Raw genomic sequence first — 1,153,433 nt, forward strand, 5'->3', positions numbered from 1 at the left:
AGAAGGCTGGCAGTAGGCTGATTGGAGATATCTTGCTCTTTTAATATCTTAAAACGTTCCTTGACTTCAGATTGGGCGTTCCTGATTTTTGAGTTAAGGTGATTTATTTTTTAGCTTTGATAATCGCCTGTTTATATGACTCTTGGGCACACCTTTAAATGCTGCCAATGCTCCTTGTGAGCGGTTAGACTTCCAAAGATAAAACAATTTAAGGGAACCATGATTTGCTTTTTGACCCTTCCTGGTTTTTCTAAACTTAAGAGGTGCAGGAGAATTGGTGATATTGATCAAATTAGAACCAAGAGAATGAGACATCACTGCTGCAGAGTCGGCAGGGGAGAAATTGATGGAAGGACATAGCAGAGGTTCGATTCTATCCCGCATAAGCAGCTTTAAGTTCCTTGCCAAAGAGCCCAGTAATCTACAGCCGTTCATCGTCTTTGGAAAGTCAGCCTGGATGGTAAAATGTAGAAAAACATGGTCTGACCATGGACAGGGATAAAACTGACAGTCCTTGCTTGAAACATTAATGGTGGAGACCCAGTCTAGGGTATGACAAAGGCAGTGAGTAGGTAAACCAATCTTTTTCTCAAATCCAAGATCTGTTAGGGCCTGCTCCAGATCAGAGGCCAGGGTGTCCTCCTTATGGCCTAGCCCGTAATTAAAGTATCTTACGAGTAAAGAACTAGGGGCAGGCCTTAAATTGGATAACGAGTCGTTGGAAAGAGCCAAAATAAAATCCTCTGTTAAGGAAGGAGGTCTGTATATTAATAGAAGTTTCAAAGACGATTCGGCATCGAGACCGATTTTTACATGCAAAGACTCAATGGCATTCATAATTTGTCCACTTGTTTCCCAAATAGTCTATGCAGATTTAGATATCAATGCCACCCCAAACCCTCTGCATTCAACTCATAGCATAACCATCTGGCATAGCAAGATTGAGGGACGGGCCAGCTGCCTTAGACCCCATGTTTCCGTTAAAGCACACACATCAATGTTGTTATCTTCAATATAGGTACTGACCTCAAAAACATGTTTAACTAAAGATCTTGTATTGAGTAGCATGCAAGATAAATTGTGAACAGGAGTAATCCGGCAATTAACTGGCATTTTCTCAGCCACCCCCTCCCCAAAAGCTTGCGTATCGCGGTCCGATTCAACAATAGGATTCATACAGACCATAGAAGGCCCCTCTCCAGAAAGATCAAGGTCAGGCAAAAAGTTTAGAGACAGGGCGGCAGGTGTGTTATCAGCTTCATCCATACTATAAGTAGTGATCTTAGACAGGTTGGGAACAAGCAAGGCCTGTCCTATTATTGGGGTAGTATCACTAACAGACAGTTAGGTTAAGGGTGTCTGTGCAACCAACTGGTGGAGATTGACTTAACCGAGACTGGTCAACTTGTATAGGGGAATTAAAAATATTTTGTGCCACTGTAATTGCAGCCATGACCTCAGCTATCCCCATTGCGGGATGTCCAAGCACAGACAGGGGCTTCCTCCCTTCCGGCCCGCCACGGACCAGCTTCGCTTCCTCGCGCCAGCGCTGTAGTGCCTGGTATGCGATTGCTGGGAAATGTGTTTCTTTCAGGCAAAACAGAAGCACACTGAACACAAGGCTGTCACAGACTCCCTTCTGTAGGATACTATAAGTGCATGCTAAATGTGCAGTAGATTCAAACCACTGTGTTTCTAAGTACAAGTATGAAATTCAAATCACGGCAAGATGGGGTACATAACCTGACCTTGTTGCTACGTTTCAGATTGGGCCTCTGTTCCTTGTAAGGCCCAATCAGAAAAACCGGCAGGCGAATGCCGGCCCACCTCCCCAGGCCCCACTCCTAAGGCTCCTGTCTGTGCCCGTGTGGGGCTAGCTGGGCCCTTCTACTATCACCACCATTATGCACTTGGAGACTGGGTACCTCATGCTGATGTCCTTAGGCTATGTGACCCCCCTCCCCCATCATCATCAATAACTTAAGTGGGGACTGATTATACTCACCTGGATCACCCTCTGGGTTGAAAGCCTGTGCCTCTCCTGACAACCTCCTTTAACTATCTCAGACGGCACCTTTCTTCCTTAGTCTCCAAGCACCAGGCTAGAACACCGACTTCCTTCCTGGACTTCCACTGGCTACACCTCATACTCTTGTGCTGCTATACCGGTTAACCAAAACATTCAAATGTAGCCATGCGCACATCCCTGCATTAATGTTGCTGCTGTTCTAAACATGAATTTAGCTGTATCTAAATAAATCGAATATTTCTGCTGCCTTAAAATCGATTTATTTTATCTGTGCTCACATCACTGCATTAATGTTGCTGCTGCTTTAAAAATGAATTTAGCTTTGCTCACATCCTGCTTTTCATGTAAACGTACTGACTGGTTACCATACCCCAACCCCTGCCACCCCTGCCCTCGGTCTGGTCTCTTATCTGTCCCCTCACCCTCTCATATCCATCGTTTCTTCACTATCCTTTTTGTGTCTCCCTGTGCACTGTTCCCGCTTTCTACACATCTCAGCTACTCTACCACACTCTGTGCCCCTCACTATGGCACTTTCCATCTCCCCCATCTATGCTAACTGCTTCTCCATCTCTAATCCTTCACATCTCACCAAGACCGCCAGGAAGAAACTGAAGAAGCAAATACTGGCCTCCAACCCAGGCCTTCCCATAGCTGATGCCTACGTCAGTGCTTCCGACAGAGACTCTCACTGACATCCTCTGTCGTTCTTTCTCGCAACCTGTGGACTCTCCATATGGTTGCTCTGCTCTCTCCTAACTCTTCACACATAAATGGTGGCACCCGTTGGGAGGCCCTTCTTGCCTCCTTTTCCACCACCAGTGCCATCATAAATGTCTATCGAATGGTACCATCCTGGTACAAGGGCCTCAACCTAACCTCTTACTTTTTGATAAGCTCCTTCCTCGCCTTAACTTCCCAATGTCCTCCTCACTGGCTCCCCTTGCCTGCGCCTTCTTCATGGACACCCTTGTCATCCCTGCCTCCTCTGCCTGTTCCTACCTCTTTCTCTCAGGCACTCCTACCGCTTAGAGGGGGGACCTTTGTCCCCAGTGCCCACTCCCGTAAGTCTTTCAAAAGTGGAAACCTGCTCCATGCTGCCACACTAAACTCTTGCTCTGCCAAGCGCTCCTCTGAAATCTGCCACCACCTTGAACGCCTGGACCTCGATGTTCTTGCTCTTACTGAGACATGGTTTAAGGATAGTTCGGTCACAAGTTTTGACACTTCTCCCTGAAGGCTACAAGATCCTCTCTGTGCCCATGCCCAACAGACCAGGTGGGGGAGTAGCCTTGATCTTCCCTGAGTGGATCCCGGTTTCCATTACTCCAACTCAAGTCTACTCTTTTGAATGCCTGGTATGTAGGCTCGCTCTCTCCCCGTCGCGTCCCTTACTCTGGCCACCTTATATCGGCCGATGGGCCAGTCCTGCCTCTTCCTCTCAGAATTGGCTGACCTGACCTCTTCTCTCCTCTTCCCAACTCCTCCTGCTGGGGGAATCTTAACATCCATCTTAACTCTCTGGAATCCTCAGGCCCTTTCCGCAACCTGTGGGACTCCCTTTCTCTTTCCATTCTACCCTCTATTCCAACACACATTGCTGGTCACACCTTGGATGCTCTCATCTCCACAGACATCCCACTTTAATCCTCTCACTACTTCTCTCATGGAATTATCATTCTCTCTTCTCACTTGAAGCTTTCTTCTCCTTTAACAATGGCACACCATACGTCACCTCCTGCCTTGAAGGTCATCCTACCCATGAAGAGGATCAACGGCTGCGTTTGCCTCCACCTACTCTCCTCCTACTCTTGCAACTGACTCCCACTCTGACACAGCCCTTGCTAACTTCCACCGTTCCATCTCCAACACTCTTGACATTCTTGCCCCCATCAGGAGGGTCTGTCTGAAGCCTGCCAAAAAGTGCAACTCCTGGTACAACTCTGATCGGCTGCCCTTAAACGCAAGTGCAGAGCAGCGGAATGGAAATGTGGATCCTCGGTGCTTCTTCAAAGGCAATATAAACTCTGCATCCGCTCCAAGAAAAGAGTTTACATTCAAGCCTGCATCTCTGTGGTATCAAACAACACAGCCAAACTTTTTAAAGTCTGCAAGGAGCTGGCCAACCCATCTGCAGCCACATCCTCCGCTGTACCTACACCCAGGCACTTTGCTCGGCCCTGCCCACACTTTTCACCACCAAAACACAGGACATCCTCTCCTCTCTCTCCCGCTCCCCCTCCTGTACTAACTTCTCTTGGGCCCCTTTGAGCCTCTCGCACTCCTCCCCCTCTTCTCTCTCCCATGTCACACCTGATGAGGTCTCTAGATTAGTTCTGTCTATGACAGCCTCCTCCAAACAGGTGGACTCCTGCCCCTCAAAAACCATCAAGAACAAATTGGCACTCTCGCTCCAGCCTTGGCCGATCTCTGCAAACTCTTTTGCCACTGGAGTTTTCCCCTCAAGCACTCTCTTGTGCACCCACTGCTAAAAACAAACTCAGCCATCCCATTTATTCCAGAAAACTATCACACTATAGCCCGTTCTCCATCACCCCTTTCATGGGAAAACTCCTGGAGAAGTTGGCCATCACTCAACTTACCCTCCACACTGAATCTGCTGGTTGTCTCCATGACCAACAGTCTGGCTTTAGAGCATCCAGAGGCACAGAAACTGCTCTTCTGGACACCTGTGAAGACCTGCTCATCAAATTTGGACTCTAAGTCTCCCTCTGTCCTCATTCTCCTTGACCTCTCTTCTGCTTTCGACACGATTAACCACAACATCCTGATCACCCGTCTCCGGGATACCCTGGGCATCACAGATCAGGCCCTGGCATGGCTGGCCTCCTTTCTCTCGGACCGGCCCTCCCAGGTGGATCTTGGGCCCTTTCCCTCCTCTATCACTCTCTCTACTTGTGGTGTTCCCCAGGGATCTAACCTGTACCCCTTGTTCTTCAATACCTACATGGCTCCCTTGGCCTACAGGATCTCTACCATTACCTCTAACTTTCAGTATTACGCGGATGACACGCAGCTCTCCTTCAGGCTACCCCTCAGTCTCCTCCTCGCTCATCCCAGTCTATCTGCAATTCAGTCCTGGTGTGCTGCTAACCATCTTTGCCTGAATGCCAGTAAGACAGATATCGTCCTCATTGGGACCCCTGCTCCCGCTTTCCCACTTTCACACTGGCTGGCCTCCCTTGGCCCTGCACCCTCACCTAGCAAAAGGCAAAAACCATTGGGGTCATCTTCGACTCCACACTCTCCTTCTCTTCTCACATCTCAGACATCTCCAAAAAGTCCCACTACTAATTCCACCTCTTCAGAGGTATTCTACCTTTTCTCACTTTTCCTCAGAGGCTTACCACTTCAAGAGCCCTGGTTCTCTCGAGGTTGGACTATTGCATCAGCATCTTTCTCAATCTTCCTACTTGTACTCTCCGTTCTCTACAACTCATCCAGAACAGAACCTCAACCCAAGGGACTGCATCTCTCTGGTGCTGAAATCCCTCCACTGGGTTCCTGTGGCTGCAAGGATCAAATTCAAGACCCCTCTGCATAATCCACAAGGCTTTCTGGGGATGGGGCCTGCACGGTCTACAATGCGCTCTTCCTAAATACTCCCCCTCTGGAGTCCTCCGCTCGTCCCCCAACTCTTTGCGGGTGAGCCACTTTCACAAACAGATTTTTATCCTCGGCCTGCTGCCTCCCCCTGGAACAGCTTTCCCTGCCGCTCTACGTTTTGAGCCAGAGCACCTTAAGTTCCGGAAGCTCCTCAAACCTTCCTCTTCTCTTCCTCCTTATCTCCCCTCCCCCCGCCAGTCTTTGCACTTGCCTCCGGGCCACTGCACTATTTTTAGCACTCTGCACTTAACCCAGGGCCTAATAGACATGATGCGCTTGCCCCCTCACCCCTCTTCCTCGCACTTTTATCTGTATGCATGCATAAATGTTCTAGGACTAGAAATGTTTGTCTTGTCAACCCCCCACACCTCCTTCGTTTTCTTTTGTTACACCAAAAATTGACTATTTTTAGACCGGTTGCTTGTGGACCACTGCACGGCTTTTGATGCAATACCTGTGTTCCATTGAATGTATGGTTGGCTACCTCTATATCTAGACAATTTTGTCCTTGTATGTTTCGGATCCGTTGGTGAATGTACTAAAAATGTGCATGATTACCAGGGGTGTCAGGCAGGGGTGCGTTCTAGTCCCTGTCCCGGTTTTGCCTGCATATCAACAAGATGGCATCCACCCTAGGAGTAGGTACACCATGGATGCGCCGAGACTCAGCAGAGAGCAAATTGGTATTTTACTTTTTTTTCGCAGACAATGTGGTATTGATCAAAAAGGGTTGCAATATGGCCTCGACGCATTTGATAGAAACTGTAGTAAGATGGGTTTAGAGAACAATATAACCAAGACCAAGTAGCTCCTTTGGTCAGAGAAGACTATATTGGATAGAGGCTCCCTTCTGGAGAGAGTGGATTACTACGATTACCTTGAGGTAGGGTCTTTGGGATAAACAAATAGAGAAGAGTGAGCTCTCCTTTGCATGATAGTGGGGGTTTAAGAACTTTATACCAGTGCTACAGATGTAGAGCCATTGGGCCACCCCAGAAAGTTTCCCCAAGTTAGAGCTCAGTCTGCCTCATTATTTAGGGCTATAGGAATATCTAAAGTGGAAAAGATCTCGGCTCTTGAAATCTTTGCTTGCACTTCCCACATGTACACATAGGGTACCACTTCTGTGGAGTTAAGTGTTCATGGTCTTCTATACGAGGCAAAACTTGAACCTCTGCTTAAATGGCACAATATAGTGACGAACAAGTGGCTAGCGTTTTATCGGATTGCTATAAATGATTCACTTGATCAAAATGGCGTAACCCTGTTTGTTACCTTAGTTTTCACTTGGTGTACAGGCTAGCTGGTGATTTAGACCCCTCTTCCCCATTCTTTGGGATTATTCTCAAAAATTAGAGATCCATTTCATACAAATTAGTTAGTTATAAAACAGGCTTTCGAAGTAGGGTATTGACTCTCGTAAATTGGATACAGTTAGTTCCTCAGGCTTGATTTCAAGATACTTGTACAGGTCAAGTGACAAGTGTACTTCCTGGCAACGTATTTGTATTTGATCCTTGTTGTTTCTATTATGCAACACTAAGAAGATTGCTCCTCCCTCAATTAAAATCTTGGCAGTACAACAAGCCCTTTCCTCCTGTTCCCAATGCCAGGATGATTCATCCTTATGTAGGATTGCTCACTTTTAGTATGTGGTGGTCTGAAACAAATTAACTATTGGTCCCAGAAACCGAGGCTCCATCATGAATTGGCTGGAAAATCAACTACTTCTACCCGTAATCTGTAATAAGATAAAACATGAAATTGAATTCAAATCCATACATTTACCACATGTTTACATTACACTGCATGATTTCTTCAATCACAATAATAGGTGGTGTTACCCCATTTAAGGATATTGGAAGGGTGAGAGGCTGTGTAATACATTCCAGAAATTGAACATGCGACGGTGGGCTGTACACAAATCTCTGGAGCGTTCTTTTCCACAGCTATCGAACCAGATAGTCTGCTATAATGAGCAGGTGGCAAAGAGTTGATTTTAAAGCATTTTATTTTAATCACTTATATCTTAAAAGATATTTAATGTTTACAGGTATAACAAACTGAGATGCTTTTTTCTACTGTAATAAAGTCTTTTGTGGGGCACCATCTTCCACCATCTCCAAAAGGCAGGCTATGCTTTCCTGTATATAAACTGTACACAAACAAGGCACTATACATTTTTGGGTATTAAAGTATAAAGTTAATTTGCATAATTTCTCAAGAAATCCATTTTTATAAATACAAACACTTTGTTCATCATAGCACCCGGAAAAGCACAGCGAACAATTGTCTATTTTAAAGAAAAATCTTGTGATTGCATACTGTATAACGATATATACTGGTGGTGTATGTAATTCACAAACATGCAACTCGTGTACTATCTCTCCATATTGTTTTGACACCAAAAGCTTGAAAAGTGAGTACATGTTGCATTGCTAAAAAGTACTATATTGTGTCTATATAAATATATATTCTTTTATCATACATAAACTAAAAAAAGTAACACTTTACAAAGGGAACATATCAAACAATGTGCAAGCCTGTTGCCGACATATAGAATTGCAATAGGAGGAGTCACGAGATTAAGTGCAGGTGAGTAACATTTCAATGTTGTCCTCAGTCCATATGAAAACCTTGCTTGCAAAGTGTCCTCTTGTAAATTTACAAATATAACACAATCCAACAGCTGGCAGTTTGACTAAAGAGCTTGTGTCAGATCCATTCTTAAAATAAAAAAGCAGATCCACCAAATAAGTCATTCAAATGGTCCAAAGAGGATGATTCACGTCAAGAGGTTCATCCAGCACAGTCTTCGTTCGACAAATGTACACATCAAAATAGTCCTTTCGACTTCTTCAGATTCACCTGTTTCCATGAAGGCAACGTGCTGTATTCCTCTCTGGTCATTTCTAGACCGATCTGTAGAAAATCATACAACACAACATAATGAACATTTAAGAAAACAAATGGGGGGACTTTAACATGTACCCTTTCACAACACCACTAACAAATGTTATGGCTTGTGATTAAGCAATTGATAAATTAGTTCTCTTAAATCCACCAACAAAACACACCAACTGAAACAGTAAGTTCCCATAGTGCATTTGTGATCCAATAATATATGTACCATCAGAAAGTTGCTTTATGAACATTTATTTGTACTTTGGAGCAGAAATGGAATTTGTGAAGCCCCACTTGGCGCAAGATCCGTTTGCATTACACCTTGAAAGTCTTGTGCTTTTCTGCACACTTCAAGTCATGCAAATAAGGAGCAAGGCAGCAAACCTACCTAACAATTCCACTGACAAAAGATCCTTCAGAACAGATCACATGTTTCACTAATGGGACCTTCAATGAGCTGCTTAGGAAATGTGTCTAGCTCACTCACCTCTCTTCCACAAGACAGCAGACCTAACTCTTGTAACTTATCAGGATAATGGACTCCTCCCCTTACAGTGTTACCCAACCCCAGCTTCTCACATTCCCCAGTAGAGTGATTTACCACATCTCCTCGTCTCCATTAACATCTAATGTTACGCTACCTTAATTTGTTGAATAGCTCAGCCAGACGGGTGGCTAGGACAGTGCTATGAAAACTGTTGCATGTATAAGAGAGGATTTTCAAAATTGGACTAGGCTAGATAATCATTTCCACTGGAACCCAGACTGTAACAAAGTATGGCTTCATCCCAAGTATCAGAGAAATAAAGCCTCTCATCTGCCTTCATGGTTAATATTTCCTCATGAACATAGACTTTAATAACCCTTAGCATCAATATCTTTTCTCGCAAGTATTGGGAATGTGGCGAAATTGGACCCTGCACAGTGGTTGAATGGCTTCTCTCTTGCTTCTTTTCATACATAATAAAAGCTGTGCTATAAACCAAGCGGGATATGGCACATTTATCTTTAACTTTCCTATTGACCCACTACAGGTCTTCCTCAGCTTGTGGACCCACTACAGGTCGTTTCCTCAGCTTGTGGACACACGCGTTAAAGTATTGCTCAGAGTTCTTAGCAGAATCAACCATGATCCTCAAATGTATATAGTTACAAAATCATCTACAACTATTTTTGTATAGAGTCGAAACGAATGAGAAAATAGGGGTGTTAGAAACCTTTACATTTCAATTCCATGACATATGTCATTATCTGCAGTCGGAGATGAAAAGTCCAGGGAACAGCATGAAAATGTAGTTCATCGCAACAGATGGAGGACTAGAGTCACACCATGGAGTGAGTTTGGTCAGAAGAGAAAAGGTCTGCTGTAAGCAGGTAGTTTTGGTGTCAGTTATGAGCTTCTGCAAACCCCAGAACATCTAGGAAAGCTGGCAGGTTTTGATTAAGCCTTCAGTGCACTTGGACACAAGGTTACATTTCTGGTCGATTTTAAAAGATTTGAAGATTATTCAACATGATTTCAAGTAAATCCAAGCATTTTCACAGGCTCCGGGCGTCTCCCAGGGTGCTAATGGACATACTAGTGCAGCCTTTGGAAGCATGTGATCATATTAGCTGATTTGTAGCATTATCAGGTCGAGGCCAGGGGATCACACACTGCGTGCTGTCTCCAAGTCTCATCTACTACAATCTTTGCTACCTGATAGAGCCAAGCGAAAAAGGCTTCCCTCGCCTTTATGTGGCAATTGGGACTATTGAAAACTGGATGCCTCTCCACGTAAAATGTACCACTCTGGACAATGCAAGATGTGTTAGTCTGGCTCAGAACAGTCATCCAACTACTCTAGTCATTTAATTCCTTTGGCATATATGTTACTGGTAGTCAAAAGGGTAATTCTTAGGGCTGCATCACCAGATTTGTACGTCTGCAAGCAGCTCACATAATACACACTCATTTGGTCATGTTCCTTACATTTCTTTTGGGCTGTTCTATTGAAATGATACATATGTTGGACATGCAATATTTGGTTAATAAACCTTTGTGTGTATGTCTCAAGTCCGAGTTAGTAGTTTGGGGCACCTTAACCCCCCCAGTCTTTTTTTATGGCCAGTGGGACTTCTGTATGGTTCGTCAACTGACCCTTCGACCCCCATACCCTTTTGGCGACTAGCTAGGTGGCCCTAGGCCAGCGCCTTTGCGCAAGGGTTAGCCTTTGTCTCACCCCTGTTGCACGCTTGGTTCCCTGTTAGTCAACAAGGAGGAAGACGGTCCGATGACCTGCTGAAGATTTGTCGTCTAGGTTTCAGCCCTTTTTGCTATTTATAAACCTTACTTGCCCATACTGTATAGGTGGTGGTGTAGGCATATCGCATCTTTTTGCCTCTGGATGGCCAGTCCGAGCCCTGTGAAGTCTCTTGCAGTCCTCCCAAATCTACTGGGTCCAGCCCTCCACACGAGAACCATTTCAGGAGAGTTTTACCACAGCCACCTGCCGGTTACCACCAGAATCCTCTGATCGGCTGTGCGGATTGCTGCAGAAGTCCAGAAGGTGGTTGAAGTGTCAACTACCTGCCAAATCCGCAGGTAAGGACATCTGAGGGTGCCACCAGCCATTGTCTACATACCGGGACTGCTTACAGCTTCCTTCTTTTGATCACCCAGCTGCTGGGAGCAGTTTCCTCAGGGTTCTGTCTTTTTCCTGAAATCTCCCATACATAGTTTTTTACTCTTGGCTTGAAGGTATAGATCCTGGAACGTTTACTCACGAGGTTGTTTCGTGCTGCTGGAGCAGTTTTACCAGAAACTGCCGATGTGAGAACCTACCGGTGGGTCCTGGAGTGGCAAAATATTCTAGCTACTCGCTCTCCAGTGTTCCCCTGGCTTATGATAGAGATTCCTGAGAGCTAAGTCTTTAAAGCAATTCCCATAGTGTTCTACTGGAGGTCCTCCAGTTCCTCTGGAGCCTGGGTCGGTCTTCCGACATCTAGAGCACCTCTTTGACGTCTCCTGTGCCCTTTTCCCTGGGGTTGCCCATCACAGAATCCGCACCTTTGGGGTAAAAACAGGTTTAACTTCACTAAAGCAGATTACTCCTCAACTCTCACATTCATTCCAATGGAACTGTGAATTTACCCAGCACTATACTAATACGGACTCTGGACCAGGTTTGCTGTTTTTGGTACTTACCAGCCATTTTTTTTAATTGATTTTTTAAGTCGTCATGTGCATTTCCTACATGGGACTTTAAGTGTAAAACTGACGCTCTAGTAGCTGTAGACCTATTTTCCCCTTAAGACGTATGACTGAGGTAACTGTTGCTAAAATGTTTTACTATTTCTTGGAAGCCTTTGGATTGGTTTTACAACTTTTTAATTCTCCTACCTACAAGATATTATATGTGTCCGTGCACGAACAACTGTATAATGCCCTAGGGAGTTCACATGAATATGGATTATTGTTTTAGACCTTAGAGATTTATTAATATGTGTACCCGTTATTTGTGTTTCCCTTCTTTTACCATACCTAACCCATATGTGTTAGGAGCTGACCACTTGGTCTACAATCATGAACATATACCAGAGTTGGGATGTGTCTATAGGACACCGTACTGTATCGTGCAGGCCCACAGGGGGCTTACCAGCTTGTTAGGTTTGATGGTTCCTTGGTTCACCTCCCCCATACCCCCCTTGTTATTTTATGTTGGGTGCTTACCCTTGATAAACGATCCACATATGGACATTGGGGTTAAGAGAGTCCTTGTACATGTTTTTATAATGTGCTATCTTTTTAATACTGTGCAAAACCCAAAGTACTTATTTGCCTTGATAGTATTAAATGTGTTACTTAAATAAAGTATACATTTTTCAGTAGATCGATGTAGTGTATTTTCTAGAGTTGTGTTGACTAATTGCTCCTCTGTGTCAACGTACCCCCCCCCCCTACCTGAGAGTTGAGCTTTGTCGCAAGGACTACGTTATCTACTCTAAGAGAGGTTTGTCTTCCCTTTCTTGTTAGGTGTATTAGCCTTCCCCCTAGCGTTAGTGGTTGTTGAATCAACAGAGGGTCGTACAAAAAATGATTTAACTGTATGAAACAGGATTCATTTAGCTTTTTGGCACAAGCAAAACATTGCTGTTTATAATGCAATTCTCACAGAGGGGGTATTGCAATGCAATTGTCACCTGACAATTTCCATTTTGTAGATGTTCATGAAAAATAAAGACTATATACTTGTGTGCTGATTTCTATCCTGTCTGCTTCAAATACATATGCACTTTTCAGACATACCCTGCCTACTGCCTTAAACCCAGCACTTGCCACTCGCTGGCTGCACCATCACTGTTTGTTGCCTTTATTATTAATTTTTATCATGTTTTTATTATCGGTTTTTCTTTTGCTCCGCACTTTCCACTTCTCCCCCCTTCCATGCACTTTTCCCCTTTCGCTCTCCCATGCACTTGCGTGTTCTCAAAGTCACTGGGCCAGGTAAGATCGTTGTTTTTGTTCTCCCTTGTTCCCCACCTTTGCCTTGTCGCGCTCTGGAACACTTGTGTATGAGCGCGATACAAATAAATTATCAACATCAATACAATACATATCGGACATTGAAATGGCACAAAAAGAAGAATGATATTAGGCTGGTAGCCTCAGTTATTGGCTGCACCTTCCAATACAGAGTTGAAACCGGCCGCTGTTAAAACCCAGTTCTCATTGAACAGATGACGTTACAGATTGAACAGGGCTTTTGTAAAAGCATGTGTCCACATCAAGCCAGATAAGCAACATTTCATATGCAAAGTTATAGATCAACAGTTTAGTACACAGTGTATTAGATCATAAAGTGTAGTTTGTGTGTTCTTCTAGAGCATGAAGTGTAAATCAATGTTCAAGGTCTCTCACCAGGTGACACATCCACTATGGCCTTTGATGATAAGAGTTGAAAGTGCAAAGTGCATGTAGCTGGGTTCGGCACACCCCACTGATGGCAAAGTCAATAACCAGGAGTGCCAGACATTAACATCTTTGATGCTTAAAAAGCAAGGAGGTATGCATGTGATTTATAAAATGCACTGGTCGAAGTGAGCAGGAGCGGTGCTCCTCTACTTTTTTAAATTAAGTTTTACTGTTCCTATACTTCTCCAGCATGGGGTCTGGCATGGATTCACATGCTCATGAATATTCCCCGTCGTCAGGCTGGGAAACCTCGGTAAAGAAAAAACCAGTATCAGTTTCGTTTCTGATCTGTCTTTCGTAGTAATAACCAATCACTGATCTCTGCGTCATACTGACCACAGCCAATGACTGCCCTCTACCTAAGCCCCGCCTCTGGCAGCCATCTTCAGATTTTTACCGCACGTTCATGTGTTGGGATCCTCGTGCTATTGCTCTCGAGCGTTAGTGCTATTTTTTCACGTTTTTTTTTTCTCAAAAACTTCATTTTTTCGGTCAAAAGAGCCTCAAGCTCCACCGACTTTCTATCCGATCAACGGGGACCCGTGTCGGATTCGTCTGCGCCCCTCAAGGGTGAAGATTCGCCGAGCTACGCTTTTGGAGGACTCCAGAAGTTTCTCAGGCCCAGTCATGGCCCAGGAGAAGGGAAGCTCGACGCCCGGAAAGCTGTTCAGGGTCTGCCCTGGATGCCAGCTTCAGAACGTCTTCAAGGAGGACGAACACTCCTTTTGTCTCTACTGCCTACATGAGGACAAGACGCACGTGGAGAAGGACTGTGCGTTTTGCGGCAACATGTCGGAGCGGACCATGAAGGACCGCCATCAACGTCTCGCCAACTGGCTAGAAGGGAAGAGCCCGTCCGGCGAGAAGAAGAAGAAGAAAACCGAGCGGTCTTCTAAGACCTTTGAGGACGCCCCGGCGACGGGGGTCCAACATAAGGCCAAGTACCGCGAGTCCGCTGGCACCGGGAGCGCCGAACGGTCGGGCTCTACGGGCGCCAGGCAGGGCGCACCCTCCCCGGCACCATCAACCACGAGCCAACGGTCTGGGTCGGGTAAGAGGAAGGCCGAGCACCCGGCGAAGCTCCTGGAGAGGCCCCGGTCGAGCTCGAAGGCGGAGGGGGAGCGAGGCGGTGTCCCCCCCCCTCAAGGATAAGGCGGTGAGCGCACCCAAGGTGGTGAAGGCCTTAATCCATCCGGCCAAGCCCTCTATCGAAACTGTCGCGGCGGCCCTGGCTCAGCCTGTGCAGGCTACACCAGTGGTGGCGACCTCGGGGCTCAGAGTCTCCCTGCCACCTCGGAGGGAGTCCTCTTTTGTGCCCATCGATAGGACCCCCGTGAAATCCCCCGAGGGGAAGAGAAAGGGGGGGCAGGGCGTCGTCGTAGATTCGGCTTCAACCTCGGAGGAGGAATTGGTTGAGGTCTTAAGCCACGGCCTCGGCGTGGAAGAAGACCGGCCCGTCGGGATGGATCCCGACGCAGGTGACTACGACATCGTCGAGGGTACCGACGGGGCCCCTGATCGCCCGTCTGATTCCCCTCTGCCAGCACCGCAAGACAACTCGGCGGCCATTTTGTTGGCTATACAGTCCTTATGTTCAGAGATAAGGACGAGACTACCGTTGCCGACGGAGGAACCTCTCCCGTCGGGGGACCCAGAACCGGGACCTTCTGGTGCCCCCCCCTACTAAGGAAAGAAGGATCCACCCTCCACCTCCTTTTCAGCCGTCGCGCCCCGTCCAGCCCTCCTCCCCGTCCACCCGAGGGGATGATATGGGGACTGACACGGCAGCGACGGGTACGGACGACGAGGTATACGACGAGGATTTACCGTCGTCGCCTCCCACCAGGGCTTCTCCGCCCGACGAGATTGGATCGTTCCACTCCATGATCACCAGGGCATCCGAGCTTTTCCAACTCTGCCCTGAGGAGAAGAAGAAGGAAGGTTTCCTTTATCAGCGGCGCGAGGCCAAGAGGAAGACGGTCCTCTCAGTGCCTCTATTGGACGACATTTGGGATGAGGGCCTCACCCTCCTCAAGAACCCTTCCACGACGCCAGCTAGAAGAGACCGGTACGAGAAGAAGTACCGGGTCCCGGACACGGCCCCCCTGTGCCTCCGGGCGCAGCCTACCCCGGACTCCGTCGTCTCCGCGGCGGCCAGGAAGAAAGCGGGGGGGGGGTGCGGCCTCCACATCGACTTCCCCACCGGACGGTGAGGGAAAGAAATTGGACGCTATTGGACGCAGAGTCATCTCGTCGGCAGCGACGACGATTAAAGCGGCCAACGCCTTGGCTATCGTGGCCCGCTACGATAGGGAGCTCTGGTACAAACTGGCTCCCCTGCTGGACTTCCTGCCGGACGACAAGAGGACAGAGGCCCTGGAGATCCTGCAGGAAGGTGAGGTGGCTTCGGACCACGCCATTACCGTTGCGACGGACATCGCCGACACTGGGTTCCGCCAGTTGGGCAACGGCGTTTGCCTTAGGCGGCGTGGATGGCTCAAGGCTACGGACTTCCGTCAAGACGTTCAGACCAGAGTCCTGGACATGCCCTTCGATGGGAATAACCTGTTTGGGAAAACAGTGGACGATTCCCTTCAGACCATTAAAGCGGACACTGAGACGGACCGGGCCCTGGGAGTTCTGCAACAACGACGGACGCCCTTTCGGAGCAGCGGAGGCGGTTTCTCAACCTACCGTCAAGCGGCCCGCTCGTCGTCTCAGGAGGCCTACAGAGGACGAGGCAAGTCTGGCGGACCCCGCCGTCGTCGCCAAGGAGGTCAAGGCGGCAAAGCCTCGTCGAAGCAGGATTGAACCGGCCGTGGGGTCGGGCCCCCACCGAAGCACTCCGGTGGGAGGCCGGCTGGCGAGCTTTGTCAGCGTGTGGGAGTCCATCTCCACCGACCGTTGGGTGCTGGACGCCTTGGCCCGGGGCCACGCGCTCGAGTTCCAGAGAAGGTGCCCGCGTGTCCCCCCCGTGGCCAGGAAAGAACTTCACGTCCCTCAACTTCTCCTGGAGGTAAAAGCGATGCTCAGGAAGGGCGCCATCGAACTCGTCCCAAAGAGGCTTCGGGGCTCCGGAGTTTACTCGAGATACTTCCTCATGAAGAAGAAGACGGGGGGATGGCGCCCCATCCTGGACCTGCGACGTCTGAACAAGTTCATCAAGGCGCAGAAGTTCCGGATGGTCACCCTCCAACACGTCCTGGGTCAGCTGGAGGAAGGAGACTTCCTGTCGTCGTTGGATTTGGAGGATGCCTACTTCCATATTCCCATCCTAAAGGGGCACCGAAAATTCCTCAGGTTTGTGGTCCAAGGGCGTCATTACCAGTTCAAAGCCCTCCCCTTCAGACTACAGTCGGCACCCAGGGTATTCACCAAGTGCCTCGCACCGGTGGCGGCGCAGCTGCGCCGCCAGGGGGTCCACGTCTACCCCTACCTGGACGACTGGCTCATCCGAGCCAAGACGAGGGAGCTCGCCGTGGTTCACACGGCAAGGACCGTCCAACTTCTCACGGACCTGGGATTCTCCGTGAACTACGCCAAATCCCACCTGGTACCCGCGCAAGACGCTCTGTTTCTGGGAGCGAGGCTCAACACAGTGTCTCTTCTGGCCTCCCCGTCGGAGGAGAGGACCAGGACCATCCTGGGCAAGGTGCAGCGGATGTTGGTGGCCGACGCGGCCAAGGTGAGGTCCATCAAGTCCCTCCTCGGAATGATGTCTTCCTGCATCTACCTCATTCCCATGTGCAGGCTCCGGATGCGCCCGTTGCAGGAGTTCCTGGACGCGCGCTGGATCCAAACGACGGGCAGCTTCGAGGAAAGGATCACACTCGACGAGAGCTTCCGACGAGCGATCCGGTGGTGGGGCACCCGCGCGCATCTGACGGCGGGCTTGGACTTCCAGACCCCAGCCCACCAGGAGACAGTGACCACGGATGCCTCCCTGGAAGGGTGGGGAGCGCACACCGAAAATCTGCACGCAAGAGGCCTTTGGCTCCCGACGGAGAAATCCCTACATATCAACGTCCTGGAGCTCCGTGCAGTGTTTTGGGCCCTCAGGTCCTTCCTTCCGTCCCTCAAGGGCAAGGTGGTGAGGATCTTCACCGACAACACCACCACCATGTTTTACATCAGGAAACAGGGCGGAACCAGGTCCCCAGCACTGTCCAAGGAGGCACAGGACCTGTGGCATTGGGCCATCGCCCAAAGGATATTTCTGGTGCCGTTTCATCTGGCAGGGATAAAAAACACCATCGCCGACTCACTCAGCAGGGAGCTGCGCTCGTGCCACGAGTGGGAGCTACGGCAGGATCTAGTGGATCGCCTCTTCCGACGGTGGGGCACACCCCAGATCGACCTGTTCGCGACGGCGACGAACTCCAAGTGCCGGAGGTTCGCCAGCAGGTTTCCCCAGGCGAGGAGCATGGGCGATGCTTTCTCGTTCCCCTGGGAGGGCCTGTTCCTCTACGCGTTCCCTCCTTTGCCACTGCTAATCCGGCTCGTCAACCAGCTCAAGAGGTCACGGTGCAGGATGATCCTCGTCGCACCTGCGTGGCAGAGGCAGATATGGTTCCCGGACCTTCTGGACTTGTCAGCGTCCCCGCCAATCAAGCTGCCGGTGGACGCGGATCTGCTCTCCAGAGAAGGAGGCGCCATCCTCCACCACGACCCGAAATCGCTGAACTTGCAGGCCTGGCTCCTGCAGCGCTACAGTTTGGAGGATACGACATACCGGCCGACTGCAGAGAGGTTCTTGCAAAGGCCAGGGCGTCCTCGACTCTTAAATGCTACGGACACAAATGGAAGAGGTTCTCTGTCTGGTGCCACGCACAGAAGATTAACCCTCTACGGATTACGGCCCCCCAAGTACTGCCGTACCTGCTGACGCTGGCCAAAGCTGGACTGGCACACGCGTCCATCAAGATTCATCTTGCTGCGATCTCCCGATACACCAGAACCACGGGGCGGACGTCCTTGTGGTCTCATCGTCTGGTGAAAGAGTTCATGAAGGGACTGTTCAGATCGTTCCCGCCGGTGAAGGCTCCGGCCCCGGCGTGGGAGCTCAACGTGGTGCTGACCAAGCTCATGGGACCTCCGTTCGAGCCTCTGCACTCAGCTCCGTTGAAATTTCTGTCGTGGAAAACAGCGTTTCTTGTGGCCATCACCTCCGCACGACGAGTGGGAGAGATCCAGGCCCTTTCCTGCAAGGCCCCGTACTTGACTTTTCACGACACGAGGGTAGTGCTCAGGACGCACCCCTCCTTCATGCCCAAGGTACCGTCGGACTTCCATCTCAACGAACCCTTGGTGTTGCCTGTGTTCTTCCCGTCGCCTTCGTCGCCGGCTGAGAGGACTTTGCACTTGCTGGATGTGGCGAGAGCGTTGAAGTTCTACGTGGACCGCACGAAGTGTTTTCGGAAGACGTCACAACTCTTTGTGAACTTTGGACCTGTCAATCAGGGGAAGGCTCTCTCGAAGGCTTCCATTTCCAGATGGCTCTCCGGCTGTATCATGTACTGTCACCGGTTGGCAAACCGACCGCTGCCTGGCTGTCCGAGAGCCCATTCCACCAGAGCGATCGCAGCTACCACGGCGTTCCTATCTGGTGTGCCCCTGCTGGACATATGCAGGGCTGCTACGTGGAGGTCGACGCACACCTTCACGAAATTCTACTGCGTCGACCGGGATTCCAGGGAGGAGTCCAGGGTCGGCCAAGCAGTGCTGCGCAACCTGTTCGCCTGAGGTGAGCCTGGTGAGGAGGTAAGATGCTTAATGTTGAGTTTGATGTGATGCTTAATGTTGAGCCGTTGCCACCTCCCGTGGTTGTGCATGTGTGTACTGCTATGTATTCTTTATTCATGAGCATGTGAATCCATGCCAGACCCCGTGCTGGAGAAGGAACAAGTTACTTACCTGTAACTGTTGTTCTCCAGCATGGGTCTGGCATGGATTCACATGCGAACCCTCCCGCCTACCCCTCTGCGGCTCTTCACTTGGTCATACTGCCACTTCACGTGCTTCCAAACCTGAAGATGGCTGCCAGAGGCGGGGCTTAGGTAGAGGGCAGTCATTGGCTGTGGTCAGTATGACGCAGAGACCAGTGATTGGTTATTACTACGAAAGACAGATCAGAAACGAAACTGATACTGGTTTTTTCTTTACCGAGGTTTCCCAGCCTGACGACGGGGAATATTCATGAGCATGTGAATCCATGCCAGACCCATGCTGGAGAACAACAGTTACAGGTAAGTAACTTGTTCCTTTTATTTTAAAAAGAAATCGTTCCGGAATGGTTTCGTTTAAAAATAAAAGTGTAGGAAGAAGTTAAAACTTGCACTTTCATTGCACTACACTGAACATTCCCTTAAACAGAATGTGCACGTGTTTGGGGGTTTGTATTGTGTACGGGAGCGGCGTGGTGATGGGGTTTGTGGGGAGTGGGTGCAGACCAGCTGGGAACATAGTTCCACTAGTTCGTTTCTTACACTTCGACCACTGATAAAATGACCAACCTAGCTTGAAAGCAACGGAGCGATATAACAGAGGACACAGGCAGGGTATACAGGCCGTTTGAGGCGAGCAGCAGAAGCAGCTAGGATGGGTAGGCGGAGTGGGCAGGGTGGGGGGAGAAGAGGTAGAGGAGTAGGCTTGAAAGTAATCTGACCATCAAACCACACACACGTTTAATAGATCTGCCAACAGAAAATCACTTTGCAAAACACTGCAGTCATGTCTCTAAAATACATACTAAACAACCTAACTTTATGTAATCACCTCAAAGTCTTGATCTGAAAGGTAAATTTCAAGCTTCAGGGGGTCAACTCCCTCAGGAAGAGGCCTCGTGAGCAGCTCAGACAGTGGGTACAAGGTTTTACAGAGCTTTGCGAGTTCATCTTCCACAAGGATGATCTGATTACTTATTTCTGCATCCTGAGAAAGAAAGAAAATATCTCGTTAGAAACTCAAATTAAACGTATTGAAAGCAGGCATTGTGCCAAGTCATATCAGATAGAGGCATTCCATTTGCAATATGTAAAGGCAGAGTCACACATTTCCTTTCAAAATAGGTGGATTTATTCAATGAGTCTCCATAAAGGCCAATCGCCCTGAATTCCTCCCAGGAGCTTGCTGAATCATTGCATTTTACTTGCTTTGAAAATTAGTCAAAAAGTGTGCATATTTACCCAATCATGGGGCAATTTAGCACTGTGAAGATATGTACAAGATATGACATGTTACACAGTAAAATGAACCATAGCAAAATAAGTCACAATAAAAGGGACAGGGAAAAGCAAAAGAATAACAAATGAAATAGCTAAGAAGTGAGTCTTATTCCCAGAAGAAAGAGGCTACCAGATGTCCAATGAATTCAATGGAGGAACCAGATAAGGCACAAAAAAAAAAAAAAAACAGGCACAGCTGAACACCACTGATCAGCTCGGGCAGCAATGAAAGTGGTGCCAAGCAAGCGCTCAATCCTCCAGGAAACATGAGAACAAAGACACCCCAACAAGCCAGAAGTAGGGTGGCAACTATGTTGAAACAAATCACTGGGGTGTACACTGCAGTGAAGGGTTTTACCAATATGAAAAGGGCATACGGCACGAGTGTGCATTTATTTCACTGGGGTCGTGGGGGCTCTCAAGACAGACAACGAATGCCAATTTCTAGTATGTGGCTGTATTGTCGCACAACTATAAAACGTGAACAGTATGCTTTTTTAAGGCAATCTAGGATTGCAGATGAAAAATTGTTTATTGAAAACACTGTTCTGCCTATATTTTTAACCCAACTTGTCCTGCCCCTCAAAGTTACACATTTCAGGCCCCTAGTTTCACATTTCAATCTATTCGTTTTTGCAAAAGATGCCGCTGTATATTATAAAAAACGGTAATAGCCAGCCCTCCTGCTTCATACATAGTCTGGCACACATGTCAAGTTTGAATTTTATAACATTAAGCATAGATCTGGCACAATTTGAGGCGGAATTTGTGAGACGTCCAAACCTGAACCAAGAAAATCTGTCGAGAATGCAGAACATTTGAAAGTTAATATGAAGAGCAAAATTGAGAAAACAACGTGTAACCAGTTAGGAAAGAAAGAGGCAGGGCAGTCTGGATGCAACAGTTTTAGATGGTAGGTCGCATCACTGGTTACAAATGCAAGCAATGAAGTAGAGTAAGCAGGAACATGCAAGTTCTGGCCCTCCCTTCAAGATCAGGGAGAGCCGGGGGCGCTGTTGCGCGTAAGCCACAATGCCGGCTTACGTGCGAGCTCCGGTGCGAGAGGAGAATCACCGCATATAATCCGCTTGTAACGAGGCACCCCCAGCATGAGAACTGCATTAATATTCATCTGAGGGCTTAGAGAGTAATCAGTGCGAGTCAAAAGCAGTGTGGAGGAGCCGGGATCCATGAAATCAGGAGCCGATATGCGGTGAGGGGCGTGGATGCAGACCAGTCGGTCGGGAGCCGGCACACCGACAGGAGTATGCCAGGATTCTGCAATAAAAGTGATTTGCGCCCGGTGCGGCACCCAAAGCAGCACAGCACTTGTTCGCCGATCCTGAGGTGGAGTCTGGCTGGACCGCATGGCTCCACCTGTGGTCCGCCCCAGACGCACAGCCTTCAATGAGCTCCTTGGCAGATCCAGCGGCTCCGGAGAGCGAGAGAAGGCAGCGGCCCGGCTGTGACCGGGGTCTTGGTGCTGTACCGGAGCACTCCCACTAGCGGGAATAGACTGTAGTAGTCACGCTTTGGACTGGATTGTGCCTTAAACTGCATGCTGAAGCCTGGAGGAATTAATTGCATGGCTGGATCATGGTGCACGGTGTTGCTGACCAACTGCGCGCCCATTCGAATACAGTCTGCTACATACTGTCGGAGGCTGGCATTGACATTGCGTGCAGATAAACGCTGTGGATGGGCCATCGGGCCATTGATCCGTTCTCCAGGCCTTCCGACGCTCCCTCTGCAAGTATTGAGGTGCATGCGCAATTTAAAAATGCTCGGCCCGATGCCCCGGAACCGACAAACCCACGGGCATGAATTCACCTTCCTGGGAGTCGCTGCCACGACACAAACCCTGGTTAGGAACGGTGAATAGCAGGACAGTCGTGCTGGTGTTTTGTTGCTCAGCAGCCCCGCCAGCAGTCAGGATACCGGTAAGAGAAGTCCTCCTGCAACCTCAGAAACTGCACGTCGAAGCAGCCGTTTATTGTGCTCAACTCATTGCACGTTGAACCTTAAGCACTGTAATTGCGCTACGCTGTGCTTACAATTCTTAGACAGCATTGTGTTGACAACTGTTGTGGCCGTCAGCACCAGCTATCCTCTCATAGTGCAGACAACTCAGGAGGTAGTGAAGAAGTGGTACACCTAGCGCAGGGACAAGATACTAGCACCCTGAGCACTTGCCTGCGCAACACATCATGCCTAACGGGGCTGGCCCCAAGTAAAGCGGCACCATGGACAGATTCAAGAAGCCTGCATCAAGGGTAGCGGAGACAGTGGGAGAAAGTGCCAGTGTTCAAATGCAGGCGGAGGGAGCTCAGGCAGCACCACCCATCTACCTCCAAGGGGTGCTGCAGCAAGGGTTTGCCTTCGATGAATTAGATAATGTCACAACCATACGTGCCCAGATGGAAAAGGCGACACACTGGGTTACAGGTGCAGAAATGCGCATCAGTGCTGTGGAAGATGCCATCACAGAGATACAAAATAATGTCACTTCTCTCGCCATGGACTTGGGGAACATCAAAACCAAGTGTGAAGATTCGGAGGCAGGCACGAGACGTTATAATGTTCGAATTATAGGCATCTAAATGGCGCCATGGAGACAGCTGTGGAGGAATTACTGAAAGAACTATTGGGGGATCTCGGGTGGTCCCCACCATTCGTAGTAGAGCAGGCACATAGAGCATTAATAGCTAAACCAACACCTGGGGGGGTACTAAAGGCCTTGAGAGAGTAGCAGCAGTTGAGGATGAGATCCAGCGTGATTCGTATCTTTCGGGACTACACCTTGGCGGTACAGCAGAAGAGGCGTACGTTCACTGGTGTTAAGAAGCTCCTAGAGGAGCACGGAATACCCTACCCTTTACCCTGCCTGGCTACGTTTGCAGTTCAAGAATAAAACATACTTCTTTACATTCCCGGTGGAGGCCACGACGTTCGTGGAAGTGAACATTCCGCTCTCGTTTGGGAAAGGGCCATGGAGAGCCTGAAATGGCGTTGCAGTGGAATCTCTCACTCATGATAATGTAACAGGGATGGGTTGATTGTAATGTTTATTAGCTTTAACATGTGTGCTATGGGGAAAATACTATTGAATTAAGGATCTCCACTCGTCGAAGGGGCGGCTGCCCCCCAATGCGAGTGCATATACCAGTCGAGGTGGTGGGGTGAGATATGGGATTGCACAGTGACAGTTTGGGGCACTATGTGGGTGGGGGTGGGAGCGTTTGTGGTTAAGTTGAGGTGTAAAAGTTATAAAAATGCACAGGGACGATACAGCACACTATGGGCTGAGCACGACGAGAAACGGAGCAGATATATTTATTGTAAAGTCACAAAAAGACCATGAGGCAAAGTGACACTACTTAGCTGAAATATGCGAGTGTTGGGCACTCCTAGGAAGGCACGCAAGGTCGCTTGATACGCCAATAGGTTGAGGGCGAAGCTTTTGTTCTTGCAGGAGACCCACCTGATAGATAACCAAGAACGCATGGTGGCCCATGGGGGGGGGGGGGCAACCAACGCTATTATACGGACCATGGAGGTTCCCCTGATTAATGTATACGGGCCCAATGTGGACGATTCTGCTTTTTATGATAGTTTATTCCAGGAATGTGCAAGGTATCCCACTGCATCAATTGTTTGTGAGGGAGACTTTAATACTATATTAGACACAGAGTTGGACCGCACCTCGACGATGCCTAGGCCACTGACAAGTGCTGCACAAACAATACTTGCATATATAGAGGATCTGGGGATGAAGGACGTGTGGCGAGCACTTAACAGCACTCAGCGTGCATATACGTATTAATCGGTGCATGGCATGCACTCGCGCCTTGATCTATGGTTAGTCTCTCACAAATTGCTGAATTGGGTGGCTAGCTGTCGGATACTGCCCCAAACTTTATCGGACCACTCCCTAGTGTTGATCTCGTTAGATATCCTTGGAGATATAACACCTAGGTCACAATGGCGCTTTAAGCCCACCTCACTCAGAAGACTCAGTCTTTTGGATAAATATAATGCAGCATATCGACAGCTATTTTGATACAAATGATGTGTCGGTAAGCACACACGCTATCCTGTGGCAGGCGTTTAAAGCCTATATTAGAGGTATAGGCCATGTTCACGGAGTTCGGGGTTCTGCGGGATATTAGAATGTAGATAGCGAGGCATGAAAAGACACTGGCGCAGCTGCAGATGAGGCATTGCACCAACCCATCCCTCAGATAAGTTGCGAGATTAAGGTGACCCTTAATGAATACCGAGATGCAGCCAACAGGGAGTCACGGTTTTGCAGCTGCATGTCCGTACGGGGAACAGGACCGCCCAGGGAAATTATTGGTGTAGATAGTCCGCAATGATAAGAGTAGCTCCACCATTCCATGCGTAGCTCACCTGGACGGTTTAATAGTCAATACGGTAGATGAGGTGAACACGGGATTGTATTATTTTATGACTTATAGAAATCTGTACTCCCCTAAAAGTGTGGCCACAGACTTGGAGAATGATGAATACCTTGTGGGAATTCCCACAACGCTTCTAACTGCATAGGCACGTACTACGCTGGAAGCCCCAATAAACTTGGATGAAATAAAGGCTGCCATATGCAATCTACCGAGTGGAAAGACCCCCGGGTTGGATGGACTTGGAGCTGAATTCTACAGGGACTACGTGAATGTGCTCTCTCCTCGGTTGCTGTCGGTATGGGCGAAGGCTTTGGAGATTGGGGCTCTCCCAGAGATTACGCGGGAGGCCATAATTATTTTACTACTTAAACCAGGTAAGCCACCGGATGACTGCTGATCATATTGTCCGTTAACTCCAATGAATGCAGATGCAAAGGTGTTTGCCAAAATGTTTGCATCTAGACTGAACCCGCTAATGCCACAAATGGTACACGAGGATCAAGCAGGGTTTGTACTGGGGTAGGTCGATGGCGTCCAATATACGCCAGATGTATAATGTAATCGCGCACATACCGCAGAGAATTCATGGGGTGGCAATATGGTTAGATATGCGGAAAGCATTTGACACAGTATATTGGCCCTTCTTGTTTAGGGTATTGGACAATTACAGGTTTGGGCCAGACTTCCTGAAATGAGTGAACATTTTGTATACAAAGACATATGCTAGTGTGTATGTGAATGGGGTGCTTTCTCCGAGGTTTTCACTGTCCATCGTCATCCCTGCTGTTTGCCCTAATAATAGTACCCTTGGTGGACCTCATGCGTGCCTGCTATAAAGGCACTGGGATTACCATTTCTGGACGGGTGGAGCTCTTCACGCTATATGCTGATATACTGATGTATATCGGGGACCCAGAGAAGCACTTGCAGATGATATTCTCTGTTGTCCACGAGTTTGGGAAATATTCCGGACTATGCTTGAATAACAATAAGTGAGGTTTTTCCATTAACAGACGTCACACAGGAACCCAGCAATACGTACGGACTATGTTGGTCCCCCTTGAATATAAGCTACCTTGGCATTGAAACTGCGCGCACACCTGCTCTTATTAAATCACTTAACTATGAACCTTTCGTAGAGAAAATTAGAACCAAACTGGAACGCTGGAAACAACTTCCCATTTCATTGATGGGTCGGGTGGCACTAATAAAAATGACTATCGCCTAGGGTTTTTTATTTATTCTGTAATATCCCGCTATGGCCAGGCAGATCTTTTTTTGATAATATTGCTCAGGTGTGCTCTTCATTTGTTTGGAAGGGGCAAGTCCGTGTAAAATGGCAGTGGCTCACATTGCCATGTGATTGGGGGGGGGGGGGAAAGAGCAGCACCTGACTGAGCTCTACTACTTGGTCGCTACAGCACATTACGCGGCATACTGGGTGGATGGTATTCTGCAACTGTCGCATGCATGGCTGGAAAGACAAGGGGCGGCACCACTCTTATTAATACATACAATTATGGGGCACACACAACGTCATACCCATCAGCTGGAGCCTGTCAGGGCTATGCTGACAGCTTGGGCTAGGTTAGTCAAGCACCCTAAGAACACAGTACTGTATATCGGGCTATGCCACTTTGGGAGACAATCTATTGGCGTTGCATTGGCGTCAGGCTGGTATATTGCATCTTGGAGATTTATCCTGTCAAGGAGTTTGTTTCCTGGGATTTGGTGAAGGTACATGTTGGGGATACACTGCTCCGTAGACTCCAATACTTTCGACTTTGTTCAGCCATAGCATTGGTGTGGCATGGGTTCCCACGAGAACCCGAAACGCACCCGTGCCTTAGCTACTTGCTTCTGCCCAAAAAAGGGAAGAAAACCGTGTCGGCAATATATAAAATGGCACAGATATCTTGGGGCATGTAGACAGTGAATATAAGAGGGAAGTGGGAAACGGACCTAGACGTCACCTTTACAGACACTCATTGGTCTCAAATAAGTAGGTTAACAAAGCGGGTGTCATTGAACAGCAGACACAGATTGATTCATTTTAAGGTTAAACAGAACACACTTTACTCCGGCTCACCTTAGTAAAATGTTTCTTTCCCTGGAAGGAGGGTGCCCCAGATGCAGTGCATCGATGCTGATATTGTACATAGGTTGTGGCCGTGCCAAGCCTTGTCAGGGTACTGGGAGGCAGTTTGCCAAGCAATAGAAGGAATTGTGGGCCAGCACCTACCCTCAGTAGGTCTGCTAGGTTATGTCAAAAGCTTGAACCCCCTGAAGCGTAAATTTGTTAATCTGGGTCTTATATTAGCAGAAAGAGCTATCCTGATACGCTGGCAATGGAGGGAGGCCCCCACGTACGTTAACTGGCTAAATTATATGGTTTGGGCTAATGATAAGGAAGAAACCTTTGCTAATCTCCAAGCCCCGACTTGTCAGCCACGGGACATTTGGGGTGACTGCCGGCAATATTTGGAGCGCCGAAATGTGAGCAGTGTTGGGAACGGATTACAATGAAAATGTGTTCAATGTAATACTAGGTCTTCGATGACGGCCCATCATAGATAGCCTATGGTTTTGTTCTTTGTTTTTCTTCTGTTGTAATTCGGAACCCTGTGCACGGAAAAATAAAGCTTTAAAAAAAAGTTCTGAGAGAACTACAGTAGCTGTGTCCTCTGATTGCGAGGGAGCTGCGGGTCCTTTAGGCAGTCATCAGAACACATAATTAAATAAAGACACTTAAGAAAATCGACACAGTAATGCTAAAGTACATGGGATATTTTTTACACCCGTTAGCAAAGCGAGTAAGTTAGAATGGACAGTGACTTTTTGCTGGTCCTCATTTGTAAAAGGTTGTACAATGGTCCTGGTTTATGTATATTCTACAAAAGGATGTTGTGCTGTTTGGAAGGGGCTAGCCAAACTATCAAGGTAATGCAGACTGAGGCAGACTTAAGCAGATACAGGAGTGGTGTAATAGTACACTTAACCATACAAAGTAAGCATTAGGCCTTAGCTCTAAGCAGGTAAAGTAGAAGCAAACCAGTCATCACTAGAATACAGACAGATATATGTACACAGTTGGTGATAGCAATGTGAGAACACGCACACTTTACAATTGAAAGCAGCGAAAACAGTTAAAATCAAGGAAACAAGTATTAAAATGAGAAGCAAAGCATTTAAATTAATAACCATATATCATGCCATATAATTATAAGGCACCTATAGCTTCACCAGTCGTTCCCTGCCTGGTAAAGTAGGCTTAGGGTCTCAGTGTGAAGGTTCCAGGTAATTTCCTCAGTAAGGAGCAGGAAGGCTTTAAGTCCTCCAGAACAAGCTTTAGCAAAGTCAGTAGGTTGGATACAATTATAGAATAAAATACCTTTGTCATTTAGACGGTAAGTAAAAGGTTTGAGGCGTAATTTCCCAGTCCCACCACACACTGGGGACTAACCTGGGGGGAATCCTTTGCCAGACTTCCACCGTTCATGATCAGGTGAATGGCAGTTAGGGAGTTTCTATGCTCTGTGAAGGCATCATGAAGCAAAACACAGACAACAGATTCACTTTCTTAACAAAAAGAACTTTATTGTATATGTCAGGATGCAGTAGATCAAGGCCTACCTTGTCCAATGCTAAGGTGGGATTTCCCTACCTAAAGAAACCAAGGCTCATTTGTGTCAGTAAGTTCAACTTAAAAGTCGGTGTGTCCAAAACCTATCCTAGCCCTCACAACTAAAGACCTACAATGTGTAGGGATGGCAGCACCAAAAGAAAGTTTTCAAAAGAAAGTACTGAGCTTCTTCTAGCTCAGGCTGGGTTCAGCTTCCCTAGTTCACAATAGTTCTACAAAGAAACCGGACTCTGGGTTTCCTTCCCCAAGTGTAACAATTCCAAAAATATCCCAGGGGACCCTTTTCCAAAGTTCACCACAGTTCCAGGGGTCCTTTCCTCAAGATTAACACAGTTCCAAATGGTTCAAGTCTCTTGGGTTTCACCAATAATGCACAGCACCAACGTATACTTCTTATAACTCCCACCAACACAAATGTTCTTTCACTTCAGCATACACAGCCTTTGCATTTGGGCTTTTTTTGGCTACTTCCCAGGTTGGGCTACTCGGTCCAAGCACAGTTGTCAGACCACACAGTCCACCCATTGCAGGTCATGCAACCGATAACTTTGTGATGCTCTTTAGACCTTATTGATTGACACTGGCTTTCCACCTAGCACCAGTGTTGGCACTCAATATCTGCTGCAGTTTCTTTTTCTCTCTAACAGGTCTAGGGCTTAATCACCATTTGTATACTGGCAGTCTTTTGGCTTTGCCACAACTTGCATTCAGCTTACCCCTCCGAGTTCAACAACTTGTCATTTCCATTGCCCTTTCATTCCATTCATAAATGTTCATAACATCTCTCACTTTGGTTCCTTAATACTTGTAACAAATGTCATTCTGTTCACCATAGGACATATTCGTTTTCCACTTGTGCTACAATTTCATATGCTTTCCATGTCTTCTCTTTAGTTCGGTATTCGATATTTGCCATTAGGTTTCCCACATTACTTGGCACCTACTCGATTATTCATCATTCCTTCATTGCATTTCCCAAAACACTTTGAAGAGATTCGGAATTGTGAATCCATTACATTCAGGTTCAAAACCACCATTATATGTTTTTCACTTGTGTGTAAACATCAAACGTCTTACATTCACCCCACAGCATCCCGGTAAGAGTATTCTCTCTCTCGTACTCACTGCAGCTGCTCTGCTTCACCGGGCAGTCAGGAGTGCTCTGTAATGCCCAGCTCGGAACACGCAACACTGGCAAGTGTTGGCGTTTTGGTCCTATTGCGGCACCTCCTTCCTTTCCTAGGAACACACAACGTCCTCTTTGCTGGTCCTGCTCCAGCCTGCCCTTCTCCACACATCTGCCACCTTCTCTCTCGGCAGGTCCTCCCTGCTTTGTGGGGTGGGCCTGCTTTTAAGCACCTGTAGACTCTCAATAGGTTGCAGGTGCAGGTAGTTTTCCTTACCCTCATTACACCAATTAACAGGACAGGCCAGATCCTTTATAGGCATCTTCCTCGTCTTTGTACTAAAGTAGTGAAACTGAAAAGAAGTGTGCATTACTGCTAGTCACTTCTTCCTTGTCCCAGTCTTAAAGGGAAACACTTTACAGTCATGATACATGTGTGGAAGAGATGTGGACTGACAAAACCCTATGAAGGAAGGGAGAGGGGAGGATTCATTTTCATAGGGAAAAAGGGGGACACAGTCTCCTCACTCCCCTAGGTCCCTCCACCCAGGTGATCCTCCCTCGCATATCCATTCCCACGGTCGGGAGCCAAAAGCGTGGCCCCTTCCCTGGCCACCTGAGCAGAGGATGCCTGGGGAAAAAAAGTGAGAACACCCTCAGGTTCCTCACAGCTCCCATGGAATCCCTATGCTGCAAGGGGCTATGGAAACATGCAGCCAAACTCACACCCCTTACTCTGGCCACGTTTGCCATTGGAGGTCCAGGTATCCCACATGCAGTGGCTAAAGTAGTCTTTGGGTTAGGTTCTGTTCAGGCTGGACATTGGTTCTGCACTAGGGTGGGGTGGTACAGAAAATCTAACAGGATGGCCCAGACACTTCAGAACAGCAGCCACTGCACATCTCACGATGACATCTGTCTCCCCAGAAGATGTCAGATGAGCAGCAGCAAAGTTTACCCAGATCAGTAAAAATGTGTTGTGGCAAGGAAAACTCCGCTCCAGGAAGGCACAGCTTTGTTCTGTAGAGAAATAGTAGCAAGAGGTGGTCTTGGGCCCACAAGTCATTAACCTGCAGAGTCATGTGATCCAGCTTAGGATGACCACTGGTGCAGCTGAGAGGCTTTTGCAGAGGCTGGACAGTCCACATGGTCTTGGAACACTTCAGACCGCCTGCCCTGAGCAGCAGTCTTCCAAGTCCTCAGGCTGGGCTCCTCTTCATTGGAGTATTTGCTCCGGTGGTTGATCTCTTGAGACTCCAGGACTACTATTACTATCCCAAATTCGGGCATGGTGCTGCCCAGCCCATCAATGGTAAGAATCTGCTCCCTTCAAATTGGTAAGGGCTCCAATCAGAGACAGCCATAAACTCATACCTGGCCTGCAACAGCTATCACAGAGTCTCAAAACCCATTTCTGGCCTATCTCACATACCCACACTTTGCCCAGGGATCAAAGCTGGATCCAGTGAAAGTGCATGCTTCCTACTGCGTTCCCTACCAGAGCAAGGGTAGAAAGCGGTCAAACAACATGATGGCCAAGGGCAGGGCTTGAATCACATGGCACAGTGATTCTGAGTATAGGGTACTCAAAATGGCATTCAGTATAAAAAAAAAAAACGTGCAGGCGAGCGCACTGGAAGAAATAAAAAATAACTTAGTTCACTGTCAACTACCTGTCCTAGAATATCTAAGATAACCATCATGTTACTAGAAAAAAAAATGAAAAAAGGGATACAAATAATAATAATTATTATTATTATTGAAGTACCCCTGCAGCACTTCAATGCCCCCCTGCCCTGGTAACCTTAGGTGCCGAATGTGCAGGGTGACAAGGTCGGCCTAGTACTGGTAATCTTAAGAATGCCCCAAAATAAGAGCCAAGCAAGGGCAGGGAAGTGAACCAAAAAGGCTTTATTGGCTGTTAAGATGGATTTCCAAAATCAGCCTCTGTGGGGGCGTAGGGGGAAGGCGGGAGATTTTGGGAGGCCACCCTATTATGATGAATAGAGCAGATGCGGAGAGGTTAGCCAAATCCGATCAAGGTAATATAGAAGGCTGGCAAGGCTTAGTCTCGGCAACGGTGTGAAAATGGAATAGGGCTACGAGTCAACACAGAGCAACACATCTACTGGGCTAGTTTCTTGATCAACCACAATTAAAAAAAAATTGCTACTCAATTTTAGGACAGACCGTTAACTCACATTTTCTGTAATCTCAGCAATGTCTTCTCTGTGCTCCCAGCTCGGAAACATGTTTGTAAACGTCAGTGGTTCTAGACCTGCATGTATAAGGTACGATTTGGGAGGCTTCTTCTTATTTTTACCTATGGAAAAGTATAAATCATATTTCACAATTATGGAAATACAGTCACAAAGTAAGTGCTTTTTCATGTGCAGCGCTCCAAGAATACTCTAATCAAGAAAGAATGGTTGTTTCCTACAAACCAAATTGCTTACTGTCAGACGCCCAAATAAATATTGAATGGCTAATTTCTCCCCACCCATTACAACCTGCCTCCTTTTTCTTCCCCACCTAATACAGCCTGCCGTAGAAGGCTACTTAACCTCCAAAAAGTCAGGTCAGGCATCAAAGCAAAAAGAAAGGGAGTCCCACAGAAGTCTATGGGAAGAATGCAGCAAAAAGAAAACCTTCCCTAACAAAGTACAAGAGATCAGTGCTAGAAGTCATACACAATCAATATTTTGATGAGCACCATAACGTAGGTGCCAGCCACAAAATACACAACTCGAATATTGACAAAATACCCCTTCTGTGAAGTAAAGCATCCGACAGAGTTCCTTTCTAACCCAGTGGATACTTAGTTGGCAACCTGTGCAATACTCACTGTGCAGTAACATTTTTATTGAATGACTAGGCCAACGTATAAACTCATGTACTGTATGAAGAGGCTTTACACTATTATATATAAAAAAAAAAAAACTTGGCATAACAACTTACTATAAAAAAAGCCACAGTTTAAATAATAGTACATCATAAAGAAGCATATTATACCACCATTTCGGTTATGTACTTTTCAGATGGCACAGTAATTTGAAATATTCATGTTGAAGATTGTTGCCATAGTGATTGCACTACCCTATAGTTTCAATAAACCAACTATATCTTGTCTGGGTGCCAGGAGAACATGTTTTATTTTGCTAAAATAGCATTACTTATATCCTGAAAACATCATCAGGGGTGCCAAATCAAAGATGAACACTTAGGTGCGAGTGTAATTTGCAGTAAATGCACTGGTTGAGATTAATCAGATTAAGAATGTAGATCCATATACATTTTTCACGTTTGATTATTGTTGTAGGAAATATTATAGAAAGCCATTCGAAAGAAAAATGTCTTGCACACTTGAGAAGAGACATTTAAAAGATGATTTATTAGGCAATATGACCCGAGGAGGGGGAATTACTGATCTGGTAATGCCCATGGGGCCAAAGTTAGAAGCCAGAGCAAAGCGAGGGCCTTAGCTGAGCCACGGAGGCGTTGCCCGACCCATAATGCCCCCCTCCTCGGGTCATATTGCCATTAGTACCCCAGCACATCATACCGGGGTACTAATTGCGATTTTTCTGGAGTCGAGAAATGGCGCTGCAAAAGAATGGCTGCCGAGGATCGGGAGACGGGACTACATGTAGTCCCTTCTTCCTCTCCATGGCGGCCATTGAACCTTCTTTAAACAAAAAAATAAACGAAATGGCCGCCACGGAACAGAGAAGGGACTAAATGTAGTCCCTTCTCCCTTTCCATGGTCATCTAGTGGCGAAGGAACCTGGAGATGCGGCAGTGTTTTAGAGCCTTGTCATTCTGATAAGGCCCGGGCGAGGACCAATGAGCTTGCTTTTTACAAGCTCATTGTCCCTAGCCGGGTTAGAATACTGGATTTGGCACCTGGATCAAGATTCCAATACACTTAATGGATTGAAAAGGCTACTTCATTTGATCTGGCCAGAGTCCACAAACAGAGACCAAATAAGGCCACTTCCTATTCTTGTCTGGAAAGCAGCCAACAAAGTGAGCTTAGAAGACAGAGTTTAAACTACAAGGTTAGCCACTTTTTTCCCCCCACTGACACGGTAAAATTACCATCTCGCAGGACAGATGTGAAGGTGCAAAGAAAGGCACCCCAAAAGTGTAAATAACTTACAACTGCCACCGGCCTGTCTAGGTTAAATTAAGGGGCAAATGTACTTAAATAAAGATAAAGGGGAACAAAGGATCAACTGCAGCACTGTCCTAAAGGCTGTTAGTGCAGCAAATTAGATTTACATGGGGCACAGTGTACCCTTGCACTGTTACCTCCGTTAACTCTCCAGTGACCACAATGAGAAATGAGTAAAAGAGTAAAAAAGTGAATGGGAAAATTGCAAAAAGATTAATTCTGAATGAAAGGAGTGGTGTCAGATAAAATGGTTAAAAAAATACAAAAAAAGGTAGCAGGCGCCCCTCTCTCGAAAGAACACGGCATGATAACCTGTTCAGTGGTTTTTAACCACAGAGTTCGCAGCCATCTGCATTTTGCTCACTGTACCTTTCACAGATGGGAAATACCCATTTGCATATCAGTCTTTGTCACGCCCACATGGGCAGTCCAGCACCGAAATGCTATGGTAATTCCCTTCTGAACAATAGTACCAACAACAACCTCATACAAGTGTTTCAGCCATGTTGGGCCTCATCAGTGAGGTGGAGCTGTGCCTCTCTGAGCACAGTGAGCAGGGAGTCCACTTTGGTTGCCTCTAGGTAATTTAGGGTGACCAACCCAAAGTTCCTTCCAAAAATACAGTTGAAATTGTAGCTGCTAATGCTTTTGTTCTCTGTGTTGGGAGTGCTCACTAAATACTTCCAGTTAACATTTGCAAAAGAAATTAACAATATTAGTTTTTTTGTACAGAGACATCTTAATGTTACATTTATTTCAATGCATGGTAAGACGGAGGCCAATAGGATTCATTAGTGGATTTTTGTCACATGAATTTTGCATTACCTTTGCAGTATTGAAGTACAGTTTCCATGGCACATTTCCGGTCGGTGTCCCATCGAATCCGGGCAGATCCAGCTATAATATTTTCTGTAGCCCACCAGCCTTGCCAAAGATAGACTTCATGATGATTATCAACAAGGAAAAGGGCTAAGACAAAAAAACAAACCCATCATCAGGACATTCCACAGGTTTCTTCAGAAGGAGCTCCATACAAAGCTACTCATCTCCATACAGATTATTTATACAAGTAGAATGTACATTAATGCATACATATATTCCTTAAAGAGAGAAACACACCATTATTTAACAGACTTATGTGGCAACTATTGCATGTATTCCAACAATAAAAATATGCCTCAAACATATTAAAGAGCACCAATGCCACTAAAGTATTGGATGGAGTCTCATTGGACAGACCATTTGGGATAACTGTGTGTCAAGGGAAGCTGTTAGTTACATGATATGACCCCGGACATTCAAGGGAAACTAAAAATTTGGATTCGATGTACAAAGGGCGAGAGTTGCTGCAGAAGGTCAGGAAGCAGAACCTCATGGCCAAAGACCCCAACATCTTTGATTCCCTATTGCTACAAGATTGGGGATGTTTGAGACTATATCTCCCATAATCAAATAATGCAGTGTTTCCTCAGATTTACATCCTGGAGAGGATTCAGATTTTTCAAAACTGGATTGGGAGTAGGAAAGGGCACAAGGGGTGCAGTTCAGATGGATTTTCAGAATGAGACTTCTGGGCAGATTCTGAGAGGCCAGCCTATTCTGGTAAACATGTAAATACTGGCACGCCTAGCCAAACTATCTGTATAGTGTAACTGAGCAGGGGGGGCGGGGCTTAGACCTAGGCGAGTGTGAGTGGTGAAGGGTTCACTGAAGGACAAACCACACTCACACAAAAGTTAGGTAGAATGTATAAACATACAAGTATTTATTTAGGGCTTAGATAAACTCTTACCAATTAAAGCCCATAAGTAAGTATAAACTAAATCTTCACTACTTTATACACATTCAAGTTGGGGTGCTCTGGCTAAAGAACACACAATTTACTTTAGATTCAGTAGAATAATCAGAGAAACTGTAGAGTAGCAAAGAATGTGAAAAGAGAAGTTAAGAACCAAATTGGAGATCTAATACTTGGAAAACAACGGAAATACAAAAAAAAACAACATATACAGTCTTCTAATATAAGGCACTACACACATTAAGAGCCTTTCTGTTAAGTAAAATTTCATTTTTCCGCAATATTCTCCTCACTTGCGAGTCCCCCAGCACTTTTTTGCTGGACTCTTGGATTTTTGATCAGTTCTCCCGAGTGAGTGGGAACCTTCCCGCCCACTCCCACAGTCTTTAACTCCATCTCTGGGAGCCTTTTTACACCCTTGTGGTTGTATCATTTTGTAGAAATGCATTCCTCCGCCTTTTAAAGGATCTGCAATATATTGCAGCACACAGCACTTTCTGTGCATTGTTGCTGGGAGCTCTTTGAGCTGCCCTTTTTAATTTTCCTTGTGATAACTACTGTATCCAAGGATAGGAAGATACATTTAATCCACCTTCTGTGGAGTGCTGAGGGGGACACAATGTATTCCTTTTTCCATGTTTCCTGTAACTTTCTAGTTACAGTGACAACTGAATCCCGAGTGGCTGGTGGCAGTGGATCTTTTCGACCGATTCTTTAGCGAAATGCACATGCAGGAGCAGTAAGGGGCACATGGGTCACCATTGTACTAAAATTGTGCCAGTCTTCTTTTTTCACCAACTCTTGATGACTTGTCCTTTCTTGAGCCTTCTTCTGTCGTCCTGGGTGGGAAGGTCCTGCTCACTCTGGTCTTTGCCAGGCTCCCATTGGGAAGGCCACCAGAGGGCTGTATCGTGTCTGGGAGGACAGGAAGGTGGGAGTACACCGATATGCTTCAGGGATTTATCCTCCAGTATGTCTGCTTTCATCCAGTTTGGAATGGGAGGCTAAAGGGACAGCCACCACCCAACATTTGAATGTGGCATGACTGCTGATTTGCTGGGTTCCAGCATAAAGGTGAGGGTTCTGGAGCAGAACGAGTGTGTCAACCCATGGAATGAAGAATCTAAGGAGGGAGGACATGTGCAGCCACCTCCAGCAACCGCCAGCGACTGCTGAGTGACTGCTGCTCCTCCAACCTCCTATTCTGATGCACATGGAAGATCCAGACCGGACGACTTCCCTCCCCTGGACTGCTAGGCCCAACCAGTCTTGAGATGATCAGCATGTTCAGCCATCCCTCAAAGAGCTGTGACTGTCCTGGGCTGCAATTCCCCTATACCCTGGTACCTGGACCAATTTGCTGTGCATCATCTACTGAAGTGCAGTTTCAGCTGGAACTTCGGGCACATCCTGCTGGACCCACAGTGCCTCTTTCCCGCTCTGCGACATCTCCTCATCCAAGTTGGGGACCCGGAAATGGAGTGAAGTCTGCCGTGTGACAACCATTGCTGAACCAAAGCTTGTGCCAAGTCCCAATGAGCCAGTATCGTGAAGTTCGTCTGCTGGGCCTCCCATCCAAAGAACCTGAACGTGTGCTCCCGACAAAAGTTGCTTGTTCAGCATCCAGGCAAAGAATCTGAACAGGAGCTGCTGTCACCTCACCTGGGGATCGGCCGGTGGCAGTCTTCTTTCTTCAAGAAAAGGTACTGTCACACTCATCAGTACTTTCCTAAGTGTTTGCTTTGTGGTCTCCTGCTGAGCTTTCTGAGACACACTGGGGTTGACAACCAAACTGTTCTCCCATGCCCAAGGACACTGGTCGTTTGATCTACAATCTTGAAGGTGGTCTGCCTGACCTCCCTCAAGCACCTTTTAACTAAACATTTTACCTACCTGCAACATAGAAGAAATCTGCTATTTTGACAACTTCGACAGCATCTGCCTTTCTTTTTTCTTCTGCCCATGGGCCCTGGTTACCCAGTGTCCCAATTGACTGAGAATCTCATTCCAAGATAAGGCAAGACTTTCTAAAGTGTAGGTTGCCTAAAAGCACTTACCAGTATTTGTTTTGCCTACTTTAAATGCTGATTATAATAAATGATTTGCGAAACGTGAATGCTACTCCAACTACTTAGCTGTATATAATCGAAGAGTTTACTATTGAACCAAGTAATGCTTAACAAAAGACTTCCTGTATATAAATGTGAATACGTTTACCTGCAATTCTAATACCGAGTCAGCTGCCTTACTGTTTATAATGAGGAACAATATTTTTATAAAACCACTGTGTAGAAGTGTATTCTTGGCTAAGGGTGTGCCCGGAGAGGTCTTTGTACTTACCTACAGCTCTTCTCCCTCCTAGACTAAGCCTGGCTGCTCGTCCATTGCTACCAAACTTTTTGGGTAGTTCAAGCCAAACCTAAGAGTCGGAGCCCTGTACTCCTAAGAGTGAGTCTTCTATAGTCCTACCACAGGTGGACTTTAGTAAAACTCCCGAACACCTTCCCTACCAAGAACAAAGGGTCCTAGTGACCTTAGTCTCACTGGTCCCAAGGCAGTTCTTTTCAGAAGGCTAGGATTCTTTAAGATGGAGTCTAAACAAGAGTTGGCAAAACAGGCCATTTATAAGTGTTTTAAAGTATTAGAACAATTGAATGAAATTTCTTAGCAGACACTCTCCCAATCCAACCACCTTAGGGGAAGCCCAGTGGAGGACCCTTGACCAGAACTCTATCACGTTCAGACAACAGAGATGTAGGGTAAGGGCGTTGCGCCCGTTAAACCCTACGGAGGTGGCAGAGATAGGAACCGGTATGTTTACTCACCCCCTGTACTCAGATGCGCTCTGCGACTACTTTGCCAGCTCCTACAATCACTGGACCCCCATGCTCTGTGTCTTGGTTCTGTAGAAGGAGGTCCAGGGGTCTAAGGTACAGAGGTCACTTCTGGCGTCAGTCTTTTGGGTCTAGCTAGTCGGGGGTTCTTCTCTCTGGAGAGAGTTTTCCTGGGACTGGACATCTGAATGACCCGGCCACCGTAAAGAATGGTCCACCACATTGATGACCTCAGAGGAACCCCATGACATGATGCAGGCATAGATACGTTTTTTGATTTTGAAAACTTCTATAGCACATACCCCACGGGGACACGGAAGAAGCCTGCATCTTGACGCAGATGATAATATAATAAAACCAAGATCATACAAAAACTGAGGAACTTACCAAAGAGGTGATTTTACAGGAGCAGGTCTTCAGTTGTTTCTTCAATATACTTCGGGATTGAATTGGTCATAAATCCAGCGAGTTTCAGGTTCAAGGGCCTATAGAGGAGAAACGCCTGTCACCCCATATAGAGGTTCCAGAGGAAGGAAGCACCAACAAACCTTGTCCCCCAGATCGGTGGTAATCTTAGATGACAAATAATTTGGAGTCAAATCATGGACACAATTAAAAACCATACACAAGATCTTGAACACAATCCTGTGTTGTACTGGAAGCCAATGAAGGCTCCTTCGAAAAGGATAAATAGCCGTTTTCCAGCATAATTTGAAGATCAGTCGGACTGCCAAATTTTGGGCTAACTGCAGTCTCTGAAGCTGATATTTAGGAATGCCTGTCAAAAGGGCATTACAGTAATCTATCCTGGCATTAATTAATGTTCTGACCACTATCTGTCGATCTTTCTCCAAGATAAGAGGCAGCAATGGTTTTAGTAGTTTGAGCTGAAAATAAACGGACTTCACAATCTGATTAACATGAAGATTGCAGCTCAGACTAGACTGCCAAATGCACCCTAGGTTTTTGACTGAGTATGTAGTTGAAGCCCCAAATAACGTTGGGCAGGTTTTATTTTTTTAAATTTTTTTTATTTTTAACATTTAGCACTTTAATCTTTGAGCCAAAAACAATGATCTCGGTTTTTAGCTGATTTAGTTGGAGTTTGTTCTCCAACATCCAATTTTGGATTTTATCAGCACAAGACATAATTTGTTCCACTGCCTCCAGTGGATGTTTTAGCCTAGCAGATCTGAGTATAATCAGCGTAAGAATGACAACTAAGATCAAATTGATAGAAGATATCAAGCAATAGGCGAATGTACACATTAAAGAACAGTGGCAACAGAAAAGAGCCCTGAGGAACTCCACAAGTAACGGTAAAGGGCCAGACAGATATGAACCAAGTTTAACCTGTTGGACACAATCGGTTAAGAAGGAAACCAATTTAATGCCTCATCTGATGTGTGTGTCACTGATGACAATCTAGATCTCCGGACATTAAAATCAACTATCGAATGCCGTCGATAGGTCCAGCATGACGAGCATGCTGATATCCCCATCATCGGCAGCCTCGAGTAGATCATCCCAGATGGCAGTTAATGCTGTCTCGGTGCCATGACCTGGCCTGAATCCAGACTGATAAGGATCAAGAATGTTATTCGAGAAACATCTGAAGTTGTACAATCACGACTATTTCAAACATTTTGGCAGGCCACAAAAGACCAGCAATAGGAAGATAGTTGGACAGTATTGTGTAATCCAAAGTGGACTTTCTTAGCAAATGGGTAAGATAGGATTTCTTTAATTCTGTTGGTACACAGCTTTGGATATTAGTGAAGCATTAATCAAAGCCTGAACATTCTCACTAAGAGTCAATGCATGTTGCTTTGCAAGATAGGCAGGGACCGGATCATATGCATAGTTGGTAGGTTTCAGATTGCTTATCAACTTAGTCACATTGTCCAAGCCAACTGGTGAAAAGGCACATTTAGATAGAGACTTCTGACTTCCATGGGATGCAGCCTTAAAGGTTATATTAGAATGTGAACTTACACATCGAGCATCAATATTCATCCTAATTGACTCAATTTCTTCAGAAAAGAAATCATTGACCACATTTTTAGATTTTTGAAGACTAGTTTTGCTACACAAAAGGTTGATAAAGATTTTAATTGCACTGAACCGAGCTTTAGGTCCGTTATCAGCCAAATGTATCTGTCTTTGAAGGCATACAGATTTGGCTTTGAGAATCTCTGCCTTATATGTGGTCACTTATATTTCTGGTCTTAAACCACCAGTTTTCATTTTTCCGATAAAATCCCTTGAGGATCTTCAGTTAATCGTTGTACCGTTGATTTTTCCTCAAAAGCATTTAACAATCTTACAAGGAGCAATAGCATTATAGTTGGTTTGCAGTTTATATCAATTTGGTACAAATGAGTGAACAGGTAATATCGGTTTGGAGGCCTGTAATACCAGCCAACAATACCTATGGCCAATTGAAGAAAACTATGCAAGATGACCCTCGTGGCAGAATCAAAGCAGCTGGTCCTACATGGCCCTCTTCGTGCTGGAGAGCTGCAACGGCAGGGGAGACCACTTGTTACACAAGTCACCGGTCTGTGGAGTCCCAACTCGGGGTGGCGATTGATGCAGCATGGTTGCCCGCTCCATAACCCCCCCCACCCACCCTCGAGGAAGCAGGACATCCCAAAGAATAGCACAGAGGAAGCCCTTTTGGAGATCAGCAAAGGAGCAGGGGATTGCTGGGATGGTTGAAGGCGACGCTAGGCGGCTGCAAGGAGTTCTAGGTCTGTTCTAGATGCTGTTCTTGGTAGGGGACTTGGCTCAAACAACAATCTCATGAACGGCTACAAAAGCCCATCTTTTATCCAGGATTCGAGCTGCAGTCAACCGCCCAAAAGCACCAATGATAAGGATCGGCACCACCTAAACTGGCAGAGGCTCTCCTATCATGGCCATCACGCCAGTCCAGCAACAGACACTTTGGCATGGATGTGGACTGGGGCCAGATAGTCCCTGCCCCCACATCAAAAGAGCTTACAATATATGGCAAATCTGGCCCTTCGAGGGCAGGAAGAAGGCCAAAATAAAAGCTAGCCGAAAGACAGGTGAAAACCTCATACTCTAAAGGACATTAAATCGGTAAAATGCGAAAGGGCACAACAGAATTAAAAGCACAATAGAACAAAATTGGTTGTCACCAGCACGTCTTGGAAACATCATGCAAGTTCCAAAAAGTTATGAAAAACAGAAGTTCTAGGGACAGAAAGATTACCTAACGCACCTCAAAGTGAGGTGTGCAGTGTAAAAAAACAAATAATTCTAGAATGGAAAACAGAGTTCTCAAGCACAAATAGCCATAGGGACTTATCAGCCACCCCCCGACCCCACCAAACATTTATCAAGACAAATGGAGTAAATAGGCTTCACTTGACTTTGAAAGATGAAGCGGGTACAAAACAGCAGATAGTTGGATGAACCGTGTAAGGAACATCCCCTTTCCATGCTGCAGCAGGGCCTCCCTTTGCAAAATACACATTTTTCTTTACAAGCAGACTGGGACACAGATTTGAAAATCCCCAGTGAAAGGTTAAGAAGCTGGGTACGGCCCTTCGAAATTACCCAAGCTTAAATTTATTTACCTGTAGAAAAAGCAGGAAACTGCAGAAATGGGGATCTCGCTATCACCAACCACCAGTCCAACTTACCTGGCTAGCCTTCATCCTCACCCTCCATCCCTCCAGACCATATAGTGCTTAATTTACATTGCTCATATCCGATAAGACCACAGCCAGAAACCAATGAGGGAGCAGGAGGAACATGATCTGGGAGGTATATAAAAGTCACTTTACCCTCAGCCTGGGTGAAGGGAGGTTGTAGTGCACACATGCTTTATAGGGCACAGCCGGTGGAAGGAGAGATTAGAAAGAGTGTGGGAGAAAGGCTGCTGTGTTAGGAGTAAGAGAGCAGAGGAATAAGGGAGACTTGTCAGCAAGAGGTTGGAGTTTAGGAGAGAGGTAGTTTAAGGAGAAAAGGAGAGAGGATAAAATCAGGAGGGATTGAGAAGGAAAGAAGGGAAGTTGACACTTGAAGAGGTTGGAGAAGGAGGACAGGGTAATAGGTACCAATCATAGCATAATCACTTGCCATGGGGAGGGGACAAGGGGAAGGGCACAGAGAGACCAAGCATTGGCCAAGAAAAGAAAATGTGGTCAGAAGTCCCAAGCAGAGAGCAAGCACTGTGCAAGCCCAGAAGGCCAGTGGCAGGAAGGGGTGCTAAGAGTGCCAGGGTGAGACCAGTAGGGAGGAGGTGGGGTGCAGCCAAGGTACCAATGCCAGAAAAGGGAAGAGTCTGGTTGACCTGGGCCCAAACGACACACCTGAAGGCTCTCTAGAAGCCAAAGACTCCAGTGACACTAGCAGCAAGGACCTATGCCAGCAGGGCTCGGGCGCATCGGGAAGGCAATTAAGAAGCCTAACCAGGAAAGTTTACTGAATATGCAACGCAAGCCTAGACTCAGAATGGACTTGGTGTTTGTGTGTCAGCACTTTACATCATCCTTTTTGAGGAGCTATGATGTCAATAGTCTCAAAATTAACACAAAAAAGAAAGGAAAGAACTAGACTGTCAATGGCCAGCAGTCCCAAGGATTTCCCAGTAGTGCCAATATATGCAATCAGCAGACAGGGCTGTCAGGGTTGGATGAATACCAAAAGACATCAAATAACTGTACAAAACCTTTTCCCTTTGGTACACAGGTTTGAGATGTTCAATCTGACCACACACAGGTACTCAGTGGGACTTGGCCCTATCAGAAGCTCAGACTTTTTCACCCTACTTTACACTTGTTTTTTTATACCGAAATTTCACTTTTGTAAGTAGAAATACATATTGCAGTATCATTCCTTTTACTTTGCGGTTTCCAATAAATGATCTGCTGCTGAACCGTGGTAGAAGCCTCGAGTCTTCTGTTGTTCCTGTCAATTGAGTCACAGGTAGATTTTAATAGACCCTAAACACTGAAATGTGGCCTCAATAAACATGTGCGGGTAACTAAAGTCACAACATCCATTATTCAACTTCGAAAATGAGTTCAAAGGTTCATGGGGGGAGTGTGGGTGGGGGGTGGTTGGAGATTTATACTAATCAGTTGTGTAGTAGAAGTGATTTAACATGGCCCTTTACTTTAAAGTCCCACATAGTCAAACAAGTATGCTCATCCAGTTAATTTAGCTTCTGGCCAGAGTGTTGAAATTAAAGATGTGGCTCCTCACTCATGGTGCTGATGCACACAGACTCGCTAGTGCAGAAGGTACAAAAAATTGTTTACGAGACACTGGATGCCAATACAGGTAAAATTTGTGAGAATATAGAAAATGCTTCATTTATTTTTAGGAACATTTTCTTATAATGGAGATATTGGGCCTGTGGTTGTTACATCCATCTCTATATTGATGTACAATTCTAAAGTGTGTAACTAAGCAACTAGCATTATTTAACTTAATGAATATATCCACTTGTCAATGTACATTTGTCACAAAATGTTGTATACATGTTTTGAAGTTGGTTAAAGAAAACAGGCTAGCACCAATCTTCCTAGTTTCTTAACAACCAATAACCATTAAGTAATGTCCACCCTACACTGTAATACTTGGCAGTTGTGCTAGGTTTACCATTAGTTGGTTGTCCATTTGTCAGCAGAAAAAGTGTGCACACAAACTTTATGCAACTCATAGCAATCGTGGTAGTTGTGGCTGGGGCCTATCGCCGTATCCTCTTCTGAGATGTGTGAAATCCTAAGCTCACAGGCTCGAATGATAGCAGTACTGACTCAGCATTTCATACTTCAAGGTAAAAAAGGTATCATTAACTGACCAGAGAACAGATCAGGAGCACTTTTCAGGACGGGGAACTCTTATTACATTCCAAGCCAGTTTTACCTTGAAGTCCGAGGTGGCAGGGTTTCAAAATTTGGCAATCTAAGAATCTACTTAAATTGGACCTTGAGAACCTTCAATATACTCTGCCATCTGATATTAGCATGGACAATTTAAAACTTCAATGCGAGTCCTATCCAGGTACTAAATATAATAATTTGGGGATGCCACTGAAATAATGACAGTTTCCACTCTGCTGAAGAGAAAAAGCAGGAGGGAAATTTGCTTATGAAACTGCTCCCGATTTACCACCAGACTATCATGCCATCTACAACCTTTTGTTTCAAAGGAATATGGGGAAGTCAGTCACAGTGTAGATGGCATCTGGGAGAAAGGGGGCAGCTTTTTCTTTTAGATCATACATTCTGGGTTCAGGACTCTGCACACATTGTGGATTCTCCCTACCTAGTTACTTATTTTTTATGGCCATGGACTGAAGCATGGATTACTGTGTTTATTTGAGTCCTTTTCAGCACGAACCTGGATTAATCCGGTAAAGCAGTATTCCAAAGATTAACTACCAGTGCAACTGCACTGTCATTTGAAATGCAGTGAACTACCTTTAACTGTAACAGTGCAAATTGACCAGGACATTGGCATCTGTTTCTGTAAGCCCCAAAGAAAGTTCTGTCACATCTTATAAGAAATCATCAGCACAGTTAATGCTTTCATCGCCTGCAGGCACAACTACGCCTCGTCCTGAGGCTTTGCACATTCACTCCACTACTCCCAGCCACATTCGACTACTCGAATAAACAAGAACTACATTTACAGATCTCTGCATCGTACACTGATCTATGTTCTCCACCTACACATTAAAAATCAATATGATTCCCACAATACCCTGCCCCTCCTTTACCAACCTTTTCCCACCTAACCAGTCATATTTTGGCTGCTAGATTCTGAAACTCCTACAAACCAGCGGGGTCATTGATACCAATCTTCCTTACACAGAGCCGCCAAGACCTGGATTCCCCTCAGCGATTCATACAAGCTCCTACTGTCCTGCATCCAGCACCATAGAGCACATTGGGGGCGCATGCGGAACATTCACAAATACATCACAGAAAAATCCTATACTGGACGTGGCATCCTTTCAGAATGCTAGAATAGAATATGCAGCATTTCTGAAACTGACCTGTGGCACACAGCAAGTTTCATTGAGAATAAAAGACCCCTAACTTGCTGAAAACAGATGAAGATGTGGTGCTTTAACAAAACAACACTTTCTTTTCTACCTAAAGTATATAATGTACACCATGAAATAAAACTAAAGAAAAGAGAAAATGAGGAAATGAAGAGGCAAAATAACTTACAGAAAATAAAGAGGTTAAAAAGGAAGAAAGGCAAATCTAACAAAACTAATATGCAATTTAAAAAAATGGAAATACATTTCTGGTCGGGAGCAATATGGTTTCGAGCACATGGTCTGAGAGGGTGCGCAACTAAGTTGCGATTTCCCTCAAGTTTTAAAAGTGTTTCTTCACACAACAAAACAGGTAAATGCTAAAGAAGGGGCTCTGGGTGAGGCTAGGGGGTTGCAACAGAGATTCCCCAGACACTACCAAATAAGGAAAAAAGATTTGGAAATACATACATTTGGACACAGTCAATTTTAGGAAAAGAAATATAATACAAAATGTAACTGTTGCTGATGGTACTCTTGTTCAGAGGAGATCTGCCTAGATCTGTCTTAGAGAAGCTCAGCTTCACCTCACTGATGAGGCACGACTAGGCCGAAACATGTGTCTGTGGTTGCTGTTGGTACTCTTGCTCGAGGAGAATTGCCTAGCATTTCGGTGCTGGAATGCTGTTAGGGAGAATTTTCATTTTAGTGTTTAATTCCTCCCACCTTAGAGAACCCCAGCCCTTTTGCTGTACTTAAGACTTTTTAATTTAAACCATGGAGTGAGCAAGACCTTTTTCCCACTCATGTGTTTTGACCTGATTTCAATTGTTTCTCCACGGTTTTTGGAGTCTGACAAACTCCATAGGCATCTACTTTTTGTATAACGACACCAAGCACCTTCAGTGAATTGTCACAGATAAATCCCTTTTAAGGTTTAAATACCTTTTCTTGTGTAAACTACAGTTCCCAAGATTAGTAAAGTGAAATTAACGTTACTTACCTTTTCTTGTTGTACGTCCAGCACACACCATTTTATGTGGAGTGCTGGGGGGGTTACCTACTAGCCCCATATCCTACATTCTCTCATGTAACATTTGTATGTTACCCTCACTACTTTAAATGGCTGGTGGCAGTGATTTATTTTTCCTACATTGTGCTTTTCTACCGCAGGCTGAATCATCAGCTGCAGTACAGCAGCCATGGGTGACCATTTGGAAGAAATGGCCCAGTGGTCTTATTTTGCCATTTTTTGTTTGTGATGTCTTTCTTGGGTTTTACTGTGTGTGTTGAGCCTGGTTTGAGCCCTTTGTTCGTTTTGCCTAAGGCAGATTTGAGCTCTGAAGCCCGCCTTTGGCTCCAGTGTGTCTGAAAAGGCAGGATGTGAGGGAGGTTCCTGAAACTCCCCTGTCCTTTGTCTCTAGGAGCGCCTGAGTGCAACCATTCCTGATTGGCTGGTCTTTCAGGACAGCCACCCTGCTGTGTGATTGACATCCTAGGCTGAGCATGAATGGGAAAAACCTGCTTAAAAGGCGAGGGTTTTAGGACTAGAGGCAGAGTCGACCACTGGGAGAAACACCAGACGATGAAACCGTGAACGAAACTTGCTGCATCCTCCTGGACCTTTGAATTGCCTGGTGAAGCCCTGCTGCTGTGCTGAAACTCCTTTTTCAATTTGACAGAGAAGCTCTGGAAGGGGCGACTTCTTCCCTTGGGTTAGTCGGACCAACTAACCCGATACAAACTCCACTGGACCATCTTCCCTGATTGGCTGTACTTCTTCGCTGCTGCAAGAACCGAGTGCCAGGGGTCCGGAAATCCGTGGTTGAGTGCAACGTCTGAAATCCAGCCAGACGCTCCAGGAGTCCAAGGACCCCCCAGAAGCAGGATGACCAGAGCTTAAGTCCTCGCCAGAGTGCAGGACCCAAGGAGTGAAGGAAGCCCAACCGGTATCCGTGATCTGCGTAGGTGCCGTTTACAGAGCTCTGAAACCGTGAAGTGCTGCTGAACCGAAAAGAGCCCATAGCAGCCGACGACCTACAACTACTGCTGCAGGAGCCCTCCAGACGTCTTCACTCTTCTCCCCACAACTGAGGCTCAGGAACACAGGGTCTGCACCGCTGTAACAGGACAGAATCCCGGTGGACCACTCTGCTTCAAACCAGAGGTACTGTTTAGACTTGTGGTACTTACCTGTCTTTTTGGCTGTGCTTTTCTCAGTTGGGAATTGTATTGGCTTACCTTTAGAGTTGATCCCAACTCTATGTCCACAGACTGACAGCTTGTGACCCTACAAGTGATTTTATTTTAACAAACTAACTTTGTGCAAGACCTCGATCTCGGCTCCATAGACCGTTTTAAATGGACTTTTGGCAGTCCTGGCACCCGCAGACTCTTCTAGCCCATTGCCTTTGATATTGCTGTCCCTCATAGGTGGTACCTTATTTTAGACTGCTATGGCTGGGAAAGGCTTGTCTAGATTTCTTTGGATGATTTAAGTGTCCTCACATATACTGGAGAACCTGTTTAACCCTTTCTCTTCCTTAAACCTTTCTTTTCTGCAACCTCACAATCTGAAAAGTATAACTAGTGTGATATATAAATGCCATTATTGTCCTTGTGATTGAAGTCAGCTCAGGGTGTAGGAATAGTGTAAGAAGCATATCCAAAGATTATCCACTAACTTGTTTGATTCTGAAAAGTATTTTTGAAGTATATTTACACTGTTACATGAATTGCCTTTTTAACTAATGCTTATTTAAAATTTGATGTTAAATAATTATTTTAACTGAAACCTTGAGTGTAAGTGTTAATTGGCTACTTGTATTTACGGATTTCATTGCTACAGCTCACATTTACCCCTCTTGAGAAGGCTTGGCTGCTTAGTCACACTACCAAATTGTGTAGTACAGACATATACCAAAAGGTGGGATACATAATACCAAGCAGATAAGTGTTGTGCAGTCTCTCACAGTGTGACTACCTCAATCCTTAATCAACAACTGCCCTTGTGGGCGGGACTAAAGACTGATATGCAAATTAATATTTCTCCTCTTTGAAGGGTGCAGTGAGCTAAAACGTGGCTGTATACTCTTCTTAGTGGAAGAAATTCCATAGAACAGTTTATTTGACTCCGGTTTATTTCTCAGTAGAGGGACTCCCACACTCCTTTTCATTATTCTTACTTTTTCCTTTTAAGATATGGTCTTTTACGGTTTACATTTGTCAATCCAAAACTATTTTCACTGTTACATTGTTAGTACAGATTGTTATTCCTTTGATGCTATAATATCAAAACAAAGTTGCAATCGGATACAATTGCCCTTCATGTCAGAGTACGCCTGCGCCTGCATTTTATTTTAATCAAGAGGCTGCCAAATCTAGTCTTTGCCTTGTCCGGAGAACTGGAAAGGGGTGAAAAGCCTGCTGAAAAGATTATCATTTTACACAGGCCCACCGAGCGAGCCAGCCACAAATGATCTATATACCTGGCTGGGGAGCTGTGTAAAGATCTTCTTGGAGGAATGGCATAGAATTTACGACTGTAGGGTATCTTGAAGGGTACATGTATTCTGTAGCTGCAAAATCCCCCGATGAGCTACTGAGGATGAACAGGCGAGGAGTGAAGTTAAATTTACCAGGATCTGGAGAAAAAATAAAACAAAACAGTAAGTATCAAGATTTTTCACATAACATGCAATACTCTAAACATGCATGCCTCAGCCTTACTTATGAAAAGAGTTTGGTGTACCAAATCCCAAGAGTTAATGCTTCAAAAGAACATCAATTGGAAATAGTGCAAAGATAAGCATCAAAATTAAGTTGTTGTTCCTCCAAGAATGCTTCCATCTACATCCGATTAGGATAGTGGTATCCTCCATTGGCAAGTGTAAATTAGACAAGCCAGATGTTTTTTGTCACTCATGTGAAAAAGCACTGGGGAAGTTCATCCAGCAGTCAAACAGAGGCCACATTTTATTTGCTAATAATTGTGTGAATTAACAAAAAGTTCAAAAGATCACTTGTTAGCAGCCCATAACCTGCTGCAACGAAAATCATTGTAAGCAAATGTTCAAATATGGTACCAAGCATATTTAACAACTCGGACAATACACTTCGAAGCCGATTCCTCCCAATTGACATACTCGGTTTGTGATCAAGTTCCTCCAGCTTATGATTTCTGGCTGATTTTACCAGCTCAGGAACAAAATACCAATGCCATTAAGTTGGTAAATTCTCTCTAAAAAGGATTTTTAACTTCACACAAGTAATGAAAGCATTGTCTAAAGGGTAAGACGGATTCAGGCGAAACCTTTACAGAGTAAGAAGACTCTCAACAGTCAGAATTAGTATCAATAGAGTTTTCTCCCTAGCAGAACTAGAGAAAAAGATTAGTAGGTGGGATCATAGAGCAAACACCAATACAAGATGGCAGTGTGCATGTGTAATGAGCTAATACGCTGACGATTTTGCAATCATGCTAGAATTTAAGTGGGCAACAAGAACAGCTGAGGTCAGTAGCCCTCTTCGTGATCTTGCAGCCTCCCTGTGGGTTGTAGTGTTGACCACATCAGTTCGGTACACCACCCACCACCCGCTCCTACCCAGGTTCTCCCCTAAACAGATCCCATTTGCCCTGTACCACATACTCAAACATGTCATAGCTATAGCTGTGGACACCACCTTGCTCCATACCGGTCCAACCTAAACTCTAGGTGGCACACAGCTGCACCTGCAGTTGACAGTAAAGCACCGATTTAGGCCGCTAGGTGCCAGAAGTCTCACAGGGTGGAGGACAGTTTGTTTTCACACATGCAGAGAACCCTCCTACTCCTTCCCCTGGTCTCTGGTCAGACTGCTAGAAAGCAGCCAATGAGATACTGTCAAATAGAAGTTCAGTACCAGAGGCAAGGTCGCTGGTGGTGGGCAGACAACTGCTAATAATTAGAAAACGGCGCCCAACGGGATTTCCTCTTGATACAGGGAAACATGTGGGCCATGCCTCTAAATTAGTGGGTCCGTTGTCAATCATCTGTTCACAACACAGACATGAAATAATCTGTGTGTATGGTACATATTAGGAGTCTAGCAGGCTCGATTCTGGACTGACTGGGGAAGAGGACTCTTGACCCTGTAGCCATATGCCCACCACTGATACAGCATACATCGCACTCCACCAGATACTGGAAATAGCAAAGGCTGACCAGCTGTCCATAACATTGTGTATAATGTAATGCCTACATTTACCCAACAACACCAAAGACCAGTAATAGATATATGGCCGACTCAAAGATCACTTAACCAAAACCGTAGAGCAATTAAAGAAGGCCTAATTGAATAATGAAACCAATTTGAACTCATAGTACAGCACATGGAGCTAATGGAAGTTGAGTGAAAACCATGTCACATTCAATGTGGTCACTGCTCTGCCCTGGTGGGATTTCCAGTTTGTTGAAAACCATTTCCAAAACATAACACGGATACCTGGTGAAGGTACCTTTGCAGTGATGGTTCGTGGCATGAAGTTACCAATCTAAGGTGATACCCATTTGTGTATATGTCACAAACCTGTGTCCGTCTAGCAGATTTTGATATAAAGTTCCATCCAGGCACTAATATGACATGCATTACTTACAATCATGGGAAATGCTATTATGGTATCTGCTTAGATTCACATTCTGTGCATATGGCCCGACATTCAGTGGTAACCGCAGAGTATTGCATCTTGTCTTTCGGGGACCGAAAGGAGATGTCTGCATAGGCATGTCTAACACTATCCCTATCGTGACGTGTAGTGTACCCAAAATCCCTCACGCGCCGAGGTCCCTCTGATTGTATTTTTTCTGCCATGAGGGAGCCCAAGGCTATTGTGAGTGAGTACATGAAGAGACAAAGTAGTAAGACGTCTACATTCCTTCCATCCCGAGCGGGGAGGTAGCATGTGAATCTAAGCAGATACAATCATCAGAAATGCTATTACAGTAAGTAATGCATGTCTTCTGATGCTTGTTAATCTGCTTAGAATCACATGCTGTGCCTAGACTAGCGAGAAGTTCCCGGAGTTGGAGGTGGGCTGTGAGAAGGAACAGTAGAGAAAAGATGTCTTAGTACTGCTTGTCCCACCTGAGAATCAGACCTAGAATGAGTGTCTAGGCAATAGTGTTTTGTAACGGTGTGTACAGAACTCCAGGTTGCCGCTTTGCAAATGGACTCTAGGGGAACGTTTGCAATGAATGCTATGGAAGCCCCAGTGCCTCGAGTAGAACGAGCTTTAGGCTTGAAGGGAAGTTCTCTCTTAGCAAGAGAGAAACAGTGTGATGCATTGGACAATCCACCTTGAGATAGCCGATTTAGAGACAGGATCCCCTTCTCTACTAGCTGCCACTCAAATGAAAAATTGGTTTGTTTTTCTCAGTGGTTTCTAGTGTGTGTAGGCTTCTTTCGGCCATGCTAGTGGGGTTTTGGAAAAAGGTAGGTAGTTCAATCGATTGGTTCACATGGAACTTCGAGATGAATTTAGGCGCAAATCTGGGATGTTTGCGCAGAACTACCTTATCCCTGTGGACTGTAAAAGGGATCTAGAACAGAAAGGGCCTGTAGTTCGCTAACCCTTCTGATAGAAGTGATAGCCACTAGAAAGGCTGTCTTATAAGTAAGGACTTTTAGACTTGCTTTATGCATTGGCTCAAAGGGAGCTCCAATGAGCCAGGTTAAAACCACATTTAGATCCCATCCAGGAGCTGGGTGAAAAATGGGAGGCTAAATCTCTTAACCCCTTCCATAAAGGCCTTAATCACTGGTATCTTCCACCACGACACCTTTTGTTGTGATGTGGTGTAGGCTGACAGAGCAGCCAGATGAACCTTTAGGGAATTGAAGACCAACCCTGTGTCCAACAAATGGATTAGGTACAGCACAATGTGTGTGGGTGAGCAATCGATGGGATTGACGCCCTTGGTATTACACAAGATGACAAAACGTTTCCATTTGCTGGCATAGCAATAACGGGTGTTAGGTTTTCGAGCTTCCCTAAGTATGTCCATGCATCTCTGAGGGAGCTGTAGGTGTACAAACTATGACCTCAGGAGCCAGGCTGCCAAGTTCAGAGTTTGTGGGCATGGGTGTAGGGTCTCCCACCTGTCCTGAGACAACATGTGGTGCGGGCAGGGTAGTTTTACTGGTGGGGAGAGGGACATTTCCATTAGATGAGCGAACCATGGTTGGCGGGCCCACATGGGGGCCACCAGTATCATGGTAACTGGTTCTTGGTGCATCTTGTTGAGAAGGGGAGTTGGGAGGTGCGGGCGGGGGGGACGTAGACCAATTTCCCTGACCGTGTTATCCAGAGACTGTTCCCCTTGGAGCGGTTCTGGGGGTACCTGGAGGCGTAGTCTTGCCATTGGGCCTTCTCCCGAGTCGCGAATAGGTCGATCTCTGGGAAGCCCTATTCTACGAAGACGTTGGACACGATGTCTTCGTGCACCCGCCATTCGTATTCTATGGGCAGAGGGAAACCTCTTCTGAGCACGTCTGCCAGAAGATTGAGTTCCCCTGGAACATGTTGGGACAACAGAAACATCTTGTGTTTGAGAGCCCACATCCAAATGTTTTGGGACAGCTTCGATAACCCTGGAGAGTGAGTGCCCCCCTGTTTGATCAGGTATTACATGGCTGTAGTGCTGTCTGTTAGAATCAGCATTGTCTTCCCTTGTAGCTGCATCTGAAAGGCCTTTAATGCCTTGAACACCACTAATAGATCCAGTAAATTTATATGGTTCAACGCTACTTGTGGGGACCACACTCCATGCGCTGTCTGCTGAAGCAGGCGAGTCCCCCACCCCGTGAGAGATGAGTCTGTCATGAGAGTGGCTTCCACTGCAGGGGTGGTGAAGGTTTTCCCCTTCAAGAGGTTTTCCCTTGACCAACACTGCAGAGAGAGAACGAGGGCTGGCGAGACTACCAGATCTTCCCATTGTCCGCTGGCCTGACACCACTGGCTGTTCAGCCACTTTTGCTTGGGACGCATGCGCAGCCACGTGGGGAACCAAATATATGCATGACCCCATAATTCCTAGCAAACACATGGCTGTGCGCACCGTCACCTCCCGACTGGCTACATATTGAGTGATCTGAAAAAGCATGTTCTGAAACCTCTCGTTGGAGGGGAAGACAAGGCTGTCTTTCGTCCGGATTAGAGCACCCATAAATGGTTTTATTTGACTGGGGACTAGACTGGATTTGTTCTTGTTGATGGAGAATCCCAGACTGAACAGAAGGCCTAAGGTCTTCTGGGTGTTCAAAAAGCATGTGTTGTAAGAGTCCCCTGTTATGAGCCAGTCGCCGAGGTAAGGGTAAACCGGGACGGACAGTTTGTGCAGCCGCTACTGCTAGGACCTGTGTAAACACCCTTAGCACTGAGGCAATGCCGAAGGGGAGCACTTTGAATTGGTAATGCCTGTCCTCCATCATGAACCTTAGATATTACCTGTGCACTGGCAACATTGAAATATGAAAGTATGCATCTTTTTTGTCCAATGTTGCCATATAGTCCCCCTGTTTCAAAAGTGGGATCACCTCCTGTAGCGTTACCATGCAAAATTTATCAGGTTTTATGAACTTGTTCGCTGGGCGCAGGTCTAGAACAGGGCGCATGATGAGGTCCTTTTTGGGTACAAGGAAGTACACTGAATAAATACCCTTGTTTACCTGAAGAATAGGGACGGCTTCTATGGCGTCCTTTCCCAAGAGCACTTCCACCTCTTCATTAAGGATCTGCAGATGGTCCGGTGAGAGGCGCCGTGAGCGCGGTGGTCTGAACTGTGGAGGTCGGGCGAATTCCACTGAGTAACCATGGGCAACCGTCTTTATGACCCACTGGTCTGAAGTTATCCCCTCCCATGCCGTGAGGAAAGATGTTAAGCGCCCCCCCCCGACCGGGGTGACATGGGAGGGGACCTGGATCCGATGGTCATTTCTGACCAGAGGCTGCAGCTCCTCTAGGATTGGGGCCTCTACCTCTGCCTTTGCCGCGTCGCTGACCCCTTGGTGGTTAGTATGCGGGGCTTCCTGATGTCTGTCCAGCATTAAAGTGTCCCATGCTATAGTTGTTCTGCCCTCGAAAGGACCGACGAGAATTACCTCCACTTGGGGGGGAAGGGGAAGGTTTTTGAGTAATTTGTTGTAGGTACTTAAAGAGTCTCAAGCGCTTTCTTGGCCGTTCCTGGGCCTCATCGACCGCCTTTCCGAAGAGGTTTGTTTCTTCAATGGGTTTGTTGATGAGAGCGGCTTGTGTCTCAGGCTTGAAACCAGAGTTATGAAGCTAAGCGTGCTGCTTAATTAAAGTGCGCTGGGCCAGAGACCTGGCTGCTGTCTCAATGTCCAGAGTGTTCTTTATTACATTCTGGTTTACCTGCCTGCCTTCGGCCACGATGGTGATAAGCCTGGACCTGACGTGTTCTGGGACTTCCTGTACTAGGTTCCATTGAGCGTCTGCATAACTCGCCAGCAGCGTAGTGTTATTCGCTATGCGTGTGGTAGGTGCAGCAGCCGAGGTAACCGCTTACCTAAGTCATACAACCTCTTGGATTCTTTATCCGGAGGCACCTCCCCCGTAGCATGGGGTACTCCTGCCCGTTTCCAGGTGGTAGTCACTACCAAGGAGTCGGGTGAGGCGTGCCCTTTAATGTACCAAGGGTCCAAAGGAGCTGGCCGAAATAGCTTTTCCACTCTTGGGTTCACTGCCTGGGTCTGAGCTGGCAACACTAGGGAGGGGGCCAATCTTCTTTTGACAGAATTAAGGAGGGGAATGGCCTGGCTTGAGGGGTGTTTCTCCTTGAGAATGTCCTCCACAAAGTCCTGCTCAGGTACCGCTTGAATAGTGATTTGGAAGTGATCTGCTGCCTTACTTAAAATGGCATTGAAGGCCATTTGGTCGTCTACAGGCGAGGCCTGGCGAGTCAGGGTGGACAGAGGAGAATCCAGGCACAGAACATAAGCGTCCTGATCTTGTTGGGGGGAGCGTCCATGGGTCCGTCTCTACTTGCTGGGTTTCTTTCCAATTGTCCGTGGCATTCGCCTGGTCCTCATTGTAGTCCTGCAGTAAGGAAGGGTCTTCTTCACTGTAAATGTCCTGATAAGTGTCCATCTGGACGATGTCTTAATGATGGACAGGGACCGAGGGCTGATCTTCTTGGAAACGTGAAGCAGATTTAAAATTAGGTTCTCCACAAGATCTTTTCGGGGAAGGATGTTCAGGAAAATTGATAATTTTTTCAAGACGATCCATGCGCACTTCAAATTTCTCCCTTGTCCACTTAGAGGAACCAGAAGGGCCTAAGGGTGGAAAAGCGTTGTCTTCCGCCCCTTGGCATCGAAATTTGTCACTCAGGGTGTTGGAAAGAGGCTCCCGACTGTCCTCGTAGATTTTGCTAGAATCGGGGCATCATGGCGTATCTATAGATTTGCCCGCGGCCTGCCCCATGTTTTTCGACGGAGTAGGTATCAGCCCAACCACCGAAGTCATTTTTGCGATGCTGTTTTCAACCGCTGCAAAATCGGCATGCGTTAGTGGGTCCGAAGGTCTATCGGTAGATTTACCACCTACTGCGGCATTGGAGGGCCTAACGGTAGGTTCCTTGCCTTGAGGCCTACTTGTAGATTTTGGGCCTAACAGGCCTTTAGAGACAGTCGGAGCAACAAAAGTCTGCGCTTCGACGTGTAAACCTGATTTATGGGTAGCGCCCTGTCGCAAAATGCTGCTGCGGATACGCGGAAGGCTGCTGATCTGAACAATCAGAGGCATCTGCCGAAATTTTCATCGGCCCTGCTGGCGCTTTCACCTTTTTCGACGTACCCGTCGAAATAGGCGGAGGGGTTGTGTGTTTAGTGTGATGTGTTTTTTGTACGCCCACGTCGCCGGGTGTTGTCCCTGAAGTGAGACTAGCATCAGGCCTTGAAGGGTCGGGATGGGCGTGGCGAACCTAAAACAGTCCACCTCGAGGTCTATAACATCCGCAATGGATGTTTGGTCATCGGAGGTGGCCCCGTCACCAGGCGGGTATGGCGGTGGGGGAAGAGGGTTCTGCCCGAGACATACCGTACACGGCTCACCGCTTTACACGGTGCTCCTTAAGGATTTTAGGCCGCAGGAGTTTACAAGCCGCACACCGCTTCTCGTTGTGATATAAGGGGAGACAGGAATTACATGTTCTGTGCTAGTCTTTCCACGGGTATCTGACCCTACATTTAGGGCAGAACCTAAATGGAGTCCTTTCCATAGCAAAAGGTGTTAAGCAAATATGACCAGACCTAGAGGGCAAAGAGGGAGAAAGAGGAAAGACAATGAAGATATGGCCACCCCGACCCCACTCTCCCTACTGTGAAGGCCGGCCAGAGGGCCCGGCCACGTGGATGCTTTAGCCGTCGGATCTTAAGCGCCGAAATCCACTCCCGTAGACAAATCCCCCGCAGCCTTCGCAGTTCTTCTTGCTGTCGAAGTTACTTAAAGGGGGAAATAACCGAAAAGTCGGTTCAAGATAAACAATGTCTCTTATGTTAGAGCTCCGCTATAGGGCGACCAGTTATCTGGGTGGAAAAAAACAATCTGACGGACCTCGGCGCGTGAGGGATTTTGGGTACACTACATGTCACGATAGGGTTAGTGTTACAGTCTCGCCTATGCCAACGTCCCCTTTCGGTCCCTGAAAGACAAGATGCAACTCTGCGGTTGCCACTGGATGTCGGACCATATGCACAGCATGTGATTCTAAGCAGATTAACAAGCATCAGAAATGTTATTTTGCCCAGCTTAGTTTACATGACTTTGCCCTGACAAGTACTCAAACTCCTCATCAGGAATGGGCATCCTGAATGTGCCAAAAAGACCCCAAGGATCACAGCATTAGGGTACCCCCAAGGCACCCTGCCACTTGTTTACAAAACATCCATGCACAGATAGCAGTGTTGTCTTTTCTGACTGGTGTCTGCCTTTATTGGATTCTAGATTTCCTGAATTATAGTAGGTTAGAGCCAGCTGGTACCTTGTGTTGCGAAGCACATTTCCTAAAAAGAATTAGAATGCTGCTGAACATAACCCTCTCCCACCCTAGAAACTTAAGAAATCTATGCATCTGCTTGATTATAGTCCAATTAATGTTTATTTTACTAATACAGTGTGCGTGAAAATTTTGTTGGCCATCAGCCTATTAAACAATTTACCTGTTCAAATAAAGTATATTAAGCACACACAAGTCACATGACTTGCGCCGATTATGCGTTATAAATGTTCTCAAACGTTTTTCTTTGCAGTTTTGGATTAGACAAAGTGGGTGTACTAGGCTAACTATAAAGAGCAGCCCTCCATAGAAATGGCATACCGACCAGTTTTGCTCTCTTAAAAGAAGAAAACATTCCCAGTGGGAAAGAAAATATAGTAATAGATAAGCAGGTGTCTACTCCTTGTTACTGCCTGCAATGCTGATGTGTTCAAAGTAGAGGCAACCGCAGCACGTGCCACAAAGAGGAGTTCAACCATTATGCAATGTGATAAAATAAAAGTCTTTCAATTTATGGTAATTACTGGGCACAAAGGAAATCTGGAATACACATTTGTTACGTCCCTAAAATACTGTAGTTAACAATGAGAAATACACTTAAATCCTCTTACTCCCAAGTATGGAGAAAGATATGTTCACCGCAACATGTTACCCGAGGTCCTGAAACAAGTTCATGTTATTTTTGTCAGGGAGATATATAGACGAATAGCTAGGTCCCTACCTAGCACCAACACCATCACTACTCTAGAAATGTAAACCAGAATGCACCTTGCTGGCTCTGACTGAGCAGTGTTAATGATCTTCTGCGAAGGATAAAGGGAAACACGTGCTAGAGCAATTTCATTTGAAGGCCAGGAAGATCTGTAAGACTTGTCTGTGGGTGACAACCTTATGGCGGCAGCGGCAGCAGCAGCAGGTCTTTGCTCAGGCACTTGTATACGTCAACATGCTTATGTCTCAAAAGGAATACATAGAAAAAAATAAGAAAGCACACTCACTAAGGATGGATAAACCACCCCTAAAGGCACCTATGGTGCAAGTGGTTCCAACAGTAACAAAGAAGAGGCCATTGACTGTCACTGAGGTCATGGGGCGGGCGTCTAATTGGATGAGGATGATCCACAGAATTATACAGTCTAATCGCCAGAATACAACTGCCAGCCTCTGTACCTCCCACAGAAAATCTGTGTACTTAGGAAGCGCGTCTCTTAAGAGCAGCGGCCAGTTCAAAGCTCAACTTTCAGCTACACATGAGACTTAATCAAGTTCATGTTGTGGGGACTGGACCAAATCATTATGCTGATGGAACCTATTGAAAGACAGCTAAAAGGACTATGTAAGCTCCTGCAACTTGCACTGATGCCAACATGAGAATTAAAAAAAAGTGTAAGCCCTATCCCACTGATCCCCCTCATGCTTCTTGTTGGGCATTACCTCACAAGCCATGCACAACACAATCAACTCCAGAGAACTACAGGATGCACCCATTGACAATGAAAGTAAAAGTTAGAATGTATGTGGAAGACTATGATGGCTACCGCCAATTAAAATATTTGCATCACTAACGCTTAAGCAATGATTTGCAGACAAGCCTCCTCCCAATCGGATGCCATGCAATAGTCACTCAGAGATGCCGGATGGTACAGGGGCCAAAGTTGCAACTTGAAGAGAGCCAGCTCACCTTCAGCACAGTTATTAGGAGCAGTCTAGATGCAGGGGAAATGGGGGAACACCAGGCTGCACATGTTGTAGTCTGCATGTGGTATTCATGGTTTGGTTTTACAGGTATTGGGCTAGAGACGCATGCAATGTTAATTAACAAGATGGGGAGCACGTATAAGGCAATGGGGTGGGCGTGATTGTGGAAAAGTTACAAGTCCAGGCAATGCCGATAGGCTTGGGAATACACACGGGACGGGGTCACACGTTCAGAATCATGGTTACCAAGTCCAGAAATCTCTGGTTCACCAGCTCACGGTGTTAGTTTCACCCAGGGATGCACGGAACAACCACAACTAAGATGGCAGTAAGCCATTCCTACCAGGGCCAATACAGGACAAGGCTGCACACGAGATGCTCTGACCAAAAAGGGAACATCCAAGCAATGAATTTCTCGCCAATGGCCCTTCCCATGTCTCCCCAGTAAGGGGAGAAAATCAGAAACTCGCCCACAATAGGCCATAATCACAGATTAGTGGGTACTGGATACTGTATAAAAGGGCAACTGCATGAAGTGCTACACATCGATGTACAATACACCACCAAAAAGAGATAGCACCCGAGCACTACAAGCTGCTAGAGGCAAAGGTGGGGACACTGCTAGAAAAATGGGGCAAATAGACAGTCGCTCAAAATGAAAGGAACACCTAAAACTGCTTAATGTATTACCAGGTTCCTGAGACAGAGTTGGTACAACCAGTCCTTGATCTTTGACAGACGTTCAGCATGGCAATGTAACCAAAGGGAAAATCATTGCATGTCAAGGGATATTACAGACCAACTCTGGACATGATAGATGCATACTTTACATTCCAAAACCACTGCAAGTATCTCAGATTCAGGATAGGGACTAAGCACCACATGCACAAGATCTGGCTTTTCAGAGAACATTGACAACCTTGTGTTCAAGAAGGTACAAGCTGTGGTAGATGCACTTTTGTGGCAAAGGCATACATGCATACCCCTAGTTAGACAACCAGTTCATTACAGGGAACAGCAGTAGGCAGCGCAACCAGCAGACACTCCATAAAATGACATTTCCCCAATGGGACTTTTTTTGAAAACATTTCCCAATGTTCGTTCCTTCTCATGTGAACATATTTATGGGAGCAGAAAACACTATGGCTTATACATCACAGGTAAGGGATCTGGCATTCAGGTGATTGTTTCCCTTTATCAGCACTCAGTAACATTTTTATGGTTCGGAAAGTAATGAAGCTGCTGGGCAGGATGGTAAATACCACATACAAAACTGCACATACACGGTCACTGCAGGAATGACTAAGCGCTCAATGGTCAAAGGCAACAGAGGGCTGGGAAGATCTAGAGGTGGTATCAGGAGACGTCGTGCCAGCTCTGCCTTTGTGGAACCCAACAAACAATGACAGGAAGACCTCGCAAGCCTCCCCAGTGCAGATGCACATCATGAGGGGACCTCCTCCATGTGTGGATGTGGAGCCATGCCACAAGATGTTTTGCTTGTTCTTTGGCCATATTGTAGCTTGGCCGCATTCCTGCCCCCTCAGGTCAGGAAATGCCATACAATATCGGTATACACGCATTTCGTCGACCTATTTTTGGTCGTGGTACTTTTCATCGCCGACCCTTTCATCGGCAACATTTTTATTTTACATTTTTTTTTTAGGGGGGGGGGTGTTTGTGCAGGTTGGGGTATGATTATTTAAGTAAGGGTGGGGTTTGGGGGGCAGAGCCCCCCCATAAATAAAAAAAAAAATGTTGGCGAAAGGGTCTGCGATGAAAAGTACAACGACCAAAAATAGGTCGGCGAAATCACGTAGAACCACAATATCGGGCATTGCCCAGGGCAGATGCTGCTTTTGTGAGTGTGAGCCCAAAGGAGCAGTCTGGAACTGTCTGGTCCAAGTCCACATCCCGCCAGTCTGCTGCTGGGTGGATGCGAAACCATTGATTAAACAACTACTGGCTGTTTGAATGTGGCAGATCCTTTCCATTGGTGGGCTTGGACTTGCTTCCAGCTCCGAATCTAGATAAGAGGATGACTCCTGCAGACATTTATCAGATCTACGTTGGAGCCAAGAATCCTATGACAAAGCCACCCGCTGACAACGACTCCTGCAGTGGACCCACATCCTCTCCAGTCACCAGCCCAGTGAAACCCCGCTCCTTTGCAAGCTCTCAGAAGACCTTCACCGGTGCTTCAGTCTTTGCATTAGTGGGGCCAACTAGTCTAAACACCTACTTGAGGTTGCATGCACCAAGAGCCTTCGGAAGTGTCCCTGGGCTGCCCAGCTCCCTTGTGGGCTACCTCGACTGGGAACGTCGCAGATCCTTGATCAACCAGGACCTTTGGTGGTCACAAACTTGTGCCATAGGTCCCCTTCTCCTGCAATGTTGGCTTCCTAGCCTCAAGAAAACCTGTCCTGGAGCGGTTTCCGTGACCACGACTGGAAGATTGCCTGTCTTAGACTGTAAAGGAGGACCATCGCTGGAACTCACCTTACTCCATCCCGTGATGTGTCTTGAAGAGGTCTGCACAGCGAAAGTCTGCATTGTTTATTATCTGGGGTTCCATCTTGAAGTTGGACCCAAATGGAAAAAGCATGCAAAAATGCAACCCCTGGGCACCCCTCACCCAAACAAAAGACAGAAGACTGTCTCCAGAGACCTCCATACGATCCATTGTGTGACCGTGCCTGGAATATCACCAGTCGCCACCTCCTAGTGGTGACCGTCGCTGGAACTCTTATTCTTTCATCCTGTGAAGTGGCTGGAGGGGGTCTGTATTGCAACAGTCTGCATTTGTTTTGGGCTTGCATCTTTAAGTTGAATCAGACCAGAAGATGCACTTGAACCTGCAACCATGGGGCACCACTCAACCGAGCAAAGGAAGGAAGATCATGTCCCCAGGGATTCCCAGATGACCTGTAGTATGACTTGGCAAAAATCTGAGTCAATGGGAAAGTAAACATAATTGTTCCTGTCCTCCCAACACACTGTCTGCCATAGCGGAACATTGGATGCAAAGCCCCTTGTCCTCCAACTCCTTCTGTACTTGCCTTTGGTCATCGAACCTGGGTCAAGTATCCTACACTGGGCTAGCTATGGGACTGGGATAGCGAGGAGTACTTTCCTGTCTTTGGACAGACATTTAACTTTGAAATAGTTTGGAGCGGTTTTAAATCACAACCACAAGCCCATTGCATCCTTTTGAGAACACCTTCCCTGTAGAGACCTGTATTGGAACCTGTGACCTTTGGGCACTAGTCCCCATACATCTTAGGGCTGGACTGCTTTAGTAAAAGGGAATTGGCATTGTATTGGTTCCATTTATTTTATCTGCATCTGAATACTTAACCGACTCACCTGGTTAATTATGGATTGATTCATTGTAAATGAACCTACTGGTGAATGTAAATATTTGTGATATATGGTTTTGTGTTATATTACCTGCTAGTTTCATTTCTTAGTGTGTTCTTAAAGGCGTAATAAATAACATACTGTCTAAGATGAATTATTGTGCGTTATTCTGTGTGAACTCATTGGGTCCTAGACAACTCATACGCTGCCAAGATTAAGCCTCAACTGCTCGCCCACAATACCTTGATTGGGTTTTGACTAAACTCTTAAAGGCTCCCTGCTGATCATCACTAGGGGGGTTAATCTTCCCCTTCCTGGGTTGATTTTATAAATCCACCCAACAGTCGCCACTGGTACAGGGCAACTCGTCCCGATCGACTGCACAAAAGCGCCAATGAGCCAGGCTTGATGCTGTTGAGCCCTCAAGCCAAGCAACACAGGTTCCTAGTGGTCCTGTCCCCCTAGGCCACCTTAAAAGGCCCTAGTGTAATAGAAGTCCCCACTCTTTGCCTTTTCATTTCAGGGCACTTTTGACATTTGCTGTTCAAATGAACTGCTTGCGCCCCGCACCAAACGTGCCCCTTTTCACCTCAAAGTCTGCATTCTCTGTGCCGCCTGTGCAGGGGTGAGTCTTTAGTGTCTTAATTAGTTTGTGCATTGTTGATTTTGTTATTCATATCTTCGTAAAAGCTTGGTTGGAAATACTTTTATGTGGCTAATACTGTTCTATTTTTTCATGGTGTGTCTGTACTAGCAATGACCCCTCCTAGAGAGTATAGCATGCCCAAGTTATCAAGACAAATACCAGTCAAGCATTTATGATTGGGATCATTGCTGTTTTAGTAGCAGTGGGGTCGAGTATGCACTTTGGCAACTATTCAGCCTTGTACTCCAGCAAAGCAGTGATCACTTGGTCAGACTGCAGTGAAAATCTGGTCAGAAGGAACATTTGACAGGGTATCCGGAAGAGGGGTGTACAATACAAGATCAGTAACATTCAACATGTTATGAGGTTACCAATATTGCTTCAGTTAACTTGAAATGGAGTAAAAAATAAACTGCAAAGTATGTGTAAGCCCTTCCACACATATATAAAGGTCATATTGCCTTCCTTAAAGTTAAGTATTTTGGGAGAAACCATCCGAGGACCCTTCTCAACCTGGGGAAGCAGGTTTGCTAAAACAGAAGTCAGAACTAGCCCTGTTCCAGGTATGTGAAGTGGGAGTTGGATCCCCAGACCACAAATTCCCCCCCCCCCCCCCCCTTAAATGTTAGCAATGATACCACTTGTCTCAATTCCTTCCCATAGAGTCGCTGGCCACTATTCTGTGTTTCAGATCCAAACCTCCTGAATCCCATCGGAAGTAGCCAAGAAAACCCAGATTGAAACCAAACCACCAGAAAACCCGAAAGGTAAAATTCATGCGTACCGTGTACTGGCACCACAACACCATCCAACACTGCAGAAAGGCACAAAAACAGCAATAAAAACATACAGAGACCCTGCACACAACACTGCAGGAAAAGCATCAGAGGCTGTTGCTGAAACAGTGCTAGGGGTAGGGCTTGTAAGTGTTCTGGTTGGGAGGGGGATAGGGGCGCGATGGTACTGGACGGTGCAGAGTCAGGTGAGTGCTTCAGGCAATGGGAAGGGGAGAAAAGCATCAAAGCACATGCCTCACAGTATAAAGCAGGCAGCAGGAGAGGCAGAGTGTGGGTTGTGCAGGTGAGGTCCTAGAAGTAGCTGAAATGGGTTCAGAGATCAGGCAGAGGATAGACCGAGTAGTGGAGTGTGGGAGAGTTAGTAGCAGAGATTAGCAAAGTTGAGTTATTTGAGAGAGAGTGGTACCTGTTGTGTGTAATGTAATGTAGGAAGTGGGGATGGGGGGTGTATAGCCGGTCTCAGATAGAGATAGTGTGGGAAATAGGAGTGGTGTAGTAGTTTGTGTCAGAGGGAGTGTGTGTTGGGAGACTGAGGCTAGAAGAGAGGGGTGGGAGAAGAAGGGTGAAAAAGACAAGTGGGGAGGGGTAAGAGTAGTGAAATGGTGAGCAGGGCACAATATCCCCGAGTTTGGTGGAGAGTAGAACAGTAGTAGAGGGAGTGATGTAAAATCAAAGAGTAGGGCAGGACTAAATGTGTGGCAGCCATCAGACGGAAGTGTAGAGAGTAGTAGCAGTAAGAGTGTTGGTAGTAGTGTGAGGAGAATAGTAGAATTAGTGAAGCAGAGGGAGAGCAGTAGAGGGAGAGTGGAAGGTAGTAACATCAGAGTGCAGAGGTAGGTGGTAGGAGAGAGATTCAGAGGAGGAGGTCAGGGGGAGGAGAGAATGTGGGTGGAGGTAGAAGGTGGAGAAGAGTTGGGGAGGAGTAAAGTAGTAGAGTTGGGGAGGAGTAAAGTAGTAAGGAGATTAAGGGATGCAAGATCGAATGGCACAAACACACACCACTTTTTTTTTTTTAATGAACCATCACTAGTACAGGGCCAATTAGGAAGTCCCAGAGAGTGAGCCCACTTCTTAGGGTACCATCACTAGTATAAGGTGAAGCATAGACAGAAGGCGTTCCCAGTAAGTAGCCTTAACCGGGGTTACGGACCGCTAGCTATTTATTTTTATTTATTTTAATTCTTGATAACACGCCAGCTCAGCCGGAGACCTCAGGGCTAGAGAGGGAATCACACGTGAGGTGAGAGGGACAGCCCCATCACCCCCTCCCAAACCCCTCTTCCAACCAGTGCCTCTAAACAATTGCCGGTTTAACAACATTGCTACAAAGAACTTCATCTATACCTTACATTTTATTTGAATTAATCTCTTGAAACTTACTTGAGACTGCGTGAATTATTCCAGCCATCTGTGACTGTGTATGGAATATTTGATTACAGTGGTTTATCCATCATCAAACCAATGGGTTATAAACACTGTAGTTCATCGGTTTGGATTTGAATGTGTTAATCAAAGCCAGCTTGATCATGCCAATTACTACCTTGTATTTTTAGCAATTTCCAACGGATACACTGGTGCTCTATAAAAGAGGATCATCTGGCCAAAGCCATTGTTTTAAGGAATGTTAAACGTTTTTGTACTCTAGGACAAAGATTAGGTTAACTGGGTTGACAGTTGGTTACAATGAAAAATCATCTGATGGTATGCAGCAAACTACCTTGAAGCATACAATCGTAGGCTTTTCTGTCTCGCCGTCCCAATGCATCCCAGAATCCCAAAGGCTCTGATCCTTCATCACATTCATGTATTGTGACTTTGATGCTGCTATGCAATCCTGCTTCCAAAGGACATCTGCAAGGAAAGTAAACAATGTGAGATGACCTTTCCTTGAAAACATGAGTTTAATAGCATTGTCACACAATTTTACTTTGGGTGCAATATCTTCATGTGAAATGCAGCCGTAGCGTCACCTCTGCAGTAATGTTCTCACATTTATGGGCTTTTGCTAAAAGTACTAATGTAGTCTTAATCCATACACACCTTTGTTATTCTATGTTGCAAAAGTACATCTTTCACTACTGACCTCATTAATGAAAGGTTACATTCTGCTTCAAGGGCATGTTGGGAAATATTTTCTTTTTGCTGATTTTCCTCAGAAATCAATGGAATCTCCCAACTTGTTGCTTTTGTTTTTAACCTAACCCGACCTTTGGATTCAAGTAAATACTTTCTGCTTTACTTAAGTGCCCCAGAAAACGAGTAGCTAAGCAAGTTATCAGTCCCCATGGCTATTGTTAAAATGGATTTTCAAAATCAACTCAACTCTGGTGGGAAGATTTTAGGAGGCCACCCTAGTTATGGTGAACAAGGAGACTCCGTTTAGCCAAAACCCAATTAAGTTAGTGTAGAGAGCAGTCCAGACCTGGTCTCGGGAGAGCGAGAATGTGTCTAGGGCCTCATTGGGTGCAGACAGAATAACTCACAATAATTTAGCTTAGACAGTCCATGTATAAAAAATGACTATTAGGCTTTCAAGAAAACACTAAGACATGGAAATAGCAAGTAGTATCAAATCTATGCATACACCAGTTGGTTCACTTATAATGCATCAATCAATCAATACTTAACCAGGTAAGTAATCGGATGCAGATAAAATGTATAGCACCAATACAATCGCAATCCCCTTTAATTTAAGAAGTCCAGCCCTAAGATGTACGGGGCCTAATGCCCAAAAGTCACAAGTTCCAGTACAGGTTTCTCCAGGGAAGTTATTTTCAAAAGGATGCAATGGGCTTGTGGTGGCGATTTAAAACAGTTCCAAACTATTTCAAAGTTAAATAAATGTTTTTTTCCCCAAAGACAAACAAGTACTCCACTATTCCAGTCCCAAGGATAGACCAGGGTAGGATACTGAACCCAGGTTTGCCGAACAAAACCAGGGAGATGGGGTACAAGAAGCTTTGCACCCAATGTTAGCTTATGGAGGATAAGAAATGGTTACTCACTGTATTGACTAACGTACTCCTAGTCCATAGTCCCCTTTCCTTCATACTTTATGGGCGCCCCTCGCTAGGGACGGGAGACGGAACCCCGTTCACCAGAAAAAAAATTTCTTCCCCTTTAAATTCAGAGGTGTGCGGGGCGCGGCCCTGGGAGCATGCTCTACCCTGACTCTGCCCCCAGTGCCACTCAGTCCCCTTTGACGCATCAACAATATTACCATTGCCTAATGACACCAGTTTTATTAGGGGGGTGGATGGTGGGACGTATGGGGGAAAGGGACTATGGACTAGGAGTACTTCAGTCAATATGGTGAGTAACGTATAATTACTCCTACGTCCCATCCCCTTTCCTCCATACTGTATGGGCAAATACAACAGAATGTAGCCCCAGGGTGGAGAAGAGACACTAAGAAAACAAGTTCCTTAATACTTTCTGCCCAAATGCCGCGTCGGACCTCGTCCTGGCATCCAATCATTAGTGCTTGCAGAAGACAGAAGGCGTAGCTCATGTAGCTGCCTTGCTGATGGCCTGCCACAGAACTTGCATCTGGAAAGCAACTGCTGTGTCCTTGGCTTCGATAGGGTGGGCATGCACATTTGCCGGGAGTGGTTTGTGCTGCCCCTCACCCCCCCCCCATATAAATGTGGTGTAAGGCCTTGGAAGCCCGATAGCCTGGCCTTGACTCACCAAAGGGGACAAAGGGAGCCTCTGATTTGCGGAATCTCTTGGTCCTGTCTAGGTAGAATTTTAGCACGTGCCTATCATCTAGACGGTGCAGAACCCTCTGAGCTTCGTCCTTGGGGTCCGCAAAAAAAGTAGGTCACACAACTTCCTCATTCGGGTGAAATGTGGAGACTATCTGAAGTAAGAATTCGGGGTGAGTTCCAAGCACCACCTTGTACTTGAAAAGTAGTGTAAGGCTCTGAAGCCACCAGTCCCTGGATTTCACTCACCCTGCGTGCAGACGCAAGTCTCACCAAGAGGGCTGTCTTAGTGGTGACTAGCCTGATGACCGCAGACGTCATTGGCTCAAATGGTTTATGCGTCGAGGCGCCCAAGACTATGTTGCTGCACCAGGTTTGGCTCCTTGATAGGCGGGTAGAGCCTGGTGAGGCCCGCTAGATGTCTTAACCACCGGGTTGGAGGATGAGAAGACCACCTCCTCCAAGTTTTGGTAGGCTCTGATGGCTGCCAGATAGGTGCGGCATGTGTCTACTTGCCCCCTGGAGTGTGAGGGGTGTGCCGAGAAGGATAGCACGTTGTCCAGCGTACAGGTCACAGGATCAACCTCCTTGGATTCCGCCCAGTGACAAAACCTATTCCACTTGCTTTTGTACTGGCTACTCGTAGCATCGCTCCTAGCTCCCTGTATGATGTCTAGATTAGCCTGTGACAGATGCAGATGCGTTAGTGTGACCTGCTCAGGAACCACGCTGAGATGGCTAACTTATGGTGGGCGAGGCAGATGCCTCTGCTCCCCTGCTGAGAAAATAGGTGAGCTGGACCCAGCGGAAGGTGGATCGGGGGCTGATCCTAAAGGCTGAGCAGCTCCGAGAACCATGGCCTTGACGGCCAGCAAGGAGCTATCCGAATGATACGGAGGTGCTCCCTTATCTTGCAGATTACCCTGTGTGCCAGGGGAGTGGGAGGAAAGGCATATGTGTTCATGTTGTTCCACTGTATCTGCATCGCCCTGAGAGCCCCACACCTGTCCCTGCCATGGCGCAAACTGGGGGCATCTCCTTTTGGACCAGGTGGCAAAGAGATCCACCTGAGGATGACCCTATTTTTCAAAGATCCCCTGAAGGACCTGTTTGTTCAAATGCCATTCGTAGTTTCTCCACACCAAGCCTGCTGAGCCTGTCCACCTCCAGGGTGGACTCCCCCTGGAGGTGGATCACTGCCAAGTGCATGATGTTTATCAGAGCCGACTCCCAAATGTTGACTGCTAGAGTGCAGAGGAGAGGAGACCTGGTGCCACCCTGCTTTTTGATGTAATACATGCTGGTGGAGCTGTCCGTCTGAATGATGATCACCTTGCCACTCATCAGGAGGAAGGCTTTGAGAGCAAGTCAGATGGTCATCAACTCGAGCCAGTTGATGTGGGCCTCCTGCTCCTGCCGGAACCAAACCCCATGGACAGTGTGGTTGTCCAAGGTAGCTCCCTAGCCCTCTAGGGATGAGTCTGTGGTAATGGTAACCCGCAGTGCCGGTTGCTGGAACGGCCTGCCTACCTGCAAGTTGTAGTCTATGCTCCACCAGACTAGCTCCTGGTGGAGATGAAGTGGGATGCTGACCAGTTCCGCCTGGGAACCCTTCTCCTGGCTCCAGGAGGCTGCGAAGTGCAGCTGCAAGCACCTCATTTTGAGCCTCGTGTATGGCACTGCCAGGAGACATGCCACCATGATGCCCAGGAGGTTTTGGTACCACCATGCCAAGGTCACTGCTCTGCTGAGAAAATGTCCCGTGGCCCTTTTGATGGCTATGATCTTGTCCTCCGAGGGAAAGACTCTCTCGGAGCTCGTATCCCAGATGAGGGCTAGGAACGATGATTCTGCGTAGGGGCCTGCTGTGACTTCTTGAGATCCATGGAAAATCCCAACTCGTGTAGAGTACTCATGAGGGCGGAGAAGGTGTGGTGAACTGCCTCTGGAGACCCTGCCCTGATGAGCCAGTCGTCTAGGTATGGATAGACGTGGTGACCTTGGGCTCTGAGAAGGGCTGCCACCATGTTCAGCAGTCTTGTAAAGACCATGGGGGCTGAAATGAGGCGAAACGGTAGAACCCTGTAGGACCACCGACTGAATCGCCTCCACCTCAGGCTGAGGAAGGCCCAAGTATTCGCTCATGGAAGGCCTTGGCCGACGACAGTTTGTCCAGCGGTCAGATGCAGCTGGAGGAGTGCTGCGCGCCCGTGGCTGTGATGTACGGACAGGGTCCGGTGGCTGCTGTTGTGGCTGTGGGACTGCCAAGACCGTGGGAGCTGGCAAGGGCAGCTGGGGCTGCACCATGGGTGGAGTCGCTGGACCCACGGGCAGAGTGGGCGGAGGCAGGACTGGAGGGAGCATGTCCCTGATTACATCCTTGAGGATGATGGGTATGCCATAGGCCGCGTGCCCGGTGAAGACCAGTCCCACCTGGAAACTCGTTCCCCTACCTGTTCCTCAAAGGGGGATGGTGTTGGGCGAGCCGCCATTTTATCTGGGCCGGCAGCCATCTTTTCGGACTGCATGCACGTGTCTGTGCCATGGTGCTTTCTGCGCTGGGCCCGGCCTGGAGGTTGCCGGTGGAGGTTGAGGCCTACCCTGCACCTCAGGACGGGGCCTGGTAGGCAGATTTCCCTTGGCTGTGTCGCCGGTAGTGCTGTGTACAGTCGCCTCCTCAGACATCTGTCCGTTACTAGGGCATAGCCCCTCGGGAATAGACCCGGTAACAGACCATTGAGGTACCCCAGTGACATCACCGGTAGGATCTAGTGACCCTCGGCCTGGTGGCTAGTTACTGTAGCAGCCTAGGTACCCACCCTCGTACAAGAACCTGAAAGGCCCCTCCTGCTCATTCGCTTCCTGGGGAAGGATTTGCCATTGCGGGGTGCGGATAAAAAAAGTGCCCCTACCTTGGGCCTGGACTTGTGCTTGACAAATTCTTTTAAGTCCTCCGGAGGCGAGCTTCCGAAGTGCTCCCTCCACCAAGCTAGCCTGCATTTCAGAGCATGCAGTGTCAGCATGTTGCACACAGTGCAGCCCTCCCAGCCATGGTCGGGGCCAAGGCAGCCGAGGCAGAAAGCGTGAGAGTCGGACATAGGGAAGAGCCCCTCACAGGCTGCAAAACCTGCTGAAGCCCGCCGACATCGACATGTGCCAGGGCAGAGGTATCTGATTAAAGACAAGAAAGACAAACACTTCTCTGGGTAAGAGCACATGGAATCACTAGGCCAGATGCCTTAACCGGGAGATTGGAAAAGAGGACTGAGGAGTAGAACCAGGGGGCGGAGTCAGGGCAGCACATGTTCCCAGGCCCGTGCCCCTGCGCACCTCTACATTTAAAGGGGAAGAAGATTTTTTCTGGTGAAAAAGGTTCCATCTCCCGTCCTTAGCGAGGGGCGTCCATACAGTATGGAGGGAAGGGGATGGGATGTAGGAGTAAAGCTATGCTTACTTATACACCTCCCAGCCACCCCCCCCCCCACCCCCGCCTCAGATTTTCCCAGGTCATACTGTTGGTCATCTGGGAATTGCTGGGGATACAATCTTTCGTCATTTGTTCGTGGCGCGCCCCAGGTTTGCAGGTTCAAGTGCATCGTCCGGTGAGGTTCAATGTCAATATGCAAGTCCAAAACGAAAAATGCACACTGTCACAATGTAGACCCCGTTCAGGACAATTCACAAGATGGAGGAAAACTAGTTCCAGCGACGGGCATCACTTGCAGGTGGCGACAGGCTATATTACATTGACAGTCGTAGAAGCAGCTCCAGAAAAACCTCCTTTGATGCAAGGAAGCTGAAATGTTGGGAGAATTAAACTTATGGGACATGCTGGTGGCCATCAAAGTACTGAGGAATGTAGATTGCTGCAGCGAGATAGCCAACAAGGGAGCTGGTAGGGCAGTCCAGGGACACTTCCAAAGGCTCAGGGGGCATGCAACCCTGAGCAAGGGTCAAGACTAGCTGGTCTCAGTAGTCTAATGGTCGAAGCACAGACAAGGGTCTTCTGAGATCAGACAGAACAGCATGGCTTTATTGGGCCAATCACTGGAGAGGATGCTGGTCAGCTGCAGAAGTAGTCTTCGGGCGTCAGCGGGCTGCTCTTCTTTGTTAGGATCTTGGCTCGTACATAGATCTGAAGAATGGCTGCAGGATTCATACTCTTATCCAAAGCTGGAAGCAGGTACGAACCCACCAAGAATCGGCACCATTCAAACAGCCAGTAGTTGTCCAATCAGAGACAGCGACCGGTTTTACATCTGCCCAGCAGCAGACTTTCTGGCACCAGTGGATGTGGACTGGGAACAGAAAGTCCCAGCCCCTTCCCCTTGGCTTGCACACACAGAGGCTCACTAGCACACAAACTCATCAGCTATCCTGGGCAAGTGCATGACTGTATATGGGAATTCCAGAAATAGGGGAGGAGGAAAGCCAACCCACTACATGGCTAATGAACAAGCAAGAAAACCTTGTGGCACATCATATCTGAGTGCTAGCCACCTTTAGTAGCCATTTCTGGTAAACCCAAAAGTGCACGAGTTAAAATACAAAACCTGTAAAAATAACACTGCTGCCACAAGCTTGTCTTCGTAACCAAAAATGACAAAACGTTATGGGGCTAGCAAGTAACATGAACAAAAAAAGCTGCTCATTTGATTGGTCCATAGATTGTCTTCAAATTGAAAGGGCTGCTTCTATGAAATATCTAGGATATATCCTATGCGATATTACAGCACTCTCCATCAGCTTAATCGCCAAGTCAAACCGCTAATTTCACAAATGAAAATTATATAGAAAATTTTGTACATTTTCCATGATGCCAGTGTTTGATTTTTATATCCTAAAAGTAGAAGCTGTTATCCTTTATGGATTAGATATGTGTTGCCAGTATTGAAACCATTCTGGACCAACTCCAAGGGCGAATCTAGAAGGACACGTTAACACACTGCTCAATGCCGTTCTACGCCATGAATTGGGGATTTCCTCGCTTTCAGCTAGATATAACTGGAGACTGTTGAATAATGTTACCAAAATATTATATCCCTCTGCAAATTCCTCGTATGAAGACCTTTCTACAATGCTTCAGGGTTGCTACATAGCTTGCATCTCGGCATATGGCGAGAAAATGAAAGCTTTGTTAAAATCTATTGATGCCTCCTCTGATGACCTTTGGATTGGACCAGCCTATGTCAAAAAGAAACTTTATGAAAGCGACTGGTGTAGCACTGCAGAAACCGTAAGTGCTTACACCAGCTATAAAGAATATGCTTTATTTATTACTAAAAGAATTCCTAGGCAGTCCTACCTAATACACTTTCCATGCGAGAAGGCTCGATATACATATTTAAGATTTAAATTAAATCAATTTTCCACCTATGAAATAATTAAACATTTTAACACTGTTAAGGGAGCTAAGGTTGTGTGTACTTGTTTTTGTGGCAGTACCACTCTAATAGAAACTTTGAAGCACTTGGTCATTGTTTTTTAAGTACTTATCTACAAGTGTGATTTTTGGTGAAACATGGTGTGGTAAGAATGAACTCTATAGAGAATGGCTTTGATTGTGATGCATGTGGGGAACTAATATTGCCTTAGTCCTGTCTCTTACACTACTAGTAAACATCATTAACCAGGAACTCTTAGCTAAAACTACAATGTACGAGTACTGCTAAATCTAGAAGCTTTGCTCACTATGGTGCCCCTCACTTGGGCATTCTGAGCAAGAACTGCTTGTCCGAAGGCCGCATCAGATCTAGAGCCGGCATCCAAACAGTAATGCTTACAGAAAGCAGAGGGAGAGGCCCAAGTGGCCGCCCTGCTTATGACTTGCCAAGGGACATGGCGGTGGAATGCGATGGCCGTTGCCTTGGCCCTGACTGCGTGGCTATGCATGTCGACCGGAAGTTCCTTGTGCTGGCCCTCGTACGCTTCTTTGATGGCCGAGACCATCCAGTGGGATATGGAAGCCTTAGAGGCCCGATAGCCTGGTCTTGAGCCTCTGAAAGTGACGGGGCGTCCGACTTGCAGAAGCCCTTGGTCCTGTCCAAGTAAAATTTTAGGGCACACCTGACATCCAGGCAGTGCAGCACTCTGTGCTTCATCCTTGGGATCGGGAAAAAACGTAGGAAGGGCTATTTCCTCATTCCAGTTGAACACAGACGGAACCTTGGGCAGAAAAGCCGGGTGCGTCAGCATGACTACCTTGTTCTTATGAAAAGTGGTATATGGTTCAGAGGCGACCAGCGCCTGGATCTCGCTGACTCTGCAAGCTGAGGTAAGACCGACTAGTAAGGCCGTCTTGACGGTGACCAGCCTGATGTCCACGGATGCTATTGGCTCGAATGGTTTGTGCGCTAGGGCGCCCAAGACTATGTTAAGGTCCCACACAGGGTGCGGCCTCTTGATGGGCGGTGTCATGATGCCTACCTCCAAGGAGCCAGACCAGGCCCAGCTACCCCAGAGGCAGACATGTCCCCGAGGGAAGTCTCAGCAGCCCCAAGTAGGGGCCCTTTGGATTCAGTCCTGGCGCCTTTGGCGCCAGGTTCATATCGGCCAGGCTCATAAAAGATGACTTTGTGTTTAAAGGTGCTTGGTGTAAACTTACCTGATGCAGACCATGCTGCAACATCCGGGCCATCTAGAGGCCTGAATGGGACTACTTTCTCTTTGGGGACTACTTAACCACACGGGTGTGGCCAGAGGAAGAATACATACCTGAGAGGAAGGATACATACCTGGAACTACTTTGAAGGCTATTTAAGCCACGCCCAAGCAGCAACTCACGCTTCGCGTTGTTCTGCATCTAGCAGCTGGACGCTCACCGTGTCTGCTCTTGCATCCTGACTTCTGCCACGCCCGCCAGCATCCTGGAACACCTGCAAAGGGAGAAGAGAAGAGAATAGGAGAAAGAAGAGTCCTTACCTGCTAAATCCGCATTCGAGACATTTTGCCTACGATCCTGAAAAGGAAGACATTTATTTTAAAAGCACATTGCATCGATCGCTGCAGCGCCGCATTCCACTCACCTTTACTAGGCGCCTCCATGTTCACCAGCGACCATCTGGATCCGCAACCACATTTCAGCGCCTAGGGAGAAAAAGACAAGAACAAAGGTGAGCTAGGGAAGAGAATAAGAAAACCTTAATTTGCCATCATAAGACTGGGTCATTCCCACTTCATTTCGGGTTGGTGCCGCATCCTGGCATTTCCAGACCCCGGCCCCTAAGGGGAAAAAGAGACATCAGCGTTAGTGAGCAAATGCTAAGACATTACCTGAACGCTCATTAAAGACTTACCGGATATCTACTGGAACTGCACCTTTCACTTCGGGTCGGTGCCATATCTCCGGCATTTCCGAACACCGGCCCCTATGGGGAAAAAAGACACAAGCATTAGTGCATTAATGCAAGGACACTAAAGGAACCTCTCATCAAACAACTCACCTGAGTTTCCTTCGTCGGTTCCATTGCTCATCTCGGAATCTTTGTTCTGCACCTGAAATAGAGAACGGACAATTATTATTTCGGGCTCATACTTATAAACAGAATTCTCACAGTACTTTACCGGGAAGGTCAAGCAAACTTGAACTCTCTACAATCCATGATCCAGTGAAGTAACTGGATTACAACGCGCCCCTGCATCAGAAGCAGGATGGAGAGCTCGTCCTTTCAGACCCTAAGGTGAGACTTCACGGGGAATCGCAGAAGGGTGTCGTGGAGGGTGAGAAGGGAGTGGGAGGCTTTCACATTATCCCGCAGATTGTTAATACTCCCTTTTCACACACAGAAGGATATTTCTGCGAGTCAGACAAGCCAGATTTGAAGGTCCGGTCCTGTCCATCTTCCGAGTCCTGCGCTTCACCATAGAAGAGGCAACAGCACTCCAAACCAGGCCTACGCCTCCGTGGGAGTCAGGTGAGCCTAACAGGCGGGTAGAGCCTAGCGAGACCAGTCAGATTTTTCTAGACTATAGGGTTGGAGGAGGAGAAAATGCCCTCCTCCGAGTTCCTGCAAGCCTCAATGGCTGCAAGGTATGTGCGGCAGGTGTCCACCTGCACGCCTGAATGCGCGAGGTGCGCCGAAAAGGAGAACACATCGTCCAAAGTGCACGCCAAAGGGTTGATACCCTTGGGGTCTGCCCAGTGGCAGAATCTGGTCCATTTGCTTTTGTACTGGGTCCCCGGTGGCTTTGCTCCTGGCGCCCTGTATGATCTCCTGATCGGCCCGTGACAGGCTAAGGTGCCGAAGCGTTACCTGTTCAGGTACCACGCTGTGAGGGCTAGTTTCCCTGGCCAGGGTGGATGAATCTGCCCCCCCTTCTATGCCAGATGATGTGCTGGGCCTGTCAGAAGGTGAATCGGGGGCACCTCTGAGAGGCTGAGTAGCTCCGAAAACCATGGCCTGGCCGGCAACCATGGAGCCATCAGAATGATGAGGAGTCGGTGAGAGTCCTTGATTTTGCAAATTACCCTGTGGATCAGGGGAGTGGGCAGAAAGGCGTAGGCTTTCATGCCGATCCACTGGAGGTGAAATGCGTTGCCCAGAGAGCCGGGGTCCTGACCTTGCCAGGATGCAAACTGGGACACTTCTTGTTGTGCCAGGTGGCAAAGAGATCCACGTGGGGGTGAACCCACCTGTTGAAGATCTCCTGAATAACGAGGTTGTTTAGCTGCCACTCGTAATTGTCCGCTCCCAGCCTGAGTCTGTCCGCTTCCAGGTTGGATTCCCCCGGGAGATGGACTGCCGTGAGGTAAATGTCGTTTTCCAGGGCCCACTCCCACATGCTGATCGCCAGTCTGCACAGAGGAGGGGATCTGGTGCCTCCCTGTTTGTTGACATAGTACATGCTGGTCGAGTTGTCTGTCTGGATGAGGACAACCTTGCCCCTGAAGTGGTAGGAATGCTCTGAGCGCGAGCCAGATGGCGTTCAGCTCCAACCAATTGATGTGGTATTCCTGCCGTGGATCGAGAGATCGTCAAGTGTGGCTCCCCAGCCCCCGAGCGAGGAGTCTGTGGTGATGGTGGCCTGCGGAGAGGGCGGCCGAAAGGGCTTGCCTTTCCTTAGGTTGAAGTCCCTGGACCACCATGGTAGGTCCGGGTGGAGAGATGGAGGAACGTTGATCATCTCGGACTGCGAGACCCGCTCCGGATTCCATCAGGCAGTGAAGTGCAGCTGAATCCTCCTCAACCTTAGTCTCGTGTGCGGCACGGCTAATAGGACTGCTGCAAGTAGACCCTGGAGATGTTGGTACCACCATGCCGTGATCACTTCACTGCTGAGGAAGTGGGCAGTGGCCCTCTTGATGGCCGGGATTTTGTCCTCCGACGGGGAGCCCTTCTCGCAGCATGTGTCCCAGATGAGGCCCAGGAATGTCAGAGTCTGCGTAGGCTGCAGCTGTGACTTCTTGAGATTGAGCGAGAAGCCCAGATCATGCAGTGTGTTCATAAGGGCATGGGAAGAGTGGTGAACCGCTTCCGGAGATGTAGCCCTGACGAGCCAGTCATTGAGGTATGGGTAGATGTGGAAGCCCTGCGCTCTGTGGAGGGCCGCACGACATTCATGAGTCCGGTAAAGACCCTGGGGGCAGAGTGAAGGCCAAAAGGAAGGACCTTGTATTGAAAATGGTAGCCCATGATCCTGAACCGTAGGAAAGAACTATGGGGCTGCCAAATCGGGACGTGTATGTACGCGGCCTTCAGGTCCAGGGAGCACATCCAGGCTCCCTTGTCCAATGTCTCCACTATAAAAGCTGGCGTAACCATCTTGAATTTTTGCAGGGGTAGGGAGAGGTTGAGGGTGGAAAGGTCCAGCACAACTCTCAGGCCCGCCTGGTGGTTCTTCTGAATGGCAAAAATCCTGGAGTAAAAGCCAAAGCCTCACTGGGAGGCTGAAACTTCCTCCACTGTCTGGCTCTATACGAGCGACTGGATCTCCACCAAAAAAGTTGCTGTCCCAACCTGTGGGAGTGGAGGAGAGGAGAGGAGGAAGGAGAGGCTGGGATAGGAAGGGGGTACCCAGTGGATACTAAGCAGAGGATCCAGTGGTCCGCAAAATTCTGATGCCAGAAATGTACATGGAGAGCAAGCCTGCCCCCACCGGAGACACGTGGACCCGAAGGGGCGTGTCATGCTTTCTTTCCCTCAGAGGCTGACGCTGAGGAGGACTGGAAAAAGCCCTTATCCCCCACCGCCTTTTTGTTGTTTGTGCCGGCTCTGAGACAGCGAGTAGTCCACCTGCCTAGATCTGCATTCCTGAAAGCCGCAGAACCCTCCATATGTATGACCCCTTTCTGAGCGCTGCTGAGATTGGGTGTACGATTTGGGCGTGGTCTTTGTAAGAATGGATAAAACTTTGCATTTGTGAGCCGTTTTTCTTTTTGTCCAGCTCCTCGTTCATAGAGAAGTGGAAGAGGTACCCTGCCCCCGCCCCCTCGAACGGTAGATCTAGAATGTGCTACTTGACATCCGGGTTGAACTTCGTTGCCCGGAGCCAGGCTGTCCTTCTCATGTTCGTGGCAATACAGATGGCACGGCCTGAGGTATCGATATGAGCCACTGGATTCCATGAGGTCATGCGCCACCAGCTTGGCTTCAGCTAGCCCCGCCTTAAAGCATGACTGGCTCTGGGTGGGGATTTCCAGGAGGAAGTCTGCAATTTCCCACCATAACCTTTGGTTGGTGGCTGTCAGCATGGTATCAGCGTTGGCTTGACGTAGATGTAAGGAGGCATTGGAATAGAGTTTCTTGCCATATGCCTCCAAGATCTTCTCCTTGCCGAGGGCGACTGGGGCTTGGAGTACAGTGATGCCGCAGCGATCACCAACGAGTGTGGTTGAATGTGGTTGAGGATGGGCCGACAGCAAGAGTGTATCCCCTTCGACATGCCTGTACTTGGTGTCCAGGCATCGATTGACTGGCTGGGCCAATTGGGGTTTGAGCCAGCCCTTCTTGGCCAAGGAGACTACATCGGTCTGCATAGGAATTCCCGATTTGGCAGAGGAGCGACGCGTGAGGACTTCAGCCAGAACCCCCTCTGCCGGCTGCTCGACCTCTGATTGGGGGAGGCCCAGGTACTCTGCCAGCCCAGCAAGACGTTCTTGGAAGGCCCTGGCTGAGTATGGCGTGTCCGGATCCTCCTCCTCATCCATATCCTGCGGATCTGGAGGATCCTGTGGAGGAGGAGGAGTAGATGGCGCCAGAGGCTGGGTTAATGGGACCGCAGCAAGAGGCTGAGGAAGCGGCAGAGGTTGCAGAGTTGGCTGTGGAGCCGGAGGAGGCTGTGGTGCCGCTAGCATGGCGGGAATGACTTCCCTGATGGCGTCCTTGATGATGACCCCAATCTGAGGTGACTTCATGAGGCCGAGGAACTTCTCGAAGAGCACCTGCTCACAGGTGGCAGGTGCCGACGGGGTAGCGGGGAGCTGCTGGAGTCACTGTCTACCCTGTCCATATGGACGCAAAGAAAAGCTGCCCTGTGCAAATGAGGGGTAGACTGTAGGCCACGTACCTGGTTGGGGCCAGTCCCATCTTGACACTCGTTCATCACCGAATTCCTGGAAAGGCGTCGGATGGGTGCCCCTTTCTGGTGCAGTGGCCATTTTGTCGAGCTGCCTGCCATATGCCTGCAACTTCTTGCTCGGCCCGGCCTCCTCCAAGACTTGTGTGTGGATGACGAGACCTGCCCTGCTCCTTCAGCCTAGGCCCGGTAGGTGTGACACCTTCGTCCCGGGGGTCTGTGGAGCTGCATTTAGGCGCCCCATTGGACGTATTGCTGGTATTAGGGCGTAGCCCCTCGGCCATGGTGACGGTAAAAGGGCGGAGCGCCTCAGGTGTAGACCTGGTAAAAGAACCTTCCAGTCCCTCATCACTGCGCCCGGGAGGATGCAAGGATCCCTCGACCCGAGGGCCGGTAGCTGTAGCAGCCTCGGTGCACGTGCTGGTCGAAGGACCTGGCCGGTCCCCGAGTCCCTGCAAAGGAGTCTCCCACTTGCGGGGTGCGATGGAAAATATCGGCCCTACCTTGGGCCTGCTTCGATGCTTCATGAAGTTCTTGAGATCCTCTGGAGGTGAACTCTGGAAGAGCTCCCTCTACCTGACTAGTCTGTTCTTCAGAGCCTTCGAGGACAGCGAGTCACATGCTGAACATGATTGCCAACCATGGTCTGGGCCAAGGCAACGTAGACAGAAGGCGTGGGGGTCTGAAGTTGGGAAGAGCCTGTTGCAGGATGGACACCTGCTGAACTCTGTAGAATTCAACATGCGCCGGGGAGGAGCGTGACGCCCGAGGACCGAGTACCTGAATGATAGATAAGACAAAAGACAAGAGCAGAAGTATCCAGGCGTGGAATTAAATGGCCGAAGCCAGACCCAGGAGCGCTGGTGATTTCGGCTCGTTCCCCTCGACGCAGAAAAGGGGACTGAGGTGTGGTGCCGGAGGGCAGAGTCAGAGCAGCGCATGCTCCCTGGGCCGCACCCCCTCATGAAAAAGGTTCCATTTCCCGTCCCTTTGAAGGGACGGCCATACAGTATGGAGGAAAGGGGACGGGGCGTAAGAGTAAGATGCAGACATCTGCAGAGCAGACCACCTCAGAATACCTCAGGGAGCAATAAATAAGAGTTGCAATGGGAGTCACCACAAATCAGGCAGTGCCAAGCGATCTTCAATGGGCAGGCAAAGGAGCAAGCACAGCCCACTCTGTTGATGCAAGAAGTACGCAAATGTAGGAGCAGGTGTCCTGTTACACAAGTTGAGGATCCTCTAATTTCCAAGGATGCACTGCTGCAGCACAGGAGAGAGCTGGTCAGTCCACCAATGGGCTCAGGGATATTTCTGAAGCCTCAGAAGGCGCCTATCCTACAGCAAGGTCAAGATTTGTTGTTCCCACTAGTCCAGGGGTCAAAGTACCAACAAGGAACTTCATGAGATCGGGCAGAAGAGCAAGGTTTCACTAGGACTTCACTGGAGTTGGTGCTATTCAGCTGCAGGGGTCGTCAACTGGCTGCTCTTCTTCAGAGAGAATTTGGCTTCAATGATGATCTTCCTTTTATCCAAGACTTGGCTGGGAGCACACTCAAACCCACCAATGGTAAGGATCTGCACCAGTTAAACTGGCAGTTCTATGCAGTCATGGATAGCCACTGCCCACCTGTCCAGCAACAGTCAGTCACCAGGATGTGTACTGGGAACCAGGTAGTCCTATTTATTAATTTATTTTTTCATTTGTACAGCACACACAGACCCAGAGGCATCTAGGCGCGGAAGAGGATGCAAATATCCTTAGTCAGGATACTAGTCATAGTAGATATACCGGATGCATATAAATGAACGTGTGTTACTGGAATCGCATCAACTGGTAGCAAACATCAATAACTAATCCTGGGGTCACATATCAGCGTGCATAAGGAATGGAAGCGGGTTCGATAAGCAGCTAGGTTTTTAAAGCTTTATGGAAGGCCCAATAGGATTCCTCCGCTCTTCGCCATATGGAAGAGTGCACCACTGCTTGGTAGCGATGACTGGGAAGCTGGCGCCTCTTGCTTTGGATCGTTTGAACATGGGTTGGGCTAGTCTATGGGGTTCTGGTGGGCCTGGATGAATTGGTCTCAGCAATTCTTTCAGCCAGGTAAGGCGGGGCAGTTTTAGAGATACACCTGTGTATAAAAGTGAGCTTTTTGGGCAGCCGAGATAGGTTCCAACCTGGGAATATTCAAGGCAGCTCATACGGCATTGTTTTGGATAGTCTGGAGTTGTTTTAAGTTGTGTGCGGAAGTGCCGGCAAAGTGAAAATTACTATAGTTCAGCCTCGCCCCAACCACTGTTCGGGCGATGGTAAGGCAACTTTCTGTTAAGAGGAAGGATCTGTCTACGTTTAGCAATTTTGTTGAGTAGGACGCCAAGGAGGCTATGGCATTTACTTGGCGGTTTAAAGACAGAGTTGCGTCCAGATAAACCCCTAGAGTCTTGACTGTTGGTGAGACTGAGATCAAGGAGCCAACTAGATTGAAGGTTGCAAAGTCACTGTCATGTTTTTGTTTGTCCTATCCCCCACATCCTGGCTCTCACACAAACCATCCCTTAGCCCTGCGAAAGCAGCAGCAGCTTCTCCGGGAAAGGGTATTCCATTATATGACCAGAGAAGGAAGTAAGAAGACCAAAGAACAATATGGCTAAAGGACAAGAGAAAAACTTGTGGTGTGGCCAAGTAAGGGCGATTACCACCTTCAGTAGCCATTTCGGTAAAAATAGAAGTGCACAAGTAAAACGTTGCAAAAACGGTAGAACAATTACTGCTGCCCCCAGCTCGTCCTAGGCACATTGTAAAAGTAACCAAAAAACCATTACAGAAAAAGTTATAAGAATGCAAAGGTAGCCTAACTGCACTTCACTTTAGGTGATGTATGCAATTGTAAAAATACAAGAAATTCACAAAGAAAAACCTAGTCTCAGTACTGATAGCCTTTTGGACAGATAAGTTTCCCCATAAGAATGAGGGCGAGGGGAAAGGGACAGGAGCGGAGCCTAAAACAATCAAAAAGAAAAGGGTCTCCCCATGGAGTCTATGGGATGAGAACAGAACAGCAAAAAGAAAATCGCTTTCAACAGTGGGGATACTTTCTCTGTTTTTGTTTCTTGCGTGATGTGTCCAGGAAGGGCTGGTGCCAGCGAATATTTTTCTACCATACCCTTTGACATTCTTGTGTGCACTTTTTCATTTTACAACAAAATGCCTTTTAGAGTACCATGTTTCAAAATGGCTGTGCCACGAGATTTTGCCATGTCCTTTGGCCATCTTGTCTTTTGACCTTCCGGGCACTCAGGGCCACATTTGCCATATATGGTAAGTACTTGCCTGGTCAAAAGCCTCAGCTTTCCCTAGAAAAGCGGCTTTATGCGTTGTGGCTGGATGTGGGGGCTGGGATTGCCCGGTCCCAGTACTCAACCTGGCCAATGTGTCAGTTGCTGGTCAGATGTAGGTGCTACGATGGATTTCTAAATTCAGCCCTGGTTGGCAGATTTTAGGAAGCCATCCTAGTTATTGTGAACAGGGAGACTCAGTTTAGCCAAAAACCAACCAAGGTAGCAATGGAGAGCAGTCGAGGATTAGTTTCAGGAGAGTGTCACGGTGGTCAAGGGCCAAATGCGTCCTCGCAGAAGAACACATAATGCAGCTTAGATGGTCAGTTATACAATACAGTTATTTATAAGCCTAAGAAATGAAACTAGCAGGTTGTAATATCACACAACACCATATAAAACAAACATGTACATCCATCAGTAGGTTCATATCATAGGTAGGTTCACTTCCAATACCTGGTAACTCTCTCCCACTGCGTTGCCATTTTTTGCTCAGATTTCCAGCGCTACGAAGATGACAACTCATTTTCCGGCTGCCCTCGGCCACCTCCTCTCCCTCCCTCATCTCTGACTGCCTAACTGCCATTCAAGATTGGTGTGCCGCCAATGATCTTTGACCGAATGCCAGCAAGACTGAGATCCTCCTCATCGGCACACCATCTCCATCCTTTTCCCTCACTCTCTGGCTGACCTCCCTTGGCCCTCTTCCCACCCCTACCTGCGAGGTTAAGCACATCAGGGTCATCTTTGACTCCACACTTTCCTTCTCCGCCCATATCTCCGAGGTCTCTAAAAAGTCAAACTTCCTACTGCACCTCATCAGAGGTACTCTGCCTTTCCTCTCCTTCCCTCAGAAGATCACTGTTTCCCAAGCTCTGGTTCTCTCTAGTTTGGACTATTCTAACAGCCTCTTTCTAAATCTACCTGCCGACCTCTGCAACCTATCCAGAACAGGACAGCAAGACTTGTCCTTGGCCTCAAGCCCTGGGATCGTATCACTCCAACTCTGAAATCTCTCCATTGGCTCCCAGTGGATGCAAGGATTACATTCAAAACCCTCTGCATTGTCCACAAGGCTTTCTGGGGTCTGGGTCCAAAATACCTTCAGCTATCCCTCCGCAAATACCTCCCCTCCCGAGATCTTTGCTCCTCTAACTCCCTGTGGGTCAATCGTTTTTCAAAGAAACAAGCTGGGGGTAGATCTCCATCTTCGGCTGGGGCCTCCCTCTGGAACAGCCTCCCTGCCACTCTAAAACTTGGAGAACCATCTCCGGTTCCGGAAGCACCTCAAGACCTTCCTCTATGCTTCAACTTTCGCTCCCCCTCTCCCCTGCTGATCTGCTCTCTTGGCACTGTGCACCTGGCCACCCTCTGTCCCCAGGTACCTGCTCACCCTGCCCCTCTCCTGCACTGCCTCGTGGCCACCCCTTGCACTGGCGAGTGCATCTGTACCCATAGAGCCCCCCCAGCCCCATTTTCTTCTTTTTCTGCACTTAGACTTACTCAGTCTGCTGCCTTAAGCACAGCACTTGCCAATTGCTGGCTGCACTACCACTGTTTATTGCCTCCATTTTCTTTTTATTTTATTTATTATTATGTATATGCTCTCCTCTGCTCCGCACTTTCCACCTTCCATGCACTTTTCCACCTTTTCCCTTTCCAATGCACTTGCACGTTCTCAATGTCACTGGGCCTAGTAAGATCGTTTTTGTGTTGTGTTGTTCTCCCCTGTCCCCCTCCCTTGCCTAGTCGTGCTATGAAACACCTGTGTACGAGCACGATACAAATAAAATATCATACACCTCTAAATAACTAACCAGTACTCAGATGTAGGTTAAACGATCAGAACCAGTCACAATAACAATTCCCTCACTTAAGAAATCCAGCTGTAAAACGTACGGGGCCTAGTGCCCAAAAGTGACAGTTTCCAATACAAAGTTTCTCTGAGTAAGATATTCTGGAAACAGATGCAATGGACTTGCAGTGGTGATTCCAAACAGTTGCAAAGTATTCAAAGGCTCAGCAACAAATTGTCAGAAGACCGTTAAGTTCTCCTCTCTCCCCAAACCCAAGGCTAACCCAGGGCAGGATACTTGACCCAGGTTCGAGGACCAAAGGTTAAGTAAGAGGGAGATGAGAAACAAAGCGCTTAGCATCAAATGTTACCCTACGGAGGACAGGGATGGACAGAGGTACCCTTTAATTACCCACCCTGACTCCGATTTTCCCAGCGGTCACAATGGATTGTCTGGGGGTCACTGGGAGCACATTCTTCCATCCTTTGTTTGCGTGAGAGGTGGCCAGGGGTTGCAGGTTCAAGTGCTTTTCCGGTTGGGTGCAACTGCAAGCCAAGTCGAAGAAATGCAGACTTCTGCAATGCAGACCTCTTCAGGACACTTAACTGGACGGAGGAAGGTGAGTTCCAGCATTGATCACAGTTTGCAGGCAGCAACAGGCGTCCTTCCAGTCGCAGTCAAAGAAGCAGCTCCAGGACAGGTTGCCTTGATGTGAAGCAGATTATTCGGCAGGATGCAATTTATGGCACAAGCCGATGACCACCAAAGTTCAGGCTTCAACAAAGAACGGCAACGATTCTGACGAGGTAGCCCAGAAAGAAGCTGGTCAGTTCACTGGGCAGTCCAGTGACACTTTTGAACAATCTTGGGGCATGCACCCTCAATAAGACATCAAGACTAGTTGAAGTTCAAGGGACAAAGCATTCATGAGGGTCTTCTGAGATCAGGCAAATCACTGGAGAGGATGGCTGGTCCACTGCAGAAGACATCCTCGGGTGGTCAACAGGTGCTCTTCTTCAAAGGATTCTTGGCTCCAACATAGATCTGAAGAATTGCTGCAGGAGTCCCCTTATCCAAAAATAAAAACAATAAAACTGTATCCAAAACTGTAGCTGAGAGCAAGTCCAAGCCCACCAATGAAAAGGATCAACAGCCAGTAGTTGTCGAATAAGGGACAAACACTAGTTTCACATCGGCCCCAGTAGCAAACTTTCTGGCACCAGGGATGTGGACTGGGACAAGACGGTCCGAGCTCCCCTCCAAGGCCACACAAAGACTGAGAAAGCATCAGCTTTCCTGGGGAGGTGCATGGCCTTATATGGGATTTCCTGACTTGAGAAGGCAAGAAGAAGGCCAAACTACAATTTGGTCAAAGAACAAGCAAAAATCGTGCAGCACTGGCATTTTAGGGCACTAGCCACGTTAAGTAGCCATATGCGGTAATTGCGAATTTCCATATAAAGTAAATCAAGGACTGCTGCCACTAGCTGTCCTTTGTGCACATATAAAACCAAACTAAAATCCCAAGTGTGTTAAGTTTGGGAGTCACACAAGTATCCCTATTGCATTGCACTGTAAGGTGATGTGTGCAATGTAAAAATGCAAGAGTTCAAAAAGGAAACAAAGTTTCTCAGTACAAACCATCTGAAGGGCTAGTCACTTTCACCATAACAAATGAGCAAAAGGGAAGTAAAGCTGAAGGTCAGGATCGAAATCAAAGCAAAAAGAAAGGGGTTCCTTGGACAATCATCGAGGGAAAATTGCAAATAAGAATATCTTTTATAACAGTGGGGGTCCTAGGATGACTAGGATCTGCAAGGCCCTGCCAATTTGAATGGTGAAGATCCTTACCACTGGTATGCTCCAGGGACAATCCAGCCAGAAATCAGGATAAAATGAGGACTCCTGCAGCAATTATTCAAATAGTGGCGTCAAGACTCATTTGAAGAGCAACATCTCACTGAAGAGCTGGAACTCATTGTTGCAGCCCTCCTGTATCATCTTCAACAGTCCGGGCAAACCCCTGCTCCTTTGCTGATCTCTCGCGAAGGTCTTCATCAGCGCTTCAGCCATTAAACTGGCAAAAGCAACCAGTTGCAACCCCTCCATGAGGATCCAGCCATAAAACGCCTTGAGAAGAATCCTGGAACCATGCCCTGAGGAGATCAGCCTCCTTGTGAGCTACCTCACTGCATCTCTTGTCATCCAGAGTTCAGACTTGGGTTGAAAAAGGTTCCCAGAGAAGGTAGGCTGAGTGAGTGTGGAAAAAGGGTCCCCACTTTCTTGATCAAAAATCCAAGAGTCCAGCAGAAAGTGCTCATGGGCTCACAAGTGGGAAGACTATTGCACAAAAATCAAATTCTATTTAACACCAGCGAATACAGGAGCCTCTGAAGTGGTCCCAGAGCAAATCGGAGTACAGGGCGAGAGTTAACATATCCGTTTCCACACCCCCCTAACACCATTGGGTTTAATTGGCATAAAGTCCTTGCCCTACACCTCTCCCTAGTTGTGGTCAAGGATACTCCCTTGTGTTTCTCCCAAGGTGGTGGAATTGGGAGAGGGCCTCCAAAGAACTTTATTAACACTGTTCTTTACTTTTAAAAAAACTGGCAGTTGGATTTGCCAATGCTTCTTAAACCCAATTTAACTGCTTGGCCCCTGCAAACTGGCACTAGCCTCAATCTCCTTGAGCAAGCGAAGTGTAGAGCCTTATAAATATAAGGCTGTGTATTACATTTTAACTGCTTTATTTTGACCTATTACTTCTCAAATTGGTATATTACTTGCCTTATCTTTTCTTCATTCACTTTGCCACAAGTGTTCCATTGCTGATCTTACTGTGTTTAAAAGTAAACTGTTAGTGCTCTGTAGCCAGAGCACCCAAACAGTGAATGTTTGTATTGTTAGAGTAAATTTCCCCTTTTGTATGAAATTCTCTCCACCCTTTCTCTCATGCCAAACTGGCACCTTCCGAAAATCTGCAGCGCTAACTCAAACTGGATACTTCTGTCTGATCAATGATTTCCCTCCAATACCCACTCATGCACAACATACCTTTCTTGAGAACTCTCCTTTTCACAGCTGGGGACATTGCAAACCAACTTAAAAATAAAATCCTTCTTTACCACAATCAACCACCAGATTGTCCGCGTCATGACCGTATGCCTTGTCCCAGACAATCTGGCTACTGCCCATGGCCACAGGCTATACCTCAGTCACCAAAGGTATATGACTATTTTTTGTACCTACATTATTACACTTGTCAAAAAATAAAACACGGGCACATTTGCAAAACCATGCTTTAATGTCCTTGCCAATGCTCCTCACAAGTTTGCTTGAAATCCGCCATGTTTTATTTTTTTTAAAGTGTCAAAATGGATGTACATGCAATAGCCTTATAACTTAGTCCCCCACTTGACAAAATCCATTCAGTCTTTACACAAACATTGAAGGTTGGGTCTATAATCTTTCTCAGAACATTTGTCCACAATTGTCAAATAGCAACAAAGTTATAAGCCATCTAAAAATGTTGAGAACCCCCCTCAAATTTCACCCCTCTTGAGGAAATCCCACCAAACTTTAGAAAAACATTTATATCTAGATCCAAAATCGTTTTGCTAAATGTTGTGCAGATTCGTCAAATGACAACACATTTATATGCCTTTACAATATTTTGGGACCCCCCCCCTCTAATTTTGCCCCCTTTTGACAGAATCCCACAAAACATTGCAAAACCATCCAGGATTAGTCCTAGAATAAAATTGCAAAATTACATGCAGTTTCACTGAGTGGCGCAAAAGTTATAAGCCATCCAAAAACTGCTTTTGCCCAACCCTCGAATGCAGAAATAGGTACAGATGTGCTAGGACATCTGAAGTGTCCGCGGACACCACAGGAGTGCCCCAGGACATCTGGAATGTTTGTGGACTTTTGGGGGGTGTAACAGCCCATTTATTGGCTTATGGCCATATCCAATCCAATCCTCACCCCCCCCCCCACATCCCCAGAGATTGTTTGTGGAGTTTGACAAGTGAAATGTTGCCCCAAAAAGTCAGCGTATCCAAGATGGCGGGCGTTTCAGGAAAACCGACTCATTTCACATTTTCTCACCAGCCAACCAGCAGCCGCGTCCCGATGTCCGCGGACCACTCACAAGTCAGCAGATTTTCTGCCCAATCAGAGGACATTCTGCGGCCTGAACGGGGAAGTGAGTCAGCCTTACGTTTTGGTTGTTTCCGCGGTTTGGGCTGTAGATGTGAGCAAAGTTTTTTCCCATAATGTCTATGGGAAAAAAAAAAGAATTGGGACCCTCCCTATAACTTTGCCCCCCCTTGACCAAACCTCACCAAACTTTGCAAAACAATTCAGAGTGGGCCATATACTTTTTTTCCAATGTTTGGTGAGGATTCGTCCGGGGGGGGCTAAGTTATAAGCCACCCAAAAAGTGCTCTTCCTATGGGTTTAGCAACTTAACCATAACTACATGGCCGCCACATACTGAAGTCTACTCGTATGCATCATTAACCAGTCACATTTCCCCCATAAATCATCTACACTGTTACACACAAACACACACAGTACTTACTGCTCCTTTATCTGGTTAGCTGCAGTTCTCCCAACTTCCTTTGTATGTGCCTGTGCTTTGCATCCATGCCAAAGATACATAATTGCTTTATTTACACTGAGAAGAATCAAAGACGTCCTTGATCGAAGACTGCTACAATGACTAGCTACTTCCAGCAGATTCCCTTCAACAGGAACTTCCCCACGTACACAGTACAATCTCCATTCACCTGCAAAGGGCAGAAGACCGTCAGTTTAGAGGATACTTTCACAAAGCACACCTTCAACTAGACACTTTGTGCAATGTATACATGTGGTATGACTAGACCATTCATTCTGAGCAATGACTTACTTTGATTATTCTCTTCTTCCTCTTCTCTTCTCCCTGTATGTACAATCATTCCTCCCTTGAAACACTGCAGAAAACATGGCGGTTCCTTTCCTTGAAGCACTTGAACCTAGCATTACAAAACAATATTTATTGCATTTGAATGGCTTCTAGACAGAGCATCTTCCAAAAATGATTTTTCACAGACATTATTTCTAAACATTTAATTACTAAATAACTTTTCTAATCACTAGCAGCATTTTTGCAGCTAATCGCGGTGTGTGCTGTTTGACGCATGCTATTTTACTGCACCACTGCTCACTGAGCGTAGGGGGATTTAGGCGCACCTACTGACATTTAACAGCTGTGCCTAAATCGATGTCCTGCCAAATGGGTGCGTAAGCCCTGAGAAAAAAAGAAATTTGTAACTGCACTAAGTGTTATCTGTTAAGATGGATTTTCGTGCGAGTGAGAGAGGCCCATAGCCTCAAAGTTCACACAGAACACCACGATAATTAATCTTAAAGCAGATTAACAAACATCAGAAATAAAAATACAATTACTTATTCAGCCTTAAGAATACACTAAGAAATTAAACCAGCAGGTAGTATCACACAAAACCATACATCATAAATATATATCTTGACCAGTAGATTCCCTTACAATGCAATCAATACTTAACCAGGTAAGTAAATCAGATGTAGATGCAATGAATAGAACCGGTACCATCCAAATTAAGTCCGGCCCTAAGACATGGGGTCTAGTGGCCAAAAGTCACAAGTACCAATTGAGGTTTCTCCAGAGAGGGTATTCTCACAAAGGAGACAATGGGCTTGTGGTGGTGCATTATTACAGTTAAAAACTATTTAAAAGTCGAATAAGTACTTGTCCAAAGACAGCTAAGTACTCTCTTCTAGGCCAAAGGCTAGCCCAAGGGTAGGATACTTGCCCCAGGTTTGATGACCAAAGGTAAGTAAAGAGGGAGTTAGTAGACCAAGTGCTTTGCACCCATTGTTACCCTATGGAGGACAGGAACAGTTCTGTTTACTTACACCCGTGACTCCAGTTTTCCCAGGTCACACGATGGGTCATCAGAGTCGCTGGGGACACAATCTCTCATCCTTTGTGCGGGTGAGGCGTGCCCAGGGGGTTGCAGGTTTGAGTGCTTCTTTCGGTCTGGTCCAACTTCAAGAAGCAACACCAGTTGATTAAGAATGTAGACTTTCGCAGTACAGACCCCTAAGTTAATCCATCCTGTTAAAATGAGTTCCAGCGACGTTCACCACTTGCAAATTGATGGCGACAGGTGACCTTCCAGGAGCAGTCACGGAAGCAGCTCAAGCTCAGCCTCATCTGATGCTAGGGCACTGACATTTTGGAAGAAGGAGACTTTTGGCACAAGCTAGGGACCACCAAAGTTCCAGGCTTGAACGCCAAAAGGCAGCGTCTGTAGTGAGGTAGCCCTCAAGAGAGCTTGTCACTCCACCAGGCAGTCCCGGGGCAATTCTGAAGGCTCCGAGGCATGCAACCTCGAGTAGGTGTCGAGACTAGTTGCTGCCGGTTTAGATGCATTTCTAAAATAAACACTTGCATGGCACATTTTAGGAAGCCACCCTAGTTATGGTGAACAGGGAACAGGGAGACTGAGTTTAGCCAAAACCCAATCATGGCAGGGGAGAGCAGTTAAGGCTTCATCTCAGGAAGGTGTGAGTGGGGTCACGTGACCAAATGAGTTCTCACTGATTGTCTATGCTGAATTAATGATAAATCAGTTATAAAAAAATACAAGCATTTGTTTAGTCCTTTAAAAGCACATTAAAACAAAGCTAGCAGGTAGTAATGTCACACAAAACTACTATACAACAAATATATGCACTCACCAGTAGGTTCACATACAATATATAACTAGACTATCCGGGTGAAACCGGCAAGTACTCAAATGTAGGTAAAATGATTACAACCAGTCACATAAAATTCACTTTACTTCAAAAGTCCAGCGCTTAGGAGGTATGGGGCCTAGTGTCCAAAAGTTAGTTTCCAATACAAGGTTTCTCCATGGAAGGTATTCTCCAAAGGGATGCAATGTGCTTGTGTTGGAAATTCTAAACAGCTCAAAACTATTTCAAAGTTCAACAACATTGTCAGAAGACGAAAAAGTTACTTAAAAAACTGGTAACGTTCTTTCGATGGGATGTTCCTCCGACGTATTCCACATCTATGACATGCAATGTCCACAGCTGTGCACTTCGGAAACTTTTTGGCACAGGGCGTCCTGCGTCTAGTGGAAGTCCCTCGAGAGCCTCTGTCGAGGGTCGACGTCCCCGGATGTTATATAAGGAAGCATGGCACCCGTTGTCTCAGTTTAGTTTTTTCCCCCAGAACGTGTGACACCAGTCTTCTGCCAGTATAACTGCCTACAACCTTGCGGAAATGGAAGCTGTAATCACAGAGGAAATTCTCCAGAGGCGCATGCTGGGAGGGCGATGCAGAATACCTCGGTGGAACATCCCATCGAAAGAAAGTTACGAGTTTGGTAAATAACTTGTCCTTTGAAGGGATTGTGTCCTCCGACGTATTCCACATCTATGACAGACTCCCAAAGCAGTACCGTACTATGGAGGAGGGAAAGAATTTAGAATGTGAAATTTAGAGTACTCAATCAAATGGCTGAATAGAGGACCGACTTACCAAAGGTCAAATCCTGCCCATGGATGGAATCCAGGGAATAGTGTTTAATAAATTTATGGACAGAGGCTCATGTGGCTGCTTCACAAATATTCCGAATAGGAACACCCCTTTGTAGGGCAGTGGAGGCAGCCACACCCCTAGTACAGTGACCCTGTAAGCCTACCAGAGGGTCCTTCCCGCGCCAAACGGTAGCACTCAGTGATAGTGAAAACAATCCATCTGGACACGGTCTGTTTGGGAACCGCCTGACCCAAGCGGTGTCCAGCATAACCTACAAAGAGCTGATCGTCCACTCTGACCCGGGACATCCGTGAAAGATAAAAGCTCAAAGCTCTCCTAGGATCCAACCTATGGAGCCTCTCCTCTTCCTTACCAGGATGTGCGAAGGAGGATAAAAAGCCGGAAGAGTCGCCTTCTGGCGCAAATGAAATTGAGACACAACCTTCGGAAGAAAATAAGTTTGCAGCCACAGGACAACCCTGTCCTTATGGAAAACAGTAAAGGGTGGCTTGGCAGAGAGTGCCTGCAATTCACTCACTCTGCGTGCGGAAGTAATCACAACTAAAAACAGTTTTAAAAGACAACAGTCTAAGCAGACAAGAGTGTACAGGCTCCAACGGAGCTCCCATCAGAAACTTTAAAACCAAATTCAAATCCCAACCCGGCACCTGGAAAGGGGACGGTAGAAACACAATAGACAGTCCCTTCAGAAACTGTGAAATCAAAGGACTCTTAAAATAAGAACACTTTTCAGACAAGCACTTAAATACAGACAGCGCTGCCAGGTAACCTTTAATGGTACCCACTTGCAGGCCCTTGCGGGCTAAAGAAAGCAGAAAAGACAACACCATAGGAATGGAACATTGGAAAGGATCCACATTCTGACCCCTGCACCAGTCGCAGAACTTCCGCCAACGGTACAGGGATTTTGTTGCGAGCTGCCTGGCCGAAAGCAACACCTCCATCATTTCATCCGGGAGGTCCCAATCCTTGTATCTCAACCTTTCAGATACCAAGCATGAAGGTTGAGAGACCCGACCTCTGCATGGAGAACCTGACTCCACCTCCCGTGAGAGAAGATCGTCTCGGTAGGGAAGATGGCGTGGAGGGCAGATGGACATGTCGAGAAGGTCTGGGTACCACGTTCTCCTGGCCCAGTCCGGAGCATTGAGGATCATTTGGGAACCGAACCTCCGCAACACAACACCTGAGGAATGACGGGGACTCGAGGAAACGCATACAGCAGTAGGAAAGACCACTCCCCTACGAACACGTCCCCTAAGGCTCCTCTTGGGGGAAATTCCCACGAGCAGAATCTCTTGCACTTTCGTTTGACACTGGTGGCGAAGAGATCCACTTGTGGGGTTCCCCAAAGGGCGAAGATCTCCAAAGGGACTTCCTGAGCCAACTCCCACTCTTGAGACCGTGCTCTGCCTGCTCAGAGCGTCCGCTGCTGCGTTTTCGTCTCCGGCCAGATGAACTGCCGAGATCGAGATTTCCTGTTGGATGGCCCAGAACCAGAGCTGCAACGCCTCCCTGCACAACAGGAGTGACCCTGCCCCCTCCCCTCCCCTTTTTGTTGAGGTAATGCATGGCCACTGTGTTGTCCATCATAATCAGGACAGTCTTCCCCCGCACAGACGGCAGAAAAGCCTTCAGGGCCAAGCTGATGGCTCTCAGCTCTAACTGATTGATGTGGAGTCTGGAGTCCGACTGAGATGAACGGCCACTGGCTGTCAACTCGTTGGCATGAGCGCCCCATCCTGTGAGGGAGGCATCCGTCACGATCGTCGCCTCCGGCCATGGTTGCCAAAACGGTGCCCCCTTCATCAGATTTCCTTCGACGCCCCACCATAGAAGATCCTGGGTGACCGAGAGCGGAATCTGAACGGGATCCGACATCTTGCCAGAGAACTCTCACCACTGCATCTTGAGAGCCCACTGCAGGGATCTCATCCGGAGTCTGGCCTCTAGCACCAGAAAATGCAGGATGCCATGAGGCCGAACAACCTTAAGAAAGCCAGGAGACTCTTGGCACGTTGAAACTTGTCCACCATCTGCAGAATGTGATGAGCCCTCAGCTGGGGAGGCGAACACTGCCTCTGGGACCTGTCGAGCACTGCTCCAATGTATTGGAGCTGCTGGGAAGGTGACAAATGTGACTTCTTTAAATTTAGGGAGAAACCCAGCTTGTGAAGGGAATGGCAGGTAATGGATAGATGATCCAGGGCTTGCTCTGGAGAATGCACCCTGATCAGCCAATAGTGCAGGTATGGGTAGACGTGAATCCCCCCCCTCTCCTGAGGTACGCTGCCACAACCACCATCAGCTTGGTGAAGACCCTTGGGCGGAGGTCAATCCGAAAGGCAGGACCCGAAACTGAAAGTGCGAGTCGCCCGCCGCGAACCTCAGGGACTTCGTATCATTGGGATGAATCGGCACATGAAAGTAAGCATCCTTGAGGTATTGAGACACCAACCAATCCTGAAGTTGAAGGGCCTGGAGGACTTGAGAAAGTGACCATCTTGAACTTGTCCTTCCTGAGAATCTTGTTCAACCAACGCAAGTCCATGATGGGTCTCAATTCCCCAGTCTTTCTTTGGGATCAAAAAATAAGGGGAATACCATCCCTTGTTCCTCTCCCCTACAGGCACCAGTTCTAGGGCACCTTTCTCCAGCAGGGCTTGAATTTCCTGCGCAAGGAGCGGATCCAGACTCTGCAAAGAGAGGTTCCCCGGTGGATTGTCGCGAGGCCTGTGCCGAAAGGGAAGACATGTACGTGCACAAAATATAAAGCAAAAACAATAAAAATGTAACTGCTGCCACCAACTTGTCTTTCATCACATGAAACTAAACCAAAATCCCAAGTGTAAAAGGTTAGGGGGACACAAAAGTATCCCCATTGCACTGCAATGTTCTGTGTGAATTGTATAAATACAAGAATCCAAAAGAGAAACAAAGTTTCTCAGTACTGGCAGTCTTAAGGACCAGTTCGTTTCCCCATAAATTAGCAAAAGGCAAGGAAAGCGAAGTTGAAGCCTTTTCTTGTCAGGATCAAAAACAAAGCACAAAGAATGGGGTTGCATAGAAAACTATGGATGGAAAATTGCCAAAAGAAAATCTTTATTAAGAGTCTCACTAATCGATGGGCTGAAGGACCGACGAGGATCTTCTGAGATCTTGCAAAGAAGGAGGGCTTCACCGGGCCAGTCACTGGAGAGGATGCTGGTCCACTGCAGAAGTCGTCCTCGGGTCAACGTTCTGCTCTTCTTCAAAGGATTCTTTGCTACAAAATAGATCTGAAGAATGGCTGCAGAAGTCCTCCTTTCAACCAAATTTGGAGCTGGAAGCAAGGCCATGCCCACCAATGCAAAGGATCTGCCACATCGAAATAGGTTGTAGTTGCAAATCAGAGGCAGCTACTGGTTTCACATCGGCCCAGCAGCAGACTCTCTGGCACCAAGGGATGTGGACTGGAACTAGACGTCACAGACCTCTCCCATAGGCTCACGCTCACAAAGACTCATTTGCCGACAAAAGCAGCAGCTTTCCCGGGCAAGTGCACAACTTTAAATGGGATTTCCTAACCTGAGAGGGCAGAGAGAAGGCCAAACTACAATATGGTGAAAGAACAAGTGAAAAACCTTCTGCTAGCCACCTTTAATAGCCATCCGTGAGAAAACGTGAAAGTGTAAATGAAACTAAGAATTCTACTGCCGCAACCTGCTCGTCTTGGTCACATAAAAAGTGACCAAAAACCCAAAAGATTAAAAGTTATGGGGATACCAAGTATCACCGTTGCACTGCACTGTAAGGTGCTACACAATTGGCAAAACACAAGAATTGCAAAGAGAAACTGTTTCCCATTACTGACATTCTGAGGGACTAGTCGGTTTTCCCCATAACAATGAGCAAAAGGAAAGTGAAGCAGAAGGCTTTACTTAACTTCAAAAGTTAGGACAGGTTAAAAAAAAGAATGGTGTCCCATTGAAATCAATGGAGGGAAAGGTGCAAGAGAGAATCTTTTCCAACGATTATTAAAGTTGTGCCTCATTAAACTATAAGCTCTCCTTGATAATGTGGCCAAGTACCGGGCCTTGGCGACTTGAGACCTGGGTTTGGCTACCACTTGACACTATGAGAAGTGCCCAGTCTTTTGAGTGAAGGAGCAGGGAAAAAAAAGGATACCTATATGCTTTCGGCCCATTGCTCTGCATCAAGAGACGTTTCAGTAATAGTGCTAGGGCAGGTCATAAAATTTATGAATGCAAGGTTACCTTTTATTTCTACTCCCATGTGCGCCAGGATACTCGACCCATGTTCGATGACCAAAAGTTGAGAGGAATGGAAAAAAAGGACTTATTCCCAATGTTATCCTATGGAGGGCAGGGGGGATGCGGGGAATCCAAACATCTGCTCCAGGACAGGCAATGGTGGCAAGATGAAATAAAGGGTGAAGGCTACTAGTCGCACAAGCTAGTGACCACCCAAGGGCTGACTCGAATGTGGAACAGCAATGAGTCTGGCGAGGTGGCCCACGAGAGAGCTTGTCAGTCCAGCGGGCAGTCCAGCAACAATTCTGAAGGGCTGTATCATCAAGAAGGCGTCAAGACTAGTTGGTCCCACTAGTCAAATAACTGAAGCAGCACTCGGGGGGGTCTTCAGAGATCAAGCAGAGGAGCAGGGCTTCACCGGGCTGGCTATAGCAAGGGATGCTGGGCTACTTCGGTAGTCTACAGATCTTTAGCAGGCTGCTCTTCTTCGAGGAATTCTTGGCTCCAATGATGATCTCAAGAAATATCTGCAGAGGTGCCCTTCTTATCCAAAATCTGAGCTGGAAGCAAGTCCAAGCCCACCTATGTGGGGAAAGTTGCAAAAGAGAAATCTTTCCTAAGAGTCAATTTTAGAGACTTCACGATCTTCATTCACAATCACTTGATGAAGCCATTCCTGTTCTGTTCATATGTAATCTCAGTATATACAATAGTTCACCGCCCATTATGTGGTGAACATAATGCATGTGCAGACACTAGTGTCAAACTTTCAACTACAAAAATGCATCCTGAGTAGCCAAAGTGGTGTATCGAGAAAAGTCTTGGATTTGAGGAGGGATACTCAAACATTATGGCTTGTGCTTTGAGTTCTGTAAAAACAGGGTTAATGATCTATTACAAAGTAGGTTATGCGAGTCAGCTGGATAGGAGAAAAAATTACAGGTTACTCACCGCAGTGACTAGCGTACTCCTAGTCCAAAGTCCCCTTTCCTCCATACCATATGGGCGTCGCTCGCTAGGGACGGAAAACTGAACCTTCACCAGAAAAAATTGTCTTCCCTTTAAATGTAGAGGCATGCGGGGGGCGCGGCCCTGGGAGCAGGCGCTCCCCTGACTCCACCCACCGGCACCACTCCTCTGTTCCCTTTGACACCTCGACAATATTATGATTGCCTAATGACACAGATGTTAAGGGGGGAGGACGGTGGGATATATGCAGGAAAGGGGACTATGGACTAGGAGTACCTTAGTACAAAGGTGAGTAACATTACTCCTATGTCCCGTCCCCTTTCCTCCATACTGAATGGGCGATTACAACTGAATGCAGCCCTGGTGAGGAGAGTTGCCCCTCTAAGAAAACCAGTTGTTAGGCAAGATTGTGTGCAGTATCCTTGACCTCCTGGCAATAGGAACCCAACCTTTGGTATAAGTGTGTACTATACAAGTTGGTAGTGTGGCTGAGCAGTCAGGCTTATCTCAAGAGGGGTCAATGTGAGCTGTAGGGTTGTAACACAGAGTGTCACAGTGACAGTTATTCAAATAAACACTTACACTCAAGGTTTCTTGATTAAAACAATTATTAATTTAACAGTCCGTTCAATAAACCTTCAGAAGGAAGCAAAACATGTTAATTATAATACACTTCAAAACACACTATTTCTCTAAATCAGATGATACACATTGGGGATGGCACACAGACAATTCCTACGCCCTCAGGTAACAAATAGCTAGGACACTGTGGACATTGATTTATCACTGGTACCCGAGTTTGGGGAGGAAAAAAACAAAGGTTAACAAAAGTACTTTTTTAAACCATCCAAGTTAAGAAGAGTCTCTCAGGGAGCCAGGAAAGTCAATGTTAGTTGAACAAAGTATAGGGGAGCTGAAGATGTTCTTTGCAGGTAAGTAAAAGTCTTGCACAATGTTTTTAGAAAAGTTTGTAGAAATAAGATTCACTTGAAGGGCCACAAACTGGGAGGACTGGAAGGGGCAAAGCTGCAAGCAACTCTGCACTGGCAACCAAAACAAGTCTCAACTGAGAACAAGTAAGGCTACACAACAAGAGATAGGTCCTCTTAGGTTTATAGTACCTTTGGTTGGAAGAAATGGTTCCAGCTGGCTTCTGTTCCTGTGTGGCTCTGCAGATCCTGTTGTTCCTGTACCTCAGTCGTGGGGACAAGAGGGAGGACTTCTGGGGACGCCTGCAACACAACGGGAAGGTTGGCGGCAGCAAAGGTCAAACTTCAATTCAGCGGCACTTCACGGTTTCAGCTCCTCGTAGCTACAGCAAATAGCAACACTGCGGTTCTCGGATACCACTTAATTTGACAAAATTGGCACCCATGGGTGCCTTACTGCAGCTGCAAACGCAGCCCGCATTAAAAACAAACAATGGTCGGAAAAAGTAAACCACTGCCAGCAGTCATTAAGTGTAGAAAGGGTAACAAATATTTGACATGTGAAACTAGAGGAAAGGAATACTAAGTAACCCCTCCAGTACCCTCTGGTAAGATAGTGTATTTTGGGTCTAGAACGTTACAAAATGTAAGTAAATTCAATTTTACTTCACTCCTCTTGTAAACAGTAGTTTCAACAAGAGAAGGTATTTAAACCTTTGGGAAATCTAAGACTTCCCTGTGCTACTGCACTGAAGGTGCTGTGTGTCCCAATGTAAAGAAGATGCCTATGGAGTTTGTCAGACTCCAAATTCAAAAGAAACACAGAGTCCAAATCACAGAAAATACATTAGAGAGTGGGAAAAAAGGTCTTACTCCCTCCAGGTTAGAAAATAAAAGTCCTAAAGTCCAGCAAAAGAGCTGGGGATCTCGAAGGTAGAAGGCAATTCGCACATTTCTGAGAATTCTCCCTAACAAGTTCTTCAAAACTGTCTGGCCAAATGCTGTGTCTGACTTGGCGCTGGCATCCAAGCAGTAGTGTTTGCAAAAGGCCGATGGGGAAGCCCAAGTAGCCGCTTTGCTGATAGTCTGCCATGTGACCCGTCTGTCCAAAGCCACAGCTGTGGCCTTGGCTCTGATGGAGTGGGCATGCATGTTTGCTGGCAAAGCCATTTGCTGCCCCTCATACACCTCCTTGATGGCCATCACCATCCACCTCGCTATGGAGGCTTTAGAGGCTTGACAGCCTGGTTTTGACCCTCCAAAAGTGATGAGCAAGGCATTCGATTCATGGAAGCTCTTCGTCCTGTCCAGGTAAAATCTTACAGCACGCCTGACATCCAGACAGTTCAATACCTTTTGAGCCTCATCCTTTGGATCTGCAAAGAATGTGGGGAGTACTATCTCCTCGTTAAGGTGAAAGGAGGAAGCGACCTTACGGAGAAAGGAAGGATGTGTCCTAAGCACCACCATGTCTCAGTGAAATGTGGTATAGGGCCCTGAAGCCACCAGAGCCTGAACTTTGCTGATCCGGAGTGATCCGGAGTGCTGAGGTAAGGCCAACCAGTAAGGCCATATTAATGGTAACCAGCCGGTTTCTGATGACGCCATGAGTTCCAAGGGTGTGTGCGTCAGGGCACCCAGTACCACGTTAAGGTCCCAGACCAGATGTGGAAATTTGACAGGTGGGTTAGGCCAGCCAAGTGCCTCTTAACCACCGGATTGGAGGATTAGAAGATGTCACCAGAGTTCTTATAGGCTGCCAGATACGTGAGGCATGAGTTTACCTGCACACCTGAGTGAGCCAGATGCGCAGAGAAAGATAACACATTGTCCAGTGAGCATGTCAGCGGATCAATCTCGTTTGTCTTGTCCAAGTGGCTCGCAAATGAGGACGTGAAGGTAAGTATCCTTCGAGATCCAGGGAGCACAACCAGTCTCCAGCACACAGCGTCTCCGCAGAAAGAGTTCTTTTTCTGAATGGCGAATATTCAGGAATAGAAGCCCATGCCTCGTTGCAAAGCTAGAACCTCCTCCACTGCCTGACTTGTGAAGAGCGAGTGGATTTCCACCAAAAGAGCTGCCGTCCAATCTGTGGGAGTGGAGGGGAGGAAAGAGGAAGTGGAGGAATTGGCAGGCGGAAGCCCGTGGAAACTAGAGAGGATCCATGGGTTCGCAAACCTTGCCCGCCAGGAATGGAAGTTAATGGCAAGCCTGGTCCCCACCGGAGACTTGTCGATATGGATGACGGTCACAACTTTTTACCCTCTGAGGCTGGTACCTGGGAGGGGGAACTGGAAAAAAAACCTTCTGGGAGGATTAGCACTGCTTGCGCCTATGCTGGCTAGAAGACAGGTCAGGCTGCCTAGCGCACCGCTCAAGAAAATCCCTAAAGCCATTTAAAGAAAGGGCTCTGTCAGAGCGTTGGTGACTCTGGCTATAATATCCTTGGGCGCCAACTTTGTCAGGATTGATAAGGACTTACCTGTCTAAGAGCTTTTCTTGTTTTTGTCAAGTTCCTCGTATGTGGTCAAGTGGAACAAGTCCCTCACCCCTCAAATGGCAAGTCTAGAATGCGCTCTTGCACATCACGGGTTAAACTTGGTCGCCTTCAGCCAAGCTGTCCTCATATCTGTGGCGATAAAAATCGCTCTACCTGCATTGTCGATGTGAGCGACTGGATTCCACGATATCTTGGGCCACGATCTTGGCCTCTGCCAATCCGGCCCTGAAGCGATCCTGACTATGCATGTGGAGCTCTGGGAGGAGGCTGCAATCTCCCGCCACAGCTTTTGATTCACTGCTGCCAGCATAGCGTCAGCATTGGCCTGGCACAGATGGAGGGTAGCATTAGAGTTAATCTTTTTGCTGTAGGATTCCAACAGCTTTTAATCCTTCCCTAGGAGTGCTGAGGTGGGTGCAGATGACTGTGGCTTGGAATAAAGGGAGGCCGCAGCTTTAACTGAAGAATGCGGTTGAGGGTGGACCAACTGAATTAGGGCGCCCGCCTCAGTCTGCTTATACTTGGCATGGAGGAGTTTATTGGTAGGTTGCGTTGAGTGCGGCTTCACCCATCCCATTTTGGCCAGGGCTTCTACGTCCTTTTACAAAAGGGATGCCACTCGTGGCAGGGCGAATGGTCAGCACCTCGGCCAGATCCCACGATTAAGGTTGCTCAACTTCTGGCTGCGGAATACTGAGGTATTCAGCTACACCTGCCAGCCTCTCATGGAAGGCCTTGGCTGAGGAGAGAGCATCCTGGTGGTACTCCTTGGTCGTGTCATTCGCTTATGTCCTGCAGGTTGGGCGCTGTCAGAGCCGTGCTGGGTGCGGGCAGCTGTGGCGTGCTGACTGGCAGTGCCAGGGGCTGCTGCAGATGCTGCACCAGAGGTGGAGCCACCGTGACTGGTGTGAGCACTGAACCCATCCTCACATGCAGTTGAAGGGCCTGGCGGAGTAGGAGCTGGGCCCTGTGGCTGCTGGGGTCTTGGCGGTCCTTGCTGCACCACGCTGGGAGCTGCGTACCTCCCCTGTGATTATGTGGTTGGGTATGATGCAGACTTGGTCACTGGAGTGGTCCAGTCCCATATAGACGTGCGTTCCCATGCCTGCTCGCCAGAAGGAGTGAGCCGCCATCTTGTCTGTCCTGGTGGCCATTTTGTCGCGCCACGCACTTGCTGCGTGGTGCCTGAAGAGCCAGGGCCAGTCTCCACCTGCATGCTTAAAAGCAAAGGCTCTGAATTTCCCTGCACCTCACGGAGTGACCTGGGAGGCAGAGTGGCCTCAGACATGACGCTGGTAGTGCTGCGTATAGGTGCCCCCGGTAGTAGAGAAAACCCCCTGTTTACAAGAGCCTTGCAGCCACTTAGTGTGGAACCGGGAGGGTCTTCATAACCCTCATACTGTTGGTTGGTAGCTCTGAGAGCCTCGCCCTCTTTGCTGGTCTTAGGATCTGGAAGGCCCCTCCCACTTGGGCACTTCCCTGGGAAGGAGTTACCCTTGCGGGGTGCGGAGGGGAACAGGGCACCTACCTTGGGCCTGGTCTTCCTCCTCACCAAAGTCTTGATGTCTTCTGGAGGTGATATCTGAAACAGCTCCCTCCACCTGGCCAAATGATTCTTGAGAGTTTGTGGGGTCAATGCGTTGCATGCAGAGCAGCTGTCCCAGCCGTGGTTGAGGTCAAGGCACTGGAGGAAAAGCACGTGCGTATACGATGTGGGGAAGGAAACCTTGCAGGCAGGACACCTGCTGAAACCCACCGACGTCATGTGCTGGGAAGGAGCGTGGCACCAGAGGACAGTCTTCTCTGACAATTACTAGGAGAGAAAACAAATTGAAAGAAAAAACAGAAAGCCTTTTCGGGGAAGAGTGCGTGGAATTACAAGGCCGGAGGCCTAACCCAGGAGCGCTGGTGAAGTGGTCCGTTCCTGTCGACACTGAAAAGAGGACTGAGGAGTGGTGCCGGTGGGCAGAGTCAGGGGAGCGCATGCTCCCAGGTGCACGCCCCCACGCGAATCAAAATTTAAAGCGGAAAGCAATTTTCTCTGTTGAAAAAGGTTCCCGTCCCTAGCGAGGGACGCCCATACAGTATGGAGGAAAGGGGAAGGGACGTAGGAGCACTACAAAATATCACAACATCCTTATGTTGATCTAGGTATGCATACATTAAGTTTGTAAGCTGCTGTCAAACAGTTCTGAAAAGCATGTACCCAACAAAACTAGGAATGGAACAGCTCATTTTAACATTGAAGCTTCATCAGTTTCCACAAATTCAGTACAAGTGCATGCCCTGTTCAATAAAGTGTGCTTTCCTCTAATTTTCATTTCTTTCTATTAACGGAACAGTGAAAGGCGTCATTTTAAACTAGAAGCAATACAAAAAGCACTGTGTACAAGTGCATGATGTGTGCCTACTAGAAAGTTATAATTGTACATTTTTTTTTTTAAATCATCTTCAGCTAAATGTTCCTTAAATATGGAGTAGATGTTTTAAATAAAAAGCCCTAGAGCCATTAAACACATTGTTACCTGAGCTCCTCTCTCTTCATCCAGCTCCACGGTCATTAAAGCAGACGTTCCTTTCTCACTCACAGTCGAGTGCCTCCCTTGCCAGAAGAAGTATGCACATTTTTCTTTCCCAGCCACTCTTGCGGTCTCTGTCTTTTGCCTATGTCCAACTGCAAAGCAAAAGGTAGAATCAATGAAAAATCTACACGTAATAAATGGAACTTCATGCATGCTGGGCTAATAAGAGTTTCGGTGTGAATGGTGACAAAGGGGAATGGAAATGTAAGGATTTGAAGAGACCGGAGTAACGGGGGCAAATGGGGAGTCATTGAGCTGAGCAGTTTAGCAACATAGGGGAAGAGGAGGAGCAGACCTACAGATGGCATCAGTTACTTAACTAACTCCTGTTCAAAAGCATTGGCATCTTTCATACATTCACATGCTATTTGAATATTCCCAATCGGCAGAATGGGAATCCTCGATAACAGCAGTTTATTGTAGTCAATAAAAACTACAGTCACTTTAGTGCTCTATTAGAATCATTTTGGGCCATATTGCCCCACAGCCAATAGAAAGGGCTCCCCTAGCTCCACCCCTAGAGGCCCTCTTCAGATTTGGCATAGTGCACGCAAAGTCGCAATAGGAGCCAAGAAGAGCCAAGCGGGGTAGGCAGGAAGTTCGCATGTGAATCTATGAAAGAACCAAGGCTGGAGAACATGAATTCCAGGTAAGCAACTTATTCCTTCTCCAGAGTTGGATCTTCCATAAATTCACATGCTGTATGAAGTGATTACAAAGCTGTTAAGGATTTCAACCAGGCGGCGCACACCTTAGTCTCAGCCCAGTTTGCAGCGCGCAATGGAAATGCTTATGTGTGATAGATTAGCTTCTATATTGATATGATACATCACTCATATCACAACCCCTTTTCAAATACCCCAGGTCACAATGGACCATGAACCAGGCCGGTTGATAAAATATAATATTTATTGGAAAATTAAAAGAAATCATACAATTTTTAATATGTGGGGCAACAATCACCAATGGGGTGATGAGAACAATATGAATGTAAGCAATGCACTTAGTTTAACCTTCTATTGACACAACTACAAAACACCAGGTAATAGAGATACTTTAGAATTTTTGGAAAGATAGCACTCAAGTTAGGATTTCCCCCCTGCAATATTCCTCAACCCACAAATAATCAATTCTAAATAGATATAAGGAAGCAGCAGTTAATCAGGAATGAGGAATAAGGAACAAAAGTAAAATCCAACCGTCCCTCCCCAAACAAGGGAGAAGAACAAGTTACTTCTTACCTTGTAACGTTCTTTCGATGGGATGTTCCTCCGACGTATTCCTTATCTATGATATTTGCATCTCCAGCTTGCTGGCCTCGGAAAACATTTTCCCAGTAGAGGGTGCTGTGCGTCGACGTCCGTCGAATAGGTGCTCCTCGACGGCCACCGTATCGACGCCGACGTCATCATGCCTATAAATGGCCACGCGCAGCGTCCGTTGCTCAGTTCCGTTTTGTAGAGTAAAGTAGTTATTGTATGAATGGTTTCTACCCTTGAAGGAGCGTACGCTGCAACCACAAGGGAAATGTTACTGTGGGGATGGATGGGAGGGGCGATAAGGAATACGTCGGAAGAACATCCCATCGAAAGAACGTTACAAGGTAAGAAGTAACTTCTTCGAAGGGATTGTGTCCTCCGACGTATTCCTCATCTATGATAGACTCCCATAGCAGTGGTATGTGATTGGAGGCGGGAGTAAGAGATGCCATATCTAGTCTCTTGACTAGAGGAGGAATCCAGGCTATAAAATTTGGTAAAGGTATGTGCGGACGACCATGTGGCAGCGCACATATGTCTCTAATTGGTACCCCTCTTTGAAGAGCTGAGGATGCTGCGATACCCCTGGTCGAATGAGCCATTAGATTTTGAGGGGGCTCTTTCCCTGCCAGTTTGTAGCATTCCAGAATGGCTAAAATAATCCATCTGGAGATGGTTGGTTTGGTTATTGGTAATCCCAACTTATGTCCTGCGTAACCTACAAAGAGTTGGTCTGCTTGTCTAATTTTAGCAAGTCTACTGATATAAAAACTCAAGGCTCGCTTAGGGTCCAGCCTGTGTAGTCTCTCTTCCTCTTTCCCCGGATGGGGAGGAGGATAGAATGAAGGTAGAGTAATCTTCTGAGTAATGTGAAATTCCGAAACAACCTTTGGGAGGAAGTTAGGCTTCACCTGTAGCACTACTTTGTCCTTGTGAAAAGTTGTATGAGGAGGTTTACAAGACAGGGCTTGTATCTCGCTAACCCTTCTAGCAGATGTTAATGCTACCAATAAAACAGTTTTGAGGGTGAGAAACTTCAATGAACAAGAGTGGAGTGGTTCAAAAGGAGCACCTTTTAGGAAGTTTAAAACTAGTTTTAAGTCCCATAAGGGAACTTGGAATGGTCTTGGAGGGTAAACATTAGTTAGACCTTTCAGGTATTGTATTACCAATGGAATTTTGAAATACGATGGCTCCTCTGCAGGGCGCTTAAAGATCGATAGCGCTGAGAGATAGCCCTTAATAGTGCCAATTTGAAGGCCTGAATTTGCCAAATAAAGTAAGAAGGATAACACCGCAGGTGTACCACATGAAAAGGGTTTGATATTCTTTTCTCTGCACCAGCTGCAAAATTTATTCCAACGGCAGCGGTATAGTGTCTTAATTGCTGGTCTTCTGGCCGAAAGCAACACCTCCATGACGTCATCTGGAAGGTCCCAATCCTTGTACCTCAACCTTTCAGATACCAAGCGTGAAGGTTGAGGGTCTTGATGGCTGGATGGAGAACCTGACCTCCCTTCTGCGAGAGAAGATCCTCTCTGTACGGTAGACGAATTGGAGGACAGATGGACATGTCCAGAAGGTCCGGGTACCACGTTCTCCTTGCCCAATCCGGGGCAATTAGGATCATGGTCTTCCGAAACCTTCTCAACCTCCTGATCATTTGAGGAATGACAGGGACCGGAGGAAACGCGTACAGAATTGGGAACTCCCAGTCCACTACGAACGCGTCTCCTAGAGCTCCTCTCGGGGGAAATTCCCTTGAGCAAAATCTGTCACACTTCCTGTTGATACTGGTGGCGAACAGATCCACTTGAGGGGTTCCCCAAAGGGCGAAGATCTCTTGAAGGACTTCCTGAGCTATCTCCCATTCGTGGGAGACTGTTCTGCCGGCTCAGAGCGTCCGCTAGCAAGTTCTTCTCTCCGGCTAGGTGAATTGCCGATAGAGAGATTCCTTCCTGAATTGCCCAAAACCAGAGCTGCATCGCCTCTCTGCACAGTGGCAGTGACCCTACGCCTCCTCTTTTGTTGAGGTAGTGCATGGCCACTGTATTGTCCGTCATCAGGACGTTCCTCCCCCGTACAGACGGCAGAAAAGCCTTCAGTGCCAGTCTGATGGCTCTCAGCTCCAACAGGTTGATGTGTAGTCTGGACTCCGATGGAGACCAACGACCGCTGATGGTCAAGTCGTTGGCATGGGCTCCCCACCCCGTGAGTGAGGCGTCTGTGACTACTGTTATCTCCGGCCTTGGTTGCCAAAACAGTTCTCCTCTGTTCTCTGGAGAGGCCCACCATAGAAGGTCGTGGGCTACCTTGTCCGGAATCCGGAGGAGATCTGTCATCCTCCCTGAGAATTGTGACCACTGAGTCCTCAGTGCCCACTGAAGGGATCTCATTCTCAGGCGAGCCTCTGGCACAAGGAATATGCAGGATGCCATGAGGCCTAGCAACCTCAAAAAGTCATAGGCTGGGAGACGTTGGGCATTTTGAAACTTGGTGACCATCTGCAGAATATCTTGAGCCCTCACCTCTGGTGGCGAGGCCTTTCCCATGGACGTGTCCAGGACTGCTCCAATGAACTGGAGTCTCTGTGATGGTATCATCTGTGACTTCCTTAAATTGAGGGAGAAGCCCAGCCTGTGAAGGGAGTTGCAGACATAATCTAGTTGGATCCGAGCTTGTTCAGAAGAAACTGCTCTGATCAACCAATCGTCCAGGTAGGGGTAGACGTGAATCCCTTCCCTCCTTAGACTTGCAGCCACAACCGACATTAGCTTGGTGAAGACCCTCGGGGCGGAGGTCAGCACAAATGGCAGAACTCGAAATTGATAATGAGAGTTGCCAATTGCGAACCTCAGGTACTTCCTGTGCTTGGGATGGATAGGCACATGGAAATATGCATCCTGAAGGTCCAGAGATACCAATCAGTCCTGAAGCTGGAGGGCCTGAAGGACCTGAGAGAGAGTTACCATCTTGAACTTGTCCTTCCTGAGGAACTTGATCAATTCTCGTAAGTCCAGGATGGGTCTCAGTCCTCCGTCTTTCTTTGGTATGAGAAAGTAGGGGGGAGTACCAGCTTTTGTTCCTGTCCGCTACAGGTACCAGTTCTATGGCACCTTTCTCTAGCAGGTCTACAACTTCCTGCAAGAGGAGCGGATCCGGCACTTTCAGAGAGCTGTTCCCCGGTGGATGGCTCTGAGGGATGCGTAGAAAAGGCAGGCAGTAACCTTGGGCAACTGTCTCCAATGCCCAAGCATCTGACGTAATAGCCTGCCATTCCGTCAGATGGTGAGTTAACTTAACCTGCCCCCTACAGGTGTCTTGTGATGGGAGACCTCAGAGTGGTTTGGGAGAAGCTGATGCAGTTGCCGAAGGTAAAGCGGCTCCTGCGGCTTTCTTTCCTTTACCCCGTCCACCACGGGTACATTTTCCTTGGCCTCTTTGAGTCAGCCGTCCTCTGCCTCTTCCATATGAGGAATAATAGCGAACGGACCTTCCTCTCCAAGAGGATCCTAAGGGACGAAAATTAGTTTGTCGGATTGCAGTTCCTAGTGACTTAGCTGCTGCTTTAGATGTTTGTAGTTTTTCCAAACTGTCATCCGCCTTTTTACCAAATAGGGAAGAACCGTCAAAGGGCATATTTAAAAGTCTGGCCTGTACGTCAGAAGCAAAGCCGGACTTTCTCAACCATGCATGCCTGCGGATTGTGGTACTTGCCGCCATGGCCCTGCTGATACTGTCAGCAGAATCAATGCCAGTTTGAAGGGACTCACACATTGCATCTTTACCATCTCTGATGATATTTAAAAATGTGTCCCTTTCTTCTCCTTCCGGTATGCAGTCAGCCGCCGATGAAGCACACTCCCAAAGGGTGTGGCTGAACCTAGCGAGCGTACAAGTTGCATTAATAGATTTTAAAGCCATGCTACAGGCTGAGAAGCCTTTCTTAGCCATGGCATCATATTTTTTATCATCCCTATCCTGAGGAGCAGTGGGGTAAGCAGAAGTACTGCCTGATGAAGTTGCAGCCTGGACCACAAGCCTCTCTGGAGTAGGGTGCTTAGATAGGTATTCAGGGTCAGCAGCAGATACCCTCTATTTCGCTGACAACTTCTTGTTAACCGCAGGGACAACTTCAGGAGTTTCCCAGTTAGTTAAAATCTTTCTTTGTAAAGCAGAATGAAAGGGAACCACAGGATCCTCCTGTGGACCTTTATCCAGAATATCTGTGAGGTCATCCTGTTGAAAAACAGGTGAAGGCGCAGACCAACCCATGAACTCCATAATTCTTGACATTAGGGTTCTATAAGGGGTATCAGCATGTTCCCCTGGGTCTGGTTTGACAAATTCCACTTCTGGGGAAGTGTCTAGGCCACTTGCTTCCTGTAATGCATCCTGAAGGTCTTTCAACCTTCTTTCCTCAGAGGCAAAAGTCTCTGGTTCAGGTAATGTGGTCCTCTGCAGCCCAAAAGGCCTTTCTTGATCAGAATCTTCCCTTTCTTCAAAAATTGAAGTTAAGGGGGGATGCTCTGGTCTGTGAAATGGTATAAAACCCATCTCTAAGGCAGAGGGAGCCATCATCAGTGGCCTTGAAAAGGTCGATGTCGTCGACGCCGATGTAAAAATCCTCGAAGGTGCCGACAAAGGCGTCGAGAAAACTGGAAGAGGCCTCGAAGAACTCGAGAGGATTGGAATCCTGCTCGAGGATGTCGACGACGTCGTGTCGGAGGCTCTCGGTGTAACCGTTGGCTGTGGAGTAGCCGTGGGTCTTTCTTTTATGGGCGTCGATGTCGGCGTCAACTCGATCGACGGATGCGTCGAAGAACCCTTCGATAACGGCGTCGATGGCGCCGATCTATGCTTCGAAGGGGCTTTCGACGCTGGCGTCGAAGATGCTTTACTTCCCGATGGCTCATGGCGCTTTCGGGTCGACTCGCCGGGTGCTTCTACTCACGGCGTTTCGATTTTTTGGGCTTTTCACCCGGGGTATCACCCTCAGCTGACTTCGAGGGGGACGAGGCCGCTTTCTCGAAGACGCTTAGCATCTTTTTTCTGAATTCCTCCCACTCAGCTTGAGAGCTGTGTTTAGTGGGGCAATTTACTCTTTCAGGGGAACTAGAAGACGCCGATAAAGGGGATCTTTTTCGTCTTTTTTTCGAGTGTCTAGACCTCGACGAGTGGTGGGAGCCACTTCGAGACCTAGACCGAGAATGCTTTCAACGGTGAGGAGACGAATGTCTCGACTCTACCGCGGAAACTTTCGAGGAAGTTAAAATTGACTTACCTCTCTCGAGCTTCCCCTTACGCTCCTTCAAGGCTTTCTCCGTCATGGATAGGCATTCCTCAGACACCACAAACAGATCCTGTGAGGATCCGTCAACGACATTTTCTTCCCACAGTCTCGGCATTTTTTGAAACCGGACCGAGGAGTCGTCGGAGGAAGCCATCGAGTACGAGTCGGTTTTCTCGAGGAAATATGAATATATAACGACTGATGAACTGAGCAACGGTATTCCGAGGCACACGAAGCGCGGAAAAACGGAACTGTACAACGGACGCTGCGTGTGGCCATTTATAGGCATGATGACGTCGGCGTCGATACGGTGGCCGTCGAGGAGCACCTACTCGACGGACGTCGACGCACAGCGCCCTCTACTGGGAAAAAATTTCCCGAGGCCATCAAGCTGGAGATACAAATATCATAGATAAGGAATACGTCGGAGGACACAATCCCTTCGAAAAACGGATTTTAACCCTTGCAAGGTTAAAATGACACTCGGAAATGGCTGAATAAAACAATGAATGTGTGCAAAAATCCCTAAATAAGTAAAATTCTCTATGGGAGCAAAACTGGAAAGTTACAAGCAATCATAAGCAATAGATTGAGCAAAAGCATATAATTCAAAAATGAATGGAAAGTTTAAAACAATTGATAGAAAAATAACACGTGTAAAACTTTGCAAAAATGCTCATTCTTTGTCAAGACTGGAGGCTCCCATTATGCTTCTCTTTCTTTTATTCGACAATAAAGAAAAAGCTCAGCAGCAAGATATTTGTGCACCAAAAGTTAATGTGCCATGAGTAATGTGCAGAAAACAGGCGCACCAAATATGTATAAGCATAGCAATATAACAGTAATATAACGGTAACATCATAACATAAAAGGTAAGAGTCTCTGAAGAAACTACATTTCCCAGGGAGCTTAGCTCCAGTTCATTTAGAGGCCATCAACACGTGACCTAGACCACAAATAGTAGTTCAGATCCCCTGCATAAACAGTCCTAAACATGAGGACGCTTCCTCTTCCTTTGCTGCTCACAGCAAGAGATAAGTACTTCATGTTTAGCACTGCTTACGTCATGATTTTAGAATTTAAAAGATAACGTTGCAAAATGTCAAAATATATGTTTACTGCATGGTTATAGACTTATACGAATTTTACTTTCAATATTTATTTTTAAAAAAATATATATATAATAATTTGTACTTTTATGTTGAGCTCCGACATCAGTCCTCTGGCCTCGTAGACCGCTTAATGTGAAGCTCAGCTTCACACGGTCACAGCTGATCAGCCGTTATTTAATCCGCTCGTCGAGCGGATCCCTCGACGTGCTCGCGCCGGCTTCCCCGCAGCTTCGTTGCGCTCCTGAGGCACTGGGAGTCTGGCGCGGCCTAGTCGGAGCACGCTGCAATGCCTGCAGACCGCCAGGGGAGCTCCTGCCCTACTGGTCCTTTCCTCTACATTCCGGCGCTCGAGCGTGCATGCCTGTTATAATATAACGGTTCTTGCAGCTCGAGCACCGGAATCTTTCCTCGGACAAGAACGAGCGTTTCTTCTCGTGGGTTTTTTCACCGCGAATATATCAAAGAAATCTCCTATTCAGCATATTAAGAACAATTACAAAGCTGAACTGATAAGATTACTGGGCAGTGAGAGAAGGCGTTCAGAAGCCCAGAAAAGAAAAAGAAAAAAAAAGTGAGTAAGGTGCATTTATTTTGTAATGGCAGAACAGTACTCGCCTCAATCAGATCAGGCTTGGTCTGAGGCTGAGGGAGAGCACTGTTACATAGATGAAGTGGCAATGGCTAATAGTTTACAGAAGGTTCTGGGATCCTCTGTGGAGACCAGTGTTAAGAAAGCTGTAACAGATATGCTCATTCCCATACAAAATCGTCACTATCCCAGACACTATGGAGGAGCATTTCAGAGGCACCTCCACTCCTGGGAGGAAGAGAACACAGAAAAGGAAGCACCTTACCGAAGGGGGATGTACACCGGCTCGCACGAGTAAAAGCTCTAGGAGGAAATCAGGGGAAATAGACCCTCAAGCCCGGAGGGATATGGACAGAGCTCGGAAGAAAATGATCATAATAAGAACGTCTACGACGCTGATCTTTCTCACTCCTCTTCAGATGAGGAATTTCATTTTGAGGATTCAAAACCCTCTGCGTCAGGGATTGCGGCAGACCCCATCCCTAAAGACACAACCGGGACCAAACATTCTACTGAAGGTACATTTACCCCAGAAGACTTAATACACCCCAGGTCCACCAACTGGGAACCATCTTCCAAGACATCGAGTTACATCCACCTTAGGCTGTGCATGCCACTCGGTAAAGAAGTTTGGGCCAAACTACGTGCTGAATGTCCACGACCAGACATTGCGGATAAAGTAGCTCTGACTCCAGAGCTTGATTCTAAAATGATTACCTTTCTGGGTAAAAACATTAAAGACCCCAGGAAGGGTATTGATCGCGCCTGGAAGGCCTGCCAGGATAAAGTACTGGACATGGCAGGTCCACTAGCAAAAATCTCCGATCTTGCGAATGCAGCCATCACCTTATCGGACCCCATCGACCCAGTGATACTGTCCGGTTGGGTCCAGAGGGCTATTTGCCTCTTGGGCAACGCCAGTTGCGCCATCTCAACCGAGCGACGGAAAGGCATCCTATACAAAATAGATGCCAAATTAACCGAACTGGCAGACACAGAATCCGACCCAATTGCACAAGGCCAGCTTTTCGGAGACCCTTTTATGAAGGAGATGACAAAATTCGTCGGGACATTCACAGCGTTGGACAAAGCACAGGCTTCAATAAAAAGAGTATTTGCAACCAAGGTTTTCTCCAGGGCCGGACGCGGAAGAGGTTGCTCTTCCGGGCGTTACTTCTTCGACAAGAGACCTCAACAATCCAGAGGTCCGCATAATTCCTGGCAAGAACGCCCCGACACTTTCTTCCCCTCGAGAGGTCGTGGAAGAGGGCGTCCCTGGAGGAGAGCGGCTAGATACCCAGCCCAGCAACAACCCACAGGTCAGTGTATTGATAACTGCGCCAGCGCCACTAACACCTATAGGAGGGAGGTTAACGATGTTTGCAAATGCTTGGGATACCTTATCGGGAGATGCCTGGGTAAGGGACACAGCTCGGGGTCTACACCTAGAGTTTTTCATGCAGTCCATTCAGACATGTCACCCCACTCCCATATTAATGTCTCTATCAGACCAAACTGCCTTAGACAGCGAAATACTCAGTCTCCATCAGAAGCAAGCGATTCGCCCCTGCTCAAGTCAGGGAGGCTTCTTCAGTCCCATATTTCTGATACGCAGGAAGCAAAAAGTGCGCCCAGTCAAACCTCAGAGCGCTCAACGAATTCATCTTTTACCGCCATTTCAAAATGGAAGGTATACACATGCTCAGAGATCTTCTGAGACCGAACGACAGGCTTAAGCGCCTAGACTTAAAAGACGCTTACCTCGCAGTGCCGATTCATCAAGCACACATCAGTTATCTCAGATTCTCCTAGAGAAATCGAGATTGGGAATTCACAAGTCTCCCCTTCGGACTCTCTTCGGCGCCTTGGGTCTTCACCAAACTCTTAAGACCTGTAGTAGCTCAATTAAGAGAGCAAGTTGTCGGTCTCATAATTTATCTAGACAACATTATTTTCATGGCCCACTCACAGGAGTTAGTTCAGAAACAAACCGAACTGGCAATAAACTTGCTACACAGCCTCTGTTTTCTTATAAACTGGGAGAAGTCAGTTCTAATTCCATCCAAAAATATGGAATTTGTGGGATTCATAGTGGATACACAGAATTCGCAGCTTCGACTCCCATCAGCCAAGATTCACTCTACCAAAAGAGAGATACGCAGACTCTTACAGAAGAACATGTTCTCTCTTCGAGAACTAGCAAGTGTGATAGGGCTACTTTCATCTTCCATTCAAGCAATATTTCCCAGCCCTCTTCACTATCGAGAGCTACAAAGACTAAAAGGCCAACACTTAAGGAGAAGCCTTTCTTATTCTCAACTCCTGACACGGTCTCCTCAAGCGAGGACAGAGCTCAACTGGTGGCTCACTCACATGGAAGACTGGAACAGCAGAGCCATCTTCGGCTCCGCTCCAGATATTATCGAGTCGGATTCCAGTCGCTCCGGTAGGGCAGCGAGATGCGGTCCCATAGCCACGGGAGGGACTTGGTCGGTCCCCTCAGGAGTTGGACCTTCATATCAATTGTCTAGAGCTTCTTGCAGGTTCCTTTGCAGTGCGCTCTTTTGCCAAAGACAAAGCGAGTTGCTGTATTTTACCAAAGATGGACAACATCTCAGCGGTAAGATACATCAACCATCTGGGTGGCACCAAGTCGAGACCCCTAGCAGAATTAGCCAAGGACTTCTGGGATTTCTGTCTGGATCACCAGATTTCAGTTACAGCGGAGTACCTTCCCGGCCTCTCAAATGCAGTAGCGGACTGGTACTCCCGCCACTCGACGGATTACAGCGATTGGAGAATCAACAGAGGATTTCCTCCGCCTTCAGGAGATCTGGGGTCCAATGTCCATAGACCTCTTTGCTTCCAGACTCAACTCCCAACTACCAACTTTCTACAGCTGGAGGCCGGACCCAGCAGCAGCTGCAACAGACGCATTCCTACAGTCATGGTCCCAGGGAATACTGTATGCCTTTCCTCCTTTCACTATGATAGTGGGGACCCTGGCGAAGGCCCGTCAGGAGCATGCGAATCTGATCCTTATAGCGCCGGTCTGGACATCTCAGACCTGGTATCCAGTTCTTGTGGAACTTTCTTCGGATTCTCCAATCCTACTACCGCAGTTTCCGGATCTCCTATTAGATCCATCAGATCAGCGTCATCCTCTCCTCACCAGATCTCTGACCTTAGCGGCCTGGAAGATTTCAGTTCAAGATGGAGTCCCAGGCATGTCTCACAAAGCGATCAACCTTATCGAAGAGAGCTGGGATCCTAGTACCCGGAAGAGATATTCCAACTCTTGGAGCATCTGGAGCTCCTGGTGTCGTGAGAAAAGATTACATCCAATTTCAGCACCTGTAGAAGAGATTTTGAATTTTCTAGCATCCCTAGCGGAAAAAGGGTTCACCTACAGGTCTGTGAACGCCTACCGTTCAGCAATTTCCACAGGTCATGACCTTATCCAAGGAGTACCAGCAGGAGAACACCACCTCGTCTGCAGGTTGCTCAAGGGTGTAAGGCTTACCGTCCCACCGCCAGCTCGCTATGACAAGCTTTGGGACGTTAATAAAGTACTGAACCTTTTTCTGTCATGGCCTAGTAACGAAGAACTATCACATACAGCCCTATCTGGCAAACTCACTACTCTACTCTGCTTGGTATCCTGCAGGAGAGTCTCGGACATCAGAGCTCTACATCTAGCAGGCAGAGCCTTTTCTCCTGATGGCATTGTATTCCATATTCATAGAAGAACAAAGTGCAATTCCAGGGTGATTTCCTATCCTGCCTTTAGAGATCAACCTAAGCTCTGTTTGGTTAAATGCTTAAAAGTCTACGAAGAAAAGGCGCTCCACTCAGAACCTCCCCTAACGGGCAGCTACTGATCGCTCTGCGTAAACCGCACAAAGCAGTATCAGCACCGACCTTAGCACGCTGGGTCCGGTGGACGCTAGCTCAAGCAGGGATAGACACCAAGCACTTCGGAGCCCACTCAGAGGAGCCATGGCCTCCAAAGCCTTCCAGGCAGGAGTTCGCCTAGAAGTTATCATGAGGATGGCAGACTGGGCAAGTGAATCAGTATTCAAACAATTCTACCTAAAACTGGTATATCAGCCGGCATCTATTGTGGTAAGTAAGCTTTAAACAAGCATAATGGGAGCCTCCTGTCTTGACATAGAATAAAGATTTTCCATAATAACTTACTAGAAAGTCTTAATTCTATTAAAGACTCGGAGGCGAGCAACACCCACCCGGCGAGAAAATAACAGCACGTTACCTGATGTTAATTAAATATGTAATGAAAAGATGAATGTTCTGAAATTTACATGTACCCTATCGGAATAACTCCACGATTTTCTCCCACCATGATAAGGGATCTAGGGTTGTCATATACAAGAGACTAATTTTTCCTTTTCTTTGCAGCGCCTACAGACAAGTCCGCCTAATCACGGCCCGACACAAGTTCTTCTTCTTCAAGTTAGCTACAGTCATCTACTATGGACAGCCAAGTTCGCAGCCCAGAAAGAGGAAGCGTCATCATGTTTAGGACTGTTTATGCAGGGGATCTGAACTACTATTGGTGGACTAGGTCACGTGTTGATGGCCTCTAAATGAACTGGAGCTAAGCTCCCTGGGAAATGTAGTTTCTTCAGATACTCTTACCTTTTATGTTATGATGTTACTGTTATATTACTGTTATATTGCTATGCTTATATATATTTGGTGCACCCGTTTTCTACACATTACTCATGGCACGTTCACTTTTGGTGCACAAATATCTTGATGCTGAGCTTTTTCTTTATTGTCAGATTTAAAAAAAAGAAGCATAATGCTCACCTCCGAGTCTTTAATAGAGTTAAGACTTTCTAGTAAGTTATTATGGAAAATATTTATTGTCACCTGAAATTAACCAAATGGTTTTTAATAAAATCTGGATGCGGTTTTTGGGTTAGGGTGTAACTATGGATCATAGGTACAATATGAAAGTGAAATGAGGTCTCTAGCTGTTAAATTGAGTGAGTTATGCACGTAGAATGTTTTTGGAAAAATAAAGGCGCAAAAAAGGAACAGAAATCAATTTTGACAAGGACAGGTTTACTTTATGCTAGGGCATTCAGGCTAGGTGACCAGATTGAGACACAGTAAGCTCCAGGGTTGATCTGCCGAATCAATGCTAGCACCTGCGCGACCGCCCTGGCTAACCCGGTCAGATTACCCGAGGGAGGACTAAGGGTTTAGGATTTCACAAGACAAAATTATTAAAGAAATTGGCACTAGCACAAGGATTTTGGACAGTCAGCGGATCTGGATGCCACACGGGTCTGGTCCAACACAGGGCAGCCTGACAAACTCAGCGGGGCTTAGTCAGCTGTGCAGGGACTGGATACCAAAGGATAGTTCTTCTGGACTGGCAATTCTGGTTACTGGATACTATAGGGCATCGGGATAGCAGCAGCATGCAGTGAGTGGGAGCAAGCCAGGTAAATTCAGGATACTTCACCAAATCACCACAGCGCTTCCCTTGGTTATGGGGATCATTTTAGAATTGAGGCATAGCTGAAGCAGGATCAGCAATTGCTTGGCCTTGTGGTTGGGATCTGGAGTTTAAATGGATAGATGCAAGATGAAGACAGGAACAGGACGCCGTCGTAGGAATTAGGAATCAGTGTGTGTGCGTTAGTCAGGGACCCTTATTTATAATGCCAGATGACATCATTACAGTATAAGACAGGGTCAGGATTCACTACCCACGCCCCTACAATAGGATTGGGCAAGGGCATAATCTCTGCCTTGCTCAAAATTGGTTGGATATCAGAAAAGTGATGTCATGCTTATGAGGCGATTTTTACTGTATCTAGAAACTCACACATTTCCTTTACTGGAAATCCGACTTTGCCAAAACAGATATTTATGCAGTTGCCACCTCTTAGTAAATCAGACACATAGGTTACATATTTTCTGCAGCACAAATTAGTCCAAAACTCCAGTCTGTGCGACCTTGCTTCGCCTTTGTGGCACATTTTGGTAATTTTACACATTAAAGATTTTGCCCACAATTCCCCAATTTTATACACAGATGCAAATTGTCCCCAGGGATGTATGTACAAAATTTGATATTATTAACATGGATGCTATGCTGGTAATACAACATACATCACCATTTCTGTCCAGAGTGTGTCACGACGTTCTACCAAGTTTTCAAACGCAGCCCACAATTCCACTTTTGCGCTGTAAAAATGTCACCTTTTTACCAATTTTGACAGCTGAGATATAAGTCTTTTTAAAGTTCTTTCTACAATAGTCTTAAGACAAATGGGAGTCATTGTCTGCCATTTATTTCTTCCCAGCTAACACCAAATGGCAGTTTCTTTGAAGCAGGATGAAGACCTCTCTCTTGATTGAAAGTTTTATTGCCCTGCACACTTGACAGGGGAAGAGTCCCAGGACTGCTATTGACCTAGCCTTGAGCAAGGACTAATGTCTGATGAGCATGTGAAACCCCTTTGTCCTGGTCCATTCAAAGTCTTTCAAGCTGGCCATTAGTGCTTTCCCTTGCCAGGAGTTTATAGTGTGCCTCTCTTCCTGAAGGAAGTTACAGGGCTGTAACTTGAAGAGCAGTTTTTTTTTAATAGCTTGCCAATTTAGCCTATGAGTTTTAGCCTTCATTCTCTCATTTTAAATATTGACTTAAACAAAACCTGTGGAATCAAAACAGCTCGTAGGTGTACTTTTACCAGCAACTAATCCTTTACATTGCTAAGTAAGCAGGCCTTCACCCAACAATTTACTTTTAAATAGGCCAAGTTTTCTTCAATCAGCAAAAGCACCTTTTACCACATTTGTTAACTAATAACATTTCTTTCTTTTTAAATTCGACTTGGCAGTTTCTGCCTTTGCAAACACTGCCTTTGCAACCAAAGTCATTTTCCTGGAAGCATGAGTTATATCAGCACAATGATAAAAGACACTAACCAGGCGCAGATAGTTAGAAGTTCTTTGAAGACTGCTGATGTTTGATACATTGTAGAAAAATATGCGCGCTTTTCCGTGCAAGTGAAAAGTCCTGGTTGATTTTTCAAAGTTGCTTTTTGACTGGAGCTGCCATTCAAATGATGCCCAGTTCCTCTGAGACATAATGAATGATCCTGGACATGGCAGGGCTTTTTCAATCACAGTAGTTTTAATGAGAAATGGATTAATTTAGCGCCAAGCAGCACTTTTAAGATTGAAAATGGGAATTTTGAGATTTCCAGCAAGGCAATGCTGCCTCTCACTTAATTTGTAGAAAAATATTGCAGAGCACACTGGCACACTCCTGTGGTGTGTACTCTGTTCCTCCCCGCCTGAAATGTGCGTGGCAGGGTGATGCGCCATTATTTTGGTGGTTGTAAAAATGCACAATTTTTAATTAAAAAAAAAAAGAGAAAAAAAAGGACATTTTGAGATCCTGGCGCCCACAGGATTTAGCGCAGCCATTTTGCTGTTTCTTGCACCAATGCAGCAAGTGCTGCACATCTGAGTGGGTCAATATATCCCACAAAGCAGTACCACATAACCAAACAGTCAGAATCAAGCTCCTTGAAGAAGCACTTAACATAGGAGGACTCCCCTCACGCAAACAGGTTAAGCAGAACCGCCTGGCCAACCTTGGACTCCTCTGTGGAATCCCTGTAGACACAGTAACACCCTGCAAAGGTGTGTTCAGATCTTTTGCAGATGTCCAGCAAGGGAAGTCTGCAGAGGAAAGCTGCTGTGGTGGCATAATACTAGTAATGGAGAATGAGCCCTGCCATGGAGCGGACACCTAGCTTGACGATAGAAGGAAATGGAGGAGGAAATCCACCTGACAATCGAAGCTTTGGAAAGTGAGTTTCCCATTCCAGAGGGACAAAAAGTTGCACACAGCTGAGAGGTCTGCCGGAACAACATTGTGCGGGAGATGTTTTATTTCAAAGCTCGCATCATATCCAGTGAATTCAGGGAGCATTCTGCAGGAAAAGGCAGAAAACTGAAGAAAACCGGTAACACCACTGGCTCATTGAGGTGAAACACTGAAGGAACTTTTGGCACAAAGGAAGGTTGCGCAGCACCACCTTGACTTGGGGAAACCCAAGCAGGGAGACATGCAGGAAAGCCTGAATCTCGACCACACGTCTGGCTAATGTGATGGTGCGCTAGCATAGCAGACTTCCAGGATAGGAGAAACTTTATGCAAAGGTTCAAAAGGTCATCTCATGAGCCACACAATGACATTTAACTCCTAGGCCGGGGCTGGTCATCAGACTGGAGGGGAAGGAATGGAACAGTCCTAAAGGAACTCCTTGCCCAAACAAGCCCACACAGAAGGCCCGTAAGAGGAGCATGAGGGTATAGCATGAGATGGAGGAATGTGCCAGGCCCAACTTAGCCAAAGAGAGCAAATATGGTAAGACGTCCTTGGGCAGCATTTTGAAAGGGTCAATGCCTTGTACCAGCTGGAAAATCGCTTCCATTTACACAAGCCAGCGCAGAAGTAGTCATGGTAGTCTCTTGATGTTTGAGAGAAACGTGACTTTCCAGATCGAAAAGACTGGCAGTGTTGTTGCTTTGTGCCTAGGGAATAGAACGTCTGTGTGTCTGCCTTAATGGCTTGCAAAGTGTCGTCCACCTTCTTGCCAAATGAATCTATGCCATTAAAGGGCACGTCCACTACCTTGGTTTAAACTTCCAGCCATATGTTTACGCTAACCATGCCTGTGTAAAACATCCCAGTGCCCAGCTGTCTGAAGCTGGTGTTTGCAATGTCGACAGACTGACAATTGCATGGTCTGAAGTATCTGCGCCCTTTGCAAAGTAAGGAGACAGCCTCCTCTTTTATTCTATGATAGGAATTCGTGAAAAGGACCCAATTTGAGCCAATCTTCTCTGCATATCTTCATAGGATGGCCATGACATTGGCCACCTTGATAGTGGTAGAAGCTGTCATTATATGCTTGCCAAAGGCATATAGATGTTTACCCTCTTTGTTGATGGGGTTAGGGAAGGACAGAGCATGGCCAGGAGGGATGGACAAGCATTTGCAGGCAGCTGCTGACACCAAAGAATCCGGACTGAGATGTGACCTGAGGCACTTGGGCGCAGAGTCCGGAACCCTGATTTGTTTTGTTGTCAAACCTCTCCTCCGGTGCCAAGGAAGGGTTGGTCATGGTCAAGAGATTGCCCCCCACCATATGTTTTCCTGGGGTGCTCTCCGCTGGTAGAGGGAACCCTCCTGCTGCTCCTATGGAACCAAGCCAAACATCTTTGCATCCCTTGACATTAGGGCATGAAAGGATCCAATTTCGTACAGAGGAGAATTTCGGAGCTGAACATCCTCTGGCTGAACCAAGCGTTAATGAAACGCTGGATATTATTCAGCAGTGCCTCCATGTGCTGCTCCCAGACCATGACATTGCTTCTTTATTAAAGAGCTATTTGCCATTCATTCCATGAGTTTCTTCATGTCCACGTGAACTATGTTATCCAGAAAAACAGTTTGCTTGGGTGATCGGAGGTTGAGACCTTTTGACAAACTGTGTCCTTCAAATTCATTATAAATGGAGGCAGCATGTCCCGATGAGAACGTTCCCTTCTCGCCATGACAGAATTCAGCACAATTAACAAAAATGCCTGATGGCAGCTATGTATTCTAAAATGTTGGTCTATTGAATTTGTATTGATGGTTTTAAATTTGTTAATCAAACAGGAAAACTCTTCCTTCCTCATTGATTAGGAGGAAGAGGTGATTATTGCACTTCATATATTTACCCTTTCGCATTCCCTTTTCCTCCAATCTGGGGGATACACCCATTGCACATTGCACTTTATATTTATTGTATATTTAGGAAACTGTGTCTGTTGATTAACAGTTTTTTATTTAATGCGGCCATATGAAAAGAAGCCATGAATAGAATAAATCTTTTTTTTTGCATTATTGTACCTTCATTCCTATTGTTTCATTGTTGTTCACCACACATGGCACCAGGTCGTCAAACTAATCCATGCTAGTGGTGTGCGTGGAAGCATCTCCCTGGGACACCATCTTTAGATTCAGTGTCTGTAAAATTAAGCATAGGGGCAGGCAGTAGCTGGTACCTTGGAGGATGAGGAGGTGCATTGCGTGATACAGGTACCAATTGAACTTTTTCGGGAGGCTACGAGTCTCTTTAGGAAGATTGAACAAGTGTAGCTTGAGCCAACAGGGCGTTTGTGAGGGTTTCAAAGTTCAGTAGAACAAATAGAAAAGTCTAAAATTGATTAAAACGGGGGGACTAGGCCTCTATTCCCTCCTGGGCTTGCACTCCAGGCTGGGGCCAGCAAGTCTAAAAGGTAGAGATTTTATAAGCTACTAGAACACCGGGAAGGGAGTCCCTTGTCTGCCTTATAGGAGTAAATGGGATGGGGATCTGGGAATCTCAACAGATGACTATGCGTGGCTGTGCATCTGGGTCCGGTTATAGAAGTCTTCTTGATATGCCACAGAAAGGGAAGGCACATACTAAGTCTGTTATAGGTGGTACCTCACCCCACAAAGGCATCACTGCATGAATGCTGCCTATTCTCCCAACTGTTGGCGGGGGTGCAATGCGGAGGATCCCTCATTCTCATGCTATTCGAGTGTCGGAAAACTGATTCTTTTTAGAGGGAAGTCTTTGCTAGGATCAAGGAGATTACAGTGGTCCAGTTACTGATGCAACCGCGTGGTGGTGTTGCTTGGGGACACACAGGCAATGGCGTTGTTCCAATGTCTTGGCATATGGCATCCCTAGTATGGCATCTGCTAGAAGCATTGGAAGAGTCTGGCGGGTCAGTTGCTTCAAATGTGGTGGCTGAAGTGTTGTGACATATTGGTGTCAGAAAAGATCAGTGCCTTGTGTGAAGGGAGGTGAACAAAATATGTAGCCACAAGGAAACCGTTCATGGACTATGGGGAGAACTATCTGGCTGCTGTTGTAAAACCCCCGCTTCTTAGTGATTTTTCACCAGTGTAATGGTTTAAAAGTGTTGTTACAAGGGGAGAGGTGGGCGGTTGTATGGGAGGGTGGCGTAACCTGGGAGGTTCAAACCTTGGGATTTGGGATGTACATTTAGTTCAGGGTGAAGGCGACAACCTGGATGTGTGCCTTGGATCTAACGCTATGTTCGGCTTATACCTGTGTCTCTGCTCACAGTTGGCTTAATACAAAAAATTGGTTGGGGAAAACAAAAGTCTAGCAGAACCTAGCTCAATAAAACCACCATAGTGGCGTCCAGGGGACACAGCCAGAACACCACCATTCAAGGGTAGGCAGGACAGGGCAGGGAACAGATGGGGCTAGGAGTTAGACCCAGCAGGTAGGCTTACACACCCCCCTGTACTCAGATTTTCCCCAGAGACCACAATAATAGTTCCTGAATTCACTGGGCCTCCTGGATTCATGCCTTGGTTCCATTGGAAGAGGTCCAGTGGCCACAGGTTCAGAGGTCACTTCAACTATCATGTTTTTTGGTCCTGCTAGTTCCTGGTTCTAGGCTCCGTTGGACCAGCTCTGGACATTGAACAGCTGGACACTCCACCACTCCATCCACAACCTCAGACGACTCCGAGGATGCAGGTTGTGAAAAGCAATGGGCACTTAAATTAAATGGCAGAAGGTGACCCTTGTGGCAGAAACAAAGAAGCTGCTCCTGCAAGGACCCTCTTCGTGGTGGAGGGCTTCAACTCAGAGACATGCTTTTAATTCCACAAGCTCAGAGCCTGTAGAATCCCCAGACTCAACTCGAGGCAGGAAGGGTTGCAGCAAAGTAGCCCAGAATGACATCTGGCTAACTCACAGGATAGGCGGACACTTAAGAGCACTTCCAGTGGCTAGATCATTGGACAGTGGTCGGGATTGGTTGTTCCCACTGGCTCAGGGGACGTTGCACTGATGAAGTATTTCAGGAGATCTGCAGAAAGGCAGTGCTTTGCCGGACAAATGAAGAAAGGGCTGCTGGTAACCTTCCAAAGAGTTCTGAGTCTTCAGCAGGGTGCTGCTCTTTATAGAGGTTGTGGCTCCAAAGATCTGCTGAATGGCAGGAAGAGTCCCCATCTTATCCAAAATCCAGGCTGGAGTTGCTACCAACGGCAAAGATCTGTACCAATTCTGGACAGCTTCTGGCCACTGCATCTGCCCAGCAACTGACACATTCTGGCATAAATGTGGATTTGGTCCAGAGACTCCCAGCCTCACACAGACAATGTCACTTTGCCCATAAAAGCTGGAGCTTTGCCCAGGAAAGGGGTACCATATATGGAAAATCCAGCCACTCCAGGGAAGAAAGCACTACAGAAGTATTCGCTGCCACAAGCCCATACGGGACACAGCATGCAAGTAACCACAAACTTACCTTAGACAAAAAGTGTTTACTACACTGTGTGTTTCACCTTCTGTGCAGACTATTTTGCTATGGAGAACAGAGTTCTCCTGCACCGATAGGCATAGGGACTGATCAGTTCCCCAAAACAGATGCAAAGTGGACCAAAAAGGCTTCCTATACCTCCAAAGTCAAGAAGGGTTCAAAACAATAGAAAAGGTAAATTGTCCCATTGATAATTATGGATGGAAAGATGCCAAAAAAATATTTCCTAAAAGCAACCAAAAGTCAGCTTTGTGCCTAGTGCCAGTAATGCTACTATAAAAAAAAATCTGAATGTTCTTATATGGGAATGACATATGTCATTCATAACGCACCTGTACACAGGTGTTTCTAGGCGCAACAAGACAAGGAGGGGGAAACGGAGGGAGGATGAAGCAACGATCTTACTTGGCCTTGTGTCATTCAGATCGCGCAAGCATAGGGAAGCGGAGAAGTGCAAAGGGGTGATGGAGAAGTGCATGTAATCAAAGGTTCAGCCAAAGGGTGCTCATAAGTGCCAACAGAGGGGACTGTAGGGTTACAGATACAGACCACAAGTGCTGGGGGGCAATGCAAGGTGCAACTAGACAGGCAGGGACCTGGGCCCAAGTTCAGAGGGTGTCCAGGTGATCAGTGCATGGCACAGATGGGTCATCCGCAGGGAAGAGGTAGAGAGAACGTGGAAGCGAAGAGGAAGGTCTTGAGTTGCTTCCAGAACTGAAGGTGGTTCTGCTCAAGTTTGAGAGACGCAGGGAGGCTGTTCCACAGGGAGGCCCCAGCCGAAAAAAGATATGCCCTCAACTCTCTGCTTGGAAAAGCGGCTGACCCTCAGAGAGTTGGAGGTGGATGAGCAGAGAGCTTGAGATGGGAGATACTTAGGAAGAGAGAGTTGGAGCTAGTGCGGACCAAGGCCCCAGAAAGCCTTGTGGAGAATGCGCAGGGTCTTGAACTTGATCCTTGCCACCATTGGGAGCCAATGAAAAGATTTCAGAGATGGAGAAATGCAATCCCTGGACTTGAGGCCAAGGACAAGTGTTGCAGTCCTTTTCTGGATAAGTTGTAGAGGACTGAGAGTAGAGGCAGGAAGATTTAGAAAGAGGCTGTTGCAGTAGTCCTGCCTTGAGAGGACCAGAGCTCTAGACACAGAGCGCTTCGGGAAAAGTGAGGAAAGGAAGAATACCTTTGAGGAGGTGCAGTTGATAGATTGACTTCTTAGAAAATGCTAGTTAGTATAGGTTTGTGGAGCCAGAATGGAAATGTATGGGGCACAGCCTGCATGAAAATGTTTTTTATACTGGCATATATTGCCGGGACCTGCATGACAATAAATTGGGAAATGTGCCTGTGCACATTTTTTACTTGCATCACTTGTACTTTCAGTCATGAGTTAGCATACATCCTACAACACAGATTGCAAACTGTCTGACCTTTTACCCACATTTTCACAAGGTGTGTTGTGCAATGCACCATTTTAAACCATTATGCAAAAAAAATTCTCTGGGGAGGGGTTAGAATCCCCCCAAAACCTGGTTTTATTAGTTCGGACTCCCTCGCTATGCTCGGTCGCAATCACATACTTGTGGCAAATATTGAAACGCTCCAATGAAACAACTCACCAGGGGCCAGGCACTAACCCCTTCTTTCTACGCCAGGTGAAACATTTAAGCTTTGATTAAAAATCATTTACTTCTTTCATTTGGAGTAGTGCATGCCCCTGCAGCGGCATAATCATCATTGCACACACGTGATGGTCCGGGCCGGCTCGGTGCTTTGTTAAGGAGCTTTGGGGGGCCCTGAGCATGGCTCGCAGGCGGCCCCTCAAATTGTGTGCTAAGCAACTGGGTGTTATAAACTTTTTTTTATAACGTACTTGATACCAGAGGTTGGTTTCTAAGTGCAGGATTGGGATTCGAACCTGTGTTGCGCTGCATTGTCTTGCTTCCAAGACAAACGCATTGCCCCTGAGCTATCACCCCTCACCATAAGTCTAAGTTATTACACAAGTCAGGTAATGAGAAAAAGGCTCAGGGGCCTCTCGTCTAACTTGCATCGTGTCCCTTCTAGTAGTATCAGCCGTAGCTTAGGTGGCCGAGTTGTAAATGGAAATTGGCCCTACTGACACAATGCAAGCTTTTGATACAAAATGCCTGAATCACAGTTTTTCATATCTCAGTGAATTGTTCTATTTGAAACAGCATTCATATTTACGTACATGTTATAAATAGAACATGATACTTGCACGATTTAGCATAGTATGTGATTAGCATTATGTAAACCTTTAAAAAAGTACATCACTGAACATGGCAAAGAACACAGAATTATCAAACAAATTAAGAGTCACTAACCTGTGGTGCTAACCATGTACTTCCACTTGACGACATACGTATCACCCTCATGAAACTGCCCGATGCTTTGCTTGGGTAACCGACTGTAGTCAAACTCCAGTATGTGCCACACATCTACAGACTCGGTTATGATTTCCAACTGCCTTCGATCATCCCCTTCCACAAACCCGTAGCCCCGGCCAACGTTTAATCCATCCAGTACCGTTCCCACTGCAGTTTGGGGAACTGGGACCATAAGCATGATGTTGTATGGCTTAAAGTCTGCTTTCTGACCTTCCTGCAATGACAGAAATGTACATTATTTTCATAATCGACACCAGTATTAGACCCTTCATGATTGAGTAGATGCTTGCTGCGCAGTCTAGTTTTTGCATTGTAATTCACATAGTATGTGATCTCTGGCAGCAGTACCACATTAGCGGCGTATTCATTCCATCCAAATGTAATCAGACCGAGAACCATATCTTTCCTTCCGAGATACCCAAAGAGACCCATTGCTAATCAAGAGGTAACTACAATTGTCTTTCTTTGTTATGCTTGTCTTGTTGCAGGCACACATGCAAGCACATAGAGCTATGTCAGAAAAAGACAGTATACTTCTACTTGGTTCCTTCTCTTCTATTGAATCAGTTGGAAAGCGTATTAGTTATAAAAATACCTTGGAGATTGGCACTTATATAGTGAGGTACAAAAAAGAAAAGCATATGCGTAGCTTCGGACTACAGCTAATGACCTATTGATTGGACAAGCAATGCCCATCTAATAATGAACAATCTCCTGCAAGGTTCATTGGAAAACGAGACAACAATCCAACTCCTCAGTCACTCGACTACAGTTCAGAGGGGACAGAAGAGGATATGCAGTGGACTCGCGCATAGGACACCAGACTCAGTGACCACAGCCCAAACGAAGAACATCTATGTTCCCTACTTACAATTCATGAAAATGTGGAAAGGCACAGCCGATATTCAAACAGGGCTGGGGGAGCACCTTGCAAAGACCCATTTTCCTGTGCTACCTCCCAAATTGCCTTGAGGTTTGAGAAAAATGGGATTCCTTGAGGAGAAACGCTTACAGGAAACAGCCTACGACCTGTATCATGTGATTAGGTCATCGCTGACACCTGTAATGATATCAAAGACCTATCTGCAATGCATTTTACAGATCTTTAATTGTTTAATTGTATACATATATATCACATATATATCACTAACTGGAAAAGCCAAAGTCAAGCCTGACAGAAAACAATGGGGAATACCAAAGAAAAATAACAGGCAAAGGATCATCTGCATACTAGCATTGTATTGCCTAGTGACCGAGGTTAAGGGCATTCCAAATATGCGTACAGTGAGTGTGGAATGATTAGATATGCACATGACTAGATTCACGATTAACCACAGGCCAGAATATATATATATTACTAGTAGAAGGAAAACAATCCAATGAGTAAGTGAAAACATGTACACAGGGCCGATGCCAAGTTAATGGTCTCTCGGGCACTGGTCTGAAATTATATTTCACACAGGTGTTTTACAGGGACTTGAATAAAAGACTGAAAAGGATGAGCTTTGAGAAATGTGCAAAATGCCAAATGAAAGGGGGAGCCTCAAAGCATGAGTGACAACTTGTTCTGGGCCCTTGCTTAACAAAGGGGGAAAAAAAAAACCCTTTAACTAAAGTTAGTCTTAAGAATGCCAAGCAAATTTTGGTTCCTGATCTAGAAAGAGAAAGTGTTGAAGAGCTCACAGAGAGGGTGGAGCTCGACACGAGAGTCACCTGAAGACCAGAGTCAAGCCTTAATCACAGAAAGGAAGCCAGCGAATAATGTTCCAGGCCCTTCCATACATATTCAAATAGCCAAGTCTATAAGAGTCCAAAAAGCACAGTTTTGCATCTTTTGGAAATATTTCAGCAGACCTTTTGGAAGATTTGCTATGAAGCCTGTTACAATACAGCAACACAAAAGGTGATGACTGGAAGGTTTAGAATGTATCTTAACCTCTGACATTGCTATGGGCAACCCCCTCCAGACCATCGTTCGCCGCCTGCCAAGCCATTACAAAAGGGGAAAGACCATAAACAAATTAGGCTTGGTCCCATCCCAAAAGGGGCAGTCTAGTCCAAACTAGTAGGTTACATCCCTTCAGCACGAGACCACAAGCATCTCCAAAAAATGTTCGGCCTTGCTGGGCCTCATCAGTGAGGAGTAGCCTGAGACTCTAGGCCCAGCATACTCAGGACCCAAGGGACCCATATCTGGGCATACCTGTCCCACTCGGTGTGACGGTTTTGCCTTTTACAATACTCAGACAGGAGTTCATTAGAGCCCCTATTACAACACCACTGCACTCTTTCGCAGAGTATGTGCCATGTGAAAACAGATTTTGCCATTATCATCATATGTTAGAAAAACTCACCGTCGGATTACTTATTTGTAAGAAACTTAAATGGATTTGTGATATTTTCGGACAGGTAGCATTTCTTTTCCTCTTTGGAACTATACTGGAATCGATTGCTTGCTACTGACCACCAGTGCACAACTGTTCAGATTGTACCTATGGTAATGAAGATTAACATAATAGTCCTTGTTTCTTCTTTGGACTACTTCAGATAGGTAACTATATCAACAACCAAAATAAAAGAATAAAGGCCAGTACACTGACAAAATATACTTATTCTGTCAATAATTACAGATCCATATAACATAGGCTCAAAATTATTTAATGCTTGAAGGAAGTGTTTGGTGGAGTCGGTGCAGAACATGTAATTCATGCACAGGTACCTGCATGCAACAGGAGAAAGGACTGCAAGATCGAAGTCCTTGAAGACAGACTTCCAAGCTTAGCAGGTACTGGGCACAACAGTTGTCCATGCATTTTGCCCCAAAGATTCACTCACGTTTATATGCATCTTAAATAGCCAACTCAATAGTGGCCACACAATCAACCTGGATTCAAGAGTGGAAATCTAAAAAAAGAAAATTACAAAAAAATGCAACCCTCATGCTTTGGTCCTGTCCGTAGTCCTGCTGTAGGAAGATCCCATCTCAGTGCACACCCTTTGATCTGAAGGGTGTGTTATGAAATGCGCCAGTTACTCGTGTGGCATGCACGTTTGACATGTGGGATTAAAATCCTTGCACAAATCCAGGTACGCTGCAAGTTGGTGTTCTGGACCACCACCAACGGTGCATCAGATTACCCCACTTTCGATTGCACTTTGAATGACAACCATCATGTACAATGACATGCTACTGTAAATAATGAAAATGACGCAGTTTTAAAGACTAGTTAGAGCAACAGGATTACTATAACAGCACTTTATCAATAATCAGATTTCAAACTTTAGTACAAGTACAGTCGAACACATTAAGGAAAACAACCTTTCGAACATACCACAGGTAATGCGCCGGTAAAACACTAGCAGAAAAAAATGATTCATCGGCACAATCTTCTAAAACTAGAAACCTATTGAGAACAATAGGCAGTACCCAACAAAAAGTCATCGGTTCATCAAACTAGAGAAATACTTGGAAACAATGAACACGTGCTTCAACTTTCTGATTCAGTGGACTTGGGAGTAACACTCAGGTTAGGAATGGTTCTCAAACTAGAACACCAACAACAGATCATCCGCACCGGTGTCTTGAGCGCAGATCTTTAGAAACCATGAAGACACCAGGCAAGCATTTTTCTGATTATCATCTTCTGCTTTTGAACAAGCAGAGAAGTCTTTCACCACCTTCCCTCCACTTATAACAAATCAACTGACTTCCTGTCAACCTTTAATGACACACACACACACATTCCCCCAAAATAATCCATTCCCTCAAAAGACTGATATTTTTATGGTTGGTGTGCTGCAATGTCCATTATTTCACGCTGATGGCATAGATTGAGGTACCTATTGTGTCACACTGATAGGATGTGAACATGTTACCCAACAGCGGTTAGGGCCTTTTGTGATTGCCAGCATCGACCCTTTTTGGCTGTAAAAGGAAATGCAAGAAGGGGGGGGGGGAATTAACATGATCAGGCAATGCAGCTTTCCGACTGGTGTGATTACAAACATCTACAGCGCCACATTGAAATCACGTATCCAAAAAATTATAATCATTTTAATTACATAATGTATTTCTGCAAACTATCTCCTTGAATAGGTTTCACTTTCAGAATAATGTTCCTTCAATATTAAACTGTTTCATGAGTGGCAATTTAAAAATGGGAAAAAAAACGCTCAATTCACCAAACATTTGATGACAGCGTTACAATGCGGACGGGGCACTGACTCACACATTTACAGTGTGGCAGAATTATACCCTGGGACCATCCCCATCATCTCTAATGGTCTGGCAGTTTAAGCTCCAGAATAAATGTGTTCAATAAAATTCTGGCCAGTTGTATACTGCAAAGTAAAGTTGTTTACTCCCAGCAACCAAATAAGCAGAAGGGACTTTACAGTAGAGGTAGAAGCCTCTTAAGTAGCCAAGGCTTCTCTTCCAAAGAACTACGGATTCATCATTAGTACCTTCTGCGTCATGATTTCCTCAACCACATTCTTTTCCACTGGTTTCTTCATTTCAGTCCAATCAAGAAATTTTTCTTTAAACAGTAAAGTTTCATTATGTTCTGTGATTCGACCAAAAATGGCCCAATCAGGACGTCCCTGTCCTTTTCTGCAAAATAAAGAGACAAGGGTATATTAGAATTAAGAGATCGGTTACCATCCTGCCCACAAAAATAGCTTTACATCATACAGTCAGGTAAACAATTACTCAAAGTATCAGGGTTCCTGCCAATCAACACCAACTTGCAGAGATGGAGGACAACTACACATATCCTGAAAGGAGATCTGACCGCACTGAGAAAGGAGGGAAACTACTCATGAGTAGTTGACCGAATACTCAAGAGTCCCAGGACAACAGGCGTGCAAAGGAAATACAAAAAGAGAACTTCCTTTTTCACTTAAAGTTCACAATAATGTATTTTTCAGGTAAAACGCATTCGAGCAAGGGTTTAAAGCAAAGGTAATTAGGATATGAAGGAGAGTTTTTGCAGTGTTTAGTCTTATGAATTGTGCTGCACGCAGCAAAATGCATGGCCGCAATTCAGTGCAATCAAGGGAGTCGGGGAGGGTGTGTGGTGTAGTGGCTAATTTCCAGCCCCACTTCCTTGAACTGCAAAAAGTTGGAGCTGGTCAGAAAGCAGTAAATCCACAGTACAAAGAGCTAAATTAAAGAAACACTGGAAGTAGATGAGCCCTTTGCTTCAATTTGTGAACCCCAAATCCAGGCCCCCGTGCAAACTGAGCAAAAGCAACCCTTTGGGATTAACTCAGCTGCCACAAAACCTTTCTACAATCAGAAAAAAGTCAAAACGTACCACCTTCAAGCTAAATATTTTGCTGGGAGGTCAAACGACATCACTGGGGTTCCATGTTTAGCAGGCGAGGGTGGCACTATGCTACAGGACTCTGTGGAACTAATGTGCTGATAAGGTAAGTGAGGGGTCTTTCCTTCACCAAGAACACTCAAGACTTTTCTACTGTATACAATACTAATGATGGCAACAAGAGGCAGTAACCCGGATAGAAGAGCCATGATGGCGCTATTCAGTGTACATAATTCTAGATAGCATGGTTTCATTAGGACACAGGTAGCAGGTGAGAGAGGAAGGGCGCTGTGAGAGAGAAAGGGCACATTGAGCGAATGGAAGCAGAGAGAGATAGGGGAACAACACACACATGTTCAGTAATGTTCTATCTGTTAATGATTCTTATTAAGATGGACCTCTAGAATCTGGCCTGGTTGACAGATTTTAGGAGGCCGCCCTACTTATGAAGAAGCTCAGAGGTTAGCCAAAACTCAAGGTAGTGTGGGAAACAGTCAAGGCTTTGTCTCAGGCGAGTGGGGTCAAGAGGCCTCAATGAGTCCACACAGTATGGCACATAATAATACAATTTAGGAAGTCAGTTAAGAAAAAAAGTTAATTTAGGCCTCATGAAAATGTATCTAAAATGTAGTATTATCACACAACACTCTAGAATACAAATATATACAGTCATCAGTAGGTAAACTTAATAAACATCAGATAACAATCAAGCAAAACAGGTAAATAAGTTAGATGCAGTAAATGATTGCAACCAAATCACAAGAGCAATACCCTAACTTGAGAAGTCCAAACCCCGAGTTTAATTGAACCTTGTGCCCAAAAGTCAGAGCGTTCAGCTGTGTGTTTCTCACCAGTAGGAGTTTTCTTTAGAAATTATCCAATGGGCTTTCGGTGGCAACAGTTTCAAACTATTACCAGCTTATTCAAGAATTTAACAAAGAAAAACTGGGTTCCATTTTCTTCCAGACCCAAGGCTAACACAGGGGCAGGGCACCTCGACAATGAAAGGTGAGTAGAATGGTGACTTGCTCCCAATGATATCCTATGGAGGGCATGGGGACAGGCACACTAAAGCTGCTTCACCCCCAAAACACAGGACATTCTGTCCTACCTCTCCTCTGCACCCACTCATTCACCATCACCTCCTGGGCCCCCATCGGCCACCCCATCATGCCCCCTCTTCTCTACTCCCTCTCCCCGGTCTCACCCGAGGACGTTTCTAGACAAGTCTGGTCTATGAAAGCCTCTTCCAAACAGGTGGACCATTGCCCCAAAACCATCAAGGACAACATTGACTCTCTAGCTCCAGCCTTGGCAGACCTCTGCAACCTCTCCTTCGCCACTTGAGCTTTCCCTACTTCTCTCAAGCATTCTCTTGTGCTCCCTCTGCTCAAAAAACCCTCTGCCGACCATTCTATTCCAGCAAACTATTGCTCTATCTCCATCCCTCCTTTCCTGGACAAACTCCTGGAGAAGTTGGCTATCTCTCAGCTTACCCTCCACACAAAACCTGTTGGTTGTTTTCATGATCATCAGTCTGGCTTTAGAGCACCATAGGCATGGAAACTGCTCTTCTGAACACCCGTGAAAACCTGCTCGCAAACCTGGACTCCAACTCTCCCTTTGTCCTCATTCTCCTTGACCTGTCCCCTGCTTTTGATACAGTAAACCACAACATCCTAAACATCCTTAACTCCCGTTGCATCACAGATCAGGACCTGGCGTGGCTTGTGTCCTTTCTATCTGACCGTCCTCCCCAGATGGAACTTGTGTCTTTTCTCTCCGCTATCACTATCTCAACTTGTGGTGTCCCCCGAGGATCCAATCTATCCCCCTGGTTTTTCAATGTCTGCATGGCCCCTTTGACGCTGTTGATCTCTGCCTTCACCTCCAACTTTCAGTGTTATGCGGATGAGACCGCTCTCTTTCAGGCTACCCTCAGCCTCCTCTTCCTGCTCGCTCATTCCAGACTGTCCGCAATTCAGTCCTGGTGTGCTACTAATGATCTCTGCCTTAATGCCAACAGTCCTCAATGGGACACCCGCTCCCACTTTCACTCTGGTTGGCCTCCCTTGGTCCTGCACCCCTACCCACATGTGAGGCAAAAAATCTAGGGATCATCTGTGACTCTCTCTCCTTCTCTTCTCACATCACTGACATGTCCAAAAAATCTCACTACCAGCGGCACCTCCTCGGAGGTATTCTACCTTTTCTCACCTTCCCCCAGAGGTTCACTGTCTCCAAAGCCCTAGTCCTCTCCAGACTTGGCTACTGCTAAAGTCTCTTTCTCAATCTTCCTACTTCTTCTTGCTGACCTCTTCAACTTATCCAGAGCAGAACCGCAAAACGTATCCTTGGCTTCCAGCCCAGGGACCGTATCTCTCTGGCACTGAAATCACTCCACTGGCTCCCTGTGGCTGCAAGGACCAAGTTCAAGTCCCTCTGCACAGACCACAAGGCATTCTGGGGCCAGGGCCCTTACTATCTATAATGCTCTCTTCCCAAATACTCTAGTCTAGAGCCCTCAGCTCTGCCTCCTCCAACTCTCGGCAGTTGAGCCATTTTTTCAAAATAGAGATTTGGCAGTAGAGCCTTATCTGGAGGTGCCTCCCTCTGGAACAGCCTCCTTGCCTCTCTCCATCATGAACCCGACCTCAAGTTCCAGAAATTACTCAAGGCCTTCCTCTTCCTCCTGCTCTCCCCTGCTAACCTCCTCTCTCATTTCCCTCCTTTCTCTTCCCCAATCTGCTCAGCTTGCTGACTGGTTGCCTGGTGCACCTCCAGAGCCCTACAGGTCACAGGCATGTCACGACCCACGCCCAAAACCCCCTCTGGCAAACCCATTGGCCAGGTGGAGTCAGGACTCGGGCCTCTGGAGCCTGGCATCCTCTTAAAAAGCCCTCATGGGGCCAGTCCTGGCGCCATTGGCGCCAGGCTCATACACCATGAAAAACAATGTGCTTGGGAACTACTTTATTGTATTGTCAGCCAACATGGAGGCAACCACATAGCTTGGTTCCCAAGAACCAAGCTATGCAGTCTAGTGTTTTGGGTGTGGTAGCCTAGGGACTACTTTACCTGGACTATTTTGTTGGGGCTATTTAAACCACACCCGAGCAAGACAACACGCTTCGCGTTACTTTGCAGCTTGCAACCTGACGCTCACCGTGTCCAGCTATTCCCTCGAACCTCGGAGAAGAAGAACCGGCAAGGAGACAAAAGTATCATCATTAGCAGCAGCATCTTACCTGCAGTCTTCATCTTTAAACACTCCCAGCTACTGAGAACAGCTTCCTCGAATATGCACGCCTCCCGGACAGAACGACCTGAAAGAGGAAGATCGAGGCAACATTAAAGAAAGCAGTAGAGGCATTTACAAATTACGAACTGCTCAAAAGGCTTACCTAGCTGGTCGCCTCTCGGCTGGCACCACTCCGGACATTCCACTCGCGCTGAAGAACACCGCGACCTACAAGGAAGGAAAACACAGGTTAGCAAAGGCAAGACTTCGCAGCGCTGCGCATAGCGCTTACTTACCGCATCATAGCGCTCTTAATGCGCCATCATTTACCAGCTGGGCTCAACCAAGCCAGTTCGCCGCACTGAAGCTCCACATATCTAAGGTAGAAAAGAAAAACATTTTAAACAAAGAAAGGCATGCAGGATAGCAACAAAACTAAACAGCAATAAGACCTACCTGAACAATATCAAATGGGCCGGCGTCAGTGAACTAACTGGACCGCACTCGCCCATGAAAGACAACTCGCCCCTGCAAAGAAGGCAGGACGGAGAGCACGCCTAATTCTACCACAAGGTGAGGAGAGGGCGCCAGAGGGACTGAAATCATACGGGGGTGGAGGGAGGATACTTACCCCAGTCGGTCAGTCTTGAACACAGTCCTCCTGTATTGAACCTTCCCCGCAGACCTCATCAGGGCAAAGCTGAGAAGCATACCAGCGAGTAACCCGGCTGGGTGGCGTCCCTGTGGATACCAGGTGAGCGTAACAAGGCACCTCCCCAGTCCTGCACTTTGCTTAGTACTACTGCATCATGCTCCATGAGAGGAGCAACCACTCTGCACTTGTCCCCCTCCCAGTCCCTTGTACTTCCCGTCTCTGCGCACTTGCACGACCTTGACTGTACTAGGCCTAACAAGTCTGTCCTGTCCTCCCTCCGTCTCCCCTCCTTAGCCAGGCCTAGCACTGTAGTTTATTGTACTGTATGTTCCTTTTCCCTCTCCTCCCACCCCCCTTCTCTCCTCACTCCTTGTCACACACACTAGTAGATATGCCTATGGCATAGTATGCTCGTTATTGTTTGATCATTCAGAATCTTCAAGACCTAAGAATGACTGTAATCCCTCATTCCCTTCCCGACTTGAAGTGCTTTGAAGCACTTCACTTGTGTATAAGCGCTTTACCAATGAACAATTACAATTACTTACACCCCCTTACTATGATTTCCCCAGATGTGTTTGTGGACCGTCTGTGGGTCGCTGGGGGCTCAATCTTCTGATGCGATTTCCAGTGAGGGGTGCCCAGGAGTTGCTGGTTCAAGCATTCTTTCGGTCGGCTGGTAATGCAAGATGCAAACCCTGTCAGTTTAGGAATGCAGACTCCAAAGATGTAGGCCTCCTTAGAACACTTCTCTGGATGAAGGAAGGAGAGTTCCAGCGACCATAACCATTTGCAGGCGACAAGTGGCCCTTCCAGTCGCGGTCACAGCAGCTGCTCCAGTACACGTTCCTGTGAAGGTGGGAAGCTGACATTCGGGGTGTTGGGGGGGGGGGGGGGAAGGGGGATTGCGATCGGGGGTCAGTGACCTCTGGCACAAGCTGGTGACCACCAAAGTTAAGGACTTCAATTCAGAACAGCAATGCTTATGGAGAAAGCTGGTCAGTACACCAGGCTGTGCATGGACACTTCCAAAGGCTCTGAAGGGCTGGATTTTCAAGGTGTTGAGACTAGTTAGTCCCTCTAGTTCAAGGCACAAACCATCGCCCAGGGTCTTCGGAGATCAAGCAGAGGAGCAGGGCTCGGGTCGGACACTGGAGGGGATGCTAGACCACTTCAGGTGGTCTTCAGGTCATCAACGGTCTGTTGTTCTTCGAGGGATTCTTGGCACCAACAAAGCTACAGAAGTCCTCTTATTCAAAGTCTGAACTGAAGCAAGTCTATAACCATTAATGGCGAGGATCTGCACCATTCAAACAGCCAGTAGATATCCAATCATGGCAACTACCGTTTTCACATTCGCCACAGTTACAGACAATGATGTGAACTGGGACTAGATAGTTCCAGCCTCCATTCCCAGGCCAGCCAACCCCACCCACCCCCATCCCCACCCACACTTATAAGGACTTTCCTGACCTCAGAAGGCAGGAAGGCGGCCATACTGCAATATGGCCAGATAAGTGAAAATCTTGTGGCACTACCATTTAAGGACACTAGCCATCCGTGCTAAACGCTAATGTGCACACCAAAGATAAGTAGTAAAAATGTAACTGCTGTCACCAACTTGTCTTTAGGCACATAAAAGTAAGCAGAGAAACCATGTTTAAAAAGGATAGGGTGATACACAAGTATCCCCATTCCACTGCATTGCAGGTCTGAAGGACTCATCAGTTTCCCCATAAAAAGTGAGCAAAAGGCAAGTGAAGCTGAAGGCTTTACTTCCCTTAAAAAGATTCAGGACTAGGGAGCACTGTTGCACAGCATTCAGATTGGCAGCGGTAGATTGAAGGTCTGCCAAACATCAGATCTCCATAATCGAACGCTTTCTGACTGGGCGGGCTCGCAAGTCTGCCGTTGAGGCATTGACTAGTTGCTCGCTGATATTGGAGCAGGGATTGCAATGCCTGGCGCTCTGGGCCTGCATGTGTCATCGGTGCGTGCCATCTGGGCCAAGCTGTGAGGAGTGGCAGTGCGTATGAGTACTCTTCTCTCCTAAGCCTGGAGGTTGGTGTGGATCCCGTGGGGCAGCACATCAACCCAAGGTGCATCGGTGCCTCAGCAGCAGCAGTGATCTCTCCGAGAAGAATTCCCCTACCCTCTGCAAGGGGAGAGGGCTGGTGGTGGTCGTGGCCTTCTATGTGGCTGCTCCAGACCGAGGGTCCTCCTTGGTCTTGGTGGATGCCGTGGTCTGACATACAGCCTGTATTTTCTCCCTCGACATGCAGGCACTGTAGCACGTGCACTGGTGCATCTGTGAGGGCATGGTAGTCGGGGGCACACATCTGCCGGCATGTAGTTTGGACACTCTCTCGCTGTCTGGCGCCTGGAGTGGTGGGCAAAGTGGGCCGCTACGGGGACAATGTCTGTGGTATACAATATCAAGGGGAAGCTTGATCACTTTGGAAGTGCGCCCCTTTTTTCAACCCGGAGTACATTCAGCTCTTATATGTAATCCAAAGCTACCCCTTTATCAGCTGGTTCTGGTTGTCTAACAGTCTCTTGAGAGTTTGTCGTTCTCTTGGGGAAAAAACTCAATTTTCAAGAAAGTAAGGGGAGCAGAAAGACAGCTGCAAGACAGGGGGACATATCTAGAAATATAATTTGACCCAACTGAAAATTAAGATCACTCACTAAAGAAACACTTGAGGCAGACATGAGAGGGTTCATAACGGAAAAGATGAGATTTCTAGAAGTAACACACCCAATAATGCCAGTATTTCACCTACTACCAAAGAGTCACAAGGGGCGCACCAATCCTCCAGGACGCCCAATAATTTCAGCAATGGGAAGTCTACTTGAACCCATGGCTCAAAACCTGGATAGGGCAACTCAGTCATTCATTCAAGCCAGTGCAACCTTTATTAAGGACACAACATATCTTTTGACAAAACTGAACACCACGAGTTTGTACCTGGATGAGACATTTTATTTACCATGGATGTGACCTCACTGTACACAAACATAACACATGAGGTGGGGCTGGAGACCATGAAATGGCCATTACTGGTGAATACAACATGCAGTGCAGACAAGAATTTTCTTACTCTTCTGAAGTTGGTATTAATGAACAACTTTTTAGGTTAAATTATACATTTTACTTACAACTTTCAGGCCCTAGCTACGCTAATAACTTCATGTTCTATCTTGAATCTGAACATGTAATAAACTCATAAAGATGGGATGAAACAGCTATCCCTCTACCTGAGATACATCAATGCATTTGGCATATGGAGGGGTCCAGTACATGAGTTACAAAACTTTTTCGAGATGATGAATCAGATGCATCCTAGTATAAAATTCAAAAACAGACAATAGTGAAACGAAAATACACTTCTTGGATATAGAGAAATACTAGGAAGTTAATAAGTTAAACAGAAGAATTTTCACTTAGCCTACAGACCGGAATAGTTTGCTACTGGCTACAAGTTTCCACCCAAAACGTACATTAGATAGCACACGTTTGAGTCAGTTTCTGTGGTACAGATGGAATATCTCAAGTTCTGAGGAGTATGAAAGACAATCATTAATTTTGAGAGAGGAGGTTCTAGCGAGGCAATATGATGAAAATATGATTCAGAAAGTAGTCGAAAAGGTATCCCATACAAAACGAGAATCTGCTTACACCAAAGCCAGCGAAGGTTTGTCGTCCGCTGGTCTACGTGACCACCTATTCTATAGGTCAAAAAATAAACGGGTGATCAAAACACACTGGTCAAAAAAGCAGATGACTCAACATTGAAGAAACTATTCCAAAATCCACCAGTTTTTTCATACAAGGACAGTCAGGCCATCAAAAACACCCGAGTGAAATCTGAACTTACATCATCAAAAAATACCAGGAGAGGCTTTGTGGGCACACAACCTTGCAGTAACTGTTAGCACTGCAGTCATGTCATAAAGGGCAATGAGATCACACTTCCACACACTGGAAAAAAAGATTGAACTAAGACACTCTTGGACCAAACACAAATCTAACATACAAACTAGAAACCTATACTCACCAGTATCTATGCACTTCCTAGATACAAAACAATGTAGCACAAATGAAATGTGCCATTTTGGAGCAGGTGCAAAAGCTGATGAGTGGAGGAGATGTGACTTGATTGTTAATGCAGAAGGAAGTAGAGTGGCTTGACCGTCCGGACTGTTTAGTGCCAAGGGGGATGAACAATGACTGATTTAACATGCTTCATCTAATGAGGATGGTCAGAATGAGAGCAGGTGAGATCTGTGAGGAGCAACTGAATCTGTGAAAGATCACTTGGGAGACTAGGTGTTATGGGGTGGCTAGGATGTGAGCAGGCCTGCCCTATGAGGAATGGTGAGAAGCTGAACAGGTGTGTCCAGGTACAGGAGTGTACTGTTAGGGAGAATTCTAATTTCTGTGCTAATTCCCTTCAATCTAAGAGACCCCCAGCTCTTTTGCTGGACTTAGAAGTTTTTAATTTTAACCCTGGAGTAAGTGAGACCTTTTTCTCACTCTCTCGTGTTTTGACCTGATTTGGATTGTGTGTTTTCACTGTTTTTGGAGTCTGACAAACTCCACAGTCATCTGCTTTTTGTATGATGACATACAGCACCTTCAGTGCAGTGTCACAGAAAAATTCTTTGATTTCTCATAAGGTATAAATACATTTTCTTGTGTGAACTACAGTTCCCAAGAATTGTAAAGTGAAATGGACTTTACTTACCTTTTCTCTTTTTAGGTCCAGCACACATCATTTTATGTGGAGTGCTGGGGGGTTACCTAGTAGCCACTTGCCGTACATTTTATTTATTTGCATTTATAAAGCGTGCACACACCCAGGGGCATCGAGGCGCTGTTACAAGAAGAAGGCTTAGTTACAGTACAAAGGTGGGCGGCTGGCTTACATTAGCCCACATGTTAACATGGCAAAGTTACATTACTTAGATCAGTGGCTAGGTTACCTTAGCCCTTACTCGAGTTTAGATAAACAGGATAGGTTACAGGTGTGATAGTGCAGCACAGGGTTACATGTTGAGCTGCATATCAGGACTCCATATCAATCGGATACAGTTGTTCGACTTGGGGTACCCTGAGTTCAAGGTCAAATGGGATACAGTTGTTTACATTAGGGATGTAGCGGTGGCAGTGTGATGACCTTTGAAGCAGTGTGTGTGAAGTTTTAATCAAACAGTTTGGTTTTGATTGCATTGCGTAAGGCGAGATGAGAGGGTTCAGCTCTGAGGGCACGAGGCAGGGAGTTCCAGTGCCTGGAGGCAATGAAGGGGAAGCTCGCACCCCCACCACTGGCATGTTTAACATTCTCACGTAACATTTTGATGTTACCCACACTACTTTAAATGGCTGGTGGCAGTGGTTTAATTTTTCCTACCATTGTGCTTTTCTACCGCAGGCTGACCCCTCAGCTGCAGTACAGCACCCATGGGTGACCATTTTGTCAAAATGGCCCAGTCCTTTTTCGCCATTTTCTGTTTGCGAGGTCTTTCTTGGGTTTTACTCTGTGTTGAGACAGGTTGCCTCTGGCTCCAGTGTGTCTAGAAGGACAGGATGTGAGGGCGGGTCCCGAAACTCCCTTGTCCTTTGTCTCTGGGAGTGTCAGAATGCACCCAGTCCCGTTTGGCTGGCTGGCTGGCTGTCCTTCAAGGACAGCCACTCTGAGTGACAGGTAGGCTGTGCATGAATGGAAGCAACATGCTTAAAAGGCGTGGGTTTTGGGACTAGAAGCAGAGTCGACCACTGGGAGAAACACCCAACGAAGAATCCGTGAACAAAGCTTGCTGCATCCTCCTGGACCTTTGAATTGCCCCGCGAAGCCCTACTGCTGTGAACTCTTTCACCTCGACAGCTTGTGACCCAACAAGTGATTTTTCTACAAACGCTCCAACTGTGCAAGACTTTGATTTAAGAAGTGCCTCAGCCCTTTAGACTGTGCTCCAATTGACTGACTGTCCTGGCCCCATGAAGACTCCTCTAGTCTATTGACTTTGATACGGTTTGTCCCTCATAGGTGGTAGCTTGTTGTAGACTTACTGCTGGGAAAGACGTATCTAGATTTCATTGGAAGATTTAGTTGTCCTCACATATACTGAGAAACTGTTTTAACTTTTTCCCTTCCCTAACCTTTCCTTTCTGCAACCTCAGAATCTGCAAACTAGTGTGATAAATAAATCCATTACTGTCCTTGTGATTGAAGTCAGCTCAGAGTGCAGAAATTGTGCAAGAAGCATATCGAAAGATTATCCACCAACTTGTTTTGATTCTGAAAAGTAATTTTAAAGTATATTTACATTGTTACATGAATTGCCTTGTTAAAAGGTATGTTAAATAAATAACTATTTATAACTGAAACCTTGAGTGTTACTTGGCTACTTGTATTTACGGATTTCAATTTGTACAGCTCTACAGCTCACATTTACCACTCTTGAGATAGGCCTGGCTGCTCAGTCACACTACCAACTTGTGTAGTACAGACCTATACCAAAATGTTACCTAATACCAAGCAGATAAGTGTTGTGTAGTCTCACACAGTGTGACTGCATCATTTCTTTCCCAAAATGTACCATCAGCCCAAAATGTACTATCAGGCAGCTGCTAAACATGAGATGTAAGACATTAGATTGTGACCAGGCTGTATCTAACAACTGGATGTCTGGGTTTAATATTTGAAGATATGGAGAATCGTGGTAGGATGGTTGAAGCATTTTATTAATGGAGGCGACAGAGCGGTATTGTAGCAAAATGCACTTAGAAAGGTAAGAGCATGTCTTTGAGATTTTAAAGTGAATAGGAGAAATCAAGGAACTATCGGACTATCTATGCACGGATGATAGCTATTATCTGTATGCATCGAGTGAGTTACTGGGATTTACGTGAGGGATATTGCAGAGAGATCGGGACAGTCACATTTCCTAATGGGAGACTCATTCCCTGTGTGATTAACAGAGAAGCTATGTGGAAAGTGAAGTGCTTGATATTAGGCTGACTGAAAATCAAATTAAAAAGGAGGTCCACACTCCCAATTTCGGAACAGGGGTAAAAGGGGAGATGGTAGGCAAATCAACAGGCATAGCAAGTGGGATGCTCTGAATGTAAGGTGGGATTAGATACATTGAGAACTGTGGGAATTGATCACCATTGATTCGTATTTCGTTTCTGCAACATGCAAAAATGTGTAATCGTAAGCTAATGTGAGATGTGAGCATGACTTTATTTAACCCCTACAAATAAGGGATTCCCACTCCTGACTGGGGTCGGGATCAGAGTATAATTAAAGGACCGAAGAGAGGCTTGAACATTACTAAGATAAAGGAAACTAGTCTTAATACGGTGAGCAGTGAACAGTGCCAACATCTGAGCATGAGGGGGAGTGGCTTTGTGGCACCCGACCGGCTAGCCGAATCTGTGCCACCTAGGGTGCCTCCTGCCTGACTGGGTCCCACACAAAGGTTTTAAGGCCCTTAAACTCTTGCACACATGCTTTTAATTATACTAATTATTTCTGAGGCGCAAGATCGATCTGGTGTAAAGGGGCCCGTTTTGGGTGCCTTAATTCAATACGGGTTGTTAACAATATCCATTTATTGACAATATGCCTGTGAAGGCAAACAGAGAAGCTGGGGCAGGAGAATGCAGTTAAGCAAGATTAGGGTTATAGCCCATCACAGTGATTAGGAATTTACAAGATGGCTGCCATATTCGTGGTTCAGCAGCACCTACTGAACAAGGACACGTGGTGCAGTGATGTGAAGGAATGTTTTAAAGAAGGGATACACAACACCAGATAGGGTTATTCAGCTGAGCATGCGCTCGACAACAGAGGGAACGCTGCTGCTGCAAGTAGGAGAATGAGGGCTATGCTCTAGGATGGCGATATGGAGGGAATAATAATTAAGGCCTATGGCTTGTTTGAACAGGAGGAACTTTATCGAGTGTAGAGAACAGCATCACTAACAGACCCGGGTTAGCCCGTTGGGGATCAGAGAGGCAATGCAGATGAGACTAGCTCATTTAGCCTATGGCAACAAGTGCAATGATCTATACCTTTTACAGATGAATGGCCACATATATTCAGTTTTAAATTTTGATTATATGTACAAGAATAAGCGTGACTAATACGCATCATGAAGGTTAGTGCAGATTATGGGACACTATTTGATGCATGATTACATTTTATAGAAAGGATGGTTAGAGATACTAAAGAGTAACCATATATATATTGTATAGGTTATATGAGGAAATACAAGATTCAAAGAACATTGAACAGGCCCTGAAGATGGATTTATAATCCTAAACAAATAGGCAATATTTTTCGAGGAGTCTAATGTAACATCCTAAGATTCACCTCAGTTGACGAAAATGTTAATTGTTTGATGATCTTTGAAAAAAAAGCTATGCATTAAGCGCGATTGGGTAACACTTGAGGATACGGAGTTCAAGAAATAGTTCAAACTTTATTCAATTTTTGAATTCTAAAACTGGCACAGCTGCACTTTGTATGCAGTTGTAAATTGGTGGTTAGCAGTTGATTTGCTAATATAGTTTTGCAAATATAAATATTGGTACATAAAAGAAATGTTATGAGTCTTTAGTATATATTAATTATTTATCCGTTTTGTGAATTGTTTACTGAAAGGAACCAATCAGGGGAGTTTACCCCTTAGGAGTGCATTTGGGTCATCTACTGGAAACAGTGGGTTTAACTTTTGTGTACCTTCTATTGCCATGCCTTCTCAATGCTCATAGAGAAGTCCCTCATGCAGATGTGGGCTTTAGTCCATTTGGACTCCTCTATGGACATCAGGTCAAGGAGGGTCTAGAGGCTTCTCCACCTTCCAAGCCAGCGAAGATCACAGACTATGTGCTAGGACTTAGAAAAAGGATGGTACGTATGTCTGAAGCTACAGAGAACTTGAAAGCTGGACAAGCCCAAGTGAAACATTGGTATGACCAGAAGGATAACACTGTGGAGTTTACACCAGACCTGCAAGTTCTGGTGATGGTCCCAGTAAGGCCTAAACCCAAGATAAATGGACTGGACCCTTCAAGGTTGTAGGCAAACACGGAGAGTTAAGTTATTTGGTTGACTTGGGCAACCCCAAGGAGGCCCCCAGGGTCTTTCACACCAACCGACGGAAGACTTATGTCCCCAGAGAAAATATGGGTGCTTTGCTTCTAGCATCTGACCAAGAAAAGGAGTGAGCCTCTCCTTGATTTTTTACAAGGACACCCTACAGATGGCTCAGTAGAAGAGTTAAGGCTCTCTACTAATCAGACACTGAAACAGCAAGTGGCGGGCAAAGCTCTGTTAACTCAGTTTGCCCCCGTTTTGCTACTACACCAGGCCTTACTCCTTGGAGCCAGCACGACATCTGACACTGGTGACAATGTCCCTGTGAAAAGAAGGGGTTGCTGTCATGATGCCTACCTCCAAGGAGCCAGGTCCGACCCAGCAACCCCAGAGGCAGGCATCATTCCCCCCAGGGAAGTGTCAGCGGGCCCAAGCTGGGGCCCTTTGGACACAGTCCTGGCGCCTTAGGCGCCAGGCTCATGTTGGACCCCTGTCCTGGCGCCTTAGGTGCCAGGCTCATAAAGCTAGTCAAGTGTTCAAGTGTTTTAATGTGCACTTACGTGGTGCAGACGATGCTGCTACATCCAGGCCCTCTTGAGGCCTGAATGTAACTACTTTACCTGTGGGACTACTTTCCCCTGGGTGTGGTCGGGGAAGGATACATACCTGATCGGTGGAAGGATACATACCTGGAACTTCTTCCAAAGCTATTTAAACCACGCCCGATCAGCAACTCACGCTTCGCGTTGTTCTGCTCCTCGTAGCTGGACGCTCACCGTGTCAGCTCCTGCATCTGGACTTCAGCCACGCCTGTCAGCATCCTGGGTCACCTGCTAAGAGAGAATTGGAGAGAAGGAAGACCTTACCTGCTAAAGCTGCATCACAGAGACATCACACCGACAATCCTGAAGGGAAGACATCATTTTAAAAGCATTTCGCTTCGAACGCTGCAGCGCTGCATTTCACTCACCTTTCCTGGGCACTTCCATCTTCAGCAGCGATCATCCGGATCCGCAGCCACTTCCCAGAGCCTAGAGAGAAAAAGACAAGAACACAAGGTGAGAGAAGGAAGGGAATAGGAAAAGCTCAGTTTCCTTCTAAGACTTACCTGTTGGGTCATTCCCATTTCATTTCGGGTCCTGCCGCTTCCTGGCATTCCGGACCCCGGCCCCTAAGGGGAAAAAGACATAAGCGTTAGCGCTTGCTGCAATAAGACAATGAACATTATTATTAAGCTTGAACTTTTGAACTTGCTACAGAACTCTTACAGTGCCTTACCTGAATAGTGAAGCTTATTTGAACTCCCATCAAACCTCAATCCAGTGAAGTAACTGGGTTTCAACGCGCCCCTGCATCAGAAGCAGGATGGAGAACTCATCCTTCCAGACCCTAAGGTGAGACTTCACGGGAAATCGAGGAAGGATATCGTGGAGGGTTGGAAGGGAGTGGGAGGCTTGAGCATTATTCCGTCAGTGGGTAATGCTCCCTTTTCACGCACAGGGGAATATTCCTGCGAGCCAGAGAGTCCATCTTCAGTCCTGCGCTTCACCATTGAAGAAGCATCAGCACTCGAAGCCAGACCTGCGCCTCCGTGGGAATCAGGTGAGCGTGACAGTTGCAGGATGTTGGATACGGTGAGAAATCACATCAAATCCTAGGTCAACAAGATGCTGGACCTTGGAGTAATTGAACACTCCAGTAGTCCTTGGTCTAGTGAAATGGTGCTAGTACCAAAAGCAGGCACTAAGGAGCTTAGATTCTATGTGGACTAGAGGGCATTCAATGCCGTCACCAAGACTGATGCACATCCATTCCCCAGAAGAGATGAGCTGGTGGATAAGCAGAGTTCAGCAAAATTCCTCAACACATTTGATCTACCTTTAGGCTCAATAGCCCCAACAGACCATGCAAAGAAGCCAACAGCATTTTCTACTCCAGAAGGCCTCTACCAATTCAAGGTAATGCCTTTTAGACTGAAGAATGCAACTGCCACTTTTCAAAGGTTTGTGAATCATGTCCTGAGTGGGCTAGAGAACTTCTGCATGGCATACCTGGATGACATTGCAGTGTTCAGCCCTACCTGGGAAGGACATCTTTCCCACCTTGGAAAAGTGTGCAGGCTCTTCAACAAGCCAATCTGACCATCAAAGCAAGCTAGTGCCAAGTTGGTCAGAGCACTGTGGTTTACCTTGGGCGTGAGGGTGTGAGATAAAGCCCTTAACCAGCAAAGTACAAGCAGTACAGGACTGGGAGGCCCCCACTATTCAAAGTCAGGTGAGAGCAGTCTTGGGCCTCACTAGCTACTACAGGAATGTTACAGCTGACCATGGAACTATAGCAGCACCATTGAATAGCATCTCTTCTCCAAAGTACCCTAAGAAGGTGAAATGGAATGTGAAGTGCCAGAAAGCTTTTCCGAGGCTGAAAGATGCCCTGTGCCAAGCTCCAGTGCTGAGAGCTCCAGATTTGAACAACCCTTCCTTGTGCAGACAGATGCAGCCGATACAGGTATGGGGCAGTTAAATTGATGGCAAAGGCAGGGAGCAGACCCATCTGCTTCATCAGCAAGACATTAAGAGCTAGGGAAAAAAGATGGGCAACAATTGAACGCAGGTGAAGTGTTTTGCCATTTTTGTGGTCATTGAAGTTTAGGCCATAATTGTATGGCACTACTTTCAGAATTCAAACTGACCACCAACCTCAGATGGCTGGTGCAGATGAAGGGAGAAAATCCTAAACTGCTTAGGTTGTCAACAAGCCTGCAAGGGTTTGACTTCAACATAGAACATGGGCAGGGACCGAAGAGAAGAATGCTGATGGACTCTCCATGAAGTATTAACGACTGGAACAGGAGATCCATCCAGGAGTAGATTAAATCCTCCTGTCCCTTCATCTGGGGGTTTACAGTGGAGAGGTTGAGTGTTAAGAGTAGATTTACCTTTTTGAGTGAAATTCTCTCCACCTGTGTGTTCGCCAGCATTTTTTGCTCAACTCTTGGTTTATCTAATTCTCCCGAGTGAGTGGGAACCTTTCCACACTCACTCATTTTGAACCCTTTTTTATCTTTTTTTGATTCTTTTTCATCAAGTTATGCTCACCCCCATGTTTTCTGGCATCTACAATTTATTATTGCACTACACCACACTTTGTGCAGTGTTGCGGTGAGCCCCTTGAGTTTCCCTTTTTATTTTTCCTGTGATAATACATGCTTCCAGGGCAGGTGGAAACCCTTTTGTATCTCAAGTATTTTAGCTTTTTTTTATTTTTTCCTTTTGTATATGGTTACAAAAACCCTTACAAAAAAAGTAGAAAAGGATAGAAAGCAGTTAAATAAAATAATTCACCAATTTCTTTTTAGATATCTATAAACATTCATAGATACAAATTATCAAAGAATCAAAAACAGCAGCAAAAAGGGGGAAACAGGATGGAAGGTAGAAAGGGGATGGAAGATCTAAGAACGGAAGCCGAATTTAAAGCAGAGCGTATTCAAACTTGGAATGTCACTTCTTCTCAAGACCTGAACCACACTTATTGTCGGCGCAGTCTCATATCCCGAAATCAGTCTGTTTCAAAACATTTCTGATAGTATTCTCTCGAGACTCTCCACAAATATATCGAACCGAGCTTCCCCTGTGTGCCAAGCCCCTCACAATCCATCAGAAGTTGTCTTTGTTTTGCTTGATTCTTGCAAATTTCACACCATTTTTGAGTGACCTCTCCTTGCCCCCATCTGGCTAGAACCTCTCCGGTGTGTACCAGATTCAATCGGATTCTGAGGAAGTTTTTCCTTCCAATCTGGAAATTTCACCAGTTGTTTCGGGAGGTACCCCAGTTTCTCATCTACCACCAGGAATGTGTTTGAAAGGGCCAAGCTCCACATATCTTCAATTGTTGTGATCCAATCCATTTGTTCAATTGCTTTTTTTTGTTTTTGCAGGGTTACCAATTAGTGTTTCCAAGTCTGTATCTGCCTTCCTCAGGATGTCCCTGACCCTTGACTCCAAATTAGATAGTAGCTGTGATTTGGAGTGCTCAAGGTGGGCCTTAAGATCAGCATACATTGTATGCGATTGTGCAGTCATGATTAGCCGAAAGAGAAACAACAATCTCCAGCCTGCCAAAGAACCCAGGGACTTCATCCCCAACTCGAACCTTAGGCAGGGGATTGGGAGACACATTGGGAGCCCAAGGACTCTTTTCCAGATTAATCCTTCTAGTTTTTTCCAGTTCGTTTTCCAAAGTAGAGGTTTGGTCTCAGACCTATAGAATTACTGGGACTACCTTGGCCACATAATATTTAGTAAAAGGGAGGATTGAAAATTAGCAGTATTTGAAATTTATTTTTTAATTTGAGGTATCAACTGCTTGATTTTTCCATTTATGTCCAGTTCCACCCTGCTTATTGATGGTAACGCATAGATCATATAGCCTAGGTATACTACTACTTCCACCTTTGGAATATTCTGGCCTTCCAAAGTCCATTGGGCATAGAGGACCTTCTTTCTTGTCTGTCTGAAAATGAATATTTTTGATTTTTCCGGATTGATGGAAAGACCATTCTCTCTGGCGTATTCTCCTAGCTTGGTCAAAAGACTACGTAGCTCTACTGCTGTTTTGTCCAGCAGGACGATATCATCAGCATAGGCCAGCTAGCATATTTTTCTCCCATTTATTTCCGGATTGGCCAGTGTTGTCGATTCAAAAAGGAGTTGCCCATGTCTGCCAAGTACAGATTGAAAAAGAGAAGAGCCCACAAACAGCCATGTCGTACTCCTCTTTCCACCCCAATTGGGTCTGACAAGTGCCCCTGTTCATCGAGTCTCACTCTTAGTGTGGTATTTCTGTCCAATTCCACTAATATTGGCAAGATGTATTCAGGAATTCCCCAGCTTTGTAATGTAAGCCAAAGACGATCCCCGTTTACCTGGTCAAATGCTTTTGAGAGATCCACCAAGGCTCTATACAGTTGTAGATCTCCCTTTCTCCTGGCTTTCTCACCGATGATATTCAAGACTAATCCATTCAAAGCTGTTGATAGTCCTCTTCTGAAGCCTGTCTGGAATTTAGACAGACTATGCGCCCTCTCCACCTAACTTTCCAGATCTTTTAGCAATCATTTCATGAACAATTAACTCTCTATATCGAGGTTGGCGATCGGGCGATAGTTCGCCGACTTGAAGAACGGGATGACTATTGCAGTTTTCCATGATGGAGGGAATGTTTATGTTAGGGAGAATTCTCATGAATGTGCTAATTGCAGGAAGTGAGGGAGGTGCCTGAAACTCCCTGTGCTTAGTCTCCTAGGAAACCCAAATGCACTCTGCCGTGATTGGCTGGCTGACTGTCCGGCAAGTGACAGCTAGGCTGGAATGAGAGGGAGTAAACTGTTTAAAAGGCGAAGTCTCTTGGCTTGGAAGGCAGAGTCGACCACTGGAACGAAAGAACCGAAGACGAGCTGGAAGAGGACGGCTGCTGCAACTCCCGGAACGTTGGTTTGCCCAGTGAAGCCCTGCTGAAGGTCCAAATTGCCAAGTTCATCTTGACAGAGAAGCCCCTTCAAAGACGACTTCTTCCTTTGAGTTGGTGGGACCAATCAACTCATAAGCCACCTGGATACCATTCTCGGAGATGGTTAGGTTTAACCAGGGGGAAGGACACCAGCTTGTGTGCTTGACGGCAGCTACTCAAACCGAAGATCTTCCAGCTTGTTTGGCCAGTCCCCGTGCAGTGCAGGAGCCTCCCCCCCCCCCCCCCCCCGACGTCCTCCCTCTTGTCCCCATGACTGAGGCTCAAGAACAGTGAGATCTGCAGGACTTGCCAAGAACCAACGTCGTCAGCTTCATCTTTTCTTCATATTAAAGGTACTGTGCCAACTCGATTGAGAGAACTTACCTCACGCGGTGAAAGTTTGTGAAACTTTCCCAACCTGCAAGCCTAATCAGCTTGTGACCCCAACATATGATTCTTTTTCGTACAAACTACTCCTGATAACTTTGGCAAAGACTTTACCGTTTACTACAAGAACTGCTCTTTCCTATCCAAGACACAAGCCCATTGATTTTGGCCTAGGCCTATTGAACTGAATTAAGTCCTCTAGTGAACTAAACTATTTGCACTGCCTAAGAAAGTATTTGTGATCTATTTTATTAACTTGTGCCTTTGTATTCCTATTTAAAGTGACTGAAATGCCATTTTGCTCCTATTTCAGGGGAGCCTAATTCACTCAGAAACATATTGGTTTGGTACTGAAGTGTGTTTGTGTATGATTAAGTTGCCTCCTTCTAGTGAATATTTTCTAAATGACTGTGTAATAAATTAATAAGTGTTTAATCAAGAAACCTTGAGAGGGTCTACTTGAACCACTGTGATTGTAAGACGTCTGTGTAACATCTTGTACTGCTCATATTCTCTCTTGAGATAAGCCTGGCTGCTCAGCTCGCTACCAGAAAATGTGTAGTACAGACTTATACCAAAGGTTGGTTTTGCTTACACCTGTAGTACAATTCTGCCTAACAGTTTGCCTCTTGAGGATCTCTTTAAAGAGCCAGTATAGCAGTCTTGACCATAGGGTTATGTTGTTCTTTAGGACTTGATATGTTCGCCCACTTGGGCCAGCAGCTCTAGAGGATGAAGATTTAACTATTGCGTCTGCAATATCCGGCTCTTCGAAGTGCAGCGGCCATGGGCCATCTAGACCAACTCTTTGGTGATTACTACAGGGATTTTCAAAATGCTGTGTGAGATATTCAATCCATTTAGTTTCCGACACCAGATTACATTGGGTACTGCTAGTTTGTGTTTCCAGCTGGTTGATAACCGACCAAAAGTTATTAAAGTTGTTTGTATTCACTATGCTCAGCATCATCTCTCCATCTTGTTGGGGACGTAGCATTTTGCGACCCAATGACCAGTGTTTATATTCACGGGTTAATTTCTTAGTTTTGTCTTAGCCTCTTTTTTTACACCCAGGTTTCATCAAAGGAGTGGCAGTGTGACTGGAATTTCTTTGCTGTTGCCTGGCTTGGCGATGTAATGGACCAAATAAATTTTACGAAACTTTCTGGATGGCAATTTTCCATTTGGATGTCTTCTGGGATTCTCGATAGGTTATTGTTTAAAACCTGACTGTCTGACTTCTACTTAAACAGCCTCATTTTCCCCTTCTTTAGTGTCATCTCTTGTGGCGGTCTATCCATCCGTGTGAAGGGCATATCAGAGAAAACCAACTCTAGGCGTGCATGGTCACTTCCGCCGTCGGGCTTAATATTCCACGATTAACAGCTGGAGAATAGGGTTGGTGACAAGAAGATGTAGTCTATTGTGGAGAATGACTTCCCACGCTGCCAAGTCGGAGCTGCTGGGATATCCCCCTGTTAGGCAAGATTGTATGCAGTACCCATAGGGTGCACAACAACCCTGACCAACTGGCAGTAGTAACCCAACCTTTGGTATAGGTCTGTACTACACAGGTTGGTAGTGTGGATGAGTAGCCAGGCTTATCTCAAGAGGGGTCAATTTGAGCTGTAGCGGAGTTACACAGAGGTTCACAGTGACAAGTATCCAAGCAAACAATTACACACAGGGTTTCTTGATAAAACAATTGTTAATGTATTTACCAGTCAGTTAATGTAAGCCTTCTTCAGAAGGGAGCACTGTTAAAACACCACACAAATATACTTCAAAATTACACAATCTCTTAGTTCAGAATCAGTAAGTACCCATTTGGGATGGCATACAGCATGGACCTACACCCTCAGGTGACTTCAATTGCTATTACTGTTGGCATTCAGAATTAGTTCAGAGAAAGTCAAAAGGGAGATATTATTAGAGCAAACAAGATAACACAAATATTTCTCAAGTAGGCACATACTTTCAGATCCCCCAATAAGAGTCATTCAGTTAACACAGGCTAAGCCAAAGTCAATAGGCAAGAGTCTAGACAGGCTGAAACACTTATTTGAAGTTAAGTAGAAAAGTCTTTGCACAATGGTTCAGAAGTCTTTGAAGAAAAAGATGAGTCAATGTAGGGCCACAAGCTGTTAGACTTATGAGTGGTAGAATAGGCAAGCAACTCCACAGCAAGAGGTAAGTTCTCTTAGACTTTGTACAGTACCTTTAAAGTGAAGAAAAGGTCCAGCAGACGACGCATGTTCAGCTCTGCAGATCTCACTGTTCCTAGGCCTCGGTCATGGGGACAAGAGGGAGGACGTCGGGGGACTCCTGAAATGCACTGGGACGGGTAAAACTCGCAACCGACAAACTTCACTTTCAGTGGCTGTTCAGTGTTTCAGCTCCTCGGGTCTACCACAAATAGCAACACTGCGGTTCCTGGCTGTCGAGATGGACTTTCCTTGCTTCTGGGGTCCCGCAATCTCAGTCCTGCTTCCTGGGAGTCCGGAGGATCTTCCTGGAGCTCTTGGCCAACTTAAAAGTAACACACACAAACTGGTGTTCCTCTCCCAGGCTCTACGGTTTCCAGTAGAAAATCTGTGGAAATTCAACCAGCTCAGAGATGGATGTCCAGGTGGCTTACTTTGGAGTTGATTGGTCCCACCAACTCAAGGGGAGAAGTCGTCCTTGCAGGGGCTTCTCTGTCGATGCAAACTTGGCGTTTCGGCACTGCAGCATGGCTTCCCTGGGCAAACCAATGGTCCAGGAGTTGCAGGAGCGTCCTCTTCAAGTTCTTATTTGGTTCCTTTGTCCAGTGGTCGACTCTGCCTTCCAAGCCAAAAGCCTCGCCTTTTATTCAGTTCTCTCCTGGGCCTCAGTCATAGGAACAAGAGAGGACGTCTGGAGGACTCCTGTGGCAGCAATTCGGAGGTCGGCTCTTTTCAGGTCAGCGACACTTTGCGGTTTCAGCGAGTGGTAAACACCACCACTGCAGATCTTGGGTACCGTTTGGTCTTCCTTCACTCCTGCACTCTGGTGAGAGGACTCGAGCTCTGGTCGTCCTGCTTCTGGAGGGTCCTGGGCAGACTCCTGGAGCTTCTGGCAAGATCCCCGACGTTGCACTCGACTACAGATTTCTTGACACCTGGCACTCGGTTCCTGCAGCAATAAAGAAGTACAGCCAGTCAGGGAAGATGGTCCGGTGGAGTTAGTCTCAGGGTTAGTTGGGCCCACTAACCCAAGGGAAGAAGTCATCCCTTCCGGAGCTTCACCTGTCGATCAGAAAAAGGAGTTTCAGCACAGCAGCAGGGCTTCACTGGGCATTTCAACCGTCCAGGAGGATGCAGCAAGCTTTATTCACGGTTTCTTTGTTGGGTTGTTCTTCCCAGTGGTCGACTGTCTTCAGTCCCAAACCCCTCGCCTTTTAAGGAGGTTTCTCACATTCATGCACAGCCTAGCTGTCACTCCAACAGCAGGGTGGCTGTCCTTGAAGGACAACCAGCCAGCCAATCAGAACTGGATGCATTCAAGCATTCCTAAAGACTAAGGAAAGGGGAGTTTCGGGAACCTCTCACTTACTTCCCGGCCCTTCCAGACACACTGGAGCCAGAATCAAAACAAACAAAGGGCTCAAACCTGGTTTGGTGTGCAGAGTAAAACCCAAGGAAGACCTCACAAACAGAAAATGGCGAAAAAAGAAGACCTGGGCCATTTTGACTAAATGGTCACCCATAGGTGCTAGACCGCAGCTTAGGATTCAGCCAGCAGTAGAAAAGCACAATGGTAGGAACATTAAACCACTGCCACCTGCCATTTAAAGTAGTGAGGGTTACAACATTTTTTTACATGAGTAGGGAGGATAAGGGGCTACTAAGTAACCCCTCAGCACTCCACAAGATGGTGTGTGCTGGACCTACACAGAGAAAAGGTAAGAAAAGTCAATTTCACTTTACTATTCTTGGGAACAGCAGTTCACACAAGAAAAGGGATTTAAACCTTAGGAGAAATCTGAAGGATTTCTCTGTGACACTACCATACAGAAAGTAGATGCCTATGGAGTTTGTCAGACTCTAAAAACAAAAGGAAACATAATCCAAATCAGGTCAAAACAAATGAGAGTGAGAAAAATGGCTCACTCACTCCAGGGTAAAAATGTAAAAGTCCTAAAGTCGAGAAAAGGGCTGGGGGTCTCCAAGGTTGAAGGAAATTAGCACAGAAAACACACAGCACTTTGTCAGCTACGAAACAATATGCATTTCAAATAAAAAATAAAAACATGCAAGTCATGTTTAGTACGTCAGACACATATTTGCGTATAGATTCCATACCTTGGTATAAGAGGATTGCACTCTCCCGGATCTAAGGGATTAATGTCACAGTTCTCATAGTCAAAGGTCCCATTCCACAAATGTTTTGCCAGCTGGAACGCTACTTTCCTCTGTGCTAACGTCACCTCTTTCCCATGCCAGACGTACACTTCACTGCCAAAGTCGAACACCAACACCTAGAGACACAGAAAAGGAACAACGCATTTCAATATATAGTAATCACCAGTGTTTTCAAAGCTATGGTCAAGTACAAAGAGGTTTTAGTAAAAGAAGAAAAAGACAAACATATTTGTAATGGAGGGCCAGAAAAGAAAAATGCCAGAACACAATGCATGAATAGAATACCTACTACATCAAAACTCAGAATATAAATCAATTAATCTTTCTAAGAGGAAACTTGATGTTTAACTTCATCAGATTAGCTTGAAATGTTTCTAAAAAAGAAGAGCAGATAAGCAAACACCTATTGAGCTGCACAGGGTTAGGAACTCAAAATGACTAAGCAACTAGAGATGTGGAAACCATGGAATGTGTTCAATGGTTGAACATTCCTGGCATAGTGACATTTTCACAGCCCTTCTGCCATCCACAACCCCACGATACAAACACCTCAGTACATCCATTACTCACCAAACCAAAAGTGAAGCATGTGGGAGCTGGTAAATTCAAAATATTTTTGTTTTTACTTTGAATCAACAGTACTACCTGTATCCTGAGTTATATGAAATCTTGGAAAATCATTATGCCAAACGTCTGTCTTTTTAAACAATTTCTCATTTTATAACAATAGTTGACCATTTAAACAATTGTCCTGCATTCACTGCCTAGCCGACTGACAATTATTGAAATATTATTAGGGTATTTATTGTGCTTGAACCTAGCTTCGGGAAGCCACAGTGTGCTTTTTAAGTCCTATATGTAAGCACACAGTGATGGAAGACAACCAAAATGGATCAATACAAGGGAGCTAACGGGGGAGGGCGGACAATTTTCCAGGCAGGGATCTACAAGCACATATGGGAAGAAACTTGGAAGCATATCGCCCAGTCTTGGGTAGGTGGGGAATGGACCTAGCAATTAAAATGTATTCCGAAGCTGAAGATTGTAAGGTACAACATGCCATTTTTCAATGTTATTCACATGACACTTGCGGGAAAACACCTTACATATAAAGTGCTTTGCAATGCAATTACTAAACAAACCAAATGAGTACTGTGTTATTGATCTAAGAATGAGACCGTCTGGTTAACTTTGTTCTGATTGAAACTTTTATCTTGCTGATTGTTAGGACAGTATTTCTGAAGTCTAACTAAGGGCTTAGTAAAACCATACAACTGAGACAGCACAAAACTCCACTTTTGGTATAAGGCTGTACCTCCTGAGAATTTGGTAGCGTAGACAGAGCAGCCAGGCTTATTTTAGGAGGGAGAGAGGGCTGTAGGAAGAGACAAAGAACCTGTAGCATATAAATGGTTCAACAGAAACACTTACACCCAGAAGTATTATCGAAAATAAAGATTTATTACACATTCTTTTTTCTTTTATTGGACATTTGTATAGCGCCTATACACAAGTGCTTCCAGGCCAAGGTAAATCTTCGGGGGGCAAGTACTTTGTCACAGAATCATAAACACAATGTAAAAACTCAACACAATGCTTAAAAGGACACATACCAAAGTATAAACCTTATTCAGGATACAAACTATTTCTAGGCAAGTCGGACCTAATCATACACATTTAGAATAGAACACCTTTTCAGGGGGAGTAAAAACGATTACACTTACGTCCCGTCCCCTTTCCTCCATACGGTATGGGCGATTAGAACCGAGTGTAGCCCCAGGGTGGAGAGGAGACCCTCCTTAAGAAAAAAGGTGTCTTAGAACCACCTGTCCAAAAGCCGCGTCTGACCTAGAGGCAGCGTCCAAGCAGTAGTGCTTACAAAAAGCCGAAGGGGTGGCCCAGGTAGCCATCCTGCCGATGACCTGCCACAGCACATTCCTCTGCAACGCGATGACGTGGCCTTGGCCATGACTGCATGGTCATGTTAGTTAACTGGCACTGGTTTGTGCTGCGCCTCATAGGCTTCCTTGATGGTCGCTACCATCCACCTTGCTATGGAAGCCTTGGAGGCCTGATAACCTGGCCTCGTTCCCCCAAAGGTTCGTCCTTGGGGTCTCTGAAGAAAGTGGGTAAGACCATTTCCTCGTTGAGATGGAAGGAGGAAGTAACCTTGAGTAGGAACTCGGGGTGCGTTCGCAGGACGACCTTGTCCTTGTGAAAGGTAGTGTAGGGCTCTGAAGCCACCAGAGCCGAGGTGATGCCCACTGGAAGGACTGTCTTCATGGTAAACAGTCTGATGTCCGTGGGCACCATTGGCTCAAACGGTTTTTGCACCAAGGCGCCCAACACAACATTAAGGTCCCACATGGGGTGTGGTTTCTTTAAAGGCAGGTACAGCCTGTGGAGGCCCGCCAGATGTTTCTTAACTACCGGGTTAGAGTAGGAAAAGAGGCCCTCCTCCGAGTGCCTGTAAGCCCCTATGGCTGCCAGATAGGTGTAGCATGTATCCACCTGTACAGCAGAGTGGGCGAGGTGAACCGAAAAAGAGCCCGTCATCCAAAGAGCACTTAAGGGGGTCGGGGGGCGTTAATGTCTCTGGAGTCGGGTCAATGACAGAATCTAGACCATTTACTCTTATACTGGCTCCTAGTAGCCTTTATTCTAGCGCCCTGGATGATCTCTAAGTTAGCCTGCTAGAGGCTCAAGTGTTTCAGTGTGACCTGCTCAGGAACCACGCTCTGAGCACTAGTTTGTGAGGAGCAGGGTGGAGAACCCTGCCCCCCTGCTGGGCTAGGAGAGGAGCTGGGTCCAGTGGTAGGTGAATAGTTGGTCTGTCCGAGAGGTTGAGTAGCTCAGAGAAGCACGGTCTCGCCGGCCACCAAGGAGCTATCAAGATGATACTGAGGTGCCGAGATTCCTTTATCTTGCAGATCACCCTGTGGACCAGGGGTGTGGGTGAGAAGGCATATGCCGTGATATCGAACCATTGTATCTGGAATGCATCGCCCAGAGAGCCGGAGCCATGCCCCTGCCAGGAGGCGAATTGCTGGCATTTCCTGTTCTCCCGAGAGGCAAACAGATCCACCTGGGGGAGCCCCCACCTGAAAAAGATGTCCTCCAGTACCAGGTCGTTCAATTGCCACTTGTAATTGTCTGTCCCCAGTCTGCTGAGCCTGTCCACTTCCAGGTTGGATTCCCCCAGGAAGTGGACAGCCATGAGGTAGATGATGTTCTCCAGAGCCTATTCCCACATGCTGACTGCTAAGTTGCACAGCGGAGGGGATCTGGTACCCCCCTGATTGTTGACATAGTACATGCTGGTGGAGTTGTCTGTCTGGATAAGGACTGTCTTGCCCTCAATGAGAGCGAGAAAGGCCTTGAGAGCCAGCCAAATGGCCTTCAATTCTAGCCAGTTTATGTGGGACTCCTGCTCCTGTCGAGTCCAGACACCGTGGACACTGAGATTGTCCAGAGTGGCTCCCCAGCCCTCTAAGGAAGAGTCTGTAGTAACTGTGACCTGAGGGGCCGGATGCCAGAAGGGCTTGCCCAGCCGCAGGTTGACCACCATTGAATGTCTGAGTGGAGAGAGGGAGAAATGTTGACTCTACTTGGGCGCTCCTCTCCTGATTCCATGAGGCTGCAAAGTGCAGCTGTAATCTCCTCATCCTGTGTCTCGTGTGGGGTACGGCCAACCGCTGCCATGCGACCAAATAGGTGTTGGTACCACTAGGCTGAGGTGACTGGTCTGGATAGGAGGTGATTAGTGGCTCTCTTGATGGCCGTATGGATAGACGTGATGGCCCTGATCCCTCAGGAAGTCTGCCACGGCATTCATTAACCTCGTAAATACCCTCAGTAAATACCCTCAGCGAGGCCAAAGGGTAGCACCTTGTATTGGAAATGACAGTCCATGATCCTGAAGCACAGTAAGGAACGATGGGGCTGCCAAATCGGAACGTGTAGATAGGCGTCCTTCAGATGCAGGGAGCACATCCAGTCTCCCCTGCAGTAAGAGCTGGCGTAACCATCTTGAATTTTTGCAGAGGGCGGGAGAGATTGAGGGTGGAAAGGTCCAACACAACTCTCCGGCCAGCCTGGTTCTTAGGTATGGCGAAAATACTGGAATAGAAGCCCAAGCCTCGCTGGGAGGCAGGGACTTCTTCCACTGCCGGGCTCTCGAACAGCGACCAGATCTCGGCCAGCAGAGTTGTTATCCTAATCTGTGGGAGAGGAGAAGAGGAAGGTACCGGTAGGCGGTACCCCATGGAGGCTACAGAGAGGATCCAGGGGTCCCAAAAATTCTGGCGCCAAAACTGCATGTGAAAGGCAAGCCCCCCCACCCCCCCACCAGAGACACGTGGACCCGAAGGGGTGTGTCATGCCTTCTTTCCCGCTGAGGCTGCTGCGGAGGAGGGGTATTGGAAAAATCCCTTGCCCCACCTTTTGTTACCACCTCTGGGGTTGACTCAGAGCGGTCGGGTTGCCTGGACCTTCGTTCCTGGAAACCCCGGAACCCACCAAATGCGCGCCCCTTGTGACTGGGTGTAGGCCTTTGGCGTGGTCTTTGTAAGAATAAAGACTTTGCGGTTTGCAAGCTGTTCTTTTATAATTCTTCATCCGTGATGAAGTGGAAGAGGTCACTGCCTTCCAATGGAAGATCTAATATGCGTTCCTGGACATCGGGATTAAACTTAGTAGCCCGGAGCCAGGCCATCCTTCTCATGTCCGTGGCAATGCAAATGGCCCGGCAAGAGGTATCAATGTGGGCCACGGTGTACTCCATGATGTCCTGAGCTACCAGCTTGGCTTCTCCTAAACCTGCCTTAAAGCGCGCTTGGCTTTGTGCCGGAGGAAGTTCCGGGAGGAAGTCTGCGATTTCCTGCCAGAGCCTTTGGTTAACGGCCGCCAGAATGGCATCCGCATTGGCTTGACACAAGTGCAAGGAGGCGTTGGAGTACAGCTTTTTTCCCCTACGCCTCCAAGACTTTCTCCTTGCCTAGCAGCGTAGAGGACGACGTGGTCGAGGACGACTGAGGCTTAGAATAGAGTGACGCCGCAGCGATCACGGAAGAGTGCGGTTGAGGATGCTTCAAAAGCAAGAGTGTATCCCCTCCATTTGCCTATACTTGGCGTCTGCGCACCGGTTAGTAGGCTGGGCCGAGTGTGGCTTGAGCCACCCCTTCTTGGCCAGGGCAACTACGTTTTTCTGCATCGGGATCCCAATCTTGGTAGGGGGATCTTAGGGTGAGTACTTCTGCCAAGCCCCCCTCCTCGGGCTGCTCTACCTCGGGCTGAGGCAGGCCCAAATATTCTGCAAAAACCTGCAAGGCGTTCGGGGAAGGCCCTGGCTGAAGATGGCGTGTCGGGGACCTCCTTCTCGTTCGTGTTAGTCAGTGTGCTTGGAGGGTCTGGAGCTGGTGGAGGAGTGCTGGGCACCATGGGCTGCGGTGTGGAGACCGGAGCCGTAGGCACCAGCTGCACTGTGGGAGGCAGGGAAGCTGGAATCTGAGGAGCCGGCTGGGGCAGCGGAGGCTGCGCGGGGGGCCTGTGGCGCCCGAGCCATGGGAGGAATGACTATGGGTTCTGGTGGGGTGACCTGGGGGAGCATGTCCCTGATGGCATCCTGGAGGATGGCCCCCATCTGTGGGTTTCACATCAGCCATAGAAACCTTTCGAAGAACCTGAGGCTGTAGAGGTGGCAGGTGATATTGACAGAGTGGCTAACGGCTGCTGGGGCAGGGGCACACTCGGCCAGGGGTGCAGGGGGAATCTGCCCTGCGCTGCTGATGGATAAACTGTAGGCCACATACCTGGTTGACACCAGTCCCACCTTGTGACTCGTTCCTCCACCCGCTCTGCCAGAGGGGGTATCGGGCGAGCAGACATTTTGCCTGGCGCGGCTGCCATTTTGTTGAGCTGCATGCCACGTGCTGAAGTTGTGGTGCCTGGATTGCTGGAACCTGCCCCGTCCAAGGCGTATCCCGCACATCAGGTCATGACCTGGAAGCCGTATTGCCCTCGGCAGGGCTGCCAGTAGTGCTGTGTGAAGGCGCCCCCTCGGACATGCCAGTATTAGGGCATAGCCTCTCGGGTGTAAGCCCGGTAAAAGAACCTTGTGGTCCGTCAGCACTGACACCAGAAGGATCCGGAGAGCCCTTGGCCGCGAGGCCGGTAACTGGACTAGCCTCAGTACGTGTGCTGGTGCTAGAACCCGAAGGGTTCCTCCCGGTCGGGTACTTCTTTGGGAAAGAGTCGCCTTTACAGGGTGCGATGGTAAATAGAGGCCTTACCTTCGGCCTCAAGTGATGTTTGACTAAGTCCTTTAGTTCTCCGGAGGGGACTTCTGGAAGAGCGCCCTCCACCTAGCTAGCCTGTTCAGTGCACGTGTAATCAGAGCGTTGCACGCGGAGCAGCCTTCCCACCTGTGGTTGGGGCCAAGGCACCGGAGGCACCAGAGGCAAAGAGCATGGGGGTCGGATGTAGGGAGGAGCCCCTCACAGGATGGACACCTGCTGAAGTCCGCTGAAGTTGAAATGCGCCCGGGAGGAGCATGGAAGAGGACGAAGTACCTAATGGAAAAGAAAAAGAAAGATATAAGAATATCCGGGGAAGAGTGCATGGTATTACATGGCCTAAGCCAAACCCAGAAGTACTTGTGAATTTGGGCAGTTCCCGTCGACATGGAAAAGGGGACAGAGGAGTGGCGCCGGTGGGAGGAGGCAGGCAAGCGCATGCTCCCAGGGCTGTGCTTCTAAATTTAAAGGGGAACATTTTTCTGGTGAAAAAAGGTTCCGTCTACAGTCCCTCACGAGGGACGCCCATACAGTATGGAGGAAAGGAGACGGGACGTAAAAGTATTCTTTACAGTAAGTCAAGGGTAGTAGACCCTGTCAGTCATGCAGTTGAAGAATCACTTAGTAAACCAAACTTGTTACCAGGATACTTTTCTGAATGGTGGAACACAGGTTCATGGAACAGGGTAAATTTTGAACTACATTTAGGATACCACTCAGCTATACTAGGTAAGACCTAATGTTGTAATAACCTATTACAGTTGCCTTTCAGATCAGTGGAACACAGATTGAGGTAAGCAATAACTCTCCAACTTATTTAAGGATGGTACAAAGCAGCCCAAGGTTAGTAAAACCCACACTACACATTAAGAATTGCACACAGCTATTCAAGGTAGGTAAAAGCCAAGGTAGACTTATTTTAGACAGGCTAAACAGCAGGTCAGGGGAAGCAAGGCCCAGTTGGTGAACCTATATCTTTATAATCTAAAAGAAATAGTAAAGTGAAGCCAACAGCATTACTTTTGGGAAGAGGGGGACCCAATTCACAGGTGAGCAAGATAACCTTATATATACAGTTTTCAGAATCGCAAAGCACATTAAAAAACATAGTAAGAACTTTTGTAATTGTTCCCTTTTTCAGAGGTCCAGTTACCAAACCAACTCTTTAACAAGTAAACCCTTACTACATTTCTTAGGCAAAAGGCCCACACCTTGTAAGTATTTCCCTATTCTTGAAGCATGAGTGTTCTCAGTGGCAGGGAGGGGGGTCACTAGTACTCTAGTGTCTAGCAGAAAGGTCAAAATAGGAACAGCTGTAGGAAAGGTCAGAGATCCTATGGAAGTCTCTTTAAAACAAGTAAGTAGTTCAACTTTAGAGTTAGTTTGGGTTCAGGGGCTTTGAAAAAAAGATACCATAGGAGGATTCCAGCAGTGGGCCTGGGTGAACTGAACAAGAGGACTCCCAATCATATGAAACACACAAAAGCTACAAAGGAATCACAAAAAGGATTAAGGTAAGTAATACCCCAGCCAACACAGTACCTCACTAGAGAAGAATAGTTTGCAGCAGGACGGTTAGGGAGATTTATCATTCTTGTGCTTCATCCCCTCTTCTAGTGAGACAGACCCCTAGCACTTTTTGCTGGACTTCTGGACCTTTTTCCTTCAATCCTGAATGAGTGGAGCCTTTTTCCACTCAGTCATTCTTGTGGGCTCTGTCTTTTTGAACTCTATTCTTTGTAATCGTCCTGTACTATGGAGTCTGTCTGCTCCATAGCTCTTAAAGGCATCTGTGTTTTACTACTGCAGCACACAGCTCCTTATGGACAGCGTTGCTGGGGACCCTCATGGTCCTCCTTTAAGATTCTTTTCTATATCCTTAAGTAACTACAGTGGATAGAGAGATACTTAGTGTCTCACAAAACTCTATAGTCCGAGATTGGCACACACCACCTTCAGTGGAGTGCCAAGGGGTTACTGGGTATCGCCCTTCTCTCTGTTTCTGTGACTTTTTAGCCTACTTCTGGCTGGTGGTATTGGACGTGTTCTACTAACTATTGTGTATTTTGTATACTGCAGTCTATGTCCATAGCCCCGGTAGTGCACAATAGGGGCACCCAAGTACCAACTTGGGGCCTCCCTTCTTTTTTCGCCATTACTAGCGTGGTTGTACTTTGTTAGCCCGTCTACCATTCTGGGAGGGCGGAGGTCTGTGTGTGCGTTTTGCATTTGGCAGGAACCAGTAGGTATCCCTGCCTAGGCTCCAGAGTGTCTGGGCAGGCAGGAAGTGTGGGGTGGGGGAGGTGGGGAGTCTTCCACCCCCCCTGTCCTTTGTCTGCCAGAGTGCCTGCATAGGTCCAGCTCCCACAGGGGGTCTGGTTGTCCTGATTGGACAAACAAACGCCCCTTTCTGTAAAATGCTGAGAGATTGCAGAGGAGTGAGCTGGAACTGTAAAAAAGGTGAGGTTTCTGGAGTGTAAAGCAAGTCGACTACAGGAAACAGAAGTAACCGAAGAAGATGACCACAGATGCCTGCAGACCCTTTGGAAGACCGTGAAGCAACAACTGCTGTCCTGACCTTGTTTTCTATGTGGCAGAGGTGCTCCGAAGAGGACGACTCCTCTTTTGGCTGGTGGGGACAACCAGTCCCAAGACGAACTTTGAAACGAGCCATCTTCCGAAGGTCATAGGAGCTTCCAGAGCGGCAGAACCCCAATACCAGGAGACCTGTTGCCCATTTCAAGCGCATCATCGTGGAAAGGCCCAATCCGTCCAAAACTTTGTTGAAACCATAAGGACATACCAGAGATCCAGTACTCTGGTGAGGGGACTTCAAAGACTCGATTTGTGCCTGGAGGTCTAGCAGGATGCCCCCAAAGTTTTAGCAAGATTCTAAATTCGGTAGACTGTGCACCACCAGGTGGCTCGAGGACCCAGGGTATTGGGGTATTGCAGCCCCACAAGGTCGCAGCGAGACGTGGGATGGCTCGAAATGCAGGTCCTTTTGAGTCTCGTGGATCTGGGTTGGGGACGTCCTTTTTGGGATACCCAGGTTGCTTGGAATGAAGGGTAACAGCAGGCTATGATTACACAGCAGGCTTTCCGGTTGCTGGAAATCGCCTCAGTCAGCTTTTGTTCATCTTCCTCTTCGGTTTTGGATCCAGTGGTTGACTAACTTCAGCTTCCAGGATCTGACCTTTATACAGGAAACCTGCCAACCAGAGAGGCATGCAACATTCAAACCTGAGGGGGTGGCAGTCCTTTCAGGACAGTCAACCTCCCAGTTGGAACTGGATCCCAGCAGGCAGGCTGGAAGACCAAGTACTCCCTCGCTTCCTGCTGTCCCAGATACTCTGGAGCCTGGGTGGGATTGCCCAAGATCTCCTGCCAAAGGCAAAACCTGCACAACTAAATGTCTCATCCTGAAGAGAAGGGGAAGGACCAAGAAAGGAAAAGAAACTCAAAAGTGGCACAAAAAAAAGAAAACCGGAGCAATTTTGGTAAAAATGTGCACCGATGGAGGCCTATACCACAGCTGTGGAACAATCTAGCAGAAAAGATGCACTGAAATGGTAAAAAGGTTCACCGCTACCAGCCATTTATGGTAAGCTTCTCCCTGTAACAGAAATGTTAGTGGGAATGAGAAAGGGGATACACCATCTCCCCAGCACACCACATACAGTGGGATGTGCTGGTCTCACCAAAATAAAGTTTAAATATCCTTTCGATCCTTGGGAACTGTAGTTCTCACAAGGTTAGCCAGAGAAAATTAAAAGGGGACCCCAAATGACAACCCAGCAACAATAAAAGGTATATGCCAGAAAGTTGTCAAAAGGGATAAAATCCAAGAGACAATATGGAGAGACTTAAAAATGACACCCATAAAAAGAGGAAAAAGCTGTTAGTATGGAAAAAGGTTCTCACTCACCAAGGTATAAGGAAACATAACGCACCGGTCCAGCAAAAAGTTCTGGGGGTCTCACAAGTGAGGGAGATTTAGCACTGAAAATCTTACCCAATCTTACACTGAGCAAAAACAGACAATTCTGGTGAAAGTTTGTATATGCAAGAGGGCCCAAAGTTTTTATCAAGTTAAAAAAACAACGTGCTCGCACATTAAAACAAATTCCAATAAAAGTATAGAAATAGAGCAGTTGTGATAGTATGCTATATTACATAAAGTTCTCTTTAGTTCATAGCAGTACTCAATTTGAATTCTAAGTAATAGCGTGCATTCTATCCAGTGCCATACCACCACTCATGCTCAGCTGCAGAAAACATATGGCAGTATTAGAGGCTGGGCGCGTTGTCTACCCGTCTCACGTGTGTCCACATTGAGCAGAGAGCATTTCCCCAGAGTGGCCCACTCCTCTAGATGGTACTATGCCAAGTGGCTAGCATACATCGCTGCCTCTGCAGGACTGTACACAAACTGGTTAAGCGACACTTTGGTGAATCATCCAAGCCTTTCTTTCTATCATTGGCGTTAACAAAGAAGAACGGCCCAGCCACTCTACAGCTGCCAACAGGCAAATGTTATCCTGTGAGATTTATTTACTGAGAATGTACCCGATTTTATTCTATAGTGTAGCCCTTTGGGAAAGGTTTTTCTTTCTGCAAATTTACCTCAATATAGTTTCCTAAGGGGCCCATTCTTTTTATTGCTCTGTTTTTATCCTGTCCTGACTTTCTGAAGGGAAGTGAAGCCTTCAGCTTCACTTTCCCTGCCTTTTGCTAGTTCTTATGGGGAAATTGATCAGTCCTTCAAGACCATCAGTACTGGGGAAACAGTTACAGTGCAGTGCAATGGGGATACATTTGTATCTTCCTAGCTTTTTATACATGGGATATTTGTTTAGGTTTATATGTGCCGAAAGACAAGCTGGTGACAGCAGTTACATTTTGACTGTTTTTGCATTATTAATGGTGTGCACATTCGCATTTACCGTGTTTGGCTACTAAACTTGGCAAGTGCCCTGAAATGTCTGTGCCACAAGATCTTTGCTTGTTCTTTGGCCATATTGTAGTTGGGCCTTCTTTCTGCTTTCTCAGGTAAGGAAAGCCATTACATGGTCATAACCTTGCCCTGGAAAGCTGTGTGGTGCTGAAAGGGGACAAACGTCCAGTTCCAGTCCACATCCATGGTGCCATAAAGTCTGGATGTGGGACACATATGAAACCAGTAGTTCGTGATTGGACAACTACTGACTGTTTGAATGGTGCAGATCCTTACAATTGTTGGGCTTAGACTCGCTTCCAGCTCGAATTTTGGATAAGAGGACCTCTGTAGCCCTTTCTTCAGATTATTGGAGCCAAGAATCTCTCCAAGAAGAGCAACCTGCTGAGGATCTGAAGACTCCCCAAATGATCCAGCATCCCTTCCAGTAGCCATCCCGGTGAAGCCTTGCTCCTCTACCTGATCTCTAAAGACCCCAAGCAGTACTACAGTTCCTGAACTAGTGCAACCAACTAGTCGCAATGCCCTCTCTAGGATCCTGCCCGTAAGCCTTTTGAAGCGTCTCTCGACTCCACGTTAGACTGACCAGCTCTCTCGTGGGCTACGTTGGCAGAAGTGTTGACGTTCCGCGTTAGAGTGCGGAATTCCGGTGGTCGCCAGCTTGGGCCACTAGTATCCTTCTCCCGGATTTCTGCTTTCAACCTTCACGGGAACGTGTCCTGGAGCAGCTGCTGGGACCACGACTGGAAGGACGCCTATGTCAGGTGAGTATCACTGAAACTCACCTTCCTCCAACCTGTGATGTATCCTGAAGGGGTCTGCATCAGTGGATTCTTGAAAAGAGTGGTAGTTTCCTTTTCCATTCAGCCGGAAGAATCCTCGAACCTGCAACTCCTGGGCACTTGACACTGGATCAAACAGCGTAAGCTCCCAGCGTCCCAAGAAGTCATCTGGGAAAAATCAGTGTCAGGGGGGTAATTGAACGCATTAAAATTGCCCCCTTCCCCCCAGAATCCTTGTCCACCATAGTAAAACATTGGGAACACGTCCCTTTGTTTCCTTATTCCATTCCACCCTCCTTTTGGTCGTTGAACCTGGCTGAAGTATCCAGCTCCTGGGTTAGCCTTAGCTCTGGAATAAAGGAAAACACATACTTATCTTTTGTACAATTGTTGTAGAACTTAAATCATCACCAACACAAGACTGTTGAAACCAAATGATATGTTGAATGGCTGCAGCAGTCATCCTTTTATCCCAGATATGGACTGGAAGTGCCCCCAGGTGTAACAATGGTAAAGATCTGCACCATTCAAACTAGCAGTGGCAATCCAATTATGGATAGCCATTGGACAGACAATCTGCCCAGAAACATCAGGGGCACAGATGTGTACTGTGACAGGCAGTCCCAGCTGCCACAAATGGCCACACACAGACCACCACTAAGCTTTTCCCCCGGAAAGGGCATTCCATATGACAATGCATTACTTACCGTAAAAGCATTTCTGATGGTTGTATCTGCTTAGATTCACATGCTGTGCATAGGTCCGACATCCAGTGGTCACTGCGGAGTATTGCATTTTGTTTTTCGTAGTCGAAAAAGGGGACGTCGACAAGGCGTGTCTGTAACACTATCCCTATAGTGACGTGCGTTGTGCCCATAATCCCTCACGCGTCGAGGTCCCTCTGTTTGTATTTTTTCTGCCCTGAGGGAGCCTTCAAGGTGTGAGTGAGTACAGAAAAGAGAGAGATATAGAAAATGGATGTCTATGTTCCTTCCATCCGAGCGGGGAGGAAGGGTGGGCGCATGTGAATCTAAGCAGATACAACCATCAGAAATGCTTTTACGGTAAGTAATGCATTGTCTTCTGATGTTGGTTAATCTGCTTAGAATCACATGCTGTGCATAGACTAGCGAGCAGTACCCGGAGTTGGCGGTGGGTTATGAGAAGGAACAGTAGAGAAAAGATGTCTTAATACTGCCTGTCCCACCTGGGAGTCAGATCTAGAGTGTGCATCTAGACAGTAGTGTTTTGTAAAGGTGTGCACAGAACTCCAGGTAGCTGCTTTGCAGATGGACTCAAGGGGAACATTTGCAATGAACGCTATGGAAGCCCCAGTGCCTCGAGTGGAATGTGCTCTTGGCTTGAAGGGTAGTTCTCTCTTAGCAAGAGTGTAACAGAGAGTGATGCATTGAACAATCCATCTAGATATAGTGGACTTTGAAACTGCATCTCCTTCTCTTCCTGCTGCCACAGAGACAAAGAACTGATTAGTCTTTCTCAGTGGTCTGGTTCTTTGCATGTAGAACATGACAGCTCTGCGTAAATCTAGTGTATGCAGACTTTTTTCTCCCAAGCTGGAAGGGTTTTGAAAGAACGTTGGTAGTTCTATTGACTGGTTTACATGAAATTACGAGATGAATTTTGGTGCAAACCTTGGGTGTGTGCGTAGAACCACCTTATCCTTGTGAACTGTTACGAAGGGGTCTAGTACAGAAAGAGCCTGTAGTTCACTTACTCTCCTAATGGAGGTGATAGCTATTAGGAAAGCAGTCTTAAGAGTGAGGTCTTTAAGAGTTGCCGTGTGCATGGGTTCGAAAGGAGGGCCCATGAGTCTAGAAAGTACCACATTTAAGTCCCATCCGGGAGCTGGGTTAGCTATCGGAGGGTGTATTCTCTTTACCCACTACATGAAGGCCTTGATAACTGGTATTTTCCACCACGACACTTTAAGTTGGGAAGTGGTGTATGCAGAAAGTGCCGTAAGGTGGACTTTAATGGAATTGAACACTAGACCTGAATCCAGTAAATGGGTCAAGTACAGAACAATGTTAGTGGGAGAGCAGACAACCGGGTTGATGCTCTTACCTCTACACCGGATGACAAATCTTTTCCACTTGCTAAAATAGCAGTGGCGAGTATTAGGTTTTCTGGCTTCCCTGAGGATGTCCATACATCTCTGCGGAAGTTGTAAATGTCCAAATTCTATGATTTCAGGAGCCAGGCTGCTAAGTTCATGGTCTGAGGGCATGGATGCAGTGTCCTGCCCTTGTCCTGTGACAGCATGTTGTACGGGCAGGGAAGTTTCACTGGGGGAGATAGGGACATCTCCATCAAGTGAGCGAACCATGGCTGCCGGGCCCACATTGGGGCCACTAGTATCATGGTAACCTGCACCTGGTGCATCTTGTGCACCACTTTGTTGAGAAGGGGAGTCGGGGGAAAGGCGTAAACAAATTTCCCTGACCATTGAATCAACAGACCGTTCTCCTTGGACTGGTTCTGGGGGTACCTGGAGGTGTAACTTTGGCATTGTGAGTTCTCCAGAGATGCGAACAGGTCTCTTTCCGGGAATCCCCATTGCGTGAAGACGTCTAAGACGATGTCTTCGTGCAATTGCCATTCGTACTCTTCGGGCAGGGGGAAGTCTCTGCTGAGTTTGTCTGCTAGCAGATTGAGTTCCCCTGGTACATGTTGTGATAGTAGGAACATGTTGTGTTTGTGAGCCCACTTCCATATATTCTGGGACAGCTTGGACAGTCCTGGAGAGTGAGTGCCCCCTTGTTTGTTGAGGTAGTACATGGCTGTGGTGCTGTCTGTGAGGACCATCACTGTCTTTCCTTGTAGGTGTTCCTGAAAGGCTTTCAGTGCTTTGAACACAGCTAATAGTTCCAGCAGGTTTATATGCTTGGATGCTAAGCTCGGAGTCCACGCTCCGTGAGCAGTCTGATGGGCTAGGTGAGCCCCCCATCCTGTAAGGGATGCGTCTGTGGTTAGAGTGGCTTCCACTGCGGGTGTGGCAAAAGTTTTCCCTAATAACAGGTTTTCTTTTGTCCACCACCGTAGCGAGAGAACCAAGGCCTGCGAGACCACCACTAGATCGTCCCATTGTCCGCTGGCCTGACACCACTGGCTGTTGAGCCACTCTTGCAATGGGCGCATGCGCAGGCGCGCGTGAGGTACCAAATAAATACATGACGCCATCATCCCTAGCAAGCGCATCGCTTTGCGTACCATCACCTCTCGACCTGCCACATAATGGGGGATCTGAAACAGCATGTTTTGGACCCTCTCGTTGGAGGGGAAGACGAGGCCATCCTTTGTTCGAATTAGAGCCCCTAGGAATTGTTTGATTTGGGTGGGGTCTAAGCTGGACTTCTTTTCGTTGATGGACAAGCCCAGTTGGAACAAAAGGTCTACAGTCTTTTGGGTATTGGAGAAGCATGTTTCGTAAGAATCCCCTGTTATGAGCCAGTCGTCGAGGTAAGGGTATACCGGGATGGATAACCTGCGCAGGTGGGCCGCTGCCACTGCCAGTACTTTCGTGAATACCCTTGGTGCAGATGCTATCCCGAAGGGTAGTACTCTGAACTGGTAGTGTTTGTTCTCTATCTTGAACATGAGGTATTTTCTGTGCGCTGGCAACATTAAAATATGATAGTATGCATCTTTCATGTCTAGTGTTGTCATATAATCCCCTTGTGATAACAGTGGGATTACTTCCTGCAAGGTCACCATACGAAACTTTTGGGGTTTGACAAACTTGTTCGCTGGGCGCAGATCTAATTCAGGGCGCATGGTTAAGTCCTTTTTGGGTACAAGGAAGTACACTGAATAAATACCTTCTGTTACCTGAGATAGGGGGACAGCCTCTATAGCTTCTTTTTTCAGTAGCTCTTCTACTTCTTGAAGAATGGTGAGGTGTTCCGGTGTCATGCGTCGGTTCCGTGGGGGTTTGTACTTCGGGGAACCGTTGAATTCGATGCAGTATCCGTGGGCTATGGTGGATAATACCCAGCGGTCTGACGATATTCCCTCCCATGCTGAAAGGAACGATGTTAGCCGGCCCCCGACCGGTGATGCATGGGAGGGGACCCGAATCTTCGGGTCATTTGTTGGTATTGGGCGTGGAACCTTTGGGGCTGGAGCCGCGACCTATTCCTCTGCCACGGCGTTGGCCTCTTTGACTGAACTGGGTGTTGTTACCCTGGTTAGAGGGCCAGTTGGTAGCAGAGTAAAATTGCTGTTGGTTTTGCTGCTGGCGTTGGCCACGAAAGGAGCGTCTATTGCCATAGCCACGTCTGTTAGGGGGCCTAGAAATTTGGTCAAGAGTCTTGATGGTATCAAACTCCTCCTTCGCATGTTCTAGGGCCTCATCAACTGCTTTCCCAAACAGATGTGTTTGTTCTATGGGCTTATTTATCAGGGAAGCCTGGGTTTCCGGCTTAAATCCCGAATTGCGCAGCCAGACATGGCGTTTGAGAAGTATTCCCTGAACCAGGGAACGGCCAGCCGTCTCTGCGGCATCTAAGGAGTTCTTTACGATGCCCTGGTTTACAAGAGTTCCCTCTGAGATTGCAGCTAACAGGTGTGAACGCAGGGGTTCTGGTGCGTCCTCTGCTTCGCTGCGCAGCTTGCTCCACTGTGCATCTGCGTAGCTAGCTAGTAGGGAATTGTTATTTGCAATCCTAGTTGAAAAGGCGGCGGACGTCGTGATTCTCTTCCCAAGTGCATAGAGCTTCTTGCCCTCTTTGTCAGGTGGTGCCTCACTAGTGGATAGTGGTACCCCTGCTCTTTTCCTTGTATTAGTAACTACGAGGGAGTCTGGAATAGAATGGCCTCTGATGTACAAAGGATCAGAGGACGAAGGGCTGAAGAGCTTTTCTATCCGAGGGTTGACCCCTCTGACTAAGGCAGGATTGGAAAGGGAAGGAGTTCTTCTTCTCTTTATAGAAGCCAGGAGCGGAATAGACTGACTAACAGGGGCTTTTTCTTTAATAACTTTCTCTACAAAGTCTATGTCAGGAAGAGTCTCCCCTGTGTCTATTTCAAAATGCGCTGCTGCCTTGCGCAATAGTGCATTAAGTGAAGGTTGGTCATCTATGGGAGAGGTGTTTCCAATAGGTGAATCCTTGGGAGGAGAAGGGTGAAAGACATCAGGGTCTGAGTGCACTGATGGGGATTGCCAAGGCTGCACTGATGGGGATAGCCAGGGCTGCGAGGTACTGTATCTTCTTCGAAAGCTCCTGCACTAGTGTAAGGATCTTCTTCAAACCCCTCTTCCTCATGTTCTTCCTCTCCACCCAAACACTCCTCATCTTCCTGGAGGTATTGCTCCTCTTCAGTGAGGTCATATACGTCTGTAGAAGGCGGAAACAGCCTAGGAGTCTTGACCCTAGGGTCATCCTGGGGCCATTCTCTTGGTCTTTTGGGTGTGGGTGGGTTTTGGTTTCCCAAAAACCTTTCCATTTTCTCCATACAAGAATGGAGTCTTTCAAGGGTCTCATGGGGGACCCCTGAATAGTCTAGAGGGGGGAAATCAGTGTTTTCACCTTCAAAACGCTTAGAACGCTCCCACAACGTCGAAGAAAGTTTTCCGTCGCCCTCTGAAAAGCCCTCTGGTAGTTCAGAAGTGTCCTTAGATGAAGGGGGCAGTTCCTGGCTACTCTTGTGCTTTTTCGGCGTTTCCATAGCTTTATGTGCGGTATTCGACGTTTGTTTCGTCGTCCGCTTACGTTTGTCTTCGGAAACAATTCTCGCCAGGCTCTGGACAACGAGTTTGTCAGTAGAGGACTCTGGTGTCGACGTTAGCGCCAATGTTTGATGAAAGCCCAATCGCTGGTCGCAGCTGCATTTGCGGGTGGGGCTTGAGACCCTTACGGTCTGAGGTAGACGCCGGAGTGCCCTGCGTCCCCTTCGGCGCTGATGGATCCTTAGTCTTCGACGAAGAAGAACCGTGGGTTGTGTGCTTAGGCCTATGGGGTCTGTGTGCGTCCTTGTCGCCGGGGTGTTCATTCCCATAAGCAGGGCGTGAGCCGAGCCCGTCGGGGACGGACATCGAGGAGCGCGACCGCTCCTTCTGGGGGTTAATGACTTCCGTAACGGACGTCGAGTTATCACCCTCCTCGTCACTTTCTGTAACAGCGGCGGCGGGTGAGGAAACTGACTTCGACATAGCGTTGTCCGCCCACCTCTTAACTTTGCGTTCTTTAAGAGTTCTTGGTTTCAAGAGCTTACAGGCCGCGCAGCTGTCCTCCTTATGATCGAGGGGCAAGCAATGATTACAGAGCTTGTGTTTGTCCTTCCAAGTGTATTTGCCCCTACACCGTGGGCAAAACTTAAAAGGTGTCCTCTCCATAGCTGAGGCAATAATAACTGGTGATAACAACCCCAAGGGAAAGATAGGGGAGAAAGAAAGACATTCTCAAAGAGAAGATAAAAGTTCGAACCCCCACTCTCCCTACTGTATGTTGGCCGGCGAGGCCAGGCCACGTGTTCGGCAGCGCCGAAGGATCTCCTCCGTCTCTTCCCCTCCGTCGAAAACTTGCTCGGCGGAGAAACAGCTTCACAGCTAACGTCGAGGGGAGGGATCTTTAACAATATAATAAGTATAATTAAGGACCGAGGTCCGTAGTAAGTATTTGCAATGTCTCTCTAGGAGCTCCGCGTAAGGCGACCAGAAGCTGGGCGGAAAAAAACAATCTGAGGGACCTCGACGCGTGAGGGATTATGGGTACAACGCACGTCACTATAGGGATAGTGTTACAGACACGCCTTGTCGACGTCCCCTTTTTCGACTACGAAAAACAAAATGCAATACTCCGCAGTGACCACTGGATGTCGGACCTATGCACAGCATGTGATTCTAAGCAGATTAACAAACATCAGAAATGGCAATTCTGGACATGAGAGAGCAGGAAAAAGGCCCAAGGGCAATATGGCCAAAGGACAGGCAAAACTCTCGAGGCACAGCCATTTAAGAGTATAGGTTACTCTTTAAGGCATTATGCAGTAAAATGTAAAAGTGCAAAAGTAAAAAGACAAACACGGTAGAAAAATATCTGCTACCACCAGTCCATCAAAGTTACAAAAGAAAATGTTAAAAGGATACAAATATCCTATCTGTGCTCCAGATAAGAGTTGCAAGTGGGAGCATTTTACTGCCCATTTATAATGATTTTTTAGGGAGTAAAAATGTAAGTCCAATTCCCAATGAAAGTATTTTATAAGTGGGTAAAAATGTTGCAACTGTAATGTTAATTTCTTTGCACCTAGTTATTAATGCACATTAAAAGATGCAGGCTTACTTCTTCCAATACTGCAGTTAAAATAGTAGTGGCTTCTTTTGGTACTACGTCCGCTACTGGTCCCACCATATCCATGGAGCTGTGAGGGTGAATTTTTCGTTGGGAGTAATTTTACTCCCTACGTTTATATGTTGGGAGTATTTGCCAATGTATAGGGAGTAAAAGTGGCCGATATACCCCTTAACTGTAGGACTGATCCCAACCACACTTCACTTTAGGGTGATGTGTGCAGCTTTAAAAACATAAGAAAAACAAGAAACTTCCTAAGTGACACAGTCTCCTAGTACTGATAAGACTTATGGACTGATCAGTTTCCCCATAGAAATTGGAACAAAGCAAGAGAACTAAAGCCTCTTTATTTACATTTAACAAATGCGGCCAGCAGCCAAAACAAAGCAAAAAGAGTGTCCCATAGTCTATGGAGCAAAGCAGCAAAAAGAAAATCTTTCCGACTCCCTGGGCGCCATAATTAGGACTGAGCGGTTGGGTGTGCAGTGGCAAATGCAGCCATTGGCTGTGGTCTCGAATGGAAATAAAGACTTCTGTTGCACTCACAGTCAGGTGCTTACTTGAACGCTTGGTACACTGCCGACTAGAAAGCATCTCATTCCTTAGGATCAGAGGCAGAGCGGGGAAAAGTGGCTTTTCCACCATCATTCAATTCTAGAGGGTAATCTTCAGAACTTGTCCCCAGGCCTTAGAACAGTTGCATCACTTCCTAAATGACAAGTGGGCATGGCAATAAGTAGACATGCTTCTGGACCTAGAGTGCGTCTTATCCCCATACGTTTGTCACTCCTTGGATCTGTACAGGTGCTCCAGGACTAAGGCCTCGGCATGGGTCACTGAAGGAATTGTGTTATTATAACATTGTGGAATTGTGTTAAAGGTTTGTGTTATTGAAGTAATACATCACTGCTCTCCGAACATCTGGAGTATGGTGAGACCTCTCAGCTGAATCGTTTGGATTCTGAAAGTTCTATGGCTTGATTAACATGGTACTTTTAAATGAACTTTGTTGAGAAGTGTGGATGTGTGCGTAAAAACACTTTGTCTTTATGAATGGTGACAAAAGGATATTGAACTGAAAGAGCTTGCAGTTCACTTACCCTTCTCATAGCATTAAGAGCCATCAGAAAAACCGCCCAAGTGAGGCACTTAAGGCTTGCTTTATGCATAGGGTAAAAATGAGGGCCCATACGTTTGAAATTTTACTTTGAGAGGTGGTGTAAGCAGAAAGGGCAATAAAATGAACTTTTAATGAATTAAAAATCAACCCAGATTCCAAAAGCTAAGTTAAATAGAGCCCGGCATGAGACGGAGTGCAATCAATTGGGTTGATGTCACAAGAAGTACATCAAATGACAAAGCGTTTACATTTTTTTGAAAGAACAATGTCTTTGGTTTACTTGCCACTTTAGGAATGCCCATACACCTTTGTGGCAGATTAAGATGTCCAAACTATGACCTCAGGAGCCAGACTGCCACTTTAGTGTTTGCGGACATGCGCCTTGAAACAGTAGTTGCACAGTAGTTTGACCGGAGGACAAAGTGACATTTTCCTGGGTTGTGAGAAGCATGGTTGGCAATCCCACATTGGGGCAGTTAGGATCACAGTAACCTGTTCCTGGTTCATCTTGTGAACTATCCTGTTGAGGAGAGGTGTGTGTTTGTGGGGGAGGGGGCAAAGAAATCTCCCTGACCACTCGATACAGAGAACGTTCCCCTTGGACTTTGTCACTGGGTAGCTAGAGGCGTAGTCTGGGCATTGTGCATTCTCCCGAGTTGTGAAAAGGTCTATTTCTAGATGCCCCCAGTCTGAAAAGGCGCAGTATAAAATGTCTGTTAGTGCCATTGCGTGTTCTATGGGCAGTTGAACGTCTTTGCTGAGCAATCATGTCGGCTAGAAGATTGTGTTCCCCTGGAACGTGGTGTGAAAGGAGGAACATTCTGTACTCGAGTGCCCACTTCCATGTTTTCGGCTAGTTTGGACAGCCCTGGAGACTGTGTGCCCCCCCACCACCCGTTTGTTTATATAAAACATGGCTGTGGTGTAGTCTGTCAAGAATAGGACTGTTTTCTATTCTAGCTGTTGCTGAAATGGTTTTAGGGCTTTGAACACTCCTAGTAAGTCCAACAAGTTGATGTGCTTGTTTGCTACTGATTGAGACCATGTGCCATATGCTGTTGAAGGTGTGATCCCCATTCTTATAGGGATGAGTCTGGTGAGAGAGGCCTCCACTGTGGGGGTGAGAGGGGTGAATGATTTCCCTTCCAAAAGGTTTTCACCTGTCCACCATCTCAGTGATAGTACGAGGGCTTTCAAGACCAACACTAGATCGTCCCACTGTCCACTTGCCTGAGACCATTGACTCGAGAACCACTCTTGCATAGGACACATGCGCAGACGAGCATGAGGCACCAGATAAATGCAGGAAGCCATCATTTGTAGAAGGCACGCAGATCTTTGCACACTTATCTGGTGACTGGCTATATACTGAGGAACTTGAAACAGCATGTTTTGCAGGCAGTCTTCCGTCCAAATTAGAGCCCCAAGAAATTGCTTTACTTGGACTACCTGCGAAGGTGTGCCGCTACTACTGCTAGAAAGTTTTGGTGAACACTCTTGACGCTGAGGCTATGCCGAAGGGGAAAACCTTGAACTGATAATGAGTTTCTCCCACTTTGAATCTGGCAACATTGAAATATGAAAGTATGCATCCTTCATAGCCAATGATGTCATGTAATCCCCTTGCTTCAGAAGGGGAATAGTCTCCTGAAAAGTCGTCATCCTGAAATTTTGAGGCTTCACATACTTGGGGACAAGAAGTATATGATCTGATGTAAGGAACTTCCTTCCTGTTACAGGAAGGACAAAATGTAAACAGTGTTCTTTCCATGTTTATCAGAAAAAGAAAGGGAAGCCAGACAAAGTAAAGTATGATAAAAAGGCATTTTCTAATAGAAGTAGAATGTGAAGAACCCCCCACCCCTCACCCTACTGCGAAGACCAAAGCCTGAAGGAAACCACAGCCTGTTGTCGAGAGTTCAGTCACTGAAGTCTTCAGTCTGTAGTCTGGAAATCTTCATCAAAATCAAACGTTGAAGACGCAATAATTATCGAAATATAAAAAGTAATAGCAATATAACCAAGTAACAAGCAAGCTACAAGCACTGCATTTATGTGATCGACTAGTATGGTGGAAAAAAATAATAAAATTGTAGGGTCTGCGACGTGTGAAGAATCATGGGTATAGTGCACGTCACAATAGGGATTAGTGAGACAGCGAAGCCCAGTCGACATCCCTTTTCAAAGTTTGAAAACAAGATGCAATACTCTGCGACTTCCACTAGATGTCGGACTATATGCACAGCATGCGATTCTAAGAAGAACCATACGCCTCAGAAATATATATATTTATTCACTGAACAACTGTATTAAAGGGCTGTTATGGTTAAGTTGCACTAATAACCTATGATATTCAGTGAAAAAAATGTGTTAAAAGGGACATTATGGTTACAAGTAAAACCAAAACCCCCCCAGAAATTTGCCAGTTATGGTAAGCTAAGAAACCATAACTCACGCCACCATTGTGCACTGCTAAGACTAAAACCCAGGACATCAAAAATGACATCACAAATGTCATTTATCACGTACTAAATTAATTTTGAAAAGTCCCTACAAGGGGTTGTATTTATAATGTTGGTAACAAGATGTTAGGGGTGATCAGGAGACCCATCATGAACTACTTAAACTGCACTCTATTCATCTCTACAATCACACCTACATACCCATGCATTATACATGCATTTACATTCCACAACTTCACACCCAAACTTTCATTTTTCCCAACAGACATCCAAATGCCTACTAAAAAGCAACTCTGCAGAAAAGAAAGAATAAATACAACAGATAAGAATAGAAGCTAGCCATATAGGCACCCACCTCTAAATTGTTTAACAGAAAACATTCAAAACAAAAGAGCTAATAACCTCACTCAACAGAACTAAAACAGCCACGAATAACAAAGGTTGGCCCCTCTTGCAAAAACAAAGTAAAAAAAGATGTACAAAGAAAAGCAGACCTAACGAACAATCTACCAGTGTTAACATAGCCACTTTCCACCATAGAGTTCCTTACAATAATATAACAAAAGCTGAAAAAAGTCAAACACTACGCTTAAAAACTACCGCAGGAGACTAATCCTCGATGCTCTAATTGATAGCACATTTCTACTAAAGAGAAAATTCTTTATATTGATTTTAAACAGAATGAAACCCCTAACTAAATTAATAAATTCTAAGCATGCAAGTCAATATAGATACCTTTTCAAAGTTCTGTGAAGGTGAATGGATTCACACAAGCAGCTGAGAACCATATTTCAATGAAGAGGCTTATAAACTAGAACAAAAATCAATTGCCATACACAGTGATGGCCAAGGGTATAGAAACTTTTAGAGAAAAAGGCCCCAACAAACTTTCAACCAAATTTTCCTTTTGCCCAAACCGTCCAGTGTACAAATTGACATGCAGCTCAATGAATGTGTAATATACGCCAACAATCCTTTAAATCTTTATGACAATTCCCCAATCACTATGTGAAACTAGCAGACAAAAGTAAAATGAAAACTTTACCAAACATGGACTCTATCCAGTGTGCAGCCACACTGGACTTCGAGGACATTCATTAGCCTGCATTTTATGAACTGCTTGCAAAATCACCTTCCAACACATCACAATGTTAGCAACACACCATTCCGCTATACAGAATCTTTTGCATAGACTATACTATGCAAGAGGTCCTGCTTTAGAACTGCAAGATTTAAATAATATTCTCATACATGGAACAGTCAGAACTCCTTCAAGAATTAAGAGCACATCCAAAGTAAACACTTTGGAACTGAAGTGGACTTAGAAAATTCTGTAACTTCACAAAACATTACTGTTAGGCAAGACTGTGTGCAGTACCCTTTAGGTGCACTACCACAACCTTGACCTCCTGGCAATAGGAACCCAACCTTTGGTTTAAGTCTGTACTACACAGGTTGGTAGTGTGGCTGAGGAGCCAGGCTTATCTCAACAGGGGTCAATCTGAGCAGTAGGGGTTTTACACAGAGTTTCACAATTACAATTATTCTAACAAACTCTTGCACTCAAGGTTTCTTGATTAAACAATTATTCATTTAACAGTCAGTTATATTAGCCTTCTTCAGAAAGGAGCAAAACATGTAACAATTAAAATACACTTCAGATCACACTGTTCGTTTCTCTAAATATGATGATACCCATTGGGGATGGCACACAGACATGTCCTACACCCTCAGGTGACTTAAATATCAAGGACACCTTGGGCATTGAGTTACCACTGGTACATTTACAGCAATCAGAGTTTGGGGCAAAAGGTTAGATTGGGGAATAAAACAAAGGTTAACAAATAATTCAAAAGAACACTTGAACGGCCACAAGCTGGGAGGCTTGTGAGGGACAAAGCTGTAAGTTTCCTCTTCAACTTTACAGAACCTTTGGTTAGAAGAAATGGTTCCAGCTGGCTTCTGTTCCTGTGTAGCTCTGCACATCCTGTTCCTGGGCCTCAGTCGTGGGGACAATAGGGAGGGCGTCTGGGGCCTCGTACACCACAACTCAAAGGTCAACGGCAGCAATGGGCAAACTTCAATTCAGCAGCACTTTGCCGTTTCAGCTCCTCTTGTCTATAGCAAATAGCACCACCACGGTCTCACGGATACCACTTTGGACTTTCCTTGCATCTGGGGTCCAGCACTCTTGAGGTGGCTTAGGCTTGGTCAGTCCTACTTCAAGGGAGTCCGGGGGATCTTCTTTCAGCACGCGACCGTTTTACAAGTGATGCACTCAGTTTGGTGTTCCTCTCCCTGGCACTTCGATTCCAACAGCAGCAGCAGTACAGCCAGCTCAGAGAGGATGTCCAAATGAGTTCACTTTGGAGAGGATTGGTCCCACCAACTCAAGGGGAGAAGTCGCCCTTGCAGGGCTTCTCTAGTCGAAACGAATTCAGAGCATCAGCACAGCAGCAGGGCTTCACCAGGCAAACCAACGTTCCAGGAGTTGCAGCAGGTGTCTCTTCCTCTTCAGATTCCTTCATTCCAGTGGTCGACTCTGCCTTCCAAGCCAAAAGCCTTGCCGTTTATGCAGGTTTTGCCCACTCATTCCAGTCTAGCTGTCAGTCACAGCAGGCAGGGTGGCTGTCCTCCAGGCAGAGTCAGCCGGCCAATCACCTCAGAGCGCATTCCTGTCTCCAAGAAGACTAAGCACAGGGAGTTTCGCGCACCACCCTCACTTCCTGCCCCTGCCAGACACACTGGCCTCAGGGGTGAGCTTCAGCAGTGAAACTCGCCGAAGACAAAACACACAAAGGGACCAAACCTTGTTTGGCACGCAGTGTAAATCTCAAGAAGGACCTTTCCAACAAGAAATGGTGAAAAAACAAGACTGGGGCCATTTTGACAAAATGGGCACCCATGGGTGCTTTACCAAGGCTGTAATTGCAACCTATGGTAAAAACACACATTGGTAGTAAAACGTAAACCACTGTCCCCAGCCATTCAATGTAAAAAAGGGTATCAAAAATGTTACATGAGAAACTAGACAAAGGGAATACTAAGTAACCCCTCCAGCACCCTATTGTAAGGTAATGTGTGCTGGGTCTAGAAAGTTACAAAATGTAAGTAAAGTCAATTTCACTTCACTGCTCTTGGTAACTGTAGTTAAACCAAGAGAAGGTATTTTAAACCTTGGGGAAATGTAAGAGACTCCCTGTGCCACTGCACTGAAGGTGCTGTGTGCCACAATGTAAAGATGATGCCTATGGAGTTTATCAGACTGCAAAGTCAAAAGAAACACAAATCACAGAAAAATACATGATTGAGTGGCAAAAAGGTCTCTCTCTCTCCAGGTAAGAAATTAAAAGTCCTTAAGTCCAGCAAAAAGAGATGGGGTCTCTAAGGTAGAGGGTATTAGCACATTTTTGAGAATTCTCCCCAACAATTACCACAAACCTCACAAACGCCAACATCCTAACAACATCCTAACAAACATAGAAAAAAGAAATAGCTAAATTTCAAAACACATCTGCTGAAATACCAGTCCAAGTATGTGTCTGTTGTTGCAGAACTTTTTATAAAAAGAGCACACAAATAGTAGATATGGTCTACAAAATAGAGGACAATGATGAATCCCAATGGTTCTAATTAGCTTTGTATCTAAAAGCAGAAAATAAATACAAAGCAAGTGATCCCTCAATACTTTGTACGTACTGCAACACAATGCTTGACAATAACCAAATGCCTTCAACATGCAATCACTAATAATTTAGAAATATTCCCACTTCCAAAGACTCTCCAACAAGTTAACTTGTATGAGAGCATTATAATCCAAACAGTACACCCATTGCAAGCTATAATAAGCCTTCAACATAAAACCACCAAATTACCTCCATCTGAGTTACTAAAGGGCATCCGTGGCAAAGTATTATATTTGCCATTAGATCTTAAAGAAAATGTAGGAGTACAACGACCAATAGATCAGTCTTTGATTGTACTAGTTAATGGTGTACCAACAAAAGTCAAATAAATGTGCCAACAACTAGCCGACTTAAAGTTAGACAAGCCCTACAATATCTGAAAGAAAACCATGACTACTACAAAGATAAACAGGAAAAGTTAAGAGGAACCACCCAAATAATTCAAGATTATTGGTAACTGGCCAATTTGAATGTGTAGATTATGTTACTGCGGCCAACATTTAAACCAGTATACAATTCACCCACTAGACTCCTAAAACACCACTGAAGATGCATTAGAAACATATCAAATGAGTCAAGCCAAAGTATCTCCACGAGCAAATGGGGAAAAAGTGTAGAAGCACATTCTTTTCCTCTACTCTTTCCTACAGGAAAAGGAGGCAGATCTGATGAAAGGTCCACACAAATTAGTGCATCAGAATATTGCTCTTTACAAATGTATTCTAAAGACCCCAGCCATGCTGCACTTCATCTGCAATAAAACTACTCCTGTGATCAGAGAAGCGGAACACTTCTTTTGGAGAAAATAATATAATTCCAGAGGAGCAACACACATCCACATGCTTTTGTGGATAAAATATGCTCCCAAATTTGGCCACAACAGTAATGCCACTGTGTTAGTTTATAGAAAAATACATTACCTGTGACATCCCTTCAGACATTACAGATCGTGACCTATGTACACAAATCTAACGCTTCCAAAAACGTACGTGTGGCAAAGGTAAATACTATACCAAATGTCGCTTTGGCTCCCCTAGACTAGTTTACAAAAAAAGGACAAGTGAATAGCTTGATGTCTTTTGTTAGACACAGTGCAAAAGGCAAACCCCCTAAAACACATACAACGTTAAAAGGGACAAAGCATCCAAGTACATCAATGATTACAATGCAATCATTTCCCGCTTGTGGAAACAGACATACAATACATTGCAGACATTCCACTGCAGTTGCAAGATATGTCACAGCCTATCTCACCAAAGCTGAGATTACAGAGCTAAAAGACCTCCGGGATGACATATTATCTGACAAAACACTGTCACAAAATGTGTGCAGCTTCGGTATACAAATGCTCTCCCATAGAGAATGTGGGTCCGATGAAGCTGCAGACCGTTTAACAGGTACAGCCTTATATGGCAAATCTGAACACATTGTCTGGCTAAACCTTGGTCCAGCTTCATCCCGACAATATACTAAAATCCTACTAAGAGATAGAAAAAATAGCCACAAATGATCCCAACAGCCAGGGCATTTTAAAAGATATTTTACTAAACAATTTAATTGACACATACTACTCAAACAGAAGTACTGCTTTGGAAAACACGTGCTTGTACAACAAAGCCCACAACTACGCCTACAAAAGCAATATCACAACAGATGAGACAACTGTCAGATATACAGTCTCAACTTGTGAGGGAAGCCTAGTGAAACTTACCAAACCTAAGTAATTAATCATATAAAGTTTTCATTTAAATCTCTGCAACACAGAACTGCATTACATGGCCCTACTGCAACTTTTTAAACATTGGAGAAAAGAAGAATATATTATTAGGTGACTGACTCATTTGAAGCTGCATTCAAAGCAAATTAACAGTATAACAAATGTAAATTTCAAACAATACAAAGAAACGGACAATGAACGCCAAGAGGAAGAAATTGAAGCTCAACTAGATACACTCGAGGGCAGTCAACCTTCCCGCAGAAGGAGCCAAGAACCACTTGTAGAGCCACTTATTCTAAATGAAGCAGAAATAGCCATGACCGAGGTAGAAAATACCATGTATCAATATATATAATCTGAACAAGACTTTCAGTGGTCAAATCACAGCTAAATAATGAACTCACCATTTATCTAGAAGTCACTTAAGAAATTGAACACAGTTATAAAAGTTAAACTAAAACTTGTAACTGTAAAAATGATAAACCTTTGCTCCTGTATAAAAGTGGTGAAGCTGGTTCTGGTAAAACATTCTTAATTAAAATAATCAGCACATTTCTATAAAACTTTTGTTTTAGCCCCCAAAGGTTTAGATGCCTACAACATATAAGGTTCAACTTTACACAGACTAGTGCTCCTTCCAGTAGAACACCAAAACAAATTAGAATACTACAAATTATCAGCATAATCTGCTACTGAACTGCACAGAATTCAGAAACAAATGCAAGTGCTCCTGTAGATGACCCAAGCATGGTTTCCAACCTCATGTTGGCTTTAATTCACCTCAGAATTCAAGAAGTCCTAAAAACCGACTACGAAGAACTGTTTGGTGGAAAACACATTTTCGGAGACCTCCTACAGTGAACACCAGTAAAAAGTCAACCTATTTTCAAAACATTAGGACACAAACAATGCCGTAACACACTCGGCAACATTGGAAATTTAAATCTCTGGCACTATTTTCACTACAGAGAACCAACTCAAAACATGCGTCAGTCTGTAGACCTCACCTATCCTAAACTGTTTAAAAAGTATTAGAACTGGTCTGCTTACTAAAGATGGCAAAGCCATCCTATATAGTAGACTAATCCATGACCTATATGGCTGAAACACATCTGCTCCCTATGTCATGGAACAATTAACTGAAAATATGAAATGTATGTCCATAATGGCAACCCCTGCAAGCTGTAGTCAATTCAGCGAGACAATGTTAAAAAAAAGAAATGCAACCCCTACTGCATATCAGCTCCAGAGACAAAGTATAAGTGCACAGCATGACATTCCCTATGGGTCAACAAGCAACAGCACAACTAAATAGCTTTGAAGAATGTATCTCCAACACAGCTGGATTGGAGAAAATCTTTACTCTGTGTTTAAACTGCAGAGTAATTCTAAAACGTAACCTTGACGTAGAACAAGGTTTACTCCATGGAGCAATTGGTACAGCTGTTGGCTTCCAAACATATCCACATGACAACAACATTCAGTTTGTCACCATCCACTTTGACAAACTTGCGCAAGTTAAAAATAAATTGGCCGCACAATAGCATGTTTCCGTCTTTTGAAAGACATGTACGTACACAGAGAACAATTCTCTGCCTTTTGCATTTGCTGTCACTATTCACAAATCGCAAGGTCTAACCTTCGATCACACGTTGATTGACATCAGCAGTCTTTAAAGAAGGTATAAGTTACGTAGCACTTTCACGTCTCTGTACACTCAATGGTCTATTCCTACATAACTTTGATGCAAATAAAGTTAAAGCCGACATTCCTTGCATCCTAGAATACAACAGGCTAAATGCACTGTAAACCCCCGCCCAATATAGATATGTACCCTGTAACTCAAAAAAGAAAACCTTTAAAAAGAAAACTACTACAAAAACAATCTATAACAGATCTCCCAACAATACAGCTAAAGGAATAATGACCAACTGCTTCTCCATCAAATAATACAACCACAAAACGGTCTACTACAAACTTAACTGCACATCCATCAGAAGAAAAGAGACATCTCTTCTCCACAGAAATCTGATGCAGCGACAACTCTGGCCGATATAAATTCAGCAAAACAACAGGAGTAAATTGCCATGCAAATGTAACAATCTTCTCTTACATTTGCCACCACTTGTTCACAACATTTACTTAACAGCTCAGGCCAATTGTCAGCTCAGTCCAATTGTGTTTACAAATGCTTGTCCTTCATAGAAATACCACAAATGATCCTGACCGCACACAGTGTCTCAGTTATAAGGCAAGAATTGGACTACTGTGCAGGAATGGTATAATTTACCATAAACACACAAGAAGAACCTCAAGAATTCCTAATGTACTGGAAACCAAAAACATGCCTATTAATGTAATCTTCCAGATTTCATACACGTGAAAACATACATGCAATCTCTGCAACCATGTTTCACAAGAGCACATCCGTAACAAACATTTGAATATGTATCCATACCAAATTGTGAATCCGTTCCATTTCACCAGCTTCAGCAGAATGCAAATCATGGCACCTTATGCCCTTTTGCAATTCAGACAATCGTTCCAGCATACACGTTTATTCACATAGCCAAAATGTCATACTAATGCTTCTAAGGTACAATGCAGATGGTACCAAAAAACTGTAAACTCACTAGCTTTACACACAGCCAAGTATCTCTTGGCAAAAAAAAACATTCACAACAATAGGCATAATATACCACACTGGGGCCACAACCCCTTCAGGGCACTATACTGCATATGTAAAACAAATAAAAATTGGTTGGTTTGAATGTAACACATCCATTACTCCAAAAGATAGGTTACCAACAAACCTAACAAATGCCTATTTAATATTCCTTCAACCCAAATGTACACACTAAACTGTAGCACAATCAACAATTAGAATATGCCAACAGTTCTCGAACTACATCCATAATACTATAATAGTACTTTTAAAAGTCAATCTAGTTACTATACGCAAACAGGTATCTAACTACTTCAAATATATACTTAATTACAATACACTTCAAATACACCATCACAATTCTTGTTACTACAAAACATCTTCTAAAGGCTAATGTAGTTAGAATACAGCAACAGGTATTCAACTACTTTAAACATTCCCCTAATGACAACATATTTCTAACAAACATACTATCACGCTTACACGCACATAATTGTAATCGTTTTCTTTTTAATCCTGTATGGAATTTTTTTCCAATGACCCAATGATTATTTACTGTCAATACAACAACAGTATCATACACTGTTGTACCAATGTACTATTTATGAGGGTCAAAAAAGTACATCTGTATGTAAAATTGTGTGCAATTAAAGCTCTTAAACTATCCTGCTAAACAAATACTGTTTTTTTCCACAGAAAATGAACCAGAGATTCCAGCTCCATTACTGTATGCAACTAAGTAACAATACCAAGTATAAACAAATACATATTTCATAAGCACTATCCTCAATTGTACTACAATCATGAATACCATATACAGTTCAATTATATAATTCCACCATATTACTTACAATTACTATACACATAACTACTGTGGTGGGTCGCAAATGGGCAGATTCTTGGGGCCATGGCCTATCGGCATGCCCATAAGAATCTGCCCACAACCACCACAATATAATTAAACCATATAACAAGTACGTACACTACACCTTCAAATAACAAAAATTGCCCTGAACTCCCTGCAATCGAAATGTCCGGGGAGACACAAAGGGACCGCAGACTTGGCGGTATCTGCAAACCCATTTTTCACCTATAAAAACATTTTCATATCATCTTTTATATAGTTTTTTTAAAAAAAAATGTTTTATTAATTTTATTCAAACCAAACAATACAAATCAAACACGCAGTGCAATATACAACAGTTCAATTGTTCACTACTTAATCTTGGTCACTGCTCCCTCCCATCCCAACCCCCTTCATGAGCCTATTTTTTCCTTTCACTCTGTATCCGCTACACGTGGCGGGGTCTCGCTTCCCACTGATTCTGTCGGATCTTGTGCTCCAAACAATTAAGCTATTAATAATTTCCATGCCATCAGGGTTCCCACCTCTTCCTCCCCCCCCCTATATTGCTCACCTCTTGCCATACCATTGTTTCAGCCTCTGCCCACTTCTGCAACTCCTTCCACCACACCTCCACCCTTGGCTTATGACACGTCTTCCATCCCATGGCAATCCTTCGTTTTGCAAGCACATATGCCAAATCTTTCAGTTTCCCCAACATGCTTAAGTTTCTGCGATCTAGGGAACCCTCCCAGCAAGCAGGCCCAGGCCGTGTCTATGATGATCATTACCCCCTTCTCCACCAGTTTTTGTGCCACCCCAGAAACGCTCAATTACTGGGCATGACCAAAACATGTGTCATGTCAGCGTTTTCCTCATCACATTTGGGACATGCCTGTCGCCCCGCATGTTCAAACCTGGATATCCTCAGAGGCGTCATGTATGCTCTGTGCGTTACGTGCAATTGTATTTGTTTTAGTCTCGCATTCCTTGACAACTTCTTGTGGTATCCCAGGGCACGTTCCCACATCCCATCCTCTATCGAGGCTCCTACTTCCACTTCCCAGTCTAGTCTCAATTGTGTCAGTTCCTTCCCGACCTTAGTCATCACCATCTCATATAGTCTAGAAATCTCATGCACCCCCTCCGATATGTCATATATTGCCCCCATGATAGCATCTGGTTCTTCTTCCAATACTGTTTCTGGCCACGTTTTCCGAATTCTCTGTACCATTCTATAATACGTAATATATTGGCGCTGCTTCTTCTCCAAGCATTCCGAAATCCTTAATAGTCCCATCTTGCCAAATGTCCCCCAACGTTACCAACCCCACCGATTCCCATTGGGTCCTGATAATCACCCTTATCTGCATATCTTCCCCTGCCAATGCGACTAGCGGTATATGCGGAGAGCATGGGAATGAGTCCTCCATCAGCCGGCATGCCCATCGCCACATTTTCCAACCAAGCATCATCATCATCCCGGGGCGCCCTCTCATTACTGACTCAGGCAGCCAAATCATCTCGCTTAGGTAAAATGGGGTGCAATCCTGCCCAAACAGCCTTAATTCAGGGGTTGCTTCATCCGAGAGCCATTTGGCCACATATTGCAGCTGGATCGCTACATAATAAACCTCAAAATTAGGCAGCCTAATCCCCCCCCTTTTTTATAAAAGTTCTGCAGCTTCCATAACGCCACTCTATTTCGGGTGCCATGCCACAGGAAGTCCCTACACACACTGTTCAATTTAGTAAAAAACTTCTTGGGTATCATGTATGGAATATTACTAAAGTAATGCAGGAGCCTAGGCAGGACCACCATCTTCAGCATTGCACCTCGCCTCATCATTGCTAGGGGCAACTTCACCCAGAAATGCATACATTTCTCGATTTTTACCATAGCTACCTCGGTGTTGTGCCTATGTTCCTCTTCTGGCGTGCGGTACATGTCTATCCCGAGGTATGGGAAAGAACTAACCGCCCATGGTATTTGTAAAACCGGTAACCTTCTCACAGGGGTTCCTTTATAGTTGACCAGCGGAAAAATGCTTGATTTTTGCAGATTCACTGCTATCCCGGACAACCCCGCATACCTCTCCATCACTTCCAGAATGTACTGGAGATTTTCTTCCGGGTACTTCAAGTATAGTAACAAATCATCCGCATATAAGGATATCAGGTGTCGCTTCCCCCCTATCTCAATACCTATCATATCATATTGTTGCATGAGGTATATCGCCAGGGGCTCCAGGGCTAGAATGTAAAGCATCGGGGACCAAGGGCACCCCTGCCTGGTACCTCTACTAAGTAGCCACTTCTCGGATATCACTGATCCTGTTCGGACTCTGGCTAGCGGCTCACTATATAGCATCTTTGCCCACCTAATATAACCAGGCCCCATTCCGTACCCCTCCAGGGCCGCCAGCAGCCATGGCCACTTGACCGAATCAAAAGCTTTTACAGCATCTAGAGACACAATCACCATTTCGCCTCCATTCTTATTACTCCCATCGACCACCCGTTGGAGTCGCCTGTGATTGTGAGTTATATTCCTATTCGGGAAATAGCCCGTCTGATCAGGATGTATTAATTTGCTAATTACTCTTCGCAATCCGTTTTCCAGGACAGACGTCAATATCTTGCTGTCCTGGTTCAGCATCGACAAAGGTCTGTAAGAGCCACAGCTATGCCCCGGTTTATTAGGTTTGGGAAGCGGTATTATGATCGCCTCCCTAAGCGACTCAGGCAACTGTCCCACCTGAAACGCTTCATTAAGCATTTCTAGCATTGGGGGGAGCACTTCCTCCCTATACACCTTATTAAATTCACTAGGGAACCCATCCGCCCCCGGGGTCTTGCTGGTGGGCAACTGCCTCACCATTTCTTCTAACTCCTCCAGAGTGATTGGTGCATCCAACTCTTCTCGTTCCTCCCCACTTATTTTAGGTAGTCCTATATCCTCTAGTGTTTGTTATTTCTTCATGACTGCTTCCCTCCCCATCCCCATACAGCACCTTATAGTAGTCTGCAAACTCCTTATTAACTCCTTCTTGAGTGTCCACTACCCCACCATCCTCCCTCATTATCGTACTGATCAGGGGTCTGGGAGTTTCGCTCTTGTACAGCCATGCCAAGAGCCGTCCTGTTTTGTCCCGTCCCGCATGCTGTCTCTGTGTACTTTTTATAGTTAAGGTTGCAGAGCCTTTCCCAATGTTCCGCACATTCCTGTTGTAGCTTAAGTACCAGCTCCATATCAACGCTGCCACCCTGTAATACTCTTTCTAGTTTCCCTTCTGTTCTTTGTAGGTCAGCCAGGATCCCGCCCTGCAGGCCTTTCGATTTTGCTATGGCAACCCCCTGCATCACTACCTTAAAGGCTTCCCACAATGTGCCTGCCAAGTCAACGCTACCTGTATTCACCTCGAAATAATTAGTAATCTCTTCCCTTATGTCTTCTCTAAACACTGGGTCTTTAAGTGCCTCTGCACGAAGGCGCCAGGTCGGGATCCGTGCTCTCGGGGGCAGTATTGCCACCCGAGAACCAGCGGCGAGTGATCCTAAAGGACCCTCGCTTTATATTCTATCTGTGTAACTTCTGTAAGTACATCCGACGTGGCAAAGACACCAGTCTTGTATGTAGTTGCTGAGGGGCGGAGTAATGCGAATATGGTCTTTCTTTGGGGTATTTTGTTCTCCACACATCTACCAGGCCAAAATCGTCTAGGGGTGTCTGCAATGCTTTAGCTGCTGGGGCAGGCCTATCTATCTTGCCATCAGATCTATCCACCTTGGGGTTCAATACACAGTTGAAATCCCCTCCCCAGATCACCGCACTACCCACACACATACTAAGGTTGGTGCACAACGTTCTGAAATATGCTGCCGCGTTTTAGTTGGGGGGCATAGGTATTTACAATGTTTATCTCCTTATTCTCCACAAGCCCCTTTAATATGTCCATCCTCCCATCCATCTTAACCACTTCCTGTAATAGTCGAAACGGGACGTGCGGCGCCACCCATATAAGTACTCCTCTAGCATAAGCAGAGTATGGCGAGCCCACCACAACTCCTTTCCATTTTTTGACAACCAATTCCATCTTTTCCCGTGTCAGATGCGTCTCCTGCAGTAGTGCAATATCTATTTTTTACCTTCGCAGATACAGCATGACCTTATTCCTTTTCAAATAGCTATTAAGTCCCCTGACATCCCACGTAATTATTTTAAGATCACCCATGGCTCATTAAAGATCTTCTCCTCTACATCCAGCTGGTCCCTTCCACCCGCGTAATACAGATTCAACCATCCACTATTCTATATTGACTCATGTTCAAATTCAAACTTAAATTCCCCATGACTATATACCTACCAAACTCCCCATTCCACTCCCCCCCCACCTCCCATCCCACCTACCATCCCATCCCATCCCCAACATAGCGCCCCCTCCCCCGTCCCCCCAACTGTTGCCCAGCTCCATCCCTGGATCTCAGGCTCCCCCGCATCTAGCTCTTTCTGGCAATCGCCTATACTCTAAGCTCCGCGGGGTGAGGTCACCGTATTGGCTAACCTACTACTACTACCACCACTATTGTTCGGGGGGTTGGGTGCTTACGTCCCACTGCTCCTGTTTATGTTAGTTCACACGCACATTGCTACTCAGCATTTATGCAACCTGCCATATTCCACTCCCTTAAATGCAACACAATCAAAGGCATCACCGCCAAATGTCAGCTTTACTCGGTCGCACCCATTTTTCCCCTTTAGTCTATCATAGTCTCTGCTGGGACACCCGCACCACTTCTTACCAATATACTTGCTATAGCTCAGTCACTTATGTTAGTTTTGAGTCTGCTCTGTGTCTCGTTCCAGGCAACCCTGAAGGTCTAGCCAGGTCGTTGCTTCTTCCGGGGTGTCAAAAAAGTACATCCTGCCATTGTGCATCACTTTCAACTTTGCCGGGTATAGGAGCATATATTTAATTCCGGCCGCACGTAACCTCCTCTTGATTGCCACATAGCTATACCGTTGTCTCTGGACCAACATTGTATAGTCAGGATACGCCGTGATGGTGCTCGAAGCCCTTTCAATCGTTCCCCCTTTGCGAAAGTATTCCAGAATCTTCTCGCAATCTTTGTGGTTCAATATTTTGGTGATTATCGCCCGGGGAGGAGCCCCAGGCTTCGGCCTCCTCATGAGGGCTCTGTGCACACGCTCCACCGCAAATCCTTGTGAATATTTTTCAGCTCCTATTTCTTGTAAGATTAGGTTCTCAATGTAGTCTGTAGGATCTTGGCCTTCCTCCCCCTCTGGCAGACCAACCACGCGGATGTTATTCCTTCTTGCCCTCCCTTCCGCCTCCTCTGTGCGGTTCTCCAGGTTAGCCACCTGTTGCTTCAGTACGTGGACCTCATGTGCGTTGTTGGTGCTAGTGTCCGTGTTGACTTTCACTGCAGTGCGCAGATCTGCCATCGCTGTACCGCACAAGTCTCTCAGCTCCGAAATAGCCACTAGTATCTGGTGATTTTCAATCACCACAGTGCTTTCCGCCAATGCTGTCGCGCCCTTGGGAGAGTGCTGCGTTTTCACAAATGCTTTCATTGTGGACTGTTTGTTCTTACTCTTGCTGACTGCTCCTCTTCCTGTCATCATGCAGCCTAAGTTATGTATTTGGGGCTACTTAGTATCCAGTATATCAATCCTGTCCTTCTGTTACTATGCGGCACCAGCATATCGCTCCATGACCAAGGCAATCATCTCAGAAGAGTCCCTGTATAGGCTTATGTTTATTGGGCTTTTTCATCAAGTGCGTTGTGTCCTCCCACGTTTCAGATGGCCTTGCTGCCTCTTGGGAACTGCTCTTCAGCAATAGCGTGATCCCCCAGTATTCGAGCTCTGTACACTCCTCTAGTCACCGCCTGTATCCGCACCTATCACTCTTATGGCCTCCCCAGCTTAGGCCCACTCCATATATTGTGCCTTGCCCTTGCAACGTTCACTTTCTCCCACTCCTCAGGGTCGTCTGCTTATCTCCTGCTTCCCAGAGTGCCCACTGCTCCCAATATCACACCACTGTTGCCTTTAGGTACACAGGATCACTTCCATCTGCAGCAGCTCATTTGTATGTTAATGCATTCTCCGGTAGCCGTTGCCACAAAGTATCAGTTTCCCAATGAGCAGCTGCGTGTACTGTCAAAGTGCGGCTGTACCAGCTGATCTGTCTGCTGGAGTCTCTGATGTATTTTACAGCTCGATTCCGCTCGCATTCATCCACTTAGCAGCCGTACGGAACTCCTCTTCACTATTGTTTCAATGCGCTACTGTAGCGCACTCGCCACCTCCGCTAGAATGTATCTGTAAATTCAGGCACGCGACTCCTGCTCGCCGCACGGGGGAAGCGTTCGGGCAGCCGCTTTTGTTTTTCTCTGTCTCGTGGCGCCCAGCCACATCAGCTTGCACAGTATGCTCCCTGGGGTGGAGCGGCTACTATAACTACTCAATCCTGCTCGCCGCGCCCCTCCGCTCACTGCAAGCCTATACTGCAGCAGGAGAATTCCTCACCGGGCACCCCGTCTGAAGCCCGCTCCTCGCGCACTGCGCTCCGCTCCGCGATTACAGCGAACAGAGCATCAGTATCTTGGTTGTCTGCCATTTTGTGGGGCTCCCAGCTCACTCACGTCCCGCACACAAAAGTCCATATCTTCGGCATGCTCATGCCGACAAGCTCATAGTTAGGTGATGTCGTAGGGCACACGTTCCGAGGTATTTGCTGATATTTCCAGGGACTATAGAGGCAATTAAGGTGCATTATCACGGATCGCCGTCGGATCGCCGGAGCTGCAGTACCACAGCCCGTCCTACTCCATGGCTAGTTAGCCACGCCCCCCAGTTCCATATCATCTTTATTCCACTCCTCCACCCTTTCCAAGCATTCTTTCAGCCATCACAACCTCAAATGTGTTTTCCAAGCTGTTCGTTCCCGGCGGTGTCCGCGAAGCGGGCAGTTCTCAAGCCCACTTTTTCACCTGGAATAACAGCTCCATATCATCTTTATTCCCTCCCCCAAACCTTTCCAGACCCTCCACAAACCACCAAATAAGCCCAAATGTGTTTACTAGACTTCTCCCCACCGCGCTATCCGCGGATATCCAATATGGCGACCGTTTCCAAAAATATGACACCTCACGCTTTTCACCATTCAATCAACGGGTGTCCGATGTCTGCGGACATCGCACCGCCCTTTGATTGGCCTGCAGGGCTGTCCACTGAGTGAATATAGAACCGGACCCAGATAGCACATGTTTATTTTGACCTACTTTTTGGCTGCTTTAAAAAGAAATACTGGACGGATTTACACCAAATTTACATAAGCATGCTTTCGGGACCAAGCCGCCATGCCTACTGCAAATTTGGTGAAAATACGTCAAGCGGTTTGGGATGTAGGCATGAGCAACATTATTTTCCATTGCGTTTATGACTATTTCCCCAGATTCTGGGGCCTTCCTATATCTTTGCCCCCCCCGTCCCCCCCCTTTGACAAAACCGCACCGAACTTCACAGAATAATTCCAAGGCAGCCATATACCTTTTTTGCAAAGTTTTGTGAGGATCCGTCTAAAGGGGGGCAAAGTTATAAGCAGCCCAAAAAGAGCTATTTCTATTAGTTGAGCAACTTAACCATAACTAAACGGCTGCTACCGCAGGCCGTGTAAAATATGTATATATGTGTAGGAAAGTCCATTTGAGCCAAGTCAAGTTTGCCTCTAGTTCTGAGCCACAACAAAGCATTGACAGTATGCAAATTGCATTGTCACTAGGTAGTAAAAAAAATAAAAACACTGCCACCAGCCCATCAAGTGAGTTAGTGTAACACAATGTTACATGAGGAATGGGTTAAGGGCATTACTAGGTAACACCCCATACCCCCCCCCCAGCACTCAATGTGTGCTGGACCCATAAAGTAAAGGTAAGTAAGACATGGGTCATCTTACTATTCTTGGGAATAGTAGCTCATCCAAGAAAATGTAGTTAACATTAAGAGAAGTCCAAGGGACTCCTTAGTGGCACTGCACAAAAGGTGCTGTGTGTTCCAATGCAAAAGCAGATGCCTATGGAGTTTACCAGACTCCATAAAACAGTAAGGAACATGGTAAATCATAGTCAGGAAAACACAGGAGTGAGTGAAAAAAAAAGGTGCCACTCACTCAGGAGTAACATTTAAAAAGCCCTGAGTCCAGCAAAAGAGCTTTGGGGTCTCTAAGTTTAAAGGGAATTGGCACAGAAATGAAAATTCTCCCTAACACCTCATCAGTGCCTCAACCCTTGGATTAGTGGAACGAACAAGTCTCAACGCCTACTGGAGGTTGCATGCCCCAAGAGCCTTTGAAAGCATTCTTGGACTGCCTGGTGGGCTGACCAGCTTCCTTGTGGGCTACCTCACCAGAGATGTTGCTATTCTGCATTGAATCCCGGGGTCACCAGCTTGTGATGCTAGTCGTCGTCTCTCAACTGCTCAGTTTCCAAGCATGAAGGGTACCCGTCATGGAGCTGCATCGGATAGTGACTCGAAGGACGTCGGGCATTGTCTGCAAATGGTAACCATTACTGGAACTTGTCTTCCTCCATCCAGTGAAGTGTCCTGAAGAGGTCTGCATTGTGAAAGTCTGCATTCTTCATTATCTGGACTTGCATCTTGAAGTTGCACCCAACCAGGAAGAACATCTCGAACCGGCAACCCCTGGACACGTCTCACCGAACAAAGGACGGAAGATTGTGCACCCAGTGGCCCCCCCCAGACGTTCCATTGCATGACCTGGGATAGCGTTAGTAGATTTCACCCCACGTGTCCCCAGAGTAGATAGCTTGTGATTAGAGTTCTTGGACTAACACGCTGAATGCTACATGGACTTGAGGGCAGCTAATCACACTATCGGCTGAAAGTTAAGGCTGGGGAACTATGGGCACCAACCAAGATTTACCCAGGGATCAGATCTGGCTAGAGGAGTGTCCAGTATATCCAAAGTCTATGGGCCTCATTACGAGTCCGGAGGTAAAACCGTCTGGTTACCGCCAGACTCCATTCCGCCTCCGTGATTTCCGTAATTACCGGGGCATTACAACCCCGGTGTCCTGGGAATATCGGAGGCGGAATGGTGTAAATCCCCATTGAGTCCTATCATACTCAATGGGAATGGGGATCATGGAAACCCCGGAACTATCTCGTGATGGTGCCGGTGTTTCCTCATCTGCCTGCAGGCGGGCGGTGGTAAGCCCGCCAGGTCAGACTTGGCGGGAACGCCACCTCCCGCCTGCAGGACTCGAGATGGGGCGGTCCGGAATTAACAGTGCGGCGGGTTTACCGGCACTGTTATTTCCGGACCACCTGACCTGTAATAAGGCCCTATGTGCTTGAAAATGATCTTTATAAGCCTTGCTTGTTGCTACCACATTGCCTGCTGCAGTCCCCTCAGACACCTCTTGTTAAACCCCTCCAAAACTGAAATCATATGTGGCAACTCCGAACTTCTTCCACACCCACTACCCTGGCCATCTGCCATGAGCAACTCACTGACTCCCTCTAACTCAGTAAAAAATCTTGGATGCACCCTTGACTCTGACCTAACACTCTTGCGCCAAGTCAACAACATCTCAAAGTCCTGCCCCTACCACCTTAAAACTCTTAGGCACATCTTTCCATATCTCTCCTTTCCCAACAGACTCTCTGCGGTCCAATCAATTGTTATATCAAGACTGGACTACGCCAACCCCCTCTACCTCAGAGTCCACGCTTACCAACTGAATAAACCTCAAAGAGCACAAAATGCTGCAGCCAAACTGCTACTAGCACTCGGCCCGAGAGACCACATCTCCCCAGCCCTTAAAACTCTGCACTGGCTTCCAGTGGCCCGAAGGGTGACTTTCAAAACCTTATGCATTTCTCATCGAGCATTGCATAAAACCAGACCTCCATATCTTCAAGACAAGCTAAAACCCTATCACCCTCCACGTACTCCAAGATCAAGATCAGCCGGCCTCTTAGTCATACCTAAAACAAAGTCAGGTTAGGCGGATCATCATTCTCAGCCTTGGCCCCCACGCTATGGAACGCACTCCCACCCCACATCCACCTAACTGAAGATCGAATGTCTTTCCGAAAACTACTGAAAACTTGGCTCTTCCCCTAAAACCAACCTGTACGCAAACTAACCCAAACTGAATAACACCATCTCAATGACACCAACCCAACAAACTTCTAGATCATGAATAACAATAAGACAAATAGCAATACATCAAGATCCATGCGAGAAATCAACAACTAATAACCACTAATGTAAACTAAAAAGACAAACAGAATAGAACGAGTAAAGTAGATCAAAGCAATGAAGTGGATAAAAAGAATAAATCGTACGAAAACAGTAATGAGGTTTAAATTAATGAAATAGATGTAATGAATGCAATGGACAAAATTAACAAAATGAGCGAAATGAATAAAGAGAAGAGGATGGAAAAATGAATACAAGTGACTGAAGAGTACACAGACAGATGACACCGACTGTATGAGTGCATGGCATAAATGGAAAGTACAGAACAGACGATTCATGTGAGACGGGTGTAGTGCATGAAAAAGATAGAGAGCACAGAACTGATCCAGTGCGTATGACAATTGACATGGTCTGAATCGATAATGCATGATGAACCTAGTGAATGGAGCGGATGAAATCGTTAGAATGGATGAAGCGCGTAGAGAAGACGAGTGCGTAGAATGCAGGAGTACATAGAGCAGATGGACGTGCAGAGCTGACGAGTGTGCAGAGCTGACGAGTGTGTAGAACGCATGAATGCAAAGAGCAGATGAATGTGCTGTGCGGAGGAGTGCATAGAGCGGAGGAGTGCATAGAGCGGAGGAGTGCATAGAGCGGAGGAGTGCATAGAGCGGAGGAGTGCATAGAGCGGAGGAGTGCATAGAGCGGAGGAGTGCATAGAGCGGAGGAGTGCATAGAGCGGAGGAGTGCATAGAGCGGAGGAGTGTGCTTGATTGAACAACTGTAGAGCAGATGAGGGCATATAGCAGATGTGTGGAAAGAACGAGCGTACAGAGCGGATGAGTGCAGGGAACAGATGAGCGCGTGGAGCGGATGGGTGCGCAGAGCAGAAGAGCGTGCAGAGCGGAAGAGTGCGTAAGGACGGAGGAGTGTATAGAGTGGATGAATGCATAGAACAGACTAGTGGGTAGAGCGGACGAGCGCATAGAGCAGACGAGTACATAGGGTGGACGAGTGCGTAGGGCGGACGAGTGCGTTGGGCGGACGGAATGGGTGAAGTATGGATAGACGGGGTGACGTATGTGGATGGAACGGATGAGTTATGTGGAAGACACTGATGTGATATGTGAAAGGTATGGGGATATTTGTGGATGGTATGGGTGAAATACGTTGATGGAGTGCATAAAACAACTTAGAAACTCACCGAACGGATCGGAGTACATGGAACAGATTCAAGTGCGTGGAGCAGGCTGGGGTGCATGGTGCGAGCTGGGGTGCATGGTGCGAGCTGGGGTGCATGGAGCGGACTGGAGTGCATAGAATTACGCGACTTTCATGGAATGGTTTGGAATGCATGGAACGTTTGAAAGAGCATGTAACCCATCATATCACATCACCACGCTTACTGTCTTCTTTACACCAACATTCAACTAGAACACAGAGATACCTTGACACCATTCGGTATAGCTGTTCTCATACCAACATCTGCCTCATACTCCCCATCACTCTAACTAAACACTGCTGGTTACACATACCCCCAGCCAGGCGTTCTCCTCAGGCCTAACGCAGCCACAAGCGGTCTGGATAAATCCTGCCAGAATTAACACATACTCTTGATCTCTCAACCACCACACCTACCGCTAAGAAGCAGCTATTACACAAATGCCACACCAGCTGCACACATATCCAGTGCTCACACGCACCTTTGACTCTCTACTGACTTGAACTTCGGTTCCCAAGGGCGTTCAACCTACCAGCGCCTTCAGACCATACCAATGGTACATAAGGCGCTATATAAATGCAAAGTAACATAACATATAGGTGTTTGCAAGAGGGGAATGACTAGGTACTAAAGAGTGGTAAAGTGGCTATAGACAGGGGGGCAGCAGACTGCTCAGTACATTCCTGTGCAGATCCAGAACAAAGGACCACGTGGGACTAAGGCAGCAGAAATCCACATGTGGTATTGTGTATGTGGTATGATAATACCACATTGTACATGTGGTATTATCAGTTTGCTGAAGGAAATCGAGTGAGGAGCCACAGATGGCAACAAAACCATGTGCACCAAACAAAAGGAATACAAATACACTAGAGAAAATGGGCCATTCATAACAGTCAAAGAAATTGTAAAATAGCAGCATCCCAGTTTGCATTCGACAGAACACCACATTGATCTGTTGGTAAACAAATTGGAACAGGAGAGGGGCAGGTTACACAAATGACACCTCCGAGCCATGTAGTTCCAGCCAGAAAAGGTTTGCTACAGATCTGGGTCAGGCACATGATGGTGTTATTAACACAAATTGGTAATGGACTGAGGAGGGCATGAGAGAATATGTATAGAAAATAAAAAGTAAAAGTGCAAATGTAAACGTCCCTGGCAATGGAAGCTCATGGCAAAGCTCTGCAGCAGGAAAACAGTTTCCATATCAGAAAACTCATAGTTCCACTGTAGTTGGTCTCCACAATCTCATCATAAATGAAGATCATATAGCCCTACAAAAGCCACTACACACTTAAATCCAAACAAACTATAAACATAAAACCAACATTTTAATTCTGCATCACAGCACACCAATGTATATATTTATACATTAGACAGTAAAATCTAATACAAACGTGTTACCTCTCTTGACTGAAGCAGCGTACATCGTGGAACTTTGCCCCAATATTCATCATCAGGTACAAGTTTATCATCCAACAAACGGTAAATGCAGTTTGTTTCTATAATTGCGTTTTCATATTTCTCATCTTCATCGGGATCTCCGGCACCTATAGAATACACTTGTTATGATGGAGCGCCTGGTAATGAGCAAGCTTAAAAATGAAACCAAATGCAACCCCATTTAGGCTTTAGTGCTCAGTTCTTGAAAAATATAAGCTGCAAAGACATAATTGATAAGGCCATCATTTTTTCTAAACCCACTGGTATGGGCTATGTAACCATCTAACCTAAAGTAAAAACAGCGATTGCAACCCAACCAGAAGCAAAACCACATCTCTTATGTGGTAGAGGCTATGGCACAGCAGTTAGGCTTAACTTCAGGAGGGCTGGTAGTGAAGTACAATTAATCCATATAGTTAATTAAGGAAAACAAACATACTAGTATACTAAGAAATATAGCTCAAATAACGGGTTAAGTTAGACACAACTGTACAAATAAACAGTATTTATAAAAAACAGTACATATTTAAAACAGCCCACAGGTAAAATCAACATGCAAGTCTATCTGATGAAAGGCTATTGTAAATGAAGCAGTGGGAAGAAAAGGGGAACCATAGAAAATAAAGTGATAAAATCATGAACCAGACCCCAGATGCCAACAGTGAATACAGTCACAGTATTCCGAACATCTAAGGCGGAAGTCTGCTTTGCATCAAACTCCTGGTTTGGCCAATAGAATTGTGATATCTGGGAGATCTAGAACAACCCACAGTAAACACTGTTGAGTCATAAGATGCTGAAAGTGCACAAATCCCAGACCTCTCCATAGGTGCTCTGCGACCCTGTGTGACGAATCCAGAGAGGTCGTCACTTCTCCCCCTTGGGGGAAGCCATTCCAATGAGGCCAGGGAGGTGAGGCTGGTTCCCGATAGTTAAGAATCTCTTAAACCATCTTCTTCCATGCAGTACCTGGTCGGGTAGTGAACCTGGTCTGTCCACAGAATAGAGAAAGAAATACAGGTCTGAGACCCGAACCCATAAAATTGAAAAACCAGTCAGGGTTTGCAAAACAAAATGGCCCGGAGAAGGGAGACATTCCCCGTGGCATTGTGGACTGCCTTACATATTATAAGCAAGGCCTGGGCAAGGGAGACCTTCCCGTTTGCAGTGTGAAATACAGAGTAAGCCTGACAAAAAGGCCAGGGGAAGGGAGGCCTTCCCGCTGGCATTGTGCAAGTACTGTTAGCAAGACACCTGGAGAAGGGAGGCAAAACTCAATGATGGAGTAGATAGTGCAAGGGAAAATCCAGCTTCATCATAATCAAAACAAAGCTGGGACATCATACAAGCATTCAAATCTCGTTGCTCTCAATATGTTAATAGAAAACAATTAAGTGCTAAAAAAGGGTCATCAATGGCATAATCTCAGTTTACAAAACACATGGGGAATGGGGATAGGTTAATAGGTTAGTGGGTTTGGCTACATATAGGTTCTATAAGGGTTAAACATTTAATTGTTTGTTTGTTTATTTATTTATATTGCGCACCAGACCCTTCGGTTACCGGGCGCAGCAACAAGTATATGCGAAGCTTACAATGTTACAATGTTATATAAATGAATTTACAATATTACGCCATATTACACAAATTACTAGAGTGTACAGATAAAGAGTTGCCGTATTTACATGAATGTACAGTTAACAATATACATGATTAGCAGTAATAAACATAAAGGTTGATGTCGCGTCGGGGTGCATTAGGTAGGACTACGCTTGTGAGTGTTCGGGTGTTAAGTCATTGTTGGCGATAATGTGTTTGATAAGGTTCCTTCTGAAATGGGGGAAGGGTTGGTCAGCTCTAAGGTTAGGTGGCAGGGCGTTCCACAGGTTAGCAGCTTTCACAGGGAAGCAAACGCCACCAATTTTGGCAAGTCTGAATCTAGGTACTGCCAAACAATTGGAGTTGGCGAGTCTCATGGGTCTATTGGAAGTTTTTCTTTTTATTTTGTCCATCAAGTAGCTAGGAGCAGCATTATTTAAGGCCTTATGGGTTAATGAGATCATTTTTAGCTGGATTTTATTCTCAGTGGAAAGCCATTTATGTTGCCGCCTGGTCGAGGAGATATGCTCCCTCTTTCTTATTCCTAATGCGGCTCTGAGAGCATTATTTTGTAGAGTTTGAAGTCTTAGGGTAGTGGCTTTATTGGCGCTACTGTATAGGGCATTACAGTAATCAAGTCGGGAAAGAATTAAGGCTCTAGCCAGGATTAGGCAGCTGGTATTGGACAGGAAGGGCTTGCCTGCTCTGATCAATTTACAGGTGTAAGCAGTGGTGGAGGCTAAGGAGTTTACCTGTTTAGTGAAGGACAGGGTAGAGTCGAGATAAAAACCAAGTGTTTTTACTTCCCTCGAGACTTTAATGACATTTCCGTCTATGCTGAAGGCTGAGTAATCTGGGCCCAATTTGTTAATATTGGCTTGTGTGCCCAGAATGATCAACTCTGTCTTATCATCATTCAGGCAAAGACCGTGAGTGGCCATCCATGCCTGAATGATGAGATACACTCTATTCACCAACTCCCCATCCTCACTGTGATCCCCAGAAAGTGGGAAGAGAATCTGTGTATCATCTGCATAGTTAGTGTAGGTGATACCGAGATTGTCCAAATCATCGAACAGAGGTTTGGTGAATATATTGTAAAGGGTCGGAGAGACGCAGGATCCCTGAGGGACACCACAAGTAATGGGTATAGGGTCAGCTGCTGCCGAAGGGGAAAAGACTCTCATAGTTCTCTCACTCAGAAAGGATTCTATCCAACTGATAGCTTGGGTGGAGAAGTGAGCGGCAACGTCCAGGTGTTTGCAGAGGACTTTGTGGTCCACAAGATCAAACGCAGCTGAGAGATCTAGTAGGAGGAGGAGGGCTGTCTTACCCTGATCTCTCAGTTCGTCTATTTGGGCCTTTAAGTCAATCAGGGCTGTTTCCGTTCCGTGTAGTGGGCGGAAGCCAGATTGTCTAGATCCTAGTAGTTTGTGCAGTTCAAGGTAGTTTTGAATCTGTATATAGGCCACTTTGTCCAGGATCTTTAGCAGAAACGGAACTGTGGTGATTGGACGGTAATTGGTGGGGATGAGAGGATCTAAAGTTTGCTTTTTAAGCAACGGGAGCACCCAAGATTGTTTTAGGTTAGCTGGGATGATACCTGTGGAAAAGGATGCATTGACAAGTTTGGAGATAAATGGTGATAGGTCTCTGGCAGCGTCTTTTATTAGCTGTGCTGGGCAGATGTCACCTTTGCAGTTGGATGGTTTGAGGGTGAGGATGATTTTTTCAATCTCGAGTGTGGAAGTTTTGGTGAAGGAGAATTTGGTATGTTGAGGCATGTGGATCGCCTTAGGTGGTGACACATTGGTGTAAATTTACATTGGTGTAAATTGGTTTACAAGTATTGGATAGCTCCACCTGGAGCCACCCCTATATTGATAAATGTAAAAACACATCTCTACAAGTGATTAGTTGGCATACTGCTTAATGGGTGGCATGATATTAGGGATTGTGATTGGTTGGTTCTCTGCTAACCAACCTTGGACACTTGACAGGTCATGAAGATATGAGCCAGATGTAGAGTAGGGGGAGAGAGGGCCATGGGCTGACTTTTCTCCAATTAAAAGTTAGCATCCCTCATTCTCAGGCCACAAAACCGCGCATTCTCTTTGTACTTGGCCTTGTGTGGCACCTCGCGTCTGTGTGTGCGTTTAGAGAGTACTGCAGGTTTCACATCTATGTTGGTTTCTAAAGAATATTCAGTGTTCTCCAATGATGGGTCACGTGTTACAAGACTGTGTATACAATTTAATAACCTCCTATTTATTGAGGTTCTAGTTAATATTAATGTGTGTGTTTCTGTTGTCACCAGGGACCCTATTCTTCATCGAGTCTTTTGGCTTACTGTTTAACTGAAACTGGCTTAACAAAGACTGGTTGTGCTCTTACAAACTGTAACCACAAAAGTTTTGATTGAATCTGATCCACTGGCATTGCTCTGGGCAATCTTCCACACCGTTTTTTAGCTCATCTGCGCCATTGCAAAAGAGGTCCAGCCATATGCAAATCAGTTAGGTACTGCCACCAATGGTAGCAGCCCAGCCCGAACTACTAGGCCAGGTCCCCTCTGGACGGAAACACAAGCAACCCCAGACATGTTTCAGCCTTGTTGGGCCTCCTCAGTAAGGTGCAGCTTGGTTCCCTCTGGCAGTGGGCAAGGGACTCACGTCTGGGCATACCCTCTCTCACATAGTGAGACAAACTATTAATCTAGGCGTGTACCGCTTGCGTCTTGGGAATTATCTTGTGCCTTCGTTCTGCAGTTCTATTTCTCCCTTATTGCGCTGCAAACTTGCCAATATTTGCGAGCTACTGTCTGGGCTCTGCATAGATATGTATTTCTGTGAATTCAGCCTTTTGCGTTTTCCCAAGGCCATGAGGCCATTGCTCATTCAGAAGCATGCTTCCTTTTTGAGAAGATGGCTCCCCAATTACACTCTGGTTTCTGTGTTAGCGTGCTAAATTAGCATGTTGCTCATGTTGCATTCACCTTATAGATTGGTCATGCTAGTGTTCTTCATGTCTAAGTGCATATATTACCTATTGTACATGCTCTTCATGTGGAGTGCATGTTTGCTTCTTGTCTAATGCATGTGCTTTTACCGTTACAATGTTCGTTTGAATGCTTTTGCCATCTTCAGCTCAGTCAACACATCCTGCAGAACCTGCAGGGGATAAGGGCAGTTTGGTTGTCTGAGTAACCTCTCTCACCTTTGTGGTATTGGGCGAAGTAGAAGCTATAGGTAACATTCATCTGTCTCCCAACACGTGCTTCCTTTAGGATGTCCATGCATGGTTGAGGTTTCTGAACTCAATGATGTCAGGAGACAAGCTGCTAAATTGTGTGTCTGAGGATGTGGATTGAGGATTGCTCCCGGATGTTTTGACAGCATGTTGTAAGGGCTCAGTAGTTTTATTAGTGGGCAGACTGACATTTTGAGCAGGTGCGAACCAGATTTGGTGCACCCACATTGGAGCTATTAGGATCATCATGAGATGTTCCTGATGCAATTTGTGGAATTTGTTCAGTAAAGGTGTCTTTCGGAGGGGAGGGGGAGCTTAAGCAAATTTGCCTGACCAATTGATCCACAGTGCGTTCCCGATGGACTCAGTCTGGGGAAACTTGGGATGCCCAAGTGTGGCATTTTGCGTTCTCTTGTGTTGCGGAGAGATCTAGGTCTGGGTGCCCTCACTTTGTTTAAAATGTCTGTGTGCAATTCCCACTCGTGTTGAGGGTAACTCTGAGGCCTCGACTACGGCCCCTCCGAAAAGATCTTTGACCGCAGCACTAAAAAGATTGTTGGTACTGGCCGGTATATCAAGAGGTGGATGCACCTGGTGTGAAAAGGGACTACGATGTTCTGGAGAATCCCTGTGTATGACAAGCCCACCGGATATTAAAGGCATCCTGTTGCATTAAGGGTTTATTTGAGATCCGACCAAGGGATTTTAATGTTTCAAATTCCTTTTTAGCCGTTTCTAGTGAAATGTCTACTGCCCTGCCAAATAAAGCCGCATTTTCAAGGGGCATGCTAATTAATGTTGCTTGCATCTCTAGCTTGAAACCAGAGTTTCGTAGCTGTTGGGGAGAAAGTATTTCTTGTAGCAATTACCCTAAACCCGAGGAATTTGCTTTATTCTCCTGAGCAGGACTTTTTACCATTCACTCATTCTTTTTGCTCTGAGATGGGAACTATTTTTCGCCTACTATAATTCTTTTGGCTTTTATTAGAATTATGCTTTCCTCCATGTATTTCACTACAGGCCTCTGTAATGGATTGTTGCAGCACACAACACCCTATGTGCAGTGTTGCTGGAAAGTCCTTTGGGCTTCCCTTTGTACGTCTTATTACTTTTCTATGAGAATTACTGTTTTAAGGATAGAAAGATGCATCTATCTCACTGACCTTTCTCTTTGCGGGACCAGCTCACACCACCTTAAGTGGAGTGCTGTGGGACTGCACTTTAACTCCTTTCCCACTGCTCCTGTAACTGTTGGTTGCAGTAACAGACAAGCCTAAACGGCTGGTGGCAGGGGATACTTTTCCACCATTTTTTTGTTAGTTACGTGCAGACTGTTTTCACATCTGCAGTAAAGCACACTTGGGTTATTTTCCAAACATAGTCCCTGCCTTCTTTAATCGCCATTTTGTATTTGTGTGGTCCTTCTACCATTCCAGGTGGGGGTGGGTCCTCCGAGTTTTGCATCTGGCAGGATCCCTTTATGAAGCTTGTCAAGGCTCCAGTGTGTCTGCTTAGGAAGGAGCCCGAACCTGCCCTGGCCTTTGTCTGAGGGTATGCCAGGCTGGAACCAGTTCTAACTGGGCGGCTGGCTGTCTTTCAAGGACAGACACCCGCAGGTGACTGAAGGATCCATAGGACTGAATGAATGGGTTTTTGCATAAAAGGCAAGGCTTTTGTAACAGAAGTCGACCACTGGAACTTTAACTCCCAAGAACATGACCGGAGACGCCTGCAGCACCTCCAGTAACCACAGAAGTACCACTGCTGTCCTGACCCTGTTTTTGAATCAAAAGGGAGGCTCTGCCAAGGACAACTTCCTCCTCTGGGCTGGCAGGCATAACCAGCCTCTAGACACTCTTCAATTTGAGCCATCCCCGTCCTGTGACCTTCATAGGCTGCAGAATCGCAATACCCAGGGTGCCTCGACCACCTTGAAGTATATTGCATTGTCGATGACAAATCTCGCTGGAACTTCGGTGACATCTGTGTGGACCTCCAGAAGCATGCATCCTCTCACCAGAGTGCAGGTCTGAGAAAAGAAGAAGATTCCAACCAGCAGTGATTGTTTTCTTCCGGTGCTGAGAAAAAGGCACCAAATCCACGAACCGACATGGGAGTACAAAGAATTCCCTGCTGGAGAGTCCCTCTCTCAACTACTGCCGCAGGTGCACATCCAGCCCCCCCGGCCCCTTCGTCACCAGGACCAAGGACTAAGAGACCGGGTTTGCAGCCGTGCATCCAGAAGGCATCCAGCTGCATCATCTTCACTCTCAAGGTACTGTGGGGCTCTTGGTAAATTTACCTGAAGCCGTTGGTGTCGCTCTTTTGCTTTTGGAGCACTGTTTCTACCGTTTGGGTGTTTTCAGTTGCCCAGGTCTAACAGCCTGTGCCGTTCCAGGAAGGCTTCTCCTAAGTTCCCGAACTTTTACAAATGCCAAATAACTTGTTACATACCTGTGCTAAGAAGATTGTCATCAGAACGGTTGCTTTGCTTTTGATTTTGGCATTGCTAGTTCCCTTACAGTGAATCTTCTAACCCTCCTGGCTTTGGAATCGCTTGTTTTCCCTCCAGAAACCTAAATTGAAGAACTCCTTTCTTGTTAGGGAAAAGACTGCCTAAACCTTATAAGAGTTGCTACAGTGTTGATTACCTCTGATTGTTGCTCTTTACATTCTTGAACTGACTTCCAACCTAATAATGCACAGTTAAATTAACAAAGTGCTTTTACTTACCTGTCTGAAGTCAATCCGTGTGTGGATAGGAAAAGTACATAATTTACTCACCTGCTTTATTATTCCTTGTTCTTCTAAATGTATGTTTGATGTTGCTAGTTAATACAATATTCCTTTGGTTTATAATTGCCTTGGGTATATATACAATAAATCACTTTTTGAAATAACTACAAGTGTGTAAGTGTTCCTTTGGATCTGTCTATGTTCTGATTTCTTTGAACTGATTTACAGTTCACATTCCTCCTCCCAAGATCAGCCTGGCTGCTCTGCCACTTAACCAACCTTGGGTAGTACAGGCCTGTATTAGAAGTGGGGGCCCTAAAACCAAGAGAAGCTAGAAAAGCTTATGTAACCGCCACGAATGGCGCTTAGTGTCCCTTCAGCAATAATTCTGGCTGCGGTAACAGCTGAATCTAATGAATTCTTTAATAAGTGTCCGGTCAAATGTTCGAATGCAAAGGGTCGAATGACCTTTTGATCGAAAGTAAAATGACCGAAAAAAAGGATCACATTTATTTATTTATATATTGTTTTAGTTTAGCATATATAAGAAAACTTTTTTATAAAAAGAAAACGGGGGTTGGGGGAACCCCCCATAAAAAAAACAAAAAAAATTCGACCCTTTTGTTTTCGAACTTTTAACCTATAACCTTCATAATAATAGAATTTGTCACCCGTTTACCAGACAGTTTTTAAAATGTGTTTTGAGAGGTTCTGGCACCAGGTCCAATTGTTCTTCAACCAGATCCCATTGGACCTCATTATAGCTTGCCATTAGAGTATTATTGGCAATTCCGGCTTGAAAAGCAGCAGAAGTATCTGTTTTTTTGCCTAGATTGTATATCTTTTTGCTCTCTTTATCTGGAGGAGCTTCGGACGTCGCGAGAGGAGTGCCCGCTCTTTTGCAGGTTGTAGTGACAACCAGAGAGTCTGGCTTTAAATGGCCCCCAATGCATAAGGTGTCAGAGTGTGAAGGCTTAAACAGCTTTTCAATACACGGTTTTACTGTCCTTGTGAGAGATAGTAGGATACAGTACAGGTATGGTAGGATACGTGGTTTGCAATAGTGGGATATACCTACCCACTGATATCTTTTCTCACTATGGTTATCTACAAAATCTGTCTTCCTCTGATTCATGGGTTTCAATTTTAAAGTGATCAGCTGCCCTCTTTAGGTGGTCGTTAAAAAGGAGCTGATCATCAATAAGCACATTTGCCAGAAGCTCCTCTTGAATATCTGGGGTTTGGATTGTGTTATTATCCTCAGTCATAATTTATAGCCTGATCATCATCAATATAAATATTCTGATCCTAATCCCATCAATATTAATTAGTGGTTGAGGCGTTACCTGTTCTATTCTAGGTGCTTTTGATAGTGGTTCATAGTGTGAAATATACTTTTGTAAACTTTTTAGAAAAACACCAAATAAAGCAAAAGAGTAGACTTTGTCCATAGTTGTCTCAACACTCTTGTCCATGCACCTGTGGACGGTTGTAAAGGAAATACAACTTCTTCTGGGTCAAAGTAGGACTTTTTTTTGTAAAGCCTCAGATAAAAGGGGAAGTATTCCTACTGAACTGGGAAACTTTGGAAACTGTCTGCTTCGACAGTTGTTTCGCCGTGTTTGTGTGAAACTGACACCCATTTAGATTTTTCTTTCGGCGTCTGCGTAGACGAAGTAGTCAAGGATTTATTTTGCAAAACCCACTTTTATCAGCGGCTTTTGGGGTACATGGTCATGCGTCGGAAGCTTCGTTGTGGATGCAGAGGACTGTGTGTGCTAAATCAGTTAATATAAACGTGGTCTTTTGTTCCGAGGGCTGACTTTTCTGTTTCGCTGAGGCTCAGCTGGGGGCACAAATGTGTTTTACTTGCGTGTGCTCCTGTCGCAAGGGATTGCCTCCACAGGAGTGCTCGGTGCATGCCCTGTGGAATCTCCTGCCTTTTTTGTCCTCTGACTCGTTTGCACCTGCAGGGTAGTCCGAGGAAGCCTCAGTCTGCACGGCATAGGTCGCCCAAATCTTTTTCTGCTGGTCTTTAAGGGTTTTCGGGCAGAAAGGTTTGCAAGCTGCACACCAAATTTCCGAATGGTCTTGTGGAAGACAATGATTCCACACAGGTGGCGTCTCCTTCCATGAATACTTGGAGTGCACTTCGGTCAGAATTTAAATGGTGCATTTTCCATGGCAAATAATAAAGGAAGCCCAAAAATGGGTGGAAAAGGAGATGAGAAAAACAAGAGACATTCTTTAAATGAATATGTCCACTGTACGCTCTCCCCTACTGTGAGGGCCGACGCCTGAAGTAGGACTAAGCCTGTGCAAGCCGAGGGGTGATCGATATTGGACCCGCAAGCCGTCGACTGATGTGTAGTCAATCATCAAAGAGACTGTCTAGTGTCGATGAAGCGTGTAGAGTTGCAGCAACAATTGTATATTAAAATCACAATAGCTATAAACTAACGTGAAATGTGCCCAACTCTTATGGCGCGGAAAGAAAATCTGATGACTGACACGTGAAGGACCATGAGTACAGTACACGTCACACTAGGGATAGTATTAACGAACCACCCTGTCGACTTCCCTTTTCGAAAATCGAAAACAAGTCATACAATACTCTGCACCAACCACTAGATGTCGGCCTATACAAAGCATGTGATATTAAGCAGATCCACAAGCCTCAGAAATAAAGATATACATGTCCTAACTGCACTTCACTTTAAGGTTATGTGTACAATTGAAACACAAGAATTCATAAAGAGAAACAGTCTCCCAGTACAGTCGGGCTAGTCAGTTTCCCCATAAGAAGGAGCAAAACGGGCAAAAGCAGTAAAGCAAGCGGCTTTACTTGCCTCCAAAAATTCAGGAGGGCTCAAAACAAGCAAAAAGAAACGGTGTTCCATAGAAATCTATGGCAGGAAAGGTGCAAAAAGAAAACTTCCTGACCACTCCCTGAGAGGCACTTGCCTCCAGGTAGCAGATAACATAATAGAAGGGATAGGAGAAATCCGATAAACCTTCCCCCGCATCAAACACCCATTCATTCCTCGAACTTCAATGCTCCAAAGTTGGCTAGAAATGGTACTTCAGTAGGGACTCCAACAACAGAAAACTCAGTATTGGGGTATAACACGAAAAGCTAAGCTAGTGAATGAGGCAAGCTGGTAGATACCGGGAGCCAGCAATACACCTGCAATACTGAGCAGAACAGAGGACAGTTTGAGGGACACTTCAGACTGGGCCAGATTGTCACCCAAGCTTTGTCATGATAAAATGTAATTTTCCCCCAGTTACGCAGCTCAAGTATTCAATAAATTAATGTCACACTGAACTTAAAAAAAAAGAAATGTAATGACAATATAGGAAATATGTTCTGTACACGTTCACACAACTAAATAAGGAAGATGTGAAAGTTAAAACATTGGAGAAATGGTCAGAAGTAAGACTGAGCATGCTAACTAAATAAACTGCAATAAATTAATAACATTTCACATTAGTTGGGACATTTTCCTAAAGACCTGGTGAGGGATTGGGAAGATGAACTGGTCAGTGAACAGCAGGGTTTCTCTTTCTTTATCACCGTCACATTAAGCGGTACATAGGCAGAGCAGTCTAGCCATCACTCTTAATAGTGTGGCAGGGTCTAAATATAGCTGATGCGCACAAAGGAATTTCCACACAATATATTACAATATATAACTGAAAGCATGTTCTATCAAAGGAAGCAAATAAAATAAATACACACAGGGTCACTCTGAGATCAGCCCCGCACCCTCTATGGTAGTTTGGACTGGTTTAGTCCAATCCCTAGCCCTAGATGGACCTTTTCACTTTCTGGGGGTGTACCTGAAGGAACAAGTTACTTACATGTAACTCTTGTTCTCCAGCATGGGTCTTGCATGGATTCATATGCTCATGAATACTCCCAGTCAGGATGGAAATCTGTGGGAGAAAGAAAGATAGCAGTTTCACTTTAAACTCAAACTGCTTGCGTCCTCTATAGCTCATCAGTGTCCTTTGGGTCATACTGCCCCCAGCCAATGACACTTGTCCTCTTAAGCTCCACCCCTCGCGGCCATCTTCGAAATTTGGTAATGCACGTAAAGTGGCAGTATCAACCAAGAAGAGCCAAAGATGGGATGAGGGCAGGGTTTGAATGTGAATACATGCAAGACATATGATGGAGAACAAGCGTTAAAGGTAAGTAAGTTGTTCCTTCTCCAGCATGGGGTCTTGCATGGATTCATATGTTCATGAATTCGATTACACAGCAGTACATATACACAACCATAGAATGTCACAAGGCTCACAGAAGCAATACACTTACCCCTGGAACAGACTCCCCTCAAACAAACAGGTTTGAACACCGCTTGGCCAACCCGGGACACCTCCCTGGAATCCCTGTCGCTGCAGCAGAATCTCGTGAAGGAGTGGGGAGACCTCCACGTAGCAGCCCTGCAGAAGTCGAGCAGGGGCACACCAGAGAAACGTTGTCGCTGCAATGGCTCTGGTGGAGTGGGCTGTTGGCAAACCTGGAAGAAGACGATGACCGTGCAGTACACAGCCGGAGGGGCAGAGATGTTTTCTGAAAGTCTTTACTGCGTGCCACATAGAACTTGACGGCATGAGCAACGTACAGCAAATGCAGCATCCGTTCAGCAGGCATTGAAGGGTTTGCGAAGAACACTGGAAGGACCAAAGGCTCATTGAGAAAGTCCAGTGGAAACTTTGGCATGAAGATGGGATGAGTTCATAGCACCACCTTAGTTGCGTGAAGGACAAATACGGTTGCTTGCATGAGAGGGCTTGAATCTCCCTGACTCGGTTGGCCAGGGTAATCACCTCTAGAAAAGTGGCCTTTCACGATAGAAACTTCAAAGGGGCACAATGCATTGGCTCAAACAGATACCCCATAAACTTCGACAGGACCACATTCAGTTCCCAAGCCGGGGTAGGAGCCTCCTGAAGAGACCCTTGAGGAACTCTTTAATGAGCCTGTGCGACCACAGGGAGAGCTTGGCTGGAGCCCATGTGTGCTAGGATATGACAGCCATATAAACCTTGCCTTGGAGGTGTGAGCCAGGCCCACTTTAGCCAGTGAGCGCAGATATGGGAGGAGCTGCAGAGCAGTTACCCACAGGGGTGTTATCCTTTGCACCAGGCACCCCTCTGTGAAGCGCTTCCACCTTTGCCTGTAGCAAGACAACGTAGATGGAGCTCTAGCATTGGCCAGGATGTTTTTGCATTCCAGCAGCAGGGAATAGTGCCTGTATTCTAGGGCTGCAGGAGCCAGGCCGTGAGGCTCAGTGACACCGGGTCGTGGTGCAGGATTGATCAGTTTTCTCTGGAGAGAAGGTTGGGAAGTGGCGGCAGCTGGATGGCTCGAACCGACAGATGGAGAAGGTCCGAGTACCAGATCTTCCTCTGCCACGCTGGTGTGATGAGGACCGTCCTGCAGCGGCAACATCGAGTGTTAATCACACGCAACAGTAGCGGAATGGTAGGGAAGGCATACAGGAAGAGCCCGTCCTAGGGGAACGAGAAGGCATCCCCATAGATTGTCAGCTGAGGTTAGCTGGTGACTTTCCAGCACTCTGAGTTGGCAGCGGTCGCAAAGAGGTCAATCTGGTGGGGGAGACCCTACACGCTGGAGAGGTGAGACACCTGCGCCTATTGATGTTCCCACTGGTGACAGGACTGCAGCTCCCTGCTGAGCAAGTCCACAATGCGGTTTGGTACGCCTGCCAGGTGAAAGGAGACCAGGAACATGTGAAGAATGGCCCAGCACCACAGGGACTGGGCTTCCCGGGAGAGAGCGGGGGAGCACGTCTCGCCCAGCTTCCTGATGTAGAACATGGTGGTGTTTTCTGAGGCTGGAACAACTTGAAGGCCCAGAAGATCCCCCACAGTTCCATGACGATGTGCAAGTCCTTGTCCTCTGGGAGCCAGAGACTTCTGGCATGAGATTGTCCTTTGTGAGCCTCCTAACCCTCCAGAAAGGCATCAGTAGGAACTGCAGCCTGGTACATAGGGATCCGGAAGGGGGTCCCTTGAGTGAGATGTGGCTGAACAGACCACCATTGAGGAGCCAGCCTGAATGCCAAATTCAGAGCAATTTTATCCATCCATGTGCCTGTGACCTGCTGCCACCTGGCATTCCTGGAGACCAAACGGTTGCAGGAAGACATCATGCCCAACAGGGATTTGATGGAACGGACCGTTGCAATGGAGGCTGTGGACAGTCGCTGGACCTTCCCCAGGGGGTCACCAGACACAAGATCATTATGAGCCGGGCACCCAGCAATGTGTTCTGCAATGGCACCACGCAGGACTGTCTAGAATCGGTCCCCACCCTCCTGACTTCTTTCTTACCAGAAACTATCTTGAGGACACTGTGGAGCCCTGGAGGCACAGAGGGACCTGTTCTATTGCACCTTTCTGCAACATGGCCTGAACCTCCTGTAGCAGTTGGGCCATGTGAAGTTCTTGATGCGTGACAGGAGGAATTCAGAGGCGCTGGTCTTGCTGAAGAACGTCCAGCATCCATTTGTCTGTGGTTATCCTTCTACACTGATTGCCAAAGGTCGACAGTCAGCCCCGCCCGCACTGGGGTGTGAATGTGGGGGCGCGGGTCCATGGCCAGTTCAGGCCTGCTTGGGCATCTGTGTCCTGGATGGTAGACATTGGCCTCCACTGCCTGGGAGCAGCCTGTGTAGGCTTCCTGGGTGGTGGAGCGGGAGGGTTGACCATAGGAGGTAGTGTACCCGTTGGAGGACCTGGAAACTCTTCCCCCTTGGGGAACAAAAGGGCAACCTTCTTTGCTGCAGGGTCCCCAGAGTGCACAGTCTCCGTTGGTCTTGATAGCCTGAAGAGAGTTATCTATTGCTTTCCCAAACATGTTGTCCCCGTCAAAAAGCATGTAAACAACCTTGGTCTGCATGTCCGTGTTAACATTTGTGGCCTTCAGCGAACCCTGGCGCCGGACGGCCACACCATTCCCCATCTGGCAGAACCTTGAATCCACTATGTCGTGCAGACTCCAATGGTGTGATCTGAAGCCACATCTCCTTCCTGGAATCAGGCCAAGGCCTCTGCCTTCTGGTCATCATGGAGGAAGTCCAGGATGGGCCAGAGCTTATACCACAGCTCCCCGTCATATCGAGGCGGGTTTGATGGTGGAGGCTGCAGTGTGAATCATGCGCTTGCCAGCCGTATCAAGCTCCTTGCCCTCCTGGTCTGGAGGCACCATGGATGACGAGGGGTTCAATGAGTTTCGGGGCAGATGCCGACACCAGCGAATCCGGAGAAGGCTCAGACCTCAGACACCTGGGGGCTGAATACGGATCCTGGTATTTTTTCTCTTGACCCCCCCCCAACACTTTGATGGTGTGCTATTAGGTGCCTTCATGATTGCCAGTCCATCCTCCCAAACTGTCCAACAACGGGATCGACACGACTGTCTTCCTTGGGGTTTTGCACCGCTGATAAAGGATACCTTGCTTTTTCTATTCCGGCACCAGATTGAAGAGTTGGGCTGCTTTTGAGATGATGGAATTGAAGGAGACAATTTCATCTTGAGATGAAGCCCTGTCGGGCTCATCAACATCTGGTGGTTCCCCATCAGCGGGAACATAATCTTCAGACTCATTAGTGTGAGTTGCGGTGGTGTTTGGATGCCAGTGTCCATGCAAACTGGCTCCTCCTTCACATGGGGCAAAACCCCAAGTATAGGTTCAGGGGTGGCAGATGCCTTACGGGGCAATGTTAACGGACGCCTAAGTGGCCTGGGAGGGCTTCTAGCTGGAACAGGTACAGGAGCAGCAAGCAGCTGCTGTTGAATCTCTGCCACTAAAGTATGCATGGTTGTCAGGATGTCCAGTGACATATCCCTTGGTGCAGGCGCCGGGCTCAAATCCCTTCGAGGGTCAAACAGCTGGATGGTCACATTGGATGGCAATCCCAATTGAGGCAGGGGGCCCATGGCCTCCCTCTTGATCCGAGTAGAAGTCTTCAGTCATATCATCCTTGGAACTATTGTATATATGCAGAGATTTCCTTGGAGATCCCACAGGAGCCAGAGGCGCTGCCTTGGTGGGAAATCTGTAGATGGAAACCAGTCTCACTGTACCCAAGTTCTTCGGGAAAGAGGCCACAATGGGAATCTGCGGAACAGGAAGAGGCGCTGGCGACGGGACCGCTGACAGAGGTCTCCATGGCAAAGAGACCCTAGGAGTAGTCGTTTAGGTTGAGACGATGGTCGCGGACAAACTTTTCATCAAGGAAGGAAGAGCCGATTTGCTGGACTTCGTTGACGTGGTCGAAGCGATAGTCAACAGGGCAGTGGTCTTGGTGGATGGGTTTGTTGTTGATGCGGCTCGAGTCACTGAAGATGGCAGAGCTGCTGACGGGCCTCCAGGAAGTCTGCTCTTCGACGACTTGTGCTTGTTTGGGGTCAGTGACTTCCTCGTGGACTGAGGCAACTGTGAGGGGTCAGAAATGAGAGGGAGACACAAAGTTGGAATGTTTCCAACATAAGACATCTTTATTAAAATAAAATGGTTGGATAAAGGCCCTTCGGTCCCTTTCCGAAAGAGAATTTCTCTGCCTAGGAAACTAAAACCAAAGATCAGTGTGTCTCATCATAATTATGCAAACTGTCCACATGTCCAAAACGTATCTGTCCCTCACACTAGAAATAAACAATTAAAGGTCTAAGAGAAGTGTCTTTGATTTTGATTTAGCAAAAAGTGTGCAAAAAGCAAATCTGGAAATTCAACAATCCTTGAATCCAGTGGTCAGTGCCCTTCCCCTGGATTAATTCAGGTAGGATAGCGGAAGTGTCTTTTTCAAACAATGATTCCTTAAGAGTAGCAGAAGGAACAAGTTACTTACCTGTAACTGTTGTTCTCCAGCATGGGTCTGGCATCGATTCACATGCTCATGAATATTCCCGTCGTCAGGCTGGGAATCCTCGGTAAAGAAAAAATCAGTATCAGTTTTGTTTCTGATCTGTCTTTCTCAGTAGTAACCAATCACTGGTCTCTGGGTCATACTGACCCCAGCCAATGACTGCCCTCTCCCTAAGCCCCGCCTCTAGCAGCCATCTTCAGATTTGGTAGCACGCAAAGTGGCAGTATGACCAAGTGAAGAGCCGTAGAGGGGCAGGAGGGTGGGTTCGCATGTGAATCCATGCCAGACCCATGCTGGAGAACAACAGTTACAGGTAAGTAACTTGTTCCTTCTCCAGCATGGGGTCTGGCATGGATTCACATGCTCATGAATATAAGAATACATAGCAGTACACATGCACAACCACGGGAGGTGGCAAGGTTATACATTAAGCATTACATAAAACTCAACATTAAGCATCTCTTACCTCCCCACCAGGCTCACCTTAAGCGAACAGGTTGCGCAGCACTGCCTGGCCGACTCTGGACTCCTCCCTGGAATCCCGGTCGACGCAGTAGAATCTCGTGAAGGTGTGCATCAACCTCCACGTAGCAGCCCTGCAGATGTCCAGCAGGGGCACACCAGACAAGAACGCTGTGGTAGCAGCGATCGCTGTGGTCGAATGGGCTCTCGTTCGGCCGGGCAACGGTCGGTTTGCCAACCGATGACAATGCATGATGCAGCCGGAGAGCCATCTGGAAATGGAAGCCTTCGAGAGAGCCTTTCCTTGGTTCACAGGTCCAAAGTTCACAAACAGCTGTGATGTCTTCCGAAAACTCTTTGTTCGGTCCACGTAGAACTTCAGCGCTCTAGCCACATCCAGCGAGTGCAAAGTCCTCTCGGCCGGAGACGAAGGCGACAGGAAGAAAACAGGTAGCACCAAGGGCTCGTTGAGGTGGAAGTCCGACGGCACCTTGGGCATAAACGAGGGGTGCGTCCTCAGCACCACCCTCGTGTCGTGAAAAGTCAAGTATGGAGGCTTGCAGGATAGGGCCTTGATCTCTCCCACTCGCCGTGCGGAGGTGATGGCCACAAGAAACGCAGTCTTCCATGACAGGAATTTCAGCGGCGCTGAATGCAGGGGCTCGAATGGCACCCCCATGAGCCTGGTCAGCACCACGTTGAGTTCCAGCGCCAGGGCAGGGGCCTTCACCGGCGGGAACGATCGGAACAGTCTCTTCATAAATTCCTTCACCAGGCGATGCGACCACAAGGACGCCCGTCCTGTGGTTCTTGTGTATCGGGAGATCGCAGCCAGATGTATCTTGGAGGCATGAGCCAGTCCAGCCTCGGCCAGCGACAGTAGGTACGGCAGCACTTGAGGGGCCATAATCCGTAGAGGGTTAATCTTCTGTGCACGGCACCAGACAGAGAACCTCTTCCACTTATGTTCGTAGCACTTGAGAGTTGAGGACGCCCTGGATTTTGTAAGGACCGCTCTGCAGTCAGCCGGGATATCGTACCCTCCAAACTCTAGTGCTGCAGGAGCCAGGCCTGCAAGTTCAGCGACTACGGGTCGTGATGAAGTATGGCGCCTCCTTCTCTGGAGAGAAGATCAGCGTCCGCCGGCAGCTTGACTGGTGGGGACGCCGACAAGTCCAGAAGGTCCGTGAACTAGATCTGCCTCGGCCACGCCGGTGCGACCAGGATCATCCTGCACCGGGACCTCTTGAGCTGGTTGACGAGTCGGAGCAGCAACGGCAATGGAGGGAACGCATAAAGGAACAGGCCTTCCCAGGGGAACGAGAAAGCATCGCCCATGCTCCTTGGCTGGGGGAACCTCGTGGCGAACCTCTGGCACTTGGAGTTCGTCGCTGTCGCGAACAGGTTTTCCCCATTGTCGGAAGAGTCGATTCACTTGAACCTGACGTAGTTCCCACTCGTGGCACGAGCGCAGCTCCCTGCTGAGTGAGCCGGCAATGGTGTTTTTTTTATCCCTGCCAGATGAAAGGGCACTAGAACCATCCCTTGGGCGACGGCCCAATGCCACAGATCCTGGGCTTCCTTGGAGAGGGCTGGGGATCTGGTTCCTCCCTGCTTCCGGATGTAGGACATCATGGTGGTGTTGTCGGTGAAGATTCTCACCACCTTGCCCTTGAGGGACGGGAGAAAGGACCCGAAGGCCCAGAACACTGCACGGGGCTCCAGAATGTTGATGTGGAGCGTCTTCTCCTCCGGGAGCCAGAGGCCTCTCGCGTGAAGTTCTCCGGTGTGCGCTCCCACCCTTCCAGGGAGGCATCCATCGTCACCGTTATCTGGTGGGATGGGGTCTGAAAGTCTGTGCCAGCCATCAGATGAGCGTGGGTGCCCCACCACCGGATCGCTCGTTGGAAAGTCTCGTTGACCGGGATCCTGTCCTCGAATCTGCCCCGTCGCTTGGATCCAGCGGGAGGAACTCTTGCAGAGGGCGCACCAGAAGCCTGCACAGGCGCACGAGATATATGCAGGAGGACATCATCCCGAGGAGGGACTTGATGGACCTCACCCTGGCCACGTCTGTGGCCAGCAGGCGCTGCACCTTGCCCAGGATGGCCTTCGTCCTTTCTTCCAACAGCGAGGCCAGGCGCGCCACTGTGTCGAGCTTTGCTCCCAGAAACAGTGCGACGGGACCAGGTGGGATTTGGGAAAGTTGATGGAGAATCCCAGGTCCGAGAGCAGCTGGGCGGTCTTTGCTGTGTGATCCACGGCGAGCTCCCTTGTCCCTGCTCGGATGAGCCAGTCGTCCAGGTAGGGGTAGACGTGGATCCCCTGCAGGCGCGCCGCCACCGGTGCTAGGCACTTGAACACCCTGGGTGCAGACTTCAATCCGAATGGGAGGGCCTTGAACTGGTAGTGCCGTCCTTGGACCACGTACCTGAGGAACTTTCGGTGACCTTTCAAAATGGGGATGTGGAAGTACGCATCCTCCAAATCCAACGACGACAGGAATTCGCCCTCCTCCAGCTGTCCCAGCACGAGCTGGAGGGTGACCATCCGGAATTTCTGTGCCTTGATGTATTTGTTCAGCCGTCGCAGGTCCAGGATGGGGCGCCATCCTCCTGTCTTCTTTACTAGGAAGTACCTTGAGTATACTGCGGAGCCCTGGAGCCTCTTCGGGACGAGCTTGATGGCACCTTTTCTGAGCAACGGCCTCACCTCCAAGATTAGTTGAGGGATGTGATTTTCCTTCCTGACCACGGGTGGAATGCGGGGGAACTTTTTTAGAAATTCGAGGGCGTGCCCCTGGGCCAGGGCGTCCAGGACCCAATGGTCAGTGGAGATGGACTCCCACACGCTGATGAACTTCGCCAGCCGGCTTCCCACCGGGGTGCTTCGGTGGGGCCCGACCCCGCGGTCGGTTCAATCTTGCTTGGCCGACGCCTTGCAGCCCTGGCCTCCCTGGCAACAACGGCAGGGTCCCCCCGACTTCCCTCGTCCTCTATAGGCTTCCTGCGACGAGGAGTGGGCTGCTTTGCGGTACGTAGAGGAGCCACCGCCGAATCCCTTGGTGGCACTCTGCTTGCCTCCGGCGCTCCGATACGACGGCCTCCGTTGCCAGAGGACGCCTAGGGCCCTAGCAGTCTGTGTCCACCTTGATGGCTTGGAGGGACTCATCCACCGTTTTCCCAAACAGGTTGTTCCCGTCGAACGGCATGTCCAGCACCTTGGCTTGCACATCCTGGCGGAAATCCGTCGCCTTGAGCCAACCCCGTCATCTAAGGCAAACGCTGTTGCCTAGCTGGCGGAAACCGGTGTCGGCAATGTCCGTTGCCACCGTAATGGCATGGTCCGACGCCACTTTGCCTTCTTGCAAGATCTCCAGGGCCTCGGCCCTCTTGTCATCCGGTAGGAAGTCCAACAGGGGGGTGATCTTGAACCGTAACTCCCTGTCGTAGCGGGCCACGATCGCGAGGGCGTTGGCCGCCTTAATCGTTGCCGCCGACGAGATAACTAGTCGTCCCATTGCGTCCAGCTTCTTCCCTTCGCCATCCGGCGGGGAAGTTGACGTTGAGACCGACACCCCCCTCACCCCCTGCTTTCTTCTTGGCCGCCACTGAGACGACCAAGTCCGGGGTAGGTTGTGCCCTACGGCACAGAGGGGCCGTGTCGGTGACCCGGTACTTCTTCTCGTACCGATCCTTCTTGGCAGGCGTCGTAGAAGGGTTCTTGAGAAGGGCGAGACCTTCGTCCCAGATGTCATCCAGCAGAGGCACAGCGAGGACTGACTGCCTCCTGGCCTTGCGCCGTTGGTAAAGGAAACCTTCCTTCTCGAGGCAGAGCTGAAAAAGCTCGGATGCCCTGGCTAACATTGCGTGGAAAGATCCGTTCTCGTTGGACGGGGAGGCTGGTGATGGGAGCTCCGTCCCGTCGTCACCGCCGTCAGTACCCATCGTAGCCGTGTCTGTTCTCGTGTCATCCCCAGGGACGGGGGACGTGGGTAAAGGCCGAGAAGGCGGGGCTGGGTGGACCCGTCTTCACTTGTTCGGGGGGCTCCCCGCCGGGACCGGCTCTGGTTCCTCCGCCGGACCTTTTACCGGGTCCTCTGTCGGTGGTAAGGGCAATCTCGTCCTTATCTCTGAACATAAGGATTGTAACGCCAACAAAATGGCCGCTGAGTTATCCTGCGGCTCCGGAAGCGATGGCTGACTAGTACCCTCGCCAGTGCCGCCGTCACTTTCATCGTCACCCTCGTCGGGATCCCTCTCGTGGGGACGGGCCTCCTCGACGCCCTCGTCGAGGCCCTCTAGGACTTCTGCCAACTCCTCCTCGGATGCTGTGTTCGTGTCCACCGCCCCCCCCCTCTTTTTCCACCGGGGTCTTCACGAGGGTCTGTTTGATAGGTCTGAAAGAGGGTTCCCTCAGTGGAGGCAGGGAGACTCTGGGCCCCGAGGTTGCCTCCACTGGTGTAGCCTCCACAGGCTGCGCCAGGGCCGCCACGACTCCCTTGATAGAGGCCTTGGCCGGGTAAATCAATGCCTTTACCGCGTTTGAGGCCTTCACCTTGGGGGGAGGGTCACCGCCTCGCTCCCCCTCGGCCGAATCCTTTGAGATCGACCGGGCCCTCTCCAGAGGCTTACCCGGGTTCTCGGATTTCCTCTTCCCCGAACCAGAGCGTTGGCTGGTGGTTAATGGTGCAGGGGAAGGCGCGCCCCGCCTGGCAGCCAAAGAGCCCGACCGTTCGGCGCCCGCGAACGCGGTGCTTTGCCTTCTGTTGGGCCCCCGTCGCCGGGGCGCCCTCACAGGACTTGGAAGACCGCTCGGAATTCTTCATCTTCTTCTCACCTGACGGACTCCTTCCTTCCTTCCAGCCAGTTGGAGAGACGAAGGTGTCGGTCCCCGATGGTCCGTTCCGATATGTTCCTGCAAAATGCACAGTCCTTCTCCACGTGCGTTTTGTCCTCATGAAGGCAGTAGAGACATTTCGAATGCTTGTCCTCCTTGAACACATTCTGTAGATGGCATCCAGGGCAGACCCTGAACAGCTTTCCAGGCGTCGAGTTTCCTTTCTCCTGGGCCATGTTCAGGTAGGCCGCAGAAACTTCTGGAATCCTCCAAGAAGCGTAACTCGACAAAATCTTCACCCTTGAGGGGCGTAGAAAATTTCGACACAGATCCCTGTTAATCGGATGTAGAGACGGTGGAGCTTGAGGCTCTATTTGACTGAAAAATTAGAAATTCTCGGAAAAAGCGCGAAAACGCAGCAAAAGCTCGAGAGCTAAGCACGAGGAATCCAAACACTTGAGCGTGCGGTAAAAATCTGAAGATGGCTGCCAGAGGCGGGGCTTAGGGAGAGGGCAGTCATTGGCTGGGGGCAGTTTGACCCAGAGACCAGTGATTGGTTACTACTGAGAAAGACAGATCAGAAACGAAACTGATACTGATTTTTTCTTTACCGAGGATGCCCAGCCTGACGACGGGGAATATTCATGAACATGTGAATCCATGCCAGACCCCATGCTGGAGAAATGTCTCTTTCACACAACACTAAGGATGGCAAAAAGAGTTGGGGAAATGGCAAAAGTGTCTTTTACATGATGACTTCGTAAGGAGGGCAAACTTGTCCCCTACTTCAATAGATTCTTTAGATCCCCTGGTGTACTCTCCTGCCAGGTATCCTTTTACAAGGTCTTTATTTTATATGTTTTAGATGGATTACCTAGTATACTCCCTGCCAGCAACCCCCCCCCGCTGGGTCTTGCAGATTCCCTGGTAGGTATCATTCTCCCAGTGCGCTCACTGCCTGATGTGCTTCTTTCACCAGGACTTCTCATAAAGTTCTCTTTCTCTTTAAGTATAACACATTTGTACTTCTTCACTATTTATAGTTCATTAACTAGGTACTACTTGTACCAACTCCCCCCCATATTGACATCTGATATGAGAGAGACTTGTTCAAGTGCTGTCTGTTACCTTCATTAGTATTCATTTGCTTGTGGCAATACTTGTTCAATTTTTTCCCAAATTGCCATTTCATATATGGAGACTTATATAGATTTTGCCTTTCAACTTCTTCATTAATGTTCATCTGCTGGTGATATTTACTCCAGCTTTCCCCCGTATTGACTTTTTTTATATACGGATGTGTGTAAATTCTGGCTTTCTAATTTACTTGGTCGGTATTCAAAATAGGTTTTCAATTGTTGATTCTGCCCGTTTGCACATCTCAGGGTTCCCAACATCTATGGGCATACTCACCGGTGTCTGAAAAAAAAGGAAAGTGAGAATACATCCGAGGAGGTGCAGCTGGTAGTGTGACGACTTAGAGACGTCAATGATGTGAGTAGAGAAGGAGAGAATTGAAGATGACCCTCAGGCGTTTCCAACCCATGGCACTTTGCTGCAATTAAGTGTTTACTCTGGGAATGGTTCTCCCGGTTTGCAGACCCTCATTTAGTTCTCTCACCGGCTCCACATTAATTTGCTGACAGAACTTCTGCTGTTCAACAAGACTGCTTCCCCAAATGCGTTGCTGTCGCTGCCGGCTGTTTAGCGGTCATCCCCTGGCATCTGCTGTGCTTCTCTCGGTCTCACGTCTCTCCAGTACGTCGCACTCGCAAGCATTTGCTTGGAAGCGTCTGTCTCCTCAGCACGGTCCGTTTCTCAGCTTCTGCCTTCGGTTTTCCTTCCCGCTTCGCCGGCTCTGCATCCCTCTTCTCCTCTCATGGTTCAATTCAAGGTGTTCAGCAGGTTTAAATGCCCCACACAGCAGATTTCCATTGCCACAACTAGTCCTCACATTCAGCTTGGTGGTTTCTTCAATCCACATTATCTCCTTCCTCGTCTCAGTACTTGAGGCTTTATGGGAGTTGGAGTCCATAGGATTTTTAGACTTTTTAAAGTTACATTGTTTGGATTTATGTTTAAATCAAAATCATCAGATGCAGAGATGTTACGCGAGTATTATGTGTATGAGTTGTGAATGTTTTTCTGCTGAGTATTTTGTAGAAGGGGTTCTTTGGGTCCTATTAAGGGAGGGGATTTGTATAATGACAACATGCCATTAGTACTGTAGGGATTATGGGGTCTTCCTCATTTATAAGGGACGAATGCAGTGAATTTCCCGATGGGAGGAGATCTTTGGCTGAGGATCAGTGATGACTCCACAAGATTAATCACACAAATCACCCGCAGGCAGGGTAACCATCAACCGAGATGGTGACGGAGACCGACCCCTTCAAGAACTTGGTCCTGCAGCCTCAGCGACTGCTGAGGGTGCAGATGATGCTTGGACCTTTCTCCCCAGAAGGAGCATCCTCAAAGAACTTCAAACTCTTCTTACCAGCGGGATTTTGCTCAGAGAACCTGCCGGTCCTGGATGATGCATGGTTGTGCCCCGAGGCTGCGTCAGAGGCCCTCCCCTGCTCGAGCCAAGCCACTAACCTCCGGTGGAAATCCTTTTTTGAGTTCGAGGAGAAGGAGCGGCAGATGTCGCATCCACCCATGTCGTGAATGACAAAAATGTTCTTCTGGCCACAGGTCTCAGGTCCTGAAGAGACTTTTCTTCACCACATCAGACAGTCGAGGTGAAGATGTAGGCCCAAGCCTTGGCCTGCTGAAGTCACAGAGTGAAGATCAGACAATGAAAAAGACAATCTTTGCTGTCAACGTTTCCCCGCTGCTGGTAGTCACCCCATTATGGTGGATGAAGCAAGAAATGGAAAACATGTTCGAAAAATATCAAAGCACAACTAAATAATCCCTGAATTACAGGGAGTGAAGCACGAAGACTCCCAACACTAGAAATGTGCAGTAAATTCTGAAGATGGCCACCAGGGCTGGAGCCTAGGAGGACAAGTGCCATTGGCCGGGGCAGTATGACCCAAAGGACCCTGATCGGCTACAGAGGAGACTAGCAGTTTTGAGTTTAAAGCGAGACTGCTTTATTTGTTTTTACCGAGGATTCCCAGTCAGACGACAGGGAATATTCATGAGCATGTGAATCCATGCAAGACCCCATGCTGGAGAAAGTTGGGTGATTTTCAGGGCCATCCCGATTGGCCACAATCTTTTGTGTGTGGATTGGCTTAGTCCAGCCCTTGAGTGTATATGTTTATCTATGGGAGACATTGATCCCTGCATTATGTGTCGCAGATGGCCCAAAATTCAGAGTCTCAAAGAATGAAAAAGTGCCCATAACTAGGAGCCCCTAATGAGACACTATACCTTAACTAGATTAGCTCCTCTGCAGTCTGGTTCCAATATCAGATTAGCGCTGGATCGTCGATAGTAAGATGGTTGCACAGAGTGGGTTCATCTGAACATATGATGTGGGAATGCAGTGGATTGAGGGAATTTTGGAAAGGGGTCACAACAACGAACAATGTACTGCTGCTTGATATAGACTATGCTTTTTCAACGATTGTACTGGGAGAAGAGGAATAGGTTGCAGATTTGTCTTACCCACAGAGATGTTGGTTTTTTAGGGCATCTATCTGCATAGAAAATGTTTTGCGTTACTGGAAAAGTGATTGTGTGCCTTCAACGTCAACATGGTTGGAGGACTCAAAGAATGTCCCTTATGGAAAATGCACAGAGAAAAGAAAGGCAACCTTTACGTGGGAATTCGGGAAAAGTTTCAGGTTTTATAATGCGATCTGCTTTGCTAAAGTATCAGTGTTATATGTGTTGTAACTATTGAGGACCGAATTTATACAGCAAACCTGTGAAGGGGGTTGGGAGAAAGTTTTAATTTATGTTTTAAACTTGGTTGTATGGTTTGTTTTCAATTGTTTCATTGATACACGAAAATGTTAATATAAAAAGAAAGCCTTTAAAAAAATCAATGCAGCAGCATCAGTAGAAAAAGCAGAGAACTAGCTATGTTTAACATGCAATTGGGGTTAAAGAATGGTTAAAAACATGTTTTGAACTTTTTTTAAAAAGAAAACTGCATTGTAATAAGCACAGACACTCCCACTGCATTAGATTCAAATAATACCTCAAGAATCTCAAAACAGTAAAGCAGCTTATTCTAGCACCATTTTACACAGACTAAGGGGAGTGTAAACACCTACCTTGATATTCTGACTGACCACTTAAAAGCTTCCAAAATTCCTTAGCTGCATGAGTATGGGTATTTATTCCTTCCTCTATCGTCTGCACGTAGGAAGCTCTACAACCAAGTTCTCTTTTTGTCTGGATTAAAGTTGCAAGCTCTGAAGCCTGGAAATGAATTTAGAGTGATCTAGTCATAACTCACCATTACATGAACAGATGAGCAATGTTCAAATAACAGAAAAGGTTTGATAACTATACAGCTTTCTTTGAAGAAAAACAATTTGATACAACAGAGTTGTACACAGCCTCTGCACTTATGTGCAAATCAAACTATGCTTTACATTTATGATCATGTATGAAAGTTGTATGTTGAATCAGATAAGCCATGTACTCCCTGGGTCACTAAGGGAGGGTGATATTTTAGGGGTACCTCTCTGTTTCTCATGCAAATAGAGTACAAGTTAAACACAGTAGGAAATAAGTAACTGACATGTCGGTCTCCAAGGAGGTTACGTGGGTCAGCACTGTTTCTAGATACTGTTTTGAAACCCAGAGAATACATATGGTCCAACCGACAGTGTTGTGGCAAGATTGTGAGACCAAGTGGGTCTGATCCTGTTACATCAAGTTCTGCCACTATCAATACCCCCTTCTGAGTTCTGAGGCCCCTTCCCTCACCCCCCCCCCCCCCCGTCTCCCAGAGGCTATCAGCGAGTCCAAACCTCTTTTCTTCTCAGCAACACTCTGAATTGGAAGTTATACCAGTGGTGGAGGGGCAGTGGGGAAATTCAAGACGTGGACAAGAAGCATGGTTCATTTGCAAACGGGACTGCTGATTGGCCGGATGCGACAGCAAATTCGGATATGGGCTCTTCGAAAAAACATTTTACATTTTGCAGTAAAAATACTTTTACAACTATGTGGGTGGATTCATGAGGAAGTACTGAAGCAGAATGGGCAGATCTTACAACTACAGTCCGGCTTTGTAGCCTCTGATCTCTAATGGGTTGCGCAAAGTACCTGTCTCGAATAGAGAAGTCGCCAGAAATTAAATCCGTTGTTAAGCATGACACCACGCCTGCCACAAATCTTTCGAGGAGGGAGATAAATTGGAGTCTTCCCTTCAGTCCCCTTATTGCTATTTATCAGCCTCTTGACCCTAGAATTTTCACAACTGTGAAGAAAGTGTGGAAGGGCCGTAAGAATCACATCAATAGAAGCAAACTGTTGAGAACATGTGGGAAAATTCATTGTACAATCGCACTGAAAAATAAGGTCCCCACGAAATCAGCGTTAACTTATTTTGCCAAGGTTGGCTTTGGTTATAAAGTATGCTAATAGGCATCGACTGTAAGGCAAAGTGAGAAATAACACTGGCCTCTTGGAATACCAGTGGTATTCCAAGAGGCTAGTGTTATTAAGAGTTCCTCTAGTGACTTCCTGCTGGGTCACTCATTGTTTATGTTGCAGAAAACCTGGTTAACGTCTCACTTTTTAGTGGACATGTTTGCTATACACCACATGAGGGCCAAGAAGGGCACCATGGGGCACTATATGGAGGGCTGCTCATTGGGGTCAAACTAATATAAATCAAGCATAGTGCTACCCACTGACCCCGATGACAATGTTCTGGATGTTGAAGCCTTACTGGGGGGTGCATCCAGAGTAAAAGGTTCCTATTCAAAATCATCTATGACCATCCTAAGGGCAGTGGGACTGGTGACATATTTAATTATGTTGAGTCGATTACAAACTGGGTAAATGTACCCACAGAAGATGGTATTCTGGGGGGTGCGTGACCTCAATGCTCGATGCAGGGAACATTTGATTTCATGTAAATCTCGAATTGTAGTGGGGCCTAGCAAATTGGTAAGGAAAGTGCCAAATGCCTGAGGTAAAAGATGGTTGAGGTTCCTGACCGACTGGGAACTGGCGATCTTAAAACGGGAGGACCAAGTGCGACATCCTTGGGGCACCTACCTGGTATGAAGGGAATAAAAGGGAAACTTTGGATTATGTATATTGTAATAAGGTACTGATTGAGAAAGTGAACACGTTGAACATCTGTAGGAAACCAATGAGTGGCCATGCTGTTCTTAGCCTTGGACGGCGATTGGAGTCGTACGAGCAGGGTACCTGGAGCCCGGCCGATCTGGATCACCTCCCATGGAGAAAATAGGTTGGCTTGGACGGAAAAAAATGTTCACAGGGCATGTTATGAACTGTGGAGTGAAATGCAGGTGATGTATCCCAAGCTAAAATATATTTGTGTAAATTAAATTGAATTATGGTTACAGAAGCTAGCACACAGAAAAGGAATAAGGAAGGGTAAAAAGATCATGGTCTCTGGTAAAACAGGCAGTACACCCTTATGACTCGGATGCAAATAAAGCAAAGAGGTACCTACGGAAACAGAGGTTTAAAAAAGTCTTCAAGCTCTCCACACTCATTGGCGATAAATTCATGCAGGCCCAAGAATAACTGTAGAAATTGGTATGCCAAGAGACGGAGGGTATGGCTTAATTCAAAATTGGCAACGGATGGTGGAGGCGTTGCAGAGCGGTAAAGCCAACAACATGTGGAGGGTTTTGTCCTCAGCCTGAGGGATCCCTGCGCCTTCCATCTTAAACCCTTTAGCAGAAGGGGCCTGGACTGCCTAAATACATAGAATGTTTAACCTGTTGGACTTCGTAGAGTCTGGGGGTTCGAGTACCTGGCAATGGCCCATTGTCTTTACCATTGAAAATCTGTGTCAACACTTAAACAAAGCTTAAACATTCCAGAGCCAAATGGGTTGTCATCTGTAGTTTTAAAGGGGGGTGACCGTCTTTGGGCTGGGGTCTTGTGTCCACTATACCAAAAAGTATGTGCTGCAAGGCAGATACCCGATTCTTGGAAAGAGTCAATAATCGTCCCAGTTTTCAAATCAGAGGATCGTCTATCCCCCGAAAATTATAGGTTACTATCCATATTAGATATCACTGGTAAAGTGTTCGCCACTTAAGTGCTGGAACATCTACAAACATGGGTTGGCAGTAAAAATATACTTCATCCGTTCCAGACCAGGGTCCTGCATGACACAACATCTGGGTATTGGATACACTAATCACCCAGGCAAATCAGCCTAACAGTCCCTCATTTTTTATTGCATATGAGGACTTTAGGTCCGCGTTTGATCAAAGGGCTCACAACATTCTATGGATAAAAATAAGAAGATTGGGCTGTCCAAGCTGGTTGCTTGACGTAATTGTAGCACTACACTCTGACACCACGGCCCAGATTCGGTTGGGTGATGATGTACTGTCTAAAAAAATGAGAATTAGCAGGGAAGTAAAGCTGGGATGTATGCTTGCTCCCCTGCTGTTTAACATCTATATTTCTGATCTGTTGGGACGCCTAACAGGGAGTATCGGTTGATTCCGAAGATTGGGAGAACCCCATTTTTTGCCATGCTATACGCAGATGACTTAGTAATATTTGATCGTCTCTTGACATGGTTGAAGTCCATGCTAAATGAGCAGGAGCAGTATGCGGTTGAAAACCGGATATCGATAAATCTAAGCAAATCGAAGGTTATGCTGGTTTCTGCAAAGAAGATCAATAGATGCAAGCTAAAGGTTAGAGAGTGGGGTATATTGAAACCGTTGACTCGTATAAATATTTGGGCCTTGAGATGTATGCAACCACCGGGTTCGACCAAATAGGGGAAACCAAATCCAGACGGGTGTTGGGTAGGAATTGGTCTAGTAACACTGTGTGAGACTACGTAACACTTATTTATATATTTGCATTTTTTTTTTTTTTTTTTTTATAAAGTATTTTATTGTTTTTTAACATAGTAAAATAATCACAATAAAGCAACAAGCAAACAAATCAACTTAAAGACTGTCATGGTCACTCTGAATCAATGGAGGTAGTACCGTAGCATCAGAAGTCGAACGGCTTCCTCAAAACATGTAGTAGTATGTAATACAGTTACATATGCCAATAGAAAACAAAACAAAACAAAACAAAACACCCAATGCACACCCCACAGGCAGTGGGAGGGGTTCTCAGGTCGCTCCTTCCTCCCATCTGTCCCATATTTTCAGGGCTTTGTTGGGACAGCCTCGTGCTGAATAGATCCTATGTTCCATCATAGCGCATCTGTCCATATCTAATTTCCATTGGTCCAATGTTGGGGAGTCAGGGGCTCCCCATTTCTGCGCTATGTTGCGCTTGATCAGTCCCATCGCCGTGTGTAGGAGTAATGTCTCCCATTTATTAGCTTCTATCTCGCCAGGCACACCCAGGAGCAGAGTCCTTGGGTCCAGTGGCAGGGTTCGGTTCAGAACTCGAGAGAGTTCCCTACAACATGCGTTCCAAAAAGTCTGTATCCGGGGACATGTCCACAAGATATGAATGAAGGTTCCCTCCTCCTCCCCACATCGCAAACAGTTCGGGTTTGGGGCCCGGTTCCAGCCATATAGGCGCGTTCTAGGATAGTAAACCCGGTGCAGTATTTTCAACTGCACAAGTCGAAGCCTAGAGGAAATAGCGATTTCTCGGGGGTGCATGAGGACTTGTATCCAGTCCTCTGGATCCATCTCTCCCACATCCGCCTCCCATTTCGCCTTCAGCTCGTTCAGTTCAGGGGTGGCAAAGGAGGACATGGCATTATAGAGGATGGAAGTGCATTTGGTGGGAATGTACGCCGGGAGAATGTTACGCTCTATAGGAGTATAGTCTGGCAGTTGTGTAGCATCTGTTAGGTAGGGACTTAGGGCATGGACCAGACGTATGTAATGGTATCGTTCCGTATGTGGAATCTGGAATTGTAGTTGTAGGTCGTCAAATGAGGTCAGACTTCCCTGCGTGAGTACATTCCCAACCCTAATAATCCCCGCCCTAACCCATTTGGGCCATGGCTCAAACTTCTGAGTCGCAGCGAGATTATAGTTTTGCCAGAGGGGTTGTGCGGTAGTAACTTTGTTTCCCCACCCAATGAATCTGTGTGCTTGTCTCCACACCGTAATCATGTGTGTTTTGGTTGTGGGTGGGGGGTTTCTCGGGAGGGGTTGATAAAGGAGGGCCAGCGGGTCGGTGTTCTGCATGGTGGCTATCTCAGCACGTATGTGGGGCAAGTCTCGGTTTCCGTGGAGAAGATCATTAACCACTACCAGCTGCGTTGCCCAGTAGTACGTTTGTAGACGGGGAACTCCTATTCCTCCCTCCCAGATCGATCTCTGAAGTGTGGATAACGCAATTCGTGGTTGGCCTCCCCCCCATATAAGATCTCTAAGCAGTGTCTCCACCTGGTGAAATTCCAAATCAGGGATTCTAAGTGGGGCATTCTGGAGAACGTAAAGGAATCTGGGAAGGGATATCATTTTAAAGAGTGCCGCTCTTCCCATAAGTGTCAGGGGAAGGAGTTTCCAGTGTCGGACATCAATAATAAAGCGGTCCGTGATCGGTCGGAGATTGTTTTCTATATAACTTGTTAAGTCCCCAGATATCCATATTCCCAGGTATCGAAAGCCTTGTCGTTCCACCCGATACGGGCACTCCTGGGGAATTGCTCGGTCTCCACCCTTTACCGGAAAGAGGACTGATTTCTCCCAGTTGATTCTAAGTCCGCTAAGTTCCCCAAAGCGGATAAGCAGTTGCGTTACAATGGGGGAAGATCTTGGTGGGTCAGCCAGATATACGAGGAGGTCGTCTGCGTACAGGGACGTACGATCCTCGTGCCCCTCTGGCCATCCAAATCCTTTCCAGGCGGTGTTTTGGCAAAGCCAAAGAGCCAGTGGCTCGATAGCCAGGGCGAATAAAAGAGGGGACAGTGGGCATCCCTGTCGTGTACCCCGGCCCAGGGGGAAAGACCTGGAAGACCAGCCGTTTACTTTCACTTCAGCCTTGATATTAGCATAAAGTAACTGCACCCATCCCAGAAACGCCTCTCCGAATCCCATACGGCGCATGACCTCCCAGAGGCAGTCCCAACGAATGGAATCAAACGCCTTTTCAAAATCGACTGCCAACAGGGCCAAGGGTTCGTCTATGATCGGGGATCTTTCCAACGCTAGATGGAGGCGGCGTAGATTCATCCGAGTCGATTTGCCCGGCATAAAACCACATTGATCCGGGTGGATCAGGGTGGATGCAACTAACTGTAAGCGATTCGCTAGTAACTTAGCAAGGATCTTAGCCTCCCCGTTGATCAGTGATATAGGCCTATAGGAGGCACAATCATGTGGAGGTTTGCCAGGCTTAGGAATGACTACAATAGTCGCCTTGCAAAGATCTGGTGGAAGAGTCCCCTGATCCCGGGCAGCAAGGAACAGTCTATGTAAAGGAGCCGCCATTTTATCAGCTCCTAACCTTTGCCAAGTTTCAGTAGGGAATCCATTTGGGCCCGGGGCCTTCCCTGATTGGAGCTGAGACAGCGCCTCCGAAATCTCAGCCTCCGATAAGGCAGAGTCCAGTTGGTCTCTCTGTAGTCCCGAGAGAGTCGGTAACGTTACCGCATCTAGGAGGGAGGGGTCTAGTGGTGAGGTTGGGGCTCGGTACAGGTCCGCGTAAAACTCTGCGAAGGCCTCGGCGATCCCAGAGTCTGAACGGTAGCGGTCGCCCTGTGGCGTAACTATTTCCCGGACATGGCGTTGTCCTTCGTCCCTCCTCTGTAGCCAGGCGAGCAGTTTGCCTGCCTTGTCACCTAGTTCGTACACCCTCGTTCTAGCCTGCCAATGGGCCTGCTTAGCGTCATCCATCGCTCTGTTTCGAAGGCACTCTTGGGCACGCTGGAGGGATCGATGGGTCTCGGGCGTAGGGTCAGAGATATTTGCATTTTTTTAAAGCGCTCACACAGCCCGGGGGCATCAAGGCGCTGTTACAGATTTTTTTTGTTTTGTTGTGGTCTTAGTTGCATATTTAAAATACGCTTAAATACCCAGAGGTTTGTAAGCGCAGACCTGGGGATCGAACCTGTGTTGCTTTGTGTCGTCTTACTTCCAAGGCGAGCACGTTGCCAGTGAGCTATCCTCTCGGGACTTATCTGCTTGATATTGCGTAACCCACCTTTTGGTATAGGTCTGTACTACACAACTTGGTAGTGCGACTATCTCGAGAGGGGTAAACGTGAGCTGTAGCAATGAAATTCACAAATACAAGTATCCAAGTAAGACTTACACTCAAGGTTTCAGTTATACATATTTACTTAACATACATTTTCAAATAAGCGTTCTTTAAAAAGGGCAATATATGTAACAATCAAATATACTTTAAAATACTTTTCAGAATCAGCACAAGTTAGTGGACACTCTTTGGATATGCTTCTTACACAATTCCTACACCCGGAGGTGACTTCATTCCACAAGGACAGTAATGACCTTTATATATCACTAGTTATACTTTGCAGATTCAGAAGTTGCAGAAAGGAAAGGTTAAAGGAAGGAAAAAAGGTTAAAAAGGTTGTCAGGGAATGGCAGTATACTTAAACATTCCAATGAATTCTAGACAAGTCTAAACAGTTTAAAACAAGTTCCCACCTATGAGGGACAGAAATAAAGTCAATGGACTATAAGAGTCTGCAGGGAGCCAGGACAGCCAAAGTTGATTGGAGCAGAGTCTATGGAGCTGAAGCACTTCTTAGATAATAAAGGTCTTGCACAAAGGAAGAGAGTTTTGTAGAAATCACTTGTAGGGTCACAAGTTAAGACCGGGAAAAATAGAATTAGAACCAACTCTAAAAAGTAAGTCAAAGCAAGTCTCAACTGAGAAAAGCACAGTTTAAAAGACACTGAGTAAGTACCCCAAGTCTAAACCTCTGGTTTGAAGAAGAGTGGTCCAGCTGGATTCTGACCTGTTGCAGTGGTGCAGACCTTGGGGGCCTGAGCCTCAATCGTGGGGACAAGAGGGAGGATGTCTGGAGGGCTCCTGCAGCGGCAATTTGGAGGTCGTCGGCAGCCTAGGGCTCTTTTCGGGTCAGCAGCACTTTGCGGTTTCAGCGCTCGGTAAACAGCACCACTGCGGATCTCGGGAACTGGTTGGGCTTCCTTCACTTCTTGAGTCCTGCACTCAGGTGAGGGGACTCAAGCTCGGGTGGTCCTGCTTCTGGAGGGTCCTTTGGTAACTCCTGGAGCTTCTGGACGGATTTCAGACGTTGCACTGGACTATGGATTTCTCAACCCCTGGCACTCGGTTTTTGCAGCAATAAAGCAGTACAGCCAATCGGGGTCCAGTGGAGTTTGTCTCAGGATTAGTTGGTTCCACTAACCCAAGGGAAGAAGTCATCCCTTCCGGAGCGTCTCTTGTCGATTAGAAAAAGGAGTTTCAGCACAGCATCAGGGCTTCACCGGGCAATTCAAAGTTCCAGGAGAATGCAGCAAGCTTTGTTTACGGTTTCTTAGTCAGGTGTTTCTCCCAGTGGTCAACTGACTCTAATCCCTAAACCCTTGCCTAAGTGTCTAATCCCAAAACCCTCGCCTTTTAATCAGGTTTCTCCCCTTCATGCACAGCCTAGGCTGTCAATCACAGCAGGGTGGCTGCCCTAAAATGACAGCCAGTCAGCCAGCCAATCAGGACTGGTTGCATTCAGGCATTCCCAGAGACAAAGGACAGGGGCGTTTCGGGAACCTCCCTCACATCCTGCCTTTGCAGACACACTGGAGCCAGAGGCGGGCTTCAGGGCTGAAGCCCACCAAAGGCAAAAAACAAACCAAGGGCTCAACTCTGCCTCGACGAATGGAGTAAAACCCAAGAAAGACCTCACAAATAGAAAATGGCAAAATAAACACTGGGCCAATTTGAGAAAAGGTCACCCATGGGTGCTATACTGCAGCTGAAGATTCAGCCTGCAGTAGAAAAGCACAATGGTAGGAAAATTAAACCACTGCCATCAGCCATACTAGGTAACCTCCCCACCAGCACTCAACATAAGATGTGTGCTGGACCTACAAAGAGAAAAGGTAAGTAAAGTCAATTTCACTTCACTGTTCTTGGGAACGGTAGTTCACACAAGAAAAGGTATTTAAACCTTATGAAAAAGCTAAAGGATTTCTGAGTGACACTACACTGAAAGTGCTGTGTGACAACATACAAAAAGTAGATGCCTTTGGAGTTTTTCGGACTCCTGAAAACGGAGGAAACAAAATCCAAATCAGGTTAAAAAAAACATGAGTGAGAAAAAGGTCTCACTCACACCAGGGTTAAAATTAAAAAGTCCTAAGTCCAGCAAAAGAGCTGGGGGTCTCGGTTGAAGGGAATTACCAAAGAAATGAGAATTCTCCCTAACAGCGGGCAAAAAAAAAAAAAATCACATCTCTGGCCAGAAAGTTTACAATTAATCATGCTGGTTTCTCATTGAAGGGAGTGTTGGTGCTGTATAAACAGTGGTTTTCACCTTCCATCTTGTACGGCCTGGAGGCTTTGATGAGGGACCTGAAATGGTTAGACGTTTGAAGCCCTTTTTGGAGGGGGTTTTGGGTCTACCCAGGTCTGCTTCTGTTGAATATATATGGCTAGAGTTGGGGTTACACTCATTAAAAGGCTCAAATGCTGAAGCGCAGAGGTGCACTTATTTTAGGGCAATTTTGTCTGCCACTTGCCCGTTTCTGTCTAAATTAGGCAAGAGTTATGGCACAGACTTGGATTCTGCTCAGAAACACCCATTTGTGTGCTTCAAGGACTTGTGTGACCTGGTTGGATGGTATCCAGATCGAAAACAGTACTCAGTCTTTGGTACATTAAAGGGACGGTTATGCCATAGAATAGCGAAATGGGATTGGCATTCTGTCTATTTCCACGTTGAACAGTTAAAGGGGTACAGGAATGTTAGCCAGGTAATCCACAGCTATCTGAAACCCCCAACTCTACCTACTGCTCTGACCAGAACAAATCGAAAGACTGTCCAGCATGTTCTTACTGAATCGGGATTTTCAAGGACTTGGAGGGATTATAGATCCTCATACAGACATTCCCCCACTGGCACCACCCAAGAGATTTACAAGGGATGATCAGACTCATCGAGGAAACCAGCAATTATGCAGAGTTTCCTCCAGAAATAGGGTGCCGAAGTAGGCCTGGCCAGGACCCAGCGTCTACGCCCCCCCCTTACTCCCCTACTTCACCTCTCCAGTAGAGGAGCGGCTTTCCCACTTTGTGGCACAGTTGAAATCCATCACCACTGACAAATGGGTGCTCTCCATCATTCATCATCATCATTCAACCACTCCCCTCCATTCCTCCTGTCCCAAAGGTGGAAAAACACCCATCTGTGCTGCTACAAGAGCTGCAGTCCCTCCTACGAAAAGGGTCATTCGAATTGTACCAGTGCACATGCGGGGCACCGGAGTATACTCCAGATACTTTCTGGTGAAGAATAAAATCAGGAGGTTGGAGACCCTGACTATAACTCAGAAGGCTCAACAAATTCCTCAAGTCTCAAATGTTTTGCCTGGTGATGCTGCAACACATCCTGGACCAGCTGAAATAAGCAGATTTCCTCCCCTCTCTAGACCTAGAGGATGCATGCTTGTTATGTTATGTAATTTTGCATTTATATAGCGCCTTATATACCATTGGTATGGTCTGAAGGCGCTGGTAGGTTGAACGCCCTTGGGAACCGAAGTTCAGGTCAGTAGCGAGAGTAGAGAGGGTCAAAGGCGCGTGTGCGCACCGGGTATGTGTGCAGCTGGTGCAGTATTCATGTAGTAGCTGCTTCTTAGCGGTGGGTGTGGTGGTTGAAGGATCAGGAGTATGTGTTCGTTCTGGCAGGATTATCCAGACCAAATGTGGCTGTGTTAGGCCTGAGGAGAACGCCAGGCTGGGGGGTGTGTAACCAGCAGTGTTTACTTAGAATGATGGGGAATGAGCGGCAGATGTTGGTATGGGAACAGTTATACCGAATGATGTCATAGTATCTCTGTGTTCTAGTTGAGTGGTGGTGTAAAGAAGAGTAAGTGTGCGGTGGGATATGATGTGTTATATGCTCTTTCAAACATTCCCTGCATTCCAATCCATACTATGTACGTCACGCAATTCTATGCGCTGCAATCCGTTCTATGCACATTTATTCATTCCATGCGTCCGTCTGCCCCGCGCATGCACTCCTGTCTGCCCCACGCATTCAGTATCTCTACGCAACTTGCCCGCTCTAGCAACAGGACAGTCCCGCTCTGGGTATTTGTTCGCTCAAGGCACTCGTCCTCTTTATGCCCTCATACGTGCTATGCGTTCACCTGTTTTGGTCACTCAGCCCCTCTACGCACTCAGCCCCTCTACGCACTCGTCTGCTCAGTATACTTGTCGGTGCTACTGGGAACAATTCTAAATGCAGCTTTCACAGAGAGGCTATTGGGCACACCTCTAATTGCAACTTTCAAGAGAGGCTGTTGGGAACAATTGGGCACATTTCTAAATGCAACATTCACAGAGAGGCTATTAGGCACATTTTAAAGTGCAACTTTCACAAAGAGGCTATTGGGAAAAAATCTAAATGCAACTTTCACAGAGAGGCTATTGGGAACAATTGGGCACATTTCTAAATGCAACATTCACAGAGAGGCTATTAGGCACATTTTAAAGTGCAACTTTCACAGAGAGTCTATTGGTCTATCTCCATTCACCGCCGGCACAGGTGTGTTCTCCGATTCAAGGTTGCAGGAAAACATTACCAATTCAAAGCCCTGCCCCTTTGGGCTAAAATGAGCATGAAGGGTGTACACCAATGCCTAGCTCCAAAGGATTGTCCTTGGTCCGTTGCGTCGCTAGTGGAAGCGGTGGAGCGCTCACCACTAGTCGTCTAGATACGGGTAAATGAATGCCTGAACGGCGTTACTGGAGCCAGGCATTGGTGAACACCCTTGGTGCTGATTTTAGCCCAAAAGGCAGGGCCTTGAATTGGTAGTGTTTTCCTGCAACCTTGAATCTGAGTTCACACCTGTGCCGGCGGTGAACAGAGATATGGAAGCATGCATCCTCTAGGTCTAGAGAGGAGAGGAAATCTGCTTATTTCAGCTGGCCCAGGATGTGTTGCAGCTAGGGATGCAACGGTATAATGGTATACCGTTAAAGATACCGTGAACAACTTAATTGAACAATAATAACCGTCACGTTGTTTATACCGGTATACCGTTTATTCCGTTAAGTGTGCAGTCTTGGTCTTGCACTGTTGGATGAGCCGTCTGCCAAGGGGGCTTTGTTTGGCAGACAAGAGCATAGGGAAAGTGAGGACACATTAGTAAAAGCCGCTCTTTCTCTGATCAGTAGAGTTGGGTCAAAGATCAGCCGACTTTGCGCAAATTGTGTTGAAAGCTGCCCAGTAACTGAACCTTTGTGTTTCCCATGTAAAGCTGGTAACGATGAGCTAGCTGACTGGCTCTTTAAGCATTCAGAAACTCCATTTCATAGACTCCGCCAGACCTGGATTTCATGGGCAAACTAGAACAAAGATATTTTTTTCCATGCATTATTTATTTGAAAGGCAGCATACACATTTGAAACGTTTTCACACAGTCATGCTGCTCCACGCTACAGGTCAGATCTTCTATGGTGATTGTCCCGATTTTCAATTTGCAATTAGCAATTAGCAAGACCACAGGGACATCACGAGGATGAGCTGAGGGCCTGAACTGAAAGTGAGCATTTTATTTTTCCTTTTATTCGTATGTAAACAAACGTAATAAAACACTTGGTGACTTGCAGAACAGTGGAGCCAGGATCACTTTGCTTAGCAACTACTCAGCCAGAGGGAGCAGAAATGTATCGATTCAGCCTGGCCCGGCATCATGTGCCATTAGTTCAGTAAGTTAAGGTCCTACTGCACTGAGCAAACCCACATTGGAACAGATCTTGCTCTGGCTATGCAAATTGTAAAAAAAAAAAAAAAGGATGGCCAGTGAAGTCATTAATATCGAATTACTCTCCCCAAGGTTTAGATTCAAGGAACTTTTAGACCAGGCATGGACTGGCCTTTATGGCAATAGGCCCATGGCCGAACCGAAAACACAAAATGTGGGCCAGTTTTTTGTGTCAAAGTGGGGCACATTTTTGGCCAAAGTGGGCCAGTTTGATGAGTGACTTCACTATGCGGCTAATAGTTTTGGCCACTGTTGCCGAGTAAATATTCTTTTAAATGTACAATTTGCATCACATTTTACCAAAAATCACCTCCTTGGGTACTTTTCAAACGGTGTTCCAAAAGGGATGAATTCCCATTTGCAACATAGGGCCACTTTTATGTTGGTGCACGAGACAGTTGTATGCCCCAGTCCGACCCTGCTGTAGACTGTGTGAACACTGGGCCTATCAGTGCTTTCTGCTAGTAAATAAACTGCCCCCCACCGTTTTCTGTGTAGATTTGCACATTGGCACTAGTGTTTTTGCTTCGCTTGATCCTTCACCTACCTGCCTTCTGCATATGGCACTGGACTCAAGCAGGCAGGGCAGATTCTACATTCAATTTGAAGTATCCAGAGCAATGGGGGTGAAATATTTCGTAGGTCTATTCTCAATTTGCGACACCACCCATGAACGCATTCCTCCCTCTGAACTCTCATCACAAGGGTCCTATTGCACTCAAACATGGGGAAAACTGTGGTGGTCTAGGCCATATTTGTGCCGATATGTATTCTAACTGTCATTTTCAAAGCTTTTCTTTTTTGCCACTATCTTTAAGAAGGTAAATGAACATGTATTGCAAGAATCAAGAAAGAAATCAACAGCGCCCACTGAACGCTGTCCCTTTAGGATTACATGGTCAGTGGTGACTCCGACAATATTCCTTCATAATGCACCAGGCAGATGGTAAACAAGCTATAGTGATTAGATCACTATGCAACCTTTCAGTGTGTCTGTGTTGGCTATGACATTGTGACAAAAGAAACAACGCCATGGGCTTTCAGACTGTACATGAGTGACTTTTCTCCTTTTAATAGGATAAAGAGTTGTCAGGGGCCAATTTTCAGAGCAATTACCTCTGACTGAGCAGCAAGCCCATTGCTCAAAATGTGCATTATAGCAATTCCACTAGTCACTCTTTCATTCAAGGCGATCAACGAGTGAGCGCCATGAAAGACCAATTCTGCAGCCGCTTTAGATTCCTGGAGGATCAGCTAAATATGTGCAGAGACATTTTTAAAATGCTACCTTGCTACAGCTGGAAAATCCTGCCTGCCTATTCGTAAATTAACTAAAAAGCATTGACTTAATGGTAAGTTAAAGAACTTCAAATGCAAAAAGGCAATGTAAAAAAAAAACTATTTTATTCGGTACAGTAGTTTCAGTTGGAGCAGTTTTTAATGCTATTCCGTAAACCACTCTTGCCCGACACAAAATCAATATGTCAGCAATAGGAAGAATAAATACAGTGCCAAGAAGGAAAAGGATTTACTTTGGGTTGGCGGCTTTGGGGTTTATAATGAATGTTTTCTAAACATATGACAATGGGGGGATTTCCCTGGTTGCATCATTGAATTCACATATAATAAGACACCGCGAAATTCACTCATCTCTGCATGGATTTCCTGCTGCCATACCAAAGAGTAACATGTCTGTGATTACTGAACATCTATTGGCCCGCAAGTATACTAAAGGAAGAGAGGGTGAGAGAGAGGGTGAGAGAGTGTGCGAGAGAGAGAGAGCGAGAGAGAGAGAGCATCAAGATGGCAACATGTTCATCTTCACCAGTAGCCAGTGGGGGAGCTAAAAACATACATGACCACTTAAGAAAAGCTATTAAGTTTGCTTTGCCAGTCGCAGCAGCCCCCCTCCCCTCCTCCTCTACACACTTGTGTTTGATGAAGCAAGGGGTGGCCTTTCAGTGGAAAGTATGTTGAAAAGCCCAATTCTGGCCCTGGGTGCCTGGTTTTGTTTGTGATGATAAATCTGACAATGTATGAACTTTTAAGAAAATATTTGTTAAGATTAGTTAACTCCACCTGCTATACTGCGATAACCATGATATACCATCATTTGGCAAGAAGGTTATCATACCGCCATAAAACTAATATCATGACACCCCTAGTTGCAGCATCACCAGGCAAAACATTTGAGACTTGAGGAATTTGTTGAGCCTTCTGTAGGTATAGTCTGTGTCTCCAACCTGATTTTTTCTTCACCAGAAAGCATCTGGAGTATACTCCGGTGCCCTGCATGTGCGCTAGTACAATTCAATTGACCCTTTTCGTAGGAGGGACTGAAGCTCTTGTAGCAGCACAGATGGGTGTTTTTCCGCCTTTGGGACAGGAGGAATGGAGGGGAGTGGTTGAATGAACACCATATTCTGGTGATGGATTTCAACTGTGCCACAAAGGGGGAAAGCTGCCCCTCTACTGGAGAGGTGAAGTGGTGGTTGGGGGGTAGACGCTGGGGCCTGGCAGGCCCGCTTCGGCACCAGATTTCTGGAAGAAACTCTGCATAGTCACTGGTTTCCTCGATAACTCTGATCATCCCTTGTAAATCTCTTGGGTGGTGCCAGGGGGGGGAACGTCTGTATGAGGATCTATAATCCCTCGAAATCTTTGAAAATCTCGATTTTCATGAGCGAAAGTACTGGCGAAGCCGCTGCAGAGTACCAACGAATGAGCACTCAGTATTTGTCTTGATGGCCTGCAAGGTCTCATCAACCTTCTCAAATAGATGCCGTCAAAAGGCATATGAACAACTTTGGACTGGACTTCCGGCTGGAAATTGGTGGCCTTAAGCCAACCCTGTGACCACAAAAGTGATGGGTGGAAGGTTTTGAATGAATCTGTACCACTGGCGTTGCTCTGGGCAACCTTCCACACCACCGTTTTTTAGCCCGTCTGCGCCATTGCAAAAGGGGTCCAGCCATATGCAAATCAGTCTGGTACTGCCAACAATGGTATATAAAAAGGGGGGTGGTTCCCGCCGTTCAAATTTAAACAATTATTAGAGTGTAGAATGTTATATTTATAGGAAACTGTAGTGGTGTTTAGAAGTGATCACCCTATTCCAAACCTGCAAGAACTTGAACATGAACTCGCATTTATCTAGAAAATAGCAAAGCAGATTAAATCATTACAATTCTTTGTGCACTCATTTTAATCAGGGAACATGTGTTTATTTACATGTGGTTTAAAAGAAAATCATATACACATTTTCAGGCAAAGCGAACTCATTATGCTACATTTTACCATGGTGTATAAATCAACGAAAGAGTAGACAATGTTAAACACTTGGGTACAGCCATATGCAAATCAGTCTGGTACTGCCACCAACCCCGACAGCCTAACACTGCATTGTAACCTATCTGGCAGAATCTTGTGTACGTGATGTCCACAGCAATCGAGATTGCATAACCAATGCCGCTTTGCCATCTTGCAGCAGTGTAAGTGCTTCACCCCGCACGGAAGGAAGTAAATACCAGGATTGTCTCCAGCTTGAACCAGAGTTCCTGGTCATAGCGGGAAATAATTGCCAATGAGTTAGCCTCCTTGATGGTAATCACAGCTGTAGAGATGACCCTCTTGCCAAAGGAGTCTAGTTGTTTGCCCTCCTTGTCTGGAGGTCCATGCAAGGGGATGAAGGATTGGCAGAGCACTTACAGGCGTGAACCCGAAGGCTCTTTAAGACGAGGTAACTCTAGCGGGCGGATGGGGATACAGAATACAGATACAGAAATTACTCAAACAATAATAAAACCGACTCAGGAAGTTGGCAAAAGGTTTGTCTGTTTTAATAACAATTCTCTAAAACAGGGAGTACAACAGACATTAACTGATGTCTGGTAGGAAGATCACAGCATATTTCATAAGAAACACTTGTATACTAAAAACTCGTCATCAGTGATGTCATACTACGTGGCAAACTAAGAAAACTTATGTGAAACTGTGATTGGGTACTGGAAACATCTAGGCATACTTTCTATGAGGGTTGGTGTTGTGATCGAGTCTCTAGTGTTAGGTGGACAACTCTCCCCACGCCTAGTGCAAGTCATTGCGAGTGTCATTAAATACACGTCGTCTCATTGGGCCTCTAACTATAGGGCTTTTTGGTACGTGGCCCTTTATAATTGTTGGCACGCTTGTACCCTTTCTGGCATATTCCACTCGTTAGCAGCGCACAAGCCAGTGGGTCAGTCTTGACCATGCCTCTTCACCCAATTAGCCCATCATCCATCATCACTCAAGTGGTCTGCCATGAGAATAGTCTTTTGAACTTGGCCTTGCAAGTGTTACTGCCCCTGGGAATAAAAAGGGAGTTTGACCATGGCTTTATCTTCTGGTCTCAATGCAGCTTGCCCAAGGTCTATTTTCATCTGACCATGTGACTGGAGACCACGTTTTGAGCTCCTTTGTTGTATTTAATGGTATTAAATGAATAAAACTTGGCACTCATTTTCCTTCCGCTGCACCTTAACAGGAGCTCAGCTATCACCTTCTTGTTCATTGTATCTTTCCATGATGATTAACTAGTTTCTTGGCTGCCGCACCTCTCGACACTGGGCCAGGCAGGCCTCCTCGATTCTTCTTCCATCTTCAGCTGGGTTTATTCTGTTGCGCCACACTTTTCAGTCCTTCTGTTCACAGAGTCCAGTTTGCTCAAATACGATGTGGAACTGCCAAATTCCTATGCAATATATACCTTGGTGGCACTGCCTGCACTATTCACTACGTATAGCTAGCCTTAGGATTACTTTGTCTACTTGCGTTACTTCATCTGTACAATTATAAAATGGTTTTCATTTTATTCTGTGCTCTTCACACGAATAATTTTTATTCCGCATGTAAAGGGTCACACTTCCTTATTTCGTCATCAGATTCTATATGGCCTATTCACTTTCTCTCTTGTTCTCTCCTTTGAGGTGTTTCACTCTCTTCATATGACATCACCAGTCTCTTTCATCCGTCTTCACGTGCTCTTCAGTCATTTTCCCAAGCGGCTGTCAGCTCTTTGTGCATACACAACGAATGGTCTTCTTAATGGATACTCTGCTTCAAAGGCTGCTCATGTTATAGGCATTTCAGGTGTCGCTGTTGTCACTACTTCCAGTTCCCAACATATAGGCAATTTAAGGACGGGACTTCCGGTAGAGGCTGTTGGCTCCCTTCTCTACAGGCGGCTGTTGAGACAACTGAGTCCGGGCAAGGCTGTGTGAGTAGGTATTGGAGTGCTGAATCCAGGACCTTGTACTACTTGAAGCAATCTTTCTTGGGTGGCACTGAGAACGGATTCCTCATCACTAGGAGGCCATCTGCTCAGATATCGTCTAGCACTGGAATTGATACTACGGACCTGGCCGATTCCCACCTTTGATAGAGGAATCCCTCCTTTTTCTGCTCCTCTGGGAGAAGATCAAAGAGTGTTGCTGCTTGAGACATGAGAGCATGAAAGGAGCCAATCTCGTCCGGAGGTGAATCTCTTGGAGGTAGATCTGCTGGCTCACCATCCCCTGGCACCAGAACTTCAAACCTGACTGTGGAGTGAGTGTGTGGAGAACCGTGTGTCGGGTAATCGTTAGTGTTGGTATCAGTGAGGGCAACTGGTGGCAAAAGCACGGCACCGGGAGGGGGCTGGGAGGAGGGTCAAGGAACCAAATGTTTTGCAGGAAAACCAATGGGCTGTGCTTAAGAAGGCAATGGTGGAGCAGGAAGCCACTGCTGTAGCTCCGGAACCAGTGTCTGTAGCTTGGCCGAAAATGCCCATAGACCTGTCCCTTGAGACTGAGGGCGCAGGAGCCGGAGGTGACCCAGAGGGCATGTCCACTGGGACAGGTCCAACTGGAGAAGGTGGAACAAAGCCTTGCTTATGTAGAGCCGGAGGCAGCATATCAGCAAGAGTAGGCACTGCATCTTCCTCGCCTGACAATACTTCCTCTGGTGCATCCATGTCCAAAGCAGCACCTTGCTGTAATAGTTTTTCAGGAGGGGCCATGGTCTGACAGGAGAACGCAGGTGGTGCATTTGGAGCCAGTGAAAATAGTGGCTGAGCAGGAGTTGGCCTGGGGATGCAAGACAACACTGAAAGGACATCCCTGTCGACAGCACCTCCCATTGGAAAAGAGGAAACCAAGGGCCTTTTAGGAGGGGCCGTGCGATGACTTGTTTGGTGACGGAGTAGATCTAGATGATGAGGTAGTTGGCATAGTGGACGTAGACGATGACTGGTTGTCGACGAAGTCGATGGAATGATGGTCGAAGAGGACTTGGGCTACACATGGGCCTTCGATTGCGTCATCGACCAGGATGGTGTAGATAGAACTGTAGTCATGGATGAGCATCGCATCTCTGAAGAGTGCTTAGAAGATGAAGCTGCTGATGAAGTTCTCGGCGCCACAGTTATTATACTAACAATATTAATGTATGTAAATATGTCCTATGTTAAGTGCTTTGGAAAAAACTGCTATATAAATAACACATTTTTATTATTATTAATATTAGGCGATTGTAGGTGTAGATGAAGAAGTGACCGACAGTCAACTAGGGTGCAGAGCGTGCTATGCATGTCCCTTTTTTGCCTTCTTCCCATCAGAGGATTCTTCAGGGGAGCTAGACCACTTTGATGAGGAAGTGCTCCCCTAGGGGGTATCGGGTAATATTTTCGCCAGCAAAAATATCGACAAACATATGGTCGTCGGGAACGGCCATAGGCAATATTTTTGGTGGCAAAAATATTAGGTGTGGGGGTTGCGGGGGTGTCCCCCGCACATAAAAAAAATGATGCAGGGGTTGCGGGGCTGTCCCCGCAGGGTCCATTTGTTATTTTCGCCGAAAAAATATGGCGATATTTGTGCGGCGAAAATATCACATGGAACCCCTAGGGGTCTGCTGTGCCTGTCAGTGGCATAACTGAGGACATAGGCAGAGTCAAAGGACCCAGCACCTTCATCCAACCAAGCCACTAACCTTCAGTGGTGATCCTTGCAGGTTTTGAACAACGACTGGCAGATGGTACGGTTGTTCAGAGGTGTAGGCAGGGTAGGGCCTGAACGGGCAAGGCCCACCCAAAATGTGTACATGCAATCTCAGCAGCACTGGGTGGGCATTTACAGATGTTTGTATCACTGCGGCGGGCCCAACTACATTTGATTCAGTCCCCCAATGTTAGACAATGCTGGCTACGCCTCTGCTGTTGTTCAAGTCGGGGTCCAGGTACAGACACATCGTCACGAGGATCTTCAATGTTCATGTTCTTAAGGTGACAAGTCATAGACCATGAACAGGCTTTTCTTCCTCGTGTCGCACATGATGTCGACAGACTCATGAAGGCCTCAGATGAAAGTACAGCGACCCCAACATGCCCTGAGGCTTTGGAGTCGGCGAGAAGTGACACAGCACCAAACTGGATGATATGATGGAAAAAAAATAAATAGACAAACGTTGAATCATGTTGGTAGATTACTGCACGTCCGAATTGCTTGCAGGAGAATTGGTCGCAATTGTTTTGTAGATTTTGCTGCAAATATATGTGGGAGTTGGGTTTAGGGATATAATTCATGTAAAGGGGCAAAAGTGGGGGCTGCGTAGGGTCTCCCCCTGCACATATATGTGGCAAAAAGCACCCGTTAAAAAATGGTTTTAAAAAATGAGTATGATTCTCCAACGACCAATTTGATTCGATGTAATCAACCCAAACCCGCTGAATATGTAGGAGAGATTTCTTTATGACTCCCAACACTTAACGTGCAGTAAATAAATCTGGAGATGTCCACCAGTGGTGCAGCGAAGGGGACGCGTCTAATTGGCTATGGCCAGTATGTCGAGGGATGCCCATGGGTTTCAGGTACAGAGGTCGTTTTTGGACATTGGGATTTAGTTGCAGTCAGTTGATCACCTAGTCACTAAAGGACAACTACTTCGGTGGGGTAGGTGACCTCAGGAAACCTCCATGGAGCCAAGACGACTGGATTCAATGAGAGTCACCACGGTCAGGCAGCAACAGGAGATCTTTGGTTGATGAACAAAGAAGCAGGCCCTGCATGGCTTTTGCTGTGTCTAGAAGGCTGGAAATGCAGGACCAGGCATCTTGCAGTACAATTCAGAGATCCTCCAAGTTCCAAGGATGCTCTCTGAACAGCGATGACTGAAGCGACGTAGCAGGTCAGTCTAATCGGTGGTCCAGGGACACTTCTGAAGGCTCAGCAGGCTCAAGTAGGGGTTGTGACTAGTTGTACTCACCAGTTCAGGGGACAAAGCACCGAGAAGGACCTTCTTGAGATCAGGACAGAGGAGCAGGGCTTCACGGGGACATAGCCAGAGCTAATGCTGGTCAGCTGCAACAGTTTTCAGGTCTTCAGCGGGCTCCACTTCATCATAGCGGTGTTGACTTCAACGATGATCTGTCGAATGGCTGCAGGAAACTTCTTATCCAGGATTTCAACAGGATCTCCCTCCACCTCCCCCCTCTCGGGTCCATCACTAGTAAGGATCTGCATCATTCAAACTGGCAGTGGCTATCCAATCATGGATAGCCACTGGCCAAACATTCTGCCCAGCAACAAACACACGGATGTGGACTGGGACCAAACAGTGCCAGCCCCAAACATCCAGCCACGCACACAGACCAACACTTTGGCTGTAAAAGTTGAGGCTTTGCCTGGGAAAGGGATTCCTTATATGGCAATTTCAGACCAGAGAGGGCAGGAAGAAGTTCAAAGGATAATATGGCCAAAGGACAGATGAAAATTCTTGTAGCACATTCATTGTATAGTATATGGTACTCTTTATAGCATTATGCAGTAAAATGCAAAAGTGCACAAATAAAAAGTAAAAATACACAGTAGAAAAATAGCCAGCCCCCCCTGGACACATTGCAGTTGTAAACAAAGTTACAAAAGAAAATGTTTGGTTACAAAGTATCCTAACCGCACTTCACTTTAAAGGTGCGGTGTGCTGCTTTAACAATATAAGAAACTTCCTAAAGGGGACATTCTCCTAGTACTCCGTTTTAGGGATCAATTTGCCTATAAAAATGACCACAAAGTAAGTGAAGTAAAGTAGAAGGCGTTACTTCATAAAATCAGACCAGCAGTCAAAACGTCTATGGGAGCAAAGTAACAAAAAGAAGCAGTTAGGAAACATCCTTTTTCATTGTGTAACTGTGTGTGTGCCCACTTGTTAGTCCCCCAGCACTTTCTGCAGGATTCTTGGATTTTTGATTAGTTTTCCTGAGTGACTGGAGCCCTTTTTCCCCACACTTAGTCTTTTATTCGACCTTATATCCCTTTTGGTTGCATCTTTTTGGAGTCATGATTTCCTCCCCTTTAAGGCATCTGCAATGTATTATTGAAGCACACTGCACCTTCTGTGCAGTATTGCTTCGAGCTCTTTGAGCTGTCCTTTTTATTTTATTTTCCTTGTCATAATTGTTTACAAGGACAGAGGGATACTTTGCACAAAATAAAGATAGGTAGGATACAATCAGCACTCCCCACTTATGTGGAGTGCTGAGGGGACACCGTGGTTTCATTTTTCCACTTCTCCTGTAACTTTCTAGTTACAGTGACAAGTTCATCTGAGTGGCTGGTGGTTGTGGATATTTTCTATTGACTACTTGATTTTTACACATAGGCTGCTGTCACAGCTGTGGTAAGGGGCACATGGGTCACCATTGACCTAAAATGGTGCCAGTCTTCTTTTTTTGCCAACTCTTGATGACTTGCCCTTTCTTGAGCACTCTTCTGGCGTTTGGGAGTGGGAGGTCCTGCTGAATGGTCTTCTCCGGGCTCCCACTGGGAAGCCCGCCCAAGGCCACCAGCGTGTCTGGGAGGACATGAAGCTGGGAGTGTACCTCCACAAGTCTTTGTCCTCCAATAAGTCTGCTTAGATCCAGTGCTGACCAGCAGGCTGGCTGTTCCATTAGGACAGCCACCACCCAATGTATGAACGTGGCATGACTGGCGATTGGCTGGGTTCCTGCATAAAGGCAAGGGGCCTGGAGCAGCAAAAGAGACGACCCATGGAAACAAGAATCCGAGGAAGAGGGATGTCTGCAGCCACCTCCAGCGAGTGCCTGCTGAATGACCACTGCTGCTCCAACCTCCACTTCTGATCGACCGGGAAGATCCAGACCAGACTACTTCCTCCCCTGGCCTGGTGGGCCTAACCAGTATCGAGATGAGCTGCATTTTGAGCTATCCCTTGAATAGCTGCAATCATCCTGGGCTGCAATTCCCCAATACCCTGGGACCTGGACCAATTTGCTGTGCACCGTCTCTCAAAGCACTGTTTCGGCTGGAACTTCGTGGGCATCCTGTTGGACCTACAGGGACACTTTCCTATTCTGGAATGTCTCCCCCATTCCAAGTCGGGGACCGAGAAACAGAACCCTGTCGTGTGACAACCATCGCTGACACAGCCTGTGTCGTGTCCCAATGAGCCAGTATCGTGAAGATCATCTGCTGGGCATCCCATCGCAAGAAGCTGACCGTATGCTCCCTCCAAATGTTCCTTCTTCAGCCCCCACACCAAGACTCCGAATAGGAGTTGCTGTGGCCTCACCTCAGGACCAGTCAATGACTAGTGTTCTTTCGTCATGAAAAGGTACTGTCCCACTCCTAGGTACATACCTTGGTGTTTGTTGAGTTGAATCAGACTCATCCGGAGCTTTCTGAGACACAGTGGGGTGTACAACCCATCTGTGTTGTCCAAGGCCTAAGGACACTGGTCCTTTGGTCTATAATCCTTCAGAGGGTCTACCTGACCTCTATGAAACCACCTTTTAACTAAACATCTTACCCACCTGCTACTTAGAAGAAACCTGCTAATTTTGACAGCATCTGCCCTTCTTCATTCTTCCGCCCAGGGGCCTCGTTCACACAGTATCTCATGGAGACTTTCATTCCCAGATAGGGCTGGACTTTATAAAGTATAGGATTCCTAAAAGTACTTACAAGTATATATGTTACATCATTTAAATGTTGGTTATAAGAATTGATTTGCTACTCTGGCTACTTACCTGTACCCATCTAAAGCTTACTATTGGCTTGAGTAATACTTAAATGTCTTACTGTATAAATGTGAATAAGTACTTATCTGCGATTATAATATTGTGTTAGTTACCTTAGAATAAATAACATTTTTATAATACTACAGTGTGGAAGTGTATTCTTGACTATGCGTGTCCCCTGTGTTTTATGTACTTACCTATAGCCTTTGGGTCTCCTAGACTGAGCCTGGCTGCTCTGCCATTGCTACAAAACCTTTTGGGTAGTTCAGGACAAATCTAAGCATTGGAGCCCTGAACACCTAAGAGTGAGTCTTCTCTAGTCCTACGATAGGTGGACTTTAAACTCCCTAACAATAGGCATAACAGAAAGCATAATGTACCTCTGTAATAAGTTACGATCTGTAAACCTTTGTAAATGTGCCCCCTGGTACTGCAAGCGTGCACACGTGAAAACGAAGTGGTCAGCCAACATGAAATGCATGCCCACGTTTTGCCATTACAACAAGCAATCTAAATATTCCTTGCAAAGAACACTCTGGTTTCAGATGTTCCTCGGAGTCATTACGGTATGGCATCTGTAAAAAGAGACTTCTGAAAGTACACCTGGCGCAGTGCATGCTGCATGCTTTAGGGGGTATTACTCAGGGCCCGTTAAGGGATACACATAACATTCACTTCAAGCTTTGGACAAACCATAAGAACACAGAACACTCAGATGAAAACATTTACTGCAAGGCGCTAAATACTGGATGAAGTCCACTAAGGCGTTGCCTCGAGTGCCTGCATAAACTGGAACAGTGGAGAGATTCAGGGCCCGCTTTCTTTCCCGAGGTTTTGCAGTGAATGTGTCATCGCAGCTCATAGAGGGAAACATGGGGGAAGCCATGAGCAGGAGCTACGATAAATATAACCTTTGCTGGCCTTATATGGTGCACTCCCCACACAGCAGTGCACCATTAAAACCACCATCTGGAAGCAGTGTTTACTTGGAAAGCACAGAGCACTAACCTTGGCTTTTTCAATGACGTTCGCAAATTCTCCTACCCACAGGAAGCAGAAGTGTGGAGTCAACAACAGGAAGCAGTCGCCGCTGTTCAATGAAGATGCTCTTGGCTCAACTAATCTCGTCTGAACATGCCTTCTCCCTTAAACAAAAGGTTAAAAAACATTTAACAAACTCTACTGGCACTGTGAAGTTCACGAAAGGTGACGGGGCATCAAACCAACGCCCGCATAAGAGAAAACATTCACTCCGAATTGCTTACTCTTGTGCCTTTCTTTAATCATGTGATATACGCGTGTAACGTTTCTGATTTTAATTAGACCATTCTACCATCGACATGCAGGTGATTTCTTTCAGCTAAATCAGTGCGCAGCCTCCTAAAAGCACGGGATTATGCAGCTCGCTTCATATTTTGGCTGAATGTGACTTAACATAAACAAGAGTACATTATCTAACGCACATGTAAGAGCGAGCGTTCATAAAACTCTTTAATGTTATGAACATCATGCCTTAATGGACCAAATATATCTTCAGAATGAGGGGATTACCAAATAATACAGACTGTTAGTATTATAAAGGCAAAGTAATAAAAGTAACCACAACGGTAAAAATAATCACTTACCAGCTCAACAAACGGTAATATTGTATTACAAAGTACTCAGTGATGGCTTGACTTATCAAGTGTCAAGTTCTTGAATTTCCATGAATAGCCAAATGAGAATGTGAGGTTATAAATATTGCCCTGTATCCCACTAGTTCATGGCAAGCAACAGGCTGATTGGCAATAAACAATCGATGTGCTTGCACTGAATGAAGAAACTGTTCTACTGCTCCAAGTGGGTCACGATTAGGTTTACAATGGCGGGATTATCTGCATTTCTGCAATGAGAAATAATAGGACCCTCTTTTTTATTAATGCCCTTTTAACACAGAGCTCCTACAGTGTGAACATACCTTTAACCTGCACCAGCATCAGTTTCTTGTATGGCACTGCGCTGTTGTTGGAAGTTTGTTCAGATAGGTTTACGCTTCGCAAGCTGACACTGCTAAAGTTTTCCTTGCTCGCCAGACCTGCAAGTGCCACTTCAGAAAAATTTGAATTTTTGGACACTAGAAAAGAAAACATGGAAATAGGGCAATAATAATTATTGGGTCTCAATGTACAGTTTTGTTTATTCTCTTCTACTTGACTTCCAAGTTATCTTTCAGCTTATTTCGCAAGAGCATAGAGCCCAGGCACCGCTTACTTTCTCCATTGCAAAGCAGAGTGAAGGAGAGCCACAAAGGGAAGTGCTCTTTATCTGATCCTCTCATTACACTGAAGACCTATGATTCATTGACTCTCATCCTCGCAAACCCTCACTGATCGTCCCAATCATGCTCTCGCCCAGCCTCTCAAAAAATGGCCCTCATCATTCCCTTTCCACCGACTACTGCCTCCTACCTAGCCGAAAAAAGCCCAGAAATACAGGACACCTTATGTCCACCCTCTTCTTTCCGCCACTACCGCCTCCTTTCCACCTCCCGTTATCCCCTCCCCCTTTCATTATTCACTCACTCCTCTCGCATCACATTCTTCCCCATCCTCCACACTGCCAACCCACCCAGTGCTCCCCATTGATCCTCTTGAAATAAAAACAAGCAAATCGCTCCACTAACAACCTTTCTACTCACTCTTCCAGTGGCTTCATCCCTACCTAACACAAAATAATCAATGTCACCCGCAATAAGACACCCAAGGCTGACCCAAACAAGCCCTCCTACTGACTTCTCTGCCCCCTCCCACCACCATCACCATCCTTGAGTGGTCCAGAACCAGGTTTACTACCATGAGCTTCACTAAATATGCAATGCTCCCCCATCAGGCTTCCAGAGAAAGTACTCTAGAAATTGTACTGCCCTATTGTTAATATGGATTTCTAAACGCTGTCCTACTGGACAGAGTTTAGAAGTCTGCCCAAGTTACAGTGAACAGGGGACACTTCTGGGAGTTTAGCCACACCAATCAAGGTAGCATGGAGAGTGGTCAAGGCCAAGTCTCAGGAGCGGTAAGTGGGGTTATGGGTCCACAATGAGTCCACACAGTGAAATAAGCATGGATTACACTTAGTAAGTATACAAATACTATATCCCAAAAACACAAAGAAAAATGAAACAGGTAATGTGATCACACAAAACTACAATTTAAAAAACATATATAGCCAAAATTAGAGCAAAGTGTATAATTCATCCCCCGCCCCCAATACAAGAAAGGGAAGGAAAGGAAAGTAGTTAACAATTGCACGACCAATACACAAGAATAGGAACACTAACTTGTAAAGTCTAACCCCCAAGTTCAATGGGGCCTTGTGCCCAAAAGTTTGCAAGTACTTTAAGTTGCGGAAAAAGTTAGGGAAATGTTCCAGTGGATGTGAAGATTCCTTCAGAAGTCTATCAAAGGAGTTTAATGGTGAGTCAAGTAAGATTCTATCTTGGAGGACGTTTGCAACAAGTGTTGCCAAAGCAAAGTAGTTAAAAAAATAAATAAAAAATAAACACATCTTCACCAACTATATAATCAAGGAGATAGTGGTACCAGTAAGTATGGCAACTGCTCACCACTCGCACTAAGATTTTTCAATTTTACCCCAGATTTGCCAGGTGGAATGGAGATCGGCTGTGGGGGCGGAGGGCAGGGCGTTAGTCACTGAAGGTAGGTTTTCCCATTGTTGATTCCGGTCGAAGATACCAGGAGCTGCGGGTGAAAAAGTTGGTCGGGTCCAGGAGCTGAGTGCAACCCTTTCCAGTGGAGAAATGCAGCAGGAATTGATTCAGGACTCTTCAAGACACTCAACAAGATAGGGGAAGTGGGAGGCCGGTTCCAGCGACAGCCACCAATGCATGGCGACACAAGGTGTCTCAGTCGCGGTCAAAGAAAGACTTCCAGTTCTTGAATCCTTTATGCTGGATGTTGATATTTCGCAGGAAGGTGACTTCCGGGACTAGCTGGAGATCACTGAAGTTCCGGACGAAAATAAGGAATGGCGATGCTTCTGGCGAGGTAGCACAAAATGCAGTTTGTCAGCCCACCGGTTGGCAGAGGAACGCTTCTGATGACTGCAGGAACACAAGAAGAGTGTTAGGGAGAATTCACAGAAATGTGCTAATTCCCTTCTACCTTAGAGACCCTCAGCTCTTTTTGCTGGACTTTAGGATTTTTCATTTTAATCCGGGAGAGAGTGAGACCTTTTTCCCACACATGTATTTTTCTTTGATTTGAACACTTTTTTTGTTTTGGAGTCTGACAAACTCCATATGCATCATCTTTTTACATTGTGACACACACTCAAGTCAAGACACACCCAGACATCAGGATATAAGGAACAAGTTACTTACCTGTAACTGTTGTTCTCCAGCATGGGTCTGGCATGGATTCACATGCTCATGAATATTCCCCGTCGTCAGGCTGGGAATCCTCGGTAAAGAAAAAACCAGTATCAGTTTCGTTTCTGATCTGTCTTTCATAGTAATAACCAATCACTGATCTCTGTGTCATACTGACCACAGCCAATGACTGCCCTCTACCTAAGCCCCGCCTCTGGCAGCCATCTTCAGATTTGGAAGCACGTGAAGTGGCAGTATGACCAAGTGAAGAACCGCAGAGGGGTAAGCGGGGGGGTTCGCATGTGAATCCATGCCAGACCCATGCTGGAGAACAACAGTTACAGCTAAGTAACTTGTTCCTTCTCCAGCATGGGGTCTGGCATGGATTCACATGCTCATGAATAAAGAATACATAGCAGTACACACATGCACAACCACGGGAGGTGGCAAAGGCTCAACATTAAGCATTACATCAAACTCAACATTAAGCATCTTACCTCCTCACCAGGCTCACCTCAGGCGAACAGGTTGCGCAGCACTGCTTGGCCGACCCTGGACTCCTCCCTGGAATCCCGGTCGACGCAGTAGAATTTCGTGAAGGTGTGCGTCGACCTCCACGTAGCAGCCCTGCATATGTCCAGCAGGGGCACACCAGATAGGAACGCCGTGGTAGCTGCGATCGCTCTGGTGGAATGGGCTCTCGGACGGCCAGGCAGCGGTCGGTTTGCCAACCGGTGACAGTACATGATACAGCCGGAGAGCCATCTGGAAATGGAAGCCTTCGAGAGAGCCTTCCCCTGATTGACAGGTCCAAAGTTCACAAAGAGTTGTGACGTCTTCCGAAAACACTTTGTGCGGTAGAACTTTAGCGCTCTAGCCACATCCAGCGAGTGCAAAGTCCTCTCAGCCGGCGACGAAGGCGACGGGAAGAACACAGGCAACACCAAGGGTTTGTTGAGATGGAAGTCCGACGGTACCTTGGGCATGAAGGAGGGGTGCGTCCTGAGCACTACCCTCGTTGCGTGAAAAGTCAAGTACGGGGCCTTGCAGGAAAGGGCCTGGATCTCTCCCACTCGTCGTGCGGAGGTGATGGCCACAAGAAACGCTGTTTTCCACGACAGAAATTTCAACGGAGCTGAGTGCAGAGGCTCGAACGGAGGTCCCATGAGCTTGGTCAGCACCACGATGAGCTCCCACGCCGGGGCCGGAGCCTTCACCGGCGGGAACGATCTGAACAGTCCCTTCATGAACTCTTTCACCAGACGATGAGACCACAAGGACGTCCGCCCCGTGGTTCTGGTGTATCGGGAGATCGCAGCAAGATGAATCTTGATGGACGCGTGTGCCAGTCCAGCTTTGGCCAGCGTCAGCAGGTACGGCAGTACTTGGGGGGCCGTAATCCGTAGAGGGTTAATCTTCTGTGCGCGGCACCAGACAGAGAACCTCTTCCATTTGTGTCCGTAGCATTTAAGAGTCGAGGACGCCCTGGCCTTTGCAAGAACCTCTCTGCAGTCGGCCGGTATGCCGTATCCTCCAAACTCTAGCGCTGCAGGAGCCAGGCCTGCAAGTTCAGCGATTTCGGGTCGTGGTGGAGGATGGCGCCCCCTTCCCTGGAGAGTAGATCCGCGTCCACCGGCAGCTTGATTGGCGGGGACGCTGACAAGTCCAGAAGGTCCGGGAACCATATCTGCCTCGGCCACGCAGGTGCGACGAGGATCATCCTGCACCGTGACCTCTTGAGCTGGTTGACGAGCCGGATTAGCAGTGGCAAAGGAGGGAACGCGTAGAGGAACAGGCCCTCCCAGGGGAACGAGAAAGCATCGCCCATGCTCCTCGCCTGGGGAAACCTGCTGGCGAACCTCCGGCACTTGGAGTTCGTCGCCGTCGCGAACAGGTCGATCTGGGGTGTGCCCCACCGTCGGAGGAGGCGATCCACTAGATCCTGCCGTAGCTCCCACTCGTGGCACGAGCGCAGCTCCCTGCTGAGCGAGTCGGCGATGGTGTTTTTTATCGCTGCCAGATGAAACGGCACCAGAAATATCCTTTGGGCGACGGCCCAATGCCACAGGTCCTGCGCCTCCATGGACAGTGCTGGGGACCTGGTTCCGCCCTGTTTCCTGATGTAAAACATGGTGATGGTGTTGTCGGTGAAGATCCTCACCACCTTGCCCTTGAGGGACGGAAGGAAGGACCTGAGGGCTCAAAACACTGCACAGAGCTCCAGGACGTTGATATGTAGGGATTTCTCCGTCGGGAGCCAAAGGCCTCTTGCGTGCAGATTTTCGGTGTGCGCTCCCCACCCTTCCAGGGAGGCATCCGTGGTCACTGTCTCCTGGTGGGCTGGGGTCTGGAAGTCTATGCCCGCCGTCAGATGCGCGTGGGTGCCCCACCACCGGATCACTCGTCGGAAACTCTCGTCGAGTGTGATCCTTTCCTCGAAGCTGCCCGTCGTTTGGATCCAGCGCGCGTCCAGGAACTCCTGCAACGGGCGCATCCGGAGCCTGCACATGGGAATGAGGTAGATGCAGGAAGACATCATTCCGAGGAGGGACTTGATGGACCTCACCTTGGCCGCGTCGGCCACCAACATCCGCTGCACCTTGCCCAGGATGGTCCTGGTCCTCTCCTCCGACGGGGAGGCCAGAAGGGACACTGTGTTGAGCCTCGCTCCCAGAAACAGAGCGTCTTGCGCGGGTACCAGGTGGGATTTGGCGTAGTTCACGGAGAATCCCAGGTCCGTGAGAAGTTGGACGGTCCTTGCCGTGTGAACCACGGCAAGCTCCTTCGTCTTGGCTCGGATGAGCCAGTCGTCCAGGTAGGGGTAGACGTGGACCCCCTCGCGGCGCAGCTGCGCCGCCACCGGTGCGAGGCACTTGGTGAATACTCTGGGTGCCGACCGTAGTCCGAAGGGGAGGGCTTTGAACTGGTAATGACGCCCTTGGACCACAAACCTGAGGAATTTTCGGTGCCCCCTTAGAATGGGAATATGGAAGTAGGCATCCTCCAAATCCAACGACGACAGGAAGTCTCCTTCCTCCAGCTGACCCAGGACGTGCTGGAGGGTGACCATCCGGAACTTCTGCGCCTTGATGAACTTGTTCAGACGTCGCAGGTCCAGGATGGGGCGCCATCCTCCCGTCTTCTTCTTCACGAGGAAGTATCTCGAGTAAACTCCGGAGCCCCGAAGCCTCTTTGGGACGAGTTCGATGGCGCCCTTCCTGAGCATCGCTTTTACCTCCAGGAGAAGTTGAGGGACGTGAAGTTCTTTCCTGGCCACGGGGGGGGACGCGCGGACACCGTCTCTGGAATTCGAGCGCGTGGCCCCGGGCCAAGGCGTCCAGCACCCAACGGTCGGTGGAGATGGACTCCCACACGCTGACGAAGCTCGCCAGCCGGCCTCCCACCGGGGTGTTTCGGTGGGGGCCCGACCCCACGGGCGGTTCAATCCTGCTTCGACGAGGCTTTGCCGCCTTGACCTCCTTGGCGATGACGGCGGGGTCCGCCAGACTTGCCTCGTCCTCTGTAGGCCTCCTGAGACGATGAGCGGGCCGCTTGACGGTAGGTGGAGAAACCGCCGCCGGAACCTTTGGAGGCGCCCTTGCCTCCGCTGCTCCGAAAGGGCGTCCGTCGTTGTTGCAGAACTCCCAGGGCCCGGGCTGTCTCAGTGTCCGCTTTAATGGCCTGAAGGGAATCGTCCACTGTTTTCCCAAACAGGTTGTTCCCATCGAAGGGCATGTCCAGGACTCTGGTCTGAACGTCTTGACGGAAGTCCGTAGCCTTGAGCCATCCACGCCGCCCAAGGCAAACGCCGTTGCCCAACTGGCGGAACCCAGTATCGGCGATGTCCGTCGCAACGGTAATGGCGTCGTCAGAAGCCACCTCACCTTCCTGCAGGATCTCCAGGGCCTCTGTTCTCTTGACGTCCGGCAGGAAGTCCAGCAGGGGAGCCAGTTTGTACCAGAGCTCCCTGTCGTAGCGGGCCACGATAGCCAAGGCGTTGGCCGCTTTAATAGTCGTTGCTGCCGACGAGATGACTGCGTCCCATTTCTTTCCCTCACCGTCCGGTGGGGAAGTCGATGTGGAGGCCGCACCCCCCCCCGCTTTCCGTACCCGTCGCTGCCGTGTCAGTCCCAGTATCATCCCCTCGGGTGGACGGGGAGGAGGGCTGGACGGGGCGCGACGGCTGAAAAGGAGGTGGAGGGTGGATCCTTCTTTTCTTAGTAGGGGGAACACCAGAAGGTCCCGGTTCTGGGTCCCCAGACGGGAGAGGTTCCTCCGTCGGCAACGGTAGTCTCGTCCTTATCTCTGAGCATAAGGACTGTATAACCAACAAAATGGCCGCCGAGTTGTCTCGCGGCGCTGGCAGAGGGGAATCCGACGGGCGAACAGGGGCCCCGTAGGTACCCTCGGCGATGTCGTCGTCACCTGCGTCGGGATCCATCCCGACGGGTCGGTCTTCTTCCACGCAGAGGCCGTGGCTTAAGACCTCGACCAGTTCCTCCTCTGAGGTTGAGGCCGAATCTACGACGCCCTGCCCCCCCTTTCTCTTCCCCTCGGGGGATTTCACGGGGGTCCTATCGATGGGCACAAAAGAGGACTCCCTCCGAGGTGGTAGGGAGACTCTGAGCCCCGAGGTCGCCACCACTGGTGTAGCCTGCACAGGCTGAGCCAGGGCCGCCGCGACAGTTTCGATAGAGGGCTTGGCCGGATGGATTAAGGCCTTCACCACCTTAAGTGCGCTCACCGCCTTATCCTTGAGGGGGGGGACACCGCCTCGCTCCCCCTCCGCCTTCGAGCTCGACCGGGTCCTCTCCAGGAGCTTCGCCGGGTGCTCGGCCTTCCTCTTAGCCGACCCAGAGCGTTGGCTCGTGGTTGATGGTGCCGGGGAGGGTGCGCCCTGCCTGGCGCCCGTAGAGCCCGACCGTTCGGCGCTCCCGGTGCCAGCGGACTCGCCGTGCTTGGCCTTATGTTGGACCCCCGTCGCCGGGGCGTCCTCAAAGGTCTTAGAAGACCGCTCGGATTTGGAAGGGTTCTTGAGGAGGGTGAGGCCCTCATCCCAAATGTCGTCCAATAGAGGCACTGAGAGGACCGTCTTCCTCTTGGCCTCGCGCCGCTGATAAAGGAAACCTTCCTTCTTCTTCTTCTCCTCAGGGCAGAGTTGGAAAAGCTCGGATGCCCTGGTGATCATGGAGTGGAACGATCCAATCTCGTCGGGCGGAGAAGCCCTGGTGGGAGGCGACGACGGTACATCCTCGTCGTATACCTCGTCGTCATGTAGGCAGTAGAGACAAAAAGAGTGTTCATCCTCCTTGAAGACGTTCTGCAGCTGGCATCCAGGGCAGACCCTGAACAGCTTTCCGGGCGTCGAGCTTCCCTTCTCCTGGGCCATGACCGGGCCTGAGAAACTTCTGGAGTCCTCCAAAAGCGTAGCTCGACGAAATCTTCACCCTTGAGGGGCGCAGACGAATACGACACGGGTCCCCGTTGATCGGATAGAGAGTCGGTGGAGCTTGAGGCTCTTTTGACCGAAAAAAAGTAGTTTGAGAAAAAACGTGAAAAACTAGCACTAACGCTCGAGAGCAATAGCACGAGGATCCCAACACATGAACGTGCGGTAAAAATCTGAAGATGGCTGCCAGAGGCGGGGCTTAGGTAGAGGGCAGTCATTGGCTGTGGTCAGTATGACACAGAGATCAGTGATTGGTTATTACTACGAAAGACAGATCAGAAACGAAAATGATACTGGTTTTTTCTTTACCGAGGATTCCCAGCCTGACGACGGGGAATATTCATGAGCATGTGAATCCATGCCAGACCCCATGCTGGAGAACAGCACATTAGGCATAAACATTCGATTAGGACGAAGGATAGCCATCTCCTTGTGAAATGTCCAATAAGGCGGTTTGCAAGAAAATGCCTGGATTTCACCCACCCGTCTGACCGGTGTTAAGGGCACCAAGAAGGCGGTCTTCCAGGAAAGATGCTTGATGGATGCCTTGTGCAGAGGCACAAAAGGCAGTTTCATGAGCTTGGAGAGCAGCACATTCAGTTCTCACACTGCAGCTGGGCGACAGACGGGCGGAAAAGCCTGAACAGCCCACATAAGAATTCCTTCACTAGCCGGTGGGACCACAGGGATGGTACGCCTGCGGAACGGTTGTATCTGGAAATTGCAGCTAAGAGCACATTGATAGAAGAATGCGTCAAAGCCTGACCGAGCCAAGTATAACGAGGCAAAATGTCTTGTGGCTGGACGGCATAAGGCTGCTGACTCCTGCACCACACCTGGAAGCATTTCCACTTGCTCTTGGAGCACGTCAAAGTGGACGGAGCTCTCGCCTGGGCCATCCTTGGCAGTCGTGTGGAAGGTACAAGGACCCAAACACAGAAGTTAGTACGTCAGATTTGAGTGTGGCAGATCGCGGTGTAGTACAGCCCCTTGATTCTTGGACAGGAGAGCCTGGTGTGGTGTCAACTTGAGAGGAGCAGTGGACGAGAAAGTGAGGCCGTCAGTGTACCAAAACTGTCTCGGCCATGCAGGGGCCCCCAATATCAGTTTGTACTAATATAGTGTGAACGTACGGATGACCTGCGGAACTAGCGGGATCAGAGGAAATGCATAAAGGTACTTTCCCTCCCATCAAAATGCAAAAGCATCCCCAAAGCTCTCCGGATGGAGGAAGCGGCTGGCCAAACTCTTGCACCAGCTGTTGTCATAGGTGGGAAAGGTCGATCTCCAGCGTGCCCCAAGCCTGGAACAACAGGTGAAGTTGATCATTGTGCAGCTCCCGCTTGTGGCACAAGCGCAACTCCCTGCTAAGTGAGTTCGCTAGGGTATTCTGAGTCCCTGGTAAATGGAGGGAAGTTGGAAACATTTAGTGCTGCAACACCCAGTGCCAAATGGCCTGGGCCTCCTTAGACAGCTGTGGGGACCTGGTCCCCCCCTGTTTGCAGACATAAAACATCAATGTCGTATTGTCGGTGTAGACTCACACCACCTTCCCTGCTAGTAGGGGGAAAAGGGGGGGCCCAGAAAATGGCCCGCAACTCCAGCAGGTTGATGTGTAGACAATTCTCCTCTGTGGACCAGAGGCCTCTTGTGTGCTGGTCCCGACAGTGGGCTCCACAGCACTCCAGTGAGGCATCCGTCATGACAGTGGCCTGGTGCTCCGGTAGCCTGAAAGGAGCACCCGTCACCAGATGCTCCCTCACTGACCACCAGCGAACGCTCTGCCTGAATTCCTGCACTCGGCGCATGCGCAGCGTGCAGTGAGTGATCAGAGGAATGCATGACGACATCATCCCCAGTAGTGACATGTACTTGTGAACTGGAGTGACCAGGGCTCTTGAGGCAATGCACCTTTGGAGGAGCGCTGCCACCCTCTTGTCCGAGGGCATTGTGGTGCATGACTGAGTGTTGAGCTTTGCTGCCTGGTAGAGAGCCAGTCTTGATGGCGCTAGGTGTCCCTCGCGTCACCCGACTCGCTAGCCGCTGCCCACCCCCTGCTTCCCGCCACCCGATACAGCTGTACCCCTCCTCTGTATCCTACCCTCAGCTGTATATCTGTTCTGCTGTTATCACTGAAAACCGCTCCCTTAAGCATCTGTAATGTTGTACACCTCTGTAAACTGCTCCGTTATGTATCTGTATTTGTAAATATCTCTGTAAAGTGCTCTGTTGCTTCTCGAAGCTAGGTCAGCGTTCGAATACCATAAGAACAATAAGAACTAGGCATGACTTTGGGAAGTTGGAGAATCTGTTCCATTGCAGACAATGGATGGTGGACTCTGGTCTCTGCCCAGTTGGTAGGAGGAGGCGCTCACCAACCGATCGTTCAAGTACAGGTATTCATGAATGCCCTCTGTCGCAGGTGAGCCACCACCGGTGCAAGGCACTTGGTAAACACGTGGAGCTGAACGAAGGCCAAAGGGCAAGGCCCTGAACTGGTAGTGTACTCCTGACACTACGAAGCGCAGGTAGCGCTGGTGTGAGCTGAAAATAGGGATGTGAAAATACGCGTCCGAGAACAAGGGACGCCAGAAAATCTTGTTGCAGCTGGGACAGGACCTGTTGCAGCGTCACCATACTGAACGTTTTTACTTTTAGGAATTTGTTGAGCACCCTTAGATCTAATATGGGCCTCCAACCCCCGACTTGTTGTGCAGTGCCTTTTTTCTTACCAGGAAGTAGTGGAAGTAGACTCCTGTGACCAGTTTGTCTTTTGGTATTTCTCCATCACGCCTTTCGCTAGCCAGCCTGTACTTCTTGCAGAAGGAGATGCTGCAACATTTCCGGCTAGTGTGCAGGTGGAATGTCCGGCGGTATGTTTATAAACTCCAGTGAGTGGCCCTGCTGGAGAAGGGATAGCACCCATTCGTCAGATGTGATGGTTTTCCATTCCCTGACTAATCGTGACACCCATCCTCCCACCAGGGCGCCGACTTTGGGGACTGGGCCTTGGACTGGTAATTGTTGCTTGCCGGAATGGCCCCTGGACTGGGAGGAGCCATGGTGGCACTGCCTCTGCAGGATGGACTTCTTCCTGTACTGCTCTCCTGAGTATGGTATTTTGTACGAGTAAGACTAATGATACATGGAAGGGCTGTCCTATTGAAGCATCCTTTTCCAGACCGAAAGAACTGTTGCTGTTGTTGCAGCGTGCCCAGGAAGAGAGCAGTTTCATTGTCCGTTTTGATGGAAAGGAAGGCTTTGTCAACCTTTTCAGACGGGCCTGCGCCGTCTAATGGCATGTCCATAACTCTGAATTGGACATCTGGCTGAAAATCTGTTGCCTTGAGACAGCCTTGACAGCGAAGGACAACCCCATTACCAAGTTGGTGAACTCCTGTGTCAGCGATATCCACCAACACCATAATGGCATGGTCTGATGTCCATTGCCTCCAGCTTTTTGTAATCAGGCAGAAACTCTAGGATGGGGCCCAGGTTGTACCATAACTCAATCATATCTGGTGAAAATGACCATTGCATTAGCAGCCATGATGGCAGTGGCTGCAGTGGTTATAATCTTCTTGCAGAAAGCATCCTGGCCCTTACACCCTCCTTGACTGGGGGAAAACAGCAGGAAGATGATGGGTTGGCAGACCTTTTCTTGGCTGCAGAGGAGACAACCGAATCCAGTGTAGGTTGTGTACAGAGGCAGACTGCCACCTTTATTTTTGGTAAATACAGTCCTTTTTCGCCGGGGCCATGGAGGTATGTGCCATCCTCCCAAACATCCTTCAAAAGCAGAATGGACATGACAGATCACTGTTGCTCCATCCGTTGGTATAGGAGACTGCCCTTGTGTTGTTCCACCGGGGTGAGGCCGAACATTTTTGCTGCCCTGCCCACAAGCCCATGGAAAGCACCCACCTCATCTGGTGGCCAGTCCCCCAACAGGGGTTTCATCCGGTCCCCCATCGGCCGGGACTAAATCCTCAAATTTGTCAGTGTGTGTGACATGTGCATTGATGCCACGATGGTCCAGGGACATCTGCAAGAGGCCGCTGTGGCGGCACCGGGGTTGGTGCTGGAAGTCTTTGTTGTAATGTAGCCACCAGAGTAGCAAGGGTGGAAAAAATGTCCAAAGACACGTCCCTAGGTGGAGGCAGTTGCGGAGCAGGCTGCACCGGAGGTAATTCGCCCTGTGGGGGGTTGGGTGTTAGGGTGGCAATACTGGTAAGTTTATCAGGCTCACCTCCCCACGTATTGGCCTAGGATGCCCCTAGGAAGTCGTGGTGTCTTGAGTTGCGGTGAAAAGGGAGATGGCATGAAACGTTAAACATCCCTTTCTTCTAAATCTTCAGAGGAAGAGAGACTTGGTTCCACTATAATGGTTCTCTCTGGGAGTACCCCCACTCCAAACTCAGGGTATGATGGTCGAGGTAGCGCTGTCAGCACTGACACTGTGTTGGCAGGGGTGGATGTGGTTGTTAAAGTTGATGGCGCGATGGTCGTGACCATGCAAGAAAACACTGTTTAAAGGGGTACTTTCATCAACGTAGTAGTCGTCATTGAGGTCTTTGACTGTGTAGCTTGCTTGCTCGTTGTTATTGTTGTCTCCGTCGTCGATTGTTTACTTACTTGACAGGGTTGCCTCCATCAGGCGGGGAAAAAAGACCATGGCTTCTCTTTTCCTTCAAACCTCCTTAGGTGATCACCGGTCCTTTTGAGAAGACCTTGACTGGTCGTCCCCCCCCCTGTGCCTCTTCCTGCACTGGCATGGTCTTCATGTGACCTAAACCTCTTAGTGGATGTGGTTCGCTGGGCTGTCCTGCCCTGCCCTGCCGTAGAGAGGCATGGCTCCGTACAGAAGTGGAGTTCGAGGCCCCGCCAGCATCCTTGAGCCACGCCAAAAGATGCTGGTGATGATCACACAACGTTCTGTTTGAGAAGGATTGGCAGATCTCGCAATCCTGGATCACATGGTGGGGATGAAGACAGACAGGCGTGGTGTTGATCTTCTATGTTGACATTCTTTAGCCCACAGTGGGCACATGCCTGGAACAGGTTCTTCCTCATGGATTCAGCCAAGAGGTAGTCCCAAACTGCACAGACAATGGAAAAGTCAAAGTTACTGCCGTCTGGAACGGTCTACGGACTCTGCACCCTCGCCAGTCATTGTGAGTCACTGAAAAAAGGTGATGTTTTATTGAAATTGTAGTAAAAGTCTTTGTTTAAGCAAAATAATCTGTAGAGATGAAATTTGACGAGTCCCAACATGAACGTGAAGTAAAAAATCTGAAGATGTCTGACAGGGGAGGAGTTCAGGGAAACGTTGCTATTGGCTGTGGGCAGTATGACCCAAAAATGACAGTAATGGAGCACAAACGAGTTTCAGTTAAAATGTAAACTGCTCTATGTTACCGAGGATTCCCAGCATGATGAATGGGAATAGTCACAGCATGTGAATTTATGAATGAACCAAGGCTGGAGAATTGGGCCTTCAGAGTTGTCTGCAATCTTGGCCCACGGGATCATATTTCTGATTGCAGAAGATCCTTGCACTGGCCATCGCGTTTTACATAAAATACTTACCCTCACCTATAAATACATGGCCAACAAGGCCCCTCAGTATCTTAACAGCCGTCCTCAAGGCTCCACCAAGCACACCCTTCACTCCAGTGGAGCCAGTAAACTCTTTGTACCTATACTTAAGCTTAACTGAATTGGCGGTACCCGCTTCCAAGTTTACACCCCCACACTAGGGAATTCCACCCCCACAACCCCTACATTGGCAACCTAGCCAACATCACCAGCTTTAAGGAAGCATTGTCTCGGAAGGATAGCTCAGCGGTAATGTGCTCACCTTGGAAGCAAGACAACACAGAGCCACACAGGTTCCATCCCAGGGTCAGTGCTTCGAAACCTCTTGGTTAAGCACGTTATATACCCATCAGATCATTAAAAACATACTTTAATTCTAATGATTAGCTTGGTTTCTTCTGCTTGATTTCTCCTTTTGTGCTCTGAGGCCTGTTGTACACTATAAAAACTCAACAACAAGTCAGTCTTTGACAGACTCCTCTCTATATACTCTACACCTCCGACCTAGGAAAACAATACCGAAATCCTTTTTCCTGCCTTTCCATGTGGTATCTCAGAATGCTTCACCAGCTGCCTCCTAGCAACCAGTCGCTTGATTAGCCCTAAAACACTTTCAAAACCCCTCTTCAAGTTACTATTACAAATCTATCCATGTCTTGTCACTCAACTTTGCTAAATGCATCTCATTGCTCTCCAACTCTGTGCCTCGCTTCTCTTCTCGACCTTTGTCATCTAACCCACATGCTGTGCCTCTCCGATTTCATTCTTTCTCACTTGCCTCTCTTCACTGGAATGTATTCTCCCAGTGCTTTAAAATGAATATAAAATTGAGGGAGGGATCTGGAAAAAGGGGCGTTGCCAAATTGTGCCGGGTGTGGCCTTAAGGAGAGGCTGGTGGCATCGGCCACATGCCCCAAACAAATAATACATCACAAGGTCCTGCAAACATGCATTTTGTGTCACTCAGCACTGACTCCGGTGGTCTTGTTTATTTTCTAAAAAAAATACTGTCTATATATAACCCCCTTTCTCACCCCTGGATAAAATGAGAATAGATTATCCAGGCCCAGTGCGCTTATGACCTTTTCTTAATTGCCCATTTAGGGCTTCAGCTCCCCCTGCAGTTTGCCTGTCCTTCAATAATCTGTAGCTATTAACCCACTCCAAGGAAGGGTAAATAATATGCACATATTCCCTAGGGCGGCACCAGTCTTCTCAAACTAAAGGCTGTGTTGCTTTAAATGTGCCTTTGCTGGCCAAAGACCGACCTAAAGGTGTTACCTTAAGCCTATCATGTTTTAGCCTGCTTCAGGTCTTTGATGTGTGGCAGGAAGTATACTTGCAGAATAATGAAGTTCAAACTGTGACTCATGTTAGATTCCTTCAATGGTAACACCAGAGAAATCACCCATTGAAGTTTACACTAGGAGGGGTCACCATTATAATCCATGCAGCATACAGTTGCCACAGGAGAGGTAGGGGAGGGGAGGGAAAGGGGGAGTGAGCGGCCACCAGGAGCTGCCATGCATCTTCAGCCGACCCTGAAATCACCCACAAGTGCACCATGAAAAAAGGGAAGGTGGACAAAACAGCACCAATGTACACTACTGGTGCTTTGCATAAAAACAAAGGGACTTTTGGAACATAAGAACAAACACATTTGTATACATGGCATATATGTGACAGTGATTCAAGCCTACAACCCTTCTGAGTACATAACACACTGGCGTTTCTGTATATTTAAGATAACATCCTACCAGTAAAGTGACAGCAAAGACATCAAACTAAGTTTCTTTCGCAGCGTGGTAATCTCTCCATCCCTACCTCAAGTCACTTGTGTGCGATCAGGCTCTTGACATTAAAAGCGCTACGGGTGCTAATTTGTGTGGGTCTGAAGGAAGCCCCAGCAGCACCCCAGAAAAAGGACAGTTTTTGGAGACTGCCGCAGCTCTACACAGGCAATCTTCAGCCCACCTACAGCTTTGCTCCCTCTCCCCTAACAAAAGCGATATCAGTTGAACTTTTGAAAACCAGACTTGAACTTCACCTACTGGACAAAGAAGCACCCAACTGCCATCAACTGACCCCGGCTTACCACCTCATTTTAATGCCACACTATTGTATACAGAGCTCTAAATGTAAACTGCTTGCTCAGGCACTATGTCGCAAATGTACATTTCTATCTGTATCCGGTCTTCATCCCTGTTTAGGTCCTTCTGCAACACCCCCATCGCATGCCTTATGCTCAAGCAGACATTCACCCCTACACCCTGCCCTTTGTAAATGTACTCCTCCCACAGGCTATTTAAATGGTCGCCTACGCAGGCCATTTCTGTGACAAAGGACATTGTGACTGTTCAATAAATAAAATACAAGCTGCCAAACTAATCCAGAGTGGCTATTCAATGGCAACCAAAGTGTGGCTGCTCCTGGAGCCATAAAATCTAGAATATTGCTCCATCATAAAATTACAAGATTTAGATTAAGAATTTTCAGTACTAAAGTACCATGAGAGAAAGAAGAGGTGACCGAGTGGTGCAAAAATTCACACTTACCCATCACACTTCATAGAACATTTGTGTAAATGCAAACGTACATTCATAGCAAGAAAACCCCAGCAGAGAGTGGTGACTTGCTCACTATGGAACCAGACGATTGAAGTTGAGGTAGCAGGCAACTCTGTTTAAAGGTATTTAAAAATAAATGGTGCAGCACACAGTTTGTATAATACACAAAGCGACCTAAATCTCTTCTCCACAACTGTGAGAACCTAGTGCTATTAAGTTCAGGATCAAGCAAAATCCATGCAAAAAGAAAGCCTAGAGAGAATTGATTAATACTGTGCACCGCTACAACCCGAGAGCAGTCTCCAGGCGCTAATGTGGCTCTGCAAGAAAGAGGACAGGGTTGGTTAGTGAGGGAAGAATGATAGGATAGGTCCAGAACCAGGAGAAACTGGCATGTGTGTGCTGACTTGCAGATGGTAGGTTGCATGCACTGGCTTGTAGCTGTACGGGTAGGGTCCAATGCCTAAGATGTTTCTATGCGATGTATGTTGGGGTGTGTATGTGTGTTTTATGTGTAGATTGGCAGGTGTTTATGGTTGTGCGCACTGGCTGGTCTCCGTACTGGATTATTTCCAGTGCCCGGGTTTGTTTGTTGTGCATGTTGCTTGTGTTGGGTGTGTGTTAGGGTATGGGCTGGCTAGCTCAGTGGGCGTGTATAGTGTTTGGGTGGTGTATTTGAGGAAATAGAAGCAGGGTAATTAGTGCTTTGGCTACTTGCTAAATTCATCTATGTGGCTAGTCTACACAGCCCTATCTGTTGTGACAAGAGACTATCTTCACAATTCTATCTAAATAAGAAGCATGGATACACTTCATAATTCTATCTAGGTGTGGCGCCTGGCTAAACTTCAGTTCTCTCAGAGTGCAATGCTTGGTTAATCCTCACAGTTCTATCTAAAAGTGACGCATGGTTAAACTTGGCGTAAAAATAAATACACAAAATAAATACATGAACTGTTAAAACACAACAAAGATCTAGCAACAGCACTATACTGCTGTAATCATACCCAATGGAACACAGGACCATCCTGATGTCTCTATGTACAACTCTGTGCATTTGGTACTCTTATCTCCACCGACCAGTCTAGGCCAGCACTCAATCAACCAAACAAACATGGGCCCAATAAATCTGTCATTCTGCTAAAAATGATACATAGGCAAATACTTGGCTATTGTAGACTCGCCATCACAAAACAAGCTGAGTCCATCATAGTCTACAGCATGCCCTCCTGAAATTCAATAAGGAGCTGAAAACTGCTCTTACACCAAATGCAATATATTTTGTCTCAATTCAAAGGTTTCCTTGTGTGCAATGGCATGGCAAACACAGATCCCAGAGTGACAAACATTCCTTAGACGGAGAAGTGAGATATTTGCGATTAACAAGACAAAGAGGAGACTGCCGGCTGAGAAGCTAGCAAAAGAAATTTCATATGCGGCAGTGGGAGTAGGCATTAAGAAATTAGTACATCTATCATATTAGCCTAGCAGGACAACTCTGTAAACGGGAGGGAGTGGCCTGGGATTGGCAACATTTCAATGCCAACATATTCTGGCTTATTGAAGAGGGTAATATGCTGCCTCGCACCGAAACCCTTGATCTGAGTGCCCAGCTTGAGTACAATTAATAGGATTTTATTTCAGTTGTGTCACATTGAGTTGTTTACTTAACTGATGATCCTAAAATGGAACGAAACTGGTAATGTTGGAACCCAAGGTTAATACCACTAATATCTTTAAACAGGGTGCTGAGGGCATGAGGAAAATTTCCAGATTCTAACTAATTTAAAGGGTATTTCCAAACTAACATTACATTTCAACCACATGTAGGATCATTCACTGAGCTCAGTCTGATAACAAAAACCTGGTCTGGGTTTAGATCTGAAGAGACAAGGCAAGGTGAAAACAAACCTAAAGCCCTGTCCTGGATCAGACATTCCCTAAAGCCTTTGTTAGGGGAGTTTTCCTAATGTCCACTTGAGGTAAGACGTCAGAAAACTATCCTTACGGCATACATGTCCCCAAATCTTAGTATAAACTTGTACTACTCAAGGAACCTTGGTAGAGTGGGATAGTAGTCACGTTTGTAGGCAGAAGATGTGAGCTGTAGGTAAGTACACTGAACCCAGTTAGTACAATAGTTCAAAGAAACACACCAATAAAGCTATATTAAAATATAAATTATATTTACACAAATAAGGTCTTAAAATACTTATATCACTTAGCCGGCACACAAAATATCATTTAGAAATACTTTTCAATGGCCACTGCTTAGTTGGTAGTTGCTTGCGGTACAATTGTTAGAGTTTGACACTAATGACAGTTCTACTGTATTATCAGTACAGCCGCACACTCGCGTTAAGACAAAAGATAAATAGTAATTTTATTTAGTTAGCAAAATCACATAAAATAAAGTCAGTTAGGAAGGAAAAAGGTTGGTTAGTCACACAGTAGCAGAGCTCATCGTTCTAAAGGTGGTTTCTTAGCAAACTAAAGCTTTTAAAGTTTGATCCCTAACATTGTAAAAGTCAGATGGGAGAGGGTTCAAAGTCTTACAAAGCAGCAGAACAGAAAACGTTTCTGTGGATACTTTCAGTCTCTAGATAAGGATACTAGAAGAGTGAATGGAGAACCTGTTAAAGGACGCACTAAAGGGACACAAGCTGGCAGCTTGGGTCGGAGGTAAGAGTGGGACACCTTGTACACCTCTTCACGCACTCTGCAATACTCTGGAGGGATTTCTTGGTTAACGGTAAGGAAAACCTTTTCACCCCACAGTACCTTAGGTTAGAAGAAATGTTTGTGGCTGGATTCTCCTCGGTGAAGTAGCGACGGACCCAGTCTCCGGATTCCTTGGTCTTGTGGCAAATGGACTGTCTCAGCAGCAGTCTCGAGAGAGCGAGAGAGAGGACCCTTTGCATGGATTTCTTAGTCTTCAATCGTAAGTCTGTGGTTTTGGCGCCTTTTTCTCAGCACCAATTAAGGACGGTACTTGTTTAGTCGTGATCTTTGTCGATTCCTGAGTCCTGCAGTCTGGTGAGGGGACTTGGATGAGTTGGATTGTGTTTCTGGAGGTTCACCTGGAGCTCAGCAAAGATTTGGAAGGATTTGGTCTCTCAAAGACATGGCACTGCAAATGGGTTGGAGGTGTCCTGGTATTCACATTCTGTATCTCTGGAAAGGCACAGCACCTCGGGAGATGGCTCAGTTTGTAGTTCGTTTCAGGGCTGGTTGGTCCCACCCGCCAAATTGGATGAGTCCTCTTTGGAGCTCTCGTGTGGCATAGAAAACTGGGTAAGGACAGCATTGGTCACTTCCCGGTGATGCAAAGGTTCTGCAGGCATCTCTGGTCCTCTGGAACCTCACCTTTTATTCAGTTTCATCACACACACATCTGCGATCTCTCTCAGCAGTTTACAGATTGGGGCAGATGACTTTCCAATCAGGAAAGCCAGCACTCTTCCACCTCCAACTCGCCCAAGTGGGCACTGGTTCCATTCAGGCACTCAGGCAGCCAATGGGCAGGGGAGCGAATAACTCCTACCTCACCTCCTACCTACCCAGACACACCGGAGCCTAGGCGAAGACACAATGGTTCCCCGCAAAGGCAATACTCGCACACAGACCTCCCCCTCCCAAAATGGTAGAAGGGCTAACAAAAGGACAACCATGCTAGAAATGGCAAAATAAGAAAGGTGCCACCATGTTGGAACATAGGTGACCATATTGTGCACAACCAATACTGTGAATAGAGTCTGCGGTAACAGAATGGCACAGTAGTTGTTACAACACGTCCACTGCCACCAGCCGTAACTATAGGGTTGTCTGTGTGACTAGAAAGTCACAGGAGCAGAGAAAATGGGGATACTAGGTATCCCCTTGGCACTCCACATAAGATGGTGTGTGCCAATCTCTCGTAGTATAATGTTTTAGGAGGGATACAAAGTATGCCCCTATCCTTACAAACTGTAGTTCATAAGGATAAAAAAAGAATCTCAAAAGGAGAACTCAAAAGTTCACGGCAACACTGCCCATAAGGAGCTGTGTGCTGCAAAAGTAAAACACAGATGCCTTAAAAGACATGGAGGAAAGTAGACTGTATGGTAAAGGTGAAACATAGAACAGAGTTCCCGAAAGTCAGAGCAAATAAGGAGTGGAACGAGACTCCACTCATTCAGGATAGAACGGAAGTCCAGCAAAAAATGCTTGGGGTCTCACTAGGAGAGGGGATGAAGCATACACATGATAATTCTCCCCAACAACCTTTTTCAGAAACCTTGAGTTACTCAGTTTCAAGGAAACCTTCAGCAAATTCATTCATGGTGAATGTGTTATTAGATCAATAGATGGCCATCCATTTCTCTACTAAAGTATTTTCTTTCATTCTTTTTAGTATTAGAATTGGAAATAACTTCTAAAATAAAATATATGGTTGCACACAAACATGCCTCTGTAAAGTTGTTTAAATTGAGTGTATGGAATTGGACCGACTACAACTGGACACCAAGGATTGATTGGGTGGGATGGAGATCAGTGGGGGGGGGGGGGGGGGAGGGTTGAGGCATACAGCTCTAAATCCATTTGGAAGAGTCACTTCAGTTCATGACCTTGAGGTGACTGAAATTAATATGTTTTCATTTGAGGGGGAAAAAACAACACACTAAAATTGAACCCTAGTTAACAGCATTGTAATTCACATTTTTACCATCCCTTTGCAATCATACTTCAATTTAGCTTGCATGCTGGCTAGGCTATGATATGCTCTGTTATGAATTGCAAATCACTGTTGCAGCAGGGTTAACATGTATTAATGTGGTAAGCAAAGGACGTAGAGCTCAGAGTCCAAAGCCTGTTTTTAGAAGGACACTGCCTGGAGTGCTGAGGTCTTTACTTTGGTAAAAACTAGCAGTTTGAGGAAAAGGTTGTACAGCATTCCACAGAATAGGACTTCGAATAAAATTATGTCATTTCAGGGAATGGAAGAATTTAGTTTCAGATTATAGATTTCTTCAATCCTGTTGCATATTCCTCAATCTTTCACACAATATTCAAAGCTATTCCAATCCCCCAGGTTTCTTTAGTTGCTCCTTTGTAGTGTGGTAATTGTAATTGCTGTGCTTACACTTAAAGGAGAAACCAATAGATGACTACATCAATTGGGTATAATTCTGACAAAATATTCATGCTCTAGGTCCATGCACAAGACTCCAATTATCAAGTAACATTGCAGTTCAGGTCTAAATCTTTTAGTAAAAATATGTTGTGTGCCTATACTATTCAAATGGCCTCTGAATTGTTTGTTGTGCTTACTTGGTTAAAAATCTTTATTTTTTCGGAAGAAACTACTTAGCATCATCTTTATTTTTTCAGAAGGAACTACTTAGCATCATCTTTTACATTGTACCACACAGCACCTTCAGTGCAGTGGCACGGGGAGGTCTTTTAGATTTCCCAAAGCTTTAAATACTTCTTTTGGATACTACTGTTTCCAAGAGCAGTGAAGTGAAATTGTCTTTACTTAAATTGTAACTCTCTAGACCCAGCACACACTATCTTACAATAGGGTGCTGGAGGGGTTACTAAGTATACCCTATGTCTAGCTTCTCATGTAAAATGTTTATGTTACTCTTTCCTCGATGAATGGCTTGTGGCAGTGGTTTACTTTTAACTACCGTGGTGTGCTTTTACTGCAAGCTGCGTTCGTAGCTGCAGTAAAGCACCCAAGGGTGCCATTTTTGTCAAAATGGCCTGGTCTTTTTTCACCATTTCTTTGTGGAAAGGTCCTTCTTGAGATTTACTCTGCGCGACAAACCAGGTTTGGTCCCTTTGTTCATTTAGTCTTCGGCGGGATTCACGAGGGAAACCCGCCTCTGGGTCCAGGTTGTCTGGCGAGCGGCAGGAAGCGAGGGAGGTGCCCGAAACTCCCCGTGCTTGGTTTCCTAGGAGACAGAAATGCACTCTTAGGTGGTAGGCTGGCTGGCTGTCCGGCAAGGACAGCCAACCTGCTGGGTGACTGACAAATAGGCTGGAATGAATGGGAGAAATCTGCATAAAAGGGGAAGCTTTTTAGCTTTGCAGGCATAGTCGACCACTGGACGAAGGAATCCAAAGAACCACTTGGAAGAGACACCTGCTGCAACTCCTGGACCGTTGGTTTGCCCGTTGAAGCCCTGCTGCTGTGCTGAAGCTCTGAATTTTGCTTCGACTAGAGAAGCCCTGCAAGGACAACTTCTCCCTTGAGTTGGTGGGACCAATGAACTCTAAAGTAAGACACCTGGACATCCTCTCGAAGCTGGTTGCATTTCCACTGCAGTTGCTGCAGGAAACCGAAGAGCCACGGAGAGGAACACCAGATCGTGTGCGTTGCTTTTCAGTTGGCCAAGAGCTCCAGGAATATCCTCTGGACTCGAAACAGGACTGACCAAGCCTGAGCCACCTCAACAGAGTGCTGGACTCCAGATGCAAGGAAAGTCCATCTCAAACCGTGAAGTGCCACTGACTAGAAGTTGGTTCTTTTCTGTCACCGACCATCCTGTTGCAGTGCAAGAGTCCTCCAGAAGTCCTCCCTCTTGTCCCCACGACTGAGGCCCAGGAAAAGGGGACCTGCACAGCTGCACAGGAACAGAAGCCAGCTGGAACAATTTCTTCTAAGCAAAGGTACTGTACAATCTAAGAGAACTTACCGCTTGTTGTGTAACCTCACTTGTTCTCAGTGGAGACTTGTCTTGGTTGCGTCTGTAGAGTTGATAACAGCTTCTTTACCTCACAAGCCTAGTCAGCGTTTGACCCTACTTTGATTTCTTCTTTTCTACAAAGACTTCTAAAACATTTTGCAAGACTTTTACCTACCTGCAAGAATTGCTTCAGCTCACCTAGACTTTTGTCCAATTGACTTTTGCCTGTCCTGGCTCCCTGAATGACTCTTCTTCCCTCCGACATTGGGTTTTGTCTTCCTTGCACAAAGGGGTTAACTTACTTTGCATTGGGGGGTATAAAAAGTACTTCCCTGCTTCAGAATATTTGTGTGATGACTTGTTGTGTTCTACATAACCTCTCTGACATACTTCTAAGTACTGCTCTAAATGCAACAGTGACATCTTAATGTCCACAGTGTCCTAGTTATTTAAGTCACCTGAGGGTGTAGGAATTGTCTGTGTGCTATCCCAAATGGGCATTTGTGGATTTAGAGAAACTAAGAGTGTGTATTTTGAAGTGTATTTGTGCGTTAATATTCTATTGCCCCTTTCTGGAGAAAACCTACTCAAACTGACTGTTAAATACATTAATAATTGTTTAATCAAGAAACCTGGTTTGTAAGAGTTTATTTGAATACTTGCCACTGTGAATCTTTCTGCAATTCCCCTACAGCTCACATTGACCCCCTCTTGAGATAAGCCTGACTGCTCAACACGCTACCGACCTGTGTAGTACAGACTTATACCAAAGGTTGGGTTCCTATTGCCAGTAGGTCAGGGTTGTTGTAGTGCACCCAAAGGGTATTGCATACAATCTTGCCTAACAGAAGGCTTATTCAACCGACTTAAATTAATAATTATTTAATCAAGAAACCTTAGTATAAGTGTTATTTGAATACTTGTCACTGTGAAACTATGTTGCAACCCTACAGCTCACATTGACACCTCTTGAGATAAGCCTGTCTGCCCAGTCACTCTACCAATTTGTGTAGTACATGCCTATACCAAAGGATGGGTTACCTATTGCAAGAGGACAAGGCTGGTGTAGTCTCCCACAGGTTTATTATATACAATCTTGCATAACAAAGCATTTGTCTCCCTTGCCCTCCATAGGATAACATTGGAACAAGTCTCTTTTTAGCCTTCCATTCCTCTGCTTTTTGGCCATGGCACCCGAGTAATAGAAGCTAAAAGATAAAGGAAACATTTTATCCAGTAACTTTGTTGCATCTCTTCTTTTGAACAATCACTAACACAAGTAGCTTACAAGCATCAGATACATTCTGGGCCAAGCATGGTCTCTTTTTGGCACAAGGCCCCACTCCTCTTAGGCATTGTACTGCTAAACCTAGGGAATACCACTTGTGACTTGGTTCCCTCTTACTGCATTACTTTACTTACCGCTTGTCGATTTAAGTCATTAATTGCATTTTAAGAACATAGGGTGAATGTATTTATGTTTATTATCGAGTGTTGTGCGATATTATCACTGTCTAGTTTTATTTTTTAGTGTGCGTTTAAGTCATAGAAAAACTATAGTACGTTTATACATTCTCGTCTAAGGAATAAGTTACTTACCTGTAATTCGTGTTCTCCAGCATTGGTATCTTTCATAGATTCACATGCTGTGAATATTCCCCGTCGTTAGGCTGGGAATCATTGGTAACAGAGCAGTTTAAACTTCAGTCACTTTTGTGCTTTATTATAGTCACTTTGAATTTGGGATGTTTGACCACGATAGAATTTTAAGCAGCGGAATTGACCGTAGTCAATTTCGCTGCAAACACGTTTTTACCACGGCCAAACAAATAAAACCCATGTCCCACCAATTCCCTAGTACATCCCCCCACCTCCCAATTACCTTTTTCTCCGTCTGTCGCCTCTCCTGTACCCTGCGGCATCAGTTTCGTCGCTCTAACGCGTGTCGTATCAGACTCTGCAGGGGCCCTTTTTCTTTTCTTTGTCCCCCGCCTCCAATATTGAGGAAGCGGGGGACACCACTGCAACCCCTGCTTTTCAGGTTCGATTTTTGAAAAATTGAACGAATGGTACTGGCCGTAATAGGTCAAATGTACCATTCAATCGATTGTTTGAGAAAGTTGGCCAAGTCCCTCACATTTGGGTCATATAGCCCACAGCCAGTAGGAACATACTCCCTTAGCTCCTACTCTGTCAGCCATTATCAGATTTTGGCAAGTGCATGCAAGTGACAGTAGGAGCCAAAGAAAAGGTGCCGGGGGGGAGGGGGTCAGTTGCGTGTGAATATATGAAAGACACCAATGCTGGAGAACAGGAGTTACAGGTAATTAACTTATTCATTCTCCAGCATTGGATCTCTCAGATTCACATGCTGTGAATAGATTACAAAGCAGTATTAAATCATTAAATATGGGTGGAAGCAAGCGCCATGCAGAAAACTTACCACTGGTGACGATCCTACCTCACGCAAACAGGTTCCGAATAACTGACTGGCCAACACTGGACACCGCCGCAGAATCCCTGTCAACACAGTACAATTTGGTGAACGTGTGCATCGATCTCCAAGTGGCTGCCTGGAAAATGTCCAGCAGCAGAATCCCAGCGAGGAAAGCAGTAGTAGTCGCCACTGCCCTGGTGGAGTGAGCTTGGGGCCTGCCTGGAAGCAGCCTGCCAACCTGTTGATGGCCTAAGGAAAGGCAAGCTGCAATCCATCTAGACATGGAAGGTTTAGACAGAGCCTTCCATTGGTCCTGACGGTCCAAATGTCACAAACAGTTGGTCTGCCTGACTTGAAGACTTTGTATGAGCAACAAAGTACTTAAGGGCTGTTACCACATCCAAGGAATGTAATGAACATTCAGCCGGCGTGCCAAAGAACACTGGTTCATTAAGGTGGAAGGCGCTTTCAGCATAAACGTAGGGTTAGTGCGTAGTATCACTTTAGACTTATGAAATGTAAAATAAGGCGTTTGGCAGTAAAAGCTTGAATCTCACCCTGTCTTCTGGCCGATGGTATAGCTCCCAGAAAGGCAGTCTTCCAAGAGACATGTTTGAGGGGAGCCTTGTGCAGAGGTTCAAAGGGTGGTTTCATCAGCCTTCACATGACTATGTTCAATTCCCATGCTGGCACTGGGCGCTTGACAGGCGAAAAGGACCTGAACCACTCATGCAAAAATTACTTCACAAGCCGGTGTTACCAGAGGAAAGGGACTCCCAGTGACTGGTTGCACCTGGGGTGGGGTTCGGAGTGGGGGTTGAAATCGCAGCCAAATGCACCTTGATGGAATGTGCCAAAACTGAGTGCGCCAGGGACCGTACATTTGGTGAAAAGTCCTGCAGATGTATGGTGCAAAGACACAGATGTTGGCTTCTGCACCATACCTGAAAACGATTTCACTTCCTTTTGCAACATGCCAAAGTAGAAAGAGCCTGTTAGAAAACAGGAACCAGGCCATCAAATTGAGTGAGGCCGGGTCGTGGTGAAACACTGCTCGCTGGTTCCTGGATAGCAGAGCCTAGTTTGGTATCGACCTGGGTGGAATTGCTGAAAATTGTGGTGAACTTGAGGCCCCAATGGGATTGGGGAAAATGTGTACAAGAACTTCCCTTCCAATGGAAACGCGAAAGGCATCCCCTGGTTTACCAGATGGCGAAACCTGCTGGCAAAGCATTTGTAATGCAAGTTGTTGTAGGTTGTAAAAAGGTCCATCTCCGGCGTGCACCAAGTCTGGAACAAATGGTGAAGTTGATCACCGCCCGGTCCTAGAGTGCAACTCACTGCAGAGAGAGAGAGAGAGTCCCAAGGAATACATTTTTTTTTAAATTGATTAGCCAAGTTTGCCAATTAAAATATTTTTGATTAGTCATGTTATTTGGCATTTATATAGCGCCTTATGTATCATTGGTATGACTTCAAAGCTATATGACCTTTTTGTTAAGCAGTGTTGTACTAATATTTAGAACGTCACCAGAAGTTATTTGTACCCAAGACACAAAATGAGCAACACGTGTACCACTGAGGTAAGACATTGGTGAGAGGAGTCTGCAAAATGTAAAAGGTTTGCTGCATGAATGGGCACTGGTTTGCAATTGTAGAGCCACCCAAGGGCAAGAAAGGAATGCAGGGTGAGCTGTGCTTTCATTCAACAAGGTAATTTAAATAGCTACCTTTGCTACACACTTGTCAATTTAATTAGCAAACCTACAGAATTGCATAGCAAATTGCTATGTGACACTGCTTATTGTATGCCTTGCACCCGGCAGTTGGAGGGGAAGCAGAAACATGCGGTGCTGCAAAACGAATGCCAAAGGGTCTAAGGATCCTTGGACAACTGCAGGGATCTCGACCCAACTTGCATGCAGATGTAGAACAGGTACATGGCAGTGTCCGTAAATATCCTTACCACCATCCCAGTCAGTATATGGAGGAAATATATGAGGGCCCAATAAATCACCCTCAGTTCCAGCAGATTGATGTGCAGCAGCTTTTCATCTTGGGACCATTGACCCCTTGAGTGTAGGTCCTGGCAGTTGCCTCCCCAGCCCTCCTGTGAAGCATCTGTCGTGAAGGTGGCCTGATGGGCAGGCAAACAAAAAGTAACACCCTTTACATGGGGGGCTTTTACTTCCCAGGATCCCGGCACCTGTCCCCAATGAGCCTCTAGAAATTCCTGTAGGGGCCGCATGTGCAGTGGGATGCAGGACGACAATCATGCCCAACAGGGACTTGTAACTGCGGACAGATGTCAGAGGCAAAACGAGATATCTAATTTGGCAAGGCGTGAGGACACTATTGTCCGATGGTGTCACAGCACAGGACAACGTCTTGAGCTTTGTTCCCAGGTAAAGAGCTCGTCTTGGTGGCATCAGGCACAACTTTGGGAAATGTACAGAAAAGCCAAGTAACTGCAGATATTGGATGCTGTGTTCCTTGTTGTCATGGCTTAAGATCGTAACCTCACAAGCCAGTCATCTAAGTATGGGTAGACATGGACACCTATACTATGTTGGTAAGCAACCAATCGAGCAAGGTATTTGGTAAATGCCCACCTAGCTCAGCAAAGGCCAAAGGGTAATGCCTTGAATTGGTAGTGCACCCCAGCCACTAGGACCTGCAGCTAGCGGCAGCGAGTGGTGAATAGGGATGGGGAAGTAAGCATCTTAGAGGTTGAGTGACGCCAGAAAGTCTCCCTGCTGTAGTTGAGACAGGACCTGTTGTAACGCCACCACACAAAATGTTTGTACTTTGAGGCATTGGAGTACTGTGAGTGGTCAGTAATGTGAGGCGGACAACTGTTTGACGATTTATCAAAATATGTAATTTTATTCTTAAAAGAAATATGTTCAAAAATGCCTTATTGTCCCTACTCAGCTGAGGAATTCCCTGCCTGACCAAATCTAAGCGAACACAATAACAGGATAACTACCCCTCACTCTAAGCAACAAATACAATATGGCAATATAACATGCCATGAACAACATTCACAGTTTCTGAATGACCTGGGGAATTTCCCTTCCCTAGGATTCAAAGTCAATTCTGCAAATGTTCAACCAAAGAAATAAATATTTCAAACCAGTTCTTGATGTTTCAAAGTAAAAGCTCATTAACCAAAGTTCACCTGACAACAAATCTCTTCTTCTGGGTAAAATATCCACTTTCCACTTCCAACAAATAGCACCAATGATAATCCCGGTCATGATGCTTTGTCACCTCTCCAAGAAGATTTACCACAGTTCAAAAAGAAATGCAATACCCACGCTGTCAGCAATACACAGTTCTTGGTCAACATTTAGTATTTCTTTAGTTAGTTTTATAATTCAAAATGGTATATTTGTCAGGGTGACTTCTCAGTGCTTCCACTTCAACAACTTCACTTCTACTTGCTTTACCATGCGAACAGTCACTGTTGCCTCACAGTACTCCACCTTGTTTAGACTACTGCAATGTTGCATCTACTGACAACCAGATATACCACCCCAGCTTCAGTACTTTAGTCTACTACCACAGCTTCAGTGATTTGGACGTCTAGACAGGTTCGACAAGATATACTTTAAAGTACTTCAACACCCTCAGGTAGGCAAGGCACTCTTCCTCTGAATATCTCTCTTCAAAAGGGGCAGCCTCTTATCTATCTGCCACAATAAAAACCTTGAAGACTCACTTCTCGGTCTTACACAATCTCTGGCATTACAGTTTGCGGCCACTTCAAAATAGTTTTTACAAGCAGACAGTTTTGTTTCCCCAGCTTTACCTGCACCTTTCTGGCAGTTATCAGCGCAAGTAATTAGTCAGAAGCCTTGGTGCCCCTTAACTTCAATGCTCGCACACTTGTATCTGAGGCCAGTTGAACTGTCAGTAACTTCACAGTACAGTTAGATTGCTTTTCAACTTTGAGAAAGACTGGTTTTATTAATATGGGGAAACTCTTGGCTTGGGCAATGTTTGTTCTCTTCACCAATATATACACTTTAACTTCTTATTTGTGAAAGGTATGCAGTGTTAAAGTAAAGAACCAAATTCAGTCTTTCATCACAATTAGGGACAGGCAACCACTCAATGTAGTTTTTACAAGTTAAAGGTTTTAACAATAGTGTTATCAAGGTTATGTATTTGGTAATGGGCTTTACAATGTTCACTCATCTTAACTGGTGACACACGATCACTCCTTCAGAAAGTTCGTTTGTTCAAAAGGTGAACAGTGGATGTAAGCAGTAGCTGCTTTCTACCCAAGTAAAATTATTTTTATATACACTAGTGCTACATTTCCACTATTCAGGTATTTCAACAAACAATTTCTACTCGTTTTAACTCATGCGGGAGTGAACAGAGAACTGGATACTGTTGCTGGCAATGCTCACGCAAGGTAACGTTGTGCTTCACTCACTGGCTTCTTTAACACATGCTCTGCAGGTCGTACTGCTTCTACGAATTCTGCCACAACTTCTAGTGCTTATGGCTTCTTTGAGACCCATGCCCTTACTCTGTGAAGGAGACTCTGGTCTGACAACACGTTAATGGAGCCCCTCTCACTCTCGGGACTCGCAGCTTGACAACTGCTCCTTGCCTCTGTCTCCAGCATGTTCATTACGCAGCAACCACAGCAATCAGGCTCACATGCGGAAAGAAGCTCTTCTGCACACCTTCCACTGCACAGCCAGTTTGGGGGAACAGGACCCTCTCAAAACACACACGTAAAATCAGCTGTCTCCACATGCCAGTGTCCCTCTTGTTTTCCCACTTTTGCTTTCTTTGCCAGCCTCATGCCTTCTTCCTACGGCTAGAGCTTGCATTCCAGTCACAGTCCCAGCTCCCTCCTCTCCTTCCAATTGCCTGCTCCCGAGGCTCAATTGCCTTACTACTGCAACTGCATGCCTCTTCAGCCCTCTTCCTCGTCCCAGTACTAGTCGGATTCCGGGACTTGTAGTCCCCTACAGCAAAGTGGTTTCTTTTGAGAATGGAGTTCTTTTTAAGGGTAGACCTATTTCCTCTAAACTCATCAAAAGATGGACTGTTAGAATAGGCTGTGACAGAGGAAGATATTGGATTTAAGGCACTTTTTCTAGATCCTTTTACATTATACCTTTGAGAGTAAAGAGGGTGTTTGAAATACTTTGAAAGATGTTTCTGTTCTTAAGGCTTGCTCAGATTTAACAGAACATGTACCCCGGGTCACAGATCTTATGTGTGTGTCAGGGACATTAAAATGGCAATATGCCATTGCCTGTTTTGGCAGCCCATAAAGGTACTTACTTTCAAAGGGCAATACTGTGTCTCATACCACAAGATATCCTCACCACCCTGAGTCCGGTCTTCTGCCAGGTGATCCTTCCGCAGTACACCGCCCCCAAAGTCAGGAAGCATCCACCTTTCCCTGGCCATCTGGGAGGAGACTTTAGGCAGGGTTTCAGTGAGGGATCCGTAGGTTCCTTCACAGCACTCTTAGATCTAAGATGGTCCTCCAACCCCCTAAATTCTAGTGTATTACTTGTGAAACGACTTTTTCCTTACCAGAAAATAACACAAGTAGCCTCCCGTCGATAGCTCTGTCTCCGGCACTTTATCCACTGCCCCCTTGGTCAGCAAAACTCAACTCTTGTAGCAGCAGATGGCAGAGATTTTCCGGCTTGCGTATGGGGGAATGTCTTGCAATATGCTTATGAACTCCAGCGAGGGGCCCTGCTGGAGGGGAGAGCACCCACTGGGGCACTGAAGTGGGATGGTTCGACCCTGGCCAGATCAAGGCTGCTTGCTCGACTGGCTCCTGGACTGGGAGGAACCATAGAGGCAATGGGTGCCTTTCCTCTGTACTGATTGGCTGAGGAGTATGCAGGCATCTTGTAAGAGGAGGATTGGTAAAAGGGAGTTTTGTCCCATGATGTCCTGCTAAAAGGGTTCTTTCCTGTGGGAACGGACTGTCGCCTTTACTACAATGTGCCCAGGGAATGGGTGGTCTCTGTGTCAGTCTTGATGATAGAGTTTGGCCGACCTTCTTCCCAAAATGACCTATGCCATCTAACAGCATGTCGACAACCTTTGCTTGCACCTCCGGTCCAAATTATGGCGCTTTGTGCCAACCTTGTTGGCGAAGCACCAACCCACTGTACAATTGGTGGAATCCATGGTCGGCGAGGCATCACTCGACACCAGCTCTTCCTCATGGAATATGTTTATTGCCTCATATATTTTGTCATCGGGCAAAAATTCAAGGATAGGGACCAGCTTGTACCATAGCTCACAATCGTATCCTACGACAATGGCTGTCGCATTCACAGCCTTGATGGTGGTGGCTGCAGCGGATAGAACCTTTTTCCCCGAAGGCATCCAGGCATTTGCCTTCTTTGTCTGGAGGGACAGAGCAGGGTGAGGATGGATTTGTAGATCTTTTCCTGGCCGCAGAGGAGAACACAGAATAAGGCATCAACACTGTGTGGAAACAGACCGGAGCAGTGTCAGGGGTTCTGTAATTTTGTATCAAACTGGTCTTTTTCTGGCGTTGAAGAAGGGGTACACCATGGCAAGAAGGCAATCATCCCAGATATCTTCCTGGAATTGGATGGACATCATGGATTTACTCTGATGTTCCCAATGCTGGTATCGAAGGGTCTCTTTACGCTGCCCTTCTGGAGCCAGGCCAAACATTTTAGACACTTTTCCCATTAGCGGTTGGAACAAGCCCACTTTGTCTGGGGGTGGGGGGGAGAGTCTCTCGCAGTGACTTCATCTTGCTCGCCATTAGATGGAATGTATTCCTCAAATGCACCCGTCACCGATGTATGAGTGGAAGCCACATCATCCAGCTAGTCTGGATCAGTGTCTGCGTCGGTTATTTGTAAAGGTCCCGTTAGCCGCATTTCCTCCCTTGAGAAGCGTGAAGGCATGAAAAACCTTGCTCCCTGGGAGGTGTGGATAGGGGGCGTGAAGGACCAGGGGCTCCTCCATAGACCACTGACGATTAGGGTCTGGGGGTGGTGAAGGGTCTGGAAGCATTTGTTGTAGGGTGGATACTACTGTAGTGAGGGTAGTAAGAATGGCCATAGATCTATCCCTTGCAGGAGTTGGGGCCAATGGCAGCAATATAGGCAGCCTGATGAGGCTTGATTTCCCACATGGTGATGCAGGTTTCAGTGGCAGTGCTGGTGCCTTGCAGGAAATGGGTCTCCTTTCTGGTGAGACAAGTCTTGATGGTGGACTGACAGGGGTGACATTATACCCTCCACGGCCCCTTCAGCAGAGGAAGACAAGATTGGTTCCACCACTATCGCTGGTTGCACTGGTGACCCAATCCCTGGGACATGAAGGGCCTGGACGTTCCACCAGCACAGATACCATAGAGTTTGCGGTTAACTACGAGTTGGTACGTGGCGCTGAAGGCGCAATGGAAGTTAGCGGCTTCCGTGTAATCGCCCATTTCGTCATTGACCTTTTCAGCAAAGATGTTTGTGGTACGGTATGTGCCGCTGACGGTGTCGATATGAACGGAGTCGCGGTTGGTTTGATAGCCGTGATTGTCAACAATTTAGCCTAATAGAGAACGATTTGGTCATTGACTTCTCATCGGTCTAACGGTGGACAAAGACGAATGTCTAACAGGTTTGGACAACTGTGCAATCTTCGTAGAATGGCTGGGATCTAGTGACCGAGGCAAAGGGGCTGGCATCCCCTTGTCCTTTGGAGCAGCTGAGGCACTGAACTTAGGTGAAGGTCTCTGGTCTAACCTCTGAGGCGGTCACCGCCTGTCTTTGGACACTTCTGTGTGTGCCTTTTTCCTGCTCCTGGAAGACTCTTCAAGCAACGTCTACCTCTTAGCAGAGTTGTGTCACTGCGTCATCCTACCCTGCTGAAGTGCAGCATGGCTTCTTCGGCAAGCCAAGCCATCGAGTGTCTTATTGGAAATAGACTGGCAAATGTCACATTCTTCAATGACCTGATGATACGGAGGCAAGCAGTATAAGCAGTCATTGTGCAGATCTTCAATATAAACATTCAGGTTGCAGGGAAGGCAGGCCTTGAAGAGGCTCGTTCTCTTAGTTTCTGCTATGCAGTAGGCACAAACGCAGCAGAGTGGATCGCAACGGGAATCGTTGAGGGGCACGAGTCGTCTGACTCTAGTACCATTCCTGTTGATGACTACGTTGACAAGTCGTCGAAAGATGGTATTTATCTTCGTTACGAAATTAATTTAAAGAATAATTCTCAAAATTAATAGGAGAGATATTTTTGAGGACTCCTAATTCAAACGTGTGGTAAAAAAATCTGAAGATGGCCGACAGAGGAGGAACCAGGGTAGTATGCTCCTATTGGCTTTGGGCAGTATGAGAAAAGTGAATATACTAGAGCACAAAAGTGACTTAAGTTTTCAGTTTAAGTTTAAACATATCTACGTTACTGAGGATTCTCAGCCTATCGAAAGGGTATATTCACAGTATGTGAATCTATGAAAGATACAATGCTGGAGAAATTGAATTTGCGTGTTTCACTCTGCAGACCCATTGTGGACCCCTGACCCCACTCACCCTCTCCTGGGAAATAGCCTTAACTGCTCTCTGTTGATTCCTTGATTGGATTTTGGTTAACCTCTCAGAGTTCCCCTGTTCACTGTAACTAGGATTGCCTCAAAATCTGTCCACCAAGCCAAATTCTAGAAACCCATTTTAACAATTTGATAGGATAGCTTATGGGCGATGTGTTGGTCTTGGAAGCAAGACAATGCAGAGCCACATATGTTCAAATCCTGGTCCCTGGTGTCCAGTAATTAGCATGGTACAAAAAATTAACATGGCAATTAACAGTCAAAAGGTGGATAAAAAGCCAAATAGCCCTCCCCCGCAGGCTGTGTTCTCACCCGCACCGCACAGTGCCCATCACGTACAGGTCTACTCCGTATGACAATAGCTTAGACTTATAGGAAGCGCATACCTAATATCCAAAACACAAATAATTATCCAACAGCCTACTTTTTTCCACTTTCATTCTCTTGGACTCCACAAATGCAACATTTAGCCTCTGCTCCGTGTACTCTTGAAGAAGGTCTTCTCTTGCGGCAAGCATTTTAAGAGGATTTCTTGAAGCTTGAACATTGCGCATAGGTCTCACTGCACGTTTATGCTCAGCTACCGCAGAGATTAGTCTGCAATGCAAAAAAGAAAAAGCATTAAATCAGCAATCACCTGTACAAATGAAAATAATTGCGTAGCCAAAAATCTAAATGTTTGTTCACATTAGTACCCATGACAAGAGCAGCATTGAGGAGAACTATTCTTACAGCCTCCAGCAATCTTCTTTTTCATTAACCCTATTTGTAATAACTTGGATCAGTGTGGTGTGCCAAGGGAGAGGCAGGGGGGCTCATTGAAACCATTGACTAGGCATGAGTCAGAGAATTCACCCTTACTTCCCACAGGGAAGGCAGCTTGCTGTCAGTCTGTAGGGACTGTACCCTTCTCCTGAAACGCAGGAGAGACATTAAGTGTGCAAAAAGTGGTGGCAAGTGAGGGTTAGGGGGAAGCAGTAGAGCCAAATAGACCACATCATTGGCAGCCAGCTAAGGACAGGGCCCAGAGAGGGCAAGTGCCAGCCAGATAGTTGCAGGACATGAGATTAAGGTAGTGTGGTCACAATATCCCTTATGAGGAAGCAAGACAGGATGCTAAATCCATACACAAGAGTGAAGCTGGGAGTAAGGCCAGACGGGGCTTTTAGCATTAGTGGCACTCGCAAGGTCACAGATCCAAGCTAATAACCCTCAGTAACCCAGGTGGGGGGGAGGAGGGAATACTACAGAGAAGTACCCTGGCAGCGGTAATAATAGCTCTTAAGGGGGTGGGAGAACCCACCAAGCGAATTCCCTGGGCCGAGTGGGGAACTACAGCTTTTGCTCAGAGTAACCAGGACGACCACTAAGAACCAAAAGGAGAAAATGACTGCCAGTGGACACCCACAGTCTCAAATGAAGCAGGCAAAGGCAAAGAGAAACATGGAAGGACAACGCCTGCTTGAAGAACCAGACCCAAATAATCACTGCGTGTGATGAGGCACTAAAACTACATGAGCATCAGTGACTTTGCTGGACACCGATTAGAGTGTGATAGCTAAGGACTATTCAAACCTCCACTAGGCCCTGGACTCGGGGGAACTTGGCTTTCCTAGAAAAGGAGATTCATTGACTGACTTTCATCCCATCATAACACTTTGTAGACATATAAACCTCCAAGTTATCCCTTCCCTCTCACTTTTACAGGCATGCTGAACCAAAGTTCTCACTATGGGTTGGGATTACAACCTATGACAAAATGCATTAGCCTCGCAGCACAGTTTCTTGTGTAAGTAACACATTTCACCTCTAGTAGCTTCAATAGCCAGAGAGAGTTTGGGTGAGATACGGGGGTCAGTATTTTGGTCAAAATTATATTTAATTTGAATGTTGAAAATCAAATGAGGCAATAAGATCTGATATTGTAAAATATTAGGGTCTTTCATAGCCTTTCGAAACCCAGAACCAGACTAGGTAAGGGGCTAGTGTTCCCAACTATATATACCAAATCAAGAGTTTATATTGAGTACAAAGAAAAGTGGCATAATAAGGTAAATAAAGGTTTTGCTAACCGGGAGCACAACGATTCCCTTCAGAGATGATACAGTTTAAGAAATTCAATTTCATTTAGAGATCGTGATCAACATTGTAAACCGACATATTAAAGAAAAAATATTGCACCAACACAAATCCCTCAAAAGTAAAAAAAAATGAGTTTGCTTTTAAAGAAATGCCTTTTGAAAATGTGGTACTTGGACTAGGAGGCAGGCAGTACAAAAGCAATTACTAAATTGTGAGGTTAAACGTTTTTCAAAACAAGACGTTCACACTGGGAGTGACACCTCTAGGTTAATTTGGCTTTGCTGAGCTTGATGACGGGAGTGTCAGAGTTAATCCTGCGGAGAGAGGAGGAGCCGACAAAAAGCCAGAAAGAGCTACAAACCTGAAGGCTAAGCCTTAAATACTGACAGACACAACAATAAAAAGGGACAAAAAGAAATGCAAGCCGATTGGGTGCTATTTCTCAGGCCCCCCCGGGAGAAGTCTGAGACCAAGTGAATAGACGGGAAGCAAGAGTCTGGCAAGGACTAAAAGCTGAGATCCAGGGTGGCATGCAGCAACCCTGTGGGAGACTACACCAGCCTTGTCCTCTTGGCAATAGGGAACCCAACCTTGGTATAGGTCTGTACTACATAAGTTGGTAGAGTGACTGAGCAGCCAGACTTATCTCAAGAGGGGTCAATGTGAGCTGTAGAGGTGCAACATAGAGATTCACAGTGACAAGTATTCAAACAACACTTATACTCGGGGTTCCTATTAAAATAATGATTTATTAATTTAACAGTCTGTTTTAAAATAAGCCTTCGTTAGAAAGGGCAATATGCAACAATAAAATATACTTAAAAAATACACTCCTTCAGTTAAGTAAGAAGATACCCTTTTGGGATGTCACACACTTCATACACCCTGAGGTGACTTCAATTGCTCGGACACTGGACATTGATATAATCACTTTGACACTTAAATGCACAACTGAGATTGTGGAAAAAGGAAAAGGTTAGGGGAGGACACAAAGATGAACAAGTTCTCTGAACAGGCAAGTACTTTACAATCCCCCAGTGAAATATAGGTTAACCCTTTCCAAGCTATATAAGTAACTTATGTATGACATTTTGGAGGGACAGATAAGCACCAGGTCAGAGTGTAAGAATAGTCTGCATGGAGTCAAATGAACAAAGTCTAGGGGAGCTGATGCACCGCTTGAAGATAGCACAAAATTCTTGCAAAATGTTACATAGAGCTTTTGTACAAAAGAATCACTGTTGGGCCGCAAGCACCTCTGCAAAGGGCAGCAAATGCAAGTCTCAAGTGAGGACAAGTGTCACGATCCATGCCACTGACCCCCTCAGGTATAACAGCCCCCTGGCAGCAGTGGGGTTAAAGCCCTTCACAATGGCCCCAAGGGCCTTAAAACTCCATCAGAAACATACATGGAGTCAGTCCTGGCGCCTTTGGCACCAGGCTCATTATCAGGAATAAAGCAATACCAGTTTTGGACCTTAATCCAACATGGAGGCCTATTACACAGCTAAGTTCTTTAGAACAGAGCCATGTGGTCTAGTGTTGTGGGTGTGGCTGGGCCTGGAACTACTTTACCTGGGCTATTTAAACAACACCCAAACAGCAGAACATGCTTAGAGTTATTCTGCACTCCTGCAGCTTAACGCTCACCATGTCCAGCTCCTGCTCATCTGCTTCTCCGGCGGCCCGATCCTGAAGCCCTAGATGATTCAATTTCCATTAATAACCTGGAAGAACAAGAACAGCATTAGCGAGCAAGAACACTTACCTGTGAAGTAACCAGCCTTGAATCCATCCTGCACTTTGCTTACCCCGGCCATCTCCGGAGTTCGCTGCAACCTGCAAAGTTAAAGAAACAAGGACAGCATTCATAACAATTCTTACCTGGGCAAGCAGTGTGTCCTGGCAGCACCCTGTGCTTCTCTTACCTCGCCCATCTCCGGGTTTGACCGCAGCCTGCAAGGGAGAAGGAACAAGGTCAGCATTAACAAAGCACTTACCTGGGCAAGCAGCGCTTCGATCGCTCATCACTCCGGAACATCACCGCAACCTGTACAAAGAAGAGAACACCGGTTAGCAAATAACACCAATAAACAGCGCAGCGCTCTTCGCATCAATAACTCACTGTGGTCTTCACCATCGGCGCAGCAACTCCAAGATCGCAACCATCCCTGTGAAAACAAAGACATTGTTGGGAAACAGCGTAGTGGAGCAAGACGCCGAGAAGACAGGGAAAACAGAGGGAAAGAAAGACAGAATAAAGACGGAAAAGACATTATAACTCACCTGGAAGACAGCAAGCAGAGTCGGAGTCGCAGCCGGTCTGGACCGGACATAAGGGGACACAGACCAGTGAAGCAACTAGGTCCACGGAACGCCCGCACCAACCACATGCCCCTGCACAGAGATGCAGGACGGAGAGTTCAACGCAAAAAACCTAAGGTGAGCAATAACCCCAACTGAGGGGATTTGGACCAGAGGGAGGTGGGAGTCCACCCATCACAGAACCAGTATCTTAACCCTCCATTTTCCTGTTGTAGGCGCTACCCAATGTCTGGCACATAACCAAGCAGAGACGCGACCCGAGATGGCGCTTTGCCCTCCACAAAGTATCGTGTGGCGCCCCCGTGGATACCAGGTGAGCGTAACAGCAATCTACAAACAAAAAGAGGTAAGTAACCCTAGTTAGACAGTACCTTAGTTCTGAAGAAAAAGGATCCAGCTGGCTTCTGTTCCTGTTGCAGTCCTGCAGATCCTGTGTTCCTGGGCCTCAGTCGTGGGGACAAGAGGGAGGATGTCTAGGGACTCCTTCACTGCGTTTTCAAGGTCGGCGGCAGCAATGGGCTTACTCTAGATGAGCAGCACTTCGCGGTTTCAGCTACCAGCAAATAGCACCACTGTGGTTCTTGGACACCTTGTGGGCTCCCCTTGCTTTTGGGTCACCCTGCTTCGGGAGGGTCCTCAGGATCCTCCTGGAGCTTGGGTCCGGCTTAAAGACTATGCACTCGTTCCTGGTGTTCTTGTCCCCTGCACTCGGTTCCAGCAGTAGCAAAAAGGTAGAGCCAGCAGGGAGAGGGGTTCCAATCAAGTTAGTCTTGGGGTCAGTTAGTCCCACCAACCCAAGGGAACAAGTCGTCCACTCCGGGCTTCTCTAGTCGATACAAAGATTCAGCAGTGCTTCACCAGGCAAACCAACGGTCCAGGAGGGTGCAGCGAGCTTCTCTTCCAGTTTCTTCTTCCATTCCTTTGTCCAGTGTTCGACTCTGCCTTTCTTGCAAAAGACCTCACCTTTTATGCAGGTTTCTCCCATTCATTTGCAGCCTAGCTGTCACTCACACAGCAGGGTGGCTGTCCAAGGACAGCCAGCCAGCAAGCCAATCACCTTTGGGTGCATTCCTGTAACCAAGGAGACTAAGCACAGGGAGTTTCGGGAACCTCCCTCGCTACCTGCCCTGCCAGACACGCTGGAGCCAGAGGCGGGCTTCACCCGTGAATCTTGCCAAAGAAAACAAAGACTAAACCTGGTTTGGCGCACAGAGTAAAACCCAAGAAGGACCTCGGAAGCAGGAAATGGCATAAAAAAGAAGGCCATAGCCATTTCGACAAAATGGACACCCATGGGTGCAATATTGCAGCTGAGGATTCAGCCTGCCGTAAAAACGCACAATGGTAGGAAAATGAAACCACTGCCACCAGCATTAATTGTAGTGAGGGTAACATAACAATGTTACATGAGAAAGTAGACAAAGGGGATACTAAGTAACCCCCCAGTACTCCACATAAGATGTGTGTGCTGGGTCTACAAAGAGAAAAAGGTAAGTAAAGTCAAGTTTACTTTACTACTCTTGGAAACAGTATTTTATCCAAGAGAAGGTATTTAAACCTTAAGAGAAATCCAAAGGACTTCCCTGGGAGACTGCACTGAAGGTGCTGTGGATCACAATACAAAATGTTGATGCCTATGGAGTTTGTCAGACTCCAAAACCGACAGAAACACAGAGTCCAAATCAGATAAGGAACAAGTTACTTACCTGTAACTGTTGTTCTCCAGCATGGGTCTGGCATGGATTCACATGCTCATGAATATTCTCCGTCGTCAGGCTGGGAATCCTCGGTAAAGAAAAAACCAGTATCAGTTTCGTTTCTGATCTGTCTTTCGTAGTAGTAAATAATCACTGATCTCTGCGTCATACTGACCACAGCCAATGACTGCCCTCTACCTAAGCCCTGCCTCTGGCAGCCATCTTCAGATTTGGTAGCACGTGAAGTGGCAGTATGACCAAGTGAAGAGCCGCAGAGGGGTAGGCGGGAGGGTTCGCATGTGAATCCATGCCAGACCCATGCTGGAGAACAACAGTTACAGGTAAGTAACTTGTTCCTTCTCCAGCATGGGGTCTGGCATGGATTCACATGCTCATGAATAAAGAATACATAGCAGTACACACATGCACAACCACGGGAGGTGGCAAAGGCTCAACATTAAGCATTACATCAAACTCAACATTAAGCAAATCTTACCTCCTCACCAGGCTCACCTTAGGCGAACAGGTTGCGCAGCACTGCTTGGCCGACCCTGGACTCCTCCCTGGAATCACGATCGACACAGTAGAATTTCGTGAAGGTGTGCATCGACCTCCACGTAGCAGCCCTGCAGATGTCCAGCAAGGGCACACCAGATAGGAACGCTGTGGTAGCTGCGATCGCTCTGGTGGAATGGGCTCTCGGACGGCCAGGCAGGGGTCGGTTTGCCAACCGATGACAGTACATGATACAGCCGGAGAGCCATCTGGAAATGGAAGCCTTCGAGAGAGCCTTCCCCTGATTGACAGGTCCAAAGTTGACAAAGAGTTGTGACGTCTTCCGAAAACCCTTGGTGCGGTCCACGTAGAACTTCAGCGCTCTAGCCACATCCAGCGAGTGCAGAGTCCTCTCAGCCGGCGACGAAGGCGACGGGAAGAAAACAGACAACACCAAGGGTTCGTTGAGGTGGAAATCCGACGGCACCTTGGGCATGAAGGAGGGGTGCGTCCTGAGCACTACCCTCGTGTCACGAAAAGTCAAGTACGGGGCCTTGCAGGAAAGGGCCTGGATCTCTCCCACCCGTCGTGCGGAGGTGATGGCCACAAGAAACGCTGTTTTCCACGACAAGAACTTCAACGGGGCCGAGTGCAGAGGCTCCAACGGGGCCGAGTGCAGAGGCTCGAACGGAGTTCCCATGAGCTTGGTCAGCACCACGTTGAGCTCCCACGCCGGAGCCGGAGCCTTCACCGGCGGGAACGATCTGAACAGTCCCTTCATGAACTCTTTCACCAGACGATGAGACCACAAGGACGTCCGCCCCGTGGTTCTGGTGTATCGGGAGATCGCAGCAAGATGAATCTTGATGGACGCGTGCGCCAGTCCAGCTTTGGCCAGCGTCAGTAGGTACGGCAGTACTTGGGGAGCCGTAATCCGCAGAGGGTTAATCTTCTGTGCGTGGCACCAGACAGAGAACCTCTTCCATTTGTGTCCGTAGCATTTAAGAGTTGAGGACGCCCTGGCCTTTGCAAGAACCTCTCTGCAGTCGGCCGGTATGTCGTATCCTCCAAACTCTAACGCTGCAGGAGCCAGGCCTGCAAGTTCAGCGACTTCGGGTCGTGATGGAGGATGGCGACTCCTTCCCTGGAGAGCAGATCCGCGTCCACTGGCAGCTTGATTGACGGGGACGCTGACAAATTCAGAAGGTCCGGGAACCATATCTGCCTCGGCCACGCAGGTGCGATGAGGATCATCCTGCACCGGGACCTCTTGAGCTGGTTGATGAGCCGGATCAGCAATGGCAATGGAGGGAACGCGTATAGAAACAGGCCCTCCCAGGGGAACGAGAAAGCATCGCCCATGCTCCTCGGCTGGGGAAACCTGCTGGCGAACCTCCGGCACTTGGAGTTCGTCGCCGTCGCGAACAGATTGATCTGGGAAGAGGTGGTCCACTAGATCCTGTTGTAGTTCCCACTCGTGGCACGAGCGCAGCTCCCTGCTGAGTGAGTCGGCGATGGTGTTTTTTATCCCTGCCAGATGAGACGGCACCAGAAACATCCCTTGGGCAACGGCCCAATGCCACAGATCCTGGGCCTCCCTGGACAGGGCTGGGGACCTGGTTCCGCCCTGTTTCCTGATGTAGAACATGGTGGTGGTGTTGTCGGTGAAGATCCTCACCACCTTGCCCTTGAGGGACGGAAGGAAGGACCGGAGGGCCCAAAACACTGCACGGAGCTCCAGGACGTCGATATGGAGGGACTTCTCCGTCGGGAGCCAAAGGCCTCTCGCGTGCAGATTTTCAGTGTGCGCTCCCCACCCTTCTAGGGAGGCATCCGTGGTCACTGTCTCCTGGTGGGCTGCGGGTCTGGAATTCCATGCCCGCCGTCAGATGCGCGCGGGCACCCCACCACCGGATCGCTCGTCGGAAACTCTCGTCGAGTGAGATCCTCTCCTCGAAGCTGCCCGTCGTCTGGATCCAGCGCGCGTCCAGGAACTCCTGCAACGGGCGCATCCGGAGCCTGCACAGGGGGATGAGGTAAATGCAAGAAGACATCATTCCGAGGAGGGACTTGATGGACCTCACTTTGGCTGCGTCCGCAACCAGCATCCGTTGCATCTTGCCCAGAATGGCCCTCGTCCTCTCCTCCGAAGGGGAGGGCAGAAGCGACACTGTCGAGCTTCGCTCCCAGAAACAGTGCGTCTTGCGCGGGCACCAGGTGGGACTTGGCGTAGTTTACGGAGAATCCCAGGTCCGTGAGAAGTTGGACGGTCCTTGCCGTGTGTTCCACGGCGAGCTCCCTCGTCTTGGCTCGGATGAGCCAGTCGTCCAGGTAGGGGTAGACGTGGATCCCCTCTCGGCGCAGCTGCGCCGCCACCGGTGCGAGGCACTTGGTGAACACCCTGGGTGACGACCTTAGTCCGAAGGGAAGGGCTCTGAACTGATAGTGACGCCCTTGGACCACGAACCTGAGAAACTTTCGGTGTCCCTTTAGGATGGGAATATGGAAGTAGGCATCCTCCAAATCCAACGACGACAGGAAATCGCCCTCCTCCAGCTGACCCAGGACGTGTTGGAGGGTGACCATCCGGAACTTCTGTGCCTTGATGAATTTGTTCAGTCGACGTAGGTCCAGGATGGGACGCCATCCTCCCGTCTTCTTCTTCACGAGGAAGTATCTTGAGTAAACTCCGGAGCCCCGAAGCCTCTTTGGGACGAGTTCGATGGCGCCTGTCCTGAGCATAGCCTTTACCTCTAAGAGAAGTTGAGGGACGTGAAGTTCTTTCCTGGCCACAGGGGGGGCACGCGGGCACCTTCTTTGAAACTCGGGCGCGTGGCCCTGGGCTAGGGCGTCCAGCACCCAACGGTCGGTGGAGATGGACTCCCACACGCTGACGAAGCCCGCCAGCCGGCCTCCCACCGGGGTGCTTCGGTGGGGGCCGCCTGACTTGCCTCGTCCCCTGTAAGCTTCCTGCGACGACGAACGGGCCGCTTGACGGTAGGTGGAAAATCCGCCGCCGGAACCTTTGGAGGCGACCTTGCCTCCGCCGCTCCGAAAGGGCGGCCGCCGTTGCTGGAGAACCCCGAGAGCTCGGGCCGTCTCCGTGTCTGCTTTGATGGCTTGAAGGGAATCGTCCACTGTTTTCCCAAACAGGTTGTTTCCATCGAACGGCATGTCCAAGACTCTGGTCTGCACGTCTTGACGGAAGTCAGTAGCCTTGAGCCATCCATGCCGCCTAAGGCACACGCCGTTGCCCAACTGGCGAAATCCAGTGTCCGCAATGTCCGTCGCAATCGTAATGGCGTGGTCCGATGCCACCTCACCTTCCTGCAAGATCTCTAGGGCATCCGCCCTCTTGTCGGGGGCCAGTTTGTACCACAGCTCCCTGTCGTAGCGGGCTACGATAGCCAAGGCGTTGGCCGCCTTAATCGTCGTCGCTGCAGACGAGATGACCCTGCGCCCCATCGTATCCAATTTCTTTCCCTCGCCGTCCGGCGGGGAAGTCGACGTGGAGGCCGCACCCCTCCCCCCCGCTTTCTTCCTGGCCGCCGCGGAGACGACGGAGTCCGGGGTCGGCTGTGCCCGGAGGCACAAGGGGGCCGCGTCCGGGACCCGGTACTTCTTCTCGTACCGATCCCTTCTAGCCGGCGTCGTGGATGGGTTCTTGAGGAGGGCCAGGCCCTCATCCCAAATATCGTCCAGTAGAGGCACGGAGAGGACCGTCTTCCTCTTGGCCTCGCGCCGTTGATAAAGGAAACCTTCCTTCTTCTTCTCCTCCGGGCAGAGCTGGAAGAGCTCGGATGCCCTGGCGATCATGGAGTGAAACGATCCAATCTCGTCGGGCGGGGATGCCCGGGTGGGAGGTGACGACGGCAGATCCTCGTCGTAAACCTCGTCGTCCATACCTGTCGCGGCCGTGTCAGTCCCCGTATCATCCCCACGAGTCGTGGACGGGGAGGAGGGCTGAACAGGGCGCGAGGGCTGAAAAGGAGGTGGAGGGTGAATCCTTCTTCTCTTAGGGGGAGGGCTCCCAGAAGGGCCTGGCTCCGGGTCCCCCGTCGGGAGCGGTTCCTCCGCTGGTGGTAACGGCAGTCTCGTCCTCATCTCCGAGCATAAGGACTGTATAGCCAACAAAATGGCCGCCGAGTTGTCTTGCGGCGCTGGTTGAGGGGAGTAGGACGGGCGGTCAGGGGCCCCGTCGGCACCCTCGACGATATCATCGTCTCCTACGTCGGGATCCCTCCCGACGGGCTGGTCTTCTTCCATGCCAACGCCGTGGCTTAAGACCTCGATCAGCTCTTCCTCAGAGGTTGAGGCCGAATCCACGACGACCTCCTGCCCCCCCTTTTTCTTCTCCGTCGGAGGTTTTACGGGGGTCATGTCGATGGGCATAAAAGAGGACTCCCTCCGCGGTGGCAGGGAGACTCTGAGCCCCGAGGTCGCCACCACTGGTGTAGCCTCCACAGGCTGAGCCAGGGCCGCCGTGACTGTCTCGATAGAGGCCTTGGCCGGATGGATTAAGGCTTTCACCACCTTAGGTGCGCTCACCGCCTTCTCCTTGGGGGGGGGGGGGGACACTGCCTCGCTCTCCCTCCGATGGGGCCTTCGAGCTCGACCGGGGCCTCTCCAGGAGCTTCGCCGGTTGCTCGGCCTTCCTCTTACCCGAACCAGAGCGTTGGCTCGTGGTTGATGGTGCCGGGGAGGATGCGCCCTGCCTGGCGCCCGTAGAGCCCGACCGTTCGGCGCTCCCGGTGCCAGTGGACTCGCGGTGCTTGGCCTTGTGTTGGACCCCCGTCGCCGGGGCGTCCTCAAAGGTCTTAGAAGACCGCTCGGACTTCTTCTTCTTCTCGCCTGACGGGCTCTTCCCTTCCAGCCAGTTGGCGAGACGTTGATGGCGGTCCTTCATGGTCCGCTCCGACATATTGCTGCAAAACGCACAGTCCTTCTCCACGTGCGTCTTGTCCTCATGTAGGCAGTAAAGACAAAGGGAGTGTTCGTCCTCCTTAAAGACATTCTGAAGCTGGCATCCAGGGCAGACCCTGAACAGCTTTCCGGGCGTCGAGCTTCCCTTCTCCTGGGCCATGTCCGAGATGGGCCTGAGAAACTTCTGGAGTCCTCCAAAAGCGTAGCTCGACGAAATCTTCACCCTTGAGGGGCGTAGACGAATCCGATATGGGTCCCCGTTGATCGGATGAAGAGTCGGTGGAGCTTGAGGCTCTTTTTGACCGAAAAAACGAAGTTTTTGAGAAAAAACGTGAAAAATAGCACTAACGCTCGAGAGCAATAGCACGAGGATCCCAACACTTGAACGTGCGGTAAAAATCTGAAGATGGCTGTCAGAGGCGGGGCTTAGGTAGAGGGCAGTCATTGGCTGTGGTCAGTATGACGCAGAGATCAGTGATTGGTTACTACTACGAAAGACAGATCAGGAACGGAAACTGATACTGGTGTTTTCTTTACCGAGGATTCCCAGCCTGACGACTGGGAATATTCATGAGCATGTGAATCCATGCCAGACCCCATGCTGGAGAAAAATACGAGTGAGAAAAGGGTCTCACTCACTCCAGGATGAAAATTAAAAGTCCTTAAGTCCAGCAAAAGAGCTGGGGTCTCCAAGGTAGAAGGGAATTAACACAGAAAAGAGAATTCTCCTTAAAACTGATCATGGTTGGTGGGCGATAAATTACAAGTTACTCCCCGTAGTGGCCAACGTCCCCTTTCCTCCATACTGCACAGGCGTCCCTTCCAAGGGATGGGAGACAGAATCTTTAAATTTAGAGGCACGCAGGGGTTCCGCCCTGGGAACATGCGCTACCCTGACTACGCCCACCGGCGCCACTCCTCAGTCCCCATTGACACGTCGACAATATTTAACATTGCCTAATGACACCAGTATTAATAGGGGGGGAGATGGTGGGATGCATGAAGGAAAGGACACTAAGAGTATGTTAGTCCCTACGGTCAGTAACTTGTAATTACTCTTACGTCCCACCCCCTTCCTCCATACTGCATTGGAATTACAACTAAATGTAGCCCCAGGGTGGAGTGGAGACCCTCCTTAAGCAAATAAGTTCCTTAGAACCGCCTGTCCAAAGGCTGTGTTATATTTAGAGTCGCCATCCAAACAGTAATGCTTACAGAAAGCCAAAGGGGTGGCCCAGGTAGCCGAGCTGATTATGACTTGCCACAGAACCTGCCACTGGAAGGCGATCGCAGTGGCATTGGCTCGGACCACGTGAGCATGCATGTTGGCTGGCAGTGGCTTGTGCTGCCCTTCATAGGCCTCTTTGATGGCTGCAGCCATCCACTGTGCAATAGAAGCCTTGGATGCCTGACAAACGGGTCTGGAGCCCCCAAACGTGACAAAACGTGTGTCCAACTTGCAGAAGTTCTTGGTCCTGTCCGGATTGAATTTCGGAGTGTGTCTGACATCCAGACAGAGCAAGACTGAGCCCCGTCCTTGGGGTCAGCAAAGAACGTAGGTAAGACTATTTCCTCGTTTAGATGAAATGCAGAGGGTACCTTAGGTAGGAATGCCGGGTGAGTCCACAGGACCACCTTATCCCTGGGGAAAGCGGTGCAAGGCTCTAAGGCCACCAGAGCATGGATCTCGCTGACTCTGCAAGTGTCGGCAAGTCCCAACAGCAAAGCAATCTTAATGGTGACCGGCCTGATGTCCGCAGATGCCAGTAGCTCAAATGGTTTGTGCGTCAAGGCGCCCAACACCACATTGAGGTCCCAAACGGGGTGTGGCCTCTTCATAGGCGGGTAAAGCCTGGACATTCCCGCAAGATGTTTCTTGACAATCAGGTTGGAGGAGAAGACCTCCTCCTCCAAATTGCTGTAGGCCCCGATCGCTGTATAACACAAAACAAGAACAGGTACAGAGTCCGTTTTTGACATAATTTGTAATATCTGTTATTGAGTTCCCTGCATCTCACCCTAGTCAGAAGAACACTGTCCCTCCGTGATGTTCTCACCCTGGGTTATGGGTATCAGGTAATATTATCCCCATATATACGGTCGCCGTACATAATATCGCTGGGAAAAGGTTGCAGCGATATTATATGGATGACCATATATATGGGGATAGGGGCAAAAAACGGCCATTTTTCGGCTATATTTTGCATGGCGAGATTTTTGTGGCGGCATTACATGGAACCGGGTTATGCTGGTGTGCCGCCTATCTAACAGGATAGAAAGGAGAGTGAACTTCCCCTATTGCTACAATAAGAGTAACATTCTTAATAAAACCCACAATTTGTGAACCAGTCGCATGATTGAGATGCGGTATGTATGGAGCAGTTCACATGGGACTATTCACAAATGGTGTAGGACTATATAATGTATTAACCCTCCGTGAATCTGCTCGACATATAATTCATTTTGATTCATAAAATAGAAAGTGAGAGCACTCACTCACTGGATGTTTTCCTTAGTATTCAATATGTGAATTGCTTATTTCACATCAGCATGATACATTCGCAATATCCATTATTGCATTTCTTAAACAGTAATTGAAAAGGGCATTATAGATCCAACTAGGACCACTTGTCATGTCATTTAGAAACTGGTTATTGATGATAATAATTTTTGGGCATCTCGTAATTCGGAGATATCTGCGTAGTGTCTGGTCGACCGGTTTCAATGACTTGTTTTTGGAGTCATCTTCTTTAGGACCAATTTTTTAAACGCTTTGGCAATCAGTCATCCAACCGTCAGATTCAGCAGGGCACCCAGCTCAATCTAAGGGATGAAGTTGTTTTATGGAATGAGGGAACCGATTTCTTTTATATATCTATGCACCTTATGCCCCCCACTCCCGCATCCACTGGGTGTACACCACATCTCAGTGCTGCTTGTCATGTTCTTGGTATCTCAAAACGACAGGAGCATATATATACATTTAAAAAAAAAAAATGGGACCTGTGATTTTTAATAGCTTTATGTTATGAAGCCATTCTTTTTATTTTTAGTCTGGTGTATACCTTCTTTACACTTTTTCCACATGTATTATGCACTTAATTTCATGGTTTTAATGTGTGTTTCTATCTATTTGTAGCTGGGGATCCAGTACCGTTCATTAGGTGAAGCTGTAAGAAATGAGAGGAAGACTATGTATCCCTTTCATTTCATTCACCCCTCTTTGTTGGTTGCGCGGTTACATCTCCTAAGTTGCTGTAATAGTTCCATGTTTTCTGGCGCAGTGGCCATTTTGTGAGTTGTGTGCCACGTGCCAAAGTCCTGATGAATGGTTCCCTGGGCCCGGCTTCATCCAAGACTCTTGGTGGTGGAGCCTGAGGCCTACCCTGCACCTCAGGTTTAGGCCTGGAAATCATTTTGCCGTCTGCATTGTCTCCGGTAGTGCTGCGTGCAGGCACCTCGGACATTGAGCCGGTACTAGGGCTTTGTCCCTTGGGTGTACACCCGGTAAAAGAACCTTGCAGTCCATCAGCACCGATTCCCAAAGGGTCCGATGACCCCCTCAGCCCGTGAAGCCGGTAGCTGGACTAGCCTCAGTGCGTGTGCTGATACTAGAACCCGAGAGGTTCCTCCCATTTGGGTGTTTCCTCGGGAAGGAGTCGCCCTTATGGGGTGCGATGGAAAATAGCAGCCCCCCTTTGGACCTCTCTCTCTGCTTGACAGCATTTTTCAAGTCCTCTAAAGGCGATCTTTGGAAGAGCTCCCTCCACCTAGCTAGCCTGCTCTTCAGTATGCATGGAGTCAGTGCCAGCTGTGGTCAGGGCCAAGGCAGCAAAGACAATGAGCGTGGGGGTCAGATGTAGGGAAGAGCCCCTTGCAGGCTGGACACCTGCTGAAGCCCGCTGAAGTCGATATGCACCAGGGAGGAGCGGGACGCCGAAGGACCGAGTACCTGAATGACAAAGAGAAGACAAAAAGATGAAATAAGAATTCGGGGAAGAGCGTGTGGTATTACATGGCCGAAGCCAAACCCAGGAGCACTGGTGAAATCGGCCCATTTCCGTCGATGCGGAAAAGGGGACTGAGGAGTGGCGCCGCTGGGTGGAGTCAGGGTAGCGCATGCTCCCAGGGCCGCACCGCGCCTCTAAATTTAAAGGGGAAAAAGGTTTTTTTCTGGTGAAAAAGGTTCCGTCTCCCATCCCTTGGAAGGGATGGCCATGCAGTACGGTGGTAAGGGTACACGACGTAAGAGTAATTCACAGCGTGATTTCCCACCAGAGCATAAGACATCCACTTAAACACCTACTGGTCCATTCATTCAGCTGAAAAATCCAAGACATCCAAAATATAATCAATGCCCAAAAGATGGGCACCAACAACCCCCCACTTTAATCCATCATGAGCGAGGGGATGTCTGAACCCAACTCTATTTTGCCAAATGTCAGTCACGAATTTCATCAGTAGAAAAAAACTCTTCCATGTCCAGCTATGCTACTCAGGGAGAACATGGACTTTGTGGCCCCCAAAATTGCAAACCAGTGTATTCCTTCACTTTGTGGACAACACCATCTAACCTAAAATATGTCACATTCAGCACCCTTTCCTTCTAAAAAAAACTAAAACAAACATAGCCTGTTTTTTTCCCCTCAACTATGGGCCTTTCATTCTTTATGTTGCCAAAATAATGGAGAAGATAACCATTGCCCAATTCACCTAATTCAGTGACAACAAGCTCTTGTATGAACATCAACCTGGCTTTAGATCTCGAAGAACTGGAACCACTTCTTCATGAAAGAATACATCCATTCTAAAAGCAGAGGATAATAACATACCTGTGATCCTTACCCATCTTGTGCTATCAGCAACCTACACCAGAGTGGAGCACAACCTGCTCCTAAAAACACATACAGACTTTCATGATATCAAAGATACAGCAAGCCAGACCAGCAAAGGTCCAACTGTACACAGTCGTGTTCACAAACCCCACTAGAGACAGGAGTACCTCTGGGGTTCACTCTCACTGAACCATATACATGAAGCCTCTCACAGACCTACTGAATATATTTACAAACAACCTATAGATACATGCTGATGTCCAATCATCCCAGTAACCCACACATTACAAACTGCTTCATAACCACCAAAGAATGGAAGGTCCCACAAAAGCTTTGCCTAAACACTAGCAGGACAGAAAAACAGGTTGCCATGTCAGCCACAGAATAACCTTATATAAGCAATGTAGAAAACCCTTTGACAAAGTACAAAATCTGCGTGCCATTCTGGACAATACATCTTTCATACCGCAAATAAATTAAATCTCACACGCATTACAACTTAAACTACTTCTGCTCAGAAAGGTCATAAGACTACTGGAAATAAATCATGAAATTGAGTTAACCAGATCCCTGGTCCCATCTCATTTGGATTACTGCAACATACTCTACCAGGTCATCAAAACCAAAATACACTGTATTTATCTCGAACATTGGCCAGTACGTCTGGTACTACGACACAAACATCTCCACTGGTCATCAAGGCATCAAACTGCTACTGAGGAAGAGAAAACATCTCAGAAAGTCACATGCCTAACACAGAACACAATACAAGGGACCCACATATGGGACCCAACCTGAAACAAAACTATCCCACCAAGCAACTCATGTCGGCCAAGGAAAACAGGCTGCTACAAGACAGGCTTAAAACTAGCAAGTGGAAGGGTAGGACATTCCTCACAGCCCGTATGATGGAACTCCATTTAACCTTCGAACATACTATGGTAGATTCAAGGGCAACTAACTAAGAATTTCTAAAACAAAAATTGTCAAACACCTAAACTATGATTACATGCAACCTTGCATGTAAGCATTCGAGTAGGGGGCGAGGGTCTGCATCCCATTCAAAATACTAGCGGTGAAAAGAAGGATACAGGAAACAGTTGTTATTTAGCCCTGCCTATACTTCAATTACCCTAGTTGGTGGCGATGTGCCACCTTATCTAAATGAAATACGAAAAAAGTAAATTCACAGGATGCGTGGTGCTAACTTGTCACGCGGTATACATAACTTTGCCTCATATCAGCCTCATTCCCTCGTCATGCGAGACCCAGAAAATTATCTCTAACAATACACAACTTTAATAGCCGATAGTCTGGGTGAACAATTTTGAGAAAAGAAAAAAAAGAAGAAAAGCTAATGAACTAAAGACCAACTTAATCAGCTTGGAAGGTGTAGTTTACTTAACCCCCGAAGATTAAGCAAAACTGTATCTTGTGGCAAATGGTGGAATGCCATCTCTATGTGCATCGTCCGGTTTCAGTGAGACGGAATCTGGAGGGCCTTTTACCAATCAGTACGATATTCTCAAGTGTTTCTGGATGAAGCACAACAACAGCACTTCTTACTGCTCAATTGATATCGTACTAGGGCTGTGCTTGAATCTGTTAGTATGAGATGTGGGAATGAGGTGAAGTGATATAGTATACCTGGTGACATGTTAGCACGACACATCCAGTCAATATACCTTTTTCCGGATTTCTTTTTTTTAGATAAGGCAGCGCATGAGTTCCCACTAGGGTAACAGGAGTATAGGCAGGGCTGAACAGCAGATGTTTCCTGCGCCACCCCCCTTTTCATCCCTAGTATTTTGAATGGGATGCAGAACATCACCCACCCTCTCAAATGCTTCTAAGCGATGTTGCATGCAATTAGAGTCTAGGTGTTTGCCCAATTTTTGTTTTAGAATTTACGAGCTGGGGCATATTAGCACTTGCCAGGCCCGCTTAGTGATCTGCATACACAGAGTCCTCTTGGCCTCCGATCACATACCTTTGAGTTATAAGCTTGTCTTGGCCATACTAAAACACTTCACTGACCTCCCAGGCCCTTTTCCTAACCTGTAGCGCTAAGCCAAAGAAGACCCATAGAAACCAGGACCTTTCCACAGAAGTACTGGTTAATATGGGGACTGCCATATTTTAGAACATTAACTTCCTGCAACTATGAACTGTACACTTGTTAGTTATGTTATCTGTGAAATCTGTATTCCTTGTGTTGGGTAAGATTTTCATTTCGGTGATTAATCTACCTGACCTTTGTCAACCCCAGGACTTTGTTGGACTTTGTGATTGTTTTTTCCCTTAGTCCTAGGTTAGTGTGAATCTCCCCCCACATACCCCCATCTAGTCTTTTACTCTTTATGGGTGACCTTTTTATATATGTCTCTCCATAGTGTGTGATTGGAGTTATATAGTTTCCTATAACTTTTGGGCTTAGACTGTGTTGCCTCTTTGGACTTCCTTTTTTTATTCTTATTTCTTGGGTAAACTACTGTTCCCAAGAGGTAAAGTGGAATTCCCATCCCCTGTACAGTTATTCTAAATGAGCCAGTACACCCCATCTTATGTGGAGTGCTGAGGAGATACAATGTATTCCCTTCCTTACTTCCCCACTAACATTGTTGTTACAATTGTAAGTTTACCTGAATGTCTGGTTACAGTTGTTTTACCTTAATGACCGTCATATAACTCGCAGTCAAATCAGTGACGTAATGCATAGGAGAGTCCCCATTCTTCTAGAGTGGTGGACTCCTCCTGTTTCACCATTTTAAAGTATCTTTGTTCTTTCCTAGGTCTTCTTCTGCCGTTCTAGGCAAGAAAGATCTTGGCTGTAATTCGGTCTTCACTGGGAGTCCTTTGTATTCCCCGCTGAGGCTCCCGAGTGACTGAGAAGGCAGGAAGCGAGAGAGGAGCGCAAAACTCTGCGGCCCATTGTCTTTCACTTTGCCTGAAAGGAACCAGTTCCCATTGCAGGGCTGGCTGTCGTGATTGGACAGCAAGAATGCCCTTTTCTGTAAACTGCAGGGAGAGAATGCAGAAGTTGTGCTATAGTGCCTGATAAATACTCTGATGCTGGAAGCTGGTGACAAGTCGACCACTAGAGCTGAATCCTAAGAGGAAGATGAAGAAATGACAGCTGTAACTATTTCCAATGACCGGAGAGCCTGCTGTGTAACTGGAGCCTTATGTGACCCTTACTTCCATCCGATCTGGGGGTCCTGAACACGACTCCTACCCAGAAGACCCACTAGTCTCAAGAGGACTTGCAAAACTAGCCATCCATCGATGTGCTGTGACTTTCCTGGGCTGCAGCCCGCAAATACCAGGGAACCTGCAGCCTGAGCACAGCGCACGGTTTTCCGAAGTTCAAATCCCATTGAAACTTTGGTGGACTCCTGCTGGACCTCTAGAGACAAGACTCGAATTCCTGAAGTCCCCTCAGCAGAGTGCAGGGCCGAGAGAGTGAAGAGAATCGAACCTGCAATATTCGTACTTCATCTGGTTCCTGTAAAAGGGCGCCAAACCCACAGAGCCGGGAGAAGCCTCGAGTAATCCTTTCTTGGAAGCCTTTTCTGAAGACGTCTGCTGACAGTTTTCCTTCAGTGTCCATTTCTTCAGTCTGCTGACCACGAACCCAAGGACCGGATCATGTGCTGCTGCATCCTGAAGGCATCCACTGAGAAGCTCTTTTCTGCTAAGGTACTGTGTTGGTTTGGGTAATACTTGCCTTGAGTCTTGTGTAGATCCTGTGAGGCTGAGTGGGTGATTCATGTGTTTGGGACCAGGTCCAACGCCGGAACGCCTATAGGGAGTTTTCCGCAAAGACCTTGAACACTGAACTAACTCTAAAGCCAATACTTACTTGTTGAAGATATCCTCTGGAACTCTGACTTCACTGTACCTGAACCCTAGCCTGACCTGCCTACAACTTGCCCCTAGACCACCAAGGACCCTCTGTCTCAGAGATCACTCATGCTTTAGAATAGGGAAGGACTTACTCGAAGGTACTAGCAAATCGCTGAGCCCCTCTCCTTCCTACACTAATTAATGCAGATCAGACTGACTTTATCCAGGGGAGAAAGACTGGAGATAACATTAGACGGGCATTAAACCGAATTGAATCCACTACTCTGAGTAAGGGGAAGATGGCCCTTTTGGCCCTAGACACAGCCAAAGCGGTTGAAAAAGTAGTTTGGTCCTTTCTGCATTTAACCCCGGAGGCTTTCGATTTCGGACCCCAATTTAGGAAGAGGATAGCCTCCAATTACTTCTATCCGAACACACTACTGCATATTAACCAGGAGTGCTGAACCCTCAGGAGATCTCTTTAATGGGCTGTATTACCGCAGTAAAGATGAACTTGCGCCCTCGCCTACTTTACTGTTGTTCATCCCTCCCATTAGTAATTCCGAAAACAATAGTGGATCAGCTCCAACATAAAGTCCGTAGATTTATTTGGCGGGGTAAGAAATCTAGAATCCCCTTGAAAGGGATGATGGCTGGATCCCGGCTGGGGGATTTGGGGTTACGAATCTAGACAAATATGTGGAGGCAGCCCATCTTACACACTTGCTCACGTGGACAGTCGAAGCCCTGGCACCAAGATGGAAAGAGATTGAGCAGTTCCGAAGCTCTCTCCACCTCCACTTCTTGCCTTTTGTACCCCACAAGACACGAAAACATTGGCTGCACCTGCTATCAATAAAAGCCATTCTAAAGTCTTGTGACAAGGCACAAAAAGGGAAAAAGATTACCAGGGACATGGGCCCACTTTCCCCAGTCTTCGGCATCCCCACCATTACACCAGGCATTTCCACAGGGGCTTTTGGGAACTGGAAGAAAGGTGACTTACACATGCACAACTATTCGAGGAGAGTCAGCCACGCTCATTCGAAGATTGTAAAAGGGAATTCCACCTTCTGGAATCAGATAGGTTCTCATACTCCCAATTACGCCACTGGATCACACACCCGGAAATAAGACAAAAGGCCACTCAAACTTTAAGCCTGCTCTTAATGACAGTCTGGGAGGGCATAGGCAAGACCTGGGCCACCAATTGGACGACGTAGAATGGCTAGATATTTGGGCCAGGGCTTGCACCTTGTCCAGGAGTGTGATGAACAATGAATGTGCCTTAAAACTATTGTTCCAATGGTACTATCCCCCTGCATAGATGCATCACTTCCAGGTCTCCATTCCCCCTGCCTGCCGGTGAAACTGGTGGGTACAGGGTTCGTACTTTCACATGTGGTGGGACTGTCCCCGCATCCGTTCGTTCGGGTAAGCTATTGTGGAAACCATAGGAGCTATTATGGGTAGCAAACTCCGGTTCTGTCCCAAAACCTTGCTGCTGGGGGCCCCACTTGAGGAAATAAACAGGAAAACCAGGGCATGGGCTAAAGTGATGACTCACTACTGGCAGCTCGCATTACCATTGCCCGATGCTGGAAATCAGTGGAAGGCCGGGGCTTGGTTCAAGGTCGGGGATGTGCTGGTGACTGAAAAAGTGACTGCAGCAAGCGATGGAAAACTCCACCAATTTCTATTGATTTGGATGCCTCTACTGGAATATGATCTTAAATATTCAGCTCTGACTCACAAACCCCGTCTGGCACAATTGTACTATACCCTGGAGTGAACAGGTAACAGCGGCTATGATGGGGAAGAGAACCACCTGGTGAATCAAGTGGGGGCGGGAGGGAAGCAGCATTCTTTGGTGGGTTGCTTTTGCGGGTGTCGTCTTTGGCAACTGACTTATATGTAATGTCTGTCCTTGTATGTTCAGAGATTGATATTGTATGCTCCAATCATTTAAGAATAACAATAAAACTGTTAAAAAGAATAGGGAAGGACTATAAAAGATAACGCTTCGGTCTTGAAAATATAACAAGGGTAAAAGTACTTGCGTGTAAAGGAGTTTGTGTTGTAACTATCTCTGAAATGGAATAAGCTATAAAGTGTTACAAAAGTTATTAGTTACCTTTAAGTTGCTGGTAGTTCCTTTAGTATTATGAATAGTGTTGCACTCGTCTTAAAATAAGTGTTGGTACTGTTTTATTATGCTTAACTGAAAGAGCGTAAAAGCTTACCAATAGGGTTTAACTACCTTGAATAATAGTTCTTAAAGTACACTATTGGGGTTTTGCTTTTTCTGATCTGCTCTTTACATTTCTAAAAGAATCTTGAGTTGATATTTGTTTTTGAATTGCTGAATGCCCTTCTTGATATATGATATATTTATTTATAACACACTTAATACCCAGAGGTTTCTAAGCGCAGACCCGGGGATCGAACCTGGGGTGCTCTGTGTCGTCTTGCTTCCAAGGCAGGCATATTGTCCCTGAGCTATCCTCTTAAAAGTAGAATACGTTCCTTACTTACCTTGAATAGCTTTGCCATTCTTTAAGTGTATAGTGGGGTTATGCTTTCCCTGAACTGCTGTAGAGCACTTCTGAAATAGTCATAATGTTCCTAATTACCTTAGAATTGTGTAACACTTCTGAAAAGTATCATTGGTCAAATTGTCTATTCCTATGCTTAGAAATAGTGTAATTGTTTAAATAGCAGGTTACTGTAATCCTGGGTTGTGCTTTCTCTGCACTGCTCTAGGGCACTTCTACAATAGTTTACTGAATTCATGCGTATCCTTGAGTAGCTTTAGGCCTCTAGGTAGTACACAAGTTAAATTACTCCCTTTGAACTGTGTTCTTAAAAGTGGCATTGGTCTTGTAACTGTATTAATTACTGATAGAATAGAAGCTATAGTTTGCAAGAGCTACTTGTAACCAGTGTTAGTATAACTAAGTGACACTGAAAGTGAATAACACTGTTCTAACCAATAGGGTCTACTACCCATGGTTTACTTCGCATTATCTAAAAGCAACTACTGCAGATTTACTACCCAAGAATAGCTGAATGCCATTCTGAATGTGTTATATGTTTGACTAGCCTTGAACTTCTGATTGCTATTCTTAATAAGGTTATTCCTTGGTTTGTTTACCATAGAAAGTATCTGTGCACCCTGAGGCCTACGGGCGTGTGGCGCGGTATATGACAATTCAAATAAATAATAAAGTATTGAATTGGTTTTTATAATTTTCTTTCTATGAGATGTTATAGTACTTCCCCAAGATTTATCTTGGCCTACTTGTAGTTAAATAAATCATTCATTTTTACAATACAATGTTTCAGGGTTTCTTTGGACCATATGTATGCTACAATTTCTTTGTACCAAGCTACATACAGCCCTCTCTCCCTCCTAAAATAAGCCTGACTGCTCTGTCTGCGCTACCAAATGTTCTCAGGTGGTACAGCCTTATACTAAGAGTGGAGTTTTGTACTGCCTCAGATATGGTTTTATGAATCCATTAGTTGGACCTTAGAAAATCTGTACAAACACCTTGTAAACATGAAGATTTTATTACAATGTTTTCAATAAGTATTTCAGAAATCTCCTTTCCTCCTCAAAAGGTCCTCAAAGGATCCTGTGTAAAATGTATGCACTATACAAAATATAAAAATAATTTTAAACATTCTTGAATATCAAGGTCAAGCGACATTTACTTGTTAACCCCTTCTAACCACTCATTGGGATAGAATGGAAAAAAAGGAGGAAGCACCAATTTTCTATTTTTGCACTCCATAACAATTTAACATTCTCATTAAACACCACATACTCTATTCCAGGAACTCCACTAGAAAACACACATAACCAAAGGTATTGCAACCCCACTGGAACTCAGGAAATGCCTTTCAGACACCAATAATAAACATCTTATCACATACTGTAAGCTGACAACAAAATATGTGCTTATGGATACAGGCTTCTAAAATGTTTAAAGGTCCAGCATACTTTGTGAGCAAAATAGGATAAAGGACACTCACTTTGGTGTATCTGGGTCGAAGATGGCATCAAAGTCTTCAGCAACATCAAATGGATGCGAGAGTACAGGGGACTGCATATGGCGGTAGAACCGTGAAAAGGTCTCATCGTCATCCAGCTTCATGACCTCTTTCACCGACTTTGCTGTGACTGTCAGAAGAGTGTCTTGGACACCAACTAAAGATTGAAATAGAAACATTTAAATGGTGTCATCTTTTACTCAATATTTTAAAATGAACAATCACAGGAATCAAATCTCTATGAAATTGAAAAACAAAATTTCTGCTGCATTCGATCAAGAAACAATCCTTGGGTAGTGCTCTTGATAAAGATAGAACAATCAAATGTTTTGAAATGAGAAACCAAAATATACACTTCTCTGTAAATCATCCTCCAATAATTTGTCATCACTAGCATTCTACAAGAGCTAAAACATACATTCCATTACAATCTGGGAAATTCTGCATACTCATTCTGTCAACTGAACATAGTTGCCCCTGTTCCGGGAAGACAAAATATAAATTTAGTCATGGAAGCTTATTGTTTTGTCTTGATCACAAAATAAAAACGTGCAAGTTAGTTTTGTTTTGCAGAACTAATAATACAAATATAGGTGCGGTCATCTACTGAAGTATGACAACATGAAGCTTTATAGTAACAGTTCGTAATTGGGCTGTATGTACGGGGGACTGTATTGCATTTATTGCTTCTGTATTGACTGTGGGATACAAAATGACATCCAAGGAATCGGTCACCAGTAAGATGCTAGTTATTTAAAGAGGCGCCACCTAGTTACCGTTGTACCCTACTTTGTGATGTCTTGGGCTCTAGCTAGTTAGCACAGCCTTTGTCTGCGCCCACTGTATATTTTAGAACACTGCTGGGCCACTAGACACAGTCTTCAGCTGTGTCCACCACACGTGTATCCAGCCCACTAGCCAGGGACTTCGTCCCTAGTGAACACAGCCTTTGGCCGTGCCCACTGTATATTTTACAACACTACCAGACTCCTAGCCATTGCCTTCGGCCATTGTTAGGGATATTTATCATTATTGTGCTTCATCCCCTCTCCTAGTGAGGCCCCCAGCACTTTTTGCTCGACTTCTGGAACTTTTTCTTTTAATCCTGAATGAGTGGAGCCTTTTGACCACTCATTTATTTTTGTGGGCTCTGTCTTTTGGAACTCTATTCTTTGTAAACTACATGCACTATGGAGTCTGTCTGCTTCAGAGCTCTTAAAGGCATCTGTGTTTTTCTACTGCAGCACACAGCTCCTTATGGGCAGTGTTGCAAGGGACTCCTAGGGTCCCCCTAGAAGATTCCTTTTCTGTATCCTTAAGTAACTACAGTTCTTAAGGATAGAGATATACTTAGTGTCTCTCCCAAAACGATATAGTCAGAGATTGGCACACACCACCTTCAGTGACTTCACTGAGGATAATTAGTAACCCCTTTCTCTCTGCTTCTGTGACTTTTTAGTCACACAATCACCTAGTTATGGCTAGTGGAAGTGGATGTGTTCTACCAACTATTGTGTATTTTGTATACCACAGACTATGTCCGTAGCCTCGGTAGTGCACAATAGGGGCACCCAAGTACCAACTCAGGGTCTCCCTTTTTTCGCCATTACTAGAGTGGTTGTTCTTGGTTAGCCCTTCTACCATTTTGGGGAGAGAGTGAGTGTGAGAGAGAGAGAGACTGTCCTTTGGCTGGAACCAGTAGGTATTCCCGCCTTGGCTCCAGAGTGCCTGGGCAGGTAGAAAGTGGGGGAGGAGTCTCTCACTACCCTGTCCTTTGTCTGCCAGAGTGCCTGAATAGGTTCAGCACCCACAGGGGGTCTGTCTGTCCTGAGTGGACAACCAAATGTCAATTTCTGTAAAATGCTGAGAGAATGCAGAGGAGAGTGTGCTGGAACTATATAAATGGTAAGGCTTCTGAAGTGTAAAGCAAGTCCACCACAGGAAACAGACCTAACTGAAGAAGACTATGACCAGGGACACCTGCAGACTGAAGCAACCACTGCTGTCCTGACCCCGTTTTCTATGCGACACAGGAGCTCCGAGGAGGACGACACATTCCCTTCAGCTGGTGGGAACAACCACTCCCAAGACCAACTTTGAAACGAGCCATCTCCCAAGGTACTAGGACCTTCCAGAACTGCAGAACCCTAATACCAGGAGACCTGCTGCCCCTTTCGAGTGCATCGTTGTGGAAAAGCCAAAGACGTCCAAATCTGTGCTGAGCCCATAAAGACACTCCAGAGATCTGATCCAACTCGCCCAGACCCCATCAGCAGAGTGTGAGACTGCAGAAAACGAGGAACATTGACCGAGCAATCTGTGTCCTTTGTTGGTGCTGCTGAAAAGGCAAAAGTACTCCTGAATGAACCAAGAAGTTGCTCTAAGTCGTGCTACAGGTCCTACCTCGAGAATGCTGCAGAGAGACACTGTCCATTGTCCTGCCTTTTGTCAACAGACGAAGGAATCCGCAGGTCGGGTCCAGAGCTGCCACATTGCAGAGGAGCCAAAACACACACTTTCTTCAAACCTACCGCACTGTGGGGAAACAGGTATTGCTTACCTGATTCCAAGAAGTCGCTCCAGAGCAATGGAGTGCATGTAGAGGTGTCCAGGGCAACACCCGCTTACCTCGGACCAAAGCTGCTGCTTCTGTCCCCTTTTTGAGTTTGGTTTCAAGTCTCCTTTGTTAGTTGCTTAATTGCTGCTACAATAACTTTAGACACTAGAAGAAATCCACAGGAACTCTTAATTATTTGCCGTTTGTCAAGACTTCAAGCCCTCTCTAAACAGCTTCTAGCTGGGGTTGCATTTTTGGGCTCAAGACTTGCCAGGTAAAGACATCGTCTTTAGAACCTTGAACTAAGCTCATGTTGCACTAACTTCTTATTGTCCTCCCTTTAAGTGACATTTCTAGGTGTGTTTGCAGAGTAATTATAAGCTACTCACTGAAGTGACTAACGTACTCCTAGTCCATAGTTCCCTTTCTTCCATATTGTATGGGCGTCCCTTGCTAGAGACGGGAGATAGAATCTTTTTCACTAGAAAAGTCATCTTCCCCTTTAAATTTAGATGCCCATGGGCATGGTCCTGGGAACATGCGCTCCTCCGACTCCGCCCACCGGCGCCCCTCCTCAGTCCCCTTGGACGCGTCGACAATATTAACATTGCCTAATGACACCAGTTGTATTAGGGGGGAGGACGACGGTGGGACATTTGGAGAAAAGGGGACCATGGACTAGGAGTAAGTTAGTCACTATGGTGAGTAATTTATAATTACTCCTACGTCCCGTCTCCTTTCCTCCATACTGTATGGGCGATTACAACTGAATGTAGCTCCAGGGTGGAGAGTTGCCCCTCTAAGAAAACAAGTTCCTTAACATTGCCTGACAAAATGCCACGTCCAACCTGGCGCTGGCATCCAAGCAGTAGTGCTTGCAAAAGGCAGAGGGACTAGCCCACATAGCCACTTTCCATGGTAGGTTATCACCAACGTGTCTTTGGAAGGCTACCACCGTGGCCTTAGCTTGATGGCATTCATGTTAGCTGGCAATGATTTGTGCTGCCCCTCATACGCCTCCTTGATGGCCACAACCATCCACCTTGCTATGGCAGCCTTGGAGGCCTGACAGCCTGGTTTTGAACCCCCAACAGTGATGAAGAGGGTGTCTGATTTGTGGACGCTCTTGGTTCTGTCCAGGTAGAATATTAGGGCACCTCTGACATCCAGACAGTGCAAAACCCACCAAACGTCATCCTTAGGGTACACGAAGAATGTTGGTAACACCATCTCCTCATCTAGGTGAAAAGCGTAGACGACCTAAGGTAAAAGTGCAGGGTGTGTTTGTAGCACCACCTTGTCCTTGTGAAATGTAGTATATGGCTCTGAAGCCACCAGCGCCTGGATTTCACTGATTCGGCGTGCCGAGGTAAGGCCCACTAGCAGGGCCGTCTTAATGGTAACTAGCCTGATTTCGGCGGACTCCATAGGCTCAAATGGTTTATGCGCCAGGGCGCCCAGCACCACACGGAGGTCCCACACAGGGTGTGGTTTCTTGACAGGTGGGTACAGTCTAGTGAGGCCTGCCAAGTGCCTCTTAACCACGGGATTAGAGGATGAAAATACTTCCTCTTCCGAGTTCTTGTAAGCTCCAGTGGCCGCCAGATATGTGCAGCACTGCATCTACCTGCACCCCTGAGTGTGCGAGGTGTGCAAAGGAGGATAGAATGTTGTCAAACGTGCAAGGCAATGGATCAATTTCCTTTGATTCTGCCCAGTGACAGAACTTGGTCCACTTGCTTTTGTACTGGCTCCTGATAGCGTTGCTCCTAGCCCCCCGTATGCTGGCCAGGTTAGCATGCGACAGGTGTAGATGCTTCAGGGTCACTTGTTCAGGAAGCATGCTGCGAGGGCTAACTTCTGTGAGGAGGGGTGAATCACTGTGCCCCCCTGCTGAGAGTGTAGGTGTGCTGGGCCCAGCGGGAGGTGTACCGAAACCTGGTCCGACAGGCTGAGAAGTTCTGAGAACCAGGGTCTTGCTGGCCACCAAGGTGCTATCAGGATGATCCAAAGGTCCCGCGACTCCCTGCTCCTGCAGATGACCCTGTGCACTGGGGGAGCGGAGGAGGGGGGCCCAGGAGGGGCATGGGGAAACACGTACGTGTTCATGTTGTTCGACGGGATCTGCATAGCATCGCCTAGCGAAACCCTGCCTTACCCCAGCCAGGAGGTGAAAAATATCCTGTTGGTGATGGTAGCGAAGAGGTCCACCTGTGGATGACCCCACCTGGTCAAGATCCCCTGAAGTACCTCCTTGTTGAACTGCCATTCGAAGTCGTCCACACCCAGCCTGCTGAACCTGTCCACCTCTAGGTTGGACTCCCCGGGGAGGAGGACTGCCAACAGGTGCATTATCACCAGAGCCCACTCCCAAATGTCGATCGCCAGTCGGCAGAGGGGAGGAGACCTGGTGCCACCCTGCTTGTTGATGTAATACATGCAGGTGGAGCAGTCTGTCTGAATGAGAATCGCCCTGCTGGTGATCATAGGTAGGAAGGCTTTGAGAGCAAGCCACATAGACATCATCTTGAGCCAGTGCTGACGGGACCATACTCCATGGACACTGGCTGTCCAGGGTAGCCCCCCATCGCTATAGGGATGAGTCTCTGGTAATGGGGACCTGAGGTGTTGGTTGCCGGAAGGGTCTGCCTATTCGCAGGTTGTCTGTACCCCCACCAGACTAGATCCTGGTGGATATGCTGTGGTATGCTGACCTGTTCCACCTGAGATCCCTTCTCCTGGTTCCAGGAGGCTGAAAAGTGTAGCTGCAGCCTCCTCATTTTGAGCCTTGTATGTGGCACTGCAAGGATACATGCAGCCATGACTCCCAGCAGGTGTTGGTACCACCACGCCGAGGTCACTGCTCTGCTGAGAAAAGTCCAGTGGCCCTCTTGATAGCTGTGATTTTGTGCACTGAGGGTAAGATCCTCTCAGAGCTTGTATCCCAGATAAGGCCCAGGAAGGTCAGACTCTGCGTGAGCAATAACTGACTTTTTGAGATTGATAGAAAATCCCATGTCGTATAGTGTATCCATGAGGTCGGATGCCGTATGCTGGACCACCTCCTGAGATCTTGCGCTGACTAGCCAGTCATCTAGATATGGATACATGTGATGACCCTGTGCCCCGAGTAAGGCTGCCACTGTGTTTATTTGCCTTGTAAAGACCCTGGGGGTCGAATTGAGTCCAAAGGGTAGAACCCTGTATTGAAAGTGAAAATCCATGATCCTGAATCTCAGGAAGAACCGACTGGGTTCCCAGATCGGGAAGTGTAGGTAGGCATCCTTCAGATGCAAGGGGCACACCCAGTCTCCCACACACAATGTTTCTGCTATGAAGGATGGGGTAACCAACTTGACCTTTTAGGGGGGGATGGGAAAGGTTCAAGGTGGAAAGGTCTAACAACTCTCAGGCCAGCCTGGTTATTTTTGTGTATGGTGAAAAAGTTGTGAATAGAAGCCCAGGCCCCTCTGCGAGGCTGGGACTTCTACTGCCTCGGTCGCTACGAGCGAGTGGATTTCCCCCCAGAGTTGCTATACCAATCTGCCGGAGGGGAGGAAGGAGAAGGCAGAATGGGAAGCTGGAAGCCCATGTATACTATGGAGAGGATCCAAGGGTCTGTGAACTTTGCCCGGCAGCAGTGTAAGTGAAGGCTAAACGTGCAACCCACAGGAGACTCGTGGATCCAAATGGGCACATCACAACTTCTCCCCCGAGGCTGGGGCTGAGGAGGGGTACTGGAAAAAAACTTTTGTTCGCCGTCTTGTGCTGTTTGTGCCTGTGCTGGCTAGGGGATCTATCCGGATGTCTGGACCATCTCTCCTTGAAGCCTCTGAAGCCTCCGAAAGGACAGACCCTTGTCCGAGCACTTGGTGCGTTTGGCTGTAGGTCCTGGGTGCGGACTTCGTGAGGATAAAGATTTCATTGTCTGTGTTGAATGGAACAGGTTATCCCCCCCTCCCCTTGAAAGGCAGGTCTAGTATGCCTTCCTGGATATCTGGATTGAATCTCGTCGCCCTGAGCCAAGCCATCCTTCTCATGTCTGTGGCAATACAAATGGCCCACCCTGATGTATCAATGTGGGCCACTGTGGCCTCCATTATGTCTTGTGCCACAATTTTGGCCTCCCCCAGCCCAGCTATGAAGCGAGCCTGGCTCTGTGTGGGGATTTCAGGGAGGAAATTGGCAATTTCCTGCCACAGCTTCTAGTTGACAGACGCCAACGTGGTGTTGGCCTGGTGCCAGTGGAGAGTGGCATTCGAATACATTTTCTTCCCAAACGCCTCTAAAAGCTTCTCCTCCTTGCCCACCAGTGCAGAGGTAGAAGTCGCCAATGCGGATTGTAGCTTGGAGTATAGTGATGCCACCGCTATCACCAAGGAGTGTGGTTGGGGGTGTGTCTACAATAGGAGGGGGGGTCCCCTTCTGTTTGCCTGTACTTAGCGTTGAGATGCCTATTGGTAGGTTGGGTAGAGTGTGACATGAGCCAACCTTTCTTGCCAAGTGCTACAACAGCCTTTTGAAGTGGAATTCCAGTTCCAGTAGGAGGACGTAGCGTGAGAACTTCAGCCAGTACCCCCACCTCTGGTTGTTCCACCTGTGGCTGGGGGATTCCTTGGTACTCAGCCAGGCCCACCAGGCGCTCGAGAAAAGCTTTGGCTGACGATGGGTTGTCCAGGTCTTCCTCCTCATCTGTGTCCACTGTAGTGTCCTGCGGATCCGGGGGAGCCAGAGGAGTGCGGGTCACAGGCAGCTATGGCGTGCTGATTATCAGGGCCGGAGGCTGCTGAGGGGGCGGGGCTGCCGTGTCTGGTACAGACATGGGAGCCGTGGGCTACACTGGACCCAGGGGCGGTATTACCGTGGGTGCTTGTGGCTGTACTGGAGGGAACATGTCCCTGATTACGTCCCTGAGGATGGTACCCATCTGTGGTGATCTCATGAGGGTGAGGAACTTCTCGAAGAACTTGTCCTCACAGGCTGGAGGAGTGCCTGATGGCATAGGCATTGGGGAAGGGCCCCAAGGCTGCTGTGTCCTGGGCGTGCCCCGTCTCGCTGCATGGGGCGACGTGCCTCTGCCCTGCGAAGTGGACAAATAGGATGTTGACCAACTGACGGGAGTTGACCAATCCCACCTGGAAGCTCGTTCCCATGCCTGGTGTCCGAAGTGAAAAGGCGTAGGGTGAGCCGCAATTGTGTCTGGCCCTGCAGACATTTTGTTTTGCTCCGTGCCACGTGCCTGCATCGTGGAGCTTGCTGAGCTGGGACCGGCTTTCAGCAGTACACCGAGCGGTAGTGGGTGCGGCCTTGCCTGCACCTCAGGTCGAGGTCTGGTAGGCGGAGGACCCTCGGCTGTGGTACCAGTAGTGCTGTGTGAAGGTGCCCCCTCAGACATGGGTTCGGTGTTAGGGCGTAGCACCTAGGGTTGACACCCGGTGATAGAGCCTTGCGGCCCCTCAGCAGTAGCACCGGTAGGATTTTGTGACCTCTTGGCCTGGGGCCGGTAGCTGGAGCAGCCTCAGTGTTCCTGCTGGTCTTGGGACCTGAGAGGTCCCTCCTGCTTGGGCGCGTCCTTTGGAAGGAGTCACCTTTGCGGGGTGCGGAGGAGAACAGGGATCCTACCATGGGCCTGGTCTTCTGTTTGACAAATGCTTTAAGGTCCTCTGGAGGCGATCTTCCGAACAACTCCTGCCACCTGCCTAGTCCATCCTTGAGTGCGCGCAGAGTCAGGGTGTTGCACGCGGTACTACCATCCCAGGTGTGGTTTGGACCAAGGCACCAGGGGCAGAGCAGGCTGGACACCTGCTGAAGCCCGCCATCGTCGACATACGCCAGGGAGGAGCGTGGTGCCAGAGGACAGAGCAGGACCTAGTATTGGAAACGAAAAGACGACAAGAATACTTCTCCGGGTAAGAGTGTGTGGAATTACATGGCCGGAGGCCTAAACCAGGAGCGCTGGTGAAAGTGGTCCGTTCCTGTGGAAGAAAAAGAGGACAGAGTGGCACCGGTGGGAGCAGTCAGGGCCGCATGCTCCCAGGGCAGCACCCCCGCGAGCATCTAAATTTAAAGGGGACAATGATTTTTCTTGTGAAAAAGGTTCCGTCTGCCGTCCCTAGCTAGCGTCCCCCATACGGTATGGAGGAAAGGGGATGGGACATAGGAGTAAATACATTACCGTATAACCTGTTCAAAACCGCATGAGTGAACAATTACCGATACTACCATAACCTTGTCTTTTCCCTTTCTAACGTTGCTACAAATGTAACAGCGAACAAACCCAAAAGTGAAAGTGCCCAATGAAGTGTTTTATCTAGTATTCGTAAGTGTTTTACCGTAAATATCTGAAGTATTTAAAGTGATTCTGGTGCAAATATAATAAATGTGTATCTTTATATAACTATATGTCTAAGTGTTTCTTTGTTGTGCCTGTGAAGCAAAGATTCAGAGTACTTACCTACAGCTCGCATCTTCGTCTAAAGATAAGCCTGACTGCTCTGCCACACTACCAAGGTCATGAGTTAGTACAGACTGATGCTAAGAGTTGGGGATCAACAAACCACAGGGATAGCTTACTAAAGTCTTACTGCCAGTAGAACTTTAGGAAAGCTCCCCTAACAGCCATGTCCACTACACGTGTGTGCAGCCCACTAGCCAGGGCCTTTGGCTACTGAGCAGAGTCTTTGGTCGTGTCCACTTTATATTTTACAACACTACCAGACCACTAGTCGCTGCCTGCGGCCGTGTCCACTGTACATGTGTATCACTCCCCCTAGCCAGGGCCCTATAGGGGTGTTCCGACTCCTAAACCCTTTGGCTCCTCTGTGCAGATGGCCAGAATGCGGCGTGCTGCAGGGCTGGCCTGTTATCAAAGAGGCCTAAGGCCTGGAGGCAGTAAAGCAGAATTATGGCCAGCGCATTATGGGGAATGTCTGCATAGGAAGCCGGTGAGTTTGAGGCCAGGAAACCCGGTGTGAAATTGCCTGGAAGCGCTGTGAAGGAAACATTGTTAAATTACCATTGTATAAGAGTGGTACCTTGGGTCTGAAAGAAGGAGAACCTGTTTTTGAAAGTGTCCGTCTAAACTGTTCATTGACTAAATTAAGTAAAGTGTCACAGTGATCTTGTGCCTAGAGAAAAGAGAAAGAAGGGGTTGGAAAGGTTCCGACCCGGGAAAGGTACATTTCCATTGCGCAAACAAGAGGAAATTCTTTATTGTCCGACTTTATAAAGCACATAATGATGTTTAAACACCAAACTGAATCAAAGTAAAACAGATTTTTTTTAATGCAAGTAAACCAAAAGGAAAGTACAATTTTGAACCTGCAAAAACTGAAGTTGAAACTGAACAGTGAATTAAATGAAACCAAGTCAAATATAAGCGAATTACTAAAAAGTGCTTCTGTTGGGAATTATTTTGAACATGGAGAAAGGAACCCCAGTGCTTCTGTTGTGAACTGTTTTGAACCCTAGTCCTGAATTAGACTATATCCTTTTTATGCTACAGAGGATAATTTTGAGACTTTGTTATGGAACTGTTTCACCCTTGGTGAAGGGGGCTGAAAAGAAGCTATGAGCTGGAAGAAGCGCCAAACCTTGGGTTAAACACTGTTCTTTTTGGTTGCAGACATCCCCATTTTACGGATTTAGTTGTGAGGGCACAATTAAATCTGCATCTGCCACTGCGACTGGAGCCTGGTCCCTTCAGATTCATACGCGGCCAGACCAGCCCTAGCAGTCCCCACAGCATCCCTTGCCAGCACTTGCCCTCTGGCTCTCTTCCCTGGACTAGCCGTATCCTGGCCCAGCCTGTCCATTGCGCTCTTCCTCCCTTCCCCCTGGCACTTGCACTCTTGCCCTCCCCACCCCCAGCACTTACCCACCCCTCCCTTTGGGCACCCCATGCCTGCACTTCTCCCTCTACCCCCTCCTCTGCACTTACAACCTTGTCTTGCACAGGATTGTCACAAAGCCAACATAACCATTTTGTTCTACTTTCTTTCCCCATGTCCCCCTCCCTCCCACCAGCTTTTCTTGTGGCGCCTGGAAACACTTGTGTGTGCAGGCGCAATACAGATGTCCAATAAGTAAAAAAAAAAAAAAATGTAAAGACGTAGCTTTTGGACACAGATAGATTCTTCAGTTGAAGATTTTCCTTAATTTTCTTTGGAAGGAAAATCTCACCTTAGATTAGGGTAAATTAGGCCTTTTTCCATCCTGACATTTAAGTTAATAAGTGTTTATTTTGAGATTTCAATCTGTTTTCTGTGTCCTTCATGATGCCTTCACACAGGCCATTAGCCATGGCTAGGATTTTCACCCCCACCTCACTGTAGCTGTAAAACTATACATATTTTCCGAATAACTTTCCCTCAATAACCGCAGGTATTATGGCCATGTACTACAGATAGCAGCAGTCTGCAGTCATCAGATCGGCGCGGTTATCGAGAAACAGGTTGAGAAAAAAAGTATTCCTTGCCCTCCCAGTCACTCACCAGGTGCCCCTCTCCTGCTACCATACTCCCATATACATACGTTTCCCTTGATAGGCCGCTCCCATGCCCCCCCCGACCCCAAACCTTTGTTCCGTGTGACACACTTTCATTCCTGCTGATAACATTTATTGGTTTTTCCTCCGCCAAATGGCTTTTTTCTGCCTTTTGTGTTCGTGTAGCCACAGGTATCCCCGCAGAATTTCAGTCCTGAAAAGCCTCTCCTGTAATGCCCAATGGGAGATATACCTATCATTTTGGGAGATTACATTTTTGTTTAAAGTACTTAACGCAATAACCCCAAACACCTCTAACTCCCAGTCAAAGCTTTGTGCCCAAGTTGTTTAGTCTTTTGGAAAATTAATGGGGACTAGGCTGAAACAGTTTTTTTTGTTATCTTAATAACTATCTTTCCCTAAACGTCCATTCGGGGTTTGGGGGACCGGGTGGGCTCTGGGGCCCTTGCATTCAATTTTGACTGCACAATTTTAACCAAAACTATCATATGAGTCAAAGGTTATTAGTAGGGATGGGGGGAGAAAGAAAAACATTAATAAAAAATAAAATCGATACAGCATAGTATCGCAATATTTCTGGTGGCAATATCAATACACGGATGCCAATTATCGATATTTTATTATATAAACTGCACATGAGAAATTAACTTTGGTGGTAGAATAATACACCATCTAGTGTACTGAAAAAGTAATTGAATTTGTTTTCTGCTGAGGTCAGCACGGGTGACTGTCAGTCTGCAGGAGCCACTAGGTAATATAAAGATGGCGGCATCAGAGAAAGAAATCAGAATTGCACCGTCCGCATTCAAATCAAATGTATGGACTTTGGATTTTTTTAACAAGGAGGGGACAATGGAGATGGCTATGACATATGGGATTTGCAAGGAATATCACATGAAAATAAAATACTCTTGGTATACCAGGAACATGAGAGCTCATCTCACACGCCACCATCAAGAGATAGCATTAGGCGAGAACGGTAAAGCCAGCGCTAAATCAGCTCCACCGAAAAACCAACATTGGACACACTTAGCTTGACAATAATAACTCCAAATTCAGAGCGTGCAAAGAAAATAACTCAAGCCATCACCTACTTCATATGCAAAGACCTGCGTCAATACAATGTTGTGGAAAATTAGGGCTTTTGTTACTTGCTAAAGACAATTGAAGCGAGGTATGCGACTCGGTTGCACAGTTTTTTGACAGACACAACCGTACCCAAGCTCTACAGAGAAGTGAAGCTTAAAGTTGATAAACGTTTGAGTCCAGCAGAACGGGTTGCATTAAATTGTGATGCAGGGACGTCGCAGGCAGTGGATTCATACGTGACTACTACAGCCAATTATCTCACAGAAGACTGGCAACTGCTGTCCCATGTCCTCCAAACTAGAGCAGTATACAAAAGTCATACCAGGACGAACATTGCTGACCTCCTGCAAAATGCAGCACATGAATGGGGGATTGCTGACAAAAACCTGGTGGTCGTCACAGACAACGTTTCCAATATAGCTGTTGCTGTTCAGTTCGCAGGACACCTCCACTGGCAGTCCCAAGAGATCCACTAATCTGGTGGAAATCACATGAGCGAGTCTATCCTTTCCTGGCCAAGCTGGCAAAAAGATAACTTTGTATCCTAGCTGCTAGCATTTCAGCCGAAAGTCTTCTCAACAGCTGAAGACATTGTCACAGCACAAGGGAGCACTCTGACAGAGCATGTTGATCAGCTACTCTTTCTGAGCACTGTCCAAATGTTTTTGAATTTGTTTTTGTACCAAGGCTGGCAGCAAACAGTAGCACGTTTTGTTTACTTTAAGGGTACATGTTGTATTTTATTTAAATGTAACAGTTCTTGCCTTTCTTGTTCCCCATTGGCTGAGGGGCCTGCACAACGTTTTTTGTACAAGTTGCTTTGTTAAAAATACTTGTAGTAGCACAGCAGTGCATTCCCGTTTTACAGTCTAGGCCACCAGAATGCAAACAGTTCAGTTTGGCAGGTGTATACAACATTTATGACCGGTTTATGAAAGTTTTGGTCAGTCGGCTTGGTAATCATATTTTGCAGCAATAAAATGTATCTGAGATGAACAAACAGATGTTGACAAAGTTTTCCTTTGGGGCCATAATTTGAAGCTGAAAAAAGGTAATAAGTTGCATTATATTGCAGAATACCGCAATTTGTTTAAATTGGCAATAATATTGTATCATGATAATATCGTATCGTGATAATCTCGTAATTGTGGGACCTCTGATTCCCACCTCTAGTTATTAGCAGATCATTTGTCGGATTTCCTATGGAACTCAACATGCAACTTAACTATAGTGCAGAGACTGCTGCACTATAAATAAAGTATTATATACGGCATACATTACTCACCGTAATCGTATTTCTGACGCTTGTATCCGCCTAGACTCACATGCTATGCATATGTAACATCTAGCGGTAGTTGCACGATTTGTTTTCGAAAATCAAAAAGGGAAGTCGACTGGGCGAGTTAGTAATACCATCCCTAGTGTGACTACTGTACCCATGGTCCTTCACGCATCGAAGTCCCTCAGATTCTCAGATTGTTTCTGACATGAGGTTGCATGAAGTGTAGCACGAGTACAGAGGTAATGAAGCAGAAAACAGATAGAGTTGAAGGTGCATAGATGGTTTGATCTAAGAGGGGAGGAAGGGTCTAAGCAGATACAAGCAACAGAAATATGTTAACAGTGAGTAATGTGCCTTTTGAGGCTTGTGGAATGGTTTAGAACACATTATATACATATAATAGCAAGCAGTACCAGGAGAAAGAGGTGGGTTATGAGAAGGTACAGCGGCAAATAGCTGCTTGAGCACCGCTTGACCCACCTGAGAGTCTACTTTAGAGTGTGTCAATGCAGTAATGCTGAGTAAATGTATGAACTGAACTCCATAGTAGTTGCTTAGCAAATTGCATCTAAGGGGACATTTGCAATAAAATGCTAAACTAGCTCCAGTACCTCTGGTGGAGTGAACTCTCGGTGTAAAAAGTAGTCTTTTTTTATAGCGAATAGCACAGCTGTATGCACTCGACTATTCATCTGGATATAGCGTTCTGTGAGTTCCGCAAGTATGGTTGCTTCTCTCAGAGGGGTTAAATGTTGTTTGGTCGAAAGTAGGTAGTTCAATTAATTGGTCAATATGAAACCTAGATATGAATTTTAGTGAGAACCTAGGATGTGTTCTAAGAACCACTGTCCTTGTTGAGGACAATGAAAGGGTCCATTACAGATAATTCCAGTAGCTCACCAACTCGTCTTAGAGGTGATAGCTACAAGAAAGGCAGTCTTGTAAGTTAAGGTTTTAGGCTGGCCTTGTGCATTGGCTCAAAGGGCAGACCCATGAGCTTTGACAGTACAACGTTAAGGTCTCAACCAGGTGGAGGGCTAGAGATGGGAGGGTATAGTCATTTTACTCCTTCCATGAAAGCTTTGATAACAGGTACTGTTTTGGGAAGTGGTGTAAGGGGACAGGGCCAATAGGTGTACCTTTATGGAATGGAATACTAAACCAGAGCCTAGTAGGTAAAGCAAGTAGTGTAGAATGTTGGATGGTGAATCCAATTGGGTTTAAGGATTGTGATCACCAGACGACAAACCTTTTCCACTTGTTGAAGTAACAGTGTCTGGAGTGTGGTTTCCGTGCTTCCTTGAGGATATCCATACATCTTACCTTTGATGAAGGTTTAAGTGACCAAACGATGGGCCTCATTACGAGGCTAACTCAGAGTTATGGGGCTGTGTGGTGTTACACCCGCAGTACACAGACGTGGAAACACAGGCACCATTATCGCATGGTGCCGGTGTTTCCACTGCCCCCATTCCAGTGGAGTCCTATGGGATCCCACAAGAATGGGGAGTAACTAAATGCCGGCTCTGGAATGACCTGTAATGTCCCGGTAAGTCTGGCAAGTCCAGAGCTGGAAAATCCCTACGGGTGTAGCGGCAGGCTGCTGGTTTTACCGGCACGGCTACCGCCAGACTAGTAATGAGCCACTAGGACTTCAGGAGCCGGGCTGCCAAGCTCAGACTGAGGATGTGGATGGAGTGTTGTGCCCTTGTGTTGGGACAGCATGGTGAAGGGGCAAGGAAGTTTGATTGGTTTGCACATTGCTAGTTTGAGTAGGTGTGGAAACCATGGCTGTCTTGCCCACATTGGAGCGATCAGGATTAGAGTGTAACGTGTTCTTTGTGCATCTTGTGCACTGCTGAGGAGTGGTGTTGGCAGAAAAGCGCAAGCAAATTTCCCTGGCCAACTCATCCACTGGGCGTTCCCCTTGGATACTGGATGCGAAGTCTGGGCATTGCGTGTTTAGGTTTGTTGCTAACAAATCTATAGGAGGATGAACCTACAGGGAGAAGATTTCCTCTGCAATGTCTTTGGGGATTTTCGACTCTTATTCCTGAGGTAGAGGACTTCAGCTCAGCGGGTCTACTAGAGCACTCGGTCCCCCTGGAACGTGTTGAGACTAGAAACATGTTCTGCTTGAGTGCCCACTTCCACATTTTCTGGGATACCCTAGACAGACTTGGAGAGTCTGTACCTCCCTGCTTATTTAGGTAAAACATGGCAGTGGTGCAGTCTGTGAACACTTGCACTGTTTGACCGACCAGATGCTGTTGAAAAGCTTGCCGAGACTTGTGAACTGCCACGAGTTCTAGAAGGTTTATGTGGTTTTGGCCTATGGTCTGTGCCCACTGGCTATGAGCCTTGTGATGAAGCTAAGGGCTCCCCACCCGGATAGTGAGGAGTCTGTAATTAGAACTGCTTGAACTGGTGGATTGCGAAAGGGTTTACCTTTTAGCTAGTTGTCCTCGGACCACCAACCAAGTGCTTGTACTAGGTTTAGTAAAACTTCCACTAGATCATCCTACGGACCGCTTGCCTAAGACCATTGTTTTTGCTAACAACTCCTGTATTGTGTGCATGTGCCGCCGCACGTGTGGAACTAGGTAAACGCATTCGGCCATCATCCCAAGCAGGCGCATTACCTTGCGTATGGTTATCTTGCGCCCAGCTAGATAGTGAGGTACTTGCAACAGCATGTTTTGTACTCTCCCGTTTGAAGGGAAGACTAACATCTCGAATCTTTATGATAACTCACAGAAATTATTTCACTTGACTGGGGACGAGACTATTTTTTCTCGTTAATGGAGAATCCCAATTGAACAGGTGGTAGATTGTTCTTTGGGTGTTTAGTTTGCATATTTGAGCAGTTTCATCAGCCAGTCTTCTATAAGGGTATACTGGGATTGGTTCTCTGCATAGATGCACCTTTGCCATGGCTAGTATCTTTGTGAGCACTCTTAGGGTTGAGGCTATGCTGAAGGGGAGCACCTTGAATTGGTAGTGTTCTCCCGCTATCTGGAAGCGCCGATACTTTGTGCACTGGGAACATCGAAATCTGAATGTATGCATCTTTCATATCCATAATTGCCATGAAACCACCTGTTTTAAGAGGAATTACTTCCTGGAGTGTTGTCATGTGAAATTTCTGTGGTTGACATATAACTGTCCCTCTGAATTGCCCCACTATGGTCATTGGTTTCCCGGACCATAGTTAGGGCAACATTGAGGGCCCAGGCTATGACAAAATCTTGTGTTAAATGACCGTGTCTGGACAAAAGGATTGTTATACAATTCTCATAGTAATGTTAGGGTGTTGTATTTCTCCTTGGCACTCAAGTGCAACTGCCTTGTTGAACAGGGCATTTGGCTCAACAGGCATATTAAGTAGCGTGGCCTGTGTCTCTAGCTTAAACCTTGACTGCCTCAGCCAGGCATGGCTTTTAATTAACGTGCATTCGGCTATGGTGCGGCCTGCATTGTCTGCAGCATCCAAAATCTTATTTAAAACACAGTTGGTCACTTGTTTGGCATCTGATACTGCCTTTAGAAGCTGAGACATTAGTGGCTCTGGGACGGCCTCAATTTCTTGTTCTAGCGCGTCCCGCATATGGCAACCATAGTTAATGTTAATTGCCTCTCTCCCACTATACAGGTCTCTCAAATTTAGCAGGGCTCTGTGTCCAAATTGCATTGTGTGACATCTAGATTGCTTTGATAGGTCTCTCTCCCACTATATAGGTCTCTCAAGCTTAGTAGGGGTTCCAGTTCTAGATTGCATAGTACGATATTCAGATCTCATTGACAGATCCTTAGACAGGTCTCCCAAACCCAGCTGATCAACTCACCTGAAAGGGAGACAGAACCCTCCAGTGAATTACTGTGATGTGACACCCTACATAGAGGCTTACACTCATAAGGAATATATATCCTAGCTGCGGCCCCTCCAAATAACCCTTCAACTAGTAGATATCCTCCCTAAGCCTTCACTGCTTACTCACTTCAGTGAACCACCTATACGGAGACGGACACCAAAGAGAGCCACTGAGAACACCTAACAATATAACCCCTACTCCACCTCCCCCTCCCCTCTCTAGACAGCAACTGAATGAGCCGACAACATCAGCTGGAAATACCACCCACAGACAGAGACCCAACTGTTAGCGGACAGGCCTCCACGCACATTACGACACCACAAGACAACCAGACCAAAGCAGAACCAACTGGACATTAGCAAACAAATCAAGACTAAACAACCTCTTACAATGCCATGCAAACGACCCATCCCGAGAGAAAGAAAAATAGAAGCAACAAACACTCTGGAACAGCAACAAAGATCCACAACTACAGACCGCACCCCGAGTATGGAACAAGAATGGAACCAACACTGAGAGAAGAGACAAATCCCTCTAACTCCTTACCCCGCCGACCACAGGTCACCAGAGCAAACCATCCCAACTCTAGAAGCCGCAACATCAAACTACCCCACACAATCGCGCAGAAGGATGAATAACACAAGTAACAACAAACATACCTCCGATGCGAAAACAGCTTTTATCACCAAAGCAAGAAGAACTTCCAGTCGCCAACCACAACTCATGGAAGACTAACCTTATGAAAACATAAACCCAAGACAGAACCTAGAAGAACTTTTCAAAGACACTGACACCCCAAAACCCACACCTCAACAAGAGTTTGACAAGGAAGGAAACCCCAACACTGATCAGCAAACTACCTCAACAAGAAAGTCCAACCCAAACGACACCCCCAAACTCCACTGCAATCTTATAAACGCAAGATCCATGTAAAAAAACTCAGATCTTCTACCTACTCAATGACAACGTCATTCACATCCTGTTCATCACAAAAACATGGCTGGACGACAGTTACAAATCACACTCCAAAGCTGCCTTCCAACCAACTTCAAATGCCTCCAAATAAACAGGAAAATCAAAAAGGGAGGCATTGCAATAGCATTCAAAGGACACCTGAAAATAAAAATAGGTGAACCGCTCAACATCCCCAACTGTGAAACCAAGGTAATATGCCTAACAGCAAGCCCAAAAACCGACGTCACATTCATCCTGGTGTACAGACCACCGACATATGATGCAACATTTGTCGACAACTTCATAGAAGCCAAAACCAACATAGCCATCAACCACAAACACCTAATCATCCTGGGGGACTTCAACATCTGGTTTGAAGAAAGTCACGGCAACTCCCTAAACTCACTGACTGAACAACTCACTACCATGTAACTACGACAACTAGTCAAAGGGGAAACACACTTGGCAGGACACACCCTTGACGCAATCTTCGGAGGAAACGACCAGCTCATCATCCCATTTGTGATCACACTGCCTACCCAAGACTGCATCCAACCCCCTAAACTCACAACCATCACAAAAATAAACTGGAAACACGTCAAAGAAAGCAACCAATTCGAACAACTGGAGCTAACCAAACCGTCAATTACAGAAATAGAGCTAACTGACCTAGACGGGAAAGCAGAGCTACTACACAAATGGATCGCAGACGCAATCGACAAGATCGCCCCAGAAAAACCATTCACACCATCAAAAAAAAAAAAAAAAAATATGCCAAAATGGTTCACCTCACTATTAAGCACCATGAAAAAAAGAAAACAAAAAAAAATTGAACTGGAATGGAGACAAGACTACAACCCGGACAAATAAAACACTGTTCCAGAGACAAATCTGTGCATACAAGAAGGAAATTCAAAAGGCGAAGAGAAGGCAGAATCGCCAATGCCGCCAACACACAAAAAGAAATGTTGATCATCATTTAAGAGATGAGAAACCCACCAGGCTGCGACAACAACCCAAACCCTTCAGAGAAATTATGCAACGACCTGGCAGACCGCTTAAAAAAAAAAAATTATATATATATGTGTATATATATATATATACACACAACGTACGACAATCCATACAAAACATACCAACCGACCACAACATACTACAAAGCGAACCCATTACAGAACCCTCAACACAAGCTCAAAAAGTTTCCTGAAATATCAGCAGAGGCATTCGCATTGCTGGTAAAACACAGCAAGAAAACTGGATCACCCATGGATCCCTGTCATGATGCCTACCTCCGGGGAACCAGACCAGGTCCAGCAGCCCCGGGAGAAGGCATCACATTCCCGGGGAAAGGCCCAGCGACCCCTGTTAGGGGCCATCTGGACACAGTCCTGGTGCCTTTGGCTCATAAGGGGAAAATTTACCTGGACTTACCTGATGCAGACCATGCTGCAAGGGATCCAAGCCCTCAAGAGGCCTAGAAGGGACTACTTTATCTAGGGACTCTTTTGCCACTCGGGTGTGGCAGTGGAGGAATACTTACCTGGAACTACTTTAGAGGCTATTTAAACCACGCCCGAAGAGCAGCACACGCTTCGCGTTATTCTGCATCCAGCAGCGTAACACTCACTGTGCCTGCAGCAGCATCCAGACTTCAGCCACGCCCGCCTCGAACCCGGAGCACCTAGAAACAAGGGAAAGAAGGAGAAAGGTTAGAACCAGAACGTTTACCAGCTTCTTACCTGATTCCAGAGCCATCGCATCGTCGAACCGAAGGAAAGATTATTTTTAAACACGCCGCATCGCCAGTAGCAGCGCCGCGCTGCACTCATCGCTCCTCGCAGCATCTTCACGTTTCACCACAGCCTCCTGCATGTTCCCGCCGCATTCCGGCACCTAGTGGGAGATAAAGACAATAAGGGAGCCAAGGGAACATAGAGGAATACTGGTTACCACCCTAAGACCTACCTGATTTACCACCGGGGGAGCCATTCCTCTCCTCAGGTCGGTGCAGCTCCCACTGCACCATCGCCGTACCCCGGCCCCTAAGGGGAAACAAAAGCACAACAGGGTGAATCAAAAGGACAATCAAGGGGAGCCACCTCCCGCCATAGACTTACCTAATTTTACCGCCGCAGGCATAACTCCTCGACTCTGGTTTTCGCTCAGCACCTGAATAAGGGAGAAGACCACAGATTACAGGATTGGATAGGAGTGATGGTCAGGCATTTGAACTCTTACGAACTGCATACTTACAGCGTCTTGCCGGGTGAGTCAAAACAGCCCTGGAACTCACCAATTCCTACGACCAGTGGAGCAACTGATCCATCACGCGCCCCTGCGCTCGAAGCAAGATGGAGAGCTCACCCTTTCAAACCATAAGGTGAGACTTTAGAGGGGACATCGGAGTGGTCAGTGGGGAGAACAACAGGGGTGGGGGAATTTACGCTCAACTCCACGGGTGGTTAATTCCCCTTTCTCCATTCACAGAAGAGTACTCCTACTGGCCAGACAAACGACACATCTCGGCCCAACGCATTACGCTGGAGGAGGCCGCAGCAGCCCAGATCAGACCGGCGCGCCTCTGTGGGAGTCAGGTAAGCGTAACATCCTTGTCCCCCGGACATCTACAAAATCAATCCTGGCACAAGGAATGCCAGCAAAATATTACAGAAACCTAATGAACCTTTCTCTAGCAACAGGAACTGTACCAAAGGCCTTGAAATCGGCATATATCAAACCACTTCACAAGTGGCGACACAGAAGACCTCTCCAACTACAGGCCAATTTCAAACATTCCCTACCCAGCAAAACTCCTGGAAACCTACGTATATAAACTAACCCAAGAATACATAGAAAAACACCACCTGCTGGACCAAGCTCAAGTCGGTTTCAGACCCACAAGAGGAACGGAAATAGCTCTACTATCCATCTGGGACGACCTAAAAACCAACGCAGACTCGAACACAACCTCAGTCCTCATCTGCTTGACCTCTCCGCAGCCTTCGACACGGTTAGTCATGACACCCTAACCTAAAGACTAGAAGACATAGGCATAACAGAAACAGCACTACTCTGGACAAAATCATTCCTAGCAGACAGAACAGAAACCGTATGGATTAAACCCTTCAAATCCGCTACAAAAGTAAACGACTGTGGAGTGGCACAAGGATCCTCACTATCGCCACTGTACTTCAACATCTACCAAACTCCGGTTATCCAAATCTTCAAAGTACAACATTACATGCTACAACTACGCAGATGAGACCCAAATCATCTATGACACCCATGCTGATCATTCAACCCTCAGCAAGTATCCAAAATAAGTCTTCAACTGGATGGCTGCCAACAACCTGAAAATCAATCCAGGAAAGACAGAAATCATGTTCATATCCAAAGACCAAGAGAATGAAATCACCATCCCGTGGCTAACGTAAATGGGAACCGCACCATCACCATCTAAGGTAGTAAAAAATCTGGGAGTCCTGATGGACAACACCCTAACCTTAGAACCACAAGTAAACGCAACAGTCACGACATTTTTTTTCCTCCACCACACGGCAAGAAGAATCCTACCTTTCCTCTCCTTCACGCACAAAACACTCACTATCATCGCTCTCATGTCAAGTATTGACTATGCAAACAGCTTCTACCTCGGAATTCCAGAATACCTCCTGAAGAAACTACAACAGATCCAAAATGCAGCAGCCAGACTACTCCTCAAACTATCAAGAAGAGAACACATCACCCCTGCTCTAAAAACACTACACTGGCTCCCAGTAAAACATTGCATCACCTTCAAAACAATGTGCATAACGCACAGAGCAATGAGTGGACAGGGAGCAGAATTCCTACAAAAGAAAATAATCTACAAGCCAACAAGACCGCTAAGGTCAAGCAACAAAATCCGCCTGGAACCTAAACCATACCTCAAGAAGAGACTGAGGCACCTCCTTATACCACTTAGCCGCAAAAACCTGGAACAACATCCCAAAAGACATACGAAACACCAAAAATCACCTAAAATTTAGGAAATTACTAAAAACCTGGCTCTTCAAGACCACAGACTCAAACTGAAAACCGAATCGGAAATGAAAGGGATGAATGACAGACTCGGACAACCCACAGTACAGACTGTTTACATCTCCCTATGTGAAGAAGCTCCCACGGCACCTGGACGAAGGATGCCGGTTAGAGGGGAACACAGGCGACACCCAAACTGAGACTGAATCAACTCCCCACCCAACAACTGCACTCGTCCGTAAGTTACCACCGGGTACCACAGTATAGTGGAATTATCGGGATATTAGAAATCACCATAGTATATGAGCTGCAGACCTGGGCTGGTGCGCTAGCCGTATGGGTGGGGAGGGAAGACTGGGGAAGGAGGGGGCCAGATGTGAAAGGCACCTCAAAGGCCAGACGGACCAAGATCTAGACAGAGGCGCAGGGGTGCTCCTGAACCTCACCTGGGGAAATTACAGAAGCCCAGAGCCTCAATCCAGGATAAAGATACAAACTAACCAATTGCACTAACAATTTCACGCTCTGCATAAACCTCTCAAATGCCAAACCAAACACAACCACAAACCTACAGCACAGCAAACCGCAAAAACTTCACTACATTGCAACAACAAAACAAAAAACACACAGACTCGCACAACAGTACACGACAACTACTGGCCGCAAAACACCCCAGACCCATCCAACGGACCCACCGGGCGGAAGCCGCCAACAGCACATCACTGCTCTCTTGCACTTTTCCAGCTACTTCCCACCAACCACCCTTCCCTTCCTCTTTCAGAGCCACCAGAGCGCCAGGGGACCACTCCGGTAGTGATAGTGCACAGTACAAATGTCCTTTAACATGAACATTAACATAATACTGATCCTGACTATACTTGTCTCCCTGGGAACCTGGATCCTGAGAATCTGAGGGGTCTACAATGTAGATCCTGTGAGGGTTCATGGAATTGTGAGGTAGCACGAGTTTGAGAGGAGATGCTAGGCTGTGAGGCGTCTATGCGAGGCACCTTGGTGGGTGTTTCATCCCGGGCTACACTTTTACCCTGGTACTGAGCCCTGGGAGCCTCTATAGTCTTCAGAGTCTACGAAACAGGAAATCCTCGTCATGACCCAATCAAAGCTTTCTGGGGTCCACTCAGTTGTCGTAGGAAATATTGAGGGGGGTATGAGTGTCCTGCAAGGGTGTAGGCTCCTTATGGCTCAGGGCCACTGAAAGGGTGTCAGAGGGAATATAGCTGCTATCTCGAGAGGTAGAGGGCTGGGATAGCGTATCCATCGAAGATTAGGGTGTTTTCAACATTTTTGACTCCAAAAGCGTGGTGGGGACATGCTTTTTAACGAGTTTCCTCATTTTGGACATGTTTGAAGGGGGCGTCGAAATGGATTAACGCGTGCCCTTAAGGCGCATGAAAGAAGGGCCTTTTTAGGTGCAGTGTCTGAAATAGGCATGGTCCCGCCTGTTTCGAAGACCCATCTTGCGGCAATCGTGATGGCCAAGAGGACAGGGATGCTTTGAGGACCTCTCCTTTGACGCTGCTTGCCCATGAACGGTCGACGCGGTCAGCATTCGGCCGTCGGGTATGTGCTCAGTGTGGCATGATGCATGTATGCCTTTGCCACAGGGTGTTTGCTGTGTCACAGGGCCGCTGGCCTGCTTATTGGAGCCACGGGCTAGCACGTGGGATTCTGTATAGCCCCGATCGCACTGTCACAATGTCGACACTGCCTTCACTGGATTACCCCGCCACATCTATGGAGGCCGAGGCCTGCATGGCGTGGGCAGCCCAGCGCTTGTTCAGAGGTCCTTTAGGGTTTTAGGACAAGTTAATTTCGGAGTGATCCCTTGGCAGATAGTGATTGCACACTTGGTGCGCGTCTTTCCAGGGCCATTTCCTATTACAAGATGGGCAGAATTTAAATGGCTTGTTTTCCATGACGAGTGGAAAAGAGAGCACAGCGATGAAAGGGAAAGGAAGGGGGCAGATTAGGTATTCTCTAAAAGGCAAGGACGTGTATGACCCCCCCCTCCCCCCACTTTCCCTACTGTAATTGGCCATGGCCTGGTGAGGCCTGTGTAAGGTGCAGTGACTCTCCGTCGAGGCAGTTGAAGAGTCGTCGACGATGGTCCTGACCGTTGAAGGTTGCCAAAGATGCTCTACTGCAGCAGGCAATGGACTGTTATCGAAAGAATAAGAAGAAGTCTAATATTTAATTTTTTATAATCAAAAGGCATTAGCCAGAAGAACTCCACAAACTAGCGACTATGACAGCGGGAAAAAACAATCAATCTGAGGGACCCCCGACACGTGAAGGACCACGGGTACAGTAGATCTCACAATAGGGATAGTATTACTAACACGCCCATTCGACATCCCTTTGAGTTCCAAAAATAAATCATGTAATACTCCGCTAATAGCACTAGATGTTGCCTATGCATGCGATCTAAGCAGATCCACAAGCCTCAGAAATATATATCTCCACACACACAAAAGGGCAGATGAAGAACATTCCAACTCCTCTGGCTAAATGGAACCTGTGCCTGGGGATAAACTCAATACGTTATAATGCTAAAGAGTGGGGAGAACAAGGCATCCCTAGACAAAACCAGCACACAGTCAGGTTAAGAATCCACAAAGACAATATAGAAAAAGTCACTGGAATCCCCACAATCTCTAGGACATATTAAAATAATTATAAATATAGGCCATACACTCAATATCTAGATGGAGAGAAAGTGTTACATTTCTAAACCTTGGCAAAATGGACATTAACATTCAGAATGATGTTAATCTTCTAATACCTGCCTTCCATAGGATCAAGCTCCAAGAATTTGGAGAATACAATGTAACAAAAAGGTAAACAGTCAACTAACACATTTAAATATGCAAGAGTGCAGTAATACATTACATTAAAATCTGTAATCAATGAGAGATAGTTAAGTTTAAGGGCCTCAATATGAGCATGAAGGTAATCAAAAAAGAAAGGTGGAATGGTAATACCGGCATAGAGTACCGGTCCGGGCCATTACGAGCCGTAAAACCCGGCATTACCGCCACCGCCTATACCGTGCCCCTTCATACTGGCATGCGCACGTCCACACGCCCATCGTGGCGGCAATACCGGGATGCTGCCAACAGGATGACACCACAAGTAACGTGGGCATGCACCTACTGGCATCCCGAAGGCGGTAAATAGGGCCTGGACTATGGCGGTACTACAGGCATCGCGGATCACCCGTAAATAGCAACCTGCTGTGTACCCAACTGCCACAGGTGCACACAATCACCACAGGTGGAGGCAATGGAGCCTGCCCCAGCACAAAAGGAGCACACCCACACAACACACCCCTTCCTACACCAAAATGATCCCACTTGCTGTTGCAATCCTGGGGCTGGAGGACATGCCTGTATTGCTACACCAGCAACAACAACAACTACAACAGGCAGCACAGGAGACACAGGAGGAGAAGGAGGGTGAGACAGGACCAGCAAGTCCCACCAGTGCAGCCAGTGGTACCACATAGCCAGCCACCAATCCCTCGCATCAGAGCCAGTCCATTCAACCTAACCCCTGTGCAGATCCACACCATGTACCGGTTGGACTGGGACACCATCACCACCATAGTGGACATGATACACGTCAACATAGTCAGCCTGATAGAAATCCGCACTGCCATACGCCCTCTACTGAAGGTAGTGTCTGTGCTCCACTTCCTGGCCACAGGAAACTACCAGCACACAGTGGGCCAGCTGCATGGAATATCACAACCACTCTTTTCACCCATGCTGACCCAAGTGCTGGATGCCCTCCTGAAGCACGCAAGCATCCACATCTCCCTACCACGGTTTGGCCAGGAGCTCGCGGACACTAAAGTTGCTTCCATGCATTGGCAGGCATGCCGAATTGCGTTGGTGCACTCGACTGCACCCATGTAGAATTGGTGGTCCCTCATGCCATTAAGGCGGTGTACCACAATCGTAAGCAATACCACTCCATCAATGTGCAGATGGTATGCGACTCCAGCAAGATCACCACACATTGTTGCGCCCGATATCCCGGATCCACACATGATGCCATGGTGCTGCGCAACTCCTCGCTTCCCCGCTACATGGAGCAACATAATGGACGACGTGCCTGGCTGCTCAGTAAGTTGCCTGACAGGCCCATGGCAGTGTAGTGGGCGGGGGTTGATATTGGGGGGAATTCATACTCCGCCTGGGTGAGATTGGGGGGGGGGTATTCATACTCCACCTGAGTGAGATGGGGTGGTGAGTGGACAATGCACATACAGCTAAACACTGTTGCCATGAACATCCCAACCTGAACATGACACATCAATGCCATACATAAGACCAATGCTGACAGCAATGACAATATACCAGACGTACAAGCAGGCCACCATGGGAATGTCAAGCGATGGATCACAAAACATGATTACACCTGTGGCAATGTGGCAATGCCGCTAGTGGGAATACATACAGAGTACTATACATCGCCAATATGGGCCACACCCACATAAAGGCCTGCTGCATCAAAAGACGCCGGCAAGGGCAACACAGGGATCACCGTTGCGGTCCTGGTAAGCCATCTCCTAAAGCCCCCAGCAACACCCCACTGAGGCGGACCCACCAGGCTCTGGTCGACTGAGGCGTTACTGCACTCACCACAGCGCAAGCAGATCTCCAAGGGAAACAAAGGACAGGCAGCAGAAGGGGCTGGGAAACACTGAGGGGCCGGATCAGGAGGAAAGCAGTAAGGGCTACAAATGACAAAATCGATGCCGGTAAGACCCTGCGCCCCCTCTGGCCAGGCCCCCTGAGACTAAGCCCCTGGGGATGGGGCCATCACGCACAAGGCCCAGGCTCCTGCAGGAGAGCAGGGGAAATCTGCTCCACTAGCCTCCAACCCAAGCCCTGAGACAACGTTGCCCTGTGCACTGTCCCCCAATGACCCGGCAGAGGAACTGGGTCAGAGCAGGGGAAACTCGGGAGCCCACCTCCGCCAGTTCTGGGGCACAAGGTACAGACGCAGCAGCACAGGGACTAGAGCCCTTCTCAGATCAATAAAGGAAGGCAAGATAAACACACGCACCGCTACAGAGGCAGGGCAAAGGCAGATAAAACACTGCGCAGCCAGGGAACTAAGGGCGCAGGGGTGCAACATAGTGAGGCGAATTGGCCACATAGCCGGCAACCCGGGCAGCCAGCTGGGCCCTGCCCCCGGGGGCGAACCCCGGGCCTCATCCCCATTCCTCTAGAAACCCCCGCCACCAGCTAACATCCCCCGAAAAAGAAAACAACTGAAGTTTCCAACTTTGAGCAGCCCAACACTCGACTGTGTGGCAGGGAGGCAAGAGGGGAGAAGGGGAGGTCACGTGCATTGCATTGCCGGCCGAAGCCCACAACACTATCCCCCACATCTGCACCCAAACCGAAGGCAAACAGCGCAGCACAGGAATCCACGCCAAGGGTCTAATCCCCCACAGAGGACGCAGGGAACATGTTGAAAAACCGGGGGAAAGAATGCCAGAGCCCCACAAAAGGGAGTAAAAATATACTAATAGGGACGAGGCAGAAAATGTGGAGGAAGGGGGAGGACAGCCCGACACCGAATAGGAGTCGGACAGGGAGACAGAAGAGAGACCACAGGAGGAAGCCCCAGAGGAGAGGGTGGTGACACAAGATCCTCGAACAATGCTTCCAAAACCTGGATGAAAGGATGGCGAACACCATCCAGTACCAATTAGACAAAATGAAAGATTACCTGGCAGGAGCACTAAAGTAACGGGTGATCTACACAAGCTAGAAAGAAAGAGTGGACACCAAATAAAAAGCCCTGCAGGAATTAGCAAAGGACTCCCACAAAGCAGAAGAATTAATGGAGCTCCTAGCCAGGGCCACCTATAACCTGGAGATCCAACCAGAGGACCTGAAAAACAGATCAAGGAGGGCGAATATAAGCATCAATGTGCTACCGGAAGCGGACAGAGATGCGGATCTGCTACAAACAATAAGCAAAATCTTTGCAGACCTAGTGGACGCATCGGACCCGGCAGAAATAAAAGTAGACCGCATACATAGAGTGGGGCCAAAGAGAAAGGACCGGGCGCGAGACCAAGAGACATCCTAGTAGCAATGCACAAATATGCCCAAAAAGAAAAATTCCTGGCTGCAGCAAGAAGAGCAAGGGACCTCAATGGCTCGGCAATCAAACTATTCCAAGACAACTCACAGGTCACGCTCACCAAAGGGAGACTGATGCAGCCAATTGTGCAGGAGCTAATTAAGAGAAGTCAAATATAGATGGACATTCCCTTTCGGCCTCTTGTTTGAGGTAAACGGCAGGCAAAGGAGAATCAGTTCAACTGAGGAGGGAGCAAACCTCCTGGGAATAGAACTCGACCCATCCAGCAAGGAAACCCAGGGCCTGTCGAAAGAGTACTCAAAAAGAAAGTCATGGGAATGGTCCACACAAGAAACAGAGGAAAACGAGGTAGGGGGTGCCCCAGACAAGACAGGAGGAGAGGGCAGGGGAGGGGAGGCAGGGTGGTGGGACGGGTACAGGTCCTCCAGTCCCAGGCACAAACAAACCAAAGCTAGCAGCTAGAAGACCTCCAAACTAAAGGAAACTAGTTTGAAAGTGTTATCACTAAACATTAAAGGCCTTAACGCGCCAATAAAAAGGAACAAATTATAACACTGCCTGTCGAGAGAAAAAAACAGACCTGACCACCTGGCAAGAAACCCACATACGGGAGATAAACATAAAATCCGACTGAGAGGCTATAACTAAATCCAACAATCAAATGAAGGGACAAAACAAAAAGGGGCGGGGGGGGGGTCTTAATAGCAGTAAGGAACAACTCCGATCTCAAGACGCTAGACATCAACAAAGACCCCAAAGGGAGGTGTTAGCCAAGATTGTATGGACTACCCTCTGGGTGCACTACAACCACCCTGACCTCCTGGCAATGGAAACCCAACCTTTGGTATAAGTCTGCACTACACAGGTTGGTAGAGTGTGGAGCAGCCAGGCTTATCTCAATAGGGGTCAATGTGAGCTGTATGGGAGTTACAGAGATTCACAGTGACAAGTATTCAAATAAAATCTAACACCAGGTTTCTTCAGTAAAGAATTATTAATGTATTTATCAGTCAGTTAGAATAAGCCTTCTTCAGAAGAGAGCAATATAAAGCAACGCACAAATACACTCCAAAAATACACACTTAATTATCTAAATCTGCAAATACCCATTTGGGATGACACACAGGCACTACCTACACCCTCAGGAGACTTAAATAGCTAGGGTGCTGTTGGCAATAATATATCAGTGTTGCATTTAGAATTTTCTCGGGAGTAGTGTTAAAGAGAAGAGAGTTCAGAATAAAACACGTATTCACACAGTTATTCTTAAACAGGTAAGTACTTTCTAAACAACCCCTAATGCAAAGTCAGTTACCCCTTTCCTGGAAGCAGGGCAAAACTCATAAGCAGAAGAGAGACGAGTCACTCAGGGAGCAAGGCTAGACAATGTTAAGTTAGCAAAAGTCAAGGTGAACTGAAGAACTTCTTGCAGGTAAGTAGAACATCTTTTTCAATGTTTAAAACATCTTGGTAGAATAGAAGAAAATAAAAGTAGGGCAAACAGGCTGATTAGGCTTGTGAAGTAAAGAAGCTGCAAGCAACTCTACAAATGCAACCAAGCCAGTCAGCAACGAGGACAAGTGGCTACACAAGAGGTAAGTTCTCTTAGACTTTACAGTACCTTTAGGTTGAAGAAAAAGTGCAGCAGATGACTTCTGTTCTTGTGCAGCTCTGCAGATCTCACTGTTCCTGGGCCTCAGTCATGGGGACAAGAGAGAGGACTTCTGGGGACTCCTGCACTGCAATGGGATGGTCAACGCTCGCAAACAACAAACCTCAAACAAGTGGCTGGTCAGTGTTTCGGCTCCTTGCGTCTACCACAAACAGCAACATTGCGGTTCCTGGCTGTCGAGATGAGCTTTCCTTGTGTCTGGGGTCCCGCACTCTGTTGAGGGGGCTCAGACTCGGTCAGTCCTGCTTCCTGGGAGTCCAGAGGATCTTCCTGCAGCTCTTGGCCAGCTTAAATGCAATGCACACGAACTGGTGTTCCTCTCCCAGGCTGTCCGGTTCCAGCAGCGACTGCAGTGGAAACTCGACCAGCTTTGAGAGGATGTCCCTATGGCTTACTTTGGAGTTGATTGGCCCCACTAACGCAAAGGGAGAAGTCATCCTAGCAGGGGCTTCTGTGTCGATACGAATTTGGCAGCAGGGCTTCCTCTTCAAGTTCTTCTTCAGATTCCTTCGTCCAGTGGTCTACTCTGCCTTCCAAACCAAAAAGCATTGCCTTTTATGCAGCTTGCATTCATTCCAGCCTAGCTGTCAGTAACCCAAAGGGTGGCTGTCCTTGCCGGAGAGCCAGCCGGCCAATCACCACAGAGTGCATTTGGGTCTCCTATGAGACTAAGCACAGCGAGGGAGTTTCAGGCACCTCCCTCACTTCCTGATCCCGCCAGACACCCTGGAGACAGAGGTGGGCTTCACTTGTGATCCTGCCAAAGGCAAAACTAACAAAGGGACCAAACCTGGTTTGGCGCGCAGAGTAAATCTCAAGAAGGACCTCTGCACAAAGAAATGGCGAAAAAATTGACAAAAATGGCCGCCTTGGGTGCTTTACCATGGCTGCGAACGCATAATGGTAGTAAAGTAAACCACTGCCACCAGCCATTCAGTGAGGAAAGGGTAACAAAAATGTTACATGAGAATCTAGACAAAGGGGGTACTAAGTAACCCCTCCAGCACTCTATTGTAAGATAGTGTGTGCTGGGTCTAGAAAGTTTCAAATGTAAGTAAAGTCAATTTCACTTTACTGCTCTGGGAAACAGTAGTTTATCCCAGAGAAGGCATTTAAACCTTTGGGAAATCTGAAAGGCTCCCCTGAGTCACTGCACTGAAGGTGCTGTGTGACAATGTAAAAGATGATGCCTATGGAGTTTGTCAGACTCCACAACCAACAGAAACAGTGTACAAAAATCATATTAAAGTACATGAGAGAGTAGGGGAAAAAGGGTCTCACTCTCTCCAGGTTAAAACAAATCAAGTCCTCAAAATCTAGCAAAGTTGCTGGGGGTCTCCAAGGTAGAGGGAATTAGCACATTTCTGAAAATTCTCCCTAACAGGAGGCAAGTAGCCATAGGGAAATGGTGAAACCATCACCCTGGCCACCATATATGCCCCTAACTCCGGGCAAGACCGATTTATCCAAATGACACTACGAAAACTGGAAGGCTTTGCTAAGGGGAAAATAATATTCACAGGTGACTTCAACATAGCATGGGACCCAGATCGGGACACGAGCACTAGAAACTCACACTCCCAAAATAAACCCTCTAAAGAACTGGGTGAAATAAATTGGCAACCTATCACTGTTGGATGCCTGGAGGGAGAAGAGAGATGACAAGGGGATGCACCTTCTACTCAAATGTAAAAAGGTCAGCATCAAGAGTAGATTACATTTGGATCTCAAAATCAAGTGGAGGACACTGAGGTGGGAGCAACAACAATATCTGACCATGCCCCTATCACATTGAAAATAAAAAGGCAACAAAGCGGGGCTATGGAAATAGAAATACCCGGCTCACATCTTTAAAGACGAAGTCCATGAAAGGGGTGTTACGGGAGGGAATAGATAATTACTTTCAGACCAACGACAACCAGGGAACAAGCCCTCACATAGTCTGGGACACATTTAAAGCCACGATGCGGGGAAAGATAATAGCAATAAAGACCAAAAGGGACAGGGAGCACCGACTCCTATAGGTGGACATAGAAGCTAAACTGAAAGTAGTAATGCATAAGATGACAGCGGGGATGACAGGCGATAACAGGAGGGAATACAGAGCAATTAGGGGCCAACTTGAAGTTATACAAACAGCAGAGTCGAACACTCCCCAACACATCTTGGACAGAGATACTACATGAAAGCAAACAAAGCTTGTAAATTGTAAAGAGTGAGACCCAATTAGAATATCTAAATCACTAACATACCTAAAGTGTCAGACCAAGAGAAGGCAGAACTAGAGGAAGACATTACTATAGGGAGGTCCGCAAAACCATCAGGGAACTCCCATCCAAACAAGCTCCAAGCCCGGACAGTTTCACAACTGATTTCTACAAGCAATTGCGAGAGAACCTGGCGCCCCGCCTAACCTCTCTTTTGAACAGACTTGTGTAAAGGGGAGGGATCACGCCATCCATGAGGAGGCGAAGGTCATACTGTTGCCCAAACAAGGGAAGGACCCGTCATGTGACTCCTATAGGCTGATAGCACTCAAACACTGATGCTAAAATCTTCACCAAAATCCTAGCAAACCGCCTAGAGCACCTCCTCCCCAAGCTGATAGACCCCGATCAATCAGGCTTCATAAACAACAGACACAATAACACCCAAAGAATAGCTCACATAATTGAAAAGGAAACTAAAGTGTAAACACACCTGCACTACTGGTCGCTCTAGATGCAGAAAAAGCCTTTGACAGTATACTTCACACCATGACCAAAAGGGGCTTTCGGGGACCCTTTATGGCCAAAATAGCTGCCAACTATCGCAAACCCTCCCTGCGTCTACTAATTAACGGAGACCTGTCAGACCCAACAGCTGTAACAAGAGGAACATAGCAGGGCTGCCGTGTCCCCACTGCTATAACCCTTCACCTAGTACCCTTATTAAGCAAGATAAGAGGCAACAAGAACAGAGGGAAATGCCTTAGGAGGGAAGGAAATTAAGGTGTCAGCGTTCGCCGACATGCTCTCAACAATAACAAACCCAAGAAAATCCCTCAACGCAATGGATGAAACTTTAGCCCAATTTGGAAAGGTTGCATGTCTAAAGATAAATGGAAACAAATAAGAAACACTAAACCTGTCCGTACCACTGGAAAGGGAAAAAGGAACTCAAATCCAGCTTCCCATAGTCGTGGGCCTCCAATTCCATAAAAAAAACCGAGGAATTCACATCACTAAAACTTTACCCCAGCTATTCCCCGCAAACTACCCTCCCCTACTGGGCACCATCAACAACATGCTACAAAGCTGGACCCCGCTGAACATCTCCTGGATGGGAAGGCTCAATGTAGTGAAAATGGTCCCATTACCAAAACTGCTAAACTTCTTTATGGCCCTCCCCATAAAAATTCCTGCGTCATACTTCCGGGCTACCCAGTGAGGATAGAGCCCAGACCATGTACTGTAGCAAAATCGAATACCTGGTAGCGAATACATGGGACGCGGTGGTTAAACGCTCGAACATGACCACCCTCCCTTCATCCCTCACTCCGATCTTCTGGAACCCACATTTAACGCTGTTCCGGTAATGGGTTCGCTAAATGGCATGTAGGGGGCGTCACAAGATAAGGGGCATGTTTATGGGGGGATAAAAACCTTCCTCCATTGCAAATCTGACTTGAGGGGCAAGGGGGGGGGGGAGGGGAAAGATTCCACTACGGTCAATTGAGACACTGGCTTCAGGACCCTAAAGTAAAAGAGGCAGCAACAAGAGACGTAACCCCATTCTACAAACTCAGGAGATAAGCACATAGTGGGGGCAATATACGGCCTAATTAAAGTAGGGGGAAAAGAAGGAGAAAGAGGTTTCATGGCCAACTGGGAGAAGGCAACAGAACAAACAATATACTAGGTTCAATGGTCGGGTATATGGTCAAACATCCCCAAAAATGCACAGTCTCTACAAATACAGGAAATCTGGATAAAGTTGATGTACCAATGGCACCTAATCCCCTCTAAACAGTCCACAATCTACTGACTACTTCTAAACTGTGGAGAAGGAGAAGCACAAAACAAGCAACTATTATACTAGGCCTGACGACATCTCAGAAAGTGCTTTAGAGGGAGGAGACAACAAATGAGGGAAGGGGGAGGAGACAGACAGGCTACTATCAGTGACATAGTAAGTGCGAAGGATGAAGCAGAGAGGAGGGGGGAGAGGAGAGAGGAGGGGACACAGAAGGAGGAAGACGTAAATCACAAGCAAGCAACAGGGACGTTGAGATACAACAGGCGACCAGGGGAAGTTATAGAAAAAGGATAGAAAGAGGCAGGAATAGCAGGAGATGATTGCAACCAAGCTAAATGCATCAAAAACAACCAAATTTAAATCAAGCTAGGAGAACTGGAGACCCTCCCTAGGAGAGCACAGCACAAAGGTTATAGGATCCTGGTAATAGCCGGGGCCCTGCTATTCGCCCGCAAATGGAAATCGAAGAACGTACCCACCGAACACGAGTGGGTGACACACTGCCTCCGGAGGGACCATCAGAGATTCCTTATGGACTGGGATCTAGGGATGACATTTCTAAGAATGGACGGCAAAAGTGCATTGGTGCCCTGGAAGGATGAAACTACTGCAAACTTTTTAAAGTCTCTCCCCACCCGGCGGGAACAGTTTCACAACACACCAAAAGAGGGGCAGAGACTGGAGCTAACTGGGAGGGAAAGGAGATCCGGCAATCTACTAACCAATGGCGAGGCGAGACAGGAGGCAACTGAAACTAAGAGGGGGTGGGGGGGAAGAGACCGAGCACTACCAACGGAAGGACAAAGGACTGGACACAGCAAGACCGGGGAAGGGGTGGGGGAGTTTACCATATTTGTTCATGTTTTAAGAAAATGCCAATAAATACTTAGGTGAACCCAGTGACATCCATACTGGCACTTTGGGCAACTAGTGTAAAGTAAAATTGGCTGCACCCAAAACAAGGACTAAAATGGCAGCAACTACCAGTCTACTCCACAATACAATTGTAGGGTGACAATCACCACGGGGCAAAATGGGGTGTTTAAAAAAAGAAACCACCATCAAAGCAGACATATGGCCTACTATAGAACGGCAAACTAAAAAGGGATGCAGTCAGAAGTTGGAGGGAATTCAGTACAAGTCCTTCTGACCACAACAATCAAGTTAACGATCTAGTAAAACAAACCAGAAAATGCCAAAGGTCCTTCCATAGTTTCCCATCGAACCTCATCCTTTTTGCTCGGTTTTTAACCCTGTCCTGACATTTTGAAAGTCAAGACTTCAGCTTCACTTCTCATGTTTGCTCACTGTTAGGCAAGATTGTATGTAGTAACCCTGTGGGAGACTACACCAGCCCTTTCCTCTTGGCAATAGGGAACACAACCTTTGGTAAAGGCCTGTACTACACAAGTCAGGAGATTGACTGAGCAGCCAGGCCCATTTCATGAGGGGTCAATATGAGCTGTAGGGTTGTCACTGTGAAACTCTGTTGCAAGTAAACAAATAACACTTACACGCAAGGTTTCTTGATGAAATAATTATTTATTAATTTGTCAGTTTTAAAATAAGCCTTCTTTAGAAGGGAGCAATTGGCAACAAAAATACACTTCATAATACACTCCTTCAGTTCAATAAAGTAAGTAGATACCCTTTTGGGATGGCAAACAGATTTCCCTACACCCTGAGGTAACTTCAATTGCTAGGACACTGAGGACATTTATATATCACTTTTCACTCTGAATTGGTAAGGCAAGTTGTGGCAAAAAGGAAAAGGTTAGGAAGCAATGGTAAACAAGTTACTCAAACAGGTAAGCAATTTTGAACCCCCTAATGCAATGTAGATGAATCCTTTCCCAGCTATACAAGTAAAGAATGTATGACTTTTTGGAGGGACAGATCAAACACAAAGTCAGAGGTTAGAAGAGTCTTCCAGGGAGCCAGGACAACCAATGTCAATTGAGCAAAGTCTAGAGGAGCTGAAGCACTTCTTGAAGGCAAGTAAAAAGTCTTGCACAATGTTATAGAGAGTTTTGTTGAAAAATAAATCACTGTTGGGCCACAAGCTGGGAAGCTTGTGAAGGGCAAAGCTGCAAGCAACTCTGCAACAGGAAGCAAATGCAAGTCTCAACCGAGAGCAAGCAAGTTACACAATAAGATGTAAATACCACTTAGTTCACAGTACCTTAGGTCTGAAGAAATGGGTTCCAGCTGGCTTCTGTTCCTGTTGTAGAATGGCAGATTCTGTTGTTCCTGGGCCTCAGTCATCGGGACAAGAGGGAGGGCATCTGGGTACTCCTGCACTACGATTTGAAGGTCGGCAGCAGCAACGGGCAAAGTTCAGATCAGCAGCACTTTGCGCTTTCAGCTCCTCACAAATCGCACCACTGCGGTTCTTGGACACCTTGTGGACTTTCCTTTTTCCTTGCTTCTGGGGTCCAGCACTCTGTTGAGGTGGCTCAGGCATGGTCAGCCCTGCTTTGAGGGAGCCCGGAGGATCTTCCTGGAGCTCGGGTCTGGCTTAAAAAGGATGGGCTTGATTCGGGTGTTTGTCCCCTGGCACTCTGTTCCTGCAGCAGCAATGGAAGTACAGCCAGCAAAGAGGTTTTCCAGTCGAGTTAGTCTTGGGGTCGATTGGTCCCACTAACCCAAGGGGAGAAGCCGTCCTTTGCAGGGCTTCTCTAGTCGAATTCAGAGCTTCAGCACTGCAGCACTGGGCAAACCAACGGTCCAGGAGTTGCAGCAAGCTTCTCTTCCAAGTTCTTCTTCGGATTCCTTCGCCCAGTGGTCGACTCTGCCTTCCTTGCAAAAGACCTTTATTGATATTGATATTTTAAATCTATCGCGCTCGTACACAAGTGTTTCAAGTGTACCTCACCTTTTATGCAGGTTTCTCCCATTCATTCACAGCCTAGCTGTCACTCACACAGCAGGGTGGCTGTCTTCCAAGGACAGCCAGCCAATCACCTTTGAGTGCATTCCTGTAACCAAGGAGACTAAGCACAAGGAGTTTCGGGCACCTCCCTTGCTTCCTACCCTGCCAGACACGCTGGAGCCAGAGGCGGGCTTCACCAGTGAACCCAGCCAAAGACAAAATGAACAAAGGGACCAAACCAGGTTTGGCACGCAGAGTAATTCTCAAGTAGGACCTTTCCAACAAGAAATGGTGAAAAAAATATGACCAGGACCATTTTGACAAAATTGGCACCCATGAATGCTATACTGCAGCTGTGGCAAAAACACAATGCTAGGAAAAAGTAAACCACTGCCACCAGGCATTTATTGGAGAAAGGGTAACATAAAATGCTACATGTGAATGTAGAAGAAGGGGATACTAATTAAGACCTCCAGCACTCTATGGAAGATAGTGTGTGCTGGGTCTACAAAGTTACAAAAGTGAAATAAAGTAAACTTCACTTTACTGCTCTTGGAAACAGTAGTTTATCCAAGAGAAGGTATTTAAACCTTTGGGAAATCTGAAGATTTCCCTGTGCCACTGCATTGAAGGTGCTGTGTGTCAATGTAAAAAGTTGATGCCTATGGAGTTTATCAGCAGTGGAGTAACTTTTCTGAAAATGTTGGAGGGGCTGGAGGGGGGACATAACATCTGAAGAAAAGGTGCTCCAGCCAAATGAATGGGGACAAAATGGTGTGCCATGAAAGTTGGGGGGGGAGACAAACACTCCTGTGCCCCCCTAAAATTACACCCATGTTTGTCAGACTTCAAAACCAAAAGTAACAGTGTTCAAATCACAGAAAAACGCATGTGAGAGTGGGAAAAAGGTCTTGCTCTCTCCAGGTTAGAAATTAAAATTCCTAAAGTCCAGGAAAAAAGCCAGGGGTCTCTAAGGTAGAAGGAAATTGGCACATTTCGGAGAATTCTCCCCAACACTCACTTGTTATGGAGAAACTGATCATTCCTTCGTATATCAGTATTATTAGTACTGGGAAACATGGTTTATCTTTTGAATTCTTGTACTTTTACATTGCACACAGCATCTTACAATGCAGTGCAATTGTGATACCTTTGTATTACGCTAGCTTTTTACACAGAGGATTTGTCACCTTGTGCTGTGACGAATCTTGGGGTGTTGTCACTGATTGACAAGGCCAGGGTGGTGAGGCCACTACCACAGTCCCCCTCAGGGTAGTACTGAGCGGCTGAATCACATGGGAGGGGAAGCCCCCTGTGGGACCAGTGCTCCAGATAAGATTTGGAAGTTTGAGTATTTTACTACCTATTATTTAAAGTTGGGAGTAAAGTGATTTTTAGGGAGTAAACATGCAAGTACATTTCCCAATGAGAGTATTTTATAAGCGACTAAAGAGGTTTTTAACTAGAAAGAGGAAATATTTTCGTAACAATTATTTCTTTGCATCTAATCATTCATACACATTAAAAGATACATGTTTACTACTTCTTGATAGGCAGTAGCTCTTTTAGTGGTACAACGCGCACTACTTGTCCAAACATAGCCATTGAGCTGTGTGGGTGAGAGCAGGAGCACAGGGTTGTACGTGTCAATTTACTATACTTTGTTGGGAGTATTTGTACAACCTATTTCGTTTTTCTGAGTATTTGCCTATTTTTAGGGAGTAAATGTGGCCGGTACACCCATTATCTGCAAGGCTGCTGACGCCCATATCAGGAGAATGCGGTATCCCCACCAGTCACCTGACCCTAGATCACCTTTTTACAACCTTAACAGCTCCTTCTCTAATAGGGTAATGAGTTATTGTCACCCTAACATTCCCATATTAAGTACTGGGATGAGGAAGAATAGGAGTTAGCCAAATGAAAATCCCTTTCCTAGTACACAAGGGAGCCAGAAGATCAGTACTGTGATGAGGGAGAAGCGCGGAAGCATGAGGATTACCTTTGAGAACCACAAGGAACAGTCTAGTGGTTACTGGTTTCCAATTGGTCCACCTAGAGTAGAAATAATAATTATTTTATATAGCTCTTTAATGTAAAGCCCTTTACATAGAATATGTTTACATATGGAGAAGGGAACCCAGGAAGTGTTGTCAAGCCCTCCTTCGAGGAGCAAGGAAGAGGGAAGTTATGCTGCAGGAGAAGAGGCTGTGGACCAGGGGCTCTTCTAGAAAGAAGGGTAATCTTTGCTAGCTGGCGAAGTGCCAAGACCTGTGGGAAGCCCAGGAGAATCCCTTTCTAAATGACCTGAAGAAAGACTCAACCTCTCCGTGGGAGGACAAGCGAGGAACTAAACCCAGGAGGGCCCAATGAAGCAGAATCCCAACCAGCAGACAGATAGACACAAAGAAACAAAGAGCTGCCGCAGACAGAACACAAAGCAAAAACACTGCAAAAACACTGCTCAGCTCCCAGGACAGACTGGGGAGAACAACGTTTCCCAAAAAGTAGGGAAATGGTCAGGCTGGAAGGTGGGAAGAGGTGGGCACAAAATAAGTTCAGATATACCCCATTATCCCGGGACATGAAGGATACAAAAAGGGGTAACAAGCGAACTGTGAAAGTGAGAGCAAACCTGATAAAGCAGCCTATGTGGAACAGTAACTGGCAGGCGACAACACCAGGCCTGTTTCACATGGACACTGAACCAAGCAGGGAAAGAGAAACCACAATACCAAAATACCAGAGTCTGGGTGGGACCCATATGAAAACAGAGAAGCCGTGAAGGAACTGTAAAAATTAGATGGAACAGTACCTGGCAGAGTACACCATGTCTGTTCAGCAGCATATCGAGTGGAGCAGAAGTGAAGAAACCATAGAAGCAGTATTCTAGGGTCGAGTGTCATATGAAGTTGGGGAAGCGCAACAAAAGCAAAGTACAATAGTCAAGGACCCACATGAAGCCAGAGCAGCAGATAGTCAAGGGGCTGAAGCCCGAAAGAAGTGGGGAGAGCCCAAGATAATATAGAGTGGTCTGTGACACATGATGAGATAGGGCAGGCAAAGCGCAGCGGGAGGCATCAGTTGCAGAAATTACTGCAGAAGACGTGACTGAGGCTATTAGATTGCTGACCACCTGCATGTCCCCAGGGAGCGACGGACGCCCCCCGGAGTTCTATAAAGCTTACGAGTCGACCCTAACCAGACAATGTTAAACTATGATGTTAAAATATTGGCTACCATACTGGCCAAGCATCTGTCCAGGGTGGTGGGGAGCCTAGTGCATGAAGATCAAAATGGCTTTGTACCAGGCTGCAACACAACAGCAAATTTACGCAGATTGCAACATGTAGCACAAACGGCGGAAGAAAGTGGGCACATGGCAATATTATCACTCAACGCCATCAAAGCGTTTTACTCAATATATTGGGAATGGTTGATTGAGGTAATTTGGGTTTGGCGAAGGTTTTGTGAAGTGGGTAAAAGTACTACATGCTGCCCCAACAGTGAGAGTGAAAACTCGGAGGACGGTGTCAGCGACCTGGGCCATACAGAGGGGCACCAGGCAGGGTTGCCCACTATCGTGCATGCTATATATCCTGGGGCTTGAACCACTTACAATATACTTCAGAAAGCAGTTCTTTGATGCAGGGATACGGCTAGGCGGGCGATACCACATAATCTCATTGTACGCTGATGACGTTCTGCTGTACTTAAGGGAACCACATATCAATGCCCCAGCAATGCTAGAAGCGCTGGACAATTATGCAAGTGTCTCAGGGGTACGCTTTAGCAGACAAATGTCCAGTGCATTTCCGCTAGCGGATTTAAGAGGGCAGGATGTAGTGGATCTACCGAATGTGGGCAATCAGTGGCAACTGGACAAGTTCAGGTATTTAGGGGTAAATATCAGGCACACACCAGAACAAATTCATGAAAGCAACACAGTAGCTGTGATAAAGGGTTTGAGAAAATCAATGAAATTCTGGTCCAAACTCCCATTATCAATGATGGGCAGGGCATCGATTGCCAAGATGATTATTCTCCCCAGGTTCTTATATTACTTCCAGAATATATGATATTACATCAAGGTGGCCTTTGTTCGCACACTTGAGACACTGTTCACAGAGTTCTTATGGGGGGCGAACTGCCATAAATTGTCACTGGCCACTACCATGTAGAGAAGGAGGTATACAACTCCCAGATCTAGAAAGATATTATCTGGCGGCGCAGCTCAGCCACGTTACCTGATGGCTCTCGGATGAGTCCACCACCGAGACTGGACTCCTACAACACTTAGTTGCCCCGATCTACCTAAAAGAAATATTGTGGGTCCCATTAGATTGCCTGGGGTGCGCACCTATGATTGTAATATTGGGTAGGCAGATATGGAACAGAACCAAGTCAGTGCTCTACCTGGTGCATCTCTATTCACCCGAAACTCCAATTATGGCAGATGTATGCAAAGCAAGCACAGACCTCCCTATAATGAGACATTGTGAGGTGGGGGGGTACAATCATGGGGAGACATGTACGAAGAGGGAATTTTATGGGAATTTGACGTCCCTACATGAAAAGGATGGGTTGCCAAAGGGGCAGTTTCTGGGTTATCAAAGAATCAACTATGCGGCCAAAGCAAAATGGGATAAGTGGCCGGAAGAGCCGGAGGCAGACCCTCTGTTGACAGTGATGTACGGCTTGAGTGATGGCTGGAAGCCTGGACCCATGCTGTAATGTCAACTGACTGACTGGCCCCAACCCCCAAAGTGCATCACTAAAGGCGAGATGGGAAGAGGATCTGAGTAAGGCCATCACAGAGAGAATGGGAGAGAGCACTATTGCACCCGAAAGAAGTGTCCAGGAACACTAGGTTCAGGTTGCTGCAGCTGAATGTTTTATAATCAGACCTACATGACCCCACTCAGGTTGGCGAGTTTTACAAACAAGCCCGATCCACAAGCCCTTGGTGTGGTAACGGGGAGGTGGGCCTGATGCATATGTTCTGGAGGTGCAGCAAGGTGCAGTGTTCCTGGGCTAGAATAGAGAGGGCTTGGCAGGAAAGCTGGGGTGAGCCGATATGATTGGTCTCCGAAAGAGTGCCTGCTAGGCACATACCCCAGGCTAAGTAAAATCAAACACACAGTGAAGTTTATGGCCATGGCATGCATACTCGCCAAGAGAGCCATTGCTATGGCGTAAAAGTCCACAGGGGGTCCGCAGTATAGGTTGTGGAGCAAGGAACTGGAATGCTGGGCTGAAGCGGAGACTGCGGCTTGGGACCTGGGAGTCTCCAGATCTGATGGGGAATGGAGTATCACGTTTGAGGCATGGAAAGCGCTAATAAGAGATATGTTTCGTCCGTCAGATGACAAACCCCCTTGAAAATGTAAATTCTACATGTAACATGCTTTACATTACAGATTATGGACGATGAATGGACTCCCCTAGCCTAGCTCCCTCATGGATTATACTGTGTACTATAACTCGTATCCCCGCAATAGAGCCCGTCTAGCACACTGATCCAGAAAATGAAGACAGTTGTTTATTTGTTGTTACTCATTAATAGAGATAAAAGAATAAAAACATTAAAAAATAGAGTGGTCTGGGACCCATAAGAATGTGCAAGAGATCGCAAAGTAACTCAGGGAGATCCCAAAACAACCCAGAGGGATCTGGGACTCAATGCCCAAATAAAGATAATTAAGTGAGGGACGTAAACAAAGGGGTCGAGAACCTATAAAAGGATGGAGTACTTTTTGGAATACCACGTTCAATAAACCAGTCTGCCTGGGTTGAATACCAGAGTTGAGATTGCAAGTTTGTGTGAGTGGAAGAAAGGTACAAAGGGGAATGGACTGCCCCTAGACATTTGAGCACTGTATTTCAAGGTTGCGCATCCTATTTTGTAATCAAAAACTGAACATTACTGTCAGAATCCAAAACTCGAGGGGCTGCCTTTCGGATCAAGACGACGTCCAGTTTTCTTTAGTTAGTTCAGTGTAAGGGACGGAAATAGGTTTGGACAAAGGATGGTGGACATTTTATTTGACAAAAACATCCAGACAGACTCCTCAGTATTTTTGTTAAGGTAGGCCAACCCCTCAGAGATTTGGCAAGATAGGGTTTCTTTTTCATTATTTTTGACAAGCTGGTGGAGCAGTTACATTTTTGCTGCACAAATTCACGTTTATTGCGTATAGCTACTAAACATGGCTAGTGCCCTAAAATGGACAGACCACGAGATTTTTCGCTTGTAGTTTGGCCTTTCTGCCCTCTCAGGTCAAGAAAGGGCAAGTAAAGTGTTAGGGAGAATTCTCAAAAATGTGCCAATTCCCTTCACCTTAGAGACCCCCAGCAACTTTGCTGGATTTTGAGGACTTGATTTTTTTTTACCTGCAGAGTGTGAGCCTTTTTTCCCACTCATGTATTTTGATGTGTGTTTTACTCTTGTGTTCTTTAATTATGGAGCTTTAGGATAACTCCATAGGCATTTTTTGCATGTGTGTTACACAGCACCCTCAGTGCAGTGACACAGGGATGTCTTTTAGACTTCCCAAAGGTGTCAATACCTTCTCTGGGATAAACTACTATTTCCCAGAGAATGTAAGGTTAAATTTACTTTTCTAGTCTTTTTAAATTCCTAGACCCAGCACACACTATCTTCCTATAGAGTGCTGGAGGGGTTACCTAGTATCCCCTGTCTCTAGAAACTCATGTAGCAGTCAAATGCTACCCTTTTCTATCAAAATGGCTGGTGGCAGTGGTTTTACAATAAACTACCATGATTTTTCCTGACCGCAAATACTGGTAGCTAAAAATCGCAGGAGCCATGTTTTTGAAGATGGTGCCTTAAGCCCCTTTGTTTAAACAGGTCCGGTCTTCTGTTTTTGCCATTTCTTTTTTAAAAGGTCCTTCTAAAGTTGGTCTCTGCGTGCCAAACTAGGTTTGGTACCTTTGTTACTATGCCTTTGGTGGGCTTCAGGACTGAAGACCGCCTCTGGCGCCCAAGTGTCTGGGGTGGGCAGGAAGTGAGGGAGGTGCCCGAAACTCACTGTGCTTAGTCTCCCAGGACACCCAAATGCACTCTGGCGTGAGTGGCTGGCTGACTGTCTGGCAAGGACAGCCACCCTGCTGGGTAAGTGGCAGCGAGGCTGGAATGAAAGCGAAAACTGTTTAAAAAGTGAGTCTCTTGGACTGGAAAGCAGAGTCGACCACTGGAACGAAAGAACCGAAGACGAGCTGGAAGAGGATGACTGCTGCAACTCCTGGACCGTTTGTTTGCCCGGTGAAGCCCTGCTGCAGGTCCGAATCGCCACGTTCATTTCGACAGAGAAGCCCCTTCAAGGACGACTTCTTCCTTTGAGTTGGTGGAACCAATCAACTCATAAGCCACATTGATATCATTCTCGGAGCTGGTTAGGATTAACCAGGGGGAAGGACACCAGCTCGTGTGCTTGATGACAGCTACTCTAACTACAGCGACTCCAATTTGTCAGTGTTTTTTGACGATCCTGTGCAGTGCAGGAGTCCCCCGACGTCCTCCCTCTTGTCCCCATGACAGGCTCAGGAACAGTGAGATCTGCAAGAACTGCCAGGAACCAACGTCTTGTGCTGCATCTTGTTCTTCATATTACGGTACTGTGCCAACCCAATTGAGAAAACGGCTCTCTCGCGGTGAAAGTTCGCAAAACTTTCCCAACTTGCAGGGCTAATCAGCTTGTGACCCAACATACGATTCTTTTTCGCACAAACTACTTCTGAGAACTTTGGCAATGACTTTACCGTTTACTTCAAGAACTGCCCTTTCCTATCCAAGACACTAGTCCATTGACTTTGGCCTTGGCCTATTGAACTGAATCGAATCATCTAGTGAACTAAAACTATTTGCACTGCCTAAGAAAGTATTTGTGATCTATTCTGCTAACTTGTGCCTTTTTACTCCCATTGAAAGTGACTGAAATGCCATTTTGCTCCCATTTCAAGGGAGCCTAATTTGTTCAGAAACGTATTGGTTTGGTATGGAAGTGTGTTTGTGTAGAATATTAAGTTGCCTCCTTCTAGTGAATGTTTTCTAAATGATTGTGTAATAAATTAATAAGTGTTCTACCAAGAAACCGAGTGTCTCAACTTGAACCTCTGATTGTAAGACCTCTGTGTAACATCCTTGTACTGCTCACATTCCCTCTTGAGATAAGCCTGGCTGCTCAGCTTGCTAGCACAAACTGTGTAGTGCAGACTTATACCAAAGGTTGGTTTTTGCTTACACCTGTAGTCCTAATTGTATGTGGTGGTCCCAGAGGGTATTGCATGCAATTCTGCCTAACATAAGGTCATGCACTAGCCCAGGAAAGTGTGTGTGTGCGCCGTGCGTCTATGTGCATCTCCCTCTCTCTCCCTAGAAGGGGTCTGGGACTGTCTAGTCCCACACTACATTACTGGTGCCAAATAGTCTACCACTGGGGCAGGGGGGAAACCAGTAGTTGTCCCAGATTGGAAAACTAGTGGCCGTTTGAATGGTGCAATTCCTTTCCATTGGTGGACTTGGACTTGCTTCTGGCTCAGATTTTGGATATGAGGAATCCTGCAGTCTTTCTTCAGATCTACGTTGGAGCCAAGAATCCCTTGAAGAGCAGACCGTTTAAGAGCGGAAGAATGCTCCTGAAGTGGCCCAGCATCCCGAGTGGGACCTCGTGTCTTGACGCCTTGACGTAAGGGTCCGTGGACTGCCTGGTGTACTGACCAGCTCTGCAGAAGTCTTCTTCTTTTCTTCATTTGGGTGTTCCACTGGAAGGTGTTGAACAGATTCAGTATGCACCGCTGCAGCCTGTGGCCCAAATGGGGCCAGTCTAGAAAGGGCTACATTTTTGCCCTTAAAGGAAATCCTAGACGTGAACAGTATGTGTCCGAGCGTTATGGGTGTCACGAGTTTTGGACCATCCTATCCAGCCCATGATGGGGCTATATGGAACGTTGACAAGGATAGATACTAAAAGGAAATAACGCCCCTGCCCAAGAATAGACTGAGCAGGGGAGAAAATTATCTAGGCATTTTGAAAAAAGTGACGGTTCAAGAAAAGAAAGAATTCACAGGGATGCCTGCAGCAAAGAAGAGCTGCCCATCTGCGTGTTGGGCCGGGCCAAACCGGTCAACCCACCATACTGCCATTTGTTCTCACCTCGTGGCCGGACGAGATAGGTCCTGCTGACAAGACTTTTCGTGCTGCATCTGCCAGGCAGTCCAAGAGGTGAAGCGTGGAGGAAGTCCGCCCTGTCCTGGGCAACTGCCGCAGCACAGATAAGGAAAGTCCTAAGCTGCTCTGTCGTCACCGAGCAGGGGAAGATTATGCAGCATGCTCCCCTGCGTCCCTCTGACATGAAGTAGAGGGGCATGGCCACCAGGAGGATCTGTTAATGAAGGCAGCAACCATGTAGCAATGAGGACGTCACCTGGATTAAGGATGGCACTGCAGACATTATCAAAGGCAGTGATGTTGGGGCCAACCAAAAATATTTAAGTGGCCGTAGGGCGCAATGGTTCTGTCTATTAAGCCATATGCATACCAGGCCAATAACAGAATGGGAGTGATCATGAAGCAAACATTCAAACAAAACCTCATGGGAAGCACAGCCAATCAAGGAGCCCAAAAACAAGCCAATCGGGGGAAATACAAATCCCAAGCAGGCTTGCAAAGCCACCGGTTCAGGGTTATGAAATAGGCTACAGAAATTCAAAGAGTGCCGAAGAGTAGGAGGAAGCAGATATGAATAGAGATGGATACTGGAGAATCCGATTGCAGACATATGTCAAAGATAATGCCACAAACGGTGCACTGAGAAGAGTACCCGGAGCCAGGTTCTACAAAGGGAAACAAACCAGACACCTAAGGAATGGGCCCTTCTTTAAGAAGCTTATGAAAAGCCCTCAAACTTTTCATGAGAACCAGAGGTCTTGGTAAAACCTGGAGCAGCCAGAGCTCTGAACAAGTCCTAAAAGACTGGTGGTGGGAAACCGGAGTTTGTGACAAGCTCTAGGAGAATTGTACTAAATCTAGAGTTTGTGAGGAGACTTAAGAGAACTAGGCTGAGACCCTCAAGTGCAAGCAACCCCACTGTGTTGTCCCATCCTTGCCAGTTTCACAGATTTATGCTGTATTCTGTACAATCCTCAATTCCTTTAGGCATGTATCTGACCTATACCCTAAATACCATAGTTAAGAAAGGCAAGTCAACAGAAAACCCATGTTTTAGTGGTCATCATTGGATGGCATCAATACATCAGGTACAGACTTCAGAAACCTAGAGGTTTCTCAACAGAGGAAACCGAGGCGTAAAACAGTACATAGCCCAACACCTGGATATTACTACATGTCAATGAGTGGGATACAGATTTTGACATATGTGGATGGTCATTGCCACTAGCTCTAGACCAAAAGCTAGCTGCTCCCTTATATTACACTGGATCGGAGTGTGCCTGATGCACTATGCAAGCCATGAATGTGTACTTTCCAAGCTTATGAAGATGCTTGTGCCAGCCACAGTATACATTTCAGTACATGCGACACGGGGCACAGAAGGGCTATATATAGATGGAAAAGTATGAAGGTGAAGCAAATTGTGTAAATGGGGTCTGCATACCATTGACCATATTGTTTAACGACTTTTACTTTAACGGTATGACATGGAAAGATCACCTAATAAATTGAACTACAAAAAAATACATGCTTTTTTATACTTTTCTTAGAAAGGATTCACCTTTGTTGTGTAACCGTCCCAAAAAAGATTCCAGTTTATCCAGCTTCATGTCGGACTCCAAATGCATGTCTGGTGTTGCTTCAAATTCTGAAAAGGAAGACCGCACACCCGATAAATAGACAAAACTCTGACCGTTTTTTTAAATTTTTGCCCAGTGTAGTTGCCTACCTTCAAATGGCTTTGAAATTGGTGTGTTACTCTTGAATCTGGATGCGAGTGGAGTTGCCACTGGTGTAATGGCTGTTGGTGATGCCAGACCTAGTAAATAAAGCAAACTTTAAAACAAAGGCAAATAACTTCTCACATTCACAACATCCCACAATTCTGAAAATGTATGCAGATCAAGCATGATTTTTTACTCTGAGGGACAAAGGGTGCTGAGCAGGTCAGAAACCGAGGTGAATATAGCACAGGAAAAACAAAAGCTGGGTACTTTCCTTCAACTTGACAGGATGGCATTTCACATTTTTTTTTGAACCCCCGAATGAAAAGGATAACTGACATCATTAAAATAAATAACAAAATATCGTAGCACGAGTAAACCAATTCCACTTTGCAAATTCCCAGGCACGCTAGCTCAACTAGGTGCCATCTTTTCCCATCTCCTTCCTCTCCCACAAGTCTTCTCACACCCAATACAAGCCTTCTGGCTCTCTGCTTGTTAAAGTTGGCATGCAGTACCCTCAGGGACCACTAAACACAACTATGACTACAGGCGTAAGCAAAACCAACCTTTGGTATAAGTCTGTACCACACAGGTTTTGGTAGTAAGCTGAGCAGCCAGGCTCATCTCAAGAGGGAATGTGAGCTGTAATGATGTTACACAGAGGTCTACAATCACAAGTATTCAAATAGACTCTTATACTCAAGGTTTCTTGGTAAAACACGTTTTAATGTATTACACAGTTAGAAAATATTCACTAAAAGGAGGCAATCAATATCACACAAACATATTCTGCAGTACATCACACTATCCGGTTCTGAGGCATTTAAACTACTTTGAAGTAGGAGCAAAAAGGCATAAGTGAATAAAACGAATAGTAGAGTTACTCTTAAACAGTTCAAATAGTTTGAGTTCACCAGAGGAGTTGGTCCAATGCACTAGGTAAGCCCAAGTCAATGGGCTAGAGTCTTGTATCAGTAAAAGCTGTTCTGGTAGTTAAACGGAAAAGTCTTGGCCACGGTTCTCAGAAGTAGTTCATAGAAGAAAGTTTTATATGCCGGGTCACAAGCTGACTAGGCCTGCCAAAGTTTCACATACTTTCGCAGTGAGGTAAATTCTCTCGGTCGGGTTTTCACAGTACCTTATGTTGAAGAAAAAGATGCAGCTGAAGACTTCTGTTCTTGGCAGTTCCTGCAGATCTGATCCTCAGTCGTGGGGACAAGAGGGAGGACGTCTGGGGACTCCTGCACTGCACGGGGACTAGTCACAAAGCTGGCAAACTGGCAAATCTTCGATTCAGGTACATGTAGTCAAGCACACAAAATGGGGTCCTTCTCCCTGGCTATTCGGTTTCCTGCAGCACTCTGAGGAAATTACAACCAGCTCTGAGAATGGTATCCAGGTGGCTTACGAGTTGAATGGTGCCTATAACTCAAGGGAGAAGTTGCCCTTGAAGGGCTTCTCTGTCGAGATGAACTTGGCAATTCAGACCTGCAGCAGGGCTTCACCGGGCAAAGCAACGGTCCAGGAGTTGCAGCAGCTGTCCTCTTCCAGCTTGACTTTGGTTCTTTCGTTCCAGTGGTCGACTCTCCCTTCCAAGCCAAGAGACTAACCTTTTAAACAGTTTTCTCTCATTCATTCCAGCCTAGCTGCCACTCACCCAGCAGGGTGGCTGTCCTTGCCGGTCAGTCAGCCAGCCAGCCAATCACACCAGAGTGTATTCGGTTCTCCTAGGAGACTAAGCACAGGCAGTTTCGGGCACCTCCCTCACTTCCTGCCCACCCCAGACACTCAGGCACAAGAGACGGTCTTCAGTCCTGAAGCACACCAAAGGCATAGGAACAAAGGGAGCAAACCTGGTTTGGCGTCCAGAGACAAACTCTAGAAGGATCGTTCCAAAAAGAAATGGCGACAAAAGACTGGGGCCCGTTTAAACAAAGGAATCTCAGACGGAATCTTGAAAAACATGGCTCCTGCGATTTAATGCTACCGGTGTGCGCGGTCAGGAAAAATCATGGTAGTTCATTGTAAAACCACTGCTAGCAGCCATTGAGAGGAAAGTGTAGCATTTGACTGCTACATGAGTTTCTAGACATAGGGGATACTGAGTAACCCCTCCAGCACTCTATTGTAAGATAGTGTGTGCTGGGTCTAGGAATTAGAAAAGACTAGTAAAGTCAATTTCACTTTACTTTCTCTAGGAAACAGTAGTTTATCCCAGAGAAGGTATTTAAACCTTGGGACAGCTTGAACGGCTTTCCTGTGTCACTGCACTGAGGGTGCTGTGTGACAGACATGAAAAGATGATGCCTAAGGAGTTGTCTAAAACTCCATAATCAAAGAACACAAGAGTAAAAGACATATCAAAATACATGAGTGGGGAAAAAAAGGCTTACACTGTCTCCAGGTAAAGAAATGGGTGGGAGAATCGTGCCATTAGACCTAAAAAATGTATGCAGTCCGTTTTTTCCATGGATGATTTGGCCTTCGGGGCAATTCGGTCGCATATTCAGCAAAATACCAACCCTGTATAGCAGGAGTAGCGGGGGTGTCCCCCAGCTCTCCATGTTTGATATTTTTCAAAAGAAATGCATGTGCGTTCAATTTGGCCCCCACCAGATAAATGGAGGTCACTTTGCTGCGAACAAAAAAGCATTCGGTCAAACACACCCAAACCATGATCTCCCACACCATAACCCACCAATATGAGGTACAGGGGCCCTTGGCAGTCTTACAGAAAACAGAAGCGTGCCCCGTATATCCTTGTCGCCATCAACAGCTGTGATATTGGATCCACTCTAGCTCCGGTTAGTGGGAAAGTACAGTACTCTGAGACATCCCTGTTAGGGGAGTTTTCCTAAAAACCTACTGGCAGTAAGACTTTAGTAAGCATGCTCAGTGGTTTGTAGATCCCCAACTCTTAGTATCAGTCTGTACTAGCTCCGGACCTTGGTAGTGTGGCAGAGCAGTCAGGCAGATGTGAGCTGTAGGTAAGTACTCTGAATCTTAGCTAGACAGGCACAACAAAGAAGCACTTTATATAAAAGATATATATTTACACCAGAATCAATTTAAATACTTCAGACATTTACAGTAGAACACTTCCGAATACTAGATAATAAACTTCAAAGGGCACCTCACTTTTGTGGTTGTGGAAAGGGAAAAGACAAGGTTATCGTATTATCGGTAATTGCGCACTCATGCGATTTTCAACAGGTCATACGGCAATGAATTTACTTTGCAAACACAAAGGAAAATCACTTCAAGGGAGGAAAATAAGTGGTTAGTGCAACATGAGCTTAGTTCAAGGTTCTAGATATGGTTTCTTTGCCTGGCAAGTCTTAAATCCAAAAACCCAACCCTCGCTAAAGGCAGTTCATGAATAATGAAGAGTTCCTGTAATTCCTTCCAGTGTCTAAAGTTATTGATGCAGCAAGTCAGCAACTAACAAAGGAGACCGGACTCAAGGAGGAGACACAAGCAGCAGCTTGGGTCAGAGGTAAGAGGGGGTTGCCCTGGACACCTCGATGTGCACTCCAGCGCTCTGGACCCGACCTCCGGGTTACTTCGTCTGGTGACAAAAGGCAGGACAATGGACAGCGTGTCTCAGCAGCCTTCTGGAGGGAGGACCTGTAGCATGACTTTCAACAACTTCTTGGTTCACTCTGCGGTTTTGGCGCCTTTTCAGCAGCACCAAAAAAGGACACGGATCGCCGGTCAATCTTCGCTTCCTGCAGTCCCACACTGGTGAGGGGGTCTGGAATGTCCTTATGGGCGCAGCAAAGATTTGGACGGATTCGGCATTTCCACAACTATGCACTCGAAATGGGCAGCAGATCTCCCGGTATTGGGGTTGCGCAGCTCTGGAAGCTCTTAGGACCTCAGGCAATGTCTTGTTTCCAAGTTAGTCTTGGGACGGGTTTTTCCCCACCAGCCAAAGGGAAGGAGTTGTCCTCTTCAGAGCTCCTCTGTCACATAGAAAACAGGGTTAGGACAGCAATGGTCGCTTCACGGTCTTGCATTTGGCACTCCACTGAAGGTGGTGTGTGCCAATTTCACAGAATATAGAGTTTCTGGAGAGACACCAAGTATCACTGTATCCTTAAGGACTGTAGTTACTTAAAGAAATAGAAAAAGAATCTTAAAGGAAGACCCTAAGGATCCCCAGCAACACTGCCCATATGGAGCTGTGTGCTGCAGTAGTAAAACACAGATGCCTTTAAGAGCTATGGAGGAGACCGACTCCATAGTACAGGTGGAATACAAAGAATAGAGTTCCAAAAGACAGAGCCCACAAAAATGAATGAGTGGAAAAAGGCTACACTCATTCAGGATTGAAAGAAAAAGGTCCAGAAGTCCAGCATAAAGTGCTGGGGGGTCTCGCTAGGATAGGGGATGAAGCACAACAATCCCACCAAAAGCAGAATCAACATGCACAAAGGGAACAAGCTACCTGAAATGTCCCTTATCCTTGAGTGAATCTCTTGCCAACACGTTTGCATGATTGGACAATGCCACTACATGTGCGCAAGGTCACCCAATTGCCCACACCTGTGCCAACAGTGATCTGAGTAGTCGGGGTGGATCGCATGCAACCTTTGAGGGGTGATATACCAACGAAAGCATAACTTAATGGCCCCCTCCTTGATTAAGGTGTAGTGAGAGCTTTTATGGGTTTAAGACCAGATCTTTTGCCAAGATTCCTCTGAAATTTCAATCCCCAATTCCCTCTCCCAATGTGCCATATTTGGTCATTTATCTTCAATAGAAGTATTTTCTAGCAGGTGGATATTTTACGAGATTCCTGGCCCTCCAGCACCAAGAGCTCTATCCCCAGAGGCAATAGACAACCAGCTTGTTTAACCGGATTATGCAACACCCAGAGTTGAAAATATTGGAAACTCTGTGCTTCGGGTAGATTGAACTTCTCTTTAAATTCTATAAATATAAGTGGCATTCCCTCCTTGTATAGGTCCTTCAACCGTAAAACCCAGAGGAACTGCCATTGTGCAAAAACCCTCCTGTCAATGCCCGGGGAGAACTCGATTTTGCAACACCGGGGGCAGGAGACCCAATCCCGATTTTATTTATTTAATTTGTTGATAGCGCCCTGAGGTATCACGGCGCTAGACTGAGTTGCAGTAAATAAGGTACATAGATTCAATACATTGTGGCAATCGGGCGGTTAGGCAATTTTTACATACAGGAGAGTGGCAGTAATCTTAGGCATATTTGTTGAACAGGGAAGTTTTCACTTTTTTTGGAAGGTAGGGAGTTCCAAAGAATGGGGCTACGACGGTGAAGCTTACATCGCAAGCTCTTTTCCTGGTGAATCTAGGGGTTGCCAGCGATGGGGTGGTGGAAGAGTATAGGTAGCGTGGTATGGCACGCTTGGAAATGTGCTGGTTGAGTTAGGTGGGTGCATTGCTGTGTGGATAGGATAGGATTTTAAATTCGATGCCGGCTTTGATGGGCAGCCAGTGGGCCTCGCGCCTGGTTTGTGAGATGTGGTCAGATCATTTCATGCCACAGACAGCTTGGAGGGTATTATTTCGTAGCAGTTGGAGTATGGTTATATTTTTAGCTGAGGTTCCGGAAAGTATGGCATTGCAGTAGTCCAATTTGCTTCCAATGATAGCCCTGGCTAGAATAAAGCAGTTGTCCGAGGACAGGAATGTTCTGCAGAGGTTGACTAGTTTATTAGAGTAGGCTACAGATGAGGCAAGGGCATGAACATGTTTTTGCATTGTCAGTTAAGAGTCGAAGTAGAGTCCTAGAGTTTTTGCATGCTTGGAGACGGGTATAATGTTGCAATCTATGGAGAACGAAGCAAAGGAGGGATCTAAGCATTTGAGTCGGTGTGGGGAGCAGTCTTGGGAGGATAGGTCCGCAGCAACGTGCTCGCCTTGGAAGCAAGACAACACAGCAACAAAAGGTTCGATCCCCTTGTCCGCGCTTCAATACCTCTGGGTTCTAAGCGCGTTATAAATAACCTACCATAGCTCAGTTTTGTCATGATTTAGGAATAGATGGTGGTTGGCCATCCATACCCGAATAATGCTGTAGACCCGGTTGATGTTGGCAGAGTCGAGATTATGATTGCGGTGAGTTTCAGTAGGACTTGCATCTCATCGGCTAAGTTTGTGTACGGTATGTCGAGGCGGTCAAAGAGGAGATTGGTGTACATATTGTAAAGAGTGGGATATAGGCAGGAGCCTTGCGGGACACCTAAGGAGATGGGGATGGGGTCAGCTGCTGCAGATTTCCAAAAAATTCTGGAGTGTTCGCTCAGGAAGGAGCTGATGCAGTTTGCTGCTTCTGAGGAGAGGTTGAAGTGGGACATGAGGTGGTGGCACTGAATGTGGTGATCAACCAGGTCAAAGGCGGCAGATCGGTCTAGTAGTAGGAGGATGGCAATCTCGCCTGCGTCTCAGATGTTTTTCCGAGTTGGATTTTGTAGGTCTAGGAGGGCAGCATCAGTAGTGTGTCTTGGTCTGAAGCCAGATTAATATGTGCCAAGTAGGTTGTTGGATTGAAGGTGGGTTTGGAGTTGAAGGTAGACGGTGCCGTCGATGATTCAGAGGAGATCTGGTACCGTTGTGATGGGTCAATAGTGGGAAGGGAGGGTTCAAGTGAGGGCTTTTAAGGAGGGGGTGATGCAGGCCTCTTTGAAGGTGATGTGGATGGAGCAGAAGGTAAAGGAGGATTTAATTTCGCAATGGTGGGTGCGAGGGCTTCTGCACACATTTTGATGGGGGCCGGGCATATGTTGCTTTTGCAAATGTATGATTTGAGGTGTTGAATGATGCCGAGGACGTCAGCCGGTGTGACGTGGGAGAAGTGGAAGGTGTGTTTTGAGGTCAAGGGGAGCTCTGTGGTGTGGGAAAGGTGCCGCTGCGGTCAGGATAGAGGGTGGTTTGGCAATGATCTTTCTCGGATGATGTGAGTTTTGTTGGCTAGGGCAGCTTGGACAAGGGAGCAAAAGGCTTTGTCCTTCGGGAAGCTAGCGATGGGAGGTCTAGTGGATTCAAGTTCCTTGAGGATTTTGAAGAGCTCTTTGGTATAGGAGCTTGCTTCACTGGTCCTTTTATTGTAGATGGTAGATTTAGTGAGGGTGATGGCTGCTTTGTATGCTTTGGCAAGAGGCTTTGAAGGCTTCTGTGTGGGCTTGGGATGGGTTTTTTCCCCACAGGTGCTCCAAGGTCCTTTTTTGTTTGCGGATGGTGGTAAGTGCGTCAGTGAACCAGGTGTGGCTATTGGGTTTTTTCTTAATCGTGGTTTTGAGTGACGCGTGGAAATCTAAAGTGTAGAGGAGAGTGGTATTATAGACAGTGAGGATTGTTTCGAGTCAGCATGGTCAGGTAGGAGTACAAGGGAGGCACAAATGGTTGGCTCGAGTAACTCCTTGGTTAGTTTGCGGGTGTGTCTCACCATGATGGGGAAGCAATGTGTGTCTTTGTGGGCGGTAGAAGGGGCAGGGTGAAGAGGAAGTGATCAGACCATGATGGGGCTCGGTGGGTTGCTGGTGCAAATGGATATAGGCATGTTGAGGTTCAAGATCCAGTCAAGGATCCGGCCTTTAGCATGAGTAGGGGTGGTGATATCTTGTAGGAAATTCATTTCCTGGAGAGTGGTGCAAAAGGCTGTGGCTTTGGAGTCTGTGGTGTCGTTTAGACCAAGGTTGAAGTCTCCAAGAAGTAGGAATTTAGTGCTGGTATTTATGAGAGCTGTGAGAATGGGGGCTGTCTGCGTGTGGGGAACTACGGTTGGTGGGCTGGCGGTACAGAAGTAGAATATGATGTTGGCTTGGGGGCATGGCTCGAGTTTGGTAAGCAGCAGTTTGTAGCCAGGAAGGGATGGCATGGGCGAGGTGCAAATGGTGATGGCGGATTTGGAGATGATGGCGATTCCTACACCGGGGTTGGTGGATCTGTCAGAGGATTGAGTTGGTGTTTGGGATGGCGAGAGAAAAGTAGGGCCCTGCGGCATCGTGCAGCCATGTTTCGATGATGGCAAGTAGGTCTAGGTAATTTTCTAAGATGAGGTCATGTATATCAGGGGCATGGGCACAGGTGAGCTGATCATGTTTGGTAGAGACAGGGTTGGGGATGGGTGCGTCGCAGTGAGTCACGGTGGTAGTGTTTTTGCACCTGGGTTTTCATGGAAGTCATCCGGGTGAAATTAGTCTGAGAGTTTTCGGATGTGAGTAGTAGGGTCGGGGGGGAGCAGGCAAGGTGGGAGCGGGTACAGAGGAACCTTAGTCTGGCTGAGCCGATGCAGGTTAAGGAGTATGTGTGTTTGTCAAGTCTATGGTTGGGTATGAGAGTCGCATGGTGAGGGGGGGCAGGTTTGTAAAGATCTAGTACCCCGCAGGTGGGCTGTTTTTGGGTAAGAGGGCATTCAGTATTATGGTTTGCAGCTGGTGTAGTAGTGGCAGCCTCGTGCAAGGCAGTGAAGTGTGTGACGTTAGTGATAACAATGGGCATGGCATTTTGCCAACAAATGGCAGACATGGACAGTACAGTCGGGCACAATGCATTTGTGGTAAAAATGGGCATGGTATGAGACAAGGTGGATCCATTGTTTGCAGCAACTGGTGGTGTCTGCAGTAAGTATGGGGCAGTGGGGCCCAGAACATTTGTGGTGATATCAATCATGATGTAGGGTGTAGCAGCAGTAGGCATGTTCTGTGCAGAGGGGCACAGGATGCATTTAGGGGTGAGAGGAGCAGTAGAGGCAGGTAGTCTGGGCACACGGTTGTGCAAGTTAATGGTGGCATCGTCGAAGGTGAGGCTCGTCGGTGCAGAGATGCTGGTGGAGGACAGTGAGATGACCTCAAGGCCTGGGCTGGTCCAAGGAGAGGAGGTAGTCATTTTGGATGCAGTGAGGCTTGGTTTGGCTGTCGAGCGGGGCGGAGGGATGCTCCTCGGTAGAGGCATGATCGTAAAGGAGTCAGAGGGGTTGGGGAGGGGGGTGCTGTGGCCGTGCAAGTGCAGCAGGTGGGAGAGCAACAATTTTCTGATGCAATGTTGGCATGAGGTTTGGGTGTACCACAGACAGGCACAATGGGGGGCTCATGCAAACAGCTGTTAAGATGGTCTGAGGCAGAGGGAGCGGGTTGGGCGGGTCTGTGTGGGGAACAGGGAAAAGAGGACAAAGGAATGGACTGGGTGGCGGCATGGGTATGCGCCGGGTGCATTTGAGATTGATGTAGTTGTGGGGCAACGTGGTAAAGAAGACAGCCGGTGTATGAGCAGGAGGCCGCAGCATTAGCTTACCTATAATATGGTTGGTTTGTCCAATGCAGCATATCTAGGAGAGGTTTCTTGCTCAGGTCTGGCCAGTATCCATTGGGGCCATCAGCAGAGAGCTTCAGAGTGTTCCGTAGGCCTTAGGTCACAGCCTTTGGGACCAGCCGGCTCCGCCACCCGGTGTCAATGGGATGGTCCAATTAGATCGGCTGTGGGCCAATCATCTTTCCCGATGGAATCAGATACAGCACACACTGTTGTATGCGGCGTGCCAGTCAGTGGTTTGCAGTACCACTTGAGGGGGTTCTTCTTGCCTCATGGAGTCCCATGGTGGACTGTGCTCGCAGCAGAGGAGAGATTTAAAGCCCAGTTGAGAGCAAGCTTTCCCAATGTCCCATGGAGGAGCTAGTGGATTCCAATAGGCTCTGCTGGCTGCCCCTCGCCAATTTGGGGAGGAACTGGAGGTTGGCCAAAGGGTAAGGGCGAGCTGGCCTGATCCATTGTTTTCCATTTCTGCCACCTCTCCGATGCCCAGTCCAACATCGGCGCCACCTGCGTCACCCTAAAATAACACTGAATAGATGGGACGCCCAGCCCTCTAGACCTAAGAAGCACTTCACAAGGAATTTTAGGGGGTTTGCCCACAAAATAAAAATCGACCCACCTCCTTCTGTATTTATAATAAATCTCACCCCGGGATAGTAATTGGCAAGGCTTGAAAGATGTACAGGAGTCTCTGAAGTATTGTCATCTTGACTGCACCGATTCGTCCCACCCACGATATTTCCTGCATCTCCCAACGTTGGAACGTCTCCAATCTCCTTACATACAGTGGTCGAAGGGGGTGGGAGCAATGCTTCTCTGCTTTTTTTTGGGATTTACTGTTCCTATACTTTTATTTAAAAAAATAAACCGTTCGGGAATGGTTTAGTTTTAAAATAAAAGTGTAGGAAGAAGTTGAAACTTGCAATTTAGTGCACTGCACTGAACATTCCCTTGATTGGGGGTTTGGATTGCACGTGGGATGGACGTGGTGTAGGGGTTTGTGGGTGGCCAGCAGGGAAGATAGTTCCACTACTTTTTTTTGTACACTTCGAGCACTGCTTACATAGTACGGGAATGTTGGCCCGTAGGAGGGCTCCATAAGTAAGTAGTAGTATTAGTGATGTAAACTCCCAAAAATGTAATTTCCTGGAAAGTCCACTTAAAAGGGAAAGCAGATTGTAAGGCTTGAATTATTGCCAACCCCACTGACTTCTGGTGATTAATGCGGAAGAAGCTGTATGTAAAAAACAAATCTCTGCAGTAGGTCAAGGAGTGCTGTAAGTGAAGTCAGGAGATTTTGGAGAAGGCAAATAATATCAGCATATAATGCCACCTTATGTGGATCCCCCATTAAGTTGGGCCCAAGATGTGGGAATTATGTGGCATCATCTGTGCCAGAGGTTGCATCGCCAGTGCAAAGACTAAGGGGGACAAGGGACAGCCTTTTCTTATGCCCCTACTCAGGGGAAGTGAAGATGACATGAGAGTGTTGACTTTATGGTGGTGAATGGGATTTGAAAATTTGCCATGATCAGCTTGGTGAAGGTGAAGGACAGGCCAAATCCATCCACGGGCAAAAGGGCCTGCAGTCAGTCCCATGACATGCTGTCAAAGGCCCAGTGTGCACATCGAAAGAAAGGAGAGATAATCCCCCGGGGATACATGGGGCTAGGGTGATTAAATCCACCACCTGCTGAATAGTGTCATGGGCACCCTATTTCTGATAAACCCAGTCTGATCACTATTTGCGGGAGGACCTCCCCTAATCTGGTAGTCAAGATTTTACTATACAGTTTTGCATCAGTGTTTAGGAGGGATATGGGGTGATATGATGTACATTCCGCTGGGTCCTTCCCTGGTTTCAGCAACAAGGTTGTTGCTGACTCCGCCATGGAATGCAAAACCTTCCCTGAGTTTGAAAAAGAGTTATACAGCCTGTTGAGTTGCGGAATCAGAGAGCCTGCAAAAGTTTGATAAAATCTGTTGCCGAAACCATCTGGGCCAGGGGTTTTACATGTCAGGAAGGAGAAAATTGCTTGGGCTATTTCTTCGACAGTTGTGGCACCTTCCAGTGCCTCCTTCACTTCTTCTGGGAAGTTGTGCTTGGCGAATAAAATCTTGAATGTGAGCTTGATAAGAGGAAAGTCTATGTAGCAACACCTTGCATTTTACCAATGAGTTTAGATCCTGCACATTCAGGGTCAGACAGTGAAGTTCAGGGGACGCCATCATGCTCAACATCTTGCCAGAAATACCACAGGTGAGCCAGTCCGTCAGTGAATTCTTTATAAAACTGGCGCTTTACAATTGGGCAAAGATTTAATGGCTTCTGCGATTTCTGCTTGTGTAATTGGGGCCTCCAATGCCTCTTTCGTGCCAGTGGACAGAAGTGTGGTAGGTATCTTTGATATGTAGTCATCCATCTCCTCCTCTGTGGCTGCACTCTGAGGTGAGTACAGCTAGGAGTAGAAGTCGTAAAACACCATCTGTTTCTGGTCTGTCACCACCACCCCGTCTGCACGGGTTATGCAGGGAGTAAGTGTGCTATCCCGGTCCCCCTCATCATATTCACCAGGAGCCATCCCAGCCGTTCCTGTTCGCCATACCGTCTTGCAGCGGTTGGTTTGTCGAAAATAGCGGATCTCCCTTATACTCCGAGTTGGGTCTTAATGCCTAGTTTAGTTTGCTGGCTGGGGTCTGTGACATACTTTTCTTGTAATTTAGCAATCTCCTCTTCCCATCTTTTCAGATCTCTATGGATATCTTTAAGTACCGCAAATTCTGTGGGCATGGCTATGCCTCTAATATACACTTTAAAGGCCTGCCACAGTGTCTCCTTTGTCTCCACCGTGCCATCATTGTTTTCCAAATATTCATTGATCTGTTGTGTCAGGTTGCTCTTATATACATGATCTGCCATAGATGTAGCTTTGAAACTCCATGGGGGACTTAGTGGTGCGACTTTAAGGATTTGCATATGCATCAAGATTGGGGAATGGTCTGACATTGTACAAGGGAGTATAGTAGCATTGGACACCCATCCCAGAGCCCTCTGCGATAATAGTCAGATGCCAATCCTCGAGTGCATGTTGTTCACAGATGATTAATACATGTAAGGCCGTTGTGGGCCATTGAGAGAGCGCCACATGTTGCGAAGCCCTAGATCTGTAATGTGAGTATGTATCATGCAGGCTGTGTTGGTAAGTGTTCTTGAGGCATCAGATGTGCGGTCTAGGTGAGTATCCAAAATTGTATTGAAGTCGCCCCTGTAAATTAACTGGGCAGTGGGGTAGTTGGCACATTTCTTAAACAGCTCAGATAAAAACAATGAATCATCAATGTTTGGACCGTATAAATTCAAAAGTAGTACTTCTTCAGCTAGCCTCCCGTGTACCAGTACATAGCGGCCCTCATGGTCACTTTCTGTGGTGTAGTGGGTGAATGGCAGTGCTTTATGCATCAGTGTCAATACACCCCGTGCTCTGCGAGAGAACGACGTGTAAAAGAGATGTTTATCCTACCCAGGCGCCATCTTTTCTGCTTGATATCCTAATAAATGGGTCTCCTGAAGGTACACAATTTGGGCTCCCAGTCTTAATGTAGGTCATTTGTAACTGCGCTGGCTAATAAGTATGTGTTGAAGAAATTTCCCAGAGGTTCCTTGTATAACCTTATGATCCGTACCTGTGCATTTTTAACCAACACCCCTCCAAACATCCCCGCCCTCCTCCCCCACCCTCGTAGTTCCCCAAACTTCAACTATGCTGTGTACCTCCTCCCCCCATTCCTTAGTGGTCCGTTTAGGGAACGCACCCGTGGTGGCCAAGGGCCATTGTTCGTCTGCCCACTTAGCCTTTTGAACTTGTTTGTTGCTTGGACACATAATGAAAACAGAGGATTCCGTTATTGCATGCATCTCGTAGGCTATCGGATTACAGGTATATCCTCCCATCTATTGTTCTCTTCAATCTTATCTGTGTGATTGTATCGTCACTCGTGCCCATGCGGCGGGGATTTTTTGTGTTGCCTTCCGAGCCGGTTGGTGTCTGTTTTGCCTGCATCGGGATGTGTGCTTCCACAAAGCTGCCGGCCTCTTCCAGAAAGGTGAAAAAGTGGATCTTATTATTGTGCTGCATGCGGAGCCTGGCTGGATACAGCATCGCATAGGGAACTTTGCGTTCACAGCGCATTCTCTTGACACCTGTGAAAGAGCGTCTCTCTTGTTGTACCGCGAGTGTATAAATCCGGGAATATTCTAAACACATTTGAGCCCAGTTTCAGTTCCTGCTTGTCTCTAGCAGCCCGTAAAACCATATCTCTATCTCTGTAGTTCATTATTCTTGCAATGATTGGCCTTGGATAGGCATCAGGTTCAGGGCGCCCTGCCTGGAATCTGTGCGCCCTTTGCACCACAAACCAGCCCGGGTCTCCAAGAAAGTCCTTCAGTAGTTCCTCCACAGCAAGCTCATTGGGGACTTAAGTGCTTCTTACGGGACCCCCCCCACTATGCTAATATTTCAGCGTGACCTGGCTTCCAAGTCTTGACACTTAAGTTTCACCGAACCTAGGTCTTTCGTGATCTCCGTCACTGTGTTGCGTAAAGCCTCTAGTGTGTCCTCAGTCGTGGTGATACGGCCAGTGGCCTTTTCTAGTTGATTCCTGATGGTCGTTACATTTGTATTAATCCTGTCCAGTTTATCATGCAAGGCTGCAAATTCCTGCTGCATAGATGCAAACACTGCTTGGGGATTCATGGTAGCTGCCGGAGGGGTAGGGATGGCCTGGGGGTCTGCCCGGCGGTGGGGTCAGCCATGGTGTCTGTTCAGACAACCGTAGTTGTAAATTTGTCTATAGCACCTTTTACCTTTTTGGGGCCTATCCTCTTGGGCATGGTCTTCAGGTTTGCCCCAGTCTCCTCCTCTGGTCCCATTTGTCCTTGAATAGCAGATGAATGTGCTGCGAGGGCTGTGGTCTTTTCCGCGGTTGCTCCCTGTGACAAGGGGAAGGGTCACAGCTAGGCGTGGCGGTGTAAGGGAGTCCTCCAGTTAAGTGGTTTAGTGTCTCTGTTCATGCGCCAGCCCTGCCGTAATGTTATCCTTTTAATAGCCGTCTATCTGTGACCTGTCCTAATAATGTAACAAATAGCTTGTAGGATTTGGAGATCGGTCCGATATTTTAGGGACATTCCCTTGCACGGTTCCTCTTTCCCAGTAAATCACCAATGAGGGCTCCTACTCTCACTCAAGCAGCAGGATTGGAGGGTCATAGCTCCACTAGGGTAGAGTTTCCTCGTACGTGCTCGTTATTGGTGTATTGCAGCTAAGCTGCCCTGTGCAGTTCTCAGGAATGCGTATATTAAGTCGGGTTGTGCCGCTCCAGTCCGCTATGTCATCGCGTCCCCACGTGCTTATTAAAGTTCGTAACTGTTGTGACCTCTGTGACCCCGCCTATCCTGGTTTAGGGTGGTGAAAGACCGAGTGTGGGGCCACTCTGTATCAAGCAACGTGATCTGTGTCTTATGGGGGTGACTATCACATTCAAATCGGCCAATACAGACCTTTCAAGTGGGCCATGGAGGTTCAGAGCGGGATCGCCCCAGCGTAGTGTGGATAATTAAGTGGCATCCGCACGTGTGATTTCACAAGCAATGGCCCAGGCGTTAGGTCTTTTGGCTACGTGTGTGCTTCAGGCAATCTCAGCCGTCACAGCATTTGCCGGTCCACAGTGGCACCGGGGCTCTTTCCAATTATGTGATGTCCTGGGGGTGCCCTGTGGGCACCATAGGGCGGTTGTGCCATGTTGTTCCTCCTGAAGGAGGGGGATGCAAGCAACTGGTTCATCCCGCTCCAGTCAATGTGCCCCAGAAAGTCGAGGCCGGGCTGACGGTCTGCCGCACTCAAAGTATTTGTGGGGCAGGCACGATTTGTGCCGGTCTCCAGAGCTGGGTCACGGGCCAAGATGTCACCAGCTTCCCATCCCTACAGGGTTTGCCGCCCGCTAGCGCTAGACGGGTCCTCCCGGAGCAGTACACCGTCCTTTCATCGTGGGATGAAACAATGATGGGTTTTTCTCTGTTGATATTTCAATGCGAAAACTTGTTTATAGGGGGGTTAAAAAAGATAAATAGATGGGGTTTGGGTAGGAAAGGCCCTTTCTTAGCCACTCTCCAGGACACCAGTATAGATTGTTAAAACACCAAGGTCTCAGAGACCCAGGATAACTATGTGAAAGGTAATCCCAGTCAGTGCAAGTTACTTCTGGCCTGCAGAATGAGCCTCTGAGCTTGTGGATCTCTTAATTAGCCAGGATAACCAACTTCAAGGAAGTCAAACCACTTTCACCTGTCGGCCAGAATCACCACAATGCTAAATCTTCCTCAGTACCACCACAGTAAAGGTCGACCGATTTTGTGGCTGGCAGCGTGACCCTTCTGGGCACTGCTAGCCTTGTTTGCCTTGAAGCAAAAATTGCCAGCAGTGAGAGCCCTACACCCCTCTGTCACTACAGTCTGTGGGGGGGGGGGACACTTAAAATATGCACACTCTGAGCTGCATTCAATTGCCTCTGCCCACTGCCATGTGTGGTCAGCCAGTCCGGTTCAACAAAGGTTGCTGTGCTTGCACTTCACCTCCTGTGCAGGCCACCCCGCACCCCCTCTCCCACACTCACCCCCGGGTGGCACAGGGCCGACCTGCAGATGTGCGCGACTGTCGGTGCACTCCACTTTATCGCGGCCGCACAGACACAGGAGTCGCTGCCAATAACTAAATGATGTCGACTGGCTCTCCCAATCGACACACCAAAGCTGCTCACTGAATTCAAGGCGGGTCAGCAGTGGCGCTGCTTACATACATGAAGCGTCCGCCAAGTTCTTTTCTCGCCCATGTCGGCTAAGGACTCGCATTCACTTCGGAGGAAGCAGTGCTTGGAGATCTGTAATCCTGCCGGCAATAGGGGTGCCAGCACCAGGGGAGCTGCGCTGCTCAACGAGGGGATTTATGTCAAATACAGCATTATTACTTTTCAGGGTCACACAACAGAGCCTACAGCAGGCACATCCACCACGGGTGCTGCGTGGCCACGCCCCAACAGATACAATTTTGCCTTCTTTTCGGTGTGCACATTTGCGTTTAACGCCTCTGGCTACTAAACATGGCTAGTGCCCTAAAATGGCTGTGCCACGAGATTTGCTTGTCCTTTGGCCAAATTGTTTTTTGCCTTCTTCATGCCTTCTCAGGTCAGGAAATCCCTAATATGGTCATGATATAGCCCAGGAAAGCAACCAATTTTGCGGGCTAGTGTATGCCATGTGTGCCTGGGCCCAGGTAGTGGGTGGGACTGTCTGGTCCCATTCCACATACATGGTGCCAGAAAGTCTGGTGTGCATGCAAGTTAACACCCACAGTGGTCCCTGATTGGACCACTGCTGGCTGAGTGAATGGTGCAGATCCTTACCACTGGTGCGCTGGTTTTCGCCATCAGCAAGGATTTGGGATACAAAGGACTCCGGCAGTCATTTCAGCAGATCAGCATTGGAGCCAACCATCCTCTGTAGCCGTGCAGCCAACTGAAGGCCTGTAGAAGACTCCTGAAGAGGCCTAGTGACCTTTCCTGTAATTGTCTTGGTGAAGCCCTGCTGCACTACCTGATCTGAGTCCTGAGGCCTAGGAATCCTCCCGGGACCACCTGGTGGACCGGCCAGCTTTGAATTGGGCTACTGCACCAGAAGCACTGCCATTGGGCGTTTTCATGCGGAACATCAGTGGTCGCCAGCTCGTTCTACAAATCATCTTCCTGCTAAGTTTCAGCTTTGCGGGATCAAGGGATCCTGTCCTGAAAGGTCTTCTTTGACCCTGACTGGAGAGATGCCTGCTGTCACCCATTTGCGGTGACTGTCGCTGGAACCAGCTTTCCTCTGTCTGGTAGTGTGTCCTGGAGAGGCCTGCATCAGTGCCTGCTGCTTTTCTTCAGAAATGGTTGCACTCTGCTCCTGGACACAACCAGAATATTCAATGCAACGCAGCTCCTGGGCATCTTCTACTGGATCCAATGGTGGGAAAACCTACCTCAAGCAACTGAGTCGACCTGCCTGGTCACTTGGGAAAATCGGAGTTAGGTTGGTGAGTAATCGCAATACACAGTCACCAGTTTCCCGTATAACAAACTTTAAAATAAACCTTAAAACAAACGGTTGTTTATTCAATACTTTTATTTTTTTAAATGCTTTTTCTAAAAGTTGTTCTAAGAGATCGAAATAGCATCTTACTTACCTGTAAAGTCCTTGACAAGTCTTCTGGAACATTTTTCACCACCACAAGAACCTTTCCCAACTTTGTCCCCTCTCCTAAGAAGAAACGTCTGACATTTTGGAACAAGGCTCCATTCAACATAGGGATTGGATTTATAAAGTTAAGGTATTATTCTTGCGAACTAGTTTTCATTAATGCTTCATTACTTACCTTCCTTTCAGGTGTTTAAGTGAATTGTAGGCATTTCTATTAACCCAATGTGATTGTATACATGTTTATTAACTGAGTGTTGTCTGATAGTATTACTTTGTTTAATCTTAACTTGATTGGGTTTAGCTAACCTTTCAGAGTTCCCCTTTTCACTATAACTAGGAGGGCCTCCTAAAACCTTGTTTAGCTTCCATTGTGCACGCTTCATACCATCCTTTTTTGACAAATAAAAAATACCTGGTGTAGCTTTATGCTTTATTTCTCCCCACACTACTCCAGATGAAATTTCGTCCCTCTTGCAACCTCGACCCCACAGCTGTGTGGCTTTCTGCCTCCCCCCCTTAGCAAATGCAAAGATGAAAGGCCAATAAAAAAAAAAAAAATTAAAAAAAAAAAAACACTTGCCGAACCTGTTGTCAACCACTGTCAACCACCCTCACTTAGTTCTGCTCCCCCACGGAATATTGTCATCACTGCTGTTCCAGTGAAACCCTCAGTTTGTGCTGCTGAAGAACAGCACCACACTCAAGATTGCCTCCCAGCTCCAGAGGCCTGCCGCAGAGCAGGATGCAGGCTTTTAGATGACTTCTTCAACCTACGCTGGATGGAGGAAATCCTCCGGAGACATACAAATGATCTATTCCATTATCATATCATATGACATCAGTGCAGTGGAAAATTCGTATTTATCCATTGCAGCAATGTCTCAGTATAAGGAACAGTGCACTCAAATGTTACTTGCTGCTGCTGCTAGCTTCCTATGACAGCCACACAAACATTGAAACATTTGATGGGCACATCTTAAAAACAGCCAGTGGAACACATGGAAAACATTTTAAATCTACAGTCTAGAAATCCATAATGGGATCTCAAAGTGCATTCAAAATGTGTTTAGTGGTGAAAGACCCTTCCCATACATCATTGGGCTAATGAACAGTAATGTACTGGTCTTAAAATCTTACCAGGGCTTTTCTTGTGTTACAGTATGGCCCTGCAGTTTGGGCAAACTCCACACAGGGTAAAACTACAATTACAAGATACAGTAGCTAACTGCAAGTGAATGTGAATTTCAATTACTTAACTTGAATGATGAAATGGGAGATAATGTTGGACTACTCCGCTAGATACAAAAATAATAGCACCATAGACCATCACAATCAATTCCTGCGGTTATTGCGAGTTGGGTATGATGGGCATCATATTGTCCACTAATAGAACCCCTCACATCACCAGATTTGCAATTTAACATAAGACTACACGATAGAAGTGTAACACAGGGGTTTCAATGCAGACCTTTTTTCACCATGCGGCCAGCTACTGTGAACTGTGTCGAGTCATTGGCTGCACCGCGGCCCTTTGTTTTCCATGCATCTTCCTGGACGTTTATCAGATGTTTCCGCTCTTCAATACTCATGTGCTTCCTCTCCTCGATTGTCATGTGGGTTTCAAGGGCATCGGTCCTCTGTTGAAGGACAGAAAAAGTTGTAAAAATGTGCAGTAACTTGATAGCACTTTCCTTTCCTGGCTGGGGAAAGGGATGTTGCTTTGTAGATCAAGGGGAAAAACTGACTGTCAGACAAATTACAGCCATTTCAGTGTATAACCGCTCAAACATTTGACAGCGATAGAAATTCTGAATGGCAAACTATTAGGCTCCCTCAACCACAAGCATATTTATCAAAAGCCGACCCCTCAAAGCAATAGAAACCATACATTATTTAGATTTTTAAATCCATCATGATGCACCATGGCTCACCAGATCCATGTAATTACTCATACAGACCTTACCATAACAATATTTTAAACCCCATACGTGCAAACAATCGTCTGCAAAAAGCACAAACTTGAAAACAGTAATTATGCATAGCTCTTAACTAAGCGGATGGCAGGTGGGGGACGGGTGGGCTCCATCCTTTAATTTATTGTAGATTTACTTTATTATAAGGACAGGGCAGCAAATCACGGAATGCTAAGAAAGATGGCTGCATTTGGCTCGATTTGCACGTAATGTGTCCGATTGCGAACTACAGTTTACCTGAACTTGTTTTAGATATGCTTATTATAGAAACCATGCACTTTGCTAGTCATTTATTAGACTTGCATAGAACATCTAAGCACCACTTCCAACTCACTGACTTAAGTTCATTGTAATGTAATAGAATTGTCCAATAAAACAAAAGATTGTCTTAAATTGTTCTCCATATTTAACAGGCGAATAGGCAAACCATAGACTAATACATTTACAATGGCTCTCACTAAACTAATCAGGTTAGAAGGCAAAGCTTCATTGCAGTGAATGAACACCTGTTTTTTACTTTAGTCCAAGAGCAGAGGGAAAATTATACAGTTTATCGAAGATTAATACATTTTCATTTCCCACCAAGTAATAGTAATGAGAAGCCAGGATTCAGACTGCAAAATGCTCAGCCTTCCTACTGCTCCCTACTATGTTCAGTGCCAAAGTATATGTTTACACATTTGGACGAGTCCGTTTTGCATTCCCTTGGGCAACAGCAGAACTATTTCCGTCAATGCTGAAGGTACTCATCTCCTATATCAGGCGGTCTTCAACTTTCGCCTTGCTAGATGTTTTGGACTACAACTCCCATCTGCCCTATCCAACATGGTGAATGGTAAGGGATCTTGAAAGTCTTAGTTAAGACCACCTTGAGAGCCAATGTTTGAGAAATGCAAACGGACATTGGTTGAGGAGGGGGAAGCTGGAGTGGCTCACTGGCTTCGACTCACGGCTTTCACACATAGCAATACAGCATTTCTCTGTTTAAAAGCATGCTCACTCAGATTGTGCCGAGGTAGTAACAAATGAAATGGACTTTGTTCTCTGGATCAAAAGCAGTTTTTTGGTTTTAAATCAAATTTAATTTTTCCTAAAAAGACTACGACTTTCCATTAGATGATTGCAGCACATATCAAGTGTGAAAGGAAAGCTTCCCATACTATAATCCAGCTCTGCTAACAAACACGCTTTAGTGCATTTCACCTTCCATCTCCAGGGGTGTCGCTCGTCAAAGGTCACTGGACTGGATTCTCTCACACTATCTTTACTGACCTTGAAGGCAAAGGAAGAGAAAACGGAAAGGTAAAGGAGAGGGGAAAAAAAAAACAGTGGAGTGGAAGAAGGCAATACCACCCAAGAAAGAAACCAACCACACAGTAAGAAAAGCAATGCCAGTTGTGCACCCCTGTGGGGAAAAGAAATCGTCTACCACGAGGTCTACAGATTATGTTCCTTAAAACATAGCCACTCTGTTTTGACTATTTTGGAAAACATGTATAAGGTATTTGTTCATATATGCATAAACACAGTTTTCCATAAGACCTTGTTGGATGCAAGATCAAACTCTCTCAGACTGCTCTGGTTGAATGTGTATTCCCACGACAAAGCCAACTGAGAAATATGAAATATTGTTGTAGAATAGAAATAGATCTGGTATCACGAACACTAAAATATTTAAACTTGTAACCCAACTCCCAAAAATCCAAATCTTTAACAGAAGCGGAATAACCAAATTAATTTGAGAAGGCAGAAGCTTAGCATGGAGCAAGTCAATGACTACTTGTCATTTAATAAGTATTATGGGTTGGTTTAGTAGGGGACACAGTGAGGTGTCAAAAAAGTAGGCGTTTCAGTCTAGCGTATATGGAGAAGAATTTAGGGAAATGAAAATGCGGTAACTCAAAACTTAAATTGTAAGTCTTCTAAAAGTTACTTTGGTTGAACAGTTATTAGGGGTAAAAAGGTGTGGTCATTGGCTTATTTAAATAGGTTTCATTTTATAGACTATTTAATGGCAACCATATATTGGGCAATGCCTCAATGAGCAGCGGGCAACATGAGGTTAGAGAAAGCAGTTCCAGCACTTCTTCATGCACAGCAGAGCTCTAAATATTTGTGACTTGTCCAAGATCTACATGACTCTTGAAACATAGGCCTGAGGATCAAGGTTGAAACCTCAGACGGCAAGTGGAGAGGGTAGCCCCCAAGGCGCCGCCGCTGTGCACATCTTTACATTGCAGCAATCAGCTTGAATCGCCAGAGCACTTAACTAGATTCTTGGCTATTGCATTCAGCGTGATGGCCTTAAAAAGTTGGTTCACTATAAATACTCATCAAGTAAATAATCCTAACATTGAAGGTTGGATAATCTTTTGTGCTAGTATAGAGTGGAGGTAAACCAATACAACACCTGCTCCTAACTCACAGCCAACATTTCAACATGTCTGCCTTTCATTTGGTACCTCTGCTCAACTTTTCTAAACTGCTTCGACTTATCTTCTTTAGCTCTCCATTGAGGGAGACTTGGCTAAGGCGGCGGCAGCACTGTCGGGCACCAAATCAAAAACAGCAAGGAACTATCTAGGATCATGTATACACTTACGGGTGCTGGCTGGGGCAGAGAGAAAGGCTTGAATTTGAGGGATGTATGTGGGATTTTCAAGTGGGGGAAGCGGACTTGGTTGGAAGATGGTCAAACTGTGCACCAATCGATTTTGCATCCTTACTAATGCCATGATGCCTTGATTGGTGAAAGTCTTTGTGCTTTATAATCGAATAGATAGAATGTAGGTTTAATCAGAGGTGAGGCGGACTAGTTGTGGCTGAGTCACCAAAGTTATAATGGCATTACAGCCCCCGGCAGTCGGCCATAACTAGGATTTTAAGTGGCATACCATAATAATGTTATCCTTCACCTAAAGCCCTTAACTCTGGTGGGAACTGAATCTTTACTATCAGTTGTTTGGTGCAAATCACCATTTTAACTGGTTTGGGAGACTTGTCCAGAGGTCCTCTGGTGAAGGTTTAGGAAGATAAACCAGATAGTGGTAGCCATGGTTTCCCATATAATTATCCAAACTCTCAACGATAACTGGCAGAGCAGTCAAGACTTCATTCACTGGAAGGTGAAGAGTTGTAGCAAGGTACAGTTTACAGACATGCAAACTCTGAAATAGGTCATGAATAACAGCGAGGCGGCCAAAGCAACAATTTAAACAAGTAAAAAAAATGTAGGCGATGGATTAGATGTTTCAATACCTTAGAATACCTTGTGGTCATTCTTAAAGTTCTCCACAGAAAACAAGGTGACAAAGTTAACAGGTTGCTCCCAATTAAAGGACAAAATATTTTATGTATGGACGAGGTCAGACATGGTACTCACTGAGACAACCCTACCGACCATACCCCACAGGGATCGAAAAACCACTAAACCTGCAGGCTATCGAGAACAAACAACCTGTGATCAAAATTACGTCACTGTTGAGCACTAACACACGTAGGTGCATTAGACACGAAGCACATACGCATCCATCACGAAGATAGATGAACAATAGGTCAAATTGCACTCGGGAATGAACAATATGCCTGCATCCACTAGGCTCGAGAACACATGCACTTTCTATGCTGAAACGCAATACGCACAAGAATACACATAATGCTTGCTTATGTAGAACACAATGAAAATGAGCAGCCATGTAAAACAAGATAGACGGCGCAGCCACATATGGGTGAATGGGAGACAGAAGCTTTGAGGTTGCAGGGGGACATGGCTCGCAAGGTTAGCAGAAAAGCGCAAGCCAAACAGCACAGACAATAATAGCACATGTTTGCCAAGGATACACAAGAAATAAAGGCTTGAATCAGCACCCAAAAGGACCCTTTAGATTAGAAAAGAAACAAGTAATGCTGGAAGGTAAGATTCCCACCAACTCAGACTTAATATTGAAAGGAAAGTAGCTTGCACAAGTCTCTAGAAGCCAAGGGAGGTAACGCGACCCACAGTAAAAAGGGCTAAAATCCTCCTAAATGCTGAGCAGAATATTCCAAAATGTGGTCTTCACATGTGACCCACAGTTGGAGGATGTCTATTCATTAGAGTCGGACACAGACAGAGCTTTGGTCCCATCTATTTCTCAGCACAAAAGATACAAGGTAGTGCAACATTAAAAGCTAAGTGTCCTGGCCGGTGGCCTAGAGAATCTGAAATGGTAACCTTGTTGGAACAAGTAGCACCTTGGTGTCGTTCTCACCACCCCCTATTGTGCTCATGTGCTGGTAACCTTTCAAAGTGCCAAGGCTGAGAAAGCCACCACTGACCAATCGCTACCTCCCATCTACCTTGCCCTACACACTGTTGCATCGGCCAATAGCATATTGTGGAGATGACATGTTTTCACCTGTTACAACTTAGAAGGTGGTCTCAGGTGCAGTTAGTAGATATTGCCTGACTAATAAACGTACTAAGCATACATATTTGATTCCCTTGACTAACCCCCTGCCACTTTAGGTTTGTATGAAATGAAACGTCAACAATGATGTCGCACTCCTTTCTAAGGTGTCAAGCTTGGAGTCTCTGAGAGACATGGAGACTTGCCTAATGTTCGTGCCATCCCCCATTTTATGGGACTGTTAAATAAAACAGGAGTTTGTCACATTTTTGGGTGCTCCATTTTTTGGGTATGGGATTTCTCCTGGCCCGTCCTCGGGCTCATCCACAGTGGTCTTCCTCCCCATCATTTCACGGTCAAAGGAAGATTGCAGAGCTAAAGAGAATTTGGAAGCAGGTGATAGCATTGTCCAGTGTCCAGAGGAAGGGTCTTTTCTGTAGATAAATAAAGAGATTTAGGGGAGTAGACAAAAGCTGCAGAGATTGAGGAATCAGCTGTGCTGTTGGATCAAGACAAGGGATCACCAAAGGTCATGAAGTAGCAGGAGGATCAGCAGTCCAGCAAGAGCTTCCAGTGGATCCTTGGTGTAGTCTTCTTCCAAGCACACAGGGGCATTAGCCGACTCCCAAATGGCTTGCCTTCTCCACAGATCTGCACACTTGCAGGATTGGGTGGGTGACTGCAGCACCCAAGCTTAAGCCATGCACCAAACAGTTTAACAGCCTCTCAAACCGTGGAAGCTAGCCATACCCCTGTTTAGCAGGACAAGGGTATACAAAGTGAGATGTTGGGCAGAACCTCACCCAGGTAGAACTGGAATCAATTTAGTAAGGGAAGTCTTTGTTAGCTCAGAGTCAGAGCTCATGTAGTTAAAAGGCCAGAGATGACAATTTCCACCATGGAAAACCCAAAGGACAGGCAGTCCATTTCAAAGTCATAGGACTTCAAAAAGATCAGGCACCCATGATGCTCCTGCTTAGGGAGCACACGCCTGCCACTGCAGCAAAATGGCTATACTACAGTTCAACTCTAAACAAAGACTATAGCAAGCACAACAACTTGTCAGAAAACTAAAACAGTGATACTAGGAGTCACATGTAGTGTGCCCCTGTCCTGGTAGGCATATGGTGACAGAAGAGGGAACTTGCGAGACCATTTTCTTTGTTTCTGCCACAAGGGTTGCTGTGCGCCATTTCCTTCAAGTGGCCATAGCTGTTGACCACCTGAATCTTATCCTGGAAGTTCTGAGGTTGTTGCCGGAGTGATGGTCCTGAAGTTAGTGTGTTCTGGGTATCCAACTGTCCAGCATCCAGGTCCGGTGCATCGGAGCAACGAACCGCAAAACTATGAGCTTCCTCCAAAGGAACCAAGGAACAAATACAAATAGAGAAGGCCCAAAATGTACTGTGGTCCGTGAGTGAATCGGAGCGCAGTAGGCAGACCTGTTTTGGCCCCCCCACTGTCACCATAGGGTTGCATTAGCATAATATGCTAGCCCCATTTCTCCCTTGCCTAGCATTGCTATCCTGGCCTAGTATCCTACTCTACATCTCCCCTAAGGTGGCTGGATTGGGAGAGGGTCTGTTAGACTTTACTCTGGCTTTAAATTAAGATTGGAAAAAGATATTCAGTTCTAGGACCCAATAAAAGTATTTTTGTGAGGCAACGGGCACTAGGCCCCTTTTCTAGATGGGGAATGACATTTCAAGGTTTTGTACAATGTTTGCCAACTTTATTCTAACTCCATTAGTTCTGAAAGTATTAACTACTTGCGTGTTTCTATGTCTTTATTCACTTGCTTTGCCACTCTTACAGTAGATTGAAAAGGTGATGTTAACTGTATTTAAACGTTAGGTGTTAGTGCTTTTAGCAGAGCACACCAAAAAGAATGTGTAAATATTACTAGCAAATGTTTTAGTGTATTACTTATAGAGGTTGTCCAAGTCCTAAATAAATAAGTATGTGTATGCATTCTGCCCAACTTGTATTACGTGTGCTTAACTGAACTCATCACTCACAAACATTGGTGTTTTTCCGTCACACTACCAGGACACTTTGGCCCTGTTCATCAAAATAAGGTGGCCTCAGAATCTGACCACACCGCGGATTCTGAAAATCTATTTAACAACTGTCAAAACAGCATTCTTCAGAGTTCTTTTTTAATAGTAGTAGAACACTATGGTAGGACAGGTTTGATCAGGCCTTACCCTCATTATGCAGCCACCGCAGGCCAAAACAATCTATTACAATCTATTACAACCCTCCCCAACAAAATTCAATGGCACAATAAGATCCAGTGACTACAAATGAATCTTATGAACAATGGTAGGAGTCTGGAACGGCCGGATAGATTCTGCCCTCAAGGACCATCAACAACTTCATGGCCTATGTGAATATTAGCTTGCAGGGTCAAAGAAAGTGACCATTGTGTGCCTTCACGTGAAATCCGGTGCGCATACCACATTGCTCTTTGCAGTTTCAAGTTACATAGAATAGGTGCTGGGTGTAATCTCTGATACACATTTGAAAGATTATAATGTTCGAGCCTATTCGTTAGTTGTGAAATGGTAACATGTTCTAAAATCATTCACACCTAAGAGGCATTTCAGGTTACAAATATAGTAAATGTAAAGGATGCAAACGGTGAGCTACCAAAGGGTAGTAAAACCTGCAAAGCTATTAAACCCAATACATTGATTTATAATAGCTGCAGCTAATTTGGAAGCACCTCTGTATATTACTCCTAATAGGGGTGCTCAGGATATAATGCAAATTAAACATCCAACCTGTACTGCCACATCCATGTGTGCACCCACCACCAAAAATATTGGTTTTGCCAGTGCCTTCAGATGAGAGCTTCACAAAGATGTTGACAAATACCACTTCCAAGCAGTCTGTAGTAACTAGTTCTGTAACCTGTGTCTCAGCAGATGTTTTGGACTGCAATTCCAATCCGGCCCGGACAGCAAAGGCAAAAGTGGGGGGGAACATGGGAATTTTAGTCCAAAACATTTGGAGAGCCACTGGTTGAAAACCGCTGCTGTAGTAACATAGCAGGATAGCTGGCACTCCAGACAGACCAGCTTTGAGACTCCTGGGTGCTTGTAGATGCCAAATTGACTTCTCGCCCACTCCCCGGTTAGCCCCTCTCCCTACTTTCTATGCTTCTTTCACTGTGTTTTTACTGTAGGATTGTAAAATGCTCTGTTGCTTCCCAAAACTAGGTCTGCGCTCAATATATACCTAACAATAATAATACAAATTAGAAAGTCCAGGTAGCTTTATTTAAAGCAATAATACTGTGTTGCACAAGCTTCACCAGAAGGTAACGACCTGGGGACCAAATGTGCAGTTACAAGCCTCTTAAACCTCTGGGCTGTGCTGGTATTGCTATTAGCACACCATGTTTCTAATCAGAGCAATGAAGTTGTCGGAAATAACAGGGCATAGCTCACACAGAACAGTTTGTTTCACACAAAGAAATCGTCAGCTAACATGGCTGCCATTAATATGGAGGTAGGGGTTCCATGCATTTAACAAAAACCCAACAGGGAGCCAAAGTATGTACCAAAGTCTAGATACGTACCCGTTTCCAGAGAGTCTCTAGGAGTTCAAACATGTGTTTAAGTTTTGATTATAGGAAACAACGGGACAACAACCAAAGGCAAGCCATAGTTATAGGGTAAAGTAAGTAGCACATATACAGCACAGGCATTGCCAAAGAAGAAACAAGCGTTAGGGCACACCAGCGGGACACCCTCGAAGAGCTCCAGGTTCAAGATATACGCAGCCAGAGAGATGGACACAAAGCAGGATTCTGAACCAATGCAAGTGAAGTGGTAATTGATGTGAGGAGGCTGCCTGCAAAAGAGCACTACTCCTGCAACCAGGGAACTGCCCCTCACCACCCACCACCTCCCAACGAGGATTCTAAAGAATAGATCATGATTCCCAGTTGGCCAAGTATTCACTCTGCAGGTCACAGTGGATTTGGCTCGGAAACAGAAGGAGAATCTGATAAGTACATGGCTTCTGTACAGGTCTGGGAAAGTGATCCACTACCCTGGGACTTGAACCCTCAACCAACAACGTCCCAGACTGATTCATAGAATAGTCGGTGTACTCAGAGGAACAAACCACCAGCATTGACAAAGGTACCAGAAAGGTAAAAGTCAGACCTCATTGTTTCAAGTCTTCTCAAGAGGGTGACAGGTCCAGGTCAGAGGGCTGTGAGCAACCAACCACTCATTCAGGCCATGAAGATACTCCACCCCAAGGCGGATGGTCAGAAGGATTTCACATAAAGGCAGCACTCAAAAGGCCACAAAACAGACAGCCAGTCCAAGTCAGCAAAGAGGAAAAGGGGTAGCACGAGTAAAACTGCAGCCTTCAAATAAACTGTGGCAAGGCCTAGGGAGGATAGCTCAGGGGCAATGCGCTCACCTTGGTAGCAAGACGACATGGAGCAACACAGGTTTGATCTCCGGCTTGGCACTTAGAAACCGCAAGGCATTAAGCATGTTCTAAATAACCAATTACAAAGGAGCCAGAGTCCAGCCAATATGACCAAACCAGGTCCTTGGCTGCAGTAGCCCATATTCACTGCAGTCCCCAACGAATGCAGTTAATATTCTAACAAATGCACATGGCCCAAGCCAGCCCTCCAATCAAGCGCCAGGCAAAGATCTTGGCTTGCCACAACACCACCAAATACACAGGTCCAACCACACAGGATGTATATTGGTTATGTCTGAGGAAACTGACAAACCCAGTGTTAACCACTCTGGAGGGTGCAGTGCTTGGATCAGAGTGATCCCGCATCAGTAGATTTGCCATTTTAGGCCTATGTCATGGTGCCCACATACAAAGGCTGCAAAAACTGCATTGAGGACCCAATGGATACCAGGTAGATCTATTGAGGACCCAATGGGTACCAGGTAGATTTATCTGGATACAAGGGTGAAGCAAAAGGTAAACGCAGCTGCAACCAGTTTGCCCCACAGTACAGTTACATGGCGATAGAATCATGGTGGAACTAAATGGGTGTTAAAAAACACCTGTGCCCTGGTAGCCATATAGCTAAATCAGAAAAATGTAAAAAGGGTTGCAGTGGCGGGAGCTTCAGTAGAAGTCCCTTTAAGATCAGAAATAAACCTGGCAAGCCATCAAAACGAATACCAGTTTAGGGGGCCCACAAAACACCAACTAATTAAAAACTGCCCTAAGAGATACCGTATGAACAATCCCACAAATATTTCTCAAACTAGTATGGACGCAGTGAAGTGTCTGATATTCGGAGCTTTATTCTTTTTGCAGAGCAATCCGTGCAATAATTTCCTCCTATGCTCAAGTACCAAATCCAGGACACAGTTTTCAGTAGTTGTTCCGCAAACCAGCCATTGCGTTGTGGGTATGACATAACTGATAAATGCATTTCGTAAAAATACAACAATGGTGTAGACTCCCTTGATTAATGAAGCTTTTGCTACATATTAACAATTTGAGTACATTCTGAAATGCTTCAGATTCCCTTACAGAACATTTGACTCCCTCCCTTATTTAGTTTTCCTCTAAAATTCTATTTTCTCTTCACCAAGCTCTTGCTCATCACTGTTCTCGTCATGAAGCCCAATCAAAGGCAAGGCAACGATGTGGCAGCAGCCACTGCCTCAGAGGCCACTGATACCATTATTCACAGCCTGAATAAATAAGTTGTAAATGTGGCGAGCAGCATGGGAATTCATACCATTCTAACACTTATGGATGGTAAATGAAAACCATTAAAAAAAAAGTGATGTACAGTATAAAGGCTGCTCTCTGTGATCACTCAGGAAAGGTCATTTATGCCATTTGAATTGGGCACTCGCAGTCAAAGTCCCAGGTGATCAGCAGAAGGAACAGATTTTAAGATCTTCAGATTGGCATTCAGTGACTAAACAGCAAGTTATCCATGAACACTGGACTCTGCACAATGCTTAAAGGGAATATTTGATCTGCATCTGCCATTGTAAGCTTAACTGAAAGTTCTGCCTATTTTTTTTTACATTTTAGAGAAGGCCATTTAATTTCCCACCACATTATCCGAAGCACAAAGTTCATACGTTTGGGCAAGTCTACAAGCGTCGGATTTGTTCGATAGGCAAAGAAATATAATTTGCTTTACAATTAACATTATTGCTGAAAACTATTAGGTGCCTACATTTATTAAAGAAATTATAAGTTACTCACCGTAGTGACTAACGTACTCTTCGTCCAGAGTCCCCTTTCCTCCATACTTTAAGGGCGTCCCTTCCAAGGGATGGGAGACGGAACCTTTTTCATCAGAAAAAACCTTCTTCCCCTTTAAATTTAGAGGAGCGCCGGGGGCGCGGACCAGGGAGCATGTGCTGCCTGACTCCGCCCTCTGGCGACACACCTCAGTCCCCATTGACAAGTCGACAATAGATTTAACATTGCTTAATGACACCTGTATCATCAGGTGGGAGGTTGGTGGGACGTATGGAGGAAAGGGGACTAATGACTAAGTATGTTAGTCACTACGGTGAGTAACTTACAATTACTCTTACGTCCCATCCCCTTTCCTCCATACTGTATGGGCGAATACAACTGATTGTAGCGCCAGGGTGGAGAGGAGACCCCTCCTTAAGCAAATAGGTTCCTGAGAACCGCCTGTCCGAAAGCAGCATCAGATCTAGAGCTGGCATCCAAACAGTAATGCTTGCAGAAAGACTAGGGAGAGGTCCAAGTGGCCGCCCTGCTTATGACTTGCCAAGGGACATGGCGTTAGAATGCGATGGTTGCTGCCTTGGCCCCGACTGCTGGGCATGCATGTTGGCCAGGAGCGGCTTGTGCAGACCCTCATACGCTTCTTTGATGGCAGATACCATACAGCAGGATATGGAAGCCTTCAAGGCCCGATAGCCTAGCCTCGCTGCCGAACGTGACTAACAGGAAGCCCGACTTGCAGAAGTCCTTGGTCCTGTCCAAATAGACTTTTAGGGCACGCCCGACATCCAGGCAGTGCAGCAAGAACGTAGGAAGGACTATTTCATCGTTCAAGTGAAATGCGGATGGAACCTAGGGCAGAAATGCTGGGTGCGTCCGCATGACTACCTTGTCTTTGTGAAAGGTGGTATATGGTTTAGAGGCAACCAGCGCCTGAATCTCACTGACTGTGCGAGCCGAGGTAAGACCGACCAGTAAGGCCATCTTGATGGTGACCCGCCTAATGTCCACAGATGCCAAAAGCTTGAATGGTTTGTGCTCCAGGGCGCCCAAGACTATATTAAGGTCCCACCCAGTGTGCAGTCTCTTGACGGGTGGGTAGAGCCTAGCAAGACCAGTCAGATGTTTGACGATAGGGTTGGAACAGGGAAAAATGGCTTCCTCCGAGTTCCTGTATGCCCCAAAGGCTGCAAGGTATGTACGACAGGTATCGACCTGCAGCCCCGAATGAGCGAGGTGCGCCGAAAAGGAGAGCACGTCGTCCAAATTGCAGGCCAAGAGGTCAATTCGCTTGGGGTCTGCCCAGCGGCAGAACCTGGTCCATTTGCTCTTATACTGGGCCCTGATGGCCTTCCTCCTGGCTCCCTTTATGATCTCCAGTTTGGCCTGTGAGAGGCTAAGGTGCCAAAGCGTTATCTTCTCAGGTACCCCACTGAGGGCTAGTTTCCCTGGCACGGGGTGGATGATTCTGCCCCCCTGCTGTGACAGAAGATGTATTGGGCCCGTCGGCAGGTGTATGGGTGGCACCTCCGAGAGGCTGAGGAGCTCCGAAAACCATGGCCTGGCCAGCCACCATGGAGCCATCAGAATGAGGAGTTGGTGGGACTCCTTGATCTTGCAAATTACTCTGTATCAGAGGAGTGGGAGGAACGGCGTAGGCTTTCATGTCTGGTCAAGTGTAGGTGAAATACGTCGCCGAGCAAGCCGGGGCCCTGCCCATGCCAGGATGCAACCTGGGGACGCTTCTTGTTGTGCCAGGTGGCAAAGAGATCCACGTGGGGATGACCCCACATGTTGAAGATCTGAGTAACAAGGTAGTTTGGATGCCACTCGTAATTGTCCGCTCCCAGCCTGCTGAGCCTGTCCGCCTCCAGGTTGGATTCCCCTGGGAGGTGGACTGCCGAGAGGTACATTTCGTTTTCCACGGCCCATTCCCACGTGCTGATCGCCAGTCAGCACAGAGGAGGGGATCTGGTGCCTCCCTGCTTGTTGACGTAGTACATGCTGGTCGAGTTGTCTGTCTGGATGAGGACAACCTTGCCCTTGAGAAGTGGGAGGAATGCTCTGAGCGCTAGCCAGATGGTGTTCAGCTCCAACCAATTGATGTGGTATTCCTGTTCCTGTCGAGTCCTGGTTCCATGGACCCAGAGATCGTCCAGGGTGGCTCCGCAGCCCTTAGCGAGTAGTCTGTGGTGATGGTGGCCTGCGTAGAGGGTGGCCAAAAGGACTTGCCAGTCCGTAGGTTGCAGTCCATGGACCACCAAGTTAGGTGCAGGTGGAGGTGGAGAGATGGAAGAACGTTGATCATCTCGGATTGCGAGCCCCGGTCCTGATTCCATGAGGCCGCAAAGTGCAGCTGAATCCTTCTCATCCTTAGTCTCATGTGCGGAACGGCTAACAGAACCGCCGCTAGTATACCCAGGAGATGTTGGTACCACCATGCTGAGGTCACTTCTCTGCTGAGAAAGTGGGCGGTGGCCCTCTTGATGGCCAAGATCTTGTCTTCCGACGGGAAAACCCTCGGAGCACATGTCCCAAACGAGTCCCAGGAATGTCAGAGTCTACGTAGGGAGCAGCTGTGACTTCTTGAGATTGAGCGAGAAGCCCAGGTCATGCAGTGTGTTCATAAGGGCATGGGATGAGTGGTGAACCGCCCCTGGATATGTAGCCCTGATGTGCCAGTCGTCGAGGTATGGAAGCCCTGCGCTCTGAGGAGGGCCGCTACAGCGTTCATGAGCCTGGTAAAGACGCTGGGGGCGATGTGAGGCCAAACGGAAGGACTTTGTATTGGAAATGGTAGCCCATGATTCTGAACCGTAGGAAAGAACGATGGGGCTTCCAAATTGGGACGTGCCAGTACGCGTCCTTCAGGTCTAGAGAGCACATCCAGTCCTCCTTGTCCAATGTCTCCGCTATAAAAGCTGGCGTAACCATCTTGAATTTTTGCTGGGGTAAGGAGAGGTTGAGGGTGCAAAGGTCCAGTACAACTCCCAGGCCTGCCTGGTTCTTGTTCTGACTGGCGAAAATCCTGGCGTAGAAGCCAAAGCCTCGCTGGGAGGCTGTAACTTCCTCCACTGCCTGGCTCTTTACGAGCGCCCGGATCTCTCCCAAAAGAGTTGCTGTCCCAACCTGTGGGAGTGGAAGGGACGAGAGGCTCGAATGGGTAGGCGGTACCGCGTGGATACTACGGAGAGGATCAGGGGTCCACAAAATTCTGGCGCCAGAAATGAGCGTTGAGAGCAAGCCTGCCCCCCCTACCGGAGACACGTGGACCCGAAGGGGCGTGTCATGCCCTCTTTCCCTCGGAGGCTGAGGCCGAGGAGGGGGAACTGGAAAAACCTTGCTCCCCCCTCCCCTTTTTGTTGTTTGCGCCGACTGAGACGGCGAGCGGTCCGGCTGTCTGGATCTGCATAACCCTCCATATGTACGACCCTTCTCTGAGCGCTGCTGAGATTGGGTGTAAGATATGGGTGTGGTCTTTGTGAGAATGGACAAGGACTTTGCCGTTTGTGAGCTGTTCTTCGTGTCCAGCTCTTCGTCCGTAGAGGAGTGGAAGAGGTCCCCCCCCCCCCGAATGGTAGATCTAGGATGCGCTCCTGGACGTCCGGGTTGAATTTTGTCGCGCGGAGCCAGGCTGTGCACCTCATGTCCGTGGCAATGCAGATGACACGTCCCGAGGTATCGATATGCGCCTCTGCTAGCCCCGCCTTCAAGCGTGATTGGCATTGGGAGGTGAGTTCCGAGAGGAAGTCCGCAATTTCCCGCTATAACTGTTGGTTGGCGGCAGCCAGCATGGCATCTGCATTGGCCCGACGATGGTGCGAGGCGGCGTTGGAGTAGATCTTCTTGCCGTATGCCTCCAAGATCTTCTCCTTGCCTAGCAGCGCCGCAGAGGAGGCGGCTGAGGACGACTGAGGCTTGGAGTATAGTGATGCCGCAGCGATCACCGAGGAGTGTGGCTGAGGATGGGTCCAGAACAAGAGTGGATCCCCCTCCATCTGCCTGTACTTGGCATCCAGGTGTCGGTTAACCGGCTGGACTGAGTGGGGCTTGAGCCAACCCTTCTTAGCCAGGGAGACTACATCGGTTTGCATCGGAATCCCTGAGTTGGCAGAGGGGCGTCTTGTGAGGATTTCGGCCAGAACCCCCTCTGCCGGTTTTTCGACATCGGGCTGAGGGTGGCCTAGGTACTCCGCCAGGCCAGCAAGACGTTCATGGAAGGCCCTAGCTGAGGATGGCATGTCCGGATCTTCCTCGTCCATGTCCTGCTGATCCGGAGGATCTTGTGGAGGAGGAGGTAGATGGAGCCGGGGGCTGAGCTACAGAGATGAGGCTGAGGAGGCGGCGGAGGTGGCTGTGAAGCCAGAGGAGGCGGCACCAGGGGGTAAGAGCCTGATGAAGGCGTCTGTGGTGCCATTAGCATGGTAGGGAGGACTTCCCTGATTGCGTCCTTGATGATAGCCCCTATCTGCGGAGACCTCATGAGGCCGAAGGAATTTGTCGAAGAGCACCTCCTCACTGGCCGAAGAGGTGGTAGGGAGTACCAATGCGGTAGCAGGGGACGGCTGGAGCCGCTGCATACCCAGCCCATATGGACGCATGGGAAAGCTGCCCTGCGCATATGAAGGGTACCACGTACCTGGTTGCGACCAGTCCCACCTTGACACTCGTTCCTTACCGAACTCATGGAATGGCGTCGGACAGGTGTTCCTGTTTGGTGCAGCGGCCATTTTGTCGAGCTGCCTGCCACGTGCCTGCCACATGATGCCTAGCCCGCTGGGTTCCGCCTCGTCCAAGACTCTCACGTGTGGATCACTGGGCCTACCCTGCTCCTCGGGTCTCGGCCCGGTAGGTGTGACGCCCTCGACCCGGGGGTCGGTAGAGCTAAGAATAGGCGCCCACTTGGACGTATTGCCGGTATTAGGTCGTAGCCCCCTCAGACGTATTGCCATTGTTCGGGCGTAGCCCCTCGGCCATCGCGCTGGCAAAAGCGCGGAGCCCCTCGGGTGTAAGCCCGGTACAAGAACCTTCCGGTCCCTCGACACTGCGTCCGGGAGGATCCAAGGACCCCTCAACCTGAGGGACGGTTGCTGTAGCAGCCTCGGTGCACGTGCCAGTGGAAGGACCTGGTCAGTTCCTCCCGCGCAGGAGAGTCCCTGGGACGGAGTCTCCCTTGCGGGGTGCGCTAGAAAATATAGGCCCTACCTTGGACCTGGGACGATGCGTCACAAAGTTCTTGAGGTCCTCTGGAGGCGACTTCGGGAAGAGCTCCCTCCACCTGGCTTGTCTGTTCTTCAGAGCTTTCGAGGACAGCGAGTCACACGCCGAACATGATTGCCAACCGTGGTCTGGGCCAAGGCAACGTAGGCAGAGGGCGTGGGGGTCTGAAGTTGGGAAGAGCCTGTTGCAGGATGGACACCTGCTGAACCCTGTAAAAGTAGACATGCGCCGGGGAGGAGCGTGATGCCTGAGGACCGAGTACCTGAATGATAGAAAAGACAAAAAAGACAAAGAGAAGTATCCGTGCGCGGAATTACATGGCCGAAGCCAAACCCAGGAGCACTGGTGAATTCGGCCTGTTACCGTCCATGCGGAAAAGGGGACCGAGTTGTGGCGCCGGAGGGCGGAGCCAGGGCAGCGCATGCTCCCTGGGCCGCGCCCCTCTAAATTTAAAGCGGAAGAAGGTTTTTTCTGGTGAAAAAGGTTCCCTCTCCCGTCCCTTTGAAGGGACGCCCTAACAGTATGGAGGAAAGGGGACAGGACGCAAGAGTAATATAATTTGCAATTAAGAGCCAGCATTAAGCAAGACAGTTACACATTTAATATTCCTGTTTCCAGGTAATTGGCAGCAATGGTCAATGTATCATGGCAAAACCTCCATTAATGGAAAGTAACCGTTTGTAATTCACTGAAAACCACCCTGGTTGGACTGTATGTATATGCAAGTTGGGCATACATGACCAAACTACTAAAGGAGTTATGCTAACAATTTCCTCAGACACAAGACACTTTACAAGTGAAATCATCAAGTCTAAATTGTAATTGTGTCAACGTTGAGATCAGCTACACTAGTGGAAGCAAACAAACAAATGTTATAAATCAGTGCAACAGACACCTTTGGACTAGTAACCATCGATTGGTAAAGCATAAACTGTAGAATTTGAACCCTTCTCCGCAGACAGAAGCTTGTAATAACGTAAGTGACCTCTATGCTACTGTTTCCTGCCATTCCTCCGAGGTGAACATGCACAAAAGTGTCCTCACCCGATGAATAGGTAAAAAATATTGGCATTTATGAACAGCAGGTATAGCAGGAGAATAAGTAGAAGCAAAGACAGGTTCCTACAGACAGGGCAGAAGCAAAGCAAGAGAGTTAGATGGGCATAGCAAAGAATGGAATGAAGAAATATTGTGCACTTTTGTATGGTGTTAGTTTTTAACACACTTGTTCCAAAAGCAAATTCCCAGAAGCACCTGCTGAAATAACACTGAGCATTTCATCTTTTTTTTTTAAAGCTGAAATAGCTTAACTGAAAATAGTAGAATGTATGCAACTGCACCTGGAAGGAACAGCTTTGCTAACACTACGATAAAAGTGAATGGAGCATACTGTTCAAAGATGCAGCCTCCAAGTACTGTCTTGTGACAGGGATTCATGGACAAAAAAAATAAATGCAAAATAAAATTCTATTAAAATACAAGTCCGTGTGGTGGGGACAATATGCAGACTTTTTTGCAAATTAGACAAAGCAGGAATCTACAAGTGACAGAGAGAAGAGTACCAAGCTCCCAGCAACAGTGTAGGAAGGCACTGCTTCAGCAAAAGCCCACCACATTACAGTCCGGCTTACCCACAGCTCATTAGACACGGCATTATCATCTTTAATTTCTCCTTCGTCCTACAGGTTAAATGAGACAAACAGGAAATATTGCAGGATGCTGGAAACATGCTCTATCAAGGTACCTCATTCATATTCTAGATAATCATACCAAAAATGTGATCATGCAAAGAAAATGATTGAAACTAAAAACACGTCCGCTGCCTCAGGAGAAGTTTGCGGATGAAGGGATTATCAAAGGATAATCTCCCTTTTATAGGTCAGACATTTTTGGAATGGCTTACTGCTTCAGAGGATATATGCATCATCTGAAGTCATTAGGAAGTGTAGTAGCCACAACAGACATTCTTCCAATGATTCTGCTCCACAAAAGGCGCATAGGTTTTAAGTGAATTGTACATACTATTGAAGAATTGACAATTCTAGCTGGACACGCTATTCCCATTAATTAGAAAATGAAATTGAGCAGCAGGACTTTAGAGACTGGATTTACGGGACATATGAAAAATACAGCAGCTAACTTACTTTGTTGTATGCAATCATTTGTTTTTAAGACATGGCATTTAATACTAGGTTTAGTAAAATTTTAAAAATTAGCGAAGAAACATTACTCACCATTTACTCCAGCACTCTTGCTACACGCAATACGTTCAATGAACAATATTGTAGGAACCTTTTGCTGCCTGGTCTCAGGTAAACAAACAATTCCTTGATTACGCAAAGAAAGGTGGGGCAGATGGGCTAGGATGAGGCTAAGGGCAGATGGTCCATCCATTCCAGATGTAGACAGTATTTCGGCACCTGCACATTTCTATTAATTTCTAATAGGGTAGGAGAGGTCTGCTGGTTAAATTGAAGAATCAACAAGAGAGGCCATGTATTACTATCAACTTTGCCACTTAACTAAATTGTGTGATCCTGAGCAACTCATGGCATCGGCCTATGTATCCGCTCCTCCATCCGTCTAATAGGGGGGGTCTAGCCGGAATATATGCTAAACAAAGTAGCTCACTCCATTTAAATATAATCGTCACCTAATCCCATAGGACAGGTTGGTCCCTGGTAGCTTATGGCTGCCTGTTTATTTACAATAGGCAGTCTGTTATTAAGAGTGAATATCTGCTTTACTTTTACAATAGGTTTCCAAACATTCCTGCGCAGAGTTATTGCAGCTCCCAATCTCTGATATGGCTAACATGAAGATGGAAATGAGAACAGTCTTGCATGGTGTGGATCACATGCACAGCCCACACATGTAATCAAACGTTTTTGGATAACCTGCGCGATTATAAATGATAAAATTACACACTACCTTACACGAGTGCCCTTTAAGCCTACTGAAAGTTACGAACTGGTACAGGAACATACATTGCACCTCAATCGATAGTTTATTATTAGGATGTGCCCTCAGCTAAATGGTCATTGTGACTTTTATAATGTACTGTCTATGCATTCTATGTCAAGACCGGAGGCGAGCATTATGTTGAACTCTTTATTACCACTCCTCACAACAGCCTCCTTTAAAACAAATTTCCTTTTTTTTTTCAGTAAACACCTGAACGAAACTTCCATTTAGCCCTACGGCACTACCAATCCCCAGAATTCCCCAGTGTTCCTGTAGTTTTATGCTTCTCCAAAATAACCAATCCTGGCCCAGTACAGTTTCAATGTCATGTCCATAACTCCTCCTCTTTCTCTGCAGCTCTTCCAACAGATAAGTATTGTTTGCAGTCACTCATGTTTTACTGTAGCGTGCATTGATTGTTAGGGTATCTATTGAATGCTTAGCAGCTGTGATTGTATGCGAATAAAGATCAAAGCGCAACTTTTATGCACAGGCATAAGCTAGTACAAACCCAAACTTTCGGCTAGGGAGGCGGAATAAAGTTTCCAGAGCCGGCGTACGATCCCTCACTACACACAATCAGCTGGGACACTAAGCGATACCCGGGGACCACAAGCAATGATACTCGCTTTCAGGTGACCGGTGCGCCCCCCTGCGACATGCTTCAGATGGCTAGAAAATTACCTTTTCCTTTGACGCGCAGAGGCGCGCACGCAACTACAGGAAGCGCAGTTGCCCAATAGGATTCATGCGTTCTAGGAAAGAAAATAGCATCTTGCCCCGCGCACATGCGCAGTAGTTATTGCCACAATCGAAACCTGGAGAGTTGCCCATTATGAGCTATGGTCCACGGGGTCCGTTTAAGGTGCCTGATCTCATTGCAGCCTGCCACGCACAGGCATAGATCGACACAAGCATTAGTGAATAGTGCCCAATTAGTAAGAATGGCACACATTGAGCCAGACATCTCCCCTTCAGAATACAGTGAGGTGGAAGTGGATCAGGACCTGTCCCTGAGTTTCAAGAGGGTACTGGAGGACTCACTGGCCATAGTCATGTCACAAGGAGTTCAAACCAACGAGGAATGCCTGCAAGCGCTCGAATCCCTCATGGTAAAAAACAGCATGGCTCCTGAGAAAAGGAGAACTCAGCCCAGGTGAAGGAACCTCAGCATCACACTCCAGAGAAAGGAGTATTTAAGAGGGAGTTAAAGGTCCAGAAGACGACCCCCATCTTCTACTCCTATGGGCCATCAGATTGGGGACCCACAGCGGCCCCAAGAGGAAGCCAACCCCTTCAACAAGCTAAGATCCACTTTTCTTGGGGAAATGGCAGTGCCAGTCCTCGCCCCCCAACCCCCAGCCGAGGGGCGAAAAAAACAGGGGACGCCAATGAGGGTGAGACTCCTTCCGAGGAGGACAACGACGACTAGAGCTAGCAAGACGATAGTTTAGTGGACCTTTCTAATGCAGACATACCACAAAATGTGTCCAAGTCAACATCGGAAGTGGGGGACAACATGGGCAACATGTTTGACCCTGATAGTATATATCACCCTAAGTCCACCGAATGGCTCCCGTCACTGAGGGTGACCCAATACATAGAACAATGCATTAGGAGGCCCTTGGAGAAGGAAGTGCGCTTTTGAATGAGAGCAAAGTGCTCAAGGCCAGTTTTGCTCTGTAAGATAATGGACACACCAGAGCTGGATGCAAAAATTGTCACATTTCTGACGAAGCGACTAAAGTCAGGCGAGGAGTGAACCAAGGTCCTCCACATGGCCAAACCACTTGCAAAGATTATGGACCTGGCTGAGGGCACCAGGGATATGGGTGAGCCAGTGGATGCAACTACACTAGCGAGCTGGGCACACAGAGCAGTATGCCTGCTTGGTAATGCCAGCTGCACTCTGTCGGCAGAAAGGCGGAGCAGTCTGCGCCTTAAAATGGACAGCAAACTAGGAAACCTGGCGAATTATGAAGCAGGCGTAGCAGTGCAGGGACTCCTACTTGGGGAAGCTTTCGCCAAGGAGATGTCCCAGTTTGTAGTGACTTACACGGTCCTGGAGAAGGCTCAAACTTCTATCCGGCAAAAAATCCCAGGACGTGTTTTCACAGGGACCAGTCGACATAAGGGCTGATCGACCAGTTGGATCAACTTCCCAAGGAGGCCCCAAGGCACTAGAGCGCAGTGCTGGGAAAGCTGACAAGATGCCGTCTTCCCGTCCAGAGGCAGAGGACCCCGTGGGCGGTGAGTCCGTGCCGGATATAGGCAACAGAACGCCGCCAGCGGTAAGTGTGCAAAGCGAGAGCTATCCCAAGGTGGGAGTAAGGACGAAATGATTTATAGGCAAATGGCGGGTGCCATCATGTGATGCTTGGGTCTTGCAGACCATTGCTGGCTTCGACTTGGAGTTTGTGCATCCCCTGCAGCATGAATGGCACCCAGCGAGGCTCAGCATGATGGAGGAAGGAATCCTCCTAGAAAGGGAATTAAAGACAATAGCAGGGAAAGGGCCAATAGAGTGATGCTTGGGCGAGCGTACAGGTTTCTACAGCAATATGTTCCTGGTGCACAGGAAAGGGAAATTGAGACCAATGATTAATCTGAAGGAGCTAAACAGCTGGCTGGTCTATCGATATTTAAAGATGGATGGCATACTCCTCCTAAGGGACATCTTGTGCAAAGCAGGCTGGCTGGTGAGGCTACACTTGAAGGATGCTATCTCGCCATCCTAGTAGCGACGCAGGGCAGGGAGTTCCTCAGATTTTTGTGGAGAGACCAGAGCTGGCAGTTTGCTTGCCTGCCCTTCGGACTAGCGTCAGCCCCATGGGTGTATACCAAAGTAATGCGGCAAGTGGCGGAAGCCATCAGGGACAGAGGGATCAGGATCATAGTCTAGACAACATCCTGATCCTGGCGCAGGACAGGTTGACGAGACAACGCTGAATCAGTGGGTATGCAGCCTATTGACCTCATTAGGTTCAGTGGTCGAAGTGTACGAAAAGAAGTAGTGGAACTATGTTCCCTGCTGGCCTGCCCGGCTCCCCAAAAACCCCATCACCACATCCCCTCCCACACACAATACACACCCCCAAACACTTGCACCTGCTGTTTAAGGGAACGATCAGTGCAGTGCGCTGAAAATGCATGTAAATTCTACCTACATTTATTCTAAAACAAAACCATTCCAGAATGGTTTCTTTTTAAAATAAAAGTATAGGAGCTGTAAAAGGTAATTAAAAAAAGTAGAGGAGCACCTCTCTCGACCACTCCCGCTCACTTTGACCACTGATTAGGTTTCCTAGTGAACAGGGAGAAGTCGGTATCGGTTCCGAGTCAGAAGATTGAATTTTTGGGCGTTGTTACAGACACCAGGAAGGCCACAGTGGAGCTGCCCATGCAGAAGATAAGAGCAATAAAAAAGGAGCAGAGGGCAGTGCTTCTGAAGACCCATATTTGGCTTCGGAGTATAGCCAGGATAGTTGGTCTCATGGCTTCATCGGTCCAGGTGATATTTCCCAGGCCCCTGCATTACAGGGCCCTACAACGGCTCAATATCAGACACTTACAGGGAGGGGTACGGTACCATCAGATGGTCCCGCTAGACGAAGCCGGGGAGTAGAACTAGATTGGTGGCTGCAGAATATGGAAGCCTGGAAAGGCAGAGCCATATTCAGGGACGTGCCAGAGTTAATAGAGTCGGATGCCAGCAGGGAAGGCTGGGGCGCAAGGTGTGGAAGAAACATGGGGAAAATGGTCCCAGCAAGAATTACAGATGCAAACTGTTTGGAGCTCTTGGCAGGCTTGTTCGCAGTAAGGGCTTTCATCAGAGAACGGCGAGTTGCTTCATCCTGTTGAAGATGAACATAAACAAGGTTGGGGGGGGGAATACTATTGAAAAATGCTTGTAGAGCTAGTGAAAGACTTCTGGCACTACTGTCTAGAGAAGAGGATAGCAATAACAGCGTAGTATCTGACAGGGAAGCAGAACATAATTGCAGATTGGAACTCCAGATACCTGGAGGACGCAAGCGACTGGAGGTTGCACAGGCCAGTGTTCTTACAATTACAGGAGCTCTGGGGACCTCACCTACAGGTTGAACATGCAGAGGTAAACTTATTTCAATTGGAGGCTAGATCCAGGAGCGTTAGGGACAGATGCATCCAACTGTGGAGGAACACGGGCGCTGCACTATGCCTTTCCCCCGTTCATCATGCTGACGAGGAACCTGGCGAAGTGTGCAGGGAACGAGCAGAGCTGGTGATCGTTTGTCCATTGTGGAAATCGCAAGCGTGGTTTCCGATTCTGATGAAACTTTCTTTGGATTTTCCAAGAGTGATTTTGTCTCAGCCGGACCTGCTGACCAACCAGAGATGTCCAGCACATCCACTATTAGCAGACACTGCGGTTGCTACCGTGCAGAGTTTCAGGCAGTGCTGGTCATTCAGCGGCTGCTGCGTACTGTATCAGACTCCTGGGTGCCTTCCACCCGTGGGAGCTATGACACTGCTTGGGCCAAATGGGAGGAGTGGAGCAGAGTGCACCAGAGTCATCCCGTTTCTGCCCCTTTAGTGCATGTTCTCAACTTCTGTAAAATGGTGCTTCATGTAAAATGGCAAAACTTTCCGTACCATAGGAGTATACAGGTTGGCCATTTCAGCAGGTCATGAAAAATGTGACGGGCGGCCAGAGGAGAGCATCCAGAGGTAGTTAGGCTCTTACGAGGCATCAAAGTGCGAAAACCGCCTACAGCCAAATATTCTGTGCTTTGAGACGTAGAGGTGGTATTCGGCCTATTTAAAGAGTGGCAGGCAAATAAACTATACACCGTCTCTCTAGTAAGTTAGCAATGTTACTGTGCCTTGTGTTGTGTAGGAGAGTCTCCAAGTGAAGGTACTAGAGATAAGCAGAAACACGTTTTTGACCCGGAAGGAGTGCTGTATCGTATCACTAAAAGGGTATTACCCAAATTGACCTTTTACAATTGACCTTTTGCAAAATTAACCTAATTATAGTGGTCCTAATTGACCTTCATATTATTTTAGTTATTTTATATATGTATTGGGTTGGTTTTAGATTATAAATATAATAAGGGGATTGGGTGGGCAGTTGTGGGGGTTTTTGGATTGGGTGGAGGGTTGCGGGGGGTTCCCCCCCATAAATGTCCTAATTGACCTTCTAAATTAGGTCAATTCTCCCGAGGTAAATTGTGAAAAGGTCAATGTGTATACAACTGCTAAAAGGACTGAAAGCCAGTCCTGTGTCATTTCATACCCATATTTTCCGCTGGGGAACCCAAGTTGGGTGTAGCCCGGTGCATTAAGGCTTATGAAGAGGCTACCAAGGAGGTGCGACCACGGGGGTGAGGGGTAGAGGGTCCAACTATTATTTGCTTAAAGCCTCCACCACCATTGCTAGGTGGATTAGAGAAGTGATGCATGTGGCAGGCGTAGGCTTGGAGTTGTTTGGAGCACATTCAGCAAGAGGGGCGATGGCACCCAAAGGCTTTTGCAACAGGCGCTTCTCTACAAGACATTTTGAAGTCAGCAGATTGGTCACCAGAAGGGACGTTCAAGGCCTTTTATTTCAAGCCTATATCATCTGTGGCAGCGGTTGTGTTGAACAGCTTTGAACAAACGTACTGCTTGCCTCTGGTCTTGATATAGAATGAAGATTACTCAGGCTTATAGCGCCAGGTAGTCTTGATTCTATTAAAGGCCCAGAGGCGAGCATTATCTCACCCTGAATACGCAGGGGGGGGGGGGGCAGGGGAGGAGGGGAGAGAATCTTGCTGGCGCTAGTATGTATAAATAACTATGTAATGTGATATGGTTATACCGATATATCGGGTAAATATGGCTCAAAGTAGGTAAATGTTAGTGGTAACTGTGGTGCCTAAACTGCGTATTCCCTCCCCAATGGTGATCTTTTGTTTGGCTCCTAGGTGAGGATCATAAAAACAGTTGAGCAGAGTCGGTGGTCGTAACGGAGGACAGTCCAGGAGTGGAGGAATAGTTCAAGGCGGAGCAAGGGTTGTGCTCGTGTGGAGGATTGGGATGGGTTCCCAGTGGTTTGGAAAGCTAGGATGCCTGTTGGATCATAAAAAAGAGGAAGAGTTATGGACAAGACATGATGTGGCTGTGCCGGGCCAGGAATGGTTATTTTGGAGAAGTACAAAACTACAGGAACATTAGGGACTTCTGGGGATTGGTAGTCCTGTATATTTAAATGGAAGTTTTGTTATTTAGTTTACTAAAAAAAAAAAATAAAAAAAAAAAGAAATTTGTTTTTAAAGAAAGGCTGCTGTGAAGAGTGGCAATAAAGAGTTGAGCATAATGCTCACCTCTGTGTCTTTAACCGAATGATATATATGATATGATATGGCATTTATAACGCACCTATACACAAGTGTTTCAAGGCGCGACGAGGCAAGGGAGGGGGAACAGAGGGAAGACCAACAACGATCCTACTAGGCCAAGTGTCATTCAGATCGCGCAAGTGCATGGGAACAGGGGGAAGGAGAGGTGCAGGGGGGGGAAGTGGACAGTGCAATACATGGGATAAGAATACATAAAGTAAAGAATGGCCAACAGGTGGCAAGTGCAAGGGAGAAGGGTAAGTGCAGGCATCGGGTGTCAAGTGCTAGTGGTAGCACTGTAGGGATACAGAACAGTCCCCAAGTGCTGGGGTATCCAGGAGGGCAGTGGAGGTGTGCGACTGGCGGACAGGGGGGACCTGGGCCCAAGATCAGAGGGTGGCCAGGTAAGCCAGTGCAGTTTCAGTATAAGCAAGGAAATCAGCAGGGGAGAGGAGGAGAGAAAGCAGAAGCAAAGAGAAAGGTTTTGAGGTGCTTCCGGAACTGGAGATGGTTCTCCTCAAGTTTCAGGGGCGCACTCAAGTTTCACTCGTTGCTTGGAGAAGCGACTGACCCTGAGGGAGTTGGAGGTGGATGAGTGAAGAGCTCGAGAGGGGAGATATTAAGAGAGAGTTGAAGATATTGAGGCCCTTGGCCCCAGAAGTCCTTGTGGATGATGCAGAGGGTTTTGAACTTAATCCTCGCAACCACTGGGAGCCAGTGCAGGGATTTCAGTCCTGGAGAGATACGATCCCTGGGCTTGAGGCCAAGGACAAATCTTGCAGTCCGGTTCTGGATAAGCGGCAGAGGGTAGAAGCAGGCAGATCTAGAAAGAGGCTGTTACAATAGTCCAGCTTAGAGAGAACCAGAGCTCTGGAGACAGTGAGCTTCTGGGGGGAAGGATAGGAAAGGTAGAATGCCTCTGATGAGGTGCAGCTGGTAATGTGACTTCTTAGAGATATTGGAGATGTGCGGAGAGAAGGAGAGTGTGGAGTCGAAGATGACCCTGAGGTTTTTAGCCTCACAGGAGGGAGCAGGGAGAGGGCCAAGAGAGGCTGGCCAGAGAGTGACAGGAAAGGAGGGTGTGGGTGTGCCGATGAGGAGAATCTCAGTCTTGCTGGCATTGAGGCAGAGATCATTGGCGGCACACCACTCCTGGATGGCAGATAGGCAGTCAGAGATGAGGGAGGCAGGAGAAGTGGCTGAGGGTAGCCTGAAAATGAGCCGAGTATCATCCGCATAGCACTGGAATTTGGGGCAGAGTGCAGCAATGCGGTGGGCAAGAAGTGTAGAGATAGAGATGGAGGAGAGGAAGAACCCGAGTTGGACCTGGGACGGAGAGAAAAGAAGTCAGCCACGCCAGGGCCTGACCCGTAATGCCCAGGGTATCATGGAGACGGTTGAGCAGGATGGCATGGTTGACCATGTCGAAGGCAGGCGAGAGATCAAGTAAGATGATGACACAAGGGGTGTTGGAATCAATGTTAGAGAGCAGGTCTTCGCGGATGTTCAGAAGAGCAGTTTCCGTGCTTCTGGCAGCCTTGAAGCCAGACTGATGGTCCCGAAGCCAGCCAACAGATTCAGTCTGAAGATTAAGCTGTGAGATGGCCAGCTTTTCAAGGAGTATGCACAAGAAAGGAGTGATAGAGATTGGGCGATAGTTAGCAGGGCAGGAAGGGTTGGCAGAGGGTTTAAGAAGAGGATGCACAAGGGAGTGCTTCAGAGGGGACGGGAAGACTCCAGTGGTGAAGGAGTGGTTACAGAAATCAGCAAGGGCAGGAGCCAGGGAGTCAATGTGGTCCTTGATGGTTTTGGAAGAACAGCGGTGGACCTGTTTTGACGAGACTTTCATAGATCGGACTTGTCTAGAAACCTCATCTGAGGAGCACAGGGGAAAGGCAGAGAAGGAGGGAGGAGAGGTGGCAGCAGAAGGGCCAGAGGATGCGCAGGGAGTAGAGTGGGAAAGAGGACAAGATGTCCTGAGTTTTAGAGATGAAGTGAGAAGCCAGGGCCGTGCAGAGGGCCTGGGAAGGGACAGGAGAGGTAGAGACTGCAGCAGGATTGGCCAGTTCCTTGCAGATTTTAAAGAGTTCGGCCGAGTTGTTGGATACCTCCACGATACGGGCTTGGATGTGAGCTCTCTTCTTAGTGAGAACAGAGAGCCGGTATTGCCTTTGAATCAAGACTACCTGGCGCTATAAGCCTGGGTAAACTTCATTGGCAATGACGAAAAACAGTCCCATTACTACCAAAACCCAGACAGATCTAAGCATCGAGGATATGCAAATGGTGGTTAACCGGTTATAGAAAGAGTGGGAACTTTCTTTTAATAGGTGTTACTAAATAAGGACCATGGTGAAGAGCCATTACTTGGTTAACAATGTAAGTGTTGATGTTCCTTTGGAGAGCATGATCTCACAATTAATAAGTCCATCACTTGTCATCTTCTCAAAAATACAGGTTTTTAGAACAGGGTATAGATAAGTCACTGTAGATCAGACCAACTGGTTATGATGGAGCAGAACTATTTAAGCTATGTGGGGCAAATAGTACAGGGTATTCTTGATTCCCCATCCCCACTAGGAGACCAATGGAAATCCTGATCTAACCTCAAGTGACAAGTGGAATACGATTGATGCCTTATGTAGAAACGGATAACAGAATATCGTGGAGCTTTAACACAAAAAGCTGATGCCTAAAAATGAGATCCAAGTATCACGTGTTCATATACTGTAAGGGTGCGGAGGTATGATGGCTGGCAGAAACATTTATTAAATGAGAAAATGAAATGAAAACCCCTATCTTGCCCTAAGTATTTATTTTATTTATTGTACTGAACATTTAGAAGGCTCTTTATACAACAGAATTGTGTTTGAAAGGGGTTTTCCTGCCTCAACTAAAACTAAGGAGACCGTCAGGAAGTCTTATATCAAGCAAATAGGCTTTTTGACACAACGGTGGACTATTTCCAACCCCAACGCTAATAACTCGACTAAAGCTTATGCCAGTGTTCTTGGTCCAGGAGTGACTGCTTCCTCCTGGACAGTTGTTTTCCAAGATTTAAAGTAATGATTCAATTGGAGTACCAAAAGTTCCCAATTGTGCACAAAAAAGTAAAGTTGGCTGGTTCCGAAACTAAAGCTCCAACTCAAAATGCTGACATCAAGAGAATGGCTCCCTTTCCCTTGGTCTCACTCAGGCTTCTCTCATCAAGTTTCAACAGTTCTCACAACACGGGTCTCATCTCAAGCCTTTCCTACTGTGGGTCTCAGACCCTGATCCCTCTTCTTTGGTTCACTTCACTTGGCCCTCCTCTTAGCCAAGTACTGCCACGATGAAGAGGACCTGCGTCACACTCGGCTGGTGGGTCCCAGTGGCGAATCATAGTTCCTTTAGTGATTCTTTGTCGCAGACCTGGTTCACAACCCTGCCAATTACTGTGACAATGAAGATTACTGTCAAGGGTAATATTCATTGGGGCAGGTCCCAGCTCCTTCTTTCTTGGGTGTTTGGAGAGTTTACTTTGCTTCGCAAAGTTTCCTTTCTTCCCCTATTTCGCTGTGGCAAGATAGCTCACTTGCCCCTTCTGCCCCTACCAAAGGTCCTGGTCACTGCTGTAACTTTATCGTCTCCCCCAGTAGTCTTTGATCGGTCTTGGGGTCTATTTACTTCAGTTTAGGCTTTTGAAGTCTTCTCCCCTTGTCCGGTGTGCTGCGGCAGCTCCACAGCATGTGGTCCCTCGCAGTGAGCAGGTCTCCTCTTCACTGTACAGTCCCCTGGTTTTGCCCACCTGGACTGCTGCTTCTCCCTCTAGCTAGACGGTCCCTTCACCTTGGACCACTTAGGAACACCTCTGTAGCATCAGTAAACCCATCTTCTGCAGCCCATTGTTTTCACCTGCTTCACTGTCAGTTACTCCAGGGAATGCTTGACAACACTTACTGGTTTCCCTTCTCCATTTCAACTACTGTTGGACCAATAGGAAGTCGGAAACCACTAGACTGTTCAAGGTGGTTCCTATAGGTAATCTTCAGGTTTTCGCACTTAACCCTCGTCACAGTACTGATCTTGCCATTCTCCTTGTGTGTCAATAGAGTTCGTCGTAACTTTCTTTTCTTCCTCGTCCCAGTACTTTCTAGGGGAATGGCAGGGTGACAATACCTCATGACCCCATTAGGGAAGGAGCTATTGTTAGGGTTGTCGGAAAGGGGTCGAGAGGGGCCAGGTGAGTTTGAGATACCCTGTTTTGATCAAATATCGTCCCTAACGTCATAAGAAGTGTCCCTCCCACCCCCTTTGGAGAAGTGACAATGCCTTGCGCTTCATCACAATACATAAAATATGGATTACCAAGATGGCAAGCGACAGGTACCTTTTTGAAGCACGAGTCTAGCCCTCACCATGAAAACGAGAGACTGTAGTCTAGTTAAAAAGAGCAAGGCACAGGAAGGGGATTTATTTGCTACCATCAACGAAGCAAGTACCCGCGGAACTCCCTCATAAGCGGATGAGACTGCTGCAGGGAAAAAAAAAAAGTTAAAGTACTTCCGTTCTTTCTCCCTACCCGCCCCAATCCACTGGAATCCACTTCACATAACATAGCCCAACTGTTGATCTCTTCAAAGCTTGCTTCACATACTTGCTAAAGAGGGAACTCCCCCTACCCTAGCCCCTTCCTCCCTACCTGACCCCACCACTGCCTCCAGTGACACTTAATAATGTACATTTATATATTTAATTTGTATTTCTCTTTAGTTTGAAGCATTTGCCCCCCCCCCCTTAAGATACTGTTACCTTTGTAAATTACCTATTTTCCTATATACATTGTGTTTGTTTTGTCCCTGGTATATGTCCTCATTTTTCTGCACACACACTCGCTCACTACTTTTTCTCATCTTTATTCTATTGCATAGCTCCCTTTGTGGGAATGCCTATGACATCTGTAAATGTATTATTGCAAGCATTTCTGATGGAAACAGACATCCCTGTTCTTCAAATAAATACAACCTACAAACAAAAGGGGGTGGGAGAGAGGAAGCTCAACTAACGTAGGCCAACAGATTCTTCAGTAGAGCATGCCCAAAGGAAGTGCCCACCTGAAAACCCATCAATACAGTAATATTTGTAAAAGGTGGATAGGGGCACCCAGGTAGCTGCCTTGCTAATAGTGTTTCATTGAACTTGCCTTTAAAAAGTATCTGCTCGTGCGTTCGCCCTAACCGAGCAAGCACTTAGCTCTTTGGAAGGAGGCTGCTTCTGAAATTTGTAGCACTCTCGAGTGCATAACAGCATCCACTGATGTTAGGAGGATTTTTAAAAGTCACTACTTGTGTAAGACTTTAAAAAGTTCACCTATGGTTAACAAGGCTGTTCATAAACCCAGCTGAAGTTCAGCTAAGCCAGTCTCATAAGTAGCTCTGACCAAGCAGCAAGGCTGAAATTACTACTTAGACTTGATAAGAAAAATATCCACACAGGTAAGTTCTAAAAGAACAATCATTTATTACACTACTACACTAAAAGGTATCCTTCAAATATTTCAAGGTAAGAAAAAATACTTTAGTACATATGTAATAGGTAACCCACTATGGATTACACACCACTTTCAAATTCCAAGCAGTTATTCACACAATTAATGCATTCATTGAAGCCCGGAGAACAGATGTTAGTCACACATTATACATATGCCTTATAATTATAAGGAGCCTAGCATCATATACTACAACTTCAGAATTCCAGTCTTCACATGTACCAAGTCTCCGTTAGTCTTTGGTGTCCCAAAACATTCCTGAGTAAAGGGCTGCGTAGCCAGGAGGGCCCACTTTCCTAGTGCAGGTAAAGAACTGAAGTTCAGCAACAAGGCAAAATATGGACTTATGGGAAGTAGAAACTACCACCCCTGGGGTTCTTGAGAAGGAAACCACTGCCATGGAACAGCCCCGGATAGTGCTATGGTAAGCTGGAATTTATTCCCAATGCAAACCCAATAGGAAGGAGGGTGGCTGAAGAGAAGGGATCTCAGCCCTCCCAGCTCTCCCCCTTGCTGGAGAAAACTAGACTCACCAGTGTAGTCTCTGTGCAGGGTGATCTGGTGGCGGGTTCAAGGGAGTTTGCCGTCAGTCATCTAAGTTCCACTGGAGACCTCTGAATGTAGAGGTGGCATCTAGATTAGATTCCACAACAAAGAAGAGACCCTCACAGAGATCTTCACAGATGCACTTCTTGCATTGACTCCGGAGAGAGTCGGGAAGCCCATGGCAACTCAGTGATTGAGCTTCGCTCATCCTGCAGGCTCGTCTCTTGGTGGAGGGCAGCACAGAGGTTTTCCCGCCGAGTCCCAGCAGAGCCTCGAGGAAGCCCATGAAGTGTTCCAGCCAGAGGATGAACAGCTGGTTCTTGGTCTTGTAGAGTAAATGCAAGATGCACCCTCGTACCATCGAAAACTGGTAATGTACCTAGAGCAGAACAAGTCATTGATCGGTCCCACCAGTCATAGGGAGGAAGGCGCCTCACAGGGGACTCTCCTGTCGACATGAAGTTCGAGGTTGGCAATATGGTAGTATTGGCTGAGCCAATGCTGGTTTTATGTTGTAGTCCTCCAATAAAGACAATTTGCAACATTCAGACTTGGAGGTGGGTGTCCAATAGGTTACCGACAACCGCTCAGAATCTGCCCAGCAACAGCCAAGTCCCTGGAAGAATGGAAATGGGGGCAGCCCCCTCCTCACTTCCTGCCAGCAACCATACAAAGGAGAGCCTTTATGGGCTTCTTGCAAGAAGCCGCCATGGTGCATAAAGAAAGGGATCACTCCCCTGTTTAGAAAGTAGAATATCTAACAAAATGACATGCCTTCCTGAAATGGACTTAAAACCCGAAGGAGGGGCCATTTTGAGTATATGGTCCCACTGGGGTGCATTTGCGTGGCTGCGAAAGCAGCCCATAACAATGCATCAAAAAAATAGGTCAAACAGTTACTACTGCCACCAGACTGGTAAGAGATTGCCTGGAAAGTAGCAAAGATGCTACTTGCCAAGTTAAGGGGGAACAACAGGTTTCACAGCATTCCATTGAAGATGGCCTGAGCTGTAAACAGTAAAACACTAAATTCATGACCATGTCTGCACTGGAGGGTCTAGTGACTCACCAGTAAACCCACGACGACATTGCAAAAGGGGATCGTAGCGTCCTTGGCAGCAGACCACCTAAGGTGGTGGGTGATATCATAGGAAAGCTTGTGCCACACATAGCCCTTGGCCCAAATGGCACCTAGCTAGCAGGGTCTGCATGCATGTCTTTTGAGATGGATTTCTAAACTCCGATCTTCTGGGCTTAGGTTTAGGAGGCCACCCTAATTTAGTGGAACAGGGGAGCCTTCTGGACAAACCAGACCAATATACGGTAGCTTGGCAGGCGGTCAAGACTACTTCTAAGGAGGGGTGAGTGATCATAAGCTCCCAATGATCGCACACAGTAACTTCAAAGATTACTCTTAGACAGCTGTATATCAAAAATACATTATAGGCCTTTACAACAAAACACGATTAAACCACAGTAATAATAAAAACAGCTACCACACACGCTATTTCACTATGTATCAGATACAAAATGTGTTTTGCCTAATGCTGATGAAAGGGGAGAAAATAACCACAACCTGTAACAGAAAAGGGGTAAATTCAACACAGATGTCGCAATAGGCACTTATTGTAGTCAATCCCTAGCTCACGCAGTCCAGCCCTAAGAAGTGAGGAGTCTTGCAAGTCGTGCGTAAAGCAAAAAGCGGGTTCTCTTCAGGGAGCTGTAGCTGCTCTGGAAGGTGGTCGAGGCGATGAACAAAGTTCTACTCCTTGAGGAGGATCTACCCTTGCAAATAGAGCGACTTTCGAAGTTTGGGAATAGCTGGGAGTGCAGGCTAGCCCACCCAAGAGGAGTATCTTTTAAGGGATTCTTATAGGCAAAAACAGATGGATGTGCCAGGGGGCCACTGGTAAGTGATGAAAGTACTCACCGACCCCAACACAGTCCGGACCAAATTTTGCCAGTCTAGTCCACTTTACTAGTAGGTTTCACTTCTGCAGTTCCTGGACAGTCTGGCTCTCTGTGGCACGTGATTATCATCCCTGGCAGCAAAGTAGCCTTTTCTCAGCTCTCGAAGAAAGGAGAAGGATAGTTCCAGTCCACCACGTCTCGGGACACGGTGGGGCAGGTCTGCAAGCACTTACAGCAACAGTCACCACAGAGGAGCAACCCAGGGACTGCAAATGCTAGCACACTCTCATAAATCGCAACCCAGAGGAGCTAGGACATCACGTTTTGGCGGGAGAGGTCTCCGGACCACAAGTAAGCGATGCCCAAAGTCTCGAGTCTCAACTCGTGACAGCAGTGCTCATGTGCGATACCCCAGGTTTGAGCTGGTCAGTTCACAGGATGGCCCAGGAACACTTCCGAAGTGGCTCCTTGCGAGAGTAAACGCGCGATGCCGCAAGTAGTTGGGCCCACTATCCCACAGGGTCAAAACGCCCTTGCAGGCCTTCTTGGTATGATGCAAAAGCAGGGGTCTGACGAGACAACGGGGTCAGGGTGCCAAACCTTCCAGCACATCTCTGGTGGTTCCACGAGTCTGCTCTTTTGTTCAGAATAATTGACTCCTGCTGTAGTTTGGTGTGTACTTCAGGTGATCGACCTGGAATGGATGCAGAGCCCCTTCCCTTATCCAAGATTCGTTTTGTGCCCAAATCTGATAGCCAATGGAAGATTGCATGCACACCAGGCGTGGGCCCACGGTGGTTCCAGTCATTTAGGCATACCAGATATACTGGCACCAGTAGTGTGGGTTGGGACCAGACAGTCCCAACCCTCTTCCTGGGCACTAGCACATGTGACATGAAGGAGCCCACAAATTATGTAGTTTTCGTGGGAAGCTGCATGGCCAAATAAGGAATACCCAGGTCTCTCGACCTGGAGGGAGGCTAAGGGACAAGATGGCCAAAGGACAGAAGAAAAGACTTTGTGGCACTAGCCATTTTCGGCACTGGCCACAGTCTTGGGCCAAACGTGGTAAAAAAGGTATGGTTCATAAAAACAAAGTAAAAATACTTTAAAAGTACTAACTGCTGCCACCAGTTCGTCCGAGGCACACTTCTACAAACACCCAAAAATCCTTAAGGAACTTGCGTAAGGGAATTTTAGAAAGTGAATAGAGAATTTGAAATGAAAGAAAACCTGTTTTTAAAAATAAATAAATGGAGATCCCTGTTGGGAACTCTATAAAATTCACCTTGGTGTCTGTGTCGCGTTTGAAAAGTTAAGAACTCTGGGTGTAGCCCATCTCCTGTTAACAGCAATTTTATTTCACAGGTGCAGCGCCCGTCCCTATAAGGCTGGCCTGCTGGGTGGCAGTCTTCTGTTCCCGATCAGCAATAGGAAGGAACTCCCTGGCCAGGGTTCGGGAAAGAAAACTGGGGCTACACAAAACAAAGGGGAGCAGTCTTTACATACTGTAAACTTATATGAAGAGTCCAGTGGTCCCAGAACAACCGTGAATGCTGCGGGCAGGGGTGGGTGGGGGGGGGAGGAGATGGGAGGTGGGGGAGATGAAAAGCCTCACTCGGCTTCAAAGTCCATACAAAATTCCTGGTGAGTCCAGCAGTAGTGCAGGGGGGCTCAAAACAGAGGGTAAGATTTGCAAAAAGACAATTTCTGTAATAACCTAGCGATCAAAGTTGTAGATGCTAGATGTCCAGGAAATTCCTCGGAAGGGGCAAATACAATTATCCATGCTCATTATACACAATGAATGTAGTGACAAACTGGATTCTGCTCAGCAGAAGTACAAGGAGTTGGATCGAAAATGCCCACTCAGCACTCACACTTCTACAAACCAAAAGCTAACACAATCAAAAGGTAAATCAGACACTTAAGAGATTTGCCTCCTTTGCCTTTTGTTTTATGCTCTTAAAAAGGTGTGTGAATGGGATCCGATCCAGTATTGACCCAAACAGTAACAGCCCAAAATACAGGGAATGTTTAATCAAAGTTCTATAAAAAATAGATCTACTTTAATCACACACCAGCTGCAAGAAAACCAACTAAAAAACACTCTACAAACAACATCAAACCCGGCTTCGAGCAGTTATGAGTGGATTGAGCTCAGTTCAGATTTGGTGGATTGTGTGCACCGAAGCCACGTTGAACAGGTTCAAATACCGTAGCTCTGTGTGGCTCGAAGGCAGCTTTCTGTGGTGCAGGTCGGGGTGCTCAACAGGAATCTCTTCGAGGTCTGGCCAGGTACAGTGAAGTAAAAACAAAGAGGTGATGGCTGGAAGGTTTAGAATGAATCTTAACCACCGCCATTGCTCTGGGCAACCCTTTAGACCATCGTTCTTCGCCTGCCAAGCCATTACAGAAGGTGAAAGACCATATGTAGGTACAGTAAAGTTGTAACCGCCAGGAAATGTTGATGTGTGATGCTCCAGCACGTCAAGTCGTCGGGTAGTGATTGTCTTAACGGTGATCCTATTGCTCCAATCTGCAGGACGGTTTGATTCATGGTGTTGCACAAACCCTGGTTAGAGTGGGCAAGTGACTCTTCGAGTCAGGTCCCGTATAGAACTGAGCGATTCGAGCCTACCAGCAAGGGCACAATGCAGCATTGAGCAGGCTCAATTTGCAAGCTATTGTTAGAAGGTTCGATGCAGTGCCAGAAAGTAGCACCAGCAGGATTCCATGGGGTTAGTGGTGTCGAGCTTTGCTTCAATAGCAGTCCGACCGGTTTCGAGGTAGCAGAATGGGGGCCTTAGTAGATCTGGTCCTCCAGATGTTGAGCTCCAATTCAGGTGCTCGAGAGCAGGTTGAGTCTTTTCAGGGACTGCTCTCCCAACCTTGGGAGATTCAGGTGCTGAATGGCAGGCCTCGATACAAAAAGTAAGTGACCGCCCCCTTGCCCCCCAATGGGCCCTGCGAGCACCCCTCTTCACCTCAGTTTTTTGCAACTCTCCCAAACAAGGTCCAATGATCCTTCTCAGGTGTTGTTCCAGAGTAAAATCAAAGAAGTGGTGCGAGACCTTTTAACGGCAAAAGCTCACAGGTGATTGGACTAAAGATAGCCTGCCTCATTGGTCCAATCCATGTCCTTAAAATAAGTGGACTTTGCCTCTAGAGGAAGTAGAGGGGACAGGAATCGGAGAGAAACAAGATAGTTTAAGTCTTCCTCCATAGAACAGAGATCTGTCTACACTAACCCTGCCTCCTTCCCTTCATCATTAGGACCAAAGGCCTTTAGAAATGCAGCATCCTCTTGTGAGGCTACTCCCTTTGAATGGGTGTGCTCCTTTGATGCCTGAGCCCAGGAGCTGTGCAGCTGTCGCTTGAGTAGGGCATTACATACCCTCAGAAAGATCCAAGATGAGGCATGGCCATTCAGGTTCCTGTCCTGTCATGCGACAGGCCCAGGAAGTCTGGTCAGAATACACAACACCTTCCACAGCTGCGATGGCTCACAGGAGTGAACGTGGCGAATATCAAATTGAATGTGGCTGCAATGATCATGAGTAGTGCCATGCACCATGCCTTAGCCTAGACCTAGATTTTCGTTGCAGTTTACCCGCCACCATCCTCGGATAGTTCGGATGCTCGTTTTTGGTAAAGGGGTGAATATCTCAAATGCAGCCTCTACACTGCAGAGACTTGGCTATCATTGCAGCTGTCAAATGGGCAACTGTGACAGCTAAACCTGATATGTGTCACTGGTACATCGGTTTCTGCAGATCAGTATACTGATGTAAGGCACAGATGCACACTATGCTTTGAGCTTATGAAAGAGGAATCTGTTCAGCAGATTACTCTTTCAGAAAATCATTTCCTTAATAGAAAGAAAAAAACAGCCAGGGCTTCCATACCCTTGCCATATGGCAATTCCTCACAGTATTCCGGTCAGCCTCCAATTGCAGGACTTGAAGGTCAGAAGCATCCCCTCTTGGTTGAAATGAAAGGCACACACTGCCATCAGTAGTAATGATGGGTGCACCCATAGAACCATCTTATTTTGATAGAAAATGTCTAAGGTTCAGAAGCAGTTTTGCTGGCTTTAGCCAGGGGGTTCAAAAGGTCCCAACGCAGATTTCAAGGACGCCAGATGACCTGGTGGGAGGCCCTCCTGGAAAGCAGCCATTTTCCTCCACAATCTTTGACTGACCATTAATGGAGCACCTGCATATCTGCCTGAGGTAGAATACTGAATTTGCATAAACCTTCTTGCCAAAGGACTCCTTACTCCTTGTTACAGAGGGACACTGAGGAAGGAGAAGCGGAACAAGATTGTTCACAATACATGGCAGCCATGGCAACCACAGCCAAGCAGGGTTGTGCCTCAATCGTTTTGATCATTGCTGGGCGATGGGAGGCCTCTGCTGAATCTAACGTTTCATCTCGAAAATCCCTCTGAAGTGGTACTCCTGATTTGTCCACAGGCAGCATTACCAACCCTTCATCCATCACCCACCCTTGGGTTGCACTCTCTCAGCAGCTGGGGTGTCAAGAAAGGATGCAATGCTTGGCATGTAGTGGTTGAAAGAATGGACAGAAAATCCTCATCTGTGTCCTGGGGTTCTATGAGATGAACAGCAGGAGGACCCTACCAAAGCTGAACCTGGGGCTACAGTTGCTGGCATCAGAGGCACCCAGGGCAGAGATGAAGTTCCAAGAGCAACTCTCATGGAGCCAGGGCCCAGATTTGGCAAGGGAGTCACAGGGGAGGGAGAGAAGGCATACAGGTGCTCCTCCGACACACACACCCTCACCAAAATACCTGAGGGGCACAGATCATAAACCAGTACCTCAGGAGGGGTCACCTATTCTCTGGGTGATACTTCTTTGATACAGACTTTGATGAAGGTGGATGCGTGGGAAGGTTTAAACAGACCTATGAACTTCTCAAATAAACAGTCCCTGCCAGACTGAGGGCTGGCATGAAATGGTGTGGGAGGATCAAGATTGCATCCAGTTTCGTCTGGCTGCTTTACACCTGGGCTACCTGATTTTTAAGGATAAGTGTTCGAACAGCGCAGAGATGATGCAGAGGGAGGGTAGGCTGTGCACCTACCATCCCTGGAGGTGTAAGCATCCCTAGAGACCATGTGCAGCAAGGATACTGAGAGTAACCTAGTCTCCCCTCCAGTCATTAACTGAGACAGTGAGTAGCCGCAGAAAGATGCCCCCGACTAATAGGGATCGTCATGCAATGGTGCCTCCTCAGTCTCTAGATGTTTTCTACCGACCTTGAACAGCTTCTTGTAACTCACTGTGTACAGAAGTATATAAGCGAGAATCTCAGATGTTGTTAAGATGTCCTATTTTTGTAATAGAGGGTTGAGGGTCCATATCAATAGGCAGGCAGTCGAAGGCTGCTAGTAAAGATGCTGGCAGTATTCTTTTGTTACAGGTGTTCTACCCCAGACCCCCCCCCCCAATACTTTACACCCTGCCACGAATAGCAAACCATTCCACTAGCCCTTACCCTCCACCTCTGCCCCAGTTTACAAGGTGGGTAAATGCAATGAAGCCGGTGACTGCTACCAGCTGTGGATTCCATCTGTTCAGGCTCATCTTTTCAACATTCTTAAAACTAGCATTCTTGCGTCTCAATATTATGCCTATTTCCTTCGCTAGTAGAACTTCATCTAGCATACCATGGGAGCTAAATGTCATTTGAACATACTGGTCTGTGTTTGCAATGTTGCTGCTTTTGTTATAATAGACTGCAATAACCTCGTTTTACTGAATCTCACAACCATTGATCGATTATCTCCCAATCCAGAGATCAAAACCTCAACCATGGATTAAATGGGTTTGTGTTGGGAGGGAAGTCACTTTGTTGGGGTGGCACCTCAACCTGAACGGATTCTCCTTATGAACTTTTTAAGGACTAAAATGAGGGCTGTGTCTTGGGTATTTTCTAGAAGAGGAAGTGCCCATTCTCTTCAAATGTACAGTTCTTAGAGCCTCCATTTTCTTGTCACTGTGTTTACTTTAAACCTTCTATAGGGTTTCAAGTACTTGCCACCACGCAGGAAAGTATACCCAGGAAAAGGCATGTCTTGCCTGAACTCAAAGAGGAGTAACCAACAGAGCATATTAGTGGCACGCTTGGCTTCATGTTTGCCAGCATCAAGGCAAGTCATTTTCATGGCGTTTGATGTAATTTGACCGTTTTGTACAATTTCTTCAGTTTACCCCCAATTAATCACATTAGCTCCTGACATACCTAGCTAATGGGGCTGTTGTATTTTCACTGCTTCTATGTAAGCCCCCAATGTGGCCGCCTTTATCCCTTTAGAATGTAGTCTTGCTTTCTATCTGGTGGAGAATCCAACTGTTACTTGGTGTAAAGCAAGGTTCTTGCTATGCAAAACCTTATAGAATCTGGTAAATGATGATGATTTTTTACTATGGAATCCAGTGGGCCAATGTTATGCTTATTTTCACTTCTCTGGATAGCTAGCATGGAATATGGGGATGGCGAAAAAATGACTGGACAAGAGTTTAAACTGGGAACATCGTGGAAGAATGTGTGTTCAGGGCTCATCCGAAAGAAACACGGTTTTGTACTGGCACTTGGTTTCATTGCTATAGTGCCATTGTGGAGGAAGATGAAGCACAATTGCGAGCCTGAGGAAATTGGATCCAGCCAGAAGTTGATTAAAAAGGAGCATAAAACGGGCTGATTGATGTGCAATTTTAGAACTTCAGAAAGAACAACCATAGGCATGAAAAGCGCTGCAAGCTATTGAGCTTAGTTAAAATACTCTTAACCGAAGCCAGTCCAGTTCACCAGAAGTGGAGCGGTCGAGCAATAGTGGCTCCTCACTTGGATGTCATGGCCCTTCTGAATAAGCCGACAATGCTAAATTAGACAGACCAATATATTGTGCATTCCCATAATCAAAGACAAGTGCAACTGGGTAGGAACAGCCATTGCTTTAATCTCCAAGAGGAGAAACCGATTAGATTTTCCCAGAAAAAATTCCTGTTGAATTACTCACTGAAGCACTTGGGGCGAGTGTCAAAAACAACCTAAAAAAGAACGGCAGATGAATAGGTAAAATCATAAGCCTTGTGTTAGAATATGGATTATGCAGTGTGCCTTGCAACGGTTATTTCTTGAAAGAATACATCTAAAAATGGCACACGTTCTGAGGTGGATGGAAGGGCGCTACAAGGAAATCAGCTTTGTGTTTTATGCCTCAACAGGATATACTTTGCAGCGGTCATTTCTATCACGGCATTGCGTGATTCTTGTTTAAGCCAGGTACTTCTGGCCAACCTACCTTACATTCTTCCATAACAGAGCTCTCCAAGTCAGTGACCAAGACTGCCATCAACCTCAGGTTTTCAGTAAAGACTCCAACGGATTAAATAAATCCCCACTTAGATTTGCTGTATTCAAATTATTTGCATAGTAAACAGGAAGTGTATATGACTTGAGGAACAGATTTGGCAACGCATTGCTACGCACTACACTTCTAACTATTGCTCTTTGACCTTAAATAACCATCTAGTTCAGAAACTTTTATATTTCTCTACTGGAGAATCTGGATTCTGAAAGTATATCTCCTAGACTTCTGCTCTTAGGAGAAGTTAATGTTTCATCTATTAGCCTTTCGAAAATCTAGTCTTTATTAGTTAAAATTAGCCAACAGTTCTTCATAGCTCTTCTGATGTTTGCATTTATGCACTGATCCCGACTGCGCATTTTCAAAATGTATTCCAAACGGAATCAAAAATCGTGGTGTAAAGCAAGACAAGCCAACACTCAGTTATGAAGATTGCAGAAAAGGGATAAATAATGCCATATGTGTTTTACATTATAATGTTACAATATTTCCAATGCCATTAATGTAATGTACATTGATGTTGTGGTATGGCTATATAAACAGTATATCTTCCTATAAATGACTGCCCCATGCAAAATGTAGTCAAACACGTGCCCTCACACTATTTCCGTTAATTCAAGAACATTCTACAGTAATGCAAATTACCAAATTTTACCCACCACAATGCATCACTTAAAGAATTAAAGCAATTTGATTCTATTACTTATTTTTATTTGGATTTCTAAAAGTCTTTAGAATCAATTCTGCTGAGCATATAATAGATCACTGTTGTGATTAAACAAAAAAGTATTTTAATGTGTTGATAAGAAATTGTGAATCTGGCTGCCGCTTTGGTTGGTGACAAAGCATTTACAAATGTTTTTCCTTTCTATTACAGTAAAAGGGGGCAATGAATTACCCCCAGACCTTTTGTAATTAAACATGTATACATTAATTCCAAGAAATATTGTCCCACAATGAACTAGTCACGCTGAAAATCCTGCAACTACATTTACTGATGTTCCAATTATGGACAAAGTGAGCAAATTAATCACTTCTGTGTTCATAATGCAGATAAAAACCAAATTAAAATTAATTCTGCAGTTGGCTTTGTTGTTCCGTACAGCTACATCTGGAAAAAAACAGTGTTGGGTAGAATGTCTCCTAACAAGGCTTTATTTACCTTCTTCTTGAGGGACTGCTCAATTTCCTGCAGCTGTGTGTGCGTGCTGCGTTCTATAATGGAGACTTTGCTGTACTCCTGTTTTTTGTTAAGTCTGTTTTTCCAGTCTTCTTCGCCACTCTTCTTTAGCAGTGCCAACCTAAGAAGGAAGGAGATGCCAAGATTGTAGCGATCTCATTTAATAACCTTTGGCTGCATGAGCACTTGTTTAACAGAAAAGGAGACCATTAAATCAAATAATATAAACATTTAAGTGTTTACATGCTGTGTCAAATAAAACCTACAAAGAACATAACTCTTAACTGCTTAGCATATTCCAATGTCTACCTCTTCTCGCATTAAAGTGCACTCCTGTCATCTGTCTTAGTACAACAAAATCTCTCAATTGAAGAGAGAGCAATCTTGTAACTATGAGGACAACTGGTCCAACATTCCAAACAAAACGTCAAAGCAAAAAAAGCAGTCAGGATTGTCCAATTTTTCATTTACTCAAATCTACCATTTCTTAATTACTCATATTATTTTTGTATACATTTGTTTTCAATTTAATTTCTTCTCCATCCGTAGGTTCTCTCTGAATACTAAACTGTGCAACCAGAAACTGGAGTGAAGCATGAGCAGAAATTGCTTACAACTGTTAAAAACTAAAGGCAGAAAAAGAGCACACACCCAAAGAAGCTCTGTGGCCAGTAACTAGATCCAATGGATTCCTTCCTCCCATGAATTCCTCATCCTCGTCCATGAAATTCTCTTTCCAGCACAGCTGATTTTCGGAAAATATTCTGCCACAAGCGGGTGCATTGTGGCTGCACATTGGCTCAGGTAGATGCCTCTAGGCACCAGAGATTTGTAGTGCACCTTTGCCACTACCAGTTGTGACAAACCTAGGCAACTTGTCCCTTCTTCCCAGGGGGGAGCCACACCCTTTGAGGCTAAGGAAGCCAGCCCGCTAAGCAAAACCCTGCCTAGGGGTCAGGAAAAGCAGAACCTCCCCTGGGAGTAACTCCCCTCTGTGAGTCAAGTACTCCCTTTGCTTTAAGGAACTCCCTCAAAAGAAAACAATTTGGGCCTATATGAGAACAGAAGAAACTAATGTTACCACTATATGGCCTGCGACCAAGAATGACAACACTTTGAGAACTTGCTCATGGTAATTGTATTATATGGTATTGTACTGGTAATTTATATAACCCCTTTATTAGTCTAGTCTCAATGCGCTGGTAGTGGGAACGCCTTTGGAGGACCGAAGTCCAGAATGTTGGAGGATGCATGTGTGCATTTAGCCAAATAAGGGTTAGCAGCACTGGCCAGGATCAGATAGAGTGCAACCCACGTGCAACAATCATTTGGTGGGTGCCGAGAGGAGTCAGGAGATGGCTTGAGTGCTATAGACTCGCTGTGTGTCCAGAGTGCCCAAATTTGCCATAGGTCTGCACTGTATTCGGATATCAGAGGTGTTGAGGCGCATTCTGGTGCGAGTAGGCGGAGAGTTAAGTGAACAGCACAACCACATTTTGTCATAGTCCTTGCTGTAGGTCTGATTTGTGTGGGTAGCCATGCCGGTGGCCAGTGTCCACCGGATAGGTGCATTATGCGTACCTACTGGAGTTTGGTGGTGATTTGTTTGTGCGCCTGCTCAGGTAAGTGGCTTCTACTGTCAGTTCCTGCAGCTGCGATAAAGCGGTTAGCGACAGTCTATGCTCAAGCAATTTGCAACAAGAGGTGCAGGTTGTATTTCCAGGTTCTTCTAGTGGATAACGTGGCAAGTCTAACCCGCTATCTAGGGAATTACTGAACCTTTTCAGTTAACTTCATTGTGGGTGGCCCATCGTGTAGTTCATACATGCGCCATACCTGTCCATCCCCCGTTCCTTCCAGAATCATTACAGGGCAGATTCAAGATTGCCCTCCTGGAGTAATGCACGGGGGACCCCCACCTGGCCAGGATATGGCCATGGCACACGTCCACTGACAAATCCACCTGAACTACACCCTAATCTGTCCAATTGCAATGGTGGTGATTTTATCTGTTTTACCGTACATGCCAGGTGCAGTGATTCGTCAATCCTGTGATAGTTCTTATTTGATGGGTTGTAATTCAGTTAGTGGTGCTTGGGGGAAGCCAAGGCCCCAATTGGTGTAAGCTGAGGTGTGTGTGTGGTCCGGGCCGCTGCAAATGCAGCTGGTGCAGTGTTTGAGTTCAGAAAGGGACTTGGGAGTTTTTGGGGTGTGACAGGAGTTGAGGATAATGCAGTAAATAGCCAGGTTAGAGGGATGTTTTTGAAGGGGAGGTAGTTTTCAGTACAGGGATGAGCAGCTGAAGAGTTCCAGATGGTGGAAGCTAGGATACAGAAGGCCGAGCCACCAACTCTGGTGGAGCCGTACGGTGGAATAGCGAGGAAGTGAACCGAGTCAGATGAGAAGTTTTATGGGAGGCTGGTAGTGGAGGATTTTTTTCTGAAGGAACTTGGGTCCTGTGTTGTGGAGGGCTCCGTGCGTCATGAAGGCTTTGAAGGTGGTTCTTAGGCTAACAGGGAGCCAATGCAATAGTCTTAGAGCGGGGGTGATGTGTTCTCTGGGCGTGAGGGCCAGGAGCAAAATGGCCGCTGCATTTTGGATTTGTTGAAGCTTTCTGAGCTGGCCTGCCCGGAGATAGAGTGAGTTGGCATAGTCCAGGAGGGAGATGGAGACTAGCTGAACTCCGCTAGGGACTTAAAACACGCCCCTTTGATGTACGCGAATGTGAATATAGATTAAGAATTGTGAAGGAAGAGAATCCTACGCAAAAGCAAGCCTCCAGTGTACAGACGTCCTGGAGGGGCAGAGCCGCGTTAGACTGCAGAGCCTGCGGTAGCGTGGAAGAGAAGCGAGGAAGCACAGATACCACGAGGCCAGCGCTGAGATAGGTGACACCATTGAATGAGAGACAGATAGGGCTAACCGTCCAATTTGGTGATGTGACCAGGTACCCGAGAAACAGTGCAGAGACAAGGAGGGAACAGAGGAAAGAAGCCTCAGTTCAGAATACAAGAACCAAGGAGTCTGCCGTGACATATCCGAGAAGAAGACAGCCCATGGAGGTGGCTCAGCCGAATGAGAAACTGTGGCAGGAAAACAGTCTTCCTTTGTGGTGTGACCATGGTGCAGCAGTGGTGGGTCAGGGACCTGAGAAACAGCGCCAGTAACAGAGGACAGAATCATCCGTACTGAATACATATTAAATAATACATTAATAAATATCTTATTGATACACACCAGCCTGGTTCCTAGTCCAGTGTGACACGGGGTGTTTGCGAAGGTTGGGTGCGAGACGGGTTGGCGGCCTGCTTAGAAAGAATCCGTAGTATAATAAAGATTAAAAGCATTTTTATTGTGCACCACATTTATTGTCGAGGAAGGAGTTGCCTGGCTGGAGTGTGCCGGGTTATAAAACTGACAGCCTTCCTCCCATCTGTGAAGGGAAAATGTGTACTGGTCCTGGCTCACAACACAATAGCCATGAACTACCTAAACAAGTCAAGTGTTGTTGTGGGGTCCTTGCCTCTCTGCAGAGAAGAAATGCAATTGTGGTTCTGAGCTGTGGAGAACTAATTTCTTTCAACAGCTCACCTTGCTGTAACAGAGAATGTCAAAGCGGATGCTTTGAGCAGGCAGTCTTCAGTCTCTCACGAGTGGGAACTCTGCCAGGAAATCATGGACATCTTTTTCCATATGTGGACTGCTCAGGTGGACTTCTTCGCATCCAGTGTGCAGATATTCTGCTCAGGGGAATTCCATTGGCAAGGAGCTCTATGCGTTCCAGCCAATCCCGGCCATTCCACTGGTTTCAGGAAAAGACTGTTTGGGTCCACGTTGATTTTGATCACTCCAAAGTGGGCTCTGAGAATGTGGTACCAGGGCAGTTGCTGGGCATTTCCATCTGCCCTCACTGCCACCTCCCGAAAAGAGTAGGTGTGCCCTCCCAGTTGGCAGGCGGGATCTCTGCTCAAACCTCAACAGCCTGAACCTTCTGTAAGGGTGCAGAAGGAGGAGACTAACACACTAGTGGCATTGTGATTGCTATAGACTTTTATTCAGTATAACAATAAAGAGAAAACCCGTCTGCCTCTATATCTACAGGGGGTTTCCCTGCCTCAACTAAAGTGCTAATGGGTCTGTCAGGATATCTTTGTAAGTTAAAGAGTCTAAGTCCTATGTCAAAACCTCCCTATCTCTGTCCCTTCCACTTATAACTGAACTAGAAAAGTAGCACACCTGAACTAAAAGGTAGCACCAATGTTCATGGTCCAGGAGAATGACTTCCTCCTCCTGGACTGGATGGCACAATTGTGGTTGTAAGTTCCTCACCAGGGGGAATGACTGCCTTCCCATGGTTTTGATACTTTACAAACAAAAGGTATGTTGATCCTTTAACACTGTGCCTCAGAGTTAACCATTTCTTTACTCCAGGGGAATGACTCTTCCCCTGGATCACTGGTTTGATCTTCCTTGCAAACTGAAGAATGACTCCCGGCCTGCCTCGTATTTGTTCTCACAGTTCACACCACCAGGGGAATGTATCCCTTTCCCTGTACTTTCTGTATACTTGGTTTCACAATTCAACTCTACTGATTTGTTCCACCAGACCTGGTTCACCCTCCTGCCAGGTACTGCCCCTAAGAAGATGACCTGCATTGATCTTCTCTTGCGGGTGCAGATCACAGAGCCGTTTCCCTCTACTACTTGCATTTGGCAGACCTGGGTTGCTTTCCTGCCCAGTACTGCTATGAGGAAGAGGACTTAAGTTAGGTCTCTGTTCTTGGGTTCCCTGGTGGTCAGTGGCTTTACATCTCCCCCCCCTCCCCCAGCATGAGGGAGACTCCATCTGATTCTCTATGGTTTCTGTGCAGTTCCCAGACCCTTCCTCGGGTGGCCATTTGTATGTCTTCCCACTCTGACAAGGGAGTTTTATCCTGGAGGCCATGTGAGCTTCGCCACTCCACCCACCAGTCTCCCGTGTTCCCAGTTACCTGCTTTCCTAACCGGAGTCACTGGCTCTTCAAGGGTTCATAGTTCTTGCCCCCAGACTCTCCAGTCCTCTTCTGTTCTGAATGGCTTTCTCCAGAGGCTACTCAAGCCCCGACTTGAAACAGTTTTGGTCCCATCAATAGACCTGATGGGTCCACTTCACCACAAGTATGAGACTGCCACTCCTTCAGCAATGGCAGTAGGAGTTGTCTTCCTGCCAGCTCCTCTGCTATTATGGCAACGTCTCGCCCTGGTTGCTCAGAAGCAGCGTTTGACTGGACCCAATGGTCCACTTTAGACCAGGTATGAGACTGCCCCTTCCACCAGCAATCCCAGTAGGAGTCAGGCTCCTGCTGGCTCCTCTGCTGCTTCAATGACATCACGCCTTCTCTTCACCCGGTTCTAATCTCCCGGGTAGCTGCAGCAGGCTCCTGACTTCCGAGGTAGTATACGTCAAGTCCTTCAGTTTCCTTATTATAGGGCGTGTCCCGCCCTTATGTAATGTCAGACTTTGCTGTTAATGGTGGTGTTCTTTATGCTTCTTGTGAGCCACCTCGTCTCAGTACTTTCAGTTTCATCTGTCTTCCAGGCACTGCAGTAATACCTTGCTCTACTATCAGAGGTTAAATCTTCAGGTTTGCAGAGATACATAGAAGTGTTGGGTAAGGTATTGGGCTCTACACTGTAGGGAGGTGTGTATGGTGTTGGGTGTTCTACTGCATTCTCCCTAGATAGTGGTATTTGTCCCTAGAGGGGGAGTTGCTCCCCATGAGATCCTCCCACTAAATACCACCCCAAGGGGGACTATCGGGTAGCAGCCTCACCTCCCTGGCCTCATTGGGAGGGGCTCCCCTTCAGGGAGAAGTGACAACATCTAAGGATTTGTCACACTTCACATTCTTGACAGCCGAGACACAAAGAGTGGGACTTGTCAGACTATATCCTGGATCATGTGTTTCTCTCAGCACAGAGGGCCAACACCAAATCTATTTATGGCTGCAGATAGCGTAAATTCTTGGCAAGTTACCAGGAGAGGGATCTGGACCCTTTCACATGTCCCATATCCTCTGTTTTTGATTCTTTAATTACATTGGCCCAGATGGGCCTGCAGATCGCCACTATAAAGTGGAACCTATGCACCACCTTCACAATTACCACACTTATGTAATCAGTTTCCATCACACCAGCTTGTGGTGTGATGTGTGCAAATTAAATATAGTGTTGACATTGCTTATGGGTGCTCCGTTTGAGCCACATGTTCTCTCCGATTCCTCAACCTTATAGGAGGTATCCCTGGTTGCCATCACCAACACAAAGTAAAATGCAAAAGTGGTCAAGGACAAAGTTTAAAACATAGTACAAAACTATCCGCTGCTAACAGCCAATCCAGGACATACTGCATTTGTAACTACAAATTACAAAAGAAAAACGTAGGGATACAAATCATCCTAACCACACTTCACTAGAAGGTAATCAGTGCAGCTTTAAAAATACAAGAAATACACTAAGGGTGACAATTGTCAGATGGGTCATGATTTGTTGCTTTGGAGAAATGCTCCTGTAGACTGCAAAACACAATAAAGGATTGTAGCAAGGTTTACAGTTAATCGTACCCTCTGACAAAGCCCTGGGCAGCCCACCAAACAATCGATTTTCCAGTCTACCAAACCATTACAGAAAGGGTGAACACCATATGCAAATTATGCTTGAACCCACAGCAAAAGTGGGAGTCCAGCCAAAAATGCTTGCTCACATCCATTCTGCACAAAACCACAAGCAACCCAGGCATGCTTCCACCACCTAATTTGGCATAAGTGAGGTGTAGCTTGGGTGTCTAGGCACAGCAGGCTCGGGACACAAGTCTGGGCCTACTGATTCCAGTCAGGGGGGCTAAAGCAAAACAAAAAGCGAAGTGATGGCTGCAAGGTTTACAATTCATCTCAAGCACTGGCATGCCTCTCTGAAGTATTAGAAATTGTCGTGGGTTTCCCCATTTAGAATTGCCTACAGAACTAATGGCTTTTCTCAGATCATTTGGGAAACTGCTGGGAAGGCTACACTAGACAGAATTACTTTCAAAATGGTTTTAGGGGTAATGGGTTTCAAGCTCACCAGCTTTATTCTCTAGATGCTATACAGTGTGTGCGCATGCAGGCAACACCAGTTTGAAACTCCAACATGAACCATAGCTGCTGCCTCAATATCCTTAACAAGCATGAAGCATAAACCCTGTGTGGAGCTCACGTGGGAGCAGAGCAACAAACGCCCATTAATCGACCTGCCTGAATTATACCCATTATCTAATAAGAGAGCTGGATCCTAGAAAAGGTCCAATTCTCTTTTCTGACAGCCCCGTTGCCTTGAGCACAATTCCTGTCCTTGTGGATGACAAAGCCGTCGGTTTACAGGATATTCAGGAGTAATCTGCATCCAGTGGACCCTGGGTGCATAGCCTAAAGCAGAAAAGAAATTATGTGTAGCATCTTCCTCACTACTAAGGGTGCCAGAACGTTTCAGAGATTGTCAGGGTTAATTAATCTTTCAGAACGTGCTTAATACTGGAGGCAGTCTTTAAGCTCAGAACCGAGATTCGAACCGTGTTGCTCTGAGTTGTCTTGACTGCCAAGACAAACTAGCTGCCCCTGAGTTATCCTCACGGCCCAGCCAGACTGGTTGCCAGACACAGAATAGGCCTCTTTGCTTAACTATACATTTTCTTTTTAAAGTGTGGCCTTTCTTACAATTCAAAATTGATTCCAGTGCTGGAGACACAAGAACTAGTGTTTTCAGAGGCCTGAGCATATCCTGCCCAAAACGGTCATCTTCCTCCAAATCTGGCAGTTAGATCAGACGGTCCTTTGAATCCTTTTGCCAACAGTTTGTCTCTTTGCCACATTCATGCTTTTTCAAATCCTGACTTTTTTGCCGACAGGCACATTTCTACAGACGTCCGCCTGCAAGTTGCAGCTACAATTCGGTGTGCTGTCCTAAGCAGCCCATATGACGATCAGGGCAGGGGTATCAAAAGGGCTACATTCTATCTGAGAGCAGGTCCCGACACCCTGAAAGTGTGTTGTGTCAAAGGCTAGAGGTAACGTTATACATTTTATTTTACTGGACAGCAGTGAAACCTTTTTACTGTTTTGAAATCCATCACTACCACGAACAGGAACAAAGTGACTATCAATGAATTTGTAAGTTCTGTGTCCTAGTCATTTTGCTTGTGGCGGTTCCTTCTGTTTCACCATAAGGAACAGCCACACAAGCTGGTTTTGCCTACATAGCCTGTTTGGCAGAGCGAACATACAGCCCTTTATGTTATGTCTGACTGGATGAGGGCATCACTTCAATCCACATTGCTCTGAGCTGCGAAATGGTGTTTAGCTGAAGAGTCTTGATTGGATGATGCCCAACAAAACTTTGACTGGTGATTGGAAGGCTGTAGTACGACCAGAGGCCGGGTAGGTGTAATGTTGTATGTATCTGTGAGGGACCCAGAGAAATTTCTACCTTGAATGGCGTGAGTAGGTGGAGAAGATGCTTCTCATAAGACACGCAACGTGTGCCTGCATTTCTTTCTCAAAGTTATCCTAAAGCACAACTCTGCTCTTCTAATCCAGAGAAATCCTGTTTTAGCCTCAGTCGCTGGGGACACTTCATACTACATCACTCTGGTACAGTCAATGGAGGTTGTGGGTCAGGGATCTAACTGCACTAGGTGAATATGGTGCCAAGATTGGGGTTGGCTAGGTGGCGGTTCTAATCTCCTGTTCTGGGACAGCTCCAACAGACTTGTAGCTGGTCTGGCCAGACACCTCAGAGCAGCAGCCAAAGCAGGTCCCATGATGAGAAGAGACCCTGGTCATGGGTCAGCAGGCAGTAATGGTGGTGGCAGAAAGGAATCTGCATCAGGAAGACCCCTCTTCATTCAAGGGAGCAGTAACAGCATGAGAGATGATGTCAGGCCACAAGTCAATGATCTGCAGAGTCCCAGGCTCCAGCTTGCGACAGCCATTGCTGCAGCAGAGAGGTCTCGCCTTCAAGAACAGCTAAAAGGACACAACATTCGACAGCAGGCTTCATGTGCATGGTGCAGGACTGGCTGATCTTTGACCCTTGGACTGGTGGAATGATGCGAGGGTCTTCTGTGGTCACAGCAAAAAAATTATAAGTTACTCACCATAGTGACTAGCGTACTCTTAGTCCCCCTTTCCTCCATACCGCATGGGCGTCCCTTCCAAGGGACGGGAGACAGAACCTTTTTCACCCAAAAAAAAAACCTTCCTCCTTTTAAATTTAGCGGGGTGCAGAGGTGCGGCCCAGGGAGCATGCGCTGCCCTGACTCCGCCCTCCGGCGCCACACCTCAGTCCCCATTGAAACGTCAACAATAGATTTAACATTGCCCAATGACACCAGTAATATTAGGGGGGGAGGATGGTGGGAAATATGGTGGAAAGGGGACTAAGAGTACGTTTGACCGCGTCGGCGTGCATATTGGCCAGAACGGCTTGTGCTGGCCCTCGTACGCTTCCTTGATGGCCAAGACCATTCAGTGGGATATGGAGGCCTTGGAGGCCCGATAGCATGGTCTTGAGCCTCCGAAAATGTGACAAACAGGGCATCTTATTTGCGGAAGCCTTTGAAATTCTACTTGGACATGACCAGAGCACGCCCGACATCCTTAGAATTGGCAAAGAATGTAGAAAGGACCATTTCCTGGTTCAAGTGGAAAGCAGAAAGCACCTTGGGCAGAAAATGCTGGGTGTGTCCGCAGGACTACTTTGTCCCTGTGAAAGGTATATGGTTCCGAGGCGCCTAGCGCCTGGATTTCACGGACTCTACGAGCCGAGGAGAGGGCGACTACTAAGGCCGTCTTGATGGTGAGCAGCATGATGTCCGCGGACGCCATTGGCTCAGACGGTTTGTGCGCCAGAGCGCCCAAGACTATGTTGCGGTCCCACACAGGGTGCAGCCTCTCGACGGGCAGGTAGAGCCTTGCAAGCCCCGTCAAATGTTTGACAATAGGATTGGAGGAGGAAATCCCCTCATTGTTCCTGTAAACCCTGATGGCTGCAGGGGATGTCCGGCAGGTGTCCACCTGCACACCAGAGTGGGTGAGGTGCGCCGAGAAGGAGAGCACGTTGTCCAAAGTACATGCCCAGTGGCAGAATCTGGTCCATTTACTTTTATACTGGGCCCTGGTAGCCCTGCTCCTTGCGCCCTGTACGATTTCCACATTAGCCTGGGGAGGCTGAGGTGCCGCAGCATTACCTGCTGAGGTACCACGCTGTGAGGGCTAGTTTCTCTGGCACAGGGTTGATGACCTAGCCCCCCTGCTGCACCAGAAGATGTGCTGGGCCTGTCGGGAGTTGAATCAGAGGCATCTCCGATAGGCTAAGCAGCTCCGAAAACCATGGCATGGCCAGCCACGATGGAGCCATTATAATGATTTTGAGTTGGCGCGACTCCTTGATCGTGCAAATGACTGAATCAGCAGCGTGAGCGGGAAGGCATAAGCCTTCATGCCGTTCCACTGAAGCCGAAATGCATCGCCCAGGGAGCCGGGGCCCTGTCCTTGCCAAGAGGCAAACTTAGGGCACTTCTTGTTGTGCCAGGTGGCAAAACGATCCACCTGGGTATGACCTCACTTGTTGAAGATCTCCTGAATAACAAGGTTGTTTAGCCGCCACTCGTAATTGTCCGCTCCCAACCTGCTGAGCGTGTCTGCCTCTGGGTTGGATGCCCCCGGCGGGTGGACTGCCGTGAGGTAGATGTTTTGCAGGGCCCACTCCCACATGCTGATTGCCAGTCTGCACAGAGGAGGGGATCTGGTGCCTCCCTGCTTGTTGACATAGTACATGCTGATCGAGTTGTCTGTTTGGATGAGGACAACCCTGCACCTGAGAAGTGGTAGGAATGCTCTGAGCGCGGGCCAGATGGCGTTCATCTCTAACCAATTGATGTGGTATTCTTGCTCCTGTAGAGTCCAGGTGCCGTGGACAGAGAGATCGTCCAGGGTGGGTCTCCAGCCCTCGAGTGAGGAGTCTGTGGTGATGGCTGCCTGCGGGGTGGGCGGCTGAAAGGGCTTGCCCGTCCGTAGGTTGCAATCCCTAGGCCACCTAGGTCCAGGTGGAGAGATGGGGGGGGGGGGAACGTTGATCACCTCAGACTGAGAGCCCCGCTCCTGGTTGCATGTGGCCGTGAAGTGCAGCTGAATCCTCCTCAATCTCGTGTGTGTGGAACGGCTAATAGAACTGCCGCCAAGATACCCAAGGGATGCTGGTACCACCATGCTAAGGTCACCTCTCTGCTGAGGAAGTGGGTGGGGACCCTCTTGATGGCCAAGATCTTGTCCTCAGACGGAAATACCTTCTCGGAGCACATGTCCCAGATGAGGCCCAAGAACGTCAGTCTGCGTGGGCTGCAGCTGCGACTTCTTGAGATTGAGCGAGAAGCCCAGATCGTGCAGTGTGTTCATAAGGGCATGGGAAGAGTGGTGAAACCGTTTCCGGAGATGTAGCCCCGACAAAGCAGTCGTCGAGGTTTGGATAGATGTGGAGGCCCTACGCTCTGAGGAGGGCCGCCACCACATTCACGAGCCTGGTAAAGACCCTGGGGGTTGAATTGAAGCCAAAAGGAAGGACCTTGTATTGAAAATGGTAGTCCATGATCCTGAACCGTAGGAAAGAACGATGGGGCTGCCAAATCAGGACATGTAGGTACGCGTCCTTCAGATCCAATGAGCACATCCAGTCTCCTTTGCACAATGTCTCCGCTATAAAAGCTGGCGTAACCATCTTGAATTTTTGAAGGGGTAAGGAGAGGTTGAGGGTGGAAGGGTCCAGCACAACTCTCAGGCCCGGTTGGTTCTTATTCTGAATGGTGAAAATCCTGGAGTAAAAGCCCAAACCTGGCTGGGACTTCCTCCACTGCCTGGCTCTCTACCAGTAACCGGATCTACGCCAGAAGAGTTGCTGTCCCAACCAGCGGAGGCGCTTGTGGTGCCGCTAGTTTAGTTTGGAGGACTTCCCTGATGGCGTCCTTGAGGATAACTCCCCCCCCCCCCCATCTGAGGTGACTTCATGAGCCTGTGGAACCTCGAATAACCCCTCTTCGCTGGCCCGGAGTGCGGGTGGGGGGGGTACAGACGGGGTAGCCAGAGGCTGCTAGAGCCTCTGCATACCCTGCCCGTATGGATGCAGTGGGAAGCTGCCCTGCGTATAAGGAGGATAGGCTGTCGGCCACGTACCTGGTTGAGGCCAGTCCCACCTTGACACTCGTTCTTCGCCAAACTCCTGGAATGGCATTGGACGGGTGCCTCTGTCTAGCATGGCTGCCATCTTGTCAAACTGCCTGCCACGTGCCTACGACGTGTTGCTCGGCTCGCTGGGCCCAGCCTCCTCCAGGACTCTTGTATGTGGATCAAGAGGCCTACCCTGCTCCTCGTGCCAAGGTCCGGTAGGTGCAACACCCTGAACCCGGGGGTCGGTAGAGCTGCGTTTAGGCACCCCCTCGGACGTATTGCCGGTAATATGGCATAGCCCCTCTGCAATATTGCCGGAACAAGGGCAGAGCCCCTCGGATGACAATCCGGTTCAAGAACCTTCCAGTCCCTCAACACTGCCACCGGGGGGGTGGGGGGATCCCTCGGCCCGAAGGCCGGTAACTGTAGCAGCCTCAGTGCACGTGCTGGTACAAGGACCTGAACGGTCCCTCTGGCGCGGTAGAGTCCTTGGAAAGGAGTCTCCCTTGCGGGGTGCAATGTAAAATAGCAGCCCTTGCTTAGGCCTGGCTCAGGTTTCACGAAGTTCTTGAGGTCCTCTGGAGGCGACTTCTGAAAAAGCTCCCTCCACCTGGCTAGTCTGTTTGATGAGTGATCCACATGCTGTACAAGCTTGCCAACCGTGGTCTGGGCCAAGGTAACATAGGCAGAGGGCGTGGGGTCTGAAATTGGGAAGAGCCCGTTGCAGGATGGACACCTGTGGAAGTCGATCATACGCCGGGGAGGAGCGTGACGCCTGAAGACAGAGTACTTGAACGATAAAGATAAAAAAAGACAAAGTAATATTTGCATGTGGAATTACATGGCCGAAGCCGAACCCAGGGGCGCTGGTTAATTCGGCCCGTTCCCGTCTGTGCGGAAAAGGGGACTAAGTGAATAAGACATTTGGACATATCTTCTACCTGCCTGGAAAAGCAAGGGCAACAACGAAGAATAGAACTGGCGGGATAGCTGAATGGTGCCCGAATTCCGGAGAGGAATTAAATTGATGAGCAAAAGACCAGGAAGTAGCCTAGGAGAGTGTATATGTAAGGAACCGCCAAATATTGTAGTGGCACCCCTATGATTGGGAGCTCAGTTCACACTTTGCGTCCAATAATTCCATTTAACAGAGGAGTCTGCATTCCAACCATGTGGATGTCTACAGAAGACTAAGAATACTAAGTCAGTCTGTCCAGCAACAGAGGTGAAGCTGACCGAAAAGGGACTGAAGCAGCTCTGCTGGTGTACCTTGCCAAGGGTCCCTTCTGACTATGAAGCTCTGGCAGTGTCTGCAGATAAAAGACATGCTTGTGAGCAGAGGGAAACAATGTACCAGTGCACAGTTTCGCCCAAGAAGTCAGGCTAAGTATGGGTGAAAATCGAAGGACACCCCTTACTTTCAGAGAAAAGTTTACTGCTTGTTCCTGTGTGGACACAAGACTAAGAGGAATGCGAACTGGACACCGAGCAACAGCAACACTAGCACTGAAGACCTATTGTTAGAAAAGCCAAGTAGCAATGATCATTTAAAGTAGACTTGTAGTTGACGAGTACAAGTCTTAACTGAATTGCAACAGCTAAAAGCAGATGACAACTCATACTAGAATCAAACTGTAAGCAAACAGATTACAGCATTACACAACAGCTTCAGCAGTTATTCATCTCCTTACGGATGAGCACTTTTCCAGTCGGTCATCAATTGTCATGCTTGCACGCAGGAACTACCTCATAACCAATTTCTGCCGCAGTCACCAGCCTTTGATTTTGCAAAGTTACGAAGTTTCCACAGCCAGCCATCTGGACAGGCCACATTTGCCGGATGGTGAATGCTATGAGATGGAGTCCGGTCTTTAAAATTGGACAATTATTTCACATTGGTAGGTAGCAGAGCATCGAACGATATTCCACTCAGCCAATGGGAAGCCAGTTAAGAATGACCATTCTTTACTTGGTGAGCCTAACTGCCCATTGGTCAGATACGGATACCAAAACACCCCAGCGCAGAACCTACTGAATTTGGTACTAAAACTAGGCCTCAAAATGTGCACTTACCATTAGCTAGTGGCAATTTACTCTTGGAGAGTACGAAATGGTATGCTGCGTGTATGTGGACAAATGAGGGGCAAGTGACTATCAGGCATGTACCTTGCAAATTGAAAATGTTTTGCTCTGCTCAAACTATCTGGTTGACTTTGGACATTTCAAATGACCATAAGTGAACTGATCGCATGCATCACTCGCTCACTACGAGTCAAGGCGGAGTCATGGCTGCAGAGTCAAGGCAGTCCGTGGCAGTCTTTCTACAGTGTTGTTCCTAGTGAAGGTGTGTCCATAAAACACCCATCTATCCGCGGAGCTGGCCGCAGAGTCAAGGCAGTCCGTGCCTGGACCGCTGGGACTGCCCCCACAGCACCAGCAACATGAAGTGTGCTATTCCAGCACCCGAAGAGGAAGTGCATTGGCTAAGAAGTCAGAGAACCCGCAGTGAAGACAGCGGGCTGGAGCACCGTAGCCCCCACAAAAACCCTTCAAGAAGTAAGAAACTACAGGCTGCAAGGCCACTCGTCTCCTCCCAACAAACTCCTAAACCTCTGTTAAATCCCCCCAGCCAAGGAAGTCTGGGAGCATCGGCTCGACCGACCGAGGGACTTAAATCAGAGGATACTTACCTCACTGTGATCCCGCGGCCGCAAGCTGCGCCGCTCCCTTTGGGAGGTCCGGGAATGCCTGCCCGACAGTCAGGGGAGGCGTTGCAGAAGGACGACACCGCCGCGACCGTCAAGTCATCCAGGGCTCCCCTTCACCCTCCGGTAGGTCTGGGAGGGTCAGCCCGACCTTCAAGAACACCGGAGCAGGGAGCTGCCATTACCTTCGAGGACCCGACACTCCAGGCTCCCCCACACCCTCTGGCGGGTCTGGGAGCGTCGGCTCGACCCCCAGGAACAGAGGAGCAGGGAGGAGCCCATGACGGCGCTAACTCCCCACCCCCGGCTCCCCTCTACCCCCTGGCTGGTCTGGGAGCGGCGACTCGACCGCCGGGAGACACAGAGCCGGGCGTTGACACTGCGGAGTTTCGACTCAGCAGGCTGACAAACTCAGTGGCCGGTCTGGGAGCGTCGGCTCGACCCCCAGCTGTAGCGACCTGCAAATGCGATCGCAACAGGGATCGCCTGCCCTCCCAGCCAAACCCACACTCACTGTCAGGTTTGGGAGCTCTGGCTCAACGTCTCTAGGACGCCGCTCGGGCGAGCTCTCGGGACTCTCCCCCTAAACGCTCTTCACGTTGCCCGTGGCAAGCTGCGGGTGGGGCTCCTCTCGGTGGCGAGGCGGCCTGTGGCAGGGAGCCTGCCCTCGAGGGCAGTCTGCTTCCGTGCGGCCCTCCTGGCCCGGGAGTGGCAGACAGAATCAGAGTGGGCGGGAGCTCACCAACGCAACTTGGCGGGAGCAAACAGGAGCATTTCTCCCTGAACTGGATGGAGGAAACTCCTCGTCAGACCCCGCGACTTCCATAGATTTGGTTGGGAACTCTACGTGTCCCACCACACCTACCACTAACGAGGCCAGTGAATCTAAAAAAGTGAGTAAGGAACAAGTTACTTACCTGTAACTGTTGTTCTCCAGCATGGGTCTGGCATGGATTCACATGCTCATGAATATTCCCCGTCGTCAGGCTGGGAATCCTCGGTAAAGAAAAAATCAGTATCAGTTTCGTTTCTGATCTGTCTTTCGTAGTAGTAACCAATCACTGATCTCTGCGTCATACTGACAACAGCCAATGACTGCCCTCTATCTAAGCCCCGCCTCTGGCAGCCATCTTCAGATTTGGTAGCACGTGAAGTGGCAGTATGACCAAGTGAAGAGCCGCAGAGGGGTAGGCGGGAGGGTTCGCATGTGAATCCATGCCAGACCCATGCTGGAGAACAACAGTTACAGGTAAGTAACTTGTTCCTTCTCCAGCATGGGGTCTGGCATGGATTCACATGCTCATGAATAAAGAATACATAGCAGTACACACATGCACAACCACGGGAGGTGGCAAAGGCTCAACATTAAGCATTACATCAAACTCAATATTAAGCAATTCTTACCTCCTCACCAGGCTCACCTTAGGCGAACAGGTTGCGCAGCACTGCTTGGCCGACCCTGGACTCCTCCCTGGAATCCCGATCGACGCAGTAGAATTTCGTGAAGGTGTGCGTCGACCTCCACGTAGCAGCCCTGCAGATGTCCAGCAAGGGCACACCAGATAGGAACGCCGTGGTAGCTGCGATCGCTCTGGTGGAATGGGCTCTCGGACGGCCAGGCAGCGGTCGGTTTGCTAACCGATGACAGTACATGATACAGCCGGAGAGCCATCTGGACATGGAAGCCTTCGAGAGAGCCTTCCCCTGATTGACAGGTCCAAAGTTCACAAAGAGTTGGGACGTCTTCCGAAAACACTTTGTGCGGTCCACGTAGAACTTCAGCGCTCTAGCCACATCCAGCGAGTGCAAATTCATTTCAGCCGGCGACGAAGGCGACGGGAAGAAAACAGGCAACACCAATGGTTTGTTGAGATGGAAGTCCAACTGCACCTTGGGCATGAAGGAGGGTTGCGTCCTGAGCACTACCCTCGTGTCGTGAAAAGTCAAGTACGGGGCCTTGCAGGAAAGGGCCTGGATCGCTCCCACCCGTCGTGCGGAGATGATGGCCACAAGAAACGCTGTTTTCCACGACAAGAACTTCAACGGAGCCGAGTGCAGAGGCTCGAACGGAGGTCCCATGAGCTTGGTCAGCACCACGTTGAGCTCCCACGCCGGGGCCGGAGCCTTCACCGGCAGGAACGATCTGAACAGTCCCTTCATGAACTCTTTCACCAGACGATGAGACCACAAAGACGTCCGCCCCGTGGTTCCGGTGTATCGGGAGATCGCAGCAAGATGAATCTTGATGGACGCGTGCACCAGTCCAGCTTTGGCCAGCGTCAGTAGGTACGGCAGTACTTGGGGAGCCGTAATCCGTAGAGGGTTAATCTTCTGTGCGTGGCACCAGACAGAGAACCTCTTCCATTTCTGTCCGTAGCATTTAAGAGTTGAGGACGCCCAGGCCTTTGCAAGAACCTCTCTGCAGTCGGCCGGTATGTCGTATCCTTCAAACTCTAACGCTGCAGGAGCCAGGCCTGCAAGTTCAGCGACTTCGGGTCGTGATGGAGGATGGCGCCTCCTTCCATGGAGAGAAGATCCGCGTCCACTGGCAGCTTGATTGACGGGGACGCTGACAAGTCCAGAAGGTCCGGGAACCATATCTGCCTCGGCCACGCAGGTGCGACGAGGATCATCCTGCACCGTGACCACTTGAGCTTGTTGATGAGCCGGATCAGCAATGGCAATGGAGTGAACGCGTATAGAAACAGGCTCTCCCAGGGGGACGAGAAAGCATCGCCCATGCTCCTCGGCTGGGGAAACCTGCTGGCGAACCTCCGGCACTTGGAGTTCGTCGCCGTCGCGAATAGATCGATCTGGGGTGGGCCCCACCGTCGGAAGATCCCGTCGTAGTTCCCACTCGTGGCACGAGCGCAGCTCCCTGCTGAGTGAGTCAGCGATGGTGTTTTTTTATCCCTGCCAGATGAAACGGCACCAGAAACATCCCTTGGGCGACGGCCCAATGCCACAGATCCTGCGCCTCCCTGGACAGGGCTGGGGACCTGGTTCCGCCCTGTTTCCTGATGTAGAACATGGTGGTGGTGTTGTCGTTGAAGATCCTCACCACCTTGCCCTTGAGGGACGGAAGAAAGGACCCGAGGGCCCAAAACACTGCACAGAGCTCCAGGACGTTGATATGGAGGGACTTCTCCGTGGGGAGCCAAAGGCCTCTCGCGTGCAGATTTTCGGTGTGCGCTCCCCACCCTTCCAGGGAGGCATCCGTGGTCACTGTCTCCTGGTGGCCGGGGGTCTGGAAGTCCATGCCCGCCGTCAGATGCGCGCAGGTGCCCCACCACCGGATCGCTCGTCGGAAACTCTCGTCGAGTGTGATCCTCTCCTCGAAGCTGCCCGTCTGGATCCAGCGCGCGTCCAGGAACTCCTGCAACGGGCGCATCCGGAGCCTGCACAGGCGGATGAGGTAAATGCAAGAAGACATCATTCCGAGGAGGGACTTGATGGACCTCACTCTGGCCGCGTCCGCAACCAGCATCCGCTGCACCTTGCCCAAGATGGCCCTCGTCCTTTCCTCCGACGGAGAGGCCAGAAGCGACACTGTCGAGCTTTGCTCCCAGAAACAGTGCATCTTGCGCGGGCACCAGGTGGGACTTGGCGTAGTTTATGGAGAATCCCAGGTCCGTGAGAAGTTGGACGGTCCTTGCCGTGTGCTCCACGGCGAGCTCCTTCGTCTTCGCTCGGATGAGCCAGTCGTCCAGGTAGGGGTAGACGTGGATACCCTCTCGGCGCAGCTGCGCCGCCACCGGTGCGAGGCACTTGGTGAACACCCTGGGTGCCGACCTCAGTCCGAAGGGAAGGGCTCTGAACTGATAGTGACGCCCTTGGACCACGAACCTGAGAAACTTTCGGTGTCCCTTTAGGATGGGAATATGGAAGTAGGCATCCTCCAAATCCAACGACGACAGGAAATCGCCCTCCTCCAGCTGATCCAGGACGTGTTGGAGGGTGACCATCCGGAACTTCTGTGCCTTGATGAATTTGTTCAGTCGTCGTAGGTCCAGGATGGGACGCCATCCTCCCGTCTTCTTCACGAGGAAGTATCTTGAGTAAACTCCGGAGCCCCGAAGCCTCTTTGGGACGAGCTCGATGGCGCCCTTCTTGAGCATCGCCTTTACCTCCAAGAGAAGTTGAGGAACGTGATGTTCTTTCCTGGCCACAGGGGGGACGCGCGGGCACCTCTTTAGAAACTCGAGTGCGTGACCCTGGGCTAGGGCGTCCAGCACCCAACGGTCGGTGGAGATGGACTCCCACACGCTGACAAAGCTCGCCAGCCGGCCTCCCACCGGGGTGCTTCGGTGGGGGCCCGACCCCACGGCCGGTTCATTCCTGCTTCGACAAGGCTTTGCCGCCTTGTCCTCCTTGGCAACGACGGCGGGGTCCGCCTGACTTGCCTTGTCCCCTGTAAGCTTCCTGCGACGACGAACGGGCCGCTTGACGGTAGGTGGAAAATCCGCCGCCGGAACCTTTGGAGGCACCCTGTTTGTCTCCGCCGCTCCGAAAGGGCGGCCGCCGTTGCTGGAGAACCCCAAGAGCCCGGGCCGTCTCCGTGTCTGCCTTGATGGCTTGAAGGGAATCGTCCACTGTTTTCCCAAACAGGTTGTTTCCGTCGAACGGCATGTCCAAGACTCTGGTCTGCACGTCCTGACGGAAGTCAGTAGCCTTGAGCCATCCACGCCGCCTAAGGCACATTCCGTTGCCCAACTGGCGAAATCCAGTGTCAGCGATGTCCGTGGTCCGACGCCACCTCTCCTTCCTGCAAGATCTCTAGGGCATCCGCCCTCTTGTCGTCCGGTAGGAAGTCCAGCAGGGGGGCCAGTTTGTACCACAACTCCCTGTCGTAGCGGGCTACGATAGCCAAGGCGTTGGCCGTCTTAATCGTCGTCGCTGCAGACGAGATGACTCTGCGTCCCATCGTATCCAATTTCTTTCCCTCGCCGTCCGGCGGGGAGGTCGACGTAGAGGCTGCGCCCCCCCCGCTTTCTTCCTGGCCACCGTGGAGACGACCGAGTCCGGGGTCGGCTGTGCCCGAAGGCACAAGGGGGCCGCGTCCGGGACCCGGTACTTCTTCTCGTACTGATCCCTTCTAGCCAGCGTCGTGGATGGGTTCTTGAGGAGGGCGAGGCCCTCATCCCAAATATCGTCCAGTAGAGGTACGGAGAGGACCGTCTTCCTCTTGGCCTCGCGCCGTTGATAAAGGAAACCTTCCTTCTTCTCTTCCGGGCAGAGCTGGAAAAGCTCGGATGCTCTGGCGATCATGGAGTGAAACGATCCAATCTCGTCGGGCGGGGAAGCCGGGGTGGGAGGTGACGACGGCAGATCCTCGTCGTAAACCTCGTCGTCCGTACCCGTCGCGGCCGTGTCAGTCCCCGTATCATCCCCACGAGTCGTGGACGGGGAGGAGGGCTGAACAGGGCGCGATGGCTGAAAAGGAGGTGGAGGATGAATCCTTCTTCTCTTAGGGGGAGGGCTCCCAGAAGGGCCTGGCTCCGGGTCCCCCGTCAGGAGCGGTTCCTCCGCTGGTGGTAACGGCAGTCTCGTCCTTATCTCCGAGCATAAGGACTGTATGGCCAACAAAATGGCCGTCGAGTTGTCTTGCAGCACTGGTTGAGGGGAGTCCGACGGGCGGTCAGGGGCCCCGTGGGCACCCTCGACGCTATCGACGTCTCTTATGTCGGGGTCCCTCCCGACGGGCTGGTCTTCTTCCACGCCAACGCCGTGGCTTAAGACTTCGATCAGCTCTTCCTCAGAGGTTGAGGCGGAATCCACGACGACCTCCTGCCCCCCCTTTTTCTTTTCCGTCGGAGGTTTCACGGGGGTCCTGTCGATGGGCATAAAAGAGGACTCCCTCTGCGGTGGCAGGGAGACTCTGAGCCCCGAGGTCGCCACCACTGGTGTAGCCTCCACAGGCTGAGCCAGGGCCGCCGCAACTGTCTCTATAGAGGCCTTGGATTAAGGCTTTCACCACCTTAGGTGCGCTCACCGCCTTCTCCTTGGGGGGAGGGTCACTGCCTCGCTCCCCCTCCGATGGGGCCTTCGAGCTCGACCGGGGTCTCTCCAGGAGCTTCGCCGGGTGCTCGGCCTTCCTCTTACCCGAACCAGAGCGTTGGCCCGACCGTTTGGCGCTCCCGGTGCCAGCGGACTCGCGGTGCTTGGCCTTCTGTTGGACCCCCGTCGCCGGGGCGTCCTCAAAGGTCTTAGAAGACCGCTCGGTCTTCTTCTCGCCTGACGGGCTCTTCCCTTCCAGCCAGTTGGCGAGACGTTGATGGCGGTCCTTCATGGTCCGCTCCGACATATTGCCGCAAAACGCACAGTCCTTCTCCACGTGCTTCTTGTCCTCATGTAGGCAGTAAAGACAAAGGGAGTGTTCGTCCTCCTTAAAGACATTCTGAAGCTGGCATCCAGGGCAGACCCTGAACAGCTTTCCGGGCGTCGAGCTTCCCTTCTCCTGGGCCATGTCCGAGATGGGCCTGAGAAACTTCTGGAGTCCTCCAAAAGCGTGGCTCGACGAAATCTTCACCCTTGAGGGGCGCAGACGAATCCGACACGGGTCCCCGTTGATCGGATGAAGAAACGGTGGAGCTTGAGGCTCTTTTGACCGAAAAATAGAAGTTTTTGGAGAAAAAACGTGAAAAAGATAGCACTAATGCTCGAGAGCAATAGCATGAGGATCCCAACACTTGAACGTGCGGTAAAAATCTGAAGATGGCTGCCAGAGGCGGGGCTTAGGTAGAGGGCAGTCATTGGCTGTGGTCAGTATGACGCAGAGATCAGTGATTGGTTACTACTACGAAAGAGATCAGAAACGAAACTGATACTGATTTTTTCTTTACCGAGGATTCCCAGCCTGACGACGGGGAATATTCATGAGCATGTGAATCCATGCCAGACCCCAATGCTGGAGAACAACGATTCCTCTAGTTATGGGGGAAATAAAATAAAAAAAAATCGCTATTGAGATCCATCCGGTGGTGGCCAGGGAGGATATAGTTAGCCCTCAAAAACCGTTTGGTCAGGCGATTGCTCTTATTCAACAATTGAGGATTCCGAAAGTGACAGCTTCACAAACCACAACCCAACGCCCCCAATAACTACCTCAAAGGAAACACCACTTGGGGCCACTGAGAAGGACCCTTCATCAAAAAATAACAAAATGTCATCTAAAGACTCAATCCCAATGAAGGCCAAACACTCGCCTACGAAGAGATAAAGAACAAACCCAGCCAAAACACCTAAAACCAAACCTCTTCCGTGCAGACTACCAACAAATAACCTGCAGTCCGCCCCAACAAACCGGAATAAAGAGGCCCAGAATCCATCAGTGGGCACTCTTGATACATTTTTTAGTAAACAAGGGAAAAGGGCCAATACGGGGAAAAGCGAGATTTCCGACGCAGAGCTTCTGGAAGGGACCTTAGAAGAAAACGATCATACCCAGTTTCACACTATTCCGATGAGACTAAATTTCAACACAAACTCTTCCAACCCAAATGCCTCGACCCCTCAATTACCTATTAATAAAAGATGGCATTTTGGGAAACCCCCAACATCAAGGGATACGGAATTAAACACATCAGGAAATTCCTCACAGTTCTCAGCTCCCACGCACAGCCTTAACTAGCCAAACCTGCTTAAAGAAAACTTACTTCACAGCGGGGTGCAAGAACCTATAGCTAAACCAACTAAGCTATTACAGACTATTGACCTCTGCCTAACAACCAAGAAACTGGACTTATTACACTCAAAATCTGAGAGACCGACAACGCAACTTTTGCCTCTAAAACCTATGCAGGCAACTCCACACCAGGCACATTTGATGCCGACTAAAATGCCAACGATCAACAGACCGCAAGAAGTTCAAACTTCGAAGCATCCTACTCCAAGCACACCACCGAAGAACAGGAGACAAAGTGAAATCATGGGAGATTCCGGTAAAGAAACACCAAATAAAAAAACGGATCTACTGATAATAATGTCAGCTATCACCACAGCCCTAGCTCCGTTCACTAAATTGTATGAATCACTCAATGACTCCGTAAAGGACCAAGTATCATTGGCAGCCTCTGCACAGACAAAACTAACTTTTTTAGAAGGATTTATCACTTCAAAAACAGAAAACAGGAAGATCACTAAAGAAGTCAGCACACAAACAAGGGACCAACAACATCCCCAAGTCGACTTCGTACTAGAGAAAACATTCAATTTCAAAGCAGGAAACGCCGATAAGAAAAACAACTCTCGTTCAGTTGTATCAGCTAAGAGTTCCCAAGGTATCATGATGATGGACAAACGGAACGCTAGACTCTCTCTTTCAAGTCTCACATCAGATTCGACGAACAAAACCCATGAAGGCCAAACCCATGGAAACCAAACCACCCTCAACTTTTCTACATTTCCACCAAGCAAGACAAAAGCATTGAATGACTGTATGATCAACGACAAAGAACAGGATCTTAGAGTTTCTCCCGATGTTCCACCTACATCTTCAGCACCAGTCTCGAAACAAAATACCGGGACAATTGCCCAGCTCAAACTGGCAAAGGAACATCCTAAGGCCAAGCAAAACTCCTCACTTTCAACAAAAAGAAAGTATATCAAAATCTCAACGAAACCACCAACACCGAGTGTTACTCAAAACCATCATTCCAAATCGAACAGCAACAGATCTCCCTCTCCCACAGAAAGCGATCTAATGGATAACCCCCTGGAACTCTCTTCTCAATGGCTGGCCAAAAATCCAAAATCTGATAACTGTCAATCTTAAAGAAACACCGTTTGCTTCGATCGGAATCACGATAATGGTACACCTCCTAAATAAATTAGACTCCCAGAGCCAAAAACTCGATCAGTCCCCACGGCTGAAGACCCGAAACGAAAGACCTTGCCTTGGCAAAAACAAAGACACGCTTCTCGTACCAAAAAACGGGACAAACCCAACAATCAGAAAAATAATCATACTCCGAAAAGGTGGACATCCAGGGCGAACATACACCAAAAACGAGAATCCAGGGACCACTACCAAAAAGGAGAACTTAACTGCACAACCCCGCCAAAGTACTCCGATAGAGAACAGAAACGTACCCGTCTAATGTGACACAATAGAAAAACCGTTCTTTCTTCTTGCAACCTAGCTACAAATCAAAGAACAACCAGGTTCTAAACAGATCCGCAATAATGGATCTACTTCATCAAGTTTCGTCTCTCAGATCAGTATCAGATCATCTCGACGTTATTGAATTCTCGGGCCCTCACTCCATAGACAGTGTATATATCCATACATCTTCATCAAGCAACAGATGTAAGCTCAAGGCCGAGTCCAGAACCCTTAGAGATCTGGGTTACAACCTTGAAGAAATAAGTAGCGGCAAGAATAACTCTCGCCAAGCACCAGTTGGATCGAAAGGGAGAGAACACAAACCAAGCAAGAACATGTTCCTACCGATAAGGCAGACAGCTCTTTAAGACCTCGAGCATCATATTATGCACCCCTTAAAACATACTCTGGAGTCAGAGTACAAGATCTGGACGAAAGGAGGCCGCTCGGGGGTAATCCGGATGGTTCTTTGCGGCATCGAGTACCACACTACACATCTCACAAAACTTATTCTGAAACCAGAAATCAGGACATTGATGAAAGGAGGCCAACCGGTAACCATTACGGAAAGGAATCCATTATGGACGAGAGAAGAGCCATCAGTTACAAGGACAGACTCGATTCACTACACAAAACATCCAAAACTCAACGACACAAAAGCCCCGCAAACACCAAGATTCGATACAACGAATAACTAAGTAATATGGACTCAGAACGTCTACTGAAGGGCCCCTGGCCGAACTGGAAGACAACAATCAAGACCTCCCTAGAAGGAGGACAACTGAATTTTGCGATCATTCGTGACACTCCCTTCAAGACAACGAAAAAACTATATGAGCCTGGATCTCGGAAAAACTGACAACAGAAAGAAAGAGGATAGCCATGAACAACTGCAACTGGAGAAGACGAAGAACCTAGAAGATCATCCCACACTCACAGCAACCTAATAATGGGCTCGTGGAACAAAAGAGGTTTCACCCATTTGACATCCAAATCCAATGTGAATTTGGGATCATTAGACCTTCTCTGCTTACAGGAGACGTGGCTCCTTAAGAAGCCATCGATTGACGGTTTCTAAATCGATTTCTCACCAGCAACACAAGGCGCAACAGGCAGGCCCAGTGCAGGGCTCCTGACAGCTGTCAGAGCCTGCAGTGGTCTGCAACTCAAACAAACGCTGCTAAACAGTCCATTCATTTTAGCTTCCTTGGTTTTCAGGCAGACGACCACAGTAGGCAAAAACCTGGATAAGCCAACATCATACTTAGTGATAAACACATATTGGAATCCAAAAGCCCTGAAAGAAAAGCAGCTCTCCTGGCAGGCATTGGCCAAACGATAGAGGCTTGCTGAAACATGATGGCTATCGATCACATCATAATATGTGGGGACTTAAACCTTACCCTAGCAAATATTGGACTGAATCCATAAAATGGTGACAAATCTCAGATCAGCAACTCCAGAACTCCCAACAATCAGAGAATCCGACCAGAGAGGCAAGAGCTGGGAGATACTTATGGACGAACTCGATCTTCACAACCTCCATTATCTGACCTCTCCAACACTCAACCTCATGCCTACCTAGGAACAAGGAAACCTCAAAGCCTTCCTGGACCACATATATGTTTCCAGAAATTTGCTTTCAAAGATAACTGCATTTGAAGTGATCAGAACCAAACAGTGACCACAACCTTCTGAAGGCTACATGTTCGGCCCCAGAACCAAAATCAGAGGGAAAAGGAAAGAACATGATTCCGTCAATCGATATCAATGGAGCAGGGACAAGACTAAGACTCACTAGTGAGGCAATAAGAGCAATCGCAAAGAAATATGAAAGAACAATCGATGAACAAGTGGGGTCACTAACATCTGATTACTACCCCCTATTGATCCCTTACCAGCAACAAAGAAAACCTCAACCACTTGCAAAGAACCCCCAACACACGAGTAACAAGCGACTGGTGGACAAAAATAGGAGAAATGAGAAGAATCCTCCGTAAATCAAAATCTTGCCCCTCACTACAAACAGCCGAAGCAGCAGTGCTTGCAAAAAAGTCTTACAAAAACTGGATAAAATCGCATTGTGCAATACTATACCAAGAAGACTCCGAGCACATGCTAAGGACTCTAAGCGGGAAGCAAGCTAAAGCTTTCTGGACTCTTATCGATCCGAAAGGAAACAACTCCAAGGATGCTTTAGCTAACTCAATCGGGGAAGCACATTGGATTTCTTTTTTCTCAAACATGTTTGCCCCTCCAAGGGCAACACTCACGAACTTCCACGGGTCCAAAAACATCAATGGGACATAGAACGTGACGAAATGGAAATCTGCAAAAAAATACGGAAACTGAATAACTCCCGGGCACCTGGACCGGATGGAATCTCTAATGTAAATCTCAAAAACATAGAATCATGGGGACCCCTTATAGCCCAAATATTTCAACAATACGCTGATGCCCGCTCTATCCTGAAATCTTGGAAGACAGCAAACGTTGTCCCAATTTTCAAGAAAGGCGAGAAAGGGAATCCATCAAACTATCGACCAATCGCCTTACTGGATACCATCGGGAAACTAGTCGGTGTCTTTCTTTTGGATAAATTCAAGATCTGGACAGTTACCTCTGAAGCTCATGACGATTTCCAAACAGGATTTGTCAAAAACATTGGAACAACGGCCAACATAATGCTATTAAGCATACTTAAAGCAAAGGTTTTAGAGGGATGTCCAAAGATCCATCTGGCGTTTATAGATGTCTCTCAGGCCTTTGACACAGTCAACAGAGACAGACTTTGGAGAAAACTGACGAACTGGAACTGTCCTCCATCAATCCTGAATCCAATTATCGAGCTTTACTCTGGAACCTCTATGAGGGTCAGACTCAATGGATTAGGCCAACTTTCAGAGGGGATTAATACCTACAGAGGTGTTATAATGCATTAATTGGAGACTATCAAAACTGGGATCCTACAGTCAGATCATTTCCACCGAACATTGGAGACGAGAAAGTAAGCAGATTACTTTATGCCGATGACATCTTAATATTGTACCAAACTGCTATAGGTCAACGTAAACTAGACTCACTCTCCGAATATCTCCAGGCCAATGACCTGATCCTCAACTCAACAAAAACAAAAATAGTGACATTGGAAAAAACAACACGAAAAGAAAAATCGAAATGGTCTTTGGCAGGAGAAAGACTGGAAAACAAATCGTTCTGATATCTGGGAGTCACGATCAATTCAAACCGTTTTGAAACCCCAATGCAGGAATCCATGATTGCAAAAACTAAAATCATGCTAACACAAGCACGAATCATGGATAAAAAAAATTCGGAAAATTTTTCTTGAAACCAGCTCTGAACTTTTACACAGATAAAGCTGTACCTGCTATTACTTATGGTGCAGAAACGATGCCCATGATACCCGAGAGAATCTGGACAAAACTAGGCCTATTTTGGAGGAAACTTTTGACGCTCCCGCAATCAACACCAATGGCATTGATTCGTAGAGAAATTAACGTCCTATCACTAGGGGGAAGAGTCAAACTGAACACCTTCATGTTGCACAGGAAAATAAGACTATCCTCTAAGAAGATCTTCAAGGCATTAAACAAAGAGCTAAACAAAGGCTCCAACACCATTCTTTCTATATGGGAGCAAAGAAACACGGAAACACTTGCCGAAATAGGAAGCTCTTGGGAAGAACTGGAGTGTAACCCAAACGAAACCTCCACAAAATGTAAGGAAATGGACTGGATCAAAACATTGGAAGATGCCTCGAAATACAAATCAGCCTTGGACCTACCAGTAAAACAACAAAAACAAAACGAGCTTATGAGTTACTTGTTAAAAGGTCCCAGCAAGCAATTTAGAAATACATACCTAAGGGCAAGGCTGAATCTTCTAAACACTAAAGAAAACGTATTCATTAGAGGCACCGTTACCAACAATCTTTGTAGATTTTGCAACAAAACAAACAGTCGAAACAGTGAGGCATCTCCTACTGTCGTGCCGAGAACGGTCCTCAAAAAGAATGATCCATATGGGACACCTCTTCAAATGGTGTAGGGAAGAAGAATATTGGTGGAACATTCTGATGTCGGGAGGCAACACCAAAACAGTAATTTCGGTTGGACAGTTCTTTCAGAACATAAACTTGACGAGAGAAGAAACAATTTGAAACCAATTTAGAAAGCAAACCACAGTAATGACAATGAAACGACCAAAGGAAGGAACATATTTCACACCCTTTTGTAAAAACTGTGAAAAACTGTTTAATCAAAAAAAAATAATAATAAGTGATTGGGTTACACATTTTGAACAATAAATACATCTCTTCAAAAAGATTTGTTATCTGCACAACATTTGAGTTACCTTTGAATGAAATCAAGTACTTCTTTTCATAACCTAATTGGTGGACATGCCATATGCAATAATGTATGTTAACAAACATCCTTACTACGCTCCAGTTTTGGCCTTGACTGCTCAAACTTTACCACTTGCTTCGCTAAGCACGCTAGCAACTAAAATCCCACAGTTGTTGAAATTAATAGCTCAGTTAGGAATGAACCTCTTTTTTAGATGCAAGTCTTCTGGGAGACAAGAAAGTCATTTGAGGCAGACAGAGAAGCCTCTGAAGGTCAGCTATACAAATGTAGACAGGACTTTGTAGCTATATGAAAAGTAGTGAAAAAAACAAAATGTATTGTATAGAAAACTGTACACAACATGGTAAAGAAAACTAAAGTAGAGCTATGAAGAAAGCAATCAGTAATGCTAACCTCCACCCGCCACCTTCAAATAGGGAAAAGCACAGACACTGCTCCTTGCATCTATTAAGACAACGCTTTTGGAAACAGTCTGTTGTCCTACAGGACCCCGACAACAGGTGCCACAGGTTTGGAAGAAGAGATTTAAAACTATTGTGCATTTCCAGTCCAGAGATATTTTTGTTAATTGTATAGTGTGGCATGTCCATTTTTGTTTCTGAAGTAGAGATTCTAGAAACCTCTAAAATATTGCAGTGTACTACAGTAGTCTAAGTTGGTATGATTGTTTGACATTAACAAGAGTTTGACTAGCCAATTAGCATAATAAACACTACAATATTATTACAAATTTAATTTAATGCATGCATTGGAAAATTTCATGGCAGGCACAGAGGAGTCAATATGCTGCATCCTTTATTTTAAACAGCAAGTCAAAACCAAAAACAAGAAACTGACTACATGTCCCTTAATTCCCCAGCACATCACCCACAGTACCACGCAGCACCCACATCAAAGTCTTCCCTTTTTAGCCTGATCTCTGGAGTGAATGGTCTCCTTACTTCCACATGACGTTATTTCGTAGTGAGCGAGTGATGCGTGCTATCAGTTCATTCATAGGGCTCTGCGCACTCTTTGCCCCAGAGCTTTGCTCGAGGAGGCTCATGCTTATCAGCCCTACCTGTGCTTCCTCTTATTGTATTGTTCCTTCTTGTGGAATTAGAGAAAGTCTATGCTCTGCCTGGCTTTGTGCACTTCCTTATTTGTTATTAGAGCATGCATGCTTTGGCTTAGGAAATCTAGAGCATGTATAATTCATACATGTTTTAATTATCCACACTCTTATTTCATCACCGGCAGAATATGGGCTGGCTCTTCATAAGAACATCAGGGATACACTACATATTCCTTTAGAGCAGGGCCATTCACCAGGTCTGCATAATACTACAAGTCCCAGGGGAATAGGTTTGGACCTGGTTCAATCCTGAGCACCCCACACTTCTACATACGGTTGCGTATGTACATGCTCCCAGTAATAGCTAGATGGATACAGCAGCCAGAGCCCGGCTCAGAGCTGAATGCCTTTGGCCAGCTCTTACTGAAATCTGCCACCCCTTTCATTAATCCAAAGATTAATGTTTTTTCTAAGTATGGGAAGGATCAGAGCAAGGGGACGGATGTGGTCTGGCGTGCTTGCTAGGATGTTGTAGGCCACCTTTTAAACATTTTTTTGAAGAATCATAATTTGCCAGACTTGATGGTTGGCCCAGTGGTCCCGATGCACTTCGATAATGTGGCCTTGAAAGGAGAAAGGAGAAACAGTACTGCTGAAGTTAATCCCAAAGTTGGGCAACCTGCCAGATGGCTAGCCCACAAATGCATAAGGATTTATCTTTGGATTCAAAACTCTTACAGAAGTGAGATGTTCTGCATCTACATTCTTGTCCTTTATCAAGGCGCAGATGGCTATGCAGCAGATATTTTGCCTTCGGGTCTCTTCCAGGGTGATGCAGAGGCCACTTTGCGAGACAAGCTCCACGTTAATCAGTGCCTTAACTTGGTGGAGGTAGCCTGCTGGCTATCCAGGATGCTCAGAATCCAATTTTCCCAATTGGGTTAGAAATTCTTCAGAAGAGGGTTTCCCACAGACACAGAGGATGGGGTTTTAACAGTGATAGTGGCCAGTTAACATCCACAAGTTGGAGGGGTGGCAGGGGGGTTGAATAAACTTTTTTCTAGATAATGTAAGTTCTCAGGACAGGTAGGTTATATAGACTCTGCAGGGGCTTGGTCTAGAATTTGCACAGAAGCCAAATCTGACAACTTGTCTCTGGAAGGAGTTTTTTGGGAGAAAGGAGTAAGAGACTTCCACCTTTTGTAAAGAAGTGAAACTCGTTTATGGACCAAATAAATCGCAGGTTTATTAATATGTAGCCTTTCACCATCTCAAAATGAAGACTACTGCAATGCTACGTTATGTGATACATTCCAGGTATTGGATGTTCATCTGGACCCGACTGATGCCTACTTTACGATCCCAGTTCACGCTAACCTAAGGACATCTCGCCAGTACAAAGAAGAACGGGTGTGGGGTAAATGGTCTTCTGTTCACATGCCTTCCATTTAGGCATTCTAGCAGCACCTTGGGGATTCACTGAGATGTTTCCACTGATGGCGGACCATCTGTGCAACAGGGGCAATCACATTAGTTACCTGAACAATATTCTGACAATGTCCCAATGACGCCAGGAGGCCATCAGTCACTTGTACAAGGCAATGCTTCTCCTGCATGGGTTTATCATAAATCCAGACATGTGCACCTCTCAGTCCATGGAATTCAGATTTGCTCCCTTTGCCTTCTCTTATCCAACATTATTTCAATAAAGCGGGAGTTGAGGGCTCTTTTGCCAATTCTCACCCTCTCACACCTCTGGTTTTGTCGATAGGCCTCGTTTCCCTCTATCTAGGCCCTGATTCCCGGGACCGTGAATTGCATGACCCTGGCGAAACTAAAAGTTGGCTCTACCCAGCAATGGCAAATCTAGTCAGACAGTAATACCTTGTCAGGGGAGGCAAAGAAAGAAATAAGAGTGGTAGCCTTATTCACACCCAGATCTATTAAATTCCAACACAGCCTTACTTGGATGCAGAGTCCGTTGTGGTTAAACCTCAACAGTAGGGCTAGGTTCACATTCACAGTCGAGGAAGCTCCTTTGCAGGGACAACATTCATAAGACAGGTAGTTCATGGTCCTATTTTTCTTCAGAGTAACATTACTGTAGTGATGTACATCAATTGGCCGAGAAGCAAGAGATACAAAAACTCTAATGGACTTGGGCAAGAAGTTGCTGAAATGTTGCTGGCTCAGCAGATTCAGGTAAAGGTGAAATGCCTTCCAGGGACACAACGGGTTAGCGGACTGGTGCTCGGAAGAACTCAAGGATTCAAGCCATTGGCAGCTCCACCCTTGTGTGTTTTGGGCCCTTTGGTCCCAGCAGGGTCACATGTCCATGGAACTTGTCAATTCCAGGATAAATGCAGAAGTGAGGAGTATCTTCGGATGTCAGGCCAGACCCAGACATAGCAATACATACTTTGTTTCATCTTTGGGACGATGGTTGGCTTAACACTCTCCCTCCCCTTTCTTTTATTCCAATATTTCTGTTGTAATGTATCAGGAGGGTTGTGCCTCTATCTGGTACTGTTAACTTCAATTTGGCCAGCCTTTGAGTGGTATTCCTTGGCCCTACAAATGGATGTGCCAGTGAGACCTCCGCTATTACCAGTTGTATTATCTGATCCAGCAGGCTTCGTTCATCCACTGATCTTGGAGGACTCCCCTTGTGGCTTGAACAGGTCAGGGCTTCCAGGACATTTCACAGGGGGCTGCAGGCTTTTTAACAGAAACATGTGCCACTGGCAGTTGGACAGCCTAGATTTCTGCTTGGCAGGTCTGGACACTTCAAACCAAATCACGCTGATCATCTTACAGCCCCTGTGGTGAGATAGCCATATTCTTGGCAGTTGTTGACCCAACTAGTTTGCACAGCAGTGAACAGGTACGGAGAGCCCATTCTTGCTGGTTATGTAGTCTTTGAAGGGGAAAAAGCCCCTTGATCAGGTACCTACTGTGCGGGGTAGGGATTCTGAATTCACCCAAGCCATGTTAGTCCGGTCAGGTGTCAATTTGGTTTTGGCAATGTTTTGCTCTGGCGGAACAAGGGCACCTTCCCTACAGGCAACTTCTGTGAAGTGGGTGACGCTGTGCTGTCTTGCTTTCGAAAGGTTCTCAGAAGTCAGAGCCTTGGATTGTAAGGTTTTTTTCATTTCTGCCCAATAGCGTTTAGTTCTTCGTTGGTCTATGGATGAAAAACTCTTTACAGGTTTGTTGAATATCCTTTTACAGGTCATCCTAAGTTATGTTGTGTGCTTTAGCATGGTCCTTTAAACGATGCAAAGTATTGTACCAAAAACTTTAGAGTCTTCCTCGCGGCTGCCATTCCTTCAGGCGTCCATTTCAACAGGTTTTCTCTCCCACTCTAGCTATGTGGGCTTGCTGGCTTGTGTCCCAGGCCGGGTGGACATTTCCGTCTTTGGTGTACTGGTACCCCTTGCCGAATGTGCCCCAAAGTCCTTTTATGGTGGTGCTTTTTTGGAAGATGACCTTGGGTCTATGGATAAGTTGTATGAGAATGTATTTAGTACTTTTTTTTATTGTAAAACAGTGGAGCATTTTTCAGTTGTGGCTTTGAAAAAGTACAGTTATTTTTTAATTTACGATGTAAAGTGGGGGTTTTATTGAGGTACCGTGATGAGGCTGTTCCCTCCATGCCATTTTCAGCCTTGAGTGGTGGGGTCCAGTCTACACTATCTGAAGACAGGATACAGGAGAGGCATGGCAGGTCGAGAACATTGGGGTCAATACCAGTCACCAAATGAGGGTGGTTCACTCCAGAGGGCTGACGAAAATGCAAGGACGTTGGAGCTGGCTCAGCCCGTGACTGTGGTGGGAAACTGGGGCATTATGAGACGTGTCCATTTATCCAATTTCCAATTTGCTTTTAACTTGCTGCGGTTTAAAAAAGGTGGCATAACCCCATCCTCTGTGCCTTAACAAAATCGCCATTTTAGTGCGAGACGCAACATGACAATCTCTGCTATTTTGAGAACTGGAACACAACCTTGGTGAGCCATAGTTAACAAAAATGCAGGACGTAGGCCGAACGGTGCATCATGTAAACTGTCCCTTTTCAGAAGCACAGATTGTTATTAAATGTGTTTGCAATAGTTTAAATGATTCATATAACTGAGTTCATAACTTCTATAGACTCCAGAAGGAGTATAAAAGGAAAAGCTATTGTTATGGTAAGACTGTATATACTAAAACATGAGCAAAAACGTGTTCATTGTGGCTTCGAAAAAAAGTTGTGCCATTTTTCAAATAAAAAAGAATTCCTTAAAATGAATCAGTTTGGACAATACAAGTTTTCTATTGCAAAGTATACACCTTGAAAAATGTTGCCCATACTGCAAGCAACAGGCAGAATTAGTATTAAAAACATTTGCCACAAAAAGTGAAATGCTGCATTGCTAAATACAAACAAAAATACCTTAACAAGATCCTGACGGAGAAAATAGTGATACCCTAAACTTAAGTCTAAAACGTCTTACCTACGAGAATGCCCTGTAAAAGCTACATTAACATTACTATTCATAAACACTTGAAAAAGAGGTCTGGTCTGTTATAGGCAACTTAAGTCACAAGAATTCTCAAAAAAGGTCTAAATATTTCTGGCATCTCTGAAGAACCCACCACACGCAGTGTGCAAACTCGAATATGTTGGTGACAGTTGATTCAACACAACAGTTGAGGTTAAGCAAACGTCCCCACATTGCCTTTAAAGCATTCCATATCAACGTGGTTTCCTAAAGCAGCGATATCTTTTCAGACAAATAAGTAAGGCAATTAAAGCAGACGACCTAAAGACTGGAAGCAGAGGTAAACAGATGTAAACAGATGTACGTAGAGTTTGGCATTTGCCTAAAAGCACAGATAGGCGGCAACACGAATAATGAGAATCTTACCTCGACATTCTCAAAATACCCACATGAACTTAAAAAAAATATATATATATATATATTTTTTTATTCCTTCTTCGCCAATGTTCAAATGTATCCATCTGGACAAGATGCAGCTTAAAAACGCAAACCAAGTCACATGGCGCACTTAACTCCTTTACTTAAAACGAAGCGTGAACATACCGCACACCCACTTAATTAAAGGAAAACTAAATAGAATTGTTGCACAATGAACACACATTGCTGCCATACATGATGCAACTCCTTACTGTTTTAATTATGCTCGCAGCAAGGGAGTCCAGCCTAATTGGTGGGTGCTCCAACGGGGCAGGCGTCCCTGCAGTTATGAATCACATTCTACATAAACAGTCGTGCCAGCAGACTTCTTAAAGCCAGGGTTTACTTTGCAATGCGCCGGCGGCGTTACCTGTCTCGGATGGACATCGCTCTGCTGGACATATCCGCCACGTCCCCCGCGTCGCCCGGTGAAGTTTCACACAGTGAGGTCGGCTGCGGCGCGCCCTCGTCACGTTCCCCCTCGCTCTGCTGCTCGCAGGACACCGCGGCTGCAGTGCTGCGAGACCCGCTCTGCGTTGGTGCACTCGGAAGAGGCTCATGTGTAGGCTGAACAAACTCTGCTTTGAGAGGAGAAATGCAGCATTAGCACGTGGTGCTATTAATACGCACATAGCAAACATTTCATTCCCGGGAAGCCGTTAACCCCGAGCAACATTCAGCGGCACTTCATCTGCGACTCTCAACATATGAAGCGCTTTCCCAGCAAAGGAACTCGTGCTGCAGCGAAAAAGCATGCAATTCCAATGGCTGCAGTAACGGCCACCGAGAAGAGTGATCAATTATAAATGGCCATGGGCTGGGAGCAAAAGCTGGGAAAACAGTACATGTGTGCCCTTTAATAAGTTTATTTCGTCAGCAGCTTGAGACAAACCTAGTATTACAAGAACCATCTATGGTCAGCGGAGTAGCGAGCATTGCAAGATTGGTGGGGCAAGCCATGAAAAAAGTCCTACTTCCAAACCCCCATCGCCCCCAAAAGCAATGGGCACAATTCTATACGGTATTATTTGCACGCACAATCACATTTTTTTGGTAACATTAGTGGCAGATGGAATTTCAACATGTTCGGAAAGATTCCTCTTTACTGCACCTTTCCTTCCATTTCTGTGGACCCCTAAACTTTTTGCAATGCAGTTGACTACACTGTATTTTGCTCATCTGTTATGGGGAAACCAACATGTCCTTCAGGCTGTCAATATACATTTTACAATGCAGTACAATGGGGTAGACATTTTGTTTGGCCCTAGACTAACGCTCAGGATTTTTGGTTACTCTAGATGGGCTAAATGGACAAGCTGGTGGCAGCAGTGACTTTTTTGGCAAAACAGAAAGGTGATGGCTGGAAGGTTTTGAATTAGTCATAACCACGGGCAAAGCTCTGGGCAACCCTCCAGACCATGGTTTTGCAGCCTGCCAAGCCATTACAGAAGGGGAAAAACCATATGCAAGTGACTTTTTTTTACCATGTTTTGGTGGATTTCGTTTTAGCCTGATCGCGTTTAGCACGTTTGACTACTAACTGTGGCTTGTCCTTTGGTCATCTGGTATTTTAGCCTTCTTCCTGACCTTTGAGTCCAGGAAAATCCTTTCAGTGCCCAGGAAAGCAGAGGCTTTCGGCGGGCTATATGCGTTTGCTGCTAGCAAGTTGGCTGGGGCTGTCTGGTACCAATCCACAAGAGTGTGTGTGTACGTGTGTACGTACGTGTGTGCGTGGGTGTACGTGTGTGTGTACACGTGTGTGTGTGTACACGTGTGTGTACACGTACGTGTGTGTACGTGTGTGTATGTGTGCGCGCACGTGTGTGCACACGTGCACGTGTGTGTGCACGTGTGTGTGTGTCAGATCTGTTATTGGCTAGTGGGAGCAGCTGCACTTACCTGGCTTTTAGAAGAGAACCCCTGCACCCACTCTAAAGAGATCCTGGAAGAAACTGAATGAGCCAAGACTTCTGTCCAGCTACAAGACTTGCGAGGAGACGCTGGACCAGTCAGAAGAAAGCTTGGCAACCAACTTCTGCTGCTGCTGCTGCTACTGCCCTGGTAGAGCCCTGTCCTGTGAAAGAGATCAGGCAGTTCTGCAAAGGAGCTGTGATGCTTGGAGTGGAGGGACATCCATTCTCGACATCAGCTTGGAGTCCTACGAAGAAGAGCCTTCGGAAGTGCCCCAGGACCGCCCTGTGGCTGACCAGCTCAGTTTGGGTGACCTTACTGCAGGCGTCGCCATTCTGAGTTGAGGCCTGGAACTTGGGGGAAGAGGGGTTGTGCAAATCTTCAGCTTGTGCAACAAGATTTACATCTGCAAAATATCGAGGTCCTAGCATCAAGGGGACCCGAGATAAGAGGGAAAGTCGGACCGCTACAAATAAATCCCTTTGTATCGCTGTGCATCAGTGGCCGTCGTCCGAAATTGCTTACCTGTGCCCACTCCGGTCCCGAGAGGGGCCCTGCATCGAGTTCTGCTGTATTCTTCAACTGGGAGACTTGGCATCAGCATTAGACACTGACCGGAGAGCTGCTCAAACCTGAAACCACTGGCAATCAAGGGCTGAGGCTGACTCGCAGGAAAAGCGACCTTGTACCTTCTTCAATCCATCTGTCAAGTTGTCTAAAGTATGGGGGGTGAGTTGTAGCAATACTTACCTGACCCCTAAACTCCCTTTTAAAAGTTTGGATAACTTTTAGAAACTTTTGTCTTACTTTGGCTTTGCCACTGCTTGTTCACACAAGCACTCTGAAATTTGGGAACGCGTTTGTTAGCTAGTATAACTCGTCCTCTGACACTTGGAACTGTTCACATGACCCCATAGACCCTACCTTCATTTTTTCCAGCTTTACAAAACTGTATTGAACTTTGCTCAACATTTGGGCAAAAGGCCCTACACATATTAGGGATGGAATCTGAAGTTAGGATTGAATCTCTGCAGGGGATGATATGTATTTTGGCCTGCACCAGTAATTGACATGCATCTAATTTTTAGTATTGAGTGATAATATTACCTGTTAGTGGTCATTTTTCACTGGGCTATTTGGCCATAAGTAAAGAAGTATTTTTATACCTGTTTGTCCAAGTGTGTTCATTGACTGCTTCACTCGGTGTACTCATTGTGGACCCCTTACAAGCTCATCACCTCTTAAGACTTAGACCATTCGCCTTGCTACCTTGAAATGGTTTGGCTACAGCTCCCAGAGTGGCACCCGTCACAATATAGGTTGGCCTTCTATATATATGTCCACCAGGCCAGAGTACAGAAAATCAGTCCTAACAGACCACATAAAAAGAAATAACTGCAAGACCGTTACAGATACAGGAAACTCCTCTATTAGATGTCTGCCCAGGCTCTGTGGGGCAAAATATATGCAAACCACCTAATTTGCACATGGATTGCACCAACATAAGTGACTTCACAGAAAAGGACTTTGCAAGGAGCATCATCGGTCTTTGATACTTGGAGGCACTACGGAAGTGACTTCAGCATAAGTTGCCATAATTAAGCCAAGTGGCAAATAACTGGTGTAAAATAACTAAATTTCACCATTATTATTTATGAAGCAACGCTATAGGAGATATTGGAAGCAAACCACATTTTAAAAAAAAGGAAAAAACTTTGCACTATATACATTGTCATAGAAATCTGTTGAGCAATAAGAATATGGCTTTAGTTTTATTCTCCCCATCCTGCATGCAAAGTCACAATAGTGAAGAGGGAGACCCAAACGTGGCCCTCATTACACCCAGCCCACTTTCAGCCCGGTGACAGAGAAACAAGTGCTGTACATCGCTTCTGGGCACTTCCTCTCCATCATTGATGTATCGCAGGTGTGAGCTCAGACAACCATTCAGACCATACCCGGATGACAGTATTGAAGTGCTACAGCTGTCATCAATTGAACAAGTATACTGACTGCAACCTCAAAGAACACAGACACGACTGACATCACGACATATACGTTAGACATGAAGCACATAGGCATCCCTGCACCAAGTTTTACAGACATTTAGTTTATTGCTGTTAGACACAAAGCAAATACGTATGAGTCACACAGTTAGCGGACCAACACACACACTATTTGCTACTCGAAATCTGCAAGATGCTTGAGAATAAATCTGAACGGCTTGCATACACTTAACTGCAGCTAACATAGGCGGCCATGCAAAAAAAGATGGAAGCCATTGGGGTGAATGGGAAATGCAAGACGAACTTCAGAACACAGGGAAAGGCTGACAGGCTGATCCTGCTGAAGCAGGCGACAAGGCTTCCAGCACGGACACCGTGCACAGTCAGGGTCATGTAGGGAAGGAAAGTTTCCAGTTAACAGGAAAGATAGGACACCTGCGAGGGAAACAGTCAAAAATCCTCTTGATTACAAGTAAGAGCGCTCAATTTTGTGGTCCCTACACACGTGACTCGAATCTACGAGATGGGGCCTATTCATTCGAGGCACATAGAGAAAGAAGGCTGTTCCCATCAAACTACTGGCAGGAAGATACCAAGGAGCTACAGGCTCAAGGCTGAATATTTTGTCTCCGGGCCTAGGAGATCAGAGATGCTATTGGAGACATGCAGAGCCTTTGTGGTCGTTCCCACTACCTTGAATACTTGCCCTTGGCCTGGTAACTGTCCAAAGCTCCAAGTCTGAGAAGACCCTTTCTGTCCAATCTCTAACCACTTCCACGATAAGCATACACTATGTTGCACCGGCTAATCACTTTGATACTGACAGAGGTAGTCTCAAGAGGAGCCAACAGATATGGCTTACCCAATGATCATACTAATCCCTTAACGAATGCATATATAGTTTGCCTCACTAACCAATCCCTTCCCCTGTTAGGGTTTTGGGATCATTTTTGTGAGGTCACTTGTTAACGAAATGGAACGACAAGCGCCTGAAGAGGGAGAGCACTTGTGAGTTCATGTTGCGATCCCTGCCATTTTTATTGTTAATAAAGACAGTGAACTTTGTCCTATGGCTGGGTCTTCCGTTCCTAGGCCAGGGGATTTCCAGGGCCCAGTGCCTCTTGCATGTAGATGGGGAGACTGATAATAGTTTACCTGCCACTATTACAATAGAATTAGTGTGAGCTTAACACATGCCCCCCTTGGGTTTTAAAGCCATAGTTATATTAGATGATATTATGATCATAATGCTGCAGCTTTATGAAATAATGACTATGACTTTAAAACCCAAGGGGATTTGTTAGGCTCACATTAATGCTATAATTTATGCACCCTTCTCGTTTGATCACCCCCATTTCTTAAGGGACAAAAGACCCTGCTAATAGTCACCCCCTCCCCTCCGTGCTCACTGGCTCCCAATGTGATACTCTGTTGACAGAGCAACAAGTCAGAACCTCGGGAGAGCGGCTCTGAGCTCCATGGGAAATTGTCCTCGCAGAGGGACACCTCTCCTTTTCAACACCTCATTGGCAATGAAGGTGCCAAACGGGAAAGGTGCCCTGCTGCCAGGACAATGAGGGTGCTGAACACCTCCTGCTCTGCCAACGGGACCCCTTTCCTGTTTGGAACTCAGTGTTAATGTGGGTGCAGAACGGGAGAGGTGTCACGCTCCCAAATATCCCAGGCTGTCTAGTGAAAGGTGAAAGCCATGGTGGGGCGGGGGAGGGGTCAAGCTTCCCTCCCTGCCCCAAACCACCACCCTCTCCCCCAGCTCGGTACATCATTGCATAAGGTGCATTGCTACTGCTCTGCCTACTGGGTTCAGCAGCAATTGCAGGTGCATTTTTTCAATGGAGTGACCCGAGTATTTTCACAAAAATTAGCCTGAACAAAACCAAACCAACCAATTGGATTTCAACGGGCTTCCTCTTATGCCCCTTACATCTTCACTTCAATAATAAGTGTTGGGTTGAAACAGTGCCATTGTACAGCAAACCTTTATTAAGAATAGGTAAAAAGCCATACCACTTGTAAAAGGCCCCTACAGAGCAGATTGTGCAACACATTTTCATGTTTCTGGGGTCTATAATATATGCCTGCAGTGACATCCCAACACATTTTTGGTCTGTGTACCCACACTAGGCCAGCTGTAACAGTGAACCTTTAATTAAGCATGCCCCCACAATGTATCCCAGCATTGCCACTAGCATGTTTTCGTGATGCCTGTGCCTGCAGTTAGGGAGATTCCTCATGTTTATGCTTGATCCCCTCTCCTAGAGAGCACTTTTTGCTGGACTTCTGGACCTTTTTCTTTGAACCCTGAATGAGTGGAGCCTTTTTCGACTCACTCATTCTTGTGGGCTCTGTCTTTTGGCACTCTATTCTTTGTATTCTACCTGTACTATGGAGTCGGTCTGCTCCATAGCTCTTAAAGGCATCTCTTGACTGCTGCAGCACACAGCTCCTTATGGGCAGTGTTGCTGGGGACCCTTAGGGTCCTCCTTTAAGATCATTTTTCTATATCCTCGAGTAACTACAGTTCTTAAGGATTAAGAGACAAGTAACTCTCCCAAAACTCTATAATCTGAGAGATTGGCACACACCACCTTCAGTGGATACCTAGTATCCTCCTTCGCTCTACTCTTGTGATTGTTATGGCTGGTGGCAGTGGACGTGTTCTACCGACCATTGTGTAGTTTGTATACCGCAGGATATGTCCATAGCCTCAGTAGTGCACAAATAGGGGCACCCAACTTGGGGAATCCTTTCTTTTTCCACCATTACGAGTGTGGTGGTTCTTTGTTAGCCCGTCTACCATTGTGGGAGGAGGAGGTCAGTGTGTGTTGCCACTGGCAGGAACTCTTGGGAGTCCCCCGCCTAGGCTCCAGAGTGTCTGGGCAGACAGGAAGTGAGCAATGAGTTTTCCACCCCCCTGTCCTTGGTCTGCCAGAGTGCCTGAATAGGACCAGCTCACAGTGGGTATGGCTGTCCTGATTGGACAGCCAAACGCTCCTATCTGTAAAATGCTGAGGGAGATTGCAGAGAAGTGTGTGCTGGAACTGTATAAAAGGTGAGGCTTCTTGAGTGAAAAGCAAGTTGACCACTGGAAGCTGAATTAAATGAAGACGACCAGAGATGCCTGCAGACCCTTTGCAACACTGAAGAGACCACTGCTGTCCTGATCCCGTATTCTGTGCGACAGAGGAGCTCCATATTCTGTGCGACAGAGGAGCTCCGAAGAGGATGACTCCTTCCCTTTAGCTGGTGGGAACAACCAGTCCCAAGACGTACTTTGAATTGAACCATCTCCTGAGGTCCTAGGACTTTACAGAGCTGCAGAACCCCAATACCAGGAGACCTTATGCCCATTTCGAGAGCATCGCCGTGGAAAGATTGAATCCGACCAAATCTTTGCTGAACCCGTAAGGAGACACAAGAGATCCAATCCAACACGCCCAGAGCCCCTCAGAGTGGGGGACTGCAGGAAGCAAAGAAGATTGACTGGGCGATCCATGTTCTTTGTTAATGCTGTAGAAAAGGCGACAGAACCGCAGAGTGAACCAAGAAGCTGCTGAATGTCATGCCTCAGGTCCTCCCTCGAGAGGAGGAACTGCTGCTTAAAGATTCCCGCCCACTGGTCCACCGTCAGTCATCTGTCCAAAGAATCCTGAGGTCGGGTTCAGAGTTGCAACATCGAGGCGCATCTAGCACAAACATTTTCTTCTAATCCAAGTGTCAGGAAAGATTGTATGCAGTACCCTGTGGGGGACTGCACCAGCCTTGTCCTCTTGGCAATAGTTAACCCAACCTTTGGTTCAAGCATGTACTACACAAGTTGGTAGAGTAACTGAGCAGCCAGGCTTATCTCAAGAAGGGTCAATGTGAGCTGTAGGGTTGCAACATAGAGTTTCACAGTGACAATTATCCAAACAACAATTACACTCAAGGTTTCTTGATTAAACAATGATTTATTAATTTAACAGTCAGTTTGAATAAGCCTTCTTTAGAAGGGAACAAATATGCAACACTTAAATTTACTACCTAAAAAATAATACACACACTGTTTTAATAAATCAGTAGATACCCATGTGGGATGGCACACAGACACCTCCTACACCTCAAGGGGACTTCAATAACTAGGACACTGAACATTGATATATCACTGGCACATTTAGAGCAATACTGAGTTTGGTGTTAAAAGGAAAAGGTTAAGGGAGAAAACAATGGTTAACAAGTTTCTCAAACAGGTAAGCACTTTTAAACCCCCATTCCCCCATTGCAATGTAAATTAACCCTTTCCCGGCTGCACAAGTTAAGAATGTGTGACGTTTTGGAGGGAGAGATCAAAACACAAAGTCAGAAGTTAGAAGTCTTCAGGGAGCCAGGACAGCCAATGTCAATTGAGCAAAGTCTAGGGGAGCTAGAGTTCTTCTTGAAGGCAAGTAAAAGTCTTGCACAATGTTATAGGGAGTTGTTGAAAAACAAAATCAATTTTGGGCCACAAGCTGGGAGGTTTGTGATGGGCAAAGCTGCAAGCAACTCTGCAAAAGGTAACAAAGACAAGCCTCAATTGAAAGCTAGAAATGCTACACAACAAGGGGCAAGTACCCCTTAGTTTACAGTACCTTAAGTCTGAAGAAATTGGTTCTATCTGGCTACTGTTCCTGTTGTAGTATGACAGATCCGGTTGTTCTTGGGCCTCAGTCGTGGGGACAAGAGGGAGGACATCTGGGGACTCCTGCACTACGATTCGAGGTCGGCTGCAGCAAAGGGCAAAGTTCACATCAGCGGCACTTCGTGGTTTCAGCTTCTCGCGAATTGTACCATTGCGATTCTCGGATATCTTGTGGGCTTTCCTTGCTTCTGGGGTCCAGCACTCTGTTGAAGTGGCTCAGGCTTGGTCAGCCCTGCTTCGAGGGAGCCCAGAGGATCTTCCTGGAGCTCGGGTTAGACTTCAAAATGATGCACTCCATTCTGGTGTTCCTCTCCCTGCCAATCGGTTCCTGCAGCAGCAATGGAAGTACAGCCAGCTCCGAGAGGATTTCCAGATGAGTTTATCTTGAGGTCGATGGGTCCCACCAACCCAAGGGGACAAGTCCTCCTTTGCAGGGTTTCTCTAGTCGAGGCAAATTCGGAGCTTCAGCACTGCAGCAGGGCTTCAACAGGCAAATCAACAGTCCAGGAGTTGCAGTTGTAGTTCTTCGGATTCCTTTGTGCAGTGGTCGACTCTGCCTTCTGTCTAACCGACCTCTACTTTTATGCGGGTTTCTCCCATGCATTCGCAGCCTAGCTTTCACTCACAGCAGGGTGGCTTGTCCTGCAAGGACAGCCAGCCAGCCAATCACCTTTGGGTGCATTCCTGTAACCAAGGAGACTAAGCACAGGGAGTTTCAGGCACCTCCCTCGCTTCCTGCCCTGACAGACACGCTGAAGCCAAAGGCGGGCTTCAGCAGTGAACCCCACCAAAGACGAAATGAACAAAGGGACCAAACATGGTTTGGTGCAAAGAGTTAATCTCAAGAAGGACCTTTCCAACAAGAAATGGTGAAAAAAGACGTCCGGGGTCCATTTTGACAAAATGGGCACCCCTGGGTGCCTTAATGCAGCTGCAATTGCAGCCCGCTGTAGAATCACACAATGGTAGGAAAAAGTAAACTGCCACCAGCTATTAAATTGTAGAAAGGGCAACATAAAAATGTTACGTGAGAAAGTAGACAAAAGGGGATACTAAGTAACCCCTTCAACACAATGTAGGATGGTGTGTGCTGGGTCTACAGAGTTAAAAAAGGTAAGTAAAGTCAATTTTACTTTACTGCTCTTGGAAACAGTAGTTTAACCAAGAGAAGGTATTTAAACCTTTGGGAACTCTGAAAGACATCCCTGTGCCACTGCAGTGAAGGTGCTGTGTAACACAATGTAGAAAGATGATGCCTATGGAGTTTACAGTGCTCAAATTAAAGAAAAATACACGAGTGGGAAAAAGGTCTTACCCTCTCCAGGACACACATTTTAAGTCCTAAAGTCGAGCAAAACGAGCTGGAGGTCTCTAATGTAGAAGGGAATTAGCACATTTCTGAGAATTCTCCCTTACACCAAGGTACTGTGGGGAAAAAGGCATTGCTCAAGAGCATTGGAGTGCACCTGGAGGTGTCCAGGGTCACCCCTCCTCTTACATTTGACTCAAGCCGCTGCTTGTGTCCCTTCATCCAGTCCTTTTACAGGTATCTCTTGTTATTTAACATGCTGTTTCTATAACATTAGAGACTAGAAGAAATCCTCAGGAACTCCCTATTCGGCTGCTTGTCAAGCCTTTGAGCCATCTCCGAAGTACCATTAACTAGGGTTGCGTTTTTGGACAAAAGACTTGCTGTGCGAAGAAACCCTCTCTAGACCCTTGAATCAGACTAATGTTACACTAACCATTTTCCTCACTTTAAGTGACTTTACTATATGTGTTTGCAGAGTAAATCTATTACTGCATGAACTGTTAAAAACCGCAGTAGCACATAATAACCGATAATACGATAAGTCTTTTCCCTTTCTAACGTTGCTACAAATGTAACCACGAACAAACACAAAAGTGAAAGTGTCCTTTGAAGTGTACTAAGTACTCCGAAATGTTCTAGTGTAAAACGTCTAAAGTATTTAAAGTGATTCTGGTGTATACATAATTTTATATAAATTGTAAGTATAATAGTTTCTTTGTTGTGCATGTCTAGCTAAGGTTCAGTGTACTTACCTACAGCTCACATCTTCCTTTTAAGATAACCCTGACTGCTCTGCCACTCTACAAAGGTCCTAAGCTAGTACAGGCTGATAAGAGTTGGAGATCTAAAAACCACTGGGATACCTTACTAAAGTCTTACTAACAGTAGGACTTTAGGAAAACTCCCCTACGTATGTCAGCATTGCCCTGTAAAACATGTTATTCTCAAAGATTACTTCAGACACACACACACACACACACACACACACATAAACCGGCAGATACCCACACTGTACAATTTTAATTTCTTTTTACTAGCCTGCTTTGCCCAGTACATCTGGTCTCTGCTCTGCCACCTTCTCACACAAGTTGTACCAAAGGGACCCTTAATGCAAGAGCAGAATAGGGCATTTCAGCAAAGCCACACATGCCACAGAACCACCCACTAGCCACCCCTGCAAGTTCTCCTCCAACTCGGCGCATTGAGCAATGTTTTGTGCATACAAATTAGCTCAAAAGCAGTCTTTCTGCTCCAGAAAGTTGTATTTGTCTTCTAGGGCAGCGCTATTTTATACATCGCTTTATTGACCCAGGACAGGCAGCCAAGTTACCTATATCATGGCAATAAGCACTGTTTTAGGGAGCACTGGAGGACCAGGATTGCTCCCTGATGCAAAAACTCTAGAATTCTCCAACCTCCCACCCACTTGCAGGGGGACTCCCAGAAAGTAAGATACATGAGTGAGCCTCAAGGTCTATACAGGAATGGTAAGCATCTGCAGGTAGACAGACCGGGGACACGTGAATGATAGCCGTTAAAATGGATTTCTGAACTCTGTCCTGGAGGGGCAGAGGTTCAGAAGGCCAGCCTAGTTTCTTGGAACAGGGTAACCTCTGGAAAAGCTAGACCAATCAGGGTAGCGATGGCGGCGGTCAAGACTAGGTCTCGAGAGGGGTGAGGGTGACTGAAAGCCCGCAATGAGCACACAAAGCAAGGACGCTTACAAATTACTCCAGACAGGTGTTATATTAAAAACAGACACATTTATTACAAGGCCTTTGTAACATCGACCATAGTAAAGAATCACAGTAAAACTCCAGTAAACCAACACATCACAATCATTACAATACATACACAAGACCGAGGAGTCTAAAGAGTTAGAAGCACGAAATATGCAGACCACCTAGATGGGGAGGAAAACAGGCAGTGCAAGTAATTGTTAGACCCAGTTCGACATTAGAGGCCACCTAACTAGAAGGAAGTCCGAGCCCTACGAAGAGTGGAGCCTTGTGCTCAAAAGTACCTGCACACGTGGGTGCCAACGGGCAAAGGAGAGTCTCTTTAGGGAAATCAGGCAGTTGAGAAAGGTGGACAAAAAGATGGTGAACAAATCCCTGTGACTCAGGCAAGGCCTCCACTTGGGGGCAGAAGCAGGGCGTGAGTGAGGGAAAGGGTTGGCTGTTTACAACAGCGATTGAAAGCCACAGGCTCCTGCGGGGGGGCCACCGGTTAGGGGATCGACTACTCACCGGTCCCCGATGCAGGCATACCCAGGCTTCTCTGGTTCAGATTCGGTACTGGCAGGTTCAGATGCGATCAGAGGGACGTCTCAACGCCGTGTAGATTCTGCAACAGCAGGAGTCAGGGTCGAGGGTGTCCCAGATGCAGCGAACACACACAGGTCTGTTACCACAACAGGGCAACTCGGCAACCATGTGTATTCCGGTCCCAAAGCACACGTCTCACTTCAGACCTGGGAACGCCAAGTGTACGAATCGTGTGAGAGTGCCGAGGACACGGGATTAGCAGTAAGCCAGACGGCGGTGACAGAGCAAGTTTCCTGTGTAGGCTGGTCAGTCCACTGGATGGCCCAGGGACGCTTCCGAAGGCTTGCGTACAGGATTTGGTGAAGATGCTGAGAGTAGTAGTTCCCACTATTCTAAAGGGTCGAAGCGCCTTTGCAGACCTTCTCGTTCGATCAGAGGCCGAGTGGTCTCGCAGGACGACAGCAGTGCAGGGTGCTAAACCTTCAGCGGGTCACCAGCGATTCCTCGACTCAGCTTCTTAGTTGCAGGATACTTGGCTCCTTATCCTTTGTTTGTGAGAACTCAGGAGATCGACATGGTAGTGGTGTTTTCAGCCTCTTATCCAAAATTCCCTTCACGCCAAAACAGAGAGGGCCCAATGGGAGATCCGCTCACAAACACTCACACCATACGTGGACCTATCACGGACCACGGTGGTCCCAGGCATTCAGGACACTCCAGACTCTCTGGCACCCAGGATATTTATTGGGAACAGACATCCCAGCCCACATCCTGAAGGCACACACAAGGCATGCAGAAGGCATGCAGAAGCCCGCAAAAGCGTTGTGTTTTGCGGGAAAGTGTATGACCAAATAAGGACTGCCCCGGGTCGGCTTGACCTGGGTGAAGGTGAAGGGGCAAGACGGTCAACGGACAGGACAAAGAACCTCATGGCATGGCCATTTTGGAGGCCAGGCCACCCATTTGGGCCAAACGCGTGAAGCGCGGTTAACACGGCAAAAAGGGGTTCAAAACACAAAGAAACGATAGCTGCCACCAGTCCCGTCCGTGACACACTTGCACATTTCATAATAAGTCCAGCGAGAGTTTTGAGGGCCTTTGGAATGACTAGAGACCCAAGAGTGCAGTAGAACAAGTTACTTTCTTACCTGGTAACGTTCTTTCGATGGGATGGTCCGACGACGTATTCCATATCTATGACATGTAATCACCACAGCTGTGCTGCTTCGGAAACTTTTTTTCGGCGTCTGCGTCCTGCGTCGATGACGTTGATGCGCCGTCGTCGAGGGCCTCCTCCGACGTCATCCGATGTGATAAGTAGGACGCACGACGCCCGTAGCCTCAGTTGTAGTTTTTTCCCCCCAGAACGTGTGACACTAGTCAACTGCCAGTCAGACACAAAGCCTTGCGGAACGTAAGCTGCAATCGCAAAAGAAATTCTGCAGCGGGGAAGGCAGGGCGGGAGCGATATGGAATACGTCGTCGGACCATTCCATCGAAAGAACGTTACCAGGTAAGAAAGTAACTTGTTCTTCGAGGGGATTGGGTCCTCCGACGTATTCCATATCTATGACAGACTCCCAAAGCAGTACCAGAGCAAGGAGGAGGGAAAGAATTTAGAATCAAGATTTAGAATAGCCAATCAAATAGCAGAGCAAAGGACCGCCTTGCCAAAGGCCAGATCCTGTGCTCGGATGGAATCGAGGGAATAGTGACGTACAAATGTATGTACTGAAGCCCAGGTGGCTGCATTACAAATGTTGCGAATAGGAACACCCCTCTGCAGGGCAGTAGACGCAGCCATACCCCTGGTAGAATGGGCCCGCAAGCCAGCCGGTGGGTCCTTACCCGCCAAGCGGTAGCACTCCGAGATGGCCAAAATAATCCAGCGAGACAAAGTCTGTTCCGTCACAGCTTGCCCCAAACGCTTTCCAGCGTAACCAATAAAGAGTTGATCGTCCACTCTGACCCGGGACATGCGTGAAACATAAAAGCTTAAAGCTCTCCTAGGATCAAGCCTATGGAGCCTCTCCTCTTCCTTACCAGGATGCGGAGGAGGATAGAATGCCGGAAGAACAACCTTCTGGGCCAAATGAAATTCCGTCACTACCTTCGGAAGAAAAGAAGGACGAACTCCAAGGACAACCCTGTCCTTGTGAAATACAGTGAAGGGAGGCTTAACTGAAAGTGCCTGTAACTCACTCACTCTGCGAGCGGAAGTAACCGCAACTAAAAACACAGTTTTCAGAGTTAACAGCCTCAAAGGGCAAGAATGTAAAGGCTCAAACGGAGCACCCATAAGAAACTTAAGAACAAAGTTTAAATCCCAACCGGGCACCAGGAAAGGTGACGGAGGGAAAACATTAGTGAGCCCTTTCAGAAACTGTGAAATCAAAGGGATTTTAAAGTAAGAACACTCTTCAGACGAGCGCTTAAAGATGGACAGCGCCGCCAGGTAACCTTTAACGGTACCCACTTGCAAGCCCCTGTGGGCCAAAGAAAGTAAAAAGGACAGAACCATGGGGATGTCACATGCAAAAAGGATCCACATACTGAACTCTGCACCAGTCGCAGAACTTACGCCAACGGTACAGAGACTTTGTTGCTGGCCTTCGGGCCGAAAGCAACACCTCCATCACGTCCTCAGGGAGGTCCCAATCCTTATACCTCAACCTTTCAGAAGCCAAGCGTGAAGGTTGAGGGATCTGACCTCTGGATGGAGAACCTGACCTCCCTCCCGTGAGAGCAGATCGTCTCGGTAGGGAAGACGACGTGGAGGGCAGATGGATAAGTCGAGAAGGTCCGGGTACCACGTCCTCCGAGCCCACGCCGGGGCAATGAGGATCATCCGGGAACCGAACTTCCGTAACCTCCGCAGCACTTGCGGGATGACGGGGACTCGAGGAAACGCGTACAGCAGCGGGAATGACCACTCCACCACGAACGCGTCTCCTATGGCTCCTTTTGGAGGAAATTCCCGCAAGCAAAACCTTTCGCACTTCCGGTTGACACTGGAGGCGAAGAGATCCACTTGAGGGGTCCCCCAAAGGGCGAAGATCTCCAGGAGAATCTCCTGAGCCACCTCCCACTCGTGAGAGATTGCGCTCTGCCTGCTCAGAGCGTCCGCCGTCACGTTCTCGTCTCCGGCCAGATGAACTGCCGAGATCGAAACTTCCCGCTGGATGGCCCAGAACTCGAGCTGCATCGCCTCCCTGCACAGAGGAAGTGACCCTGCCCCCCCCCTTTTTGTTGAGGTAGTGCATGGCCACTGTATTGTCCGTCAGGATCAGGACACTCTTTCCTCGCACAGTCGGCAGAAAAGCCTTCAGGGCTAGCCTGATGGCCCTCAGCTCCAAAAGATTGATATGGAGTCTGGACTCTGACGGAGACCAACGACCGCTGACTGTCAGCCCGTTGGCATGAGCTCCCCATCCCGTGAGGGATGCATCCGTCACGATCGTCACCTCCGGCCAGGGAAGCCAAAATGGAGCCCCCTTCATCAAGTTGCCTTCGATGGCCCACCACAGAAGATCCCGGGCGACCGAGGGCGGCACCTGAACCGGGTCCGACATCCTGCCGGAGGACTGCGACCATTGCGTCTTGAGTGCCCACTGCAAAGAACTCATCCGCAGGCGAGCCTCTGGCACCAGAAGAATGCAGGATGCCATGAGGCCGAGCAACCTCAAGAACTCGAACGCAGGGAGCGTCTGGGCATGCTGAAACTTGTGCACCATCTGCTGAATGTGAAGAGCCCTCACCTGGGGAGGAAAACACTGCAAGAATCCATTTTTTTTTTTTTTTTTTTTTTTTTTTTTTTTTTTTTTTTTTCTTAGATATTACATGACTAGATTTTCCTTCATGAATTAAGATCCCGTTTTTAATTGAGCTTTCCCTATTGTCTTTTTATCACATCTACAGGTTGAATAACCATTATTGGGCTGATATTGCTATTGATAATAAATCCAGTTAGGATATTCCACATTGAACATCCAGGTGATTATTATTAAAAATTTCTCCCAAGAGTTAAATGACAGTTATCAGTGAGAATCTAAAATTTGATCATTGTATCATACATTATAGACGAAACAAAGATTAACGGCAATGAAGAGGGCTATCAATTCCTGAAGAAGGGGACACCCCGAAACGCGTCGAGAAAATATTCATCATTACTTTCTGTGGATATACCATGTGAAAAGCCTATTGTATAGAAAGTGTGATGAGTACCTTGTATGCCCTTGTATTATAATATTGAATGTAACCTCAAAATGAACACATTTATGTTATTATGTTTACAAAGACTGGATGATGAATGAATTGAAATTCATATCTATAACAATTAATTTAAAATTCAATTAAAACCGATGGTCCCCATCATTCTGTTTTATTATAATAGTGTCATGAATTAGCTTCTCTCATTAATTTCTTCTTTTTTCTGAAAGAAACTGAATATTACCATTGTATAGAAATATTGACTGTTTCTACAGTATAAAGGGTGTGCAGGGGACGGGAGAGTTCCACAATCTTGTGGACAATCTGTTGGATTTACAGAGGAAAACACTGCCCCAGGGAAGTGTCGAGCACTGCTCCGATGTACTGGAGCCGCTGTGTCGGCGTCAAATGGGACTTCTTTAAATTGAGGGAGAAGCCCAGCCTGTGAAGGGAGCGGCAGGTGACGGACAGATGATCCAGGACTTGCTCGGGAGAGCTCCCCCTGATCAACCAATCGTCCAGGTAGGGGCAGACGTGAATCCCCCCCTTGCCTGAGATGCGCTGCCACCACCACCATGAGCTTGGTGAAAACCCTCGGGGCGGAGGTCAATCCGAACGGCAGGACCCGAAACTGAAAGTGCGAGTCGCCAACCGCGAACCTCAGGTACTTCTTGTGCTTGGGATGGATCGGCACATGGAAGTAAGCATCCTTGAGGTCGAGTGACACCAACCAGTCCTGAAGCTGAAGGGCCTGGAGGACTTGAGAGAGAGTAACCATCTTGAACTTGTCCTTCCTGAGGAGTTTGTTCAAACCGCGCAAGTCCATGATGGGTCTCAATCCCCCGTCTTTCTTCGAAATCAAAAAATAAGGGGAATACCATCCCTTGTTCCTCTCCGCTACAGGCACCAGTTCTATGGCGCCTTTCTCCAGCAGGGCTTGAATTTCCTGCGCAAGGAGCGGATCCGGACTCTGCAAAGAGAGGTTCCCCGGTGGATTGTCGCGAGGCCTGTGCCGAAAGGGAAGACAGTAGCCGTGGGTTATGATCTCCACAACCCACACATCTGAAGTAATGGCTTGCACCTCTACAAGATGCTGCGCCAGCCTTCCCCCAACCGGCGAACCATGGGACATGGCCTCACGACTGAGTGGGAGCGGCTGCGGCGTTACCTGAGGGCAAAGAGGCAACTGCCCGAGCGGCCTTGGCACCACGGGTACCCTGTCGTCCACCTCTGGTACCCCTGCGTTGGCCTCTTAAACTGCCAGCTCCTCTCGCTTTACTGAAGGATGAGTAATAGCGAAAGGAACCACCCCTCCAATGCCGTCCCCTAGGACGAAAAGGCGGAGGTTGGCGAACTGCAGCGCCCAACGACTTCGCTGCAGCTTTTGAGGTCTGCAACCTCTCAAGGCTCTCGTCAGCCTTGCTGCCAAAAAGGTGTTCACCGTCAAAGGGCATGTTGAGGAGCCGGGACTGCACATCAGGAGCAAACCCCGACTTCCGCAACCACGCAAACCTGCGTATCACGGTGCTCGCCGCCATGGACCTACTGACGCATTCAGCCAAATCCAAACCCGACTGAACGGACTCACACATGGCATCCTTACCATCCTGGACCATAGCAAGGAAACCATCCCGTTCGTCCCCTTCGGGAATATGTTCAGCCGCCAACGCAACCCAGTTCCACAGAGTGTGTGTGAAACGAGACAAGGCACAAATGGAGTTGGCCGCCTGAAGCGCCATACCACCAGAAGAAAACACTTTCTTCGCCCAGCCATCAAAACGTTTGTCGTCCCTATCGGGAGGGATGGTAGGGTACGACGCCTGCTTTGCCGGGGCCGTCTGCACCACCAAACTCTCCGGAGTGGGGTGCCTGGTCAAGTAGCAGGGGTTGCTACTGGCTGGACGGTATTTTCGCGACAAGGATCTGCCCACCGCCGGGAGACTCTCTGGAGCAGTCCAAGCCGCCGCCACCCTTCTCTGTAAAGCCATATGGAACGGCAGTACCGGGTCAGTTGGGGGACCAACATCAAGGATGTCCGTCAGATCATCCTGCACAAACTCCCCTGGGGGAGCAGACCATCCCAAGTACTCAGAAACCCTAGCCATAAGGCGCCGGCACGAGGAATCGGCATGAGAGCCAGGCTCAGGCCTACAAAACTCCACCTCCGGAGAGGTGTCCAGTCCACTGGCATCATGCAGTGACTGTCTCAAATCGTCAAACTGACTATGGCCCGAGACAATTTCATCTGGAACCTGACTAGGAACCAGGCCATCAGAATCCTCATCCGCCTCTGAAATATAGTCCAGGTGGCGAAAAGAAGGCACCCGAGAGTGCTTGCTCTTAACCAGAGCCTTCCTAGGGGGTTCTCCCGTGCCACGGGGTACCTCCGACACGAAAGGCGTTGATGGCGTCGAGCGAATCGGCGCCGGCGTCGAGAGAACCGGCATCGGCGCCGAGAGGATCGGCGCCGAGGAAATCGGCGTCGACGTCAGACGCAGCGCCTCCAGCATCGGCGGCGTCGACACAGCCCTCGAGGCCGGAGCCCCGAGCATGTCCCTCGACGACCCGAGCGTCGACGGCCTCGATGACTTCCTCGAAGCCGGAACCTCGAGAAAGCCTGTCGACGCCCTCGACGCCTCAGACGTCGATGTCTTCCTCGAAGACTTCACAGGTGCACACGGTCTCGAACGCGTCGAGGACCGGGACCTGGAACGGGTACGGCGAGAACGAGTCTCCTTGTCCGAACGGGACCTCTCCCGTGACTCGTGCCGACCACTCATGCTAGCGGTGTCTCTCGACCTCACACGACCGACCCCACTCGGGGGCGCGGACGGCTTAGTACCCTGCGACTCAAGAATCGCCAGCATTTTCTTCCCGAAGGAAGCCCATTCCTCTGGCGTCGCACGGCTGGTGGGGTAAGCGACGTGCCGGGCAGAGTCCTCCGAGGAGGACCTGGAAGACGACCGGTGTCGGCGCTTCCGAGAACGCCTCGAAGAGGCTGAGGAGTGGCGAGACCGACTCCTAGAAGGTGACTTCCTGGGCTTGGACACCCGACCTACCGACAACTTCTTCTTACGTTCGCGTAAGGCTTTGGACGTGAGCGACTGGCAGTCGATAGTCATCCGTGTCGTGGGCCTCCCCGAGGCACCAGAGGCAGACGTCGTGCGAGTCCGTCACCGACATCTTGGACCCACACTCCCCGCACTTCTTGAAACCCGGACGCGGGGTCGAAGACGAAGTAGAAGACATCTTCACACGAAGGATTTGTTCACAAAACGAACAGGTTCGAAGAACCGAGAAGAACAGAACTCCAAAGAGTCGAGGCGTGAACCGAGAATCACGAAGCAACACGTTCGCGGAAAAAACAGAACTGAGGCTACGGGCGTCGTGCGTCCTACTTATCACATCGGATGACGTCGGATGTCGGAGGAGGCCCTCGACGATGGCGCATCGACGTCATCGACGCAGGACGCAGAAAAAAAGTTTCCGAAGCAGCACAGCTGTGGTGATTACATGTCATAGATATGGAATACGTCGGAGGACCCAATCCCCTCGAAATGTAAGTTACGGTGCACTCTTGTTTCATGTTGCTCAAAAGCTGCAACATGAGGAAAGGACTAAGGGAAACAAAGTCTCCCAGTACTGACTGTTTTAAGGGCATGTCATTTTCCCCAGAAGTAGTGAGCGAAAGCCCAGAGGAGTGCGGCGGAAGGTTGCGCTTCTCGGGCAAAGTCTAGATCAGGGTGTAAAACAACAGCAAAAAGTTTGGGGGTTGCCACATGGAAGGAAAATTACCTACAGTTATGAAATCTTTCCTAACAATAGCCCCTAGAGAATGGGGTAACATAGCTCCACCCATACCCGCTAAGCAAATAGGTCCACACCTTTAAAGACTTAAGGTGCAGGGGTCTGTGAAACTGCGAGCAGAAAGAACCTTCACAAAAAGTGTGACCATTTGTGGACCCTACCTTAGGAAGACAAGAGGAACACATTCCAGTGGGGCTCATGTGCATGCCCCATATAAATAGCAGCTGGAGTTACTGGAGAGCCAGTTCTGGACCAGGTGACCCACAGAGTGGCAGTACACTTCAACAATAGTGACTACTAATTAGGCAAAAGACCCACCTGTTGGAGGAGAAGGACCTACATAGAACACTCCTATCAGGAAGGACTAGAGCCCCGCAATCTGAACACAACAAGGAGGGGGTAGAACCTTTGTGCAGGAGTTGAGTAGAGGTAGGATGGTGTTTCTGAACTTCAAGCAGAGTTGGGAGGGTACATTAGTTCTGCCAAAAGGGCTAAACCCAGGGACAGTTATAGAAAGGAGAAGGGAAAGAGCAGTGGGGACATATCTGAAGGAGGCAAGTATCAAGGTGCAAAAGAGTGGGAGAAACCTTTGGCCCAGAGCTCAGAATGGGGGCAGAGATCCTCAAATACTGGGAAAAGCAACAGTTGGTGAAAGGAGATTGCTAGATGGGAGTTCTGGTCCAGGGTATCAGCTGCTACCCAAGCAATAGCCTGGGGGACCCCGGCACTGCCTTTGCAACTTCTGGCCCTCACTTCCATGCAAAAAATATAATATATATTTTATTTCTCAGTGAAAAAAAACCCACGGATGGCCTAAAATAAAGCACCTGGGCACTGGCGCACTACTGTGTTTGGTCCCATTCACCTTTTCAAAATTAAGACCGCTTGTACAGTGGGAGCCACTACCACAGAATTCCTGAAGGACAGCATGCGTTGTCTGCTTGCACAAGGAAACTCAACACTTTCCACAATAGTACTTGCCATGGCATCTTCAGAATTATTGTGTAGGGCATTGTATTCATATACGTATGCATTTTCTGCGACGCATGCGCGACAAGCCTATTTGGAGTTTACTTATGTGCGACTTCAGTTACCTGTGCAAATAACTCCCATCTCCATTTACTTTTTTACATTCAGAAAATTACCTTTTCAATGCAGTATGTAGGAAGGGATAGCTCAGTGAATTAAGTGCTTACTGGTAGTTGACAGTTCTCTTGCATTCCATACACAAATTCATTTTACCAAAAAGTTTTTGATAAACATTTCTTTTAGGTTTTCAGATTGGTTTAGAAAGTGATTAAATACAAACTGCTTCTGCCCATGGACGAGCACAATGTATACACCTTATAATGTTGGTGTAAATGATTATAGCAAAAGTGGTCTGCTCAATGAATTGGAGTCCATGAAACGGGTGCAAATCCAGGCTTTTCCACTTGACCTAAATGTGTGATCCTTGGCAAAACACAATCTCTCACAGGGCCTAATGTCCCTTAACTTCTCTAAACGAGAAACACACTGGCTCAAGATGACCATACCTGGGTGATGGAGGCTGCACTTGGCAATGATTACAGTAACTTGTCCTGGTCCGAATGTAGACTGCAAAGGACCATACATGGCCTATGAGGATAAACCCGGTGCAAGATGGCACGATTATGATATATGAGGTGGTGCTTCGCATATTATAGAGCATATGAAACAATATTTAGCAGATTTTCTTTTTACAAATCTTCTCCTCTGTCCTGAGTCTCCCTGCACTACTGCTGCTCTCCCAGGGATTTTCCTTTTTTTTTTTTAATCAACTCTAAAGGGGAGTGCAACTTTATCCCACTCATTTCCTGAATTTACTTTTGTTCTGGTAACACTGGGCCATTCTTCTAAGATACCTCTCCCCTTTGTTTTGGCTTCCATGCTTTCCTATGGGAACACTCCCCAACCTTATGTGGTGTGTCGCCAGGGATGTCTAGGGTCTGTTTAGAAATGTTTTGGATTCACTGGTTAGTCCTTGGACCTACCAGTACAGGAGTGGCCATCTCCTTTTTTATTACTTGTGTTCTTCCTTTTGCAGCACACGCCATCTTACATGGAGTGCTGTGGGGTCACTTTATACCCCCTTCTGTGTGTTCTATATAGCCTTGTTGCTACTTTCCAGGCATCTTCCTAACATGCTGGTGGCAGCAGTTACACGTTTACCCTTTTTCCGGACGCATTACACCAAACTGCCTTTTGAGCAGTAAAAAATTAACCTAGGTGGACAAATGCTTAAAATGGCTTCTCCTCTGGTTTTTAGTCCTGTTTGAGAAGGCCTGTCCTGTGTTGGCCATCCTACTGTGCAGGTGGGGGAGGTAACCTTTTCTTCATGCACCTTAGAAGGCTCTTTGCAAAAGCTTGCAAATGCTCTCTCCTTTGGGAGTGCTAGCAGGAAGAGGAGCGCGGGCCCTTCTGATATGATATGGCATTTGTAACGCGCCTATACAAAAGTGTTTCAAGGCGCGACGAGGCAAGGAGGGGGGGAACAAGGGACAAGGGGAAGACAGACAACGATCCTACTAGGCCAGGTGTCATTCAGACCGCGCAAGTGCAGGGGTAGGGGGAAGGGAAAAAGTGCAAGGGGGAGGGGGGGGGCAAAGTGCAGTACAAATAAGTAGAATAGAAATAAAATAATAAATAAATAGGGCCAGCTAGTGGCGAGTGCAAGGTAAGTGCAGACAAGTGCTGGGGGGGGGCTGTAGGGATACAGAGACAGTCCCGCAGTGCAGGGGTTGCCAGGGAGGCAGTGCAAGTGAAGAGTGACTGGGCCCAGGACCGAGGTCGGTGAGAGTGGCCCAGTTGCAGAATCAGTGCAGTTTAGGTGAAGAATTTAGCAGGGGAGAGGGAGAGAGAAAGCAGAAGTGAAGAGGAAGGTTTTGAGGTGCTTCCGGAACCGGAGATGGTTCTCCTCAAGTTTCAGGGAGGCAGGAAGGCTGTTCCAGAGGGAGGCCCCTGCCGCGGAGAGAGATCTAGCCCCAATCCACATTCCTCCTGGGCCTTTGATGTTGCTGGGCAGATTCTGGGAGGCTTGCTGTCCACTATTGGGCAGTCACCTCCAAGTTTTAATGTTGCAAGTGCCCTTATTGGAGGGCAGGGGTTGCAACCAGTCCAGATTCTGGATGCAAGGAGAAGAGCTGGACCCAGGAACCAAGTCGATCACTGGAGATGAAGATCCAAAGAAGAGGACTGCTGCAGAAACCAGCATTGGCTGAGCCAATACCACCGCATCGCAAACCTCTACCTTCTAAATTGACTGAGAAGACTCTTGCAAGGTGCCTTCCTCTTACTGACTGATGAGGCCACCCAGACCTCTGTCCTGCTCGAGGTACACTGCCGGTTTTCAGCCAGTGAGTGCATTTTTGTGTTTTCTCTGCAATGCACCTATATAATAATAATAATAATAATACAGTTGTTCATTGCAAGGAATTGTGGCTAATTGACTGGAACTCTTTGTGGCATCCTGGAAGTGCTGTTGGGACACTGAAAAAAACAACGGTGTTCCCTCCAATAGGGGACAAGCCTGCTGGAAGATTGAAATCCTGTTGCAATGCCAAGTGCCTCCTGAATCAGTCTGGGATCAATGAAAGACATGCATCTGTGTAGATCTTTGAGAGGGGCTCTCCATTATGGGACGAAACCTAGAGATAACTGGTAGTCTGCGCCCTTGATCCCACAAACGGACAACCCTAAACTGCAACCGCAATGCTGAGGCACGTCTTCCCAAGCAATTTACTGTCACCTGGGACTGTTCTTAACCAAGTAGGGGTGCAAGGGCCTAAAATCACATCTCTTGAACCGCCCCACTACGCATTGGGCACAATGTCCTGCCTAACTTCAAACTATGTGATATATGATATATGATAGTTTATTTATATAGCGCCTATACACAATGTGTTTCAAAGCGCTTCAAGGCAAGGGAGGGAACAAGGGAAAATACAACCACATTCTTACAGGCCATGAACAGTAAGGATGTGAAATTAACTATCGTACTCGGCCTGACGACATTTCACATAGTGCAAGAGCTAAGACCTAGATAAGGAAGGGAGGGGGCGAGTGGGAAGGAAATGGAAACAGACAGGCGACTACCGTACTAGGACTGACGACATTTCTGGTAGAGCCGGAGAAAAACAAAAGGTGAGGGGGAGGGGTGCAGAAAGGGCGGGGGGGGGGAAACAAGACAAGCGACTATCATACTAGGCCTGACGACATTTCAGATAGTGCTGGAGGGATGGTGGGGAGGAAAAAAACAGTAATGGGAGGGTGGAGGAAACAGATGAGGTTGCTATCATATTAGGTCCAGGGACAATTCTGATAGAGTAAGTGCATAGAAGAAAGTAAGGGGAGGAGATAGGAAAAGGGAGAAGGGAAAGGAGGAGAGAAAAGAGAGTAAGCAGTCAAAAAGAGTGGAGAAGCAAGAGTGGAGAGCAAATACAATTGCAGAAGTTAGTAGTAACACATAATGTTGCAAGCCAGTAATGGCCCAGAATGGTGGTGTCCGGGTCAGTACTTGTGTGGGGCATCCTTGAAAACCCCACGGGTGGTAGTTACACCCCTTTTCAAAAGAAACTGACTTAAGACCCATAAATCGGTATTTCACTAGTCATATTTGCCCTGCACTAACCAACCTCAGCACATTTACTGCACTAGTTGAGTGGGCCCTTGAGGATTACTCACCCCTTCCCCATAGGAAATTTTTGGGACACCTAAAATACTGCCAAAGACTTGGTACAAGCTAGGGTTGGACGTCTGAAGTTGTAGTGTATGGTGCATTACAATTTTAAGGCCTTTGTATTGATGTGTGCTTAACATCTCTTTTCCCTACTTTGTTGAAAGCAATTATTATTCGAATAACTGCTTGTGATTGTAAAGTAGTGCGTAACCCATAGTAGACTACCCAACTGAGTTGTACACATGTGCTTACGTATTTTTAGTTACTATGAAATGTGTAAAGTGTGCCTTACAGTATAACAAATAGTTATTTTTATAACTTAACTGTGTGGGACTTATCAACTGCACGATGTGCGAAGTGCGAACTGTACTACACAGCAGAGGTCCCTACCACCTTAGTTCATCCTTGCTGCTTGGTTAATGCTACTTAAGAGAATGTCTTTGCTTAAATGGGGTTCAACCTTGCTAACCTTGGGTTAGCTGTTCCAAATCCTACCCCAGTTAGCGACTATGAACAAAAGCATATAGGAGTATTTAGCCGGTATAAGACTGCTATAACAGGCCATATGAGGTTGTACTGCCGTAAGAAAACAGTGCTCCTGGCCTAGGATGGTTCAGACAGATCAATGGCTGCACCCCAGTTGTATATAATGGGACAGCACCATAGTTAATATATTGCTGAATATGAAAAAAACAGTTTATCCAGTTTGAACATTCAGTTTATTAAAATAGTAAACATTGTTCTATTTTATTTTTGTGATGTCATTTCCCTGCAATGTCACCAGGTCCAAAAGGTCAAAGCATCACTTCCTGTGATGTTGCTATGGTCAAACTTAATATGTCGTCACTTCCTGTGATGTTATGGAATATGTGAAATCATTTCAAAATGACAAGTGTAGCTGGTCAATGGACGTCTCCCTGGCCACTAGTTGAACAAAGACCACCAGCTAAGCAAATAAGACTAGCTAGGAGTCACGACCTAGGGAGACATGATATAGATTCTACCCAAACAGAACCACAGAAGAGAGTGGGGGAGGGAGGCGAGAGTACCTTCAAAAAGGACAATCAAAGAGCACCCAAGGGCAAAGGGGTGAAATAGCTGGACTATTGAATGAAGCCGTCACCTAGTCTGTCAGGATAATTGCAAAGAAGCTGTGGCTAGATTCTCTCTGACAAAGAATTCCAAATCCAGAATCGCCACCAAAACAAGGCAATCCGTATTATCTGGTCAGCAACCCAACCATGCCACTACACCAGGGCATTGTCAAAAGAAGCACGCAGATATGCCCCAAGTCCTAAGAATGGAGGCCACTGTGATATACCACCAGCCAAAGGCCACTTACACTGGGATGGTCTTACTTGAAGTGTTTTCTTGGAGCCCCCAATTCTTTGTTAATAAGGATTGGGTGCAGAAGAGTGTCCAGGGAGTGGCCTGGGCGGTACTTGCTACCCATTGAATCTGATTGGCCACCCCAGATGCCACCCCATTATCCTAAACTACAATCATTGAACTTTAAACCACAGGAATGTAAGACACTAATGTTATTAATTATAGTAGATCTGGGTAGCGGAGACAAACAGTAAATTAATGCTATTCAGAAAACTGTGTGTGCTCGTACTTCATGCCACCCTTGCTTTAGTCAGTGCCTCACTTGGGCCAGTCAAGAGAATCTGCACATGACACTGATTGGGTGTTGCGTTATTCTTTACCACCCTGTTCTTTAAAATATCGTACAGAAATTCTAAATTCTTGTAAATTTTGTTCTGTTCCTCTTTATCGGAACAGCAAACAACGCAGGAGTCAGGAAGCATTGGGGGCATCCCGTTTCATAGCCGGGGGAATGCAGTCAGTAAATTGGTCAGGGGCTCTAACAACTTAACACCTCCCCACCACCAATGATCACATCGGACAACCATGTTTGCGAGGAGGCAGCACAGGAGCGCCCCACCTGCCTAAAGCCATCTAACCCGTTTTTTCAATGGGCCACACCAGGCTGGGAGCCATATATGCTACAGCCAGGCATGGCCCATTGGGTAAATTGAAGTTGCACCAGGGTGAGGGCACTACTTTTCGCTTCTCTCTCTGCATTTGTTTTGGTCACTGGTCCCCACATGATGCAAGTATGGATGGCAGGGCCATGCCAATTATAGAAGCGCCGGCCATTGGGTCCAGTGAATGGTGATTTTTTTTTTTAATACACATTTTATTGTATTTTTCGTTACTAAAGAACAGCAACATACAACATGGAAAAGAACAGTCATATGGATAACAAAGGTATTGTAATTTGTTCACAAAATTAGTTCCAGCTTTCCAGCTCATTACAGGTCAGCAAACAAACCGCATCCTTTTTGTACAACTAAAACACAACGAATCCTCAAGTCTTTTCTTATCTGCTACCTAGTTTGTTCCCATTTCTGCCATATTTTATGGGCTTTCCCAGGGTAGCCTCTAGCTGTATAGACTCGGTGCTCCACTGCTATACAGGCATCCACGTCCGGTGCCCATTGGTCATATTGGGGGGGGGGGGGGGGTGATATCCAAGCCCCATAGTTGTGTGATATTCCTCTTGGCCAGCCCTGTGGTTGTTGAGAGTAGGAGTCTTTCAAAACGGGTCATTTTCCCTTCCTCCTCGATTCCCAGCAACAGCTTTGGTTCGTTAGGGACTGGCCGGCCCATAGCTCTTGACAGTATCACAACATTTTTGCCAGAAATACTGTATGGGTGCACATTGCCACAGAATGTGATAGAAGGTACCCTCTTCCTGTTTGTAGCATAGGCATTTGGCATCTGCAATCTTGCCCCATCGGTACAATGTCACTTGGGGATAGTCTATTCTGTGTAACACTTTCAATTGTATAAGCACGATTCTAGCCGAAATTGCCGTTTCTCAGGGGGACATCAAGGTCAAAGTCCAGTCCTCAGGCAACAATGGGCCCACATCTTTCTCCCATTTTGCATTCAGACTATATAGTTCTTTTGTGGCAAAGGAAGAAATGGCATTATACATGACAGTTGTCATTTTAACATCCACACTATCCAAAACAATATTCCTCTATTGGTGTGCAATCTGACAGGTCAGTTAGGTCTGGCATGTGTTTAAGTGTGTGGGACAACTGTGTGTGATGGTATTGTTCAGTTGGTGGGAGACCATAACTGTCCGATAGGTCAGAGAAGGGTATAATTTTGCCAACTTTGATCACTTCCTTAATTGTCAATATGCCAGCCGTTTACCAACTCGGCCATTTGGGTAGTTTGTGAAACTCGGGGAGGAAGGTATGATTTCATCATAGCGGTTGTACCAGGGTAATTTTATTTTCCCAGCCTATAGGTCTATGAGTCTCCACCCAGATCTGAGCCATGTGGGTTGTTATCGTGCGAGGAGGAGGGTGGCCCACTACGTGATACAAGCTTTCGAGCGGGGGTCTGCCCTGTCTCGCATCTTTCTCCGCCCGTATGTGCGGTAGTTCTGGATCACCATGCACTATATCATTTATAGCCGCCATCTGGCTGTCCAATGGTATGTTTGAATATGTGAAAGCCAAATCCCTCCTTCCCACACAGCAGTGCACAGTGCTATCCTTGGGTGCCTGCCCCCCCCCCATAGTACCTTCCGCAGTGTCTTGTCTATCTTATGAAATTCAAATGCGGGAATGTGTAAAGGAGCATTTTGTACGACATAAAAAGCGGGGGAGAGCCAGCATTTTGAAGAGCGCTGCCCTTCCCAGTAGGGTCAGTGGCAGTGTCACCCAGTGGCTCACGTCTTGTGTGAACCGCTGTACAATCGGGTATAGGTTTTTGACCACATAGTCCTCCAGTGTGTTCGAGACCACGATGCCCAAGTATCGAAATTGTTCCATCTCAACTCTATACAGGGAGCCCTCAGGAGGTATAGAGTCTATTCCTTTAATCAGGACCAGTATCAATTTGCTCCAGTTTACTTTCAGTCTGCTGAACCTGCCATATTCTATCAGTATCTGTGTGACTATAGGGCAGGAGACCGCCGGGTTACCCAAATAAATCAGTAAATAGTCGGCATAGAGGGAGACCCTGTCTTCCCAAGCCAGGTCCCAGCAGAATCCCGACTATGTCAGCATTACTGCTAGGGGCTCAATTATTAGAGCAAATAGCATGGCCGACAGGGGGCGTCCCAGTCTGGTTCCTTTTCCCAGCTGGATGTTACGAGAGGGCCAGCCGTTTACTCTTACCCCCCGCTATGGGGGCGTTATCCACAAGTTGAATCCAGTTTATGAATTGTTCACCAAAGCCCCTTTTTCTCATGATTACCCATAATGCTTCCCAATAGACAGAATCAAAGGCTCTCTCGAAATCAATAGCCAACAGCGCTAGTGATTCTTGTAGGGCTGGAGCCCTTAGGAGCTCCAGGTGCAGCCTACGGATATTCATCCTTGTGGATCTCCTTGGCATAAAGCCACATTGGTCTGGATGGATCAGGGACAAGATTACCTTTTGGAGTCTGTTGAAGAGTCCCTTTGCCAGTATTTTGGTTTCACTATTTATCAGGGAAATGGGCCTGTAGGAGCTGCATTCATTCGGTGGTTTACCATCCTTTGGTATTACTATTATGGTGGCCTTACGTAAATCCATTGGGAGTATCCCTTCTATTTTCGAGTGTGTGAACATATTAAGCAGGTGTGGGGCAACACTGTCTCTATCTAATCTCTTCCAGATGTCTATTGGGAAGCTATTCGGGCCTGGGGTTTTGCCTGATTGAAGCTGGGAGACTGCTGTCAATATTTCCTCTTCTGTAATGTTTCCTTCTAACATATCTGATTGCTCAGTATCCAATGAGGGGAGAGTAAACCCATCTAATGCCCTATTATCTATCGGTGTATCAGGGGTGCTATATAGCTCCTCATAATAGGACGCAACGCACTCGGCTATTGCATTGTCAGTTGAGACTATCTCTGCATTCGCAGTTTTGATATTTCTCATTTGCTTGGTGTCCCTCATCTCGTCTTTCCAACCAGGCTAGTTGTTTACCTGCTTTCTCCCCTGTTTCATACAACCGTGCTCTCATGGCTCAGTGATCTGTGATTCTTAAGCATTTTGGTTATACTCCAGCAACTTTCACTGCCCGATTTTACAATTATCATGGGGCATTTTCTTGTGAAATTTCATAAGAAAAGCACAGAAGTCATTTTCCACACAACCTGATGTGGCATGACGTGCATTATAAATATCCACTGAATCAATATGAATAGGTTTGAAATGAATGAGGGCAGTGGTGGTTTCTAAGGGTTTACAGATCTGCTAAAACCCTAATGGGCCTCCCTGCACGAGGGCACGGTGGAACAGGTGGTCAGCAGAGTGAGATTCACACGCAGCGCGTGCAGGACAGCGCTCAAAGTCGGATTCTCAGCAGTATGCAATCAGTTGTTTGAGAACCTGTGGGACAAACCCCAATTAGCACCGTCTTCCTGCAGAAAATGTATTAATTCCCTGCCGAACTACAATGTTTTTGTTTCAATATTTTAAGCAACCAATGATGTGGTATCAACCTCAGAGGGGGGCCGAAACTGCTGATAATAGCCAGCTGGCGCAGTCAATATTGTCATTAACAACCACGATTATAAGACACAGGTAAAGCAGGCAAGGTACAGTGAAAAAAAAAACTCCTTAAGAGTACGCAGTGAACCCACTCCTGTCAGTGGAAGTCAGTTGTCTGTGTTGGTTACAGTGATGGAAGAGAGAAAAATGACTGACAGGAGTAGGTTCACTGCCAACCCCGGTAAGTGGGTTTCTTTTTGTTTCCCTTTTTATAGAGCCTGTAGAACCCCAGTCTTGATTTCGCTAGGGCGGATGGTGGTATGGGTAGGAGGTGGAATTGTATTTATTTATTGCACGTTTATTGGCGTTTATACAACAAGTAAATTGTGTTTCAAAGCAGCCACAGGGCAACAGGGAGGGAACATGGGACTGAAAAAAATGTGTACACTGGAGGATAAAGACGGCCCTACAAGACCTTGTGCGCAGAGAGAAGAGGGAGTGTAGGGTAAGAGCTGGAGTGACTGTGCTTGTGGGTGAGCAGCAGATGTAAGTGCTGAGTGTAGTAAGTGCTAGGGAACGTTGAGCTGCAATAAGTAGGTAACTGCAGGCCTACAGTGTTGTAGGCTAGTGGGTGCCAAGGCAAGTGCTGTGTCTAGGCAGAGGAGATTGGGTGTGGGGAGGCCAGGGCCCCCAAAAGACACAGTACCAGAGGAACGTAGAGATCTGGAGGGAGAGCATTTAGTAAGAGCAAGTTGCAGATAGCGTGGTCCCTGGCCCCAGGCAGTCTTATAGATGATGCAGAAGGGTTTGAATTGCATCTGTCCAGCAACTAGGAGCCATTTAAGAGTTTTTAAAACGGGAGAGATGCAGTCCCTGGATGCAAGGCCAAGGATAAATCTTGCTGCCCTATTCTGGATTAGCTGGAGACCGGATATTGTGGGCAGGAACTAGAATTGTATGTAATGTATGGACCCCCCACTCCTGTGTCCCTTCCCACACTATCCTCTGTTCCCATAAACTGATAGTGTACCGGGATGGAGAGGATAGGAACCTCTCCCTCTTAAATACCCTCAATAAAAACGCCTTCTGCCAACACCCCCTCCAAATATGCAATGTTCGCCCCTCGCTCTCCAAAGTAGAAGAAGGGTAGACATCCTGCCACCCCCTCTCACCTCCTTAACCTTTAACCACGGTCTGCTCCAGTAGCCAGTTTCTTCTGCAAGATTTTAATACACAGCCATGGGGCCTCAGACCAGAGAGGTTGGGGCCAATGAGGTTTGCAGAAGGCCCGGCACTTTATTCTTAGACATGTAGCTCCTCCCATACACACAACACAGCGACACACTGCCATTGGGCTGTGTTTCATAAGTCTGCTGCCGAGCGCAAAGCATAAGCTGCAAAGGGAGATCGGCTTCGTTGAGGAAGAAAAAATCTATTACTCCACAGTGAACTCACAGCAGGGGGTTATGGCTTGCTTACTCCATTGTAGTGATGTAATAGGAGGAGCTAACATTTTGACAATGTCTTGTCTAGGGGTCTGCAATTTTTGGCTCTCCAGCTGTTTTGGACTACAAACTCCAACTCAGGCCAGAATGATCAATGGTGAAAGATCATGGGAGTTGTTCTAAACATCTGGAGAGTCGAAGGTTGCAGACCCCTGCCTAGGTGAACGCAGGCCTCAAAATGTGCACTTGCCACTAGCCATAGGCTAGTGATACTGGTCTCTTGACGAGTATGTGCATTTGGAGAACCGAATAGGCGAGAATGTGTCTGGCTAGACTATTTGCACTTGAAATGTTTACCCTTCGGCCAATGGCTTCCTGTTGCAGCCATAAACTAAGTTTGTCTTTACTGGCAAAACATGGCAGTGAAGCAGAATTGGTGCCAATGCATTTTACTTGGCATTCCTCTAGGTGTGGACCTTAGAAGCTGTTCTAGCCCTATGCTAATCTGCCTGTGGATGCAGGTATACATTTGTTCAACACTGTGGATGCAGGTATACATTTGTTCAACAGTTCAACTTCAATACCATTGTGGCTCTTTAAATGGTAACTCTTTCTGACATTAAATTTAGTGGAACACTGCAGAGTGCATTTGTTTTCTACAAGGACTAGGTTTCTCTTTAGCCGAAATAGCTCAACCATCCTGGTAAAGCAGTAGATTAATCCTACAATCTGGTTTCTGAAGTAGCATTTTGCCTTTAATTGCACATAATGTAGTAGTCACAGCTTTGGTAGGTTTGGTTGATGAGGTACTGCCCCTTTAGGGAGCTGTCAAACCAGGCAGCCCTGTTAACTTCTGTTCAGGATTAAAAATGTGTGTGGCAGACATTGGAGTATAAATGTGTGATGCTGGAAATGCATTGGAGGGACAGGGCCTCCATATCCTTGTCCTTTATGGCTTTATAACGTATGTTCTGAGTTCATTTGGACGCCTTGCGGTGCGGCTCTTCCAATTTTTGGTTTGGTGAACAGACCCTTGGGGTACCCTTGCGGCACCCATGAGTGGGAGTACGACCCAGTACTCCTAGTGTATGTTTTTGGGCACCTGTGTGTGGCCCACAGAGCAGGGTACGGGCTTGTGGCAGCTCCATGCTGAATTGACAGGTGCCCTGCGCATCCTCCATTTTGGGATGCACAGGCCCGTCATTGGAATCCGTGGATTTCTGATAGGAAACAAGATGGCTCCTGTGGCCTCTTGCTTTCTATCGCCTGTTACCTTACTTTTCCCGAAGTCCCGAAAGCATTGACTCTCTCCCTTCCCCCTGACTGGCTGTTAGGTGGAAGTTCCATATATGGTAGTGTGGGGAAGTCTAGGCCAGACTGGCTGGAGTCTTCCCAATGACTGTTGTGGGTACGCCCGTGGGATGGGACCTGGGGGAATGGAGTGTGTGACGAATACACATTCTCCGTTATCGGTGTCTAAGATCTGGTGGTTGACACAATGAGTGAGATAGCCCTGCCCGAAACTGGTATGAATGCAGTGTGTAGTGTTGAATGGCAGAGTGCTTGTCCGGATCCACATTCTGTGTTATGAGTGTCTGGATAGAGAAGAATGGCCTGAATGCACTGTGAGCCAATTGGCTTCCTGACTGCCTGAGTGCCCTTCTGAATGATTAGTTGCTTGAGAGTGACCCTGCAGAGTGAATGGGAGATCAACAGTATATCGGGGGGCCGCTCACTGCCAGAAATCTTTCAGAAGCTGAAGTTGAAACTGATGCTTAACTTTGAAGCCCAATGGAAGATGAACTGCTGCTGCTGTCTCCAGACCCTTCAGCTTATAGCGATTTTGCGATCCCGCAAAATGCTGCGGAAACGGCCGTTTTGGGCAAAAACAGCATCTTTAAAAAAATATATTCTTTTTTTTACATTTTTTTTACAGTAATCTGCAAAAATTACTGTTTTAAAAAAAAAATCCTCAGGGTGGCAGGTTCTCAACTTTGTTTTTTATACAAGAAATGAAATCACTTGCGCCCCAAAAAAATGCAGCCCAATCCACAAGGGAAACATGAATGGGCACATTTTATATGCGCGCCCATTCAGATGGCCTTTTTCACCTCCTTGATCAAATAAAGTGGCGTTTCTGTCAATTTAAAAGCGCATCCCTCATTTCCAAGCAAGATGCACTTTTAAATGTGCAGAAATTGTAGGCAACCATACGCGCACGGGATATGGGGCTGCCACTGCATGACAGGGTCTTTCCTGACCCTGTCATGCATTTTTTTTACGGTATGAACCGCTGCTGAGTCGCTTGCATTTCTGTTCCTCAAACAGGATAAAAATGCATTTTTTGGGTCGCATTTTACAGCACCAGGCAATTGGAGTGCCTGTCCCTGTGAAAGGTGCTGGGAGCTTGCAGAACACTGTTGGGAGAGCGATTCTATTCAAAGTACTGCCCATTTTGATGACAAAAATCTATCGAAAGTTACAATTTGACCAATTTCGTCAAGTACTATTCGATCGATTTTTATAAATACTGAACATGTGTTGTGGGGGTGTCACCCGCTCCCCATGTTCAGTATTTCTGGTCTAGGGTGGTTGCAGAAGTGTTTTCCCCTTTTTCCTGAAAATTGGAGGCGGGGACAGAAAAAAAAGGAAATAACAAAAAAGGGACCCTGCGGAGTCGGATCCGACCCGCTTTAGAGGGACGGATCTGGCACCGCAGGGTTGCAGGGGAAGAAGCAGCGTCCAAGCAGTTAAGTAGGGGAGGGGGTGGGGCGGTGGTGAAAGGTACATTTTGGGTTTTTTGGCTGAAGTGCAAATCAATTTGCAGCAAAATTTACTAAGGTCAATTCCGCCGCAAAGAATTACACTTCAGTCAAACAACCCAGAACATCATCCAAGACAGCTTGCCAGCGCACAATTTGCGCTACAGCTCAAGCCTGTGGAAATGCGCCGGTCACCTTTGAGAATAAGGTGACCTGCTCATTTCCAAAAATGGGTTGTCTAAAAATAGCATATCACCCGTTCTTTTTTTAAATGCCCCATTATTTGAGGAACTGGGTCAAAATCTACATTTAAAAAAAATAAAAAATGGTTACACTATGAGAGAGAGGGAGAGTGATGGGTGAGATGTGAAGTGATAGGCAAGAAAGCAGAGGGAGAGCAGTGGGTCAGAGGAGGAAGCGTTGCACAAGAGAGCAGAGGAAGCAGTGATGCGGTGGGCCAGAAATGAGAGCGAGCAGAGGTACAGAAAGTAGAGGGAGCGTGTGGTCAGTGAGCCAGAAAGCAGAGAGGAAGCGGTTGGCCAGAAAGAGGCAGTGAGCTGCAGATTGGGAAAAAGGATGAGGGAAGAGTGAGATAGAATGGGAGAAAAGATGCAGAAGCAGCACAAAAGAATGAAGGATTGTATATTGCGAGAGGAATTGTAGAGTGTAAGGTGTGAGTTGGTAGTATGATTTGGAGTGTGGCAGGGGCTGGGCAGTGAAAATTGCGACTTGACAGTGTGACATAGCATGTGAGTATTTGTATGACAGAGTGAGAGGTTAAGGAATGCAAGTTGTGATGGAGAGTTGGTGAGATGTGTGTTGGTGAGAGGTGTGTGGGTGTTTGGGGGATTGGAGAACATAGAAGGGGAATATTTTCAGCATTACAATTGATAATGATCAATTGAGGTAATACTATTAAATAGGCATAAACATTAAACCAGAAATGTAGCCAAATCAAACACTGTTCTGCCAAGCCAGAGACATCTGGGACTCTTCCTATTAAATAAAATCAAAAGATACACAATAATGATACCCTGGCTCTCTTACAGCCTTGCACTCTGGCTATTTCCTGCAATGTGGCAATCTTACACCCTCCAGTTAATACAAAATGTCCCGCAAAAATGCTGCAATAAATAAAGGTTTGTGCCGCAAAATTTGCCATTTCATGCCGCAAAATTTGCCATTTCAGGCCGCAAAATCCTGGAAGGTCTGAAAAGCTGCTGTGCCTTCAAGGAACTGATCCAAGAGGACCTGGCTAGGAGACCTCTTTGCGAACTACGAGGGGCCATCGTGCACCAGCTGATCTTTGCCAAAGCTCCCTGGACAGCAGATGCTCAAAAGGCTGCCGACCGTAGAAGGGGACCACTGAGGAAAATGAAGAGTAGCACCGGACAGCTGTCCACCGTCGCAGATATCGACCGGAGCCGCAGTGCTCCCTTTGCCTAAGAACATTTCGATCCAAGGACTCCATTCATCACCGTCGACCGCTTTCATCCTGCCGGGGAAAGTCAAGGCCGCCGACAGAAGTTAATTCGCTGGTGGGTTTCCAACCACCCGAAGACCGCAGAGACGCTGACGACTCAACGCCCTTGCTGGGCCAAAGTTTTTCATTGACTCCTTGCGCCAACAAACACTCGTCGTCGAGGTGCACCGCACGCCTCCGCTTGCAGGACGTTTGACTGACGTTTGACCAATCGTCAATGAGCACCCTAAGAACCGAAGCTGCTGCCGCAATGACAGTGTTCACCCTTTTTCCTCGTAGGATCTCGACGATCTATGGATCCTGCCTTGAAGGGTGCCACTCGAGAAGGATCCGTCGACGACTCGACGCCAAACTCTATTCCAGGTACATTGGAGTTGTAGAACTATTTAGAAGGAAATAAGACTCATATTGAACAATATATGGACTGGGCTTGTAGTATATCTTTAATTACAGGTTGTCCAGATGGGGTGGTGTTGGGGGGCGGTCTCCACACAGAACTGTGTCTGGTCGGTAGGGACCCAGTATTCTGCCTATTGGTCTAACCAACTACTTTCCTCCCATATCTATTGTTGGTTCTCTTTATTACTTGATTTGTGTAACATTTAAACTAAGTCCATTTGCTCACTTTAATGAAATCTGATAGTAATTGTGGTACCATGTATAACTGTTCATATATTTGCCATTATAGATTAACTGAGCACAAAGTGAGTTATTGTAATTGTGTATATAACCTTGAACCTTAATTATATAAGATTGTGTTCACTAATATAGTGTGTGGACATTCGTTTGTGGGTGCTTGGGGACTACACTGTACTTAAGAACCAGCCTGCATCACTTCCTGAGAGCTAGGCCTCGATTGCTCGCCCACGTTTTTTCAAAATATAGATTCTTGGCTGGAGCCCTCTGTGCCCCTCCTCGGCCATATAGAGAGCAGGAGTACAGACACCCCCCTCCAGTCTTTACAAAAGGCTATAGAGGTTATATGCAGGGGGTAACATTAAAATACGTATTTTAATTTAGTTAATACAATTATTTGATCTTCCTAGAATTACATGCACGGTCAATAAAATGGAACACCATCTGCATAGCTAGCTATGGAAATCATGATTCGTTTTACTCAAATCGTGAATGGTTAAAATATAAGTACTTAAGAGTCAATGGGGATATGGGGCAGATTGTGGCACCTCAGATGTCACATTTGCAAGGATTTTAAGTTCAATGAAACAGCATGATGCAACAAACAAACGAAAAAGTTCAAGAACCAATTGGATCACTGCAATACACTGGTTTTGGGGTCTACCTGAATCAAGCCGTCCAATACACACTTGACCGACTAGAAGGGCTTGAAACAAAGGGATCAAAACAGATACAGGCCGCACAAGCTTCACTGACCACTAGTAGTAATATCCAAATGCAAGTGCGTCACTCATGAAGACACCCCAGCAACAAAAAGTCAGACAAAAAAAAGGCTGTGTCTGTAAATCAAACCATTTCAAAACAGTAAATTCTACAAACTAATTTCAAACAAACTCTCCTACATTTAAGTACCATCTCTTCAGTATAGCTTCCCCATATTTGGAATCCTTGTTCACCATAAATCAGAAATGCTACTGGGTGAATTCTCAAGACGGAAAAATACTCAACACAACACATAGCCAGACAACTGCTGCAGAGCCAGACGATAAATCTGATTTAAAACCATCCCACACTGCCTCCAATCTGTTGCCCCTGCTCATAATACCACCCAAACATCAATCAATTATGGTAGTGAATTAAGCATTTAATCAACTGCAAAATAGAGTTAAAAGCCATATTGCTGACATGATTGACAGAAGTTACATATGCCGGCTGCCACCAAGTAAAATAGAAACTTATTGTTGAACGTGCATGATCACATTTTATTTTTGGAGTTTTTTTTATACTACGTTACAAGTAAACATGATGGTTCAGAGTGACTCATTTTTGTTTCTCCGTTTACCTATGGCAAGAACGGAGCAGGTGGCGTGGATCAGTAGCATGCAAATAGTAGTACATTATTCCTTAAGTAGGAACATGGCTTCTTTCGATTAGGGGACACAAGTCTAACAGTTATTAACCTTGGAAGTAAGTGTCTGCTCTCCCTATGCACATATATTGAAAACAGAAAGGTTGATGAATATTTAAAGTGATAGTTTAATCAAGAAAGATTATGCATTGTTTAAGCCAGGGATGGATTTCCTTTAACTGACAGCTTCTCAGGCTCTTTTGCATAGGTAGGTTAGTAGAACATGTGTCATTAACAGTAAACATGAAATGATAAAATAACAAAATGAAAAAGTAAAGATTTCCAAATGAGGGTAATAATTATTTTAAAAAATACATGCTGTGATAGTCCTCCTGTGCTATTACTTACATATGGGCAAATAGATTTTGAATTTGGCAGATAGTAATTGTGTCAATAACTGGTGGTATGTTATGTATATGTTTTATCAGATAAAAGAAATTCAGTTAAATGGTTAAATGCTGCTGAGAAGTCAAACTCATCAATGCATAACTTATTCTAGGTATATATTTCTCTGTGTAACCAGAAGTACACATGTGCCGGCACGCAAAGGATAGCGTAATACTATCCCCGCTTTAGCTAATTGTTCATTGATTGAATATGTACGAGTACATTTTACCATTCTATTTTCTATACCTTTGGTTGGTAAGAGAATAACACTAAATAACTCAAAGATTACTGTGACTATATTCTAAAGAGACATTCTGCCTCGATTGCTATGGTCCAAGAGAGACACCTGATGAAAGAACAACATTCCGGGTTCTGGCAGAGTACAGGCATATCACACCATGGGGGTAAGTTGTGGAAGAGTACCATCGTTTAGTTAATACTTGTGCAAAAAATACAATTGGATTGAAACCTCAGAAGGTTATCTTGGAACCAGGTTCTAGATACATCACAATAGCAATTCACTGTGTAGCTAAAACACATGTGCCCCTTATCTCCCTACACATATTCTATCACTGGTTATTTATAAAGAAACTGTTAGGCACATTAGTTTGATAAATAATTAATCTTTTCAAGATTCGATATCCAAACACAGCCATTTAATGTCCAAATACAGCCGACATGTGTTTCAACAACAATATCAAAGGACCGCTCTTATTTCATGATCCGCGTTGAGGCCCATCTGTATTGTGCGATATTGGCAGATCGTTTTCGTTTCAGATTGTCTAAGGGTCTTCCCTCTATCGCCTCCCCTGGGTTCACATTGTATATGTTTGAGACCCACAAATTGTATGCCCCTTTTATCCCCCATCTTGTGATGTTTCTGCCAATGTGCTGACAACGGAAATCTCGGATCATCATGTCGCAGTGCACTGAGATGCTCTCTAATACATACACTTAATTTCCTAATGGTGCTACCAATATACGTTTGTCCACATGTGCAAATAGGTCCGTACACAACATACTTGGATCTACATCTGGAAGTCAGAGGGATCTCATCAGGCAATTCAACAAGAGTAATACCACCGAGAATGGACATGATATAGGACATGTTTTGTCAGGGGAAGCAAGTCTGCGTGCTTAACATTTTAAGGGTTATGGCAGGCAAGAGGCCTATGAGATGGAGATTGTGTTTTCAATGTAAGTAGAAAGATAGGTGAAGTCAAAAATATTGTGAATACAACATCTGAAGATGCCTAGAAGTCATGAGTGGTAGGCAGGTATATTGCGAAAGAGGATGGAGTTGCACAATGAGCGCTGGAGAGCAGCATAAAGATGCACAACCAATGACGTTTTTGAGAATGTATTCACTATATGTACCAGGATGGGAACCAGAGATGAACAGTGTTGTGTCTAATAAATGGAGCATGGTAGAATATCAAACAAGTAATACGAGGATGGCCAGGTGAAGCTCTGTGATATTGAGGATATGTTGTAAGGAAAGATAACTTGAATAGGTTTTAGAAATGTTGTAAGGTATATTTGAAGTTACAAACTGTTCTGGCATTAGATCCTCTGGACTCAAACATTTAAGGCCAATGTAGATTTGTATGTTAGGGATATCAGAGTGATACTAACGTAAAGTAGAATATCATTTGTATCCACTGCTGCGTTATGAGATGCAACGCTGTTTTCATATGGTAATGGGCATATCACATCACACGGACATAAGGTTTCAAAATGGCAACTGGTTTTTGCACGCCTCAGCAATATGCCGATTTACCAACCAGGGCTCTGTGTGTTAATACACACAGTCTTATGCGAGTATAGATGAACCAAGGGCAATAGGCAGAATGTTTCAATTATAGAGGTTATGAGCTTTAATGGGTAATTTTTTTATTAGTAGTTTGATACAAATTCTAGTGGAAGGAATTGGGGTACAACACCTCCAGACATCAAGAAGTCAAACTACTAACATTGAATGAGGACAAACAGGTATGCAAGATGAACACTCGGATTGTGCACCTTTTAAAAATATTGCAATTAGGCCCCCGGTTTGGAGTTGTTAGTGGTGATGCATATCTTTCTTTTCCCAATATAGAGGTGTATGAATTGGAGTGAATCAATGGAAGGATTTAAAAAAAAAAGAAGAGTAGAAGTGGATATAATTGGTGACTATGAAGAGCTTTATTTTTGGAATCTAGGTACACATGTGAGATAGGTGATGGACAATCAGATCACTAGTGGAGTACACTTTCCAAATAATTTGGTGTCATTAGGATGTTGGATAATCCTAACCATTAGGATACACCGATGGGTAAGCAAGTCTGTAGGGATATTATGTTGGGGTGAGATTATACACTAAGGTGATGACTTGCACCAACCAGGAAGGTGCAGTACAGGAGTTGCACTATGACACGTATAAGGAATGTGAGGACTATGGCCATGTGACTATTACATAAACATTTGAAGCTTAGTGTGTCCTCTTCCCCACCTCCTCTTTCCCCCTCACCCGATTCCCTCCTCTCCCCCTTTCCTTTTTATATTTGAATAATTTGTACATAGATGTGTGGTGCTAAATGTATATATGTTCATTTGTGTGCCTATCATGCTTTTCTTTTATATATTAATGTAAAACATGACATTTTTACTGATGACAATATATGGTTTGTTTTTGGATAAATTGTGGTCTATGTGTTGTGATGGTATTTATCCATATCTTTTCTTTTTGGTTATGTTTTGGGATCTGCGTCTATGAATGTAAATCTATGAACCCATGGGCAACGCACATGTGGCGTTTATAAATGTAATATATTGTGTTATCAGCCCCGGTGAGGACCTTGTACAGGTCGAAACACATGCCGGCTGTTTTTGGACATTGTATTGTATTTGGTTATTTACATAGCACTCTTTCCCCTTTTGTATGGCCTCAATGCGCTTTGTAGTTGGAACGCCCTCAGTGACCGCAGTCAATGTGGTGGAGGTTCTAAGATTTTATAATAAGAGATGCTTGTGTGCATTTTTGCCGGCTTGGGACTTAGGTGACTGGTTAGGCTCCACTAATGGCTGTATTTGGATATCAAATCTTGAAAAGATTTAATATTTATCTAACTAATGTGTCCAACAGAGTTTCTTTATGAATAACCAGTGATGGAATATTTGTAGGGAGATACGGGGCATATGCGTTTTAGCTACACAGTGAATTGCAATTGTGTGTGTGGCCATATGCGTAGGACATTAGCTGACCATTAACCGTGCTTGCACCCTCTAAATACGCAGTGTGTACAGGAACCCTAATTGTTCTCGTGCCTAGGACAGTAGATAGTTCACTCAACCAGATAGGAGACCCACCAATCTACATCCCAGTAGCATGGAGGCTATTTTAGGACCAGATTGTCTTAATTAATCTGCACCAAATACAGAGGATGCCAGATTCTAAAATTATTACAGTGTTGAGAAATCTGAGCAGTGCTGCTAAATCCCTGTTGGTACTGTGAGAAACCAGAAGGTGTCTCACCCGCTACTCCGCGAGGATCTGTCATCCAGGTGGCCAGGACACTGCCATCACTTTTGAATCCAGTTCCTGGGGATGGACCAGTTCAGGAGCACCACCTGGATCGGGGGTCTTCGGAGAGTGGGACACCGGACGGTGAGATGTGGTATCCACTTCCCTGGAACACCTTTTCCCTATTCTAGCAGGCAGGATACTGGAACCCAGACCCTCTTCCCCCATTCCCGAAACAAACACTTTCTCATGGACAGCTCACCGTGAGAGAAAACGGACCAACACCCAAGCCGTATACCTGACATGTCCCAACACAAGGGTCAGGCAGAGTCAGGCAATTACAGATTAGTGATGGAGTCAGGTGGGCACCACTAAGGAACTAAGTACAATTATGTTCCAGTTAAAAAGGTAAATAAAATCTTCAAGGAGCTGTCTGGCAAATCCAATGTAACAAGTACAACTGGGTGGGAACACAGTTCCCCGGACGCTCTCACTCTGCTCTTCATGGAGCTGCATAATTATTCAAAGTATGTTCCTGTATTCATAATCCGAAAATATGGGTAGTAGTCATTGAAGTTCAAACGTATCTCAAAAGATGTAATGCAAAAAATAGAGACAAACAGCATTCTCATCAGAGTGGGCTCATTAGCCACATGAGAATATGAACATAAAACTAGATGAGAGAAACCTATTGGATTAATCGCCTCGGAACACTTACACCAAATGGAATTAATGAAGAGTGACTATGCTACATATGACTCCATTTGGATAAATGCACCCCCTCTGACTTTTAACTGCAGTTTATTCTGTAGAACTGCATATGCATAGAACTGTTTATCCTTTAGAACTGTATATGATATGATAGTTTATTTATATAGCACCTATACACAATGTGTTTCAAAGCGCTTCAAGGCAAGGGAGGGAACAATGGAAAATACAATGACATTCTTACACGCCATGAACAGTAAGGATGTTAAATTAACTATTGTACTCAGCCTGACATTTCAGATAGTGCAAGAGCTAAGACATAGATAAGGAAGAGGGGGAGAGTGGGAAGGAAATGGAAACAGACAGGCGACTACTGTACTAGGCCTGACAATATTTCTGGTAGAGCCGGAGAAAAACGAGGTGAGACAGAGGGGTGCAGAAAGGTAGGGGAGGAACAAAACAAGCGACTATCATACTAGGTCTGATGACATTTCAGATAGTGCTGGAGGGAGGGTGGGGAGGAAAAAAACATTAAGGGGTTGGAGGAGGAGACAGACGAGGTTGCTATCATACTAGGTCCATGGACAATTCTGATGGAGTAGGTGCATAGAAGAAAGTAAGTGGAGGAGATAGGAAAAGGGAGAAGGGAAAATAGGAGAGAACAGAGTTAGCAGTCAAAAGAGTGAAGAAGCAAGAGGGGAGAGTAAATACAATTGCAGAAGTCAGTAGTAACACATAATGTTGCAAGCCAGGAAGGGATAAGAAGGTGGGTGGGGCTTAGGCCAGGTGACCTAGATCCACTTGCACCTGCTCCCCATCTGCAAAGCAAAAGAGCCTGGAGGGCTCCTTAAGTAGGGAAAAAAGAGCGGCAAGCAGGAAGGCTCTAGGTGGGCGGGGCTTGCTAAGTGGTGAAAAAGAGCGGCAAGCAGGAAGGCACCAGGTGGGCAGGGTTTAGGCCAGACGACCTAGATCCACTTGCACCTGCTCCCCATATACTTAAGTGTTGTACATTGGCATGAAATCATCATCTACTATTGCCTCTTGTGTATTGCATCTTCTAAACCAGTGGTCTTCAAACTTTTTTGGCCGGGTGCCCCCTGAGAGAAAGTTGGGCAGGTCGGGACCCCCCAGTAATGCCAAATGGACAGTATGTATTGCGCGCCGTCACCTGCTCCCATCACAGTCGCTGGGCTCCCTCATCCCACTCCTACCCAGTCACTCCCCACCCCATCACACACCCTGGGCCCTCCCCACTCTGCTTCCACTACTATCCCATGGTTCCCACCTACTGTGCTCCCATCATAGTCCCTGTGTTCCACCATCCCGTTCCCAACACAGTCTGAGGGCCAGTGGCGGCTGGCAATTATTTTTAAGTGGAGGGGCATAACTATTTCCCCGAAAAATGCTATAGCGACCGAGCATAGTGAGGGAGCCCGAACAAATAAAGGGAGGTTCGGGGGTTGGAAGGTGGGGAGGGTCATCCCCCAAGTGAATTTCTTTTTAAATAATGGGTTAAAATGTTGCATTGTAGAGCATTCACACAAAAATTGGTAAATAGCCAAACAGTTTACAACTGGTGCTGGGGGGCCCAGGGGGCAGGCATGACATGTTTTACTGGACATCTATGATAGATGTCCAGTAAAAAGATACCATCCCTGTCCCCTGGACCCCACTGGGCCTAACACAATCAACTTGATTATGTGTGTATGCAAGGCGCTGCACATTCATACAGCAATCACTATCATTCACACAAGCATCCATCACCATACACTCACTCATAACATAAGCATACACGCATCCATACACATGTTTAAATAAAAAGAATGAACATAAACGTACCTTCTGCATTGGCCTGCGTGTGGGTGCTGAAACGTCCTGCTCCAGGCTGCTCTGTCCGTATGTGAGGAGGCGCAGGAGCTCCCCCTCGGACATACAGACATGCAGTGCCCCAGGCAGCATTTCCAATGAGCTATGCAATGCTGGCGAAGCAAAACACCCCAGCACTTGCATGCTCAGTGAGCATGTGCGGCTGGGGAACTAAACTGAACTGTCAAAGGGAAACAGCGTTTCCCTTTGACAGTTCAGCCAGCCCAGGAGCACTCCATCAGCTGGAAAAAGCAGCTGAGGGAGTGCTCACTGTTCACTGGACCTGATAATTGCCCTTTCGCGGGTACCGGTACCGGTAGATCCCCATTTGAGCCCCATAGGGCTCAATGGGAATGGGGAGCTCGGATGCACTGGCACCGTTAATAATGGTGCCGGTGCATCCGACGAGCTGTGCTCGGGGGTGCCGCACAGCCCGCCAGGTCAGACCTGGTGGGCTGTCAGGCACCCACGAGCACAGCTCTTACTATGGCGGTACGGTAGCAACGGTGCCAGTAGCTTACCAGCACCATTGTTACCATACCGACATAGTTGTAATGAGGCCCAGTCTCTGACTAAAGGAATGAATATCCATTTACAAATGTGGGACACTTTTTCATTGTTGCCGGAGACAGTTTCATGCTTCAGCCCGACCAAATGAGCCACCCCTGCCCATTTCTTCCAATCTAAAAAAAAAAATATTTCATGCTGCGCTCTCAGGGCCCCCCCAAAGATGCACCCGCGGACCCCTGGGGGTTACGCCCCACAGTTTGAATACCGCTGTAACCTGGAGAAGAGTGGTGCTTCACTTTTTACTTTCGTTATTCCAGGGCACTTTATATTGGTTAGCCCGACCATGGTTAGAATGATCCTTTACTAATCCATGGCAACTTCCCTTTCATATTCCTTTTGTTTACCCTGTTTGGGAAACTGTTGGTTTCCTTGTACATGGATTCCATGCATGTATTACCACATTATTCACAATCTATTAGTTTAAAAATGAGTACCGCCATAGTCCCGCCTTCCCGGCCATTCTGTGCACTCACAGAAGGTCCTGGACGCCAGTGAAGTAGCCACACCCCTCGGCAATGCAACGTTAACGACACCCGTGGTTACCAGGACAACATTAGTATACAAAGAGGCCACGCACTTGCAAGCGCCATCTCTGCAGAACTTCATTCACCCACTTTTTGCAGGTCAGTGATTTACTGGATTTCACTTACAAGATGAAACGTGAGCTTTTTCCTCACACTTTCTCACTTGGATCTTCCACAGATTCCACGCTTTACAGCACCTTTGGTTCACTTAAAATTGGCAACAAGGTAATCTTCGCTTTTCGGGTCGTCCAGCACGATCTCACAAATATTAACATCTCTAATGCACGCATATTGTATTTGCAGATCAAAAGTTCCCCACAAAGTTGCCTACTTTCACTTTATCTCCTCAAGTTAATCTTCATGCCACATTGACTGATTCTTTGTTTTTTTCTCTCCATTGCTCTTTTACACAAATATTCAAATGACTGCCATGGTATGTATGTACCTCATTTTGTATACTGTTTAAATATGTTGGTAAGCCATATGTACCTGTGAATATTTGTATATGTGCGTAGACACTATTTCCGTGTGAATTGACTAGTGCTCAGCCTTGAAGATGGAGGTACACTACAAAATGCATTGGCTCATGAGCCCGCTCTGAGGAGGATGCGGTTAGCCTCTATTTTCTGCATTACTTTTGTGCTATTAAAATTCATCTTTTTAGATACGGTTGAGCTTCGGCAACTACTAGCTCTATTTACGGATTATAAATACAGAAATTTACTTTGAATCATTATTGCAGCTCCATGAAGAGAGCATCTGAATTACTGATAATTACACACCCCTGACTTCCATCACACTTCCCCACATGGATAAAAAGCGGAGCACAAAAGCACAGTCTGAACAAGGCAAAACACACAACGAAGCAGCAGTTCCGAGATGGCAGTTTAACACGATGAGAAAGACAGCAAGACCAGAGAGGGTTGCAAGGAGGGAACTACCCTTGACCTTTTCGGAGAAGAATTGTGACTTTCAAGAGTCCTTGAGGAAAAGAAACATAAGACCGGGATTTAAAGCTGAGGAAAGGTGCAGTACATGTCAAAGGTACAAGGCCCCCCCCGCATCAATTGCCAAGGTGGGGAGGGGCAATTTCTGTCGTGGTACTCTCCTTGGCTCCCTCAACAAAGCAGTGCCAGTAAAGCCAGCACAGACGTTGAGTCGGGGAGACTGGTAGCAGACTGGTCTGTGTTGGAACCAAGGTTGTGAGCGGCAACATTGTATGAAGAAATCTGTAAAGAAGAGTATGAGGCGTGATGAATGACACAAACATAATTGAATATCCAAGGAGTGACTGAACTTTTTAAACCAAGATAGCTAGATACCATGTACAGAATGGTCCGGCACCACGTGGGTGCTCATTCAAAGGTCTATGTTAGGTATCCAACTGAGTGTTAAGTTGCTGAACTGTGAAATCGAAGTGGTCCTGCCACGGGTCAAGCTAAACCCTGTGCACATTCGAAGTCTTCGAGCTAATACGAACCGCAATTTGTCTGAGCCCGGCTGAGGGAGAATAATTGGGCAAACGGGATCGGAGCCCAGCTAACGGGGATCAGGGGTTGAACCGTGAGTCACTGAGGAAAAGATATTCGATGAGCATTAAGAAGAGGATCTGAGCCCGGACATCAGGCCCTCTGAATCAAGAGACTTCGATAATGTAGGAGACTTGGGCACAGAAGGTCCTGATGTTGGTAATGTAACTGTCCTTGTGTAAACTTCTTTATTTTTTCATGACCACTATCCCACACTATTTGTAATTAGCAGTAAGGAATGCCATTTTTTAGTATGGGCCCTTTTATGTTGACAAGACTCCACTAGGACTGCCTTCTTTATTATTTGATGGTCGTAGCTTGCTCCCAGCTTTAGATTTAGGTTTAGATAGGGGTTTATCAGACCCTTGTGAGAGTTCAATAAACGCCTTTGAACTGTGGTCACGTGTTTCCATCTTATGTTGACAACATGCCTTTGTTACAGTACCCTGCAATGAAAATGATCTTACTTCTATTTAGAGGGAACTGAACAGGTGACAAGAGACTACACATTTTATTCAAGTGTGCACTATTCACATTCTCATCTAAATAGGTGGTTAATCTCCAAAACCTTAATAGTATGGGTATTGAACAGTTATATACTGCCAAGAACATTCCAATCCCTCCCCTTTTGGGTTCCAATTCGCATGACCAAATATGAGATCTGTGATCCGGCACTGGAGACGCGAAGTAAGAGACAGATTTTGTGTTCAAAGTTGAACTGCATGTACTATTGATACTGCTGATACAGTGTGGGAGACTTATAAAGTGCATCAGTGAGGGATGTTTATATCCAAAGAAGCCGGCATATTGAAGGCATTAAAGGAAACACTAGACAAACTAATGTTTTTTCAAAAAGTTAGAAGTGCAATTTGCACAAAATAACATCAAAGGAGTATTTCCCAATATATCTGTATTGAGAGGCAGATTGTGAACTTAAAATTCATACAATACAAAATGTCAGCTAGAAGATGTGGGGAGGGAGAGCACCTAGGGAAATCCTGATCCTGCACAATATACAGTGTGAGTAGTATTTCTAACTATTGCCTGATCAATATGTAAAGGCATGCAGAGAAATTCATATGGAAGTTGAAACATCTGCCAAATGGAGAGAAATAAGGCACAAGCATCCGGAATATGGGTTATCAGCGAATGAACTCGGCCTGGGTACCAAAAAAGTGATTTTCAAAGCCCTGAAGCTTAAAAAGAACTCAATTTCTCAGCATATTCCTATAATTCAGATGTCATGTGCAAATATAGCTGCAATTATAAAAGGTGGTGCTTTCCTTTGATATGATATGAGCCATTAATAACGCACCTGTAGAGAAGTGTTTCTAGGCGTGACAAGACGAGGGAAGGAAGACCAGGGGAGGAAAAAACAAACCATCTTACCAGGCCTTGCGTCATTCAGATCTTGATGGTGAACTCATATGAAAATGCAATTATAAATGAACAATCAGAGGACTTCACCACAGTCCATTGTTCTAATAGTGTTAGCAGAAGGGACACTTGTGATTTCCAATATAAAATAAAATAACCTTTTATTTATTTTCATTCATTGCATCTTCCTATATATTTAATTTACTGTTAAATAAAAGTGCATTTTATGTAACTTGACATCAGGTCTGTCTGTGCATGTCTTGGAGCCAGCTTGAGTGCAGCCCCAAAGAAACACATGCCAAACAAGGCTTGTTCAAACTGTCTTTTCAACGCCCTAGTCATAAAATCACATTTACTTTGAATCAAAGTCATGTTGAGCTTCATACATCAATAAAATGGAAAAGAGCTCATTTCCCAGGCACCACCAGTGATATCAGCAGCCCGAAATCTGCATTTGACTTAATTCTTATCAAACTGAAGAAAGTTGTGTGTGCCATTCAAATGCAACATTTAATCATTTGAAAAATGTATATCTCCACGATACAAGGTCCAACCAACTTAAAAACAAATAGCAGTGAAATGCTAACAATTTTAATCTGCATTTCATTAAACCCAGATGGTCACATCCAGAGTTACACAATTAAAAGGAAATAACTCCACAAGTCTAGGAGTGACATTCCATCCAACCGTTCAAAGTGAAGAGCCCCTCCTTTGCAAAGTCACACAATGTGGGACGGAGCAGAGTATTATAAAATAGCTGGCAGATGTATACGATTGATATTGGGACAATATTGAGGGAGCGGACAACCTTTTAATGATTGGATTCCAGGCAGGCTGACGAAAGGGGCAATTTCATAGAGATAAGCAAGTCATATGTTGGAGATTGATTTCCAGACATCCATCTGGAAAGGGACCTTGCTTATGCATCAACGTTTCTCCAAAAATAAGAAACCACAATTAAAGAGCAATCATAAAAACTGCAATATGCTCCAAAATTGCCCATAGTATTATCTGTGGTAAAACACCATGAATCAAAGGATTCTAATGTGACAAAGATATAGGTGCAGGGTTCAGTATGGCATCCTGCGTCTCCCATTTATGTTGACTACCAAGCAAGATGTAATTTCCTTAAAATCCACAGCATTGTTGCATTGACTGGCGCAATTTAAAATGGCAGAATTTTGGTGCTACTTAAAACAAACACGGAAGGGGGTCTGCAAATTTAAGCACCATGAATTAAAATTCTTGGCTCATGCTGGCACACGCATGCCCTAGTATTGTCATGACATTATTGCCTAATGTGATATGTGATGCGAATTTGTTAGCAGAGTGGCGCCTAGTCATTAATTAGGTGTTTGCATAACAGAAATGAGCGCAGATAATTAATTCTATTCATAGACAATTGAGCAAAGTGTTAAAGCCCTGCAATCGCTTATACTGAAATGCATAGGCAGATTTAGTTGCAATTTGAAAGGGCAGGAGTGTTTTAACATGGTACCGGTTACTGGAAAACATTACACCTCCGGTCTATACCTAGAATTCATTATGTTAATGGGTTCTTGTGTGTGAATTTGTAAGATTCATGTAGGCAGGGAAACCTTTTTGTTGGATTTATGAGAATAGAACAGTGATTTCCCTGGTATAAAGCTGGAGACCACCTCTGTTTGAAGGTTCTTTAAATACATTTTGTAAATTCAAGGTATGCTTTCTTGCCCAGAATTGTGGGAGGAACTGCATATCAGGGACATTAAATTAGTCATGTTACTCTAGTGTGAACCTATAATTTTAAACAAACAGCTGGACATGATCCCTTCCTCTGAGGTGATCGAATATCTGGTGTGGGCAGAAGTGGCATGGATTGTAGATTGCCACCATGTGCATTAAACAAACCATTAACAAGGGAGGCAGCAGAAGCCATAAAGGGCCATTGCTGGAAAGATACTTGGTCCCATTGGCATAACTGCAGAATACTATAAGGAACACATTGCCATTGTAGCCCCAATGTTAGAGGATGTATACCATGATTACCCTACTACATAAACCCAGGAAGCATAGGGCTCAATGCTCATTTAAGCCACTGGCACTTGACTGAACTCCTCACTCAAATTCTGGCCAACAGACTAGCCCCTATAATAGGCACACGTGAATTACCAGATCAGTCTGGTATTCTCTCTGGCAGGTCACCTCAATTTAACCTTAGAAGACGGTGCTATACCATCACAAACGGACCCAAAAATTCAGGTTTGTGGCTATGTTCCTAGATACTGAAAAGGAATTGAGTTGGAACTTTTTATTTCTAGTTCTACAACAAACGGGGTGGATGATTTCTTTGTTAAACCAAATTCTCGTCCCTTGACTAAATATGTAGTAAACGGAATAGCTACCTAGCCCTCCGAGCTACATAGAGGCACACGCCAAGGATACCAGATATCCCCATTGTTATTTGCGCTGGCTGTGGAGCCATTAATGCTTATTACATGCACAGAACAAATATGTTGAGGCCTACGGTTCTGCACACAAAAAAGGTACCAATATACGTGGATGATTTGTTATGCATCGCATACGCCAATGCTAACATAGATCCCATCGAACAGCCAGTTCTTGAATTTGGGAAGTATTCTGGGCTTAAAACAAAATGGGCTAAACAAGAGTTCTAAGACCTCTCAACTAGCACAACCTCCATTGGTAATAGATGGGAAATCAGATGTTGTCCAGACGGTGTTCACTCTTCCCTACAAATATGGGGAACAGCAGTGCCGGAACCTGAAAAGGACTACCTAGTTGCCCAAATCAGCCACATACAATTACGAAATGGCCAGGCAGCATATATATGATATTTAAATTGGGCCTATACACAAGTGTTTCAAGGCGCCACACACAACAGGTGACCTGAAAAGGGTTATAGTGTCCCCAACCAACTAACAGTTGCAATACGGGTTATACCAGACACAGCAAAACAGAAAATGCACACAATCTTTGTAGCTTTGGGTGCATTGAGATCCCTCTATGAAGAATAGGATCAGCCTATGCCAAATATCAAACACTGATAAAATAGGGCCAATAGATCCCTCCACTGAAAGTGGGGCATGCAAGGAACTCGCCAAGATCAGAATCGTTAACGTGGAGAACTGGTTTAGGGCCAACACATTTATTTCACTGAATGGCTTCAAGGAAATTGGTTGTACTTCATTGTTGCTACAGATGGTGTACACCATAGATGGGGCAAATTCATCATTTCCTAAACACCACAGACTGCACCACACAGACAGGTCACTGAACTCGAGCAAACGGTGCCAACATGGAGATCCGGTTAACTAAGGAGAGCCAAAAGTTGATGGGAAACATACTTCGGTAAACCCATTTTAGTTTATGATTTGTGATACATATATGGCCAAACTAGGAAGGTTTCTATGAATTACAAGCACACATTATTTACTATTCAAATTCATTCACCAAACATACTATACTCCTAAATAAACATGTAGACATTTGATCCCTCTATGCTGGGCACTTGCCCTCGCTTTAAGATACAGGATGGAGACGACTTACACATGGCTTGAAATTGTGGCCCTGTCGCACACCTCTGGGTGAAAGTTGTGGATATACTGGTGCAAAATACTGAAGAAGACAGTTCTCTCAATCCTTTGATATACATACTGGATTTACTTCATCTCTTCCCTAAGACACAACACATTTCTACGGTTGCACTGCTATTGGCAAAGAAACAAATGTTCCAATTGGTAGTTGCCCTGCTCCCCATTGACTGGTTCTTGGCTCAAGGATGTAGGGCCTGATTCACAGAACCTATGGGATTGTGCCATTATAAAATGCTACCATGAATGAGGCCCCTAGTCTGGGGCAACGCTCAGGAGGATACCTACAGGCAAATTATGACCAATGTTCATCTAAAGACAATTGGTCTGCCTTTAAAAACGCTCCTGTGCAATTAACTGATGACACATGCATTGTGCTAATAGTTCAATGCTGTAATTCTCGTAAGATTCCATTTATTTATATATTTCTATAGCGCTGAAAGCTCACAGGCATCAGGGCGCATTACATAAAGACAATGACAAACAGGAAATTGACGGGCCAGCAGAGCAAGATTACTGGTCTTGAGTAGATTACTTTACATGGTCTTTAGCATTTATACAGGTCCTTTATTTGAACAACAGAGTCTTCAGTTTCTTCCTAAAGGATAGGTAGTTAGGTTCTAGCCTTAGGCTGTTTGGGAGCTCATTCCACAGATGTCGCTTTTGTTGTAGGGAAGGCTCGTCCAAGTCCATTGGCTTTTTTGGAGCGAGTTACTTTCACAAACCCTTGCGTCTTGGATCTTAATGTGTGGCACGGTTCGTATGTGTTATTTGCTTTTTTAAGTAAACAGGGGCGGATCCAAATATAGAGGGATGGACAATGGTTATCGCTTTAAAGGTAATGCGGTCTTCCAGAGCTAACCAATGAAGGGACTGTCTTCTGTGATATGCCCCCCCCCCTTTTTTTCCCTGATGATTGTCCTCACGTCATTGTTCTGATGCCAACTTCTGCAGGAAGGAATATCAGCTACACGTTGGAATGAGTGCCTTGCATTGAATGTATATACAACTTACTCAGAGACAACAGGGTAATTATGGAGGGGGTCATCCCTTGTAAACACCACTAAATACTACAAAAACAGACCCTCTCATGATACTTGGGGCAGGTTTATATTATACCAATTAATTGTAAAATGCATATGGGTTGAGAAATTATAATTTATAAAATTCTGCATATCATCATTAGGCAGAGGAGAACATAATGTATATTCACACATGCCTATAAACATAATATTTATTTTTGTAAACATTTTAAAAACAAATAGTTAAAAAACAAAGTGTCATGTGCACCCCATAAAGTGACTGTACAAGCATTTTATTTTTTACAACACTTAAAATTAGATCCAAACTGTTTTCAGACTGGCATTACATATGTTCAAATTGATATTAACCCTCACAATCCATGTTCACTGTCATATATATGAACATGCTATTTATATTTGTGGACACTTGTCATTGTACTCTTATTGAACTGCGACAATATAGCAGTATGATATCAAACCTGTAAATTGCCAGGGCTACTCTCATGCAGCTCCAACCTAACCCAACAGGTTTTGCTACGTAGGCCACAGTAACTTACTATCAGAACCTCTTCAAGGGTCATATTACCCAATACAGCTTAAATATACTCTGATGCATCTCATTAGCATGGACTAGTGATTAAACAAAAATATTTCAGACAATTCCATCTACACGGTTGGGTATAGTATATATATCTCCCCCCATATTAATTGTAATGGAGGATCTTGTTTATCAACCAATAAGGTTTTAACTCAAACTTCAATTTGCGAGTCAAATAAGGCTGTAGATTCCAATCCTTCACAAATAACTGCTAAACAACACTTCATTTACAAATCACCTTTGCTGCAAACATCCTATACTCATGCTGAGCATAACACCAATGTAAGCCCTTGTCTTATTTCAAAGTAACATTAAAGTGTTTACCACGGTCTCTCATCCTACTTCAAGATCAGGTGTCGAGATCAACTTCTCTAATCGACCACCCCTGAAACCAAGCACACCTATTTACTCAAATCGATTCATCAGGTCACCATATTCACCAAGTCAAACAACTAAATAGGAGTATTTGAAATGTCGGTACAATGAGGACTTTATATCAATGGCATGAACATCGCTGGCTCTTCAAATGCTGTCTTGTCAATCTCAGTGTAATGCATTTGTCACTCGTTTCATGTCCTTTATTAACTATTCTAAAGGTAATTTTGAGCGTGACAAACATCTCTCGTTGGTGTGGCAGTTCAGTGTGAAGTGTCTCACCCATCTTCTTGAATCCCACCATTCTTCAATCTCTTCTTCTCCCATCAAATGTTGATGTTCACATTTTTGACCAATTTCGGCCCCTTCCCTACTTGCCAAAGTGCCTTTAGAGCCAAGTCAACGTACAACTGGAAGCACATATTTCAAATCATGCTTTGCCTTAGGGTCTGTCAATTTTGCTTCCCGTCTGGCTGTGGCAGAGAGTGGGCCTCCATCTATTTGCACGGGGGATGTTGGTGGATCTGCAATATTTGGCTCTCTAGATGTTTTTGACTAAAATCCCATGCTGCCATATGTGTTGGATAGGGTTGTGGGGACAGCCAAAGGTCGCAGACATCTGCATGTTGTGGATGAAGCTATGGGCTGTTGTCCAAGGATGGTGTCACATTACTGGTTGTCGCCAGACCTCTCAGTGGTTTTTGACAACCTGGATGATGGAGTTCTAATTATGGTTTCATCTTCTGCATGCATACTGGTGGTCTGCCCCCTCGCCATCTGCCCCATTCCCACATGGTATATATGGTGTGTTCCTCTATGGGTCCAGAATGATCCCCTTTGTAACATTGACATAGAACCACTGGGAGGTCTGGTGACTCCAGCCATTTGTATGCTGATGACACACAATGATAGCGAAGATATCGCTCATTGAGGACATCCACTGCGTGAGGGCTCGCCATATGCCTTATAAGACAAGAGGTCTGCACATTTTGTTCAATAAATCCTGGAAACACAATCTTAGAAACATTGGACATCCGAAAATGTGAATTGATAAACAGCTGTTTTATTATCCTACCTATTTAGGCATTTCACTTCACACCTACCCTCATTCCTGCAGTGCGTTCTTGGTTATTTTGGATTGGTTCCGATTTCCACACCAGAATTCAAAAATAACTCTGACCTGTATTTACCAGCTTACTGTACTGAGTTAAAAAACATTCCTGCATCACATTTTCACTCACTCAGTGGTACAGGCTCTGGGCATTTCAAGAGCCCTCTCGCCACTCCTCTCTACTGGAGTGATCACTTTCTCCTTTCCTCCCATCTTACCCTCTCTAACCCTCAGGCCAAACCAACTCCAGCACTGCCACCTACCTTCTTGGTTATCCGACCCAATGAGCGTGTGCGTCAGTGGAGGCTTTCGCCATCACTTTCTCACCCTGTCATCCCCCTTTGGCTGACTCACAGCCCTTTCTAAGCTATACTCTGCTATATCTGATACAATGTTCCTGCCCCTGTCATGACGATCCGCTTGAAGCTCAAAGCCAAGTGCAACTCTTGGTACGGCTCAGACCTCATCACCCTTAAACGCAAGTGCAGGGTGGCTGAGAGGAAATGGTGTGCTTCCGGTACATCCTCTGACAAACTGGCCTACCACCTGCTCCAAAGGCAATACTGGCTCTCCGTCCGCACCAAGAAGAGAGCCCACATCCAAGCCTGCATCTCTGCCAAACTCTTTAAAATCTGCAAGGAGCTGGACAATCCTGCAACAGGCTCTACCTCTCCCGTCCGCTCCCAGGCCCTGGCTTCTCATTTCATCTCTAAAACTCAGGCAGGACATCCTGTCCCCCCTCTTCCTCTCCCTCTACTCCCTGCTCTTTCTCTGGCCCTTCTTCAGCCACCTCACCTCTCTCTCCTTCTCTGCCTTTCCCCGGTTCTCCTCAGACAAGGTTTCTAGACCAGTCTGACCTATGAAAGTCTTGTCAAAACAAGTCCACCCCTGTTCCTCTAAAACCATCAAGGACCACATTGACACACCGGTTCCTGCTCTGGCTGATTTCTGCAACCACTCCTTTGCCACTGGAGTCTTCCCCCTCTCCCTGAAGCACTCCCTTGTGCACCCTCTTAAGAAACCCTCTGCCAACCCTTCCTGTCCAGCTAACTATTGTCCAATCTCCATCACCCCTTTCCCAGGCAAACTCCTAGAAAAGCTGGCCATCTTCAATCTGAATCTGTTGCTTGTCTCTATGACCATAAGTCTGGCTTCAGAGCTGCCAGAAGCACGGAAACTACTCTCCTGAACATCCGTGAAGACATGCTCTCCAACTTTGACTCCAACATCCTGTGTCCTCATCTTACTTGATCTCTCTTCAACCATGTCATCCTGCTCAACCGTCTCCATGATAACCTGGGTATCACCGATCAGGCCCTTGCTTGGCTGACCTCCTTCCTCTCCGATCGACCCTCCCAGGTCCAACTTGGGTCCTTCCTTTCCTCCACATCTACCTGTGGTGTTCCCCAGGGGTCTAACCTCTCTCCCTGGCTGTTCAACCAATACATGGCACTTCTTGCCCACCGCATTGCTGCTCTCTGCCCCAACTTTCAGTGCTATGTGGATGACACGCAACTCATTTTCAGACTCCCTTCTGCCACCTCTTCTCTCATCTCGGACTGTCTGTCCGCCATCCAGGAGTGGTGGCTGCCAATAGTCTCTGCCTTAATGCCAGTAAAACAGATTCTCCTCATCGGCACACCTGCTCCCTCCTTTCCTTTCACTCTCTGCCCGTCCTCTCTTGGCCCTCTTCCTGCTCCCACCTGTGAGGTTAAAAACCTCAGGGTCATCTTCGACTCTACCCTTTCCTTCTCCTCATATCTCCGACGTCTCTATGAAGTCACACTACCAGCTGCACCTCCTCAGAGGTATTCTTCCTTTCCAGTACTTCCCCCAGAAGATCACTGTCTCCAGAGCTCTGGTTCCCTCAAGGCTGGACTACTGCAAAATCCTCTTTCTAATTCTACCTGCTTCTACTCTCCGCCCTCTGCAACTCATCCAAAACAGGACAGCAAGACTTGTCCTTGGCCTCAAGCCCAGGGATCGTATCTCTCCAGGACTGAAATCTCTGCCCTGGCTCCCAGTGGCAGCAAGGATTAAGTTCAAAACCCTCTGCATTGTCCACAAGACCTTCTGGGGTCTGGGGCCTCAATACCTTCAACTCTCTCTTCCTAAAGATCTTCCTTCTCAAGCTCTTCTCTCATCCACCTCCAACTCCCTCAGGGTTAGTTGCTTCTCCAGGCAGCGAGTTGGTGGTAGATCTTTCTTCTCCTGGGGCCTCCCTCTGGAACAGTATCCCGGCCTCACTGAAACTTGAGGAGAAACATCTCCGGAAGTACCTCAAGACCTTGCTCTTTGCTTCTGCTTCCTCTCTTCCTCCCCCCCGTTGATCTCGTGGCGTTGATCTGAAACTGCACTAGTTAACTGGCTACCCTCTGATCTCGGGCCCAGGTCCCCTCCCCACCAGCTGCACACCTGCAGTCCCCCCCCAACCCCCTGGCAAACCCTTGCACTCAGGGACTGTTTCTGTATCCCTACAGCCCCTACTAGCACTTGACACCTGATGTCTGCACTTACCCCTGCACTTGCCACCAGCTGGTCGCAGGTCTATCCATTTGTCTTTATTTCTTTTACTGCTATCCTATGTACTGCACTGCCCCCTCCCCTATTCCCCCGCACTTTTCCCCTTTCCCCCATTGTCACCTGGCCTAGTAGGATTAGTAGGATTGCTATCTGTCTTCTTCCCCTCCCTTGCCTGGTCGCGCCTTGAAACACTTGTGTATAAATACCATATCAGACCATATACACACAGCATTGCACTTTGTTGTTTTTCTCTTCCCATTACATTTCTCGCCATTCTTAAATTGCCTTTCGGAAAAAGTTATACACCTACCTTTCCTCATTTGGCGGTCATGGTTCACTTTTTCTGTAACTATTTTAATCCTAATGGGTTTATCATCATTTTATTTTTAGATTGTATTATTTTTTTAATTGATTCTGCTCTGGAGCACGTTTTTGATTACGGTATAACATGCCCTGCTGTCTTCAGGTAAAGCAGCCCTTTATAACTAACAACTCCAATATAAAAGAAATCCATCAATGCAAAGATAATTCTAAGCTCTTCCTCCCAAGAAAGGAAGTTAAGTAGTCTGGGACCTATTCCGAGGTTTACTTGTCTCTTCACTCGGCTTTCTTTGGAACAGCGACACATCCCAGTGAATGTTTCCTTCTGCCCCAATCCCCGAAGTTATGTGTGCTCCATTTAGGTGTCTGCAGTGAGGGGGAGCTCTTTGGGCTGTCCTGGGTTGTCTACGCCATCTATTTTTAAAATTCATTTTCAGGGATTCCAAGATGGCAGGGACGCGGGGAGGACGTGCGTGAGAGGAGCTCCCTCCACACCTGCATCGGCCGCAACGATAAAGCCCATCAACAAGGCGGGATACAGTCCTGGTACCTTCCCTTCAGGTTGGAGTGCATAAGCACCAGCAGAGAGCCTCAGGCGTAGCTGAAATTGGGACCATTACAGTCCCACAGACGGGACCGGGAGGAGGAGTAGCGGCCACCGGCGACAGACGACGGGCAACAGAGGACAAGGACGTGGCCCACAAAGACTGGAGCCCCAAGCCGCACAGCTAAGGCAGAGCTTCCTTGGGGTCTAGAAAGTGCAACCGGAGCCGACGAAACAGCCCCGGATGCCTGCGGACGAGTAGTGAGAGCCATCGCACAAAAGGCTCCATATACAGGACAGTGAGGAGGAGCCACACACGCCGCCATTACGCCGTGAGCAACCAGGCACTCGGGCAGCTCCTGTGGGGAAACGGCCCCAAGAGACGTGCTCTCAGAGAAGAATCCAGGGGTACCAGGAGACACGGAGGAAATGTGATCCCGAGGTACGCCGAGAAAACCAAGGAAGAAACGAAACGCAGTCGGACAAACACGGAACAGGAGAACAAGGAGAGGGCTTACAACTAGATCCAGAAGGCACAGCAGTGGAGGAAGACCGGGACACTGCAGACTGAGACAGCTCACGGGGCACACTAATGTGGATCGCCGTGAAATAAGGTACACGGGCCTGTGGAGGGGGCATAGCAGCGGGGGCGGCAGGGGAGAAGAGCGAGGAAGAAGGGATACCGCAAAACAGGTGCAAAAGGAATACAGGAGAAAGATTCTACTGGGGAGGCTGAATCCCTCTGGGGGAAGAGAACCATATGAACACAAATTTCTAAGGGGTAGAGGTGACCCCATTACCCGCTGGGGGAGGAGAATCCTCACAAACAGCAGCACCGGAGCGGCCAACATCAGGGGCATCAAGCCCACAACATTTCACACGCTGTGCAGAAGAAAAGAGACCTACGAAAGGCCCAGGAAATATAAACACGACCCCAGAATCCCCATAAGATCCGGAAAAACCAAACCACCCACGGCGACCAGATAAGGGACACAATACATACCGGATAAAATGGCGGAAGAATACAGTGACAGAAGCACATCAGTTGGAAGCAGCAAGGACATATGTGCTGGTGACGGTTTGGTTCCATCTGGCTATGTCCATATCTAGGGGAAAACTTGCACAACATACCCAACAGTCACCCCAGAAAAAGCAGGATCAGCGCCTGCCGCAACTGTGGGGCGCAGAAGCAGTTACACCCGCAATCTCAACGAGAAAGAAAAATCAATAAGGACAGACCACCAAGGCGGGATCAGACACGGAGACTGGAGAAATGGAAACAAGTCAAGATATGAAAAAGTGGTTTGGGGAATACCAAATCCCAGTTTATGGCCACAATGCAGTCCCAATTTGAGACCATAAAAACAGATATGAGAACTGTAGTACAAGAGCTCAAAATAGAGTGGCCATCCCTAGGGGAAAGGACGGACACCTTGGAGAAAATTACGGAAAACCTGGATGGAGAGGCGCACCAGCAGGCAGAAATCCAGGAACAATTGCTGAGACAGACCCACAATATAGAATTACAATGCAAGGACTTGGAAAACCGTTCAAGGAGGTCGAACATAAGAATTAAGAATATGGCAGAGTCGGTGGAAGAAAGAGACCTGAAAGAAGCAGTTCAGCAAGTTTTCAAGGATATCCTAAACGCAGGTGAGGAAGAGGAAGTTGCAATAGACAGGATACACCGAGTGGGCCCCAAGAGGACAGGAGAACCTGATGCAAGATCCTGAGATGTCCTGGTGGCACTCACCTCTTACCCACTAAAACAGAGTCTCCGGCGAGCCCGGACAATGGACCACATTCGAATGAACGGTGAAGACATCCAACTCTATCAGGACCTGGCTCAGTCCACATTGCAGAAACTAAGGGAAATGGGTCCAGTGGTAAAAGAACTAACGTCGAAACAAATTAGATACAAATGGACTTTCCCATTCGGTTTGCTGTTCATGTGGGAAGGTAAACAAAGAAGGGTCACGTCCAGCGAGGAAGGTAAGCAAATACTGGACATACAAGACCAAGAAGGAGTCAGCCAAAGAGGATCGAGAGAAAAGTCAGCCCAGAAAAGATCAGATTAGGAATGGAAGAGAAACGACAGGAAAGTAAGGGGGCCTCAGACAAAGGAGTGAAGCCCGACGAAGCAACCAGATATGTAAGAAATTCAGAACTCCCGAGACAGAGACAATAACCTGCTAAACCAACCAGCAGTTACAGAAGGAGCGAGACCACCGCCTTCACAGGTGCGAACAGGGGGGGGGGGGGGGGACTCGGGACACCACTTGGAATCCAGAGGGTTTTAGAATACCCTACAAGTTATCCCCGAGTCATTGTGGGCATGGCACAGATGACAACGCCAGAGCGGTCATAGGAACCAGAGCCCCACTCAGGGCAGTTCAGGGGGGTGGGGAAACGCCGGATGAACAAGTTGGGGGTTGCTCAGTTGGGGAAAGGGAAAATATCCGGGAAAGACCACAGATACATTGGACCACATCGAGGCACGATCATAGTGATACAAACCTCCAAGATGATACAATGGGGATAAAAATACTAACATAATATCCACTGGTTAAATTCCCCAGTGAAAAGGAAGAAAGTGGAAAAAATGTTAAGGCAAGGGAGGTAGGACATACTCATGCTCCAAGAAACACATATAGATTATCTCTGGGTCACTATGGGCCTACTGGGTAAAATATGCAATTCTGAAATAGGCACCATCTCATTGTCAGATCATGCCCCACTGTGGGCCGAGATAGTCCTGCTCCCAAAACCCCCAGGGCTGTGGAACTGGCGGAACCCAGATGAAATAATCAGGGATCCAGTGTTAGGAAACACTGCGGGACCACATCACAGAATATTTAGCGCTAAACAATTTGTCAGAAATTTCCAAAGAAACACAATGGGAAGCCTTAAAAGCGGTTACCCGAGGACACCTAACCGCATTACAGAACCAAAGGGAGAAACAGAATGCCCAATGGGAAGTAGAATTAGAGACTAACATAGCAAAACTCCATGCAGAACTAATTGCAGAAACCCACTCCAAAGGTGCAAAAAGCACTCAGACATGTCCAAGGCCAACTAGACTCCCTTCACACAAAAAAAGCGGAAAGACACCTGTTAATGTGGATGTCACTCATCAACTCTGAAACTAAAATACTGGTGAAGCTTCTAGCGGACCGTTTACAAGAGGTAATTCCCTCCTTGATCCACCTGGACCAGTGCGATTTCAGGCCACAGAGATCAACTCGCATGAACCTCCGCAGACTATTTGCGGCTTTGGAAAGAGCCGGCAGCATACAGGGACCACTGGCCCTGTTGGCAATTGACTTTGAAAAAGCCTTCGATTCGGTGAGATGGGAGGCTGTCTGGACCATTATGCGCCGCATGGGCTTTGGAGAGAACTTCATGAGTTGGGTGAAGCTACTATACGAATCCCCGGTTGCTAGGACCAGGGTCAAGGGTTGGCAATCAGAACTCTTCGGTCTGAGAAGGGGTACAAGGCAGGGCTGCCCACTATCCGCCATGATCTTTGCTATTGTGATCGAACCCCTGGCTATCCTGTTACGAAACGACCCAACATGGGAGGGTTTCCGATGGTCCGCTACCTGGGAAGACACAATATCCCTTTACTCAGATGACCTGCTCATCTACCTGAAGGACCCAAGTACCTCCTGCCCCAGAGTCGTGCAGCTGCTGGGCCAATATGAGGCATTCTGTGGACTACGCGTGAACTGGTCCAAGTCCATCCTTTTTCCTATAGGGAACACTCCATCGTCGTGTCTGGTGACCGGCCCCTACCAAATCGAGAAGGAACAATTCAAATACCTGGGGATACACATTACAATGCACCTTACTGAATATACTGCCCTGAACCTGTCCTCCTTGATGGCAAAATTTGCAGACGACACTCGCCACTTGATCTCCTTGCCGCTGACACTGATGGGTAGGGCAGCATTGTTTAAAATGATCGCCCTCCCGAAATTTCTATACATCCTGCAAAATGTGCTATTACATATCGATCACCGGGACTTCCACAAAATCGAATGCACCCTCCGTAAACTGCTCTGGAAAGGTGGCCACCCGAGAATTGCTCTTGCGACCCTTCAGAGGTCTGTTTGGGAGGGGGAGATCGGGCTGCCCAGGATGCAATCATACTACTGGGCCAGTCAGATGGAGGTAATAAACGACATGCTTCACGGTGACAGGAGTCTCCCGCATATCAAGGGCTTCCATTGCAACACTACAATCAAGCCAATAGAGCACCTCTAGAGAGACTTGGACCGCCCTCTGAAATCTTACATGGCATCCCACATAACGAGAATTTGGAAGGAAGCGCTTCGATTCTTGGGCTGGGGCGGGAAAACAACACTGGCCCACCCATTGTGGAACAATTGCAACCTCCCCGAAGTACGGAAACTGCCGAAATGGCCCGAATGGACCTAGCGTGGAATCTCCACCGTTGGAGATGTGGTACAGGAAGACAATCTGGCAACATTTGAAATGATGCAAGAGAGGTTCTCCCTGCCGGACACGGAAAGGTTCCACCACATGCAGCTAAATCATGCTTGGACAGCCCACCGATGGACCAAACAAGATCTGCCCGAAAGCTCCCTGCTTGAACGAAACAGTTCTGGATCGGGTAGAGCGGAAGGTCATCTCCACTATGTACACTAATAACCTCCTTCGCAACATCAGAGCTATCCGACGAGAAAACAAAATGGGAACGAGATGTGGGCCCCCTCCTTCCGGAAGACTGGACGGAGGCCCTGATGTGCCCGCGTGAAACCACCATCTCTTCGAGACTCCGACTCGTCCAGCTGAAGATCCTGTACCGTACCTACTACCGAGAGTAGCACTCTTCCGATGGGGCAGGGCCGTGGACACAAAGTGCCTACGCTGCAAGCGAGAGGAAGGTACCTTTTTTCATATTCTGTGGGAGTGTGGCAGTATTCAGTTGCTCTGGCAGAAATGCTGCGATAAACTGTCTAACGTTCTGGAAAAGACGATACAGAGGTGCCCGAAACAATTGCTTCTGGGGGTCTCCGGGGAAACTGACTTATCTCGATATGAGAAACTGCTGTGGTCAACCGCGTTCGCAGTCCTTAGGCGGAACATTGCACAACTGTGGGGTTCGGAGCGCACACCCAGCTATGACCAGTGGGTCACGGACGTGGACATATGTGTGGTAATGGAGCACCGGGTGTACAAAGCAAGAGGGTGCCCCCATAAAGCAGGGAAAATATGGAGAAGATGGGAGGAGGACAGGTGAAGGCCGAGGCCGACCCTGTATCCACTGTGACTGTGTGAGACCCATTGAAAGGGAAATACTAACTCTGTTAAGACCGCCCTGTGCCATGAAATCATCCTATGTAAACATTGATGGTCTGTTGGAGGAAGGTCCCTGAAGCTGAGTTTGTAACAGTTAATGCTGTTTCTTTTGATTACATTGTTCTCTCCCCACCACACCCCTGCCTTGACACTGCCCCCCCCTTCTCACTCCCCCTCTTCCCCCCCTTGCACCCCCCCCTCCTATGCCCCCTCCCTGGAATGTTGAGAGATGTTTGTAATGATGTTTAACCTTGAAAACCAATAAAATCTTTGATAAAAAAAAGAGGAACAAAACAAGGGTGCCCGCTGTCTCCCCTCCTATATGCGATATTTTTGGAACCACTACTGGCACGGATAAGGGACAATAACGAAATAAAGGGCATAGGCATGGCAGGACATACCCACAAAATAGCAGCCTATGCCGATGATATGCTAGTGACCCTGGGGGAACCAGAAAACTCTCTCCCAACTTAATGCAAGAAATCGAAACATTTGGTTCCCTGTCAAGCCTGAAAATCGGACAGAAATCAGAAATCCTAACACTGGCAGGTGACACCGCGCAAATCCACAGGGCAGCTTCGAAACTACATCTCAAGGTAGCGAGAACTGGGGTGAAATAACTGGGAATTACTTAAGACAGGGAAAATCCAAGACATACTCACAAAATTACCCCACAATGCTACAGCAAATTAAACTGGAAATGACGAGATGGAACCCCCTGTCGATATCATGGTGGGGCAGGATAACAGCAATCAAAATGACAATACTACCAAGACTGTTATACTTATTCCAAGCCATACCGATTAAAATCCCACCGGCTTTCTTCAAAGCTCTAACGAAAATCACCATGACCTATATATTGCAGGGGAAATACCAGAGAGTATCAAAGGTGGTTCTTACCGCCCCAAGAAACGAAGGTGGATGTGCATTTCCACACTTTAAAAAGTACTACGAAGCAGCCCAGCTATGGGTACTGAAAGAATGGATACCAGACAACTTCCAGAAACTATGGGCGGCACAAGACAGAGCAGTGGCGACAACACCCTCCAGACATCTGCTCTGGCTAGGGAAGAAACAGACACCCAAATGTACTAATCAGCAAAATAATGAAAGCGACGCTGAGGTCTGGGATAAGGCATCACAGAAAGGAACATTAACAAAAGATCCGGCTCCTTTCATACCCCTATTCAGAAACCCTGAATTCCCACCAGGAATGGAGAAAAGAGCTTTTCATAAATATGAGGAGGCGCGATTGTAGGATGGTTGGAGACATGTACCAGGAGCAAAACATAGGATCGTTTGCAGACTGCACAACACTGCTAAATCTCAACACAAAGGATAAATATAAGTACGACCAATTATACCACTGGTTAGATACCCCAAGAATAAAAGAAGCAGCAACAAGGGAGTTAACACCCATTGAGACGTACATAATGACACACCAGAACTGAAAAGTTTGTCTCAACCACCTATAAATACCTCAGAGGAAGAAATAAAATGGACATACATCAAAAGATGGGAAGAGACCCTACAGAAAACCATCCTCAGAGGACATTGGGAACACATTTGGAAAATGATACCAAAGCTTACAAAAGCGATACAACCAAAAGAGATGTGGATGAAAATCCTCCTGCAATGGCACTATACAGCAGAAAGACTCAACCAAATATTTCGGAACACACCAAACAAATGCTGGAGGGGATGTGGAGGAGAAAGGAACTGGCGACATGTATGGTGAGACTGCCCAAACCTACAGCAATACTGGGAAGAGGTGAAGGCACATATGAAATCAATGTTCCCATCAATGGGGACCGTAGGAGATGAAGTATGGCTGTGCGGGATATGGGACCCCAAGGATAAACAACTGACCAAGAAGCAGAAACGAAACTGTATGGGTCTATTGATAGGCATGTGGCTTGAAATAGCCCACAAATGGAAACAAAAACACCCGCCCATAGCCATTGACTGGATAAGGAGAGTATGGGCACCCATAGCAATGGAGCGTATAACCTATAATATACAAGGGGCTCACCAAAAATCCAGAGACGACTGGGGTGAAACCCTGGAATACCTCCAAAGTGACTATATGGAGCAGTGGTGCCCACACAAGATAAATATTTTGGTTGGACATGTTTACTTAGCAAGGATCCGGACACGCCTCAGTCAAGAAGTTAAAACAAGGAAATTCCCAGGGGTGCGGGGGGCCGGGTGGGGGAGGTAACAAGGGGGGAATGTTATAAGTAATATGTTGTAAAACCAATAAAAATACATTTTAAAAAAAATCATTTGAGGATTTTATCCTGGTGTGTAAAGACTGGAGGGGGGTGTCTGTACTTCCACTCTCTATATGGTAGAGGAGAGGCACAGAGGACCCCAGCCAAGAGTCTCTATTATTGGTACGTGTTCGAGCAATCAAGGCCTAGCTTCTCAGGAGGTGATGCAGGCTGGTTCTTAAGTACAGTGTAGTCCCCACGCACCCACAAAGGAATGTCTGCACACTGTATCGGTTAAAATAAGTCTTTATATAATATTCAAGGTTATGTACACTATCACAATAACTCACTTTGTGCTCAGAAAATCAACAATGGTAAATATATACAGTTCTATAGTGGTACCACAAATATCAGATCTCATTAAAGTGCATCAACTATACTGTCAAAATGTCACACAGATCAATAAAGAGGAAACCAGCAGTAGAGAGAGGAAGGAAAGCAAGACGGTTGAACAATTGGCAAAATACTGGTCGCTACCGTTAAACACAGCTCTGTGTGGAGATTCCCCCCCCCCCCCTACCTGGGCAACCTGTAGAATAAAGATGCCAGCCCAGTCCATATATTGTTCACAATAGACTTCCCAATAGTTCTGCAACCCCAAAGTACCTGGCGTTGTAGCGTTCCTCGGCGGGGAATCAACAGCCCTTCTTGAGTGCCCTCCCTTTAAGGCAGGAGTCACGAGTAGTCTAACGTCTGACGGAGAACAGGGTGAGCTACGACGGTGAAGTGGCAGCTTCGTTCCTAGTGGTACTAATTGACCGGGAAGCGTAAACGTCCTGCATGGAAGAGGCGTGCAGGGTACCTCGGTGTCGTTAGTTCTGGACCGCAAAGTGTTTGAAGAACTGTGGCCCAGCAAGGGCGTCAAGTCGTCGGCGTCTCTGTGGTCTTTGGGTGGCGGGAAACCCACCGGCGGATGCTCCCTGGCACATCGACAGTCAGGCCTTCTCCAGCAGGATACAGCGGCAATGATGCCGACGAGAGTGTCCTTGAATCAAATGACGCTCTTAGGCAAACGGGAGCACGGCGGCTCCAGTCGGTGATGGCGGTCGTCGACAGTGGCAGACAACAGTCCGGCCGCTTCTCCTTGGGATTCCGCAGCAGTCCCCGGGTCGGGAGCCTGTCGAAGGTCTGTCTACCAGGGAGCTTTGGCAAAGATCAGCTGATGCACGATGGTCCCTCATAGCTCGGGAAGAGGGAGCCTTACCAGATCCTCTCTGGGTCAGTCCTTGGAGACACAGCAGCTTTCAGATTGATGAAGGAGAGCAACAGCAATTCTTCTCTTCCAGCAGGGCTTCAAGAGAAAGCTTCAATTTCAACTACAGTTTCTCTTCAGCTTCTGAACACGAATTCTAGCAATGAGAGGCCCCCAGATATACTAGTCGATCTCCCATTCATTCTGCTGGCTCACACTCAGGCAACCAATCGGTCAGAAGGGCATTCATGCAGGCAGGCATCCAATCAGGTGCACAGTGCATTCAGGCCATTCACTCCTCTCCAGACACTCACAACAAGTTATGTGTATTGGGACAAGTACCCAGCCATTCAACACTCCACAAAGCATTCATACCAGTTTCCGACAGGGCTGTCTCAGTCATTGTGTAAAACACCAGATACTAGACACCCGCAGCACAGAATGCGTATTCGTCACACTTTCCATTCACTGAGGTCCCACCCACAGGGTGTACCCACAACATACAGTCACTGGGAATGTTCCAGCCAGTCTGGCCTGGACTTCACAACAACACCATATATGGAACTTCCACCCAACAGCCGGTCAGGGGGAAGGGACAGATACAAGGCTTCCCAGGACTTTGGGAAAACAAGGTAATAGGCATTAGAAAGCAAGAGGCCACGGGGGCCATCTTGTTTCCTATCAGGAATCAACTGATTCCAATGGCAGGGCCTGGGTATCCCAAAATGGAGGATACTCAGAGCACCTGTCAAATTCAGCATGGAGCTGCCACCAGCCCATACCTTGCTCTGAGGGCCACACACAGGTGCCTAAAAACATACACTAGGGGCACAGGGTTGTACCCCCACCCATTGGTGCCATAAGGGTATTCCATGGCTCTATACACCAAACCAAAAGAGAGCTGCACCACCAGGAGTCCCACAAGAACTCCTGCACGGAAAACACGACAGAACACACAATAAAAAGCAGTAAAGGACAAGGATACAGAGGCCCTGTCCCTCCGATGCATTTCCAGCATCACAGTGTCCTCTGCAACCTTCTGGATATTTGGTTGTAAACGGATATGTGAACTTAAATGGGGTCAATGACTTGAGCTTACAATCAGCATGGAGTTAAAGCCTAGCACTTTGTGGCCACGCCTCTGAACAAGAGTTCTCGGCTTAACTGGTATTATGCATAAACACATTTACCTTTTGTATAGCACACAGCACAAACAAGAATTCTATCTTCATGCTTAGGAATACGTTTCATTACTCTTCACAAATTTGAGACCCAAGAAGGATGATGGACTGAGTCTGCCGAGTCAGGATTTGAATACGAGACAGGAGGGTTCACAGATGTTGTTAGAGGTTAGCAGTGTTTAGTTAGCCAGGCTGGTTTTGGGATGCTTTAGTGTTTTCTTTTACTTGGTAGTATATTTTAGGCCAGGAACTCATGAGGATGTGGAATGGTAGAGATGACCACGCATCCTTGGAATTGCCTCCATTTTGGTTACTTGTGCATCTGAATGAACTGATAGATGGAAATAAATAACCCAATCATCAAGCTTTTACTTTATTTGCTGCTGGGGTTGTGATAAGGTTATACTTTAGGGGGCTGCCCGTGAATGCCAGTTGTGTAATCTATTGGGAGTTACTCAGATGTTTATCAATACATGTCTGAGGTCCTGGCCCTTGCCTCAACACGCCACAGGATCACTAGCTTGCACACTCATTAGATATTTCCTTCATGCACTCCAAGAAACCCACCACACTCTTCCTTCCACTCCCCCACCTTCCGCTCACCTTCACTGTGGGCCACACTTGCTGAGCCTGGTCTAGTGGCATCAATTCCCTTATAGGTGGTCTGCCCCCAACTCAAAGCCTTGGTAAGTGTAGTTTCTGACCAGTGCATTTACAGATGTAGTGGAACAGTGTTAGTGATGTCAGTGGAGGATTGATGTCAGAAGCGCTCAAAAGAAAAGAGACCGGGGGGGCGTGGCCTGGAGCGCTGGCTATGCTGTCGCTCCCGTGATGGCCTCCGTGGAACGCCCGTTGCATCACAGCTTTCTATGGCTCCTATGCTGCGTTTTTCGAACCCAACTAGATGAGAGGGTGTGAGAGGGTGTGGAGCCCGGCCGGCGTGCTGCTGGAACCCAGAATCGCCAAGATGAAGATAATCGGGCTCTTTTTATCCCGCGGCCCCTCCGCCGCGTAATCCAAGATGGCGGACGGGACCCAGCGACAACGACCGAGACGCGGCCTCGCCGTCGAAGCTCCCCCTGTGAACCCTGGAATCGATCTAGACCCATGTATCTCTCGCCTCACATGATCAGAGGGACCCGAGCCACACGTCTATGCTCCAGCTGATACTCCCGGCGGCGCTTCGGGCAGCACTCTCGGAGGAGCACGGACGGCGGAGGACGCGGTAGGTGCCCCGGGCCCTGGGCCTCCTCAGTTCTTGCCCACCTCCCCGGACATCCCCAGGGGGATAGAACCCTGCAGCCACCCCAACACGCGACACGCAGCCGCAGCCTCCCTGCGCTCATCCTCTCCTGTATCCCTCCGCCTCCACTCCAGAAGAGGGGGCCGAAGCCGGAGAGTTCTCAGGGGTGCACCGCAGAACACCCCTGTCTCCAACTGTGAGGAGGCTGCAACACCCTACTGCCCCCGACACCTCTGCGGGAGTGGACCCACTGGCTCGTGGCTCCGGTCAGCGGCGCCATGCTCTGTCGCCCTCTTTACTGAGCAATCCACCTTGATATAGTTCGTCTACGGCCACCACTACCACCAACAGTCTCGCTAACACCCGTGGCTATCTGGGTCCTCACCATCCACCCCAAAAGACCACCCTGGACTGGTGTGCTCCGGTATTAAAATCGCTCCCTCTCATCTTCCCGCTATTTCCTGGGGCGCCCCGGCCCACATTCACCTTCCCCTTGGCCGTCTTGGTACCAGGGAGACCGGGACGACACAGCAACCTTCCTCCTCTTCACTCGCACTGAAGTCTCCTTCGCTGACTAAAAGCCCAACCAAGACATCGGGATCCTTATCCAAACTCTTTGAAAGACCTCCAACTATCGCCACCATTGCGACTGAGCCACCTTCAGCCGTTAACCCTCTCCTGTCAGACCACACGATGTCTAAGCAATCGAAATCCACCAAGTCATCAGACATAGCAACAATGCTAATGTCAGCCGACAAAGCAAAGAGACTGGACAATCCTCCCTCCATCTCACGAGAATCCCTGGACAACAAGGGACCTCTAGCAACCAAGGAGGATATTCGAGAATTCATGGCGGACATTAAAACTGAATTTCGATCATGTATGTCTGAGCTTACTGCCAAGCTGGAAAATACTGATAAGAGGGTTTCGGAGGTGGAACAGAGAGTGAGTGAGATTGAGGATCGCGCCCAAGACCACGCGTCCTCCCTGACTGAGATCCAGCGTTCCGTTGGGCTTCTGCAGGACAGGTCGAAATCCTGGAATACAAGCAGGAGGACATGGAGAACAGAGCCCGGCGCAACAACCTCCGCATTCGGGGGGTTCCCACATCAGTCTCAGACCAAGGGCTAGCCGAATATGTAGGCCTTTTCTTTCAATCTCTTCTCCCCGATTTGGAGGACTCACTATTGCTACTGGATCGCACTCACAGGCTAAATCCCCGTCGTGGAGTGGTCAGACGGCCCGCCTGATGTTATCACCAGGGTGCATTTCTATACGACAAAGGAAGCCATTTCGGCAATAAGTCGCTCCAACGACGAAATCACCTTCCAGGGGACCCCCCTTCAGATCTATCAAGACCTATCTCCGTTGACCCTTCAGAAAAGGCGAGCCCTTCGCCCACTGACTACCTTCCTCCAAGCCCAAAAAATACGCTACAGATGGCTCTTTCCTACAGCTTTGCAATTCTCCTATAAGGGTACCATGCGTAGGATCAAACATCTGGGCGATGCTGAAAGTATATTGCATCCGGACTCCGCTAACACCTCGTCCCAACAGGCCACTGAAGCGGCGGCTGACCCGGACCCTATAGCCTCCCCTAGGCCCATATAAAACACATGGTCGAGGGTTCTGAGATTTAGGAGGAGGAAATGACCCGGAGCTACCCCACGAGGGACTCTTCGGCGCCCTGAGACCCGGCTTAGTGAACTCTGCGCTGTGGAGCCGACCGCCACCTCTGAAAACATGGATGACCTCCACCCCCGATGCAACGGGCTTCCCCCCACGGCCCATGCCCAACTCCAAGGTACGTTCCACCTATGAGTCCTTGGAGCATTTCACTCAGACTATTCATACCTTTAGCCATGTTGGCTATTCGCTGTTTCACGGCCCCGTTGGCCAGGGGAGGGCCTGACCCCATAACGGGTCCCCCTCCCCCAGTTAAACCTCGGACTGCCCGTTGGCGGTCCGAGAAAAAACCCCAAAAGCAGGATAACAGATGGTCACATCTCCCACGACATAATGGCTGATTCTCCAGTAGCCCCCCCTCCCCCCTCCACAAGTCTCATCAGTGACCCCGGGTCACGCCCCGGCCCAGCAGTTCTGGAAGTTTGTCTCTCTGAACGTCAGGGGATTGAACTCACCGCCTAAACGCAAATCAATTCTACAAAAACTTCAGAATGACTCTGCCGATGTGGCCATGCTACAGGAAACTCACCTGCTCCTGGCAGACTTCAGCCGCCTACACTCTCGCGACTTTCCAAAGCAACTCTTCGAATCTGGAAGCTCCAAGCGGGGCGGTACAGCAATCTTGTTCCGGAGGGGACTGAATCCCCAGATTCTGGACTCCATAAGCTGCCCGGAGGGACGCTACATAGCAGTGAAATGCCTGCTATCGGGACAGCTGTTCTCCTTGGTCTCCGTGTACGCACCGAATTCTGGCCAAGCACCCTTCTATGATTTTCTAACCGCCACCCTCTCTCCCTTTTTGGAGGGCCAGATAGTGATCGGTGGGGACTTTAATGGGGTCCCAGACCCCGTAAAAGACAAATCGCATCCACCCTCCGCCGGGGACTTCACCACGGCTTTAGCCCTTTTGCGATTATTTAGAACCCTTGGAGTGGTGGACTCATGGAGGGTACTCCACCCATCTGAAAAAGATTTCTCCTTCTATTCTTATGTTCACCGGACATTTTCTAGGATAGATCTTCTACTGATATCTCCGCAGATCTTCGCTTTCACTGAAGAGGTAACTATAGGCTCCAGAATCCTATCCGACCACGCCCCGGTAACCTTGAAAATCCGAGTCCAGGGACCCCCGGAGCCCCAGAGGCGTAGATGGACTCTATATGATCCCATCCTTAATGAGATGCCACTCAGACGCAATCGCAACCGCGATCAACAACTTCTTTAAAGAAAACTCTAGCGGAGATACCTCCTTAGCCAACAACTGGGATGCAATGAAGGCAGTGGTGCGGGGAGAACTGATTGCCAAAGGGGTAGCCTATCATAGGCATAAACGACAGATTCGTCAGGATCTTGAAGAGGAACTCGAGAGGGCGGAGAGGATCCATAAGGAGAAGGGCTGGACCCCTAAAACGCAGCGAGCCCTCCGAATAGCAAAAAAGAAAATTGAAGCACACTACGCTGAACATACCGCCCATCAAATGACAAAGGCTAAACAGTTCTACTATGCCAAAAACAACAAAGCAAACAAGCTACTGGTGGCTAAACTTGCCAAGACAAGAAGGAATAACACAATTGTGGGCCTTCGGGATCAGCAGGGCAAGACTCAATACTCGGATCACAACAAGCTTCAAATCGCATCGACCCACCTGACCCAAGTGATGACCGCCCCGGCCCGAGACGTCAAAGAACAGAGGGAATACTTGCAAAAGGCGGCGCTCCCCTGACTGAAAAACGTAGCTCGGGACTCGCTGGAAGCCCCAATCACCACTGAGGAAGTCGATGCGGCGATAAAATTCCTCAAATCCCGAGCCCCAGGCCCAGACGGCTATACGTCGAAGTTTTATAAAGTCTTCAAACCCCAACTCCTGCCACCTCTGGTACAGCTGTTTAATTCATTCAGGAACACAGGCACTATAACCCCGTCGATGCAGGAATCCATCACAGTTTTGCTGCCCAAACCTGGCGGTGACCCGAAGAATCCTGCGTCCTACAGACCGATTGCTTTGCTCAATATAGATGCCAACATTTACTCCAAAATTTTAGCAACCCGCCTGTCCCGGATTTTGCCAGAGATAATCGACGCCGACCAGAGTGGCTTCATCACACACCGCTCTACCACTGATAACATTCGTAGAGCTCTGAACTTGGTGGAACTTGCCTCCCGAGACTCCCAGGAGCTGGTGCTTCTGGCCCTGGATGCAGTTAAGGCCTTTGACAAGGTGGACTGGAACTTCATGAGGCTTACCCTCGAGGCCTTTGGCTTTGGTCCGGAGTTCTGCGCCATGACATTGGCTAACTATACAGCGCCCAAGACCCTTCTCAGAGTCAATGGCATCCTCTCCCCCCCCTATCGACCTGACCTGTGGAACCAGACAGGGCTGTCCGTTATCGCCACTGCTTTTCGCACTAGTTATGGAACCATTCGCCCAACGGATCAGGCAAAACCCGGCGATTAAGGGCTTCCAATCGAATGCAACACACCACAAACTGGCCCTCTACGCAGATGACGTCCTACTAACCATCACGGAGCCTCGTACTTCCCTCCCTCAGGCCCTAGCTGAGATAGAGAGCTATGGAAAGGTCACGGGCTTTGCTATCAACTTCCGGAAGTCAGCTACCATGGGGGTGGGCCTGTCCCGAGAGATCCGGGAGGATCTGGCCCCACTATGTCCGATACAATGGACGACTAAGAGCATCAGTTATTTGGGTGTCCAGATCCCAGCGGACCCTGGGGAAGTCTATCGAGCAAACTTTCCCCCACTGTTCACGGACCTCGAGGCAGACTTAAAGCGGTGGACGGCACAAGAGATTTCACTGATGGGCCGCATTACGGCCTGTAAAATGAACTTGCTACCAAGGCTCCTATATGCCTGCGCTTCGCTTCCAGTACCAATTCCGGCACCTGCTCTTCAGAAGCTACAAAAGGAAATGACACGGTTTATCTGGAAAGGGAGGAAGCCCAGAATCCCCAGGTCCACGATGCTGGGCAACGCTAGACTGGGTGGCCTCGGAGTCCCAGATTTACAAAAATATCAAATGGCGGCCCAACTCGCCTGCATCCGATCATGGCAGATACTTACCAACCGCCCGAGATGGGTGGACCTCGTACAGGCGCAACTACCGCTCCCGCTATGTTTTCTTCCGCACATCAATCCCTCCGAGCGCCGACTGTGGCAGAACCTCCTGAGGGCCACCAAACACACTATTGCTGTCTGGGATAAAGCGCTGAAACAAAAGAAAACCCCAGTGGGACTCAGCCCTTTCTCCCCGGTGTTCCTGAACCCAGCTTTCTCCCCTGGCTGGTCCACCCGGAACTTCGGAGCCTGGATTGCGGGAGGCCTGGAGACCCTGGGGCAACTATTCGAAGGGGGACAACCGTGCACCTTTGGGCGTTGTAAAGAACTCTTCCAGCTTCAGGAACAGGATAGATTTACGTACATTCAGCTGCGCCACTGGTGCTCCCATCCACAGACCCGCCAAGCCGCCACCCGCTCTCCCACGGCTATTGAACTGACCCTAAATGACCTCCCAACCAGGGGGAGAATTTCCACTCTATACAAACGCCTCCAAAATGACTTCCTAACCTCTAAAACCCGATACATGGCCCAATGGGAGGCGGACCTAGGCCACCCAATCGAGGACCAGCTATGGGTTGACATTTGGTTGCGGGCACACACTTCTTCATCCTGCATTACGAACAGAGAGGGCGCATACAAAATTCTTCTTCGCTGGTATTATCCTCCCCTGAGACTACACCATATGAACCCTACACTTAACCCGAACTGTTGGAGGCAATGCGGCCAAGTAGGGTCTTTCTTTCATATGTGGTGGTCCTGCCCGAGGGCCCAGACCTTTTGGAAACAATGCCTAGCAACAATCGCAGACATCACTCAGATACGACTTCCACTGGAGCCCGAGCCCATCATTCTGGGAGCCCCGGTCCCCGGGATCTACCCTAGATCTGGCCCTACGGCCAAACTACTGTCTCAATGTCTACTGGCAGGCAGAAACGTAATAGCCCGCACTTGGAAAACCGCAGAAGGACCACTAATGCCTTTTTGGTGGATTCTAATTTGGGATATCTTAATCGCGGAGAAGGTGATGGCTGCTGGGGCAGGCCGCCTACATCGCTTCGAGAACATCTGGGGCCCGATCCTGGACTTTGATCAGAATTATCCAGCTCTGACATACAAGCCCCAATTAGCCAGGAGAACCTTACGGAACGATAATTCGGAGCTGGGCCAGGTAGAGGAACATTAAGATCATGGGGAGGGGAGGGAAGAGCAACCAACTGTATTGCTTCTGTACCATATGTCGTGATTGATTAAGCTTTGTATCATTTTATCCTGTTTGTTTAAAATAAATATTTTGAAAAAAAAAAAAGAAAAGAGACCAGGAACAAAGCAGAAAGGCACACAAACCCACACAGATCACAAGCCACAATTCCTGGCACAATAGACGCTTCCACAAGATTGTTACTCCCAAATCCGTAATCAATGCATTGACTCAATACATTCAAGTCGGAAATAAACAAAAAGGTGGTTGAAAGGTTTAGACTCAAAGCTAGATGGGGATATAAGCGTTAGTGGCAAATGAGGAGGTACACAATAGCATCAACTTTCAACTCTATATTCAAATATGTTTGCACAAGAACCAATAGGACAATATGTTCCTGTAACTTTAAAATATTTAAAGGAACTTTATGATTCTGTTTTCTTACAAAACATTCAAATTAATTGAAAACCAATCCTTAAAAAGAAGCTACGATGATTGCAGCACAAGACAAAAAAAAAGAAAAAAAAAAAAGAACTGTTTAGGGTTTCTAAAGCAACCATAACCAAGCTACCGTAGAACATCTATAACTCAGCCAAGGCCACGTGCTGTACATGAGCTCTCATGCAGATATTCCTGGGGAATTGGGCGTTCTAATTTTTACAGCTTTAAGGGGTTTTTGTGCAGGGTGGGAAGGGTGGCGGGCGAGAAATGTTGGCCGGAATAGTGAATGTAAAGAAAACCTCACAAGTATGTGGCCCTTTTTTGTTCAGACCTTTCTGTATGAGATGTGGGTTGATGCAAGTCATTTGTATTTGCATATGTGGCATCATGCCTAGTGCGAGGGGGGTGGCAAAATGAAAGGTTTTATAATGGCAGAGGCTATTAGGAGTGTTTTGGTAACAATAACCGCATATTTTGTGTTTCTTGTGTAGTGCTACAACCATAATGTGCTATTAAGAAAGGTTTCACTGAATTTTCTTTTTTCTTTTTTAATCTTCAGGGACAAATTAACCATAATGTATTTTTAGCCAAAGTGTTTTTAACAAAGTGTGCCCTTCACACTCCAGCGACCTGATGGGACAGTGTCCATTTTGACTGGGGAAGGGCGGCCCAGGAATCCCTGAGCCACCCGATAGCATGGATCCAGACATAGGCAGAAGTCAAACGGGCTGGGCCATTGGCTTTTCCATTCCCCTTCCCAATCCTCCTCAAGTGGGCAATGCCATTGTGCCCCAGAAGTGGGCAGTGTCCATGGCATAGCCATTTGCTCCTTCGCTCACAGTACACCACTAATTGAAAACTTTGCCGTAAACATTAGGAAGCCAACATCCATGGCTACTGTTAAAGTGAGTCTTATGAAGTAGTCGTGTAGCGTTAGTTTGTTTCATTTGTAGCATGCTTAACCTTTAAGTGAACCTCAATCCAGGGCAATCAATTTTAATCCCAGTTGTTGACAGATTTGAAGCCAGTGAAAATGTGCACAGTTATGGACAATTAAGTGCAGCTTAAAGCTTTACCTAGGTACTTACCAATTGATTTATATTAATAGTTACAAGTTGGGAAGAGCTAGCATCTTAGAAATAACCTTTCAATTTAAATTACAACTAGGATAACAACGACTGGGTTACATAAATAAACCAGGCACTATTCTCCAGTACTGAAAACTAAAGCAATAAGAAACGGGATGAGAAAGAACAGGATGTAGCCTGGGGTATAGCAATTGCGTGTCCTTTCATGCTGCTTAGTCTCGAAATCCAGGACTACACCTTTAAGACCTCCCTTTGTACTGCCGACCCTTTATAAGTGCAATGGGGACAACTTCCTCAAATCATTTGCCAGGATTAAAGTGCCAATATGGAACAATTCCTGCCCTGTGCTCAAAGTATTTAAAGTTGAGGCTGTGCATAAAAAAACAAAAAAAACAAACAAAACAAAAAAAACATACTAACATTTTTCAATGAGAAATTGCGTCTATTAAACAGATCAACTCCCTTTTGCGGTGCAGGGATTATACTGGAAAAGGTCAAAGGTAACAAGTAGTCTAGTAATAATCAGCCATGTGTCCTTGGAATGTTTGAGGTTAACGCACAAAAAAAAAGGGAATTAGTGTAGCTGCAAAAGACCCAATGTCCATAGTTAGACATTTGAAACAATCCATTAAACTGACATTCCCTTAATACATATACAAAATGCTTCGATTAACTGCAGCAGAGGACACATTCAACATGCATTATTATAAAAACAACAAATACTGTTCAATAAACCACAATGACAAACTTACCAGAATGAAAAGCTGGACTTGTCAAGGAGGTTTCTGATGCAGTCTTTTCATCATACGAATGCACTGCTTTTGATGGCTGGGGTTCCTGCATAGCACTTGCAGGTACCCTCAATTCTTTTAGTTCAGGAGTCCGCACAATTGACTGAGCGCTGAGTGAATCCACATTATGTTTACTTGCTGCAACACGCTTCAACTCTTTAAGGTCCTCCTCAATTTTGTCAAGTATATTTAGTGCAGGAAACACAGTTTGTTCATCATAGGAGCTAGGTTTTCTGCTTTGCTTATCTTCTTGCCTTAAGGCCTTGTTTGTTTCCTCTGGAACATAATCACTAGTCACCATTTTCTGGTCTGGTTCCTCCACAAACAGTTGGCGTGGCTCCATTTTCAGAATGCCTTTTACTGAACTGTCCGTTTTTTCTATTGGAGTGTGGGATATTTGGGACACTTTATTAATGATACCTGTACTTCTCTCGCCATTGAACGTAGGCTTGACTGCCTGCAAATCCATTGAACAGGCAGAAGAGGCTACAGAAGCCATTTCTGAGGAGGTTACAGCACTGGGCGATGAGAGACTGTCTATTGGCATATCGGATATCTGAGACATTTTGCTAGAAGAAGTTGGACTTCGCACACTGGGGAAGGCGGATTTGGAAGGATGCACATCTAACAAACAAACTGGAGATGTGACTGGAGAGGTAATCGAAGTCCTCGGGGTCAATGATGTTACAATACTGGGTGGCAACTGGCCTATCCTCTCACATCCAATCTGATACTGCATGAAGATAAGCAAAAATAATATCATCCATCTTTCAAAAGTGGTAGGCCAGAAATCAAATGTAGAAGTGTGTTTATGCACAGTTACCAAGGCATGCAACAGTTCAGTTGAGGTAATACACAAAGGCTTCATACTCCAGGTTTAGAAATATTTCACTCAAATATTCTGACGCTTATAAAAGATATACCGCAATGCACAGCAAACAGTTTAAATTTGCATCAAACTCTGAATAATCAATTTCTCAAACAAGCTGACTCTTTTAAAATGTATTTTTTTTTTAAAAAGCTCTATTGCACATGATCTGTTTTAATTAATTATATAACGTTTTAACAGCTTGTGCAACCCAGGTTTTTTCTGTGGTAAAAACCACAAACCCTTCCCCTCTACTGTCTGAGTAGAAATACATACATAACAGGAAGAGAAATTGCACAAAACTATTAGAGCACTGAATGGCGGTGACTCCCACCCTCTCCCCTATTTGCTCCTAATCCAAACAACGTGCATGGTTATACATACACTTTTATTGTAATATTCAGGTGTGGCACAACATGTAACACCACTACAAACATTGTACAAATTTACAAAAAGACAAATACATTTACATTAATAATCCAACCCAAATGCTGGCCTTAGTGCAAATCTACAGTGCTCCAAACTGTGCGGTTATGCGTTTTAAGACATGGATTTTACAATAAAAGTGTATGTATAACCATGTAAGTTGTTTGGTGTAGGAACAAATAGGGGAGAGGGTGGGCGTCACCAGGATTCAGTTCTCGGATAATTGTTTTGTGCTTTTTCTATTCCTGTTCTATCCTAATTACTTATATGCATCGTACATGTGCTTGGAATCTGAAGGTTACTTGTACAGAGGGTGGCAGCAACATGTTGGTAGTGGGTTATTGGATGTTTGTGAAATAAATACCCCCAAGACATTTCACAGTCTACCCATGTTGACATTTGCAGTGCAGGCATTTACCACGCCTGCTTTGCCGGATGGATCCTTAACATGCTGCTAAGGGCAGCACAAGCTCCAACGTGAGTCTGGAGTGGAAAATGGGTGGGGAAGGAGACAAGAGGAAAGACAGGAGGTGGGAAGGAAGGAGAGGGGGAGAGTAGGGTACTCAGAGGGGATACAAAGGGAACCTTCAAAAAAGAAGAGTAAGGTGGCTTGAAAGTGGCTGATGGGGGACGGGAGGTGTACCAGTAATGGTGAAGGAAGGACCCTCATAAGACCAGGTGCAATAGAACTCAAAGCTCAGTAAGGTCCTGCGCCATCAAAGTGTCTTGGGAAAGTTGACAATAAAAAGATCTGGAACCCCTTAAAATATTAGACTCATCTACAGAATTACCATTTGGAGCATTACTTTTGGGCACCATACAATGGGATTACATCTACCTGTTCAACTTCTCCAAGCGTGACCGGCTGGGTTTGATAACGGGCATTCATTCTTCTTTGTCTCATGTCCGCCCTAGTCCTTGTGGCGACCGCTTTAGTTACCGGCTGAGACAGCTTGTTAAATAAGGCCATTTTCTCAGCCAGGCTCAAGGTGGACGTGTCTGGTTCGTCAGTAGTACTTTCATGTTCACTTGCTTCTTTGGCTTGATTGGCCCGATCAGCCTTTTCCTTTTCTGCCTTTTCTGCCGCTTTTTGTTGTGCAGACGCTTGTAAACTAAAAGACCATTTAAAATTAGAAAAAAGTAGGATGTAGCCCTCAAATTCCCCCCTTAAAAGCAGGCTTTTATTTCCGCGTGAGAGAGCTAGACAAAAATCAATGTTGAAAATGGTTTCAGCAAAACAACAATGTTAATGCTAGAGCTGCATGTAAGCATTAAGCCCGCACCTATAAGTATTAAGCAGCATGTGGACAGACTAGCGAGTAAACTGTTGAATGACGCCTAACTGGAATAAATACTGCATCACAAACGAGCCTGCATTGCTGGAAGAAGAGAACCTTGCGCCACAAAAAGCTTGTGAAAACGTGCAAGGGAAGAGGAAAGGATTCAGTTGTCAGAATAGAGCAGACTTGGCAGGACGACCAGCAATGAAAACCATTCACAATGTGTATTATAAAAGGAGCCTCAGATGGGCATACGCAGTATTAATTCATCCAATCATTTCAAAAATAGTTCTTCCTGCATGACTCAATTTAACAAAAGATTTTCAGTCCTATGTCTGAGAAATTGCATTGCATGCAACACAAAAGCATAACTAAACCCACCACAGCACAACACATCCTTCTATTTGTCTTATTACAAAAATCCTGAATTCTTATTAAACAAATGTTAGAAACAAATGCAGTAGCAGGATTAGAGCAATTCTGAATGTAGTATTCAACAGGAATACCACGTTTCTCATGCAATCCTAAAACAAAAGGGTGGTTTTGTGTCTCGCACGGTAACATTCCAAAAGACAAACTACATTTGTGAAGCGAATGTGACAAACATTTTAAGAGGTTTCTGCGACCCAGCAGACTTGTCCTCGATGCACCATGCAGAATTGTCCCCAGTACCTGATATGTTGTACAGTGTTCTTAACTACAGTGGGACTAGGTATTCTTGCCACTACAGTGTGGGTAGTCACTGTTTGTGAAGCAGGGGTGGGTTCACTTAAAAAAAGGATAGCAAAGAAATGGAAAACGCAGAAAACAAAAAGAAAGAGAAAAGAAAAAAGCATTAAGGAAAGCACTATGATGTGTTAAATACAGAAAAGCAACTCAAAACCCTTAGAATTTATTTTGCTTTAAAGTAACTTAAAAAAAGAAAACTTCAAATTTGGGTATGGAAACGAAGCTACTTACCACAAACAATGGGCTCCCACTACCTTTCAGACAGCAAACATATTTAAAATGAATAGGCATTAAAGCCAGCATCTCTTGAGGATATGTACAGGGCAGTCTTACAAACATCAGCATATACTTTGCTGACAACTTGCAAGACTGTTTTGATTGAAAAACTTAGATATGAATAACGGGGCTACAGCAATCTCAAGTGGATGGCCTCTTATGAAAGGAAGAAAGGTGGACTAAAGGAACATTGCAAATGCCAAGGTGCAGTATGTCAAGTCAGTTTAGTTGGGGGTTGGGGATTCACTAAGAAATGTGAAGTTGAGTCACTATGAAATCTGCTGCAAAAAAAGTTGAATTGGTGTATCCTCACTGGACAATGTAGGGGACTTGAGGCACTGACTTACCATTTCGGAATACTGCATGCTTTATAAAATAACCCTCGATCCTTGAATTAAGTATGCAATGAATGCAAATTGTTGCACATATGTGGACCTTAAGGTCAGGAGTTTAAAACATAGGTCCATGCGTACAGGAACCAACATAACATTTAGAAACTGTTGCAAGACTTGGTGTCCATTGGAGCGCATACTTTCTTCATCATATAATAGGCAGCCACTAATCCACAAAAGGCAGCGCTTTGTTTGGGAACAGGGGCAAGGGATGGTGTTGCACAAGGGGGAGCCGAGGCGCAGTTGCTGGTGGGAGGAGAGGGAGTACGGTCTTTGAACTCCAGAGGATAACCAATGATAGCAAATTCACACTGCAGAAAAAGTGGAATTGATCACTGGCAATGGGAATCAATAGCAAAAAGCCATACTACAGTGAGGAACCAGGCCTCAAGCCAACACCCAAATTGTCACTTGTCATAGCAACCCCACCCCCATGAACTGAAGTCTAAAAATAATTGTGTCATTCCACCTTTTAGAAAACCACTCCATGTCATAGAAGTCAAATTACAGGCTACAATGCAAAGGTGTGACTAATTTCCGGACCAAACACAAACAGTGTCCAATCCAATCTACGAAACCCCCACCATTGGCAGGTGTATGGCACAATCAAACGGAATGTGCTAGGTTTCACCTGTACTCCTATTATGGGTAGGAAACATAAGCCAGCCACAAGAATGGACTGTGCACGGACACAAACTACAACTGGAGAACTTGACCCTACTTTCTAACGTATAAGGACAGGGAAGACCTCATGCCCTTGGCCCCCTTACTCACTTCTGTATGCTTATCACACCCTGTAAGTTACATCACATTGCTTAACCTGGCTAATGTGTCATCATTTAGAACCAAATTAACAATGTGTGCCTTATGCAGTATTTCAAGCCAGATTCCTCCCACTTCAGCACTTATAATAGCCAGTGTTAAAACACAGTGTAATGGTACTCAATTCATTGCCCCCAGAAGGCAGAGTTGCCCCTTCCAAAGGGACTCAAAACCTGCTAAATGCTTGCTGCCCCATGTCAGGAGGTGAGCATTTAACTTCCTACCATCCAAAACCTTTACACAAGCACAACGGTTTATCAAAGAGTTTATCTTAGATGATGCTTGGGGGACTCATGCTGCAGAGCTCCTAACATGTTGGTTCAAGTTCTGATGAACCCATTTGCTGACCTGTAAACTAATGCAAGCTGAGAACAGGGGAAGCCACCCAAAGCTGTCTGCCCAGGACTCATGACTGTAAAACCACAATAGGTTACTTCATTCACCCACCTTGTCATTTGTTTACATGTCCAACTAGCACTGTGCTTCAGACTCCGGTTCAGCATTTAATAGATGGACATCTGCTTCTCCAAATGAGGTTCTACCGTTGTGTTCTAGTTGAGACATCGTCTATTGCTGACAGATGGTATTTTTATTGACCTTCTGGCCTTTTTTAACATTCTCGGGACATCCAAAACAAAGTCACCAAGCCGTATCAATAGAACTACTCACCTGACCTTGCTGGGACAGGCACACTAATTTAAGATTTACAAGCTGCCACAAAGGAAATTGTCTCCATCTAAGAAGCAAGAGCTCTCCAGTTAATGTCTATTGCTACAAAATAAATTTCCAATCTTTTGAAAAGGTTTTTATTCACCAAAATTCACTTCACCTTTTGTACTTATGCTTCTTCCAAAGCTGCACTGTGGATAACCTAGATGTACAGCCTAGCTCTCGCGGCTTTCATGGTCATTTAGGACTAGTATAGAACAGAACAGATTCTGAGTTCAACCTCTACCAGCAAACCTGTAAGGTTATGACTGTATGCCCCATCACAGCTCATCAAACTGTTAGATAATTGTTGAGTTTGTCACCGGAAATATTGTTAACATTAAATTGCTGGGTTGGAGTCGTCAACTCCTACACCCAAGGAATTCGTAACTTCATTTTAGGCTGGTAGTTTTGGTTGGAGCGATTAGTCAATCTACATCTTGGTACAAGTACATTTATTGTGACGTTTGAAGAGTGTCATTATGACTAGCAATATTAACTATAAGCAAATGAGGAAGGGCTCCAACGTGTCAAACATTAATACTTTCCCTATTTAGCAGGAGAGTATTTTTGACAGAACATTTGTGTACAAAGACGACTTCAGGGAGACACTGCTTCAAATAAAGTTTCTCCAGTAGGCCAGTAGCAGCCTTCTCCTACCACTTTTGCACCTATTTTATATATTTAGGGTATTTGTACAGTGCAGACACAACCAAAGGGAAGCACAGCTTCATATAGCATGAGTTACATGCCAATAGAGTAAGTTCAAGTCTGAATTTTAAATGAAGCAAATCCACTTCTAAATGAGTCAACATTAATGGTGGGTTGCAAAGAAAATGATATAGGAAAGTCTAAGTGGACCGGATTGGGTGGAGAGGGCGCTTAAGGACTGGCAGGGTGATTGAATCAGGGGAGATGGGGCTTCAGATGGCTCTTGGGAGGTTTGCACAGATGGAGGCTGGGGGCGGGGTGGGGGGGGGGGGGGGGAGTCTCACCTGTAGCAGGGGTATGTTCTATAGTCTGGCTGCAGGGAGTGAGAAAGCATAGATTCTAATATTTTCCTGGTTTGCCCCTCATATCCTAGGCACACCATGCCAGAGCTCTGGTGGTTAGGAGGAAGGCAGACTGCAATCTAGCATGGTTTCTTCTTTAATAGGCCCATACTATATAAAGAAACTGGAAACTGATATGTGCTGGGGGAGGTGGCCAAGTAATGTAATAGTTTGGGTGTTAAATAAAATGCATTTCTCCAGCGAGAAGCTGTATAATCGTGGGGAAGATAGTTTTCAGATGTGCCGGGGTGAGTCTTGCAGTTGTAGGCATTGCTCGGCTATTTTGAGGGGTATGTGCTTAAATGAGGGGCCATTTCTGTTGACCTGGTCCTTAAAGGGTAAGTTGGTGTATGTGGGCATGGCGCAATCAAGTTCCAGGTTGTGCCATGACTGGATCTGAGGTGAGGTGGGCCCCTTTTTAGGACCATCTGTTTTTGTTTAGCCTTAATAGGTGGGAAACCTCCAGAGCATTACAGATGCAGAGTGTCTCCATACTGATGGAGCAGGAGGACTACGTCTCCTGGGAGCCCTATGATGGAGAGTATTAATCAAGGACATCTTTGTCAACCTCACAATCTTAGAAGATAGTTGAAAAACTGCCACATCGAAACATTTCCAAAAAACAGTCTAAGATGTTTAATTGAACACCTCACTCATGTGTGGAGTGACTTGCCCCTTTCTGAGCTAGTACACAGATCAATAATGCAGACGTGCCTCTGACCAGGTGCAAAACAGATGCACTTAGATTGATGCAGATATTTAAAACATGCTAGATCTCAATTTTTCACACTAAACTGTTTGAAACCGATTATATCGGCAACCATTCCATAAACACAGGGCACGTCAGAAGCCTGTGTTATACAAGGAGTAAACCCAACTTCTCATGTCTAGGAAGGATAGTGTACATTATCGGAGCGCACATCTTCTCAAAGAAGGTATCTATGCTCCTGTAGGTAATATGCATGTGTTCAAGACTCATGAATTTCAGAACATTTCAATAATTCTCAGAACAATTAGCTATTGTAATGTTGTATATTAGAGTTCAACTGTGGGTTAATCGGCTTATGGAGCCAGGGACCCTGCACACAGCTCCATTTCAATTATACAATAGCATAGCACCGCGCATGCTGGATCACATTGATACTGGGAAGCCGTGTAGGCAAGGGCAGTGCAATCCTTTTGGTCCAGAAGCATTATATGCAGGTCACGGACTGTATAAGCTGCCACTATTGAACAAATGGAAGTGTTTCACGAGCAAGCCAAGATGGAAGGGTGGCATTTACAATTGTGATTTTTATGAATAGTCAGGAACGGCAGTATGTAAAACAGAAGCAGCAAGCATAAAAACAGCTACAAAAAACACTGAATCTCGTCAGTGAGAGATTTTATATAATAGATTTTAGATGATAGTTACCCAAAGTCATCTCAATGGCAAGAAGATGGAGGCCTCCGACTTTGCTAAAAGGGGTGGGATACATGCCCATGAAAGCAGATCAGAGGTTATCTATAGAGAGGCGAGGCCTCCCTGCAAACTGGTTAAGATGGGCGCTGCATCTTTTAGTGCGTGCCAGTTACTTTGTGCCACTGGTTGCATTCCTGCAGGCAATATCACTAGTGCAAGTTCTTCAGGACCATCTGGGAGTTCTGGGTGTCCTTCAAATAGATGTGTGACAGAAACGCACACCTCTGGAGGAAGCTTGTTAGATAAGAAATTAGTGACAAGGATCAACTAGGTGAACACCACAAGAGCTTAATTTCCTAAAGCAGTATACCACTAAATATTTCATAACCACTTGCCCTCTAGGCTTGTGGTCAAAGTAACATGTTGGTGTAGGTTTTGAGAACTGTACCAAAAGGAGGAGTGTGATCCAAATGATTAGTGCACAAACACCAAAACCATTGGTCATACGATGCGTGCGGTTTTGCCTCATGGCCCTGGTTAAACACAGACCATTTCCTATGAGACCATAATTCTAAAGTTATGTTTGCTCGGAGACTATATTCATCAGCCTCTGAGAAGGACAAAAATTGGAGTGTCATTTGTCCTCTATTATTTTTTATTAATGACATTTGAATAACCGGTTACTTTCAAAATCAATTCACTATGGGTAATGAACTGCATTGGGGTTAAGTGTGTCACTTCTTTAGAATATTTGGGACAAATATAACATTTTAAAACCTGCTAAAAGCATGTGAGGGCAATGCAAAGGATTTTTTTGTTTCAAGTGTGGTGCATCTACCATCAGTTGGTATCGACACCCGGGATCTCACTGTCCTGCATCCAAGGAGAGGCAAAAGCAGCACCAGCAGTAAACAAACTAGTCTGACCTCTGCTGGTTTGAGATACAAAAAGGACAAGCCAGCTGAAGTGCAAGCAATATTGTCCTTGTAGTCACAATGTAGGTCTACCCAATGTTTCCAGTTCCAATCTCAGCTGAGGGGGGCAGTTTAGGAAACAAGTGCTTGCGTGGTGGCTGTACCAAGCGAAATCACACTGTCAAGTCCCAGTCTGGATTTAGAGAAGAAGTGTTTCATTTCTCCAAATAAGTCGATTCAAAATCCCGCCAAATATTATTAGAAGGTTGTACAAATACTGCATGCTAGTTTTTTTTATCAGCATACCGCCTGAAAAATTAATCTGCTCTTCTAGATGGATAAAACTACAAACTCTAAAGAAAATATCCCAGAAGGTGACCCACATTAAGGAACCAAACAGTGCTAAAAAGACGAAAAATCACTTACTGAAAACTGAACATTAAACTTACATTAACATAAGTATTTTATATATCTCTCATCGGGCAGATCCATATGGTTACTAAATGTCCGATGTAGCTTGAACGGCCTTGCTCCACTCCGAAGAGTTGCCCTGGACTGCCAAGCCATTGCTACCAATAGATGAGCCAAGGAAATGGAAGCACTGTAGCTTAGCTGTGGGACAGGGCCTCCCATTCCCTGAACAGAGAGTTCAGAGAATCCCCATCAATAGTAATCAAAAGAACAAGGAGAGTTTAGAAGCCCCAACATGACTGAATTGGGAAAGTGTATGGTTCGTGAAAGTCCACAGCAAAGTATATTGATTATTTGCCAGGTACATAGGATAAGTATCATCTAAAATCTCACAAGGACCAGATCATTAATTTTGAACATCATATGTACTCGAGAGAGGTAGATAATTATAAGAGCCAGGCAATAATGTCAATTTAATTTTGAAGATCACTAATAATTAAAAAACTTAAGCCCCTGGTGCAAATAGGCTTGTAATTGATATAAAGATTGCGCAGATCTGTAGGCACCACTGTTCGCAAATCTGATTAAAGCAATCTTTATCAAATTGAAACATCCCTAAATGCCAGTCTACATCTGTAATCGTCTCAATCTTTAAGAAATGTTCCATACCGTGTCCTAACATCACCGTATTTCAATCATGCATGAATTCTTCCTTGGAGGTTATAAGAAAGTTACTCCTTAAACATTTGGAAAAACGATGTCAAACTGGCAATATACTAAATCAAGGGACAATATTGGTCTAGGAGGAAACTTGAAACTGGCAAGCAATGCTTGAATCTTCACGTAATTATAAAGAAATATGTAAGATATGGCAAAGAGTCTCTCAAACTTGCATTATGGACCAAAGTACTGTTTTCGGTCTAGTAAATAGAAAGACGTAACGAGAAACCCCAGAAGCTCTTCAGCTTAATAAGGGAACACAGAGCATTATCATTCAACTGCACACTTGATCGGCGTGCACAGTTGAGTTTGGGACAGCTGGCTGGCTACCTTTCAAGATGACAGGCAGGGTTGTGAACTTACTCTACATATATTTATTAAAGAGGTTCTTGAGAAATCTTGCAGCGGACATACAGAGTCTCACAGGGCAATGGTTACTCTTGCATTATGCAGACCACGCTGTAGCATTTGCACAAACCCATTTGGCTTTGCAAAGTTTATTTTCTGGGTATGTAGTCTTTATTGAAGAAATAAAACTTAGGATCAATGTTTCAAAATCTGCAATCATGTGGTTGGGAAAGAAGAGTTATTACATAAAGGGTGAAACACTGAATACAAAAGATTTGTTTGTATTTGAGCTGTGTTAAGGGGTGCAAATGGGGCTCTTATGAATCTACAGAGGAATAGTGGGAGGCGAGCAAGGGAGTAAACACATGTTTTAAAGGTAAAACAGTGGGACACGCCCCTTATGTGATCAGTATCCAGGACTGGGCAACAGGTCACACTCTGGAGGTGTCAGAGTACAAGTGTACAAGGGATATTAATGATCACTGCACCTGCAACTAATGAACTTCCATGCAGGGAACTTGGGCAGACCAAAATCACAAAACTTGAGGCTCCCCTCCCACAGAATATTGGTGCGAGGCTGGTCAAATTTTACAGCTCATCTGAATGCTGTAATTGTCCCAGGAAGAGGCGTCTGTACACAAATACTGGAGAAAGAAAATGTCTGCAGTAAGCGTGTAACCTGTTTTATTCCTAAAAATTGGGAGCCCCCCTGATTTCCATTGCAGCCAATCAAGCAGGGGAGACGCAGGTTATCAGTGTGGAGAGGACCTGTCCGGCGGCAGTATCAATGCATGATGGGAGGTATTTGTTTTATTTGCATAGAATGGTGAGGAGGTGTGTGGCAGGCGCAGCCAACAGCTTGAATGCAACGCATATTTATACAAGCTTGTAAAGGCTGCATTCAAAGCACCAGATTGCAGCCCACAAGTGCACCCACCTGCTGGCAATGTAAGTTATCAGATTTTGCTTCACTCAGTGGCATTAACTAGGGTTAAACGCACGTGCAGTATTGCCTTAACTGCAGGTAATAATGTGATTCCCACAATGTAGGAAGTGCGTGGAATAGATTTGTACATAGAATTCCAAATGCGCACCAAGTGCATATACAAAAATGAAACCATGCACAAACATAATGGGGAAAAAAACCATTACAATATGACCGAAAGGATAATATGCATCTCAGCAGAGACTGGAGATGCAAATTCCCCTTTCATTAATTTTATTTTTTATTCAAAGCACAGAAGTAGAGTAGAAGGAGATCGAGATGATTGGCCGCTTAAGACCCAAAGCAGATGAATGGTGAAAGAGCATATGGGGGGGCAGGAGTTTTAAGAAACGGCCCAGTAAGATGTCGGGTCAATAGAGGAGCAGCAAGAAGATTGGTAAGAGACCAGTTGTGAACAAAAGCCAAGAGGATACCGGGCACTGGGCCCATATGCAGGTAATTTTTCCCCTCCATTTAAAAGATCCAGACTGGTTTATACACAGCCATCATTCTACAGTAGGCGCGCCAAGGCTTCCTTTAATATATAAATGGCCTTGTTACAAGTCAGCCTGTCTGGAAACAACGGTGGTGGTAAATCCACTGCCACCGTTGTTTCCGGACCGGCCGATTCAGAGTCCTGCATGCAGGAGGTGTAATTCCCGCCAGGTCTGACCTGGCGGGAGTGACACCGCCCGCTTGCAGGCGGACATGGAAACACCGGCTCTGTCATACACGGAACCAGTGTTTCCATGGTCCCCAGCCCCATGGAGTCCTGTGGGACTCCATGCGATTGGGGATTTACAGAATTCCGCCTCCAGAATTACGAGTTCACCGGTGTAATGCCCCGGTGATTCCGGCAATCACGGAGGCGGAATGGTATTACGGGCCCGGCAGCAGCCTGCCGTTTTTTCCGGCACAGCTACCGCCGGACTCGTAATGAAGCCCATACTGTTTGAACTGAGTGAATGATGCCGTTGGGTGAAATAGGACAACAGCATGTCAATTCAAGGCATTTCTTTTTTTTTTTTTTAAAAAGGTTTCATTCAAATCAGCATGGGCACTAATGGGATATTTGAAAAAGCAACATGGACTTCATCTAGTCTCATGTACTCACTACTGGACATTTCTGACCACAAAGTACTCCTAACTAGAGGATAATGGATTCAAAAGAATTGCATACACTGGATCACTTCATTTCTCACAGGTCTGATGAACACAACAGATGGCCTCCATCATGTCTCTGCAACTTCAACTGAACAGTAGCCTTAGGATTGAGCCTTTCGCTTCTCTTTCTAATATCTACATGACGCTGATCCTGGATCCTACCAATCATTCAGGTCTCACGTACTTCAATCATACAGATGCTCCCCAAATCATCTAGAAGGGGACAAACAACTACACTGATTCTTAGCACATGACTTGTGCACTTGGACACTTGGATGACAATAAAAAGAAACTTAACCCAAACGAAAAAAGAGCTTATGATTAGAGGCATCACAATACTGAGCCTCACACCCATCGTGTTACATACGGAAACTGCTGGCCATCAAGAGGCTGAGGTCAAAGGAAATGGGCAATCTCACACTCTAAAGCCATCATAATGAGCTGCTTCTTTCAACTTCAAACCATCTAGCACATCGGGTCATGCCTGACCATAATGCAGTGTCATGGCAGTGATCGCATTTGTACTGTCAAGATAAGATTATGCAATAGCCTTTACATTAGGCTCCTCAATTACCTATTGAACAGAGTACAACACACAGCAGCCCGCTTTATTCTGAGACTTAAGACACAAGCACATCACCCTAGACCAGGGGTCTGCAACCTTTGGCTCTGCAGATGTTGTGTACTACAATTCCCATCAGTCCTAGCCAACATAGTCAATGTTAAAGGGTCATGGGAGTTGTGGTCCAAAACATTTGGAGACCAGGTTGTAGTCTGCTGCCCTAGAACATCCAACACTGTCCTGGCTCTTTATGAAATGGAAGATTGAATTCAAAACCCTTTGCACAGCTCATCCAGGTTTCTGCAGCAGGGGGCCCGGAATTCACCACAAGAGAACTCCTACACATCAAACCATTGGGAATGCTTCGATCAGGCAACGTAGCATTAGTAATGGTGTCTAAATTCAACGGGATACAGAGGATCTTCCTTCTTTTTCTCGCCCAAACTGTGGAATTCTATGCCCACATGTCGGCAAAGAGCAAAGCCACCTATTCTTTGGATAATCCAGAAAAAGTGGCTAGTCACATAACATGAGCTCAGCACTAGAAAGTTACATGAACTTGTTACAGCCCTTTACACAACACTATAACCAAGGAATACAGGAGATCAGAATAATTTGCGTCAGTCATCCCACAACCTTTGTAAGGAAGCACTGATAATCTGGCAGACATAGCAGGCCTGCACACAACACGCAAGCACAGGACTAAAGTAGGTCCAACTCATTGAGTCAGTCTATGCGCCCTTTAACAAACTAAACAGAAAGAACCATTTGTCAGAGACAACCAAATTCTTCAAAAACATTAGATGAATCAAACCAAAATGTTTAGTTTCGAATAAACATGATCCTTCAAAACCCCCCAGCCCCCATAGACTCGCATCCTCTTCCATCTTCACCCAGCAACAAGCTGCCGGTGAAACACCACATTACCAGAGCAACGAGAGCATTACTCATCTAGCCCCATCACACCTGCTGCAACCTAGGTCCTGGCAGCGCTACCCATCTAGAACATCATCACACTCCGGACTTGGGGATACATCCGCTCCCCACTCATACTAAACTGCAATCTTTGTAAAGAGCATCCGCATCAACCTACTAATATGGCAGAAGTGGACTGTACAACACAATTTTACACGTACTTATGGAGAGTTTTGGCAAAACGTTATTTGAAAAATAAGAAATAACCTACATTTCTTGAAATAATAATCTAAAGAAAGGCTAATAAACTATTCACAGACCCCACTGCCATGAGTTGGTCTTACAAACCCAATGAGATACTCATCAAAAACATGTTCAAATGTGGCATCAGGATTCTCTTCTCTTCCAAACACTTGTCATGTTACTAATCACTATGTGGCCAGAGGGTTAGTCCCTAGCAACAGTTGAATTTCCCTCAATAGCAACTTAAAACCACATAATATGAAACTTAATCCCAGTTTTTGAAAATCGAGCCGACCAATGCTCCCATATTAGTGGGACTTACGTAGCTGCTATTACCACTTCTTCATTTGTAACCGGCTGAGTGCGAGATCTATCTTGCGCACGTCGCAGTCTTCTTTCCACTGCTGGATTTCTTGAATGCGGTTTAGGAACAAGTTTCGAATCAAATGACTTTTCCATTTCCTAAAAATCACAAAATTCCAGATTTAAACAGATAAAAGTTTTAAATGTGATCGCAAAATAAATACCAATTTAAAATGACAAGTAACATTTGTAGATTTAGATTCTGACCATTCTGAAATGTTGGACCCAGATGCCCTCCCACAAACTTCTGATACAATCGCATCTTTCGAAAAGAATAATGGACAATGTAGAGTTTTGCCCTTCATAATCATTTCCTTTCAGGTTTTTTGTCATTGTCCATGGAAAACTTAACATGTTGCTGGTGTTCAGTTTTAGTGGTCAACAGTCATGTGGTTGTAACACAACTGTTTTGTGAATTTAACACCATGCCTTCTATACTGGAAAGAGGAGAGGGGAACATACTATAAACTCTTAAAAAAAAAATACAAATAAAGGCAACCTTATTTTTGTGTGTTGAAAATGGAAAGATTTTCCAAGAAGCCAGTGTCTGAGACGCCTGTGGCTCCAGGGTAGACATTGTCACGTGTCAAGACTGATGTGAACTAGCAATTTTGAACAAGATCCTAGAGCCCTCAGAGGCAGGGCTCTACAGAAACCATGATGTATCCCTACTAACCAGTCTGCTTCAGGCAGCGGTCGAAGTGAGCCGGAACAGTCGGGAGCGGTGTTCCACTACTGTTTATTACCATTAACAGCTCCACTACTTTTTGCAACCATGTTCACCATTCCAGAACGGTTCTTTGTGAAGTTAAAGCACACTTCTCCACTTTAGCTGTTACTGCTATCTGATGGTAAACTGAAAATCTGTTTCGATTTAATTGACCGTAAACCAGCATGGCGGCAACCCTTGAAAAATGTTTTGCGCATTGCTCCCTTCCTACCTACTCTGTCCCCTGCGAGGGCTCCGTCCCACTACGTTTTTTGGTTCACTTCCATCATTGGCTTCAGGGTGATATTGAGATGACTGTAAACAAGCAAGAATTTTTTTAAATTACCAATGCACACATTTCACAGGAGAATCCACCTTTCTAGTACTCACAAGCAAACTAGCCCCTTTACTACACAATACAAATTGAACAGAAGTCCTTAAAATAGCTTATGAGCATAAAGATGGAGAATCCAAAATTGCTCACATGGGTCAAACATCTCATTGATTTGACTTCTTTATTGAGCATAGGCCATCCTTTTGAGAGACGTGTTTGGTAGAATAGTCTTATGGAGAGAATCCTAAGAACAGGGCACTAACTACAGAAGACATTGTAAGGTATGTTGTGGTTGGACACACTAAAGAGTTAGTGGGAGCAGGACAAACGCATTATGAATAGTGCTATTGTAAATCACAACAGGAGTCTGATGGATTTCTCATGTATTTTCTGATGTCATTGTAGTGTTTAAACAGCTTACATGCTACAATAGAGCAATTTAGAGTGAACAGTCCCTATTAATTCGGAACTGGGCGAAGAAAACAATTTGGTTGGCACTGTGGAAAGAAGTGTCATTTGCAGGTACTTTTTAAGGAATAGTGGCATGCTCTACACTTCCTCTAATCTGTATAAATACAGGTGGAGGGGTATTATGTGCATTTGGTGCATTGTTCTCAAGTGGGTGATTGAGGTTGTCTTTGTCTCTCTCTCTTTTAGGTTTTAACCTGCGCTGCATTTGTGATGCATATTACCCTAACACAAAGTGTTGAAGAAATTAAAATCTAATGAACATCCCCTGATGAATGTTCGACCAGCATGGTATTAAAGGAACAGAAACATGTTGGGAATCCAATGTAGAGACACTTTATGAGTGGTGGAGTTTACATTATTGTTAGCGTCTATTGTATTGCTTAAATATAGCTACATTTATATCTTATTGATGCGATACTGTATATAGTGACAACTTGTTTTGTGATTCTATGGGTTTTAATGAACTTATGTGATATAATTAATACATTGAATTGTTATACAATCTATATATATTTTTATGGGTACTAGGTCAATTTTTTCAGAACAATTAGTATTGAGAGAGCTAGCGCTCGGTCACCCCCTATGAGATAGTTATTTTTGTAATTTGTCTATCTAGATCTCTTCTTACCTATAGCCGTAGGTTGACCGCAGAGCTAGGTTGACCTTGGTTAGGAGTCAATTTATGGGGCTATAGATTTATCTGTTTTATGTATGCATTTCCACACCCCATGCATACAATGGTTTTGAGGTGGGGATATGTGAATGGCAGTGGAAGAGCTATAGGACACTGCGTGAGAGTGTGGCGGGAAATGCAAGAGGACCGGGGATAGCTGGCATTACAGTGACGCCCTGTTTAAAGGCGAAGAACAGGAAAAACCCAGTTAACCCAGAATTCCACATTTGGCTGTACTGTAGTCTCATTTTCTGGGACCTCTACTCTTATTGCCCACATCCCCTTTATTGTGGGGGTTTTCTGATTCATCCTGGTTGTCGGAGGGACATTTGAAGAAATACCCCAGCCACACTGACTTTTTTAGTATTTGATCCTATAGTAACCTATACGGCGCCTAAGCCCAGGGGGTCTTTACTAATCGCACAATTCACTTCTATGGAAGAACTCCCAGCGGTTTTGTTTTAGAGGCTTCTTTGTTGAGAAAATCATGCAGCATGCCTAAAACAGCTGTTGTGCACATGTGTGTTCTTTGGCGCACATCATAGAATCTCAGTAGTGTCAGAATTGGTGTACACTGGTTTCTGGCCATAGGTAGACCAAGGCCTGCCTTTTTGGCAGTTTTTGGGGCCAATCCGATCGGCCTATGCGTGTGTGTGAACATATAGTGCAAAAAGCGCCCATTTTGAATTCGTATCAAACATATTTTTGTCATGATCACTGGTTGTGGAAATTTAAGGTGCAGGGGAGGAAAGACTGTCCTGGCACATGGACAGTAAAAGTATACAATGCAAAATATCTCTCTCCCTCCCTGAATCTTGGATAAAAGTAGGGCTCCTGCAGGTAGTCAACTAATCATCCTTGGAACCAACACTTATACAAAGAGCAGGCTGCTGACTATACAAGGATGCCCCTGCAGCTAATCAGTTTAGACTCCAGTGATTGGCTCAGTGAAGCCCTGCTCCTCTGCCCGATCACAGAAGACTCTTGGTAGTGCTTCAACATTTAGACCGGCAGGAACAACACGTCATGACCCCCTGCTTGTGAATTCATGCCTTGGAAGTGCCCCTGGTCTACCCAGTGGACTGACCATCACCTTTTCCAGCTACCGCACTCCAGCTGTGGTCATTCTGAATAGCCCCTCTGGACTCACAGGATCTTGAGCTTATGCTAGAAGGCTCCTGCTGCGCCTGACACCACTAAAACCATCTTGTCTGCAATTCCATGAGGTGTCCTGAAGGGCCTGCACCATCAAGGTTTGCATCTTTTCTTAGTTTGGGGGTCTTCAATAAGTTGTCTGGGACCACCTGGGGTTAACCACGACCAGCTCCTTAAACTCTGTACCTGCTAACTCTAGGCTCTTCTCAACCCGAACCAAGGACAGACAATTGGAGACCCAGTGAATTCCAAAAGACCTGCAGTGTCACCTGGAAGAATCAGGGAGGTAAGTGAACACCAGTTTCTGCCCAACCCCACCCCTTTTTCCCCATAGGGTAGAATTTGGCGGAGAGACCTGGTCTCTAAACTCCCTCTGGCATGGCCTTTGGTCAAACCTGGGTAAAGGATCTGGTCCCAACACTTCCCTTTAAAACAGGCTAAAGTGGGGGATTTATCGAATTTCAAGTAAATACTTCAACTTTAAAAAGAAAACATCACCACTGCATCAGTTCTGAAAGAAAATCCTTGGAGAAACCATAGCGGAACTTGTGATTTTTTGGGCACAAGGCTCCATACACCTTAGAGCTGGACTTCATAAGAGAGGGAACAGGGGTTGTCATTCTAATTTAACTAGTATTCCTTCATTTAATTACTCACCTGTTGATTATTGGTATGTAATCTTATCTCTAAAAAGGTGAATGTATATATGTGATATGTCTTTTGAGTGCAGTACATACCTGTGATTTGTACGCTTAGGTTGTTTAGAAAAGCCTAAATAAGATTATATTTTTCCTATACTTACTGACCAACTAGAATTACTGGTGGTGTTCTATGTGGACTCATTGTAGCACTTAACCAATCTCCCTTTCCTGAGAGACAACCTTGACTCCTCTTCCACTCACCCCCACTCTACTTTAAATTAATTAATATTTTCTAACACGCTCAATTACAGAGACCAGTCCCTAAGCGTGGAGCCAGGATTCAAACTCTTCCAAAGCAAATGCGTTGCCCCCAAGCTAACCTCCCTGCCCGATTGGTTGGGTGACTTTGCTAACCTGGCAGGCTCTTCCCATTTACCATAAATAGTGTGGCCTCCTAAAATCCAACCACCCCCTAGCGCCCGCAGGAACCGATTTAAAAAGAAATCAATTTTAACATCTGCTTTACTGGTGTCCCATTCATATTTGCATGCTCAGTTGCCGACATCTGTCTTGTACTAGTTCCTCAGTCCTCCTGCAGCTATCCCAGTTGCTTCTACTGCTTTAGGATAGTGCGTCCCATTCCTGTGAAGGACAGATATTCCATTTGGCTATTTGCTCTTGGTTCAAGTCCATGGGACTGGATCCTCCATCTTGCCCTGTAAAAGATGTTTTGTATTTACAGAGTGGTTTCATCTTACACAACCAGACTTTCTGGAAACACTGTCATCTACCACTGAGGCGGTGCACCCACTGGGGTCCCTATGGTCTGCAGTCTGGTTATGCAGATCCCCACCAATCGCATCTCTCCATTGCCTTGCTGGATTTTTGTAACAACCGCTGGTCAGCCTAGAGACTTTATGTTTCCTATGGGGCATTTTCTATAACACAAGAAATCCTACAAGTGACATTGTTACTATCCTGAACTGACATTTTTCTATGGGCCCCATGGGTCCTGGAGTCCACCACCAAGCTGTGGATTTTTAAGGGAGGAAGGATAGCTCGGGGGCAAAGCATTTGTCTTGGAAGCAAGACAACGCAGCGCCGTAGGTTAGAATCCTGATCCCGTGCTTAGAAACCACTTACTGGTATTTGACGCGTTATAAAAATAAAAGAACAATTATAATTAGTGATTACCCAGATTTATGAAGGATTCTTTTAATATCCATGTATTCCACTCCTGCCTCAAGAGATACAATGCATCACTGTGTGGCTACTGTGTCTTTCTTTGGGGTGTAATTTGCCAATCATGGCCTAGGTAGTGTAAATCTAAGCTACATTCTGCCTTTGTTAGGCTCCTGGCTTTGATAGGCATAGTGTACCCCTGTTGTCTATCTCCAAGTGGCATCACTAAGCTGTATTCATATGTACTGTGTATAATAGTAGCAGGAAACAAGCAACTATATTCAATGTGGCATCAATGGATCCGGAATGATAATTTATCTACGGGCCTATCTACATCTGAATGTCTATACAAGTGTTGTGTCTGCCACCAGGTATGGGACTTGCATTTTAGGATAAAGAGTGACTTAAGCCTTAACTGGTCATTTAATCTTTTTTTATAAATACCCAATGCTTTATTGCAGGGTTGTCCAATTCCAGGCCCTGAGGACCGGAAACATGTCAGATTTTCAGAATACCTTTCAATAATAGTCTTTATCTAAATTTGCATAAAATGATTCTAAATGGATGCAATTTTTTCCTCATGAATATTGGCGGATGTACTGAAAACCAGCCAGGATTCCGGATCTCGAGGCCTAGAGTTGGACAACCCTGCTATTGGGTCACATTTCAGCCAAGCACTTATTTGTACTTCTGAAATGTGTGATATCTTGTAATGAAAGTGTATATTTTTTAGCATACCAGTTTGGTGGGTTCTTTTGTGGAGACTAGTGGGAAATAATGTACTTGCCTACTAGCCGTCATTTGTGAATTTAAACCACACAGCTCTGCTTCACCGTCCATTGGAGAATTTTCTTTTGGGTGACGCAATGTTCCAACATTAGGTTAGATGGTTACACAGCCATCACCCCAAAGCAAGGACACAATGGTCAGGTCCATGAGTCTGAACATAAGAACGGGCAAGAGCGTACACAGGGTGGTTCGGGGGGAGAGGTTGGGGGTCACTGTGTGAGGCAACGGACGAGTGGAGAAGGGCAACAGATAGTCGAAGTGCTGCAGGTAGATTTGTCACAGAACGAACATCCACCAAATAAATGACCCTGATCCATTCAATTCTTGCCGGATGTTATCAACATTACAATATTCGTAGGATTCATCACTTTCTCAGCAAAAACAGTTCTTCAAAAAGACCTAGTCTTACTTTGATATTTCCATGTCTTGATTATAGCTCTTCAATCAATCTTTAATTCTACTGTTCATTTGCTTGGCTTACTTCCTGCACTCATTTCCGAGTCTATGGTCCACTACAATTGCTCACTTTTCCTGTCTGGTTTCCAGTATTTTTCCCAGTGAATTCTTTCTAAATGCATTCATGATCTTGCCCTCATCTTTCCTCAGATTTTACCACTCATACTCTTCCTGCACGGTCTGTTTTTTTACCCTCCGTCTTCCTCCCCTCCCCATTTGCTTCATCTTGCTATCACACTTTTGCTCTTATGGCCGATTTTCTGTTCACTCTGCTACCACACCCCTTTCCATCTTTCTCTTAAACCTCACCTATTAGTCTCCCCAAGAATGAAATGGGTGCCTCGTGTCAATTTTGTTACTGTATTCATGTATGTACAGTGCTTTAGTTACGGCACTTTAAAATGTAAATAAAGCAGCCCGGGTTCTATGCCCAGTGCCAATGTGCTAAATCGATTATTCTTTACAAGTCAATTAAGTAAAACAAGTGATTAAACACGGGTTTAGTGGAACAATTCACTAAGTGTTCTTTGATGCAGCAACAGCTTATTAGAACATCCAGCAAAGAGAAAAACCAGCGATGGTTCATTTTGTACATTTTTCAATGCCAACAATACAGCAGCAATGGGCATGTGCAAATCCTAAGGGCAATGGAAGGAACAGATTAAGAGAAACATGGGAAAACGGCAATTGTAGCTTTGCCAGCAATAGAAAACCCAAAAGGCAGATACCATTTTGGATCCTATTAGTATTTGGCCAATCCTTTGCACGTGTTAATGCAGTGCAGGCAGTATGAGTGTATGGGGCATTTGGTGCAGTGTGCAAAGTGTCAAACTATAATGTACGTTAACACGAAATGTAAAATATGGACGAGGACCCATCGCATTTAGCGTTGCCATATGCAAAAAAGACTGTTCCCATTGACTCCATTTTTTTTTTAGTCAATGCTAGTATGTGGAAGGGGTGTTTTTAGGATTTGCACTTTCAACCGCTGCCTTTGCTTGGTCTTTAGTCGCTCTGGCGTAGATCTGGTTAGTTGGGAGAGGTGAAAAAGCAAGATTGCAGTGATTTGCGTTGATCGTGCAGATCAGAAGTACCACAAGGTGTGTATGCATAAAGGCTTTCCTAGGTTTGATGTGCTAAGAGCATCGAGGGCTGTGTGCCCAAACAGAAACCTTATGCTTGCAGCGTGGGCATATGCTAGCCGGGGTCTGCGTGTGTCATTTGGTGTTGAGGTTTACGTTGATTCTTGAAAACTGAATAGAGGGGATCTGACAGCAGTACAAAAAAGAAAATCCCAAAATATTTGATCACCTTTACACATTTTTTTGTTGGGTGCATCTGTCATTTTTTTAAAATCCTTTTTGCACCATTGCGCTTTTTATTTGTGGATTACAAATATCAATTTCCAACATTTTATTGTTCTTCGCCTCGCGGCTAGTCATCACGCCTGTGCTAGAATTTTAGCACATTAGAAAGAACCCACCAATATCAAATTCTTTGATAATTTTGGCTGTGTCACAGCAATAGTCTTCTGTAATGTTCGAACCTCAGCATGCAATAATTCAGCTATGTATTCACTTTGGGAGATTTTGCTGCTTCTTGAGTCAATTTCCATATCTCTACCATGTGTGCCTCTCCATTTTGGCCACACTGTCTGAAATCTCCAACAAACTGGGCCACCCTGTATTTTACGTTCCAACAAACTTATCTGGGCGATGATCACAGCACCGTTTGCTTCCTCTGTCACGTGGTTCCAATGTTCTCCCGCATGGCTCTCTGCTATGCCTCTTCCCTCACAACCTCCCCCCACTCAGTGACCCTTTTCAATAAACACAGCTCTTCTCTGGCCCATTTCTACTTCTTGTTAACATGTTCACAGGCATTCATAGAGTTCTCATTTTTCCCCCATGGTACTTTGTCACAAAATTCTAGTAAGGTTTTTCACAAATGGTGTATCCACCAGAATAACCCAACTTTAAAACGTCTGATACATTAATGCACCACAAGGGAAGGAACAAGTGCTTGATAGATCTAAGGAAGTTCAATAGAGCAAATAAACAGAGGGTTAATTGCACAACAAGTTGGTGGCAGTACTAAAGGTTTTCATGCATATAATGAAACAAAACGAGAGGCTATTGCAAAATGGAAGGAAACCAGGTCAGGGGGTCTTAAAAATAGGGCAGGACATTTTTCTTCTTTTCAAAAGTGTACATGCAATACTTCATTCTTTGGGTGGACAGTCATCACTTCCCCAAAATGTATGTAATTACAGCTACAATTGGGGTGCCAGACTTTTCCGCATTCGTTCGCAACTCAATCAATAAGCAAATATCTTGATATGGTCAGTGGAAATGCATGACTGTATTTAGAAGTAGCTTAAGAATTGGGGAGCATGATTTCAGGTCTGATTATTAAACTACTGCTCCACTAATGCTGGTAAACTCAAAGCGCCACTTGCCAAATCTAAACTTCCTTGAAATGAACACTGGAAGACCATCCTTACCCAACTACCTAGTATCCTAGGCCTCACATAAAAGACGCATGCTATGCATAGGAAGGAATCTATTGGCTGGCCCAGAACATTCCAGCTGGTTTACTAACCTTCACGTTAAATGTCAGCAGGAGCGTATCAGTAATCAGGTTCCTGAGAAGTACATGCTGCAGACAACACTGAGTTCACACCCCCGGGCTGTTTATTTTAATCTAAGTGTACTTCTAACACGATTGAGCTAGAAATGTATTTATATAAAACTGCATGCAGCTATAAAACTATATAACTACAAATATTTGTCGTGCAAACATGCAACCTTGTTGCGTTTATTGGCAACTCATTTGTGTATATTATGTTTAACTGAACACGTTTTTTGCTGTACCCCACCTGACGTTGAGTTAGTTGCATTTTATTATACAAATACAATCTGATTTACAAGTTGCAAAAGGTAGTAGAATGTTTGCAGTTTTATATTCACATGCTATGCATCGATTAGCAAGCAGTATTTCCTGTTGGACGGTGAGACAGGAGCCGACTCAAGTGTGGAAAGCAGTACCAAGAAATGCATACAATGCTCTCCCCATCTGTGTGCCTATACACTAGTACTTTGTGACAGCATATAGTAAGCCTAATGTTGCTTCCTTGCATATGGTGCCAGAAAAAGCCAATGTAGCTCCTGATGCCTTTATTTAATGATCCCTTGGTATGTCAATTAGAGGTCTGTCTGGATTTTTATTTATATAGCGCTTTACAAAAAACAAAAAGGTGCGTACAATGTCAAATAAATCAAACAAAGAACATTATCCTTAAGTGGGATTAAAAAAGCGAGAGGACAGAGCTGAGATGGAGTGTGTTCCAGTAATTAGATGCAAGCAATGAAAAAACAAAAGCGAGATGAAGCACAGAGGTCTGGGAACAGATTAAAGAAAATTAGATGAAAAGTGGAGGGAATGAGAATCAGAGTGGAAGGCCATGAGTGAAGAACCATATGCAGGAGCTAGGCCATGCAAGACTATAATCAGTGTGCGTTTATTTTCATCAACATTCTTTGAAATAGTGTGCATGCTACTGTAATGCACAGTTGCCAAGCAACCAGCGTGCAAACTCAACCATTGTACCCAGACCGCTTCGACCTAAAGATGAGCACCGATTAGCATTATGACGTGCAGCTTCCCTATTGACAGCAACTCGCCAGTGATTGGTTAGCCTCTGATACTTTTGGCCAACCACACGACCGGCAGGCACAAGCAGCCCCTTTGCACAAGGCCCCTTGCGTAAGGCTCCTGTCCGACCCGGTCGGAGCCTGGAGCAGCACCCCATGACTTTCCTCGTCTCAAACAACCCAACGATCATCCTCCAACTTCCCGGTAAACCCACGTAAGCCTACATCCATTGTCTCATCTGTTCCCCATGCAAGGCAGCACAATCCTACTGTGGCCGATGTTTCAATAATTACAAACCCCTTCGCACAATCAGGATGCCACAATGTTCGACTGACCTGCTTCAACTGATTGCTCTAGACCAACCCATCCCCTGACCAGTTTCTTTTACAGCTTCCCCTTGTCAGCACCCGCAGGTTGTCCAGGATAACCTCTTACCCATATTGCTGCGCCCCCGATCCAGCCGGTTACACCTCACTGGCTATTTCAGCCCATGTGGACTATTACACTTTAACGGTGAGTCAAACCAAAAGTACCTTGCAACCCACTGCTAACTATGTTATGCTGTATAATGTCTAGCATCGGCTATTTTAACGCTCATTGTACTGTGCACGCCATTTCCTAACTATGCTATGCTACATTGTACTCTGTTGGTCCAAATTCAATTCTTGTTGTATTTGCTCGCCACTTCCATACTGATCGACGCTACACCGTGCTAAGCGGCTGCAATTTTAAATCATGCTACATTGTGCTCGTCATTCCTCATTTGGTTTATGCTACACTGTGTCTTGCTGTTAACTCACATCTTGCTGCATCTTGCTCGATACCACCCACACAATACCTGATACACCTTGACTACTGAGACCAATCAATCCAGCTCAGGCTGTGTCACGCCTGCAGCGGATAGTCCAAATCTATTGCACCTCACTCTTTAGTGCCAACCCATGGCATCACACCTGCCGCCAAGTATCTAATTAAAGCTGAGCCTTGCTCTCTTTGATGAATCTAGCCCCTGACTGATCCTACTTTTCACTGACATCCAAGTATACTTTATCCAGCTGATCGCCTCAATCCAGCTTAGGCTGTTCAGTTTTGAATGGACTACTAGAGTTCAGGCTCTAACCGCCCTACCATATATAGTAAGCCCAATCCCATATAGCCTCCCTAAGCCCTTCCAGTAGGACCACATTGTTAGGAGACAGTCTTCATTCGCTTCACTGATCACATCATGCCCGACCTACTGCCTTGCTCAGCAGGTTCATTCACTCAGGCGGGTAATGGCTTGGCTCGGATTTGGTGCCCCCGGCACCACCCTCTCCCTGCCCAACACCCATCCTACCTAAAGCGCCCTTACCACCTCCAGAAGCATGACGTGACTCTGCAACATCTCTCAGTGCCCAGCCCAGCATGCAACAGGCCCCTTCCCTTGCACCTAGCTAGCCCCCCCTATGGTCACCCCCTCCACCAGGCCCTCAAACCCCACCAGGGATTACCCAACATCTTGTACTGCAGAGGCATCAGAAACCCTCTCGATCAAAAACACAGACCACTGCGGCTACTAAACTACAGCATGACCAAGACCCCCAACATCCCAAGGTGCTTGCCCCCCCCCCCACCCATCACCCACGCCATACCCACAGTTACTTCCTCGCCCCAGGTAGTGTCTAATCCCAGGCTAAAATGCGCCCTTCTCAATGCGTGATCCCTAGGCGCACATGCCATCGACATTCACAACTTACTCCTTAACCTACATCTAGATGTCCTAGTCTTGACGGAAACTTGGCTACATTAGGCGTCTGGTCCCTTATTGGCCTTAGCCATCCCGCCAGATTACACCATACTCTGTGTAGACCGACAGGACACCATAGGAGGATGAGGAGGAGTAGCTATTATAGCCAAATCCTCTTTTACAGTTCAGATCTTGCGCACTAGACCCAATATGTGTATATTAACTATTACTCAAACTCTCAACTGACCCCAAAACCACAACTATCACTTAAAGATCACCGAAAAATGCCAACCACCCCGAAACAGAAATCCCATTACTCCTCATCCCCCTCCGCAAGCCAAATACCAAATTCCTTATCTTAGGTGACATTAACCTTGGGTTTAATGACAAACTTGACCATAAAGCTGCAGCATTACACTCAGCCCTCCAAGAAATGCATTTCACTCAAAGGGTTAACTCACCCACCCATTCCAAAGGAAGAATCTGTACTGGATCCTAACCTTAAATGTTTCTGGCTTTTCTACCTCGCGCTCTGCGCGCACACCTTCTACAACATCAGCTGTTTCTGAACTGCAGCTGTTTTTGAACTTCGCCCTAGCCGCGTGGACTATCTCCATTTCAGCTGCTTCCAACTACAGCTTTGTGTTCCTGATCCTCGCGCTTGCACCACCTACTATACTCCGCTTTCTCTCATTGCGGCTTTGCACTGCAATCAGCTGTGCGAGGACACAAGACGTGCATTTCAGCATTGCCACACCAGAAAGGTAAGGCCTGTTGCCCCTTCAACACCACTTGCCGCCTCAGCTTTACCTGAATGCTGTCTGCACGTTCCAACAAATGTGGTTTCTAAGATTTGTGCAATTTCATTTGTTTTAACTTGTGCCTCACACCAGAGTGCCCGGTTCCAGAAGCACGTGTTTAAACCACATAGAAGCACGTGTTTAACCCACATGAAAATATTTTGTTTGCACGGTGTTGTGGAGTTTTCGCTCAAGAGATCAATTGACTGCATACTTGAAGAACCCCTCACTCCTGGCCAAGATGGCTGCATACTTTGCTTCTACCTACATGGCCTTGCTCAGCCAACCCCCCTCACCCCACTATTGGCTTACTCTGAGCTTATCAATCAATTGGTGGGACCGGGAGGCAGGAGCCGGCCCACAGTACAAGGGCCCACTTCTAAGGCCCGTCTGATCCCGCCCCGCTACAGCTACATGAATCCATTACAGCTTCCTGTCCCTCCCTGGGGCAGCCAGCTCACTCATTCATTCATGAACGTGGACTACCAATGACCCTCCTACTTCCCTCCCTATTTGCTAGTTCCCTCCTTCCGTTTACCCTTTCTCCAAGTTCCTTCACTCTCCCTTCTGCTTGCTCCAACTGGTCTCCTTGTTCTGCTCTCTAAGTGCTCTCATCTCAGCACTCACCTCTAACTTATATCTAATTTCTTTACCTATGGTGCCTCAGCATCTGCCTCTGTAAAGTCAAATTTGGGCGTGTTTTTGGAAAGTGAAATTTGGGTTGTGTTTTCCATGTTTATCTTTCGGCCCTCAATTGTAACCTGCTAGCCCAGTGACTGTTCCTTTACCACTGTACTTGCATATTCTCCAACTGCCTCCTCTATCTACCATGGTGCCATCTGTTTCTCCCATCTACGCAAATTGATTCTCTATCAACTATCCTTCACTTCTCACTAAGTCTGGTAAGAAGAAATTTATAAAGGATATCCCGGCCTCCAACCCAGGTCTCCCCATTGCTGATATTTATTCTAGCGACTCTGCCAGACGAACCCTCACTGACATCCTCTTTGTCGTCCCATCGCCAGATCTGTGGCCCCCTCATATAATCTCTGGTCTCTGTCCTGTCTCCTCCCAGCAGCACCCACTGGGAAGTCCTCATGGATTCCTTTGACTCCTCCAGACTCATTAATGTCTACCTCAATGGCACTGTCATGGTGCAAGGCCCTCGGGCCAAATTCCTCCTCTTTGATAGGAGGTACCCTTGCCTCCAACTTCCTCTCATCTTCAGCTGTCCCTCACTCTCCTCCCTTGGCTACCTTGCCCTCTTCCCCTTCCTCATCTCCCCCATCTCTAGCTCCCTCCACACCTCTGCAGAATGTACCTCTTATGTGTACCCCTCCCCGGAAGGTCTTTAAGGACGACAACCTTCTTCATCTTGCCACTCAACTCTCGCTCTGCTGTCAAATGCTCCTCAGACATCTGCCATCTCCTTGGAAGAACTCGACCTTGATGTCCTCGTTCTTACCAAAACATGGTAAACAGACAGCTCGGTCACAACCTTTGACACTCTCCTCCCTGACGGCTACAAGATCCTCTCAGCCCCCAGATCCACCCAGCCCACAGGGGGTGTAGTTCTGATTTTCCCTGAGTGGATTCCTGCCTCTATCATCCCCAAGACTTACTCCTCTTTTGAATGCCTTGTCTGCAGGCTCCCTCTCTCCTAGCCACTCTCTTATTGTTGCTACTCTCTACCGGCCCCCTGTTCAAATCGCTTCTTTTCTCTGAGTGGGCTGATCTATCCTCCTCCCTCCTGGCCTCAACCACTCAACTCCTCAACTCCTCCTCCTTGGTGACCTCAACATCCATCTGTATTCTCCCCGTTCCTCATCTGCTCACTTTTTCGTCACCTCTGCGATTCTCTCTCCCTCTCTATCCTCCCCTCCGGCCCGACTCACTCTGCTGGTCACACACTTGATGTTTCATCTCCTCTGGCCTCCCCCTCTCCATTCCCCTCACCACTCCTATATCCTGGAGTGATTACTGTCTCCTCTCCTCCCATCTTTCCATCTCCTCCCCTCAAGCCAAGCCTACCCCAAGATTGCCACCCACCTTCTCGTTAATCCAGGTCATGAAGCGTGCGTCAGTCGAGGCTTTCGCTGCCGCCTTCTCCCCCGCGCCCCTGCTCGAGTCACACCCTGACACAACCTTGGTCCTGCTTTACTCCTCCATTTCTGCTACCCTTAATGCTCTTGCCCCCGTCATGAGGATCCGTTTTAAGTCCAAAGCCAAGTGCAATTCACTTATGACTCTGACCTAGCTACACTCAAACGTAAGTGTAGGATGGCTGAGAGAAAATGGAGGGCTTCCTGCTCATCCTCTGACAAACTTGCCTGCCGCCTGCTCCAAAGGCACTACTGATTCTCTGTCCGCACCAAGAAGAGAGTCCGCATTCAAGCCTGTGTCTCTGCGGCATCTAACAACTCTGCTGAAAGCTTTAAAACCTGTCAGGAGCTGGCCAACACTGCTGCAGTCTCCAAACCCTCCCCCCCTCCGCACCACCCTCGCCTCTCAGGCTCTTTGCAATAACCTTGCCTCACGCTTTATCGCTAAAACCCAGGACATCTTGTCCACCCTCTCATCCACCCCCATCCTCTCCTCCTCAGCTTATTGAACCACCTTCAGCTACCCCCCCTCCTTCCCTCGTTTCACCCAGAAAAGTTGGTTAGATAAGTCCGATGTATGAAAGCCTTATCAAAACGGGTCCATCCCTGTTCCTCTAAAATCATTAAGGATCACATTGATACTCATGCTCTGGCCCTTGCCGATTTCAGCAACCTCGCCTTTGCCTCTCGTTCTTCCCCCTCCCCTCTGAAGCACTTCCTTGTGCACCCACTCCTAAAGAAACCCACAGCTGATCCATCTCGTCTGGCAAACTATTGCCCAATTTCCATTAATCCCCTTCGGTGTAAACTCCTGGAAAAGCTGGCCGTCTCTCAGCTTAACCTTCATTCTGGTTCTGTTGGCTCTCTCCGTGACGACCAATCTGGCTTCAGAGCTGCCAGAAGCATAGAAACTGCTCTCCTGAACATCCGTGAAGACCTTCTCTCCAACCAAGATTCTAACATTCCCTCTATCCTCATCCTACTTGATCTCTCCTCTGCTTTCGACACGGTCAACCATACCGCCCTGCTCAACCGTCTACGTGACAACCTGGGTATACCCGAACAGGCTCTGCCTGGCTGACCCCTTTCCTCTCCGATCGACCCTCCCAGGTACAACTTGGGTCCTTCCTATTTTCCATCTACCTTTCTACCTGTGGTGTTCCCCAGGTGTCAAACCTCTCGTCCTGTATTTTCAACCAATACCTGCCAACTCTCGCACATTGCATTTCCATTTTCTGCTCAAATTTCCAGTGCTACGCTGACACCCAACTCATGTTCAGGCTTCCTTCTGCCACCTACTCTCCTTCCCTCATCTCGGATTGTCTAATCGCTATTCAAAAATTGGTGTGCTGCCAATAATCTTGGTCTAAATGCCAACAAGACTGAGATCCTCCTCATTGGTACACCTTCACCATCCTTTTCCCTCACACTCTGGCCGGCCTCCCATGGCGCCCCTCCTACCCACACTTGGGAGGCTAACCACCTCAGGGTCATCTTTGACTCTACACTGTCCTTCTCACAAATCTCTGTCTCAAAAAAAAAAAATTAAACTTCTTACTTCACCTCCTCAGAGGTACGCTGCCTTTCCTCAGAAGCTCACCATCTCCCAATCTCTGGTTCTCTCCAGATTGGACTACTGTAACAGCCTTTCTAAATCTACCTGCCTCCACTCTCCCCCTTTACAACTAATCCTGAATAAGACTGCGAGACTTGTACTTGGCCTCAAGCCCTGGGATTGTATCTCCCCAGCTCTGAAATCCCTCCATTGGCTCCCTGTGGATGCAATAATTAAATTTAAAACCCTATGCATTGTGCACAACGCTATGTGGGGCCTGGGCCCAAAATACCTTTAACTACCCCTCCGTAAATACCCCCCTCTTGAGCCCTTTGCTCCTCTACTTCAAACTCCCCCAGGGTCAGTCGTTTTTCAAAGAAACATGCTGGTGGTAGATCTCAGTCTTCAGCTGGTGCCTTACTTTGGGACAGCCACCCTGCCACCTTGAAACTTGAGGAGAACCATCTCTGGTTCCCGAAGCTCCTCAAGACCGTCCTCTTTGGCTCTGCCTTTTCCCCTCTTCTCCCCTGCTGATTCCGTTTCCCTCTCTTGGCACTGTGCACCTGGCCACCCTCTGCCCTTCGGGCCCAGGTACCTGTTCACCCTGCCACCTTCCTGAACTGCCTACGTGCGACCACATGCACTGGGGCCTGTATCTGTACCCATACAGTCCCCCATCCACTTGTCTCCTGCACTTATCAGATATACACTACCTGACTAACCTAGTACTTGCCACTTGCTGGCTGCACTACCACCGTTTATCGCATTTATTTATATTCTGTTCTCTCCTCTGTTCCGCACTTTCCACTTCTCCCCCTTCCATGTACTTTCACCCTTTTCTCCTTTCCCATTCACTTGCACTAGGCCTAGTAAGATTTTTTTTCTTCTCCCCTTTTCCCTTCCCTTTGCCTGGTCGCACTCTGAAACACTTGTCTATGAGTGCGATATAATTAAATCATTTCAATCTATCGATAGAATCCATCACCACAATCCCCTGGTCGGATCACTGTCTAATAAGCTTTAACATACCGACGCCTGTCACTCAGGGCGCACCCAAACCCACACACCCATTACGGTGAGAAATACTTGCAAAATCACAGCTGACAATCTTAGTCCCCTGCTGAGCAATACCCTCAAGACTACTTATTGCAAATACGAATCTGGATAGTATTTCCTCCTCCTACCATGACTGTCTAAAATCTACCATAGATTCTGTAGCCCCCCCTCCCTCGCCTCGTTGGAACCCTTACACAAAAAGACCCAGGCCTCCGATTAAGCCAACTCATCCCAATAGCCAACAAAACCTACAAAGCAGCCGTCATGGCGCATAAAGCGAACCCTCTGAATACCCACATAAATAATGTCTCCTCTAACACCAAATAACTTGAAGTGGAAGCTCCCATTCCATCCACTACCCCCATCAACTCAAAGCCTGGTGGTACTATCCAAAACGCACTGGCCTCTAAAATCCTCACTTTACAAAACAAAATACTAATTAAAAGAAAAACTACTGGCTGGCAAAAACCCACCCTTCCTCGTGCCCGACGCCTGTGCCGAAAATACTGCCACCCAATTCAAATTCACCACCGTTTCCCAAGACCATGTCCTGAACACTATCTCTATGATGAAACCATCCAATTGTAAAGGCGACAGCTTCCCTGTGCGCCTAGTCAAACTTTGTGTCCCCGCATTAGCTCCTATCATCACTAACTTCATTAACACCTCCTTCCCCACCAACTCGGTCCCCATGAGTATCAAAGAAGCCTGGGTTACCCCATTTCTTAAAAAAACCTCCTTTCACCCCGCCATACCCACCAATTGAAGACCCATTATCACTATGCCCTTTTTGCTAAAAATAGTGGATAAAATAACCTACACCCAAGTCCAAGAGTATTTAGAAAGTAACCATCAGCCAGACAATCAGGCTTCCGGCCTAAGCACAGTACGGAATCGGCCCTATTAGATTTTAAAATCCCAATGGACAGCATAAGAAACTCTGGGAAAATGTGTATCCTCCTCTTACTCGATCTGTCTGCCGCTTTTGACTTGGTGGACCACGACAAGCTATGCAAAGCTCTCTCAGAAAACTTCAACTTTTCTATAGAAGCCACCTTATGGGTCAAGTCATTCCTATCGAATCAAACCTCGAGAGTATCCATCGGTGATTAGGCTGCTGACCCCATCCCTGTTCGCCTAGGGGTCCCCCAAGGCTCATGTCCATCTCCCACTCTTTATCATGCATATACCAAACTCCTATTTTCAGCCCTTGATGCCATAGTAGTCATCTATGCCAACTTCGGAGATGACACCCAGATCCTCATCCCCATTACGGGAGACCATGTACATGACAGCCACCATTAGCCAGATCTACCCCATCATTCAAAACTGGATGGCCACCAACAGTTTATGTCTCAACGATGGGAAAATAAATAAATAAATAAATCCTCATTGTTGACCCTCCCACCAGCCTATAAACCCTCCACGCCAACTACTCCATCATCATTGACGATTCACCCATCCCAGTACTCAAACAGGTAAAAAACAGGGCATTCATAAAGACTCCAACCTTACCATGACTAAACAGTGCCCTGTCATCCTCGACCGCTTACAATACCATACTCATCGCACTCGGTCGGCAATTTGTTACCCCACAAAACTGCCTCACGCAAGCTTGAGCCCTCCTATCTAAACTGGACTATTGCAATATCCGCCTACTAGGAACCATAAGTACGAACCTGGCCAAACTGCAACAGTTACAAAACAAAGCCCTACCGGCAGCCTTTGGGTTAAAAATAAACTATCATATCTCCCACATTAGGAGGGAAGCACACTGGCTACCCATCCAAGCCAGAATCCTATTTAAGACTCTTATCACCCACAAATTTATCACCAATGATGCCACTTTATACCTCAATAAAGCCATCTCTCAAAAAAGGACCACCAGATCCCTCAGATCAGGCTCCAGTAAACACCTATTTGTCCCTAGGTTCAAGAGCTCTAGGGCAGGTGGCGCCAGCTTCCCAGAAGCTGCACCTAAAATCTGGAAAACCCTTCCAATGCACATTAGAAATTAGCCCTCCCATTACCACTTCAAGAGTCTTATCAAAACTCGACTATTCAATACATTTTAACTAGTGGTGTCTCCTCTATGACTTTGGGAGCTCATGGCGTTCAATGTGCCCTGTAACTGTACTGTAACTGTTTATTTTGAGGCTTATATAGCGCACCAAACCTGGAGGCATCTGGGCACTTTCTTACAGAGTGTAGAAGTTAAAGTTGTTGCACAAGAAGGTAAGAGACAGTCATAGCAGCGAAAATTACAATGCAGATCGAAGAACAAAATAACAGGGGACACAATAACAGAATAACATACAGAGATTTGCATAATAAGGGAGGTACAGCAGTGGGTGGTGGCAGGCTATGTTAGAGGGAGTCATTATTTGAACTTTGGTTGAAGAGGAACGTTTTGAGTTGTTTCCGGTAGATCCAGAGAGATTCCTGAGCTCAGAGTGGGAGCGGCAATGAGTTCGAGTTTGCTGGCAAAAGTGGGGAAGCTGCTGCCACCAGCCTTTTGGAGCTTGAACCTGGGAGTGGCTAGGCGGTGCTGATGGACTGAACGGGTGGGTCTGATGCGTTGTGCCATTGATACAGTTGGACAGGTAGGCAGGGCCATCTGGTGGACACATTTGTGGGTTAAGGTAAGTGATTTGAACAGGATGCGTTCCTGTACTGGTAGCCAGTGTTGTTGGGGTCTGATGGCCGAGATGCAAGCTGATCTGGGAACGTGGAGCGCAGCTTTGAGGGCATTATTTTGTAGGGTCTGTAACTTCCGGATATTCTGTGTCTTTGTCCCGGCATACAGTGCATTACAGTAGTCCAGTAGCTTAAGGACTAGGACTCTGGCTAGAGTGAGCCAGCCGTCTGGCGAGAGGAATTTTCTGCAGACACTAATGAGTTTGCATGTGTATGCGGTGGCTGAGGTGGTGGCATTTACTTGTTTACTCAAATTGAGAAAGCCAAGCATTTTTACCTCATTGGAGACTTTAATGGTGTGCCCGTCTATGATTAAGGACTTAAAGAGGTGATTTAGTGATTTTGGCAATTCTGTGTTGAGAGCCGATGAGAAGCAGCTCGGTCTTATCGTCATTTAAACATAGCCCGTGCTGCGCCATCCAGTCTTGGATAGATCGGTATATGGAGTTGAGAATGGCTGTGTCCATGTCATGGTCTCATGAGATGGGTATGAGGACCTGGGTGTCATCTGTATAATTGGTATAGGTGACACCCAGGTCGTCGAGACGGTCAAAGAGTGGCTTAGTAAAGATATTGTACAACGTGGGGGCCACACAGGATCCTTGTGGCACTCCGCAGGAGACTGGGGTGGGGGGGTGCTTCAGCTTTAGGGGAAAAGACTTTCATGGATCTGTCGCTGAGGAAGGATTTTATCCAAAGAGTGGCGTTAGATGAGAAGTTAACTGCTGATGTTAGGTGTTTACACAGAATATTGTGATCCACAAGATCGAATGCAGCGGATAGGGCTAGGAGAAGAAGCATTCTAGTTTCCCATTGTCCCCAAGGTTATCCATATGGATTTTAAGATCCAGTAATGCTTTTTCCATCCCGTGTCTCAGGCGGAAACCAGACTGTCGGAGCGCTAGGATGTTATTCCTTTCCAAGTATTTCTGAATTTGCAGATAAGCAACTATCAAGAATTTTCAAAAGAAACAGTACCATTATTGAGCAGTAGTTTGTGGGGTTGTTGGGGTCCAGGGTGTTTTTTTTTAGTAAACATAGTACACATGAAAAAAAATTTTTTTTTTTTTTTTACACTATAATCTATAATCAGTTACTGGCCTACTTTGCCATGTTATTAAGAAAGGCAGTATGGGAATCCCATTTCGAACATACCAGAGGCGCTACAAAAAATAGTGGCCGAGGAGATGCAGGGTCAATTTTGAAAGAGAGCAGGATAGAGGGGAAATCACTATATGTCCCTGATATATCCCTATAAATAGGGAAAAACTTTCCTTAGAAAGCACTGATGTGCCGCTTACAAAAACGAGGACAGTAAAAGAAGTCAAAGAGAAATCATTTTTGAAAAACAGTAACATCAAGGTTGTGAGACTCCTGCGTGTCCTAGGTCACTATAAGACCCCTTGGGGGGATAGAGGCAAAGGTGTATAAGCGTAAAGTTTACACCTTAGACTGAAATCGCATATAAAAGGGTAACTAGTCCGAACTGTCTATTGTGGGTACTTATTACTTTTATTATCCCATAGACAGCACAAAACTTCCCAGGGTGAATCTACATTTAAAATAAAAAACAAAAGTGTTTTGGAAGAGAAAGGCTTGAACCAATGTTGTTGTACTTCTGTAATATATATTTTTTGATACAGTAGATTCTCCTAAATAGAGATAGGCCAACTTTCCAAAGAAGACACATGAAAACTAACATGTAACCAACATAGCCCTGTTCAGTAGAGTTTTAGATAATAGGGCGGGGCATGAGGCTACAAAACAAAATATATAAAAGACATATGGGGTTGTTCATGATGAGGTAGAAAATATTTTAGCTCTCCATCATGTGACAACCGCTGTCTACTGGTTTCAGCGGTGTATTTTGGGTGTAACCACTTTCATCAGGACAGTCTTCTAAAACAAGGGGTGGGGGGAGAGGAATGTACAGTGATACTTCTATATAATCACTGTGTTTCTGCCACAGGGTTTATACCTTACCCCATTTTCTAGCGCCAATGCAGGAGGGTTCAGAAGAGGAACCTTATTCACTGCAATGGGCGTTTCTCGTTACAGATTGTACTGAGGGCAGAAAAACCATAGTCCTCCAGAGCGGAGCCACTGTAAGGAGTGATGTGTTACAGGCTCCAACCGTCAGCTGTCACCCCCGACGATCCGAGTACAAAATCGGATTCCCATACTGCCTTTCTTAATAACATACAGTTGTGTGATGCCCTCCTTTACTGTTATAAATTTAGCCTGTTAGGGCTTCACCCTGTCCACTGTACTTACAGTGCCCTTTGGGTAATTACAATACTTTGCCATGTTCAAGTTTTTCCCCTAGTTCCAGTTGCTTTCCAGCCAACCACACAGCTACTTGCAACCATGACAATCTGATATACCCACCTCTTATTCATCTTTCTTAGTCTGTTAACATGACCCTTTGGAACGCCCATTCACACTGTAACAAAGCCCATTCTGTTTTGGATATAGTCTAGTTACCATCTCCATTTTCTTTGTTTCATAGAAACTTGTCCTACTCCCTTAAATACTGTGATTCTTGCTGCTCCTATTCCTACTTTTTCTTCACAAATTGGCTGAGGAGGATAGCTCAGGGGCAACGTGCTTGCATTGGAAGCAAGACAACATGGAACACCACAGGTTCGATCCCCGGGTCCGCGCTCAGAAACCTCTGGGTATTAAGCGCATTTTAAATAACCCATCATATCATACTCCTTGCCCTTTTGGATGTGGTGAGTTAGCATTTTATCTTCTTCCGGCTTCTCCTCCTCTACTAATCTTCCTGTGTTCCTTTTTTGAGTATCAGTACTCAACATTTTCTCCCTACTCACTTACATTTGTGTTCATCTACCATCCTCCAGGCCCGGTTTCCACTTTCTGTGATTATCTCGACACTTCTTTCTCTTTTTACCCTCTGTTCGGCTCTTGGTTCTCCTATGAGATTTTAATCTTCATTTCTTCTCCTCACACTCAGCGTTTCCTCGATGCACCTGTTGTTGACACCTACCATCTTTTGAAGATCCCTGCTCCCTCCATCCCATATCTCAGGCTCAGCACTAGATCTAATTTTTTCTGTGCTACCAATGTCTACTTGTATCTGCTCTCCCATTGTATTAGATGGCTCCTTTACCTCCTTCCACCCCCACCATTCAACCTCCACTTTTTACGTTGTGATCTTCATTCCAAATGTCCACTTTCACTTCTGTACTGCTCTTTTACTGTCAATTGATACTTTCTCCTCTTATCTGATGCTGCTTTATTCTCTAGTCTTTCTACACTTTCATCTTACGCCTCTTTTTCCCCCCTCCTGTAAACCATCCCAGCCCTGGATGATTGCTTCTCTTTGTTATGACAGATTGTGTTGGCGAGCGTCGCTGGTGTAAAACGAAAGCTACCTCGGATCTTGAGTTATCTCTTCATTCTACCTATGATTCTTCACTTCTTTCTGCCAAACAACAATACTTTAGTACTCTGACTCTTTCCTCGCACCCTTGTAGTTTGTACCAAAACTTCAATCATTATTTTCTCTCCTACTCCCAATCCTTCTATGCTATTTACTTTATCTGGTTCTGACTTTGCCAGCTATTTCTCTTTGAAAATATTACTCCTCTCCACTATGGTTTCTTCTTCTCCACAAGTCCCACAATTACAAGAAAACCAGGACTAAATAAATGTCACACATCGAACTGGGAAACTCGAGCACTCTACGTGGACATTTCAATTCAAGAATCTAATTTACAGCCATTTTGAAAAATTGGTTTAAAACAATATGACTGATCAATATTACTGAATGAGAGAGTTGGTGGACTAGGTAAATCACACTCAAGCATCCTCTGTTGTGAATAGAAACTAATTTGTATCAAAGTATGAGGACATTATAGGAATAGGACTGACATTTTCTGAAAGTGAGTTTTTTGTTGGTGTGATTTTCAAAGTTTTTTTTTGGATTTTTGCATTCCGACAGCAGAGTGAAGTGGAGGGATGACAGCTAAGGTTCACAGAGAGAACTGCTAATAAGGACCTACAGTGTGATGCACAGAAATAATTTGTGGTAGCATGCAGCTTTCAACTTACTTTCCTTCAACCAACGTTTTCAATTCCCAAAAAGGTCCAATACAATCATGTGTCCAAGGAGTGGGAGAAAAAAAAAAGTTAATCTGAAATGTATGTCACATAAAGACAAGACTTCCCTCGAAGACGCTTTACCGAGGAGCAGTCAATGGAAGGAAGTCACCTCACTTTGAAGACTTTTCAAACTTGTAAACCACACTTCTGTGGTTTCCTACTTTCCCAACTATTAAAGAAAGTCAACTGGTTCCATTAGGAGTTTATGCTTGTGTGCGCCTGTTATCAGTCTGAGTCTTTCCTGATTTTTGGCATTTGAATCCAGTTTGTTACTGCTTTGCAGCACCCTTTTCAGTCTGCTTTTGCAGTCTGCCTGTTTAACCTTTCCTTGAATTCCAGCTTTTGACTTCTGAAATCCTTTCCCGGTTTGATGTTAAAGACATTTGGAAGTGGAGCGAAGTAGTCTGTGGTACCTGTGGTACCTGTGGCAGACCCTGGCTCTGTCCTGCTGGAGCACTTTTGCAGCTGTCTCTGCTGGTTTTTGCCGTTGTTGCCGGCATATTCACTGGGAACACTGTCCCTTTAATTTTCACTGTGGCTGAACGGAGCAGCAACGAAGGACCAGACAACTCTTCATAACCTCACTTCTGGCGTGGAGTGGGCGCGGAAGTGGAGCAAAGTGGTCTGTGGTCCGTGGTTCTGTTGGACTGAGGGACCAGGAACAAAATAAAAGTGTTTGGCAGTAAGCTTTAAGCGTCTTGATTGCGGACCTGATAATTCATCTTCTCACCCTTAAGACTGTTTGTGGCCTGAGAAGAGCCCGAGAAGCGGCTCTGGTCTACAATTACACCTGGAGGCCGAGTTTCCTATAATATTCTGCCAGGGCGGTTTGTGGCAGTCTGGTTTCAGGTCCTCCATTGGGGGTACTTTCCATCGCTTCCTGTAACTTCGCCTTGCTTCCTGTTCTCGCCTTCTCTTCTTTCTGTTTTTTCCCACTTTTTTCTTCTCTTTCTTTTACTGGTGCTGGAACTACATCTGTACAGTTACTCAAGCCCCCACGTTGACCCCATTTTGCAAACGTGCGGCCCAAACAGTGTGTAATTAAGACCCATGGATCCATAGTGCTTTCAAATGAGGGCAAATAATGCCCAAAGGTCCACCCTGCACAGTGACGCCAGGACTAAGCGAGCCCATAGTCCTCAAATTAGCAAGAGTCTGCTAGGTGCCCCACCACGTAATACGAAAGCCTTCAATTTTGAAGCACTGAAGGCGGAACTTGCGCAAACAAAAATAAAATCCTTGAACTGTACCTCCCCCCTATGGACCTGCTCAAGCATGGCTTACTTGGCCAAACTATCTGTCAACAGAGAGGATGAAGCTATCAATGGTAACATCTCAATCGATAATAATGGGTCCCTGTTGAAACTATGTCAGAGCATCCAAAGGAACTCAATAGCGCTTGCTGACTGATTGACAATACTTTGCCTTCAAAACTTTCTTGCACTCCCGACCTAGAAAAATTCATAACCACTACAGAGTCTTCTACAGGGAAAAGTGACGATGAGGAGGACTCATCGATTTCAAATGACCCATGTCCCGGCGATCTACAGAAGTACACACCGAGAAGCATAATCTGCATTTTTGGAAGCCAAGGTTTAAGTTCTATTGCAACTATGTGCAAACATGGCAGAAGAACAGCGGCACTTAGAGAGGGCTTGATACAAGTTCTGGAGGCGTTGATTTCGCTAACCACCACATTTGGCCTTCTGGGGATTCCTGGGGTAGACAAAAAGGGGGCAATTAGAGTCCACAGTGCCCAGTTACAATACACTAAACTGAATTCTGCCCCAAGTTTGTTGGTTGATCTGGCACCAAGATCTCCAACCTCGGTTCCCCTTGCACTAAGGTCTATGACCTTGCCTTGTGGGGAATTCCATCTGAAGAAACATCTTACGTAGTGGCTAACTCAGAAAGCAGTGCGTTGGAGGCAATTTGTGTGGAACGTTCAATGCTTAATCATTCCCCCATTCCCTCCCAGTCTCCCAAGCACACATTCAAACTGTGCAAGAAAATGCACTTGCCCCAGCAAAAGTCCCAAATGAACGCTTGCAAGAATAAGACATTCCTTAAGGGTTCTTCTCAGGCACAAGCGCAAGAGGGGGGGAGGGGAGGAACTATTTCAAAGGAAATGGGCAACAGGCAGGTGAGGAGGGTGACCGTACGGGGTCCGATGGATGTATGGCTCAGCCCACAAGAGATGGAAATACCTACTAAACTGGTGTCGACTGGACAGTCTACAGCCAGTAATACGGTCCCTTTTCGCTCCATACACTAACAGCCGCCTCTGCTGCAGCGGCCACCATTGGGGCACTCAAATAAGGCCTCTGTGTCACTATTCCCTCCTGTGGCCTTGCCTCTTAATCCCATCATGGTTGACCACCTTCAACATCCACAAACAGCTTTGTGTGCCTGTAAGAGAGTCCCAGAGGAGAGTCAGGGAACCAAATATGTCCCTCTCTAAGCACCCAACCTGAAGAACTGTTAGAGCAGTTTTTTCTGAAGTTCTACCAAACTTCATCAAAGCCATTCAACTGTGACATTACAAAACTCCACTCTTAGTATAAGGCTGTACCACCTGAGTTCATGGTAGCATAGACAGAGCAGCCAGGCTTATCTTAGGAGGGAGAGAGGGCTGAGACCGGTACAAAGAATCTATAACACAAGTGAATCAATATAAACACTGCAATCTGAAGTATTAAAAAATAAGAGTTTATTGTAAGTACAATTAGGCCAAGTTAACTCTTGGAGTACTGGTTATTGTTATTTGGCATTTATATAGTTCTCCATTTATCATTGGTATGACCTCAAAGCGCTGTTTGGTTGAACGCCCTCGGGATCACAGTCTTGGTCATTTGAGAGAGTAAGTGTCATAGGGTGCACCAGTTGTGTGCAGCTGATGCAATTGCCGGATGGTAACTGCATCCTAGCATTAGGTGCGTTGATATTTTTATAAATTGGATGTGTGCAGTCTGGCGGGTGGGTACCAAGACTGAGTTCTGGCTAAGTTAGGTCTGTGTAGGACGATTAAGTGTGCAGCTAGGTCGGTTTGTCGTGGGATGTAGCTGCGTTTTATTAGAGTGATGAGGTGTACATGGGTTATGTTCGTATGTGAGCAGCTAGGCCGAAATTGATCGAGGGTGTAGCTGCATTCTAATTGTGTGTTGGTGTAGAGTAGAGAGAAGGCATAGTGATATGGGAGGCGAGTGTTTGGGTGAAGTTATGATCTAAGAAGTTCGCCAATTATAGATTTCAAGTGTGCGTTTGCTTAATAGTGAATTAGCGTAATCAGTGGTGTCATTGCTCGGGATCTCATTGAGTAGTTGTCATCGGATAGCAAGGCTCAGTCATCTCAGATGGTCCTGGTCAGCATTACGGAAAGAGACGTTTTTAGAGATTTGCGGAAGGTCATGTAGTCTTAGGTGTGTCGAATTTGAGGGGGGAGAAAGTTTCATAGAGTTGAAGCCAAGGTTGAAAAGGGGACTACTACGACCCAGACAGCTAAGGTTGGAATCACTAGCAGGAGGGAAGTGCTTGATTTTAGGGTGTGAGATGGGAGGTAGTGTTTCTTTTTTTTTTTGTACGTACATTGGGCCGGTCTTGTGTACTGCATGGTGGGTTATGCATAGGGTCTCGAAGGTGACCATTCGTTGGACTGGGAGCCAGTGGAGGGTTCGGAGCGCTGGTGTGATGTGGTCTGTATGACCCAGGGCAAGGAGCAGTTTTGCGGCAGCGTTTTAGGCTCTTTGGAGTTTGTGGAGTTGGTATGCGGGCCATGGCAGTGGATGTGGCAGAGGGCAGTATTGCCGCACACCATCATTTCGGTTTTATCAGGGTTCAAAAGGTGGTAGTTTATGGTCATCCAACGGTCAATATTGTGGAGACAGGCTTCACGGTCGGGGTGGGGCTGGTGCCTGATTTGGGGATTCTTCGGATAATTTGGGTATCGTCATTGTAGTTGTAACATGAGATTTTGTGTGTGCGGATGATTCCTGGTAGAGTGGTCATATAGCGGTTGAACAGGAGAGCAGATAGGCATGCACCTGGGGGTACTCCAATGTTCACCTAGCAAGCAGTTGAGACAAAATGGGAGAGGCGGGTCATTTGTTTCCGGTTGCTGACGAAGGAGGCAATCCATTTGAGAGCAGTACCAGATTCCTAGGGAGCGAGGGCGGTCAAGGAGGAATCAGTGGTTAACTGTGTCAAAGGCTGCAAAGAGAAAGAGGAGAATCAGTGCTGCGCAGCCTTCAGAGTCTGAAGTGACCTTGAGCTCATTCCAGATCGAGACCAGAGTGGCTTCTGTACCATGTCGCGGTCTGAAGCCCGATTGTGTGGGATCGAGAAGACAGGTGGCTTCTACAAAAGGAGTTGAGCTGGGAGTATGCTGTCCGGTCAAGGAGTTTTGCGAGAAGTCTGGTGTTGGAGATCGGTCTAATTCTTGGGTTCAAGGGTGATGAGGGATGCCTTTTTCTTTTAGAAGTGGCTTGATAGGCGCTATTTTGAAGGCATCAGGGAAGATGCAAGAGGTGAGGGAGTCATTTAGTATGGCTCTTGCATGTTCTCCTGCGCTGGTAGACAAGAATATTTCCTTTAGGACAGAGGCGGGGCAGGTGTCGAGGGGCGATCCGGAGGGCTTGCTGGTTGATGTTAGGTCAAGGAACTCTTCTCTGCAGATGGGTTTGAAAGAGTCGAACGTAGGGAAATTGGGCATCAGGGCAATGGGATTAGGAGGGGTCGTTGATGGGAAGGGGAATAGCAAGTAGAGTTTGGTGTTAAGGGTTGCCGTCCTGTCAAGAGTGGTATTGTAGAAGTGTAGGGAGAGGGACTCGCAGAGTGATTGTGAGGGGGTGGATTGGGTAGAGGTACAAGTTGGTTTCATGAATTCCGATATGATCATGTGGAGTTCGCTGCTGCGGTTGCCACAGTTGAGAATTTTTTTTATTGTAATAGATTTTTTTGGCCTTTCGGATTTGTAGTTACGGTGGTGGTGGTGGGTGTACACTGATCTGCTGAGATTGGTTTCAGATGCTTGCAATTTGAGTTTGAGATTTTTTTTTGGCATTCCTCAGGTGGGGAGTGACCCATTTGGGGAACGGTCCTTTGCGTGAGGATGCGGGAGCGACGGGGGTGAGAGGAATTAGTGAGTCTTTAAGCCATGAGTTGAAGGAATCAATGGTTATGGGTCTGTTAGGGGGCTGCGTTTCAAGGGGTTGAAGAAGCAGGGCTTCGGCTAGGTCGGGAAGGACCCTGACATCACAAGTGAGGACCAGGGGGCTGTAGGAGGAGGGGCAGGTGTGTGGATAGAGAAGGGGACGGCATAGTGGTCGGTCAGGATGAGTGGTTTGGGAGGGGATATATAATCCATGTCATGGGAGCTTAAAATTGCATAAAGTGCATCAAGACCGTCAACCAGAGGATGAGTCATGGGGTTGTTGGGGACAATCGAACCAGATATTGAAGTCACCCAGGAGTGTGAGAGAAGGATGATTTACTTGAATGGTAGCTATTGAGTCAAAGAGGTTGTTGGCGAAATGTCTATCATATCCAGGTTGTCTGTAGACGTTTAGGAAGCTGTGGGTGAAAGTCGGTAGGGAGAGTTTTACTAGAAGGGATTCACAGGAGGCACTGCATGTCTGGAATTCGACGAGTGAGATGGAGAAGAGAGGATTGAAGAGGACTGCCACACCGCCACCTCTGGAGGGTCTATTAGGGGCGATGAGCGTGTAACCAGAGGGGAAGGCTCTGTGTGCTACTGGGGAAAAGTCATCGGTGAAAAAGCTTTCAGTGATAGAAATGAGGTCAGTTTTGACAGAGGATAGGTCAAAGATGTTGTGTCTGTTTTTTGCTATAGAGCAGGCATTAAAAGGATGCATGTGACTTCATGAGGGGAGGAGAATTTTGTGATGCTCATCGTAGTGGGAGGTTGGCGGACACGAGTTCCCTGGTGGGGTGGTGGGTGTGGTAGGAACATTCGGGTTGGATGAGACCGGTTGCGGTGAGGTATGCAGGGGCTGTGTGCCAGTGGTCCTTGAGTGTAGGGTGAGAGGGTTACATCGATGGAGGGAGGGCAGAGTAGGCGGGTGGAGGAAGGTATGTGAGAGACGAGGTGAGGGTCAAGGGGGGGTTTAGGCGGGTTGATTTTGGAATGAGTCTAGAGGGCGACGGGGGATTATGTGTACAGGGTGAGAAGTCGAGAGAAATGGGGAGGAAGCAGGGAGAGAGGAGTGTGAGGGGTAGGGGAGGGAGAGGCTGGGCTGTTGGGCTGAAGCAGGAGTGGAGGGACGTGGGAGAGGACAGGTTTCTGCATTTTGTGGGTTTGGTTCCATAGGGGTGAGAGTGGGCAGGGGTAATGGGGGGGTGGTGAGGTTACCGTTCTAGAAGGGCGAAATAAGATACTTTTAGAGAAGGGAAGAGAAGGGATATGAAGGGGGGAGGTTTGTTGGCCAGGGTCGAGTAAGGGTTAAAAGGGAGAGGGTGGCATCGGAGGTTGGTCGAGAGAGTGGAGATTTCCCCAGTGGGCTGAGGGGGACGGAGTGGGCAGCATGGGAGGTCTCCCCTGGCTTGGGAGTTCGATAGTGGACGTGGAGTATGGGCAGGGGGTATCAGGGTGTTCTCAAAAGATGTCAGGGGGGGTGGAAGTCGATACGTTAGGGAGGGATGGGGAATGAGCTCTTGGGGAGGTAGGTGTTTTGTGCGCCAGAGTGCTCCTCAGATCTTAGAGTTGGACGAGGGAGGATGGTAGGAAAGAGGGCGGGCGGCATCTGGGTGTAGTTATGTATGGGGGAGGGGTTGTGGTTTGTGATCAGGACAGGGACAGGGGGGGGTCTTTAAATTGTAGCTAGAGTGTGGGCCATGCGCCTGATGGGGTGAGCAATGGGGGCGGGGTAAGGTGGAGGGAGGCTAGGAATCAGGACGGGTTGGAGAGGGGATGAGCTGGGATCTCCATCACGGGGGAGGTCAAGGGTAGCACTTAGAGATTGATGTAATAGTAGATGTAGAGGCCCTAGATTTATAACCTACGTCTAGATTTTGGCCTCTAAGGTAGTGGGAGAGGGCCAAAAGTTGATAACAGTAGGATGGAAGTTCAGATGCAGTAGCAGGGCCTAAACAGTAGGCAACTAAATCACAGTACTATCTCTGACGGCACTAGTTGTGTAACAAATCAGCAAGAGCAATTCTAAATGTGCAGCGTAGGCAAGTGAGTCACCGTGCTATTTCAGGGGGTACTTTAAGATGTGAGTCAATGTAGCCTTCTAGATGTGTGTCAATCTAATAAGAACAATTTCTAAGAGTGTGAGACAGATAAGTCACAGTACAGTCACAGCGGGGACCTTCTAGATTTGAATCACTGTAAATGAGCGGCACGGGCAGGTAAGATGTGAGCCAATCTAACAAGAACAGTTTTCCAAGTGTACAGCACAAATCCATTACAGTACAAACTCAGAGGGTACTTTCTAAATGTGAATCCAGCCAACAGTAGCAATTTGTAAGTGTGCAGGACAGGCAAAATAAATTGCAGTTCTATCTCAGTGGGTACCTTCTAGATGTGAATCAATGCAACAAGAAAAAAGTCAAACACATTATATAAAAAAACACAACACAATGCTTGAAGGTACACAGACCAAAGCATATAACCTTATTTGGAACACCCAACAGTAGTTCTACGGAAGTCAAATCTTTTTAACCACATTCAGTCTAGGACATACCTATTCTTGGGGAGTAAAACCATTCAGTAATACCAGGGTAGTAGACCCTAACAGTTGGACCGTGATGCTCAGCAAGAAATCACAAATCTACTGGAGAATATACGTTTTGTGAATAGTGGAACACTTATTTTAGTTACAGTACAAACCTAGAGTACCCCTAGTCCCCAGAGTACTTCTGGTTTGAAGAAAGTGTTTCAACTGGATTCCTCCTTGATACAGCCAAGCAGACCCTTGATCCTGTGCCTCAGTCATGGGGACAAGAGGGTGGATGTCTGGAGATCTCTTGCGGCAGTACTTGGAGAGGACTTTGTCAGCTATCGAGATTCAGTGGCTCTTCTTGGTTTCAGCGCCTTTCAAACAGCACTGATGAAGAAAGAAGATCGCTGGTCGGAATGTTGTCATTACAAAGGTCCAGCACTCTGGTAAGGGGTCTTTTCAGACTGGAATCATGCCTCTGGAGATCCAGCAGGATGCCCACCAAGTTTCAGCGGGAAGACCATGCATCGCACAATGGCTTGACGTCCCATGGTATTGCAGCCCTGCGAGGTCGCAGCACGATGAGGGATGGTGCAAAATGCAGGTCCTCTTGAGTCTAGTTGGTCGCACCAGGCTCTGGGTCGGAGTAGTTGTTTTCAGAGTCCCTAGGTCAATTGGAAGGAAGGGCAACATTAGGCTCAGGTTACACAGCAGGCTCTCCAGTCGCTGGATATCTTCTCAGGCGCTTTTCCATCATCCTCTTCAGTTTTGGTTCCAGTGGTCGTCTTGTCTGCAGCTTCTAGGTTCAGAGTATTCAACAGGAACTGCAGCACAGCTTCTGCATTCTCTCCCTGCCTTTTACAACAAGGGGCCGTCTGGTTGTCCAATCAAGACAGTCAGACACGCCACTGGGATTTGTCTCCATTCAGGCAAGGAGGAAGACAAAGTGCTGTGGAGTTTTGGACTCCCTCGCTTCCTGCCTTCAGACAGACTGGAGCCTGGGCGGGGAGTCAAGGAGAAGATAAAAAAAATCACCAAGTAATTTCCCGCCCTGGATGCCCGGGGATGGGAAAGTAAGGATAAGGAACACTAAAATGGCAAAGAAAACAAGACAGGGGCCACTTTTGTAAAATTAGCACCCTTGGGTGCCTTTACTGCAGCTGTGAACACAGCCTGCGGTAAAGGTGCCCCGAATTAGTAAAAGGTTTCACTGCCATCAGCCATTAAAGGTAAGCTTGTCCCTGCAACAGAATTGTTACAGTTTTAGTATGAAAGGGGATACATTGCATCTCCCCAGCACTTCACACAAGGTGGAGTGTGCTGGTTTCAACAAATAATGTAAAAGGGATCCAAAGATAGTTTCTACTGTAGATCTCTCAAGGTTAGCCAGAGAAAGTTAAAAGGGGAGCTTCTAGGGCAATACAGCAACAGGCACTTATTGCCAAAAAGTTGTCAAAGTGGATAACTTTTAAAAGACACCATGGAGAGTCTAAAATAAATGACACCCATAAAAAGATTAAAAGATTCTGTGGAAAAAGGTTCCCACTCACAGAGGCACAAGGTAAAATAATCCACCAGTATAGGAAAAGGTTCTGGGGTTGACAAAGTTCAGGAAGATTTATCATTACTATGAAAATCTTACCCATAAGAACCTAGAAGGGGGCAAATGGACAGGTTGCTGACCCAACATACAGCCACGCAAGGCACCTGGGCTAGACAAAGTGGAGACTCTGAGGCCCAAAAACCTGACCAAGAAAGTTAAAGGACGTGGAGGCGTTTAAGGACCTGGTTCATGTTACATTTGTGGAGTTAAAACCGACAGCCAACAGCCCTTTTTTGAATTGTACATGGCTCTTGGAGCTTCTACTTCTGATCCCAGACCTACAGGGATATTCTTATATTGGAATTTCCATCTGTGAAGTGTCTGAACAATTGGTCCTTGGTAACCTTAATAACTTAATTTCCCTGGTGGTGGTAGAGCGTATTTTTGTAAAAATATTTAAGCTCTGCATCACCTGGGATTTGAAATTGGGGTATTCCATCCAGCATGGCAAAAAATCAACAACACACGTTTAACTCTTGGGCCAATTTCCCCTGCAGGGGGCAATCCACCCGCCAGTTGTTTGGCCGCTCTGAGGCAACAGGGGCAATGGCTTCAGTTGGCCTTCCAATTGCATTGACAACCTATCTGGGAGAGGGCAAAGAACCTTAGCTTGTTGTCCTGGAACTCTAGGGGGCATCATTCCTTTTTGAAAAACTCTAATCCCCCTGTTAGCTTTAAGGAATGTCAAATGTTTTTGTTTGCTAGAAACTTGGTTACTTTCTCCATTCAACTTAGATGGCTACTCACTTTTTTTCCGTTTGTCATTATCACCACGAAGGGGCCGTCCGATGGGAAGTTCATGTACAGGGGTAAAAGCTAATTTGGATCCCTCTGAATACATACCCAGTAGATCGCATGGAAACTTTTTGGCTGTCCGTGTTAAGAACCTCAGGCCTAGCCAGAAGGTTTTGGTAGCCATATTATATGATCCTCTGGGTGGGGAAATGACGAATGCTTTGATCGAGGTCGTGGTTGAGACCCTTTGTTGACGGCAATCACAATTCCCCAGAGGTTCAATAATACGGACAGGGGACTTCAACATAGATCTCAGTATGGATCCACTGGAGTGGGGAATGGGGGGACATTAGATTCAGGGGGGCGCCTTGGAGGGGTGCCCTGAGTTTGCGTTACTGCCCCTGAAGGCCAAAGAGGGTGGAAATGAGTACAGGTGGTCTAAGGACCACCATAGTAGCTACATTGACTTCATTTTCACAAACCCTAACCTGACCATTCAAGCCCCCCACCCCCCAACTGCTGCAGAAGCCCACGGTGGCCAGCAACCATGTCATGCTCCTGAGCTGTGAGAGCTTGCCTAAGCCTTCACTAGCCAGACTAATGTGTAATCCCTCTGTAAACACACTGGGGAAGAGGCTGTGATGGTCAGCGGGCAGCATTGAAAAGTTTGACGTGGCCCTGGGATGATCTGGTTACGACTTATGGGAAATGTTGGTAAAATGCAAGGGAGATCTGGGTGAGCTATGATCCATTTTCTGTCCTGAAGACCTTAGACATATCCTTAAGCACAATCAACAGAGCCGACCGCTGAGTGTTTTTGATTCCGGCATTCATAAAAGGAAAAAATAATTGAATGGGGTTGTGCGAAGGATAAAGCGAAGCCGCTGTCTGACGGAGACCAAAAAAGCTCATTCCATCTCAGCAGCTAGAGCTAGTTATAAGAACTGGCTGGAAGAGCACAGACTTTGGTTTAATACTGAAGGTTGGAAATTCATAAACTGCCTCATAAAAACCCACGACTCAAATTCTGGCACCTCAATCAGGGCCATGGGGCGGTGTGGAGGCTAAGGAGTTGGTGGGATTTCAGAGAAGGGATGGTCTCAGCACATAGAAAAAGCTCTATGGACAAGGGGGGGGGGGGGAACCAAATGCGGGAGAGATAGGAGAGCCCATGGCCGATTTCCTGGCAAGCAGGCATATTTGGGGGGCAGACCTAGTAACCGGCATATTGAGGTCTAAGGCTTCTAGGGCCGCTGGACCCGATTGCCTGTGCAACCTAGTCTTAAAGGGTGATACGCAATGATGGGCGGGACTCTTTTTTTATACTATTTAAGCAGGTCTGCGACTTTGTGACTATACCCCCCTCATGGAAATCATCTATACCCATTTCTGTCCATAAGAAGGGTCAGTGGAATCTTCCATCCAACTTTAGGTTCCTCGCAATGCTGGACTGCAGCTCCAAGCTCTTTGCCACCTTGTTATTGGAGCTGCTGTCGGCATGGGTCAGGGAGAAGGGCCTACTGAGTTCTCAGCAGACAGGTTTTAGAAAAGGTTGTGGGACCTTCCATTCAATATGGAACTTGTTAACCCGTATTTCAGACACGCAATCTTATTCGGGAGTAGTGCCAAGCCTATGCTTCATTGACTATTCTGCAGCTTTCGACAGCGTAATTAGATCAGAACTCTGGGGAAAGCATGAAGCATGGGATATATATCAATCACTCCTGTATTTCATCAGAGCACTGTATAGGGACACCCAGGTTAGGGTGAGATTGCCTCAAGAAGGGGACTTGTCGAGTCCGCTCAGCAATGTGCAGGGGTTGAAACAGGGATGCCCTTTGGCTACCCTGTTATATAACTTGTATACATCTGAGCTACCCATGGTGCTTAGAGCGATTGAGAATCATCCACCATGGTATGGAACAGACCCCCTCCCATGCCTACTTTATGCTGACGATACAGTGATTTTATAATCATACACCGCTCTTTCTGCAGCATTCACTCAATGCCCTACATACCTTTGAAAGGAAACGCGGCCTCAACCCAAATGCTTCTAAAACAAAAGTAATGATTTGAGGGAAAGGAACATATGGAGCCCCTTCTTTTAAATGGAGCCTCAGGGGAATGAAGTTAGAGCAGGTTACAGAGTATAGGTACTTGGAAGTCCCCATTAGACCTTGTTTATACCTGGCATATTTGGCGGTGGGAATCTCAAACAGGCAGGGCCTGGTACAAATGGCTGTCTCTTAAAAGAATCATTGATTTGCAAAGCAAGCGTTCAATAGAAGCAAACATAATCTATCGCCTACAGAGTTTCAATTATCCCAGGAATATTTTATGCACTGGAGGTATTCCCATTAAGGGCAGTAAAGTGGCTTCCCAGATGGGAGGCAAACGTCATGCGGTCCCTACTGGGATTATCAGTAAGGGTATATCTGGAGGCGATTAGGTTGGAGCTGGGACTTCCTTCTTTATTGACACTCGGAAAACAGCAAGTAAGTTCTGGGCCAAGATGTATTATGGCTGTCTAGGTGCCGACACTCTTCTGGGTAGAGCAGTGTGCCACTAAGATTCTCAAAAAGTGGGAGATCAGAAACGCTATTTATTGGAGATTGGTGTGGGTAACGCCCCAGAGTCTTGGCTGTATTTCAATCTGGCAAGGATTGAAGAGAAATTCATTCCCCATGACGCAGCCACTGCCTTAGACCACCTGGCCGGCCTTTGAAAATTTGAATACTATGCCCACCAGTCTTTCACACTTGATCAGCCAAAGTCCTACCTGGTAAAACTGCATCTCCCCATGTTGGTAAGATTTTAGCCGTCTGCCTTCAAACGCTGGACATTTTAGAACACACGGGGGAAACAGCATGCCATATTTTGACTCAGTGTGGTACACAGAGTATAACAGGGCCTATAGTGAAACTCGCTCCTATTCCTCAGATGGATTTTGGGGCACAATATTTGATGCAGAATCTCTGGCGACCACTGCAGCAGCATTTTATGTATGGCAACGAGCGGCCAGGAAATTGGCCCTGAATTGGTAAGCACCCGATCGATTGCTGTGAGATTACAGATTTTATGTTTTTCTCTTTTTTTTAATGATATTTCAATATTGTAATTATTTGTATATTGTATGTTTTAATCAATGAAATAATTGTGATTAGTCTAAAAGGTACTAAATGTATCCAAGTACACTTAATACAAAAAATTAAAAAAACAATTAAAGATGGAGCATTAAAATTCTGTGACATTTGTTTGTCATATGCCATTCCCAATGATTATCACTTTGCTTCACCCAGTGTTCCTAGGTTCCAGTTTTTTTTTTTTTTAACAGTCATGTCTCTTCCTGCAGTTATGTAGGAAAATAAGCAGCACTGTTGTATAGCATTGCATTGATAGGATTTTTTCATGTGCTTGTTTTCATTGGTTTTATTGGCTTTTGCCAGACCTTTTGCTTGAAACTAATACATTAGTATAAGATATTTTCCTATAAAGTTGAGTTGCAATAGTTAAGCCCACTGCCATTCTTAGACCACAGGGTGAAGACCACTAGTGTGGCTGATTTCAAAGTTTCTTCTTGCATACGTTCTCTGTAAATATATACTTTTCAGCATTTTGTCTTTACTTTTTACGGCTCCTTTTTTGGATTCAACTACCATAAACTTCACAACTCTGGTATTTTGGCTCCGATTTTTCTTGCATTTATGCAAGATATTAGGAGTGAATCAAAAGCTACTGCACATAATCAACCTTCTATCTTTATGATATACACGAGTATACTGTTTTTGGTTATATATAGGTTTGAGGCCAGGTTATGGTAGAAGTTTATTTTTTGAAGACTCTTGGCACACTACATTGCCAGGTATGTATTTGGTTGTTTAGTTTATTCTCATAAGGTCTAACTCCTATAGGACATCCGTTTACTAAAACCTGACTTTGTATGTCTACTTTTGTTCCACCACTTAGATGACAGATTCAGATACAACATACAATTTTGTTGTGTAACTTACCTGATTCATCTTCACCAGATATGTGGGCCTTTATGGGAATCACATTAAACCAGATTATTTACTGTAAAAAATGTATATTGAGGATTTGTGCAATATTGGTCTTGACCATTATAAACTCTTAGTATTGTTCATAGACATTGCCTTATGAAGGACCTAGAGGCTGAAATGCACTGGTCAATTCTGGCTGCCTACTATCTAGCAAAGATTAAAGTTTAAAGTAAGATCCACAGCATATCTGAGTAGGAGTCCAGTATATTTTCATAATTACTTTGCACAGACTACAGGCAGTAATGGGGATATTTTATTGGTCTTGCTGGAAGGCCACTATTGACGACAAACACTGAAATACGTTGTCCTATGGGATGTAGTGGGCCTAGGAGTTCTTCAAACATGTGTTGTCTCTCTGGGCTACACAAGAGGAGAATATGCTTTTATATACAAGGCTGGTCAAACCCAAAAGGCAAGCCAACTCCTCGGTCCAGTAACAACCCCAGAGAGGTTTCTGGCTAACTGGTGGTCATGATTGAGGTGCAGCTGTATGCTATGCCCTAAAACACTGCTCGCCTAAATGTAGGTTTGATGCATTACTGATGGAAACACTGGCTAACTTTACTGTTGTCCAGTGACCAATTGCCAAGTTTAATTTTGACCTGCTCAAGCCCTCTCTAGGAGGGTTTCCTTCAACCCAGTGCAGAATGACAAAAATGTGAATCCATTTAAGATGGCATTTCAAATCCATTACTGCCCCTTCATTGGACACCACAAAAGATGAAGTCCATCCTGTGTGAAGATTAGACTTGATCACTAAAACATTGTGTAGGGAAAACGGGGGTGGGGGTGGGAGGGGTTTCGGGGCAGGGGAGGCAGTATCTGGCCATTTCATTTGACTGCTTATTGCACATGCGTCCACTCGGAGACTGGGTCCTACTTTGTAGCCCTTTCACTGCTTTTGGCTGTCCTATAACCAAGCAATAAAAACACGCCCAAAATGTTAATATTTATGTAGGCTTTCCTTCACTTTTGCATAATTTGATGTATAGTTACAAGTTTTGGTAATACTGCAGAAATCCATGTGATTTTTTAGACAAAATGCCTCTACTTAAGCTCAGATTAAAAATGCTCTGTAGCTACACAATTACAGTAGGTGATACAAGAACGTGGATATCTACGCCCCCCAACCCACAGGGCTTACAGAGGATATGAACGACAGAGGATATGAACTACTATGCCCTCAGCATTTACATGCTGCAATCAAAACCCCAAAGCCCTATGCAAAATGTTAATTCTCTGTGCATAAAAACATTTTGAAACCTTTCAACATCCCACTAAAGGATGTGGCATCCTATCTTCTTACAAAAGATACAGAAATAAACTGGATGGTAATATTTTTTTTACAGTACAAATATGAATAGCAGCATACTACTAGGTCATACTAGATAGAGAACAGTGAACTTAAGAAACTAAACTGAAATGTCCAGCTGTGTACACACTTCCCCTTATGCCCCCCACCCCCCGACTTCCATTATTATTGAGGAAGAACAGATCTTTACCCGGAAAAGCAGCCTCTTTGCAGCAACACTCAGCTTAGCTCGGTCGTCCACTTTTCCTTCATCTGAAAACAAGAAAAGTCATGAAAAGAAGCATTTGAAATTATATTTACATATCCTATATGATGTTGTACTCTTGTACCACAAAACTCAACTCAAACACGTAGCACCACAAAAAAAGGATCAGTTAGTTTCTTTGCACATCACTGGTGAATCTGACAAAAAAGTCTACACTTAATAGATGTTGACATTTCAAACTGATCAATAAACAAGTTAATTTATCAGAACAGTATCAAGTCAATTTTCTATGAAGCCTTGTTGGGGTGATTTTATGGAAGCAATATGCAGGGTGATAGGTGTATACCTTGAAATATTGGTCAACTGCTGCTAATATACTTGCATTTAGCCACCGGGGGGAGCAAGGTGTTTGGAATTATTCTGCTGATCTGTAGATCGGTACTTGCAGAATCATTAGATTACATGCAGTACATTAAAACAAGTACAGTCTGAATTCACAATACTTGCGAGCATCCAGCTTCAAAAGCCACCGGAGAAAATCATAAACTACTAGTGGTAGAGTATGGCCAGTTCCTTTCCAACTGGATCATTTGTGTAGAACTCCTAATAGAGCATTTAAGTTGACAGCCAAAATAAAGGGGGTGCAGGCGTGAAAAAGTCTTCAACGTAACGAAGGACAGATGCAGCAGTCAGGAGATTTAAAAAGAGGCACTCCACTACCAAAATTCAGTAATACAAAGCTACCATAATGCACTATTCAAAACAGTCATAATTTACTCTACCAACTGCACACAAATAATCATTAAAAAGCAGAACTTGGCCAAGCATAAGGGAATTGCCCAAACTTGGAAGAGGATACATCCTTAGGGTTATTGCTTGCAAATGCAGAAAAGTGCAGATTGCTAGCTTCCCAAGATCTGAATCCCAGAAGTTATCCTTGACCAGAGGACGTGTAGACAAGCTGTAGGGCTAAGCAGTGCCTCATATGAGCACTCATTGTACTGTTAGTTAAAGCTGACGATTTGGTTAACAAAACTTGCCGAAACATATGCACTTTTGGTGAAGCAGTTTAACAAACAAAAGTTACATATGGGTGCACCCAATGCTTCCTCCTACAATCAACATTGCTCACCTCCATGTAGCACCAGTTATGCCATTTTCCACTCATCCTCTGAGAGAAGCACCATCCATCCAATATAAAGACCACAAGCAATCAGAGCATTCGTCAAAGATATAACAAACCCCATAACTACCATCAACCATTCCAACATTTGTTTGGAGACCTTACTCTCTCGTGTGAATGCTTCACCAACACATTGTTTTTTTTTTTAAACATCCCCCTTGAGCTCATGAACCCCTCAATATCAAACTGTGTATTCCTCAGCCCTGACATCAATGGGACTATTACCTGGATCTAGCCTTCACCATGGTTCCCAAGCTAATGCCTTGTACGAATATCTCTTGAGTTAACAGGCCATTCCCCCCATGTGAATAACTATCGATCTGACATCACAAAGTAATAAAGGCTGTACAAAACCTCAAGCACTATCACTGGCCCAGAAATACACCCATTGGCATATTCAAGCAAGATCCGGTGATACTCAGAGCGGCCATACCACACCTTCACTATTTACACACAAGTGGAGTCACTTAAGCACAGCGCTGTGTAATAAAGCAGTCCAGACATGCATGAAGGAATCAGCAAGACAGTTCTACCTCACTCCAGGTCAATGGCAATTCCCATCAATTTGAATCAAACTTCAAGAATCTCTCAGACGTGGACCTATCCAGAGACCTGAAATACATAAGCGAACATCCTGCTATGCACCCATCATGAAAGCGCTTCAGGAAGGCTCCCAACCTTCATCTCATCATAGCGAACCCTTTCCTCACTGATGTGGGCATATTCCCCCACACCACTCCATGTCAGACCAGACATCCCACTACCTACTTCAAAAGGCAATCTCTGGATAGTATTGCCTAGCCAACTACAGAGACACACACCTACAGTTGCTGAGACAGTACAACCCACAGCCACCTTTCCGTTGGCTTCATAGATTCTACGTCTTCATGCTGATCTCTTCATAAAGTAATTGGGCTACCTCATTGCCTCTTCACATTTAAAAAGGAAGTTGCACAAAATTGAACAGGCCATCAAGGTTTCATCATAAGTCTCAATCTAGGATGCTCCCCCACATCAATGACCTGTATGGTGGTTTGAAAAGCAGTTGGAATGCTCTGTGACAGCACACTCCTAGGAAGTGTAGATCTTAATACTCTATGGCCTTTGTAAACCTTGGGTAAGGGTAAAGACTCTCAATGCAAGTCTTGAACATTTCTGAATTGTGTGTAGTTGCTTCCGTTGGCGTACAGGCTCAGGTCTGCTTGGATCAGACTTCTAAAACCATTTGTGACGGGCTAAACGAAATAAGAAAAGAAAGAATAGTACAAAGTCTATTAAAATTGTATAAAAGGTCAGGTGGATTAGGTTTGGAGTGTTCAGTGTTGATGTGCAACTAGTTTTCTTCTCCACCTGGTCTGAAAGAGGCCAGGGTTACTACAATTTAGGTGCTCTGAAACAGTAGCAGCATGCAGTGGTTCTAGGATGGTTCTAGAAAACATCAGATGCTAGGATGTTTTGTGAGTGATGACAAAGTTCTAGCATGCAGCATGTCTCTTCAGTGTTGCCTTCTTAATGCATTCTAGGCACTCAAGGCCCCAGCATACTGTTTAACTTAATCAGCACTATCAGTCGTTTATTCCCTCTGGGGCCGCATCTTCTCAGTTGTAGAGTCTTCAGTCTTGTCTCACTCCTACATCTGGCATCTGCCGCTGAATACTCATTCCATTCAGTCTTGGGATTTGGCTGCTTCTAGTCTCTAGGTCTGCTCTCTTCACATCCACTTGTCACGACTTGTTCTGGTAGTTTAACTTGCCACCACTAGCTTGCATCTCTTCTGCTGCCTAATCATTCAGCCCCGGACTCTTGTAGTCTGGCAGGGATTCATCTCGTGTTCTTGCTGTTGAACAATTCTGCGACAATCATCTGCTCAAACACACTGGTGCAGCCCATATTCCTGCAACCTATACTATAGCATTCTCCAGAAACAAATGCATCTCGTAGACCGATACTAATGCTATTGACTATTCCCACTTCCTCTATGGAAGACGGGTCTTTCTTTCTGGCTTTGGATGGGGAGATGAGAGCTGGTTTTGAAAAGACTGCCGACACCATGTTATTCTGTTCCTCTGTATTGCATTGCAAAGAAGGCACTTCCAAATTGCCATCAGGCAGTGAGGGCTTAACCAATCATGTAACCACTAAGTGCAATGTCTTAAGCCTTTAAATGGAGCCAAAACAAATCAGAATGTACATCACAGTGAAGCGCATACCCGTGGATGTCTCCAATAAAAGGCAGCATTCTTGTCAAGGCAGGTGTATTGGTTAATAGGTCAGATGACTGAACAGTTAATGTGTTTGATCGACTCAGGAACATCAGGCATCGATTCTGGAAAGCCATCAGGTTGGTGGTACGAACTAGGTGACGCAGTTGGTTGATCTATAAGTCTGTTGCAAGCAGTTGCATGGTCAGGATAAAATTAGCAGTTAGAAAAAAAGCCTTTTCTGCCAAGACGTGCCAATATCCACCAGTTGATTCTTCCAGAATGAGCCCTGGACCAACAGATCCTTAAATCTCTAGCATTGCACACCTCTGAGGTTAATTGAATAGGTAGGATGTGCATCTTTATTCACAATATAAGTCCTCTCCTACTAAAGTGCCAAATAAGATTACTAACTTGAACCTTAAGAGCGGTTGTAAGAGGTGGAAAGCAATTGGGCTTACAAGGCATGGTCAAGGTGGGAAAGACTTTCACTACGCCTTGTATTTTGGAATACTGAAACACTAGACTGTGGATGGCACAGATTTGAGCAGTGGCTGACTAAGTCAGCCTTCCATGCAGATAGAATCTTAGTGACCACAGACCGAGAACATACAAGAAAAGGCAAAAAAGCATGAAGCAGTTACTGAGTTTTGCTATATGCAAAACCTACCACAAATGTGTAGACTGGTGCAGAAAGATTCAGAACTGGTATTGCTAACCCAGATTCGATCTTCTAGCACCGCTAGGACAGTGATTACTTGGGTAAATGGTGCAAACAAATACCCAAGTTCTGCCACAAAAAACCCTTCTCTGATGCAGTATTGGTAACATTTAGATTGCGGCTTTCTCCCCCAGCATAATGCATCATCAATCTCAAATTACATCTTTGTTGCCTTAGAGAAGGGCTCTACAGCATTTGTCTCTCTTGGGGTTTTGGACTACAGCTCCCATCAGCCCTAACAGCATATTCAATAGTGAGTTCCTGGGAGTCCTAGCGCAAAACAGTTTGAGAGCCAGAGGTTGCAGACCCCTGCCCTAGAAGATGCTGTATAGAAAAGGTAGCATTAATATTACAACTCCTAACATGATCAGGGTGCAGGAATAAAGAATTCCAGTTCCAAAAAGGATCCATGAAAACATGCTAGGAACCCAAGAAGCAATAAGTTGGGTCCAAAAAGCACATGCTAGTACAGAAATATCAAACGCCTGAAGGTGGCAGGGGAGGATAGGGAGCTCTACGCTACGAATCATTACTTGGAAGAAACCAGTTAAGCAACCCCCTGTTTCCCCAAAAAGGAAAAATGATGTACCGACATTGCCCATCTCCAGAAAAACTATCCAATACACAGTAAGGCTTGCAAGCTCCACAAGGTCTAGACCGCATAAGAACATGAATCTTCTTAATAAGGATTGTGGCTGGTTAATGGCACAGGTAAGAATGGGTAATACAGAGCTGACGTAACCCTGTGCGTACTGTTCAACAAATCATGGGAGGAATGGTCATCAGTGGAAGTCACAATAGCCACTCTCCAACAAAATTAATTTAGTGATTAATCTCATACGGGGGATGTGAGTGTATTCAATCCGGCACACACCCAAGTCAACGCCTAGCATGTAATGCACAACTGAAATCCTTATTTATTTTTATCTAAAAGTTCTTTATTCTGAACGATGTACCACTCATATCACGCCCCTCTCCTAGAACTCCTCTCCCCCACCCCCAGTCACACTGAACCAGGAATCAGGCTGGTTTGCAAAGTTAAAATATTTATTTTTGGATTTACAATTTAATGACACTATGTTTTAATGGGTACACAATCACCAATGGGGCGATGTAACACTGAATGATCTCTTTAACACACCAGGAGTAATAGTTAGCAAAACAATTCAGCACAGAAATAATACTTGTGTGTTTGTGTGTGTTCAGATTGAATAGCACTGTGGTTATAGGTTCCCCCTGCACACCCCTCAACCCCCAATAGGCAATGTAAAGAGATAGGAGGAGATAACAGGTATTCAGGAATGGCAGAATCACACAGAATATCAATCCCACTTTCCCCCAGCAGACACAAGAGAAAAACGGAATTGACTGTCAAACTGTCAGAATGGCTTTTAAAGTTCTCTTAGAATGGACTGGGGTAAACACTAAATATGGTCAAAATTGCTGAAATTGTATAAATTCTTATGGGAGCCACTTTGGATAGTTGCACCTAAACACAAGCAATGATTTAATACCAGGAAACAATTTGAAGTCTTAAAATTCAAGTCGGGAGCAATCAAAAGCTGTTTTACAAGTGTCAGAATTTCCCAAAAATGAAATTTGCGGCAAACTTTTCACTGCGTGATAATCGCGATAACGGGAGAACCGTATAGATTTGGGATGCGGTTCCAGACACTATTTAAAGCTGTGGATGTTAGCTACAGGCAGAAGTTGAAAATGTTGTTTCTAGCACAAAAACTGAGGAAGTGATGGACGTTTTAGTGGATGTCGCTTTTTAGAGATAGGCGCAAGAAGGGAAAACTGGAATGCACTTTTAAAATGACAAAGGATTTCTTACACTAGAGGATGACTATGAACAAACGAATACCACACAGGAACACAGCCACTTGATCAGAATGACTGCCTGCAGAGGAAACTCGTCTTTTTCAGATGATAAAAGATCAGCGTAGAGATAGTTTTAGCATTACTAGTACAGGAGGAAGATAGGAGGGATTGGATGCAGAGTTCAGGCAATTAAAAAATGCTCCTAACAATACAGGTTCTGAATACAAGACAGGATGGGTTTAAGATGGGGATTAACTAAGCAAGGTATACATATGCTAGTGACACAGTTCTTTCTATAGATACTCACTAGATATGTTTTTAAACAGAACCGTCAGGATTCTGGTCCGTCAAGATTCTGGTCAGGGAATGGGATGTGGTTCTAGGACAGACGCCTTGACACATCGGATTGATCTGCAATCAGCAAGGCACTCTGGTCACAGCACGGCACAGGACTGGATTGGATCAGCCATTCTTGATTCCGATGATAATTCTTTCAGCAGGCAAGCAGTACAGCCCCTGGTTTGTGGGGTTCTAGTTCTGGAATTTGAGGCCTAGCTGAAAATGGTTCAGCTATGCAATGGATTTCTGCTTTGCCAAGTTTCTGGAGTAAGGAAGATGTAAAGTTCATTAACAGGGTGCTCCACCAGCATCGGGATAGTGAGGGAATCAGTCTGTCCTGAGTGGTGAGCTGTCTCTAGTTATGCTATGATAAAGGCGTGTGCGCGCTGGTTTATCCTAAGCTCGCCCCTTTGACAGGTGATTGGGTCAGAGTCTCCTCTCTGCCTTGATAGGAGGTGAGAAACAGGGTGTCACCTTTATGGCGTGATTTTATGAGGCGGAGGATCCACCCCTGGCCCCTTGAACACAAAATCTACTTTTGGCACCATACATATTTACACATGTGCAACCTCTATACGAATCACATGTACAGATTACATATTTTATATAGCAGCTATCCCTCCAAACCCTGTAGCGGTGGGATCTTGTCTCTGCTTTACACAGAATTTTGCCCGTTTCATCAGGGACACAATGTCCAATTTATAAGCACATTTCTACAAGTGTGCGTGTTTAACATAGGCATAAGCGTATAAAGTGTCATACTTCTAGCAGCAATCCATTTTGTGTAAAATCACATTTTCTGCCGTTTCTTTCCAGAACATGTCACACGATTTTGCTGCCTCTTGAAACGTGCAGCCAAAATTTAGATTCACAAATCTGTTACTGCTATATTTTACACAATTTTCACTGGCAAATTACAAGTCTTTTAAAAAGTGTTATATTTGAAGGTTCAGCTACAGAGGGTGGTTTGTCTCCGCCTCCTTCTGTCTCCCTGCAGTTCAGAAGTAGTCTCCTCCCCGTTTGCTCTTGGCAGAGGCCATTTACGACTCTCCTCACAACCCGCATTTCCTTAGTGGCAGCTGTTCATTGTTCCCTTTTGCCTCTGTAGACCAGGTTCTTTCCAAAGCCTATAATTATCACTTTGGTGTGATTTCCTGGTGGGGGGAAAGGCCATCCTTCTGTGGAGAAACCCGATATTCCAGTTTGGTAGCTTTTGCCAGGCTTGATTTAATTGTTAATTCTGTTACATTTTCCCTTCGCTTAAAACAAACTTGTGATTTCAAAATAGCAGCTACAATACTTCAAGGTTTTAAACCATGGGATCAAAAGAATTACAAAATAGGTTACTCTCAGTAACAGGGCTCTTAGATTGCAAACATTTGATTTCAGTTTATATACATGTTTAAAGTTTAATCAGGCCGGCTCCTGACAGCTGTCATTCAGGCGGCCCAGGGTACTGCACCCAGAATTTTGACAGATCCACAGACAGGCCACTTTTGAGGTGGAATTTTCTTCATGCTCTCAGCTTTTTAGGACCTTGCAAGTTCACAATGATTTCTTAAACTAAGTGAATTGTACCACCCAGCAAGAATTTTGGGTGTTTGAGGGTGTTTTGCACCGGCATTCTGCAGTTTCAGTAACAAAGAAAAGGATTTAAAGCACATTTTGGGGTTTCATTTAGCAACACTGCTTTTTCCTTCTGTACTCCATTTTTCCTTGTTGTGGAGCCCAGTGACATATTCCAGGAGTGAGATCTCTGTTCCACCACTGACAACATGCGTGGCAGATTGGGCAGCCAACTTTTTGTGCGTTGCAAAGCGCTATTTTCTGAGGTTTTGGCGCCCACAAGGGTTTTGCGGCCATTTTGATATTTCTGACACCATCATAACACACTGCTGCAGCATAGCAGAGCCTAAGTGGGTTAAAACATCCCACAGGGACAAAATGAACACTACTAAAAAACAGAAAAAGAGGGTCTTAGGCGTTCAGTGGAAATCCAAGCTTGAGAGACATCTCATCTGGTGCCTGGTCAACCCTACAACTAAGGAATACAGGTACCTTTTCACCGCTAGACCACTTTCTGATCAAACACTTGATTACATCCAGCATACAACGTGCAATTGGCAGCATTGCATTATCGGATAATGACACAGGAACCACAATATTGTCAATCTGCAATACTGATATATAGCACTTTCACCTCTATTAACAAGTGGGTCCAACTAGTTAATCTACTTCATCTAGGTGGTGTATGGGCTGCCTGGCTCCAGCTACGCTCTGATTGGTCTGCCCACTAGAGGGCCAATCACAGGAAGCCGGCAGGCAAAAATGGCCCCCAACCAAGGCCCACACTAAGGCCCCGTCAGTGTCTGGTCGTGCCCCACACTCTTACATCCAGTGTCTATTAAGCTCTATCCCATTGAATACTCCATCCTTGCAGGCCTGGTCTGTGACTCCCCAAACCCCATCTCGTCATCACTTGAGTACTGACTGGTGCTTGGTGGCTGTTTCTCGTCTCCACTTGACTCATTCCCTCTACATCTCCAACTTACATTCAGATCTCCCATGTACAAAGGTGAAACGTCACTCTGCTCACACTCCGAGTTTCATTTCTGCTCACCACAACCGTTGCTCTGTGCTGCAATTCCTCTGTCGTCCACCATTGTATTGGCTGTCTAGTGTACAAATCAAACTTAGGTGTGCCTTCACCCAGCATTGTATTTGTCTGTATTCTTAAACTCCCACTCGGCCAACTGTGTTCTGGTTTAGAACTGTGCATTGCAGCACTCACACAACTCCCACCCCAGCCCTCTCTCTTCTTTCTCTCAATCTGATATGGCACTCTCCATCTCTCCAATCTTCTCCGACTGCTACACTATCACCTATCCTCCCTCTCACAAAATCTGGATGAAATATGCATTCAAAAAAAAAATAAAGACATCCTTGCTGCCAACCCAAGCCTCCCAATTGCACACAACTAGGTCAGTGCTTCCTCAAGAGAAATCTTCACCGACATCCTCTTTTCTGTCTCATCTCCTGACCTATGGACCTCTCACCTCACTGCCACTCTCCCACCTTACTCTTCCACATCCATTAATGGCAGCACAAAGTGGGAAGTACTCCTTGCAGGCTTCTTCTCATCCCAAGCTGCATCAAAGTCTACCTCACAGGCACAACCCTGATTCAAGGCCCGCAGGCCAACTTTCTCTTTGACTGGATCCTGCCATCTCATCAATTTCCTTCCTTCCTTCCTTCCCCCAGCCCCCCCTCCAACTCCCCTGCCCCACCTCTTCGGACAGAAAACTCTCGCCCTCACCCTCCACCTCAAAAAAAACATTCAAAGGCACTGAGCATCCCCACCTGGTGACCCTCAATTCGCGCTCTGCCATCAAACACTCTGCCGACATCTGCCTTCTCCTTGAAGACACCGATCTGGACATACTTGCACTCACTGAAACCTGGTTCAATGCCAGCTCAGTTGCCTTAATCTTCCCTGAGTGGATTCCTTCTTCCATCCTACCCACTCAGCCTTATTCATCCTTTGAGTGCCTAGTATGCAAATTGGTCAGTCTCCTTCCAGCACCTTGACATTGCTACCATCTACCGGCCCCCAGTCACTTCTCTCTTCCTCTCCAAGTGGGCAGATTTCTGTTCCTCCCTACTCTCCAACACATCCAACCTGCTAGTACTAGATGACTTCAACTTCCATGTAGACTCCCCTTGCACAGCAACATCCCTCTTCAATGACCTCTGTTCCTCCCTTTCCCACTTTCTCCCCTCTGACGCCATCATCCATTCGAACCTTACTCCTTCTCCCCTGGTCGCCCCTCTCTCATGGTCCGACCACTCTCTCTACTCATCTGAGTCCATATGGGCCTGTGACAACTCCTCAAAGCTCCGCCAACCTCGTTCACGAACATCCGTCCGATGAAACTAGGGTCAGCTGTGCTGCCTTCTGTTCCACTTTCACTCCCCCTCGCCTACAAGTACAGACTACCACTGATTCTGCGCTCAACAACCTCCATCTGTCCATTACCAACACCCTTGACATTCTTGCCCCAGTCATGAGGATCTGCCTGAAACTTTCCTCCAAGCAGAAAATCTGGTACGACTCTGAACTTGCAGGCCAAAAACATATGTGCAGGGCTGCAGAAAGGAAGTGGCATACCTCAAGTGCATCCTCTGACAAACTGGCCTGCCGGCTGTCCCAGAGACACTGCTGACGCTCCATCCATGCCAAAAGAAAGAGCCCACATTCAGGCACGAGTGTCCAATGTTTCCAACAACCCGGCATTCAGAATCTGCAGGGAACTTGCCAACCCGTCCGCAGCATCTTCTACCCCTTCACAGGCCCTATGCAATTCACTCGCCACTCCATTTCCAAAACCCAAGACATACTCAACAGCCTCGTCACGCCCTCGTCCATCTCAACATTCTCCCCTCTATCCACTTACCATCCATGCTCCTTACCCCTTAACCTCCTTCGCTCCAGTCTCCCCTGAAGAAGTCACCAGAGTTGTCAACTGCATGAAGGTCTCATCCAAACAGGTTGCCCCATGTTCTTCCAGAACCATTAAGGACAACATCTCCATGCTCTCCCCGGATCTTGCTGATCTCTGCAACCACTCCTTTGCTACTGGTTCTTTTTCATCCTCCCTCAAGCACTCGCTTGTGTACCCCTTCCTTCAAAAACCCTCTTCAGACCCTTCCTGCCCAGCCAACTACCGCCCCATTTCCATCACCCCTTTCCTGGGGAAATTGCTTGAGAAGTTGGCCTTCCCTGAACTCAAAACGAACTTGTTGGCGGTCTACACAACCACCAGTCTGGATTCCGAGCATCCAGAGGCACGGAACCTGCTCTTCTGAACACCTGTGAAGATCTGCTTGCATCCCTTGATGCCAACGCCCCTACTGTCCTCATCCTCCTTGATCTCTCTTTGGCTTTTGACACAGCGAACCACTCCATCCTCAAAAAACAGCTCCACGATACCCTTGGTATCTCGGCTCGGGCACTGTACTGGCTCACCTCCTTCCACATGGACAGTTGACCATCACCATTCTGGGCCCTTTCTCCTCCCCTACTTCTTCCACTTGTGGCATCCCACAGGACTCCCGTCTGTCGACCTGGCTCTTTAACATTTACCTTTCTCTACTGGCACGTCCCATTTCCTCCTGCTCCTCCAACTTCCAGTGCTATGCTGACGACACACAACTCTTCTTCAAACTTCCTACTGACACCGTTGCACCTTCACTCATCCCTGACTGCCTCTCTGCCATCCAGGCCTGGTGCATTGCTAATGACCGCTGCCTCAATGCAGCTAAACTGAGATTCTCCCTATTGGGTCCCCTGCACCCCATTTCTTCAACTCACTCTGACCTTCCTCTATGGGTCCCCCTAACTCCCTCCTCTGTAGCCAGAAATCTCGAAGTCATCTTCGATCCCTCCCTCTCATTCATCCCCTACATTCAGGACATTGTCTTGTCAAGAAGTCCCCCTTCCTTAACTTCCACCAGAAACTCAACGTTACCCATGCTCTGATTCTCTCCAGGCTAGACTATTTCAATAGCCTCATCAATCTTCCTCCGTCTACCCTGCGACCCCCTCCATCTAACCCAGAATAGGGCAGCAAGACTTACCCTTGGCCTCAAGCCCAGAGACTGCATCTCTCCTGCCATACAAAGCCTTCACTGGCTCCCGGTCTAGGCACGGATTAAATTCAAATCCCTGTTTCACCCGCAAGGCTTTCTGGGGCCAGGGACCACTCTAACTTCAACGCTTCCTGACTAAATACTCCCCTTCTAAACTCATGCGTTCCTCTGGCGCCAACTCCCTGCGTGTGAAGTGGTTTGCTGAACAGAGAGCTGGTGGGCGATCAATTTCCTCAGCGGGCTCCCTCCTTTGTAACAGCCTCCCTCTCTTCCTCTGCGGCTTGAGCGGGACTTCCTCGAGTTCCGGAAAGGCGTCAAGACCTTTCGCTTTACCTCTTCCTTCTCCTCCTCTCTCCCCTGCTAATCACACAGTAGCATAACTGATGTGCAGGGCCCTTAGGCACCCTCCGGGCCCTGACCCTCCCACATCGCTCATCCCAGCCACTGCCTATTCACTGCACTTACTTGGCTTTCCCTTCCCATGGGAGGTTTGCATTTACGCTCTTCCTTTCTAGCACTTCTCCTTAGCACCACAGCACCTATCCGTTACCCCTCCCCCCATCTTCCACCTGCACTTGCATGTTCTGAACACTTACAAGGCATAGTAGGTTTGTCCCCCCTGCCCTTTTGGTCTCCTTATCTGTACATACTCAGTCAATAGTTCCCTTTCCTCCATCCTGTATACGGGAGCTGAACCATTTTTCACCAGAAAAATAACAATTTCCCTTTAAATGTACACCCGCTCGGGGCGTGGCCCTTGGAGCATACGCTCCCCTAACCTTGCCCACCAGCGCCACACCTCAGTCCCCTTTGACGCATCAGTTGTCTTGATCTGTCCAACCTCACTGCTCTTATTTAGGTGGAAGGATGGTGGGACGTATGGAGGAAAAGGGACTACGGACTAGGAGCACTTAATTACTTGTACGTCCGGTCACCAAGGATGTCATTTAGGGGTCGCCAGAGGTCGCAACTGCGACCTCTGCGGTCTCCCTTGCGACCTCTAGAAAAAAAAAAAAGACTTTTTGTAATGCAAGCTCATGGGCTGTGGCCAACACCATGTGGCTCTTTAGTTCTGGAGTGGCTGGCTTTCTTGTTAAAGCCCCTTAAAAAAAATAAATAAATAAAAAAAAAAAAGAACAGGAGTGCCACAAGTCTAACACTTTCAGCACTGACCCTAAATAAGAAAGATTAGGAATACCAAATAATGTGTCTTTCTGGAATTCTATACAATAATTGCTAGACTCATTAAAGGTTTATTTGAGGCACACTGCAGGAGGCGAGTCACTGATTTAGTCTGTTCTTAAACACCTCAACTCAGCCTTTCATCCTTCTGAGGTCGATAAATGAGTACCAACACAGGTTGGGTGATATTGGGTGTATATTTTTTCTATATAAAGCGCTTAAGCATAAGTGCTATATAATAACGCATCATCATTTGGTCATGGATGTCTGCTTGCATTCACAGTGATTTGGTAATATGGGCCTACACACACTGATCTTAACGATACATATGGCGATCCATTCTTGTATGAAATGTACATCACATTATAGTGATATTGTAACCATATTTTTGTAGTGTACAATGCTACATATTTTTTGTAGTGTACAATGCTATGTGATAGCACTTCCAGTTTTGTCAACGGGTGAAAGGTCACGTTCCATCGCATCCCGCAATATCACTTCGGGGTGGGGTAAAATGACATCACTTCCTGTGATGTCACCAGGGGGTCAAGGGTCATGTGATGTCACTTCCGCTATCCCTAGCATTTTGGTGAAATGACGTCCCTGTGCTGCTGCCACGCTAATGAATGTTTACATGTAAATATTCTGCTATCCCAGGTTAGAAATGTGACAGGATCTTGGTAGCACCCATTTACGAATGGACTCGAGGGCTTAGCACACAGACATCAAGGCCGAGTGCTACTTTCTTTCTGCAACCTCCACAAAGTGGGAAGCTTAAGCCCTCCGAAACTAGGGACTGGCACCACTTCATTTAAGTGAAAAGCTCCCTTGCTGATGCTGGCTGCGCCTTCTTGGAAGTGTGGGGGTGCCAAATTTTGTGTCACAAGGGCGCTGCCAAACCTAAGGCCAGCTCTGTTAGCATGAGCTGATTGCGGTGCACTGAAGTGTACCCTTTTGGGCTTCAGAACATTGCAGTTTTGTACGCCTCAAAGAGACTCAGAGTGCTGGTGTTTCTCGCCGGAAATACATAATACCATCATAGCACTGATCGCATACATTTGAACTTGAATTCCTTATAATGTACCTTTGCACTCACTTATGGAGTAGTTGTTGGGACATTAAGACACCCCCCCCATTGAGCGTTAGCAGCTCCCAGATTAAAGGCGCTTCTCTATGTGGCAGTTGAAGGGGAGAGTAAACTGTCATTGGGCACTATCACAACATTGGCGTTATCCCGGCGGCAAATCCGCCAGGCTACCGCCAAAGCAAATTGCGTTACTGCAACTCGGTCTGGTGCTATTAGCGCTGATCCAGAGTTGTGCGCGGGGGGGGGGGGGGAGCGCTATAAATCCAAATTCTGATTGCGTCCATTGGAGCCACAAATGGGCAGAAAGTACCAAGATTTACCTCCAGTAAAAAGGAGGCAAATCTTCCACTTTCCGCCCAAACTCGGGATTGGGCGGAATGGTAATGTGGTGGTAATAGCATTACCGCCATATTGTTGTCGCTCCTCGCAAACCTTGATAACCCCCATATACTCTGTGCTACTGGGTGGCACTCATATGGTGGAAGCAGATTATTGAGACTATGAATTATTACACCCATTAACTCTGGTTTCACGATTGTCAAGCACTTTGGTGTGAACTTGATTATTTTCTAAAACATTACCAACAGCTCCCATATCCTGCTAGCTCCTGAGACAGTCACGAGAAGGCATTTAACCTCTCTGCACCCTTAAAGTAAGTTGTGACAGACTTTTGCTTTCACACATCATGGCAGCCAAAACATCTAAAGGATTCAAAGGAGGCAATATGTTAGCCATGATGTGATGATAAAGTGAAGAAATGAACGATGCTGTCAGAAGGCCACATTCATGCAAACCCGAGGGAGACAGGGACATAACTGACCTGAACCAGCTACAAAAATTGATATATTACAGATGCAGTCAGAAATTAAGAAAGAAATCCAGGAAATTGTGGCCCACAAGGCACAGAAAATTGCAACTGTGGATACATGCATAGACATTGCAGAAGCACATATTGACGAGTTGTACAATTCCACATGCGATCAAGGACATGACCTTTCTCATTCGCCAACAGAGTGGACGTACTGGAATTGCTGTGATCGGCGCTACAAATAAATCAGTGAAGATGCAGAAACTAGACTGATGAGGAATAGTAGCTGCATGCGTGTAGTTCGACATTTGATGACTCAGATGTAAAGGAGTATGTATGGGACCTTTTCAAGCACCTTCTTAAAGTGCCAGGTGAGAGCGACATAGAGCTGGACCAGACACATTGTGTATATTTTACAGTGCAACATTAAAATAATGAATTCCTGGTGTACTCATAAGAGTGCATTATTCCAGGATATAGGAGAAGTGTATTCTGCTACAAGATTTGGCCTCCACTACTTCAGGTGAGGGTTCCCATGTGCAGTACATTTTGTGTTTGACTCAACTATGAAAGAAATGACGCAGGTCATGACTCCAGATGCCTGTGATTCTTCACTGGACCTCTAAAATAGTGCAAGGCTTCCTTCCAGAGAGTGATCACCACATTCTAGGAGTTGGTTTAGGGCTGGGAGACCAAGTGGGAGGAGGAAAGTAAGGCGAAGGAAGAGAAGTCAATTATCAGACACCAAGACTACTTCTTCACTTATGAGGATGGAGGCTTTTGCATTTGGCTTAACTGTTGCTCCAAGACAGATTTACCTTGAGGTTAATGGTTTCTGGTAGCTTTGTTACCTCTTCCTACAATGTTATAATGGTTGGGAATGCAGGTATGTTTCAAACGGTGGCATTGTTCATACTTTGGAGGCTGCCGATGCCATTACGTTGAAATAATTAATGACAGTGTGTAGCAGATTGGATCAGGTGTAGCCGAAATAGTTCTTTCAAGTCATGAAAGGCGACTGGCTTGAACAAGCCTTAACCTGGCTTCAACTCACTTGTTATGGCAAGCTTTTTGTAGTGCAATGGGGGTAGATGTGGTTTATACCACTGGGACGAACATTTCTTGCAGATGGTTGCATCAGTTAATAGGTCATTTATATGAGTGTGTGCACAGATCCTAGGAGGGAAGGTTGGTTTTTATAAATGCATACCTTTGAAATCTTAACCCTTGACTTTCAGGGATTGAGCTCCCCAGGTACGAGGATATTGCTTTTGAATATATTACAAACGCTAGACACCAATCTAGCCATGTCTTAGAAAAACATCTTCCCCACGAAGAGTGGAGGATACACCATGGAGGATGTGCTTAGCAATTTTTTAACACATCTAATGAGAAACAAAGAGGTACAGCTATTTCAATCTCCAGGGACACCTCGTTTGCAGAACTGGTAGTCTTGAACGATACCAAAGCTCTTGTTTATTCCTGAAAAGTTACTCTATTTGGATTCTAATGACCTTTACCTCATTGTAACCCCTCCACCCCCTGTTAATATGAATTTCTCGCTGAGATCCTCCTTGTGCTTTTAAGGAGGGGGAGGTCTTCGTAGGTGGAGATTTTAATTTAGTGTCAGACCTTACTGTAGATAAAACACTTCCACCAACTGAATTCGATTATCAGAATGCTAAAGCATTGATGAGGGCTCTGAAAAATGTGGGTCTCATTGAGGCCTGGTGATTTTTACATGGCAATGTGAGGTAATACATCCATTTCTCTCATGTGTGTAAATGATGTTCTCGCATTGAATCGGTCTTATTCCTATCCTCACTGATACTACATACCTCTGAAATTATGATCGGGCCAATGGTGTTGTCAGATCATACAAATGGAACATCCTCTCTACATGGCACCAAAACACAGCCCCTACTTTTAAACATGTTTTATTTACTTAACACACTTGGTGATAGCAATCAAATAAACAATATCACAAACAAATACATGTGTATATAAGCCTATAACCTCGACCAGTGTGTTGTTAAGTAACACTTGTGCCTGAATTACCCACCTGCTCCAGATTCTCTTCATCCTCTGATTTCGTATTGTCCTTGAGGTATTGACGAATGTGCTTGAGGATACACCTAGTCGGTAATAAAGACATATGTACCTCCTTCATATTATTTGCCCATACCACATCCTTCAACTAATCTCTGGTCTTGGGAGGCCACTTCAGTTTCCAATGCATCAGTATGTGCATTCTAGCTAACAGTAATCCCAAATTCAAAATCCTACACTTGTGTTCAGGAAGCTTCCCAATAAAGCCCGTGGAGACAGCTGCATCTTCAGGTTACTAACATCTAGAAGACTATGGCACACTCCCTCCCAGTATGAAGCAAGTTTGGAGCATGAATATAAAATGTGAAGCATTTCTGCCAAACACAGCCTATAGTTAACCTGGAATGGAAGTTCTACGATCCCATACTTAAAGACCCTATTAATCGTTCAGTGGCAGTACAATCTACAGACAACTATTTCAAAGGTAAAATGGGGATCCTTCACAGGAGGTGCTTTGGGATGCCATGAATGCAGTTATCAGATATGAAATTATCAGTTATGCAGCCCCTTATACCAAGGCCAAGAAAGTCATGAGGGAACCATTGAAGACGGTGGTTCTGGAAAAAGTGCCACAGGAAGTGATGTCTCAGATCCAAGATGTCCTCTGGAAGGGATGTCAGTGGCCAATCCAAGATGCTCACTGGATGCCAAGTTCCAGACAGAAAGTGAAGCTAAAAACAATAATGAATGACGCACGCTTATGTCACCTGATTGATTAGTCCATCACTGGTTCTGGAAAAAGTGTTCAAACATGTGCATTGGTCTCTCTGCTATTGTCCCTGCTGTTGCTGGGATGAGGCGATTTCTTCCTGATTCTTCCAGAGGAGCCTCTTCTGTCTTTTTGCTGGAGATGGGTTTGGTCCAAAATGACAGACACACCCCCTGCAAGCTTCTTCCCGTCACACACCTACCTACTCTCAGCACAGTACAGGAGGCACACATGCACTAAGTTCATTGAGGGAGATACCTGATACAAAAATATGTTACTATAAATCAGGAACTATTTATACTTAAGGTACAAAAAGTGGTACATGAAGAATTCTGTATTATTCCTGCACAAATTTCCTGTGAAATGCTTTCCCCCTGTGTATTGCGTTGCAACATATTTAATCAATATAAAGCAGGTTTGTGTAAATAAATCTCCAAATGTTAAGCAGCTAGTACCAGTAGGTTCCCCCATAAAGTAGTCCACATAATAGTGCCAAAATGTAGTACCCAAGTATACTTTATTAATGCACACATACTTGGGTTTGCAGGTCGTGCACTTAATTTTAGTTTACTAGACATAAGAGAATAATCTCCTGCGTCGCATCATTTTTCACATATGTAATACATCAGAAAACTTCCAACACCTGTACATATATATATAAACTGCGAAAATCTGTGTTCTTTTTTGCATATCGCGACAAGGAATGACTGGAAATTTGCTTGGTTCTGGCTCAGTTTCTAAGGGTTGACACACCTTATTTAATTTCATGCAACAGCCACATGTATTTTTTTTCGATTGCATGGCATCGTTTGGACTTGGACATATGCTTACAGTCACAGTAATTTGGTAAAATGGGCCTATACACACTGATATTAACACTACATATGGTGATCCATTCTTGTATGAAATGTATATCGTATTACAGTGATGCCACTTCCTGTTTTGTCAATGGGTGAAAGGTTGTGTGTGTGATCTCTTCCCATGATGTTGCTTGGGGTGGGGTCAAATGACATCACTTCCGGTGATGTTATCAGAGGTCAAGGATCTTTTGATGTCACTTCTGCTACCCCTGGGATTTTGTTGAAATGACGTCCCTGCCGGTCACCTTTCCTCCATCCTGTATGGGTGACCTTAAACTCATGAAAACGCCCTGGGAGGAGAGCTTGAAATTCTATGCAAACAGATTATGCAGGACAGCCTGGCCAAACACCTTGCGTCAGCCCAGTTATCCAGACCACAGTGATTGCAGAAGGCCGATGGAGTGGCCCATGTTGCAGCTCTGCTAATTACTTGCCACAGGACGCAACTGAAAGGCAACAGCCACTGCTTTGGCTCTTACAGAGTGAGTGTGACTGCCCGTAGGAGACTCCTTGCGTCGAGCCCTGTATGCCTCTTGTATGGAGGCAGTCATCCATCTGGTTATTGAGGGCTTGCACGCTTGTTCTTCAGGCCTTGAGCCTCCAAATGTGACAAATAGGTCTTGCGAAGGGCCTTGGTCCTGTCGAGATAGAATTTTAAAGTTCATTGGATGTCTAGAAAGTGGAGAGCCTTCTCAGCGTTTTCCTTGGGATTTGGAAAGAAGCTGGGGAAAACAATTTCTTCGTTAATGTTGAAAGAGGAGACCACCTTTGATAGGAATTTGGGGTGCGTGCGGAGCACAACCTTGTCCAGATGATGGTGTAGGGCTCGGAAGTCACCAGAGCCTGAATCTTGCTAACTCCGTGAGCTGAAGTAAGCCCCATTTGATGTACACTGTGGCTCGAATGGTGTGCAAGGGCGCAAAGAAAATGTTAAGATCCCAGACTGAGTGCGGGCTTCCAACAGTCAAGTAAAGTCTGGTCAACCTGACTAGCTGTGTCTTCACCAATGGATTAGCCAAGGAAAAAAAGAGAACCCGTCCGAGTTCCTGTATGCGCCAATGGCCGCTAGGCATGATCTGCAGGTGTCCACCTGGACCCCTGATCTGGTGAAGTATGCTGAAAAAGACACCTAGTCCAGAGTGTAGGATAGCAGATCCATTAAGTTTTCCTTCGCCCAGAAGCAGAACCTGGTCCATTTGGTCTTGTACTGCTTTCGAGTAGCCTGACTCCTGGCTCTCTGGATGATCTCTAGGTTGTCCTGGGAAAGCTAAAGATGTTGCAGAGTCACCTGCTCAGGTACCAGGCTGCTAGGGCTAGCCTCTCCAGGGAAGGGTGAATCACTGCCCCCCCCCCCGGGGCACCAGGAGTGGGGCCTCCACGAGCGCAAGAGGGCCTTCTGGTTGGGCAGAAAGCTGGCACAGGTCTGAGAACCTAGACCTGGCCGGCCACTGCACAAGTGTGATTGCTCTCAGTCGCAAAAAGGTCTATGATAGAGTGACCCCAGCTGCTGAAAATCTCCTGAAGGACTCTAGTGTTCAGCTGCCACTCATAATTGTCGGAGCCCATCCGAATGAGTATGTCCACCTCGAGGTTCGATTCTCCCGGCAGATGGACCGCTGAGATCCAGATGTCCTGCTCGATAGCCCGATCCCAGATGTTGAGGGGCAGTCTGCATAGGAGGCGGGGGTGGGGGGGTGGCGTATGGTGGTCCCTGCTTGTTTAAGTAAAACATGCAGGTAGAATTGTCTGTCCAAATGCAAACCGTAATGCTCCCGATTAAGGGCAGAAATGCCTTGAAGCCGAGCCAAAATGGCAATCATTTCCGGTCCTAGACTAGAGGCCATGTACTGAGTGGGCCCCCAGGGTAGCAGCGCACCCCTGGAGGAAGGAGTCTGTAGTCCTAGTATGATCTGTCAGAGGCGGTCTGAATGGTCTGCCCATGAGGTTCACGTCCTGCCTCCACCACATTAGGTCCTGCTGAAGGAACGCAGGCATCGTGACTGGAGCTCCCCGATGACCAGACTCCTGATACCAGGATGCAGAGAAATGAAGCTGCAGCCTCCCCATTCACAGCCAGGTGTAAGGAATAGCCAGGAGGCATGCCGCCAGTATTCCTAGCAGATGTAGGTACCACCAGGCCGTAGTTGCTCTGCTGAGGAAGTGAGCAACGGAAGCTTTGATCGCCTCCATCTTCTCCCACGTGGGGGAACACCCTCTGCTTATAAGTGTCCCACAGCAGCTCCAGAAAAAACAGAATTTGTGTAGGGCAGAGCTGCGACTTCTTGAAGTGGATTGAAAACCCCAGTTCGTAGAGTGTAGGCATGAGTCTGGTGGTGGAGTGCCTGATCTACTTCGGGGACTCCCTCCGACCAACCAATCGTCAAGGAATGGATACACATGGAGGCCCTCCGATCGGAGCAGAGCCGCCACTGCGTTCACTCTTGTGAACACCCTCAGCGCGGAGTTCCTGAGGAAGGATCGATGGTGCTGCACTATGGGGACATGCAAATGTGTCTTTCAGATCCAGGGAGCATGTCCTGCCCCCCCCCCCCACTTAGAGTGTCCGCTATAAGCGCTGGCATCATCATTTTGAAATTCTGCAGAGGTAGGTATAGATTGAGGAAGGAATGATCTAGGACCACTCGCAGGCCCGCCTGGTTCTTCATTTGAATGGCAAAGATGCGGATGTAAAGGCCCTGCCCCTGCCGAGGGAGAGTAAAATCCTCCACTGCCTCCCTCTTCACCAGGGAACGAATCTCCACCAAGATTAAGGAAGTCATGATCTGTGAGGCAGGAGGGGGGCAGGTGGAAGGGGGGAAAGCCCGATTAGACCACCAAAATCACCCATGAGTCCGCGAACAGTGAACGCCAAGCTTGACTGGGCGGGGCCAGCCTTCCCCCTGACTGGGGTGCTGTGGACAAGAGAAGCAGTCATTGATTTTTTGGGTTTGAGGCAGATGACAGAGGGGTACTGAAAACCCTTGTGAGACAACTTCAGGTGTTTTCGCCTGTGCTGGCTGGGTGACTTGTCCAGTTGCCTGGTCCTGGCAGCACCAGAAGCCGCAAAAAGATTGCCCTCTATTCAAACAAGAGTGGCCCTGTGTCAAGGTCTTAGCTGCTGGCTTTATTAGAACGGCCAGGGACTTGGCGGTCTGTGAGCTGCTCTTCTTATCGCGTTCCTCGTGAGTGGAGGAGTGGAACAAGTCACCACCCTCAAAGGGTAGGTCTAGTATCCTGTAATGGACATCAGGATTGAATCTAGTTGCCTCGAGCCATGCCGTCCTTCTCATGTCTGTTGCACACAGATAGCCCTGCTCGCAGTATCTAAGTGCACCCCCGTGGACTCCATGATGTCCTGTACTACAGGTTTTGCTTCCGCGAGTCCCGCCTTAAAAGAGGCTCGTTTATCAGAGGGATATCCGGCCAGAAGTCTATCTCTCCATAGCCGTTGGTTAGCCGCTGCCAGGATGGTGTTCACATTGGTTTGCCTAAGGTGAAGTCCCACGTCTGAGTAGACCTTCCAGTAGGCTTCGCGTTAAACCTTGTTTGTTGGCCGAGTGGAATGGGGCTTGAGCCATCCCTTTTTGGCCAGGCCCTCCATGTCCTTTTGTAAATCTATGCCCAATGTGGACTCAGCTTTCATGGTGAGCACTTCATCCAGTATCCCATACTCTGGCGGCTCCCCCTCTGTGGTTGGGGAATGCCCAGGTAGTCAGCAAGCCTAGCAATCCTGCCATGTAATGCCCTAGCGGAGGAAGGCTTATCCTCCTCATCAGTGTCGTGTTGGTCATTTGTGTTAGAAGAGGGACCTTGGTCCGCAGTCAGTACTGCCCTGGAAGAAGGCCAGGTCGCTGGCACTAGGGGTGTAGGCGGAACTGCCGGTAGCATGGGAAATGGAGAAAGCAAAGGCTGTGCAGGCAAGGCTGAGGCTGCGGTTTGGGAGGCAGCATCTCCTGGATTATGCCCTTGAGGATGTTCCCCATCCGTGGGGGGCCTCATGAGGGTCAGGAATTTGTCAAACAAATTATTCTTGGAAGCGGGCTGGGTGCGATCCTGCACGGACGCCGGTTGAGGTGGAGTAAAGGCCTGCTGTCTGCTCTCCCCTTGCGAGTACATGCCCTCCTCGTAACTTGGCTGACCCGAGAATGTTGGGAAGGACATGGACCACGTGACCAGAGTCATAGGACCACAATCTGCCCTAGCCCCAGGCTCTAGTCTTTGCGCATCACCAGGTTGGTGGGCTTCTGTCCTCGGTGCCATCTTGTCAGCATGCGCCGCCATTTTGTCCATGCCTTCCGCATGTGCAGTGGATGAGGTGGGCCTGGGCTCGGCCTGCATGCCTGGACGCATCAGTGTTGCACGCCCTGCGCTTCAGGCTTGGGCCTGGTAGGCAAATTGCCCTCAACCATGAAGCCGGTAGTGCCAACTGGTAGGGACCTTTGACCTCTCGCCCGTTAAGCTGGTAAGCTAAAGGAGCCTCAGTGTTCTTGCTGCCGGTGCAAGGGTCTGACTGACCCCTCCCGTCGGAGACTTCCTTGGGAAGGAGTCGCACCTGCGGGGTGCTTTTAAGACGAGTATGCTTACCTTCATGGTCTTCCTGCATACGTACTCCTTAATGCTCTCCAGCAGTGTGCTGGAGAACATCTCTCTCCACCACGCCAGCCCGTTTCTTAGGGATTGGGTGTGAGGACATTGTACGCCGAGCAGCAGTCCCATCCATGGTCTTCCCCGAGGCACCGGAGGAAAAGAGCGTGCAGATCTTGATTGGGGAAGGAACCGTGCACCAGTTCACAACCCGAAAACTGGAAAAAACAAAAGATTAGGGAAAGCGCATGGAATTAAAAGGCCTCACCCAGGAGCGCAGGTGAAAGTGATCTGTTCCCGTCGATGCGGAAAATAGGACTGGGCTCAGGGGCGCGTGCTCCCAGTGCCATGTGCGTATGCATTTAAAGGGACTGTTATTTTTCAGGTGAAAACTGGTTCTGTGCCTAGCGAGGGATGCCCATCCAGGATGGAGAAAAGGGGATGGGACGTAGGCATAGGGTGTCTTTATGAAAGCACAGAGTATAACAAGTGATGAGCCAGTTCATGAGGGGACCGACAAAGTCAAAGAAACAGGACCATATTTTACTCAGGCTATGCAAAAATAAAATGCCTTTTGTTGGGCGACATTTCTGTTCGGGAGGGGTGGGGGGAATGAAACCTGGTCGCCACTATCTTCAATCTGGCTTAACATTGGTTATCGCTAGAGAATCAAGTGCAATCAAAAAAGAATTAAACTATTCTGAATTGGCAACTAAATGACAATGTCGGTTTACAGATTACAAACTCTTACCATCAGACTAAGCCCACTGAAGTAGTAGATTATTTTTATTAATAAGAGGGTGGAGGTGGAGCTAGGAGGATAAATGCTAATCACAATCCGGAAGGTTTAGAGCGAAACAGACACACTCATCGGGGGTCTTATTATGCCAATCAACTAAACAAACAGCTGTACAAAATAAGGCAGCAACCTCCACATTTCGAATGTGCACTGGCAGGCAAGGGGAAGGGGGGTTGTACAGTATTCAAGGAGGACTATTACAATGCACCTGCAGGACAGAGGAGGAGATTACAAAGTGCAGAGCCTGCGTTGACCAAGCCATTAATGCATGTCAGTAGCAAAGAACTATGAGAAGGAGAAAGAGCAGGCCCGGAGTTGGTGACACCAGAAATGCTAGATAGCAAGAGAAAGACCAGCAGGAGAAGATGGAGCAACCCGAGTTGGCCCAGGAAATGAGGCCATGCTGAGACAGGGCGTGAGAAAAGGAGAATAATGCACCAGTGCAGCAAACGCTTAGGGGAATCCAGGTTAAATGGATGGGTTATACAGAGAGACCAGGTGACCTATTCACAGAGACTGGCAAGGCCCACATCCTGATGCAATAAGTCAAGCTAGAGCTCTTGTCCTGGTAAAGCAAAGATGAAACCCCTCCACCAACAATGGTACACTACAAGACTGGTCTGGCAGTAGATGCAAAGAAAACTGATAATCATGCAGAAAATGAAGAGGCAAAGAGCACATCAGAGACCTAAAGAAAGGCAGTAGAGAAGATAAAGCAGACTTGTGAGGTAGTCTCTGGTCACGTGGTCCATGTCCTACCTGACATTCTCGGGTCAGCCAAGTTACCAGGAGGGCATGTACTCGCAAGGAGAGAGAAGACAGCAGGACTTTCCTCCACCTCAACCGGTGCCAGTGCAGGATCGCACCCAGCCCGCTTGCAAGAATAATTTGTTCGACAAATTCCTGACCTTTATGCGGTCCCCACAGATGGGGGAACATCCTCATGGGCATAATCCAGGAGATGCTGCCTCCCACACCGCCTCCTCTGCCTTGCCTGCACAGCCTTTGCTTTCTCCATTTCCCATGCCAACAGCAGTTCCGCCTACACCCCCAGTGCCAGCGAACCGGCCTTCCACAGCAGTACTGACGACTGCGGACCAAGGTGCCTCTTCTAACACAGACTTGAACTTTGAGCACAAGGATTGATGGATTGATGGATTGATAAAGGTAGCTCAAAGAGTTCCCGGGAGGATGTGTTTTGGGACAGAGGGCAGGAAGGGGTGGGAATGGCCATAAAGACCAGCATGGTCATGGGCAGTCAATGGGTGGGCAAATAACCAAACACCTACAAGCTGTGTCCCTCCTCCTATGCCATTTCTCCATAGCTGTACTCAAATGCAATCATTTCAGCTTATAAACACTCCTCCTGCAAGCGGAGCGTTGTGGAGTTTGTGCTTTTGGAGCTTTAAGGGAGACCTCCAAGTCTCGCTCAACCTTGTGAGAGACCTACTGTTTGTGGAGCCTTCACACTTGGAACAACATTGTGTGCCATCTTGCTGACAGGAAAAGGCTCACAGTTCACTGTATATTGGAAAGAATAGATCATAGAGAGGATTGTTTTCTGCAATTAAAGCAATTACTCGCGTTTACTGCTTGACTGAATCGGACTGGATTTACAGCCTGCTACAAGTGTGTAATTGCAGTAGTGCGAGACTCTTGTATAATAACGTATTTGGGGTGTAGCGGTCTATGCCTTCTATGTATGATCTGAGGAGCGGGAATAAAGCAGTTCTGTCTGAGAGCCAGATCTCTAATGCGGATATGCTTGCAGCCATCAGCCTCCCCCTTTCGCAGTCTCCAGGTGAAGTACACACTGTAGCTTTGCAAGAGACCGGTGTACACATGGCAGCAGTGAGTGCCCTTCGGGTTTGTACCACTCTTCCACCTTTACATAAAGGTGTGGAAGGAGGAATTAGGGCTACTCAAACAAAAATTATAACTTTCTTTGCCCAGTGAAAGTGTTGGCGGCTGTGTGCGGGCTTGGGAAATCTTTTGTGCCAAGGACTGCCCCCGAGGTCAAATTATCATCTGAGGTGGCTTTAACCTCGGAATTTGAAAATAAGGGAGTAAACTTGGCAATAGCACAGATCCATCATAATTCTCCAGCATCAACATGTGACTTTAATACAAATACATCAGTTTCCCTACCATGTTCACCGGTAACGCCAGTCTCATGGATACCCCTCCAGATTTGACACACGGAAGCTTGATTCATGTACTTCAATGGAGTCTACTCACACCTCTGCCCCAGATGAGGCGTTCCTCTGTGATCCATCACTTAGATCAAACCAAAAAAATGGTGAGGCGCAAGAGGACTTTTTGGTGAAGATAAATCAAGTTTTGTATATCTTAGTATCGCTTTATGAAAATATCAAGCCTGAAACCAGAGAAGCACATGTCATAATTTTTGTGGTGGGGATCCTACCAGGAGGAGATCTTGGTATTATTGATCATAATGGTTTGGACCTGATTGATGAACCAGCTATTTATGCAGAATAAACCCTGTTTCAGCAAGCTCTTATGAAGTCTCAGAAAATAGGGGGTCTCCGATCATGAATATTCGCATCTTATTTCTATCAATATTAAATTAGGTTTCATAGCAGGAAAACAAATACACATGTAAGAATTAAAAGTTTATATGTGGTATGCTCAAAGGCTAAAACGGATAACATTTTCCAATGGACTGGGCTCTGTAGCCACTCAAGAAATAGCCAACTATAAAAGCATATTTTTAGTTTTGGCTAATTGGTGGCACAGTAGCTGTTGCTCTGTACATGGTAGTAGGCTGAAGAGATCAAATGGATTAAGTACTGCATGCCAAATATTTAGGGCTATATGCATCCCTCCTCCTGTACAGTAGTGGGTGTTGCAACAGCATTAAAGCTGCATGGAATTCTGTGAAGTGCATGCTCCAATAGGCAGAGGAAGAGCAGGGTGTGCCCTTGCAGCCATAAAGGTTTCAGTTGCACTACCTTTCCAAGCTTCAAAATACCCACCCAATAGTGCGAGTACAAGGACACTGGTTTACTCATCTTCGCCCACTCCAGATTGGCAAGATTCAGGGAAACAGATGGTGGGACTTCGAATGCGGCATTCTCAAGAGTGTCTCGGAGATTGTAGAGGTTGTCAAAGCCAGTCATGTGTTGGACGAGGCACAGGGGTCGATCTAGGATATGGGGGCAAGGCAGAGGTGTGGCCTTTTTGTGGTGCAGTGGATGAGGTAAATGGGTAGAAGGGTTTCGGGCAGGTGCGGTTAGAAAGGGAGGGTGGGAGCAATGGGAATGACACCCGGCACTGGCAGACTAGGACAGATGGGATGCTGGACATGGTGGGGTTACAGGGTGGTGTGCTGTCGAAGAAAGGAGTTTACGCGGGCAGAGTCCCTGCATTAAGTAGGGTAGGGAGATGACTGCGGAGGGAGCATATTTGGGGTAATGGGGCATGTTACCACTTCCGATTCGGCAGATGGGGATCGGGAAAGGGAAGTCAGTGACCGAGTTTGTTGTATACACATAGAACCAGGCACTCAATGGCATTGCATGGAAACTGGGAGAGAACATGGATATTTGATGCCAATAAAAATGGCATACAATCGCAATAAATCATGATTGAAGCACTAGAGTAAATGGGGGCACCTGGGCAAATGGCACTATAAAATGCCCATACAAAACAAAGCGTATTGGCTTTCTCAAAACAGTTTGTAAAATGATACATGTACCTGCTACGGCTGGTATTTTACCACATTATTTGCATGCTAAGTAGGACTAGATCATAGTAAGATATTTGGATTTTAAATATCGAAATACATGGAATATTTGGTGATATTTCATTAATCTAATTACACTGATTTCTTAGATTAATAAATGGAGGGGTTGATGGGTAAAGTGTGCAGATGAAGGATTCTTATATTCCTTGTCAGTTCTTTAAAGACAGGATAATTAACTATGTCACTCAGCTTTCCTGCGTTAGACAACGCCCCAGTACGTGCCTAAAACATTAACACCTGACAAGAAAAGTAACCGTTGCAAAATAAAAAGTAGCCAGTCTTGGGAGTGCAGGACCAAAATGATTATTTCATAAAAGCAGGCAGTGTTGGGTAACAGACAGGACTGCGGACGATACTGGCATACAATAACCAGCCCTCCACTGAGTATTTCAGGATCCTGTTGGTATTCTAGAATGTCTACAAGAGTGATCTCGAGATTAGCGGGCAAGCAGGATTGGCTTCTTGGCAAAGCAGAGGCTGAAAGACGTACAATTTTTTTTAACAGAGGTTTTTAACGTGTGTCAAGAAGTGTTCAGGAAAGGTTTTAAAGGATTTATGCTAGTAAATGTTAAAAAAAAAAACGAAAAGGAAAAAGTGGTTCTAATCACAAGGATGTTGCACATATTATGAGTTCAAGTTATGAGTGATTTAATAAGTGTTGAACTTAGTATGCAATAAATCTCATATTTGAACACTTCTAATGTATTTTCAATAAATAAGTTATGTTTTCCAAATGTACCCAAATCAGAATGCTTAAAGAGTTACATAACCCAATCATTTAAATTGTTCATTTCACTAAACAATGCTTTTGGGGACAACAGAGCAGAACGACACTTGCCTTCAACAGTTGGCACTTCTGGACTCACAGAGGACCTAATGAATGTCACAAAATGAAATGAAAACACAAATTAGACAACTAAATGAAACAAAGCTGTATACAAAAATATGCGTTCAAATTCAGAAAAAGGACAGTGGGACACAAATGTAAAGTCCTAACATTTGGTTCCAATTTTGACTATTCTTAGCAGAGACAAATGGAAACCAACATGAGCGCCCAGAGCTTCAGTCAATTACAGCAAAGACAGCGGCAGGCCTAAAAGAACACTCATTACACACAACAAATCATGAAGATGTATCACTTGATTGAACATTTATTTCAGGTCATGGTGCATACGAATGCAAGAGTCTAGTAAGAACAAGTTACTTACCCGATAACACTTGGTTGGTACCTTAATTATGCCCTAGGGAAACCGGTCTTTACCTCCCATCCTCCAATGCTGGGACCCTGCATAACTATGCAGAAGGAATTAAATTAAAACTGCACAACACAGCTACACCCTCCAAAGCATGGGCCACACATTTCAAAAGGCAAGGTCACACCTGTGTGCGTTCTCCTGTGTAAGCATCGGCTAGAACATTATTTGCTAAGGGTCCGCACTCATGGATAGAATGCCAAGCAACATTTAAAAGGGACACGAGGAGCTGCGCAACAGCCAGTGCCAGTTCAAGTGAAGAATCAGGTTGCCCAATTTGCAGATCAATAACTGCTACATTTGTAATGAATAATTATGTAGTGACAGTGCCTTCTAGAGAATAAATTTGGGTGTCTTACGTGAACCATCTATTGGTTTCAGACCATTCGGCAATATAGCTAGCAAGGCGCTTGTGTTAATGCAGTCTTATGATCTAGGCACTTCTTCTCCAAAAATTACAATATGCCAACTCTTCAGGCAAGGAACGTTTACACAATCCCATGAAATGGGGGCTTTTGAATAGGCGTAGGCGTAATTTCATGGGATGTGCAATGCCTCAGAGGATAAAGCAGCAGATTGCCCTCATGCTTTAAATGAGAATGTCAGAGCACAGGCAAACAAAACTAAAAGGGCCGTTTTGGAGCTCTCTTGAGTAGAAACATCTGTGAGACACACAACTGAGTGAAAGGCTCTCTTCCTTTTCCTTTACTGAAATAGATCCCTCAACAGAAATGCCTTGAAGGCTCTAGAGTTCTATTATCTCAGTCAACAGGTTCAAGTCCAGAATGAGCTGGTTCCTCTAGATCCCAATTTGACTTTGTTGAGCGTCAGTCAGGATATTTGGAAAAGGCAGCCTTCATCACGCTGTCAAGCACAAGAAAAGGACAACTGAAGTGTCTGCTCACAAGGTCAGCGGATGTGTAGGAGGTCAGCCCTCAGCAGACAGGAGGAGGAAGCAGAATCTCTAAAGAGCTCCCCAGTGAAATCCATCTAGTGTAGAGAATGCTGGCTTGCCCAACTAATGTACAGCCATGTTTGAGTTTCTTTACATGGAACAGGTTCCCATAAAGTTTGAAGCAGAACATTTGAGTTGGGAGTTCTTGCATCATAGCTCAGTGAACACTCTGTCCCTCAGACACACGCCAATATAAGTAAGACTTGACCCATCGAAAAAATAATGATAACCAGAGGAAGTGCATGTCTGGAAGACCATCCTTTCTCAGACAAGCTGACCATTTGGAGAACTTCCATTTTCACAGTTGCAACGGGTCTCAGGTCAAGATCCAGGGTAAATATCTGGCATTCATCATTTGATGGTGTTCTGCCCGCTTGTTCAGCTGTATTTCAGGTGGGCAGCGGAGCAAAAGGTTTCTCACAGATTTGCTTTCTTCAGGAATGAAATGGCGGGGCAGGTATAATATTGGAAGCACAGCGCTACACACATTTATGAAAATGGAGAAAGCAAAATTAGCAAAATCAAACAAAAATACAAATAAAAAACACTCTTTGGACCAGCATCACTATGGTCTATAGCATGAGGATGATGGACGACAGCTAAGTTTACCCCCATTTCTTAAGTACACTTTCGGATGGAAACTGGTACAGTATGTGCAAATCATGGTGGGCATTAGTTGAGCTGGGCGTAAGTAGCAGGGAGACAGATCTCCTCTTCTACTAAACAACTAAAATCAAAAACTCATTTAAAAGGTTTATCTTCTAGGTATGCTTTAATTTCAATGTAAAATCAGTCCATTATATTTTAGTTTCATTTACAGTTACCCATTAATATCTTGGAGCTTGCCTTAACCAGGATACGCCTCCCCACGTTGAGATAGAGAGGGAGTCAAACATCTTAGTGATGTTGGAAAGAACTGCCAATGGTTCAGACACCAATGAGAAGGCAAAGGTAGTGTAGCATCGAAGGATCTAGGGCTCTTCACACGGACGGAGGCTGTGGGCCAAAGTGCCATGAGGAAGAAAAACCTCAGTTATGGTTCATGTGTGTAAACAGTAGTATTGAAAGCAGTAGCCCTTTTCTGGTGGAAAGAATGACCATCTACGAGTATGTTGAGGCAAGTCGCCTCCCATACATGGTCATGCGCAGGATGTACGTTTCAATTTTTCTTTGTCTCATAAAATAAGGTGACCAAAAATCCAAGGGAGCAGAAGGTTCTCCAATTTGCTTTGTGCCAATATGATCGCATTTAATATCACCATAATATTGGTTGCAAGTCTAGGCTTTAGCCAATGTTGCCCAACAGCTTCGACCCTGACAAACCACTCTGCTCAGTTTAAAGGCTACAATGAGATGTGCTGAAGCCTCCCACAAAACGGCAAAAAGCTTAAATCTGATCAAACAAGTCAGGTCTGACCAGTCAAGGAGTTGGATCACCTAAAACTAGACCACACAAGCACCTTGCTTTAGGGTGAACGGCCACCCCTGCCACTCTGCGACTGTAAGAGACAGACATTTTGCCCTCATCTTCTGATGCCAAACGAGGGAGAAGCAAAGAACTGTGAGACCAGCGAGACATGCATTCCTGTGGGTTAGTGGATAGTAAAGAAATCTCAATCTCCTTGAAAACAGCGTGCTCCACAACGCAGATACTGATTCAGCAGAGCTCTATGAGGGATAACAGCATTGCCGAATAGAAACAGGTGCGCTGGCTCTAAATGCCCCGATTCCATAACTCTAATGCTCACATCTAGAGAGGAACAAGGGGCAGACGGAAGCACATTTGAGGCTGGGCACACACTTGCATTTTGACTAATGGTAATAATTGAAGCGCATACCCTTCCATTTAATAGAAGTTGGTTATGAAACACAGGCTTCAACATTTTCACTCGCTACTAGCCATTGGCAAGAGATAATGGACAAATGGCGATTAAGAATCGAAGAATCTATGTGCATATGGAGATCTGAGGGGGCAAAGGACTTATGCCTTGGTGATTAGCTTACAACTTTGGTTTTCCCCCCAAAATGTAAACACAAATATGCAATAAAGACTTCAAAAAAAGGTACAGATCGGCACAAATGAGGTCGTATCAGAGCTTAGTTTGGCGTCTGCATGCAACCCCACATTATTTTGTCAATTTAACAAACTTCTTTCTCTTTACTAACGGCATCAACCCTTTTCCAGCCGACACCACATCTCACTGTAGCCAATATGTAGGGTTTTAGTCCAGAGTGTCCCAAAAAACATGCGAGTAACAGAAGCGTGGCTCCTATGTACATTTTGGTTAAACAAATGGGCATCTATTGGCAAGGCCTTTCTGCTGCCATTGCTGATAAAAATCTTGTACAGTTTACAACTGAAAGATCTTTGCAGCATTGGATATCGAAAACTGGTCAATTCTTTTGCTACTGGAAACCAGAGAACACAAAGCTACGAGTCCCAAGGTCACTGGGGGATGGGGGGCCATGGGGGAGGAGAAAGGGGAAATTACGTAATAACCAGGTTCAGTAGTGTTGACAAGGCAGTACATTTAGACAGCACATTTCTTCAAAGGGTTCCTGGATCTTGTCACAAGCTCATTTTACATAGCCTTGTGGCCGGAAAATCTGAAATAAAGACTACATTGCAAGGATAGGAGGATTTGGAGGGAGAGTCATCCGGATGCCACCACTGAGGGGGCATGTTTTGGACCGTAGCCCAAATGCAGAGGCCACCTTTTATTTGGAAAGAATGTACGATGGGGAAAGACTTTATTCAGGCAGCTTCAAAAGCAATAATTTAAGTGTACACTAGCCATACCACAGCTGCTCAAAATCTCATACCTATCAGATTCTTTCCGTTCTGCTGAAGTTATAGGTTGCGTCCTAAATCGCTCAGAGGTCTTTCTACTTTCGCCAGGAGTAATATAGCGCCTTGGCTTTCGAGTTCCTCTTTCCCTTTCAGAGCTGGCCGACACATCAATACCCGGTGTTGGCATCTCAACCCGAGATTCACTTTTTAAGACAGATTGGAAGATAGAAATGGGTAGAAAAAAAAGAGAAAACAGAAAGAGCAGAAGTAAAAGTACAGGCAGCAGAAACTCAAAATATGAAATTTAAAAATAAAGCAACTCAAAACTCAATCGCTATCACAACTAAACATCACACACCACTCATGCACATTCCATGCATAGAAGTATGGCAAGCATGCCGGCTGTGCCATTACTTGCATCAGCAAGCAAAAGTGCAAGTGTAGGGATGGAGGTCTGTTCTACCACACAGTCGAGGGCATTTGCTGCTGTGAGCTAAGCGTTTGTGTTTCAATGCAAAACACAACTAGTGGTGAGACATGGACGTGCAAGGGTCACACTGAAATAGGTTTGAAACATCACCTACAGGTCAGATTTCTTGCTGGAAGTAGCCGTCTCCAGGTAAGAGTTGCGCAGCTGAGCGACAGAGACCTTTGTGTCAAGTACGCCAACATCGCCATTGGACAATGCATCAGCACTCTGAAACTCCATCCCTTGTTTCACATTGGATTCTTTAGATTTAAATAGTTCCAGCTTTGGAGAGCCAGCATAATCCGACACAGAGCGAGTGAGCAGTTTATGCTTCATGGTCGACACTTCCCTGGCAGAGCCTTTTGACTCTGCAGGATTCAGGACAGATCCACCATGTATGTACATAACTGTTTCACTGCGTTCAATGTTTTCTGGAACCGTGCTTTGCAGGGCTGGCATCTGTCTGACAGAAAACGGCATATCCTTCTGAAAGGATGAGGTTTTAATGCATGGCTTGCTTACAACCGGTGGGGCAATGGTGTGTTTCTCTTCTTCTGCATGTCCACTGAAATCACTCCTGCTCCTGCCCAGCCTGTGGCTTTCAGTTTGAGGTGGAGTTTTCCTACATCTCGGCAGCCTCTCGGGTTCAGACTGCTCATCTACTGTGGATGGTAGATTCTGCAATACATTTAGCGGTTTGCTGGTCTGAACGCCACTGGTCCCGGTTGATATGGCCAAGCAGCTAGCACCAGCAGGTACAGTCAGCCTGCTCACAGAGACAATTTCGGGTTCATGCAGTTTGACTATCTTGGGAGTGTGAGCCAGGCTCGCAGGCTGTATGTGACCATGAATCGGTTCATGAGCTGAACTTCTAGGATGGCTAGTAACCCTATCAAAAGCAGATGTTTCGGACTGAAGAGGCATGTAGTGCACTGCAGCAGGATGGTGCCTTCTTTGGGAAGAAGGGTCTGGGACAGACTCGGGGCTCCCACGTAAGCTTTCATCTTTCACCAGCCTCTCTCTAACTTTAACTCTTTAAAAAAGAAAAAGAATTAGTGCTCTCACCAGCCATAAAAGAAAGAATGCAAGGCAACAGGTGGCAAACAACAAATCACCAACTTTAATAGAGGCAGTCAACTTCTCAATCGGGCATTGCTTAACACCAATAAGTGTGCGATAAACGCCTACAATGCACACCAGATGCTCAACCCATGGGTAAACATATTCACCATGTGGAATAGGCATTGAAGAGGATATGCAATACTACTGAATGCGGAAATTGAAAGAGGAGGTGCGGGGTACACACACACATTTCACAATTCTTGTCGCCAAAAACCACTCATCTCTCACACGACAGACCACCATGACAAATTCTGAGCAACCTATTTCACTCTATTCAGTTTAAGTCTTGAGATTTCAGTTTATTTAGAGAAATGTGCCAACCAGGACATCCGTTTGACTCAGTAGGCTATAGCATTTGCGCCGCTTTGCAGAATCACCAGAGCGATCTACTAAACCAAAACCTTCTCCAAACGGTCTTCAATATTAAGTGGGAATGGACACAATTGGGCACAACCAAAAGCACCCTTAGTCAAATCCTTTACAGGTTGGGACGGTATAGTGCTCATCAGTCCATCATACTGAAATGAAGACCGCATAAGTAGTGTAGTAACAATATACATTGACCATGTTAAACCTTAAGCACAATATATTGCTATACACAGAGCGCCAGAAAAGATTTTTAAGTGCGAGTATTTTACTTCCTAATGTTAAATTTGGGATTGACTTTTTTGGGGGACTAAAAAAGTAAGTACCAGTCCTAAAGGGATTATTTTATAAGCCAATAAAAAGGTTTTAACTACAATATAGAAATGTTTTTTTAATATGTTGTCGCCCCTATTCATGCATATTAAAAAAGCTAAAGGTTTACCTCTTCAGATCAGGCAGAAATGATTGTTTCTTCCTGTTGAGTGCTGGTCCAAACAGATCCATTTATTCTATTCTGCATTTGTAAGGCACTTATACATCAAGGAATTGTGTTTCAAAGGGGGAGGGAACAGGGGAGTAAAACAATGAGCTGAAATTAATGATGAGCAGATGGCAGAGACAGGCCTACTAGGCCTTGTGAACATTCGGACCGTGCAAGTGCAGAGAGAGAAGGGACAGAGGAGCGGGGAAAGTGCTAGAGGTTGCACAGAGAGGAAGTGCCAGAGAGCCGGATGTAGTGCCGGCTGTAAGGCAGCAGGTAAGTGCAAGGCAGAGAACACTTGGTAGCGGAGTGGTCACCTGCCAGTACAATAAGTGCAGGCATGTGAGAGAACACAAGCCAGTGGGTGCCCAAAGGCAAGTGCAGAGGGTGTGGGAGGGGGAGGGCGCAGGCTGAAGCCGATTGGACAGAAGGCCAGGACCCAGAAGAACACAAGGGCCCACGCCACCAATCTCAGCGACTGTGGGGTTTAGCAGGGGGGGGGAGGAGAAGAGGAAAGTCTTGAGGAGCTTGCAGAATTTGAGCAGATCCAGCTCAAGAGGAAGGGGGGAGCTGTTCCAGAGGAGGGAGCCAGGCAAGGAAAGAGATCGGTCACCTGCTCGCTGCGTAGAGTTGGAGCCAGAGGATCGGAGAGATCTGGATGGAGTGTATTTGGTGAGATCAAGTTGTAGATACTGTGGTCCCAGGCCTAAGCGGCCTTATGGATGATGCAGAGGGATTTGAATTTGATCCTTGCAGCGACCAGGAGCCAGTGGAGAAATTTTAGGGCTGGAGAGATGGTCCGTGGCCTTGAGGCCAAGGATACGTCTTGCAGACCTATTCTGTATTAGCTGAAGGGGCGGAGAGAGTGAGAGGGTATATTAAGGAAAATTCTGTAGCAGTAGTCCAGCCTAGAAAGTACCAGAGGTCTAGAAACATTTAGCTTCTGGAGAAAAGTGAGGAAAGGGCAAATATCCCCCCCGCCTCCCCACCCCCAAGGAGGTCGAGTTGGAAGTGGGCCTTCTTGGCAAGGTCTAGGATGTGAGGAAGGACAGAGGAGTCAAAGAGGACTCCAATGTTTCTGGCTACAGAGGAAGGCGAGTGGGGGGAGCCCATAGAGGGTGGCCAGAGTGAAGGGAGGAAAGAAGGAACAGGAGGCGTACCAAGATTGGATAGCAGACAGGCAGTTGGGAATGGCAGAGTAAGTAAGAATTCAGATGGAAGTTTGTCAAAGAGTTGGGCGTCATCTGCATAACATTGGAAGTGCGGGGAGAAAGTGGAGATAATCTGAGCAAGCAAGGCGGGATTGATGTTAAAGAGCTAGGGCAAAAAGGTTGAGCCCTGGAACACCACAAGTGGAGAGAGAAGTGGGAGAGGAGAGTGAGCCTAGGATAACCTGGGAGGGACAGTCAGTGAGGAAATAAGTCAGCCAGTCCAACGCCCGCTCCGAGATAACCAGGGCATCATGGAGCCACTTTGAGGATGGAGTTGTTGACCGTATCGAAAGCAGAGGAGAGAATGAGTAGAATGAGAACATCAGGTGAGCTTGAGCCAAGAGATGCAAGCAGTTCTTCACAGGTGTTAAGGAGAGCAGTTTCCGTGCATCTGGATGCTCGGAACCCAGATTGATGGTCATGTAGCCAACCAGCGAGCTCAGCATGCTGGGTTAGTTGGCGGAAGACCAACTTCTCCAGATGTTTCCCAAGGAAGTGAGTGATAGAGATGGGGGCGGTAGTTGGCCGGACACAAGGGGTTGGTGGAAGGCTTTTTTTTAGAAAGGGGTGAACAAGGGAGTGCTTGAAGGGAAGGGGGAAAGACAGTAGCAAGAGAATGATTACAGAAATCAGCAAGTGCAGGGGCAAGGGAGACAATGTTGTCCTTAATAGTTCTGGAGGAACAGGGGGAGACCCGTTTGGAAGAGACCTTCATAGAGCAGATATCTCTAGTGACCTTATTTGATGTGATGGGAAAGAAGGAGGAGAGCGTGAGTGAGGGTGGATGAGGCGCTGGCGGATGGTAGGAGGGAAGGGGGGGAAGGGAGGAGGAAAGAGTACCCAGGATTGTCCAGTGCAGAGGGCATGGGAGGGTAGAGGCAAGGTGGAGGCTGCAGAAGGATTGGCTAGTTCCTTGCAGATTGTAAAGTTCAGCCATGTTGTTGGATGCTCCAGAGACGTGAGCCTGGATGTTGGCCCTCTTCTTGGAAGGAATGGAGGGACAGTAATGCCTCTGGAGAAGGCGACAGGCCAGTTTGTCAGAGGATGAGCTCGAGGTCTGCCACTTACATTCAGCAGCTCTGCACTTGCATTTCAGGGCTGCAAGATATGAATCATACGACGTTGTATGCTTAGTGGCAGGTTTCAGGCGGATTCTCATGACGGCCAAGAATGTCAAGATGGAGGTTGTTGAGAGGTAGACTCAGAAGTGGAAGGAGGGGGGGGGTGAAGGTGCAAGCGAAGGCAGCAACAGACACTGGTTTAATCAAACAGATGGGAATAGTTTCTTACCTGTAACTCCATTTCTCCAGCATTGGTATCTTTCATGGATTCACATGCTTAGAATATTCCCCGTCGTCAGGCTGGGAATCCTCGGTAAATTATATAGATCTTTTCCATAGGAAAAATTTCGACTCTTGTGTCCTATCTATGTCATTTTGGGCGCGTACGCCTGCGCCACTAGGACGTAGAGGCATAAGTAGCCCCGCCCCCGCGGCTCCTCAGATTTCGACCCCCAAAGTAGTATGGGGGGACATCTGGTTTGCATGCCAGGGAAGGCTGGCGGGCGCATGTGAATCCATGAAAGATACCAATGCTGGAGAAATGGAGTTACAGGTAAGAAACTATTCTCTTCTCCAGCATTGGATCTTTCATGGATTCACATGCTTAGAATAGATTGTACAGCAGTATCCCCCATAGTTGGAGGTGTGTATGCAAACCAAAAACACTAACCAAGAATACAAATTCGCCATGGCTAAACTTCAAATCATGAAAATGTACAGCTAAAAAACAACACTTTAAAGTACATTAGCCGAAGGATATACCCCCTTTATTGGGGCCTACCTTATTGAAACAGGTGCCGTAAGACTGCACAACCCATCTGTGTATCCTCAGCATGTTGTTTGAGGCAATAATGCCGGGTAAACGTATGTGGTACCGACCAGGAAGCCGCCTGACATATCTCCCAGCGGAATCCCGGACCACAATGCCGCAGACGAAGCAGATCTCGTCGAATGGGCTCGTGGACGTCTTTCCAGCGGTTTCCCAGTTTTTGAGTGGCAAAAAGAAATGGTAGATGACACCCAGCGGGACAGTCCTTGTTTTGAGATTGCTTTACCTTTAGCCGGAGGGCCATAGGCCACAAATAGCTGTCTTGTGTCCCTGAGATTCTGAGTGCGATGGAGGTAAAATTTCAGAGCCCTTCTCACGTCCAACGTATGGAGAGCCCTCTCCGCAGCAGGCGAAGTTGTTGGAAAAAACGTCGGTAGCACCATAGAAGTGTGTTTATGGGACATGGTAGGGACTTTAGGAATGAAATTAGGATTAGTAGCCAACACAACTTTATTTTTGGAAAAACCTCAAATATGGTGGATCATCACTAACGCTTGTATTTCTGACAGACGTCTAGCCGAAGTAATAGCCACCAGAAAAGCCAGTTTCCATGATAGGAATTTCAAAGACGACGATATCGGCTCAAAAGGAGCCTTCATTAGTGCTGCTAGAACCAGGTTAAGACTCCAGATCGGAGGAAACTTATTCGTTGGAGGAAAAGTTCGCAACAATCCTTTCATGAAATGTTTAATCAACCGGTCACTAAATAATGGAGTTGAATGTCTCTTCCGAGTAAATCTCGAAATGGCCGCCAGATGCACTTTTATCAATGAAAAAGACAAACCTTTTTGAGCCAGGAGTAGCAAGTATGGTAGAAGTTGCTCCGGTGTGATGTGAAGTGGACGTAAACCTGGCTGATCCCCGCACCAAATACAGAATCTCTTCCATTTGCATGTATACAAAGCGTTCATGGACGGCGCCCTGGCAGCTTGCACAATGCGACGACAGTCCGGTAGAATTGCTAACGTACCAAACTCGGAGAAATCAGGAGCCAGGCTGTCAGACAGGCTGTCCGGATCGTGATGCCAAACCGCCCCTTTGTCCTGAGACAGAAGGTTCGGGATCCTCTGGAACCTCATGGGCTCCGCTGCTGAAAGATGGAGTAGATCGGAGAACCACACTTGTCTCGCCCAGTACGGGGCCAGCAGGATCACCCGACATGGATATCTGTGAATCCATTGCAGTGTCCGACGTATGAGCCGAAACGGGGGAACGCATACACAAACTTGTCCTTCCACGGGAAGGAGAACGCTTCCCCCAGTGAGTCTTGGTGTGGCCACCTGCTGCCGTATTGTAAGCACTTCCTGTTCTCTCTCGTCGCGAAGAGATCTAGAGCCGGACGACCCCACTTTCCAAAGACACGGTGTAGTTGTTGGTCGTTCAATTCCCATTCGTGTAGTCGATTCATCTCTCTGCTGAGAGAGTATGCTTGCACATTTTTGACTCCTGGTAAGTGGAACGCCAATAGATATATCTTGTGGTGGAGGGCCCAATACCAGATCTCCTGGGCTTCGGTCGACCGAGTCCTGGAGCGAGTACCCCCCCTGTTTTCTCAGGTAAAACATTGTTGTCGTGTTGTCTGTCATTATCCGTACAACGGATCCCTTTATTCGTGGCAGAAAATACTTCTGGGCCCACGCACTGCCCTTAACTCCAGCATGTTGATGTGAAGGCTGGACTCCTCCGATGACCGCCGACCTTCAACTTTAAGGGAATCCAGAAGAGCTCCCCATCCAGTCAGAGAAGCATCCGTCACCACAGTCATCTGGAACACAGGTTCCAGTAAGAGCACTCCTCTTGTTAGATTTTTGGAGATTCTCCACCACTGAAGTGCCTGCACGAGCTTGCTGTTGATGGATGGTCAATTTGTCCGATCAACGGCCTTGACTCTGTGCCCATCGATCTGTCAAGAATTCCTGAATGGGCCTCATGAAGAGACGACAATTGTTGATCAAGGGTATACAGGACGCCATGGTCCCCAGCAGGGACATGTACCTTCTCACCGACACTCTGGTGTCGACTTTCCATTCCGATGCCTTGTGTCGTAGTTTCAGAACTCTTTCGATGGATGGTTTTACCAATCCTGACTGCGTCTGGAACTCCGCCCCCAGAAAGTCCTAAGGTCCTTGATGGCGTTAAGGAGGACTTTTCGAAGTTTATTGCGAAGCACAAGCACTGTAGGAGGGACATGGTGGCATTCAGACTCTTTTCGGAGATAATCCCCTTATTAACCAATCGTTAAAGCAAAAGCCAGCACAGGCGGGCATCCATTTCACAAAATGGTTGCGCCCATGTGCTTGCATAGCTCAACATTTTACATAGGAAGTTGAAAAAAAAAAGTGCTATTTTTTTTGTTAATGTTGCCTATTTTTTAAATAAACATTTTTACTGGACTATCCCTTTAACACTACGCCGTTATTGATTAGCGGACTTCCTGTGTTCCTCTGGTAGATGGTCTAAGATAGGAGCCAAACAATGCCACATCTCTCTATCATACCGTGCCATAATGGCCAGGGAGTTGGCGGCTTTCACTGTAGTAGCACCGACTGACAATACCTTCTTTCCAAACGCATCTTGTCTCCTGGCATCGTTGTCCGGCAGGGTCGTGCATTTGTGTTGCAACCTCGCTTTTCTGGCCGCAGCAGCGGACACCACCGAATCCGGCGAAGGTTGAGACGTCAAGCATTTGGGGTTTACTCCGGAGCCTTCAATTTCTTTTCTAACCAACCTTTTATCGCCGGTTCTGAGAAAGGATGACGCATTGTCCTCAACCCCTCTTGCCAGACATGGTCCAAAATGGGGATATCAAACATCGATTTCCTTCTCTTGCCCATATGATCGAAGAGAAAGCAATCTTTCTTCACTACTTCCAGCGCCAGACCAAATTCCGCACACGCTTTTCCCATCATTGCATGGAAGGCCCCAATGTCATTGGCGGTGATGGTTGCGCCAGGCTCTTAGGAGTTTCCAACTCCGCATCCGACTCCCATGTGGGGTCCCTTGAGAGGGACAATGAGACGTCTGAAAGGGACCCTTCACGCTCTGACTCAGACAGTTCTCCCTCCTCAGAGTGTGGGCGAGAACAATCCTCCTCCACCGGGCAAGTTGTAGGTATTCTGGTCGTCGAGCGAGGAGCCGGGCCTGGTTCGGCGACGACCGGCGTAGCCTGCGGTACCGTCGGGACACCAGTGTGAGGCAACTGCGTGTCCAGACGCTGTAACAGCTTCTGTAACGTGTTCAACACCTCCAAGGACAATAGAGACTGGGGATTCAGCAAGGAAGAGGCGGTTGGGATGGCACTCCCACTCGGGGGAACCCCCGAACTGATTGCACGTAACCCCAGATCAGTTGGCTGTACGATCGCCTACAGTCATCCTCCGCCGACGAGATGGAAAGGGCCGCTTCTGGCTGCAACAAGGCCTCAGGCAAGATCGGGTCGAAAACTTCCGGCAGCCAACCCACCGAAGGTGCCACCGTCGACGACATCTTCTCCATAACCGCTGTTTGACCCGCCGAAGTGATCGCGGGAAGAGCAGGCACAGATGGCAAAGAAGACGTTGACGATCTGACCGTCGTCGACGACAAAGGTTTTGGGGCAGAGCCTTGTGGTGCACTCGCCATTTTTGAACTCTGCTTGTGGGCCGACGACACTCGACTCGAGGTAGAGCCATGGTGGTCTCCCGTGGAGGATTTCAATTTCTTCTTTTTTGATGAGGAGGAAGAAGAGGAGGACGTTTTCTTCAAAGAAGAGTCCCTCGCAGGATGTTTATCAGAAGGTTTTTTTTCCGATGAACGTGGTTTCTTCGTCGGGGCTCTGCCGATGCAGAGCGACGAGGGGGCACCAGAGATTTTGATCTCGAGGCAGTAGAGCCTACCTCCGATGCAGGGTACGCACCTGCCCCGTCATTGAGCCAAGTCACCAGGAGTCTGTTGCGGTCCTTCAGGGACTTCTGGAAGAAGCCTCGACAGATCTCACACGTGTCGGCCGAATGACAAGGGTGAAGACAGTAAATAGTGTCCATATGCCCATCACCTGCATACACTTTAAGACTGCATGTAGCACACGGACGAAACAACGCCTTTCCAGACATTTTCGAAGGAAGTCGAAGAAAAAGAATGCACAACCTAGCAAAAATAGCAGATACTCGAGGTAATTCCACTACTTTGGAAGATGGTTGAAATCTGAGGGAGCCGCGGGGGCGGGGCTACTTATACCTTTATGTCCTAGTGGCGCAGGCGTACGCGGCCCAAAACGACGTAGCTAGGACACAAAAGTGTCAACATTTTTCTAAGCATGTGAATCCATGAAAGATCCAATGCTGGAGAAGACTACAAACGAGGCTGGCAGAGCTGGGGGAGGTGCGGTAAGAGGGCCAAGAGGACCCAGGAGGGAGGAGAGGAGGGGGTGGTGGAGAGAGGAGGAGAGGAAAAGATCAGTATGAATGAAGGCATTAAGAGAGTGTCCAGCCGAGTGGGTAGGACCAGAGGGGAGAACAGAGAGGGAAAGAAGTGCAGAGGTCATGGAAGAGAGTGGAGGCTGTGATTGAGGAGTCAAGGTGGATGTTGAAGCCACCCAGGAGCAGGAGTTTAGAGGTAGATTTCAGGAGAGAGGAGGAAAAAAAAAAAAAAAAGAAAAGAAAAAAAATCAGCCCAATCTGAGAGGAACAGGGTGATACGGCCAGGTGGTCTGTAGATAGTGGCAGTGGCCAAAGAGGAAGTAGGAGAGATTCCAAGTTTGCAGACCAGGCATTCAAAGGAGGAGTAGGGCCGGATCGGTGAAAGCAGGGGCGGGGGCGTTGGGTGGCGATGACAGACAAATTATTTATCCGCTTCCTATTTTTTGTTGGGAGGAATTGTACTCCCCATTTTTCGTTTTGGGAGCATTTACCTATTTTTAAGAAGCAAACATGGCAGATACAAACCTGATCCCTAGTGCATATTATTCACTAAAAAATGCACCAGATAAGCAAGCCCTGTTCACCATACAGTACGTACAGTGAAAGTGATTTAAAAGAACCAGGTCTCTTGGTGGATTTCTTAAAACTATGTGGAAACGGATGTGCTCCTGTGTTAAATATATGAAATTCCCTTCTGAATCACTTCCTGTAAACTGATGGGGATTTTCACATGCAAAGTACGACCCAATTTGAAAACTGGTGTGGGAGATAAAACAAGGGAAAGTGTTTTTTTAGCAATGACCAATAGTACTGCTTCTTAAAAGTATATTTTTGCTTCATTTATCACAAGCTGGGAAGCACTCCAACTTTCCTAAAACTCATCCCTTAAGAGAGTTTTTAAACATTTGCTTCACCCTTCAAGAAAAGGGTCTAGTTATCCACCCTGTAATGACACTGCACCTACATGTTGCTATTTCCAAGAGAGCCACAGGTAAAGAACCTGCACGAATGGCATTCCCATCAAGTAATGTAATTTGTTATTTTTATAGCACCGTTTCCCAGTGGTATGGCCTCAAAGCGCTGTAGGTAAACACCCCTGCAGGACTGAAGTCCAAGGTATGAGAAATTCATCAGAGGAGATTACAATGTGCAGGTGTGCATTTCAGCCAATACGTAGGTAGGCAGGTAGGTAGGTAGGGGTGGCCAAGTCCCTGTTAGCTGTGAGGAAGTCGAGAGTGTATGCGAGTGCAGGAGACTCATGTGTCCAGCTAGACTGAATATTTGTCGTAGGACATAGCTGCATTCTTAAGGCAGAGGTGTTGTGCAATGCGTCTTAAAATAGTGTATGATAGATGTGCGAGGTTGGATGGCCGTGCCTTTGGCCATCTTCCATCAATATGGAGTGCCATCCGTACAAGTGTGTCCTGGCTCGTCTCTTGGTTTCGTGGATGTGGTGAAGATTCTGTCCTGTGGTCTGTTGGGGTTTCTCCTCCCAGTCGTTCAGTCCAATTCATGAGGGGTTCCATTGCTGCCTCGGCCTATCTGATATGTGGTTAAATAACCCGACGTGTGGCATAGGTTCATCAGGATGCCGTGGGAGGAGGAGGGGAGGGAGCCAGCACTCGAGGGCCTTGCGGAAGGCAAGGGGATCCTCTAAGAAATCACAGGATGTTGCATAAGCCTTATTCAAAGTACATATCCCTGCACTTCAGAGCCAGCTGCCACTTATGATTTCATAAGACTGTCCCAGCTCCTTCGAAGGTTTTATAACATTGCATTTTTCGATTTGACACCAAGTAGTCATAACCACGTTACAAATAATTATGGATGGTCTGGCTTGGCAAGACTAAAGCGGTGGGATGCAGATGCCAGCCTAAAACGGCCAATGAGGCAATCCCTAAATTAGAGCCAGGAACTTGACGGCGCAGTTAGTAAAGTCGGATTGCTGGGTAATCTGCCTAACCTCTGCAATTTAAACCCACTCTTCCCTGCAAAACTAGTATCTCACTTTGTATTACCTCTCTCTGGATGCTTTGAGCTGTACACATAATACTCCACCTTTCTAAATTCTATTAATATTATAGTCACTTATTTGCAAGGATCTATTGCTTCCCAGTAAGGCCCACAACATGGAATACCCTGTGCATAAATACAGCCTTCTTGCATTTCTGTTAAAACACTTGCTAAAATGGTCTATATTGTGTCAGAAGATTAAAGATACTGCATCTTCTGGCCACAAGGTAACTTTTACAGTACACCCGACTATGCAAAAGCTCACAAAGTAGGCATGGGGAATTTGGGTTAAACGCCGAAAACGAGAAAGAAAACAGATACGCACGTTATTTGAGAGTCTGTATTAGAAGATTGCCATTTACGGGAGCTGCCTCAGAAGGCCACTATTTACAAGCATAGACTTCGTTATGATCCTACAGACCGCACTTGCCCACGAGAGGTTCAGATCTCCTCTCTAGACCTGCACTCGCGCTGCAAGACACTGCACATGTTGCCCAAAAAGCATCTCAAATAAGGATGGCAATACGCATGTGTGTAGGCAATTTAGCAGAGACATACATTCTGGAAATAGTCCAAGTAGCTCTGATTTGACTAAGCAGGAAAAGGGATTAAAGAAGATTATTCTTTGGGCACAGTTCAGGAAACTAATTCGGGCCAAAACAGCGTTGTTAGTTTCAGGGGCCAACAGAAAGTACGGGGTAACGACTGGGTCACAGCTTTGTGGATCTGCCCGAAATAAAAAAACTAACGTTTTCAAATTATGTAATGCCCCGAAACGGCTTCAGGCACGGAACCCTCGAACGTTAATGGTATACGCAGTGCTGCTGTGTAAGGACACAGCTCCACAGACCACCATTGCTCACAAAGAGCTGAGCTCTTTTAGCACGTGTTAAAATTCTCGCGAGGACAGGTAGGTGCAATTCTCGCAGGCTATGCGGACACCCTATAAACATACTGCAATATCCCAGACATTAAGGTCACTTTAGGTTCAACTTGGCACAAAGTTTGCCTCTCTGATTCAATCAAACGCATAGTAAAACCTTAGGCCTCCAAGTGCAGAGATCCAAGTGGATCCTTCACTCCCACAAACTAGGCACATTTAAAAGTTAATCTTAAGTAGTTAGATTTTATTCAGCACAATTTCTGCCATTTTGATACATTGTCTCTTGGTGCAACTAGATTTGCAAGAAAAAAGGAGTAGTGTGTGGTACAGGTTAGTTGGAGTAGAGCGCATGGGAAGAGGTCCTTGCTGCTATTTTGGAGCGCGCCCATCAGAAGGAACTGACAATGTTTGCAGTGTGAGTTTTCAGATGTTTTTGACAAGAGTGGTCTAGTGGGGCGTGGGCACGTGCTCCAGGCTTGAAATGCACATTTTTGTTCCGCTTGTCTGGAATGCAATGGTGGAGTGCTCAAAAGTAGCCACTATTGTTTCTGGGTTGTTTTCATGAACTTTATGCATTAGGGGTCTTTGTTGCACAATACATTGGCATTTTTTAGAGTTAGGGTTGTATGGCAGGATGCAGTGTTAGGTTGGGGGTGGAGGGATTTGGGAGAGGACGCAGAGCAATTATCACGGGAAATAAAATGTGGTGGGGCATCCCCAAAATGTTGACTTTCACTAACCGCCTCAGTAGCACCCACACTATTTTCAAGCATTCCCGCCTTAGGAATGCCCCTATTCACCATGTTTAGCACCATTTATACTTTTCACATCAAGGAAAAACATTACGATTTTAGATGGCAGATTTTCTGAACTGAAAAGCTTCTACTCAAACCATGCATCTTGGGAAACCGCTCTATGTTGGATAACATCCTGATGTTTCCCTGATTAGTCTGAAAATATCTCTGCATGGACACAACCAATATAAACCAAACCTGTGGGGTTAGGATATTTGCTCCCTTGTCAGTTCTGCCCTTCTACCAAAGTCAAAGCTAGCCGTTTTATTTCCATACATGCCATGTAATTAACTATTGCAATGTCACATTGGGATACATTGAAAATTGGCGCAAAGTGAACATTTGGTTTTGAAAAAAACGAAATAAAGGATCATTGAACGAATCGAACTGCCACGCCCCGGATATATACGTGTGCACGCAGGAGAGGACAGGCACGGACAGGCAGAAGAGGGAAGTGAGGCTGCGGGGGGAGGAAAGGTGGGCAGCACACACCAATTTCTAAGAAAACGTGCCAGTGCAGACGGGGGAATGGCTTCTCTGGGGGATTGCGTGCGTTAAATCCCCCTCATAAGTAGGATAATTCCGCTTTTGAAGGCTGCACAAAATCGGCAGTAACTGTCTGTTTGGTGTGCGACCTTCTATATCACATTGAACCTGCAAAACACATGGACCCGTTTTCTTAACGTGAAACTGGAAGCCATTTCAAATGATGCATAATGAATATACGTACTGTACTTTTAACACTTATAACTCAAATACCCCTCTATTGCTCATCTAATATATAAATGCAAAATGCATATAATCTTTGGTTTATTGTATGTCACCTGTACATATTTTATTGCATCCTCTCTTTCAAAACATCTAATCAGGATAAACACACTCGTACAAAGGCAATTCAACTGATATCCATTGTGCTTAAACCAACTGTACAAAGATGCCGCCTGGAATTAATTCCAGTTAAATTAACTGGGCACATTCTTACAGTACAATGTAAAATACAATCACCAAACCATTTGTTTTAAGACAATTTTCCCCATCCGGAGCGTTTGCAGGTGAGTGCCCAGGCCAGTGACCCTTCCAGGACTGTTTTGTTAACTTTGGTCACTGTGGACCCCCGCAGCCCGCGCCTCTCGAAGTCCCCAGCACCTTTCTCTCCTATCCTCCTCCCGCCTCCCACCCCACCCCCGGAGCCTGATTGGGCAGTGTCTTGCTATCCTCCTGGTGTATCTCACCAGCGGCCTCCTGCACGCTCTATCCCCATCCGGAGCGTTTGCAAGTGAGTGCCCAGGCCAGTGACCCTTCTGGGCCTTTTTGTTAACCTTTGGCCACTGTTTATTATATCTGTGCCTCTGAGTGCCCCCGTGTACCCTGCTCCCCTTCCCCTCGCCAGACTTCCTCATTGCTGCCTCCCTAGCCCTCCCCCTCCGGTGATTGGCTCCTCCACTGTCTTAAACCCCCCCAGGTCATCCCCCTGCAGCTAAGGGTCCCAGGGCCAGGGACACCTCCAGCGGAGGCGGCTCCGGGAAGTGACGGCAGGTGTCCGCAGGGGAAGCCAGTGACCAGCCGTCAACCATCAACTACAAGGCTGTGTAAGGTAGGAGTGGCCTGGTTTAGGGGAGAGCTACACCGCCACCCCAGAATCCTTGCCACTTAGCAAACCAACATTAAACCGTGTGATTAGGCCTCTCTCCCACTATACAGGCATCTCATATTTAATAGGGGTTCTGTCCCCATATTGCATTGTGTGATGTCTAGATAGCATTGACAGGCCCTCTCTCCCACTATACAGGTCCCTAAAATTTGGTAGGGGTTCTATTTCCAGGCTGCACTGTGTGATATTCAGATTGCATCGATAGGCCTCTCTCCTACTATACAGGTCTCATATTTAATAGGGGTTCAGCCCTGATATTGCATTGTACAATGTCTAGACTGCATTGATAGGCCTCTCTCCCACTATACAGGTCTCTCATATTTAATAGGCGTTCTGTCCCCATATTGCATTGTGTGATATCTAGATTGCATTGATAGGCTTATCGCCCACGATAGAGGTCTCTCATATTTAATAGGGGTTCTATCCCCATATTACACTGTGTGTTGTCTAGATTGCAGTGATAGGCCTCTCTCCCACCGTACAGATTCCTCAGGTTTGGGAGGGGTTCTATTTCTGGGCAGCATTGTGTGATATTCAGATTGCTCCGATAGGCCTCTCTCCCACTATACTGGTGTATCAAATTTTTTATAGGGATCCTGTCTACATAATCCATTGGGTGATGTTTAGATTGCATCGATAGGCCTCTCTCCCACCATACAGGTCCCTCAGGTTTGGTAGGGGTTCTATTTCCGGGCTACATTGTGTGATATTCAGATTGCATTGAAAGGCCTCTCCCCCACTATACAGGTACCTCAGGTTTGGTAATGATTTTATTTCCAGGCTGCATCGTGTGATACTTAGATTGCTTTGATAGGCATCTAGATAGGCCTCAAACCCCGTTGACCAACTCACTCTAAAGTGAGACAGAACCCATCAGTGAATTACTGTGGAAGGACACCCCGACAAGGGCTCACGCCTCATAAGGCGCAAGTCCTAACTGCGCCCCTCAAAAAAAAAAAGAAAGAAAATCACCCTTCAACTAGTAGATATCCTTCTTAAACCCACACTGCTAGATCACTGCAGCGAACCACGTTTAGGGAGACAGGCACTAAAGAGAGCCACCGTTAAACCCAACTTTATAACCCTAACCACGTCCCTTACCCCTCAAAACAGCAACAGAACGAGTCAGCAACATCAGCCGGAAATACGACAGAGCACTAACTGTAAGCGGACAGCCCGCCACACCTATTACTACACCACAAGACAACCAGACCAAAACAGAACCAACGGGACATCAGCAAACAAAGACTAAACAACTCTATCTTATAATTCTGCGCAAACAACTCTTCCGAGGGAAAGAAAAAGAGAAGGAACAACACACACCCCGGAAAAGCAACAAAGAACCACAACTACAAAATGCACCCCCACATTCAGGAACAGGAATCGAACCAACACTGAGAAGAGACAAATCCCTCTACTTAACTCCTTAACTTGCTGACAATCGGTCACCAGAGCAAACCAACCCAACGCTAGAATCAGCAACATCTAACTGCCCAACACAAGCGCACAGAAGAAGGATGAACAACACAAGAAACACATGACCGATGCGATAACACCTTACATCACCAAAGCAAGACGAACTTCCAATCTACAACCACAACTCGTGGAAGACGAACCCGATGAAAACAAAAACCCAAGACAGAACCTAGAAGAACTCTTCGAATACGCTGATACCCCAAAACCTACACCTCAACAAGAGATCGACCAGGAAGGAACCCAAACACCGATCAGAAGACGACCTCAACAAGAAAGTCCAAACCAAAAACCTCTAAACTCCACTGCAATCTTATAAATGCAAGATCCATGTCGAAAAACAACAGAAATCTTCGACCTAGTCGATGACAATGGCATTGACATCCTGTTCATCACAGAAACATAGCTGGACGACAACTACAAAATCACACTCTAAAGCTGCCTTCCAACCAACTTCAAATGCCATCAAATAAACAGGAAAAACAAAAAAGGAGGAGGCATCGCAATAGCATTTAAAAAGACACCTGAAAATTAAAAACAGACGAACCGCTCAACATCCTCATCTGCAAAACCATGGTAATACACCTAACAGCAACCCCAAAAACCAATGTCACATTCATCCTGGTGTAGAGACCACCAACATATGATGCAACCTTCGCCAACAACTTCATAGAAGCCATCACCCGCTTAGCCATCAACCACGAACACCTAATCATCCTGGGGGACTTCAACATCTGGTTTGAAGACAGTCACGCCAACTCCCAAAACTCACTGATCGAACAACTCACTACCATTAAACTACAACAACTAGTCAAAGGGGCAACACACTCGGCAGGACACAACCTTGATGCAATTTTCGCCAAGGAAAAAAATCACCACCACGGCACCGCCGATACAAATACTTTGGAGCGACCATCTCATGCCATTTGTGATCCCTCTTCCCACTCAAATCTGTAACCAACCTCCTAAATTCACAACCACCACAAAAAGAAACTGGAAACACCTCAAAGAAAGACACCTATTCGAACAAGTGGAATTAACCAAACCCTCAACCACAAAACTAGAGCTAGCTGACCTAGACGGGAAAGCGGAGCTACTACACAAATGGATTGCATACACAATCGACAAAATCGCCCCAGAAAAACCATTCACCCCATCAAAAAAAGAGCAATAGCAAAATGGTTCACCCCACTATTAAGCACCATGAAAAAGGAAAACAAAAAGATGGAACTGGAATGGAGGAAAGAATACAACCCAGACAAAAAAAAAACACTGTTCCAGAGACAAATCCGCGCATACTAGAAGGAAATTCAAAAGACAAAGAGAAGGCATTATGATGACAATCACCAATGCCACCAACACACAAAAAGAAATGTTTAACATCATTAAAGAGATGAGAAACCCACCGGGCTGCGACACCGCAACTGCCTCAGAGAAACCATGCAACCACTTCAAGAAAAAAATGAAAGACATCCAACAAAACATACAAAACATACAAAACATACCAACCGACCACAAAATACTACCAAGCGAATCTATCACAGAACCTCAGTACAAACTCAAACTTTCCTGAAATATCAGCAGAGGCATTCGCAATGCTGGTAAAACACAGCAAGAAAGCTGGATCACCATGGATCCCTGCCCCCCGGACATATACAAAATCAATCCTCGCACAAGGAACGCCAGCAGAATACTACAGAAACTTTCTGAACCTATAACTAGCAACAGGAACTGTACCAAGGACTTTCAAATCAGCATTTATCAAACCACTTATGAAGAACACAAGTGGCGACGTAGAAGACCTCTCCAATTACAGGCTGATTTCAAACATTCCCTACCTGGCAAAACTCCTGGAAACCTACGTATATAAGCTAACCCAAGAACACATAGAAAAACACGACCTGCTAGACCAAGCTCAAGTCCGTTTCAGACCGGCAAGAGGAACGGAAACAGCACTACTCTCCATCTGGGATGACCTAAAAAATAGCGCAGACTCAAACACAACCTCAGCCCTTATTCTACTCGACCTCTCTGCAGCCTTAGACACAGTCATGACACCCTAACCAAAAGACTAGAAGACATAGGTATAACAGACACAGCACTACTCTGGAGTAAATCATTCTTAGCAGACAGAACAGAAACCATATGGATTAAACCCTTCAAATCCACTCCACGAGTTAATGATTGTGGAGTGCCACAAGGATCCTCACTATCACCACTGTATTTAGACATCTACCAGACCCCAGTTATCAGAATCTTCATAAAATACAACATTACATGCTACAACTACGCAGATGTTACTCAAATCTACAAAATCAAAGACACTGAAGCCGAACATTCAACCTTAAATCGAGTGTCTAAAAGAAGTCTTCAACTAGATGAATGCCAACAACCTGAAAATCAACCCAGGAAAGACAGAAATAATGATCATATCCAAAGACCAAGAGAACGAAACCGCCATCTCGTGGGCAACGGAAATGGGAACCGCACCATCACCATCTAAGGTAGTAAAAAAATCTGGGAATCCTGATGGATAACACCCCAACCTTAGAACCACAAATAAATGCAACAGTCAAGAAATGCTTTTTCCTCCTCCACACGGCAAGAAGAATCCTACCTTTCCTCTCCATGCACAAAACGCTCACTATCGTCACCCTCATCATGCCAAGAATCGACTATGCAAACAGCCTCTACCTCGGAATACCAGAATACCTCCTGAAGAAACTACAACGGATCCAAAATACAGCAGACTACTCCTCAAACTATCAAGAAGAGAACACATAACTCCTGCCCTAAAAACGCTACACTGGCTCCCAGTAAAACATTGCATCACCTTCAAAACAATGTGAATAATGCACAGGGCAATCAGTGGACAAGGAGCAGAATTTCTACAAAAGAAAATAATCTACAAGCCAACAAGACTCCTCAGGTGAAGTAACAATATCCACCTGGAACGAAAAACCATACCTCAGGAAAAAACTTGAAACTTGTAGGCACCCCCTAAATCACCTAAAGTTTATGAAATTACAAAAAACCTGGCTCTTCAAAACACCAGATTCATACTGAAAACCGAAACAAAGGAAAAGGGATGACTAAACTGGAGTGAAACGGACAACTCCCAGAACCGACTGAGAAGCTCCCACGTCACCTGGACGGGTGACGTCGGGTAGAGTGGAACACAAGCGACACCCATAGAGACAGTCAACAACCCCACCCTAATCCCACCAAACACCAGCACTCGCCACTTAGTTACCACCAGGCACCACAGTGTTGTGGAATTTGTCGGGATATTGGCAATCACCACACCAGCTGAGTTGTGGACATGGGCAGGTGCACTGGCCGTATGCGTGGGAAGGGAAGACAGGTAGGGCGGCGAGGGAGGCTGGTGGAGGAGGGGCCAGATGTGAAAGGGACCTTGAAGGCCAGACGGGCCCAGATCAGACAGAGGTGCAGGGGTGCTCCCGAATCTCATCTGATGAGATTACACAAGCGCAGCGACTCAATTCAAGATAGAGATGCCAACTAACCAATCGCACGAACAATTTCCCCCCTCTGCATACACCTCTCAAACTCTCAACCAAACACATCCACCAACCTACAGCCCAACAAACCGCACAAACTTCACTACATTGCAACAAAACGAAAAACACACATTCGCACAACAGTACACGACTACCTGTCGCAAACATCCCAGGCCCAGCTAACTGACCCACCGGGCTGAGGCCGCCAACAGCACATCACTGCTCTCTTGCACTTTTCCAGCTTCCTCCCACTAACGCCCCCCTTCCCTTCCTCTTTCAGAGCCGCCAGAGAGCAAGGGGACCACTCCGGTGGTGATAATGCGTGCTACAAATGTCCTTTAACATGAACAATTAAAACATTTAAAACTATCTGGCTCCTAAACAAATTTCTTGAAAGGAACCAATATACCACACCAACATGTTTCAGTTCCTAGTATTGTGTGCCTTCCTCAGGGGGGGGAACAATAATATGAACCAAAACCTGTTGGGGTCAGTGGTCGAAGTGTACAAAAAGAAATAGTGGAACTAGGTTCCCTGCTGGCCTGCCCCAGTTCCCCACAAACCCCATTGCCACACTCCTTCCAATGCGCAATCCAACCCCCCCAAACAAACATGCCTGCTGTCCAAGAAATGTTCAGTGCAGTGTACTAAAAGTACAAGTTTGAACTTCATCCTACACTTTTATTTTAAAACCAAGCCATTCCAGAACACTTTGTTTAAAAAAAAAAAACAAAAAAAAAGGAACGGTAAAATGTAATAAAAAAAATAAAAAAGTATAGGAGCACTGCTCCCAACCGCTCCCGTCCACTTCGATCACTGGTTGGGGGTGTATTGGTTCCTTTACAATAAACTAAACCTACGCATTTTGCATTTATATATTAGAGACAAGCAATAGAGGCTGATTCTCGAGTCACGGGTGTTTTAACAAATACCCTGTTTAATCTCCCTCATGGGTCCATTCAGTATGTTAATCTACACATACTTTATGCAATTGTGCCTCTGTGGCATATATAGAAACTCAAACTACTCACATCTTTCCTCTTGCCCATATTTCTCGGCCTCATTTTAACACTGTCCCTTTATCACACCAGACGTTTCCAATTAGATTTAGAAAGTAATCCCTCATTTTGTTAAAAATGTGAGGATACGATAGAAAATCTAAGAATTTCACCTACCACCCACTAATCTTTCCTGTAATTCCTAGGTCTCAATTTCAATGCTTTACCCTTTATTTCCATCACCCTTATAAAACCCTTGCGTAAAATTGCCTGAGGGAAGAAAGAATAATATTTCTTGGGTATCCCTCAAGTCCTGACTTTTACTAATCCTCCCCATTACTATCCCCCAACCCACACTACCTATAAGCTTACGTCAAGAGTCCCCATACCATTTTAAGCACTCACTTAGATTTTCTCCCACACCGTGGAAAGAAAAACACAAATTTAAATGACAGATTATCAAAACTGAAATGCCCTCACTCTTGCAATTCACAATGGGAGATAAATCTATGTTTTGGGTGCGAAGAGCAACCCACTGAACTTAATTAAAACACAAAACTACTGCCAAAGCAATGCCTTCCATTGCCTCCTGTTGCTTTGCAAACAATTCTGGTGTAAATCTATCCAGCGGTTTTGGCTGTGTCGCCGTCTAAATATTGCAAATGATCTCTAAGGGAACACCAATGCAAAAAGTAAAAATTATACCAGTTTATCCACATTTTATACCATTTGAGCCATTGGACGCCTGGCCCAAAATGTTCCAGTTTTGGGAAGCATAGACCAAATAAATGTTTTTGGAAAATGTTTTGCAAGTGCAGCAGGTCACAAGTTATATTAGTCGTAGAATATTGTCAAATCCAATGACTCAAGTTTTACCTTCACTACAGGGAGACAGACAGTCACACATATGTCAAGGTAAGGCCCCGCTTGTGGGGTGGACTTCTGCAGTCACTGCACGCAATCCTTAATCTTTGGCAGGTAACGCCAAAGCCTGACCCAGAAGGAGGTCCCTAAAGCTCTTAGCATTGCTGGCTACCTTACAATTCAACAAAGCCATTAACCAAAATGGCCCAACGAGAAATAGCAAAGCGACATTTCCCTTACTATTTCCAAAGGAGTTTGTCCCTTTACAATTTCCATGTGGAGTGATCAGCAGGAACATGGAGCCACGTCAGAATAAGCAAGGGGTCACAAAGCTGGAGTGGATGTTAGAGGATGGCAGAGATATGGGAAGGAGCCAGTCAAGGGGCAGCAGGCAAAATTTGTTGGATAAGGGGAGCAACACAGGGGAATGGAATAGCACACAGGCTTAAACAGAGTGAGCCCATGTTCCCTGCCTCCTGGTTGGTACCACTCCCCTTGGTGTAAACGAAAGAGAAAGTAGTCCGTACTGCAAGAACAACTTCCTTTTCAAATGCACTTTTCTGGGTGGTTTATGTAGCTTTCATATCTTCATAAACTCAACATGCAGATGAGCTACTCATTCGCCAACAAATGTAAGACCAAAGCAAAGACACTTAAAATCGGAAAAGTTGTCAATTTGTATATTTACATTTGCATGGCACTTCTGGTCAGAAGGTTCTGAACCTTTGGCTGAAGCACAGAATAGGCAATACATTACTAATCATGCCTAGAATCAGATCATTTCAGTTTACGAATACCGAGTATTCTTCTGGGAGAGAAAAAAAGCATTTCCCCACCCCAAACCACCAGCAAGCAACCATGGAAGCGGCACTCGCCCATGTATTTTGGAGATTAAAGGCCACAGCAGTGAAATTGTTCTTGCAGTAATGATTGCATATATGGAGCACACTTCTTTTAAGTAGATCATGGACCCTTATCAACTGCGGTCATGCCTAAAATATATGGTCCTCCACAAATAAACACTCTGCAGCCATAGGTTCATTAACAAGACATGTTAAACAAGCATTTTGAAGACCAAGTGATAGTATGCTTTCTTAAAGTCGTTTTCTGTACATAGAGTATTTCAAATTGGGCGGCATACAATTTAGTTCGACATTTTAATCAAGTAACATTTTATAAGCACCAGAATAACATTAAGGAAATATTAATTCGTGCAGGATGTAACAAAAACAAATTCGATTGAACAGTCCATTGAGTGCAATAGGAAACCTCCTCTGATTAAAATTAATCTTCAACTTTTTTTATTTGCCACATCTATCATAACTTTTCACAGCTATAGACAGTCAACATCACCAGAAACAATAGAAATCATGCCTTATCATGGTGGATAGGTCTGAAAAATGTCCTATCCTTAAACTTCAATCTCAGCTGTAGAAAAATCAGGATTCCATCTTAAGCGCCTCTGTAAGATGTTTACATGCAATACTACATCGGTATCGCTTGCAAGTAGAAAGGTCTCATCAAGATTAGACTATTGCACAACAATATATCATGGTCTTCCAGACTCAGCAATGTAAAAACTGTAAAGCACGCAATCTTTAGCAGCTAGGCTACTTTAAAGCCTCAGATCACATGTATCCCCCTCCTCCCCCAGTCTTTTGGAAGAAAAACCGGTTACCGTAAATCAGGATTCTTATACCTGGAACCCCAAGTCTCTTCACAGAAACAGACCCCCAGAGCTAATGGCCCTTCAATGTAAGTAATTTTGGCCTTCTCGTATGAATCAACCAACAGGCTGACTATTCTGAATTAGTTCCAAGCAAGACTAACGGTTCGAGGTTTTCTTGTCCGACACTCTTCCTCTGTCAATCTAGTCAATGGGTGTCCGTAAACATTGTGGAAGCCAATGAAAGCCAGGCTCTTCCCTATATAAGCTCCAGTATTTAAATAGAAAAAGTGTGCGCTTCTGCAAGTCATTGATTGTTTGAGACCACATGAGTGACTGATCAAGACTGCGTGAGACTGACCGACTAACTATTTCAGTGCAACTGTAAGAGTGCCTGCGTAAGAGCGAGGGGGAAATGTGCCATAAGTGGCAGGCTGTGACGTGAGGTTACTTTAAAAATAATAAATGAAAACTAAAGGGGATGCCATAGAGGAGGACTGCGACTAAAGTAGTAACATGAAATTAAGTTCCAAGAACTATTAGAGAAATTGCTGCGAGAGGGGCAAGTCGTTCTATGCATATCGGGCCAATTGGGAAAGGGTGAGAACTAACACCTATGAAATATGGCCAAAGAATAATTGTATGATGTTTCATATTGACCCAGTCTTTACATAGAGTATGCTAATGAAATAGAATCGGTGCCAAAGGGGTAGAATGCGCAAGTCCTGCTCAAATATTGTCCCTTGGCTAGACAGCTATGAATCAGGACAAAGCTGCCCACAACTAGATAGGATATTCTCCCCAACAGCTGCTTCACCTCAGCACACTGCCAACATGTTGCGAGTGCTTTAAAGCTGCTTCTAAAAACCACTAGAATATGGCTCATCATTCATCAACTAAGCAAGTAGTCTTTAGGCATTTTGCACCCGCTGACTTGGGAGCCAATCAAGGCTTGCAGAAGTACATTTCCAAAGTTGTTGTAGCAGTGTTCCACTGCAACAGGTGTCCTTTCGATTAAACCATTAAGGAAACACCACTTCGTTTCACTTTAGTCCAAACTGGTCATGGAAAGTAACGATCCATTTAAAGAACGTTTTCAAGTTGGGTTAGTTGACGGTGTAAATAATGCTGGTAAGAGTTGCCCAAACAATTCTACAATTTCAGACATTTATAAAATAAGGACTAGGAATTTGTTTTTGTTTTCTCCTAAACTCCACACTCAGGGGTTAAAAACACACAAAGGAACAAAAAAATGCAGGGTTTAATAGGAACAAGAACAAAAAACATAAAATAGATTTGGAACAGAAAACGTAATGGTCAAAAACCAGGCTGGTAGCAATGCAGTAGGGAACCAGTTAAAGGTGGGTTTAGTTCTTCGTTGAAGAGAAACAGTCCCTGGTTAGACTGAACGCACACATTCATCTGTCCAGTTTATGCGGTTTGTAGTGTGGAGGAGGGACTTCTGTTAGGGGTCACTTGGAAAGAATGCAGTTACATTTAAGGGAGGACATCAAGAAGGAGGGTCTGATCACGCAATCTATACCTGGAGGGCCAGTTGATGAGAGAAGGTGTCTCCCCATCAGAATCTTTCTGGAGAAACCACTCTGGTGTCGATTTGCCTGAGCCGCTACAGTGTACAAAGCAAAATACTTCAGACATTGTCAAGTCATCATCATTCACATTTAATGCTTTTTGAAAAGGCGTACACTGAATTGCGTTTTGTACAGGGTTTCACACATGGTCATTTTGGCCCCTATACCGGGGTCAAGATAAGGTGTAGGCAAACAATCAGGGGCGCAGCAAGTCATAGGATCATACTGACAGTTTATGATCTTTCCATCGAATATTTTCCATCGAGGGTCTTTTCCATCTAAAATTTTGCATCGAAAAAATGTGCATCAAATGCTTTTTTTCATTCTGGTGGCCACCTCCATCCCCGTTTTTTTACCCTTTAAACTCCTTAAAAATAACCGTTTACCCTTTAAAAGCATGCATTTGATGCATATTTTTTCGATGCAAATCCCTCGATGGAAAGTAATTCGATGAAGTCCATCAATGTATTCACCAGATACCCATACAGACTAATGGTGGGAAAGTTAGAGTCACAAATCAGAATTCCTAATTAATACCTGGAAGGTTGCACTCGTGCATCTTGTTCAAGAAAATTCTTCTAACACTTCAAATACACAAACCAAATAGCCACTCCAGTATCTAACTGAATCTTCTAGGTAAAAACATTCTGGCTTCCGTCATGCATTCATTTTAGATGGATTGTGGGGTGCTTATAACCTGCAATAGTGGAGTGGGATAGCAACAACTGCCATGACCATTCGGCATTCTGTGATGAAAAGCACCGAATTTAGCACAAAGTGGGCTTCTAAAATGATTTGATTTGGATAGCGGCCCATCGCAGATTTGGCTTCGGCAAACTGTAGCAGACATTTCCGAAAATGGCTGCCTCCATTTATTGTGAATTCACATATCTGGTGAACTGAGGAGGTTTGCATGTGGATAGGGGGCCATTTTGCTTTATATAGATGTCCATGGAGCTTAGGGGAAGAGATTGTGATTTAGCACTGCATTTGTTACAAGAAAACACAATCTAAGACTAGCCCATCAAGTTGCTTACAATATGGTCACCAACAACGACTGAAGTGTCAAATATGTTGCACAAGCCACTGTATGGTGTCCAACTGCAGTACTGGAATTGTTTTTTTTCTTCACGTCAATCACCAATGGCAGCCTTGTTGTAAATGTGCCATCATAGTTGTAAAATAAAAAAATCGTGATACATATAGAAAATATTCCTTGCTCTGTATCCAGTGGTAGGTGAGTTGTAGTGATTGTAGAGTTTGTTGCTTTTGGGTGATTTCTTGGAGGGCTTTGTGATGATAGTACCAGAACAGTAATCAACAAGCTAGCATTAATTTACAAATGTTTGCATCTTTCAGGGTTCACTCAGATGTTGCTCATTGTGGATGATGGTAGAAGCGGCCTGTTTACCAGACTCCAGTCACTGAAGTTTCTGGAAAATTCTAACGCAGTTTAAGCCTTTACACCAACGGTGGTGTTTGCAGGTGTCTTTATACTAGACTGTGTTGTCCAGTACAGATATCCTGCAGCATAGTTAATATCCAAGAGCTTTAAGTCAGTTGATCGCATGCATCTTCACCTCCAACTTGCACCAACTGGTAGCTATGCCTCACTTGCCAAAGACGCACAACCCCCACGTCCTTCACAGTCCACATAGGAAGATTGGCCAAATAGGTACCAATCCCAATGAGGGAATTTGATCAAGGTCAAACAACTAGGACAACTTCACGAACACTCCAGTTCGAAAGACTTCACGGTCATGGCTTTGAAGCAGCAATGATAGCAAACAATGCCCAGTACGATCATACATGCAGAATAAAGTACAGCAATACTTAAGAGCAGAAAGACGCGCACTCAATATAGAAGGTTGCAGTTATGATGCACTCACTGTAAACACCAGTGCACATTTCGGTACTGAAAAAGCAGTCCAAGATGTTTTTTTCTGTAAGCAACTGCTGCAACAAGGTCTCCATGAACAAGCAACATTCAAAATGGATAAACCCATGAAGGACTGTGCGGAGATTATTTGAGACATGGTACTGATAGGATGACGAGCTGGAAACTGGATCGCCATTGAAGGTAAATATCACAAAGTGCTAATTTGACTGTACAAACGTGCAAGAATCATCAAGTCTAATTAATCCAAGCGCATGGATATAGAAAGAAGCATCAATGTAATGCATCATTTGTGTAGCGCTTTTCACCATTAGTATGGTCACAACACACTGTAGGTTAAATGCCCTTGGGGGACCCGGGTGTGGGGGCAAGTATGGGAAGAAATTAAACGAGGTGCTAGTATGCGTGTGCGCAAAGAGTAACCTTTGCTGACCTGGTCATCCACATTGAGGAAACTGGGTTCGGTGAAAAACAAGTATCAGTCTGGAAGCTGGCCGATCACCTATCAATTTGAGATGGAACAGTTGGGCATCAAAGTGGGCAACAGTGTCCATTATCCATCTGAATGTGCGGCTTCTTTTTCAGTTGCCAGGCATGCAGACAAGGAGCAAGGGTGGAGATGTCCTACTGACATTTGTAGGGGACATAGGTGCAGCTCTCAGCAAAGGCTGTGAGCGGACCATGACAGCACAAAACGTCATCTTGCATGTGCTGCAGAAATTGTGTGCGTCGTGTGTTTGAAAAAGCTTAGCCATTCAATGGCTTCACTAATGGATGCCAAGAGCAATCTGTGCCATCCAATGTTGCTTACCCTGACAAGCATGATCCTAGTCGCTGCCAGAATTAAAAATCAAATGGCAGGTGCACATCTTTGCAACAGGTCATTGTCCAAATTCTGAAGTTCAAGAGTGTCAAAAACAAATGTACACGTCGGACCACACCATCAAGCCTCGTTCTAAAACAGCATTACACAGGAGGCACTAGTACATAGGGTGCTAATGTTACAAACTCGAGAAGGAATTGGTAGGCACCCAGTCCTAGCTGGGCTTGAGCATCTCCTAGGACTGTTCTCGGCTCAGATAGGAAATAGTTGTGGGTGTTAGTTTCACAGAGAAAACAAACATGTCTGTCCCTCGAAAATGCATGGCAATGTACTCACAACTGATGCTGTACACAATATAGACAACAGAAAATAATATCAACTCAGTAGCAGCAACGGAGTCTTTCCATGACATGGCTTTCTCTCATATTCAGCATCCCCCTTTGCCAGGTGAAGGAGTGGTTCGAAGCAGCCATTGTTGGAGGATCTGGGAATGCAAGATCCACACCAATCAGCCATACCACTGCATTTGTGTGCCACCTTACCAGCAGCATCAAGAGGTTGAGTCTCCCAGCTGTTAGGGTGGGGACATTAACCAGATGAGGCTTCGTAGAGCTAACCAAAAGACAATTGTTGGAAAAGAAAATTGGGACACAAGACAACACAGCTTAGGCAGCCTTTAAGGTTAGCCACCAACAACCAGAAACTCTAGCCACCTGCTTCCACTGGTCCACTGCCCATATATACTGGATATGATAAGAAACCCATCTGAGGTCTTCAAAGATGCTATCCAGCATCTAAATATAGATGGACACCTAGGATCCCCCTTTGACCAGACCTTGCTTGCCTTGGCCAAGCAAATTCAATGGAGTTGCCAACAGTTCGATTTTGGATAAATTAGTAGTGACGTTCGGTGCACTCCACATCGAGAAGGTGGCATATACGACACTAGCAGACTGGCTCCAAGGGTTTGGTGGCTGAGTGCAAGCATTGGTTCAGGCTAGGTTTGCGATGACACGGGACAGCCAACTGCTTCTTCAGAGTTGCCAATGTGGCAGGTACAAAGAGAGCTCAGTAGATCATTGCAGCAGCACTGGGAGCATTGCAGTATAGGGCTTATGACAGAATTTCTGAATTACTGATGGTGGAGAAGTACCCGACTTGGATGAGTGGTGCCAGCAGAAAGGTGAAGCACCCAACCAAGGCAGCTCTGGTGGAGATTGTTCAGAGGGCAGTCTACAGAGGAGGACATCTCTGAGGTCAGATACTCCTGCCATCACATGACCTGCGTCCACCAATTAACTGAGATGGGGGGGGGCATAGGGGAGGTCAGAACGGATGGGTTGCATGAGTCATACTGGACAAGACCTCCATAAGCAGTGACAGCCAGTGATAAGCTTGTGTTATGCAAGTGCACAGAGGGTTGCCTGAGACAATGCAAGTGCAAAAAGGCTGCACAGCTGTGTGTGCCCGTGAAGGAGTGCTCACAAAATTAAGTTCCAGTTCAGAGTTGGAGAATGATGCTCAATTATTATAACTGTTGTAAACATTTCTTGTTGGGAATAATGGCCACATTAGTAGAATGATCACATTACTACTGTTGTGCTCGGATACTTTTAAATGTACATCATATTGCCCCCATAGCAGGGTTGCAGTTCACACAATGTGCTTTTACCTATGGGAATTTGGGGTCATCTAAATGTTTGTCTAGGCCGACAAACAAATATAGGCTTTTTTTGTATTCGAAAGCAATTGAGGTTTTACAAATGATTGGTTCATTATGCATTTATGCCTAGAATGTGATGGTTAACTTCCCTTATTGGTATGGTTTGTGAAACGAATAACTGTCAATCACACTTTTTGTTCGGTGACAAATCACTAGGTGTCTTCACTTCTCCCCAGGCAGGAGCCCCTTCCCAATGGCCCCGCTAGCGGTGGTATAATGCGGGAGGACCTCATCGGGAGGAAATCCCTTCCTGTGGACCAAGAGTGATACCCAGATACTCATCCCCATCACAGGTGACCACATTACGGACACCAAGGCACTGAATGAAGTATATCTGGTAATCCAGGCTTGGATGGCCCAACACGAACTTTGTCTCAATGATGATAAGACGGAGCTCCTCATCCTGGGCTCCTCTCAACGGCTTAATAAATTAGATCACTTGTATCAGTCCATCATTGATGGCAATGTCATTAAAGTGTCCAAGGATACTAAAACCTTGGGCATCTATCTTGACTCCACCCTGTCCCTGACAAGACAAGCGAATGCCGTCAGATCAGCGTCGGCATATACCTGCAAACTCATTGCGGCCTGCAGACCTTTTCTGACCACCCCCAATAGCATCACTCTAGCTAGAACGCTTATCATGTCTAAGATAGACTACTGCAGTGCCCTCTATCTGGGGACCAGCCAGGCAAACCTTAAACTGCAAATTACCCAGAATAACGCCATTAGAGCGGCTTTACATATTCCAAGAAACCAACACATCTCCGACATCAGGACTAACCTGCATTGACTCCCTGTCAAACGGAGAATTGCGCTGAAAACACTTGCCCTTCCTCACAAATGCTTGACTAACAAGGCCCCCCCTCTACCTTTCCAACCGCCTTTCACTTCACACTTCCTCCCGACCCCAAAGAACTGCCTAGACACACAGCCTATCTTTGCCTAGATTTAAACTCCAAAAAGCCAGGGGCGTGAGCTTCCCTGTTCTGGCCACTAAGCTATGGAACACTCTTCCGCCCACCATCAGGACTGATCATCATTCAATTCATTCAAATGAAAACGAAATCTTCACTTCTCTCTCAAATCTAATCTAGCCTTCTGCCTGTAGCAATCACCTTGGGTTATCTGCCTCCGCTAACTCTCTCTCGCTTAAATTATGTTCCTATGATAACTGCCTATTGTGATCACCTCAGCTTGACCAAGCCTACACTCCACTGCACATTTCTGTGCTTCCTGTAAGTTTACGCTTGGCGGTCTATTTTTTCTTACCTTCTGTAATTATGTCTATTATAATATACCCTTGTGTACTATACTATAAATTTACGTTCTGGTGTTATTTTGTACATGTTGTTCAATCTTTGTAAATATGCCTACTAAGTTCTTTGCACCCGGATGCCTCTGGGCCTGGCGCACGCTACAAATAAAATAAATACAAATAGAAATACGACCACCTAGAGTACAAGCCACAAGCTCACAACTCCACTGTCCAATCACAAAGTCACCACACTGGTCACAACACCCCACAACCTCTTATTGAGCAATATATACCTCCAAGACAGATCCTTTTGAAAGTACTGAGAAGATAAGTAACTTCAAGTACTGAGACAAGGAGGATGCGTAGAGGCATGAAGATGGATCAGTGGAACTGGGAACAGCGTTTTAGCCTTTCGCGAGGGAATGGACATTGGCAGAGTTTAAAAACCGAATCTGCACGCTGTTGTGCCAGCCCCGGAACAGCAGCAGGGAAGGGGCACATGAGCGGGGAAGTGGCAAAGCCCGGAGAGCAGAAACCACCAGTGGGAAGCAGAAGGTGGCTCTCCAGGACCTGAGGCGAGGCAGTGGTGCAATCTTCAGGTGGAGGAGGACCGCGCATTCCCTGAATCGCATCAATACTGCAAGGAGCCAAACCCAAAACCAGAAACCGCAGGAAGCAGACTACCTCGAAGAGCGAACAGACAGCCAACTCCAGTCACAGGAAGAACCACCGCTGTATGCCGGATTCCCAGAAGGTAATGGCAGCTATGAGCAGGCTGGTAGAGACAAGGGGTGTCAAGGTGGGTCACCAAAGCACACCGTGAGGGTTGCAAGGTCTAGAAAGGGCCCTGGGAGGGTCTGGGACCCTGTAAGGCTTTCTGAGCACTCTCAGCGCAGGCCCAGAGAGGGGTCAAGTAGGGTCTGGGAACCCATCAAAACTGCAGAGTGCATATGAGGTGGACTTCTTTACAGTGAAACCGTTAAAGCATATAAGGGCCTGGGACCCTGTGAAGATAAGCGAAGCGAACTTAAGAGGAAATCTTCTGCCTCAGTAGGGAGACCACTGACCAGCAGAGAAGGGCCTGGGACCCTAAAGAGAAACCAGGGGAAGGGGGGAGTCGTCCCCGCACGGGCACTGTGTTGATTTGTATAAAGTAACACCAGGGGAAGGGTGCAATTCCCCTGGTCCTACTGGAAACTACAAAAGTGCAACCTAGGAGAAGAGAGTCATTCTCCAGGACATTTGATAAAAGACTAGGTGAAACCCATAAACCAGGGGAAGGGAGTCACTCCCCCCTGGTATTTTCTAAGAAAGAGCAATTGGTGGACACTGTTGAAGAATCAGGAGAAGGTAGTCATTCTCCTAAAGGAAGAATATATTGTTAGTTTATTCTTTAGTTCTGGTGTGAGGTTTAGAATAGGGTTTAACAGAGTACGGTGGAACTTTTATTTGACAGATGTTCTGACAGTTCGTTTAGGCGGGGATCCCCCTCATAGAAATGGGGACCGTGAGGTTTTCTCGCTAAGAAATAAAAGTTTATAACTAAAACCATGCCACCTTTGTGTCAGTCTCCTCCTATATCCTTACAGTGCATAAAATTGCTTTTTATCCTGTATTTAATATTTAAATAAGTCAAACAAGAGCAATAATTCCCTGCAAATTACTTCACAAAACATTGTGATCGCTTTTGATTTCCAACCTGACGTTACATAGGCAATCTGCAGTTAGCAGCCGTAACAGCGAATTTACCTTCCTGGTGGCAATTTTTGAAAATGCTCACATTAGGTATCCTTGACCAAATATGCTCTGGCTCCTTATCTGGATCGGTTCACAACATAGCAAAAGCATAGGTGTGCCAAATGTGGTGCTTGCATCACAAAATGCACAAAAGGGTTCCTATAATGCCCAACTACAACAGAATATTGAATAGTAATGACGGTTTATCAAGCATGCACCACAAACTGAAGTGGTTCTCAGAGCTTAAATGTTAGGTGTTCCGCTAAATGCCTTAATATAAATACAAACCATTTCAATGAGGGTCTTGTCAGAAGCTTAAAACAATGAACGAGCACCAATTGGTTTTCTGTCCATGTGTTGGCAAGTGTGATTATCACCCAGCTTGCCGTGTACGGATTAAGTACTGTGGCAAAGTCAGAGTGCAAACATTGCCTCCTTCCCCTCCTCCCCCCACCAGAGAGAAGGAGTGACAGGAGCAGCCCTGAGCTATTCTTAAACCCCCTAAGAGAGCAACTGTTTAGGAAGAACCAAGTCGCAGAGAAACATGGTATTAGGGACTGCATCTACCAAATGCATTAGCTTTAGAAATTAGGTTTAGAAATTCTAAACCTGGAGTGGATTCCGGAATCTTTTATGGATTCAAACAAAAACATGCTATGTGGAAAACTAGCACATCCGTAAAGGACCCCTTAGTTAACATGTGCAGATCCCTGGAGAAAAAAGCTGAACTTATCCCCCTATATACCCACCCCCAGCCCCACACCCCCATTCCACACAAACACACATTTGTGAAGAAACGTTTTCGTCCCTTCCCTGTTTAAGGAGAGAACTACTTCCTTCCCTCCTCCCCCAAAAGAAAAACGATTTTGCACAGGCGGTTTTCTGGTCCTTTGTGGCGCCCTTTCAACACCAGAAAATCACAACACAGACTTCTGTGCAGAGGGACGGCTAGGAGGCAAGGCAGGGACAAGCAGCGCAATGTTAACCTATGTAAATGTCTACTTTAGTTTATAAGGCCCAAAGGTTTTACTTTTGGTTTTTGATTTATCCTTAAAATTAAAAAAAAATGTTAAAGAAGGAAAAAAAAAAAACAGCAATTTGGCACAAATGGCGAATTTCAAAGTTATAAAAAAAATCGTTTTTCCTTAGAGATGAGTTTAATTAGCCAAGTGGACAAGTGTGTAGTCTAGTCAACCGTACACAGAGGTGGCATAGTAGCCACTTAACAGGCATATTCACCCAACAAAATAAAATGGAGTACACTCGGTCCATTATAATGCTACTGCCTGACCCCAAAAAGGACGTTAAGGCAAAAATCTCACTTTGCAAGCAAGTAAATGTAACTACAAAATAATATTTTAGAGCACATTTATATTTTCCCTCGCCTAACAAAAATGATATATGAATCAAAATGGCGGTTAACAACCTTATCACAAATCTGTCAGATATATACCACATAGTATTTTACCATTGTTCATACATGGAATTCTTCAAATTGTCAGATTTTCCTTTTAGTATTAAGAGGACATTAGGTATGTTTCAATCAGACCAGTTTCTCACTATGTGGTCGCAATCCTGGCACTGATGTTGGATATTTGTATTTTTGTAATATTCCAAACTGATTCCATATTTATGAATGAGGAAATCCATTTACTGATTAACAAACTTGCATAAATAATACAGGTAGAACTACGAAGTGGTTGTCAAGTGGCGTGCAGTCGGCAGTACGCGGTGACCAGTGAACATTTTACGACTGTTCAGCACAAGGTGCGTTATTCGAGCCGCTGCTTCACTTGCTCTAATCCAACTGTGCATGCTATTACTTTTGACATACAATTCATGAAGGAGCTTAGGAAATGCTACCACTTATGGAGTGGGGATGTCACTACACTGCCTCTTAATACCCCTCCGTCTAATTTTGTTGAGTACTACCCCACAAGTACCCGACACGAGAAAAATATCTAGCTTCCCTTCTAAAAACAACTATGCAGTGAAGCGGCTCAAGCTTCCTTCCTCCTCAGCCATGGAATTGGTCACACCAGAGGACCTTCCCATGGACGGGACGTACTACTAAATCTCTGGGCCTGTTCCAACAGATCTTTAACGCTGAAGAGCATTTCCCATTCTGTTACTGGGATCAGCCTCGAGACAGAGCTTGGCGCCTGTGATACTGCGGAAGAAAGACTTGTTCAATACGCTAGATCCTAGCTTGACCCAATTCTCGACTGTTTCAGAACAAGAGGACGAGCTGGAGGACTTGAGCAAGGACGACCGTAGCTCCCTTCAGTTTCAGGGCGTCGATTCAAGACCTGCTGAATTCCCTGACATGAGTTTCACGTCTTTATCTGCTCTTAACATTGTGCTCTAATCATTTATTTATTTGTTTGATACTGTGGTACACGAGGTTAAGGCAAACTTTGCCTCCCTGAACGAAATTCGTAGTCTCCAAATAGCATTAAGGACTCAGGCCACCGGATCCCTGAGCAACTCGTTTTAGGGCCGTGGTGCAAATGAGGAGGCCCAGGTGCCAATTCTAGTGCCCAATTCCACTTAAAAGAGCTCTAAGGAGCACTTTCCTGGTGATGAACACGCCATCATGGACCGTGAATCAACTACCCCGGCAAAACCTCAGACTTTGGCTTTTAAGAAAAATATCAAGGGATCTACCCGTCCGAGGACCCATGGGTCGAGGAAATTCCTGAGAACTTTATTTTAGGCCATGCGTTCCCAAACTAGACAGAAGTTTTCAAAAACAAACAGGGAAGGAAGACCTGCCAAGTAACTCGCCTACGTCTCAACCCTTCAGCCAGGGATCCCAAAAAACGAAAACTGGTGACTAAATTGATCATCAACAGAGTGGAAAACCGATCATCTATGGTGCACAAGGACATATTCCGGCAACCAGGGTTGTGGAAAAAACAGAAGGGAAGTGCCCACAATGCTCCTCAACCAGAGTCAAGGCCAGAGACCACTTTGCCCCTCAGCAGGAACTTGAGATCTACACTGAACCACGGTGGTCCTACTCACTCAACCCTTCATTTCACTGTAAACTTCAACATGGAAGAGGAACCAGTGAGGGCTCCAGCGGCCAATAAATCATGAACTCATCTGAACACTGGCTTCTTCTTACAAGAAGAGGCTTCTTCGGCTAAACTTAGCACCGGTCAAGCTATAAAACTCACATGGATTCTACTCATTGGTGGCAAGAGAATGTCAACATTTCGGCTGGCTCCTGGACTCCGGTGTACTTTGATCCAGTTCTTGAGGAAGATATGTCCACGCCATTAAATCAAACAAGACTGTGGTCTCTCCTCTCTTCTATTCCCGAATTGTCCTCTATATCAATCGCCAGACATACATGAAATTAATTCATCTTTTTGACAGAAGTGAACCGGGTAGATGTGTGGCTCACTTCTACTCGAAGTTGATAGAAACTTTAGTGTTCCAACACCAAAAGGACTTTCTGCTTAATGGTTTTGAATGCTGTTATTACAACGTGACTGATCCAGATGGAGCCCGTAAAGATAATTTGTCAACATGTCACTTTGAATATGATCATCGGTGGCACACATTAATCCCAGTCCGACGCTTGGGGCTGGCTTGCTAACACCATGCCACCCATTCCAGCTGTCAGGCCTGGATTCTAGGCCAACCATCCTTTGCCGGAACACTCTGGGACAGGATTCATTTTTACATTGTGATTCTTCTTCTTTGACATGTTTCAAGAAATCTGGCTTTTTGAAAAGCTGGGTATAGATGGCTGAAGGGTAAATTATAAATCAGCTAGGAAAGGAACACAAGGTTGCCCTAAAGGAGGTTTGCTGACTTCTGTCGGGGTTAGTTGTGGTTGGTCGCTCAAGAACTGGTGCTGCAAATCTGAGGCTTCATTAGCAACAGAATTGATAAATCTGGTCCAACTAAAATAGATTTTTTGATCATTAAAATCTACTTTAATTCCATCTGCTCTCCAATTGAAGAAACATTAGAGGACCTAGATAATCTACTCATAAAGTGGGGAAAAATTCACCCTCTGGCACCATTTATAGTAGGGGGCGACTTCAACTGCTACTGTGCAGTTAATGTGGAGGATTCGGATTTTGGGGCAGACTTAAAATTCCAGGATTGTACCAGTTTCCCACCTTAGTGGAACACGGTCCACTGACACACAGTGTAGGGCCTGTGGTCATCTTTGGTCTTAAGATGAGGTTTCAGTCAACAAATTTACTTTTTGGTGGTCGTTGGGCAAAAACACCTACTTGGCACAACATTGGGGCTGACTCGATTATGGACTATTAATTCTTGTCTAGTGTAGAACACAACTGCATTTGTTTCTTCGAGATAATTAAAACTATTTGCAGTGATCATTCGATGCTTTCTCGGACTATCACTGGTTATTTCGCCATTAGTGAATAGTTGTCTGCAACTGGAGTTAGGCCTAGGATCAGGATAGGAAGGAACTTTAACAGCAGTCTAAATGTTTGGTGGGCTGGGCTCTCTGAAGCAGAGAAAGATGCCAGTACCTGCCCTAGCATCTTTAATCACTTGGCCACAATAGGACAGGACTCCAATGCTCAGTCCTATTCCTTCGTACCTATACATTAACCTTTCGGTGCTGCTGTTAATGAGAAAAGGGACACAAGAAGGGCACTCAAGCCATCATCACATTCTGAGATCTCGCTAAACTGTCTTTCCAAGGGTAAAAAACGATTGGACTGGCTTACTCCAGATTGCTCAGGAACTACAAACTCCAGCTCTATATTGATGAAAACCAGCAATTGTTTAGGAAACTTTCTGATAAAGATGTTGGTGCAATATGGAGATTACTTAATGGCACTGCTAAGCAATCAACTCTCCAGGTATGTTGTGTGTCTGAAAGAACCTGGTTGGAATACTTCTTTCAAATATTTAACCCTGAAATGGGGGTGAATGTTCTGGAGAGTGTAAATACCTGGGAATGTGTTTCCTGGGACTTTAACTTTGATAGAGGAGATATAATCATGGTGATCGAGAAGTTAAAATAACAAGAACCTGTGGGCCAGATAGGGTCTCAAACCAGTTCTTTCAATGCAATGCCCCTTTGTGGGCCGACATCCTGTTTAGATTATTCTCTCATATTGCGGCTGGTGCAGGTTGTCCTAGTTCATGGAATAAATCTACTATCGTCCCAATTTTTTTTAAATCGGGGACTAGATCTGACCCAGCTAATTAACACCCGATAGCCTTAATTGATTCTTCAACAAAATTTGCTAAATTAATTTGAAAAGACCTTACTAAGTGGGTGGAGAGCTAGTCCCCTACAAACAGGGTTGAGGAAAGGGGTGGGGACATAGATAGGTGCCCTGGCTCTGTCCATCTACACCTCAGACATAGACGGCACCTATGGCAAATTATACGTTGCAGTCTTAGACCGAACGGCAGCTTTTGATAACATTGATAAAGCCATTCTTTGGAAGAAGCTGGAGAAGTGGGGCATTTGCCGAGGCCTCTTGAGAATGACTCAGTTACTATACAGTAACAATTCCAGAAGTGTCAAATTGAACACACAGGGCGATCTATCTAGCCCCCATCATTGTTACAAGAGGGGTCGGACAGGGCTGTGTTCTAGGCCCCATTCTCTTCAACCTTTTCCTAGCAGACATTTGTAATGAGTTCTTATCATGGGAGGGGTACGCGCCCAAATGGGGGGGGATTTAAGAGTCAATGTTATTGCTTACACGGATAACCTCTTGTTAATGGATTGCACTCCTGTTGGTCTCCAAATACTTCTAGGTTGGGTACATGGAGAGGAACCATCTATAAATTAACCCCCAGAAGTAATTTGTCTTGCCCCATTTCACAAAGTGCAAACTCAAACCTTCCTCCTAGATCCTAAAATCGGACCAAAATTAATCTACCTTGGGTTTTTGATGTCGTCAAAAAAACAATTCCCGCTGCAAAGAGGTAGAATGACAGGAAAACTTGGTACTGTTATTACTCTTATGAAGGCCCTCCGGAGCAAACTTTGTGCTTTCTCTCTTTTGTCACTTATTGAGCTGTACAAAGTAAATATCACTCCTACCACATTGTACAGCTGCAAATTGATGCCTTTTCTTGTCTCAACCTTTCTGGACAGACTGGAAGAGAACATTTGGAAGACTGTAGGTCTCCCAAAGTCCACCACTCCCGTAGGTGCCATTAGACTGGTACTGGGCCTCACATCTTGGTGGGCCAAGTACATAAAATGATGGTTGTCCTTACATTCAGAAATCATGGAGACCGACGGAAATTCCCTTTACCCTTTAGAAGGTCTTTCATGTAGGAGCAGTTGGCTCACTCTTCATTTCTGCTTGGGTTCCATAAGAGATGTGAGAATTTGGCCAGCACTATTTCTTTGGGCTCCTCAGACAGCGATTTTGTAAAAATTTTAAAAACAAATTGAAAAAATCAAAGTCTGGGACAGAATCAATGACCACAATGACTTAAACAGATGGTATTGTTCATATATAACCACCATTTCTGCACACCTTCACGCAAACTGAGGTCTTACTTGCAGAAGTTTCCATCCAAAAAACACAGATCTTATTTTAAATTCCGTCTAACTACCCTGCCTACCTTAGAAGACACAGAGCCCAAATTGGGCATACCCAGAGATCTGCGTGGGTGCCGGTTTTGCGGCTCAGACGCAAATTAATCATTACCCCACTTGGTGCTAGAATGGCCTATTTTCTTGGTTTAGAGAATTAGCCATTTGGGGGCCTTTTTACATTTGACCGCCCGGGTCCTGACTAAAATCCTATGAGAAAAGGTAATGTTTACCTCTAATCAGGCTATATTTAAAGAAATGTTTTTTGTGAATTATTGCCGACATTGCGACTTTACACACTAGAAAAAGAAATGAAAAAGCATGAAAATACAAGAAAAGACAAACTAGTATTTACAAGATACTGACATAATACAGAATAAAACATTTAGCATGGGGAAATAGAATCAAAGGAAAAATTGAGGTATGTTAAGCACTGGTAAAGCGTACTTATAGTGGATCATAATGTCAGCATCATTAAAATGAATCACAAAGCAGGTAGTAGAATCACAATCTAGTCATGGGAAAGATTCACCAAGTAGATAAGGCAAGGGTATTTTCTGTTTCTGTTCGAGAAAACCCAAGTTCCTTTAGTATTTCTACTACTTAAAAACAATACCCTTTCATGAACAGATATTAAGCGTTCTCAGAATGTCCCTGTATACAACCAGTCACTACTGTCCCAAAGCGTCGGACGTCTTAAGCAGAATTCTCTTGTGCCTTTACATATCATGAGGATATGATGTGAAGATTGTCTAATCACACCACCACATAAATCGCATTCATTTCAGCTTGAGGATGCATACATACGATCATAACTTCTGCTACTTTCACAAGATGGAGTCAAATTCTTAGAAAGTCCATCCTTATTTTGGGATCAGGGAACCATGTCAGGTGTTTAGGTAGAAAGTGTTTTGGTTTGTCAAATTTAGAGAGGGATTTAGAAAATGTGTAATTTCTCATCTGGGCTATAGTCGTTATCCAATCTGATTATCACGTAGGTCTATTAAGGTCCAATCACAACTTTCAACAGGTATAGAGCATACCTTTTTAAATCTCTCAGGAGCAAATTTAATTCACTATTTAATTCTTGTAGCACATCACCATATAGAGTTTGAGTGGAGGTTATGATCCAGAATAGATTCAGAATTTTCCAATCAAGAGGTTTTTAAAGATGCTAATCCCAATTTGTATTTTAGGCGCCCAATCGGGTAACTCAGTTGATGTAGAACACCTTTCCACAATTTTCATTTTATGTGTTCCCAATTATTGACTGCAAGTTAGGGGTGGTATCGCACCCATAGAGCAGTGAGGGGACTACTTTAGCCTTGTAAAACTAGATCAATGGACTTGTGGAGAAGAACAAGTTACTTTCTTACCTGGTAACGTTCTTTCGATGGGATGGTCCGACGACGTATTCCATATCTATGACAGGTAATCACCACAGCTGTGCTGCTTCTGAAACTTTTGTCTGCGTCCTGCGTCAATGTGCCGTCGTCGAGGACCTCCTCTGACGTCATCCGATGTGATAAGTAGGACGCACGACGCCCGTAGCCTCAGTTGTAGTTTTTTCCCCCAGAACGTGTGACATTAGTCGACTGCCAGTCAGACACAAAGCCTTGCGGAACGTAAGCTGCAATCGCAAAAGAAATTCTGCAGCGGGGAAGGTAGGGAGGGAGCGATATAGAATACGTCGCCGGACCATCCCATCGAAAGAACGTTACCAGGTAAGAAAGTAACTTGTTCTTCGAGGGGATTGGGTCCTCCGACATATTCCATATCTATGACAGACTCCCAAAGCAGTACCAGAGCAAGGAGGAGGGAAAGAATTTAGAATCAAAATTTAGAATTGCCAATCAAATAGCAGAGCAAAGGACCGCCTTGCCAAAGCCCAGATCCTGTCCTCGGATGGAATCGAGGGAATAGTGACGTACAAACGTATGTACTGAAGCCCAGGTGGCTGCATCACAGATGTTGCGAATAGGAACACCCCTCTGCAGGGCAGTAGATGCAGCCATACCCCTGGTAGAATGGGCACGCAAGCCAGCCGGTGGGTCCTTACCCGCCAAGCGGTAACACTCCGAGATGGCCAAAAGAATCCAGCGAGGCAAAGTGTTTCGTCACAGCTTGTCCCAAATGCTTTCCAGCATAACCAATAAAGAGTTGATCGTCCACTCTGACCCGGGACATGCGTGAAACATAAAAGCTTAAAGCTCTCCTAGGATCAAGCCTATGGAGCCTCCTCTTCCTTACCAGAATGTGGAGGAGGATAGAACGCCCGAAGAACAACCTTCTGGCTCAAATGAAATTCCGAAACCACCTTCGGAAGAAAAGAAGGACGAACTCTAAGGACAACCCTGTCCTTGTGAAATACAGTGAAGGGTGGCTTAACTGAAAGTGCCTGTAACTCACTCTGCGAGCGGAAGTAACCGCAACTAAAAACAGTTTTCAGAGTTAACAGCCTCAAAGGGCAAGAATGTAAAGGCTAAAACGGAGCACCCATAAGAAACTTAAGAACAAGGTTTAAATCCCAACCGGGCACCAGGAAAGGTGACGGAGGGAACACATTAGTGAGCCCTTTCAGAAACTGAAATTAAAGGGATTTTAAAGTAGGAACACTCTTCAGACGAGCGCTTAAAGATGGACAGCACCGCCAGGTAACCTTTAATGGTACCCACTTGCAAGCCCCTGTGGGCCAAAGAAAGTAAAAAGGACAGAACCATGGGGATGTCACATGCAAAAGGATCCACATTCTGAACTTTGCACCAGTCGCAGAACTTACGCCAACAGTACAGAGACTTTGTTGCTGGCCTTCGGGCCGAGAGCAACACCTCCATCACGTCTTCAGGGAGGTCCCAATCCTTATACCTCAACCTTTCAGAAGCCAAGCGTGAAGGTTGAGGGATCTGACCTCTGGATGGAGAACCTGACCCCCCTCCCGTGAGAGCAGATCGTCTCGGTAGGGAAGACGACGTGGAGGACAGATGGACAAGTCGAGAAGGTCCGGGTACCACGTCCTCCGAGCCCACGCCGGAGCAATGAGGATCATCCGGGAACCGAACTTCCGTAACCTCCGCAGCACTTGCGGGATGACGGGGACTGGAGGGAACGCGTACAGCAGTGGGAATGACCACTCCACCACGAACGCATCCAAGGCTCCTTTTGGAGGAAATTCCCGCGAGCAGAACCTCTCGCACTTCCGGTTGACACTGGAGGCGAAGAGATCCTCTTGAGGGGTCCCCCAAAGGGCGAAGATCTCCAGGAGAATCTCCTGAGCCAACTCCCACTCGTGAGAGATCGTGCTCTGTCTGCTCAGAGCGTCCGCCGTCACGTTTGTCTCCGGCCAGATGAACTGCCGAGATCGAAACTTCCTGCTGGATGGCCCAGAAATCGAGCTGCATCGCCTCCCTGCACAGAGGAAGTAACCTTGCCCCCGGCCCCCTTTTTGTTGAGGTAGTGCATGGCCACTGTGTTGTCCGTCAGGATCAGGACATTCTTTCCTCGCACAGTCGGCAGAAAAGCCTTCAGGGCTAGCCTGACGGCCCTCAGCTCCAACAGATTGATATGGAGTCTGGACTCCGACGGAGACCAACGACCGCTGACTGTCAGCTCGTTGGCATGAGCTCCCCATCCCGTGAGGGATGCATCCATCACGATCGTCACCTCCGGCCAGGGAAGCCAAAAAGGAGCCCCCTTCATCAAGTTGCCTTCGACGGCCCACCACAGAAGGTCCTGGGTGACCAAGGGCGGCACGTGAACCAGGTCCGCCATCCTGCCGGAGGACTGCGACCATTGCATCTTGAGTGCCCACTGCAAAGATCTCATCCGCAGGCGAGCCTCTGGCACCAGAAGAATGCAGGCTGCCATGAGGCTGAGCAACCTCAATAACTAACGCTGGGAGCGTCTGGGCATGCTGAAACTTGTGCACCATCTGCTGAATGTGAAGAGCCCTCACCTGGGGAGGAAAACACCGCCCCAGGGAAGTGTCGAGCACTGCTCCGATGTACTGGAGCCGCTGTGTTGGTGTCAAATGTGACTTCTTTAAAATTGAGGGAGAAGCCCAGCCTGTGAAGGGAGTGGCAGGTGACGGACAGATGATCCAGGACTTGCTCGGGAGAGCTCCCCCTGAACAACCAATCGTCCAGTTAGGGGTAGACGTGAATCCCCCCCCTTGCCTGAGATGCGCTGCCGCCACCACAATTAGCTTGGTGAAAACCCTCGGGGCGGAGGTCAATCCGAACGGCAGGACCCAAAACTGAAAGTGTGAGTCACCAACCGCGAACCTCAGGTACTTCTTGTGCTTGGGATGGATCGGCACATGGAAGTAAGCATCCTTGAGGTCGAGAGACACCAACCAGTCCTGAAGCTGAAGGGCCTGGAGGACTTGAGAGTAACCATCTTGAACTCGTCCTTCCTGAGGAGTTTGTTCAAACCGCGCAAGTCCATGATGGGTTTCAATCCCCCGTCTTTCTTCGAAATAAAAAAATAAGGGGAATACCATCCCTTGTTCCTCTCCGCTACAGGCACCAGTTCTATGGCGCCTTTCTCCAGCAGGGCTTGAATTTCCTGCGCAAGGAGCGGATCCGGACTCTTCAAAGAGAGGTTCCCTGGTGGATTGTCGTGAGGCCTCTGCTGAAAGGGAAGACAGTAGCCGTGGGTTATGATCTCCAGAACCCACACATCTGAAGTAATGGCACGCCACTCTACAAGATGCTGCGCCAGCCTTCCCCCAACCGGCGAACCATGGGACCTGGCCTCATGACTGAGTGGTAGCGGCTGTGGCGTTGCCTGAGGGCAAAGAGGCAACTGCCCGAGCGGCCTTGGCACCACGGGTACCCTGTCGTCCACCTCTGGTACCCCTGCGTTGGCCTCTTTGACTGCCAGCTCCTCTCGCTTTACTGAAGGATGAGTAATAGTGAAAGGAACCACCCCCCCATTGCTGTCCCCTAGGACGAAAAGGCAGAGGTTGGCGAACTGCAGCGCCCAACGACTTCGCTGCAGCTTTGGAGTTCTGCAACCTCTCAAGGCTCTCGTCAGCCTTGCTGCCAAAAAGGTGTTCACCGTCAAAGGGCATGTTGAGGAGCCGGGACTGCACATCAGGAGCAAACCCCGACTTCCGCAACCACGCAAACCTGCGTATCACGGTGCTCGCCGCCATGGACCTGCTGACGCATTCAGCCATGTCCAAACCCGACTGAACGGATTCACACATGGCATCCTTACCATCCTGGACCATAGCAAGGAAACCATCCCGTTCGTCCCCTTCGGGAATATGTGCAGCCGCCAACGCAACACAGTTCCACAGTGTGTGTGAAACGAGACAAGGCACACATGGAGTTGGCCGCCTGAAGCACAATACCCCCAGAAGAAAACACTTTCTTCGCCCAGCCGTCAAAACGTTTGTCGTCCCCATCAGGAGGGATGGTAGGGTACGATGCCTGCTTTGCCGGGGCTGTGGCCGCCTGCACTACCAAACTCTCCGGAGTGGGGTGCCTGGTCAAGTAGCAGGGGTCGCTACTGGCTGGACGGTATTTTTGCGACAAGGACCTGCCTACCGCCGGGAGACTCTCCGGAGCAGTCCAAGCCGCCGCCACCCTTCTCTGTAGAGCCATATGAAACGGCACTACCGGGTCAGTTGGGGGACCAACATCAAGGATGTCCGGGAGATCATCCTGCACAAACTCCCCTGGGGGAGCAGACCATCCCAAGTACTCAGAGACCCTAGCCATAAGGTGCCGGTACGAGGAATGGGCATGAGAGCCAGGCTCAGGCCTACAAAACTCCACCTCCGGCGAGGTGTCCAGTCCACTGGCATAATGCAGTGACTGCCTCAAATTGTCAAATTGGCTATGGCCCGAGACCATCTCATCTGGAACCTGACTAGGAACCAGGCCATCAGAATCCTCATCCACCTCTGAAATATATTCCAGGTGGTGAAAAGAAGGCACCCGAGAGTGCTTGCTCTTAACCAGAGCCTTTCTAGGGGGTTCCCCCGTGCCACGGGGTACCTCTGACACCCCGGCGTCGAAAGGCGTCAAGTGAATCGGCGCCGGCGTCGAGAGAACAGGCATCGGCGCCGAGAGGATTGGCGTCGACATCGAGTAGATCGGCGTCGACATCGAGTAAATCGGCGTCGACGTCAGATGCAGTCCTCGAAGCCGGAGCTCCGAGCGTGTCCTTCGACGACCTGAGGGTCAACGGCTTCGACGACTTCCTCGGAGCCGGAGCCTCAAGAAAGCCTGTCGACGCCCTTGACGCCTCAGGCGTCTATGTCTTCCTCGAAGACATCACAGGTGCACGCAGTCTCGAACGCGTCGAGCGCCGGGACCTGGAACATGTACGTCGAGAACGAGCCCTCTTGTCCGAACGGGACCTCTCCCGTGACTCGTGCCGACCACTCTTGTGAGCGGTGTCTCGCGACCTCTCACAGCCGACCCCACTCGGGGGCGCGGACAGCTTAGTACCCTGTAACTCGCCAGCATTTTCTTCCCGAAGGAAGCCCATTCCTCCGGCGTCGCACGGCTGGTGGGGTAAGCGACGTGCCGGGCAGAGTCCTCAGAAGAGGACCCGGAAGACGACCGCTGTCGGCGCTTCCGAGAATGCCTCGAAGAGGCCAAGGAGTGGCGGGACCGACTCCTAGAAGGAGACCCACGAGACTGCCGACGACGACGCGGAGAGTCACCTCTCGAATCGTTTGTCGAAAGCCCCGCAGACTTCGACTTCCGGGGCTTGGGCACCCGACCTACCGACAACAACTTCTTACGTTCCCGTAAGGCTTTGGACGTGAGCGACTGGCAGTCGATACAGTCATCCGTGTCATGGGCCTCCCCGAGGCACCAGAGGCAGGCGTTGTGCGAGTCCGTCACCGACATCTTGGACCCACACTCCCCGCAGTTCTTTAAGCCCGGTGTAACGCTCACCTGATTCCCACGGAGGCGCTGACCCAAACTGGACTGCTACAGTTGCCTCTATGACTATGATGAGGCGTAGAACTCGGAATACGCTCTGGGCAGGACCTCCGAATATTGACTGTCTGGCTTGTAAGGTGAGTTTTCTGCAGGTGGAAGAAAAAGGGGTAATTACAAACTGGTTGGATATGTTCTCCCACCAATCTTCTGCTTTTCCCACTTCTTGGTTCTCGACTGGTCTCCACGAACTCTCACCTTTGGTTTAGTAAAGCCAAGCTCTCCATCCTGCTTCTGGTGCAGGGGCGCGTGGAATCCAGTTACGTCACTGGATGATTTCAGTGTTTAGGCTCAGTGTCCTTTTGTGGCTTGTAATAGTCCTTCAGGTGCCGAGGAGCTGTTGGCGACACCACCACTGCTGTGCAAGAAGAGGCTCGTGAGTATAGAAGATCTGAGGCCGCTTCTGAAGGAGCACCCTTTTATAATGTCCTTTTCTGTCTTTCAGGTGCCGAGATGCTGTGGGCGATGCCGCCGCTGTTGCACGTGCGGTGGCACGCAAGTATAACTGAATTGTGACCGTTTCCAAATGGGCGCCTCTGATAATGTCTTTTCCTTCCTTTCAGGTGCCGAAATGCTGAGGGCGATGCTGCCGCTGCTGCGCACGAAGAAGCGCGTAAGTATAACTGAGTTGCGAACCCTTCGGCTCGGACACCACTAACAATGTCTTGTCTTCCAGGTGCTGGGATGCTGCCGAAGCGAAGGCTGCGGTGAACTCCGGTGTGATCACGGATGGATAAGGTAAGCGAGCGCAGCTGCGAGCGTGTTGCCCGTTTTCTAACCTTATGTCTTTATTTGCAGGTTGTCGGAGACTGGACTCTTGTGGCTGAATTCTGGCGAATAGATGTTCCTGTGCCTTTTCTTCATCCACAGGTTGCTGCTCGAGAAGCTGAGGGTGTGTCTGGACCTGGAATGCAGGAGCCGACTCGGTGACCGTCCTACTGCTGTTGCAGAATAACGCAAAGCACGTGAATTCTGTCGGGCGTGGTTTAAATAGTGGAGAAGTGCTTTGGTGCGTATTCTTCCTCCAGCCTCACCCAGGTAAGAAAAGAGTTCCAGTGTCAGAGGATTGGTCCCTCCCAGCCAGTGGCTGGGACTTCACCCAGCTTGGATTGTTCTAGGTGAGTATGCAGCATGGTCTGCCACAGGTAAGTCCACCCAATCACTACTGCACACTAAGAATATGAGCCCAGAGCCCATGGCGCCGGGACTGTGGTTCCTTATGAGCCTGGCGCCAGAGGCGCCAGGACATGGTCCAAAGGGCCCCTGTAGGGGTCTGCTGGAACCGGGGGTGTGGATGATGAGCCTGCTTCCGGGGACGCTGGGCCAGTCTTGGCTCCTCGGGAGTAGCGCTCATGACACCCGGACGCGGGGTCGAAGACAAAGTAGAAGACATCTTCCTACGAATTTTCGCACAAAAACTAACAGGTTCGAAGAACAGAACTCCAAAGAGTCGAGGCGTAACTGAGATTCACGAAGCAACACGTTCGCGGAAAAAACGGGACTGAGGCTATGGGCGTCGTGCGTCCTACTTATCACATCGGATGACGTCGGAGGAGGTCCTCGACGACGGCGCATCGACGCAGAAAAAAGTTTCCGAAGCAGCACAGCTGTGGTGATTACCGGTCATAGATATGGAATACGTCGGAGGACCCAATCCCCTCGAATGTATAGTATGTGGAGTATATTTTTTTTCATTTGTGCACCAAATTTAATGACTGACGTTCGGATCTAATTCTGGACCACCTTTTCACTGGGTGGATCTTACCTTGATGCCTAGGTAAATAAGGTATTTTACTATCGGGATTGATTGGTTATGTAATAAATATCAGAATTTGGGATTTCTCAGGATTCACCTGCAGGTTTAGTGCAGCATATGACTCGAAAGCATTCAGTAGAAGCTGCAGACCTTTTGGATTGAAGTCCAGAAGGATATCATCTGCATGTGCGATCCACTGTAATGAGTGGGGCCAGATCTTGAGCCTTGTTAATGAGTGTGGAGCAAAGGCTGCAGTGAAGTTTGCTAAATAGAGAATATAGAGACAAGCAGCCGAAATGCACCCTTGCCTCTCTCAATTTGTTTGCTATTTTCTCTGTTCAATTAGCCTGGGCATCGAGGTGCACTTTAATAGAGGAGCTTCCATAAAGGGTTTTATGACAGCTAGCAGAGCCAGTCTGAAATTTACTCAGTATCCCGTTTTTTGATATCCACACTCTTCGAGATCCCTTAAGACAACTGAGGCAAATATTTTCCCCGTCTACTTCTAACAGGGCAATCGAGTGGTAATTTGAAGGGAATTCCGGATCCCTGCACTTGTATATGGGTACTATTATTGCACTTTGCCATGAAAATTGAATTTTCTGGCATCTAAGACATTCCCTGAAGACCAACGTCAAGATACCGGCCCATAGGTCAATATCAGATTTTAAGATGGCAGGCTTTAATAATTGCCTTGACATTGCAAGAGGACATTCTCCAGTGTTTGACCAGCAGAATATCTGATGGGGGAAGCAGCGTGGAGGGAGATTTGAGATTAGCTACATGCTTAAATACATGAAGACACTTGTAATCGTACTCAAGTGTAAATGTTTCTTGCAATCTGTAAAACACTTAAAATAAATATTTTAAAAATGAACTAGACCCAGCTATTCTCAAGTTGGGATGAAAATAACATTTTAGGGAACACAAAAATAATGTATTTACTTTTTTCTACAATTTGTTAAATTGTGGTGAATTGGTAATAAAATAGAATATTAGATAGGCTGAACAAATACACTTGGATGGTTAGTTGTTTAAGCTATTAAATATGGTTAAGAAATACGCTTAATGATTTGAATTTACTTTGCAATTACTTGTCCTAAAAACATATTGAATGTGTTAAGTTCTTTTCTCATAGGCGTGTGCAGGATTTTCCACTATGCCTTAAATAACAGACATTTGATATGTGAAACTTGCTAGTCTAGAATAAGGCACCATTTTCTTTTTAATTGATGGTGGTTCTCTGAAATGAAAAGATAGTGGAGGTTGAATCATATTAAGCCAATACAGCTATACTCGTGTCTTTCAGACAGCCAGTGAAGATGCACCGAAGTGGGCACTGAGTGACAAGTTCCCAACAGATCTGCAACAGGACAGCACTATTAACCAAAGATGTAGGCGTGGACTTACAACTTAAAGATCTAAAGGCGAAAATGAAGATCAATGATGTAGTTAGGTATGTGCAGCTGAGGTCCTACGAAAAACTACCAGACGAATTTGGCACAAGCAGTGGGAGCTTTTACCAACACATTCACTTCGGACATGCCCTGCCATGCCAAATGAGGGGGAAGCTTGAACTGCCAGAGACTTTCCCAATGGAACAGGGAGTACCAAGAGGCAGACATCCCAGGCAAACCGGTATAGATATTGTACAAGGCCAATGCAAACACTAGACACAATGACTGTTTAAAGAAACATGGGAAGCAGATTTTGGCTCATATGGATGAAGGGGACATCATATGACCCCAAAGAAATCTCAATATGCGTGAGGTTCCATCTCATCTGACTGAACATTTTGCACAGAGCCAATTATCTCTCAATAGACTTCGGAAGATGGACAGGAGCAGATGAAAGGAGCTCCAAATGCACTGGGGTGGGGGAAATAGGCATTGTTTTTATATATACGATCTAGCCATTACCCCCAAATTGAGGATGAGCTCTTCGTTGAGCTGAATAGTTCTAGGTTCAAATTGTACAAAGACCAAGTTGGCTCTTGAGGTTGGGGCTAGCTGTGGGGAATATGGTATGCTTCAGATACGAAAGGTTTTATAAAAATATGACCCAGATTTTCACCTAGATATGGACTGAAAACGGGTGTTTGAGATCTTAAGTGCCCGAGCGGAGGATTGGGCTAGAAAGGCAATGGAGTTTGAACAATGCATCTACAAACCCAGTGGGTGGCCCAGTAAAAGGTTTGGGGGGAAATAGCAGAGGGCCTAGTGATTGGTCTGGTAACGGTGATGCACTTGTTTGGAAGGGTGGAAGTAGACATTTATCTGTCTGGGATATCTGTGGCTGACATGCCCCTATACTGGCATTTTGGGTGGATTGGACCAGTGGTTACTTGGTGGTTTTCCTATTTTTTTTTATAACTAGAAGACAATAGCTTAGGCATTCTTCTCACGAGGGACACGGCCCAGAAGTCTGCGACAAGAATGCTTTGGTGCACTGAGAATGGTCATTGCTAAAATGTCAAACAATTATTTTAAAAGCTATATTTCCCATGGGCCCATTTTGTCCCATCTTTATTTTTGTTTATGTAGAGAGCTGCAAAATAATTCAGACAACAGCAAAATGAATTTTGCAAATCTGTTGGTCCAGGCCAGATTTCATCTCAGATTCGAAAAGGGGTAAGATTTCTCCCCTGCCCCATCCAAAATGGCTATGAATGCATTTTTAAACCACTGAGAGAAAACAAAATGAAAATGTAATTGTTTCATTTCTGTGTCTAACTGGAGGTGTGACACCACAAATACTGTAAAGAAAGGGCACTAGAATGAGCGGAATTCCTTATAATTTAGTTTGGTTAAAAAAATAAAAAGAAAGTATTGTCCTGATGAAAGCCTATATGTAATGTCTTGATGTGTTATTTGTGAGCGACTGAAACGGATCAACTAAAGTTTAATGTTTTCTTTGATTTGATGGCATGGGTCTAGAGAGCTCTACATTTACTCTGTCTTTTTCCATTTGTTTGTCAGACCATAGTCGGATATATATGTAATACACGGTTTTCTGAAACAAAATGTAAAAAATAAACTAGAATTATCCATTTAATTATTGAATTGCTCGAGTTTGAATGTTCTGGATGTTAGGGAAACGGATATATAATACAATCAATTCATATAGTGATCTACAAATGGCTGGAGGTTTCTTCTTTTGGAGACAAAGTAAATAGTAGAAGTATTCGTTTTTTACATAAGTGAGTGGATGATTAAAATCTAGAAACAAAAGGAACTCTGGATTCAAACTAAAGTAGTACAGAGGTAGAGAAGGTTTGATATGTTAGCACCAAGTCAATGTGGTAGGCTAATAGATAAAGGAATGCCTTTGCAAAGCTGTTGTTGCCACTTGTCCATACTTTACCCCAATCAAACTAGCCTGGATCGTCACCCGACCTTCTTTTGTGGGCGGTTACAATTAACAGGTCTTCATGCACAATACCATCGATCTAGAGAGGTTTTGGCCAAATGGCTTACTTTATGATGATCTGTAAAGCGGTTTGAATGCAATCCATTACTCTTATAGTTTGAAGTTCTATTAGGAAAATGAAGCATAAAGGTGATTCAATCTCATGCACATTTGATGGATGCAGAGAAGGAAAGCATATCCAGAATAATCCCCAGTGGTAAACCCCGACAATACCTCAGGTAGAAGAGTGAAATGACACTTGTTGGGGAGAACCAAGAAAGGTTGTTCCACACAAATGGCCTGCAGCTAATGAGCTATATGTGCAGAGGTGAAGACCTGGAAGACTATGGTTTCACTGTCAGGAGTCTCAAAGAAAATTAAGGCACAGGGTCAAAATGAGCCACACTCAGTAATGTCAGAACAAGGTACGGGTCCGAAGAGGACCATTTTTAGTGGGTAAAGGAATTAAAAACCCTTTAAAAATATAAACTGTATTTGGAACAAAAGAGCCCTGCTACAGTGCCCATTTGAAAAATGAAAGTAGAGCAAATCCAGCGTAAACAATACTCTTTCCATGCACACTTTAACATGGTTCCCTTCTGGAAACATGCTGGCATCACTCCCCAGAACATCTTCCAACAGATACCAATCCTACGACCTCGACTGCCAGACATTCATCATCAGGCTGCAGGTTTGCATGAACATTGCTTTGGGCCGAAGAAGGGGTCTCTTCTAAAGCAGGCCTAAGTGCCACATCGAGTGTGACACTCACATGTGTATGCTCTATCGCATTCCAGCAAGCCAAGGAAAATGTCACACATAGGAGAGGTGGTAGAGCAGAGCCAGTAGTATAGCTGGATGTATAGCTCATTTTCAAGCAATCTGCTTCTTATCAGGCATCTTTCCTTCTAGAAGAGGGCCTTACATAGCAGTTATATTAGTTTATTGTTATTGCAATTTGACTTTACAAAAAATCTTTTAGCAAAACAGACCATACAAGTCACACCAACGAACAAACAAACGTCCTTCCACCACCCATCCCCATTACGTCACAAATGTTTATCAAAAAACCTACAAGTCCCTGAATACAGTTTGATTCCTCAAGCTCTCTCAAAGATTTTCTTTAAAAATTGAATCGCTGCGAATGACAGTGAGAAGCATTCCCCACTCAGCAGGAGTATCCACCATTGACCAGGCGTCAGGGTTTTTTCTCTGTTTAGATGGACCGCAAATAATCCCGTTTTGTATCCCTAAAGTGCCTGCAGAAGAGTAGTAAGTGACCACTTACGCCCTCCTGTCTACAGAACCTGCTTATTGCTGTTTGAAGTCCTTTGCCAGCCCGTAATTCTAGAAGCTCGCCAGTTGGATACAAGTCAAAACCTTACCCTCATCATGTGTGCTCTATATAAACTGTTTGGGTATTTGTTTTAGGTTATAGAACAGCTTTACACCGTGTGCCTCCTCTAGTGTCTCAATCCAGTCTGCTCTCCACAGTTTTCCCTTAACTTTGGGTGGATTCCCTCTCAAGTCTTCTAGAGTGGAGGAGGCTTTTTCCAACAACCCCACACAACTGAGTTCCTGTAACGCTCACCTGATTCCCACGGAGGCGCCGACCCGTTCTGGACTGCTACAACTTCTTCCACGGTAAAGCGTAGTGCTTGGAAGATGGACTGGACTGGACACCCAAACCTCGTCTGTCTGGCCCGTAGAATAATCCTTCTGTAGATGGGAAAAGGGAGTTAACTGTCTGCTAGATTGTGTGTGAGATTCCCCCCTTCTCACCCTCCTCGAACCCTAGCTGTGCCTTCCGCAGACTCTCACCTTAATTTCTGTATGGACGAGCTCTCCATCCTGCTTCTGACGCAGGGGCGCGTAGATTTCCAGTTACTTCACTGGATCTCGGATTTGGCGAGGGTTCGAGGTCTGCTTGCCTTTACCAAAATGCTGCCGTAAGTATATAGTTCAAAAGATCAAGTCTTATTTGTCCCTTGGCCTTTGTTTAATTTTCAGGGACTAGGTGAGGAATCCGTGTGGAGGAATGGATTCGCCGAGGTAAACTCAGGTGGGTACTTTTAATGAAGGTGTGCCGTAGTGGTTTGCTCCGACACCTTAATGAGTGTCTTATTTCCCCATAGGGGCCGGGGTACGGAAAAGCCAGAAAAGCCGCTCCGACCCGAAAAGGAAACTGAGGTCCCAACAAAATTCAGGTAAGACTTAAGGTGAGTAATCTGTCCTTTTGCAATTAGTTTGTTGCTCACCTTGTTTTGTCCTTTTTCTCCGTAGGTCTTGAATGTGACCGATGTCGCCTATGGGCGCTGAAAAGGTTGCCAGCGCCACGTGAAGGTAAGTGGAAGCGGCGCAGCAGCGTGAGAAGCAGAGCGCTTCTAACTATTGTCTTTCTTTTCCGTAGGTGCTGGAATGCGGCCGATGTCGCCTATGACCGCTGAAGAGCTAGACAGCGCCACGTGAAGGTAAGTGGAAGCGGCGCTGCAGCGAGCGATGAGATGCGTTTCTAACCCTTGACTTTCTTTTGCAGGATGGACGGAGTGAAGAATCCGGATGCTGGATGAAGGTAGGTAATGTCCTAATGCTTGCCTTTCTCTCCTTGCAGGTATTCCAGGTGCTGGCGGGCGTGGCAGGAGCCAGGATGCAGGAGCCGACTCGGTGAGCGTCCTGCTGCAGATGCAGAACAACACGAAGCACGTGTGGCCATCCGGGCGTGGTTTAAATAGCCTTGGAAGAGCTTCAGGTGAGTGTTCTTCCACTGGCCTCACCCGAGTAAGAAAAGAGTTCCTGAAAGAAAATAGTTCCTCCCCAGCCTTCGTTGGCTTGGAGCTTCAGACAGCATGGTCTGCCTCGGGTGAGTATGCAGCATGGTCTGCCTCAGGTGAGTATGCAGCATGGTCTGCCTCAGGTGAGTTCACCCAAGCATTACCATATGTTCTGCCATGATGAGCCTGGCGCCTATGGCGCCAGGACAGATGCCTTTTATGAGCCTCGCGCCAAAGGCGCCAGGACAAGGTCCAAAGAGCCCCTATAGGGGTTTGCTGGGTCCTGCTTGGTGAGTATGAAGTCTGCTTCCGGGGACGCTGGGCCTGACCTGGCTCCTCGGGAGCAGGCATCTTGACAGTTCCCATCTCTGAAGAACATTTCACCTCACTGTTAACATTTCCTCTTTAATTCATTTGAAACGAGACTGCTTGGTCTTCCAAGGTCCAAATTATAAAGATTTAACAAGGCGGGTGCTAGTGGGCAGCCTTGCTCAAGGCCTCTGCAAGTCACAATCTCCTTGGTTAATAGGCCTGTCCAGAGTGATGTGCCTGTAATTGTTCCAATACGTCCTCAGGGCACCCCCATTCCTTCAGTTGGCCCCAAAGCTTTGGCCTATTTATACTGTTGAAGGCCTGGGTCAGATTCACAAAGGCCACATTAATCTCCCCTTTCCACTCCAACGCCTGCCTTTTAAGAATAGAATGCAGGGCTATGTTAGGGCCCGTGCATAAACCCTTTACAAATCAGTCTGGAAAGGATCTTGGTGGCCCGCCCCATCTATCCACTCAACCTTTTCAGTAAGCAGGTTCCATATATTTTGCCCAAAACATCCCCACTCTTGAATATCGGAATGACAGTCACCCGTCTCCATGACAGAGCGACTGCCCAATCTCGCGCAATCCTCTCAAAAACCACTCACAGGAAGAGGGCCCACAGCTCAGGTTCCCGCTTAAGGATTTGGTTAGAGAGCCCATCCAGCCCTGGAGCACCGGAGGAGCTAGCCTTTTTAATCAGATCCACTAGGTCATTGCTAGTTTGCAGACTTTTCCAGGCAGATATGGGCTCAGGGCTGACCGCCAGTTCCGAAGCACTTCTAGCCGAGTATAAATGTTCAAAGTGTCAGACCCACGATGGTTCCGAAACACCATTTGCCTGTAGAGCGTGCTGGATCTCGTATCAGGATTTAATCAGTCTTCAGGTTTCTCCCCTGTTTTTTGTTGATGATCCTCAGCATCTCTTCTGCATTGTGTTGTAACATTGTGTATTTGTAACCCTGTAGCAAGTTTTTAGAGCATTCTTCAACTGGCGTACCTTTGTCGCTATTGTGTCCAGGGCCAAGCTCTCAATATTCCCAATTGCTCCCTTTATGGCCCTTCCTTTCTCTACCACTGTTTTATCATACACATGGCGGTGTTTTACTTGTGCTACTTCACAGACACGCGTTTCAACTACAAAGGATTGTAGGATTGGCAAACAATCCAACAAGGGCTCTGGCAATATCACCTCAGGGCAAGTTCCCACTACTGACTAATGGCTCAGAAGTTCTTTTTTGGACATCCTAACTCTACATCCATCATTAACTGAGCCGAAGTCCACGGGCATCCACTTCAACGCGTTTAGCCTCCTCCCACCATTCTACCTTCAATATATTGTAATAACTTGCTATGGTTTCGACCACCTAAAAATCATTCACCCTCAACAACACGTCCTGAGAGACATATGTAGTCAATAGTTGCCAACTGGGCATCCCTCTTCCATGTAGGTCTTCACAGAGTGTCACCTGGAAAGCAACCGTTGAGGAGATGCAGGTCTCTTGAGTCCATCAGTCTAGTTCATGCCAACCTCCTCTTCTCCGATTATGACAGGTTAGTTCTATCCACTCTTAATTGACCCCATTTTGTCTAGACACGTGTTGTTCAAATCTCCACATATGATCACAGAACCATCCCTATTACATGCCTCTATGAGAGTTGATGCCTGCCCCACAAGGTCCTCGGTGGTCACAACATTGGGATTCCAATAAAGGTTCATAATGAACAAGAATCCTCCCCCAGTACCGACAGATCCCGATATTGGGGTGTTCCATTGCATGGATACCCTCTACATTAATACATTTGGCTTTACAGACCCTATTACTTCCAGCCCAAAACAGTTTCTTACTGTCACCATTAAGCCTAATGTTGGCCTTCCCTTCATACCTCCACTTGACGGATTCTACATCACCATAAATCCATCCAGAGAAGATTCACTATGAAGCCAGGTCTCTTGAAGGCAGATCAGGTTGAAGCTACCCAGCTGTATCTCCCCCGCCTCATCTACGTGGGAAAGGCCCGTAGTGTTCCATGACACCAGGGACCACAAACTAGGGTGCTTCATCCCATCCTGCTATCATGCCTCTGGTTGAAGTCTCCTCCCCCGGAAGATAAGGACCTGAACATAAGGAGAAAGCCCAAACACACCCGTAAGGTCCAGTGCCCGCGCACTCACAAAGGCCCCATTCTGCATGCTTAGTATTTTCAGGTCTTGATATATTATATACAATCCAGTGGTGCACTTGCTCTCTTCCCATGCACCCAGAAAACCTATAACTATGGCCCCCTGGTGCATTACCTTATGCGGTAATGGCACGCCAGCTCAGGGCTTCTTGCCGGAGAGTGAGAGACGGGCAGGTGTTGAAGGAGCTCCCAACCCATCAAATCTGTGCGAGAGAGGACCCTACCAAGGTAAAGAAAGGGGTGCTTGGCAAGGGCAGCACGCGAAAGACCCCCACTGAAAACATACGCAGAAAAATTGTACCATAAGCATTTCATTTTTCTAAAAATTATCTTGTTTAATGCTGGTAACTTATTTGCCTAACTCGTAAAATTCAACCCAAACACCCCATGAATGCGAACCTGCATAATCAATGAGCGAACCAAAAGCTAGGTTTGCAACGTGCGCTCATTCCCACTACCCCTTCCCGCCCCCGTCCCACAGTGTTTATGCACTGCACACTGACGCGTCGGCTGAGCAGCCTAGCCTTGGATTCTACACTTTTGAAACAATTGTTGTCAACTCAAGTCAAACGCATGCATCGCCCTTCACAAATGGCCACAAACTTTAGGAACCACGGGCTTTAAATGTGGTGCTCGATTGGAAACAAATGGTTTCATTTTGTGCTGCATTTAAACCAACTGGAGCATTTAAGGCCTTGGTGAGGAGCAGAGTTTATACGAGGGGGCGGCCCTCTCCCTTCTAAATCGACATTAGGAAAGTAAATCTGCCGCAAGCAAAATCCATTCCACCCTTAAACGATCCATAGATCGAGCACATTATCCGGGACACTTGGATCCAATCTGGCAATCAGTCGGCCATAAAACGCAATGAAGCCGTGAACGGCCACGAAGCGCCACAGCTGGGAAACTCAATAGAAGGCGCTGCCACAGGAAACCGGCGCTTTAAAGAGAACTGAAATCTAGCACGTATACAAGTGGGGACTGGGTGTAGAACCAAAGCCTAGCATATTCAATGCATTCACCACTCTGCAGTGGGATGCAGTGAAGTAGTGTGTCCAACCTTCGTTTCCCCCTCCTGGTCTTGTCGCACCTAGAAAGACCTGTGTACAGGCGCGCCATTAATGCCACATCCTGCCATAAGTGCCCAATATCGGAAACTATCAAGGTGTTTCTGGATATTTGACCCATTCCCAACATCCAGTGTACCACATGGGCCTTCATTAACTCAAAGGGATCCAATGGGAGTTCATCAGAACACAATCTCCAAACGGAATATACGTAAATATGGGTACATATTGTGTTGTGCCTGGTCACACTAAGGTACCCAGAGGAATGAAAGGCAGCTTGGGCCTTACCAAGAATAGAACACGTGATGCACGGCCACAGAACTCACAGCAGTGAGCACTGAGCTAGCTGACCAGCTAAGAAAGTCACCCCCAAATGTGTGCGAGGCCAGCAAGCTAGAAACACAAACTGACCGCTTCCCCCCTTGTCAGTCGGCCACACTCACATTTGGACTTGCATCAAGAGGCTGGAAGACAGTTTACAATTGTTAGTCTGGCAGTGGGCGGGGGTGTGGGGGCAGGCAGTATGGCCGATTAACGCTAAACTAGTAATGCATTAGGCACATCTATTCACTCAGATGGGGCAACTTCCTCATGAGTCATATACGGACAGTGAACATACATTGCAGAGTGATTTCCCTTGGCACCTTCAGCCAGACTTCCATGGCATGGAGCAGGCCAGGCAGTGTGTCCATTGGACAAGGTAAGGTTCCTGCACCAGTTTCTGCATCTGCAGGCCCAGATCGGAATACTCAATCCAGGTGTCGAGTTAAAAGGCTTCCCCCCCCCCCCTCCATGCCAGCATGACTCGTTTCCTCAATGCTCAGAATGTCCTTGGACGAGCCACGTGCAGAACTCCTCCCACTGTGCTCTGGGGCATCACAGCAGCCCGCTTCAGGAATGCAGCATGCACCACCCACGTGATCACGCTACCCACCTAGTACCTACCCGCAGGGCGCAAAGTAAGCATCGTCAGTCTGCCAGAGGGATGGCCTGACTCCAACATGATACAAAAGAGCTGACACTTTCCAACAATCAGGATGCAATTCTAAGGAGTAAATAAGCAGGCACCCTGCCTCCATAAGCTCCATGACAAAGGGGCCCCACAGCGAGAGACAATTCACTGAATCTCCACCAGGAACGATCACTGCGTGTGCAATGCTTGCCTGAACTCTCTGCCAACTAGGACTGGTGGCAGAGGCTCAAGGCCGCCTTAGCAGGCCAGGGGCCAAAACGTCCTGACCGCGATCCAAGCTCTAGAAGGGACGCTCCTCATCTCTTCCCTAGAGTCGAGCATCGTTACAGTTATCGGCTCCTGAATGAGCAGCATTGTTTTCTGAAGATTTCAGAATATTCTTAGCATTTAGAAAGATGTAAAAGCCCAGGGGCTTTGGGATGCAAATACGAAACTAAAAGCAGTTTCCCGTTTTTCGTGCGCAGATGAAAACATAACTGAGAAATTCAGGGAGTCCATGAAGTTGTGCAGCGTGTAAAGATTCAGGAGTACAGATTCATTTTGATAATATTTTGAAGGGACTAAAAATTACGAATTGGTAACGATTCAAAATGTTCACTAAAAAGGATGTTTTAGCAACGGGAGAAGTACCTATATTTTGTGCTCAATGTATATGGAAGAAATGACACTTCTTGTGGCTTGGATAATCCCTTAAAGTTCAACTGAAGTCCAATGAATGGATCATTTCTGGTGATTTGCATGATGGGACCAAGTATGTAAAGCCCTATTCTAGCTCTATAGACCACCCAGCATCTCACGCGCTCTAGGATTAGGCCGTACATTATATTTGAAGATGTGGTTCTTGGGTGCTCACATTAATCACTTTGCCTTCATACACAACTGAGGGCAAAATAGTCATTGTTGGAAACGGAACACATTGAACCCTCTCCTGCTTGGGGTGGAGGAGGTGCGGAGGAAGAGTGGGGGCAGGGCCCCAGGCCAGCTCACATCTCTTAATGAAACCCAAGCCTGGTGAATTTGCATAAAAGAAAAGAGCATTTTGGGAGCATAAGCAAGACCACAATTTTAAATGTTAAACATGTGCGATAGTTAATCAGTAGAAAACGCTTTTGAGCGATTAATGGAAATTAAACTCTATTTTTATTGGAATACTCACCCTCATATGTACAAATGATGGACAGCTATTGAACAGTATGTGGGGTTCCAAGGTTGGCTATATTGATCATAAAAGACTTTCAAATAGTGACTAAAATAAAGTAATCTCTGGAGAGGCTGCTTTTATCGACTGCAAATGGTCGATTTCCATTTGATAACATTGGTACACCCGTGAATGAAAAACTGGAAAGGTCCCTTGGTTAAAATCTTGACTATTTCAAGAACCACTAGAAATTGTGAATGAAGAAACCTGAGTCTAAAACATACTAACGCGAAACTAGATTAAGGGATTGGTAGCCACTGGTTTGCACCAAGTACAATTATGGAAGAATTGCTCTTTCAACCTATGAAAGAGTATTGATTGGATAGGACCAAAAAAACAGAAAGCAGTCCAACAAAAACCAACCAATTTTCAACTATAGCTACAGATTAAATTCTCGCTGGAGAACATAAAGAAAGTAGCACGAGGGTGGGATGTTGCATAAACATCTATTATATGGATTTGTAATCAGCCTAATCCTCAGTCTCGATACCCTTCGCTCAGCTACCTCCAACTCTCCAAGGGTCAGATGCCTCTCCAGGCAGAGAGTGGGGGGGTAGATTGCTCTCCTCTTCTGCAGGTGCCTCCCTTTGGAATGCCTCCCTGCCCATCTCAAACTTGAGCCGGACCACCTGAAGTTCTGGAAGCAGCTCAAGACCTTCCTTTTCTCCTCTGCTTTCTCTCTCCTGCTCCTTTGCTGCCATACTGGTCTGCTGTGCCAGCTGGTTGCTGGCCAACCTCAGACTCTCACTGGGTACCAGGCTCCTCCATGATCAGGCTCCTCTGCACGACCTCCGGGCCTACCGTGCACTTGGGGTCTGTAACTAACCTCTACAGTCCCCTGCCTCCCTGCACTTAACCAGAGCCACCCCACCCTGGTTGCACTTACTTAGAGCAATGCTGCCGTGATTGTACTCCACCCTCCCTCTCCTCCTACCCCTCCCTTGGATTCCCCGTCTCCCTGCACGTCGCGTTGTCGCACTTGCACAATCTGAATGACACAAGGACTTGTTAAATCGTTTGTCTTGTCCTCCCCGTCTTCCTTTTCATGTCTTGTCGCGCCTAGAAACACTTGTGTACAGGTGCATTATAAAGGACATGCATCATATTGTATATCAATCTTTAGACATTGAAATATCACTACCCAACTCAATAGTACTCACTCTAAAGAATTAGGGGAGTATTATTTATTCAGGCTGCTCGTATTCAAACCAGAAATACAGGTTTCTGGCCGGCTTCTTTGCTCCTTAAGTTATCTTGCATGCTTCTTTCAATGTGTGGACTGAAAGCACCGGTAGTGGGTCACAAAACCTAATAGCGAAACCTCTGTAGTACAGGAATGTATAAAAGGGTGAAGGGGCGTTCAGGTCTTCAGCACCATCCATTACCTAGCATTAGCCTTCTGGCAGGAATAGCACATAGTCTGTTTTCCAGGATCTGACTAGCCCCAGCTCCCCCCTCCCCCCTCCACCAGTATTGGTCAGTATGTCAACTTTAATTCTACATCTGCAAGCTGGCACGCACCCTCCTTTGCCCCTCGTCTGCTGTACCAGGGGGATAAATGGGCAGCTTTTCCTCCTACAGGCTAAGTGACCCATGACTCTTTACGGCCTAACCTTGCCCACACGTGGTGCCAGTCCGCCTCATGAATATTAAGGAGGTGCAGGAGTTTATGTACCTTACCTTTGCAAGCGGTACACCCCTGCACCACAGCTCTACTTGTGCTGATGCTGGTAATGTCCCGGGGGGCTCAGCCCTGGCCACAGGCCGCTGAATGTAAACAATGGTCTCAGAACTACACAAGATGCATTCAGTGCTGTTCCATGCATTTCCCCTTCAACACTTTCCGCTCAACACAATTGAGCTTGGTTGAATGCAAAGTAGATTATGTTGCTGTGCAGAGCTCCAAGTCACCCAATACCGTGCTACTTGCTTTGTATTTAAGTGTAGGTTAGGCAGTAATTAAATGTAGCTTAAAACAATCTTTTATAGCCTAGCCCCAGCCATTTTAGCTACCTCTTGGTACAAAGAAAGTATCATCTGTCTTTGTACTGCCCACTTCCCAAACTCTGCAACTATGAGCTATTCTGCATTCCCTTTTCAGGCCTTGGTCACTTTAATACTGTAGGGCAGAGGTAGTCGAACCTTTTGATGCCGAGCACCCCTAGAGTTGCAATATTGTTGAGCCCCCCAGAGCCCAGCAAAAATAGTGTTGCTGGGCCACTCCAAATGCCATATCTGCTTATATGTTCTATTGAAATCAGTCACCATACTCAAGAGCGTTGCGACCACCCTGGCCATCCTTCGCCCCCTCCAAGGGGGGCCAGCCCCACAGTTTGAAGACCACTGCTTTAGAGTGTCCATAGAGTTTCCAAATGTATCAGGACATACAACACAAGCAGGAGCAACAGCACACGCGGACTGACACTGATCCAATACCCGCACCAAAGCTCAGCACCCGGTGTATACCGAGTTGAAGCTGCCAACAGAACACCACTCCTCTCACTATCCTACTCCCTCTTCACCTTACTAACCCATCCCACCTTATCGTTTGCAGATCCGCCAGAGCGCCTGGGGACCAATTCCGTTGGTGACGGTGCACGGTACAAATACCTTTAACATTTAACAACAATCTTAGCAGGGAACTACTTTCCTTTTACCACTACCCTCAGACTCCTAACATCTGTTAGGAAAGCCCTAGTCTGAAGCATATTCAAATGTAAAGCCAATTTACGGGACTGTGCATGTTAGAAAAAAATGCCTGCCTCAGCTGGCCGCCCTTTAAAAAGACGCCACCACAAAGTGCATGTGTCATGTGTGAACGACGAGGTCGGTGAGAAAGTGAAACAAGACACAATGGGGCTGAATTAGTGTGTGCTATAGGCTCTCCGGGTGGTGTGTTGGCCGCTATTGCCGCAGTCGGCGGCCAGGGACACCTTTGGACTCACCAAGCCACCCGCTGGCACGTAAACACACCCGTCACATTAACAGCGGCGGGGAATGTTCCTAAAGGAACATGGGACACAGCTGAGCTGGAAGGCAGTTACAGCGTAATTGGCAAAAAGGTTTTGCATTTTGTATACATTTGAGACGTGCCATGCACTACAGGGCGCAACTCCTGCTCACGGGACACTGCTGAATGCCCAGGAGCTGCGTATAATTCATACCCATGAAACCCTTACTTTGTTCCCTGTACGCCCCGTGTATTAGTTACCTACAATACCCCGAATCACCTGGAATGTGACCTCTGGCTGCTCCGAGCGACTCCGAACTTTCCCCAAACGCTCCAACCCCCTACCTCGCTTACGCCCCGAGGCTCGCCTTACATTCCCACCAGGCCGCATGCACCCCGAAAATAACACTACAGCACGCTCACGAGCACCGAGGGATACGCACGAGCCACGGTAAAAGGTTGGAAGAACGAAACGCATTACTTTAGCGGCCAATCAAGGGTGTGCAAGCCCCCCACCCCAAAGCCCCCAGCAATGTGAGTAGGCAACTCAAACGCACCACATATTCAGTGTAGACCAGAAAACACCCGATACAACCAACACCACACGAGACCAGAGTTCACCGGCGCGACAGGTATCCCATTACTGTACAGCAGCCAAGAATAGACCCGCAGGTACGCCCTCCTACCGTGCTGCGAGTGTTCGCCACGCCCTCGGACACGGACCCCACCAGCGCACCTGGAACACGAGCCAGGTTCCCGGGAAGGCGACACTCGGCGCCGGTGGCTCGGCCGCTGGGGAATAATGCGCAGTGTTCTTCGTAAACTCGCAAACCTGGGTCCGGCAGCCGGCAGGCAGGGCTCGGCCTGCCGCGCCTTCTCATCCATTTCCGGGACGTGCGCAACACAAGTACCGTCCCAACGGCGAAGAATGCAAATGCGCGCTGTTTTCACAGCATTTTCACGGGAGAACCTGAGCGTGTAGAATCAAGCCTCAGGCAGCAGCACACACCTCACTCCTGCTGTCGTCCAACCAACTTCGCATTCCGATTCCAGGGCCAACAGTTCCCTTTCAGCGGCCTGAAGATCTACCTGCATCTATGCTGGATACTGCAACAGTTCATGTTAACCCCTGGGTGCCAGTGGGAACTTTACCCTCCCGACAGGCCAATGACGCAGCCAGGGGTGGACTGGACTATAGGGAGGTTTCCCGGTAGGCCTCTGCACCCTGGGCCTCTTATGTCGTAACCTATTCTATTTCCAAATTTTCTCATGGGAAAAGGCTTGCTGAAAATGTGCATTATGGGGGCACTTGGAAAGTTACTTCCATGGCCTCTTTTGGTTCTCATTCCACCCCTGGACATGCCCATGACATAAGGGTTAGCACGCACCCAGGCAGGACATCTCAATTACACACTAAATACAAAAATCATATGCCATAAGCAACACACACTAGGATATTTAGGATTTGCCTTTATATGGAGGCAGTAGTTCAACTGGTGCCTGTAGATGGGTCTTTCTTTTATTATGGCAGGTTTTATATGAATTTATTTTATCCATGTGATGCAACAAGTTACCCTTCTGCGGCAGGAGCCGTGTAACATTTTTTTTTAGCAGCAGCCACCCTTTCATCAACACATTTTTTTTCAAACTGGCAGAAAAAGTGACAGAGGAAATTTGCACAAAAAATAAATCGGTGACAACTCTCAATAAAGGTTAAAAGCATATGCTCCTGTGCTGGACACCAAGTCCGTTTGAAAATCACAGGATTTATAAGCGAATATTGCCATTGCAACATTGAGATAGAATTGTGAATATTAGCTTGTGTCACAGCTGTACAGGCTTGTGAATATTAGCCAGTGCTGCATCTAGATAGATATGTGGAGATATTCACGTGCAACATCTAGAAAGAACTTGGAAATCAGCACATATCCCATCTACATAGCGAGGACATATAACCCACTAACCCAATACTCAAATCTCTGCATACCTAACTCGCAACCATCTTCTCGCTCAGCAAACAGCACACACTTCACCACACTGCAACTACAAACACATAAATCGCACCAACAGCACACAAGGTCTTGCATCGATTCGATATTCACACCAAAGCTCAGCGCACGGTGAAAACCAAACTGAAGCTGCCAACAGCACACCACTTCTCTCATTTTCCTACTCCCTCTTCACCAGACTAACCCACCTCGCCTTCTTGTTTGCAGATCCGCCTGAGCGTCTGGCGAGCAATTCCATTGGTGACAGAAGCCAAAACAATTGCTTTACGGGAAAGGGCAGAAACGGGCCATTTTTATTTTGAGCGCGTGCATGCCAAAAGGGAACTTTTCATCCCTTCATGTAACATAACCAGTGCTGGAAATTGAAAACATTTATTGGGGGAACCATCACTTCTTAGGAGGGGCGGGCTTTGGGAAGGAGATGGCGTGCAACCCCCCCACCCCCAGATCGCACAACACAGTATCTCTATACATAACACAATCAATGCCAGGAGGCGGATTAGCTCTCATAGCAAAAACGAACCTTGAGGTAAGACTCCTAACTTCTTCACCACTCAATTCTTGCAAAATACTATCGGCCAAACTATCTATATCCAATAACAGCACCCTATCTACTTGTTATATAGACCCCAAGGCCCAATGGACACCTTTGATGAGGACCTAGTCTATTCGCCAATAATACCAAAGATTCCTCGCTGCAGATTCTAACACTGGGCTTTAATGACCCTGATGAAAAACACGCCCTAACAGTAGCATCTATCCTTTCTTATCACGGACTCACCCAAAAAGTCCTCGCCCCTACGCATGTCAAAGGAAGGACCCTTGACTGGGTTGCTGACATGAATTGAACTACCTCGATTACTAAAATAACACCGCAAATATGAACAGACCACCACCTTATCGGTTTCTCCTCAGCTATAGAGAAGCAAACACTGAAAATCACAGTCAAGGCACCACCCCTTCCCAGCAGAAGTAAAAAAACATCACTACAGACAAGCTATTAGCTCACCTTCTCCTATCCCTCAACTCTTTACCCAGCAACTCTGAACCCAACTTCAGAGTGGAGGTCTTTTAACACCATGACTAAGGCTCTTGATATCATTGTGCCCGTCAAACTTCGCAAAAGTAAACAAAAGGCTCACCTGAACGCCTGGTTTACACCCCATCTTAAAGAATTAAGGATACAAAAAGAAAAACTGCAAGCCATATGGCGTCACACCCCCACAGGTGAAAACAAAGCACAATTAACTGACTTTGCCAATATGTACGAAAAAGAAATAATTTGCACCAAAAAAAAATAAAAATAGGCACCTTCAACGAAAGAATCTCTAAAGCCAACTCCAACACGAAGGAGCTATTCACCATCCTCCGGGAAATGGAACCCCCCCCCCATTTCCCCAACAGATAACATACCAAAAGGACAAACAATGGTGCACCAGCATTCAGAATGCCCTGACCAATAAAATAACATCTCTCCAGATTAAAATAGCCAACAAAAATGCCTCCTTGCTCCCCACGGAGACGCAACTGACTTCACCTGCTGAAGCTACCAGTACTCGCACCTTTCAGATTTATTACATATCCATCCTGGAAACTGAGAAAATTATATCATCTCTGAAGCCATCAAACTGCCAGGGTGACAGTTGTCCAGCGCAAATAATTATAGATGCAGCCAGAGACTTAGAGCTGTTCATATCAAAATGAATTAATGCCTCCTTCAAGACCAACACCGTCCCAAGCGACCTCAAAGAGTCCTGGGTTCTACCGCTGCTGAAGAAACAGACCCTAGACCAGTACATCCACACTAACTATAATAATAATAATAATAGACCCATCACTACAGTCCCCTTCCTCCTTAACATAATAGGTAGAGTAGCATACCTGCAAAATCAGAACCACCTCGAAACAAACCACCTACTAGGCACCCGCCAATCTGGATTCAGGCCACAACACGGCACGGAAACCGCACTAATTGATCTAAAGACTCAAATCGATGAGCTTAAGGACAAAGGCAAAATAGCTATGCTACTCTTCCTTGACCTGTCGGCAGCCTTCGACCTGATGGATCAAGCAGTCTTAGGCGAACACCTAGCGTTAGCAGCCCACTTCGAGTGATGCTATAGCATGGTCCAGTCCTTCCCCAGCCAACAGAACAATGAGTTTTGTCCCCCTCGGCATCAGCAGACACGATCCAGACCACCTGTGGCGTTCCACAAGGATTGTGTGTCTCACCAACCATGTATAACATCTTTACCAAGCCCCTATTTGACAAATGGACAGACTGGGTGTCACCTATACAAATTACGCAGACAACACCCAGATCCTCAGTCCCCTTTCGGGCAATTTTGACAAGGATACAGCCTTGGTAAACAAAATATACCTCCTCATTCAGGCTTGGATGGCATCACATGGCCTCTGCCTGAACAACAATAAAACTGAGATCCTGATACTGGGTTCTGATGCCAACCTAAAAAAACTCAGTCCCAAATACACTGCATTTAATATTGACGGTAATACAATCAAAGTAATGACTGAGGTAAAAACATTAGGTTTCTACCTCGACTCCACCCTCATCCTAAGGAAGCAGGTTAACTCAATAGCATCATCCACTGCCTACACCTGCAAACTCATCAGGGCGTGTAGACCATTCCTTACTAAAGACAGCTGCATTACCATTGCCAATGCATTCATAATTTAAAAATTGGACTACTGCAACGCCCTATATCTAGGAGCCAACAAATACATCCTTGATAAAAAACAAACGTTGCAAAACAATGCTCGGAGAGCAGCTTTGAATATACCTATCAGAGAGCACATTTCCCACATCAGAAGAGATCATCATTGGCTAAAGATAAGGGACAGTATCCTACTCAAAACTATCACTCACTTTCAGATGCCTCAATAACCCAGCACCCCCTTACCTCACATAGAGAATGGTTAGGAGAACCTCGACCCGCCCTGCCCTGCCAGATCAGCCAATTCCTATTGTCTAGAAATCCCTAGATTTAAGCCAACTAAATCTGGTGGCACCAGCTTCCCGGTAAAAGCTGCACAATACTGGAATGCACTACCCCTGGCCCTTAGAACGGATCAGCCATATCTTAGCTTCAGATGTAACACACTAAACTGGCTGCGTTTGAATGGCATTTGATCCCTTGAATACTCTGCTACATAAACATGCCTACTTGATTGTACTCTTACCTTTTCTATCTAATCTACCGTCCTATAGTATATGCCTGCACTACCACTGTATTCTCTGTATGTTGTAACTGTATGCTGTAACCAAGCTGTAAGTATCCTTGTATCTGCTGCGCCCAGTTACCTAAGGGTTCAGTGTGCATTTTTTTTTATTTTTTATTGACTTTAGTTTTGTAAAGAAAAACAAACTTTTTTGTCACATTCAATTCAGTTATAATCCCCAGCCCACGTCATGCTATTATTCCATTTTTCCCTTGAATTAGGCAAACGTGGGCATATTGGATCGTCTGAAATTAAACCATGTTTTTTTGCGAGCTAATGATTTCCAATAGTTTATGTCAGTATCATGTCCATAAAGTTAATCACGTTGCAGGTTAGTTGTACATTTCTTCCCGTTATCAGATACGACCACCATTCTTCCATATTGCCGTTTTTAGGGGCATAACGTTCGAGATGGAGGGTACGCTGTTCAGTAATTTGTGTACATTCGATTATGAGGTGTTTAATAGATTCAGGTTCCTGCTTACAGAAGCGACAGTTTGCGTCAATAGTCATGGGATCTTTTATTCTTCTTTTATATAGCTTGGTGTTGGACAAGTTAAGGCGAAGCCTTAAAAATTGATTCCGATATTGAGAGGGAAACTTGGACAGGTATTTCGGTAGGTTACCTCTTTCCTGTTCACACGGTCCAAGGTCTAGTCCAGTGGATAGTGTTGCTCGCCTTTCCGCATTTTTAATCCACTTGGAATGCATGAATTTTGTTTTTGCCCGTTTTGGCATCCGTAGCACCAGAGGCATTTTTATGTTTGCTTCTTCCAGGATGCTTTATAGATTTTCTTCCCAGTTTTTTAACATAGATGCAGATGCGTCAGTTATTTTGTTAGCCAAGATTGTGTAAGCGGTTGCTACCGGCACCATTCCGATTTTTCTCAACAGTAGTATGGATTTCCATTGTAGGGTAGAGTGCAAGGAGTCAAGGCCAAGTTCGTGTCTCACAGCCACCATTGAGACACATTGTGGTAGTTGGAGGACTTTGCGCCAGAAGCAACCTTCAACTTGAGCCCATAGGCTTGCTCTGATATTCCACCCTGTTTCGCTCCCAAAGCATATTGCTGGGATCACTTTCTGTAAGTAAAAAGTCGTTACGGGTTGGAGTGAAAATTTCCCGTAATTTAAATGTAATTTGCGACCTTGTAGAGCAAACATTTTCATCCGCTGGGTGATTTCGTTTATCCAGCTCCACTCTCTGATTGATCCATTGAATGAAACACCCAGATACCGGATGGCTTCTGTTCTAGCTAATATTTCTTTATCGATGTACCAGTTAAACTTCGGTTTTCTTAAGTTATTTCCTGATCCAAAGACCATCACTTGCGTTTTATTTGCATTTATCTTTAGATGGTTTTCTGTTAGATAGGTTTGCAAAGCTGTTAGTGATCGTTGTAGGCCTATTTCGGTGCAATCAAGCAACACTATGTCATCCGCATAGATTATATGTGTTACGTGTGTGCCGTTGATTTTTGGGGGAAAGCATCCCGTTTGAGCAAAAGCTTCGGGTAGATCTGAGATGAAAAGTTTGAACAGGGTGGCTGCTAGTGGGCATCCTTGCTTCACCCCCTGTGTGGTTTTTATTTCATCGGTTAGTTCTCCTGCATTTAGACGCACGCGGATACTGGTTTTAGTATGCAGTGGCACTAGTGGGGCTAGTAGTTCGTTGGGACATCCCCATTTTTTTAGTTTGTGCCACAACAGGTTCCGGTTTATGCAATCAAAGGCCTGTTTTAGATCAATAAACGCTAAATACAACCTTTTTTTCTGTTTTATTGCATTTAGTTTAGCCAGATTTAATAGTACTAAATTGAGTTCCACTCCGACTCCTTTGGTGAATCCGGTTTGTCTCTCATCATGGATCTTATTCAGTTTTGCCCACCTTTCAATTTTTTCTTGGAGGAATGTGGCAAATATCTTCCCCATAGTGTCAAGCAGAGCTATGGGGCGATAGTTTGCAGGATCGTCTTTATTTCATCTTTTAAACACTGGAACGATTATTGCTTTCGTCCATGAGCAAGGAATTTTGGATGTTCGGGCAATCTGGTCGAATAGCACCTTGATGAAATTTGTCCAGCTTGCTTTGTTAGTTTTGAGCATGATGTTGGATACTCCATCAGGGCCGGCAGCACGTGATGATTTTAGCTCCTGAATTGCGTGTGAGATGTTCTCGAGTGATTCTCTTACATCCCAGATATATTGCTCTGTTTTTAAATTTGAGGTTTTAACATCGCCTGTGTTGTTAAAAACTATACCATAATGAGTTGTCCAGGAGGATGCATTCACGCCGTTTGCTAGATAATTTGGTTGAGTCAAACAACCATTATTTATTATTTTCCATATATTGGAGCTGTCTTTTTGAATTAAAAGACGCAGCATTAGTTCTGCTTGTTCCTGTCTTCGAGTGATTTTGAAGGATTTCAGCCAATTCCGATATTTTTGACGCCTGGTAGCTAAATGTTGAAGTAGATGTGTCCCTCCGATAGATTTTAGTTTTTTTAAGTCACTGGCAAGTAGCTTCTTTGCTTCACTTAGTGCTGGACTAAATGGATGGGTGTGGTCTCTCGTCGTTTTCTTGTTTGTATTTCTGTGCGGGTCCAAGAAAGACGTATATTCTGTGTGTAAATTTGTGGTGCATGTCTCCATAAAGGCTAAGGTTATTTTGTCGATTTGCTTGTTAGTTATTCTTAAACGGTTTAGGGAGGAGTTAATGTCCAATTGCGTAGGGTAACATTGTAGCGTTGTTATTGAGCCCGTAAACCATGATAGAATAAGTGGGTTATGATCACTATTGGGCATTTGCCTTACTTGTAAATCAGAAATCAGGGCATGCAGGTTATCAGATGCCCATATGTAGTCTAAGGTTTTAGATAGACCACCACATTGCCATGTTGCTGCAGCAGGGATATCCTCTTTTGTACTCCCATTCAGCAATACACAATTTCGAGCTGATATTTCATGTGTCCATTTCGTGCTCCGATCCGACCTTTCAGATGGGATCACTTGTGTAGTATCCATATTAGATTGATTAGGTGTTTTAAACCAAGAAAAGTTTAGATCTCCGCAGATTAGTATAAATGGTGTGACAAATGTTGCATAGCAGTTATCTATTTGGGTAGTTATTGACCTCAAGTAGTCATCATCTGTAATCATTGCGGGATTCCAGTAAGTATTTACCAGCAGCAGATGTTGTTTTCCTTTTAGTCCGTGTATGGTATGGGGCGACGCTTCTAGCGTAATTGCTCGAACAAATAAATTTGGATTTTGGATGTCGATTACTTTCCATCCTGATGAATTTTTTATCATGGCAAGAAGGCCGGAGAAAGGCCTTCCCAATGTGTTTTTGCCTGCTTCGTTTAAGTATGTTGTATATCCGTCGCAGGAGGGTGTCTTTCTAAGCCATGTTTCCTGAAAACAAATAAACAGGCTTCTGATGTCTTGCTCTCTTCCTTCTCGAAATAGGTGAGCAAATCCTCTGGTGTTCCAAGTTGTTAGTAATTGGGTCACTTGTCTGGACCCTCCGTGATCCTATACGTTATTTTTTCGTCTATTTGTTTCGGAGGCCTGAGATAAGTGTTGTTTAAATTGATTTCTCAGGTCCTCTCTTTTTGTAGTAAGTGTCTTTTTGTGTTGGCCTTTTCCCTGTGTCGATTTGTTTAAAACTGGAGAATCGATTGCTGTGGTTAGATTAAATCCATAGAACAGTAGATCTTCTTTTGCGTCGAGAATTGGGCGCGCCACTGTTTTAGATTGCATATGCAGGATTACCCAATCTGATCTGGATTCATTTTTGTATTCAACGATTTTGATATCATCAGATCGGATATTCCTCAAGGCAGGTATACTGTGCAACAGCTTCATCACATTTGTTCTGTTGAGGTTTATTTCATTTTTCTCCTCTAGAATATTTTCAAGCTCCAGTTTATCCAGACAACATGTATGGTGGATCAGTTTGTCGCTTCTGCGTTGTGTGCCAAATAGATTTAGATTTTTGGTTTGGGCCTTTGTATATTTCGGGTTTAGTTTCAGTAAAGATTTTACAGGTGAACTTAGGGATCGTCTGTTTGTTTCTGTCTTGTTCATTCCGAAAATTTCTCGCCGTTTTTCAACTTCTTTTGGCCATCGCCCAACTGGGCCCAAAGGATAGCGCTCTAAATGTGCATCACTTTCTTCTCTACTAGATGGTATTAAAGTGATCCGTTCTCTTTCTGACGGGTCGTGTACCTTAAGGACATCATCGGTTTCTTGTTCATCGTCGACAGAGTAAGTTGATAGATCAAAGTTCAATTTCCTCTTCTATGGACCGATCTACCGACGGACTGATGTCGTTTCTTCTGCGTTTGATGGGAGGTTCTTTGTTGTTTATGCAGTAGGCAGCACCCGGCCTGACAGTTTCATGCGCGTCATTCTTTTTTGGCACGACATTAGTTTTTTGTATCACTGGTCGCGGCGGTGTGTTCAAGTTTCTTATAAATTTTTTTGCCTCCTTTGTTCGCGGGCGTTTTGTAGCCGAACCTCTCTTGAGTTTTCAGGGTAATGGATTGAGTTGTTTTCAACTTCTCTGCTAGTTTTGCTGTTTGTATAGTTTTTGCTGTGCCCGAGAAAATGTCAAAAGAGATTTTCTTCTCTGTTGGTGCTGCTTGGTTCACCAGTGTGATCAGTGATATAGGGGGCATTTCATTCTGCTTTTCTCCAACTGTCACCTCTGCAGCTTCTTTTCGTGTGGTAGATCTTCTTTGTACATCAATCGCAGTAGCAGAGCCCGTTATATTGTTTGCTTTAAAGCCGGATCCAACACTTGGGGGCATTGCTTTCTCGAATTGGTTGCTTTTCTCGTTCTTATTTGCCATTTTGTCACCGCTAGTCGCAGTATCTGAGTTTTTCCTCCAGATCGATTTGTTGCTTACGTGGGTGATCATGACTCCCTTGTTGTTTAGACTTCTTCTCATGATCAGTATGCCTCAGGTTGCCTACTGTAGGCTCTCTCATTAGGTTGATGAGTGGTTGAACTGTAACATTATGTCTAAGCCACTTGGTGCACTCTACTAAGGCTTCAGCAAGATCTGATTTTTCATGTGCCTCCCGTCATGTGATTTCATTTAGACGTGAGTGCCATTGGTGGGTCGACGCAGCCTCCAGGTCCAGACGATTGCTTAGATGTTCATTTCCCTTTTCTAAAGTCAACAGTTTGTTGTTTAACCCTGCTAGAATGGCGTTTTGGTCCTGTACGGATTCTTTTATTGACTCATATAATTTCATGAATGGCATTAGTGCTATTGAAGTGGCCGCCAGGACATTGTTATGGATCTGAATTCCGGCTGCGATGGAAATGTTTTCTTTGCAGTTCATGTGATTTTCGGGACCTATAGTTTCATTTTGATCCAATGTCCCGTTTTCAATCGAGTTGTTTTCTGACTGATTTACATTATGTTCGTGTTTTTTGCGTTCCATTTTTGTCTGTCGATTGTTTTGTTGATGGGCATCAGGTGCATCCAGATTCAAGTGGCTTACTACAGAACCAAGATATGGTGAAGAAGGTGTTTTTTTTCAGAAGTATGTTTTACTACTTTACGCAGAGTGCTTGCCATACAACCAGATGTTTGTTCATTGGCATTATTGGATGAAAAGCTTTCATTTAGGCGCTCACGCTTTAGATTAAAATCTGATTTGAGACGGGCAGTTAGCCGTGCTTCCCGCGCAGCAATGTCAAAGGACATGGATGTATTCATGTTGGGTGTCAACTGTGATTTTAACTTGGGCAGTTTGTTTCCAAACCTTGCCCAAGCAGCAGGTGCAGCGTTGTTATCTGTGTCGTTAGATGTGCGTCCATCTGCTTTGTCCGCAGTGCATGTTGTTACATGCGTAGTTATATGCATTTGAGAAGCATCTTTTTGAATAGGGGGCCTCAGGTCAAAAAGTTTTGCTGTTTTTTGAATCGCTCGTATACTAGAGTGACCATGCAGCACCTCTGTGTTATTTGATGTGTCATCAGATTGCATGTAGCTGATTTGTTTTTCGGGAGATTTTAGGCTTCCAATTGATGGAGATCGCATTGCCAATAGATCTGCATCAGTGATATCAAATGAGAAGGTCTCAGAGGCGTCTAGGTATACTGTTGGAGGATGATCTAGCAGATCGATTTGTACAATTTTAGGGAGAGTAGGCGGGCGCACTAAATGATCGATCTTGCTATGTTCAGTGTGCTCTTTTTGACGTTCTGCAGATATTGGACCTTTAATGCCGGACGCCGGGAGCATTACAGGCTGCACATTAAAGTTTGCACTTTGCTGATGGGCCATTTCAGAGTTAGTGCCTATATAGGCGTAGTGAGTTTTGTTATTCGCCTCAGGGTACGCCGCTACAGGCGGGATGTCGGCTCCTGCTTCCGCTTCAGCTTCCACTCCCTCTCCTCCCACTCCTGCCTCTGCTGCAACTGCAGCCTCAGCTATCGCGGCTGCCGTTAAGGGTGGTAATGTAATAGGAGATGGCAATAATAGACTGACTGGAGATGCAGTTTGTGCCATGTTAGGTAAACCATCATTCAGAGTCTCTGAAGATGTTTCCACTGGGCGATCAAAAGCGCGCAGCTCTGCTTTTTGGGGCAACGTATTTGGCATGAGGTGGAGTGCGTTTATCTTACCTTGCTCCTTTTTAGAAATTTGTTTCCGCAGCCGATTTCGCGTGTGTACTCCCACGCCTGATGTCTCTTCGCCTGGGGATAGTTCCATCAGGTCCGCAGCCCTAGCGCTCTATGGTCAGCCTCAGATGTCTCGGACGCTCAACTGTTCGAAGGCGTCTTAAGGCGGACTGGGCAAAAACGGTCTTTTCTGCAGGGCTTCGCGACGTTATTTTCAGCTGCCTTCCAGGCCCTCCAGAGCCAAACAGCAGCAAAACAGCGTAAGTTCAAAACGAAGCACCGCCCTTGACTCGCACCGGGCTTCACGCCGCAAGGGCATGGGGCGCTTCGTTTTACTTCATGGCTCCAGGGGGCGTGGCTTGTCGCTCGGAAGGCCTTAAAGGCAAAAGGCTCCTTTTCTGTCCTGTAAACGCAAGCTCAAGTTTTTCTAAATTGCCCAGTTGAATGAAAGAAAGCTGTAGCTGTAGCTCACACTCCACTCCGATGGTCTATAGTCCAGACCAGAGCCACAGCAGCAAAACAGCGTAAGTTCAAAACAAAGCACCGCCCTTGACTCGCTCCGGGCTTCACGCCGCAAGGGCTCAGGGCGCTTCGTTTTACTTCCTGGCTCCAGGGGGCGTGGCTTGTTGCTCGTAAGGCCTTAAAGGCAAAAGGCTCCTTTTCTGTCCTGTAAGCGCAAGCTCAAGTTTTTCAAAATTGCCCAGTTGAATGAAAGAAAGCTGTAGCTGTAGCTCACACTCCACTCCGATGGTCTATAGTCCAGACCAGAGCCACAGCAGCAAAACAGCGTAAGTTCAAAACGAAGCACCGCCCTTGCACCAGTGTGCATTACCAAATCAATAAACAATCCTGGAAATTTGCAAAAAAATAAAATTAAAAAAGGGTCACTATGGGAACAACGTCGACAATGTTCAATGTTAAACATTTCATAGTGACCAAGAAATCCTTTTAAGCAAATAATGGAATATTCTGTTTTGATTGGTCACAATATTCACCCTGATAAAGAGGTCTGTAAAATGCACGACATATATACTAGTTTTAACAGCTGCAAAACTGTATGCAAGGATTCGGCAGTTTCTGTGTGTGCTGAACTCATGTTCTGAACGCTCGTCATAACGAGAAGAAAGCAGTCTGCTTGCGAGTGTTAGGGAGAATTCTCATTCAATGGCCAATTTCCCTTACCTAGCGAGTCCCCCAGCAGCTATGCTGGATTTCTGGAGTTTATTTTTTTTCACTTGGTAAGAGTGTACCTCTGTTTCTCAGTCTTACCTGTGTTTTACCAAGTGTATTTCATCTGTTTTTGGGATTGTGGACTCTGGAGTACACCACTTCAGTAGCCCCCTTCTTGTGTGTTACACAGCACCTTCAGTGCAGTAACACACTCTCCTGTAAATTACTCACAGTCAAAGTCCCTCTTACTAATGCCCAAACGCTCAACATCCACCTGATCTATCGCCCATCAGGCCCAATAGGTACCTTTGATGAGGATGTCAACTCTATTTTATCCAGCAACCTTAAAAATACCACCCAAGTACTCACCTTAGGAGAGTAACATGGGTTACAATGACCCGGAAGACCAAACCGCTAGCACCATAGTCAATACCCTTACCAAACTAGGCTTTGTACAAAGAAGCATGGCACCTACTCATGCCAAAGGCAGACTTCTTGACTGGGTGGCCGACCATAACTGTCTAGCTGACATCACCAATATCGCTCCCCTAGCTTGGAGCGCCCACTACCTGGTATCGTTCATGCTCTCTACCATCCGACCCCCACCCCCGCCGATCATTAGGGCACCGCCCATACTTACAAGAAACAAGAAGAGTATCACAGTCGAGAGACTCGTCCCTAACCTACTCCCAACACTTAACTCATTCCCTGATAACTTGGATCCAGAGACTCTGGTCAAAGAATACAACAAAACTATGGCTACCGCATTGGACCAAATTGCCCCCCTTAAACTGAGACCAAGCAAACCCAAACTGCATCTAAACAAATGGTACACACCATTCCTCAAAAACTTAAGACAGCAAAAAAGAAATTGTGAGGCCACCTGGAATAAATTCCCTTGAGCAGCGAATAAACTTAAACTCTCCAAACTAGCCACCCTCTACAAAAAAGAAATCCACCTGGCTAAACGAACTTCCTTTGACGCCCGCATCTCCCAAGCGAAATCAAACATGAAGGAATTATTCTCTATCCTTAAAGTAGAAACTCCCATAGTACCACAAGTTACATGTACTAAGGATAAAATTTGGTGCACAGAAATTCAAAACGCCCTTGCGAATAAGATTGATACCTTACAAAACAAAATCTCTTGCAAAAAAACCTCCATAAACAATCCGCCCCCTCCAATCTACCAGAGAAACACACCCTTTAGGAAATGACCCGCTTCTAATTCTCCAAAGTTACCACACTTGAAGTAGAAAAAATTATCCTGTCATTGAAACCTTCCAACTGTCAAGGCGGTCTATGCCCGGCTCAGCTTATCAAAGATGCAGCCCGTGACCTCTCTCCGTTCATCACAAAGCTAATTAATGCCTCCTTCTCTACGGATTCTATCCCCACTAATTTAAAAACAACCCTGGGTACTCCAACTACAAAAAAATCCACACTTGACCCAACCACACCCACAAATTACAGACCAATAACGACCGTACCATTCCTCCTCAAAATCCTGGACAAGATTACCTACGTCCAAATACATAAATACCTGGAACACCACCACCTTCTGGTTTCCAGACAATTAGGTCTTCGTCCCCAACATGGGACCGAAACTGCTCTTATTGATTTAAAAGGATAGTCCAGTAAAACATTTTTATTTAAAAAATAGATAGGCAACATTAAAAAAAAAATACTAGCACTTTTTTTTTTTAAACTTCCTATGTAAAATTTTGAGCTATTCAAGCTCAAAATTCGCAAAAGCAAGCACATGGCCGCATCCATTTTGTGAAATGGATGCCCGCCTGTGCTGGCTTTTGCGGCACTCATGAAGGAAAAGCCAGCCAGCTGTAGTAAACAAAAGCTACCGCTGGGTGGCTTTTCCTTCATTGGTGCTGTACGTAGAGGACGGGGACCGGAGACCAGAGCAGGAAAGCTGCAGCTGAATCTCGGTAAGTGCTATTTATTTTAAAAAACAAAATAAGCACTATCTGCGTTTTTTTTTCTAAGTTTTCCGGGCTGGAGGAGCCCGGAAAACTTAGAAATAAAACCGCAGCTTTAAAAACGTATTTATGTTTGCGGTCGCTTTTGAAACGACCGCAAACAAATACAACGTTGTGTTTGAAAACGCTGCGGTTTTTCTTTCCAAGTTTCAAAGGCTCCTCTGGCTCAGAGGAGCCTGAGAAACTCGGAAAGAAAAACCGCAGCGTTTTCAAACACAACCGCGTCATATATATGTTTGCGGTTGCTTCAAAAGCGACCGCAAACAAATACAACGTTTTTAAAGCTGCGGTTTTATTTCTAAGTTTTCCAGGCTCGGATACGCATTTCTTTAGTAAGACCGAACTGTCATTACGGTCAAAAAGTGATCACATATGTATTCCCAGTAACGTCTTTTGTTTCACAACGCCAGTCCATTAAAGCATAGGGTACTTACTCTGAGTTATACTGTACCAAGTGAACTGGTTGGTTGTAGTGTATTTTACGTGTGGTTTTGAATTAATAGAAGTGTGGTGTTTATAACAAATGGTTTAAAAATAAATGTACTTATATTTTTTGCCTGAAACCTTGCGTCAGTCAGTGTTTGCTTGAGTCCCAGTAATTGTGGTCCCTTTGTGTAATCTCTGCTACTGCTCATATACTCTTGAGATAAGCCTGGCTGCTCAGCTACTGCTACCACTTTAACATAGTAGTACAGGCTTGTACCAAAGGTGAACTTGTATTACCACTTGTAGTCTTAATTGTGTATAGTGGTCCCTAAGGGCAGTGCACAGGATTCTGCCTAACAGTGAAGCACAGAATAACAATGGGCTGTGCAGTGGGAGCAGCCTGCTTTCAGGAGACACGACGAATGCCAAGTATTCTGAAAGCAGTCTACTCCGGGATCTGCGAGCATCGTCTCTGCGGCCCCCTGGGTCTGGGAGGACAGAGCGGGACTCCGGCAAGAAATGTTTTGCCGGAGCGCTGCTCCGTCTTGTTCTGGCCCATTTCCTGAACTGAACCAGGGACGTCATTTAGGGGTTGCAACTATGGACATATATACATATATAAGGGGTCGCAACTGTGGAGAATTATATATATATATCTGGCACGCCCTGTGTCGACGCCCATTTTCGAGTTTCGAAAAACAAACTAATACTCCGCAGCTTCCACTAGATGTCGGCCTATGCACAGCATGTGATCTAAGCAGATTCCACAAGCCTCAGAAATATATATATATATATATGGCTCTTTACTTCTGGAGTGGCTGGCTTTCTTGTTCAGGCCCCTCAAAAAAAAAAAAATACAAAAAAAAAAAAAATTTAAAAAAAAAAAAGAACAGGAGTGCCACAAGTCTAACACTTTCATAAATAAGCAAGAATAGGAATACCAAATGTGTCTTTCTGGCATTCTATACAATAATTAATAGACTCATTAAAGGTTTATTTCAGGCACACTTCAGAGGTTGAGTCACTGATTTAGTCTGTTCTTAAACGCCTCAACTCAGCCTTTCATCCTTCCGAGGACGATAAATGAGTACCAACACAGGTTGTGTCATATCGGGTGTATATTTTTCATATAGAAAGCACTTAAGCTTAAGTGCTATATAATAAAACAATAATTTGGTCATGGACGTCTGCTTGCATTCACAGTCATTTGGGAATATGGGCCCATACACACTGATCTGAACGATACATATGGCGATCCATTCTTGTATGAAACCATATTTTTCGTAGTGTACAATGCTATGTGATGCCACTTCCCGTTTTGTCAACATCGATTCCCACGATATCACTTTGGGGTGGGGTCACTTCCTGTGACGTCATCAGGGGGATCAAGGGTCGTGTAATGTCACTTCCGCTACCCCTGGCATTTTGGTGAAATGACGTCCCTGCACTGAACATATCCAAACAAAAACAATGACACCAGGTCCAAAGCGTGGGTTGCCACAAAGGCACGGCAGCATGGTCACATGGAATGGGGACCATTGTGTATCATCTGTTGCTCATCCAACAGATAGGCCGCTTTTACGCGGATTCGAAGTGCTTCCAATTTCTAGTCGGGTGTGCACAAAGATACCCCGTTAGGCAGAAGAGACCGGATCCACCCACACGTCTAACACGAATATGGAGTACATCAAGTAATGCCTTCACAGCCTCAACCCAGAGTACAGCATCGGCATCATACGTAATCCACAAACGACCCAAACGCATCACACCTAACTTATTGGCTTTTTTTGGCAAGTGGGGTAAGGCGGGGTTGGAGGGGGGGGGCGTAGGGCTTTCATTCAGGTGACGTTAAACCCACACAATCACATGCCTCCCTCCAATACGCGCTGCAGCGGAAGCACGTGCATACGGCGTGCTTTCAAGGCAAGCGTCACATTCCCGCCGCACAGCGAGTATAGCTTGCTAACGTAGGTTCGAATCCCGGCGGGGCCAAACTCAGCCTTTCATCCTTCCGTTGTCGATAAATGAGCACCACACACCGTGGGTAATAATGAGCAGCGCTCAGATACCTGAGGGTTCGTAGCGCTATATAAATGCGAAATGATTATTATTATGCATGGCTGGCGTCAGAATGGCAGGAGCAGCTTCCCTGCCCTGGAGGCTTGTGCAGCGCCTCAAACATGCCAGTGCAGCTGAACCCGTGCTAGGGAGAAAGAAAAACATTCTCTGGGGCCCTGGAACCAGTGCTGCAGCCGAGGCGCATGCTGGGGCGGGACGCCCTGTTTAGTCCTTATCCATAGCTCTCAACTCACACGCTTTTGGCGGGTGTCACCCGCCTTGTAAAAGGCTGACTCACCCGCCAAGCCTCCAGCACTCCCATATTCATTTCAATGGGCGTCTCACCCGCCAAAAACAAAATCGGGTGATTTCACCCGCCTTTGCAACACAAATGGTTGAGAGCTATGCCTTATCTGATTATCAATGTGTCAAAACAGGAATGCGCCCTTTCTGCACATCAGGGCACTTCCGCATGTCTACTAGCCACATTGGCAGAGGCTTTACAACACTGCATTGCATTGCCTACACTTTGCCGCCCGATTTTAAAGCAGGCAATTGCAAAAGTGTACTTTGCTTTGAAAACCTGAGCATTGTGTCCTTCGTTTCCTTGCAATAAGCACGTTCCTTACACAACATCATGTATTTTCAGCTTAACAGAGTGATCCTTTCTCTGCCCAGGCTCTCCCTCCGAGCAAGTGCACCCTTCTGTTGACGTTTATCCCTTGTGGTCAACTACTGCTCATTCCCCACTTTTTAGCTCAACATCACAGTATAATCTCATACTAAGGCCCCCTTTTCCCCTGAGTCACTTTCCGGAGCCCTCCCCCACTTCTGCACCACTGCCCCGGTACACTGAATTGTACTGTGTACCGCAGTGACCCGTGTTACCGCGTAGAGCCGTGCATAGCGCCGATTGGCCACTTCTGTAGCTTTGTGCAGCTACAATGTAGCCCCCTTCCATTTTCGAGGGAACTTGTGTTTCTTGAACTACTTTGTTTCTGCATCACCTTTCATTTTTTTTCTTTTTCATAAACGTTCAGAGGCTCCGAGTTTTGTGCCCCGCCTCTCCCTCCACGATTCTCCTACAGATCCCCCATCCACCCCACTAAGCGACCAGTCAACACCAAACATGCCACACGTGTAACTCTTGCTTCCCTTTCAGCACCACAGGGCGACTGTGGCCTCTTGGCACTGGACTCACCTCTGCTGGGGGCATCGGAAAGGTCTTGGTAAGAAGTGGATTCAGAGGCGGGCGTTCATGCTGCCCCTTTCCTGATCATGTGACAGAAGAGGGACTAGCATGTATTCCAGTGTCGGAGCGAAGGAGGCAGGCGACGGAAAGATGGCATATTAAACAGCACTTCCACGTTTATTAAAACACATGTAGTCAATTAGGCGAGGAACACAAATCAAGCCACACCATTGGCCAAATCGAGCAGTCACAGGCCTGGGGGAGTGGATAGGAGCACAAGAAAAAGTGGCCTACAATCACACACCACTATCCCGAACAGACCAATTGCTATCCAAGTGGGTGTTTTTTTGGTTTAACATATTTGCCGAGTAACCTTGGTTAAAAAAAGTGTAGTAACTTATGAAACTGGCCCACTCGGATCCAAAAAGTGGTCCATTTTTGTCAACAAAAAATGGCCCCTACTAGAATCATGGGCTGATACTTCGGGCAACGCACTAAGAGTCTGAGACGGACACTGGAACGGGACACGGCCGAAAGGCTCGGGAAAAAAGACAAGCACATTTATAGTGTGAGGCGAGAACCCTATGGAGCCCGTGCACATTTTTCCACCAAAGCACAAACATGACTTGGGGGCTTATTCACAGAAACGTTTTATGATGGGGCAAACCTATTGAAACCCGCTCTGTCAATCAGGCCCAATAGTTGTTCATGAAAAGTTAATTTAATAAAACGAGCAATATAGGAAAAAAACATGAAAAAAATGATTTGTACAGTGTTACTCAAACACCACAATTGAAAACAAGGATCTACATACAGTTAATTCGTCTCACACATCCCAGCCTAACTTATTTAAACATACACATTCCTGAAACCAATAGCAGCCGCCAGCATCAACTTACCCAATATCCCTGTAAACAGACGGGCACATACCACCAGCAGCTTCAAATTCAGCAGCTGAACAACAAATCTGCCTAACGCAGACAACACCAACACGTTTTCAAGGGAATAAAGGATGGGGAACTAAAACACGATTCAAATAGATCCTTTAATCTCTTCCACCATCTTCATCAGCGCCAGACCGAGTTACTGGTTTTTCACACCATAGCTGGGATTGTGACCATCACTGGCGGCCAGCGCACCATCAGAAGAAGCATCGGCCAGCTGGAAACCAAGAGATGTAGGTAGGAGGGCGACAGAATGGTGGCACGGAGATTCTGCCAGCTTCCAGGTTGGAATGCGTGCCGGGCAGGGGCGTGGCTAGCCGGCAAAAGATGCCATGGATTTGTGAGACTAATGAATTATATTCAAATCATGGTTTTGATGTTTGCATCATCATCATCATTTGGTGTTTGTGAAAATACAAAACCAAGTAGAATACTATACAAATCCAATTCTGCAGGTTTTTCTCTAGATTACTTATTCAAAGTTATTTTCCATTAAAAAAACACGAGTAAACGATTAGTAGGCCCACACGTTTATTATTTTTGCTCCTTCTATGGTCTATATTTGGTGTGCCCTCTTGGCTCCTCCCTATTTGAGAACTAGCGTTGAGCTCTCCAAGAGCTTCTTTCAATATTAATAATTCCAGTACTGTTTGCAAGGCAGGCACCTACAAGGTCGAAGTTGAAGCATTCCACTTGCAGTCAACATTTCCATTAACATGTTAGGAAAAATCGCATAAAAAGGCAGAACCATCAAGGGGAGAACTCTGCAGCTTTGACAGATGGCAGAGGTGCCACTCTGCAAACCGGCCCACAGCAATGTATGTGCATATGCGATTCATAATGCATACACCTTGCTAAGCGCAGTACATGGGGAAGCACACGAGGGAGGGGGGGCCTCCAAGAAGGGTGCAGGAGAAGCAGTGGGACTGGGATAGATGAGGGTTGAGTGAAGCAACCAGCAAGATGTTCTTTGAAGAACAGAGGCATGAGGTCTTCCCAAGTGTAGGGTGGTGGCGTCCGGCAATGGCTGTAGTGGTAATTGGCACCTCCCCGGTGCCTCAAACATACCAATTCCAAGAACAGAGGAAGAGCAGGAGCAATATTTTATAATGGAGGTCGCTTTCAAGTGCAGCCCGTTTTCGCAGCACACACTGAAGGGGCACAGATTAGCTGCAAATTGTAAAACACTGCAATCCCCTCTAGAAAGGAAGTCGCCTACACATCTCACATGAGAAAAGTAAGAGAAAGCGAGAAATTAATTTCCTTCTTCATAAAAAGGAGATTTGAGGAGACGTCGTTCCAAACCAAACAAGCCTTCACATAAATCACTTGAAGGAGCGAGTGCAATCACCTGCACTTTAAACACAAGGCACAGTTATTCAAGAAAGGACTTCGCTTGTACGTGCAATCCTGCCAAGCAATTGAAAACGAATCTTGTGCTAAGCAATCATGCTCATGCATGCCCACAAAATTCACTTCAAGAGGAGCAGCTGCGTGAGGTTACTTAAAGGGATTACGACATCACACAGCACGCCGAGACAGTTATGAAATCTGGCAGTGAACATAGTAAGGCAAAATAGAAAGAAACGAGAGCCGCTTACCCATGCCTTGCTTCATTGTGTACATTCTGCTCCAAGTGTGAGGCACCTGGGGAAGACAGCTGCTTTAGGGAGCTAAGCGAAGCCCTGCGAGGTTGCTTTGGAGATCTCGGCAACTCACAGAGCGAAGAATCTCGTGCTGTTGAGGAGAAGGAGGAGGAAGGATCAGGCGACGATACAAAGCTATGGGCCTGTCCAATGGCACTGAACTCATGCACTCTTTTACTGTTCTCCAAATTCTGGAGCGCCTCTCTATTTGATGAACTGTAATGCTCTTGAAAGTCCCGCTCATTGCGGTCCGTTGTACGGGAGGAGTACAAATCCTGGCTCTCGTCCTGGTCGGCCTTTATGCATCTTCTCTCCGTTGGATCGCCATCGTTCCTCGCTCTTGCATACCGGGGTAAATATTCCGAATCTACCTCTGCATCCAAAGCCACCCCATACTTTTCTGCAAGTTGGCGTCTCCTTTCTGCTTTGTATCTCGCTATTCTCTCAGATTTCGAGTCATACCCTTGGGTATCCATGCTTGCAACACCATAGAGAACCCCTGTATCGAGTGCAGTAGTGTCTGGCCGATACTTTGACCTGGCAGGGGTTTCTACAGATGAATCAGAGTTATCCTCATCTTCGTGTGATCGTCCTGTACAAAATTAAAAAAATGAAAAAAACTTTAACAAATGTTATTTTCGCACAATAACAACACAATCTCAATTTGATAATTTAGAGTAGGGTAAATAGTAGTGTCCAGACGGCTCAAACAAGAACCCGCCAGAAGAACATTGAGTGCCAAGATGTAAAATTATACCCAATTCACTGATGCCCATAATCTGTTGAGAAATTAAATGGTCCGTCACCTTTTGCAAACTCTGACACACTGTTAGTTGTTCAACATATTTAAAATAAAATATGCCTTGGTTTCTTGACAATACATTGGTCACAGCCTGAAATAAACGTCAATAAGCAGTAAAACTATCTGTAGTGTCTTGTAAATGGATAGATCATGAAATCATTTTTTATTTTTGTGGACGCTTGGTTGGTGTTAACTGGAGATTTCACTACATTCATTTTCCAAAAACTACTTTGCTAAAGTGAATGACCAAAACGAAAGGATGCAACATTGCACGGTTGCTAATGAAGCATAAATACAAAGTTCTATTTATTGTGCATTTGGTTTACAGAAAACCTTACACATAAAAAAATATATACATCCATACAGTTCATTCGATATACAAAGATCAAGATTGCATGTCAAGAGCTACGGTCTTCCCTATACATCTAAATGTTGCTAATATCAATGAAACCTGGTTTCCATATAAGATCTCATTCCAAAAATGTACTTGATCAAACACCCTCCCCTCTCAAAGTAGCCCATTAAAGTGCTCGTGCCCAATTTAAAGTTTCCGGACAAACCATTAAAAGGTGCTGCAGAGTCTCAATTATCCCCATCTCGTTATGGGGCCCCTCTACTTCCAACGTGGGCAGGGGGTTAACACGAAATCTCATAAACAGCTTGATCCATTTAAGGCTGGGGAAATTCAGAAGGTAGGATTTGGTCTTATACAAGGGATTTTCATAAGGAAACATGCATTACAAAACATCACCTACTTCATGTTGGTCACTCGAGTGCTACACCAATCTTGTTCCCAGATAGCCTTTTTAACTTTGTGGGTATCCATATTAGGTTACACGTGATTTCACTGCGGGTAAAAAACATTATGATATGATAGGTTATTTATAACGCACTTAATACCCAAAGGTTTCTAAGCGCGGACCCGGGGATCGAACCTGTGTTGCTTCGTGTCTGTTGCTTCCAAGACAAACACGTTGCTGTTGAGCTATCCTCCCGGAGGATAACATTGAGGGGTACTTGATATTTTTTTTTAACCCACTAAACGCCCATGCCTACATATTTCAGGACTTGTGCAATTATATGAACAAACTCCAGTCCTAGAATATTTGGGGAAGTATTGGATAGCGAGTTAAAAATAAATGCACTTCCCCTCGATGTTTTCAGGATGTAATCCCTGGGTACCAAATATTAAAGTTTCCTTTGACTGATCTAAAGGATGTAGCAGAGACTTTCAATCTTTTAGCCAGTTGGAAAAATGGATAGCACTGTCAAAGTGCTATTTATTCAGGAGGGCTGTCCACAATCACACATTGACACAAGTACAAAATGGAGAACAGCGTTTTCACAGTGCTAGGCACAAGTGTGTAAAATGTACCAGGTGGCAGTCCAAAATATCCAACGTAGCCATAACCCTGCAACAAAAATTCGGCCACCTGATCCCTGAACAGGAGCCTGGAAGCAGAGCAGGTATGGACACAGAATACTGCATCTAGAGAGGTCTGCTTAAAAATAACTTGACAGTTCCTTTGCCGAGGAAAGCAGGTGAGTTGCTGGTCATCAACCCTTAAGTCCTTAAAACAGGAGATTTACTTATACCGCCATAAGGTACACACATTGCAACCTCTTTGCCTTGAAATGATGCAGAGGTTGAAAGTCGGACACTTAAAAGTAAAAAACTGTTAATGAACACCTTCAACACAGAGGGTGGTCCAACTTCGAAAAGGAGATTCCACACTGTATGAAGCAGTGCCCACACTAGTCTGGAGGGTAGGGGGCCACCAAGGGAGCCAGGTACCGCCATCTGCTATATGATGCAGGACCCAGAGGCAGTGTGGGGAGGATCCACTGGTGTACCACACCCTTTAACAGGCACATGGACGGATGGTTTAATTTTCATCATCAACTTTATTCGGCTGTAAGGCCATCAAAGTATACATACACATCAAAAACATAACATCTCTTAAATACAAGAACATATACTAAAATGTCCACCATCCCTCCAGGACATGTGGCCATGTCTAATGTAGTTGCAACCCCTGGGCACAGCCTGTAATCGGCGACCTATGAACCAATTAGGATCCACTTGGGTGGATATGCGGTCAACCATAACACCCCCATTAGTGGCCACCTCAAATCTTTTCCTCAATGGTGTTGCATTGGCTCCAAAAAGGGGAGGTGCTGACGCCTGGAGCATTGTTGTGAAAGGGGGATGCATTGATTTCAATTGTACTGCTCGGCAGTTGACAACGTCCCTTTCCAATTCCCAATATACCCATGTCCATTCTATGTTCTCTCAGTTTGAAACCAATGGAGTCAAGAGTGCTTCCCTCATTCGGGAGTATTCGCCTGCAGTTTAAGATGTCCTCTCCAATTACGGAGCAACATACATAAACCGTTCTGAACCAGCAAGTACATTAGTTAATTAAGGATTCCTTAGATTCCAGTTGGTCACCAGGACTTTTGGGAACTCTGTGCAAGAATACCACTCACCTCTACATATCCCTCTCACATGACCACCCTCCGTGCCACCTTTCATGCTTTCCCCTTGTTTTTTTTTAGGATTCTGTGAACATTATTGCTATCAGCAGTTGGAGCCACTCTAGGTTCTGTATTGCTAGCCCCACAACCCGGCCTTCCATCCCGTAGCATAGTCCTGCCCCAACCAACATCCTCCCCACAAGTAGCCCGCCATGGCATTTGTGCATGTTTATGCTGCAGGGGATAAGCATCAGGGTAGTTAAGGCCTGCTCGTTTCCGGATCCCCTTTTTAAGTGACGCATTATGTGGCCTCTGATGTTGATGCCAATTTATTGGGCTGGGTTGCAACTACCAATAAAGCAATATGTTTCTTCGTGGTGAGCAGGGGAGCCCTGGATATGACCCAAGTACTAGGTTGATGTATCACCCACCCCCCTCAAGCACCTCCTCCTCGGCCTCCACCTAAGCTTCTGTGGTCTTTCAGCACAAACATTGACAATTTTTTCAGAGCCACCAATTCAGTAAGAACAAGGGAGCATTTGCATCCTGGTGACAGCATCTCGTCAACATGGTCTGGACCGGGGGCGATGAGTGTTCAGAGTGGGGCTATTGTGCTAAAATAGTTAGCTTGCAAGTGGTGCACTTCAACACAGAGGGCTAGCTCTGTTGATAATGGGCCACTGGTCCACAGGAGGTGGAGACTCTCTCCTCTGTGTCCCTATTTTGGTAGGGTCTGATGCAGCCGTCAGGGGCCTAACAGCTTTGGTACCCTCCAGGCTGGATGTTATGGGCTTTTGCACTGTGGCAGTATCGGGGTAATCATTGCCAGGCGCTAGGGACCTGTTTTCCTGAAGACTCATCAGAATTGAGGGCATGGGAGGAGTGGGGGAGGAAACAACTTCAGCTACAGGAGGCTCTTGGTTCCCTAGGTTGCCCTCACCCAGGTCGACCAACCCCTCAGTTGGGCAAATCCATGTAGGGAGGGCTGCAAATGACCAGGCGGGTCACAATATGATCCAATCCTCTTCCCGCCCCACTACATACCATTTCCCCATGGTCCCTCTGTCGCCATTATAAGCGGGCAAGTTGTCCTCTGAGGTGCAATCAATTTTGCACCTCACAATGTCCAAATTGCTTCCCAGGAAATTGTTGATCTCCTTGATCAAGCTGTAGGCATCGCCCGTGATCTTAATAGGACATCAAGTCTGTCCTGGTGCAGCTGTGCACCTGACCCGATATGGGCAATCCCACTAGCTTACGTTTAACTGTTAAGAATTTCCTCTTTGGCTTGGAAAACAGAGGGAAGCTTTGTGAGGTAAGGAGGGAGCCGGCAGCCTCAATGTCAGCCATAGCAGCCACAATGCTGACGCAGGTGGAGAGGCAGGGGTGAGCTAGTTGGCGTTCAGTAAGGGGGAGGGCTAACAGTTCCACACAAAAAAAGCTTGGCATGGCTCCTCACTTTATCATACAGCTGTGCCACTCTTCTGATGTACGGTGTGTTGCGGTGAACTGGTGGCCCTCTTTTCAGCGCACGACTAACACCCACATTGTATCACCACAAGCTCGGTCCTCTTGAGGCATCTGGAGACCTCCTGACTGACTCATTTAGCAGGGTAACAAGATTGACTGCAGCAAAGTAGCAAGCATCATGGAGAAGGAATATGGGTGGAGGCCTACCATGCTGAAATTCACAAACCTCACTCGAGGAGAAACAACTGTGCACGCAGGGACTCAGACTTGCGAGGGAGGGCACCTCTATGACTCTGACCGAGTATGTGGGGAAACACCAGTTCCAAAATGAATTCAGGCCCAAACATCAGCCCTGTCCATAGAGCAGCAAATTACCTCCCACAAACTCAAATGCCTTCAATTGCATTTGTTAAATTATTATTCCATACACCGGAGGGACAATGTAGATGGGAGGTGCAGAAGGAGGGGCCTGACCGCAATAGAAAGTGGAGCTGGCAGACGGGAGTGGACATGCAAAAGAGAAAAGTTTGAGTGCAGGAACACATTGGTGAAAAGAGATAAATGGAGGATGGCTTGGAAAAGAGTGAAAGAAAGTAGAGGAGGTGACTGGGTAAAGTAGAGGAGGTGGTTAGGCAATACAGGACAAGGTGGAGCCGGAGGCGAATGGTGCGGAAGAGGGATAGTGTGGAACAAACACGGAGACTGCCAGAGACATCAGGAAGAGAAGGAAGGATACCCAAAAGGTGGTGATGAGAGCAACAGGAGAAATGAAGGTGGTTGGAGCAGGAGACCTCTCAGGAGGGAAACCCAGAGGAGAATCACAAGGTGGAAGTGAGGAAGCAGAAAAGAAGCAGGAAGAGGAAAGATATTGGGATGAGGTGGAGAAACAGCATGAGAGTCTTTAGAAAGTGGAGGATGAGAGACATCAAGAGGTCGTGAGACTGCAAGAGGCACATCAGGAGGAGGTTGTAACAGGAGGAGGTGAAAAACATGAGAAAGTGACAAGGAGTCCTCAGGAGAAGGTATCACTGGAGGAGGTGCGGAGATATTAAGTTAATCATCTTGCCCCACTATGGCCTCACAACCGCCTTCCATCAGGTGACCTTGCACACAAAAACCACCATCTTTGAAAGGATTTTCCACCTCCAGCAACAACAACTCCTCCCAGCCAGCACTACTCCCAGATTCCCACAGACCTGCCTCCAGTCTAACCATCAATTGGGTCAGGGTGGGGGGGGGCAGACTGTTCACTGAGAACATGGCCACGGTCCCAGAGCCAAAAGCGGTGGTCATTTTAAGGTGGCTTTGCCCAGTCACAGTTTAGTAGCTCCATATGGGCATCCGGCCCATGGGTGTCTTCAGCAGAGGGTGTTGATGTAAAGTGCAATCTTGCCACTTTCTTCTCTTGCTTCTTGACTATGAAGGTTTGCATTGGCCTGCTACCCATCTATAAGCATCCATTATTGCTTCTTCTCAGCCTCACTAGGCAATTCTCATGCTCTCTTCCTTTCTACTTCTCTCTGCACTTTCCTCTGCTCAGAAGCTTCTCATCATCTCTTCTCCTCGACCCCATTCCCTCTTCTTTATCCACTACACTCTGCTCAAAATACCTAATACAGGCTTTGATTACGCTTTCCTCTTCCCACATGTACCTCCAGTGCTGCTTTATTTCTCAGACTCAACGTCGATATGCTTCTACATCACACTCGCTTTCTATTGCTCTTTGGAATGTGCAGTGTGTGTAATAAAACCTCCTTTATCTCAGACTGTTTCCTTTCCCATTCTCCCGCCCTTGACCTCATTACCCTTACTGACACCAGGATCTCTTCCTCCGATTCTGCAACCCTTGCTGCCCTTTAATGACCCTGCCTACACATTCACCCACTCTCCCTGCCTCACAGGCAGGGGTGGTGTAGGTCTGTTTCATCTTCCTGATTCTCCTACTCCCCTCGCTCATGCCAAGTCTCCCTCCTTCGAACACACTATTTAAAAAAAAGTGTTTAATGCGTTACATTTTCTTGAACTTTTCACTTAAATATCATAACATTCTTTAAACATACATAATGTATTCATCCTCCCATACCAGCGTCCCGCTAATTTCTTTAAAGTATGAGTCATGTCAAACCTTTACAGTCTCCTTCCTGTATCCCCTTTATTATTTCCAAGATTGTCCCAATTTCAGCTAACATTATATTTAAGTACATCACCCCTCTTTTTATTAATGTACTCCATGATGTTAAGCCCAATTCGACACAGATCGCTTATCTTGGGGTAGCCACGGACAGTCGCAACAGTCTTTGCCATATAAGACCCTCTAATCTATCTGCCCATTTATCTAGATTCAGGAACGAGCACCCCCCCATGTATAGGCTACACTACAATTCTGCACCGTTCATGGTTGATGGAAGGATATTGCACCTACAGCAGCACGAGTGCATTAATTTGATTCAGATTTAGTTCTTTAGATTTGTAGAAAGGTTGTGCGCTAAACCAAATAAGCTGCAACTGACAAAATCAGCTATTGTGTACCTGGTCATGAATAAAGTATGGCCGTCAACCCAATTCTTGCCTGCTCAATCCCGTCGGAGTAAATTAGGACCTTGCTATTTAGGCTCTTTTCTGATAGATAGTATCTTAAATACATCACTGTAAGTTTAAAGTTACTCGAAACCTAGCATGTCGGACCTGTATTCAAAGTCTCCCAAATACATCTTGTCATTGCAGAATCCTTTTCCTCCCAGAATACACCTATACCACCTCTGGAGGAGTGTGACCGGTACCACAATAGGAGGTTGATGGCATGGTTAACACCAGTTTGTCTGGTAGCCACTGATGACCCTACCATGACACCAAATTGCGTATCAGTTTTCCTGGCTGTCCTGGGAGCCTACTTCTCGATCATTCCCCTCACCTTTTTACAACCATTTCATTTTCCTTGGAAGGAACAGAGGAACTTGTGATATTCTGTTGTGGGATCCCAATCACGCCAGCTTACTGGGACACTATGCCCATTTAAAGTGGGCAGACTGAGTTGTGCTGTCTTAGTAGCCATGTCCCTGCAGGTATCCAGGGATAGAGTATACGATTACAGAGAATGCTATAACAGAGAAACAAAGAAAAAAACAGTGACATTTTTAAAAATAGATATGGGGTGGGGTAAAGGGGTAAAATGGGTGGGAATGGGGTTGGTTTAAGGACAGAGAAACGGGGTAGGGGGTTTGGGTGGGCGCACACCCCCAAAAAAGTAAATATTTTTCCATTATTGTTTTTGCCTAAACACCATTCACTTTGATGTATTCTTTGTAATCACATCGAACCGTCCCTGCGCGGTCCAGGATCAATGCAGGGAGCCATTACGGACATGCGCGCAACAGATACCAGGGAATAAACACAAGTTGGCCACAAATCCATGCGTCTAGCCCTACCTAACCTGCCTCCTTGAAGGCACAGGAGAACAAACCAGGATGGCTTTCAGTTGAGTTTTTGTGAAAGACTTCCATGTCAGATTCAGTATCAAAAGGGAGGACTGACACTTTGCCGAGTCAGCCTCAATGAGCTGTGGCTACGGTGAAGTCTTCATAAAGCAAGACAGACAGATTCTAAGTTCAAACAAAGTGTATTCATTAACTTAAATGTCAGGATGGTGTAAGGCCCTATGCCAAGGTGGTATTTCCCTTCCCAAAGAAACGAAGGATAGTCCAATTCAGTATGTTCAACGTGAGAGTCGGTCTGTGTCCAAAAATCTATACTTGCCCTTACAACTAAATCTAAACACTCTGTACGGATATCAACAACAAAAGAAGTACTGTTCCAAATAAAGTTCTGAGCTTCTTCCAGCACCTGGCCTGCTTTCCAGATCTCCTTCACCAAGTTCACAACAGCTCGGGGCCCCCTTCCCCCAAGGCAACAACAAAATGCAAAAGGTCACGGGTTTTACTCTTCTCCAAGCAAACGACGCAGTTCCAGAAGAGCCTCCGGGCTTCCTTCCCCAAGGCCTCAGCTTCTCCAACTTGTCCACTCCCAATCGGTTCCAGTCTCTCAATGCTCAAAACTAGTTCCAGGTTAACTTTGAATTCCTTCAGACTCTTCAATAGTTTACACAGATTGCCATCAACTGTATTCCCTTCAGCAAACTAGGTCATAAGTGAAGAATCATTATCTGCATTTTCCTTGGCTTTTCAGACAGGGTATCCTCGGTCGAGGCGCAGTTAGACCACACGGTCCACCCATTACAGGTCATGCAAGCGATCACCTTTGGCTTTGTTGCCTGCACATGTTTCTCCGTCACTACACCTGTGCTCTGATTCACATTTACTTTGGTTTCTCCTTACCAGTCTCTTGGCTTTGCCAAAATAGGTTCTCTGCCATTCTCTTGGCTTTGCCACAATGTGTTCTTCTGCACAATTCACTCTGTGGTGCTCAATCTCTTTCATCACCTTACTTTCCTAATCTTTAGCAATGTTCATTGCTTGTTTTTCACCCTATTCAGAAAGCTTCATTCGTCTTTCAGGATTCATCATGTGGTTTTTGCACATGCTTGTATTCCTTTCGTATACTCAAGACTTTCCTTCACTCAATGCTTAATTCACTTTTTTCACTTGCAGTTCAATTTGCTTACATCGTTTCATAAAACCCCTCACTTTGAGTTCACTTTGCATTGTACATATATTTCCTTTCATCCGGCAGTATTTCAGCCTTATGGAAGCACCAGGGGCGCCCCAGTACCAGCGTTTGCTTTGATACACTCAACTGGGAACAACTTATAAAAGTAGGGGGAGGGTAGAATTTGATATCACAATGAAAGGTGGGATACCCGGCCTTGCTCCAAGACATCCTCTTAAGTCACCCTCTCACTAGTAACACTATATTGATGGCATTTTCCGGGGTCATACTGGAAGGAAGCGAAGGGAAAAGGATAACATCCCATAAACGCTGCTGGGACTAAAGGTTAATCATGGAATGGAAATGGAGGCTACTGTGTCTCAACCAAGGACATCCCCCTTCCATTTCCCAAGTCTCCTCTACCCAGGTGATCCTCCCTTGCACCTCCTCCCCCAGGGTCTGAATCCAAGAGCGATGGTCCTTCCCCAGACACCTGAGCAGCAGACATCTAGGAGGAGGAAGTGAGGACGCCCTCGGTTCCTCACAATACTCATTTACTTATTTCTGAAATCACGGTTGCAGGTAACTGTAGGTTAAGTCATCAGTTCCTTAATTTACTGTGATTGTCCATGTTTGGATTTCCATTTGTGTTGCAAAGTTTTGCAGAGATCTTGAAATTGCTGCATCCAATTTTCTACTTACAGGACCGGTCCCTCAATTTATGTGGCTCATTTCAACTTATTGGGATGAGACAATGGCTGAGGGCACAAGGTCATATCTGTTAACATGGCATAGTCCCTTGATATAATTGTTTGCTAAAATGGCAAATGTTATGTGCACCATTTGTACATAAATTTACATACTTCTGTAACATTTTTCTTTTAAAAATAATTTTCTAATGAGATTCAACGTCTTTCAAAGAAACAAATAATATCTAAGAAATATAGCAAAAATGAATTGCATCAATTTGTCTACAGAACGTTTTCCCTGTAGAGGGCATGTACAGCTCTGCCAATTACATGGGAAACATTTACCTCTGCTGTGCAACAATAGTTTAAAAAATAAATAAACATGAACAAATAAAATACTGCCTCTAACCCGAATTAAAACGGCAGCTAGACTTGCAGAACGTGGCATGAATGTATGAATGTTAACATCTACAAATAAAGTAAGCTATGATTACCTTACCTAAGTGGGGAACATGGGGATCTGTGCCACGCATATACCTTGGTGTGTCTTCCTCTAGTAATCGATGGGTGACTAAGCCAGGATAGCTCGGTAAGATGATGGGCTGAGCCTCATTTTCAATGCCTTCCAAACGCCTGGCTATTCTCTCTTTCCTAGATTTCCAAAGAGAAAAAAAAATCAGAGCAATTTACACTGCGACAGTAATTGATACAGGCATTTTTTAACAAAAGACGCTAGAACCCACTGATGAATCTGGTCATCATCTGCATTAATCCTAATGTTCCCACTATAATCCACATGTGGTCATTAGCATAACAGTAACTCCTACATTCAGACGAGTTATTTTCAATATAGTTGGAGCAAAAACTGCCCGATTCTGGCAAATGATGGAATCAAAATAAAAAAGTTGTCTCATTCGATAGCATAGATCCCTTAACCAATGCTAGTATAGCAATTAAAACCCCATCACAACTGTGGTGAACCAGAAGGACTCAGACTTTCTTTTCAGTGGGTGTGAATTCACTCTGGTGGCACAATAGAGTAGTGGCACACAGTTTGAAGTCTATTGGTGCTTAGAGGTATTAGTTACTTTAGCATTGTCTGAACAAAGTACACCTTGTGCTCAGGATACAGCATTGTTTTGCACATTTTGACGATATATCATTTCAGTATGATATTTGGCTGCTTATGAAAAGGATGCCTGGTCGGCTGTGTAGTCTTTTTATTCTTGTTGAATCAATTGTTGATACTTTGATGACATGTACTGTACTTGAATGACTTTTTGCACTAGATGGTTCTTGCACTCCTGCACTTTTGGCAATACACTCTGCATGTTCCTCTCAAAAGTAATTGTCTGAAAAATCATTTCGATTTTGGGGTGCCAGAAATGAGCACCAAAAACAAGTGCTTACGAATGTGTGCAGTGTGTGTTACTGGTTCATATTTACTCTTTTTCCTCTCTGGTTTTTCCACTACATATGTAATACCTGGGGTTTATTTATATGTACTGCATATTTTACAGATAAAACAGCCAATTTACAGTACACTACTCAACGACCCCCCCCATCAACTACGTTCAAAAGCTGTGTTCAACACAAGCTCGTCTACCGTCTAGAACCACACCCCTGTGAAAGGGCGAGACACCTTGCAATAAACCCATATCAAGCACTCTGCAGGAGGTTAACATCTGTGTGTGGTGCACCAAGAAAACCACACATAGGAAGCCAGCAAAACTCAAAATGTAAAGCTATTGCGAGAAGAAAAAAGGAAAAGTAGTAAGGAGCCCATACCATAGCAAGCATGCCAATAAAGAAGTCTCAATATAGGGACACCACTGATCAATTTACCCCAAGAACAATGTCTGTTGTCAAGCAGTTCCGAACATGTGCCATTTGATATCCAGAGGGATCATTTCCAACTGTCCTGGCCATCCGGATACAATGGAAAACTATCCCCAGCAAGCAAGTCAGTGCACAGAAAAGAACAGCCAACTTTAACACAATGGTAATTGCTCCTCAAAGGGTCCATAAGGAGCACCCCTTTACAGCATTTTCTTTCTGTGCCCCAAGTACTAGCACTCATTTTCTCTGCGTTTTAATTGCTTTTAGACATCAAAACAAAAAGCACCGATATAAACACCAGTTTGAATTCCAAAAGGCTTTGGTGAAGTGGAGAGTCAAGCACGCGTGCCGCTTCACAACCAGCACTGTGACGTTGAAACCACGGAGAAGGGCGGATGAGCTTCAACATAATAAGGCGATTTATAGAACACTTCCCGCTAGACTCCTCCAGCTTCTAAGCACTCATAGGCAAGCTCATTGCCACTTCAAGTGTTTGTTTCTCAGCTTGGCAAAGGGCAGGACAGTTTCCATAGGTTACTACAGACACAGAAGCTTTACATTTAAGTTCTCCATTTTCTCTTTTAGGCCTTTGATTTCAAATAGACCGCAGGTGAAAATCATAGCATTCCCGCCTAGCTTAAAATGTTTCCATTCAATGGTCTACACCGCACTTGCTCGTCTGAATGCCACAAGGCATACTAGGACCTTACGTTTTTTCCACCATTTTTTATTACTCCCCTGTTCCCTCCCCTTTTTTGCCTTGTGCACCCTAGAAACACCATTGGCTTGTATAGGCGCCTAACAAAAGCTCAATAAAATAAAAATAAATAAAATGGTATTAGTGAAGAGGCAAATGGGATAACCTACTGTGACGATTCATTGGGTGTTGTCACTTCTACCCAATGAGGGGGCTCCTTCCCATAAGGCTAGAGAGGTGACACCGCTATTAGTCCCCCTAAGGGTGGTTTAATGCGGGAGGACCTCAAGTGGAGGAACTCCTCCTTAGCTCTCCTCCCCCCCCCCCCGGGGGCAAGTACGACCAGGGTATAGACCTTCAGTTGATGTCAAACCCCATTTTCTGCCCCCCCCGCCCCTTCCATCACAAACACCTTTGAGGATAAACATATGACCTATTGCAATACCCTCAGTGCAGCCCAGGTAGAACAGGCAAAGAGGAGGAAAATCACAGAACTTGTGAAAAGTACTGGTCAGGCTAGTAATGGTAGAAGGTAGAAAGTAGCCCTGAGGAGGGATGAATATGCAAATGTCAAAAAGAACAAAGGACTTTCCACCAGGGGGGAGCTGGCAACAAAGTATAAGAAGAGAAACAGTCAAGCCAGCCCCTGAGTAGCGAAAGGCAAGGAAGCTGCCAAAGGCAGCAGACCAGAAGCAGCAAAGACCGGAGACTGGAGGACGTGAGCGTAAAGCAAAGAGCATCTCCAGCAGCCCCGACGGCAGGGGATCAAAGGACCGGTGGAAAACAGCAAGGCAGTGGTGTGACCTCCAGCAGGGGGTGGACTGTAGTCCCACAATGACAGACTGCAGGGAGCAGACAGACGTGGAAATGCCACAAAACCACTGAAGACAGAGGTAAGCCAGGCAGAGACCGGCGTCAGTCGCTGGGAGAACCGACACTGTGCAACAGCTCTCGAACAATTAACGGGAGGCATGGGCAGACTGGCAGCGGAAAGGGAAGAGTCGAGGCAGCTCAGCTTCCAGCCATCAACGTGGCAGTGCCTGAAAATGAGCCAAGAAGCGTTGGGGACCCTATAACGCATAGAGAGTGCATCAGAGGAGTACTTCCTCGTCTCAGTGGAGAGAGAGAGAGAGAGAGAGAAACCACTGACCACCAGAGAAGGGGCCGGGACACTAAAATAGTTGCAAGCAGCAAGATTGGAATGGCCAGAAAAGAAGAACCTGGTAATACGATATACAAATAGATCATATAACGTATGTTTTTTGAAAGATGTAGGTTTCCACTTCTGAAGGAAAAACAATACATTTGGTTTTAACAGACAAATTGAGGTTTGTGTAGAACTATGGTAGTACACAATGGGCCATATGTCTAGGGTGAATACTTTTGCAGTCCAGTAGTTAAATGGGTTAATTTACTCCCTTGGTTCCCAGCTTAATTAGTGGTAGGAACTGGGCTCCCCTTATTTTGTAGCAATTTATTTAACAGCATAGTCTTCACCTGCACGTGCTGACTCTTGCCACAAATCAGAGGTCATTGCCGACACAATGGGTTGTGTAACAGGCTGAAGGGTGTATTGTGCGTCAGCCGACATTTCACACATTGGTAATGGTGCCCATAATCTGGGTAACACAATAACCGCACCATTTTTTTCCAGCACTCGGTTACATTACATAACATACCCACAGCCTGGCAACACATTCAGCATGGTCCTTGTGAACGTAGTTTCAATACAACTGAGAACGTGTTATCCTGGCCCCATCGCTTCTCTTGCAGCAAATCAACAAATCCACAGCTGCCCCCACTTTAATTTCCCGCCTCCCTTAAGTGGGCCCCTAAAGTGGTTTGTGGACGATTGTGGGCCAAGCACCATTAACTTTACTCCTCCCCGCTGACGTCATCTACAATTAGTTCAGCTCCTTCACTTTGCTGTGCCATGAAAGCAATTGTAAATGTTGCTATCATTGCTCTGCTACCCAAAACATTGAAGTTGTAAATGGTTTCCAATTAATAGAGGTTTGGTGCAGCTCTCCGCTACTGTAGTATCGGTGGTCTTGGATGGTGTGGAGTTGGGGTGGAAGCAGAAGAGAATACAGTTCAATTTACACAGTGGGTCCCCCCCTAAACTATTGTCAGTAATGTATTTCCATGTACATACTATTCAACCCTTAAAGTTGATCATTTCAAACTATAGTACAGCACTTTTTCTAAGCGGCTGCTGCCCCTAGAGTTAAAAGTGCAAAACAATAATTCAAGTTGAGAGGAGTGTTATGTTAGCCAGCATGGCTCTCTGGCACACAGCAGATGTTGCTTCAAGAGACGAGATAAACAGGAATTCTCCTGCTTGCATATTTATCACCACTGCATACCAGAATGTGCCCCTAATTGGTGTTATCAAGATGCAAAATGTGCAGTCTTGTACAGCATACCTGAAATTAAATACACCCTAGCGTTATGGTCAGTTTTATCCTTTATGCCATCTAGCATAACACATTGTTGCACTCCAGCTCAGCAATGTTTGGCTTGTCAGATTGACAGGCCTACATCAACTCGCCATCTCCGACACTTGTCACGTATCATGGGGCTTTTATTCCAAAACATCATGGAGACCTGCAAATTCAAAAAGTATGGTCGTGCTCACTGTACATTATGTACACTGCCCTCTGAACATATAATTGAATGTAGTTGCAATGTTAAAAGACACAATGCTTATGTCAATGAATAACAGATTGTAGGTGGTCACGGTGCAGAACCTACCCGAGGGACCATTCAAGTCTATCAATGGTACAGTAAGAGCAGGGAATCACACACCAGTCCATCAGGTGGGAGGCCACAGTGTTGGACTCTCTTCCCTCACAACTGAACAGGCAGTGACTGTCTACCTTTCACATCATGGAAATTCAAGCCCCCACCTGCCCCCCCCTCAAACCAAAGAAAAGGAAATGGTCCATTAGATCCGACTGAGTACACAGATTACCAGAAGTATATTAATGCAGAAGCAGTCCTTGCTTCAACCCTACCCACGGTTCGCACACAACTTTGGCACTGCCCACTTGTGGCATGTCAAGGGATGCCATAGTTTGCATACAAATGTGTCTGCTGCCAGGACAATGGTGTGACAAAATGACTACTGCTCTGAAAGAGTAGCAGTACGAGCAGTGGCTAAAGCACCCATCAAGCCCCAAAACCAGTACTAAACTAACAGTGACCTCAATCGAATGTGAAACAGGCACAGATAGACGGCATAACTCCTTTGCCTCGTTTGGTAGTGTAGGCAGAGGGCAGGCAATACTCTTCAGAAAAGGTGAAAGCTGGTACCAATGCAACACAAGGGTATGGTGCCACCAAAATAAACCAAATGTCCAACCAAGGTTCTACAAAAATAGGAACTTTCATTAAACTACAACGCACACAACTAAAGACAAAAAACACAAAAACCCACATCTTTAAAGAAAATGCAGATAGAAAAGGTGGCCCGGAAAGTGGTGCAGCAACAGATTTGAGCAGAAAATGTCAAAGTACTTAAAAATGTCTTGAGTGGGGTTGTATAAAATCGCAAATACCTTAATTGCTGGTCTTAGCGGCCAGACAACATTGTGCCAGGCTTCTTTGTGGTTTTCGGCAGTCGTGCTAGTGTCATAACGGTTGAATCATGCTATTCCAGTGGAGAGTCATCATCAAGGCTGCTTTGAGATGGAGGTTGTCTATTAATCAGCATTCTAAATGAATCAAGTCGATAGGCTCCCAACAAGTCAGGTCAAGACATCTTCGGAATGGTCAATTTGTCATTGGAGACAGGCGAATCAATGGCTTCCAGCAGCTCAGGTCTGGCTGAGATGGAACTCGGGAAGCAGTGAGTCAGGTGCTTCCACAGTGTAACAAGCGGTCGCATTATTGTGGAGTTGCACTTTACTGGTTATAGCTGGCTCGAAGAAGCAGGTGAGTGGTTTGAAGTTCTGGCCAAAGCAGCACTGCAGTACCTGCAATGGCTCAGAGTAACATGGTCAAGCCCACTCAGACTGTCATAAGGCAATAAACAGGGTTCTGAGCTGCTGGGAGGCCCAGTCCAAAGTTTCCAGGGAAGGAATGGGCTGCACCTCCACTCCAGGAAGATAGTCTGGCTCCTACAGTTGTCCTACACCTTCACTCAGCAGGAACCTGGATCCAGTGCACAGACAGCAGAGGTGCCTCGGTCCTCTGTTTCAACCCAAATGTGCCATATGGGTGGGTAGGGAGGCACGTTAATCCTCCTTGAAGCCTTCCATCTTCACCTACACAGGGCTTGCAAAATCTACTAGCCCACTCGCTTTGGCGAGGAGATATTATGAAGGACGTTTAATGTGTCACAGCACTAACCTTGACGGCAAGTATGGGGATGTTTGAAACTTATGACATTTAATGCAAACAAACCTGTTTGCAGTTAATGTCAAATAGTTTCACTGTGCACGGCTGACCTTAGAGAGGCAACATAGCGTCAAATATGAACTGTGTTTATGGAGCCGTGCACCATTTTACAGAAATAACTAGTAAACATTTTGTCATCCATCACCACGGGTCAACTGTTTTTCTCTTAAATCGAGTAGATTATTTAAATGAAGAAACCGGCCCTGCAGGTCTAGTGGGAGTTTCAAGAATGTGCAAGGTCTGCTACATAACAGAGGACTTTGGAATTAATTGTATCCACACTAGCGTTCCAGATAAAGTCCAAAAGGTTAATCAACCAAGGAGGGTGAACACCTTGAAGGCATAATCATATCTCAGATTGGTCCAAAGCAAGCCTGTTTTCAGGGGGCCAACCCAGGCTGCTTTAAGTGTTCTCACCTTCTGAAGTCACACCCAAAGTGCTTTGCCTACAGGAAGTAGGGGAAGGGACAGGTTGTTTAGGGAGCCCTGGCAGAATCCAGGGGGCTCGAACCTCTCTCAAGTCTTAACCTATACTCTGGGGCTCCTCTAACCCCAACCCCCCCCCCCCCAATTCCCTTACCTGGTCTGCACACTTAAAGATTACTCCAGTAATCAGCATCGTGGAACAAGAAAGAGGGCCATTGTCCTGTCAGGGCTGTTTTTGAAGCACCAGTTCCCAGGAGACCACTAGGGGTGGGTTGCTTTGTCTCCTGGAGGAATGTATGGACCTTCTTCAGCAAGACCAAAAGAGAAGCTTCCTGCCCCAGAACCCACATGGTTCTTGTGGCAACACCCAGACCAGACCGTGATATCTCTCACACACACACACACACACACACCCACCCCCCCCCAAAGCTGGCAATAACAGGACATGCAAATGCATTTGGCTGTTTAATTGTGTAATCTAAGCAGCTACCATACCATAACCAAACATGGCTATTTTTTTTAGATATTAATGCGTCACATAGCTGCTGCAGTAAATAATTATAAGATTTAGCAGAGGGACAGACAATTCAAATACCAACTCTGCATGTTGGAACATTGTGTTCCGAAAGCTGTTTAGGAATGCACATCTGACCTTTTAGCCTCCACTGCAGATAAGGTGCTGTGGATGGCAGGAGACGGTCATGGCAAAGGTACATTGGTGCACTAGGTTTTTTTCAAGGAGCATTATGAAAGTCATCGGATTAGGAGGCCTCCATTTCAGAAAATTACCTGCATCTTTTTTTGGCTACAAATAAAAAATAAACAAATTAAAAAGTCATGCAATCAAGCCCTCACCAGATGGCATTTTCTCACAAGTGGTCTGTGTAGAGCTTCAAATACCATCCCATAATCCACTGTACCACTAATGCTCTCTGCATGGTCTTATTTTTCAACCATGGAAGCAGGCAACTTCCACAATACCCTCGCCACGCCACAGAAACGGTTTTGATCGCCCAGAGCACAAAAGGCAACTCCCTTACCCAGAGAGCAGTGTACACGAGATCCAATGCCAAAGTTCCCCAAAAAGCCAGCAGCCTACAGTGTCAGCAAAGGTGGCACCTAAGAACAATGCACTCACAATCAACTTTGAGAAGTAGCTTCCAGTTGCTGAATTTTCTTCTTTATCTTAACTCCAATATGCTCTGCATACATTCTATGCTCATGTTATGGAAGCAGGTTACTGTGATTGATACTGTACATTCTCTTTCCATTTCTTTTGTAATTTACTTCAGTGTTTTGCAATGGGGCCTTAACCTATTATAATAGGTATTTTTAATGTATTTATTGAGATACAAACATTTGACTTTTCACATATCAAATACATCGTTTTCATAGCTAGATTCACTTAAAAAAGGGAGGCGGTAATTTAACTACCATACATTATTTTTTCCTTTAAAAATAACACCAAGTGTTTTTAGCACCTCCAATACCTGTATGGTTAACCCTGTTTCTTGACCAGCTGATTGCCTGTCCCAAAAGGAGTCAGTGCTCAGCCAGTGTACTCTGTCCACAAATCTGCACAAGAGACATCTCAGATCAACAGAGTTCTTGCAGTCTATCAACATATGCGTCGAAGTTTGAACAACCATTTCATTGCATATAGAGCAGAAGCGGTCTCTGGATGTGAGCTTTTTCCTGGAGGCTTGAATTTCCCGTGTTAATCAGATTTAGGTGCAACCTCAAATTCCATCCTTTGGTTTTTGTCTGGGAAGCACGTCAGGTCTCTTGGGAGATAAACTGTGTGGCGATCATGTTGCGACAACACCTGCCACTTTATACATTTGCTCTCCAGCCCCATTGATAAAAAAAAGAGCATTGGTCCCTCTGTTGCGTGATTCACACACCAAAAATCCTTGTAGAAGAGGCCAAGCAAAGCTGTTAATACCTGTAAGGACTGCCAAGGCGATTATGGGCCACAAACTGTTCAAACATTTGGTCCCTTTAACAATTACGAACAATGGTGCAAACAAGTGAACTTTGATGGACTGGAGAACAAGGTGGGCCTTCATGCTCTAAAATACCACCATCCTTGTCTTAGTACATGCAAGGCTCCAGTGTGATCATACCCAGCTGTGTAAGAATAAAGTAAACAATCTTGCAGATGCAAAGGTAGAAGCCAGGTACCACACCTCCCGCCAAACTCTTCTACCTACCCCACCACTCTGACCTTATTCCCCCCCGCACCCCTGACCAGTGGCTGGTCCAACTGCAGTCAGCAACCCTCCCCTAACCCCTGCCAACCAACAGTTTCTTCCACTGCTTCAATTCTCCTGTACAGTAGGCACACCTATTGAATAAAGTGCTGCACGTCCCTGTTCCCTCTTATGCCAACAGTTCTACAGTAATATTTATTAAATGTATTCACTGGCTGTCTAGCACAGTACGAGGTAAAAGCGGAATAAAATATAACGGTACAAGTATTTAAGAGGGGGCTATACAACCCATTCATTTTTTTTTTCTGCCCCACGGGGTGCACCTTCTTAATGTGGTTGATCATCCTGGAGCAGCATCTGTGGTCAGGCCCTAATACAAAAATAAATGCGCTACAAGAGTTCTGCCTTATTGGTGGGCTTGTGCATTCAGTGATCCCTTCAGATGCGCCCAGCTCAACTAGAGAGGATTTAGGTCAGGGGAGTGAACACCTACGTGAGCCCCTGTTCCGTCATAAAGGCTGCTGCAGAGAAGTGCTTGGGGTCAGTGTCGTACATAGTGCATAAGTCACCAGTGTCCTCCAGGTAACGCTGCCTGGTAGCTAACCTTACAGACGCCCCACTTACAGCCCAGAGCCCATCATGTTCAATTGTGCCTAAAATGACCGTGAAATCAGAGGTAACGAAACAGGATCACCTTTACCCTGCAAGAGAGGCTCGCTCACTGTCATATTGCAGCAGTGCATCTATTATCTTGCACAGATGTCAAAGGTGAAATACAAGCAAAAGACAATGTTACTGTAGTAGCATTGCAACAGCTATGGGAAAGCTGAACACATTGGTCTAGAAAAAGTGAAATTGCCAGTCTACCTTCCAATAATACAGATGGTTAACTCTATGGTCACCCCTACCTCAAGAAAGTCCAGACAAAAAGGGCAAAAACCTGAAAAAAAATCTGAACAGAAAACCAGACTGCCCACCTGCTACTGCGTGTAAACCTGTACATAACCCATTTGTCCTCATGCCTCGATCCTGTCTCTGGGTTGCCTGTCCACTGCAATGGTAGAAGATGGAAGACAGGAGGGGAATTCTGAGAGTGATAGGCCATTGCTGGAGGTCTTTAGTGAATAACTAGTGCCATTAAAATCAATCAGCTTGGCACTCATTTCTATAATTTTGAAAAAAACGAAATCTCCATGGAGGTCAAGAGATTTAGAGAGGGAACGGTTTGCACCATACTGATCTAGTTTATTTTTTATTGTATTAAGACATCAAAAAAAATGCACCCAATTAAATTTAAAAGGTGGATAATGGGAAAAGAATTCAAACGGAGGGTAACTGGGTGAGACAAGTCTTGTCAACAGGGAAATGGAAAAGGTGGGTTGTGTGTTGGACGAGATAATCATTTCAAAAGGCAGATATAGTACCCACTGTCGCACATTAAGAGTTCCTTTCTCACCAGTAAAGGTTATGCAAACTCTACTTGCCTCCACTCTGTCGAGCACAGTCCTTACACTTGATTAAAGTGGTACCGTCCATCCTATCCATCCCACACCTCTCCTTGCTGCAGCACCTTTTTTACTCCATCACTACGACTAGCTGAGTAAAGATCCCTAGGACCAGTCACCCTCATGCTGAAGTCAGTTTCCGAATTGGACCCCACAGTAGGGCTTCCAGCGTCAGACATGGAAACACACAACCTTACAAATATATATTGGGTCCCCCGTAATATCCTGTTGCTTGCTGCTGCTGTCGTATTCCTTGCAGAAGCAGAAGAGAACAGGCAGGGTTAAAGGATGGGTTAGGTATTCCGAGCAGCACTATAGATAAGGGGTGTATCAGACACGTACTAAAAATAGTGAAATATTTTCCAAAAATAAAGATGGAGAGTAAAAATGCTCCCAACAAAAAATAGGAAAAATAAATTTAGAATCGTGTGCCCCTACTTTCGCCCCGACAGCCCCATGGAAATGTTTGGAAAAGGAGTGCATGTAATACCACAGGAAGAAAGTACTATTATAAGTGCGTCACTGTAACCAGATATGATGTTTTTATACTGCCATATCCAACATACCTGCTGTAACAGCGCCACAATGCCTCTGGGCTGATGCATGCTTTAAAAAGCCAAATAAATAAAAGTGCTCGATCGGAAGAAGTAAACCTGTATCTTTTAAAGTGCATGAATATCGAAGTGCAAAGAAATATATATTACAATAACATTTCTGTTTAAACATATGTACTCGTTTATAAAAAATACTCTAATTGGGAATTGGACTTACATTTTTACTCCCTATAAAATAATTGTAATCCCAATTAAAAAAAATAGGGAGTAAAATACTCCTACTTCTAAAACCTATCTGCAGTACCAATTCCAAGAGTGCCTTACATCCTTTGCAAAGGTATGCAACATATGTCTTGACAATGCTCCTTATTAACGTTATCAGGCATATTGGCTACCCTTTTTTTTTGTTTTTTTTTGTTTTAGACTTAGAAGTAGAAATTCTTAGGAAGGTGGGTGGTGGAAGCAGCAGAAAAGATCTAATAAGTGAATGAAGCTAGTTCTCGGCTGTAGCAACTTACTAAAGTAAAGAGTTATTTTTTTTATGTCACGCACACACAATCACATTACCACCTTGCCCTAGGACACCTACGACCCATAAATAATCAACATCCAACGACTAACCCTCAGCTCACCTTCAAAACACACATGCAATTTTAAGCTCATCAATACACATTCCACAGTACTACATGCAGCATATATTTGCTGATCTCACCTTTCAATCTAGACACTATCAAAGAGAGCTGGCACGGCCCCACATTCACACAGATACCGAATGTCATCACCACAACAGGCTAGAATATCCAACACAAGGTCTGCAAAAAAAAGACTGGTGAAGGACAAGCTGTTATCCACAAGATCACCTAGTCATGCAAGACCACCTGGTCATGCACTACCGATGTGCACACCACACCTGCATCCACAGATCTCCTCACTTTCCACTTACTGCTCAGACAGCTACCTTACATCTACTTTCAACGAAATCAGACCATCATAACAGCATCTGTCAACGCCACAACCAATTTCTTCCTCAGATCTCAACCTGCCACAGAGTCATGACACCAGGAAAACTTAAGATCGGCTACTCAAACCTCTTAACAATGGACATCAAGCAACCCACAAAAGGCAACACTACATGGCATTCCTCACCTAGTAGGCTTTCCTCAACATCCCCCAGCTCTCGTATTGAGACCCCGGCAGCCAGAATAATAATGCTCCACCACCAGAGGTAACCCAAACCAAGCAAGACACCTCTTTCAAAAACGACTCTGGGACACACTAGAAGGACACCCCATAATCTTGGCCTCCACATTCAACCTCTACCAGAACATCTCGACTTTCTCAGGGCACTTCCCTCACCCTTTGAGCCCATAAGCACACATGCACCACTTAAACTTCAACTCAAAAGGGTACAGTTGGTGATCTGGAAGAATCTATTGTACACACTGTTGGTGGTTTGCAAGTTAGGATTTGAACCCAATGAGGACGATTTTTCCAATCCCCATGCAGCATTGCAGATTGTTGGCGAGTGTCTGGTGGTCTACTGTGTCAAATAATGATGTGATGTCAAAGAGAACTAGGAGGCAAGGATGGCCAATATCAAGGATTTTATGGGCATCGATCACCCTGAGGGTGGCCATTACTGTGCTGCATCTGGGACTGAAGCCAGATTGGTAGAACTAAAGGAGGTCATTGGCTTGGATGTGATGGAAAAGTTGTGTGGCTACTGCTTTCTCAAGGGTCTTACCTAGAAAGGGAAGATGGGTAATGGGGTGGTAGTTGATGAGATAGTCATGGTCCAGTGTTTGTTTCCTAAGAAGCAGCAGGATTTGTCCAGTCTTGAAGGTCGAGGGGAAGGTGGGTCGTTCTTCCTGGGTGGATAAATCAGCGTTTCTAAGCCACGCTGTTATTCCAGCTGAGGCAGGTTGCATAGCAGCATGCTACAGACAATATGCTGCGTTGGCCTCTCTGCCTCTTGCTTCCTTGGCTATCTTTCTCTCTAGCTCTACCATAGTCAAGGCTGCTGACATATTAGATCCAATGAGACAAATAGTCACTGGCCAGAATGGTGCTTTGCAGGTACGGGGTAATACAGTGGCACTCTTGTCAGGCAAATACACTCAAGGCTGGGACTCCCGCCTCAACTTCCACACTGCGCTTCTAGGGTAGGATTGGCTCTGGTGTAACCCTGGTAGGCCTCCCTCCCAAGTTGAGTGCTCCCTACCCCACATGACAAGGCCAGAACACTGGCCCTTAACAATCTAGCCCTTTCTCCCACTTGCCAGATATCCCAAATCTAGGTGTAGTCACTTATTGTTTTGTCCTCAATCTAGGCTTTTCTCCCACTTACCAGGAACCCCAAGCCAAGTGCTGCTTCTCTGCTCCCAGATTGGGCTTCCCCCATATCCCTTTGAGCGATAACCCTGTTCGCAGCCCAGATATTTCCACCCCACTATGGGTTCCTCGTACCCTAGCTCTCCCCACCTAGCAAACTTGGGCGTTCCAACATCCCCCACTGCTCGACCGTGTTCCCATCCCACAGGCTACCCATTAGCTCGGCTGTCCAACCCCTAGGGGTCATCGTCCTTCCGCTGCACTCGAACCACTATGTCTCTACCACTTCAATGGTTAACTATTCACACAGCCAGTCCTCTTTCTCAGCCAAAGCGTATCTTTTGATAGCCCCCCCAACAGACCACACCCCATAGCTAACCCCAACACCTGCCGCCCTAGCAAGCCCATCCGGAGGTCAACAGCTACTCACCTGAACCTACACAAAAACCCAAACCTAAATTAGCAGAAACTACACCAGGCGAATACCCAACTCTGAATTCTCAGAACAAGACGTTGACAGTACAACACCAATCAAAGGACCTCTCCCCACCCACCAGCAGGATAAACACCAAAAACCACATTGCAATCACCAAGGAAATACCAGTAAACGACCAAACCATGTTGGTTTACAACCCCTGGTTTAACAACTTCACCAACCACAAGCAACAATCTAACAGACAGCGGAAACTGAACGCCAAGGACCAGAAAACATACCAATCCAAGGAGGATGCTACTCAAAAGGAATCCAACTCAACCACCATGCCTCGCCACAAAGACAAAGAAGCTAGAATGGACAACAGAAATAATGAGGAACCCTCAGCCACGCGGGAAGGTGGTCAACAAGCATCCCACAACTCCGAAGAGCTGGGTGAACAAGAGGCCAGACGGCACGAGGACGAACAAAGAACAGAGCAGACAGACTATATATTGCTTCCTACCACTCCACATACGACTGATTGGTAAATAAAGACAGACCACTGACAAACCCTCAGGCAATAAGCAAAACAAATACAGACCCCCACCTTGACGGCAAACAACAACAATTCTTAAAGCACCCCAACCCAGACTACACCATGGACAATATTCTAACTACAATTAGAGATAAAACGGGATCCATTACCCTCTACTTGCCCTATATCACCAAAGACTGGAACAAAGGACAGGCACCAACACAACTCACAAGCCGAAATGAACCAAAATCAATCAATGCTGCCATCAACCTAATCAGCTTACTCGATGAACAGACCGACCACCAAAGAAGTCCCCCTTCCAATAGGCACAAACAGGAGAGAACCACCAGCAACAGTAACCCAACCGACAACACAAATAACCCAAAAGGAAAATCAAACCAACTACACTGCAGCCTTCTCAATGTCATTTCCATGGCACAACACTCAATAGAAATCCAGTACCTTCGAAGCAAAGGAGGCACAGACGCTTTCTTACAGAAACCTGGTCATCAGACAACTACAAAGCCATTGCGAAGGAAGTCACAATGGACAGCTTTAAATTAATACACGCCAACACGGAAAAACAAAAAGGAGGCGGAATTGCAATCATACACAAACACACCTGAGCATCTCAACTCACCCCAACTTACTTAGAAGAATGTGAATCCCTCTTTAAAGACCAAACGCAACACAAAACCATCATTGTTTTCCCCCTGATCTACCAACCACCATCTTACAAGCCGAACTTCGCAACAAAATTAGCTGCCACCGCTGCCTTTTTGCCAACCTACCACAACAACCTAGTCATACTGGGAGCCGTCAACATCGGGTTCAAAAAAGAAAACTAAACCACAGCAAACACACTGGGCGCACTCATTGAAATCTTGCATTTCAAGCAAATGGCAAATGGATTATACAAACCACCCGAAAATGGCAAATGGATTCCACACAACTTCGACAAAATTTTCTGCAGAGAAGGACTATGCGCATCTGTGACACCAACAACAATGGTATGGAGCAACCATTACTTGACAGCATTCTGCATCACAGTCCAAACCCACCTACCAGCCGGAAAGAAGATACTCCATGCCAGCAATAAAAAACTGGAAGAACCTAGACCTGTAGGCCTTAACAAAATGTACTAGACTCGACCCTTACAAGCAGAAAAGAACCCACCAAAACAACTGTAGATGCAGCAGATAACACTTATACCTGGATCACCAAGGCCCTAGACCACCTGGCACCAGCAAAACCATTCAAAGCCACACCAAAATGGTACAAGGAAGTACTAACTACAAAATAGAAAATAAATGAGAAATACAACCAATAAAATACCAAAGCCAGCTCAGACTATATAAATCAATAGTTCTCAAACCAAAGAAAATACTATTATGCCACAAGAACAGCATCTGCAAACAATCCACAGAAAGACCTCGTCAAAATCATTAAAGAGATTAAAAACAAAAACTCATCCTGCCAGAATTCCATCATCCTGACAAAAGTACTTTGTGACATCACCAACCAAACCACCCGAGATCAAAAATGGATACAATCCAGCAGACCATCAACACAACCAAGGCTAATCCAACGACAACCGCCACTGGGCGAAACACGGACTGCAGCAAAACTCGCCTCCCTAGAACCAATCACAGAGGAAACCTTTGTCACATTGATCAAGGACATCAACCTTTCAGGATCCCCAAGGGACCCCTGCCCCCCCCCCCCCCAGATATCTTCAAAAGGAATCCTCAACCACAGAACCCCAGCAACACACTTCCGGTACATAATTAACCTATCACTCAAAAGAAGAATCGTACCGTCTGCCTTCAAGTCATCATACAGCAAACCACTCAAAAAAATAATCCGAAAGCACAGAGGACTCGAGCAACTACAAAACTGCATCAAACCTGCCCTACCCAGTGAAAATCCTGGAGAACCACGTGTACAAGATCCTACTAAAGTATGTCCAAACGTAGAATACTCTACTGGTCACAAGGTGGCTTCAGACCAATGAGAGGCACTAAATCTGCATTCTTATCAATACGAAACAACTTGAAAATAAACGCAGACAAACGCACAATAGGCCCTCATATTATTGGACATATCAGTGGCCTTCAACAAAATCAACCACACAACACTAATACAAAGACTGATGGAATGTGGCAAACAGAAATTCGCACTAAAGTGACTTACCTCATTCCTAATAAATCAAACCGAAATAACCTACCTACCACCGTAACACACTGACTAACCACCTACAACTATGCAGACAACTCATTGTGAAAACCAACACAACACAGGAACAAAGTAACTGCCTCAACAACCGCCTCGCAGACATCTACAATTGGATGACAACAAACAACCTTAAACTGAACCCGTCAAAAACTGAAATAATGCTCTCACCCGCAGAATTCGGCGCAGGCAACCCCCAACTGTACTGGCCGGCCGGCATGGGAATGCACCAGGAGACTACCAACATAGATAACCTAGGAACACTCATTGACAATGGACTATCCCTGGAACCACAAGTTAATGCAATCACCAAAAAAATGCTTCTTCCTCGAAGACTACTCAAGAGGATTTCAAAAAAGGTAGCAGGCACTCCTCTCCAGAAAGAACATGGCATGATAACCTGTTCTGAGATGAGAATTTGCAGCACACGATTTTTGCTCACTGAACCTTTAACAGATGGGAAATATCCATTTACATATCAGTCTCTGTCCCGCCCACATGGCCAGTCCAGCACCAAAATGCTATGTAATTCCTCTCTGAGCAAGAGTACCAACAGCAACCCCATACACGTGTTTCAGCCTTGTTGGGCCTCAGTGAGGTGAAGTTGTGCCTCTGAGCACAGCGAGCAGGGAGTCCACGTCTGGTTTCCCCTAGGTAACTCAGGGTGACCAACCCCAAGTTCCTTGTGAAAAATACTCAAGAGGATTACTTTCCTACCTCTCCTTCTCTCACACTCAAACAGCCTCTACCTAGGAATGCCAGAAAGACTCACTAAGAAACTCCAAAGGGTTAAAAATACAGCAGCAAGGATTCTATTAAAACTAAACAGAAGAGACCACATCATTTCAGCACTGAAAAGCCTACACCGTTTACCAGTAAAAAAACTGATTAAATTCAAAACACTCTGCATCACCCACAAAGCCGTGCAAAGACAAGGAGCTGAAGTACTTCAAGACCAGGTCAGCCGGTACCACCACAAGAAAGGAGCTAAGATCCAGCAACCTACAAACTGAGACAAAACATTTTTTTAAATAGTAAATTCGGCAGAACAGCTTTCTCACGTCTAAATACAAACTTCTGGAACATCATGCCCAAACGATATTAAAACCACAGAAGACCACATCACCTTCAGGAAACTAAAAACATGGTTATTCAACAGACAATGACAACCGCAGAGGGACACCGGCAGCAATAATCATCACAAACTGTAGAGTAGGCATGATGGGCTGATGCGCCGTAACCAAGTACGTAGGTAGATCCAACAAGCGGCAACTAAAGAATCACACCAGAGATTCCAACAAAACGACCGACTTATTAACCCACTTCCCCTTCCTACCCCAACATAACCAACACCACTACACTAGACTTTGGGCTAGCCACACTACACAAACACACCAGAATCAATTCAATGTTCACACCTACTTTGTCTGCGATTCTGAAAGCACACTTAGTGTAAACCATCAAGACAACAAATAATCATAGCAACAGCCACCCACTACTCAGGATCACTTAAGTACACAATGTAACCAGTGCACACAACCACATCCCAGCCCAACATCACACGACACACAAACACAAGCACACACCCGAGACACTAAGTCTCACCCATATGGTTACAATGCACAGGGTCTCCTGCACCAACTGCCACAATGCAAAACACACAGACACCAGTTCCTCCTGGTTCTGAACCTATCCTATCCTTACTAGCTCCCGCAAAACCTCCTCTTGCAGAGCCACGCAAGTGCCTGGAGACTGCCCGTGGGTAGTAGCGTGCACGGTTTAAAATCAACATAACAATCCAGTAGAGTACAAATTGGAAGTGTAGGTTTAAAATTTTAGATTGGTTTTGACTTTAGAGATTCAAGTTATCCTTGATAAGTAATAATTACTGGAATGTTATACAAGAACATGCATAGGGTGTTAACAGGAGCACTTCATGGGGCAAAGGTGAAACAAACTAGTGCCGTCCTGTTGCTATGAGATCGCCATTCAGACTAGATTGGAAGAGACTATTCAGAATGGAGACTTTCACACATTTTTAAGAGACAGTTACTACCAAGAGAATTGGAAACAAAACAATCTAGTTCATTACTTTGAGTTTCAAAAAGACTCCAACATAAAATAATTAAAAAAAAATAGGATCAGAGTATTGTTGCGAGCACTGAATTACAACAGAATTACTCAGTTTATGATCAGGGACACAAATCACTTGACGTGCAACCTTTTGTTGCAGATTAAATTACCATTACTTTACAGTTTCATTCCACTGTGCCAATGGGACAAAAGCTTAGAATTGTGCACCAGATGTCAGCCACGTAGCAAGTGCTGGAACATTTCAGCCAACCAAGAGACCACAATGTTCTGAAGTCCGATTGGCTGGAATGCAGAGAATGTTATGTTGTCTTATACCTTACATTGTTACCATTTGGGGTGGTCACCAAGGTGGCGTAGTGAAGGTACAATGATAGGATAGGTCCAGACCCAAGAGAAACCAGCGTTATGTGTGCTTTGGCTTGTAGACGAGTTGAGTGCACTGGCTTTTTTGCATCCGTAAGTGTATGCCAATATGCTTGGGTTGCTTGTTGTGTGCAAATGTTTGTTTTGTTCGGTGAGTGTTGTGTATGTAGTTTGGTTGGCAGTTTTGATCATGTGCGCTGGTTTGCTGTATCCGAAAAGGAAAGGTCCAGTGTCTGGATTGTGTGTCGGTATTTGTTAAATTGGGCGTGTGTTTTGTGCGTTTCATGGGTAGTTTGGCTGGTACTTATGGTTGTGCGCACTGGCTTGTTGTATTGGTACGGTTATGGTCGTGTCTGCGATGGTTTGTCGTATGCAAATGTTAGTTATATTGGGTGTTTGTTTTTGTGTAATTAGACTAGCCCATAGGGTCTGTATAGTACCAGGGAGGTATGTTGGAAGGGAGCAAGAGGATGGTGATTAGTACATTGGCTGCACTGCTGTGACTCAATGGCACCCTCCAAATAATTCCTAGTGCGATAGCCTGGCCGCCTCCACCCATGCTCTACACACTAGCTACTCCCACTAAGTGCAATACATTGGCTATTCAATGGCCAGTCTCTGCGCAGCAAGAACTCCCATTTTTCAAAGTGTGCTTCTGAGTAGAACGAGACTAAGCAGGTAATGCGATGTATGGCTAATTTCCAAAGCCTATCTAGAAGGGACTCATGGCTAATCTTTCACAAATTAAACGTGACGCACGGCTGTTCTTCAACATTCTATCTAATGTAAGACATGGCTGATCTTCACAGTTTGGTCTATTGTAACGCATTTCCTGTCCCTAAATTGCTTCCAAGGGCAACACATTGTCCACCCATCATATATGTGTGACACGTTTCCAACACCCAATACACAGCGAAGTGCAATACATTCATTTTCTACCCCCACAATCCAGCAAACTGTGGCACATTTCCTGCCCCCAAAATCCAACTAGGTGCAATACATTTCCTACCCCCACAATCAATCTAAGCGCAACACAGATAACTCCCAATAAATCTGATCGAACTAAGTGTGCAGAAGGTAATCTACATAGTATTATAGTCTTATGGTGGTAATGAAGGAGGAGGTGGCAAGGTTTTAATTGAGCACAGTAATGGCTGTGCTCACTGCGTGCACCAACCTTACCTTAATTGTCACTGCAGGATGCTCCGTCCGGCATTCATGGGCGAACAGGGGTTGAAGCTGCCCTTTGCCTCTGGCCCTTAGCTGATGGCTGTCCGGGCAGGGCAGCCTTAGGTCCCTCCGTTAATAGAACAGCTTCCATGGAGGCAAGCCAGTCACAGGGAGGTGGGAAGAGAGCGGGTGGACAACAGGGGAGGAAAACACAGTAAGCAGAGTGGGATGGGTACAAAAATTATTTTTTATTGTATTGGAGCAGACGTGGAGTGGCATTTACCTACACCAGGACGGAGCAGCAGGAACCGCTTTCATGTGCCTGATGCAGATGAAACGCAGTCCTGGTCACCGAACCGATGATTAAGCTAGGCTTTCATGCAGGCGAGCCAATCACGGAAAGGCCGGAAAAGAGGATTGAAGCACGACAGCGAAGGGACCAGGGTGGGAAATTGAGCGGGATGGGGAAGAAACTAGTACAATAAAGGGCAAGAAAATAAAATGGATTGGGTGAGGGGGCACTAACCTACAACAGGACAGAGCAGCAGGACCCGCTTGTATGGGCCTGCTACAGATGAAACCATAGACTGAGTGGGTGGAAAATCCCAGATTGGCAGAAATGTTGGCACAGTGAGGCCAGAAGTTCCAGTAGCTCCAAATTGGCTTAGATATGTACCCCATCCTAGAGGTAAGCAGTAGCAAAAATCTGAATTCTACACAGAGGGTGGCTTTTTCAACCAGTCAGCCATTCCAAGCTGTGATACAGTGAACAGCCTTTTTGTCCACCAGTATTTACAATTACCTCAAAAAAATGATAAACTCTCAGAGGAATTGTTAGACTTTTCAGAAGCATGTGTCCACTGCAAAGAATAGTTAGTCTGTGCATTTCGGTGCTGGACTCCCCTTATGGGCGGGACAAAGCCTGATATGCAAATGGATATTCCTCCTTTGTGAATGATACAGTGGGCAAAAAGCGATGGCTGCGGAATCTCAAAGTGGAAAAAACACAGAACAGGTTATCATGCCATTTTTTAAGCCTGTGCATAGATGTAGAACTTTGCCCCAAGCAAAGTCTTGCACTTTGAAGAAACAGTTTCTCTTGCACGTCTGTCGTAAGGCACTTGAGACCACACAAATTAGAAAAGGACTGTCCAGCCCATAAGAAACGTACTACCCATCCACATTCTAGTATGACCATGCAGCTTTAACCTTCCCCTTCAAGAGGACCTTAGTTGCTTTTGCCCAAACAAAAGCCTTAAAAACAAAAAAATGCAAAAGCGAATTGCAAGGCTCACCATGATTTTAGAATTGTGTACATTAGCCAAAATAAATCAGCCCTAAAATGGTCAAGGAGATTGCCTAATCTCAAGCAATGAGGTTGTGATGAGTAACCAAAACCCTCATTCTAGAGGGATGCGAATGTGGTAAAAACCTTGCAAAAATGGCTGTGCCTGGAATTTTAATGATTCAGCGCATGCTCCCCAGGGCATCATTACTGGCTAAGGAATGCTACTACATTCTCACCATTCCAGAGGGGGCAGAATCTGTGTTAATTTTTTGTTTATCAAATTTTGTACTGCGCCATTTACCACTGTAGTGGTCTTGTGGTGCATAGACTTGTCCAGACATTAGCATCTGGGATGTCCGCAAGGTGGTAGGTACCCAGAAGAGGGTCTGTGTGAGAAAGGAAAAGGGCAAATGTTAAGCGCATATGTGAAGCAGAAGTACAATCAAAAGAGATTGTGTCTGGTATTGATATGGTATGGCATTATAACGCGCCTATACACAAATGTTTCAAGGCGCGACGAGGCAAGGGAGGGGGAACATAGGGAAGAACAGAGACAATGATCTTACTAGGCCAGGTGACATTGAGATCGCGCAAGTGCAGGGGAGGCGAGGGGGGAAGGGAAAGTGCAGAGGCAAGGGCGAGGGCGAGGGGGCAGTGCAGTACAAAGGATCAACAGTAATAAATAAAATAAATAAAAATAGGTAAAAAGTGCAGCCAGCTTGTGGCAAGTGTAGGGGTAAGTGCAGACATCAAGTGTCAAGAGCTGGTGGGCAGTGTAGGGATACAGAAACAGCCCCCAAGTGCAGGGGTTGCCCGGGAGGCAGTGCAGGTGTGCAGCTGGCACCGGAGGGGACCTGGGCCTGAGATCAGAGGCTAGCCAGGTGACCAGTGCAGTTTCAGCCAGGAGTTCAGCAGGGGAAGAGGATGAGAGAAACCAGAAGCAAAGAGGAAGGTCTTGAGGTGCTTCCGGAACCGGAGATCGGTCTCCTCAAGTTTCAGGGATGCAGGGAGGCTGTTCCAGAGGGAGGCTCCAGCCAAAGAAGGAAAGGAAAGAAGCATGAGCATGCCAGTGATTTGGAGGCAGAGAGGGAGAGGCGTCAACGAGGACCACCAAACAGGACAGATCTCACTGGGAATTTGCTCACTCAGAGCGGCACCCATTCCACCATAAACCCCCACTACACCTCCATCCTCAGCAATTTGAGAATCATCAGAATAGTCGTAAAGAGTCCACGTTTTCAGGCCAGTTAGTCCAGCTCCTCATAACTACCATTCAACTCTTCCCAGAATAAGCCAGCATGGGTGAGTCAGTGGAAAAAGAACGGAAGGGCAAAATTAAGGAAAACATTTTATCAGCATTGGTTTCATAGAAATAAGAATTACTTGAAAGATCGCCTAGCAGCTGGTGAAAGCATTTTAGATTATATTAATTTTAGCCATGTTGTTTCCCTCCCATTTACGTCTAAAGGCTCATTTGATGTTTGGATCCTTTTTATTTTACAGTTGACCACTCCAGCAGGATTGCATATATTCGGTTTTGACAAATATTATTCTAGAACACGCAGAACATAATTTGCACAAATTATTCTTGGTCAATTGACCCTGGACATTTTACAAAGTACTATAGAAAGGCTAGCATTGATTGTCAAAAGCCAATAGTTTTGTCCATAGTCTAATTAAGCAATTTCTGTATCCAGATATATAGACAAAGGGGCAGGGAGTGGGGAAAAAGTAGAATGGAGGAGTTGCGTAGCAGATGGGACAAAGGGAGAAGAAAATTGGAATGGAGGAAGGGTAATGGGGGTCGAGAAGGGTACGAGTTTCACATGGCCAGATTAGGGCGTAGTTAATAAAAACACAATTTGGCAAAGATTATAGTTTTACTCTTGCATAGTAAAAAAAAAAGACTGAGAAGAGCTAAAGGATTAACATGTGGACAGCTCACAAGCTTTAGCTGAACAGGAAGTGGGCTGGGGCAACTTTAAAATCTTCACACCTATAAACAGATAATGTATCCTGATGGGTGAGGAGCCAAACTGTTTCTAGATCATAAGGCCAAAGAGGAAAACAAATCTATGTAAGAGAATTGGTTGGCTTCACGTGCACTGTCGGGGTGCAAAAACCATTAATCATTGAAGGTGTCACATTGAATCATAAATTTGACATATAATAAAAGAAATGCATGAATTATTTTACCTTTTCATTTCCAAACTGACTTTCTTTTTAGGTTCAAATAGCTTCCTCAACTCTGAAACTGAAAAAGAAACATAAGTCAAACGCTGTGTCTTGAATACCGCTGTGTCCACAAACATCTCAAAAGTCATCATTTTCTGAACAGTGACATCTCTATAGAAACATATGTAGCTCAATTCCCTTTGCAATAAGATGAGAAGGAGACCCCCCCCTCCCCGCCCTGCCCCCAAAAAAAACATACAACACTTGGTAAACATCTGTAAAAGGCATTAGACCCACAAATAAAAAATAAAAAAAGTGGCCAAACTTCATTCACCCATACTACAGGTGAAGAGGAGTATAGTGCACAAAACCTACGTGGAGGGTAATTCATCTCAAAGGCTAATTTGTAAAACATTATTACCAACGAGACAGCTAAAACCAAAAAATACAAAAATGAAATAATTAAAACATCAGCTGCAACATTGATCTATGCATGGTAACAAAGTCTGCTAATAAGGGAGCAGGGAACTTATTTGACAGGAAAGGATCAACACGCGTTCATGGGTCCTGGCACCAGACAAAGCAGGCTGTTTTTTTATCAACATCAGAGGACAGAAACTGAAGAAAATGCAAACCAAAATAAACCAGGAACTAATGCATACACTTCCTGCCCTGATCGACTATGCCCATATCGTGTCAGTCATTTCCTTTAGGAGGTTTAATTTGATAGTCATTCCTCATCCTCCAGATCTGCACCAGCAGAGCTTGCATTCAAATGTAATCTTTATGTTGGAGAGCAGCATTACAGTACCAAATAAACATTAAAAGTTTAACATATTTCACATCGATTTTCATACAAAGTTTGATCTTTTTAGTGCACCAATTAAACATCTTTCAACTGCAGGACAAACGGTTCATTCAGCAACAATAAAAGTATAAGTTAATGAAGTAAAAATACTTGCTTGAATGAGGGAGCGAATTCATTTCAGCAAATCGTGCTAGATTTACTTAAAAGAAAATTGAAAATAAAACGTGCAATTAAGTTTCTATCATAGTGGAGTTACAAGCGCAAAGCTCTTCCTCTGTGGGTCTTACATGGCAGCAAGAGAGATAATAGGTTACATCGGGTTAAGAGTGCTTTTGACCCAAAGAAGAAAGGGCTCCACACCCAGGGTGGCTTATGGACGGTAGCAGCTCCTCCCCATTCAATCCTTTAGTCCCAAGGTTTCTCTATCAGAATTTCATTTACTGTGGAAAAGCGCTTTAATGTGTATAGCTTCGGCCCCGCCTTTCCGGGTTTCTAAACCATGATCTCAAACCTACTTCAGTGAATAGTTTTTCACTATAGCTTAACCAATCGATACTCCCAACAATATCACTCTACAATAGATCCTGAGAAGATCCCTCACCAGGCTGGTATGGGGACTCAACCAAGCGCCACAGCACAAAGGAGAGCCACCTCTGAATATGCCCGGATGGTGGGTGTTCAGAGAATCCTAAAAGGCCCTCACCCAAGAAAATTACTTTCAAGGAGGTCTATTGTCTGAAGATCCATATGCCTGCACCATAAGATGCCATGCCCATTTATTTTTGCTCGAGAGTCGGAGAGTCGTGGATATGCATGGGCATACTACCCATGGATGGAGCAAAACAAAGCAGGCATGCATTTGTCCACTTAATGCGCCTAATTATCACTTCAGCTTGTTGTTTAAACGTTAACTTTATTTCGGAAAGATAGAAGATTTCATCAAAGCAATACATAATAAGACAGAACATTATTGACAATAATAAAAGAAAAATGGCAGTAAAATATATTCAGAACAACTCAGGGGAACCAAGTTTTTAAATACTGTAGGGTCGAACATACATCTCATACCAACCAAAAGTGACACACGTAACTACACATTATTCATATGTTACACAGAATGAACTCAATCAAAACTTAATTATATGTACCAAGACACCCAATATCTACAAAAGGATTGGAATATGTTTGCAAATAACACAAACCAGACTTGTTATGAGAGAATGGGACCTCTCTGATCTTACTATGTCTTCATAGACATGGTGCCCTGTAGCGAATACACGTTGGATGGCACACCTTTTAAGAATGAATAGTGTGGTATGATCCAGGGAAAATACATTTGGAAGGTTGACCCTGAGACACTTGCATGTAGTTTACTGTTCACCAATGGCCTGGTTATTAGGCGGAGGTGTATAAAATGGACCCAGAGTTCTTATGAACGAGTGAATTATTGTGTGAACCAAGACACGGAAACTAACACCTGTAGCTTGCCCAAAATAGACTACTCTGGCTTTTCTTATTCTATTTTTTCATAGATAAGCCGCCCGTCACCAACCCCTAAGGTCAGGGGTAGGGGCTCACGGGAAGATAGAGGTGTGCTCAGTCAAATAGATTAATCAGCAGAATCAGTAAGAAAGATAAAGGGAAAAAACTGTCACTATCAATTTATAGGATTTCAGACATTGCCCTCATTTTAAAAGCATTTGGTTAAACATTTTTCCACAGACCAACACACAAATCCAGCAGCGCAGGGCTGCATTACCTACAGTGCATCCTGTGTAGTATTGGTAAAAGTCTGGCTCTGTACAGATTTACATTCAGGAAAACAGTCTTCAATTGTACTAGACCGTCCTATGCTTTTATCATCAATGGATGGGGGCATAATTCCACTTAGTGCTAAGGGCCTTAGGTGGGACCATCCAAAACCTGAATTTCTTAATAAGTGAATGAGACTACAGATCCTATCCAGTATAGGTAAGAATCTGCAAGAGAGGGTAATTCGATAGCAATGCAAGCTCGAACCATTGGTTTGCACTGCTCACAGTCCTCTCTAAGAGTTCAAACAGCCAAAATAATATCCCTTCAGGAGGGACTATTTGGGCCCATTAGGTTCGGGTTGTGAAACCACGATGGTCAGCCAATGTGATTTAGTAAACTAAATACCTATACCTGCATAGATTTTTATGCAACCTAGCTTCTGCCACTTGCAGGTGACCAATTCTGAAGATGTTATCTTAAGACCGACTGCCATTACTTTGGGAAATATTAGTGGATAGGTCCAATTGGTCCATACATTTCCAAACATATTGTAATGCCCTGCGTGTGCACTTCAGCCACACAGGAACATCTGGATGAAGCAGTATCAGGAACAAACGGATGGAGAGTGATGTTTTCCAGCTCGTGCCAAAGGTCATTAAAAGAGGTCACACCGGGTGGGGAGGGTGAAAGGGGGAAGAAAAAAGTGCACACCCCTGCCCGACACCAAATGGTGCTGTTAATACACACAACCGCCCGATGCTTATTTTCAGGTCAGTATGGAGGACTTTGCACTTCTGATAGGGGAGGAGAGATGCCCTTCTGCTGAACCAGTGATCAAAGAAATTCTGTTACTACAAAGTTTTAAAAAAATAAAATAAAAATGTATTGGGTCCCATATCCAGAGTAAATGCTACTGGTCAGTAGTAACAGATTTTACAACTGCTCTGGCATCCCTGCACCCTTATGAAATCTGTCAGGGAGAGGAAAGAAAGTATGGGACCAATCCAAGAGCTTCTTGTACAAAATTGTCAAAAAAGGTTTGCTGCAGCATCCACCAGAGATTGAGCAACAGGTTGTATTGCCTGTGTCCCTTTAAAAAAATGTTTCAATACTTACAGTGGACATCGTGTAGAAGGGCTCCCTGTGCCTTAGAGAGCGAGCTAAAATGTGGTTGTAGACCCTCCTGCGTAGAAGAAATTCCATTGAACAGGTTATTTTAACAATGACAATTCTCAGGAGAGGGTATAGACTCGTGAAGTCATGTAGAAGGAATTACAAAGGTGCTCCTGTAAAGAACAGAGAATGGCAAGGGATCCGGGCATCCAAAATGGGCTTGTCTTGTTTCTAGATATCTACTGGACAAGGATATGTGCCAGGACCTTTGCCATCAACGAACCAGTGCCTGACAATTTATTTCTGTTGTACTGAAAACTAGCTATGCCCTCCCATTCATTTGTAGTCTGCCAATGCCTATAGCCTATATTGGCAGGATCAGGGCGAGTGCCATATGTGGCAGAAAAATGCTTTACCCATATGCCCCGCTCATGGATGTTTGCACCGAGGCCCTTTTGAGTGTTCAATTCTCTGCAAGCATCGGTTACAAATGACCAAAACCCACAGGAATGTTTTTTCCGTGGATACCTTTGCTTAGGCCTTCTAACACTCGCTCCTTTGCATCGAGTTTGGCCTTCGCAATCACTTTCTTTTTAAAGAAATCAGCTGTCTATAGGGTGTTCACCCTCTCCCCCAGGACCAGCGTGTCTTGTTTTATGCTACAAGCAAGTTCTTATTCGCTTCCTAGCAATCTTTAATCTTTACTGAACCATTTTAGGTGCTTCCCAAGGTTAGCCTGATGGGGTGAAGCAAACTTGAGCAGATTTTCAAAGATCTGAATAATTTCAAATTATTACTGTTTCGGGCATGCATGTGATAATCTGTATATCAGAGTTGAAGAATAGACTATTTTCCCCAAAATGGGGATATAGTCCTCGCTGATTCAACATGTTCATAACCACATTTGCTCTTCGCTTGGATTCAGATTTTCTAGCTTTAATATTCAGTTCATGCCCAAGGACAAGAACGTTCTAATCAGTTTGTTACAAAGGACTACTTCCAGATCTAGGAGATAACATTGGGATTACAAAATAAACATGCTGCTCCTGGTTAGGTTGCCATTGTAAGGTCGGAGGTTTCCGATAGCTTTCTGCCAATTAGTGGCCCACTGTTAGCCCCCCCAAGTGCAACCAAACGTGACACAAAGCAAGTACATGCCAACAAACATGCACATCGCATTTCAGCACAGAATACACTGAAATAATTATTTACGTACACCAGCATCCTCAACTGACACTCTGCATCCACACGCAAACACGTAGCACATGCTCTTTCTCAGCGACATGCCTGAAACACCACCACACACCCATCATCCTTGACATGCTCCCTCACTCTCTAGTCTACCACAGAAACCGCACACACAAAACAGGTGGTGGCACTGCCATCTTTTACAAAGAGTTATTCACATTTGGCAACCCCCACACAACAACCATATACTTCCTTTGAGGCCCCCTCAGTGGCTCCCCACCATCAAACCCACAATCATCCACAGTGTTTAATGTCCCTAGATGCCCAATGTCAACTTCTGACTTAACCACAGCTCCCCCTGCACCAACATCTACCAAAGCGATTTTAACACAGGGGGTTCCCATCCAGACAGCAACCCCCTACTGAACAGAACCCTCATTTGTCTCTCCCGTCCCAGCAAGGCCCCAATAAACTGCCTACCCCACCCACATCGTATAATCCACTTTCAGAAAATATTTCCAGGAGAAGTAGTGGAGAAGTAGTGGACTAGTGGGAGGGTTCGGACCACAAGTTGCAGGAGTGTTCCTGGCACAGGAGAAAGGCACTCAGAGGGGGGTAGAGGAGTATTGGTAACACAAGGGGAAGCTTTTGGGGGTGGGCAGGTAAAGGAGCATTGGGGGGCAGATTTGACTAACTCGGCCTGTGTCCCATCATGAATCCACACATCGCTGGCAACATTCATGACCTTCTGATTAAGAGCAAAAATCACATCTATGCAAAACCGAATGTGGGTATTGTGACCGCTTAGCAAACCCTGTCATGCTCATTCTCTCACAACAACACCGAACTTACTACACATCCCCTTTCACTATGAAAATCAACCACATTACAAACCCAGCTTCAGCACCACTCATAACACGCCCTTTTCCTTTCAAACAACCCCTAGCCCCACACTCCAATATAATGGCACCTGGAACTCTTGTGTATAGGCGCCATACAAATGTCCAATAAATAATGCCATAATCGCACACAATTGACAAAAATGCACTCCTAAAAACGAAATCCAAACCACCATACACCATGGTTCAACAATTCCCTCCGTTGCATCAAACAGTAAGCCAGGTGCCATAAAGAGACTGGCAAAAGCAACCAAGCCCCACCACCAAGGAACTCCTCAAACACTGCCACAACAAATACACAGGGGTTGTACCCCAACACCAAAAGGTGTCCACTAACTCAAAGAACTCAACTACCACAAATCATACACAACTATTTAACATCCTCAAGTCACTCTCCAAACCACCATCGACCCCTCCAGCACCCCACTCCCAATTCACCTCCGTATGCAACTCCATCATGGACTTACATTCTAAAATACACAAACTAGCGCTCCCCTCCGCCCTCCCACTTCTACATAGGACCTTTTCTACCCTATCGACCAAGACAACCTCACAGAGAACAAAGCCAGCACATTTCCTGGCTGATTCATGCCCACTTCAAACCTCATCCAACTGCATCACCACCCTAGATCCACACTGTGTTAACATGAACTCCTGTCTCAACTGGTACAATCCCCACCACACTCAAACCTGGACAAATCTCCCCCTCTTCAATAAAACAGGTCTTTGAAACACACTTCCTGAAAACTACACCCATCACTATCCTGCCATACTTTGCCAAAATTCTGGAAAACTTCATCACAATCCATTCCACGTCACAATACATTCCACATCACCTCAAACTACCTCCTCAACCCCTTCCAATAGGGTCTTCTACCCTCCAACAGCAAAGAGATTGCAACAGTACACGTTATCCACAAAATCACAACGGATACAGATCTCCTCAAACTAACCTCTCCACAATCTGATACCAAGACTACACAATTCTCTCAAACCCCTTATCCCACAGGATAAAACTACAGAACCATCACAACCTTACACGCGGACAAGACACATGATCTCCATGCACCTCGGTTGATCCGACCACACTAAATCGGGTTTGTCCAAGGATACTCCGTCTTGCACTACTCTTCAGCCTATATGTACAATCCCCTCACAGACCCTTAACACCAACAATGTCCATTTCCACCAATACGCAGAGACACGAATATACAACACCAAATCTCATCCCACTCAACTCCACATCCTCAAAAGCTGCATCTCCACAGTCGAAGCACTAGCCTACCCAAGCTGGACTACCTAAAAACTCTCCTCTGCACTCTCAAGTAGCACCCACCCCCATGCGAGCCATACAGAACACAGCATGGAGACTCGTCATGTACCTAATCAAACACTCATCACCCTAGCTCTCACATCCAGCTCCACTAGATCCGTCGTACCTCCAAATGACTCTGCATTTTATACAAAGGAATTTACCCCTTACCCATCCCTCCCTTTGTTACCCTGCATCTCTTAAGTTCGGAGTTGCTCTTCCTCTCCTATGCTTATATTCACATTAGCCATAGTAAGAATAAACATTCAGACCCAAAACTGCACTTTCCATTTTCAAATTTAATTCAGCTTGAAAACTGCGGTGTCCTTTTAAAATGTGCACATACCTTCTTTTCAAGTCATACTGGAATTTACAGAATTAAAAGGTTTTGTAAGATGCTGCATCTGCTTCCTTGCAGATTCTTTACCAGCATTGTATGTCGTTAAAAGTACAGCAGCCCTGATGAGACGTGTGTTCCGAAACATTGAGCAACCTTGTTGAAAAGTGGAAAGCTATGCTAGCCCTGCTACACTCAAACCTGCCATCTGCTGCACTTTAAACTTATCCCTGCTGCAGACACATTAATTTACCTAACAGGACTGAACCAGTAGGCCACACAGATTTCTGCAGCAGAGTTGACCCACTGAACTAAATTTCCAAACAGGCTGTTGATGCTGAAAGGACGTGAGGTTCTAGCACAGCCATTCCCATTGCAAGTGAGTAGCAGGGAGCCCCGTCAGAAGGGCATTTCTCCCATTGATGGTCAAGACCACAGAGGCCTGCACTATGGTCCAGAAGTCATGCAGCATGATGAATGGTTTCAGGAAGTACAGACTGCTGTCAATGGTTAAGCCTAAGGATTGTGCTGTATCCGATATTTGCAGATCAAATCCTTCCAGGACCTTCGCCATCCTGTCCTGCCCACTCAGCTGAGTGTGTCTGCAGGCCGTGGGGGGCTAGATGAGCAACAATTGTCTTAAATTGAATGGGGACAAGTCTGAGGTCCTGGTTGTTGATTCTGCGCCTATCACCTCTCCCTGGATTCTGTCTTTGTGGCCTCCCTCCTTTGGTTCTTTTCCTGCAGCTGTCCCTGTTGTGAAGAATCTTGGTGCTACAATCTCTGCCTCTCTCTATGTCCTCTCAGATCAGCTCAGACGGCTGGTCAGGCTGGTCATTTCCAGTTAAAGATCCTTAGAAAGGTCCTGCAATATATTCCTGATCATCTTCACATCCGGTGGTTGCAGCTTTAGCCCTTAGTCGGATAGACTACTGCAAGTCACTATATCTTGCACAACCTGACTATCTGGTACAACATCTCCAAATTCTGCAGAATTCGGCTGCCCTGCTTGTCACTGGTTCGTCCTTCCGGGATCGCATCTCTCCAATACCGAGTGCTTTACATTGGTTGCCAGTGGTCAAACGTGTGCACTTTAAAGCTCTTTGTCTTGTACACAGGGCTTTTCATGCGGTAGGGCCGGAGTATCTGCAGCTTAAGTTCCAGCCCAATGTTTCTGGCCGACTGCTGTGTTCCAAGGGCCACTTTCTTATTGCTGTGCCTAGATTTAGCTTTGCTCAGATTGGCAGCCGTATATTCACATTGAGGGCTCGCAAGCTGTGCAACGCCTTGCCTATTGCATTTCGTTCTACGCGGTCCATCTGCAATTCAGAAGGGCTTTAAAAATGTCTCTCTTGATTTCCCTGCTAGATTACGGCATGCTGCTCAGTCCCTTAGCACCAGGCTGCCTTTTGGCGTCAGTTGCCCCTTACTTCGGTAAAAAAATTGATAACATAACAGAGTAGAAGCAGCAATTACTTTGTAGGTGAAATGCAGGATAGCGGATCAGGCCTAAACGGGGGAGGTCTTTTTTTCTCACCCGCCCTTTCATGAGGACTCTGGCGATGACAACTGTGGCGGGTGGGGCAGCCGAGTGGCAGGGCCTGGTCACACATGACCGCAGCCTCATCAATGCTGTCTCATAATATACCGACTAGTGAAAGAGCAAGTTTACGTTGGTGACTTAAATAGTCTTTTCTGACTTTTCCTCAGCCACTTCTTTAGATTGTTTGTCAGGATTGGGAAAAGGAAGCCACATTCTTGGCATAGACATTAGTTCTAGAAATGTTTTTGTTTTTAAATCAGGAGGGACAATGAGGAAACAAGTAAAAAATGAATAGGTACTATGGATTGAATTCAGGCAGGCAGCCACGTTCAATTTAGTCCCCTTATTTAAAACCCTGTTTTAAGTGTATCCATCTAAATTAAAACTACTGCTAGAGAGCCTCCAAATTAGGACTCCAACTCACCAGACAATAGTTTCTGCACTTCTTGCCCCTAAGGAACAAGTTACTTAACTGTAACTGTTGTTCTCCAGCATGGGTCTGGCATGGATTCACATGCTCATGAATATTCCCTGTCAGGCTGGGAATCCTCGGTAAAGAAAAATCAGTATCAGTTTTGTTTCTGATCTGTCTTTCGTAGTAGTAACCAGTCACTGATCTCTGCGTCATACTGACCACAGCCAATGACTGCCCTCCCTAAGCCCCGCCTCTGGCAGCCATCTTCAGATTTGGTAGCACGTGAAGTGGCAGTATGACCAAGTGAAGAGCCGCAGAGGGGTAGGCGGGAGGGTTCGCATGTGAATCCATGCCAGACCCATGCTGGAGAACAACAGTTACAGGTAAGTAACTTGTTCCTTCTCCAGCATGGGGTCTGGCATGGATTCACATGCTTATGAATAAAAGAATACATAGCAGTACACACATGCACAACCACGGGAGGTGGCAAAGGCTCAACATTAAGCATTACATCCAAAACTCAACATTAAGCAATTCATACCTCCTCACCAGGCTCACCTTAGGCGAACAGGTTGCGCAGCACTGCTTGGCCGACCCTGGACTCCTCCCTGGAATCCCGATCGACGCAGTAGAATTTCGTGAAGGTGTGCGTCGACCTCCACGTAGCAGCCCTGCAGATGTCCAGCAAGGGCACACCAGATAGGAACGCCGTGGTAGCTGCGATCGCTCTGGTGGAATGGGCTCTCGGACGGCCAGGCAGCGGTCGGTTTGCCAACAGATGACAGTACATGATACAGCCAGAGAGCCATCTGGAAATGGAAGCCTTCGAGAGAGCCTTCCCCTGATTGACAGGTCCAAATTTCACAAAAAGTTGTGACGTCTTCCGAAAACTCTTCGTGCAGTCCACGTAGAACTTCAGCGCTCTAGCCACATCCAGCGAGTGCAAAGTCCTCTCAGCCTGCGACGAAGGCGACGGGAAGAAAACAGGCAACACCAAGGGTTCGTTGAGGTGGAAGTCCGATGGCACCTTGGGCATGAAGGAGGGGTGCGTCCTGAGCACTACACTTGTGTCGTGAAAAGTCAAGTACGGGGGCTTGCTGGATCTCTCCCACCCGTCATGCGGAGGTGATGGCCACAAAAAAACGCTGTTTTCCATGACAAGAACTTCAACGGAGCTGAGTGCAGAGGCTCGAACAGAGGTCCCATGAGCTTGGTCAGCACCACGTTGAGCTCCCACGCCGGGGCCGGGGCCTTCACCGGCGGGAACGATCTGAACAGTCCCTTCATGAATTCTTTCACCAGACGATGAGACCACAAAGACGTCCGTCCCGTGGTTCTGGTGTATCGGGAGATCGCAGCAAGATGAATCTTGATGGAAGCGTGCGCCAGTCCAGCCTTGGCCAGCGTAAGCAGGTACGGCAGTACTTGAGGAGCCGTAATCCGTAGAGGGTTAATCTTCTGTGCGTGGCACCAGACAGAGAACCTCTTCCATTTGTGTCCGTAGCATTTAAGAGTTGAGGACGCCCTGGCCTTTGCAAGAAACTCTCTGCAGTCGGCTGGTATGTCGTAACCTCCAAACTCTAACGCTGCAGGAGCCAGGCCTGCAAGTTCAGCGACCTCGGGTCGTGATGGAGGATGGCGCCTCCTTCCCTGGAGAGAAGATCCACGTCCACTGGCAGCTTGATTGATGGGGACGCTGACAAGTCCAGAAGGTCCGGGAACCATATCTGCCTCGGCCACGCAGGTGCGATGAGGATCATCCTGCACCGTGACCTCTTGAGCTGGTTGATGAGCCGGATCAGCAGCGGCAATGGAGGGAATGCGTATAGGAACAGGCCCTCCCAGGGGAACGAGAAAGCATCACCCATGCTCCTCGGCTGGGGAAACCTGCTGGCAAACCTCCGGCACTTGGAGTTCGTTGCCGTCGCAAACAGATCGATCTGGGGTGTGCCCCACCGTCGGAAGAGGCAGTCCACTAGATCCTGTCGTAGTTCCCACTCGTGGCACGAGCGCAGCTCTCTGCTGAGCGAGTCGGCGATGGTGTTTTTTATTCCTGCCAGATGAAACGGCACCAGAAACATCCCTTGGGCGACGGCCCAATGCCACAGGTCCTGCACCTCCTTGGACAGGGCTGGGGATCTGGTACCGCCCTGTTTCCTGATGTAGAACATGGTGGTGGTGTTGTCAGTGAAGATCCTCACCACCTTGCCCTTGAGGGACGGAAGAAAGAACCTGAGGGCCCAAAACACTGCACAGAGTTCCAGGACGTTGATATGGAGGGACTTCTCCGTCGGGAGCCAAAGGCCCCTCGCGTGAAGATTTTCGGTGTGCGCTCCCCACCCTTCCAGGGAGGCATCCGTGGTCACTGTCTTCTGGTGGCCCGGGGTCTGGAAGTCCATGGCTGCCATCAGATGCGCGCGGGTGCCCCACATCCGGATCGCTCGTCGGAAGCTCTCGTCGAGTGTGATCCTGTCCTTGAAGCTGCCCGTCGTCTGAATCCAGCAACTCCTGTAACGGGCGCATCCGAAGCCTGCACAGGCGGATGAGATAAATGCAAGAAGACATCATTCCGAGGAGGGATTTGATGGACCTCACCCTGGCCGCGTCCGCAACCAGCATCCGCTGCACCTTGCCCAAGATGGCCCTCGTCCTTTCCTCCAACGGAGAGGCCAGAAGCGCCACTGTGTCGAGTTTCGCTCCCAGAAACAGCGCGTCTTGCGCAGGCACCAGGTGGGACTTGGCGTAGTTTATGGAGAATCCCAGGTCCGTGAGTAGTTGGACGGTCCACGCCGTGTGCTCCGCGGCGAGTTCTTGTTTTTGCTCGGATGAGCCAGTCGTCCAGGTAGGGGTAGACGTGGATCCCCTCCAGGCGCAGCCGCGCCGCCACCGGTGCAAGGCACTTGGTGAACACCCTGGGTGCCGACCTCAATCCGAAGGGAAGGGCTCTGAACTGGTAGTGACACCCTTGGACCACGAATCTGAGAAACTTTCGGAGTCTCTTTAGGATGGGGATATGGAAGTAAGCATCCTCCAAATCCAACGACGACAGGAAATCGCCCTCCTCCAGCTGACCCAGGACGTGCTGGAGGGTGATCATCCGGAACTTCTGTGCCTTGATGAATTTGTTCATTCGTCGTAGGTCCAGGATGGGACGCCATCCTCCCGTCTTCACGAGGAAGTATCTTGAGAAAACTCCAGCGCCCCAAAGCTTCTTTGGGACGAGCTCGATGGCGCCCTTCCTGAGCATCGCCTTTACCTCCAAGAGAAGTTGAGGGACATGATCTTCCTTCCTGGCCACGGGGGGGACGCGCAGGCACTTCTTCAAAAACTCGAGCGCGTGACCCTGTGCCAGGGCGTCCAGCACCCAACGGTCGGTGGAGATGGACTCCCACACGCTGACGAAGCTCGCCAGCCGGCCTCCCACCGGGGTGCTTCGGTAGGGGCCTGACCCCACAGCTGGTTCAGTTCTGCTTCGACGAGGCTTTGCCGCCTTGTCCTCCTTGGCGACGACGGCGGGGTCTGCCCAACTTGCCTCGTCCCCTGTAGGCTTCCTGTGACGACGAACGGGCCGCTTGACAATAGGTGGAAAATCCGCCGCCGGAACCTTTGGAGGCACCCTGCTTGCCTCCGCCGCTCCGAAAGGGCAGCCGTTGTTGCTGGAGAACACCAAGAGCCCGGGCCGTCTCCGTCTTGATAGCTTGTAGGGAATTGCCCACCGTTTTCCCAAACAGGTTGCTCCCATCGAATGGCATGTCCAAGACTCTGGTCTGCACGTCCTGCCGGAAGTCAGTTGCCTTGAGCCATCCACGCCGTCTAAGGCACACGCCGTTGCCCAACTGGCGAAATCCAGTGTCAGCGATGTCCGTCGCTATCGTAATGGCATGGTCCGACGCCACTTCTCCTTCCTGCAAGATCTCTAGGGCCTCCACCCTCTTGTCTGGTAAGAAGTCCAGCAGGGGGGCGATTTTGTACCACAACTCCGTCGTAGCGGGCTACGATAGCCAAGGCGTTGGCAGCCTTAATCGTCGTCGCTGCCGATGAGATGACTCTGCGTCCCATCGTGTCCAATTTCTTTCCCTCGCCCTCCGGCGGGGAGGTTGATGTAGAGGCCGAGGCCCCCCCCGCTTTCTTCCTGGCCGCCACAGAGACTACCGAGTCCGGGGTCGCCTGTGCCCAAAGGCACAAGGGGGCCGCGTCCGGGACCCGGTACTTCTTCTCGTACCGATCCCTTCTCGCAGGCGTTGTGGGTGGGTTCTTGAGGAGGGCGAGACCCTCATCCCAGATATCGTCCAGTAGAGGTACAGCGAGGACCGTCTTCCTCTTGGTCTCGCGCCGTTGATAAAGGAAACCTTCCTTCTCTTCCGGGCAGAGCTGGAAAAGCTCGGATGCCCTGGCGATCATGGCATGAAACGATCCAATCTCGTCGGGCGGGGAAGCCCGGGGAGGAGGTGACGACGGGAGATCCTCGTCATAAACCTCGTCGTCTGTACCCGTCGCGGCCGTGTCAGTCCCTGTATCATCCCCACGGGTCGTGGACCGGGAGGAGGGCTGAGCAGGGCGTGATGGTTGAAAAAGAGGTGAAGGATGAATCCTTCTCTTAGGAGGGCTCCCAGAAGGGCCTGGCTCCGGGTCCCCCGTCGGGAGCGGTTCTTCCGTTGGTGGTAACGGCAACCTCGTCCTTATCTCCGAGCATAAGGACTCTATAGCCAACAAAATGGCCGCCGAGTTGTCTTGCGGCACTGGTTGAGGGGATTCCGACGGGCGGTCAGGAGCCCCGTCGGCACCCTCGACGTTATCGTCGTCTCGGATGTCGGGGACCCTCCCGACAGGCTGGTGGTCTTCCACGCCAACGCCGTGGCTTAAGACTTCGATCAGCTCCTCCTCAGAGGTTGAGGCCGAATCCACGACGACCTCCTGCCCCCCCTTTTTCACCGGGGTCCTGTCGATGGGCATGAAAGAGGACTCCCTCCGCGGTGGCAGGGAGACTCTGGGCCCCGAGGTCGCCACCACTGGTGTAGCCTCCACAGGCTGAGCCAGGGCCGCCGCGACTGTCTCGATAGAGGCCTTGGCCGGGTGGATCAAGGCTTTCACCACCTTAGGTGCGCTTCCCGCCTTCTCCTTGGGGGGAGGGTCACTGCCTCGCTCCCCCTCCGATGGGGCCTTCAAGCTCGACCGGGGTCTCTCCAGGAGCTTCGCTGGGTGCTAGGCCTTCCTCTTACCCGAGCCAGAGCGTTGGCTCGTGGTTGATGGCGCCGGGGAGGATGCGCCCTGCCTGGCACCCATAGAGACGCTGCCGGAGGACTCGCGGTGCTTGGCCTTCTGTTGGGCCCCCGTCGCCGGGGCGCCCTCGAAGGTCTTAGAAGACCGCTCAGACTTCTTCTTCTCACCTGACGGGCTCTTCCCTTCCAGCCAGTTGGCAAGACGCAGATGGCGGTCCTTCATGGTCCGCTCCGACATATTGCCGCAAAACGCACAGTCCTTCTCCACGTGCGTCTTGTCCTCATGCAGGCAGTAGAGGCAAAGGGAGTGTTCATCCTCCTTAAAGACACTTTGAAGCTGGAATCCAGGGCAGACCCTGAACAGCTTTCCGGGCGTCGAGCTTCCCTTCTCCTGGGCCATGCCGAGATGGGCTTGAGAAACTTCTGGAGTCCTCCAAAAGCGTTGCTCGACGAAATCTTCACCCTTGAGGGGCGTAGAAGAATCCGACACGGGGCCCCTTTGATCGGATAAAGAAATGGTGGAGCTTGAGGCTCTTGACCGAAAGAGAACCTTTTCCTAAGAAAAAGCGCAAAAAAAGGCACTAAAGCTTGAGAGCAATAGCACGAGGATCCCAAAACTTGAACATGCGGAAAAAATCTGAAGATGGCTGCCAGAGGCGGGGCTTAGGGAGATGGCAGTCATTGGCTGTGGTCAGTATGACCCAGAGATCAGTGATTGGTTACTACTACGAAAGACAGATCAGAAACGAAACCGATACTGATTTTTCTTTACCGAGGATTCCCAGCCTGACGACGGGGAATATTCATGAGCATGTGAATCCATGCCAGACCCCATGCTGCAGAATGTACAAGTCTGTAATGTAGTTTTTTGGTCTGCAATATTGTCAAATCAGGAAAAGACTCCCAGTGTTCGTTTTGCGGGAGCTAAAATTTAGGCAATGTCGCCCAGCATTGTTATTCTTACTCTCGGTGACCACACCATATTATACATGGGCACTTTTGCACTTTGACCTACAGGCATTACATAGAATTAGGACAGTGAAATAATTGAGGATTAATAATTGTCATGCTGTGATCAAATATGTCCACATTGTGGAATTTTGATATTTCTTTTTGTCTAGTGGTTTGTTGGTTAAGTCATCGACCAATTCTCTTTTACATGTTTTATTGTACCAGATTTGATTTATCTGCATTTCATTTTGTTATGGAAAATGGATCAAGGAACCTTCACTGTATTATTAAAGTAACCAAGTAGTTGATCCTATTAAATACTAAAAACATTATAGGGCTGATCATCTGCAGTTATATACAATTACTAGAGTAGAAGCTGAGTTAACTTCATGCATTCTGTTCAAAGGTGTAGTCATCTCTTGTCTTCTGGGTCCTCAGCCCTGCCACCTCATTGTAAAGATTATGTGTCAATTACTAAATTGACGTCCAGCTATGTGGGTCTGAATTCTGAAATTTCATTTTAGTAAAGCAAAGAGTCTGGGTCGAAGCAATGTCTTTTTTTTCCAAATGAGGGAGTAGCATTTATCCTCTTGGTCCACTGTATTTGGCAGAGTGTAAGAAAGCAGAATCTTGATTTCAGATTTGGTTGGTCAGCCTTTTTTTTATCTGCGTTTGTGGTCATAAATTCATTTTACATATGAAGACGCCAACTAATAGCCTCTTGTCTTCTTAGAATTATCTTGTTTTTAACTATCAAAAATATATGAACTGTTAGATTTGCACTGTTAGTTTTATGTGTTTATTGAAATTTTACTTTTAGATCATAGTCGGATATGGTTGTAGTTATATTAGTTTATGGTTTGTTGTAGGACCTGTGTTGGCAATGACAAGAAAGTTTGAGGAGGATGACTCCTAAGCAGACAACTTTACTAACACTAAAATTATTACCTAAATCGAAAGGACAGTTTTTTTTATTTTTTAAAACAGCATGACTCATTGACTCATTGCAGTCTCTCGTCAAGGCACTGTGTAGATAACTAAATTAAAGTTTTACAAGCCAAATAAACACTGATTTATGGGGTGCTGCCATGAATAGTCTGCATGTATGACATGCATTGAACAATGACAATTGTTCCATTCACAAGATGTAATGGTGTAAAAAGGTTTGCAGGCACCTTATCTCGGGGGCGGTTCGGCTTATTTTTCAACCAAGGCCTTAGCAGTGGAGTCTGACCCAGATAATTATTTGCCATGGTATACAAGTAGAGTTGTTCCACCCATTTCTTACAGGCATCAACCCCAGGACGAGAGAAAAAGCAGGACAGCTCTGAAATCTGAACTGGATAGAGGCACATTGCTCAATGAGTTTAAGAAGTTAACTCTCGTCCTATATATGTTTCAATGAGAGATACACAGTATGTTTGTGCCCATGCCACACATTTCACCAATAAGACATCTCCCTACCCCACCCGAGCCAGCTGACCATGTGCATTTAGCCAATGCATGCTTTTGTTAATCAGGCTATCTTCCTTGGGCGAGAGCTGTTGTGGTGCAAAATTAATAAGGATCAAAAGTGAAGGAGTACATTGTGGTGAAGGTCCAGCATAATATGGGGCATTTTTGTTAATCTCAATGCAGGAAGTAGTGGAAACCTTATCTTTGCAGTGTGACAATAGGAAGTCACCAGGTCTGGTATGCTCTAATGAGGAGTTGTTAGACATGGGCTGTGAACACTTAGCAGCTAGAGGATTTACTGTTTTGCGGGTTCTGTGCTCAGATTACCTAGTTGATGTACTGCTCCGTTTGCTCTCCTGAATATTGCACTTGGTGTGTTTGAAACAGTATTGCCCATTTGCTTAGTGCTGCTGGGCAATTCTAGTCTTCATAATGGTTCTTAAGAAATGGACTGTAATCTCCTGAGAATTTCCACCAAATTAACGACCATCAAATGAAAAAGTATCTTATACAAAGCATTTTCCAGTGGGATGCCACCTTACCATGAACTCAAACAGTACTCGCTCCCATTTCATTTCCAATTCGATAGATCGTCTTCTTCTGCTTCTGGACTTTAGATGGGGTTTGAGGTACTCTATGTTCTCTTTATTTTCATGCGTTTTCAGTGGTTTACAAATTCATTGATAGGTTTCACCCTTTTGATTTTTTGAGATTAGTGTTCATGGTGCCCAGATTTTTCTTTTGTAGTTTCAGGATGCAATGGTGGAGCAAAAATACTACTACGGGGAGGTAAGCAAAGGACTACTTGATGCGGAGGTGTGTTCAACATGCACAATCCGCCACTTTTAATTTAAGTTGTATTTGCATAAGTACTTTAGGGCACTCTGAAGCAATACTAGGCGATTGTGCCAATTAGTTGGCCCATTAGGGCTAATTTCCAAGGGAGGGGATTGCACAGTAAAGGCAGGGCAGAGGAGGAGTCTATAAATCTGCAGCCATTAGCCTGTAGCAACGTACTGAAGGCTGGCCTGTTTGGTAAGGTGATCCAGGAGGCTGGCATCAGGTCCACAGAGTATCTGGGTTGGTGGTAATCCACTGTATAGAAAGTTAGAAGGCCCAAAAAGAGTGGGTGGGGTTCACCCTCACACCCACACCCACTCCAAGTTGTTACACCATCAGGCATTAAGCATTTTATTAGGTCTGCTTGGAGTGCTGCCAAATTGTACAACGCCCAAGATCGAATTCACATTGAAAGACATGGGTGCTCTGGCAAGACAGAAGAAAGACTTGGACCAGAGGACATGGATTTAAATGTAGTTTTACTGAAATAAAAAGAAAATGCCTCACTGACCCTATTGATAAAAGAGAGTTCCCTTCCTAACAAAACTATACTAAGGTGCTTGTCGATAGTGCAAAATAAAATAGTCCTCTGTCCAAACCTATTGAATAAACTGGCCCTACCACTTAAGAAAACTGTAAATGAAAAATAGCTCGAGTACCCTGCACTCTGGGTTTTCCACCACAATTTCTCTCGGAGGTCCCAGGAATTCCACCTTGGTGTGGATCCAATAATTAGCCATTTATAACAGTTCCCCTGAGTCTATAAATATTCCTTAAAAGTTTCCCAAAGCTTGAGAAAAGGTCTGTCTATGAAAACACAAAATATCCAAATTTATTCAGGCAGCGGGATATTAGCCTTATCGCTCTCCACAACTTTGTTTGATCTCTCCCCACTTTAATCAACTGTTGGGCGTCTACGTGCACCCCTTGCATCTGCTCTTCACTTTGCTTATTGGCTCCTTTCGTTTCCTTTGTCCCAATGTCTCACTGGGGTTTCAATGACCCCTCTTGTCTATCTGGCTCGTTCCCATGGGTCTCTGACTCTTCTGGAGGTTTGTACTGTTCGGGCATCTCAGGCTCCCGTAGCCATTCTCATCTTGTGCTGCCCATCTTCTCAGGTCCCAGTGACTCTTGCATGGGGTTGGGGATAGTCCTATCCCCCGCCCCTAGTTTGATACTCTCCTCCCTCCAACCTCAGCAACCCACGTACCTGATGTGTTGCAAGGTTTGCTCCAGTGAGGATCCATCCCATCCAACAGCTTGCCACACTGGATATCAGCAGTTTTTGCTTTCTGCTCGTCTCGGTTTTCTCCTGCCGGTTGGCTATCGGGTTGAGAGTGGAGGACCCAGTCCTCGCATCGTCCCTGTATTCGATGGCTATTTGCAGGCTCTGGGCCCACCATGTCCTGTATGTTGTCACACCTCAAGGTATGGTACTCTTTATAGGGCCTCTGCCTCTCGGGCTCCAGGCGCAGCTTTGCTGGGCAAACTGTCTCCTTCAGGTGTCAGTTTTCTTCCACGCTCACCCTGGCGTGGGCATTCTCCTCCATTCAAGGATTGTTCGCCCTTTATTCTCGCTAAGAGACTCAAAAGGGGCAGATTGTTCTCCAACGGCCGTCAAGCCTGAAGAAAGTTCAACACTATCGTGAGTCAAACACAGATGTGATAACCTATTTTACGCCCATGTAGGCAGACAATACTTCAGGTATTGCGAGTTCCCAATGGGAATGGGAGTCGCTCCCAGTGTGGTCCTGCTTTCCCAAAACCCTAAGGGGGGTTTTGCTGAGCAGGCTCACCTCACTAGCATCAAAGGAGTTGGCTCCCCATAGGAAAGAAGGTCACAATGCACTCCTAACAGTTTGGGATGAGCATCTGCCACAGAGAAAGTGTTCAAATGTCAACAATGGCTGCAATTTTGAGTAATAAAGGAGTACATTAGAGGCCAGGGGTTTTGCTGCGATTCGACAATGCGGCTGCAGTCTGCTATATGAGCATAGAACACTTCACTGCAGAATCTAGTTTAAGTTATTTTCCGGGTCAGGCTCCGCCTCCGCTTACACCAAGCATGCAGTCAGGCAGCCTCCCTCCCTATAGGATCACCTGGCCTTCAAGAAAGTTCTAAAAATCTGGCTGTTCCCCTGACCTCATGATCCACGCTCCTGCCTCCCGTGCGCCCAGTCCCTACCGATTGCGCACCCACTTCAGTCAGCAGTAACCCCCCAGGCCCCTCCAACCCCTGTGACAACTTCCCCACCTGTCCATCTCAACCACTAGCCTCTTCTTCCCCAAACAGCACAGCCTAGTCTATGCCATCCAAACAGCCTGGTCTCTGCCATCCAACCTTCCTTGTGTAATGCTGAGGACTCCGTTTCTCCAGCATCCTGCATCTAGAACAAACCCTGACAGTGGGCCAAGTGTTGCACCCATATCGGCTAGGAGGGTGGCCCGCATTGCACTTATAATGCACTTTGAGGATATCAAGCTGATCATGCTGAGGCAAGCAGGCGACTCGGATCTATCGTTCAGGGTTGGCAGGGCAGGTAACTAAAGCACAGGAGGGTAGGCCAGGCCGCTGCACGTAATCTTGAAAGAGTGACTTTGTTCTAGAACTAGAAGGAAGTAGGCATGGCAATCTCTCCAAAAAACCCTCAGAGGGCGAGTTGTATGCATTCACTGAACACTTAAATCACCTGCGAGATGCAGCAATGTTCATTCTACATCTTGGAACCCAGGATCTAGTCTTTGCAGTTTGTACAATTAATCAATTTCTCCTCTAACACTAGGTTAGAATGTGTGGTGTTGTCAGGTGTCTTGACCCACGTTTGAATTATTATGCTACAACATTGGTGCTGTGGGCGTAGAAAATCCAAGATGGCCGAAAAGCCCACACTTGCGCCAGAATCCAGGAAAACCGCGCAGTTTGGCACACCAAAATGGTCGCCTGCCCTGCCACCCACCAGTGCGAGCGTGATGGGCCTGAAGCGCCATGAGTGAAACGTGATGCCAAAGGAAAAACAGCAGTGCCGGTTAGCTAAAAAAAAGCGCTTTGAAATCACATTTCTCTGAAATGCAAGCTAAAAATGCCTATGTTAAACATTGCAAGATATTCAAAAATCTTACTGAACACGAGCAGACATTTGGCAGAATGTAGTCTTGTGTGCATACAAAATCTGGAAAGATGAAGAGCCTAAAGCAATGTTTATAACAAAACTGGCTGAGCTGTGGATGTCAGCAGCTTAAGTGAAATTGGATTTAAAACCACTAAAATCGAAATGTTTAAAATAAATGAGTGACCTACTTTTGAGTGTCACATAGGTTGCAACTGTTTGAAGGTCATAGTTTTGAAGTTAGAATCAGCGTTCTAGCTGCATGTGTAAAAATTGTAAGTTTGATCTGAATGAAGAAAACTGGAACAAAAGTGACATTTAGCTGAAGCCTGGCTTGAAGAGATTGAATTCTGCCCGGCAACTACCCCCGACAGTAGTTGAAACTTGCCCAGCAACTGTATTCACAGGCCTGGCTGCCTTCTGCTGTTCCCACCAAAAGGAGATTACACCTCTGATTGAATTAGGGGTGGGGTACCTGGGGCTGCAGGAAACAGAACAATGAGCTTTCCTTGGCTCAGGCAAATGTTAAATTAGGGGGGGTCGTAAATGGCTTCTTCTTGGAAGAAACTGGGAGGAGCAGTGCTTCTGGGAGCCACCTGAGCTGGAGGCGGGGACAGACAGAAATCCCCCCCCCCCCCCATGTGCTTTGGAACCTAAACCACACCCATCTGGGCCAGAACATAATTTTAAAAAGATGGATAATTCATAGTACGAAATTGTCAAAATGATATAATATCATTTATTCTTGTGATTTTTCTGTGCACATTTTAAGCGGTGTTAGGACTCTGTGGTATGTTCTGGGGGGGTAGTATGTTAAAAATCTGACACTTTATCATCTGATGGCCATATTCCTTGTGCATGTTTGTGTAAATTCTGGAAAAGTTTAGAGGTTGTGTTCTTGATGAAAAGGGCAGAATTCTGTCAGAAGTGGACACGACATCTTACAAAGACAGGGATCGGATGATTTGGTGCTACAGAAAATAGGTTAACTGGACATGTAATATTCGAAAAATTGTACATAGATAAATATGTATTTGGATCAAAAATAGATGTGTACATAAAAACAAGGGGAGGATCCACTGACCCATAAACCTACCTCATCACAAGGACACTTCATTTCTTCCCCAATCAGAGGACGGTAGATTCTCTAACCTATCAGGATCCTCAGAGGGTTGGGCATAGAAAGTTAGCCTTCCCACCCACTTTCAAAAGACATAAAAGGAGCCACTGGGACGCAGGTAGGGACATTCACTTTCCACTTCAAATTGATTTCTTGCGAAGCATTCTGCCGGACGACTTCAAATCCAGACAATCTCCAGAGACCAGAACTTGTAGCAGAGGGGCCTGAACCACCAGCTGAATCCTTTTTCAGCAGGCCTCAAAACCTTTTGCAACCTAACTCAACTCTTCAACAGCCAGGCTGAGCGGTTTGATTCTGGCTAGAACCCTGTGCCAGAACCCAGAAAGCAGTGCTGTATCCAGAGAGACCCAGACCAGACCGCTGTGCAGTGCCAAGAACTTTTGCCAGAACCAGAGATCCAGACCAGCAGAGCTGACCCAGATCAGTACCAGAGACCGTCCGTGGCGAGAGAACTGCAGCTAAACCCGTTGACCAGATCTGTGACGGAGGCCCATTCCTTCCAAGACTAGGAGTGAGTATCCTGAAACCTGTGCCAGAACCAATCTCCTAGTCTAAAATAATCTGATTCAAACCATTTTAACCTGTCCAGAACTGCATCATAGAAATCGTGTGTCCATTCTCTGATTTTAAAGCTGCGAAAGTGTCATTTGCCATTCTGAATCATTATTTCATTTCTGAAAATCTACCTCCACAAAATTGTCCGTATCTTTGAAACCGCATGTGCTAGGAACGAGATTTAACTTTCACTTTAAAGCTAAGATCCTGCGCTTTCCAACAAACCCAGAACCAACTTTCTATAGTTTTTCCATAACCACGCTCGACGCATTCGGGAAAAGTGCCACAAATTGCAACTAGCTCATTTCACCACTTAAAAAAAAAAGGAATCGTGTCTTTTGCTTGCATTGCTGAGATTCGTTTCAACCCAATAATCCCTCAGGAATAATTGGTAGTGTTGATCTGAACCAATCTTAATTAGCTACCACCTTCCCTGGATCTCCTATAGGGAATTAAAATCATTCTTAGCATATTTTCACTCCATTGCAAATCCCATGAAAAGTATTTTTGCCTGTGTTTAAAAGCATACCGGTTGTTTTAGGCTTGCTAGGGGGAATTGAACATTGAATTGCATTTGGATTGTATTCCTGAAACTGTGTGCTCTCCTTCCATCTCTTTATAGTGCATAGGGGGGAGTGAATTGTCAAAAGAAACAGTGATCATATTATCTCCTGTTGAAACCATATACGTTTATTCCTGCGCTGCATTCTTTTCCATCTTTGCATTTCCTTGAAATTATAAAAGTATTCTCAGCTACCTTATCCTTTCTATACCAACTCCCAAGTAATTACAAAAAGTGTGCTAGTACAATAGTATTCATTGTTGATCACTGTCATATTCATAAGAGTGCTATCAAGTATTAATTTATAAAAGTGATATATATGTATGTTGTTTAATTCGTAAAATAAATATTTTAACTTTCAAAACAAACCTACTTCTTGGCTCAGTGAGGTCAGGGGGATTCAGAGAGAGGGGCGTTATACAAGGGTTTATCATCCAGATTTATGAACTAGTCATAAAAATATATAAATAAGGGCTTCCCTTGGGCATCCCAGGCTAGGCACTGACTTAGTTGGAGTACTGAATTGAAGTCGCTTAACAGTGAAGTCGCAAGGCACGGCTTCACTCCACACACCCTGCACACACATACAACAAAAACACTCATGAACATCACCTCAGTCTAAAGAATGAAGCTACTTTTAAAAAACAAAAATTCAAACTATCTTCCTACATAGCCATCGCCTTAAACACAATCACCACCCCCTGAGTCCATAGTATTCCTCCGCTGCGACCATACACACTCCATTTAGACATGGACGACTACCAGGTTCTTGGCCACCCTCGCATAACTATAATGCCTGAAATACACACACGTATAATAGTACCTCCCAAACCTTTCCAACATTTCTGGTCCCAGGTCCATCAGAGGGCATTCAACCAAAAGCGCATTAGGACCATAGTTATGGCGCTATAACAAATGACAGAATGAATGAATGAATTAATAAATGAATGGAGACTACTGCACTTCATGCACTGTGTGTTGCACTCAACTTCACATCCACAGGAGCTGCGCTGCCTACCTTGGCAACAAACTCCATTTTACAACAACCAACAAACTTCATCATTCGTTCTGACACCATGTTGGATCTGGGGAGACGTCTTACAAGCTATCCATGACCTGCGACCATAAAGGCATGAATATCTACCAGTCCAACAAGTTATAGACCTCAAACTCTTCTTGTCCCCCGACTAACCAAGAACCTCTGTACCACCGCCAACCATACCCTAAACAATCACCATGTTCAAGAAGTCCCACAGCCCCACGCAAAGATTGCAAGTTCACTTTATTCCACATAGGACAAGTCTCAGACATACAATTTAAAAGGGCCCTACACCTGACATGCCTACAAGGCAGCCTATCCGATCCACCTAGGCAGTAACTGACACTTTGTAAATAATACTGTGCTCTGTATATAAAAGATTTGTAAATGCCACTGTGTGCTAGCCCCACTCATGTCCTTATTGAACAACGTCCCCTCCTCTAGGGCTGGCTCCTGGTCTCATTTGTCAGTGCGTCGACATGCTGCATTTTCATTTACTTGCATCAGCTTTTATTATATAACAAGCACAGAAATAAAGCTTTTCATCGTAGCTGGTGCTACAAGTTGAAGCATGCCAGAATCTGCATAAAATACAGAATTATAGTATGATCAACTATAACCGTGAAAATTCTGCAGAAAGTGAAAAACATAGCAAACTTGGATTTTGTCCATCTGGGATAGTTGGCTTTCTATTAGGGGCCGACGTGTGATGCGAGTGCACTAGTACATTAATCAAACAGTAGCCTCAAGTAAATGACTGACACACTAAAGAAAATACTTTATAAAGAAAAAAAAGATTATAAAACCATAAACCAATTTTCATTTCCCTCTCACGATTCCATTGAATGCAAGACTACAGCAAAACCTAAGCAAGCTTGAAAGGGGTTTGGGCTTGAGCTATATCATGCATAAAGTTCCCCAGGGAGGGAAGGAGCAGTTGGTTCTCTCTTTCCCAATGCATTTGTCCAATTTGCACAAGTCTAACGGCTAGTGACGTGTAAGGAAGGGATGCCCCAGCGATCAACAGAGATTTAGGCAGCATCTTAAAAGAATACTTCAAACCAATGTTCAAGATTTGTTTTTCGTAGAAAATACTGCGTGCTCTTTTACAAAATGCTCTGTGGAGAACAAGCAGCTATTGCCGGTCAGTTGCTGCCTTTTCCATTAACTACAGCACCACACAAGTAATAAAGAGAACAAGAAGGCAAGCTAATAACACCCTCAGAGTAGTGTCAAAATCTTTCTTTGTAAAGTTGTGCGTTTGAGGAAGAGACGTGATCGTGACAGCGATAAACAAAAAGCAGTGTGTTGCCCAGTGATACAGTGGTTCTAATGTGTCTCAAGGGAACAGGTGAGCAGCGGAAAATATTGGCCCCTTTGCTTTCAACTTCCGGCCATTTGTGGATTTGGATTGGGGGTTCCGAGGACGTACCCAATTCCCTCTGGTGGGGAGATGTCACCTCAGGGGAACTGGATACCTCAGGGGGACTCAATGAGTGCCTGGTAAGGTAGATGTCAGACTGGAGATGGACAAGAAGACATGTTTTCAGAATTCCCTGTTTTAAAGGAAGGAATATCTCTCCCGTCACTGCTGCTATGATGATCTTTATTTTCCGTGTAGCATAGGGAAACCAAGTAGTGCTCGTCAAGGTGGTCTTGGAGCAAATACTATCCTCCATCCAAACCTAATCTAAACCATCAGTCTCTACCACCAACACAAAGCAACATAAATTTAGCCTGGAAATATTATTTCCCCTATAACTTGGCTGGTGGTGGCTCCAGCCAAAACGGTCTCGGTTTTCTCTCAAGCAATAGGACAGCTGGTGCAATTTAAAAACAAAAAAAAGTCATTTAGCCTTGCTCTTTTTCTGATGTTTGCTGTAGCTTAATGATATCTGTGCAAACAGTTGGTTTTGAATCTATCCAAGGACTTTGTAAGGGTGTTCCTTTTCGGATACAACTTGATTTGTGGCTCAGTCTTTGCTGGCCCTCTCGTAACTGGGAATGTCTTTGGCCCCTGCTGGTATCCTGGTGCTCAGCCCCTCATGGGATAGGTGGCTTCTCAGCCATTCTTGAGTAGTCACTACTCTAACCCACTGTGTGGTCTCTCGGTGCCTCACCGCCCTCCTCCCATTCCTCAGTGTTTGCTACATAGCTGTTTCTCTGCAGGGCTGCTCATCGGGGGAGGCAGAGTCTCAGATCAGCACAGAACTACAACTCGTTTGCTCTCGCATCTTTTGTTTCGGTTCCTCAAGTCTGCAGCTGACAAGACTTCAGTGTCTGGGATGATGGACACCAGGATGCCACTTCAGGGTCGGTTTCTTCCCTCTTCCTTTCTGCTGTTCCTAGTTGCTTTGGCTCCCCCACCTTCCTGGACCCAGAAGTATTTTGCGAGCTTCTGGGTTCCCCTGGCCACGACGCAGACTGCAGGGCTCCTCTTGCAGTGAAGACGTTCCCTCCTCTGCATTCGTACAAAGGCTCGCCTCTGTCACCCTCGAGCTGGATCTCTGTGTCTGGGTCACAGGCCCTTTAAAGTTCCTCACTAGAACAAGATGGGAGCATCCATTTTGGTTCCTCACGCATGGATGTTAAACAGGTCAAACACGAAACCATCCACGTTTAAAGGGCAGTGCACATTTCTACCCTATTAAATTCCTAAATAGCCAACAAGCACTTCTGTGTTAAAGAGAGGTGGTATTTAAAAAAAAAAAAAAAAAAAAAAAAAAAAAAAACCCATGGCGATTTCTTGTCCCCCATTGGATTTGCAGGGGTGAGGGCACCCCCGGTGTTCCCTAGGGGCTGTTAAGCAGACTCACCTCCCTAGTCCAAAGGGCCTTACTACGCAGAAGGGATAATTCCCTGGATTCATCACAGGACCTGGGTAGTTAGGCCAAAAATCTTGAAGCTCACTACGCATTTCGTTGGGGGGGGGGGGTGGGGGCTGAGAGAGAGGTGGTGGCTCAATGGATGCCTTGTACTGCAGGGAGGCACTGAGTGAACATGCATCAGTTTTATGTGGTACAGGGTCAGGGAACGCTGAACAATGCATTGTTGGCTCGTCAAGTGGGTTCTGTCACAGAGGTGGAGGGCTGGGGACACTGGCCCGGTGCATTTTGCAAGGCATTCTGCTGTGGGGCTATGGTCCCTCACATGCAAGAGTGAGATGGGGGAAATTCAGCATGCAGGAAGGTGTAGTCACTGGCCATGCTTCTCGTTGCATTCTGGAGCTGGGATAAATGCATGAGGCAGGTGCCAGGAAGGGCTTACCTGTTCGATGGCGGTCCCATACAGGTCGAGAGCAGAGTAAGATGTGTACAACTTCCCATAAGCACACCAGCGTTGTTGGCCAGCAGCGCCCAAAAGGGGCAACATCAGTCAGACACTATTGACATATTGGCAAACCAAACGGCTGACTCAACAAAGGAGCGAGCAGAGTTATGGAGTGGGTCAAGCCCCAGCAAGAACAACTGTGTTGCTCTTGGATTCAAACGGGGATGAAGCTGCGTCATTCAGCTACAATGCCAACCAAACCTCCTGCCTCCTTTTCTAAAAGTAGCAGGGAAAAGAGGTTGCGGGGGGGGGGGGGGTACCAGTAGAAGTTGCAGGCACCAGAGTATTGGAAAGAGGGCACATTTGTGGCAAGAGACTAATAGGTAGGCAGTGGCAGTTCCAGACGACAAAGTAGGCCTATAGCGCAAGGTTGGGTTCTGTAAGGAGGGAAAATAAGGCAAGAATGTGGATGATGTAGCAATCAGAGGCCCTAGCAGACCAACAGTGAGAAAGCTGGATGGAGCACAATTGTGTGTCCGAACTGGTTCTAGTCACGGAGGTTCAATGTGAATAAGTGCAGATCAGAACTCTTTCGTTGAACAGAGGTCCGACATGTGACAGGTTTTCTGGCCATATCAATATGGGATTTTGTAGTTTGTGTGCAGGATAGTCTTAATGACAACAATCGCTTCATTTGGAGGTAAGGAGCAACTTGATCTCTTCTGACATTGCCCAAGCCCGGATCTGCAGCCATACATTGTCGGGAATCTATTATGCCCTCATCTCTGAAATGGCTGCTGGGCTCTGTGGCATCAGATGGCCCAGGGAAATTTATACCAGAGATCCTATACCCATCCAGTGCCTTCCAGATTCGGGTTGACCAGCCAGGATAAATCAAGTAAGAGGGCAGCCCCACCTGCAAGTAAGGCCCCCTCCCCCAACATTTGTGGGCTCATTCCCAAACCTTACACTATACACTCATTAATATAGAGTCAGCACTCTAACCTAAAAAAAAGCAGATGGACAAAATCGGGGATGAGGGTAAACCTGCCTAACTGCTCCTCCTAGACCCATCCGCGGCCTTGACTCTACCACAACATACTCTGCCATCCACTCATCTCTGCATCCTCATTCTCCCGGAAGCGTCATCCTGTATCGCCTCCTTAAAGAAAGAGGACTGATGAAAGTATTCTCGGAGAATGCCTGCGCTACAACTTCACCCATCAACTGTGGTCTACTCCAAGGTTCCTGAATCTCCCTGACTCTCTCCAATATATTTACAAAGTCTCTCTTAGACCTCTTGGATTCCCTGGGCATAGTGTATACCAATTACTTGGATGGCACGCAAATTATCCTCCCCCTCTCTGGCTCTTACATTGATAACGCTGCTAAGTTAAACTCCACCTATGCCATCATCCAAGTATGGATGCAGACCCATGGCATCTGCCTAAATTATGAGAAAACAGAACTTCTAATCGTTGGGCCCACTGCTGCGCTAAAATAAATCGGATACTCAATACTCAGCCTTCAATATCGATGGCACATGGATTCCAGTCTCTCCAGCTGTGAAAACCCTAGGAGTGTACCTGGACGCAACACTGTCCCTAACCAGTCAAGTAAACGCGATATCCTCCTCAGCAACCGACTCAACCAAACTCCTGAATGCTGCCAGACCCTTCCTCTATAAAGATAGCTGCCTGACGATCGCCCATGCAGTGGTGAGTGCCAGGATTGACTATTGCAATGTTCTTTTCGCAGGTACTGTAGCCCATAATATTGAAAAACTCCAGACTATCCAAAATAACACTCTGAGCCGCCTTGAACGTTCCCAGATCAGAACAAACTGCCTGCAGAGCTGTACACTGGCTCGCCATCCGCGAAATTCTCATTCAAGACACTTGCAATCACTCACAAATGCATCTCCAAATCCACCCCGCCATACCTGGTTGAAAGAATTGTTAAGAGACACTCGCCCAAACCCACTAGAACCCTGTATACACAGTCTAGCTCAACCCAAGTTCAAACGTGCCAAAGCAGGCGGAACAAGCTTCCCAGTCATTGCTGCCAAGCAACAGAACTCCCTGCCTCCAAGGACGGAGGAATCGTACTGGTCCTTCCGCAAGGCATTCAAAACCTGGCTGTTTGACTGATTCCTGCAACATTTAACATTTCTAACACTGAACCCTCTATTAAATTATGTAACTATTATGTAACACATGTGATGTGCAGTACTTGCTAATGTAACCACTATGCAGTACATGCCTATGTAACCACTATGTACTTTATGATGCTTGCATACCGCCTCCTGCCTACATTCAAGTGGTTATCTCTAGCGCCCTGATGCCAGAGAGTTTGTGCTGCCCTATACAAATGAACTAAATAAAATCACATATTAACCATAGCAAGGTAAGTTAGGCGGTCTCATGTCTGATCCATGCATTAGCCTTACCCTTCTGTGTCCACACCCCCGCCCCCACGCCACATTCCATTTCTTTACACAGTCAAATCTATGCAAGCCAGAAGCCAGCTAAGCTTAAAATGCCCTTGGCTGAAGGTTGAAATAAGCATGTCCCAATGAGAGCAGGATTTCACACCACATTAGAACGATTGAGAACATAGACCTTCATATATACAAGAATAAGACCAGGATGCCCTTCCACCTCCCTCTAGCCATTATATATCCCAAGATGCATCTTTATTACTTCCCATGACATTTTGCTGTTTTCGGCAAACTTGTTTTGTCATCCAGTGGAACCTCCCGAGATATATGAATCACTGCCACCATGGCTCCACATAGGATTTGGAAGTGGGGGCATTTTACCCACCATTTTTTGAAGTTTGGAATAATAAGCGCAAGTAATTCCCTTTGCCTATAACGGTATTTTTTTTTAACTACACCAATTTTAAAATTCTTATCTTTTGTAAACAGTACTTCGTAATCCCTGCAATTTAAAATATTTAGGTCAAAGCTAATATTCCTCTTCAAAACAGGCAATGTTAAGAGTTGCTTCCTATGGCACTGCTCTGCTGGTACCACCGATTTGCGCATACCAAGTTGTTGGTCAGAGCAAAGGGTGTGAATTAATTTCCAAATTTTTGTTGGGAGTATTCGACTTTAAGGGATTAGAAGTGACTGGCATGCCGCTTATCTGTAAGGCTGACTGCACAAACCTACTGTGTTTTGAACTGTATTAATGGCATAACTATGTGATCTACGAGTAAGCAGTTCCAGGATGCTATTGTACGTGTGTGCTGCTCTTTAGAGAATAAAGGCTTTCTTTTGGAATTTGCACTGCAAAAAATGTGAGGTTAACTAATTTAAGCATCTCTGGTTGGAGAAGCTGGCTACCTTTGCCCGTGTCCACAGAATCTTGGCTTGCCAGAAACCCTGGTCTTTTGCAAGTTGATACATTGAAGGCTCATCTTCACCACTTGCCATCTTCATTCTTCAACCACTGTCCATTTGACCTAACACTCCAAGTGGCCAAGCAGATCTAGCATACAGTTTGTGGGGTTGCTCCTACTCACTTCCTTACGTTCCCTGCGGTCTTCTACATTTCCCATTTACAGTCAACCCTTGGTGTTTTATACTCACAGCGAGGATTAGCAGTCTATAGATCAAGCTCTTGGGGTTTGCCATGGAATAGGCAAAAATCAACATTTGCAACAAGCCGCCATGCTGGAGAACAAGTTAAGCTACTTACACACCTACAGTACTACAAAGAATCCCCATTAAGTTCCATCACGCATCCCACAGTGAATATTTCCTCTAGTTACAGGGATACTACAACTGCTCTCCATTTTCTGCACTTCTGAGCCAGCTGGCTTGGTCTACATGCATCAAATCCATCACTGACCGTCTCCAGCTCTTCCAGAATCGCTCCCTATTATAACATTTGATATTCATTTGCATGCCCTCCACTGTTTCCCTTACTTCACCACTCCCTTCTCTTTTCCTCCACAGACTATGTTCTGATACACCAGTCGGGGGTACAATATACAACCTTTCTGAGAAACCTCTGTGCTGTAAGCCTACTACGATGGTAATTTGACACAGTACAAAAACATTTACATTATATGCACAATTCAGTGCAGGAGTGAGGTATGATGGGGGCAGATATGTATTAATGATGGGCAAGGGACACATCCAAGACAGGGTGTATAGAGTAGCAAGATGTAGGGGTGCAAGACCACACACTTGTGAGGCTACACCCACCACACATTCCTCTCCTAATGTGGAAAGCCTGAAGGCTCCCAGCGCGATGCTCAGGCCTCATAGTTCCTCACAGTAGGAGACTGCCTCTGAGCAATACCAAACTTGTGTAATAGGTGGGCATTCTGATGTGAATCAGGAGGAGACTGCTTAGTTTATTTTACATCAAAAGCTCAAAAATAGATTTGAACACAAAATGCTTTGTAAACACTGAAAACATAAATGCTCAGACTTTTAATCACAAGGTCTATAGCATGCTCAGGCTTTTAATCACAAGGTCTATAGCATACACAACTTTTACTATTATCCATTCGAGCACTAGCACGACAAATGACCGTACTTTGTCGACCTCCCCACACTGGGTATCTACTTCTCTGCAAGCTTATGCATATTTCACTCCGCCCAACGGCAAAACTCAGCTATTCACGGCTAAAAAAGGCAGATTCTATGATTTTGTCATTGTGTTGTGAGCACAAATAAGGCTTCTATCTTTAAGCAACTGTGTGCTTAATGTGTTAATTATATACTTGTAGGATTAATTCCCCTACACCTACTGACTGCCAGAAGTAGAGAGCCCCCACCAGCACCACTCAAGGTAATTACCCCTTATTAGATGGTGCCTTAGTGCTTTCATTTGAACTCTTCAAAGTACCTAGCTACCCACAAGCTGACTCTTTGTTTTATGTGTTTTTAACCCTACAGATGCTATGAGACAGACGTTGACTATATTTACAATCCAATAAGAATCAGGCTATGTCGTAAATACCATCTCCTCCTGATGAATGTTCTATACTCATGTTAAAAAGAACAGAAACATGTTGAGACAACTCTCTGGACTAAAAACAGACATAAATCTAGGACACATTAATTCTAGTAGAATCTGGTACTTCAATATCTGTTTTACAAGTACCAATTGAGTATGTATCTTCTGTGAATTTGTTTTAACTCGCTACCTAAGCCTGTTACGTTATTCCTTGTTTTATATTGGATGTTATTTATTGTATGTGGACCATCTTATTTAATTATATATTTTAACTTTTAAGACTAACTATTAAAATTGATACTGATCTTTTAACAGTTACTGGTCCCCCTTTATATGAGTTCTAGTTTTCTAAAACTCTAGCATCTGCATACTAGCTTTGTCTCCTAATATATATTGTCAACTCATTCCAATGCCAGTCTGAGTTATCCTAATGAGGTCTTTTTCACCATGGCTCCGGCTTCGTCCTTGTATAGAAGGACATGTTAGATAGTATGCCTACGTGGAACGCAAGGCATAGCCCAACGATGAGGAACCCTATTGCAATAAAAAGAACTAACCCACTTAAATCAGTATTTCACTTCTGAAATTATACAGGAAGCGTTCCCATCCAATTTTAAACACAATGCACAGTTTAAGGGAAAAGTTAGTTAACTAGTGACCCGTTTACCTTTAGGAAGGATGGCTAGAAGGTTAGCATCAATATCCTTGGTGTGCGGAAGATCCTCTTGGACTTCAATTGAAAACGCTTTCTGGAAACTGGAAACCAAAAAGGTTTGACAGGCATGAAAATCAAATCAATTATCTCGTAGTGAAGCACCAAGACAGCACAAACTTTTTATGGAATTTTGAAAGACCACCACAGTAGAGGCAAGATGCATCACCATCACACCTTATCTGCTCACATTAGAGTTACATATTATAGGATAGGCATGTTTTTAAGATATTAAGGAAAATTACCTCTAAAACGTACATAAACTATCCATGTTTCTCCAAATGATAATTCAACAGGCAGGATAGTTTTATGATGGTGAGAAAATCAGAGGCAGCCTACAAATCCGCTGTGGATGCCCACTGCATTTTGGTGTACTTAAAGAAGCAGGGCATAATTGACAGTTGCCAGAGTACTTTGTGGTCCTCAGACCATTTCTCCTCTTGTCCACCAGTTTTCTATAAAGCATCAGATCCCTTCAGCGGAACCTCCAGGCAAGTCATGTATGTAACAGGGGGAAAGCAGTGGCATCAAGTGGACTCGATGCCAGTGTTTCCTCTCTTCCCAGGTAACTCTTAACAGGTTCCATACAGGAGTTACTCTTTTGAAGGGTGCTTGGAGGGGTAGTTCAGACAAAAATACAAATCTTGGGAGTTGACGGGACCCAGAAGTGTTGTGTGATGTAGGAGGCCTTTTGGGGGTTTGGCTGGGGAGAGTGGGGTTTAATATAGGTGGTAGTTTTAATATGATACGATTGGTTATTTATAACGCGCTTAACACCCAGACATTTCTAAGCAAGGGCCCGGGGATTGAACCTGTGTTGCTCCGTGTCGTCTTGCTTCCAAGGCGAGCATGTTGCCCCTGAGCTATCCTCCCGAGACTTACAGTCCTGTTGAGAAAAGGAGATCAAGATCTGTAGAAAGTCCGTCAATGGAAAGGAAGAATAAGGTATTGAAGTTCAATTAGATAGGATGGTTGTGCATAATCTAGCCGCATTGGTCACTCTTGCGGCATAGCAGCCCACCTTTTAATCAGACCCTGAGAGCAAGCAGAGGGCTTTATGTGAAGGGGCAGCCGGGGAAGAGGATTGTTAATGTGATAATGACCACTCAATGCAGGCTGGAAGACTATTAGAACATGGTTATTACCTCATGGTTTAAAAGCAATGGCCCAACGGAAGAGAGGAGTTAATTATCTGAATCAAATCCTCTTAAACGTTTGTCTTCGCTATAGCCATCGATGAAAGTGACAGAAAACTGCGACTGAGACAACCTTGTGTCGTAGCGAACAAACACGGAAGTGTGACCCTGTCCCTCCCATATCTTGCCGACTGTCTCTTCCTTGCAGCAATGAGGTGACAAAAAAAAACCCACACCCCTTTCAGGGTGTGAGCAGAGCTGTGTTGGGGTGTTCACAGTTATAGCAAAGTCAGAGAGCTTGCTATGTGTTCGAAGCCATATTTGTCGAGCATTCGAATTGGGCGGACAAAAGTTAAACCAAGGAAAGGAGTCTGTTGTGGCTACAGAAACATATTAAAGAAGATGGTCATCTATGTATGGGTTTGTTTTAAGAAGCTGACAATCACTAAGTAGTCCCATGCTCACCTACACGCTGCAAAATACTTGGTCCTATGAGAAAATCAATTCAAGATGTCATGTTTCCTGCAAGCAGTCCCAAGTACTTATTTATCATGATTTTAGTAGCGCATCTATGACTATCAAGGCTGGTGATACACTGGCAACAGGAGAGGCACAGACCTACCAAACCCCACATTACTAGCTTCAATTAATTTTTTTCTCAGTATTGACAACTGAAATATTTCAGTGGATGTCAGTCTTAACAGCCCGGTTCCTGCCCAAAAATGTTTTTTATTTGGGTTAAACAAATAAACATGGTTAACATTAGACATAGTGGGCTCCATAGAACTACCCCAAAACATGAAGTTACAAAAATATTTTTTAAAAAGCACCAAAAAAAAAAAAAAAAGAAGTTGGCAGAGCGCGCAGGGGATATTACCACAGCTTTTATCTTTTAGATTACATATGGATTGGCAGAAACCAGTTCATATATGCTTTAATCCCCTACCTGTAAACCAAGCAACGGCCTAACATAATGCCACACTTTTTGCAGTAAAATTAACATTGCAATCTATTTGGGTGACTAACACCTCAAATTCTTGTCACCACCTGGGACACTTGGTATTCCGCAGTTCGGCTTCATGGGAGGTCCGAGCTATAGCAGGACTGCTGCTGCCTCAAGTAGCTGCTCAAAATGCAACTCTGCTATAGATTGCAAAAACTGCTAGCGATGGGTGGGATGCATGCGATCTGGAAATCATGCTATCCTTTGAAATACTATAGTGTTTACATCTCTTTTGTACCCAACTTAGAGAGGGCAAGTCAGGCTCAGTGCAAGATTTATTGCAGCATCTGAAATTGGTTCACTGACAATTAGTTTTCTTTTTGGTCCTAGAAATTATTCATAAACTGTCACATTGCAACAATGTGTTATCATTGAGTTTGCCCGTTTTTTGTAATTGTGATGTTGGGTCATGCATACTCTTCAGTTTTGTCTCCTTAGAATGTTGTGAAGCATTCATTTTTCATTTCACTTGGACTTTTTCAAATCAAAATAAATACCCTTTTTCTCATGTGCATGGTCCATTTTCTGCACCATACGTTGTATTATGAACTTAGATTAATATCACCTCTCGAGTTAGGGGCGACTCAGCAGGCAATGGTCCCAGTTTTTTTCCACTCTGTCCCAGGCCTGTAGTGTGATTACTAAATCATGCATTTTGCGTCCCACCTGTGTGCTTTCTCAGGGTCAGTTCTCTTCGAGACGAGAGTCAAGATTTCCTGTTCACAGTGTGCTTAGGGTCTTCTGGACTGGGTTTCGCTAAGGCCGATTCACTTGATTCAAGAGTCTGCCGTCTAAACAGAGAATCGTTAGAGATTCCATTTTCTTCCATCACTGGTGTATATGGGGTTGGTGCCTTTCAGCATCACTTCTATGGGTTGGCTGTTCTTGGACCCAGTCACTTGATCCTTATGAGGAAATTTTATTTTTACAAGGTGCCCTTCATTGACCTCTGTTCTCAGGGTTGCTCTGCGAGCATCACTCATGGCTTTCATCTGGTCCTCATTCTTTTGCATGCTCCAGACAAGCTCTTTCATGTCGACCATGTCATCCTGTCTCACCTCAGATAACCACAGGGGCACAAGGATGGATGCGGCCCTCCTCCCCCTCAACAGGTGAAATGGCGAACATTGGTGTCTGCGTCCACGGTCAGCCAACGAGCTGCAATTGCTTCTCTAGCAGTTCTGTAGAGGTCCATTGCTGACAATACTGCCAATTGCAAAGCTCCTTTTATGAACCAATTAGTCCTTTCAACAAGCCCATTTACTTGAGGGTGATAACTGTTTGATATTGTGGGTGCGTAAGAACACTTCCATTTCTCACGACAACGGAATGCCATTGTCTGTACCAACTTTGGGCAAGCGTTTTCTTTGAAGAGTGGTGTTGTGGGATGTTTTAACCCACTCATCCAAGCCCTACAACATCACTGTGCCTTTCTGGCAGCAGAAACATCAGAATGGCCACTGGAAAGCATGCTGCTCACCAGAAATCACCAGAAGATGTGCAGTGAAAACATGAAAAATAGGCTGCCATCCACTTTTTCCTATCTTAGTGAGCACAGGAGATCACGGCTTAAAACCACCATTGGGCTACCCACACAGTAGCCTGAAACCACTTGGAAAAAGCAATGCTGATTGCAAAGGAACACAGATCTGTTCAAAAATCCGTTTTTATTTGGTATCAAAAATTGCTAAAATCATGGGTCGCAAATCACGTAAAAGATCCAACCTCTTGTTGGGTGTTCCGCATTATGCTACTGCAAGAATCCACATCAATACAATGTCAGCAAGAATCATATTCGATCAAGCTAAATCTCCTTTTAAAGATATTTGATGGAAAGAAAGTTGTAAAAAAAATGGGTGCAATACCGTTACTCACCTCTACCAGAAAGCCGGCGTTTTAAAACAGCCACTTTTGTAAGGTTAAACAATTGAACTCAAGCATTGCCAAAGAAGAGAATTCCATCAAGATGCCAGATAGAGTGCTACACAGTGATTTCATGTTGAAAAAGACTTGATTAAAGATATGTTGCTTATTGTAACTGTATAAATGTATTTTTTCGTAAGGAACTAGGTTGCAATTGATCAGGAAGTAACCTGATGCAGTTCAGACTTCAAAAGGCTTGCGTTTCATGAGAATCCTTCACACCTTGGGACTCGACACCAGAAGGCAGGATATCGCAGGGTCATGTTAATCAAAAGAGAGGGGATACCTCTGTTGGCAGGAGGAAAGAGAATAGATTATTTCAACTGAATAGAATATGCTAAATTCAGGTGTAACTGTCAACACTGCTCTGGGAGAAATAAGACATGCAACCTCCGAGTCAGAGCCAAGCTTCTGGAGGTGGAGACAAACCAATGGGTGAACTGAATTGAAGGCAAATATATGTTTCATAAGAATACTGATAACTAATTATGCCAAGCGGACAGAAATGTCAAACCTTGAGATTCTTAAAATGACACATTCACTCACAGTTCAAGACTAAGCTGGGTGCTGTGTGATGTTCTGAGACCAGACCCCGTAATTATTAATATTGTAGCTGCAGTGTTTATGCTACAGACATAAGAATTTACAGTAATATGCTCAGAGAGGGTGTGTATGTCTGTCAAATTTGGTGCAGCACTAATATTGCAAAATTCACTAAAACCGCAAATAAGTTGTCATTTCTGAACTAAAGCTCTTAGGAAAATCAGAGTTGGAACAGAATGTACCTTAAGTAATCCATGATGTGTACATGTATTCTCAACAACTTGTGTATCTGGGAAACCTATTTGTTATGAAAAATTGATTTTCTATGGAAAAGCAAAGGGGAGTGATCTTTCCATAAATCATAAACATGACACCGGATCACACAGAATGACTCACCATTCCTTTCTCCAGTCAGGTCACAGGGAATCCTCTAACCTATTGAATCCTTAGTGAGTTGGGCATGTAGAGTCAGCCTCCACACCCACTTTCAAAACACATAAAAAGAGACTGCCGAGACCCAGATAGGGACTTCTCTTTCCACTCTTCAACCGATTTCTTGCACAGCACTCTGCAAGACTCCAGACAAAGACTCCAGATAGATCCAGATACCAGACTCTAGAACCAAGCTCTAGAACCTGAATCAGGGGCCTAACCCAAAATCTGAACTCTTCTCAGCAGGCCTCAGAATCTAGCAACCTAACCAAACTATTCATAAAAAACCCTTGGCTTGGAAGGTTTGGTCTAAACTGGCGACATCCGATAGTGGTAAGAAACTGAATGTCATAAATGTAAGTAGTCCAATAAGTCCTTAAAGTCGCGTCTCACCAAGTCGGGGGTTTAGCCAAGTACAAGACCCCTTGCTGAATAGTGTGAAGTATAGGTGACCTGGAAGGAGACTGCGCCTGATTCTTGCACACGAGACTTATTTTTTTATTTTATATTTTTTGTTTTTTATTTTTCAGAAAAAATTGCCCTTAACGTTGATGACACGTGTTTCGGTCCTCCAAGGACCTTTCTCAAATCAGGGCTATTGATTAGTCTTATGGTCATGTAAGAGGCCCCTGTCACGCAGGTCAAAAACGATTTTGAAAGGGGCCCCTTGAGACTTGTAGCAATTCTGCGATTGTACGCGCTTAATCTGAACAGCAGGGATTTATCCCAATGATATATGGAAGCTTATCTTTCACATCTTGTGACAGGGGCCTCTTACATGACCATAAGACTAATCAATAGCCCTGATTTGAGAAAGGTCCTTGGAGGACCGAAACACGTGTCATCAACGTTAAGGGCAATTTTTTCTGAAAAATAAAAAACAAAAAATATAAAATAAAAAAATAAGTCTCGTGTGCAAGAATCAGGCGCAGTCTCCTTCCAGGTCACCTATACTTCACACTAACCAAACTATTCAACAACCTGGCCATGCTGTTTGATTCTAGCCACAAACCCTGTGCTAGAACCAAGATCCAGAGAGAGCAGTGCTGTAACCGAGAACCGTCAGATCCAGACCGAGGGACCGAGCAGACCAGAGGCCATGCTGTGAGCAGAATTCCATGCCCGAGACCTATCCGGAGGAGAGTGCAGTCCAAACCCCTTGACCAGATCTTTGACGAGGCGCATTCCATTCAAAAACTAGGAGTGATTATCTAGTCTAGACCTGCATTTAGAATTTTGTGTCCATCCTGTGATTTCAAATCTGTAAAAGCACCATCTGTCATTCTGAAATCTTGACTTCATTTCTGAAAATCTACCTTCACAAAAACGTCTGTATCTTTTGAACTGCATGTCCTAGAAGCAAATTTTAACTGTCATTTTAAAGCTAAGATCCTATGCTTTCCAGCAAACCTAAATTCCTTATAGTTCTTCCGTAATCGCGATTTAAGCATGCAGAAAAATTGCCGCAAATTGCAATTTAGCTCAATTTCTCCATATGTTAAAAATAGCTGTCTCTTGCTTAGCACTGCTGAATTTTGTTTTCCATCTGGTAATCACTCATGAATCATTGCTAGTGTTGACCTGAACTAATCCAAAGTAACTATCACTTGTCCTGAATATCCCTTAGTGAATTAAAAGCATTTTTAGTATATTTTCCCATCCATTGCAATTACTTTCAAAATCGTTTTTGACCTGCGTTTTAAAATCATTCCCGTGTCTCTCTAAGCTTGCTGGGGGGGGAACTGGAATTGAACTGCATTCTTGATTGTATTCTTGAAACCTGTGTACCCTCCTTCCCATCTCTTCATACTGCATAGTGGGGGGAGTGAGTAGTCACAGGGGAAAAAGTGATCAGATTATCTTCTGATTGAATTCATATCAAGTTTATTTCTGTGCTGCATGCTTTCCCATCTTGCATTTCCTTGAACCATAAAATTATTCTCTGCTACCTTATCCTTCCACTTCCGACTCCTTTCAGATTAAAGAGATTGTGCTATTGTAATATTACCCATTCTTGATTCCTGTTATATTCATAAGTGTGCTATCAAATATTTTATCCATAAAAGTGAGAGAATATATATATATAGTTTAATTATTCAAATAAACCTTTTAACTTGAAAAACAAACCTACTTCTCGACTCAGTGAGGTCGGGGAGATCCATAGAGAGGGGCGTTATATAAGGGTTCATCATCCAGATTTAAGAACTTTGACATAGAAATATATCAATAAGGGCTTCCATTGGGCATCCCAGACTAGGCATTGACTTAATTGGAGTGCTGAATTGAAGTCACTTACAGTGTTCAGCACCTCTAGGACATTGACCGCTATATTGGGTACAAATTCCACCTCAACCCATTTTAATAGGTAGTCCACTATCACCACACCATTCTTGTGGTTGGTGTCACATGGCGTATAGCGGTCCTATTAAGTCCAGGCCCAACTTGTGCCATACGCCTTCAGGGGTCAGGTGGGGATCAAAGGGGCTTGTCGAGATTTGAGCCTCTTATCACTGTTGATGCACTCATGGCATCTCCCCATCATTGCTCTGATGTCTTGATCCATGCACTGCCAACAGTAAGATTCTCGCACCCCATGCCTGGTCATGTTGCCACCTAGGTGGCCTGCATGCGTTCTGCACAGTGTCACTTTTCGCATTCCTATGGGAGGTATTACCTGATCCCTTCCCATCAGCAATGTTGTGAAGGAGAAATGCTCGGCCCAGGCCCCCCCCAGTGCTTTCGGATGAAACCGAGGCCTGTGAATGTGCAGTTGGAGCTGGGGGAGGTTACAGACGGGAGGGCAGTGTCGCTAGAGGCCATAGTGTGGGAAGGGGGGTGCACGTTTTTTGCCCCATTATACATGGGGAAATTGGACACCATTTTAGGTAGTAGTAGCCATATTGGAATCGAGGCCTAGTTTTGTGCTGAAGTCAGGGCCGCAGGCCTTAACCGCGCACACAGAAATAAAGTGTATGCAGACGGGTGTAGCACCAGTGGGAAAGGTCAGAGCTGCAGACATTCATAGACCCTTCTTAATCTCATGTTGCCAACATCTCGTATCCCAGAAGGAATGTGCCCTGCAAGGCTACCGGGCTGGGGGGCGGTGGAGGGCTCACTGTGAAAAGTGATCCCATGAGAGGAGGGCACGAGCCTCTGACCCTTCTCGTCTCAGCTCTAAATAATAGCACCCAAAAGCCCCAGCCCCAAGACCGCCAGCATTCCAAGATAGCAGTCAGACCAAGGCCACCAACCAAACCCCCAATCTATCGGAGGAGATCAGAAAACAGGGATCATTTGCCTTCACCATAGGCCATGTGATTTGTGCTGTGAGGTGCCAGCAGGGATAAAACATAGCTAAAACGAGGGTGGAGAACTCTGGTTGGGCACCAACGTGTCTGGAATCGAGCTGTAGTTTTATAGAAGTGACGGCCTCAAAGTATCCTCTTAGCCCATGTTTGCAGTACCAGGTGCAATCAGGTTAGATATAGAGCCAGTATTGTTTTTCCAATATAATTGCCTATTAGCCACAGCTTCATGACTGATGGAAGAGTCCACGTGGTAGAAGATGGACAGAAAAGGCTGGGACCAACGGCCTGGTATCCCTTGTGGACAGGTAGCCTATGCATAGGGTCTCGACCAACCAGCCATGCAGGTTTGCAGATTATGTAATTCATGTCACTGATGACTGTATGCCTTCATAAAGTGTTCATACTGATTTTGCCAGAACGTTCTGTGGCAGCAGAGTCCTTTTCGGGTGCATTTCTATTTTCATGGGAATAAAACTTGTTCTCCTTGCGAGGGAGGGAAGAGAAGGAGTTACAGACTTTCATTCATATCCCCTTTTAACTTATGTTAACTTACTTCCTTACAATACATTGCACACAATTACACCTCAGGCCCAAAATGTTGCCCCTTTACATAACGAAGGAAATAGCCACTTGCAAGTCCACTACTCAATGCAGAGTTTCATCTGTGCACCTTTAGAAGCAAAGAGTAGAAACTTTCTGGCAACTCTTCTGAGACACAACCTTACAGAGGTCCTCTCAAAAGGCCTTTTGATGCCCATTATGCAACAAGCATTGGCAATGCCAACCATTTTGGCTTTGGTGCATGCATGGGAAAGGCATTTGCTAAGCACTGCCATAATGGTATCAACTGGTCATTGATGGTAGCACCTGCACAAAGGTGCGAGTACTTGGGCATAACAGCAGTTTCTGTCAAATGCCCAATACTTAAACACAAGCTGAAACGGTTGGCTTTGCCCATTGTTGTTTTGGACTTCAGTGAACGACATGTATAATGCTTATAAATGGAGTGGTTGAAGGCAGACTTGGTTAAGACATTTTAATTACACGAGTAGCATTTTTACAGCTCCATTTGAGTCATTAACTCTCAGAAGACTGCTTTGAAAAAACAATGGCAGGCATATAGAGCACAATGTTTGATGGGAATGCTTGAATAAAGCGAGCCCGGATCCCAAATTGATGCGTTTGGGGAGGGACAGGCAGTGGGTGGGAAATGGCCATAGGGATTAGCATGGGCAGTCAATGGGTGGTTAAATAACAGCGTTGGTCTCCCATGTGCCATTTCTCCCTAGCTGTAATATAATGCAATAGAGTTTGGCTTATAGGGGAAGTATTAGCACCACCTAATACCAATTCTTTTTTTTTTTTTTTAAAAGTGTCCGTAAAGGGGAGAATCCTCTGAAGGGACCGAGGTCTTGCAGAGAAAAATAAAATGCAATCTCAAGAAGATTAGACAAGAATAACTTTCTAATGTAGTTACTTCTTCCATACTAACCCCCCCCCCCGCCCCTCTCCAAATTGCCTATTGACACAAGTGGAGGGGGCGTGGGGGGGATAAAGGGGTGGGGGTAAATAGCATATCAAGAAAATCGCAGTTTAGCAGGCCACAATCGCACTGAGGGCAAGCGGCCAAAAAGCCATCAGTCTGAAGCAACACATCACACCAAAAGGATGGTGACGGTGAATAATAGACCGCCATTGCCTTGAAAATATGCTACTCAACAGGACATTTATTCCATTCCTTATTAAAACACAAACCCTATGAATTCAAGATCTTCATTAATCTACTGACAAACAACACCTCAAGATGGCTTCAACGATCAAGGAGTACACCAAGGCCAACATGCAAAGCACTAGAGCACCACACAAGTATTCCTTTTTCTTTGTAGATTAGCCAGCAGCTTGGCAAGGACTGCGAGTATTGTATAACGGGTGATGTCAGCCAGGTCAGGCTGTTCAAGTTCGATCAAACGGAAAAGTAAACACGACTATTCAGGTCAACTCACTTCTCCCTTTTCAAACACACTGCTTCTGAGCGTAATCGCTCAACTCGGCTCTTTCAAGGGCAAGACGAGTCTATGGAAAACGCCAAACCTGATGTCCAGAGAGGTTAACCGCTTTAGGAGGTTTTACTGTGTCCAGGACAAATATAGTAAACTATTTCTTAAAAATCATACCCGTGTCTGGAGACATTTTTTAAATTCGCAAATATGATTAGGACGGCTTAAAATAAATCTTTAAATATAGCAACACATGTCAAAGTTGTTTCAAAGCCTTTTCCCATTGTGAAACTACATGTATGAACAAAATCAGCTGCAAGAGCACCTGTAAATCCAAACGGTTCATGACGCGCATTCTGGGATTTTGGCGCATGACACCTTGGAACAAAACTATTGGGGGCGGAGGGCAGTAGCAGGGGTGGACTGGCCTATAGGGAACGCTGGAGATTTACCGGTAGGCCTCTGCACCCTGGGCCTATTTTGTCTGGTAACCAATTTGATTTCCACATTTTCTTATAGGAAAAAGGTTGGGCTTGCTGAAAATGTGTAATATGGGGCCACTTTGAAAATTATTTCCAGGGCCTCTTTTGGATCCCAGTCCACCCCTGGGCAGTGGATAGTAAACGTGTATGAATATAGCACGGTGTCATTAGTTTAAGATTAACCATTAGTTTAAGATTAACCGACTTTTTTATTTTTTATTTAAAACTATTTGTTTTTAGTCCAAAAAAAATAAAATAATGACCTTTACAAATAATTCATAATTCAATATAATAGAATACCAAATCAGTTACCATCCGACCTTAAAACACTAATATACATAACACAATCAACACAAGACTTTCACATAAAATAACTTATCCACAAGTTAAATTTCTTAAACGCTAAAAATTAATCCATATCTAAAACATACATGTATGTAATTAAGGCACTCTTTCAATTTCATTCTCAGTGAAATTTGCAAGCTTCGTTGTTTTAATTATTGAAGTGTCCGTTGATCCCCACATACATTTTATCGATATCCATTGTCTAGCTGAAATCGTTTTAGCTTGTAAGAAAATTCATAACTGTACAGCGCACATTTTCAAAATAGATGCAATAAATAGATGTTTTAAAGTCTCCAGATGCTAATTACAAAAGCGACATTATTGTGGTCTAATTCATCCTTAAACCAATGTTTTGTTCTAATTCATGTATGAAATAAGTCAAATCGAAATCGCATAAAGGTACTACGAACATTAGAACAAGGGCAAAGTGTTAACCGACATTGGATTTGCTGAAAGGCAGTTATGCAAGAGTCTTGGTTGCAATTAGTTGCCTCTGCTATTGATGTCAATGGAAAGAATCCCGCAGTATACTGCTTGCCAGATCAGTGCGTGTTTTGCTCTCCTTTGTTTAAAGAGTGCGTGTGTATGTGGCCATTTTGCACCAAATACTTGATTGTTGTTCCTTATAGAAACAGTTTGCAGCATTAAGTCATGCAATGACTTTTACTGAAGTATTCAAGGCTGCAATTAACATTACAGCGCAATCCTGTGTTTTTTTCCAATGCTTGCTTCGCCTTAAAATAGACGAAACGCAAAGCCCCCCCCCAAAGTCTACTTTTCCCCAAAAAACGGACAATTTGCTGCTTGAAAAAACAGGACTGAAGCGGGTACTAGGTGACGTGCAACCAAGATGACCGCATTGTGCCCAGCTCCTGAATGACCAGAGAAACGTAGGCCTGCACACAGGTAATGCTGCTTGCAGTGCCCTCGCAGAAGACCGGAAGCCTCAGTACGCCCACCGTCAGGCAAGGTTTTGGGTCCGCACACTAGCTGGCATGGCATTCCGTGACCCCGGCTGTGATCGGTAGAGGGAAGAAGATTGGGGCCTGTGCTGACTCTGGTCCTCGGACCGGGTGGTGTGGCAGCCGCACATGTAGACATTTGAAGGGGGTGCTCCACGCCCGCTGTGAGAGCCCCATGCTTGCAGTGATCCCCATGCGGGCCATCCCACTCCCGCGCTGCGGTGTGCTGCGCCTGCTGAGCGGCGCTCTGGTTTGTCACCATTGACATTGACCTGAGGAGTCGTTGAGTGGGGTGCATGCCCACACAGGAAGACTGCTTGCAAGGGATTGTTCTAGGTGGACCATGCACTCTGCCACACTGCACGACCACAGAGTGGCCAAAATGTATGGAGTAGAGATTATGGAAAGAGTGTCACAGATTGGGCGACACTCGCACCAAGATTATCTTCTGGTGAAGTGCCCCTACCGGGGAGGGTTCCGAGTAGGCCCCAGTTTTTTTTTTTTTAAGTGGGCGCTGGAGCGAAGAGGTTGGGGGCCTGATGCATATGTTCAGAGCTGGAAGGTGACTAGACTGAATGGAGGTTCTCTGTGCATAGCTTAACTGCCCAAGCCTGGTTGGACTAGTTAGTGGTCTCCCGGAGATGTGACTGCAGTGAACAACACGAAGAAGGGCAGGCACGCACAGGTAACAAGTTGTTGGGAACAGGTACTTGTGGTCCGCTTGCTGCCTAAAGTGACGCAGACGGCCAAAGGGAATAAATGGCAGTCTGAGCTGTCCTTTTCTCAAAAAGAGCTCCCATTGCTAACAAGACCTACGTCTTCTCAGGCCGGACCTAGTCCGCGCACCGTGTGTGCGCGTTTATCAATGACCACCAAGACATATGGCAGTTATCCTAGCCCAGATGACGTTGTGCTTTGAGTCAGCTTATGGAAAACTGGATGGTCTGGTCTACAAGGTAGATTGGCTGCAGCAGCGCTTCGAAAAGGAGAGTGGCTGGATCAGCAAGGCGGAGCAGAGAATTGAGTCTTTGGAGGACACAAGCTCTGAAATATGTCAAACACTGCAGTCTTTGCAGCAAGAGTTGAAAGGGGTCAGCACAAAGAACAAGGACTGGAAGGCCAGATCTAGGCGCAACATCAGGGTCATTGAGATTCGAGTCAGTCCAGCTGAAGAATTTGGAGGACTTCATGGAATACTTCATTAATGAAGTCTTGGACAATCTACCACTGTCCCTGCAGTTTCTAGTAGAGGATGCACCGTGCGTCACCACAGATGCCTAAACCTGGACAAAGTCTGCGTCCAGTGATTGCAGGACAGTGTGACTGTCTCTATAATTCAACAATCGGGCAAAGGGCCAGAGAGCTGAGCGACCTACAATATCAAGAGTCTCATTCTACCCGGGTTTACCAAGTGGGTAAAGTCCAGATTTCACCCCTTCGGTCCAGAAGGCCCACATATCCTTCGTCACTGCAAAGCGCCAACTGCGCGAGAGATCTTCAGTATGCCATACCCCTCAAAGCTCTGGGTAGTGTACAATAAGACACTTTCACTGAGCCGGCGGAAGTTCTCCTTTCTAGGGTCCATAACCAAGTACTGACTAAGTAGGTGGCTGTGGCAGACAGAATGTTCTCAAGTGTTTCTTACTTTATACAGGGTCATCCCTCACGGGGTACCCATGCATTGTACTTTAGGCAGTTGAGGGTCATTGTACGTTAGCCACTTGGGTCGTCTGTGCCGAGTTAAGTTCTGTGGGGGGGTCAATGGGTATGCCTTAGAATGTAACATTCTAGCCCATCCTTGATTCTTACGTATGCCACAATCGTGTGAAACCTCTCCCCTGTTGGAGGGTGTGGCGGGTTGTTGCTCCTGGCGTCCCTGGGTTGTTACCTGCATTTCTCGGTGTGGGGTTATGTTTTTTAGGGGCTTTGGGTTTTCACTGGGGTGGGGGTATGTGGGGTGAGTTTTGGATGGAAGGGTGTTAATTTTAAAATTGTTTCACGTCACGTACGGTTCCCTGGATCAGCTTGTAGATTTGTAGTAGGCTTCACTTAATTGGTCTTAATTTCGATCCCTGTGTCTGAATGTTTTTCAAAAATAAATGCGTTGACCAGATGTTAATGCCTTGAGTGCTAGTAAAAGGTTGCGAGGACACAGTAGTTTGACAATGCCTAACAGAGAAAGGACACTCCCGTTTGCTCCCGCCCACCTGGCAGGCAGAACGAATTTGGGGCAGGGGGGAAACAAATGAGAACAATGCAATATGGAAATTATTGCAAAAAAACTACAAAAACCAAATTCATAAAGCTAAAAAGGAATTTTATTTAATAACCAGATTGAATAATCAGGAAATCAAACAAAAAAGTTGTTTGAGATTTACAAAATGCTCGAGAAACCCGATTTGCAAACACAGCGATTTGGTCCTTCCACAGAGGATTAAAATAAGGCTCAACAAGATTTCTCAGACAAAATAAATATGGCACGTGCACAAATTGTTAGCAATCTGTAAAGCAAGACTCTGCTAGGTACAGTAACACCTAAAGTGAGAATCCCAGCTTCTCTTTCAGACATATAGTTAAGGTTGAGATGAAAGGTCTTCTTAAAAACATGTGCCCTACCTCCTGTTTAGGAGATATTATTCCTTCGAAACTCATTTTGAATAGCCCAGATACATTTACTTCCATCTTAGTCCATTTTGTGAATGCATCCTTTACTTCTGACTCTCTACCAAAGTCCATTAAGCACGTGGTTGTGACGCCTTTGATGAAAAAGCCAAGCCTAAATCCAGGGGATTTAAACAACTTGTGCCCCAATTCCAATACAGTATTCCTCCTGAAGATCATAGACTAGGCAGCAACCTTTCAGCAACATCTTTCACCTAAAGCAATTAGGTTTCAGAGAAAATCACGGGACCGAAAGCGCCCTCCCGACTCCTATGTTGGAGGCTATAGCGAGAAGTGGGTCAGGACTGCTGATTCTCTAGGATGTATCGTCTGCTTTCAATTTGCTGCACCACAGGTGCTTACTGGACGTTCTTGCGACCACAGGTAACTGCTCTCGGGAAGCCATAAGTTGGGTTCGCCCTTTTCTAAGCAACAAGCATTCAAGGGGAGGCTGGGGAGACGCCAGCTTGGCAGCTGAGTTAATACACTGGAGGGTCCCGCAAGAAACTTGCCTGTCCCCGACCTGGTTAATTGTATATTAGACACCTGTGTGACCTACTAACATATGGGAATTAATTTCACCAAGTATGCGGTTGACACTCAGTTCCTGATGGGGCTGTGTGGCTGTTAAAGCACTGACTCTTTTTCCCTTAATAGTATTGGCCGAACCGGTGTCAGTTGTACATATAAGGGCAACCACTTTCTACAGGACCTCTGGTGCTTCAGCCAGATGTCCCAACGTGTAGAACTAGGAAATGTTTCCATGGACAGAAAAGGAGTATAATTCCCAGAGGCATCCTCCGCGTGTAAAGACATTTTTACTCTGATAACATATGGTCGTCCTAGCTTGAATAGCTGGTGACCTGAGCTATTTTGTTATGAATGTTATTTTAAGTTACAGTGAACTCTACACCTAGCTCATAGCTTTTAAGATTTCTGGGCACAATGTCCATCATGTCTCCTCTTCCCCCCTCCTACTTATTATCGTATGTCCTCCCCAGGCATACTTCTATGCATGTCCAACTATTGGCGCGGACACGGCTTAGCATACCCAGTGCTCTCCCTTGAAATAGGGATTTATTTCTTATTAACCAAGCTGGTGAAAGCCACCCCACTACTATAGCCCGGTTGGGAACCTGAAGTTCATCATGCACCCACTCACCATCTAAATACATCTAGTACCATGCTACGTCGGTTCTAGATATTGCCATCACAATAGAACTCTGCTCTAAACTGCGCTATACTCTCCCAAATCCCACACTGATGCTTACCAATCACTGATCACATTTGATAAATATCCACGCCTACTTAAACAACCATATCCCCCTCCCACTCATCCCAATTCTTTTCCCTCTGATTTTGGACATTCCATTTTCTAGTTGTTCTTTCCCATTGCCTGCTTCTACAAAACCTCCCTTTCCTTGCCACAGACTACGGCCGGGCGACACCCAGGCAGGGTCACAATAGGTCACCATTCGGACAGGCCCAGGTGCCATAAGACCACTAGAGCGGTGGTGGTGGGGGTACAGAAACAAATCTTGGATCACACATGGAGAAGTACATTTCATGTTTTCCAGTACCCAGGTGCTGAAGTTTATAGAAAGTCATGCTAAGGTGAGCTTGCAAGATCACACGTATAGAACTAAAGCCACAAAGAAATTCATATTAGACATTGTGTATTAATATGGCGTTCCAAGGGCTGGAAGTTCACAGCCGAAATAAGGCAAGTTGGGGGGTGGGGGCAGTGGGGAGGGTCTAAAAAAAAAAAACTAAAAAAAACGGAGGGTGGGGGAAAAGATGGCGGAAAAGGGGTGCTGGCTGTCAGTCGGCATCGAACGTCCCTAGGCACTCTATTAGCTCCCCCCCCTCCCGTCAGGGTGCTACAAGTCATTAATGCCACCTATTAATGCGTACAAAAACTATGTACAAAGCTTACCTTACAGCTCGCCTTTGATACAGTCTGGATGTATGAAAACCAAAAGAAATTTCTCTGTCAAAATCTACAAGGAAAAGGAGAACATTTGTTTAGTAAACATACTTCATTTCTTAGACTGAAAGAAGAAATTGGTTAATTGCGATTTCATGTTTGCACCAATAGGTTAACCACTGATCCTACACTGCTATTAGAAATGTAACTTAAGAGGCACCCTTAACAAAATTGAAGAGCAAAGCAAATACTGTTTTGTCAGTATTCGGTTTGTCCTATCTTTTCCAATTGCTTCTCCATTGACTATCCTTCCCTTCTCACCAAGTCTGGTAGGAAGAGGTTCAAAAAGTATATCTTGGCCTCTAACCCTGGTCTTCCTATCGCCAACACCTACTCGAATGCTTCCGCCAGACAGACCCTTACCAACATCCTCTGTCATTCCTTTGCCATATCTATGGACTCCTCATATGGTCTCTGTGCTCTGCCCCATCTCCTCCTCTCCCATTAATGGTGGCACTCGCTGGGAAGTTCTCATGGCTTCCTTCAACTCCTCTAAAGTCATCGTTAATGTCTACCTTAATGGCACATGGTCCAAGGCCCTCAGGCGAATCTCTTCCTCTTTGATAGGTGCTTCCCTCGCCTCATCAATTTCCTCTCAACTCCTGCTGTCCCCTCCTCTTCCCCCTTGGCTACCTTGCCCCCCCCCTCTCTCTCTCCTCCTCCTCTACCCCTCCTAGGGCTCTTTCTCCTCCGCAGGGCGTACCTCTGATCTGTACCCCTCCCCAGAAGGTCTTTAAGGCGGACAACCTTCATATTGCCACTCTCAACCCTCGCTCTGCCGTCAAACACTCCTCTGACATCTGCCACCTCCTTGAAGAACTAGACCTTGATGTGCTTGGTCTTACTGAGACATGGTTCACGGCCACCTCTGTCACAAGCTTTGACACTCTCCTCCCTGATAGCTACAAGACCCGCTCAGCACCCAGATCCTCCCGTTCCGGGGGGGGGTTGCCCTGGTCTTTCCTGATTGGATTCCTACCTCTATCATTCCCACTCAGACCTACTCCTCTTTTGAATGCCTTGTCTGTAGGCTTCATCTCTCACCTACCCATTCTCTTACTGTGGTTACCATCTACCGGCCTCCTGGTCAAATCACCTAATTTCTCTGAGTGGGCAGACCTCTCCTCCTCCCTCCTGGCCTCTACCGCACAACTCTTCCTCCTCGGTGACCTAAATATACAATATACATTTAGACTCCCCTTGCTCCTCCTCTGTAGTCTTCCGTAACCTCTGTGACTCCCTCTCCCTGTCCATCCTCCCCTCTGGCCCAACTCACTCTGCAGGGCACACACTCGATGTCTTGATCTCCTCTGACCACCCCCTCTCCATCCCTCTGACCACTCCTCTCTCCTGGAGCGATCACTCCCTCCCTCATCTCATCTCTCCCTCTCCCCCACCCCACCCCAAGCCAAGCCTACCCTAACACTGCCACCTACCTTCTCGGACATCCGGCCCATGAAGCGTGTGTCAGTTGAGGCTTTTGCCGCCACTTTCTCACCCCCCGCCCCTCCACCTTTGGGTGTCTCACATCCTGACGCAGCCCTGTCTCTGCTCTACTCTTCAATATCTGATACACTTGATGCTCTTGCCCTTGTCATGAGGATCCGTTTGAAGTCCAAAGCCAAGTGCAATTCCTGGTATGACTATGACCTAGCTACACTTAAGTGTAGGGCAGCTGAGAGGATATGGAGGACTTCCTGCTCATCCTCTAACTGGCCTGTCGCCTGCTACAAAGGCAATACTGACTCTCTGTCCTCACCAAGAAGAGAGTCCACATTCAAGCTCGTGTCTCTGCAGCATCTAACAACTTGGCCGAACTCTTTAGAATCTGCAAGGAGCTGGCCAACCCTGCTGCAGTCTCTAGCCCTACTGTTGCCTCCCAGGCTCTTTGCAATGCCCTTGCCTCTCACTTTTTTATTTATTTTTTATTTGTATCAGTTGAAATTAATCAACCTTTCAAATACAATTACATATTATATATACATATAACACTTTATAGGTAAAAGTAGGGAGAAGGAAAGAGCAATGAACAAACATAGGATCAATATATACAAATCATGAATCTTACACTTCACCTTTAAATGAACTTTAAAACAAGCAATAAAAGAAAACTTATGAGATACACGAGATTGTAATACCTAGGCTTCGCCTTCAAATAGAGTTCATGAAAGACGAATATTGTCAATTAGTTTCAAGTTTTAAACAGAATAAGAAATTTACCGTGGCAATCTGTAGTGGTAAGTAGCCTGAGCCTAGCATTAGTGACCAGGTCACGTCTTGAGAAGCGAGACCTAGGTAGTTGCAATGTCTCGCAAAATGAATTTCTCGCAACGGTTGAAGGACTTTACATTCCGTGATAAAATGCATCAAGGTTTCACGAGTGTCCGTCGAGTTACAGTATTGGCAAAAATTCATTGAAATGCTCAGTAGCCCTCTCACTTCATTTCAAAAAGCCAGGACATCCTGTCCACCTTCTCCGCCCACACCCTTTCTCTCCATCTGCGATTTCGGACCCTTCTTTATCCACCCTCCCACCGTCCTTCTCGTCCTTTCCTCTTTTCACCCCTGACGAGGTCGCTAGACAAATCCGATCTATGAAAGCCTCGTCAAAACAGGTTCATCCCTTTTCCTCTAAAACCATCAAGGACCTCATTGACACCCTCGCTCCAGCCTTTGCTGAATTTTGCAACCACACCTTTGCCTCAGGATCCTTCGCCTCTCCTCTGAAGCACTCCTTTGTGCATACTCTTCTCAAGAAACCCACAGCTGATCCTTCTTGTCCTGCTATCGCCCAATTTCCATTACTCCCTTTCTTGGCAAACTCCTGGAATAGTTGGCCATCTCTCAGCTTAACCTTCATTCCTATTCTGTTGGCTGTCTCCATGACCACCAGACTGGCCTCAGAGCTGCCAGAAGCATGGAAACTGCTCTCCTGAACATCTGTGAAGATCTGCTCTCCAACCTGGACTCTAACATTCCCTCTGTCCTCATCCTCCTCGATCTCTCTTCTGCCTTCAACATGGTCAACCATACCATCCTGCTCAACCGTTTCCGTGAAAACCTGGGTATCTCTGATCAGGTTCCAGCCTGGCTGACCTCTTTCCTCTCAGATCGACCCTCCCAGGTCCAACTTGGGCCCTTCCTTTCATCTATCTTTCTCTCTACCTGTGGTGTTCCCCAGGGGTCTAGCCTCTCGCCCTGGCTTTTCAACCAATATCTGGCAACTCTTGCCCACTGCATTGCCACTTTCTGCTCACGACACGACACTTGACTCATTTTCAGGCTGCCCTCTCCTCTCCCATCTCTGATTGCCTAACTGCCATTCAAGATTGGTGTTCCACCAATGATCTTTGTCTGAATGCCAGCAAGACGGAGATCCTCCTCATCGGCACACCTTCACCATCCTTTCCCCTCACTCTCTGGCCGGCCTCCCTTGGCCCTCCTCCTACCCCCACCTGCAAGGCTAAGAACCTCGGGGTGATCTTTGACTCCACCCTTTCCTTCTCTGCCCACATCTCTGAGGTCTCTAATAATTCAAATTTACGACTGCACCTCCTCAGAGGTACTCTGCCTTTCCTCTCCTTCCCCCCAGAAGCTCATGGTATCCCAAGCTCTGGTTCTCTCCAGGCTGGACTATTGTAACAGCCTCTTTCTAAATCTGCCTGCCTCTACTCTCCACACCCTCTGCAACTAATCCAGAACAGGACTGAGAGACTTGTCCTTGGCCTCAAGCCCTGGGATCGTATCTCTCCAGCTCTGAAATCTCTCCACTGGCTCCCAGTGGATGCACGGATTGAATTCAAAACCCTCTGCATGGTCCACAAGGCTTTCTGGGGCCTGGGTCCAAAATACCTTCAGCTATCCCTCCACAAATACCTCCCCTCTCAAGCTCTTTGCTCCTCTACCTCCAACTCCCTCAGGGTCAGTCGTTTTTCAAAGAAACAAGCTGGGGGTAGATTTCGGTCTTCGGCTGGGGCCTCCCTCTGGACCAGCCTCCCTGCCACTCTAAAACATGAGGAGAACCATCTCCTATTCCAGAAGCACCTCAAGACCTTCTTTTCTTCTGCTTTCGCTCCCCCTCTCCCCTGCTGATCTGTTCTCTTGGCACTGTGCACCTGGCCACCCTCTGTACTTCGGGCCTAGGTACCTGCTCACCCTGCCACCCTCCCGCTCTGCCTCCGGGCCACCCCTTGCACTGGGGTCTGTATCTGTACCCATACAGCCCCCCCCTTTTCTTCCTGCACTTATCAGACCTACCCCGTTTGCTACCTTAAACCTAGCACTTGCAAATTGCTGGCTGCATTACCACAGTTTGTTGCCTTTAATATTTATTTATTGTTATTTATCTGCTTCGCACTTCCACTTCTCCCTCCTTCCATGCACTTTACCCCTCCCCCATGCACTTGCGCTTTCTCAAGGTCACTGGGCCTAGTAAGATAGCTGTTTTGTTCTCCCCTGTTCCCCTCCCTTGCTTTGCCGCGCTCTGAAACACTTGTGCACGAGCGCGATAGAAATAAAATATCAATCAAACCTTGCCCATTTGGGACTTCCTTAATCAGACAAGGCAGAAGCAAATAATTGCAGCCAAGTCACATGCAGAATTTTGACATTTCAGCAAATCACAAAACTAGAAATATACAAAAGTAGAAAATAATCAACTATACAGGTGTCATCCATCACTCTCCATATCAATATTTCTGGTACACTAATGCGACCGCCATGAGCCATCCCTAAAAGGGACAGAAGGGAAAAGCGAAAAATAGATCCAACTACAAGGGGAATTTCTGCAGAAACATTTGTATTACCCTAGTGCAAGGGCCCACATGCACAGAATAGTACACAGTTTACTCCTCTGAGCGGGTACTAGAAAGTGCACACAAAACACTGCAACATTTGCACTTCCTTCCACTCTCCTAAGCATACGTTATTACAAAACTATTGCAGCCCCTCCCATAATATGATACAACATGATAGGTTATTTGTAACGCTCTTAATACCCAGAGGTTTCTTAGCAGCGACCCGGGAATCGAACCCGTGTTGCTCCACGTCGTCTTGCTTCCAAGGCGAGCACATTGCCCCAGAACTATCCTCCCGAGACGGGAGAAGGGATACACAGACACCACAAATCAATAATACCGCACAAATCAGTAACATCCACCACAACGCCGTACCACATCTCACACACACACACACACACACACACACCTTGCACAGAGTTTACGTTCAGAGTCAGAGTGCAGTGCTAATGCATTTCCCCCCGTGTTCATGCTGCAGCAACGTGGTGCCTGTTTGTGGACTCCTGCAGTTTGCAGGAGCGAAGATAAAATGGCACGGGCCGCTCCCACAGTAGGATTGTTCTGCAATCCATAAAGCAACATTTTCTAATCAGCCCTGTTGTCCTCGTTTTAATTTTCTTTCTCCATTTTCGGGATGGAGCATTAAAGGACTCGGTCACTGGAGGGTGAACTGGGCCCAGGTAGCATTACATCAGCAACCCTCCGTCCAAGGTGTTCAATGTAAAGCAAAAGGAGGGGCCTTTCTCTCAGCAGGGCCCTACTGTGCAGTGGCAATATACATGGCAGAAAAGAAAAATAAACCCTTTAGTTAAGGTAGAGCGAAGAAGAGCCGATTCATCACAACAAAACCTAGGAAATGTGACGGCTAGCCCCCGTAAATATCCCCCCCCCCGCATTAAGTAATGAATTTAATTGTTTGGTTATTGCTAGATCGTCACCTGTGGCCACGACCCATATCCCTCACTAACAAAAACAAGTCAATCTGGCAAGGCCACAGTCCACGTTGCACCAATACAATTAAAAGGAGCATGTGCCAATAGCTAAGGTATTTTGTCATGGCCATCAGCATATGCCCATTCGGTTTGATTTCTGCAGTAATATCCCCAGGGAAATTCCCACAGAAATATACCGGTCGCCACGATGCCGCTTTGTGTTCCTCGCAGTGACCATTCCCAGGTAATGCAACAATTGCCTATTACTGTGGTAATGCGAAAACAAATGGGTAAGTCACTCTTTCCCATCCCCACGGTCTAGATGCCCCCACTGAAAATCCTCCCAGGCTCACTCCTAGCATTTTCCACCCACAGGTTCGAAGGATGCTTCCCCCCCCCCCACCCCTTTCCAGAGCACACCTGGCAGGCAACGTTTGTCTTGGCACAGTAATCCCTTACTGGCAACATGCAATCTACAAACCCCCACAACATGATCTCCAGTTTTATTACAACAAAATGCTACATGGGTTTGTTAGCTGAGGGTCTTCCCTGCAACAACAAAGTGAACGGTATTTAACACGCAGGGAGCGGTGCAGATCCATCTTCCATGCTGTTCCTCATAGGGGGAGGGCACCCTCCCCAACACGACAGGGCACATTACTCTTCTACTCAAGAGAGGGAGCCCCGCGTACAGGACTCCCACTCTCTACCTCTCAGTCCTTTCATTTCTTCCACACTGTGGCACCTTCCCCTTCACACCTCCCCCGGACCCCCACCCCGGCCATTGGTTCAGCAAGAACATGCACAGCACAGCCACGGTGGTAAACAACGGCACTGCCAATGACAGCGCAGGTAAGACATGTAACGGGGAAAGGGGCCAATAGTTCTTGCAATTGGCCTGCTTCATTTCTAGCATGCATCGCCAATCCTCGTGTTGAATTCCGGCAGGTCAACTCAGCCCTTCATCATTCTGAGGTCGATAACATTAGTACCATTACGTTGGTTAAACATCGGTTACGCTATGGGGGTGAACGCGTGCTCTACAAATACACACATTATGCTAGGCTATTAACATGACACGTGAGAGAAATGGCAATGTATAACACTGCATACACTTTTTTTGGCATGGAAATGCATTACTAAACAGTGTAATGATTCTTACTGAATAGCAAATATCACTTGCCAAATAAAAGCCCCCACCCCACATTAGGCAAAGGTTTTTAGAGGAAGCCACTTGACTCATTGAGCTAATGTTTAAGAAATTAGTCATTGGGTTCAATGGACCTTCTGAAGCAGGTATTCACAGATAAAATGCAATCCCTCAAGCGAACCATCTCCGAGGGTTTCTTAGTTAAAATAATCATTAAAAGAATCCATTGGTTAAGTGTCAAGTATTACAATGTATGGCATATTTCTTTACAAGATCCCACGTACCATCTGCTTTTATTTTGCATTTTTCAATGCCACAAAGTATATGGCCAAATATTAAAACCATTTAATGGTATGCAAGCAATAGGAACAGGGGCAGATTTAACAGGTTAAGGTTCAATCTGGTTATTACCAGAGATGCCCACCAGCCCTTGTTTAGCATCTGTTTTAGTGCACAGTAAATGCAGCCCAGGGGGAAAGGCTAGTCAAAGGCTGGATTATGTAAATCATATCCTAGAGGAGTCCTGCCTCACACACCAATATAACCATTACCATAAAGGCCCTAGCCGGACTCCGGAACCTCCAGGAAGGCCAGACTAGACTGCGGCTGCCAAGGAAGCCGGGGTCAAAATCCCACCTTCAGTTAAACGTGCCCATATTTCCTCCCCCCTACCCCTTCCCCCGCAAGGCTTTGTTCTTGTCCATGGTTTCTACATGCCTTCGCTGACCAGAACACTGCGGATGGCTCAAAGGCCTGGCCACAGACCGGTGTTGTCTCCTTAAGCACTTTACATACCAGCCTAGGGTTTTGCCAACCATGACATAAATAAGGAAACCAGAAACTTGAGGGTTTTTTGCTCGCTTTTCTGGGAGCTTTGGCAAATTCGAATTTCTAACATGCAACCCCTCCCAAATTTTGTTAGGGGGGGCTTAGGGAAACAAGCAGAAGGGCTTTGCCGTCTGTTTTCTCGGGCACGGCTTCAACATGCACATGGTCACCATGCAGCTAGTCAATTCCACACATACCCCCATAGTGTAGCAAACACCATCTCTCATCTTGGTGCCGCGCCCCAGCGAACATTTGCGTCACACGATACATTTGGTCTAATTGTGCACATGGATCCTCCACCTTTTGCTCCTCAGGCCTTCCTGAGCATCTCAACTGTCCCTCACCCTCATCCAAACGATCTACCCAACTTTTCTCCTCCAGACCTCGCTCCTCCCTACCACTACTGAATATTCTATCATACCACTCCTTTGCCTCTCCGACAGGCAAAGCACTCCAACGCCATAAACTATGGCAAGAGGAGCAATACAAATGCAAGATACGATCCTTCAGTATATGGAAGCCAGGGAGCCCACCTAGATCAGATCCAATTTTACATTCTAAAGGCAGACACAGGCACTCCTCCCTAGCCACCCAGCAGAATGTAGTCTTAATAATAACTTTATCCAAAGTGCTTTACATAGACTTTCCTTTATGTACAATTATTTTTACCCAATCGAAATTGGGTCTCCGTCTATCAATCTCGGAAGGATGAAAGGCTGAGTTTACCTTACAGAGAATCGAGCCAGAGACCTGTAGATCACACACAAGTCACAGCAGTGAGCTCTTAACCCACTGACCCAAATTGCTAGCTAATGCAAGGACCATTGATGCCCATACTATAAAGGGTTGCTGTAGAGTGCAAAATGCAGGTTGCCGCACATTAGATGAAAACACCAATGTGAAGAATTCCCTGGAGTATGAATGTTAAGGATTCTAAAGGGGCGTCGCATTCCAGACCAGGACTCGTGATACTGGCCAAGGATGCAGCGCACAATGAAAACACAATTTATTACGAATTCAGTTGAGAAGTCACCCAACCCGTCCCACACACCCCTTTACTAATACCCCGGGTCGCAATGGACAATGAACATGCCGGTGTGCAGTAATAGCATATTTATTCATTTTTAATTCCAATGAACATCACACTAATTTAATATAGCGCAGCAATAACCAGTGTGGTGATAATTACACTGTAAAATGATAGAACACACTTAGTTTGACCTTTTAACATAAGAAACCCAATGCACAATTGTATAAAAGCAAGATTACTTTTCGTAATCCCTGTTAACCAAATTTTGTGTGGGTACAAAGGAGTAGCAAGGAGTCAGGTGTACTAGGCAACAATTAAAATCCGAACTTGCCCCTATGAATGGGAGGCAAAATCAGATGCAAGCCTTTGAAATTGAGCAAAATAGCACTCAGAATTACTAAATACTTGTTTTACATGTGTGGTTGAATGAATGAGGGAGAAATGAGTTAATCAGTATCAGAGATGCAAGAACACTAGCAAACTTCAAGGCAATGTACTAACAACGGGCATACAGTTCGGAAAATCAACTTGGGAAGGATAAACCCAGTGCAGCCAAATCACACGTTGAGAAATTGAATTTGCTTATTTTCACGGGATTAAAATGACAAAGCAGTTTGAAAAACGAACTAAACAGAGATAATCGAATTTCGTTTTTTATGCTAACATACAAGGCACATACATAGCAGGGATGAGACTACAGTGAAAGGTAACTTTTGATGGGTGGTAGGATAAGATTCTTGAAAGGGAAATAGAATCAGATTTTAGGATACTAGCAGTACACAGGTAAAAGTGATTTAAAAAAGGAAAATGGCAAGTGCTACTACAACTATAATTGTGTCTAGATTATCAATAAGAGAAACGCTGCCTGTGAAAAGGGTTAAGCTGCAGTCTTAACCGCCCCCCACATGCTGTGTGTCTCTTTATGTGGGAATTAATTTGTTTATTCCAAATATGAATAAGGACTTATGCAATGGACTAAAAGGATAAGAAAGAATGGCACCAACACATTGAGATCAAAAACACAGAAGATTGACCATTTTAACAAATTACTAGGTTATTTATGGGATTGCTTATAGGGTGGAACAAATGGCAAGGTATCAAAATGGGATATGCTACATTTTGCTATGGGAAGGGGTTACACTTACAATAATCACTTGCATTGGGTATTTTAGACAGCCAACCGGGTTTCTGGACATCAGGACATGGATATGGTCACGGCACAGCAGCGGCTTTCCTTTAGAACACAGCGGGGCAACCGGGGTCTGGTCTCAGTGGATAGCGGGGCATCAACTGGATAAAGCAGGTAGCGGGGCAAAGCAGGTACCGCTGGAGAATCCTAATGAGGATTCAGCCACCTTTCCCGCTTTCTCCCTGGGTTATGGGGATATTTGTAGGGTTTGAGTTCCGCAGGGTGGTTCTGCCTGGATAGGAGAGTCGTGATCAGCTACCCCCTGTCCTGGCAGTGGAATCTGGAATCTTGCAGGGCGAGTACGGAAGGTCTAGATCTCTGGATGTGCTGGAGCAGGACAATCAGAAGAGCTGTCTCCCTAGAACTCCCTATGCCTCCCCTTTATATAAGGAGCATGACAGTATTTTTACTATGTGGGCTGAACTAAGCTAGGCCTACCTCTAAATCGGATAGGTCAAGCTATACGGTCTGTCTCCACCGTGGAAGCAGATTGGACTGAAGGAAGCGACTCATTTTTATGGTGTGTGCTTTTATGATGTACAGAGCCATCCCAAGGTTATTTTTGCCAAAATCTGTTATGACACAAAAATGCACCTTTTTCCAGTTGTTGCGCTTTTGGAAATCATAGGCAGATTCCATATTTTACACAGATCCGGTCACCGTAGTCCACTGCGTTCTCAACCTTTCCTACAACCTTCAGGGAAGCGACAATTGCACTTATACACAAGAAAGGCAAGCCCCCAGAGGACTGTGGGTCATATCGGCTGATTTCCCTCATAAATATTGATAACAAAATATTTGCTTAGGTACTAGCCAATCTGCTTCTCCAGCTGATGCCGGGATTTGTCCTGGCAAATCAGTCAGGTTTTGTGCCGAGGAGGACCACGTCCTACAGGCTGCAGAGGTTCTTTGGGGGTGTTGGCAGCAGTGGAGTCCAATCCCTCAAGATTCTTGATCAAATGGTGTGTCTTCAATATCAGGATTTTGTTGAACAGGTAATTCTTGCTTTAGGACAATCAGGCTTCAGTTTGAAACATGGCACAGAGACCATGCTTTTGGATTTGAAGTCGAATATTACTGGATTTATCGATAAGGGAGGCCAAGTCTTATTAGTGCTCATCGAACCCTGGCTGATTAAAGTTGGAAAATGTTCAAATAAGCTGCAGAGTTGTTTAAAACCTTTCTTGGCCCAAGGATGGCACGAGTAGCCAAGGATGAATGTAAATCACAACAGACCCCTCTAAACTGTGCGGTCCCCCAGAGTTTGTGCCAGTCACCTCTCTTACTGAATATCTACTCAAGACCTGTGTGTGACCTCCTTGATTGTCTGGGTGTGCGGTTCGCAAATTAAGCGGACTACACACAGAACATCCTGGAATTATCCGGACCCTATTCAATGGACTTAGTAAGGGAAAATGAGATTCATGGTGCCATCAAAATCTGGATGGCAAAAAAAACTCCCAGTATGGCAGCTTTTTGATCGAAGGTAACAACATCACCGTTTCAAAACATGTCATAACATTTGGGAGTCTTTTTCGATCCTCAACTGACTTTTACAAAACACATTGCATATCTGAATTCAGCATGCGCCTATACAACACATTTGCTATGGCAAATTTGCCCCAATTGCAGCATCAATAATAAACACCAAAATTGACTACTGTATTGGTCTTCTAGTGGGCACCTCTCGATCCAACCTAAAGAAGCTGGAAGTGATTCAGAACGGAGCAGTTTGTGCAGTATGTAGACTTGACCGAAGGGCCCATGTCTCTATATCCCATCAGAAACTTCACTCGCTCCCCGTCACAGAGAATATAATTCAAGACCTCTAGTTTGGTCTAGGTCTGTCGAGCGACTGCCCACCCTATCTTTGCTCTCGGATTAGGAGAGCTCCTATTGGGCGTATGCTGCGCTCAAATAAGAATAATCTTTTGGCTCAACCTCGTTTCTCATTGAAGAGGATTGGAGGATCCAGTTTTGGTTCATGGGCCCACCTCCCATTGTCTGGAATGTATTACCATATGAACTTCCATCCATTCCTTGGATCCCACAATTTAAAAAAGGCTAGAAAACCCATCTGTTTGACAAAGGTACTGATCAAATGCACGAAGGCAGATCCATTGTAGGCTTACATGCGTTTTTGTTGCATGTCTTGCAGGCGCCCTGAAGTCTTTGGGTGTGTTGGCGCTGTTGAAAAATTCCATAGAATAGAGAGGGCTGCAGCTATATTGCTAGATGCCGAGAAAGCATTGGACTCCGTCAAAAGGCCCTTCCTCTTCTTCATGCTGCAGAAATTGGGGCTAGATATATTAAGATGGTGCGACTCCTTTACACCTCCCCCTCTAATAGGGTCTCAGTGGGGGGGGCACCTGCCAGGTGTGGTGGAAATGGGGCAGGGTTTCCTTCATTCCCCATTGCTTTTTGCACTGGCGATGGAGCCCTTAGAAGCCATAAGCAGTGAGGGGTACTTGCAGAAGGGTATAGAACTTGGGCCTCATAGGATGATAATCTATTTTTATGCCGATGATGTGGTCTTGTACCCGAGAGACGCTGTTGACAATTTGACGCTGGTGAAGCAGCAGGTGATCAGGTTTGGGAAATTTTCAGGTCTGCGGATTAGCCATAACAAATCAGTCGTATTCCTCCTCGCGGAGTGCACCAAGACCTTGCCCGATGAATTTGGCTTTCGATGCGATCGAAAAACACCAGATATTTGGGCATTGAAGTCTCACAGGACACAGAGATCCTTTTCTGAGAAGATGGGGCTAGGGCCGTTAATTCCCTTAAGGAGCATGTCCAGAGGTGCACAGGCCCTCCACTGTCCTTGATGGGCCGGATCTCCTTCAGTAAAATGGTTAGATTGCCGAGGTTTCTATATCCCTTTACTAACATCCCAATGTTAGCTGGCAATATTTTTTGCACAATTGAGGGGAGTTCTTGCAGGGTTCCAAAGGGTGGGGAAACAGCCTATGGGGTCCTGGTACACGTTGACTGACAACCTTATTCCAGGGGCGGGCTGGCCTTGCCTGATTTTGAGCGCTACTATTGGGCGGCACAAGCGTACTATTTGTCATTTTGGTATGCAGCACATTTTGTTAGGCCCCATGTTCAGGTTGAGAGAGCTTTGGTGGAGCCAGATCTATTTAGTACGGCGATCCTATGTAAATGTAAAACCGAAACCGGGGGGTGGGAGGGCAATAACACATGCACCATATGGTACAGTTTGGCTGACGAGATGAAAGTGGGAGCCCTCTTCGCACCCGGGATACCTGCCAGACATATGGTTGGCATGGGGGGTTCACAAGGGAACAGGCATACTTGCAGTCGGCCTCCAAGTTTGGGGTGGATACCTTTGGAGACTTTTACCCAGATGGGAAGTGGATGTCCAGGGAGTGGCTTCGGGAGAAGGGGGGGGCTCTTCTTCTCTAGACGTGTTTACGTATTTCCAGATCAGGAACACAATCAAGGAGAGGTTTCCCACTTTCCCCGACCCTCTGCATATCTGCTCTCTGCTTCAGGAAGTCATTCAGGCCCAGGTGGAGGGTCATCTGGTTTCCCAACTATATAATCGTTTGATATCGGATATGCCATGGGAGTAGGGGACCACCAGTTCAATGAAAGCAGTCTGGATGTGGAAATCTCTGACAAGGACTGGAGCTATATCTCAAACTAAAAAGGTTCGCTGAATGCTAGGTTTAAGCAGATACACTTCAACGTTGTACATCAAACACACCTAACCCCAGCTAAACTCCATAAATACTATCCAGAGATGCAGGATGAATGCGCATGCTGCACGGCCAGCCCAGCTGACTTTGATCACTAGTCCTGACAATCTCCGGTGCCGGCCTGGTTTTTGGGGTGGGGGCTTGAGGGGGAGGGAGGGCTACTTCCTAAAATCTTCTGTATACTGGGCAAAAAGGTGGGGAGATACCCACCTATAGCAGGGCACGAGTACATCCCAGCAGTCCTAAGCACAGCCGCAGGTTGGCGGGTGCCCTTCTGGTGCGGACGCGCAAGCTGGTGGCCATGGCAAGGTGGATGGGTCCACCATTCCAGGGTCGTTGGAGGATGTTACTTACTGCTATGATCACGAGTTGGCATTCATACGAACTATGCCTTTGCCCGCCCGGCACTCGGACATGTGGCAACCATACATCCAATATCAAACCCGGACTCTACCCTTGACTGCAGTGGTAACCTACTCAACAGGGGAGGGGCACAAAAAACCTTGGTAGTGAACACTGGGTGGCCAAAAATGGTACACGTAAATAACTCAATTTCAGGTGGAGTAATTTGCAGAGAACACCATGCTCATATGAAATCGTGTAGTTCCTCAACAAGCTAGTGATTGATAAGAGGCAGGCATCAGGCTCAATGGTCGCCCTGTGGCCTAAACGTAAAAATAAATAAGTGTGCAATTTGTGTTTACTGTCAAATTTTAAAAAATGATAGTCTTATAAATTAATGCAACAGCAGTTTCAGCTGCAACTAAAATGTGTAGCCCCATCCTTAAAAAAATCAAGTAGGGCCTACAATAGGAAAATTAAACACATAGGAAGCGGACAACAACATTTAATACTGCACTCTGCAGTCGGAAATAAAAACGCAGCAAGACAAAAATTAAAACCATTTAATAAAGATCTTACTTCTACCACTGATCTACTGTTGGATGATCTTATGGGTGTTCTCCCACTTCACCGTGGGGGCTGAAAAGGCAGTGAGCTCGAAGCTGCAGAGGGTAGTTTTGATCCCAAGTGCTAAAACTGAGAAGCTGGCAGTCTGGCCTTGCGGCTGAAAAGAGCAGAAGGAGGGTTCCGGGGGGAACGCGAAGCGTTTCCCCCCCCCTCCCGGGGAGGTTTTTGGCACTGCACACGGCCAGCGAGTGGCCGTTGGGGCAGAGCACCTCTCCGAGGTATTTAAGGGGCCAGGGAAGGTTCGGGAGGCAGGAGACGGTTGGACTTGGCGGTTGGACTTGGCGATTGTGAAGTCCTGTCGCCTGCTCCTGAGCCTTCCCTGTAGCTGGGCCTAGGGTGTCGAGATTAGAGACGGTGAGGTAGGGTCTGGTCAGGCGTTAGTGGCGGGGGGTGGTTAACTATAGTTCAGGTAGTGGGGAGTTATAATTACGGCGGTTTAAAAAAAACAAACTTCAGTATTACGGGGGTATCGTAAATAAGTAACCCCCGCCCTTTACCGGAGCCGCCGACGGCGTTTCTCTTGGATCCTGTCGGGTGGTTTGGGTTTTTGCCACAGTTTTTGTTGCCGGTGGGGGAGCCGGGGTGCCGCGGGGGAGCGAGGAATAGTAGAGGGGCACATCCTTCCTCTTGCAAGTAGTGGGGGGTCACCCGATTGTCCCCAGCACCCGGTACTGGTCCCGCTCGCCCGGGTCGTACTGGTTTCGGGGGTGGCGGCCGGGGGTCAGCAGCAGAGCCCGTGTGTCCCGGGCTTGAAGGGTCCTTGTGCGCGGTTACGGCCTTCTGGCACAGGGGGAAGAGCAGTCCTCTTAAAGGGGCCGCTCTCCTTTTCAGGTGACTGCAGGGTAGTGCGGTGCAGCTCATGAGCCACCAGGGGGCGGGCCGGTACTGCTTTTAAGTCTCTCATAGGGGTTCCCAGGGTTTTTTCAAAAAAAGAAAAGAAAAAGAAAAAAGGGATTTATTAAGGGTTCCCAGCAGCAGTAGTAGTGGGGGGCTCCTGGGTGGTGTACTAGTCGCTTGAGCAGGAGTGGAGCTAGGAGAAGGGGGTTCTCTTTAGGACAGGGGTATTTGCTAGGTGGGGGGAGTTCAATTAAAAAAAACAAAAAAAAATACATACATACATACATACATACATACATACATGATAGCTGGTAATTTTGAGTTAATTAACTCGCTGAGGTCATTAGGGTTATAGCGCAATTTTCTTTAGTTCCCCCTCTGCTAAGGGTAATTTTTCCCCGGGTAGGTACCAGCTCGGGGGCGTAGTTAGCTAGGGAGCGTCTAGACATATTTCAGTGCCCTATCAGACTAGTTGAGCACGATGGTGGGTCAGGGGGCAGGCAAGAAAGGGATAGTTGATGCTAGGGCTCTGAGGGAGGCCCTGGAAATCATCAGCAGGGCATCTAAGGCCCAGCTGGAGGGGGCAGTGGGGGAAGTCACGGGCGAGGGGGCGATAAGAGGGGGTAGACCGCAGCGTAGAGCTGCAGGTGATGGCTCTCGCGGCAGTGGTGGCTTGCACCCCTGTGGTGGTGAGAGGGGAGGGGAGGTGTGTTAATCCAGGGGCAGGAAGAGGAGGAGGGAAATGGACAAGAGGGCGTCCGGGGGAGAAATGATTTCGGGGGGCCAGCCATCTAGTGAGGGAGTGAATGATAGCCCTAGGGAAGCTGCAAGTGCTCAAAAGGAGGTGGCTCAAGCGAACCACAGCGGGGCCATTGATGGGGTGCAGAAGGGGGTGGCAGGGCAGAGGGGAAGAGGTGGTAAATACCTGCAGAAGAGTGCGGGTGGGAGAAGGAGGGAGAGGTCCCCATCAATTGAGGAGGATAGGGTGGGGCGCGGAACGGCCCGCCCGGGTAGGAGGAGCGAGGGCGGAGGGTGCTGCGCAGCCCCCGCGGGCCATGTGGAGGTAGAGTGTTTGAGAACGGCCCCTCCTCGGTCAGCGCACGGAGAGCCTAGAGGGTGCAGCACGGCCCCTAGCAATGTGGACTCCAGGGTGGAGGTCTGAATGCCTCGCCCGAGAGAAGAGGACCAGGCAGGGGTTTCCGCGGCCCCGCCGGGAAGACGTCAAAGGAGGGGCTCGCAGGAGGATGATCAACTCGACTGGGGCATGAGCTCGCAGCCACAATGGTATTTGAGGGGTGATGAAAGTGGTTTGGAGGATTATGTGGGGCAGTGGGAGAGGGAAGGTTATAGGGTGGTGGGGGAAAGAGGGGAGGAGAGAAGGTATTGGGGGGGGATCTGGAAAGGCAGGTGCAGGGGGACGTCGGGGGGTAGGAGGGTGGGGGAACTGTTGGCTGGGTGAGTCTGCTGACATGTTTTGTCCCTGCAGTAGGAGCCCTCAAAGAAAAGAGATGAGGAGCATCGGTGTGGACGCCAGACCGCAGACGGCCGGTGTGGAAAGAGGTGAGGGGGGAAAGGGAATGGTCTTCTGCATGAAATGAAGGGTCTGGACTGCAAGGGGTAAGGACAGAAGTTGGTGTACAGGCTATTTGAGCCTTGGGGGTTGAGAAGAGCATTTGCTCAGTGGAGATCCAAACGGACATGGTGGTGGAGCCATTGGTGCTCGAGGTGCAAGATGGAAAAGAAAAGGCGGTTGAAGCGAAAGGCAAGGAGAAAAAACTGCCATACATGGGGATAACAAAACCGTTGGGGGCGCACTCGATGGCAGCGACCAGAGAGAAGATTCAGGCGGGGGAATTTGTAGACGTTTTTAAATTGCTCCATAGGGAAGTGAGAGCTAAGGAGGGGTCTAAAGAAGAGGAGAGGGAACTGGCTGCGCGCCCAAGTGTACCGGTGACTATTGAGAATTGGACGTCGGCATTTATCATTTATGCCAGTGTTTATTGTGAAAAATTCCCTGAGTTGTGTGGCCCTACTTAAATATATGGACGTAATTAGGAAGGCTTTCACGAGTTTTGGGGGCTTTGGCTGGGTAAGGTATGATGAGGAATTTAGAGCGAGAATGGCAGAGGACAGTCAGGCGGTATGGGCGGAGATAGATATGGATCTTTGGCTGCAATGGATGGCCCCAACGAGGCCTGCCCTGACACTGCACACAGCAAGTGGGCTGCCGGTGCCTTTCCGGCCCTTTCTTGGTCGCCCCGCCCATGAAGGGGCGGGGGGAGGAGGCAGAGGGCAGTCCTCAGCGGCATGTTGGGCGTTTAATAAGGACGGCTGCACAAGGACCCTGTGTAGGTTCAGGCATGAGTAGCAAGTGTGGAGGAAAACACCCTCTTACGCAGTGTTTCCAACAGGGAGACAGGGGGACAGGGGGAGGGGGAGAGGTTCGGGCAGAGGGGTTGTGGGGAAAAGCTTCTACGCCAATTAAAGTGGGGGTGCTGCAGAAATGGTTGCAATTTTATCCAGACAGGGAAGGGACGAAGATTTTGAGTGAGGGGTTTAGTCAAGGTTTCAGATTGGGATACCAGGGCCTAAGGGTGCGCCAGTGGGCTGAAAATCTGAAGTCAGCCAAAGAAAATGTTGAAGTGGTAAGGCAAAAATTGAGCAAAGAAATAGCGGCGGGAAGGATTGTAGGGCCATTTGATGACCTGCCGGGTGACTTAGTTATATCCCCACTGGGGGTGGTGCCCAAGAAAGCTCCGGGGGAGTTTCGATTAATACACCATTTGTCATGGCCGGCGGGCATGTCAGTCAATGATTTCATTGCCCCGGAAGAATGTGAGGTTGTATATGCAAGTGTTGACCAGGCAGTGGAGCTGGTAAGGAAAGAAGGGCGGGGGGCCTTCATGGCCAAGTGTGACATCAAAGCGGCTTTCAGGTTATTGCTGGTGCACCCAGAGGATTTTTGGTTGTTAGGTTTGCAGTTTGAGGACCGCATATACATAGACAAAGCCTTGCCAATGGGGTGCGCAATTTCCTGCGCGCTGTTTGAACGATTCAGCTCCTTCTTACAGTGGGTTTTTTCATTTAGCTCGGGGTGGGAGAGTGTGCTGCACTATCTGGACGATTTTTTGTTCATTAGCGGGGCAGATAGAGAGGGAGAGTGCAAGGGAATGCTAAAGTTGTTTCAGGAAATAATGGAGGAGTTGGGTGTGTCATTAGCGGAAGACAAAACAGAAGGGCCTGCAGTGGTGTTGACATTTCTGGGAATTGAACTGGATTCAGTGGCTATGACCTCACGCTTGCCGCACGACAAGGTGAGCAAACTGGTGGTGTTGCTGAAAAGGGCAGTAGGGGCCAAGAAAATGACGCTGGTTGACATGCAGAGATTGGTAGGGCATTTGAATTTTGCATGCAAGGTGGTGGCCCCAGGACGGATGTTTTATGTTTTATAGGAACATGGCGAGGGCTATGGCGGGAGCAAAGTGCCCACATCATCGGATAAGAGTATCGGGGTCAGTGAGGGAGGACTGCAGAATTTGGCTGCGTTTTCTGTAGAAGTTTAATGGGGTGTCAATGTGGTTGCAGGGAGACCCGGTGACATGGGAAGTACAGATATTTTTGGACGCAGCAGGAGGTTTCGGAGTATTTTGGGGGGTAAATGGTGTGCGGAGAAATGGCCTGATCTGTGGTTGAAGGAGGGAAGGAGTATAGCATTCCTTGAATTTTTCCCCATTACTGGTGGCATTGGAGTTGTGGGGGGGGGGGGGGGGGATTTGCAGGATAGGAAAGTGAATTTCAATGTGGACAATGAATGCGTGGTCCATGTGGTAAATAGGCAGTCAGCAAGGGATCAGAGGGTGGCAAGACTCATGAGAGAGTTTGTGCTGCGATGCATGGAATTGAATGTGGTGTTTAAGGCAACACATGTGCCAGGGAAGGATAATGGCATTGCTGATGCATTATCTCGTTTTCAATGGCAGAGATTCCGTGGATTGGCTCCAGATGCGGATCAGGAGGGGCAGCAGATTCCGGAGGAGCTGTGGAAGATAGGAAGATGAGAGCGCTGGCTTTGGTGGAGGGTTCATTGGCCGGGGCGTCTAAGGAGTCATACAGGAGGGTCTGGAAGGATTTTATTGGGGGGGGGGGGGGGGAAGCGCGTAGTTGGAAGGGTAGATGGGACGCGGAAGAGCGACGGAGGGATGATGTCATGAACTTCCTCCTGAGGTGCATGGACAGGGGCTGGTCAAGAGCAACTATAGCAGGGAAGTTAGCAGGAATTGCTTTCTACGGGAAATGGTTTTGGGGTTTCCAGCCGAGTGGGGGGGAAAATGGAAGGATGGGCAAGGGAAAGTAAGAGGGACAAGGACAGGAGGAGGCCGATATCGGCTGAATTGCTGCAGAGGTTGGTTAAGGCAGTAGGGGGAATTTGCTGGTCGGTATGGGAGGGGGAGCTTTTTGCGACCTATTTTACGTGGTTATTTTTCGGGGCTTTTCGAGTTTCGGAGTTGGTGGGGGGAAAACGGGGGTATGGGGGATTGCAGTGGGAGGATGTGCAAATCACAGAATGGGGTTTGGACATCAAGATTAATAAGTCTAAAACGGTCCAGAAGGGGAAGGGTTCCTGGGTTTTGTTGGGGCAGGGGAGCAAGGACTTATGCCCAGTGCAGGCAGGCAGGTTGTGGAAGGAGCGGTGTGGAGGGAAGACAGGCTTGGTGTTTAAGCATGAGGATGGGTCGCCGGTTTCAGCGGCACAAGTTTTGGGGGTGTTGCGGAAGGCTCTGCTAGTGGTAGGGGAAAAGGGAGAGGATTTTGGTACATATTCATTCAGGATGGGCGCAGCATCGGAGGGTAATAGGTTGGGTTTTTCGGAGGATAAGGTGAAAAGTTTGGGGCGTTGGAGGTCTGGGAGATACAAGGGGTATGTCAGGGAGTTCCATAAAGGGGAATTTTGAAGGAAGGTGGCAGAAGTTGGCTGACAACAGCGTGGGGGTTGTATGTATTGTGGCAGTAATTTTGTAATTTATTTTTCAGATGCTGTGCGAAAGGAGGCGGAGTTGGCGCAAGTGTGGATTGTCGGCCATTCAATTGTTAAATGAGCTGGGAAAAAAGCGGAGAAAAGGGTTATGGGCAGGCAACTGGGGTGTAGCTACAAGGATGTGGTGGTAAGATGGCAAGGGTTAGGGGGCCTGCGCTGGGACCAGTTGCTGCCTATGTTGGCGGGGTTGCGGGAACGCTACGGGGCGCCGGAGGTGTTCATTATTCACGCTGGGGAGAATGACCTGGTAAGGGATACGGGGTTGGCCATGCTAAGGAAAATGAAAAGGGATTTAGTCTGGGTGCGGGAAATGTGGCCTCAAGCAGAGGTGTTGTGGACTAAGTTGTTGCCGCGCAGAGTGTGGAGAGGAGCGAGGGAGCGATAGAGCGGGCTAGAAAGGGGATCAACAGAGAAATGGTGAAGTTGTTGTGCCTCTGTGGCGGTGCAGGTGATGGAACATAAGGAAATAGTGTATGAGGGCTTTATGATCTTTAGGGAGGATGGTGTACATTTGTCGATTTATGGGAACAATCACTATTTAGCGGACCTGGGCTCTTGGCTGGGAGATTGGTTAAAGAGTTGGAAATAAAGTAAAGTTGTGGGGGGGTGGGGGCAGAAAGAACACCTCGGGGTAGGGTTTTCTGGTGCCAGGGGCATGGCCCCTTTTGATGTGGGGGGAGGGAAGCACAATGGGGGAATGACACGGGAAAGGATGGGGTGGTGCTGTTTGCACAAGCGGGCCACCCCGGGGGAACAGGTATTGAGCCTGGAGGGGCATGGCCCCAGGGAGAAAGCGGGACGCCTGAAAAAGTGGTAAGGAGATGGTAGGGTCCAAGGGACAGTTAGGGAAAATGGCTTTAGTTAATTATTTAATTGTTGGGGGAAATGAAAATGTGTAATTAGTTAATTGGTTGTTTAAATATTTTGTTAGTCTGTAAGGCCATGGAGCCAGGTAAGCGTTTAATTGTAAGCTTTGGCCTGTCACATTAAAGCGACCTTTTCCACTTTTAAATGAGTCTGGGTTTTTGTGCAGTAAGCCAAAAGAATATGGTCTGCTTAAGGATGAAAAGTGCTCGATTACCACAAATTGTTTCCTTTCTAGCAGGACCCGTTGTTCAAGTGCTTAATTATGTGCAATTAATTAGAATTGAGGGGATGCGTGAATCGGGCAGTAAGGCCCGAGCCGGCAGGCCATTACCGCATAAGGTAATGCCCCCCAGGGCCCATAGTTAACCAATGCCCTGGGGGAATTTACCTATGCGGTAATGGCCTGCCGGCAAGGGGCTTATTGCCATTAGTACCCTGTGCCGGGGTACTAATGTTTTGGGGGGCGGGGGTTTTGGTTGTGAAAGCAATTGCCTTTCGCAGACAAAAAAAAAAAAAAAAAGGCTGCTGCAGACTGAAAAACGTAGTCTGTTTTCTCTATCCGTGGCAGCCATAGTAATCCAAGAAAATGCCCACCTCCATGGTGGCCATTGGTGTAAATGAAAATGTTGTGTCGGACCGGAGCGAACTGCACAGTGTTGCTTGCTTGGGATTACCTTACAGTAAGGCCACGAATGTAACCAAAGATAAGATATTCACAGGTTTTTGCCACGCCGTGTACGAATTCGCTAAACAGACAGCAGCACTTTCACCTGTATAAAATCTAAAGTAAACGAGTGAGAACAGAGCCATACTTAAGGATCCCTCGCTTGCAAATAATTGCACACCCAGAAACCTACTCTCGGTTTCAACACTCCCGAAGAGAAATAAAGAAAACATTTTTAAAAAACACATCGTCATACTCCACCCTTAGCCAATTAAGCAAAATGCATTACTTCGTTATAAAAATGACCAAGCGTAAAAAGTCCTTACATTCACCAGAATGTTGCACCCTCTCTGCTCAGAAAACGGCCGTTTCATGCGGTGGTGGGTCCCATGATCGGATTTCAGTCCAATGCATTTGAACGGGTGACTGCTGCTGAAATGCAGATCCAACAGCAAAGGAGTCTCATTGCAATAGTCTATGTGAACCACCGAGTGAAGGCAATCCCAAACTTGGACATGACACCGCTGAAGATAGGAGACCTGGTGCAGCACAGTACATGGACCCTCTGCTAGCATAGAGGAAAGCACCCTCAAGTAATATCCAGAGAGGAAAACGTAGTATGGAGGTTGCGGGTAACTTTGCATGCATGAGGCACAATGGAGGGCAGGAGAGCCCACAACACCCTTTCATGGCTGCCAGGCTATGAATAAAACAAATGACCATGCTGTTAAGTGCACTACTCTTACTACACAGTGAAGCGACCCTGATTTTCTTCACTGTGGGACAGGTGCGTGTGGATGTTTCGTGGGCGAAGGCGGAGGAGTATGCTTTTACACTTAAAACCAGACCCAGACTGGCAAAGGAATTCACCCACCAACAATGCTATGATATGGCATTTATAACGCGCCTATACGCGTTTCAAGGTGTGACGAGGCAAGGGAGGGGAAACAGAGGGAGGACAGACAGTTATCCTACTAGGTCAGGTGACATTGAGCTCACGCAAGTGCAGGGGAAGGGGAAAAGTGCGGGGTAGCGGAGGGGACAGTGCAGTACATAGGATAACAGTAAGAAAATAAGCACAATAAATAATTAATACCCTTGCACTGCCACCAGCTGGCCGCACTTGTAAGTGCAGACATCAGGTGCCCAGTGCTAGTAGGGGCTGTGGGGATACAGAACAGTCCCTGAGTGCAGGGGTTGCCCGGGGGCAGTGCAGGTCTGGGCCCGAGATGAGAGGGTAGCTAGGTAACCAGTGCAGTTTCAGAGTACACAGTACCTGGAGCCATGAAGTTGAGTCACCAACTGTCTTGGTAGCCATGGTACAAAATAGTTCCAAGAGAGTACTTTTAAAAGTACAAACAAAATACACATGCAACCTACTATCCTAGGGGATTACTAATCCATAAACATTTTGTCCCTGACAAGGAACTTGTCAGAGTGTGGCTTTCACAATTCCAGCCCCTTGCTCATCCACTGAGCCATTTATGGAAGACAAGTAGACAGCCAATATTTAAAAAATCCACATATTTGAACCGAAATTTGGGGAAACCGAATAACGAAAAGGATAGTATATATGTGGTGTACCAAACTATGTGCATCAATGCAGTTAACTTAATGGGGCAATATGTTTTGCAAATGGAACAATTGGAAGAACCCGCCGCGCACTGCTGTATAGATCTCTACTGGGCAGCATCGACAAACAGGAGCTTCATGGTTTTGACATACATATGTCTGAACATTCATTTGATTGATGGATTTGGGACTTAGGGTGAGCAGCTCAGTTTTACACCTCAACATTCTCTTCCTCTCAACTCCCTCCAGAGCGGACATTACACCACAAACCTTTATACATCAAATACAGACTGAATGGCCAAGAAATCCAGGTTTGTCACGCATGTCAAGAGCAGTGTCTCGAAACCAGTGACTGCCATGGCTGGATTAGGTGACAAATAACATTGCTGTCACTTCAGTAAGCGCCTCAGCATATGCATCCTAGAGGATCCTCATTGCCATGCCAGGACCAGCTGTGGGGCATGCCAACACCACATCAGCCCCCTGCTTTGCATTCTAATCCGGGACACTAATACTGCAATGCAATGCCTCAGGGAAGAGACTCCAGAACTGCTCCAGTCAGCAACCCGCCGACAGGGCTGGACCCAAAGATCATGAGAAAAAACTCCTGCCCCGGCATTCACATGTTAGGAAGAACTCAAGAAAATAATGGGCCCGTGTGCCTAGTCGCAAGTTCCACAATCGAATGGTATTCGCAAACATGCAGTGGGTTTGTTAAACCCTGCTGAATCAACTACCTCACACAAGTCACTGACAGGCCTTCATTCCTGAAAAGAGAATCTGTCATTCTGTTGTCATAAGTGGGTTAAAAGATCCAATCAGCAGCATCCAAAGGCCAACAAGGGCCTTGCTCTGTCGACAGTTTGGTATTGCACCTCTTTACAGGTTACTCGAATGTACAGGAAGCTACGCAATTACAGCCTCAGGACACGTGCAGTTGCACGTTTGCGGGCTCCCTCCTTTCATCTACTAGAGGGGAGCCCCTGCAATTTAGGAATTCAAACATCTAGTCCAGATGCATAGTTTTAGGACCCCTTACCAAAAACTCCACCTCCCTCAGCTTCCCTCTCCTCACAGAACTGAATCCTTTCTGAAACATCTCAAAAGAACACTAATATGTAATTGCACCAGTCAGGCCATACCCTCCGAGGTTACCAGAGATCACAAGGTGCAGTCCCGCTATCTATAGGAATAATGACAAACTACAGTTAACTCAGAGTTCACCAATGAAAATGCCCCACAGGAATAGTGCCACTATCAGACATGAGAAAGGAGCTCAAGCCCCACACCAGACCGCAGTACCAGACTTCCACGAGAAGTTAAGGCCATCAATAAGTCAAACAAGATCCACACCATCAGGTTTCGCATCCTCAGATTCCCCCTTATATCCCACATGGGCCTTTCAATCCTGGACAGTCTCCTATCCCCTCCTGTCAGAGGACCTCTCCTCAACACTCGCTTCTTTACATCGGCCCTCTTACATGAACTACCTTTTCCAGCCACAATACTTCCGAACACACCTCAGCCCGCTCGGAGTAGCAATCTGGATTCCACCCCAAATGCAGTACTGAAACCACCACCATCCGGGATGGTCGACGACCTTTATATTATCGGTAAAGGGGACTCTTGGGTCATCTCGACATTGACACCCATCACACACTATTCACCCACCTTGCACAGGATCAGTTCCTCCGACACCGCATCCTGAAATGGTTCACATCCTACCTATCTTCAGGCACCAGGCTGATCAAATGGGTGGGGTGGGTCGGTCTCTCTCCAACACAGAGACAATACACAGTTGTACTTAAAAGGTAAAGAGACCACAAGATACATCACTCACCTTACTTCATACCTTGAAAATATTAAACTGTAGACAAATGCATACTTAAAAGCTTAAGACCTACCAACACCAAATTCACACTCCACAGCTAGCCATGCAGGAACCCAACTCAAAGGTGGCTGGACGAAACGCACTTGGAGAGGTTCAACGCTCTACTCAACCAATCAGCAAACTCAAACTACTCCAATTGTCCCATTTTCACCACCACCTTAGTGCAACCTAGACTCCAGCTATCTTGTGCACACCCCCCCCATTTAGATTTGTAGTGGGATAATCACTAATGTTTACATGAAGGCTTGCTACCAGTGTTTGCTCTATGACCTGTACAGCGCTCTATTGCTCCAGATTAAGGTGTGCACTATTAAAGTATATAATAAAGAATAGACGAGTATTTCTGTCCTTCAAGTAAAATGAGTTTAGTGTACACACTTTACATAAAAAGTTGGCGCTTCTGAGGCCGTGTGCATAGCAAAATGAGGTTTTGTAATGCAAACATACCAGATTCTGCTGCAGCTAGGCATGAATTGTTTGGTTATTATGAAATCGTCAAACAGAACCAGTTGAAACCACAGCTGATCAGTAAATCAGCCTTCAGAATTAATTAAAATGAAGTGTCAGGGAGCATGTATTTGTGGTTGCACCATACCTATATAGAAGCAAAATTGGCTACAAAGAATATGAAGGCTTATCATATTTCCATATCAATGCTATAGCACATATTGAATTTAAAAACTAGGTTGTCAGAATCATTGAGAAGTACATTTTAAAAATTGGATCCCAGATTAATTGTTAATTCCTATGGCAAATATCCATTTATGAAGGTGAATTTCTTTCAATTTATGAATTTCTAAACATTTCTTGCTGACTAAATTGAATCCTGAACCCCAATCTACCAGCAGACATGTGTTTCACTCTAGTTGGGTGTTTTTCAAGACTACAATATGTTTAGTCTTAACCACTATCCTGGCATTTGTCTATACCTTGTATTCAATAGGGCGATCCATGGCCTTTAGTATTTATCATGCATTTCGGGCAGTGATCTTCCAGAGGACAGTCCACGGGTGTAAGAGAATGCCACCGGTAATACTCCGCTGAAGCGAATAAGACAAACTTAAACAGCAGTATATTGCAGTAGGTTCCATTGGGTTGCCTCCTTCGAAGGCCTTCCACATAAAAAAGGTAAATATTGTACTTAATGGCAAGTACAAGCTAGAAGGAAATCTCGATTACAAAAGAACGGTTATCAAATATTTTTTGCTGCACAAAAACACCCTAATTGAGACCAAGTATGTTTATGTTTTACGCTCCATTTTAAAAAGTGAACAAAATAGAACAAAGTAAAATCTCATCTGACGCCGTTGCCACCGTACGCCAAGTGCAAGATTTTGCATAAGCAGGTGGATAGCCAGGTTACCGTTGTTTTAACTTCTAACAAAGGTGATGTTATTCTGGAAGCTCAGCTAGATCTTTCAGATAATTATTTGCTAGACAATCAGAGCTGCATTACCTACAAGTCTTACCCATTAAATGTGTGGCAGATATTTCAAAGCCAATTGAAGCCCTAACCTTACAGAATTAAGAACTTAAGGATAATTCTAGTGCAGAGGATTGCTGAAGAGCCAACAATGTGGCGTTAAGCAGGGTTAATGGCCCGGCAGACCAAGTTATTGGCCCGAGCGAAGGGGGCTCCGGGCCTTCATCTTTTTCTCGCAGCTCAAAACTGTTACCAATGCCTCCTCTGCTCCACCCCAACTCTACCATTCACCAGGGAGGGTCATGGGCCATTTCCCAGCACCTTGAAGGTTTCTTTCCTCAGCGTGCTCAGCTCAGCTTTTCAAACACTCACAGCTTCCCGAAAGCTTGAAAATCTGGCCTGGCTGTCTCTCGATCCTCTCAATTGTTGCTCAGCCCGTTGGTCTTCTAACTCCCACAGCATGGTTCGCATCGGTCTCAGAAGAGCTGTTCCTTCTCGTACCCAGCCTCGCTCAAAGTGTGTCTGTGCGTGCCGCCTTTTATTTTCACTGGGAGACAAGTGGCAGGTGTACATTATTAGAGCTATGGGCCTGACTGTGCCTGGCCTCATTACAGGAACAGGGCCCATGCAAGTCAAGGGAGGTAATCCTTCTGACTTCATTCCTCATCTTCCTTAGTGCAGTACTTTTGTCCAGACAAGGTGGGGAGGAATTATGGGATTTGAAGTTCCCCAAAAAAAAACAGGGATAGGGGTTCTGCCGTGAACCCGGCACAGGAAAATAGAGCCATCAATCAAGTCCCGGCCTACCTCTCCAAGTTCCCAAGTCAAAAGTATTGTGACCCGTTCTTGAGATTGAACATCCTACCGACAAGAAAGGTTGTAAACAACAGAAGACCATGTGATGAACTAAGTCCAATCTGTAGGCATTGTAAGATGGAGATAGTTGAAACATCAAAGCATTTGCTGGTGGAATGTACAACTCTGATGTCACTGAGTATAAAATACTTGGGTGCCTTTGTAAATTGGTTCAAAACACCGACCGACGAATGCTGGGACGTTGTTAATTGAGGAGAACCCATCAATGAGGTTTGCAGCCCTGAAATTCATGGAGGAGGCTCTAATGTTGTAAATAAGAGATTAAGTTTCCTTTAGTTTGTTTAATTCCTTTGGTCCGTCGGGGGGGATAGAAGATGGGGAAACAATGAAATGAAATGGATGATTTTACCTGTAACTTTTTTTTTAATGAAAGGTTTGTAATAAACTAACCATAATGCAATACAAAATAAAAGAATAGGAGTTAAATGGGATATGGAAAATGGGGGATACCATGTCTTGCCATTGGGTGCTTCTCCCAGACTCCCAAAGAACACCCTAGCCAGGTGATCCTCCCTTGCTGGTCCACCCAGAGGGTTGGGATCCAAAAGCGATGGCCTATCCCTGCCGCCTCAGTATGGGATTCCCAGGGACTAGGTTGTGAAACACCCTCTGGTTTTTCACAACATCCACTAGGACTCCTGCAGGTGCACTACCAGTTGCAGGTCATTTTTATGACCTGCAATGTTCTGCAGCTCCCTGAAAGAGCAAAATTTGCCATTTGTTTTCACTTTCTCTTTTAAATAGGGGTCCAAATCACCATGCCTCACTAACCCATAGCACCTCATAATCGCAGCATCCCCCTTTTTCTAACTCATTTTTCCCCCTCATTCTTTTTTCATACATTTTATAATCTTTGCACATCCATTCCATGTAAGTACAGACGAGGGTAGAGACAGTCATTACTATTGTAAAAATAATCTATACAAATCTTTTCAATGTTACTGACTGCAGGCCTCGAATGAAGAGCTATCCTATTGGGTGGGAGCGGGATGGAGGAGAGGAGTGGTTGTAAAAGTGTTTGCGTTATTGTGCCTCTCATGAAGTGTATACTGTGGTGGTATGGTGACATTGTTCTAGGGTGGTGTTAGATTGTGACATCAGGTCGTCTACCTGAAATCCATCCATTTCAACTCTTAGCAGGTCAATTCTCACCCCCGTTTAATCTGGTTGCATGCAATATTCTAGTTAAAAAATAAAATTAAAAATCGCTGGGGATTTTATTTTTACCCACTTAGCACACTTCCCAACCTATTTTAGGACTAGTAGAGTTATATAAACAAACTCCAGTCCTAGAATATGTGGACAAGTTTTGAATAGTCTGTCCAAATAAAATGCTGTTTCCCCATGGATGTTTTGTTTTTGAGATACTATTACTCAGGGCCGGCCTTAGAAGCCGCAGCACCCTGGGAAGCAAATCCAAAATTAGGCACCTCTCCTCTCCCCCTAGTCGTGGGGCGGGGAGTGCCACATTTTTTCACTCGGCATTGCAGGCCGTGCCCTATTAAATGTGCTCTGCTCCCGAAAGTGGACCACACCAACTCAGGGGCAGGGTGGGGGGGGGGGCTCAAAAGATTGTCCCGAGCTGGTGTGGCAGGGGTCAAATGCCAAAGCAACCCAGGCGGTCGCCAAGCACGCCCTGTCCAAAGCCCGGCTCTGCCATCACTTGATAGCTTTTAGACTTAGTCCCTCTCCCTTACACATTCATGGGGAACTGGAAAGATTAACCAGCCCCTCTCCCAACAGACAATTGCACATGGAAGCAGACACCTGCAGATCACAGGAGACTGCAAAAGAAATAGTGAAAGGAACAGAGTGGGACTACAGCACAAATATATGGTAGCGTACAGTGTCATAGCCACCAGTAATCTAGGCAAGTTCCCAACCATATGCATCACTCTTCTCTCTCCCGCCATCACAATGTACAGGTGTGTATTAGGTTGTTGCCGAATTTTGTTACCAAGTAAATGTTGGAGCCAAGACGAGGGATGACAAACACTCACACACAATCTATACCCAAATAACATCAGTACAACATGATCTGTTCTCTGGAGAGGTTTGGAATGCAACATGAAGTGTTTATGAATTATCAGCAAAGTCACATTTGAATAAATTAACATTTTCTTAGCACCATTTCTGCACGAGGGACAAGTTAGCTGAACATTACATCATTACGCGTTTTAGTCCCTTAATACAACACATTTTTCCATCTTTTAGCAAATCCAGTACATTTGCTTTGGTTGTGCATGTAAACACCATGTACCTTGAATGAAGGCGATCACTCTTACTTCACCTCCTAGCAGCAAAACGACAATTACAAAAGAGCATTAGTCCAACCTTATCCAAAGGAGATTTTATTCTTTAAAATTCCATGGACCTTCATCAATACGTAATTTTAATATAGGAGAAAAATCAACTGATCGTTACCCAGAACCAGAAAATAATACGATTTATATATTTACTTAAAAAAGGTATTTTTTTTCAAACCATTGCCTTGGTTAGTTTGGTGAGACTTTCAAGCTTCAAAATCTTATAATCGTAAAGTAGGTTCAGTCTCAATCATGGCACTCGGGTATAGGTGTCCCAATTCTAATGGTAGTGATCTACTGCGAACAATACGAGGTGTACAGTGTCAGAATACCAACATCCGTAACCCAGTATTCCCACACTACTGCATTTAAGTCAGATGATTGAAAGACTGAATTGGCTCCGACTTCATGCAACAGTTTAACCTTCAGGATGACCACACATCTCAGTGAATGCTTCAAGCAGTTATCAGACTGACCAGGAAAGTAAAGCCAATCCTATGTGGCTCTTTCCTAAGGGCCAACTGGTTTGGCAAGTAACAGTTGTTAATATCATGGACATGCTAGCGGTCTGAGGAGATGGACTAGACTCTTTCCTAAGTCTACTTTTAGTGCTAACTTCAAAGCAGTAAATGCTTATAGAACCTTCGGCATGCAAAGTAGTGTCTCCTTACAGAACACACCATGGAAATGAGCTGCATCCATAAAGCCATTTTCTCGCTGCAGACCTCCAATTCGCAATTCCATGGCATGAGAATGTATTGCTTTGGAATTTGCTGGCAAGCTTCATTCTCCAACATTATGGTGCTGGTTGATCTTAAGGAGACGGGCAGAGCGTGCTTTGTGGGTCTGACAAAGGGATTAAACTGAATAGGGTGTGCAGCACGAATTTCTGGAGTACCATGCTGTAAGAAAGGGGGGCACATTTCAAGTTGCAAGCTACTAGCCAGTCAAAGAAATTAAAAAAATAAAATGAGGGACATTCTGAAGATTTGCAACATGCTTCGTTTATTTATGTTATGTTGTTTTATATTATTTTGCATTTATATTGCGCCTTATGCATCACTGGTATGATCTCAAAGCGCTGGTAGGTTGAACGCCCTCGGGAACTGTAGTTGAAGTCAGTTGAGAGAGTGGGTCATAAAGTGCGTGGGTGCACCGGATGCGTGTGCAGTCGGTGTGGCAATTGCACGATAGCTGCTTCTTAGTAGTAGGTGTGGTGGTTGGGAGTTCAGGTATATGTTCACTCTGGGGGGTAGACACCCAGACTGATTTGTGGCTGCGTTAGGCTCGAGGAGAACGCTTAACCTGGCTGTGTGTGCTCAGCTGGCTGTGTTTAATTAGGATGATGAGGAGTATGTGGCGGGTGTTAGTATGATAACAGCTATACTGAATGTGTCATAGTATCACTGTGTTCTAGTTGAGTGGTGCTGTATAGGAGAGAGCAAGCGTGGTATTGCGATGTGGTGGTTATCAGTAAGGCGCTTGAGAACGAGCATTCCATCTGTACCATCTTTTCTATCCATTTTATTCACTCTGTCCATTCATTCCACTTCGTCTGTTCATACATTTCGTCTGGTTCATCATTTAATTTACTAGTCTTTCCATCCATTCCCTCACTCAATCCTTATCCACATAAACTAGTCTATCCATTTCGTAGATCCATTTCATCCTACCCATCTGTTTAGTGTGCTCCATCCACTTCATTTGCTCGATCCGTTTCATCCATTCATCCCTTTCATCCACTTCATTTGTTCTACTCAGTTTATCCGTTTTATTTACACTGGCTGTTTTAGTTTTCCATTTTTTTTCGGTCAGGTCTCTATACTGGATTGCTATTTTTGATTCAGCAACCTTGGGTTTCTGTTTATACTGTTTGTGCCAAGAGTCGATTTTAAGGGAAGACCCACGTTTTCAGTAATGTGCAAAAAGCCATGATATCTTCGGTGAGTCGGATGTGGGGTGGAAGTGAGTTCCACAGAGTGGGGCACAAGGCTGAGAATGATGATCCACCTATCCTGACTGTGTTGGTTTTTGGTATTACTAGGAGGCGGGCAGAGCTTGATAAGAGTGCGCGGTGGATGGTAAGGTTTTAGTTTGTCTTGAAGGTATTGAGGTCCGGTTTTATGCATTGCGCGGTGAGAGATGCATAAGGTTTTGAAGGTCACCCTTTGAGCAACCGGGAGCCAGTGGAGAGTTCTGAGAGCTGGGGAGGTGTGATCTCTTGGGCCAAGTGCTAGTAGCAGTTTGGCTGCAGCATTTTGTGCTCTTTGTAGTTTAGTCAGGTGGTATGCTTGGACTCCGAGGTAGAGGGGGTTAGCATAGTCCAGTCTTCACATTACAATTGATTGGACCGCAGCAAGTCTGTTGGGAAAGGAGAGGTATGGAAAAATGTGCCTAAGAGTTTTGAGGTGGTAGTGGCAGGACTTAGAGATGTTGTTGACTTGGTGCGAGAGGGTAAGGTCAGAGTCCAGAGTGTCTCCAAGTTTTTTTTTTTTACTGAGGACGAGGTTGTCAGGGAATTGGCCATGGATGATGGCCAGGGTAGAGGGTGCGGGAGAAGTTCAGTGTTGCCAGACACCACGATTTCAGTTTTGGTGGGGTTTAAAAGAAGGTGGTTTGTGGACATCCAGTGATCAATGTCAAGGAGGCAGACAGCAAGGTCGGGCCGGCGGCTGGGTATTGAGTTATGGAGTTTTAGGATTAGTTGGGTGACATCGGCATAGTTGTAGCACAGGATATTGTGCAAGCAGATTATTCGCGGGAGGGTGGACATCTACAGGTTGAACAGGAGGGCTGATGGGCATGCTCCTTGTGGAACTCGGGTATTGACTGGTCGGGCGGCGGAAGCAAAGTAGGAGAGTAAGGTTATTTGGTTCCTATTGTTGAGGAAGGATGCTATCCACTTTAGAGCATTTCCACGGATTCCTAGGGAGTGGAGGCGGTCGAGGTGGATTTAGTGATTGATTGCGTCAAAGTCGGCAGATAGGTCGAGAAGGATTAGTGCAGCGCATCCCATATTCTTACCTATGCCTGTAGCTTGATGCTTAAGCGCCCATATACCTCTGGGTCAGGAGCGCTATACAAAATAAATAAACAAACAAACAAAACAAACAGTCTGCAGTGTTTTTGAGCTCATCCCAGATTGAGGTCAGGGTGGTTTCGGTTCCGTGTCAGGGTCTGAAACCTGATTGAGTGGGGTCTACGAGATTGTTGGCTTCGACAAAGGCATTTAGTTGGGAGTAAGCGGTTCGGTCAATGAGTTTAGCAATGAACCTGGTGTTGATGGGCGGTAGACTTTGGGGTCCAGAGAAGGTTCTTTTTATTTTTTAGAAGGAGCTTGACATGAGCAGTTTTGAACGCGTCAGGAAAAATTCCAGAGGAGAGGGAGTCATTTATGATGGTTCTCACATATTCTCCTGCACAGGTAGATGCAAATATTTCTTCGAGGGTTCAGGCTGGGCAGGGGTCTAGCGGGGAGCCAGATGGTTTCCGGGCGGAGAGAAGTTTGAGAAATTGGTCCCTTGATATTGGTGTCAAAGAGTCTAATGTCGGGTGGGTTGGAGTTGCAGGCGGTGGGTTGGCAGGTGGGTTGGGTGGATTGTGTGGTGGGTGTAAGAGGACCAGTTTGTAGGTTAGAGAATTTGTTCTTTCGAGAGCAATGGTGTAGAAGTGGAGAGAGAGCGTGTCGCAAAGAGATTGAGAAGGGGTCGATTGGGTGGTGGTACACAATGGTTTGGCGAGTTCAGAGATGATTTTGTGGAGTTCCTTGCCGAGGTATTCACAGTTCAGGATTCGAGAGTTGTAATGGGCTTTTTTTGCTTTCCGGATTTCGGCTTTGTAGTGGCGATGGTGCCGGGCCAAGGTGGATCTGCTCAGGGTGGTTTTATCTTTCCGCCATTTGTGTTCGAGGGATTTATATAGTTGTTTTGTGGTCTTCAGTTCTGGTGTAAACCATCTTGGAAAAAGGCCATGGCGAGCGGATGATTGGCAAGTGGGGGTGAGCGGGATTAATGAGGTATTGAGCCATGAGTCAAAGGCGTCGGAGGTTAAGTGTTCATCGCGTGTGGAGGTAGGCGGAGGAGACTGAAGGAGCACCTCGGCTAGGTCGGGAAAGATTTTTACTTTTTATTCCAGCATTTGCGTGGATTTGGAGGTTCTGGTTTGGGTGAGGGGAGCTGGGCGGGTGAGTGGATGTTGAAAGGGACAATGAGGTGATCAGACCAGATGATAGGGGTGGGGTGGGTTTAGGTGTATCTAGTCGTGGGAGCTGAAAATGGCATCAAGGGTGTGTCCTTTGTAGTGAGTTGGGCAGTTTATGTGAGTATGGAGGTTAATCACATCTAGGCAGTCGATCAGAGAGTGGGTCATAGGGTTGGTGGGGATGTCAATCCTGATATTGAAATCTCCTAGAAGAGTGAGGGTGGGATGGTTTAATTGGATGGTGGCTATCAAATCACAGAGGTTGCTTGAGAAGTGTCTGTCATAGCCTGGGGGTCTGTAGAGGAGTAAGAAGCTGTGTGAGAACGTTGGGGCGAGGTATAGTTTGACTAGAAGCGATTCGCAGGAGGGGATGGTTGGCTGGCTGTCGATTGAGGCAGAGAAGTATGACTTGAAGGCTATTGCTACTCCTCCACTAGAGGGTCGGTTGAGTGGGGTGAGGAAGTAGTCTGGGAGGGAAGGCTTCATTGGCGATGGGGGCAAAGTCCTTGGAGAACCAGGTTTCCGTGATAAAGACCAAGTCTGGTTTGTCTGAGACAAGGAGGTCAAAGATGCTGTGTCCGTTTCTTGCTTCAGATCATGCATTAAACAGGATGCATCTTACTTCGGTACAGGAGGATGATGTGGAGGTTGCAGAGGTGGAGGATGGGAGGAGACGGGGAGTGGGTGGGAGGGGTGGTGAGGGGAGAGTGGAAATTGCGGTTTGAGGCGGGGTAGTTGATGGAAAGAGTAGGCGGGCAGTCGAGGTGGTGGGTGTTGGGGGGTGGGGTTGGACGAGTGTGTGAGGTTGGTTGCATTTGGGTCAAGGGACTTGAAGATGGGGTGTAGGGGGTTAGGGGTTCCAGTTGTGGTCAGTGAGAATACAAGGTAGAGGGGTTTCAGTCAGGGTGAGGGTGGTGATGAGAGATGAGAGATTCGGAAAATGAGGTGGTGGGTCGAGACAGGATTGGCGAGGAGTAATGAGAGATTGAGGGAGACCAGGTACATTTTCTTTTCAGGGTTTTTGTTATGGTGTGAGAGAGAGGGTGTGGGGGGGGGGTCGGAGGGTGAAAGGGAGGCGGATACTGTTCTTGCCAGGGCAAGAGGTGCAGTTTTTAGGTCTGGTAAGGAGTGGGGTCAGATGAGGCTGTTTGGGGGAGTTGAGAGGGAGGGGGTGGTTGTGGGGATGGGGGTGTCTGGGAAGCTAGGCGGGCTGTTAGTTGGGGGGCAGTAGGTGTGGGCATGATGATAGTGGGTGGGTGTCGCGGATGGGAGGAACAGGGGTCTTAGGATGGTTGGCTCGCCATCGGGCTCCTCTGGCTTGGTGTTTTGATAGGGGATGGGGCGAGGTGGAGGGTGGGCTGGCTTGGGATGGGATGGTTCCTCGGGCTTGAGGGTTGGGCAGCAAGTGGGCTGAGTGTGTGTGTGGTGGCGGGTGGGCTGGTTTGGGATGTGTTGGTTCTTCTGTCTTGGGAGTTGGATAGGGAGTGGGCTGAGGATGTGGTGGAGGGAGGGATGGTTTGGGAAGTGGGGGAAGGGAAGTAGGGCGAGAGTGAAGGGAGGCGGGTGCGAGCAGGTCTCTTTCTGCAGACCTTGGTGGGTCTGGTGGCCTCATGGCATGGCTAAGTTTGAACTATGTTACAGTTGGCATAGGATGATTTTGTTCACACTTTCCAGGATCAACTATATCACAGGATGTTAATTATTCACACCTTCTAAGTTTACTTATACCACAGATATGGACAGTTTCTAAGTTCAGCTGTGCCACAGGAAGGTATCATTTGCACTTTCTAAGTTTACCTATACCACAGTTAGGCACACTTTCTAATTCGGCTGCATCACAGGATGATACTGTTCACACCTTCTAAATGCAATTATACCACAGTAAGATATTATTCACACTGTCAAGGTTCAGTTATACCACAGGATATTACTCACACCACCTAACTATACCAGGTTATTCACACCTTCAAAGTTCAAGTGGACCACAGGGTGAGATTATTACATTTTTCTAAGTTGGACTATACTAAATATTATTCACACCTAAGCTTACCAATACCACAGTTAGGAGACACTTTCTAATTCAGCTGTAGCACAGGGTGATATTATTCATCTTCTAAGTTAGTTAAACTATACCACAGGAAGATATTGGTCACACTTTCCAGTTATCTTTACAACAGTTAGGCACACTTTCCAATCCGGTTGTAGCACAGGTTGATGTTATTCACACTTTAAAGGTCGATTATACCACAGAATGATAATTATTCACACTTTCCACAGTGACGCTATTAGGCACACTTTCTAAATTGAACTAGACCACAGTGTCGCTATTAGGGCACACTTTCTAAATTGAACTAGACCACAGTTAAACTATTAGGGCACACAATGTGGTTGGGCACGCTTTCTAAATTCAGTATTTAACAGACTATTACAGGCCGCACTAAAAGAGTAGGGTTTGTACGATTGAGGGGCAGGGCTGTCTGGCGTGAAGTAATTGCTTCAGTCCCTACTCTTGCCACACTTAACTTTATGGTGTGTGTGTGTGTGTGTGGTGGCTTCCTGCTTCTCCTGTGGATACCTGCAGATATGATCTGGAGCCATCTTTGTAGGAGCCGTCCTTTGCCTCAGGGTCCTTAGCCAAAGGAGGCTGCCAGGTAGAGGGCTGCACTGGGAGGGTCAGTTAAGATCAGTAGGAAGAGCCAATGGGAGGGGGGGGGGGGGTAGGTGGGTCGGGGTGTGGGGTGGGAGGACCGCGGAAACAGGAAGAGGGAGCATGTAGGGGAACGGAGGCAAAGGGACCACAAAGAGGGGCTCGGGGCCTAATACCAATGCAAATACTCCCAGAAACCAAGTACCTCTCACTTGTAAACAACTCACCACGCTCCGAGATGTGGAGACCAAGTGTTGCTCAAATCACCGGCAAGCAATTAAAGTCCAGTACTCAAGTATTTCTTGTGGTGGTCTGCCTTAACCAGGTATCTGCTTAAGCACAAAACGCAGGCAGTTTGATAATTTGGTGACAATGCTTGGAAATTGAGTAATTTTGTGCTTGTACTTTTTATGGCAACACAGGTCATATGAAGCAGGTGTAAGTACCACAGCAAATTTCAGTTATAACGGACTAACTAATGCCTGGTAAAATGTCAATGCATACAAAAGTTGAATCACTGAAAGCAGGGCACTGCAAACCATAACCGGACAAATTGTAAAAATATTTGGCAGACAAGGGTTTAGGGGAGAACCTCATTTCATGTAACAGTGCAAAAAATGACATCAACTGAAAAAAGACTGAAGAAGAGAGGGGCCAGAGGCATGCAATAGCAAGGCTGTGAGCAAAGTGGCTGTGTTTGTACAAAATGTTTCAACATTTTCATCAAAATGAAGGATAATTTATAAACACAAGTCATGGAAAATAGTAATAGACCCGGATGATGCCGAGGTGTAGGAAAGCTATTGCTATGGTTACATGCCTTAAAAGATCTGAGAACGAAGGATTGGTTTGAAACATCAGGGTCAGAAATGTACTAACACATGACTGATATGTAACAGGTGAAAATAAATACACGTGATTGACCAATGTCCATGTGTGGAGTAAGATTGTTCTGAATAAGGAGCGATCACCATAGAAGCATCCAGGAGGGTTTGTGAAAATAGATGTTTTAGCAAAGATAAAATATGTCCATAGTTTAATAGATCTGCCTGGGCAATGGACATCCAAACAAGCCACTTTAGCAACTGAAATACCACAGGCTATTGTCAAAGAAACACAAACGGTAGAGTTTGGGAATTTGAATTGCACATATTCCTCTCTGCCTATACACAGCTGAAGACCATGGTTAATGTGATGCTTGCCAGGCTGCTGGTCAAGCCACAATGTTTTGAATGAGGCCTTTATCAGACTTTTTTCGTATAATTGCAGTTACATGAGGTCTATAGCGAAATCTATGAGCAAATTAAGCTTTGCAGCCCAGCGAGCTGTACCGGCGAACATTCAGGGCCATAACGACCAAAGGTAGGAGGGCTACAAAGCCATTAGTACCCCCCACCCACCGTAGGACAGACTGCATACGAAAAGGTAGGCCCCGGGGGTAACAATAGTGAGATGAGGTGTGTGGCAGTAGCGTTACTGGCGTTGCAATGAGGTCAGTGACATGCACAAGATGAAGGAGCCAAGAGTGTAGCTTGCGCAGAAGCAGGACCGTAGCTATGCAGAGGATGGAGAAGTGCAGCGGGAAGCAGCATAAAATGGCAGCCGGAGCAGAAGCACACAGGTAGGCCTCAGGGCGGACTGTAGCTTGACAAACTCTGGCCTCCATCAAGAAAGATAGCACCAGAGAGTGTAGCCATTGAAACTGCTATGCAACTCCAGCGGTACATTATTCACCCAGACCCATATATATTTTGACCAGGGAAGGTAAGAACTGTCCAAATTAATAAGGATATACATGAAACAACTTTGCAGGCCAGGACTCGCAGCTGGCCCGAACTTTCATGGATGTTGACAAAGCATTCAATAGGTTCAGATGGGAGTTCTCCTGGAGTGTGATAGCAGGATTTTGTGTTCAGTCTACATTCATTGAGTCAAGACAAGTAATTACTGTCCAAACGCAAAAATGACAGCAATGAATTGTCAGATCAACAGGATTATTCAGGATACAAGCAATATACTGCGAATAGCACGAGGACAAACATTTTGCCATTGTGATAAAGGAAAACATCTGGAAATTAAGATAGCAGTACGAGTTAATTTTTCTCAGATGCTACTAATTCTTAACCAAAAACGTAGGAGATCTCCTGGTTGCCCTGTGGGCGCTTTGAAACAGAATGTACTTATTGTATAAGCATCTAATAAGAAAACAAATAAATGTGTTGAATAGTGAAGTCCCAACACGTATACTATAGCGTGGAAAATTGAAGACTATCTGGGGCTTGCAGAAATCGGAAACCTATCTGGTCAGATCTATTGACGGTTCTGGGCACGACTTAATAGATAAAGCTACATCATATATGACCACGTCCACCAACGACCAGCAAATACTAGCAGAAAATAATGAAGTTGACCATTACTAGTTTTCTAAGGCAATTAACGGACGGTAATGGTCCAGGTTAATAGTCCACTCTTTAAAGCAGGCTATGTGCCATTACTACCAGGTACGACCTGTAAAGGGGGGGATATACTGTCATTAGTTAATAGCCATTACAATTTCATAAAACAAGGGTAGCTTCAAGTGTTTAACCGCTCGACTCTTACATTTATTTTAATTAAAAAAGCAAACTATGGAGATAGAATGCAGGGCATGGGTTCTAGTGAGAAGGAGTTTGGATGAGGGAGCATATGCAGAGCAGCCAGGTGAGGATGTACAGGGGGGGTTTAAGGATATACAGGGGACAGCAGGGCACAGAATGGGGAGAGACTAGCTGGGGTCCAAGGAGACTGAAAACGAATTGGAGGCCCCAAGGAACAAGGCTTTGATCCTCATAAGCTTTTGCAGGGCAGGAGAATAAACATTTTAAGAACTGAACAAGCAAAACTAACTAAATAAAAAGGTAATCACTTGTTTGAAGATAACTTGGAAAACCTATCTAAATATTTGAGAGAAAAGCAGCGGGAATCAATAGATGAGATTTGTACATGGCATAGTACCAGCCTTTTCGTATTGTGAATGGAGGATAGCACAGGGGCAACATGCTAGTCTTGGAAGCAAGACCACACAGAGCAACAGAGGTACGAATCCCAGATCTGCGCTTAGAAACCAAAATCAGGGACGGTATTAGGCCAGTTATTAAAAAAAAAATATTAGCGATATCGCCTGGAAGCAATGGAAGCCCAAAACTCACTCTAGAGAAAGGGAACTTAAAGACTCTGTCATAAGCAATGACATATGCCAAAAATTGGTCTTTGGCAATGATGTCCCTATATCAGCAATTCAGAAACTATATCACTATAGAATTCCAAGTTGCACACAAAAAATAAAAAAAAGGGCAAAATGCTATGTGTTGGAAAGGGTTTTGAACGAGTCTTCTTAAAACTATTGCAGTACGAAAATAAGCAAGTGTTCTAAATGAACATCTTTCAGATACAACCCAAAAGGATGGCGCTCTCAGTTCCTTCTCACGAAGAACTACATCAATGGAGTTGCAAAAGGCAGGGAGTGGTTGCATTCCTGGGAGATTATTTTATCACCTCCCACTGCCCCCGAAGCAGATAGGTTATTGGAACTCATGATATCTTCATCCCTCAACATCAGCCTCTTCTGGAGGACGCAATTGGATCTCAATTGTGGATCAATTAAACATCATTGGGTTCAAATTAAAAAACATTGCGCCTTGTTCCTCGGTCCCTGAACTAAACGAGTCAGGACAAGCATTGGAACATTACATTCGAGGATGGGTTACTAAAAAGGATGCAGACCTACAAAGCCACAAGAAATGTATTATGCATGTTTAGGCTCCTTCTCCCAATTTCACATTATTGAAACATTCTCTTCACGTTACCACATTATTTTGTACTGCAACTTGCTCAGAGAAGGGGGGCTAGGCTCCAGTCTGGAATTCTTTACCGCAAATGGAAGACTGTCCATCCATGGAACTTTGGGTGATATTCTCTATAGGATTAAAGTGTTTTACTCCATTAATTTTTCCCCCTTGAAAGTTTGTCTAAATTCCATGTCTTCCCAACAATGTTTACTGAGTTGGTTTGTCGTCTACTTGTAATCCTTTAGGCGACGGAGGGAAGCCAAGTAAGTTGAGGCATTTGGTCAAGGAGAGGAGAGCCAGGCTTAACACATTTTTAATCTTTGGCCGGCTATTAGGATGTTCCTATTTCAAGCTCTTCAATTTTCCAGTCACTTCATTTAATCTCTACCACCTCCCACACCAATTGGAGTCATTTTCCAAAATTACTTCTATTCACTAGGTGTGGATCCATGGCATTAGCATGGCTTTGGAGCTTGCATGTGAGGTACTATCGCTCATATTTCAAATGTGACCAGTTAAGGAGCCATGGCAATCAAAATTCACATGCTTTGCTCCACTGCTCCTAGACTAACTCATTTTTATGTTTTACTGCAGTCTCAAAGTACAGACTTCCAGCCTTTCCCATTTCAGGATCTAGCATGTCACAAAACACCAATAAAGCTGGTACGCGATACATCATTCAGTTTGCATTGGCCTTTCAAATGGATCAAGCTTTCCACACTCCCCACTAGCCATGGTTTAGTGAGAATGGATTTTTGGAGATTAAGGTATGGTATGCTGTGCTGTACTTATCCTACCTGACTGAGGATCCTCAAGATAGTGAATTAGCAACTGAGTGGGAAACTAACCTGACCTCCAGTTCCAACAAAATGATGCAACTACTTATTATACAGAAAGGGAGCAGGCTCGTATTGTTAAAGAAATTGACGAACTCAAAAATGAAATTGCGCTCTATGACGCACCTAGTGCCACTATTGATAAGAATTTCAAAACCATGTATAACATATTGAGGAAACATCAGGATGAAGTAAAAATGAGAAAATCCAGGAAATTCTCCAGAGATGATGGGGATTATAGAGATAATCGTGTATACACCTACCAGCCAAAATTTGATGATGTCTCACGATCTCGCTCAAGTAGTGCATCATCATCTACTGTCAGTTCCGATATAGATAGTGACAGAGGGGTCTAATAAGAAGACTTCGGATGAAACTGCACCACTCGAAGACAAGCTTGCTAATGGGGAAGAAGGAGATTCTGTGGATTCACCAGAACCCCCGATCCCTGCACCTTTTTTAGAACAAATCAGGCGGTTCAAAAAGGGCAACAGACAAGAAGCTATAAGAAAACAGGTCAGGTTTCGTCTACCACCTGTTGCCAGTACTACAATCCCAGGGCCAAACCAAGGGGCAACAGGGGTGGCCAACATAGACGTAGGCAGCGCCGCTCCACTCGGCCAACGTCTAACAAGAGCCTCCTATCAGAAATCTCTTCTGAACCAGAATGCGCAGAGCCAATTCAGATAGATCTAGTACATAATTTGAGCAGCTCTCGCAGAATACGTGCCTCAGAGGAAGAGCTACGCTCGAAACACATGTCAGGCTGTTCATGGCATTGATTAAATAACTGTACACTTTTACTTTGTGGCAGAAATCGTTTGTGTGTGTCGCAGTTCGATTGTTATACTTGGTCTAATATTCTGAACTACCTGCAAAAAAACTCTTCTTTAGGGTAACGTTTCCTAAATACAACAAGAAATGCTGAAGTTCAAAAATCAATAAGGTCCAGAAACGATCTGAATCCTCATTACGGGCTCAAACTGTCTGACAAAATTATCTCAAGCATTAGCCAGAAATCTAGGTTTTGAGTAAGGAGCTTTAAATATTTCTCATCAGGAATTCCCATCAAGGAAGCTATACAAGCTGGTAATAAGTCTTAGTTATTGGGAATTACAAAGACAACTAGCTTAACATGTATACCCAGGGGTGTATCTGTGTACAGAGCACAGTGCTAAATATATGGATAATCATATTAGGGGATTTATGGAGCGCATAATTAGCTTCAGTAATCAACAAAGTGCTTTACAAATCATAGATAGAAGGGATGGTCATGAATCAATCACACAAAACAGAGTAAGCAATTTTTGCGGATTGATCCGTCCCACTACAGATCGAACTATGGTTGATCACTTCTTGTGCATAGAGCATGAAAGGTTACACTCTACCAAGGACCAGTCATAGAACTGAATTCAAACAGAATGCACCGTGCAAGAAGTAGGTCTCAAACATGATTGGAGACTATTTTAGCCTTGGTTTCCATTATTTGGAGGCCATTTTAGCCGTGGTTTCCATTGTATGTTTAAATTATGCAATCCCTTAGCCAGTATAGAGCCAGGGGGTTGCAATGGTGAGAGATCCCTATAAGTCTGCACGTGATCTGTATCCAGTGTCAACCAAATTATCATCCTAAGCATTACAGAAAAGATAAAGCTCTCTTGTGAGTGCGTTGGATTATCATTGCATTTCATTAGGTTTGTGGGCATAGGGAAAGAAACAAGGTGGAAGGGGGTCTAGCAGTCAGCAGCATAGAAATAACAGCTGAACGCTTGCAGCTAAGAGAAGAGGGGGGTAAGACCAGTGTATTAGAGATTGCAGCTAATACAGTCAGTAGAAATGGGCTTGCATACAGAAAGAGTGCAGATACACGAAGCAAGGGGAGTGTGCAGCCATGTAGAACAAGCCGAAGAGGCAGTGCAGACTTGTGAAGTAGTCATTAGGTGTGAAGAGGGTTGGTGATGCCTGCCACCGCCCCCCAGCCCTCTACTAAAATTCATGAAAAGGAAGAAGGCCAGAAAACAAAGCAATCACCCATTCCATTTTGAACGAATTCCCAATGGACCCATGATTGACAAGTACATTGAGAGGTATCCCTTCAGCCAGCCATACCGATCAAGGGACATACAGATCTATCCATGAGTGGATGAAGAGCCACAGACCACGATCAGAGACACCTTTATGCACAGCTGGCACTAAACACCAAGAAGCCATGTTGATTTTGTTAGAGACACCACGACATAGCAGTGTTAGACAAGGAGCACACGTGCCATCCGCACAGCGGGAGACAAACATGCAGTTGAATACATGAAGAATACGAGCGTACAGTTCTATAGTTAGAGGAAAGATACATACTGTCATTGTTTTTATTATTTTGCCATTAGCCATATGTAGCAATGCAGAAACCGCAAGACAGGAGATCCTGAGCAAGCTTGCAGATGCTTAAACATGACTAATCCTGTGGAACTGCAGGAGCACCTATGGGACCCGACAGAGCCAAGTGTGACTAACCTATGGAAATGTAGTACAGAATGGACAATGTAGAAACCGCATTATAAGGTTTAGGAAAATTACAGCAGGCCTCTGAGCAAGAGACAAGGTGAGCTGATTCAGGCTGGACCGCAAGAAGTGAGAGACAGGACCCGCAACCAAGGTCAAGAGATACCGATGACATTCCAATCCCCAGACAACAAAGGCACCAGCTGCAGGAAATGCCAATAAATCCTCATAATTCAGAGCTGCACAGCTCAAAATCATGGTCTTTGAACACGTGATGCAGCCGAAGCAGACAATGGACCGCGATTGACGGTGAGGAAGAGTCGCTCCCAGCTGAAAACAAGCGCAGACAGCGAGGTTTGTTGCAACATCAGAGGCACATTCTCAAGAGCAAAAGGACGTACACACAAGTTACAATGCAAACACAACCATTCCCATCACCTTGAAGAGGTGCACAGGGTGCTGTGAGCTAGTTCAAATCCCAGGGATGGGGGCGACAGTTTAGTATCCAGGGGTGGATGGAAGGGGGACATGGGCCAATGATGAGACCATTACTCTGCAACAATGTAGAAGTTAAACGTCATGGTGACGGGACCGGCCAGCCACTTGACATGCGAGGGCCAGTAGAACAACATCTACAATGTCAAAGATAGGTAATAGAATACTCAATAGCCAATCACTTGGCCCAATAGATTTTCTGGAGAGGGGCCCAAGATGTGACGAAGTACTGATGCCATGCAGAAGTAAAACCGGCCTGCGAGCTGAGGAAGAGCGAGATGTGCATAGGTATTTTCTGTTCCTGTGCGGATCCCGGTTAGTTTTCTTGTAACGAACCGCAGTTTGAACTTGCCAAGTACTGACCCAGTCTAACAGCAACTGTGGGTGTGAAGGAGGGTATTGATTAATGTGGAGTATTGTTTAGTATAGTGGAGTATTGTCAAAATACTGTCAACTTATTGTCTAGCATTGTCGAAGTTAGTAGGGACAGCAACAGAGGTAGAAGTCCTATGTTTAGGGCACATTCGGTTTTAGAGGTTAACGGTTCTGGTGAATAACCTAGACTATAGACTCGAGGGCACGGATGACCGAAGATATGTACACAATTGGTATTCTTGTGGGCTGGGCGTTTTAGCTTGTGTCATAGATAAAGGTATCCCTGTAAGTGTTAACAAGGGAGCTGGCCTAGATTGCATAAGGTGCGTTGACTGCTCAGGTCTCCTGGAGTGAGACGTTGACCCGATAGGTTTTCTGGACAGGGGCCCAAGTTGTGACGAAATGTTGACGCCATTTGGAAGTAAAACCGGCCTGCGAGCCGAGGAAGAGCGAGGTGTGCATGGATATATTCTGTTGCTGTGCTGATCCTCGTTTTCCTGTAATAAAAGTTTGAACTTGCCGTTGACCGAGTCCTCCGTGTATCCTGGGAGAGGGTGCTGTGCCCTCCAAGTGAGCAGACTTCCAGTGTCCCTCTGGCATACCTGGGGGTCCATCCCCAACAGGTGCTTACAGCCATGGAACCCTTAATCCAGCAGATGAAGAGCCTGGTGGCTCAGAGGAGAAATCAGGGGAATGGAAGGGAGAATAGCAATCAGAGCAAGGGAGGACAATACACTAATATTTCCTTCTGTTATTTCTAGCTCAGGAAATGCAATAGGGTTGGGCAAAGTCTTCAATTAGGTCTATACGATGCGACAAAAAAATACAACCAGCAATAAATGTGACACAGCCAGAGGAGCAGGAAGTGGAACCCATGCCTCAATTTGCACTCACCACTAGCCATTGGCTAGTCATACCCGACTATTGGCAAATAAGAGATGGTGTTTTATCATGTATGTGGGGAAATGATGGGGTGAGTGACTTTATCCAGGGATAAAAATATCAAGTTGCCAGCCACTAGCCAGGCATAAGCAATAAAAGGGAACAAGGCTTAACATGAAGGAAAGAGTAAAGGGAAATTAAGCAATTGCAAACTAGCTGCTGAGCTGAGGGTAGGAGTGACAAATTGGACCCAGTAGGTCTGGTGGATTACTATGACAAGGCAAGAATTTCGGGGCAGGGTTTGGGATGAGCTTGGGTTCTCACAGGGCCTGGGGGGAAGGTCGCGGGTATTATAAAATGTCTGAAAGGAAAGGGTTCTGCAACGTTCCTTCCAGGATGTCCGGAACCATGCCAGCAGCATTTCTTTTTCAGGCGAGCACAAAGGAGCAGATCACAGCTCAAGTGTGTGCATGCTCCTTGACCCCCATTCCACCACCCCTTTTCCTGGTGGCTCCGGTCACAATCCAAAGCTTTACAACCAGAGGTGCCATATTTCAGAAAGCACAGTGTTCGGCCACCCAACTGCTGACCCAGCCAGAGTCCCGGACCCAACATAGGATGCCACATTAGAGGACTGGAGGCAGTTTTTGGCAACCTTCCTTTCCCCACCCAGAGAAGCACTTTTTGTAAAGCCCTTATCTGTTCATCCTCACCCTGTACCAGATTTTGATTTGCTGCTACGAGGGTAGCTGCGGGTCAAAGGATTTCGACATGATTGCCAACAAGAGCTTTGTTGTCACGAGCTGCATGGACTTAGAAAACAATCCTCGAATGGGAATTAAAACCAATTATTTATCTTTGCACAACTTTGTGGGGAGTATCTAAACAAGAGTAAGGAAATGCATGATCAGTAATGTACCATAGAACAACCCTGGCATTTTTTTCATTGTTATATATGTAATGTGCAAGATCTCAAACTCCTAGTACTAGCTCAACTTTGGCATGGGGCTACAGATGTAGGGCAAGGAATTAGAGTACAAGCCATGGGCTCACAAAACAAAGACCTGCGAGGACCTCTCTTGCTGGGCTGTTTGAGTGGGTACGGTCTGGAGGGAAAGGGGCAGACCAGATTGGCCACCTGTGGGCTCATGGATGCGCCGTTTGCAGTACAGAGGCCCAAATCGAACTGTTTGCACTACCAAACTGTTTAGTTGTTATAGTCTGCAGGCATTAAGAATTTGAAATGCCTTCATCTACAGAGCCCATTTTTAGGATCTTCATAAGTGTCAAAATGTGACATTTCGAACAATTATGCAATGTTCATTTTGGAACCAATTCCAGTTCCAAGTGCACAGTTGTCGCATGTGGCCTCTACACAAATTCCAATAGCATATGGAGTGAAGTAAAAAGGTGGCAACATTAAGAAGGGGGGTTTAAATCAGACACTACGCACTGCGAGCCAATATAATATCCAAGGTAGCTGATGGAATGCATAAACAAAAATAAAAGCATTCGAGAAATTGCCAAGATAGAGTTGTTGGCATTATTTCGCATGCAACGGAGATCACGATATAGTTCTAGAACGTATGCAACCTACGCATTGGAAGGATATTGTGACCTACAAAGGAATATTGCCTTAAACCAGTCTGTGCAAATCCCTCCCTTCCCCCACTGTACTGATCAATAGGGTCTGTGTGCAGCCAACTCGTGTGTCTATTTCTATAACTTTACGAGACCATTAACACTGAAATATGCACAAAGCCTTGAAGGTACACATACTGCACAGACACACATAGGTGGCGACTGGCCGGGCAATACCACAGAAAATACAGCGCAAAATATGGCCTTTAATACAAACATCCCATGCTCGTTTCCAACCCGTTTGCAAACCTATGTACAATGTTCGAAATGCCAAGCTTAAAACCAGAAAGATTACCGGAAATCGGTGCATGTCACTGAGGCCACGTAAACAGCGCTTACTTTAACAATCCAGCTCATGTCCTGCCAAGTAGCAATGCCACTTCAGGCTAAGCTCATTAGAGCTATTAAAATCGGAGGACAACAGAAAAGCCTCCTTTGACGAAAACCTCAAAATAATCGACCCACTATGTGTTGGTACGTTTGAAATAAGCACGGTTATTCCTAAAACCATTTGCTTGTTGTCCTGACTGCACAAATAAAACAGTCCGCATTCGGCGTCTGCTGACTGAACTCCTTACCTGCATCCTCGGTGAACTGCCCCATTCCAACATTACTGGAAAGCCACGGATTTCTGAACATGGTCGTGCTGCGCGGCCCCAGGGACCTAGTGAAACAAAAACTAGATTTACAGCAGCTAATTGCGAGCCAGCCACAGCCCCGGGCACGTCCACGCCAATATCATGCCGAGATGTGTCATAGGCCTGGTCTGGAGCCGTCACCAGACTGTGTCTCGGGAAGTAGTGTGTGCACAGCAATGGCTGCAAACTGGAGCAGCTCAAGCTTCCCGTAATCAGATTACAGGCAGAAATTAGGCATTTCAAGCGCAGTAACAGATTGGATAACCGACACTAGGCTTCGATATATCAGGGCTCAAATCTGCCATGTGTTGCGGGGGGTGGGGCGTTGGACAAGGAATACATATTTGCAGAAAAGCACAAACAAGAGTCCTCCCCAAGAGGATTTTTTTTTCTTCCAGCCACTACCTTATCAGCGGAGTTCAAAGATTACCTGAAAAGGAAGCAAAACCACCCCACGTACTGCACGCGGATTGGATGGTTAGTTCCAATACTGTGCTATCCCCAAAACAACTTCCGAAAGTATCAACACACGTGCACCTTTTTATTTGGGATAGAAAACAGCAAAGGCATGATTAGTGCGTGAAAAAAGAAGTGTGCAGCGTTCACTTTCGCAAGCAGAAAACAGATTTAAATTCTAAATTGTGTGTGTATATATATATATATATATATATATATATATATATACACACACACACTTTTTTTTATTAATCAAAAAGTTTTTTCGATTTTTACAAGAGTCTTCCACTCTAAGGATCCGTCAATCAAACGGTGACTTAATGAATCTTCTCTGGTCTAGTCTTTTCTTCTTCATGGTATTTTGTGTTCTCGACTCGCTCTTCAATTGGCGTTTACTTGTCAAAGTTTTGTCCGACCTAGGTTCTACCTTTAAATGTGGGCGTCTCGCCCCTGCCCCCTCCGGAGTATCTGGTAATGCCGTCACCTCTGTCGTTAGGTGGGTAATCATTTTAAAGGCCGATTCTATTAACTTCACCGTTGTCCGTGTCCATCTTGTTGTCTCTCCCGAAATTAACCTGTTCCACACCGCGTCTTCGTCTAGTGTTATCGCCCCTTTCAGACAGGATTGAAGCTATATGGCTCTGTTTTCATGTGTCTTTGGGCATCTCAACACTAAATGTTTCAGTGTTTCCACTTGATCTTTATTTTTGCACAGGCGGCAACTGTTGTCCATTGTTGGGGTGTGAATTGCCAGGATTTCATGCGTCATCAGCAAATTTAATCTAGCTTTCAGGAACGTACCTTGCATGCGTTTGTTTGGAAATTTCATACAGTAGTTCTGGGGCATTTTGACTTTGTTGAATGTCGGTGGCTGATGAGTCAATAGTTTGTTTGCGCTAGCTGTGTCAATCGTGATCCAGTCCATAAGTTCCATTTTCCATTTTACTCGGTCTGGGTTGGTTTTCAGATCTTCTTCTGAGCATGATATTTCTGTAAGGGTTTCTTGCTGTCTTAGCGCCCAGTTATTGAGTGCCTTGCACGTGCCGCACTTAAGCTCTTCTGCAATGATGTTATATATTGGCAGGGAATCCGCCATCAGGATTTTCCTGTATAGTCTCATCTTGCTTTGCTCTACCGAAGATGCCAAGGACACCAGGGCCAATTCTCATCTGATCGCGGGCATGGATGTCGACTTTGGTAGGCCCAGAACCGATTTCCATACATGGCCTTCCAGCTTCTGCCATATCGCACTTGGCATGTTCAGTGAAGCTTCCATGCCATAGATGATATACGGTACGACCTTTGCTTTATAAAAAGTTGAGCGAAAATGTCCCGAATTTAATTTCTACCGTTCTTGTTTGTGCTGTTAATCGTTTCACCTTGTCCCATAGCTGTTCTTGCATCATTTTGTCTTTGGCCGACCCATCAATGGTCACACCTAGGTATTTGAACTGACTGACTACTTCAATTTTAGTTTTGTCGAGAAACCATTTGGGCGGTCTAGGTGACATCTTCGTGGTTTTATCCAGGACCAGTACTTTAGTTTTTACTATGTTAATTTCCAGGTTATTCTATTTCGTGTATTTTGCCAAGTTTGTTAGTTTCCGTTGTAGACCAATTTGTGTTTGGTCAATGATGAAGGTGTCGTCCGCGTAAAGGAGTCGCGATATGGTCACTTTCCTGATTTTTGGTGGAAACGCTCTTATTTTTTCCTTGTCGTTTTGGTAGTCACTGAGGAAGGCGATAAAAATAGCTGGAGCTAAAGGGGCATCCTTGTTTGACGCCTCGCTTGACTGGAATCTCCTCAGATAGTGCTCCCCGTTTCCTTAGTTTCACCCAGATCTTAGTTTGGACGTGAAGGGCTTTTATTGGGCCCCAAATCGACATTGGACATTTACGGTTGTTTAATTTGGACCACAGTTTAGCCCGGACTATTTTGTCAAAAGCGTTTATGTATTTTTTGTAAGCGGATTTTTAATTCAACTACTTACAACTTTAGGAGTACGGTTTTGGTCATAATGCTGAAGAGTACTGAAAAGTGGTATGATGGAGATTTTCCAACGCTTTAGCATACACGACAATTTTATTAAGGGCCTAGAGGAAGCATTATGCTTCTGTAATGCCACCCCAATAGAGGCTGGTACCAAGACTTGTACTTGGTCTCCAAGCCAGTGGTCCGTGTGCCCCCCAGACAGCCGCCCTTTTGTGCTCTGCAACTTACGGACAGATGAGGCCTGTCCCAGGAGTAGGACGACAGGTAGAACAGGCAGGACTTGGAACTGATTGGGAGGACAAAAACTCGTTTAGAGGGTCCTTTTAAATTTAATTGCTTCCTTTGGACTGCAATTATCCGCTACTTTTTTCTGTGGACTGGAATTTTCCAGCGCTTTAGCTTTGCTACCCAACACATTCCCTGGAACCAGTTTACCAGTCTTTTCAGTTTGTGACAGGAAGATATTTTTCCCCACTCACTGAAATGCAGAATTTTGCAGTCCTCTTTCTCCACTCAGAGACAGTCCACCTGCGACTAACTGCAGGATGCGAGTTAATAACATTTAAAAAAATTTTTTTAAAAACACCACAGGTTCAAGAAAGTGTCCATTGTGTAATTTCATTGTTTAACTGACTGCATCATTTTAATATTAGAAGTGCTGTTAAGCCCATTATTCAGTTGGCACTTTATTTTTTAAGTGGGGTTTGTTGTTCATATCCCATTATAGGCAGCAGGCCTGTTCCGCTGGCCTCCACCACCGAAACATACACTTGGTCTGTCCCTTTGGCATTTTTGCCCAATCCCGCTGGGCTCGAGTGGCTTTTGGAGACTGCCATGGTGTGTTCTGCTGTTGCGCCTGCACCTCAGTTTAAAAAACAAAAAAAAATGTTTTAAAAAACAAATATCCCTTCTTGAACTTAAAAAGCTCCTCATTAGTATTCAGAATTCTCTTGCACAGGATTGTGGGTTGGAAGGCTAGTGCAGGAGTCATGAAATTTATATATAGTGCCATTTCAACATCTTTTTAGGCTTATGCAGGTTTTTCGAAGTTAAGGCACTGTAGGTTCATCAGTACCGTGTAGTCCTAGATCCTTCAGTGTATTGGAGTATTTGCCAAATTTCTGGGAGTTAGAAGTTATGTCTCTGTGCGCTGGACTAGCCTGGAGCAAGACTGTCAACTGAAACATGCAAGACAGCAGCTCAAAGAGTTGGGTGAATTGAAGAAAAAAAAAAAGAATAAACTGTAAAAGTTAACAGTTCATATTAAATCATACATGTAAAACGTTTTCTTAAATTAAAGAACAGAACAACAGGTTGAAAATCGTACAAACTACACTGCATTAATGAAAAACATCTAGAATCTTAATCCTAGCTTCTCCTTGTTACTAAAACAATCAAACCCAGAAAGCACAAACTGAACTCTCAATTCCTGCTGAAATCGGCTAGTCCAAAATTTCCCTGGTTGTCTCTTAATTTCCATGCTCAACTAAGGTGGTTTCAAAAAGAAGGGCCACTCGGCCTTGACCAAAGTGATGACGAGTGTCCATCTCACCTGGAAATGCTCCAAGCCAGGAGGTTCTGGCCCCTGGGCACTACTAAAGGGTGCGGCGGCCCAAAAGATCCAACAGGGAAACAATTCAGTGCTAGTTGGACTGGAAATATATTCCCAATGTACTCTTGCCAGGGTCCCCAATATCATATCCAATAGATTGGTAGTGTGCTGGGTTGGTCAGAGGGGTTGTGAGAGAGGGGGTGGGGGACATCCAACATACCTGGCACCCAGTATGCAGAAAAGCATCTATCATCGCCAAAGGGTCTGGCCTCCAGCTGAAGTGTCATTAGATTAGTGTTGAGGCGACACACAAATGGGTCCGTCTGAAACTGCGCCTAGCAAATGTCTAAATTCCGAAACACACTTCTATCCCCCGTCACTGGAATCTTAGATTTCTGAAATTTCAGACTGCTACTACAAAGCTCACAAAATCTACTAGACCACTAGCATTGGCAAGTAGTTTTTATGAAGGGCAAGTACCATTTGGATGACATGTCCTTGCTGGCGAGTATGGGGATGTTAGAAACTTATTTTTCCTTTACTGCAAACACACTTTGTTTGCAGTAAATGGCAAATACAAGTTTCACTGTGCATGCTTGGCAGCATTGCACCAAATTGAAGTGCGCTTATGGTGACATGCACCATTTTACAAAAAGCACTGGCAAATATTTTGGCATCTGTCGCCTTGGGGCAAGTGCATTTCTCTCAAGTCGTGTATGTAAACTAAGGGCCTCGCCCTGCAGGTCTAGTGGGATTTTTAAGAATTTGCAAGGCCCGTACTACATTCAATTGTTCTGGAACGTATGCATCCCTGATCGATAGTCTCCAAGCAGTAGTGCCAGAAACCCTTCTCTATCTCTGCAAGAGAATGGACCTTGTGCCTCCTAGATTGTTTATATAAAAATGGATGGGGGATACCTTGTCCATTTTGAAAAAGAATACACTGTACTCAGACCCTGGCCAGTGCCTGGATCATGAATAAAAGTGCAAGGCATGCCAGGCAATCTATGTGTAAGAATCGTGAGAATTCATCTCTTTTCCTCCAAGGGGGAGCCTGCTCTGCAACACCCTCCCAAGGGGTCCAAGTCAGGGGGACCTCACCGGGAGACTCCTTTTTGTGTACAAGGGCTCCTGTGCCCGACGAGCTATGGTTGTAAGGTTTCTTAGCGAGTTCGTCACAAATACCTCTAGTAAAGAAACGTATCAAGAAAATGCCAACATGTTATCGCCATCAAGAGATTTCTCAGTTACAAGAAAAATCATATATAACTGACATGACCAAGATCTGTGGCGTAACAAAGAAGACAAAACAAACACAAAGAAAGGAATACGAGACTCCACTGAGGAAAGACCCACAGCTATGTAATAGAAGAAAGGGGTGGAGAGAAAGTCAGCAAGTTACAAAGTGGCTTTCCGGCTTCTGTGAAGACGAGAAAGGATGCGCAGGGTCCCGTGATTGAGAGGAAAAAAAAACGCAGTGATGGATGCGCAGGGTCGAAAAACTGAAGGAAAAAGAATCCAAAGAGGTTGCAAGACGTCCTTATCCTGAGAGAGGGTTGAGTGCCCACAACCGAGCCACAGTGTTCCAGAGGTCCTGTGGACTGTGCAGATTCCATTCTGCCATATCCAATGCTGAACCTACCGATAGAGAAGATACCGGGCAATCCGCCTGCACACTGACACGAAGGAACAGATGAATCACAAGAGGCCAATCTGAAACTGGAGAGAAGGTCCAAGCCGAAGTGCAAACCCAGTGAAGTTATCCCTGAACACAGCAGGTAACGAGGAAAACAAGGGACCCGGAAGGGGGACAGAAGAGAATCATTACTGAACGCCCATAATTGTCACAGTAAAGATCAAACAGCGACATTGAGTGAAGTGAATGACAGTTATTACGGAAGTGCTCATACTCATCCCAGTCAAGGAGAACATCTTGCCACAAATAATAGAAGGAACAAGTCTCAAGATTTGAATATTCATATTGAGCTCCAAACAGATCAAGAAGGTCTAACCAGAAAAGAGGAATATCATAGAAAAAGGAAATCCTGAACAGAAGATGGAAATGGTGAACTAGTGCAAAAGCCAAACGGAAACCACAGACTACGTGCTATGTATAAAGAGCCCCTAATTGGGCAACATTGCTGAAGAAAAATAAGTAAAGAAAACAACAAGAAAGAAGTAGAGAATAATTATCTAAAAGAAAAACCAGGAATTTAACAACCTGGTCAAGTGGCACAGCGAGTAGAGCGCTTGCTTTGACATCCGTGCAGAGCCTGCTAACAGGTTCGAATCCCGTGGGGCCAAACTCAGCCTTTCATCCTTCCGAGGTTGATAAATGAGCACCACACACAGTGGGTAATAATAAGCAGCGATCAGATACCTGAGGGTTCGTAGCGCTATATAAATGCGAAATTATAACCCTCTAGCAGAACGTTTGATTCCAGGGTTGATCGAAAATGGTTCTGCCATTCCAGGCATGTGTTGTAGCCACCATACCAGTACTATCCTGGCGTCCTGGTGAAAAAGCACCATTTACGAAGAAGATACTCTTCAGCACAGTTAAGATATTTTCAAATCGCTAAAGTGCACGATAATGGCAGGGACCTGAAAATATGGCTTCTACCGATGACAATAGCACGCCGATCCCCTCCAAGATGACCACCATTTGTCCAAAAGAGGCTCCTCTTTGTTTATGGTACAGGTCTTCCTCCCACAGACTTTTACCATCATGCCTAAGTGAAAACAAACCACTTTGTGGCACCCCTTATAATTTGTATTTTTTGCCTTATTGTTGCCCGTGCACTCCCCTGCTCCCGCCCCCACCCGCTTCCTGGTCCCCCTTCCTTCTGCCTCTCGCACCACCCCGCAAGACTCAGTTTGGGCCTAGAGCCCCATCTACATATATTTTACCAGGGCAGCCCCCTCTGGCAAAGGGCCCCGAGGCAAAGGACAGCACCTAGAGTAGCAGCTTCGCATTGTGTTGGTCAGTGTTCACCGGTGGAGCATGCGGCACAGCCATCAACCAGCAGCGACTGACAAGGTAAGAAAGGTGAGGGCATGGGGAATAGTCATTACTGTTTCCTATTTAACCGTCCCTACTCTCTATTTACTCCTATTGCTAACCTTGCAGTCTGCTGCATGTCGCCCACAGTTGTAGGTCACCTATCTAGCATTTACACAAATTGTCTCAGTTAGCCATTTGGACTTTTCCCCCTCTATCTAGAAAAGTTAAAACTGGGTGTTTTTCATTGATGTGTGTTGAAATGTAGGAGTTCCTCCTTCTATCCCTCCATCTAGGCTTGTCCCCCTTTATCCAGTAAACTAATATCTAGGGGTCTTTAATTTTCCTGCTGTATGCTGGAACTTAGGTATTTTCCCCTTTATCCTGGGCACTTGAATCTAGATGGTTGCATTGTTTTGTGTTGAAGGTGGGTGTTCTGCACTGCAGTTTCTCCCTCTCCCGCCACCCCCTTCTCCCTGTGCTCTCCCTCGATGGCGCTTTCAATCACCCCTATATTCTGAAACTGCTACTCATCACCTCTCTCTCTCTTTCAGAGTCTTGAAGGAAAAATGTAAAGAAGGATATCCTGACCCCCAATCCATGCCTGCCCATCGGCGACGCCTATATGGAACAAGTTACTTACCTGTAACTGTTGTTCTCCAGCATGGGTCTGGCATGGATTCACATGCTCATGAATATTCCCCGTCGTCAGGCCGGGAATCCTCGGTATAGAAAAAGAAAACAGTATCAGTTTCGTTTCTGATCTGTCTTTCTTAGTAGTAACCAATCACTGGTCTCTGGGTCATACTGCCCCCCAGCCAATGGCTGCCCTCTCCCTAAGCCCCGCCTCAGGCAGCATCCTCAGATTTGGTAGCACGTAAAGTGGCAGTATGACCAAGTGAAGAGCCGCAGAGGGGTAGGCGGGAGAGTTCGCATATGAATCCATGCCAGACCCATGCTGGAGAACAACAGTTACAGGTAAGTAACTTGTTCCTTCTCCAGCATGGGGTCTGGCATGCTCATGAATAAGAGAACACATAGCAGTAAACACATGCACAACCACGGGAGGTGGCAACAGGCTCAACATTAAGCAATACAACAACTCAACATTAAGCAACTCTTACCTCCTCACCTTAGGCGAACAGGTTGCGCAGCATTGCTTGGCTGACCCTGGACTCCTCCCTGGAGTCCCGATCAACGCAGTAGAATCTTGTGAAGGTGTGCGTCGACCTCCATGTCGCAGCCCTGCAGATGTCCAGCAGGAGCACACCAGACAGGAGCGCCGTGGTAGCAGCGATCGCTCTGGTCGAATGGGCTCTCGGACGGCCGGGCAGTGGTCGGTTTGCCAACCGGTGACAGTGCATGATGCAGCCGGAGAGCCATCTGGAAATGGAAGTCTTCGAGAGAGCCTTCCCTTGATTCACAGTGCCAAAGTTCACAAACAGCTGTGACGTCTTCCGAAAACTCTTCGTGCGGTCCACGGAGAACTTCAGCGCTCTAGCTACATCCAGCGAGCGCAAAGTCCTCTCGGCCGGCGACGAAGGCGACGGGAAGAAAACTGGCAACACCAAGGGCTTGTTGAGGTGGAAGTCCGACGGCACCTTGGGCATAAAGGAGGGGTGTGTCCTCAGCACCACCCTCGTGTCATGAAAAGTCAAGTATGGAGGCTTGCAAGATAGGGCCTGGATCTCTCCCACTCATCGTGCCGGGGTGATGGCCACGAGGAAAGCTGTCTTCCATGACAGGAACTTCAAAGGCGCCGAATGTATAGGCTGGAATGGGGGCCCCCCCCATGAGCCTGGTCTGCACCACATTAAGCTCCCACGCCGGGGCAGGAGCCTTCACTGGCAGGAATGATCGGAATAGTCCCTTCATGAATTCTTTCACCAGGCGATGAGACCACAAGGACGCCCGTCCCGTAGTCCTGGTATATCGGGAGATAGCAGCCAGATATATTTTGATGGAGGCGTGAGCCAGTCCAGGTTTGGCCAAAAACAGTAAGTACGGCAGTACTTGAGGGGCCGTAATCCGCAGAGGGTTAATCTTCTGTGCACGGCACCAGACAGAGAACCTCTTCCATTTATGTCCATAGCACTTGAGAGTTGAGGACGCCCTGGCCTTTGCAAGAACCTCTCTGCAGTCGGCCGGGATGTCGTACCCTCCAAACTCTAGTGCTGCAGGAGCCAGGCCTGCAAGTTCAGCGACTCTGGGTTGTGGTGAAGAATGGCGCCTCCTTCTCTGGAGAGAAGGTCTGCGTCCGTCGGTAGCTTGACTGGTGGGGACGTTGACGAGTCCAGAAGGTCCAAGAACCAGATCTGTCTCGGCCACGCCGGTGCGACGAGGATCATCCTGCACCCGGACCTCTTGAGCTGGTTGATGAGCCGGAGCAGCAACGGCTGCGGAGGGAACGCATAAAGAAATAGGTCCGTCCCAGGGGAACGAGAAAGCATCGCCCATGCTCCTTGGCTGGGGGAACCTGCTGGCGAACCTCCGGCACTTGGAATTCGTCGCCGTTGCGAAGAGATCGATTTGGGGTTCGCCCCATCGTCGGAAGAGTCGATCCACTTGATCCTGGCATAGTTCCCACTCTTGGCATGAGCGCAGCTCCCTGCTGAGTGAGTCGGCAATCGTGTTTCTTATTCCTGCTAGATGAAGAGGCACCAGAAACATCCCCTGGGCGACGGCCCAATGCCACAGATCCTGGGCTTCCTTGGATAGGGCAGGGGACCTGGTTCCGCCCGCTTCCGGATGTAGAACATCGTGGTGGTGTTGTCGGTGAAGATCCTCACCACCTTGCCCTTGAGGGACGGAAGAAAGGACCTGAGAGCCCAGAACACTGCGCGGAGCTCCAAGATGTTGATGTGGAGAGACTTGTCATCCGGGAGCCAAAGGCCTCTCGCGTGAACATCTCCGGAGTGCGCTCCCCAACCTTCCAGGGAGCCGTCCGTCGTCACCATCACCTGGTGAGCTGGGTTCTGAAAGTCTGTGCCCGCCGACAGATTGGAGTGGGTACCCCACCACCGGATCGCCTGACGGAACATCTCGTTGAGAGGGATCCTGTCCTCGAAGCTGCCCGTCGACTGGACCCAGCGGGTGTCGAGGAACTCTTGTAAGGGGCGCATCCGAAGCCTGCAAAGGCGCACCAGATAAATGCAGGAGGACATCATCCCGAGGAGAGATTTGATTTTACCCTGGCCATGTCCGTGGCCAGCAGACACTGCACCTTGCCCAGAATGGCCCTAGTCCTTTCCTCTGACGGCGAGGCCAGCCACGCCACTGAGTCGAGCTTGGCTCCCAGAAACAGGGCGACTTGTGACGGAACCAGGTGGGATTTTGGAGAATCCCAGGTCCGTGAGCAGCTGGACGGTCTTCGCAGTGTGCTCCACGGCGAGCTCCCTTGTCCTTGCCTGGATGAGCCAGTCGTCCAGGTAGGGGTAGACGTGGATCCCCAGTAGGCGCAGCCGCGCCGCCACCGGTGCGAGGCACTTGGTGAACACCCTGGGTGCTGACGTCAATCCGAACGGGAGGGCTTTGAACTGGTAGTGCCGCCCTTGGACCACGAACCTGAGGAACATTGTGTCTTTTTAGAATGGGGATGTGGAAGTACGCATCCTCCAAGTCCAACGACAGGAAATCGCCCTCCTCCAGCTGTCCCAGCACGTGCTGGAGGGTGACCATACGGAACTTCTGTGCCTTGATGTACTTGTTCAGTCGTCGTAGGTCCAGGTTGGGGCGCCATCCTCCGGTCTTTTTTACGAAGAACTACCTTGAGTAAACTCCGGAGCCCCGAAGCCTCCTTGGGACAAGCTCGATGGCACCCTTCTTGAGCATCGCCCTTACTTCCAACAGTAGATGAGGGATGTGATTTTCCTTCCTGGCCATGGGTGGAACTCGAGGGCACTTCTTCTGAAACTCGAGGGCGTGCCCTTGGGTCAGGGCGTCCAGCACCAAACGGTCGGTGGAGATGGACTCCCACACGCTGACGAACCTCGCCAGCCGGCCTCCCACCGGGGTGCTTTGGCGGGGGCCCGACCCTACGGTCAGTTTAATCTTGTTTGGAGGCCGCCTTGACCTTGACGACGGGCACCACCTGACTTGCCGTGTCCCCTGTAGGCTTCCTGGGACGAAGATCTTGCCGCTTGACGGTACGTGGAGGAGCCACTGCTGGATCCCTTGGAGGCACCTTGTCTGCTTCCGGAGCTCTGAAAGGACGGCCGTCGTCGTCGTTGGAGCACTCCCAGTGCCTGGGCAGTCTCTGTGTCTGTCTTGATGGCCTGAAGGGACTCATCGACCGCCTTCCCAAACAGGTTGTTCCCGAAGGGCATGTCCAAAACCTTGGTTTGTACGTCCTGGCGGAAATCCGTGGCCTTGAGCCATCCTCGTCGTCTCAAGCAAATGCCGTTGCCCAACTGACGGAAACCGGTGTCGGCGATGTCCGTTGCCACCGTGATGGCGTGGTCCGAAGCAATCTCACCCTCCTGTAGGATTTCAAGGGCCTCAGTCCTTTTGGCGTGCAGAAAGGAAGTCCAACAGAGGGGCGATTTTGAATCAACTCCCTGTCGTAGCGGGCTACGATAGCCAGGGCTTTGGCCGCCTTGATAGTTGTCGCTGCGGATGAGATGATCCGTCGTCCCATCGTGTCCAACTTCCTGCCCTCGCCGTCCGGCGGGGAAGTTGATGTCGAGACCGATGCCCCCCCAGCTTTCTTCTTTGCCGCCGCCGAGACGACCGAATCTGGGGTAGGTTGCGCCCGAAGGCACAAGGGGGCAGCGTCGGGGAACCGGTACTTCTCGTACCAGTCCCTCTTTGCCGGCGCCGTGGCAGGGTTCTTGAGGAGGGCGAGCCCCTCATCCCAGAGGTCATCAAGAAGCGGTACAGCGAGGACCGTCTTCCTTTTAGCCTCGTGCCGTTGGTAAATGAACTCTTCCTTCTTCTCTTCTGGGCAGAGCTGGAAGAGCTCGGATGCCCTGGAAATCATGGCATGAAAGGATCCAATTTCGTCGGGCGTGGACGCCCGAGCAGGGGGGCAACGGGGGACACGTCCCGTCGTCGCCTCCGTTGTCATCTGTACCTGTCGTAGCCGTGTCAGTGCCTGTATCATCCCCGTGGGTAGTAGACCGGGGGGGAAGGCAGAGCAGGCCGCAGAGGTGGGAGAGGTGGTGTAGGATGCGTCCTCTTATGCAGTGGACTTTCCGAAGGTCCTGGCTCCGGTTCCCCCGTCGGGTCTGGCTCAGGTACCTCCGTCGGGGGGAGGGGCAACCTTGTCCTCATCTCCGAACATAAGGACTGAATCGCTGACAAAATGGCCGCCGAAGTGTCCTGCGGCGCCGGAAACGACGGGCGCGAGGGCTCTTGAGGAGCCTTGTCGGCGACCCCGTCGCTCTCGTCATCACCCTCGTCGGGATCCCTCCCAAAGGGCTGGGCCTCTTCCACGACTTTGATGAGCTCTTCTTCAGAGGTCGTGTCTTTAGACACGATGGCCACCAGCCCCTCCCCCACCTTTTCCAAAGAGGACTTCGTGGGGGTCTTTCTCAATGGGCCTGAAAGACGACTTCCTCCGCGGTGGCAGGGAGACTCTGGGTCCGGAGGGCGCCTCCACTGGTGTAGCCTCCACAGGCTGAGCCAGGGCCGCGGCGACATCCTCAATCGAGGTCTTAGCAGGGTGAATTAAGGCCATCACCTCCTTCTGGACGCCTGGGGCCTTCACCTTGGCGGGAGTGTCCGAGCCTCGCTCCCCCTCTGCCGGAATCTTCGAGATCGACCGGGGCCTCTCCAGACGCTTTGCCGGGTTCTCGGACTTCCTCTTACCCGAGCCAGAGTGTTGGCTCGTGGTTGATGGCGCCGGGGAGGATGCGCCCTGCCTGGCAGCCAAGGAGCCCGACCGTTCGGCGCTCCCGGTGCCTGCGGACTCGCGGTGCTTAGCCTTTTGTTGGGCCCCCGTCGCTGGGGCGCCCCAACAGGACTTAAAAGACAGCTCGGACTTCTTTTTCTTCTTCTCGCCCGACGGGCTCCTCCCTTCCAGCCAGTTGGCGAGACAGAGGTGGCGATCCTTCATGGTCCGCTCCGACATGTTCCCACAAAACGCGCAGTCCTTCTCCGTGTGCGTCTTGTCCTCATGGAGACAGTAGAGGCATAACGAATGCTCGTCCTCCTTGAAAACATTGTGAAGCTGGCATCCAGGGCAGGGCCTGAACAGCTTCCCGGGCGTCGAGCTTCCTTTCTCCTGGGCCATGTCCGGGATAGGCCTCGGAACTTCTGGAATCCTCCAAAAGCGTAACTCGATGAAATCTCCACCCTTGAGGGGCGTAGAAAACTCAGAAACGGATCCCCGTTGATCGGATGTAGAAACGGTGGAGCTTGAGGCTCTATTTATCCGAAAAATGAGAAAAATCTCCTGAAAAAAAGCACAAAAACGCAGCAAAAGCTCGAGAGCTACAGCACGAGGACTCCCAACACTTGAACGTGCGGTAAAAATCTGAGGATGGCTGCCAGAGGCGGGGCTTAGGGAGAGGGCAGTCATTGGCTGGGGGCAATATGACCCAGAGACCAGTGATTGGTTACTACTAAGAAAGACAGATCAGAAACGAAACTGATAGTTTTTTTTTTCTATACCGAGGATTCCCAGCTTGACGACGGGGAATATTCATGGAGCATGTGAATCCATGCCAGACCCCATGCTGGAGAACGACTCTTCTTCCAGGGAGACAGTCACTGACATCCTCTTTGTCATTCGCGTACCAGACCTTTAAATTCCCCATATGGTTTCAGTGCTCTCCCCTTTCTCTTCCTCACCAATTGTGAAGTACTCTTGGCATATTTTGCATCCTCCATTAGCGGCCATCCTTAATGTCTACCTGAATGGCATTGTCATGGTCCAGGGCTGTTCGCCCAACCTCCTCCTTCTTGATAGGCGTCTTCCGTCGCTATCAACTTCCTCCCTTCTCCAGCCACGCCTTCTACCACCACCGAAAGGTGTACCAGATTCCTGTACCCCTCTGCAGATGCCCTTCAAAATTGACAATCGGCTCCATTTAGCTACCATCAATTCTCACTCTGCCATTAAACACTCCTCCGACCTCTGCCACCTCCTTGAAGACCTCCAAGTCCTCACACTGAGACGTGGTTCACGTCCAGCTCTGTCACAAGTTCTGATGCTCTCCTCCTAGAGGCCTTAACGTTCCTTTCGAAGCCCAGGCCTAACTGGTCCGGGGCGGAGTGACCATGATCTTCCCTGAAAGGGTCACTGCTACCATCATATCCACTCAGTCCTACTCCTCCCCCGAATGCCTCATCTGCAGGCTTGGTGCTTCTCCTAGGCTCTCGCTGACAGTTGCCACCATCTACAGGCCCCCTGGTCTGGTCTCCCTCTCAGTCATCTGACATCACCTCTTCTCTCCTGTGCTCCACCTGCAAGCTTCTCCTCCTTGGAGTCTTCAATATTCACCTCGATTCTGCTGATGCAGCCTCTGGACTCTTCCGCAACCTCTGACTCTTCGCTCTCCATTCTTCCCTCTGGTCTGACACACTCAGCCAGACACACCTTTGATGTCTGCATCTCAGACATCCCCATCTCCATCTCCAACCTGCTCACTACACCCCTCTCCTTGTCTGATCATGCTCTCCTGGCCCCCTCACCTGGACCTCCTGGGTCCCTAGCTAAGCCCCTGCCAGCCTACTTCTCCGTCATTCGACCAATTAAGCGAGTGTCAGTTGCTGCTTTTGCCGCTACCTTCATTTGCCCTCCAACTCCTGCCACCGACTACCATCGACAGCCCTTACTAACCTTCACCTCTACATCTCCAACACTCTGGTCATCATTGCCCCGTTCACGAGGATCTGCATGGAGCCTGCCTTCAGCGCAACACCTGCTATGACTCCGACGTAGCCTCTCTAAAACAAAGTGCTTGGTGGAAGTGGCAGGCTTCAAGCACATCCTTTGACAGACTGGCCTGGCAGCTGCTCCAAAGGCAATACAGACTATGCATCTGCCCGAAGAAGGCGGCCTATAGTCAAGCCCGCATCTCTGGGGCCACTAACACGGATGAACTGCTCAGAATCTGCAAGTAACTCGCCAATTCTACTGCAGTCTCCATTTCTCCTCTGCAGTACACTGGCCACTCACTTAATTACTAAAACTCAGGACATCCTGTCCCCTCTCTCCACTACCCCGCTCCCTTCTCCCTCATCCATTCTCAGGTCTCCCTTAGTCCCCCCTATCTCCTTCCCTCCTACTCTCCCATATCACCGGATGAGGTCTCTGGATGAGACTTGCATAGAGCAGACTTGTCTAAACAGGTGCTCACCTGCTTCTCCAGAACCATCAAGGACACCATGGCCTCCCTTGCTCCAGCCCAGGTCGATTTCTGCAATCACTCCTTTGCCACTGGTTCCTTCCCGCTACACCCTTGCGCACCCCCTCCTAAAAAAGCCAATCCGACGACCCCTCTTGTCCAGCCAACTACTGCCCTATCTCCATTACCCCTTTCCTGGGCAAACTCTTGAGGAGCTGGCCATCTGCCGGTTTAGCTACCACACTGAATCTGTTAGTTGTCTCCACGACCACCAGTCTAGTTTTAGAGCAGTTAGAGGCATGGAAACTACACTCCTGAACACCTGTGAGGACTTGCTCTCTAATCTCTATTCAAACTGTCCTTCCGTTCTTATCCTTCTTGACTTTTCCTCTACTTTTGATACAGTCAATCATGCCACCCTTATAAAGCAGCTCCACGATAACCTTGGCATCACAGACCTGGCTCTTGACTGCGTGACCTGCTTTCTCTAGGACAGACCTTCCCAGGTTCAACTGAGCCCTTTTCTCTGCTCCATCACTCTCCCCATCTCTGGTCGCCCCAAGGACTCTAGTTTTATTTAATGTGTCAGTGTTTTTACAAAGAAAAGCTTTTCACGTAATTAAAATCACAATACAAAAAAAATCTAACAACCAGCTTAAAACATTTAAAAGAAATAAGACAAGATATTCTGAGTTACATTCCGTTAGTTGACTTGCATAGCTCAGTTAACAATACTGCCTCTCGAACTAGGTTTCGAATTCAACAACCAGTATATATAATCCTTGAAATTATTCATGTTCGGATTGGATATCCCCTTAACATTGACATTACATTTCATATGTAAATCACTGAGAGCCAGATCATTGTCAATGCTCCAATCTTTTTTCTATCGCTAACCAAACCCTATACAGGGATAACTGTAGGCTCACATTTAACGTGTTGCTGCACTGAAGCCAAAATGATACTTCTTTAATGGAGTCTAGATGATACACAAATTCCTAGGGCCCTTTGTAAGAACATGCTTAGCAGTTTCATAACTCTTTTTATTCTTACATACTCTACAGAAGCAATCTACCATTGAAATCTGTCTCATAGGGCCAATAGAGGCCAGTACCGGTAGATCATTAATTCTGAGCAAGAGTAAAAACCTCCTGAGCTTGATCGAGGGACCCAGGTTTAGGTATGGCTGAGATCTCAGTATAGAGCATATTTTGAACACATGTATATTTTTTCAAATTTTCAAGATGCAACAAAATGGTTTCATTCCCAGAGGTCTACCCTCCTGCCCAGAATGTCTCATCACAGCAGCTTCAGCAGCCGATTTCGGAGTCCAAATCAATATCCACAAATAGATCCATGTTTCTTGAATTGGGCGTTCACCTTGTCTCTTCGAATTCCCTCACCAAGACTATCAAAAAGTAGGTTATCTGGAGTGTTTAGAATTCTTATATATAGTTCTGCTCTCTTTTTTTAGAACCATAGCTTTTAAAGAGATGAGGCCCAATTCAAGCCATGGGATTGCCACTGGAACACATTGAGGAGCCCCAGACGTTTTCTCCAGAACTTTCCATACACAATTTGAAGCCAATTCAGATCGGTAGCCATAAGAGCTTCCAGCCGTAAATTACAGCTGGTACACATATTAAATGCATAATTGCCGGGCACCCCATATGGAGTACCCACTCGGTTTGCAGGTAAATTGATAAATCAATGCAGTCAGTTGGGCCGCTTTTCCCACATGTGCCTGAATGCATGAGTGATAGTCCCCTTTTACATCAAACTCCACCCCCAGATATTTATACATAGGAGTATACAGTATTTCCAGAGCTTTGCCAAACATAGGAGGGCAATCTTTTTACCAGAAAAGGCCATCAAAGTTTTCTCATGGTTAATAATCAATCTGTTCAGCCCTACATACTGCCAAAGAGCATTCGCAGACTTCTTAGGCCACTAAAAGTGTGGTCTAAAATGACAATCGTCAGTGTATGCTAATAATGGAGAATGTGTGGAACCTACTTTAGGGGGGCAGTTATGTAGTGAATGGATAAATTGAGGATCAGCAGCAACAAACCGATTGCAAATAAGAGGCGCAGTCACACATCCCTGCTTTTCTCCCCTACTTTGTTTGATAGGTGGTAATAGTGCCCTGGCCATCCAATTTGAGACTGGCAGTGGTGTTACTATGCAACAGCTTAAGATAATATAATAGGCCCGGCGGGCAGCCCATTTTTTGGAGGTTTCTCCAGAGCAACTCTGCAAACCATAGTGAATGCTGCCTTAAGATCGATGAAAAGTGAATAGAGGGGAAGGTTGTCCGGTTGCACGGCTTTACAACAGAGTGTCCATAACCAAAAGGTTACGAGTAGTGGAATATCCTGCTCCAAAGCCGCTTTGGAATCCATCAAGGATCCCTTCCCCATTGACCCAAATTTGCAGTTCTTGTAGCAATAATGCAGCAAATAACTTCCCTGTGCAGTCGAATAGAGAACGCAATCTATAGTTACTAGGATCCGTTTTAATTCCCTTTTTAAAGACTGGCACAAGAATTGCCGTCCGCCAAGAGCAAGGAATTTGTCCACTACTTAATACCTTGTCAGAGTATTTTTAACAGATTAGCCAAGTATCACATTGGCCAATGTTAGGGCCAGGCACCCGAGATGACTTCAGGGTAGCCTATTTAGGTTGTGGACCTTGCACGGTGACCCCAAAAATGGTGGACTGCTGGGCATGATATCACACTCAATTGCCCGAATACTACTTTCCGGAAGATTGCGATTACTCAAAAAGCAGTGCCATTCAGAGGCGCTGATGGGATTAATCAGAGGGTGGTTACGGTTGCCCTTGGCTTCCCCCAGCAGAGGCCATATATTACGGGTATTCCAGGAACATAGTGTCTTGACTGTTCCTTGCCATGGTTCACTTCTCTTAGCACCTAGTCATTGTTTAACCCAGACCCGATATTTCCGTTTCAACCTTCGCAGAGCCGCTTGAAAATCTACCACAGTTTTAAAGGACCTCTTAACTTTCCGTATATTACTTCTCAATGTCAGTTTAGCATCTATGATAGCTTTATCAAATGTCACTGTCAGACTACCTCCCCTCAATATCGGCCTGAATTGAGGATGTTGCATGTGTGCACGAGAAGGAGGAAATCCATTGCACAGTTTCCTATATAGACCTGGACTCAAGTGATAGGAGATAGTCATCATTTAGATCTGCAGCCGCCCTCTCACCGCTAAGGATTTTCTTTTCAGACCAGATGATTTGGGTTGCATGGTTAACAAAAGCGTTACCCATATCCACAACCTTTGAGCCTTTGTTCATGTGCGCCAAGATTCATAATAATCTCTTTGTGGTCACTCCACACAGTATCCCTTACAATCAGATTGGTTATCAAAACAGCCACATCACAACTCCCCAAAATATAATCTAAGGTACTGCAAGCTACCCCACTTTTCCATGTACAACTACCTGGACATCTCCACTTGTCCGCCCGTTGACAATCTCCAACTCCCAGTTGTCAAAGAGGTTTAACCAATCATTCCCCTCGTGATCATCAATCTTATGCTCCATAACACTCAGATGTAATGCTGAGTTAGAACTTGCGCCCCTTCCGCTGCCCTAATGACAATTAAAGTCACCAGCAACGATAATAAAATTGCTTTTAGAATCCGACATCCAATTGCAAAGCAACGTATGACGTGCCTCTTGGGTAGTCACTCTGGAAATTATAAACATTTACTAACAATTGTTCCCAGCAGTCATTCAACAGAATTTCCACTTCAACTGCTCTGATCTCATCTTCCATTAACGTGGGGATGGAACGAGATTTCATAGTTATAGCTACCCCAATAATCAAGCCACCATATGGCCTCCCCTTTTGACCCTACTTTGCCAAAGTTTGATGAACAGAGAACCCATTCAATATGATGGGGGCAAGTAGCCATGTCTCCTGCTATAGGAAAATAGTATGGTTAGCAATTAAAGATAACGACCCCTGAGAGGATAAGAAATGGTAAAAACCCTGGGTGTTCCAGGATATTAGTGAGCAATATCAGTGTTTGTGAATGACAATAGGCAAAGATTCAGTCAGACATTTTATCATGTTTTGGATGTCAGTCACTTTAACATCCTGGCCAGCAGGGCGGCATCCATTTCAACGTGAACTTGCAAAAGGCTTTTCCTGTACTTCCGAATCATTTGAGCAGTAGCCAATACTTTAAAATGTAATGCGGTTACATTTGGATTAGTGCCCTTCAGGGGTTCCACAAAGGTAAAGTCGTCCGACAACAGTACTCGTAGTTGAGGTACCAGATGTAATTAAGCCAGCAACGCGGTCCTGGCCAGCCAATTGCCTCAGCTTTTCTTGTTTAAGATTTTACTAATGCAAATTTTATTTTCAGCTGGGTCTTTCTCTGTACTCATTTCAATAGACTCCTTGGCCAGGGGGGCTATTACCCCCAACTCGAGGTTTTACCTTCCTGCAAGGCGTGGAAAAAATTCATGCTCTGAGATCGTACAGAGTCGCCATGCTCTTCACAAACCTCTGGACTCTTCAACTTTTTTAGGGCTAATCCAGTTAGTTAGTGTACCCGCCCCTTAAATTGTCGCTTCTTTGCTCATACGGCTTTCTTGCTGGCTCTCTTGCTCTTCTCGACAGGTACTGCGCTATACCGTAGCGGCAAAGCCACTTCGCAAGGTATTTTCCTCGCTGCAGGTCTTTTCGCTAACTGCCTGTTTTCTTGAGAAGAAAATAGAGTTTTCAATGTCATCTTGGTTGATTTCTTTATTAAAATCTGTTCCTCCAGAGGGTCTTGTATCGCCACTGGAGGCGTGTTGCTCATCTCTTTGTCATTTTCCATAGTTAACTCAGATTGGGGTCAGGTAGGACTAGTGTTCACATGAATATGGCCGCATAACTTTAATAAATTCATCATTGCAAATTGAAGTGAGGTCGATGAGGATTGCAATTCGCCAATTGCAGTTGCATTAGCCAAAGAGGCATCAATAGGTCTAGAGTCTTCCATATGACCCGCTTCTCCAGTATCGATAATTAAGTTAGGGGACGCCGATAACCTAGGAGAGCCTGGTTCAATCGATGGGCTGCTCGCCGCTCGGATCATTGTGATCCCTTCACCTTTCGGCAGGACTTTGGTGATCATCAGAGTCATTGATCTCTGTATAGACAGACATAAATCCAGTAGGGGGGAGTTGTCAATATCGTAATTAGAGACATCCTGGGGGAGGATACTATTTTGAATTGGGACACCAACTTCCTCCATTGGTTCAGTGCCACATTCTTTCAGGGAACTGTTTAGGAAAAGGGCTGGGATAGTGCCGTTTTCATTAATACCCACTGCTTTCGTCGTGCCTTTGTGTGGCTTCATATTACAGTTATGCCTCCGAGCCTCAGCCTCAGCCTCCAGTCTACCTCTCCTTAGACTATAGTGAGATTTAGGACCTTTTGCGTGCAATGGCATAATTGCCGACCGATATCCGCAAAATCAGAAGGTACCTTGATTATGCCAATGAGGGTTGTACATATTAGTGAAAGGTTCCTCACCCTCGTACGTAGGTAGGTAGACTTTGTCGCCACGTAGAAGATAGTGCCTTTGCACTATTTATGTGAAAAGTTCGACAGCTGATCCAAGTAAGACAATTCCTGTACTTTGCCGCAGTCACATGACCCGCGGTCGCCAGGAGTCGTAGACTTAACATCGCTAAATGTCCTCTTGTGTGGGATCAAAGGGATGCACTCCCCACAGTCTCCCGTTCGAGCACAGTTCTGTGCTCGCAAAGGACAATTTCATCTCAATCCAGAGCAACACAGTAAATTCAAAATGTACACGACGCTTGGTTCGGAGGGGGTGTACTCCCACCAAAAAAAGAAACTACCAGCAAAAATCCCCAGGTCTAAGCTCGCAGCCCCCACCGACGTCTCCCGACCCAGACATTTTAATAGCAGTCCAGCTGACCCTCTCCCCCCAAAACCCCTGGTTGCATGCTAATTAATGGGTTACCGGGAAAGGAGCAGATGGGTCTCACAGGGCACGTCAGTGTAGCCAAGCGCGGCCATATGTACCAATACTTACCGGTCACTGGTTCAAACCCCACACACAAGCCAGGGTGGTCACTGGGACCAGTCAGCTGGTCTACCACAGGTCCCCCATGATATCACAAGATCCATTAAGTCACAGTCGTCTGCTCTCTGCTCCTCAATCAGCGCAATCAGGACGATCAGAGGAAAACGCCCTGACCAAACGTGTGAAGATGCACCTCTAAGTATGCCAGTCAACAAAATTAACAGAAGCTGCCTTCTCTACTAACTTCCAGTGTTCTGCATACAACACGCACCTCTCCTTCAAGCTTCCCTCCACTGCTATCTCTTATTCTCCCATTCCGGACCGTCTGTCTGCTCATCAGGCATGATGCACTGCTAATGATCTATGCCTTAATGCCAATAAGATTGAGATCCTGCTCATTTAGACCCCAAATGGCTCCTTCCCTCCTACTCTTTGGCTTCCCTCTAGCTCCAACTCTCTGCAGATCAGATGCTTTTCCAAGCATGGAGCGTGGGTAGATCTCTCTCCTCTGTAGGTGCCTCCCTCTCGTCTCCTTGCGCCTCTCAGACTTGAGCCCGTTCTCCTCAAGTTCCAGAAGCTTCTCAAGACCCTATTCTCTTCCTCCTTCCCTCTGCCCTCCCCCCGTACTAATGTCCCCCTACGCCCTGGCCAACTTCTGCAACTGCTCCTTCGCCACAGGAGTCTTCCCCTCCCCCCTGCAGCACTGCCTTGTGCACCCTCTTCTTAAGAAATCCTGTGTCGACCCGTCTTGCCTCGCCAACTACCGTCCAATCTCCATCACTCCTTTCCTGGGCAAACTCCTGGAAAAGCTGGCCATCTCCCAGCTTAATCTGCACACTGAATCTGTTGGTTGTCTCCATGACCATCAGCCTCGCTTCCGAGCTACCAGAAGCACGGAAACTGCTCTCCTGAACATCCGTAAAGACCTGCTCTCCAAGACCTGCTCTCCAACACCCCCTGTGTCCTCATTTTACTTGATTTCTCTTCTGCCTTCGATACAGTCAACCATGCCATCCTGCTCATTCGTCTCCATGATAACCTAGGCATCGGTCAGGCCCTGGCGTGGCCGACTTTTTTTCCTCACACACACACACACAGCTACACCTCCTCACAGGTATTATTCCTTTCCTCTCCTTCACCCAGAAGCTCACTGTCTCCAGAGTTCTGGTTCTCTCTAGAATGGGCTACTGCAACAGCCCATTTCTAAATCTGTCTGCCTCTACTGTACGCCCTCTGCAACTTATTCAGAACAGGACTCGAGACTTGTTCTTGGCCGCAAGCCCAGGGATGGTTTATCTCCAGGACTGAAAACCCAGCACTGGCTCCCAGTGGCTGGGAGGATTAAGTTCAAAACCCTCTACATTGTCCACAAGGCATTCTGGAACAGCCTCCCTGCCTCACTTGAATTTGAGGAGAACCATCTCCGGTTCCAGAAGCACCTCAAAACATTTCTCTTTGCTTCTGCCTTTTCTCCTCCTCTCCCCTGCTGAACCCCTGGCTGAAACTGCACTGGTTACCTGGCCACCTGCTGATCTTGGGCCCAGGTCCCCTTTGCCGCCAGTTGCACACCTGCACTGCCTTCCTGGCGCCTCCCGCACTCTGGACTGTCACTGTATCCTTCAGTCCCTCTACCAGCACTTTACACGAGATGTCTGCACTTACCCTTGCACTTGCCACCAGCTGGCCATACTTATTATGTTATTAGTCTATTATCCCCATGTACTGCACTCTCCCCTCCCACTCTCCCGTGCACTTTCCCCCTTCCCATGCACTTGCGCGATCTAAATCACACCTGGCCTAGTAGGATTGCCGTTTGTCTTCCCTCTGTTCCCCCTCCCTTGCCTCGTCGCACCTTGAAACACTTGTGTATAGGTGCATTATAAATGCCATATCATATCTGCCTCTTTTGGACTGACTGTCCGGTTCCTTCTGATTCCTACAGGGCACCATGCCCTCCTCGACCAGTCTACCTCTGCACTTGGTCTCCACTGACACCACCCAACCCAAAACCTGCACTTGCCCTTCAAAGCTCCCTCCCCCTGCACCAGTCTGGCTGGGCCTGCACCCCATTGTGCCCTTCCAGCCCCATCCTTCGCACTTAGCATGTTGACCTTCCCCCCCCCCTGCACTCTCTGCTTTCCCCTGGCACTTGAGCTCCTGGCCTCCACTAAGTGCTCCCCTAACCCATGGGCCCTTTTTCTGCCTTGACCAGCATTTCCTCCCCTCCCCCCCCCCTCTGTTCTCCCCTGCACTTCTCGTTACTGGACGTGCACAATCCGAATGACACACGATAGTGGGATCTTTTTTGCTTTCCTTCATCTCCGTCCCCTCTCCCCCACCCCCCCAACACTCGCCCCCTCATCTTGTTGCACCTTGAAATAACTTTGCTGTATAGGTGCCTTATAAATACCCAATAAAGAAATTCTCATTCCCATCGCTTGCACTAGAACGAGAGGTATCCAAATTATTCAGGAATAAGACTACAGAAGGTTGACCACAGAGCAGACGTGACTCAGAAGGTGCACTGTGACAAGAAGATCATGTCATGTAGATAAAAACCAATAACTTTCACCTTGGACAAAAGGTATAAAAAAAAGGCACCAATGACAATGTAAAGGCCAGGCTCATGAGTTCCTAGCATTGCCCAACCAATCCTCTAGAAGGAGAATACCGCTCAGCCTATGAATGCCTTCTAACTTGAAGTGCCAGTAAAACACCCTTTCGGTGAACTCTAGTTTATGAGCGCCCTTACCTTCTGCTTTCTCTTGACAAGGGTACTGCAGAGAAATCTGAAAGTGTGTCTGTTTACGCATTCTAGCTCCCCGTTGCAGAAGGTGGGGGATTTTAACAGATCTAAATGGAAACTCCTTATTGTCCAATTCACCCAGGCATCCTTCCACAGCACCTCCTAGTTCTCCCAGAAAAGGTAGTGAGCCCCAACCACTGATGAAATACCTGCACTGCTGGGACCTGCTGAAGAAGTAGCATCCTGCCTTGGTGCTGCCCTCCAGCTGCAGCCTCTGGATCCCCTGCCACTTCATGGCTAGATCGATACAGATAATGTGGATCCCCTGCCAATATGGAGCGACTCCTCCAGCCCACTTGGACCTACCGGTCTATCTAGTACTCGGCACCCCTTTCCTCTCCCGAATCTTTCCAAATGTTTATGGAGGTGAAGGCCCTCTTTTGCAGAGGATTGAGCATTCTGAAAGGATCCAAGTCTTCACCAACTTTGAGATTTCCTTTGCAAAGGAGTCCATGCGCTGCAGGAACAATCCCAGAAGAGGCAGGTTTGCCCAGGCAATGGTTGATCCTTATACCCTGGTTGCATTCTGTCGTTATTGTTCAGTTCACATTACCCAGCTTGTGTTGGTGTGGTGGGAGTGTTGGCATCACTCGCCTTTTGCACCAAATTCAGGGTCTTAGCTGGCACGCTGGACAAGTCGAGAATGTATTCTAACAGGAGCATCAGGCCTAGTCATTCCCCTTTCCTGGAGTCTTGGTCCTCCTGCAGTGTTGCAATTGATCTGCCACTGGCATTACACTCTCAAATTCCATCGACCTTCGCGAAGGGCATATCACAATGCAATGTAAAATATTCTGCAACCTTGTACAAGGGCATCCAATCTGACTACTTAAGGGTAATTATTTGGATCGAAAGATTTCAGTTTTCGGAGCCCATGGACCTCAGTCATTTGCTCCTCCTTGGCCACTGGTGTTGCATGCTGGCCTCCTGCTCCGGCAGGTCAAGATGCTAGTCTGCGAAGGTGCCCCATGTCCAAAAGGGATGCATCTCTTGACTGAATTAGAACCCCTCCTATCCTGAAGCTCTGAGGGCTCAGGGAATTTTTCCCACCCTTACGCTCGAGGAAGGCCCCCTTAAAACATACAAAGCTGTTCACCATTCCAGCGTCACTAGGAGTCTGATCATCAGGCACACCAGGGAAAGGCTCTCGCTGGCACAGTTAATCCCACCCACCCCAAATCCCCATGCCCTTTTATCCAGTTTCATCACATAGACCTGCAGCTCTCAAGTGGGAGTTCCAAGCTCAGACCACCGTCCTGATGAATTGTTGATCGATGAATAGCGGTCTCAAGGAGGTGCAGAGTTTCTTTATGGCTGGCAAGTATTTTGCAACTCTAAATGCTTTCCATGTTCCCAAGTATCTGCCATTTCTCACAAGGTTGCCTGACCCAACAAATTGGTTTTGAAATGTACTGGGACTGTTCAGTTCTGCAGGCAAATTTTCTACTAGCAAGGCTGTGGCTGGGGGTGCAGCCTCACCGTACCCTGAAGCTCTGAGCCAGGGCCCTAGCTGCAGTGCAGACTTCCAATGGGAGTGTTCTTTGAGTTGTTTGTTTTTGAGGGCCACTCTGAATGCCAAGTGATTGTCAATGTTGCAGATGTGCAGGGGCAGAGCGTTCCAGATGATCGGTGCTTGGACAGCGGAGGAGGATCTGCCTAGTCTGGTGGAGCTGTAATGTGGGACAACAAGGAGAGATGCTGTGCCAGATCGGAGTGTCCTTGAGGGGTGGTAGCGAGTGACTGTCTTGGAGCAATTCCGGTCTGCTTTTGTGGATTCTTTGCAGTTTCCTCAACTGAAAATCTGGTGTGGCAAGGTAAAGGCAGTTTGCATAGTCTAAGCGGAAGTGGATGATGTAGAGGATGTCAGAGAAAAGGTGAGGAATCGAAGATATCCCAGAGGGTGCATAGGTGGAAGAAACCCGTTCTGGATACGGAGTTGATGTTTAAGGAGAGGCATAAATCAGTGTACATTCAAGGCTTTTCACAGAGGTGGAGGTTGCCAGTGGGGGCCTAGGGATTGGTGCCAGGGAATAGTTTGGGGAAGGAGCAGCTTTTTCCCCCGCAGACTAGGATTTCCGTTTTCCCAGGATTGAGGATGAGGTGGTTGGTCGTCATCCAGTGTCAATATCCGAGAGGAATGATGACAGATCTGGATGGTTGGAGCATGGCGATTTTAGAAATTTTAAAGATGAACTGGGTGTCATCTGCGTAGTTGTAGCAGGTGAAATAGTGGGAGCAGATGAGTGCTGGCAGTGGGTTCGGATAGATGTTGAACAGGGGAGATAGGGATGGTCCTTGTGGGACCCCCTTTTGGTACTGGTCCTAAGGTAGTGGTAAAAGGGTAGAGGAGCATGATTTGTGAGTGATTAGAGAAGAAAGAGGTGATCCAATAGAGGGCAGGGTCTACGATTCCTAAAGCATGTAGCCGGTCTATTAGAATGGTGTGGTCGATGGTATCTAATTGGCAGAGAGGTCCAGGAGAACGAGTACAGCGCAACCTTTTGTATCCGCTGCTCTTTTTAGGTCGTGCCAGGTGGACACTAGGGAGGACGCGTTCCTCGGAGCGGTCTGAAGCCATATTGGCAGGGTACAGGTGGTTGCTGGCTTCAGTGCATTGGCCAAGCTGCTTGTATGCTGTGCAGTCCATGGGCCTCATCATGAGTTGGGCGGTATCTATAGTGGGATACCGCCCAACTTTATTTGCGTTACCGGCCACCCAACTGGCGCTATTAGCACCGGATCAAGGGTTGGGCGGTAATGGGTATTCCCCATTCCCGACCCAATGGGGAATTTTCAGTGCAATTGCCGCCGACAGTATTAGCACGCAGTAATTGCGCCGAAAATTGGCATTTTTCTGGTGCCTCTACCCCCAGCTCAAAGAGGGTTCGGGGGGGGGGGTCTTCGGGTCACGTGCAGGTTCTCTCGCCTCCCCCAAACTTGGAAAGGACTTGTGCTTTTGGAGGGGTGTCGGTCCCTGGTCACCTGAACTGAAAAAACTTTACAGCTACCAGAATCCTTTGAGTCTAATCAGTAACACCTGTTAAAGAAACAGCCTCCCTGATTATTTGAGATAAGCAAACACTTGGAGGAGAACAACTACAGACAACAGAACTGCAGGTGATGGCATCTAACCCTGGTGAATACTTGTCCATTTTGGGATTTAACCTAGATATATATTTTTTTGCAACAGGTCCAATTGACCAGGACCTGGAGTGCACGCCTCACCCTCCTTCATTTTTTCACTCAAGTGTAGGTTAAACATCATTAATTTAGTATAGGTTAACATTGTAGTATAACCTTAAGCATCTTTCGCCACAATAAACTTTGTGCTCTTAATCAATATTAGACTTGGAACGAACTTCAGTTTATAGCATACATTTCACTTTAATCTTGCACTATTAGACTTTGTTTCAGGTTTCCTTCTCATGATTGTTAGTGAATAGGTTTTGTTCCCCGCATGAATCATGCTTTATCTGAATGCTCTTTAGAGTTTGAACAGACCACGTCCAGCAAGATTCGTAGTTGGATCCCGCATATGCTTGTCCCAAAATGCATTGGTTCTCTTGTTCACAACGTTTGCTTACTCACGACATGCTGTATGCATGACTGGAGTACTGGACTGTGCGCCCCAATACTTAACCATTCTGTGAGGGGATTTGTCCCACCGTTTAGGTTTTTATTTGGCTCAGCTCCTTTTACCTTCTCGTCTACTCCTCAGTTTGTCTTTTGTCGTTCCATCAAGTTTCTGCAGCGCACACACACACCTTTGCTCACTTCTCTCTCCTCCATTTCAGAAAGGCTGTGTCTGAACCTCTTCTGCAGCATACATACTCAACCATTCTTGTTCCTTTCCTCCCCATGCTTGGTAACCGGATTGCTGTGCATTTCACAGGCACCGCTTCTGCTCACCTGTTCCGTGCTCCGTTCAACTTCTATTCGTCTCCTCCTCACAACTGTCGCTCTATCCCCATGGTCAAAGCCTGCAGCCTGGTTCTTGTAGCCCATTAGTTTAAATTCGCAATGGTATCCTTTCTTTCCCATAGCCAGCTCCCCTCTGCCTTAAAGCCACATTCGCTCAACATCTCTAGCGCTGGTTACCTTTTAAAATGCCCAGAACTCTGCTGGCTCAGTCATGCGGTGGCCAAACAGACACCAAGGTTTTTGGCAGCACAGATCGCCTGGAAAAGGCTTTTCACCAAATTACAACAGAAAACAATTTTGAAAGAATCAAAAAGGTGTTACAGAGCACCAAATGATAAATATTTATAACGGGTATTGACCTGATCCGCGATATAATACACACATGTGAAATAATGCACAGCGCCTTGGCACTTTGGCCAAGCTGAATTCCGATTACCCACACCTCATATCTTTACCTAGGAAGGATTAAAGACTGACACATCCTTAGGGTGAGAGAGCTTTGCAATGTGCAAGCATCTAACCTAATCAGCTTCCTTACTGGTATTTGAACATCGGAAGGGGAAAAATAGGGAGTCAACATCTCCTGCCCATCACAGATCTTGGATTATCGCCATCCAATCTGGCAGGCAGAGGATCCTGAAATCAAATCACCCAACTACAGGGGTGACTAGTTGGAGAAAGGAATTTAGGTGTGCTGTTGGGAGGAGGAAGGTTGCATACCCAAATCCTTTGAAATGCTCTCCGTTGCCACCTCCTCTACCGACTTGGACCTCTGTACTTCATTTGATATGTTCCTTCTTGGAAACCACAAATCCCAGTGGTCTCTGCTGGGTGCTAGGCGATGCGTATTTAGTATGTTTAGTCAGGGATGTGAGACGAACAATCAACAGAACAGATGTTAACACCTTCATTTTGGTCTCCTGATCATAGTTATCGGAATCATTGGGATCATCATACTACACATCTTGATCTCCCTGCTCTTGATCAGTCACGAGAGGCTTGCATGTCAAAATGAGGTTGCTCAGTAATGTCCACAATAGTATGTCTGGGAGAAGGCCGACACCTTGTGGATTTAGCCTAATCGAAACCCTCATCAATAGCGTCCTCAAAAAGTTCAAGACAAGGTCCCACTCTTGGGTATTTCAGTAGATTTAGGCACCTTATGTGGGACAGTAGGTGTGTGCAGGATGTGTTCCAGAGATTTTTAGGGCGTTTTCCTTTGGTAGAATGAGTCTTGGGTGACTATGTGTATTTCGGCATAGGCAAAACACCCGTCGAGGGACTCTGTTGCACATCTACTGGCGCCTGTTTTTTGCCTTGCGCTAGACGTGGTTGCAGAAGTGAAGCAGGCTTATGATCAGTAGGATGCAAGGTACCTTCCGCCAGCGTGCAGCCTTCTTTCGACGCATCCGTCGAAGAACTGCTCATGGTTGTGTACTTTTTATAGGCGTGTGTCTGTCGCCAGGTGATTTCCGCATAGCAGTGCGCCACGACTGCCTTTTTGGGGATAGGGATTGACACCCGAGAGCCGGAAGGGTCCCTCAAAATATCTCTGGTTCCTGAAACGTAGCCGTTGCTGCCTTGGCCTTGTGCCGGTAGGGGTTTCAGACTCTGCCATCATGGAATGGTCCTCCCACCAGTTGGTGTGCTATTCTTTAAGAGTGTTGGGTCTAAAAAACGTGCACATCATCCCTCTCTGTGGTCTTGGGTAAGGCAGTGGTTGCACACTCGATGGGTGTCTTTCCATGGGTATTTTATGTTGCAAGATTAACAGAATTCTAAAAGGTGTTCTCTCCATTGTTACATTTAAGTGAAACGACAGCTAGACAAGCAGTGTACAGAGGAATTATACATTCTCTAAGAAAGATAATCAGTCCCCTACTCTCCCTATTGCAACTCGTCAAATTGGGCAGTTCGGAAGGTCTCAGAACGTTCATTGAAATGTGCGACCTGCAGCCATCCAAAGAGATAAAAAGTTATGATGAAGAACTCTTGAAAAGTAGCAGTGCAACAGACACCACGTAACATGTCCGACCACTGTGGTGGAAAAAAGGACTGTGGTGGACAAACACACCCAATCAACGTCTTTTTTCGAACTTCGAACACATGTGCAATGCTCCGCACCTACCACTAGATGGCCTATGCAAAGAATGCGATTCAGAAATAAATATAAATACACATACCCCATTTACTTAGAAGTCAAGAATTCTAAGGTAGCAAAAGGATTCCACATCCAAGGATTGAAGAGAGATGAAAAGGAACTTTGAAGAAAGCAGGTAAACATTAATTGTTTTTTTTAATCTTCAACTCGGCCATACCTAGTGCACTGACGCTTCTCTGGTATTGGTAGGGCCGGGAAGGGAGTGCTATACTGAAAAGGGAGTAAAAGCCATAACCTCCTACAGGTATCGGGTTACCAGTGGCAGCTTGCTTGTTAAGGAATCGATCATGCTCTGGTAAACCAAGTTAACAGTCTTATGCAAAGAGGCTTTGCATTTGTTTTAAAGATTTTGCACATTTGTCTAGTACATGGGGAGCAGCACTAGAAACAATTTGCACAGACAAGACACTGCAGGCAAGTCAAACTGTGCCCCCAAGCAAGGCATCACAACTGTGGCTGTGAGTTGGTTGACTATACTTGCTGTTTGGACCCCTAACATTCAAATTCTACTCAAAATAGGAACATGGAGAAGTCGTTGAGGGCTTTGGACAAGTTTGCATTCACCTTTGGATCAGATAATAGAGGAATCAGGAAATTTGGGCCAGGCTCCTTCCAACGTTGGTGGCTCAGCACCAAAACCATGCTTTAAGGATTTGGCAGTGTGCATATTAACATAAATCAGCTGCTTTGCTGGATCCCAGAAGAGAGGAGAATGTAATCTGACAATTTCTGTAGCTTTGATTTGATAACTTGTTACTGCGATCCCTGCCAATGATCAAAGTCCACCCCCATTGGGTCAAGAGCCGTTAAGTTTGGCTAAAGCAACCAAAGGTTTTCGCCCCAGAAAATCTACTGTGGGTAGGATGCTGCTGAATCAAACTGGGCACTGTAGAGGGACTCCCAATCAACCTCAGGTCAGTTTGGTTCTGAACTCCACCGCTGACGAGTCACAAGAGGTTTCCGGTCTTTAGGTGTCAAGAGTAGGCTTGCCGAAAGAACTGGCCACCTGAAAAGCTCATGGTGGGAATGCACAGCACAGACTGATTTCCCAGCACAGCAGGCGTGATGCCGTCCATGGATTGCACCATGAACAGCATCACCCGCGGAGACCCTCTACTGGCAAACGTGAAATCGACTGCTGCACCCGTTTCTGTTGAGGTTTAAGAAAAAGCAAATCGAGCAATCCTTTGTTGAAGGAAGTGGTGCACACGGGGGTGTAGATGCGAGCCACCACCGCTGCATTTACGATTGCCACACGCAGCAAACTATTCACAGCTGCACGGTGGTTAAAAGAAACATGAAGGGATTTAATTTCGTTTTTAGCAAAGAAAGTGCTGTTGTATTACAATCAGGCAATTTGTGTGAGGAAAAAAAAGTGTCATGAATGGTCTATATCCCATCTCTTGGATACAACAGGTTTGTATAAAACGACATGCACCCCAAGCAGAAACTGAACAAGTACATTAATTTGCAAATTAATGGGAAGGCTGAAAAGAATCACTGGATGAGATAAGGAAACCCTAACCTCTAGAGGACACTCCAAATTCATAGCGATCTGTTGAAGCCAGCAGTTCACCATGACTAATAGCAGGGGCAGAGCCAGCCTCGCATTTTTTTATTTATTTGGGGGGCGGAGGCCTATTGCGGTACTGATTACCCCCCTCCCAAAGCCCAGGAGACTGACGATATTACGCTTTGCTTTGGCCCATTAAATCCATCTTTCACTCCAACTCACCAGAGGTATAGCCATGATTCTGTAACAAGTCGGGCTAATGTAGTAGGGCCCACACTAAGAAGAGCTTACAGAAGCAAGGGGCACTGGTTCTGCTTCCAGTCATATGTACAGTTGAGAGTAATGAGGGAATGCGAATCAAGGAGGGGTTGGCCCCTTGAGAAAAGATTTTAAAGAATGGGTTAAAATAGTGTATTTTTCAGTACACTTCCTGAGATTATATTGGGTAAAAAGTCACAGTTTACAACCGGTTTTGCAGGGTAAGACATAAAAAGTCCATTAGAGCCCAAGCCACCAACAACACACATGAGCATTTTCAAACACATTTTCATAATGCTTTTGCCCGCTATTTGCAGGTACTCTGCAAGTGTAAAAAAAGCATTTTCATATAGATTGTGCTCACACATGTCCATTCTGGTGCACTTATATATGCCACTATTCTCACATAGGAGATTACTCATGTTTGCTTTGTCCAGAATGCCAATAGGGATACTATAACAAAGCAGGTTTATGCTGGCTCTGCCAATACATGCAAGTATCCCCACGTAAGCACATACCCCTGTTGGTTTTCCCTTAATGCCAGTGAAAAATGCCATGCCACAGTAAGAAAACATATCATGGCTGGCTACACAAATCCTGACTTCCTATATAAAAACTCTCATCAAGGTGTATTTTCTCCATAACAGCAGTAAAAAAAGGTTGTGCCACATTAAAAATAAAAAAAGAAGAAATTGCCTTGCAGGCTGCACCAATGCCCCCACCCCAATATAAGAACACTTATGTTGCCTTTGGCCTCAACACCAGTAATAAAATGCAATGCCACAGTATGAAAACATGCTCTTGCTGGCTAGCCAGTAAAATAGCTCAGCTGGCTGAGAGCATGCTGTTGTAATCAGAGTGTGATTCGCAGGTTCACACCCTGGCAAGGCCAACTCAGCCATTCATACTTCAAAGTGACCTCCCTGATCTCTACCCTGCTTCACGGACCTTGTACTATTAAGTTGCTTTTGCCCCTTGTTACCTCCCTCTTACTCTGTACTGTGCTTTCCCTGCTCAGCAAGTTGTACCAGCGGCATGCTACTTTGGGTTTTGGGCGCTGTCAATAAATGCAATAAAGCTCATTAAAAGAGTGCAAACTTCGGTTGGGTGATCCATTTTAAGCAAATATGTTCTCTGTACAGCGCTTTGGCGAAAGTGCTATACAAATAACACTATCATTAAACAAATCTCCCATTTAAGAACACTTTTGTTGCACTCATCAGGTTTTATTCCCCTGTGTAAGAATATTCATGTTGCCTTCGACACCAGTCACAAAAAAAGCCAAGTCAAAATAAGGAAACGGGCCATCCCCATGCAAGAGCACTCATGTTGGCTTTGCCCTTAGAGTACAACATTCCATGCCACAGTAAGACCCAGCCAGGCTAACCCCACTGTAGCATTTCCCCCATACCCCTCCTCCTACCAAACGGTAACACTCAAGTTGGCTTTCCTTTTCCCAAAAACGGCAGTAAAACATGCCATGCTCTTGTCAAAAAAATGTCATGCTCCAATGACCCTTCCCAAGTTCAGGCATGCATACACACAGATACACAAAGCTATAGACACATTCGCCCAACAGTCAACGCATCCACACAGCTGATCTGTCATTCACAGGGGCACCCATACATTTAGACTATGCGCTCATTAACACGCGCGGTGTACACTATTCACACTGCATTCCTTCATAGGTGTGCACTTGCAAACGCCACCTAGCATACAAACAAACATACACCCTCTTACTCCCTTGCATGCATGCACACATTCATGCATAGATGCATACATACAATCCCTACATTCACACAAATAGACTTTTTTTTGTTAATGGCAGTTACTGAAAGCATGGGCCATGCAAAAGCTGAGCCAACGGTTAAGCCTTTAGCTTCAAGATAAGGGGGTGGGAGGTGGGGCTCTACTGATATCCCCATGGCAGGCTTTTGTCCTCTGCCTCCACCTTCACTTCAATGCCTCATTTCTCACCTTGGAGAAATGGGACAGGTTCTAGTGGTCCGAGCCCCAGACTGGGCGTAACAGCAGAGTGATGCCTGCTGAGTCAAAGTGAGGGGGATTGGGAACTTTAGCCCTCCCAAGCCCATGCCAGGAGCCGCACCCGACTAATGGGCAATATTGATTGCAAGTCACAGCTCACTGCCACTTGCTCAGATATCCACACAATTGACTGTTTCTCCAAGAATTCTCGAGCAGGAAACCCGGCCAGTATCAGATAGAGGGAACCAATCAGGCCAGCTCTTAGACCCCCACACCCCTGGAAGGATTGGCACATACAGGAATCTACAGGGCATGGACACATAGGGTTTCACTTCGCCACCATCACATCAAACCACAGGAAGGATTCTGAATGTAGAGAACGTAACTAAACTTCTGATTATCACAGAGTGATCGAGATCTTGCTTTCGGTAGATACCTTTACAACGTGCAGTTGCCACACGTGGTCCAGTGTCCTCGCAAGGTGGGGAAGAGTAATCTGTAGATTTACAAAACGAGTGGCAGAATCTTCAGGACCCGGAGGTTATATGAAAAAAAACTTTCCTTTAGTACAACTGCAGGACACGTGCAGCCTGCATGAACTATAGATTTCACAAGCAGAAACACATCTGCAAGCATAATCTTATGCAGCTAGGTTCCATATACAAAGGAAAAAAAAAATACAAAAAAAAAACCCACGTGCTTGGATGCACACATTGAAAATGTTCCTTCTTTCCCTTCCACCTATCTGCCTCAAGCACACAATTGCAACTCGCTACAATGAGAAGCTCTAGAATTCCTGCCTGTACTTGCCAACCAATCCTTGCCCGCTGGCACCACCTGCGTTTTTGGCTCCCGAACATTCAATCCCAGCTAGCTTCATTGCAATTATGACATCCATGGCTTACTTCGCTGAAGCTTCACACCTATTTCATACAGTATATGGCCCTTTAGGCCAATGCCACTTGAAACATTGGCTACCATCTCAGAAAGTAACAACGAGCTGCAGAAGAGGTTTGGAGATGTTTACTTGCAATCCATGTTCATGCTAATGCGAATACAAGACCACCCGCAACAATAAACTACTCAACACCCAAAGATCACCAGAAACCAACTGCCCCGCCCCCTTCTCTTTTCCACATCCTGACCCCCCCCCCCCCACATACCAGACACCCAGAGGGTTAGTGGAACAAGCCACCAAAAACACACACACCTCTAACCATGCCACAAACCCAATTACCTTCAGACAACAAACTCCTCAGACACTTGACGCCACCCTTCCGAGCGCAACAAGCCCAAGGCACATAAACACATTAGAAAGCTCCCACGCACAAACGCCAGTTTCTGCTGTTCTGCACGCATCAACAGAGGAGCACAACCTCCATCCTACCCCTCCCTCTATCACTTACTAACCTTACCCGCTTCTTACAGAGCCACCAGAGAGCCTGGAGACCATGCAAATGGCAGCCGTGTGCAGTAAACACCCACAGAAGAAAAGAGTAGGCCCGAGCATGAAGATCAGTAGAATGCAGAAATACCAGTTTTTATCAAATCGTAGACTGTACACCGAGTGCTCCATATGTCTGTTTAATTGGCAATATTGAACATATTAAAAACGACCTGAAGGGCGCAAAAACTAGCAACAGTTAAGCGATTATGCACACATTTTGTAATGTGTAAGAAGTGGATGAGACACAAACACTAGCCAGCCATGCAGAAGTCCAGGATCTTTGACATTAAAGTAGTTTATTCCTCACCTCTGTCAAGCGCTCCATTATGCATCTGTATTGGTGTATACCTCTGTAAAGCGCTCCGTGGCTTCCTGAAGCCAAGTCCACGCTCAATTCATACCATAATATTAATTATAATGGCATCATACAGTGTGTGAACACGTTCCCTTTCCACCAGAAACCTTGTGTCCACACCTAGCCACTTGCATATGGACATTGTGTTATTCCTCTCAAAGCGCTTGGGTGTGGTAGCTATACATCATGTGCTTTTTTTTGCCAAAAGAAAACACAAAAATAAAGATTTCTTCATTGAATTTACCAACTTATTGCAAATATGATTATTAAGGTTGAAAGTTCAAGAAAGCTGGCAACAGGGAGTATTATAGCTATTCGCTAGCCAGCCAGGGAGACTATAATTTTCTGAGCACGAGAAACTGCATGAGTGGAGAAAGAAGTTAGTTCAAGTTAAAAAAAAAAAAAAATTAAAACAAATTAAAAAAATACTACAAAGATGACACGGAAATAAGGGACAAACTGTAGTCCCATCTACATTTCCATTCACAACCTGAGCGAGGAAGCGCAGATCACAAAAGCTAACTATTTGTGGGTGGGGGGGGGCGCCAATAAGAGCCCTCAGAATACAGCCGCAGTATAAAGGCCCACATTTAAAACCCTCCAATTGGTTAAGATACACTGGACTAGTGGTAATTTGTTATAACCGATAGAAGCATATGGTTCAGTTTAAAAAGCAGTTTATCATAATATGAACTCACCAGCATGAATAAAGTCAAAGCATATGCCTAGATCTCCTCAGTGTAGGTACTCACTCTGCCCTCCGTCTCCTCCTGACCCACCCCCTTATTGGAAATGCCTTGTACTCTCAAAATACGATTAAAAGGGAACTGCATTATATGGGATGCAAGTAGGACTCTAGCCAATGCTTGGCTCCAAGGCAGCAAAACCACCTACACGCGGTTTCCATACGAGTAGGGGACAAACACCATGGACGGCTGTAAGAGAAAGCAACCTCCTCACTCATCTTGCAAACCCTCGCCGAGCCCTAGCAGTGGTTGCATGGAAGGACAGTGGAGCGTTGCTCGACTTTTCCCCCTCTGGCCTCACGATTCAACCAGTTACTGGATGCAAGTGCTGTTGCAGAGGTCACTTCCAACGGGTTTACTAGTTCATTGTTGCCATCCACCCACAAATACACAAACAGAGCAGAAAAATATGTTTGACAATTTGGAGGCCCACATATTATTTTTACATAAAAACATTATCCAGAGAGAGACAGAGAGACAGAGAGAGACAGAATCACGCCCAGAGTTTATATAGGTTTAGTGGCATTAATATCAGTATTGGGGCTATGATTACTTTATGAGCATTGTTCACTAATGAACGTGCAGTTGGCAGAGGTTATGCTCTCCGTGCAGTTTCCAAGTCTCTGTTCTGCTGAAAGTACATGGGACCAAAATGTTGGCAACTGAACCCCTCAATCACAGAAAACGTGTCGTTTCAGGAAATTAATGAAATGCTCAATTTCCTCTTGGCATTTTCCAAGTCCTGGTGACTTAAAAAGGCGCTTGTGGGCCAAGTAAGTATTAAGATAGAAGGCAGCATGATCCACTGGACCTTAGGGAGGGACGAACCGAGGAAAAGCTACCCACAGAACCAGTACAGCGCTCGCGGCAAGAATGGCACCAGCAGAGCAATACTTCACCCCTTATGTAACTCAGCATACAGAACTTTGAGCTGAAGCCTGCAAGGCTTTTTTGTTGCAAAAATGGAGGCAAAAGTAACTTGCTCTTTACAGTCTGGCTCAGTGGGGGCAGGAGGGGGGTGGGTTCTGGCTTAAATGAAATGACTGGCCTGGGGCTAGGTATCATTGAGCATACACAAGTTTTCCGTCTTTCTTGGTGGTTGGTCTGTGCTGTTCACACACCAAATCACAATATGTTCCATGTTTATCAAGATACAAACCTCCAATTGAGTTAGAGATGTACAGTACTGAATTTGCGCCAGGGCTGTCAAGTGCTCAGTCCCAGGACTTATTTTGAACAGCCGAGCACCAGCATTTCTGCTTGCAGCTCAGACTTTGCAATCCCAAACCCTTGTAAATCGGATGTTTTCGAAACACAATCTGTTTAATATAGTAGTTAGAAAAAATGCTTTAAAAAAATGCTGCACTTTGCCAATGTTTCTGGGAGCAGATTGACTATACTCACTCATGTAGCAGCTCGCCTCTTCCCTCACTCGCATGGACAACCGAAAAAAAAAAATACACAAACATGCCATAGCGGAACACTGCTCAAAATTGGAGTTGACTTTGAGGCACTAATGGGTTTTCCTTAGTAGCACAGACTTGTGTTCTTTAAGGAATCCGGTACCGAATCGCCACCAGTCCTTAAAATGGTGCTTTGAAAAGTTGTCCACCTTGGGAATTCAACAACACTATGGTTTCGGTCAGGGTTATTTTTAGATGCATTCTTTTTAATGTAAGAGCAAATTAACCAATACAGTTTTAGAGATATTATCCATTATATTTGATAATGTTGCATAGGTCTTATTTATGCGCGTTATAGTATCGTGTAATATAAATAATTTGTAAAAAGTCTTGACTGAATACAATCAATACAATGTAGCGAAATACCTGTCTGATCCGACACAAACAAAAAAGAACATTTAAAAAAACTCCTGACCCTTCTCAATCAGGACAGTAGAGTTCAGACAACATTTGAACAACTGAAAGCAGGTTTAATAATTTCAAGTTTCAAGCTACTAGCCAACCAGTAGCCCGTGGAGAGTGCACATTTGAGCCCTTCTAAAAGCCTATATTAACCTGGTTTATTGGCCTATCGTCAATGTGCTCAAAGTTTATTTTTGACGTTAGACAAAATGCCAATAGGATTTTCACAACCCACTACATCACCCATGCCGCAATCCTTGCACTACATATACATTCTGTGCAATAGAACCAGCTTTCCGAGCACCCATTTAGCAAGCTCTCTAGCAGATTGTGAAACCGCGGATTACAAGTCTTTTGCTCTCTTTTCATGTTACGATGGTGTGAAATGCGCACTCTTTGATAAGACACCTAGCGAGTAAGAAATGGCGTGCTCTCTAGATGTATAAAATAGAGGTGGTAAGCGACTTTATGGCTGGCTATTAGCTTGCACCATTTCCTCGGATGTTAGGAACGACTTATTTGGTCTACAAAGTTTAGAAGAACCAAAAGATTGCTTTTCTTTGAGGAGCCTTAAAAACTTTCCTAAATAGTCTGAGAATGTGGACATTGGACATTGTTTTTTCCTACTTCATTAAGTGGATTATATAAAAGTCTGTTCCCACAGTATTAGAGCCACATAATTTTGAGAGCAGTCTGCCATTTTACAAATTGATGGCACGATTCATCTGGCTTACTTTACATTTTTAACTGTCACCATATTCTTCACCTTTGAATAGTCCTGCCCAAATAAGTGAAGTAGCTCCACAAATTGGCATTCCCAATACTGCCTGGGTTTTGCTGCAGTCTCAGGCAGTCGTGGTGTAGAACACTAGTTATGCATTTACTGGAGCGAGTTAAATTAGGTCTCAGAGTAAAATAATGCTCGCCTCCAAAACGGTTTCTAATGTTTCTTGAAATTGCTCAACAAGAAGATGACAAACTTGACATTTGCACCCAAACTAGCATCAATCTTGAGAAATTTCTTTTTTTTTTTAAACACTTGCGTTCAAAATGACGTGCCGAAGCATCGAATACTATGTAGATGGGGGGCCAGATCTGGCCCTCATGTCCCCCACACGACAACACGAAGGCAGAGAAACAGAGGTGCCTCACTCTTAGGCCCATCATCGCAGGTGTGAGAAGCGTTACTCTGTCAGACAGCCGTTCAGACCATACCCAATCGATTATTTGGAAGATATGGAAATGACATCGATCGAGCAAGTAGACTGACTGCAAAGCCAGAAATCAAGGACGTCACCGCTAACATCACGACATAGCCGCACTTCTAAATGAAGTACATTTTCATCCAATCATGAAGTCACACGAACATGCACTAGTCTATTACATATAGACACGACCCACGTAGGTAGATGACGGACACACATACATATCTTTACATTCACATCCTTCGCCAAAGCTGAAACCTCAATATGCAAAGTATTCATATATCTAGCTTGCACATGCTTGATTGCTACTAACATGGACAAGCCATAAGTAATTATATGGAAGCTAGAAGTCTCTGAAGTGAATGACAAAGGAGAGACAGGCTTTGGGTACAAGGAAAAGGCTGACATGATTTCCAGAGGTGTGCAGAAACAAGGCACCGGCCAAGGACAAGTGGAGACGGAAATTTCCAGTTACTAAGACAATGAGCCTGCAGAAAATCAGACTAAAATCCTCATAATTACAAGCAGGACATCTTCATTTTGTGGTCTTGTGACCCAGCCGAACAGGACAATGCCCAGTCAACCGAGGTAGACGGAAAAGACTGATCCCATCGAATAGACGAGAAAAGTTACAAATGTTACCCACAAACTGCCAACTGAAAGCACTCCCTCAGGCTTTGGTGAGAGATGGCAACATTAGATAACACTTCGCACCTCATATTCATTCCCATTTCCTTGAAAGGTCACTCAGTCTGGTAACTGTCAAGGGTCCCAGGGATGGGAGCTCACATTCTGCCCAATCCAGATTCACCTTTCAAATGGGAATATAATTTGTTGCAAAGGCCAATCATTTCTCTAGTACCCTGCAACATTGTAGATTGACACTAGTAGAGGTGGTACTAGGGGAGCCGCTAGATATGGCTAACCAAAAGTAGAACTAACCCTTATAGCTCCTAGATGTAGCTCACCCAAACTGACCAATTTGAATGTCCGATAGGTTTCTGGGATGGGACCTGAATTTTTGATGTCACAATGGGATAAAACCGGGTGACATGCTTAGAAGACGAGAGCTCCGGGGAATACTTGTTTTTCTGGTGTGATCCATGTTATTTTTGTTTGCTAATAAAAGACAGTAACTTTGCCCCATGACCAAGTCTTCTGTTCTTGTGGCAGGGAGTCTTTTGGGCCTAAGTTCTCTGTTGATAATTGGAATGACTGCTAGCAAGCCCGAGCCACAGCTATACAACTATATTTTTAGAATAACGCTCTACAATGGTGTATGCAGCAAGACCAGAGGGTGTGCAGACCCTCCGCTATCCAACAGATCAAGTTTCCCTTAACAAAAGGGGTTACTAATTTAGTCAAGTCATTTTTACCTGTGCCCTACTTGCCACTAATACATAAGGTTTGTTCTGACAATTAGGTGCATGCTGCCACCCTGGACGAGCTCACAATTTGCCTCTGCACGGAAAAGGCTCAGCGCTTTAAGAGCACTATGCTGGTGATGTGTGCAGTATAAAAGACCAATAACATATCATGCATTGGCATTTGAGCTTCACTGGAAGAGTGCTTACTAGGAGAACATCGTTATTTTGTTCAAGTCTAACTTCTAATAATTGTTCTTCCTGTATTTCATCATTTGCAAATGAACATTATTATATGCTTCTTCATAACTGTTATGATTACACTTTATGTTTATTATTATTACCTTTAAACGTAGGATACACTTCACATGCAGCACGGTAAGTTTTATTTGCAAGTGAATAACAGTTGCATACACTTGATGATCCGCTTTGCAATGGTGGCCTTGGGTAACCGGGTCACATTCTCAGCCAACTGCAAAAGAGACTAAGAATTGACTTGCATAAAGCTTGTTTTATCCAAGTAAACGCAACTTTTCTAAGCACAATTAATGTGTGCAATGCTTCCCCCCCCCTATGGTTTTGGAGGCTTTGGGAAGAAAGATGGCAGTTCTATGGATTGGTTATCATGAACTTTAGAAATGTATTTAAGAAATAAGCATGGATGGGTGCAGACCACCACCATGCATTTATGTATAGTGACAAAAGGCTTGGATCCTGACAATGCGTGTAGTTCGACAACTCTAATAGATGTAAATGCTATGAGGAAAGCTACCTTGTAAGAGAACTGAATGGCCTTGTGCATTGGCTCAAACGGTGCTCCTATGAGCCAACACTAGATTAAGATCCCCACCCAGGGGTGGGTGGGCAATAGGTGGATGAATTGGTGTACTCCCTCCATGAAAGCTTTAACCATCAGAGCTCTCTGCCAAGCAACTCCATGCCGAGATGTTGTGGAAGCTGCCAACACATGCTAAGTGTACATTGAGGAAGTTTTAGACGAATCCAGAATCTAAGACGTAACGGAGGCAGTTCCAATGTGCGTTGGTGAACCTTCAATGGGGTTGATATCTTTTTGAGTGCACTAAATAACAGAACACCTCCACTTGTTGCAATAACAATATCATGCATTAGGTTTACTGGCCTTCTTTAATAGCTCCATATATCTTGCTGGTAGTTCTTAATGCCCAAATTCCATGACTTTAGGCTCCATGCTGCTAAATTCATCGTTTTCAGGCATGGGGGCTGTGTGAGCTGCCAGGTTGTTGTCTTAATAGGTTGTAAAATGGCCGGAGTTTGAATGGTGGTTGGACCATCATCTTCACCAGACGGAGGTACATTTGCCTTGTCCACATTTGCATAATTAATATAAGCATTAGGCTCTCATGTAGTAACTTGTGCACTATCTTGCAGAGTAGCGTCAGGTGGCACGGGGGACTGAAACTGTACACAACTACCCCATACCAATTCGTCCATAGAGCAATCCCTAGTGTCCCTTATTATGGGTACCTGGATGCAAAGTATGGGCGTTTCTATTTATGGGCTGTTGAAAACAGATTCACTGTTGGTTGTCCCCACATCCTGAAAATGTTTCAGAGTGTGTTGGTCCCAATTTTCCATTTGTGGTTTTACTGAAATTAACACTGCTTCCAATAGAGGCTTGATCGTGCCAGGGAGGGGTTGTGTTTGAATGTACATGTTGTACTTAGAATTGATAGAGTTCTGGAGTGTGTTCCTCCTGGTTTATGTATGCCATTGCTGTGGGATTTACAGCCCTACAGATAAGAGGTGCATCAACCACTTTTACTCTAAAAATTGATAAATACTCCCAAAAAATAAAATATACGGATTAAAAATGCCCCCAACAGAAATAGGAAGCAGTCACATAGGACCCTGCCCTGGCTTTAACTCACGCACCTCCATATATATGTTTGTACCAGTAGTGCCTGTAGAGCCAAAAGAAAAAACTCGACAATCAGATCTGAAGAGGTAAAAACAGAGATTTTAATGTGCATGAATACATTGGTGCAAAGAAATATCTATCAAAAACATTTGTTTAGTTAAAAGGTATCTGTACTCGCTTATTAAATATTCCAAGTGGGAATAAGATTCACTTTTTTTTTTATGCCCTAAAAAATCATTTTACTTCAACTTAAAAAAAGAAAATGCGGAGTAAAATACTCCCACTTCAAAATCTTATCTGGAGCACTGGTGGGGTCCATTGTGATTGTAGCCTGTACTGTTGGGAGTTTGAAAGGCCACCCTTTTAAGAGGTTGTCCTTCATTCACCAATGCAGAGCTCTTGTCACAACACTGCCACGAGATTGTCCCAGTCGCCAGACCATTGAATACACACTTGCGGGACTAAACAAGAGCAGGATTCAACAGTGGCTCTCACAACAAAGACGTCATGCCCAGTCTTTTTATTACCTTTCTTACTGTTACCTGTGCGCCCGTATGGAAACATGGGCTTATTGACAGAATGCTTATCCATCTCAAGAAAGAGGTCAGGCAATCACTTGTCCTGCGTCTACAACTGCTTCTAGGAATGGTTTTCAGAGATGGTACTAGACTTGATGAGGTCTCATTTATGGTGAAGCCCACCCTGAAAAGGAGGTACCTTATCAGTGCTGTTCAGACAGTTTGCCTGTGACTGCCCCGTTATGAGCCAGTCGTCCCGGTACAGGTAGATGGAAGGTTTCTCCTTCGTAGATGTGCTGCTACCACGGCAGGCACTTCTGTGAATACAAAAAGGTGCAAATGCCATTCCAAAAAGTGAATACCTTGAACTGGTAATGACGTTTCCCAATCCTGCATCTTAAGACATTTACTGTGAGCTGGTAATATTTCAATATGAGAGTATGCATCTTTCATGTCTAGCGTAATCGTGAATATTCTTCTTGTACAGAGAGGAATGACCTGGAGAGTGGTCAATCCTTTTGGATGTTTTTGTTAACGTATTTGTTTGCCGATTCCGAGATATAATCCTGGCCTTGGTTTAAGGCAACAAGAAAAAAGTGAGTACATGCCTTTGTTCTCCTGGTTTGGAGGGACTTGTTCAATGGTGGTACTCTATAAGAACTCCTCAGGATTGCATGGCAATCTTCTGTTGCACTGTGGTAAGTGCGTGGTTTAAGCAATATCCACTTGCAACCATCTAAAACCCACTGGCCTGATGTTATCCACTCACATGCGCATACAAATGATGGTATGTGCCCTCCGGGGCAGACCTAAGAGGGACTTAAAAGTTAGGAGTCAATGCTCCAAGAACACGCTCAGCTGGAGGTTTGCCCTCTTCCCCTGTGCTTCCCTCTACGATGTTGTCAAGGGGATCGCGAATAGGTGTGATGCATTTGAATGCCAGAATACCACCAGGTACCCTGATTTTGGGGAACTGGGCTGCTGGTTGGGAATATGCATTGATGCGAAGGGAACAGTGGTTAGCCAATGCACCTCTTGGCAGGTAAGATCTGCTGGACATGTGTCCCAGAGTTTTAAAAAGGAAGTCATGAACTTTTGTAGCCCACTACAGCATTTCATCCTCAGCATGCCCAAATAGTGTGGCATCCTCAATTGACTTGCCCGTCTCAGTTTTGAAACCTGAGCCTCACATCCAGGCATGAGGTTTTCTAAAAGATGCCCCCGCGACTGGATGCCTTGCTGTTTCTGATGTTCGATGATTGCATTTGTCGTCTTTTTCCCCTTCTTGAATTATTTTACAGAAGGCCCCCTGCAACTCTGTGGGGATGTATTTGATTAACTCCTCCAGATAGTCATACTGTGCCCGATTACATCGTTAGCAATACTGACAGTATATGCTGCAAAGGATGCTACTTTGCTTCCAAAAGAATATATACGCCTACTCTGGGGGATATTCTATGGCTGACATTGGTGCGTTAGCTCTTTTACAAACTCTAGTGATAACCAGCAAGTCGTGGACAAGTGACCTCTGATGTACATGGGATCTAAGTAAGACTGTTTATAGTTTCTCCACCCTAGGGTGAACAGGCTTAGTGGAGACTATTTTGGACATGGATAGGGTTATCCTCTCTTCAATCGAAGAGAGCAGTGGAATACAATGTGACACCAGCTTTTTCTTTTCTAGCATGTCCTCTAAAACCTACATCCTCGTCCATCTCATCTGTGAGAATATCAAAAGGTTTAGCTGCCCTCTTCAATAAATCTGAATGTTGGAAATGATCCTCTTTTGGGGACGAGGAGACCACAGAGGGGTCTACTTCATCTGTAAATAGCATTATATAATTATCAGGATTAATGTCCAGATACTCCTCATGTGATTGTGTACCCTGTATTCACACATTTATGGTCTGAAGAGGGGTTCTGAAGAAAGTCTACCTGAAACGTGATGATTTTTGCTTCTTTTTTTTTGAGGCTCACTACCTGTGGTACTCAAACTTTAATTTTTTTTTTTTAACACTTTCTCCATGAAGACCACCGTCTTGGACATGATTTCTCTAAAATCTTGCTCAGACTCTGGTGTTGGACGGATTCAAGCCATGTATAGGGGTGGTCTTGTGTTTCTGCCTCGTTGTATCCCAATATTATCCCCTATTTCCGAGTCAGATATCTGTTAAAGTTTTCCACTTGATGGCCGGGCGAGTGATGGATCTTTAAGAGCCCTCGGTGTCGAAGAGACAGGAATTTTAGATGGTGTGGTAGGTGTATTATGATTAGGTTTCCCCGTCTCTGTGTTTTTGTGAAGGTTGAGCTCTGCTTTCTGTAGCTTTGCTGGTGGAAAATCCACTAAATGCTGGAGACTCTACAGGTTGGTGCCTGGGGTTTATGTTTGTGCAACTTCACAATTGCTGGGAACTTCTCCCCAATTCCCCCTCTACCCTCCCCCCCTCCCCCATCCCCCACTGTTGGGCAGGTCTAGCAGTGATACTCTGTGTGGTGCTGTGGAAAACAGCTACACACCTTGTGGTAAACTTTGAATTACACCTGGGACAACATTTTAAAAAGGTTTATTTTCCTGTGGGCCTAGTGGTAATGACGGTGCCTTAGCGTAGGTAGTATAAAGGGACAGACATGCTCTAGGCCTCTTGAGTGTTAATGCATTAGTGTGTGTGCCCCTCCTCCCACACTCCCTTACTGTACGGCTCAAAGTCGTCGTTTAATCATCATACAGTGCTTCAGAGTCAAAGTTTGGGACCGCGAGTCTAATGGAGTCGAAATGTGTCTTTTGCGAAGACTTGCTGCCAACTGACAGTAGGGGTGGTGGAGAAATGGAACAATCTGCGGATTTTGGCACATGTGGGATTATGGGTACCTGAACTCCTAAAACGGGGATAGTGTGACTGAAACACCCATGTTGATGCAATATTTTTCGAGCGATTATTTTTTGGGTTGTTACAGTTTACCACTTCACAACCCTCCTGAGTACAGCCTGCCCTCTGCCCAGGCTACCCCAAAGGAAGTATACTCATTGTGCTGTGTTTGTGCATTACGATTGAGATCAGTGTTGGTTTGGTAGTGTTGAGCCGAGTATGCAGTTCATCCACTACACTCCTGCAGAGCAGGAGTACTTTTGTCACAGTGCATGTCAAATATTCGAGCATTAGTGGGTTTTATCACCCCTCTACTTTCATATTTGGTGGGACATTTGGTCTAGATGTTCTCAATTGAAAAAATGTACGATTTGTAATAGTGTAGATTCCATATGGCTTGAATTCCACCTTCCTCCACTGTGCATTTCAAAAATATAAAAAATCTCCCATTTTGCAACTTTGCCTGATGAAGCGTGCATACATTTAAAGATAAAGTCTGCGCATCTGCCAAGAAACAAATTGTAGCAGCAAAATAAATAGCATTCAGAAAATAAAATGTTCCTCTTCCGGACATCTCCATTGTGACAAAGTCCATGGATTCTTTCCATATTTGGCATGCTTCATTGGATCTGTCGTAAACCCTGTTTAAGCTCAATCCACGGGTTCAGATGTTTTAGAAAAAAAGCATTTTTCCATTGTACTATGTAAAGTGAGATATAACCTTTAATTACACTGCAGTAGTGCCAGTGTATCCTAAATCTCCACTAATAAGAGCTCCAAAAAAAAAAAAAAAAAAAAAAAAAAAAAAATCACTAATATATATATATATATATATAGGATACATTACTCACCGTAATCGTATTTCTGATGCTTGTATCTGCTTAGATTCACATGCTGTGCATAGGCCGACATCTAGTGGAAGCTGCGGAGTATTACAGTTTGTTTTTCGAAAGTCGAAAATGGGCGTCGACACAGGCGTGCCAGTAATACTATCCCTAGTGTGACGTCCACTGTACCCAAGATCCCTCACGCGTGTAGGATCCTCAGATTGTATTTTTTCTGACATGAGGAAGCATGAGGAGTAGCGTGAGTACAGATAATCCAAGCAGATAGACAGAAAGGTAAGACTACAAGCAATCATGCGCCTTCTCTCGGAGGGGAGGAAGGGTGGGTCGCATGTGAATCTAAGCAGATACAAGCATCAGAAATACGATTACGGTGAGTAATGTATCCCTTCTGAGGCTTGTGGAATCTGCTTAGATCACATGCTGTGCATAGATTAGCGAGCAGTACCAGAAGAAGGAGGTGGGATGTGAGAAGGGTCATGAGCAAACAGGTGTCTTAGAACCGCTTGTCCCACTTGTGTATCTGTCTTGGAATGAGTGTCAATGCAGTAATGCTGAGTAAAAGTGTGAATAGAGCTCCAAGTAGCCGCTTTGCAAATGGTGTCGAGGGGAACATTTGCAATGAAAGCCAGAGTGGCACCAATGCCTCTAGTAGAGTGGGCCCTTGGCGTAAAAGGCAGAGTCTTTTCAGAAAGAGAGTAACACAGCTGTATACAGTTGATAATCCACTTCGAGATAGCGCCCTTAGAGACGCGATCCCCCTCTCTGCCTGTAGCTACGGAGACAAACAGTTGATCTGTTTTCCTTAGCGGTCTGGTTTTATTTACATAGTATAGGACCGCCCTACGCACATCTAGGGTGTGTAGTTTCACCTCAGCCGAGCTTTGCGGGTTCTGGAAGAAAGTCGGAAGCTCGATGGACTGGTTTACATGGAACTTGGATATGAATTTAGGTGAGAACCTAGGGTGTGTGCGTAAAACCAGTTTGTCCTTGTGGATAGTAAAGAAAGGATCCTGCACTGACAGAGCCTGAATTTCACTGACCCTTCTTATGGAGGTAATGGCTACTAAGAAGGCCGTTTTATAAGTCAGGTGTTTGAGACTACTTTTATGCATGGGTTCGAATGGGGGTCCCATGAGCTTAGCTAGCACCACGTTGAGGTCCCATCCTGGCGGTGGGTTCGAAATAGGAGGGTGAAGTCTCTTTACTCCTTCCATGAAGGCTTTAACCACTGGTACTTTCCACCACGAGACCTTGTTATGGGATGTGGTGTAAGCCGAGAGGGCTGCCAGGTGTACTTTCAGCGAGTTAAAAACCAACCCTGCATCCAGCAGGTGGAGCATGTATGTCACAACGTTGGAAGGAGTGCAATCAACCGGGTTGATTTGTTTATTCTGGCACCAGATAACGAATCTTTTCCACTTATCAAAGTAACAGTGCCTTGTATTTGGTTTCCTGGACTCCTTTAGAATGTCCATACACCTCTGTGGTAATTTGAGATGTCCAAACTCTATGACTTCAGGAGCCATGCTGCTAGGTTCATAGAGTTGGGTTCCTGATGCACTGTTTGACCCTGTTGCTGGGACAGTAGGTTGTACCAGGCTGGGAGTCTGATGGGTTCGCACACCGCCATCCTGCGTAGGTGTGGAAACCATGGTTGTCTCGCCCACATGGGAGCAACTAGGATGAGCGTCATCGATTCCTTGTTCATCTTGTACACCACCTTCCTGATGAGAGGAGTTGGTGGAAAAGCGTACGCAAACATCCCTGACCAGTTCATCCACAGGGCATTCCCTTGGGAGTCCGGCTGGGGGAACCTGGATGCAAATCCTGGGCATTGTTTGTTTTCGCTTGTGGCGAATAGGTCTATAGTGGGGAAACCCCACTGAGAGAAGAGATCTTCTACTACGTCTCTGTGAAGGACCCATTCGTGTTCTTCTGGGAGGGAGTCTCTGCTTAGAGCATCCGCTAGGGAATTGAGCTCCCCTGGAACATGTTGCGATGACAGGAAGATGTTCCGTCTGAGTGCCCATATCCATATTTTCTGGGCAAGCTTGGACAGATTTGGCGAACGAGTCCCCCCTTGCTTGTTCAGATAGAACATGGCTGTCGTGCTGTCCGTCCTGATCTGCACCGACAAGTTCAGTAGATGGGGCTCGAACGCCCTTAGCGCTCGGAATACTGCCAGAAGCTCTAGCAGATTGATGTGGTTCTTGGCTACTGAGTGAGACCAGAGACCCTGAGCTGTGTGGTGGAGATGGTGAGCTCCCCACCCAGTCAGGCATGCATCTGTAGTCACCACGGCTTGTACTTCGGGATCGTAAAAGGGTTTCCCCTTTGCGAGATTCTCTCTTGTCCACCAGTGTAGGCTCTGTACGAGTGTTGGCGAAACGACCACTAGATCGTCCCAATGACCACTTGCCTGAGACCACTGTTTCGCCAACCATTCCTGCATGGGACGCATGCGCAGACGCGCGTGGGGGACCAGGTAAATGCATGACGCCATCATGCCCAGTAACCGCATAGCTTTGCGTACTGTTATCTGTTGACCTGACTGATAATGCGGAATTTGCAGAAGTATATTCCGAATTCTCTCTTCCAAAGGGAAGGTCAATCCTTTCTGAGTATCTAGGATAGCTCCTAGAAACTGTTTTGAGGTGCTTGGCACCAGACTTGACTTTTTCTCGTTGATGGAGAAGCCTAATTCGTGGAGGAGGTCGATAGTCCTCTGAATGTTTGACCTGCAAATTCCTGGGGTTTCCCCCGTTATGAGCCAGTCGTCCAGATAAGGGTACACCGGGATTGCTTCCCTGCGTAGGTGTGCAGCCGCCACCGCCAGTACCTTGGTGAATACCCTTGGTGCTGAAGCTATCCCGAAGGGCAGTACCTTGAATTGGTAGTGGCGACTGTCCACCTTGAAGCGCAAGTACTTTCTGTGCGCTGGGAGCATGGAAATATGAAAATAAGCATCTTTCATATCCAAGGTTGCCATGTAATCCCCCTTTTTTAGGAGGGGGATTACCTCTTGTAGCGTGGTCATACGGAATTTTTGGGGCTTGACATACTTGTTGGCAGGCCGTAAGTCCAATACTGGGCGCATTGTCAAATCTTTCTTTGGCACAAGGAAGTAAGTTGAATAGATACCCTTGTTTACCTGGTGTCCTGGGACGAGTTCTATCGCGTCCTTTTCTAGCAGAATGGCGATCTCCTCGAGAAGGATCCTTTGATGCTCTAGGGAGTGCACTCTTTGTCGTGGAGGACGATTCCGGGGACGCTGCAGTAGTTCTATACAATATCCTGCGGATACTGTTGACAGCACCCATCTGTCTGAGGTGATCCCTTCCCAAGCCTGGGTGAAGGTGGAAATGCGTCCCCCTACTGGGGTTGCGTGGCAAGGGACTCTGAACTGAGCGTCACTGTTTTGGTGGAGGCGTGCCACCTCCCTTGTTGGGGCTGCCTCTGCCTCTTCCACGACCTCTCTTGTTACCCCTGCCGTAACTCTGGGTAGACTGCTGGTTGTTATTCCATTGTGTACCTGGTCCCTGGGCATAGTTGCCTCTTTGTGAATTTTGGCCGCGTGGGCGACGAAAATTATTGTTCCCCCTCTGGTTAGGGGGTTTGTTGGTAAGCTGGCCAAGGGATTTGAGAGTCTCATATTCATCTTTGGCATTTTTAAGTGCGTCTTCGACCGCTTTCCCAAACAATAGGTCGGGTTCCACTGGCTTGTCTATTAAAGAAGCCTGGGTTTCTGTCTTGAATCCCGACTGCCGTAACCACGCATGTCTCTTGATAACAGTACCTTCTGCTATCAATCTCCCTGCGTTGTCAGCGGCGTCGAAAGTTGCTTTTAAAATGCAACCAGACACGGCTCTCCCCTCTGCCGAGATCCGAGCCAGCTGGCCCTTTAACGGTTCTGGAGCAGAGGCAATGAGCGCCGCGACTTCTTCCCATTGATGGCAATTGTAACTAGCCAACAGGGTGGTGGAATTCGCAATCCTTGCTTGGTAGGCGGACGTTGAGGCTACCTTTCTGCCAAACCCGTAAAGTTTTTTGCTCTCCTTGTCGGGAGGAGCTTCTGATGAAGATAAGGGCGTGCCAGCCCTTTTTCTAGTGTTGGTCACCACTAGGGAATCTGGTTTAAGATGTCCCCTTATATACAGAGGGTCAGACTGGGCTGCCCGGAAAATCTTTTCAATTCTGGGGTTGACAGCTCTGGTGAGGTTAGGATTCACCAGGGAAGGATCTATTCTTCGTTGGATGGATTTGAGGATAGGGATGGTCTGAGCGACCGGTCTTCTCTCTCCTACAAACTCCTCCGCGAAGTCCCTTTCCTCCTGTACACCGTGGGTGTTGATGTGGAAGTGTTCCGCTGCTCGAGCGAGAACCTCGTTGAGGAGGGGCTGGTTATCAACTGGAGAGTCAGTAACTGGGGCTTCGCTTTGTACTGGGGAATCTACTCTCTAAATTTCCTGCTCATCTTCTCCCTCCTCCAGGTCCTCATCCTCTGCATAGTAATCTGTCCCGGTTTGTTTTTCCATAATTTCAAACTCCTGGTCCTCTTCAGGGAAAACTTGTCCCTGGTAACTGGGGAGTGGAGTAGAATATGGAGTGGAGTAAGGCTGAACCTCGAAGGGTTCAGGTCTTTCGACCCGGGGCTTTTTACTTAGCGGGATAGGATCGGAGGAGCCTGAGGGTGTGGCCCCTTGAGGGTTATATGAAAGAAAGTGTTCTGGGTTCTTATCATAAAAATCAGCCAAGGAAGACATCCTAGACATAACCCTGTCTATGTCTTCACTGGACCATTCCCTGGAACAGGGTATTACTTTAGCAGGTGATGATTTATGGGACTTTTCAAGGGTAGACTTGTGTTTACTTGTCTGCCTAGGGTGAGAGGATGGCTTTACAGGGGTGGAAGGCTGTGCTTTCCGCTGTTTCCCCCCCCTCCCCGTGCGTGGAAAAATGTTTTCCCTGTCCCTTGGAGGCCCCAGAGACTTTCGACGCCTGGCGCCGAGGGTCTGGAGAGGTATCTGTGTGCTTCGGGCGTGGGGCCTCACTGGTGTTAACCGCGGTCTCGGTATCTTGGAGCGCGGCCTGGGGGTGGAAGTCGTCTTCGTCTCCCGACGATCGAACTTCCGTTAATGTGTGTAGCGAGGCACTCTTGGCAAGAGTGGATGATTGCCTTGCGTCGTGAGGTGATCTCGATCGAGAGCGCCCAGAGGACACCGAGTCGGACCGTTCTTTTTGTGCCTCTTTCCGGGAAGTCGACGTCGTCGAGGTCCGGTTGGTCTTAGTGTGTTTAGTGTGTGTTAGGTGTGTAGCGCTTGCGTCGCCGGGGGTCTTCCCCATAGCCGCCCTGCCGGACGACCTTCCGAGGTCGGGGACCTGCGCTCGCCGGCTGTCTTTCGACGCCATAATGCCCTCGCCGTCCGAAAGTACGGCGTCGCTGCCATCGCTGAAGGCGCCCTCCGCTGCCATGGCCTCCTGCCTGGCGTGGTGGGCCCAACGCTTTGTCGAACGGTCCTTAAGTGTCTTAGGTTTAAACCTACTACACGCTCTGCAGTTCGCTTCGGGGTGATCCCTCGGCAAGCAGAGATTGCACGTGGCGTGCCTGTCGACCCAAGGGTATTTGCGATTGCACTTGGGGCAGAATTGAAAAGGGGTACCCTCCATACGCACCTTAAGGCAGCGGGCTGCTAAGTGTAGGAATATATAAAATGTAACTATATATCAAGAGTGAAGAGTATGTACCACCCCCCACTCTCCCTACTTGTAAGGGCCGAGGCCAGCGGCCTACTAGGCCCGGGCCGAGGCCAGCGGCCTTCCGAGGCCCAGATCCGTCGTGCAGCAGTCGACGGTCGATGACTTCTCCAGCCGTCGTCGAGGTTGAAGGTCGACGTTGGGGTGGGGAAGGGAATGAATAAGAATTATAATTATAATAACAGCAAAAGTATGGCTAAGGCCAGGGAACTCCGCAAGATGCTTCCGACCAGTATGGCGGAAAAAAACAATCTGAGGATCCTACACGCGTGAGGGATCTTGGGTACAGTGGACGTCACACTAGGGATAGTATTACTGGCACGCCTGTGTCGACGCCCATTTTCGACTTTCGAAAAACAAACTATAATACTCCGCAGCTTCCACTAGATGTCGGCCTATGCACAGCATGTGATCTAAGCAGATTCCACAAGCCTCAGAAATATTATATATATATATATATATATATATATATATATATATATATATATATATATATATATATATATATATATATATAAGTATGGCGGATTTGTCGCGCCAAAATCTTTTTTCAATAAATCAAACCATACATAAGAATTCAGTTACAGTCCGCTACAGAGCATGTCCCTGAAAGCCAGTCGTATTTCACAGAAATGTAAATGTAGAACCAGGATTAGTAGAGACATGGTTAAATAGTAGGTTTTCAAAATTACATCAGCAACTTCCATTAAAAAAAAAAAAACAACGTGCACGATAGGCCATTAAACGAGCGCAAATGTAGTTTTTCAATTAAAGCAATTTTTGTTTAAACTGTACGGTCGGATTGGGCAGCTCCCTCACTGCACTTGTATATCGAGCATTTGAACATTTCAAACAAAATGGAGCTTTGTAAATGGCTGGAGACACTACCGTGCCAGATTCCTTAAATAGTACAGGTCTGCCTTACTGGGGAAACCCCATCAGTGCATCAGAAAATGTACTCCAATTTGGCTCTCAGCGTGCAGGTTTCCATTATTAAAAGAAATGTAGGTCAAATGGAAAGAAATATTTGCAACACCAGCATGTGCTGCAAAAATAAAGAATGGAATAGTTTCTTACCTGTAACTCCATTTCTCCAGCATTGGTATCTTTCATGGATTCACATGCTTAGAATATTCCCCGTTGACAGACTGGGAACCCTCGGTACGCTTAGAAAGCTGTTTCCCATAGGAAAACTTTCAACACTTGTGTCCTATCTACGTCGTTTTGGGGCCGCGCACGCATGCCCCACTAGGACGTAGTGGTATAAATGCCCCGCCCCCGCAGTTCCCTTCGGATTTCGACCCCCCCAAAGCCGAATGGGGTGAAACCTAGATATACAAGACGATTGCATTCCGGGGAGGCCGGCGGGCGCATGTGAATCCATGAAAGATACCAATGCTGGAGAAATGAGTTACAGGTAAGAAACTATTCCCTTCTCCAGCATTGGATCTTTCATGGATTCACATGCTTAGAATAGAATGCACAGCAGTGATCCTGAAAAAGGGGAGGTGTGAATGCAATCCGTCACCCTCCTATGTATAGCGAACCACGCTTACCTAGGATGCCAATGTAAAATACGCAACAGTATATATATATATCAAAATAAGCACAGACCCTTCTTGAAAAGGGCTTACCTTATTGAAACAGATGGCGCAAGACTGCTCTTCCCATTTGTATCTAGTCCGCATGCTGCCATTCGAGGCAGTAATGGCAGGTAAATGTGTGAGGCACCGACCATGCTGCCGCCTGGCAAATGTCCGTCAGCGGGATTCCTGCCCACAACGCTGTCAACAACGAAGTTGCCCTTGTGGAATGAGCTCTCGGACGCCCTTGTAGCGGTTTTCCCGCTTTGGAATGACAGAAGGCAATAGTCGACGAGACCCATCGGGCCAGTCCCTCCTTTGAAATTGCTTTTCTTTTCGCCGAAGGACCATATGCAACAAAGAGTTGTTGCGTAGATCTAAATTGCTGAGTCCGATGAAGGTAAAATTTTAAAGCTCTCTTTACGTCCAAGGTATGTAGGACTTTTTCCGCAGCCGATGAGGGGGGTCGCGAAAAAGGTGGGCAGGACAATGGATGAGTGCTTATGATAAGCAGTAGGAACTTTTGGAATGAAACGAGGATTCGTTGACAGAACCACTTTGTCCTTAATAAAACTTTAGGTATGGAGTATCTATGACCAATGCTTGCAACTCCGAGATCCGCCTAGCTGATGTTATAGCTATTAGAAAGGCCACTTTCCATGACAAGAACTTCATCGATGATGTGGCCATTGGTTCAAAGGGTGGTTCCATTTACCCTGCTAGCACCATATTAAGGCTCCACGTTGGTGAAAAACGTTTAACTGGAGGGAACGTCCGGAACAAACCCCTCATGAAGTGTTTCACCAGCCTGTCACTAAACAAGGGAGACGACGACCTCCTCCTCCTCGTCAATCTAGAGATGGCCGCCAGGTGTACCTTTATTGATGAAAAAGATCATCCGTTCTTCGCTAGGTGTAGCAGATACGGCAGAAGCTGTTCCGGAGTGACTCTTAGAGATTGCACTCCCGTCTGTCCTTGACACCACGTACAGAACCTTCTCCACTTACACTTGTATGACTTGTTGGTGGAAGGGGCTCGCGCTGCTTGCAGGATCCTCCGACAGTCCGACGAAATGCTCAAGGCACCAAATTCCGAAAAGTCAGGAGCCAAGCTGTGAGATTGAGACTGGATTGTGATGCCACACTGTTCCCTCGTCCTGGGACAGGAGATTGGGAACCTTCGGGAACGTTATTGTTTGATCCACTGACAGGTGAAGCAGGTCGGAAAACCCCGGCTGCCTCGGCCAACACGGTGCCACTAGGATGACCCGGCACCTGTACCTGCGTATCCACTGCAGAGTTCTCTGTATTAGAGGGAACGGAGGGAAGGCGTAAAAGGAACTTGTCCGTCCACGGGAAGGAGAACGCTTCCACCAGAGAGTCTTCCTGTGGCCACCTGCTGGCATACATTCTGCACTTCTTGTTCTTCTGCGTAGCAAAGAGATCCAGCGGAGGCCGTCCCCATTTCTCGAAGACCTTAGACAACTGAACGCCGTCTATCTCCCATTCGTGAATTTGGTCCATATTTCTGCTGAGCGAGTCCGCTTGTCGTTCCGTACATCCGGAAGATTATGAGCTACGATGGATATATCGTGTTTCAGAGCCCAATGCCACACCTTCTGAGCCTCGGTGGAAAGGGTTCTGGATCGCGTGCTCCCTTGCTTCCTCAAGTAAAACATTGCAGTCGTGTTGTCTGTCAATATTCTCACTGTGGACCATTTGATGTGTGGCAGGAACGACTTCAGGGCCCAGCGCACTGATCTCAGTTCCAGAACGTTGATGTGCAGGAGAGATTCCCTCCGAGACCAACAACCTTGCGTTTGTAGAGTGCCCATGTGTGCTCCCCAGACTGTCAGGGATGCGTCCGTCACTATGGTTAGCCGAAACTCCGGCTCCTGTAGGGGTACCCCTCTGGATAGATTCTGGAAGCTCTGCCACCACTGAAGAGCTAGTAGGAGCACGTCGTCGACGGTCAGTTTGTCGGACCAGAGCCCTTGGGTCTGCGTCCACCGGTCCGCCAGAAACTCCTGAACCGGCCTCATGAACAGGCGGCAGTTGCCCACCAGAGGAATGCAGGACGCCATAGCGCCCAGAATTGACATATTTTCTCACTGACAGTCTGGTATTGATTTTCAGCTGACCTGCCAATCGATTGAGTTTGGTGATTCTGACGAGGGATTCACCAACCCTGACTGGGCCTTGAACTGTGCGCACAGGAACACCAAGCTTCTCGACGGCGTTAACGAGGATTTCTCGAAGTTTACCGCAAACCCCAGCCGTTGTAAGGGGTGCATGGTGGCCTGCAAACTTGTGCGAGTCGACATAGGGGAGGACCCCCTCACCAACCAGTCGTCGAGATACGGGTATACCTGATGGCCTTGCCTTCTCAGCCAGGCCGCCACCGGGGCCAAACATTTCGTGAACGTTCTGGGAGAGGATTTCAGCCAAAAGGAAGTACTGTGAACTGGTAGTGAGTCCGCCCTACCACAAACCTTAGGAACTTTTGTCGCCGACACATCGGTATGTGGAAGTACGCGTCCTGCAGGTTCAGAGATGCCAGTCCCCTTCTTGAACTGACCGGATCACTTCTTGGGGCGTGAGCATCTTGAATTTTAGGCTGTTCAACGTTTTGTTTAGATCACGCAGGTCTAGAATGGGACGCCACTTTCCGTTTGGTTTTTTCACCACAAAGTATCGGGAATAAACCCCTTGACTCTCTGTGACGACGGAACCAATTCTATAGCACCTTTTTGTAGCATAAGTGCTACTTCCTGCTGCAACACGCTCAGATGGGGTTGAGCTACAAACGCCGGTGGAATTTGCGGAGGGTTGCTTTTGAATTGCAGGGAATGTCTGTATCTTACAGTGGATGTGTATGCATTGTTAATACGCGGCAATTAATCAACATTTGCTTTATCTCATATTGGTTATTGTACCATATTTGTGGAAATACCTTTGTATCTTGTGTAAAACCCAGTCAAGTGCATCTATCAACCTATACTACAGTTTCATTAAATTCCAACTGTAGTACTTCATTTATTCTTTCCAGATTCTTCTGTGTCAAGAGTTAGTGATACCCCGATAGGAGTGGGTCCTTTTCTCGTTTATCAGTCAGGTACCCCATGACCTTGCTCACTTTTTTTTTTCATATATGCTATTACCCGCCTGGGCAGAGCAAGGCATTAACCAGGTGCCCTTTCGTATAATGTATCTTACAGTGTCCAACACCCATTGATCCGTTGTTATTTGCTCCCATTCGTTGATGTAGCATGATACCCTGCCTCCCAGAACGTTCCGATGCCTGTCATTGCTGGTCCTTGGTCTGTTTATCCCTCGTCGACGAGTAACCTATTCTCTTCTTGGGGGCCTGGTAGTACCGGTGTCGTTTTGCCGCTTGAGAAGCCCATCTGTATCCCTGGGAGGGGTATGCTGGCCTACTGAAGGATCTGTCTCTCGATGCCGAGAATCTGGTATTTCCCGATGCTCCCCTGAAGGGACGAAAAGACCGGAAACTTAGACCACTTTGGAGGGCCCCCAAGGAACGCGCCATGTCCGAGTCCTCTTTCATGTCCTTCAGGGCCTCGTCCACCTTCTCGCCGAACAGGTCTCCCTCAAAAGGCATATCCAGCACCTTGTATTGCACCTCCGGTCGGAAGTTGGTGCATTTCAGCCATGCTTGCCTTCGGAGAACCACACTGTTATTCACCCGTTTAAACCCTGATTCTGCGAGGTCCACCGCGATTTTTATGGCATGATTGGAGGCCTCTTCACCTTCCCTGACCAGTAACATCGCCCCCTTACGATGTTCTTCCGGAAGATGCTCCAGCATAGGACCCAGTCGATGCCACATCTCCCGGTCGTATCTGGCTACTATGGCCAGAGAATTGGCTGCTTTCACTGTGGTAGCACCCACCGACAGCACTTTTTTGCCGAAAGCATCCTGTCTTCTGGCATCACTTTCCGGGGGGGGGGGGGGGGGTCGTGCACTTGTGCTGGGTCCTCGCCTTTCTCGCCACCACTGAGTCAGGAGTTGGTTCGGAGGAGAGACACTTGGGGCAGCCTCTGGGGCCTTGAATTTTTTCTCCTGACAACCTTTTATCGCTGGTTCCGAGAAAGGGTGGTGCATGGTCTGTAACCCCCCCCCCCTGCCACACATGATCCAGGATGGGTACTGAAAACACCGACCTCCTCTTTCCCATGTGGTCAAAAAGAAACCAGTCCTTTTTCTCCTGGGCCAGCCCGAATTCTGTACAAGCCTTGGCCATCATGGTGTGAAATGACCCAATGTCGTCTGGGGGAAGACGGCTGAGCCGGGCTTTTCGGGGTTTCTAATTCCGCTTCAGACTCCCAGGTTGCGAGACATCCGATAAGGCTCTACTGTCCGAATCTGAATCTATCAGCTCTCCTTCCTCGTGGCGTGGAGCCGAGAGGTCTCCAGCCGCAGGCACTGCCGTGGGGGTGGACGGAGGTGGCTGACAAGACGGGCCCGGGTCATCGATGGCCGACCTAGCCGGAGTTGTTCGAGGTAGTCTCTCGTCCAGTGTCTTCAGTAACGTTTGCAAAGTGGATAAGACCTCCAGCGACAAGAGTGACTGCGGATTGAGAAGAGGGGTAGACCCAAGAATGCTCCCGGAGAGAGGCCTGGTAATCCCTCGTAACCCGAGGGATGCAGTGCCAGCTACTCTCACATCCTCATCTCCCGAGGACACCGATAAGGCCTCTTGCTGCAGTAGTGTCTCCGGCAAAACTGGGTCGTATACCTCAGGTCGCTAGGTCTCTTGCAGGATCTCCATCGACAAAGCTAAGGCTGGCCCCGTCATCGATGTCATTGATCACGTCTGCGGTCCAAGAATGGTTGAGACCACGTGTGTCAGAGGCAGAGAAGTGGTCGATGACCTGCATCTCGACACGAGGTAGATCTATGATGATCGCCCGAGGAGGATTTTGATTTTTCTTTTCTGTCTTTCTTCGTCGAAGAGGATGAGGCTTTCTTCGACGAAGACTCCTTAGAATGGCTTCTTGATGATTCCTTCTCCGCCGATCGTAATTTCTTCACCGGGGGTTCCGACGATGTCTAGCGGCGCGGGGCCGCTAAAGATTTTGACACTGAGGCCACGCTGCGTGTGGAGCCCACCTCCGAAGGCGGGTATGACCCCACTCCATCGTTTAACCATGCCACAAGTCTTTGACTTCGATCTTACATATGTCACACTTAACTACCGAATGATGACGAGGCCACCAGGGGGCGCGCAGGTGATGGCTGCCTGAGCGTTGCTCTCCCGCCGTCCGAGGCCGGTTAACGGGGATTGAGCCCCCCCCCGGACCCACCCCGGCGGCAACGCAGAGCGGGATCGGCAACCGGACCCCCCCCACCCGCACCCCCTGCGCGAAAGAGCGGACTCCGGGGTCCACGAGGAGCCGGAGAACGGACTTTGGCGCGCCCTCGGCCCGGGCCGCAAAGGCGCCTGGTGACTCCCTCGGCTGAGACATCGCAGGCGACAGGACCCGGAAGGTGAGGCCCTCTCGGGGAGCCCTCGGCCCGTCCCGCAGGAGGACGCGAGAACCAGGGACGCAAGTCCCGAGCGGGACAAGGACACCAGTGCCTACGCCCCCGGGCGGGCTCAGGCACGGAAGGGGAAGCCGCAGACGGCCCTCCCACAGCAGCAGAACTCGAGTGCTCCGCCGACCCCCGCGGAGCGCAGGAGGCGCCGCGACAAGGGCGGCCCCCGCTGCCCAGTAGAAGCACAGGGCTAACGCAGCGAGGCCCCGGGGAGGCCCCCTCCCCCCAGAGAGGTCCCCTCTGGCCCTCCCGAGGCCTGAATCCGAGGGAAAGGAAGGCGACGGCGTCGGGGCTCGAAGACCTGGAGGGCCCCGGACAACGGTCCGCCCCCCCCCCCCGGACCCAGAGGTACAGCACAGCTACGCCGACGGAATCATCTGGTACTCGACCCCGGTGGGTGGAGGCCCCTGCACTAACTCGCAGGGCGTGTGCCCGCCAACAGCCCCCCAGGAGCGGTCAGAACTAGGAAACGGACCCAGGCGCGAGGCCCCCACTTGGCTCTCGTGGGGCGTGTGCCCGCCTGAAGGCTCTCCTCAACCTCCCGGGCCCCCATTGACTGGGGCCGAAGAACAACTCCCGTGGCCCTGAGCTGGCGGTGGACAACGAAACAGGTGCGTAGAAGGCCTGCATGAACTGGCAGGAGGCCTTGCAATCTTTTCGCTACAAAGGGGCTGGGAAAAATAGCGAGAACCCCACAATCCACGGGGCCATGGCCCACCCGGAAACCCCAACGCCCTCCACCACAGCCATGGAGAAGGGATTTGCATCCATACTCCAAGAGATCCGGGATATGCGGTCAGACATCGCGCAAAAGCTGGAAAAAATGGATAACAGGGTGGATAAGATGGAAGACAGGCTCCTGCGGGTGGAGACCGACCAGTCGTCCTCAGCCATCCAAGAAGTGCAAATGGAAATGCGGCTGGCTGCCTTGGAAAAGAGGGACGAGGAAAGGGCCAGACAAATGGATGATTACGAAAATAGGGAAAGGAGGAACAACCTTAGATTTTTTGGGGTCCCGGAAGTGGAAGGGGAAACGGAGAGAGACTTAATTCGGGTGGTTCGAGATATAATCACCCTTCTCTTTGCCAAAGAAATAACAACGGAATTGACATTCGACCGCGTGCACAGGGCGGGCGGCAGAGCGGGAAGCCCCCGATCGATCCTTGCACGATTTCATTACTATACGGACAAGGCAAAGGTCCTGGAGGAGGCAAGGAAAGCAGGGGTGATCTCTTACAACGGTGCAGAGATCTCGATATTCCAAGACCTTTCAGCCTACACCCTGGCGAAGCGGAGAATGTGCCGCCCCCTAACGCAATTACTGAAAGATAAAGGAGTACGCTACAGGTGGGGGTACCCATTCTCCCTGGCTTTTGAATACATGGGCCAAAAGACGTCGCTAACCACGGAAGAGGACATAAGAGGGGCCATTCAGGACTATGTGACTGAGCCCACCGACAGAGGAGGCCCGATGGGCCCGGCGGGATTGGGGGAGGGGTCTTTGGACCGTCCTGGGCCCAGGAGGAGGAAAACCGGCTCAAGAAAATACAGGAAGCTTAATACCCCCCCGGCTGCGAGGGAGGGGGAGCGCAACGACACAGACGACTGAGAACAGGGGCGACTGGCCCACTGGAGAGTCGATGCAGTGATGGTCCGGTTGACCACACACTTCCCCAGGACAGCAAGTAAGGTGGGATCGAAGATGGGGGAAAAAATGGGGGGGGGGCTCACAACAAAGAGCTTAGCTCAGCGTGCCCGGTCGGGTAGGGCAGACTGGTGGTCCGGCCTAATGCCAGGAATGGCGGAACTCAATGGCTGGAAGCCGGGTAGGGGGGAGGGGTGGACGAAGTTACCAGGGGGTTGTTGTTGGGGGAAGGGGATAGGGGAAAAGTTGAGGGAAGGTCCGAATAATGCCCGACCAGTGCGATTACGGGAGCAGATAACGAACAGTGATGTTAAACGGGTGCCCAACAGCTTTGATGACTTAGAATATGGCTGACTGCCGACCGGCCCTGGGAGTGGGCTCTCTAAACGTACGGGGCTTGAACACACCCACCAAGAGGTCCCTGGTTTGTCGCGAATTCAGGAGGGCGCAGCTGGACCTGCTGTTCTTACAAGAGACACATTGGGCGAAAGGGAAGGAACCCAAAATGAGAGGGGGAGGTATAGGGGAAGTCTTTCACGCATCCCATAAGGGGAAGAAAAGAGGGGTGGCTATCCTGGTCGCCAGGGGTCTCCGCTTCACAAATGAGGCTACCATGCAGGACCCAGAGGGACGCTTTCTTCTGGTGAGGGGTACCCTACAAGGAGCCCCCCTGACACTGGCTGTGGTGTACGGTCCGAACGACGGCCAGGCCCAGTTCTGGGAAGAGGTCAAGGAGAAGCTGAAATTATTCGTGAGGGGCACACTAGTGGTGGGAGGAGATTTTAACATGGTGTTGGTCCCGTCCATGGACAGGAAGAGGGTGGGCCCCCAGAACCCTAGACCCTCGGAGGAACCCACGGCGCGATCCTTCCGGAGAGTGAATGAGGAGCTAGGCCTCGTAGACTCAATCCCGACCCCCAGAACAGGTGTCCCCTCTTATACGTATTACTCGGCCATCCACGCCTCGTTCTCGAGGATAGACTATATCTTGGTGGATGAAACACTTCGCCCGTATGTTACAGGCTATAGGGTCGATCCTGTTCCCTGGTCCGACCATGACATGGTAAGGGTGTCAATATCGGGGGGATGGTGTGAGGAGCGCAGGGGCCGTTGGAGATGCAACGATGCCCTACTGAAGGATGAGGCTCGTGCTCAAGAGATTGCAGATGCCATAACAGAATTCTTTGAGTTAAATGACAATGGGGAAGTGGCCACGCACACGCTCTGGGATGCCTTCAAGGCGACTCTTCGTGGTATCCTCATCCAAAAAGGTGCAAGGGTAAAAAGGGAAAGGGAGGCCCAGGAAAGGTCCCTGCGGGGAAAAAAATCGCCTATCTCCAACTGAGGGGGTCCCCAGACCGGACCCCAGACCGCGATCGAGTGGCCGCCCTGGAGGATTACAGACTCCAGTTGAAGGACTTACTTCTCCACAAAACGGAGAGAAGTCTTCAGATGGTAAAGCAGAATTATTATGAGAAGGGGGACAAAGCGGACAGGATCTTGGCATGGAAGCTGAGGGAGGTCCAGAGGAGCAGAATGGTGAGGGAAGTGAGGGACGCCCAGGGAACTTTGGGTTGCGAATCCTCCCATATCGGAGGAGCCTTCCGCCAATATTATAAGACCCTGTACTCATCCGAATACGACGAGGGAAACTCCCCGATAGAGAATTTTTTGAGCTCCATCCGGCTCCCGGCTCTATCCAGGGAAACATCCGAAGGGCTGGAAGGGCCAGTGACCGAAGATGAAGTGGATAAGGCCATAGGTGGGATGAAAGCGGGCACCTCCCCCGGGGAAGATGGGTTCTCTGTCTTTTTTTACAAAAAATTACGATCTTCCTTAATCCCGTACTTGGTGAGGGTTTTCAACTCGGTGCTAGAGGGGGGAGCCCTACCCAACTCCATGATGGGGGCTATCATTGCGGTATTACCTAAGGAGGGGAGGGACCCCAAGGAATGTGCCTCCTACCGCCCTATATCACTGCTTAACACTGATGTTAAGATACTGGCCAAGGTGGTGGGGAAGTGGATAGAGGGAGTACTCCCGAAACTAATCCATGGGGACCAGGTGGGGGTTCATCAGTGGGAGACAGGGTTCGGATAACATACGCAAGACCATAGACCTGTTCCACTTTGCACAACGGTCGGACCTTAACGCTAGTGTCCTCTCTCTGGACTCAGAGAAGGCGTTCGACAGAGTCGAGTGGCGGTACATGGATCTCCTCCTGAGGAGGATGGGTTTCGGGGCCCACATTATGAGCTGGGTAACGGCCCTTTACCGAGCTCCCACGGCAAGGGTCCAAGTAAATGGGGAGTTGACCGACGCCTTCCCCCTCTCTCGAGGGACAAGACAGGGGTGCCCTCTCTCCCCTCTGATATACGTCCTTACGATAGAAGCCCTGGCCATAGCCATCAGGGCCCACCCAGGAATTAAGGGGATCAGCAGGGGGGAGGTGGAATTTAAACTCTCCTTGTTCGCAGATGATATCTTGGTCTACCTGGTGGACCCTAGCTCCTCACTCCCCCCCCTGCTGGACCGGATATCGGAATTTGGTCGCTTTTCGGGCCTGAAGATTAACGCTTTGAAATCGGTCCTGCTCCCCATGAGACTCCGAGACCCGGGGCTAGACCCCCTGAATAGACTCCACGGGATTGCAGTGGGGAAGGCTGAAATTCGATACCTGGGGGTCCTCCTTACACGGGATTTAACTAAACTGGCCACTGCAAACTATGACCCCATAATAGAAGGGATCACATCAGACTTAAGGAGGTGGGGAAGGATGATCCTCTCCTGGTATGGCAGGATGACGGCGGTTAAAATGAATGTACTGCCACGGCTCCTGTACCTCTTCACGGCACTCCCAACCGGTGTTCCGCAGCAGACTTTCAGGGTGTTACAGAACTCCACTAGGGACTTCATATGGCAGGGGAAAACACCGAGGACCAGGAGGACTACGCTGACGCTGCCCAGGGAGGAGGGAGGGTTTGGACTGCCGGACTTCGGCCTGTACTTTCGGGCGGCTCAGCTGAAGGTCCTCCTGGAGCACATGAAGGAGGGAATGGGGACGTACTGGTCGTATCTGGAGGACATGGACACCCACCCCCTGAAGGTGCGCGACCTCCTGTGGGCCCCACGGAGAACGATCCCGAGTCACCTGAAGGCTCACCCGACCTTGGGAGTCCTGTGGGACATTTGGAGGGAAGGCCCTCAGACGGCGCATCTCACTACATGGCCATCCCCGATGTCTTCCCTCTGGGGGCATCCCCTTAACCTGGGTAGCAAAGGGTTCAGGTTCTCCCAATCCTGGTCGGACAAAGGTCTGGAATGGGCGGGTCAGCTGTTCAGGGAAGGTGAATTCTTGCCCTATGAAGAATTGAGAGACACACTCGGCCGGGGATCCCTGTCCGTTTTTGAGTACCTCCGTTTGAAGGGTATATTGTGCGATCAATCATGGGGCTCCAGTCTGAGTAGACAGCTAACCCCCTTTGAAGAGCTGATAGACACGGCGACCTCTAGGAAGGGGGCGGTTTCTAGCATGTACAAAATCCTCAATACGTATGACCTCCAAGGACGGAGAACCTTCCGTAAGTTCTGGGAGGAGCTGGCGGGAGAGGAGATCTCAGAGGACTCCTGGTCGAGAATTTTCAAAATCGCCTTCCATGGGAACCTTTTCACGGCCGATATGGAACACAATTTCAAGGTACTACAAGGGTGGCACAGGGACCCAGTGAAACTGTCGAAGATGTTCTCGGGGGTGTCCCCACTGTGCCCGAGGGGGTGTGGGCAAACAGGCTCCAGGAGCCATATGTGGTGGCACTGTCCAAAGGCACAGGTGTACTGGGGGTTGGTGAGGGGCTGGATGGCGGAAGTAATAGAGGAACTTTTACCTCTCAATCCTCTGACGATGCTGTTGGGCCTCCCCCCAGTGGAAATAGAAGTTCACAGGTACCCGAGGATGTGGGAGACAATGCTGCGGGCGGGCAGGGTAGCCCTCGCACAAAAATGGAAAAGCCCGGCGCCACCCTCCAAGGAAGAGTGGATGAAAAAGGTTAAAAATATGTTTACAATGGATAAACTGACTGCCATGGTGAACAATGACACCAGCGCTTTCCTTACAAACTGGTATGGAATACAACAAACTTGGGGATGGGAGATCCACTAATCCTTCCGGTGAGAGATCCCGGTCCCAATGGGGCATCCAAGCGGAGGTTGGCACCTCAGCGGTCGGGGAAGCCCAGTACCCGGGGCGGGACGGCACCAGACCAGACGGTACTAAGGGCATCAGCTGCATCACACTTGGGAGTGTACACGGCGAGTCTCCCGGCACAACAGACTGGGCTTGGGCATTGGACAGGGGGGGTGGGCACAAGTTGGGGCGGTGGGGGTGCGGGGCGGGGGGGACATGGGGAAACTGTTTTTCTGTAAACCTGAATAAAAATTGAAGTTTAAAAAAAAATAACTACCGAATGATGAGGGTGTAGACAATATATGCAATCCATGTCTCCGTCCCCCCTCGTACACCTTCAACCCGCACGTAGCGCACGGGCGGAACAGTGCTTTCCCTGACATTGGGAAAAATCTCCAACAGCACAACCTAGACTAAATAGACTACACGAGGTGCTCCCACTATTTTGGAGACGGTTGAAATCTGAAGGGAGCCGCGCGGGCGGGGCATTTATACCGCTATGTCCTAGTGGGGCATGCGTGCGCAGCCCCAAAACGACGTAGATAGGACACAAAAGTGTTGAAAGTTTTCCTATGGGAAACGGCTTTATAAGCGTACCGAGGGCTCCCAGTCTGTCGACGGGGAATATTCTAAGCATGTGAATCCATGAAAGATCCAATGCTGGAGAAGTCACAATAACCAAGCTTGGAAACAGCAATAGTAGCGGTTGGCTGGGAGGAGTTCGTTGATGGAATGACCCATGTTGCAATTTCAATAATATGCACAATTGATTAATTGTATTTACTGACCTTTGAGCCAAATATTCACTGTACATGTACCATGTATAAGACTAGGATTATGTTGTTTATATATGCAACTCACTTACCAAAGAAAATAAGTAGAGCCCGTTGCAGTATAGAATAGGTTTTAAAAAGCGCCACAAATGTTGTAGAGGAAAAACAAAGTGAAAACATAATTACTACAACCTCAAATTTGCCACCCAATTACTGCAGCCTCAGCAACAGTCTACTCCCATTTGAGAAAGCGAGGATACTATTTTCAAAAGTCATTAATTGGATTTACACCTACAGCTAAACTTCAATACAATTTATTCAATCCTTTAACAGCAGTAGCCCACTTGTTCCTTCAACCTCCCTTCAAGAGCAGAAGCCAGGGTCATAAGGAAACAGACTCCAGCTTCCTGGAGAAAGCTGGAGCCTCCAACTTCGAGGTCCTATCCTTCCAAGCACATAAATCCCAACACCTCCCTTTGTTTGCGGGTTCAAAAGAGGCCAACCACCTCCTTCCTACTTCTTCCTCATTAACGCCATCTTCTCCCTATTCCACACTCGTCCTTGCACAGCATTATCCAGATCCTCCAACAGCGGTACCTTTGCAGAAATTCTGGACTCACCCTTCTGGACCCGTTTGAGGTTCTGGGTAATACCGTGGTGTTGTCTGGTCATCAAGGGCACTTAAGGAACGGGAAGACTAAATCACTTCCACGAACAGACCTTTGGTAACCAAGTTCAAGCCTTGCCTATTGGGTTGGAAATGCATCATTAGGACTGACCACAAGCTGTTGGTAGCCATATTGAATAGGAAAGCCATGGATGGGGTTGCAGGGGAATAATGTTTTGGGTAAGCAGTCTTCAGGAGGTTGAACCTGGTAGTTCAACATGTGAAAGAATACCATAGATGCTTCGTCGAGCAATCCTACCCTAATCAACAGTTGATATGAGCAAACTGAACATATGATTCCAAAGTCATGAACGACTTCAAGTTACTCTTCTCGATAAGACCCTTTATTTATTCAATCAGTTAGCAGCAGCCCATTTGGTTCCTCCAACCACACGCTTTTACTCTCACTCTCATTCTAGAACAGAACTCAAGTTCATAAACCAACAGGGTCCAACTTCCTGGAGAAAGCTTAAACCTCCTCAGACTCCCACGCCCTTTACCTCAAGCACAACAATCCTAACACCGACATTATTGTTAACACTTGCAAAGAACATGTACTCTAGATGCTTTAGACCATTAATGAAACTTTGATCAGCAGCAAATGTTTACGAACCAGGAACAAAATCCATATGAACAGTTACTTGCTGTTTTTCAAACATTCCCAAACGACACCGTCCACTCCGTTTGGTCTCTACCTTGATCTTTCTTCTTACACAACAAATACACAATGCTAACAAGATGTTTGCGCAAAGCAGCAATCAATAGTTCCATCCAGTCTGTACATCTACAGACCAAGTTCAACATTATGCAATATATTTATAGTTTCTAGATCGGTTTTTGCTCTTCTATTATGATTTTGGTAGCCCCTGAGAAGTGAGGCACCGTCCAATCAGGAGTCCAGCAGTACAGAGGGAATCCTCAAGTAACCAACAGTGTTGCGTGCTGGCCCCGTGCACCTTGGCCATAGCTGCCATCTTGGTGTTGGTGCCTCAAGTTGCGTCTTCCCCCATCTGTAAGCCCTCTCCCTTCACTCACTCATCTGCTCACAACCTAGCCCTGCCTCTAGGTCCTATTTCCAATGGCAGACATTTTTTTGTTTTTATTATTAAGGGAAGTAGGCGCCTGTGAATCGTATAAAGACTGCTTCCCTTAAAAATGGAAAGTCAGCCCACGGTGACGATAGCAATAAAATACAGCCTTCAGAACCAGCAGGCTGGTAACACTGCTCTGGCTTGGGCTGGCAGGCAATTCCTGGTTCCGCATCGCACTGAATGAGAAAGTGGCATTTGTTCCGTCTTCTCCATGAGCACAAATTATTTAAAATCAGCAAGGAAATATTTGTAGCATGCAATTGTGTTATACCAACTGCTCCACCAAAATTCTGTGAAGTCACTCGAATCCCCAATGTAGTGAACAGTGAGCGAGAGATCAAGGCAAAGAGTAATTAACAATGACATCACTGAATGAAGAGGGGCATTTATGGTTAAGTGAACAATGTAGAGCAATGGGAAGCATCGTTTCACTCTGCAAGCGTGTGTGTAGCGCGTGGAGCAGGATCACAGGTCTTGTGGACTGGACATCGGACGGTAGGCTCCCAGTGTTTTGTGACCTACACTAGAACTCCTGCATGGACTACAAACCTTTTTAAGTTGCCAAAAAGAAGACTCACTGTGAAATCCATCCACCAGCCAATGGTGAGGGGGGGATGGGGGGGCGGGAGGGGGGGGGGGGGGTGAGTACGTTTGGAGACAGAATAAGTAGGTACAATGAATATTGCCAGTAAGGAATTTTTCATCTTGCCACCCAGCTGCTCTTCCGCATGACATACCATTTCTTTAATGGGATACAGAAGGAACTAAAAGCATAGCTTTCAGAACTAACCCCCCCCCCCCCATCCAAGCTTAAGATTGGTGTATGTTTAAACTAGACATTCGATACTCACCTGTGCCTCACATAAGGTTTTGAGGCAGGAGCATTGTTTTATAATTCAAGTGTAAATTATATTGTAAAAGTGATTTGCCTGCAAAAGCCTAAAATATGACAGGCAACCAAAAACAGGACTAAACCTGAAAATTGAACACAGAGACAAAACAGTTGTGTGGCAAAGATGCCTGGCTTCCAACACGGCATTACATTTGGGCAAACTCCAGAGATGAATCTTCATGATAAATGCACAACGCAGGAACGCCGAAAAATACTTGTGTGCAAAGCAAACATGCATTCACTAAAAAAAGGAAGCTCTTGGTTACAAAGAATACTTCCCAATTGTTACTAAGTTTTCCATCTTATTACTGACGAACATGTATGCATATTTGTCTCCATTAGCATCTACAGCTATAAAACGAAGCTGAGGTTGATCAAAATGAACAATTTTTTATCTCACGGTGTGCTGTCTTTTTCTGGAAAGCACGTTGCACACAGGTCCGAGAGCAAATGTCTTATTTTCAGCCTGCTTCTCGACGCCCTGTGCCAGGCAGATAAAATCAAGATGTTCTGGTTTATACGTCACCTGCCCTCTGCTCTCAAAATACGCATTAAGTGCTACGAACAGAAAGATAAAAAAAGTTGTGGTATTTACAAGATTTTAATGCGTAAAAGGGCCCGATACAACGCTTCTATGGGGGCCTGAACCTGAAGTACAGGGTTGTGAAGATCGGGTTCTTTAAAGTACAGAGCTGTTAGAGAGCCCATGCACTCTCCAAGATAAAAGAATAAGAAATTGTTCAAAATCTGGTTAAAAGCTTTCAAGTTGATGATCTAGTAGAACCTGTCAGAGTAATTATTTGGTAGGAAAACACACAATAGCCTCCTTTCACCAACTGTTCCATCAAAGTGGCATAGGTGGTAGGGCTGCCGAGAAGGGGCTGGATCACGCAGGGAAGAAATCAGCATCTACTTCCCACTAGTAGACCAAGGCTGTACAAAAAGGTGGCTGGCACAGTGAAGGAGCCGGATAACAGCTTTGTTTTGCCAGGTAAATGGAGAATATACTACCTGCCCATTTACTCCATCATCTGCTTCCATTGTATAAATAAAATGTATTTCCTTCAAAAAGGGTGCTTAACGAATGCAGACATGGGTACTTAGTACACCATACATACCCAGCGCCAAATTGGGCTCTCAACTGCCAATTATGGTGCCAAAGCTACCTCCGAGATCGTGTGCAGGCCAGTATCCAAAAAGATATCATTAATCCATTTGGGACAGCAGTTCCAAGTAGTTTACAGACTCTGCACCCCAGTCCTTTCTGCGGGGTTTTGTAGCTCTTTCGAAAATTATGTAAACACAAGCTAAACCACGGAAAAAGAAAAGCCCCAGAAGAGCTCCTCCACTCCGATTAACCCCGATCCCATACCAGTCACACATCTTTGAAGGCTTCTGCAGATGTGCTTGAATAGGTTTAGGGTAGTGAGTCTAACCTTCAAGGTATCGGGTCGGTCCTAGCCTCCACGGGAAGACATCACTCTCGTACATCTAGAGATCTGAATCAAGTCCCTCCATTCCCACAACATGTAACATATGGCCAGTGGAGCGGGAGATAAACCAGGGCGACTCATTGCTGCAGTTCACCATGATCAGACCCCGCGTCTACATCCAAAGCATGCCACTTATCCGATCTTGGGTGATCTGGAAGTACCAACGTGGAAGAATGTGTTGTACCTGGTTAATGGATTTAGGCACCCCAAACCCCCTTTCATGAAGATCCGAGTTACCTTTGAATTGCAGAAGAATTAGTAACAGTTTTTTGTACTGTTCCTACTAGTATGTCTCATTATCTCCTAAACAAAAATGCGATGTTCCAAACTTCAGTGCACATTTTAAAATGCTGTATTGCATACATCAAATCAAATTAGAAAGCTGCACTGAGCTGCAAACTCGCTCTAAAAGTGTATCTGTCACTTAATCCAAGTTCATCCCTCTACAATTTACACAAAAAAGATGTTCAAATGTTTTTCTGAACGAAACAAGGAGGCGGAAACATACATTTTCTAACCAGCAAACAACGTCAACGAAGGAACAAAAAACAAACTCTAAATCTTTAAAAATCCTATTTGAACAACAGGAAAAACTTTTAAAATACGAATTATCGAAGTGGTGGGAAATTAGAACCATGGAACAATACCTCAAAGTAGGACGCATACCGAGAGCTCTAAGAATTTGCATTTTTCCACCTTTTGACTAGGACGATATCGCAAGCTTGCAAGATTGGAACTACTTAAACAACTCAAGACAGATGATTCAAAAATTGATAATGCCAAAAAACAACACGATAATATAAACAAGGACATCAACAAAATTAAGGAGAATATTGAAACACTAAACATTCCGGAAAAAAACTTTCAAGAATTATGAAATATTAGACTAGATTGAGAAATTTTTGCAAGAAATCAAAAAACGTCAATTCTTAAGAGACGAATTAGACTACAAGTTTAAAAGGGTATACACCTTTAATAAACCATTAGGCAAGCAATTAAAACCATGAAAACTCACAAAAACCCTCGAGCATCCCATCACCTTCTGAAACCACACATTTTTCGGAGTCAGAATCTCTTAGTGAATCAGAACAAACCTCTTTAGAATCTATCCCAGAAGAAGAACTCGAGGCAGAGGGAACAGGCTGGATATTATAAAGTGTATTTTTGTTAGAACAATTTCCAACCTTTGGAAACCGATCGGATATTAACTACAACTCTGTTACAAAATTTTGAATTGTTATTTCATCAAGAACTTCATTGATGTTTGAATTTGAATGACTTTACAATTCAAATTAAATATATTATTTCAAGCAAGCAAAAAAAACAATAAATCGTGGTTAAGAAAATCAATCTAGCTGTCCGATGTAACAGTGATTTCGTGTAAAACATTTTGCTTACAAACAAAACAAGGTATTCTTTGGACTATTTTTGTTCAAGCGCAGACTCCACCAAGGTCTAGTTTAAATATTTTTTGTATTGCATACATGTTCAATAGAATGGCCAGTGGCATTGTTCTAAAGACTGGACAAACATTCAAAGTTATAGAAAGTACTGCGTTCATATTTTGCACTTTGTGTCCAGACACAGTGAACACAGAATGTCTTGCTTTTCTCAAGCTATGGGACTACCCATTCATATTTGTACTCAGTCGAGTGCTCTTGTAGAGCATTCCTCGCAGTCTGGTCTTCCCTACTACGGGGCACATGTTCTCCCTCGCCCCCACACTTATTTTCTAAACTTTCTATGTAGCTTGCTCTAGAACCAAAAGGTCATCAAAAGGGTCATGGCTTGATCCTAAAGTTTGAATGATCTATTCTACTGGCGAGACCAACTAACCAACATTTTAATCCATATTCATCTCTTCTATAGTTAATTTCGCAGCTAAGCAAGCATACGAATTTGCACGCTTCGAGTCACTTAGGCGAACTGCTGTGAAGTGAACAGCCGCCTCATACTAATTTTTCACCATGTATTTTTAGACCCTTCAATGCAGTAGTAGTGGTAGTGTACACTCTTCAATTTAAGGTTTTAGGCCATTACTTTCAAAAACATTCCACAAGGACCCAACAAAATGAAAAAAAGACCATAAAACATGTCATGTGTTATTTTAACAACTTAACTACCTATGGCACTCAATTCGTGTTAGGCCCTGAAAATGAAAAGGAGGCATTCTACTTTTGTGGCAGTCTCTTAGATGCGAAATCAATGCTTTGTATTAGGAGCATAATTATGTAATGTATATATTGTGTGTAAATTAAGACAAGCAACCATTACCATGCTTTGCATGGTAAATCTACATAAACGCACACAACCAGATCTCTCAGCAAAAATCCAGAGCTGCATCAGACATGAATATCCCAGAGAAACCAAGATTATAGTTTGGCATTATACTCTTGACTGTAGGAATATCAGAATCCCCCTGGAGTAAATCGGTAAAAAGCAAGAAGGAGACCAGGACTTTATCCTCAAGCTGCAGAGGGTTCTTCCAGTAATTGACTACATAGTGCTTAATGTTTCTGCAAAGAACTAAAAAGGATCTGGACTCTGAGGACTTTCCCTTGCAGAGTCATGCTCCATCTTGGGGATACATGCTTTGGTGTATACTTTTCCCTACTAGCCAGAACAAAAGTAAAAGCAAGGTTTACATGCAACACAATGAACACCATTTGAGGTACCCAAGGTATGAAAGAAATGGCTGGCATGAGGAAGCTCTTTACACAAGCACAGTCCAGTGGTTAAGAAAGAGGAATGAGGGAGCACGTGTGGGGCACATCACCCTAGAAGAGCAAGACTGCACTGGATGTTAACTGACCATTACAAAGCTAAAGTGGTTCTTTTTCAACAGACGTGCTGCATCATAGGACTTCCCACAGCCTCAGCGCCCTCCAAGGGGTAAACTGTCTCTGCCCAGCAGGATGCTCCAAACATTATCCCTGCAACCTGACGGGGGAGCTTTGGTACTCAAACCACCAGACCTCCCAAGCCAGGCAAAGTGACAATGACTAGCAAATTGACACTTTTTTATATAAACACATTTTATTGTTATGAAAAGAGAAAAAAAATAAAACATAAGAAGACCGGGTGTCTCATTAAGCTGCAAACAGTTAATAAAAAGGCCCAGCATTACAGGCTGATGAAAACAGCAAGAAAAAAATAGTCAAAAAAAAAAATCAAAAAAGTCCCAACTCCCCCCTCCCATTTCCCCCATATATCCAGCATTTATCTGGACATCCCCGTAGATTGTATACTCTTTTCTCCAGGGCCATGCACAGATCTACTTCAGAAATCCACCTACGGGCACAGGGGCGTTCTGCCGCCCCTCCACCTCCCCCCACACAGTAACTGAGACGCTTAATCAGACCAACATTGGTGGATAAAAACAGATTCTCAGATCTTCTGGAATTGTGAGTCCAAAAACAGTGCTCAATTTGTCTAGACATTTCATTCAGAAGTAGCGGATCTGGGCACCTTCGAGATCGCGAGCGGAGCATTCTGGAGTATATACAGGTACCTTGGCAAAGTAAACATTTTGAACAGGGCAGCTTTCCCAAGTAGAGCGAACGGAAGGGATTTCCAGTGTGCCACATCTTGAATATGTGTGTCTGTGATGGGGTGGAGGCTCATAAGGAGAAAGTCTGTATTATGTTCCCCGGTCCACATGTGTGGGTCAAAAATTGTGTGCCTAGTCCATCCTTCTGACCACGTCTCGGGAGGGAGAAACCGTTGTCCCCAGTGTGAAACCCCTGCAAGAGTCCCAATCAACATAAGTCAACACAAAGATTCCACAGCCTTGCCACCCCATACTTCAACCCCAACCCGAAGCACCAGTCACCCTAAAGTTGTAATAAACCTACACAACCAAAGAAAATGCAACTAACTCCAGGGGTAATGAGAGGCACCCAGTGCTTGGGATATCACATCCTCAGAGCGCCCAGACAGTCGGATAGCCATAATGTCTGGAATCGCAAATGAAGAAACGCATCCTTGTGTCAGGAAAGAAAACGACGAGCCAGATCGCCTGGCTCATCATCTCGTATCCGTTGCAGTTTGTAATTCATTGCTCATGTCAGGTGAGTGAAGGACGCAAGGATCAGGCAGACTCGGAGATCACTCTTGGTCATGTACCAGTCGTGTATCATCCTTGGTGATTTGGAAGTTGAAGTGGCTATGATGTGCACTTCAAACCAGTCCCAGGACTTGCGTGGATTGTTCAAAAGATGGGTAGTCCCTTTATAGTACAACTTGAGTTGCGCCTGAAGGAAAGAGCGTACTTAATGGCCTGAGAGTGCAGTTGTTTCTTGATTGAATCAAAAGATTGTTAGGCTATCTGCACGTCGCTAGTATGGCCCCGAAAGAAGGCAATCGTGGACCCATTGTACGTGCGCCATTTTTAGTAGAGCATCCAAATTGGTTACCTGAACCAAATCCCACATAGATACAATCGCCAATTCCAACCGTCACCTGCCTCCCGAACCTTCCCTGGCCCCTTAAATACCCCGGGAGGCGCTCTGCCCCCATGGCCACTCGCTGGCCGTGTGCAGCGCCAAGAACTTCCCCGGGGAGGAAACGCTTTGCTTTCCCCCCCGGTACCCCCCTTCTCCAGTAAACGTGTGACACATGTTCAGTCATTCTGCAGAAGGAAAAAAAAACAAAAACTATAAAAACACAACACACCTTGATAACTGTTTCAACGATGAGTTCCTTGAGGCCCAACGATGGAAAGAAACAGATGGATATTAAAAAAAAAAAAGCCAGTGAAATGTTGGAAGCCTGAAATCAAAAACGTGATGCAGGGAGGGGGATGCTTAGGAAAAGGAGCAATGTGAGTGGGGGCATTGGAGCCGAAAGAAAAGGGGGGACCCACCAAAGTAAGAATAAAAACAGGTCGTTAGGAAAAGACCATTTTGGCCCGCCTAAAGCAAGCAGAATTTAGCCATTATGTCCCCCTTAACTAGAAGCTCCAATTTATGAATTTGGTGCAGTAGTGTGAAAAGTGGTTACACTGTGGGAATAGAAACTGGATTCATTTTCAGCAGCTGAGGCTTTTTATTTTCGCTTGTTTTAAGAATCAACCTTTAATATTTCATCCATAGCGTTTGCCTTCAGATAAAGGCTGCTCTGGCACCAGACACACGGGACAAGCCAAGCGCCTTCAGGCACATCCTTCAGGTTTCAAGCCGTTGGCACAGCTACGTTGGGCTGTTCCCATAAGGAGTAAAAGGTCTGGAAAGGTCTGGATAGAAATCAGATTCTTTCAGCAGTGTAGTTACCACACCCAAAAGCCCTAGTCTGCGTTTCCTATGGACCATGCCACCCTTTACCTTTCTATTAAACGTACGGGTATAGGTGCACAAGTCACAGTTTCCACCACATACAAACTGAAGGATTCTCCAAAGTATCCCATAGCCAAAACAGGACAACTGGAACCATCCCATCGCATCCTTTTTACAGTTAAGTGTGTACACCTCCATTGGTTGCGTATTTCAGCAGAGGATTGCTTGACCAATGGAATTAGTAGCTAGTCTGTGTGTTGTAGGGCCTTCTACAGCAGCGCAATGGTGCTGTGATACTGCATTCCTTACCTTTGCCTGCTCCTTCATTGATAGATGATGGGGCTCCTGCTGGTGTTCCCTTACAATCGTCACCAGCTACTACCACCCTGCAGAAATTCCATAATCCATCTACCGGGTTCTTAATATACTAAAGGCTACACAAAACATTTGTAAAGAAAACACGTCCATAATGCTAGTCATGGCTTGGAGAGTTTCATTGGATTGTCAGACACTGCAAAGTGTATGGCATTGGATACAGACTTTAAAGAGTGTGCTTGGCCCAGAGCGGATCTTGAACCCTCAGTAAGGACGACGGATCTAGGCAGTCTCGAGTAATTTCCTTCATGCAAAGGGGCCCTGAGGTGCATGCCTTTGATAACTCAGATGAAGAGCAGTTTGTACAAAATCCATGGACAGTGCATTCCTGCATCAGTCTACAGGCTTTGGATAGGATGTTCCAAAGTTAAGGGAGAGACTAAAATCTTAATGTCTTTTTAAACAGCTCCAGTGGACATCCCTCGGCTGGGTTCACTCGTCAACACATTGTTTCTTGGGACTTTAGATTTGCCCCTTTCTCTTCAGCATCCTTCTTACGGGTTCACGCTTGCCAACTTCACATTCACTTTCAAAGTTCACAGTATTCACATCCCTTGATTCTATTATGGTTCTTCGGTCAAAGGCTTTCGACTGTACAGGGATTTTGCTTGATCTCCAGTATGACCACTTTCACCTAACTTGGCAGCTCTCCTACAGCCTTCTGGTATCTGTAGTTTCACTCAGATGGCGATTGACCAGGGTTTCCTCCTCGGAGCAGCACCCACGTGGTACCGATCCCCTTTTCAGCTCGTCTCCCCTTTACAATGTTACAGTTCTTTGAACTTCTTTTATTTTGCCACTTGGAGACTTTCATTCACCACAGCCCGGTTCTCATCGGTTCGCCCCTCGACTCACCGGCTGCGATGAACCGCTTGGCTTTCCTCTTTACTGGAGTTAAGGTCGGTACCACAGAAGCAGGAGTCTCCCTCGCTGCGGCTTATCAGCGTCGATACGCTGTGTACTGTTGACATCTGCTGCAGCACATTTGGGATATTGTCGACGGTTTTGCGATTCTTTCAGCGGAGGGTTTGCAGGGTTTTGTCGAAAAAGGGCAAGGTTGTGTCTCTCCTCGTCAGCCTCTCAATATTTGCTGCCTTTCTCCTCCTCTTGAACCGCCAGATCTGAATAGCTGTCTCGTCATGCGTTCTGCCTTGCTCGTACTGTGCTCCCTTGCTCCATCTTTTATCCCTTTAGAGAAGGGAAAGGGTCATCAAGTGTGTGCCATTCCGGTCAATTGCCTGACCCTTGTACTGGGACATGTCAGGTAAACGGCTCTGGTGTTAGTCCATTGTGCGAAAGTGTTGGTATTAAGAAAGGAGTGCGGGGGGGGCAGTGTTTTCGAATGTCCTACGCGGTAAGATGGGGAAGAGGTATTGAAGGAAGGGGGATACCGCGTCTCACCAGTTTGTGTCCCACACTCAGAGGACCACCCACCCGCCCCCAAATCCAGGTAATCCTCCTTCACTGGTCCACCACCAGGAACTGGATCCAATAGCGATGACAGTGTCCTGGCCCCCTGGATGACTGACCCCTGGAGACTAGCTAGGGCGACCTTCAAGCTTGTCACAGGGGGCATGGGACACGGACACTAATCCGTTAGTTTGTGAGCGAAAAGAAAACCTGCGCCGGGAACTAATGGGTTATCGTCCTAAATGTGAAAAGGTGTTGCAAGGACGCATAAGTTGGCTCCAGTATGGGGGTATGGGAGGAATATGATCCATGCACAGTAGCCGATTCATTGAATTCCCTGTGGTACGAGCTGTTGTGCCAAGCTACTTCACCCGAAAACTGGTATTCTCTTTTGTGACAGCCATTGTTGATTGTGCCACATCTGGGCGCCCTCACTTCCTCTCCGGTTCTAGAAAACGTGCCCATTTTCTTTTGCAAATGCTGGTTTTTCAGTACTTGGGAAAGATTCCGAGTGCTAAGGAATCTCAGCTATACAGGTAAAGGACACCACTCCTTCAGACAGTGAAAGGATTGGTTTTAGTTAGACGAAGGGGAGCACTTCAAATCCGCTTAATATTAGGCACTGGATTAGTAACCGCAAGGTCAGCAGATGTGTTCCCATAAACTATTGGCCCTGGAGCCATTTCTTTTTTTAGGCAACCCAGATTCGAACCACATTTTCAAAGTTGCCTATATGCCTCTTGATTGGGCAGCCAGTTAGTTGAAATGCGTACCAAATTGTGAGAAGGATTTAGTCGGAAAGCTAGAAGAGCGTTCTGGCAAAAGGCAGATTCATACACGCTTTCCTTTGATCTCTGTGGGTTAGAGGGAATGTGGGGAAACGGGATCTTTTCCAGATGTAGTGGGCCTGATGGCAGGTTATCAGCGTGAGGGAAACGCAGTGAAAAGAGCTGTAGGACTCTCCCTAGCACGAAATTGGAAGGTGAAGTAAGGTCGATTATTTGGTTGCAACTAGTAAACCTGTTGGACTTTGAAAATCTTGGCCTCGACCAATACTTCACAGTTAAATAGTTTAAAACGGAAGCCATTTGTACATTCTACTAGTAGCAACGTTTCAGGCATATTTAGACCACAAACTCTCGCTGATGTGGATCTAGACTAAGAAATAACGCCCTCGAGACATCCCAAAGGACTCAGAGTAGTTGAGCCCAAACATCTGCCTGGAAGAGTCGAACCTATATTTCAGAGATCATTCTGAGCTATGTGCGCCCGCGATGTGGGGATTGGGCAGTCCAATACACCTCATGTTGCTAAAACGGAGTTGGATTTGGAGTCTTTCAATTTGATTAATTCAATAAGGTCAGTCCGTTATGACCAATCTAAAGACACAAAGTAAAGAAAATTAAAGATAGTGGCTAAATAAAATTCAGACTGTCAATAAGAAAGGTAGCTGAAACAGCGCGATTAAGCTCCTATGCTGAAAACTGCACAGCTATGTAGTTATTTTAGGATAATAATTGTCCAGCCTTTACTCCAAAAGATACAAAAAAGAAGTCAACGACTGCTACCAAAGAGCAGATTTTCAAACCCACAAAAGCTAAAAAGGAAGAAGCTGCAATTGCCGGAAGCGCTGAGGCAATCATGATTCATGCAGTAATTGCCCTTCAGTACAATGCATGGAATTAAGCAGAAGCTTTCATCCCAGACAATCTACATAAAGGGAATGTGGCCTGGGTTACACAGGCACACATTATGCATCTCATCCTACATTCACAAAAGCGCATGATTCCAACATTTAGAACCCCAATTATGTATGTGATCTGTTCACACCCATTTAAAAATAGTCAATTGGACAGAGAAAAACAGAAATACAAATCCTATGCAATTCTATACCTGTTTTCACCTTTATTCAAGCATTATATTGCAAAAAAAATAAAATAAAAGGGTTACAAGGCTAAAGCAGTATTTTTTCCAAGACTGGATAGTACTGCAAAAAAACAGAAGTACACCAGGGATCGTCAATCCATTTGATGTGTGTTTTGAAATTAATGTTAAAACTTTACGAAAGTGCAAGAATAACGCTTTTCACTGGGCAGACCAGCACAGAACAGGAAGGTTTCCATCTGCTGTGGAAAACATGCGCGTAAGAGCCACACATTAGTTCAACAGGGTGGTTGCAACCGACAAAACGCAACCACACCTACATCAGGGTAAGCATTTCAAGTTGCAGGCTTCTGGTCAGGCCCACGTCATACTTACCCAGCAACCACCCCCCCCCACCCCCACTCACAATTCTCTAGCACTTAGAAATGCCTGCAGTTAGTCATTTACATTCTATTACACAAGCCTTCAAGAAAGCAACAGAACATTTAAAGCAAGCAAAAGAGAAATGCAAGAAAAATGCTGATCTACATCGAAGTGAAACTCCACAGTACCAAATTGGAGATCAGGTTTGGCTAGCAACAAAACACATACCTCTGAAAGGAACTCAGACTTTTAATCCTAGATATTTGGGACCTTAAACCATTAAGGCCATTATCAACCCGGTGGCCGTCAAACTGGAATTACCCTCCAATATGCGAATTCATCCTTTCTTTCATGTTTCACTTTTAAAACCAGTTCAACCAGGAACAAGACTAACCAAACCACCAGATCCTATCTTGATAGATGGAGAACCTGAATTCGAGGTGAAAAACATCCTGGACTCCAAGGTGGTTAAATCAAAACTTTTTTACTTAATCGATTGGAAAGGTTACGGGCCACAGGAAAGGGGGCAGGGCTAAAGAGGCGAGGGAGGGGGGCAGGGCTAAAGAGGCGAGGGCGAGGGGGCAGGGCTAAAGAGGCGAGGGCGAGGGGGGGACAGGGCTAAAGAGTAGAGCTAATGGTGTAAATGATCTGCATTGAATGTCATCAACAAAATCAGGACAACTGGGCTGCTTGCATCAAACGTCACTGGTGGCTCCAAGATGTAACCAGGAGATTCTGTAGCTGAAAATGCATCTGAATCTGTCCTGGACTATGCCTTTCAGGGCCTGATCAAGATTGATCAGTAGTTGCTGCCCTCATTTAGTTTCCGTAGGGTTTAAATCGAGAGGGGCAGACCTTTCCTTCCCTTGGGGTTTAGCTATATTTCCCCCATAGAATTTCATTATTCTTCCCAGTTTACATCCCCTGTTACTTTTAAGAGAAAAGGATCCTTAGACAATATGAGCCACTGATCTATTCAGCTATAAGCCTGACTTGCCTTCTGCAAACTGGGGCCTCGAGCAAAATGCTGCTGACCTTTTTTAGAGGCCACATCTTTGTGAAACTGATCAGTAATGAGTAATCAGGCATGACAAGGGTTAAATAGACTAGAGGTTTTACAACCAGGAATAGAGGATTCAATTGGAGACAGTACTTTTGATTATGGGAAGCTAGTAGAGGGAGGGTTTTCAAAGGTGTTCTGAGCAGATAGCTCAAACGAGAACTGCAAAATTCAGAAGATCCTACTGATGGCAATTTCCACCTGCAATAGTTCTAGAAACGTTGGTGTGCAAGAGCACTCCCCTGCATCGTTCCCGTTGGAAGAAGAGGCAAGAATTGAAGACTAGGGTTCAGATGGTTTGACATTAAACAATCAAAATATTGTGCTGTATTGTAAGTGTAATAGAAAGCATTAGCCGTGAACAGGTTTAGCAGCTTCAATCGGAGATATAAATACTCATACCTTTTAGTCCGTAATGGCCTGGACATGATAACTGCTGCGTTGAGAGGAGAGACGTCAGCGTCTCCTTATTTCAGCACTGATTAACACAGCTGCAATGATCGGGTCGAACGGTCCTTAACCACTCCCCATGATGTAGGGCATCTCGCTTTTTCGCATTCACTCAAACCTTACTCTAGCGAGAAACCTTGTTTGGGGAGTGAACCCAAAGCGTTAGTAACAACTTAGTATACCATGGGACGTCTGATGCGACCACCAACGTTACCGACTGAGTTCCACCACTGCACAGAAACGCAGTGGGGTTGTTTCGAGTCATTATCTTTCATTGCGATCATACGAGACGCTATGTTTGAAACGTACTCATTTTAGGCTTACCGTGTTCGGCGAACAACACAGAATCCTGCGTTTACAATCGAATCTTCATGAGTGATGATACTAACAACTCAGTCATCCCATTTTTCCTGCTTCCCTACACGGCTACATTAGATCGCCTAATCTAAACACTGGGCAAGGACTACTGTAACCCTCTTAATGCACAGCAAACTTGCATGCTGTTTTTTTTGAGTCTGGGCGAACTTGCATTGGACCATTAAGCGGCCAACTCTGCTGTTCAGACTGAAGATAGAATTATTTTTTAATGCAACACATTTTATGTTGTAGATAAAACAGACAAGTTTCCCCGGATGAATTTGCCTTGATTTTATAGTGGGAGTTGAGAGTGAGGAATAAAACATGTTGGATGGTTTGAAGGAGATTAACTGGCTTGACTAAGTGTAACAATTCTGTTTTTTATGAGTTGATTGAATATTAGTATTTGTTCTTGATTGTACTGGTTTAATTCTTATGGTGTCTAGTAGAGGTAATGGTTTACCTATACAATTACTTGTCATGTGTATTTTCTTGTCTGCACAAATGTACGACCATTCACTGTATGACAAACAATGGATTGTTCGATCTCTCAAATTTGAAATTTATTTGATATTCTTCTTAGGAATAAAAATATTATATATTTTTGAAAATTAAACCAGACTGCTGGCAGGTTGAATTTTCCTATAGACTACCAGTAATATCTCACAATATAGTTGCGTTTGTGAACCCATGAGGAATTGGTACTCTTTCCCCGTATTAGAAAGCGGCCTACAAGCCTGTGTGTGTATGTTCAAGGTTCATTACCTATATTTGAGGGTTGATGCTTGTAGAGCAAGGTAAATTCAAATTTTTCCCCTCATACCTCTGCGTCGACATGTCGACATGGTAACTGCTGCACCATATACATTGCATAAGGCATCTCTGGTGGTCCAGACAAGGGGTGAACTAGTTTGCGGCTTTCTAAATTTTCCTGTGGCTTACAGGAGAAGCGTGCACCTTCAGATCATGGCTAATGGAGGAAAGTTGAGAACCAGGATCACTTGAAAGAGGGTTAGCATGCTTGTTTAAGATTTTTATTTTAAAAACGGACGAGCAAACAATGACTATGGTTCATCCAGAAGTGCAAAAACGTTCTGTTACGCTCACCTGGCTCCCACAGGGGCGTCGGTCGGACCCGGACTGCTGCGGCCTCCACCCACGTGATGCGTAGTGCAGCGATGACTGACTGGAACTGCCCTCCTAATCTTGTCTACTTGACCCATAGGAATATTCTCCTACAAGTGGAAAGATGGATTTAGCCACTTGTTGATTCAAGTGATAGCTCCCCCACTGTCCTCCTCACTAATCACCTCTGTGCCCTCTCAGCAATCTCACCTTATATTCTTGAAGGATGAGCCCTCCATCCTGCGAAGCACGCAGGGGCGCGTTGATGACCAGTTACTTCACTGGCCTGGAGATATTGGAAGAGTTGTAGATGAATCCTCACTCCAAAAAGGTCCTGGCGAAGAGCCATAGGTATATAGTTCGTAAGAGTTCAAAATGTCTGGAATTGACTCCTGCCCAATTCCTCTTTTATCTTGCAACTTAGACCCAATAAGAAGATTGACTGGTGAAAGCGCTCCGGTAAAAGTCTGTTACTCAACACTGTCCGGTAAATAATGCCAAAGGTTAAACTTGCTGCTTTCTCCTTTTCTTACAGGTGCGGCATAAGAAGATGTGGCGTGCTGATGAAAAATACCTCCGGCGGTAAAATCAGGTAAGCATATGGCAGCTAAAGAGATTGTCTGTCTGTTCTCTCTGCTCACCTTGTTGTTTCTTGTCCCGCTTAGGTGCCGGGATTCGGCGATGTAAATATGGAGACAGCACCGGATCGAAGAAATGCTGCGTGGAACGGCGAGTATGGCGCGGCGCTGCTGCTGCGTTGCGACGCGTTTAAAACAAAGTCTTTCCTCTGGTTTGAAGATGTGATGAATCCGGAATCAGGTAAGAAATCAGGTAATACTCTTGTTCTAACCTTTGCTTCTTTCCTTCTTTCTAGGTGCTCCAGGTTCGAGGCGGGCATGGCAGAAGGCTAGATGCTGCTGCCGGCACGGTGAACGTTACGCTGCTGGATGCAGAATAACGCGAAGCGTGTGCTGCTCTTCGGGCGTGGTTTAAATAGCCACCAAAGTAGTCCCAGGTAGGTATTCCTCCCCGACCACACCCGAGTAACAAAACAGTCCAAGGTAATGTAGTCCGTTCTAGGCCTCACATGGGTTTGGATCTTCTTGCAGCATGGTCTGCATCAGATAAGTGTGCACCTATGAGCCTGGCACCTATGGGGCCAGGACTGATGTCCCATATGAGCCTGTCGCCATAGGCGCCAGGACTGAACCCAGACAGCCCCTAACAGGGATTGCTGGGTTTTCTCAAGGCAACATGATGCCTGCTTCCGGGGCTGATGGACGTGGTCTGGATGCCTGGGGGTATGCATCATGACAGCACTCACCCCTCAAGGCCCCTCCTAAAGTCGTTCCTCCCCTTAGTCCTGGTTTGTCTGGGAAGTCCCGGTGGAATCTCTTCACTAATCGTGGTGCATGAACGTGGTCACTAGGCTCCCAGGACCTTTCCTGTGGCCCGTAACCTTTCCAATCGATTAAGTAAAAAAGTTTTGATTTAACCACCTTGGAGTCCAGGATGTTTTTCACCTCGAATTCAGGTTCTCCATCTATCAAGATAGGATCTGGTGGTTTGGTTAGTCTTGTTCCTGGTTGAACTGGTTTTAAAAGTGAAACATGAAAGAAAGGATGAATTCGCATATTGGAGGGTAATTCCAGTTTCACGGCCACCGGGTTGATAATGGCCTTAATGGTTTAAGGTCCCAAATATCTAGGATTAAAAGTCTGAGTTCCTTTCAGAGGTATGCGTTTTGTTGCTAGCCAAACCTGATCTCCAATTTGGTACTGTGGAGTTTCACTTCGATGTAGATCAGCATTTTTCTTGCATTTCTCTTTTGCTTGCTTTAAATGTTCTGTTGCTTTCTTGAAGGCTTGTGTAATAGAATGTAAATGACTAACTGCAGGCATTTCTAAGTGCTGAGGCGAATCGAGTTCTGAGGTTCGAGGGTGGTGTCCATATATGGTGTAAAAGGGGCTTTGTCCGGTGCCTGAATGTACAGTTATTGTATGCATATTCGGAAATCCATAAAATATCTTTCCAATTACTTTCGGTCCAGTGAAGCATGCAACGTAGGTACTGTTCAAGGGTCTGGTTGGTCCTTTCCGTCTGACCATTGGTCTGGGGATGGTGACTGGTTGATAACCTTACGTCAATTTGCACCAATTGGCAACATTTCTTCCAAAAATGTGAAATGAATGGACTACCTCGGTCAGAGACCAATACAGAAGGAAACCCGTGTATTCGAACGATGTTCGAGGAACTCCTTGGCCAGAATTGAAGCAGAAGCTAATCCCTTCAAAGGAATAAAGTGGTCCATCTTGGAAAAAAGATCCACTATAACTAGAATGGTGTTAAATCCATTACATGGAGGCAGATCAGTAATAAAGTCTAAAGATAAGGTGTGCCATGGTGTAGGTGGAATATCCAAAGGTTGTAAAAGGCCAGCTGGTTTTTTCTTCTGACTTTTGTTTTCGGCGCAAATGCCGCAAGACATCACAAATGACTTTATATCTTTTCGCCAGGTGGGCCACCAGAATTGTCTTTTAATTTTAGCTTCAGTTTTTTGCGATACCTGGGTGACCTACCATCAGGGTATCATGATAACTGGAGATGACAAGTTCCTGTAATTCCTTGTGTGGTAAAAAAATAGTCGTCCTTGATAGTAGGGTAGATCATTGATGACCGAGTAATCCGGCCCTTTCTTTACCCAGTCCTGCAGGGCTGCTGGATCGAAGAGTTGTTGGATTTTTAAATGAATTTCTTCTAGTGTCTATGTAGTTATGCCAAGAATTCTTTGTTCTGAAATTATAAGCACCGGCTCCGGGTTTGCATATGCTTCTTCCATTCCTATTTGGGATAAGGCATCTGCCTTGCTATTTTTACAGCCTGATCGATAAGTAATCACAAAATCGAATTCGGCAAAGAACAATGCCCATCGAAGTTGGCGCGATGACTGGGCTTTGGCGGTTTTTAACTACTGCAAGTTCCGGTGATCGGCGATTACAGTAATGGTATGCCTGGCACCGAGAAGATAGTGTCGCCAAGCCTTAAGGTGGATTTGATGGCTAATAACTCTTTATCGGTATCTGCATAAGTTTAACTCGGGTGCCGAGAACTTTCTGGACCAAATGCCACGGGGTGAAGTTGACCAGTTTCAGGATCCTTCTGGGACAGGACAGCTCCCATGGCTAAACTGGATGCATCAGTTTCCACTATGTATGGAAGCTCTGGGCGTGGATGCTTTAAGACAGGGGCAGACGTGAATTTTGTTTTCAGCTCTTGGAAGGCCTTTTCAGCCTCTTCGGTCCACAAGAAACGTTTGTTCTTTCGCAAAAGTGCTGTGGTGGGATGTACAACATGTGAAGTCCGGAATGAATCTGCGGTAGAAATTGGCAAATCCGAGCATGATTTGTACCCCTTTAACTGAACTAGTTGATGGCCACTTGAGAATTGCGTCCACCTTTCGCGAGTCCATTCGGACTCCTTTTGGAGACAAGCTAAATCCAAGGAATTAAACTTCCTTAACATGAAAAACACATTTTTCCAATTTTGCATATAACTTGTGCTGGCATAGTTTCTCAAGGACTGCACGTACGTGCTTAACATGGTCCGATTCTAAGGAGGAGTACACAAGGATATCGTCTATGTATACGACAACACAGACGTCAATTAGTTCACAAAAGACATCGTTCATAAAATACTGGAAGGCTGCTGGTGCATTGCACAACCCGAAGGGCATCACCCGATACTCGAATAGTCCATACTTAGTGCGAAAGGCCATCTTCCATTCGTCGCCTTTCTTTACACCTATCAGATGATATGCCCCTCAGAGATCTAACTTAGTGTAGATACAAGCATCCTTTACTTGGTCTAGTAATTCGTGGATCAGAGGCAGTGGGTACTGGTTTTTTTCCGTAATCCGATTTAGTGCGCGGTAGTCTATGCACATTCTAAGGTCACCTTCCTTTTTTGGCACGAAGAACAAAGCTGAGGAAACAGGGGACTTGGATGGACGAATGAAACCAATAGCAAGGTATTGGTCTAAATATTGTCATAGGTGCAGGTTTTCGGGTTCCGTGAGGGTGTAGATTTGGCTACCTGGGGGTTGTGCACCGGGGATGAGGTTGATTTGACAATCGTATGATCTGTGTGGCTGTAAGGTATTTGCCTGTTCTTTTTGGAAAATGTCCTGGAATTCCTGAGGTAACTGCATGACTGGAGTAGTGACTGTGACCAGGCCTTTGTTCAAGGGTTTTTCCGGGTAGCAGGTGTGTGCACAATCCGAGAAGGTTATTCTCTTCTCTCGCCAATCAATACAAGGATTATGTGTTTCTAACCAAGGTATCCCCAGTATTATTTGGAACTGTGGGGCTTTGATTAAGTCAAACACAATAGTCTCTCGATGCCCGTCCTAACCCAGCAATGTCATCTCTGTAGTGGAATGAGTTACAGGCCCAGAGGCAATTTCAGTTCCATCGACTGTGGTGACGACATCCGGAGCGGTCTTTTTTGCAGAGAGATAGATTCATCCTAGAAGCCAATTTACGGTCCATACAGTTTCATACGGCCCCGCTATCGATATATGCCCTTGCTGCGTGCATACGTGATGGGAGTCTTGGATCAATGAGGACCATTGGTATGATTAGATGCGAGGTCTGAGTGTCCTTCTTCAAGCTTGGCAAGCGGACCTCTACGCTTGTCGGGCGTGGTCTTTTCCCGATTCAGGCTCTGTTTGATTTCTAACAGCTACTCCGGCTACTTCCTTGGATGTTTTAATAGGGCAATCCCTTAGAAAATGTCCTGAAGCCCCACAATAAAGGCACAATTGCATTGGTCGTCTTTTCTCGCTCTTTTTGCGTTAAGGGTCCCTTAACCCCCCCCGATCTGCATGGGTTCTGATGTGTCAGTTCCTTTGGAGGTAACATGTGGTTTGACCAGTACTCGATTCTCGAATTTAGCTCGATCAGCCTTTCGATTCTGGAGTCGGTGGTCTAACTGGACTACTAAGTCTATATATTCTGTGCAATCCTGGGGTGGGTTCACCACTTGGGCCAAAACATCTTTGAGTTCACCCCGAAGCCCACGATGAAATAAAGTAATTCTTTTCTCCCCTGGCCAGCCGGTTTCCACCACTAACCTGTTGAAGATTGCGATATCGGTTAGCAGATCCTGAGTGCCTTGTCGTAGGGATAAAAGTTCGTTATCCATCGCCTGACCCTGTGAATGTCTGGCAAATAGTTTTTCCATGCTCAATTGAAAACCCCGAAGAAGAGGGTCATCCTGGTTGACCAGCGGGATTGATCAATCTGCTGCGGTGCCACTAAGGTACGATAGTACAAAGGCTACTTTGGCTTGGTCGTTTGGGAAAGCTCCTGGTCTGCATAGAAAGTGCAAGCGGCACTGGTTCATGAACACGGCGAACCTTTTCGGGTCCCCAGCAAAACAATCGGGTGGAGCTAACGGAATGCTCCCTGGTAGAACCACTTGCACAGGATTGCTCGAAGAGACAGGAGTTGGATTCCCTCCGAGTCCAGGTAATGGTGTTTGGCCGGCTTGGCTTTGCAGCAGTTGTCTAGCAAGATCATCAGTGCGTTCCTTTGACAAAATAAGTTCTCTCCTGAGGGCATTAGTCTCTTGGCATGCAGAGTGCACCTCTGCCCTAGGTTCCCCTAACAGTTGGGCTAGTTGATCGGTTTCCATAACGCCCAGGTGTTTTTTTTTTGGGTAGGCTTCGCGTTCTGTTATGCTCACCTGGCTCCCACAGGGGCGTCGGTCGGACCCGGACTGCTGCGGCCTCCACCCACGTGATGCGTAGGACAGAGATGAGTGACTGGAACTGCCCTCCTAATCTTGTCTGCTTGACCCGTAGAAATATTCTCCTACAAGTGGAGAGATGGATTTAGCCACTTGTTGATTCAAGTGATAGCTCCCCCACTGTCCTCCCCACTAATCACCTCTGTGCCCTCTCAGCAATCTCACCTTATATTCCTGAAGGATGAGCCCTCCATCCTGGAGAAGCACGCAGGGGCGCGTTGATGACCAGTTACTTCACTGGCCTGAAGATATTGGAAGAGTTGTAGACGAATCCTCACTCCAAAGGGTCCTGGCGAAGAGCCGTAGGTATATAGTTCGTAAGAGTTCAAAATGTCCGGAATTGACTCCTGTCCAATTCCTCTTTTATCTTGCAACTTTGACCCAATAAGAAGATTGACTGCTGAAAGCGCTCCGGTAAAAGTCTCAACACTGTCCGGTAAATAATGCCAAGGGTTAAACTTGCTGCTTTCGCCTTCTCTTACAGGTGCAGCATAAGAAGATATGGCGTGCTGATGAATAATACCTCCGGCGGTAAAATCAGGTAAGCATATGGCGGCTAAAGAGATTGTCCCTGTCTGTTCTCTCTTGCTCACCTTGTTGTTTCTTGTCCCCCTTAGGTGCCGGTTTTCGGCGATGTTAAGATGGAGACCGCGCCGGATCGAAGAAATGCTGCGTGGAACGGCGAGTATGGCGCTGCGCTGCTGCTGCGTTGCGACGAGTTTAAAACAAAGTCTTTCCTCTGGTTTGAAGATGCGATGAATCCGGAATAAGGTAAGCGATCAGGTAATACTTGTTCTAACCTTTGCTGCTTTCCTTCTTTCTAGGTGCTCCAGGTTCGAGGCGGGCGTGGCAGAAGGCTGGATGCTGCTGCTGACAGGGTGAACGTTACGCTGCTGGATGCAGAATAACGCAAAGCGTGTGCTGCTCTTCGGGCGTGGTTTAAATAGCCACCAAAGTAATCCCAGATAGGTATTCCACCCTGACCACTTCCGAGTAACAAAATAGTCCCCAAGTTAAAGTAGTCCCTTCTAGGCCTTACATGGGTTTGGATCTTCCTCCATATCGTCTGCATCAGGTAAGTGTGCACCTATGAGCCTGTCGCCATAGGCGGCAGGACTGAACCCAGACAGCCCCTAACAGGGGTTGCTGGGTTTTCTCAAGGCAACATGATGCCTGCTCCCGGGGCTGATGGACGTGGTCTGGATGCCCGGGGGTATGCATCATGACAGTCTCCCATGACTGATTCACATGAAGAGGCAAGGTAAAATCTATGGCTTATGTTATGAAAGGGGTAATGCATGAGTTCAACACTCCAAATGTTTACAGGTTGCCAAGTGACTGGATGGTGGCAGGCGGATTTTGATCTTCCACTAAAGGTCTAATTAAGCATATATAGCACAACCAAATGACTTAATAGGGCAATAAGAAAGTAGAAACCTATAGGCTGGCAGTCAACAGGCTAAACACAAAAACAGTTTGATTGCGGGAAACTAAACTTGAGATGAGAAGTACTTCACAACATAAAGGCATGTCAATATTAACTTTAAACATTTCACTTGGGACTTTGTGAAGTTGCCATTTCCATTACATATATTAAGTTCATGAAAAAGCTTCAACATTTAATTTCATTCAACCATTTATAGAAGATTAATAAGTGATTGATTTCTGGTCAGTTGTGCAAATATTTAACAAAGTTTCCTTTTTCTCATCAATTTCTTGCATAGTGGTACCCATTAAATATTTTCTTGTGGGTCATTAACCGTTACAGTAAAGCTTAAAAAGTATAGTGGGTGAGAAGCTGTGGCATCATTTCGAAGTGTAAGCCACTTAAGATCAGGAGCCAGATGAACCATTTGGAAAGGGTGGCATGCAATCAACAAACAAGGGCTAGAAAGGGAGACCAGCAACCTGGAATGTCGATAGTTCCAAGTAGAGATCCTAAAGAGCTCATCAAATGAAGTAATACCCAAGGAAAACATAATAAACTATTGTTTGGTTTTCGTTATGTACTGCTTACTTTACTGCTAATACTTTACTTTTAGCACCTTCCCAGTGTGGAGGAGGAGAAGAGGGGATGTGGGTGGGGGCACTGTAAGAAGGTTAACAAAGTTCGGTTCTTTCGGATCTTCCACTGAAAGCCTGTAAACAGTGATTTGGTAGTGATTTGGTAGTGCATCCTTGAAGCAGAGAGCCACCATTATTGAAATGCAGTTTTATATCACAAATACAAATTCTATAGAAGAACAGCTAAGTTTAAAGTGTACTAATATAGCAATACAATTTGTTTGGTTTAAAAACACACTTTTTAGGGAAACCAAAGTATAGGTGTTCTCCTGTATGTAATTAATCTTATTGATTTATGCTTTAATTTCTCGATCCTGTGTAAAATCCAGGTGATATGCTTACAAGTTTTGCAGTTGTAATCGTACTGTAGACCAGGTGGAGTCAGAAAATGAAACCGAGCAGGTGGACATTTCTAACAGGAGAAAAACCAAGCGTGGCTCAAACAATTGAACTTTTGATATTGTCTGATCCAAAAAATAAGAATGCTGCTGGACCAATAGTGAGATAGAAAGGAAGGGAGGTACAGGTGTATAGCAGGGCAGGAGTCCGCTGAATTCCTTGTGATCAGAAACCCTTATACAGAGCCAGTCTGATTATGAGTTTTACATTTTGTGTCATAGTGTTGGGGTCAGCATATTGAACGTACTGTACTCCCTTCTTGGCACATCTGATCTTATCCACTATTTCACGGTATGCTCCTTACAAATATAAACAATTACTAGCTGTTCCCGGCATAACAAACGCCTTTCTAGCATATCTTAAAGGTCAATATGGGGCGTCAATTCATATGGTCACTTCTGTCCCCCCTTCTTAAATATCGGAATTACTACCTATTGCTTCCAGGAGGGGGTGTAGGTCCCTGTGACTCAATGAAAAGGCTAAACGTATCAGATGTAATAAGAGGTATGCGCGGTAAAAGAACAGTAAATTCCATCGATCACACTGATCTCTATGAAGTGTCTTTGTAGACGCGCAATCGTCAACCTTGTTCCATTGCGGAGACCCCGTGATGGCACAAGATTGCATAGTAGCATAATTACAGCACCTACTTTTAGGTTTAGCTTGTGACGTGGTAGTCGTCCTACAGTGTTCGCTCTTCAGAGCGAAACATTAAGCCGGTAATTAACTGTTCATTGACACTCAAAACCGGCGTGCCCTCTGAAGATAGTGGAAGGAGGAGGTGACCGCGTATAACCGTGCTCATTCGGTTTGATGAAATGGTAGCTATTGGGGGAACTTTGGCATTTGTACAGTAGAGGGCAACCTAACACTGATCAATTACATTAAGTACGGAAACATAGCTACTTTTTTTTTTTTAATATATCATCCCTACAATCTACCACCTCCTTTTTTTAACATCTGCCTCTCGACTTCCACTTTTCCTACTCCTTTTAAACACGCAACTATTATCCCCATTCTCAAAAACCTTCTGCCAATTCCCACCTTGCATCCAATTATCGCCCCATCTCTCTCCTACACTTATTCTCTAAACTTCTCAAACGTATTCTCCATTCATCTCCAACCTCTCCCTTCTTCCCTCGACCCAATCCAGCTTCCGCCCTCTACACTCCACTGAAACTGCCCTCATCTCTGTTTTTAACTCTCTCCTTTCTACACGCTACTCTAAGCACTCCTCCATTCTTATTCTCCTTGACCTCTCTGCTGCTTTTGCTACGGTTGACCATCCTCTTCTCCTCACCTCCCTCTCCTCATTTGTCCACAAAGACTGTCCTTAACTGGCTCTCCTCTCATCTTTCTAACCGCACATTTTCTGTCTCCTGGGATGGCTCCACTTCTCCCACATATCCTCTCAACCATGGCGTCCCCCAAGGTTCTGTCCTTGGCCCCTTTCATTTCTCACTTAGCTCCCATCATCTCCTCATTTGGTATCTCGCACCATTTCTATGCTGATACCGAGCTTTTCCTCTCCTCCTTCTCACCCGACATTCACGATAACTCTCTTCTTGCCTTTCTGCTATTAAATCCTGGATCTCCTCTCACTTCTTTACTGCTTTTCGATTTTGGTGGGCATGGTAGGAGGGGAGGCGGGGGGAATTCAGTGAGAAGAAGCCCCTCCCACCCCACACACCCTGACAAAAAGGCCTGTTATTAGGTCTAGGAAATTAAGTATGCTAAAATTCTCAAGACAAGATCTACCAGGGTTGTCCAACTCCAGGCCTCGAAGCCCGGAAACAGGTCATGTTTTCAGGATAAACTCAATAATTATGAGATAGATTTGCATACAATGAAATGCATGCAGATTTGCCATGATTAATAAGGGATCAGCCCATTTCACTGCACAAAGTGTTCCCTCAGAGGCCCAATGGATCACAAATGGGTGATGAGCCTCTGCAGGCAGAGATCCCATACCAGATCACTTAATCAGGGGGATGTCAGGTTTGAGGGGGTCGGGGAGCACGGCAGGAAGGAGAAAAGATTCAGGATGCAAGAGGGGAGAGACGGACACAAAGGATATTTGAGATTTCCATCCCATGGAAGAGTTTGGCACCACACCCCAAATGCTTCCTCTCCCCATTCAGGACCCCAGGTTTGTTCCAACAGTCAACCCCAACCCCTCTATGACTTCCAGATCCTCGGCTGACTATCAACAATATCAGCTCTGAAACATCAAACAGCTAACCTCGCCACTGATGCTGGACTACCTCCCGCCTCTCCAGCCTACTAAACCATTCTTCCCGGGAAATAATTCTCAGCAGAGGCCCCAAGAAGCGGAAGAAAGTGCTGGCCCACCTGCAGAGGAACATTGGGTATTTTTGTCAGGCCGCAGTGGAGCGGTGGCCAACCCCGGGTACTTCCAGCTATTATATCCTTGTGCCAGCGACTGTACTACTGCTACAATGCATCTACAACATCTATGCATCTTTGTTTTGGGTGGAACCAGGGAAAGCACCCATCCCTGTGGGATGGAACAAACTACCCAACACAGGGCTTCAAGACAGTATGCCAACGCTCTGAAGGTGGACTGCATCCTTCGGTTTCTAAGCCAATATCTCTGTAGCTACTGTGGAAGCTGCAGTTACAGATCGGGCAGACAAGAAAGTAAGGTGCGTCCTCAAGCATGACCACAGGACAGCTCAGGTGTTCCCACAGAACAGCCAACTTAGCTATTCAAGAAGCTTGCTACTTTACTTACACAACCAGTCCGTGCTCAAGGACTTAAAGCAATGATCTCACCTCTGGACAAAAGTGAGAATTTTTCCGATATTAAACATTCTGGAGTGAGGAAATGTCAGAGCATAGCATGATCTAGAACAAGATCAGTCACCTTCCCAGAAGATCTATCTGGGGTCTACATAAGAAAGGTGGGGGCATGGAGGCAGCCATGCTTTAAATAAATAAAACACACAGGTGCCACTTGCAACAGATGTTATTTGAACCTATAAATAGGTAATGGGTTCAACTGGTCCACATGGAAAACCAACCTCTCCACCCAAAGCCAACAAAAAATCAAATCTGTCCGTAAGGGAGAGGTAGCTACCATTACCCAAGTCAAACATCCACAAAACCCTCTGTAGGCTCCCATAGAAGGGTGATCTCATGGGGGCATCAACCTCAAGCACTTTCACACCAGAATAAAGGTCCCTGCAGCAGACTGTTCCCAGAGGACCCAATAGTTGGCAGATACCTACAAATCTTTGGAGTACAAGGAGGCAAATTAATAAGATGTGACAGCCCAGGAAATACTTGAAAAGGGGTAATAGAGTTTATATTTGCTCTCGAGGACTCCTGATAGACCATAATTCCATTCCCAAAATGAAAGCAGCTCTGCAGAAGGGTAGTCAATACCCAAGACCAGCCCTACAGATAAGGGGTGCATCTGCCACTTTTACTCCCTATAAATAGGCAAGTAATTCCAAAAAATGTAAATGGGGAGTTATAATGATCCAAACAGAAATAATGGGACACAAACATTTAAGACTGTGTGCCTCTTCTTTCACCCACACAGCTCCATGGATATGTTTGGACCAGTAGCACATGTTGTACCTCAGGAAGAAACGACTATTATTATGGCTTGATCGGAAGAAGTGAACCTGTATCTTGTAATGTGAATGAATAACTAGATGCAAAGGAATAATTATTGCAAACATATTTGCGTTTTCAAGGCATAAAATAAGCAGTGTCACATGAAATTAGCAAATTGCTAATTATATTGACACTTATGTAGCAAAGCTAACTAATTAAGTTACCCTGTTCAATGAAAGCACAGCTCACCCTGCATTAATCTCTTGCTTCCGGGCTCTCTCCATCCTCCTTTTCTCTGCAAGTGGAGAGGGAGAGGGAAAGTGAGAGGGAGAGAGTAATGACTACTCCACTCTTCTGTGCCAAAGGCCTGTGGAAGCTCTAGACAAGATTATTTTTTTTCCTTTTTTTTTTTAAGAGGTAATCAGGATAATACTTTTACTGGCCAAACTGTTTTCAGAGACTTTTTATCATATGCATGTGTGTCCATTCATGCAGCTAACCCTTTATATTTTACAGACACTCATCCAGGGCTCACAAATAACGTTTGCCCATTCGCATAGCCAAGTAGATTTTAAGAAGGGCCAGTGCCATTTGTAGGGGATGTTTGAAACTTTTATTTAGTTTTTTACTTTGTTTGCAGTAAATGTCAAATAAAGGTTTCATTGTGCATGGCTGGCCTCTAGTTTGGCACGTTGTGTGGCGACATGCACCATTTTACAGAAATTGCCATTTCGCAGAAAGTGCATTTGAATTTGCTTTCATCAGTTGCTATGGGTCGAGTGCATTTCTCTTAGGTCGAGTGGGTAAACAAAGTTACTTGGCCTGCAGGTCCAGTGGAATTTTAAAGAATTTGCAAGGCTGGACTCATCTCACTAATGTCGGTCTTCAGCATTTCACACAATTGCCGATTTGTTGATCATTTTATATCTAGGGTACAAGTAACTTCTGGCGACATTAAAATATGAGTACAGCATTGCTAATCAAATGGGTGTGTGCTAATCAAGAACATTTGAAGTAGCACTCTGCTAATCAATTTTTGAAAGCTAATGTATGCCTTGGTTTTACAGTTAAACATTACGCGCTTATGAAATACTCCTATTGGGAATTGGATTTACAATTTTACTCCCAAAAAATCATTTTACTCCCAACTTTTTAAAAAATAGGGAGTAAAATACGCCCACTTCAAAATCTTATCTGGAGCACTGCCCAAAGCAAATATTAATTAACATGGTCCATCTTGGAGTCCAGGGCAAAGGGGTATTATCAATACTTTGGCCCACAGAAGGCCCATAACTCAGTGATTATATCAAATATTCCTTCCTGGTTAGTCCAGACAGTCATTATGACCCCTAGTCTCTACAGTTGACCTCACAACCTTAGTTGCCCAGGAAGATGCTCATTTCCTTTTCCCAATCCTGTCCTTGCACAAGGAGTTGCTGTCACTGAAGGGACCTTACCTTTGAGAACCATAACAATAACTCGTTTTTATATAGCGCGACAAACCCACAGGTACCAAAGTGCTGCAATAACTTATTATCCCACAGCATGGTACACAATTGATCGACCCAGAAGGACGAAAGGCTGAGTTGGCCCTGCCAGGATTCGAACCTGCATCAGGAGGCTGTTCACTGATGTCAGAATGAGCACTCAGCTTGCTGTAATAGAGGACCAACTAGAGAGACTCTTTGGTTGACTTAAGCCAATATGTACTTCACCGCTGGGGCAGACAGGGGAATAGCTTCCGTTGCACAAGAGGGGCTGGGGGAGGGTTAAAAAAAAATATAATCATAATACATTTTTAAAAACCCCGATCGTTATCTTGACATCTGGTTGATCCATACAGCCGCACTGGCTCAGATGCAGTTTGCAACAGATTGTCAAAGTTAGGAATTCTTGCAAATGTCCAGAATCATCCCGGTCACCATGTTGCAAGCTTACTGGGAGCCTTTTCAACACAGTGAAGGGGAAGGCCTCCATTCCAACTTCTAGTGCACTCCTGCTCAGTCCAGGGTCTCCAATCTTGGCCAATGAAGGAGCGCTGGACCATCACTTGCTCTCGGTGCACAGTGACCTGGCAGACACAGCCTTTGTGGTCTTATGCCCAAGACATGATCTGGATAGCACTGGTGAATCACCAACTCCTATTTGGATGCGTCCTCGATCAATTACTCCCAATAGGTCCCCAGTACCAGGTTAATTCAGATTAAACAAGGGGGTGCTTTTTCACATTCTATATCCTGTCCTCCCCCGTTGCCCCACTGGCTACCCAATTACGAGGATCAAATACATAACCCTCTCGGTAAAAGGGAAATGACCCATGGGAACGCAAAAGGTGTTGAGAACGACCTGCCATATTAGAGGCATTTATGGACTCAGCATCCAGGTAACAGAGTACCGCACTGGTCCACACAGACCACCAAGCCTTTATGGTTTTATGTCAAGACAGGGTGGAACTTGCTCACGCTCCCCTCATGTCATCTCTACAGAGGGTACCTCCTAGACCCTTGTGATTCAGAACTAAAGGGCATATGCCCTCAGTTGTCAGTTCCCCTCTTCCATGCACTATTAACTGAAACAAGACATTTCAACTGATGTGCATCTTATTTAGAGGCCAACCAGTAGAACCATTAGCCCCAAGCCTGGGCACTCCTGCCCCTCTTCGGCTCGAGAGAGCAATGAGGCCTAACCACATTGGTGCTGGACCCGCCTCTACTTATTTCTCCCCTCCTCTCTCCCTTGAAGTACTCCTCAATTAAGAAGGAGACCCCAAGAAGGTCCAGTGTTACCTTTTCTCCTCAGATTCCCTCTCAGTCCCCCTAAATCGGGACACTTTCCTGTCCATGTCTCAACATCTTAAACTAGAGGTCATCGCTGTAGAACAGCTAAGGCTTTGGGCTCTCAAAGACAGTAGACAGTCATTGCCTATGTCCATCACTAGAAGCCCTTCTCAAAGTGGCACCTGGAATCACTTTCTTGCAATCCTGCACAGCTCCTGGAATGGATATTGGGGGTTAAATTGGAGCATGAAGGTCTTCCCTAAGGGACCAACTAACTGATCCAATGCTTCAAAGTCTCCTAGGTCCAATTCACTCAAATAGGAGACCCTTGTCTCCCACCTCAGAGGGTAGCGGTGGGGGGGTACTCCTTTCCAATGCTCTCGACTTGCATTTTGTCCTGGAGGGACATTCGCCTCCTTCCCCCTCACCTTTACGCAGGTAGTTGGATTTAAAACTCCATGAAGGCCATGTACTTCTATTGGGAGGACAGACTGGGGTGGCAGGTTAATCCCTCATGCCCAGTGAGCACGGGCAGAGAAAACATCACCTGCCTGAAACTGCCTCCAACTGCAACAGGGAGGTTTTACTCATCTCGTCTGGCGCATACAGGCAGAAAACTTAGGACTGTCACAGTCAATCGGATAGATGGATTTTGACCGGAAAAATAAATAATTGAAACAAAAACAACAAATAAAAATAAAATACACCCTCAAGAGGTTAAGAACGGAGATGTAAAAGTGGCTCCATTAACCAATGATCCAAGATATGTCCCCACGCAAACCAAATATCCTTCCTTCTGAACCCATGATTCCTATACTTGATTCTACCACATATACCTTGATTATACCTTCCGTCCGAGGCCACATTTAGATATCAGCAGACCACCTTGACTCTGCCTATCTTGCCTCTTTGAATGGTTACCAGACCTGTACCTACATCCACTTTTTTTTGTTTGTTGTAGTAGAAACACGTTCAAGTAGCTCTTTCTTCGGCTAGGGCTTCCCTCTGAAACTCGAGGAGAACCATCTCCGGTTCAGAAAGCACCTCAAGACCTTCCTCTTTGCTTCTGCTCTCCCACCTAATCTCCCCTGCTGAATTCCTGAAAGAAACTGCACAGGTCATCTGGCTACCCTCGAATCTCAGTCCCAGGTCCCCAACAGTTGCACACTGTTATGCTTGATCCAAAATGGCGCGGGTGCGCAATGCATTCTGGGAGCGCTCAGAGCCAGGTTGGATATTTACTTCATACCGCAGTGAAACGCTGCACACATTTGCTGAGTGTTAGATTCACAGTGCTGAGATAAACATGCTTTGCCAAACCTGGTATGCGGTCAAGGCCATTTCTGCTGGGAAAGCTAACGTTGTTATGGCTTGCTAACGTTCTCTGAGGAGCGTGTTTTTAGAGAAGGGAGGCACTGCGCTTCTTGGGGGGGGGGGTAGCTCTCGATTGACCCAGCTGGCAACCGACGACTGTTCCTCAACTGCGCAAGTGCAATTTCCAGAATGTTCGAGAATTAACTCCCCTTTGTGGAGTGTATATATGCAGAAACCCAGAGGTGGTCAGGTGAGACTTCAGCCGGAGGACGACGCTTACGTCCGGCCTTCCTGTGAGGTGTGGTGCTCTCGGCCTGGCTGTTCCCGGGGTCTTCCAGCGGCTTCTGGACGAGATGAGGAATCCTGTTATGCTCACGGTGATGTATTTCTTTTTGACTCCTTTGCTTCTTCTGTGATCTATGTCCTTATTTTTAGGAGTTATTTTTATGTACTTGTAATCTTTGAATAAATAGTCGTAAAGAGCCGATTATCTTCTAAAGAGTGCGTGGCTGTGAGTTATTGTGTCTGTCTGTTTATGGTTTAAAGTATTTGCTCTATAATTGCATTGGTGATTTATGGTTGTTACGTGCACTTTTTGGGGGAAGAGCAATACACACACCCACACTGCCTCCTTGGCAACCCCTGCACTTGGGGGCTGTTTATGTATCCCCCTACAGTCCCCTAACAGCTCTCAACACTATGTCTGCACTTGCCACAAGCTGGCCGATCATTTTTTACCTATTGTCAATTTCACTTGTCCTAGTAAGATCATTATCATTGTTGTCTTTGTCGTCCCTCCGTTCCCCCCTCCCTTGCCTCGTTGCGCATTGAAACACTTATGATATGGCATTTATAACGCGCCTATACACATCAAGTACCACAATTTGTGTTACTCATGATAGCATCACCCACACTATGTAAATCAACTGTCAGCTCAAATATCGGATGCTGACTTTAAGTAATCGGGCTACTTGGATGTGTAACCTCATCCCATGCTTCTTATTTGTATATATGCCACACAAGCACTGTGAAGAGCTACCCATACAAGCATTATGAAACTCAAATATTAATTTGACCTCTTAGGACTTGGAGCAGGTAAGGGTCATGCTCAGCATCTCCTACTTTAGCGTTGCTAACATTTCCCTATAAGTGGAGAGCAACATAGCAACATCATATACTAAGTTGGCCTGCAAGGAATAATGGTATGGACAATGCTTGGCATTACTCATACATAGTATTAAGGCAATGGACAGTCGGACAGCTAGGATGCTTTTCAGTCAATCTGCATGTATTCAGAGTACCACTAGGCATAGACAAATGATATGGCTACTCTCTTCAATATGAAAACGGTTTTGCTCAGCATTTATACTCCTACCCAACAATATTAGGGTGGGCTATGTTGCAAACAATCTTGTATGTACTGCAAATTAATTGTGTCCATACATATGCATGACATTTTCTTAAACTGCTCATAATAATATCATAGTGAGGCTTTAAATAGGTTTTGCTTGCCAAGTATTTATGGTATGCAAATATCCCAGTGTCAGTTTTACTGCTACAATCCCTCACTTTTTTAAAGAGCCCTGTCAACTAGTATTGGAGTTGGTCACAGGAGTCATGGAAGGGCATGGGGGCTGAGGGGGTGCAAAGGAGGTGAAGAACAAGCCAGCAACTTTGAAAAACCATGTCAGACGTTTGAGCAATTCAGTAGAGTGAAAGAAATAGTAAAGTTTCCTCTCAACAAACCAACAATCTAGGAAACTGCACCTTCCGTTTCTTTCCTTATTCAGCTATTGAGGGATTTTTCAATATAATTACGTTTTCAATGTTTATTGCCTCTAGCATTTCCAGAACAAGGGTCCCTACTTAAAGGAGAAGGCACTCAATCTGTTGCATCTCTGAGCATTTCTGCCATTAACTTAAGGCAAATATATGCAAGTTGCTTCAATGGGGCTCCATAAGAAACCTCAGTATGGCTCTTGTTAAATGTTGTCTTGGATGTGGTGGTGAAGTGTCGGGCAAAGCTATATTATGTGCTCTGGCATTTCACTCCCTATGTCAGGGTTACAAGCAGAGCTCTGATACGATTTCACTCCTTACTTAGAATCAAATGATTTTTCCAGATATTAAAAAAGTAATTGGCTTTCCCAATAGGGATACTTTATGCATATTAAAAAGATGTTTTTCGCTTAAAATTCCTCTTGAGACTGGGAAGTAGTGTTATTAAATGTTCCTTCTTATGACAGTGCTCAGCTGGTCACTGACACCGATTCAAAAATATGAGTGCAACTTGTGGGTAGAAGCAGGATGTAGCCTCCCATGCGATCACCTCCAGCAACTGCCTTCCCAGACTGTGGGCAGAACCTTTATAGACCAGGTTAGAACCCAGAGCTCAGAGCCATAACCCCAGCAAACAGATAAACTTTCTAGGGCTGCTGTAGTAACCAGATACGCAAGACACAGAAACGTAAACATGAATTTAAACCCAAATAATGTGCAGGTATACATCACATACTGGTATATTTACAATATACCCATTAAGCAACACCTAACAGTGTTGTCACACCTCTGTTGACAGGACAATGTAATGTGGACAGTAAGCAGAGGCACAGGGATTCCGATCATCATAATCCCCAGTGCATCATCCTTCCACAAATGGGAGGCATGTGCGCGTAGACCTTGAAATACTTGATTAAAGTGGCACATAAAATACCACTGGCATATTTTCTGACACATTTTTTAGTTCCCATTTTTCCATTTGCAGATAATGTATCCTGTCTGAATTCTTTGCAGTCACATCAGTAATAAGCAATAGATTTTTTATTTTATTTTTTATTTTTATTAAACACAGTGGACCAAAATACTTGAGCCATAGTCTCCAAGCAACGTCGACAAACAACTAAACCTATTTATAATTGAGCATACAATTTGTTTTCGTTCATGCACGGTATCGTTCTCTTCACAGGAGTACTTTTGCTAGGTACTGTGGCAGATTTTAAGTCCTAGGCTGGTTGGTGTGCTCTCATAAAATTGCATAGCAAATATATGTTTGTCTAGCTAGTATCATTGGAAACAGTGCTGTAAGGTCTACCTTTTACCCTATTTGTAAAGAATTGCAGTGGTTGGGAAGGGAGAATTCCCTTTCAATCTCTGTTGGAGAAGATAGCTTACTAACTATGCATGCTCACAAAGTGGCTTTCCTCGTTAGTCAGTTGCGCACAAGGAAATGAATGTGTGCACGAAAGCCAACTATTTCTGACTCTGTCGATTAAATGTTCCTTCTTATTATTTTTCTGACTCCCTAGCTTACCAAGAAACTAGAGACCTACCCTGGAATCAAATTGGGTCATTCCACCAGAACAGTGTCCCTTCCAACAACTTCATCACTAACAGAGCGCCAGAGGCTGTAGAAAACAGAGCCAGTGCACTGATCGAGACAGACCACACAACCCCAAGTGACCTGGGGTTCCCTGCCAATCAGCAGCGCACCAGGGCCATACAGAGACATTACACAGAATAGGACATGTCACAAACAGATATCGTAAATAGATTGCTGCAGGTGATTTATCAGAAACCTAAATTCTCACCAGAAGAATTTGTCTACATAATTTTGAAAGACAGCCACACTAGGCACTCTGCACTTTAAGTACTCCGGCCCCTGAAGTAAATGGCCGCAATCATAGGAGGGGTTGAACCAGGCAGCGTTACAGGAATCCATCTATTTACCAGTACTGGAACAATACAAAGCCGATCTTGAAATATTTGAAAGAATCCAGGATTTATGTGTACAAACAAAACCTATTTGTGTATTTGGTTTTTTGGTGCAAGGGTTACACAGTGTGGTTAATTGTGTAATTTCACATTTTGCTCATTTTTTGGTGATGCTTTAGGACTAATGCATGTCTATAACAAGTAATATTTGTCAGATGTCACATATTAACATGTATTTATTAAAATAAAGTTTTACTCAGCAATATTGGGTAGCATTCCAATACTTCTATGTCCTAAGGTATATTTGTCCCCCGCCCCCAGGACATTTTTCAAAAGTAACAAAAATCAACTGTAGGAGGCCCGCAATCACTAGGGGCATCTGCTCTTGTTGTTTAATGACCCTAATACTTTCTACACAGTCGCAGAGCAATGTCGACAAATTAATAGCTACAACTAAACACATTATTTATATTGAGCATACAACTTGTTTTGGTGCATGCACGTTCTCTTCACAGGAGTACTTTTTCTAGGTACTTTGGCATATTTTGAAGTCCTGGACTTGTTAATGATCTCTCTTTATAATCACATAGAATATGTTTTCCTGGCTTGTATCATTGGAAACAGTGCGGTAAGGTGTACCTTTTACACAGACTTGTAAAGAATTCCAGTGGCTCAGAAGGGAACATTTCCTTCCAAACTCTCTTCGGAGATGATAGCTCACTAACTATGCATGCCCACACAGTGGCTTTCCTGGTCAAGTGAGCTGCGCATCTGGAAATTAATGTGTGCACGAAAGCCAAGTATTTCTGCACTCAGAGACAAATAATTAGAGGGAACATCGACTGTCTCCCTTGCTTACCAAGGAACTAGAGACCTTTCTATAGAATCATAATCATATTGTGTCACTCCACCAGACCAGCATCCTTCTCCTCGGCAGATTCCAAGGGCCTTCTGGAACCATATTTCGAGGGTGGTACCTGGTTCTCTACAGGCACTTTAATGACTCACTACAATCTGTATTTGGGGTTACCCAATCCTTTACGTGGGGGACTGTTCTCTTGTGCAAGTGCCTAAAATATTCTACATTTGAAGGAAGCCGTTCCTGAGCCTGCAAAAGTGGTTTGATTTTTCGCCCAATATCTGGTGCATGGCTTCTCACATCCTCATAAGGTAATGACTGGCTGAGGAAGAGGGACTAAGGCAATGCCTATTTATCTTACCAGCAATCCCACTATAAAGAGCGCTACTATCCCTAGACTTACCCCTACTAGGGAGTGATGTGGGTGGTAATGCTTTAGTGTCATCAGGAATGGTTAGGTAGTGTTCCTCCTCCTATAATGCACCCCAAGAGGAAGAAGGCTCAAAATCCGCAAAGGGGCTAGTTTGACACATTGAAAACTGACCCAAAAAAAAGTTAACCAAAGAAGCTCCTTTCTGAAGTAGGGACGAGAATGAGTAGGATTATTAAACAGTTGTTAGGTGTTGCCTTCACGCACTAACAAAAGCTTTTTTCGGTTTAATAAATAGCAATGCCTTTGTAGATTAACAAGGCAGAAACCGCTTCCTAAAAGGCATTGGGGGTTTCAAAAGAAAACACAAAAAAAAAGGACAGAAAACATTCTTATAATTAAAAATCTAAAATATGACATGGTTACGGGAGGAGTACCGTCTGAGGCATAATGCAGATGTAAGTGAAGTAGTGCTCCTAGAAGCAAGTAGTCCAACCCACATGTAAAGCTTGCAAAGTGCATTGATCAACATTACAAACAGTACAAGGCTATGGGGTCTCAAGTATCAGGAGAATGATCTTTAGACGCAAGGGTGCCATTAGTGCGACAGTTGCTTAGAACTCCGAGAATAGCTATGGCTCAAATTCAGCCACTGTCCAATTGAGACAGACGCCGCTTGGGCGAGCAGCTCAGAACATTGGTAGGCAAAACACAAGCACTATGGTGAAAAATGTGGAAGAACAAACTGCAAAGGTGTGAAAAATAACCTCAAGAAAAGGGTCCAAGGCCCACCAGGGGAAGAGACAAAATGCTAGTTTTTCAACTTGGCGATTATCACAACTAGGAAAATAAAAACTCCCACATCCATTTAAAGTTATTGAAGTCACAAGTTGAAGAGCCTTAGTAGCCACCACAGAAAGTCAGATCCAAAATCCCAAAACATTTTTTTAAATAATGTTATCAATTAGAACGTTTAACATTCGACACATATAGAATAGAAAACAAAAAGATTCCATTACATCATGTATACATTAAATACAATTATGCATAATAAAATTCCCTCATAGAATTCCAAGATTCAAAGAGAACATACTTAAGATTCAAATTCATTACTCAATCAGTAATTTCATAACTAGATTCAGTGCATAAAGGTTTGACAATCAGATTAAAAGTGCTAAAAATTCGTTTTTGATATCAAGTAAACCAGTCTGCTCCAGCAATCAATTTAAGGGGCTTTCTACTTTAACAATTTTGCAAACCCGGTTACTTCCAGGACCAAGGAAGTGATAACCCGCAAAACATGCTTAACCACGCGGAACAAATATAGCAGTCAAATTTAAAGTGCTTTGACATTGGAATGAGTCTATTTACACAAGCAGTCAATTTAAAGTGCTTAGAAATTGTAGGATTTGACAAACCCTGTTATTACCAGGACCAGAGAAGTGATACGTCCAGCAAGACATGCTTGCCAAACCCCACCGTCATCCCAATTTAAAGGATCCCCCAAAAATCACTTGAAGTAGTACAAGCAAAGACCACTCGCTGCAGAGCACGATAGAAATGCATGCCTTAAAGTCTCTGGCTGATGCCTTTCTTCACAAAACCTACAAAAGACAAAATATTTGATTGGGGGATCCTACCATATTTACCCTGAATTTCTCTTGTAGGTATTAGGTTCATTTTAAATCTTAACATTTTTCTCTGAATACATTGATCAGGGTGAATTGCTAAACAAGGAGCCAGAATCCCTGCATTCTTGCTGCAGTGAGACATAACCATGCATGGCACCCATGGTGCAGGCCCAATCAAAGCGATATAAAATTTGTCTTCATCCACCCTGGACTTTGCAACAGATCCCCCATGCCCAAGCTAAGAGAATTAAGCAATGCAGAACAGTACAAAGTATTTTCTTTGACAAATGGTTACCCCTCCCACCCCCTCCACCTTGCATGAAACGTTTTAGGTCAATGAAGAGGGAATCTTTAACAGGTACAACATTGTGTAAAAGAACGATAGTAGCTCCCATTGTGCTCTACACTTTAAAGATTGAAAACCAAATTCCTATCTTAATGCAACAATTGGGATAGAGCCTGGCATTCGGAGAAGGGGATGCCAGAACAAACCCTCCAGTTGCGCAAGCCAATCCAAAAACCAAGACGGATAAAGTTCAAGCCCTCAGAGCAGTTTCGGTTGACCCATACCGGCACAGAATTTTATCACGGGAACCAGTGAAAATGTACAACATTTTTTATCTACTCTACTCATTTGATTGTATAGATTGGAAGCATAGGTAGACAACCAATCCTTAATTTGGCATTTATTTTCTTTACCGCAACTGGAAAGCCTAGGTAGAAACACTGACATTTTCCAGGTTTTTGGTTCCCAACTGCAAATTAAACGCCCATTTGTTCCGCTTATTCTTGCGAGACAAAATCTTGGTCTTGGCGGCGTTAATCGTTAAGGAATGGGCTTGTGCACACTTATTAAAGGCTCCAAGTAATCTGTGAAGGCCTATGGCTGTTCGGTCAAAAAGTAGTACGTCCTTCGCGTAGACAAGCCATACCGGACGCAACCCCTGCATCTTAGGTGTTACTAATGCAGTCGCATTCAGGTCAGTGCCAATGTCTCATAAATACAAATTAAATAGTCAGGTAGCCTATACACATCCCTTCCCAACACTCGTGAAGGTTGCCACTGAACTGAAAGGGAACCTTTCTGGTCTAATCTTACCCAGATGTTTGTATCCTCGTGCAGCCCCATTAGAAGACGTAGCAAGCCTACAGGAATCCCCCATGATTGCAGCTTGGACCACAGTGAAATGCAGACAACGGCATCAAAGGCTGCTGAGAGGTTAATGGTGAGCACATACACAGCTTTGGATTCCCCTCACAAGCTCTACTTAGGATTCCTTTTGGTATAAACCCATTAAGGGATGAACTCAAGAATTTCCTAAATCCCGTTTGCCATTTTTTTGATAAGCCCCAACCCTCTTTGCAAATTCTCCAAATGCTCCAACAGCAAGGCTGGCAAGACCTTGCTGTCAGCATCAAGAGTGGCAATAGGTCGATAGTTTGTGGGGCTGGAGTGCGGGCCTTTCTTGCAAATTGGGACCACGTTGGACGTGGACCAAGACTTAGGAAACAAATAGGTTCCCATTTGATTGAAAAAAACAGTGAGAATATTTGGCCACGCTGCGGGGGTTCGCCTTAAACAATACATTAGACAGTTGATTCAGTACATATGCCATAGAAGTACTGGTCTTTACAAATACCTCTTCCACCCCATCTGCTTCTACATGGAAGATCCAAACAATGTCCGAAGTCGTTTCCAAAACCACAGGCTGTGACCCTGGAAAGGCAACACCACCCTGGAAATAGGAATCCCAGTCTGCTTCCAAGACAGCATTAACCTGCACAGAGGATTGACAGAAGTCCAAGTTGTTTATCAATCTCCAGAATATGTGTGCATGCTTCTTATACACTACTTGGAGTAATCGCCTCAGAATCTCTTTGTAACAACTGGGCGCATTTGCACTTCACCAAATTGCGATGCTTCCCTTTAAGTTCTTTCATCCGGATGCCTTTCTCCAGATTATTTAACTCTCGATCCCTTATTTTTAATGCCCTTCTCAGGTCTCGCGTTCTGCGATATCTGTCATAGGCACGTGCATGCTTACTCCAACCTCCTTGATGGATTTTTTTCTTATTGACTGAGCCAATGTCAATTAACGCCACCAGAAAGTCGCTATACCTTGGGGCAGCCAGAGTGTCAAATAGCCAGGACAGCGATTCCTCCTATAGGTATTGCTCTAGTGTTGAGTTTACCATTTCAATTACCATTAGATTCCAACTAATTCCATTCCCGGCTTGATTCACCCTGCCCTCCATGCTCATTTCTTGAAGGGAATTGTCCCTAATTATACCAATTTCGAAGACCAGTGATCACTAAAGTCCCTTGGCAAGATCTCTAGTGAAATACACATGCGATTACCAACAAAAATGTAATCCAATACTGAGGCTACATTCCCATTCGACCAAGTGGTCTTGGCCGGAATGTCGCCTTTGATGGGGCCCATTCAAAATTTGCAGTCCCAAGCCACACAATGCTTTTTGCCCATTGTGCCCCATTTGTTTGCTTAGTCGCATTTGGTCTGTTGACTCACACTGCCCCATCATATAAGGGACAGGATGTGTTTAGATCTCACGAAAACAAAACCTCTCCTACGTGGTAGAAGTTATACCAATCGATGATAAACATAGACAGTGTTAAGGTAGGCATCAGGTCACTCATTTTAATATGCCAATAGGTATTCACAATTAGTAGATCGCATATTAAGGAGCGAGTGCATGACTAGGATTACAAAACAAATATCACTTGAATCCACAATGGAGAATTCCTGGGTACGCCTCTGTCCTTTGTTATGATATTATACGATGTGTTCTCCAGACAGTAGGAAAAACGTAGTATCCCCCACCTTATTCCTCAGCACACCGTTGGCATCTATAGAATATTCAGAACACATACACCACCTACATTGTGGGGTGGGGGACCAGGCAGGGATGCAGATAGCCATTGCTTCTTTTGGTCTCTGCTCTGGAGCCTCCAACATCAAAAACGGGTGAAATAGGTACTTAAAAAATGATATCACTTTTATAAAAGTATGTGGTTTTCTCTTCATCACTGCCTTTTTTTGTTAAACAGGAGTGCTAATTTCATCCATTTGAAGCCGGTGAAATGGATTTGTCCAAGCCAAGGACTATGCTTCACACAGAACCTAGACACATCAAAACATAATCCTTTGTATTGCAAATGGAACAAAAACAGACAATATCTAGGAATAATTAATTCTTGGAGATGCAGTGGTGGGTGGTGATATAAATATTGAACTCACTAAGGACTGTCAGCATAAAGAATGAGACAACAAAACTAAGGGATGATTTTTAGTGGTTATTCCCAAAAAGGTTTTTAAATAAAGGTGTTAAAAGGTTACATCTTGCAGCATAGTTAGTTTGTTTTATGCTTAATAACCAGTACTGTTGGGTATACTTTGAAAAGTCCAATAGAAAGCAAGTCATCAACAGTAAAATGAAGAGTCACTAAATAACTCACTTAATGCCTGTGCCAACTAAATGCCGGTATTCTGCAGGGATACTCATGTTAGCTCTGCCAATATAGGATGCAACCGTAATAACTAATTTGACTGCTCTATAACACAGATTTCCAGCCAAAGCATTCTACGATTGGCCTAAAAGGACAACATACTTGCCTGGCGGTCCTGATCTTATAGTTACAAATAAAGAAAGAAACACCCCCTCCCCCAATTAACTGCACACCTTAGCACAAGCCCACCCTTGCAGCCACAAACCCTGCCATCACACCCCCTCGCTTAATCCCCCCCCCCCCACACACACACACACGCGTTGCATCCCACAAACTCTTAAGGCAGGAACTTGGGTCAATTGGGGGCTTCTTAAAGTTCTGGTCCCTGGAATTGTGCCACAACCAGTAATTCTGACTTTCAGGGAAGGCAGCAATAGCAGTGATGTATGGAGCATCATATCCCCAAGACAGGCCAGCCAGCATGCTAAATGAACCATACAAGGCTTGGAAAGCAAAACGCTCCAGAGCCTTGCATGGGCCGGGCTACACAATGCACAGAGGAAAATGATGGTGGCAAACTTGCAAGCCGCTCGCTGAAGCGGAGCACGTTCCCAAATTTTACACCTGCCCCTACATAATGGATGGCCAAGCACCATATTTCACCTGAAATTCCTGGTAAATCACAATTTTTTCAATGTATTTTGTAGTCCTTTATCAACCCCCCCAGGTCCTGCATCGATGTTTATAGAGGAGTTGGGAAATGTTTTTCCCCAACTGGTTCCACTCTGGGTTTTTTTAGGCGGATTATTCTGGTCTATTTAAAACTTTGGTTGGACTCCCCGATAGGTCAAGCAGGAATACAGATACATTTATTTACGAAATCTATGAAGGAGCAAAGGGTGGCATCTTCTACTCGTCTAGCTGGACACATGCTAAACTGTCTTTAGCCATCTTACCACAGAAGGGGTTGTGAAACCACCATTGCTTCCGTGGTCGGACCAGTCTGTGGTTCAGTTTAACATTTTTTGCAGTCACACCTACCCCACTTACAAATGAGAACTATACTCAAACCTGGACGCAAGTCGAGCAATATATCAGAGTAGTTTGCAAATGGTAAAACTCCAGCTTGCAAAATAATGTCGTAAAAGATAATTATTCAAATGTAAATGCTTCCTCCTCACTGTCACTCGTAAAGGATGATCAGTTGTGGATTCTTGGAAACTGGTTAAGCTACACCATAAAAAAGGTAATGAATCCATGGTAGGAGGATACAAAAAGCAGACTACTCGTACTCGGCGGCTCAAAGGATGCTGGTGGAAACACGAGATCTGGCCTCTAGGCAGTTACGTGGACACAAAAATGCTAATAAACAGTAACAACAAAAAACAAAAACAGCCCACAATGCAGATTGAATCGCCTCTAGTACCAATACCAGTAAGGACTGGTTTACGATACTGTGCAACTTATTGACGCGTCCACTCCTTAAAAACACCAACTCGTTGCAAAACATTTGCGGATATAAAGATAGATATATTAGCGCGCAACTTGTGTCTGTATCTCCTTTAAGTGATTCATATGCTCTTTTGATAATGGAGCTGCCAGACGAGTGCTCACAAACCTTTTTTGAGTCCTTTGCTAGGATATTGGGCATTTTATTATTACAGATTACGGTTGATCGAAAACAGTTGTGAGGGTGCATAAAGATCCATGCCCTGTAGGGCTCTATAAGATGGTGTATGGTCTTGTATTGCAGCTAATATTTGTAAACTCAATTGTTCACTCATTGCTTTCAGGAGTTGTACCTAATCAGTTAAAAAGTGCAGTTGTTACACCACTGGTCAAAAAGCACTCTCTGGATTAATCTTGCCCGGTGACTAGTCACCCTATTTCACAGCTGCCTTATGTAGAAAAGCTCATGGTAGCTAAAGTTACTTCATAAGTCTGAAGCTGTGTGGAAGCCAACGGCAGATTACAGGAGGTTAAAAAAAAAAGTAAAACATTTTTTTAAAAAAAACAAACTAAAGTTAAAAAAAAAAAAATTATATAATTTAAAAAATCTGCTTTTGATCCGGCTATAACAGTGAATCAGTAATTACTGCATCTTTACACGATGTGAGAATTGGGACTGATGCAGGAGGAAAAGGTGTACTCCTCCTACCAGATCTCTCTGCTGTCTTCGATACAGTGGACCATGACATGCTTCTAGGCCGTTAATGCAGGATGGGCCTCTGAGGGGTGTCTTGAAATTGGGTGAATTATAATCGGACTAATTATACCCAAAATGAAAGCACTCGCCCAGTTTTATTTTATAAAGGTTAAACACCTGTGGGGTACCGCAGAGCTCTTGTTTAAGCCCTCTTCTGTTCAATCTTTATATGAAACACTTGGTAGATCTAGTGCATTACTTTGGCATGAGACTCTACATGTATGCAGATGAGCTCACTTGTTATTCAGCTGGCTGGTTAGAGTGCTACTGATCACATTAAGCAGTGCACAGATGTTGGATCCTGGATGTCAGAACCGATTACAATTGAACACGCATAAAAATGAGATTATGTTCTGTAAAAATAATCTGGCACGTTTCGCTACTGCATTTGATGCTACTGTTTTTAGCCCAGCTGGAAGCACTTGCTTCTGGCCGTCTTCTTTTTGACATTGTCAGTGACATCTCTTTGCAAGGTTGGGGTTTGGATAGATCAGTCCACTCAAAAGAAAAAAAAAAAAAGAAAAAAAAAACACAAACAAAAACAACCACCAAAGTACAAGAGGGTCGTTTTTATTTTTCTTCTTTTTTTCCCTTCAATTATCAAGAGACCATAAGTAAATGCACATAAATTACCAGCAAAGCAAACCGGGGGCATCATGGTTGTATCAATTTGCCTGGAATGTAACTAATTATTTAATATCTCTGGTTTTATTGTTTCCTCTTTCCAGGTTTGTATGTCAATTATGTTTGTCCTTTATGGAATTCGGATATTGAATTTGCTTTATGGGGTGGGTTGTCTTCAACAAATCAATCACAGCATTTAATTAACTTGTTACATCTCACACCCATTCATTTATTTTATCTTACAATGTTATCAATTCACCAATGATGTGCCTTAACAAAATTCAATTGATGCATCAATTGCTTGGTATACAACCATGATGCCCCCCGGTTTGCTTTGCTGGTGTTTTATGTGCATTTTCTTATGGTTTTTTCATGTATATGTGTTGCATCAATTCAGCTTCAGAAGAAGAGCAGTTGCTCGAAACACGTATCAAACAGATTCAGAATCCAATAAATCACATACGATCTCGCATCCAAATAATGTTATATAGGCAGTGTGAATGTACTTTGGTTTCATATGCGGTTTAATGTGGTGTATTGAGCAGTAAACCCACACTCTACAATCACCTGCTGCGATCTGTACATAAACCAATACACGCCCGAAAATTGGCATATTGGACCTAGGTAAAAGCGCTTGGGTCTCTAGTCCTTTCTGCTCCAATTTTGTTGCTTAATACAAATATCTGCAAAATAGAACTTACTATAAGAGGGTTGCCATCGCCATCAAGGAAGGCTCCAGGTACGGATGGACTACCAAGTGAGTTCTATAAAGAATTCATGGCAGAGATCGTGCCCCCATTGCTGAATGAATCCCTAGATAAAAGGCATCGTGCCGCTGTCATTAAGGGAGTCGATTATAGTCCTGTTACTGAAACCTGACAAACCAGATACTGAGTGCAGCTCCTACAGACCACTCTCGCTGTTAAATCAAGATGGGAAGATACTGACGGCTCTGATGGCTAACAGATTGAAGCCAGTAATTCAAACTGATCAGTCGGGCTATATCCCCAAACAGAAATACCACATGCAACTTAAGGCAATTACACCATTTAATCGACCACACTCAAGATAGCAAACAGCGTGTGATAGTGACCTCGCTGGATGAAGTTAAAGCTTCGACTAGGTCACTTGGCCATGGCTACTAACGGTGCTAAAAGGTTTCGGCATAGGCCCTACTTATATCAAATGGGTTAAGCTACTATATAGGAACCCGGTGGCAAGAGTTATATCAAGCATCACAATATCGGTGCAATGGGAATTAAGCAAGGGCACCAGACAGGGCTGTCCCTGGTTGCCCATGTTATTTATCCTGGCCTTGGAGCCGTTAGCACTATACTTACAAAAGGAATATATTGAGACGGGCATTAGTAGACAGGCGTGCACACACTTGATCTCATTATATGCAGATGACATGCTCCTTTATTTACAACAACCAGAGATCAACTGACAAGATATATTGGATGTGCTTGAACGCTATGCTGACCTTTCGGGGATTACTATAAATGCACAGTCAAGCGTATTTCCCCCCCAAACCCACAGCAGGGTACACAGGAAAATCCCTAAGTGCGATGCCGATGTTACAGATTATAGGAAATTGATACATTTAGATATCTGGGAGTTAACATTGATCATAACCTCAAAATAGAACATGAGCAAAACGCGTTGAGCAGAATAGAAAACTCCACAAAGTTATTAATGGGAAGAGTGAAGATGGTGGTGCTTCATTATTTCGCAAATGTCCCGTACAATATACCCAAAGCCTTCTTTGGGACACTGAACACCGTCTGCTGAATTTTCTATGGCATAATTCGAGGTGTAGAGTATCGCTGGAGAAATTACAGAGATCATATGAACAAGGAGGGATAAAAGTGACAGACTGAGGGATATTTTGTGGCGTGCAAATTTCATGTACTGGCTACCGGATGAATAGACCCAAGATAGAGTATTACAACCGGCATGTACCCCATTCTTCCTGAAAGAGATGGTGTGGACCACGATCACGGGTCCCCAGGCCACCTCTGCTACTGAAGCTAGGCATGACAATGTGGCAAAGAGCCTGCCCTTTTCTGGGCAAAGGGACACCATCTTCACCAAATATCCCACTGGTGACACTGAAGAGTGATGATGCGCAGCAGAGGCTGAATGTTAGGAAATATTGTGAGCCTATGGGAGTGGTGACACTGGGTGATCTACTGAAAGAGGGACGGCTAAGGACCTTCAATGAGATGGCTTTACAATCAGGGGTACAGGACGGGCAACACAATCTATGCCTCACTTCTTCAGGGAGTATTGGGAGAAGATGAAGCGATAGAAACACTTTATGATATCTCTGAAGGGGGATATGCAATATCTAGACTGTACGAGATTCTGATGGCAAAGCCGGATAACAATCCGTTACTGATTAGGCAATGTTGGGAAATGATTTGCAAGAGCAACTGTCAGACGCAGCCTGGAGTAGGGTCATGGGGTACCATAAGAAAGTATCTAGAAATGCGAAACTGCAACTGATCCAATTATATGTTATTCATAGAGCATATTTAACTCGGAGAATCTTTGCCCATTTAGTAAGGCAACAGAACAAGCTTGTCCGAAATGTGGCCTGATAAACGCACACCCGATACATATGTTCTGGGCCTCTGTGGAGGTATGCCAATTTGAGGAGGTGACCCAGACCTTAACAAGGATTGGCCTATCGCTGGACTCAGGTTCCCCTGGGGCGTGCTTGCTGGGCACGTTTCAAAGACAGAAAAAAGCAAGACACATTAGTAAATTGAGAGATTTAGCAAATTGAGGGATTTAGAGTACATCTTGGCGAAGCAGAGGATAGCAATGGGATAGAAAGCACATAAAAGGCCCAGTCATGGGTGTGTGGTTGAGGGACCTCCAGAAATGGTCACTTGCAGAAACAGCAGTGTGGCAAGAAGCATCCCGTCGGGGACAAGAAGCGCAAAATACAGATCTAATGGCCTGGAAACATACGATACAGGAGTTGATGCCTCCTACACAGGAAGGCATTCAGACAGGTGCGCACACACACCAACATAAATGGAGATATAGTGAACTGGAGTGAAGTTCAAGCAGTCTCTTACATATCTGGATAGTTATTGCAAGAGGAATAGGCAGGAGGTGGGGTGTTGGGAGGTGGGAATAGACAAACCAAGTGATGCATCATGTGATGCTATGTATAAGTCTGTATGTTGCTTTTTTGGAAATCAATAAAAACTTTTTTAAAAATAGTCACTTGCCACCTCAATTCTATACATACAAACAGCACACAATTTCTTTCTCGCTGAAAGTCCAATATCACTAGCTAGTGGCATGTGCATGTTTTGCACTGCATTTGTCACAGCAATTGTTGCTTTTTTAGTTCTTTAAATCCGTGGTTAATTGCATCATTAATGCAATTTACACAACAACAAAAAATTATTAGTTCAAACCTATGGGGTGCAGCAGTGCACAGCTGCCTTATCGATAGTAGGGAACCTGGCCCCCAGCACTATGACAGCAGCTTTTCCCCCTGTTGGGACAGCACCGGGCCAAGGTAGAGGTGTGTGTGTGTGGTGGAAGAGGGGAAATCAAGAATGCACTCCCTTTGCCCTCATGAAAACCATTAGCACTGCAAGTATGACAATTAAAGGAGTTCCCAGGAAGCCCCCTGCCTTTGCCCGCCATTCCCTCTGCCTTGTTTCAACTGTACAAAATTGAGATTGAGAACGAGACAAAATGTAAGCTATATGTAGAGGCAGAAGGAAAGGGCGGTATCAAGAACCAGGGAACACCGATACCTGAGCCGGTGTGATTTTGTTTTGTAGGATATAATAGCCCTGTTGCTGGTTACCACTTTCGTTTAACAGTTAACCATGAGCAGTTTCATATTGTTATGCGAATACCAACCTGCACATAATTGATCAGCTTGTGTGCAGGGTGCTGATAATTATAGATTTGGCACATGGCGGGGTGGGGGGAGAAAGCAGTTGAAGGTGTGTGGGGTGAAGAGGGCGACACCCACCAATACCATAGACCACATCATGCCTTCCTCCAGTCAATGGCAACAGGATCCATCCCAGAGCACATACTTTATAAGACACTCATGCATGACTTACAAAATCACAGGCATGACTGCACATATATCACACCATGCCTGCAATGATTGTTCAGGTCATCTACCACACAAACATTTATGCAGACCTTCCACTTGCCTATACACCAGCAATATCCCCCCCAACAGCACCAGTCATTGTATCTTACACTCATCACTTGAGCAAGAAAGCCCAGGGAGGGAGGCAGGTCTATAGGAACCGAAACCATCTGCCAGGCCCACAAATGAACAAACCTGCAACGACATGAACAGCCGCTCATTGCAGAAGATCCAAAACCTGACCAACCACCCTGTGACAACTAAGCAAACTGGTTACACTCACTAAAAGCTGTGGAACCTGCAACGTATCTTCCATGAAGAACCTCACATAACTGCAATCCGTGTAAAATGGATAACATACATGCAACAACAACAAAAAAAACACATGCCTAGAATTGTGTTAAAACAATGTGCAAATTATGTACAACACATTGTCAAAGAGCCAGTAACTCAGTCAACATTGCTGAACCTGCAATCAGGAACATAGCGTCAGATTAAGATGGCCAACTGTAGCGTATTTTTGCAGGACTGGCAGTCTGTCCCATGCTGGATGGGTAAAAGTCCCAACTCCCATTCGTTCAGCAGTCTCGACCCAGGATCCTTGGTGGGCCTGCAGATCGAGCTGGTGCGGCTGCTCTCTCAGTCTTCCTGCCAACGCTCCAACACTAGGGCTTTATGACAATGCAAATGCTTTGTTCCTGTGGTTGTGATGGCCATGTTTGCAGTTATAGAATGTGGCCATCACCTCCCAAGGACAAATCATTAGCACCACAATTAAGCCAGGTGAGGATAAAAGTCCACTCAACAATTGTTTCAATAATAACTGGGGCGGGTAAAAGGTGACGTCATCGCCGCCATGTGTGTGCCAAGTGTTCTGCATAATGATCTCAGTAAGTTTGCATAGAGGAAAGAGCATAGAATTCAGATGCGCATTTGCCCCAAAAGCAGGACTACATGTACAGGCTTTGCAAGCAGAAAAACCAATGGGCCTTTGAAAGATGTTCAACTAGAATAGATGAAGTCACATTTTGGAATTCAATCGGTCCAGCAGCTTAAGTGGAATATCTATGTGAACGAGGGAATAATGGGGCAAAAACTGTAGTCGGGTTTCCATAAGCTTATACAAGTCTATGTGCTGCATGAGACAATAGAGAGGTAGATGGGAGTCAAGAGGATCATTCTTGCAAAAGGGCATCCAACAAGAGATAAGGGAGGCCTTTTTTGCAACAGGTTTAAGGTTTTTCCCCAATCAGACCTTCCGCTAGCATCTACATGCATCCCCTACGAGGTAGCAGCAAGTCGCAGCCTGGTTTTTAAGAGTACATCACTTTCCATGCATCTCACTGCGCTTGTGTACATTACACACATGCAAGCCAATCACGTGGTTAACCCTAAATGTTGCCAAGACTGCTGTGTTGTGCGTACCTGCCCCCTCTGCTCTGGTAGGTCTCCCATTTGGCTATGTAGTCTAAGCACACCCAAAAGGATAGGTGAGGAACCAGACACTTTCAGGGCACCCCGGGGCAACATGTAGTAAAGTGCAATTTCCTTCACTGGCTGAAAATCCAACCGCCTCCCCCTTCTTGGGAAGCTGGTCAACCTTCGTCAAGACCGCAATTCTCTCATGATCCCACAATGGCACAGAGGTGAAATACGATGTTACAAGGTGGACACCAAGACACCAGTACACCCCCATTCTGAGAAGCAGGCAGTGTACCCACCATGCAATACATAACCAGGGTGCAGAAAACCAAAGCCAAATACAATGTCTCAAGATGCATCAACTGCTCAGGCAGTCACATTAGTTCCTACTAGGTGCAAACAGGACTCCTTTGGAGATAAGATCTGTTGGAAGGGAGGAGGTACTAGTGTAGAATGCCCGGCCTGTGACATCAGCACACTGAAGATAATTCACAATTACTACCTCCTAAAAACACTTTTCAAAAGGCGATCAGAGAGGAATGTCCAACCTGTACCAGGTCTGAATGAATAAATATCCCCATCAACATAGGGTGACTGTTCTCTGGAACCCATTTCCTTATTCATAATAAGGAAGGTGGTTCCAACAATCCTCCATCTGTCAGGACTTTGGGAGTGGGAGCTTTGCAGACTAACTCTGTTTTGAAGGACCCTGCTGCAAAGCAGCCTTGGAAATTGCGAGCAGTGCCCTGGCAGACAAGTTCAGCAACTATAAATGAAGGCCATTGGCTAAGTGGAGACTACTTAAGGGAAGATTTAAATGACTATTAAACCTGGCAGAAGAGATGGCTGCAAGATGTTCACCATTTGACCTGGAAGTAAAGGGCTTGGTTACAAGTTAAAAGTTGGTACTCCTTTTGGGATTATTAGTTGGTACTCCTTGTGGGATTATTGCAAGTTCAGGACCTGGACAAAGATTGCTAGAGACATTCAAAGATCAGTGAAACAAGTGACTGCGCAGCAGAGTTGGGAAAGGTCAGTTAATGGAAGGTCTATAAATAAAATGATGTTGAAGCAGGATAAAATCCTGTGCCTAGAGGACATTGTCCCCTCTTCCCTAGTCCCACTACAACCATACAGCAATGCATATCGTTTCATAAAGTCAAAATAAGGAAACTCAGGCGAGGTATACATGGATGCGATGGTCAACTAACGAAGGACCATCCTTCATAACTGGGAAGCCATTCATAACTGAGAAGTGACGCACCCAAAAAGGTTTATCCATCGCCCTCTACACCTCTGGGGGAGATCATTCAAATCTATACCATTTGTGAAGCCTGGCGGGCACGATTTCAACCAGTGAGGCATATTCAAAACTTATGTACATAAACTAGCTAGAGCATTAGAAGTGTAAATGGTCTCAAATATTTAAAAATGGACAGGCTGTGGGTGCATGTGGTATGGCTCACAAGTTTTGAGGCCATTTGTTGTGTAGTTAATTAAATCATTGTTACGGCGTGTGCAATAAAGTTCGTGTTTGCATTTGATGTTGAAGGCTGTAACAAAATGCGCATACAGAGCATTGATTGATTATTTGTATAGTGTCTACGGGCCTCATTACAAGTTTGGAGGTAGCCATGCCCTTAATAAGTACTACTCGGGACCGGCTCTGGGTCCCACGAAAGGGGAATTACCGGGCGGAATGGGGAGGATGGTAGCGTTGCTACATCCTGTTCTGGTCGCGGGTGCCGCTCTGCACCCCTGGTCTGACCAGGCATACAGACGGCACCCGCGAGCAGAAATTGTAATGTGGCGGTACAGGGGGGGACAAAACACGCGGTTACATTACTATGCCCGACGACAATTGATGTAGTGCCGGAAAATTAACAAGTGGTGGGGGGCCTATGGAGAGAGGGAGAAGGAGAGGACAACACAAGTGACTAACATACTCAGTCTGACGACGATTCAGAGTAGTGCTGGAGCGGGGAGTGGAAGGAGAAGACGAGGGAAGGGGGTGGGGGACAAACAAGCTGCTATCAAAAGAGTCAAGAGAAATGATAGAGTAAGTGCTAATCAACAGTAATAGGGAGGGGAGGTGGATGAGAAGACAGGCGGCTACAATTACTATGCCTGACGGCAATTGAGGTAGTGCCAGAATTAAACAAGGAGAGGTGAGAGGAGGGGAGGAGGAGGAGAGACAGGTGGCTACAATAACATTTTCACGAAACATCTACTAGAATATGCCTCCTTGCATATAACACATAACAGGCGTATGCACATTCACCCCCCGACACCCCCGAAGGAGAATCTTGGCGCTAATAACATATGTTTATTGTTACCCAACATAAAAATGGTACTCATTTTATAGACCTCGGAAGGATAAAGGTCTGAGTGGACCTGCCAGGATTTGAACCTGTGACCATGAGGTCAAACACAGGCCCCTGTAGTGGATGAATTAGTCCACTGAGCCCCAGACCCAGTACTTGGCGTCCTTTAAACCAAGAGCTGCTGAAAGTTGGAGAAACATGCAGAAAGCCAAAGTACATTTTGACAAAAAGACATTCACCATTCCCGGCACAAGTCATGGAAGGAGCACTCGAGTGCTGGAGCGACCACAGTGCATGGATGGTGGGGTGCTGGGAGGAGCGATGACAGCCACTGAAAGGCTCCTCCATGGGAAGCTCACAACACATGCAAACCACACTTGGTGAACAAGGTGGCCGTCGTCGAGTTAGGTGGTTACATGGACTGCCGGCGCACACCCAAGTATCCCCCACTTGCAAGACCTAGGAAGAGTCGTGCCATGGACGCTTACCGGCCATACACATTCTACAGCAATGTGTGTGGAGGTCTAACTTTCTGCAGCATTGACAGAAATAGTGAAGTACACCTGTTGAGAAAGTGAAAATGCAGCTTTTACTTAAATTGGTTTGATCTGGACTAAGTGGAGGAGTTACAAGATATAAATACTCAACTACCACAACTAGGAAATCTACGTATTCTTAGGTCAAAACAAAAACCAGGCATGCAGAGCGGCACCCGCGAGCAGAACTCGTAATGTGGCGGTACAGGAGGGGACAAAACACGCGGTTACATTACTATGCCTCACAACTAGGAGATCTACGCATTCTTAGGTCAAAACAGAACCCTTCTGATGCCCGACTGGCAGATTTCAGACAACCCAAAGCTACACAAGTGTGTAGGTAGATAAGTCCCATTCAGAGTCAGTGCACGTTCAGAAAAACAGTAGAAGAGTGAAAAAAGCACATCTGTAACTGCCAGGCAAAGAAAAACACAACCCAACCCACTTAAAAACAGGGCAATCACAGATCTCTATTCTTGCATTATAATCACATGGAGGTCTCCCTATGAAGCGATTTTAAACGGGAACAGTTTTCCTTGTAGAAATAAACATCACTTTTCCTAACACGATAGAATATATATGTCTATATACACACACATTCCTGAGGCTCCAACAATGGGCGTGAGCCATCACTGAAAAGGTAGCGCCATATAGTAACATTAGGCTTGGCTAGTAAGAAGGCGTTTTTGCTGGTATTTGAACCTGTGACTTCAATTTGCACAGCTGTTAAAAGGAGAGTGATTAACTTGGAGATTGTGAAAAACGCCTGGTAAACTACCGGGACAATCATGTTTTTTGCAAAAAGCCATCGCACAAGGAGCACACATTGTGTTAGCAAACGCATAACAGTACAGGGCGAGCGTGGCAGGACAGCTCTCTGCGCTTCTCAGTGAAGGGAGGAATATTGAAAAGAATACCATTCAACGATTTCATCTGATTCATAGGACTTTATACTGAATGATCAATGCAGCGTTTCGGCGAAGTGGTTCTTTTCGAATGATTATATATGCATTGTGAAAAAGTATCGGGCAAGCAGGGGTAATACTGAAGACCATGAAGGTGGACAAGAAACTGGTGGGGTAAACACGGTGTGTCTCCTTAGGTCCCGCTTATTACTAAAACAGACTATCAGGTGGTGGGGCTGCTTTAATAAAAATGTCCCACTGACTTTAGCAGGCGAGGTTCACACCTTCTGCGTTACTACGCGACATTCTATGACGGACCGCGAGCCACTGGAAGGACCCAAGCTTCCTAAAAGGGCGATACCAACCGGGCGGCGTGGGAAGTGTCTGCTGTGCCACAAGTCCTCGACCGAGCGGATAGTTCAATAAAGCAAGCACCGCAGATAAAGCTATACAGCATTGTAAACACAGGCACGTTTGCACATCGCACGCAGTCCCCGCGGAGCTAGTCAGAGCGTGCTGCAGGGCATGCATACACTGCACCTCAACTGCCTGGGGGTGGGTCCAAAAGAAGATACATTATAACAAACAACCAGCGTCACTTAACGAGCCTACATTTCGGGGCATCGTTAAAAAGTTGAAGCGTCCTCTACGCAGCCAGTCACCAAGAGTGGCTTCATTAATCCGTAGAAAGAACCGGGAACCGGCAAAGCGAACGCCTGGGAAACAAGTTTAGACCAATGGCGAGGAATCGGGGAGGTAAACACTTACTTCAAATCCTGCTCGATTCGCCCTTCTTCCTCCAGAGTGGCACAAATGTGTCCCGAAACGGCTGGATTATGCAACGCTTTCCCAGCAAGTAAATTTCATGAAAGCCAGCCAAGGTCGTCGAGAGGTTCCAGTGAAAACGTGCAGCTTGCGTCAGAAGAAAAATATTACTTTCAGGTGTAAAAGCAAAAAAAAAAAAAGTGTCACATCACACCAATTAGGAAAAAAAACCACGCAATCTTTAATTTGTCGTCGGGAGAGCTGGGCAGGGGTTAATTATAGAACTGTGCTTTGCTGGGGCTTGCAGCATGCGCACGCTACACCCCGAGAGTCCCACTGGAAAAATTCCAAGTTAAAAGTAGTGTCCTTTGAAAAGTCCTGGACAATGAGCCGCTCGGGATTCCGGCTCCGCCTTTTGCCTCTCTATCCATTACTGGAATTCACCCCCCCCCCCCCCAAGGAAGCAACGGGCTCTCCGGGCTCACAGGACCGGCAACTCATGCAGAGTGACGGTCTCGCACAGGACCAACCTTTTATGGGCTGAACTGTGGAGGCTCGATGGCGGCCAATCTCCCATAAATAGCTCGTGAGACTCCGAAGGATCACATCAGCTGTTCAACAGCTCCAGCCCACTACCACTTGCACTACACTAACTTCACCAACACGATTCCCCGGCACACACTACCAAGCGCCTGGAGGTCGCGTTGAGGAACCGGTGTGGGGCCGCGGGGAAAGCGTCTGCTGGAGGGCGGGCTTAGCAGGTAGGCGTGGCCCCGAAGATTGCCGAAGACCAGGGCCAGCAATCTATCATGGAGAGCAGGATCTCATTCATCACGGGCAACGCGCGGCCTGAGAGAGGGCTGCAACTCCAACAGCGGTCCGTGTGACTGCTTCGGACGAATTGAACGTTCCCTTCGAAACAAAGTTACCTGCCTGCAGTTGATGCATAAACAAGTGCAGGGCCGATGTCGTGGCTTTCCCTTTCACGTGTGCGAGGCGGGTGGGAAGGAAAATAAAGATTGTGCAACCAGAATGTGAACCTGGGAGCACAGCGGCGCACGCACAAGTGATCAAAGAGAGCCACACTTTTTTGTTGAAATGGATCGCATTCTCAAATGTCCCCAGGGTGCAACGGCAGTTTGTACAGAACGTATTGAACTGTAGCCGCGTATCCAGTTTGAAATTAAACGAAAAACGTGCATGTAGGGAGTTTCAATTAAATAAAGAAAACCACAACACCTTTTACTGTAAAGTATGTGTGTGACATAGGCGTCCCTATCGGGTGGCACAGAAGTCAATTGTCCATCCTAATTTCTGCTTTGCCCGCCTAGTTGATCTCGCCTCCTCTTGAAAAGAACACTTTGAAGGAGTCTTACAGGTGCTCCTTCAACCAGCAAACAATCACGCGTTGACAATCCTTTTGTTTACTCAGCCTGTTCCCACATGCTGGGCGCAGGATTGCTTTCCAAATGCCCATTTTACAATGTGATACAAAACAACAACATACATATTTCCAAAGTGAAACATGCTTCTTAAACCCGCCAGTTTTATTTAAACTGTGTTTCATTTTTTCGGGATACCCCTACATATACCCTGTACTTTTTATAGTGTCTCTTTTTGTGCCCCTACTTTTTAAAAAATGTTTTACATTTTTTTTGTAACTTCTTTTTATTGAAAAAATGTTTTTGGCACATATAACATTATTCAACAATATGGGGAATTTGTGCCCCTACTTTGAGCTGTATCCTGGGGTATACTTTGAAAGATGTTCCTGCTTGTCAAACTTCTACATAGAAAATACGCCTCTGTATTGTGCTGACAGCAGTTATTGGGAAACTGATCAGTGCGTTCATGGTTGCCAACTTCTGATTTTAACTGTAGGGGCAGGCATTCTGCTTCGAATATGAGCAAGAGTCCAACCCAACCCATCCCCTGGCTGAGCAGTGCATTTCACAGCACCTATTTTTCTTATAAGGAATTGCAGAAAGCCATACGATTTATATCCAGCTTTAAGCATATAATGTTTCAGCAACAATCACTCAACATGCTGAGCTACTTTGGCAATGTTCTACTTTAGGATGTGTCCCTCAACCTTCAAAGAATTCAACAATAGATATGGATCCATGATTGTACTCAAAATCACCCCATTACCCACAGTGTTGTTCACTAAATGACTACATGACTTTAAAGCCAATAGTGTTTCATCTCCAGCCACAAAGATACTGCACACACTCTCCTATAGGATGTATAGTCAGAAACCGAAAACTAAACATTTCTGCGGGGGCAAAGTGAGGTACCTGCCACCTTTGCTAAAGAACTAAGGGGGGCGTTGCCCCTGTTTCCCCTGCACTCTGCACTATGAATGATATCTCTTCTCTTAAACTGACTGTTTTTGACTGCATAGTACTTGCAGATGATTTGGGAGTGATTTCTAATTACTATATATTATTTGAAGATGAGCCAAGAGGGATGTCCATTTTAGTAAAAAGCCTGTGGTTTCTTGCTGAGTGCATGCTATTAGGTGGTTGAACTAAGAGCAATGTCTTCTCATTACAGCTGGCTTGTTGGCACATCATGCATGACAACAAGATGCATGCCTTCGTCAAACTATGACTAACAGAGGTGACCCTCTCTTGTATAAAACAGTGGGAAGATTAAACATCGCTCAAATTAGCGCTTGTCAGGTGTGCGATGCTAAACTTGTTCTTATCATCTCATGGCAATCTGGTACTCTGGATATAACCCTGGCTTTGTAGTCTGAAACTAAAAGTAAAATTGCTGTTTAAGAATACCGAATGAAGTGTGCTGAAAGCAAGGACTTGAACAGCTAAGCCCTTAAGGGCACAACTCAAGAGCTTTCTTTCTCCATAATATTATATATTGTGCAAAAAAGTAGCAGTAGATTAGTCCTGCACCCTCATAGCCAATCCTCCAGACTCGAAAAAAGGTGTCTCAGTGACATGTAGTTATGTGGTCACTCTAGTTGACCACCCTCTCCTGCCCCCGCTGACAGTCCTGCAGCCACTTCAAACCTCACAAAACTTCACCTCCTCAGAGACTCTCACTTATATCCATGACACCGTCCGAGCCATCACAGCTTCCCTCTTCCTCCCAGCGCTGAGCCTCCAACTCTCAAACCAGAGGGGCACTCTGGCGCACCCAGAACCCACAACCTCCGAGCGATGACCTTCCAACTCCCAGACCAGAGGAGCATACTGGCGGGCCCAGAAACAACTAACCCCTGCCCCGCTCGCTGCATCCCTGGCCCATTCTCCCTCTCCCCTCCCCCTTCCCCAGGCAGTAGGCCTCCCCCTCACAAAGCATCCCACCAACCTCTGCCCAACTCTCAGTCCAGAGGAGATTTTCACACCTAGAAACACTTGTGTACAGGCACGTTGTACATGATTTATCATATCATATCTCTGGCACTAACAAAATACGGCCCCTATGCCAGCTCAACCCTTGCACCTTCCTTCAGAAACTCATCCTACACCTCTTGCGCCACCCCCTGTTCCCAGCCCCCTCAGCTACAAATGCAGAGTCCACAAGACTCCACCCTCAGCTCCCCTCTCACACAAGGGGTGGCACACCTCAACCCATCCACCACCCTTGTCCTCCAGCACCCGCCAAACAGACACCCTCCAACACACACACTCTCGATCTGTCCCACACTCTCGACACAGCCACCCCAGAGGAATCACAGGGGCTCTGTGAAAGCCTACGCCCTACCTCTTCCCTGTGCTACCTCCACCTCCCTCGCCCCAACCACACCCACCTCGGCAGGCATTGCTCCCCGACCCATCACCATCTCCACCTCACTGATTAACCCCAAATGGCCTCACCCGGCAAGTCCCTTCACTGAGTGTGGCGCGCCTTTGCACTTTCCCGAACCATTGCACCTAACCCCTTTCCCACAGACCCCCCACCCTTGCACACTCTCTCAGCACCCAACAAAACTCAAAAGTAGACGACGAAGCTCGCCCTATACTGTGTATGCCTCACCTGCTCTACACCTCTCGACCCACCTTCGCTCTCCGACCACCACTACGACGTCCCCCCCAATTCCACTGCCCCCTCATAGACACCTCCTCCCCCTTCCCACCCTCCCTTTCCCAGCCCCTGCACACAACACCTAGCAAGACACTTCTGTACCACCCACCATCTCTCACCACCATGCATCTTCCCTCTGAGCCTTTTCCCACAACCCAAAACCCCTTTCCCACGCCACTACTAAGTCGAAGACCTGCAACCGCCCTACATCTCTTCCCAGTCCCTAGCCATCCACGGCACGCTACACACCCACTACAGCATCCTCCCACCCGACCACATCCATCAGTTCTATTACACTACCCTAACCAACCAACCATCCCCCACCACAAACACCCACCCTCCGATGACCCTGAGCATCCCAGCCCGGCCAGCCCCATACACCCGGGTAAACACTACCACCTCTACCTCTGACAAAGTCACCTGCTTCCTCCTCAATGCCCGAGCCGTAGCCAAGAACAAACACAACATCTTTGATCTCCTAACGTCTGAGAACCCCGACCGTATCTTCATCACCGAAACCTGGTTCTCAGACAACCTCTAGCCTATCGCTCACAAAGATTTCTCACCTGACTACACACTCATCACCCACAACAGACCTTCAAGAGGAGGCAGATTAGCCATCCTGCACAAACCTCATATCTCTATCACCTCCACTGAAACAATGCCCTGCACAGCTCACTGCGAATCCCTCCTAGTCAAGCTCTCCGTCGTACTTACTCTTTTACATGTTAAGGATTTCAATCAGGCAATACAACCGGGTCCCGCCTAGCATGTAAAGCACAGGTGAAATACCTATTCATTATGTCTACAGGTTCAATATTTTGAGTGATATAGCACACATATCACACCCTTCTCAAAATACCCCCCCCCCCAGGTCACAGTGGACCAGGAATCAGGCTAGTTGGTAAAGGTAAATATTTATTTATTTATTCAAAATTCAAATCAACACAAATTTTAATATATATATACATTGGGTAGCAATCACCAATGTGGTGACAAAACAATTCAGAAAGTAAGTAAAGCAATTGAATTCACTTATAGTAATACAGAATAGAAAACACAGGAAAAAGAACAGTTTTGGTTTGTGAAAATATAGCGCTTAGGTTAAAGTTTCCCCCTGCAAAGTTCTCAATTCACAAATGAGCAATTCTACACAAATGTAAGTAATCCACAGGTTTTCAGGAATAAAAACAGAGTACAGTGTTTGAATATAATCTTCCCTCCCCAAACAAGAGAGAAAAGCATTTTTGGGAAATTTACACTTTTTAAAATGACAGTTGAAAAGGGCTTTGTGAAACATGGAAAAGTGTGCAAAAATTCTTAAATTGATAGAAATTCCTATGAGAGCAATACTAAACAGGTTCTAACCAACATGAGCTACGATATGAGCAACAGAATACACTTCAAATCAGAATGGAAGTTAAGAAACAGTTTGAATGGGATAAGACACGTGTAAAACTTTTGCAAAATGCAAATTTGCGCCTAAATTTCACTATGCAATTTTTAACAAACACAGGTCAAATCTACTGTTCTGCAATGCGGTTTTTGATTGTGAATGTAGCTAAAGGTCTTAGGTTTAACTGAGAGTTGAAATTAAGTCTCTAGCTATACTATTGACAAAGTTATGTAAATTTTAATGGGAGGCGTATTTTGAGAAAAATAGAACAGAGAAAAACAGAAATTCAGTTTTAAAAAATGACAAATTGGTTTTATTTAAACTATATTAATGACTAAGAAAAAGAGAATGCCACCCGCCAATCTCCACAGTTGCGCACGGCCACTTGTAACTCTTCACGTGACAGATACTGCGTTTTCTTTATGGGATTTACTTTGGGATTGTAAACAGGATTGCAAGAATGGTTCTGACAAGGTTAAAGGTTCTTAAGTTAAAGATGGGATAGGTTGAGATGGGGATAGGACAAGGCAAATATACTATAGGTTACTATGATTCCTGTTGATACTTACAGTTCACTGTACATTAAGATTGGGCCATCAGGGTTCTGGTCATCACGGGATGGGTCTGAAGGCAGGAGGGCACTACTGGAAGGATGGTCAGCTGAGCGGTTCTGGTCAATTGGACTGCCACCTCAATTTGGATAGTATTGGATTGGCCCTTCTAGTCATTGGACACTGTAGTTTAGTGGGAGGGCGAGTTCTTTAGGCAAGCCTTAATGGTAGCAAGCCAGACTGGATCAGAATTATTCTTTCCTGAAGTTTGGGATGGTTCAAGATTTGGGCCTAGCTGAAGAAGAGTTCAGCAATTGCTGGGCCTTGGTTTTGCAAAGTATTCTGTATCAGGACAAGATGAAAAGTTCTGGGACAGGATGAAGAAGACAGGAACAAAGCGCTGCATGGAAATCAGGATGAAGTCAGGAATCAGTCTGTGTGTGTGTGGTGAAGTTCCTATATTTATCATGCCAAGTGACATCACAAAGTTTATGGTACGGGCAGAATTTCAAACCACACCCCCACGGCTGTGATAGGTCAAAGGCACTTGCCTTTTTCTGGTTGGAAGCCAGAAAGAGCTATCATATTTTATGATGTGACTTAGGAACTCCCACATTGATTTTAACCACAATTTAAATTTCCCACAAATACACATTTATATAATATGCCCTCTAATAAAATCGGACACATGCATTACATATTTGATGGGTTATCTTTACATTCAGTTCCTATCTCAGTGAGAGCTGTCTTTGTCGTTCTGTGGAATCTTGTCAATTTTAATCATAACAGTTCGGTCTAACAATTCCTAATTCAGTACATATCTGCGCAATCACCACTAGAACACGGGTATACAATATTAGACTTGCAGCATTAATAGATTTGGCGCAATCAGTGTTTTGGTGTATCTTTGGTTCCTTATACAGTACAGGGTTCACTCACGTCTTCAAAGAAAGGGCATCAAATTAGATTTACAACAACCAGCTTTTAGATTGATCCTCCTTCTTGTGGCAAAGTTAAAAGTCTCTAAAGATTAATTGCGAATAGGCATTTAAACAACAAAAGTTCTTGCCAGTTTATTTTTACTTTAATTCAATTGGCAACAGCTGTCAAATTCCTTTGATCAGGGTGGGGTCCTCTGCCCTTGAGAGGGAGGACGTTTGCTGCCCCTTCCCTGTGGGGTGAGTGTTCAGCCTGCCATTGTCCTTGGCTGGGCCCCAGACGAAAGTCTGATGAGTTCTTTGTTGTAAATATGCAAGAACCTCCAGCATCAATTAAGCCTTCCTGCTAGCAGTAGAGTGTCAACCTGAAGTGTCATCTTTCCTGGGCTGAGAACTGTCAGGCAGAATTGTAATTACTCAAGACTGTGTTTTAACTTGATGTTACCTACATCTTCATTAAAACAGAGAAAATGAACACAGTTTTGTAAGGGATTTTGCCATTTAAAGAATTAGGCCTTTCACAAAAATATACTTTTAAACCAGGCGATTTTGCAATGTCTTCAGGGAAAAAAGCACATTTAAACTGAGTCTTTTACATCAGATTTTCCTCTGCAGCACCAGTTCTTTCCTGAAGTGCTGGGATTTGTTTTTCAGTTTGGAGATATGTATCCAGCCTATTGTTTGTAGTCTCTGCCTGCACAGTCAAAATTGATACATGTTGCCATTTATAGCCACATTTCTCCCGTGGAAATGGAACCAAATGTTATTGAGCTGGTTTTTCATAAGATACATTTCTTAGCTGCTGTCAGTCAATGCGGCCCTGCTTCTCTGGCCACACTGGATGATCTGTAATTCTTTTACTTTCAATGATTCATTGAAAAATGAAGCCTTGTTGATCCATGTTGTGACAGCATCCACTGGGATGCTCCTGCAGTGAAATTTCTGTCTTTACCCCAACTTTGACTGTGTGTGGCAGGGTGTGCAGCCTTTGTGGTTGTGACCCAATGCAGTTTTGCAGCTTTTTGTAAATCATTTGTAAATTGAGGCAGTAGGGCACTTTTGGATGGGTTAACATATCCCACGCACACAGGGTCCTACTCGTCAACAGGCCCCCAGGCTATGACAGTCACTTTGCCAACAGCCTATGCGACTCACTAGCAACCATTCTAGTAACCCACCCCACACTCACCTTACCTGGAGATTTTAATATCTGGTTCTACCTCCCCAACAACTCCATGACTCTACCACTGGTCGACAGCCTTGAGGCACTCAACCTCACACAGCATATCAGAGGACCAACTCATGCTGCTGCCACACACTCAATGCCATTTTCAGCTCTTCCCACCTCATCACCACGCCCACCCCCAAACTGCTCATCTGGACAGACCACTCTGCTGTACCTTTCTACATCCTTACAACTCTGCCACCCCCTAAACCATCCGCTTCCTCCTCTTCTCAGTTGAACTGCTGGAGCAAGGTCAATGTACTACCAGACCTGGCTGATGAACTACTAAATACCTCATAGTCATTCCCGACCACAGTGGGACCCTTACCCATTGAGCTTTCCAACTCCTGGCTAAATGACTCCTCATTCGCCTAACCCCCTCCAAGTCCGCTACTTTCTGTGTAGGACCTACGCCTAAATGATTAACCCTTCTCCGGAAGACTCTAAATCCCACTACCGCTACCTTGAGCACAAATGGCAAGCTTCCAGAACCCCACAAAACAAATCAGTACTCGCCTACCACCACAGAAACTACAAACTAGACATCCGAAAGGCCAAAAAAGCATATTACAACACTAGGATCCTGAACTGCCAAAGCGTCATCAAAGAGCTCCACAGGATCATGACTGAATTCCTGAACCTGCCCTGCACCGCAGCCCTGACTGCCCCATTACAAACGCTCTGCAATTCCCTGTCTGAATACTTCCACAAAACTGCCCTAGACAGGGCGGCCACCATCAGTGCTAAACTAAACTCGACCTCTTGCCTACCTGCCCTACTCCCTCTCTACTCTACCAGACCCACCGTCCTTCCAACCCGAGATCCCTTCCTTCGGCACCTTCAACCCTATCTCGAGCGAGGAGTGCATGAAACTACTATCTGCCAGTCGATCCTCTGACTCACCCCTGGACCCTTGTTCCGCCTCTCTCCTCAAAGAAATCTTCACCTCCACCTGCCCAGGAGAACTGGCGAGGTCGATTCGCAATGACTCGCTCATCTCCGGCAAGTTCCCAGACTCCTTCAAAACTGTACATGTCAAACCTTTGCTTAAGAAACCATCCCTAAACCCTCTATTACCAATCAACTACAGGCCAATCTCCAATATAACAATCTCCTTGACACCGCACAATCAGGGTTCCATCCACGCCATGGAACAGAAACCATGCTGATCTCTATCTGGGATGACTTCAAAGTATTTGTATTTTTATTTTATTATTTATATAGTGTTTTACGCCAAAGCGCTTTACAGCATAACAAACAGAAACATCAAACATGGAACTTAGAACATAGAAGCAACAAAATATACATGATTCAAACCAGAAAAACAGCATGTGGAACAATTTGCATTTGGGGAGGAAGAGAATAGAGGTATGGGATGGAGGAAAGGGAAAAGGGAGTAGGTAGAGTAGAAGGGAGGGTGGAGATCATAGGGGAGACAGGGAGAGATAAAGGCACAGGAAGATGGAGTGGGAAGGAGAAAGAAGAGGAGGAAGGGCAGAGAAGTCAGGGAGGGCGGTGACGAAGGAAGGATTTTAAGGAGGAACGGAAGGAGGAGTAGGTGGACATGGAGCGGATAGAGAAAGGGAGGGAGTTCCAATGTAGGGGGGCAAGGAGCTGGAAGGAGCGGAAACGAGAAGAGGCACAAGGAAGTGGGGGAACAGAGAGTAAAAAGAGGTCAGCACAGCATAGGGAGTGAGAGGGGGCATACAAGAAGAGAAGAGAGGAGAGGTAAGGAGGGGCAAGGTCATGAATAGATTTATAAATGATACAAAGGGAGTGGAATTTAAGCTGGGAGTGGAAGGGAAGCCAGCCTAGGTTGGAAAGTGAATTGGAGATGGAATCATGGGGAGAGAGAAGACAGAGGGTACGGATGGCAAAGTGGTAAAGGGATTTAAGGGGGGTGAGATGGGAAGAGGGGAGACCGAAAAAGAGAGAAGAACAGTAGAAGAGGCGAGAAAAGGTGAGGGAAGAGATTTAGAGTTTGGTAGCATGGAAAGTGAGAGAGGAACGGACTTTACAGATATTAAAGAGGATAATTGTGACAAGAGCGAGTAGTAATGGAGATGTGGTAAGTGAAGGAAAGGGAAGAGTCAGAGGAGATTCCAAGATTCCGGGCATGAGCAGAAATAGGAAGATCGGCTGGGGGAAATCAATGGAAGGGGGGGAGGAGGAAGTGTGTTGGAAGGGAAGAAAATAATTACAGTTTTGTCCGTATTGAGAGAGAGAAAATGCGATGACATCCAGTTTTTAATGGCAGTGAGACAGGAGGAGAGTTTAAGATGTAAGTCAGGGGTGAAGGAAGAGAAGGAGAGGAACAGTTGAGTGTCATCAGCATAGAAATGGTGAGAGATCCCAAAAGAGGAGATGAGATGAGCGAGAAGTGAAGTATAGAGAGAGACTAAGAAGGGTCCAAGGACGGAACCTTGGGGAACGCCAAAGTTCAGAGGGAAGGTGGAGGAGGTTTGATCGCCCCAAGAGACGACGAATGAGCGGTTGGAGAGGTAAGAAGAGAGCCAGTTAAGAACTGAGTCTTTGAAGCCAAAGGAGGAAAGAGTATTGAGAAGTAAGGGGTGATCGACAGTATCAAAAGCAGCAGAGAGGTCAAGGAGGACGAGGATTGAGGATTGCTTAGCGTAGCGAGAGGTAAGGAGAGAGTTCAGGACATAGGTGAGGGCAGATTCAGTGGAGTGTTTGGGGCGGAAGCCAGATTGAGAGGGGGGGAGGAGAGAGAGGTTAGAGATAAAGGTCGAAAGTTGAGAATAGGCAAGGCGTTCGAGTAGTTTAGAGAGGAAAGGTAAAAGTGAGATAGGGCAAGAGTTAGACGCAAGAAGGGGATTGACAGAAGGCTTCTTAAGGATGGGGATAATAGTGGCATGCTTGAAGGCAGTAGGGAAGGTGGCCGTAGAAAGACAAGTATTGAAGAAGGAGGTAAGATAGGGGATAAGTAAAGGGTAAACCTTGGGAAAAAAGTGACAGCAGACTCAGAGGGATGCGCAGCTCTTATTCTTCTTGACCTCTCGGCAGCGTTTGACACCATCAACCACACAATCCTCTTTGACAGACTGAGTTCCTTAAGAATACGTGACTCGGCTCTCTCCTGGATCGCCTCATTCCTCTCCAACAGATAGCAAATAACCCATCTCCCCCTTTCCTCTCTACCACACGCCCAGTAAACACTGAAGTACTCCATGTCACCTGACTCTCTCCGCTTCCCTTCCTCCTTCAGAAGTTGATAGATTGAGTACCTTCAAGACCCTCCTTCTCTTTTCTATCAACCAACCTGTGAAACTCAGTGCCCAGGAGACTCTGCACAGATGACGAGTGCCTCATCTTCAGAACATCTCTCAAAACCTGGCTATTAACTAGATCGCAACAGACACAGTAGTATGATACCCTCTACAGGCTGGATTAGGCAGAATTTTCAACCTCTATCCATCCATAGGTTGACACTGTAAGACCTGCTAGAACTAAGACGATAACCAGCATAGTCCATCAACTCTCAAGGAATTGACCACTCAGATTTTAACAACATGGCAGTCATCACAAATCTGGACACAAAGACTGATTAGAGCATCACCCTCACAATCAAGATGAACCAGAGACTAACCCATTCGGGTTAGCCTCACTGACATGTGCACAACACCTAACTAAAGAACATCTAGGAGATTGGAACCCGGGTCAGTCTCCCCAACGTTTTTCCCTTTGGACAACCCCACAATCATCATAAGATAGAAACCAGAACAGTAACAGCAACTCTTCAAGATGCATAAAAACCCAGCTTGAACTCTAACAATTCAGTATAACCTTAACATTCTAATAGGACTCCCAAGGAGCCCCAGAAAACAATTCACTTTCTCAACCGTTTAATCTACTATCACCTTCAAACGACAACCCTGCAATGCCAACTCAACCAAAGGAGCTTTGGGAAACAGCTAAAAGCTCATTGCATGGCCTGCTACATCTTTATCTCATCATATAATGTGCTCCGCCAGGGACTCTAGCAGTGTCCTAGGGCTGTCATCTAATAGATCTCGAGTTTTCCCTTCTAGATAGAACACATACCAAAGTTTCAGTGCCACAAACCGCACAGAGCCACACTTGCACTCAGGACTCTGGTACTTCCGACCCGCACTCATCAATATAACATATTTAGTACCTGCCCTCCCTTATTACCACCCACTCTTTTGTTTTTGGCAAAACAAACATGCTCTATACTAGACCAATTGACATTATAATACATTACCATTAATTTGGGTAATAATAGCACTTGTTAGAGACATTAAATGCAGGAGGTATCTGCCATAAACACTAGCTGCAAATGTGATATTATTGTTATAATTCAACTTGAAATAATGTGTTAGATGGAACATTGTTATGGATTATTTGTTTAAAACACTGAGGGCCTCATCACGAGTTGGCTGGTAACGCTGGCACTAGAAGCGCTGGTGTTATTAGCCCTACCGCCAAACCCACTGGCGCTATTAGCACCGGATCACGGGTTTGGCAGAACGGAAATTGGCCAATCTCCATTGGGCCCATTTGGGAATTCCCCATTGGGCTCAATGGGGAAATTTCGCACTTTTACCGCTGGCGGATTTCCCGCCGGCGATAAACGCGCCGAAAATTGGCAGATTTTCAGTGGATTTTCCACCTGCTCAGAGCTGGGGGGAAATCAGCCAAAGCCGTGATTTGGCAGACCCTTAAATGCGGCAGTAACAGCGCTACTGCCGCATTTAAGGGCTTCTGCCAAACTCGTGATGAGGCCCTGAGTGTGCCTTTTAAGCAAGACAGTCTAAATGTGATGTTGAAATTGTAACATGTAATTTTGGCTGGGGTGCCATTCGGGGTGCTGTGGGTGGGGCATTAAAGGTACCTGATGAGAGGGAAGAGCGAGGGGTGGGTGGGGGGTGATTGCAGATTGTTCATGTCTTCTGTTATGTAATGTTTCATTATTTTTCCCAAGCTAGAGCAACACATGATAATTGTGTTAAATGAAAAACACACAGTAAAGCACTTGCCTTTAAACATTTATTAGGGCATTTCTGCATTTGTAGGACATGCGTTAACCTTTCAGGGTGTATATTAACTTGATGCTAGACATGTCAACAACAGGTCTTAAACCTACTATGAACTTCCATAATGTCACATCTTTTAACCAACTCAGTAAAATATATGTTTACTTAAATCAGTTTGGCCTGTTGAGCCTTATTTGATGTACCACCCCCTCAGCCCCCTTTTTTTTATTTGGGGCCACTGGTTTACCACCCTAATATTGATTTCAGGAGACACCACTGGTGACATTGAAGATTGTTTCAGCCTTTGAGGAAGGGTCTGTCACCTTTTCCCATTGAAATAGGCCACCGCACCTTGGGAGGCGGGGGAGAAGTTGACCCCTGTGACTGGAAAAGAAAGTGTAATAGCTTTTTTGAAGGGGCATTTAAAGTTTCAGCAACCGTCGTTATTTTTCTTTGTTCTGCTGTGCAGAGGCTAAAACACCTGTCCCGTGGCAATCTGCAGCTACTCACCCCTTCATCATTTGCTTAATTGAGGTTTTTGCCACAGAATGAAGCAGCAAGGTGGGTCTGATGGTATTTATCAAGGAAGCATCAGTGTCCCAACCAAAAATTGACACTTAAAATGTGTATTTGCCACCAGGCAAACCTCTTTAAACAAATGTGTTAACTATCCACAAACATAGTTTACACACACGGTTTTTCCTGCTTTCAGATCTTTGGTGTAAAGATGAAGTTCAAGGTGGGACTCATGTTATGCAACCTCAATGCTAACACCAGGGAAATCACCCATTGGAGTTTAGATTATGAAACCTTTTCTTTACAATGACCAATCAGCCATATTGTGAGTAGAGTCGGTGGGTGGGTACAATCTATTAATATACACGGAGACACGTATAATGGATGCATAAACCTTCTTTGCTATCAGCAATTAGCAGCAAGGAAATAAACAGCACAAACAAGTTTTAAATGATTTTTCACACGAGAAAATTATCGTTTCCCAAACAAAAATGGAAGCCCCTTCTCAACAGCCAATGCGAAAATGGTACCATATGCATCTGTGTCTTGTCCTCTTCTAAAGCTGCACCATGCCATCAAACAGCTACGAACAAATCCAAAGCAGGAAAGCAAACCATCCAAAAAGCCATTGGAAGGGCTTTAAGGTGATCCTTCCTCGTTTAACACGGAAAGGGTCCTTCTCAACTCCATCAGGCAACTGCTGTAGAAAAGTAAAAATACAAGGATGGTTGGGAGCAACTGCTCGCCTAAGTGTCTTCATAGAATCTAAACTCCCACTCTCGATATTGAGGGGCACTTGCCAATGTAACTAGAATATAGGCTTTCCATTGTGAAAGTTCAAAGCCTTTGCAAAATATTTAATGCAACATGCAGAATGAGTTTGTGATGGATTGGCTTGAAAGTTGACACTCGACCTAGACCTGTCAGATGCTTTGGGAAAGTGTTCCAGATGATTTTGAAGCCATTGCCCCTTAGCGCAATGATCACAAAAAGAGGCACTATCTTTTCATACCTTCTGCACAACTCACCAAGCTGGAGTGGATAAGGAGACTGGGTATGGAGACTTGCGGAAGGAAATGAGCGGTTGAGATTGGGGTCGCACGAAAATATCATTTAAAAAAAGCAAATGGTTGAAATTATTGGATTTCGGCTGTACCAAAATTCCATACAGCATAAAAATGCCAAACATTTCAACCTTTCCGTTTTCATCATAGCGAACAAGGGAATCAGGCGTACCGTGGGTGTCCCCCGCACCCTTGTTCGCTATAATGGAATAAGATGTGGCAGGGGTGTCTTCTGCATTCAAAACAACAACGTTTTAAAAATAAATACAAGAAAAGGACCCTGCAGCGCCCGTTCCCATCTACGGAAGTGAAGGGAACGGGCGCTGCAGGGACTCGGCAGCACACAGCGAAGTGTGCCGCAAAAAGGTAAGTAGGGGAGAGCGGGTTCTACAAAGGCCATTTAGCTGTGGGGTGCTTATTTCGAATACGAACATTTATAATTCAACATTTTTGTCTTTGAAATGTTCGTATTTGAAATAATCACATACATCCGTTGAGAGGTAGTAAAAGGTCTCCTATTTGCAGTTTTAGTTCACAACAGCATAAGTAATCTGCTACAAAAAATGTCTAATTCGTCTGAGGTGAAAAAAGATACAAATATGAGGTAGACATACATTTTGGATATTGGATGAAGTACCCTCCACCAGACATTATAAGGATATTGCAACTCAGTGAGGAGTTTCCTGACCAAATAGAGAGACGAGGCTGATGGCCGAGTTCCTTTATAAGGTCACGGAAGTCAGAGGTTACTTGCAATATCTTTTTAATGTATGGGTGGGGGTATTTTATTCCCTATAATAAAGGCCACACATTGTCATTCCCTTTAATGCCCTGTCTCTTGCTTAATATAATCCAAGAGCGCTTCCATTTACTGATCCATATAATCAATAGAGAATCTGTTTGGATTTAAAAAAGCAAAAATGCAGCTTCTAATGTTTTGCAGAAAATAGTTCAAGCAGTTAATAAAATGTATCAAAACAAGTTTTCATTTTGTGCTTTAAAATAAGTAATAACATGCAGATTCTTGCTCACATGTGTTGAACTCCGGCAGTGCACACAATAAACATTCTTTCACAAACAGTTCCTTGTCGATTAATGGCTGTAAAGTGAAACAGAAAACTATTTAACAATCAAGACAGCTCTAATTAAGTGCTGCAGTGACAGCTGAAATTCTCTTTGCTGGCTCAAGTAACAGGCATTGTGACGTCACAACTGAAGTGCAATAACTGATTACAGAGCAGTTCTAAGGTCATTTTCGTATTACAGGTCAGTTGTGATGTCATAACTAGCCTGTAATAAGAACATTATTTCCAGTCTTTTATACAGATATTGCAAGCTGCCATGTATTATAAGGTTACACCATCCAGGGAAAACATTTTATTATCAACACATAAGGCCTTGACATCTGAACTATCAATTAGGCATCACATCACTGTTAGTGTAGCAAAACGCTGTTGTAGAGTAAGAAATTCCTTGTTTGGCAACGACTGAAACAAATTGAATGCAAGATTGACAACCCATAAACCATAATACAGAGATCTTTACACATCCAGGTCTCTCTTAAGGCTGAGTGCGTTTTGCAATAGGAAGTCTGGCCTGCTGATATTGCCTCATCTGATACCATTAACTGTTCTGTAGTCTTTCCCCCCTCTTTAAATAAGGACACCAGGAAATTAACTACCTCTACTGGAGTAATAGATATGGGCTCAATATGCCCTTTCATGTAATAGCGTAGCCATCTGGACAAATGCTGCAAAATAACCTGATTTAGTGGATTTGGTCTGAGTCCCTGATGGCCTGGAAATAATCTTCTGAAAGGCCTTGGGAAGAACAGGAAACTCTGAATCATTTGAAGCCAGGAGGGTGAGCTATGACTGAAGTACTAGGCAGCAGAAATGACCTCAGAGTGTCTGTGAGTTGAATAGAGGGGAGAATCTACTGATAGTTCCAGAAAGGCCAGAACCCAAATACGATAGTCAAAATGGTGTCATCAGAATGAGGCTCGTTTTCTGCCTGCAAACCTTAACTAGAACTCTCGCCATCATGGAGGGTGTGGCTTGGGCATATCCTGTTATCTGGTCCATTCCTGTAGGAAGGCATCTGTTGTCTGCACCACTGGATCTGGTTGGCAATTGTATGGAACTGGATAGTTGAGGTGAGAGGTGAACAGGTGGCCTATTAGGGTCGAGAAAGGGACTGGGTGAGAGCAAAGACTGTGCAGTCTTATCAAAGTGCTTATATCTTGGAGGTATCTGGAGTTCCAGTCAGCGACACTGTTGGACAACCCAGGAGCTAGTCGACCTGAAGAGTCATATTTCCCTCGAGGGGGAAGTGACAAATAGATCTCTCAATACATCACAATTTGCTGAAAAGCTTTCCACAAATTGTGCATAAAATTCCATCAAACCCAGGAATGACCTCAACTCATCCTTGCTTGACTGTGAGTTGATCTTCAAAATGGCATCTCCGGGCACATTTCCAACCCCTTCCTAGTCAGTCTGTGATCTGAAAATGATACCTGATGAACTTTACAATGACATTTTTCTTTTTCTACTTTCAATCCCGCCACCTCCACCCTTCTCAGCACTTCATACCTGTTCTCATCATGTTCCAACTCAAAGTTTGGTCCCACCAAAATGTCATCCTGGAAGCATCTTACCCAGGGACATCACCTAACAAGTCTTCCATAATCTTCTGAAAAACAGCAGACGCTTACGCCTACTCGAAAGGCAACATTTTAAACTGGTATGCCCCCATAGGCATAAAAAAAAGCTGTCAACGCTCTGGTGCAAATCCACCTGGTTGTAGGGCGACGATAGGTCAAAAGTGCTATACCGCTGTGCCTCCTCCATGGTTGTTAACATCTCATTCACTCTGGGCAAAGGCTGTCTATTGACCAAGATTTTAGGGTACAAATCCCTCTAATCAACACATAACCTGATCCGGCCATCTCAACGCTGTGTCACGGCAATAGGAGATAACCATTCACCACACTCAATGGATTCTGTTACACCCTGCTTACTCAAGCCTCGCAACTCCATCCTCACTTTTTCTCTCACCCCCAATGGCAGATTCCTAATCTTATGCAGACACGGCACAGCATTCTCTACCAAATGGATCTTGTGACAATGCCCACTTAATCTACCAATCCCTTTGTGGAATACATTACTGAATTTTATTCCAACGTCCTCCATGAATCTCTCTGACTTATCCTTCCCGACCATCCTCACTTGAAATTATTTTCCCAGATCTAACTCCAAACCATATTTACCCTGGTGCTTCCATCCCAGCACACAATTGCCCTTTGCCGCTACATACACTTTGGCATGAATATGTTTGTTACCATAAGAAATGTTACTCCAAAGAAAACCTGGGATGTCAGTCCTACCACCCCATATGCTTTAGGCTGAATGTCAGACATGTGCAACGTGTGGCTCTTATCACCCCAGATTTCCTTATACTTCTCCATCAAAATAGTGGTGTAAGGTGACCCTGAATCTGCTAATGTGTTAACCGCACAACCTGCCACCAAAATGTTCACCTCAGAGGGAACATATTCGCCCTCTACATCTTCACCCCCTTTATCCACAATGTGGACAATTCCATTGGAACTCTTTGGTTTCTCCTCTACCACACACTTAACACTTGTCCCAGCAGCCAACTCTATTTTGTTCAACTTACACAATCTGGTGAAATGCCCCCTTCTTCTGCACGTCCTGCACTTCACTATCATTGCAGGACACTCCTTAGGATTCATTGCATGCTTCTCGAAAGCACATCTCTGAGATTACCCCTTAAGCAAAACGTGTTTGGGTACTTAAGTGCTTCCCCCAAGCCATGTTGTACCTTTTTACCAAACACACTTTTGACTCCTCCCCGACTGTCTCTTTATCACCCCCATTATCTTTCACCACCTGCAGACTCTCTTTGCCATTTTTTGCATTCACTTCATCCGAGCACTTGCTTTTCAACTCCATACCCTTAGCAATGGTCAATGCATCTGTAAAGGAGGATTCTTTGCTTGCCACAACCATTCCTGAATCTCCGGATTGGATGTATGCATCATTAATTCATCATGGATGTACTGATTGTGAGAAACCAGAAGGCGATTCCCGGTGATCTGTCATCCAGGTGGCCTGGACAGTCTTCGAGAAAAGGAATTCACTAAGAAAACCCTATCAAATGTATTCCAGAAGAGATGAGAATCTCTTGGAGGAGATTGCCAAAGGAATATGAAAATGAGAGAAAAAGAAGTTGGTGATGTCACAAGGAACGAGCATGACGCACAGAGAAGACTGGCTGAAGAAGAGAATGTATGGACTCTATAGAAACTGATGCCGAAGTAAAGAATCGAGTAATCATTCACGTGCAAAACGAAAATTGCACGTGTGAAGCGCACTGTCGAAAATGCAAGTTGTTCAATAACTGTACAGATGCAACAACGCAAGTAGATCAAGTAATTTTAGAAGCTGGCTATTCGTGTGAATAGACGGCAGGCGGAGCCGCCATTATATAGAAGCTCAACATCGGTGTCACAATCTTAGTAAGTTCAACCCATGAAGAGAAAGGGCTAAAGGCTGTGTCGCGGCAGAGAATTAGCTTGTAGCATGGAAGAATCGAGAAGGGCTGTCTAGAAGTGGTTATCTATTCTTGAAGGCAGAGAACATGAGAAGCTGAATCATTCCTTGTTAAGGTGCACAGAAAGAACACCATGAGTGCCAAGTTTATTAATTCAAGACAATTAAATGCTGCAAAATGGGCCACATTGCTGTCTCCTGTCATGTGAGCCAAGGATGGAAATCGAGTTGGGCATGCAGTCGAGAACTATGATAAGCATGCACCCACACTCCCTTATATTCCCAGAGACGAGAATACACTGCAAGGCCAAGTTCAAAGACAATATTCATGGTAGAAGGCATGGGCGATGAGAGATGTTGGGCTAATTGGGTGGGGAGGTACAATCCAGTCAACCCCCTGACACCTGGGGTATAGCTGACTGTTCCAGAAGGACACAAGCATGCCAACCAATTGTAAAGGGTCATATAACGAAGGGCCTTCTAGTTTGAGAGCCAATGGTGTGCCGTGTTTCTAATAACTGATGAACATGACTTGCACTAGGGGTGGGCATGAGTTCTCCACCTGACTGTAGAGACCCAATCACAACCCGACCCCTTATAGAAAGTATGTTTAGATGTTCCCCTTGAGCCAACCACAACCGCTCGTAGGTTTGTCTTATTTACCACGTAGTATGACGTCACGTATGATGATTCTTTACTATAAAAGTGTTGTTTTTTATGAAATGTTTTGAGAGAACGCTGTGCGACGTCCGTTGATGTCCGTTGTAACTCCCTGTTTTAGACAATTGATAACAAAACAGTAAATGAACTTTGCCATCTTCCTGAGTTGGTTTGATTATTTTGGTGTAAAGAATTACTCAGCATACCATCTACTGCCTGACACGTTACCCCTTAAGGGCCCTAAGCTCACTGTCTTACCTGTTCAGTTCTTCAAATGCTGATAACTTTGATTAATTTACTACTGTGCTCTGTTCATCCCTGGTCCCCACTAAGGAACGCCTGTAGCATTACTTTAATAACATTATTCAAATATGACTGTACTCTCAACAATTTGACTCACTATGTTCTCTTCAATGGGACTATGTTTTACACTACTAACCCAGATCCTCTTGCATAGGGCACTTGACATACATCCATCCCCACCCTTAATATAAATGCATCCAGCTTCAGTATGTTTGCTCATCAATGACTATTAATTGTGTAGGTTCTTCAGGGTATTGCCACAGCCTTTCCTGCAAAATTACATTTTGGTACCTCTACAATGAATTAGTGGCACACACTCTGAAATGTCGAATTATATTTAATAAAAACTGTTTTAGTAATGCCCAATGTTCCTTTTTGGGGGTAAAAACTCTTCCTGATTCTTCATTGAAAATACTCAAAAGTTCCGGCTGAAGTGAAATAACTAATCAAAATGGGCCGCTGACAGAAAAACGAGCATGTTGACTCTACACTTTGTCCAATGCCTTATTGCCTGTTCCATTGTGTTGTCAGCGTGTGGTTAGTAATCAGGCTATATGTGGTGACTAGGTGGGGATGTCTGCCATGGCTAATAACAGGTCCTATAGCGAATACTTTCAAAAATTAGATACAAGCTTCATCCACTGTATATGCCTTTCATCAAATAAATGAACATTCTCCACACAGGTGGTACCATTTTGAGGCATACTGCACATATGTACTTTGCGTATTCACAGCAGTCTTGAAAGTGTCAGTGATCCCTGCGTACACGCTATATTCCATCCGCAAAGAATTCACACTTTTTCTGGATTATGTTGATGTCTTTTGTACTCCTAAAATCAACAAAGCATGAACAGCATAACATTACTTTACAAAACGATATGAATTAGATACTGTTTTAAAAAAAAATAAGTCCTTGACAAGTGACAATGCTCATCATTTGCTATATTGCTGTTAAGAATTTGAAAAGTATTCCTGCAACATCTTCCCCATCTGCTTTCTGCTCTCCTCAAATCACACTTCATGATAAACACTGAGGTATTATTCAAATCTACCAGCTGCACAGTGCTTTAACATCACATTGTCAAATAACAGCCCAAAAATGTTTTTTCTGCTCTACCCAGATGTTCCAGCACGTTTGGGCACTGCCCTACTATCCCATAAACCAGTTAAAGCCGGTATGAATGCGTGAGAACAGTGAACAGTTCCGAATACCAGCAAGCCTGACTCAGCCTTACTTCCTTATTGGTATTTCACTCATTGTTACTTCGATGTGCTGACATTTCACGAGCAGCATTTGCACTCTGCAGCCATAGTTCACCAACAGGAACCTTCTACTGGCTTTGGCTGTAGGAGTCCTTGCATGACATGGGAAGTATAATATTGATCAGTGAAGTTACGTCATCAGTATTATACCACTGGATGCTTACTTTGTATGTCTCAATGTCCCCCTTTTCTCTTCACCCATTTCATGTCTTGTCTGCCGACACAGGGTTAGGGGGTGGTCGGGACAGTGCTCTCTCTTTACTCAGAAGCAATTATAGTCAATGCAGGTGTGGCATTCATGGCTACATTGTGAAATGGTGGACATGTCCTCTTTGGCTAAACTTCGAGGCATGCATGCGACTAATATCTGTCGGTTTGGTGTCTATACCTGCTGGAATACAGTATCATGAGTGTATGTATAGGATACAATGTAGCCTTATTCTCTTCACCCATTAATTACTTGTCCAAGGGTGGTAACCATTTCTTGCTCGATTTCGATCGACACATCATAGTCTATGCAGGTATGCTAGCCACAGTTGCATAGTGCCATGGCTGACTTGTTCTCATTAGTTAAAATTCTGAGCAAGCATTTGACTAAAAATCTGTCGGTTTAGTGCTTAGGCCTATTGGAATGTGTTGTTAAATCCCACATCCATGCCAGTCGCGGTTGCATTGTCAAATAGCAGACATGTTTTCTTTTGTAACGCTTGAACTGAGTTTATAAAAATGTCAAACAAAATAAAACAGACCATCCCCCAGCAAAGCAGGACACCACATCCTACCCTCTTCTGTGTTGATGCACACAACTAACACAAGCCATATGCAATAACAATGTAAATAGTTCTCTTTTGCACATGTATTGTCATTGCCTTAGACTGCCAATGACGGACATCCCGGTGTACAGAACCCTTGTACGAAGAAAATCAAGGCTGAGTACCAAGTGACTTCAAGTGAACCATCATTACTTATGAAGGAAATCATGGTCATGTTGCCTTGCTTACAATGTCAAATTACTTGTTAGAGTAATTATAATTTTAAAATGATGCCTGTTTCAAAAGGGTTTATATTCAATCATACAGTTTTAATGTTGAGGCATCATATGCACGTTCTAATTTTTCATTTTATTCTTTTTCCACAGTGGCCTAGGAAAAAGCCATCAAGGAAAAATGCTTTTGGCTGGAGGTAAATCAGGCAACCCCCAATAGCAAACTTGTACTCTGCTGTTCCGAAAATGTGCCGGTGTATGGAAATACCAGCACTTTTTTACAAATCGGCAGATATGTAATGACCCCTTATCTCTAGTGTCAAATAAATAGCTACTACATTTGAAGCAGAACAAAGTGAATTGAAAAATAAGGGCCTGTGTAGGCAGTATGAAATCTATATGTATAGTTGGAGTGCTGCCTGCTGGATATTTTCAATATGTTGAAATGCACATCAGCTGACTATTCAGCCTCTGGCAAACTTTAATTTCCAAAAACATGTAATTGCACCCAGTTTAAAAATGCAACAGACCCGTGAGGACGAACTCTGGAGCCTTTCTTGGTCTGCCCACCCTCTTCATTGTAATATTGCATCATGCAATCTTTTCAGTTCATCTGCACTTTTGCTAAGTGGTTTGACCTTTACTCAAATGTACATTTTGTGAGTTTTTGGACTACAGTTCATGCCAAAGAACTCATACCTCAACTGACAAAAGAAAAACCTCTTCCCTGAAATAGATGTGGCATAGCAACAAGGGCAGGCAGCACTGGAAAATGCACTTGCATGAAAAAGGTTTCGCTTGGTTGGTGATAGCCAGCCTGACAGCCCCAGGACTTCATGCAAATAATTTAATTTCTTTTCAGGATTTGTACATGAAACACATTCCAGGCTCTTTGGTGGTCCAGGTTACTGAATGTACTTCCTCATTAAAACAAATAAATACAATTGAACCGACTGCTTCAATCCAAAGTTTTAGACATTGAACTGGTAGTTACTGCTAGACACTTGAGCACAGCCAAATTTATGCGACAGACGTTTCCACAAATCAGGTCTCTGCTTGACATTTGCCACGCGTGTATGTCTTTGGCCAAATAAAAAAATGCTGCAGGGGTGAAAGGGGTGGTGTGAAGAAACAATAAAACTGGTCACAGTCAATAAGCAATCCGGTGGAGTTCTTGCCATTCGGAATAATCCTAACAAATACAGGTCGAACATAGGAAATCCCTCTGCAATACACTGACAAGCATGCATGGGACACAATCTGATAGTACTATGATTAGAACATCTGTGACTGGGTGAGGAGCGGCAGAGGAGGAAGAAATGGATGGAGCCTGGGTCACCAGATAATACAGCCCATGAAGATTGTGTCGAACAAGCGGTTGACTAGAGACGGGGATTACCGAATTTTGCCACAGAGTGGTCTCGGCAGTATTCCACAACAAGTGTCTCAAATACCCTCCAAAGACATTACATTTCAGTAGCGAAGGAATGGAGGTGTGGACACGCTTAGCAGTGTTGGTTCACAATAAAAATATGGGTTGCGAACAGCTAAGAACTGTTTCAAAGTAGTGAGTGATGATGGTGGCTTTTTTACCCCCTAAAAAAGAAACAAACACCATATTTTATAGTGCTCTGTAATGCTTAACTGGCCTGGCTTTTGTCAACAAGTACATTCCAATCTGATCAAGTAAATCTGTGCTGTTACGTTTTGACTTTGGTACACAAAGTATATTCTTTCATTATAAGACAAGCCATGTAACATTTTCTCCTTTGGGAAATATGTTGATCATCTGCAATATCCAAAGTTGAAATGCATATTAACAATTTGGAGTGCAACTCTTGGACATAAAATAGCTGACTGTGTTAAGCAGTCATTGCAGGTATAAGCATTCATGTGCTGGATCACAGATCCAATTCTCCCTCTTCCGATTTACCCTTTTCCCACCTCTCTGAGGTTGATGAACCTGCGTGCCTATAAGGTTTGATTATAAAGACCTACTATGGAACAGAAAGCGCATGAGCAACAGTCAGTGTTAGTTCTAAAAGGTAACATAGTATCATTATGGTGAAGGTCTATGGCCCGGTTTGTCAAAAGAGCAGAAAGTGTTATTTAGATGAGGTGATTGCGTAGCCAAATACCAGACTGGGGAACGAAGGTGTTGAGGTTCATACCTCAGTTTTGGCAGTGGACGGTACTGTGATTCTGGACAAAAGATCTAGCTAGTACTCTGCTGTCTTCTGTGAAAAGGATTGCCATCTCACGTTCTAGTGCCATTGGTTACCCTACTGGCTTTGCTTTTTCATGTAGGTCGTTTGAGTGTAAAAGGTCCTAGATACAATAGCTCACACCAAATTTCACACGCTTCTCATTAGCATATTTTCAGGGCTATTAAATCCACAAGAAAAAACAGTTTGTACAAAAAACAATTTCCAAATTGCTTCTGCACAACACTAAAAATCCAGAAGTATGTCTGTTGGGTGTATTAACAGTCACACGAAAATAGTATTTAATTCTCAAATCATGTATTGTTCTGGTACTTTTGTACTGCACTCGATGAAGGAGAAGATGAAGCTACAATCCTTTTCCTTTGCATGTTTCTGTACTTAAAAAAAAAAGATTTCCGTGATGGCTTAAGTGATTCTTGCAGTATACAAATCAAGTGGTTTTAGTCCATGAAGTCAAACATTAATACTATTTTAAAAATCACCCTGCTGTAGCAAGCACTGGTAGACAATATGGCTATGTGTGGAAATATACTAAGCTCAAGAATGGACTGAGAAAAATGTGTGATCTTAGGCCACTCATTCAATCTCATGGTGCCCAAACTGTCAACATTGCCAGACCCTCAATATTTCAAATTTGTCAACCTCTAAGAGCTATTTGCTGACAGGGTTAGCTCTTCAGAAAAGCCTCACGCTATAATGTTGCGTCATACATAAAATAGTGGCCACTGATATGAAATACACCACAAAGTAATTGGTTTCTTTACTCCCTTGTGGCAACACCACTCGAAAGCCATAGCTCTCTTCCCTTCCCAGTATATGTCAGCATAATTGCACCTTCCTAGTGCCGTCCAATCAATAGCCTCAATCTATGTGAACATTCCTCATTGCCTCCAACCTGTTCTCCTGTTCCCAAGCTTAGGACTTTCACATGCCTACATTCTGTGAGGCTGGTAATCTTCTGTGTCTATGCTGGAGTATTGTGTAATGTTTGAATATGGCTACCAATCCGTAGCCTGTCGCTATGCCTTCTTGAATGGATGACCTGTGCACCTTAATGCTTTCACCAGAGAGGCGCTCTGGAGAGTGTAATGTAGGAGTCCATTGAAGAACAAAGGCATTACAAAATGAAAGGCTATCTGTAGCGACTGGCTACTGGGGCTAAACTGATGTCTGGTAAACCCACGGTTCGAGACTGGTGGGTGCATCAATTGTGAAATGACGAATGAATTAGGCCTACACTACAGTTACCTGTTTCCCAGCTGTTGATGCTCACCATTGCTACTTTTTATAGATCTATATTTTTAAATTAAATATAACTTTTTTGTTTGAATATGAGAGAAACTGTTGCATCGTACAATGTGTTTTTTCATCTCTCACTGTTCAATAGCCAGTACTAACATTTGCACCTTGGTGAAAAGATATTACATTTGACCGAATAGGTAGTTCATTATTCTTGTCCTTGACAGACCATTGTCCCACCTAACGACAAACCCAAAGTCTATGGGAGAAACGAAAGAAGTGATAAAACACACACATGAAACAACCCATGCTAACATTGATACTGTTGTTTTCTTCACAAGAGTATGAGAAAAAAATATATATATGGTATTGTCTTAAACAGGTATTGTCCGCAGGCACGTATATGTCAGACTGAATTAACCAATCAATGGATTTTTCAGAAAATATTCGCTAAGAGTCCTTCTGAATGGTCAGCTTGTCATCCTGATGACTCAACACACTAATGCGATTTTCCACTCGTTGTTCCAGTGACTTATTGCAACACCCTCTAAATCCAACTGTGAAATGCACATGGACTAATGTCCTACAGAAGAAGAAAAAAAGTAAAATACAACAAACCCTGCTGTCAGAGAGGTCAGACTAAAGAATGAAAATATGTTCTTGTGCGGATAACCTAATATTGATCTTGCACTGAAATGCCACGATGACCCAAATACGGTATATGAAATGCCCTGGGCTCAGTTCCACCAACCCAACAGTCTTTATTCAATTAAACTCCACTATTAACAGAAATGTGGTTGTAGACTAAACACGATGGTATGAAGAACCCCGAGATGCTTTTTACCTGTGCAGAATCATTGATATCTGTTCTGCGTAATTAAATAGCTGCCATTCAATATCAGTAATAGTGGTCTATTTCTCCAATAAAATGTTAATACAAATACCCACTTTGTTGACTGCTTTATTTATTTGAGAAATGATATCTCTGAAAGCAAAAAGAATCTACAAGGAACTGAGAAAGGCTGTGTCCATATTATAGTGTCTTCCTGATCACATGCGTGATCAGCTGATATCGGAGGGTGCCGGAAGACACTGGGAGCAGGATGGGCGGAAGGGGAGGGGTTATAGTGCTACAGTTCATGCTGGAATGCGGAGAATAAAGACTCATATATCCAGTTTGGTGTCTGCGTCTTATTGCATCTGTATGGGGTCGTGAGGGAGGCTGGGGCTATACTGATAGCTGGTGACGAAGGGGAAAGCTGCACCCGCGAGTGCGAATGCCAGAGGAGGCATGCTGTACGAGTGCTGGAGGAGGCGTTCTGAGACAAAATGTGTCAGAGCCCTGCCAACACGGACATTTGCGGCTGTTTATGTTTAAGACTGCGCAGGAGTGCGCAACAGCCAGAAAGCAAGAGATCAAGCAACACAGACTGCAATTAAAAGGTACAGTGCGCAAGGAGCAGCACTTATGAATTATATGAACTATTGAGGGGTGAAGTAACATCCTTGCTGAGCCATTGAGTCACACGCTGGAGAGGTGGGTTGAACAGTTCAGCTCCACCCTTACACTGAGACCCCCAAGCTGGTAAGTACTGGCACAGTGGATGGAGCAATTGCCTGGCCATTTCGACATTATGGAGACCAGCACCCTGGGGCCGAGATGGAAAAGGTGGGTCAGAGACTTTGATGTATACATATGAGCCATAGGCCCCTGGGATGATGAAAAGAAGCACGCCTGCTGTCACTAGCGATAGGGCCAAATGTGAGGGACATTGTGGACGAGCTCCCAGCTGACACCAAAGACTCCTACACAGGCCTCAGGGACGAGCTTACAGAATATTTTACCCCACACACCAACGTGGTCTACGAGCACCACATGTTCCACACAGAACAGAACAAGGGGGAGTCTATGGATACATTTGTAATGCGACTGCATGTATTGATGAAGCACTGCGACTTCAACAATTTTTCTGATGAAGAAGCCCTGAGATCACAAATCATTGCGGGATGTGAATCCCATGTGTTCCGAAAAGGCCTTCTGACACCGCTCTAGAGCTACAGTTGGAAGCCATGGGCAACTTTAAGGTATTGGCCCCATCATATGAAACCATTCACAAGATGACCACATTCTCGACACATCAACAGAACAGTGACCCTTTCTTATACAGCAGCGGCTATGAATTTCTGCACAAAGGTGTGTGTCCCACCCTGGGTCAACTATTCAGAGCAGAATGGGGAGAAGATAACCACTTCAAAGCAGTGTGCCGCCTGTCCCATAGCCAGGCAAGAGGAGAAGGCACGCAAAGGGGGATGTCCAGGCCAAAAGACAGATCAGCCACACTCCAGATGGCGATGCCCTCTCCCTATGAACCCCTACATCAACGTCACAAATACCGAGTGGAAGAGAGTTGACTACCCGACAAACCAATACTTGAATGGCACACTCGTTGCTCCTCCAGTATGAGGCCCCAGCGAAGGCCCAAACAATATGTGATATGCTTGATAGAACAATCTGCCTCAGATGGTTTCGTCCAAAATGACTGAAAATATATGTCCGATTGCGTGATTTGCCCGAATTTCCGCCGTTCAAAGATTCCGAAAGGCCGAAAAAATTGACCAAATCACGCATTTGGTGCTGGGGGTGTCCCACACAGCCATCCCCCCCCCAAAAAAGAAAAAAGAAAAATAAAGGACTGCAGGGGTGTCTTCCGCAACCCCCACTCACTAGTGAGCGGGGATTGTGGGGGACAACCCCGCTGCTTTCCCGAAAAAAAAGAAGAAAAAAAGTGCTGCAGGAGTTACAGGGGTGTCCCTAGTGAACAGGGGTTGCAGGGGACAACCCTGCAGCTGTCCCGAAAAAAGAAAAAAGGAAAGGACCCTACGGCGCCGGTTCCCGATCACGGAAGTGAAAGGGAACAGGAGTAGCAGGGACCAGCGAGTCGGAGGCAGGCTAAGTAGGGGGTTGGGGGTGGGGGTATGGTGGGGTTGTGGGCAGGGGTGTGGGTGGGGGTGTGGGAAGGGGTTTTGCCAAGTCAGAAATGTTCAGGGGAGAAAAGACCGAAGGTTATTACGAAAAAATTATCTTCAGTCTTTTCTCCCTCGAACATTTGTCACTCGGTCTTTCAACCCCAATCCCCTCAGACAGCTGCTCCAGCTGTTCCTCGGTCAAAGAATCCAGGAGAAAACAAAGATCCAGTGTACCCGTAAACATCATTAGCGAGGAAGTTTAGAGATAAATCCTGAAAGCCCTGAGACTCACACCTGCAGCGGTACACATATATCCTTACAGATCCAGAACACTCCTTCTGTGCAAAGGTTATTTCCTGGCTGAATGCAGATACAAGAGTAGTCCAAGATGCTGCCTATACAAGTGCTTGAGGCGGCAGCAGAAAGTGGATGCATCCTAAGTTTCAGGGCCACCCTAGACATGGCCCGATCCTTGCACATAAGTAGATTGATGTAACCGACAAAATGGAACAATTGTTTCCCAAGCTATTTAAAGGGCTAGGCAAACTGTAGAATAAGTTTACACATCAACCAAGAGGTGCTCCCAATAGCCCAACACTACAGGGGCATCCCTATAAACATCCAGAGGCAGGTGGAGGAAGAATTGTACAAGCTACTTGAGCAACACATTATCGAGCTGGGCACTGGACCCAATCCTTGGGTCTGGCCCACAGTTCCGGTCCTTAAGAAAGTGTCTGATGACATCAGGATCTGTGTTGACATGTGGAGGCCCAATGAAGCAATCATGAGGGAGAGACATCAAACCCTAAAAATCACTGACATGATTCATCTGTTGAACAGAGACAAAACCTTCTCCTAGCTGACCCTTAACAAGGGATACCACCAGTTAGAGCTGAGTGAAGGGTGCAGTTATATAACAAGCTTCCTCCCGCACTTAGGATTTTTCAGATACACGCGATTAAGCTTTGGGGTGTCCTCGGACGCTGAGATCTTACAGGCTGAAATTTACAATGTCATCAAACACATACCCAACTGTCTGAACTATAGTAATGCCATACTAGTGTTTGGAAAAGATCAGGACCAGCACGATAACCTTGGCTAGGGTGTAAATGGCGCTAGAGGCAGCCAATCTCACACTAAACAAGGAGACTTATACATTAAAAAAAAAGGAACTTTACAATTCTTTGGACACATATTCTCGGCACAGGGAATGATGCCCAGACCCAAAAAAGATGGCTGCACTCACCAATGCTGAATCGCCCACCAATGTATCCGATCTACGCTCATTTTTGCAGCTCACCAGCTACTGCACGAGATGCATACAAAACCTTGCATCTGTGAGCGAACCCCTCTGCCCACTCACCAAGAAACAGTTGCCTTTCTTATGGTCTGAAGCATGCCAGGAAGCCTTGGATACCACCCAGTGCCAAATGCCTCCTAGAATTGCTAGATGGAGCCTCCGACTCCAGGACTATCAATTCCGCATTGTACACATGATTGGCAAGGAAGAGAACCTGGCACACTTTCTATCTCGACACCCATTCACATCAGCGGAAACTAGTTCAACGATTGCGGACCAATACATCCATTATGTGGTTCAAGCAGCCACCCTAGAAGTGGTCAACATCACACAGATTGCTCAGGAGTCGGAAACTGACCCAGCTATCCAAATCATCTTACGTTACCTATGGTCATGCTGATGGAAGCAAGCCAAACAAATGGGGGAAAGTACCTGTCCTGAGACACAAAGAGACATTCAGGGATTACTCCTAGTAGCGGAAGAACTAACATGGGCTGAAGAAGGCCTACTTTTGAAAGGAACTAAAATAGTGAAACCAAGAATTCTGAGGAGGAAGATGCTAGAACTGGCACATGAGGGACATAGGGGCATAGTGTCCACATAGAGACTTCTATGCCAAAAGATGTGGTTTCGTCACCTGGATGGCCAGGTTGAAGATCTGCTCAAAGATTGCCCCACATGCACTGTCCTCAACCCACACACCAGACCTGAGCCTATACAAATGACAGAGCTGCCCAAGCATGCATGAGACGTAGTGGCCGTTCATGTTTTTGGACCAATAGTGGGAGGTGAACACATACTTGTGGCCATGGACGAGTACTCCTGCTATCCAGACATACATACAGTGGCTTCCACAGCAGCCTAGTACACCATCCCACCCCTGGACAAGATGTTCACTGCGTACGGAGTACCATGCATAGTAAAATTGGAATTGTACCAAAATGTCGCCCTCACAATTACGACGGCCGAAAATGCCAACTTTTTTTTTGGCCCCCTCCTTACACCACACATATATGTGGGTGGGTATAGAATATAATATTAGTATGGGGGGCTGCAGGGTGTCTCCCCCGGCACATATATGTGGTGTAAAGGGGTTAAATAAAGAAAGTCGTCATTTTCGGCTGTCACAATAATCACATAGACACATAATCACTAAAATCTGATAATGGTCCCTCATTCACAGGACAGGACTTCAAGACATTTGCTGAGCATATGGGTTTCAGACATAGAAGGATTACTCTGCTGTGGCCCCAGGCTAATGGGACAGTAGAACGCTTCATGAGTAACATCAAAAGGACTGTCCAGATTGACCATTTAACTGGAGAATCAGTAGAGAAGATACTCTATCAACTCTTGAGAGACTACAGAAATACCCCACATAGTATCACGGGGAAGATTCCATCTGAAGTCATGTTTGGCAATATGTCAGAACTTGACTACCACACATCACACTGACCGAGGAAAGATACCCCAAAGACCAGGAGGTGGGAGAGTGAAATGCTGTTGCTAAGGCAGGTATGAAGCACCATGCTGACATCAGATGGTGAGCAAGGGAAGCAAACCTCCAAGAAGGAGATACTGTCGTTGTAAGGCAACCTCGCATTCACAAACACATTGCCGCGTTCAGCAGAGCCACGATGACTGTTACCAGAGTCAAAGGTTCACTGATAACAGCAGGAACGGGCAGTTAACCAGGAACTCGAACTTCCGAAGGTTTACAGAAACACTGGAGGGAGAAACACAGAGAGGTGTTTCAGAAACAAGGGAATTCAGAAGAACCCTATGACGGTGATGGAGAAAAGTCTGATGGTGAGTTTTGGAGCCCTCCAGAAGATTCCAGACATGATATGTTGTAGAGGCTCCACAGAGAGCCAGAAACAAACCAAAGAGACTGATCGAATAAATGGAGTAATGCTAACTTAATGTTTAAAAAGGGGGGGAGTTGTAGTGTCTTCCTGATCCTGTGCATGATCAGCTGATATGGGAGGGCGGCAGAAGGCAAGGGGAGCGGGGTGAGCGGAAGGGGAGGGATTACAGTGCTACAGTTCATGTTGGAATGCAAAGAATAAAGATGCATATATGCAGCCTGGTGTCCGCGCCTTATTGCATCTGTATGGCGCCGTGAGGGAGGCTGTGACTATACTGATAGCCACATGACAGATATCAATTACATGAGAGAGTGCCTTGCATTTTTCCATGTTGAAATGTGATTGCGTAAATGCAATGAGTATGTTTTTCTCCAGGGGGTACATGTGCCACCAGCTGGGGTGAATGCTAGGGTTTGTGCCTCGTGTGTAGTCTATGTTAAATTCCCCCATGTATGACTGTCGATTAGTGGCAAAAAGGGTGGCTGCAGTGCAAATACACACACACACACACACACACACGCACGCACGCACGCACGCACGGCAGTGGTGAAGAACAGAATCCATACAGATGGTCCTCAAGCGGACTTCCACAGTGTGGGTGGAGGGGGAACAGGAATGACAGATGAATTGGCCTGTTGCAGCTCAATCTGACTGGACGGAATTCCTCCCGAGTAGGAGGACTTGTAACCAGAAGTAAGAAGCCTCGCCCAGAAAGAATGAAACGTTCGGTTTATTGGTGCAGATGGAACGGTACAGCACAGAGTATTTACTGGACCACACATATGGCCCTTGCATAAACATTCTTCATATGCTAGGTTTTCATGGTTATTCTCTTACCAGAGACGTGGGAAATAAACACACGCACTCTTGTAATTAATATTTAAACGTGTCACAAGGAGTTTGCAAGCATAATTGCAAGGGGAGGGTGAATTCAGCATGCATGTCCCTGGCAAAATAGAGCATCTAATCCACACCATTAGCACATGAATGACTTCCAGGAATTCAGAATGAATTATGCATAACCTAAAACACACAACACAAGCAATCCCTTAGAGCTTCACAATTGTTGCTTTCCAGTATAGATTACTGCTTGGCCACAGAATTTGACTTAGAGGACTAAAATAAAAGTTCAACTTTGCGCACAGTAATCAAGCAGATGGTCTGTGCTGTTAGTAGAAGAAATGACTAGACGGGTGAACATTCAGACACTGCAAGTCTATTTCATGATGCCTGAATTGAAGGGGGCGTGCAGTCTAAAGCACACACTATTGCCGGGTTGCAAAACGTTCCATCGAGCAACACAATGAAGACTCACCTCATGCAGGCTAGTGTATTCAAGCACAGCCACTTTCAACACAGTGACCCGAGGCTACAAATACTAGATCCCACTGGGATCAAACACCATCATCATCTCAACAATATTTACAAACAAGGTTGATAAATGAATTATTGAACCGGCTTGAATTATGTGGAATGATCTCTATTTTCTATCCCTGTGGGAACTTGGACTTGAAACCTTAAAGTTGTTCTGGTTCTCGTAGTGCTATAGGGACATAGCAGCTTTTTTCAAAGTTGTTTTGACCAGATTTGCTTCAGTCTGCAGATTTCTGAGTAGTTTCTTTGTTTACTGCCTCCACTATTTTCCCGGGAGTGACAGTCGTGGCTCTTCTCCATAATGACCTAGAAGCCAATTGTTATAAACATGGACACTATAAGGTTAGGAGTAGGTTCGTTTGAATGACTTATAAGGTTATAAAACAGACACGGTTCATGGAGCTGTTTGCCAGTTTAGAACAGTCCACCACACCATACTGCCAAGGATGCATGGTGAAAGGTGAATGGATAAGAGTAAGCCTGTTTGCCAGGCTCATCTCATTGTCCTTCCAGAATATCTCCGCCAAGATGGTTCCTGACTGAACACCCACTGGGAACCTGAGTACTTCTCCCATTTGGACATTTTTGATTGGCACCCTGTCTGTATGCCACCATTCCCACTCCGACGAGGGACTCCCTCACTCAGCCTACTCCTGGGCTGGTCTCCCTTTCCTCTCCATTGCATCCGGGGGGCTGGATGAGTGCTCCACTCATAACCCATTTCTCCTTTAATAATAACCAATATTGTCCATTCCAAATGGTTAATGGTACTCGTAATCAGAGCATGGTCCTCCATTTTAAGGCACCAAAATTGAGATGAGATTATGAACCGATCTGCAAGCAAAAGGATTTGTTGCCTACACAGTTAGGTAAGAAAAATGTACACACCTACAGCTCTATTTTGCATCTGAGCAGCTTATGTAGATACAGTTTCTACTGCATAGATTCCAACATCGCCTCATACCACTTTACCTCACTAGATGCAGTAACCGTGGCAGCATGGAGAGCTGGCAACCTACTATATTGGCAGAACCCCTATCCTTGGGCATCACAACTCTATTCCCACCCACCCAAACTCCATTCCCTCCAAACTGCACAGGGTCACCACAAACATACACCACTCAATGATCAGTGTTGTGCAAATCATAGCATTAATATCTATTCTATCAACCTATTTGCAACATTAAATCCACAGACTAACGTATAATCTAATTGGATTCTGTAGCATGGTTTTTAAAAAGAAGAGAAATTGTTTCTGCAAAATGTTTGCAAAATAGGTCTTATGAAATTAGAGGAGAGGATTGGTCATCAACCACTTGCCTGGTCACTTAATTTATGTAATTTGGGGTTCTAGCCCAAGGGAATAGCCATTTGTGCAGGATGACATCCCACGCCAAGGTAAGAGAATTAAATTCACAAAGGCATTTAGCCAAAGGTTAATATGCCTGCTTCATTTAGGGTTTCCCACAGTGGAACTATGTCGGCCATGTTGTGAAGTGAATGACTGGAAGGTTGTATGGTAGTCCTGTGGATTTGTTTGTTTTGAAAACTATTTAGTTATAAGCTTCAGTTGATATTGTCCAAACTAGCAATATGCTTTTATCTCAGAACCTACAGATAACGATTACTGTGACTGTGAAAAGAAATATACTCCAAACAGGTCCCACGGATGTCATGTCAGAGATTGGGCGTGGGGCACACAGGGCAGGTTGCGTACACTGCAGGATGGCCTTACTAGTGCGATAGAGCCTTTGTGGCAGTGAGATTAAGCAATTGTACACGTCTTTAAATGTTAACAAAATTAACAGGGCTCACGTCCTAAAAGAAATGAGGGGTTGCATAATGCATGCCTAGCAGTACATGGGCAGAAGACGCAGTCGCACTCATTCTCCTGGAACAACAGGGGCAGGAGTGTCATTTTGCCCCTGTGGAGATTCTGCAAAGTATTTGCTAGGGGCCACAAACAAGAAGAATATTATTCTGGATTGAGTGCCGTGCTCCTCTAAATCACTGGGTGTGACAGGATGTCTCCCTCCTCTCCTGCTGGATTCAGACTTAATGATGTCTTAACATGCATCTTGCAAATTTATCAAGTGCTTGTCACTTCAAAAGGACAAGGGAGTCTCATCAATGTACCCTATGAGCCTTGCTTTTAGTGGATGAGCAGGCCAAAGCTGTTTGGATGGTGCAGGAAAAGCCAGCAATCCTATAGCAGAATGCTACAAAGGCAGCTCAGCTGGTTAGGTAACTGTTGCTGTTGTATTTTTTACACCTTTCTGTAAATCAGTGGTATTCAAAATGTGGGGCTAGACCCCCAGGGGGGGGGGCGCAGCCTCATTCCCGGGGGGGGGGGGCGGTACCCCAGCATGAAATGAAAGAATAAAACAAATGACTTTTTCTTTTAAAAGAGAGGAAAGAACAATCCGGCATTCGATGGGACATGCACGTATCCCATCCTACCATGGCCCCCACCAAGCATGCTCCGTGTGATGTGGCCAGGCTTAGGGTCAGTGGGAGTCGCTGAACAAGGAAATAGTGTGGGAAACCCGAGGGGTTTCTCAATCCTAAGCCCCATGGATCCTTTGCGCAGGTGGCCAGGGGAATGCCATTGCTATTGGATCGCGACCATGGGGGCGAGGGAGGATCAGCACTGGGAGAACTGGGAGTGGGGTGCCCTTGGGTGAGACATGGTATCCCCCGTTCCCTAGTAACAACCAAATCACCCCTTCTCCAAACTTCATGGGTTATTGTAAGTCAGTTTCCCTTATTTCTTCACACATGACCATTGACATTACTGGGACAAAGAAGAAGCAACTAAGAGCAATGAAGACTATGGGCCTCATTACGAGGAGGGTGGTAAGGGGTTAACGGCACCAGTAAAGGTGCCGGAGCCGTTAACCCCTTACCACCCCATTACGAGGTCTGCTCGCGGGGCCCGCTAAGGATGCCTGGTTTTACCATCCTTAGCGGGTCCCTCGAGCAGCCCAGTATGCAAACAACGGGCCCGTCATTAAGGGGCCCGTTGTTAGCATGCTCCCCATTCCCATTGAGCCCTATGCGGGCTCAAATGAGAATGGGGATGGACCGGGTCCCCTGAATGGGGAAATATGGGGCCCTCCAAGGTTGGAATGGCCTGGTACTTCCCCATTCAGGGAGCCTGGACCCGGTACCCGGAATGGAGGTAGCCATGCCGCAAATTGCGGCATCGTTACCTCATTCCTTGTAATGAGGCCCTATGTATTTTTACCAATCTGGTACTTGGACGAGGAAGATGCCTGCTGAGAGTTGTAAGGGGTCAGGCATGTCCCTTTAATTGTGGTCAGGCATGGCTAAATGAATATTCACACCTGCAGCATGTCAAATGGTTGCAGTTGTATAAAAGGAGCCAAATACATGGTGTGAAGAGGAAGGTGGAAGCTGAGGCGGAATTGAACAAGCAGCAGTAGAGAGGCCAAGGAAAGCAGCTGGGAAGCATGGCGGAGAGGCACGCTGAGACGGTGAGGTCTGCCGAGGGAGACGGCCTGTGGAAGTGCGGCGTGCGACCTTAAGCCCCGTGGAGCGGTGCGAGCGCTTGAAAGGGAGCTGTGACGAAAGGCTGTCCCTTTTTGTGGAATGTGTAGTGCTCGTTCCCCTGTGGTCAGAATGTGAAACAGGAGTGTCTGAGGGACAGGATTTGGATTCCTGATGAGTAAAGCTGAGGGCTGAGTGATCCGTGCTGCTGGGACGTTCTTCAATGCAACCAGTGAGTTTCTATTAAAGGAGAAACCCGGTATGCAAGTGTTTGAACTTGGCATGAAGAATACATTGTATTGGAGTGGTCGCGTGGGAGATCAAACATGTTTTCAAAGCTCTTCGAGCATTGGGTATTTCCTTTTGAAGTGAATAAAGAAGTATTCACTTTTTAAGAGCAATGCATTGTATCAGAGGGGTTTGCGTGCAAGAAATAACAAGTTTTTGAAGGTCTCCGAACATTGGACATTTCTTTTTGATCTAAATAAAGCAATATTACATAGTGGGCTGAAGAGCAAAATGGTTTTGAGTGCAACCCGCGTTCATTGAAAACTGAATTTACATCACGGGTAAAAAGGGAAGATGTGTGCTCATTGCAACCCGTACCGAGTGAATTCTAAATGGAACAAAACTTTAACAAATACAATTCCACACGTATTGAATACCGAACTGAGTGAATTCTTTGCCAAACTGAACAAAACCTTAACAAGTGCAATTCTACATGTGTTGAATTCCAAACGGAGGGAAATCTTTGTCAAAGTAATTTAAAATTCCAAATGAAGCCATACACTGCATATTACAAAGAATTACCTTTTGAAGCACAACTAAATAAGACCTTGAAGTTGTTTTGTTTTGAGTATATTTCACACTTTATTTCTGGTCCATCGACTATAAAGAGAAGACCTATGAGTGGCAAAAACCTATTCAGAGACAAAGGGTAATTATTGGTGTTGCTGAACTTAACCCTCATGGAGGGGAACACTGAGGCTGGAATTATTTCACATTTGTAGAGTTGCTGAACTTAAGCCTCATGGAGGGGAACACTGAGGCTGGAATTATTTCACATTTTTGGTGTTGCTGAACTTAAGTTTTGCTAAAGGAAACCCTGAAGCTGGAACTATTTCTACTTCTTGGGCTGAACTAAAATCTTGGGGAAGGGAACCCCCTCAAGATTCATTGTTACTTGGATTTGTGTTACTTGGAACTTGGAGAAGGGAACCCCAAGCCCTGGTGAAAACTACATTACTCTAAGTTCAAAAGAGGTAACTAACAGACTTTTGCTAAAACTGTTTTATACTTGGGGAAGGAAGCTGAAAGGAGGTTGCGAGCCGGAAAAAGCTTGGAATTTGTGTTGGACACTATTTCTTTTGGTTGTTGACATCCCTACACATTGTACAGATTAGTGGTGAGGGCAAATATAGATTTTGGACACAGACAGATTCTTCAGATGAACTCTTTGATTCAGACTTTCCTTAGTTTTATTTAGGTAGGGAAATCCCACCTAAGCATAGGGCAAAATAGGCCTTTTTCCATCCTGACATTTACGTTAATAAAAGCTATTTGTTTTGAATTCTGAATCTGTTGTCTGTGTCCTTCTTGATGATCCCTTCAGAGATGGTGTCAGAAGTCGGATGCGGCTCAACTGATATAAGTTGGGGGACCCTAAAATTTGAAAAACGTAGTCCCAGATCATCAGACTCCTCAGGAGCCACTACAGGCTCTATCAGGTTTGATATCTGTAGTAGTAGGAATGAAAGCATTCCCCCAGGTGAAAAAAGACTGATACCTACCGACTATGGACACCCCCGCTCCTCATGTTCAAGTAATAGAGTCAAAAACAAAGAAGGTCAAAAGTAAGACCTATAATTAGGTCAAAATCACCCAATGATCAAATGTAAATGATCAGATTGGGTAATTCCAGAAAATAGCTCCAATGTCAGCTAGTTTATTACATGCTGACGGCTGGAAGGGGTTAGTCAGCCTTATGAAGCTGAAAATTAACAGTTCCTTCCAGTGCTCAACAAAGGTGCAGCTTTTATACACATTTGAACAATTCGCATAATCATACATATTTTGTTACAAAGTCATCCCTCAAAATCTCATTGACTAACCCTTCACAAGGAAATCTAATCCCCCTATGTTCTCAACCCCATTGGACATATGACAAAACACAATCCCTGACTGGCTTTCTTTCCATAATCAGTCATTACATTCTAAACATGATTTCCTTATTATCTAAAAACAGTTTATTTATATATTTATTGATCATTTGTAAGGCACTTATATAAGTAAATTGTGTTTCAAAGCGCCCAGAGGGCAACAGAGAGGGAACATGGGAATTAAATTCAAACATAACAGTGAAAGATAGAGGCAGTCCTACTAGGCCTTGTGAGCATTCAGAGCGTGCAAGTGCAGAGAGAGAGAGAAGGGATGGGGAGGGGGAGTAAGTGCTAGGAGTACCACAGGAAAGTGCTAGGAGTACCAAGGAAAGTGCTAGGGAGTAAGCAGCTGTTAAGTGACTTGGTGAGTGGTCAACTGCCAATAAATAAATAAGTGCAGGACTGTGATAGCACAGGCCAGTGGGTGCCAAGTCAAGTGATGGGAGCGGGTGGAGGCTGAAGGCAATTGGGTGAAGGAGGCCAGGACCCCGGTGGACAAATAAGGAACCTGGTCACCAATATCAGCAACTGTGGGATTTAACAGAGGAGGGAGGAAGGGAAGGAGGAGGTCAAAAGGAAGGTCTTGAAGAGCTTTTGGAATTTGAGAAGATCTGACTCAAGACGGAGAGAAAGGGGGAAGATGTTACAAAGGAGGGAGCCAGCCGAGGAAAGAGATCGACACCAGCTCGCTGTTTAGCCAAGCGCTTGACACACAGAGAGTTGGTGCCGGAGGAACGTAAAAATCTGGAGGGAGAGTATTTAGTGAGAGCTAGTTGTAGCTAGCATGGTCCCTGATCCCAGACAGCCTTATGGATGATGCAGATGGATTAGAATTGGATCCTTGCAGCAAACGGGAGCCAGTGGAGAGATTTTTAAGGCTGGAGAGATGCGGTCCCTGCGCTTGAAACCAAGGATAACTCTTGGAGCCCTATTCTGTAATAGCTGGAGGGGTTTTTGAAAAGGAGAGGGTAGATTAAGGCAGAGGCTCCCATTTGGTAGGAAACCTTTAACCCAGCATGTGATGTGCAAAGCTTTTACAAGAACACTTCAAACAAGAGGAAGGAGAGGGAAAAAACAACGGTGTCTTTGATCAAGCAATAAACATCTTATCGCCCCAGACATGCTGGCATCCCATGGTATTCCTTCTGCATTCCTTCACGTTACCTTATTTGCAACTACCATCTCAGATCATAGAGCCTCCAGCACACATCCTGTTACCTTCCTGAGAGCCCAAACAAAACCCGTACAACACCAGCAAGCTCTGCCCTCAGCACCCCTTCCATGTGTTTTATTAACTAACCCCAGTTATACTTACCATTTGTCCGGACTTAACAACAAGACTCTGTGCTCACAGGAAGATGTGTTCCCCATATCACAAACCCATCTAGTCGTAAACCCATGACCCAATGTCACTTCATTTAATCTTCACCTCAAGTAACTACTTGATGCTAACGCCAGCTGCCCAAATGTGGTTTTCTTCATTCCTCCTTCTTTGACATGGTCATTCAACCCTTCGGCCATGCAAAGTTAGCCTTCGCAAATCAAGCTCTCTCCAGCCTATATGAAACCCAGCCTTAGGGGAACAGTGCTCAGTGATATTTCCATGTACTCTCAATGAACCACACACTCCCCTAATATCCCAGAACATGTCTAAACCATTATTGAATCACACATGTATTGTGTTCAAGAATACCGGACCCCTCAAAGTGGCTTTCCCCTTGCAGACCTCTCTTTCTCGCATGCATAAAGCCCCTCGCTTTCCACTCTAAGCACTACACATTGCACATTGCACAATTATATTGTGTTCCCATGACTTCTATTATGTTGATACGTGATGAAAATCTAAAATGTACCCAATACATAGTAACATTTGTCCCAATCCATTTATCTACACTTAACGCATGTTAAATTACAACATCCACAGCAGTGTTCTAATATGACGTGTGCGCAATGTGAACCTCTTCCCTATGTCGGGACTTGAAATGTGCATCCCAACAGATGCGGGGAGGTGGAATGTTCCTTCTTAAGTCAAATTGGACACTAGAAATCCAAGAAATTAATTGTATGCTGTAGAAAAAAAATGCACATGTGTGTATAACATTCTGGAATCGGGTGCACTATCTGAAACAAGTGTGATTGAATAGGATATCTCAGACTGCTGATTCTTACACCAGTGTAAGGTTTTCACGGTAAGGTTTTCACGGTGCATATTCAACTAATCTCTGTGGAATGCATAATGAGTGTTTCCCTCCTCCATTGAGTCTTTTGGAGATCATGACACCCTCCTCAGCCCCCTGCTACTGAAAGAAAGCATCCCATGGTGTCTGGCTTTAGTAAGTACAACCTACTCACCCTATGGCCTCTCCCAGTGGTGGACTGGGGTACAGGGAACTCTGGGTATTTTCTGGTGGGCCTTTGCGCCATGGGCCTCTTTTTGTGGATGCCCTGGTTGTCTGATCCTCTAACCCGTTTTTCTCATGCAACCCACCCCCTGCTTCTATCTTCCCTCACGAGCCACATACCTTTGATGTAAAGATTTTCTTATAAAGCTTCCAGTATGTTACTCTTCACTCTTAACAAATGTTAAATGTCAGTGTTTTCTTCTGTTTAGCTACTTTTGAATCCTTGCACAGAGCCAGATGTGCTTTCAGATTCAGGTCCCATTTTGCCACAAATTTTCTTGTGGGAGAACAGACCAAACCATACTCACACATTGTCTTATAGGGCCACTTGTATATACATTTCCACTGCCACTTTTGGTCCACATTCAACCCTTGGCATCGCCTACCAGTATATCTTCCTCTTGGCTTATGTGATATCTGGGACTGACGGGTCGAGAACTGCAGATCATGGTTTCCCAGGACAAGGACATGCACAGAAAAGGTGAAATTAGCCAGAGTAAACCAGAGGTGGCAGCACAAACTCAAACAGGAAACATTTGGCTGGTGGGAGACAATTAAACTGACTATTTAGCTGACGAGGAGTTGATGAGATTGTACTTTAAATGGTGAAGGTGTGATTCAGAAAGCATTTAGGCTATTGTGCTTGAGAAAGTGGTCAGCTATATTTCCTGTGTGATATTTTAGCAATCAATGCTCAATATTAGGATCTGTATCAAATATGTTCAAAAATATCCTGGAATGAGACAGCAAAGCCCACATTTGTACTAAGACGTTCCAGGCAGTTAACAACGTTGAAGCCATTTCTAAAGGTCTGGAGGCTTTCTCACTGGCAAACATGGGTACAGGTAACCTGGTGCACCTTTTTGAGGACAAGCACTGAAGTGCAAGCCAATGAGGTTTCCAGATCAGTCCAAAAAGGTGGTCATTTTGGCTATTCATCATTTTCTCAAAGGATTTCCACGTTTACTTCAGTCATAAGCTACACACGGTTTCTTCACAGTCTAAAGCGTATCTTACAGTTGGATGAGCCAAAAAGGTTGTACAGGGTGTGCATGCAGAGTTTGCAGTGCAACTAAACAGAATATATAGCTTGCACGGATAAGCAGGTTTAGACTCAAAGTTACTTCGAACTTTAAATGCAGAGGTGAGTGTTACTTTGAATTCACCCTCATCCCTGTGCTTCTGGCTTCATTGTAGCTTTCTTGTAGCTTTCTTTTCGATTTATTTTTGATTCTTCTCAGCATCTTTCAGAGCCTTTCCCTGCTCCCCAGCAGCCTTCCGCACCTGCTTCCTGGTCTCTACCCTTACCTCCTTCCCTTGACATGTGATTGGCCCAGTTAACAGTGAGGATGAAGCCACTCGCAGACCCCACAAGTGCATTTTCAAACTTTAAATGCAGAGGTGAGTGCTACTTTGTGTGAATCCTCATCCCAATGTCTCCGGCCTGATTGTTGTTTTCTTTTGATTTCTATTCGATTCCTGGTGTCTTTCCATGCTTTTCCATTCTCCCCAGCAGCCGTCCCCATCTGCTTCCTGGTCTCTCCCCTTTCCTCCCACCCCGAAAGTGATTGGCTCAGAACAGCTAAACAGCGAGGGTGTAGCCATTCGCAGACCCAACACGCGTATTGTCGAACTTTAAATGCAGAGGTGAGTGCTTTTTGTGTGCATCCTCATCCCTGTGTCTCCGGCCTGATTGTAGTTTTTTATTATTTATTTTTGATTCTCTGCGTCTTTCCACCCCTTTCCCTGCTCCTCTGCACCCTTCCCCATCCGCTTCCTGGTCTCTCCCCTTTCCTCCAGTCCCACCCTGTGATTGGCCCAAACAAAAAAAACGGCGAGGCTGTAGCCATTCTCAGAACCCACAAGCACATTCTCAAACTTTAAATGCAGAGGTGAGTCTTACTTTGTGTGCATCCTCATTCCTGTGTCTCCGGCCTAATTGTAGATTTCGTTTTGATTAATTTTTTATTCTTGCAATCTTTCCATGCCTTTCCCTGCTCCCCGGCATCCTTCCCCATCTGCTTTCTGGCATCTCCCCTTTCCTCCCATCCCCAACCCGTGATTTGCCTGTGCAGTCCTTTTAGGATAATCTCCCAGGGTAGCCCCTGCCCGGGCATCCCGCCGCTAAGGGCCACAAGGCAAAGGGCAGCCCAGAAGAAGCATCTCCACTCCGTGTTTACACGTGTTCGCCTGGGAAGCCTGTCGCAGTCAACTAGCACCGACTGATAAGGTAAGTGTGGTCTGGACGGGGAGTGCAGCCATTACTGCACTCCAGTAAAACCTCACCACTCTTATTACCTTATATCTTATACCTGCTTGCACTTAGTCTACTTATTAAGATATCTTGCATGTAGCCCCCTTATGTAAATTACCCATTTGTGCACTTAACCTGTTTGCCTAGATTAACCATGTTCTGCATCTGGTCTAACTGAATGGGCTAGCCTTATGCTCCCTATGGTGCCATGATATGGGCATGGTGTAGCATCTGTATCGTGCCGGGTCCACCCCAAGATTAATTGTTGGGGGTAGGAAATGTACAGCACTAAGATGGATTGTTGGGGTAGGAAATATACCGCACTTTTTTATGTGTATTGTTGGGAGTAGGAAATGTACTGCACTGAGATGGATTGTTGGGGGCAGGAAATATATTGCACGTAGATGGATTGTTGGGGTTTGGAAATGTACCGCATTTAGATGGATTGTTGCGGGTAGGAAATATCCTGTACTTAGATGGATTGTTGGGGTAGGAAATGCACCACACTTAGATGGATAGTTGGGAACATTAATGTACCGCACTGAGATGGATTGTTGGGGGGAGGGAAATGCACCAAACTTAGATGGATAGTTTGGAACATGAATGTACTACACTTAGATGGATTGTTAGGGGTAGGAAATGTAACGCACTTAGATGGATTGATAGGAACATTAATGTGTCACAGTTAGATGGATTGTTGGGGGTGGGAAAAGTATTGCTACTAACTAACCACACTAAAAACACACAATTCTGCATACTCACCCTGAAAATCTGAACTAAACACAACCATACCTCTGCTGCACCACAAACTGCACCGACTTCACAACACCCAACATGAAACCAAACCACACACAATCTCACCTCAACACCACATGACGGCTACCAACCAGTGAGCGGTTTCCCCCGAACTGAAGCTTCCAACAGCATATCGAAGCTCTCTTCCTCTTTTCACGCTCAATCCGACTAACAAACCCTGCCACCCCCTTGCAGTGCAGATCCTCCAGAGCGCCAAGAATCCACACAGGTGGCAACAGTGCACGGTTTAACAACTATTAACATAACATACAAAAGTGGAGGCAGAGTTTTGTTAGGGGACAGGAGTAAATGAACGCATGATCACAATGGGCAGAGGAATTTTCTTTTTTAGAGGGAAGCTACTAGACAGGCATAAAATGTTCTTGCCCCCCTCCTTTATCTACATGCACACAGAACACCATTTTGTACTTGCCAAGAGCCAATTATTACAAGCTAATGTCTAGTGGCAAATGCACAATTTGAGGCGTTCAATGGGGGTCGTTTTCTGCAATGCAAATGTGTTAAACAGTAGGTAAATAGCATGTATAAAAGTTTTATGAATGCTTTCCATGCCACCCCATTTGATTTTTAAGGATTGGTACGGTGGAGCGGGGTCACAAGTAATATGTGATCCAGCTAACTCAATCTGCTTTGTGATACAAGACAGCATCCCCACCCATATTAGATTTTGATGCAGAGGGATTCTATGGGTTCCTATAGAATCCGCTGGCTTTTTGAACCTGTTCAAAGACTATGGATTCCATAGAAATCCATGTAAATGCCTCCAACATGCTTGTGCATGGCAGGGGCATTTATGATTGTTTGATTTACAAGGAGTAATACACAGAAACCAAGCCCACACAGATTTCCATGCATTATTTGTACCTCAGACTACAAGCAATCATGGAGTGCATTTAAACAAGGTCCTCTCTGCAATTTTTGAATAACTTCAATTCTAGAACATAGTGGGGTAGTAAAAGTGTTTCCCTGTTTGCAAACATCTGCAATTAGCAAGTAGCATGGCACGCGTCTCCAAGAACCATTGGTCGGATACTCCCCATCAAAGAAAGAAAGGAGCAATTGGTTGGGAGAAACAAGGGAGACCAGAGTAGCCCAAAGGACTGGTTTGAGTCTGCTATGTGGCCCTCTGCACACAGGTTTGAACTAAGCAGAAAAGGTTACGTCTTAGGCTAGACCCATCAGACAGCTGCTGGTTGCACAAACACAGAAGATTATACTTTAGAACACAGGGCCTTTGGAGTGGAGCAACGATTTAAAAAAAGATCCTCTGTAACTGTGTTCACACCAACAATATTGCTTTTTTCAGATATGGCAAAAGGAAGGACGTCCATCACCTTCTGTTTGCTCATTGAACAGGAGAAACTAAATGCTGCAAATAAAGGTCAGCCCCACGACAAGACTCCACCAATGCAGGTTTCCTGGGAAAACGCACAACAATGTGCCAGGCCAACAGTCAGTAATACCAGCTATGTCCACTATTGCATCCTACTTAGCACGCCATCTTAACGCCTTACTATGTACTTGGGATGGTGAAAGATTAGGGCGATCTTTGAAATCGGGGAGAAAGTTTTGCTCTCCCTTACCCTTCCACTGCCAGCACCACACACCTCGTACCTCTCAGTGTGACTTTCCAAAGACAAAGAGCCTCATTACGAGGTGGGCGCAAAGGGATACCGGGCACCGTTAAGGACATCAGTGCCGGTAATCCCTTTGCGCCCTATTCCGAGGTCCCTTAGCGGGTCCCTTCCTTAACGCCTGGTTTTACCAGGTGTTATGGACAGGGCCCGTTAAAGGACTTCAGAGCTAATAACGGTACCACAATTTGCAGTACCATTATTAGCGCCTTCCCATTGAGCCCTATGGGGGCTCAAATGGGAATGGGGAATGTTTTTTTCAATGGGGACTTACCGGTCCCACCAAGGTCGGACTGGACCGGTAAGTCCCCATTGAACGAGGGTGGACACGGTCACGTTATTGGTGGTAGTCATGGCGCTAAAAGCGCCATGACTACCACCAACCTTGGAATGAGGGCCAGAGATTTTCCAGTTTGCAAAAATTGAGACAGTATTTTTTTCAATTTAGAGATAGTTCACAAATATTGGGATGAACTGATCAGCAAATAAAAAAAAAGCTCGACAAAGTAAATGGCTGCCGAGCCACTGAATTGGCAGCAGTTTTAATCTGCAGCTTGCCAAAATATGTAGGGAAGTCTGCCAACCATAAGCAGAAAATGAACAAATAAAACGGTCTGACTTTGCAGGTGAAGAGAAACGAATGAAAAGAGTCTAACAATAAAGCTCTGCCTATATTTGTTTAGGTGGCTCAGAAACAAATACGGTACACAACCTATACGAAATCGCTGCAAGGTTACTGTGCAACAAGTGGAAGTCAGCGGCACAGAAAACACACACCGCTGCTGCACAAACAACTTTAAACGAAGCTTCAATTAATAGAAGTAAAATGAAGCCTGAAAATCTGCTTTTGCTGGATTACCCGAGCTCGGGAGTACATTGAATTGCCGTACATAGCCGCAAGGCAAAGAAAAATAGAGCATGAGTCAACACGCGTGAGACAACAGCGCGCGGAATGTCTGTGCCTCTCTCAGTCAGCGCCGGGCACACCAAATGTCCTTCCTTATCCTGTTGCCCAGCGCAAATGCAGCTTCTTCCGATGAACCGTTTTCAGATGCAACATCACAGATAAAGGGGAAAGGGGGTGAGGAGGTCACCGCACAGACCATGCTAGTGGTGCCAGATTAAACATGACGCACTTAGTCTCGACGCTGTGGCCAATGGGCTTCAGAAGGGCAATGAAAGGTCAAGTGACACACCCTGGATCCGATCCACAACCAATCGGTGTGTCCCTACTGGTAGCGCAACTAGCAACAAGCATGGCACTGTATGCAGTGACCACTAGAAAACGGCGAAGATAAGAAGAAAAGGCCACACTGTCTGTCGTATTAATGCTATGGGAAATCAACTGCAGGCAGACAGCGAGGGGAAGCGATTAGAAAGTGAATACACGATTCTATCGCGAGAGAGAAAGCACAGAGGCAAGACAGCGGGAGACAGGCATGCGACACGGGTAAGGTTAGCATAGTTTAGTTGCATCGGGGATACCTCCAGACTTTACGTCAATGCGTGGGGTAGCCAGCAAAGTGGAATTTGAGGGTAGAGGAGGGGGGAGAAAGAGACAGGCGAGGAGAGGTGGGTCCTTGCTAGATATCCTCCCCACCAATTTACAGATCTATGTTACTTCTTGCGTTATTCCCCGAGCACCATTTTCAGTGAGTGCATTTTCCTCAAGTTGCTTTTCATTACATTTATTAAACTATTTCTCTTAAAAATGATTTCAACTTTCATAGCCGGTTGCCCCCAACTGTTCAGGTCAAGCTCCTCACTGTGGTGGGTGGCCTGCCCTTGACATCCGGCAGCCCCCCCCACATAGTGCTATACTCATCGGCACATGACAGGCCCAGTGCCTGTGGGGTTTGGGGCCTGCCCTGATCATCCGGCAGGCCCCATGGCGCTAGGTAACACCAGCACCATCGGGTGTGGGAGCTGCACCTGCCGTACCCCTGACCATGCAGAGCTCTGCCACCCTGCTGGCACGAGGGTCCCACGGCATCAGGGCACACAGGCCGGTGCCCCACGTGTAGGCCTGAAGCCTACATGGAATGAGACACGGAGTCAGGAGTTCCTCTTCTGGAGTCTGCAGCCGTTCTGTCTCACGTGCCTGCAGGGCTCCCCTTTATTACCATGGGCCATGACACGGTCATGGCCCATCTTAAAAGGGCAATGCAGTTGGAGGGACACATCCCCTTAAAGGGGCAACACACACCTGGGAGAGTTCACTACACAACATCCCTCCTTTTTCATAAGGAACAAACAACTGGTAATACCACATAACTGATTTCCCGCCCTTCCCGTTACAGAACGACATTACTTCAGAGTAGTGGGACCACCTTCACACAGGATATGTTATTGACACACATATGGTCTCACATTCTTATATACATAACACCTGCTGAGCCATCACCCTCAGGTGACAGTCCCAGGGGCATGCCCCCGATGGATGGTTGGCAGATGGACCGCACGTTACAAACCCTTTATTAACCTGTGGTACGGGATTGCCACCATTGCATGACGCTCACGGATAGCCATTGGTACCATATAGAGCACCCGCTCCAACGGCAGGAGCAAAGCTTCACATCACTGTCCTTCACTGAGACCACTTTAAGCATGTAACTACTATGCAGGTTCTCAGCATCAAAACGCACGTTTACTGAGTCCTCTTCAAGCAATGGCAGGACTGTAGGAGACCAGTTCATCCTCCATCAGCATCTGTTCAGGAGTCACTTTCCTGGGACCAGGTCCATTGATGGTACTGTTCAACACCGGCAAAGCCGCACCTGGCCAGTGCCAGGGGCCACATGGCATAGTCCCTTGATGTTGAGGGCCATGCAGCAAGACACAGTTCGCCGGGCGTCCATGCAGTTTGACGTACTGCTTCCAGGGTACAGGCGACGGGACATCACTCATCCCCTTTTCCGGCAATGTTCCTCCACTCCACGCTGTGCTGCTCTCTAGTGGCACGTGAGGGTGCACAAGCATTCCAGAGGAGGTGCAAACCTTACTTTGCCCTCACGGCGGGTGTCAGGGCCGCCCTTGTTCGGTGTTCCGATCACAACTGTAGGTTGAACTCAGGGGGCTGGTAGGTACCTCCCTCAAACCCACGTAGGCCTGGTTCCTCATTGGGGTGGCATGCCAGGTGACGTTAGTGGCAGGCAGCCATTGTGTCATCAGTGGCCATTAGTCCGGGCCGCCAGCTCCCGGTTCCTCAGACGGTACAGTAGGGGACATTCGTGGCAGGGTGTTGAGGCCACTTGTTGGGCAGGCACGGTATCCCCCATGTCAGGGTGGCCTGTGTCCTGATGGCACTGCTCCAGGGTGATTACCTTCCTCCTCGTTGTGTCAAGCCTTCGACTGTTGGTGCCGTCTATGGGTTCTAGCCTGTCTGGCAGTGCAGAGGTGGACTGGCCTCCCCGGTGCATGGTGGGAGTCGCTTTCTCTGGTCACCTGATAGCACCTAGCGCCTCTTCCCTGGTGCTGGAGGGCCTTTACCTCGTCCTGCTTTGCGCAGGCTGCATCCCTTGCTGGATAGTACTGGTATCGCAGGTGAGCAATGATACTCGCTCTCTTGGAGTGTCTGACAGTGCCGAACGCCTCTTATCCCATGAAGCGCCTCATTCATGGCGCCGTTAGTGTGGTGTACAGTGCGCAGATCGAAGTACGCTCCAGTGCCACGTGCGTGGACTTCCCATTCCGAGGCGTTGTGGTCATTGTCGGCGCTGGTGCGGCACGGGTGAAGTAGCGCGGTTTGGTGTCTTGTGCACTCAGCACCGGTTGCGCCTTAGGATCAGCTGCTGGGGCGCCTCTGGCACAGAGTTGCTACCTCTCTGACCACCGGGCATCCTGGGACCTTGCTGGGACCACTGAGCACTTCCCTCCTTTCCATCGCCAGTCGGCTCACGGTCACACAGTGTGCCTTCATCAGTGGTTCCTGTGGAGCAAGCATTCCTCTTTCCTTTCTGCTCTTCCATGGAGACTGTCTCTCTTCTCAGTCTTATGGCCCGGGTGCCTGCTGAGGTCCTCCATTCTCGCTACCACTGCAAGGCCCAGGATCTTCAATGGGGCCCTTCTCGTTTCTAAGAGCTCCGATGGGTAGCATGCCTTTTCTTTTTTTTCACGGCTCCTACCGGAGCACAGTGGCTGTCACCCGCAGCAGCTCGGGATCCTCCATGGGGGTTTGTTATGCAGCGTAGCACTCCACAGGTGCTAACTCTCGTGTGAGTCTGGCCGCAGCTGCAGGCGGGGATGCCTCCTCTAGTACTCTCCTGATTTGCGCGCCTTGTTTACTATGTCGCTGCACGGCCCGGGCTGTTCAGAGGGCCATCACTGCTTCAACTCCAGCAGGGAGCATCTGTTCTCCGCTCAGCTCCTCCCAGAGCACTGTAGCAGTCACCGCCGGTGCCCGGGACCTTGCTGGGCTCACACCGTTGCCGCCGCAGCTTTGAGCACCTCCTTACATTTGCTGCCAGGCCCGGGATCAAGCTCGGGGCTCCAGTGGGTGTTCATCCTAGGTGTTCCTTGTTCATGAGGTCAATGTCTTGTCAACTGCCTCTGATGTACATTTATGTTGAGGCCAATCAACACTTGCGCCAGTTCATCATGGCAGCCACAGTGCCCCCCCGCTCCATGCACGACAGACACCAGGACCCTCGGGAAACTTGGTGGTTTCCAGTACCAGCAGGAAATATAGGGCCTATCCGCCTTGATAATATGAGGCCAGTCGTCATGGGAGAGGTGCTGTGGAGTTAGCCTTGAAGAACCTCCTTCAGGCATCATGGAGGCAGTGCGCACTGTGTCCTCACCTTGTCATCACTGATGCCTCTGCTGGCTCCTGCTGCCTCCTCCAGCCCATGCACATAGGAGACATAGCGAACCTAAAGCGCCCAGGGCTGCCGCGCATGGCGGATGCCGCAGGAGACAGCTGCTGATCCTCTCTCTGGCCGCACAAGCACCCTCTTTTCTGAGGCCCGCGGCCAGGAGGGGGGACTGTCAGCAGAGTGCTAATGTGGCCCGCACTTCTCTTCCCAGGGCAGCGGGTGGCACCTCCTCCTTCTCGCGGTATACACCGCCTTCGTTGTCTCCCCCCTCCCTGCACGGCAGAGACTGCCACCACAGTAGCGCGGCTCTCTCTCCGGGCGGGAGACTTCTCTCGACTTGCGGCTGCGGCCGCCTCCCATCTTCTTCTCTGGGGCCAGGGCAGCACCGCTCCCGCCATTGCAGCACAGCAGGGCTGCCACCTAGCCTTCTTTTAATTTCTTGGGCGAGCACACACAGTCCTTTTCTTGCAGCAGAGTGACGCGGACGAACCTCACCACAGAGAGGCCCGGGCCTACCCCGCGGCTCAGACAGTGAGGCACAGCCTCTTCCTGGCTTGCGGTGGGGTCAGGTGCTCCTCTCCTCGCCCTCTCCTTTACACGAGGGCCGCAGGCAGGGATTGCACTGCGCGGGCTTTTCGACTCCACTCATTTCTTCATTGAGTAGATGACTTCCTCGTTGCCAATGTGGTGGGTGGCGTGCCCTTCACATCCATTAGGCCCCCCATAGTGCTATACTCATCGGACATGACAGGCCCAGTGCCTGTGGGGTTTGGGTCTGCCCTGGTCATCCGGCAGGCCCCATGGTGTTAGGTAACACCAGCACCATTGGGGTTGGGAGCTGCGCCTGCTCTACCCCTGACCATGCAGAGCTCTGCCACCGTGCTGGCATGAGGGTCCCACGGCATCAGGGCATGTAGACCGGTGCCCCCACATGTAGGGCTGAAGCCTACATGGAATGAGATACAGACTCAGGAGTTCCTCTTCTGGAGTCTGCAGCCGTTCTGTCTCACGTGCCTGCAGGGCTCCCCTTTATTACCATGAGCCATGACGCAGACATGGCCCATCTTAAAGGGGCAATGCAGTTGGGAGGGACACATCCCCTTAAAGGGGCAACACACACCTGGGAGAGTTCACTATACAACACTACCTATCTCACCTACTATCTTTCACCACTTTTCACCTGTCACTTAACCACTTGCACCAAGCCCTTTGCCACTGCCCCATTCATTCCTAGCCCTTCACACTGACATCTCCACCATATCTTACCCCCTTAACTTGAACCTTTTGCCCTTTACCTACAATGCTTGTACTTTATGTAAAAGCACACAATAGAAAAAGGTTACTCAACAAAAAGCACTCATGATTAAGCTAGTGGAGGAAAATGCACTGCACACATTTTGTGCTGCCCTCATCCTACGTAGCTAGAACCAGCATCATAGCGCTCACATGCTCCCAATGGATTTAGGCCATATTGAGGGCATTAGATTGCTGCTGGCAAAAAGGCCAGTGGCAGCATTCACACTCTTTTTGCTCTTTGTTTTTAACATACAGGTTCCGTTTTACCCTCCTAGCTCTCCTGAATCTATGCCTTGCCCTCAGACCACCTGCAAAGTGTAATAAGGGAATGATGCAACAGTGCTTTTACCAGTGGCCTTCCATTGCTGGCGATATGACCTAACACAGGTCCCAGGCTATCAATTCATTAGCATGGTGTTGTTCCAGCAAATTATTATGCACATGCAGCAATATTAATGAGCCTCCAATGTCTACCTTAGACCCATAATTATTTAATTTCACACACCTGACATTGTTACTGAAGTATGCATGTTTCCTGCTCCAATCACTGATGTTAATGTGCAGCTCTACCCCATCTGCGGTAAGTGATGCATACAGTTCCCACCCCCAGCAGTACAAATCCCTTGCCACAGAAGCTTGTACTCTCACAAGATGTCCACTTCCAGTGAACAGCCATTCTCAGATCACCCAGCATGAGATTTCCTACATAGCCCTCACTAATTGTAAGTCCCCTTTCTCCCAGCACCATCAATTCAGGAATTCATCCCAGTGCAGATTCTCTTTGCCACCAATTGTACACCATGTTACTATCCCACCTTTGGAAGTGAAGGGTAGTGGGCACATGTTAAAAGACTACTTAAAATGGTGCAGATTGTGTGTCCTGCTTTGTACATATACAACTGGATTTAAGTCATGTTTAAATGACAAACATACCTCACTGATGCAAATGTTAATCTCCACTCTAAGAACATTTGCATCTCTCCCTTCTTACAACAGAGTACATTCTGTGAAAATGACTAGGCTTATGTTGAAAGTAAAGCGAGGAAGTGGTTTCGAAGAAGCCTTGATTACAGCTATGGTGAGTTTGTGTAGCAGAAAATAGTAAAGTAATATAAAGAGGCTTGATTGTACAGAAGTCCCTATGGCTCTGCTTTGTACATTGTTAGATCTTTCCTCTGTAGCACTGAAAAAGCAGACCATCATAGACCAATTACACATTTCAATCCCAGATTAATGTTTTTTTACAGAAATACGTAGCATAGGCTTAATAAAAAATACTAGAAAGCAGTTGTTTCACAATGTGACAGGCCGCTTGACCTGACTGCCCATCACTGAGCTGACAGAACTGAGAAACAGACATTGAGTATTTTCTTTCATATGTTTGAACTTCAAATTAACATAAGGGGCCCAGATGTTTGCCAGTGCACCAGAATAAGGGGTCAGAATCATAGCGCTGAAGGTCTGGATGTACTGTTAGGATGGAGCCAGTACCTCTTTATCAAAGTGGTTCTTTGTCGACCAGTTACTCTATTTTTCCAAAGTCCCTTTGTGAATCAAATGCAGTAGGCAGCAATACAAATGTCCTCCCAAATATTTCTGTGTCAAAGCCAAAGACTTTTTCATCAAATTCTTTCCCCCTCAAGGATGGTGTCATTTCCACTATTTTGAGACATCACAGGAACAGTCATTTGGAGTCCTGACACCCCTGTTTGACTGAGATTCCGTAGGTACAAAATGATTGGCTCCTGGGGCGGAAATATGTTTTGGAGGTCCACTAAACCTCTGCCTCTGAGGCCGTTTTCTCAGGGTCCTACATTCAGCTTTCACCTGTCAACTCCCACTTTGGTGATCTTCTTGGGTTTCTTCTCCCTCCTGCCTGGGTCTATTCTGGCACCCCTTATCGCAAGCATAGCGTTGCTGTCTCATCCCTCCATCCACCTGCACAAATTCCTCAGGCTCATCATGCTCCCCATAATCTCTCTGTATTTGCTAAATATTTAGATGGTGTAGTGGGGCAATTATTGACTAGAGAGCATGTTCAGGCTGCCCCCCCGCCTTCCTCAGAAGAAATGAAATTATTAGCTAAGAAAGGACACATTTGAAACTCTCCTGGAAATGCAGCTGACACAAATAATTGTTATTTTTCCGCCACACACGTAGGGAACAGATAAGGGATTAGCTTGCACAATTAGTGTGTTTTAAAATAGAATAGATTAGGTGACAGGAAGGTGTGTACACAAGATAGGGACTCACTACACAAGTAGGGCAGAAAATTGTAGGCAGATAAGATTGCTGTGTACACATAGGCAGGGAAATGATGTGACAGGCATGCACCAAGAAATCGGTAGATAGCAAAGCCTATTTGTCCTACAGAGGAAAAAATGTGACAAGCAGTTGCCAATTGAAATTGCACAAGCACAGCAGAGAATTAAGCTCAAGCTTTAAGAGAGGCCTCACAGCTAAGCATGCTATTTGAGACAAATACATTTAATTCAGGAAAATGCAGTGGTGGCTGGATGGTAGCTGATGAGTTGCGGGAACTGCAATAACGTTATCAAGGGTAACACAGTATTACATCCTAGAACACGGGAGAAAATCAAGTTGAAGCATCACGCCACCTGTTTATCTGAGAACTTAGTCTATGCAATCAAGTGCCCCTGTGGAAAATTCTATGTAGGCGAGACATCAGGAAAAATACTAGTACGTCTTAACGAGCACAAGTCATTCATAAGAAATGACAACCAAGCATCGGAAGTGGCAAGACATTTTAGAGAGAATAGACACAGCATTACACAATTGCGGTTTCAGGTTCTAGAAGTGAGATCCAATAAAGGACATAACAGAGACATAAATAAACTAAGAGCACAACAAGAAGCTTTTTGGATCGACAGACTAGATGCCGTCACCCCAGGCGGGATGAACGAAGAACTTGACCTGAGCTATTTCCTATGATACACGAGCACCAGTGAACAGACTTAATTCCATATGGATTGAGATTGTATGTGTGAGATAGTGATCTATCTCACACATACAAGATACCGACTAAGAATGACCAGTTTCAGTTCCAAGAAAAACAGACTGCTTTTTGGTCTCTGTTCTCAGCCTTTAGCTTTTCGATTTATGTTGCTTACTTGACTTTACTTACTTGACTTTTTTGTTGAATTGTGCAGTGGGTATGTGATCCAACTGTAAATGACATGTTTTACACACCCCATATGGTTTTCCCCATATACCCATTCGACTAATGACAGATCTGGTTATAGCTCTAATCTTTCCTTCTTGCTTTTCTATTTCTTTCTTTTTTAACCATGATATTCTGTTTCAATTCTATCACAAGACCAGTTTAGTAGACTACTTGTTTATTTTCATTTTTTACCTTTGAATGTCTCATTTATCACCAATCTGTCTTATGACATGTTCCAAAGACTGTGGTAATTGGGGGATGACACGCTACCACTGAGTAATAATGTCTAACTTACCATGTGGAGTCGTTTGTATGCAGTGACAATACTTGCAGGAACGAGCTGCACTCACGGAGTGATATAAAAATACATATGGGGTAGGAAGTATTACCATATGGTATTGAGATCCTTTAACGTTGTGTTAACAAGGATGTAGCAGAATCTCTCTTTTTTATGAGGTGACAGCACTGGTAATAATGAGCTGTACCAAAGATGTAGGAAGAGTAACATCTACGCATATAAGGTAGGAAGTAGAGCAAAATGTCGATACGATCTCATAACGCTGGGTTGATGTGAATGTAACAACATAGCAACATTTTTGTAAACACACAACAAGAACTCTACGGTATCTGTCCATAAAAGACAAGCTTTTTGGATATCCCGACTATTTTGACTAGCTGCAAGCGTGACCAGCGGCTTTTTCCTTTTTGAGCACTTTTAACACAGCACTACACTCCAAGATGGAAACTGTACGCGTATTCGTGTGTGGTTACCTAGGTTACTGCTAAACACGATAAAATGGAACGAGTTTGGGCCCCGTTTACTCGCGGAACTCCATACGAGCATACCGAAGAAAGGAGGTAAGAGTAGTTAGTGGATTTCTGCAGAGATAAAACAGCTTTTAAACAGCAGTGTAGAGATGTGGGCACTCCTTTTTATTTTTACTTTAGGAAAACGCTGAACTTTGTCAGTGTTACCATAGCTGCAGAAGGAGAGAGTCCATCTACCCATGACTTCATGGGTAAGAATACAAATATTTGTGCATATATACATTTTTTTTAACAATAAGTAAATACAATTTGACCATCGATCAGCAGATCACACATTGACAGGTTCACTTATCATTGTTTCCTTAGAATATACGCAGAGAGAAGCATTGGCAGGTCAGAAACTTTACACTTGAACAATTAGATACCCTAATGAAATACATGTACTTTTTGTAACACCATTTGTGGATGTATCCTTACGGCTCTCTTCCTGTTTCTTTATCTTTTCACAACCCCATTTCATCCATTCTTTGACCATCGGATATGCATGCAACATATGCATTGACTATTTTACAATTCGAAATGCAACGTAACACACTGTATCTGATTGCAATCACCTTTGTGGTAATGCTGTCAATTTCTTAATGTGAACTACGGTATTAGATGGCTTTACTCGTCCATATGATGTTTTCTTTTCTTTTCTTTATTCGACATGGTTGAAACTGGTATGCTATTATTAATTATTTTGTATTTTTTGAATTCTACATTTTTGAACTATGTGGGGGTATTCCGGCATTTAAATGTAATATTTGCTTTGAACATTAGAGATGTGATAATGGATGCAAGTTATAAATTAACCGGCCCTGATGAAGGATATTAAATTCGAAATGCATTGGCCATATTAAGAGCCAGATTTTGGTCCTGAAAGCATCTGAACAACTAAAAAAAGTAAACGGAAGTGAATCGTTATCGTATAACAGCAATAAAATTATCTTTTGAAACATTTTACGAATAATGAACTTTCTCAAACCATAACGAACTTAACATACACCGCTGGCTTCACAGCCAAGGTCTTATTTCTCAGTTTCGGCTGGATGGTAGCTGCCTCAAAGGAATGTCAATGCCCAGGACACCGTAAGTGAGGTTTACATAACAGAACAAGATACCATTGTGATCGTTCAACTATTAAAGTAAATCAGGTTATGACAACACAGCAGGCTATTTGAAGTTCATGGAATGAGTTGAACATTTTAGTACATTTCCTAAGTAGCAGACAAAGTAATGTCTCAGCGATAGCTAGACGTGATAGAGAATCGCGGATGCGGCTAACAAGACAAATAATTACTGCGCACATGGTCAAAGCAGCATGCCTCATAATAACAGTATTCATAAATGTGTCAAGAACAGAATGGGGAGTTACTGTTGCAAGAATTGGGAGGCGGGAATTACTGGGAGTTTGCAGAGGAACAGGTCCTTGAAACCCAGCGACATCACGGCAGAGATTACATGGGCTGTTTAATTTAATTAAAGGAATAGTGTGCTCTAAAATATTATTGGCTAAAAAGATGGCCCATAATCAAAAATATATCAACAAAAATATTTTTAAACAAAGTCCCTATGTAAAGTATTGAGCAAATGAAGCTCAAACTCAGAAATGTGATGCACTAGGAGGCATCCATTTTGTGAAATGGATGCCTCCTGTGCTTGCCCTTGCAGCACTAATGTAGCAAAAGCCAGCCAGCTGTAATAAGCAAAAGCTACCACTGGGTGGCTTTTGCTTCATTGGTGCTGGAGACTAGAGACTGCATGCAGGAAAGCTGCATCTGGGTAAGTGCTTATTTCTTTTTTTAAATAAGCACTAGCTGCAGTTTTATTTCTAAGTTTTCTGGGCTGGAGGAGCCTGGAAAACTTAGAAAGAAAACCGCAGCTTTTAAAACGTTGTATTTATGTTTGTGGTGGCTTCAGCTTGGAGCCCCCTGTACAAAACATACATTGTTGTATTTAAAAACGCTGCAGTTTTCTTTCAAAGTTTCTCGCACTCCTCCAAGCCGGAGTAGCCCAAGAAACTTAGAAAGAAAAACCGCAGCATTATAAAATACAACCGCGGAGCACAGGAGACTCAAAGTGAATGCCGCTGCAGGCAGAAACACAACGCGGTTGTGTTTTCAAATGCTGCAGTATTTCTGCCTGCAGCAGCTTTCACTTTGAGTTTCCTGGGCTCCCCCAGGGGAGCCCAGGAGACTCAAAGTGAACGCTGGTGCATGCAGAAACACAACACGGGTGTGTTTTGAAATTCTGCAGTGTTTGTGCCTGCAGCGGCTTTTGCATGGAGTCTCCTGGGCTCCCCCAACCCTGAGGGAGTGCAGGAGACTCCAAGCGAAAGCCGCCACAGTGATAAATACAACATTGTTGTATTTTGTAATGCTGTGGTATTTACAAATACAACAATGTTGTTATTCTGACTGCGGCGGCTTTCGCTTGGAGTCTCCTGGGCTCCCCCCGTGTTGGGGGAGCCCAGGAGACTCCACGCAAAAGCCTCTGCAGTCAGTTTTCCAACCACAACAATCACAAATGCAACAATGTTGTATTTGTAATTGCTGCACCTTTGCTTTTTGCTTTTTGCCTTCATTTTACATTTTCTGTGCTTCGCTGGGTTTGGGGAGCACCGAAAACGTAAAATGAAAGTGAAGGCAGCTTCCTCAGCTTATGCGGCTTTGCTCTTGCTGCAGCAAGCAAAAGCTCCCAGTAGGGGGCTTTTGCTGCTTGTTTAGTGCCGCCAGGGCATAGCTGAGGAGGCTGCTGGAAATGGTAAAATGGATGCTCCCATGTAAACGCTTTGAGCCTCGTTTGCTCAAAGGTTTACATAGGAACTTTCATTAAAAATATGTTTAAAGTATGTTTTAGACTATTGCCCATCTTTTAAGGCAATAATATTTTAGAGCGCACTACTCCTTTAAGAACAAAGGCGATACACTTGTCCTCTCCTCCCATCCACATATACCTGTCATCATGCCGCCAGTTCACAGAGAGTGTGACGCCATCTTAAGAGATAGGCGCATGTCCTTTTCACCACAGAAGTAATTTAGAGCTTACCAATAATATTCAAGCATGATGAGGGCGTACATTTTTATGGGATGTTTTATGGGTGGGACCTTAGATAGATAGTTAACCAATCAGTAGGGTGGGACATATAGATACTATATGTAGCTTAGCAATTAGGACCAATGAGCAGCAGAGATAGGTTTTCATAGCTCAGTTATTAGGATGACATCAGAGTGACACACAGGCATTATATAAACTGTGTTTTCTATTCAAAACAGTGAGGAATTTGAGAGAGAGAGAGCCTTGCTGTTGATCTTGTGATTCTCCCCAGCTGCATTATTCCAATAAAAGCTGGGTTACCTTGCATTTGGCATACCACAATCCACTCTGTTTTGTCACTTTATTGGAAAATACCAGCTAGAGGGCTATAATGTTTTGAACCTCATATTGTCATCTGGTAGCAGAGTATGGTTGGAGTTTTGTGGACTTTGGGGTACCCTTTTTGGATATTGGGCCGGTAAGGAGAGCTGTATTGTTTTTGTGCACATCTTAACAGGAGTACAGCTGGAGCCGTCTTTGGAGTGGAATCCTGCCTAGCCTTCCACCACCCACTGGAAGCAAAGGAGGAGCTGGCAAATGGAGGGCCCACAATCCTCAAAGGTCCAGGGAAAGTGAGTATGTACATAGTAATGTTTGGGGGTTGGGAAATGTATTGTATGATATTTAAGAAACAGTGAAGTTGATAAAGGATATCCCTTGACAAGGTCTTGGAAGCTGCACATTAGGGCCCCTAAGGGCCCAACCTTTTTTTGAGGGTAGAGTTAAAAAGATAGAGAGATAAGGATACCCCGGGGCAAAAGAAAAACTGGAAGACAGCTGTATTTTATTGTGTTGTAATTTACTGATTGCCGGCATTGTGTTGTGTTGTAAGGCAGGTCCTGTAAGGGAGTGAATTTTGATCTCATACTTGAGGATGGCGAGATTGGAGAAAGTGACAGAGAGACAGATTGGGTAGACATTGATGATGAAGAGGGAGGAGAGGAGGCTGTGCAAGCCCCACAAATTGATACCACAGGACCAGGCGTAGCAGAAATAGTAGATTTTCTGGGGCCAAATATAAGCCTATATCCACCCCTCACATAAGTACTCACCATAAATCACCATATTTCTTAAGAAACTTGCCAGAACACCAGCAACACCGTGTAGATGAGACATTGAAAAGGGGAACACGTGCAGCATCACCTTTGCTCAAGAAAGGGATGACACAATTCGCACTGCTCCACAAGGGATTAGGGCAGCCCCACTATACTCCATGGAATGACAGACAAAAATAACTTGATGGATAATCTGTCATCACTGACAGCAGCAGGGGGCAGGTGGAGCTACAAGCTAGAGTGAGAGAGAGCTGGGATAGCATTAGCTATAGGTGACATGAAAAGCCTATTTGCATCCATATTGGGTGATCAGGCAGAGGACGTGTGGAAGTGAGCAAGCTATTTATGCAGTCACAGAACATCATAACACCACTAAATATGATGGGTCACCATTTAATAATTGTAGAGATAATGCATGGAAGGTACTGAGGGTGCTACTTCCAGACCAATCTGACATAAGCACCATAATGACTAGGAAGATGGGGCCTACTGAGGACTCTGCTGCCTATATTGAAGACATTAAACAATGTTGGGGTTTGGAAACTAAAGACCATTGGGATAAAAATATACCAGTGTTTTATCATATTTTATGTCAGGGTCTACCTGAAGAAGTACATAGACAGTTAAGATTGTGGGAATGGAAATGAGACCATGGTCAGAGATACAATTGACTGTTGTCCATCACGCTAGGTTAAAACAGGAGAAGGATCAAAAGAAAACAGAGGGAAGACAGAAGGAAGAGGCAAAATTGGTGAAGAAGAAATTATCCAAAATTGCAGTAGAAGGATTGGTATTGATAAATATAGGAGACGGGAATAATGGACAGAGACCTGTCATGCCACAGCAGGGCATGGGTGGTTATTTTGCAGGAAGAGGGGAGAGTAGGTTTTACCTCAGAGGAGGATGAGGATTTGTTCGCTGAGCGAGAAGATTTGGGTTTGGTGGGGGACAGCCCCGCTTAGGATGACCTGGGGGCACTGGAGCAGTATGTTGGAAATGTGGGAAAGTGGGACACGTTTCGCGAATGTGTAGAAGTAGAGGAGCAATGCAGCAAGGTGCAATGCAGTATGGGCCAAGAGGGGGAGTGGCATAACCAGCACCACATGGTGCACCACAGCAAGACTATGGGTATTATGACTACACACAATAGTCACCAGATCAGAAACAAGCACAGCAGGTGCAGCAACCACAAGGGCCACACATACAGTCACAGATAGCACCACAACAACCACAGCAGATGTTGACACAGCAACCACAGAATGCAGCGCAATCATACCAAGCATTGACACAGTGGGATACAAACATTATTGCCACATACACCCCGGATAGGAGTGACAGCGGTTGGGGTGAACCCTTTTACAGGGACAGGACTGAACATGTATTCCCAATAAGACAGCCCACAGAATAGCTTGACGTGCCCTATCCCATCAGTAACCACAGACCCTGAACAGGAACAAAGGGTGGATGTATCTATAGGCGACCAGACTCTTTCTTTCTTAGTTGACACTGTGACAAGAAAATGCTGTGACAGTAGGAGAGCAGACGGTAGCTATCCCATTCCTGTATTCCAGGAAGACACCTGTTAACGTATTGGGTAGAGATCTTATGGCCAAACTCAATGGGCCTCATTACGACCCTGGCGGTATGGATTTAACGGCACCGGTAGAGCTGCCGGCGCCGTTAAACCCATACCGCCCTATTACGAGGTCCCCTTGCGGGATCCGCTCTGGACTTCTGGTCAGACCAGACGTCCTTTGCGGAACCTGCGAGGGGACCAGCATGCTAACAACGGGCCCGTCATTAACGGGCCCATTGTTAGCATGCTCCCCATTCCCATTGAGCCCTATGGGGGCTCAAATGGGGATGGTTTGGGTCCGTGTTCCCTGAATGGGAAAATACCGGGCCCTCCAAGGTCGGAATGGCCCGGTATTTCCCCATTCAGGGACCACAGACCCGGACCCGAGTTTGGAGGCAGCCATGCCCTTTTGAAGGGCATGGCTGCCTCCAAATTCGTAATGAGGCCCAATATGTCAATATCATTCAAAGCGGACGGCATAATATGCTCTACACCAAGCATACATTTCCAGACAGCAAAGGAATACATATGAGCCTTTCATGGTCAGAAAGTACAGAGGGGAGTACCAGTGGATCCTGAAATATTTTTCTATGGAGTACAAGTGATGTTAGCATGGCTTCCCTGCATTGAGGGACAGTTACTGAGACTACCCACAGACATTCTATTCAGAACACAGATACCTACAGATGTAACTGAAGGGCAACCGGTTACAAATGAGCTAGAGATGACTCTAGTGAGGGAGATAGAGTGATTTTACATGGCAGTGATGAGGAAGGGGTGAGTTGGTGCACAGTAATAGCACTTGACGCATCACACAGACTGACCCAGTTGACAAATGATGAGTTGTTTGACTACAGTGACTCTGATGATGAGGTATTGTTTGAGATAAATATACCATGTCAATTGAGACTAGAGTATACAGAGGTGCCACAACAAATAATGTTAGCTAAAAAAAGTACCATCATTTATGCAAGAAGATTTGGCAAGACTACTCGGCACACTATGGATGACCAGTCCATATGATGTGGACTTGTTAAAAGGGATTGGAGCAGTACAAATAAAATTTAAGAAAAGGGCAATTTTACCTCGAGTAAAACAGTACCCAATGTCCAAAGAAGCATATGAGGATAGCTATGAAACAATAAATGTGCTCATGAAGCAGGGAGTGATAGTGCCATATCAGAATCTCCTTGCACCACTGCTATATACATAGTGAAGAAATCTCAGGGAGGGTCATGGAGATTTATTCATTTATTTTACATTTATAAAGCGCACAAAACTCTCGGTTAGCTAGATTAGCAAGATTGCGTGACACGCTGCATAAGGGCTGGCTGTATTACGCTCGCGCAGACAGAAGCGCAAAGCACTGCGACTGTGTTAGTAAATGAGTTACATGACTATTTGATGTACATGACTAAATACCTCTCCCTCTCATTTCTTGACAGAAAAGGGAAATGCAGGGAGGTATCGCTCAAGGCACAGAAAAAGATAGAATTGAATAATACTGCAGTTGTCACTTTCTTCTGTGTATCAACATAGCCAACATAAGACGATACAAGAGTGTCACCTTCCTGCCCAACTACCAGGATCCCAAGGGAGAAGAGAACAAAAACAGACCCAGGACAAGAGCCCAAGTGTGTGCTCAGAAAGAAGATAAAAGGAATAAGGAACTTGAGAATAAAGGAGATATAAATCACATTGCACCACTTGAGGAACATTGACGCTGAACTATCACTGGAAGAAAGGAGTTGATGCTGAAGACTTTTTGAATATATCCCCAGCACAGTATTAAATACTATTTTTCACAAGAGCATAGATATGTAACAGATGATTTTTTTTTACTTGTCTATCTTTACATTTTTATTGGGACTATTTTTTATCGTCCACATTTTTATATTTTTATGTGTTTTAGCTGCACTATTTTTATATTTTTCAATGAATCTCATAATAGTGGAAGTGGTTTGAAAAATAAATCTATCAAATCTTTTATTATTGTCATTATCGGTGGTTGCAAATGCTTTGAAAAGGGTATATACAGCTCGCCTCACTCACCATTGAAAAATAATAACCTACTATTCCCCGGTACTAAGTAAACTGTATGAATGTTTTCCTATTCTTATGTTCCTTATATCTTCATAATAACCCGATCAATACGCTGCAGCACACACTTTATCTTTTGTTGTATTTATTTCTTATTTGATCTCAAGGCTCGCCATGAGTGAGCCGCATCCTCCAGCTGCGGGATGCGGTTCACCATGGTTCCTTCGACGGATTCCTTGTACCAAATCAAGTACATTTAGGGCGTCTTCTGACAATCTTGCCAGCCTGCTCCGTTTCCTTATGACATTCTGTCTAATCTCCACTTTCCCTCTGCAGATGACTAGTTTCATCTGCTGAACCTGCAGTGTGCTATCCTCTGAGAGATCCCTCCTCTTCTCCATTAATCCATCTTCTATGACTTACTCAGCACCTGATGTAAGTAGAGACTTGTTCTCCGTCTCTTACTACCACTCAGTTGTACTCGGTTGTTTACACACGTTCCATTTCTTCTTTAACATAGAGACGAGTGATTTCTCCAAAGCATCTGCTTTTCGTACCCGGGACTACCCTTCTCTACAACTATTATATTGCCACCATAGTTAGTAAGTTACATCTTACCATCCTTTTTAGTAAGATCTACCTCTAGGACCCCCACTCAAGAATAGACTATTTCTTTTTTGCAGACTAGATTGGTCAGAGGATTATATTACGACTCTCTTACTAGTGATTCTACTGTAGCTAAAAATAGTTGACTGTATTTCTCTAATATCACCATTCTGGATGGCCATACTTGACACTAAACGAGTTACCTCTTGCATCTAAAATTGAATTGAGACTGTAATGAATGATTGTACTGAAATCGTGATGTACAATATGTAGGTAAATGTATATGCAGTTATACTAAGATGTATTTCCCTCTATTCTTTTCTAGAACTTTCTGAAATATGATTTTGCCCCTAAAAATATTGTATAAATAAATTTGCTGATTGTGTTTTGATATAAACCTTGTGAGCTGGGTATTTACTCCTACTGCCCAACCAACTGAACTACGGATTGCATTTTATGATATGAAATTGGTTATATATATATATATACATATAAACATTGAATTTAGCTATGAAACAATAAATGTGCTCATGAAGCAGGGAGTGATAGTGCCATATCAGAATCTCCTTGCACCACTGCTATATACATAGTGAAGAAATCTCAGGGAGGGTCATGGAGATTTATTCATTTATTTTACATTTATAAAGCGCACAAAACTCTCGGTTAGCTAGTTTAGCAAGATTGCGTGACACGCTGCATAAGGGCTGGCTGTATTACGCTCGCGCAGACAGAAGCGCAAAGCACTGCGACTGTGTTAGTAAATGAGTTACATGACTATTTGATGTACATGACTAAATACCTCTCTCTCTCATTTCTTGACAGTAAAGGGAAATGCAGGGAGGTATCGCTCAAGGCACAGAAAAAGATAGAATTGAATACTACTGCAGTTGTCAACTTTCTTCTGTGTATCAACATAGCCAACATAAGACGATACAAGAGTGGTCACCTTACTCAGCACCTGATGTAAGTAGAGACTTGTTCTCCGTCTCTTACTACCACTCAGTTGTACTCGGTTGTTTACACACGTTCCATTTCTTCTTTAACATAGAGACGAGTGATTTCTCCAAAGCATCTGCTTTTCGTACCCGGGACTACCCTTCTCTACAACTATTATATTGCCACCATAGTTGGTAAGTTACATCTTACCATCCTTTTTAGTAAGATCTACCTCTTAGGACCCCCACTCAAGAATAGACTATTTCTTTTTTGCAGACTAGATTGGTCAGAGGATTATATTACGACTCTCTTACTAGTGATTCTACTGTAGCTAAAAATAGTTGACTGTATTTCTCTAATATCACCATTCTGGATGGCCATACTTGACACTAAACGAGTTACCTCTTGCATCTAATTTATGTAGGATTGAATTGAGACTGTAATGAATGATTGTACTGAAATCGTGATGTACAATATGTAGGTAAATGTATATGCAGTTATACTAAGATGTATTTCCCTCTATTTTTTTCTAGAACTTTCTGAAATATGATTTTGCCCCTAAAAATATTGTATAAATAAATTTGCTGATTGTGTTTTGATATAAACCTTGTGAGCTGGGTATTTACTCCTACTGCCCAACCAACTGAACTACGGATTGCATTTTATGATATGAAATTGGTTATATATATATATATATACATATAAACATTGAATTTTCTGATCTGCTCCACAGATACTGGATAGTGTGCAGGGGACGGAAGTTCCTAAATCCCTAGGAACAACCACACTTTATTCTCTCATTTATCCAACCTAGTTGACAAGGTTGAGTTTTTTTTCCCCCGCACCTCAAACATTCTTTAATCTCAAAAAGGTTGCTTGAAACACATTTTGTTAAATCCTTTTCCAAAACATAGGTGTGCCCTGGTGTTTTTGTTTATTTGAAGTATCTCACAGGATCAGAATTCCCATAGGTAGACAACTATGTAAAAGGGGCACACATCATGGAGAGTATAAGAATGAAAAGTAAGGTGCTCAAGTACATACTATCCGGTCCAAAAAGAGGAGATGTGGATCATCAAATATTAAGGTGTTCGGATGCCCAGTTTAATTTGATACCTCATTGTGCTGACAGACCACAATTACAAATAAAAGGGAAAGTATATTCCCTAGGAGGATGGGTTGATGGAATAATGGGATGCAAAGCAGAGGCAGTATAGACTGCGCTAATAGAAGTGATAGAAAACACAGACAGAGTGTGCCGTGAGGAATGGAAACAAACTGCAACATTTATAACATGGCTGGAAGATGAAGCAGGATCACTACCCATAACCAAACTACAAGCACTGACATTATGCTTTAGAAATAATTGTTCAGTAAATCTTGGTAACAATGAAGGGTACAAACGCATTATGGATTTACCAGTTATGAAAGTTGGCACAGCTGTACTAATGGACCATTACTGGGCCTGTAGTACAAGAGCTTATATGCAGCTTCCACCCAACTGGGGTGTCATATGCACAATAGTGCTACTAAATGCACCAGTATTGGTTATACCACAAAGTGCGGTTGACATTGGGACTTTTCCTTCCATGGCACACAACAGGAAGAAATGATCCATGGGCCTAAAAAAACCTAAAATTAACAAACATTTTTCCACGGAGGCCAATGCTGCATTCGATGAAATCCCAGAGAGTCATAAGTTGTTTGGTAAAACAATAACATTCTTCACATCCTTTCTAATGCCTGGCCTGCAAGCAGCAGCAAATGCACATTGGATGCAGATAGCTAGTTGGGAACTGTTACAAACTATGAATGCCACAATAAAAGGCTTCAATGCCATCAAGGAGGAGTTAGGATTGATGACTCTGCAGAACAGGTATGTTCTGGACTGCCCCACAGCCTTGTAGGGATGAGTGTGCGCAAAGATAGGGCCAAGTTGCGGTACATATGTACCCGCACATGAGGAGAATGGGACCCTGACAGAGACCATATATACCTTCAAAGAACTGCACGATAATATGGAGGAGGACGTGGATGACATTGAGGACGATATCTGGTTCAGTTATCTAGTCTCCTGGAGGCCTACCTGGCTGAAACAAAGATGAAACACGAACTACCCCTGTCTCCCGTAATTCATCTCAATGCACACCTCCTTTAATTCACATTTTTTGTTATTTTTCACAAACTATGTGACCATACATTGCCCAGATTTAGAAAAATAATACATTTATTCGTTTTTCACAATTGATTCAATGCATGTATAAAAAAAGAATACACAATTACTCTCTTTTTTCTTTTTTCCTTTTTCTTTAGTTATCTCTATAAAGGTTTTCTTAGTTTGCCATCATAATGTTTTAAAAACAGAGAATAATGTACCACTGTTTGTACCAAGTATCCATTATTCAAAGAAAGTGATGGCATTTCGTCAAGGTGATATGTCAGGATGATCTGCTGACGCGTTGCGGCATATATTATGCAAAATGAACCCCATGCTGTAGTGGGTTCTTCGATGTTGTTATAAAAGGCCTTCTGCAGGACAAGGTATGAGTGATATTTGCAGTGACTGAATAATCTTCTAACCCTTGTATAGTCATGTATCTTATTAAGCAGACTTTAAACGGGGGCTAACAATAGTCAACTTTCAATTGCTGGTGCCAGGTATGTCACTTGTTCGAGCCATGGAGGTGCATTTCCCATGGGCCGTCTTGCTGCAGGATATATCCCTTCAAATGGGAATCCCGCTATTTCTTCCTGCAGCGCTTGTGCTGCTCTCGGCTGTACCCCCTATGCGGCTACTCCCGGTGTTGCCCAGGAATTGCTAACTGAGGCCTACCTGGCTAACAGATGCATTCAAATTTCTGTTGGAAATGTTGGTACTGATCCTAATTGCTTTTTGCATCCTGAGAATAGCAATATGCCAATGTAAAAAGACTGCCAAGAAGGCACTCAAAATGACAGTAATGGTTAATGTGGCTTACACCGTACATCAACACACTCAAATTGATGACAAAGTCTACTGTCCCATATACCTAACTGGGTCAGCCAGCTAGTCAACCTGGAGCATTATTTACCTGCCCAAAAGATACCCATAACTACAATGAGCACTGGATGAAATGTGACGACAATGGCGAGTGCTGGCTTATGACATGCAGTCCGGCAGAATACATAGCACAAGGAGGCAACTTGAGGGGGTCACTAGAGTGTGGTGGCTCAAGGATAGTTATAATATGATGAGGCAACATGAAGGAGTTGTCGATGATTCGACCAGAGGGGGGAATGTAATGGGGCAATTATTGACTAGAGAGCATGTCCAGGACACATTTGAAACATCACTTTAAATCCTCCTGGAAATGCAGCTGACACAAAGAATAGTTATTTTTCTGCTACACACGTAGGGAACAGATAAGGCATTAGCTTGCATAATTAGTGTGTTTAAAATAGAATAGATTAGGTGACAGGAAGGTGTGCACACAAGATAGGGACTCACTACACAAGTAGGGCAAACATTGTAGACAGATAAGGTTGCTGCGTACACATAGGGAGGTAAATGATGTAACAGGCATGCACCAGGAAATCGGTAGATAGCAAAGCAAATTTGTCCTGCCATTTTAAATTGCACAAGCACAGCAGAGAATTAAGCTCTGTAGCTTTAAGAGAGGTCTTGCAGCTAAGCACGCTATTTGAGACAAATACATTTAATCCAGGAAAATGCAGTGGTGGCTGGATGGTAACTGCCTCACAGGAATGTCAAGGCCCAGGACACCATAAGGGAGGTTTACATAACGGAACAAGATACCATTGTGAGCGTTCAACTATTAAGGTAACAAAGTTATGACAACACAGCAGACTATTTGAAGTCCATGGGACAAACTGAACATCTCAGGACATTTCCTAAGTGGCAGACAGATTAATGTCTCAGCGATCGGCTAGGCGTAACAGAGAAACGCAGATGCAGCTAAAAAGACGAATAATTACCGCGCACATGGCAAAAGCAGCGTGACTCATAATAACAGTATTCATAAATGTGTCAAGACAGAATGGCGCGGTTACTGTTGCAAGAATAGGGAGGGCCGCCGGAATTACTGGGAGTTTGGGCAGGAACGGGTCCTTGAAGCCCAGAGATATCATGGCGGAGATAACATTTTTTATTTAATTAAGAACAAAGGAGATACGCGTGTCCTCTCCTCCCATCCACATACACCTGTCATCATGTCGGCTGTTCACGGAGCATGTGACCACATGTTAACCAATAAGCACATGTCCTTTTCACTGCAGAAGTAATTTAGAGCTTACCAATAATATTCAAGCAGAGAGTTACCCAATCAGTAGGGTGGGACCTATAGATACTATATGTAGCTTAGCAATTAGAACCAATGAGTAGTAGAGATAGGTTTTCATAGCTCAGTATTTAGGATGACAACAGAGTGACTCACCAACACTATATAATCTGTTTTCTGTTCAAAACAGTGAGGAATTTGAGAGAGAGAGCCTTGCTGTTGATCTTGTGATTCTCCCCAGCTGCATTCTTCCAATAAAAGCTGGGTTACCTTGCATTTGGCATACCACAATCCACTCTGTGTTGTCTTTTTATTGGCAAATACCAGGTAGAGGGCTATAAAGGTTTCAACCACTGATTTTAATCGGTCTCTCCTTCTCTCTTAAGTGTAAGATGGTCTAGCTGCATCCCTCTCCGTAGTGGCCCAACCTCTCTCGATCTTTATAGATTGTGCCCTATTCTGTGCCACAATTCTTTTCAGCCTCCAGAGTTCCAAGCCCACTCTACTGATCCTCAGTCTGCTTTTAAAAGGCCACTCCTACTTCTCCATTTCAAACAAACATCTCTCTAACTTCTCCAAGATGGTATCTTGTCCCTTTCCATCTCTAGCCATATAATTCTCCTTCCCCTCCAGCCTGATACCTCCTTCCTCCTTCAGCCCAGCAACACCCTCACATATCTCCTTCTCTTTAAGTGACTGTCTTGCCTCAGATACTCCCTCCCCCTTCCAGATGGTAACCCTTTTTGTATCCTCCAAGGTGATATCCCTTTATGGGCCACAACAATGTTCTTCTCTGTCTCCAACCAACCTCAATCATGTTCCTGCTTGGCCCTCCTACTACTCCCCTTCTGTAATGTTGTATACTCTACCTTTAAAATAATCTACTCCACCACTGTGTACCACACTTCTGCAACCTTAACACACAACAGGATCTTTTCCTCAAAGATCCTTGCCTTCACACTCCACTCAAATCTTCAGGGCATGGGTCTCCCGGGATTTGCTGCTCTCTTGTTGCCAGCACTTTCAAGGATCCTTCCTGGCCTCCTAAGGTCTCATGCTCCCCTCCAACAAGCTCTCACCAGGTGTGACAGAGTTACCCTGTGCTGGCTACCTTTTGAACGGTTCCCCTCCTCTCCTTGGGTGGTGTTTGAGAAGATGACTTTCACCTGTGTGGTAGGAACTGTGCTCTATCCTGATTTGGCCATGTGGTCTGCTGGAGTCCTGGCCTTAGTTTATATGTTATGTTATATCAAGGACTACCACCGTTTTTGTTTCCTTCCTGGCCCTTTGCATGGAGGCGTTCTCTGCCCCAACCTCTGCAATCCGACTGAAGCTGCCTGCTCTACAGTAATCCCACAGTAATCCCAGTGTGTGAGACTGTATTCAGAAAAGGCTAAGGAGGTACTCTGTCATACTTAGCATTTGTTGGAGGAGGAGAACAATGCTTGTTTACTTCTACCTTTGCTTGCCGGATAGATGTTTGTTATTCATTCTAGGAACTATGTGGGACCCAGAAAACACCAGAAGTGTTGTTGATGGTATAAATGTAACAATCCCATTGTCACACACATTTATTTTTCCTCGTGCTGGTTTGGGTTTACACAGAGAGAGCTTGTAGCTCTCACCATCCAATAGGACCTTCTTGCTTTTGCTCCTCCTGACTCCAATCGCTCATAAGGACTCCAGAAGGGGGACGTAGGGCCGCAATGTGGCTGTGCACTTCCTAGAGGCATGCAGCCTTGTCACAACATCTTCGCTGGCTTTGGCAGATGCACATAATAGGGGCATTTTCCATGCTCAAACAGGGTGAATTTTGCAGCGCATTTGAAACAGAATATTCGAATTTTGCAGAATTAGGTTATTTCTTTCCTATGATTCCTTTCTGCCTTGCATACATTTCACTTCCAGCACAAAAGGAAAGCTCAGCAGTGTGGTTAATGATTTATAACTGGCAAACTTGATCCATGGAGCTTTTGGTTAAGACAATATCTAGGACAATAAGGGACATGACTTCCTGAGCCTGCTGCTCTTAAAATATGGCTTGGGCATAAGTAGCGCTGTTTGCTGTGGGAGACTGCTGGATCACTGTGAACACGGACCTGGACTTCAACTTCCACATCCCTTTGCACTGAACTCTTATGGTATTACTGCTCTTATAATACATATACGCTAATATATATGCAGATATATATTTATAATAGCCTAAAACAGTGTATTTTTGTATTTATTTAGGTGGCCCCGCCCCTTTTCCCAGAAACCTACTTCAACAGACCTGCGGGCGCATCTGCGCGCGCGCATCGAAGTACGCGCTCTAAGTAGCGCTGTTCGCTGTTCGCTGCTTCAATGTTTTGTTGTGTTGCTCTAACTATATCGAAAACTTTTCTCGATATTTGACCACGAGAAATCTAATAGGCTCACAAGTTGAATACTCCACGGTGAGTTCACATCCTTCTCCTTTTGTATAATGTGAAATCGACGCCTAATCTCCCCCGCTGCCTGTCTGTATACACGTTTGGTACTTATTGTTATGGCCGGGGGTTTATGGAGCAAATGTAATGATTTGGGCGCCATGACCATGACAGCAACTAGTATTGATTTGCTTGTGTGTCGAGGTCGCACCTCTTACATTGAACCCGCAGACTTGGATGTATTAACCTCGGGTGCTGTTGGGGAGGTTATTGATTGCCCAAACCTTCCATCACATGTGGTTATGGTACATGCCACTGAAAAGAGTTTATCATCTACTCCTCTCTCCGCATTGCATCCCCGTGACACGAAGTCAAACAGCTGGGTAGGGCGTCCCCCAGACGACGTATATGGAAGCTGTTCGGAATCTCCCATTCTTAACCATCTTCCTAGCGACCAGCATGGCATCACCATAAAAAAAATGATTACTTTAGATGACCAGGTGGCTCGTGCCATTGGCTCGCTAACGCCCCTTGTTTATGGTCCATTGAAAACGCATCACTTGGTAAACTTACAACCACCAGGTGAGCAAAGCTTTGTTAACGATCCCGATAGAGATTCTCACCAGGACATTAACTACGAACTTCCGCCCACCTCGTTTATCATAATCTTCTGATTCAGCTGATGTTTTTATTAGGCCCTCTCAAACCAATCTACCAGGGGGTCCTATTGATTCTGTTGAGAAGGAATTGCAATCCACATGCACTTTTCCAGTGATTATCAAAATACTTGATTTACTGGATAAGGGACATGATTTGACCCATTTAGAACTAAAGGACGTAAAAGGTATTTTGCACCATCTATGTTCAAAAATGGATAAGATTGAGGGGTTTATAATTGCAACTGACACCATAAGATTGATTTATAGTCAATCTACTCATCTGGCTCCTGCTCAACTCGAAAAGGGAACTCAAGTTGGCCAGGAGGTAGGATCTATCCCTACCCAGCTGCAAGTAGCCCCCCTTCCAAATACATTATGCCACTGTATGCATGAAATAAAAGAACTTAAAGCATCAGTTGAGGCAATGAACCTCACAATTACTTCCCAATTAGCCAAGTTAGTTCCAGTAGTTGACTTCCTGGACAGTCCCTCGATTTTAGTGAAGGCACTAAATGAGCAGCATCAGAAAAAACAAGAGTTTTCCCATTTCTCTTTCTTATCACGTCGCGCAAAAAAGTCACACATAAGAGCACTGAAACGAAATGCTAAGAGAAGAAAGGAAGCTATGGTTAAAAAAAGACTTCCAACAACGTGGTTAAAAATCCGGCTTCATTGTCAACTGATGGTCCTGATACTTTAGGACAAGAAACGGTGATAGTAATTTCCGACGAGGAATGTTTTGACATACAGCAACTATCAAAAGAAAGTCAGGAAGCACTTGTGCCGACTCCGAGTTTTGAAACTAAAATTGCCTACAAAAACCAAAAAAATTGAATCCACTGCTAAAAAGCTATTGGAATCAAAGCAATTGCCAAACAACAATTCTTATTCCAACTGAGACAGCGGTGAAAATCACCTCAGATATTGTTGAAACAGGAGCATCCGGAATTGATGCTAAAGTGATCGAAACAATTTCCTCTCCAAAGGCTAAATTAAATTTAAACAGCTACTTTCCGATTTCGGGAAGACCAATTTGTCTATGAAAAAATCATATAGTGCCGCATGCACCGAGGTACATGAGGCACCATGTTGTTCAGGGACTACGTTGAAAATTAATGAGACTGGCAATCCTAAACCCTCAAGCATGGTAAATGGCAAGGGAAAAGTCACTCAATTAGACATTGTATTAAGGCAATGTAATGCCTATCCTTCACTAATAACAAATGATAAAGGCAAAATTTTCCTTCCAGCAAAAGAGTCGACCATCGGACCCCTTGCCTCCCCTAAAATGAAACATACAACTGACAGTTAGGCAACAAACATTACTTTTGCTCCTAACCGTATCTCGATACACGGTCCAGCACCTGGCAGATTTCTACCTGAGACCACCGAGAAGGTTCTAGTGAAGTCCCATCAGGACTCACTAGAAACATTGAGGAAAGCATTTCAGGGTGGTTTGCTTAATGTTGAAACATTAATGAAGGTGTTACCCCCTACTCCATCAAAGATGGTTAAGGTGGAAAGGATCCCTCTACCTCCTATGGAACAGAAAATCTCAGAGAATTCCCAACATGACATATTGGAAATCCTAAGAAGGGCTTTATTTGATGGCTCTTTGAATTTAGAAAAACCTCTTAATGAACTAATGTCTCTTCCATCGCAGACGGCAGGAGTAGAAGTTACTCTCTCTACACAAGTTGAAGGAAAAAATCGTGAGATTCCACCCGACACTGAGAAAAAACCCTACCTCATTGGCCTTGAGGGAGACAGGAACTCTACCGCAGGGAAGCACATTAACCGATCCTTCATTATGGCCTTATTCTCACGTATTCCTCAATTGAGAATGGTGAAATCAGGGGATATTTTGAGAGTATCCATAGCTCAGACTGACAATTGTAGAGCTATATGTTATCTGGGCTCTGAGACTATTCTAAAGTTCCTGTGGTTCAACTGTGAAGAGTTAAAAAACCAAGGATTCAATTGATCAACTTTTGAAATAGAATCAACCACCAATGACTTCCTGGCAAATTCCAGTCCTGCTCTTGCTGAGACAGCAGGGTCTCGCGAACCCTATGGAAGATCTAACCTTAGTGCTGATTGTGACTTGCATGCGTTACTAACTCAGGTAGCTACGACAAAAGGTATTCCAAGGCTGGAACCAATGATTACTGCTATTTTAGGGTCCAACATCTCGTCTTCTACCTCATAGCGGCCTGAAAGCACCTTTTTAAAAGTCCTTTCATGGAATTCATGTGGTTATGTCAATCTCATGGGTTGGTTTTCATCAATTTTGCCTGAGAATCAACTGATGATCTTAATACTACTGGAAACCATGAAAATGAGCTCCTTTTCTATACCAGGGTTTACTACGTATTGTATGTCTGCAAGGAAGCCTCTTCAAGGACGACCGAGCAGGGGCCTCTCAATAGCAGTCAACAATTCGGTTGATCTACATTCAAAGTGGATATGGGAATCGGTGAGCTTATTGGGTGTATTAGTGGAGACTTACTCGACTAAACACCTGCCAATTCTAATAATATCATTATACTGGAATCCCGCCAGTGTCACGATTGATGCTATGTCGGATGAAATTGATGATTGTCTGGAAAATATATCCAGCAAACATCAATCCCTAGAAATTATCATTGGGGGAGATTTTAATTGTGATTGTACAGATCCGACTGTATTTGAAGCATCCAAATCCTCCCAAATATCATGTGGAAGGGGTGCGAAAGTTAGAGATTTACTTTATGATTGGGACATAGTTATGATTGTAAGTGACGATATGAAGTCACACATTACATGGTCACAGGGTTCTAAAGTATCGACTATTGATTTCATATACGCCACTCGAAACCTTGCTTCTCTTTCGTCACCTTTACCGACCAGTCGCATATGAACGAGTGATCATGCACAGATTTCTTGTACGCTGAAAGTGAAATGTAAATGTTTGACCTCTGAGCCAGCTTTGGCTTTAGTAGAGATTGATCGCCCTCAAGTTTCCATTAGATGGAGTCAAGGCTTGTGCCACCAATTTGTTAAGCATGTTTTGCATAAAATACGTCTATTGGGTCAGTCAAATATCAAAATTAAGACACCTCCGATACATTTATACTCTGAATTGATCAATAATGCACTTGCTCTCTTTAGTAAAAGGTATATTAAGGAAAACCATCCCCATCCCTTTGATTTTACCTGCAAGTTTTTAAAAAGAGAGAAAAACAAGGCATTAAGACAACTTAAAATAACTGGCCAGGGAGTATTGAATTGGAGGAACATGCGGTTACAAATTTTGAAGGCATACAAGCAGAATCTCAGACACGCTCGCATTCTAAAATATAATAGGGAGAATTGTGACCTGATAAGAGATATATCATCATATGACACTCGCATAATTTGGCGCACAATTAAAAGCGGCGATAAAAGCGCTCCATTGGCCACATCTTACTGCATATCTGATCAAAAATGGCATGATTATATAACAGCAAAATATCATATTCCAAAACAATTTGAGTCTGTCCCAGGTGTACAGTTGTGTTATAGTAGGATCGCTCGCTTGGAATGGTCACTGGAAGATCTTAAATGGGCCATTTCAAGAATATCTTATTCTAAATCGGCTGGCCCTGATGGGCTTCTGCCTTGCCTTTACAAAGCGGATCCTGAGTTTTGGGCGGGAATTTTGAAAACCAAATTTGATGCCATTATTAACACTGTCTCCATCCCCCCCTCTTGGACCACTGCGAATATTGTTCCAATATTCAAAAAAGGCAACCCTGCCCTACCACAAATTATAGGCCAATCTCTCTGTTTGATACCGATGCAAAATTGTTTGCAATTCTCCTCTCATACGACCTGGAAAAATTCATCGAGGAAAACAACCTCTATTCAAAATACCAAACAGGCTTTAGGGCATGAGTACTGCTTTGAATGCTGCTATCATGGCTCATATGATAGAGGGTACAAGAGGAAAGAATTCTCACTCTTTTTATGTGGCCATGATAGACATGTCATCAGCATTCGACAATGTGGTACGAAATCTGCTGTGGAATAAAATGAGGGCCATGGGAATACCTACAGTGTTACTTTATTGGTTCATTAAATTTCACACTAACTCCTCGTACAAAATAAAAATCTCACTTGATGGCAGAACTACAGAGCCAATTAGAACATCCATTGGGCTTAAGCAAGGCTGCAACCTTGCGGCGACATTCTTTAACCTATATCTTACAGATCTTGACAAGGAATGGGATCATAGTAACCTGTTTTCTGTTAAAATTGGTTCCCTGCGTATGAACTGGATTGCATTCGCAGATGATATCATTGTTTTTGAGCCCACTCTGGCTGGGTTGCAAACAAAGCTCTAACTTTTTGAGAACTTTGCAGTCGCACACAATTTGACACCAAACCCAGCAAAAACGGCTATTTTGAAATTTGGCACGAAACAAAATAGCAAGGGATATCGATGGGAGATTATGAAAACTCAAAGTCCAATCATTTCCAGAGCGATTTATTTGGGATATAATCTTACTACTCAAAATTCAATCAAAGCATGGACGGACTTTATTAGAAATAAGACACGTCCTTTATTGTCCCAACTAAAAAGGATTTACACAAAATACCGTAAATTCTCATTAACATAGATGATTGACTTTCTGACGTTAAAAATCTAAAGCGTCATTTTATATTCCCTCGATATGTGCCTATGCGACTTGAGTGCAAGCGTAGATTCTATACAGGGGTCATTGATTAAATCTGCCATGCATTTACCAATGTCCGTACCAAATGCAGTGATTCGCCATGAGTTTGGGCTTGTGGCATTATCTGGATGCTGGAAATGGCGACAATTATGGAGTTATGTAAAAATTCATTATCCTTCAAATAATTCACTATGTGAAGACTTGAAAGGTATGTTAGATTCTTCTAATTCGGCTTCCTTCAATCAATTCCACCATAAAATGCAACAATTACTCAAGTCTTTATGTATTACTATTGAAGATGTCAATCAGCGTCCAGGTTATGCTAAAAAGAAGCTATTTGAACAGGATTGGCGGAAAGAATATCTTCTTACAAACTGTATAAAGAATATAGCGTGTTTGTTAAACAACGTATTCTAAGATATGACCATGTTCTGTTGTTTCCATGTAACCATGCTAGAAAAGCGTACATATGGTACAGAATGAACCTATATCTTCCCACGGAAAGAACAGCTAATTGGGGTAACAAAGACGAAAATAATCAAATCAAATGTTGTTTCCCTTCTTGCAATGAACCCATTGAAACTATGAAACACCTTATTTTGGAATGTCCACACTTCAATTCAATGCGAAGCAACCGATTGATGAAACTTGTAAATATTGATTTTGAGGACTGTTTGGATTGTTGTGGGTGCGAATGATGCAAGGTACGCATAAGCCCCTGGTTTTTGAATTGGTTAGTCTGTGCCAGTACATAGAAAAAGAGCTTTTCGATTTTAAAAACTAGAGGATACCAATTATTAGATGTGATATCCTGTGTTTTCAAGCTGTGCTATAAAAGTATTATTTTTCTGTAAATGTAAATATTTTATTCTTCTAAATCACCTTTGTAAAGGTTCTACATTTTATACTTGAACCATAAACAAATAAATAAAAAAAAATATGGCTTTCTGGTGGTGGGAGGCTAGCCAGCTGGAACTTGGCCTTCTCTTTAAACTTTGCTGAAAACAGGCAGGCCCCCCTGCACCTGCCCAAGTGTATGCATGCATTTCAGCTCCTCATGCCTGCCTCTATGCTGCCTACAGTCAATGGCAGACAGTTCCTCAATGTTTTCCTATTTTATTCTATCACCCCTTGTCAACCACACGTACAACACAATGCGGTTCCTTCGTGTTTGGTTCAGAGGGAAAGTGCGAGAAACTACCAAATGCTTGCATAAAAAGTTAGTTTTTAAATTTGCATCACTACACGCTAGAACAAAGACGTAGCTCAAGTGGGTTTGAGTTCTACAGTGAAGGTGCAAGAACCATAAAAGAGTGCCCACCTTTACAGGCCTAATTAAATCTAGAAACAGACTGATGTCTCAGATTAGATGAGCATAGGCTACTATCTGGGGAGTAAACCTTGATCCATTTAGAAATAAATTGAGTGTCCTCATTAGATAAACAGCAGCGAAGAGTACACAGAGTTTCGAAACTGCACATCCTGCTTAATCAGTAGCCAGCATAGATGAATGACAAAGTTGGTGATCTGAGCAGATTGGCAAAGGACAAAATGAAGACTGTGAGCAGAGCATTGAAGAATTTTGAGTCTTTACAACTGGGATCTAGGGCAAGATGGGGAGAATTAGAATAGTCAATATGTGATTGTAGAAGAGCAGTACATGCAGAAATATGGGACCAGTGGGAAAGAAATGAAACAATCTGTCAGAGAAGACTAATAATACCAACAAGCAGCAACTCCTCACCGGCACCAGTGTGCCTAAGGTCACGTCCCCGCACTACAGGGACTACTTTAGCAAACTGTTGAGAGGACAATGGGGAGTAGGAAGCCTGTCCCTGCTGACCTGAACTTTGCGCAGTACCATGAATCCTGATATGCACTCTGAATGAGGGACGATCAGAGGATAACAGTATGTATGTGCAGGTGCACACACCTGCTCATAGCGTGAATGCGTTGTGTGTATGTTACGTGACCTGGAATTGTAGTAGGCCTATTTCAAAAAAGGTGGCAGGCGCTCCTCTCCAGAAAGAACATGGCCTGATAACCTGTTCTGAGATGAGAGTTTGCAGCACACGCTTTTTTCTCACTGTACCTTTCACAGATGGGAAAAAACCCATTTGCATATCAGTCTTTGTCCCGCCCACATGGGCAGTCCAGCACCGAAATGCTAGGGCAATTCCTCTCTGCACAAGAGTAGTGGGGCTAGCCTATGACATTAATCCATATCGCTCCCACTCACCGTAAGAGATCAGGCCAACATATTGCTTTATCTGATGCACACTGTGCTTTTATTCATAGTTGTTGGGCTTTTTCCTCCTTCCCCAGCTGTGCTTCAGTGCATTCCATGCTAGTTTGTTCTCCCTCCCTTCCTTTCGTTGGCCGCCCCCATCCCTTCACTTCGCGCCCAACCACACCTTGATTGGCCAAGTATGGGGGCACATGACCTGTAACCAGCACACACGTAAGAGAGCTCAACAGGGCAGCCCCTGCCCAGGAAGCCAGCAATGGGCCAAGGACAATGGTGCCTCCTATTTGCCTGTTCACCTGGCACCCAAGCCCTGTTTCTGTAATGCCTTGACTTCAGGTAGAACACTCAACATTCCAGCTAACGTGAAACTGTGTATTATATCCCTCTCTGATAGAGAAATGTCAGTGAGATACATGCATTCTGCTGCACAGCCAGACCTACTGTCCTTAACTCCAATAGTCTTTATGGTTAGCACTCTATTTTACCTACATAACTAGACTGTTATTTATTTATTTATTTATCGATTCGTATTTTTTGAGCGCACAGCAGACCGAAGGCATCGTGGCGCTTGTTACTGTGTTGCTTATACTTAGTTACATACATTTCAAATAATCCATTGTGGTGGTTGTTACAGTGTTGCTTGTACTTAGTTACATACAGTTCAGGTCCGTAGGTGTTACATTGGACGATGTTATACATTTGTTACATACATGCATTGTGGAACAGGTGACTAGGAGAACAGATTAGTTGTAGAGGGCAGTTTTGAGTTTTCTGCGGAAGGAAAATAGAGATGTTTCAGCTCTGAGGTTGGTGGGGAGGGAGTTCCAGAGCTTCGGGGCGAGGAAGGGGAAGGCTATACCTCCTGCCTTTGTCCTGTTGATGCGAGGTATTGTTAGTTGATTGGTGTATTGTAATCTGGTCGGTCTGGTGGATTGAGATCTACATAATGTGTCAGATAGGTATGAAGGTGCTGAGATATTGATGCATTTATGCGTAGTCGAGAGAATTTTGAAGGAGATACGGTCCTTGACTGGGAGCCAGTGAGCTGTCTTCCTCGCTTGAGTGATGTGGTCTCTTTTTGGTATGCTGAGGGCTGCCCTAAGAGTGTTGTTTTGAGTTGTTTGGAGTCTAGATATTTTTTTTTTTTGGATGTGCTGGCTATGAGCGCATTCCAGTAATCTAGTTTGGCTCCTATGGTAGCTCTGGCGATTGAGAGGCAGTTATCTTTTGTTAGGAATGGTTTTATTGCGTTGATAAGTTTGGTACTTAGTGCAGAGGCCGAGACTATGGCGCTGACTTGTTTGTCCATTGATAGGGTAGCGTCTATGTGAACCCCCAGTGTTTTTACTGAGGGTAACACTGGGATGACACAGTTATCTATGTTGAAGTTAAGGTACAGCGGGTTGAGGTTGGAGAGTGTGGATTTCTAGCCTAGAATGAGAATTTCTGTCTTATCCCCGTTCAAGCAGATGCCGTTGGTGGCCATCCATGCTTGTATGGTGGAGTAGATTTGCGGTAGGGTAGTGGCATCTTGATGGTAATGCCCTGTCAGGCGAAGGAGAACCTTTGTGTCGTCAGCGTAATTTGTGTATGTGATACCTAGTGCATCCAGTTTGTCAAAGAGAGGCTTGGTAAAAAGATTATAGAGCGTGGGGGCAGTACATGAACCTTGTGGGACACCACAGTGGATGATGGAGGGTGCTGCATGAGCTGAGTTAGAGAATACTTTCATGGCTCTGCCCTCTAGGAAAGAGGTTACCCAGGATGCTGCGTCCTTAGAGAAGTGCGCAGCCTGCGTCAGATGACTGGTGAGTGTGGTGTGATCTACCAGATCAAATGCTGTGAAAAGGTCCAGGAGAAGGAGGAGTGCAGGCTTGCCTTTGTCAAGGATGTTAGTGATTTCGTTTTTTAGGTCTAGAAGGGTGGTTTCAGTTCCGTGTCCTTTGTGGAACCCAGATTGTCTTTTTCCTAGGATTGCGTTCGATTCAATGTATAGTTGAATCTGTTTGTGGGTTGCCTTGTCTAATATTTTCAGGAGGAATGGGACTGTTGTTATGGGTCGGTAGTCATTGGGATTAGCTGGGTCTAGCATTGTTTTTTTTTAAGAGAGGGCGCACTCATGCCTCATTAAGGCTGTCTGGGACTATGCCTGTTTTGAATGACGCTTTGATGAATGCCGTGAGAAGAGTGGCGAGCGGTTCTGCGCAGTCCTTGATCATTTTGGGGTTGCACACATCACCCTTACATTGTGAAGGTTTGAGGTGTCTGAGGATGTCAATGACATCTGCTTCGGAGATTTCTGTGAATGTAAATTTAGGCATGTTGCTAGGTTTGACATTAGGATGAGTCTGTATATGAGGGCTTTGCTTAGGTAAGGTATTGTAATGGTGATTATTTTGGAGGAGGTTTATCTTTGCAAGCATGGCTGATTGAATGCTTGTGCACCATGCTTCGTCTTTGACGATCTCATCAGGGCATGTGGGTGGTACTGTTAATTCTTTAAAGATACTGAAAAGTTCTTTAGAGTGGGAGTTGGCAGCGGAGATACGGTGGTTGTAGTCTTCAGATTTAGCAATGAAGATGGCGTCATTGTATTTTTTGGCTATGGATTTGAAGTTGCCTGTAGTGGTGTCGCAAGGATTACACTGCCAGTTTTTGTGCGCTTGGCGTTTGTCTTTGCGCAAAGTCTGGAGTTCCTCTGTAAACCAGGAGTTGGAGTGGAAGGATTGTTTTTCTTTTTTGTTTACTAATGGGGCGACGGCGTTGACAGCTTTAGTAATGGTATCTTTGAATATTTCTGCAAGGATGTTTGGGTCAGAGGAGAAGGGAGGCGCTAAGTATGGCAGGTTAAGGTGTGCACTGAGGTTGTCAGCGGTGAGTTTTTTGGCACTTCTTGCTAAGGTTGCCGGTGCTGTGGTAGGCACTTTACTGCATATAGAAACTGGGATGTCGAATTGGAGAAGGTTGTGGTCTGTCCAAGGGAGGCTAGTATTGGATGTGATGGCTGTGTTACAATTATGGTCTATGATCCAGTCTAGGATGCGTCCTTTTGCGTGAGTAGGCGCTGTGATTTTTTGTGAGAAGCCTAAGTCGTGGAGGTCTTTGGCTAGTGAGGTAGCAGTTTTGTCCTTGGGGTCATTGAATCCTAGATTAAGGTCTCCTATGAGTAATGATTTAGTGGATTTCTTAATATTGTTTCCTAGGAGGTGATTGACTTGACCTATGAAATTGGCGGTGGGGCCAGGTGGTCGGTATATGATATGAATATTTATTGTGCTGTTAGGTGAGAGTGCTAATTTGACTGATAGAATGTCAAAATTCCCTTCCTCTTGGTAGGGTATGGTTCTAATAGATAGTGTTTCTTTGTGAATAATTATAGCAAGGTTTGACCTACTAGCACAGTATCTTATAAATCAGAGCATTTTCTATAATGATAATGGCACCAGCTACAGTTTCCAGGGAACCATTTAGACAGACAGATTCCTGATCATCAACCCACCAGTCTATATCGCAAGCAAACATTTGGAGCAACTGCCCTTCTGCCAGCGATCCAACACCAAAGAGGAATTAAACAGCAATCACTCAATCTCGAGCAATTCATGTGCTTAACAACCCCTAGAAATCTCACCATCCTAAACCCAAGAGGCGCCTCCAGCAAGCAAACTACAACTTCAGACCCAAATGAAACCAGAGGGTAGGTATCACCCTTATCACCCCATCTGTTTCTGACTTGCCCTTCCCCCAAACTCCCTCCACACACCAGAACTGCATTTACTTCAAATCAGCTCAGCCTACAGTCTTCTAAAACCCGGCAACAAGATGCCTAGAATGCAAAGACAGCAGAATCAGAAAGGAAGATAGGAGAAGGAAAGAACCGGAAACAGCCTTTGCCACTGCTTCAGATCAGTCAATACCTAAAGGAGCATCCACCTGAAACAAACTACCATGACCACTCACTGAAATGAGAAACAGGAGTCACCAATGACCCAACACCCTTGTCTACATTTACCCCATCAATAATTCAATCAGCCGTAAAACCATTCCTCAAAAAACTATGCCTAATAGACCTTTATTCATTAGACATTTTACACCGTCCACCACAACCCCTCAGGGAAGATAGATTGATGAACCAGATACCAAAAAGAGCCTACTCATGCAACATGATGCTGAAAGCCACAATATGGAACCCTAGGAAACTGATGAAAGAAACCCAGCGACACTTGCTTAACCAACCAAATCAACCCTAAAATGATGCACACACGATGCCACCTATTCAATGCACTTTCTGTCTTCAAACACTCCTCTGACATTTTCAACCTTTTTCTCAGAAGCAAAATAGACCGACTCTTCATCATAGACACTTGGCTTACAGATGACCAATGCCTGGTTATCCACAAGAGTATCCCCTCAGGCTACACGATCATGTGTGCAAATCACAACAATAGGAGAGTGGGGTGGATAGCACTGGTTCACAGGGGCTCCTTCGGATGTTGTTGATGGAAGAAGTAGTCTTGCTCTGACCTGCTTCATCTCTCCCATCGCTTCACTAAGCTTCCACTTCATATACAGACCTCCTTCCCTCTCTACAGCCCAAACTTTGCAGACAAACTTGCTGATGCCACAGACAAACTTTCCATAGATCACCAACTTCAAACTATACTTGGTGATTTCAGGGCTCGAAAAAAGAAGCCAACCCCGTCACAAAGATTCTCTGTGCAAATCCTGCTGCTGTACACCTCAAAGAATAGTTATCGTCCCTCTCGCATAGCCAGTCACACTATTGATGACATATTCTGCAACAAAAATAAAATTACAATTCACTTGGAAATTCACCTTCCCTAGGGAATCCAATTATCAATACCTTTCACAATGCTTACAGAGACACCACCACTCGCAGAACCATCAGAAAAGCTACCAACAATGAACATTACAAAGAAATACAAACCAACACTCTACTAGAAAGACTAGCAGCAAACAAACCTACCTTCCCTACTGGCATACTAAAAACCATGCTGGATGCTAAACTTCATAACATTCATAACTGGATTATTTTGGCCTTGGGCCATAGTGCGCCAAAAATACTTTCAAAAACTCACAAAGGAATAAACTAGCAAAATAGTTCACCCCAAGCTAAACCACTTGAAAAAGGCAAATTGTAAACTTGCATATCAGCTATGCTTTGACCCAGCTGAAGTTAGCAAAGCAAAAAAGCACATTACTCAAAATGTATTAGATTTGGCACAGCACAGCCTAAGGAAAATGTATGCAGTCATCTAAAAAGTCAGAAATCCAGCAGCCTGCAAAACGGCTCGTACTTCCACAAAACAACTCTGATCAGATTGCTGCACATTTTAACACCGAAGATTGTCCTTTATTGACCAGGCATTCTCGGTTGTCGACTATCATAATCTACGCCACCAACAACACTCCTCTGATCACTCCCTCAGCCCCCTCTACAACAATATCTAAACTTTCTGCCTTTTCTGCAGATGACCTACTCTCTACCATTGAATCATGCAACCCTACTAGAACTTCCGAGGATCGACGCCCCACCATAGTTACAAATCTGTCATAGACTTTCCAGAAATAACATCAATTTCTGATCCTTCTTAATGATTTCATTAGCACCAGAAGTGTTCCTGCTCCCCTGAATACAAAAAAGGTAGCAGGCGCCCCTCTCTTGAAAGAACACGGCATGATAACCTGTTCAGTGGTTTTAACCACTTTGTGTCATGAACCGCCGTTTGCGTCCCTTCTGGACTTCGTGGTCCCTGACCCATAGGGGACTGAATTCAGTAGTCCTCCCAACATGGCCGCTGAATGCAGACACGCACCCGCGGCTCTGCGCATCTCAATGCTACCGCTTGCAGTAGTCGGACGTGTGTTGCCGGAGCTCGTTCAGCGCTTTTCTTTGATTCCTGGTTCCCGCTTCCCTGAATTCCTGTTCTTCCTTCCTTCCTTCCCCTTCTCCTTACCTTTGCATATCCTGGATTTCTATCGCATTCGGGTCTCCGAGTGTGAACCTCGTTATTTCCTGGTCTCTGACATCTGAACGTATCCTGGAGTTGGGTCACGAACCACACACTGGAATCCGAGGACCTACGCACGCGGTTATATAAATCCCAAACTGTCAGAAAGAAGACATCTCCGAAGATCATGAGTAAACAATACAGACAGGTGAGAAGGGGAGAGACTTGTGACAGATTGAGACGCCAACAAATTGATACAGTTACTGAAATGGAGGCCGCAGTTCAAGACCTCATGCGAGGCATGCAGGAGTTAACAACAGAAGTCCAAAATCTTAAGGCTGAGAATGCTACGTTGAAACAGCTGGTCTTGTCACGTGACACCGCAACCCAAGAAAGCGTGTTATTGGGAGGAGTAGTGGATAAATATGATGGTTCTTTGAAGACCCTTCGTGCCTTCCTCAATTCATGTTTAGTGCACTTCACCTTTAAGTCCTACTACTTCTCTACTCCCAGAGCAAAGGTGGGGTTTCTGATCTCAAACCTCACTGGTAATGCCTTGACCTGGGCAACTCCCTTAGTTAATTCAGGCAACGCCCTCCTGGATGATTATGATGGCTTCGTGCAGGCGCTAATGGCCATGTTAGATCGTCCAGAACAGGTTTACAGTGCTCAATACCGTTTACTAGAATTTCAACAAGGATCCCAGGATATGCTTACCTATGTGACCCGCTTTAAACAACTTGCCAAGGAAGCAGACTGGTCTCCAGAGGCAAGCTTCACCCTCTTTCGAAGAGGATTGAATGAAGAGATAAAGGACGAGCTAGCCAGGGTAGCTCGCCCAAGTTCCTTCCAGGCTCTCATGGAGCTTTCCTTGCATATCGACTTTCGTATCCAGGAAAGAAAGGCGGAGAAGAAGAAATTTAAGTCACCCTTCCAAAACGCCACTACTGACCATCATTTTAGACCTGAGCCTTCAGTTTCTCTGACCACGGACCCAGAACCCAGGCAACTTGGGGCCTTCCGCTGACCCATAACCCCGCAAGAGAGGATACGACGGATTCACACTGGTCTGTGCATGTATTGTGCCTCTGATAAACATCTTGTGAGAGAGTGTCCTATTGCTCCTCCACAGCGTTCGGGAAACACCAGCTCCCGGTCCTAGATGGAGCACAGTTTCGGGATAGAGATGTTTGCTCCACATCTATTCCATCGTTGAACTCTCTTTGACAAAACAACCTGGTGATTCTGCAGGCCTTTCTATTGCCTTCCAAGAAAGAATCTTACCCCATTTTGGCATTAGTGGATTGCAGGGCCATGGGGATATTCATAGATCATGATTGGGTCACTACTCATAATATTCTATATGAAACTCGAGAGATCATGCAACCTGTAGAGGCTATTGATGGGAGACCCCTCTATTCAGGACCCATAACCCTTCAAACTAAAGAGATCCTGCTTTCCATAAACCACCTGTAACGCTCACCTGATTCCCACGGAGGCGCGGCTCTGAAGATGGACTGGAAGGGCCCCTCTATTCTGGTTTCTCTGGCTCGCAAGAATACCCTCCTGTATGTGGAAAGGGAGTATTACCGACTGGCGGAAATAATGTTCAAGCCTCCCACTCCCATCCAACCCTCCACAAAACCTCTTCCACGGTTCCCCGTGAAGCCTCACCTTAGGGTTTGGAATGGTGAGCTCTCCGTCCTGCTTCAGATGCAGGGGCGCGTTGAAACCCAGTTACTTCACTGGATTGAGGGTTGATGGAGTTCAGGTAAGCTTGACTGTTCAGGTAAGGCGCTGTAATAGTTCTGTTCAAAAGTTCAAGCTCTTTAATTATGTCCGTTGTCTTATTGCAGCAAGCGCTAATGCTCATGTCCTTTTCCCCTTAGGGGCCGGGGTTCGGATGCCGGAGAAATGGCACCGACCCGAAGTGAAGCGTGCCGCTTCAGTAAATGGCAGGTAAGTTCCGGATGAGCGCTCAGGTAATGTCTTTACAAACGCTCAACAATGACTTTGTCTTTTTTCCCCATAGGGGCCGGGGTCCGGAGATGCCAGGAAGCGGCAGGACCCGAAATGCAGAGGGAAATATCCAACAGGTAAGTCTTAAAAGGAAACTGAGCTTTCCTTATTCCTTTTCTCCCTCTCACCTTTGTTCTTGTCTTTTGTCCTCTAGGCACCGGAACGTAGCTGAATCCGGAAGATCGCTGCTGAAGATGGAAGCGCCTTGCCAAGGTGAGTGAAATGCAGCGCTGCAGCGATCGAAACGAAATGCTTTAAAAAAGATGTCTTCCTTTTCAGGATCGTCGGTGAAGTGACTCCGGAATGCAGATTTAGCAGGTAAGGGCTTTTCTTCACCTAATCTCTCCTTTTTCCCCTTGCAGGTGTTCCAGGGTGCTGGCAGGCGTGGCTGAAGTCAGGATGCAGGAGCAGACACAGTGAGCGTCGAGCTGCTAGGTGCAGAACAACGCGAAGCACGTGTGGCTGATCGGGTGTGGTTTAAATAGCCTTGGAAGAAGTTCCTGGTATGTATCCTTCCACCAATCAGGTATGTATCCTTCCCCGACCACACCCAGGTGGTGAAGTAGTCCCACAGGTAAAGTAGTCCCATTCAGGCCTCAAGAGGGCCTGGATGAAGCAGCATGGGCTGCATCAGGTAAGTGTGCACCCAAGCACTTAAACACATATCCTCTCTTATGAGCCTGGCGCCTAAGGCGCCAGGATTGAGTCCAAAGGGCCCCGACTTGGGCCAGCTGGGACTTCCCAGGGGAAAATGATGTCTGCCTCTGGGGTTGCTGGGCCCGGCCTGGCTCCTTAGAGGCAGGCATCATGACAGTACCCCCCCTCAAGGCCCCTCCCAAGGTCTTTTCCTCTGGTGGTTTTGGTTTGTGCGGGAATCGCCGATGGAATCTTTGTACCAGTCGTGGTGCATGAATAAAGTCACTGGGTTCCCAAGATCTTTCCTGAGGTCCATATCCTTTCCAGTCAACAAGATAGAAAAGTTTCGACTTAACTATCTTGGAATCTAAAATGTCTTTCACTTCGAATTCGAATTCTCCATCAATTTGGACAGGATCCGGAGGCTTAGACAGTCTGGTTCCAGGTTGCACTGGTTTCAGAAGAGATGCGTGAAAAACGGGATGAATCCGCATGTTAGATGGTAAATCGAGTTTAAAGGCCACTGTGTTGACTATAGCCTTGATGGGGTAAGGTCCAATGAATCTGGGATTAAAAGTTTGCGGGCCCCTGAGGGGTAAATGTTTAGTTGCTAGCCATACCTGACCTCCTACTTGGTAAGGAGGAGTCTTACTTCGGTGCACATCAGCATTTTCTTTATACCTTTTCTTGGTTTGTTGTAAGTGCGTAGTAGCATCTTTGAAGGCTCGGGTGATAGTGGAATGTAGGTGATTTACCGCGGGCATTTCCAGGGTCAGAGGTGGATCAAGGTCAGAAGTCCGAGGATGGTGACCATACAAAGTATAAAAAGGAGTCTGTCCGGTTCCAGAATGCACTGAATTATTGTATGCATATTCTGCAATCCAAAGGATGTCTTTGCAATTTAACTCGGATTGGTGTAACATACATCGAAGATATTGTTCGAGAGTCTGATTGGTTCTCTCGGTTTGTCCGTCGGTCTGGGGGTGGTGGCTGGTGGATAACCGCACATCTATTTGTGCCAGTTGGCAACATTTCTTCCAAAAATGGGAGATGAATTGACTTCCACGATCTGAGACTAGTATAGAAGGGAAACCATGTATGCACACTATACTCTCCAAAAATTCGTTGGCCAAGGTGGAAGGTGACGGCAATCCTTTTAGAGGGATGAAATGGGCCATCTTGGAGAACAGATCCACTATGACGAGAATAGTGTTGTAACCTCCACAAGGAGGCAGGTCAGTTATAAAGTCCATTGACAAGGTGTGCCAAGGTGCTGGTGGAATGTCCAAAGGTTGAAGTAAACCGGCAGGTCTTTTCTTTTGACTCTTATTTTGGGCGCAAATTCTGCAAGACAACACAAAAGACTTTATGTCTTTTCTCCAAGAAGGCCACCAGAAGTGGCGTTTGATCTTTTCTTCTGTTTTCGCGATACCAGGGTGTCCTTCCATTAATTATTCATGATGACGGGTGATGACAAGTTCCTGTAATTCTTTACTTGGCAGAAACAACCGCTCCTGGAAATAGGGTAAATCATCCTTAACGGTGTAGTGAGGACCCTTTTGACTCCATTCCTGTAAGGCTGAAGAGTCTAAAAGTTGTTTTACTTGAGTTTGGATGTCCTCAATAGTTTGCAATGAAGTTAAGCCCAAAATTCTTTGTTCAGGTATGATTGGCACAGGTTCTATACTCGAATTGGGTTCCTCCATGCCAATCCGGGATAAGGCGTCTGCTTTACCATTCTTGCAGCCAGGGCGATAGGTAATTACAAAATCAAATTCCGCAAAGAATAAAGCCCATCGGAGTTGTCGTGAAGATTGAGCTTTGGCCGTCTTTAGATACTGCAAATTTCTGTGGTCCGTAATTACGGTGATGGTATGTCTAGCCCCAAGAAGATAGTGACGCCAAGCCTTGAAAGCCGATTTAATAGCCAGTAGTTCTTTGTCGGTAATTGCGTAATTGATTTCAGGTGGAGAGAATTTTCTCGACCAAAAGGCTACAGGGTGTAATTGGTTAGTTTCTGGGTCTCTTTGCGACAGGACAGCTCCCATGGCCGAACTGGATGCATCGGTTTCCACAATGTAAGGGAGATCTGGGTGCGGGTGCTTCAATACAGGTGCAGAGGTGAATTTGGTTTTCAGGTCCTGAAAGGCTTGTTCGCCCTCATGAGTCCATTCGAAGCGTTTATTTTTCTTTAAGAGAGCTGTGATGGGTTGAACTGTTCGAGAAAATTCCGGGATGAACCTTCGATAGAAATTGGCAAAGCCAAGCATGCTTTGCACTCCCTTCACTGAGCTAGGAGATGGCCATTTGAGAATGGCGTCCACCTTCCGCGAGTCCATTCGGATTCCTTGAGGCGTCAGGATGAATCCGAGAAACTCCACTTCTGTGGTATGAAAAACGCATTTTTCAAGCTTGGCAAATAACTTGTGCTGGCGCAATTTCTCAAGAACTGCCCTAACATGTTTTCTGTGATCAGATTCTGAGGAAGAGTACACCAGGATGTCGTCAATATAAACGATGACACAAACATCAATAAGTTCCCGAAGAACATCATTCATGAAGTACTGAAAGGCGGCAGGTGCGTTGCACAAACCGAAGGGCATTACTTGATACTCGAAGAGCCCAAATTTGGTGCGGAATGCAGTCTTCCACTCGTCGCCCTCTTTTACACGCACCAGGTGGTAAGCTCCTCGGAGATCTAGCTTGGTGTACACACGAGCATCTTTTACTTGGTCGATGAGTTCAGGTATCAGGGGCAAAGGGTACCGATTCTTAATCGTTATCTGATTCAGGGCGCGGTAGTCAATACAGGTTCTGAGGTCTCCTTCCTTCTTAGGTACGAAGAACAAAGTGGAAGAGACTGGAGACTTTGACGGGCGAATGAAGCCATTGGCCAGGTATTGATCCAAGTACTGACGCAAATGCAGGTTCTCAGGTTCAGTAAGAGCATAAATCCTGCTACAAGGTAGTGGCGCATCGGGTACCAAGTCGATTTGGCAATCGTAAGATCGATGGGGAGGCAAAGTGTTAGCCTGCTCTTTCTGAAAAACGTCTTGGAATTCTTGGTATTCGGATGGTAGCTGTACAGGGGTGGCACTTGCAGAGGCTAGACCCATAACTGGATTCCTTGGATAACAGGTTGGTTCACAATCAGGAAAAGTTATCTTCTTTGCTCGCCAGTCTATTCTTGGATTATGTGTTTCTAACCAAGGGATTCCAAGAAGTACTTGAAATTGTGGGGCTTTGATCACATCAAACACGATTGCTTCCCGGTGTCCATCTTGACCCACCAGTGTGATTTCAACAGTGGAATGCGTTACAGGCCCTGAGGCTATTTCGGTTCCATCAACTGTGGTAATTACATCTTGGATTACTTTTGGACGGAGAGGAAGCTTAATCCTGGAAGCCAATTCATGGTCTATGTAATTTCCAATAGCTCCACTGTCTATGTATGCTTTTATGGCATGCAACTGCTGAGGCTGTTTTGGATTCACTAGCACCATAGGCATGACAAAATGCGAGGTCAAAGAGTTTGTTTTCAAGCTCGGCAAGCAGACCCCTACGCTTGTCGGGCTAGGTCGTTTCCCGAACCAGGTGTCAATAACTCGTTATCAGTGGCTCCAACCACCTTCTTGGGTGGTTTTACTGGACAACTTTGGAGAAAGTGACCGGAAGTCCCACAATACAGACAGAGTTGCATTTGTCGCCTTCTCTCTCGTTCTTTCTGCGTTAATGGTCCTTTAACACTGCCTATTTGCATCGGTTTGGAAATGTCAGTACTCTTGGAGTTAACGTGGGTCTTGATAGGTACTCTGGTTTCGTACTTGAGCCGATCTGCTTTTCTATTTTGAAGTCTGTCATCAAGTTGAACCACTAAGTCTATGTAGTCTGTGCAGGCCTGGGGTGGATCTACTATCTGAGCTATAACATCTTTAAGCTCTCCGCGCAGGCCTCGATGAAACAAGGTGATCCTTTTATTTTCAGGCCATCCGGTTTCCACAATCAGTCTATTAAAGGTGGGGATATAGGACAAAAGATCCTGATTACCTTGCCGTAAGGATAACAGTTCGTTGTCAAGGGCCTGTCCCTGCGAGTGTCGAGCGAACAATCTTTCCATGCTGGCCTGGAAGCCCTGGAAATCCCGGAGAATGGGATCATCCTGATTTACCAATGGAATAGACCAATCGGCAGCACAGCCACTGAGGTAAGATAGTACAAAGGCTACTTTGGTCTGGTCGTTGGGGAAGGCCCCGGGCCTGCATAAAAAGTGTAAACGGCATTGGTTCATAAAAACGGCATATTTCTTGGCATCCCCCGCAAAACGTTCAGGCGGGGCCAAAGGCATGTGTCCAGGTAGATTGATTTGTGCCGGGTTAGTCGAACCCATTGATGTAGAAGTACCCCCGGAATCGGGTAAAGGAGTGTGCCCTGCCTGGCCCTGCAACAACCTTTTGGCCAGATCATCAGTTCTTTCCTTGGATAGGATGAATTCTCTTCTAAGAGCGTTAGTCTCCTGGCGGGCTGAGTGCACTTCTGCCCGTACTTCCCCTAAAAGCTGGGCCAGCTGATCTGTCTCGGAAGTCTCCATAGCGCCCGGGTGGGAAATTGTGGTAAGGCTTCGCGTTCTGTAACGCTCACCTGATTCCCACGGAGGCGCGGCTCTGAAGATGGACTGGAAGGGCCCCTCTATTCTGGTTTCTCTGGCTCGCAAGAATACCCTCCTGTACGTGGAAAGGGAGTATTACCAACTGGCGGAAATAATGTTCAAGCCTCCCACTCCCATCCAACCCTCCACGAAACCTCTTCCACGGTTCCCCGTGAAGCCTCACCTTAGGGTTTGGAATGGTGAGCTCTCCGTCCTGCTTCAGATGCAGGGGCGCGTTGAAACCCAGTTACTTCACTGGATTGAGGGTTGATGGAGTTCAGGTAAGCTTGACTGTTCAGGTAAGGCGCTGTAATAGTTCTGTTCAAAAGTTCAAGCTCTTTAATTATGTCCGTTGTCTTATTGCAGCAAGCGCTAATGCTCATGTCCTTTTCCCCTTAGGGGCCGGGGTTCGGATGCCGGAGAAATGGCGCTGACCCGAAGTGAAGCGTGCCGCTTCAGTAAATGGCAGGTAAGTTCCGGATGAGCGCTCAGGTAATGTCTTTACAAACGCTCAACAATGACTTTGTCTTTTTTCCCCATAGGGGCCGGGGTCCGGAGATGCCAGGAAGCGGCAGGACCCGAAATGCAGAGGGAAATATCCAACAGGTAATTCTTAAAAGGAAACTGAGCTTTCCTTATTCCTTTTCTCCCTCTCACCTTTGTTCTTGTCTTTTGTCCTCTAGGCACCGGAACGTAGCTGAATCCGGAAGATCGCTGCTGAAGATGGAAGCGCCTTGCCAAGGTGAGTGAAATGCAGCGCTGCAGCGATCGAAACGGAATGCTTTAAAAAAGATGTCTTCCTTTTCAGGATCGTCGGTGAAGTGACTCCGGAATGCAGATTTAGCAGGTAAGGGCTTTTCTTCACCTAATCTCGCCTTTCTCCCCTTGCAGGTGTTCCAGGGTGCTGGCAGGCGTGGCTGAAGTCAGGATGCAGGAGCAGACACGGTGAGCGTCCAGCTGCTAGGTGCAGAACAACGCGAAGCACGTGTGGCTGATCGGGTGTGGTTTAAATAGCCTTGGAAGAAGTTCCTGGTATGTATCCTTCCACCAATCAGGTATGTATCCTTCCACGACCACACCCAGGTGGTGAAGTAGTCCCACAGGTAACGTAGTCCCATTCAGGCCTCAAGAGGGCCTGGATGAAGCAGCATGGGCTGCATCAGGTAAGTGTGCACCCAAGCACTTAAACACATATCCTCTCTTATGAGCCTGGGGCCTAAGGCGCCAGGACTGGGGGTCCCTATGAGCCTGGCGCCTAAGGCGCCAGGACTGAGTCCAAAGGGCCCCGACTTGGGCCCGCTGGGACTTCCGAGGGGAAAATGATGTCTGCCTCTGGGGTTGCTGGGCCCGGCCTGGCTCCTTAGAGGCAGGCATCATGACACCACCATCAAGAGAGAACCAAATTCGACATCATAAGATCTGCCCGTTATCCAATGGTTCTAGGCATGCCCTGGTTACAGAAGTATAACCCCTACATCAACTGGGCAGCAGGATCGTTGTTTCTTGGTTCAGAACATTCTATGTCCCACTGTTTATCCCTAGACTCTTTGTCAAGATCCTCTGAAGACTCGCAAGCAAACCAGCAAGGTCCACTCACTGTCTCTAATATCATCCAGATTCCCAGGGCCTATCAGGCTTATAGAGATTTATTTTCAACCGCCATAGTTCAAGCTCTTCCCCCTCACAGACCTGAGGACTGCGCCATCGATACTGAACCCTCAGTGGTGATTCCTTTTGGGAGGATATTCATTCTATCAGAACCTGAGAAAAGAGCCCTCCGAGAATACCTGGATACAAACTTGGAAAATGGTACCATACGACCATCCAAGTCCCCGGCGGGAACTTCGTTGTTTTTCGTTCCCAAGAAAGATACCAAGGAGCTCAGGCCCTGTCTAGATTACCGTGGTCTTAATCAATGCACCCTCAAGGACCGCTATCCACTGCCCCTCATCTCGATATCTCGGAAGCAATAAGCGGAGCTGTAGTGTTCACAAAATCCATCTTATCCGTAGGAAGGTGACGAATGGAAAACAGCCTTTAGAACACCCTTTGGTCATTTAGAATATTTGGTTATGCCCTTCGGACTTGCCAATGCCCCAGCGGTCTTCCAACGTTTTATGGACAGGGTGTTCTCCGATATGCTGTTCCTCTTCGTCATTGTTATTCTGGACGACATACTGATATACTCTAAGGACCATCTGAAGCATGAAGAGCATGTAAAGGCAGTCTTACAACGTCTACGTGAACATAAGCTCCTGGCTAAACCCGAGAAATGACTTTTCCATGTATCTACTGTTCACTATCTTGAATTCGTCCTTAGCCCAAAAGGAATTGGAATGGACCCCTCGAAAGTAGATTCCATTCTATCCTGGCCTGTCCCAACTACTGTAAAACGAATTCAATCCTTCCTGGGGCTTGCTAACTTCTACCGGAAATTTATACCCTCCTTTTTGGAGATTGTACATCCGATGATTACATTGTTGAAAAAGGATACTCCCTTTCACTGGACAGCAGCCCAAGATAAGGCGTTTCAATGGTTAAAGTCAGAGTTCACACAAGCCCCCATTTTAGCCCAACCTGACATTGATCGACCCTTTCTTGTGGAAACTGATGCTTCCAACTACGCCATCGGGGCAGTCCTGAAACACTCTTGCACCTTGACTCCTAGCGAAACCTATTATTCCGTTCTAGAAAATGAATTGCTAGCGATCCGTCAAGCCTTCACTGATTGGCGTCATCTACTCCTGGGAGCAAAACATCCTGTTCAGGTCCGCACGGACCATCGGAATCTTCAAGTCCTGCAATCCCTAGAATGTAGAAACAGTCGTCAAGCCCACTGTGCCTTCTTTTTTGCTCAATATCAATTTCAAATCCATCATGTTCCTGGAACACACAACATAATAGCCGATGCCTTATCCCGACGTCCTGACTATGAAATCCTTGAAGATCGATCCTTCCCAAAGATGTTTCCCCACACAATATTTATTGCCCAAGCAATCAACCTCCTGGAGGATATTCGGATTCAAACTCAGTCCTCTGAGACCTGGAGGGAGTTTAATGGTAATAATCGATGGAATCTCAAAACGAAGGACGGATATTTGTTCAAGGACAATCGCTTTGTCTTTCCCACTCTGAGACTGCGACAAAAGATCACAAGCCTATGTCATGATACCCTTCATTCAGGACACTGTGGCACGACCAACACCCTCCATCTAATACAAAGACAGTTTTGGTGCCCGAAGATGAAGGATGATATCCAGAATTATATCCAAACATGTGCAGTCTGCAATCAAAACAAACATGATAACAAGAAACCGGCAGGTCTCCTACTCCAACCAGCGATACCAACAAGACCTTGGGAATTCATCACCACAGATTTTATCGTGGAACTGCCGCCTTCCAGGGGCTACACAACTATCATGGTTACCATTGATTTGTTCACTCACATGGCTCATTTTACACCCTTATATAAACTGCCACCTTCTTCTGGACTTGCCGGAATCTTCCTGGAACACATATTCCGACTCCACGGACTACCCTCCAAGAACATTTCTGACAGAGGACCCCAGTACATATCCCAGTTCTGGAAACAATTATGTCGTATACTGGGAATCCAACGTGCCTTATCCTCAGGTTATCACCCACAGACCAATGGAGCTACTGAACGTGTAAACCAAACTCTGGAACAATATCTGCACTGCTTCGCCACCAAGGTCCAGGACGATTGGTCACTCTTAATACCTGTGGCTGAATTTGCCTATAACAATTCGGATCACTCGGCTATCAAAACCAGCCCTTTATTCCTTAGTCAAGGATTCCACCCTTCGGTTCTACCATCCATTGTCCCACATCCTACCCCAGTTCCTACGGTTGATTCCTGGATTGAAACCCTTATCAATGTACACAAAGAAGCAAAGGAACACCTAGAAAAGGCCCAAAAAGATGTTAAACATCATGCTGACTCCAAAACAAGACCAGGGCCTTCCTACTCAAAAGGTGATAAGGTCTGGCTGTCCTCGAAACTTCTTCCCCGACACCTACGACCAAATAAATTGGCTCCCAGGTATTACGGCCCTTTTTCCATAAAGAAAGTCATTAACCCAGTGGCTTTTCGACTCCGACTACCAGAATCTTGGAAAAGGATCCACCCAGTCTTTCACACTTCTCTGTTGAAACCGTACATCCAGTCCTCTCGAACTGCTCCAAGATCTACCCCCATGATTGTCAATGATCAGCTAGAATATGAAGTTTCCAGAATATGTGACTCTAGGTACAGACGTGGTCAGCTACAGTATCTGGTCGAGTGGAAAGGGTACATTCCCAGTGAATGCTCCTGGGAACCCATCTTAAACATGAATGCCCCCAGGCTGCTTCGAAGATACCACCTTATACATCTGGGCAAACCCAGAGGAGCTGGGTTTCAGAGGAGGCATGCTGTCATGAACCGCCGTTTGCGTCCCTTCTGGACTTTGTGGTCCCGGACCCATAGGGGACTGAATTCAGTAGTCCTCCCAACATGGCCGCTGAAAGCGGAACGCTCTTTGCCAGTCTCTGCGTTACACGCTCTACGTTCTGCAAAGCAAACACGCCCCGCGGCTTTGCGCGTCTCAACGCTACCGCTTGCAATAGTGGGACGTGTGTTGCCGGAGCTCGTTCAGCGCTTACTTTTGATTCCTGGTTCCCGGTTCTCTAAATTCCTGTTCTTCCTTCCTTCCCCTTATCCTTACCTTTGCATATCCTGGATTTCTATTGCATTTAGGTCTCCGAGTGCTGACCTCGTTATTTCCTGGTCTCCGACATCTGAACGTATCCTGGAGTTGGGTTATGAACCAGACACTGGAATCCGAGGACCCAAGCACAGGGTTATATAAATCCCGAACTGTGCGAAAGAAGACATCTCCGAAGATCACGAGTAAACAATACAGACAGGTGAGAAGGGGAAAGACTTGTGACACTTTGAGAGTTCACAGTCATCTGCTTTTTGCTCACTGTACCTTTAGCAGATGGGAAATATTCATTTGCATACCAGTCTTTGTCCCGCCCACATGGGCAGTCCAGCACCAAAATGCTATGACAATTCCCTTCTGAACAAGAGTACCAACAGCAACCCCATACACGTGTTTCAGCCTTGTTGGGCCTCATCAGTGAGGTGAAGCTGTGCCTCTATGAGCACAGTGAGCAGGAAGTCCACGTCTGGCTGCCCCCAGGTAACTTAGGGTGACCAACCCCAAGTTCCTTCCAAAAATACAAAAAAGGTAGCAGGCGCCCTGCTCTCGAAAGAACACGGCATGATAACCTGTTCAGTGGTTTTTAACCACTTTGAGAGTTCGCAGCCATCTGGTTTGTGCTCACTGTACCTTTCACAGAGGGGAAATATTCATTTGCATATCAGTCTTTGTCCCGCCCACATGGGCAGTCCAGCACCGAAATGCTATGACAATTCCGTTCTGAACAAGAGTACCAACAGCAACCCCATACACGTGTTTCAGCCTTGTTGGGCCTCATTAGTGAGGTGAAGCTGTGCCTCTCTGAGCACAGTGAGCAGGGAGACCATGTCTGGTTGCCCCCAGGTAACTTAGGGTGACCAACCCCAAGTTCCTTCCAAAAATACAAAAAAGGTAGCAGGCGCCCCTCTCTCGAAAGAACACGGCATGATAACCTGTTCAGTGGTTTTTAACCACTTTGAGAGTTCGCAGCCATCTGCTTTTTGCTCACTGTACCTTTCACAGATGGGAAATGTTCATTTGCATATCAGTCTTTGTCCCGCCCACATGGGCAGTCCAGCACTGAAATGCTATGACAATTTCGTTCTGAACAAGAGTACCAACAGCAACCCCATACAAGTGTTTCAGCCTTGTCGGGCCTCATCAGTCAGGTGAAGCTGTGCCTCTGAGCACAGTGAGCAGGGACTCCACGTCTTGTTGCCCCCAGGTAACTTAGGCATTCATCTTGACTATTAAGAATGAACTGATATAATTTTATGCTGCTCATCCTGACAGGCCTCTCAACTTCCTTACAAATCATTATAGATTAATAATGTATACACCGAGCTGGGACTTTGTAGAATATCAAGCCCAGTTGCCTAGCATTTTTTCAACGTTCTCAAACTCATAGGCAGCAGTGCAGTGCTCTCTGCGCGTATCGCACGCCGAAAGGCTCAATCACGTGACTACAAGCGACCAGCATTTAACTAGCCGCAACTGCACGATTGTGGTTCTCCACATAACGGATGTGCAGTTGCCATTCAGCAATTTGATCCATTTTCACAAGTAAGTGTGGCACACTCCTTTATTGGCTCAGTAGGGATTGATTGGGGTGAATCTGTTTGTGTGGGATGGTGGTACGACCATGTTTTGCCGTACATCACCATTTTGCCTAAAAACAATGTTTTCTTTACTGTAGGTTGTGAGGGGCAGGATGAAGAACGGAGATGTCGTTTAGCATTTGGTGATCATTCGTTCACACTGAATAGGTCCCGCTATGGCCAGTGTTGCTGGACCGATGACTCATGTAATGCAAAATCAGGAAACGTTAAATTTGTTTAGGGGGTTGTTACATCAAATTCTTATGCTGTGCGACCTGGTTAGATGATCCCTGTTTAGGGTGGTGTCACAACTGTGAGGAGCGGAGGTCAAGACCCCACCTCCAAATCGTAATCAGCGTTATTGTCCTCTACATTGAATTGCGCCACACTCAAAGTTTGTGAAGTAAAATAGTTTTTACTTTGAACACTCTCGTTGGTTCAACCTCTCATTGGAGGTGCCCTTCGAATACACACGTTTCGACACTACTAGTGCCTTTCTCAAATCAGGGCTTTTCTTAACACAAGCATTTCAATTGCTATTGCATGAAATTTCAGTACAATTGTTGCATAATCACAGGTAGACAGAAACAAGGAGTGGTGAAGGGCAGGAGTGTTTAGGGTCAGAAAAATATATATTGAGAAACAGACAAAACACATGAGAAAAAATATAGAAAAAAATCAATACAAAATTGAAACCAAACATCAAATCATGATTTAATAGTCCTATCTCGATCATTAGTTCTGTGTCATCTTTGTTACAGCCATTGCACATACTGTTTATCCTATTCCAGTCATATAATATCCATGTGGTTCTGTGTCATCTTTGTTACAGCCATTGCACATATTGTTTATCATGTTCGAGTCATAGAATACTGTCATGATGCCTACCCCCGGGGACCCAGACGAAGTCCAGCAAACCCGGAAGCAGGCATCAAGTTATCCCAAGCAAGCCCAACAATCCCTTGCTAGGGGCTATTTGGGTGCAGACCTGGTGCCTATGGCGCCAGGCTCATATGGAGAGTCAGTCCTGGCGCCATAGGCGCCAGGCTCATAGATTAAAACTTACTTGATGCAGACCATGCTGCAAACTTACCTGATTCAGACCATGCTGCAAGAGCTCCAGGCCAAAAGAGGCTTGGAAGGGACTAATTTACCTAGGGACTATTTTTTACTCGGGTGGGGCTGGGGAGGAATACTTACCTGGGACTACTTTGGAGGCTATTTAAACCACGCCCGAAGAGCAGCACACGCTTCGCGTTATTCTGCATCCAGCAGCGTAACGCTCACCATGCCTGCAAGTCTCCATCCAGCCTTCTGCCACGCCCGCCTCGAGTTTGGAGCTCCTAGAAAAAGGGAGAAAGAAGGAGAAAAGGTTAGAACAAGAGCAATACCTTTGATCCTTACCTGAATTCCCGATCCATTGCGCCTTCGAGCTGGAAGAAAGAAGTTATTTTATGCGCGTCGCCTCGCCTGCTGCAGCACCGCGCTCAACTCACCGGCCTTCGCAGCATCTTCACATTCCACCGCATCCTCCTGCATGTTCCCGCCGCACTACGGCACCTAAGGAGAAGACAAGAACAGCAAGGTGAGCCAAGGGAATACACAGAGGAATATTAGTTACTCCCCATAGACTTACCTGATTTTACCACCGGGGGTACTATTCCTCTTCACGGGTCAGCCCAGCTTCCACTGCATCTTCGCCAGCCCCCGGCCTCTAAGGGGAAACAAAAGGACAGCAAGGTGAAACAAATGGACTAACAAGGGGAACCCTCCTCACCACAATAGACTTACTTGATTTTACCGTCGGAGGTATTATTCCATGAGACTTCATACTTTCTCTCAGTGCCTGAATAAGGGAGAAAGCAACAGGTTACATATTGACATTATTTTATCGAACTGTGTTGGATAATACAAACCCTTAAGAGAACATTACCGGTTGCCACGAGGAACTCTTCGCTAGGGTCAAGCTGCAACCTGCAAGGAATCGGATAAGAGTGAAAGTCAGGCATTTGAACTCTTATGAACTACATACTTACGGCGTCTTGCCGGGAATCTCGGAGTCAATATTGTTCTGGAACTCACCAATTCCTTCGAGACAGTGAAGCAACTGGTTATCTACCCGCCCCTGCGCTCAATGCAGGATGGAGAGCTCATCTTTTCAAACCATCAGGTGAGACTATAAGAGGGGACATCAAAGGTGATCAGTGGAGAGAACAGCGGGGGTGAGGGGATTTACTCTCAACTTCACGGGCGGTTAATTCCCTTTCTCCATTTGCAGAAGAATATTCCTACGGGCCAAGCAAACAAAGTTAGGTGGGCCGGTCCAGTCTGTCATCTCGGCCCTACGCGTCACATTGGTGGAGACCGCAGCTGTCCAATTCAGATTGACGCCTCTGTGGGAGCCAGGTGAGCGTAACAAATACCCATGTGTCTATATTGTTCTGATTTCCACTTGTGTCTGTCATTTATCTTTATATTTACGTAAAGAGTCCTGCATTCTCTAATAATTGCACGGCTGTGAACCTGATTAGGTCCCAAGGTCTACACCATTACATTTCCTATGCCCATATTAGTTCAAAGATTGCCTCTTATACTACAGTTAAAACCTCATACAGACTATTGAAATCTTATATGATAATGAATTGTTTCATGTCTTACTGCGTGTGCTGGTGGTCGGTCTTCACATGTAATATACATAATGATGATAACTGGGTTAAATCCCACATAACGTGTCTCGAACTCAGAGGCAGCAGTGCAGTGCTCGCTGCACGTATCGCATGCCGAAAGGCTCAATACGTGACTACAAGCAACCAGCATTTAACTACCGGCATCTGCACAATTGTGGTTCGCCACATAACGGATGTGCAGTTGCCATTGGGCAATTTGATCCATTTTCACAAGTAAGTGTGGCACACTCCTTCATTGGCTCAGTAGGTATTGATTGGGGTTAATCTGTTTGTGTGGGATGTTTTGCCGTATATCACCATTTTGCCTAAAACAATGTTTTCTTTACTGTAGGTTGTGAGGGGCAGGATGAAGAACGGAGATGTTGTTTAGCATTTGGTGATCATTCGTTCACACCCAAAGGGTCCCGCTATGGCCAGTGTTGCTGGACGGTGTTACTAGATGACTCATGTAATACAAAATCAGGTCAGCGGCTGTCACTTGTAGTCCTGTTTGCAAAGTAGACAAATTGCATTTATTGTGGTTCTCTTGAAAATGAACGATAGCAACCACATAATACATTTCTTTGAACATGCAGTTTATAGATGTATATATTTGAGCAAGTCATGACTAATGAGCTACAACTGACAAGGGTACTCGAATATATAATATATTTTATCACAAAATACCCCTACATTTGTATAGATTCATGTCACAATTTCAGGACACGAGTAATGTGTGGAGGGTTTTATAACAATTAAAGAGAGTGTGGTTCTTTTTAAACTCAGGTCAGTGGATATACGTACGTTCAATGATCTTCACGATCAATGGAATCATGTCAATATACTCACACTAAAGATATTGAGATGTTCAGGGCATACGCATGAACCATAATTAGATTGAGAAAGAAGATGTACATCCCTGATGCATGTTTAAGAATCCCCAGAAGGGCTACGAGCAATCCGGATAAGTATGTATCGGGTTGCCATATAAAATAAAAATTAAGACCTCATGTATATGGGAAGTTAATGTCCCCTGCTGTCAATTAATGAACAATTATATATTGTTGGTTGCAGGAAAAATAGAAAACACGTCTACTTAATTCATATGAAAATGATGAATATGCAAACATCCTGTATTCCCTTGAAGAAAGTTCCATAACAACAGAGGAACTGAAACATGTCAGAACTGCACATGACAATTGAAGTCAAGTTGCTTGTAGTGGAAAGAAGTTTGATAATATTTTATTGAATTGGTGTTGGAGTCACTTACAGTCACATGAAGGTGGATTTGTCTTTGTATTATTTCATTGTTAATGGATAGGGACATATTTTTCATCAAATATTGTATTTGTTCGCTCAAATGAATCAGTTGGTCAACAAACTGATTTGGGTTTACCAATTTACTAAGGATTGTATAATATGAATTGTTTTTCATGTAGAAGTTTTTGTATGATTAAAATATTTTAGTACATATAGATAAAGTGTAACGGGCATTGTGTACTATAATGTATGTAACACTCAGGTACATGTTAATTAGACCAAGAGATTGATCAGGCAGCAATTTATGTGTTGTAACTCAGTGAGTGCATCCATTCACAGGTAGGGGTTTTGTAGTATTTTTCTTTTTTATATCACTGATTCAGACCATCCAGTGGTATAGCATCATCAGCTTTGTGTACAATCTGGGACACACTTAAAAACTATACAGATGAAACTCCCAGAGGGCACGCATCTTGCTGGCCATCTTGGCTGCTTTTGACATCATCATTCTAGAGATCTTCCTAAAAAGACTGGAATAAGTTGAAATTAAAGAAGCAGCTCTACACTGGTTCACCTCCTTCCTCATGGGTGGAACCGAAACAATCATCATAGGCCTCTACAAATCCCAGCCTCACCTGCTAGCCTGTGGAGGACCCGAGGGTTCAACACGCTCAGCTTTTCTATGTACATTTACATGACACCCTTACTCAAAATCAGATTTGGCATCACCTAATACAAATATGGAGATGACGTGAATAAAGTGTGCACTTAAGAACAAACCATGAACAAATGATCTAGATATTAAAACAGACAAATTGAATCCTATCCACAATCACTAGGTCAGACATGATGGGCCAATGTGCAGAACCATCCACCTCCGTAAGGAATCTTGGAACCACAATGGACAACCCGCTTGAAGTGTGTGTGGGAAGGGGGGGTGTTTATCAACGCCCCCTAATTACAGGGAGAAAGAACCAGTTTGGGGGAAGTCCGCAAACTTAAGAAAAGGAAGAATCCAAACATGTGACAAACCCACTGTTTATAAGGATATCTCATAACAGGGATAACACATGGACATGACATGATTTCCAATGCCTTCTCTCCGCTGGTTACAGGTATGTCATGGAGTTTTATTTGAATGTGACATCACAAACAAATGATACATTGCACAAACCTAAGGTGGGATGGGATTGGTTGAGGTAGGCTACATATAGAAATTGTATAGGGTTAGTGCTTGCATTGGATGCAAGCTATCTGGAGGCTCCACCTGTGATCACCTCCTAAATGTTGCAAAGACAAGCATGTCAGGTTAACACATTACTATTGGACCATGCAAGAAAGTGTGAACTAGCAGGGAAGGTGAGTAGGGATTGGTCGGCAAGGGTCTTCTCAGCCTTGACCCTTTGGATGGCTACCAGCCCATGAGCAACAATTCAAGGTAATGGGAACAGTACCAAAGGTGGTGTCTGTACCAATAAGGTTACTATCTCCGAGCGTCTAAGCCTTGAGACAGAACATTTAGCTTACAACCTAGTATTACATTTGTATCATCTGTCCTAAACTGGATGGGAATGATGGCCTCTGTCTGGCTCAAATGAATAGGGTTTGTCTCCATGTCTCTCGTCACATGTGTAGAGACCATAAACTTAAATTTCCTGCTCACATTTACGAGGATGTTTAGCTTTCCTGCATGCAGGTGTCCTATCTCTTCTGCAACTGTGAAACTCTCCCTCCCTTGTTGTCCTTGGCTGGAACATGCTCACTGGCTACATGAACAGTCTGGTCGGTGCTTTCATGCTGGACCAGAGAGTCAGGCCTCTCCCTGTATTCTTGAGCCTTCCCACTGCTTTCCATTCACTTCAGTGTGACTGCAGCTTCCATTTTGATTTACATGGCCTCTCATGTTAGTTGTGTTCAGCATCAGCAAGCAGTTTATATGTGTTCTTGTGCAACTTGCTTTACTGCATAGCAAAAGTGTATATGTCCTCTTTCTAATGGGTCATAAGCATGTTCTTCATGTCTAGGCATAGTGTAATCTAAGTATTTGTGTAACTTCATTCAGGGATACATATATGCTTCATGTCTAAAGCTTCTACGTCATGGTCTTGTTCGTGATGTCTTCGGCTCTTGCACAGTCATTGTCAGTCCAATTGCTCCATCGGCTGCAAACCTATCTACAATGTCATCGGGATAGGGTCTAAACCGTTGTCAGAGTGAGTAACGTTTCTCACATCTGCGGTACAATGATGATGGGGAGGAGAGAGCCAGGAACTATGTACACCTTTCATTTCTATGATGTCGAGATGACAGAGGGACCAGTACAACGAGGGCCATGTTCATATCTCTCTCTTCAATCCCCCCTCTAGTTGATATATCGACCACACTTCCTTGGAGGTTCTCACTGTTGATGTACTTTCGTCACTTCTTCCAGATGACTATGGTACTTCACTTGTTCGTCCAAGCTTCAGGTCATATAGCAGCACTCTCCATCAGGTTTGCACCATACCCAACATCCCACATAGTTGCGTGGATGTGGGGCAAATGAGAACTTCAGGCCTATAGGAAACAGAAAATATTGCTTCGAGTTAGACTAGAACACCTCAAAGGTTTGTGTCTCCCCGGCCGTCTTTGTCTCTACATCCAATAATATTTATATCCCTATTGTCTTTTGGATAGTCTTCTTGCACTGTGTTATAGCTACCCTAATAGCACAGACGGCGAGTGGTACTAGGACTAAGGTGGCTATGAGTACTTTTAGTCCATTTGCCATCCAGGACAGGATCCACGAAAAGAGGTACGCCAGCCAATCTTCCTTGAAACTGGCCCATTGGGTGCAGAGCGTTACGTGCATAAGGCATTGTGCTCTGGCTGCTGGAATTTCTGTCGCTACAAAGGTTCTGGAGACACTCATGGCATAGGGGATGAGAGAGTACACGTAACAGCTGTCACTTGTGGTCTCTCTTCCCACCTTGGTCATGAACTGGTACCACATGTTATTAGTGATGTGGGCCAAATTGTGTTTGAAATCGGTATTCGCACTTCTTGGGCAGCGCTGGCGATCAGCTTAGGTATAGCTTTAGTTACAAAAGGTACAGGTGTTGTGTTGGCATATGACTGAGTGTGTTCAGAATGCAACACAACTTTCTGCAGCGTGAAGAAGGTAGACACAGCAGAATGTACAATAACTCTTAAAGCAGTGTCCATGTTTTGCATAAATGTACGCCATTGGTGATGTCCACGAGCTCGAAACAAATGCAAAAACTCACAACCTTTATCATTGTTAAAGCTGGTAAGCCTCTCCTGTGAAGGTGTTGTGCTAATATGGCAACAAAGAGTCTTTCAAAAATAAATCGAACCTTAGGATTACTAAGCAAGGCGATAATAGGCACGTTAACCTTTTCCAGGATTGGATAGCTTTGTGCTACTTAAATAAGGAAAGCATGAACAAAGTTTTCCTGGCACCGTTCGGTCTAGGTCTCTATAAGTTCATAAAGTGCTTTTTTTTTCTTTTTATCGTGCAAGAATAAAATTGCTAGTCGAAACTCAGTCCACACAAGTGCGTTGGTTATCTAGTGTAAGAAAATAGTGTGCCTAAACTAGCTTTCTGTGTGCTCCTGTCTAGCTCTTGTACTTGCACATGTCTGAATCTGTCACTGTTCTTCTTCATCTTCTTGCGCTGCCCCGCCTGCGTCCTAGGCAAGGGGGGGTCTCACTTCTGCAGTTTTACAGCCTTATCAGTAGCTTGCTCTGCAGTGAAGGGTCCCTCGAAATGTGGCTTGAGTCAATTTCTATTAAAGTTCTTCAATAGACTAGAGGATTGGTGATTGAAACTAGTGGTATAGACACTAGACCACAATTAACCCAGAATTATCTGTAGAACCAACTGCCCCATGGGAATAAACTAGGCCCAATTGGAGGAAACTAAGTACTCCTGGTCAATTACACAGATACCTGGTCTAGGGGTTTTACTCAGACCTTAACACCACATACACACCACAGATGGAGATGTCACAATGAATCAATTCTTTGTTATTCAAGTTTGTTTCATGATATGTTCGTGAATGCCATTTTGCACAGTTTTTTCACAGGATTTACTTATGTGTTGTGTTTGAATTTATGGATGACTTGTTTTATGTCTAAAAAAGAAGAACATTTCAAACAGAACTAAGGATTCACTGCAATTACACTCAAGAACTCTGTAGTTCTTTAGTTATGAAAAATAGACAAATAAATAATACAGGGTAATTAGAAAAACCCTCAGAAACACAACCAAACATGACTCATGCTGTCGTTTTATGAATGATATCATTGCCATTTTATAGGGATGCATATTTTATATACCACGCAAGGAGCATGAAACAATAGAGACAAAATCATCTCAGAAACTGTCTATTAGAATACTCCCCTTGTTAAAAAAGTTCTTCAATAGGTCTTGATCCCCTGGGTAATGAGATGGGGCTTTGAGCAGTTTGTGTGGTTCTAATGGTGTGTCATCTTCATCATTCTTCATCAACCTTCTCTGCCGCGCCTTCCACTGTTGAGAGATAAAAGAAGCACTAGCCATCATCGAAGCAAGACATTTGTACATTTCATCACCAAGAACAGCAGCAGCATTTTGGGCATCCGTCAGCACTCTAGTTGGAGGAGCAAGTGGGAATTGCATGCGTTGCCCTTTCACCACCTCATGAGGGATTACATTGTGGTCGGATGCAGGCTGATTGCATAATGTGAATACAGCTATGGGGAGGCAATGGAGCCATCCCTTTTTGAAAGTCCATTTTACAGTTGCAATTTTCTCCTTGAGCAGGCCTTTGAGGCATTCAAAAATTCCATTTGCTTGTGGGTGATAAGCACAGGAAAACGTATGCTTTATCCCCACTAGGGTTGTGATATGCTCGAACACCTCACTTACGAAGTAAGGTCCGTTGTCAGACCACAGGACCTCGCACCCCACCCCACTGTGGGGACACCTCTCGGATGATGAATTTCCCTGCACAGAGGGCATTGAAGTGAGAGCATGGACCAGCTACGATCCAGCGAGAAAATGGGCACACCACTACTGGCATGTACGTGTAGACGTTACAATTTTGAATCATGTCCACGTCATCTATATGGAGATGCTGGAAGGGACCATTAGGGTGAGTTATTGCTCCTCTCACTACATGAAACGTGTCCTGCTGTGAACCTTTGACAAATAATGAAATTATTCATGAAGGCAGCAACATGCTCTGCCAAATTGGGGAAAAAATCTTCCGCTATATATGTGCTGCAAGAACTTCCTTACTTATATGAGTTGTGTAATGAAGCTGCGTTAGATCTATCTGTAATAATGGGAGGGGAATTACCAGCTTTCCAGTGCTTTCTTGTCGTCACATCGCATCCGTGGGGGGAACTGACCACTCCCTCCTTATTCACAATTCCTCCTCTTCTGCTGGTGCTCGTTCCTGTAACTCCATTATCTGGGTAATGGGCAATGAACTTTTCCGTTCTTGCAATACCATGTTGCACGCGCTCTTGTGTCTATCAAACTTGCTTATTTCTGGGAAGTAGGCTGGTCGCTTTGCTTCTGCATCTGCAGCTTTGTTACAGCGGGAAAACATGCCCGCCCCCTCTATGGGCTTGGAACTTTACTACCACATTGTTGGATGGGAGTTGTAGTGCATTTATGAGTCTGTCCAATAGCGGTGTGTGCTGCACTGGCATGCCATCAGCATGTCGAAAGACCTACCTTTTCCATTGTGACAGCCCTGCATGTACTAGAAAGAGCTAGAGAAAACGCACTGTAAGGTGAGTGGCGCCATACCACTATGGCTTGTACGTTAAAAGGGAATATTTTTAGAGTTCCTCACCTAACAGTCTAGCATAATACCCCCAATACAGGGTGCATAGGAGAGGGCAACATCTATGCGAGATGCGATGTGGGCAGATTTCTGGAGTGCTGTCAAAACCAGAAGGCTTTCAGCCTGTGAACTGTGGCCGGGATCAGACAGGTTTATCTGTGCTCTGCTATGTACTACAAAATAGGTCTGCCTATATTTAAAGTTTCCGCAACCCCAGTAATGCACAGGAGCTTGGGCAAGAGATTAGTATGGGACTATTGGTGTATCACCTCAGGACAAGTCCTGATGTCAGACTGCATTACAGCCCCTGTAACCATAGGAACGTCTGACCTACACCGCAAACATGCCAAATGTCTTGAGTTCTACATACAAAGCCATCACCATGAAGTGCCAAAACGGTATGGTACCAGCCGTGGATCCTCCAGAAAATAATAGAGACCTCCCTTACAAAAGCAACTTCAGGACCTCTGTCAAAGGGCTACTCATCACTCACATGGGTAGTGGCAATGCAACAGTGACCCTTATCCACCCACCATTTCACATTGTCCCTAATCTCACAACTCCCTTCAAGTGAATCCTGCATTCTGCAGCTACTCTGAGAGGACTGAGGAAATAGAAATATACAACATGCCCCTGAGGGAATTGTACTGGCTGCACCACTGGTCAGCAATACTTTCAAGGCAGCTTGCATCACCCTTAGGGCAACAACCACCAATAGAACTGCTTACCTAGCTTACACAGTTACTATCTCTCTAGATAGTTATCACCAGCATCTGCAGTTTGATCTGAAAGAATAAAACAAAATAAAGACAAGGATGCAAGCATTCCGAAACCATGCATTCAGAATATGGAAAAGAATTCAGCCTACAATTAGATTGACCGTGTCCCCTTCTGCAGCTCAAAACGAAGGACAAAGAACATCTCAGACCAAAAAATCTGTAGCACCAACCCAACACACACTTAGTATGCTTCCCATCCACATCTCTTTCCTCTCTGTAACTGTCTATATTATATCCCTCTCTCACTATTCTAAAACATACAAGTATTCTATCCCAATTCAATCCATACCGTATCCTATTACAGGGTCCTCAGGTCATACAGCGCCCAGTCTTGTTGCAGCCAGGTTTGTGCTTGGACAACTCAGTACATGCACACATGACTAGATTTACACATTTTGAGAAATTTAACATGAGCAGCACATACATGTTCTCAAACTGTGAAGGATGAAATGTGGGCGAGAAAGATCGTTGCATTTCTTGGAAAACATACAGCAGTTTAAAATGGAATACAAAAGATGCTTAAGGCCAACCTAAGCTTTTCCCTGTGCTACTCAAATTTGCATCAGGTCTTTGGCATCACAGGACCCCAGGTTATAGAAATTCTGATTCAGTTTCAGACATTAAATTATGACACAATTCAGCTTTTGCTACAATCCTGTATTTGCACATTTATTTATGGCTACTACCAAGATGTCCGAACGAACTAGCTTGTGATGGTGAACCTGTATCCTATTAATGTCATGGAGACAAGTGTTATGTGTAATACCTTTAATGTGCACCACAGAAGTAAAAGCCCTGTTCATCCGTTTATATAAATAAAATCCTACAGGATAGTTTGTCCTCTTCTTTGACACAATCACTAGTACTCCAAAGTCCTTTAAGAGAAAAAGAAGAGCACTCTGAGATGAATTTAGGGATTCAGTCAATTCCATCCAGGGGAGCCTTTCCTCGTGAGGCTAGGGAGGCGAGCCTGCTACGCGATATCCTCCCTGGGGTTAGATGCATGTGGGACCTCACCAGGAGAGACTCCCCTTCAGGGAATAAGGACTCCCGTTCCAACAAGGAACTCCCTTCCCAACCCTTTCAGCAAATCAATAACAACAAAGTCAAATCTGTTGAGAAAGAACAGGAAGATTCTTTGTATATTTGTTACTGTGATACTGCATATAAGGACAACCAGTATGGCTAAAACACTGAAAAAGTACTCCCACACGACATTGGGGAAGCCCAAGAAAACGGTCATACAAAGGGGAGGGGAAGGAAGTGTCATGAGAGAACCCCGGGAGTTTCAAACTGGCTGGAGACAAGATGCTGATAACTACGGGGAAATGCTGCATCCCAGATGAGGGAAGAGCGGTGCATAGTAACAACCAGGCTTGCTAGCTTCTCGAGAGAGAGAGGAGCGGGTAACGGCCAAGTCAACTACAGTCCCACTAGGGACCTTTGAGAACAGAGCAGTGACATGCTTGTAAGAGAGAGAGAACCCCAAACCCTGCCAATACCACTAAGAGAGTCACACCGGAGCATGGCAAAGGAGTATGCACAGAGTGGTGGCAAGCTTGTGGAGGGAGAGGGAATACCAAACGTTGCTGATAGCTCTGAGAGAGAGTCAAGTCAGAGCATGGCAAAGGATCAAGGACAGAGTGGTGGCAAGCTTAGGGGGAGGGAAGGAACCACAAACCCTGCCGATAGTGTTGAAAGAGGGTCACGCTGCAGCAATGCAGAGAAGGAAGAACAGAGTGGTGGCAAGTGAGGAAACCCCAAACTCTGCTGCTACCGCTGAGAGTTGGTCCCATTGTAGCAGGACAGAGAAATAGAAAATAAGGAAAACCTGAGATGGCCTAAGAGTTTTGGACCCGAAAAAGAAGGAGAACGCCAACCCAGTGACACAGCCCCAGTACAGACAAGGTAACGATGAGAGCGGGCGACCTGGGAAAAGAGGCATATTTTATCCAGTAAGGACTGTTATTTGTGTACTTGAGATAAACAAATATAACAATTGGGGTAATCTCCTTAGTCTCATTGAGGGAGACAAAATAAAACAGGGGCACGATGATATTCATTTTAGCACTAAAACGAATATAACGATTCACTGAATCATCATACTCAACCCAGTGAAGTACAAAGTAAGATGAAGAGTGAGAACAAGTACTGTGCTCATTCTGCTTGTTCCAGTAAAATACCAAGCAACAATAACAGTGAGAATAAGTACTGGGGTCATCATATTCGTCCCAATGAAATACAAGGTAACAGCAAGAGTGAGAATCTTTTTTTCATCAAACCCGTCCCAGTGAAAGACCCATTAACAAGAAGAGTGAAAATATTAATTGGGGAGATCCTTTCCTTTCCAAAGAGGAGATAAGTGAACAGAGGATTAAGACTAGAAAAGGAAACAGTATTGTATATAATACTCACGTCTTAAGTTGGACGTCAGAGAGAGAGACTTTTAGCTTCACCTGAGAAGGACCAAGTGAAAGTATCCCGAGGTATCAGAGCATCGGTACAGAGGGATTTGAAAAGCCAAGGAAAAGGGAATCCAGGGACATGGAAAAGTCCCATAACCGAGTTGAATTTTCTGATACGAGAGTTTGAAGATTCTATATTGATAGAGACTTGCTGAGAAAGCAACCCTAGGAGAAAGGAGTCATTCTCCAGGATATTAGATGTTTAGTGTTCGTGGTAGGGTCACTGCAGCTTAGCTTTTGATGGAGGACAGACTAGACTAGTAAGTTCTGTTTGGTAGGGAAACCCATAGTTTAGGGAAAGTGAGGCATTTCCTATTATTTCTGAATAAAAGTTACCTGAGAATGGCAACTTCTAGTCTGCCTCCTCCTTCTTAACCACCACAACTGCCAATGCTATTTAAATCCAGCAACACTAACTTGATGACCCGGTACTATTCAATCGAACATATGGCCAGTGTAGAATCTATTAGAAGACACAATGAAACACCATTAGGAAAGTCAACGAGGGAGGAATAATACTCACCACTGTGCCATTAAATTAATCTTAACTCTCTGTTACAACCTAGAAATAATCAACGTTATATGGCATGGAACGGTAGCTTCCTAGTATGCACATTTGAAGCCCATCTATCCGGACCGAGAAGTGTGCATAAATGACTTGCAGTGAAAATGTGAAACGTCCCGGCATTAGACAAGTTGGTTGACAGAAGAATATCAACAAGCATTCGCCCTGCACAGAAAGCCTTAGGTGCCATAGCTCCCCTAGCTTCATAGCCCCCAAACAAGGAACCATCAATGTCCGCCTGGAGAATGACCCAGCACGCCCGTCTGGCTAGTTTGGAGGACGACACCGATAGTAATGTTTTGTGAAAGGAAACAATTGGTGCGTGGACCAAAGTCCTGACCTCATATACATAGAGACACTGAACAACACACAGATCGGGAGAATCTAGGAAGAGATAACTTTAGAGCCAGATTTAGTCAGGCATAGCACATGAACCCTGATACCTTCTGGAACATCCCCTACCCTCCTGAAGATCAACAGACACATCAGCACCTCTAGTTTGGCGGATAACGCCTGCAAGGACAAATACGAGTTAGAAGGCCAACCCCTGAAGATGGATGATACATCCAAAGACAGGAGCACATAGAAGGAGTGGGATCTGAAACTCTGATCCCTTACAACAAAGCCCTCAACTAGAGCATGTCTGGAAGAAATAGCCGATCTATAGGTATTGATTGTGCAAAGGTGTCAAGCTATCAGAAAAAAAAAATACCACCTTTATTAATCAGGCATGAAATGGATCCAGATCCCTCGAAATGCACCAAACTTCTAATATGCCCTCAGGGGCCCTCCATTCCTTGATATCAACTAAGCTATCAGCAGTATGGATACACCTAGGACAGCCATCATCAGAGCCTAAGGATACCAGGGCAGCCTCTCCAGAGAGGGGTCACCACTACTAGCGTCATGCTCTGCAACTGAGCGTACATAATGGTGAGAGCAATCATGGCAAACTGAGGAAATGCATAATGTCTCCACTTTCCCCCAATACTGGTAAAATATGTCTGTTGTTCTGGTGAAGGGGCCTGGCCACCAGGTGAAGTAATATAAAAGCTGAGTGTTCAGGCAGGATGCAGAGATATCTAAACTGAATGGCCCCCAGCACTTTGGGATCCCTAAAAATAAAGTACAATGAGGCCTCCAATTACTTGCGTCCGCCCACTGACGAAAGCACCAGTCGGCTGCAAAGGTTGCAAGCACTTGCCAGATATTCTGCCTGTATCTTGATGTGAAAACAGAGGCATACATTCCAGACTGCAAACACAATGGGCTGATAGGAACTTAGAGCGGGCCACCTCCAACCTAGCACACTGCTGCCACGTTGTTTATTGGAAGAACCAAACGCACAATGAGAAAAGCTTTCTGCAAAGCATCTGAATGCAAATCAACAATCAGGCATTTGCAAACAGCTTGCACCAAGACAACTCCTGAGGAGTCCACAGCCCTCCAGTCAAATCAAGCCACACACCTCACACCCAACCCCCTTTGACTTATGATGGATTTTAAATGAAAGGAGACAGTGAAGATATCCCTTCTGGTTCACATGTTTAGGTGTCTCACTCACCAGAGCAATTATTCTCTTGCATCTGTGGAAAAAGCAGGATCCATCTGGCACAACCTAGACCATTGCATAGAGCTTGAATCTTTAAGCACAGCAGAGACCTGTAGTGCAGAGGGCCAAGGAATATAGCTTGGATATAACAGAGCAGCCCGATTTATCTTACTATATGTCTGACCAAAAGGATCGGCAATCTTAGAGCCCCTTTGAGCTTCCGGATAACAGCCAATCTACTGGTAGGTAAGGCTGAGGGTCACTGCTATTGAGTCCCAGGGGCCACAAAAACTGCATCATCTGGAACAGAAGCAGATCAGATTTGTGGAAGTTTATAAGTCCCAGAGCTTGCAATAAGCCTAACACTAAGCAGGCTTGGTTGCGAGCAAACCGTACTGAATTGCGCAATTTGAGAAGATAGTCAAAATAAATAATCAGACAGATTCCTCTGGACCCGAGATACTCTGCCTCTGGCTTGAACAATATGGTAAAGCACCAGGGAGGACAAACCAAACAGAAGGACATAAAACTGGTAACAAAGTCCCTCTCAGAGAAACTGCAAAAGTCTTCTGAAGTTTGAAAATATGTACCAGGAGATAGGAATCCTTGAAGTTCGATCTGATAAACCAATCTTCTGGCCTTAACATGTCTTTCAATGTGGAAATAGTCTCAATTTTTAAGTGATGATATACCAGAATCTGGTTCAGTTCCCACAGATTTATCAATGGTCTGAGCAGCCCCCCTTGGAAATCTCTGGTGAGGGAGGAATGAGATCATCAGACAAAACCCTGGAGTAGTCTGATGTACCCAAGTGTCTGAATAAACAATCCACCAGTTTTGAGTGAAGAATCTCAACCGGCCACCTACCAGACCATCTACAGTCAAAAAAGGAAGGTATACTTACCCTGGAAGAACCTGTGGCCTATGTCGCTTTGTGCCCTTTGGGGGAAAAAATGTTGACCTGGTATCTCCCGGGTGAGCTGGAATTCTGCTCGTTTGGGAACAGCAATTTCTGAGGAGCAAGGGGTGGTGGACCTACCTCTACTAGGGCTGGCCCTGGAAGAGACTAGAGGGGAGACATTACTCAAAAAAGATTGGGCCTTCTCAAAGGAGGTGAATGTAGTAACATATCTACCCAACTCCATGACAAAGACGTCCCCAAACAAAAGAACCTGTGTCCACCGGTCATTTGGTATCAGCCAACCCCCACCACCTAACTTGGTGCTGACCTTTAAAAAGGTGCCTTTCCTATTGTCCTGTATAATAGTGGTGTTGGCACCCTTCAGAAAGCAGATCACCCATTGCACCTGGTTGCTAATCTGTGTAGGGTCCATCTATCCCCTTGTAGCCATAGCTTACTCTTTTCAAGTCCAGGATTGTAACTAGAGGTCCAGATATTCTCGAAAGTAGTCCTTGGACACATCCTTCCCATATTTTGAAAAGAAGGCAACCAACTTGGGTTCTATAACAGGGACTTCAACATAACCCAGAGGCAGAGAAGGTGGATTGCCCACTGCATCCTGCAGCCCAGAAGAACCCTCACCCAAGCCAAAATGATCCAAACCATCTGCTAGAGGTCCAGAATCCACCAGTACATCTTCATCAAAACAGGTGGCCGATCATACCCCAGGTTCTCCCGATGACTGGTGTGGAGATGCCATCTGGGCTCTCCTAGACTGTTTCTGAACCTCCTCCAGATCAGAGGGTCTTCAGAGCGCCTGAAGCAGCTCCACCGTGGACTTTCCCAACCCCACCCCTGCTCTGGCGTCCCGAGGTTGAGGAAAAGCACCACAGGAGGTCGCATGATTGGTGTTTTTACTTTTTGACTGGGCTGTTGAAGAACACCTTGATCCCATGTCGCCATGCCCCAACCACTGTGGTATGACTAACCTGGGAGATACCTGGGTTCCAAAAGGCTAAATCCTGGGAAACTGAGGACTGTGAAAGGGCTCACTAATTCTGGGGCAATGTTTTGATCACCTGGGACATGAATGAATTATATAATGCTATAAACTGCCCCAGCCAATTCCTTTTCCAAAGCGGGCTTTGTATCCTCATCCCCGGAAATGAGCTTAACTAGAGGTAACCCCTGTAATCTGCCCTTCGGGACGTCCTGCCAGGTACCAAAGTGAAGGGAAATAGCAAATTCCTTCCCACGTTAAGGAAAGGGAAAAGAGAACCCTTACCAATAGATTTAACTTGACTAGAGCTAGGCACATGTGCTCTGTGCTGGGTGCTCTAACAAGCCAGCATTCGGGTCAGTTCACTGTGCACCGATCACCTCACGGACACATACCCCCAGTGCCACCAAGAAACGGGTGAGTCACCTGAGCGGAGTAATCCCAGCCCCCAAACTGCACTGGCCCTTATCTACCATGCACTCCACACCTCGGCTCAGGTTAACATGAAGTCCACTTCCCCTCCCTTCCCTCTGGGGCACTCATCTGGCTCCCTCCCCTGCCCTGCCTCCCACAATGACGACCCGACCAGGAGAACCATTCAACAAATATGAAGGTAAGCCCACTTGGGCTCCGCACGATCTGCCGCGCAACCTGAGGATCCTTGTTTCATTGTGCTGTTGCTGCAAACTTTAAATCAGGCAGCACCTGCAGTGGCGCTGCCTTGTGGGGCCTTATGTTTTTATGCCGGTCGGCCTGCCCCTCTCCATCATGGCCACCGTCAACTTTGTTTGTTTTTCTGCCACCGGAGTGCCTTGCTTGCCTCGAGGTGGTAATTGGCCCTCTCTCGCTACATCTGGCAGGTGGGACAACCAGCCCTTCACCTAAATCCCTCATCAGAGGCTTCTTTCTGCACTGTCCGGGCCTGGCTGGGCCTTTGCCCCCACCCCCTTTCCTTCTCTCCCCTTTCGCCACCTCCTAGTATTCACCTAGACCGGGGACTGTACGTGAATTTCCCGGAAAGACTCACCAGAATATTTGGCACCCAGCATATCGAATTCATTGGTGAGTGGCCAGCTCCTAACCCTCTCAAATGACATTACATATTTGCCACTCTTCACCTTGATATGTTATTATACCTGTGCAAAAAGTCAACTCTAGGTGCTCACTGCATGTGCCTCTCCTGCCTCCCACTTCCAACCCCCCCCCCCCATTTCCTCTCTCTCTGCACTTACTTGTTCGTTCTTACCCCTCATTCCCCCATTCCCTCTCTCCCTCTTTCTTTTTCAAGTTCTTGCGATGGGGGGCTTTGAACGTTTACTATTTAGTGTATAGGTGCTATAAAAATGACCAATAAATAAATAAACAAGTATCGCTCATCTAACTGGTGCAGGAGCAGTGAGAAAAGAGGAAGGATTATCACATTGGGGCTTATTTATATGAACTGATGAACAGCGACTGGTGACAGGATCACGTGGGAGGGGAATGGGCTTTATGGTTTTTGTAATTTTGATTCTTACGGCTGTTGGTCAAATTAAAGGAGTTACTACGCATAAATGGACACCTCCGTACTATGCCACAGAAGTGGGTCCACAAATAGCTTCGATAGCTAGGGCTGTCACATTCTTGAAATTGCATTGACTTGTAGTGGTCATATTTTTAGCTACCTAAAAATGTCAAGCTGCAAGCTACTAGCCTACCATAGGAAATAGGCCTCAAATGTGAACATGCCATTGGCGAGTGATAATTTACTCTTTTTGAGTAAGAAATAGAATGCTGTGTTCTCCAGCTGTGTTTCTCTACTCGGACTGCTATGGAGTATGACATTTGTTGCATTTTTCAAGGGTACAAATTTGATTTTCCATTGCCTATCATTAGTGCTTTAGTGCTACCTTGTTTTTGCCATTCTGTGGAACAGCGAAGGTATCAAAAACGTAGTGGGGAAATAAAGGTAACTACCAACTCTAGGAATAGATCCTTCAGTTATTAAAGAAGAAATGCACTACTACACAATTCACATCTCTCGTACTACATTTCTGAGGATAGATCGGGTGGCGGGAGTGGATTCCTCTGGAGTCCTCAGTGGGTGGCTATTTTGTGTAATAAGTCAATCGCAGGCTATTTTTCTTTATATGAGCTTGGCTTTGCCTGTAAATGGTTTTTTGTTTTGTCCTGGAAATTAGCTCATGATTATTACAGTACTGGTGGACTTCCTTGTATGGATATTCTCTCTAGTGTATTTGTGCATCCAATGCATTGCCAAGTCACACAAGTCAAGTTGCAGTGTAGTTTGGCAGGCAACTACCTTGAAGCCAGTTGTCACGTGGGGCTGAGTGGCCTTAGGACATCTGCACCTTCTTTTTCTTCCCATTGACGTCTAACGAGGTAGGCACCTTAACGTGCTAGCGTTCCCGCTAAAACATACAAATCAAGTTGCAGTGATGTTTTGCAGGCAACTACCGTGAAGCAAGGTGTTACGTTGGGCAGAGCTGCTTCAGGACTGTTGTGCCGTCTTCTTCCTGCTGGCATCTTAAAAGGGAGTCATTGCAGGCTTTCAACACCTTTAAATGTCCAACATCAGACTGTTCAACATCTTGAATGTTTTTGGCGTGTTCTGTCTTCAACTGTGAATACAGACAATTTAAGAAAATCTAGACCTTGTTATGCTAATGAGATTGCTAAAGTAAAATGTGAGTTCTATCACAAGACTACTGTGACTATATCCTACCAACCTAAAGCACTTTTGTCTGTATTGAAAGTCATGAAAAACCCAGTACTGATGGCAGAACCTCTTGTGTCAGATATTAAATGTCCAAATTTAGCACTGTTTTTTTCTGATAAGATTAAGGATATTCGGAAAGATGTCCCCTCCTAACCTGCAGAAAGTTTGTCCTCATAGTGTAAAGCAAATAAAATGTGGGATTCTTTCATGCTTTCTGATGAAGCCAACATCACTCTGCTAATGCAAAAGGCTAAAGCGGATTACCAATGTCTAGGCAATATAGTTAAAGCACATTTTCAAATCTTTCTTCTTGTTTTTTTACAATTGGCACGTGTGACTCGGGATTGGCTGCTTCTCGGACTCTCTTAAAACAGGCATGTTTCTCCTGTATTAAAGAAAAGGAGCTTTCCATGAATTGTTTGGCCAATTATAGGCCATTCACTTCTTTACCATTTCTGGGTAAATTTATCGAAAGAATTGTTTCTGATCAAATGAACGGCTGGATATCTCATAATAACCTACATGCCTCACTTCAGTCAGGTTTCCGACCAAGTTGCAGTACGAAAACTGTTACTTTACACATGCTTGATAACATCTATCAAATGTTAAATTATGGTGGCTCTCTTGTTTGTTGGTGCTACTGGATCTATTGGCTGGAATCAACACAATGGACTATGAGATTTTGATTGAAACTTTATTTTGTCGAATGTGGATCAGAGATCTGGTATTAAATTGGTTACGCTCATTTTTGTTGAATAGAAAGCAAACTGTGGTGTAGTCCCTTATTGAGTCCTTCAGGGGGTCCATTTTTTCCCCTTTGCTTTTCAATTTATACATGGAGCCGCTATGTAATGTGGCTGTTAAATATGGAATGGATATATACCAATATGCCAATGAACTCGGGTATATTTTAGAATGCCTTCAGAGAAAGATATGAAGCAATTACGTGATGCTTGAGTAGAAATTGAGACATGGATGTCTTATACATTTTTTTGTTATTAAACCTTTCTAAGATAGAGTTTATTTTATTCTCAAACACTTCAAACCAAACAGTCTTTTATAACAGGTTCCTTAATGAAGAAATAGCTGGGTCTTCTCCCAAATGTTGCTCTTCAGCTAAATCATTAGGTTTTTACCTGGACTTTGTCTTTTATTCTCAGTGATTTGAGTTAAGAGCAGTGAAAAAATAGGTCTCTCCTGCTAATTTTCGGCTTTGAGTTAAATCTCTGGTTTTATCAGGGATTGATTAGGGCAACTCCATTTTAGTTGGCATCCCACAATCCTCTGTGGCCCCCTTCAAGGCAGTGGTTCATGTAGCCGCACGTTTGTTTTCTGGGGCACTGATGTTTGATGGCATCACCCCTATTTTGTTGTCCCGTCATTGGCTACCTTTGGGTGCCAGGATTATGTTTAAACTATTATGTATAGTTTACAAAGGAATCCATGTTTAGACCCCTGCTTATTTAGCAGATAAACAAAAAATTTCAGGCGGGCCAAGAGGTTTCCACCGGCGAGACTCACTACTGCTTGAAGTACCTACGTTTAGATGTGTAACCTTTTCAAAAAGTTCCTTCACATGTGCTGTTTTTTTTAACCTACTACCATCTGATCTGCATAAAAATCCAGAATACTTGAGATTTAGGAACATTCTGAAATCATGGCTATGGAAGTTCACTATGAAATAATATGTTTATTGATATCTGCTTTTGATCTTGATGTTTAAGATTTTGAATTCTCTTAGTTTGTATTATTAAAGTCATGTTTATTATATTTGTAAATTATTGTAAAAGCACTCAGATGCATTTGTACCAAGTTCACACTATATAAATAAATAAATAACTAACACGTGCAGTGCTCTATTGTACCTGGTCCTGCTCTTTATTCTACTAAACAAATGGTGTGCACCTACTCCTATCCAGTGCGCGACACAGGGTCTTGCTGCTGTGGATTAGCTCCACTGCCATTTCGGATACAGTGGCTGCCGGCTTGCAGGTCAGATACTAGGCTCTGGACTTGTGTTTTGAATGCAGCATGTACATTGGATTCGGCTGTGGGAGCCACGTGTAGACAAAGGTGAAACAGGAACACACAAACAGACTTGCACCCCACAACAGAAACCACTATGTTCACAGAGCCAAATTTAGCGGCATAAATAGCCCAAAAGCCTAATAGCTCTGGAGTGGTAGAACAAAGGACTCATGATGAACAAAGAAGTACAACAAACCTCTTGGTGGCCACACACACAGAAGAGAGAGAACCGTGACATAAATAAGGACCACAACAGCAGGAAACGCACATAAATGAAGGTTTCAGATCTTCACAATAACTTAGAGTTGCAGCAAGCTCATTATTCAACCTCCCAACATGTTGCAAACATTATACGTTCCATTATAGACACCACACAATGCACACATGTTGCAGTGGCTTTACACAATTCTTTTGCCAGGTCTTTGTGACTGGTAAAGCATTTGCTTCGGTTTGTACAACAAGAATAGAACGAGGAGAAAAAAAACTGCTTAAGCGCTACAGCATGACCGTCTGTTATCCGGCCATACCCAAGAAAAGTTCTTCAGCTAATAACACCGCGTGACCTGAACAACAAAGGACCACGCGAGGCTGGGTTTCCATTAAGAATTAAACACGCCGAATTGCTGGGGTGACGAGCAGAATATTTATAGAGGTCTGCGGAATCCGCTTCTCCCCCAGCTCCACGGCAGCAGGGCGCAACGCAAAACGTGTGCACAATAAGCAAACCTTTCAATGTATGCCCACTCTGAGGCGCGTCAGTGCCCTTACTTATTTTCGCTGGCAAGGATTTGCATTTCAACGACAGAGGCACACGCTAAAATGCGCATCTAGAAGCACTACCACCACAAGCCCCAGCAATATAATTCATACTCTTGGGGAGGGCGGGGGAGGTAGTAACAACAGTCCAAATCCCGTGAGACTTGTGCATCTGGACACAAAAGTTATCCTGTGTATACGGTGCGTGCAAAGTAGCTATTTCTGCACACCCAAGAACTCTGCCTAGAGAGCCGCTGCCTCGTGACCCACCGGAAACTATCAACAATGACAGCTCCAGGAACAACACAGGGACTGATACACTTGCCCAGAGATCCAATGCAGGAAACTGCCGGTAACAACAGTCAAAAGAAGGACAAGAAATGTGTCAACACACAGACGAGGTTGATCCTAAAATTGAAAGGGGCAAAGACATCAAATAAACAGACCCTTCATACATTCAGATTGATTCACATACATTCAATGTATCGGGTGTTGAAGACGACCTAGGCAATGGATGGAGACCCTTGCTGTATGGGGCCAGATCCAGTGCTGTCAAGAGGGGCGCACTTACCAGTGGCGCAAGTAACGTGGTGACGTCAAAGTCACGTGGTGGGTGACATCGGGAGTGGTGATGTCATTAAGCGCGACGCAGGATGTATAGATATAGTATGTTAAGACACAGGAGCTGACGCAGCACGAGAAGTCCCACAAGGAAATGGAAAGGATGGTGTATAACATGTTTAGCAATGGGGTAGCTGGTGCAGCGCAGGCATAAGGGCAGTGGTCGAAAGTGAGGGGGAACGGTCGGGAGCAGTGTTCCAGTACTTTTATTTGTTACTGTGAAAAGCTCCACTACTTTTTGCAACCATTTTCACCATTCCGGAACTGTTGTTTATGAAGTTAAAGCACACTTCTCCACTTTACCAACGGATATCAGTTACAGCTAAACTGAAATCTCTTTCAACTCAATTGGCTGTCAACCAGCATGACTGCAACCCTTGAAAAATGTGTTGGACGTTGCTCCTTTCCTTCCTACTCTGTCCCTCGCCTGAGTGACAGTTCCACTACTTTTGTGGTGTACTTCTATAACTGCATAACGGTGGGAGTGTGGAGTGCCTTATGGGGTATTGAGGTAGCAGACTTTTGAGCAATATGTGAACATTAGAGAAGTCATGTTTTGTAGGCCAAAACTAGGAAAGCATTTTTGTAGACAGCACACAATAAAGGGCTACAGGCTTTTGTGACAGCAGTGTTCATTTTTTAATATTCAGCAGAAACAGTGCACAGTAATGTTGCCAGACTGAAGTTTCCCAGGAGAATGCAGTCCTATTGAAGATCAAGGTAGCTGAGTCAGCTCTCCTCCCCACATTGGACAGCACGGAGTAAAGCAGCCCCCGTAAACAAAATGACACCCTCTGGTTCTGGTTATCATAAAAGGCAGTTCAAAATATGGGTTGAGGCCCGCTTGGCCTTCCACGTTAAAGTCACTTATTCCAGTTTTCCAAGAGTTCTTTCACAGTTCAACAAAAATGTCACATAGTTCTCCCTCTTTCAGGCTCAGACCTTTCAACACAAAGTACCTGATTCAAAGTAGATCTCCCTCAACCGGGCTCAGACCTCGCAATCACAGCACTTGCAGGGGTTCCCGTTCCAGCTTTATTCACATTTGTTAGGGGGTACCTTCCCCCAATTTATTTCAGGTTTCCGGTCTCCCCCAGTCGGGTTCAGACCTTTCACTGATGTCAAAGACTTTCGAATGTGCGAGGCTTTTACTATAGACCTCTGCAGGACCACTTCGACTTTCACTTCAGCTCTCCCTTATGTTATTTGCCCCAGTGTCTCTTGGACTTGGTAGTTCCATAACAATCAGAAAAGTTCAAAGAAATCTTTCTCTTAAAGCAATCACCTTTTAACTTCCCCTTTCGACTGGATTAATCTTGACCATTGCGCATTTAATAATTTGTTCACTTTGCCGCTTTATAACAACACACCAAACATTTTGCAGCGACTTTTGAGTGGGCTATTTCCTTTCGCCAGACCACTCTGCTACTCTGAATCACTGGCTTCACAGTTATCGGTAACTTAAAAGTTCACTACTGGTTTTCTTTCCTTCATGTCTCATTAACATGTGCACAACCTTCGATTTTGAGGTACACTGTTGCGGCTTCAATCTTTCCTTGACACAACCAGCCTTTTATGATTTTTGTCTTTTTCTAACTCACCGCTTGTGTGCATTCCTTTCTTGTCTCTGCGGCTTTGATTCATGAGCCAAGGTTGATACCACAGGCTTGGCCTCGCCTCCCCAACTCTGCTGTGCACCCGGGAGGATCACTGGCGTCCTTTATACACAATGCAGGTTTCTTCTTGTCTGGGATTTGGCTTTCTCCACATATCCTTCACAGTTTCCCGGAGGCAACGACCTCCTGTAGGGATCTTTAGGGTTTCCCTACCCTGGGTTCTGGTCCCTCGATCGGTCATCCTGCTCCAGTGGGTTCGCCTTCGCCCCGGGAGATCTGCTTCTTCTTGTGTCTCACCTTGCTCAGAGTGTGTCTCTATGTTCCGCCTTTTAACAGTGTGGGGGGAGCTAATGGGTATCAGATGTATGTGATTAAGGTCAAGTGCCCGACTTTGTCAGACCTGATTAATGGGACAGGTCCAATGAGATATGTAAGTGTTAACCTCTTGACTTTCAGTCATCCTCTTCCTCTGCCAGTGTTTGTGTAGAAACGGGGGGAGTTGGAATGTGGGAGAATCCGATGCAATAGGATGGGGTATGAGCACGGGAAAGGGGGGAATACTGTGTCTCACCATCAATTTCCTCACCCCACTCCCTGAAGAAGCCCCACCCAGGTGATCCTCCCGCACTGGTCCACCCCCAGGGTCTGGATCCAAAGGCGATGGCCGTGCCCTGGCCACCTGAGAGAGAGATCAATGGGACTAGTAAGTGAAACACCCTTTGGTTTCTCACATACAGTTAATTAAAATATATTCACTGTGTTGGATACGTTTTCAGAAGCATGCATGTCAGCAAAGCATGCAAAGGGAGCTGGGAGGCGAGTGCGATGGGGCAGGAGTTGTGGGGCGCGCAACAGGGACCCAATCAGCAGAGAGAGGTTTCGTTGTTCCTACGGTGTATCATTGGTCAGATACGGTGAGAAGGTCTCGCCCCGTACCATCTCAAGATGCCAGGTCCAATCAGTACGGAGCAGGTTATCCATTTGTTTATTGGGCAGTGCCAAATAAATGGCAATCAAGTGTTTTCTGACTGATCAGCACAATATTGTAATTGCGGGGTAGTGTGGGAAGGTTTCTGATGTCACAAGGGGTGCTGACGCGATTTTGTCCCAAGAAATAATGTATCCAATGGAAGCCACCTAATGTAAGGAATGCTATAGGGGTCTGACGTACTTCCACCAATCAGCTTCTGTGACCTGCCCCAAAAATGTAACTAACATGTTGTATGGTAATTCTGTAATTTGTGTATAAAAGGTCCAGTCCAGCTGCAGTGGGTGGCGTCCAAAGCTCACTTAATTCAGTTTAGCTCCATGGGGCTGTCTGAAGCGTGTCTACCTGCTGTTTTGGTTTAAAGAAACCTGCCTTACGTCTTGCTTGGTGTATGCTCCTTTTGGATTACTGGTTCTTCCCTGGGTTTACATTTGATGGAGGTCCCCCGGTACATTGTGGAGGCCCCAGCGAGATCCTCAGTTCCTTCTGCAAGCTGAGGGTATTCTTGCTGCACTCTGAGGGGCATGGGGCAGGCAGGCTGAGACCATTTTGAAGTGCACTCACAAGGAGGTCCTGCAGATGCTGGAGTCTGCCTGGTCCCGAGAACCTCCCGTGTACAAAAGGAGGTACAGGCCATAGGGGAAGACTCAGTGACAAGAGGACTCGAGGATCTCTAGAGCACCCGAGGGCAGCCATGCATCAATGCGCAGCATTGTGTATGTGCGAACATACCAGGTTTTTATAGTGTATAGGACGCATCCTACGGAGGGGAGGACGATCGGCCATAGTAGTTGTAGATATTAGTTCCACCCCTCCAGTGGGAGAGGGTATGTGCGGGCACATCTATATTAGAATAGTGTGGCGGGGTGGCCTGCCACAACTAACCACGCTGACTCTTATGAAAAGTGCAAGGGAGTTTTCTTAAAAACGTAATGGTCAGAATAGCTATGTCTATTCTTGATTCTTTGGGGTCTAAGGGACTGGGGATGTTTGGTGCTAGGGCAGTTCCTTTTCTTTCTGAACTTCCCCAGGACTGGGACCCACCTCCCAGCACCAGACGTCCCTACTGGGCTGTTAGTCACTGCAAATCGGTAACACCTATCTGTCTTTCGTCTTATCTACACTTTAGGTGTTTACCCTAAAACGATGGCTACCTGACTCCCTAGGGAACTTCTAGCTTTCACTCTCCTATTGTTGGTTAGTCTTCGGGGATAGATATTGGTGCCTTATTTCACCCAGTGTCACGCACACTCCTTTCACAACCTCTCACACTTGAGCCTTTCCTGTACTGATCTCTTAATCTATTTTCCTCCCACCACGTTACTGTCCCGTTCCCACTACTATTCTTTACTACTGCTTGTACTTCCAACTATCTCTCTACCTTGGTTCTTTTCCCCTCCTTCCTCTCACTCTACTTCCCCACCCCTTGCTATTCCCCTCATTATCATTTCTAACTCATTTAATACCAATAGCCCCTCCTACTCTGACACTCACTATCGCTCTTCCCACTCTTCTACTGTACATTTTTCCCTTCCCTTTACAACCACTATCTCTCTACTACCTTTACTGCTCCAAGACACTCAGGGATATGGTACCCTGCACACCACTCTTACTGTTACAGAACCTGGGGATTTGTGTCCCGCTCACCCTCTACTAGCCCCTGTTTAACCATCAGGGACTCTCAGGGATATGGTGCCCTGCTCAACCTTCTACTATTAATGCACTTTGCTCGCCACTCCCATCAACTAGTACCTTTACTTCTAACACCTACTACTGCTATCTCCGCTCCTACTACTATCCCACTCCGCCACTACTCTGACTCTACCTCTAATACTCACACTCTCCTCTCTCTCACACAAAGACTCCACAGACCTCCTCCTTAACAATAGTCTCGCACTCCAGTCGCTCTCGCCACCTCTGATCTCTTGGACATCCTCCTCCATCTCCTGTCCTCACCCAACTAACCCACACCTACAGATTCACTCACACCTCCTTAAATACCCCACCCCGTCCCAGGATTGGCCACTCAACCTGTCCAATCACATACCTGGCTTAATTGGGAGTGGCAGGGAGGCTTCAAAAAGGGCTTGCAAGCCCCACCCCCATTTCCAGAAGCATATCTGTCAAGGAGAGTATAGGAGTTCCTGTGGAACTGCAGTCCCTGTTCCATAAGGCCTTCTAATGGGCTTTTTCAATCGTAATATCTCTGTTGAGCTGGTGGGAGCCTCATTAAAAAGGCCTCCTTTCCTGAATGGTGTGTAGATTTCTGGAGACTTTGCTACACTGCTTTCTCATGTGGCCAGTGTTAGGCTGTCGGCTATGTGCTGCAAGGAAGTGCAAACTGCTGCTGCGTGGTGGCGTCCCTCTGCTGCATCCCACTGCGGTTGTCCCCCGCCAGTGTTCACCATCATCATCATAGGTAAGGTGGGTATGGGAGGAGGTTTGTAAACACTTGCGGAAGCACCGGGAATATTTGGGGTGGATACCCTCTCTTCCCTGACAGAGCCTGTAAGCAGGCTTTGTCACAATAGATGATTGCACAGATGGTGGCAGACTTTCATTAGATGGAGAGGTGCGCAGTGCAGTTGATTGTATAGTTGTGTCATTTTACTTTTAATTATGGGGATTGAGATAAAAGCTTGTTGATTTAAGCACTGGTTATTGTTGATGAGCGCTTGTAGTAGAGTAGAGATATTGTGGTTGAGATGGAAGGGCAGGCACAAGATTGTCTTTGTAAATAGTAGTGCTTAGTGAGTGTACAAGTAGTTTGGTGGCCCGAGGAGAATGGGCCAGGTACTTGTATAATAAGATAGATTAGTTTGTACAAAGAATTGTGTGGGCCCATGGAGAGGGCCAGTGTATTTTGGGTTGTGTGATTGAGGTTGGGTGGAAGGTGTGTGATGTAAGTAGCGGGGTGGAAATTGAGTATATACGGTTGTGGGTAATGTTTATTTTTTGTTAATAATTTGGAGACTTGTACAAGTGAAACAATTGTGATTGACTTGTTTGGGAAAATTGGGAGGGAAGATAAATTGCACAAGGGCAGGAGGGAGGCACTTGCGAATGTGGTAATTGAGTCGGAGTGGACATAAGGAGGAAAGATGGGGCTGATTGGGATTGTGGAAATGCCCCTGCAGCATCTTTGCACTAAATTGCCCAAATATAGAGATATAATTGTAAAGTATAATCTCCTTTGGAATGCAGGACACAGCAGGGTAGTGTTGTTGAGAATAGGCAGAAGAAGGGACACTTGACAGTGATATAATAGAAAATATGTTGTATGAGGAACCCACCAAAGGGGTGGGGTAAGGTAGTGATATGGCAGTACTGCCCACCGCACTGCCCTTCCCCCTCCTTATGGGCTGTACTCTACACTGAAGCCTGCAGCGGAGTACACAAACCCACAATGGGTGTCCTCAAGTAGGGACAAGACAGAAATATGGAAGGAAAAGCCAGAGGCTAAGACCGCTACTACCAAGAGAACAGCAGCAAGTACCAAGAAGCTGACATAGAAAAAAGTGTGCAGTGCCAGTTAGAAACAGTTTTCAAGGCAGCAGAGGATGAGCTAGAGAAGGCGGTCCAAAAATGGGAGTAGGAACGAGGGTCCGCGGGAATGCCAGGGGTCTGGACGTCCAGAAAGATAATGTTTAAATTAGCTAAAAAGACCCCGGAGAATGAAAAGGCCCATGAGGGGTCCGAAGTTTATCTATTTAAAATGCGACTGCCGCCCGCAGGTATCAGGGTGCAGAAAACAAAGACACGTTTAGACACAACACAAAGAGACAGGATGGTTTATCCCAGAGAGGGAGGTTGTGCTATGAACTTGGACTTGGAGGACACAGATGAAGACAGAGGAGCAGGGGGAGAGAAAGGGAGGATGTGGGATGAAGAGAAATGGGACGCAGACAGAGAAAAGGAAAGGAAGGAAGAGAGAAGGAGGACAGGAAGGATGGTGATGGCCAGCACTGGAAAAGGCGGGAGCTGCCCCAGTGCCTTGGATACAGTTGCCCTTGTTAGAGAAGACCAGGAGAGGAGTGCAGTATATACCATGGCAGAGCATGGACAGAAGCAATTTCATGTATAGCTCGCCATCCCTCATGACAGGGACAGGCAAATGGATATATGCTCTCGAGAACGAGACAGCAGGGATTACTCTGGCAATAGGCGATATGAAGACCCTATTCACAGTCTTATTGAGCAAGTGGAGGGACAAAATATGGCAACAAGCAGGACATGACAAAGTTAAATTGAGTAGTAACATCCACAATGGTGCACCCTTCAATAACTGCCACGCACACGTGTGGAAAGTATTGAGGACTATGTACCCGGACACATCCTCCATGCAGGCCATTTTGGCATGCAAAAAGAAAACAGATGAAGACCCTGCAGAATACATACAACAGATACAGGAGATGTGAACATTAGAGACGAGACAATCATGGGACATGAACATATCAATATTTTATCACATATTACTCAGGGGTCCCCCCACGGATTTGCAACCATCCTTAGAGAAGGTGGTTGTGATGGTGGTGAAGGGGTGGCCAGAGATACAGACCTGTATCGTACACATTTGTAAGAGGAAACAGGAAAGAGAAGAACATATGGCAGATAATGCAGTCAAGGCAGATGTGAAATTGGTGCTAAAGAAATTGGCAAAAATATCCATGGAAGGTAATGTATTAACAAACATTGTCTCAGGGCAGCTTGAAGCAACACCCACCCAGCAAGGGGGGGGGGTACCAATGCAGGGAGCATGCCACAGCGAGGGGTATATCCACAGCAAGGAGGAGGGTCCCAGCAGCAGGAAGGGTATCTTCAACGGGGGGTGTACCAGCCGCAAGGGTAATATCAACAAGGGGGGTATTACCCGTAGGCAGGATATTATCAACAGAGCGGAGGATATTCACAGAGAAGGAGGGGTTATGGATATTGGGGAGCAGGACGCAGATTTGGAAGACCGTGTTTTGTGTGTGGGCAGAGGGGGCACTTTGCACGGATGTGCCCACGATGGATAGCAGTTGCAGTATGGTCAAGGGGGGCAAGAGGAGGGCTTGGGTATACATGTAACCTATTTAGCCACAGATGCAACACATGCAGCCACAGATGCAATGACAGCAAGCACAGATACAACCACCACAGGTGCCCTTCACACAGACCGTCCAACATGCAGTGCCTGCGGTTGCCCAAACACCACAGACAAGCACTCAACAGCAAGTGATAGTACCACAAAATTCCTTACAGGCTCAAATACAAATATATACACAGTGGGACAGCACATTGTTAGCTCAGAACACAGTGCCATATTACACAGGAGCATCAGTGCTTGGGGGTAACCCATTCCCATTTCCTGGACACTAAATAGGCAAGCCCACAGAGGACATGTGTGTGCTCAATTCTTTTGGTAATGGAAGACCCCAAAGAGGAACCCGAGGTAGCTGTGAAGATTGGACAAAAAGATTTCTTGTTTTTGGTCAACACGGGAGCCTCCAAATCCTGCACTAAGGAGGGTGTCTTTCCCTTGTCCGACAAAGTAATGGACACACAGGGATTTACTGGGGTCATTCTAATGGCTCCTATCACAGAAGACTTGCCACTCATAATAGGCACACAACAAATAGAAGTTCCCCTGTTGTAGTCATAAGACATGCACATCAACATATTAGGGAGGGACGCAATGAGCAAATTAAATGTGAGAATTTAATTCTCGGAGAAGAGCATTGTATGCTCAACACGCAGCATTTTTTATGAGCAGGTTGCAGCAATCATAGAAGCATTTTGCACACACAGCATCCTGCGCAGTTCACTGCATTGGTTCTAGGTCCTTTCGTCGCCAGGCATTTCTACGCCTGCATTTTAAATGTGTATATAATAATGAAAAAGTTAATCGGTTCCCCCAAATCCCTTCTCCCGCACCGATTTTTAACTATACCTGACCCTCCACCCCTTATCTGCCCTTTCCCACCCCTCCAAAAAAAAATTAGATTAACGTTCTCATTATTATATACACATTTAAAATGCAGGCGTAGAAATGCCTGGCAATGAAAGGACATCATACCCACCGCATCACCCGAGCTATTCCTTTATGGGGTACAAATATTGCTAGGCTGGTTACCCAGGATGAAAGACAATGGGGGTCATTCCGAGGTTGGAGGTAATGGAAAAACGATGCCAGTAAAGGATTACCGGCATCGCATACGCCTCCGGCCTATTCGGTCCTGGTACACCGCTATTAGCGGTACTGTAATTAACGGTACCTCTAATAGCGGCATGGGCGCGGGCACGCAGCCCATTATACCAGCAATACCGGCATGCCGTAAATCCAAGGAAATCACAAGGTAGGCGGACAAGCAAATACCGGCATCATGAAGGCGCTAATAGGCGATACCGGCATGCCGGTAATACCAGCATTGCGAACCAACCGTAAAATGCCATGTGCAGTCTTCCCAACTGCCACAGGTGCACACAATCAACACAGGTGGCATCAATGGAGTCGGGCCCAGTACAAAAGGGGCACACCGACACACCACACCCCCTCCCACACCAAGATGATTCCAATAGTTGTAGCAATACTCGAGCTGGAGGACATGCTTGCATTGCCACATCAGCAACAACAACAACAACATCAGCCGGCACCACAGATGAGACGCAGGAGGAGAAGGATGGTGACACAGGCCCAGCATGCCCCACCAGTGCAGGCAGCGTTACCACGCAGGCAGCCCCCAATCCCTCGCATCAGAGCCAGTCCTTTCAACCTAACCCCTGAGTAGATCCATAGCCTGTACCGTCTGGACCGGGACACCATCACAACCATCGTGGACATGATACACAACGACATTGTCAGCCTCATTGAAATACGCACCGCAATCCCCCCCTCTACTGAAGGTAGTGTCCGTGCTCCACTTCCTTGCCACAGGCACCTACCAGCACACAGTGGGGCACATGCATGGCATATCACAACCCTTATTTTCTCGCATTCTGAACCAAGTGCTGGATGCCCTCCTCCAGCACACAAGGGACTACATATCCCTACCACAGAATCACCAGGCGATTTCTGATACAAAAGTTGGCTTCCATGCACTGGCAGGCATGCCAAATTGTGTAGGTGCCCTCGACTGCACCCACGTGGAGTTGGTGGTCCCGCATGCCAAGGAGGTGGTGTACCGCAACCGCAAGCAATACCACTCCATCAATGTGCAGATGGTATGCATCGCCAACGCGATCATCACACATTGTTGTGCCCGATATCGTGGATCTACTCATGACTCTATGGTCCTGCGGAACTCCACGCTACCACGCTTCATGGAGTGACATGCTGGACGACGTGCCTTGCTGCTTGGAAAGTTGCATGACTGGCACATGGCATTGAAATTGGGGGAGAGATGCACACACCACCATGCTGTCAATGCTGATGTGACTGCACAATGTGCACATCACCGAACACTGTGCCCCAAAGAATCACAAACGGTACATAACACCCAAATCCCATAGGAATGAAGTAAGGTCGACACCTATCACTACATGACTATCAGTAAACCACCCCACATCCCACAACACGTGCACCACTCATCAGCGGACCTCACCCTCTGTAACGCCATCCAGCAATATGCAGTGCATATGCACTATGTTGCTGTCTCCAGCAAATCACCACACCGGGCAAGCATCCCTGGGAGTGCATTGAACTGAACCAACAAGGGAATCCATTGTCTGTCACAGGGCTGCCACACCCACAGGAATGCTGCATGTCACCATGTGAAAAATCAGTGCTGAATGCCTAATATTGCACACCCTACTGCTAACGCTCCCTGTAAGTAAATCTCACAGAACACAACACATCACAAATTTGACACGAGCACAGCTGTATGCGTACACGATGCATGTGCAACAAGACGGCAGTGCACACCATGTATCATCTTGAAGATGCAACCCACACCATTAGTCCATGGCACAGGACACATTGATGGCCTGAAAATGGCGTGCATACAACCAAGGACATGTGCATGTGACCAACGATAATCTGCAGGCGTGTGTGAATAGTACAGCTGTCCTTCAAGATTCGACTGACATGTACTTTTTGTTGCCTCCCATGCAGGTGACAGTGGCTATCCCTCGAAGCCGTGGCTCCTCACCCCTGTCCAAAACCAACAGAACAGGCATGAGGAGGACTACAATCGTTCCCACACCTGTACCCGTGTGGTCATTGAGCAGACCTTTGGCCTGTTGAAGGCACAATTTCGCTGCCTTAGCCGGTCGGGTGGGGCACTCCTCTACAGGCATGAGAAGGTGGCCAAGATCATCATGGCATGTGTCATGCTGCAGAATATGTGTCTCCCCCGGAACGTGCCCTTGCCCCCTGACATTGAACTACTACCACCCGGTGATGATGAAGGGGATGAAGAAGATGTGGCTGGACATCATCGCGGTGCCGATGCACAGGAGGGACATGCTGTGCGTCAGTCAGTGATTGCATAATATTTCTGACACACATGGCTGCAGAGGGTGATAGTTGGACGGAGTGCACTGGGTGTGGGGGTAAATGTACACCATGCACTGTATATGAATAAATGACACATGCAAATGATGAATGTCCACTCAAGTATTTGTTTTAACACTACGGGTGCATTGAATTTTACAGTGATAACTAAAGTGCACTAACCCACCACCACCCTCACCCCCCTCCATCTCCCCCACAACTCCCCCACACACCCTCACCCCCTCACGCCACAACTCCCCCACACACCCTCCCCCTACTCCCTCTCCCCACACAAGCCCCCCACACACCCTCACCCCCCTCCGCCTCCCCCCACAACTCCCCACACACCCTCAACCCCCTCCCACTCCCCCACACATGTCCCAACAAGTGTCTAATGCCTTTATCAGGCTGGCCAGTCTACTTTTTTGCACTCCCTGGACCTGGTGGCGGCATGTCCGGCTGGTGCAGGGTGCGCGATCACCTGCAGAGTGGGCTGGTCTGGGTTGAGTTTGATGAGGTTGGTGTGGCGCCTGCTCAAACTGGGGTACCCGACGTTCTGCCTCCATGGCATCGGCAATGCGGCTGAGGACCTGCCGCAGGGCGGATACCTCCTCGCACAGTCGGATAGTATTGTTTGAAATAATCTTGCCAAGGAGGCAGTGTTGTCAGTGATTGTCTTGCCCAGAGAGGCAATGTTTTCCTGCCACTCATGCCTTGCCTGGGCATTGTCTTCCACGAACTGACGTACAAGGGCAGTCAGCTCCTCATGGCGCTGCGGCCCTGCTGGTACACCTGTGGAGGTTGGAGGGTGCTTGTGTGTCATGGTGGACCTGGATGGGCGCCACTATGGGGCTCATGGGCCCTTGGGAAAAATCCCCCCCCCCGACTGCTCCGGGGTGGTTGCGTGGTCTGACTCCAGAGATGTGATCTGGGGGGATGGTGCAGGACTTGGTGTGCAGGGATGTTCCGAGGATTCATCCTCCACAGGCACACACACCTCTTCCTGTTCCTCTTCCTGAGCCAGGGGTGCTGTGGCTGCCACCTCCCCAACCGAACTGGACTGTGCCGAGTTTGGAGCCTCAGCTGTCTTGTGTGGCAATGCGACAGGTGTTGGCGCTTCACTCTCAATGACCCTTGACAGCACCGGTGCCCTGGCAACTTGAGGTGGTTTGGTTGGTGGTGCACGACAGCCCTTGGGTTGGCCCTTTGAGGTGGAAGGCCTGTTGGCCTCATCCCGGGCCCTCTTCCGGGGTGTGGTTTGCTGTGGGGGTGAGTGCTGCGCATCGCTGTCATGGTCTGAGCCTGTGTGGGTCAAAGAGAGGGACGGCATGAGTGATGGTTTGATAGGCATCATGCATACATTTGTACAATTGATCATCTACACAATCGAGGGTAATAGGCATTTGAGTTTCGATGATCACGTTGCTTGCTACATGGGTGGGTGATGCAGGCATACGTCGGGGTCACTCATGTTGGGGCAGACGTATGGTATGTGACATGCATATTTGTTGGGGCCTGCTTGCAGTGTGACTTATGCCATTTGCATCTTTGTGTGGTATGTGTCATGTACGGCATTGCCTTGCTGCAGGCAACTGCTTGTGTCTGTGCTGCGTCCGACAAATTTGCCTGGAATGTGTGTGTGTTGGGCCATGGCTTGCCTCTTTGGACGACATATTGGTGGACTTTCATCAGACTATGCATTACAGTTTTTTATTAGGACACTCACCTCCATCCGCCGATGTTGTGGCACCACACTCCATGTCTCCGACACCTTCTATGCCCTCCATGACAATCAGGCTAGCACAGATGTCCTCCCAGCGGGCCAGCTTTATGGGGGAGCTAGCACCTCTGCCAGTTGCCATTGCCTGGCTTCTGTTGGCAGAGAGCATGTTGCGTACTCGCAGCCGCAAGTCGTCCCACCGCTTCCTGCAGTCTTTTATGGTGCGTGGGGTGTTGCCGACTGCGTTTGCTTTCTGCGCCACAAGTGCCCAGATCTCTTTCTTGTGGATGATGGCCTCACTCCTCATGCTCTGGGCAAACACGATGTCAGCATGTTCCTGCAGGGTCTCAGCTAGCGTGGCCAGCTCATCTTCATTGTAGCGCTCCTTGCGCTGGCGGGAGGCGCCCTTCTTGACAGCCTTTGGCATTGTTGTATGGTAAAGTATGATATTTCACCAACAGTAGTATCATACAGGTCTTGGCTGCTGAGGATGGCAATGGATTGTGTTTTTAAAGATGGCCGCTGTGCTCCTTCCCGTTCATGTGTGATGACGCTACTTCCGGTTCTGCTTATTTACAGTGACCGTTATAAGCGGTGGCCGCTAATGCCGCATTTTCTCATGCTGGTAGTGCAATCTGCGCTATACATGATGCCGGTATCCAGTCAGTATGTCGAATGCATTTTTTCGAAATGCAAATATGTCGAAAACATTTTGTCAACATTTTCTTTTTTAATGTATATTTTTTTTATTTAATACCTTTTTTTGGGGTGTTGTAAGTAAAATAAAGTGTTAAAAAAACAGGGGTCTGGGGGAGAACCCCCCCATTAAAAGAAAAACAACAAAAAAAGAAACATTAGAATCTTTTGTTTAGACAAAATTTTTCGACATATTTGCATTCGAAAAAATGTCATTCAAAATACTCACTATAAACCCATGATGCCGCTAAGGGCCTTTTTGGGGCCTTTTACGGCATGGCGATAATGCCCTTACCGGCATGGCACAAAGCTCATCCCCGCGAAGTCGTAATAGCCCCCGGGGACAGTTACTTACCTCCAAAAATCCACATCCAGAACCACCAGATCTTCCAACTCCCTATGCCTGTTAGTGCCCAGATTTGCCTTAAAAAGAGCAGGAGGCGCCAGCTTCACTGTGCTAGCCTCCCAACTCTGGAACACCCTACCACTCAAAATTAAAACCACTGAGTCCTTCCCGATCTTTAGGAAACTTGTTATAGGCCGGTTACTGAACAAAGAGTAGCATTTTACCCTCATCTCTAAGCTCTAACAGCCATAACCATACCTGTATTATATGTAAAGCTGTACTATGTAAAACTATTTTTGTAATTTGATGCACTCTGTAACTGTAAATGCTTTTTGTAAGTTGATGTACTCTGTAACTGTAAATGCTTATCTTATGCCTGTAACCGATTCATTAAGCGCCCTTCTACCCACGGGTCCGGAGCGCTCTACAAATAAACCAAACAAACCAAAAAACAAACAAACAACCTCGGAAGGACCCCCAATGTATTTTGATTGACCATATAGTTCTTGTTTAGACCAGCAGTACGCAAAGAAATGTCACCAGGAATGACACGCACAATAAACCAGGGTGTTTGTCCCCCCAACTTTTGTGGCACACGATTTTGTCCCCATTCATTTGGCAGGGGCACCTTTTCCTTTAGATGTCATGTCCCCCCCAACATTTTCAGAAAAGTTACTCCACTGACAATAAACGTATAAGAAGGACTCACAAAGGAGGACATGGCAATTGTACATGGGACACATGAAAAGGGTACAGAGTGACACACAGTCCTATGTATTTATCCGACATTAATACTAACAGACTTGACAGATGAACAACTGTTCTAAGAGGATGAAGAGGTGGGGTAGATGGTATTTCAGATATGCAACCCATGTCCGGTGAATAAAGAAGAGAGACAGGTCACCTTGATGATGCAGATAGTGGGCACATCATCAACTCACTTGCGGGATGATTTTGAAAAAAGTATAAGTACTATGCACCAGTGGGCCCCATGACATTGGGTTATTGAAGGGAGCTGGGGTGGTCCGCATAAAAGTGAAGGAAGAGGCATTGTTGCCCTGGGTTAAATAATACCCACTGTCATGCGAAGCAGACAAGGGCATATATGTCACACTCCATGGATTATGGTGACAGGGCATGATAAAAACATCAGAATCATGAAGGGCGGGGCTTGGAGATTATTCAGGATCTCCGCCCCTTGAACATTATAGTGGAAGCAGAGTTTCCACTCGTACCAAATCCAGCTGTCATACTGTTTTAACATCCCCACAGAAGCGACATGCATCGAATTTATTGTTTTGAAGAATTCCTTCTTCTCCATTCCATTTCACCTAGATTCACAGTATCTCACTGCGTTTACGTATTGTGGGACCAGGTTCCAGCAAACTTGTTTACCGCAAGGGTATTGTGAGTCACCCAGTGTGTTCAACAGGGTGATCCAGCTGGACTTAAGTAACTTGCTAATGCTTATTGCAGTCATACAGCAAGTGGATGGCCTTGTGGTGTGCAGCACAATGGAGGACCTGTGCAGGAAAGATTTGGTGACTCTCCTGACACTACTGGCAGACAAGGGATACAAGGTGGACAAGGACAAATTACAGTAGTGCCAAAAATGAAGTAGTGTATTTAAGACAGATAATATCAGCAGAGTACTGAAGAATTACCCCAGAAAGGGCTGAAGCCATACACGGCACACCACAGCTATGCACGGTCAAGCAGATGCAGCAGTTCTTGGGTCTGTGCAACTATTACAGGGCATGCGTCTTTGGCTATTCCACATTTACCAAAGCGGGTGTATCAGTGGTTTCATTTCCGGGAGGAACGTTTCAAGTGTGCCCTCAGGTATGGTTGCCACTACACTGTTCAGCACAGGTGGCCGAGTTAACAGCTGTGATAATGGCCATAGACATGCCAGAAGGACAGGCAGTGACCATATTCTCAGATTCCACCTACATCACATCCACACTGCACTCGGATTGGCCCGATGGAAAAGGAGAGGGTTTAAGGTGATTAACATGCAGAGTTACTGTTCTGGTTACTGGCCGTACAACACCTCCCAGCAGCATTGACGATAGTAAAGTGTGCTGCCCATACAAATGGCACAGATTTCGTTTTAAAAGGCAACAACAGGGCTGACTCTGCAGCAAAAGAAGCAGCATATTTGCCACTACATACAACACTGTTCTTGCACTTTAAAAAGGTTCAGATGCCCTTGATGGCAATATTGAAAGGGCAGCAGTCCACACACGTGGAGCCATTCAATGCATTACCCATTGCCCAAGTAATAGAGTTACACAGGTTGAACCCCAGCAAGAGCAGAAGGTATGGAAAAAGATGGGCAGTACACTGTCACCAACGGATTTGGTGTGGAAACAGAACAGCACTGGATCAATTGCATTACCCAACACATGTCTCAAAAAAGCATGCTGCTGCTGAGATGAACAAACAATGGTTTCTGCCAAATTTACAGGAGCTGGTAACTGAATTCATAAACAATTGTGTGACATGCCAGAAGTTCACAGTTGGTCACACACTCAAAACCGTGAAAACAACATTGCCACACCCACAAGGTCCTTTTCGCCATGTGCAAATTGACTATGTTGATATGAAGGAAAGCTGTAGCTCTTATAGGTATATGATATTAATTGCATGTCCTTTTTCATGTTGGCTTGAGGCTGGCCCTTGCACCCATAATGATGACAAATCAGCAGCCAAATGTCTAGTACACAAAGTAGTCCCCAGGTAGGGAGTATGCAAAGTGATTAGGTCCGACAACGGACAACACTTTGCCAATAATCTCTTTAAGGAGATAACCTCCTTATTGGGCATCAAGTACAAAATGTGTTCTGTGCACCATCTCCAAGCCAACTGACTTGTAGAGCGCCTCAACACCCTGCTTAAAGAGCAGATTGCCAAGTTGTCAGACACACTTGGCAAGAATGGGCTCTTCTGACTGCCTCTTGCGTTGTTTGAATTATGCAAGTCCCCTGGCACGGATCATCATTTGTCACCGCATAAAATTGTCAGAGGTAGGAGATTGCATTGGCCTCTCGCTCCAGCACATACAATTTCAGACGCTAATAGCACTGCACAGTTCCTGGGAGAGGAATTTAAGGTGCATGTAAATGAGCTTCCGAAATCTCTGAACTATATTTCACGCCAGATCCAGCCCCGTCCAGGTAGGCCTGCTGACTAATTATCAAGTACAGTCATTACATCAGTGCAAGAGACGCAAGACTTTACAGCACAACTTCCTCTCCATCCTGACAACAAAATCCTGATTAGGAATTTCACAAGGACTTGGAAGTAGCCCAGATTCACCAGGCCCTACACGTGATGTACTGAACCCCAACAGTGGTGAAGGTGGCCGAGAGGCATCCATGGATTCATCTTACAGGCATCTGCTGGAACAATTCCAGCACTCCCCTTGCAGGAGAAGAAAAGGGGGAACTGATGGGAAGTATAACCCAATAGACTATGACATTTTTATTCTCATTTCGTCTCTAAAGAAGACCAGTGAGTGGTCCAAAAGAGTTGCAGCAAGTTGAAGTAGCAGGAAAAGAGAAGGGGTTCTATAAGCTATGTTTTGTAGCATACTGTTTTTGTCTTTTATATTTATTTGGTTTTTAGCTGGGAGGGTACGGTTTGCCCATAGTGGGAGTAACAATGAAGAGGTGCGCAAAAAAAGAGAAGTGTTTTGTTCTGAATTGTTCTGAATTGTTCAAAAATGACATTTTGGGCGGACATGGAGTCTGCCAATGTATGTTATGACCATGTGAGATGGGTGGGGCTAGAGTGGGCAATGACAGATGTTATGTGTGTTGATGTTATGTGTGTTCTCTCAATCCACACCTTAAAGGGGCACCCAATATCTTGCTCGCCCAATAGGTATTAGTTGAAGTGGGGGGTGTCTGATACATTTGGTCTTTGTGCAAAACAAGGGGCCTGTTCCAGGGACATACATTCACTGTGCACTGGATAGATGAGGGGGAGGAACTGTATGCTGACAATTATATGAACATCACAAAAATTGTGAATGTAGAGGCTATCAAACACATAATATTGGTATATGTAACAAAGGGGCTGAGAAGGGGGGAACAATTTTTGCAACCCATAGCAGACTAGTATGCTACAATGTCACATGGCATGGTATACAATGATGTCATACAAGACCATTAATGTGCATTCAGAGGTCAGTTTGCCATGATGAAGGATGCAAGAGAGGAATTCTGCAATGTAGGGCAGAGGGATTGTTAGCGTTTAAAGAAAATGTGGTGAAAAGGTTGAATAGCAGTTGTCGGACAATTTGGAATGAGTATGTCCAGGCTCTTACATGGATAGATGAAAATAAACAACCTTTGTACATAAGGGAACTTACACATTATTCTTTATGTTTCAGATGCAATGGTTCGATCCATTTGATTGGGGATCAACAAAGAGTGCCAAAAGGTGATGATGTTGTTGTCACTGAGTAACAGGACTGCAGCGTTGATGGATTTCTGGTGGGCACATGAGACCAAGACATATGCCTAGCTTCCCTCCGGACTGGGGTGGAACTTGATCCCTCCTGACCCTGCACAGCCCCACCCTTGTGGCACTGTGCTCGGAATAATGACGTTTAATGATCATCCTGCTCTGTTGAATAAAGGCTTACAAAAGAATAAAGCATTAAGTAGGGGTGTGCAGACCCGACCGTCCCGATCTTTGAATTTGAATAGAATTTGTAGAGACAACTACAGGCCTCAAAAATCATCCGATAGACTGGCGCCCATTCCATCAGAGTTTAGCCTGTTCAGCAAAGCATCTAAATTTTTCTTGTCACTTTGGCTTCCATCAGTCCGAGCAGCAGCGAACTCCAAGTTGGTCCTGATTACATGCTATAAAGTGCTACAGTTGGTGAATTCGATGGAGAAAGGGTTTAATGTAGTGAGGGAGGAACTAAGGGCTTTAAGACTGGTTGCGCTCCAAAACCGGTGTATATTCGATCTTTTGACAGCAATGGAGGGTGATGTGTGTAAGACGATAGAAAACAGTTGCTGTACGTTTGACCTTGCAAACAATGCAGCAAATGGAACTTTTCTGAGGCTAATGAAGAACTGCACACACTACACAAGACTTGAGACTATGATCATGGAAACAAGCACAGCAACATCTGACAACTGGCTTGATAAACATTTTTCCTGGATCCCCTTGTCGTTTTCTAATGTTTTTAAGATAACTGTCCCAATCCTCGTTTTGGTATTGCAGGGGAAGGGGGACATATATGCTGCCTCTGAATGTTGATGGAGAAAGGGAAGTGACACCCCAGACACATCACATACAAACACAAACCATAATGCCTGAATGTGGTCCCACAGGAATGTTTACAGTGCCACTCCTGGATATAGGCAACTATGAGGCCTTCTGGGTAGATTATTCAGCTGAGGAGGAGTCTTGTTTAATATAGGATTGTTCCTGGAAGAGTATTAGGCACAAGGGTGAGCCTGCTCTGCACAGGGTAATAAGGATATGAATACCAAAGGAAAAAAGCAGCGAGCTGATAGCGAAAGATGTGTCGATCGATTGATCAAATGAGGGAACGTTGTAAGAGTCCAGATCCAGCGCTCGCAGCGGTAGCACATGTACCAGTTGTGCAAGTAATGTGGTGATGTAAAAGTCACGTGGTGGGTGACATTGGGAGTGGTGATGCCATTAAGCATGGCGCAGGTAGTATAGATATAGTTTGTTAAGACACATGAGCTGGCGCAGCTCGAGAAGTCCAACAAGGAAATGGAAAGGAGGGTGTATAACTTGTTTAGCAATAGGGTAGCTGGTGAAGCGCGAGCATAAGGGTGGGAGTCTGGGGTGTCCTATGGAGTATTGTGATAGGGGGCTTTTGAGCAATATCTGGACATTAGAGAAGCCATGTTTTGAAGGCCCAGGCAAGGAAATTATTTCTGTACATAGCTCATACATACAGGGCTGAAGGATTTTGTGACAGCAGTGTTCATTTTTCAATATTCAGAAGAAACAGTGCACATTAATGTTGCCAGATTGAAGCTTCCCAGGAGAATGAAGTCCTTTTGAAGACTCTCCATGAGATACTTTCAAGGCCACTGAGCTAGGCATCTGGGTGTCTGAGGAGAATTGGCAGGGGAAAAGGAATCAAATACAGTTAATTAAAATATATTCACGGGGTTGAGTATATTTTCAGAAGCACGCCTGGCAGCAAAGCGTGACAAGGTATCTGGGGGCCAGGGCGACGGGGCAGGAGTTTTGGGGTCCACGACAGGGAAAATATCAGCAGAGAGAGGTTTCGGTTTTCCTAGGGTGTAACATTGTAAAGTGTCTTCGCTGATGTCCACGGGGTACATAATTTGTCAGATTTTGTAAGAAGGTCTCGCCCCGTGCCATCTCAAGATGCCATGTCCAATCATTTACCAGCAGGTTATCCATTTGTATACTGGGCATTGCCAACCAATGGCAATCAAGTGTTTTCTGACCAATAAGCACAATAACGTAATTGTGGTGCTGTGTGGGAAGGTTGATGTGGTTTTGACCCAAGAAATGTTGTATCAATGGAAGCCACCTAATATAAGGAATATAATAGGGGTCTGACATACTTCCACTAATCAGCTTCTGTGACCTGCTCCAAAAATGTAACTAAATGTTGTATGGTAATTCCGTAATTTGTGTATAAAAAGTCCTGCCGCAGTGGGCGGCGTTGAGACTTCATTTCATTCAGTTCAGTTCATGGGGCTGTCTGAAGCGTGTCTTGAGCTCTTTGGGTCCAATAAACCTGCGTTACTTCTTGCTTGGTAACTCTCCTTTTGTATTACCTTTTCTTCCCTAGATTTCTTTTGAGGACAGTCCCCTGGTACACCCTGATGATGTCATATAATGAAATCATACTTGTGCACAGATCCGCCTTTGGGTCTGGCAACGCCCGGGGCGAGAAAACTCAGTTTAATGCCTCCCCTTCTCACCCCAGCCAAGGTGGGGTGCCAATTTGGGGTTTCTGAGCTAAATAGAGCACCGCTGCCAAATCCTAGCAGCGGCGCTCTATTTAAGTGATTAACTCCCTGCTCCCATGCTGGAGGGGGGAGTTAATCACTTAAATAGAGCGCTCCTGGCAAACCAGCATGGGGCAGCCTTCGAAAGTCTGCCCCATGCTGCTTTAGCAGCAGCACCTTATTGAAATGAAAAGCACCCCACCGCTGTGTTGGCGCACCTGGAGCCAGCAGGAGAGCGGGTCGCCTTTCATTTCAATCGGGTGCCTTCACACACTATTCTAGCTCGGGGAGCTCTTCAAGACTCAACCGAGCTGGCGTGGAAGGGGGGATAAAGTGGCAACATGGATGACCGCCAGGGTGGCCCATGCCTAAAGCCGGCCCTGCTGGTGCAGGCTCGACAACCCTTGAAATCAAGACGCTGATAAAACAAATTAACTGAAACTACACTTCACAGCAGACACACTTTTATGAAGGCTTGAAGCTTTCAGGGAACAGCTTCTGGTATCGTCCACTAGGCAGCCTGTCCTCACGCTTTGGGGCTAGAAGTAGCTGTCTGTCTTCCTTAATCATGGTTTACGTCCTGTGTTTTTAAGGAAGAGTCTCTACATGCACCTTTAGAATTTCCTGGGGGAGAGGGTAAAATATTCTAAGAAGGAAGCATTCCAAATGATAAAACTTTAAAAATGGTGAAAACATTAATTTAAGATGGACAAACAGGTGCCTGAAGGGCAGCAGTGAATCAAATTGATCATTACATAAACAGCAATGACAGCGCCTTTGTAGAAATACAGATCACTTCCTGCATTCTCAACACACGTCCAGAGCATAGTATCTGATAGACAAGCCTGCAGTCACTGTGTCTAAACCGGCAGTGACGCTAAACCACAGCTGCATGACCCTGTGCCACACACTAGGTAGGAGTGAAGGATAGGATGACCTTGCTTCAACCACAGAGCACCATTTATTGTTTTGTAGAGTGCAAACCAGGACCCAGGTACACCAGAGCAGCGCATTGGAAACACAAACTACACTAGAGAAGACATCCAAATAAGGAGGACCACCACTACTTCAATAATCAAGAGCGCATTTCTAGGACAAAACACAAACCATTTACCCTCAAAATCTGTTAAGCACAGTGTCACTCCTGCCCTGCATACCGGCTCCTCTATTTAATCCGTTGTGAAGAATTCCCTCTGGTTGCTTAGTCTTGGATGACATGTGAAACAGGAAACCAACCCAACAAACCCAGGAGAGGAAAATCTGGATTTGCTGGCCTGACTCCCCACACCACGGTTGAGCTTCCTATGATTTGCATGTTGCAACGACAGTACAAGTTCGGGCAGGAGGAGCCTTGCTGGAATGAGGCGGAACAGGATACAGGTGGAGGGACAGCAGACCAGGTTGGGCAGAGTCGACAGTGGAACAGCAAGACACCAATGAAGCGATCAGCAGGCTGGCCAAAAGACGAGGACGAAAATTGAAGACAGAAGAGGTAAGAAAGGACTCAAGACAAAAGCTGCACAAAAAAACCTACCAAGGAGCGGGTGGGAAAACCAAAAGGATAACAAAAGGAAGGGCACGAGCCAGGGAAAAGGCAGAGAAAAGACTAGTAGAGTGTGTTGACAGCTGCCACTGCAGTCATTCAGGCAGTTTAAATAGTAGTCAAAGCCCGAGAGTATGGCAGCAGCATTCTGCACCATTGCCACAGCAACCGTGCCTGCCCTCCATACCGTGTATGCGAGAACCCCAAAGCCAGGCCTCCGCACATACGTGGATGAGACAAGATGGCAATGCCCAGTATTTGGGTGTGGTGTCCTGTGACTTCAGCCCTCCACTGTCAGACCCTGCTTGGGCACTACCAACAAGGGGCATACAGGTGAACCTGCATAGCGTAGTTAAGAACCTGTGTGAAGAGCCGGGCAGGTGAGCGTTCTGGATGTGGGACTTGGCGCCCGTAATGAATGTGGGTGAGTGCGTATGCTACCATAAACACTCCCAGGGAGCCCTGGTACACCAGATTTCTGAGGGAAATGTTGGAAAAAGTTGCGCATCAGGTGGGGGCACTGACAAAAGCTGCCGGTTATCAAGATCAGTCACAGGTATTGTAACGATTCCAGTCCACCAGCATATGCAACAGACCATGCCATATCTGTGAATCACAAATGTGCTGAACCTCATACTCAGGATGACTAAACCACAAAACGTGATGGTTGTGGTGAAACACGGCCAAACAGGTCAACAACAAAAGGTTTCAGAAGGGACACTTGGAAACAGGATACCATTGGCCTCCATCATTAAACAATTGAGGGGTCCGCCACTCAGCACACTCCTCATTATCATCAGTGCCTCCCTCAAAGAATGGTCATTCCCGCACTCCATGAGAAGTGGGCAATTCACATACATTTTTCTTTCTATTTCTTATGTATTGTGTTGTAAAGTGTCTTTTGCTCAGTAGAATTCCACTCTTTTTCTGATGTCATGTTTACTTCTGTTCAGAGGGGAGATTCTATGAAGAGCCGTTAGAAGCTGGAGTGAAGAGGTGCTGTGTAGGCTGAGTACTGCTGGCTCGGCTGGTTACCAATAAAGGACCTTCACTCACCTGCAGTGTATGCCTCCTTATTATACATTGTTCTGTCAATATTATTAGGTTCACACCGGAAAACCCCATGCACTACGGTTTAACAATGTGTAAAAAAACGTCTAACAAGAGATCTGTCAGCAACTGGGTGAATCATCAACAGGACTAGCCTTCTAGCATTGTTACTGACATGTCCCCTCTCTTAACCATGGGTCTGAATTACTCGATTGGGGCCAGCCACGTCATTTCACCAAAATGCAAGGGGTAGCGGAATTGACATCACACTACCCTTGACCTCTGATGACATCACATGAAGTGATGTAATTTGACCCCACCCCAACATGACATCACGTGAATCGATGGAACACGATTTTTCACCCTTTCACAAAACAGGAAGTGGTATCACATAGCATTTTTTTCTAAGTACACTACAAAAGATATGGTTACGATATCACTGTAAAGTGATATACATTTATACAAGAATGGATCTCCATATGTACCATTAATATCAGCGCGTATAGGCCCATATTACCAAATTACTGTGAATGCAAGCAGACGTCCAAGGCCAAGATGTGTTATTATACATCACTTACGCTTAAACGCTTCATATAGAACAAATATACATACAATATTACCCAACCTGTGTTGGGACTCATTTAGCAGGATGAAAGGCTGAGAAGACCTTGCCGGGAGTCGATCCTACAACTTGCAGATCACACACAAATTGCAGCAGGGAGCGCTCAACCCACGGAGCTATCTTAACGGGTATAGCTATCAGAAAACCTCCCACTCCAGAAACAGTCACATGCTGCTGGCCACTGCCCAGGAGACTCAGATTTAATTTTAAAAAATGTAATTTTTTTAGGGGTAGCAAATGAGACCACACGGGTAGCAAGGGAGACCGCTGGCGACCCTTAAATGATGTCCCTGATGGTGGCACTGAAGATTTTTGACAACATTCTTTTTTCTATAAACGAGAACAGGCTTTTATTGTGTGAAGATCCGATGCATTTCGGAGAACGTCATTTTTCAAGGATCTGAAATAATCAAGCAACAGAAAATTACAAAATAAACAAACTTATACATGCGCAGTTTTTGTAATCATAACACATGGTTACCCTCACCATAATCTGTTATGTACTTGCCTGTGTTTATCGGTAAAATGTATTCTGAAGGAAAAAGAAAAAAGAACAAAGAACAAATGACGTGTTCGTCAACTAAGATAAAAAAGCAGATGTGTGCATTGTTAGTGTTTCATATAAATCAGCTGTACATTAAGTCTCCACATGCCTCCTGTGCTACTGGTCTGCAACTGGAAGATACAGCTATGTCCCCATCGTTCACCTGGCAGCATGTATCTAAGAAATAGGTATGATATGGACTTTGAGATCAGTGCGCCTTGACAATTTGTGAAACATCTGTGAGACTAATATATCATAGAAAACCTGTTAAATTGAATTACCTGGTTGTAATGGTTTATCTCAAGAGGTCAACTTCACAGTTCCTAGCGCAGCGTAGAATGCCACTGTTCGGATTCTACAACAAAATGTAATGCGAACCCATAAGTTTGTGCTGCATTTAAAAATGTACCTATTGTATAATTCAATATTATCCAATAATGTAGACTGCTGTTTGTAAAATATTGAGCCAGGCTTCCAGTTCCTAGTGAAACGCTATCCTGTTTATAGAGCTACCTGCTCGAGAACCTCCATTTAATGGAGTGTTGCGTGGTATTGTCATTGTGACGTCATGCGAACGTGCGTGTTGTGATTAACTTTGCATGCATCTGGTGCAAGTGACCAGAAAATTGAGATGGAATGCAGGGTTTAGAATGTTTATCTATGAGTGTGTTCCAGGTTTGTCAGTTGCAAGGATGTAAGCCCTGAGAGAGGATGCCGGTGGGTGTCCTATGTTCCCTTTTACTTACCTGACTCTAAGAACTGTATTTGATGTACCTGAACTGAAGTAAATAAGTTAACAGTTCACTGGAGTGTCAGAGTCATTTGTAGCCAGACCCTGAACTCAACCCTGGCGACGAGGATGAAGCTGGCTGTGCTGGGGGAACAGCACCAAAGGGAGACACCCACGGCCCCCCACCCTAAGAGAAGTGATCCTCTCTCAGGTAAGAGCGCGGGATGGCTGTGAGGCACTGCAGGCGCAGTGAGGACAAGTGTGGCCCAGACAGAGGCGCTACAGAGGCAGAGGGAGCAAGAAAGGCCCAGACAGAGGCGTTACGAAGGCACTGGAATCAGAGAGCAGATATGGATGTAGAGATGCTGCATGAGGCAGTGAAGAGGTGCTGCAAGTGCAGTGAGGCACTGCAATGGGAAGTGAGATGCTGCAGAGGCAGTGAGGTGCTGCATGAAGAGGTGCTGCAAGGGCAGTTAGGTGCTGCAACAGGCAGTGAAAAGGCGCTGCAGAGGCAGTGAAGCGCTGATATGGGCAGTGAGAGGCTGCAGACGCAGTGAGGTCCTGCATGAAGAAGTGCTGCCCAGACAGAGGCGCTACAGAGGTAGAGGGGGCAAGAAAGGCCCAAACAGAGGTGCTGCAAAGGCTCTGGAATCAGAGAGCAGCTATGGATGTAGAGATGCTGCATGAGGCAGTGAAGAGGTGCTGCAAGGGCAGTGAGGCACTTCAGTGGGCAGTGAGATGCTGCAGAGGCAGTGAGGCACTGCATGAAGAGGTGCTGCAAGGGCAGTTAGGCGCTGCAGAGGCAGTGAAGCGCTGCTATGGGCATTGAGAGGCTGCATAGGCAGTGAGGGGCTGCAACAGGCAGTGAAGTGGCGCTGCAGAGGCAGTGAGGTGCTGCTTGAGGCAGTGAAGAGGTACTGCATGAAGCAGTGAAGAGGTGCTGCAAGGGCATTGAGGCGCTGCAGGAGGCAGTCAAGAGGCACTGTAGAGGCAGTGAAGTGCTGCAAGAGGGAGTGAAGAGGCGCTTCAGTGACAAGGGTGTGCTGCAAAGGGTGAAGTGCTGCAAGAGGGAGTGAAGAGGTGCTTCAGTGACAAGGGTGTGCTGCAAAGGGCAGTGGGAACAAGAAGTTCTAGCGCTGCAAGGTACAACGGTCTGCTGTAAATTACAGTGGGCTCTGTGAGGCTTATGGTTATTAGAAGGAACTTTGAGGATCATTGGAGCTGCGATGTTCAATCATTCAGTGGCATTGTGACGTCCAAGGTGGCAGAGTCTCTCGTAAAGAATTTGAGGGAATTGAGACTGTGCAAACATTTAGAAAAGCTGGAAGTTGTGAATGAATCTAGAAGGGGCCTGGTGCCCATGGACTATGCAAACATCTGTTGCGCCAAGGCTGCGAGATATTGGTCATAGTGAAGGCAGCTGAGATCACAGACAAAATTATGCGATGTCAGTGCTTACCTTTGACTGGAACCGAAAGTTGCTGCGTTTGGTTTAAGTGGAGTTCTGGATTTTGGCTTGAGTGATGCCGCAGGAGGTCTGGCTCTGTTATGAAGTCTGTTGGTGCTGGGAGCTCTGTGTTCCTCCGTGACTCTCACTGCAATGGTGACGTAGGAGAGAAGGCAGGGGGTGCTGGCGATTGCTCTGCTGTAGTGTAGACATCACTACAGTGAGGGTTCGTTTTCATGGAACGTGGGAGGATGAATCACTAAAGTAAAGGACCCTGCAACGTTCCAACGTTCAGACGCAACCTTTGAAATAATTTAGGTGTTCCTTCCTATATTCTGTGTGCCTGGCGTTGGAAGGATCAGTGTGATGTTTTGTTTACACTATTACTTGGAGGACTTTTGGGCCACAGGTGGCAGGAGAAGGGAGGTGCTGAGGTAATTTCAAGGACAAGGAACATCATGGAAGGAGCTTGGACAGTGCTGCTTCCAACTTGGCCCAGCTTGATGAGATGTTTGGCAATTTTGCACCGTCAGGTGTAAGGTCATAATGTTTATTATTGTTTGGCCACACCTCAAATCTGGTGTGTTATGTGGTGGCCATTGTTGGGTAAAGTTTTTTTTTCCGGTGGTGTTTCAAGACAAGTATATATTCAAGACAAAGGTGTTATTTTAGTGAATTAATCTTTCATTTTTTCCACAGAATGTTACCATTAGAACTCTGCGGGCTTTAAACTGTGGGATTTGAATCTGATGTTTTTGCTGTACTTGTATACCATGTTTGCGGTCCAATTTGTTCTTGTGGTATGTTGGTGGGAATCGTAAGGTTATGTACTCATGGAGGGGTATTTGGATTGTGTGTTGCCGCACTAGGTCTGGTGTTGGGGATTTGTGTCTTGGAGTATGTTCTGTGTGAGACACAGCTAATAGGGGAACTGGAGGTTATGTCAATTTGTCCTAGGTTGTTGCACGTGTGCGGTTGATGTGTGTGAGTCAGAAGAGTCAGGAGTGGTGTGTTGGTTGATACTGCATTATACTATGATCAAACTTTGTTATGATGCATTTTGTATTTTTGCACTAACATTCTTTCCACAGGTACATTTTCAATTCAATTCTGCGGACTTAAACAATGGACATTTTTCGAGCGATGTTGTTATTTAATACCCATGTTTAAGTTCAATTTGCTGGTCTGCATGTGGTGGATGTTTCTGTGTGACTCAGTATGGTGACTCAGTGTGCCTGGGTGGTGTATGGTGAGGTTTGGTGTTGAAAGAAAAAGAATAAAATGTGTGCCTTCATTTTGGTAGGTCTAGATGTTGGACTAATTGGTGTCAAGTGGTGTAGTACTAGTGGCGCCAACGTGACACGTTACTGATATGAATTGTCAGTGGGTATAGGTTTTGGTTGGATAATTGGTGTCAAGAGGTGCAGTACCAATTGACTCCATTATAAAGACGAGTGAGCGGAAAGGAACCGTCAATTGACCAATGAAGAAAAGTTGGGCTGCGGTCCCAAAGGTACTTGTGCGTGTTCGGCGCTGGCAGGAGTAGTAGCACAGCGAGCACAATTATGAAGTGCAAAGATGTTTTATTTTGTGCAATGTTAAAATATTAGCTTAAAGGGTCATTGTTTTCCCATGTGGGATTGAGGGATGCTGCATAAGGCTGATGTTATGTGCGCATCTGATTCATGGTGAGCGGGTGAGTTTATACTTGCTGCATAAGGCTGATGTGTTATGTTGTGGCGATTGTTGGGGAAAGTTATACTTATTAATGGTAGTAATGTTTTTACAATGTGACTGATGCGCTATTGGTAAGGACGGTACTTATGGACAGGATGGCTGGGGATCCTGTATGTGGGTGCTCTGGTGAAAGAGATTTAGTTTGAGTGCATGTTGGGGGAAGGGAGCGAGTTGATTGAATTTTAGGAGTGACATATATCGGTTGATTAGAGTTGAGACTCTAGAGCTGATATATATTAGTTCATTAGAGTGATGTTGTAGGTACATGTTTCCCTCTTTAATTGAGTTATGTGGTTTAACATGTTTCTTTTCACAGGACTTACGGCGGCTGAATGTTGAGGTCTCTGTTGGATAAGGCACTTTAGTGAAGTATATGAGTAGTGAAAACTATTATAGTGTTAAGTATATAGAATGTCTAACAAGAATGTCTAAAAAAAAGATGTCTTTTCAACATGTGTAGGTTAAAGCTTAAAGGTTGGTGCGCATTATTTAGGTTTGCTGTGACACACGTGTGATGGTTGGAGGAGTGTCAAAGCAAGTGTTTTTGGGAACTGGTTCTTTAACCCTGCATTTTCCCACAGGCACATTATCAGTATGGGCCTTGCAGGCTTGAATTTTGGACATTGATGGGGCGTTTATTTTACTTGTTTACCATGTTCAATGCTCAAGTGGCCTATATGTTATGTGTGTGGGGAATGGTGTGGTTGTTGACTCAGGTACATAGTCAACGTTATAGTGTTTAGTTTTTGCATGAACAGTGTGCTTTTAAATTTCGCTAGAACAGGGTGATATGTGGTGATGCAAATGTAAACTAGTTACTGGTGATGTAACAGGAGTATGGAGTGGTGCTGTGCATGGATGTTTAAGTTCTGAGTGTATGAGATGTAGTTTCAGTGGATGTGGATTTATGTGAAGGCAGTGGGATGAGATATTAAGGTTATGAGTGGTGATTATATCTTCATTAGAGTTATTAAGTTGATAACTGTGTTCATCATTAGCTGTTCCATGTAGGCAGATTTATATGTTCTCTCCACAGGTGGACTTTTAATTTTAATCCACAGATAGACATTGATGTTAATGTTAATAGATTTTGAAGTGGTGACAAGGTCTAAACTTTTTGGATTTGGTTGTGGTTATTGTGAAATGTTTTGAATAATCTTTTGTTTTTCAGGTGGGACTTTATTGGACACATCTTTTGATGAAATATTGATCTTGTCACCCATATTTTACTGTTCTTGGGTTTTCCCTATAGGGGGAAGATGTGTTGTGATTAACTTTGAATGCATCTGGTGCAAGTGACTAGAATCTTGAGATGGAATGCAGGGTTTAGAATGTCTATCTATGAGTGTGTTCCAGGTTTGTCAGTTGCAAGGACGTAAGCCCTGAGAGAGGATGCCGGTGGGTGCCCTATGTCCCCTTTTACGTACCTGACTCTAAGAACTGTATTTGATGTACCTACACTGAAGTAAATAAGTTAACAGTTCACTGGAATGTCAGAGTCATTTGTGGCCGGACCCTGAACCCAACAGTGCGTTATACGTGAAAAAATATTGATGTAAACACACACTTTATCTGTTACCGTGTGGTTCATTTACAATATCAAAAATGTTTGAAAGCAAAAAAGTATTCTGAAAAATATTTACATATGTGGGAGATATTAGATATAGTAAAATGTGCATGCCTTCTATACTTAACTGATGTCTGTATGTGGTGTATGTGTGATCTGTTAGTGGTGATGTCATCATTATGCACCCTCTATGGTTCCTCCACTTGAACCATATTTGGTTCGACCAACTATGCACATGATAATCACATCAGATGCCTACGCTTTGGTGTGTTAGTGATCACATATTTTGCTTTTGAGTGACTCTTAAAGGAAATGTATAACTTATCTCTGGGTGTGTCGTAAATACCCTGGAGTGAATATCAATGTCCACGCACAGACCAACTGAGGAGCTATAGCAGTAAGTCCAGGTTGCTTTATTGTACATAGGGACATTTATACATCTCCAGTTACTTGCAGGTATTTACAGGATACATGGGCAGGTAAATATAAGCATATATCAAATAGCACAATAGACACCCACCAGCCATCCTCTTACATCCAGCTCAGGCCCCCAACTGACATTCATGGAACACTGACACATCACACTCACTGAACATTCCCCTGAGCTGTCCATCATACCAACATTCTATCAGGATGCATTCATGGTCAGTGAGACTGAACAGGCCAAACTCACATCATAACATCGCCCTTGCTACAAACAGTCATATTCCACATCTCCCTTTCATACAGAAGAACACACACACCAGAAACCACTTTCACACTAAAATTCAATACCAGTCATACAGCATTCTGCTTCCCACCTAGCACCTTCCATCCAGAGTTGCCATTCCCGGAAACTGGGTCTGCCACACTCTGGTACAAACACCCAGAAATGGGAACAAATGGAAAACAATCTATACACCAAAAGTCGGGGAAACGGGGTGGGGAAAAGGATCAGCAATTACCCAACACCGGACCAGGACGCCATGAGCCTCGTCGATGCAGAGCATGCGCGGAACATGCAGACTGCCAAAGTCCAAACCAACTAACACACGGGGAGGGTGGTGCTGCCCATGCCAGGAACAGCAAGCACAGAAGCGGTACGTAATCCACTCCACACAACTTCCACCCTCACCAACCAAACAACCAGCTATGCAATCAGCTCCCAATCCCTTTCCAACCAGTCAATCCCAACAAGAGTAAAACCATCAGAAAAAACATATCCACCCTTTCATCAGACATCACCAAAAAACATACATGTGCACCCTTTCATCAGGCATAAACCGACGCACACAAACTGCATTCATGCACACAAAATGCACACACCCACATATAATAGAATGAACAGGCTGTACTCCTAGCAGTACCACATTTGAACTTAATAGAACACTATAACTTCTAACATTGTTGTCTACAGAAAAAAAAACTTAAAGAGATAAACCACTGCCCAACGTTTGTGCATGTAGCTACATCGAGGATATAACTTAGATCCTCTATTAATGCCCTATTTGTGCGCAACCATACATTTGCTATGGTGCATATTCAAAACATTTTCCTATAACATTTTTCCAATTGTTCCTATGATGCGCACTCTTAATGAAATCTTTAAACACATTCTTGTGATATATTCTAATAAGGCACCCATTTATTGGATGCTTTATACTTTATCCCTTCCTTCTACGATGGATAATTATACTATATACCTCCTTTTTTATTGATAACTAACCTCTACTTCTCAACTAGAGGACTCTACGGGGTACTAGCCTAATATTAAAAAAAACTGGGGCAGTCAGGCCCTTTTAGCTATCACCCGGTGCCATTCTCATCCCTGTGGATGCATCCTAATGGCACCTGGTAACCTCACAACAGGTGCATTTCACATTTCCAAATAAAACACACTTTTTTTTTAAATAACAGCCCTAGCGCCAACAAAACAATGAGATGCTCGGTATCAGATGACACCATGTCATCCAAAATGTGTTATGTGAGCCAACATTTTCATGTAATCCACGTTGTTAGGCCACGACACATAACGTTGCATGACAAGACACTGGCCCTAATTCACATACCGTAGATAGTGGTCAATTTAACACTTATAAGAAATTCCGCATTGTTTGCTTTTTAAATTTCCACAACACTTTCTGTAGCAAAATCAAAATTCTTGAAAACACTTTCTGGATCAGATTCAGAAAACTTTATTTTCGCCACATTACCAAAACACTTTTAGAATGTTATAGACACTTTATTCCCAAAGTCCTTTCCAAAGCAAAACCGAGATTCCTTATTTCCACGTTTTAAGTTCCCAAAACAGTCCCTGTATCATAATCAAACATTGCAAAACACCACTCCGTTTGTGTTCTCTGAGCTTATTATGCAGAACAGGATGATCGTAGACAGGAACACAACAGTGTCCATTTTCTTCTGCATGTTGTACAAATATAAAATGTAGTAGTCTTTCACCTTTCAATGGTTAATATAAATTCCTTACCCGGGGGCGTTTGCATTTACATACACAAAAGAACGTTTCCTTTGTTCCATTAACTTTATTTCAAACGGTATGCAACCCAATTTATGGCATTTGCGAAAACAAAACAGCGTGTAATCTTTTTTCCTCCATTAACTTAACTGAAAGCTCGGTGTCCCTCAATTGTGGTGTTAGGAATCACAGCGTGCAAGCTTTTTCCTTCCTCCCCTAGGCTGCAAACATCCTCTGGTCCGTGATGTGCCAAACGTACAACGTTACAAAATAAAATGCATATTATGGTTGCATAGCTCGCTCAGCCCACAACACATCAATTGTGACACTGTACCTTGCACAACGCTGTTTAACTAGCCTGGGCCTTCTCCTTCGGATTGAAGAAAAAAAAAAACTTTCCTTGCTGGTGCTGTGTAGGCACGTTCCCAGTGCCTTTGCTCTATGTTGCTGTTCGCCAAGAGCCGAGAGCACTGACTTTGTCATGGAAACTAGGCGTGGTGACGTTGGCGCCTACGTTCACGTCATCATTTACGAGCTATCGCCAGAGTAAAAGGAGCTCCCAGGCTATACAAGAACTCCACATATGCCATCTCTTTGCCGCGTTCCCAGCCCCTCTGGACTCCAGCAGAGCCACTCCGCCCGGGCCATAGTCCTGTGTTTCATGAATGAATGTCTCGTTACATCAGGCGCCCTCGGCACAGAGATTGCGTCCCTTGCAGCACCATCAGTCACTGCCAGCACACGTCCAATGAGGTGAGATCCAGTAAAATGCATATCAATCATCGTTGTTATTTCCACTGTACAATGACATGCTCATATTGTCAGAACGCTATCAGCGCTCCCTTTAGCAGGTGCTTTTAAATGTTATCGGGATCTCTATTGTGATGCAGGCGACAGGGCCCTGCTTTCATCATATGTCTGGGTGAAGGATGGAGGCTGAGGGCTATCACCCACAGGGCCCAGAGAATAACGCTGGACGAGGACAGTGGCGTAACACAAAATGTGGGGGCCCCCCTGCGAGCCATGCTGAGGGGGCCCCCCAACTCGGCAACAAATCACTGGTCGCGCCACACTCTGGGCCGGCATAGATTATTTATCACGCTTGCGAAATACGCACGAACGTGCTGCTGAAGGGATATGCCACACACTGTACTAGGAGAAAGATATAAATATGTGTTTTAATGCAATATACAGCACACTTTCTGAGAAAAATTGCCTAAAAAGCCAGAGTGTTTTCAATTGTTTTGTAGGGTATCACCAATCCAATAGATGCAAATCACCAACAGTGCACAGGAACATGAATACTTTGCTACATTGTGGTATGGCATTTGCTAAAAATGCCATACCACAATGAAAACATATCCAACTGGCTACACAATGTAGACCAGTGTAGACACGTAATATCATTACAGTAAAACATGCCAGGCCACATTTAGTCATACCTAGACTGGTTGCGCCAAAATGGCAGTCGAAGCATTAACACTCATCAAGAAGAGAACACACATTAAAGCCTATGGCCACTAACAACACGGCCAAACTCTTTAAAATCTGCAAGGAATTGGTCAATCCTTTTGCAGTCTTTCCCTCTCCTGTTCCCTCCCAGGCCCTCTGTATGGCTCTGTCATCTCACTTCTCTGCTAAAACTCCTGTCCTTCATCTCCTCTTCCTCTCCCTCTTACTCTCTCGGCCCCTGTTTGGCCACCTCTACCTCTCTTCCTCTTTTCTCCTCTTTCTATCTGACAACACCTGACAAGGTTTCTAGACAAGTCCGATCTATGAAAGTGTCATCCAAACAGGTGCTCCTCTGCTCCTCCAAAACCATCAAGGACCATATTGACAACCTCGCTCCAGCCTTGGCCGATTTCTGTAATCACTCTTTTGCCGCTGGAACGTTCCCCTCTCCTCTTAACCACTCCCTTATGCACCCACTCCTCAAGAAGCCATCTGCCGATCCTGCCTGCCTGGCAAACTATCACCCAGTCTACATCACCCCTTTCCTGGGCAAACTGTTGGAAAAGCTGGCCATCTCCCAGCTTACTCTCCACACAGAATCTGTTGGTTGTCTCCATGACCTTCAGTCTGGATTCAGAGCTGCCAGAGGCACGGAAACTGCTCTCCTGAACACCTGTAAAGATTTGCTCTCTAACCTTGATTCCAGCATTCCTTCTGTCCTCATCCTCCTTTAATCTGTCCTCTGCTTTCCATCCTGATCAATCCTGATCAATTGACTCCATGAGAACCTGGGCATCACGGATCAGGCCCTTGAGTGGCTGACCTCCTTCCTCTTGGACAGCCCCTCCCAGGACCAACTGGGTCCCTTTCTCTCCGCTACATCCTCTCACTGTGGTTTTTCAACCTCTACTTGGCCCCTTTGGCCCACCTGAACTGTACCTTCTCCTCTAACTTTCAATGTTATGCGGCTGACAATCTGCTTTCCTTCAGGCTCCCCTCAGACTCCTCTACTCTCTCGCTCATTCCTGATTGTCTATCCGCGATTCAGGATTGGTGTGCCTCCAACGATCTCTGCCTTAATGTCAGTAAGATGGTGATCCTTCTCATTTGGACTCCTGCCCCTGCTTTCCCTCTCTCACTCTGGCTGCTCGCCTTGGGCCCTTCCTATCAGGCAAACAACCATGGTGTCATCTTTGAATCCACTCTCTCTTTCTCTTCCTCTCCTCACATCTCGGATGTCGCCAATAAGTCCCACTACCAGCTGCTCCTCCTCAAAGGAACTCTTCCCTTTCTCACTTTCCCCGAGAAGCTCACAGTCTCCAGAGCCCTGGTTCTCTCTAGGCTGGACTACTGCAACAGCCTCTTTCTCAATCTGCCTTCCTCTACTCTCCACCCTCTGCAACTAATCCAGAACAGGACTGCAAGATCTATCCTTGGCCTCAATCCCAGGGATCTTATCTCTCCAGCCCTGAAATATCTCCACTGGCTCCCAGTTGCTGCAAGGATCAAGTTCAACACCCTTTGCATTGTCCACAAGGCTTTCTGGGCCTGGGGCCCGCACTACATCCAACGCTCTCTTCCAAAATATCTTCCTTCTCAAGCCCTCCACTCAGCTACCTACAACTCTCTAAGGGTTAAATCCTTCTCCAGGCAGAGAGTGGGGGTAGATCTCTCTCCTCTGCAGGTGCCTCCCTCTGGAATAGCCTCCCTGACCCTCTCAAACTTGAGCTGGACCACCTGAAGTTCCTGAAGCAGCTCAAAACTTTCCTCTTCTCCTCTGCGTTCTCTCTCTCCCTCCCCTGCTGGCCTACCTGACCTACATGTCTGCTGTACCGACTGGTTGCTTGGCTACCCTCATAGTCTCACTGAGTCCAGACTCTTTCTTGATCAGTCACCCTTGCACTGCCTCTGGGCCTGCCAAGCACTTAGGGGCTGTAACTCTAACCCTACAGTCCCTTGTTCGCCTTGCAATACCCAGAGCCATGCTGCCCTGGCTGCACTTACTCTGAGCATTGCTGCACTGTTTTTCCCACCCCTCTCCCTTGCACTTCCCCCCTCCCTTTTCCCTTGCACTTCTCATTCTCGCACTTGCACGATCTGAATGACACAAGGCTTAGTAAGATAATTTGTCTTGTCCTCCCTCTATCTTCCCTCCCTTTTCTTGTCACACCTAGAAACACTTGTGTACCAGCGCGTTATAAATGACTTATATCATATCATTTGATCACAGCTGCCCAGGAAAATATACAATGCCGCAGTAAGAAATGGCTAGACTGCAGCACCCAAATGGCAGTCTAGCCAGGTAATTCACTTAGCAGGACGGCTTTATCAGAAATGCCCAGTTAAAAAAAAGTAATACCAAACTGAGGAATGACTAGACTGGCTGCACCAATATGCCTCTCTAGCCACTAATACCACATATCATGCCTGCTTAACCTGGGCATAGACAGCATTATGATTTGTTGCACAAACCTGCCCCCCCACACATCCGCTCTCCCTACCAACCCTACCCCAACCTCCAAAATCATCTCCTTTGCCCAGAATTAACTCCATGTCACTCTTCCTTGTCCCAGAGTTTACGTATGAGGTTCTTTGCCTCATAGGTAAGTACTGGGATGAGGAAGAGTGGGACTAGAAGTAATGAAGAGTGCAGGTAGCTAAGTCAGGCATTACCTCCATTTACCTCTGCCTCATCCCAGTACTTGTGTATGAGGCAGAGTGCCTTAAACACAAGTACTTTCCCATACACACTGGGACGAGGACGAATAGGGCTAGGAGTAATGAGTAATCAAGACGTTAAACACAAGTATTGGTGCAACACCATTGAGTTGAGTGGGATTCAGCACTCCCGCTAAAACTTTGGGCTATGTTTGTTGATTCGACCTGGCTGACCTTTAGAGAAGTTGCCAGGCAGAACAGGGAGCAGATGTTAAATGGCACCTGGGTTTCGCTGTTAACAAGAGCCCAGCTAATACTAACATAAAGCATTTCACTGTTAGTACCTGCTTTCAAATGCCAAATGTTTTATGCAATTGAAATAATACTTGCAGGCCAGGGGAGTGATTGGAAGGGTAGAGAGGGAACAGGAGACCACTTATTCTGACAGCAGTCCATAAGTGGGTGCTTTCAACCTTAAAGGAGAGAGTTAACTGCTTGTAACATTGAAGCTGCACTAGAATAGTCTCATTAAAACGAGTAAAGAAATTAGATGCCACCAAACAAATAAGTTTGCCCCTCCCCCACCGCCCATGAAGTTAGCGCCTCTACCAACATTTGAAGGGTTAGCCCCCCAAAATGTAGGTTTTGTTGCGCCCCTGAACGCAAGCACACACACCAATCACCATATACACACATGCACACCCAGCCATCCATACATTTAAGTGTGCATTATTTCACCATACAGTCACACCCAGGCAGCCATCCATACATTTAAGTGTGCACCCTTTCACCATACATTCAAACCAGGCAGCCACCTGTACATTTAAGTGTGCACCCTTTCACCATACAGTCACACACACCGAGGCACCCACCCATACATTTAAGTGTGCACCCGTTCACCATACACTCACACACGCACACATCATGGGGTTAAGGGGAGCCCTAATACTTCAAAATGAAATTGGGCCTCATTACAAATATGCCAGTCTGGAAACAATGGTGCCGGTAAGCTTACCGGCACTGTTGTTACCGAACCGGCATATTACAGCTCTGCGGGCGGTTGCCGTCCCACCCAGGAGGTCAGATCTGCCGGGCAGAATGGCCCCCACCCACAGAGTTTTCATGGAAGCACTGGCACAGTTACTAACGGTGCCGGTGCTTCCGTGGTCCCCATTCCCAAAGAGTCCAATAGGGCTCTATGGAAATTGGGACTTACCATTTGCCGGCGCCTGACTTCCCGGACCGCCGGGGGTTGTAATCCCCTGGTCTTACTGGGAAGTTGGGCACCAGTAAATCATTACGGGTCCGACGGCAACCTGCCGGTAGCACCGGCACGGTTATCGCCAAACCCGTAATGAGGCCCCCTGACTTCATAAAGAAATTATTTCCGTTAAGGACCAAACCATAACGGATATAATTTCTTTGTAAAGGTAGAGTGACTTCAAAAATAAACTATTTCTTTTTGAAGTCATAGGGCTCCCCCCACCCCATGACATGGAGGCCTCGAGCCTAGCGTTTTCCATGCCATGGGGAGGGCGGAGCCCTCGGACTTCAAAAAGAAACTTTCTTTTTGTAGTCACTCTGCCTTGATAAAGAAATTATTTCTGTTTCAGAAATAATTTCTTTTTGAATGAAGACTGAATTCAAAAAGAAAAAAAATATATTTTTTGAAAAAAAAGAATATTTCTTTTTTCTCCATTGGGGCCCCCTCCTAGGACATGTGCTGGCGGGGCCCCCCGCACCGCGGTGGGTGCGGGGGCCCCTGTTACGCAAGTGGATGAGGATGGTATTGTGATCAGCAGGGGAACGGTGGGCGACATCTGTGGGCTGCTTCCCCCCTGCAGCTCTCCTTACTTATTATCTGTTGCTTCTGTCCGCCTCTTTCCTTTCCCATGTGTATTTTCAATCCCATCCTCGTCGCCAATGTCGTAAATACCCTGGAGTGAAGACCAATGTCCACGCACATACCAGCTGTGGAGCCATAGCATTAAGTCCAGGTGGCTTTATTTTACATAGGTACATTTATACATCTCCAGTTACTTGCAGATATTTACAGGATACATGGGCAGGTAGATATAAACATATATCAAATAGCACAAGAGACACCCACCGGCCATCCTCTCACATCCAGCTCAGGCCCCCAACTGACATTCATGGAACACTCACACATCACACTCACTCAACATTCCCCTGCACTGTCCATCATACATACACCAACATTCTATCAGCATGCATTCATGGCCAGTGAGACTGAACAGGACTAACTCACATCATAACATGGTGTAACTGTGTATTGCCCGGTATAACTGTGTTTCATTGATCTGTTCAATTATCCTTAAGAATGGTGAATATCAAGTAATGTGGCAAACATCACTTTAGTTCTTAAGATCATTACAACAGTTATTTCAAATGTACCAATCAGGGTTCAAAATTAAGATTTGGTGAGCCAGAGCTAAAACCATCTCCTGGGTGTTAAGCATCACCCAGCGGTCAGTAGCTACCGCTGGGGAACCAGGAGCCAGTACCGGGCACAATGCAGAATCTCGACATGCTACGCACACTTAAACTTTTTGGCCATAATGTATGATCCATTGGGCCTCATTACGACCCTGGCGGTCCGGAAATATCGGTGGCGGTAAACCCGCCGCCACCGTTGTTTCCGGACCGCCTGATCCCGACCCCTGCAGGCGGGAGGTGATGTTCCCGCCAGGTCTGACCTGGCGGGTTTAACACCTCCCGCATGCAGGCGGACGAGGAAACACCGGCAGCATTACGAGATGCTGCCGGTGTTTCCATGATCCCGATTCCCATTGAGTCCCATAGGACTCAATGGGAATGGGGATTTACACCATTCCGCCTCCGTGATTCCCGGAAAACCGGGGTTGTAATGCCCCGGTAATTCCGGGAATCACGGAGGCGGAATGGTAATACGAGTCCGGCGGTAACCAGGCGGTTTCGTAATGAGGCCCATTATGTTTAAATGTGTACTAGATATGTTCTAATTCTTCTTTATTAACATTCTCAAATACTCAAAGCTAATGTCACATATGCATGTTTGCAAGGCACAAGTTGACCTGGGGACCCAAATGTAGCTCCTGGTAGCTGTTGGTTTCAAGCTAACCAGGCTGTAGTAGGGTAGGAGCAGGACCTAAATAGCTCAGAGCTCCCCTCAATTTTGAACCCTGTTCTTTAATTGACATTATCTTTGATGGTGTCTTATTTAAATACAGCATTCAAATTCATTGTTATGTTATGATGCAAATAATAATGAAACTCCCTTAATAATAAATTAATGGTAGATGTGCTTGTCAGATGAAACAATTCCAGGTACATTCCTCATTCATCCCCCCTGGGATGAGCGAATTGAGAGTCTCTATCCAGTAACATTCTCTTTGGTTAAGAAGTTTGTTCATGTCTGTTCCACGTGGTCTCTTCATGATTACTTCTTCAATCTGAAACCTCATCTGCAACATTTGATGTCACAGTTCTGCCAAGTAGCACACAACAGGTGATTTCATATTCTTTGTACGTAAGTACGACCGATGCTGGCTCCTTCAGATCTTGGACTTTCTTGCAGATGGGCCCATGTATTACATTCCACATGGGCACTTGATACTATAGATGATGTTTAAAGTGTTACATGTGGCAAAGTTCTTCAATTGGATTTTCCTGTGTTGGGGTGGTAAACCATACTGCCTTTTGTAACATAACCACAATTCACACATTGGAGGCATGGGAAGGTCGCTGTCCTGTTGGTTCTCTCTTCTTCCCTAATTATATCATTATATCATTATGTGTTAATCAGTCCTTCATATTACTGCTCCTAGTGTGTGGAAATGTACGTCTGTTTTTTAATAATTTACCTATGCTGTCATCTTCCAATAGAATAGACCAATAATTATTAACTATATTTTTGAATGAATGACTTTGCATCGAGAAGTTAGACACATATATTAGGTCTGGTGTATTGCTGCTATTATTTTTCTGTAGTAATGTTTCTCTTGTTTGTTGATCAACTTTAAGTGTTGATCTCTGATCTCTTCTGATTTGTATCCATGTTCCATGAATTGTTCTCCCAAAGCATCTAGATGTACATCGCATTGTTCACCTTCCGAGACAATTCTCTTAACCTTCAATAGTTTTCTGTAGGATTGTGAGAAATCTAAGGGTGTTCTCACATTTAGCCCTCATAGGAACGCCACTCAGGTAACCAAGAGAAAGACAAGGTGGCCAGATCCCAACCTCACGGTTAAATCTAAGATGGATGATCACCTGGGTGGAGGGTCCTTGGGGATCGGGGAGAGAGTGCCAGGGGGCGAGGCACGATATCCCCCTTTTCTGACAGTGACATAATTTACCATCCCTCAGCTTTTGTAGGATATTGTCCTTCTAATTCTACTTCTCCCACCTAAAGTGAAGGCCAGTAGTGGGAAGAAGAAGATCATCCCAAGAGTAATGCAGGTCACCTATATGCCATTATAGTACTGGGACGAAGAGGGAGCCTGAGAGTTACAAATCTGAAGGTCAGACACATCCCAGTAACTGCCCTGATTGTGGTTAGGCAAACAGGGAGAAATGTGCACACCTGAAACCACTTGAAGAGGCACAGGTGTATAAAAGGAGGGTAAACCATAGTTTCATCGCCAGTCGTTATTATGACTGCCTTTTAAAAGTGTAAAAACTTACAAAAAATATAATCAAATTTTTTTTGGGTGGGTGTGAAAGGGCAGATAATGGCTGGGGGGTTGGGAATAGTTAAAAATAAGTAGAGGATAGGGGGTTCAGGGACCCCCCACCGCCCAAAAAAATAAATTGATGACCTTTTTCATAATTTCTTACACTTTTAAAAGGCAATCGTAATAAAAACTGGTGATGAAAGAACATAGAGCCAAGAGGAGAGGCCCAAGTTTGAATAGGAGAGGTGAAGAAGGCGTGAGTACAGTAGCAGGACTGCTAACACAGCTCGTAGAAAACTGGAGCACAGGACACCGAGATGCTGGAAGAGGACACAGCATGGTAAAGATGTGATGCATGTATGCTAGCAAAGGCATTACATTGTATCAGAGTGGTCGCATGCAACCAACACATTATCGAAAGTCTTCGAGTGAAAATGACTGAAACAAATACAAGGTTTAAAGCAGTATCAGGGCTTATAGAAAAGGCTTGAACTTCAGAAAGCAAGAGAAACTAAATTGCTGGAATTAAAACCCTGACAGAGTGAATGTTCAACCGAGGGGATCCAATGAAGTGGGAGCAAATTACTGAACGGGTAGAACTACGTTAACCAGAAAACCCACATTAAAGCAACAGAATAAAGACTTTGATAGAAATCCAATGGTGTACAAAAATACGTGAAACCTTAACAAAGTAGATATACTTCTATGAATGGTTGCAAACTTGAGCGTGAAGGAATTACCAAGGTGGCAGAGAGTGGGGCGGGGGCCACTGGTTTCATGACCTGTGATGGGTAGGTTGTGCAGCATTTTAACTTTGCCTTGACCAGGGAGGTCCCGGCCCATTCAGAAGGGGGATGGAAGCATGGGGAAGGGAACCCCTGAGCTCCTTTGAACTATTGCATTGTAAATTATGGTTTGAAGCTTGGGAAAGGGAACCCCTGAGGTCCTTTGAACTATTGCATTGTAATCTACGGTTTGAAGCATGGGGGAGGGAAGCCCTGAACTCTTGTGAACATCTTATCCCCAGAACATATTATGCAGATTTACAGTGTTTGCCTGTGAAGACGGGGGAGCTACTTTGTTTCTGTTACTTTGGAACGTTAAAACTAATAAAAATATATTTTACAAAACGTATATACTTCCATACAACACAGCCTATGTCAAGAAGCAGTAGAATGGTTACTTTTACAAGAAGATGATATTGGAGCCTCAGAATTCATACTTCAGGTATGGCACACAATACTATTTACAATACTATTTACAAGTGGCGGGTGCGTCAATGGGTGCTAAAATGGCACCAGCATGCGCCAATGCCTTCATGCATAAATTTGAAAAAGATCATGTTCTGACCCACCCGATATAGCACAAATATATAAAATATTGGGGAAGATTCATAGACAACAACTTTGGGATCTGCCAGGGCACAAGAGATTAATTGATCCTTTTCTTGACATACATGAATGAGATTGATCCCTGTATATAATTTACAGCAGACATTGGAGGCAACAAGGTGAACTATCTTGATGTCATAATTGAATTGAAAACTGAATAATGTATTGTATCATTTAAGCTTCCACCCACCTAACATAATTAAGAGTGTATCCTTGTGAGACAGGCATGGTATAAAGAGATGACACAGATATAAATAAAACAGTTTCAGAAACTTTTATTAAAATCTCAAGATGGGTTTAATGCCTAACTTGCCCTATTACTGTGGTGGGAATTGCTCTACCTAAAGAAACTAAGGAGCATCAATGTCTAAAAGTACAAAACAAAAGTCTGTCTATGTCAAAACCTATTGTTGACCTCACATTAAATACTTCAATGTAGTGCAGCAATATTCTTACTCAAAATAGTGTTCAAAGTAAGAATCTGGAGCAGTCTCTAGCTCCCGTGCCCAAGTTCAGGATACAGTTCAAAAGGACAATATTCTTAAGATTCGGGGTCTCCCCTCCCCCAAGCTTCAAGCATTAAGTCACAACACTGTGTTGCAATAAAGCTCAGGCCTCTTCCCCAAGCTGTAAGCTGTAAGTTCTGATGCACAAACTACAAAGTTCCAAATGCCCAGGGATATTTCCCAAGCTTCAAACCATAGTTCACAATAGAGTAGATCACAGGAGCTCATGGGTTCCCTTCCTCAAGCATCCAGCCTTGTTTCATAATACAAATGTTCACAAGAGTTCAGGGGCTCCCTTCCCCATGCGTCAGACCATAGGTTACAATGCAATAGTTCAAAGGAGCTCAGGGGTTGCCTTCCCCTGGCTTCCAGCCTTGGTTCATGATACAAATGTTCACAAGAGTTCAGGGCTTCCCTCCCCCATGCTTCAAACCGTAGATTACAATGCAATAGTTCAAAGGACCTCAGGGGTTCCCTTTCCCAAGCTTCAAACCATAGTTTACAATGCAATAGTTCAAAGGAGCTCAGGGGGTTCCCTTCCCCATGCTTCCATCCTCCTTCTGAATGGGCTGGGACCTCCCTGGTCAAGGCAAAGTTAAAATGCTGCACAACCTACCCATCACAGGTCATGAAACCAGTGGCCCCCGCCCCACTCTCTGCCACCTTGGTAATTCCTTCACGCTCAAGTTTGCAACCATTCATAGAAGTATATCTACTTTGTTAAGGTTTCACGTATTTTTGTACACCATTGGATTTCTATCAAAGTCTTTATTCTGTTGCTTTAATGTGGGTTTTCTGGTTAACGTAGTTCTACCCGTTCAGTAATTTGCTCCCACTTCATTGGATCCCCTCGGTTGCACATTCACTCTGTCAGGGTTTTAATTCCAGCAATTTAGTTTCTCTTGCTTTCTGAAGTTCAAGCCTTTTCTATAAGCCCTGATACTGCTTTAAACCTTGTATTTGTTTCAGTCATTTTCACTCGAAGACTTTCGATAATGTGTTGGTTGCATGCGACCACTCTGATACAATGTAATGCCTTTGCTAGCATACGTGCATCACATCTTTACCATGCTGTGTCCTCTTCCAGCATCTCGGTGTCCTGTGCTCCAGTTTTCTACGAGCTGTGTTAGCAGTCCTGCTACTGTACTCACACCTTCTTCACCTCTCCTATTCAAACTTGGGCCTCTCCTCTTGGCTCTATGTTCTTTCATCACCAGTTTTTATTACGATTGCCTTTTAAAAGTATAAGAAATTATGAAAAAGGTCATCAATTTATTTTTTTGGGCGGTGGGGGGTCCCTGAACCCCCTATCATCTACTTATTTTTAACTATTCCCAACCCCCCAGCCATTATCTGCCCTTTCACACCCACCCAAAAAAAATTTGATTATATTTTTTGTAAGTTTGTACACTTTTAAAAGGCAGTCATAATAACGACTGGCGATGAAACTATGGTTTACCCTCCTTTTATACACCTGTGCCTCTTCAAGTGGTTTCAGGTGTGCACATTTCTCCCTGTTTGCCTAACCACAATCAGGGCAGTTACTGGGATGTGTCTGACCTTCAGATTTGTAACTCTCAGGCTCCCTCTTCGTCCCAGTACTATAATGGCATATAGGTGACCTGCATTACTCTTGGGATGATCTTCTTCTTCCCACTACTGGCCTTCACTTTAGGTGGGAGAAGTAGAATTAGAAGGACAATATCCTACAAAAGCTGAGGGATGGTAAATTATGTCACTGTCAGAAAAGGGGGATATCGTGCCTCGCCCCCTGACACTCTCTCCCCGATCTCCAAGGACCCTCCACCCAGGTGATCATCCATCTTAGATTTAACCGTGAGGTTGGGATCTGGCCACCTTGTCTTTCTCTTGGTTACCTGAGTGGCGTTCCTATGAGGGATAAATATGAGAACGCCCTTAGATTTCTCACAATCCTACAGAAAACTATTGAAGGTTAAGAGAATTGTCTCGGAAGGTGAACAATGCAATCTACATCTAGATGCTTTGGGAGAACAATTCATGGAACATGGATACAAATCAGAAGAGATCAGAGATCAACACTTAAAGTTGATCAACAAACAAGAGAAACATTACTACAGAAAAATAATAGCAGCAATACACCAGACCTAATATATGTGTCTAACTTCTTGATGCAAAGTCATTCATTCAAAAATATAGTTAATAATTATTGGTCTATTCTATTGGAAGATGACAGCATAGGTAAATTATTAAAAAACAGACGTACATTTCCACACACTAGGAGCAGTAATATGAAGGACTGATTAACACATAATGATATAATTAGGGAAGAAGAGAGAACCAACAGGACAGGGACCTTCCCATGCCTCCAATGTGTGAATTGTGTTTATGTTACAAAAGGCAGTATGGTTTACCACCCCAACACAGGAAAATCCAATTGAAGAACTTTGCCACATGTAACACTTTAAACATCATCTATAGTATCAAGTGCCCATGTGGAATGTAATACATGGGCCCATCTGCAAGAAAGTCCAAGATCTGAAGGAGCCAGCATCGGTCGTACTTACGTACAAAGAATATGAAATCACCTGTTGTGTGGTACTTGGCAGAACTGTGACATCAAATGTTGCAGATGAGGTTTCAGATTGAAGAAGTAATCATGAAGAGACCACGTGGAACAGACATGAACAAACTTCTTAACCAAAGAGAATGTTACTGGATAGAGACTCTCAATTCGCTCATCCCAGGGGGGGATGAATGAGGAATGTACCTGGAATTGTTTCATCTGACAAGCACATCTACCATTAATTTATTATTAAGGGAGTTTCATTATTATTTGCATCATGACATAACAATGAATTTGAATGCTGTATTTAAATATGACACCATCAAAGATAATGTCAATTAAAGAACAGGGTTCAAAATTGAGGGGAGCTCTGAGCTATTTAGCTCCTGCTCCTACCCTACTACAGCCTGGTTAGCTTGAAACCAACAGCTACCAGGAGCTACATTTGGGTCCCCAGGTCAACTTGTGCCTTGCAAACATGCATATGTGACATTAGCTTTGAGTATTTGAGAAGGTTAATAAAGAAGAATTAGAACATATCTAGTACACATTTAAACATAATGGATCATACATTATGGCCAAAAAGTTTAAGTGTGCGTAGCATGTCGAGGTTCTGCATTGTGCCGGGTACTGGCTCCTGGTTCCCCAGCGGTAGCTACTGACCGCTGGGTGATGCTTAACACCCAGGAGATGGTTTTAGCTCTGGCTCACCAAATCTTAATTTTGAACCCTGATTGGTACATTTGAAATAACTGTTGTAATGATCTTAAGAACTAAAGTGATGTTTGCCACATTACTTGATATTCACCATTCTTAAGGATAATTGAACAGATCAATGAAACACAGTTATACCGGGCAATACACAGTTACACCATGTTATGATGTGAGTTAGTCCTGTTCTGTCTCACTGGCCATGAATGCATGCTGATAGAATGTTGGTGTATGTATGATGGACAGTGCAGGGGAATGTTGAGTGAGTGTGATGTGTGAGTGTTCCATGAATGTCAGTTGGGAGCCTGAGCTGGATGTGAGAGGATGGCCGGTGGGTGTCTCTTGTGCTATTTGATATATGCTTATATCTACCTGCCCATGTATCCTGTAAATACCTGCAAGTAACTGGAGATGTATAAATGTACCTATGTACAATAAAGCCACCTGGACTTAATGCTATGGCTCCACAGCTGGTATGTGCGTGGACATTGGTCTTCACTCCAGGGTATTTACGACATTGGCGACGAGGATGGGATTGAAAACACACATGGGAAAGGAAAGAGGCGGACAGAAGCAACAGATAATAAGTAAGGAGAGCTGCAGGGGGGAAGCAGCCCACAGATGTCGCCCACCGTTCCCCTGCTGATCACAATACCATCCTCATCCACTTGTGTAACAGGGGCCCCGCACCCCCTGTGGTGCTGGGGGACCCGCCAGCACATGCCCTAGGAGGAGGCCCCAATGGAGAAAAAAAAATATTCTTTTTTTTCAAAAAATATATTTTTTTTCTTTTTGAATTCAGTCTTCATTCAAAAAGAAATTATTTCTGTAACAGAAATTATTTCTTTATCAAGGCAGAGTGACTACAAAAAGAAAGTTTCTTTTTGAAGTCCGAGGGCTCCGCCCTCCCCATGGCATGGAAGACGCTAGGCTCGAGGCCTCCATGTCATGGGGTGGGGGGAGCCCTATGAATTCAAAAAGAAATAGTTTATTTTTGAAGTCACTCTACCTTTACAAAGAAATTATATCCGTTATGGTTTGGTCCTTAACAGAAATAATTTCTTTATGAAGTCAGGGGGCCTCATTACGGGTTTGGCGATAACCGTGCTGGTGCTACCGGCAGGTTGCCGTCGGACCCTTAATGATTTACTGGTGCCCAACTTCCCAGTAACACCAGGGGATTACAACCCCCGGCGGTCCGGGAAGTCAGGCGCCGGCAAATGGTAAGTCCCAATTTCCATAGAGCCCTATTGGCTGAAGTAACCATTCTACTGCTTCTTAACATAGGCTGTGTTGTATGGAAGTATATACGTTTTGTAAAATATATTTTTATTAGTTTTAACGTTCCAAAGTAACAGAAACAAAGTAGCTCCCCCGTCTTCACAGGCAAACACTGTAAATCTGCATAATATGTTCTGGGGATATTCACACAATGTCCAAAATTCATATTTTATGGGGGCACCATTGAAGCATATAGTCACTTTGAAGGTAGTTCAACACATCTTCCCATTGCCATTTAAAAGAGGCTTGATCTCTTTGAATCATGTGGGTAGCCTATTCTAGCGCTATAAAGTTCCATACTTTTCTGAAGCCATTCTAAATTTGTGGGCCCTTCCTTGCTTGTTTCCATTTGTGAGCCACCGCTAGCCATGCGGCTATAAGTAAAAGCATAAAGCTACATTTCTGTCTTTGGAGAGCTTTGCTGTCTCGATCCCCACAACCTGCATAGCCACACTCCTAGCTCAATCAGTCCTTTAATCGGGAATATCTTATCGATCTGTTTCTGGATCCCTTCCCAGAAAGGCTTAATCACTGGGCATTATCACCATATGTTTTGCCATGTCCCCTTTATCCCACACCCTCTCCAGCATGATGCTGACACGGTCGGGTACATCTGTTGCAATCGTTCTGGCGTGTAGTGCCATTGGAACATTATTTTGTACCACATTTCTCTCGTTTGGATGGAGCGTGTGAGTTTGGGAATACCCTTCCAAAGATGTTCTCAGTCTTCCCTGGATATGGTGTTGTCAATTGTAGAGTATATACGTTCTTAACGACTATTGGGAATAGAGTGTCTCCCAGATGGGTTTCAATCCCTGCAGTTGTGTCAACAAATGTGAGGTATCCTTAATGTATGTATCTGTCTTTGGAATTATTGGTTGTAAAAAGTCATCTATATAAATGCCTAAAGCCTGTAGGATGCTATTGGTAGCTGACACTATGGGGCAATTAGTTAAACTCTTGTGTATTGTGGGCAAAATGTAAAGAATGGGAGTCATTGGATTTAGGTTGGTAAGAAATTACCTCGTTTTGTTGTTGATCCGCCTAATAGAGTTGTTAATCTGGTTCGTATTTCTCCTTTTGGATCAATGTATACATTTCTGTCATCTATTTGTCATTTGCATTCATTGTCATAATCAATTGTGTTTAATATTACTAAAGCTCCTCCCTTATCCACTGGATGGATAGGGATGTTAGTGTCAGACTACAAGTTTCTTATGAATACCATTTCTTCTCTACTTAAAATAGTACATCTTCGAATGGTTGAATGATATTTTCTTTAAATCCTTCAGAATAGTTCTATAAAATAGTTCTATGATGGAGTTGTGTATGGGAGGTATGAATGTACTCTTAAGTTTAAATTCTTTGTACCTCCTCTCTGCTTCACTGTCTTCATCAGGTATATCATCAATATCCATAAAAAAGCTATAAGGATATTTTTTTTGATGAATTTATACAATTCTATTTTACTTTCAAATAATGTGGCACTGTGTGTTGGTATAATACTCAACCCTGTTTGTAAAACTTCGTCCTCTTTGAGTGTTAGTATTCTGTTTGATAAGTTCACTACTAAAGTTTCCTGTTGTATTATCATGTTTTTGGCCTTTGTGTTTTTTCCTAAAAAAATACTTCCATGCCAACACAGGAAAAAAATCAAATTGAAGACCTCGGCTACGTGTCACACTTCAAATATCAAGTGCCCATGCAGAATGTACTATGTCGATCAATTTTTAAGAAAGGCGAAAACCTGATAGAGCGAGCATCGGTCGAATGTACGTACAAACAATATGAGATCACCTGTCGTACAACCCTTTGTAGAAATGGGGCACCAAATGTTGCAGATGAGGTTTCCGAATCTAGAGGTAATCAAGCAGAGAACATGTGGAACAGACATGAACAAACTTCTCAACAAAAGAGAATGGTACTGGATAGAGACTCTCAATTCGCTCCACCCAGGCGGGATGAATGAAGAATATAACTGGAATCATTTAATGCGACAAGCACATCTGCCATCTAATTTGTTTTATTGAGTTACATTATTATGTGCATCATGAGATAATGACTTTGAATGTTGTACTTAAATGTGACACCATCAAAGATAATTTCGATTTAAGTGCATTTGAAATAACTGTTGTAATGATCTTAAGTACTAAAGTGATGTGTGCCACAATATTAGATATTCAGTATTCTTAAGGATAATTAAACAGAGCAATGATTCTCAGTGATACTACGCAATATACAGTTACACCCTGAGATAAGTTATCCATATCTTTTAAGAGTCACTCAAAAGATGTAATCACTAACACAGCAAAGCCCAGACATTAGATGTGTTTATCATGTTGATAGTGGGTCGAACTAGATCCGGTTAAAGTGCAGGAACCATAAAGGGTGCATAATGAGGACATCATAACTAACAAATCACACATACACTACATACAGACATCAGTTAAGAATAGAAGGCATATACCTTTTATTATATCTAATATCTCCCACATATCTAAATATCTTTCATGATACTTACATGTTTTGATATTTTAAATTAACTACATGGCAACAGATAAAGTGTGTGTTTACATATTCATTTTTTTCACATGTAACGCAGGTGCTGCATGTCCGTGTGGTGCAATCATCACATTTGATTGTGTCACAATGATAGTACAGCACAACACTCCATTCAATGGAGGTTCATAAGCATGTAGGTCTATAAACAGGACATCCTTTCATTATGCTGAACTAGGAACTGGAAGCCTGGCTCAATCTTTGCAGAACAGCAGTCTACACCACAGGCTAATTATATTGGATAACATTGATTTATACAATAGGTACATTTTAAATGCTGCACAAATGTATGGGTTCGCTTACCTGAGAGTACACATCACACTTATTTGTAGAATCAGAACAGCTGTATTACACGTTAGGCCGGTAACTCAGAAGTTGCCCTCTCAATTAAGAAAGAGATACCATTAGAACAAGGTAATTAAATTGGACAGGTTTTCTATGATACGTTAGTCTCAATCACAGGTGTTTCACACATTGTCAAGGTGCACTGGTCACAAAGTCCATATCATAGCTATTGTTTTAGATACATACAGCCAGGTGAACGATGGGGACATTGCTGTATCTTCCAGTTGCAGACCAGTGGCAAAGGAGGTATGTAGAGACTTAATGTACAGCTGCTCTATATTTATTAATAATTGTTCATTCATAATGCGCTTAATACCAGGAGTGGTTTCTAAGTGCGGGATCGGGATTCGAAACTGTGTTGTGCTGCGTTGTCTTGCTTCCAAGACAAACCCGTTGCCCCTGAGCTATCCTTCCTCCTCTCAATGCAACATTAACAATGAATACATCTGCTTTTTTTTTTACAAACATATTGTTGTGAAGTGCTTGGATGGGTGTATGGAATGTGTGAGGTCAGAAAGAATGCTGTGAAATTGGTTATGTATGTGTGAGGGAATGTTTGTGTGGAGTGGTTCCGGCCCAGGCAGTTGGAAGATGTAAGCCTTGGTGATGGGAACCATTGGGTTCCTATGAGACATCTTAATGTAACCTGATGTAAAGGAATAACAGAACTTACCATGTAACTCACCTGTAGTGCCTGCAGAGCTGTTTTATTTCACTGGTGACTAGTTGGCTTGGAGATGGAGTCAAGGGTACGGGTACAAGTAGAAAGAGGAACCTGGGTAAGCTGCTGCGGCGGGTGCAGAAGAGAGGAACCACTACACCTAAACGTAAGGCCATCACCTAGGGTGAAAGGAACAGGGGTGTTTGTTATCACCCAGGGCACACTGCATGGGTTGCAGGGGTAAAGGAAGGCTGAAGATATCCTACTTCTTACAAAGAAGCCATATGCTGAGATGGGACAGTGGTAAAAATCCTCTGGCTTGGTTGGTAAGAAGCAGGTGAGAGGCGTATTGGTCAGTTTGGTTGCCAGTATGCAGGGGCGTCTGCTTGTGATGAAGGTCAGTCCTGTTGACAGTCAGTATCTGGCTAGCAGCAATGTGTGGCAGGAGAATAGGAAACACTGGTGCATTGTAGGACGTGAAGTGTTCCAGGACAGCGGTGTTTGAAAAGTAAACCCAGGGTGGTTATGCAGGACTGCCGATCTCCGTGGCTACAGGACCAGCCTTATCTGATTGGCCTGTCAGCTGAGCAGTGTGAAGGCTCTGAGGAGCCGTTGGGGAGCAGTGGCTCCATTGTGCTCCAGGATCAGGTGGTGAAGGATGATGTCAGGTGTACTGCAGGGAGGTTGCTAACGTGAAGGCATCATGGAGTAGACACAGACAACAGATTAAAATTTGGTTTCAAAAGTTTTATTTAACTTAAAATGTAGGATGAAGTAAGGCCTAACTTGCCCAATGCTAAGGTGGGATTTCCCTACCTAATGAAGACTAAGGACAGTCAATGTCAGGCCGTCCAAATGAAATAACTGCCTGTGTGCAAAACCTATACTTGCCCTCACAACTAACAGTATAAAAAGTGTAGAAATGTCATCATCAAGACTAGTGTTCAAAAGAAAGTTCACAGATCTTTCCAGCTCTTGGATTATGATCAGTTTCCCCTTTCCCAAGTTCAAAGTAGTTCACAAAATATTCCCTTCCCCATGCGTTCAAATCTTCCATCTTTCAAAATCAACACAGTTCTTTGGGACACTTCCCAGCTCCTTTTAGATCAATACCTTGTACCAGTTCAATTAGACAGTTCTGTTTCTTAACTTCAATTCCGATTTCAGGCTGTTGCAAAACATAAACTTCTTTAGACATACTTTCATTGGAATCTTTCAAGTAGGGCACTCAGTCTAGGCGCAGTTGTCCGACCACACGGTTCACCCATTACAGGTCATGCAACCGATAATCCTTCTTACTGTTTCCATCAACAATTATGCACTTTGTTATCTTCTTCTGTATTCTTCTGCTGACTCTTGTCAACACGGGTTTTCTCTTAGCCTGCAATTCCTGGGCCCCTCTTGGCTTTGGGCCAATAGTTAGTTTCACAATTTCATACCCTTCATGGTATTCTCTTGACTTTGCCAATTTGTGTTTCACACAATACATTCCTTGATCTCAGTCTCATGGAATACTTTGCTTTCACTCCATGCTTTGTACTCTGTGTCACATTTAAAAGTGCTTTCAATCAGTTTCAGTACACTCAGTATCTTGAAAGTACTTGCTCTGTCATTGAAAAGTACTTTTAGTTACTTTCAAATTGTTCGACATTCGAAAAGGACTTTGTTACGCATTACCGTAGCGCTCCGGTATGAGTGTGTATCTGCTTTACACTCACCGGTCGCACATGGCAATATCCTTCTGCTAGGTGTCCTTCGCATCGGGCTTCTCCAGGCTTCTTTGGCTTCCCCAGACTCTGCCTCTCCCTCCCTGCCTCTTCATAGAGCACTGCTCGCTCTCAGGCTTCTAGCGGCGTTTGGGGTCAATGGGAGATTCCCAGCTTCCACAAAGCAGACACGCTCCGAGGGGGAAACAGGACCTCCGGACCCTCGTACAGCCGACCACAGCCCTGGCATCTCTTTCTCCTGCACAACACAGCTCCTGGCACCTGGGTCTCCAGCTTCCTTTTCTCCAGCCCGTTTCCCATCTCTCAATGTGGCTAGCATTTTTATATCCACCAGGTGTGTCAGGTGACCCGAGGTGTGGGTCATTGAGTTCTATTGCCTGACTATGCAGAACTCCAGTAGGTGGACATGGCAGGTTGCTCCACTGGTATGCCTCCATCGCACTCTTCTTTGTCTCAGTACAAGAGTGGTGTTTGGAACGGTCCAATTAAATAAAAGGAACATGAACAACTCTGTTTTGTCTCTGATATGTGTGTGTATCAGTAAAATGAGTATGCATCCTCCTAGCTGTTCTCTCCCTCGTTCCAGTACCAAGCTGTTGTTTCTGGGGGACAGTTTGGAAGGAGGAAACCAGAAATGCTTGACAATACGCCACAAAGGCTTTCGGGATAGAGAGCTCATTGTGAAAGGGGAACAGGGGGATACTGTGTCTTACCTAAGGACTTCCTCTCTCCGCTCCCCAAGTTCCCTCCACCCAGATGATTCTCCCTCGAATAACCATGCCCTGCATCAGGATCCAAAAGCGGTGGCCTTTCCCTGGCCCCCTGAGAGGAGGATCTTGGGGAAAAAGAAGTAAGGCCGCCCTCAGGTTCCTCACACCAGCTACCCAATGAGAAAATGACGACTTTAGGACTATAAAAGGAAAGACCTCAACAGCGTGCCTATTGCGTGACTGTGTCACATATAATTTGTGCAAGTGTGGCGCAAGTAGGAAATGCTCAATGTAGCCAGCCCTTCAGATGAACAAGAAATCTGGTTCAGGATCTGCTGGAGAAGTACTGTTTCAAATTTTGATTGGGTGAGAGGTGCAAAAGGTTTAATAGCTAATGCAGGGTTACAGATTGTGCATATTGCTAGAGGCGATGAAGTTACCCTCAGGTCGGTTGATTGAGAATATGCGTGTTATGGTAATGGATGTCAGTCATATTTCTCTGTGATATTTAAATACATTATATGCATTGCAATACAGTCTGTTTTTATTGGCAACAAATGGACATTGTAAATGCAGCCAGTACTCCGTGAAAATGTGCACGTGTGAAGTGGTTGAGTGTGTGTGTTAGACAATAAAGTTTTGAGACTTTGTAGGTTTAGGGCTGCTATAAGCAGCATTGTCCTTTAGGAAGTGCCCAGTGTAAGGTGGACTGTTAGGGAAGTCCTTGTTACAAGATGGATAATGTTTTATTGATACCATAAGGGGGTCATAAATAGTGTCAAGGCATATGCGTAGAAAATGTGAGCCAATTTGCTTGGGTATGTTAGCTCGTTTGACGATTTGCAAGATGTATGGTAAGGTAAGAGTATGAGGTGGTCATTGGAAAAATGTGTGGGACTGCTGTGTGTGCGGTTATCCATGGAGTCATCGCTCTTTAAAAAGGTGTGCCAAGTGTTTGGTAAGGTATGGGACTATCCTCTATGGTGTGAGGAGGTCATTGGTAAGTGGAACTGCTGTGAGTGTCATATCCACAGAGCGACACTACTCTTTAAAAATGTGTGAAATATGTTTGGTAAGGTATGGGACAATCCTCTTGAGTGAGAGCTAGTGATTGGCAAATGTAACTGCTGTGAGTGTAGTATCCACAGAGTGACACGGCTCTTTAAACAGATGTGCTAAGAGTATGGGACTATGCTCTCTTGCGTGAAAGGTAGTCAATGGTAAAAGATGTGGGACTATGCTCTTGTGCGTGAGAGGTTGACATTGGTAAATGGGAACATGCCCTAATGTATGTTCAGAGCTACACCGCACGTTAAACGTCTGTCAGTGGGAGAGAGGAGTGGTGTGTGTGCTTGGGTTGTGTGTCTGCAGTTTAGTGTGTGAGTGTGAAGGTTGTTTATATCAGATAAGGAAGGGAGATGTGTTGTGATGTGCTTGGTTGGTGATGTTTGGTGAGTGCTGGGTAAGGAAGAGAGATGTGTTGTGAAGTGCTTGGATGGGTGTATGGAATGTGTGAGATCAGAGAGAATGCTGTAAGAATGTTCAATTATGAGTAGTGGAATGTTTGTGTGGACTGATGTCAGCTCAAGGCAGTTTGAGGATGTACGCCTGGTTGATGGCAGCCAGTGGGCTTCTACGAGTCTTCTTAATGTAACCTGATGTAAAGGAATAAAAGAACTTACCATGCAACTCACCTGAAGTGCATGCAGAGCTGCTTTTTTTCACATATCATGTGTTCTTTTGTCTTTTTCCTGCAGGATACATTTTAGTTACACACACAGGCAGGTACATAATAGATTATTTGTATGATAACCATGTGTTATGATGACCAAAGCTATGCATGAATACGTTTGTTCATTTAACAATTTTCTGTTGCTTGATTATTTCAGATCCTTGCAAAAAGGACGTTGTCTGTAAAGGCGGTGGATCTTTACACAGTAAAGGGCTGTTCTCGTTTATAGAAAAATGTATGTTGTCAAAATTCTTGATTGTCACTATAGTAATGCAGACCCATGGTTAATAGAGAGTACATGTCAGTAACAATGCTAGAAGGCTAGTCCTGTTGATGATTCACCCGGTTTCTGACAGATCTTTTTTTTCATGCCCAGACACCCTCAAGACTGGCCTTACATGACCTTTTTTGAAAAATACCAGCCCTAGACCCAGACGACCTGGGCAGCTTCCAGTGTATTACGACCCTCACTTATATTGTCAAAATCTTGGCAAAGGTAGTCGCTGCACAACTACTCACCAGCATTGAACATCTTCACCTCCCCTAAACGACTACTATAAGTCGGGGTTTCAGCCAAAGTGTACCATAGAGACAGCCACCATACAGGTGACTAAAGCCTCCTCGTCCGCCTTGAATTCTAGGCTGCATTCAACACAGTTGACCACCACATCCTACTCTCCCCATTTTGTCCAACAGGAAGGGATTCTCTGGCACTGTCCCGAATTGGTTTACCTCCAACCTCTTGGGCAGACACCCGGCTGTCCAGATGAACACGTTGCATTCTAACTGACTCCCAGTCTCCTGGGCACACTCCTAAATGATCCTGATATAGCCATCCACCAATACATGGACGATACTCAGTTGCACATGAGAGTAAAATGCCCACATGACATCAGTCATCTCTGCTATTACCTAGCCATCATCCAGTCTGGGGTGTTGGATGCCTACCTCAAACTTATCCCATAAAAGACTGAATTCATGCCCATCGCCCTCCCCCACCTGCTAAACAACAACTTGTCCAACAATAGCTCCATGATATGCACCTAGAACGATTTGATCAGAAGCTCTAGGAATCTGCCTAATGCTTAGGCTTCACCATGGATAGCAGCTTGTCCTTCCAGAAACACATAGCCAATAAGCCTAAATGACCTGAATCCAAATCACCATGCGGAAAAGGGGTGCCAGTTTGGTCAGACGATTCTGCAGTGGTAGGTTTTTGGTGGATACCCACAATGTATCTCCCACCTGCAGATCAAGTTCCAGGGTCTGCTACCTGCCTGCCAGTATTTTGGTGCTTTCATTGGTCTCAGCATGAACAGTGTTGACCATGCAGTGTTGTGCCTGGATATTGTGGATCATGTCGTCAGCAGAAGGCACAGAACTGGATATAGGTGATTCCAGGGGGATGAGCTTGGTTTGCTGACCGTATGTGCACAGGAACAGACTACCACTGATGGCAGGGCACTATCGTAGGCTACTTCAACAACATTGAGATATTCAGCCCAATTGTCTTGTGTGGCATTTGAAAAACAACAGAGGCACTGCTCGACAGTATGGGTGGTGCGCTTGGTTTGTGCATTGCTCTGTGCATGGTATCCCGAGCTAATAGCCTGCTGTAATCCTAGTTGTTGACATATGGTCTGCCAGAATAAAAGATGTATTGTGACCTTTCAGGAAGACCGTGAATCCGTTAAACCTTGTGGAGAAATAACAGGGCCATTTTGGCAGCAGAGGTTAATTTCGGAAGAGGGATGAGGGAAGAGGGATGAAATGTGCCATTTTGCTGAAACAGTAAACAACTACCACACTACAGGAGTTCTCACAAGTCTTGTGTAAGTCAAAAATTAAGTCTGTAGTGACAGTATGCCAAGGGTAATGAGGTGCTTCTATGGGCTATAGAAATCCCAATGGGCTTTTCTTTTCAGTTTTGATCTGGGAGAAAACAGAGCAGGACTTGATGTACTGGAGTACTTGCTTCGTGCAATCTGCCCACCAAAATTGGCTAGCGATTAATTCCAATGTGGTCTTCCTTCCCTCATGGTCACAAATTAAGGAGTAATGGAAGTCAGCTATAATGGTTGTGTGGAGTGTCAGAGAAGGGAGAAATAATCTGCTCTGATAGAACCAGAGCCTGTTTTGAGACAAAGAGATAGGTTTATTGACATGGTTGGAAGCGAAAGATCACAAGTGGTTCCTTGGCAGATTCTCTGTTATTAGGGTTTTATACTACACAGGAAATGCTTCTATGGATCCAAAAGACTATGTACTACCTCTGTACTTTTAGTTTCTTCCAGGTAGCGTGAGAGAGCATCCGCTTTGCTATTTTGTGCCACGGGAACGTTATTGATGTAAACGTTGTATTACGAGAATTAAAAAGGCCATCTGGCTTGTCGGATATTCCAACACTTCATGGTGCGTAAGTACTGGAGGTTTCTCTGCTCAGTTCTGACCTCGACGGAATAAGCCCCTTCTTGCAGATTTGGATGCCATTCCTCAAAATTCCTTTTTGATTACTGCGTAATGTTGTTTATTAGTGGTTAGCTTTCTTGAGCGATAAGCCACCGGATGTTCAACTTTGGTGTCCGGACTTCTTTGAAGGTGGAGGGCCTTGATGGCTTTATCAGAGGCATCAGTTTACACAAGACATGGTCTGGAATTGTCAGGATGATGCAGGATAGGTGCAAACTTGGATTCCTGTTTTAATTGGATGAATGACTGTTCAGTTTGGGTGCCCCATAGGAACTGATGTTTAGTACTCAGAAGACAACTGAGGCCGGAAGCCCCCTGAGCAAAATCTGGTATTAATCTTCTGTAATAATTAGCGAATTCCAGGAAGCGTTAGATCACTCTGATGTCTTTTGGGCTTTTCCATTCATTGATAGCTTGTATCTTACACACAGCCATCTGAATCCCTGCTTCTCTGACTATTCATCATAGGAATTCAATCTTGGTTTAATGGAAAAGGCATTTTTCTGCCTTGGCATACAAGTGATGTTGCAGCTAGCCATTGTAGAACCACCGTACATGTTGGACATGTTGTTTGATCATGGAAGAAAAGATATGTTCCATGTGATATGATATGATATGATATGTTTTACCTGTAACTTTCTGCCAAGATATGCGCCCGGTTGCCTTAGGGCCTGGTCTGCGCTATATAAATAAAATAAACAAACAAACAAGATCAATATATCATCTGGATCACCCACATGGATAATTGTAGCATAAATGCACACACATGATCCATAGCGAAGCCCTCAAGTTTGGGAAAAGAAGGAATCAGACCCTGAAATGGGGAGAGCAACGAAAGGCCCCAAAGTGGGGAAAGCACAGAGAAGCCCCAGAGTGGGGCAAGTGGAGGAATCCAACCCCAGAATGAGGAAAGGACCAAGAAGCCCAGAGCGCTAGAAAGAAAGAACCCCAGTGTGAGAAATCAGAAGGAGCAGAGCCCCAGAGTGGGGAGGAAGAAACTAAAAGAAACTCAGGATGAGGAAACACAAAAGAGGACGTTCTCCAGGGAGGGAGAAAGACTTTGAGACCGATAAGTAAGAGAAGGAAGGGAGCAACCTAGCTGGAGCCTAGGAGGACCTCCCAGCATTCCATGAACTATATGAACTGGATGTGTAAATATAGGCAAGGGCCTATGACAAAGAGTCAAAGGGGTGAGAGTCAGAAGCCAACAGCCATCCCATTCCTTGCGTAATTCTCCAAACATGTCTTGGCTGTTTTTGTGTTTGTTTCCAGTTTTAAAAGATAGGGAAAGGAACTTGGTTAGATTAGGATTTCCGGAAATAGCATATTCTTTGTACATTCTGAAATCCATACAAGCACCGTTTACATGTCATTCTGATAAGAGTTGGGCTTAGAGATCCAGGGTAGGGAAAAATTAGTTTTTTCAAAATCATGCCTCATTGTCTGTCTCCTGATTCTGACATACCACAAGTGGTGCTAGAAGTGGGATTCAAACAACCTGATAGCGGGTTGACCACATTTTAGTGATGCGACTAGACCCGAGAGCTAGATTCTTTGGGATTACTTCACCCCGTCCATTGGGTTTCACCTATTTAGACTGATGGAAGTGGATATCCCCATCCAGGAAAGGAGATTGATACTTACTGGCTTAGCCATCTCTCTGCCGCAAGGGACCTATTTTCAGTTGGCCGTAAATCTGGGTTGGCATAGAAACACTCCTTGGATGTAGCGGCTGGGGTCCTCGAACCAGACTACAGAGGTGAAGTGAAAGTGCTGCTACACAACACAGGTGCCCACAGTTATAAAATAAAGCCTGGCAAACCCATACCTCAGGGAATCCTGAAGCAGGATCTAACCTCTCGCATACAAGAGGTTGAAGACCTCCCAACCACTGACACGTGTAATTTAGGCTTTTGGCAGGCTGATAAGACCATACACTTTACTCCAGGCGGATCGGAATGATGATACAATCAGCCTACCAGAATTGGCCTTAGCCCAGAGGAACGATCAGAAACTGGCAGAAGTCTATGAATGGGTTATTTCAGTAGGACTAGGACCTGAGCAAAAGAGGCCCTTCTTCTTTACAAAAAATGTCTTTTATGTCAAGGGTATGTAGGGGAAGAAGGAAAATGTAAGCCCCAATTGGTCATCCTTCGGAGTCACGAAAGATAGTGATGGAACTAGCCCATTTCCTTTTTACAGCTGGGCTTCAAGAGTTAGGGAAAACTCAAGAGCTGGTCCTGGGCAAATTCTATTGGCCCGAAGAGTATGCCCACATTAAAACCTACTTTGTCAATTGTGAAATTTGCCAAAAGACCTCAACTATCCCGATACCTGGAGCCCCCTTACAAACTCCCAGACTTATTGAAGATCCTTTCTACTGAAAAGTCATGAACATTGTAGGACAACTTGAACCTTCCAAATTGGGTAGTAAATATATTCTGGTGATCATGGATTATGCTACCTAATACCCTAAGCATTTCCCATGAGAAGCAATATTACCCAGTATATCCCGAAACACCTAATTGCCTTCCTGTCTAGAGTGGGCTGTCCTAAAAAAGATACTGACCGACCAAGTCACAACCTTCAAGTCTCGCCTGATGCAGGAAGTGACGGAAATGCTGAACATTAGGACATGATGGACTTCCGTGTACCATTCCCAAATTAGCGGCCTAGTCGAAAGCTTTAATTAGATCTTAAAACGTATCCTTGGGAAACTGGTAGAGACAAATGCATTGAGTTGTTACATGGCAGAGAACCCCGAGATTTGGCGATATGCTTCGAGAAATGTGGGAAGAGAGAGAGAGAGGATGTTCCTTTACCCATATTCCAGGCTGCTGCCAATCTGAAGTCCCACATGAAAGTGGTGAGGAAGATTTTCAGCACCCACCAATCCAAAGCGCAAGAGCACCAGAAGAGACACTATGACCGCAAGACTGTAGCTTAATCTTTTTCGATTGGCGTCCATGTTTTAGTGTTACTATCCACTGCTAGGAATAAGATGGTGTCACCATGATATGGATCCTATAAAATCCTATAGTGCAAAGGTTCTCTAAACTATCTGGTCTCTCAGCCCGACCAGAGACAAAAAAAACAACCTCTCATGTCAACCTATTAAAAGAATGGAGAATCAACCAAGTAGAGCAAAGCACCATAACTATGGCTACACCCTTAGTGGAGGATGGGGAAAAGCCCAACTTAATCCCCAATAATCTCAGTAAGAAGCAAGAAGCTGACCTCCAGGACTTATTGTGAAGTTCCCTGAGTTTTGAGGAACGAGGGAGAGCTAAGAATGTCTTCCACTCCATGAGACCATCTCCTGGGCAATTGGTTAAACTGAAACGTTATGGATCCCCAAGGTCCGATGGCAGATTATAGCAGAAGAAATAGAGAAAATTCTGAAACTCTCTGTAATAGAACCATCAGAAAGTCCTTTGTTTTCCCCTATCATTCTCGCTGCAAAACCTGACAACTCACAGAGATTGTGCATAGATTTGCGAAGACCAAACTCTATCTTGGTCTTTGACAATTATCCTATGCTCAGAATCCATGAGTTGATCGAACGCCTAGGATACGGCAAGTTCATCACCACCTTAGACTTGACGATAGGCTATTGGCAGGTCCCCTTGGAGCCAGCAGATAGATAATAGGTTTATACCAGTTTATAGTTCTCCCTTTCAGACTACATGGAGCCCCTGCTACATTTTAAATACAGATGGACAAAGTGCTACTACCTTACTCGTCCTTTGCAGGGACCTATTTAGATGACATGGTGATCCATAGTTCAAGTGGGGAAGAGCACCTTGTATGAGGTCACTACGGCCTTGAGAAGAACAGGTCTCACGACTAACCCAAAATAAATGTCATCTCGACCAAAGTGCTGTGAAATACCTGGGGTACTTTGGCAACAATGGGTTAAATCAGCCCCAACATGAAAACATAAAGGCAGGAGCAATGACCAAACAGACCAAGCGGGAGCTTGGAGTCTTCGTAGGGCTCAGCCCGAACCTTTCCACCTTATCTGCTAGTTTGACAGACAAACTTAAGAATGCACAACGAAACAAACGTGTCTGGACCTGTGAAAAGGAGAATAGCCTGGACGCCCTAAAGAAGGCCCTCAGCGAGGAACCCGCTCTTAAGGTGCTGGACTTCAACAAGGAGTTTCTACTCCAAAGAGATGCAGTCAAAGGAGGCTTATGTCCTGTCCTGTCCTAGTTGCACGAAGATCAAGAACACCCGATTTTGTATACAGATGTGGTGGATTCGCAAATGTACTTGTGGGGAAAATAAATAAATAATAGAAGAAAAAAGTGAAGGAGGGATACAGGTGCATGAAAAGCCTGAGGTATGATAAGTATTAGAGACTTCAAGTTAATGAGCAAAGGCCAAGGTGGGAAAGGACAGATACGCAGCAGATTTGCTAGCACTGGGGCATATATACAAATGCAACAGGTGGTAGACAGTAGTTGCATAAAGCAAAAACAAGACGACCAAGGCTGGGAGAGAGGGGTGCCTTTAGCTGAAATATTAAACAGATGTTTTTTTCCCACCTATACAAAATTCAGTGGCAGGGCAGGAAATCGAAAAAATTATTGCTCAGGGGTTCCAGTGGGATGGGGGTAGGGGCATGGGTGTGGATTGCGGTACGTGTGGGGATAGGAGTGCAGTCACGACAGGCAAGTGAAAGGTTTGTAAAAAAAATAGGGCTAAATTAACTCTGTAAAAACAGGCATGATAAGCCAACCTGACTAAAGCAATAGTCCTAGTAACATGCTGAGCAACATGGGAGCCTTGAATGGCAGCCAACATTTAACAGCACACAGAATATTATACAAAGCAGAGATTTTAGGCTCATAACTACTATCAAGATTAAAAGAAGCAGTGAATGATAAAGAATTATACAATCACCCGGATTGCACCCATTGTTCCCCCGCAGCATGCATCCTTATGCTCCCCTCCCCTGTCTAAATAGTCACCCACTATGCACACCTCTTACGGGAAATGCCACAGACACAGACCACAGATTGCTGCAGGCTAACATAGTCTGAGGAGCACTGGGGCAGCTGTCACTGCAGGTGCAGTGCTGCGAGGCAGAGCGGCCATGCGCCTTTGGTTCCTAGATTCAGAATCCTAGGAAGCCTGCCCAAATTCCAACTATCTTGGCGGTCAGGTGTAAGTTCTCCTATTAACTGTGTGATTTCTTTTTTTTCTTGTATTACCTATGAAATTCCTCCAGGGCCGGATCCCTAGATCCTGGATTAGTGTTGAGTTTTGGAAAGGAGCCCAGAACAACGCATCAGCAACCGCTGAAATTAGTTGTCCCTAAAACTGAGGTATGCAAGCAAATCGCAAATATTTGCAGGTCAGGCTTTTACAAGTCGCCAAAGGGCCATTTGATTGTTTTGGAGCAGGGATAAGGGCTGTGGGTGAATGCTGCACCCCCTCCCATGGGAATGTGTGACCATGCAAGCATTTTGAAATAATTATTCACTGAGCGCAGGACCACATTTGCCGACTATTTTTGGTTAGGATTTTCCATGGGATCACGAGCAGTTTTAGTGGAGTGTAACAGATGGCACACTCAAATAGTAAATAGATGCCATGGAGACAGCCCCCTAACATGCCCCTCTAAATGAGCGTACACAGGCCTAGAAAACATTAGTCTACTAATAGCGAACAATAAATGTAACTTCAAATGCATTGTCATTTTTTAAAAAAGGACAGCACAAACCTGATATCCTTCATTCAATGTTCAGGTTTTTCTCAACTCCCAATTTCCTCATTGTCGAACTACACTTTGTGCAGTTGATTAAGTACGGGTTAGCAATTCCATACCATGTATGTGGTGGTGTTTGATTTAAAATATTGGTTTTGGAGATTCACGTAACCTCAACATTTTAAAAATCAGACCGGCTTACATTATTCAAATAGGTTGGTTCAATGATTTGTTTAAAACACAATGTTTTCGGGGGGTGGGAGGGGGTGTGCGAGAGCCCGCACCAAGATGATCGCATTGTCCTTGGGCTCTCTGATAGGCGTTGTCGCCAGCACCTATCCTGCAGTATCCTGTATCAGTCCAGAAGAGACTTTTAGCCCTACTTACTCGAGAAATCTACCACAGTCGCGGAGCATGGTGGAGCGGTGCTGAGAGTAGCATAGTGCTCACTTGGCCCACTAGTCTGCCCCGTTGTTACAGAATGGGTGGCAAGATGCTGCAGAGGCCCACCTGTGATAGGGACTGGCAGAAGCTTGATCTGTGCGAATTCCCTACTCTGTTGAAGGACGCAGTCGTGGAGCAGATCAGGGCAGGCGATTCCACCCTGCTATATTAATAGTTTCCCACTTGTGGGTGGGCTCCAGTGTAGCTTAGATACGGCCCTTGCCGCTGCCGTGGGCTGGTGTATGAGGTGGTGGCTGGGTGTATCCCTTCGAGGGGTTGTGAGAGCTGGCATTTCTTGCACCAGATAGAGGCCCATAGTTCTAGAGGGAGTGGATTAAAAAGGGAAGGCGAGCCTCCATACAGTGACAGTTAAAAGGCACAAACTAATATAACAACCTGGATAGCCTACATATGTGCTACCCCTTAGCCTCAGGTGGCTACCACCGTCAGGTGCTGCATCTGCTATCCCGGATATCCTAGGTTTCAGCAATGCTATGATTGCCTGAAGCTTGTAGGAATAGTTGCAATAACCTGCAGGGATAGGTGTTTAGTACTTGGGCCCCTATTTGAAATGTGCTGCCAATTAGATAACTACCAGCCCTTCTTCGGCATTTTAGGCTCATTTGGTTGTAGCTATACTGCTATTCACCTGACCCAACTGGATAAGTGGATTGTCACAGATATGGGGAAAGTCTAATAAAGGGCAGCCCAAGCTGTCCATTAAGGGGGAAGTAAAAAGAGAGGGGGAATGCATGCAGAGCCCCAGACATCCTTTGGAGGGTATTTCCCCCACAGACTGGGAATGCATGTTTTCTGTCTGATGGAGGAGGCTGGAAGTATCAGGGAGATATTTACTGATTTTAAGGCAGGCATCAGCAATATTGACACAGAATTGGAGAGTGTGGTGTGCAAAGTGGACCATCTGGATTGTAGCAAGGAAATGGAGAATAGGGTCTCCGTGGTTGAGGATGTATCAAATGCCTCCAAAGATGAGCTTCTTAGAATGGCAAACCTGCTCAAAATAATTGAAGTGAAGAATGAGGATCTTGAGGACCAATAAAGATTAAATAATATTTGCATCCTTGGGGTGTCAGAGTCTTCAGAGATCTTGAACACGGAGTGTTTGCTCAAGGAGTTTTTTGATTCTTCTCAATTTTCCCCTATGTTCTTCGTTGAGAGAGCGCATAGATCATTGTCCCGGGACTTGCTCTGGGTCCTTTATTTCTCTGCGCTGACCTTCCTGTGTAACCCAGTCCCCGTGTGATTTCTGTCATACCATTGGCTTCCTTTTCTAACTTATTTAGGGCACAGAATCTCCCCCTCCCCTTTTATGCCCATCTATGTAACAATCAGCTGGCAAGAACCGTTTCCAGCCAACACTGAGACCAACATAATGATCATAATCCATGGCAAACCTGCCCACTGCAGAATGGCATTCAGCCCCATCTGTATAATTATGCAACTTTCTGTACCAACTTAGTTGTATTCGACAGCAACTGTCCCAAATGCATTCCTCCCCTCTTCAACTGCCTTACTTCCACCTACTTTCAACTGTGAACTAGCTGCTTTCCGCAGGACCTCTTTTACTAGTGGCTGACCAACCATACCTCTTTACCTCATCACATTGTTATCCGTACTTTAGAGGAAAGGAGCAAGGATAACTGCCTGATGCAATTCCAATGCAATTAACTATCATGTTGTACCAAATAAGAAAGCACCACAGCAGTAGTCTACCTACTGCATCACTTGCATCCCTCGCACACATGCCCAATTTTCTTATTTCATTTCACCCATCATAATGGATTAGGTACCAAATTGTTCAGGTCCTTCCCCATCCAGCCAACTCCCTCTTGCATCACTGGCAACACTCAGTGAAGACCACACAACTTTCATCTCCCCACACCTTCCCCGCAAAAAGGTCTTCAACAACCTCAATCCTTCATGTTATACAAAGCCAACCCTTGATCCGCATCCATGCCATCCATGGGTCAACGAAAATGAGTTCCCATTATTTACTGATCAAGTTCTAGGCCATACACTTGCACCTGTCAGTTTGCACCCATGTAGAAATCTCCAACACTTTGATATATGAACTGAAACATTAACAGAAATATTGCACACTGAAGTATGCAGTACTTTGCTTCAAAATCTTCTTGACAATTGAAAGGTCACAGCCCTCTTTTTGTTCATTTTGTTACTCACTGTTCCTCGTTGGTATTCTATAGCTCAAGAACTCTCCCATTGCCTGGCATGCCAATTTCTGGGCACGACACAATATCCTATCATCACGTTCCTTTCCTTTGAATGTATATCATGCTACACACCAACTGTTTAGCATGGGCAAGTGGCACCCAAATTCACAAGTCAGAAACTTCCATACCATACCAAACACTTATTAACCCATATGTACTCACCAGCAAGAAACTGTCATAGTAGGCAATGCCTACACACACCCCAGTTTCTGCTACACCACTACTCTTATCTTTCGATATGAGAAATAGGCTGCCAAAATATTCCAATGTTTCCGGTGCAAGAAAATCCCAAACATCACCATCGCTGGCGGAAAGGATTTACTAGTGCCATATCGATTGGTGAAACATGTTCCCATCCTGCCCATCCTTTCGAAATAAACTATGGCAAAGTAAATTCCTCTGGCATGCCCAGCAGCCTTACAAGATTTAAAGCTCAGTGTCAGTGACCTCTGTAAAATCTCTTCATCTGGGTCACGTAGTTACCTTATCCTGGTCACCAAAGTCCCACAATGACACCCCCTTTGAGCCATTACATAATTAATGATAACCACATTTCCCTTGCATAGTCTTTGTGATGGTAACTAACAAATGACTAATTAAAACCTCTCGCCAATTGGATATGCTTCTATTCCCAAACTCCACTATGTCTGGTATGCTGCACGTATTGGCGGAAGGCGGTGAGGGGGCAAACCAAACCTTTCAAACCTGGGGGGGTTACTAACTTCGGAAATAAGTGAACTCTGCACATACTGGGTATGCCAACATTAGATATACACTCAGTCCAAATGAAGTGCTATATTAGCACAAATTCCAACACACTACAAATTAAACTGTAACAGTTGAACACAGCTTCACAAGATTCACTTCAACTATTGCATTAATGTAAGCTACCCAAGAATTAAACTAAGTGTAGTGAAGTAGTGGTGTAGTCAGTGTGAAGGTGGAATATAATGGACATTGTATTAGGGAAATACTTCATTTTGACAGCACTTGTAACTTAACATTCCCAACATTTGTAGAGTGAACCTTTACCAAGTAGAAGTCTTAACTACTTTGTACAAAAAGAAAACAGCCACTGATTTTTATTTTGTGTTCAGGACTATTTGTAGATTTGTTAATGAATACATATAGATCATGTGAGTATGTGTGGTGGTGGCGTTATGACAACTTCCTGCTGGGTTTCGGATTTGATGTGCTTCTTGTTGTTGCATATTTTAGGTCGTTGTGGTGTGAATGTTTTGTGTGCCAGCATGGTATTCCAAATTGTGTATTTTCGCACTTTATTAAATCGATACATTCTGATTTTTGCAAAAAAGTAAATCGTGGTTGGCTAATCAGATTCTTGATGTTTTTGCAGTGTGCACCAGTTCAAGGTAAGGGCTAGAGGTGTGACAAAGATGTCGAAAAATGATTTACACAATTTCAACAAGAGGCCTGAAACCATGTTCTTTGGGGGAACTCATATAAAACACAATTCTTAAAAAACTAAAAATATCTTGGTATACAAACGTTTGGAATTTTACCAAATTTTGCACACAAGTTTGGATTTGGTTTGTGCACCTTTCTGTTTTTAGGTGACACATTTGAACACGATAGGACAGTCTGATTCAATGTTAACATTGTACACACATGCAACAACATAAAAAGCCCCTCCCCTTTCCTTGGGCCCACCAACCTCGATTGAGACCCTTAAAACTAATCAAGTGAGTTATATTTTATTGAATCAGACTTTTCCATTAACAAATACAAAAATGTATAAAATAAAAAACATTGCACTTTAAACAAATTGATTTAAAAACATCACCCACTTAACAATTTTAAAATCATCCAATCACACCCCAGCAATCAATGCACAGCCTCCCTGCCTCTCGCCCATATAGCAGTATCACAACAGCTAAACCAAATTTAACTAGGTTGTCAAATGTCCAATGCAGGGAAGCAAGGCCACTCTCACCTAATTACACAATCAAACAATGAAATCCGTGTCAGAGCAATTCATAATAAAAAACAAAGCTGCCTCACAGTTCTAAATCCTATTTTTGATTTAAAAAAAGGCCTTAAGAGACCCTTACACAGGTCCAAATACCTTTTACAAATAAACAAAAAGTGGCACAAGTTCTCAGGTGCAGCCAGACCACAAATACACCATTTCAACGGGTCTCTCCTTGCCTGGTTAGTACAAGCCTTAACGGGGAGTATATTTAAAAGAATCATCAAAATAAGTCTTCGATAGTCAGGTGATGAGATTTTACCCAAACCAACCACCAACTTCTGTGCTACCTCTTAATGAGGCAAACACACTCCAAGGCACACATATGGGCATCCCCAACTCCAAGGCATCAAGGAAAAACCTAAAAGCCTTCTTGCTCCATCCTAGTAGCACATTAAGAGCCCTCCCAGTCATCCATCAATGCATCCTTCATCCAGCCAACCTAGCAAGAAGCCCAGTCTCAAAATACCTCATGGTCACTGCCATCAACTGCAGCCATGAGTCCTTTTGTTTGTATGGTGTCCTATCTTCTTGTGCTCCATACTGCATAAGACAGCTACGGAATGCTCCAGAATCTACACAAGCCCTCTTAAAATCACCTCAAAAATCCTTTGCTCTGACAATTCTTCACTATACCTGCTAGCAACCTAGGTATACACACTATCCATTTTATACTCCCCTGCCCCCCTCACTGTTGCCTTGCAGCCACAGTCTATTAACTTACACAGGTCTACCTATTCCCAATAATAAAACATTTTTTGATAAAAACCCACTAGGTCGCTATGCTGTTCTATGTGTGCCGTCGTTTTTTTTTTGGCCTTTGCACTGGCAAAACATTATCCCCCTCACTTTTACATCACTCATACCTTCTCAGGCTTGCTACTCCACCCTTTTGTAACCATACAACTGCTGTCAACCCTCTGAAATATACTGACCTGGTGGCAAATATCTTCACAACTCAGTCCATTTTCCCCTACAATCCACACAGTCACCCTCCTACTCTTCACCACCCATCACAAACCCATCTCCTACTCTTCCCCAACCATCATGAACGGGTTTGTTCAGGAAAGATTGCCCATCGTCCTCCTTTTCCTGTGCTTATTAATTGCTTATGCCTGTCCGATATGGCCCACAAGGCCTGCCATACTCACTAGCATCCCCTTTTCAGAACAGGCATCAATCCTGCTAGCATCTCAGTCCTTGCACACATTTGCTGTTGCTCTAACTGGGGCTCCTGCTGCATGCCCCACACATCATAGTCTTCCTTGATGGTCTGCACTCTTCACTTAGCCTACTAACATGCCTTGTTTCTTCCACAATTCCTTCATGATGCTCACACTTGCCTCCGACTCCATTCCTTGTGAACGGTGGGAGCGCTACCAAAAAGATTCCTCTAACCATTCTCAACCTGCTTCCTCACAGATCGTCCAAACCAGTTCCTATACCACCCCATGCTCGCCCTACTGCAGGGGTCTGCACTTTTGGCTCTGCAGATGTTTTGGACTACAACTACCATCAGTACTATCAATCATAGTTAATGGTGAGGGACCATGGGCATCGCAGCCCACATTTGGAGATCCAAAGGTTGCTGACCCCTGCATGTAGTCCAAAACATCTGGAGTGCCAAAGGTTGCAGACCACTGCCCTACTGGCATCGTCACTTACAGAACTTCATAGACATCTCACAGGGCTTCCAACAGTTGGTGTGGGCCTAGCAGTCTCACCCTTAGACAAATAACTTCATTACAGCAACTGAAGCACCATGTAACTAATCTTCCTTCTAAGACCCAGGACAGCAGTAAGTGCAGCTCCATATCACTTCCCCTCATTCTCATCCTCTGTAGAGTTGGTGCCCTTTTACATTCTTGTCCCGCGTTATGCAGCAAGCCACTCCATGCGCTGCTCCCATGCCTTGAATTGCATGCTCCTTTCTCCCCCCACCTCCATAAAATGCTCTCAAATCATCTGTGCCAGAAGATCCTCTCCATAGATTTACTCAGTAAATCATCTTTCACCCAGCCAACTTTCTCTAACTTTGAGGGAATGATGATACTAAAACAGTTGAGGCCCCTATCAATGTCTTACTTCCCTACTTAGCTTCATTTAATACATATCACATCTATATAAAGCACTCCATATAATTTTCTCATGCTTGTAAGCACTGCATCAGCTGTTATTACCCAGGAGCCTAATTCGCCCTAGAGTCATCTGGGCCTGTGCCAATGTTGGATGCACGTACAGCGTCCCAGCCAGGCACAAAGGTTCAGTTTGAGGAAAACCAATTAGAATGGAACATCGGAAGAGCAGAGTGAAGTTTGCACCACAGACAGCACATATGTTGTTTTAGTTAGGTTTGAGACACATTAGATACACACATATAGCAACACAAAGAGCAACACATGTACTCATGTTGTGGCTGCAGAGATCATAGATAGGGCAGGATAATAGGCCCAGTGTTTAGCTGATGTATTGTAATGACGTAGGATAGTGTGATGTACAGGAAGGATTGAAATAAGTGGAAGATGGAGTCAGTAAGGCAGTGTGGTAGAAGCGAGATTGGGGGGGCTAACATGGCAGAAATGTCGCCATTTTTTTATGGTAAGGCCTAGCACACGATGAACAGAAGAGAGTGTAGGCTTTTGGTGTGGAGCTGCAGCTCTGGTAGTTTATCTCCAAAAACAAATTCCCTTTCCCGTCCCCCAAGAGAGAAGCTGAGGTTAGAAACACCCATGGTGCACAGATAACCCTAATTGCATCCAGCTGCGGGGTCTGTGTGGAACAGAATGTTAGTTTGTAGGAGAGCAGAAAGGGAAGTGTACTTTGAAGGACAAATTCATGAGAATAGGACACATGGTTCAGTGATGCCAATGAGACAGGCGAATATTACAACACTACTGCCCTCACCCTGGGGCGGACATACCATGTCAATTACACCTAGGCACACAATTTAAGCAAACAAATCCTCAAAATTCAGACTCAAGACTGGTGCCCTGGTCACGTCATTCCTGTATACCTGGGGTTGGGAGGAGACACGGGGTGTCTTGTCTGGAACATCTTGTGATTTGGGACAGGAGGAGCAGAGGTGATGCCAATAAATGTAGTACAAGGTCAGGGTTGCAGCTAGTGTGCACCATGTTGTCTGGGTTAATGAGGATGCCTATTGTCTTATCAAAGCAGAGCTAGCCTCACCAAATTACTTTGATTGCATCCTGAACAGGAGGATGCCCATCACATGATGGTCCCAAATTTAAGAAGCTATTAATAAGAACTCACCAATTAGATACTTGGGTTCTACAGTGATGATGTAGGGGACCACGTGTCTAGGGGAATGGAGGTAGCGTAAATGTGGTCAATGGGTCAAGGGACTATAGGTGGGGATTAGCATGTTCTATAGGTGGTAGCCAATAAGGGTGGAGGGATTATGCTTTAATCGTTATTATGCATAGCATTGTTAATTTGGAATATTTACGCTATATAAGCAAGAACCATTTGGGATAAGACAAACTTTGTGTCAGTCTGGTTCTACGAGACCACCTGAGGCCATTTTGCATGTAATAAACCTTGTTTTTCTTTGCAGAAAGGTGCCGTGATTATTTTGCCTTTTGGATCTCTTGGTTTTTGGGCCACCATTATTTCACCCTGAAGACTACAAACAGATGTGTTAGGCCACATTTGCACGGTGTCACCTACTCAACACTTCCACCTTCTTTTGAAGCCAAGTTCCACCTATAAAATGTACTGGGACCACCCTCAGAACTCACAGTCACCCTCATAAATTGCATTAACCTCCACTGACCTTAATCCGATCATCCTCCATAGTATTGGATACTACCCTCCTTGTGATCTCACACTGAACAGTTTGAGACCCAGAGAAAGGTAGAATACAATATATACAATATAGATAAACATTGCCCAGGAGAGCAAACTATTTTATTTAGTAATTCATTTTGCATCGGGACATCATCTCCCCTAGTGATAAAACAGTGGTAATAGGGCACGGTATGCACCAGGGCAAAATGTGCACTGATCTGAAAACTAATAGAAAGAACAATTTGGCAGTAGGGCAATTTTTGCCCACCTGCTAAAACTGTACAAAAGATACACTTGCACCATTTAAAACGTTCTGGGAATGACACATCTGGAGTGAATCCACAAGAACAAACTGTGTAGGTGAACATCCAAGCGCAGATGCAGCGTGTATGGGTTTACATTCCTACTACAATCAAGGTGCTATTAAAAAAACACTTCAAAAACTGATCAGGACACCTGCTTTCGTACCTGTACACTGGTAATTGCTCAATGAGAATACAAAGGAAAAAAGGGGGGTGGAGGGGCACAGTCACACTTTACTCTCCAGACCAGCAGTTTGCTTTATTCTGATTTCTGAAAGCAAACCTTGCACTTTAAGTATTGTTACTAAAATACTCAATGCGAGCAGCAAACCACTTTTATAGTGTTGGGCCTTACGCATAGAAATCAGGAATACAAATTGTTCAATTAAATTCAGCTAAGGCTGCATTACCCGGAGTGTATAAGCGTGCCACAGAGAATTCCTCGTGACCAGATGATTTCATATCACTGGGACATCAGTACATCCTCCTTAGTGTAACCTAAGATTAAAGCTCTGGGAAACCCAACTCCCTGAGCTTTACTTGTGCACGCTGAATGCTGTCAGAGCTGGCTTCGCCAGCAGAAAAGCTGCAGTTCCAGAGACTGAAATTGCTCGGAACTAATAAGCAGCTGCTTGCAACCTAGACGAGGCTAGACAGCTTGACACTAAATGCAGCCAGGAAGTACTTCAGCCTTTGCAGGCCAACTGGTTGTTGTGCCTTAACGAACTCCAAGCAGTGTTGCAGGTAACAGGTGTAATCACCAGATGCAAATTCAGCTACCTACATGGAACAGTTACTTCTCTGTGTCAATTTGGGGCACGACTGTTGCTTGGTGGGCTCAAACTTGGAGATTTGTTTGGGTGTAATGTGCAGTTGGTTTAAAATTTTAAATTGGATAAGTCTAAAATGTG

At 46.1% G+C, this 1,153,433-nt stretch overlaps 1 protein-coding gene and 1 long non-coding RNA gene across 6 annotated transcripts; one reads left to right on the top strand and one right to left on the bottom strand.

Annotated features, from left to right (window-relative positions):
- Nucleotides 1-7,649: 7,649 nt before the first annotated feature.
- Nucleotides 7,650-958,100, bottom strand: SVIL (supervillin). Of its 5 annotated transcripts, XM_069648080.1 has the most exons (41): nt 835,302-835,510; nt 817,279-817,311; nt 787,184-787,247; nt 770,411-770,499; nt 737,280-737,337; nt 713,520-713,671; nt 702,935-703,571; nt 644,028-644,111; nt 619,270-620,187; nt 618,718-618,888; nt 614,525-614,559; nt 585,851-585,912; nt 546,105-546,244; nt 534,812-534,907; nt 533,698-533,971; nt 531,527-532,298; nt 453,766-453,976; nt 418,934-419,072; nt 394,693-394,740; nt 378,432-378,500; nt 376,724-376,892; nt 357,681-357,770; nt 357,513-357,599; nt 309,755-309,929; nt 285,938-286,110; nt 251,787-251,942; nt 250,838-250,974; nt 225,964-226,111; nt 199,901-200,046; nt 155,117-155,292; nt 131,028-131,175; nt 126,501-126,777; nt 103,453-103,601; nt 89,592-89,697; nt 89,262-89,469; nt 66,035-66,168; nt 49,252-49,407; nt 34,927-35,070; nt 32,129-32,250; nt 20,289-20,444; nt 7,650-8,578 (listed from the first exon to the last, which is right to left on the bottom strand). In XM_069648080.1, exons 1-41 carry the CDS (start codon nt 835,360-835,362, stop codon nt 8,492-8,494), a joined length of 7,257 nt encoding a protein of 2,418 aa, XP_069504181.1. In that variant the 5' UTR covers nt 835,363-835,510; the 3' UTR covers nt 7,650-8,491. The 5 variants fall into 5 exon arrangements, with proteins under 5 accessions (XP_069504181.1, XP_069504185.1, XP_069504182.1 ...); XM_069648084.1 differs by lacking the exons at nt 817,279-817,311; nt 835,302-835,510 and adding an exon at nt 957,345-958,100; XM_069648081.1 differs by lacking the exon at nt 817,279-817,311.
- On the top strand, nt 469,150-469,956 carry LOC138569780 (uncharacterized). The gene is made up of 2 exons (XR_011303328.1): nt 469,150-469,559; nt 469,647-469,956. It is a non-coding gene; the product is annotated as an uncharacterized lncRNA (long non-coding RNA).
- Nucleotides 958,101-1,153,433: the final 195,333 nt, after the last annotated feature.

This window comes from Ambystoma mexicanum, chromosome 2q (assembly GCF_040938575.1).
Source record: "Ambystoma mexicanum isolate Mex_15411 chromosome 2q, UKY_AmexF1_1, whole genome shotgun sequence".
Lineage (NCBI taxonomy): Eukaryota > Metazoa > Chordata > Amphibia > Caudata > Ambystomatidae > Ambystoma > Ambystoma mexicanum.

What these genes read in the sequence shown, in the direction of transcription:
- SVIL (XM_069648080.1), bottom strand. Translation starts at nt 835,362, where the DNA reads ATGTTCAGAAATCCGTGGCTTTCCAGTAATGTTGGAATGGGGCAGTTC. An exon ending in TCCAGCAAGAAATCTGACCT is followed by an intron (nt 618,889 to 619,269) that starts GTAGGTGATGTT and finishes TGTCTTAAAAAG; the next exon opens with TGAATCTCGGGTTGAGATGC. An exon ending in AATTTCAAAGCCATTTGAAG is followed by an intron (nt 357,600 to 357,680) that starts GTAGGCAACTAC and finishes CTTCCTTTTCAG; the next exon opens with AATTTGAAGCAACACCAGAC.